Genomic DNA, 1153433 nt, shown 5'->3' on the forward strand with positions numbered 1-1153433 from the left:
GGCCTAAAATAATTAAGGAAGCTTCAGCTGTACCGTGTGTCTGTTGTAAGTGCATACTTGTGGTGTGCATTCAAGAGACATACAGACACTACTCCGGGTTGTGCTAAAGCATAATTTAAATGTAGGGCTTCCTTAAGTATTATGCATCCTTCACTACACAGTGGAAGTTTTCATTGTAATGCTGGGATTGTAATGGAAACTGCAGACGTACCCCCTGCATGCAGCTTTATCATGCCATTGCAATAATACAGCCATGTTGTTTTAATATTTATATTTTCCGGTGAAAATTGCACCATATGGCTGTCCGAAAATGAGGAGGTAGGACACAAATAATTGTGGGTAAGTTAAGTGTGACGGTGGAAAGCAATTTGTGAGTGGATCACAAATGCTGCTCTGTACGAGCACAATTGATGCTCGAAGAATGTTAAGTGTGATGGGGTTTGCACAATTCCAGACCAGTATTTACCCATGCTCCATTGACTTAAAATCGCTGTTGTGATATGTAGAACAAGCGTGCAATAGGACAGAGCTAAGAAATGCACAAATCAATAGTCAAACTCTAATATTAATGCAATACTCAAGACATTCCTACTGTACCTTTTAAAGCTAAGCTAAAAAGATGACACCCAATCTTTGTAAAAGTTCCTAAAACTACAATAGATATGGTTAGAAATATAAAAATGTTTTAGGATTAAGTACAATCTGAACTTGTCCATTGCCTCTGTGCATGCTGCACTAAGCCAACACTCAAATTGGCAGGACAATAGATGGCACAGGCGCTTCTCCCAAGTGAATATGAAGGTGTCTGAGGAGGGAAGTACGATCCCCAAAACATTTCTCACATTCAGTGCAAGTAAATGGTCGATCACCGGCGTGGGAACGCCGGTGAACTTTTAAGGTCTCCATATGACGGAAGTACTTGTTGCAGTCTATGCATCTGAAAGGCCTCTCCCCCGTGTGGGAACGGTGATGTTTGATTAGGGCCGAGCTCCGTGTGAAAGCCTTGGGGCAGTTGGTGCACTTGTAGGGTCTCTCACCAGTGTGTGTCCTCCGGTGCTTGGTAAAGGCTGAGCTCTGGCTAAAGCTACGGTCGCATTCAGTGCACTGATACGGTCGCTCCCCTGTGTGCATACGCTGATGTTTTGTGAGGTCCGAATTTTGACAGTAGCTTTTGTCACATTCCTTGCACTTGTAGGGTCTCTCCGTGGCATGTGTCCTCAGGTGCTGAACAAGCGTAGATCTCTGGGTGAAACATTTGTTACATTCTGCACATTTGTGTGGCCTCTCGCCAGTATGAATTCTCAAGTGCCTGTTCACTTTTGAGTTGTTTCTAAAGGTTTTCCCACAGACTGGGCAGGCGTAAGGTCTCTCTCCAGTGTGACTTCTCTGATGCAATTTGAGGGTGGAACCAAGAGCAAATGATTTATTGCATCGAGTGCATGTATATGGTTTCTCTCCTGTGTGGGTTCTGTAATGCTTAGTGAGGGCAGAGCTGTGGCTGAAGCGCTTCTCGCAGCCTGGGCACATGAAGGGCCTCTCTCCAGTGTGAACTCTTTGATGCTGCACAAGAGACGACCTTTGACTGAAGTGCTTCTCGCATCTGTTGCAAGAGTAAGGCTTCTCCCCAGTGTGGGTCCTCCGATGCTGCACCAGCTTTGACTTCTTACAAAAGCTTTTCCCACAGTCCACACACCAATGGCACCCAAAGTCTCTGCTTTTCTTGCGCCCTGTAATAACGTTTCCTACTTCACCTTTGGTGTCGGAAACCCAGCCATTTACCAGTGACTTCCTCTTCAGCCATTCAGAGAGACGTGGACCTTCTTTCTTTAAGTCATGCTTTAAGAGATTCCTGCTTGCTGGCCTGGGAATTGTTTCTGGAGGTTCTACGAATTCTTGTTGACACTCCTGCTTCACAGGGATCTCCAAACGGCTTTCACCTGTTGGATTTTAAGAGAAACATGGGCGTTATTGTGCTGCAGTTGCCATTATTAAGATTCAGCTAAAACAAGTATAACTGGCTCCCTGGATATCATGGACGTTTCATAACTTCTTAATATGGGTTGTATGTCGGACTACAAACAAAGATTTGTATTTTGTATTCTCCGTGTACAGTATATTTTTGTACGAAATCCATTTGATTTGAATCAAACAGAAACATCAACAACCATTAGAATGCAAAAGATGTGGATATGTAAGAATTCTAACGACATGAAAGCAAGATTAGGAATTCTTAAATAGCAAAAGTTCACAGAAGGCCATATCATCCCTGCCTGCTACCAACGGCAGCAACAAGAGCTGCACCAATCTCATAAGAAAGCTGCAGCTCTTTGTGAGTAAAGGAATTCTATTTTCAATGCTTTGTTTACACAACATCACCCGACTTTCAGGTACTGACCCCAGGTGGACCCATAAAGGCAACTGCCATGGACCATAACACCCCTCTTTTGAACAGCCTGGCTCATTTTCACTGCAATTCACCACCTAAATTACAGTCCAATCTTGTTCAATTTTCCCACTCCAAACAATTCACGTGCATCTTCTTTTTCTGATGGATGCTTCTAACTGCAGAGTCCTCACCTTGTGAATGTCCCCAGGCATCAGACTGGATTTGGAAACTCAAAAAGCAGTGTCCCTGTGTGCCAGTAGGTGGAGTAGTGCAATTACGCACCAACCTTTTTCCGTTTAGCAAGTGGCAAGCAGAGCTGCATATAAGCATCACCCAAGCGTGCCTGACGTCAGTTCCTTTCTTTCCACACCTTCAGATGTGAATCCAGAACTCTGCCCCCTTTTCCTCATTTCTTGAACAGGATTGCGTCTTTAAAATTATCCAGTGTTCAAGGGAACATGTCATCCCCTACGACTACAGGGTTTCATCCTTTATAGATGTCTGTGTCCAATACCCACAATGTGTTCATCAGTTGTTTGGTGCACAACTCCACAGCCTGCGATGACTTCGCAAAGATAAACCTTGAAGCCATCTGAGAATGTGAAGCAAAACTCTAAATCGCAAAACACCGCACACTCCCTGCATGTTCCAAGTCAAGAGTGCAGACCCGCTCTTGCTCCCAAAGTTGTTCCCGCAGGAGATCTTCGCAGCTGAAGGCTTCTGGTAAGTCTAAAAAGAAACACAAGAAGCCAAACAGGACTCGGACGCTTCCTGCCACTCTAATTCTCCAAAGGTGTGAGGGTGTCACCTTCCCTATAAGTCTTGTTCCTGTTCTCATGAGGAGTCGATTCCGACCCTGGTCTGGATACATCCCACATCCACTGATGACACTGTAGTAGGTCAAAGCCTTTAGAGAGGCCGTGCTGCACATCTTTTGTTTTTGTTTGCTTTTTTTTTTTTTACCCTAAGTGCACCGGGTATGTCCAGACATGGGCCCCAGGCTCACTATACCACTAGGTTCAAGCTAGCCTGGCTGGTAAAGGGTGATACCCTGAAACCGGTCCTAGGATGCTTGTTTCTGGTTCAGGGAGGACCTGGCCTGGCAGTTCAGGCGAGACTGTTCCCATGGAGAACAGGGTAAAGACTAATTTGCATATGACTGGGTCCAAACTGGGGTGGCGTGGTGAGCAAACACATTGATGGATTAAACCCAGATCTGTGACTGGGGATGAATGTTTGATTGGTTTCACATTCCATCTATCATTTGTTTTTGTATGCTGCACATCTTTGGCATGCTTCCTAGTTCCTCTGGCACGCCTTCAGGCCCCAACAATCTACTGAGTGCTCTAGTTGGGTTACAGGCCGCAGATCTGTCCTCAGTGCCATCTGTGTCCCTTGCACTATTTTCTGTTTCTGCAACAGTATCTGTGCAGATTTCTGGTCCAGTGTTTAGACATCAACACCAGTACCAGTGCCACTGGCACAGGATCCACAACCTATTGTGGCATCGACTGAGCGGAATTCGTCTCAATAGGTAATGGGGATGAGTTTGCCCAACAAGATGATGAGGATAACCGATACATGGAACTACAGGATACCAGTGGGCTGGCAACAAACCACACCCCGATCCACAGTTGGTTTCCTCTCCTGGATCAGCAACGGAAGAAAGCACATCCTTTGTGAGGGTTATTCAGAAAGCTGCTGAAGTCCTTGACTTTCACCTACTATTGAGGTAAAAACGAATGCTCTTATTGAGGTCCCTCAGCCTGGCTAGGCACCAACCCAACCTTTTCTACCTTTCGAAAAGGCCCTCATTCATACACTCATAGACATTTGGCTAAAGCTATGTTATGGCCCTCTGGTCAACTGACTGGTTACCTGATTCCATAGACAAGCTCCAGGGGGACCCTCATTTTTAAACGCAACATCCAGCTCCTGAGAATTTGATGGTGCAGGCTACCACCAGCAGAGGCAACTCTCAAACTTAAATTTGGTTCTCACTTTCTTGATGTGCACCCCTTTTGAGCCAATGCACATATGAACATTATGCCCAGAGACCTTACAAGTGTTTTTTCTGAATGCAATTTCATGCATCTGTCGCATGAGTGAGCTCCAGGCCCTCTCGGTCAACTCACCCTATACCACAGCGATCTTTTTTCTAGCTAAACTGGTGTTAAGGACTCGAGCAGTGTTCCTGCAAAAGGGAGTCACATCTTTTCATGTCGGACAAGCTATCGGCTCTCCTGACATTCTTTGTTCCCTTGAAAAAGGAAGAAAGACTCCATGGCTAGAACCCCAAGAGACCGCTGAGCTTTTAAATAACTTGTAACAAGAATAATGACCTCTTTGTGGGGTTCTCTGGAGCAAAGAAAGGAAAAGTGGTACTTAAGCAGACCTTATCACAAAGAATAGTCCTCTGTATTGAGCAACCTCCAGAAGGCCTCTGGGTTAATGCTACTAGAGCCAAAGCTGCTACCGCTGTGTTGGTATGCGGAGGGTCTGTCCTGGATATATGTCAGGCTGCTATGAGGGCATCATTGCACATGTTCACAAAGCATAAGTGGCTTAACATTTGGGTCCGTCTGGATGGGCATTTTTCTCATTCGTCCTGCAGGACTTTTTGGTCTGAGATATTTCACTGAACCACCACCTTGGGAGTCACTGCTTTGGTATCTATTCACATGGTGAGGAATCTTTGGTTAGAAGTATCCATCAGAAGAATACGTTACTTGCCTTCAGTAATGCTCTTTCTGGTGGATACTTTATCTAACCTTAGAGTCCTCTGGCAGACCTCCCACAGGTACAGCTTAGGTGGGAGTGTGGGCATTTTAGATATCTGGGCATGCAGACAGCTCGCTCAGACACTGCCCATTACGACTTAAACATGGGTGCCACAATACGACAGCTGGAGGCCTCCATTGGCTTTTGGAAGAAACTTCCTCTCTCCATAATGGGGAGGGTGGCCTTGAGCAGAATGTTTCTCCTCCCATGTTGCCTCTGTGTGCTTCAGAATTCACTGTGCCTTATCCCCAAGACCACGTTTAGGAAGCCTGACCAACTTTTGATATCCCTTATATCTGGGGAAAAATAGAGCAGAGTGAAATAAGTGTTAAAAACAGACTCAGAGATAGGAGGGATAGGAGTCCCAGATCTGGAGTTGTATTATTATGCAGGAATCTTGTAATATGCTGTGCAGTGGAGTGGGGAAGGACTGAACGCTGAGAAAGACCGATTGGGTGACTGGGAAGGGGTCGATGATCATACATGATGAAAGGCAAGACAGTCCCTGGCAAAGCCATTTTCCTGGTACACCAGGAGGTATGGGAAAGAACGGTTGTAGCTGTACTAAAATGTGCTCCATATGCAAGGTTACTCCCCATACAGTGGCTGCCTAGTTTCAGTCCCGGCTCGGATGGTAATGGACCTCACAAAATGGTATGATGGTGGCTGCTTAACAGCAGACGACGTGTACCAAACCGGTAAGTTCCTGATGCTTAGAAAGGATATCTTTCAGTTACCCACAGGGCAACATTTACAGTATAACAACATTTCTCATATAAATAGAGAGGTGTGCCCTGGCATCCCGGAGGAACCCACACACTGCACGCAGTACTAGATCCAGAAGTAACCAGAGGCCTAACGTCTTGAATATACAAAGCACTAAGGGCCGACCGTTGGGTGGATATGACAAGGATACAGGACAGATGGGAGCCAGATCTGGAAACCCACCTTAGTGAATTGGAATGGCAAAGGGCGTTTGTACAGGTTTGGGAAACAGCGAGTGACGCTGGATTTAAGCTAACTCAGTCCCATTACCTTCATCGCACATACCTTACTTCCCAGAGACTTCATAAAATTTATCCTGCACACAAGCCCGAAGCCAAGGACACATTGTTTGGGGTTAAGGACAACATGTTTTCAGGTTTACTTTGTCCATGAGACAAGTAGGCCCAACCCCCCCTCCCCGCAGCACAAACCCTTTGTCTGAAAATTTATAGAACCATGTTAAAAAGGAACTGTCTGCAGCTGAGGTAATATTTGTGTCTATATGTTAATGCTTTTCAACTTGTATTTATGCTTCATTAATAGAACACGTTTAATATTAGGGTGAGCATTCTAAATATATGTTGTAAACTCAAACTTCACTACCGACAGTGGCTCCAGTAAAAAAAACATGTGTACATGTTTGCAAAGTTAAAAAATATGAAGCGATGTATAATGCTCCCAGAATGTTCTTTGATTAAATGCAAATATTTGCAAAAGCTTGAAAGCAAGACTGAGGTTTTTTTTGCTTTCAAAATAAAATGTTCATAAAAAATGCAACTATGAAAAAAGAAAGTTTTGCTGAATTACTGTAAAAGTTTAGGTACCATTTCTTTGAAGCATCATTTAGCAACATGTCTTGATGCATGATAGTATTTTCAAAAAATATTCATAGTGGAAAGCGAATGTAACTAGTTTCAACTAGATTATGGGAAACATGAATATAAACAAGCTTTGGCCAAGCCAATGGATCCAACATTGGTGGTCAGTCTTGGTTTTGTCAAGGTGCTTCTTGTTTTGACATGGCTTTTGTAAAATTGTATAATTGTAGGAGCTGCTGGGCCCTCACCATTGTAACAAATATTAGCAAAAAGCAAAAATATTTTTGGCCCTAAAAAGCACACATTGCCACAGTAGCTCTTGGCACTGAACAAAACTAGTGCGCGCGCTGATATGTGAAAGAGCAGATTGAGATCATTGTAACGCAATTTAACATGGATTTGTAGAGCGCAGAACTTGTCACTCATGAGGGTATCCAGGTACTGAGTAGGAGCGGGTTCTGCAAGTAGGATTAGTCACAGTGAAGCAAGCTGATAGAAGGATAGAGAGAGAGAATTTTAATAAAACAAAAGGTCTTGGTTAACGCCAGACCTAATTAGGGGGGTTCTTAAAGAGAGTCACAAAAGTGCACCCATGGTATATGTCTTTACTTTAGAACAGATTTGTGTTTTTCATGAATTCACAAGAATTTAGAGATGAAGACCAGGAAATAATACTCCTAGAAAATATTTTGGAACTGTACTTTAGTAAGAGCAAATTTGCAGGTGTAGATTTGCTCATGCGAAAATCTGTTGAGCGTTTACAAGCTCACTTTCCCTTTAACCACTTTTTCCACCAACCCTGGAAGAACTTTTACTTCTGATCCTTGTCAGGAGTAAATTTCGGACATTTATCAGTATGGGAAATTATTAGAGAAGAGCTAGGGAAAACCCTTTAAATATGCATGTTATTAGGTTTGCACAGACTCAAAAGGGTATTCCAACCATTGAACTATTGCTTACTGCTACCTCTAGCCCCAGTATGTAAAATGGCAAAATAAGGAAGCTGCTAGTATTCCAGCCCTACTATAGTATTAGCCCTGGCATAATCAGAGAGGATATTTTCAGAGCTCTTATATAACAAGATTGCTGCCATAAATTCCAGCATTACATGGCATCAAAGTGACAAGTAGATTTTGTTTACAGGACAAGTAGATTTATGAAGCAAGCTGTCCCCCCATGGACAAGTAGATACTTTAGTAAATTCCATACCCCTGATTTGCCAGTGCTGCTTTGGGTTCCCAGTCAGGCCATGCATACAGCAAAGCTAACACAGGCTCCCACTCTCTTGCCAGAGGTATCCATCATATAATGAAATGCTGACTGTGACCAGGAACTTTCAGTACAGGTTCATTGCATAGTCCCTTCTTCAGTACCTTAAATGCTTTTTCACACTCCAGAGTCCAGATCACCCTTTTGGACTGCTTCTTGAAAATCATAGCAGTTAACAAGGCAACTCTACTTTTATGGTTTGTCACACAGTTCTTATACTACCTGGTGATTCCTATAAAAGCTCTCACTGTAGTCTGGGTAGAAGGCGCCTGCCTTAGCCAGGCGAATCCTAGGGTTCATGGCCAGAAAGATATTGGTAGATCACATGTTTCATGAAGTGATGTAATAGGAAACCCTAGTGGACAGGTAGTTAGGTCCAGCCTGATGGAGCGCTCTGTGCATCAGGATGTAAGTCTTTAAAAAGAATGGCTTATTCACAGGAACCCAGTGTAAGCTTCATAAATGTGAGGAGATATGCTCCCTTCTAGGGAGACTGAGAGCAAGCTTGGTAGCAGCATTCAATACTGTCATAGTTTCCTCACCAGGTACTGCAGAAGGGTGCATATAAAGCATTAGCATAGTCCAGCATGAACATCACTGAGGCCAAGATCACAGTAATCCTCATTGAGACCAAGAGGAAGGGCAGAAATGTCTTTGCCATGTGCAGCGTGCTGAAGCACAAGCCTACCACTGAGTTCATATAAGTACGTAAAGACAATGGCCCTCATTACAACCCTGGCGGTCTTGGACCACCAGGGTTGTTGTGGTGGATTTCACCACCAGAAGGCTGGCGGTGAAATCCCCAGTATTACGACCGCGGCGTTTTAATCCGCCAGGGCAGCGCTGCTAGCATCGATGCCCAGGGGATTACGAGTCCCCCTACCGCCAGCCTTTTCCTGGTGGTTTGAACTGCCAGGAAAAGGCTGGCGGTATGGGGAGTTGCAGGACCCCTGGGGGCCCCTGCCCTGCCTATGCCACTAGCATGGGCCGTGCAGGGGCCCCCTGCCACGGCCCCATGGAGCTTTTCACTGTCTGCTATGGAGATAGTGAAATGCGCGACGGGTGCAACTGCACCCGTCGCACGGCCGCAACACCGCCAGCTCCATTTGGAGCCGGCTCCAGTGCTGCGGCCGAGATCCCCGTTGGGCCGGCGGGCGGAAACCAGGATTCTAGCCCAGCGGGGATCTCCTGATGGCTGTGGCGGGAGTGCCGCCGCCCGGCTGTCAGATCTTGTCCGAGATCATAATGAGGGCCAATGTTTTGTCAAATTTGACCTCTAAGTTGTCGACAACTTCTGCTTGGATTTTTGGTGGGGAGGCTCCAGACAAACAAGGTGTAACTGCAGCCTGATTTATTGGCTCACTCCGCTGAAGGAAAAGACAATTTGGGCCATATTTATACTTTTTGACGCAAAACTGCGCCAACGCAGTTTTGCGTCAAACATATTACCGCCGGCTAACAGCATTTCAATGCACCGTGCGGGTGTCAAATTTATACTTTGACGCACGGCGGCGCAAACCCCAGGTGTGAGTCTTTTTTTTTTTTACGCACACCACAGCGTCACGTCGTAAAAGAAAATGACGTTAACGCAGCGGAAATGACTGTGAGCCGGTTTACGACACCGCAAACCGGATATGCGGTGTTTTTTGATGCAATTGCGTCAAAATCTGCCACAAACATAGCAAAATGTGCAAAGGAGAGCCAAAATGGATCCCAGATGCTTGCACAGACCCCAGGAAGATGACAACAGACCAGGAACCAGCCAGGAGGACCCACCCAAGACCCAGGACAGCGAGAAGAAGAAAAGAAAGTGTCGCTTTAGTGCAGAGGAGCAGGAAATTCTGGTGAAAGAGGTGACTGAACACCAGCACTATCTGTTTGTCACCTCAAAGTTGCCAATCAGTAGGAGAGAGGCAATATGGCAACAAATTGTTGACAAGATCAACAGTGTGGCAGACGTACGCAGAACAGTCATTGGGTGCAAGAAACGCTTTCATGAATGCAAGCGCGGCACCAAGGAAAAGATGGCCAGGAAGGCAGCACTGCAGACTGGAGGTGGGAGTCCTGCACCATAGGAGCCCCTGGACCACATGGAGGAGATGGTGGCAGCCATCATCCCTGAGGAGATTGTCACAGGGATTCAAGGACAGGACAGCGCAGACTACCAGGAGACAAGACACATGCAGGGTAAGTTGCATGGGGAATTAAAATGCACTAATGTAATCTGCAACAAGGAGGGTGGACATACCCAATGCATGTAAGTCATGATATTCAGGGAGTGGCATGGGTAGAGGGGCACAGCACGGGGGCATGGCCCGTACTGAGGAAACTTGGGGCACACCACTACACAACACCAACAACCTTTGCATGGGGGTATGCTGCCATGCCAAGGATGTTGCAAAGGTAAAGCCAGGCCAGGAGGGCAGGGCACAACGTAAAACTGGCAGCCCGTCACACGTCAGCCAGTATACTCCCTACATTAACTAGGGCCCAATTAACAACCTCTGGCCATACCTGCAAGTCGAATGTAACAGTTGCTACTACCACCTCCGCTGTGTGTGCAGGTCAAGTAGCTAATGGCAGTAACGTCCCCATGGATCTAAAACACCTAAATTAGAGGATTCAGGATGACAACGTTAACAATCCCCTGAAATCAAGACAAATGTTCCAGTCCTGTCAAATGTGAATGTCCATAGTTGCCACAAACATCAGCCAATGTCATCAACATTAGGAGGTACACAGCACTAATGTCATACCCATGCTGCATATGTCAAGGTCCACCCTGTGCCTGGGTCACAATGCAACATCCCAAATGTCATACTGCTCAGACAACAGCATTGAGGGGGAGGACACAGGTAACTGGTCACTGAAATACACCTGCACAGTCAGAGGAGGACATAGGACACTGCTACGACTATCAGGGCAATCCAATGTACCACACATTCCCCCACATAAGCAGCACACATTACCAATGCTGACATCCATATTGTGCCATAACAATGCTATACATAGGATATGCAACATCTCTACTACATATAGGTGGATGTGAAAGATCAGAGACAGGGCAGGTCCAGATTGTGAAGTGTGGTGCTAGTGCCATCAGAGCACCCACAGCCAGTGAAAGGCCTCACCATGAGAATGGAAGTAGACGGAGGGTTGAGTAGGACAAGAAGGTGGCAAATCACCATTTGGCCAGAACCAACACCTAGAGGATATGATGCCGACAAGTTCACAAACTGACCACAATACATGTGACATGCAGGTGGGGCATAGGCCGGGGAGAATGCCTATATGAAAGACAGGAACTATGAACAGGAACCAAGATCACAATGGGAAAATAATCGCAAGGCAGGCATGTCACATTACAAATGCCACAACACAGACACACTAATTGTACCGTATTTCATTGCAGAGGACGATGGATTTCCTGCGGATATGCCTGTTTAGGACTACCCTGATGACATGGATGAGGAGCTGACAAACATCAGCCACCAGACCCTCCAAGAGGTCCTTGAAACCCTCCAGACCCCACCTTCAGTCACAAGGAGGAGTACAGAACTAGCAGCCATCACAGAGGACCCACCCACAACACCAATTGTACGATCTGCCAGCTCCAACACAGCTGAGGACTCTGACAACACTGGCACCAGCTTTGAGAGAACTGTAGTTGGAGTACAGCAGGAGCTGGCCAAGGGGGTGCAGGTGGGGATGCAAACTCCGGCAGCCAGCCTAGATGGGGTGCGTCCGTGCATGATGTCAACTGAAGAACAGGCAGCAGCTATGCAAGGGAGAACATCTATCTTTCAGGAAGTAGAAAAAAGGTTGAAGGAAATCAGCACAGCCTTAATACAGTTGACCCAACACCTACAAGAGCAATCCTGTCAACGCGTGCATGAATGCAACACTGAACCCCTCAGGGCCGACCTGGCTGCCTACCACCGTGATGTGGCTGCTATTCTTAAGAACCAGCAGATCTTCCTTGCAGCAGTACTGCCCTTAAGACCCCCACAGTTAGCAGCTACTGGGATGTCTGACTCCACATCTTCAAACACTGAGGTGTGTGTTGCCCCTTCACAACCACCACCACCAAGGGCAGAGGAGACTACACACACAGCAGAAGCTGAAGACGTGGAACAGATCACCTTCACACGTAAGAGTACCCGGTAGCACTAGTCCCTGCCACATGGCCACCTACTACCAAGGACCTGTGCTTTGTAACATACCAGGCTTGCAACAACTGGACTCAAGCACTGTTCTGCAACACACTGTTTATCTTGTCAGCCTGCCCTGTGATTGTCTCTCACTAACTCATTGGCAAATCTTGTCCCTCTTCACTGTCGGACACTTCACCCCAGCATGTCCAATGACATGTCCTTTTGCACTTGTGTAGGATCACAATGGAAGATGTCACAATAATGGACTCACAATCATGGACAATTTACATATAGCACTACAGCACTTATTAAAATAAATAGCACTTACACAACCACTTTGTCTCTGTGTAATGTGACACATCAACCATGCGGTAGATCAGTGAAGTTTGCCTCCTGTCAATTATTATAGATTGTCGATACAACTGCCCTGAAATAACGTGGACTGATAACTATGCACAGTGGCCTGGATTGTACCATCATCTGCCCTTCCTGAGGGTTATTTCAGAGGAAAATAGAAACTATACACCATAATGCTGTGTTGGACAGAATAACGCTTCCTCAAGGGATATCTAAGCCAGAAAATAGTGCCTTCAAATGTTTGCTTCAAGCCAAAAATAACGTATATGACATTTGCCACAAATTTATGCTAGCACACACCTAACTGCATGAACGAATGTGTATGAGTTTCCATCCAAATAAGTAACCATGCTGATCAGTGTAACAAATGATCTATGTGAGTTATGTACACTATACTACAAGAGAACATACTACCCCTCACCTTATAAGGATTTCCTTGGACATCAGACTACAGGCAGACTTAACACAGTGTCCCCAATACTAAATCTGGAAGCACAGTATGTGACATTGAAAACATACATCATGAAATAAACACACTTTGGGTTCCATAGTAACCGTGATTGGTGGTTGCAATGAATGGCCGAATTTTAGCTAAGTAGCTTTGGGGTAGCTGCCAATGTAACAGCTCAGTTGGGATGTGGTTGCAGCATGGGACACAAATTCTAATACAAAAGAGACACTGTTCACTCATGCCAAGGCCCTGATCTACAAGCATTTGACACATACCGTAAAGGGTTACCTATATATGTATTAAACAGTGAAAACAGAAGTTAAAACTAGGGTAAACACCTTACCTAACCTAATCTACACTAACTACACATTACCCACAATTGTCCCTAACTAACCTAAGCTAAACTTACTTATCACATTTAACGAAACAATCTAAACATCAACCTCCCACCCCCCTTTTAAGACGGGACACACGGAGGACAACAGATACTAACCTAAACATATACTATCCTATATTAAACAAATATATATTTTTTTGTAATTTTTTCTTTTTAATTTTGTTTTATTTTTATTTTTTGAAAAACACAAAAACCCCAACATTGCCCAACACACATAATTATAAACTGTAGAAATATTCTGAAACCCCCACCCACTACTACTAACTAAACTAACAGCCTATACTAACCTAACACTAAGCCCCCTAAACCCACAAAGTGTAAGAACCAGGAAAGAGGAGGGAGGGGAATCATGTCAGTGTATATACCTACAGGTTGGCCCCCCCTCAGGGTCTTTTTTATGGAACGCACCCGCCGGTTGACCTGTGCCACCTCCTGCTGCAGTCTGGTCATCTTACGTAGGACACGGTCCAAGTTCCTTTGCATCTCAGCAAAAGCTGCAGGGTCAATGGCTGCAGTAGGGATAGTCTGGGTGCCAGCCGAGGAAGTATTGGCCTGTGTTGTTGCAATGGCTGTTGGCTACCGTGCAGGTGGTGCTGTGACTGGTCCTGGAGCTGTTGCAGTTGATGGTCCCGCAAAGGTCCCAGCTGCTGTTGGTGCCACAGGGTGGTAGTGGTGGTGCTGCTGGGGGTGGCAAATGCCCTCCAAGCTCCGGATGCTCGTTCATGGCAATATCTTCTGGCCATGTTGCGGTACCCAGACTCTACATCAAGTATGTGGCGGTATCACATTGCCCGGCGTTGAAACTCCCGAACCTGGATGGGAGTCATATTTGCAGCTGTTAAGACAAATAGAAAACTAAACATTAGGTACTGCATTGTGTGAAATGGCACAAGAAGTAAATCAGACAATACATCTAATGTACTTGTAACAGCCCATATCATCATACAGATCACTGATTGTCCCTGAGGAAGTAAATGGCAAGCCAGCCTACAAATGTCCTATCACAAATAGCACATCCAAACCCTACAAGATGGGTAACAACTGGAATGATTTTGGCATCATAGTTCTGCCATTTGTCAGCTAAAAATCATGCTGCATATCCTCCACCACTGCCAGGCCAACAAATGTCTCTGTACTGGATGGCAATCTAGGGCCACAAGATCTGCGAGTTGTAAATGGACTTGCCAGTATGGAAAGCATGTGCTAATCATGAGTGGGTATACTAGGTTTGGACAAGTGATTTACTGATTTACATGTCTGTGTACCAAACTTGTATCATCAGTCCTAAATAAACTATTCACAACCCTACACCTGTTTCTGAGGGGGGGGGGGTAGACAATCAACTAATCATTTCTAACAACAAGAACACCCAGGAAGCTTTGGAAAGCTGGACATGGGTTTGGCCAGCACACCACAGGTAAGGAGGAACTCCAAATAGGAGACAGACAACCCTTGAACAATCCCATCAACACTTATCTTTGGAAATGCAGACCTTTGTCCACATCATCTGCGAGTTGTAAATGGAATAGCCAGGATAGAATGCAGTTGCTAATCATGAGTGGGTATCCTAGGTTTGGACAAGTCACTTACAGATTTACATGTCTGTGTACTAAACTTGGATCATCAATCGTAGGTACACTTTTCACAACCCTATGCCTGTACCTGGGGGGGTGGAGGGGGGCAGGCAACAAATACTTTCAAACAACAAGGACACCCAGGAAGCTTTGGACAGCTGTACATAGGTTTGGGCAGCCCACCACAGGTAAGGAGGAAGTCTAACTAGGATACAGCCAAACCTTGGACAATCCCATCCACACTTATGTTTGGAAATGCAGACAATTGTCAACATCATTTACTACCAGTAAGCCATGACTTACATCAAACAGATAGATGCAAGAACAGCTTTGGCCATGAGCTGCATGCACACCTAGGCCATTGTACTAAAGTGCCACATACTCGTAGCCTAGGAAGTTTAACATACAGTCAAACATGTTCATTAGTGAATAGGGATGCAGAAGTCTGCGGGTAAGACTTTGGCATCCCTATTCTGGGAGAATCTGGGTCTGACTGGCTGACTAATTCACTAATATGGTCCACTGCTACTTTTTCTGAATCAAGTTTTATCCACATGACTCATCCCTATTCACATTGCGTGCCTACAGGACTGACCGAGAATACCAATATATGACAATACGATAAGGATTGGCCAACTCAAAGATGGTGATAAAATGATATTCCGCTCATGGAACAAAACAAATGATTGCCCAGCGCATCACACCTTGTTATGTGTCCAACACACAGGAGTCCATCACACATCACCAACAAACACAACACATAACAGAAATATCAACACTCACTGGAGATGTCTGGGTCCTCAAATCGAGCCACCTCGCCAATAGTGTAGGGTGCCGGTCCACCTGTAAGGCATGGAAGGGAGAAATGTGCTCAATGTCTGTGCACTGTCCAACAATTCCAAAGACAAATACTATGGGTAAGATTAAATCAGAAAGTAAAGCTTCTCAAACATGATGATACTGCATCCTACATACCACGGCAAACATGTACAGACCCAGGGACTTCAGTGAGTGATACACACATCTGCACATATGCCGTGGCCCTAACTATCATGTGGTGGCAAACATGCTCCTTCGTTGGTGAGCAGACAAAATCATGGAGTGTATTCCTCTCATCATGTGTATCCATGAGAGACATCCAAAGCCACTTTCCGTGAGGACTGCATTACCAGTCAACCAGCCATTGTGACTATGACCAATTTCAGACACACAGGTACAATGTACAGAGGGCCAGGGACAGTTGTTAGCCCTCAATTTGTATCAGTTTCTTCATTTGATGTGGCACAGCTATGATGAGTTGCACTAACCATAGAGATATGAACGCATGTGCATACCTTTTGCCTGCCATCCCTAATTTAAATGTGGCACTACAAACTCCAAATATCAGTCTAAGATGTTAGCTGAGTGCAGCTAGAACTTGTTACGTATGTGTCCAAATCCAGATCAGACCTGTAACCGAAAAGAATGGAGGGACACAATAATTCAGAATTTTTTCGGGATTTCCACGATCGGTTTCCTTACACACTCACCGAACACACATGAAACATATGTTTGCGCCACATTGTCATCTTCAATTGACGTGAAGCCTGCACTAATTTTCATGCTCCTGTTGTGTTTATAAAGTTAGTCTAGCTGTTGTGTCAACAAATGACGGTAATATGTTGGAAATTTCTATTTTGTAAGTTTGCCGCGCTCTTGCTTCCAAACAGGTCGCAATTACGGTGCTAACAAGGTAGAAATATGGCCCTGTATGTTTCACGAGCATTCCACATGTTCAAAAACATTGCTGGCAGATATTGTAAAAATCAGCTACTGTCACTTCAGAGCATTTAAACGTGCACATTAACCTGATTTGTACTCACCAACAGGGCCACCAATCACAATCCCCAGGTGGTCAAGCAGATCTTGCTCCCTGAATACAAGGTCAGCCCAGCGGTGCTTCAGCTGGTGGTCATTTCGTGGTGTGTTGTATATCGTCTGCAGATGATGCAACACCTTTGCCCACCGGAGCCTCCGTGCCTCTGTGTGATACCCTTGGATCACATGACCACCTGCCTCAATCATCAGGGGTAGGAAATGGCACACCAGCCAAATGAACCCACCCAGCTCCTCCTCTCCCATCCTGCCAAGACGAGGGCTACCCAACATTATGGTACAAAAAAGAAAGAGGGGAAAAAGGGGAACAAAGGAGAATAGAGGGAAAGTAGGACAGGAAAAATGCAAAAAAACTACAAACACAGCCCAACTATGCCCAAACTACCACTACCCACAACAGACTCCCAACACAACAAAGACAAATGTTGACAACACAAATGGCCACAAAAACACTCAGACAGGATACCACACACAGTTATGAAACACAAAAAGACAATTTAAAGACCACACTGGAGACAAAATCACTAAATGCATAGAGAGACATTTCTAGACACAGCCACACAGTCAGGAAATATCACAGACTGCAAAGTGAAAGTACACCCACTGTACCAATTCTGTACACAGGATATCCTATTACATCACTTCCCGCCTAAAATGCGGTGTGTTTTTATTGTCAGGCGTCAAAATATTATGACGCTTACAGTCTGCGCGTCATTTTTTTTTGGACACACAGGAGTAGAATTAACCCTGCATCCATATGGTTCAAAATTGTTTCAAACCTAACCAATTTCCGGGGGTACAGTGTGGAAAATACCGCTCCGGGCCAATGGTTGTTTCAGGGCACTGTGCGTCATATTTCGGGCATAAGCGTCATTTTTAGACGCATGTGCGTCATTGTTTTCCGCGTATGTGGCAACATTTCTGGCATTAACTGGGTTTGGGTCATTTTACCATTTTAATGGTACATGACAGTTGTGACAATACTGAGATAGGCTGATTGCACCCACTTTGGGCATGACGGTGTATGGGCACATGTGACAGATCATACTACTGGGGACCATGATCCGCTACTTGGTGTACAGGATTTTCACTCTTCACTGACGCAATAGATGGCCAAACGTGTGGGCTACTACTATTGTTGTTGACCCACTGTGTGACCATCACAGGATGCATTATAGCAAATATGCTTGTATGCATGTGGAGTCAATGTGTCCAACCCTCAGATGCAAGTCAGTGTGGAAATGAGAGAGAACATGTGTTAGTCATACATGTAGCAACAACTGATGTGTGCACTTTCTAGTTTTTGGGTAACATAAACACCACAATGACAAAGCATGCACTGGATAGATAGCAGATGGTTGTTCATGTCAATGGTCCAAAACTTGGCCATCACATGTCCTGGAATGTTGGATACTACTTCCTAGGCACTTGTTGGTTAACCAACCATGAGTCAGGCACGGGTACATACTAAGTGGGTACCGTGTACGTGACACGGAGACCCAAAGATAAACCACATTTGTAATGTTACGCCACAGTTGAGGTCATATAACTGAGCCACAACTCTCCTGTGGCAGTGGAAGACCAGCAGACCAAGCAGCACATGGCCACATATTTCCAGTGGTCAAATGCACAGAGGTCTGGTTCACGTGTGTGGGCCAATGTTTAGCCTGTATATTTTCAGGGGTCTATGTTGTCACAGCTACGTGCAGGTCTAGTCATGAGTCTGTGGCGGCACTTCCTGTATCTACAAAGTATCCTTTGCAGATCAATAGAAGTAAAGCCAATGAGGATTTGAGAACACACATGGGGATGGTCCAACCCTGTCACTGCAGACGTGTTATGAGACTGTCAACAGGGCAACCTTGGTGTGCTGAGTAAGTTAATATCTCAGGATTCTTGTACCATCAGGTGTCATCACAACATTTGTACACAGGTTGTCCTCTAAAATTCCCACTGCATCTGGGAACATCATTGCCTCTGTGCTGATTATTCTCGCAGCTATTCACTACACACGCACCATCAATATGTTATGAGCAATGTGAATCAGGGTGTGGATGTCAGGGTCCTAACATGTGTAGACATTTCATGCACATTATCTGACGTTGCTTGTTCTGCTGGGAGCACCATACCCAATCCCTGCATACGGCCATGGTACACTGTCACAAGTTGTCACTCATGCATACATGAGACCCAGACAAGGGATAGGCCACGATTTGGGTATTTGGAGACAAGTTCCCAACGATGGTACGATAAATAAACAGATTATGCTATACAGTGTATTTGAGTATGCATTGTAGACCCACCTGACAATACCCCAGGAGGAATGTGAGGGTTGGGAAAGCAACTATGATACAATTGTAGCCACAAGGAACCTTTAGGGTAACGCACAGACAGGAGCCAGTCAGGCTAACAGCATGCAGGGTCAATCAGGATCCAGACATTTCACAAGGTAAATACACAGTGGTCAGACTGAGACTGGTCAGAGGAGGAACAAGACAGCTGAAATGGAAAACTGTGTTTGTCCTGTGTTTTGGAAGGTAACACATCAACACAAGGGCTGTGTTACACAGCTGAGTTAAACAGCAAGGCATAACAGTGTTATCGATAAAATGGCAGCTTCTATGCTGTTCCAAGCATCTGCAAGGGCAGTGCATGTTCAAATGGCTGGTCTCCTTGGAGGTGCTCACAGGTGTGTGCAGCATCAGTCTCTCCCAAGTCCTGTATGTGAGATTCAAGTTCAAAGGGCCAACAGTGCCGTTCACATGGGAATCACTGTAAAGGTGATAACAGGTCTTAGAAACTACAAGCCAGTGCTTTATTTAACGTGATGTCCATGCAGACAGAAGTCCAATGACTATGGCATACCATACTAAAGGAGGAAGCACACTGGATTTACATTGTGAGTCTGGGAGTGTGTAGAGAAGGGATTATCTGGGTACACATATTACCATTCTAGGGACCTCTGAAGACGGGTGGGGTGAGACCGGGAAAATGGGTGTGTCAGGACTTAGGACATGGGCTGACATGTACATGGGATGTCATGTGCGCAATGCTTGTCATACCTGTGGCACTTGTGCTATCTATTTGCTGCTTATATGTAATTCTAGTCACACATAGTCCTTGCAAAGATAGGTGATGTAACAGTTACTGCTGTCAAGGGTCTGGTCATACATTTCTGTTACTAATGCAATGGCACATCCACTGCCTCATGTATGATGCTTTTTGCTCCATTATTGACTGATGGTGTCTTAGTTGTGTGCCATATGCTGCAATGAACCATGTTGCGAACATGTACTGTATGTGTGAAATAGGTGTGGCCCTCTGCTATTGCCCTTCAAATGTGAAATGTACAGGATATATGTAATTTACAGTGTGTGTGAATGTGACTGTAGATTCATACGCATCACAATAGATTTGGAATTTTCTGTGTCTTGATCGGTATATCAGCAATGCTCCATGAGGCTACACTCTTATTCTGATAGTTAGAGATAATGTTTTGCAAAAATGATTACCCAGACCATGATATGGTGATTATTATAGGTGTTTATTTACATATGTTCAAACAGTGGTGATGGTGAGTTGAGTCAAAAGAAATTGTGGACAATATGTGGGCGCCTATGCAATCCTGCGGCTGTGTTCGGTTGGTCCCCCTAATGTTGATGGCCAGCATCCTCCTCTTCAGGCATTTGTGGCTCTGGTTCAAATAGGGGAATGTTCCTTTGTACACATATGTTGTGCAGGATGGCACAGGCCAAAATGATCTTGCAGACCATTTCTGGTGAGTATAGGAGGCTGCCTCCAGTGATGTCGAGGCACCTGAATCTTGACTTCAGGATGCCAAATGTCCTCTCGACTATGGTTCGTGTCCTCATTATAGGCACGCTCTGCAGCAGTGCTTGGGTTGGCAAATGGGGTCATAATCCATGGCTGGATCCCATACCCCTGATCAGCTGAAAGAGAAAATGATTGAGAACATGATGATGTAGCTTGCCCCATAAATATCACCTTGCATGACAGTAGTTCTCTTGTGTTGTCTGTGACTCATTGGTGTTTGAGTTATTGTGTCGATTCCTAGGCTTCTAGGATGTACCATCAGCATTGGGTTGTTTCCTTAGCTGAACGAGTGTTTGGCTGCTGACCGGAAGTCAACAGTATTTTTGGAGAGTTGCAGTACAGTGTGTACTCCCTTGCATTGTGACGTGTGATACAGGTGTCCCTGTGTCTTAACTGGAGGTGAGATGATAGTTCCATACACAGAATCAATTCGACAGTGGTGGTAACACGGTTGCATCTATGTACCCTGGACATCCCATACATTTTGACATGTGCAATAGATTAATTTAACCATCAGTGAGACCCTTAGATTTTGCAAGGTGACAATTTGATAAACTTCTCCGTACGTTGTGATCACTGACGTTTTAACATTTGACTATACACTAATTTCACATGTGTGACAAGTTCACTGCAGACCTATTTCTCTGCTCTTGCCAAGTATACTCAGGTTGTAACGTGTACCTAGACTACTGCACATGTTCTAGTTCAGCTGGCTAACTTGGTTGTGAGGTTGTCATTTTGAGTTTCAAAAGGTCCGTATGGCAGTACATCTGTTGTGTTTGTGTTAATTTGTCACAGTGCGTATGTGTAGGAATGTGCACTTTCCATATTGTCACATCAAGATGTGTTCTTCGCACAGTCCACTTGCCTTTGGTAGTGGGCAATGTGAGAGCAGGAGTGATGTGAGATATTGGAACTGCCTCAATGATTGCACGTGACCTTTAGTGTAGTCATCATCATGCTATGTGTGTCATGGTGTTTGACCTGCAGCAAAAAACATTCCACACCCCTTACATAGTACGTATTGATTTGAAGGGTGTTTGATTGAGTGTTATTGATGTGATATTGAAGATTAATCTTCGCAGATGTACTGCCAGTTGGGGCCATGTCTTTGTCATTGTGTTGTTTTACATTTTCCCCTTGTGTCTGTGGAGTGGCATCAGTTGTTATTTGGAACGGTCATTTGTCCCTAGGTGTGTCTCCCATTGGGTGAAGATATCAAACATGCCTAGCGGTGTCACAACCTCAGTGTGTTCCTGTCCACATGTCAATGTCATGGTGTATGTGTTGTATGTCCTCGAGGGTTGCTGTGCAGTGTGTACATAAGTAGGTTTCTGTACTTACCAACAAGTAGTCCATTTCCATATCATCCATCCTGGAAGTGTTGATTAATGGTGCTGTGGCGGGAGATGAATGAATCATGTACACTCCCAGGATACTTTGCCATGATGTTGGTGATCAATCCCTGGTGATCGACAATGCCCTGCACATTGATGGAGTGTGTATGCTTCCTGTAGCGGTATAGATGTTCAGTTGCAGCAAGTGGCACAATGCGTACATGTGTGCAGTCAATGGCACCAAGGACGTGTGGGAAGCCATTAATTAGGTAAAACCCCTGTTTTGACTCCTGCTGCTTCTGCTGTGTGTTAGGGAAGCAGATGTGGCGGGTGTGAGTGAGATGATGGCATCCAGTACCTTGGGTAGGAAGGCAGAGAATAATGGCTGTGAGATCCCAGCCACAAGGGTGCCAGTGGTTTGAAAGGAGCCACTTGCCAACATGTGTAGTACAGCTAGCAGCTTGGTTTCTGGTGGAATGGTGGTGTCTGCAAGCTGGGTGCCAACTGTGGCTCACTGTTGCGCAGCAGCTGCTGAATGGCTTGCCAGTTCACCCTGTACCTCTGGATGATGTTATGTTCCCTGAAGCCATGAAGGGTTGTCCTGGTGCGGAATATCCTCTCCTGCCTTCTGCGTTGCCTTTGGGGTCCCTGCTGGTGTTGTGGAAGCTGCTGTTGCTGGTCCTGTGCTCTGCGTCTGCGTGCATGCTGGATGATAAGCACCTCCATGTCTTCCTTTTGGAGCTCTGCTGTTGCTTCTGTGTGTTTTCATTATATACAGGTGTGTTTGCCCCATTTTAACGCCTGCCCTTACCCAGGCATTAATTTTTTACGCAAATCGGGCTGTGCGTCATTTTCTGACTCCGCATCCCGGCTGTGTGTCATTTTTGCACGGTAGCATAAATAAGGCGCACAGTGTCTGAGTCATTTTTTGGATGGGAACGCCTACCTTGCATGTCATTCACGCAAGGCGGTTTCCAGCATCCAGAAAATGACGCACGCGGTGGGATTTTGGCATTCGCAGGCTTGTGCGTCAAAGTTTAAATATGGTGCACGGTTTGCGCTGAATATGCGTCAAATATTTTGACGCACAATCGGCGCAAACAGAGTATAAATATGCCCCCGTGTGTCTCATCCGCTCAAGTACTTTGCAGCACCTAACCGAGCCACAACTTTAAACGTTCTCTGGATTGGATTGGCATCAGTCTTGGTTACCTCATTGAGGGCTCCATAGTGCACATAGAACCACAAGCATATAGACCACTGCTTTGGTACTAGCACCACAGAGCTAGACCACAGACTACAAGCTCTCTCAATGATATCCAACGCCAACAACTTAGCAACTTCCACCTTGATGCATCCCTCAACACTATCATGCCCTTCACTGACAGACTATCTCCTGTGTCTATGTCTGCACTAAGACAGATGTCAACCTTGGAGTCAGAAGGAAAAGTTAAAGAATCATCCCAGCACCTTTCTACATTCTCTCTGCTGCTCAGGTGTCCACTCTGGGTAAACTGAACCCCTTTCACAGTGCCATCCTTTACAACACTATGCAGTAGGTCAGAAAGATCCTCACTGTCTTCCTAGACCTCTCTGCCATAGCCATGAAATTCATTGTGTATTTTCTTGAAACACTTTTTTTTGGGTCACCTGTGTCCACCAAGTAGTCAGCATAAGAGATTGTGTGAACTACCTTGCATTATTGTATTGTCCTCTTTATTTGTCCTCCAAAGCCCTGGGACAAAAAGGCTTCAGCACCAGCACCGCCTGACCTGCCTGATACCCAGTCAGTGTAGCCTTCTGGTTGTACCATTTCATACCATTCCTTTATCAGTGCTCAGCTTCCTTGAAGGTTTTCCTTTGTCTGACTAATTCCTGAGGCTAATCACACCGACTAACACATCCATCTGTGGAGACTCAAATGTTCCTTCCCGCACTTTTTCAAGTAGTGTGAGGACCCTACACTGGTGTCCGTACAGTAGGGACTGTACCCTTCCTCCTTCTGCAGAATGTCTCGGTAGGTGAACAAGAAACATGGCAGGAGAAGATCTCACTTCCTTCTTAGGTTCTCTAGCAGAGTACACATCAGACTGTTTAGTATCTTCTTAAACCCCTCCATCAAACCATTGGTTTGTGGGTGGTGAGTCACGTAGGAGTGGTAGTTCACACCAGTATGCTGCCATATCTCTCACATATAGAAGATGAAATTGGGTTCCCGGTCAGAGATTACTGTTCTCAGAACACCTGACCCCAGAAAAGTTCCCCAGGAAAGCTCCTGCTACCACTCTTACAATCGTGCTTCAGACATATGCTGCCTCAGGATACCTGGAGGCACGATCCATCATAACCGAGTTATAATTGTTGCCTGACTGATCTAATGGACCAACAATATCTATTCCATCCCACTTGAATGGAACACCTAGAACTGGTAGATGCACTTGCAACATCTTGGTCTTCCCTCCTAAATTACCACTCTTCTGGCAAGCTGGACAGTTTCTACTGAACTTCTCAGTATCTCTGTGCATCACTGGTTAGTAGATTAGAGAGTCTAACCAACCTATCTTGGGTATTTCTCATGTCAAGTGTGCTGCAAAGGGCACATCGTGGGCCAGTGACAACAGGAAATTCCGGTGCACTAACATAACCACTAGCCATCTGCTAGATCCTGACTCAGGATTCACCAACTCACTATGGAGTAGATTATGTGCCCAGCCAAAATATTTTTTCCCCAACCACTCCTTACCTGATCTCCTGGTTTTCCTTACAAATTTCCATAAACGTAGGGCACTCTTACAGTGCCTTGTAGACATCATCCTGGGTAGGCCCTCTAATAGCTAATAAACTGTAGCTTGGGAAGCAACCCAGACTTCAGCACCTTGTCAGTTTCGGAAGCCTCATCATCTCTCACTCTGGAACAGAAGAGATGATCTCCACAGCCCATGCTTTCCTGAAGTCTGCCCTTTCCAACAAACTAGCTTGCCCTTGTCTCTGTAAATTGGGAAAGGTCTCCATTTCTTCCAGAGACTGATGTACAGATTGTGCTCTAGTCAACATAGCTACCTTGAGCCAAGCCATAAAAGCTTCTGGTCCTGGCACCAAGTGAGGGGCAATCAAATCATTGCCCAAGAGACAGCCAGCATCTTGCTTTTTCGTTCTCTACCAGTGACCATGGCTTCCCTGCTGTTGAGCTCAAACTCAACTTAGGCAAGCAGGAACTTAACGTCCTCCCTGCTACCAAACCTGCATCCTTGGTACTAAGAAGAATCTACTCATCATGTGTGCAGCTAGTACAGGGTCTTTCATCTGGCAGTCTCTCTTGTAATGTCCTATTTGGTGGCACATATATCAAGTCACCACTTGGACTTGAAAGAACTTTACTGTCTTCTCTTCTCATGATGCTTTATCTCAGACATACCATTACCATTCCTATTTTTCCTTGGCTCTCCTCGGCTCCCATGGGAATTACTATGGTCATTACACTCCAGTTTAGAACCAGTCTGTGAAGAGTTCCTCTCCCCCTTTGACTTAGAACCAAGCATCTTGTGAAACCTGTTAGATAACCACTTGTCAGCAAACACGCAACATTTTTTTGGATGCCTTTCTCCCAGATCGGACAAGTTTTGCCTAAGTGGAGCAGAGCACTTCTCCTTGAGTCTCTCTGTTACCATCAACTGGTTAAGGGACTGAAAATGTTTAGCCTTCAATCCCTTTCACCCACTCATTCCAGTCACTTAATACACAGTGAATTCAGGCCTCAAACAAAACACCATCCACTCTCTTACGTTCCTTGAACCTCTGAAAGTACTAAGATGGCTTCAGCCCAAACTTTCAAATCATGGCTTCCTTCATTCGCTCACAGACCATTTAGTCTGTCCCAGGCATCCTTCCAATGACAGCTGTTGCTTTCAAAGGCATGCAGCTCAGCAGAGGAGCTGCCTTAGACACCTCATACAAGGCCTGTGCCTTACAAGTGACCTCAAAGCTCACATATCTTTCTGAGATGTACGGTCCTTCGACATACATGTATACAAGCTCTTTTGGATGGGGAACATCCGGAACGACTGTAGGAGGCTGGCCTGGTTTGTAGTGGGTACCTAAGGTACTTACACCTTATACCAGGTCCAGTTATCCATTATTAGTGAAATGTATGCAGTGTCTAGCAGCTTAGGCTGTCTAGGGGTAGCTGTAGCGGAGCAGCCAAGGCTGAACTAGAAGACATGCAAAGCTCTTGCAATACCACTATAGTCACACAGTACTCATACACAATAAAAGACAATACTCAGTGTTACCAAAAATAAAGGTACTTTATTTTAGTGACACAAGGCCAAAAATATCTTAGAGGCAATACTCCTGCTGGAGGTAAGTATTAAACACAATATATACACTAGTAACCAAAACCATGTAAGTAAATAGTCATAGAATAGTGCAAACAGTGAAAAACACAATAGATTACAATGAGCCTAAGGGCAACACAAACCATATACTAAAATAGTGGAATGCGAAAGCCGGATTCCCCCCTAGTCAAGTGTAGTGTGTAGAGGGGCGCTGGGAGTGTAAGAAAATACCAAAGGTAAGTAAAGTACCCCACCCCAGCGCCCAGGAAAATAGGAATGAAGTACAGCAAGTTTCCTCAGAACACACTAGAAGTCGTGGTGAAGGATTATGCAAGATCCAAGCAAGACTGCAAGTAACCAACGATGGATGCCTGGACCTGACGACCTGTTGGAGAGAGGAGACCAAGTCCAGAAGTCCAGGAAGAACAACGAGCCCCTGCCAACCTGGAAGAAGGTGCAAAAGTGGATTCCCGTTGGAGGAAAAGGAAATAAATGCACCAAAGAAGATAGCTGCGGGTGCCTGCTTGGTGCACGAGATGGCCCACATCGAGTCGTTGGATGCAGGCTGTTTGCGTAGCTGGATTCCGCCAACAAGCCTTGGTTCACGCAAGAATGTGTTTTGCGTCAAAGAGGAGCTGCCTGGACCCAGGAGGGACCTAGCGGTCTCAACTCAAACTGAGGAGACAGAGGGGGCTCTCAGCACTTCAGAGAGCCCATAGAAGACCAGGCAGCACCCACAGCAGTCCCAGGACACGGGGACAAAAGAGTTGCAAAGTGCGGTCGTCGCAGCACTACACAAAAGGATCCCATGCCACAGGAGAACAACTCGGAGAGATGAGCGTCGCAGGATAGAGTGCTGGGGACTTGGGCTATGCTGTGCACAAAGAACTTTTGGTAGAACTGCACAGAAGCCCGAGGAGCTGCAGAGGACATGATGCACAGGGGTACTGTCTGGCACGGGGAGGCAAGCCCTTACCTTCACCAAATTTGGACAGCTGGACCTTTGGATAGTCAGGATCACTTCAGTCCACCACCTGTGTTCTAGGGATCATGCTCGTCAACAGGAGAGGAGTCACAGAGTACCGGTCGTCGTCGCAGAGAGGTGCCTGCTGAAGCAGGGAAGTGACTCTGTAACGCCACAGTAGATTCCTTCAGTTCTTCTGGTGCAGGGTGATGACAGGCAGTCCTAAGAACGTGCACAACCTGTAAACTGTTGCAGTTGCTGGCTGGATCTGAAGTTGCAGGTCACAGGAGCTTTCCTGGATACTTTGTTGCAGTTTCAGCGGTTCCTGGAGCAGTCTGCGGTTGATCCGACATTCAGAGGCTGAAGAAGAGGAGTCCTGGTGGAGTCTTGCAAACCGAATCTGAGGAAACACCCTAAAGAGAGACCCTAAATAGCCCTGAGAGGGGGATTGGCTACCTACCTAGGTATGCACCTATTAGGAGGGGTCTCTGACGTCAACCGCTGGAACTGGCCACTCAGATGCTCCAAGAGGGTCCCTACACCTTGGAATCCAAGATGGTTAATGTCAGGGACACTCTGGAGGAGCTCTGGGCACCACCCTTGGGGTGGTGATGGACAGGGGAGTGGTCACTCCCCTTTCCTTTGTCCAGTTTCGTGACAGAGCAGGGACTGGGGGTCCCTGAACCGGTGTAGACTGGATTATGTACTGGGGGTCAATGGTGGAGCCCCCAGGGTGCATGGAATTGGCCCCCCAATACCAGATTTGGATTGGGGGTTCAATTTCACAATCTTAGACACCTCACATGGCAATATTCGGAGCTACCATTGTGGAGCTACATATTTGTATTGACATATATGTTGTGCACACTTATAATGGTGTCCCCGCACTCACAAAGTCTGGGAAATTAGTCCTGGACAATGTGGGGGCACGTTTGCTAGTGCAAGGGTGCTCTCCCACACAGTAAATTTTCACCTAGCCTTCAGTAACTGAAGGTTAGACATACAGGTGACTTACAAGTTACCTGGTGCAGTGAAAATGGCTGTGAAATAGTGTGTGCACTATTTCACTTAGGCTTCAGTGGCAGTCCTGAAGGAGTGTTTGTATGGGTGGCAAAAGAAATGCTGCAGCCTATAAGGATCTCCTGGAACCCCATGACCTGGTTACCATATACTAGGGACTTATAAAGGGGGGGTCCAGTGTGCCAGTAAGAATTGGAATGCAGAGTCACTAAACTATAGTGACACATTTAGTAAACAGAGAGAGCATTAGCACTGGAGTTGTGGTTAGCAGAACTCCAGTGACACAGTCAAGCATACTGACAACACATATAGGCCACAAACTATGAGCACTGGGGTCCTGACTAGCCGGATCCTAGTGAGACAGTAAAAACACGCTGACAAATAGGTCTCAAACTATGAGCATTGGTGTCCTGGCTAGCAGGATCCCAGTGAGACAATAAAAACAGACTGACAAAGAAGCCAATAATGGGGGTAACCATGCTAGAAAGAGGCTACTTTTTCACCATGATGACTTCGGAACAACGCCCTACGTTGTTAACGCAAGCGGAACCACGCTTGCGTTAACAACGACTCTCTTTTTCTCTGCCTTAACCACGCATGTGCTGAACAACGCACATGTGTGGTTAAGACAGAGAAAAAGGGAGTCACCATCGGGAGAGGACACGGTCAGGTAAGTGGGGCTGGGGCAGTGTTGGGGGTAGTTTTTAGGGGTGGGGGTGGATTAAGGGCTTGGGGTGGGGGGAGGTTGGGGGTAGTTTGTTTTTGTTTTTTTAGGGGTGGGGGTATTAGGGTAGTTCTGGTTTTTAGGGGTGGAGGATCGAGGCAGTTCTTTTTTAGGGGTGGGGTAGTTTTCTGTTGAGGGTGGGGGATCGGGTACTTTTGTTTTTGGGGTGGGGTGGGGGATCGGGGTAGTTTGTTTTTTGGGGGTGGGGGTTGGGTAGTTTGTTTTTTGGGGGTAGTTTAGTTTTTGAGATGGGGTCGGGGTACTTTTGTTTTTGGGGTGGGGGATCGGGTTAGTTTGTTTTTTGGGGTGGGGGAATCGGGGTAGCTTGGTTTTTGGGGGTGGGGGATCAGGGTAGTTTGGTTTGTGGGGTTGGGGGGCTCGGTGAGTTTGTGTTTTTGGGGGTGGGGGGGGTCAGGGTAGTTTGGTTTTTAGGGGTGGGGGGATCGGGATAGTTTGTTTTTTGGGAGTGGGGGAGGTTGTTAGTTTTTGGGGTTGGGGGTAATTTTGTTTTTAGGGGTGGGGTAGTTTTAATTTTGGGGTGGGGGTCAGTTTTATTTTTAGGGTGGGTTGGGGGGCCAGGGTAGTTTTATTTTCAGGGCGGGTGGCAGGTCGGGGTAGTTGTATTTTTAGGGCGGGTGGGGGGATGGCATACAAAAACCATGCATGCAATTCCACTCATGCTTTTACTAGGCATGCCTTTACAGAAAAAATCGTTTTAAAGGAATTTGTGGAAACAACGCAGTCGTTGTTCCGACCACGTTGTTCAGGCATGTGTGGTTGGTGCATGCGTTGTTCCATCATACATTCCTTTTGGAGCACTGGCAACAGCCTAGACAGACCAGGCGGTAAAGTCACTTTTCGCAGATGGAGTGGACGATGCTGCTGTCGCAAGATTATCCCTCTCAGGGGCCATGCTTTTCCACTCCAGATTCCTTTCCCTTTAATTTTCCTCCCACTCTCTTAACTTCTCTTCCTGCACACATTCCTCCTATCCCGCTTCCTCTCCTCTTTTTCAGATGAGCTAGCATCAGCTTCACCCTATCAGACTCCTTGGCATTCTCCTCCTGCACAGCTATAGCATTCTAGAAAGCCAACTGCAAGCCTCTGGTAGACTCAACCCACCCAAAGGGTTTACTCCTGGAATTAGTGGCAGTGGGACCCTAGAAATTAAAGGGAGTGGGGTCATTCTGGAATGCGCATGAGGAGGTGTTTGGGATAGGCCTGTGCTAAAGGGACAAGAGAGTCTGACAGCACAGCACTTTCCTCCTGGACTCTTCAGGGTCTACCACATCCTCATACATTTCACCCAGGCTGTTAAACTGGTCACTAATTAAATCAACAAAGGCATACCTGGCCCTGCTTCTGGGAACCCCCTTCAACCTCTGTTGTTCATAGGATCATCCCAATAGATTGTTCTTTTGCTCACCATGCCAACTCAGTCCAGCCCATGTCCTTCCCACAAATAATATACACAGACTTCACATGGCTGGCTCTTTAGAGTTGTCTGAGTAAGATCCAGAGTCCCACTTCCCTGTCTAAGGACTGTGTTATTCTCCATGTACAAAGCAACATCCAGGGTAGGCCTTGCTAGCGAGTTTGAGTCTCAGAATTTCCGCTATGGCTTTTTAAAAGTCAATTTTTTAGCTTGGTAGCAGTACACTTAGAGCACTTTCCCCCAGAAGTTCTGCAGCCCAGTGATCGGTCTTACAAGCTACTACTTGTGTTGCAATATGGAAGGCCCAGGCACGTGTCAGCAGCCCAGTGATAAGTAGTAGTCTGGATTCTCTGGCTAAGGAGCAGGTGTCCACGCTGTTCCTTTGGTCATGTGGTAAGTCTTCCTGATTCCGGCGGCGTGTCCCTGGGGACTTCTTGGTTCTAGTGGTTAGGTTGATGCTCTCCTCACCTGGATCACAAACTGCTATGGTTCACTTTAGCACGCTGCTCACAGGCATTGATTCTCTCTCTTCACCGCAATTTCCATCTGGCATACGGGGTCACAAACAGCAGCACAAAGGGGAATGGCACTTCTGGGTCACAGCACTGCACAGAATGATGGCCCTCTTCATTCACTATGATGCCTGAGGCCGATAACTTAATTAATCTTAATTTCGGCCCTCACCTAGCATACAGGAATCTTGAACAGCAGCACATTGATTGGTGTAGTGGTCCCGGATGGACCGTAATCTCACCCTTCGCTCCAGGGATTCACGTGGCAGGATCCCCCACTGCACCTAGCTCCCTCCAGGTACTCTTCTCCTCCTCCTCACAGTCTCATCTGGTCGTGGTGGCTGGCAGACACTGGTGCTTCAGGTTCCCGGGTAAGTGGTCTTGAATCTCCAATGAGATGTCCCTCCTCCCAGCAGCGAGTCTAGGATACCTTGGTCCCCAGTCTTGGTCACAACAGGCAAAGGTCCCCATGAGCTTCTCCACTCTAACATACAGCAGTGACTGTCTGACATTGGACAATTTTGGGAGGCTCAATCTCCTTTTTATAATCTTTTTTTTCAGTGAGATCTGAAATTAGTGTCTCAGTCTTTGATGTCCAGGCTATGGTTGTTGCCCATTTGGAATTACCCACTCCTCTGTCCTGTTTGTAGGAGGCTGGCCTGGCTTGTAGTGGGTACCAAGGGGTACTTACACCTTGCACCAGGTATCCCTTATTAGTGTAGAGGGGTGTCTAGCAGCTTAGGCTGATAGAAAAGGTAGCTTAGCAGAGCATCTTAGGCTGAACTAGGAGACGAGTTAAGCTCCTACAGTACCACTAGTGTCATATGCACAATATCATAAGAAAACACAATACACAGATATACTAAAAATAAAGGTACTTTATTTTTATGACAATATGCCAAAAGTATCTCAGTGAGTACCCTCAGTATGAGGATAGCAAATATACACAAGATATATGTACACAATACCAAAATATGCAGTAATAGCAATAGAAAAATAGTGCAAACAATGTATAGTCACAATAGAATGCAATGGGGGCACATAGGGATAGGGGCAACACAAACCATATACTCTAGAAGTGGAATGCGAACCACGAATGGACCCCAAACCTATGTGACCTTGTAGAGGGTCGCTGGGACTGTAAGAAAACAGTGAGGGTTAGAAAAATAGCCCACCCCAAGACCCTGAAAAGTGGGTGCAAAGTGCACCTAAGTTCCCCAAAGAGCACAGAAGTCGTGATAGGGGAATTCTGCAAGGAAGACCAACACCAGCAATGCAACAACGATGGATTTCCTGACGAGAGTACCTGTGGAACAAGGGGACCAAGTCCAAGAGTCACGATCAAGTCGGGAGTGGGCAGATGCCCAGGAAATGCCAGCTGTGAGTGCAAAGAAGCTGCCACCGGATGGTAGAAGCCGTGGATTCTGCAAGAACGACAAGGGCTAGAAACTTCCCCTTTGGAGAATGGATGTCCCACGTCGTGAAGAGTCGTGCAGAGGTGTTTCCGTGCAGAAAGACCGCAAACAAGCCTTGCTAGCTGCAAGGGTCGCGGTTAGGGTTTTTGGATGCTGCTGTGGCCCAGGAGGGACCAGGATGTCGCCAATTGCGTGAGGAGACAGAGGGGGCGTCCAGCAAGACAAAGAGCCCACTCAGAAGCAAGCAGCACCCGCAGAAGTGCCGGAACAGGCACTACGAAGTGGAGTAAACCGGAGCTCACCCGAAGTCACAAAAGAGGGTCCCACGACGCCGGAGGACAACTCAGGAGGTCGTGCACTGCAGGTTAGAGTGCCGGGGACCCAGGCTTGGCTGTGCACAAAGGAAATCCTGGAAGAGTGCACAGGAGCCGGAGTAGCTGCAAAACACGCGGTTCCCAGCAATGCAGTCTAGCGTGGGGAGGCAAGGACTTACCTCCACCAAACTTGGACTGAAGAGTCACTGGACTGTGGGAGTCACTTGGACAGAGTTGCTGAGTTCAAGGGACCTCGCTCGTCGTGCTGAGAGGAGACCCAGAGGACCGGTGATGCAGTTCTTTGGTGCCTGCGGTTGCAGGGGGAAGATTCCGTCGACCCACAGGAGATTTCTTCGGAGCTTCTAGTGCAGAGAGGAGGCAGACTACCCCCACAGCATGCACCACCAGGAAAACAGTCGAGAAGGCGGCAGGATCAGCGTTACAAGGTCACAGTAGTCGTCTTTGCTACTTTGTTGCAGTTTTGCAGGCTTCCAGCGCGGTCAGCAGTCGATTCCTTGGCAGAAGGTGAAGAGAGAGATGCAGAGGAACTCTGATGAGCTCTTGCATTCGTTATCTAAGGAATTCCCCAAAGCAGAGACCCTAAATAGCCAGAAAAGGAGGTTTGGCTACTTAGGAGAGAGGATAGGCTAGCAAAACCTGAAGGAGCCTATCAGAAGGAGTCTCTGACGTCACCTGCTGGCACTGGCCACTCAGAGCAGTCCAGTGTGCCAGCAGCACCTCTGTTTCCAAGATGGCAGAGGTCTGGAGCACACTGGAGGAGCTCTGCGCACCTCCCCTGGGAGGTGCAGGTCAGGGGAGTGGTCACCCCCCTTTCCTTTGTCCAGTTTTGCGCCAGAGCAGTGCTGGGGGATCCCTGAACTGGTGTAGACTGGCTTATGCAGAGATGGGCACCATCTGTGCCCATCAAAGCATTTCCAGAGGCTGGGGGAGGCTACTCCTCCCCAGCCTTTCATACCTATTTCCAAAGGGAGAGGGTGTAACACCCTCTCTCTGAGGAAGTCCTTTGTTCTGCCTTCTTGGGCCAAGCCTTGCTGGACCCCAGGAGGGCAGAAACCTGTCTGAGGGGTTGGCAGCAGCAGCAGCTGCAGTGAAACCCCGGGAAAGGTAGTTTGGCAGTACCCGGGTCTGAGCTAGAGACTCGGGGGATCATGGAATTGTCTCCCCAATGCCAGAATGGCATTGGTGACAATTCCATGATCTTAGACATGTTACATGGCCATGTTCGGAGTTACCATTGTGACGCTATACATATGTCGTGACATATGTATAGTGCACGCGTGTAATGGTGTCCCCGCACTCACAAAGTCCGGGGAATTTACCCTGAACAATGTGGGAGCACCTTGGCTAGTGCCAGGGTGCCCACACACTAAGTAACTTAGCACCCAACCTTTACCAGGTAAAGGTTAGACATATAGGTGACTTATAAGTTACTTAAGTGCAGTGGTAAATGGCTGTGAAATAACGTGGACGTTATTTCACTCAGGCTGCACTGGAAGGCCTGTGTAAGAATTGTCAGATCTCCCTATGGGCGGCACAAGAAATGCCGCAGCCCATAGGGATCTCCTGGAACCCCAATACCTTAGTACCATATACTATGGAATTATAAGGGTGTTCCAGTATGCCAATGTAAATTGGTGAAATTGGTCACTAGCCTGTTAGTGACAATTTGGAAAGAAATGAGAGAGCATAACCACTGAGGTTCTGGATAGCAGAGCCTCAGTGAGACAGTTAGTCATAACACAGGTAACACATACAGGGCACACTTATGAGCACTGGGGCCCTGGCTGGCAGGGTCCCAGTGACACATACAACTAAAACAACATATATACAGTGAAATATGGGGGTAACATGCCAGGCAAGATGGTACTTTCCTACACAACCCCACCCCCCCCCCCCACCCCCAAACGAAGGACAATAAGACTAGCCATGACCTGATGAGTCTTCATTGTCTAAGTGGAAATATCTGGAGAGTCCATCTGCATTGGAGTGGGTACTCCCAGGTCTATGTTCCACTGTATAGTCCATTCCCTGTAGGGATATGGACCACCTCAACAATTTAGGGTTTTGACCTTTCATTTGTTTTAGCCAAAGTAGAGGTTTGTGGTCTGTCTGAACAATGAAGTGAGTGCCAAACAGGTATGGCCTCAACTTCTTCAGTGCCCAGACCACAGCAAAGGCCTCCCTCTCTATGGCAGACCAACGCTTTTCTCCAGGGGTCAACCTCCTGCTGATAAAAGCAACAGGTTGATCCTGGCCCTCAGAATTAAGTTGTGATAAGACTGCCCCTACCCCTAATTCAGATGCATCAGTTTGGACAATGAATTTTTTGGAGTAACAGGTGCAGAGCACATGGCCTGCTTCAGCTCCTCAAAAGCTTTCTGACAGTTTGCTGTCCATACTACCTTTTTAGGCATTTTCTTAAATGTGAGGTCATTAAGAGGGGCTGCAATGGAGCCATAGTTCTTTATGAACCTCCTGTAGTACCCAGTGAGGCCTAAAAAGGCTCTCATCTGAGTCTGAGTTGTAGGGGGAACCCAATCTATAATAGTTTGGATTTTCCCCTGAAGTGGTGCAATCTGTTCTCCACCTACCAGGTGTCCCAGATAAACCACTTTGCCCTGCCCTATCTGGCACTTTGAAGCCTTGGTAGTGAGGCCTTTTGCAGGGCCTCCAAAACTTTCCATAGGTAGACCAGGTGATCATCCCAGCTGGAGCTAAAGACAGCTATATCATCTAGATATGCTGCACTAAAAGCTTCCAGCCCTTGCAGGACTGTGTTCACCAACCTTTGAAAAGTGGCAGGTGCATTTTTCAATCCAAAAGGCATTACTGTGAATTGGTAGTGCCCTCCAATGGTTGAAAATGCAGTTTTTGCTTTTGCATCCTGTGATAACTTGATCTGCCAATACCCTGCAGTCAAATCAAAGGTGCTTAGATACTTGGCAGATGCCAGTATCTATTAGCTCATCTGCCCTGGGTATAGGGTGAACATCAGTTTTGGTTACCTGGTTGAGACCTCTGTAGTCAACGCAAAATCTAATTTCCCTTTTCCCATCTTTGGAATGAGGTTTTGGTACAAGTACCACAGGAGAGGCCCATGGACTTTCAGAGTGCTCAACCACTCCCAGTTCAAGCATTTTCTGAACCTCTTGTTTTATGCAGTCTATGACATGGTCAGGCTGCCTATAGATCTTACTTTTGACAGGCAAGCTGTCTCCAGTATCTATAGTGTGCTCACACTAAGAAGTGGTGCCTGGCACAGTAGAAAAGAGTTCAGAAAACTGACCCAGGAGATTTATGCAGTGGTCTTTCTGCTCAGCAGTAAGACAATCTGCTAGTACTACACCTTCCACTAGAGCATCTTGTTCTGTGGAAGAGAAGAGATCAGGGAGAGGGTCACTCTCTTCTTCCTGTCCTTCATCTGTTGCCATGAGCAGGGTGAGATCAGCCCTGTCATAGTAGGGTTTCAGGCGATTGACATGGAGCACCGTAAGGGGACTCCTGGCAGTGCCTAAGTCAACTAAGTAGGTGACTTCTCCCTTTTTCTCAACAATAACGTGGGGACCACTCCGGAGTGCTCTTGGGGCCACAGGCTCCAAGACCCACACTTTCTGCCCTGGTTGGTACTGAATCACAACAGCCTTCTGGTCATGCCATTGCTTTTGGAGCTCTTGTCTGGCCTGAAGGTTTTTACTGGCCTTTTTCATGTACTCAGCCATCCTAGATCTTAGGCCAAGTACATAGTCCACTATGTCTTGTTTTGGAGCTTTTAAAGGTTGTTCCCAACCCTCCTTCACAAGTGTTAGAGGACCTCTTACAGGGTGTCCAAATAGGAGTTCAAAGGGGCTGAAGCCCACTCCTTTTTGGGGTACCTCCCTGTAAGCAAAAAGGAGGCAAGGTAACAGGACATCCCATCTCCTGCGGAGTTTTTCAGGGAGTCCCATTATCATTCCTTTGAGAGTTTTATTAAACCTCTCAACCAGCCCATTTGTTTGTGGATGATAGGGTGTGGTGAACTTGTATGTAACACCACATTCCTTCCACATGGCCTTTAAGTAAGCAGACATGAAATTGCTTCCCCTGTCTGATACCACCTCTTTTGGGAAGCCCACCCTAGAAAATATTCCCAGGAGGGCCTTTGCCACTGCAGGAGCTATAGTGGTCCTTAGAGGAATTGCTTCAGGATATCTGGTGGCATGGTCCACTACCACCAAGATAAACCTATTGCCTGAAGCAGTAGGAGGGTCAAGGAGGCCAACTATGTCAACCCCTACCCTTTCAAAGGGAACCCCAACCACAGTCTTGCCACTGGCTTGACAGGTTTCACAGGACTTACAAAATTCCTTTGTGTCCTCTGACATTCTAGGCCAATGAAACAAGGGGACAAGCCTGTCCCAAGTTTTCATTTGCCCCAAATGTCCAGCTAAGGGAATGTCGTGGGCTAGAGTTAGGAAGAACTTTCTGTATTCCTGAGGAATCCCCAATCTCCTGGCAGCTCCAGGTTTTGGATCCCTTGCTTCAGTATACAAAAGGTTATCCTCCCAGTAAACTCTGAAAGAGTCACTGACATCCCCATTTGCTTGTTTGACAGCTTGCTGCCTTAGACCCTCTAGTGTGGGACAGGTATGCTGTGCCACATTCAGCTCCTCCCTGGCAGGCCCCCCCTTCACCCAAAAGCTCAGCAGTGTCTGCTTCCAGCTCCTCTGGTGTAGGTTCTGCACAGGGAGGAAATTCTTCTTCCTCAGAAGTTGAATCCACTGTAGAGGGAGGGATAGTAGGTAGTGTTTTACCTTTACTAACCCTAGCTTTAGGGAGCACTTGGTCCATTCTTCCAGGATCCAAGTCACCCTGTCCTTTTTGCTTTTTGGCCTGAGCCCTTGTCAAAGCAAAAATATGCCCTGGAATGCCCAGCATTGCTGCATGAGCCTCCAACTCCACTTCTGCCCAAGCTGATGTCTCTAAATCGTTCCCTAGTAGACAGTCTACAGGTAAATCTGAGGCAACCACAACTTGCTTTGGACCAGTAGCCCCCCACCCCCCCCAGTTGAGATTCACAACAGCCATGGGGTGGCTAAGAGTGTTGTTATGAGCATCAGTCACTTGGTACTGGTGACCAAGTAGGTGTTGTTCAGGGTGGACCAGCTTCTCTATTACCATGGTAACACTGGCACCTGTGTTTCTGTAGGCCTGAACCTCAACACCATTTATTAGGGGAAGTTGCTTGTACTTATCCATATTAAGGGAAAAGCAACCAAGGTGGCCAAATCAATGGCCCCCTCAGAGACTAACACAGCCTCTGTGGTCTCCCTAACAAGTCCAACCCCAACTAAATTACCAAAAGTGAGCCCAGCTACTCCCTTGGATTGGCTATTAGTAGGTTGGCTCCCACCACCACTGCTATTACTAGGGGCACTAGGTGTAGCAGCAGGGGTTGTAGTGGTAGGAGGCTTGGTGCTTTTCTTTGGGCAACTGGGATCAGTTGTCCAATGGCCTTTTATTTTACATAAATAGCACCATGGTTTCTTTTCTTGGTTTTGATTTGAAGAGGATTTGGACCCACCACCCCCACCAGAGTGTTTTTGTGGGCCTGATGAAGACTTATTTTTAGATTTGACCCCACCCTTGTCAGAAGACTTACCATCCTTCTTCTTGCCATCCTTGTCACCCCCTGTATGAACTTTTCTGTTCACCCTTGTTCTGACCCATTTGTCTGCCTTCTTTCCCAATTCTTGGGGAGAGGTCAGATCAGAGTCTACCAGGTACTGGTGTAACAAATCAGACACACAATTATTAAGAATATGCTCTCTCAGGATTAGGTTATACAGGCTTTCATAGTCAGAAACTTTACTCCCATGTAACCACCCCTCCAAGGCCTTGACTGAATGGTCAACAAAGTCTACCCAGTCTTGTGAAGACTCCTTTTTGGTTTCTCTGAACTTGATCCTGTACTGTTCAGTGGTTAAGCCATAACCATCAAGGAGTGCATTCTTAAGAACTGTAAAATTATTGCCATCACTTTATTTAACAGTAAGGAGCCTATCCCTACCCTTTCCAGTGAAAGATAGCCATAGGATAGCAGCCCACTGCCTTTGAGGGACCGCCTGTACAACACAGGCCCTCTCAAGTGCAGCAAACCACTTGTTAATGTCATCCCCCTCCTTGTAAGGGGGAACTATCTTGTGCAGATTCCTAGAATCATGCTCTTTTGCAGGATGACTATTTGGAATACTGCTGCTGCCACCATGGGGTCCAAACCCCAACCTCTTTTTTTTTTTTTCTAAGTCAAATGCTTCCCTGTCTAGATCCAGCTGTTGCTTTTTAAGCTTCAGCCTGGACTCTTCTACTCTCAATCTATTGAGTTCCCTTTCTAACACCCTGTCTTCAGGGAGGGTAGGTTGGGCATGCCTTGACACAGAAGAATGGTGTGAATGAACAGAGGGAGACCTGTCCCTAACAGATGGCCCTCTAACATTCTGGCCTACAGAAGTAACACTCCTACTATGATAAGAAGTAACACTCTTACTGTGATGTGAAGTCACATTAGTACCAGCCATGCTAGGTGGCTTGCTAGGGGGCAGGCTGGGAAGGTTCCCTTCTAACTCTCTTACTGGGGGTGCCCCAGAGTCAGAGTGTGAACCATCAGCTAATTTCTCAACAGATGTGCCAACTAAGGTCTTATCCTGTTCAATGAGCATATTAACTAACAGTTCTCTTGAGGGATTCTTCCCTACCCCTAAACCTCTTTCAATGCAGAGACTCCTTGCTCCTTTCTAGCTAAGGTGATCATAAGCAAGTTTGGTCAGATCAACAGTTTGGCCTGTACCAGACATTATAGAAAAGGATTAAGGGACAGAAAAAAGAAAGAAAACATTTTCAGAACTTTTTAAAGGACAGAAAAAAACTTTTACAACTTTTAAAGAACTTTTTGAAAGTTTTAGAGGTACTTTTCAGCACTTAGCAAAGAAGTGAGAGGAGAAAAGCAAAACTTTTTGGTTAGGTGTACATACACTGAACTTGTTTTGTATATTTTTCTCTTATAAAAAGTACAATATGACAAAGTAGTAAGTAGTTGCAAGTACTTACCCCCCGCTGCACAACCAATGTAGGAGGCTGGCCTGGCTTGTAGTGGGTACCAAGGGGTACTTACACCTTGCACCAGGTCCAGGTATCCCTTATTAGTGTAGAGGGGTGTCTAGCAGCTTAGGCTGATAGAAAAGGTAGCTTAGCAGAGCAGCTTAGGCTGAACTAAGAGACGAGTGAAGCTCTTACAGTACCACTAGTGTCATATGCACAATATCATAAGAAAACACAATACACAGATATACTAAAAATAAAGGTACTTTATTTTTATGACAATATGCCAAAAGTATCTCAGTGAGTACCCTCAGTATGAGGATGGCAAATATACACAAGATATATGTACACAATACCAAAATATGCAGTACTAGCAATAGAAAATAGTGCAAACAATGTATAGTCACAATAGAATGAAATGGGGGCACATAGGGATAGGGGCAACACAAACCATATACTCTAGAAGTGGAATGCGAACCACGAATGGAGCCCAAACCTATGTGACCTTGTAGAGGGTCGCTGGGACTGTAAGAAAACAGTGAGGGTTAGAAAAATAGCCCACCCTAAGACCCTGAAAAGTGGGTGCAAAGTGCACCTAAGTTCCCCAAAGAGCATAGAAGTCGTGATAGGGGAATTCTGCAAGGAAGACCAACACCAGCAATGCAACAACGATGGATTTCCTGACAAGAGTACCTGTGGAACAAGGGGACCAAGTCCAAGAGTCACGATCAAGTCGGGAGTGGGCAGATGCCCAGGAAATGCCAGCTGTGGGTGCAAAGAAGCTGCCACCGGATGGTAGAAGCCGTGGATTCTGCAAGAACGACAAGGGCTAGAAACTTCCCCTTTGGAGAATGGATGTCCCACGTCGTGAAGAGTCGTGCAGAGGTGTTTCCGTGCAGAAAGACCGCAAACAAGCCTTGCTAGCTGCAAGGGTCGCGGTTAGGGTTTTTGGATGCTGCTGTGGCCCAGGAGGGACCAGGATGTCGCCAATTGCGTGAGGAGACAGAGGGGGCGTCCAGCAAGACAAAGAGCCCACTCAGAAGCAAGCAGCACCCGCAGAAGTGCCAGAACAGGCACTACGAAGTGGAGTGAACCGGAGCTCACCCGAAGTCACAAAAGAGCGTCCCACGACGCCGGAGGACAACTCAGGAGGTCGTGCACTGCAGGTTAGAGTGCCGGGGACCCAGGCTTGGCTGTGCACAAAGGAAATCCTGGAAGAGTGCACAGGAGCCGGAGTAGCTGCAAAACACGCGGTTCCCAGCAATGCAGTCTAGCGTGGGGAGGCAAGGACTTACCTCCACCAAACTTGGACTGAAGAGTCACTGGACTGTGGGAGTCACTTGGACAGAGTTGCTGAGTTCAAGGGACCTCGCTCGTCCTGCTGAGAGGAGACCCAGAGGACCGGTGATGCAGTTCTTTGGTGCCTGCGGTTGCAGGGGGAAGAATCCGTCAACCCACGGGAGATTTCTTCGGAGCTTTTAGTGGAGAGAGGAGGCAGACTACCCCCACAGCATGCACCACCAGGAAAACATTCGAGAAGGCGGCAGGATCAGCGTTACAAGGTCGCAGTAGTCGTCTTTACTACTTTGTTGCAGTTTTGCAGGCTTCCAGCGCGGTCAGCAGTCGATTCCTTGGCAGAAGGTGAAGAGAGAGATGCAGAGGAACTCTGATGAGCTCTTGCATTCGTTATCTAAGGAATTCCCCAAAGAAGAGACCCTAAATAGTCAGAAAAGGAGCTTTAGCTACTTAGGAGAGAGGATAGGCTAGCAACGCCTAAAGGACCCTATCAGAAGGAGTCTCTGATGTCACCTGCTGGCACTGGCCACTCAGAGCAGTCCAGTGTGCCAGCAGCACCTCTGTTTCCAAGATGGCAGAGGTCTGGAGCACACTGGAGGAGCTCTGGGCACCTCCCAGGGGAGGTGCAGGTCAGGGGAGTGGTCACCCCCCTTTCCTTTGTCCAGTTTCGCACCAGAGCAGGGCTGGGGGATCCCTGAACCGGTGCAGACTGGCTTATGCAGAGATGGGCACCATCTGTGCCCATCAAAGCATTTCCAGAGGCTGGGGGAGGCTACTCCTCCCCAGCCTTTCACACCTATTTCCAAAGGGAGAGGGTGTAACACCCTCTCTCTGAGGAAGTCCTTTGTTCTGCCTTCTTGGGCCAAGCCTTGCTGGACCCCAGGAGGGCAGAAACCTGTCTGAGGGGTTGGCAGCAGCAGCAGCAGCTGCAGTGAAACCCCGGGAAAGGTAGTTTGGCAGTACCCGGGTCTGAGCTAGAGACTTGGGGGATCATGGAATTGTCTCCCCAATGCCAGAATGGCATTGGTGACAATTCCATGATCTTAGACATGTTACATGGCCATGTTCGGAGTTACCATTGTGACGCTATACATATGTCGTGACATATGTATAGTGCACGTGTGTAATGGTTTCCCCGCACTCACAAAGTCCGGGGAATTTACCCTGAACAATGTGGGAGCACCTTGGCTAGTGCCAGGGTGCCCACACACTAAGTAATTTAGCACCCAACCTTTACCAGGTAAAGGTTAGACATATAGGTGACTTAAAGAAATGCTGCAGCCCATAGGGATCTCCTGGAACCCCAATACCCTGGGTACCTTAGTGCCATATACTATGGAATTATAAGGGTGTTCCAGTAGTCCAATGTAAATTGGTGAAATTGGTCACTAGCCTGTTAGTGTCAATTTGGAAAGAAATGAGAGAGCATAACCACTGAGGTTCTGGATAGCAGAGCCTCAGTGAGACAGTCAGTCATAACACAGGTAACACATACAGGGCACACTTATGAGCACTGGGGCCCTGGCTGGCAGGGTCCCAGTGACACATACAACTAAAACAACATATATACAGTGAAATATGGGGGTAACATGCCAGGCAAGATGGTACTTTCCTACACTGTTCTTGGTCCAAGAGGTAGTCTGTCATTGCATCAGTGACTCCAAGCTTGATAGCCCCATTACAAAGGCCATTGGGGTCACAACTAGATGTTAGCCTCACAGTAATATGCCTAACAAAAAGGTTAAAAAGGCCCCAGTCCTGCTCTTTATGATTCCCTGTAGTGTTTCCCTTATCAATTCATCAGCTCTCCAACAGTGTGCATAGGCCCCACAGACCAATGACCATTCCAGAATCAAAGAGCCCTTTTGAAGTGCACAAGAGAGCCTGGCTCTCCCTTCATCAAGTGTGTGCGTCTCACCCAGCTCTCAGGAATACAGGCAATCCACAAATCTCTCTAGAATTGCTCCTTCACCTCCAAGTCTTTTCAAGGGCTTAGGTTTCTAATATTGTACCCAAAGGCCTCCATGCAGAGTATCACACAGGCACATATAAATACTGCATGTACATGCAAAAACAAGCGCCCTGCTCAGTGTTAAATACTAACATGATGTAGGCTGAGAGAGAGTTAGATACACAGGAGCAGAATTTTACTTGAATGGGCACAGGCCGGTAGGCCTCACTCCAGTGACACAGGTAAAAAGGCTTGTACACTCGTTTGTTCACTATTACAAAAAGGGTAAGCTGACACCACTGTGCTCGTGCTACTTAACTCTTGGTAAGAGTAATAGGACTTTATTCCTAACAAGGGAAACTTTTTGTGTGCCTATACTAGTCTGACATGACTGCAATCTGTGAGACAGGCCTAGTTCATGGCAAACACGCATGCTCTGTTTGACCAAGATCAAAAATTGGTATTAAGGATCTAGACATCATTGCAGCCGTGGCACTCTGGTCAGGGGTGCACATCTGTCACCAAGAAGGGAACTTTTCTGTCTCAACACAGTGCCTTCAGTGATGCAGATTGTGGTATGTGTTTGGAATAAAGTAGTACAGTACTTGAACACAGAATACAAACTAAGCAATAAAAAATGTTCCTGCAATCTTTACTCTATTTTTGATCTTAGCCTCCAAGTATTTCATATAACCTAAACCTCCTGTCACAGTAGTGGAGGAGATTTTACATTGAGAATAATACCGTCTGTGCCCGGACTGCGCCCAGCATCAGGACCCCTAGTCCTCCTACCATCCTCCGCTACTCCGCAGACGAGCTCCTGGTCCTCAACACCAGACGCCAAGACTCCCACTGCTACACGTCCTTCCCAAGCTCTGCCGAAGGACCTTTCGCCTGCCCCACTGCCAATTCTCCTGCCTCACAGGACCACATACCCACACAGGACCCAACACCACTAACTCCCAGAAGACCCCTATCAACACAGAACCGCTACAGTGCATCCTGCTCAATGCCTGCTCCCACAGCAAACACGCCACAGAAATCTGGGTGACCATCACCACCCTCACCCGAGATGTTGCCTTCATCACCGAAACATGGCTCAACCGCGCCTCCAACCCAAACAGTGCCACCATCACCCCTGACGGATACAGGATGATTCACTGGGAACGCCCCAACAAACACGGGGGAGGAATTGCCATAATATTCAAGGATACCATCCATTGCTCCGCCACGAACAACGACCCATCACCTGTCATGGAGCACCTTAACTTTCTACTACACATTGATGCAAAGACAACCATGAGGTACCCTGGCATAAGGACCACCAGGACCCAGACCAGCATTCTGTGATGTCATCCGAAAACATCATCAGCCCCCTTGCCATCAACGCCCTCCACTACATGCTGCTCAGCGACCTCAACTTCCACATAAAGGACGTCAACTCCACATCCCTACAGGAGAACCTCAACAACATCGGACTCACCCAACTAGTCTCCAAATCCACCCACAGAGGCAGACACATCCTTGATGATCTTTTCCTCCGGCGACAGAATCAAATTCATCCACACCACGGAACTCTCCTGATTCAACCACACAATCAACCATATAACCATCTCCAAGACCCAGCACACCATCACCAAGCACCAGAGCACCACCCACCGCAGCTGAGGAAATGTAACTGAAAGCCAATGGATGCAGCCTCTCAGCACCACACCACCCTGCGTGTCAGACAACCTCGATCAGACCATTCACAACTTCTCCGCCTGGATCAGCAAATGCGCTGCCAAAGTTGCCCCTCTAAAATCGGCAAATGCCAACAGAATGTCAAGACAGGCCAGCTGGTACACCCCCAGTGCTCAAAACCACCAAGTGCAACTGTCTTCTACTCGAGAAGTATTGATGCATTTTCAAGGACCCCTCCAACAGAGCCGCACACAAAATAGCACTCAACGACTACCACCAGCGCATCAAGGAGGCCAAAGGAGTAGCCATCATGGACCACATTGACACCGCAGCAAACCACACCAAGGAACTCTTTAAAATCATCAAGGAATTCTCCAACCCTACTGCCACAGAAAATACAGTACACCCCTCCCAACAACTCTGTGACTCACTATCCGACTACTTTCATAGCAAGATTGCCAGCATCTACAACAACTTTAACCCTCAACTCACCTCATTCAGCCTTAACAACCTCATCCAGCCAGCAAACCCCAACCCAGCCATAACTACCTGGACCCCACTTGATGTCTAGACCACTGCGACCATCATGTCCTCCATCCACTCTGGGGCACACACTGACCCCTGCCCCAACCATCTATTCAACCTCCAATCCAACATAATCAGCACTGACCTCATGAACCTCCTCAACACTTTCATGTCCACAGCATCCTTCCCAGACAGATGGAGGCATGCAGACATCAGACCCTTCCTAAAGAAGCCCTCAGCTGAAACCTCAAGAACTACTGGCTGATCTCCCTGCTCGCATACCCAGCCAAACCCAGCCAAAGTACTCAAGAAGACAATCAACTGACAGCTTACCAATCACCTAGAACTAAACCACCTACTCAATGTATCACAATCAGGTTTCTGGGCAACCATAGCACCAAGATCACGCTCATCACCACAACAGATGACATCAGAACCCTCCTCAACCAAGAAGAAACAGTAGTTTTGATTCTCCTTGACCTGTCTGCCACATTCAACATGTCACCCACCACATCCTCATCGACCGACTCCACAACATCAGTATCCAACAACACGCCCTCAAGGGGATCATCTCATTCCTCTCAGGATGCACCCAGAGCATTCATCTACCTCCTTTCACCTCCACTTTGAAGAACATCATATGGGGCGCTCCCAAGGATTATCCCTCTGCCCCACTCTGTTAAACATCTACATGACCCCCCTGACAGAAATTGTCAGATGCCACGGACTCAGCATCATCTCCTATGCCAACGACACTCAGCTCGTCCTCTCACTCACTAACGACACCTCTAATTCCAAAACCAACTTCCGCAATACCATGACCGAAGTAGCTGACTGGATGAGAGACAGCTGCCTCAAACTGAACTCTGACAATACTGAGGTACTGATCTTCAGAAAGAACATCTCTGCTTGGGACCACAGATGGTGGTGTAAGAACTCGGTCCCACTCCCACAGTGACTGACCACACTCACAACCTCGGCATAATTCTGGACAGCCAACTGACCATGAAACAACAAGTCAAGGCAGTTGCCTCCTCCTGTTTCCACATCCTTCGAATGATCCGCAAGGTCTTAAGATGGATCCCAGAAAACACCAGAAAGATCGACACACAAGCCCTCGTTACCAGCTGCCTTGTTATGGCAGTGAACTCTACACAGGTATCTCCTCCCAGCTCCTCAGAAGACTCCAGACAATACAGAACGTGGCGGCCAGACTCATTCTGGATCTCTCCAAGCGTACCCACATCACTGCTTACCTCAGGAAACACCACTGGCTCCCTGTCCTGAAAAGATGCCAGTTCAAGATGCTCACACACACCTAAAAAACCCGCCACAAAAAAGACCTCCCTACATTAACTGCCAGCTGAACTTCAATCTTCCCTCGAGACACCTACACTCCACTTTACTTGCCCTCGCACATGTCCCCTGCATCCATTGAGGGGGGCCGCGCATTCTTCTACATTACCACCAAAGCCTGGAATAATCTCCCCCTCCACCTCTGAATGGCATCCTTTTTGACAGACTTCAGAAAGCAACTCAAGACCTGGCTTTTCGACGCAGCAACCTTAGCGCCCAGATACTCCTAGGGGACCTTCAGGAGACCTATTGTGCGCTCTATCACCCTCCTAGTTCGTCCATGGGCCTCATTGTAATTCCTATCTGCATCTGTCCCAGGATTCCTCACTGGTATCAGGAGCCAACGCAAGTTGGGATAGCCAGAATCACCTAGAAATAGGTGCAAAACAAAGCAGTTATTGTCAAGCCTCTGAGTCAGACAGCGTGGCTGTCTGCTAGGTGGCAGTTAGTGACAGGAACACCTACCTATGATCCAACCTCTGTCCTCTTGTAGTTGTTCCATCTTGTGTGGCACACTACTGTTCCTCAGCACAAAGGAATCATGGACTGAACTGGGGAACATGGCATTCACATGTGAGATGTACTGGTGTGCAGTACATACCAATTGAATGTTCATAGAGTGAAAGTTCTTTCTGTTTCTGTGCACCTGTTCACTGACTCTTGGGGGTATCATAGGTATGTGGGTGCCATCGATGGCACCTATCACATGTGGTATGTTTGCAAATGCATAGAAGTCTGACTTGATGGCAGGGAGGTCAGTACTTTGGGGAAACCTCACATAGGACTGCAGGTGTCCTACAAATGCATTCAGAAATCTTGTCAGTATCATGCTGAACATTGGCTGTGAAAATCCAGCACCCATGCCCACTATCACTTGAAATGAGCCCATGGCCAGGAAATGGAGTGAAGAGAGCACCTGCACTTCAGTAGGGATGGCATGCTGATTACGATTTCCCGGAGTCAGTGCAGGATCCAGTAATGCACAAAGTTTGAGAATAGTTGCACGGGTGAGTCTGTAATTGATTATGATGTGATGTTCCACCATGGTCCGCATATCCACAAGTGGTCTGTTCACCGATGGGGCCCTTCCTCGCCACAAGGGTCGGTACCTAGGGGAGATTTGAAACATGTGTGAGGAACACACATACATAGGCACACATTGTCAGTCATTGAGCACTGCTGACTTGATTGTAGGGACTCAAATGCTAAATGTTTTTGACAGAAATTAATCTAGACCATAATGATTGCTCAGGGTTTGTCATGTGTGGTATTGTTAATGGTCACATGCATAGGTGTGTTAGGTGAACAATAGAGCCTGCATTGTGCAGATATCATTATTATTAATGCGTAGTTAAGGCCAAAATGTCTGCCCTCTGTAATCCAGAACGTTCATGGTGGAAGTGACCTCATACCGCTAGCGGTTGACGTAACAGCATAAGGCAGCGATTACCGCCGTTTGCACAGTCATTGGTTAACATGGATGCCAACGGGGAATACTGGCGTATCATGATCTCCGCCGGCGGTGACGGTGCACACCGCCGCGGTACGTATGCAAATTCGTCACCCCAACTTCACTTGACTCCCTGATCTCGTGCAAGCAGGTACTCCACTGAGTGTACTGCTGTGTCCTGCCTCTGGTCATAGAAGTGGTTTGTGTTACAGGGGAAAGGACCCCAGCCTTCACCCAGGAGGAATTGGAGAGGCTAGTGGACGGGGTCCTGCCCCTGTACGCCAAGCTCTATGGACGGCCAGAGGTACAGGTGAGTCGGGGGTTGGGGGCAATGGTTGTGTGTAGTGGATGGTGTTGGCATTACATATGTGTGCACCTCTGACCCTGCATGGGCCATGGTTCATGACATGCTGCGTGCGTATGTCCTGTTAGTATGTTGGTACTGTCCGTCCTATAGTGGACGAACAGCCAGCTGTACATATTTTCCAAGTGCCTGACCTCAGTGTTACATTTCTGTGTGTCCCTTTCAGGTCAGCGCCCACCAGAAGAGGGCACTTTGGCATGCCATCGCCAAGGAGGCGCGGAACCTGGGGGTCTACAACCGGCGGAGCACCCACTGCAGGAAGAGATGGGAGGACCTGCGGCGCTGGGCGCGAAAAGTCTGTGAGGCCTAGCTGGGGAAGTCCTCCCAACGGGGAAGGGATGCCCATCGGGCACTGACCCCCCTCATGCTACGCATCCTGGCGGTGGCGATGCCTTACCCAGACCTGGATGGGCACTTGAAGGCTGCACAGCAGTCACAAGAGGATGAATACACATATCACAATCTTAACTCTTGATGGATGTCTGTGTATACATTAGGGTTTATGCTGCTTAGTGGCAGGGACTCTGACTGATGTCCTGCTTAGTTGCAGGGACTCTGACGGACGTCCATCTACATGATGGCCCCCGTAGGGTGTAGGGGTGTTTGGGTCAGGTTTCCTACACGTCGGGTCCTTAGGTAGTTTAGGGGACGGGGGTAGGGCAGGGTTCTGGTCACTAGTCAGGGGCATGGCCATGAGCATAGTGGAAGGTGCTGCCTGTTGGAGGGTCTTCTGGGTGGGTGTATGTATGGTCACTATGTTCACTCCTTACAACTATTTACAAGTGTCTCTCCTGTTTTGTCTCCCCATTCCTGTTCTCTTGTGTTGTTTGTGTACATCAGCATCATCTGGCGAGGGAGCTGAGGCACCAAATAGTGGGCCACGGATCCTCAGAGGCAGAGTCATCCGACACCAAGGGGACCAGTGGGTTGGAGGTTGAGGGGAGTATCACGGGGGAGGCAACTACCACTAGAGGTAGTGACTCCGATACCTCCTCCGATGGGGGCTCCCTGGCGGTGGCGGACACTAGTGGGCACACCCCTACAGTATCATCTTCCGCCACCCCCCATGCCATCACCGTCCTCCGATTTGCTCCCCACCGAGTTGCCCGTGCCCGCTCATCCAGAAGGGTGGGCATCTCCTTCACCCCAGGCACCTCCTCCCCTGCCCGTCAGCCCTGCTGCCCTCACGGAGGAGGCTATTGACCTCCTGAGAACCATCTCTGTAGGGTAGACAACCATTGTCAATGCCATCCAGGGGCTAGCATCAGAGATGCAGCAGACCAATGCCTATCTGGATGGCATTCACGGTGCCGTGTCTGGCCTACAGAGATCTTTTCAGGCTCTGGCCTCCTCTTTGACGGTAGACAGTTTCCCTGGTCATTCTGGCCCCCCTCCAACCTCCTCTATTCCTTCCAGCACCCCACTCCCTTCACCTGTTCAAAGCACACATTCTGACACGAAGTCAAACACCTCAACACACAAGAAGCACACTTCTAAACACAAGCACTACACCTCCCACAACAAGCATTCACACAGCTAACATACACATGCACACACAGCAACATCCATTTCCCCCAGTATCCCCACCTCTTCCGCCTCCCTGTCTGTCCCCTCTACATGTACACCTCCAGGCACTGCACCTTCAGTCACTGTTGCTGAGCCTATTCCTGCACTCACCACAATAGCAGACATTCAGACATGCACTCCAGACACCACACCTGCATTCACCATAACTACTGTAGTTGACACATACAGCACACTCACCAGACTTGCAGACACCCACACAACATACATCCACACTGGCAGCCTGTCTTCTCCCACTGTGTCCACCCCCCTCCTCCAAAAACACAAAAACGCACCAAGACACCCACCCATCACACATCCACCACACCTCAGCATACTGTCCAGTCACCTGCACCGACAACACGCACCCCTACACCACTTACTTCCACACCCTCTGCCTCCACTCCCACACCCTCCTCCAGGTCCAACCCAATTGCTCCAAATAACCTTTCCTCTCCTGTGCTGACTGACCTCTTCCATCCCACTGGCCCATCCCGTCTTGTCCTAAAACATGCGCACCTACTTGCCCTTTCCACTCCTTCCATTTCACAGCTCGCCCCTGTCTGCCCTTCACATTCCCAAGCCCCTACCCCAGAGAGGAAGAAGCCCCATGCAGAGCCAATTCCATCTGGCTCCCTCCGGGCAAAGCACACTCCCCCACCTTCCAAGGCCAAACCCAAACCCCCTTCACCTTCCGAACGCAAATCCAAGCCCCCCGTTGCAAATCCCCACCCCCACCACCCCATGCCCGTTCCCTGAGATGCCTGGATGCCCCATTGTTGCCCCATAAGGTGGAGTACCGTAGCACTTTTGGGAGTCAGGTTCAGGCCACTGTAGCCCAAAACATCTGGCACTATTGACTGGCCATTGGCCTTAATGTGAATCGTTTGCTCAGTGAGGTGCATTAAAAGTTTGTGTGGCCTGTGTTTTGGCGGCACACTCTTGAACCCTGGTCTCTCATTTCATTGTTTGTAGGTGTGGGGCATTTGTAGGTACTATGGTCAGGTTGGCTTTGCCTTGTGCCGGGTAAGTACCTCTTGCTGTAGGATTTATGGGTTGTGCTGTTGTGAAGGGTTGTGGAAGTGTTGCAGGGTGGGTGGAGTGGGTGGGTATGTAACTGTGCCCTTTCCTCCCTTGTTTCGTAGGTTGCGGTACTTACCGTTGTCGTCTTCGTCGGTGGTCTCGGTCGTGGAGATCTATGGCAAGGAGCAGCGCTGGCATGATCTGCAGCTCTCTATCCATGTCTGCTTCGGCGTGTTGTGTGAGCCTCCGGTGGGTGTTTCATTATATTGGGTTCGTTTCCGCCTGGCTTTGAGTGGCTGTGGTTCCCATTATTTGATGGGCGGGGTAGGTCTTTCCGTCGGCCTGTGGGCGGACTATGCCATCATTGTCGGCACTCCTCTACTGGCGGTGGGTGGTTTTCAGGATGCCTGTGTTTCACTTGGTTCATTATTTGGCGGTCCGGACCGCTCCTCTGTTGGCGGTTTTTGCCGCCGGCGTAGCGGTGTTTACCGCCGTGTTCATAATGAGAGCCACAGCCTCTTTGAAGGCGATTATTAACCACAATCACACAAACTAGAGACCGCTACAATGAGTCTCACCTTGAAATTAACAAAAAATCTTCCGAAGACCACTGAGATGTAAAAAGTGAGAAATATGAATTTCTTTTAATGTTTTTAGAGCACACACCTATCTAAAGGGGAAGTGCAGGTTGCCACAATAAAAATAAGGCACAGTTATCGCATAACAAAACAATGGAGAAAAGAAGGAATAAAAATACAATACTAAAATAAAAAATAGAAGGAAAAGAACCACCCAAGAAGCCAAGGAAAAAGAAGTGCTAACTAGACTGGAGCAGGATGCCGACGCACAGAAAAGCCCTGACTAGAGAGTGGCAGTAAATCTATGGTCAGAGCAAGGGGGAAGTACTCCTAGACTTCCTCTGTAAACAATTGACTCAGCAATTAAGATATACAATATAAGAGCGTCAATAATGTTTTTATTACTTTTGTTACTTCATTGCATTTTTATCACAAGAACGGATTGTACTTGTATTGACAGGTGCTCCTAATTAGAAAAAAAACAGTGAAAGTGCATATTGTGAAGGGAAGTGAAGGGGATATCTACAATATGTACAGAAAGTGGTTTAAGAACAATAAGGACTTCCAACGGCTCCGTCTATCCAGGAGGCCCTGAAATCACATAGAATTTCTTTACAGTATTAATCCACATTCAAAATCATGTAGACGTTTTGACCCCAAATGTTGATGTAAATCAACAGTGGGTCATCATCAGGACTGGGAATAGAGTCTGGTCGGTAGCACCTAGGAAATCCAGTGAAGGATTGATATCTTCCAGTCAAGGGCATCTTCAAGCTCAATAGCTCGTCTAGGGGTATCACTCCAAATGTAGTAATGTTCCATGTAAGTAGTCCAGGGAAGTACATTCCCATTCAGCCATTCAAAAAATGTGGGCTGGAGCTCATGATATTAGTGAATATTGCTTCTAAGAGGCTTAGTCACAAAATATCCCCGGTCCCATGAGTTAACGTGCGCCGTTACACGGAGGATTCCGGCCATACGAGTGAACTTCTAGAAGCAATATTCACTAATATCATAGAGTGTACTGCAGTGTGAAGTACGATGTATTACTTCCAGTTGTAGGTACGTTTTCAGACACTCTCATGTTCAGTTGCTTGTAATCCATTTAGGACACTACTGTATAGTCAAACATTTTGATGAGAGCCAGAAGCAGTTGAATATTCTTATATTAAATATAGCTGGGGATACAAATGACTCCCCTAAGGCATTCTGCACAAAATTTCTACAACATCGAGTAGTATGATGTTAACATCATTGTGCAAGTTTGATTCTCCAAGAATAAAATACAACAGCTTAGTGTGGTCTCCTTTATACCTAGGCTCCTGAGGCGTTCAATCATGAAGTTATATTCCACAGTGTCAAAAGGATCAGTGCAACACTACTGCCCCTGTAGACAGTTGGGCGCAGCTCATCCATTGACAGAACCATAGCAGATTCCCATCCTCTGATAGTCTTGAGACCTATTTGCCATTCATTTAGACACCCACATTTGTCTAGCCGCTTTACCAACTATTTGCATACTTTTCTTTCTGTGATTTCCTCAAAGCTGTTAACAAGGTGATGGGTCTATAGTTCTCCCTCTTAGAACTATTTTAGGTACATTTCTTTAAAATAGGCCTTACCACCTCCCACCCCTTCAGTCCAGTGGAAGTGTACCTGTGCTTCAAGACATGCTAACCATCTTTCTCACATAAGGAGCAAAGGGAGGAAAGGCTGATGCTCATTAATGTAAAAGGCAAATAGGAACTGAGTCATCTGGGGACCCTGAACTCGTTTACAACAGGATTCCCTTTCTCCACTCTTCAATTGCCTCTTGGGAAGAGGTTAAGTTAAAAAATAATCTTTACTACCTGATCCACGGTGACAGAAGTGCCTAAAGCCTCCTTTGCTGATCTGATGTTTTCATAAATCTTCTGAATCTTTACAGAGAAGTATGCTTCCTGTTCATTAAAGAACTCCTGGGAAGGTCTTAATGTACGCAAGATGCAATCAGTGTGCGCAAAATACTTTTCTATTCTAAACAATTCCCTAGCTGTATGCCTGTAATTTAAAATAGCAGAAGACAAATAATTTTATTTTGTGTTCATTATATTCCTTTTATAAGATATTAAATATTATTTAAAGAGGGCTAGATTATTGCCATGCTAGCTAGCTCTATATTTTCTCTTTGGTTTCTTTAATGGGAGTTTCTCTTTTAACATCTCAAAGCAGACTTTGATGCATTTGTTTGACCATCTATGAATAAATGTCTTCATGTAACATGTACCCAACTTATCTTTGAGATTTTTCCCCAACCAAGTCATGAATCCATATTCCACCTCTCTCCTTACAGACAGTTTAAGAATTACCTGTTGGTGGATGGTTTGAAACTACCTAAAAGTCAATCTATACAAAATGAGGCTTCTCCTGACCTCCCATAAAATTAATGTGTGTGGATACACATTAATTCTAATCTCGGACTCTTGGCCCAAATGGTCAGAATTTTGAATTAATGATTCTACCATTTGAAAATATTGCAGCAAATACTTCCATTTCTTGAGCATCATAATGCTACTATTTATAAGATTATGGTAGCACCATCCACCTGGCAGTTCCTAAAGAAGGTCTAGCTTGGCTACAAAGGGTTCAGAACTCAATGTGTGTCTTATCTGAGGTCTGAAATATCTGATCCAGTATCAGGAGCCAGGAAAACCCTGTACTAGATTTCAGTTCATACCAGAAGTATTTTCAGGGATATGAAAATCTATTCTCAAATACCAAAGTTTATGTCTAAAAGATTTTGTTTGCACCAGTCCTCGAAGAGTCTGAGATTCAACCAGCAATATTGTTGACATGTTCCCAAACCATGTACCAACCAGTTACGGATATAGGTCTCTCCCTGTGGCTGAAGCAAAAAACTAAAATAACTAAAAACACTTTGCCTACAAGCTCTTCACAGTCAACCCTCCATTACCCATTTTAGAAAGGATTCAAAAGTTTTGATTGCCATGCATTAGAAATATACTTGATTTGCCGGCAGCTCATTTACTGTTTCTAAATGCTGCATATGATTTTCCTGGAGAAATATCACAGGGCATACCAGAAAAAGAAGAAGAAGCTTGGGGAATGGGGCAGCCCAAAGCAACACACCAGCTCCCAAAGTATCACTTATTGGGAACAGTATAAATTTGTTAGTCGGTACTCCAGATATACCTAAGTAAACTCATACAAAAAAGATAAAATCTATATTCTTTTGACATGTCTTCTATTTTAAGCTAGAAAGAAGTGCAAATTGTGCAGTGAAATATGATCATACAATCCAATAGTAACAGCAATCCACCAGGAAAATCTAAACATGTTTTAAAAAGTGAACTTGATTGAGAAAAGAGGTCAACGTTTCGACCCTATGTGGAATGAATCCCAGGGTCTCATCAGTACAAAAACTGTCTAACACCAGCAACAAAAAATTGTCTACCTCCTCCACAGTGTCAAATGTATGGAGAAAGGCCCAATAGGCCACCTACCAAACTTCGTTTTGTTCTCATCTAGAATATTTTAATAATGAAATCTAATCTTGAGTGGCTATACTGTGGCATAGAATAATTGAAGACTGCTGGGCAGCACACCGGCCAGGCAATTTAAGCATATAAAGATTTATAAATTTCTATAATGAGTATACATATTATACTGGGGTCCAAAATAATGAATTGATACCTTTTATTAAGTTATTCCTATGGAGCATCTCATTTTTTCAGCATTGCTTGACATGACTGTGACTTCCACGTCTGAAGCTTAACACTTTTGTATACAAGTTAAGTTGCAGTAGAGGTGAGTGCTGGGCTTTTACCATCCAGTAAAAGGCCAGAGCACTCCATTGTCACCAATGGAGCACCCAACATTCAAATGTTCTGATACTTTTTAAAATCCTGCACGTTTCCTTGGGATAGCCACTATCTAAATTTGAACATCTAATTTTGAACAGACAAAAGCGGTTTACAGATAAACGGCACAGTTCCTAACAATAGATGCGATTCAGGGAGCAGGCCTTAGCTACATAGTACTGTTCTACAGTCTGAAAGCTAGATGGTCCACCTTAAAAGACAGCACTGCTTAGCAGGAGAACTGGAATGTTACAGACAGTGGTTAGGAGTGGAATTAGTGTCAAAGAAGTGTTCACATATAAAAAAAAAAAAAGTTGATATCTCAGGGGTAAAAAAAAGTAAAACAATAAAATAAAAAAAGGAAGGACTAACCAAGAAATATCTTTAAAAGAGACTAAATGGGATGCATGTTTTAAAATGTCCAGTTTTTATATTGATGTGGACATCACTCAGAAAAGTCATGCCTCTCACCTGTTTGGAAGATCTGCATACATGTCAATGCTCTTTGCTGGCCTCTTCCAACATATGGTTCTGCCCCCTTATCAATCTTTAGTAAAATGTCTGGTTTGTGAACTTGCCATCCTGTTCAATGCAAAATGAAAGTGAGGCAGTTAGATAAAGCTTTAGAAGCAGACATAAATCCAACGTGACATCAACTAACCTAAGAAAGCTGTAGACTCTGAGAACCTATCAGAAAATAGTTCAATGAGAAATCAATTGACACCTGGTGATTTTTCACTAGGATGTCATTGGACCATGGGGCAATATCAGGACAAAATAAACTGGGAAGACTATTTCAGGTGAAGACTCACTGGGCTGTCTGTGGGCACATTATACGCCCTATTATAATAAAGCCCATTAAGTAGTCTGGGGACTCCTTGCTCACCTGTAAGGAGGAGTTTCACTGGGAAGTTGGTTAACCTCTTACATGCAACACAGAGAGTTTCTAGTCCCCACCTCTCTCCATCCCTCTATCTCTAGCCTTCAGCTTCTCCATTTACTCTACTCTCTGTATTACACAATCTCTTTCTAAATCAAGTTCCTAAGCTTGGCCTCGCCGACTCATGATTCTCTAGCTGCCCTCTTCATGTATTTCCCCATTTCTAAAACTAACAGTAATTGTATTGCTTAACTATGGTATTGTCACTATATATCATGTAAAGAAATGAAGACTGTCATCAGCAAAAGGCGTTTGGTAACAGTTTCATGCTTATAGAGGTAAACTAACTGTAAACACTTTTACCATTTTTGGAGTGAAAACCTAAATCAAACATAATCACGCACTGTCTCATGTCTGAATTACCCAAGGTTTACTACATGCTGGTAAATGAGTGCCAAATACTACGGGGGACCACATCATGGATTCACTATGCGACACACAACTCTGTGCTTCAATTATACTACTCTTTTTCAAAACTGCAACTGCCAAACAAGGCTACAGATAACTCGAGAGAAAATAGATTTAAAAATAAAAGAACATTTACATCAGCCCTTTAGCTTGGGGATTGTCAGTGCTAGTCCAATTGTTCATAAGGATTAACTCACATTCTCCATGGCCATTCTAGTTACAGGTTTCTTAAATGTGTTTGCATTTTTTACAGCACTACTCTACCAGAAAAGGTGTCAGCGCGTTGTGCATAGTAACAACTGAGATGCAAAGCATCCCTTAAAGAGAACTGTGAAAAATGCAACAAACGATAGTCATCATCGTCCTCAAACAAGGATTAGCCTTTAGAGCATGTGTCGAGGATCCCAAGGGGTAAATCTGATCAAGCAAATGTGGTACAGCAAAGACTAAAATTGAGGGATAAGAGATAGGCTCACAGTAATTAGGTGACAGGGAAGTAGAGGCAAGCATAAGGATGGAAGTGAAATGGTGTAACATGCGAGGCAGCTACAAAAATGCCGAACAGCAGGAAAGAGCTGTCAAAAAAAGAGTTAGAGTAAAAGTATGAAAGAGAAGCAGAGAAAGGTAGACTAGAAGGGGGAGAAGTATGAGAAAACTAAAATAGGTAGAGATGAGGAGTGAACCAAAACACGGCCCTACAATACACACAGAAAAAGCACTTGGAAATGTATAATGTAAATCAAAAGATGGGGCAATGAAACAAGCTGAGGTAAATGTTGAGGTGGCATGTTTGTAACGTTCTGCAGAATTGGAGAAAAATCTACAAACAGTGTACATGAACTGGGAGAAGTTTACAAAGGAGGGAGGGGTGCTCCACAGAATAACAGAGCAGTAGCTTGACGCTACATGTATGTTTTGTTGCAAGTCATAAAATAATCAGGTTTTTTCAGATTTGTGCTGCTGCTTGTAGGTATCCTTAATTTACAGCTGGAGAAATTTGATCAAATGTTCTAGTTCTGACACTCAAACCAGATGTTGAATGTAGAACAGCTTTAACTGGAGCAAGACCAATCTAAGATTGCCTGTTAGGATGCAATTCTCATAGTCGGGTTGGGATTGTACATACCATGGGTTGCACTACAAAATGAAAGGACTTTGGTTAGCAAAAGGTTTTAGGTTTTCTCAAGGAGCGAACAGTGCCTCTCCTGTTTTTAGGTCGAAGCCTACCAGACAATTCAGCTGTATGGTTTGCTTTATGACTTTTTGTGGGCATTCTGAAAGCTCCCCTCGGAATGCATTTTGCCCATTGCTGACTGTTGGCTTTGTAGTCAATAACTTACATTTTCTGGCTTTCTAGTTCCTGGCTTTATTTGTTTTAGGCTGTTCAGCTTCAGTTTGTCCCTCCCATTGCACAAATCTAGTTCACTGTATTCTTCCACAAACGTGCTTTCTGTAAACAGGCCTTTACATCTTGTTCTTATCTTTTCACATTTGCTGTGCACTCAAAGACAGGAGTCAAATGTCAGCAAGCTCTGTCTTCTGAGGGAGCCTCTGTTTACTTTTCTTTCTCTGACTTCAAAGTTGGAGAAGTTATGTGACAATCTTGCTGATTAGCTATGTGAGAGAAGAGGGTGTTGGATTTTTTTTTCTAGTACACAACAAAAAAAATGAAATGTGTTGCTATTACAGAATATATCAGAATGAGTACAAATGAAGCACTTTTTTTTTTATAATTCTGAAGGGTTGACAAATGTTTGAATGCAACTGAAACACATCAATAGACTAGGTGATGACATTTGTACACATTATCGTTTGTGCACAGTAAAACCACATTTTGTGCAAATGTAATGGTCATTTCAATTGAAAATGTGTTGTCTGTAATAGCAGTTCACTACCATCCCATCCATGCTCCACACTACTCCGTTTTATGCCACTCCACTCCATTCTATGACACTCCACAATGTGCCACTCCACTCAACGTCACTCACTCCACAACCTAATACAACAATACACCACTTCACTCTATGCCCCTCCCCATCACACCGCTTACCCTACTTCACTCCAGTTTACCCAACTACACTCCAATCTATTCCACTCCACTCCAATCTACCTCACTCCACCAAACCTACCCCATTCCACTTTTCTACACTCAACTCCATTCCAATCTACCCCACTACAATCCAGTCTACCCAATTCAATCTAACTCAGTATACCCACTCCACTATGATCCAATCTACCCCACTCCAATCTTCCACTGAATCCTCTACATTCTACTCCACTCCACCCCAATCTACCCACTTCAATCGACTCCACTTCACTCTAATCTATCCCACTCTACTCAATATAACCCAATCAACCCCATCCCACTCTAATCTATCCCACTCAACTCAAACCTACCCACATTGCTTTAATCTACCAGTCTACCCTGCTCAATCTGCCCCAGTTCACACACTACAGTTTACCGCAATACAACCCACCCCACTCCAATCTATGTGACTGCACGCTAATCTCCCTCACTCCAACCTACCCATATCTACTACACTCAAATTTACCCCATTCCAATCTGCTCCACTTCAATCCACTCCAATCTACCCCAGTTCACTCCACTATGATCCAATTTACCCCACTTCACTCCAATCTATCCCACTCCACCCAAATCTACTCCACTTTGCTCAATCTAACCCAATCAACTCTACCCTACTCCAGTCTACCCCACTCCACCCCAATCTACCCCATTCCACTAAAATTTACGCCACTCTGCTTTAATCTACCACAGTCTACCTACTCCACTCCAATCTAGGTGACTCCATGATTATCTACCCCAGTCCAACTTACCGCTATCTACTCCACTCTAGTCTACCCAATTCCACCACAAATCTACCCCACTCCACTTCACTCCAACCTACCCCACTGCAATCTAACCCAATCCACCCCACTCGTTTACCCCACTCCAACCCAATCTACATCTCCCAAATTTATCCCACTCCAATCTACTCATTATCTAATCCACTCCAATCTAGTCTACTCCACTCCAGTCTACCCCATTCCAGTCACATCTACACCATTCTACCTTACTCCACTCCAGTGCACTTCACTCGACTCAGTCTAACTCAATCAAGCTCACCCCATTCCAACCTATACCCACTGCACCCCAATCTATCCCACACCACTCAAATCTACCCCACTCTGCTCTAATCTACCCCAGTCTACTCAAATCCACCCCAATTCAACCTACCCCACTCCAATCTATGTAACTCCACTCTAATCTACCTCACTCAAACCTATCCCTATCTACTTCACTCCAGTCAACCCCACTCCAAATTACCCCACTCCAACCCACTTCTTTCTACCCCACTCCACTACAATCTACCCTACTCCAATTTACATTGCCCCAATGTATCCCACTCCACTCTACCCCTATCTACTCCACTTGAATCTAGCCCAATCTACCCCACTCCACTTCGCAACAATCCACTCCCCTCAAATCTACTCCACTCTGCCAAATCTACCCCTCTCCACTTCACTAGACTCTATTCCACTCCAATCTACCTGATGCCACCAACTCTACCCCACTCCAGTCCATCCTACTCCAGTCTACCCCTCCCCAATCCAATCTACCCACTTCAACCTCCCCCACTACACTCCAATCTTTCCCAGTCTAATCTACCCTATTCCAATCTACCCCACTCCAATCTAACCTAATCCACTCCGCTACAATCCAATCTTCCACACTCCACTAAAGTACAGTCTACCCCACTCCACCCCAATCCACCTGACTCCACTCAATCCAACCCAATAAACCCACTTCACGCCAGTCTACCTCACTCCACTCAATCTAACCCAATCAACCCCACCCCTCTCCAATCTCCCTGACTCCACTAACCTACCTCACTGCAACCTAGCCCCATCTTCTCCATTCTAATTTACCCCACTCCGCTTCAATCTACCCATTTCCACCACAACCTACCCCACTCCACTCACATCTGCCCCACTCCAATCCACCACACTCCACTCCCATCTAACCCACTCCATCCCACTTCAGTCTACCCCTCTCCAACCTATCCCTATCTACTACACTCCACCCCACCCCACCCCACCCCACTTCTGTCTACCCCACTCTACCCTACTTGAATCTACACCTCACCAATTTATCCCACTCCAACCTACCCCATCTACTCCACTTGAATCTACTACAATCTGCCCCACTCCACGTCTCTACAATCCACTACCCTGGAATTTACCCCACTCCTCCAAATCTACCCCACTCCACTCCAATCTACCCCACTCCACTCTACTTCACTCCAATCTACCGACACCACCAAATCTACCCCACTCCAATCTACCCCTCTCCAGTCTACCAACTCCAGCCTCCCTACTACACTCAAATCTACCCTACTCCAATCTACCCCACTCCAATATACCCCAATCTATTCCACTACAATCCAATCTAAAACACTCCACTACAATCTACCCCACTCCACCCCAATCAACCTGACTCTACTTAATCTAACGCTATAAACCACACTTAACGCCAATCTACCTCACTCCACTCAATCTAAGCCATTCCAATCTACCTGACTCCACTCTAATCTACCTCACTCCAACCTAGCCCTATCTTCTCCATTCCAATCTACCCCACTCCACTACAATCTACTGCACTCCACCCAGTCCACCCTGCGCCACTCTACCCAAATCCACCCCTCCACTCCAATCTAACCCACTCCAGTACACTCCACCCAGTCTACTCCAATCTACATCTCTCCAATTTATCCCACTCCAATCTACCCCATCAACTCCAATCTATTCCTTATCTAATCCACTCCAATCTAGTGTACTATACTCCAATCTACCCCTCTCCACCCAGTCTACCCACAACTGCCCCACTCCAATCCACCACACTCCACTCCACTCCCATCTAACCCACTCCATCCCACTAGTCTACCCCTCTCCAACCTGTACCTATCTACTACACTCCACCCCACTTCTATCTACCCCACTCTACCCCAATCTACACATTGCCAATTTATCCCACTCCAACCTACCCCTATCTACTCCACTTGAATCTACTCCAATCTACCCCACTCCACTTCGCTACAATCCACTACCCTAGAATCTACCCCACTCCACTCTACCACACTCCACTCTACTTCACTCCAATCTACCAACACCACCAAATCTACCCCACTCCAATCTACCCCTCCCCAGTCTACCAACTCCAGCCTCCCCACTACACTCAAATCTACCCTACTCCAAACTACCCCACTCCAATTTACCCCAATCTATTCCACCACAATCCAATCTAAAACACTCCACCCCATTCAACCTGACTCTACTTAATCAAACCCTATAAACCACACTTAACGCCAATCTACCTCACTCCACTCAGTCTAACCCAATCCAATCTACCTGACTCCACTCTAATCTACCTAACTCCAACCTAGCCCTATCTTCTCCATTCCAATCTACCCCACTCCACAACAATCTACTGCACTCTAACTAGTCCACCCTGCATCACTCTACCCAAATCCACTCCTCCACTCCAATCTAACCCACCCCACTCCAGTACACCTCACTCCACCCAGTCTAGTCTACTCCAATCTACATCTCCCCAATTTATCCCACTCCAATCTACCCCATCCACTTCAATCTATTTCTTATCTAATCCACTCCAATCTAGTGTACTATACTCCAACCTACCCCTCTCCACCCAGTCTACCCCACTCCACTCTACCCACATCTGCCCCACTCCAATCCAACACACTTCACTCCCATCTAACCCACTCCATCCCACTTCAGTCTATCCCTCTCCAACCTATCCCTATCTACTACACTCCACCCCACTTCTGTCTACCCCAATCTACCCTTTCTTGAATCTACACCTCGCCAATTTATCCCACTTCAACCTACCCCTATCTACTTCACTTGAATCTACTCCAATCTACACCACTCCATTTTGCTACAATCCACTACCCTGGAATCTACCTCACTCATCCAAATCTACCCCACTCCACTCCAATCTACCCCACTCCACTCTACTTCACTCCAATCTACCAACACCACCAAATCTACCCCACTCCAATCTACCCCTCCCCAGTCTACCCCCTCCAGCCGCCCCACTACACTCAAATCTACCCTACTCTAATCTACCCCACTCCAATGTACCCCAATCTACCCCACTACAATCCAATCTAAAACACTCCACTACAATCTACCCCACTCCACCCCAATTAAACTGACTCTACTTAATCTAACCCTATAAACCACACTTAACGCCAATCTACCTCACTCCACTCCACTCAATCTAACCCAATCCAATCTACCTGACCCCACTCTAATCTACCTCACTCCAACCCAGCCCATCTTCTCCATTCCAATCTACCCCACCCCACTCCAATCTACCCATCTCCACCACAATCAACTGCACTCCACCCAGTCCACCCTGCACCACTCTACCCAAATCCACCCTTCCACTCCAATCTAACCCACCCCACTCCAGTACACCCCACTCCACCCAGTCTAGTCTACTCCAATCTACATCTCCCCAATTTATCCCACTCCAATCTACCCCATCTACTCCAATCTATTCCTTATCTAATCCACTCCAATCCAGTGTACTATACTCCAATTTACCCCTCTCCACCCCAGTCTATCCCACTCAACTCACATCTACCCCATTCTACCCCACTCAATCTACTTCACTCCACTCAGTCTAACTCAACCAAGCCCACCCTATTTCAATCTACCCCCACTGCACCCCAGTATACCCAACCCCACTCTGCTTTAATCTACTCCAATCTACCTCAAATCCACCCCACTCCCATGTACCCCAGTCCAACCTACCCCACTCCAGTCTATGTAACTCCACTCTATTCTACCCCACTCTAACCTAGCCCTAGCTACTTCACTTCAGTCAACCCCTCTCCACTCCGATATATCCTACCCCACTCTACCCGACTCCAATCTACCACTTCCCTCCCCAAATTGCTCACTCCAGTCTACCTCACCACACTCCAATCTACCCCACTCACTCAAATTTACCCCAATCCACTCCACTACAATCCAATCTACCACACTACAATCTACCCCACTCCACCACAATCTACATCATTCTACTCAATGTAAACCAAGAAACACCACTCCTCGCCAATCTACCTCAACCTCACTCCACTCTAATCTACTCCACTACACTCAATCTAACCCAATCAACCCCACCCAACTACAATCTACGTGACCCCACTCTAATCTACCTCAGTCCAACCTATCCCTATCTACTTCACTCCAATCTACCCCACTCCACTCTTCCCGGCTTACCTCACTCCACTTCACTTCAATGTATCACACTCCAGTTTAACACACTCCATTCCAATCTAACCCACTCCATCCCACTTGTCTACTCCACTCTACCCTACTCAAATATACTCCTCCCAAATGTATCCCACTCCTATCTAACACACTCCACTGCTACAATCTATTCCACTCCAATCTACCCCTCCACCAAATCTACCCACTCCACTTCTCTACACTCTACTCCACTCCAATCTACCCACTCAGTTCCAGTCTACCCTACTCCAATCTACTCCACCCCCAATCTACCCATTACAATCTACCCCACTGCACTCCAATTTACCCCATTACAATCTAGTTCACTTCAGTGTACCCCAATCCTACCTATTCCACTCCAATCCACCTAACTCCACTCTATCCCACTCCACCCCAATCTACTCCACTCAATCTAAGTCAACACCACCCCAATCCACTCACACTTACCCCGCTCTGCTCTCATCTACCCCAGTCTACCCAATGCACCCCACTCCAATATACTTCAATCCAACTTACTCCACTCCAATCTACATGACTCCACTCTAGTCTACCCAATTCAACCACAATCTACCCCATTTCACTCCACCCAGTCTACCCCACTCCACTCTAACCACATCTACCCTACTCCACTTCAGTTCACTCCAATTTACCACACTCCACTCCAATCCACCACACTCCGCCCCCATCTAACCAACTCCACCCCACTTTAGTCTACCCCACATACCCCACTCCACTCAATCTAGCCTTCTCAAATCTACTCCTCATCAATTTATCCCACTACAATCTACCCCATCCACTCCACTCCAATCTACTCCTTATCTAATCCACTCCAACTTAATCTACTTCACTCCAATCTACCCCACTCTACCACTGTCTACCCCACTCCACTCATTTACCCCATTCTACCCCACTTCAATCAACCCACTCCACTCAATCTACCACTCCTATCTACCCCAGTCTGCCCCACTCCACTCCACTCAAATCTACCCTATTCTATGGCACTCCACGCTATCTCACACCACTCAATCGTACTCAATCAAGCACACAACACTCCAGTCTACCCCACTCCACTCAAATCTACCCCCACTCTGCTGTAATCTACCCCAAGACACCCCACTCCAATCTACCCCAATCCAACCTAGCCCACCTCAATATATGTAACTACACTCTAACCTATGCACTCCAACCTACCCCTATCTACTTCACTCCACTCCAATCCATCCCACTCCAATCTACCCCACCACCACAATCTACCACCACTCTAATCTACCACACTCCACTTCACCTAATCTAACAGCGCCACCCTACCACACTTCACTCTACCCAGCTCCACTTCACTCCATTCTACCAAATTCTACTCCAATCTACCCCACTTCCCTTCCCTACAATCCACTCCACTCCCCTCCAATCTACGCCACTCCATCAAATCTACCCCATTCCACTCCAATCTACCCCACTTCAATCCCACTCCAATGTACCCTAAGCCACTCCACTACAATCTACCACACTCCACTACAGTCTACCCCACTCCACCCAAATCTACTCCACTCAGTCTAACCCAATAAACCCAACTACACCCTTATCTATCCCACTCCACTCTGCTCTAATCTACTGCAGTCTACCCAAACCACCCCACTCCAATGTACCCCAATCCAACCTACGTTTCACCAATCTACCCCATTCCACTCTAATGTATCCCACTCCATTCCCCTCTCCAATCTACCCAACTCCTACACAATCTACCCCTACTCCGATCTATGCACTCCACTCCAATCTACTTCACTCCAATCCACCCAAACTACCCAACTCCAATCTATCTCACTATACTCCACCTCACTACAGTCTACCCCATTCCAGTCTACCCCACTCCAGTCTACCCCAATCTACCCTACTTTAATCTACTCCTCTCCAATTTATCCCACTCCAGTCTACCCAATCTCCTTCATTCCAATCTACTCCATGCCAATCTAATCTACTCCATTCCAATCTACCCCAATACACCCCAGTCTACCCCACTGCACTCAAATCAGCCCCACTGTCAACCACTCCACTCCACTCTACCCCACCCCACTCCAATCTAACCCAAAGAACCCCACCCCACTCCAATCTATCCCACTTCACCCATGTCTACTGCACTTTATTCAGATCTACCCCAGCCCACTCAAATGTACCCCAAACCAACCCAACCCACTCCAGTCTAAGTGACTCCACTCTAATCTACCCCACTCAAACCTACCCCTATCTAATACACTCCAGTCTATACCACTCCCCTCCAATTCACCCCACTCAACTCCAATCTACCCAACTCCACCCCAATCTACCCACCTCCAATCTACCCCACTCCATTCCATTCTACCACACTCCACCCCAATCTACCCAGCTCCAATTTATCCCACTCCAATGTACCGCTATCTACTACATTCAAATCTAGACCAATCTACCCCACTCAAATTCCCTACAATCCACTCCCCTCAATCTACCTCACTTCATTAAATCTACCCCATTCCACTCAAATCTACCCCACTCCACTTCACTACACACTTCCCCACTCTATCCCACTCCAGTCTACCCGACTCTAATCTGCCCCTCGCCACCCCAATCTACCCACTTCAAACTACACCACTACACTTCAATCTACCCCACACCAATCTACCTCACTCCAGTGTACTCCAATCTACTCCACTACGATCCAGTCTACCACACTCCACTACAGTCTATCCCACTCCACCTCAATCTACCTCACTCCACTCCAATCTATTCCACTTAATCTAACCCGATAATCCCCTCTCCACCTCAATCTACCCCGCTCCACTCAAATCTACCCCACTCTGCTCTAATATACAGCAGTCTACCCAAACCACCCCACTCCAATGTACCTCAATCCAACTTACCTTGCTCCAGTCTACGTGGTTCCACTCTAATCTACTCCACTCCAACATACCTATCTACTCCACTCCAATCCACCCAGCTCCACCACAATCTACCCCACTCCAATCTACGCCACCCCAATCAAATACACTCCAATCTACCCAATCTACACCACTTCAATCTACCACACTCCACCCCACTCCAGTCTACCCCAAGCTACCATACTCTAACTACTCCTCTCTGATTCATCCCACTCCAATCTACCCCATCCCCTTCATTCCAATCTACCCCTATCTACTCCACTCCAATCTAATCCACTCCAATCTACCCCACTCCACCCCAGTCTCTTACACTGCACTCAAATTGACCCCACTGTAGTCCACTATCGCATTCTACCTTACCCCACTCCAATCTACTCCACTCAATCTAACCCAGTTAACCCCACCCCACTCTAATCTACCCCACTCCAACCCGGTCCACTGCACTCCATTCAAATCCACCCTACTCTGCTCTAATCTACCCCGTCTTTGCCAGTCCACCCACTCCAACGTACCTTTCTGAAATCTACCCCACTCAAACCTACCCCTATCTACTCCGCTCCAGTCTACACCACTCCCCGCCAGTTCACCCCACATCACTCCAATCTACCCGGCTCCACCACAATTTACCCAACTCCAATCTAGCCCACTCCACACCAATCTACCCCACTCTGCTCCAATCTACCCTGGTCTACCCCCCCCAATCCAATGTAGCACAATCCACTCTAGTCCAAAACTCCATTCCAACCCATCCACTCCAATCAACACCACACCAACCTACACCTGTCTACTCCACTCTAATTTGACTCCTCTCCAATCTACCCCATTCCAATCCAATCTGTCCAGTCCAATTTATGCCACCCCATTTATCCCACTCCAATCCAAAGTCTTCTCCACTCTAATCTACCCAACTCCAATCTACCCAACTCTACCACAACCTACCCAACTCTAATTTACCCCACTCCACTCGGATCTAGCACACTCCACTCCAATCTACCCCACTCCACTTGACCCCACTGCAATCTACCACACTTTACCTCACACCAATCTGCCCAACTCCACCCCAATATACTGTGCTCCAATCTACTCTTCTCAATTTACCCAACTCCAATATACCCCTCTCCACTCCAACCTGCCCCAATGCATCTCACACCAGTCTACCCCACTCCAATCTCCCCTTTCTGCTCCACTCCACTTATCCCATGTACACCATTCAAATCTCCCTAATCGCCCCAGTCCTATCTACTCCATTACAATCTACCCCACTATACCCACCCACTTCAATATACACCTAGCCACTCTACACCACCCACTCCAATCTACTCCACATCAAAGTACCCCACTCCAATCCGCCCCAATCCAATCCAACCCACTCTAATCTACCCCACTCCATTCCAATCTAATCTACCCTGCCCCAACCAACCCTACTCTAGCTCACCCCACTCTAACCTACTTCATTTTATTCCACTCCCAATTTACCCCACTGGACTCTTTCACAATATATCTCACTCCACTCCAATCTACCAGACACCTCTCAAATCTACCCCGTTCCAGTCCAATTTAACCCACTCCATCTCAGTCTACTTTACCCCAATTCACCCCAGACTACTCTACTCCAATGGACCTCATCATAATCTTCCCCACTACAAGCTATCCCACTCCAACCTGCTAAAATCTACTTTACTCCACTGCAAGCTACCCCACTCCAACCACTTCATTCTATCCCATCCAAATCTATCCCACACCATTCTATCCAATTTACGCCAATGTACCCACTCCAAACTACTCAACTCCTATCTATCCAACTACAGTCTACCCCACTCCAATCCAATCCTATCTACCCATTTCAAGCTAATCTACCCTACTATAACCCACCCAATGTACCCCACTCCAATCTACCCACCCCACTCTATCCCATTCCACTCTAATCTAACCCACTTCACTTCAATTGACTCCTCTCCAATCTACCCTACTCCACTCCAATCTAGCCCAATCCTCCATTCTACTCTTCCCCAATCTGCCCCACTCCACTCCAGTCCACTCCAATGCATCCCAATCCAATCTACCCGCTCTACCCCATTCTAATCGACCCCACTCCCCGTTCAATCTATCCCACCTCATGCCACTCTACCCCACACCAATCTACCCCTCTCCCTCCAATCTACCCCACTCCACTTTACCCCAATCTACCTCCACTCCATACCCTACTATAATCTACCCAATCTACTGCACTCCACTCTATTCCACTCCAATGTATCCCACTCACTCCAATCTACCCCACTCCACTCCTATCTACCCCAATCCACCCCATGCCACTTCAGTCTCCCCCTCTACTCTACCCAAATCTATCCTAGTCCTACCTACCCCACTCCAATGTATCCCATTCCAACCTACCACACTCCACTCAGTTTACTCCAATCCACCCCAATCTATCCCAATTCATTCTACCCCACTCCAATCTACCACACAATCTACCCAACGATCCCACTCAAACTGACCCCATTCTAATCTACCCCACTCCACTCTAACCCAATCTACTTAATTCCACTCCACTAGCGCTTAGCCATGCTGAAGAACAGCCACACTGGTGTACAACTTGGCTAAAACACATTGCCAAAGCCAATAAGTGTTTCTTGTGTCTTCAGTCATTCAGCAAACTACTGCTCTTACCTTGTTCTAATAATGGCTACATGCAACTCTTACAGCTTACTCCAGTGGCTTAAGGATCAAACATGCTGCCTTTCAATCAATCAACAGACTTGTAGAGCACTACTTGTCACCCATGAGGGTATTCAGGCGCTGGAAGGATCCAGTAGATCAGCTGTACAGTCATATCTTCAGAGAATTTTGGAACTCTAGAAGAGATGGAGAGGTCCGTATATGAATGCTAAGGGGATAGAGGGACCTCTGGATGTGAGTGCGGGGGGAGGGATTAAGTTAGAGAAAGGGACACGGAGCTGAGGTGTCTGGTGGGCTGACAGAAGTTAAGGTAGTGGCTCAAGTATGAGGGTCTGCAGTTGTGTAGGGTCTTGTATGGACGGGTCAGGAGCTTAAATTGGCATCTTTTTTGTACAGGGAGCCAGTGGAGTTTCCTGAGGTAGGGGGTGATGTGGGTTTGTCCAGGGAGATCCAGGAAGAGTCTGGCTGTAGCATTCTGTATGGTCTGTAGTCGGAGGAGGAGGTGAGCTGTGATCCCTGTATAGAGCGTGTTGCTGTAGTCCAGTCGGCTGGAGATGAGGCCCTGGGTGATGGTGTATCTGGAGCTTTGGGGTAGCTATTTGAATAGCTTACAAAGCATGCAGAGGATGAAGAAGCAGGAGGGGGATACAGAGTTGACCTGAGTCAACATGGTAGCTTGTTGTCCAGAATGATGTCTAGGCTCCTAGTGTGGTTAGTGGGGGTAGGAGTAGGTCCAGGTTTTGAGGGCCAACCGAATGTGCCTCATGGGGGAACTTTTCTTTCCAAAAATCAGTATCTCTGTCTTGTCCATGTTGAGCTTCAGGCACTTTTCCTTCACCCAGTTGGCAATGTCTGTCATGCAGTTGTGGAAGTTGGTCTTGGTATTGATGGTCTCTTCGGAGAGGGAGAGGATGAGTTATGAGTCGTCAGCATAGGCTATGATATTGAGTATGTGGGTTTTGGCAATGTTGGCCAGAGTTATCATTTAAGTGTTGAAAATGGTGGGGCTGAGTGAGGATCCTTGGGTTACTCCACAGATGATTTTCTTGGGTTCAAGGGGAAGGAAAGCTTTTTGCATTCTTCTGGTGAGGAAAGAGGCAATCCATCTGGGGGGAGCTCCTTGGATGCCTTCGTTGTGCAGCCTTGCAATGAGCGTGTGGTGAGAGACTGTATCGGTGGCTGCCGAGAGTTCTAGGAGGATGAGAGCTACAGTCTCTCCTCAGTCTAGTATAGCTTGGATGTCATTGGTAGTCTCGATGAGGGCTGTCTCAGTGCTGTGGTAGCTGCGGAATCCGGATGGGGAGGAGTCTACTAGGAGGTTCTGTTCCAGACGTGACAGTTTTTGTTTGATGGCTTTTTCTAATATAATGGCCCAGAACAGGGGCAGGGAGATTTAGTAGTTGTTGAGTTCCCTGGCACCTGCAGATCGTTTCTTTAGTAGGGCATTGACTTCAGTTTGCTTCCAGTCCTCAGGGAAGGTTGCCGTGCAACTGAGGAGTTGAACAAGGTGGTGAGTACATCGCTGATTCTGAGTTCGCCAAGGCTGAAGATGTGGTGAGGGCATGGGTCGGCTGGAGCTCCTGAGTGGACAGAGTTCATGATGGAGGCAGTGTTATGGGGTGAGCTGGTTCCATTCGGTTAGTCAGATGTCTGTGGTAGTAGCAGGGTTGTTGTCTTGCCTGACGTAGTCAGTGGCTTTGGACTGGGATTTAAAATTTCTGTAGCTGTTGATGATCTTGTTATGTAAGATTTTTGCAAGGTTGTCACAGAGTTTCTATGAGGGGGTAATGTGTGTTGCAACTGAGTGGTGTCTAGGGTGTTGGAGGTGATAGGGTGGTTGGTGCTGAGGGCTTTGTTACATGTGTCCTTTAAAACGTTGCTTGAGCTGCAGTGGGGACGTAGGTTCGTGAGCTGGTGATGTTGAAGTGAACGATGGAGTGGTCCAGTCAAGGGGAGGTCCATGGTTTGGCTGTATCTGATGCAGGCGCTGGAGGTGAAGATGGGGTCTAGTGTGTGCCATGTGGGGTGCGTGGAGGTTTTGGGTTAGTCCAATGTTGTTCATGCTGTCTAGGAGATTTTTAGTGTTGATGTCATTGTGTTCAGCGAGATGGAAGCTGAAGTTGTGAGAAAAATGTAGTTACTGGAGTCTATGGCAAGGGAGGGAAATGAAGTTGGCGATGAAGTTGCAGAAAGCTGGACGTGGTCCTGGAGGATGGTAGGGGTGCCCCTGATGGTGGTTTTGCTGTCTGTTTGGAGTTGGAAGTTGAGGAGTTCCATGGCAGATTTTCACGTGTGGCGGCAGTGAGCAACAAAAAACAAAAGTGGTACATGATAAAACACAGGCAAATGGCACAATGAATTGACATGTAATCCTGGAATGTGAGGAAAGAGATAAAGAATCCAACAATAAGTTGAGCCTATTAGGTTTAACACAGCTTTTCTCCAAGGGACTCACGTTTACTTTCAAGTGGTACGCAGCTGCAACTGAATCTAGGAGGCGGGGTCAGTAAGGGTATCTAAGGATGCAGAGATTCCTATGCATCACAGCCCATATCTGTTAGATGGGTCGCATTTATTCTACACCACTCCATTGGTATTTGTCTTCACTCTTAAGCAGCTTATATGTCAATGACGTAGTTGCTCGGGTGTCTTGTCAACTTTGTGTACTATTTACACAATAAATGGTATTTGTTTGGATGACTCCTTGATACTGCATGATTTGCTCTGCAAGACTAGTACTATGCAACTCTCCATTTTCTTTTTTTTTTTTTTTTTGCAGAAACAGCAAATGTATATTGGAATCCAGAGCTGCTATGATTAATATAAGGTAAAGTGGTGGAATGATGAAACACAAGAAAAGTGTGTCATTGTATATGGAAGACTTTAGGCCTCTGATATTTAGAAAGTACCTTATGTTAACCACAGACCATAAACCTATGACAGTATCAGTTGTGCTTTGAGATGTATCACTGAAACAATTCCAATATATTGTCATAAAGTAATGTTACTGAATAATACACCTTTAAGCATATTCAAGTGGAATCCAGAGTACATATAAGAATAACAAGGGAACTGGTGACCATAGCACCGAATGCAATGAAAGGGGCATTTCTATATCGTCAACCAACCATGAGAGCGTAAAGGCTGAGGCAGTGCATGCAAGTTTGGATGTCAAAAGAGATGTGAATGCAAATAATGAGCCTGGCTGCAACACATACTCATCCTCAAGCAAACTACTGTTCTAACTCTGCAGTTCAAATTTCTTAACCAATGCGATAATCAAGCAAAACAATGTCCTGTCCTTTTTTAATACTAGGCCAACTAAAAACTGCAAGAAAATCACAGCCAAATATGATAGACCATTAATTTCCATGGTTCGAAGCTGATCTGAGGGTTGCTCGCTGGAATGTTCTGGATATAACTCATCAGTTCAATAGTCATCTATGAAAGTATAGCAATCTTGATCAAGCTCTCTTTTATAGGTCTTGGACTTCTCCGTGACTTACAGCACTATAGATCTGGGGAAGAAAATGTCGAAACAAGGGTTGCCCTGGGCTGGTTAGTTTCTATAATCAATGAGTTGTAAAAATATACATGAGCATTGAAGATGTTTGCTCCAGGGCCTGATGTGTACTGAGAATCTACGAGATGTCATGAAGCACGCAGCAGGGTGCCCCCAATTCTTTTCAATATTTGTATAAGTGACTTGGCTTGGGAGGGGAGTTGCTCTAGATTTCCACCAAGGCTTTTCACTAAGCACATAAACTCAATATTTCATGCTGACAACATAGTTTTAATGGACAGGGCCAGTGAGTCTACAGCGTGGCCTTGATCACCTGGAAGTCTACTCAGAGACTAATGGTCTTAGGGCCAACCTAGATATGACCATGATGCTGTTTTGGATGCTACACTATTAGGTATCAGTGGAGACTGGGTGAAGGTAAATCGAAACTCTTTGGGTCTTAATGATATTTGGGCCTGTTGTTCGACAACAAATTAAACTGAAGTTGTGGATTCTCCTTTAAAAAGCGGTCTGCTGGAGTACTGTCTGGAGGTCTAGCTATATTTAACAGTGAATTAGGAGGAGGTTACAGGAAGGCTTGTTTGTAAAAGTCGGCTGCCCCAGACTTATGGAACTGAAATTTGCCTTTCAGAGTGTACATTTTATTTGGATGCAACTGGCCTGCATAGCTCAGTGCACCTCCTGGAGTAGAATAAGATTGTAGTTTTCACTAAAATCAGACTTGAGTAGTGCCTTGGCCAGTACTTGGAGTGGCAGATGCAACTCCCAATATCTTGCTGTTCTTAATCAAGATGGACAAATCACCTCAACCATTCTCACAGAAGTCAATAAGATACAAAGGCGTTTGGAAATGCTGGAACTGGGGAATATACTTTATGAACAGAAAGTACTGAGGTTCCAATTAAAAGATGCAGCACACTTGTGGCTTCATAGATATCATAGGTATTGTTCAAGTTTTTATGCATTTATATTTTTGGTATCATTAACAACTTACAGAATGTCGTTTTGATACATCTAAGTACTGATAAAGTGCTTTTGTCTTTGAAACAAATTTTCTATGACAAGGAGAAGTGAGTTTTCCTGACTCTTGTTAGCTAGGCTTCAGTTGGGGCCAGGTAGTAATCTATTTCAAATCAGATCTTCCCCTCACCCTCCTCGCACTATTGACTGTTAGTTATTTCTGCAGCACATAGTCAAGCAGAGTCATGTTTGTGTATTTCCAGTGAAGTTGTTCTTGCTGTTCTCAATTAAATCTTTCTAGCTTGGTCACAAGAATGTAATGTTTCAAAGGACCTACTGCTAGCGGTCTGTGCTCTAGTCATTCATAATAGTTTGCTGTTGTTCATGCAACTATTTTGTCCTGCAGTCTAAAGATGGCATTAGCATAGAGTGGGCAGAATCAATATTCTAGTAGTGGGATAGTGCTTTGGTGCTAAGGCAATATGACGTTTAATAAAACCGTGCTTTGATTTGCTGTGAATGTAACACTTTTGAACATACCACAAAACAGTCACAGTTGTATGATTTAATAAGTGAAAATAGTGTATGGTGATTTTGGGGGTGAGCCAGAAGAATTTGCTGAACGTTTTGATGCTACTAGGGATGCTGTTTGTTTCTCTACTGATTTTGGTGCCTACTTGGGTCTTAGAACATTTCAGATTTTGCACAACTCTGTAATTCTTTATTTGCTGTTAGCCTTCATGGCAATGACTTTACATATTTACATTGATCTTCTTTAGAATTTTTGGAATAAATCCTTTATATTTATTCTGCTGATTATTGAGTGTGCCCTCACATACTGTATTTTTAATGTATTCTGAGGAGCCATATATTGGGGACACATTTTCTCTTGAAACTGTGGTACAACACTGTCTCCAATTCATCAACCTGTGGGAATTTTGTTGAAGTAAAATTTTGGGGTGTAAATGTTTCAGGGCTCCCCCACGCACAGTCTGCAGGCTTGTTACAGAACAGACAACCTTGCAGTATGAACACTCATGGTATTCGTGAAGTTGTAATCCAGCCGTATCTAACGTTTGTTATCACCCATTAGAACAGGGGTATACTGTATTATATGATGCTTCGATTCAGCATTTTGCCTTTCTTGTTGGTTACTGGCGTCTGGTCAGGTATTAAGTAAAATAGAATAATCTGTGGCTTGTGAAAGGCAAATAGAGTGTTATTTCATTATATTATGGTCTGCCACCTCCTGACAAAATTAGAAAGTTTATTCTTCATTGAAGGAGTGGTTTGAAAGTAGTATCTGAAGTGAGTTTCAATACACGGTCTTGCAATGACTGACTCAAAGCCACACCCTCAGGAAATAAAAATGTATTATGAGAGATAACTATTCAACGGAGGGGCTACTACTGGATGTAGTAAGTGTTTTAAATTTAGTGTATGGACACAAATGATAGTGCTAGTTAAAATGGTAATTATCTAAGAGATGCTATGACTATTAAAAGTAAGATAGGTCTAATGTGCGCATACACACACACATATATTATATTATATATATATATATATATATAATGTTTAAAATTACCTAGTGGCAGTCTCACAAGGTAGTTATGATTTGCACCTAGTTTCTATAGAAAAAGCATTTTTTACTGGCCTATATCTTTGGCGCTGGTTGACTCTTCTTCATAAAAGTTTCCAAAAATTGTGACGCTGATGTGAGCTGCTGTCTGGAAAGTTTCAGAGTGATCTGTCAAGCGGGGGATATGGTCGAGAAAAAGCGGGGGTTCCAAAATGTTTTCTTCCCATTAATGTTTTCGATAGGGACTTTAAACAGTGATAGTGCCCAAACCACTGGACAGAATAAACCAACTTTGGCAAAAAGGTAGTACTTAGTCCACAAACTAAGCTTTTTGTAATTTGTCCATTCTGTAGTTTTTTAGTAATTAAAGAAAAAACAAATTTGTATATATAAAGGATGCGAAGGCTCCGCGTACCCTCCTGATCTTTACTGAGATCTGACTGGCAGCCTACACTTTAACGAGGAAGTGTTGGCAGTCATGATGGGACAAAAATGTAAAAATAAGAAAAGGGGCCAGGGTAGGGATGCCCTGACCCCTTAGCTCTGGTGCAGGGATCACGGAGGGTCCTCCCCACAGCAAAAAAAAAAAGCATTTTCTTTACCATTTTCGGTGAGGGATGGGGCGGGTCTGCCGATAATTAAAAAAACAACAAAACAAGTGTGGGCTCCCGCGCTTGTTTCACTGGAGCCCCCAGCTGGGCTAGGTCCCGGGGGCTTTCATATGTTCAATGCGGGGGGGATTGCCAGCCTGGCCTCCCGCAGCCCTGAGGACTGCCACTTTCCCGGGGCACTTATTCAAAATAATGCGGGAGGGCTGCCGCCCCCAACTCCCAGCGACCATCACCTACCCGGGCACTTCTGCTACACTCACTTGGGGGTGCCCACATGACAGCTTCCACCAAGTCACAGCGAACACTCCGCGCTTGCAGTGAGGGTAAGTTGTCAAACAGCTCTCCCTCACTGCGAGCAGAGGTTTCCTTTGTTTCCCTGCCCATGGAATGCAGACAGGGAAACAGAGGGAACTGCTCACAGCCGCTTTGGCAGCTCCCGTTCTGTGACAGCAATGCCAGCCCCCACAGGAGGTGGGGAGCTGGCTGGGATCGCGGGGCCTTCAGGTCCTCCCCTGCCCCTCCTCCTCCTGGCTGGCACCCAGGCCATTCTTTCAGGTTCCAGGTACTTCTGATCATCCTCTCTGGCTGCCTTGGACCGTGTGGGCATGCACCCCCACTCTGGCAATCCTAACATTTCCAAGTGCAACCTGAGCTCCACTTCTTCCAGGCGGTATGCTCCAGGTCGTTCCCTAGCAAATAGTCAACAGGCATGGATGGACTCACAACTACCTTCAAGGAACCTATGACCCCGCCCCCATTCAAAGGGGACCTGAGCTCCCAGACATTGGTGCTCACTGTTGCCTACTGCTACAACCTGGTGGACCAAATTAGGGATATCTGCTCCTCAGACACCTGATGACAGCGGACAGTTGTCATACTGGCTCTTGTATCTCTCAAAGCCTCCATCCGCCTCCCATTGATGTCACTTACTTCCTGTACTTCTTACTGTTGTCAGGCATGAGGGTTCTTTGGACCACCTCACCCTCACCCAGGGAGACTAGGGTTAACTCAGCTGGCTCCCTAGGGGCCAACTCCTCCCCAAGAACTACACTGGCCAATCCTAGGGTATGCTCACCAGTAGGGGGGGTGTGCCCGCTTGGGACTCCCGCTGAAATGCCCTTCCTTATTACAGGTGGAACACTTTAGGGGTCCCTTCCGTGAAGGCTTTCCTGAAAGTAACCAACTCTTCTTCTCAACAGGGGGTTGGGAATCCTTACCCTAGGAACTAGTTTGGGCCCTTTTGAGACCTCCCTACTTTTTATTTTTACCGCACCTTCTTCTTCTGCTGGGGACCCTGCCTATACTTGGCTGAGTCTCCCACATACACCTTCTTGTGGACCCTGGTACTCATCCAGTGGTCCACCTCCTCAGCAAGCTTCCTGGGGTCGGTAAGCCTGCTGTCAATCAAGTGCTGGCACAGCTCTAGAAAAACACAGACTAGATAAGTACTCTCATACAAACAAATTATACAGCCCCTGATAATCTGTTATCTCACTGCCCTTCACCCAACCATTGAATGCTCTGCAAAAGGAATTCACACACTCAAGCCAGGTCTGGGAGTCACGTTTCCTACTCTCCCGAAACTTCTTTCCAAACATCTCTCGTGTCAGGCCATACCTAGTGATAAGGGCACCTTTCATGGTAGTGTAGGTGCGCTTGCTAGCTGCTCCTAGTGCCAACAGGGTGTCCCTCCCTTCCACTATGAAGTAGTTCCACAGACCTGCCCCCCCAATCTTTCTCAGGGATCCCACGCATATGGAGAGCTGCCTCATAGCCCTAAAATCACATGTATATGTCATTTTCCTCAGTGTACTCTTTCCCAAGATTATTGGGTAGGCTCACCTTTCTCTCAGACTGCACTGATGAATGCTGCCACCATCTGTGCTGGCCTTACCTTTCAAGTCCAGCTCTTTTAAGCTCAGCTTGTGAGTCACGTTAATTTTCATTTCTTCTATGGCCAGTTTCTGTGCCTCCATTTTCAGCCTGAGCAGTTCAAGCTCCAAAGTGTGCTACCTAGCTTCCCGCCTGTCCTCCAGTGGGTCAGACACTATGAAGAAACACTGCTGCCTGCCTGGAGGGTGCCTCCCCCCTAGGCAGATCCTGTTGTGCCACAAAATCACCCTGTAGGCTCTTCTCCTCCAGATCCTCACTGTCCACCTCTGCATGCTCATAAGCCCCCCCTGGCTGCCAACCATGCCCTCAGCGCCTTTACCAGATCCTCATTTCGAGTGAGACCTCTAAAAGGACACCTGAACTCCTTGCAGAACTTTTTGAGCTGAGGCACCATATAGGTCTCAATCCTCTCCCGCTCAAACATCAAATCTGCAATAACTGTTGATGGCTCACCAGACTTGGACATGATTGTGGATGAAACGCAGCAGTTGCCCAAGAATTCTAGAAGGCAAAAAAGAGAAGGCCTAAAAGGAAGAAAAAAACAGTATGTGTTTGCATAATGGTCTGCAATTTTGAAGTAGTGCACACCAATCACTGTATGTCAAGTACAAATACAAGTCCTATCCCACAGCTGATCACCGATGTTAGGAATGGGGTCTCTAATTGGCAGTGGTTTGCACCCTGTCCAAGTAGTCATAGTAAGGGAGTCACACAGCTAAGGTAACACCTGCTCATCCCCTTAGTAGCTTGGCTAAAGCAGTCAGGCTGGGTTTTGCGATTCGGTATTAGGAAGGGGCGTGACAAGGGCGACCCTTCCTAATACCGAATCCAGATGTTATGTATGAATGTTTTGTGACCGCGGCCATTCCCAATGGGGTCGCAAATTGTGACCTACCTCGTGAATATTCGTGAGGTAGGTAATTTGCGACCCTATTGAGAATCGCAAACAGTGTTTAGTACACTGTTGTACATCCGGTTTTGCGAGTTGCAAAACCGGATCTTTGTACATGTGCCCCTAAATCTTAGTAAAGCGCTAGAAATACAATAGATCCAACTGAGGCTATCACAGCGTCTTGACAGAGCAGTTCCCAACAGTCTGACGCCACTCACGAGGGACTGCAGGTCGGTCACGGAGTTGCACTGACCCCAGTTACAGTACCTCAGAAAACGATGAGGAAACAAAGACGTTGTACGGAGTGGGGGAGGTGAGGCATTGCTAGAGCCGGTGCGGTGGGTAGCTATAACTGCTGAATTTTTATGGTTTTGTGTTGGGTAACACGTTAACCTAACTATAACATCCCTGTAACCTTTGTTTTTTTTAAGGTAACGTAATATCTAATTACTGCACCCGGCTAGGGTTGGCCGCAGGCATGGCACAGCACCCACACCGCACAAGGCGCCCATGTGAAGCGGGTTTTGATGTGTGAGTGGGTGTTTTTTTAAATTGTTTTTTTAGATCTGCGGATCCTTTGCAAGTTGACACAGGGGGCTGCACTGAGGCCTGCGGTGGATCCAATGATAGGCGAAACAAAAAGAGGGCTACTTTTGCCCATGAGATGTCCCTCAGGGGACCCCCCATCTCTCCTATGGGGTCAAGATACCTGTATCTTAAGCCCTTATGTCAGTTTGTAATTGTTTTTTCCTCCCACCGGACTAATACAAGAAAGAAAATGGTGGCCGCAACCCCCTCTCAGGTTGCGGCCAGCCAATCAGGGCCTTGCTTTTCCCCCACATCAGCGGATCCTTCACGAGTGGATCAGTAATGCGCCCACGTCCCTAGATATCTATGTTTCTTTTTCCTTTAATGACTCTTAAACTACTTAACAGATTTATCCCAAATAACAAAAAGAGAGTTTTCTGGACAAAGCGCTAGGTTTCTGCCTAATTTGGTATAATTCCGTCCAGCAGTTTGGTCTGTAGTCGTGTCTAAAATCCCTATGGAAAATTGTATGGGAAAATATATTTTGGGACTCCCCCTTTTTTTCTCGCCCCCACTTGATGACTCACCCTGAAACTTTCCACACGGCAGCTAAAGTGACTGGTGTACTAGTTTTGAAAATTCTATGAAGATTCGTCAAACAACGTCAAAATTATAGGCAATGCAAAAAATGGCTTTCCTATGGAAGCTAGGTCCTAACTATAAATACCTGCTGGTGATCGCCAATAGGTCATGAATATATATATATATATATCTTTATACATAAAACCATTCTACTGGTAGTCGCCAGGAGGTAGTTATAGTTAGGACCATGTTTACATAGAAAAAGCATTTTTTGACATGATGATATCTTTGGCACCTATAACTCGCGCCTTAAGGTAACTATAACTCGTGCCTTCGCCATACACAGCTAATTACTCCACATATTATGTCAATGATGAGATCTTGTATGGCATCTTTGATGTCACTGCAATGTTTGCAATAACATTATTGATGAGAAAACTGTGCATGGCAAGTTATAGTATCCTTAAGGCACGAGTTATAGTTACTTGAAAGAACTCTAACTGTAACTGCTCAATTTCTGTGGTTTTGTACGAGTAAATTCAGGACCTAACTATACTGTCCCTGTAACCTTTGTTTTTTTAAGTGAAAAAAAAAAAAAAAATATATATATATATATATATATATATATATATAAAATATACACACATATACACAAAATACCCAAAGGTTAATGTGAAATTGTCATAATGCATTAACATATGTTTTAAAAAAACCTTAGAAATTCACTGAGAAAAAAACACAGTTAAAGTTGAGTTTGCTGAAAAAAATGAAAACCAAAAAACCAACACAAATTCACATGTTTTAGGTAGGACCATAATACATAACTTGCACAAAGGAAATGCAAACCGTAACTGGCTTGCCAGATACCAGAATGCTCTTAGCCACACCCTTGATGTGACAGATGCATTTACAAATGTTGTAAATAATTTTACATATATTACACTACCCTTAACACTATGATAGAGCCAAGCATGAACGTAGCATTATTTATTGGCTTGACTGTGTGTTATTATCTAATTATTTTGTGCATTTATGTGTTGTTACTTAATGGGATCGATACTGTAAGGTCATTCATATTGCATTTGGTGTGCAAGTTAAGATTTGCATGTCTGTCGTGCGAGTTATGGATTGCAAGCATAATCAAAAGTTACAAATGTCAGTGGTTTTTCAGTTTTAATTGACAACAATAATTCCAGTTCGTGTTTTTTCAGTGTGTTTCTATTTTTTTTAAACACGTTAAGGTGTTATATCTAAAGCCAACCATAACTTTACCTTACACGTATTCTTTTTTTCTATGAAGTTTCAAGAGTTTTTAGTTATACACCACATGCAACTGTTCCCTGGGCCATCCAACATCGGGCAGCCAGACTGTCCTGTGCACTGCCTTTAGCTGTCGACTTTTGCGGTTGGCCATAGTGACTGACCTGCAGTCAGACGATCAAACCCTGCTACACACCTCCTCTGGGCGTAGTACTTGGCCACTGGTCACACCCGGCACACAACCCTTTGCTGGACAGTACCGGCCCATTTAAAGCACTGCTTGTCTTTGCCTATTGCCTTTCAGCATGTACAACTGGGGGTTAAGCTGCAGGCAGCAAGGCCCTGCACTCATTCTGCAGCATGCAGCCTCCCCTAAAGTGCACTGACTTCCGCCATGCACAATAAAAGATGACAGAATCTCAACACGCGCAGCCAACCCTCACTGCGCATGGATGCCATCCAACCGACCTGCAAAGGTTGGCGGCAATGACTTGACTGTGGCCAGTGTCTGCTCCGAACTCCCCGCATGTAGCCAATGCTCACGTATGTGGGCGCTGTTCAAGTGCAGCTTTAGTGCACCAAATACTTTTTCAGGATTTGCAAATCCTTTACCCGATTTCTAAATTACGAGGCACCAGCAGGAAACAGGTTTTGCACACCCAGAACAAGAATTTCAACTTCTGTGATAAAAACATTGTTTTATATTTGTTTTATTGTTGGGGATGGGGTTTGAGGCCCTAGACATGGATCTGTGGGCAAGGGTAGGTTTAACCAACCACCTTATGCCCATTTTCCTTTTTATTTTTCACCTGCATGATATATTTATTTGTGCGGGCTAGTCAATCAGCGTTTGGGGGATTCACAATCCTCAGTGGATGACAGAAAAACCTCCCTAAGCCAATGGTGTGCCTTTATGTTTTTTTAATTGGTTTCAAAAATCCATGGAGAATCAACAAATGAACGATCTCTAAAATTTTACTGTTTCATGCCCAGAACACTGTTTAAATGCTAATTTCTCGGAAACTGCAGAACAGAAATGCACTAAGGGAAGCAAAGGCACTTATCTGAGTGAAGTTAAATTAAGTTCTATTTAAATACCAATGACGGTATAAACTCAATTGAGATTTCTTTTTCTGTAATAAAAAATCCTATGGAAGTTAAAAAAGGGAGGTGTCACTTTTGGAACCTCCCTACTTATAGGCCCTCATTTGACTAATCTGCATGAATCTTGCCACGAAAAACCCAAAGTGGATGCACTTTTTGTTTTTTTAACCTTTTGTGCATATTTGAATGGCACCAAAGTTATTAGAAAAACAAAAAATCCCTTTTCAATGAAAACTCTAACCTAACTACAACTATGTTGCCTCTGGAAAAGATAGATAGATAGAAGTTTCCATAGAAAAAGTATTTTTTGATTTGCCAAGAACTTTGGCACCATTTGACAACTCTTCTCAAAATTTTCCAATAAAAAAACTATTCTACTTAAGCTCCTTCCTGCAAGGTTTTGGGTCGATCTGTCACAAGGGGGCCCAAACCACATATTTCCCATGCATTTTTCCATAGGATAATTTAACAAAGCTAGAGCCAAAATGCCTGAACGGATTTTCAGTAAACCTGGCATAGAGTTAGATCTTGGTCCAGGAAGTGTGCTTTTTGTGATTTGGCACAAATCCATTCAGTAGTTTTAGAGGAAGTAATGCTCAGCATGCCACAAAGGATCTGTTGAGTCAAGAGATCTTGAGATATGATCCAACTGCCTACCACCATATCAACAAAGTTTTGGCAACAGTCGTTTTGGGACTCGGGTACTCAAGCCCCTGCCCAAGAAAAAAGTTTAAAAAACACATATACGGAGGCAGGGTAAGGATACCCTGCCCCCTCAAGCCTGGTAGGGCTTTTTTTAAGCGGCAGAAGCCACTCATTTATTTGTTAAAAAGTCTGTTTTATATATGTTGATATGCTAATTCTTTGTTAAAGGCAATAGGCCCACTTTTTAAATTTTGGTGTTCTGACCCTCTGACAAAAGTCAGGGGCACTGCCTTTGTAAAATCACACCCTTTATATTTTAACATCACATAGTCAGCCATAAGCTGCGGAGGAGAGGGGTGTGGCATGCACAGACTGGGGCTGGGCCTGAACCCAACCCATGCCACGCACAGCAATAGAAAGCTTACTTTACGTTAAAAAAAACTGAAACAAACTCCAAAGGTTAAAGATGTGTTATAGATAGGAACTGTAATAATAGGTTACTTTACATTAAGAGAAATCCTAGAAATTCACAGAATTTAACTGAAAATATCAGTTCAAACATTCTGCTTTAAATTAATAAAACCAAGGAAATTCACCAGTTATAGTTATCGCAAGTAACTATAACTTGTGCCCTGAAGTAACTATAACTCAAGCCGTCGCCATGCACTAATTACCTCACATAATATATTATTCATGGCATGTTATAGAACATCATTCATAACATCACTGCAACATCTGAAAAGATATCATTGATGACAACACTGGGCATGGTGGGGATGTCAATTATAGTTACTTTAGGGCACAGGTTACTTTAACTAACATTTGCAGCTAACTAAATGTCCCTTTAACCTTTGTTTTTTAAGTGTATGTATATTCTCAGAAAGAAATAAAGGTTAAAGTGATTTTATAGTTAGGTGTTGAAATAACACAAACATTTCAAAAACAAAATAACACTGAAATTAACTAATTATAGTGTCCTGAGTTAACTATAACTTGCAGTTCTTATCAGCTAATCCTATTACATCACTCATTACATGTTAAATTACATCAATGGTAACATATCAAATGATATCACTGATAACACCAGTGTCATATACAGCATAGAGTTACTGTGTGAACACACGTGGATGCAGAGCATGGAAACACCGAAAACCTTTGCATGCATTGTTGAGCATGCTGAATGTTATATGGTGCACTGTTTACAAAGTACAGAAGTTTGAATTGCAAGTATTACTCCATGTTAGATAAGATAAAGGCTGAGTGTACCTGACGTGGGTTGCAGTGGTATGTTTCGAAGTACGTTGTGGATTATAGAAAAAGCATGTTCCAAATACATGTGTGCAAAAGTCTAAAGCTTCTGTTGACAATAGATTATCCACTAGTTAGTATCTGAACATGTGCCCATTTTGAATAGTTGTAATTCAGTGCTATAGACAAATTCTATGTAGCAAGGATGCGTATACGGTATGGAGGTTTATTTCCATAACTTCGCTGGATATTCTGTGGCATTGCAGATTGTTAAATAATGTGGAATGCTTTGGTGTCCTACTTAGATATGGTTTATCCCACACTGGAGTCTTTAACCGAACAATCCTATTAAGGTGAACAGAAAATTGCCTAAAGGTGAAGCATGTTGAATTATGTCATATCCACAAACCATGTAGGATGCTGTAACAAATGATGCCATTAGTGATGTCATTATTGATGACATTTGAGATATCATAGTGATGTCATTTAAAATGTTATGTGTGATGTAATATGTGAGGTTATCAGCTTTGCATGGCGGGGCGCAAGTAATAGCTCAGTAAATTGTGACTGAGATTTCAGTGTTTTTAAAATGTTACTTTTTATCTGAATTCAACACAAACATAAAACCACCTTAACCTATGCTACTGTTATTTAATTCTTGGAGTTTTTTTTTACATAAGCTAAGATCTTATAACCATACCTTACTATAATGTCACTTTAACCTTTGATTTTTTCGGGTGAACATATATGTGGTTAGATAGATATGTACCATGCCATTGAATATAAATGTGGCCAAATTTCACTTTATTTTGAACAAGTGTACTAATAATATTAAACAAATTTAATACAACACTGCAAAGGTCAAATACAGACTGTCGGAAGGGAGCTATCAGAAAAAGAGATGCTTTTTAACGTCTGATGAGCTAGGATCCTGATGGTCATAATGAATTGGGGGAAACATAATTGATGTTCTGAGACCCTGAGAACAGTTTTGGAGAAAAACATCCATTGCTATGGCCAGCAGATCTGGCCCCCCAACGAAAAAAGGACTGAAGACAAGTATTTAGGCAGGAGGCAAATAGATAGAGAATGATCCCCATTTGCAGACTAAGATCTGAAAAATGAAAGGATCAATTCTACAACTGCTTGAATCCTGAATTTGTCTGCAGTGTGCTAAAGTGTTTAGGGTTTCAGGAAGATATTCCTGCTTTAACCAAGATTGTGAAGGAGACAAAATTCCCAAACATTTTTTGCCTAGTTCTGGCAAAAGTTTGTATTTTGTACATCCAAGATGATTTATAAATCTGACAGCTATCAGGTTGTCCATACAAAGGAGAAGAGAACAACTTACCTTTTAATTCGCAAAACTTCAGATTGAAAGAAGCCTGCAAGCATCTCTAAACAACTGATGTACAATTTGGACTTCTCTTTTGAGCATGAACAGACAGATGAGCACTGACCACATTGGGCGCCCCAACCTGTTGGAACTGCATCTGATCCTAACAAAAGACCTGGGGGCAGAAGAAACAATTGCTCTGCCATTACATGCTTCTTGTTGTTCTGGCAGTTCTAGTTAGGAGTCATTGTCTAGAGGTATCATATCTGAATAGGCTAAGCCTTTGTGAACATGACAAACCTTCCTTCTTTGAAGAGCTCAATTATGAATGGGTCATGGAAAAATAGTTCGAATAGAAGAAGCAAGAAGACCCATAATTTTTGCGAAAGTTCTCAGTTTAATAATCGCCTCCTCGTGTTTAATAAAATGTACTTCATTAAACACTAGGGAAATCTATAATACTCATTATTGCCACAGTATAGTGCATGTGACTGGAAAAAACTATGCTTATTATCTTAAAGATTTCATCCTAGTATCAGCTGATTGAAGAAAAGAAGCATTGGCAAACCCAGTAGTTCTTGCCTTTGTGACTTACCGGCTTTCCCAATGATTTTGCTGCACAGCATCTCTGATACTGTGCAACATCTCTAAGGGCCAGATGTAGGTAAGTCACAAATTGCGACTTGCAATTTACGAGTCATAGCGACTCGCGCAGAAAGGTGTCTCAGACACCTTCTGCGACTCGCTATGGGGTCGCAAAGACCCATCTCATGAATATTTATGAGGTGGGTCGCAGTTTGCGACCCCATAGCGAGTCTAGGCACTCACGGGGATGGTGGCCTGCTGGAGACAGCAGACCACCATGTCCGTGACTGCTTTTCAATAAAGCAGTTTTTTTTTTTCTCTTTGCAGCCCGTTTTCCTTAAAGGAAAACGAGCTGCAAATAGAAAAAATACCGAAACCTTTTTGTTTTGGTTTTTTTCAGAGTAGGCAGTGGTCCATAGGACCACTGCCTGCTCTGAAAAAATAATTTTGTGAGCATTCACAAAGGGGAAGGGGTCCCATGGGGACCCCTTCCCATTTGCGAATGAGTTACCATCCACTTCAAGTGGATGGTAACTGCGAGTTGATTTGCGACCGCTTTCGCGGTCACAAATCAACTCTACATCGCGGTGCGAATCGCAAATAGGAAGAGAACACCCCTTCCTATTTGCGAGTCGGAAAAACATTTTGCGAGTCGGTACCGACTCGCAAAATGTGTTTCTGCATTGCGTGAGGTCTTTTGCGCCTCGCAAACGGCTTTTTTCGCCGTTTGCGAGGCGCAAAAGTCTACCTACATCTGTCCCTATATGTCTAACCGAAAACCCTTTGACACAGCCACTCATGTCAGTTTGTGGGAGAGCGCCTACTAAATGACGCAGGTGTTTTTGTTTTGTTTTTAGTTACCAATCTAAGAAAAGAAATGCTCAGAAGTGTTTTTTTTCTTTATTTGAATGTGAGTGGGCGGATGGAGCGGAAGCAATATGGGGCATGGTGGGGTGAGGGAGAGAAGGAGCAGAGGGTGAGTGGAGGGTGAGAAGCAACATGGGAGTGGAATTGAAAGCAATAGGGAGGCGGGAGGGTGCGCAAGCAACACAGGTGTTGATGGAAAACAACACAGAGAGCACAGGGGAGGAAATGGGGAGAAGAACACAGTGAATGCAAGAACCAGGAAGTCAGCAGTAATCAGACAGTGAACAATATGGAGTGCAGTATGAGAGACATACATGAGGACAGCTTGAACACACATGTACTCTAACTGAGTGCTTCGCACAAAAGAAAATAATAGTGCTTGAAAAGAAAGCAATGGAAGCAGTGATGCCAGCCAATTAAAAAGATTGTGAGATGCAATGATCCACAGGAGGGACAAACACAAAATTGCCAAGCTGGGACACAAATCAGAGGCAGGCAGATGGGAATGACAGGTAAAGCCAACTGATGATAAGCAATAGGTAGGCACCAAGTCTCTCTGTGCTCTTGGTAAGTCACAATATGCCTCGCAACAAACAGTCTAGTAGTCTTCCACCTAAAAACTGGAGCCTTCCACACAAAGCACCATTATTACAGTTTTATCTCACTGCATGAATTTAAGCCCTTGGGCTCTGTATATAGTAATCTGAGGGAGGAAGGGGCATGATGACCCACTTGAGGCTTTGCCTCTCAAGTCATGGCCCCTCCCTCACACTCAACAATAGTAATAAATAGCGTATTACACTCTGCATGTGTGTATATATTCTATCTTTCTTTTTATATATATTCACTGAAAAAAAACAAAGGTTAAACGTTATTGTGCTCTATAGCCATTTTAGTGCTGTTTCTGGGCACGTTATTTTAGCAGCTAGGCCTCTCGGTTGTGCCCAGTTACATTTTAATCTGCTTCATTTTTATTATTTCAGAACAGGCCCTATTTGTGGTGGTGTTTTATTTTTTTATCTAGTTGTTCTTTCACCTAGGAAAGAATTGTATTCCTTAACATGACATTCTTTTCACTTTGTGCTTTCCTCAAGGATGCAGCGAGATAGGGCTGCCGGCAAAGGGGTACATTGCGTCTCCAACATTCCCAGAAACACACACATCCTTACATTAGGACGTTTCCTCAGAACATCAGTTGTTTTACTATAAAAACGCTTCTCTATCCCGCGCACGTTAGAGGGAGATTCCAGCGAGATGACCACAACCGCATGCTGACTCACTTTGCTACAGCTGCTTGCTGAGACTACTGGTACCCTGGCCTACATGGGAATGGTGTCTCTATACACAACAGGCTTCCTTGCTCAGGTATGGGGGATGATGTCTTCCCAAGGTGGGGTCCTAAAGGGCGGATTAGAGCTTATCATCCTATGCTCTAACATAGCTTAGGTAGGACCCGCATATATTATGCCTTGTGTCAGTATGGTGGGACTTTTCCTATGTTTCACTTTTGTAACCATTTTGCTTCTATTATGTTTCATCATTGTAATTATTGCAATCCACGCCATTTTATTTAAGACGCAGCTGCTTCAATAAATCTCATTGGACCATCTCCTGCCTCTGTTTGTCTTTGCATGTGTGAGACTAATGTAACTGAGAGAAGAGGATGAGATCTGATACACCACGATTTCCCCGAGGAGTTATCATGTCATATGCCCGGTTCCCACAAATCATCCCTGCTCTTGGGCAGAGATGAGGCGCTGTCAGTAGGCCGGAAACGGATTATGTGGACAGTTGTCACATGGTGTGGGACTGGACTCAGCTCCCCACAATTCAGGTGATACTGCCGTCCAAATCCAACAGCCTCATTAGGATAATAAGAGCCCAAGCAACATCAATTAGTGAAAATGTCAGTTAAAACATACTGTTTTACACAAACAAAACCAGTGAAATTCCCCAGGTATAGTGATCTGAAATAACAAACTCCTACCCTAAAGTAACTATAACTCTTGCCCCTGCATAGTGTTGTCATCGGTTAAGTAATTTCAGATTTTACAGGTATTTTATCAATTATGTCACAGAATGTCATGAGTGATGTAATATGCAAGATCATAAGTGGTGCATGGCCAGACACGAGTTATAGTTACTTCAGATAACAATAACTGATGATTTTGAGTGGTTCTGTTGTCCTATATTTTAACTGACAATTTCACCTAAATATAACATCCATTTAACCTTTGGTATTTTCAGTGAATGTCCACGTTTAAAAAAAAATTGTATGCAAAGTTCCATATTATTATCATACCTAACTATCCGCCACTTTAACCTTTGTTTTTTTCAGTGAATTTCTATGTTTTTTAAAAGTAAAGTAAAAAGGCCATTGCTGTTTGCGGCATTGGGTTGGACAAGGGCCTGGTCTGTGTCCAGGACCTGCACCCCCTCCCGCCAGCTCCCACTATGCAAGACAGCAGGGTGTTGGGCACAGGGTCTGCTCTAGCCCCCTGCTGGTGGCCACCCCGCGATTCATACCAATATCAAGGGTGTCATTTTAAGTAAGGCAAACATACTGGCTTTATCAAAATGTCACCAAGAACTTTAAGCAAATGTATATGTAATATATTCACACATTGCAATGGTTAATAAAGATGACTGTCACAAAATATGATACAAAACACGAGTACACTGTTCCTAGTAGAGAAAGAAAACACAGGGCAACCCTTAGGTTAGAAGCTAATGCCCTCACACATCCAAATGGATGTCATGCTTCATCATCGGGCAAGCTCCTTGTCAGACCGGCGCTGTAATGTCTGATGGGCACCCCAATAAGAGGGCTCTTTGCCGGAGATCTTTTCCCAGTGACACTGTGACGGATACAAGAAAATAGAATGAGTGGTGCTCAATTGCAGGCACCCACAAGTAAGGAGAGAGAAGAAATGTCAGAACACAGAAGGGTTAAAATTGGATCAGCACCCTAACGGAACAACTAATTTAATGAACGTAGAAGGGTGATGGCCAAATTAAAATCTAGGAGGAGAGTGATAGATGAGATAATGCTCAAAACACTCTCGCACTCCACTGAGAGACTAGGGATTTAAGGAATTAGCCTAAATCCTAGGGCAAGGGGTCAACATGTTTCGTGTCTGTACGGTCCAACAGGATCCACTGACACTTCATCAGGACCAAAAAATCTATCTCTGTACTTCTCCTAAAGAAAACAATATAATGACACAAATTGTCTCAACTGACAGTCACAATAAACTCCAGTCACTTAAAAAAAGGCTGTGTGTCAGGCTAGTCTAATGTAAGGGTCAACCTGTAAAGTGAACACAAAAGCATATGTCACATATGTAATGATACATTAAATGCACACACAAACAATGGGTGGCACGCAGTGTACACACAGTGGTGTCATGCTTAGTGGTAGTGTGTGTAATCAAAGTATAGAGGCTTACCGTCCCATCAGTAAGATCGGACATCATAGTAAAACACGTGCCCAGAGGAGAGAAATATCACTAGAAAGACATGGCATAAAATGTATAAGATGAGGAGTACTCATAATGTCAATGGAAATAGCCAACCCCAATCGTAGGGAAAGCAGGGGTCTGAATGTAAACACAAATGCTCGTATGACTCATCAAGATATCAATAATAAGTACAGCTAAGTCAAATGCTAGATAATCAATTCAATAAACAATGTGTATTGCAAATTGCAGTCAAAAAAACAATCAGGCTTAGAGTATGCAGCAATATCGCATCACCAGGACATTCAAAGAAAAAAGTAGAGGGACCAGGTTGAGAACTTGGTAAGTAGGAAAACAAACATACGGCGATTAGCCGTCTCGAGCGGAGACTCGGCATGTGTAAAACTGCAGCTCGAGTTTGAATGAAGACTTACTTCAATTTTAGTGCTCCTCCGTCCGGGACCTACCCGCGGCCGTGTTCCTCCATCGACAATCAGGAAACGCGGCCGGCCGGGATAAGAGCACCGGCATGACCCGGAAGTCAGCAGGCTCATAATCACATGTCCAGTCGACACTGAAAAGCGAAGACGGACTCGTGAATATCAAGGCCTCCAAAGACACTAAAGAAGGACTCCCACAAAAGGTTTTCTGCTGAACGGTGCATCCGAAACAAGCGGAGACCGTGCAGAAAGAAAACTACAATATCTGAGAACAATTAATCTCAGAACCCAACGACAAGGGCCTGCACCCTGTCCCGCCAGCTCCCACTATGCAAGACAGCAGGGTGTTGGGCGCAGGGTCAGCTCTAGCCCCCTGCTGGTGGCCACCCCGCGATGCATACCAATATCAAGGGTGTCATTTTAAGTAAGGCAAACATACTGGCGTTATCAAAATGTCACCAAGAACTTTAAGCAAATGTATATTTAATAAATTCACACATTGCAATGGTTAATAAAGATGACTGTCGCAAAATATGTTTAATAAAGCCTTTATAAGGAAACATTAACACTTCTTTGAATTTTTTTTTATTTTTTTATTTCAAGGCACAAAGTGCAACCACGGAGCAATCTACTAGAGGTCTCTGCACTTCAGCTGAGGAGCATAAAGCTCCAGGTCAAAGAGCTGTTAAAAAATATGGTAAGTTCTCCTGGGGTAATGGTTTTAGTGACCCAGGAGACTTATTATTGTGTTTGGCTCCACTCTCTGCAGCCCCACAACATTAAAAAGTTGACCTTTTCTAGGGGTACCACCAGTGAGAAAATACAGACCTGAAAAATAACCTTGCACATTATGGGGTGCGCCTTGCTATGTAAACTTGTGCCCCGTCATGCACACTGTTGTCATCAATTATGTCAATTCAGTTGTCATCAGTAATATTATCAATGACGTCACAGAACATGTCAAGAGTGTTGAAAAATGTGAGTTCATGGGCAGTGCATGGCGAGGGTGTGAGTTACAGTTACTTGAAATAACAAACCATTAAATTCCAATGTCTTTTTTAGTTTAAAATGTTACGCTTAAACTGACACTTTCACTTAACTATAATATCACTTTATCCTTCGTTTTTTTTCACTGAATTTCTGAGGTTCTTTAAAAATGCAAAATAAGATATTATTACCATATCTAACTATAAAGTCAATTTAACCTTTGCCATTTTGAGTGAATTGCTAAGGTTTTTTCAACATGAAGTAATATTTTATAACCATATGCAAGACCAACCCTGTGCCGGACGATCTTTGGCCATGCACGTTGACCGCAAGGCCTGCATCCAAACTTCTGCAGGCAGCCAAATCCTACACTGGGCAGGCCTTCAGCTGTTTTCTCATCAACCCACTGCAGACACAACCTCCACCTCCTTTTTTAGAAAACAAAAAACATTACAATATGGCGAGACTCTCGCAGGAAACAGTGCAACCCCCTGCTGGCTCTAAAGGGACACCAGTGGGATCACTGAAATCCAAAATAAATATATTTTATTTAATTTGGCCCAGCAGGGTCCCTCAGGGGCCTCATCACAAGGTCCAGAGGAAAAGGGTGACCCTACCCTGCCCCATTATACCTTAATGTTTTTTAATGTTCTGGACATGGGGACAGAGGTACAGTGAACTAATCAGATTGCGAGCTCCCTTGGGAGTTCATGGAAGCCTTTGGCTCTTGGAGGAACCAGGTGGCAGACGGAAAGAAAGCCCCCTCTGCAAATCACATCTCTCTGCTAGTTGAAGTTGCGTAATCACTGGACTCAGGCAAAACTAACTGTACAGATATACAATGTTTTTGAACCCCAATTTCTTCAAAACTACTGAATAGACCACCACTGTGAAATGAATAAATAAATAAATAATTAGATAATGAACTACATCTATAGATGAAGGGTATGTTGTAATTAAAAAAGGAAAAATTGATAAAGTCATAAATGTCAAAGCTGTGATACAATATGTATAGCCAGAAGACGTGATTTAAATATTTTAAATTATCTAAACTGAAATTTTCAATTGTTGATACACAATTGATTGTATGATTTGTGAACTGGCTGCTGGCAAACACTTAAGACTAGAAATACTCAGAAAAAGACTGTGAAAAATAATATTATTTTTCAGGAGGTGATAGAAATAATGGCAGCTCTGTGTAGAAGACACAGAGATTTACACTTTTGTAAGCAAAGGTTAGGGTGTCCATGGCCTGGTTTGGAGTGACACTACATAGAAGTCTAGCTTAAAGATTCTGCAATGATTCTGCAGACACTTTTATACAACTGAAACCTGCCAAAAACAGGCTATGAGATATATGTTAATCTATAAGAAGCTACCTAGACAATAATCAGTAAAAGTGCTATAGGTTAGCTACAAATCACCCTATTATGAGAGGATAACTATTAGTAATTTAAAAAGCACTTGTCTAGTACACTTTTGGAATTATTTTAGTGCTTTATGATTTCTGTATTACATTTAACTGGTTAAAATATAACTAATCGTCTTGATGCATAGAAGTGAGATAAGAGTCAGCCTTCAAGTAGATGGACATCAAACAATGCCTTAATGTAGCTTAAAGATATTAACGTATTTCTTTATGTGAACAAATCTCCAAACTCAGTTATTTGTATGAATCTGGCTGAGGTCTTTGTTATTGTGGTCTTTTCTAAATCGGTTTGTGATGAAATCCAATAATAAAGTTAAAAAAATAATGCTTGTCAAAAAAGATCTTATTAAATTTAAATTATGGCTTTGGTGGCTGACTATGCTACATGTTTGAAAAAGCTTGAACTTAGTGATTAAGTGAGATGGGGTTCTAGCCATAAAAGCAAACTCTGTTGCGGGATTTCAATGCCAGGTCTTATTACTGGAGCTTTGAGTTCCCACTTTATTAGGAATTATTTCCTCTCTCAGTTGACCGGGGTGTCTTAGGCCCCCTTATGTGATACTCCTCCTTATGGCACATCTACTCCGGGCAAAACGGTTTCCTTATTACTTTTTATTCATTTTTTTTTTTTCCTAAGTAAGATATATATGTTGGAGTAACGAGTATGGGTAGACTTAGGACAGAGACAAGTTTCCATTGGGTGCCCGTTTACGATTGGGTATTTCAACACCTACCTCCCTCCCTCTTCCACTTTTAGTTGTTTAGCTTTTGCACTTTTGCTTAGATGAATTGCTGCATTCTTTGTCTACTCCACACAAGTGAAATTGTTGTGTGACCTGGAGGGACCGTATTTTTATCTCCAATATGCCCTTACACTTCGGTTTGCGTTATTCACTAACTGTAGGAGGCTGGCCTGGTTTGTAGTGGGTACCTAAGGTACTTACACGTTTTACCAGGTCCAGTTATCCCTTATTAGTGAAATGTAGGCAGTGTCTAGAAGCCAGGCTGTCTAGAGGTAGCTGTAGGCAGAGCAGCCAAGGCTGAACTAGGAGACATGCAAAGCTCTTGAAATGCCACTGTAGTCACACAGTACTAACACACAAGAAAGACAATACTCAATGTTATCAAAAATAAAGGTACTTTATTTTAGGGACACAAGGCCAAAAATATCTTGGAGTCTATACTCCCTTAAGAGGTAAGTATTATAAACAAAATATACCCTAGTAACCAAAATCAGGTAAGTAAACAGCCATAAAATAGTGCAAACAGTGAAAATCACCATAGGCTATAATGGGCCTCGGGGCAACATAAACCATATACTAAAATAGTGGAATGCGAAAGTCGGTTTCCCACCTAGGCAAGAGTAGTGTGTAGAGGGGCACTGGAAAACAGGGGTAAAGTACAGCAACTTTCCTCAGAACACACTAGGAGTCGTGGTAAAGGATTATGCAAAAATCAAGCAAGACTGCAAGACACCAGTCATGGATTCTGGGACCTGAAGACCTGTGGAGAGAGGAGACCACGTCCAAGAACAGCTGAAGAGTCCAGGAGTAACAGGAGGCCCTGCTGACCCGGATGAAAGTGCAAAGGTGGATTCTCTGGTTAGAAGAAAAAGTCAGAAATGCACCAAAGAAGACAGCTGCGGGTTCCTGCTTGGTGCAAGAGATTTCCCACGTTGAGTAGAAGAATGCAGGCTGGTTTTCATAGTTGGATTCCGCCAATAAGCCTTGGCTCACGCAAAAGACGCGTTTGGCGGGAAAAGGCGCTACCTGGATCCAGGAAGGACTTGGGGGGTCTCAACTCGGACTGAGGAGACAGAGGGGACTCTCAGCACTTCAGAGAGCCCTCGGAAGACCAGGCAGCACCCACAGGAGTCCCAGGACACGGAGACAAAGAAGTTTCAAATCGCGGTCATCGCAGAACTACACAAAGGGATCCCACGCCGCAGGAGAACAACTCGGGGAGCTGAGCATCACAGGATAGAGTGCTGGGGACCTGGGTTACGCTGTGCACATAGGATTTCTTGGAGAAACACACAGAAGCCCTAGGAGCTGCAAAACAGGCGGTGCACAGGGGTACTGTCTGGCTCGGGAAGGCAAGCTCTTACCTCCACCAAATTTGGACAGCTGGACCTTTGGACAGTCAGGGTCACTTTGGTCCACCAGTTTAACAAGGAGGACTGGGAGATTTGACTGGTCCAGTGTACTTTCTCCCTATACGTAAACCTATAATAAATATGTACACTGTTCCAAGAAAAAGAATTAAAGAGGGCGAGGAGGAAAGACTGTAAAGCTGGTATTGTAAGGGTTGTAGGAGTGCCCTCAAGCATCACAATAGGATGCTAGGCATCATCATCGGGCTAACTCCTCGCCAGACCGGCACTGCAATATCTGACGGGCCACCACACAAAGGTAGTGGCTCTTCAACCGGAAGGTGGTTCTACAGATCAGCTCAACTCCGCAGAATATGCTGACAGAGGAGAAAAGGAGAGAGAAAAGTAGGAGTAATCAGGGAATAATGTCTCCTATACTCCTAAGAGAAGGGAAGGAGGGAAGAGTCTCACTCCTACCACTAGGTCGACATGTTTCGCGCCTATTCGGTCAGGGATAGATCCACTGGCGCTTCATCAGGACCGTTTAGTTGTAACTTCTCCTTCATATATAAAAAAAAACAAAATAAACCAAAAGATAGGTAAAGACCATAAATGCTAGGAGGTCACTTACAGTCTATGGACCATTCGTCACAGTCAGTCTAATAGAAAGTCACCCTGTATAAAGGATAAAACACATATGTAAAACAACGTTCAATCAGTAGACATTCATTGGTGTCCAAATGGTATAAGTGTGATAGACATCAGGTCCCAAAGAAGAAATACGTGGAGACACAAATAACAATAACATTGAAGGCTTACTATCCCATGTGAGGATAGGGCATCATAGGGACGCGTAAACCTTGTAAACACTGTGAGCTCACTAAATAAAAAGTTATAAAATGAAAACAAGTGTGACTGGAACATCTATGGATGGATAAAGTAATGTCAGCACAGGGTTAACACATTCAGATTAATCATAGTGAGAGAATTCCATGTCTGGAAAAGGTATTCATATCTCTTATAACTAAGTGGTGATACAGGGTCTCGTAGTATTCTCTTAACCCAAACTGTCAGGTCTGTCATTATTATAAAAAATGGCTTCTCAATCTCCTGCCGAAGTTGAAGTAACATACCAGTTCCAGGACAAATGGGTATACAGCCCATCATTCATATTGCAAGGTGGGTGCTAATGGCAACTCATTAGTAGTGAATAGAAGACCGAGAACACTCTGGTAACGAGTAAACATTACAAGGAACGAGCACATTCAAAGAACCTCTTTGAGCGCTGATCGCTCGTTTAGCTGACAAACTTAGTATTAGAGCGGGTAGCGCACACGCATACGGCGTGTCGGTTGTTCACTTACTTGACCCTTGTGTTCGTCTGCCGTTCGCCTACCCCAGGCCGCGTCCCTGAATGACAGGCATCGCGTGTTCTGGACGCGTTTAAATCGTGTGCGATTAATTAGGGCGATTAGCCCTCAGTACGTCGCGTCGTGTTAGGTGTCGAAATAAAAATCGACAAAGGACTCACGCGAGGGCTGGTTGTGGCGGCGGCCATCTAGGAACGAGACAACTTCATAATAAAAATATGGGTACATGTTCACAATTATGTGTAGGTCGGTCTAAATCATCAAGAATATCCAGTCGAAGGGGAGGGAAAAAAAAAACTCCTACTATATGTAATGACATCTAAAACATGAGGCAGTCGTCCCAGTGTCGCTATAAGATGGTGTATTATACCGCCATATTGTCTGTGGTCTAAAACATAATAGTTCTCTCCGTGGTACAGTCAAAAAAGTTAAGGAGATAGGGTCCACCAAGGAATATCATCATTGAGACCCTCCCTAGCTGTTTTAAGTCGGAAAATCCACCGCTGCTCAGTCCTGAACAGATATTTGGGGTCATTCTCATTGTATCTGGGTACTTGTAAGACAGTCCACCACAGATCATTGGGGCCATGTCTTGCTTCTAAAAAACGTGAACTCAATTTAGTCGTGATCCGTGCGCATCTGATGTTGCTACGGTGTTCATTAATTCTTAACTTTACTGGTCTCGTTGTCATTCCTACATACTGTAAGTCGCACGGACATGTGATCAAATATATGCAGTGCCGTGTGTTACAATTGGTGTGTTTAGTCAATCGCTGTAGGAGGCTGGACTGGCTTGTAGTGAGTACCAAGGGGTATTTGCACCTTGCACCAGGCCCAGTTATCCCTTATTAGTGTATAGGGTGTCTAGCAGCTTAGGCTGATAGATAATGGTAGCTTAGCAAAGCAGCTTAGGCTGAACTAGGAGACGTGTGAAGCTACTACAGTACCACAAGTGTCACTTGCACAATATCATAAGAAAACACAATACACAGTTATACTAAAAATAAAGGTACTTTATTTTTATGACAATATGCCAAAGTATCTTAGAGTGTACCCTCAGTGAGAGGATAGGAAATATACACAAGATATATATACACAATAGCAAAAATATGCAGTATAGTCTTAGAAAACAGTGCAAACAATGTATAGTTACAATAGGATGCAATGGGGACACATAGGGATAGGGGCAACACAAACCATATACTCCAAAAGTGGAATGCGAACCACGAATGGACCCCAAACCTATGTGACCTTGTAGAGGGTCGCTGGGACTATTAGAAAATAGTGAGAGTTAGAAAATTAGCCCTCCCCAAGACCCTGAAAAGTGAGTGCAAAGTGCACTAAAGTTCCCCTAAGGACAAAGAAGTCGTGATAGAGGAATAATGCAGGAAAGACACAAACCAACAATGCAACAACTGTGGATTTCCAATCTAGGGTACCTGTGGAACAAGGGGACCAAGTCCAAAAGTCACAAGCAAGTCGGAGATGGGCATATGCCCAGGAAATGCCAGCTGTGGGTGCAAAGAAGCTTCTACTGGACAGAAGAAGCTGAGGTTTCTGCAGGAACGAAAAGGGCTAGAGACTTCCCCTTTGGTGGACGGATCCCTCTCGCCGTGGAGAGTCGTGCAGAAGTGTTTTCCCGCCGAAAGAACGCCAACAAGCCTTGCTAGCTGCAAATCGTGCGGTTAGCGTTTTTGGACGCTGCTGTGGCCCTGGAGGAACCAGGAGGTTGCAAATTGGACCAGGAGAGAGAGGGGACGTCGAGCAAGACAAGGAGCCCTCTCAGCAGCAGGTAGCACCCGGAGAAGTGCCAGAAACAGGCACTACGAGGATGCGTGAAACGGTGCTCACCCGAAGTTACACAAAGGAGTCCCACGTCGCCGGAGACCAACTTAGAAAGTCGTGCAATGCAGGTTAGAGTGCCGTGGACCCAGGCTGGACTGTGCACAAAGGATTTCCGCCAGAAGTGCACGGAGGCTGGAGTAGCTGCAAAAGTCGCGGTTCCCAGCAATGCAGTCTAGCGAGGTGAAGCAAGGACTTACCTCCACCAAACTTGGACTGAAGAGTCACTGGACTGTGGGAGTCACTTGGACAGAGTTGCTGGATTCGAGGGACCTCGCTCGTCGTGCTGAGAGGAGACCCAAGGGACCGGTAATGCAGCTTTTTGGTGCCTGCGGTTGCAGGGGGAAGATTCCGTCGACCCACGGGAGATTTCTTCGGAGCTTCTAGTGCAGAGAGGAGGCAGACTACCCCCACAGCATGCACCACCAGGAAAACAGTCGAGAAGGCGGCAGGATCAGCGTTACAGAGTTGCAGTAGTCGTCTTTGCTACTTTGTTGCAGTGTTGCAGGCTTCCAGCGCGGTCAGCAGTCGATTCCTTGGCAGAAGGTGAAGAGAGAGATGCAGAGGAACTCGGATGAGCTCTTGCATTCGTTATCTAAAGTTTCCCCAGAGACAGAGACCCTAAATAGCCAGAAAAGAGGGTTTGGCTACTTAGGAGAGAGGATAGGCTACTAACACCTGAAGGAGCCTATCAGAAGGAGTCTCTGACGTCACCTGGTGGCACTGGCCACTCAGAGCAGTCCAGTGTGCCAGCAGCACCTCTGTTTCCAAGATGGCAGAGGTCTGGGGCACACTGGAGGAGCTCTGGACACCTCCCAGGGGAGGTGCAGGTCAGGGGAGTGGTCACTCCCCTTTCCTTTGTCCAGTTTCGCGCCAGAGCAGGGCTAAGGGGTCCCTGAACTGGTGTAGACTGGCTTATGCAGAATTGGGCACATCTGTGCCCAAGAAAGCATTTCCAGAGGCTGGGGGAGGCTACTCCTCCCCTGCCTTCACACCATTTTCCAAAGGGAGAGGGTGTAACACCCTCTCTCAGAGGAAGTCCTTTGTTCTGCCATCCTGGGACAAGCCTGGCTTGACCCCAGGAGGGCAGAAACCTGTCTGAGGGGTTGGCAGCAGCAGCAGCAGCAGCTGCAGTGAAACCCCAGGAAAGGCAGTTTGGCAGTACCAGGGTATGTGCTACAGATCACTGGGATCATCGAATTGTGCCAACAATGCCAGGATGGCATAGAGGGGGCAATTCCATGATCTTAGACATGTTACATGGCCATATTCGGAGTTACCATTGTGAAGCTACATATAGGTAGTGACCTATATGTAGTGCACGCGTGTAATGGTGTCCCCGCACTCACAAAGTTCAGGGAATTGGCTCTGAACAATGTGGGGGCACCTTGGCTAGTGCCAGGGTGCCCTCACACTAAGTAACTTTGCACCTAACCTTTACCAGGTAAAGGTTAGACATATAGGTGACTTATAAGTTACTTAAGTGCAGTGTAAAATGGCTGTGAAATAACGTGGACGTTATTTCACTCAGGCTGCAGTGGCAGGCCTGTGTAAGAATTGTCAGAGCTCCCTATGGGTGGCAAAAGAAATGCTGCAGCCCATAGGGATCTCCTGGAACCCCAATACCCTGGGTACCTCAGTACCATATACTAGGGAATTATAAGGGTGTTCCAGTAAGCCAATGTAAATTGGTAAAATTGGTCACTAGCCTGTTAGTGACAATTTGAAAGAAATGAGAGAGCATAACCACTGAGGTTCTGATTAGCAGAGCCTCAGTGAGACAGTTAGGCACTACACAGGGAATACATACATATAGGCCACAAACTTATGAGCACTGGGGTCCTGACTAGCAGGGTCCCAGTGACACATAACAAACATACTGAAAACATAGGGTTTTCACTATGAGCACTGGGCCCTGGCTAGCAGGATCCCAGTGAGACACTGAAAACACCCTGACATACACTCACAAACAGGCCAATAGTGGGGGTAACAAGGCTAGAAAGAGGCTACTTTCTCACAATCGCCAGTCTCCAAAGTGTTTCAACTGAAGACTGTCTATCCGTTTGGTCAATGCACACACATTACAAGAGCCGCATGGATAGTGTCCAGAGACTGGCGGAAGATTCCATAGTGTGGACTGCTCTGGAGAAACCTCCTGTCTTTGCGGTCGTGTGTGAATAATTAAGTCCCTAATGTTAGAGGATCTCTTAAATGCAAAGAGGGGTCTCGCTATCTGTGTTTCCCCGCTCAATAGAATTTGCCACCTTTTATTGATGAGTCTTTTGACAGTATTAGAGAGGGGAGTGTATGTAGATACACAGGTAAGTCGTGTTTGTTCATCTCGTATAGATTGTTCTAAGAGGGCGTCTCTATGGTTGTTTCTGGCTCTTTTATAGGATGAATTGATCATCTTAGTGGGATAACATCGACGTAGGAGTTTGTCTTTCAACTCACAAGCCTGGGTTTCAAATGACTGGACAGAGGAGCAATTCCTACGTAGTCTCAAAAATTGGCCAAAAGGAAGGTTGTCGCGTAGAGCCTTCGGATGATGGCTGTCATATCTGAGTAGACTGTTCCTGTCAGTGATCTTGTGAAAGGTGTCTGTTACTAATTTGCCATTCACGTTGTGAATCAGAAGATCCAAAAAAGGTACTTGTGTAGTGGAAACGTGTGCTGTAAATTTCAGAAAGGGATCCAAAGTGTTGATCCAACTGGTAAACAAATCAATGTTGAGAACAGTGCCTTGCCATATGATGAGAATGTCATCTATGTAACGTCGCCATAATTTGATGTTATTGAAGAAAGGGTTTGTGACTGGTAGAATGAAATTCTTTTCAAACTGATACATATATAGGCAGGCCAGGCTGGGGGCAAAGGTACTGCCCATCGAGGTCCCTCTAATTTGATGGTATATGGTGTCCTCAAATTGAAAATAATTTTGTGTCATTGCCAGGGATTCACAATGCATAACGAGGTCTACCGGAGTTGAAGAGGCCCAAGGCTGTAGGCGAAGGGCAGACTCAATGACTTCTAAGGTGGCTGTCTGTGGAATATTGGTATATAGAGATTCTACATCCAATGTGATCAATACCTCGACCTGGATGGTAGAGTTGATTGTTTCTATGAGGTTCAAGACATCCTTGGTGTCTTTAAGATAGGTGCTTGAACTCTTGACTAGTGGTTGAAAAAAAGAGTCACAAAAAGTTGATAAAGGTTCCAAGACCGAACCAATGCCGGAGACTATTGGACGGCCCGGAGGTGGACGTGAGCCTTTGTGGATTTTGGGGAGGCAGTAAAAGTAGGGAACACGAGGGTGCGTGTTCTCGAGAAACTCAGCCTCTCTCGGAGTAATCCAGGAATTGCCTTTAGCCTCGTTGAGCATGCTCCTTATCTGTAATTGTAAGGAGTGGGTAGGGTCATGGTTCAATGGTGTGTAGTAGGTCCTATCACTTAGAAGGCGGAGGCATTCCTGTCTGTAGTCAAAAGAGTCCATAATAACTATAGCTCCTCCTTTGTCTGCTGGTTTTATGACTATGGTGGAGTCTAGTGATAGAGTCTTGAGTGCTTCTCACTCAATGGCGGGGAGGTTGACAAAGGGGCGTTTAGGAGTGATCTGTTCAAGATCCTGCAAGACTGCTTTTTCAAAAGCTAGTACTTCACACGGAAGAGAACTCGTTGGAGGCATGAAGGTAGATGGTTTCTTCAAGCCTGTGTCATGAATAACAGGGGGTTCTGGTCGATCTTTAAAGAAAAAATGTAGCTGAACCTTTCTAAAAAACTGGGACAACTCACAATGGAGGCGAAAGGGAAAGGCAATGGTGGATCACTTTGGTCCACCACCTGTGTGCCAGGATCCACGCTCGTCATCAGGAAAGGGAACCCAGAGTACCAGTCGTCACTGCAGAGATGTGCCTCCTGAAGCAGGGAAGTGACTCCGTCATTCCACTGGAGATTCCTTCGGTCCTTCTGGTGCAGGATGAAGATAGGCAGCCCTCAGACCGTGCACGACCTGGAAACTGTTGCAGTTGCTGGCAGGAGCTGAAGTTACAGAGTTGCAGTAGCCTTCTTGGATACTTTGTTACAGTTGTAGAGTTCCTGGAGCAGTTCTGCAGTTGATCCGACAGTAGAAGGTGAAGCAGAGGTTGCAGAGGAGTCTTGCAAAACCAAATCTGAGACAACACTCACAGGAGAGACCCTAAATAGCCCTCAGAGGGGGACCGGTCACCTAACCAGGTATGGACCTATCAGGAGGGGTCTCTGATATCACCAGCTGGCATTGGCCAATCAGATGCTCCCAGAGTATCCCAACACCTTGGAATCCAAGATGGCAAAACCCAGGGACACTCTGGAGGAGCTCTGGGCACCACCCCTGGGGTGGTAAAGGACAGGGGAGTGGTCACTCCCCTTATCCTTGTCCAGTTTAGTGCCAGAGCAGGGGCTGAGGGTCCCTGAACCGGTGTACACTGGATTATGCAAGGAGCACCATCTGTGCCCTTCAAAGCACTTCAGAGGCTCTGGGAGGAAATCCCTCCCATGGCTGCAACACCTATTTCCAAAGGGAGAGGGTGTAACACCCCTCTTCCAAAGGAAATGCATTCTTCTGCCTTCCTCGGATTGGGCTGCCCAAGCACCAGAAGTGCAGAAGCCTGTCTGTGAGGTGGCAGTAGCTGAGGCTGCAGTGTAAACCTCAGAAGACTGGTATGGCAGTACTTGGGGTTCCATGGTGGAGCCTCCAGGGTGCATGGAATTGGCCCCCCAATACCAGAATCAGATTGGGGGTACAATTTCTGTTTCCTAGACACCACACATGGCCATATTCAGAGTTACCACTGTGAAGCTACATATTTGTATTGACCTATATGTAGTGCACACTTATAATGGCGACCCTGCACTCAGGAAGTCTGGGAAAATGGGCCTGGACGACGTGGGGGCAACCTCTGCTAGTGCAGGGGTGCCCTCACACACAGGTACTATGCACCTAACCTTCAGGGTCTGAAGGTTAGATATATAGGTGACTTATAAGTGACCTGGTGCAGTGAAAATGGCTGTGAAATAGGGTTTACACTGTGTCACTCAGGCTGCAATGGCAGTCCTGAAGAAGTGTTTGTATGAGCTCCTTATGGGTGGAAAAAGAAATGCTGCTGTACATAAGGATCTCCTGCAACCCCATTGCCCTGGGTACCTAAGTACCATATACTAGGGACTTATAATGGGGGTCCAGTATGCCAATTTGGAGTGGAATACTGGGTTACCAGTATGTAAGTACACATTTGGAATCAGAGAGAGCATAAGCACTGCAGTTCTGGTTAGCAGAGCTTCAGTGACACAGTTAAGCATACTGACAACACACACATTGACCACAAACTATGAGCACTGGGGTCCTGGCTAGCAGGATCCCAGTGAGACAGGCAAAACATACTGACAAACAGGCCACAGGTGGGGGTAACCATGCTAGAAGAAAGCCACCTTCCTACATGAACAAATCTATAATGGCACTGTGTTTTTCTTTCCGGGCAGTTCCCAGCATGAAAACGGTGTTCTTTATTCATGTCTACTACCAGCTGCTTTTTAACTTACCATAATGGGGGGCCAGGCTTACTGCTACCGCCCACCCTTAGACATTGCAGGTGCATGGTAAGTCTGCGTTTGGTTGTTTTAACTCTAGCATTTTACTTTACCGTGCATTCAAAAGTATTGTAATTTTGATACTTAGTGTTTGAGCTTTCACTTTATAGAACTTGGGAGCTTATCACAGCATCCCTTCTTTTCATTGCGGAACGACTGCATACTTCTGACCCGGTACACCCGGCTTTTCTAAAAATCTGCAGACTTACCAATTGGAGCTTTTCCCATCTTTTCAGGTATGTATTTTACCCTGCGCACACAATTGTACGCTCCTGATATATTTTTGCATGTATCCTCGATATGTTGACTATCCTTATACGCTTCACCCATCTCCCCCCATTTTTTCTTTGTACCCCACGCTAGATGTGTTCTCGAGCATGTAGATGACTTTAATCCTGCTCCACTACAAGTACTGCTCTCACAGATAGACTCTGCACTAGTGCATAAAGACGATTTTCCCAACTGATGGCTTTTGTTGTTGACAGCCCCGCTCATGACTGCACTTTGCATGTGTGGTTTCAATTCAGTTTACTTATGCACTTGGGTGTGGTGAACTTACCACTGTTTCCATCTCTCTTTATGGTCATAGGTCCTCTGTACAACCCACACCAGATTTGGTGTGATGAGCTCTGATGTTATATGGAGGTAACTGCTTCTCTGTTGATGCATTTGAGTTTGCACAGTGGGGTGCAGGTGAATTGGTTTATGGTCACCTTTTGCATATTCAATTATGTACATACTTAATTTTTTTTTTTCTGATGTTAATTTTGCAGCCTTGAAAAAGTAGTTCCTGATGAAACACGTGTTGGCTGTCTGTGTTTCTTCTGGAATACAAACATCTCAATCTATGAGTGTACTGTGTTCTTCTAATGTATCCAAACATTTGTACTTGGTGGTACTGAACAATTTTGGGGACATTTGTGAGGTGCTCCGGAAGAACTTTGTAGTTGTATTTGTGTAGGGGTTTCCCCTACACTTGTTGGATACTGCTTTGGTGGCACTACCACTTGAGCATTCAGTCTATAGTTGACATTAACACTTGGCACTTGTGGGAAGTGTGGCAACTTCTATACCACAGCCACCCATGCCACTGTCATTCCGTTCTGCTCTGGCTTATGCTTCATAAGCAGCAAAACATACTGGAACATGGTCCTCACACTGCTGTAATCATATAGCTGTGCTTATACATGCTCTGGAATGAAGCAGTGTAAGGTGAAAGCTCCATATGTGGGTTACCTATGAACCAAGGTTCCGGTTCTTGTTTGGAACTGAGCTTCAGAGGAGGAAGCCAGAGAAATAAACTGGATCATAGTAATCTATGGTAAAAGCTCTTTAGAGTCCACCAAGAAATGACAGAGTGCAAGCTTAAGGCAGGTTTGGATACTGGCATCAATAGCAATGTTCCCAAGAGTCATCTTAGTGCTGAAAGAGGAGAAACGCAGAGGAAGTCCTTTGCCACAGAAGGCAAAAGCAGGTGATCTTATACAGTAAGCAAGAGTGCAGTGGTGAGTTAATCAATTAAACTAACTTGGGATCACACTGGTTAAGGATTTGACAGCAATGCTTCATTATCTTTATGGAGCATTTTTAAATCAAACTGTATACTAAGTGTGAAAAAGGCAAAATCACCCCCGCCCCCATTCCCCCGGCTCTCTAATGGCCACATGTAGCTCTGTAAAAATGAGTCTAATATCTACATTTATTTCCCCACCTTGCCCATATACATTCTATCACATTTTTTCAGATGCCCAATAAAACAATTTCTCTGTTTGAGTGGTTCCAAAAGAAGAGAACAGTAGAAAGTGATATACTTTCCAAATCTCCCTTCACATGAAAATGCCTGGCCCCTGCAGGAGAATACATTTGGCTCAACAAGAGGCCGTTGGGTAAAAGAATGCTTCAGTTTGTGGGTGACACTCTCTACGGTGATCTGTATTTCTTTAAAGAAGTCATATTTAAAACGGTCTATTTTTTAGGCTTGGAAAGATACAACTTTTTTTGCTAATCCCTAACATTACTAGAGCTGTGGCACTCCACGAGAAACAGGCACTTCTAGAAGCGTTTCATGCTGGAGCTACAGAACCCTACAAATACTCATAACTTCAATAGGTGAAGCAGTTATGTAACAGAGGTGTCTTTAAGTCCTTTGAACAAGTCCCACAATTTATCATAAAAAATACTTTCCTTCTATAGCTACAGGGTCAAGATTTTTTGACTAATCTAGACTACCACTTGTGGACTACTCAATCTAAACTTTTGTATTTTGTTTTGATAATCCCACAAGGGTTCCCAATATTTTTATCAGCTAAAGATCTAGCTTGAGTCTTACATCACTCCACAGGGGTTTCACTTAAAGAGATAGAAAATATGTTAATTCAAGGTCTCCTAGATGCACAGAATGTATATCTTCACTTCAAGCCCTGCTCTAATACCTTACTGGAAATATATCTTTAGGGAGTTCTCTATAATTTTGGAACCTGAAATTGTACCCTATGTGAAATTGATTTTGTTTGATTTACAAGAGAGGTAAGGGATTGGTAATACTTGTTGCAACAGCCATTGCTTGCTTTGCCATTTCATGTGGATAGACAATGCTGATGCTCCTTCAGGGGGATCAAATTGAAGTGCCACACAAAAACCTTAACAAATCCTATATAAACACAAACAAATTACAGCACAAAAAGAGAGCTTAGGTGTCTTTGCATAGTACTAACATTTTCAACCCGTCTTTACTGATGTGTTTCAGAGATCACAAGACACTGTGGCCCTCATTATGACATTGGCGGTAATTGCAGCTTACTGCCATGCTGACTGCCGGCAACATACCGCGACCACAGCGGTATACCGCTATGGGTATTATGACCCACACACAGAAATCCGCCACTATACAGACACACACACAAGTCCGCCAGCCCAAAGGTCAGTGATAAACTGGTGGTACCAAAACCCACACCGCTACGCCAACAGAAATAAGCCCACAGCATTATGAGCCACGAATCACCGCTGCAGACATTCAACTGCGGTAAACCATGGGCGGTAGATACCGCTGCGCTCAAAATACACACACACTAACAAAACACTACATTGGACAATTCAAACTACGCACACCTGACACACATACACACACCACACCCACAAACCACTATAAAACACACACCCACATTACCCACAACCCTTTACCACTACAAACAATTTACAACAGAGAGAGAGACACGCCAGGAGCACCCACAGAACCAGAGCCACAGAACACCATCACCCGTACACCATCCACGCACCTCACAGACCCAGGATACTTTGCATTGACATGGGAGATGTACAGGTCCGCCAGGCACACTATCTACACATTCAGAGAGTGAAAGCTCTTTCGATTTCTGAACAACTGTTCATTTCTCCGGGGGGGCGGCGGCAAAGGCAATATGTGTACCATCAATAGCACCAATGATGTTGGGGATATGTCCCAGTGCATAGAAGTCAGCCTTCACTGTGGCCAAATCCTTCACCTGGGGGAATAAGATGTAGCTGCGCATGTGTTTCATCAGGGCTGACAGCACCAGGGGTCTGTACATGGGGTATGCCTTCATCTCCTATTCATCCTCAGCGGTTGAACTCTAGGGTGAGAAGCGGTGAGCAGATGGTCATATTCAAAGATATACTCAGAGTAAAATGCCTTGCATTTTGTTACAGAAACAGTATGTGAACGTGTAGGTCCGTTGATGTGCCTATGCCTGCAGTGACGCAGTTAGGTGCCATGGCCTGCTCCCCCCTGAAATGGCAGCCGCCTGACCTGTGAGGAGGGACAAGTGGAAATGAGGTAATTCCGCTGACGTGCGCCGTTGCGGGAGGTGGTCGAAGATCGCCGTGCAACACCTCATTGGTTATCATTGTGGCCTACGGGTTCCAGGAGCCAATGGTGACGAACGCCGGCGGTGACGGTACGCACCGCCGTGGACGTGACCGCCATTTTCCATCTGTTCACTAACTTACTACTTGAACTTCAACACGAGAGGACGTACACTGCAAGTGCTACTGTGACCTGTGTCTGGAAGCGACCATGGCTCGAGTGTCTGGGGAAAGGGCCCCTGCCTTCACTTCCGAGGAGTTGTAGAGACTAGTGGATGGGGTCCTACCCCAGTACTGTTTACTTTATGGTCCTCCAGACCAACAGGTGAGTACACTGTGAGCACAATGCATGGGGCATTAATTTATGGAGTGCTGTGTGTGTAAGCCTTGTGTGGGGGGGTGGCTGAGGGGTTCTGGGCAGAGTGCTGCATGTATGGTGGGCAATGCCTGTGCGTAAGGGGATGGGAGGGATATGGTGGGCCATGAGTGTAACAGGCCGGATGGTATGACTAATACCTTTTCTTATGTATCTTTTTCTGCAGGTCAGCACCCATCAGAAAAAGGGTATTTGGTGTGCCGTCGCCAAGGAGGTGCGGACCCTGGGGGTCTTTGACAGGCGGAGCACCCACTGTCGCAAACGGTGAGAGGACCTGCGCCGCTGGGCAAGGAAGACAGCTGAGGCCCAGCTGTGGATGGCCTCCCAAGGAGGAAGCGGTGCCCATTGTACCCTGACCCCCTGATGTTCCGCATTGTGGCAGTGGCCTATCCGGAGTTGGTTGGGCGCTTGAAGGCATCACAGCAGCCACAAGGGGGTGAGTACAGTTTCAGAATCATGAAATTGCATGTGTTGAGGTGTTATCTGGGTGGGGGATGTGGGTCTATGGGTGCTCCTAGGCCAAGACGTGGCAGGATAGGTTCCATGATGGGCAGGCTCAGATGCACTCCAACCTCAAAAATGCTAGTGGGCATCTATTACTGGGCAGGGTCCTGTGGGTTTCAGGTGTGCTGCTATGAGCCTGGTGACTAGCATTGTAACTGGTAGTGCATGGCCTAGTGCATAGGGCTGTTCCCTGTGTGTTGTGATCGCCAACGGTGGTGTTGTTGCTGGCATTGACCAAGTGTATCCTCTGTCTCTTCCCCACTTTTTTGTTTTGTCACCCTGTCCTTGTGTGCATTAGCTTCATCTGGCAGAGGAGGAGAGGCACCGGTGACGGAGGGAGCTGCATCCCACATGCCCCATGAGGCTGAATCCACCGACGGTGAGGGCACCAGTGGGATGGAGGGCGAAGGAAGCACCATGGCGGAGACTGGAGGGGACAGTCCGGACAGTGACACCTCCTGGCGGTGGCGGACACCTCTGTGCCCACCCCAACTACAGGTACAGCCGCCACCCCCTGTACCAGCACCGCCCTCCCTCATTACACGCCCCTCACTGGGAGTCACCACCCCCAAATCCATGCACACGTTCCCTGTGTCCTCTCCCACTATGTCTGTGCCCCCTCCTCCCAAAGTACACAAACGCAAGCATTCAGACACCCAATAGCCATCCACCTCACGACAGCATCCAGCCCATGCACCTGCACCCAAACACAGCAGACAGACATCTCCTACTACCACTCCCTCTTCCTCCACTCCCAAACCTTCAGCCTCTTCCAGCCCCAGTGTCCCTAAAAGGCTTTTCCTCTCCACCCTTGACCTATTCCCTGCCACCCCCCCCTTTCCTCCTCCCCTGTCCTTCACTTCGGGCCAGGGTGGGCAGAACCCAGGCCAGCACCTCAGCCACCCAGTCCACGGCCACTGTAGTTTCTGCAGCTACTGCAGGTGTGAGAGGCTCCAAGGAGACACCCGTCAGCACTGCCAGTGTGCCTGCACCAGCTGCCAAGGGCAAGAAGTGTCCACCAGCTAGCAAGGACAAGGACGCACCACCAGCTAGCAAGGGCAAGGATGCACCACCAGCTAGCACGGGCAAGGAGGCACCACCAGCTAGCACAGGCAAGGAGGCACCACAAGCTAGCAAGGGCAAGGAGGCACCACCAGCTACCAAGGGCAAAAAGGGACCACCAGCTACCAAGGGCAGGAATGGAACACCAGCTGGCAGAATCAAGTAGGCACCACCAGCTGCCAAGGGCAGGAAGGGAACACCAGCTGCCAAGGGCAAGGAAAAAGGCACAGATGCCACAGTTAGGATGGATCTGGTGCCTGGTGCTGGAGCAGCATCTGGGGAAACAACACCAGCCATGGCACTTCAGCCGTCCAAGGCTGCGGGGGAAGGGCTGGAGCCTCCCCCGCCACTGACAGCACCGCCACCTGCACTGCCGCCAGCACTGCCACCTACACCAGCAGCAGCAGCCCCAGTGGGCAGCCGTCCGAGGCTGCGTGGGAAGGGCTGGAGCCTCCCCCCACTACTGACAGCACCACCACCTGCACCACTGCCAGCAGCAGCCCCAGTGGGCAGCCGTCCGAGGCTGCAGGGGAAGGGCTGGAGCCTCCCCCCACTACTGACAGCACCACCTGCACCGCCGCCAGCACCGCCACCTGCCCCACTGCCAGCAGCAGCAGCCCCAGTGGGCAGCCGTCCGAGGCTGCAGGGGAAGGGCTGGAGCTAAGACAAGTTTCACAGCAGCGGGTGCTGCTGTGCAACATAGATAAAAAACATTAATAAGTTAAAGTAGCATTTGCAGGTGCAGACCAAGCATGTGGCATATGGGAGGGGGATGGAGCCCTATACAGGGCTCTACATAGAGGAAAGGCCTAACTAAAGAATGTGAAGCAGATCTGATCCCAGATGACCACGAAGAAGCACTGTGTCCTGAAGTACTACATCTCAATGGATGACGATAAGAGTTCAAGTCAGCTTAAGTGCTTTTGATGGCGTTGGTACCGCCCCGGAAAAGCTGGTGGATTGGCTTGTTGTAAAACTGTGGGCGGTACATTGTCTTCTGCCTGGCTGTTGGCGGTTAGCCCCAAGTGCTTGTTGCTACCACCGTGGCGGTCGATGTGTTAAAGTGGCTGTCTGTGTTGGCGGTTTCCACTGTGGTCAAAATTCCATTTTTTTTTACCGCCGGCCTGTTGCCGGTATTACCGCCGCTTTATCTCCGACTGCCAGGGTTGTAATAAGGGCCTTTATATTGTAGCTTGCACCTTACACATAACCAACCAGTTGGTAAGAAACATAGCCCTCTGCAGACCCCTGCGATGCAGTGGGGACCCCAACCCTTCAAGGGCCCCCCAACCTTTCAACGAGGTCCCATTCAACCCAAGGTCAGTGAATATCGGAGATTTGGGAGACTGCGCCGCTCCTCACATTCTGTTGGGGGGGACCCTATTATTTTCTTTTACACCACTGATAACCACAGATAAGAACTGTCTAAGGGAAAGGGTTGATGACCATGAATTGAAAGTAAAACAAGAAGTTGTTCTTAAGGACAATTAATTCCTACTGAAACACTGGTGAAAGAAACAAGCATTAGTAAAGTCAACAGATTTTGCCTATGCAAGTTCTATCACCTTTGTCAATGTTTATTTAGACATGTTGCATAGCACTAGCATTGACCACGACATAGCACTCGGTTTTTCTTTGTTTTTCTTTTGTTGTTAAAATCAGACACAAAGCCAAACCGCTTTCCATTTTGTTAATATTTTTTAGACAAGTTTCACAGCAGCAGGTGCTGCTGTGCAACAAAGCTAAAAAGCATTAATAATTTCAAGTAGCATTTGCAGGTGCAGACCAAGCATCTGGCATATGGGAGCGGAATGGAGCCCTATATAGGGCTCTACATAGAGGAAAGGCCCAACTAAAGAATGTGGAGCAGATCTGATCCCAGATGACCTCGAAGAAAGCCCTGTGTCCTCAAGTACTACATCTCAATGGATGACGATAAGTCAGTCCTAATTGTTTTAATTTATTTGACTTGCCAGGCATTTGATGCAGATGTTCTTACACATTTAGTAGGTCACAGATTAAAATGCTACGTCTTTCATCCTTCTATGGTAAAAGTATGAATACAGTTGAGTTTGACAGTAGTAACATTTACAAAGTCCAAAGACTTTGTCAGCTTTTGTACCAGACTTGAGGGGTGGAGTGGCAGGCTGCAACATAGTGGACAGTAGAAGGGGCAAGCAATACAAGGGAGGGAGGCCGGGGAAAGAGGATGTGGCATCACAGCGAGAGCTCCCGACAATGGAGGAACCAGCTTTGGGTCTCAGCGTAGGCTCAACATCCTGTGAGTCTGGGCAAATCACCTAATCTCCCCATGCCCAAGAACAATTACTGAATCTGACCTTATGTAATGTAACTGGTGCTCCTGTAAAAGTGCTCCAGTACCTTTGGGTCGAGGTGGCACTATATAAAACTGAAAAAATAAAACAAAAAACAAGCACAGACAGTGGAAGGCAGGCAAGCAACACAATCGGTAGGTGGGGAAGGGAAATGAGAAATAAAGCAACCATAAACACAACAGTGGTGAGAGGGGGATGAACTGCACACACATACAGTGTCATAAGAGTGCATGAAGTAAATTAAATTAAATACCTTCTGAAGCCTGGGGCCAGTGGAGGGACACTGGCCGCAGATAGGAAGCTGCACTTGGTACATGCCCCATAGCAGGACAAACACTTGAAGCCCCAGGAGAAGGCAGGAAGAGAGTAGCAGGTGCTGACCAATAAGAAGCGAAGAAACAAGTGTGACGTTGAAGCTAACCAATGGTAAGTAATGACAGGCTCTAAGATTGTTTTAAGCTTTTTTTTTTTTGTTTACAAGCGCTGTGCAGGCGAAACAGAAAAAAGCAACACAGAGTAATAAAGGCTGGGCCAGACACAGTGGAGAGTTCCCAGGTTGAGTAAAACCAACAGAGATTAAATATAGTCTTCAGCATTTTAGCAAGATTATCACAAGATCGCTGTGTGTTGCTTTTATCTTGGAACAACTTTTTACCCATGGAGATCAGCACTTCGTAGTTGTCCTTCATCACACTCTTGTACAGCTCCTTCTGCCAGTCATCAAGGCCCTTCCACTCCTCCCGGGAGAAATAAACTGCCACATCATCAAATGTGAAGGGCACCTGCAAATACAGACATAAGCAGTGTTTTTTTTATGAGCAGAAATAAGCGACAAATACCATTTGTTAAAAGCAGCCTGACAAGACAATCGATAAACAATGTACATTAATTACAAATAACAACCTTAAAGTGACATACTGCATCATTTCTCTGAACCTGAGATTCCAGCCGCCAGAAATATCCTTAGCCATCCTGCTGCAATGCTGCTGAACAAGTGAACACAGAGGGTTGTGCCGGTACTAGGACACACAGGGGCAAGTCTATATGCCTCTGACAGCGGCTAATGTCCCCTAAGGAGTGGAGTCGGTCCTTTGCACCAGGATCGCCTGGGGGATGAGCGGGAGGTCATGGAGCGGCCCTACCCATGCATGACAACGACAGTGCTGCTGAAGGAGTGCTGCAGCCTTGAGACGACTGCCTGCAGCTGCCTTCTCCAGCACCACCCTGGACGAACTGAGGTGGAGTGCCCAACCTAGGCATGGGCAGGGGACTACATTGAGCCCAGTGGCAGCACCCCCTAGACAGGGACGCACAGAGTGAGCCGCAGCCTCCAGTGAGGTTGCGGCCTCTGGGGCCCATGCAGTGACACTGCTACTGTGGGGCCAACTTGGGATCCCTAGCACGGAGGACGGGAGAGAGGCTGGTTTGGCGGTTGAAGGAGATCCATGTGCCAGTGAGTGGGTCAGAGAGGGGCCGCACTGGTCTGCAGCTTGCTCTTGAGGTGATGCCCAATCCCTGCTGCGAGGACCTGAGCGGTGAGCAGACCGATTGTTTCACCCCCCTCCTTGCTGACAGCCAGCCTTGGTGGAACTTGTGCAGAACACGGTGAACGAGGGCCAGAAACAAAAGGGAGCCATGGAGTAGCCTGCTTTCGGCAAGTATTATGGTAGAAAGTGCTGTTGGATGGGTCTGGTTTGGATCTGGGTGCTGAGATTGGGCCCCTACCATGCCCCTGCCGATCACAGCGTACTGGACCTGCTTGATGATGGCACGTGACTGTGACACCGACGTGTTGGCTTGTTGATGCAGCCAACTGCCATGGGTGCCCAGCTGAGATTCCTACACTACAGGAGCAGCGATACCCAGTGCTGGACATCAAAGGCTGCGTGAGCAGTGCTGCGGAGACACAGTGCGGCTGAAGGCGAGTGTCACCCCCTCTGTGGAAAGGGGAATCTGGAACTCCTGTGACACAGTACTGGTGAGGGGGTTACAGTGGCTGCTGCCACAGATTGTGGACCACCACCTTTGGTGTACTTTGGACACTTGGGGCCATATTTATACTTTTTGAGGCACAACTGCGCCAACGCAGTTGTGCGTCAAAAAAGTTTACCGCCGGCTAACGCCATTCCAACGCGCCATGTGGGCGCCTTATTTAAGGAATGACGTTAGCCGGCGCTGCGGACTGGTCTGAGTAAAAAAAAAATGACGCACACTAGGCAGTGCCGGCGTAGGGGAAAATGGGGGTTGAGCGTCAAAAATGGTGCAAGTCAGGTCTGAGGCAAAAATCAGGCCTCAAACCGGACTTGTGCCATTTTTTTTGACGCACAATTCCCATTGACATGACTCCTGTCTTCGCAAAGACAGAAGTCATGCCATCTTGCCCAATGACTTCTGTCCCCTGAGCATGGTCATTGGGCATAGTGGCATGTAGGGGTGCCCAAATTAGGCCTCCCTATGCCACTTTAAAAAAACTTTAACAAATACTTACCTGAACTTACCTTTACTAACCTGGGATGGGTCCCCCCCATCCATGGGTGTCCTCCAGGGGTGGGCGAGGGTGGCAGGGGGTGTCCCTGGGGGCAAAGGAGGGCACCTCTGCTCTCCTTCAGAGCCCACAGATCCCTTAACGCCTGCCCTGACCCAGGTGTTAAAAAACTGCGCACAACAGGCCGTGCGCTGTTTTTTAAGGCCCACCCCCTCCTGTGCGTCAAAATGACACTGGGGTGTAAATAAGGCCCACAGGCCTTAAAGTCATTTTTTGGGCAGGAACGCCTACCTTGCATATCATTAACGGAAGGCAGTTTCCCACTCCAAAAAAATGACGCACACAGTGGAATTTTGACGTCTGCGGGGTCGGGCGTCAGTGTTTAAATATGGGGCAAGGTTTGCGGCGAATGTGCATCAAAAACTTTTAGGCACATTCGGCGCAAACAGAGTATAAATATGCCCCTTGGAGTGCACAGTCCTTGGGGGGAGAGGGACCCAATTCTGCCTGTTAGCCACCATTCCTCTGGGTCCCCTTAGCATACATGAACACCACCTCCCAACAGAATTGCCTGGTGGCTGACCGCACACTTCTTGTCGAATGGGCAAGGACAGGAGTCCCCATAGCGGTCACCAAACCAAGATGGACCAATTTACGGGTATGGGGTCAGGGGGAGACCCACCACCGGACAGTGAAACCAGACTGCACAAACAACAGCACCCCACAGGCGCACAGATCCTTGCTGCAATTGAGGCCACTGGTGCGGAGCTCCAGACACAAATAGACAGTGTCTACAGAAGTGAACAAACTGTGGGTTGACCTAAGGAAGGTGGGGGGCGGCGCTCCCTAGAGGCAGAAAAGCAGATCTAAAATGCTGAAAAAGGAGGTCCTTGGTCTTCGCTCTGCAGATGAGAGCAGAGGATGCGGAGAGACGCTCCTGCTGCAGTAACCTAGTCTCGTGGGATTCCCAGAGGGTGCAGAGGTGAATGCCCCCAAGTAATTCCTGGAACAATGGATCTACTGTGTATTGCCGGGGATCACACTATCTCCGGTGTTTGTGGTTAAACGTGCTCATATAACATTAACGCCTCACCCGCCACTGGGTGTGCCCCTGAGAACAATGATTGCTAAAATTCTTAATCACCGGGAGAGAGATGCCGTTCTCCAGGTGGTCTGCAAGGAAGGAGACCCAGCTTTTAAGAACTGCACGATTCGTATTTTCCCCAATTATATGCAACAAGTACAGAATTTATGACAGTCCTTCGGAGGGGTCAAACAAAAAAGGCGATGGGACTAACCTATGTGCTCCTTTACCCTGAAAAACTTTAGGTAGTACATGATGGGCACTCCCACTTCTTCACAACTCTAGAGGAGCTATGGGACTGGTTGGAAGTTTGGGGTGGGGACCAAGTACAGCTCCGCCACTGAGGGGATGCAGTTTCAGAGCCAAGGCAGATCATCACAATGGTGACAAAACAAGAACCAGAAACGTTTGAGATCGCCGATGGTGGAGTGGGTGACGTCATCTCCATCAAGCAAGGGTGGCTCAGGAATGAATGAGGACACACCTGTGATGGAGAAGGCATAACACCTGGAGATATGTGCTTGGAGATGAACTTGGCTTTGAACACTCCTGAAGTGGCGAGTTGAGTGTTGGCAGCCCTGGACTGCCCGGCCTGTGGCTGCTGTGAACTGTGGACAGCAGGCCTAACCTACTGAACAATCCTGTGCCTCCATGGACACGCACACACCCTTATGTATTGTAGGACACTGTGGGCGCTGTGCCTGAGAAAGCTGCAGCCCTCTGAGGGTAGGTGGGGAAGCATGGGTTTGCCATCTCCCGTTAGCACTGTTTGTTATCGTTAGATTTTGGAATGTGCTTGAGTGTGTGGGTGGCTGTGAGGGGAGATTGCAGATCTACTGGGACTAGGACTCCTGACTAGAGCGCACCTTGCTGCGCGCCTGGGTTTTCCTGGCCCCTGCAACAGCAATTGTGTAAGAGTGGGTTCAGCGTATTTCAAATTTTTGGGGTGGGGGTTTTCTTGATTAGGGAGACACTCGTTCAGGTTCTGTGTGTTTACCCGGGGTTGTGGAGGGGGGAATTTTGGGGTTGTTTAGCAACAATGTTTTTACAGGTTTATGCAGCATGAGGTTGATTGGGCGCTGAGCTACGGAGCCAGAGTGCAGGTCAGTGGATTTGGGGATAACGAGCTGAGTCCCTGGTCGGCACGGGACAAAGCAGGCAGGGATAACTTGAGATTCCAATGGGAAGACACGTGAGAATGGTGACCTGGAATGTGCAAGGTCTGAATATGTCTGTTAAGCGTTACAGAGCGAATGCCTACCTGTGCAGATTGGGGATACAGGTCACCATGTTACAGGCGATGCAGCTCTTCTGCTCCATGTACTCAAGCTATGCTACAGGGGTCTCCATCTGGATGCCGCCACAGCTCCCCTTCAGGTTGTGCCGCTTTATGGCTGATATAGAGGGGCATTTCTTCCTAGTCTACGGAACTTTGGATGGAGAGGAGATCTGTTTCCTCAATGTGTATGTCCCTAACAGTGACAATATAGAGCTCTTTGAAACAGTGGAAGGGGAACTTGTGCCATACGTCCGGGTACCACTCACATGGGGCAGAGACTTTAATTGTGTGTTGGATGGTGTGCTGAATAGGCATCCTCCTTAATTACTAAACTGTGCATGATGGCCAAACTGGCAGAGACCATAGATAGGCTTAGCTTCAAGGATATCTGGTGTGTGATATCTGATTACCAGCAGTACCTCCCAAAGACTCAGGCAAATCTAAAGAAAATAAAAGATCCTGGGAAGAGGAAGATGATTCAGACGATGAGGAATTTATGGATAGATTGTTACATGATCGTCCGCCACCATATGCGGTGAGCGACAGTGCTCCAAGTACTAGCTTGGATCCTGGGAACCAGACGCAGGAAAAGGGAGTTACTGATACGGTACAGACTAGTGATACAACTTTGATACAGAATGGTATCAGTGTACCCACTGCACCAGACATGCCGATACAGTTGCAGCCTCCACCACAGATAAAGAGAATCTACCTGATGTTCCAGTGCTTGAGACTACTACGAACTTGATAGTGCCGCCAGACCCGATATACACGAAACCAAAGTTAATACACATTGAATCAACTCCAAAATTAATGTCTCAACCACAACCACAGTTGATACCAGGGTACAACCCTGTAGCGGGACCACCATTAGTACCTGTCCCGGGTGCATTGGAACAGACCTATGGTGTTGAGGCTCCAAGAGGTCTGGGTCCGGGTCAGACACCTGCCGCTATATCGTTACCCATTACTGTTGGTCCACCAGTACCATTGTATGCACAGGGTAAAGCGGGTGTGTGAGACCAGGGAGTGATGACTCAGAAGGCGATAAGAGGAGGGTCTATGGGAACTCCACAGATAATGGCCCCTGGAGAACAAGTAAATGAACCACCAAGACCCTTAATGGACCTTAGTCCAGTGGGGGCACCTCTCGAAGCAATGCGTCAAGCAGGGTTGGGAGTTCTAACTCCGCAAACCATGAGTACGAATACCTCACATTCTCCAATGATACATGCAGGGAACATTTCACTGCAGGGTTTTACAGTTCAACAGTTAAATGAATGGTTAGAAAAAACTTATACTTCACAGAAGACTGCAGTGGCTACAGTTGAACCTGAGAAAGAAAAACAAGATGAATACCTGAACTTTGTACGACTAGGGGCGGAAGCTGGCGAGTTAGTAGAAGGGACAATGGGAGTAAATAGATTGGAATCATACACAGAGGCAGAATTGAGATACTAGTGTCCCAAGATTACCAAGGAGGTAGGCAAAGTACATCAGAGATCAGCGAATTTAGCAGACAAATACAATATCGATATTGGAAACACTAAGCATTTGAAAAGGAGTTACAGACTAGATTTTGACTTAAAAGATTTTGAACATATGAGATCTGCAGGCATGAAGGCACATCTGAAAGAACTGTTGCAGAGTGCACAAATTAGGGGTGCATTGGAGAAATGGGAAGGCCGATGGGCAAAGAAAAGAGATAAGGGAAAGGGTGATAGCCCAGGGCCTAATCAAGCTAGAACCTCACCTGATTTGGAATCGGTAAAAATATTACCTATGAGAGAGACAGCTGGTGGTGTTTTAGTACATGTGCCATGGACTAGAGGAGATATTCTATCCTTTACTAATGATTATCCCAGATTGAGAGAGAAAACGATCGAGTGGTATCAACAAACAGACAGGTTTGTGAAACTTGCAAAGTGTCTCTGGGAAGACTTGAATACCTTGTTTGAGATCATTGTTCTGCCTGAATTATGGCTTGAGTGCAAGAGAGGGGTAGATTGGCCGACGAAGGAGCCGGCGAGAGATGAGGTGACCGGAGCACCTTCAGAAGAGGTGATGAAGTATTATCATAAAGTGATTGAGTTTTTGAAACAAAAGGTGTCGCCGAAGGTAACTGACTGGCAGAAAATCGACCGGACTTCTCAAGAGGTTAAGGAGTCAATACATGCTTATTATGAGAGACTGTTGAAGGCATTTAAGCATTACAGTGGTACTGAGACTATCGAACCGAAGGACATGAACCACCTTGTGTTTAGATTCGTCGAAGGATTGAGACCAGAGGTTAGCCAAATGATTAAGAATCATTTGATTTGTTGGCAAGCTAAACCGATTGATGAGGTATTGCAGTATGCAAAGTACTGTAGTGATGAGATTGAGTTGAAGCAGAAAAAGCTGAAGGAAAAGGTGATGGTGATGCAGATAAGGGCTGCACAGGCTGGAATACAGGGAAATGGAGTTCAACAGATGATACAGCACCAGCCGCAAATGAATGGTGTGTTTCAACCAAGGGGCCGAGGTCGAGGGTTTGTGAACCGTAGTTCGGACATGAATAACGTTGTTATTCAAAATGATGTTCAAGGAGCGAAAAAGATGTCACCATGTCACGCGTGCGGGGGCGTGGGGCACTGAAAACAGGAGTGTCCGAATATGGTGCAGGATGGTGCAGGTCAGCAAAGCACTAATGTTGGCACCTTACAAAATTCACGAGGCCCAAAAATAAGACATCAAAACCCGAATTTTCAGAATAATCTGGTACAAATGCAAGGGGTACAGCCCATGCAGCAGATGCAAATGCCACGTTTTCAGTCAATACAAATGCAACCAATACAACAGCAGATTCCTATGGTGCCTAGACAGCAAATGCAATTACCAATGGCTCCGATGGGACAGCAACAGGTGATGCTTCCTCAGCAGGTCACAGGCCAGGTAACAAATCAAAACAACACTGTACAACAGTTCCCACTACGAGGTGAAAATGGGATGAATGAGGATTGGTCAGATGATAGTTCAGACAGCGGAGAGTGCAGACTTGCAGCATCCCTAGAGGTGGATCAGAGAGGCCCATATGTAGAAGGAAAGGTGATGGGCTATAAAGTTTCATTTTTGGTTGACACAGGAGCCACACGCTCCACAGTTCGAAGTGCAGAAGTTCCAAGATTGCCTCTCTCAGGGCGTACTATACGAGTGGTTGGAGTAGCAAATCGGTACCTGACTAACCCGATTACAGATCCAGTGCAAGTTGAAATTGACAACTTCCAAGGGTTACATAGATTTGTTGTATGTGATTCAAGTCCGGTATCCCTACTGGGAAGGGACTTACTGTGCAAGTCAAAATGTTCAATTACCTGTTCCAACGACGGAATTTAAATACAGACAAATAGTGATGATGAGGGAGATGAAAGTCAATTTTTAGAGGAAGAAACAGGGACAAATGAAGATTACCCTTTGATTACTCTATTCCCAATGCATACTTTGATTGATCTGCAAGGAACAGTAACAGAGAAAGTGTGGGATTTGACCGGGAAAGAAGTAGGATTGATAAAGGGAGTAGAACCAGTCAAAGTTCAGATAAAACCGAATGCAGTGTTCCCACAAGTGCCACAATAGCACATGACCCAAGACGTTCTTATCGAAGTGTCACAAATAATTGCAGACTTTCTCAGACAGGGAGTCCTGAAAGAGGTTTTGAGCAGTCCATGTAACTCTCCCATAATGGGTTTAAAGAAGCCCTGTGGAAAAGTTCGAATTGTGCAAGATTTGAGAAAAATAAATGAAATTGTGATAAAATGTTGCCCTGTGGTACCTAACCCAGCAGTAATAATGTTCCAGGTTCCCTGTGCTGCTGAATGGTTTACTGTAGTAGACCTATCACAAGCCTTCTTTTCAATACCTCTTCACGAGGACAGCCAATTTTTGTTCAGTTTCAAATTCTTGGACAAGGTGTACAGTTGGTGCAGAATTCCTCAAGGGTTTTCTGAATCACCATCCATCTTCAATCAGATATTGAAAAAGGATTTGGAACCTCTTGTGCTGCCTTTCAATTCAACTCTTGTGCAGTACATTGATGATTTGCTAATTGTGTCCAAAACAAGAGACAGTTGCAAATATGATACCATTGCATTACTAAATCATCTGGGAAAGAATGGACACAAGGTGTCACCCAGAAAGTTACAATATTGTCAGAAAGAAGTAAAATACTTGGGACATTTGATTGAGAAAGGGTCCAGAAGAATATCAAAAGAAAGGATAACAGCTGTTTTGCAAATGAATCCTCCAACAAAAAAAAGAGATGTCAGGATGTTTTTTGGAATGGTAGGCTACTGTCGCCAGTGGATACCCAACTTCTCAATCATTTCGAAGCCATTGATAAAACTGACAGGTAAAGAAATCAAGGATGAGCCATATACTATAACCCTATCAAAAGAAGAACTTGAGTCGTTTTTGGAGTTAAGAGAATGTATATGCAGGGCACCAGCATTAGGAATGCCAAACTACGAGAAACCTTTTCTGTTGTTTTGTCATGAACGTGATGCTTGTTCTTTGTCTGTCTTAACACAGGTCCACAGAGATGCAAATCGCCCTGTAGCATATTTTTCAGCTACCTTGGACCCTGTCGCAGCAGCCTTACCGGGTTGTTTGCGTGCAGTTGCAGCAGTTGGTCAGAGCCTTTTACAATGTGAAGGCATAGTCATGGGATACCCTTTGACAGTAATGGTTCCACATTCAGTTGAAATTCTGTTGACTCAAACTAAGACTCAGCACATGACAAATGCACGTCTCACTAGGTATGAGACGATCATACTGGGGTCACCAAATGTCACTCTTAGAAGATGCACTGTACTGAACCTGGCAACTTTGCTTCCAAATGAAAACACTGAAATTAAAGATGGCGAAGAATTTGAACATGATTGTCTTGAGGTGACTGAGCTGTGCACCAAGCCTCGTCCAGATATTCAGGACACTCAATTGAAAGAAAATGACTGCATTATGTTTGTCGATGGGTCCTGTCTAAGAGATTCTGCAGGAACACTGAGAGCTGGTTTTGCGGTATGTACCATAACTGGTATTGTTGAAGCCTTCTGGCTTGAAAAAGTGTTTTCTGCGCAAGTGGCAGAATTGATTGCTCTTACAAAAGCATGTCACGCAGCTGTAAATTTAAAAGTCACTATCTATACTGACAGCAGATACGGATTTGGAATCGTACATGATTTTGGCCAGCTTTGGTCACAGAGAGGTTTTATGACCTCCTCTGGTTCTCCTGTGAAAAATGGTGGACAAATAAGAGATTTGTTACACGCGATTCAGTTACCTCTCGAAATTGCCGTGGTGAAGTGCAGTGCTCACATCAGATCACAAGATTTTGTGTCTATGGGAAACGGCTATGCAGATCAAGTCGCAAGATTTTGTGCATTGAACTGTATATCGCTCAAGGAGCAATGGGAATTGTTACCACAATCTGAGAATGATACGTGTTTAAACCTAGCATTACGGGTGGTTGACACCTTAGATGAACTAAAAACATTACAAGGTTGTGCGAGCAAGGAAGAAAAACGCTCTTGGCAAAGAATGCAATGTGTACAAAGAGCTGATGATCTATGGGTTTCAGAGGAAGGAAAATTGGTCTTGCCAAATAGCCTTCTGTACAGTTTGCCCGGCTCTATCATGGGCAGGCACATCTGGGAAGAGATGGCATGATCAGGTCCTTTAAAATTGATTGGTTTAATCAAAAATTCAGACATGCCGCAGAAATCACTTGCCACAGGTGCGTCATCTGTCAACAGATGAATGCCGGAAAAGGAACTGTGGTAACTTTGAGCCACATTGGGAGAGCTGGAGGTCCATTCAACAAAATGCAAATGGATTTTATCGAAATGCCTGTTTGTGGAGGATTGAAGTACGTGTTGGTGATTGTGTGTGTTTTCAGTCATTGGATTGAGGCATATCCCACACGTAGAAATGACAGTCTTACAGTTGCAAAACTACTACTTAGGGAACTGATACCAAGATTTGGGTTTCTGGTTTCTATAGAATCAGATAGGGGTAGACATTTCGACAATGAGGTGATTAAATTCCTGTGTGCCGCACTCAACATTGAACAAAAGCTGCATTATAGCTATCGCCCTGAAGCATCAGGATTAGTAGAGCAGATGAATGGTAATTTGAAATCAAGGATGGCAAAAATGTGTGCAGCAACTAATATGAAGTGGCCAGATGCCTTACCTCTAGTGCTGTCAATGAGAAGCCCCCCAGACAAGAAAACGGGATTGTCCCCCCCCATGAAATCCTCATGGGGAGAGCTATGAGATTACCAGCAGTACCTGCAAATGCACTAGTGAATATTACAGATGATATGGTGTTGGATTACTGCAAAGGTTTGGCTGACGTGATTCGCTCTTTTTCTCACCAGGTGGAAGCTAACACGTTGCCGCCGATTGGCGATCCATGCCACTCTCTACAAGCCGGTGGTTGTCAAGAAGCACGTGAGAAAATCGTGTCTAGAACCACGTTGGAAAGGGCCATATCAAGTCATATTGACGACTACTAGCGCTGTAAAGTGTGCCGGGGTTCCCAACTGGATACATGCCAGTCACATGAAAAAGGTAACGTGTCCTGTTGAAGAGGAACTTGAAGTTTCCGGCACAGCAACTTTAGAAGGAAAGGTCTCAGGGTCAGAGAACAGTCAAGAAAGAACTGAGACTACCGGAGGGCCCACTGAGAACAGCCTTGTCCCTCAAACAATCAATGAGTTCGAGAGGGGTGACAGAGTGCCTATCTCAGTAGAGGCAGCAGGAGAACTAAGTCAAGGAGAGCTTCTCCCAGAAGTAGACGGATACAGGTTAGAGCCCGAACCCAACATAGAACCGGAAGAAGAAAGAGAAGGAGAAATTGTAGAGAGAAGTCAAAACGTGTGAGAGTCTCCTGAACCAGTTGCAGGTCTGTCAAGAGAAAACACCGTATCACAAGAGGAGGGTACTGTCCAACGTCCTGAAGGAAAACATCGAGAAAAGACACATAGAGGCGACAATTGGCCAGACAAGCAACTCCTTAAAATAAGGGAGTTATCCAATGACACAATAATAGAAGAGAGTGATACTTCTCAAGCAGATGATCTGAGTGAAGGAGAACAACAAGGTGAATGAAGGTTAAAAAGAAAAAGAATCGCAAACAGAAGATATACAGGTCCTGAATGGGCATACGCTACAACCTCTGAATGGCAACAAGAATTCCTAGCATTCTGTTTTGATCGAGAAGTACCAGGCCAATATTACGGTACCTGAACGAGTTCAAAGGAAAACTTGGCTAAATTTGAATTTTTTTTTTAAAACTGAAAAGAGAGAGACTCTAGAAACTACTGGAAGTGACACTAAAACTGGATTTGACTTTTGAAGAAACCTGATTACGACAAGCTGCTAACCTGATTTGACAAAAGAGGTCCTGGAGTGAGTGAAGACGCTGTAATATACGTAGAAAAAAGTTTATCCTCAAGTTGATTGTTGATCTGCTATTCTGATTCTATACAAACATGGCTTACAATAGAAATAGTAGCAAGGGGAGTAAGGTGTGTGGTTGGTTAGGTCTTATAATAGGTGTTGTGTGTGCAGTGATAATCGTGGGAGTGATTGTGGGAATGCCATGGAGAGATAAAGAGACTATTAACGCAACTTCAAAACCTGAAACTACTACACTAACACCGTGGGAGAGATTTGAGCAGGATGCAAGACATATGCATGAAGGGACTAATGCAAAGGGAGAACTTTCTACTAATGTCTTCTATCACTTACTAAATGAGTATGTGGAAACCATGGATGCGAAAGATTGTTATGTATGTATGTACTAAAATTCCTTCATCTGTGCAGGAGGGAGTTACCTATCATAGTCTCCCTCTTACTTATGGAATTAGTTGCAGCTTGCTACTAACAAGATTCTATAATCAAGAGCATGTGCAATACTTTTATTCGAATTTGGATGTTGTGTTTTCCTTTGTGCCTGTGATTGAATTCTTAAATAAATTAGCTAAAGAGCACGATATAAAAATAGTTAGAGGATTCTTTGAGCCAACACTTTCATTTGGAACTGCTTATGCACATCGCAACAATTTGACTTGCTTACTGTCACCTGTAGAGAAAAGCTTTCTAGATCACACAGACGATAGACGCAAAGCATTGAAAGAAAGATTAGAAAAAGGATTAGAGAAACGTACATATGCAAATGATTATGCTTATACTGCAATCAAGACGCAAGGCAAATTAGCTATAGATGCATTACACGTAGGTAGGCTTTGTGTATATAGGACAAAATCTGATCAAGACAATTTGTTTGTGGGTACAAGTGAGTGTAGGCATGTGTTTTTGTTTCAGAGTAAATGGACCTTTATGCTGAATGGACAAGATCCAGCAATCCCTGGAATCTATTACATCTGTGGGCTAAATGCTTATTACCGTCTCCCTAGGGGTGGTACGGGACATGTTATTTGGGGATAGTATTCCCAAAGATATACCAGATTGATGACTTAAAACAAATACCTAAAACATCTGAATTACAACATCCTAGACAAAAACGAGAATCAGTGGCGGCTGTCATTGGTGATATATTTGGAGCCATAATCCCATCAGTAGGTGTTATTTTGAATTCCATGAAAATTCAAAAGTTGTCTACTATAGTGGATAACATGTTGACAAATTTTACACGGGCTATACTCCTGATGGATACTGAACTTGCTGCAGAAAGAGCTATGACTTTTCAAAATTGGCTTGCTTTAGACATTATTTTAGCTAAAAGTGGAGGGGTCTGCAAGATGCTTAATGAGCGTCATTGTTGCTCATTTATCCCGGATAACAGTAAGAAAATTAGAAGCATGCTTACTAACCTTACTAGAGATAGTACAGATTTGAAGGATTTGAAAGAACTTGGTGTTTGAGAGAAATTTGGAATTGCCCGAGTTGGAAGCTGGTTTACCAACATATGGAATGGGGTGCTTGCAAAAATATTAATGGGTCTATTAATTATTCTGGTTTATCTATTAGGATTATGGGGGGCATGTAAAATTTATGACAAAATAAAAAGAAATTGGACTAAAAGAACCAGAAGAAATGAAGAAAGTGAAAGAGAGAAAATGTCCAATGAAATATGGGAAAGCTCACATAAAGGGCACGATGTTGAAATGCGTATTATGCGCAAGGTGAAAAATTAGAAATTAAAGAAAGATTTGTGTGATGACGAGCGTCATCAGAGGAGGCACTGAGAGAGCGTAGTTTAAATGTTACATACATTAGATGTGAAATGCTTATACTTAACAATGCTGCAATAATAATCACAAAATATTATTCGCTTGGATGTATTCTAAACATACTTATAAGTGTTAAGTTATTATTGTACACATATATTAATGTCGATTATAAGAAATAATTGCTTGCATTATAATTAATTGAATATGTTAACACCTACGAAGATTGCATTTATATTAAAACTCATAGGCCTTAAGTTAGCGTGAGCCGAAGACTTAGCTGTGTAGCTCTCATATTAAAGCTTATTTTTCTGTTCTCCAGTGTGCTGATTCGCAAAAGGCCATGACCCAGCATTTGTTCTTTTCTTTGTTTTATGTTGCAAGTTAGGTTTCTTCTCATCCGCATGCTAGCCGCTTTAGTATAAGTTTTATACGTTTTTGCAACAATATATGAAACACTCAAGGTCAGTAAACAATGGAAAAGAGAACTTTTGACCTGAAGAACGTGCCAGAGAATGAAGTAATCCTGGATGTGCCACCTACGAAAACGTCAATTATGAAGACCAATCAAAGTGTTATAAATTATCGTGGGGTGACAATTTGAATTACCTAATGTATAATTTGATAGGTTAAAGATAGTGGGGTATAGCGATTATCCAATAACAATTCTGGGGGAAGGTATTGCGAAAAAGAGATAAAAACTCATGACACAGAAGACTCGAGAGAATTAGGTAGGGAATGATATTGGTTGCATCCAGAAACTCTATCACTCTGTTTGGTGACTTGAGACTTAGACAAATATCCTTATCCATAGACTGCCCTTTACACTTGTTCTCCTTATGAGGGAAGTGTCCCCTGTCCCATAGCCGAAGCAGACTGATGGCGATCTAACTGATGCCCTGAAGATGAAGACTGATCCTGTATGCTGACTCATTCCGAGGAGGGTAATTATGACAATTGCTATTGTAATTTGTCTATTTGCTTTTCCTTTCTAGGTACCAACTGCTGTATTTTTGGATAGAGACCTTAGTTAGATGTTTTCTAAATTGATGTTCTAAATTGTTTTGCATGAAGTCCAACATGCTGATGCTAATTAGTGGTTAGGTTAGGTTAGGTTAGGTGATCATCCTGACTGACGCAAATAGACGAGACTGACATTGTACTGTGCTGAACTGAGATGTATACGTTATTATATGTATTCTAACCTATGTTTATCTTACGTTGGTGCTTCTATGTTCGTGATCTTTGCATTATCAAAATCTTGTCACAGTTGCTATATCGTGACTATGCTCCTTTGCTTCTTGGTTTTGAGATTAATACTCTTATTATTAGATTGTAATCAATAGGGAATAAAATTCACAAAACTTCAATAAAGGTGTGGTTATTCATGACTGAAAGGTCATGGTTGCCCCGACAGTTTAATCAATGTCTAAAGCAAAGTATACTGTGGTGATATATGTTGATAATATCATTGATATATTGTTTGACATATTGATCAGTTATCTTGTTCTACAGTGTCTCACCACTGGGTCAAAAGATTCATCAGCCTAAAACGAGTCCTAATGTGTATAAATTGACATAAAGGGACGCATCAACAGGTGCTTACCTGGCTAGTTGACCAATCCCCCTTTCCGGGCTATTTAGGGTCTTTCTCTTTGGTGGGTCCTCAGATTCAGCTTGCAAGACTCCAGCAGGATTTATCTGCAACCTCCAATTCAACTTCTGGCCACTGGAACTGTGACTGAACCCTTTAGGAACTGACAAAGCTGCAATCAACAAAGAAGACTCTTCTGCAACTTTGTTTCCACGGCTCCTGCCAGCTGTGCAACATTTCCCTGGCTGTGCATCCTCAGAAGACAGCAACTCGTCACCCTGCACAAGAAGGAGGAATCTCCCTTGGAGTGAAGGAGTGACTCAACTGCACCCGCAGGTACCTGATGCAAACGACGACCGTCTGAGTGGATCTCCCCTCATCTTGAGCTGCTTGGATCCTGCATCACGGGTGGTGGTCCAGAGTGGTCCTCTCTGCCAGCTGTCCAACTTTGGTGAAGGTATGCCCTTGCCTTCCCACGCAGGACAGTACCCCCTGCACTGCGTCTCTTGCAGCTGCCAAGGCTTGTTTGCATCTCCTCCAAGGGATCATCAGGCGAAAAGTAGCTCCAGTCCCCAGCACTCCTTCCTGCTATGCTCAGCCCTCTGCGTGGTTATCCTGCAGCATGGGACCCTTTTCTGTAGCGCTGCGTTGGCTCCTTCTGCTACTTCTGTGTCCCTATCCTGTGGGACTCCTGCGAGTGATGACCCTGTTCCTGTGGACTCTCTATGACGCTGAGGGTCCCTTGTGACTCCCCCTCCTGGGTTGAGTCCTCCTGGACCTTGCTGGTCCCCGGTAGCACCACTTTTCCACTAACTGAGAGTTTGCCTTTGCCAAGGCTTGTTGGAGGAATTCTTGCACCGACACCCGTCTGCAATATTCACTCCGGCGTGGGACATCTTGTGCATCAATCAGGACCTCTTCTCCGGCTCTAGGGCTGCAGTGCTGACCTGTTCTTCCTCACAGTCGACCAACTCCTGCAAGTACAGCTGGTTGGGTAGTAGCTCCTACTCCCCCTGGACTCCACTGTGACTTATGGACTTGGACTTGGTCACCTCTTTCCACAGGTCTTCTTCTTCAGGAACCCACTGCTGGTTTCTTGCAGTCTTTTCTGGGTGTATTTTTCTTCCTTTCCTCCTTTTGGGTGGTTTGAGGAAAATCCAGTGATTTACTCCTGCTTTCCTGGTCACTGTGGGTGTTGTGTTACTTACCTCTTTGGTTTTCTAGTACCCCCAGCTCCCCTTTAGCCATTCCACTTACCTAGGTGGGGGTTCTGTGTTTGCATTCCATTTTTTTGGCATATGGTTTGGGCTTCCCCTAGGGTCACCATTTGTTATTGCTATTTGCACTGTTTTCTAACCTTTCCTATGCCTATTTCTGATTTCTAGTGTCTAGATTTAGTTATTACTTACCTCCTATTGGAGGGTTGCCCTTCTAGTATTTTGTGGTATTGTGTTCCATAAATAAAGAACCTTTATTTTTTACAACTGAGTGTTTTCTTTCATGTGTGACTACAGTGGTATTGCAAGAGCTTTGCATGTCTCCTAGATAAGCCTGTGCTGCTCATCCACAGCTACCTCTAGCTAGCCTGGCTTCCATACTCTGCCTGCACTTCACTAAGAGGAGATACCTGGACCCGGTATAAGATGTAAGTACCTGGGGTACCCACCACACACCAGGCCAGCTTCCTACATTTACAGATGCCCAGAGGGATCATCTGGGGGAGGGGTGCCTTGTCTGGAGGAGCTTACTGCGGCACTCCTGGAGATGCTGAGTAAGAAATGCCTGTGCCCGGATGGGCTGTCGGTTAAATTTTATAGGACGTATTTAGCACTGCTGGATCGGCGACTGCTTGAGATACTGTGCGAAGCCCAGGAACATAGGGTGCTGCTACTGGCCATGTGGGACACCATTATAGTTATGATCCCTTAGCCTGACAAAAAGTACCTTCAGTCATAATTGCAACAAATACTAGGGGGGTTGACCATGTCAAAAAGGGGTACTTTCCTACAGTGGCTAAAATGGGACCAAACAAATGCGAGTCCTTACCTGCCCAAGGCCTTGTTCAGCCACCGCCTGTGTTCCCATGGTGAAGTGTTAAGCTTCAGGAGTGTGAGCTCTTGACACTGTGCTCCTCGGTCACAAAGCTTCCCCTGATGCTCCAACAGGGTCTCCCTGAGTTCGTCCCTGGCCCGACCACAGCCCAAGCGGGCCTTCCCCTTGGCTCTTTAATTGTTTTGGGATGCTCACACTGGATCTCTGGGTAGTGTTACCAGTAGTCAGTAGGGACACTCGCAGCTTTTGAAGAATACTTTTTCGGTTCCTCCTGCCCTGCCTTTAGATCTGTGTCATGTCACACACGGTTTAATAGTATTTGAATGTCGCCCACTATTTTTACATTTATGGCAAAATGTCTCAGAAAATATATTTCTAAGCGTGGCAAACAAAGTACCCCTACACCTCACAAAGGGTCTGCTGGCAGCTTGCAACTGGTCTCCGTGCAGCTCCCTCAGGCACTGCCTTTAACACTTTGAAGCTCTCCGTGTTTCTCACTGAAGTACTCCATGCAGGTCACTGAAGGTCCCTCTGCACCGCAGTGACCGAGTCCGTCCTGCTTACTTCACGACTCCAAGTCACTAATAGTCACCAGCGATTTCTGTGTGGTACAATGAACGACTCCGTGCAGCTCATTGGAGGACTCCGTGCAGATCAATGACGAACAACACGTAAGTAATTAAAGGTGTCTGTGCTGCTCACTGAAACACCATGCAGCTCGCTGAAGAACACCATGCAGATCACTGAAGAATGCAGCTAATTGAAGGTCTCCACGCACCTCACCGAAGGCCTCCGTCGAGCTCACTGAAAGCCATCCACGCGCCTCACTTAAGATCCCGATGAATGTTAGGGGGTCGGCCAAGGAAATGCAATTGGGTCTTTCAGCTCAAAGCCCACCTCCCTCCAGGCCACAGAGGGTTCTCCCCGTTGCTTACATAGGATCTTACGTCTGTTCGCACTGGCTCATGTACTCTGTCAAAGCAGGAGTTTTTCCTCATGCTTTTTCCATTTCACAGCGTTTCCAGTGTGTGTATATGTGCTTTTCTGTTGGAGTCTCCCAGTTGTACAGCGTCTCTTGTGTAATAGGCGTGTGGAGGGGTCTCTTAAAAGTCCGGATCAGCCCGCTGCCCTGGACCTCGCTTCAGGAGTAACCGCACTGCCCGTTTCCCATTCTGATGAACCTTCTCATCCCAGGGGAACAGACTGCACAGGATGGAGTACGTGGGGGCAGACTAAGTGATGCACACAAAGGAAGTGTGCTCTGATTGGCTGGAAAAAAGTAGCGGCGGCTGGAGGGATAAAAGAGACGAGAAAAACTGCTGAACGAGTTTACTGTTACGAAAATTCAAAGAAGCTTCATCATACTTAATACGTGTACCTAAAGTGATTCAAAAATACAATTTATAAGGTTGTGTTCTCAAGCCGTTGCAGTCCTCATTTCTCATAGAGAAGAATACCGACCGTTCGTGTCGGGTTGTTTCTGGCTACAGAAAGGGCCTGGAGATGGAACGTGAATAAATAACAGTTTGTGTGAAATCTGCTTCAGTTTTTTAACACAGCAATTCTGCTTTCATTTGGTTTATTGATCATTTAGGAGTGTCGTAGACAGCACTGCAATTCTTTTGACCCGTTTTCATTTTGAATTGTTGGTTTAAAGTCAGATGGAACTGGGTAACTAGTGAATTTTATATTCTATTCAATAGGCCACTGGCTAACTAGTAGAGATTCTGCACTGTTTATGTGTACATAACAAGGAAGCTTCACTATTTCCCGGCCTTTGACTAAACTGCAGATATTCTGTAGCGTCTGACCAGCAGTCAGGCAAATACTAAAGCCCTTCACTCTTTAACCGGCTGCTGGCAAAATAACAGACATTACGTACAATTTGGCCAGCAGCCAAGCAAATAGAAATGAACATTATTTATACGGCTACTGTCTAAACAGAAACGGAATAGCAGAAATAATGTACTATTTTGCAGATGGCATTGCAAATAGCAAAGAAATGTCAAGGTCACTACCTGACTGATGGTTAAACAGCACACATTCTGAACCATATGGCCAGCGGCTGTGCGAGTGGAAAAGAAATACCATTATTTACCTTGCCACTAACTAAACATCAGAAATTATATACTGTTTCCCAGCAGCTATGCAAACAGAAAAGAAACTTCAATATTCACTTTGGGGGTGCAAGCGCGCCTGGACCTTAGTTAGTAAACTTACAAGGGGACACGTATAGGGTGATGAACCTTTTGGATCGCATTAACTACCCTAGCTACGTAGTAATCGATGAACATCTATTATTAATGTAATCACTCAACAACCACTAAGAGAATCATTAAGCATGAGACAATAAGTCAACATTTCATAAATAACCACAACTCAATTAAGTTTTAGGAATTTTATTTCCCTATTAGTTACAATACTACATCAATAATCTTATACTGTTGTCCAATGATGTGTTGATCAGGGTGCACTAGGTTTTCAGTCACCAAAGTGATACTGGCACCTGTGTCCCTGTAGGCCAAGGCCTCAACACCATTTATTGAAACTGTCTGCCTGTACTTATCCATTGTAAGGGGACAAGCAGCCACTGTGGCAAGGCCAATGCCACTAGGTGTGACAGAAACTGTCTTGGGACTGACTACCCCAGTTTCTACTATGGACCCATAAGTGAACCCAACTACACCCTTAACTTGACTGTTGCCAGCAGTCCCACCACTAGTACCACTACTGCTAGGGGCACTAGAGCTTGATGTATTAGTGGTGGTAGGCTCAGGGGGTTTACCTGGACAGGACTTATCCCCTGGCCTATGGCCTCTGTTTTTACACACAAAGCACCAAGGCTTTTTAAATTGTGTAGGTTGAGAAGAAGAGGAAAAATTTGTTTTATCCCCACCCCCTGAAGAGTGTTTAAGATTTGAAGTGGGATCTTTGGTTTTACCCTTATCCCCATGCTTATCTTGAGATTTTTCACCATCTTTCTTCTTGTTGTTCTCTTTGTCACCCCCTGTATGAACCTTTCTGTTCACCCTTGTTCTGACCCATTTGTCTGCCTTCTTTCCCAATTCTTGGGGAGAGGTCAGATCAGAGTCCACCAAGTACTGGTGCAACAAATCAGACACACAATTATTAAGAATATGCTCTCTCAGGATCAAGTTATACAGGCTGTCATAATCAGTAACTTTACTGCCATGTAACCACCCCTCCAAGGCCTTCACTGAATGGTCAATGAAATCGACCCAGTCTTGTGAAGACTCCTTTTTGGTTTCTCTGAACTTTATCCTGTACTGTTCAGTGGTTAAGCCATAACCATCCAGGAGTGCATTCTTAAGAACTGTAAAATTATTGGCATCACTTTCTTTCACAGTAAGGAGCCTATCCCTACCCTTTCCACTAAATGATAGCCATAGGATAGCAGCCCACTGCCTTTGAGGGACATCCTGTACAACACAGGCCCTCTCAAGTGCAGCAAACCACTTGTTAATGTCATCCCCCTCCTTATAAGGGGAAACTATCTTGTGCAGATTCCTGGAATCATGCTCTTTTGCAGGATGACTATGGGGAATACTGCTGCTGCCACCATGGGTTTCAAAACCCAACTTCTGTCTTTCCTTCTCTAGTTCTAAAGACTGTCTATCCAAATCCAGCTGTTGCTTTTTAAGCTTCAGTCTGGTTTGTTCCACTCTCAACTTATTGAGTTCCCTTTCTAACATTCTGTCATCAGGGTTGGTGGGAGGGACATTCCTAGACACAGAAGTATGATGAGAATGAACAGAAGGAGACCTGTCCCTTACAGAGGGCACCCTAACAGTTTGGCTGACAGTGTAATGTGAGAGCACACCATCTGTATGATGTGACTCCACCTCAGTACCAACTATGCTAGACTGTCTAGAAATGGGCAGGCTAGAAAGATTATTTCCTGAATCTTTTCCTGGGGGAGTCCCTGGATCAGATTGGGAACCATTAGCTACTTTATCAACAGATGGGGCACTTTTAGCCTTGTCTTGTTCTCTAAGCATGTTAAGTAACAATTCCAAGGAAGGATTCTTCCCTACACTCAAACCTCTTTCTACACAGAGACTCCTTGCTCCTTTCCAGCTAAGGTGGTCATATGCAAGTTTGGACAGATCAAAATTTTGGCCTGTGCCAGACATTTTTAGAAAGAGTTAAAGTGATAGAAAAAGAGAAAAAGGTTTTCAGAACTTTTAGAAAGACAGAAAAAAACTTTTAAAACTTTTTAGAACTTTTTAGAAAGTTTAGAAGTACTTTTCAGCACTTAGAAAAGAGTGAAAAGAGGAAATGCAAAACTTTTTGGTTATGTGTATATACACTGAACTTGTTTTGTATATTTTTCTCTTATGAAAAGTACAATGACAAGAGTGGTAAGTAGTCTCAAAGCACTTATCCCACCGCTGCACAACCAATGTAGGAGGCTGGACTGGCGTGTAGTGGTTCTTACACCTTGCACCAGGCCCAGTTATCCCTTATTAGTGTATAGGGTGTCTAGCAGCATAGGCTGATAGATAATGGTAGCTTAGCAGAGCAGTTTAGGCTGAACTAGGAGACGAGTGAAGCTCCTACAGTATCACTTAGTGTCATATGCACAATATCATAAGAAAACACAATACACAGTTATACTAAAAATAAAGGTACTTTATTTTTATGACAATATGCCAAAGTATCTCAGAGTGTACCCTCAGTGAGAGGATAGGAAATATACACAAGATATATATACACACAATACCAAAAATATGCAGTATAGTCTTAGAAAACAGTGCAAACAATGTATAGTTACAATAGGATGCAATGGGGACACATAGGGATAGGCGCAACACAAACCATATACTCCAAAAGTGGAATGCGAACCACGAATGGACCCCAAACCTATGTGACCTTGTAGAGGGTCGCTGGGACTATTAGAAAATAGTAAGGGTTAGAAAAATAGCCCACCCCAAGACCCTGAAAAGTGAGGGCAAAGTGCACTAAAGTTCCCCAAAGGACAAAGAAGTCGTGATAGGGGAATACTGCAGGAAAGACACAAACCAGCAATGCAACAACAATGGATTTCCTGTCAAGGGTACCTGTGGAACAAGGGGACCAAGTCCAAAAGTCACAAGCAAGTCGGAGATGGGCAGATGCCCAGGAAATGCCAGCTGTGGGTGCAAAGAAGCTTCTACTGGACAAGAGAAGCTGAGGTTTCTGCAGGAACGACAAGGGCTAGAGACTTCCCCTTTGGAGGACGGATCCCACACGCCGTGGAGAGTCGTGCAGAAGTGTTTTCACGCCGAAAGACCGCCAATAAGCCTTGCTAGCTGCAAATCGTGCGGTAAGCGTTTTTGGATGCTTCTGTGGCCCAGGAAGGACCAGGATGTCGCAAATTGCGTCAGGAGAGAGAGGGGACGTCGAGCAAGACAAGGAGCCCTCTCAGAAGCAGGTAGCACCCGGAGAAGTGCCAGAAACAGGCACTACGAGGATGCGTAAAACAGTGCTCACCCGAAATTGCACAAAGGAGTCCCACGTCGCCGGAGACCAACTTAGAAAGTCGTGCAATGCAGGTTAGAGTGCTGTGGACCCAGGCTTGGCTGTGCACAAAGGATTTCCGCCGGAAGTGCACAGGGGCCGGCGTAGCTGCAAAAGTCACGGTTCCCAGCAATGCAGTCTGGCGTGGGGAGGCAAGGACTTACCTCCACCAAATTTGGACTGAAGAGTCACTAGACTGTGGGGGTCACTTGGACACAGTTGCTGGATTCGAGGGACCTCGCTCGTCATGCTGAGAGGAGACCCAAGGGACTGGTAATGCAGCTTTTTGGTGCCTGCGGTTGCAGGGGGAAGATTCCGTCGACCCATGGGAGATTTCTTCGGAGCTTCTAGTGCAGAGAGGAGGCAGACTACCCCCACAGCATGCACCACCAGGAAAACAGTCGAGAAGGCGGCAGGATCAGCGTTACAGAGTTGCAGTAGTCGTCTTTGCTACTTTGTTGCAGTGTTGCAGGCTTCCAGCGCGGTCAGCAGTCGATTCCTTGGCAGAAGGTGAAGAGAGAGATGCAGAGGAACTCTGATGAGCTCTTGCATTCGTTATCTAAGGAATTCCCCAAAGCAGAGACCCTAAATAGCCAGAAAAGAGGGTTTGGCTACCTAGGAGAGAGGATAGGCTAGCAACACCTGAAGCAGCCTATCAGAAGGAGTCTCTGACGTCACCTGGTGGCACTGGCCACTCAGAGCAGTCCAGTGTGCCAGCAGCACCTCTGTTTCCAAGATGGCAGAGGTCTGGAGCACACTGGAGGAGCTCTGGGCACCTCCCAGGGGAGGTGCAGGTCAGGGGAGTGGTCACTCCCCTTTCCTTTGTCCAGTTTCGTGCCAGAGCAGGGCTAAGGGGTCCCCTGAACCGGTGTAGACTGGCTTATGCAGAATTGGGCACATCTGTGCCCAAGAAAGCATTTCCAGAGGCTGGGGGAGGCTACTCCTCCCCCGCCTTCACACCATTTTCCAAAGGGAGAGGGTGTAACACCCTCTCTCAGAGGAAGTCCTTTGTTCTGCCATCCTGGGCCAAGCCTGGCTTGACCCCAGGAGGGCAGAAACCTGTCTGAGGGGTTGGCAGCAGCAGCAGCTGCAGTGAAACCCCAGGAAAGGCAGTTTGGCAGTACCAGGGTCTGTGCTACAGACCACTGGGATCATGGGATTGTGCCAACTATGCCAGGATGGCATAGAGGGGGCAATTCCATGATCATAGACATGTTACATGGCCATATTCGGAGTGACCATTGTGAAGCTACATATAGGTAGTGACCTATATGTAGTGCACGCGTGTAATGGTGTCCCCGCACTCACAAAGTCCGGGGAATTGGCCCTGAACAATGTGGGGGCACCTTGGCTAGTGCCAGGGTGCCCTCACACTAAGAAACTTTGCACCTAACCTTTACCAGGTAAAGGTTAGACATATAGGTGACTTATAAGTTACTTAAGTGCAGTGTAAAATGGCTGTGAAATAACGTGGACGATATTTCACTCAGGCTGCAGTGGCAGGCCTGTGTAAGAATTGTCAGAGCTCCCTATGGGTGGCAAAAGAAATGCTGCAGCCCATAGGGATCTCCTGGAACCCCAATACCCTGGGTACCTCAGTACCATATACTAGGGAATTATAAGGGTGTTCCAGTAAGCCAATGTAAATTGGTAAAATTGGTCACTAGCCTGTTAGTGACAATTTTGTACAGAGAGAGCATAACCACTGAGGTTCTGGTTAGCAGAGCCTCAGTGAGACAGTTAGGCATCACACAGGGAACACATACATATAGGCCACAAACTTATGAGCACTGGGGTCCTGACTAGCAGGGTCCCAGTGACACATAACAAACATACTGAAAACATAGGGTTTTCACTATGAGCACTGGGCCCTGGCTAGCAGGATCCCAGTGAGACAGTGAAAACACCCTGACATACACTCACAAACAGGCCAAAAGTGGGGGTAACAAGGCTAGAAAGAGGCTACTTTCTCACAACCACCAAGAACATAATCTAATCAGAACTTGAGAAAGCATATGCTTGAATGCTTCAGCATAAGCCAACAACAGTGAATATAATAGCATTAATAGCAGAGTTCAGCAATCAGTCCGTCAATCATTTGTCACTGTCAGAGTCACCCAAAAGACCCTTACCTAAACCAGATTGGCATTAGAATGTGGGACGTCATGCAAAACAATTTAGAAAACATGAATTTAGGAAAAAATGTAGCTAAGAGAATAATTATAAAAAACAGCACAGTTGGTACCTAGAAAGAAAGGATTAAAAGTTAATCAGTCACATTGTCATAGCTACCTATCCACGAAATGGATCAGCAACAAAGTCAGTGTTCACCCTCAGGTCCTCAATCGATCAGCAACGCATCAAGCTCTCAATAGCATGAGCCCAATGATAGAATCTCGAACCGAGTCTCTTGACGTCACCAATTCTCGCCTCGCATCTGAAGTTTTAGCCCCTTGTCATGGCTTTTTATTAGAGTTTTTCAGTTCATCCCCCTAATTCGTAACTGGTCAATCAGTCCTCCATAGGTGACATTACCCAATACTTTTTATTCTACATATCTATGTGTTCCAGTATTTTGCAGTTCTCAGTACATGGATTAGTCCAATCTACGATGTCCTCATCATCTGGCTCTCCAGGTATCGAAAATGTCGCATGTTCCTCTTCAGTGCCTCTATTGTTCAAGTCCTGGGAAAGTACGTTCGGCCTACTCCACACATAATTTTATGACAAGACCGGAGGCTCCTATTATGCGTTTCTTTTCTTGCTTTAATAAAACAGCAGCAAGTGAAGAAAAACTACAAATCCCATGGGCGCAGAGAAAACCAGCCAGCCAATGGGAAACAATTTGTAGTCCATATACAATAACCAATGAACATCAATGTATGGTATTATGACGTAACTGGACTGTGAACAGCCCTCTTTTCTTGCTGGTCGCAGCCAGTTAAGTCATTTTTCTTCATTAGTCCTCGTTATTTGTAATTTATAATGTAAATGCTGTTTTGACTTTATCCTATTTGTTGCGCTTACTCGCGCTGCTTGACATTATTGTTCCCTTTGGTTTCCCTGCTTAGTCGGCAAGTTGCGCATGTTTATTTGATTTCTTTTTCCTCGTGTCTCGCGCGCTTCCTTTGTGCGCGCTGCACTCCTTGGAACGGTTACAACCGCTCAAGTGTCACGCCGTTATTTCGGCTCGCGCTCGAGGACCTATGGGGTTTTTCCGTTTCCTCGAGTCTGGATCAGGCCTTATCAGCGCGTTCCCAGCGCCACACCTACCGGATAGTCTTCTTTCTCCGACGTGCTCCTCTGCCTTCTGTCATCTGTCAGTAAGACGTTTTTTGTACACACCCGAGGCGGGGCTTATTGGATTCTGCAACTTTTCCCTGTTACATTAACCCTTAAGCACCTGGGTTTGACTGGATTTAATTGTTTTACTTGTTCCTTCCGTATTTCATAGTAAATATGGAGTCTGGCAGTTCCACTTCCCTTCAGCTTGACCAGGAGGAAGTTTCTGCTATTAAACAAGACCTAAATATGTTTATACAGAACTCTGTACAGCAAGCTGTGAATAGTTCTATAAATAAACTATAAAAAAATCTGGAATCTTGATGCTTAACAAGTCTTTATCTGCCCAGTCTGCAGGGGATTGCAGACAGCGCCCTTCCCCCATGTAAATATTTTTACAAAAATCGGCGCTAAAGATTTGTGAGGTTTCCTCACCCATGGCAGAGGACGTGGTTCCTCAAAAGGCTCCAATTAAGGAGAATAAAATTCCAGAAGGTGCATCTCAAAAACGCAAGGCAAAAACTAAACACATTATGTCACCCTTAATAATTTCCTCTATACCTGACACTGATGATGATGTACCTGATGCAGATTCAGATGCTGATCCATCTGACCATGATGATTTTTGTTCTTCGCCTATCTCTAAGAAATCTAAACTCTCCTCCTCTGACTCAGGCACCTCAAAACCGCTTCTGGATTGCAAAGGTTTGCCTATGTTTGATCCCTCCTTTATTTTACACCCCAATTCGACTGAATGGTTCCCAGCTGCTCATGTGGGGGAATATGTGTCAGCCAAATTATTTAGTTCACTGGACAAACAAACACGGGCCAAGCTCAGATCAGAGTGTCCTCGTCCCTCTCTTGTGCATAAGTCTTCCACTACTCCTATCATTGACCAACCCATCTTAACATTCTTCACCAAATTCGGCAAAGATCCTAGAAAAAGGACTTGATAAAGCCTGGTCCTCTTGTCAGGACAAATTATTGGATATCATTGGTCCTCTCACCCGGATTTTTGACATGGCTGAATCCGCCAGGATTGATGGGTCTTTTATTGATCCCGAAGAACTTTCCTTATGGGTCCAGAGGTCGGTTTGCCTTCAGGGAAATGCTAACTTTGCTATTTCTCAAGAAAGGCACAAAGGTATTCTACTCAAACTAGACCCTAAACTTGTACACCTGGCCACAGTCCAACCTCAGGTAAAAACAGAGGGCTTTCTATTTGGTGACAACTTTATGAAAGAACTGGGCAAATACGTAGCTACTTTCACCTCGCTGGAAAAGGCTCAACAGTCTTTAAAGAAGGTGTTTCACCAGCGTTTTTTTGTCAGGGCCGGCAGAGGCAGGAGCCGCTTTGCCGGCCGCTCCTACTACAATCAAGGCTTCCGTGGCAATTAAAACACAGGATACCAAGAATTCAAGCCACAGTTTTATCCACAAAGGACCAGAGGTTTTCGGTCCAGAGGCTTCAAGAATACCTGAAATACCAACCAAACAGGGAAATCCTTTCCTTTCTCATGTCTCCGTGGGCGAAAGTCTTTGTCACTTTTTCCTAAATTGGTTACTAATCACCTCAGATCCATGGGTTCTAAGCACTATTCAGGGTTATATGATAGAATTCTACTCAATCCCAGTGCAAACCATTGCCCCTCCTCCTCCTTGTTTCTCTACAGACATGTCCGCTCTTATTTCTTTGGAAGTTCAGTCTCTTCTGCAGAAGCAGGCTATTGCTCTCACTCATCCAGATCCTGCAGGTTTCACCAGCTCCATTTTCTTGGTTCAAAAGAAGAACAAGAAAATGCGACCTTTTATCAACCTCAAGTTTTCCAACCAGTTTGTTGTTTACCGCCACTTCAAGATGGAAACCATCCTTCATCTCAGAGACTCCCTGCTGCAGAACGATTGGATGGTTCGTTTGGATTTGCAGGATGCTTACTTGGTCGTCCTGATACACCCAGAACACAGGAAGTTTCTCCAATTGCAATGGCTCGACCAATTCTTCCACTTTACATCTCTACCTTTCTGTCTCTCCTCAGCTCCATGGTGTTTCAAAAAACTCATGAAGCCAGTGGTGGTACACTTCAGAGCTCAGGGTGTAAGACTCCTCATCTATCTAGATGATATTCTCCTCATGAGTCAATCGGCACAGTTACTCACAACGCACCTCAATCTAACCTGTACTCTCCTATCAGACTTGGGTTTCATTATCAACATGGAAAAATCTCTTCTTTTTCCTACCCAAAGTATAGAATTCTTATGTTTTCTAATAAACTCAGTTTTGGCCACCCTGCTACTCCCTTCTGCAAAAATAAAATCTATAAAGTCAGAGATTCTTCAAGTATTACGTCATTCGTCCATTTCCCTAAAAACTCTCGCCCGCGTCGTTGGTCTTCTTTCTTCTTCCATACAGGCTATATTTCCAGGTCCCTTGCATTACCGGGCCCTTCAGCGTTTAAAGATTCAACATTTACGCAAAGGGCTTTCTTATGCAGACATTATTCCTCTGGATTACGATTCCCGTATAGAGTTGCAATGGTGGACAGACCATTTAGACGCCTGGAACAGAAGAACTATCTTTCCATCAGCCCCAGATTTTAGAGTCTGGGGGGCCCGCTGTGGTCCAATCTCGACTGGAGGTTCATGGTCGTAGAGGAGTCCAAATTGCATATCAATTGTTTAGAGATGCTTGCAGGCTCCTTTGCAATCAGAAGCCTCGCAAAGAACAAGGTCTGTTGTGCTATCCTTCTCAGGATGGACAATATTTCGGCGGTCCGCTACATAAACCATCTCGGAGGTACAAGATCCAAACCTCTAGCAGAATTAGCAAAGAGCTTTTGGGAGTTTTGCCTTACAAACCAAATTTCGGTTCATGCAGAGTATCTTCCGGGAACTCTCAACTCTGTTGCCGATTGGCACTCTCGTCATCTCCACGACCCAAGCGATTGAAGCTCCATCCCATGATCTTTCATTTTCTTCAGAACAAATGGGGGCCCATGACGATCGATTTATTCGCATCTCGTCTCAACTCACAACTCCCTCAATTCTTCAGTTGGCGCCTGGATCCTTTGGCCCTGGCCTCCGAAGCATTTCTCAAAGATTGGTCCAAATTCCTCTCATACGCTTTCCACCCCCTTTGTTATGATCAGCAGCGTGCTAGCTCAGGTTTGCCGTCAGCAAGCTACTTTAATTCTTATTGCCCCATTTTGGCAATCCCAGATTTGGTTCCCAACTCTTCTGGAACTAGCCATAGATATTCCTTTTCTCATTCCTCCTTTCCCAGACCTCCTTTTGGACCCTCTGCAACGTCCTCACAACCTCATTCTGGACAACCTCCTTTCTCTTTCAGCATGGAAAATTTCGTGAATTCCCAACATTTCCCTCTCATTTCGTCACAAGCTTTGGAATATATCAGACAGTCCTGGGCTCCTGGAACAAGAAAAGCCTATAAGTCAGCTTGGGCTTTATGGCATAGCTGGTGTCTGGGAAAACACATCAATTCCCTTTCAGCAGATGTCACCTTTATAGTGAATTTCCTTGCTGCTGAGGCTAGTAAAGGCAAAGCCTATCGTACTATTAATTTGTACAGGTCAGCCATTTCTTCTAATCACCAGTTCGTCAATGGAAAACCGGTGGGTGAACACCCGCTTATTTGTCGTCTTTTAAAGGGAGTAAAGTTTGCCAATCCTCCGTTACCTAAATACAGATTGTTGTGGGATGTTAATGTAGTTCTGATTTTTTTCCTCTCATGGCCCGACAATTCTTCCCTTACTCTGAAGATGTTGTCAGCCAAACTCACTATGTTGTTGTGCCTTATTTCTATTAAACGTCTTTCTGATGTCAAAGCTCTAGATATTTACGCGAGATAGTTTACTCCTTCCGGTGTGTTATTTACCGTGTCTCGAAGAACAAAAACAAATTTACAGTCTGTTTTTTATCCATATTTTCCGGATCATCCCAAATTATGCGTTGCACGATGTTTAAAAGCTTATGAACTCATGACTGCTCATCTAAGAACGTCCTCAACTCATCAACTGCTTATTTCCTTCAGGAAACCTTACAAGCCTGTGTCTTCAGCTACTTTGGCCCGCTGGGTTAAGTGGATCATGTCTTTGGCCGGGATTTACACCTCCAAATTTGGAGCTCACTCTTCCAGAGGTGAAATGGCTTCCAAAGCCTTTTGGACGGGTTCTCGTCTTGAGGACATTCTTAGATCTGCAGATTGGTCTAATGACAATGTATTTAGAGTATTTTACTGAAAACCAGTGGATAATGTTTCTTCGAATGTCATTAATTTGCTTTAAACTCGCATAATAGGAGCCTCCGGTCTTGTAATAAAATGTAGATTTTCCTAGTTTTAATGACGGAAAGTCTTAATTTTATTAAAGACACAGAGGCGAGTATTATCCCACCCTTATTGTAGTAACTATTGCCTGTTTTTATTTCTCCCATCCCTTTAGTGTCAACATCGTCTGTTCAACCTGCTACCTAAACCTTCGAGTCATGGCGTGGATGCTCCATCAACGTCTACCCTCTCACCTCATCCACCTCTGTGTCTGGCGGATCACCAGTGTGCTTCTCTCCACCATCAGTTTCCTGGACTTATGAACTTTTGCTCCGAGTTGTTATCTTTTATTATGGCTGTTCTCATTTTGGCTTCTATTTTTCCTTTATTTCGTGCCAGATGAATGTTAAGCGCAAGAAAAGAGGGCTGTTCGCAGTCCAGTTACGTCATAATACCATACATTGATGTTCATTGGTTATTGTATATGGACTACAAATTGTTTCCCATTGGCTGGTTTTCTCTGCGCCCATGGGATTTGTAGTTTTTCTTCACTTGCTGCTGTTTTATTAAAGCAAGAAAAGAAACGCATAATACTCGCCTCTGTGTCTTTAATAAAATTAAGACTTTCTGTCATTAAAACTAGGAAAATCTACATTGTATCAAATTGACTTCATCATCTCCTGTCAGTTAGTACATTGCAGAATATTCTAGCTAAGCACACGGTTCGTGGTCTGTTCATAGGCACTAGCAACTTTTACGGCATACATTTATTAATTCTACTTCTGCATGAGGCCTGGCAAGCAGGCCACGGCTTCGGCTAAGTTAGCTTCTACAATATAATACAAAACATAGGTTCTACATCTCATTATGGCATATTACTAGATCATTATTACACATTTTCATTATTTCACACATTTTTAGTTCTTTTAGTACAAGTTCGTATATGTGGCTGACATACCCAAAACATGCACATTTGTTTTCTCTACAATTCATTTCTCTATTAATTCTTATAAATCAAAACATATACGCATTTATCAATATTTCTAATTAGCAGATCTGTGTCAGGAGTCCCTCCTCTGATGACTAAATATGTCATCACACCTTTCTTTCCCCATCATTTCACAGTTCCGTTTCAGCTGTATTTTGTCTCCTTCTCAAATCTTCCCTATGAATTCTTTCCCTGTTTCGTTCATCCCTCCTCTGATTATTTTGAGTTCTTTTCAATTTTATCTTCTGACCTAATTTACATGTACCCCATCATCCTAATATGCAAGCAGTTACAATTAATATTCCTTGTATGATTTTTAATAATACCCCGTTCCAAATTTGACTAAGCCAATTTCCCACTGAAGCAAATCCCTTTCCAACTTCTCCCAAACACCAGGTTCTTTCAATTCCTCCAAATCCTTACTTGAGTTAGTCAGATTAGTGAGTAAGTCTCTTATATCCTTATCATTGTTCGAAATATACAAACAACGATGCCTAGCATTAATCATCTTACAGACTCCGCCGTCTTTTGTTAAAAGAATGTCTAAAGCAAGCCTATTTTGAAACGTTATAGCTCTATCCGTGGCTAATTCAGTATCTATCAGAAGTATTGCCCCTGTAAAATTTGTCAGCATGTTATCCACAATAGTAGACAACTTTTGTATCTTGATCGAATTCAGAATGACTCCCACTGAAGGAATCACTGCACCAAAGATATCTCCCACAATTGCAGAAGAGGTTTCCCTCCTCTGTCGCTTATGATGTAGTTCAGTCAATTTCCGAAACTTCTTTAAGTCATCTATCTGATAAATTTTAGGGAAATCTATCCCCAAAACCCATGTCATCCTCTTGGAAGACGGTAATAAGCATTCAGTCCACATGTATAACAGATCCCAGGAATAGCAGGGTCCTGACCATTCAGCATAAACATCTACTTACTCTGAAACAAAAACACATGCCTACATTCACTCGTTCCCACAAATAAAGTGTCAGTGCGTGATTTTGGCCTATATATAGAAAGCTTCCCTACATGTAATGTATCTAATGCTAAATTCCCTTGCGTTTTAATAGCAGTGTAAGCATAATCATTTCTATAAGTCCTTTTCTTTAAACCTTTTTCTAATTTTTCTTTTAATGCTTTTCTCCTATCATCAGAATCCTCTAACTAGTACTATATCATGTTCTCTAGCTACTTTGCTCAGATATCTAATGATAGGAACAAACGAAAACACAACATCATGATTGGAATAAAAATACTGTATATACTCTTGGTTATAAAATCTTGTTAGTAGCAAACTACAGCTTATTCCACAGGTTAAAGGAAGACTATGGTATGTAACCCCTTCCTCTACTGACAAAGGAATTTGCGTACACACAAGACAATTCCTCGCATCCATCGTAACAACATACTCACTCAACATGCGATAGAAAACATTAGATGAAAGCTCTCCTTGTGCATTAGTATAATCATGCAACTATTTCTCAACTAGCTTGAAGTTCTCTAAAGCTGTTAGTGTAGTAGTTTCAGGATCAGAAGTAATAGTAACTCTTTTCATTTCATGAACGGACATTCCCACAATCATTATTATAAACATTATTCCACACATAACTGCCAATCCAACACTCATGTAGCTACAGCGCCTAGCAATTCTATCTTGATTGTTTAGCTCAGCCATGATCTGTAAAGAATCAGAAAGCAGAAGTAACTCTTATATAAAGTGCAGTAAAATAAAATATTCTTCTCTCACAGTTCAGTTTCACATCCGTCTTCCTTTGTCAAAATTGATTAGCAGCTTATCACATACGGGTTTATGTCAAATCAGGTTATCAATGTCTCCTCCAGTATTATTTTCAAAATAGTGTCTTTTAAGTTTTTCAAAATAGCTCAACAATTCAGCTTCCTTGCTCACCTTCAGGTTACATCAAAGTACTGACTCGGAACTTCTCTATCAAAACGAAAAGACATAAAGTTGTGTTGCCATTCATTGGTAGTTGCATACGCCGGTTCAGGACCTGCATAACTTCAACTTGCTTTTCTCTTTCTTTTCAACTTTCGATTGCCACTTAGTTCCCCTTCACTCAATTCTCCTTTTCTCGTAGTATCCACTTCCTCTTCTATTGTTTCATTTATGACCAGTTCCTTTTTCTTACCTATCTGCGATTCAGGCCAATTTTCTCCTTTTCATGTTCTTTCTGTCAATATTCTTTTCAAGATTGGACTCTTCTCCTTCTCAATGGTGTTTTCTCTTGATGGGCCTGCAACGGGTTCAGGAGGAGTTGGATCACTTGGACTTTGATCCGTCTCAACTCTTTCACACTCTTAGTCTGGCACTTGCTCTGCTGGCTTCTCAGCACCACCAGCTTATGGGAGAACCTCTGCTGAGCTAGGCTCCCCTGCTGTATCTGCTGAAATTGGTTCTTGCACACCCTCCTGTAATTCTTCACTTTTGTCTCTTACAGGGGTAATGGAACCATCTCCCACGAGCTCTGATTCAACTTCATGCTTTTTTGGCTCCTTTTCTGGCTCAGGTGCAGCAACCTGTTTCTCTGTTGTTGGTGCTTTCAACAATGCCTCTTCATGATCTGGTGGACATACCACTCTCTTTGTATGACTGACGTGTATCCAGTTCGGGAGTCCTGCACACTTTACAGCTGTTGTAGTTGTTAACACCACCTGGTAAGGACCCCTCCAACGCGGTTCTAAACAGGTCTTGCGAACATGCTTTCTGACAACGACCCAGTCACCGGCTCTCAGGTTGTGCCCTGGATCGTGGATGGGTGGCAGGGTGGTGGCCTGCACCTGCTGAGAGAAAGAGCGAACTACATCAGCCAGACCCTTGCAGCAGTACAAAACCATATCATCTCTAATATTCACAAGTGCATTGGCTGGCACTGCTGGTAATCTCATTGCTCTTCCCATGAAGATTTAATGGGGCTACAGCCCTGTTTTCCTGTAAGGTGTGTTTCTCACTGACATCAACACCAAAGGCAATGCATCTGGCCATTTCAGATTTGTAGCTGCACACATCTTTGCAATTCTTGATTTCAAGGTTCCATTAATCTGTTCCACCAGTCCTGATGCTTTAGGGCAATAGCTACAATGCAACGTTTGCTCGATGTTTAGTGCTGTACATAAGAGTTTGATCACCTCGTTGTTGAAGTGAGTTCCCCTATCTGATTCTAAAGAGATCGGAAACCCGAAATGTGGTATTAACTCTGTAAGTAACAATTTTGCTACTGTGAGACTGCAATTTCTTCTTGTAGGGTATGCTTCACTCCAGTGACTAAAACACACACAATCACCAACACATATTTCAAACATCCACACGCAGGCATCTCAATGAAATCCAATTGCATTCTGCTGAAAGGACCTCCTGCTCTTCCAATGTGGCTCAAATTCACCACTGTCCCTTTTCCCACATTTAGTTGCTGACACATTATACAGCAATGACATACCGCCTTTGCTGCCTGCTTGAACTTAGGGTTAAACCAGTCAATTTTGAACAATCTAACCATGGCAATTCTCCCAATATGTGCCTGTCCGTGATAGTAACGGGCCATTTGTGACTATAAGCTATTGAGCAGTACCATCTGGCCCTCCTCAGAAACCCAAATTTCATCAGGACGTTGGACACATTTTTACTTAACCCCAAGACATTTCTCTTCCTTGTCAACATTATTCTGCAATGTTTTTAACTCTTCCAGAGTATTGTTCACTTTCAAGGCATAACTTGTACATGTACTATCTACTTCCGACATCAGTTCTCACTTCTCTTTGAACGATATACAATTCAATGCGCAAAACCTTGCGACTTGATCTGCATATCCATTTCCCAGTGAAATGTAATCCTGTGCCTTTTGATGTGCACTGCATTTCACCACAGCAATTTCTTCAGGTAACTATTTTACATACAACAACTCTTTTATCTTGTCGCTCTTTCTTACTTGTGACCACTATTGGCCATAATCATGAACAATTCCAAATCCATATTGGCTGTCAGTATAGAATGTGACTCTCAATCTTGTAGAAACATGGCATGCTCTAGCAAGAGCTACCAATTCTGCCATTTGTGCAGAATATACACCTTGAAGCCAGGAAGCTTCTAACGTACCTGTGATTGTGCATACAGCATATCCTGCTCTTAATGTCCCCTGTACCATCTGAGACATGAACCACCAACAAAGAGAATCTGGTCATTTTCTTCCAATCGAGTATCTCTGGTATCACGCCTTGGTTTTGTACACAGTTCAGTTACCTCAAGACAATCGTGCTCGATGTCTTTCTACTTCTCAATTACAACAGTATCACTGGTAAATAATGTTGCCGGGTTCAACACTGTACATCTTTTCAATGTTACATTTGGAGCACCTAGTATGCTGGTCTCATACCTTGTCAATCTTGGAACCCATCAAGTACTGTGTTTTCATCCTTGTCAGTAAAATCTCAACAGAGCGAGGTACCATTACCGTCAGAGGGTATACCATCACTACTCCCTCACATTGTGAAAGGCTTTGACCAACTGCGGCAACTGCACGCAGACAACCTGGTAAAGCTGCTGCGACTGGGTCCAGGGTAGCTGAAAAATAGGCTACAGGGCGATAAGCACCTCCATGGACCTGTGTCAAAACAGACAGAGAACAAACATCACGTTCATGACAAAACAATGAGAATGGCTTCATGTAATCAGGCATTCCCAATGCTGGAGCTCTGCACAAACTCTCTCTCAACTCGGTAAACACCTTCATCTGATCTTCATTTAGTGTAATGGGGTCTGTGACATCGTTGTGTGTCAGCTGCTGCAATGGTTTAGCAATCTCAGCAAAATTTGGAATCCACTGACGACAATCATCTACCATTCCTAGAAACATTCTGACATCTCTCTGTGAAGTCGGATGACTTCTCTGCAGTATCATTGTAATCTTTTCTCTAGAGATTCTCCTTGACCCCTTCTCAATCTAGTGTCCCAAGTATTTCACTGACTTCTGACAGTACTGCAATTTCAAATGTGACACCTTATGTCCAAAATTTCCCAGGTGATTCAACAGGGCAATCAAGTCATACTTACACTCGTCCCTTGTCCTGGATGCAATTAGCAAGTCATCAATGTATTGCACTAGAGATGACTGGTACAGTAGTTTCAATGACTCCAAGTTCTTTTTCAAAATCTGATTGTGGAGAGACGGTGACTCCGTATACCCTTGTGGAAGCCTGCACCAGCTGTAGACTCTGTCTAGGAATTTGAAACTAAAAATAATCTGACTATCCTCATGAAGAGGCACAGTAAAGAAAGTTTGTGACAAGTCAACCAATATGAATCACTCAGCATCACAAGGAATCTGAAACAGTATCACTGCTGGGTTTGGCACCACAGGACAACACTTGACCACCATGTCGTTCACTTTTCGCAAGTCCTGCACAATGCGTACTTTCCCACATGGCTTTTTTAAGCCCATTATCGGTGAATTACATGGACTTCTCAACACTTCTTTCAAAACTCCTTGTTTTAGAAAATCTCCAATTACTTGTGCCACTTTCAACAGAACATCTTGTGCCATGTTATGCTGTGGAAGCTGCGGAAACACTACATTTGGCTTCAAAGTAATCTTAATTGGTTCCACTCCCTTGATTAAGCCCACTTTTTTACCTGTCAGGTCCCACACATTTTCTGTACTGTTCCCTGCAAGTCTGCATGCAATTCTTTCACAGTAAACATCAGGGAAAACTCAATCAATGGGTACTCTTCGTTAACGCTTTCAGTCTCAGTTTCTGGTGCCTGTTCTTCCTCATCATCACTATTTGTCTGAACCTCTATTCCTGCAGTCGAACAACTAATTGAACATTTAGTCTTGCACAGCAAGTTCCTTCCCAGTAGGGATACTGGACTTGAGTCACAGACTACAAACTTTTGCAGGCCCTGGAAGTGGCCAATCTCAACCTGTACTGGATCTGTGATTGGATTTGTCAGCCGTCTGTTTGCTACTCCCACAACCTGAACTGTTCTACCTGAAAGAGGTAAGTTCAGAACTTCTGCACTTCTTACCGTAGAGCGTGTAGCTCCTGTGTCCACTAAGAATGAAACTCTGTGACCCATCACATTTTCCCTTCACAAAAGGTCCTCTCTGATCTACCTCTAAGGACACTGCAAGCATACATGGCTCTTCATCCGAACTAATACTCATCCATTCATTGGTTATTTCATTCTCACTATGTAACAGGAATTGGTGCACTGTGTCATTACTTCTGTCTTGTCTCTGACCTGTGGAGTAAGCATCATCTGTTGCTTTTCCATCGGGGCTTGAGGTATGTGCATTTGCTGTCTAGGTACCATAGGAACCTGCTGCTGCATTGGTTGTAACTGTGTCAGTTGTGCACGCAGCATTTGCACCTGCTGCATGGGTTGAAAATTCTGCACTTGATTCAGCACATTCGTATTCAGTACTCTAATCCTAGGGACATTCACAGTTTGAAATGTATTGACATCACCACTTTGCTGAACAACACCATCCTGCACCATCATCGGACACTCCCGCTTCCAGTGTCCCACGTTTCCGCCCAGATGACACAGTAACATCTTTTTCATCCCTTGCAACCACTACAGTACTCAAATCCGGACCGCGATTCATGTTGACTCCACGTCCCCTACCTCTCATCTGAGGTTGGAACATGACAGTTCCCTGGTGCTGCGGTATCTGTTGCATTAAGGCTCCCTGCACTCTTGTCTGAGCTGCCTTGATTTGCATCACCATCGCTTTCTCCTTCAGCTTGTTCTGCTTCAACTCAATCTCATTACTACAGTATTTCGCATACTGCAACACCTCATCAATCGGCTTCGCTTGCCAACAAATTAAATGACTCTTAATCATCTGCCCTATTTCTGGTCTTAATCCTTCAACGAACCTAAACACAAAGTTCAACATGTCTTTCGGCTCAATTGCTTCTTTACCACTGTAGTCCTTGAATGCTTTCAACAATCTCTCATAATCGGTATGTATTGACTCTTTTGTCTCCTGAACTGTCCTGTCAATCCTCCGCCAGTCAACATGTTTAGGTGATATTTTTGTCTTCAGGAACTCAATCACCTTATAGTAATGTTTCATCACTTCAGTTGATGGCGCACCTATAACTCTATCCCTTTCCGGTTCACTCATTGGCCAATCCACTACTCTCTTACATTCAATCCATAAGTCAGCTGGAACCACTATTTCCAACAAAGTATTCAAGTCTTCCCATAGACGTTTAGAAAGCTTCACAAATCTATCTGTCTGCTGGTACCACTCAACCGGTTTCTCGCTCAGCTTTGGATAATCATTTGTGAATGACAGAATATCACTCCTGTGCCATGGAACATGAACAAACTGCCCTCCTGGAATTTCCCTCATCGGTAACATTTTTACGGGATCCTTTTCTTTCTGACCCTTCTTGTGAATCTCGTTTCCGCTTACCCTTCCTCTTTGCCCATCTTCCTTCCCACTTTACTAATGCTCCCAAATGTGAGCACTCTGCAGTAATTCTTTAAGGTGCGCCTTCATTCGTGCTGATCTCATATGCTCAAAATCCTTTGCCTCGAAATCTATCCTGTAGCTGCCTTTCAAGTGCTTTGTCTTCTCAATTTCTATGTCATGTTTGTCTGCCGGATCTGCCAATTACTGATGTATCTCGCTCACTTCCCTTGTAATCCTCGGACACAAGTACCTTAGCTCTTCTTCTGTGTAGGATTCTAACTTGTTCACTCCCATCGTCTCTTCTACTAGCTCGTTTATTTCTGTAGCCAGCCTTACAAGGTTTATCTGCTCTTCACCCTTGAAAGTGTTTCGAGGAGTATTCAAACTATCTAACCACTCATTCAATTGTTGTGCTGTCAATCCCTGTAATGAGATATTACTCGCATTCGGCATTGGAACCTGTTGCACCACTGCACCTGGAGTCTGCGGTGTCAAAAGCTTCAGGCTCTGACTTGCACTGGCCATTTACAGCATCTGGAAGCGGAACAAGTGGACTAAGATCCATCAAAGGTCTGACCTATGGATGATACCATCTGTACATGGTCACTCACTCCCCTCCTCACGAGGCTCTGTGACATTTCACCATTTCACCCTGTTCTCCTGCAATTGTTTTCTTTTGCGCAAACAATGGTACCACTGGACCAACAGTAATCAGTAGCAATATTGCAACTGGTGCTGCTCTGACACTCGCATTTTGTGGAAGGATTACTTCCATATTCTTATTCATTACTGGTGTCACATCTGACTGTGTCCCTGTCACTGGTGTGAATGTCAGCAAACCCTGTGGCTGTGCTTGTGGCAACAACATTGGAGTCGGCTCAGTCTGAACTGGCTTTGGCCTCGGAACCACTTGCTCCGTCAGCACCACTAAGTTCGAAGTTGTCTCAAGAACTGGCACATCTGGATAAATTCTCTGTATCAATTGTGGGTACATCTGCGCTTGGACTACCGAAGTAGTCGCTGCATTAGGAGTACTCTGCACTACCTCTTGTGCCTGTCCATTATCTGTCTGCACTGGTCCCACTGTTCCCATCACTTGTGCTAGAGCAGTCGGAACAGAACTAGTACTTGGACCCCCTACATGCGCCGCATATGGAGGAGGCCGATCCCTCAATATCTGTTTAACAAGATCCTCAACATCTGAGTCTTCTTCATCTACATAAGTCTTTTTCTTCTTATCTCTTGATCCCTTTTCACTTTTGTCATCATCCTCTTTTTCATCTGACTCATCTTCTTCTGCAATAGCAGGAAACAATCTAACACCCTGTAACATTGTCATTCTCTACTTTTTCTGTTCCCAATCCCACCTTGCTTCTGCTAAGGACTTTTCTACCTTCCTTATTCTCCTCTGGAACTTCATCTCTTGCTGCTGTCTGGCCACGAGTTCGCAAACGGCTAAAGCCTCAAAGTGTGCTGGTCTCGTAAGTGGCTTCACCTCATATAATGTAATTTGCAACTGATCAAAAATTCTCAGATTAAATGTTCCATGCTCTGGAAACGCTAAAGCTCCCTGTTTCTCTGTCAATTCGAACCACTGCTTGAACCAAAGACATGGCCCGACACCTCGCTCCTCCATCACAATAAATGCCAGAGAATTTTCCGGTGGGGTCGGCTCCTCAACTGTCACCTTAATGTAAGAATCACCCTTCATGGCACTTATGAACGCTTTGAAAAACTTAATCTTGCTATCTTTTGTGTATTTGATTCAATAAGGAAATGAGTTTTACTCCCAAGATTCCTTTCACCCGCTTACTCAACTAACTGTCTCTTATGGACGGCTTCCAATCCGCTCGCGACTCTTCTCATTAACCAACCTATCCCAGCGCGGCTCACTCTGATGTCACACTCACACACTGCGGCTGACAAAGTCTTGCGGCTTGTCCTCCTAATATTCAACTTACATGAAACTAATGCAAAATTATTGCGAGCACTATCCAAAACCTAATATCCAAAACAAATCAGCTAGTTTACTACAGGAAGGTATACAGTCGCTTCAGAGACCTTTCGGATTTTCACTAATGGCCCTTTCGCTCATGTAGTTATTTCTCCTTCTCAGTCTCCCACAGTCGCAAGAAAAATTCGACCCACAAATTTAACTCTCAAATGGTCAATGGGTCTGTCCTGGTGCACATGAGACTCGCCAAATCTCAGTCAAAAAAATTCTCTTACTCACTTAACTCACACACTGACTTGTTGGCCACGCCCGATCAACCTACTAAACCAGACAGATTACAACATGTATCCAAGTGTCTCCTACACTTGTCAATATACTCAGGAGTCTTGGACCACGCAGGGTCCGTAAATCACCAACAACCACGTGGACAATTTTTTAGCACAAAGCGCCACACACACATGCTGTTCGACCACTTCCCTACTCTCATGCTGCAGAGTCCGCACACTCCTACTAAACCTCAACTGGAGAACACAAACTCCCTACTTTCCTCACATACGTCACAATTCACCTGCGATTGCATAAGCCTATGCAAGCACAACCTACCACTTTCACACTATCACAAATACGCGGAGAACATACCCACCTTTACTAGCTGGGTCCAGGATCTGGAAAAGTCATTTCTAGGCTTAAGGGGACATCATCTTTGCTACAACTGCCACATCAGAAACACAAAATTCAAACCTCATAAAATGAACCACTAACCCTAACTTAAACTACCACCATAACCATCGGTCACCACATAACTAGTTCTCCAAGGAAACTAATCATCAAACTGCTACCAAAAACTGCAAGCGCGCCTGGTCCTTAGTAAGTAATCTTACTAGGTGATGCCTATAGGCCGAATGATCTTTTGGATCGCATGGAGTATCCTAGCTATGTAGTAATCGATGAACATCTATTATTAATGTAATCACTCAACAACCACTAAGAGAATATTTAAGCGTGAGACAATAAGTCAACATTTCATGAATAACCACAACTCAATTATGTTTTATGAATTTTATTTCCCTATTAGTTACAATACTAGGTCATCAGGTTAGATCAAACTTTATTCAATCAACTCAAAATTAATTAATTAATGACCACCAATAACATAGTCTAATCAGAACTTGAGAAAACATATGCTCGAATGCTTCAGCATCAGTCAACAACGGTGAATGTAACAGCATTAATACCAGAGTTCAGCAATCAGTCCGTCAATCATTTGTCACTGTCAGAGTCACCCAAAAGACCCTTACCTAACCCAGATTGGCATTAGCATGTGGGACTTCATGCAAAACAATTTAGAAAACATGAATTTAGGAAAAAATCTAGCTAAGAGAATAATTATAAAAACAGCGCAATTGGTACCTAGAAAGAAAGGCATGAAAGTTAATCAGTCACATTGTCATAGCTACCTATCCACGAAATGGATCAGCAACAAAGTCAGTCTTTGTCCTCAGGTCATCAATCGATCAGCAACGCATCAGGTTCTCAATAGCATGAGCCCAATGACAGAATCTCAAACTGCGTCTCTTGACGTCATCAATTCTCCCCTCGCATCTGAAGTTTTAACCCCTTGTCATGACTTTTTATTAGAGTTTTTCAGTCCATACCACTAATTCCTAATTGGTCAATCAGTCCTCCATAGGTGACGTTACCCAATACGTTTTATTCTACATATGTATGAGTTCTAGTATTTTGCCTTTCTCAGTCCATGGATTGGTCCACTGTACGATGTCCTCATCATCCGGCTCTCCAGGTATCGAAAATGTTGCATGTTCCTCTTCAGTCAGTGCCTCTTTTGTTCAAGTCCTGGGAAAGTACGTTCGGCCTACTCCACTCAAAATTCTACAAAATTGACTTCATCATCTCCTGTCCGTCTGTACATTGCAGAAAATTCTAGCTAAGCACACGGTTCATAGGCACTAGCAACTTCTACAGCGTACATTTATTAATTCTACCTCTGCATGAGGCCTGGCAAGTAGGCCACGGCTTCGGCTAAGTTAGCTTCTACAATATAATACAAAACATAGTTTATACATCTCATTATGGCATATTACTACATCATTATTACTCATTTTCATTATTTAACGCATTTTTAGTTCTTTTAGTACAAGTTCGTATATGTGGCTGACATACCCCGTGGACACATTTTCCAAAAACATGCACATTAGTTTTCTCTATGATTAATTTCTCTATGAACTCTTATAAATCATAACATATACGCATTTATCAATATTTCTAATTAGCATATCTGCGTCAACAGGGGCCAGCCAAATAGTAGACAGTATGCACAACTTTGTAAGTATACATGCAGATAGCAGAGAAACGTCAATGTTTTTCTGGCTGCTGTCTAAATAGTAGGGGCTTCTGCGAGGAAGGAGTGGGGGCAGCGCGTGGAGTGGGGGGCCAATAATAGCAACAACAAAAATACCTTCCACCTCAGTGTTCAGCCGCTCCCACCGCCTCGATTCTTCTTGTCTTCTTCCTCCCCTCCCCAACCACCCAATCCCTAAGCTTGTCTCATGCTGTTACCAGCATGAGAGAAGCGCAGGATTGGCCTGAGGAAGTAGGAGCCTGGCTTAGTCTCCAGCCGGCTGTGCAACCATGCCGGGTGGAGAGTTCTATGTGCGCATGTCAATTTGCCCGGCCTTGGATGGCCGGCTAAACTGATATGCACACTTAAAAGTGTACACACCACCCCTCCTCTCTGGTGACGTATGGGTGGCTGGCCCCGCTCCGCCCTCACTAAGCGGAAAAATAGAGTGATAATAAAATGCTTTATTTATCACTTTATTTTTATGTTGCTTTCAGTGGCGGGGCAACGCTCCTCTGCCATAGTGGGGGGGGGGGGGGCACCCCTGTGTCTATATAGCTTAAACTTTGTATTATTGTCCCTTATGCATATTTCAACAGGCACTTACCATCGGACAAGAAGTAAACACAATTGACATTCATTTCCTCCTTCAAATTAGGATTTTGATTCTTATTATTCCACGCAAAAAAGGTGGTCACAAATTGCACATAGACTTTTTTGTGAATGGAATAGTATTTTTCACACCGACTTAAGTACTATAAGGTAGGTTCAAGAGGGGAGATCAATGCAATCAAGAGGCAGACTCAAGAAAGAGTGGCCTCTCATCCTTTCCTTGATCATCTGTCACTTTCCCCTGTTGCATGTGCTTCCATCTAAGTGCAGCTAACCGGCTCAGGGCCCAAGCATCATCCGAAGGGGGCCCCTGGTGACAGTCAGAGGTTCTGGGCCTTACCATGTAGCTGGTGCGGGGGATAGATTTGCTACTTCTTCGAGGTGCCAACCTAGGCAACAATAAAACAGGTAGGGCTGCACCCATGGCTCTGGTGTGCAGCTGCTTCGATCTTCCTCAGTAGGCAGGCAGGGGCCTTAGCCAATTGAGGAGCCTTGCTTCCTGTGCCTGAAAGATGCGTGGGTCTTATACCTGGGCCCCGCAACCGGTTCCTTTGATTGCTTGGACCATCGAGGTTGTTAGCGTGCCTGGTCCCTAATAAGTAAACTTACAAGGGGACGCGCATAGGTCGATTAACTTTTTGATTTGCATGGAGTATCCTAGCTAGGGTATGGTTGGGGTTCCAAATGGTCAATACACAAAACTCAAAATACATTAGCCATCATTAATAATGAATCAATGAAACTTTCAGTCATGAATAACCACAACTCGTTATACGTTTTACAGATTTTATTTCCCTATCAGTTACAATACTAAGGGGGTCATTACGACCCTGGTGGTCGGTGTAATAGTGGCAGTATTACCGCCAACAGGCTGGCGGTACATACCGCCACTATTATGACATTGGTGGTTTGGCCAAAGCCAAACTGCCAATTTAACACATCGACTGCCACGGCGGTAACGACCACTGCGCTGGAGACTATAGTCTCCAGCCCGGCAGCCGTCACTTGGCCACCCATGGCATTATGACCCCGCCTACCGTCATGGCTTCTGTGGCTTCTGTACTGCCACGAAAACCATGGCGGTAGGCACCATCAGTGAGTTCCTTCTCTGGCAATGGTAGGGGTCTCCCCTGCCCCTCCCAGAGTCCTCCCCCCACCTTCCCTCTCCCAACCCCCTGACATACACACACCTATACGCACATACATACACACTCATACACACACGCATACCCACGTTCACCCACGCATGCATACATTCATACACACACACAGCAACTCACAAACATACATACTAGCACACACGCAATCACACGACACAACATACATGTACACTCACACCCATTCATGCACACACGCATTACACATGCCTCACACCCGAATGCACGCACACAAACACATTCACACCCCACACACACACACAACACCCTCCACTGTTAGAGAACCTGACTTACCTGCTTGCAGGGGGTCCTCTGGCAGGAGATGGGACTCTGCACTGCTGCCAGCAGCAGCGTCTGCCAGCAGAACACCGCCAGGCGGTATCATGCCTCATGATACGGTCGGCGGCGTTTTGCTGGCGTGGCGCGTCTGCTGACAGCAGCGCCACCTTACCGCCATGACCGTAGCCAGAATTCCACCAGCCTTCTGGCAGAATTCCAGCTACGGTCATATTTTGGTGGACGGTTGGTAGCCACGGCGACGGTATGTTGGCTGCCGTCGCCGTGGTGGTAGGCAGCATTTGCTGCCAATGTTATAATGAGGGCCAATGTCATGAGATTAATTCAACGCAATTCAATTCAATCAAAGGATCCGTATTAGTTTATTAGAAGGTGCCAAAAACATAATCTAATCAAAACTTGCATCAAAGCATATTCTAAAGCATTAGCAAAAGTCTACGGAAGAAACCAAGGCAATAGATCTTTTCTAATCATAGATGTTCAGCAAAACAGTCCGTCAACCATTTGTCTCTAAATCTCGTGTCAGTCGTCATATAAGAAAAAACTCATCTAACCCTGATTAACATGTGGGACTTCATGCAAAAAGAATTTAGAAATAGGAATTTAGAAAACATCTAGCTAAGAAGGCTATGTAGACAGCGCAGTTGGTACCTAGAAAGAAAAGGCACAAAGTTATAGTTCAGTCACATTGTCATATCTACCTATCCTCGTATAGATCAGCAACAGAGTCAGTCTTCATGTTTAGGTCATCAGTCGATCAGCATCACATCAGGCTCTCAAGTGTATGAGCCCAATGACAGAATCTCGTGTCACCTCTGATCTCGCAGTCTTGCTCCCCAACATATAACAGCTGCATCTAACATCTGAACTCTGGTCTCTGTGTCACGTTGTTATATTGAAGTTACCCAGACTATCCCCCAATTTTCAATTGGTCAATTAATCACAAGTTATGACTCTAACCTAACCAATAGTTGTACTGTTCCAAATCTATGTATACTAATATTTCACAGTTCACATGTCGTTGATTGGTCTGCTTTACGATGTCCTCATCATACGGCTCGTCAGGTACCAAAAATATTGCATTTTCTTCTCCAGTCAGTGCCTTCATTGTTCGAGTCCTGGGAAGCCAGACTACCTCGATGCTGCTGTTTGGCAAGCACTGGACATTACAACTGGGGTGACATCTTAGGCTACGATTTGAAGGAACAGGGGCCCCTATGCGGGTGGAACTTGTGATGTGAATGAAGACAAATTCCTGCTTCTCCCTTTGGCGACTGCAACTTTGATTAGGACTGGGGGGCCACATTTTCCAGTGCTCCTAGAGTGATTCATCAGTGCCTCTCCCTTGGGGACTCAGTGACACTCTTCCAGGTGAGCCCCATCAGGCTATCCCACTCTCATTACTCTCCACGGAGTCTAGATTTCCTCCTGTTGGGCAGAAGCAACTTGGTCTTTCCTCTTGTCTCTGGCTCAGAAAGAGGCAACTGCCCTGTTTAGCAGCAAGAAGCAACAGCCACAAGAAGCCCATACCTACAGGAACCCATTCCCACAACCTAGAACCACTATGGCAGCTTCTAGATCTGACTGACTGGATCGGTTCCTTCAGGGCAGAGCTGAGGATGCTGAGGGACGTTCTTGAAGAAACAACCTCAGGTTGGTTGGCCTCCCACTGGGTGCAGAGGGACAGAATGTGGCTAGATTCCTTCAACGATTGATCAAATCGAAGAAGTAATCAGCAGCCCTTTGCTAACAAGGACCTCACTGAATTTCTGTGGGTAGCCTATTTTCCATCCTCCCCCACATCACTGTCTGGGTTTCCACCCTCCAGTTACAATCAGCATGCTTCCACTGTCTTGGAAGGATGTTTCTACCCTCAATCACATGCCATGCTGAACCAGGGGCCATCTAAAATTCATTCCACTCACCCCAGCAGTCAGACTTTTGCCACACATGGACTTTCACTACTACACACTACTAAGCATCCACGACCCATGCATGCACATGGAATGTCAATGCAAATGTATGGGAGACAGACAGACTAATATACTGGTCTTGATACTCAGTGCCTCTTTGCCGGCCCTCCAAACACTTCTGCTGTAGATGTATCTCCACCAGCCTTCATGTAGCCCTCAGAGTTTCGCAGGCCACTGGTCGGGTGCTGATGCTATCATTGCTGGCCTTGTTTCCCAGTGCTATCACTGCTAGCAATCAGAGCCCTTTGCTACTCATATTCCTTTCATGGGAGATCTGAGATGATCTAACTGAAGTCTCCCTCCCTCTTTTGCGCATCGGAGCCTTATAAGATCCTGAGCTCCCATTTGCTGATTATCAAAGCCCTTTGACACTTTTGTTAGCCTTTAACTGTTTTTGCTGACTTCAGCCCTCTGAGTTTCTCAAACTCAGGGGGTGATTCTAACCCTGGCGGTCGGTGATAAAGCGGCGGCCAACCCGCCAACAGGCTGGCGGTCCAAAAAATGGAATTCTGACCCTGGCGGGAACCGCCAACACAGCCCGCCACATTAACACTCCGCCCGCCACGGCGGTACAGACAAACAGCGCGGCGGTCACCGCCAACAGACAGGCGGCAGACAATGTACCGCCCACACTATCATAACTCACCAATCCGCCACCTTTTCCGGGACGGGAGCAACGCCGATAAAAACACGGCGGAAACAGACCACGAACGGGAAAACGCTCACCTCTACGCACTCCACGAGGAAGGAGGACAGCATGGAACCCGAATTAAACATCCTACCTGCTCTCGTCTACCTGCTCATCTACCACGAGTACGAACGCCGGCGCAGACGACAACGGTGAGTACTGCACCTACGACACAGGGGAGGGGGGAGGAGGAAAGGTTACGGTCACACACATATGCGACCCCCACCCCCCCAAACTATGTACACACCAATGCAGAGCAACAAGTCACAGTGACACCACCCAAACCCCCCTGAAAAATGCAAAGACATAATTAAATTGTGAATAAAAATGTATGTACAAAATAGGCTCTGAAAAGTATTGGTCAACTAGCCAAAAAATCAATACCAAAATAATTCTATATACAGTGCAATGGATAACCGAGGCAATTAGTCCTGCACATCAAAAGAAAATCGAAGTGTCCGTGGGCCAAAGTGTAACAACACAAGGGCAAAGCCCACACAGGAGACCTGAGTCCTTTGGAGAGAACACTGCAGGGGCATCTGATGAAAAAACTACAGGCACCTCAGGGGGAAGGGAAGGGGGGGGCACCACAGCCACATGAGTGCACGACGCCAGATCCACGAAGGGGCCACCATGCCTACTGTGCCATCCTGGGGAGTGCAAAGCCACAGTCTCTCAAGTCTCCACAGTAGGTGGGTTGCCCACTGTACCATCCTGGGGAGTGCAAAGCCACAGTCTCTCAAGTCTCTACAGTAGGTGGGTTGCCCACTGTACCATCCTGGGGAGTGCAAAGCCACAGTCTCTCAAGTCTCTACAGTAGGTGGGTTGCCCACTGTACCATCCTGGGGAGTGCAAAGTCACAGTCCATCAGGTGGATTACAGTCTCCACTGGTCAAGGAGGAGGCATGGTGGGCACAGTGAACCGTTAACAGTGCTTGACAGGAAGGGCCCAGCGGAGCGGTGCTTGAGACGGCGGTGCCCAGCGGAACGGTGCTTGACAGGAAGGGCCCAGCGGAGCGGTGCTTGAGACGGCGGGGTCCAGCGGAGCGGTGCTTGACAGGAAGGGCCCAGCGGAGCGGTGCTTGAGACGGCGGGGCCCAGCGGAGCGGTGCTTGACAGGAAGGGCCCAGCGGAGCGGTGCTTGAGACGGCGGTGCCCAGCGGAGCGGTGCTTGACAGGAAGGGCCCAGCGGAGCGGTGCTTGACAGGAAGGGCCCAGCGGAGCGGTGCTTGAGACGGCGGTGCCCAGCGGAGCGGTGCTTGACAGGAAGGGCCCAGCGGAGCGGTGCTTGAGACGGCGGGGCCCAGCGGAGCGGTGCTTGAGACGGCGGGGCCCAGCGGAGCGGTGCTTGACAGGAAGGGCCCAGTGGAGCGGTGCTTGAGACGGCAGGGCCCAGCGGAGCGGTGCTTGACAGGAAGGGCCCAGCGGAGCGGTGCTTGAGACGGCGGTGCTCAGCGGAGCGGTGCTTGACAGGAAGGGCCCAGCGGAGCGGTGCTTGACAGGAAGGGCCCAGCGGAGCGGTGCTTGAGACGGCGGGGCCCAGCGGAGCGGTGCTTGACAGGAAGGGCCCAGCGGAGCGGTGCTTGACAGGAAGGGCCCAGCGGAGCGGTGCTTGAGATGGCGGGGCCCAGCGGAGCGGTGCTTGAGACGGCGGGGCCCAGCGGAGCGGTGCTTGACAGGAAGGGCCCAGTGGAGCGGTGCTTGAGACGGCGGGGCCCAGCGGAGCGGTGCTTGACAGGAAGGGCCCAGCGGAGCGGTGCTTGAGACGGCGGTGCCCAGCGGAGCGGTGCTTGACAGGAAGGGCCCAGCAGAGCGGTGCTTGAGACGGCGGGGCCCAGCGGAGCGGTGCTTGAGACGGTGGTGCCCAGCGGAGCGGTGCTTGACAGGAAGGGCCCAGCGGAGCGGTGCTTGACAGGAAGGGCCCAGCGGAGCGGTGCTTGAGACGGCGGGGCCCAGCGGAGCGGTGCTTGACAGGAAGGGCCCAGCGGAGCGGTGCTTGAGACGGCGGTGCCCAGCGGAGCGGTGCTTGACAGGAAGGGCCCAGTGGAGCGGTGCTTGAGACGGCGGTGCCCAGCGGAGCGGTGCTTGACAGGAAGGGCCCAGTGGAGCGGTGCTTGAGACGGCGGGGCCCAGCGGAGCGGTGCTTGACAGGAAGGGCCCAGCGGAGCGGTGCTTGAGACGCACGGCGGGGCCCTGTTCAGCGGTGCTCTTCTGCACGGCGGGCCCTGTTCAGCGGTGCTCTTCTGCATGGCGGGGCCCTGTTCAGCGGTGCTCTTCTGCACGGCGGGGCCCTCTTCAGCGGTGCTCTTCTGCACGGCGGGGCCCTCTTCAGTGGTGCTCTTCTGCACGGCGGGGCCCTGTTCAGCGGTGCTCTTCTGCATGGCGGGGCCCTGTTCAGCGGTGCTCTTCTGCACGGCGGGGCCCTGTTCAGCGGTGCTCTTCTGCACGGCGGGGCCCTCTTCAGCGGTGCTCTTCTTCACGGCGGGCCCTCTTCAGCGGTGCTCTTCTTCACGGCGGGGCCCTCTTCAGCGGTGCTCTTCTTCACGGCGGGGCCCTCTTCAGCGGTGCTCTTCTGCACGGCGGGGCCCTGTTCAGCGGTGCTCTTCTGCACGGCGGGGCCCTGTTCAGCGGTGCTCTTCTGCACGGCGGGGCCCTCTTCAGCGGTGCTCTTCTGCACGGCGGGGCCCTGTTCAGCGGTGCTCTTCTGCACGGCGGGGCCCTGTTCAGCGGTGCTCTTCTGCATGGCGGGGCCCTCTTCAGCGGTGCTCGTCCAGTAAGTCAAAGGAGCCAGACCTGGCCTGGACTCCCTGCTCAGTCGCCCTCCGACCGTGCTGTTGCTGGACCCTTCGGTGACGGAGTCCTGGGCCCTTTGGTGTCCTCCCTAACACCCGGGATGGGGCTTGTGGGGCCCACCTGCTCCGCGCTCCTGGTGGCTGACTTCTCCTCCCTGCTGCCTTTTCGCTCCTTAGAAGGGGCTCTCGGGCCCTTGCCTCCCCTAGATGTTGTGGCTGGTGAAGTGGGTGAACTTTGCTCCTTGGGGGCAGCCGTGTCAGTCCTCTCACGGCGGCCCTTTAGTTTCCTGGTCCTCTTGCCTGGGGGGGGGCTGGCTGTCCCCTTGCTGCTGATTTAAGTGTCACTGCTGGCAAAGGGTGGACTCCAGAACCCATGCACCACAGTGACACTCGAAGCTGGGCTGGTGGTGGCTGAGGTGCTCTTGGGACTCTTTGCAGATGGAGGGGGTGGGTCATGGGAGGGAAAGAGGTTAAGATTAGCGAGGAAAAGTTTTTTAGGACCAAGGTAAAGGGTAGGAGAAGTGGTGATGGGAGTGGAGGAAGAGGATGTGGTTGTAGGAGAGTCAGGTGTGCTGTCTTTGGGTGCAGGTGCTTGTGCTGGAGGCTGTCGTGAGGTGGATGGCTGTTGGGTGGGTGGCTGCCTGCGTTTGTGTGTCTTGGAAGATGGGGTGACAGACACAGTGGGAGAGGACACAGGGGACGTGTAAATGGTAGTGGGGGTGGTGACTGCACGTGTGCGGACTGTACTGGAGGGTGTGGTGGTGATGGAAGCACTGGCTGATGGTGGTGTGCATGCAGGTGTGAGTGTAGACGTCACAGGGAGGGAGGAGGAAGACGAGGAGGAGGGGGACACAGAGGTGGTAGTGACTGTTGGAATGTCTGCATCTGGGTGTTGCTTGGGTGAATGCTTGTGGGTTCTGTGGTGCTTGTGTCTGGATGAGCTGCCCTTGGGTGTTGAGGTGTGTGCAGGCTGGTCTGATGGTGTGGATGGGATAGGCTGAGGAACAGGAGACAGAGACAGGGTGGAGGCAGTCAGAAGAGGGAGGCTGGAAACAGGGACAATGGCTGCCGTCAGTGCTGAGGCCAGAGCATTGAACGATCGTTGATGGGCAGCCTGACCCGAATGAATGCCCTCCAGGTAGGCATTGCTCCGATGCACCTCCCTTTCTACCCCCTGGATGGCATTCAAAAGGGTAGTCTGCCCAACAATGATGGTCTGAAGGAGGTCAATGACCTCCTCACTGAGGGCAGCAGGGGTGACAGGGGCAGGGGCTGAGGTGCCTGGGGCGAAGGAGACGCCCGCCTTCCTGGGCGAGCGGGCACGGAGCGTAGGCTGAGGGGCTGCTAGGAGGGCGGGGCTGGTGCGCTGGGTGGTGGCTGTACCTGTAGAGGCGGGGGGCCTGGATGTTGCTGCCACCGCTAGGGAGCTCCCATCCGAGGACGTGTCGGTGTCGCTGGTGTCACCACCGGTCCCCGTTGTGGTGCTCCCCTCGCCCTCCGGATCACTGGTGCCCTCGGTGTCTGTTCCTGGGCCCACCGGGGCCTTGTGACTTGCAGCTCCCTCGTGCTCCGATGCCAATTCTCCTCCGCCTGATGATGCTAATGCACACATGCACAAGAAGAAGAAGGGTGGGGGGAGAAAAACGAAGACCAGGTTGAGTGCATGCAATGTCAACACCGTTGGCGGAGAGGACAGACACAGGAGCCTCATGCACTAAGCCGCGCATTCGGGGTACACTACTCAGTACTTCTGACTAGGACAACAGGTCTAGAGACGACAAACGCGCACATGTGTGATGCTGGACCATCGATAGCTGTACTTGTTACCCTACAGAGGTGGGGGCCGGGAGCACAGGGCCATGCCTAAAGGAGAGGACTACACTATAGAAAGCGCCCTGGCCTAATGTCACCCACAACCCTCCTCCCCCACCCAGACGCCTCCACTGCGCAGAAAGATGGCAGAATGTGCTGATACTCACCCCCTTGTGTCTGCTGTGATGTCCTCAAGCGCCCATCCAAATCAGGGTAGGCCACCGCCAGGATCCGGGACATCAGGGGGGTCAGGGTACGACTGGCACCCCTCCTAGGTTGGGAGGCCATCCCCAGCAGTGACTCGGCGGTCTTCCTGGTCCCGCGGCGGATGTCCTCCCACCTCTTGCGGCAGTGGGTGCCCCGTCTGACGTGGACCCCCAGGGCCCGGACTTCCTTGGCGATGGCACGCCAAATGTCCACTTTCTGATGGGCGCTGACCTATTTGACATGTACAGGGTGGGAAGGAAAAATTAATCAATTTACTGCATGTTAGATGTGATTGGCCCCCCCTCCCCAACCTTGCCATATGGCACATGCTCTCATCTGTTGTGCGTTGCACTCCTCATTCGCCCCCCACCCCACCAACTTACATCCACCCCACTCCACACAGGCATAGCCCATTCAATGTGCACCCAGTGTACTTACCTGTTGGTCTGGAGGACCGTAGAGTAACGCATACTGGGGGAGGACCCCATCCACGAGCTTCTCCAACTCTTCGGAACTGAAGGCAGGGGCCCTTTCCCCAGTCGCAGCAGCCATTGTCACTTCCAGACCGAGGTCACAGCAGCACTTGCAGTATAGGTCCTCTCCTGTGGATGATCAGGTCTCGAGTGATTAAGCAGATAGAAAATGGCGTTCACGCCCGCGGCGGTGCGTACCGCAACCGCCGGCGCACCTCGTCATTGGCTCCTGAAACCCATAGGCTTCAATGTTAACCAATGCGGCTTCGTATAGCGGTCTTCGACCGCCTACCGCCACGGTGTGCCACGCCAGCGCATTGACCTCACATCCCATTGTCCCACTTCACAGGTCAGGCAGCCGCCATTTCAAGGGCCCACATGGCATAATTTGTACTGCGTCACACAGGCCTAGGCCTTGCATTGCCACACATACACGCCTTTCAATACATAGATAACCGTGTGCTATGCAAGCTGTGGTGAACGTACCTGTGATTTGCTTGACTCTGTGCTCCATGTTGTCCTTCCTAGGCACCGTCCGCTGGGACTTGCGAGGAGAAGGATGAATCCTCGCGTGTACCGACCGCTGGTGGACCTGTCGACAATGGAAGAACGCCATATCATACTACGATACCGACTTGACCGTGCCACTATACATGAACTGTGTGCCCAGCTGGAGCCAGCCCTGATGTCCCCCATCCGCCAACCCACAGGAATTCCCCCTCTAGTGCAGGTTCTGTCAGTCCTCCATTTATTGGCAAGTGGCTCATTCCAGACACCAGTGGCCATGTCATCTGGAAAAACACATGCAGAGCTACATTGTATTCCCTGAGGAGGTTGATTTGGCCACTGTGAAGGGTGATTTTTATGCCCTTGGACACATCCCAAACATAATTGGTGCCATTGATGGGACCCATGTGGCTTTAGTACCCCCAAAAGACGATGAGCAGGTGTACAGAAACAGGAAAAATTACCATTCTATGAACGTCCAGGTGGTCTGTTTGGCTGACCAGTACATCTCCCATGTGAATGCCAAGTTCCCTGGGTCAGTGCATGACGCGTATGTGATGCGTAATAGCAGCATCCCTTATGTGATGGAGCAGCTACAGAGACAACGTGTGTGGCTAATTGGTGACTCTGGTTACCCCAACCTGCCTTGGCTATTGACCCCAGTGAGGAATCCCCGGACCAGGGCAGAGGAACGGTACAATGAGGCCCATGGGCGAACTAGGAGGATCATAGAAAGGACCTTCGGGGTCCTGAAGGCCAGGTTTAGGTGCCTGCATATGACAGGGGGATCCCTGATGTACTCACCAAAGAAGGTGTGCCAGATCATCGTGGCCTGCTGTATGCTTAACAATCTGGCATTGCGACGTCAGGTGCCTTTCCTGCAGGAGGATGGTCCAGATGGTGGTGTTGAAGCAGCTGTGGAGCCTGCGGAGAGTGAAGAGGAGGAAGACGAAGAGGACGACACAGACAACAGGGACAGAGTTATCCAACAGTATTTTCAGTAGCACACAGGTAAGAATCACCCACGTCATTTAACATTTACTGAAAGCCCCCTGCATCTTTACTTTGTGTATTTCCCCCCAGTTCTTTTAAACTGATGTTTGATTTTCCCTTCCCTTTTCAGTGCTGTATGACCCACTGCGTGACTTCTGCTTGGTTGGCCCATGGACTAATGCTTATTGACATCGGTATGTTGTCATCACAAAAATAACAGAACATTATTGATCAGTAATGTGTTATACATTTGTAAATAATACAGGCTGACTCCTGAATGATTTCAGTGCAATTAGTGATTTATTTTTAGTGCTAGATATTGGTACATGATATTAAAACGGTGATGGGTGAGGGTGGAGTTATGTCCATGGCAGAGCCCAGTTCTCAGTTTCACAGGTGCATTTTCCATATGCCTGTGGAAGGATGGAGCAGGGGCAGTTCAAGGTTGGACAGGGTGACACTGTGGGACAGTGGGATGACATCAGGGGGTATCTTATGCTGGCGGGGGTCTTGGCATCCTACTCTGTCTTCCTGTGAGATCTCAGGTTCCTCTTGCGGGGTGGTTGTTCTTCAGCAGGAGGTGGGGTTCTGGTGGGCCGTCGTTCTGTGGGGGCCTCCTGACCACTAGCGCCGGCGGAGGTGGTAGGCTGTTCCTGGCTAGTGTCAGGGGCTCTTTGTGGTGCCACATGGTCCCGCAATGTGGTTTCTATCCGGTTGAGGGCCTGGACTATGGTCCCCATAGCGGTAGCGATGTTCCTGAGTTCATTGCTGAACCCCATGTACCGTTCCTCCTGCTGTGCCTGGATCTTGGTGAACCTGGCCAGTACCGTCGCCATCGTCTCCTGGGAGTGATGGTATGCTCCCATGATGGTGGTGAGGGCCTCTTGGAGAGTCGGTTCCCTGGGCCTGTCCTCCCCCCCTTGTCGCACAGCAGCCCTCCCAGTTGCCCTGTTTCCCCGGGCCTCTGTCCCCTGGACGGTGTGCCCACTACCACTGCCCCCAGGTCCCTGTTGTTGTTGGGGTGTTGGGTCAGCCTGGGTGCCCTGTAGTGGCGGACACACCGCTGCTTGACAAGTCCTGGAGACAGAGGCATGGGCCCGCTGGGTGGGAGCTGTGTTGGTGTTCCCAGAGGGGGTTAGGTCTGCTGTGGCCTGTGTCTGTGTGTGGGGAACCGACTGTCCAGAGGTCCCCGATGGTCCGGGTTGGTCATCAGGTTCTAGGTCGACAGAGCTGCTGTCCTCGCTGGGGGCCTGTTCTGGGGGTGGGATGGACAAATCTGGACCCTCCGTGGCGGTGTGTTGGCGTTCGGGCCCTGCAGGGGTAAAGGAGTATGGTTATTGTTTTTGTGTGTGCCATGGCGTGCATTTTGAGTGCCCTTGTCCCCCAGTGCTGGCATTCCCTTGTGGGAGGTGTTGTGAGGGTGGTGGGGGGGGTGTATGGGTATGTGCAATGGTCATGCTTTGGTGGTGGCTGTCTCTGGTTTGTGTTGGCATTCAGGGGTTGGTGTTGTTTAGGGTGGGTTGTGCTGGTGAGACATTGGCAGGGAGGTTGTGTGCTGGGGGGTTGAGATTGGGGGTGAGGGGGGGGTTGGCATGCTGGTGGTTGGGGGGGGGTGAAGTAGTTGAGATTCGACTTACCAGAGTCCATTCCTCTGCCTACTCCAGCGAGGCCATCAGGATGCAGGATGTTTACTACCTCTTGCTCCCATGCTGTGAATTGGGGTGGAGTGGGTGGGGGTCCGCCGCCAGTCTTCTGCACAGCGATGTTGTGTCGCGACACCATCGAGCGCACCTTCCCCCGTAGGTCGTTCCATCGCTTTCTGATATCTTCCCGATTTCTGGGATGCTGTCCCACAGCGTTGACCCTGTCTACGATCCTTTGCCATAGCTCAGCCTTCCTTGCTATAGTGGTGTGCTGCACCTGTGTGCCGAAGAGCTGGGGCTCAACCCTTATAATTTCCTCCACCATGACCCTGAGTTCTTGGTCCGAGAACCTGGGGTGTCTTTGGGGTGCCATGGGGTGGTGTGGATGAGGTGTGGAGTGATGTTTGTGGTGATGTGCGTGGTGATATGTGGTGATGTGTGCGTAAATGTGGTGTGGGTGATGAAGTTGGGTTCCTGTGTGTGTTGGGGTTTTCAATTGCTGTGCTCGCTCTCTCTATCTCTATCTCTATCGCCTTCTCTCCGATTTCCAACTAGTGGGGGTTTGTGGGTGATGTGGGTGTGTGATTTATAGTTGATTGGATGTGTGGGAGTGTTGTTTGTATGTGTGTCAGGTGTGTGTATTTCAAATTGTCCAATGTGGCTGTGTTTTGTATATGTGTGTATTTTGACCGCGGCGGTGTGTACCGCCAATGGAATACCGCGGTTGAAAGACCGCCGCGTGGATTCGTGGGTCAGAATGGCATGGGCGTGTTTGTGTTGGTGTGGCGGTGGAGGTTTGGTCATCTCCAGTTTTCAGCGGCCCGCTGATGAGGCGGCCTTCCTTGGATGTCGGATTTTTGGCGGTTTCACAGTTGGTGGTCAGAATGACCGTGGCGGTTTACCGCGGCCGCGGCGGTAGAATGGCGGACTTCTGACCGGCGGTAAGGGCCTTTTACCGCCGAGGTCAGAATGACCCCCTCAGTCTGCCATCCTTGACAGACCATAGACCATTTTATCCATCCACTTTCAGAGCCTTTTGCCAAGTTTCAGTCCCTCTGACCCAGCCTTAGACTATTGTGCCAGCATCAGACAGTGCTGTTATGACTCAGAGGACCTGGCTTTTTAGACACTTTGAATGCTCTGATTTTAAAGCAAATATTTACAATTCTATAAGTGGGGTGAAAAAAGTGGGTTTTTGTAAGGATTGACAGGATAGGAAACATGAGTAAGGCCTTTTTACAAGCCTAACATGTGGCCTAGGGTCAGCTAAGCTCCCAGTCTTCTTTTCTCTCCTTCTGGCCGTATGCCTTCTCGTGTTGTTCCCCTAATCTTCACAAGCATGGGCTTGCTACCCGAGATTCCGGTCCTCCTGCTCCAGTTGGCACTGCAGGTTCTGGATTCCTGAGTTAAGCCCTTGGTTCTCCAAACTGTGTACCAGGTCCCACTTATCCTAAAACTTGAAATCCACCTAATCCTCCTCCATCTGGTCCCTGATCCTCATGGGCCATGTGTACCTGCACCTTCCTGATCAAACTAGTTCTTCTGGTTCTCTTCCATCTTATCATGATACTCTTTGCCATGGTCCTGCTGTTCTTTGTCATAGTAGTTCTGCACTAACACTTTCACTTATACCTAATTGTTGTTCAGATCACCCTGTTCTAAGTCACCCTACTTAACCATTATGGTTCCTGTCACCCTGGCTTCCCTTTCCTACTGTTCTTTTTCCTCCTCAGGTCTTCCTTGTCATGACATGCCAGGTCTTGATGCTCTGGGCCCACAATGACTTGTTCCTGCTTGTCCCCTTGGTTGTGGACCCACTGGTCCTCCTGGACCCGGTCGTCTTAGCTCTTGTCCTGCTAGTTCTGGTTACCTGAGCATCTGCTCCTGATTCTGCAAGTCATGTTCTCCTAGTCTTACTCATTCTCTCTCTGGTTTACCTACAACTGGTCTTCCTATTCATGGTCTTTGCAGTTTGCGTTCTCTTCCTGGTTTTGTTCCCATTAGACCTGAGCCGCTTAATTCCAATCCTTCTTTTTGTGGGTAGTTGTATGTCTATGTCCAGTCATCTTTGTCCTGGTCCTCCTGTCCATCCTGGCCCCCTTCTCCTAGCTCTTCCTGTTTCCCTTGACCCTCATTTCCTTGACCTGGTCTTTCTGATACCCCTAACCCTGTCCAGCTGATTACTGGTACATCAGCTCTTGGTCCTGTGGTCCCCTCTGTTCACCCAGCTTCTCATGTCATGATCCTCTTAGACCTCTCTTTCTTGGCTCTTGTCCCCTGGTTTGGATCATTCTGGTCCTCCTGACCATGTGCTTTGCCCTCAAGAAAATCATGGCACTGCACCAACTGGTCAGTGCCTCCTCAGTCCTTGTTTTTCTTTGTTTTGTTCCTTCTGAGCCTGGGCATTCAGGTCCAGTCTGCTAGGTCTTCCTGGCTGTGGCTTTTCTGGTTCCCCTGATCTTCCTCACTCTGGTCGTGCTATCCCTAGGTCCTAGTCTTTCTGCTCCACTTGGTGCTCTGGGCCCTTGTCCTAAGGGCACGGTCCCTCTGACACTCCTACGTGTTTTCCCAGTCCTCTTGGTCCTGGTCCTGATCCTTCTAATCATCCTTGCTCTGGTCCTCCTGGTTCGAGTGCTGCTATCCTAGTGTCCCTCTTGTCTTCCTTGTTTATTCTATTCCCCTTGTCCTAATGGTCATAATCCTCATGCTCCTTACCCCCCCTCGTCTTTCCAGATCTGGTCCTGATCCTCCTGGCTGTGGTCCTCCTGCACTTTGCCCTTGAGGTTCTACAACAACTGGCCATGATCCTCCTGATTTTCCTAATCTTGATCCTCCTTTTCCTTCTCACCAGGACCTCCTAGTGATCTTTCTGACAACCCTGGTGCTTTATTTACCAGTCCTCTTACAACGTATCCTTCTGGCTCTGTTTGCCTGGGTCACCTCCCTGTTTCTTCTAGTCATCGTACTCTTATTCTTGTTTTACATTGTCATTGTCTCTTTCATAATTCTGTGCCCATTAGCCCTGATCCTCTTGGTCCTGGCTCTTATGGTTTGCCTGAACCAGATATTCCAGTCTTTGGTGCTTTGGTCCTTCTTGTCTTTTAGTGCTGGTCTCCATAAATCTTGTCTTTTGGACATCTTGGCCCTTTCTTGGTACCCCCAGACTTGGCCCATCCTGGACCTGTTCCTTTCTAGTCCTCTAATTCTTGGTCATCTTGTCCTAAACCACCTTACCTTGAACCTCATAGCCCTGGTCCTCCTGCCCCCCCTTGGTCCATCTGGCCTCTCATGTCCTGACCCTCTTAATCTTAGTCCTCCTGATATGAGATGTCCTGATCTTCCTTTCCTCTTGGTCCTACTGTTACTGGTCCTTTTGATCCAGGTTCTCCTTGTTTGGGTCCTTCTGAGCCTCTTCCTTTTGGTCCTTGTCCACCTGGTTAAAATGGCCCAGTCTCCATGGACTTCCTGTCTCTGGTTAGCCTTCCTACATCTGATTCTCCTCACTCTGGTCCTTCCACCCAAGACGATTGCTTTGCTTCAGTTGGTAATCCAAGCCCTGGTCCCCTGGGTCATCATCTTCATGGCTCTTTTAGACCTGTCCTCCTGGTCATAATTATTTTAGTATACCTAGTCCTTCCTGCCCTGGACCTTTGAGTACCCTTGGTCCTGTTCCCTCTGGGCTTCCTAGTCTCTGGGTTGCTTATCCTGGTCTCCTTTTTCTACTGGCCATTGCCCTCCCGGTCCTAAACTTCAGAGTCCTCGTCCATCTGGCCTTAGTCATCCTGCTCCTTGTTGTCATGTTTCTGCAATAGTACGTCCTGGCCCACCATAGATCATCCTCTCCTTTATAGTACTGATGATGCTGGACCTCCAGATCATGCTAGCATTAGAACGTCTTGGCCCTGTACATCCTGGTCTGTCTGGTTTTCATTCCCATGCATTCCTGCTCCTGCTCCCGGTCCTCTGGATCCTGGGTCTCCTGATTCAAAGGCTCCCATTTCCAGACTTTTTCATCTTCCCCAAACTAATTCTAGTTCTCAATCCTGCTCCTGTCCCTCCTGGTCAATGCAGTCCTGGCCTTAATTGTAGTCCTCTTTTGCCTGGCCCTCCTGTATCAAGTCTTCTGGTGCTGGCCCCATTGACCTTCGTTTCCCTAACCTTCCTTATTCTTGTGCATGTGACCCAAGTCACCTCTGTCATGGTCCGCCTAGTAATGGTTCTCCTGGGTTTGGTCTTCCATATCCCCATGACACTGGTCTTCCTATCTCTCATGTTGTGAGTCAACTTGGTTCATGTAATCCTTGTGACCCTGGTTTAAGATCCCCCAATTCTGGCCCTCATGGACATTCTGGTGCTGGTTCAACTGGGCCTGGACCTCATGGTCCTTTATTTCTGGGGTTTCTTGGTCCAATAAGCTCTGGTCCATTCTGGTAATTGTCTTCCCAGTCCTGACCCATTTGCTTTGGACCCCTTTGTCCTTATTGATGTGATTCTGCAGTCCTGTCCTCCTGGTTCTGTTCCTTCTTTCCACTGTTCTCCTGGTAATAGCTCTGTTTGGTCTGTCCACCTGGATCTGCTACTCTTGGCTCTGTTTGTCCTCATATCACTAGTACTGTTCGGTGCACTCAGGTCCTCCAAGCCCTCCTTGTGATGGTGGTCCAGGGCCTTCTGTTCCTTCTAACACTGGACCTTCAGTTCCTCTGATCTACTGGGTCCTAAATCCTTTGTTTCACACTTCCTGTTCTTACTCATCCTTTTGACCCTGGTCGCCATACCCCTGGTCCTGTTTTTCCTTGTCCTGTTCCTTCTTGTCTTTTGTTCCTGCACCCTCTGGTCTTGGTAACTCAGGTCCTCGTGAATTTGGTCTCCCAGGTCCTCTTGCTCTGGCCATCCTAGCCCTCTTGGTAGTCAAGTTCTTGGACATAATCCACCTATTGCTCATCCTCCTCCTCCTACCTGCCCTACACCTTCCTTCCCATGTCAATACTACAGTGGCACAGCCTCCAACCCTGTCACACAGATTTTTTTTTTTTTTTTTTTTTTTGCTTCCAGATTTCTGTTGCTGAGACAGCACTGCCAATGACATAAATGAGAGCCCAGTACAGACAAAATTCTACTTAAAACCCTGCATAGCATATTTAAAACAAAACTACCATTCACAAAATACATTGAGCAAATCCCTACAAATTCAGTGTGGCTGTAGGGGGCATTCATGACATGGGACCAATAAACAATTCTGCCTGAAAACGAGTCTGCTGGGTAAAATAGTATATAAAAGTGCATTTTTTTAGTTGGCAGCCAAGTGGATAGAAACTCCTCCAGTGAATTACAGAGATGCACTACTTACCTGTCTCCTGCTTTTCAAGTCCTCAGTTCCACAAAATCCCTATTACTCTGTCTCACTCAATGTACATCCTGGATGTGTTCCAAAGCACTTTGCGTCCAGGCACCAGTTGCCAAATGCAAGTATCTCATCTGTGGTCGAGATGCCACCTATATTCCCTGTTGTTGCTGCTGCGTTGCCATGTCTGAAATGTTGAGCAGGCACATTCCCCCTTAAAAAGAACCACAAAACCAACACAAGGCCTTCCATAAGAAGCACATTTGAGTACTGCCCTAAACATCATCCAAAGGAAGATCAGGACAATTTAAAAAATAATGTATTTCTCATAAGTGAAGAAAAATGTATGCCTCAAAAGTGAAGAAAACATTTATGTCTCATAAGTGAAGAAAATATTTATGTAAAATCATACTCATTATTCATAGCAGACAACCAAATACTCCTTGACTGCAGCACAAAATATATGTGTGCCATATTCTGAACCTCCTGAAACAGAAGTCTGATTCCTAAATGACGTAGTTTCATATTATCATAAATGTTTTTATTTAAAATTAACTTTACAATTTCTTCATCTGTAAACAACTTACCTTAATTCATGCACTTAACTTTGTACATACGTTTGTACATTTATATATGTTTCACACATGTAGCATCCCCATTCCAACATAGTCACCACACTATTATTGCCTGGAGTCATGTTTGTTTTCATGTCTGGCTAAATAAAGTTCTCCTTGACACTATTTATCCAGCCAAGGGTCAAATAGTACATGAGCTCTACTAAATAGCCTGCTGAGTATAAAAAGAGAGGTTTCAGATATTTAGCTGGCCGCCTGCTAAATACTAGAGACTATGTACTATTTTGCTGACATCTGGTAGATAGCAGAGATTATGTACTATTTAGCTGTCGGCTGGATAAATAGCCATTTGCATTGTAGTAAAGGCTTAAGTTGCTACTCTGCAAAGATCTGGCTCATAAGGATATACAAAGGACTGAAACCATATCCATGTGCACAGTGCAATAAAACCTTAATTTAGAGTTCAGATTGGGAGAAACATCACAGAACTAACACTGGTGAGAAGCCTTAGCAGTGTTCCTACTGCCAGAAGACCTTCGCTGAAAGGTATGCCCTGATTAACCGTCAAAGAACTCACATGGGTGAAAGGCCATACAAGTGCACAATACATGTGAAATACTTTAACCTGGGGTCCATGCTTACAAACACCTAAGACCAAACACAGGTGAAAGGCTGTACACATGTGTTCAGTGTGGGAAGAGCTCTTTCAAAATTTTTACTGTGTCCAACCGGCAAAGATGCATGCTGGTAAGAACCTTGACTAATGTCCCAAATGCAGCAAAAACGTCACAAAGAGCTTGTCTCTGATTAAAAACGTGAGAATTCATAATAAAGAGAGGACACATCCATGTTCTGTCTGTAGGAAACACTTTTGAAAGAAAGGCAGTCTTAGTAGGTACAAAAGATCCCACCTTGATGATGGGATACAGCAACATAATAATCTCAAAACAATCAGCCATTAACCTCAAATCATCAAACTAGCAAAACAGTGCACAGATTATGTAAGAACTTTGGATAGGTTTTCAACCAGTTCGTATCCCTGGCAAAACCCTATAAAGGTCACGATGAAGGAAGACCTTTGCTGTGCACAGAAAACAGGAAAAGGTTCATTCAGAACTCCTTAAAGCATCAACAAACACACCCAGAGAGAGACCATATCAACACTTTACATTTGGAGGGAGCTTCACCTAGAAATCTGACTGGGTAATGCACTGGAGGACTCACTAGCAAAGAGCTATGTCTGCGTACTCAGTGTGCGAAGACAGTTGATAAAAAGTCAGCATTTGCAAACACCACAGAATCAACATTGGAGTACGGCCCTTCAAATGTACAGTGTCTGGAATGGGAAAAGCTGCTTTCAGCAATCCAGCCTGAATTTGCACTAAAGACAGGAGATCGTCCACACATCTGTTTCTAATGTAGCAAAGGATCATTCATCCGGAACTCTGACATTGCTAAGCCTCATAAAATCCACACAGAGGGGAGGTTATGACAGTTTAGAGGACTAGAAGAGAGCTCAGTTGAGAGTGGAGATTAAGAGAACCTGACACAAAGCTAAGGCAACCAGTGTGAGAAGTTTCAAGAGAGAAATCTGCTCTCCTAAAACATTGCAGGTCACACCCAGGAGTGAGACCACATATACTTGGCATCTCTGGACAGGGATTCTGTGATGTTGCATTAAGTAGGGGCTATTTAAATATTGTCACTAGCTGTGAAATGTATCATGTGTTAGAATGTGGGGAAATAATTATTGGTTGGGAGTTTGAAAGAAGGCTGCATGGTTGAAGTGTTAATAAAGGCTTCTCATGCCCAATCTTTTGAAGATTCTTTATTGCTGAGGTCTGCACTACACAGTTCTGCGCTGTCGGACTAACACCCAGTGTGAATTGCGGCATCTGGTGTAGAACTGGGGTGGAATTATTTTTTGAGGCAGAGAGGAAGAGGACGCCGCACAAAAAACTTGCCCAAGTGAATAGTGAAGGAAACTTACCCCGTGTGAGGAAAACCATTGACATTTGGGATTGTGTCACATTGTTTCTGCTTGGGTGAGCGCTAGTGAGTAATTTTATTACAAGATCACAAGAAGACTGGCTGGTGCGGTGGATGGTGAAAAGCACTGGTGTTTCAACTCGACAGTATTGTGCTCTACGCACTGCAGAAACAACACATGATGCTTCAAAGTGTGCTCTACTTCCTGTAGATAGGCACCACTGCGCAGAGAGCGGCTATATTAGATTCTATGTCAAAGACCAGAGACTTTGATTATGCTTTCTCTTATTTTTCCTGAAAAAACTCAGTAGCCAATCACAATAAAGTAAAAAAAAAATGAGTACCCATGAGTACACAGTATATAATCACATGGCCCAATCACCATACAGAACCTTATTATATAAACCATGAACTTTAACATAAGGTCCTCTTTTTTTTGCTGCTTCGCAGTCAGATAAGTACTTCTTCTAAATGTACTCTTTTTTATTTTTAAATGTGATATATTTGCTATTCCTGTGGGCCTTTAGCAATACGATTCCTCACGCTTTATTTCCTTGATATACTCATTTCTGAACGCGTCTAGTTTGAGATCGCGTTTCTCAAGCTGGCTCACATTTGTGGCCAGAATAGTGGAGCGGGAGCGGACTACGCTTGTCAGCATAGTCCTTTTTCCATTTCTATCCCCTGCGACAAGCACGTGTTTCTGAAGCCTTGTTATTTCAAGATCCAGCTTGTTGTGGCAGTGCCACGACATGAGAGACCCTACAGTGTAATATAAAAAGTTCTAGCATTCGCGATAAGAATTTTTCAATTCTATTAAGGACACGGAGCCAAGGATTATGCTTCTCTTTCCATGCTTTATTTTTAACAGCAGCCAATGAAAACCATGGAAAACAAAAAACTACATATCCCAATATATGATATGTCACGTGTTAACCATAGAGAAGGTAGCCTATAAAGTGTTGCATCACACCCAGCCACTCCTCTTTCTTTGTCCAATATTCGCAACAGAAAAAAAGTCAAAGTCTTAACATGAAACTTGTAAACGCAATCCTGAAAAAAGGAAGATCTGGAATCCAACTTGACTGGAAACTTGAACGGTGCCAGAACGGACCGAAATTACTTCTCTTCATTCCCTAGGAGAAAAGAAAAATTCAGGCCATAAAAGCTGAACATCATAAAATTATACTTATATCTACTACCAAATAGGGTGGGTTAGCACTGAAAAACAGTAAACTTGTACATGAACTTCATAGTAATAATATGTACCACAAGATAACATAAACAACAGTGCGGTGGGATAATCCTCGCCTCCGTGTACTTAATAGAATTGAAAAATTCTTAACTCAAATGCTAGAAAATGTTTTATTCTGTGTCAGGACCAGAGGCTCAGATTATGCTTGTTCAAAGCTGATTCACAACCACCGATGCAATATCTACAATAGGTTTACAATAGAAAGTTTTAAAAGTCGAAGGAGAAGACCAGTCCGCTGCCCTTAGAATGTCCTCTAAACGAGAACCCAAAGCAAAAGACTTTGAAGCCATAGCACCTCTGGAAGAATGAGCACCAAATCTAGAAATATCAATGCCTGCTTCATTCAGTAACCATCGCATCCATCTAGCAAGGGTGGCTGAAGAAACAGGATGATAAGGCTTAACCAATTAAATGAGTAATTGACCCCCCATATCAGAACGAAACTCTTCTGTACTCACCTCGTAAGCTCTAAGGCACTGCACAACACATAGTTTGGGGTTGTCCACAAAACAGGGATAAGAAACGGACTTCAGATTGCATTTAGTTCTACGCGAAATAGAAAAAGTAACCCCCTCAGGGGAAAAAACTCTCCCAGCCAAATCCAGAGCCCTAACATCTGAAATTCTCTTACATGAAATTAAACATAACAACATTGTGAGTTTAGCTGAAAGTTGTTTCCTAGACAAAAATCTATTGGAAGGCCATGATTCTAAAAAACTAATAACAATGTTCACATCCCAAAGGGAAGAATAACGAGGGCGAGGAGGATTAGCCAATTTGATACTCCTCATTAATTTACAAACAATGGGAGACTCCCCAGTGGGTTTACCCTCCACTGGTAAATGCCCTGCCAAAATAGCAGACCGATAATTATTAATAATATAGCTAGACCTGATGCCGCTAAAGAAGATAGAAAATTTAGGACCAGACAGCAATTTGCTGAAGAAGGATCCGCACCCCTAGAACTACACCAAGAAATCCATCGCTTCCAAGCCGAAGCGTATCTCTTGTGAGTACTGGAGGACCAGGAACCTGCAATGACCTCGGAAGGCTCTTGCGAAAGTCCTGGGATGCTCCATCTTTACCTGAAAGACACCAAGCCACCAGGGATAGCTGACCCGACAGGATCAATGGTTGCAAAAGACCCAGAGGGTCCTGGAGAAGGTTCACCCGGAAGGGAAGTAGGATCGGATGATCGCAACTCAACTCCATTGCCAACGGGAACCATGCCTGAGATCTCCAAAGAGGTATCACCAGAACCAACTCCGCTTGCTGACGTCTGATCTGAGGCAATACCCTGGTTATCATTAAGAAGGGAGGAAAGGCGTAACTCAGTTCTTGAGACCAGTCCTGAAGAAAGTCATCCGTCTTTGATGCTTCCGGATCTGGTCTCCAACTGAAAAAACGTTTGATCTGCCCCTGGAAGGTACTCCGCGACGATTGAAATCTTGTGCTGAAGGCAAAAATGCCAAAACTCCTTGGCTATCTCTGCTAAAATGTGGGAACGAGTTCCCCCCAACTTGTTGACATATCTCACCGCCGAGATATTGTCCATGCGAAGGAGAACACAACAGTTCGCCCTGATGGGAGAGAGACTCTTGATTGCAAATGAGCCGGCTAGGAGTTCCAAACAATTGATGTGGAGCTTCAGCTCCGTGTTGGTGTAACGCCGCGCTCTGACGCGCGGGTGGAACTCGCTACCAATATTCGGAGCGCCGTTCCCCGCGTTTTTTGACTACACTTTCTGGGAGGCATATATTTCGCTCCCGGTCCCGCTACACTTACTTGTAGCCCTTTTTTCTTCTTTTGTTGTTGGTGGTGGGTTTTTGTTGGTCCTTTTGTCTGTCTCTATCCATGTTGTGTCCTTCTTGTCTTCTTCGTGTTTTTTGTCCCAGCATGCTCTGTTTTTCTTTTATACTACTTTCTTTTTCCTATACTGGTCTATGGGCTTTTCCCAATCCAAGATGGTGTTACTTCCTTTTCCTGTGATGTCACTTTCCTTTTCTCAGTATATGTCAGTCAGTCTTGTTCCTCCTTGCGTTGCAAACACATTTCATTCTGGTTGTGCTGTTCGATCCTGTTCTTTATTCCTGCTTTTTTGCCTTGGGAGATTTTTGCCTGTTCTTTGTTCCTGCTTTTGCCTTGGGAGATTTTTGCCAGTTCTTTGTTCCTGCTTTTGCCTTGGGATATTTTTACCTGTTCCTTTTTTCCTGCCTTTTACCCTGGATATTGCCTATTTTTGTTTCCTGTTGTCAAGTCCTGTTCTTTCTTGTTTTCCTTCAGGAGTTCCTGTTAGAGGTTTTTTCCCCAGTGTTGGGTTATTTTCCCTCTGGGACTCCTTCTGGAGGGTACGGTCTGCTTTGGTGTAGCCAGTCAAGCGGCATCGTGGCTACTAGAAAGGGTCGCCCTTATCTGGGAGTATCCAGGACCTGTAGAAGACTTGGTGTATTCGCCAATCCGAAATCCAGAGGTGAGAAGTCCAGCGCAGTACGTGACAGTTGGACCATCTACCTCCCGTGGACACTAATCCACAACGAGCTCCCCAGCCCCAACGACTGGCGTCGGACTCTATCACTACGTCCGGGTAAGAACTGAAAATAGCTCTGCCGTTCCAGGGTTCCGTAGGTTCCAACCACTAATTCATCTCTGCACGAGATTCCTCTGAGAGGAGAACCTGATCCGCATAACTGAGACCTCTCTGAAGATGGGATATCTTTAAACATTGAAGGGCTCGGTAATGTAAGGGGCCTGGAAAAATCGCTTGAATTGAAGAAGAAAGCAGGCCCACCATGCGGGCAATCGCCTTCAATGATACAGTCTGTTTGGATAATAGAGACCTCAACTCTCTCTTGATCGAATTAATCTTCCTGGGGGAAGAACCAATTGAGATTGTATCGAGTCTATCTGGAAACCCAGAAAATCTATCCGTTGAGAGGGAATCAGAATGGACTTCTGGGCATTGATTATAAAACCCAGACTCTGAAGCAGAGGCACTGAGCATTCCAGATGAGAAAGCAGCAGGTCTCGATTCTGGGCCATGATCAGAATGTCGTCTAGATAAATTATTAACCGGACCCTTTCGGAACGAAGGAATTCCACAACTGGACGCATTACCTTCGTGAAACACCAGGGGGCAGAAGACAGACTAAAGGGGAGAACTTTGTACTCGTAATACTCGGTCCCCCATTGGAACTGGAGAAATCTCTGATGAGGAGGAAAAGTAGGAATGGTCAGATAAGCGTCCTTTAGATCTAAACGGACCATCCAGTCTCCCTCTTGGAGAACGTCTCTCAACAAATGGATACCCTCCATCTTGAAATGACGATATAGTAAAAAAACGTTGAAGTCTTTTAGGTTTAGAACCAGGTGAGATCCGCCCCCTTTCTTGTCCACTAGAAACACTGGACTGACAAAACCAGAAGGGTGAAGAGGTACCTTGATGACGGCACCCTTCTTTATTAGAGCCGAAATTTCTGCGGAAATGAGACTGTGTTCTTGATGGGAAAAATATGCTGGCCTGGGAAGGCACTGCTGAAACAGGGACTCGTAAAATTCTAGTTTGAACCCCTGAACGATCTCTAAGACCCAAGCATCCAAAGTAATCAGATGCCAAGATCCCAGAAATCTCTGAGTTCTGCCCCCCAACATTACATCTGAACTTACAACCAAGCTCACCTGTGCCTCCCGACTCCTGAGAGAAAGATTGATGGCCTTTGGATCTCCCCCTGCGGAATCTGCCCCGACCAGATATTGGTCTCAATAGGTAGAAGGTAGAAGAGGAGGAGTCGTACTCCTGAAAGCCTCCTCTTCCTTGCTGGTAGAAACCACGTTGAAGGCCTTGTTGGTTGAAGCGGCCGAAGGCACGCCCTCTGTAGCGTCCGGCCCCTCTGAAAAGTGGATGCAGCACTCTTCTGATGGAACCTTTGTGCCTTGTCCAAACTGGCCTAAGTAGAAACAAATTTAGAAAGTTCTTTCATAAAGGGGGACCCAAACAGCAAATCCTGGGCCACGGGCCTGATTCAGAGGTAGCGAGGTCTGCCAATTTGGGGTTTAGCTTCATCAACACTGATCTGCGACGTTCAGAAGATATGGTGCAATTGGCATTGCCCAGGAAGCAAAGTGCTCTCTGAGCCCAACCCACTAGATTGTCCGGGTTGATAGGCTCACCTGACTCCTTGGCCTGAAAAGCCAACTCCAAATCTTAGTTAAAGGACCGTAGATGTGCAACAGCTTATCCTGGCATCCGCACCAGGCACGATCTATACCCTTTTTTGGGTCTTTTGCAGATTTCTTGAGAAAAGTGACAAGAGTAGGGTCTAATTCGGGAGTCTCAGTAACCTTGGAGGGGAAATCTGGTCTGGGACACTCAGACCTCAGCCTAGAGCGGACCTCCTTATTGAAACTGTGTCTAATGTGGGATTCCACATAATCAGCCACTTCAAGGGGTGGTAACCAAAGCGAAGACCTGGGGTGCACGATGTCTTCTGGCTCGAATGTCAGAACCTTAGAGGTAGGCGCTTCCTGATGATGATCCTTCTTCTTGCGCTTGCAAGAGGGATCATCTCCCTGCTCGGAGGATTGCTCAGAAGAAGAAGAAACTGGGTCACTTAGAGGTTTCTTTTGTGATCCCGAATTATAATCATGCTCCCTTGCCATATTTCTGATAAGGGATTCAAAGTCCGCAGCATGCGGGTTAGTACTCTGCTTATAAGCCTGGGTGTTCACCGGAAGGGGAGATTCCCCAATGAGTTGGGTGCCCGACGGTGCTACCCAGCCCTGTTGTTCCACAAAACCCAAGAGATGGTGTTTAATGGGCTGAATGGCTTGAGCTAAAGCTTGATTAACAGTATGACACACTCGTGCATCAAGAGGATATACCAAATCTTGATCAAATGAACCAGCCGGTTCATCCAAATAATACAAATCTTCGGCTTGGTCTTCATAGCCAGCCATACTGTAAAACAGCAGATGGGTTCCAAAGGAGCAGTATCAACAGTTGGAAAAAACAGGGCAGAAAAAGACAATTTGCTGTTCAGGACATGGAGGGAGTTGCCCTGTGATGAGACAAAACACCCTTAGAGCAGGCCCAGCCTGAATAATAATTTATTGCAACCCCAGTGTACAGGCACTGGGGTGTAGATGGGGAGCTGAGCCAGTGAAGTCTCTTTATTTAAAGCAACAACGCTCTAGCCATGAGCGTGTAATCCAGGAAAAAACCTTGAAAGCACAATAGAAACGCTCTAAACAAACGAGCGTGAAATTCTGTGATTATGCCTGAAAAGGAAATGTTTCAAAATGCTCTGACACAAGCGCTAGTTAATTGGGCCCCCTGGGGCAAAGAAAACACCAAACTCGGCCCGGCACCAGAACGATCGGGATACGAGCGCGTAGAGAGCCGGCCCCCTGGGGCAGAGTAAACGCTCCTGCGGCTCTGCTGGAAGCTAGGCCCTCGGGAAAAACAATCCTCGTTCCCAGCACAGAGATGCGCAATAAAGGAGCTGCGCGGCCTCTGGAAGACGCGGCTCACGCAGAGCGCATTAAATAAATATATAATACAATAATCTTACCAGCAATAAAGAGAGGACTGCGCGGAGAAGCGCGAGTCCTCACTCCCCTGCTCCCACTCCACAAGTGAAAGCGAACCAAGCGGTCGCTTTTAGGGAGGGAAAAACACCGCTCCCAGACACAAGCAACATTACACACAACTCATGTGCATTTAGAGTAAAACCACTTAACTGGCTGCGAAGCAGCAAAGAAAGAGGAGTGGCTGGGTGTGATGCAACACTTTATAGGCTACCTTCTCTATGGTTAACACGTGACATATCATATATTGGGATATGTAGTTTTTTGTTTTCCATGGTTTTCATTGGCTGCTGTTAAAAATAAAGCATGGAAAGAGAAGCATAATCTGAGCCTCTGGTCCTGACATAGAATTAGCTTCATATTCCTTCCCAAATGCCCTGCTGCTTGAGCACAGGGTTGTAAAATAGATGTAGGCTCTGTCTAGATTGTTTTCTTTGGCCAGGCTACTCCCTCCACACATTACTCCCCTAGTATAATGGCCCGGTGGGGGTTCTAAACACTCCCTCTGTGATCTCTCTTGCATTTCTGACTGAAAACAAAAGTTTAAAGCAAGACAATGGCTCAATGGGAACCTTATGAGATTGAAACAGGGTTTTACCTTGAGGACAACAGCAATTAGCTTGAAATGAATCTGGTTGAAGCCCTAGACTGCTGAGTGCAGCAGTCTGTTAATGAGGGCCTGTCAGGGCATTGGGGCCTTGCTCTGGCCAGCTCATTGATTATGCTCGCACCCAAGGTTGGATGCTGGAACGTCCAGCAGAGGGCGATGGCACTATCCCTAAGAGTAAAGAAAATGTGACGTATTCAGCGTCCTCCGACGTGCATGCAGAGGCCTTTGACAAACTACGCCGCAAGAGGGCCAGCAAACATAATTATAGTACGAATAAACATTTCTTGATTTCTCCATCCTCTTCAGAGAACTCCAAGGCAGAGGAGGCTTCTTCATCTGATTAGCAGGATTCTGATAAACCAGGTCCCAGTAAAAGACTTAGGAAGCATGCTTCTCCTTCTGACCCCAAAAGCCTCGCATTTTACCCCACTGAAATAATTCATCCCAGAGCGTCTAATTGGTTACCAACTCATGAACTGGTGAAGTATGTGCAATTGTACATCTGTAAAAGTTTTGATAAAGAAGTCTGTGCCTGACTAGGCGCGGAATGTCCCAGACCTGATTTTGAGGGAAAAGTAGCAGACACTCTTGAGGTTGATCCCACCATGGTGACATTCATGAAAAATACTCCAGGGATCCTAAGAAAGGGATGGATAGAGCATGGAGTAACTGCCAGAACAAATTATTGGACATGTCTGGGCCCTTAACCAAGAACCTGGAACATGCGTTCCAATCTAAGGAATCTGGTTTGCCTGTGGACACTGACATCTTGATAGGTTTGGTGCAAAGATTGATCTGTCAATTAGAGCATACAATTGCGCCATTTCATCTGAACGCAGAAGAGCCATTCTAATGTGTATTGATCCAAAATTAAATGGCCTAGCCACCTTTGAAGCAGGACCAGTGGCTGAAGTTTACTGTCCGGAGCGCCTTTTGCCAAGCAACTCGCATGGTTTTGCTCCACATACTCAACACTTGACAATGCCCAGATGTCCCTCAAAAAAGTTTTCAAAAGAGGCCTTTTTGTTAGGGTCGGATATTAAAGAGTGCACACTCCCGGGCAAGGTTCCTTTGCAGGCCCTCAACAGTCCTATTGTCCTCAAGGTAGACAAGGCTGGTACGCAGAGTCGGCTGACACCACCATCTATCCCACCTGCTCCAGAGGGGGAGGCTCCAGGTTTCACAGAGGCCCCACCGTAGACAACAAGGAGCAATCCAGGATTCTGGATATTCCGGTAAGAATTATCCCCTTTTTAGAGGTAATGTTGGTTGGTAGAGAGGGATTGTTTCTCAACAATTGGAAATTACTTACTGGAGACCCTTGGGTATTAGAGATTGTTAGGTTTCAAACTGAAGTTTTTCGATACTCCAAAACAGACACATCCCCCCATCCAGATGTATTTTTCCCAAGCAGAAGAGTCTTTTATTGACTTAGAGGTTCAAGCCTTGTTAGACAAAGGAGCAATATATGCTTGTCCACTCCTCACCCTCTTGGGTTTATCAGTCCAATCTTTTTGGTGGACAAAAAGGGTGGGGGTCATCGGCTGGTTTTAAACCTCAAGGATTTTCACCAATGGATCTTGTACATGCATTTCAAGATGGAGGGGATTCACATGTTGAGGGATATTTTGTTGGAAGGCAACTGGATGGTCCATCTGGACCTCATGGATGCCTATCTATCTGTCCCAATTTTTACTCCTCACAGAAGATTTTTACAATTCCAATGGAAGGAACTTTGTCTAGAGTTCACGGCTCTCCCATTTGGGCTGTCCTCAGCCCCATGGTGCTTCACAAAATTGACAGGACCAGTAGTGGAGTTCCTCTGGTCCTGGGGTGTCCGGTTGCTAATTTACCTGGATGACCTGCTGCTGATGGCACGGGACCCTCAGACTCCAGAGAAATTTATTGTGGACTATTCAACTATTGCAGGAGCTGCGATTCATCAACAATGTGCATAAGTCACTGTTGAATCCTTCACAATTGATAGATGTTCTGGGTTTTCCGATAGATTCCGTTCTTGCCCGGTTGATACTTCCTTCCCAGAAGATTCAAAATATCAAGAGTGAATTGAGGTCTGCATTAGTCAGCCAAACTGTATGCTTGAGGTCGATTGCCTGGTTAGTGGGCCTTCTGTCCTCTTCCATACAAGCCATCTTCCCAGCCCCCCCCCCTTCATTATCGTGCCCTTAGAGGTTGAAAACTCAGCACCTACGGAAAGGCCTGCCTTATTCAGAGCAGATTTCTCTTGCTGACTAGGTCACGACGGAGATTGTTTGCTTTAAAAAGCAACAATAAAACATGAGGAAAAGGTTTTCAATGAAAGATAAGCCACCATTGGATAAAGTCATTACAGTGGCTAAAAGGGTCGAGCTTATGTTTAAATGTGTCAGTGAGTTGAGAAAAGAAAACATTTCAATTTGTTCAGATGAAAAGTCTGTCAGTGTTTTGTCTGAAGAGTTAAATAAATGAGGTGAGACAAACAGGAAATCTGAATTTAAGAGTGAATAATATAGCTGTGGGGCATGTAGCCATAGGGCAAATGCAAAGTTGTACCCTGAATTGCAAGTCATTTTCCATGGTTGTGGGATAAAAGGGCACAAAAATGTTGTAGGAATAAAGTTAGAAAAGAAAACACAAGAAATCAAGGAAGTGGTGTATAAAACAATTCATCAAGTAGAACAAAGAGATACCAACAGAGCGGGTTGTCATCCTAGTGAGTCTGTGAAAACTGAGGGAGTTGTTTTTTGTCTGAAATGTGACTCATGCTCACATTTGACCTTCATCCTGAAACAAACCTTTTAAGATACGTTTATGAACAAAATAAGCTCGTTGGAAATGGATGTGACACATTGAGGGTATGGAGGTGTTCTAATGAGTATTCTGGGGTATTTCACTGCTTGTCTGTACTGGCAGGGTAGATACACAGTTAGTGAGGAACATGTTGGAGTGAAAGGTGATGATTTAATTGGATGGCCGGACCAGAAGTTGTTGGATGTAAATACAAAACCTCAGGTTCATGTGGAAGAGATTGAGAAACCGGTAGGTAAGTTTGGAGGTTGTTTTGCAAAGATGTTCATGTAAGAGTTAGATTGTCTGAAAGGGTATAAGTGTAAGATCAGAATGAAAGGGAAAGCACAACCTGTTCTAGCTAAGTCAGAAGGATACTGCTAAGGAAAAAAGAGTTAGAACGTTTGGTGGAAACAGGAATTATTGTGTCAGTGGAGGGTAAGTGGTTAGTACCAATTGTGGTTGCCAAGAAATCCAATGGTACATCTAAATATTGAAGTGAAAGGGTTGAACAAGGAGGTGACGGTGGATAGATTTCCATTGCCGAACATTGATGGAATGGTTGCCCTTTTGGCGGGTGCAAAAGTTTTCACAAATCGGGATTTGATTTCTGTAGGAGGCTGGCCTGGTTTGTAGTGGGTACCTAAGGTACCTACAACTTATACCAGGTTCAGTTATCCTTTATTACTGAAATGTAGACAGTGTCTAGAAGCCAGGCTCTCTAGGGGCAGTGTGGATGAGTAGTCACGGCTTAATTAGGAGACATGCAAAGCTCATGCAATACAACTTTAGTCACACAGTACTTACACACATGAAAGAAAATACTCAGTGTTACAAAAATGAAGGTACTTTATTTTGGTGACACAAATGCCAAAACTACCATAGAAGCTATACTCCCTTAGGAGGTAAGTAATACACAAATTATATACACTAGTATGCAGAAATAACTGTAAAAACAGTTAGAAAACAGTGCAAATAGTGAAAATCACAATATTTAGAAATGGGCCTGGGGGAACACAAACCATATACTAAGAAAGTGGAATGCGAATGTCAGTTTCCCACCTAGACAAGTGTAGTTTGTAGAGGGGCGCTGGGAGTATTAGAGAACACCAAAGGTAAGGAATAGAACCCCCTCAGAGCACAGGAAAGCAGGAGTAAATCACAGGAGCTTTCCTAGAACACACAAGAACATCAGAAAGAAGATAATGCAAGAACCAGAAGAGACTGCAAGACACCAACAGTGGATTCCTGGACCTGACGACCTGCTGAAGAAGGGACCAAGTCCAAGAAGCACAGAAGAGTCCAGGGAGAACAGGAGTCCCTGCTAACCGGATGAAGGTGCAAAGGAAGAACCACCGGTGAAGAACAACAGTCAGTACTGCACCCAAGAAGATGGATGCAGGTTCCTGGTTGGTTCAGATTATGTCCCATGCCGTATGGATAGTTGCAGTTTGGTTTGCATCGCTGGAGTCCACCAACAAGCCTTGGCACACGCAAAGCCCGCGGTTAGCAGAAAATATCATTGCCTGGGACCAGGAGGGACCTGGCGGACTCTACCCAAGAGGAGAAGTTAGAGGGGTCTCCCAGCAACTCGAAGAGCCCTCAGAAGACCAGGCAGTACACACAGGAGTCCCACAGCACGGGGACAAAGAAGGTGCAAAAGGAGGCCCACACAGCTCTACAACAAACGGTCCCACACCGCTGGAGAGCCATGCAGGAAGCTGTGCGTCGCAGGATAGAGTGCTGGGGGCCAGAGCTGCACGGTGCACAAAGAACTTTCTGGAAGGATGGCAACAAGCCTTGGCAACTGCGAATCACATGGTACATGGTGGGTACTGTCTTGCGTGGGGAGGAAAGCTCTTACCTCCACCAAAGTTAGACAGTAGGACGTCAGGACCATCGGGACCACTTCAGTCCACCAACTGTGAAGCTGGATCCATGCACTTCATCAGGAGAGGGGACCCAGACCACTGGTTGCACTGCAGAGAGGTGCCTGCTGAAGCAGGGGAGTGACTCCTTCCCTCAAAGGGAGATTCCTTCATTCTTCTGGTGCAGGCTGAAGAAAGGCTGTCCTCTGAGGATGCACTACTGGGAAATAGTTGCAGTTGCTGGCAGAAGCTGAAGATACAATGGTGCAGAAGTCATCTTTGCTTCTTTGTTGCAGTTTGTAGAGTTCCAGAGGGTCCAGATGCAGTTTCTTCAGTAAGAAGGTGAAGTAAAGAATGAGGAGGATTCCTGCTGGAGTCTTGCAATCCAAATCTGAGGAACCACCCAAGAGAGAGACCCTAAATAGCCCTGAAAGGGGGATTGGTTAGCTACACAGGTAAGCACCTATCAGGGGAGGGCTCTGATGTCACCTGCTGGCACTGGCCACTCAGATGCTCCCAGAGTTCCCTGCCAACTTGGAATCCAAGATGGCAAAACCCAGGGACCCTCTGGAGGAGCTCTGAGCACCACCCCTGGGGTGGTGATGAACAGGGGAATGGTCACTCCCCTTTCCTCTGTCCAGTTTCACGCCAGAGCAGGGACTGGGGTCCCTGAAGCGATGTAGACTGGATTATGCAAAGAGGGCACCATCTGTGCCCTTTGAAGCATTTCCAGTGGCTTGGGGAGGCTACCTCTCCCAAGCCTGTAACACCTATTTCCAAAGGGAGAGGGTGTAACACCCCTCTCCCAAAAGAAATCCTTTGTTCTGCCTTCCTGGGCTTAAGCTTCTCAAGCAACAGGAGGGCAGAAACCTGTCTGAGAGGTGGCAGCAGCTGGGGCTGCCTGGAAAACCTCGGAAGGCTGTAATGGCAATACTAGGGGTCCTCTAAAGAGTCCCCAGAGTGCATGGAGTCATACAACCAATGCTTGCAAAAGCCTTGCGGTATGATTCCAACACGTTTGACACTAAACGTGTCTATGTTCGGAGTTACCATTATGTAGCTGGACATAGGTAGTGACCTATGTCCAGTACACACGTAAACTGGCTTCCCCGCACTCACGAAGTCTGCGAAAATGGTCCTGGAGGTCATGGGGCACCTCTGCTAGGGCAAGGGTGCCCTCACACACAGGTACTTTGCACCCTGCCCTCAGAGCTGGAGGGCCTGCTATAGGGGTGACCTATAAGTGACCTGGTGCAGTGTAAATAGCAGGGAAAGAGTGCATGTACCTTTTCATGCAGGCCACAATAGCAGTCCTGCAGAAGCCTTTGCATGGGCTCCCTATGGGTGGCAAAAGATATGCTGCAGTCCATAGGGATCCCCTGAAACCCCAATGCCCTGGGTACCTAGGTACCATGTACTAGGGACTTATAAGGGGGCACCAGTATGCCAATTGTGGGTGAAATACTGGGTTACCAGTATGCAACAACCATAATTTAATTTTAATGGAGAGAGCATAACTACTGGGGTCCTGATTAGCAGGATCTCAGTAGACACAGTCAAACACACTGACAAACAGACCAAAAGTGGCGGTAACCAAGCTAGAAAGATGCTACTTTCCTACAAAAGGTATATTAAAAAATGTGGACTAGAACACAACAGATGTTCCGTTTATTACCCGAAAACAAACAGTTCTACAGAAAAAATGAATAAGATATTGAAACAATGTATCCAGTTGGCGAAGTCCAATCATTTGGAATGGACGGAGATGTTACAAGAACGCATCACTGCCCATCATTTAACTCCACACTCTACTACAGGAAAGTCCCCATTGGAAATGTTCGGAGACAGGACACCTAATACTATGATGTGTCTCTGGAGTCGATGTTTTGATGGAGAGAAGGGTGAAAGAATAGATGCAGAATGAATGAGAGAAATAAGTGAAAAGGAAAGCCTGCTTTGGTTCCAGGAAGAGAATGATAAATGTAAAGATTTGTTTGGGAATTGGGTCAAGGTCAAGGCACCTGTCGGTTGTGAGGATAGGTCGAAATTCACCAAAGCTATGAGAGTAAAGAATATATTTAAAAAACAGTTACAACTATTGATTGGCATGTTTGGACAAAATTCAGGCGGTGAGAGTACATTTACCATTGGTGAAAGATAAACGTGAGGAAACATGAATTATGTGACACAATAGACATGGGGGCATTGGATACTGTTGTTGAGTCATCTGTATTAAGAGGAGAGTAGAAGCTGTCTAGAGTATTTAAATTATTTTGTAGTTCATTGCACAGTTTGCAAATACAAGTTGTGCGGAGTTTTCACATTATTGTAGAACTATGTTGGGTAAGAAAAATAAGGGATTTTTCTTCTTTGAATTTATTACGATTTCTGTGATTTTATCAGTTGAAGTATTTTGTATGTATACCTTTCGTAAGTTCTAAAGTGCAACTGTAGTCATTAATATATTGTTTGTAAAAGGGGAAGTGTGAAGTTGTATTAAGTGTCCTTTTAAGTATTGTTGCTAGCTGTGGAATGTATTATGGGTTAGAATCAGAGGAAAGAATAGTGACTGTTGGCTGGGAGTTGGAAGCAAGGCTACATGGATGAGGTGTTAATAAAGGCTTCCCTTATCAAATATGTTGCGTGAGACTACATACATGTAAGCATGTGTAGAAAGCAGTTTGTCCAGGGATAGGCCCTCTCCAAGCACATTATGAGTCTCACAAATGAAAGACCTTACAAATGCAACACCTGTGAAAAAGGATTCATACAGAACTCTAACCTTGTAAACTACTGGCCAGAATGTGGCAGCACCTTAACATAGACATCCGCACTAATAAAGCACAAGAGACTTCATGACAGGATTATGCCTTACCACTATGTTTCATGTCGAAGAATACCCATCATGTACTGATTTGGTGGAGCACTTGGATAGTCATTATAAACAAAGCATCAAAACAGAGAAATGCCCTGTTGCATTAAACAATGCACAACGTGCCAAGGAAGATGATGCCAAGAAGAAACAGACCTTGCATCAGTGCCCAGAATGCGATAAGAGCTTCCACCAATGGGCACAGTTTATCAAACACTTCAAAACTCACAGAAGAGGAAAGCCATTTCAGCACCTCCTTTGCAATTAGAGCTCTCTTCGGTTTTCTGACCTCACAAAGTGTGGATGCAATAAAAGTTTGTTTTTTTGTAAACTCTGTTCTCATCGAGTACCAGCAAGCCCACTCTGGGAGAGATCATTCCAGTGCAGGGAATGTGGGAAGCACTCCATCTAGAAATCTGCCCTGACCAAACATGAAACATAGGAGGTCTCATAGCAGAGAAAGGCCTTTTTATTGTGCCCACTGCATGAAAAGCTTCACAAGCACCTTATCATCCACAAACAAAGCTCGGAACCAGCCATCAAAAAAGAGGATACTTGTCTGCTGACCGAATCTCAAACCTTTTTCCCTGACCCTGAATGGATGCAGCACTCTCAAGTCATGTCTGAAAGGATACCTTATCAAGATACATTTTATGAGAATATCTGCTTTTATTCTAAGCCTAATACCTTTAAGCATCAGGGAGCTTTGGCTGACGACCGACCCTATCCTTGCAATGAATGTGGAAAACGTTTTGGGCACAATTCTGTTTTGGTCAAACACACAAAACCTAACACAGAAGAAAGGCCATGTCAGTGTGACACGTGTGTAAGAAACCTCATCCAGCCATGTGAACCTGGTCAAGCTCTAGAGAATACACACAGGCGAGAGACCGTGCAAATGCAGTGAATAAAACCTTTTATCGAAAGGTCATCTCTTGTGAAACACCAAAGAACACACAGAGATTAAATGCCACATGTGTGCTGAATGTGGTCTTACCTACTTTTACAGTGGAGGCCTTCTTTAGTACCAAGCCATCCATGTATTAGAAGATGATTTCATTAAGAGATGATATGCAAGTGAGGGACTAGAAGTCTGCATGAAATAAGACCACGCCCTGTTGATACACTTTCTGAGAATTTTATGCCCCAACCATTCCAGAATAGACAGTGATACACATGCACCACATTAAAGAAGAAGTTCCCTAACAAATCAGTTCTAACAAATCACCTCAGGAGCCACACTGGTGAGAAACACTGTGCGTGCCCTGTATATGGAAATACTTATTCTGGAGTTCAAAATTTTCTTGGAAAGAAGAATGCCAAGTGGGTGGTGTAGCTTAAGGCAAACCACTAAGATCTCCTTGGAATGTAACTAATAAAGATGGTACCGAAGCTACAAAATGAAGCACCTATAAAAGATGTTGCACTGTAGTGTTCTACAGAACGCCACAGAAATACCTGCATGAAAACATAATTCAATCCAACAGCATCATGGCCTTTATCGGTAATAGACATATTGCATGAAGGACAGCTTACTACTCAACTAGCTCAAGGGAATACGTTCTGTGACCTCCAATTATCTCAAAAAATGAGAAGAAAATGATGAAGTGAAGTTTTAATCCCAAAATGTGAATCAAAGAAGGGCCTTACACAAGGCTTCTAGACACAAAAGTAAAATGCATTTTATTATATTATATGCAACTTGTTACATGTACCTGCAGCGTTTAGCCTTCCATGTAAATCACTGTGATGGGCAACATATTGTCACAGAATTGAAAAGTGCGGAAAGAAAAAAGATTAACCGAAATTCAACATGCTGAGACTCATTGAAATATTTGCAAAATCTATAGCTTTTGCTGACACTGAGACATTCAGACTACTACCAAAACCAACATCTCAAGGTTGTTGATGCTATTTGCTCTACTTCTAACCAAGTACCATAACCTGGTGGTGTAAATATGCAGACTGTGTTGATGAACTTCACGCAAGAGGAATATATATATTTTTTATAAATGTTTTATTTGCATTTAAAAAAACATATCAACAGGCCCATTGGGAAAGAGACAGGAAAGGCACTGACAATTCAAATCAAAACATTGGAAGGTCTTACAATTATCACTTAGTCGTCTGTCATATGAACTGAGGGTGGTGTTACCAGGGCATTCGCATGTGTCGTCCCAAACATTCGTATTCATGTAAAGTGTCTCTGCAGCCTCCTTGTTGCGTGTCGACCAAGTTATGATATTCTCTCTAGGCACCCCACCCCTTGCTAAATTTCCATGGACAGCCATGGGCTTGGTAAGTCACTTTTTCTGCCATGATGTAGAGATCCATCCTGCCCACCACTCGGCCAGTGTGAGGGTCACCGGGGATCCCCAGTGTTTTGCCATGTCCCTCTTAGCCACCATCCGGCCAAGATTACCAAATAGGAGTTTAGGGCATGGCAAGTCAACGTCCCTTGGGGTACCCAATAATGCCTAACTCAGATCAACCAGGATCTGCATGTCCAGCACCTCCCCAATTTCTCTTATAATGCTAGACCAATATTTCTGGATATGCGGGCATAACCATAATGAATGCAGGAAGGTGCCCCTTTGCGCCCCACAGCGGAGGCAGGTCAAGGATGGGATCTTCCCATTTTATGGAGTCTCCCTCTGTCATAGTAGATTCTATGCAGAATTGTAATCTTTATTATTTGTAGCCGGATGCGTATGGCCACTTTGCGTGGGTGCATAAGAGCAGCCTCCCAGTCCGTGTCATCTCGGGGTCCCAGGTTGTCCTCTCACCTCTCTCAAAAGTTGTAGATCCACGATATTGCCTTCTCCAGTATTTGACACATAAGGAGTCTTCCCTCTAACGGGGTGTAGTACGGGAGGTTGTTAGAGGAGTATTTATTCTTACGTTTGGAAGATAAAAACTTACAGTTATAAAAATGTAAGACCCCAATTTAAAGTATTGTCCAGGTAGGGTGCAATCCAGGACTTCAATGATTGGTCTGTAAATTTCCACATTTTTGTTTGGAGTGGGCTTGCATTAAACAGTCTGTGTACTATTCTTTGTTTTTATAAAAGAAAGAAATGAGTTGCAAGCCATTATAGAGCCAATGGAATTATGTGATTTTGTGAGTGCGACATTTTCTGCATAATTGTTGATTTGCAGCACTTGCCACATATTTCATCATCTGCTGCACCATCTGCAGATGTTAACAAAAGGAGGTTGTTTTTATCTCAAACTGATCAAAAGTTACTAAAAATAAAGCCACGTCCGTTGTCTTTTAGTGGGAGCCTTTTCACAAAGGTTGACTGGTCACCTTTCAGGTGCTTATTGCTGTAATTGGGTGTCACACTGCCACTAATGATGTGAATCTTTGCACGAATAGTGCAAGCCTGTAAAACTGACAAAAAATGAAGCAGTACTACCACAAAACGTGCCACATTACGCTGCATAATTTGCCTTTTCTTGTCTCATGATTTAGTCAACCATGCACCATTATTTTGGTCCTCCCCTACCGCAAAATTCCAGTAGCCCCGATTATAGCACTTGTCCACTTAAAAACACCATACTTATTCACCGCCATAGTTTGGTTCGATTTCCTTCTTGTTTGAAACGGTAAAAAACACACAGAAAATAGGTCACCAACAACTGCAGCCTAAAGTGAAAACCCCCCCGCTAAGCTTAAACACCGAAATGGTGAGACAGGAAGTTATCTGAAATTGCATACTAATATAAAAAAGACCAGCCTCATAATTTACCCAACAATGACATCTACAGACGTGAACAGTAGATTTGACAATTGTTTTTGCAAGGCGGCAGCATTGGTAAAATCTTGTGAACACTTGTGTATGGCTACATGGGTTAGCTACACAATGCAATCAGTTGACATTTAAATAAAATGTGTCATCACATACCAGTAGATCTGGAATGAAATTTCCATCTCAATTTACAAAAGACAGGAAGGGCATTTTTCATCATATTCAGAATCCAGCTAATGTACCCTTGTTGCTGGAGAAACGAATTCAACAGAAAAGGGCAGGCTTGCTTTTGCGTATTGTGAAGGATGATTGTGAGTGAATGCGTGCATGTCAGTGTTGGTGAATGAGTGTATGTCGGGTACGTGTGGGTGTCTGTGTGCGTGTGCATTTTTGCGGGGGGGACTCTGTACCTGGAGGGGGGTTCAGGGTGTGGGGAGGGGGCTTAGGGTGGTATTGTGCTTGCTGGGGGGTGGGAGAGTCATCTGCTGGTGACAGGGAAGAAATTCCCTGTCACCAGTAGCCTTTCCGTCAAGGTTTTCATGGCAGTGCTACCGCTGTGGAAACCCTGGTGGAAAGGTGGCTCACAATTCCACCTTCGTACTTCTGTGGATCTCTGGGTTTGAGATGCTCTTCTCCGGCCCAGCGGGTCCAACCGCCCTGTCGGTATGAGTGGGAATGTGGCGGTCTTCACCGCCAGCCTGTTGGTGGTAAAACCGCCACCGTGGCCCTGGCGGACAGAAGACCGCCAGGGTCATAATGAGGGCCTATATGTTGAGCTATCAGGAGTTATTGGAGAGTTTGCGAGCCTCAGAGGGATGAGCAGTTTTGAAGCCCACAGACTAACCTGACCATTAGATCAGGAACTCAAAGGATGCTAGCCTAGGGCATAGGATGGTTTCCCCAAATACAACATGTTCCTACAAGCAAGCTAGGAAGAGATACATGCATTTGCTACTAATAGATGTACGTTGGAAGGAAGAATTATTTTAAACCACCGTCGCTGTTGGATCCCTAAAGAGGGCCCCAACGTAACCTGATTAGCTAGTGATGGGTCCTACTAAACAATGAATCCAAGATGTTTCATTTTATTGACTTAGTTAGGAATGGCTGCAGTAGATGAAGGCTAAAGGATGCTATCCCATGTTTTCCTTGTAGCCAGCAATGAGCAGAGCCAATGTACTGTATGAGCTGAGCTTGAGAACATTTTAGCTTACCCAATGGTGGGTGGAAAGATAATCATTTAAGACAGTGAAACTGTTGCTAGTGTTCTGATCAAGGAGCATGACAAGGCGGTGTTCTATTTAATAAATATGAAGCCAAAAGATCAGCAAGCTAGCTGTCGAATGTATACATTAAATAGGATGAGAGATTCGACAGAACTCAAAAGGATGCTATGCTTGATAGAAAAGTCGTGTAACCATATAATGGGAGAATAAAGAGCTGGGAACAGTCTGTGAAAAGACAGCCAAACCAGGGAGGTTCATTTCCTCAGATAATGCCAGAGGCTAATCAGCCACTCTGAATAGAGCGAGTAGATGGGTCAAGTGCATTGGGCGGTTCTAAACAGAAAAAGGCCACTGCATCGCCAGAGTTCTGTAGCAACGACATCTCTGCTCCTCCAGCAGGACTGCAAGCTGCCCAACAGAGGTTCCTAGAGCCCAATGATATGAGCTGGTTAGAAAACCATTCCTATACAATACCACCATGTCCACATGCATCACCAACAATAAAAGAATGGGCCTGAAGTTAATGGCTAGCGAGGGTTCAGATGGGTTTTTGAGGGTGGAGTGGCTACCAGTTCGCCCTTCCGAGCACGTGGTACAGTTGTTGAAAACAAGGATTTTAGAATATTGATAATGTGTTAGCAACAACAGGCAAATTAAATTGTGGAATTAAGAGTGGAAAAAGGTCTTCCATCTAGATTGATTTAGGAACACTAAACTGTCGGAACCTCCGAGGTACTAGATGGAATGACAGGACGCTTTGATATGGTATTAAAATGGTTAGTGGATGTTTGGAATCCTGTCATAGGTTTTATTTTATTTTTGTGACGTAATCTCGACGTTATCACAAGTAAATCAGGGCGGATGAGAGTGCAATTTGAGACAAATATAATCTGGGAGCTCAGAAAATGAGAATGACTTTCAGCTTTCCAAAATAAGAGAAGAGAGGTGGTGTGAGCAAAGGTGAAGGACAACTGGAGAGGGTGGGGTGTGGGTGAAATATGGAGAGTTAGAGGAGTAAACCTAAAACATAGGGAGAGGGACAGTACTAGAGGTAAACAGGATGGAGTAGATGCTGGGGAGGAGGAATAAAGAGAGGAGAAAAGTGAGTTAAATGCAGAATGGGAGACAGAGAGGAAAGAAGAAGAGGCAAGTAGAGAGGGAGAGATGAAGGGAGAAAGGGAAAGATAAAGAAGGGTTAGCAATTTAGTGAGAGAGGGTAAAAAGGAGAACTGTCACGGTCTGCACGTCTCTTATCACCGTAGGCTGAAGAACTTGAAGGAACACCTGGTATTTTACTGGTTCTGGACTTGTAAAGATAGGGGCGACCCTTTCTAGTAGCCATGGTGCTGATGACTGGAAAAGATGCCAATGCAGTCCCGTACCCTCCAGAAGGACTCCCAGAGGAAAAACCCCAAAATTGGGAAAAAAACGTCTACCACAGGAACCCCTAAAAAAGAGGAAAAAAACAATGAAAAAAGGGGAAAAAAAATAGAATATAATCATGCAGGAAGAAGCGGGAGCACGAAAAACGGAAAACAGGAGCGAGGATCACCACCAAAACGTGAGTGTTTGCAATGCAAGGAAGAAAGGAACTGCAGTGCTTATATACTAGAAAACAGGAAGTGACACAGCAGGAACAACTTACCACACCATTTTGGATTGGGAAAGACCATAAAGAAATAAATAGGAAAAAAGACCAAGTAGAAAAGGAAAAGGAAAAAGGCATGCTGGGAAGAAGAACACCAAGGAAGAAGACAATATGGGGACCAAGAAGAAAGAAGAAACAAAGCCAGAAGAAAATGAAAAAGGAGGAAAGAAGAGGAAAGACCCAAGGAGGTCATTAGAGGGAAAATCAGGGAGGCTGGCAGGGGCTGCGGCGCGACCCAGAGCATGAAATGTGCCTTCTGGGCCGCACTGTAGCAAAATGAACACAGAAAAATGGGCTACGGCGGTGCCGGCGTCCTTAAATGCAGACTGCCAGCCCGACCGCGGTCCGATAGAGAGACGCTGCAGTAGTTTGCGGTGTCACAAGAACAAGAGATTGAGAGTGCACATGAAGGTCTGCACATCGTGGAGTGGAGCCCTTGAGCAACATGCAGACACAGAACACAGAGAGAGTTTGACTCTGATAATGGGGCTTAAATCAGAAGGAATTGGTCTGAGTCAAGAACAAAAAGCATCATAGAGACAAGACTTGTAACCTAGAAGTGGATTTTATTGCCCAAGTTGTGGTATGATACATTAACGAAGTACACCTATGGTAGTGTATCTCTGAGATGTGGGGTTGAATCTTCAAGTAGAGAAGATGAGAGAGTTAGGGATAGAGGTAAAGGGGTATTTTCTTCTATTTTAGTGTTTGTATAGTGTCTTATACCACTGACGTGGCTGAAAGTAGTTGGTGGAAACACACTTAGAAGCACTGGCAGAAAGGATTACAAATGTGTTGTTAGTAATGCTGAAATGTATAAGGCATACAGAGTGGTGCTTGACATTACGTAGCTTCTTCTATTGTTCTAAAGGATGGCTGTTCAGTGTCAACTTATGGGATTTGCGTGCATTGAGACAGATCTTGGTTTGAGAGCAAGAACAAGCGCTTGGGGAAAAACAGGTGGTTCTAGCTCTTTTGGGATTCCAGGCAGCTGTGAAGGTTTCTTCTTGCTGGAAAAGAGTTCACAAACATAGCTGATGTCATGTTCCCAGAGACAAAGGGCCTATCGCTAGGCTAGAGTCGCATTTTCTGCTTGTAGGGATTTCAGTTTTTGGATAGGTTGAGCTTTAAGTAATTAAGCAACGTTCACTGGTCTACACAGAGGCAAAACGCAGAGCACAGGCATATAGATCTGAGGAATGTTCCAGTTTGAGGATGATCTGAGTGTCATCACTGTAGTCGCAGCAAGTAAGGTTGAAGGATCGATTATGTCAAACAGGGGCCTGAGGCAAGCATAGAATAGAAGTGGTTCAATAGTAAAGCCTCAAGCAAAGATTTCTTTGGAGGAGAAAGAGGAAGACACAAACGAGGAGATGAGACTGTGTCAAACCTTTGATCAAGGAACAAAGAAATCATACCTAGGGTAGTACGTTGAATTTTGAGGAAGCTCATTCTGCATGGTAAGGTAGATGGATCTAATGTGGGGAAGACCGGGGAAAAGTCCAGAAGTAGACGGAGGCAAATACATTTCGCCTTGGACTTAATGTAATCTCGGTTGGTGATTAAGGAGGGTTCTGCAGCATATCCTGGGTAGAATACGATTTGGCAGTCTGAAAATCAGTTTCCTTCAAAGAAGGCAGAGAACAGTTTAAAGGCTGTTTGTTCAATGATTTTCGTTTAGATGGGTTCAATGATGATTAGCTTAATTTGGAGGCGTCTGCTGAGTTTAGCCCTTGTTTTCTTGATGAATAGTTTTATGTATGAGGTCTTCAAGTGACTGGGGAACATGCCAGAGGAAGTGGTTGATGGCTCTATCTGGGTGTGTTGCTGAGCTGGAGAGGTGAATATCCATGAAGATTTGCAGGGGGGGCAAGGATCCACTTGACAGCCAGCTCTACCACTAGGCGTTGATGAGCTCTGTGAGATCATTAGCCCTGAACAGGTTGAACAAAAGAAATTCAATGTGCGAGCTAAAGTGACAAGTACTGAATGGAGTAAGCTGCTAAAGTAATTCTTTGATGGTTGCGACTTACTCTATGGAAATGTCTAAGTGGGTTGCTAAGCATCACAGATGGCTCAAGAAAGGGTGATACTGGTGACCTGCATCCGGTGTATACAGGTTCCTTCAGAAATGCATGTTCTGTAGTGGAGCCTCTCTGTTCTCCTGAGGGTAACTTCATATAGTCTGCAAAGGAGAAGGAAGCAAGTCTTCCACCCAAACTTTGGCATCCAAATACAGCAATAATCAACAAAAAGGTGACCAGTCAACCTTTGTGAAATGCCTCCAAATGAATAACAACACATGTATTTTTAGTAACCTTTCATCAGTTTAAGTTAGAAACTACCTTTTTTGTGGAAATCAGCAGATGGTGCAGGAAGTGATGAATTATGTGGCAAATCGACAATTACGCAGAGAACTTTACAACCAAGAAATTGCATAATTCCATTGGCTCTGGCTATAATGGCATACTTATTATTTTTTTTTTTCTGGGTTCTGTTCCATATCCTCTTGCTATTGTGTCAGCTTTTACTGAACAGTATGTCAGTGGTGGAGGTAACCTACTGATTGAATTCCTTTTCCTGTCTTCAATAGAATATACATCAGAGTTTCTATTGAAAAGTCAGATCCATCGTCAGAGGAGGCTCTTTAACACTGAAAGTAGTTGGCATTATTAGAAGTCTGGCTAAGGTGGAAAATGAAGTCATGAGGGCCTCTAATGAGACAGGATGTTTCCTGTAATGGATATATTGTAGAGCCAGGTGGGACAAAGATAGCTTTTAGTGTGTATTCAGCAGGATGGATGAGGCTGGAAACCTGAAGATGAAGGGTCAACACTTCTTAAAGCAAGTTTTCAGGTAATCTAAGATGTCTTAATTGGTGAGGTTGAGGGTGATGTCTACAATGGAGTCACAGAAGACTTCCAAGACAGGTGTAAGCAACCAGAAGGTATTACAAGGAGACTATAGCAGAAGGTTGTCAAACTCTAGCTGACACGTCCTGGAAATTGGAGGTGGGTAAGGAGATATTGAAGATGCCTACAGCTTCTCATGCAGTTTTCTTTGATGGTCGGGTTATCTCTTTTTTTTATTCTTTTTGATGCAGCACAAAAAGCAGACTACACCAACACTTTGTAAAAGCCTACAAAATGTCAGAAACCAATCAGAAATCACATCTGAAAGGTACAAAATCAATTGAATTAAAAGCATTTGTATCATAAGGAATGCAGTTAATTAGGCTGATAAGAGTATTATTGAATGCTAAACATTACAACTTATTATTCCTGCGTGATGTATAAATCATACGTATTCCAAATCTCTTAATACGTTTTAACTTTAGATTCGGAGAGTGATAACAATGTTTCAGAATATTGTAGCAAATTTTATACATTAAACCTGAAATTCAGGGAAAGAGCGGTTATTGGACTTACACTTTGCTGTAATGTGAGCATGCAGTAGGAGTTAAGTTATAAAAATCTATTATTGAATGCCTTACTGCCACAAAGATTAAGTGGCACAAGAAAGGCCCAAAAAGCAGATGGCATCAATACTTCCGGAGATATAAATCGACAAACAAAGTGTACAACTTCCTGCCAAAATTTAACCAAAAGGCTGCAGGACCAAAACAAGTGATTCCTAATCCCTATATGTGAGTCCTAAGACATAGGACAAGCATCCAAAACACTATTACACATGCATCCAAAAAAATAAAGGAAATAAGCCATAAGCTACAAAACTGCGTACTGCTCAGACTACTTCCTTGATAACATGTAATGCTATCCTGCAATACTCATTCCTTTTTTGTAAAATGTATAGTTCCAGACTTGAAGGCTGAACCTAGTGACATGAATCTTAAGTAGCTAATTAAAGTATGTTTTCCTTTTCTTTCTTCTTATCAAATTTATAACAGTAGTTAATAAACTTACTGGAACAGAATGCATCAGGCTCTGAGACAGACCAAAACATCCCTCTAAACTTTATAAATATATAGGCAACAATGACTACCTTAGCTGCACATCCCTACAGTTTCATCAAATTTAAAATAATACTACATATGGCGCCCTAAACACAAAGTCACACTGTAGAAGGCTGGCCTGGCTTATAGTGGGTACCTTGTGGTACTTACACCCTGTGCCAGGTCCAGTTATCCCTTATTAGTAGAATAGAGGTGTTTCTAGCAGCTTAGGCTGATAGAAGGTAGCTATGGCAAAGCAGCTTAGGCTGAACTAGGAGACATGCAAAGCTCCTACTATACCACTTATATCATATAACACAATATCACAAGAAAACACAATACTCAGGGTTACTAAAAATAAAGGTACTTTATTTTAGTGACAATATGCCAAAAGTATCTCGGAGGATACCCTCACTTAGGAGGTAAGTAATATACACAAATTATATGTACACAAACCCAAAACAGGTAAGTAACAGTAAGAAAAGTAGTGCAAACAATGTAGAATCACAATAGGATGCAATAGGTAGACATAGGTCTAGGGGCAACACAAACCATATACTCCAAAAGTGGAATGCGAATCATGAATGGACCCCAGACCTATGGGAGGTTGTAGAGGGTTGCTGGGACTGTAAGAAAACAGTAAGGGTGTCCAAGATACCCCACCCCAAGACCCTGAAAAGTAGGAGTAAAGTTACCCTACTACCCCAGAAAGACAGAATAGTCGTGATAGGGGATTCTGCAAGAACCACAAGCACCAGCAAAACACTGAAGATGGATTACTGGACCTGAGGACCTGTAAAGGAAGGGGACCAAGTCCAAGAGTCATGCAAGTGTCTGGGGGTGGCAGGAGCCCACAAAACCCCGGATGAAGATGCAAAAGTGCTGCCTCTGGGTGAAAGAATCTGAAGATTCTGCAACAACGAAAAGGGCTAGAAACTTCTCCTTTGGAGGGAAGATGCCCCACGGCGTGTTGGAGGTTGCAGAAATGTTTCCAGGCAGAAATACTACAAACAAGCCTTGATAGCTGCAAGAATTGCGGTTGAGGGTTTTGGGTGCTGCTGGGGACCAGGAAGGACCAGGATATCGCCCCTTGGAGGAGGAGACAGAGAGGGTGCTCAGCAACTCAAAGAGCCCCTGCAGAAGCAGGCAGCACCTGCAGAAGTACCAGAGCAGGTACTTAGAAGATCAGAGGACAGCGGTCGACTCAGACTCACAAAGGAGGGTCCCACGACGTCGGATTTCAACTCAGCGAGTTGGGAAATGAAGGACGGAGTGCTGGGGACCCAGGCTAGGCTGTGCACAAAGGAAGTCCTAGAAAAGTGCACAGAAGATGGAGCAGCTGCAAATCACGCAGTGCACAGGTTTGCTGTCTGGCGTGGGGAGGCAAGGACTTACCTCCACCAAATTTAAACAGAAGGGCCACTGGACTGTGGGAGACACTTGGACCCAGCTCCTGTGTTCCAGGGACCACGCTCATCAGGATGAGAGTGGACCCAGAGGACCGGTGATGCAGTAATTTGGTGCCTGCGTTGGCAGGGGGAAGATTCCGTCGACCCACAGGAGATTTCTTCTTGGCTTCCAGTGCAGGGTGAAGGCAGACAGCCCTCAGAGGGAACAGTCGAGAAAACCGGCAGGATGAGGCGCTACAATGTTGCTGGTAGTCTTCTTGCTACTTTGTTGCGGTTTTGCATGTGTCCTGGAGCAGTCAGCGGTCGATCCTTAGCAGAAGTCGAAGAGGGAATTGCAGAGGAACTCTGGTGAGCTCTTGCATTTGTTATCTGAGGAATAGCCCAGAGGAGAGACCCTAAATAGCCAGAAAAGGAGGTTTGGCTACTATGAAAGGAGGCTTGGCTACTGAAAGAGGTAAGCACCTATCAGGAGGGGTCTCTGACGTCACCTGCTGGCACTGGCCACTCAGAGCTGTCTGGGACACACTGGAGGAGCTCTGGGCACCTCCCCTGGGAGGTACTGGTCAGGGGAGTGGTCACTCCCCTTTCCTGTGTCCAGTTTCACGCGAGAGCAGGTCTGGGGGATCCCTGAACCGGTGTAGACTGGCTTATGTAGAGATGGGCACCATCTGTGCCCATCAAAGCATTTCCAGAGGCTGGGGGAGTCTACTCCTCCCCAGCCCTTCACACCTATTTCCAAAGGGAGAGGGTGAAACCCACTCTCTCAGAGGAAATCCTTTGTTCTGCCGTCCTGGGACTGGGCTGCCCAGACCCCAGGAGGGCAGAAACCTGTCTAAGGGGTTGGCAGCAGGAGGAGCTGCAGTGGAAACCCCAGAAAGGCAGTTTGGCAGAACCCGGGTTCTGTGCTAGAGACCCAGGGATGCATGGAATTGTCCCCCCAATACAAGAATGGTATTGGGGAGACAATTCCATGATCCTAGACAAGTTTCATGGCCATGTTCGGAGTTACCATTGTGACGCTACACATAGGTAGTGATCTATGTGTAGTGCATGCGTGTAATGGTGTCCTTACACTCATAAAGTGCGGGAAATTTGCCCTGAACAATGTGGGGGCACCTGGCTAGTGCCAGGGTGCCCACACACTAAGTAACTTGGCACCTAACCTTCACCAAGTGAGGGTTAGACAAATAGGTGACTTATAAGTTATTTATGTGCAGTGAAAAATGGCTGTGAAATAACGTGGACGTTATTTCACTCAGGCTGCAGTGGCAGTCCTGTGTAAGAATTGTCTGAGCTCCCTATGGGTGGCAGAAGAAATGCTGCAGCCCATAGGGATCTCCTGGAACCCCAATACCCTGGGTACCTAGGTACCATCTACAAGGGAATTATATGGGTGTTCCAGTGTGCCAATGAGAATTTGTAAAATTAGTCACTAGCCTGCAGTGACAATTTTAGACAGCAGAGAGAGCATAAACACTGAGGTTCTGGTTAGCAGAGCCTCAGTGATACAGTTAGGCACCACACAGGGAACACATACAGGACATACATTATGAGCACCTGTTCCTGCCTCGCAGGATCCCAGTGACACATGGGCAAAAACAAACATACATACAGTGAAAATGGGAGTAACATGCCAGGCAAGATGGTACTTTCCTACACACACCTGTTGCCAACGTGTGTGAACTGGAAACAAAAGGGACCAGTATACTATTGAATAGAAAAAAGTGAAGCACACATATGTAATTAACTGTTAATTCAAAACATTTGTTCAATCAGCCATTATAAGTCAATTTGAAACATCCTAGTTTAGTTAGTCATCAATTTTAAATCATTTCAGAACATCCTGGTGTGATTACTATTTGATTTACATATCAGAAAAATATAATTGTAAACACCTATTTAAATGTTATATTTGATCATTTTAATATTTTATTATTCATGTCACTCTGTATTTTCAAATATCATCTTCAAACAAAAACAATAGAAGTACATTTCTTGAGATGATGTTACACAAACAAATAGTGTGCTTGTCCAGTCCAACTGTTGTGACTTTCAGTCCAAATCCTCAATCATTTAGTTGAAAATTATAGTCACCAAAAATGCATTTTCAAGAATTGGTATTGATTTCAGTCTAAACAGTAGTGAATTGAATCCTCAGCCCAATCAATCGGAGATTATAACCTCAGCCCAATCAGTTGGAAAGTATAGCCACCCAATCAGTTGGAAAATATAGCCGACACGTGTTTCGTCCTAAAATAGGACTTCTTCAGAGCTTACGTCAGTTATCAAAATCTTCATAATATAAAAGGCGTAATCACCTTATTGACTTAAAAAGTCACGAACCAAATGAGGAGTTGCCCTTATGCTCAGCGTTTCTACAATTGTCCGTCTAATCTACAGTACTATGTTACCTCGTATATATATACATAACGGGAGAGTTTCTTCAATTGAGCTGAATGTAAATATTCCCCCGCTTTAAAGATAGATATTGAATGTCCTTTCTTAGTTTGAAATTTATCATCTAAATGGATCACTCACAAAATTCTCCAGCAGGGATTCACAATGTATTAAAGAAAGTATAAAACAAAATTAAAACAACACTGCCCTTTTAGTAAGCTATGTAGGTGCTTTAACCTAATTGACTCTGGACCTCAAGGAATATGTTAAAAAACATGGAAGGCCTAGAAGTGACACAGTGGTAGTCATATAAATGATTATTGTATTACCAAAATACCCGGGACCTTCTAAAACAGAAAACATGAATTTCTATTAAAAACGAGGAACCCAATATAACCTTCTGAAAGCAGCATCTTTAACCTTTGACAGCTAAGTCTCAGTTGCATTGCTGACCAACTAAAATTCAATAACCTGCTTTCAATCTTGCAACAAAAACTCCCTGAAAAATAGTAAGGAAATGAGCAAAAAATAAAACATAAAACGTGGCAGTTTTGGCAGTTTAATTAGGTCAATTCTACCTAGTTTGGAGGGTGGTATGTAGTTACAATACTTCAGCATATAACTTCACAAATAAGAGGAATATACTTAAGGGTGCACAGTTGCACTGGTTCATCAGGAAAAATACACACCTAGATTTATTTTTTATGTGGGGGACATATTTTAATTTTAACAATGAATGTATATTAAAATATTATGTATTAAACATCATAGTCTAGGCTGTACTTTGGTTTACATGTAGGCTCCTAAATCAGTATAAGGTTGAATGGTAATAAAAGTATTTTGATTTAAAAAACACAAACAATGTAATCTGTGTACAATTTACTAGGAGAAATATCCAAAACTAGTAGTATCATGCTATAGAATGATTGAGAGAAGATGGTTTGATGGGAATTTGGCGCCCACAATCTTGTACATACAGTAATAAATGTGGGCATATTATGAGCTTAACTCCTGGGTGTTAGACGGTTCTCTGAGAGGGAACCACCCAAAAACCCTGAAATAACAGTCAATGGTTGTTACAATATTATTAAGAAATCAGGCACACGTCTTCCATGTATCCAATCAATTTAATGAGTCTCTTTATTCCACTTGATATTTCTTTGTAAATCCACATTCAGCCTGGCCAACACATGTTTCGTCCGGGACAATCACCCCATGACTTTTTCAAGGCTTGTCAAGACTTATAAAAGAACTCCCTTTCTCTCAAAGTATTTCCTCTTGTGATATGTAATTATACTTACGTATCACGAAAAAGTAGTGGGGTGATTGTCCCGGAAGAAACACGGGTTGGCCAGACTTAGATTAGATATATGAAAGACGTGTGCCTGATTTCTTAATAGTAGTATTATGCTACCTGAGCTCCGAGTTAATGTTGCAAAAGATTAAATAATATAATAGGATAAGTGAAATTGGATAGCCTTGGCCGGTCCACCAAACACCAATATGTTACCCACCTCTGTATTATTAAGATTAATTGCTACCTGTGACAACAGGTGTTATAAGGCCTGGTGCGAAAGAACAGAGAACAAAAATCTACAGTTCATGAAGTCAAAAGCCTTTTTAACATCTCAAAGAATAATGGTGAGTGGTATTTTCAAACTTGTAAACAGATCGATGGTCTTTAACATGAATGTTATATTGGAAGACTGATTTTCCCTCCCACATGTAAAAAAAAAAATCTGACCGATGGCTGTGTGTCAGGATAATTTAAAACTTTCAACAATCGATTGTCTAATATTTTAGAGACTACTTTATATTCTGAATTTAATAAACTAATGGACGGATACGATTCTGGGTAGCTTAATTGATAAAAAAAAATCATATTAATAGTTTTGAAAGACTGTGCAACTACTCCTCCAAATATTCTGTTAAAGAAGACGTTCAACATAGGAGATAACAACATAGACAAAGGTTTATACTTGTCAATTGCTAAACCATCTTTTCCACAGGTCTTCATGTTCATTGAGGTTGATATTACTTCAGCAACTTTACTTTTGTTAACTGGGGAAGATAACTGTTTTTCAATCTTTTGATCTAATCAAGCTATGGAGACAAAACATTTTCAATATCGCCCAAACATATTTTGTCGGAATCCATGAAATAATTTTAAGTATAATCATTTTTGAAAATCTGATTAATGCTATTTTCATTATGGGACATTAGAGCAGATGAAGGTGTGAAATTCATGCCTGTCAGTTTTCTGGAGTCTGACAAAGAAGTGTCAAAATATTACCCACAGTCTGTGATCTGTAGCTCTAGAGTTGGTCAATTTCTGTTTGAAAATGAAGACGTTAAATCTGGACAAGCAATTTCAAGATGGTTAGGTGCTTCTAATATGCAGGAGCAAATACATTGTTATTCTGCATTATGCAGGTTTTGTAGGTGCAGTATGTACCAACTCATCATAGTTTTAATATATGCTGTAAGAAATTGGATTATTGTTTGAGGGGGATGGAAACTACAGTCTTTGTCAGGGTGAAACACAAAAGTCACTTAATTAACCTGTGTTTAGCACTATGGCAGATTGGAATAAAGCAGTCAGGCTTAACTTAAACACAAAGTGTAAAGTATTTATGAAACACAAACAGTTATAAAGTGAAAACACTCTAGAAGAAAAGTCCCAAACAAATTTGGAACAATATAGTAGATTTTATTAACTAAACTGAGGCCAGAAAAACAAATATCTAATCAGTAGAACTGGAGATATTTAATTTCAACGTTCTTAGGTAGGTATAGCACCTAAAAGTGCAAAGTGCCGCTTGTTGTCATCTGGTCATGCTTTACTAGGGGAAGTCACAAGTTCAGGATGACCCTGATAAAGCAGAGTCCAGGTTAGTCTCGCTGAAAATGCTCCCTTCTCAAATGCAGTGCGAAGAGTTCCATTTGCAGTAGAGTAGTCCATGAGGAGCAGGGAGAGCATTATGAATGGGTGTCACTGTAGCACGAAGTGCAGGCCTGGAGTTGCAGACAGTCACTGCTGGAGCTCGAACATCCAGTCGGGCGTCACAGATGGTCATTATTTGAACGTTATGTTGGCTGTCGTCGCTATAGTGCGAAGTGTAATCTCGCTTTGCCAATTGTTGCTGGCGGTCGCTTAAGAGACAAGACAAGTTCATCGGAGCTTTACGTTGTTGGCCGTCATGGGTGGCTGAGTCTTGGCACAAACTGGCCTGTTTGCGGTCAAGATGAGTCCAAAAACTTCAGGATTTTGGCATTCTTTGCAGAGGAGTGCATTTTGTGGAGGCTCCTCTTGGGGATCAGGGATTCACTCTAGTAGAGGCCAGCTGAGCTCAGGCAGAGCCAGGCATGTTCAGCTGTAGCAGGTCAGCTGAGCAGTTGCAGGGAGGCCTCTGACGCTCGTTGTGTTCCTATAGCTCAGAACAGTAGGTCATCCAACTGACTCTTTGAGTCTCTCAGGTACCGTGGGATGTAAGGAGCAGGTCCAGTCCTCCTTCTCAGATATCAGGGCAGGCCTCAAGCAGCAGGTCAGTCCTTTGTGAGACAAGGCAGGCCTCAAGCAGGAGGCTAGTTGTCTGGGGAACAAGGCAGGCCTCAAGAAGTAGGGCAGTCCTCTGGGGAACAAGGCAGTCCTTCCTCTTGTAATTTCCCCAGGTCCAGGAGCATACTGGAGAGTGGTTCTGGAAGTCCAATATTTATACTTGCTGCCAGCCTTTGAATTGGGGAGTAGTCCTACGCTACCCCCACATCTGGTTCTGGAAAGTTCTTCCCTTCCCCCGTTAAGACTCCAAAACGTTTTGAGTGACAATAAACTAGTGTCAGATTCCTTTGTGTGTGTAGGAGGCAAAGGCCTTTCAGATGTAAGTGGGGCTGTGCACAGTTCTGAACCCAAACATCCTGGCAGGGTGACCCATTCTGATTTAAAGCCCCTAAGGCTGGACTCCATTTTAAGTAGGCTAAGACTCCATCTTAGGTAATGGGAGTCACCATTTTCTCAATTTTAGCCAATGGGAGTCACAATTTTCCCCAATTTATGCAGAATCATTGTCATGTCTGCCTTTGATGCAGATGTTGTCTGACCTTATTATTCCAAGAACTGTGGAAGTGTCAAGTCATTCAGACAGTGACATAGATATCACACCTGATGTCTGTGACAAGTGTCTAGTTATCATAATATCAACGTCAAATAGGAGAAACACAGACAATTAGTTAAATAGTGTTGTCTCAATTGACGTCCACTTACCTTATAAGAACACTTGTCAGGGGAGGTCATTCGCCAGATTATTGCATAAGATATTGCTGGAAACGGTCTTGACTTCTGCCACATCACTGTCGATGCAGATAATGCACATAGTCCAGAAGAGAGGACCTTGCTGTGGCAGGTGTTTTCTTTTTGCAAGGCACACTCACATCACACCTCTGACAACTACAAGTTTTGCTGTCAACAAGGTATGCATTGCATTCCTTCTCCCTAGGAATGTCTAGATTGCAAGTTCAGCTTTCCATGCTCCCCTAGCATAGCGTATAGAAATAGTTTTTATGGTGTTAGAATTCAAATGACATTTTAATCATGTTAAAAATGTTTGTTTTATTCTTGTTTATAATGTGCTTATTTGCTTTTTTTATGCTATTCTGTGCATTGGTTTTAGATGTGCTAACAAACAGGTTTGCCTTATTCTTTTTTTTTTATAGAAACATTTTATTAACGTTTTGCAGGTTAGCAACAATTCTTTTGCTTTGTACGGAATAAAAATCTATATAAATCACATCATCAGTATTGCTGGAAATTGGAGGGAATCCCACAATATAGTCACCCCACTTAAACAGAGGATACAATGAATGGCAGCTAGGACGCCAGTCTATGATAGTCCCACCATTTTTTCCAAACGTTATCATGTTTGCGGGGCACTCCCGGTCTCCTAGATTGTTTCTTCCATTTTGCCACACCAATCCATCCCATTAGTCTATACCTTCAATGAAGGGGCCACTGGGGAGGTCCAGGTGTGAGCAATGACATGTTTAGCTAATAATTGTGCCGAGGCCCACCAAGATCCAATCCCCCTAAACCAATCTAGCTCATCTAGAATCTCAAGCAGAGTAATTTTTGGATCAAGGTCTATAGGTATACCAACCACAGCAGACAACATGGTTAAAAGAGCAGACTAACATTTCTGTATCATGGGTCATTGCCACACAATATGGAAGGAATCCCCTGCTAGGGAGTCCTTCAGCCCCGCCCTCCACAAGTGAAAAGGGGTCATGGAGGCTTGATGGAAATATTTAAATAGAATGAAGCAGAGTATGTCCGAAATAGCTAAAGTACAGCGAGCCATACAAGCATCATACCAGTCCACCTCATCCAAGGATACCACCGTTATCTCAGTGGAAGCAATGAGGTTGGTGAATGTATCTCCAGGGAATTGTAAATCTGGGATACCCCACCCTTGCCCAGGTGGCCCATTAGGATTTCATTTTCCAGGGGACTGTATTCTGGGAGATCTTGGAGCTTGTCACTATGAGCTTGCAGTGCATGACCGAGTTGCAAGTAGCAACAGAATTGGGAGGAAGGCATACTGTATGAAATTCCATCTGGAGTTCCTGGAAGGACCTCACGCGTTGGCTGTCACTAACATCGCCACATTGTGACAGTCTAATAGATTCCCACCCTTTAAATCCCTCCAGTGAGGACCTGAGACAGCCACCTGCCGACCCAAAGTGGTGACTCCAAAGTAGGTCTGCGGCCCCATCCCAGCCGGCAGAGGGCTGTCCTCCATACTTTAAAGGCCACCAGAGTCACCTCAGGGATATCAGAAGGAATTTGGCGACCATATAAGATGTGGAGTATGTTGCTGAGCCCTAGTAGGGCCAGTTTCACCTGTAGGCCAGGTTGTCCCACTCCTGTGAACTCAGTCATTAATGGGAAGTAGATGGGCTGCCCGATAGTATAATTGTATGTTCCCTATGGGCAAGCCACCATTGCACAATGCTCAGGTATATTTCCCAAAAGTCTCCAGCCAAAATAAATCTGCGACCTGTGGCCAAGACTGAGTCAAACCATGTTTGTGGAATATGGAAGGGATAGCTTTGTGGGGCATACAGGAATTCGGGCAAGATCATCATTCTATATAAGGCTATTCTCCCCATAGTGATGAGATGGAGATAAAGCCACTGTGAGAGGTCATCTTTGGCCCTGCGCATCACGGGGGAGAGATTCAAGTTCCATGCCAGGTCCAGTTCTCAGGACACATGCACCCCCAGATATTGGAAACTAACCGGACAAACTGGGATTATTGATTACCAGGCCTCATCCTTGTATTGGAAACAATAGAGATTTGCCCCATTTGACCCGAAGTCCCGAATCCTCTCCAAAAACATTGAGGATCTGAAGCATTGTAGGCCCAGTCTCAGCTAGTCTGGACATAAACAAGAAGACATTGTCCAATGTATCAAAAGCATTTTCAACATCCAGTAAAGGGAGAGCTGCAGGGCCTCCGAGAGCTCTGATATGGGACAGTGCTATGTGTACATGACGGATACAGTGTCTAGTTGGGGAATAAACCTACATTGGTCCAGGTGGACCAGGGAGTGGAGGACCTTTAGCAGTTGATTCGCTCAAATCTTGGCATACAATTTAACCTCAGTGTTAATGAGGGATATAAGCCGAAAAGAAGCTCAGGCGGCAGGGGTCGACCTGGCTTGAGTAGAACCACAATTGTGGCTTAGTCAATCTCTGGGTAGAAGTGGACATGGGATATCGCCTCAGTAAATGGCATGAGGAGGAGCAGGACCAAGTCAGAGCTTAGGCTGCTATAAAATTCCACAGGGAACCCATTGGGTCCTGGAGTTGAGGTCTGCCAGTGCCTCCCCAATTTTGTCCATGGTGATATCTTGGTCTAAAGCAGTTTTACCCTGAGGAGAAAGACGGGGTAGAGGAAGATCCTCCACCTGAGGGGTTCCCACCATGACACCAGGACACGGTTTATGGGCATAAAGGTCCTGATAATATTGGGTGAAGACATCAGAAATCCCCTTCAACCCCATGCCCGAGCTCCCCAAAACGTGGGGTATCACCTTATTCTCTGTCTTGTGTGTGGCAAGCCAATGAAACAGTTTACTTGACTTGTTGCCACATTCTAATACCCTGCGCATGGGCACCATCCAACATTTGCAGATTTTGTCCAGACATATTTGATTCAGTGAAGTCCTATCCAGTTCTGCTTCACATCTCCCTAGGACTGTGATTGTCCCTGCAGTCAATATTTATTAGCAAGGTATCTTCCTCAACCATTCAATTATGCTTTTCGACATAGGCCTCTTGTGAGAAAAGGCATCTTTTGTAAATTGTTAGCCCCCACTTTTTGCCTGGTATTTGATGTAGTCTCAAAGTTGTTAGGGTCCAGGGCCGCTGCTAACCAGGTTCCCAGGGCCAGACTTCTTTCCCATAACTGTTCTGATGCATTGGCACAATTGGCAACACCTTTAGCTGGTCTGTGTGCCATTTTCCCTTTACACTGCATGCAATATAGGTAAGTCACCCCTCTGGCAGGCCTCCCCAGCTTAAGGGTGCACCATACTGTATGTGTGGGCATAGATATATGAGTTATGTGCCCCTACTTTGTCCCTGCCAAGCCTGGGACATATTGAATGAACAGAGCAGCCATTTTAAATGTATGTGCTGGACACTGATCAGTATGGGTTTCACTACTTCATGATGACTACTCTGAACACTGGGCTGTTTGGTATCAAACAACTCAGAATGATAAATCCAATCTGGTACCAGTATTGGATTTATTGCACAATGTACCCAGGGGCCACCTTAGAGGTGACCCCTGCAAAGAAAACTAACACTGGCATGGTTGCCGGCCAGTCACAAACAGCCTGCCGCCACCAGACAAGGTTCTAGAACCCGGGGGTGAGAGCTCCTTCTCTCTGGGTCCTGGAACAAAGCCCTTCCTGGGTGGAGGTGTCACACCTCCCTCATCAGGAATATGCACTGCCTTGCTAGTGAGCTTCAAAGGGCTTACCACCTTTGAAACTCGCCGCCCAGGCCTGCTGCTAGCAGTAGATGGCTGCCCCATTGCAAACCCCCAATTTTGGCAGGAGCAACAGCAGGAAAACACACAAAGGACAGGAGGAGTGGCCACCACCAGATTGCACCACCCCTAAGATGTTGCATGCGAGGTGACTCCTCCATTTGACTTTCCTCCATCTCTCATGGTAGGAAAATAGGAAGTGACCTAGCACCACAGGTAGTGGTCACTTTTTTGTTTGAATCTGTTTTTATTGTTTTGTGACTCTTCTGGTTGACTATACAGTAAGAGATTGTACACAATGGCATCCGCTGGTTAATAACTTTTCGACAATATACATATATTGTAATGATAGACATTGTGCACAACACTGTGTATAAGATGCAGTGTTCCGTTCTTGTTTTAGAGCAGCGCTTTACATGTACAGTTGCATACAGTGTCTCGTTATCAATCAACAACTGTGTGTGTCACCAATGAACAGATCAATCTTTTATAGCATAACATAATAACAAGTAGAACAAAACTCAACCAGCCAGTTCTGATGAAAAATACTATCTGCCAGACATCAAGGTGTGTGATAACATTAACCATTACACAACAGAGTTTCTGAGTCATCCATAGGATGGGCGGGAGGGGGTCCTAGGATTCTGCTTCCATTAATTCAGTATGTTTACTGGCATGTAGAGTGGGGCGGTGTTCATTCATATTATCCAATACCATTTTTACCACCTTTCTGTCTGGTTATGTGGGAGTGGGTTGGAGCTCTCTTAGCGCCAATGAGTCATTTGTCAGAGCATCTGATCCTCCCACTGTGGTGTGTATAAGAGGCATATGCAGTTCTGCTAGAATTGTGTCCCACTGGGTTGCTATTGGATATTTGCGAAGTCCCAGCGTGACTTCTCTGTGGAGTGTTACGCTCTGCGCCTGTGCCCATACCATAATGGACTGTGACCAGGCCTCATAACACAGCGCCTCAGGTCTCTTCCACCTTCAGGTAATTAATCATTTGGCTAGTATAAGTCCTAAATCTAGAAACCCTGAGGTGACACGATTACATTTGGTTCTATGATAAAGTCCTAGTATACTTGTTTCCCATGTGCTAGTAAGTGAGCGGCTCGTACAATGCTTCAACTGGTCTAACACCACTCCCCAATAGCTCCGCAGAGAGGGACAGGACCAAGTGTAAAATGTCTGCATCTAGCAAGTGGCATCTGGGACAATCCACATCTGTTCTGTGAAAGAAGCGATTAATTTGCTGCAGTGTCAGGTAGGCTCGGTGAATAATATAGTATTGGATGAGGCGAAAGCTAGCATTACGTGGTACATTTAATGGCCTCTGAAATACTTGAGGACATTGTTTATCCATGTATGGGTTCCCCAGTGGTCCCGTAGTCGCATGAGGGGAGGTGTGGTGTGTTAGAGATTCCACCAACCAATGCACCAGATGTGTTCCGGCACCAAGCACCTGCAAATATTTTATTGTCAGATGTGTGGGCGGTTCATGCGTTACGTCCCCCCAAGTCTGTCACAGTGCTCCAATACGGGAGCGATGCAAGAGGAAGCCTCCAGGAGGTAGATTAGTGTTTTCCCTTTGAGTCTCAAATGTAAGGAAAACGTGGTTATCATCTACGTCGCCATGTGTATGGATGCAGGCTGTATTCCAAGCGGTGAGTTCCGCTTTGGATGTTATGTGTGCTCCCCGCGGCATTCCCACCAGTGCCATTGCCGGTGCATAAGGGATTACTTTCCTAGTAAGATTAAGGCTCCGGTGATAACAGCAATACGCCATCTGCAGCAGTGGGGCCTCAGGTTTGGGGTATTTTATACATGGGTCGAATAAGTGGAGTAAATCAGTAAGTGTCAATGCTGGGGCCAGGGTCGCCGTGTACATCAGTCTCCCTCCAGCGAGCCAATGCAACACCCGCTGGAGTTGGGCTGCATGATAGTACAGCACAAAATTAGAAAGCACCAATTCTCCCTGCTCTGTGGCTCTGTAAAGCTTAGCAAGTGCCACCCGGCAACAGGAGCCAAACCATAGGAATTCCCGGAGTATGCATTCTATTGTGCGAAAGAATGATGCCAGGATATATATTGGGAGATTTGTAAAGTAATATAATAAGCGGGGTAATGTGACCATTTTTATCAATGCAACCCTGCCGGTCATAGAGAGTAGAAGGGTTTTTCAGAAGGTCATCTGTGCATTTAGCGAGGTCATTGCTTCCTTACGTTGCCCTCTAGCAATTACTCATCTGTGTGGTATATCTGAATTCCCAAATACCTAAAAGTCTGCGGTTGCCATACCAACAGTGCCTCAGTTGTGGGGGGTGGGGTCCAGTGTGGTGCATGAAAATGGAAAGATACAAGATTTAGGCCCTCATTATGAACACAGCGGTAAACACTGCACCACCAGCAGTGGCGGTAAAAACCGCCAACAGACGTGCAGTCTGAACAGCCAAATAATGAAGCAACTGAAAACACAGGCATCCTGAAAACCACTCGCCGCCAGCAGAGGAGTGCCTACAACGATGGCAGAGCCCACCCACAAGCCGACGGAAAGGCCCTACCCGCTCAATCAAATAATGAAGCACTAGACCCCCATCAATTCCGGGGCGGGAACAACCGCCACGCAAAAACAGGCAGAAACGAACCAAATATAAGGAAACACTCACTGGAGGCTCACACAACACGCCGAAGCAGACATGGATAGAGAGTTGCAGATCATGCCAGCCCTGCTCCTTGCCACATACCTCCATTACCGAGACCTCCGACGAAGACAACAACGGTAAGTACCACAACCTACTAAACAAGGGAAGAAAGGGCACAGTTACATACCCACCCACTCCACCCACCCTGCAACGCTCCCACAAATCTTCACAGCAGCACAAGCCATACGCCCCACAGCAAGAGGTACTTACCCGACACAACGCAAATCCAACCTACCCAAAGTACATACATGTGCCCAACAACCCCAAACAATGAAACCAGAGACCACTGATGCAGAGTGTGCCTTAAACAGCACAGGCCACACATTAACCTTCATTCTGCTCACAGAGCAACAGAAGTGCACACAAGGCCAAGGGCCAGTACATAGTCCAAGAAAACCAATGGGCCACAATGGCCCCAACTTGACTCCCACAAGTGCAATGGTAATCCACCTCAGAAGGGCAACAATGGGGCATACAGGCACCTCAGGAAATAGGGGTAGGGGTGGTGGGGGTGGGAATTTGCAACTGGGGGAGGGCTTAGATTTCCGTTTGGAAGGTGGAAGGGGCTTAGGTTTTGTCACAGCAGCTGGTGGGGTACTTGGCCTGGGGTGCGGCAGATGTTCCTGGGCCAGCACAGGATCTCTTCCTCACAGGGGAGGTAGCACGGGAATGGGAAGGGCAGACAGTGGTGGGCTGTGATGTGGGAGGAGTGGACAGGGCAAGGAGGTGAGCACGTTTAGGGACGAGACAGGGTGAAGGGAGTGGGGTGCTGGAAGGGGTAGTGATGGTTGGAGGGGGGATGGAATGACCAGGGACACTGGCTGCCATCCAACAGGAGGCCAGAGCCTGAAAAGATCTCTGTAGGCCAGACACAGCACCGTGAATGTCATCCAGATAGGCATTGGTCTACTGCACATCTGATGCTAGCCCCTGGATGGCATTGACAATGGTTGTCTGCCCTACAGAGATGGTTCTCAGGAGGTCAATAGCCTCCTCCGTGAGGGCAGCAGGGCTGACCGGGGCAGGGGAGGAGGTGCCTGGGGCGAAGGAGACACCCACCCTTCTGGGTGAGCGGGCACGGGCAACTCGGTGGGGAGCAACTGGGAGGGCGGTGATGGTATGGGGGATGGCGGAAGATGATACAGTAGGAGTGGGGCCACTAGGGTCTGCCACTGCCAGGTAACTCCCATCAAAGGAGGTATCAGAGTCACTACCTCCAGTGGTAGTTGCCTCCCCCGTGGTACTCCCCTCGCCCTCCAACCCACTGGTCCCCTTGGCGTTAGATTACTCTGCCTCCGAGGATCCGTGTGCCGCTGCCACCCCACTCGCTGGTGCCTGAGCTCCCTCACCAGATGATGCTGATGTACACAGACAACACAAGAGAACAGGGATGGGGAGACAAAACACGAGAGACACTTGTAAATAGCTGAATGGAGGTACATTAGTGGTTTACACATACACCCACCCAGACAATATTCCACCAGGCAGCACCTACCGCTATGCCCCTGGCTAGTGGGCAGAACCGTGCTCTACAGCCATTCCCCAACTAACTTAAGGAACTGACGTACTGTTGACTTGACCCAAGCACCCCTACTCCCTACGGGGTGCATTAAGTAGATGGACATCAGTCATAGTCCCTGCCTCTAGACAGCATAAATACGAACGCACACACACACATCCATCAAGGGGCCAAAATATGGTATATGTACTCACTCCCTTGTGACTGCTGTGCAGCCTTCAAGCGCCCATCCAGGTCCGGATACGCCTCCGTCAGGATGCGTTGCATAAGGAGGGGCGGTGGCCGACGGGCACCTATTCATTGTTGGGAGGACTTCCCCAGCTGGGTCTCACAGATCTTCCTCGCCTAACGCCGCAGGTCTTCCCACCCCTTCCTGCAGTGGGTGCTCTGCCGGTTGTAGACCCCCATGGTCCGCACCTTCTTGGCGATGGCATGCCAAAGTCCCCTCTTCTGGTGGGCGCTTACCTATAAGGGACACACAGAAAAGTAACACTGAGGTCAGACACTGGCCAATCATATACAGCTGGATATACGTCCACTATGGGACTGACATTTCAAACAGCCTAACAGCACACATACACGCAGCATGTTAGGAACCCTGGACCATACAGTGTCACAAGTGCACACATGTATGCAGCCAACATCCACCACTACACACATCCATGCACCCCAATCCTCCTACTCACCTGTACCTCTGGCCGACCGTAGAGCTCAACGTACAGGTCAGGACCCCGTCCACGAGCTTCTCCAATTCCTCGTTGGTGAAAACTGGATCCCTTTCCCCGGCAACACGTGCCATTTCCATGACCAGAGGCAGGACACAGCAGTACACTCAGTGGAGTACCTGCATGCACGAGATCTGAGAGTCAAGTGAAGTTGGGGTGACGAGTTCGCATACGCACCACAGCGGTGTGCACCGTCACCGCCGATCATGATACACTAAGAATGCCGATTGACAACCATGTTAACCAATTAATTTGCGCATGGCAGTAAACACAGTTTACGCTATTACATCAATCGCTAGCGGTAAGAAGTCACTTCCACCATGACACTTCTGGATTAGAGGGGGCAGACATTTTGGCCTTAACTACGCAGTTGTAAAACCCTCATCAGCACAATGCAGGCCATTTGTCCTCAAAAACCCATAGGCATGTAACAATATACATTACCTCACCTGACCAGTCCTGATATATCATTGTGGTCATGTTGCTGTAATCTCACACACACTAAGCATTTGTGTCATTGACAATCATGCCAGCAGTGCTGAATGAGAAACAATGTGTGCAGATGTATGTGTGTTCCTCAGACGTGTTTTCAGCTCCTCGTAGGTACAGACCCTTGTAGCGAGGGAGGGCCCCATCAGTGTACAGACCACTTGTTGATTTGCGGACCATGGTGGAGCATCACATCATTATCTGCATAGGACAGGTTACAATATAGTATAATAGTTCAACACATCTGTAGGCACAACAACATGTAATGCATGTGGTGCATTTCCTGCTACTCAGATAATAATAAATGAGTTATCATACAGTTGCATCTATACTTCACTTTGTTTCAACTTAATGACAGGGGACATTGTAACAGGTGAAATGGTGTTTTATTTGGTGCAGGGATTAAATCGTGCAGATTACAGTGATGGGAGTGGGCTACTGGTGGATGTACAATATGGTAACATGGTCGCAGCATTTGTTGGCAGTAGTTGTAGGATAATTAATGTTTACAAGAGTTTGTTGTAGTTTTCACACAGTTTGGTCGTTGATTCAGTGGGACACTTGGAGGACAGTTCTTGCCAGAGTCACTTCTTTGAGGGGGCATTGGTCTTGGCAGGTGTTCCTGTGCCATATCTGGGCCTGAGGGTCCATTTGGGTGCCTGTTGTTGGCCTGTACTGGTTGAGATGGATGTCCCCTGTGTGTCCTGAGAGGGTGGTACATGTGCAGTTGCTGCTGATGCTGTTGTTGTTCGGTCTGTATCCTGGCCTGTAGTAGGGGCTTCCTGGTCTGTGTGGGCCTCAGGCTGTGTTGGGACAAGGTGCAGCAGTGCTCCTGCTATACTGGCCATTGTGGCATTGTGCAGTTTCCACTGCTCCATGGCCTCTTGGTGGTGTGCTAGCTGCATCCTTTGACTCTGCTCCAGGGTGGATACTATCTGGGCCAATCTGTCCTGGGTATGGTGATATGCTCCCAGGACCTCAGAGATGACGTCCTGGGCTGCAGCATCCATCCTGTGGCCTCCCCTCTGGGCCACTGATGCCCTCCCACTGGGCCTAGCACCCTGTGCCTGTGTCCCCTGCACATGTCTGGCGGTACCACTTGTACTGGGGCCATTGTCTTCCTGTCTGTTAGTAGGGGGTGAATGTGGCCTCTGTCCATGTGTTCCACCAGTCTGTGGCCTGTATACACAGGTGTGGGAATGGTTGCCCTGGGCTGATGTTGTTGGCTAGGTGGTAGGGGTGTCAGTGGTATCCTGGGTGGGGCTGCTGGGTGGTGACAATCCAGGACTGTGTGAGGGGCCAGGGTGATCGTCAGTGCCCAGGGTTCCATTCCCAGTGTCCTGGGAGGTGCCTCTGTCTCCCCGTGGCATGGGTGGTGGTGCCTTTTGGGGGGAATGGACATGTCTGTTACAATTGCATGATGAGATGGGGTGCACAGGACTGGGTGGTTTTGTGCAGGTTTTCACACTTTGGGGCCATGCAGGATGCTTTTGTGAGGTTAGCATTGCTTTTTGCTTAGGATGTGGTGGTGCATTGTGGGTGCTGTAGACCATTATGATTCCTTGCAGGGGTGGGTGGCTGTGCACAGGGGGAGGGATGTGAGCCTGTTAGTGGGTTTGTGGGTGACTGTATGTAGTGATTGTGGCCTGGGTGGGGTTGTGGTCCTGGTGGTAGTTGGAGGGGTGAGGTGGTGCATGCATTATAGGTGTGATGGATATGGGGTAATTGTAGATGACTTACCCAAGTTCATTCCTCCAGTGAGTCCAGTGAGTCCCTCAGGGTGCAGGATGGCCAGTACCTTTTCCTCCCAGTCAGTGTAGTCAGGTGGTGTTGGTGGAGGTCCTCCCCCAGTCTTCTGGACTGCAATGTGGTGCCTGGATGCCATGAACCTGACCTTCCCACAAGGGTAGTTTCATCTCTTGCAGATGTCGTCCCTGGTGCATGGATGGTGTCCCACTGTATTGACCTTGTTGACTATTGTCTGCCATAGCTCCATCTTCCTGGCGATGGGTGTGTGCTGGACCTGTGCCCCGAATAATTGTGGCTCTACCTTCAGGATCTCGTCCACCATGGTCCTTAGCTCCCTTTCTGTGAAGCATGAGTTTTTCGGGGGTGCCATGGTGAGTGTTGTGAGTGGTGTCTTGTGCGGATCTAGGTGAGGGTGCTCTTGTGTGGTTAGGTGTATGTATCATGTATTGTGGCTTCGGTGTCTGCTTCTGGGGTTCTCTCTATTAGTTGGCCTAATTTAGTTGCAAAGGACTGCGGGGTGTGTCTGTGAGTGTTTTATAGTGTTGTGGATGTGTGTCAGGTGTGTGGGTTTCAAACTTGCCAATGTATGCATTTCTTGCTGTTGGGTCCACTTGCCGCCTGTTGCGGTCTGTACCGACAATGGTAGTTCGGCTTCCACTGACCGCCGCGGTGATTTGTGCTTTGTTATTTGGAGGGTGGGGTGTTTGTGTGCTTGGCGGTGGCGGGGTGAGAGGTCCAGCATTTCCGCCAACAAGGTCTTGGCGATGACTGGTGGCAGAGAGATTTTTGTTGGATTCTGATTTTTTCTTCATTATAGGGCGGGTTTCTGTTCACTGCCAATGGCAGTCTCCTGTTCGCCGTCGCCACTGCGGTCGACTGTGTTTCACGCCGTGTTCATAATGAGGGCCTTAGTCCAATTGACTTGAAGTCCTGATAGCTCAACAAAAGTAGCAAATATTGTGATAATGGAAATGGGTAGTTGCGTGACATCACGTAAATCTATCAGGATGTCACCCACGTAAAGGGGGACAACATGCACCTTGTCTCCCACAGGTATTCCCCATTCTCTGAGAGTTAGGGCTAAAGGTTCCACCTCCAGGGAAACAGGAGGGGGGATAGGTGGCAACCACGACGTGTGCCCCTCTCTATGTTGATGAGAGGTGAGATCAAGGAGCCCATATGCACTCTAGTCGTTGACAAGGTATAAAGTAGTCAAACCATGCTTGTAAATTGGGTGCCTAACCCCATTCGTTGTAAAACCCTAAAGAGATAAGGCCACTCCAAAGAATTGAAAGCCTTCTCAATCAATCAAACAATCAATATTTGTAAAGTGCGGCTACTTACCCGTGAGGGTCTCAAGGCACTGCGGGGAAGGGGAGGGGCCTTATCCAATGAGCCACATCTTGAGTTTCTTCCTGAAGATGGTGAGTGACGGGCTTTGTCTGAGGAGCAGGGGGAGGTTGTTCCAGCTCTTTGTTGCAGTGTAGGTGAAAGATCGTCCTCCGGCAGTGGTTTGGCTGATGTGAGGAACGGTGCCCAGGCCATCTGGGCAGAGCGGAGGGATCTGGCGGGGGTGTAGAAGGAGACGCAGTGGTTCAGGTAGGCTGGTCCTGCATTGTGTATGGCTTTGTACATGTGGGTGAGAAGCTTGAAGGTGATTCGCTTCTCAACTGGTAGCCAGTGGAGGGTCCTCAGGTGGTGGGAGATGTGTTCTTGGCAAGGGAAGTCCAGAATGAGTCAGACAGCAGCGTTCTGGATGAGTTGAAGTTTTTTGATGTTCCTAGTTGCGATGCCAGCGTAGAGGGCGTTGCCGTAGTCGAGCTTGATAGTGACTAAGGCATGAGTGACTGTTCTGCGACAGTCTGATGGGATTTATCTGAAGATCTTCTAAAGTTTGCAGAATGTGTGCCAGCAGAAGGAAGCAACAGAGTTTACTTTGCGGGTGATGGTCAGGGAGGAGTCGAGGATGATTCCTAAGTTGCAAGTGTGCTCAGTCGGTGCAGGGAGGCTGAGGGATGTGGGCCACCAGGAGTCGTCCCAAGCTTAGGTGGCGTTTCTTAAGATGATGAGCTCCGTCTTTTCGAAGTTGAGCTTGAGGCAGGTTTCTCTCATCCAAGTGGCGGCGGCGGCTTCCATTCCTGAGTGGAAGTACCTTTTGGCAGTGTCCGGGTCTTCGGTGACGGAAATGATGAATTGTGTGTCATCAGCATATGACACAATGTTCATACCATGGCTTCTGACGATGGCACCAAAGGGGGTCATGTATATGTTGAACAGTGCGGGACTCGGTGAGGATCCTTGGGGGACTCCGCAGTTGACTCCTGTGGTCTGTCTGGAAGTGTAGGGCGGCAGTCTGACCCTCTGCGTCCTCCAGGCGAGGAAGGAGTGGATCCATTCCAGGGCTGTTCTGAGGATTCCTATGTCATGAAGTCTGGTGCGCAGAGGGGGCGTGGCCAAGCCAGCAAACATGGCAGGCGCGAGCTCTTAGAGCTCCGCGCCACGCTCGGCGAAAACACACTTCGAGGGGACACAGGGGGATTCAGCGCTCTTCGCGCATTGGGAGAAGATGAGGAAAGCACCGGGACCGGCTTGGCGAGAGGCGGGCCCCGGCGACCCATTCGGACAGATTGGTGCCGCTGCTGCGCGGACCGCGCACTGAGGTTGCGGATCCGGCTGGTGGGGCTAGAGACGCGCACTGGAGCTCGGGCGACCCCTGCCCGCCCCGGCCGGTTGTCTGGCGCGGCCTGCGGGGTAGTGGTGGACCCCCCCACGCTCGACGATCGGAGAAAAGGGACTCCCTGCGGAATCCCCGACGCTGGGAACCGAGGAAGATCCGGAGGGTGCCTATGGGTTCCCCTCCCTAGCCAAGAGCTAATGCCATGCACAAGATTGGGCTTGGGGGACCGGTGCAAGGCAACACAACCCAGCAACAGGAAGCAAATATCGGGGCAATGGCTGTGCGGCTGAGTGGAAACGTCCTCTGCCTCTCCTTTTGTCTTTGGGTGACCAAGCCACAGGGACACTGACCAGCCAATCCACTGGCGACAGAGCAGCACAACAGAGGTGAGCCCTGTATGAACGCGGGAATCCTCAGGCAGGCCAGTGAAACTTGGAGTGTCCCAATCTTTGCCGCTGTTCGAAGCGACCGAATGGAGGGAAACCCCACCCCCGGGGTTGAGACCACGCGCCCGGGAGTGGCTGGGGCCGCTGGGAGAGGGGGCGTCCTGAACACCTGATGGGCCTGGGAGAATTGACGGAACCAGATCACGCCAGCGCGGAAACTCCCCGACTTACCTGAACTTTCCAGAGGCCACAAAAACAAAAGTAGGTGACCTTGAGCCTGGAGGGAGGAACTACCTGACTAGACTGCTTGTGCTGCCGCGGGGAGGCAAACTGTCGCCTCTCGGCAAGCGGGTCTGGCTCCCCTCCACCCGGTGCGGACGCCCAACGGACAAAGTCGTCGTTGGAAACAAAGAACCTATGGGCAACCAAATTGAGCAAGACAATACAGAACTGATCCCTCCTGGGGATATCCCACACAGGACCAACCGCAGTCAAAGCCCTACGACACAGCTCCAAGGGTGACTCCCTCAAATCAGACTTCTCGCCGCGCAGCCCAGAGCAGGCGAAAACGGCATATCCACCCAACATCACCCCAATCAAGGCCGAGCCGCAAAACAGCACGCGCAAGGAGGCCAAACGAGTTGAGAACTTTGATTTAAACCCAAACAGTATCTCCACAGGATCTGAATTATGGCAGGAACAGGGCGCCTGTGCTCAGGAGCTGGAGCCGGGAAAACACAGGATAACCTAAAACAAAACAGTCAAAAATTAGATGCAGTGCTTGCTGCGGTGGAGCGTATTGGAGACTCACTGGAACGTGCCCACACGTCACTAGAGGCGGAGATAGATAAGGTGGCAAGTGATCTTGTTTTACTACATGCAGATCACCGTAAACTAGCAGACAAAACCAAGGAGGTGGAAGCCACAGTAAAGGACCTAACCCCTGCGACTGCCCAGCTAAAAGCAGGGATGGAAGACATACAGACCAGGGTAGTGGAGCTGGAACGCCGGGCCGAGGACGCGGAGGGCCGCTCCAGAAGAAACAACATCCGCGTGGTGAACCTGCCAGAGGGATCAGAGGGTCACGATCCGACGGCCTATGCATAAAGATGGATATGGGGACTGGTACCCGATGGAATGCTCACCCCCTTCGCATGCCGGCCTGGATGAGACCGCCGGGGAGTGCCTCACGCCCATTCATTGTCTGTCTTCTCCACTATGCGGACAGAGATACTATTCTGCAATCGATACGGGCTACATCGCCTCCACGGATAGACGACATGGAGGTCTTGTTATTCCCGGACTACACCATGACGGTGCAAAGAAACCGAGCCTCCTACCTCCCCCTAAAATGCAAGTTACGATCACTTGGCCTAGCCTACTCCCTGCTGTTCCCGGCCAAGCTTCGAATTGTCGTTGACAACAAAACACACTTCTTCCCCACTCCGGAGGCCGCCTGGGAATGGCTTGAGTCGTCTGGACTGTCTACTGGCGGTGCGCTGGAGCGGAACGGGCCTGCCCCTCGAGCCAAACGCACTTGAAATAAAAGAGACCGGAGAAGAAACACCACGCATCCAGAAACAACAAAATGCGCCCCAGACCTGGAACAGCTAATCCAAGAGAGAAGAGAGGCGATCCACACTGCGGCAACGATGGGTGCATCCCTCCCGGGCTCTGGATTGGACACAGAACTCTCTCAATTGACCAATGACCATCCTCCCACACCGGACAGTATATCCGAACAGAGCCTCACCGAGGGGCCTCTTGTGACGCCAGCCACCGCAGACGAACTCTTCTAGGTGGCCTCTATATACGGTAAAGGAACTGTACTTCACAGGAAATGCCCAACCAGAAACGTTCATGCAGACGCACCTTAAGAGGCGAGCAAACAATAGACCCGGCTGTAAAACACGCGCGTCGGACTCACCAGAGCCACATGCACAATGATAGACGCGGCCCCCGCCGCCGTGCACTGCATCCCCTAATGCTCAACTATAAAGAGAGCCCCCCCCCCAACACTCCCCTCTATTTCATCCTTTTAATTATTCGGAATAGCCGTACAAACTGGCTCAAGATTAGTACTATCCCCTTATATGCTTGACTCACTCCCACGCTCCTATCAGTGGAGACACATAGCGCATAGCTATACGATTGTAAGTTGTTGTTTTTGGTGTATTGTTTGGGTGGTGACCTGTTGTTTAACTGCTCTGATGGCTTTAGTTACATATTGTTCTTGCCGGTGGACATTCACTAACCCCTTAAATAATAGTAAGGAATGGAAGACTGACGAGGTGGGGCCAAATGCTGAGGCTGGGCAAGCAGACATGGAAAAATACCCAATACCCACAACATGGCCACATACACAGCAATTACGTGGAATGTAAGAGGCATCCACACCCCCAAACGGCGATATGCTATTTACTCCTATCTTAAAAGGCATTCAATCCAAATAGCATTTCTGCAGGAGACGCATTTAGGGAGCCCTGAGGTTCCCCGATTGTGTCAGCGCCGGAGAGGGCAGTTATACGCGACGGGACACTCAGCATATGCCAGAGGAGCACTAATTTGGGTCAGAGCGGGCACTCCCTTCGTGGCAGAGGAGCAGATCGTAGACATACACGGTAGATTTGTGCTCATTGGGGAAGGCTCGCAGGACACGCGGTTGTGCTGGGTTCTATCTATGTCCCAAACTCGGACCAGACTGCTTTTCTACATAGTTTGACGCAACAACTGGCAAACTGGAGCACCCTTCCCTGGTTACTTGGGGGAGATTTCAACAGCGTACTTGATGTTGAACTTGACCGTTCTTTTCCCCCACTGCCCACATCGCCTGTGGTGACTGCCTCACGCAGCCTAGTAGACTGGACCCAACAATGGCACTTGGTGGATGTGTGGCGACAGAGACACAGAGAGGACAGGGTCTATTCCTTCTACTCTGCCCCGCACTCTCTACATGTGCGCCTAGACCGCATACTCTGTTCCGCAAGCTTCATCCCGATCGTGGCGAACTCGGAATACATGGGGCACACACACTCGGACCACAACCCACTGGTGGTGCGTCTGTGCTGTGGACCCCCTCGTACGGCGGTCCCCACATGGAGACTGCGACCAGAGCTACTGGAGGATGCTGCTTTTAGAGCATCGCTAAGTGCCGTAATCCCAGAATTCTTTGAGCAGAATGAGGGCACGGCCACATCAGGATTGATTGAATGGGATGCATATAAGGTCTTCATCCGGGGGCACTGCCTGAGGGCCCAGTGTAGCATGCGCCGTTCTGTTGAGCGTGACCTGACCCGGATGGAACGAGCCCTGATCCGACCAGAAGAAGAAATCGCAAATAACCAAACTGGAAGGTCAGAGCTTTCTGCAATGCGCGCAGAACACTTGTTACTGCTAGAGCGCCTGAGATACCTAAATTACATAGCACACTCCAGGAAAACCCACTCGTCGGCAGATAAAGCAGGCAAACTCCTGGCCTGGCTAATAAATCGAGATACCGAGAGGAAACCAATAACTGAAATACGTTCACAGTCAGGGGAACTAACATACACGCCCACAGAAATACAAGTGGAATTTGCGAGACACTACAAAGCGCTCTAAACCTCTAAGGCGACCCCTGGAAATGACTCCAGCACTGAATTTCTTGCTGAAGTGACGCTTCCACACCTAGAACACGACCAGGCCGGGGCACTTGAGGCACCCCTCGACCTGGAGGAGATCGGGACTAGCATCAGGGAACTTGCATCCGGTAAAACACCAGGTCCGGATGGCTACCAGTAGACTTTTACAAAGCCTTCGCTACACAACTGGCACCCAAACTACTTCAGGCATACATGACAGTGGAACAGGAGGGTCACCTATCCCCCACGCAGAGAGAGGCACTGCTGGTCTCCCTTCCCAGCCTGGGAGAGACCCAGCGGACATGGGCTCATATAGGCCACTGGCAATGCTAAATACGGACTACAAAATTTGGCAAAAGTACTGGCAATACGACTTGCCCCAAATGTGCTGGAACTAATACACCCTGACCAAAACGGGTTTGTACCGGCCAGAGACACCTCCCACAATATCAGAAGACTATTCCGGGTAATGCAATATGCTAGGCGTGACTGGCCACGGGCGGGATGTCTCGTCCTAGATCTGGAAAAAGCCTTCGACTCCCTGGAATGGTACTACCTGTTCAGGGTGCTGCAACACTTCGGCATGGGACCATCCTTTATTCGCCTAGTGAAATTATTGTACACCAAACCTCAGATCAGAGTGAGGCTAGGGCAGGAAATATCGGAACCAATCCAAGTGTGCAGAGGCACAAGACAGGGTTGCCCCCTCTCACCACTATTATTCTCACTTGCAATGCAGCCCCTAGCGGCTGCCCTGCGTGGGAAGGGGGATAACAACGACCTTTTGCTATATTTCAAAGATATTACGAAGATCCTGCCAGCTGTCGGTTCACTCCTGGAACGCTTCGCGACGATATCCGGCCTTAAGGTGAACTGGTCTAAGTCATGCCTCTTCCCATTCGACCTGGACCTCCCAGACCCGGGACTTAACCTAGCCGGGAACCTAGTCCCATGGCAAACAAACACATTCAGATATCTAGGCAAACAAACACATTCAGATATCTAGGCATCCGAGTCTACCACAGTGAGGAGGATACATTTGATGGTCACCTTGTAAAAGCGGTGTCCTCAATCAGGTCTCAAATGACGTTCTGAAGGACACTGCCGCTATTGGTTGCGGGCAGGATAGCACTCCTTAAAATGGTGGTTTTTCCGCGTCTCCTCTACTTCTTTTCCAATCTCCCATATTATGTACCTCCCGGATTCTTCAGGGTGCTCGAGACGGGATTTAGGGAGTTTATCTGGAGCGGCAGCCGTTGCAGGGTTGCCCTGAAGAGGCTGTACCTCCCGCCTGACAAGGGCGGACTGGCGGTCCCCAACATGGAACACTACTATCTGGCAGCCCAACTCCAATGGGTGGCCAGATGGCTAGCAGGCGCACAGCTTACCGACACGGCATCAGAGAGGAAACCATGGGCACTCCAGCGGATACAACATATGTTCCACCCACTCACGCGCACACAAGCACCATGGCAACTGTACCTCAAAATATCCCGCAAATGTTTCTGCAGATCGCTCTACCTCACAAGATCGGTCATCCCAGTTGCACCCGCGCTGGCACTGTCGGGCACACCAAGGGTCCCCAAGGTGACAGCAGACTCCGAGTTGCGCACATGGCACAAAAGAGAATTATACACACTGGGAAACCTGTATTAGGAAACCCAACTACTTCTGTTTGCTAGGCTTCAGGAAATGGGACTCCCACCTGGTCAATTTCTATTGCACCGCTCCTTGATGGGGGCACTGGGATCCGGGTGGGGGGGATATCACAACAGCCCCACCTACCCACTTGCTGGTCCAGTACCTGCAGGTGGTGGGTGGTGGCCAACATCTGGTTAGCTGGCTGGCAGACGCCTTGAGAAATCAGGCAACCCCTGAAAACAGTGTGCTGTGGGTGGCATGGGAGACGGACACCGGATTCCCGATCGTGGAGGCAAGATGGAAGGCTGCCCTCTCGGGCCACCTTAACATACCACATAATTCCTGATTCCGTCGAATCCAACACTACATAGTGAACAGAGCCTAACTCACACCTGCCCGCGTGAACAGATACTTTAATCGACAAGACGCTGCCTGCCCCCGATTTCACGGAACCGGAGCGGACCTGCTACATATGATATGGTCCTGCCCTAGCCTGGTGGCCTACTGGAGGCCGGTAACTGACAACGTATCTACATACACAACACTACAGATACCCTTTACATGGGAGGCATGTATCCTAGGATTGTTCCCCAGGGACAAACAACACAGAGCAGAGATGCGCTTCACAGATTTACGACTCATTGTAGTGAAAAGATTGGTGACCCATAGGTGGAAATCGCCAGACCTCCACCGGCGCAGGCATGGAGGCGCTCGCTCGAGGTGTGGGCGGGGGCGGAGGTATCGGCACTGAGACGAGAGGAGATCCAGGGGCTGCGACAATTCCCAATCTCAGAACGCTGGGAGGGACTCTTGCTGCATCTACATGGCACGGGGGTACACCCGGTGGAGGAGGGACTAGGCTAACACAGACGAGTAACAATAGACTGCGAAAACACACCACACAAGGGGATCGAACGCGGGAACCAACTAGACACATCATGGCACTATGGGGAGGGGAAACCACATGCATCAAACCAGATGGCTGACCCATTCCTCTTTACTAGTAAACCAACCTGTTGTAACTGACACCCACCCGACACGGAAATAGTCACATTCGAAGCGATCACATAACCATCTGACCCCGGCAAAGGTTGTTGTTGTTCTATTTATCAAGTTTTCTTTTTCTTCTTTATTCAAATGTTAAACTAGATAGGATTCATAGTGTCTGTCCTCTCAAAAAGTACTACAATTAAACAATTATGATTGGAAAATGTTACACTAATAAACGCCAGAAAGCGATGTGCCGACCTAACAGACACTATACATACAAACGTCCACTTAAGCTATGACTAAACAACAATAGCACAGCACACCTGGGATAAAAAGCCATACAGGATGAAAAATTAATAACTAAACAGTGGTTGTAAAGAACACCTGAAAAATTGCACAGTCAAACTGTATAAGAACATTGCATTAATGTGTCGCCAATGTACTAACTACCTTTTGGAATTACAAGTAATATACTGTAAAATATGCTAGCTTGGAGCAATTGCCAAAATAAGTAACAATGTAAAATTCATAAAATGCCACTAAACAGATTTATGAAAAAAATGAAGTCTGGTGCGCAGAGTGCTGTGGGAGACCGTGTTGAATGCTGCTGAAGTGAATCATCACTTTTGGGCCTTTAATAAACATGTTAGAGACATTGCCATGCTCTCAATGGGGCCAAAATTTGTAGTTTTGAGATTTTATCAAAGTAATTAAAATGGCCGATTTGGTAACATTGAGGCCTTAAACAGTGTTTGTGAACTGCAGGAAGTGATTTAAACATAATTTGGAATTATTTTGAATTCCAGAGGTCGAAGAGTATGAGTGCTGTGATGTGGCCGCGGTCTAGGAGTAATTGGATGTCATTGGTGGCTGCCAGAAGGGCTGTCTCCGTGCTGTGATTGCTGCGGAAGCAGGACTGGGAGCTGTCCAGGGAGTTGTTGGCCTCGATTAAATTCTGTAGTTGTGCATTGACTGCTTTTTCCAGTACTTTGGCAGTGTAGGGTAGCAGCGATATGGGCCGGAAATTCTTTAGTTTGGATTGTTTGTCCGAAGTTTTTTTCAGGAGAGGGCATATTTTGGCGTGTTTCCAGTCCCCGGGGAAGGAGCCAATGTTAATGGAGCAGTTGATTGTGTTACGGAGCTTGGGGGCGATGGATGCACTGGCTCTGATGTATATGTGGTGCGGGCTGGGGTTCAAGGGGGCTACGGAGTGAGTACTGTTCATGATGTTGACTTTTTCCTCTGTGGTGAGCGTGGATCAGCTGTGGATGGTCTGGGTGGGTTCTGGGGGGGGTGGGTCGGTCACAGGTTTCTGTGCCAGGATTTTCTGTGAGGAAGCTGTTGTAGATGTCTTGGATCTTGTGGTGGAAAATGGAGGCGAGTTTGTCGCAGAGGTCCTGTGATGGGGGGGATGCTGGTGGCTTCAGAGGGGCACCTGTGAACTGGTTGATGACTGAGAAGAGTTCCTTAGAGTTGTGTGCAGAGGAGTTGATGCGCTCCCGGAATGTGTCCTTCCTTGCGATCTTGATTTTTCATCTGTGGGCGGCGGTTGCTGCTCTGAATGAGGCAAGGTCTTCGCTGGTTTTGCTGTTCCTCTATTTTTTCTCCAAACCTCTGCAGGTACACTCTGATTCTTGGAGTTTGGTGGTGAACCAGCTGGCTTTCTTAGGTACGTGTTTGGCCGATGTCAGCCAGAGAGGGGCTAGAGTGTCAGTGCATTTGGTGGTCCATGCGTTGTGATTGCACGCTACTGTGTTGGTGTTGTCAGAGGGATGGATTTGACAAGCGATGAGGTGAGTTGCTTGTCGGTGATTTTGTTCCATTTCCTGTGGAAGGTCCTGGAGGTGCGGGTGCGGCTGCTGGGTGCAGTGATTGTGAAGTGTGTGCAGCTGAGGTCGGTCCAGTCTGGGGTGGAGATGGTCTTGATGGTGATCCAGTTGCTTGAGCTGAAGATGGGGTCCAGTATGTGTCCTGCAATGTGTTTGGGTCCTGAGACCAGCTGTCTGAGGCAAAGGGTGGCAAGGTTGTCAAACAGAGAGGTGGTGTTTTGGTTGGTGTGGTCCTCAAGGTGAAAATTCAGGTCACCAAGGAGGAGGTAGTAGACTGATGCCAATGCCTGGGGGTAGCGATGTCTACGACGTCATCTATGATAACTGGGTAGGGGCTGGGTGGCCTGTACACCAGGGTGCTGCAGATGTAGGAGTTGTGGTTGGAGTGGACCAGGAAGTGAAGGTGTACCATGGTGGTGCAGTGTTCTTCTGGGACGGCCTTGACATGCAGTGAGGACTTGTTTATGATGGCGAGACCTCCGCCCGGGCGGGAGGCCTGTCCCTCCTTAGAATGCTATAACTGTCGGGAATGTAAGAGGCATCCACACCCCCAAACGGCGATATTCTATTTACTCCTATCTTAAAAGGCATTCAATCCAAATAGCATTTCTGCAGGTGACGCATTTAGCGAGCCCTGAGGTTCCCCGATTGCGTCAGCGCCGGAGAGGGCAGTTATATGCAACGGGACACTCAGCATATGCCAGAGGAGCACTAATTTGGGTCAGAGCGGGCACTCCCTTTGTGGCGGAGGAGCAGATCGTAGACATACATGGTAGATTTGTGCTCATCCGGGGAAGGCTCGCAGGACACGCGGTTGTGCTGGATTCTATCTATGTCCCAAACTCGGACCAGACTGCTTTTCTACATAGTTTGACGCAACAACTGGCAAACTGGAGCACCCTTCCCTGGTTACTTGGGGGAGATTTCAACAGCGTACTTGATGTTGAACTTGACCGTTCTTTTCCCCCACTGCCCACATCGCCTGTGGTGACTGCCTCACGCAGCCTAGTAGACTGGACCCAACAATGGCACTTGGTGGATGTGTGGCGACAGAGACACAGAGAGGACAGGGTCTATTCCTTCTACTCTGCCCTGCACTCACTACATGCGCGCCTATACCGCATACTCTGTTCCGCAAGCTTCGTCCCTATCGTGGCGAACTCGGAATACATGGGGCACACACACTCAGACCACAACCCACTGGTGGCGTGTCTGTGCTGTGGACCCCCTCGTACGGCGGTCCCCACGTGGAGACTGCGACCAGAGCTACTGGAGGATGCTGCTTTTAGAGCATCGCTAAGTGCCGTAATCCCAGAATTCTTTGAGCAGAATGAGGGCACGGCCACATCAGGATTGATTGAATGGGATGCATTTAAGGTCTTCATCCGGGGGCACTGCCTGGGGACCAAGTGTAGCATGCGCCATTCTGTTGAGCGTGACCTGACCCGGATGGAACAAGCCCTGATCCGACCAGAAGAAGAAATCGCAAATAACCCACCTGGAAGGTCAGAGCTTTCTGCAATGCGCGCAGAACACTTGTTACTGCTAGAGCGCCTGAGATACCTAAATTACATAGCACACTCCAGGAAAGCCCACTCGTCGGCAGATAAAGTAGGCAAACTCCTGGCCTGGCTAATAAATCGAGATACCGAGAGGAAACCAATAACTGAAATACGTTCACAGTCAGGGGAACTAACATACACGCCCACAGAAATACAAGCTGAATTTGCGAGACACTACAAAGCGCTCTACACCTCTAAGATGACCCCTGGAAATGACTCCAGCACTGAATTTCTTGCTGAAGTGACGCTTCCACACCTAGAACACGACCATGCCGGGGCACTTGAGGCACCCCTCGACCTGGAGGAGATCGGGACTAGCATCAGGGAACTTGCATCCGGTAAAACACCAGGTCCGGATGGGCTACCAGTAGACTTTTACAAAGCCTTCGCTACACAACTGGCACCCAAACTACTTCAGGCATATATGACAGTGGAACAGGAGGGTCACCTATCCACTACGCAGAGAGAGGCACTGCTGGTCTCCCTTCCCAGCCTGGGAGAGACCCAGCGGACATGGGCTCATATAGGCCACTGGCAATGCTAAATACTGACTACAAAATTTTGGCAAAAGTACTGGCAATACGACTTGCCCCAAACGTGCCGGAACTAATACACCCTGACCAAAACGGGTTTGTACCGGCCAGAGACACCTCCCACAATATCAGAAGACTATTCCGGGTAATGCAATATGCTAGGCGTGACTGGCCACGGGTGGGATGTCTCGTCCTAGATCTGGAAAAAGCCTTCGAAACCCTGGAATGGCACTACCTGTTCAGGGTGCTGCAACACTTCGGCATGGGACCATCCTTTATTCGCCTAGTGAAATTATTGTACACCAAACCTCAGATCAGAGTGAGGCTAGGGCAGGAAATATCGGAACCAATCCAAGTGTGCAGAGGCACAAGACAGGGTTGCCCCCTCTCACCACTATTATTCTCACTTGCAATGGAGCCCCTAGCGGCTGCCCTGCGTGGGAAGGGGGATAACGACGACCTTTTGCTATATTTCAAAGATATTACGAAGATCCCGCCAGCTGTCGGTTCACTCCTGGAACGTTTCGCGACGATATCCGGCCTTAAGGTGAACTGGTCTAAGTCATGCCTCTTCCCATTCGACCTGGACCTCCCAGACCCGGGACTTAACCTAGCCGGGAACCTAGTCCCATGGCAAACAAACACATTCAGATATCTAGGCAAACAAACACATTCAGATATCTAGGCATCCGAGTCTACCACAGTGAGGAGGATACATTTGATGGTCACCTTGTAAAAGCGGTGTCCTCAATCAGGTCTCAAATGACGTTCTGAAGGACACTGCCGCTATCGGTTGCTGGCAGGATAGCACTCCTTAAAATGGTGGCTTTTCCGCGTCTCCTCTACTTCTTTTCCAATCTCCCATATTATGTACCTCCCGGATTCTTCAGGGTGCTCGAGATGGGATTTAGGGAGTTTATCTGGAGCGGCAGCCGTTGCAGGGTTGCCCTGAAGAGGCTGTACCTGCTGCCCGACAAGGGCGGACTGGCGGTCCCCAACATGGAACACTACTATCTGGCAGCCCAACTCCAATGGGTGGCCAGATGGCTAGCAGGCGCACAGCTTACCGACACGGCATCACAGAGGAAACCATGGCCACTCCAGCAGATACAACATATGTTCCACCCACTCACGCGCACACAAGCACCACGGCAACTGTACCTCAAAATATCCCGCAAATGTTTCTGCAGATCGCTCTACCTCACAAGATCGGTCATCCCAGTTGCACCCGCGCTGGCACTGTCGGGCACACCAAGGGTCCCCAAGGTCACAGCAGACTCTGAGTTGCGCATATGGCACGAAACAGAATTATACACACTGGGAGACCTGTATTAGGAAACCCAACTACTTCCGTTTGCTAGGCTTCAGGAAATGGGACTCCCACCTGGTCAATTTCTATTGCACCGCTCCTTGATGGGGGCACTGGGAACCGGGTGGGGGGGATATCACAACAGCCCCACCTACGCATTTGCTGGTCCAGTACCTGCAGGTGGTGGGTGGTGGCCAACATCTGGTTAGCTGGCTGGCAGACGCCTTGAGAAACCAGGCAACCCCTGAAAACAGTGTGCTGCGGGTGGCATGGGAGACGGACACCGGATTCCCGATCGTGGAGGCAAGATGGAAGGCTGCCCTCTCGGGCCACCTTAACATACCACATAATTCCTGATTCTGTCTAATCCAACACTACATAGTGAACAGAGCCTACCTCACACCTGCCCGCGTGAACAGATACTTTAATCGACAAGACGCTGCCTGTCCCCGATTTCACGAAACGGGAGCGGACCTGCTACATATGATATGGTCCTGCCCTAGCCTGGTGGCCTACTGGAGGCCAGTAACTGACAATGTATCTACATACACAACACTACAGATACCCTTTAGATGGGAGACATGTATCCTAGGATTGTTCCCCAGGGACAAACAACACAGAGCAGAGATGCGCTTCACAGATTTACGACTCATTGTAGCGAAAAGATTGGAGACCCGTAGGTGGAAATCGCCAGACCTCCACCGGCGCAGGCATGGAGGCGCTCGCTCGAGGTGTGGGCGGGGGCGGAGGTATCGGCACTGAGATGAGAGGAGATCCAGGGGCTGCGACAATTCCCAATCTCAGAACCTTGGGAGGGACTCTTGCTGCATCTACATGGCACAGGGGTACACCCGGTGGAGGAGGGACTAGGCTAACACAGACGAGTAACAATAGACTGCGAAAACACACCACACAAGGGGATCGAATGCGGGAACCAACTAGACACATCATGGCACTATGGGGAGGGGAAACCACATGCATCAAACCAGATGGCTGACCCATTCCTCTTTACTAGTAAACCAACCTGTTGTAACTGACACCCACCCGACACGGAAATAGTCACATTCGAAGCGATCACATAACCATCTGACCCCGGCAAAGGTTGTTGTTGTTCTATTTATCAAGTTTTCTATTTCTTCTTTATTCAAATGTTAAACTAGATAGGATTCATAGTGTCTGTCCTCTCAAAAAGTACTACAATTAAACAATTATGATTGGAAAATGTTACACTAATAAACGCCAGCAAGCGATGTACCGACCTAACAGACACTATACATACAAACGTCCACTTAAGCTATGACTAAACAACAATAGCACAGCACACCTGGGATAAAAAGCCATTCAGGATGAAAAATTAATAACTAAACAGTGGTTGTAAAGAACACCTGAAAAATTGCACAGTCAAACTGTATAAGAACATTGCATTAATGTGTCGCCAATGTACTAACTACCTTTTGGAATTACAAGTAATATACTGTAAAATATGCTAGCTTGGAGCAATTGCCAAAATAAGTAACAATGTAAAATTCATAAAATGCCACTAAACAGATTTATGAAAAAAATGAAGTCTGGTGCGCAGAATGCTGTGGGAGACCGTGTTGAATGCTGCTGAAGTGAATCATCACTTTTGGGCCTTTAATAAACATGTTAGAGACATTGCCATGCTCTCAATGGGGCCAAAATTGTAGTTTTGAGATTTTATCAAAGTGATTAAATTGGCCGATTTGGTAACATTGAGGCCTTAAACAGTGTTTGTGAACTGCAGGAAGTGATTTAAACATAATTTGGAATTATTTTGAATTCCAGAGGTCGAAGAGTATGAGTGCTGTGATGTGGCCGCGGTCTAGGAGTAATTGGATGTCATTGGTGGCTGCCAGAAGGGCTGTCTCCGTGCTGTGATTGCTGCGGAAGCCGGACTGGGAGTGTCCAGGGAGTTGTTGCCTCGATTAAATTCTGTAGTTGTGCATTGACTGCTTTTTCCAGTACTTTGGCAGTGTAGGGTAGCAGCGATATGGGCCGGAAATTCTTTAGTTTGGATTGTTTGTCCGAAGTGTTCTTCAGGAGAGGGCATATTTTGGCGTGTTTCCAGTCCCCGGGGAAGGAGCCAATGTTAATGGAGCAGTTGATTGTGTTACGGAGCTTGGGGGTGATGGATGCACTGGCTCTGATGTATATGTGGTGCGGGCTGGGGTTCAAGGGGGCTACGGAGTGAGTACTGTTCATGATGTTGACTTTTTCCTCTGTGGTGAGCGTGGATCAGCTGTGGATGGTCTGGGTGGGTTCTGAGGGGGGTGGGTCGGTCACAGGTTCCTGTGCCAGGATTTTCTGGGAGGAAGCTGTTGTAGATGTCTTGGATCTTGTGGTGGAAAACGGAGGCGAGTTTGTCACAGAGGTCCTATGATGGGGGGGATGCCGGTGGCTTCGGAGGGGCACCTGTGAACTGGTTGATGACTGAGAAGAGTTCCTTAGAGTTGTGTGCAGAGGAGTTGATGCGCTCCCGGAATGTGTCCTTCCTTGCGATCTTGATTTTTCATCGGTGGGCGGCGGTTGCTGCTCTGAATGAGGCAAGGTCTTCGCTGGTTTTGCTGTTCCTCTATTTTTTCTCCAAACCTCTGCAGGTACACTCTGGTTCTTGGAGTTTGGTGGTGAACCAGCTGGCTTTCTTAGGTACGTGTTTGGCCGATGTGAGCCAGAGAGGGGCTAGAGTGTCGGTGCATTTGGTGGTCCATGCATTGTGATTGCACCCTACTGTGTTGGTGTTGTCAGAGGGATGAATTTGAGAAGCAATGAGGTGAGTTGCTTGTTGGTGATTTTGTTCCATTTCCTGTGGAAGGTCCTGGAGGTGCGGGTGCGGCTGCTGGGTGCAGTGATTGTGAAGTGTGCGCAGCTGGGGTCGGTCCAGTCTGGGGTGGAGATGGTCTTGATGGTGATCCAGTTGCTTGAGCTGAAGATGGGGTCCAGTATGTGTCCTGCGATGTGTTTGGGTGCGGCGACCAGCTGTCTGAGTCAAAGGGTGGCAAGGTTGTCGAATAGAGAGGTGGTGTTTTGGTTGGTGTGGTCCTCAAGGTGAAAATTCAGGTCACCAAGGAGGAGGTAGTCGACTGATGCCAATGCCTGGGGGTAGCGATGTCTCCGACGTCATCTATGATAACTGGGTAGGGGCTGGGTGGCCTGTACACCAGGGTGCTGCAGATGTAGGAGTTGTGGTTGGAGTGGACCAGGAAGTGAAGGTGTACCATGGTGGTGCAGTGTTCTTCTGGGACGGCCTTGATATGCAGTGAGGACTTGTTTACGATGGCGAGACCTCCGCCCGGGCGGGAGGGCCTGTCCCTTCTTAGAATGCTATAACTGTCGGGAATGTAAGAGGCATCCACACCCCCAAACGGCGATATGCTATTTACTCCTATCTTAAAAGGCATTCAATCCAAATAGCATTTCTGCAGGAGACGCATTTAGTGAGCCCTGAGGTTCCCCGATTGCGTCAGCGCCGGAGAGGGCAGTTATACGCGACGGGACACTCAGCATATGCCAGAGGAGCACTAATTTGGGTCAGAGTGGGCACTCCCTTCGTGGCAGAGGAGCAGATCGTAGACATACATGGTAGATTTGTGCTCATCCGGGGAAGGCTCGCAGGACACGCGGTTGTGCTGGGTTCTATCTATGTCCCAAACTCGGACCAGACCGCTTTTCTACATAGTTTGACGCAACAACTGGCAAACTGGAGCACCCTTCCCTGGTTACTTGGGGGAGATTTCAACACCGTACTTGATGTTGAACTTGACCGTTCTTTTCCCCCACTGCCCACATCGCCTGTGGTGACTGCCTCACGCAGCCTAGTAGACTGGACCCAACAATGGCACTTGGTGGATGTGTGGCGACAGAGACACAGAGAGGACAGGGTCTATTCCTCCTACTCTGCCCCGCACTCCCTACATGTGCGCCTAGACCGCATACTCTGTTCTGCAAGCTTCGTCCCGATTGTGGCGAACTCGGAATACATGGGGCACACACACTCGGACCACAACCCACTGGTGGCGCGTCTGTGCTGTGGACCCCCTCGTACGGCGGTCCCCATGTGGAGACTGCGACCAGAGCTACTGGAGGATGCTGCTTTTAGAGCATCGCTAAGTGCAGTAATCCCAGAATTCTTTGAGCAGAATGAGGGCACGGCCACATCAGGATTGATTGAATGGGATGCATTTAAGGTCTTCATCCGGGGGCACTGCCTGGGGACCCAGTGTAGCATGCGCCGTTCTGTTGAGCGTGACCTGACCCGGATGGAACGAGCCCTGATCCGACCAGAAGAAGAAATCGCAAATAACCAAACTGGAAGGTCAGAGCTTTCTGCAATGCGCGCAGAACACTTCTTACTGCTAGAGCGCCTGAGATACCTAAATTACATAGCACACTCCAGGAAAACCCACTCGTCGGCAGATGAAGCAGGCAAACTCCTGACCTGGCTAATAAATCGAGATCCCGAGAGGAAACCAATAACTGAAATCCGTTCACAGTCAGGGGAACTAACATACACGCCCACAGAAATACAAGCTGAATTTGCGAGACACTACAAAGCGCTCTAAACCTCTAAGGCGACCCCTGGAAATGACTCCAGCACTGAATTTCTTGCTGAAGTGACGCTTCCACACCTAGAACACGACCAGGCCGGGGCACTTAAGGCACCCCTCGACCTGGAGGAGATCGGGACTAGCATCAGGGAACTTGCATCCGGTAAAACACCAGGTCCGGATGGGCTACCAGTAGACTTTTACAAAGCCTTCGCTACACAACTGGCACCCAAACTACTTCAGGCATACATGACAGTGGAACAGGAGGGTCACCTATCCGCTACGCAGAGAGAGGCACTGCTGGTCTCCCTTCCCAGCCTGGGAGAGACCCAGCGGACATGGGCTCATATAGGCCACTGGCAATGCTAAATACTGACTACAAAATTTTGGCAAAAGTACTGGCAATATGACTTGCCCCAAACGTGCCGGAACTAATACACCCTGACCAAAACGGGTTTGTACCGGCCAGAGACACCTCCCACAATATCAGAAGACTATTCCGGGTAATGCAATATGCTAGGCGTGACTGGCCACGGGCGGGATGTCTCGTCCTAAATCTGAAAAAAGCCTTCGACTCCCTGGAATGGCACTACCTGTTCAGGGTGCTGCAACACTTCGGCATGGGACCATCCTTTATTCGCCTAATTAAATTATTGTACACCAAACCTCAGATCAGAGTGAGGCTAGGGCAGGAAATATCGGAACCAATCCAAGTGTGCAGAGGCACAAGTCAGGGTTGCCCCCTCTCACCACTATTATTCTCACTTGCAATGGAGCCCCTAGCGGCTGCCCTGCGTGGGAAGGGGGATAACGACAACCTTTTGCTATATTTCAAAGATATTACGAAGATCCCGCCAGCTGTCGGTTCACTCCTGGAACGCTTCGCGACGATATCCGGCCTTAAGGTGAACTGGTCTAAGTCATGCCTCTTCCCATTCGACCTGGACCTCCCAGATTCGGGACTTAACCTAGCTGGGAACCTAGTCCCATGGCAAACAAACACATTCAGATATCTAGGCATCCGAGTCTACCACAGTGAGGAGGATACATTTGATGGTCACCTTGTAAAAGCGGTGTCCTCAATCAGGTCTCAAATGACGTTCTGAAGGACACTGCCGCTATCGGTTGCGGGCAGGATAGCACTCCTTAAAATGGTGTTTTTTCCGCGTCTCCTCTACTTCTTTTCCAACCTCCCATATTATGTACCTCCCGGATTCTTCAGGATGCTCGAGACGGGATTTAGGGAGTTTATCTGGAGCGGCAGCTGTTGCAGGGTTGCCCTGAAGAGGCTGTACCTCCCGCCCGACAAGGGCGGACTGGCGGTCCCCAACATGGAACACTACTATCTTGCAGCCCAACTCCAATGGGTGGCCAGATGGCTAGCAGGGGCACAGCTTACCGACACGGCATCACAGAGGAAACCATGGCCACTCCAGCAGATACAACATATGTTCCACCCACTCACGCGCACACAAGCACCACGGCAACTGTACCTCAAAATATCCCGCAAATGTTTCTGCAGATCGCTCTACCTCACAAGATCGGTCATCCCAGTTGCACCCGCGCTGGCACTGTCGGGCACACCAAGGGTCCCCAAGGTCACAGCAGACTCCGAGTTGCGCACATGGCACGAAACAGAATTATACACACTGGGAGACCTGTATTAGGAAACCCAACTACTTCCGTTTGCTAGGCTTCAGTAAATGGGACTCCCACCTGGTAAATTTCTATTGCACCGCTCCTTGATGGGGGCACTGGGATCCGGGTGGGGGGATATCACAACAGCCCCACCTACCCACTTGCTTGTCCAGTACCTGCAGGTGGTGGGTGGTGGCCAACATCTGGTTAGCTGGCTGGCAGACGCCTTGAGAAACCAGGCAACCCCTGAAAACAGTGTGCTGCGGGTGGCATGGGAGACAGACACCGGATTCCCGATCGTGGAGGCAAGATGGAAGGCTGCCCTCTCGGGCCACCTTAACAGACCACATAATTCCTGATTCCGTCTAATCCAACACTACATAGTGAACAGAGCCTACCTCACACCTGCCCGCGTGAACAGATACTTTAATTGACAAGACGCTGCCTGCCCCCGATTTCACGAAACCGGAGCGGACCTGCTACATATGATATGGTCCTGCCCTAGCCTGGTGGCCTACTGGAGGCCGGTAACTGACAACGTATCTACATACACAACACTACAGATACCCTTTACATGGGAGACATGTATCCTAGGATTGTTCCCCAGGGACAAACAACACAGAGCAGAGATGGGCTTCACAGATTTACGACTCATTGTAGCGAAAAGATTGGTGACCCGTAGGTGGAAATCGCCAGACCTCCACCGGCGCAGGCATGGAGGCGCTCGCTCGAGGTGTGGGCGGGGGCGGAGGTATCGGCACTGAGACGAGAGGAGATCCAGGGGCTGCGACAATTCCCAATCTCAGAACGCTGGGAGGGACTCTTGCTGCATCTACATGGCACGGGGGTACACCCGGTGGAGGAGGGACTAGGCTAACACAGACGAGTAACAATAGACTGCGAAAACACACCACATAAGGGGATCGAATGCGGGAACCAACTAGACACATCATGGCACTATGGGGAGGGGAAACCACATGCATCAAACCAGATGGCTGACCCATTCCTCTTTACTAGTAAACCAACCTGTTGTAACTGACACCCACCCGACACGGAAATAGTCACATTCGAAGCGATCACATAACCATCTGACCCCGGCAAAGGTTGTTGTTGTTCTATTTATCAAGTTTTCTTTTTCTTCTTTATTCAAATGTTAAACTAGATAGGATTCATAGTGTCTGTCCTCTCAAAAAGTACTACAATTAAACAATTATGATTGGAAAATGTTACACTAATAAACGCCAGAAAGCGATGTGCCGACCTAACAGACACTATACATACAAGCGTCCACTTAAGCTATGACTAAACAACAATAGCACAGCACACCTGGGATAAAAAGCCATACAGGATGAAAAATTAATAACTAAACAGTGGTTGTAAAGAACACCTGAAAAATTGCACAATCAAACTGTATAAGAACATTGCATTAATGTGTCGCCAATGTATTAACTACCTTTTGGAATTACAAGTAATATACTGTAAAATATGCTAGCTTGGAGCAATTGCCAAAATAAGTAACAATGTAAAATTCATAAAATGCCACTAAACAGATTTATGAAAAAAATGAAGTCTGGTGCGCAGAGTGCTGTGGGAGACCGTGTTGAATGCTGCTGAAGTGAATCATCACTTTTGGGCCTTTAATAAACATGTTAGAGACATTGCCATGCTCTCAATGGGGCCAAAATTTGTAGTTTTGAGATTTTATCAAAGTGATTAAAATGGCCGATTTGGTAACATTGAGGCCTTAAACAGTGTTTGTGAACTGCAGGAAGTGATTTAAACATAATTTGGAATTATTTTGAATTCCAGAGGTCGAAGAGTATGAGTGTTGTGATGTGGCCGCGGTCTAGGAGTAATTGGATGTCATTGGTGGCTGCCATAAGGGCTGTCTCCGTGCTGTGATTGCTGCTGAAGCCGGACTGGGAGCTGTCCAGGGAGTTGTTGGCCTCGATTAAATTCTGTAGTTGTGCATTGACTGCTTTTTCCAGTACTTTGGCAGTGTAGGGTAGCAGCGATATGGACCGGAAATTCTTTAGTGTGGATTGTTTGTCCGAAGTTTTCTTCAGGAGAGGGCATATTTTGGCGTGTTTCTAGTCCCCGGGGAAGGAGCCAATGTTAATGGAGCAGTTGATTGTGTTACGGAGCTTGGGGGCGATGGATGCACTGGCTCTGATGCATATGTGGTGCGGCTGGGGTTCAAGGAAGCTACAGAGTGAATACTGTTCATGATGTTGACTTTTTCCTCTGTGGTGAGCGTGGATCAGCTGTGGATGGTCTGGGTGGGTTCTGGGGGGTTGGGTCGGTCACAGGTTCCTGTGCCAGGATTTTCTGGGAGGAAGCTGTTGTAGATGTCTTGGATCTTGTGGTGGAAAACGGAGGCGAGTTTGTCGCAGAGGTCCTGTGATGGGGGGGATGCTGGTGGCTTCGGAGGGGCACCTGTGAACTGGTTGATGACTGAGAAGAATTCCTTAGAGTTGTGTGCAGAGGAGTTGATGCGCTCCCGGAATGTGTCCTTCCTTGCGATCTTGATTTTTCATCGGTGGGCGGCGGTTGCTGCTCTGAATGAGGCAAGGTCTTCGCTGGTTTTGCTGTTCCTCTATTTTTTCTCCAAACCTCTGCAGGTACACTCTGATTCTTGGAGTTTGGTGGTGAACCAGCTGGCTTTCTTAGGTACGTGTTTGGCCGATGTCAGCCAGAGAGGGGCTAGAGTGTCGGTGCATTTGGTGGTCCATGCGTTGTGATTGCACGCTACTGTGTTGGTGTTGTCAGAGGGATGGATTTGAGAAGCGATGAGGTGAGTTGCTTGTTGGTGATTTTGTTCCATTTCCTGTGGAAGGTCCTGGAGGTGCGGGTGCGGGTGCGGCTGCTGGGTGCGGTGATTGTGAAGTGTGTGCAGCTGGGGTCGGTCCAGTCTAGGGTGGAGATGGTCTTGATGGTGATCCAGTTGCTTGAGCTGAAGATGGGGTCCAGTATGTGTCCTGCGATGTGTTTGGGTGCGGAGACCAGCTGTCTGAGGCAAAGGGTGGCAAGGTTGTCGAATAGAGAGGTGGTGTTTTGGTTGGTGTGGTCCTCAAGGTGAAAATTCAGGTCACCAAGGAGGAGGTAGTCGACTGATGCCAATGCCTGGGGGTATCGATGTCTACGACGTCATCTATGATAACTGGGTAGGGGCTGGGTGGCCTGTACACCAGGGTGCTGCAGATGTAGTAGTTGTGGTTGGAGTGGACCAGGAAGTGAAGGTGTACCATGGTGGTGCAGTGTTCTTCTGGGACGGCCTTGACATGCAGTGAGGACTGGTGTACGATGGCGAGACCTCCGCCGGGGCGGGAGGGCCTGTCCCTCCTTAGAATGCTATAACTGTCGGGAATGGCGATGGTGATGTCTAGACCCGAGGTGGAGTTGGTCCAGGTCTCGGTAAGGAAGGCAATATCCGGTTGGGGGGTGTTAATCAAGTCCCAGAGCTAGGTAGCGTGTTTGTGGAAGGAGCGGGTGTTCAAGAGCAGGCAGTTAATGGGGTTGTGGAGGTTGTTGTTATCTTTGTGTGTGGAGAGTTACCTTCAGCTTGTTGAGGCTCGCACTGAAGTTGCAGTTCCTGCAGGAGAAAAGTCCGTGGGTGTCCTTGGGGAAGATGGTGCAGCAGTTGCTGAAACGTCCGGTGCTGAAGCGGAAGAGAGTCTCGGGGTTGTAACGGAGGCAGCCCAGGGGTGGTTTAACGAAGATGCAGGGTTCCTGGCGTTGGGCACGGGCCAAGCACGGACGGGGGCATTTGGGCTTGCCTTTGGCTCACCAGTGGTGGAGAGGGGGCGGGGGGAGTGGTCAGCTTGGAGGAAGGAGGCTGGGAAAGGTGCTTCCCAAGAGGGCAGGGGGCAGGGGAAAGAGGGAGAAAGGAAGAAGGAATAGAGGAAAAATGAGAGAATATAGAGAAAAAGGCAGAAAAAGCAAGAGTGAAAGAACGAAAGAGAGAAAGAAATAATTACTTGTGATGGCCACTAGGCCATCAGGGATGAGGCACAGGGGCAAGCCTGCGGGTGGAGGAGGTCCTCGAACTGAGAGTCAGAAGACTCTCAGTTCGTCCCAGCAAAGGCAGCAGCAGCCAGAGGAGCTGGGTAGGGCAGCAGATGCTGACCAGGTGCTCAGTGCAGTTGCCCTCTCACGTCGCTGCGGCGTCATTACAAAAAGGAGGGGTTGGGGGGAGTGGTCAGCTAGGAGGCAGGAGGGCAGGAAAGGTGCTTCGCGGGGAGGGGAGCAGAGGAAAGAGGAGAAAAAGGAAAAGAAGAAAAATGAGAAAATATAGAGAAAAAGTCAGAAAAAGCAAGAGTGAAAGAGCAACAGAGAGAAAGATATGCTTACTTGTGATGGCCACTAGACCACCAGGGATGAGGCGCAGGTACGAGCCTGTGGGTGGAGGAGGGCCTTGAACTGAGAGTCAGGAGACTCTCAGTTTGTTCCAACAAAGGCAGAGGCAGAAGCAGCCAGATGAGCTGGGAAGGGCAGCAGACGCTGAGCACGAGGTCATTGCTTCTCTAAGTCAAGTACCAGGCATCCGGCTAGGGGCCACTGTGATGGCGCATGGCTTCAAATGCAGAAAAACCTACATAGATTAAATGATGTAGTTAGAGTTGGTACAAAGCCATTCTGATCTCTGTGGACTAAATGGTATCAGCGGTGCTGGTCAGTCGGCTATGATTTTAGCTAATATCTTATAGTCATTGTTGAGGAGTGCCAATGGCCTGTACAAGTTAAGTGGTGTTCGGTCTCTGTGCGGCTTCGGAAGGGTAATTAAGAAGGCATCTCAGAGTGGGTTAGGTAGTCTTGCCAAGTCCAGTGCCTCCTTGTACAGAAGGAGCAGGCGGGGTGCTAGCTGTGAGGCATTCACCTTATATAATTCTGAGGGTAGCCGGTCTGGAACAGGAGTTCTGTTAGTAGACAGGGCTTTAATGGCAGTTTGAATTTCAGACAATGAAATCGGTTTGTTCAATTCAAATCTCTGTTTCGAGGTAGATGAAGACTCAACAAGAATGAGTCAATCTCATTCATTGAGGGAGTGCTGGTAGTACGGTATAGTGCAACAAAATTCTGGGTCATCTCCTAGTGTATTTTGCGTTGCATGTATAGTAATGTATCTGAGGAGCCACATAATGCTGCAATGTGGCACTGAGGTCTCTCTTGTTTTATTAGCCATGCCATGAGGGAACCAGTCCTATCTGCCGTGGCATGAATTCTAGCTGCGTGTGCTGCATAATTTAAGCAGTGCAATTTTTCCAAAAGAGTCAAATGTTCCTTCCGAGCCACAATAAGTGGTGAATGGTTCTCATTATTTTGGATTATCTAATTTTCTAAGCGTATCAGTCTGTTTCAACAGAGTGACCTCCCCATCTAACTGCCAGTGCATGTTCCAGGTTAGTCCCATACAATGCCCACGCAGTATCACCTTAAAGGCTTCCCACTCCAGGGATGTGGCGCTAGCAGAGCACTCGTTTCTGTCAAAGTAGGCCGTTATCATGTGACTAACTAAGTCTCGAAATTCCAGGTCTTCCAAAGCCATAGGTTGTTGGTGCCATTGGCTGTAGGTGCCATGTAGGTCCCGGTGCAAGTTCTCGGTCCCAATCCAACTAGAGGTATTGTGGGTTGTGGTCTGAGTGTGTTCGGCCCATGTAATCTACATGTTGTATTTGTTGTGTGAAGTTAGAAGTGCAGAGCAGCCTATTCATATATGCAATCCATGTGGGGCTGAATAGAAAGAGTAGACACTGGTGAAATAGTTTCAAATACACCATATATCACGGAAATCCCAATCATGTAGCCATTTAGTCAGGTTGTGTACATTGGAAATTGCTACTGTGTGGTGAAGTGGTGAGAAGGAGCGATCGAGTGTTATATCTAAAATGCTGTTGAAGTCTCCTCCCAGTAACCTGGGCATGCCCCACCGCGTAATGTCTCTGATAAGTGTCGCAAGAAAGAGATCAGGTCAATGTGTGGGACATAAAAGCTGCCAATGAGGACATATATACCGTCCTGTTGGCCTTTCACAAATATGTATCTGCCATCTGTGTCCACTACCACTTCCTCAGTTGCAATTGGGATCCCTGCTCGGATCCAGATGAGGGCTCCCTGAGCATAGGAGGAATAATTAGTGGAGTATATCTGACCGATTTGTAGCCTTACCCTTGTGAACCTGGACCCTCCACTTATCGGCATCATCAACTCGAGCACTAGAATTTCAGATATCTCAATCACACTACAGCAAGAGATGCTGGCGTATACACAAGTCAACTGGAAGAAACAGTGAATGCTTAAAGCACAACATACAATCAATGACAGGTTAAATACCATGAGATCACTACACATTAACTGCCCAAACCTACAACAACACTTACTTTGAAGGGGAGTCAATGGAAGTACAAGAGACCAGTACTGACCGGTCTTAATGTCAGAGAAGATTATAAGAGAAAGAAAGGAAGAGACAAAAAAGAGAGAGATGGGGGAAAGAGTGAAAGAGAAAAGCCAGCCCTAGTGAGCCTCGGGTAATCTTACAGATGCATTTTAGCCTGTTTATTGCTTATAATCCCAAATTATCTTATTCAGTGTTCTAGATTACAGTGTCCGCCATCTGTGGGGTGACATCCGGTGGGTGCAGGGAGTCATTACTAGAGGGGCACATTGCAAGGAAGCTCTCCTCATCAGATGTCCGTATTTTTTCCACCTCTGGGCTCAAACAACAAGGCGTGGCTGTAAGTGCAGCAACTTCTTTTAGTACCTGCCGTCCCTCAGCTATTATCTGTTCAAGATCTGGGGCAGGTCTCTTAGGTCCTCTCGCTCTCTTGCGGGATTCGCTGCTGTTTCGGAGCATTAGATTTCTGACCTTCCAGGACGGAGGTTTCCAGCCATCACAATGCAGCCTCCGGGGAGTCACAAAATTGTGTGGTATCCTTTGTTATCACTCGTAAATGGGTTGGAAACAGTAAGGAGTATTTAAGGATTAGTTCGCGGAGTCTGCGTTTAACTGCCAGGAAGGATCCTGTTCGTTGTTGGGCTGCTAGTGTGTAATCTGGAAAGAACATATATTTTTTTTGCATTCTCAACTTGTACTTCAGGTATTGTTCTGGTGTATGAAGCTGGCTCTTTTTATACTATATCAAAATGAGATATAGGCCCTCATTACAACCCTGGCGGTCAGTGATAAAGCGACAGTAATACCGCCAACAGGCCGGTGAAGTAAAAAAAATTGAATCACGACCATGGCGGAAACTGGCAACACAGACACCCACTTTAACACTTCGACCGCCACGGCAGTATCAACAAACACCGCGGCGGTAACGGCCAACAGACAGGCGGAAGACAATGTACCCCCACACTATTACAAGGCACCAATCCACCAGCTTTTCCAGGGCAGTACCAACGCCATCAAAAGCACGGCGGAAACAGTCTTTGGAATGGAAACCACTCACCTCACGACACCCAACGAGGAACCAGGACGCCATGTTGCCCGAGTTACAGGTCCTGCCATTGTTGGTCTACCTCCTCAACTACCAGGAACATCAAAGACGGCAACGACGACCACGGTGAGTACTGCACCTAGCACACAGGGGAGGGGAGGAGGAAAAAGAGAGTGACACACACGCAATACGCAACACTCCCCCCCACCACCCTCACCCACAACATCATACATACAAACACATCCAATTACATCACAGATACACCCCATCACCCCCTGGAAGAACGCAAGGACCAAATGAAATGATTTTAACGACTGTAATAATCGAAAATTCAGATAGGCCAAGATAACTTTAAATGATCAATATACACAAATATTAACAGCAAGTACACAAGTCCGTATACTGTTCCATTAAATGCCCGTGGGCCAGTGGGCCCAAAAAGCATGGGCGAAGCCCACACATGACACCTGCCTCAAAACGGAGAGAATACTGCAGGGGTATCAGGTCGAAACAAACACAGGCACCTCAGGGGAAAGGGGAGGGGGGCACCTCAGCCGAATCATGGGACAACGCCACTGCTCCTCGAGGGGGCTCCATGCCCACTGCATGGTCCTGGGGAGTGCAAAGCCACATTCTCTCAAGTCTCTCAAATGGGTGGGTTGCCCCCTGCTTGGTCCTGGGGAGTCCAAAGCCACAGTTTCTCAAGTGGGTGGTTTTCCCACTGCTTGGTCCTGGGGAGTGCAAAGCCACAGTCTCTCAAGTCTCTCAAGTGGGTGGTTTGCCCACTGCTTGGTCCTAAGGAGTGCAAAGCCACATTCTCTCAAGTGGGTGGTTTGCCCACTGCTTGGTCCTGGGGAGTACAAAGCCACAGTCTCTCAAGTGGGTGGTTTGCCCACTGCTTGGTCCTGGGGAGTGCACAGCCACAGTCTCTCTAGCGGATGCTGTTCTCCACTGGTTCTGGAGGGGGCTTTGTGCCCAGAGTGCTTCATCCTGCCAAGGACTGGGGAAGTGGATGCTGTTCTCCACTGGTTCTGGAGGGGGCTTTGTGCCCAGAGTGCTTCATCCTGCCAAAGACTGGGGTAGTGGATGCTGTTCTCCATTGGTTCTGGAGTGGACTTTGTGCCCCGAGTGCTTCATCCTCCCAAGGATAGGGGAAGTGGATGCTGTTCTCCACTGGTTCTGGAGGGGGCATGGTTCCCAGTGATGCTGCACCTGGGGTGTGGCATTTCCCATTCCCTCACCTGGGTGTCTGAGCCACGAGATTTTCAGGGAACAGGTGGCATGATACTCCATGGAGGCAGAGCCACACTCCACCCTGCGGCGACTTAGCCTGGAAACTGCTGGTAGTGCCAGTGCTAGTGCCTCATGTAGTGTGTGCAGGGTCCAGGGTGTCTCCTGCAGTCTTGGACGGCTGCCCACTGGGGATGCTGCTGATGTCCGCTGTAGTGGCACTGGCTGGGCACGTCGCGGGGCAGGTGGCTGTGGCTGCGGCGGAGATGCTGCCGGTGATGCAGGTGTCTGCACTTGTGGCGGGAGACACCAGGCCATCTCCTGCAGTCTCAGAAGGGTGCCCTCTGGGGATGATGCTGGTGACTGTAGTAGAGGCAGCAGACGTGCAGGTGGCGGTGCAGGTGGCGGCTGTTGCGGTGGTGGCCACCGCCATACAGGTTGCTGGTCTGTCTTGCTGAAGGGGTGACACCAGTCCCTCACCCAGAGGCTCCGTGCCCTGAGCTGACTTCCCTTTGCCCTTGTGTCCCTTCCCCACCTTGGAAGTCACTGCTGGGACCTTGGCACTGTCCTCTTTGGTTCTGGAAGAGGCCTTGCTGGGTAGTTGGTGCGGCTTTTCTCTTCGGCATGCTGGCCCCTTCTTTACCTTGGCAGGTGGCGGAATAGGGTGGTCCTTGGCCTCACTAGGTGGCACACTGGCAGCCCTGATGGGTGCTGCCTTTGATGTTCCCGGACTTGCAGAGACCACACTGGACGAGGATTTGGCGGCTGAGGTGCTGGGCTGGGATCTAGACATCCTGGCCCTAGGGAAAGGACGAGGAGGGGAGGTGTAGGGAAGAGGTCAATGGTAGCTAGGAAAAGTTTTTTAGACACACTGGGATGGGAAGATGGAGGGAGTTTGGGAGTGGAGGACAAGGTAGTGGTTGTAGGAGGTGTACGTCTGCTGAGTTTGGGTGAAGGTGCATGGGCTGTAGGATGTTGTGAGGTGGATGGCTGTTGAGTGGGTGTGTGCTGGTGTTTGTGTACTTTGGGAGGAGGGCTCACACACACTCTGGGAGAGGACACAGGGGACGTGTGCACGGTAGTGGGTGTGGTGATAGCACGTGAGCGGTGTGTGGTGATGGGCGTGCTGGTAATGGAGGGAGTGGCTGAGAATGTAGTGCCTGCAGGTGTGAGTGGAGACGAGACTGGGAGGGAGCTGGACGACGTGGAGGAGGGGGACACAGTGGAGGCAGTGGATGTTGGTGTGTCTGCATGGGTATGGTGCTTGTGTGAGTGCCTGTGGGATGTGTGGTGCTTATGTTTGCCTGAGCCACTTTTGTGTGTTGATTTGTGTGCATGCTGGTCTGATGGTGTGCTTGGGATAGGCTGAGGTAGAGGGGATTGGGTCTGGGTAGTGGAAGTTGGAGGGGGGGATGCTGGACACAGGGACAATGGCTGCCATCAGTGCTGACGCCAGAGCCTGAAATGCTCTCTGTTGGGCTGCCACGCCAGAATGAATGCCCTCCAGGTATGCATTTGTTTGTTGCAATTGCCTCTTGACACCCTGGATGGCATTCAAAATGGTTGACTGCCCAACAGTGAGGGATCTCAGGAGGTCAATAGCCTCCTCACTGAGGGCAGCAGGGCTGACTGGGGCAGGGGCTGAGGTGCCTGGGGCGAATGAGATGCCCACCCTCCTGGTTGAGGGGGTACGGGAAACACAGCTTAGGGGCTGCTGGGAGGGTGGCAGCTGTACCTGTTGTTGCGGTGGGCACAGAGGTGCCCACCACCGCAAGGGAGCTCCCATCAGAGGAGGAGTCACTGTCGCTGGTGTCTCCCCCTGTCCCCGTCGTGGAGCTCCCCTCGCCCTCCGTCCCACTGGTGCCTTCAGACTACATACATTTACCCTCCTGGGCCATGTGGGCTGCAGCTCTCTCCTGCTCCGGTGCCACTGCTCCTCCGCCAGATAATGCTAATGCACACAAGGACAGGGTGACAAAACAAAAAGGGGGGGAAAGACAGAGGAGACAGATGGTCAATGCCTGCAACACCACTGCGCATATTAGTTGCTCAATGTTCACCAGTAGCACTTTACATGTATTCAGGTCAGGTTAGCTGCCTATTGGCTTTAACAGGACATTAGACATTACATTTCGTATTTGGGTTAGCTGCCTATTGGCTTTAACATGGCATTAGCCATTACATTCTATATTCAGTTTAGCTGCCTATTGGCTTTGACATGGCATTAGACATTACATTTGATATTTAGGTTAGCTGCCTATTGGCTTTAACGTGGAGTTAGACATTGCAGTTGAGACATTACAGATGAGCTGTGTTTTTCCAAGCTGTGTTTTTCCACATGATAGACCAAGCTGTGTTTTTCACACCAGACCCTAGCTGATAAGAGACAATTGGTGTACATTTGGTGTTTTCCTTTCTGCTCAGCCTTGGGAAGAGGAGGGATCTGGGAGATCTGGTCAGTCTCCAAGGGCTTGCCTTCCTTTCCCGAGTCTGAGAGGAGAGGCACATTTTTGGAAGGATGGCTCTGGACAACAGCAGAGTTAGTTAGATTGAAACTATCTTGACTTCAGACAGGAACGGAGACGTCTGTTGCCTGTCCCCGTTTGGGTAGAAAATCTCTTTCTCGCAGTTGAATCAGAGTCATCAACTTGAAGCCCCAGAAAGATGAAGCTGAGTTATAGGCCCTACAGCCTTGACCTACGGTGATGCAATTTTGACTTTTATGCTTTGCTTTGAAGTTATGCTATAATATAATCACATGTATTTGCTGTGTACATTGCAACTGAGACGTACTTTGATATATTTTGCTTTCATTGCTGCGACTACTTTTGAACGCGTGCTTCCAATCTACTAATTTAGTCTCTCAGGAACCTCGTGGTGAAGTAATAATAACAATAAATGTCTTCTTTAAACTCAGAAGTGCATTCCAGAGAGGTTCTGTAAGCTCGGTCATGAGATAAGAGCAGGAAAGCAGAACATTTTGGCGTTCGTCGTCAGTCTTGAGAGTCGGACTTGGAGATTGGAAGTGCATGATTTGAAGTGTAATTGTTTTTTGTTGTTTAGAGAATTAAAGAAGCACGGCAGACCATGTTTGAAAATGCATGTGAAGTTAAACTGCCTTATGGTGCTGTGAGAAACATGTTTTCTTGTTTATCAGGACTGTGTGAGTCTTGGGATGAGTGCTGTGATAAAGCATATTTAGAAAATGTGCCTTTTGAAAGAAATGATGTTCCTTTTGTTCTTGACAGAAGGGTTTGGATACTTTTGCCTGCTTACAGAAAAACGCAGGAGAGATTTAGGCAGTTAGAACATGAAAATAAGAATTTACGTGAGCAAATTAGCCAGAACACATTATTGCAAGATAATGCTGAAGTCTATAAAACTGCTGTTTTAGAAGAATCTGGCTTTTCCCATTCCAGTGATGAGGGGGTTAAAACAGCCGTGTGCCAGTCTGAGCCTCAGAATGTAGCGCAGAACACCCCACAGTTTATGGCAGTTGAAGTGCATTTCTTAACAGATAATATTGAGAACAGAGCTCAGAATGTTATTTACAGACTGCTTTTGCAAAGTAAAATTCATTCGGACAAGGCAGAAGTACTGTCGCAAAATGTGCAGTTACTGGGAATTCAGTGGTACCCAGAAAATAGAAAGGTGTTGTCACAAGTAAAACAAAAGATTTTAGAGTTTCTTACTATTTGCACTAAGCAAGAGACACCGTGTTTCATGAGCTTGTTTGATTTTTGGAAACAGTATAGCCCTCATCTGAGTTAAATCTTAACACTTAGGTACAAAGTAACTAGGAAAAAACATGAGCAGCTGCGCGCTTTTGATTGGACAAATGAAATAATTCTGACTTTAGGTTTCTGCGCAGTGCAAGAGGGAAACACTGATTTACATGTAAATCAGGAACAGGGGAGGGCAAAAGTGCCCGTGGAACTTTGGAGTAAGCTTTTGACTTGTTATTGGGCTCTAGTGAATACATTAAATGATACTTTAATTCTGAAACCTGAAATATCAAGCATGCAGTGGGTGATGAGTTCACCTAAATCTTGCAGTTTAGGACAGGCACATACACTGGATCTGGTACATGCAAGACAGGGCTAGAGTCACTGCAGCCCTACATGAACAGGTGTCACAAGCCCCTTTTCAGGAGGAGGAGAGGGTGCAGGGAGTACCACAGGTAAAAGAGTCACCAATGAAATTGGGTGCACCATTTGAATTTGTGTCCCCTGAGGATAAAAAGCATGTTTGTTTGACTATTGATTCAGATTTGTACAATGTGTGTCAGACTTTAAAGCAAGAGCTGCTTGAGATGTGTCATTTTTACACTGATTCTTGGTTCACGAGGAGGGGGCACGTTTTTGGAAGGATGGCTCTGGACAACAGCAGAGTTAGTTAGATTGAAACTATCTTGACTTCAGACAGTAACGGAGACGTCAGTTGCCTGTCCCCGTTTGGATAGAAAATCTCTTTCTCGCAGTTGAATCAGAGTCATCAACTTGAAGCCCCAGAAAGATGAAGCTGAGTTATAGGCCTAGAGTCTTGCCCTAAGGTAATGCAATTTTGACTTTTATGCTTTGCTTTGAAGTTATGCTATAATATAATCAAATCTATTTGTTGTGTACATTGCAACTGAGAAGTACTTTGATATATTTTGCTTTCATTGCTGCGCCTACTTTTGAACGTGTGCTTCCAATCTACTAATTTTGTCTCTCAGGAACCTCGTGGTGAAGTAATATTAACAATAAATGTCTTCTTTAAACTCAGAAGTGCATTCCAGAGAGGTTCTGTAAGCTCGGTCATGAGATAAGAGCAGGAAAGGAGAACACCTACCCTAGCAAGTTCGCCCCTGGCCTAGGGGAACCCACAGCCTACTTCCCCCACCCAGACACCACGTAAAGCGTGCACAGTCAGCTGAATGAGACTATACTCACCCCCTTGTGGCTGCTGTGATGCCCTCGAGCGCCCATCCAACTCCAGATTTGCCACCGCCAGGATCCGGAACATCAGGGGGGTCATGGTGCGACGGGTACCCCTTCCACGTTGGGAGGCCATCCCCAGCTGGGCCTCCGCCGTCTTCTTGCTCCAGCGGGGCAGGTCCTCCCATCTCTTGCAGCAGTGGATGCTCTGTCTATGATAGACCCCAAGGGTCCACCCTTCCTTGGCGATGGCACGCCAAATACCCTTCTTCTGGTGGGCGCTGACCTACAGGAAAGGTAAAGTAAGAAAGAATTTTACTCCCCCATCCGGTTATTCTTACTCATTGGCCACAACTTCCCAACCATGCCCTGAAACACATACACTGACCATCCTCACATGCAGGCTACAGCCCCCCCCCCATGTATCTTCCATCCAGGCCACTCCATACATTAATGTCCCATCCACCATGCACAGTGTGTACTCACCTGTTTGTCTGGAGGACTGTAAAGTAGCATGTACTGAGGGAGGACCCCATCCACCAGGTTGTCCAACTCCTCTGCGGTGAAGGCAGGGGCCCTTTACCCAGACACTGTAGTCATTGTCGCTTCCAGACTCAGGTCACAGCAGCACTTGCAGTGTAGGTCCTCTCCTGTTGAAGGTCAGGTATCAAGTGAGTGAAGAGATAGAAAATGGCGGTCACGTCCGCGGCGGTGCATACCGTCACCGCCAGTGTACATCGTAATTGGCTCCTGGAACCTATAGGGCCCAGTGATAACCAATGCTGAATTGCGCAGCGGTCTTCGTCTGCCTACCGCGACGCTGCACAACACCAGCGCAGTTACCTCATTTCCCCTTGTCCCTCTTTACAGGTCAGGCAGCTGCCATTTCAGGGGGGTACATGGCAGGGCACCTAACTGCCTCACAGCACTTTTGGGCAGGAATACGGACAGACAGCGCCACACACTGATTAAATCTCAATAGTGCAAAACACCCTTGTGCAACCTATGTGGTATATGACCCTCTGCTCACCCTTCCCCTCCATAGGGCACATCCGCTGGGGCAGATGATGAGATGGCGTCATCCTCCTGTGTACAGACCCCTGTTGGACGTGTCGACAATGGAAGACAGACACATCATTATCACCTACAGATTTGATCGTGCCACAATCCATTAACTGTGTGCCCAGTTGGAGCCAGACCTGATGTCAGCTATCCGCCATCCCACAGGAATCCCCCCTCTAGTGCAGGTCCTGTCAGTGCTCCATTTCCTGGCCAGTGGTTCCTTTCAAACAACAGTGGCCATGGCATCAGGGATGTCTCAGCCAATGTTCTCTAACGTGTTGTCCAGAATGTTGTCTGCCCTGCTGAAACACATGCGCAGCTACATCATTTTCCGCCAGGTGGAGGATGTGCCCACAGTGAATGGTGACTTCGATGCCCTGGGACAAATCCCCAACATCATTGGTGCCATTGATGGTATACATGTGGCATTTGTCCCACCCCGCAGGGATGAACAGGTGTACAGAAACCACAAAAGCTACCATTCCATTACCGTGCAAATGGTGGGTTTGGCAGACCTGTTGTCCTGTGCCTCCCCTGAACCATGTCCCACTGCCACTGACCCCAGGTCCCTGATCGTCCTGTGCTAGTGGGTTTTCCTGGGGTCCCTGTAGTGGTGGACACACTGCTGATTGACGTGTCCTGGGGACAGTGGCATGGGCCCGCTGGGTGGGTGCTGTGGTGGTGTTTCCTGAGGGGGGAGGTTCAGTGGTGGTTTGGGACTGTGGCAGGGGAACCGACTGTCCAGAGGTCCCTGATGGGCTGGGCTGGTGTCAGTGTCACCAGATCCTCAGGGTCTGTGCACGTTCCCAACACGTAAACCACTGAACAGCTCCAAGACTCTGATAGATAAATCACAGAGACTGAGAGAGTTCAAGAGGGGAAGAGGGGATTAGGAAGGGAACAGCTGGGAAGGAGACCTGTAGTAAGAAATCAATACTAGACTATGATTCTAAGCCTAGTCACTCTGAAAACATGAACAATCTAAGAGTTAAGTTTAAAATGACTAAGTTTCAAGATGGCCGGATGGCCGGATACCTGTAAGGGAATCAAGATGAATTAAATCAAAACTTTCTTATTCAAGTACTTTCCTTTACATGAGTCATATAAATCATGTTTTGAGAATGTATACTAGGACCATACAATATTGCATCTAGAAACTCTGGCCTTCTGTGTACTCTTAAAATGTTTCAACACAAATTGCGCATATTGCAGATATATATATATATATATAGTAAACACCATTAAAGAATTGTGCACCATGAATAACACAATATGGATTCAGGAAACAAATCACATAACTTGTCAACTCAAATATTACATAATAAATATCTTAGAATAGTGGCATACAATAAACAACATGAAATAAACTCGAGGAGAGAATCGTGCGTCTTGCCGGTTCGAGTGTCCCCATGTAAAATACCAAGAAATGGTAGCACGCAATGAATATCAAAGTCAAATCATCATTAATCGAATCGCGCGTCTTGCCGATTCGTAAAACACAATGTAAATGTCAGAAATAACAGCTCACAATAAATAACAAGATCAAAGTACAATGAAATGAATCGCACTTCTTTTGCCGATTCTTAAGCCACCATGTAAATGTCAAGAAATGGTAGCGCGCAATGAACAAGAAAGTTAAATCCTCATAAAACGAGTTGCGCGTCTTGCCAATTCGTAAAACATCATGTAAATGTCAAGAAATAGTAGCGCGCAATGGACAACAATGTTTAAACACCATAAAACGAATCGCGCATCTTGCCGATTCTTAAGCCACCATGCCAATGTCAAGAAATGGTAGCGCACAAGTAATCTGTTACTCATTTAAGAATTAAACCAAGAATATGAAAATTCTCAATAACGGTGTCGGAACAGTCCAACCACCGTCTTACCGCCTGGAACAATGATCACCAATGAAGGATGAAGGGCAGAAGACTGGAAGATCCAAATAGGCCGCGGGGACAGGAGATCAGGAAGAAGCTGCTGCTCTGCACTGGGACCTCTGAATAGTGAGCACTGGGAGTTGGGCTGGCTCTTTTTTTATAGAGTCTTGGCCCAGCCCAGAACCACGCCCAGGCATGTTGCAGGGAAAGTCTCTGGAAGGCCCTGGAAATGGGACACACCCTAACACACTCTGAAAACCTGCAGCAATACATTGCAAAGGAACAGTATTTGTAAGCATATTAAAAATACGTTTTCAGGATTGAACTCTGCAATGCAAAAGGTTAAACCACAACATATCAGCACAATGCATAAATTACGTTGTTTTGAGAGTGCTGGGTTTTTGCATTTTTGTCGCCAATAGAGCGCGTACTGCTCTGGTGTTGACAGCTGGTCATCTTGATCCAGGCGTGCAGAGCTGTTGTCGTCACTGTGGGCCTCTTCTGTGGGGGGACTGGATATGGCTGGCACCTCCTGTCCGGTGACATTGGGTAGGGGTCCTTTTGGGATGTAAATGCATAGTTATTGTATCTGTGTGTGCCATCTTGTGCAATGTGTGAGTTTCCCTCTACTCATGTGCTTGCATTATTGCCTTGGCCCTTGTGTGACTGGTGATTTTGTGGCCTGGGTGAGTCTCTCTACTGGACATTCTTTGGTGATGGTTGTCCATGCAGGTCTGTAATGGGTGTCCATGCATTAGTGTTACATGCAGGGCTTGGTATTGGGATGTGTGGGTTATGATAGTGGGCTATCTGTGAGGTGTTGGGGTGATGGGTGTAAGGGTAGGGGTAGGAGTTTGTGATGGCATGCAGGTAGGGTGGGGGATATATTAGTAAAGATTTGCCTTACCAGAGTCCAGTCATCCTGCTACTCCTGCAAGGCCCTCAGGATGCATGATCGCCAAGACTTGCTCCTCCCATGTTGTTAGTTGTGGGGGAGGAGGTGGGGGTCCACCGCCAGGCCTCTGTACGGCTACCTGGTGTCTGGATACCACGGAGCGCACCTTCCCCAATAGATCGTTCTACCTCTTCCTGCGGTCATACCGTGTTCTTGGGTGCTGTTCCACTGTGCTGAACCTGTCGACAATTCTCTTCTATAGCTCCAACTTCCTTGCAATGGATGTCTGCTGCACCTGTGATCCGAATAGCTGTGGCTCTACCCGGATGATTTCCTCCACCATGACCCTGAGCTGGGGGGGGGCTGCAGGCTTTTAGGTGTCGGATATCCTCATCCGGAGCTTTTGCAGTCAGAGGGGTCCACGGAATTCCCTCTGCAGGCATCGTCGTGGAGGGGTGGAGAGGTCAACCCAGGGTGGGCACTTGCTCAGAATTGCCTGGGGATCCTCTCTAGTTGGTTGGGCCACCTGAACACGGGCCGCAGGCGTCGTGTGCAGAGTGGCCAGGACTCACGCACACGGAGTGGAGCTGGAGTCCTTCGGTGTTGTTTCTTCTTGGGTAAAGCGCCCACCAAATGAACAAAATCCTATTTTGGATTGCTCGTATGACTACAGTCAATACGAAGGGCTCTATGCTCTTACAACACCTTAACATTGAATATTAACTGTGTCTGCCCCTTGGTGGGGTTTCAACCAAATGTAGAGGATTGTACTCCATTGGTAACTAGATTTGCTAGTATACATTATGCTATACATGGTACATGCTATTTAGAACTTTAACCAGAACAAATACAGAATAAGCATGAAACCACTCCACCATTTAATTTGGGTATGAAGTTGGCTTATTGGAAACTTTGAAACTGTCTCTTCGATAGTACATAGTAATCTTTGAGTAGAGACGGCATTGTGGCTGCTTGCCAGCGTCTGGCTGCATTTCCTGTACCAGATCGTGAATGGGAATTACGTAAAATGATTTCGGATGTATAAGCATTCACTGGTCCTCTTAGTTACTTGCATTCAAAGCTGTAAAGCGCCTAACTAGGAGCCTTGAAGATTCAGTGTAGGAGAAAGCTCCACAAATCGAAAGAAAGTTAAAGAGAAACCCTGGATTGGATCTTTTCCACAGCACGATTCAAGAAGGGATGGTTATAATTTGAGAAATTATGAAAAGATTAAAAAGTTAGATCGGTATCAGTATTCTGATATATTTGCAGTATTCTGGGGATATTAAATCTCGAGAAAGGAGCATATAATCTGAGTATTGTAGGAAAGACAAATACACAAAACCGAAGAGTGAGAAAGAACAATGATGAGACTATGAGATTAACATAAATAACAGAGGAAAGTTCCGAATCAGAAGCTCACTACAAGAAATAGTAAGTGGCTGGTTTAACAAAGAAAATAAATCATGCTCCAGAAACTTAAAAACCTCTGTGAACTGGTACAGGTACAGTTGCGCTTCGGACCGGCGCAGCAGAAGTTACTAATAAAAAACATTTTGAAAGAGCATGGAACTACTCTTCTATTTAATATGCTGTTAAAAAATAAGGTAAATATAAGAGACAATAGTTTAAATAAAGATTTATGCCACTCAATTGATAAATCATATTTTCTACTTGTCTTAGTTCACCAGACTCTCAAAGAGTATCTGGTTGTGATTCCAACTGAAGAATGTATGCATATAGAAACATCAGAGGATATGTAAGCACTCCTAAGAGAGTTTATAATATAGAAATACAGATAGAAGGGAATATATCGTGCTGTTTAGAAGTCTTATTCTGATCACACTTGTAGAATGCCTACGATATTGCCTTTGCTCCTGAGGATAGTCCTCCATCTTTTGTGAAGGACACACCTTGTGAAGCTGAGGTAATAATTGAAGCCTTTTCCTCTTTAGTCCCCGAGAATCTCTGGGACAAGTATACACACTTGTGAACCTTAAAGCAAACTTCGATGTTGAACACAAACATAGCAGGTGGGATAGGAACTCTGCACCACATGTGATTCCTCTCCGGAGTGAACCACAGGTGCAGCTATTAAAGCGAGAGGCAGAGGAGGATACAAGAGCCATATTGTATTGTATTCTATTGTAATAGTATTTATATAGCGCTTACTACCCCTGACGAGGCGTCAAAGCGCTTTTCAGCGAGTAGCACTCTACTTTGGAACCCAACAAGAATTAGTGATGGATTCGTATCGGGAAATATGAGTACAGTTTTAGTATTATTATGAGTTCATTTGAGCCACGGATATGAGAGTTTGTTCGTTAGATTGACTGGAGTAATGGAGGGGTGGAGGAGGAAAGAATCCAGAAGTGTTAATTGGGAGTATATGGTAATAGGATTTAGGCTTGGGATGAGTAAAGGGGGATGGAGGAGGGAAGAGTCTGTGGAAAGGGCTAGGGAGATCATAGTAGCAGGGTGAGCTAAATGAGGGGGGATTTAGTAGGGTTGTTTGGGAGGTCATGGTAGTAAAGTGAGGTTTGGTGAGTTAGATGTGGAAGCGGAGGGAAGAGCTTAGGCAGAGTTATTTAGGAGATGAAAGTAGTAGAATGGATTTGGGATGAGTCAGAGTGGGAATGGAGGATAGATTGATAGAGACATGACATATGATGATGGGTAGATGAGTGTGCTATAAGATGAGAGCAGGGATTCATAGATATCTAGTAAAACAACCCACCCAGGAGCCATGCAATGACCCACGAACATACCAAGCACAGAACAACATAAACACATATATATATATATATATATATATATACACACACACACAAACACATTTGCACACATACTGTATATGTACATACAATACATATTTAGAACCATGGGTAAATATACTAAGTTAAACAGGTTTAAAGAGTGTGTGTGTGTGTATTTTATTGTTATGACATGGTAGTGATACATACTTTCTAAAGAAGCTATACATAACTAGAAATATACACATAATCAGAAAAAAATATTTATCAACATAGGCATATGCAGTCCATAGTTGTTTGAATATGGTGGTTATGAAGGATAGAGCCAACTCTTGAGTAGTTTTCTGAAGACAAGAAAGTTATCTGTGGCTCTTATAGTTGGGGGTAATGAATTCCATAGCTTGGCTGCTTGAACGGAGAAGGATGTACCACCTATAGTCTTTTTCTTGTATGGTGGTGTTCTAAGGCGGAGTGCCAATCGTGAGCGGAGGTTTCTTTGTTGGATGTATTTGGTTATTTTGTTTCTGATAAAAAGCGGTCCTGCTCCATATACAGCTTTGTGGGTGATACAAAGCAGCTTGAAAGTGATCTTCTGGCAACGTGGAAGTGTTCTGATAGGATGTAGTGGTTTAAGGGTCTGAGCTCTAATATTGATCTGAGAGCCCCGTCTTTTTGGGGGTATTAGGAAAGAACAAGTTACTTACCTTCTGTAACGCATTACCTGGTAGAGACTATCTAGCTGCAGATTCCTTACCTTAGAATTTCCTGGCGTCAGCTGGGAATCTGGAATTTGTGCTGAGCAGTACCCAGCGTGCCGCCGGGTGTCATTGTTTGGATACTCGTGGCATTGTTGGTGCCATCTGTGACGTCATGGTCGCCTATAAAGGCACCACCCGGCATGTGTTTGTCAGTTCTTTTACTCAAAGAACTTCAATGCCAGAAGCGCAGAGCCATGGATAGAACTAACTCTGTGCAAAAAACTAGGGCCCCAAAGGTACGATCCCTGACCCTATTAGACATATCCGCAGAGCGGAGAGGCATGGGTGGGTGTAAGGAATCTGCAGCTAGATAGAGTCTCTACCATATAATGAGTTGCCTAAGATAAGTAACTTGTTCATCTGATAGAGACTTCTAGCTGCAGATTCCTTACCCTCAGAATAGATACCGAAGCCATAAGCTCCTGGCGATGGGCTGCAAATAGATATTCTCACACTAGAATTTCCTGTAGGAACAAACGGGCAAAGTAACCATTATGTAGCTAGACATAGCTGGTGACCTATGTCTAGTACACGCGTAAAATGGTGTCCCACACTAAATAAGTCCAGGAAAATGGAGCTGGAGTTCGTTGGGGCACCTCTGCTCATGCAGGGGTGCCCTGACACACAGGTACCTGCACCCTGCCCTCTGGGCTAGGAGGGCCTGCTATAGGGGTGACTTACAGTGACCTGAAGTGAAAGGGTGCATGCATCTTTTCATGCAGGCTGCAATGTCATGCCTGCAGACACATTTTACATGGGCTTCCATGGGTGGCATAATAAATACTGCAGCCCATGGGGAATGCTTGGTGCCCCAATAACTTGGGTACCATATAGTAGGGACTTATAAGGTGGGCACCAGTATGCCAAATGTGGGGTGTTTGTGATCCAAGCAACTAAGTTTGAAGGGAAGGAGCACAGTCCCTAGGGTGCAGTGTGCTAGATGAGTGGGAATGTCAAAGTAAGCATCCTTTAGGTTAGATGCTGTCATAAAGTCACCTTGTTGCAGTAGGGGGATAATATCCTGAAGAGTGAGCATATAAGTGTTCTTATAGGATGTAGTGGTTTAAGGGTCTGAGATCTAATATTGATCTGAGAGCCCCGTCTTTTTGGAGTATTAGGAAATACAGGGAGTAAAGAACAAGTTACTTACCTTCTGTAACGCATTACCTGGTATCTAGCTGAAGATTCCTCACCCCAGAATCTCCCGGCGTCAGTTCGGAATCCGGAACACCCGCTGAGCAGCCCCCAGTGCGCCGCTGGGTGTCACCGCTCGGATACTCATGGCGTTGTTGGCACCATCTGTGACGTCATGATCGCCCACAAAGGCACCACCCCGGCACGCGTCCTTCCTGTTATCCATATTAACTGAAGGATATCTCAGTGAGAAGGTGAGTGAAAGAATGTGAATTAAAATTACCTCATATCCTAACTTCCTATTTATTTAGTGGAGGGATGTCTGGCTGCCAAGTTAACATTACAGACTTTGGGCAGAAGGTCGAAAGCTGTCAACTGCAGCCGCTCAATCTCCATGCAGGAAGGAGGAGACTGGATAGGTTTGGGTGGAAAACGTCCCCTGCTGCTGCGACAGAAGATCGTCCTGAAGGGGCAGTCTGATAGGAGGATCGATGGCTATGCTCAGAAGCTCAGGATAGCATACCCTTCGTGCCTGGTCAGGAGCCACCAGGATTACTTGGGCCAGGTCGTTCTTGATCTTCTTTAGAACTCTGGGCAGAAGTGGTATTGGTGGGAAGGCATAAAGGAGGCCAGAGTTTCACTCGAGATAAAAAGCGTCACTGAGCGAGTGCCACCTTGGAAACTCCAAAACACAAAACAGCTGACATTGCGTGTTCTCTGCAGATGCAAACAGATCTAAAAAAGCTCTCCCCACTGCTGAAAGAGACCTTGCACCACCTCCAGATGGAGACACCATTCGTGCTTGACCATGCATCAATGGCTGAGTTTGTCTGTTCTGGCGGGGAGCCCGCCAGAAGTTGAACCACCAAGGATATGCCCTGACGTTCCATCCATGTCCAGAGGCACAGAGCATCTTGACAAAGAGTCCACGACCCCACTCCCATCTGCTTGTTTGCAGTACCACATGGTGGTGAACACCTGCACTACTTTCCCTTTTCGAAAGGGAAGGAATGCTTTCAGTGCAAGCCTGCTCTCCCTGAGTTCCAGAAGGTTGATGTGGAGCCCAGACTCTGCTGAAGACCAGATGCCTCTAATCTCCATCTCCCCATGTGGCCACCCAATCCCAGCAGTGACACATCTGTCACTACTGTGAGATCTGGTTGGGAATGGGAGAGTGAGCTGCCTCTGACTCAATTGCGATTTGAAAGCTACCACTGCAGATCTTGGGCAGTTCCCTCTGAGATCAGGACCATGTCGGAGAGATTCCCCTGATGCTGTGCCCACTGGAACTTCAGCTCCCACTACAGAGCCTGCATATGCCATCTGGCATGTGTCACCAGCAGGATGCAGGAAGCCATGAGGCCTAGCAGCCCCAGTCATTCTCACAGAAACCCAGGATAGAGGCCGAAACATTGGTATCATAGCCTGAATATCCTGGACTCGCTTTTCCGGAGGATAGGCCCGAAACTGCACTGTGTCCAGAACAGCTCTGATGAAAGGAAGCATCTGAGAGGGAGTCAGGTGTGACTTCGGCATGTTTATAGTGAACCCCAGTGAATGCAGGAGGTTAACCCTAGTCTGGAGGTGGGAGACGACAGCCTGGGGTGAGCTTGCCTTCAACAGCCAGTTGTCGAGGTAAGGGAAGACTGAAACCCCTAGACTGCACAGATAAGCTGCGACCACCGCCACCACTTTTGTGAACACCCGAAGGGCGCTGGTAAGGCCGAAGGGGAGCATGATGAATTGAAAGTGCTCGTGTCCTACCACGAACCACAAATAACGTCTGAGATTGGTGCCATCGAAGGGCATGTCCATGAGTGATTGTTGGACATCCCCCGAAAAGCCAGACGTCCTCAACCAGGGTGGTGCCATAAGGCCACCATCAATGCAACTGATCTGCCCAGTAAGTCAGTCATGTCCAGCCCACAGTGTACAGTGAACTTAGCTGCATCCATCCCGTCAGCAGCAGCTTGGGAGAGAATGGCCCAGGCATCCCCCGGGACCAGTGGCAGCACCTGTGAGACTGTGGTGCCACTAAGGTATGAGAATAGAGGCCCAAAATGCATGCAGTGTTCACAGACCACAATGCCAGACTGGAGGAAGATAACATTCTCTTCCCAAATTCATCCATTCTCTTTGATTCCCTATCAGGTGGAGCGGAAGGGAATGCACCTGATGAAGAAGAAGCCTTGATGACAAGAATCTCAGATGTAGGGTGTTGGGTTTGGAATTCAGGGTTTTTTGGTGCAAGCCAATAGTGGCGGGTAATTGTCCTGTTCACAGAACCCCATGTGCTGGGTCTGGACCAGGTACCCAGTAGGACATCAGTGAGGGCTTCATTAAAAGGCAAAAGGGGTTCCGAGGTGGAAGCCCCAGGCTGAAGAACCTCATTCAGGAGGTTAGCCCTGACTGCCACACAAGGTAGCTCAAAGCCAAGGGCCTCAGCAGCCCTTCTCACCACCATAGAATATGACGCTCCCTCCTCTGTAGCCACGATAGGAGGAGATAGCATGCTTGAGTCAGGAGAGGTATCCAGATCACTAGCTTTGCCCAATTCCTATGCCCAGTCCATTTCAGGGTGTTCCAGCTGGAATTCTAAAGGGTCCAGCAACTCCTCCACACTTTCCCCATACCTATAAGAATAAAGGTCGGTATCCACCCTGGGGAATGTTGGCCCTGTTGAGATCGGAACCGCTGTGAGCGACATCGGTGTTTTCCTGGGCTCTTGTACTTTGTTTAAGACCATCTATTTCATCAAGAGCTGTTAATTGCCAGTGGTTACTTTGCTCCTTACTGTTATATGATTTGAGCTGCAGGGTTACGTATACATCTCTTAAACATCTACCTGTTCTTATTTTTGTTAAGCTTTCTTTCTCTTGACCAAATCATTTTTATTTTTAAACTCTCTTAGCTATGTATTATTATGTACACACACTGGGCACAGGTACATGCTTTACATGGCACAACAATAAAATTTAAAAATATGATGATGAAAAGGGAAACGTCAGGGAAATGCAAATAAAAGATATAAGACTTCATAAAACAAAGAAAAACTGGAGATTGAGGCATTCTCGGTCTGTAAGCTAAAAGGGTTTCTGATGGCTGGATCCCTTAGCTGGTTTACCCAACCACAAATATAATATACTTGGTAAGTTAAGCCTTGCTGATCATGATGACTCAGGTATGAATATAGAGATCTGAAAAGGAAAGGGAAAGATGTATTATCAGGTACCTATTTGTCGGTGCAAGTCGGAGTCGGGTATAAGTATGGGTTCAACGTCAATAGTGGGCCCAACCGATGTTGGAAGCATCAATATCTTCGCAGGCACCAGGGAAGGTCATGTTGGCACAACCAACATCGGCACGGATCCGTCAATGGATCCAGAGGGGCACTCCGGAGCCAGAGAACTCAACAAAACGGTCGAAGTCAGTCAAAAAACAATTGAGCATAGCTCTTCTCCACATCTGCGCGTAGGCTGGTGCAGAACAAAAATAACTGATGTCAGCATGCTGGGGTTGCGCCTATATACGACCTTGACATCATCACGGTGAACACAACGCTAATGATGCATGCTGAGTCAACTGACGGCACTCAACGGTACTGCTCAAAGAAAAATCTCCAGATCCAGTCTGAAGCCTGGGGGAAATTCTAAGGTAAGGAATCTGCAACTAGAAGTCTCTATCAGATACAGTCACCTCCAATAGGCAATAATCAGTGGGCAGTCCCAGAAGAGGTGTACAACAAAATATATCATGAGGGGCATGGCATCGTAAGCAATGTGTGTTGCTTTATCTGCTAAATTTTGCCTGAGAAACAGATGTGCAGTTCATTTGGTGTAAGAATTTATAGAGAATCAGCCACAATTCTGCTTCGCATTCATTGAGACTTCTTTAGTATTTTGCTAGCAGTAAGCCCATTTCTTGTTAGTCATTTTAAAACCCAGCTCGCGGGCCCATTGTTCTCTAGTTTGGGAGGATGCAAGCGGTATGCCTCCAATGGCTGCATTGTAATTAATGTGATTAAGAACCTGGATACTGGTCCTGCAGCCACCAGTGTGAGAAGACCCCATGGCCCATATTTATACTTTTTTAGCGCCACATTTGCGTAATTTTCTGGCACAAAAGCAGCACAAAGTTACAAAATACAATGTTATTTTGTAAGTTTGCGCCACTTTTGCGTCTAAAAGCGGCGCAAATGAGGCACTAAAAAAGTGTAAATATGGGCCCATGTTTCCAGCTCTCTAGGGTACCCAGGGAAAATCTGCCTGACAGTCTCTTTTAGTCTCTGAAAATTAATTATTCTAGGAGGGAACTCTGGCCCTTGCTCAGGTAATCTGCCAGTGTAATGAATCTGATATTGATAAAGAGATCTCCCAGGACTCCAATTCGCTGGTCAGCCAGTCGTTTGACAGGGAGCAGTTCAGACGAAAGTTTGAATTGAGGATTGCTAGCTAAGGGTATAGGGGCAGGGGAAGTGTATGGCATCCATTTTGCACACCTTTGCTAGTCCATTCCAGGATCATACTGTACAGTTTACCGTTTGGATTTAATCTTTGGGACGTATCGGATCTTTTATTACCACTTTGCTTAGGACATTGGGTCCTCGCGGGAGTTGACGGATATGATGAAACCAGTGTGAAGCAAATTGCGCTTGTGCTATCAGATAATAGACCTTGAAGTTTGGTGAAGTAAGGCCTCCTTATTACATGCCAGCTCAGCTGGAGTTGCTTACTGGTGCATGAGAGCTTAAACATCAATGTTTTAATCCAATCGAAAAATGCCTTGTTAGGAGGTTTGGGGATGTTATGTAACAAATATAGTAGTTGAGGAAGAATAACCATCTTCATTATTGCAATTCTGCCTGCCATGTTAAGGGGCAGTTTTATCCATTTCTTTATGTTTGCCATAACTTTATCCAGTGTTTTACCATAGTTCTCTCTAACTACCACTGAGAGATCCCTGTGGAATTGCACACCCAGCTAGAGATTCGGGGTTTCTTGCCAACGCAGCAGCTGTGCCTATTTGTTAGTGTTATCTGTCAGTGGTCTCATAGTGGATTTGGACCACAGTTAATAGTCAAGCCCGACCATTCGCCAAACTCCACAATTCCATTTATTGTGGGTTGCCGATTACATCTGGATTTTTCCCTATTAGAAGGTCATCATCCACCTATATGGATTTCAGCAGTCATTGTGCCCCCTGTGTTGATGGGATTCGCATAGTATTCATGCTAGTGGCTCTATTGCCAGTGTGGAAATCAGAAGTGAAGGTGGACATCCTGATCGCATACTAGCTTGTGTTTCTCTGGGATTAGATGTTACCAAATAAGCTGTATTCAAGCTGTTGGTCGTGTATAAAGGAGACTTATCCATAGCATGATTGTCCTTCCCATCCCAATTCTATTAAGCATCCTCATCATGAATGGCTGGTCAATCGAGTCAAACACCTTGGCAGCATCCAAGAAGACTACCACCATTCTGCGTTCAGGGTCCATCTGGCGGGCAGCAGTGAAGAGGGTTCTCAGATTGTCTGTTGTTGAGCATCCTTGCATGAACCCAGATTGGTTCAGTAGGGCTGAACCGTGCAGTAATGGCAGTAATCTGGCAGCTAATATTTTGGCAAATGTTATCTGTGTTTATTAGCGATAGTGGTCTGAATGACCCACATTACTATTCAGGTTAACTCAATTTCAGTAGTCTAATCATGATTGTCTCTCCCATAGTCAGCGGGACTTCTCCTTTTATTGTAGCTTTGCCATATATTTCTAGTAAACAAGGGACTAAGAGGTTAGAGCATTCTTTATACAACTCACTGTTCATTCATTCCCTACTGAGTGTCTTGCCTGACCTCATTTCTACAATGGCTCTTTTGATATTGTTCTCGATGATTGGGGAGCATTGTACCTCTCTTTCGGGTGACTCAGTCCAGGCTAGCATGGCAGCATCCAAGTATCGATTAATTTCAGCAGGCTGCTACTACGCTGGGAGCCATATAGGCCGGTATAGTAGTCAGAAAAGGTCGCAAGAATATCTAGTGTGTATTGCAGTGTGTTCTCATTGCCCCCCCACCATCGAGACAATATGGTCTGCTGCCCACTTAGATCGTAGGAGGTCGTCCAACGTGTGACTGGGGGGTTCACCTTCTCCGTACACCCTTGCAGCTGCATATTTCCCCTGGTCGTGGACATCTCCTCAGCTTCCTCCCTATATTCTAGAAATGTAAGCTTCATGTCACCTGTGTAATTGGGGGGGTCCGTCTTATGGTTTCTTTCTAAGCCTTGGAGTTCACATTCTAACGTGGTCAGCCGATCCCAGATTGATTTCAAAATGCCATGATCTTCAGCAGTACATTCTCCTCTACTCAACACTTTGAATTCCTCCCAGACCAACCCTCTGGTCGTGCACAGAGTCTCTGTTAAGTTAAAAGTAATCAATTATACTGCATCTGAGTTCCTACCTAAAGGTGCTGTCAAGGAGCATGGATGTTTGAAACCAATGGCTTGCATTAGTCCGTGGGCAGTTGAGGCAGCTGGGGGGATGGCAAGCATTAAGACCATCCTTAAGTGGTCTGAATACGAGCAAGTAAGATGTTCAGTCTTCGAGGTCCAACCTGCTAAAACCCTAGAGCCCAACTAAAAAGATCCAACCTAGAGAGTAAGCCATGAACAACCGAATAGAAAGTGTATTCACATTTATACCAGTTTACTACCTCCACAAGTCCAGTATTTTGTGATGTTGCATAGCTCTCAATAGTGCCATTCTCATCCCCACCCGCTGCCTATTGTGGATATTAGTACCGTCTAATGTCCCATCAAGAGTGACATTGTGGTCACCTTCCCATATAATCTTGCATGGGTTCAGCTTGCTGTCTGTGAAAAAAGAAGGGTCTTTACTGTTCGAATCACATATATTCACTATAATGACATGCATGTAATTTAACAACCCTTGAACAATCAATGAGAGACCCTCAAGATCCATTACGGTTGTTGTGTGCTGCTATGGAATGCCTCTACATATAAGCACCACTACCACGCCAGAATGACAGAGCACCCAGCAAAATAAGGATGTGTGCCTCAGTTTCTCGCCACTCTGTCTGATTTCTCTGCATTAAGATGGGTCATTTGCAGTAATAAAACATCTATGCTGTGTTTCCTGTACAGGTTTATTGTTGACATTTCTGAAACTTGGAGAGAGGAGACCTCTACACCTTGATATGGGAGCAAAGGAGCCAAGGCTCCTTTTGAAATTCAATTAGGCCTTAGGCTTAGTGGAGCAGCTGATTAATTCTCCTCTAGCACTGCTTTTTGGTAAATGCTGTGGGTAAAGAGTGGGACTGCAGTCCCTGTTAATCAAGGTGAAAGGGGACCCTTAGACAAGTCCAGTGTTTTGTTGTTCCTATGATTACTGTTAATTGTGGCTGATAACAGTTGGGTTCAGAAAGCTCACACCTCTGTGTGCATCTGTTGCAGATGATACATGCTTGAGACTACCCTGCTGTGAGGGGCATCCCTGTACACCAAGGCAGCGTCTGGAGAGCAGCCGGGAAAGGTTGTTTCAAAGATGAACCACCCTACACCAGTACTGAAAATGCAGAGTGCAGATTCCAATACTCTATTTGCTTTTATACCATAAAAGGTGGAGCAACTGACCCATTTCTTGTTCCAATTCCAACATCTCTATGATCTAGGAAGAAAGTGCTATGCAGAGTTCCCTGAAGACTGCTGTGCATCCAGAGCTGGTGTTTACCTCACTCACAAGTGGCTGGCGGGACGATGAACATGAGGTGGAAATCAGGAATATCAATAGAATGAATTATCATTAATGAAGGGATGTGGGACATTTAACCTGATAATGAAATTCATATCCCAAATTATTGAATTTTGGCTCTTTAAGATTATTGGTGAATCAAGCTTTGAAAAGCAATGGATTCTCTTAAAAGTGATATATAAAGTCTTCTTTTTATACTGGGTGCATTTGGAAGGATTATGTGATGATGAAACTGAAAGAGAACATTTTGCAGTTTTAGAAGGTTATTTTTATGGTATTTGCTCATGTGGAGATTTAATTAAGCCCTGAAGAAGCAGCAGTTCACTTTAAGGTGTGAAACTGTCTTGGCTGTTCAACATCAAAGAACCCAATTATTGCACTTGATTTGAATGGTAAGTAATTATTGAAATATGAAACTGTTTGACTTTACTACATCAATAACATTTCAACTAGCAACACTCAATTTTGGAAGTAATGTTACAAACTTCATGAAGATACAAACTTGCAAAATGAAAATGAAGAAATAAGGAAATTAATATTGAATTGAGATGTTGAATAAATACATTGAATTGTGTTTAATTCAAACAGGACTAATATGTTTTCCTTTTTTGGACTCTCCACCAAACCGTGACTTTTATTGTTACAGTGGTTCACAAAACTTTGGCACTAAAGTTGTTTTTCCATGGTTTTGTCAACCGAGTGAGTTGAGTCTAGCAGGGTCGTTATTACCCAAACAAAACCCTGGTTTGGGCATTTTTATTTGTCTGCCTGACAGCCAGCTTTCCAGAGGTGAGGGGACATTACTTATAGCCTTGGCTTCCCAGAAGAAGCTGTTCACCTGAGCAGAGGTGAGTAGAAGTCAACTTTCACTTTGAGATAGTAAAGGAATCTGAAAACCATTCAGGCGGTGTAACTGTCCAGCAGGAGCCAGAAGTAGCAAGACCCAGTTCTGGTGCGGTCTAACAGAGGGAGGATAGAGGAGAGCAATTTGTGTGCTCAAGGTGTTGACAGGGATCAGACTCTGCAAGTAGAGCTTCCATTAGGGAACTACAGAATTGTGGCTGTTCATGTCACTGTGATCAGAGAAGTGCAACCGTGGCTCATCCCAAGCCACTGTGACCAAGGAAGTGCGACAGCAGCATTTCCCATGTTGCCGTAGCCCAAAAACTGTAGCTGGTCACTTGTGCCTTCCCACTTGATCAGTGACTAGAAGCAGGCAGGATTGTGACTGTGACTACCCCTGTTCCATGGAGCAACCACAAGTCTAGGTTACCTGAAATTCCTGGCAAGAGGGTGTCCAATGTTGTCACCTCTCACTGCCCTACACTGCGACCTCTCCATCACTCTCAGATCTTCCTGAAGCAGATTCTTGAAGGCTTTGCTTGTCTTCCTGAAGATTGTGCTGCCTGATCTTTGCCCGGTCTTTAGAGTGCCCTACAAGGACACTGTTCAGGCTCACGAGAACCCGGAAGGCAAATACTGTGGGGATCTGACTGTCTTTTTTCCTTGTCAAAGGAAGCACACATTACAAGGGGAGATTGTATTCTCTTGTAAAATCAAACTTTTTCTGTCAGGAAACAGGAGAAAACACTTCTCTGTCATAAAAAGTATTGAGTGAGGTTGTTATCAGAAAGGTTTATCAAGCAAAACCCCAAGCTCAGTGCTTTAGGATCCTGGTGCCAGGAGTCAGAAAAAAAGATCTGCCCTTAGTGCCACGTGGAGGGAATAGTGTAATACTGGTGGAATGCTCTGTTATAAAGGGTAAGCGCTTCTTATGCAGCTTCTGGAGGTTGAAGTCTATTTGGCTACATTGCCATTTGTTTCTCTGACCCTGTCTTTAAAAAAGGTTTGTGAAAGTTTTATTTTCGCATTTTGCAAGTAGTGACTATTAGGGGTGTTAGAATTTGTTTCTTTTTTAAAGAACATTATTGCAAATCGTCCAATATAGCCTGCAAGATGCTGTCAAAAAACTTATTTTGTGTACAAAAATTTACTTTTTAGGAATGAAAAGTGTGATATATATATATATATATATAAAATGCTCTAGGATCCCACATGTTGGTGGGATAATTATTTGTTTATGACTTTAAATGAAGAGCTACCAGATAAGAAGCAGGACTCTATTTCCATCCAGTGAGAAAGATCCATTCAGAGAGTTAGCTTTTCCTACCTTAGGATCATGAAGACCGCAATAATGGCTCCATTGTCTATCACAGAAGATGGGTCAAATGACCTAGCAGTCAGGCTATAGACCCCCTCTGCAATGTTTGTGTTGTCAGTGTTGTCACAACCTGAAGGAGTCAGAGGTTCAGCCATAAAGACTTGGTTCACTTCTATCACATATTTATTCATTGCCAGTGAGAAAAAGAAGTACAAGTTACTTACCTGTAACTGTAGTTCTCCATCATTGGTATATTTCATAGATTCACATGCCCACATTATTTCCTATTGTTGGGCTGGGAACCCTAAGCAGTCAATGTTAGCTAGCAGTATTTTGATATACTCAGCAATACTGAAAACAATCAGACTGTATGCAACCAATGATCCTATTTACATGACTGGAACTCAGAAATCAGGTGACAGGGCTCAGAGTTCCAACTGCTAAATCTGCAGCCTTATAAGTGTATACAATAACTGTTGGAACTTTGTGTAAGGACAGGAGGATGGATCACTTGTGAATATATTAAAGATACCAATGGTAATGTAGGAGGCTGGCCCTCTATGTAGTGTGTAATGATAGGCACACTGTGCAAGGGTTCCAGGCAACCACACGTTTGTTTACAGGGGTAAAAATTAGATCCCCTAATGATCTAATTTTTAAGGTAGCTTGGCCATGCTGTTAGGCCAATCTTGGAGAAGTGCAAAGTATTTCTTGAACTCACAGCATCAATCTTGCAGCTCACGCACCCAAAGGAATAACTCAAGACCAATTTACAAAAATACTTCAGATTTTATGTAATTTTTAAGACCAAGATTATCAAAATTGGTTAAGTACTTTTTGAGATATGACTTTTGGAAGATTTAATAAAAATAGTCTTTTTGGGCCTAATTACGCACCATAGGAATCAATGGAAGAGCACATTTAAAAATACATATAAAATTGTACAGCTTGTTTACCAAGTTCTTCTTTTGCAGGTTGGTCAAGGTCGTCGGTGGGCACATTGTGCCAGCTGGAGAGGTTCAGGCGGCTCCCGGTTTCGGCAGGAGCAGCAATGAAAGGTCTCTGGAGCTGGTGTAGGGCCACTGCGGTAGACCACTTGGAAAAGCACTGCACAGGTAAGTTTAAAGGTGGTACTTTGGGGTCCCTTTGGAGTGTCAGGGTTGCAAGGGGTGGAGGACCCTTAGGGCACACCACAGCAGGTTCTTCGGTGCAGGTCACAAGGTGGCCAGGTGCAGAGTGAATCGGTGAGCCGGGAGCTGTGCACAAGGATGCCTCAGAAGCAGGAGGTACATTGGTCCGAGGTTGGTTGCAGGACAATGGGGGCACTCTGGCAGGAGGTCCAGGGTGTTCCTGAAGCCCTTTGAATGGGGCTTCAACCTGATCCCTTTTTCAGCCCCAGTCGGGCTGGTTATATTGGTGTCTGATGTTAGCTGACCAATACCCAGGGTATTGGCACGGTTTGACCACTCGAGGGCGCAGTGCTAACAATCTTGGCACATTAGCAGGGTTTGTCCTCATGGTCGTCGGTGTGTTGTTTGGTCAAGCTGTGGGTTCCGGCTTGGGAGTTAGTGGCTGGAGTCACCCTCACTGCCTTGCTGGTTTCTTGCAGTTGCAGAGTGGTAACTCCAACTCTGGAGGGAGTTCCAGAGTGATTTTTGAGGCCTGGAAGTCCTCTGGGGTTCTTTAGATTTTTTCCAGCTGTCCAGCGGCTCCTCGGCGGCGATTGTTGGGTCCTGGGTGCAACAGGCAGCGTTTAGTGCCTTTTCTTTGTCGCAGCAGGTCCACAGTTCTCATGGCTTGGATCTTCGTGGTGCCGGTCTTCTTTTGTCCGTCAAAATCTGTTCCTTGGTCTCACGATGCCCACTAAATACTGTATTTAGTGGGCATTTTAGGGGGAACCTGTTAGTGATCAATGGGTCACCTACCTTTGGATGGCTACACCCTCGAAGTGACCACCTCTTGTGGGAAGAGGCCACTTCCCTATACCTGATTGACTATGTTCCTTCCATCCAAGATGAAGGAAAATGAAATGGAGTGTCCACCTCGCAGGCAACACGTTAGGAGTGGTGTATGCCAGGTGGGGCCACCCTCCTAACCTTTGTTTGGTTTTCCCATTTTTTGCTCCTGCCAAATGTGGGGGTTTGCAACAGGGGAGGCCATCTGCTGCTAGCAGCAGGCCTGGGAGTCGAGTTTCAAGAGCGGTAAGCCCTTTGAAGCTCACCAGCAGGGCAGTGCACATTCCTGAGATAGGAGGTGTTAGCACCTCTACCAAGGAAGGACATTGTTCGACAATCCAGAAAGACGGGTTTCTCCCCCCTGGCAGAGGCAGGCTGGGTTAGACCAGTCAGCAACCATGCCAGGGTAGTTAGCTTTTGCAAGGGAGCACCTCTGAGGTGTCTCCTGGGTACATTTTATAATATATACAACACTGGTACCAGTGTGGATTTATCATTCTGAGTTGTTTGACACCAAGCAATCCAGGGTTCAGAGTGGCCCTCATGTAGCTGGGAAACTCGTGTTGACCAGTTTCCAGCACATGTATTAAATTGGCTGCTCTGTTCACTCACTATGTCCCAGGTTTGGCAAGGACATAGTGGGGGCATATTGCTCATACAGCTATGCCCTCACATATAATATGGTGCACCCTGCCTTAGGGCTGTAAGGTCTGCCAGAGGAGTGTCTTATCCATAGTGTATACAATATATGGTGGACAGGGCAACAGGCAGTGTGCCATGTTGAGTTGGTGTTTTAGGTTTGCCCCAGAGAACTCAGTCTGCAATGGCAGTGCTGGGTGCATCTGGATGCATGGCCCTAGAGAATGGCACAATCAGTGTTGCTGTCCTTAGGGGCCTACCCTTAGTACCCCCATGCCCTAGGTACCTAAGTATCATTTACTAAAGACATATAGTGGCAGCTAAAGGTGTTGCCAAATACCTTTGCAATTTTTAGGGAAGGAACACTGGCACTGGGAACCTGGTTAGAAGAATCCCAGTGCACTCCATTCCAAGTTGCATCCAGAAGCCAGGCAAACAGTGTGGGCGGTACTGCAACTAAGTGCCAGTTTCCCACAAGTATTTTTTTTCCTGCTGAAGAATTGGATGTTTATTAATAAAGTCTCATGCTTGAATTAAGATTAACAAAGCAGTATCAAGTAGTCGTGGAAAGCAGGAATGTGGCTCACTTTAGGAGAAAGGCTTCAGGTTTGCTGCTTCTCCAACTTCAGTGTCAGTTCCAGACTGCAAGTTAATGTAGTAATTCTTAGTCAAGGTATGCCTTGCTCTCCACATCATTGCTATGCATTCGCCTTCAAATAGACTCCATCAAAGAGGGCAACTATGCTAGTCTTAATTGCTCTGGATTTACCTCCAAAGGCTCCGGAAAATGGTCTGCTCTTTTTCAAATGAGACAATGTGATGCACAAAACAACCTTCTGGCTGATACTTGTTTAGCCAACACTCTACCTTTTTTAGATTGTCCATAAGCCACATAATATTGTCTGGTCTTTGGGCGCTATAAATAACATTTTATGCATCTTTCACTGTCCAAATAATGAGGCATTCTTTCTGCTGCCATGGGAGGGTGCTGAAATGACTTTAATGTCAGTAACAAGATATTAAGATTTAGATTAAAAACAAAATGGCACTTTGGGGATGAACTGATGATTCTTGGCTAGAGATACCTTGTTTTAAAAGAATGTTAAAAGTATGGATCATTAAATGCTAACAGCTGTAATTCAATCACTTTTCTAGTTGATGGGATAGCTACTAATAAGTACACAAGGCGTTAAAGATGTTGCGCTGGTGCTCTATGAATCACTTAAAAAAGAGGTCTGATCGTGGTCTTTAAGACTGTATCGAGTTCCCCATGTGGGCCAATTTAATTTTAGCGGAATATTCTAAACAGACCTTTTACAAATTCTTAAATCCATCTTGAAGCAAACACAATTTTTTGGGCGTTCTGGAATACTTTAAAATGATCGCAGCATTTACCTTTTTGAATTATCAGAAAGGCCTGATTTTGACAGCTTAAAAAGGAGTGGAAGAAATTGACGTGGCAACATCAAAGCAGCATTCAAGTTCTCTTCTCTTGCCCGATTTAGGAAATTATTTCATTTTAAAGTATAGGTTTTCATAGTAGCTGGTGTTCTTTCACCTTTGGTATTTGGCTACAGTTAATTCATGTGGCCAGACTCTAAACTTTAAGGAGCCAAGCTGTCAATTTGAAGACTGAGGATCGTAATTTCTGTTCATTGACCGCAGCAAGCTGGGCTTGAACTGAAATGGTTTTCGATTCAATATGGTTATCAATTCTTTATACCAATGTTGCAGTGGCCGTGCTGGGGGTACGAGAATTAGCATGCTGTGTTCCCTCTTTTCTCACGTGGCAACCCTGGCATTAGAGGAATTTGCAGAAATGTATGTAGGAACTTTTCACAGTGACTCACTGTGAGGCTTCTCTTTGAGACCGTGTCAGGTCCACTTGCCAGTGAATAACGTTCATCTAGTCTTCTAATTTTTTGCAAAAATGTCCCATAATGACCCCTTCTGAAATACCAACTCGAATACTCTGCCATCTATTTCCACTTGTGGTTGGTTGATTTCTGTCTGCTGAGCAAGTCGTTACATCATTCTGCACTCCAAGTACATGGTCCACTGAAAGCTGGGTGCTTGATTTTCTGCAACCAGAGGTTTTGAGATTCCTGGGATAACGTGAGAGATCTGGGGCCATATGTACAAACACATTTTCCCATTGACATAGAATGGGAAAAACCCTTTGCTACATCTGGCCCCAAGTTCCTTCTTGTTTCCGTTCATATTACATTGAAACAATGGGGTGATCCAAAAGAAGAATTATCCAGCATTTGTTTTTCTTTTGATCTGTTGGGAGACTGAAAAATTATCCAATTGAAAAGCTGTTTAGAAGCCTCTAGAAAAACATGAATATTGCTCCAATGAGGGATTACCATGGGGGGCGATCAGACCTCTAGGAGTCTATAAAACCATACTCATTCTTTAAACAACAAATTATTTTCCAGGTGCTTGGTTTTAGTTGCTGCTTGTCCTCTTGTAAAGAGTCAAGTACGGGGATTACAATAAATTACAATCCCCTCCCACTATCAGAAGGCCCTGATAATTCGTTAGAGAAATGTGTATCTGCAAAGGAGAACTATAGTCATCTCCTAATGATCCACAGTAGCTATCCAATGTAAATCCAGTATTATAAATCCAAACAGTAACCATTACCCTCTTGGTCAGATTTATATTGCAGAGTTTCAAAATTAACTGTGGTACCCAGATTTTGTTTTTACAATTATTAAAGTTGGCCTCTTGCAAAAAAAATAATAATGATGAGGTAAAGATATTTTAACCATTCCAGTAACACCCTATTCTTATCGATATTGTTGAGACCATTGGCATTACATAATATTATTTTAATACTGACCATTTTAGTATACACTTTGCTTCAAACCCTACCTTGTGAAAAACATTAGCTTTCCAACCCCTTTTTTTTTTACTTGAACACCCCTTAAGGAAGCGGCCCTACCACTGTACTGTGACCACCCAAATGTCACTACTTGAAGCCTTGCCTGCCTGCCTGCCTATGACACTGAGGAGCTGACATTGCTTACAGGATGGCGCCATGAATTAGAATCTAAAGCATCACATCTTTCACACGCTTATGAACCCTCACTCCACTCCCCCGAAGACAGATAACAAGATAACATGAAATTACTCATTAATTCTGTTAGATTTGTTACATGAGTAAATGAAATTTGCTCTTGTGTAGAATTTTAATTCAGTTTACTGAAATTATGGAAACCTGAGCCCCAGTTAATCTAACCTGAAAAACATTCTTTTAAACTCTTTTAGACATTAAGCTGTTTCTGCAGTCATTACTGAAGAATTATTTTTTTAATTCAAGCAAACTTTTCACGGCAAAAGATTGGTTAATGATGCCCTTTCACAAAATCAGTTCATGATTCAAAAGTCTGCAACATTAAGTAGAAATGTTTTTTTATATTTTGTATGAGCGATACCATGTGAAGAAACTGTGCGCCAGCATAATTGTGAGGTTGTGAGTAAAATCAGGGAGGCACTTGACCTTGATGAAGCAGACAAAGAAAGACTAACAAACATTCATATATCATGTAACAAAATCGTATAAGACAATGTGATTTTAGTAAAGAAAAAAAAATAATGTATGTAGAAAATGTGCCCACGAAGTAGATCGCCATAAGTATAAACAAGGTTAATTAATCATGAAAACCGACAAATGTATTAAAATGTCAAAATTGCAGCTAAATCTTACGATTTTCTTCTTAAACTGTTATATGCTTAGCTTAAATTTAGCAGAGGCTTTGGCCTAGTGGCCTGGTCTTAATTTTAACTGCGTAGTTTTCACTTGTATTAACAAAGACGTGTTTTAAACCTTTAAAAGCTGTATTTTTCCAGTAGAATGACTAATACACTTAACTCAAGGTTGCGTGTTAGGCAACTTTCATCCCCTTTGAAGCAAGGTCAGTTTCTGAAGGTGCAGACAATAAAGACACTGATGCAGAATTAATTGGCAACTTTGTTGCTACTTGTGTTCCAAAACTCCAAGGACACCTTATACGTAGATGAGTATTAAGAGAAAAGACACTATTCATTGGTCAAAGAGAAATCACCCCATGGACCCTCCAATGGAAGAACCTGAAGAATTTGGAACTTTTCTTACTTAATCCCATCGGACGGGGAGAAGCCAGCCATTTTCTTTGATGCCATTTTGAAGCCAGGTTTGAGAAGCCATTTTGATGACACTTTGATGCTTTTTCTCTATCCCAGAGAGAGAGACTTTAAAGAATTCTCACCCTAGAGACTTTAACTTTAACTTTACCCCGTCTTGCCCATACGATAACTTTTGCCCCCCTGTATTCCTTGCTGCTGCAAGGAAAATATGGCTTAAACCTTGCCCCCTTGAAGTCTGCCCCATGCTGATCGAACCAGTACCCGAAGGACGAAAACTTACCTTGAATGCTGATTGTATTTGATAATTATGAAAGGATAAATGTATTATGCATTGTTCTTTCCTTCTTAGGTACCAACTGCTTATTTTTGACAGAGCCTAAGCTAGAAGGTTTCTAAAATTATGGTGATTAAATTAAATTTTTGCATGGAGCCCCACATGTCAATGCTAATCAGAAGTTAGTTGAGGTATTCATTTGATACACCATGCTGAATTGAAATCTTGTTATGCTGACCAATGTATGCAATTAGCCAAATTCTGTTACTTTTATTAGTGATTTGCATTGCTATAGCCGAGTGCATTATAATCCAAGTTTTGCATAGATTGCGTTTTTTTCGTCGCTATGGACAGGCAGTAATGTTTGTATATGTGTATCATTTGATTTTGAGACTTACTTATATTGTGTTAGCTTTGTTAATAGAGGGAAATAAACTCATACATTTTTGTGGTTATTCATGACTGAAAGGTCATGGTGTGTCTAATTACTGATTTTCTGTTTAACTAATTTGTTGATTGATTAACTAATTGAGTATTGGTTATTGATTATAGATGATTATTGATTTGAGGGATCCGACAATTCTTTGGATGAGGAGAACTCAACCAGGTCAAAAGGTTCACGGACGTCCGGTGTGTCCAAGTATAAGTAATTTATAAGGACTGGACGCGCTATCAGTAGATGGTAGCAGAGGATGGTTTGGCCCTTTGGGACCCCATCTGAACAATAGACGGATTCAAGTTAGAATTTTCTTTAATAAAACAAGTTGGAGAGATGATAATGCCCTAAATCCCCAATGACTTTCCTGGAATCTCAGAGCTTGCGAATGGAGGAAATGGAGGTGCGAGAATGTTTTCGGCGTTTCTAGTGACGGTATGAGTGAAGTTAGGGTTTTGCGCTTGCATAGCTTATGCCGCAGATGAATTGTGACATTTGTGAGGTTTTTAGGGGGTTACGAACTCCAATTAAAATTTTAGAGGAGTAGTACTCCAAAGTGTGAAAGTAGGGAAATCGTCGAACTTCATATGTGTGTAGCGCTTTGTGCAGGAAAAATTGTCCACATGGTTGTTGATGTTGAGACGGGCCCTGCGAGGTCAAGAGACTCCGGAGTATGTTGAAAAGTGTATGAGACACTTGATTGATGTTGTAATTTGTTCGGTTTAATAGGTTGATCGGGCGTGGTCAAAAAGTCAGTACGAATGTTGAGGAATAAAAGAACAATTTTGACTTTGAGATTTGACGAATTCTAATGTGCACTAGAATAGTTCATTGATCAGTTGAGAGTAAAGTTTGCAGGTCAAATTTTGCTTGCGAAAGTGGGAAAACGAGAAAGATGGAATAACTGCCGAGGCTAGTGAAAAATCCCTGAGGTTTCTGAAGCGATTGTATTACCTTTTCCTGTAGTAAACCGACAGATTTGTTTTCTTTTTTTGATTAGTGCTAGCGATAGATTGCAGAAATTAGTTTTGAGTGAAGCCGAATGAAGGAGGACAAGCTGCAGTGTGTGAGTGTGACATCACTAGGAGCCGCGCTGGGATAGGTTGGTTGGTGAGAAGGGTCGCGCACGGATTGGATGCAGTCCATGAAGTGCAATTGGTGGGGAAAGGCAAGCGAAGAGTATTCTGGGAATTAAAGTCACTTATTGATTATATTTTGAGAAAATAAAGGATGGAAAGATGAAAATTTTCAAAGCATTTAAGAGTGCCTTGAGGGGAGATGTATATATTAAAGCAAATGTAGGAGAAGAAACACCACCTGAGGGTACACCAACTTACATCGTAATTGAAGAAAAGGGTGTCGCACCATGTCTTTGGTTAAAGCAATATTGTAAATTAACAGAAAAGCATGGAAGTGTAGCGTCTCCTATCCATGGGACATTTAATCTAAGAGTTTTGGAGAATTTAAGATTTGCACTATATGACATGAAAATACCTCCAAGACCAGCACAGTTTGAAGCATTAGCAATTTGGGAACAAATGGCTAGAAGGGAACTACAAAAGAAATTTGAGACAAGAGTGAGAAAAGTAGAAAAGACACAAGCGGATGCTAGATGGGGTAGTGCTCAAAAGGTTTGGAGATCAGATATATTGCAGGGAGTCAAATTGTTTCCAGCAATTGATGACGAAGCAGAGATGGAAGGAAAGAAAGCTACCCATAAACCAAACAGGAGTCAGTCCAAAGATAGAGAAAATAAGAGAACCTCGAAAAGGTCAGACAAATCAGACGATGAGGAGTTCATTCTGCAATTGTTAAATGACCGTCCACCACCATATGTGGAAAACAAAAATGGCCCTAACACTAGTACTGCCCCTCCAGAACCGATACAGGGTACTGTAACACCGAATTTGAGAAAATTGCAGAGGCAAAGTAGTCCTGATATGCCTTTTACACAAGAAATACCACAAGTTCAGAGAATATATCCTGACATGACTAAACTGGAACCTGTTAATGATTATCAGCCACAGGTCCAAAGACGCTATTATGATGAACATAATTTGGAAATAACTTCTAATTTAATGGTGCAGAGAGGACAGAATTACCAAAGACCGACATTGATTGAAACCGAACCAACACAAATTTTGATGCCTCAAAAGCAGATACAAGAAATGCCAAAGTACATTCAAACAGCAGAAACACAGTTAGACATGCCAGCAATGATGAACCATAATGTGGGAATTAACATGCCACAGAATTTGGGTAACAGACAGAATCAGGACGCAATATCTTTGCCTATCACTGTAGGTCCGCCAGTACCATTATTATATATACAAGCAAAGCCAAATGTATGCGATCAAGGTGTACTGACACAGAATGAGACAGGAAGGAGATACATAGAAAATACTCAAGAAATTACTCCCGTAGGAACACTGTCAAATAGATCTGGGTCTTTGTTGGAATTTAGTCCAATTCCAATATGTGTTCCGTCAACTGTGGTGAGGTCAAATCCACCACTAGTAATACCGCATACTTCAAAAACAGAAATATTACAGAAATCATCAGTAGCAGTAGACGTAGATGCTACATTAATGGGACTAAATGCACAACAGTTAACACAATGGTTGAACAGTCTGAATGCCCCACAGAGTACACCCAAGGGGAAAGGAGAAGAATATTTGAATCAAATACGATTGGGCATGGAAGCAGGTGAACTCATAGATGGAACGATGGGTCTGAACAGGTTAGAATCATACACAGAAGAAGAGCTGAGATACATTTGCCCTAGAATTACAGGAGAAGTAAGCAGCATACATAAGAGGTTACAAGAAATTGCAGACAGACACAAAATAGACATAAATAAAACCAAGCACTTGAGCAGAAGTTACAGGTTAGACTTTGAGGCAAAAGATTTTGAACACATGAGGTCTGCAGGAATGAAAACACACCTTAAAGAGATACTGTAAAGTGCGCAGGTTTGGAGATGTTTAGACAAGTGGGAAAGTAGGTGGGTTAAGAAAAAGGATAAGAAGAAAGAAAGTACCCCAGATCAGAATGATAAAATACAACAGAATGGTGATCTTATAACCATGTTACCAATGAGAGAAACAGCAGGAGGAAAACTTATCCATGTACCATGGCACAGGTGTGACATTCAATCTTTTACGGATGATTACCCTAAGTTAAGAGAGAAACCGATGAATGGTATCAACAAACAGATAGATTCATGAAACTCGCAAAGTGTCTTTGGGAAGACCTGAATACTTTATTCGAAATTGTAGTTCCAGCAGATTTGTGGGAAGATTGTAAAAGGGCTGTAGATTGGCCAACAAATGAACCTGAAAGAGATAAGGACACAGGTGCACCATCGCCTAGGGCAATGAGCATATACCATAAAGTGATTGAGTATTTGAAAACAAAAGTTGCGTCCAAAAATGTAGATTGGCAGAAAATTGACAGAACAGCACAGGAAGTTAAAGAGTCGATACATGCATACTATGAGAGATTGTTGAAAGCATTTAAACATTATAGTGGCACGGAAACGATTGAGGCAAAGGACATGCTTCATTTTGTATTCAGATTTGTGGAAGGATTGAGACCAAAAATTAGTCAGATGATTAAAATGCATTTGATTTGTTGGCAGTCAAAATCGATCGATGAAGTGTTGAACTATGCAAAATACTGCAGTGATGAGATTGAGACAAAGCAGAAAAGGTTGAAAGAAAAAGTGATGGTGATGCAGATTAGAGCAGCTCAGACAGGTTTGCAAGGTTTCCAACAACAGTTGCCGCAGCAGCAACAGCAGGAAAATGCTATGCTTCAGCCACAGATGAGAGGCAGAGGCCGAGGAGGTTTTGTGAATAATGGTCCTACTTTTAAATACTGTTTTGATTCCAAATGGGATACAGGCAATGAAGAAAGTGACGCCATGTCACACGTGCGGAATCGTCGGACATTGGAAACGGGAGTGCCCAATGTTGGTGCAGGAAGGTGTAGGTCAGCAAAACAATGATGTCAATACATTTCAGAATATGAGAGGACCAAAATTGAGAGGTCCAAACCCAAATTTCCAAAATAATGTAAATCAGATGCAAGGTCTACAACCTATACAACAACAGCAGGTGCAAATGCCTCGTGTACAAATGGTACAATCACAGCCAATGCAACAGCAGTTTCCTATGGTACCTAATCAGCAAATGCAAGTACCCTTAGCACCAATGAATCAACAGCAAGTAATGCTTCCTCAACAGGTCCCAGGTCAAGGAATGAATCAAAGTAACACAGTACACCAATTCCCGTTACACAGTGAGAATGGAATAAACAATGAATGGGAGAGTGAAAGTTCAGATGAGGAGGGAAATTGTATGCTTGCAGCATCTTTGGAAGTTGATCAAAAGGGACCATATGTGGAAGGAGGAGTTATGGGTCCCAGCGTTTCATTTTTGGTTGACACAGGAGCTACACGTTCTACAGTTAGAAGTATCGAAAGTCCCAAATTTGCCACTTTCAGGGAGAACAGTTCAAGTAGTGGGAGTAGCAAATCGGTATCTGACAAACCCAATTACAGATCCAGTGCAAGTCAAAATTGGTAACTTTCAAGGGTTACACAAATTTGTGGTGTGTGACTCAAGTCCAATATCCCTATTAGGAAGAGATTCATTATGCAAACTAGGATGCTCGATTATGTGCTCACATAATGGAATTAAAATTCAGGCAAACAGTGATGAGGAAGAAGAGAACAGTTTAGAAGAAGAAGAAATGGAAACTGTTGATGAAGAGTATCCCCTGATTACTCTTTATCCTATGCTCACTGAAGCACATATTCCAGCTGATTTACAAGAAACTGTTGAAAAGGAAGTGTGGGATATGACAGGGAAAGAAGTAGGATTGATCAAAGGAGCAGAACCAGTGAAAGTGATTGTAAAACCTAATGTAAATTTTCCTCAGACTCCACAATACCATATGCCACAAGATACTCTCATGAAAGTCGCCCAACTCATTGACGAATTTGTGAAACAGGGAGTACTGAAAGAAGTACTAAGTAGTCCATGTAGTTCACCAATCATGGGACTAATAAAACCAAGTGGAAAAGTCCGAATTGTTCAAGATTTGAGAAAAATAAATGACATAATAGTCAAATGTTGTCCCTTAGTACCAAATCCAGCTGTAATAATGTTTCAAATTCCCTGTGATGCAGAGTGGTTCACAGTCATCATTTTGTCACAAGCATTCTTTTCTGTGCCTCTTCATGAGGAAAGCCAATTTCTCTTTGGTTTCAAATTCCTGGACAGAGTCTACAGTTGGTGTCGAATTCCTCATGGGTTTTCGGAGTCACCATCAATTTTCAATCAGATTCTAAAGAAAAATCTGGAATCATTGGAATTACCTTTTGAATCAACCTTAGTACAGTATATTGACGATTTACTGATTGCATCCAAAACAGAAAATGACTGTACAGTTGACACTATTGCCTTACTGAACCATTAGGGAAGGAATGGACACAAAGTGTCTCCTTCAAAATTGCAATACTGCCAAAAGAAAGTCAAATATTTGGGTCACCAAATAGCAAAAGGGTCGAGAAAAATCATGAAAGAAAGAATAACGAGTGTACTTCAAATGAGTCCACCCAAAACAAGAAAAGAGGTGAGAAGGTTTTTGGGAATGGTGGGCTACTGTCGCCAATGGATTCCCAATTTCTCAACTCTAGCCAAACCTTTACTGAAACTGACCCAGAAAGATGCGCAGGATGAAATAATGTTGAAAAGAGATGAAATGGATGCCTTTTTTGAATTAAAGGAATGCATGTGCAGAGCTCCAGCTTTAGGTATGCCTGATTACACAAAGCCTTTCACATTGTTTTGTCATGAACGTGATGCATGTTCCTTGTCTGTCTTGACTCAAGCCCATGGTGGTGTAAACAGACCAGTAGCATATTTTTCAGCTACTTTGGATCCAGTCGCAGCAGCCTTACCAGGATGCTTGCGTACTGTAGCAGCAGTTGGTATGAGCCTGAATCAGAGTGAAGGAATAGTGATGGGACATCCTTTAAAAGTTATGGCCCCTCACTCAGTCGAAATACTTTTGACACGTTCCCGAACACAGCACATGACTGGTGCAAGGCTTACAAGGTACGAGACAATAATTTTGGGATCACCTAATGTGCAATTAAAAAGGTGCACTACATTAAATCCAGCAACTTTGTTTCCTAGTAAAAATGTTGAAATTGAAAATGCAGATGATATCGAACATGACTGTCTTCAAGTGACTGAATTTTGTACTAAACCAAGGCCTGATATCAAAGATACTCGATTGGAAGAAAATGATCAGATTGTTTTTGTTGATGGTTCATGTTTAAGAGATGCACTAGGAATATTGAAAGCAGGATATGCTGTATGTACAATAACTGGTGTTCTAGAAGCATCTTGGCTTCAAGGAATTTACTCTGCACAAGTAGCGGAACTAGTAGCCCTTACTAGAGCTTGCCAACTTTCTGCACTAATGAAAGTCACCATTTACACTGACAGTCAGTACGGATTTGGAATAGTGCATGATTTTGGACAATTGTGGTCACAAAGAGGCTTTATGACCTCTTCAGATCACCAGTGAAAAATGGTGAAAGAATAAGAGAATTGTTACATGCTATCCAGTTACCAGGAGAAGTAGCAGTGGTAAAATGCAGTGCACACTTGAAATCACAAGACTTTGTTTCTTTGGGAAATGGATATGCAGATCAAGTCACAAGGTTTTGCGCATTGAACTGTATATTGCTCAGAGACTAATGGAATTTGATAAGTGAGCCAGAACTTGAACCAAATGAAGCCTTTGCTCTAAAAGTTGTAGACACAATAGAAGAATTGAAATTCCTACAAAATAATGTTAGTAAGGATGAAAAACTCTCATGGAGTAAATTACAATGCATAAAAAAAAACAGATGATTTGTGGGTTTCAAGTGAAGGGAGATTAGTTTTGCCAGACAGTCTTTTGACGCAAATAACTAGGCTATATCACGGACAAGCACACATTGGAAGAGATGCCATGATTAGATTATTCAAAATTGATTGGTTTAATCCCAAATTTCGCCAAGTTGCTGAACCAGTTTGCCATTGTTGCGTCATTTCCCAACAAATGAACGCAGGGAAAGGAACTGTAGTAAATTTGAGTCATATTGGAAGAGCAGGTGGGCCGTTCAGCAGGATGCAAATGGATTTGATTGAGATGCCTATGCATGCAGGCTTGAAATATGTGTTGGTGATTGTGTGTATTTTTAGTCACTGGATTGAAGCATACCCTACACGCAGAAATGACAGTCTCACAGTTGCAAAACTACTCTTGAGAGAACTAATACCACGTTTCGGATTTCCGATCTCTTTAGAATCAGATAGGGGAAGTCACCTCAATAACGAAGTAATCAAATTACTATGTGCAGCATTGAACATTGAACAGAAATTGCATTGTAGCTACTGCCCTGAAGCATCAGGACTAGTGGAGCAAATGAATGGCACGCTGAAATCAAGAATGGCGAAAATATGCGCATCCACAAACTTGAAATTGCCTGACGCGTTGTCTTTGGTGTTAATGTCAATGAGAAACACTCCTGATAGAGAAACTGGACTATCACCACATGAAATTCTCATGGGCAGACCCATGAGCCTTCCAGCAGTTCCTGAGAATGCTCTTGTAAATATTACAGATGATATGGTATTGGACTACTGCAAAGGTCTGGCTGATGTGGTCTGCTCTTTTTCTCACCAGGTAGAGGCAACCACCTTGCCACAGATCCAAGGTCCAGGACACGCCCTGAAAGCAGGTGACTGGGTTGTGGTAAAGAAGCACGTGAGAAAGTCGTGTTTGGAACCCCTTTGGAAAGGACCTTTTCAAGTGATTCTGACAACTACCACCGCTGTGAAGTGTGCAGGAGTTCCCAACTGGATTCACGCCAGTCACACAAAAAGGGTGACGTGTCCCACAGAAGAGGAAATTGAAGCACTGAAATTACCAACAGCTAACAGGAAAGTACCAGGCACTGAGACAGAACGAAGAGAGCCTGAAAGCGAACAAGGAGAAATTGAGACAGAAGAAATATTCTATGATGAAGACGCAGTCGATCCTTTTGAGGACAACAAAGAAGAAGCCTCAGGAGGTGACAAAGATCCTATCTCAGGTGAAGAAGCAGGAGAGCCTAATAAGAGGAGGGCTTTCCCAGAAGCAGACGATACAGGAAAAGAAGGAGAAAACCTGACTAACCTCCCAGGTGATGGAGACAAGACAGAGCAAAGTGAAGTTGTTCCAATTCTTCCAGAACCGGTTGCAGGTCCATCAGGTGAAAACAACCCGAAACGGAGACAAAGCATATCACCAGTGAAATCAAAGACTAAAGAAACATTAAACGAAAACAAATGGCCAAAATTGAAGGAGAACAGAAAGGAAGTGTCTATCATAACCACATCGAATGAAAAAAAAGACACAGCCAAAGAACAAGACATAAGCGAAAGGGAATCGAAAGGAGATGCAAAACTGAAAAGGAAAAGAATAGCGAGCAGAAGATATTCTGGTCCAGAATGGGCATACACAGCCACTAATGATTGGTCAGACGAATTTCTATCTCTTAGTCCTGAAAATGAAGAAGCAGAACAACACTTTGGTACTTGAAAAGTGAAATTTCATGAATATTACCGATTAAGACATTGATAACCTGATTGACTTTTGAAACTGATTTTGAGACAAAGCTGCTAAACCGATAAGAGACTAAGCGGCTAAAGAAAACCGTGTGAACTTTGACCTCGTTGATCCTTTATATATATCTGCAAATTTGATTTGATATAGTATCTTCAACTTTCTGATTCTCTATCTATATCATGACAGACAATACTACACTAGGACATAAAATGAAATATTGCAAATACATGTGTATAGGTCTAATAATTGCATGTGTACTAATAATTATGGCAATGATTATTGGAACGCATGGAGGGAATGAAAGAGACGCGAATTATGCTTCTACTTGGAAAACTACTACTGAATTAACTCCTTTGAAGAAACTCGAACAAGACAAAAAATATTTACATGACTATACTAACGACAAGAAATAACTCTCATCTAATGTCTTCTATCGCTTGCTGAGTGAGTATGTTGAGACAATGGACGCGAAAGATTGTTATATATACCTCAGTAATAGAAGGGGTGACAATTCATAGCATGCCCCTTACGTATGGAATAACATGTAGTTTGTTACTAACCAGATTTTATGGCCAGGAGTATATTCAATACTTCTATTCCAATCATGATGTCGTATTTTCATATGTCCCCATAATTGAGTACTTGAGTAAAGTAGCAAAGAGATTATTATATAAAATTAGTTAGGGGTTTCTTTGAATCATTATCACCTTTATCCACAGTTCACGCTCATAAAGAAAATCTTACATGCTTACTTTCACCTGTAGAGAAAAGCTTTTTAGATCACACTGAAGATAGAAGGAAAATGATAAAGGAAAAATTAGAAAAAGAATTACATAAAAGGACATCTGTAGATAACTATGCTTTTGCCGCAATAAAGACACAAGGGAAACTAGCTTTAGATGCATTACACATAGGGAAACTTTGTATATGTAGACCTAAATCATACTATGACACAATCTTTGTAGGAACGAGTGAATGTAAACACGTGTTTTTATTCCAGAGTAAATGGACATTCATGTTAAATGGACTAGATCCAGCTACTCCAGGTGTATATTATATTTGTGGACTTAATGCCTATTATCGTCTTCCAAAGGGATGGTATGGGAGATGTTATTTGGGAATAGTATTTCCAAAGATATATCAACTAGATGACTTAAAGAAATTTCCAAAGCTGTCTGAATTAAATCGTATTCAGAAAAGGGAGACAGCTTCTGGTGTGGTAGAAGACATATTTGGAGCAATAATTCCTTCAGTAGGAGTTATATTGAATTCAATCAAAATACGAAAGTTGTCTACTATTGTGGATAACATGCTGACAAATTTCTCAGGAGCAATGATCCTGATGGATACTGAACTTGCTGCAGAAAGAGCTATGACTCTTCAAAACCGGCTTGCTTTAGACATTCTTTTAGCAAAGAATGGCGGCGTTTGCAAAATGCTTATTGCACGTCACTGTTGCTCATATATACCAGACAACAGTAAACAAATTAGAAATATGCTTACAAATTTTACTAACGATAGTACAGAGTTGAAAGAATTGAAAGAACCAGGAGTATGGGAAAAAGTTGGAAAAGGATTTGCTTCAGTGGGAAATTGGCTCAGCAACATTTGGAACGGAATATTACTGAAAATAGTAAAAGGGATATTAATAATACTAATTTGCTTCATAGTAATTTGGGGAATATGGAAAGCTGTTAAAATACTGAAATCAAGAAACAAGAGAAGGATTGAAAAGAAAGAACAAAAAGAAATGGTAAAATTATACAGGGAAAAATCAAAGGGAGTAAAAAGGAAAAGGGAAACGATTGAAATGTAAAATTATTAAAACAGAATTTTAATGAAATAAAATTTGTGATGGAAGATTTAATGTGATGACATAATTAGTCATCAGAGGAGGGATTGATGAAGCAGAAAAAGAAAGACTAACAAACATTCATATATCATGTAACAAAATCGTATAAGACAATGTGATTTTAGCAAAGAAAAAAAATAATGTATGTAGAAAATGTGCCCACGAAGTAGATCGCCATTAGTATAAACAAGCTTAATTAATCATAAAAACCAACAAATGTATTAAAATGTCATAATTGCAGCTATATCTTATGATTTTCTTCTTAAACTGTTATATGCTTAGCTTAAATTTAGCAGAGGCTGTGGCCTAGTGGCCTGGTCTTAATTTTAACTGCGTAGTTTTCACTTGTATTAACAAAGACATGTTTTAAACCTTTAAAAGCTATATTTTTCCAGTAGAATGACTAATACACTTATCTCAAGGTTGCATGTTAGGCAACTTTCATCCCCTTTGAAGCAAGGTCAGTTCCTGCAGGTGCAGACAATAAAGACACTGATGCAGAATTAATTGAAACTTTGTTGCTACTTGTGTTCCAAAACTCCAAGGACACCTTATACGTAGATGAGTATTAAGAGAAAAGACACTATTCATTGGTCAAAGAGAAATCACCCCATGGACCCTCCAATGGAAGAACCTGAAGAATTTGGAACTTATCTTACTTAATCCCATCAGACGGGGAGAAGCCAGCCATTTTCTTTGATGCCATTTTGAAGCCAGATTTGAGAAGCCATTTTGATGACACTTTGATGCTTTTTCTCTATCCCAGAGAGAGAGACTTTAAAGAATTCTCACCTTAGAGACTTTAACTTTAACTTTACCCAGTCTTGCTCAGACGATAACTTTTGCCCCCCTGTATTCCTTGTTGCTGCAAGGAAAACTTGGCTTAAACCTTGCCCCCTTGAAGTCTGCCCCATGCTGATCGAACCGGTACCTGAAGGACGAAGACTTACCTTGAATGCTGATTGTATTTGGTAATTATGAAAGGATAAATGTATTATGCATTGTGTTTTCCTTCTTAGGTACCAACTGCTTATTTTTGACAGAGCCTAAGCTAGAAGGTTTCAAAATTTATGTTGATTAAATTCATTTTTTGCATGAAGCCCCACATGCCAATGCTAATCAGAAGTTAGTTGAGGTATTCATTTGATACACCATGCTGAATTGAAATCTTGTTATGCTGACCAATGTATGCAATTAGCCAAATTCAGTTACTTTTATTAGTGATTTGCATTGCTATAGCCGAGTGCATTATAATCCAAGTTTTGCATAGATTGCGTTTCTTTCGTCCCTATGGACAGGCAGTAATGTTCGTATATGTGTATCATATGATTTTGAGACTTATATTGTGTTAGCTTTGTTAATATAGGAAAATAAACTCATTAACTTTTAATAAACAGGTGTGGTTATTCATGACTGAAAGGTCATGGTGTGTCTAATTACTGATTTTCTGTTTAACTAATTTGTTGATTGATTAACTAATTGAGTATTGGTTATTGATTATAGATGATTATTGATTATTGATTTGAGGGATCCAACAATTCTTTGGATGAGGAGAACTCAACCCTGTCAAAAGGTTCACCGACCTCTGGCGTGTCCAAGAATAAGTAATTTATAAGGACTGGACGCGCTATCAACCTTTCCTCCTTGTGCTCTGGTATTTCTGTAAAGCACAGATTGGGGCGATGTAAATGATTTTCCAGCTCTTCTTGTTTACGTTTTAGCTAAATTTCTTTCTCAATAGTGGGACGCGCTGTTGTAGCTTATCATGAACATCTACTCAATCAAAAAACATGCGACTGTTCTACATGACTTGGAAAAAAGCGTGCATTTATCATCCAGTGATCCAAATGCTCTTTTAACTGGGATGCATTTTTCCTAAATTCTTTAATTTCTGTGAGAAGAGTTCCAGAATCATTATAAACCTTGCTTAGCTCCTAAAATAAGAGTACATTGCACTGACATAGATGACACATGTTGCTGTCAAAGAGATTCATTTGGAGGAGTCAAGTCGCTTATAGTAGTGACAATCTGGATTGTGTGCCGGGTTAGTGGGTTTTGACTTGGGATTGGATGAGATTTGTCCTGGTTCAGATTTAAGGACAGGTGAGGTTTTTGAGTAGTCATTGAGATTTGTGGTGCTGGAGATAACTGATGAAAGAATTACATTTATTTCACTAGTTTAAGTCATATTTATACTATTATATTCACTGAGCCATACCTTTGAAATAGCAGTTATAGGTCTGAAATACAATACTGAGATGAATTCAGCTCTAATGATAACACTGCGGCTTCTGTGCTTAAAAGATCTGTTGGAACATCAGGTTTTGTATGAGGTATATCTAAGCCCCTGCCTTGTGCAGCAGATGTTCGCATTGGTGTCTCATATTTGCATCGGGCTGAGCCTGGTGGTTCCATAGTTCAGCTTTAAGTATTATCCATAGTTGGAGAGCAAGCTTTGTGGAACTGCCAACAGTTTGAAGGCCACGCATGCTCCTGTAGAATAATTTAATTCCGTCCTATCTTAGTCAATTGTTCAAGAGGACATAGATTATTTGTGAATACAAAGGTCCCCGTGGGTCTTGTCACTGTTGTAATTACCACGCAGTACTACTCTTCTTTTTCCAAAGAGAACCATGCAATTGCAACTCCATAGTAAGTTTATTAGATGATAAGGAGCACATCCCTTTCAATCGTGGAATCCGCATTGCTTAGATAGCCTGAAATTGACTAATAAAGCAGACTACTACGGCCCATATGGTTGCAGCTTAGTGGTGCGGCCACTCTGTCAGATTCCTGAGCATGTTTTCCCACCACCGAGCTGGTTGGCAATTAGCCCACTAGAATCAGCTGATTTTGTTCTTATACAGAAGAGTTAAGGCAGCTGCTACTCAAGTTGGAGATTTATTAGTAAAGTATCTGATTCTTAATACTTGGTAGAAGCAATATAAGATGCTCTAGTTCTGACTGGTCTTGAAGGAGGCGAAAAAAACTGCCAGGCACAGGCCAGGTGAGAGTTGAATTGTGTCCTTGATCAGGTCACTGAAGGAGCCTTGCTTTATTGCTACAGTGTTGCTGTAACCACTTGATGCCAATAGTGAAAACATTGCTCTCAACAGGCCTTAGCAGCCACTCAGTAGTGATTTAGTACCACCAGACTTGATTCAATGGCCATCCCGCCAATTACCTTAAGTGAGAGTTTCTTTCACGGTTCAGGCGAGGACTACAGGAACTAATCAACAAGCACAGAGGTGAAATTGCCATCATCTACAGGGACACTATCCATGGCATGACATCCCTTGATGACCCGACACCGGTAAAGGAACACCTCAACTTCCAACTCTACACAGACAGAAAAAGCACCATCAGAGGCACCCTTGCCTACAGATCACCATGACCACGCCCCAGTTTCTGCAACAACATCGCCCCACGTGCAATCGAGTCAGATCACCACATCTTCCTAGGGGATCTCAACTTCTTCTTCGACTACCCCAGCGACACAAACTCCACCGACCTCCTGGAAAGCTTGAGCAACATCGGTCTCAAGCAGCATGTCACTGACCCTACACACATCGCAGGACACACACGCTACCTCATGTTCATCTCCAGCAACAGTCAGGTACACCCACACCACTCACCTGGTCTGACCACCACAGCTTACCCTTCACCATCTCCAGACCTACATGCAGGGCACTGTGAACCCCAGATCAACGTGAAGAAAATGGAAAAAAATATCAGAAGACCAGTGGAACAATACTCTCCACTCCCACCTACCAGACTCCAAACACGACCCTGAACAAGCAGCAAAGAGCTTCTCTCAGTGGATCATAGAAGGTGTCATTGCCCCCGCCAAGACTGCCAAGGTCAAAGAGCAAGCTGTGTCACTGAGGAACTGCACTCCTCCGAAAAGAACTGCTGACAACTTGAAAAGAAGTGGCACATAAGCAAAAAAATAGAAGCCTGTACTGCCTTCAGGACCGCCCTCTACCAGTACCAATGCCACCAGAAGAAACCAAGAAGAACGCACTAGCAGACTGCATCAAAGATTGCACAAACCACATCAAAGAACTCTTCACCATTGTGAAGGAGTTCACCAATCCTGCAGCCACCAAGATCGACATCACTCCCTCACAGGAACTGTGCAATAACCTTGCAGGCTTCTTCCACGATAAGATTTCGGCTATCTACGAAAACTTAAAATGCCAACTCTCTGCTGCAGACAGCATCAACCAGCTCACATGCACAAACACGAATCCTGAACACCTTCTCACCCACTAGGAACTCCTCACCACGCAAGACACTATCTCCACCATGAACGCCATACACTCTGGAGCACCCACGGACCCTTGTACCCACCACATCTTCAACCTCGGAAGCAAGACAATCGGCAACAAGCTCAGGAAGGTCTTGAATACCTACATCACTGTGGCCTCCTTCCCGGAAGTCTGGAAGCATGCTGAATTGAGGCCCCTCCTGAAAAACCATTCGCCGACTAAGCGGAATTGTAGAACTACTGGCCCATCTCTCTGCTCCCCTATCCAGAAAAATGTCCTCACAAAAGTGATCAACCAGGAACTCACCCAACACTTAGAAGACCACAACCTCCTGGACCCTTCCCAATCTGGATTTTGAGCTAACCACAGCACCAAGACAGCTCTGATTGCAGCCACAGATTACATCAGAGCCCTCCTGGACTATGGTGAAACAGAAGCCCTCACCCTTCAGGACCTGTTGGCCATGCTTGACACCATCTCCCACCACATCCTGATCAACAGATACCACAACATTGGGATTCAAGGAAACTCCCTTAAATGGATCGCCTCATACCTCACTGGCAGAACCAAAGGACTAGTCTCCCACTGTTCAACTCAGAGCCCAAGAAGATCATTGTGGAGTCCTTGAAGGATTGTCCCTCAGCCAGACCCTCTTCTACACCGGCATGACCTACCTGGCCGCCAGATCATATAGACTCCGCATCTCCTACGCCGATGACACACAGCTCATCCTCTCACTGTTCGAAGATCCTTCCACCAGAAAAGATAACTTCCACAGATGCATGATGAACGTAGCAGAGTGGATGAAGGACAACTGTCTAAAACTCAACACCAAAGAAATGGAAGTCCTCATTTTTGGGAACAACACCTTGCCATGGACTGACACATGGTGGCCTGCAGAGCTCAGCACACCCCTTGCCCGAACACACCACAGTCACAACCTCAGCATCATCCTAGATAGCAAGCTATCCATGAAGAAAAAAGTCAACGCAATCTCATCTGCCTCATTCCACACCCTTCGCATTCTCCGCAAGAGCTTCAGGTGGCTTCCAGCAGACACCAGAAGGACTCCCAAGCAGGCCCTCATCACCAGCAGACAGGACTACGTAAACACACTCTACGTAGGAATCACAGCACACCTTCTGAAGAGACTCCAGACAATACAGAACTCAGCAGCAAAAAAAAGAATTCAACCTCCCCAGAAGGACACACATCACACCACATCCCAAAAAACGACACTGGGTCCCAATTCAGAATAGATGTCAGTTCAAGAAGCTGACCCACGACTACAAGGCTCTGCATAATGAAAGACCAGCATACATCAACAAACGCCTGAACTTCCACCAATTGACCAGACATATGATCAGCTTCCATCTCAGACACCCCACAGATATGTCGAGTTAACAGCAGAGGACGCTCCTTTTTGCACCTAGCAGCCAGGGCTTGGAACAACCTCCCCCTGCACCTCAGGACCACACCGTCACCCCAATGATTCAGAAGAGAACTAAAGACTTGGCTGCTCGAATGGTCATTCCTCCACACAGCATCATACAGCTTCCACACCTCAAGACCCTCATGGGGGATTTGCCCCACTCTGTAAATGTTTGACTGATTGATTGCAGCAGGTATCAGACGACATGAGGCTAACAGCACAGTCTCCTCTACACTAAAGTGCTGTCCTTCAGAATAACACCTCATGTCCTTCACTTTCGGCAAGAAAGCTTTGAGAGCCAGACTGAATGTTTTGAGCTCTAGCAGACTAATGTGAAGAGAAATCCTTTCTCTAGCAACACTCCACTGGCATGCATGTTTTTCGAAATGTGCTTCCCGTTCCAGGAGAGGTGTCCGTTACAAATAGCTTGCAGAGTGTTCAGCAACAAAGCTTGTCCTCTGAAAATGTTTTTCTTTCTCTTCCACCACTGAAGTGCTTCTTTCATTCACTATGTAATCATGACATCGGACCAATTTCTGTTACCTGCTGTCATTCCATATTCAGTTCTTGAATTGTTCTCATTTGAAGACTACATTGTTGTAGCAGAATAATCCATGATAACATGCTTTCCAATGGTGTTTTGCACCTTCTGACAGTCGTACGTGAGTTTTTGTGCAGAGAAGAAGTTCTGCACATCAACTTGTTGCTGTTTCCCGAGCTGGGTACACCTTTCTCTGTGGACAGATGTGGAAGTTACTTTCTCACAGTGATTGCTAGGCCCAGATCCAAAAATATCCTGTTTCGAACACTTCGCAGGCACCTATTTGCCCAATGTTATCTCCTGCTAATTGTGCCCCCACTTTGTATTTAAGTTTAGTTTCTCTTCATCTTTGGTCTTGCTAGCTAGACTAGGCCTTTTGCAGTCTGTGCTGCTGAGTGTAATTGAACTGCAATCCATAGTCTCCGTAATGCAAATTAGAGGCAACCTATTTGATATTGCCATTTCCGGGACTGCAAAGACTTGCCTCTTTTGCAGCGATCCCAGGTACTTTGCAGTCTCCCTGTAAGCTTAAATGCTCTGAAGAGTTTTGGCTGCTTTCTTCCCCAATAGATAACTCCCACCAAACTGCATGTTCACAATTATGGATTGCATTTCCGGCCTAGAACTGCACTTGAAGCAGTAATATCCCCTTCTAACTACAGTACGAGAACTCCATTGCTGCATCAACAAGAAATACAAAAGCCTTCTCCCCTTCTTTCAGGATAGCTCTTGCCAGCATTTCATCCTCTTTTGGAAGTTCATCCAAGAACAGGGCAATACCATTCCACAATTGCTAATCGTACCTGGCTACAGTAGCCGAGGTATTGTCAATTTTGACGTGAGAGTCTGCAATTAAGACATTCAGACATTTGCCCACTGAATGCCATTTTCTGTCCTCTTTATCTGGAAGAGCTGTATAGGATGTTGAGGATCTCTTGAGGATTAGAGCTGAAAACCAGCGTACACCTCTGGTTCAACCTTAACTTGATTTATGATACAAGGTGGTGTGCAGTCTGTCACCTTACATTGTTTTTCAATCCTTGACAAGCTTACCGACACACTGGGTGGATTTTGCATCGCAGATAAACCTTCTTCCCAAATGTGATCGAAAACTGAGATCGCTCATACACCTTTCTATACCTTCTCGTTGATAACAATAAGCAAGGCTAAATCGTTGAGAAGCTTCCTGTATTGATGCATGGAATTTGCCAGGGTTGTCCAGTGGCAAGACTAAGTGCTGGTTCAGACTCGCATCATCAGGTGTAATGAATTGATCCCATTAGGAATAATTGTTCAACAAACAAAATCCATTTGGCAAAATCATCTGCTGCATCATTGTTATTCTGGTAGTCGGCAACACTATCACCATAATTACCCCTGACCAGAGCTTCTCTGCTAAATACTCACTTTCAGCATTCTTATCATAGTTGTCATCACTGCCTCTGTCACTGGCATCTCCGCTCTGGCATGAAGGTGATTGCTAATCTGGTTGATGTGTTGGTGGAGACATTTTAACTTGCTGGCTCCTTGCAATGTTAATGAAACTGGAAGCGTAATCGGAGGTTGTAGAAAGCTCAGCGGTTGCAGCTGTGCTGGAAGCAATCCATGATACATTTTCTCTATCAGGGCCCGCAGAGTTGCCAACAACTAAAGTGGGACTTGAACTGAAGACATCACAGATGACCTTTCTCATCATGTTGGCGGCTTTGAATGTTATTTCGGCAGCAAGTGTGACGTTTCTTATTGTTCTTCCTCTTCCGATTTTCCATACTGAATAAGTAGATCTTCGGGTGACTCTCTCAGTGTCCTCCATATCTTTCACTTCACTACACAAGGATGCCATGACATCCAAATCGTGATTGCCCTCCCACTCGCCACCTTCCTGTTTTGAAGATGCATATTAGGAAAGCTTCAGTGGGACTGGTGAGACTAGATGGCAGAGTCATAATGAAAACAACAAGATAGCAGAAACTAAAGATATAAATGGTACTGCTACTCTTGACGGCGATGCCACCAGTTACTACTGGCAAGAGTAATAGAAAATCCATCCACAAGGGGTACTAGAGTGTCTGCAACAAGATAGCTGCACTTAAGTTCAGTTCTGCTGGCCGGGGAAGCAATCCGTAAAATATCCTCACAGTGAGCTGACGATAACTGTACCGTTAAAGTCTGAGGTACACAAAGGAGTGGAGGCACCTGTTACAGGGGAAGGGTGGCGGTTATCGAGCTCTGCAGGTAGAAAGACAAGAACTGCCAGAGACGTCAGCCTTGTGAATGAGGAAGAAGGCGGCTAGCGGTGCCACGCAGACAAACCGTCCCCCACCCTGCCTGCAATCACAAGGGAGGACATCTACAGACTGACCTGGTTTTTGGAGCTCGTACTGGTTGCAGGTTCCACAAGGTGTGTGTACCAGCAAGGTCCATGACGGTTGCAGGCTTGGATGGAGCCAGCCTCGCCTACTACAGCCTAGAGCTACAACGGCAGCCAAGATGTCAGTTGCATAAATCGAACCAGCCCACTGACCATTGCTACTACAGTTGGAGCCTTCACAACGATGCACAAGAGCTGGGAGCCAAATGCACACCAGTACCTAAAACTACCAAGTGAGACCAGAATGAGCCGCTTGGGCTGACCTGGAGGTGGTGGTGGGTGGCTGGCTGTTTGGGTGCCTAGGCCCTGGAACTGTATTATTGGGAAGGAAATAGGGTGGAATCGGGGAGAAAGCTGATTGGGACGCTGTGGAGTGGCACCCTTGGACTGCGAATATAACTAGACTATGTGCACTATTTAAGACTGAGCTGCAGGGGAGTGGGTGCCCAGAAGCCGCAGTACAAATCAGGGGACATCTGCAGTGATAGATGACCACCCAGAACTGGGTGGGGACAGCATGAGGGCCCCCTGACCTTACCTGCTCTGCGTGCTGCTGGCTCCTCTGGGTGGCATGAATAAGGGGTCACCCCTCCAACCCCCACTTGCAGTTCTTTACCTCCCTGGCGGTGCAACTGTGGACACATGATGGACAAATCTGTTCACAAACAGCCCCACCTAACCTTTAAGGTGAAATGCTCTGTCAAATCCCCAGACTCCAGATTTGTAGGGGATCCCCACCCTGTGACGGTAGAGACAGCTCCAGGCAAAACAGACATAAGCGTGCTATTGCAAGCCATTCAATATAGCCTGTCATTTATCAATGGGAAAATAGATACACTGAACTAATGCATAGACTAAGGCCCATATTTATTCTTTTTTAGCGCTGCATTTGCGTCTTTTTTTGACGCAAAATCTGTGCAAACATACAAAATACAATTGTATACAATTGTATTTTGTAAGTTTGCGCCGATTTTGCGTCAAAAAACGACACAAATGCGGCGCTACAAAAGTATAAGTATGGGCCTAAATATCGGCAAAGGTAGACCAACAAGTGTGGTATTCTGATCCTCTGCATTCCAGGGTGATGTCAAGCCTGACGTGGTTGTGGAATGCTGAGGACAGAGAGTGGAGAGCAGCGAGAGGGGTAGTTGGTGGCTCAGTGTTATGGCTGAGCTTTAATATATTGTTACTTAGCAGCAATAAACAAGTATCCTGTGTTTCCTGTGCCTCGGACTCACTTTCCAGAACCAAAGTTTTATTTGATTCTGGTGCCAAAATCACGATTATTTCTAATGATTTTTTCCACCTTCAGCTAAAAGACACGGTGTGTTACTAAAGCCTGATATTAAACCATGCGCCTATGGAGGTGAGCTTATACCATTACATGATTACTTCATAGGCTCAATTGAATATAAGGATTGCTACATCTCCGGTAAGATTTATGTGTCAAAGAAGGGCAATAGCATTATTAGTTGGTGGCACCAAAGAGATTTAGGAATTATGTCAGATCCCACTCTGGATAATCCCATTGTGTTGAAAGAATTAACCCCTGTCAAAGCAATTTACACAGCAAACAGATTTGAACTTACAACAAGCCCTACGTTCTGAATTCCCGAAGGTTTTCAAATGTGAACTGGGTTGCTTAAAGGGTTATAAACACAAAACTAAAATTTGTCCAGGTTCTGTGCTGGTTTGTAGCAAGGTAAGGAGCATTCCAGTGAACTTACGAGAGGAGGTTCAGACGGAATTACTCAAACTCAGAGATCAGGGTATCATTGAGGAAGTGGAAAGTACAGATTGGTTGGCCCCTGTGGTTACTGCTAGAAAACCCAACTGATCTCTTAGATTATGCATTGACCTTAGACAGCTGAATAAGTGCGTAGTGGTTGACAAGTACCCTCTACCCAATATTTCTCAACTGCTCATGATGTTGGGGGATGCCAAGGTATTCAGCACCATTGACTTGGCATCTGCCTATCATCAGATTCAACTTGATGAAGAGTCTATGGATCTCACTGCCTTCATCACCCCTTTTGGCACATTCGGATACACTTGCCTCCCTTTTGGCCTAATTTCAACTGCCTCTGGTTTTCAAAGGGTCATGGAAAAAGTATTGGCAACCCTAGAAGTGGTTTGTGTTTACCAAGATGACATTTTGGTACATGGCAGTAACAGGAATGAACACGATGCAATAGTTTGGCAGGTTTTTAGGAGGTTATGTGACCACAATTTAAATGTTAAATTTGAGAAGTGCAAATTTGGCATGGAAACCATTTACTACCTTGGACACACAATAACGGGTGAAGGAGTCATACCCAAAACAGATTTGGTTGACACTATTCAAAACATGGTTTCCTCCACCTCCAAAGAAGAACTTATGCATTTTCTGGGGATGGTGGAATACTATCATAAATTTGTCAAGAACTTCGCTGAGGTCACTTATAATATGAGGGGTTTATTGCGAAAGGGCACAAACTTTCTATGGAGTGAGGAGTGTGAGTAGGAATTTAAAGTGATCAAGAACAAGTTAGCCTTGGCCCCTAAACTTAAGAATTGTGATCCAAAGAAGAAATCCATAATTACTACGGATGCCAGCCTAAAGGGCCTGGGCGCGGTCTTACAGCAAGATGGGTGTGGTCAAGACAACACCATTATGTTTCTGTCTAGAAGTCTTAAAGGTGCTGAATCTAGATATTCAGTGATTGAAAGAGAAGCCCTTGCGGTACATTGGGCTATTAAGGAATTTAAATTATTTCTATGGGGCACAGAATTCATCATTAAGACTGATCACAAACCTTTGTGTGAGGTTTTCAATAAGAGAGGCATTGATTCCATATCTTCTAGGATATCCAGATGGGTGATTGACTTGCAAGAGTATAACTTCGAAGTGAGATACATTCCTGGTGTGGAAAATGTGATTGCTGATACCTTGTCCAGGTTAGTGGATGAGAGCAAGAGCAATGACACTATTGAAAACCAGTTTGATATGTGTGAACTTGACCAGTTTGATGTGTGTTAACTTAGTACTGAAACTATTTCAAAGGATAGAAGGCTCGAAGAGGTCCAAAGTGATGCCACTATACAAAAGGTAATTGATCTAATAAGTCATGGATGGTCGCACACGGGTCAGGGAGGAGATCTGTGCAAGGATTATTGGATGGTTAAAGATCAACTGACCTCTAGGGAGGGTCTTCTCCTTCGTGGTACGAGGCTGATTCCCCCGGTTAAGCTAAGATTAGACTTACTCAATTTGGCGCATGAGGGTCATTTGGGTATCTCTAAGACAAAGGAGAGACTGCGGGCTAGCTATTGGTGGCCAGGTATGGATGCCCAAATTGAACGCCTGGTAAGAGAATGTATGCAGTGTGCCATAAGTGAGAAGAGCAGGAAGCCCAAAGTCCAACCAATGGTGATAAGAGATCGCCCGGACAAACCATGGGAAGATATTGCTTTGGACGTTTTAGGGCCCATACATAATGGCGGGCAAGAAATCTACGTCATTGTTGTAATAGACATGTTTTCACGTTGGCCAGAAATCTGTTTCTCCAGTGGAATTGAAACTGGACAAGTTGTAAAGTTTTTGAAAGATCTGTTCATGAGGGAGGGCATTCCTAAGACATTACTTACTGATAATGGGGTGCAGCTAATCTCTAAAGAAATTGAGTTGTTTCTTGCTGAGTGTGACATACGGCACAAGAAGTGCGCCCTATATCATCCAGTATCCAATGGAATGATTGAGAGGTTCAATAGAGTGGTGAAGGAGACAATTTCCTTGGCAAAGGGAAGTGGTAGGGGTTGGCAAGATGAGGTTATCAAAAGAGTAGGCGTATACATATTCACACCCCATACTACCACAGGTTTTTCACTGTTTGAGTTGTTTAGGGGTAGACGCCCCAATACTATGCTTGAGCCATCGTGGGTTAACGTGTTCTTGGGAAATGAAAATGTAACTGTTGATGATAATATCAGAAAGGCAAGAGAAAATGTCAAAGCGAATAATCGCAGGATTTATTTTGATTATAAACATTCTGTTAAAGAGACCAAGGGAAATGTGGGGGATTGGGTCATGATTAAGCGTCCAGGTTTTCAGTCTGGTGGCAACAAGTTATCGAAACCAATGAAAGTCATTAAAATCTTCAACAATGCCATCAGAACGGACGATCACTGTGTATGGAATCTTAACCGTGTGGTTTCATATAGAGGAAAGGAGATGCGTGATGCAGAAGATGCAGAAGAGAATGACAACTCAAGTTTCGGAAAAGACAACGGCTCCACTGATGAATTCTTAAGGAGATCTGATGGGAAAATGCGAAGACCTGTTTATCTAAAGGACTACATGTAACTTTTTTTTCTTATTTACTTTGTACCCTCATTTGTCATCATCCTTATGTATATAATTTGTGTAGTATATAAAGGGGGGGGGGTGGTATTCTTATCCTCTGCATTCCAGGGTGATGTCAACCCTGATGTGGCTGTGGAATGCTGAGGACAGAGAATGGAAAGCAGCGAGAGCAGTAGTTGGTGGCTCCGTGTTATGGCTGAGCTTTATTATATTGTTACTTAGCAGCAATAAACAAGTATCCTGTGTTTCCTGTGCCTCAGACTCACTTTCCAGAACCAAAGTTTTATTTGATTCTTGTGCCAAAATCATGATTGTTTCCAATGATTTTGTCCACCTTCAGCTAAAAGACACGGTTGTGTTACTAAAGCCTGATGTTAAACCATGCGCCTATAGAGGTGAGCTTCTACCATTACATGGTTACTTCATAGGCTCAATTGAATATAAGGATCGCCACATCTCCGGTAAGATTTATGTGTCAAAGAAGGGCGATAGCATTATTAGTTGGTGGCACCAAGGAGATTTAGGAATTATGTTAGATCCCACTCTGGATAATCCCATTGTGTTGAAAGAATTAACCCCTGTCAACGCAGTTACACAGCAAACAGATTTGGACTTATAAGAAGCCCTACGTTCTGAATTCCCCAAGGTTTTCAAATGTGAACTGGGTTGCTTAAAGGGTTAGAAACACAAAATTAAAATGTGTCCAGTTTCTGTGCCGGTTTGTTGCAAGGGAAGGAGTATTCCAGTGAACTTACGAGAGGAGTGTTCAGACGGAACTACACAAACTCGGAGATCAGGGTATCATTGAGGAAGTGGAAGCTACCGATTGGTTGGCCCCTGTGGTTACTGCTAGAAAACCCAATGGATCTCTTAGATTATGCATTGACCTTATACAGCTCAATAAGTGCGTAGTGGTTGACAAGTACCCTCTACCCAATATTTCTCAACTGCTCATGATGTTGGGGGATGCCAAGGTATTCACCACCATTGACTTTGCATTGGCTGAGCTTTATTATATTGTTACTTAGCAGCAATAAACAAGTATTCTGTGTTTCCTGTGCCTCAGACTCACTTTCCTTCACTGGCGACGAGGATGGGATTATCCAGAGTGGGATTTTACATAATTCCTAAATCTCTTTTGTGCCACCAACTAATAATGCTATCGCCCTTCTTTGACAGATAAATCTTTTCGGAGAGGAAAGTGGAAAAAACATTAGAAATAATCGTGATTTTGGCACCAGAATCAAATAAAACTTTGGTTCTTTTGCCCTCAACCTGAATGAAATCCAGGGGACCAACACATTTGCCAGTTTCTATTTGCAAGATAATTTGCCCACAGTCGAAATCCGTAGGGGACACTTCTCCACCATCTTGGGTGTTAATTTCTTATACCGATTGCTAAAAAAGTATAAGTATGGGCCTAAATATCGGCAAAGGTAGACCAACAAGCCAACAGACTTACTACAGCTGAGCTGCAGAACTCAGTTGTAGAGGATGACCTGAAACAAATATCCTCTAAATGCCTAAATATGAAGTTGTCCTGGCTGTGATCCAAGCGAAAAATAAAGATCTTATCTCAATTGAACAACCTGCTCATTCTCAGGATTCCAGAATCAATAAACAATGGCAGAACGGAAAGCTATGTAAAAACAAGCATTTGCAATGCAACGGGTCTCGCGTTTATCCGAGTTAGAGCTATTAGCGTTGTAAATTCCCATCTGGACTTTTCTTGCCACTTGCATGGAAAATGAAAAGTAAAACAGTTGACATAAGCAAGCCAATTCAAAGCGCCACGGCCACCGTGAGCGCAAGAGTTACTGGCTTCTTGTGTGAAAGTCTATAAAGGATGGCGGCTGGTATGAACATCAAACCGAAACCGGAGGAGCCATCACACGCTCTAACAGGAGAAAACGCGACGTAATGTGAAGGCCAGCACTTAGTGAAATAGCTTGTGAGGGAACTCAGCACACAAAGGAGGGACATTTCACAAGATGCACCAATAAAAATGAAGCATTTAAGGCAAGCACAACAAACAAAAGAATAGCAGTAGTGGGCGTGGTTAAAAGCCCACAGAGAGATTACCAAAGGCCTGAGTGCTTATGCGCTCGACCCTAAACTGAAGTCCCTATTTGGATCAGAAAATCTTTTCAGTGTGCCTGTGGGGGAGCGGGCTCACATAACTCTGGCATTGTCATTGTTTACTGTAAAGGTCATGAATTATAGAGACAGTGACAGTACTCAGGTTAGCCGGAGATAAGAAAGAGCTCAACTACCATGGAAATTGTGCCACCTTCTTTCCTGATTTCACACTCGGTGCACTGTCCATGCGTAGGGAGCATCTCCCTGCCAAACGACAGCTATCAAAAGCGGGGATGAGTTACGCCATGCTGTACCCGGCGCTGTTAATTGAACACCATGTCACACAAAAAAAATCTTCACAACTCCCAAGGTGACATTAGTCTTTTTGAAAATTCTCCTCAGACGGTGCAAAGAGCCTTGTGACTCGGAACCTGATGAGGAGGAACTCTAGACTGCCTTTTGAAAGATGCGGCCAGGCCTTCTGGACCTTAGCTGGGCTCGCTGCACTAGCTGGTGCCAAAGAGTCAACTTCCCAGCATCTTGGACCCCCACCAAAATACTTGCATGGCTGAGACCTAACCTGACTCCCCAGGCTGCCTCCGTTAGATCGGAGCTTTGTCTGGCACTCATGTTGCCGTCCATGGGAGTAACCCACCTGGAAACTGACACTCGTGAGTTGGGAAATGCCCACATCAGACCTTGCTTTGCTTTGTATTGTTCATTCGGGAACTTAAGGGACACTTCTAGATTTCACTGGCAATTTGGGAAGAGTAAAAGGGCATTGGCCAGAGGTGCTGTATATTTACAGCACACCTGGCAAAAATGTGTATTAAGCAATTGCAGCCTATGGTAAGAGATCACATTGCAAGGATATGTACACCAAACCAAACCAACAACATTACACTAATCCGCCAGCCTGATGGCCAAACTAAGATTGTTCACAAGGCATGGTAGAGGACTTAACAACCCCTGTAAAACTAGACAGGTCTGGGTATATTTGACATGACATCTCGGTGGCACTGTTGCATGAAACCCATATCTCACATCCAAATCTGAAACATCTCCGTGCACACATGGGACACCGCACCTGCATTAACTCATTCTCCTCCTACGGTGGAAGTGTCCATTTTGGTAAAAAAAATAAAAGTTTCAGCATACATGCACAACATTGGAACCACAAAGGTTATAGTTCAAGGAGTATTAAAGGGGCAACACATCACTATGGTGCATGTATATGGCCCAAATACAGATGACCCCACTCCTTCGTGGGCTTGCAATACTCAGCACTTTCCCCAAATCCTTACTTTGGGGTGGGGTCTTTAACACTACATTATATGTAGAAAAGAACAGGTCATAACGGCTAAGAAACCAACGATAGCTGCATCCTCGTCTTTCAATCTGATTATACTTGACTACACATCAATAGACAATTGGCGAGAGCAACCCAGCCCAGCCCGAGAGGGCACAGTTGTCTCAATGATGCACACCATGTGGTCCAGACTGGATTTCAGGCTATCTGCTGACGTTATTATCTGTACCACTGTGGTGCATCCCCTGCCACACACCTTGTCTGATCACACGTCAGTATTGCTGTCACTTGACATCCAGGAGGGCGCAAACAGTTCCCAAATTGGCACCTGCCCCCCGGGATACCCGTAAAGGTGAGCTGTTGACAAGAAATCCTAGAAAATGTTCAAATAAATGACGGGTCGGTACCGGCTAAAACCCTGGAGGGGGAGTTGTTCAAGGCATTTCCAGAGCAGTCTGGATTTGTCCCAGTGCTTTTGACGGCATACAACAGCCACACATTATTCGCTATAATACACCAGTTAAACTCTGAATTCGATGCAGTGGCTGTTCTACACAATGCCACCAAGGCGTTTGACTCAGTGGAATGGAAATATTTACTTACCGTTCTGCACCATATGAGATTGAGGTATAAATTTACCCCACTGCGTGCATCGGGGTAAATGACAGAACATGAGCTTCATAACCAATCTAAGGGGGCTTGAGACAAAATTGCCCTCTATCCTCAATACTGTTTGTTCTGGCTGTTGAGCTCCTGGCTACGAAACTGACACAACCCTACAAACATTATAGTCTCCATTACGCAGCCCGGCCAGTGCTGATGATCTTATACACAGATGATATGACGCTATACACCAGGTTGGTTTCCTATTTTAGCTTCATTTTACATTTTACACATTTTAGCTAGATTTTTTTTGCATGGCGTTTGTGCGTTGACATTTTACACACTTTGCTTGCATGATATTATTCTAGGATTGTACTGTACGAGTTGCTTGTTTTAGTTAGCCTTTTCTCAAGATATAATCAGTACATTCTGGTCAGGGTACTACACAGTATAGAATATCCTAGTGCTTGCATTGCCCATTCAGGAGACAGTTTCTAACACCAACACATAGCAATACATCAGAGCTGTGCTTCTAACACAGTGTGAGTTATATAAATGGGGCACTGATCAAGAAAGGGCACAGTGGCACATTCGTGGATGACTTGAAGCTTTGCTGGTGCTCAGCTACTAGTTTTCCTAAAGGATTGCCATCCACACTACAGGCTGGGTCCTGACGCTGGTTCCAGGTATGGGCCTAAGGTTAATCCCTTGTATTGGCCAAAGGCAGAGTGTATACACCCACTATGCTCTCAGTATAGTCTTGGGGTTATGTAAGAGCATCTAGAAATTATTTATCATGGTTGGTTTATTCATCCTCTTTACCATGTTTGCAATGCTGGTTATTTTGCTTTGTTTCATCTATCACAGCTCATTCTCTCTATGCAAGACTACGATTGTTTCAATAAATGTATTGAAAACTCCTTGTATCTCTTTTGTGTTTCGCCTGCAAGAGTAATACAATGAACGGGTGAGATCTGTTTCCACAGCTTCCTTGGAAATCAGTGTCATGCTCAGGTTGCCACAATCACCTTTCCATCCGCAGGGTTAGGGGTGTAGATGAGGCACTGTGAGCTAACCAGAAATTGGGCTGGTGGTTTCTGATGATGTAGACAGACTTAGGGCCTGATTTAGAGTTTGGCGGATGGGGTTAATCCATCACAAACGTGACAGATATCCCATCCGCTAAATAACGATCTCGTTATATCCTATGGGAATCATAATACAGCGGACTAGATATCTATCAGCCAAACTCTATATCAGGCTCTTAGTCTCCCACATTCTGAAGTTCTACCATCCTATTGTTTTAGTAGGAACCGCATAACAACATCAGAAAGATGACAGAGTGCTTACATATCATTCTGAGAGAGTTCATTAAATTTGGAGGCATTCCAGGATCCACATTACATGGGCAAAGTTGGATGCGTTCCCATTCACAGACTCCACATTCAAGTGTGCATTGGACTACCTGCTAATCTAGAATGAGGACCAGTTATATACGTGGGGATCTGGCTTCACCAAGACACTAGCATAATGCTCAGGGAGATCTTTGGCAAAGCTATCTCTGCACTTGAGGACAACATAACAAATTGGAACTAACTTCCATTTTCCCCAGCCAGACAATTAACACTCAATAAAATGGTAATGCTTCATCAGTTTCTATATCTTTTTATGAATATCCCAATCCCTCTAAACCAGGGAATTCTTTCAGACACCACAATCACTACTAACAAGGTTGATATGTGCTGGAAACCAGCCCCTGGCTAGCCGGGGAAGTGCTAACATCATTCTATGGGCAGGGTGGCTTCATGGCACCAGACTTCCACCTTGATCACCTGTGTGTACAAGCACATTCTGCATACTACTCGTACCATCCAGAACCCTATATGCCTCACTTGGAGGTTGAGACTGATCATTTTCAGCCTGATCCACCCTTGATGGCACTATGTCAGCTGACTCCTGCATGTACATGTGAGATAGGTGCTGTTTCCTGTACATTGGGGGCATGACAAACTATGTATTAGAAAAAAGCTTTCATTATTGTACTTCCGTTCCATCCCCCAGCACACCATCTATTGCTGCCTCTAACAAGTGAACCCAAGGCACAGGCACAAATGAAGAGACTAAAGATAAAGTGTTGGGGGAACCTCTACCAAAAAGGCACATTTATCGATAGCACCACTTTTCTTGGTGATGAGCATAACACAATGCTAGATTTGTTTATCATTGACTTTAGGCCACAATTAAACCCAACACACCAGACTTCCCAACGGAACCAATATTATTCAAACCACTAGACACATTAGTAACAGCTAAGTCGCCCAAAATATTGGTGACCATCCTTTATGCTACCTTGCAGGTTCATGATGTACTATACTGATTCTGCAAGCTCGAGATTTGGAGGACCGGATGTGGACCTCCTACATCCAGCATGATATTGCCCACCTATACCAAGATACAGTGAGGAAGTGCTATACACGCTTTTCAGTACAGTGGATAAGCACCTGTCTCAAGATCCAACAAGCACTGGCAAAGCAAATAGGTCTCATCATTGGAAGTAACAAGCTGTTGCCTTTAGTTGACTGAAGTATTTCAAGTGCACGGTGTGGTGTGATGAGTGTCCAAGCTGTACACAAGTATAAATGGTGTTACTTACGCAGGGCTAATCATGTTAAATAATGGAAAAAAAGACCAATTGCATCTCCCAAAGCAAAACCTTGATTCACAAATGCATCCACAGAGCTGGTGAACAAGTGCTCATAATTGTTCCAACAATTATTTAAAACAAGGCACCTCGGACTGCTAAGGTGATGGCCGGTACCTGAAAATCAAGCTGGTGTAGGACGGTGGCTCTGGATATACTATACCAAAGTAAGGTATTGTGTGCAGGGTCCAGTGGTTCCCCAAAGGCTTTACAGAGGATGAAGAACAAGTTACTTACCTTTGGTAACACTTTTTCTGGTGGATACAGTATCTACCTCTGGATTCCTCACCTTTTGAATACTCCCAAGGCGCCAGCATTCAACGGAAATCTTTTGTTTCTAGCTCTCCATGTCAACGAGGATGTCACAATGGAACGGCTCAGCACACAACTCATCTGACGTCATTGGAGCCATAAGAAGTCCTCGCCATTATGCAATGTCAGTTTTATCCACTTTGTTTTTACAGTGCCTTTGAGGTGAAAGGGTGAACACCAACATCACAAACACAGCATGTGCAAACTCAATACAAGCATTTTATGTAAATATACATTCTGTACATACAATTTGCCAGAAATACGTATATACAAAATATCTTTCTTGGCATAACCAGTCAGGCAATGAGCAGGTGGGTGGAACTGCGAGGAATCCACAAGTAGATATTGTATCCACCAGAAAAAGCGTTACCGAAGGTAAGTAACTTGTCCTTCTGATGGATACATCTACCTGTGGATTCCTCACCTTTTGAATAGAAGCCCAAAGCAGTTCCGCACTCAGAGGTAGATGTCTGTCTGGCTATACCAAGAAATCCTGCAGCATTGAACGGGCAAAATGACCATCCCTCCTAACTTCTGAGTCCAATCAGTAATCCTTTGTGAAAGTGTGGAGGGAGGCCCAAGTTGCAGCTTTGCAAATTTCCACAACCAGTATACCTCTAGCCAAAGCAGAATTAGTAGACTCAGGCCCTCTTACTGCTGCGCTGGCGAATATCCATTCATCATATTATGACACACATAACCAATCTGACAGAATACAGCCACATACACAAATCCACCATACCAAAGGTCAGTGATAAACTGGCGGTCCTAAAACCCACACCATTACGCCAACAGAACAACACCAATCACATTATGACCAACAAATCACCACGGCGGACATTAACGACGGTAAACCGTTGGCGGTACATACCGCCACACTCACAATGGACACCCACATACAAAACAACACTACACTGGACAATTCAAACAACACACACCTGACACCCATACACACACCACACCCACACTACTATAAAACACACACCCACATTACCCACAACCCTTTACCAACAACTATTGCCACCATGAGACTGAGAAGAGAACAGAGACAACTAAACACACACCACTCACACCCATACACCCCTCACGCACTCCACATCACACACCTCACCACATTACCCAACACACCCTCACCAACGCACATCACACAACACCTGTGGCACCACAAAGGCACCCCTGTTTCACTGAGGAGGAGTTAAGGGTCATGGAGGAGGAAATCATCAGGGTAGAGCCACAGCTCTTTGGAGCACTGGTGCAGCAGATATCAATAGCAAGGAAGATGGAGCTATGGCGGAGAATCATGGACAGGGTCAATTCCGTGGCACAGCACCCAAGAACAAGGGATTACATCAGGAAGAGGAGAAACGACCTACAGGGGAAGGTATGTTCCATTGCAGCAAGACACCAGCTCGCCATACAGAGGGCTGACGGTGGACCCCCACTTCCTCCCCCACAACTCGCAGCATGGGAGGAGCAAGTCTGGTCATTACTGCATCCTGAGGAACTCGCCAGAGTTGGAGGAGGCCTGGGCACTGGTAAGTCAACTTTTAACTATTATCACCCCCCCATACCTGCATGCCATCACACACCCTCACCATCACTCCACCACATCCCACACACTCCACCATCACATCTCACTAGTCCCAATGCCAAGCCCTGCATGCTGTACCAATGCATGGACACCCCTCCCAGCCCTGCATGGACACTCATTGTCAAAGCATGCACAGTATAAGGAAACTATCATAACCACAATACACCAACATACACAAGCAAAAGCTGGCAGGGGAACAACAACCACAGAGGAGAAGCTACAGAAGTACAAATGTCAGACACCTGAAGCATAATACATCATTTACATCCTCACAGGTACCCCAGCCAATGTCACTGGAGAGGAGGTGCCACCACTATTCAGTCCCACAACAGAAGAGGCCCACAGTAATGACAGTAACTCTGGACTTCAGGATCTGGATGATCTACCTGGCCCCATCAGGGACCACTGGACAGCCGGTCACCGAAGCCCACTCACAGACCACCACAGAGCCTCCCCCATCAGGATCCAACACCACAGCATCCACCCAGCGTACCCACACCTTTTTCCCCAGGACACGTCAATCAGCAGTGTGCCCACCTGTACAGGGACCCTAGGCCACACCTTGCACACAAGACAATCAGGGACCTGGGGTCAGTGGCAATGGGCACACCGTTCAGGGGACAGAGGCACAGGCCAGCAGGGACACTGGGAGGACTGTTGTGCGCCAGGGGGAGGACAGGAGCAGGGAACCGACTCTCCAGGAGGCACTCTCTGAGTTCCTGGGAGCCTACCAACATTCCCAGGACACGATGGGCCATATCCTAGACAACGTGCAGGAGAACAGGCAGCTGCAGGAGGGACAGTATCAAGGGATCAGGGAGGACTTGCAGGCCATTAACACCACCCTGATTTCCATAGCAGCGGTGCTGGCAGACATGGCCAACATCATGAGGGAGGCAACAGCACACCAATGTGCCCCTGCCACTAGCCAGTCATCTGAACAGCCCTCCACTTCCACTACTGCTAGTGGCCAGTAGGCCCCGCCACAGGACCAACAGGCCACCAGGCCACCAGCACTGCTCCCCCTGTTAAAAGTGAACCACTCCACAAATGTTCCCTGCGAACCAGACAGAAGCCAGATACACTTACCAAGACCACCACCAGGAAATGACTCTCCTGATTGTCCCCCTTGTGTCCCACTCAGTCACCTTGTCCACCTTGAACTGCCATTGCTCCCCTTCCTATGTCCCCATGGAAAATGCACCTGTGCAACAAACAGACTGGAAAAATACCCTGGATTTTCCTCCATCATCACCCCATTCCATTGCACTTTCCCCTCTATATATTAGCACAATAAACACCCTTGGATAACACTTGACTACTAGTATTTCATGTATTATAAACTTGTATTGATTGAAATAGCTACAACCATTGCAAATGAACTGTAAGTAGTATGAGCATAGAATTAATGACCTGTAGCTGGCTGTTGTGATCACACCAGGAGAATGTTGTCATATCACCAACATCTGCAAAATGAATAACCATAGGTAACAGTAAGTAGGGCAAAGAAGTGGTTAATGCCAGCATGCCAGTGCCAAACAGAATACACCAATACTCATAGAAATGTGAAGTTGCACAGTCTCACCTGTGTATCATTGGAAGTACTGACATATCACTGATGTTCTGATGTCCACATCCTCAGCCTCCTTATCCTCACTGTCATCAGGGCCCACTGCTGTCACAGGGGCATCTTCAGTCTCCTCCTCCTGCAGAAAAGGTACACGGCGTCTGAGGGCCAGGTTGTGCAACATGCAGCATGCCACTACTGTCTGGCAGACCTTCTTGGGTGAGTAGCACAGGGATCCACCTGTCAGATGGAGGCATCTGAATCTGGCCTTCAAGAGGGCAAAGGTCCTTTCAATGATCCTTCTGGTTCGCCCATGTGCCTCATTATAATGTTCTTCAGCCATTGTCCTGGCATTTCTCACAGGAGTCAGCAGCCATGATAGGTTTGGGTAACCATAGTCACCTGCAAATATTGAGGGACAACATTTAGCCACACTCTATCCTATATGGCCAACACCATAGGCATACACCAACATAAACTGGGTGGGAACCAGGGCTCACCTATTAGCCATACCCTGTGCCTCTGTAGTTGGGACATCACAATTGGGATGCTGATATTCCTCAGGACAAAGGCATCATGCACCGACCCTGGATACTTAGCATTGACGTAGGAGATGTACTGGTCTGCCAAGCACACCATCTGCACATTCATGGAGTGGAAACTCTTACAGTTCCTGAACACCTGTTCATTCTGGCAGGGGGGGTACAAATGCAATATGTGTTCCATCAATCGCCCCAATTATATTGGGGATATGTCCCATTGCATAAAACCTGGCCTTCACAGTGGCCAAATCCTCAACCTGGGGGAAAGCAATGCAACTGCACATGTGTTTTATCAGGGCACACAAGACTCTTGCTAGCATGATTGAGAGTATTGGCTGTGACATTCCTGCTGCCAAGCTCACTGTCACTTGGAAAGAACCAGTTGCCAGGAAATGGAGCACTGATAGAACTTGCACAAGAGGGGGGATCCCAGCGGGATGACGGATAGCTGATATCAAGTCATGTTCCAATTGGGCACACAACTTTGTGATTGTGGCCCTGTTCAGTCTATAGGTGAGTATTATGTGCCTGTCCTCCAGTGTAGCCAAGTCCACCAGGGGGTCTGTACACGGGGGTATGTCTCCATCTCCTATTCATCTGCAGCAGTAGGTATCTAAGGGATACAAGAGTGAGTAGGCTGTCACAAACTGAACAATGGAGCCACAACAGCAGTCCACATCGGGCAAACATGTTATGGGACAGTGTAATTTATAAAGTATGTGCCTATTGATCCTGTGACGCAGCATTTATCGATAGGCCTGTTTAACCCCCCTGAAATGGCGACCGCCTGTCCTGTGTGGAAGGACAGGTGGAAGTGAGGTAATGCCACCAACGTTGTGCGCTGTGGCGGCTGGGTGGTCGTGAACCGCCGTGCAATTCCTCATTGGCTAATATTGGGCCCTATGGGGTACAGTGGCCAATGGGGAGCTACGCCGGCGGTGACAGTATCCACCACCGTAGACGTGACTGCCATTTTCTATCTGATTCCTCACTTGTTTCCTGACCTTCTATAGGAGAGGACCTACACTGCATGTGCTGCTGTGACCTGTGTCTGGAACCTACCATGGCCCGTGTGACCGGGGGAAGGGCCCCAGCCTTCACTTCTGAGGAGTTGGAGTGACTGGTGGATGGGGTTCTCAGTACAGACTGCTGTATGGGCCTCCAGACCAACAGGTGAGTACACCTTGTGCACAATGCATGTGGCATGAATGCATGAAGTTGTGTGTGAAGGCCTCGTGTAAGGGAGGTGGGTGGATGTCCTCTTGGCGGTGTACATATTGAGGGCTGGGCTATGTGTGCGCCAATGGTGATGCAAATGGGTATGGTGGGCCATTTGTGTGACAGGCTGGACTGTTTGTCTAATGGTGTTCTTTCTGTATTGCCTCTGCAGGTCAGCACCCATCAAAAGAAGGGAATATGGCATGCCATCGCCAAGGAGGTGCAGACCCTGGGGGTCTATGGCAGGCGGAGCACCCACTGTTGCAAACAGTGGAAGGACCTGAGATGCTGGGCACAGAAGATCGCGGAGGCCCAGCTGGGGATGGCCTCCCAATGAGGAAGGGGTGCCCGGCGGACCCTGACCCCCCTGATGGCCCGCATACTGGTGGTGGCCTACCCTGAGCTGGATGGGCACTTGCGGGCATCACAGCAGCCACAAGAGGGTGAGTACAGTGGCTATCATTACACCTTACGGCTGGTGGGGTGGTATCCGGGTGGTGGTTCTGTGTCCTTGGGTGCCCCTAGGCCAGGCCAGACATAGCAGCGTAGGTCCTCTGGTGGATAAGGGTTTGAATGTAAAATACTGCTTATCCAGCTTATTATTATTCACTTCTGGGCAGGGATGCGTGGGTCCCCGGTGTGCTGCAGTTGGCGTGTGTGCCCCTCCTTATTCCTTGGTGACTAGCCATTTCACTGGTAGTGCCATGCATAGTGCGTAGGCCTGTTCCCTGTGTGTGAGGGTGCTGTGTACGCCAACTGTGGTATTGGTGCAGTCATTGACCCAGTGTATCCTTTGTCTCTCCCCTCCTTTCATGTTTTGTCATCCTGTCCTTATGTGCATTAGCATCATCTGGTGGAGGAGCAGAGGCACATGGCGATAGAGGGAGCTGCATCCTACAGGACCTTGGAGGCAGAGTCCACTGACACTGAGGGCACCAGTGGGGCAGAGGGCGAGGGGAGCACCACGGCGGAGACTGGAGGGGACAAAACAGCCTCTGATACCTTCTCCGATGGGAGCTTCCTGGTGGTGGCGGACACCCCCTGTACCAGCACCGCCCTCCCAGTAGCCCCTCAGTGAGTTGCCCGTGCCCGCTCAACCAGGAGAGTGGGCATTTCCTACACCACAGGCACCTCATGCCCTGCCCCAATGAGCCCTGATGCCCTGAGTGAGGAGGCTATTGACCTCCTAAGATCCATCTCTGTAGGGCAATCAACCATTGTGAATGCCATCCAGGGGCTGGCATCCCAGATGCAGCAATGCAATGCATTCCTGGAGGGCATTCACAGTGGATTGGCGGCCCAACAGAGATCGATTTAGGCTCTGGCCTCCTCTCTAATGGCAGCCATTGTCCCTTTTTCAGCCATCCCCCCTCCAGCTTCCACTTCCCAGTCCCATTCAACTTAACCCCAACCCATCCCAAGCACACAGACAGACATGCATGCATGCACACAAGACAACACTCAAGAGTGGCACAGGCAAACACAAGCACCACACTTCATCCCCCAGGCACTCACACAAACACCATTCAGTTGCAGACACGACAACATCCACTGTCTCCCCCTCCTCCTCCTCTTCCACCTCCCACCCAGTTACGTCTACACTCACACCTGCATGCACTACATCAATATCCACTACCAGCATCATCACCACACCAAGCAGAACACACACCTCACTGGCAGACACCTCCACAACATCCAGATACCAGATGAACAATACTGAAGGGGAAGGAAGCAGCACAACCTGGGCTGAAAGGGAAGAGTCCGGCACCAGCTGCGAGGAAGGGGAAGGAGCCTGCACCAGTTGTGAGGAAGGGGAAGGACCCTGCACCAGCTGGAAAGAAGTAGAAGGAGCATGCACCAGCTGGAAAGAAGGGGAAGAAGCCTGCACCACCAGGCAGAGGGGGGAAGAGCCCATCCACCCCTACAAGGAAGGGTAAGGGATCCCCAACCCATGACCAGAAGAAGAGGAGGCAATCTACGCCAGCGGAAGCTGTCAGCCAAGTACTGCCACCACCACCAGCTGTCACAGGGCCTCACCGCCAGCCGTGATTGTGCAGCCATCAGGGAGTGCAGGGGCTGACCAGGAGCCTCCCCCAACCACCACCACAGTGCAGCCATCAGAGAGTGCAGGGGCTGACCAGGAGCCTCCCCCAACCACCACCACAGTGCAGCCATCAGAGTGTGCAGGGGCTGACCAGGAGCCTCCCCCCAACCACCACCACAGTGCAGCCATCACCGCCAGCAGACGCCATGTAGTCCACCCTCCAGGAGCTACTGTGCGGTCAGCCCCCTCCAGAATCAATGGGCAAGACACCCACTTGAGAGACTGTGGCCTTTCACTCCCCAGGACAAAGCAAAAGGCATGTTGCCCCCTACATAACCAGTGGGCTTGTTCCCGCATCCGGTTAAGGCCACCCCCCAAGGTGCCTGCCTTTTTGACAACTGATATCCCTGCAGTGTTCTATCCGGATTGGTGCAAGATTCGAGTAGGGCCTTGGACTGTGCCCTGTGGCCATTTGGGCCCTTTGAACTATGGACTGGGCAGTGTCCCTTTTTTATACAACTGTACATATCTGTTTCATGGCCAAATTGGATTGTTGATTTTATTATTGGACTGATTACAATCACTTTAGTCAATTCCTGTTGTCCTTGCATTATTCTACTAATTGTTTTTGTAATGCAGCTGGTTGTGTGTTGAGTGTGTGTGTGTCATTGTAGTTTTCCTCCCACCCTCCCTTGTGTGCTAGGCGGATGTACTCATCGTTGTCGTCTTCACCGGCGTTGGTGTTCCAGGTGGAGCATAACGTAGAAGATCATCGGGAAGACTCGTAGTTCGGGTTCCACGGGGTCGTGGTTCTTCCCTGTGTCTCCAATGGTGAGTCCTTTCACTTTTGTGCTCGGTTTCCGCTTTTGATGGCGTTGGTACTGCTCAGGAAAAGGTGGCGGTTTCCTGTGTCAAAATATGGTGGCCAGTACTTTGTCTTCCGCCTGGCTGTAGGCGGATACCGTAGTGGTAACTGTTGCTTCCACCCTGGCGGTCGGTGTGGTACATTGGCTGTCTATCAGAGAGATCACTGCCATGGTCATAATTTGGCAGTAATTACCGCCAGCCTGTTGACAGTATTATGGCCACTTTATCACCCACCGCCAGGGTCGCACTGAGGGCCATAGTTCTGGTAGAATGAGCTCTAATGCCATCGGGAGGATCCCTCTTTGAAAGTAAATAACATATTTCAATGTGAAGAATGGCCCACCTTGAAGCGTTCTTTTGTGGTCGGCTTTGCTCTTCATCTTGCCCATGTAGCCAACAAAAAGCTGATCATCCATCCTGAAATTTCTCATCCTGTCCGACGGTGCAGCCTTTCTTCCCCCACAGAGGGATGGGGAGGAGGAGGATAAAAGGACAGGAAGGTGATGGACTGCCCTAAATGAAAAGGAAAGCCGCACTGGTTCTCAAAACCACCTTGCTAGCATGGAAAGTGGTAAACAGGAGTTTTACACTTAGTGGCTGCAGCTCACTACACGCCCAGCCGACGTGATCACTATGAGATAAACAGTTTTAATTGTAAGGAGCCTCAACGGGCAAATAAGCAGTGGTTCAAATGGTGTACCCATCAGGTAAGTTAAAACTAAATTTAAGTCTCACTGAGGCATTGTAGGAAAGTGCCACTGTTGCCATAGTTACCCCTCCCCACTTTTTGCCTAGTGTTGATGCCAACTTTGACTGAAAGTGTGCTGGGACCCTGCTAACCAGGCCCCAGCACCAGTGTTCTTTTCCTAAAACTGTACCTTTGTTTCAACAATTGGCAAAGCCCTAGCACACAGTTAAGTCCCTTGTAAAAGGTACCCATGGTACCAAGGGCCCTGTGGCCATGGAAGGTCTCTAAGGGCTGCAGCATGTATTATGCTACACTAGGAGACCCCCTCACTTAGCCAATGCACACTACCTTGCAGCTTGTGTGTGCTGGTGGAGAGAGAAGGCAAAATCGACATGGCACACCTCTCAGGGTGCCTTGCCCACAAACCACTGTCTGTGGCATAGTTACGTCACCCCCTCTAGCAGGCCTTATAGCCCTAAGGCAGGGTGCACTATACCACAGGTGAGGGCATAGCTGCATGAGCAAGTCCAAGTCCATTCTTAGACATTGTAAGTGCAGTGTAGCCATATTAAGCATATGGTCTGGGAGTTTGTCATTACGAACTCCACAGCATCATAATGGCTTCACTGAATACTGATAAGTTTGGTATCAAACTTCTCAGCACAATAAACCCACACTGATGCCAGTGCCAGATTTATTGAAACATGCACACAGAGGACATCTTAGAGATGCCCCTTGTATTTAGCCCAACCGCTAGTGTAGGACTGACCGGTCTGTGCCAGACTGCCACTTTCAGACGAGTTTCTGACCACATGGGACGAATGCCTTTGTGCACTCTGTGGTCAGAAACAAAGTCTGTCCTGGGTGGAGGTGCTTGACACCTCCCCCTGCAGGAACTGTAACACCTGGCAGTGAGCCTCACAGGCTCAAGCCTTGGATTACACTTTACCAGGGTACTCCAGCTAGTGGAGATGCCCGCCCACCGGACAAATCCCCACTTTTGGCAGCAAGTTCAGTGGGACAATTGGGGAAAAGAGGGAGGAGTGGCCACCTAAGCCAGGACCACCCCTAAGGTGTCAAGAGCTGAGGTGACCCCCTCCCTGCAGAATCCTCCATCTTGATTTAGAGAACAGGGACCAATAGGGATAGGAGTGTGCCCCCCCAAAGGGAGTGGGCACAAGGAGTGTGTAGCCACCCTCAGGGACAGTAGCCATGGGCTATTACCTTCTGACTCCTAACATGTCCCTAAATGTAAAATGTAAGGGCCTCCCTGAACCCAGCTCAGCAGATTCCTTGTGACCTACAAAGAGAAGAAGGACTGCTAAGCTGAAAACCCCAGCAAAGAAGAAGGAAGACAACAACTGTTTTGTCCCCAGCTCTATCGGCCTGTCTCCTGCTTCAAAGAACCTGCAAGAAGAACAGCGACGCATCCTGCGGGCCCAGTGACCTTTGCCAACTCCAGGACTGCCCTGACCCCAAAAGGACCAAGAACTCCCGAGGACAGCAGCTCTGTCCAAAAGAAACTTTCAATGAAGGACTCCCACCTCACTCCGGATGCATGAGTCCTGATCCTTGGGCACCCGACGCCCACGGCCCATGTCCAGGTGGTCTACCCAGCATGAAAAGGTCCCCAGGCGATTGGGAACAAGAGCCCACCCTGGGTTGACCCCTCCAAGCCCCCACGATGACGCCTGCAGAGGGAATCCAGAGGACCCACCTGACCGCGAGCTCTGGAAGAAGATATTGGATGCCTAAAGGACCCACTGCACCCGCAGCCCTCGGGCCTTGTAGAATCTGACCCATGGTGCAGCATCAACCAGCAGGCAGCCCACTTACCGGTCCGTATCGTAGTGTGTCCGAGACATCCCCCGGACCTCGCCTGCAGCCTCTAAGTGACCCCCGGGTACCCTCATAGAGTTGCATTGGAAACCTGAAGCCCTGTTTGCACCCTGCACCCAGCCACCCTAGTGCTTCTGAGGGTGTGCGTTTGGTGCCTACTTGGAGCCCCTCCAATCCTCTCTTGAACCCCCCTGGTCTGCCCTCCGAGTCGCGGGTACTTAACTGCTGGCTGACCGGATTCCAAGCACCCCCATCTCCATAAGAGCCCACATTAACTAGGCTCTCCTTTGACCTCTGCACCTGACCGGCCCCCTGTTGCTGGTGGTGGGTGTTTGGGGTTAACTTGAGCCCCAATGACGAACTACCTAAAACCTGGAGATAGAAATTATAAGTTGAATACTTACCTGTAAAACTGTACAATGTTTTCTTCCCCCAACAACTGTTGAAAATTGCAGTGTCCATTTTTAAAATAGCCTTTTGCCATTTTAAAGAAATTTGTATAAATTTTTGATTCCATTCAAAGTTCTGATTATAACTATGCAAAGTACCTTACATTTTAAGTACTTACCTGCAAATTGAATCTTGTGGTTCTAGAAATAAATGAACAAAACATTTTTCTATATCAAATCTTCTGGTCTGGAGTTAAGTCAATGAGTGTGTGTTTCTTCTATTGCTTGTGTGGGTACAAGAAATGCTTAACACTACCCTCTGATAAGCCTAACTGCTCGACCACACTACCACTAATAGAGCATTAGTATTATCTATTATTGTCTCCGTCAGGCCTCTGAGGAACCCCTGGACTCTGTGCACACTATATATAATTTTGACATAGTATATACAGAGCCAGCTTCCTACATTGGTGGCAGCGATTGGATCTACAACTTTATATTTGCCCAACTACTCAGCCAATACCTGATCACACGACTAAATTCCAAAATTGCCTTTAGAAACTGATTTTTTAATTTGACTTTTTTCTTAAATTAAAACTCCTGCTAGGGCCTTAGTTAAGTCCCTTTTAGCATCTCTTTTTAAGTTTAAAAGATTTGTAAAAGTTAGGACTTAGTTACTAGAAGTAGTTTTTAGTTTCTAAAAAGTAATCACAACTTTAGTAGCACAATGAGCAGCTCAGAGGAAATGGTGATGGAACTCAACCTCACTCCTTACTGCCATCTAGGGATAGGAGAGCTAAGGTCCCTCTGTAAGCTGAAAAAGATTAGAACTGATTCCAACCCTACCAAGGTCAACTCCAGGAGCTCTTTGCAGAGTACATCAGGGACCACCCTACTGAGCAGGAAGAACTCCCCTCAGAAGGAGATGATGTTAGAGATGAGGTGGATGATCTTCCCCCTCCTCACCTTACTAGGGAGACCACACTACCACTAATAGAGCATTAGTATTATCTATTATTGTCTCCGTCAGGCCTCTGAGGAACCCCTGGACTCTGTGCACACTATATATAATTTTGACATAGTATATACAGAGCCAGCTTCCTACATTGGTGGCAGCGATTGGATCTACAACTTTATATTTGCCCAACTACTCAGCCAATACCTGATCACACGACTAAATTCCAAAATTGCCTTTAGAAACTGATTTTTTAATTTGACTTTTTTCTTAAATTAAAACTCCTGCTAGGGCCTTAGTTAAGTCCCTTTTAGCATCTCTTTTTAAGTTTAAAAGATTTGTAAAAGTTAGGACTTAGTTACTAGAAGTAGTTTTTAGTTTCTAAAAAGTAATCACAACTTTAGTAGCACAATGAGCAGCTCAGAGGAAATGGTGATGGAACTCAACCTCACTCCTTACTGCCATCTAGGGATAGGAGAGCTAAGGTCCCTCTGTAAGCTGAAAAAGATTAGAACTGATTCCAACCCTACCAAGGTCAACTCCAGGAGCTCTTTGCAGAGTACATCAGGGACCACCCTACTGAGCAGGAAGAACTCCCCTCAGAAGGAGATGATGTTAGAGATGAGGTGGATGATCTTCCCCCTCCTCACCTTACTAGGGAGACCAGGGTCCCCAGACCCTTATCTCCGAGGATAGTACTCACTGGATCTGGATCTTACACAGGGGAGTCCAGTTCCTATGGGAACATTGAGGGCAGCCTCAATGAAGAGGACATCCTTTTAGAAAGGATGGCCAAAAGGTTAGCTTTGGAGCAACAACTCCTAGCTATAGAAAGGGAGAGAGCAGAAATGGGCTTAGCACCCATTAATGGTGGAGCCAACATAAATAGGGTCAGAGAGAATACTGATATCCTAAAAATCCCCAAAGGGATTGTCACAAAATATGAAGAGGGTGATGATATCACTAAGTGGTTCACAGCTTTTGAGAGGGCTTGTGCAACCAGAAAGTTAAACAGATCTCACTGGGGAGCTCTCCTTTGGGAAATATTCACTGGTAAGGGTAGGGATAGACTCCTCACATTCTCTGGTAAAGATACAGAATCCTATGACCTCATGAAGGCTACCTTGATTGAGGGCTTTGGATTCACTACTGAGGAGTATAGAATTCGGTTCAGGGGGCTCACAAAACCTTGAGCCAGACCTGGGTTGATTTTGTTGACTACTCAGTGAAAACACTAGATGGTTGGATAACTGGCAGTGGAGTGCATGACTATGATGGGCTTTATAATTTGTTTATTAAAGAACACCTGTTAAGTAACTGCTTCAATGACAAGTTGCATCAACATCTGGTAGACCTAGGTCTAATTTCTCCCCAAGAATTGGGAAGGAAAGTAGACCATTGGTTCACAAATAGGGCGACCAAGGCTTCCACAGGGCATGATCAAAAGAAAAGGGTCACAAAGCCTCCCCAGGGGAAGGGTGGCGAGACAGCCAAAGACAAAACTAAAGAGTCTTCTCAAGAGCCCCAAAAACCTACTCAGGAGGGTGGGGCCGAGCCTGTTCACAGTCCACAAATGGGTACAAGGGTAAAAAATTTGATCCAAAGAAGGCCTGGTGTCACAACTGTAAACAGCATTCATTGACACCAAACTGGAAACATGGCCTGTCCCAAGAAAAATCCCATTAGCTCTACTCCAGTTAGCAGTGGAATAGCCAGTCTCCAGGTGGGATCAACAGTGTGCCAGGAGCAAATCAGGGTTCACACTGAAGCTACTTTAGTCTCTGGGGGTGGGGTGGATATAGCAACACTAGCTGCCTGGCCACCTAGCATGCAAAAATACAGACAGCAGTTATTGATAACTGGGACAAAGTAGAAGCCCTGAGGGATACAGGTGCCAGTGTCACCATGGTGACAGAAAAACTGCTTTCCCCAAGACAGTATTTGGCTGGACAAACTTATCCAGTTACCAATACTGACAATGCGACTAAAGTCTATCCCATGGCTGTGGTGACTTTAGAATGGGGAGGGGTTACTGGCCTGAAACAGGTGGTGGTCTTTTCTGCAATCCCAGTAGAATGTTTGCTAGGGAATGGTAGAAAGGTAGAACTCAAAACCCATGCCGCCATGCTAGGTATCCCTGAATTGGCGTGTGTGAAAAACAGAGCACAGAGCAGAATACAGGGTGAAAAATAAGTGTTGGAGCCTGGAATAATGGCCCAACCTTCCAAGAGAAAAGGTAAGAGGACTGGGGGACCAGCCTCTGAACAGAAAAGAAAAAGGACCTCTCTTCTCAGGAAGATGTCTTCTCCCCTGAGGGAACAGAGACCAGCTGGAACTCTTGGGCCCAGGGTGGCCCTCAAAGGAACAGCTGTGCCAGGGAAAAAAAGACTTGTCCCACTCTTGAAGGCCTGAGACGGCAAGCTGATGAACAGGAGAGGAGAGATGCCAGTGGCCCCCACAGGGTGTATTGGGAAGATGGGCTCCTTTACACTGAGGCTAGAGATCCCAAACCTGGTGCCACTAGGAGAGTGGTAGTGCCTCAGGAGTTTAGAGAGTTTATCCTCACATTGACCCATGACATCCCCCTAGCTGGGCATTTGGGACAGACCAAGATATGGGACTGACTTGTGAACCATATCTATTGGCCCAACATGTCCCAGAAAGTAAGGGAGTTTTATAGCTCCTGTGTCACCTGTCAAGCCATTGGCAAGATAGGTAGCCACTGACAGGCCCCCCTCATTCCACTTCCAGTGGTGGGGGTGCCCTTTGAGAGGGTTGGTGTGGACATGATGGGTCCACTTGAACCTACCACAGCCTCAGGGAACCAATGCATACTGGTGGTAGTGGATCATGCTACGGGATACCCTGAAGTAGTTTCCCTTAGGTCAACTACTGCCCCTGCAGTAGCCAAAGCCATAATTAGTATTTTTACCAGAGTGGGTTTCCCTAAGGAGGTGGTTTCTGACAGAGGTACAAACCTTATGTGAGCTTACCTGAAAGACATATGGAATGAGTGTGGGGTGACTTATAAATTCACCACACCATACCATCCACAAACCAATTGACTTGTTGAGAGATTCAACAAGACATTGATGGGCATGATCATGGGGCTCCCTGAAAAACTGAAAAGGAGATGGGATGTCCTCCTTCCATGTTTGTTTTTCACCTACAGAGAGGTGCCATAGAAGGGAGTAGGGTTTTCCTCAATTTGAACTTCAGTTTGGCCATCCTGCAGGGGGACCACTGGCACTTGTTAAAGAAGGCTGGAAGAGACCTCTCCATGAGCCTAAACAAGATGTGGTGGACTATGTCTTGGCCTTCACTCAAGGATGGCTGAGTACATGGAAAAGGCATCCAAAAACCTTGAGGCCAGACAACAAACTCCAGACGTTGTGTTATGACCAAAAGGCTGCAATGGTTGAATTCCAGCCAGGGCAAAGAGTCTGGGTTCCTTGAGCCTGTGGCTCCCCGGGCACTTCAGGACAGATGGAGTGGCCCTTACCCAGTCCTACAGAAAAAGAGTCAGGTCACTTACCTAGTGGACCTGGGCACTAGCAGGACACACAAGAGGGTGATCCATGTTAACCGCCTGAAGCTCTACAATGATAGGGCAGACATAACCATGCTGATGGTTACTAATGAGGAACAGGAAGCAGAGAGTGAACCTCTCCCTGACCTCCTCTCAACTGACCGTAAAGATGGATCAGTAGATTGAGTTGTCTATTCAGACACCCTCTCTGCCCAACAGCAAGCTGTCTGTAGGCAAGTCCTACAGCAGTATTCTGAGCTCTTCTCTTTGACCCCTGGTCAGACACACTTGTGTATCCATGATGTGGACACAGGAGACAGTTTACCTGTCAAGACCAAATCTACAGAAAGTCTGACCAAGTGAAAGAGAGCATCAAAGTGGAAGTCCACAAGATGCTGGAGTTAGGGGTAATAGAGAACTATGACAGTCCCTGGGCTAGCCCAGTGGTCTTAGTCCCCAAACCTCATAACCAAGATGACAAAAGAGAAATGAGATTCTGTGTGAACTACAGAGGACTCAATTCTGTCACCAAGACAGATGCATACCCCATACCCAGAGCAGACAAACTAATTTACAAGTTAGGTGCAGCCAAATTCCTAAGTACCTTTGACTTGACAGCAGGGTACTGGCAAATTAGGATGGCACCCGGAGCCAAAGAAAAGACAGCATTCTCTACACCTGATGGGCATTAATTATCAGTTCACTGTTATGCCCTTTGGCTTAAAGAATGCCCCTGCCACCTTCCAAAAGTTGGTGAATCAAGTCCTTGATGGTTTGGAAACCTTCAGTGCAGGATATATAGGTGATATTGCTGTCTTTAGCTCCAGCTGGCAGGATCACCTGGTCCACCTGGGGAAGGTTTTGCAGGCCTTGCAAGCACTGGCCTCTCTATCAAAGCATCTAAATGCCAGATAGGGCAGGGCACATTTGTATACCAGGGCCACCTGGTAGGTGGAGGCCAAGTGCAACCTCTACAGTCCAATATCCAATATTCCTTGGCTTGACTGGGTACTATACAGGAGATTTGTGAAGGGATATGGGTCCATTGTGACTCCCCCCACTGAACTGACCTCCAAGAAGATGCCCAAGAAGATAAGCTGGACCCTTGACTGTCGAAAGGCCTTTGACACCATAAAGAAGCAATGTGCTCAGCACCAGTTCTAAAAGCTCCGGATTATTCTAAGCAATTCATTGTGCAGACAGATGCCTCTGAAGATGGGATAGGAGCAGTTGAGTCCCAAACCAATGATTATGGCCTTGACCAGCCTGTTGCTTTCATTAGCAGGAGGTTACTCCCCAGGTGGCAGCGTTGGAGTGCCATTGAGAGGGAGGCATATGCAGTGGTTTGGTCCCTGAAAGAGCTGAGGCCATACTTGTTTGGCACTCACTTTGATGTTCAAACTGACCACAGACCTCTCAGATGGCTTATGCAAATGGAAGGTGAGAACCCTAAACTTTTGAGGTGGTCCATATCCCTACAGGGAATGGATTTTGTAGTGGAATACAGACCTGGGACTGCCCATGCCAATGCAGATGGACTTTCCAGGTTCTTCCACTTAGACCATGAAGACTCTCTTGGGAAAGGTTAGTCTCATCATCTTTCATTTGTGAGAGGGGAGGTTGTGTAGGAAAGTGCCCCTGTTGGCATGGTTAACCCCCCCTACTTTTTGCTTAGTGTTGATGCCACCTTTGATTGAAAGTGTGCTGGGATTCTGCTAACCAGGCACAAGCACCTTTTCTTCCTTCCCTAAAACTGTACCTTTGTTTCCACATTTGGCACAGCCCTGGCACAAAGTTAAACTCCTTGAAAAGGGTACCCATGATACCAGGGGCCCTTTGGCCAGGGAAGGTCTCTAAGGGCTACAGGATGTATTATGCTACCCTGGGTGACCCCTCACTCAGCCCATGCACACTGCCTTGTGCAGAATCGACATGGCACCCCTCTCAGGGTGCCATGCACTCAAACCACTGCCTGTGACATAGGTAAGACACCCCTCTAGCAGGCCTTACAACCCTAAGGCAGGGTACACTATACCACAGGTGAGGGCATAGCTGCATGAGCAATATGCCTCTACAGTGTCTAAGTTCATTCTTATGTTGCTCAAAAAGGTACACTGTTCCAAAAAATTCCCAAGACAGTCTGGGAGAGAGTAACATCAGAAGCTGAGGCCTTCAGGTATCATCATCAGGCTTACACCACGTCAGACTGGCTCTGCAATGTCTGACGGGACCCTCAATGGGGTCTCTAGGCAAAAACTACAGTGTGTAACAAACACAAGAAATGGAGATAAAAACAAAACAAAACTTTATGAGCAAAATGTTATGAGTAGGGAGGACGTACACTGGATCAGCCAACCTCCTTGTTCCCTTTTTTTGTGAGACTAAGTCCATTCTTAGACATTGTAAGTGCTGTGTAGCCATATTGAGTATATGGTCTGGGAGTTTGTCATTATGAACTTCAAAGCTCCACAATGGCTTTACTGAATACTGGGAAGTTTGGTATCAAACTTCTCAGCACAATAAACCCACATGGATCACAGTGTGGGATTTATTGAAACATGCACACAGAGGGCATCTTGGAGATGCCCCCTGTATGTTAGCCCAACTGCTAGTGTAGGACTGACCGGTCTGTGCCAGGCAACCACTTTCAGACGAGTTTCTGACTACATGGGGCGAATGCCTTTGTGAACTCTGTGGTCAGAAACGACTCCTGTCCTGGGTGGAGGTGCTTCATACCTCCTTCTGCAGGAACTGTAACACCTGGCGGTGAGCCTAAAGCCTCGGGTTACAGTGCCCCAGGGCACTCCAGCTAGTGGAGTTGCCTGCCCCCCCAGACAAAGCCCCACTTTTGGCGGCAAGTCCAGCCGGAAAATTAGGGAAAACAGGAAAGTGTGACCACCCCAGCCAGGACCACCCCTAATGTCTCCAGAGCTGAGGTATCCCCCTCTCTGCAGAATCCTCCATCTTGGTTTGGAGGACAGGGACCAATAGGGATAGGAATGTGTCCCCTCCCCAAATGGAGTGGGCACAAGGAGTGTATAGCCACCCTCAGGGACAGTAACCATTGGCTACTGCCCTCTGACCCCTAACACGCCCCTAAATCTAGGATTGAACCCAGCGCAGCAGATATGTGGCGACTTACAAAGAGAAGAAGGACTGCTAAGCTGAAAACCCCAGCAGAGAAGAAGGAAGATGACAACTGCTTTGGCCCCAGCCCTACAGGCCTGTCTCCTTCTTCAAAGAACCTGCAAGAAGAACAGTGACGCATCCATCGGGCCCAGTGACTTCTGACAACTCCAGAGGACTGTCCTGACCCTAAAGGACCAAGAACTCCAGAGGACAGTGGCTCTGTCCAAAAGAAACTTTCAACCAAGGACTCCCACCTCACTCCGGATGCATGAGTCCTGACCCCTGTGCACCTGTCGTAGTTGGACTCTTGCTCTAGGCAAGCCTGCTGGTTTAAGGATGACGGTACTTATGTTTTTAGGTGACTATGCCAGTCCTACAACAAATCGCAACTGTCGTACCAACCCTTCTAGCTCACTAGCAGCACCTCACCAGAAACCCAAATAGTAAAAGGTGATTTGTGGCAGCCTTTACGCATGGACTCAAGAGTGTGACATCTCAGGGAGTGTCATGGTTAAACAGAGATTATCCCTTTCTTACATTAACAACTTGTCTCAATCACACATAGGCAATGGAGAAGATGCAGTAGAATTTCAATAGGTTTTATTTTAGCAAAACTGCAATCTGAGATAAGTTGCATGGGCTGTAATGATTAGGATAATGAACAGTGCAAGAAACAGAATGGTAAAGACAAGAGTCATTAATACAAAAGAACCCCACCATCTTGCAATATCATGAAATAACCTGAAGTGTGTAATATGTCCTAATATTCTAGCATGATAGGCCTATCCTCTAACCTAGAAGATAGCTACGTATGTTAAAACTTAATCTGTCAATGCCAGGTCCATGAGAAGAGCCCCCAACCCGCATTACCTTGGAATGAGGTCTCTAGCTCAGACTCCGTAGGGACACGAAGACTGGGTCAGCGTCAAGGCGACATGCAGCATCGATAGCAGCGATGGCATGTGGTTAGAATCCCTCTGACTATCTGTATAAGTGAGGAGTATTTATACAGATCTACTTGGACCACTGACATAGGTTTGTTCCCAAACAATAGATAACAAGGCTTCCTTGGGACGGTAATTAATATAAAAAATTCCCTCGAAAGCATGAAGAGGGAAAGTACCTAAAGGGAACACGTACAGTTTGTTTAGCTTTGTTGCTTGATCTTGACACCTTAGCGCGGTGACACTGATAACGCAAACTGAAACATGGGCCTAACTCAAAACAAAGCAGCCATCTTAAAAGATTGAATTAAATAAATGCACTAAAACAGAGCAAGCTAAATAGGGTAAAAGTCACTGGGTGACGGGGGCACGAGTCTGCAAGCCACAGGCTAAGCTAACTCCTGTATCCATTAAAACAAACTAGGATTCACTACACACCCGATGCCCACAGCCCGTGTCCAGGTGGTCCACCCAACAAGAAAGGGTCTCCAGGCGATTTAGGACAAGAGCCCACCCTGGGCTGACCCCTCCAAGTCCCCACAACAACACCTGCATAGAGAATCCAGAGGACCCCCTGACCTCCAACTCTGGGTGAAGATATCCAATGCCTTAAGGACCCACTGCACCCACAGCCCCCAGGTCTTGGAGAACCTGACCCCTGGTGCTGCAGCAACCTGCATGCGGCCCTGTTACCTGTCGGACCTGTGGTGTGCCCGAGACACCACCCTCCCCGGACCACTCCTACAGCCTTTAAGTGACCCCCGGGGTCCCCTCAGAGTTGCAATGGAAACCTGAAGCCCTGTTTGTACCATGCTGCGCTAGTGCCGCTGAGGGTGTGTGTTTGGTGCCTACTTGGGACCCCTCCAGTTCTTTCTTGAACCCCCCTGATCTGCCCTCCGAGTTGCATGTACTTACCTGCTGGCTGACAGGATTCCGAGTATCCCCTAGCTACATAGGAGCCCATGATAACTGGGCTCTCCTTTGACCTCTGCACCCGACTAGCCCCGTGTTGCTGGTGGTGGGTGTTTAGGGTTAACTTGAACCTCCAACGACGGACTACCTAAAACCCGGAAATAGGAGCTGTAAGTTGAATACTTACCTGTAAAACTGTACAATCTTTTCTTCCCCCAGGAACTTTTGAAAATTGCAGTGTCCATTTTTAAAATAGCTTTTTGCCATTTTAATAGGGTGCAGACAGATAGCCCTTCACTGTTGCAATTGCGGAAGCTTGTTGTGCCAAGGAAAGAGCAAATTGTAAAACACTGGACAAATGAGACTTTAAAGGATCAATGTGCCTCTTCTCACACCATTTAACAAACTTGGCCCATCTACCAGCTTAGATAGTTTTGGTGGAGTGTTGCCTGGCTGATAAAATAACATCCACTACTTCAGGGGGAAGAGAAAAGGAATTCAGACTGCCCCGTTCAATCTCCAGACATGAAGGTGCAGGCTCTGGAGGTAGGGGTGTATAACCAGCCCCTGTGACTGTGAAAGGAGGTCTGCCCTGCGAGGGAAATGGAGCACAGGGCACACTGAGTGGTGAAGGAGGTCTGTGTACCAGACCCTTTGTGGTCAATCTGGAGCTATTAAAATAACTTGGGCCCGGTCTTGGAGAACCAAGGGTATGGGAGGAAGCATGTAAAGCAGCCGGTTGCCCCAGCTCAACTGAATCTCATCCCCCACTGCTCCCTGCATTGGAAACTGGAGGCTGCAGAAAGTCATACAGTGCGCTTTCTCGTGAGTGGCATACAGGCCTATCTGAGGCGTCCCCCACAAGAGAAAGACGTGAAGAACCACCTTTGGATGTAGACGCCACTCGTGGTCAGCTGAAAAGTGCCAGCTGAGACTGTCCGCATGTACGTTGAGAACTCAGGCCTAATGGTTTACTACTATGCCAATCCTATGGTCTTGATTCCTGGACCAGAGTCATAGAGCCTCTCTGCAGAGAAAATATGATCCTACTCCCCCTGCTTGTTGATGTACCACATCGCAGTAGTATTGCCTGTTAAGACTTGAACGGACTGACAGCGAATGGAAGGGAGGAAGGGCTTGTGAACAAGACGTATCACCCACAGATTGATGTGAAACATCTATTCCACTGGAGACTAAGCCTCTTTGATCTCCAGATACCCCAGATGCATTCCCCACACTAGAGTGGAAGCATCTGTTATAACTGTGGTCAACGGAGGTGCAAGACAAAACAGCCTCCCTTGCGATAGGTTTCCGTCCACACTCCACCATCGAAGATTCAATGCAGTGTCTTTGGAGACTGTTATAGACTCCTTGAGATCTCTGTTGTGTTGAAACCACTGCTTGAGGAGGCACCACTGGAGAGCCCTCATGTGCCAACGTGTGTGAGTGACCAGCAGAATACAGGAAGCCAACAGACCGAGCAGGCATAAGACCTTCAGGACCGGAAAAAATGCTCCACCCTGAAACATTGGAATCATAGCCTGAATGTCTCAAATCATCTGGGAAGGGGGAGAGGCATGATTCAATGTTGTGTCTAGTACTGCCCCTACGAACAGGAGGTGTTGAGAGGGTTCCAGGTGAGATTTGGGCACGTTTAACACGAAAAGCCCAGGCTGAACAACAACTGGGGTGTCACCTGCAAATGGTGCAGCACCAACTCTGGAAACTTGGCTTTGAGCAGACAATCGTCCAGGTAAGGGAATACCGATATTCCCCTCCTTCTGAGATGCGCTGCAGAAACTGCCATCACCTTCATGAATACTAGAGGTGCGGAAGTAAGACCAAAAGAAAGAACTGCAAACTGGTAGTGCTGCGACCCTACCATGAACCGGAGATACTTCCTGTGCGACTGGAGAATGGGGATGTGAAAATAGGCGTCCTGCAAACCGATAGAAACAATCCAGTCTTCCATGTCCAGCGCCAGTAGCACCTGAGCTAGGGTCAGCGTTTTCAACTTCTCCTGTTTGAGGTACCAATCCAAAATCCTCAGGTCCAGGATGGGCCTCAAATGACTATCTTTCTTGGGGATCAGGAAATATCTTGAATAACATGCCTGATCCCTTTCGTGCTCCGGAACTAACCTCACTGTGCCCTTTAACAGCAGATTTTCAACCTCCTGCTGAAGCAACAGCAGGTAATCCTCTAGACAAAAGTATGTCAACCCCCATGAGTCTGATATTATTGACTCCCTTTGTTAAAGAAAATAAATCAACCTTCCCCCTACGGGCAACACATGCTGCTGAAAGTGGAGAGAACTAGGGCTGCTTTCCTGACAGGTTCTTAGCGAAAGATGAAGTGGAGGAGGAGGAAGGCTGCTGGGCGGCACCACATTGCCTAAGTCTTCCCTGACTCCTGTAGGACCTGGAGAGGGGGTTGGCAGATTTTTATCTCTAGAACTGCTACCTCCCACGAAAAGAGGAGCAGTGGCCAAACCCCCTAGATCTTCTGAGAGGTCTATAGGCCAAAGAGAGAGATTGGAGGCCCAGAGACTTAGCCGTGGCCTTACTCTCCTTGATTCTCTCAAGTGCTGAGTCAGTCTTTTCTCCAAATAGTCTCGACCAAACAAAAAAGGGAGATCCATTAAGGTGGGCTGAAGATCAGGGGAAAATCCCGATCCCCTTAACCATGCATGCCTTCTGATGGCCACTCATGTACCTGTGCCCCTGGCGACAGAGTGTCAACACCAGGACAGTGCGCGCTCTACAGGCAACATAATGCAAAAATGACAAACCTTATGCAATGTAATAATTCATGCATTATGTGTTGATATTGCATATTAACTTTTTGCATTGCAGGTATTTATCTTGAAATGTCATTAATGCTGTTTGTAATGTAATGTTAATTTTCAAGCCTTTCCTGCAGCCAGGCTGGGTGTGGCATGTGGGCGGGGCTTGGATCTATTTAAGGAACCCAGCCCAGCTCAACGTGCTCACTATTTATCCTATGGGTCCCGGTGCAGAGCAGCAGCATTTTTCTGGGCTCCTGTTCCGGAGGCCTACTTGGACATTTCCTGGCCCTGTCCTCATTATCTTGCTGATCTTCAAACAGGGCGGTTAGGCAGATGTCGGGGTAGGCCCCCGACTCCGTTTCTAGAAACATTTGAGTTTTTGGCTTTGTGATTTACAGTGTGCGTGATTTATTCTTGGCACTTAACCCTTGCAGTTTGGATCGGCAGAGTGTGCGATCATTTCGAGGCATTTGAATCTTGATGGTTTAATCGGCAACAGTGTGTGCGGTTCATTCTTGGCAATTAACCCTTGCAGTTTGGATCGGCATAGTGCACAATCATTTCTAGGCATTTGAATCTTGATGGTTGAATCGGCAAAAGTGTGCATGGTTCATTCTTGGCAATTAACCCTTGTAGTTCGGATCGGCAGAGCGTGCAATCATTCTAGGTACTTGAGTCTTGATGCGCAGTCTGGCAATAAGGTGCGCAATAATTTCTGGGCAATTGAATCTTGAAACTTAAATCAAACAGAGTGTAATCTTTCTAGACAAAACAAGTTTAGTCAGTTTGCCTATTCTACAGTATCATTCATGAATCCTATAGCAGTTAATTATTTGGGAACGAATGTACTCATTGACTCTTGTTGTGACGTAATTGCTATTCTACGGACTAACTTGAGAGAGTTCAATGTTCAGAGTATATGATTATGAAAAGGTCACGTTATTGAAAAGTTCTTGATCTCTCATGTTATTAGAGCATTAAGAATTAAAACAAAGTTCATGAAGATTAATGTGAATGATCTTGCTATTATGTTCTTAACTTTTGCTTCCACAGGTCTCCTTCCCCACTATTCCCACCTAAACCCCATCCCCTGCTTGGCCATTCTTTAACTCTGTGCTATGATAGCTGGTAGAGTTTGAAGCTGCCAAGAGGTGGACATATTGGGAACAGGCACAAACCCCGAGGATCCGGCCTCGCTGACAGAATAGTGAGCCCACGAATTTTAATCCTGGTTTGTGCTAGGTTTTCAATATGGCCACATTGGACGAGTTACTTAAGGTAATTACGCAGCTTTGATTGGATGTAGTTGAATAAAAAAACATAGCTGCCAATCTAGCAGAAAGGGTGGATCAGTTACAAGACAGAGTGGGAAAGAAGGAACAAAGTCCTCAGGGTGCGTGTTGGCATAATTCTCCTCCTCAAAGTTCAGGAGGGAATCCTCCAACTAACATATCACTCACAGTTCCCACACCCATTCATTTGCCTCCCCCAGAAAGGTTTTCAGGTGATCCTCAGAAGGTACAATCCTTTTTGACTCAAGTAGAATTGCATTTCACCTGTAGACCAAACACCTTCCCTGATGCCCCAATCCAGGGTGGCCTTCTTGATTTCTTATTTGACTGGAGATGCGGCCACCTGGGCAATCCCTCTTGTGTGTCGAGATAATCCTTTGCTTTATAACTGGAGAGACTTTGTCTGAGAATTTGAAAGTGTTTTCGATCGAAGAACAGTTACTCTGTCCGCAGACCAAGAACTGTTAGAATTGTTACAAGGAAATAAGGATCTTGCCTCTTACTTGGCTAACTTTAATAGGCTGGTAGCAGAAATGGCCTGGCCTGAGAAAAAGAGATCAGCCCTGTTCTATCAAGGACTCAAAGATGAGTTAAAAGACATTCTTACACAGATTGATCCTCAACCCACGGATTGTCAAGATCTGATAAATCTTGTTTTAAGATTAGACCATCATCTTGCAGAACAACGGGGAACACGCAAAAAGACTGAGAAAAATTCCTGGTGTGTTCATGAGCATAGAGAATCACAAGTTCATGGAGACAACAGTCATGAACCAATGGAAACAGGAACCATCAGGCGGCTCTTAACGAAAGAAGAGAAAGATCTACGTAGAAAGAACGGACAATGTCTGTACTGTGGTCGAAAGGGCCATTTTGCTAAATAATGTCCAGCAAAACCAATAAGTTAACAAACCCCTACCAAGAAGGTTGTGGCAAATGCACAGATCAATCAGGAAAACTAGAACACCCAAGGTGTAAGGAAAGGTTGCCCTTGGGTGTAACCAAGGACCCTTCACAAGATCTAAAAAGGTTTTACTTGAGTCAAGACATTTAAAATTAGATCTAGAAGTGCTGGTAAAACAAAAGACTCATCTAAAGAAAGCCTTAGTAGATTCCGGGGCTACTGGTAATTTTATTGATGCACAATTGATTCAAACATGAGGGATCCCATGTAAGAAGAGGAAAACATCAGAAATAATATAAGCTGTAGATGGAAAACTCCTAGCTGGAGATCCGGTGACTCTGCAGACCTTCCCCTTGTCTGTAATCTGTAAAGGTGGAAATCAAGACACCAAACATGTAGAAAAAAATATCTTTGGTGTAATCCATGCTCCTCAGTATGGAATTATCCTAGGAATGCCGTGGTTAAGTTACCATAATCCTTTAATAAATTGGCAAGAAAGGAAAATCACGTTTTCTTCCCTTCTGTGTAAAGAAAAATGTCTCCAGACATCAAGTCCCACAAATCCCACATAGCCACAGCCGCTGAAAAAGATGTAATGCTGCCTTTGCAGTATTCATCCTTCCTTGATGTTTTTGATGAAAACGAAGCAGGTACCTTGCCACCTCACAGACCCTATGACTGTCAAATTGATCTGACTCCTGGTGCTATACTCCCTAGTTGTCGTGTGTATGCCCTGTCTGAACACGAAAATAAATATCTAAGAAGCTATTTAGATCAATTTCTAGCTAATGGATTTATCCGCCCTTTCAAGTCTCCTGCAGCATCTCCTCTTTTTTTTGTTCCCAAGGCTAATGGAGATCTTAGGGCCTGTATAGACTATAGAGGGTTAAATAAAATCACAGTAAAGAATAAATACCCATTACCCTGGATCCCTGTCCTGTTGGATCAAGTTATAAAAGCCAAAATTTACACCAAGTTAGACCTAAGAGGAGCTTACCACCTAGTCAGGATGAGAGAAGGCGACGAGTGGAAAACCGCCTTTAAAACTAGATATGGTCTATTTGAATACACAGTCATGCCCTTTGGACTTTGCAATGCTCCAGCAGCGTTCCAATTCTTTCTGAATGATGTCCTTAGAGAATATCTAGATCTATTTGCAATAGTTTATATTGATAATATTCTAATCTATTCTGATAACGAAGTCGAACATGTACAACATGTCCAAAAGATTCTCACAGCCCTTTGGAAACATAATTTATATTGCAAATTGAGCAAATGTGAATTTCATGTTACCACCGTTGAATTTTTAGGAGTCATCCTTACCCCTCAAGGCATGGTCATGGCAGAAAGAAAAGTGCAAGCAGTATCTGATTGGCCAATCCCAAAAACTGTTTGAGATGTTCAGTGTTTCCTTGGTTTTGCAAATTTCTATCGCAGGTTCATAGACCACTTCTCACAGACAGTGGCACCAATCACCAAGTTACTACGAAAGAAATAACTATTTGTATGGTCTCCAGAAGCTGACAAGGCTTTTTCAACCTTAAACAAAGCCTTTTCCACTGCCCCAGTTTTGACTCATCCTGATACTGAACGTCAATTCATAGTAGAAGCAGATGCTTCAGATGTGTCAATTGGTGCAGTGTTATCGCAACGCAACAAAGATACGGGTCAGCTACACCCTGTAGCTTACATGTCTTGAAAACTGAACGAAGTGGAACAAAATTATGTCATTGCTGAGAAAGAACTTCTAGCAATCTGTGATGCCTTTAAAGAGTGGAGACACTATCTGTTAGGCGCCAAGTATACTCAGATCATCGTAATCTCCAGTTCAAGAGTTCAGCTAGACTTTTGACTTCTTGACAATTACGATGGATGCTGTTTTTTTGCGAGTTTGATTTTGTGGTAACCTTTCGTCCCAGCAAAGAAAATCGCAAAGCGGGTGCCTTGTCCAGACAAGACTATCATGTTACCCACAATCCAGCCCCCACAAGCTATCAAAAGATATTATTATCACAAGATAATTGCTCCAGACAAAATGCTCTGTATCCTTAAAACCGAAGATTTTTTGGAAAATATTCGTAATTCTTTCACCATCGAAAAATGGCAGAAATGGGCTCAAGCAGACCCCACAAGATCAATCAAACAAGGTTTACCTTTTCATGTGCATGTTTATTTGTTCCCACTACCAAGTTGTGCAAATTAGTGTTTCATTGGTTGCACGTTATACCTACAGCAGGTCATCCAGATATTCCTAAAACACTTGAACTAATCCAACAATATTTTTGGTGGCCTACTTTGACAAAAGAAGTCAAGCAAATGGTAACTAACTGTGAAGTTTGTGCTCGTACCAAGACAAGTCCTTCAAAACCAAAAGGACTGTTACATCCTCTCCCAACTCCACTACGACCTTGGGAACATATATCAATAGACTTTATTACAGGACTGCCAGTTGTTCAACATCACTCAGTAATCCTTGTAGTGGTAGATAGTCTCACAAAATATGCACATGTCATTGCTTGCAGGAAATTGCCTACCTCCAGTGAATTGGCAACAATACTTTTAAATCGAGTGGTCCATTATCATGGATTACCAATTCTCTCTGATCGAGGATCACAATTTGCCTCTAACTTCTGGAAAACATGGTGCAAAAATGCTGCAAGCTACATCTACATTATGTACCAGTCATCATCCTCAAACGGATGGCCAAACTGAGAGACTCAATCAAACATTGAAACAATATTTGCGTGCTTACGCTGAAAAAGCACTCCATTCTTGGGTATCAATGCTTTGGTTAGCTGAACTGCCCTACAATAACTCGCATCGTACTTCTACTGGAGCGACGCCCTTTTTCGGTCTATTTGGTTATCACCCATGTACTTTGCCAATCACAATTCCGCAAGAAAGTTCACTTACACCACCAGTGTCAGAAACAATACAACTCCATCAAACCCAGAAACAAATTCATCAACATCTAAACAAAGCAAAACAAAAGTATAAAAAACATTATGACAAAAAACATTGTGAGGGACCACAATATAAGCCAGGAGATAGAGCGTGGCTTTCCACACGCCACATTGAATTCAAGAAAAGACATATGTTTAATCCTAAATATATTGGTCCTTACACAGTTCTTCAACAGATCAATCCAGTAACCTACAAACTACAGTTACCAAAATCACTACGTATTTATCCAGGGTTTCATACTTCTCTCCTGAAAAGAGCTTTCCAGAAAACTCGCTCTCAACCAACTCCAGTACTGGTACAAGGAGAATTGGAATACGAAGTAAAACAGGTTCTGGATTCAAAATTTAGAGGTCATACTCTCTGGTATCTAATATCTTGGAAAGAGTACGGTCCAGAGAACGACTCAGGGGTCTCAGCATCTGACATTCATGCTCCACGACTAGTGCAGCGTTTTCACCACCTAAACAGAGACAAGCCAGGCCCTAGAGCGCGTTCTGGAGGGGGGAGTACTGTCAACACCAGGACAGTGCGCGCGCTACAGGCAACATAATGCAAAATTGCAAACCTTATGCAATGTAATAATTCATGCATTATGTGTTGATATTGCATATTAGCTATTTGCATTGCAGATATTTATCTTTAAATGTCATTAATGCTGTTCATAATGTATGGTTCATTTTCAAGCCTTTCCTGCAGCCTGGTTGGTGGGTGTGGCATGTGGGTGGTGGCTTGGATCTATTCAAGGGACCCAGCCCAGCTCCACGTGCTCACTATTCAGTGGTCTCGGTGCAGAGCAGCAGCATTTTCCTGGGCTCCTGTTCTGAAGGCCTACTTGGACATTTCCTGGCCCTGTCCTCATTATCTTGCTGATCTTCAAACAGGGTGGTAAGGCGGAGGTCGGGGTAGGCCCCCCAACTCCGTTTCTAGAAACATTTGAGTTTTGGGCTTTGTGATTTACAGTGTGTGTGATTTATTCTTGGCACTTAACCCTTGCAGTTTGGATCAGCAGAGTGTGCGATCATTTCGAGGCATTTGAATCTTGATGGTTGGATCGGCAACAGTGTGTGCGAGTCATTCTTGGCAATTAACCCTTGTAGTTCGGATTGGCAGACTGCGCGATCATTTCTAGACATTTGAGTCTTGATGGTTGAATCGGCAACAGTGTACGCGATTCATTCTTGGCAATTAACCCTTGCAGTTCGGATCGGCAGAGTGCGCGATCATTTCGAGGCATTTGAATCTTGATCGTTGAATCGGCAACAGTATGCACGATTCATTCTTGGCAATTAACCCTTGCAGTTCAGATCGGCAGAGCGCGCGATCATTCTAGGTACTTGAGTCTTGATGTGCAGTCTAGCAATAAGGTGCGCAATAATTTCTGGGCAATTGAATCTTGAAACTTAGATCAAACAGAGTGTGATCTTTCTAGACAGAACAAGTTTAGTCAGTTTGCCTATTCTACAGTATCATTCATGAATCCTATAGCAGTTAATTCTTTGGGAACAAATGTACTCATTGACTCTTGTTGTGACGTAATTGCTATTCTAAGGATGAACTTGAGAGAGTTCAATGTTCAGAGTATATGATTATAAAGAGTCACTTGATCTCTCATGTTATTAGAGCATAAAGAATTAAAACAAAGTTCATGAAGATTAATGTGAATGATCTTGCTATTGTGTTCTTAATTTTTGCTTCCACAGGTCTCCTTCCCCACTGTTCCCAACCTAAACCCCCATCCCCCGCTTGGCCATTCTTTAACTCTGTGCTATGATAGCTAGTACAGTTTGGGGCTGCCAAGAGGTGGACATATTGGGAACAGGCGCAGACCCCGAGGATCTGGCCTCACTGACACAGAGTCCGCAGGAGGACCTGCTTAGCCGCTGCCTGTCTTGCAACAATTCTTTCAAATGCTCCTGCACATCTTGCAGTAGCTTAGGAACCACCTCTTTAGCAGAGTCGATCAGTGCATGGATGTATCTGCCCAAGACACATGTAACATTCACAAATTTCAACGCCATGCTATCTGAGGAAAACACCTTTTTGCAGACTGTTCCATAAGTTTGGACTCCCTATCTGCAGGACTTGTAGGGAGGGAGCCAGGAGCTGATTTATCAGAACAAGAAGCCTGGACCACCAGACTTTCAAGTGTTGGATGTTGGCTGAGGAATTGCGGGTCACCAGGTGCAGCCCTATATCTCCTAGCCATGACCTTGGACACAGCCGGAGTAGACAGAGGCTTCAGCCACAGATCCAGAACCAGCTCCGACAAGGCTTCATTAAATGGAAGCAAAGGTTCTGACGTAGTAGATGAGGAGTGGAGAAACTCAGTCAATATGTTGGACTTTCGCTCTGATGTTGGCAACGGTAACTCCAAAAGGTCAGCAGCTTTCCTGATAACACTATGATGATAAATTACTTCTGGAGGCAGAATATCTCCAGGAGAGAGCAAATGTGTGTAGAGCAATTGCCACCTCAATCCCTTCAAACCCCTGAGCATGCAAAGGGATTTCTCCTTCCTCCAAATCCTAAAGCTCCTCCAAATATTGCTGTTCTTCTAACAGTCTTAATGCCTTTCTTCTTGACCTTAACCTAGACTTTAATCTCAGCATCGATAAAGAATGAACTGACAACGAGAATGTATGTTGTGGCGTCAGTGAAGCCAGAGCCTTTCCCCTTGTAGGCATTGAATGACTGGACTCCAGACAAACATTATCCTACGTCCGTATCGGCGCCGGCGGTGCCATCATCCCTGAAGGTGATGGAGCAGAGGGCAAAAAGGGCATAAAAGGAGCCTGTTAATAGGGCGCCACAAAACCTAGATTAAAGGCTAATGCAACGGCTGAGGTCATGGCCCTGTTAAAAATGCTAAACATAGCATTTAAAAATGCAGATGATTCTGCACCAGAAGTCGGAAAGGCCAGATATTCTTGAGGCTGAACCCCACTTGACTCTCACTTCTCAATCTCCTGCTCCGATGGAGTAGCAGGAGAGAACTGCGGAGTAGCACTTGTGGGCAAAGGCGAGATGGCGCTGGTGATGCCTCTGCCGACTTCGGTTTCGGAGGCGAAAGGATATGGCTCATCTCCCAAGTTGAACGGCGCCAAGATGTGTACATTAATGCCAAGGTCCTCGGGTTGGCATCTCGAGACGAACGATGCCGAGAACTGTGGCGACACCACTTCTTATGAGAATGAAATGACCTATGAGACGAAGACTCTTCTTGCGGCCTGGATCTTGAAGACTTCTCTTGAGGCCTGGATCTTTGACGGCCTCCATTTTCTTTCTTGGCCTATGCCAGGAACAGCTTAGCTTCTCTCTCTTTAAGTGCCTTCGGGTTCATACTCTGGCATGAAGAGCATCCCCCAACGTTGTGGTCGGAACTCAGGCACCAAAGACAGTTCTCGTCAGCTACAGACATTTGACCCCCACACTCCCCGCAAGGCCTAAAGCCTGACTTCTTTGGTGGAGACATTGTCACACGAAAAAGATTTTGAGAAAAATATCCCTCAACACAGTGTAACACCTGGAAAGGTAGAAAAACCGTTAGCGTTGAAGGTGCAGAAAAAAGGGAACAGATGTCAGCACGCCGGCGAGGACTTCTTATGGCTCCGATGACATCAGATGGAGTCGCGTGCGGAGCCGTTCCATTGTGACGTCCTCGTCGACATAGAGAGCTAGAAAGAAAAGATTTACGTTGAATGCTGGTGCTTTGGGAGTATTCAAAAGGTGAGGAATCCAAAGGTAGATGTATCCATCAGAAGTAGATAATACTAAGGCTCTCTTTTTGTGGTAGTGTGGTCGAGCAGTTGGGCTTATCAGAGGGTAGTGCTAAGGCCAATGCTTTATGTATCAAAAATATACTTTGTTACTTTATTTCTAGAGCCAAAAGTATCTTTGTTGCATGTAAGTACAGGTTCAATAATGTATCACTTTCAGGTATCAAATGCACTTTGTTTAGAATCCACAGGTAAAACAGTTTACAGGTAAGTAATACTTTTCAATTTCAAAAGTAGACAGTGCAATATCTCATAGAAAGCAATGCAGTTCTAGGGGAGGAAAAGTAACAACAACATTTGCAGGTAACTACTCGACTTACGATCCTAGTGTTCAGGGTTAAGGTTTCCACAGGGCAAAGCTTACGAAGATACCAAGGGTGCACCGCCAGCAACACGGGGCTGGCCGGGTGCAGAGGTCAAAGTTGGTGTTGGGTGCCCAATGGAATCCTATGAAGAGAGGGGGTGCTTAGAAAGATGCAGCTTTCAGGTAAGTACCTGCAACTTCAGAGCACAGACATGGTGGTTTAGATCAGCACCGGGGGGGCACAGGTCAGCACAAAACACACCTTCAGCAGCACTGGGGCGGCTGGGTGCAGGGTGCAAACAGAGCATTGGGTGCCTAATGATTTTCAATGGGGGAACCCCGGGGGTCACAAAGATGCTACAGGCTTGGTCCAGGGAGTCGTCTGAGAAAAAACAACTGCTGGACAGATAAGTAGAGAGCCCTGTAGACGTTACTGGACCATCGGTTGAGTTTCCCCAAGGCCAGGGGGCTGCAGGGGCACCTTAAGGCATCAGGAAATCTTCACCGGATCTGGCCACGGTCAGGAGGGTCCTCTGGATTTAGGCTGCAGGCTTTGTCGTGTTGGTCAGGAAGGGTCAACCTAGGACTCGAGGTTGGAATCACCTGGGGACCTTCTCTGGACTGGTGGGCCACCTAGACAAGGGCTGTGGGCATCAGGTGCAGGACTGGCAGATCCAGGCGGTTCTGGAGCCCTTCTTGGATGTTTCTTGGTGGACAGTGCAGCTGCCATTGGGAGATCTTGGTCCTTGGGTAGGCAGGCAGTCCTCTGGGGGTTTGTAAAGGTTGCTGGTCCTGCAGGAAGAGTCATCTTCTTGTAGTAGGAGTTTTGAAGGTGCAGACAGGCTCGTAGGGCTGGGGGCCAAGTCAGTTTTCGTCTGGAGTCTTCTCTGCTGGTGCGGCTCTTATCCTTCTTTCATGTCACCAGGAATCTGAAGAGTAAGGTTCAGGGGTACCCTTAAATACTAGATTTAGGGGTATTGAAAGGGTCAGAGAGCAGTAGGCAATGGTTACGGTCCCCAAGGGTGGCTACACACTTCCTGTGCCCACTCCCTTTGGGGATTGGGGCACATGTCTAACCCTATTGGCTATCTTCCTCTAAAACAAGATGGAGGATTCTGCAAGGCGGTGGTCACCTCAGCTCTGGGCACCCTAGGGGTGGTCCCAGCTGAGGTGGTCACTCCTACTTGTGCTTACTAATTTTCCTGCCAGGTGGGCATGTCTACTAGCTGGAGTGCCCTGGGGCAATGCAACAAAAGGCAGGAGCCTTTGAGTCTCACCGCCAAGTGTTGCAGTTCCTGCAGGGTGAGGTGTGAAACACCTCCACCCAGCGCAGGCTTTGTCCCTGACCCCAGAAAGCACAAAGGCTCTAACCCCATGGGTTCAGAAATGTGTTTGTTAGTGGCAGGCTGCACAGACTGGACAGCCTTACACTAGAGGATTTGGTGAAATACAGGGGGCATCTCTAAGATGCCCTCTGTGTGCATTTTTCAATAAATCCAACACTGGGATCAATGTGGGTTTATTGTGCTGAGAAGTTTGATACCAAACTTCCCAGTCTTCAGCGAGGCCATCATGGAACTGTGGAGTTCGTAATGACAAACTCCCAGCCCATGTAATTACTATGGCCACACTGCACTTACAATTTCTAAGAATGGACTTAGACATTGTAGGGACATATTGCTCATACAGCTAGGACCTCACCTGTGGTATAGTGCACCCGACCTTAGGGCTGTAAGGCCTGCTACAGGGGTGACTTACCTATGCCACAGGCAGTGGTCGGTTGGCATGGCACCCTGGGAGGGATGCCATGTCGACATTACCTTTTTCTACCCACCAACACGCACAATCTGCAATGGCAGTGTGCATGTGTTTGGTGAGGGGTCCCTTACGGTGGCACAATACATGCTGCAGCCTTTAGGGACCCTGCCTGGCCACAGAGCCCTTGGTACCACTGACACCTTCTACAAAGGACTTAGCTGTGTGCCAGAGGTGAGCCAATTGTGGAAACAATGGTACAGTTTAGGACAAGAACACTGGTGCTGGGGCCTGGTTAGCAGGATCCCAGCGCACAGTTAAGGTAGCATCAATACTGGGTGGGGGTAGGGGTAGCCATGCCAAAAAGGGGACTTTTCTACAGCTATCACACACATTGCTTGTTGCATTCGCCCTGTCTGTTACACAAGCCCTCAGATCTGTTATTTTACCTCTAGTGATAAACACAAAGGTTGAATAAGGAAAGCCGGGTAGCAAGTGTGGTAAATAAACTCCTTCTCTGAAAATGAAGGCAGAAGACTGGAGGGATTGATATACAGGGAGGAGAACCTAAACACCATGTTGTAGGAAAGTAGCCTCTTTCTAGTATGGTTACCCCCACTTTTGGACTGTTTGTGAGTGTGTGCCAGTGTTTTTTGCCTGTCTCACTGGGTTCCTGCTAGCCAGGACCCCAGTGCTCATAGTTTGTGGCCTAATGTGTATGCCTGTGTAGTGCCTAACTGTGTCACTGAGGCTCTGCTAATCAGAATCTCATTGCTTATGCTTTCTCTGCTTTTAGATTTGTCACTGTAGGCCAGTGACTTCATTCACCAATTTCAATTGGCATACTGGACCATTTCCCCGGACTTTGTGAGTTCGGGGACACCATTACATGCGTGCACTACATATAGGTCAATACCTATATGTAGCTTCACAACAGTAACTCCGAATACGCCCATGTAACATGTCTAAGATCATGGAATTCTCCCCCCCCCCCCCCATTCCAAATCTGGTTTTGGGGAGCCAATTCCATGCATCCTGGGGGCTCCACCATGGACCCCCAGTACTGCCAAACTAGTTCTCGGAGGCTTCCACTGCAGCTACAGCTGCTGCTACCTCACAGACAGGGTTCTGCCCTCCTGGGGCCTGAGCAGCCCAGTCCGGGGAAGGCAGAACAAAGCATTTCCTCTGAGAGCAGGGTGTTACAACCTCTCCCTTTGGAAATAGGTGTTACAGGCTGCGGAGAGGTAGCCTCCCCCAGCTTCCGGAAATGCTTTGAAGGGCACAGATGGTGCACTCCTTGCATAAACCAGTCTACACCGGTTCAGGGACCCCTTCTCCCCTGCTCTGGTGGGAAACTGGTCAAAGGAAAGGGGAGTGACCACTCCCCTGTCCATCACCACCCCAGGGGAGCCCAGAGCTCCTCCAGTGTGTCCCAGACTTCAGCCATCTTGCTTTGCAAGGTGTGTGGGCACTCTGGAGGGCTCTGGATGGCCAGTGCCAGCAGGTGACGTCAGAGACCCCTCCTGATAGGTCCATACTTGATAAGGTAGCCAATCCCCTGCTCAGGGCTATTTAGGGTCTCTCCTGTGAGTTCTCTTCAGATTCTGCTTGCAAGTTTCCTTCAGAAATCCTCTGCAACAACTTCAGACTCTTCTGATCTTGGATCAACCACAGCCTACTCTAAGAAAGAGTGTAACTGCATAATTTTTTTTGGGCCTCCCTGTGCCAGAACACCCCTCTTGCATGCATTATGCCTGACACAGGTATAATAAAGTGCAAGGGGGTTGCAAAGTGGCGCCATGCAAGCATTGTGCCACTCTGTAAATATGGTGCAGCAGAAAAGCCACCTCAGCATTAAAAAAAAGACGCTATGGCAGCACTAAGGTGGCGCAAGGGGCTTGTAAATATGCCCCAAAGTTCCTTCGCAGACACAGCCTGGCATTTGACCCCTGTTTGAAATGCACAGTAAATGTGACAGCATACGAATAAGATTTAAAGGCCTGTTTACAGAAGGTGAGTTTGTGGAGGAATGCATTAAGGACACGTTACTTACCTTCAGTATATACCTGTGGCTCCGTCAACTTCTGAATATCTCCAATGCACCAGCACTCCACTGAAACTTTTTTTTATAGCTCTCTACGTTGATGAGGACGTCATAATTCACAGCTCCACACGCAACTCAGATTGATGTCATCTGAGCCATAGGAAGCCCTCCTTGGCATGCTGACATCAGATTCCACCCACTTTTTTGTGCCTTTGAGGCAATCAGTGCAACCAACATCATGAATGCAACAATATGTTGCAAATCACACATATATACAATTATGTCCATGAAATAGAAAAATGCATAATCAAATAAACTAAATTTGTCTGCAGTGCAACCATAAAAGTACAAATAAATAAATACATAAAACTTCCTGAATATACCCACTGTAATCAAAAACCATTGTGATCAAAAGTATATAATTTCCATAAAACCAGTTAAAGAATGCATAAGAAAAAACCTTCTTAAGGTGCTTTGGGTTTCCAATGGCAATGCAGCAGTGCATAATTTGATGGCTACTTAAATACAAGTAACAGAACATATTTCCTTGTTGGCGTATGCAGACAAGCAACGGGGAGGTGGGTGGGTCAGTTAGGAAAGCACAGCTGATCATATCCCTCACCGAAGATCCCCACACCGCCAAAGCTAACCTCCACCGAGGAATGAAGGCCATAGCCGACTGGATGAAGGACAGCAGACTGAAGCTGAACTCAGACAAGACGGAGGTCCTCATTCTTGGACCCACCCCATCAGCCTGGGACGACTCTTGGTGGCCCACATCACTAGGCACAGCCCCAGAACCCACGGACCACGCACGCAACCTGGGGGTCATCTTAGACTCCACTCTCTCCATGACCAGGCAAGTCAACGCCGTCTCCGCGTCCTGCTTCAACACCCTCCGTATGCTCCGCAGGATCTTCAAATGGATCCCCCTCGACACAAGAAAAACCGTTACCCAGGCCCTCATCACCAACAGACTCGACTACGGGAACGCCCTCTACTCAGGAACTACACACAAGCTCCTGAGACAACTCCAACGCATCCAGAACGCCTCGGCCCGACTCATCCTCGATGTCCCCCGCCGCAGCCACATCACACTCCACCTGAGAGGCCTGCACTGGCTCCCCGTCAACAAAAGGATCACCTTCAAGCTCCTGATCCACGCACACAAAGCACTGCACAACACCGGACCCACCTACCTCAACAACCGACTCAGCTTCCACACCCCCACTCGAAGCCTCCGCTCAGCCAACCTCACCCTCGCCCTCGCCACAGTCCCCCGCATCCGAAAAACCACTGCCGGCGGCAGATCCTTCTCCTACCTCGCCGCCAAGACCTGGACCACTCTACCCACCATCCTACAACAGACCCAGGACCTGCTGGCCTTCAGAAGACTCCTCAAGAGGTGGCTCTTCGACCAGTAGCACCCCCCCTCCCCAGCGCCTTGAGACCCTTGCGGGTATGTAGCGCGCTTTACAAATGCAGTGATTGATTGATTGATTGACAGGTAGATACTGTATCCACAAGAAAAAGAATTATTTAAGGTAAGTAACTTGTTTTTCTGATGGATACATCTACCTGTGGATTCTTCTCATTTTGAAAAGAATCCCCAAGCAGTCCCGCACTCAGAGGTGGGTGTTTGTCTCCCTATACCAAAAAATCTTGCAAGGCAGAATGGGCAAAGTGAACACTTCTCCTCACCTTGGAGTCTAAACAATAGTGCTTTGCGAAAGTGTAGAGGGTGGCCTAAGTTGGTGCTATACAAATGTCAACTAATGGGGCACCTCTAGCCAAAGCGGAAGTAGAAGGCTTGGTTCTAATGGAAAATGCTCTTATACTTTCAGGTGGCTCTTTGTTAGCCATGGTGTAGCAGATCTTTATGCACAGGATTATGTACCTGGACAATGCTCTTTTATGCAAGCCTTTTCTTTCATTTTGCCTATGTAGCCAATAAACAGCTAATCATCCAGCCAGACATCACGTGTCCTGTCTATATAAAAACAGCCCTTTTAGGGTTCAAACGATGAAGGCGTTCCTCCTCTTTGGTTTGATGTGGAGAAGGATAGAAAGCAGGCGGGGTGACAGTCTGGCCCCAGTAGAAGGGAGAAACCACCTTTAGCAAGAAAGCAGCCCTGATTCCCAACACCAACTTACCTGCAAAGAAAGTTGTGAAGGGTGGTTTCACACTTAATGCCTGCAATTTGCTAACACAAACTAGCCGATGTTACGGCAACAAGAAAAACAGTTTTAAATGTAAGAAGTCTCAAAGGACAACTATGTAAGCGCTTACATAAGGTAAGTCAATACCGAATTAAGATCCCACTAAGACATGATAAAGGGAGTGGGAGGATACCTATCAGTAAGCTCCTTAACCTTAGCATTATAGGGGACTTAAAGAGGGAAGGTTGGTCAGGTAAACAAAGGAGTGCTGAAATGGCAGACAAATAGTGCACAACCTTGTTGCACTAGGGAAAGCACAAAACATAAGATGTCAGACAAATGGGCTTTTTATGGGGCCAATAGAATTTTTTCTTTGCACCACTTTACAAACCTAGCCCACCTGCCACCATAAACCAACTTGGTGGTGTGTCGCCTAGCCAATAAAATAACATCCACCAATTCATGAGGGGAGGGAAAAAGAACTCAGGTTGCCCTGTTCAATCTCCAGGGATGTAGGTGCAGGGTCTGTAGGTGGGGTGTAGAACCTGCCCCTGCAACTGCAAGAGGAGCTCTTCCCTGTGAGGGAGATGGAGTGAAGGACGCAATGAGAATTGAAGTACGTCTGTGTACCACCCCTTTCTCGGCCAATCTAGGCTATTAATATGACTTGGGCCCGGTCTTGGCAAATCTTTCTCAGAACCCGAGGAATCAAGGGGGGGGAGGGGGGGGGAAACTCGTAAATGAGTTGGGAGCCCCATTTCAATTGAAACGTGTCCCCCAGTGTTCCCTGCAGTGGATACTGGAGGCTGCAGAATGAAGGGTAGAGCACATTCTCGTGAGTGGCAAAAAGGTCTACCTGACTGGTCGTCCCCCCCATAGCCAGAAGATGTGAATCTACTTCGGGATGGAGACACCACTCGTGACTGGCTGAAAAATGCAGACAGATGGTCCACACGTACGTTCAGAATTCCGGAAAGTGATTTGCTATTATGCAAATCCGATGGACCTGAGCCCAGTACCAGAGTCATAGAGCTGCTTTACAAAGAAGCTACAACCCCACGCCTCCATGTTTTTTGACATACCACATTGCAGTAGCATTGTCATTCAAGATATGAACTGACTGACTGCAGATGGAAGGGAGGAAGACCTTGAGAGTCAGAGGTATTGCCAGCAATTCTAATCCATTGATGTGCTCCCCACTCTAGAGTGGAGGCCTCCTATATCACCGTAGCCACCGGAGGTGAAGGACAAAACGGCTATCCTTAAGATAGACTGCTGTCCACACCCCACCATCGAAGATCTGCTGCAGTGTCCCTGGAGATTTTTTACGGACTCTGAGATCTCCATTGTGTTGAAACCAATCCCTGTGAGGCACCACTGAAGGGCCATCACGTACTAGCATGCATGGGTGACCAACAGAATGCAGGAAGTAATCAGACTGAGAAGGCATAAGACCTTCAGGACTGGAACCAACACTCCACTCAAACACTGGAGGCATAGCTTGAATGTCCAGAATCCTCTGAGGAGGAGGGTAGGCACGATTCTCTGTAGTGTCCATTACTGCCCCTATGAACAGGGTGCGCTGAGAGGGCTCCAGGTGAGTCTTGGCCACTTTTATGGAAAAGCCTAAGTTATACAACTGAGTTGTCAACTGCAAGTGATGCAACACCAACTTTGAAGACTTGGCCTTGAGCAGTCAATCATCCAGGTACGGGAATACTGGTACTCCCCACCGTCTGAATTGTGCTGCGACCACTGCCATCACCTTTGTGAAGACTCAAGTCTGGAAGTAAGACCAAACGGAAGGAACGCAAACTGATAATGTTGTGACTTCACCGTGAAACAGAAATTCTTCCTGTGCAACTACAGAATAGGGATGTGAAAATATGCATCTATTGAAACCATCCAGTCTTCCTTTTCCAGCACAAGAAGCACCTGTGCCAGGGTCAGCGATTTGAATTCCTCCTGCTGGAAAAAACAGTTCAAAACCCTGAGTTTTAGGATCAGCCTTAAACAACTGTCCTTTTTTGGAATCAGGAAGCACCATGAGTAGCATCCCTGGATCCGTTCCTGCTCTGGAATAAATTCTCCTGTGCGCTTTTGAAGTAGGGATTGTGCCTCCTGCAGGGGGAGCAGAAGATAGCCTTCTGAACAATAACCTTGTTGGGGAGGGAAAGGTGGGGGAAATTCCTGGAAGGGTAGAGCATACACCTTTTCTACTATACTAAAAGCCCACAAGTCTGATGTTATGGACCTCAACTGTAGTAGAAAATTGGACAATCTTTCTCCCACTGGCAAAGCATGCTTTAAGAAGTTGAAACTAGGGCTGCTTTCCTGTGACGTTGGCCGAGGAAGTGGAGAAGGTAGGCTGATGGGCTGTTCCTTGCTGTCTCCCCTTGCCACGCCCTCTGTAGAACTTGTACAGGGGACTGGCGGGTTGTTGCTGCTGGAACTGCTGCCTGCCACTAAAGGAATAGTTCTGGGCAAACCACCGGAACTTGTAAAATGACCTGTAGTCTATGGGCTGATTTTGAAGGCCTAAAGACCTTACTGTCAACTTTGTTTTCCTTAAACCCTTCTAAAGTAGAATCAGCCTTTGTGCCAAACAGTCTGCACCATTGAAAGGCAAATCCATTAGAGTGGCTTGCACATCAGGAGAAAATTCAGATCCTCTTAACCAGACGTGCCTTCTCATAGCATCTGAGGTTCTCATCGCCCTAGCCACTGCATCAGCAGTATCCAGGCCCGACTGGATGACTTGTCTCGCTGCTGCCTGGCTATCATTCAAAAACAAAGTTCTGCAAAGTGTCCCTTAACATATTCAGGCAGCTTTGGAGCCACAGCCCTGGCAGGATCCATCAAGGCTTGAATATAGCGTCCCAAAAGACACGTGGCGTTGGCAGATATCAAAGCCATACTCCCCAAAGAAAAGACCTTCTTCGTCGATTGCTCCATTTTCTTCGACTCCCTGTCCACTGCAAAAGTTGGGATGAACTTTAGAGTAAATTTTGAAGAGCAGGAAGCTTATAACACCAAGCTTTCGGGTGTTAAATGACTACTTAAAAACACAGTCTCTTCTGGAGCACTCTTGTACCTTCTGGCAATGAGTCGCAACAATCCCGGAGTAGACAAAGGTTTTTATCAAAAAGTTCTGACACAGAAGCAGAACGAAGTACTTCTGTCAGTAGTTTCGGCTTAAGTTCTGATGTAGGAAGGGGTAACTCCAACATGTCAGCCGCTTTCCGTATCACCACATGACGTGATGTGATCTCAGGAGGAGGCATGTCCTTTGGTGACAATAATTCCCATTCTGGGGAAATTTCCAAGCCACTTGCAACATCTAATCCCTCAAAATCCTGATCATGTGATAGAATTTCACCTTCTTCCAGGTTAGGATCTTGCTGTGAGCAGAAATACTCTTCTTCCCCCAGAAGCAACTGAAATTCTCTATGGAATCTATGCCCTCGACTCCAGTAGCGGCGTGGTAGGAGACTGAATCGGTGTCGCCAAAGCCGGTATCTGCAGAGGATTTGGACAATTGAACAGCAGAGACACAGGGACTGGAGTTGAACGATGGGGTGCTGGCATGGAGCCTTATGACGTTGGAAAGGGTGCAATTGATGCCGATGACTCCTGCAGTGTCAGTCACTGAAGGAGTCACCTTCCTTGGTGCCGGAACAGGCCAGGGTACCTGGGCCATTGGCATGAAAGGCAGGAATGGAGCTTCCTGATACAGCACCAGGAAGCCTCCCAGAGAATAAAATGTTGGATCCATGGGGCCCGCAGGGGCACCAGATAAAGTCACAGCCCTGCTAAAAATTCTATACATACCATTGAGGAAGCTGGAAGGATCTGCCCCCTGGGCACGGAAAGCTGGATAATCTTGCTCCTGTCGAGGAGGCTGAGGAAGAACTGGAGTCAGAAGGACCACTTCTGGCTCCGGATCAGGAGGCACAGATGAAGTCAATGGTCTTACTGGACTCGAAGGCAACGCTGGGCAAGCCACAAGGGATGAAGCCAGAGAACTTTCAGTCGACCTCAGATGTGGAGACACTGTCGTCTCTTGAAGATTGACGTGGGGAACTGTGATGCCACTTTTTTGTGCTTGCTCTTGGATGACTTCGAGGAGTGGGGAGACGGCGATGTTGACCGAGGTCAAGACTTCTGATGATTTCTCCTCTTCTTGGCAATGAAGAGCTTTGCCTCCCTTTCAATTAAGGCCTCCAGGTTCATCTTTTGGTCACAAGGAACATGCGTTGATGTCGTGGTCTAAGATGAGACACAAAATACAGTTGTCATGAGGGTCCTTGATTGACATCTGACCCTCGCACTCAAAACAGGGATTGAATCTGGAGTTCCAAGTGGAAACATTATTGCAGGAAAACAGTAACTACTGTTTTTCTAACCTGAAACACTGTCATCAACAGAAACCTCAGGGAGAGATGAAAAAACATGTGTCAACGGTGTGGAAAAAAGGGAACTAATGTCAGCACACCAACAAGGGGTTCTTATGGCTCGGATGACATCAGACGGAGTTGCATGCGAAGCCGTGGCATTATGACATCCTGGTCGACTTGGAAAGCTATGAAGAAACCTTTCTGTGGAATGCTGGCGCATTGGGGATATTCAAAAGGTGAGGAATCTACAGATAGACGTATCCATCAGAAAGATGGTTTAGGCAACAGAAGGGACAAACTGAACCTGGAGAGCCTAAAGCAAATAAAGCCAGCAAATAGAAAGCCAGAATATGTGAGTTACAAACCACAAAAGCCAGTGGTAATCAACGGGTGGAATGAATTCCTAGGTCAATTTTCTGAAAGACCCCATGAAGTCTTGAGCAAACCAGACAGCTGCTCTGTCTGGTAGGCCGCGTCTTAAAAATGGCACCACTTGGTTGGGTGGCTTCTATCTCGCAGACAATCAGAAGGCTAACAGCCCTGGCACAACAATTAGTCAAGCCCCAGGCCTCCAAATGCTGGGGAAGAGCCAAAACTCCCACAAAGCAGGACTGGTTGTTCAGACTTAACTTACTGCAAGGAGCAGCTGGAATTGTATGCAGAGTTGCTACCCTGAACTGTCTGGCCAAAAGAAATATATAGTCCATTCCTGCACTATCTCCTGGCAAAGATTGGGCCGCTCTTGACCCCTGGAAGACCCCTAACAGACTCACAACATCTGACTCCTCGTCGGAGCAGACAACCAATGGCACTGAGAAATCTTCCATGGCCCGGTGGTACTACCTCACCGCAGAAATAGGGGGTTGCTGTTCAGAAACAAATCACCTCCAGAAGGATTGTCTTATGTATCAGGATCTATTCTGGACTGGCCAAGAAACCACCTCCAGAAAGTCTACATACTCATACCACCAGAACAGGCATGTGGTATGCTATCTTGGACATTTGCCAGTGTGCTCTATGGTCATCAAGTCTATATGTACATGAAGCACTACTGCATGAATAGCCAGATGGGAGAGGCATTTTGCCCATTCGGTCCAACAGGATTTCGTGGACTGAACTTCTCACAGACCCACTACCCTATCTGGGGTGGTACTGCTTTGGTATCTATTCATAAGTATCTGTGGTTAGAAGTATCTATCAGAAGAGCAAGGTAAGTACCTTTAATAATGCTCTTTCTGGTGAATATTCTAACTGCAGATTCCTCACTGATCCACCCCCTACCTGTTCTGTGGAATGGACCAATCTAGACCAAAAAATAAATCCAATCTAGAGACCTGCACACTGGCACAATCTGATTATTAGAGTCAAACAGGTCATACAGATATCTGAAAGAAACTGACATCAACATCTAGAGGTGGCTGCTATGCAGAGACCCTGACACATCTGGGACGGAACCGATGCAGAGCCACACAATGCCACCTAGGGACGTGCAAGGAAATTCCTGAGAAATTTCTCCAGCTCCATTCTGGCGCCTGGTGATATTCACAAGGCGGGGAATCTGCAGTTAGGGTCTCTACTAGAAATAACGTGACTGAAGATATGAGTTTTTTAGGAAGAGAGAAGCAGGAGGATGGAGTGTTGTGCATTTGACTGTCATCAGTGACACCAGATTACATTTTGTAAACAAATACATCGTGCATTTTTCAGTTGAGCTGATGTAGGAGGCTGGCCTGGCTTATAGTGGGTACCTTGTGGTACTTACACCCTGTGCCAGGTCCAGTTATCCCTTATTAGTAGAATAGAGGTGTTTCTAGCAGCTTAGGCTGATAGAAGGTAGCTATGGCAAAGCAGCTTAGGCTGAAGTAGGAGCTGCAAAGCTCCTACTATACCACGTATATCATATAGCACAATATCATAAGAAAACACAATACTCAGAGTTACTAAAAATAAAGGTACTTTATTTTAGTGACAATATGCCAAAAGTATCTCAGAGGATACCCTCACTTAGGAGGTAAGTAATATACACAAATTATATGTACACAAACCGAAAACAGGTAAGTAACAGTAGGAAAAGTAGTGCAAACAATGTAGAATCACAATAGGATGTAATAGGTAGACATAGGTCTAGGGGCAACACAAACCATATACTCCAAAATTGGAATGCGAATCACGAATGGACCCCAGACCTATGGGAGGTTGTAGAGGGTCGCTGGGACTGTGAGAAAACAGTAAGGGTGTCCAAAATACCCCACCCCAAGACCCTGAAAAGTAGGAGTAAAGTTACCCTACTACCCCCAGAAAGACAGAATAGTCGTGATAGGGGATTCTGCAAGAACCACAAGCACCAGCAAAACACTGAAGACGGATTCCCGGACCTGAGGACCTGTAAAGGAAGGGGACCAAGTCCAAGATTCGCGATAGTGTCCAGGGGGGGCAGGAGCCCAGAAAACCCTGGATGAAGGTGCAAAAGGGCTGCCTCCGGTTGGAAGAAGCCGAAGATTCTGCAACAACGAAAAGGGCTAGGAACTTCTCCTTTAGATGGAAGATGTCCTGCGGCGTGCTGGATGTTGCAGAAGTGTTTCCAGGCAGAACTACTGCAAACAATCCTTGCTAGCTGCAAGAGTCGCATTGAGGTTTTTGGGTGCTGCTGGGGACCAGGAAGGACCAGGATGTCGCCCCTTGGAGGAGTAGACAGGGTGGAGGGCGCTCAGCAACTCAGAGAGCCCCCGCAGGAGCAGGCAGCACCCGCAGAAGTACCGGAACAGGCACTTAGAAGATCTGTGAACTTAGAGTCACAAAAGGGGGGTCCCACGATGTTGGAGTCCAACTCAGCGGGTTGAGCACTGCAGGACGGAGTGCTGGGGACCCAGGATAGGCTGATCACAAAGGAATCCTTGGAGAAGTGCACAGAAGCCGGAGCAGCTGCAAATCACGCAGTACACAGGTTTGCTGTCTGGCGTGGGAAGGCAAGGATTTACCTCCCCAAATTTGAACAGGAGGGCCACTGGACTGTGGGAGACACTTGGACACAGCTAGTGTGTTTCAGGGACCACGCTGGTCAGGATGAGAGGGAACCCAGAGGACCGGTGATGCAGAAGTTTGGTGCCTGCGTTGGCAGGGGGAAGATTCCGTGGACCCACAGATTTCTTCTAGGCTTCCAGTGCAGGGTGAAGGCAGACAGCCCTCAGAGCATGCATCACCAGGGAACAGTCGAGAAAGCCGGCAGGATGAGGCACTACAATGTTGCTGGTAGTCGTCTTGCTACTTTGTTGCGGTTTTGCAGGCGTCCTGGAGCGGTCAGCGGTCGATCCTTGGCAGAAGTCGAAGAGGGAAGTGCAGAGGAACTCTGGTGAGCTCTTGCATTCGTTATCTGAGGAATAGCCCAGAGGAGAGACCCTAAATACCCAAAAAAGGAGGTTCGGCTACTTAGAAAGGAGGCTTGGCTACTGAAAGAGGTAAGCACCTATCAGGAGGGGTCTCTGACGTCACCTGCTGGCACAGGCCACTCAGAGCAGTCCATTGTGCCCCAACACCTCTGAATCCAAGATGGCAGAGGTCTGGGACACACTGGAGGAGCTCTGAGCACCTCCCCTGGGAGGTGCAGGTCAGGGGAGTGGTCACTCCTCTTTCCTTTGTCCAGTTTTGCGCCAGAGCAGGGCTGGGGGATCCCTGTACTGGTGTAGACTGGCTTATGCAGAGATGGGCACCATCTGTGCCCAAAGCATTTCCAGAGGCTGGGGGAGGCTACTCCTCCCCAGCCCTTCACACCTATTTCCAAAGGGAGAGGGTGTAACACCCTCTCTCAGAGGAAATCCTTTGTTCTGCCTTCCTGGGCCTGGGCTGCCCTGACCCCAGGGGGGCAGAAACCTGTTGAGGGGTTGGCAGCAGCAGCAGCTGCAGTGGAGACCTCGGAAAGGCAGTTTGGCAGTACCCAGGTTCTGTGCTAGAGACCCGGGATGCATGGAATTGTCCCGCCCAATACCAGAATGGTATTGGGGTGACAATTCCATGATCCTAGACATGTTACATGGCCATGTTCGGAGTTACCATTGTGAAGCTACATATAGGTAGTAACCTATATGTAGTGCACACATGTAATAGTGTCCCCGCACTCACAAAGTCCGGGGAATTTGCCCTGAACAATGTGGGGGCACCTTGGCTAGTGCCAGGGTGCCCACACACTAAGTAACTTGGTACCTAACCTTCACCAAGTGAGGGTTAGACATATATGTGAATTATAATTTACATATGTAAATTGAAAAATGGTTGTGAAATAACATGGACGTTATTTCACTCAGGCTGCAGTGGCAGTCCTGTGTAAGAATTGTATGAGCTCCCTATGGGTGGCAAAAGAAATGCTGCAGCCCATATGGATCTCCTGGAACCCCAAAACCCTGGGTACCTAGGTACCATATACAAGGGAATTATAAGGGTGTTCCTGTGTGCCAATGTGAATTGGTGAAGATAGTCACTAGCCTGCAATGACAATTGTGAAAAGCAGAGAGAGCATAAACACTGAGGTTCTGATTAGCAGAGCCTCAGTGATTCAGTTAGGCACCACACAGGGAACACATACAGGCCACAAACATATGAGCACTGGGGTCCTGGCCAGCAGGATCCCAGTGACACATATCAAACACACTTACAACATAGGGTTTTCACTATGAGCACTGGGCCCTGGCTAGCAGGATCCCAGTGGGACAGAAAAAACACCCAGACATATACTCACAAACAGGCCAAAAGTGGGGGTAACAAGGCTAGAAAGAGGCTACCTTCCTACAGCTGAGGCATGCCCAGTATATCTGATCGTCACTTGGATGTGTTTGTTAATTATGACTCCATCGTGCTGCAACATACCTAGTCATTGTGTGCACTGGAAAGTAGCTTAGTATGCGGTCAGTTTCAGCCAGTAACATTTTTCATGCCATCAAGTACTTCAAAGAAAGAAGGTACTTAAAGGCAATAAATAAAATAAATGCATCCCCACTTGTTCAGATCACCTGTAACGGAATTTGATTGGTGATTACCTTTTGAGCGATACATTTTTAGGGCAAACAGTGTCATTAGGCAGTTTTAAAGATTGTCTGCCAGGCACCATGTTTACTCTGAAACCTTATCCTTCTATCTATAGCACTCACAATTGTGTCCGCAGCTTGGAGCACACTCAATTTAATATTTTGTAAACAATTTTAGTAAAAAAAAAAAGTTGTATTATCTTTGAGCTGAGTGCCAAGTGGTCACATAATGTATGTATGTGTATATGTTGTTTCTGTGCTTGGCATGTTTGTGGGTCATTGCATGGCTCCTGGGTGGGTTGTTATATACTAGATATCTATGAATCCCTGCTCTCATCTTATCACACTTATCTACCCATCATCATATGTCATGTCTCTATCAATCTATCCTCCATTCCCACTCTGACTCATCCCAAATCCATTCTACTTCTTTCATCTCCTAAATAACTCTGCCTAAGCTCTTCCCTCTGCTTCCACATCTAACTCACCATACCTCACTTTACTACCATGACCTCCCACACAACCCTACTAAATTCTCCCTCATTTATCTCACACTGCTACTATGATCTCCCTAACCCTTCCACAGACTCTTCCCTCCTCCATCCCCCTTTAATCACCCCAAGCCTTTGGGTTGAGTAAATGAGGGATATACTCCCAATTAACACTTCTGGATTTCTTTCCTCCTCCACCCCTCCATTATGCCAGTCAATCTAACTAACAAACTCTCATATCCGCTGCTCAAATTAACTCCTAATAATACTAAAACTGTACTCATATTTCCCGATACTAATTCTTGTTGGGTTCCAGAGTAGCGTGCTACTCACCGAAAAGCGCTTTGACGCCTCGTCAAGGGTAGTAAGCGCTATATAAATACTATTTCAATACAATACAATAACTCGATTCTCAAACACAAGTCATACTACAGGGAGTGCAGAATTATTAGGCAAATGAGTATTTTGACCACATCATCCTCTTTATGCATGTTGTCTTACTCCAAGCTGTATAGGCTCGAAAGCCTACTACCAATTAAGCATATTAGGTGATGTGCATCTCTGTAATGAGAAGGGGTGTGGTCTAATGACATCAACACCCTATATCAGGTGTGCATAATTATTAGGCAACTTCCTTTCCTTTGGCAAAATGGGTCAAAAGAAGGACTTGACAGGCTCAGAAAAGTCAAAAATAGTGAGATATCTTGCAGAGGGATGCAGCACTCTTAAAATTGCAAAGCTTCTGAAGCGTGATCATCGAACAATCAAGCGTTTCATTCAAAATAGTCAACAGGGTCGCAAGAAGCGTGTGGAAAAACCAAGGCGCAAAATAACTGCCCATGAACTGAGAAAAGTCAAGCGTGCAGCTGCCACGATGCCACTTGCCACCAGTTTGGCCATATTTCAGAGCTGCAACATCACTGGAGTGCCCAAAAGCACAAGGTGTGCAATACTCAGAGACATGGCCAAGGTAAGAAAGGCTGAAAGACGACCACCACTGAACAAGACACACAAGCTGAAACGTCAAGACTGGGCCAAGAAATATCTCAAGACTGATTTTTCTAAGGTTTTATGGACTGATGAAATGAGAGTGAGTCTTGATGGGCCAGATGGATGGGCCTGTGGCTGGATTGGTAAAGGGCAGAGAGCTCCAGTCCGACTCAGACGCCAGCAAGGTGGAGGTGGAGTACTGGTTTGGGCTGGTATCATCAAAGATGAGCTTGTGGGGCCTTTTCGGGTTGAGGATGGAGTCAAGCTCAACTCCCAGTCCTACTGCCAGTTCCTGGAAGACACCTTCTTCAAGCAGTGGTACAGGAAGAAGTCTGCATCCTTCAAGAAAAACATGATTTTCATGCAGGGCAATGCTCCATCACACACGTCCAAGTACTCCACAGCGTGGCTGGCAAGAAAGGGTATAAAAGAAGGAAATCTAATGACATGGCCTCCTTGTTCACCTGATCTGAACCCCATTGAGAACCTGTGGTCCATCATCAAATGTGAGATTTACAAGGAGGGAAAACAGTACACCTCTCTGAACAGTGTCTGGGAGGCTGTGGTTGCTGCTGCTCGCAATGTTGATGGTGAACAGATCAAAACACTGACAGAATCCATGGATGGCAGGCTTTTGAGTGTCCTTGCAAAGAAAGGTGGCTATATTGGTCACTGATTTGTTTTTGTTTTGTTTTTGAATGTCAGAAATGTATATTTGTGAATGTTGAGATGTTATATTGGTTTCACTGGTAATAATAAATAATTGAAATGGGTATATTTTTTTTTTTGTTAAGTTGCCTAATAATTATGCACAGTGATAGTCACCTGCACACACAGATATCCCCCTAACATAGCTAAAACTAAAAACAAACTAAAAACTACTTCCAAAAATATTCAGCTTTGATATTAATGAGTTTTTTGGGTTCATTGAGAACATGGTTGTTGTTCAATAATAAAATTAATCCTCAAAAATACAACTTGCCTAATAATTCTGCACTCCCTGTATTTTTTTTATTTCTTAAGTAGTGCGGTGCTAAAAAGAATAATTTTCAGGAGCCTATCACTTCAGTCTTTACTAGTTTTACTTCCTCTTAAGCAAAGTATATTCACAGTGGGACTGTGTGCCTCTATTTATACAGCATCTTCTAATACGTTGTTTATCCAACTAGTACAACAAAGGAAACTTGTAGGCTTGTGGTTACTTTTGGCTTTCTTATCGTTGTCTGAGAGAACCCGGGTTTATTTGCATGTCATATGTACATAACGTTATTTCTATAACCAGAATGTTTCTCAGTCTAACCATCATTTCATTCTCACATTCCCAGAGTGCAATAAAAAAATATAGTGAAGGAAATACCATATTTAAGGGCAGTTTTCAGGTAAACTAAATGTTCTGTCAGCTTAAAGAATGTCTAACAAGAAGTAAGTTTACATTAACGACTGTTTCAACGACAATGTATTTACTCGGAAACTTGCCCTTGACGTAGAAATCATTTGTTGTAACTGCCAGTTGCCTCATTTTGTAAGGCATTATAAAATATGTGATATCACTAAAACTGCGTGGACTCATTTCACTCATGTTTTCGGACCATCACTGGCATGTGTAACATTTCGTTCTTACCCTATTCAAATAAGTAATGTGAAATAAACTATTCAAAGAATTATACACCCCACAAAAACATACGCACTCCATAAGAAAATAATTCTGAATTGAATAAGTAAAATTATTCCCCCATTGATGGACAAGTTATCATAATCTAAAAATTGCAAGGTGAGTGTAGGAACATTAATTTGAAAGAATGCAAATATCGTCTTTACTTTCTGATACCATCAAACACAGAATCCTAAGACATGATCTTTTATCAAGAAACTCTCCATATAAAAGACTTTTTATGAGTTGCATACATTTGTGTATACAGCACCAATTAAATCATAATCATGCCTATTTCATTTGAAACCACTAAGTGTACTAATGTATAAAGCTATGTAAGAAACTGGAACCAACACCACTGGATTGCCTGCTCTGTGCAACTAGCGACCGGTGAATAGGCCATACTAACATTTCACCTACTGCCACTGGTGTCCCCAGATTCTAATCTCTTCAACATCCCCAAATCAATGATGACTATAGCAGCAGAATCAGTGGTGATACTTTCAACACAATACTTTCCTTCTCCGTCAACAAACTCTGTTTTCGGCAAAATATTGCACTACTTTCAAAACAACCACTGGTTTGTCCTTAACACCTTTGTGGATGGATTTTTAATTTTTATTGTAGTTCTTTAACAGTACCCAAAACAAAGAGATGACAAAAGCATTCATTACACGTAAAGTAATACAGCATACTTAGGTCAGTAGAAGTGGTACAAAGCCATATTGAACAGAAAGTTTCATGGTTCACCAGACCTCAGTCTGCGGTTATAGTCAGAGAACCCTGACCGTCCACCTGATGTTATTTGGTGCAGCTGATGTAAAAACTTAGGGCTCTCTTTGGGTCAAGGAGATGAAAGCTGGCTGGGTAACAAACTGCTAGATTTAAAAAGGTGTGAGCAATTTAACGAGAAATGCTACTTTCTTCCGGAGTACTAGCTTTTCCTGAAGGTATCGTACAGCTGCTGAACAGACAGTATTTGTAATATACTCAGGCCATGAGCAGGCGTTATCGCTATGAAGAATGTTTTCTTTAATGTAAGAAGGTGCAGGAAACAGTTATGCATTCGTTCAAAAGGAAAACACAACGAAAGAAAAACAACTAATTACGGACCCACAGAGGCATAATGAAATGGCATTGGTGGGGCATATACAAGTCAACCCTTTATATTTATTTAAAAAAAAAAGCATTTCAACAGGTGATTTGAGTAAAGATGGTTGATTAGATAAACGTAGGAAGGATGAAAGGGTAGACAGATAACGTTTAATTGTTGCCACAACAAGGCCTTGCTGGGGTAGCGAAAGACAAAACAGTATGCTAGACACCTGTATCAGTAGAGGCTGGATATTTCAGGAGTTACAACAAAACTCCCAGAGTCCAGCTTAAACTTACTTCGGTTACTTCGGGAGGAAGATCAAACCCATCAATTGCCACTGCTCAATTTTCATGCATGTAGGCGGAGGGTGAACAGCCTCCGGTGCAGGACCATACTCTTCTGCTGCAACAGGAAGTCCTTTTGAAGAGGCAGCTGCTTTGGAGGACAGATGCTCAGGGTCATCAGTTCTGGGTTCCACTTTCTCCTCACCTAGCCCAGAGCAACTAGGATGAATTGTCTTTCATGATGATCTTCAAAAATCAGGAGTGGTAGAGGCGTGGAGGCGTACATGAGTCCTGAGCTTCAATCTAATTGAAAGGTATCTTTTGGTGGTGAAAGGTTTGAGGCAGGGTTCTTTCCATTGCTGGAAGACACCCAGTGCAAATTCTGAGCGGAGTTGCCATTTGTGATTCGCTAGACGTCAGCTGAGTTTGTCTACTCTGGCGTTTAAAGATTGTACCAGGTTTTGTACGATGAGGGAGATGGTTCAGACAGTCCCAAAGTCACAAAGCTTCCTGGCACAGGCCTATGACCCCACTTTACCCTGTTTGTTGCAGTACCACATGATGGTAGTGCTGAGACAACCTTCACCCATTCCTAAAATGATAGACGAAAGGAACTCTCAGTGCAAAGCAAACAGCCTGCATCTCCAACAAGTTGATGTGGAGAAGGGCTTCTGCCAGAGACCATGTCCTCTTATTCCCATCTCTCCCAGGTGACCTCCACAACCCAGAAAGTATGCATCCGTCACTCACAATCATTATCTCCGAGTGGGGTTGGGGAGAGGTCTGCCACCTGTCCAAATGCAGTCCAAGAACAATTGCTGCAGGTCTTTTGAAGTCTCCTCCGACACCTGGATGTAATCCGAAAGGGTCTCTTGGTACTGAGCCTACAGATTAAAGACCTCACTGCAGAGCCCCCCATGTGACCCTTGCATGGTTTACCAGCAGGATGCTAGAAAGCTAAGAAGCATCAGAGACGTTCTCATTGAGACCCAGGTCAAAGGGTTGAAACATAGGGATCATAGCCTGAATGTCCTGGACTCATTGAGGCTGAGGGAAAGCTTGGAAGAGTACCACATCCAGGATGGCTCCTGGAGTAACGGGGACTCATTGTGAAGGAGTAAGGTGTCACCACTTGGGGTTGTCACATTGGTTGTGGTACTGTAAACAGCCTCAGGCTTGGTGTCAGCCTGGAGTGAAGACAGACTCTGTGATGGAGTCGAGAGTCATTGTCAAGAACTAATCTGCTGGGTAGAAATCCGAATGAAGGCCATCTCAGATCCTTGTAGCCCGAAGGCGATCCAGAGGGATACAGTTTGGTACCAAATATTCTGGTCATGGACTCCTTGAATCTGTAGTGTAGTTGCAGCATTGCCAATAGCCTGGAGAAGTCTGGGCACAACAGTACGAGGGCTGAGGTTGATTCCAAGGACAGAGTCAGAGGTTGCGACCTGCAGGTACCTGGGGCGTTGCGTGACTCCTCGTGGCAGAATGAGGGGGGAGTCATGCTTTGACTTCTTTTACTTTTTACGTTTTTGGAGGGGACATTTCCCCTGCACACTTGAGAAAAGGTTTGTGAGGTTTGACAGAATTAGAGGGAGGAAGCTACGGATGTTATTTGAAGGTGCAGAAAGAAAGGAACCAACATCAGTGTGCAGAAGTGGCAGCCGTGTAAGGGCCCCAACATCATATTTGGGGCAGGACGGACTCGATGTACAGCTCCATAATGCCATCTAACAACATGCAAGGGAATTGCTGAGAAAAATCATCAGATACAGAGTTGTGGCTAGAGAAATTCAGAAGGTGAGGAATCGGAGTTGGGAAGTATATATCAGAAGAGAGATTTACTTAATATTAAGCCACTGGTAGCCTGGTGTTAACCCCCTTTTTCTTCCCCCAACTCGTCAGATAGGGAGGTGAGTAAAAGCAGCTTGTTAAAACCATCCCACCCCTTGAAGTGTTTAAAAGAAATAAATGCTGGGAATGCACTGGCACTCACAATGATTGGCATGCAGCCTCAGGCATCACACGGCTGAGGACTAAAGTGCCCAGGCTGCACTCACCTAGCAAGGGTGCCACTAGGAAGGAACTCTCGGAAAATCCCAATGATGTTTATTCCTCTTCTAGAGGCTTAGTGCCACTTGGCAAGGATTAGGACCCCAATCCACCCTACTTGCTGCAGTAACATATGGTGGTGTTGTCTGTGAGCACCTGCAGCAGCCTCACTTTGATGGATTTCAGAAAAACTTTCAGCGCTATGTAGGCGGCCTGCAACTCCAGGAGGTTAATAAGGAACCGAGTCTCACCAGAGATCAGATGCCTCTGATCTCCACATCCCCAAAATGGTCTCCCCAACCCAGAAGCGATTCATCAGTCACCACTGATAGATCTGGGTGGGTCTGCCGCTGAATCAATCAAGGTCCAGCAGCCACCACTGCAGGTCAATTGCAGTCTCTTCTGAAATGTGGACATGTTCAGAGAGATCCCCCTCATGCTGTGCCCACTGTGTCCTCAGATCCCACTGCAGAGCCCGCATATGCTACCAGGCATGCTTGACAAGCAGGATGCAGGCGGCTATCAGTTCCTTTAGCCTCAGAGGAATCCGGAGATCCAGGAGAGAGAATTAAGTATCCGGATCAAAGCATGAATAGGTACAACCCACTCCATGGGTGGCTCAAGACTGCAAGATCCACAATGGCTCAGATGAAAGGGAGTTTCTTCAAAGGAGTCTGGTGGGATTTTTACACGTTGATAGTGAACCCCAAAAATGTTAAGAAGCACGCCATAGTCTAGAGGTGGGTGGCAACTGCGTGGGGAGAGCCAACCTTCAGCATCCAGTCATCAAGTAGGGAAGTCTGGAATCCCCGACATACGAAGATTCGCTGCACCCACTGCCATCCCTTTTGTGAGCACCCCAAGGTCACTGGTCAGGCCAAAGGCAGGGGCTGGGGACACTGCAAACTGAAACGTTTCTATGACCACCTTGAACTGCAGGTTGCGCCTGTGGGCCTGTCGGGCGGGGAAGAGGAAAAAGGCATCCTGTGGGTTCAATGCTGCCATCAAGTCTCCCGGGTCAATGGCAGACAAGACCTGAGCTACTGTAAGCGTTTTTAATTTGTAGTTTAGCAGGAAGGCATTGGGAGGATGGAAATCTAAAATTGGATGAAGGCCTCTCCCCTCCTTCGGCACAAGCAAGTAGCAAGAATAACTCCCAGTTCATACCTCTGAGGCCAGATCACTCTCTATGGCGCCTTTGGCCAAAAGAACCTGCACTTCCTTTTGGAAGAGGGAACAATGGTCCTCTGCCAGCCACTGTGAAGGTGGTGGGAAGTGTGATGGAGTGAAAAGTGAAGAGAAAGGTGTAACCTAGCTGGACAACTTGCAGGACCCACTTGCCTAAAGTGATGGCTTGTCCCCTGAAAGAAAATGTCAAATCCTGCCTCCGACAGGGTGAGAATGCACAAGGAAGTGTACACTGAAGAGGGTTCACAGTTGCTGCAACTTGAGTGGGGGATTTGGCTGCTCGCTGCCCCAGGTGTCCACATTGACATTGGATACCATGAAAAGAATGGAGGGTCTGCTGGGTTGGTTGCACAGACTGGCGCCACTGAGAGTACCTACCATAGCTACAGAAAGGGTGAAACTGCTACAAAACATAGGCATTGGAGTAGCCAGGCCCCAGGCCCTGCTGTCTTTAAAGTGCAGAGCCTGCCTTCCTACTAAAAAAGCTAGAGCCAACAAAGAACGTGCCCATTAGGGAAGATTGAACATCCTCATAGAAGCCTGTAGACCTCATCCAGTAATATCATCGAAGTGTCATGCAGGCACCAATTGCCCGACAAAGGTAAACACAGTAGGGTCAACACACAGTGAATCATCAATTTTGTCACACTGCGACCATTCTGGTTTGTGAAAGTGTTAGATACAAGTCGTACGTAACAGCAGGTAGTACCTGAGCTATGTCATTCCAAAGGGCATGAGAAAAGTGGCCGCTTAGGCAGCTGGCACTGACAGCCTGTAATGTCACGGAGTGGAGAACTTGTGCTTGCCAATGGTTTCAAGTCTTTTGGACTCTAAGCGGTGTGGTAGTGCGGAAAGCATTTGGGTTTACTCTGCTTGTGGATGCTTGCTTCATCAAGCTTTCTGTAGTGGGTTAGGAAGGCTGGGTCATCTCATTATTAGCTTATTTACTAGCAGTCCTGAAAACAGTTTTGCCCATGTCCCAATGAGGCAGCTGGGCCGTTCCAGGTTTCTTACCTGTAATCCTAGTTCTCTCTCAGATGAATCTCCATTGAAGTCATAATCCTGCCCATGTGCGGCACTTCTTTTTAATATTCCATCTTTAGTGTAGATGTTTGCCTTTCGTCATTCAGGCCTGTAGTGACACTTAGGACGCTAATGTTATGCAGCCTTTGAGGAAGGCTACATTGGCCAATTAGTTCAAACTGCATTTAAAAAAACAGCTATAGCAGTTAATTCAGGACATTTAATTAAAAAGTTAACTTTTTCAGTTTCAAACTCATTCACAAACTCTTATTTAAAAGGAAAAAGGGAAAAGATGAAGAAGGAAAGGGCAAAGTAGCCCCGTAGGATGCCATTATGTAACTGAAAAGGGAGTAAGGGGTTGGGGGGTCAGCCCACATGGTATTCTAAAAAAATATCTTAGCTTTTCCCCCTGGGGTGCCCAATCACGCACATTTGCGTGCCAAACTATTTCTGAAGGAGCATAGATGCACTTTAGGGCCCCGTTCTAGGTCACCCCAGTGGATTCCCACTTTGCTGGCGGAGTGGAGGCTATTTTTGGTCATTGCGCTCAAAGTGGGGTTATTGCAGAAACCCACCTTGCAGTCTTACTGGACAACTCAAATGATTTGGCTAACCCCTATCTTTACCAAACTTGAGCAGAATCAGTTTTTTGTTATTGCAGCACATGCCACATTTCAATGACAATTTTGCTGCATTGCCCTGGGGCCATCTAGACCATGACGGGTTGTTTGAAATTCAACCTGTTGTGAAACATTTGTCTGCTAGGTTTCCAGAGATCTATACTCCTGGAAAGAATATAGCAGTTGATGAGTCCCTGATCCTGAGCAAACAAAGGACAGCTGCTGTTCAGGCAGTACACTGCGAGCAAAAGAGCTCCCTATGGCATCAAGCTGGACATGCTGTAAGAGAGCTCTACTGGCTATGTGTACAGCTTGAATGGTATACAGGGAAGGACTCCACCCTAAACCATGTAGATTGCACTCCCATGCTAGGGGATCAGAGGAAAGATTGTATGGTAGCTTGTCCAGCCACTCTTTCACAAAGGTTCTAACCTTTATGTGGACAATTTCTATACAGGAGTAGAGCTGTTCAGTTACCTCTAGAAAACTGGCACTATGGTCTGCGGTACAGTTCGTGATCACCGCACAGGATTCCCACATGGGCTTGATGCAGTTGTGTGCTAACGAACTGCTCACAGTCAAGTTCTCAAACAGGCGTGATATGTATGTGCTCACTACAACTCATAATGAAAGCACTTCCCCCATCACGGTTTGGGGTCAGATGGCTGAAATCCACAAGGTTACCTGTATAATTGATTACAATAAGTATATGGGTGGGGTGGACAAGCACAACCAGGTTATTCAACCATACAATGCGATTTGTAAATCTTGCACTTGGTACAAGAAACAGTTTACTCACCTGATCTAGATGGCAACATACAATGCGTATGTTGTTTATCATCAGACAACCACAGGAAGACTCATGTCTTTCCTTGACTTTCAGTTGTCTGTGATTGAAAGCCTCAATGTTGCTATAGACGCAGTAGACTCCACTTCATATATTCTGGAAGATATGCCAAGGCTGCAGGAGCGACACTTTGCTGATCACATTCCTGAAAAAAAACAATAAGGATCGACCATGTTGTCGATGTAAAGTGTGCTCGAAGCAGGGAAAGAGGCATGAGAGTCACGTTTACTTTCCCAAGTGCCCATTTCAGCCACACCTGTGTTTTCTTACTTGCTTTATGTTGTAGCATACTAAAGCAAACTTCTGGGAAATTGAATGAGGTGGAGCTGCCGTTGGGAAAACGTTTCACTGGCTGTGCAAGGACACCTAACGTCCATAGGCCACTACTTCATTAGGCAAGCAGCCACAGAAATGTAGTTAATCTACTTCTGGAACTCATGGACTTTCTTATGGCCTTCTCGACACCTGTATTCGCTGTCAGAACGTGGTAGGTGTTCTGTTCAATGGTCAATGTGCATTATAGTCTCCACACTGCACTTATTAGTGGACAGATCATATGCCACGTTGTCACAGAGTACCCTGTGTGGCAAAACGTTAAAGGCGTGACTGGATTTTGAAGTGCTTGTTAGGGAACTTAAGTATGGTACACAAGGACCACTCTGATTGCCAACGAGAACCAGAGTGAGTGTAATAACTCAAACAAATGTCCTGTGGGACATATTCGTCAACATTTCTACTTGCTTGAAAGTGTGCAAACTCAATTTTTAACTTCACTTTCAAACCAAGAGCAGAAGTGTTGGTGAATGAGTCCCCCGGGATATTTGTTTGGCTTTTTAATTTAGAGACCTTACATAGAGTTCACCATCATGTCTGCCTTAGCTTCAATGGTAGACATGGTTACTCAGTTTGAGGAATAGGCCTTGCAAGGTATATTCGGGCACCCCCAACTTGCATCCACAAACTGGAAGGAATAGGATTTAGCACAGTAAGTGCGCTGATGGCACATGAGAGAAATGTTTTCTTGAGATTCAAGTAGCTAGGGACGGAAAGGCATTAGTGTAGGTTCACTTGGCAATTACACAGGATTAGTCAGGACTGTGATGAGGACAGAGGCATGAAGAGGCAAGAAAAGCTTATGCTAGGTGTGCTTTCCGAGGGATATGCATAGGAAGAAGGCAGATAGTAAAGGTAGTACAGATACACATCATCTACACCTTTGGATTCAAACCCATTGGTGCTGTGCTTGCACTGAATGACTATGACAAGTATGGGTCAGTGTTTGTCCTGCTGGCCATGTTCATCCGTCATCAGAACTTGGTAGATATTCAATTTGCTGTATGATACGTGCATTACAGTCACAGCACTGCACATAACAATGGCTGGGACATGCTACGTTCTCAGGTACTACCCTGTGTGCCAAATACTACCCTTCTTCATTGTTTACGACCTTTTCTTTAGGGAACTTTCCAAAAATTCCCCAGCCTGTCTTAGTTTCAAAGGGAGATATGCTCACTCAGTTCGAGGAAAGGGCATCACAGGGAATCTTCGGACACTCTCAGCTTACATCCACCAACTGGAAGGAGTTGGATTTAGCACAGTGAGTGCACTAAAGGTGCATGAAATACATGTCTTCCTGAGCCTCATGTGACTGTCATGGGAGCCATTGGTAAAGGTTCCTTATGCATGCATTTGGTAATGTTCAGGAAAAGGGAGGTGGCTACTGGACAGGTGGTAAAATGTAGTCAAACTTAGTCTGCTCTGTGGAATATGAATGTGATGGGCCCTTGTCTGGCGGCAGTAAGTTGATGTGAATGCAATGATCGGTTGGATTGGACCTGTGGCTGACGGTATGCAAGTGTTGTGTGTGACTGGCGTGTGAAAGGACAATAAAGCAGTTGGTGCTGTGATTAGGCTTCATGGCTCACCTTTAGAAGGCTTGGTTTCAATGTTCAGATACTTTGACAAATATTTGTGCTTTGAAACCACAATTTCTGGAGGTGCTAAAACCAACAAGGGTGAATGGTGGATTCACTTTAACATCCTAGTACCAGGGGGGTCCAAGGATGCAGGACTTGCATGGCTCTCACCAGTCTTTCTTCACCCAGAATCCCCTACAAATCACAAACTTTGTTTGAAAAAAAACCAACACATTTTCCTTGAATTTCCGTGAGGGAAAATCCTGGAATCTGCAGGCAGTCACAAATTCCCTAACACCTAGCGTTCACCTAAGTCTCCAGAGAAAAAAACGAATTTCACTTGTGTGGGTAGGCAAATGGCCACCACAGGGAAGGGCCCAAAGCGTATTGTAGAGACATCAAAATTGTCTATCACAAAACAAACTGGTTTTGACAGGCAGACACCTGCGTTTTTGGTCCTGGGCTTGGCGGCCTTATAGGGAAACCTACCAAACCAGACATTGCTGAAAACGAAAGGAAGTCCACGGAGGTGTGGCTTGTGTGAATTCACCAGAGTTTTCTTACCCAGAACACCCTGCAAACGTTGAATAAAAACACTATTTTTCATTACATTTTCTGTCATGTAAATTACAGGAACATGCAGGGATCCCCAAAATTCCCACCACCCGGAGTTTCCCCACTTCTCCTGATAAAAACACCCTACTTGTGTGTCTGTGCCTAGTGCACCTGTCAGGAATAGATCACCCCAGGGTCAACAGCAGCCCTCATGAAAGAACTATCATTGACCCCCGTGATGTGTCCATGTTTCGTTTTGGGTCGTTTACTGTCACAGGCACTAAGCCTACCTACACAAGTGAGGTACCATTTTTATTGGGAGGCTTGAGGGAACACTGAATAGCAGAACAAGTGTTATTACCAATTGTCTTTCTCTGCATTTACGCCTTCCAAATGCAAGACAGTGTGCATGAAAGAAGTAATTTTGAGAAATGGCATGTAATTCACATGCTAATATGGGCACCCCCAAATTCAGAGATGTGCAAATAACCAATGCTTCTTAACTCCATATCTTTTAGGAAATATATAAGTTTCCTTCATATCTATTTTTCAATACTTATATTTTACCAAATGAACTGCTGTATACTGGGTACACAATGAAAAAATATTGCAAGGTGCAGCTCATTTCTTGGCTTAGAGTACCTTGGGTTCTTGGTGAACCTACAAGCACGACATATTCCCACAACCAGAAGGGTCCAGCGGATGTAACAGTGTATTGCTTTTGAAAATCTGCTATAGCTGGAAAAAGTTACAGATGAAAATGTAGACCGAAATGGCTGGGGTGTTTTTCAACTCAATTTCAATATTTTTTTACTTTCTACAGGAAAAGGCTTGAAGGATCTACACAAATGACCCCTTGCTGTATTCAGAGTTTTGTCTACTTTTCAGAAATGTATAGCTTTCCAGGATCCACCATTGGTTTCCCATCCATTCCTGTCACTAACTAGAAGGAGGCTGAAAGCACAAAAAATAAGAAAAATTGTGATATTTCCCAGTAAAATGCCAAAACTGTGTTGAAAAATGTAGTTTTATGATTCTAGTCTGCCTGTTCCTAAAAGCTGGGAAGATGGTGATTTTAGCACTGCAAACTCCCCTCGTTGATGCCCTTTGCAGGGGGAAAAAACAGATGCTTTCTTCTGCAGTACTTTTTTCCCATTTTTCCCTAAAAATAAAAATTTTAGCTGTATTTTGGCTACCTTCTTGGTATCCAAGAGGGTAAAGCACAAACCCTAGGTACCTTTATAATTTCCAGGATGTTGGGAAAAAAGTAAGCAAATTTGGCTTTGATAGCTTATGTGGAAAAAAGTTATGGAGCCCTAAGAGTGAACTACCCCAAATAGTCAATAGCCAAGCTAAGTGGCCAGGGAAGCCATTTTAAATGCATGTTCTGGACATTCGTCAATACGAGTTCTCCAGCTACTCAATGGCTTCAAATATAGGGATGTTTGGCATCAAACATTCGTATTGGTGAACCCACACTGATGCCAATGTTGGATTTACCAATACATGCACACAGAAGGCACGTTAGAGGTACCCCCTGAAATCCTACCAGCCTCTGGTGTGCTTGCTGACTGTTTTCTGACAGCCTGCCACCCAAGACACTGTTCTGCCCCTCTAGGGTGAGAGCCTTCGGTTCTCTGGAGTCCCAGAACAAAAACCCATTTGGGAAGCTGGTTTAATATCCCCTCCCACCCGCCGACCTGCTGATTACCATTCCTAATGTGGCAAGCCTAAAAGGGCTTCCACTTTGAAATGCTGGCTCCCCTCACAGAAGAGGACTCCCCCCCACACAGTCCACTTGGCAAGAGGACAGGCTGGAAAATTAGATAGTCAGGTAGGCGTGCCACCTCTAGGCTAGTACTACCCCTAAGGTGAGCTACTGCGAGATGGACACCAAATTTCAGAGGTAGCCATCTTTGTGATGGCCTAGTTAGAAATTCTGAGACAGGGTTATGCCCACTTCCCACAGGAAGTTGTCATATAGGGGGCATAGTACCCCAGGGTCAGTAGCCCATGGGCTACAACCCCACACACCCCTAAATTTAGTATTTAGGGGAGCCCCTGGCACCAAAGAAGCGGATCCTGACGACCTAAGAAGACCAAGGACACTGAGAAGCAGCAGAAGAGAAGAAAAGAAGCAACTGACCTGGTACAAATCCTGCTGGTCTGTCTGCATCCTTTGTCACAAATCTGCACCAAAGTCGATTCGTCCTGCAGCTGTGACTCTAGAAACCGGGGAGGTCTGCCTGCCTTCTAAAAAGACTCAAGACATTCCATGAACAATGAACTTGTTCTCCAGTCAACTACAAAGAAGGGACTCTGAAGCCTCTGGAACTGCCAAAACCATCACCTGAAGTCACCACAGCACATGCCGTCCCCGGCCAAAGTTGAAGTGGACCACCCGTGCCAACAAGGCTCCCCTGACCGCCAGAGCCTGAGCCCATCGTGCTTTCCCCCCTCTTGGACTCCCTGACAACGCCAGTAGCCCCCTCCACTGTGAACGCTCCAGTAAAGAAAACCCGACACCTAAGAACACCTCTGCACCTGTTGCCCCTGAGCTGTGGAGAAGAGGACCAAAGCCAAGCATCGTGAGGCCTGAGCCCCACTGCTGGTTCAGTCCACCAAGTCTCCTGGGCCAGAGCCTGCAGCCTCTTTTCTCAGTGACCGATCTCCATTGAAATGCATTGGGCACCCAATACTGTTTGGCACCCGGATGCCCGTGCCGTTAAAGATGTACTACTGGTGCAGCCTTGGACCTTTCCCACCTCTCACCTTAACTCTTGGAGATTGGCCATGTAAGTCGCTGTACTCTACGTGTTTGCAAAACTTGTTTTTCCACCCAAAGGATAACATTGCAGAACTCAGAAAATTGCTCTGTGCCCACTTTTGTAAGTGAAAAGAATTTATATTTAAAAACTTACTTACCTGAACAATTTGTCTCTAATGCGTAAATAAATATAAAGATACTTGCTATTTATTATAAGTTTGTGTGTGGATCTTCTTTTTGAGTCGTGTCTCATTTATTGACTAGTGCATGTATTTGTTGATGTCTTGCACTCCCCTCTGTTAAGCCTAAGGCTGCTTGACCACATAATCTCCAAATGGAGCTCTTTGGGATTGCATAGCAAGCCCTGCCCACTCATTGGAGAAACCTGGGAACCTTTACATGGTATTGACATATCACATAAAGGGCCAGCTTCCTACAATGGACGTTTTGCATGTTTAAGAATGCTCATGCAGTCTTGAGGAAGATTCAAATGCCCATATTATATTAGTTCAGGAGCCGTGCTGCCAAATTCAAAGAGGAGAGATTGGAATGAAGCATCTGGCCTCCAAATTTCATGAGGAGTTCCGGTCTGCATGGCAGCTTCATGTGCTTCAAGTGTAGACATTTCGGCATATGAAGAAGTTCTGTGAGCCACAATTGTCTGGGGTACTCCAGGGCTACCAAGATCAATCTGGCAGTTGAGTAAGACAGTTTGATGATATTGTGTAGCCATTTTAGTTACAGCTTCATACACGTTATTTTACAGAACTAGGCCTCTCGCTGTGCACTTTAACCTAGATATATTTTATTCAGATTTGTTTATTATTTTAACAATAGCCACATTTGCAGTCTTGCAGTTTCTCTATCTAGCTGTTCTTTGCCTAGGCCAGCACTGCGTTCTTAAACAAGACATTTCTTTCACTCTGTGCTTTTCTTAAGGCTGCAGGAAGACAGGTTGCCGGCAAACGTGGTAACGCTTTGTCTCTAGTGTTCATAGAAACATACACACTCTTACGTAGGGATTTTCTTGGAACATCAGCTGTTTTATTATAAAAACACTACTTTGACCCATGTACGATAGAGGGAGATTCCAGCCAGATGACTATGACTGTTTGCTGATTGCAGAGTGCTTCGCTGCAGCTGCTTATGTTGACTACAGGCCTCTTACTCAGGTATGAGAAATTATGTCTTCCCAGGGGAACCTGAAGGGCAGAACTAGAGCTTAGGAGCTATTTTAACGATTCTAGTGACAATATGGTAGCGTTATTTTTATGTTTCACTCTCCTTGTCACCATTTGAATCCTGTCATGCTTCATCATCCCAGTTATTGCAGTACATGCTTTATTATCTAAGATGTCCGTACTTCAATAAAACGTTATTGAAATATATTCTACCTCTGATTGTCCTTGAATACATGAGACTAATGTAAACGAGAGAAACGGATGTGATCTGAATGACCACAATTTACCTGGAGTCAATTGTGTTGTGAGCTCGGCTGCCCAATCATCCCTGCTCTTGGGTGGAGATGAGGCACTGCTAGTTAGCTGGAGCACAACCCGGATTAGGCTGACAGGTGTCACCTATAGTGGGTTCAGACTCAGTCCCCCACAGTGCAGGTGATGCTGCTGTACAATACAGAGCATATGCATATCTAGAAATACCTCTATCTTATCAAGAACAAAATAATTGGCTTGATGGCACCCTACCCCATACAATTCTACATGTTAGCTTAGGTCCTCTAAGTAATGATGGTCCTACCTGGCCTTAATTGGCCACATATACACCCCACACTGCTGCAGTGAACTTAACGCAGCTGAAGTCTGTCACTTATATGCTGAGCAGACGGCAATAGACAGACGATTAGTACAGTTTATAATGCAAACATTAAACACAAACCCAGCATGTGCTGCTCCAGCGCAACCACATGCAATAACACCAGGCATTAATCCTGCAACTATATATTCGATTGCGGGTCAAGTACCTGCCAAACCTTAGGGGATTGCACAGCACAACTAGCAGAGCTAAAGGGTGTGGTGATGGCACTGGAACAAACGAATCCTGACCAGCTAACACTCATTGTCTGTGATTCGTACTATTGTGTACAGTCATTCAATGAATACCTGCATTACTGGCAACAGAATGGGTTCAGAGGATCTAAAGGCAACACCATTAAACACAGACTTCTGTGGGGGAAAGTAGCGGACCTGAAGGAAGCGCTACCAAACGTCAATGTGTACATACGCTTGGACACCAGCGCGTTGGAATACACGTTGCTGGAAATACACTGGCTGATGAAGCAGCCAAATCAGCAGTAGCTATGGCTTCTGTTGCTGCAGTAATTCGTTCTGTGATGAAACCGGACAATGATATATGGGCTGCCGGGAAAGCCATGGCTGAAGGCACACCCTTTCCAAAAGCATTTCCCGCTAAGTATTCCTACTGAATGAGAGGCTTCCTTGACGTAGAAGTAAAAATACCAGGCATGGGAGTTCGAGTAATTCCCAACAAGGACATAAGACCAGAGTTGATTAAAGCAGCGCTTGAGGGGGTTTCATCTGCCCATGCTGGTGTGGCGGCTACAATATCATAATTGTAAGCATGATATTGGTGGCCAGGTCTATACAAACAGACGAAGCAGTATGTACTTTATTGTGACATCTGCCAACAAATTAAGGGCTCTACTGTAAAACGCCCACCGCTGACACCCCTCCTAATTTCTAACAAACCTTTACAATGTGTGTACTTGGACCACTGTGGTCCCCTAACACTGGACAGTGCATACAAATACATCTTAGCCGCTGTCGACTCTTGCTCCAGACTTCTATAGGTGTGACCACAACGCTCGGCTGACGCTCGGACAGTTATTAAAGATTTGCAAGTCTTTATCGGCACATATGCAGTTGCGGCTTTCCACTCAGACCAGGGCCCTGCTTTTGCCTTAAGGGTATTCAGGGTCGCCATGGCTTAGTTAGGGGTCCAACTCCATTACTCGCCTCGATTTCATCCCGAAGGAAATAGTGTTGTGGAGTGACGAAACCGTGATTTAAAGCAGTCCTCATCAGCCAGAGTATTAGGTACGGGTTGTAGTTGGCTTAATCACCTGTATGGAGTCCAGAGAGCACTTAATCTGCCTAGAAGGCCCCTGGGGGGGGGGGGGGGTCATACTTCATAAAAGTGCCTGTTTGGAACTCAAATGCATGTTCCAGATCTAGATGGTCCTAGCGTGGAGGTGGCAGGAACACCTTTTGACATAAATCAACGTGTCACTGTCTTACAAGAATTATAACGGTTGTGTGACGACAACGCTCCTGGCAGTGCTGCCTCCGCTGGAATTAAGGATGTACCAATAACATCTACCGGCTGGATTTCTAAGGTTGGGGAACTAGTACGTGAAAAAGTTGCTGTGAAAAAGGAGTTTGGTCCTTCTTATCGTGCACCGGTCCCAGTTTTGGTAATACACTGTACCAGAACTGTCATTCTACCACCATTGGCTGGTGCTGAAGAAAACTGCTTTGCATCTATTGACAATGTCAAGTTACACCATGTGGCCGATACTGCACAGCAAACCAAGAGGAGCAGCCAGTAGTTCCTGAATCCCTCTCACTACTGGTCAAGACGTCCCTCTACAAGTTTTGAGTAGCAACACTGACACCTCTCAGAGCTTGGGGAGGGTGGAAAATGATTGTGCATTAGTTCGACTAACATCTGTTACAACAAACGATATAGAAATTACTGATCGATTTGACACAACTTCTACACAGACGGATGGCATCATTTACTGTACACCACCGCGGGAGACCCCCAACAGTTCTCCCCCTATGAATATGGCTCCAGCTTTTGCACAAACTGCTTCTGGATAATTTGCCAACATTAATGGCACCTTTTCAGACTCATTTGCCTCTTCTACATCTGAACTGAAAAAAACACATAAGCTGATAAACTGGCTTAAAACAAATTACTTTATTTTCCCATGGAGCTATCTGTGGCTTTCCTTGACTGTATTAGCTTTCCTCCTTTGGATTGGCTTTTATCATAACATTCTTTCTATTAATACATGGTAATTTTCTTCCTGAAAGACCAACAGTTGAATTGGTGGAGGAGGTCCTAAAACCCCATTTTATTTCTCACAAGGTCCGCGGAGAGTTGTCTTTTGTGAACATTTCCGCTATACCAATTCCTGATGGGATTGTTTGGGATAAAGTCACATTTGATATATACGGCCCCACGGAGGTCATTCAAATACCATATGTGTTTAAACTTTCAATGAACGTGTAACAGAGTTATTTCTGATGACTGGGATGTAAAAACAGTTGATTCTACGATAACTGAATTGCAGTATTTTACTGTATTTGAAAGTAAGGATGTTTAACAATCTAAAGAGAATTATGGTGACATGTTTTGCTATAATTATTATGGGCACCATTTCATTCACAGAGCAAGTACCCCAAAAAACTATTTTTAATTACACACAATGGGAACATTGTCCAACTCCACCACAAGGGAGTTCTAAAACATATTCTGAAAAATGTGCATATTTTTCTGGGAACAATGTTAAAAGTGCCGAGTTATATTATTTTAAATTGCCATTGTTGGAAAATGTACATATATTATTGACAGATACAAAATTCATTTATTCAGATTCCTTTGTTTCCCGGTTGGCTATAGAAGGTTATAAGTAATGGCTGAAGTCGATTGACTTAAAAAGTGTGTGGGGAACAAACAATTGGCAAATAAGGGGAAAGGAAGCTTTTATTAGAGCAAGCCCGATACCTTTTCAAATTATATTTTTAAATGAAACTGTAAAATAGACAAGCTGTTTAGGCTTAGCAAAAATTAAGGAATTGAATGTGCCCAGTATCCCTGTCCCTGCAAAATTATAGAAATGGCAAAAGTATGTAAATGCAACTGAAGATCAACTCGATGAATGGGTCCAGAATGGCACTTTTAATGCTTTACTTTCACGTCCCGGCAGGTGGTTATTGTGGCTAATAGATACCAACGGGTGTCATAAAATGTTTATAAACTCCATGGGGAGTTGTAGAACAAGTAGGCCTGACCCTTGCTATGTGTCATCTGAACATGCGGGCATAGTAACAACATACAGTGTAGGGAAACTATGCCAGCAATGGTTCAAAAGTTCCTCACTAGATGCTATTAGGGAACACCTCAGTCTCCTGTCTAATAACACTGGCAAACAGGATGCCCTGTAGTGCCCCAGAAAACAACACAGAAAGTGCTTCTTATATGCAGTCTATAATGAAATTTGGAAGCTTTCTCAACAAGAAGCTGCTGCCTGGATAAGGCAAATAGATCAGTAAAACTTACAGAAGGCATTAGCTGTTCTAGATAATGGGATTAATACCCTGTCCGACTGGATATACATCTTAAACAGTGTTTTTTCTGCAAAAGATATAATACAAAGTGACATGTCTTCTTTACACCACGGACAGAGTCAACTAAGGTCCATTATGTAGTTAGGTTGGAAACTACAAACACTGAAGGCAGGTCGCGTTCCCTGGCAACACGTTAGCGCAAGGGACATATTTTCCACATTTAATTTAACGCGACAACAACTAATGGCTAAGAAAGAAGCGACTTATGTCATGTTAAATATTGAAAAGTTAGAGAAGTTGCCTTTTACTGTGGCTGAAATGCCATCTGCTGAGTGGTTAATACACGGGGTCATTAATCTGTCTATTTCAACACTTCAATTCACGTAGTGCTTGAAACCCATTCCAAAAGGCAGATATGAAAGGTTAGGTGATAGTTACATCCATGAGGTGTGGGAGCTGCCCTTCATGTACAAATGTCTCAGTGGCATGAAAGAGGTCTTTCTTAGCGGTAGTGAATGCAAGACTTCTGCCAGCCATTCGATGGTTTATAAACAGCTGTCCTTGCACGGGGCTTGTAACGCTTTGGCAACAAACTTGGCTTGTTATCTGAAGGGAGCCCCAGTCACCTTGATTAGAACCTGCGTTCCAGGTGCTCTCAAATGGCAGCTATGTCCTCCTCAATAGTGAAAACTGTTGAGGGATGTGAGCCGGAATAGTTTACGATCTTTTGGTCTCTAAGATTGTTACATGCTGCGGGAACTTACCTGTGCCTCCTACACGACAGAGGGAAGTAGCTGAGATTTGGCCCCATATCGCTACTTCAAACGTGAATTGACAAGTTGAGCAGACTCAAGGATTTATTGTTTCTAAAACATATGCCGCTCACATCTGCACGCGAGACCTATGCGCTTCAGGTGGAAAGGTCATCAGCAGCTCCTTGGTAGCTTCATACTTCTCCTTTATAGCTGCAAACACATGGGTCCAAATAAACAAAAGAAATGGCAATTGGCCTCCTAATCAGTCCCTTCATTCAGGGATGCATCCTGCATTGCCACCACTTCCTCAGGGTGTCAAGAGAAAGTAGCCGTAAGGTTCAGCTGCTGGAGCTCATTTTAGGTTGTAAAGTGCTGCAAGGTACCCGTCGTGGGTGGGACTCATCGGGATTACAAGTATTTTTTCCATTATAACCATCTGTACATTTTTAGAAAAGAAAATACCAGGAATATTAATTTGGTGAAGAACATTTTACTGATTACCTCTCTGAAGTTCCAGCTTGTGCTCACCTCCAATTCCACTGCCTAACTTGCCACTGCCTCCTGAATACCAGTTTCATCCATATGCATGCTACCTTTCCATATGTATCACTTTTTTAACTAAATTGTCCAATTCTTTTTTACGTTTTGTACAAAATTCCTTTGTTTTTTTTATTCAAAGTGTGAACACAAGGTCATGGATCAAAAACCTTGGAAAACTGCGTCAACTTTTAAAACTTATTTCTTTATTTAAAAGGTTTGCACGACCACTGGCATCTGGCAAGTGGCGTTGCATATTATAATCTTTAAATACACGAAATACATATTATTTGAGATAAAACCCAACTTCAGACATCTCATACTAGATATTCACCAAACTCATGTTTCAGAATTTAAACTGAGTCTGTTCCCTTTCCATAAACTTGGCAAACAAGAGAAGAGTTGAGAACATTAAGATGGGGAAACATAAACAAAGACATGACACCCACTCGTCTCTTTAGAATACCTGAGGCACTTTTAAAAGGAGACCCCAATTGCAAAGACTGATGGAATACTGTAGACTACTGGACAGAGACTAGGCAATTTTACAGCTTGACATGTCAAAGTTTTCTATCAACCAAGGTCCGAGTTTTTCAGAATTTGTTGTCTGGAGATAAGTGCCCTGTGCATGATGCATTCCATCACACACATTTGTCTGGCCACCACAAGGGCCAATGCCAGGTCTGTTTCACCCAGGGCTGGAAGGAATCACTTGCAGAACGTAATGTGGGGCAGCCCACTAGTCAGTGGGAAAGGCCATAATATTTGGTACCAAGATCAATGGCAAGATGATGCTAATGGAAGGGGTCTCCACTTCTTACCCAGAGGCGCTGGTTCCTCAGTACGGCTACTAGTTTTTGCTCTATAACTAAAGATCATCACAAGCCAATAGCATTTAGTAAGTGGGGTAGCAGTACAGCGCTAATGATACATACAGTACCAGCTGAAGTACAGGATTATAGAGAATTTCTTTTTGAAGCCATCACAGTAAACAGGTCTTCCACCCAGGGCTAGGGCTGTCAAGCAAACTGTTGCTGCCATCTTGACTCTACATATTATTGATTATTTTGCCATACATCCAGGTGAAGACCATCTCACCACATGCTCTCCATTAACTATGTTTCAAAGGTACTATTAGCACATCCTTTTTCCCCCTGTTCCTACAGCCCCAATGACCACCTGTAGCCTTTCTGTGTTCTAAACATTGTGTCCTCAGAGCATTCCTTAGTGCCTTTGCTCCTTACTCTTTGACTTCGCCAGCCTTATTCTTCACCCTGCTGCTCTTTCGAGTTCCTTTTGCCACTGGACTCTGCTGCTTTTCTCTGGCCACCTTAGCACCCCTGGATTTTTGATTGTCCGGATGGGAACGCCTACCTCTAGTGGAAGCAGTAGGCCCCACAGGTGAAGTGGAAGTACCAGTAGGCTGCACCGGTGTTGTGGAGGAAGGCGAGGTGGGAGCAGGTGTGGTGGGTGTGTTGGGATCCAGAGTGGCAGGGGGAGGCGTGGCAGAGGGAGGCGTGGCAGAGGGAGGCGTGGCAGAGGGAGGCGTGGCAGAGGGAGGCGTGGCAGAGGGAGGCGTGGCAGAGGGAGGCGTGGAGGAGGAAGGAGGCGTGGAGGAGGAAGGAGGCGTGGAGGAGGCAGGAGGCGTGGAGGAGGCAGGAGGCGTGGAGGAGGCAGGAGGCGTGGAGGAGGCAGGAGGCGTGGAGGAGGCAGCAGGCGTGGAGGAGGCAGCAGGCGTGGAGGAGGCAGGAGGCGTGGAGGAGGCAGCAGGCGTGGAGGAGGCAGGAGGCGTGGAGGAGGCAGGAGGCGTGGAGGAGGCAGGAGGCGTGGAGGAGGCAGGAGGCGTGGAGGAGGCAGGAGGCGTGGAGGAGGCAGGGGTGGTTTGGTAAGTGGTGGTTGGGGAAGCAGTGACGGTAGCTCCAGGAACATTTGCAGGGCCCATTTCATTATTGAGAGATGTGCAAAGTTTGGACGCCTCTTCACTATGGGTCAGCTTGTGTTTGGCGAGCTGAGCCTTTTGAATGAAGCTCTGTTGACACACACTGCACTGGAATGGCTTCTCGCCTGTGTGGGTCCGTTGATGATTCAAAAAGTGTCCTTTCTTGGAAAATGTCTTGTTGCACTCTGTGCACTTGAACGGCCTGTCAGCTGTGTGTGTTTTCTTGTGAGCCAAACAGTCAGCAGCCTGTGCAAAGCTCTTCCCACATTCAGAACATGTGTAGGGGGCCTCTTCTGTGTGGCTCTTCTCATGCTGGATAAAGGCAGACTCACGTCGGAAGCCCTTACCGCATGTGCCACACGTAAATGGCGTTTCTCCCTTCTTTGCCCTCTTTGGCGTGGAAGTGCGAGGAGCCACCTCGCCTGCCACTGACACTACTGTTGGATTCTTGGGAGGCCTCCCTCTCTTCACCACTTTCTCAGCAGGTCTTGGAATATTTTCTACTACTCCTGTTGATGGCCCAGGTGCAGATTCGAGTAATTGGGAAGTTTCACACAGAGAAGCCTCCAGCTCTTCTTTCACCTTGGACACTAGGGGAATGAAAAGCAAGAGTCACCAGAAAGCAATAATCAGAAGTGCATTTTAATCAGTGATTATTGTCATTTACTTATATATTTTTCTGGACTTCCAGGCTGCTCTTTGAATTAAATGGGTATTTCAGTTTAATACAGTAATATGCCAAAGTTACAAATAAAATATTTCACAGCCCTACTACAATTAGTCAGTCAGGTAATATTTCTGGACAAGAAAAAAATAAAAGTTGCAAACCTGTAGTTCTGCTTGTGCATTTTAGAAATCATAAATGCTAGAGTAATTCCCTGCAGCACATGCAGGCCCTGGAACACATTTCTATATAATACAATTCATGGAAACAGCATCAAAGAATGTCTTTGTCCACAAATCATTTTTTTAACATGTTGACGGCAAGCCGAACAAGACCTCATTTTTCATAAATGTTCAGAAGGTTTCTCCTACATAATAAATGAATGGCAATATCTTTCAATAGATCTAACAAAACTGAGTTTGAGTAGAGAACATGTATGTAAAAATGCAGCAAGAAATCTCACATTTAACAGAGATAAAAAAAGGGATTTTATTATCACATTAAGGACACAGGAGGCATTTCTTCCCTGTTCACACATTTATGGGGAAACTGTCAGACCTCAGCAGCCATGCAGCTAAATTCAAAGATTGAAGGTCTGAGTGGTGAATTTGGCCCTTATGCCTGAATAGTAGATCCAGCGTGCAAGGTAATTTCCTGCCTTTGCCAACTACGATGTAGAAGATCAGCATGCCACCACTGCATTGGTCAGTCTGGAGCTATAAGTATAATTCTGATGCTGGATTAGAGTAACTTGCAAATTCATGTGGGAATGAGGGTGATCAGAGAAAAAGTATAGATTAACAGCACTGACAATTCGTCTTGAATTCCGTTCTGTTGCCTTCGACGCCATTTTTTGATTTGCTTTGGTGAGTAAATCCAACATTCCTAAAAGAATGATGATACAACAATGTTTAAAAACAATTTGTGATTATCCTTGTGATGCAGACTGAGCAAATCTGCCTCCTGATTTAGTTTTCATAGAGTATTCATTGCTGTCAGGGAGATCCCCCTGGATAAAGCCCAACACCACATTGTTTGGGCTTGAAGAAATTAGTTATTTACCTGTAACTGCAGTTATCCAGTATTGGTATCTTTTATAGATTCACATGCTTGAATCTTTCCCGTCGTCGAAGTGGGAGTCCCACGGTATCTTATAAAGCAGTACATAACAATAACCATAATAACCATTAAGTTTACAATGCAAACAGGCCTAAATTTGCTAGTTTGTTCATGTCTTTTTTTTTTTTTTTTTTAAATGGACCAAACTTGAACCATAGCCAATTAGGCGACCACAATCCCAGTTAAAGCTTCCTTCCTCAGATTTTCAGCGTGAGAGTGAACTATGTTACCTGAGTCAGTAAAAGGGAGCCTCTAAGGGGAGGAGGGTGGGTCGCATGTGAATCTATGAAAGATACCAATACTGGATAACTGCAGTTACAGGTAAGTAACTAATTTCTTATCCAATATTGGATCTTTCATAGAGTCACATGCTTGAATCCGAATAACAAGCAGTATAATAAAATTGAAGCAGATGGAGGGAATGAAAGTATTTTGTTTCTCTTTTTTCCCCTAAATTTCATATAATCAAATATACATGCCAATCACATTAACACCACACTGTATGTAGAGATGCAGAACTTGGAACAGTAATCAGAAAATACGAGAACAATAGATTTAATAAACAGCAATAGAAAAAAAGACAAAATTCTATATTACTACTTTACTGGAACAGGTGTTGTAGAACTGCTTGGCCCACGGCCTCATCCATCCTATGGGTGGCCTGAAAGCAATAGTGCTTTGCGAAGGAGTGGGTACTCTTCCAAGTAGCAGCACAGTATATTTGATCTAGCGGAACCCCAGCAAAGAGATCCCCGGAAGTAGAAACTGCCCTTGTTGAATGCGCTCTAGGCTGTCTTTGTAGAGGTTTTCCTGCTGCAGAATGGCAGAACTGGATAGTTGCAGATAGCCACCTTGCTATCGCTGACTTCGTTACTGACGAACCCGGACGCCCAGGTCCATGGGAAAGCAATAACTGATCAGATTTGCGAAAAGATTTAGTTCGTTGAAGATAGAACTTAAGACACCACTTCACATCCAATGTGTGGAGGGATGTTTCCGCTGGAGATATCGAATTAGGAAAATATGTCCGGAGAATAACTGGTTGATTCAGATGAAATTGAGAAGGAACTTTAGGAATGAATTTTCGATTTGTTTTGAGAATGACAAAATTGTCAGTAAAACGCAGAAAGGGCTGTTGTGTAGTGAAAGCTTGCATTTCACTGACCCTTCTAATGGAAGTGATCACTAGAAGAAAAGCTATCTTCCACTTAAGGAACTTAGGATCTGCTTTATGTATGGGTTCAAACTGAGGTTTCATTAGTTGTGATAGTATAACATTAAGGTGCCATTCAGGAGGAGGCAACATTACTGGAAGAAAGACCCTGAATAAACCTCTCATGAATTGTTTAATAAGATGTGACAAACAAAGTAAGGCCGCGTTTGAAGAACGTCTGTATGTCGAGATTGCTGCAAAATGCACGAGCCCAGATTTTGTCAGCATTAACAGGTAAAGTAAAATTTGCTCCAGATAGGCCTCATAAGGGTGTAAGTTGTGCTGCTGACACCAACAACAGAACTGTTTCCATTTAAGTCTATATGTTTTGTTTGTGCTGTCTGCTCTCACTCTAGAAAGTATACTTCAGCATTATGGGGTTATTCTGAGATGCTGAAATTCATGGAATTCAGGAGCCATGCATGCAAGTGCAGTGAAGTAGGATCTGGATGTAGTATCTCCCCTTGACGCATTGAAAGTTGCACTGGAGGAAGACGTATCGGTGCGGTTTCCGACATTAGAATAAGCTTCGTGTACCAGCACTGTCTGGGCCATTTGGGAGCGATTAGTATTAGCCAAGATGCAGACGGAGCCTTGTCGCCTATGACCTTGGGAATCAATGGGATGGGGGGAAAGTGTGTGCATAGATCCTGGACCATCGCATCAAAAGGCCATTCCCCCAAGATCCTGGGAGGGGATACCGCCTTGCATAAAATTGGCATTTGGTATTGCAGTTCGTTGCCAAGAGGTCTAGAGTTGGCTTCCCGCAGGTTGCAAACATTTTGTCTAGCTGAGCTTGATTCAGTTCCCATTCATGACAATCACTGTTGGTCCTGCTGATTGTATCCGCCAGCGTGTTGCGCACTTCTGGAACATGCTCAGCCCTCAGAGAGATGTTGTGTTTTGTGAGCCAATCCCATAGTACCTGAGCTTCCTGCAAAAGTGTTAAAGACCTTGTGCCTCCCTGCTTGTTTATATAATACAGGCTGGTTCTGTTGTCTGTCCGCACCAGCACTCGAGACCCTTTTATCCTCAGGGGGAATGCCTGCAATGTGAAAAAGATGGCTTTGAGTTCTAGGCTGTTGATACGCACCAGCCTTTGGTGGCTTGACCATTTCCCCTGGATTTGCAGATCTTGGAGATGACCACCCCATCCTTCCATGGAAGCGTCCATCGTAATTATAAATTGTGGGACTAACGCAATGAACGTGAGGCCTTGAGAAAGATTACACTGGTGAGCCCACCAACCCAATGCCTTTACCATTTTTGGAGTAATCAGAATACGATCCTCGAATGAACCTTTCGGTTGGTTCCAATGAACTTGCAATTCTTCCTGCTACTGTCTCATTTTGAGCTGTGCATTTAGTACCAGGTTGATCGTGGAAGATTTCATACTTAGGCGTGATTTGTACGACCTCACTGAAAAGAATATTATTTTTGATAATATTTTGGCCAGAGATGCTAGCCGATCCTGTCGTTCCTGTGTAAGGAAAGCTTTGTTCAGCTGCGTGTCTAGGATAGCTCTGAGAAAAGTCATCCTCTGAGTGGGTATTGTGCAAGATTTTTTGACATTGAGCGTGAGGCCTAGTCTTTTCAAAACTAATGCAATATTTTGTTGCTTCTAATGTTTCTGTCGTAGTTGATGCTTTCAGTAGCCAGTCGTCCAGTTATGGAAAGACCTGGTGACCTTGCTTCCTGAGAGCAGCTGCTATTGGGGCTAGACACTTGTTGAATATGCGACGATCGTATCTGAGCCCGAAGGGAAGGACTCAAAACTGATAGTGAGTACCAGCCACTGTGAATTGAGGATATCTGCGATGCTTGGGATTGATGGGGATAGGAAAATAAGCATACTCCAAGTCTAGAGATGTCATATAGTCTCTGCTGTTTAGGAGATTCAATATGTCTGAAAGAGTGATCATTCTGAAAGTTTGTTGCGGAGGTACTTGTTGAGATGCTGGAGATCTTGAATAGGCCTCCATTCCCCTGTTTTCTTTCGCACAAGGAAAAAACAGGAATAGAATCCTTTCCCTCTCTGAGCCATTAGAACTTTTTCTATTGCTCCTTTGAGAAGCATCAATTTGATCTCTTTCTTTAATAAGTGAAGATGAGGGGAATGTGCCCCTTTGGGGAGAGTGTTTGGCGGCTTGACAGTGAATTCTAGGGTGTGGCCATAGGCCATTATGTCCTACACCCATTGATCTGAGGTGATAGTTTTCCGGTTGTGGAGATATCTGGATATATGTGCCCCTACTTGATGCTGGAAATGTTGAGTAGCTGGTACTTCTACTAGGTCATTGCTTGTGTCCTGTGTGTCTGGGTTGATGAGAAGGCCTCCGACGGGCTCCTTGTCTAGAGAAACCAGCCGTAGTTGGTTGGCAATACAACTGTGATGGTCTGTATTGCTTGTAAGGTTGAAACGGTTTGGAACCGAAATAAGATCCTCTATAGGAGGAAGAGCCACGTCCCCTTGCTCTAAGAAAGGTTGCCTCTATACTGTAAAGAGCCAAGGGACTTCGCAGTCAGCGTCCATTTTAATGGCAAGAAGGGCCTCATTTATGTGCTTGCCAAAAAGCATATCCCCGTCGTATACCATATCCAAAATCTTTGTTTGCACTTCAGGTCGAAATGAAGTGTCTTTCAGACAGCCCTGACACCTCAGAACAGCGGCGCCTGCCAATTGCCGAAACCCCGATGAGGCTATGTCCATGGCATTGTCGATCTCAGAAGAGGCTCATTCTCCTTCCTGCAAGGTCTTCTTTGCTTCCTGCCTTTGCTCTTTAGGGATGATATCAACCATAGGTTTGATGTCGGACCACATCTGCCTATCCTAGCTAGCTAGGATAGCTAAAGCATTAGCAGGTCTCACTGTAACAGCCGACATGAGTGAAAATCGTTTGCCTATAGTGTCAAGGCGTTGACCGTCTATCTGGTTACACTGAGATAGGGGGGCTGCTGGATTTTTAGATCGTCTTGTACCGCCTGTGATATCACAGAGTCTGGCCGAGGGTGGCCTATGAGACATGCAGGAGCATCATCCAGAGCCCTGTATTTCTTATCAATCCGTGGCAGGACCGCTGGCACCGTAGCGGGGTTATTCATAATCCTGACACCCTCCTGCCATAAGTGGTCAATGATAGGAATAGGCCTTACTGATTTTCACGTCTGATCCTTGAAATCATACAAGAAGCAATCTGAATACTTCAATGTGATGGGTAGGTGAAATCTTTCCACTGCCCTTTCCATAATAGAAGGAAACCCCCCAATGTCTTCAGGTGGGGAATCAGCCGTAGGGTATTGAGGAGGAGATTGAGTAGGAATAACATAATTCTGCCATTCGTCATGCTTAGATGGTAGTTCACCTTCTTCCCTTGTTTCATCCTCAGATGTGGAAGGATCGTCCCTAGGCCGAGGAACAGCGTGCGGTGACTGCGTCATTCTGGGCATTATTGGAGGGGGAATATCTAGTTGTGGAACAGAAGCTGTACCTAGCGGAGTAGATGGTGGTACTTCTGTCTGTGGAGGAAAGTGTTGTCTGTAATCCGTCAACATGTCCTGAAGATCCTCTATAAGTGAACGAGGCATACATGCTTGCGCTCCTGTGGACGATGGTGTTCCGGATAATAGTGGTGCTCAGTGTATTTCTGAGTAGAGGGTGTGCAACAGTATCCCTCAACATGCTGACTTTGAACGTCCTCATAATATTAGTCTTCTTCTTCCTCTTCCTGATATTTCACATGGTGTTCCGAAGGACTATGAGCCTGTCCAAAAGGTCCTTCATCATCAGAGTCCTCCATGTCTAAAAGGTGACTTGGAAGGAGAGCTGAAATGTTTGCCGCGCATGCCATGGTGGGTTTATGGAAAGTTTTAATCTTGATCCTCGTCTACAGTGTTTTCATCAATGGTAGCATCGACGGTGGCACCACCGACTGTGGGGCTGTCGATGGTGGAAGCGTAGTAGTGGTGATGCTGTCAACTGTGCCGTCGGCAAAGCCTTATAAGTCTCCGAGGTTCTTGTAGATGAAATTGGAACCTGCGAGGTAAATGTTGTTGTCGATGCAGATGGTCTTGTCGACGATACAGTGGTGACAGTGGTCCTCGACGATGTTGCAGTCGACAGTGGCTTTGTCATTGAAGGCAAAACAACAGGAAATTTTTGTCCCCTTTGTGTTAACGGCTTACAGGGGGCAGCTGGAGCAGATGAAGATACCTCTGAAGACTGTTGTTTTTATTTTTCTCTCTTTTTTGACTCCTTAGACTGATGATGGATTTTGAGGGATTTCCTGCTCTCCTCAGAAGTTCCCTCTAGAGATCTAGCTCTCTTGTGAGATTTAGGAACAGAGTCACTTTCTTCATCCGATGATGTTTTCTGGGCTTTAGTTTTCTGTAGCCATTACACCAATCTGCCTTCTCTGTCTCTCAGAGTTTTTGGTGGGAAAGTACAACAGATTTTGCATTCTTTTGCCTTATGAGTAGGATGAAGGCAATAGATACAGTTTTTAAGTGGCTCACCCACATGAACTCTTTTTCCCACAGGTCTTGCAGGAACGAAAGAGGCCTTTAGAATCAGACATAATTTGAAAGTAAAGAAAGTCCAAACCTTCTTGAAGAAATATGTGGAAAAAACTGAGCAGAGCTCAGGAAGACTCCCTTCACACTCGACGTGTGGTGAAAATCGGAGGAAGGGAGCTTCTATTGGGAGTGTTCTAGTGGGTGCTGTCGCCTAACTGGATATGGTTCAAGTTTGGTCCATTTTTAAAAAATGACAAACTAGCACATTTAGGACTGTTGCATTGTAAACTCTATGGTTATTATGGTTATTGTTATATACTGCTTTATAGGATACCGTGGGACTCCCAACTTCGATGATGGGAAATATTTAAGCATGTGAATCTATGAAAGATCTAATACTGGATAAGTGATAGTTGTCTTGATCTTGTTCCTCCTTGTTTGTTGGTATAATGCATGGCGGGGTGTTGCCTGATGGTATCGTTATGTTGTGTGATTTTAGAGATGGAAGGAAAGCTTTGAAAGTAAATAGAAGCTTTCAGTTCTAACAGGTTGATGTGGGAAACCAAAGATCTTGTGGTATGAGTTGATAGCTTAATGTTTCGCAATCACACTACCATGTTGGTGATTGTTTCTCTTGGATGGATATGAGAAGACTATCTTCCTAACTGTCGTTGTTTTGCAATTAATGATCCTCTAAGCATTTTTGGAGTGGTTGCTTAAATAGTCCTGCATTTGGGACGTAGAATATGCCAATACAATGGATCCTAGGAGGTAGGCAATCTGACAATGCTTTAGGTTTGCAGCTGCATATGAGGTTGAAGCATTTACGCTGGATAGAGGATACTCTGTGCTCCAAAAAATTTACCTTTTCTATTTTTTGTGTTTATTTGTGCTCCTAACTAAGGCTTTGCACTGCAATAATAATTGACTTTCAGGCTGATACAGAGTCCAAGATCTTGCAATAGCTTTGTTGTGAAATGAAAGAAAAATGTTACCCTGTAAGCAACTGTTCATGGCCTGTAGATTCACATGCTTAGCATAACCCGGGCATCTAGTGTTGGGCTCAGATGTGTGCAAATGTTTTTCTTTGAAAAAGTATTTCGAGTCATTAGGTACAGTGATACCGCCACTTGCTGGTAATGTGCAAGGTCATAGCTCCATTCTTAGATTGTTTACTTCTACTGTTGGGTTTGGACGTGTGCTCCTCTGCTCCGTCTCGACAGTAGTTTCCTAGTTTTAGGCTTAACATCTGTATTGTTTCGATGCACATGGTCATTGGCTCAATTGTTAGACTGTTTACTTGCAGGCGGGTGAGGATAGAATGTGGAGCGGAGTGTAGTATAATGAGATGTCCATGCTCACAAAATTATGATAATATATAAGATTATCTGTAACATGCACTGGTGTCCGAGGAGGGGAGCATGTGAATCTACAACACTGCTTGCCACAAACAGATGCTTACTGGGTAACGTTTTCCGTTCAAGGCATGTGTGTCTGTAGATACATATGCTCAGCATAGACTGTAAAGCAGTCTTCCCCTAAAAGCGGTGGCTAACGGCGGGTGTTACAGCAGTTTGAATTAGTGTACGGAGAACTGCTTGGCCCACATTAGCATGTTGGCGAGCAAGCACATCTACGTGGTAATGTTTTGTGACTGTATGTAGTGTAGACAATGTAGCTACCCTGCATATGTCAGCTATTGGTTTATTACCCAGAAGAAGATTACGTTGAAATTGAAAGACCACCTTTGGTAGAAATTTAGAATTGGTCTGTAGTACCACCCTATCTTTATATACTTGGAAGAAAGGTTCTTCCATGGTTAATGGCTGGATCTCACCGACGAGTTTGAGTAATGTAATGGCAATAAGGAATTAAACCTTCCAGGTTAATAACTGGAGGGGACAAAAGTGTAAGGGCTCAAAAGGAGGGCCCATTAGTCTTGTTAGTATAATAGTAAGGTTCCATGTGGGAGCAGGAGGTACCCACAGTGGAATGACTAACACTTCTAAGAAGTCTTTGAAAACTAGAATTCTGAAAATGGAAGTGTGTCGCCTGTTTTGTAGGTATGTAGTAACAGCTACCAGGGACAGCCTTATCGATCTAAAGGCTAGCCCTGAGGTATATAGATGGAATAGATAGCAAACAATATTTTGAGCCACTGCAGCTAACGGGTCAACGTTTTTAGAGTTGCAAAAGTGAACAGATTTTTTCCACTTAACTGCATAACAGGCTTGAGCAGTGGGCCTGCATGTTTTTCTAAAACTGTCCATATATGGCTGAGGGTGGTTTAAATAAACTGTAGAACCTCAGGTGCCAGATGGCAAGATTGAGAGATCTGGGTGTCTGATTTCCCTGTGATTTTGTGTGAGAAAGTCCTGCCCGTTTGGCAGTATCGGTGAGGAACTGTTGAGGGTTCTAGAAGGGTGTGAACCATGGTTGTCATGCTCATGTGGGAGCCACTAGGATGAGCTTTAGGGATGCCTCTCAAAATGTACGGACCACAAACAGAAGCAGAGGGAGAGATGGAAAAGTGTAGGCAAATATCCTTGATCAGCTCATCCACAGTGTATTGCCCTGAAAAGAGGGTGTGGGAACCTGTAAGCAAAGTTTGGGCATCATGCGTTTTCTTCTGTGGTAAATAGATGTATTTGAAATCGACTCAAATGCTGGAATAATGTGTGGAGAACCTGAGGGTTGAGCTTCCACTCGTGTACTTGCTGGCTTCTCCTGCTGAGAAGATCCACAGTCATTGTCCACTCATGGGAGATATTGTGCCAACAGGTGAATGTTGTATTGGAGGGCCCATTTCCAAACTGTTTGGGCTAGGTGAAAAAGCTGTGGGGACCTGGTGCCCCCCTTGCTTCTGAAAGTAGTACACGGCAGTCATGCTGACTGTTTTTATGAGGAATACCTTGCAGATGAGATGTGGGAGAAAGGCTTTGGGTGCTAGATGAACAGCTAGCGAATCCAGGTGACTGATATGGAGATGTCTCTGGTTGGGTGACCAGTGCACCTGGACAGTCAGATCTTGCGAGTGCGCTCCCCCATCCTGTGAGGGAGGCATCTGTTGTGGTTCTCTGGTCTAGGAAAGGCTGTCCCTTCAGAAGATTGCTGGAATTCCACCACCGAAGAGATGGCAAGCTTGGTGGCTGACCAACATTAGATCTTTTCACTGACCTTCTGCTTGAGACCATTGGCGTGCTAGGCACCCCGGCAGCAGACATGTTGAGTCGAGCATGGGGCACTATGGCTATGCAAGAGGCCGTCATTCCTAGAAGGCGAATGACTGTTCTTACTGTTAGTTGTAGATGAGGCTGGAAATGACAGAGAAGGGCTTGAAAGGATTGGATCCTAGCAGTATTTGGATAAGCTATCCCCAATTGTGAGTGGAGTATGCCTACTAAGTTTGGATGTATTTGAAGGGGCTGGAGGTGGGATTTTACTTTGATGATGGTGAAACCCAGCTGATGGAGTAGGTCTATAGTAGCTTGCGTGTGCAGGTAACATCTGGTGGGATGAGCTTTTGATGAGCTAATCGTCCACGTAGGGAAAGACAGGTATGTTCTGTGTGTGTATAGGTGGGCTGCTACTACTTCAAGATATTTGGTTAAAGTCTCATGGGGTGGTTCTTCCCCCGAAAGAGAAGCCCTTTGAATTGAATGTGCTGTCTATGACAAACCTAAGATATCTGTAATGTGCCAGGTGAATTATGAATGTGAAAGTAGGCATATTTGAGATCCAATGCTGACATAAAGTCACCCTGTTGGAACAATGGAATGACATCTAGTAGAGTGACAGTGTGAAAGTGCTGTGAGCGAATGTATTTGTTTAGGGACCTGACCTCCAAGATTGGTCTTGGGGTCCTGTCCTTTTTGGAAATAGATTTAAGTAGAAAGAATACATCCTTGTGCCATGCTGGTGTGATGACACTGGTTCTATGGCACCCTTTGAGAGAAGTGCTTAAAATTCTTCCTCGAGTAATTGTATATGTAATGGGGAAGGTTTGTGTCTTCGAGGTGGAATGTTTGGAGGTGTGGAAATGAGTTCCAGGCACTAACCATGCTGGATAATATCTAACACTCATTGGTCAGATGTAATATTCCGCCAGGCGGGAACAGACCCTTGTAGAAGTCCCCCGACAGTTAATGTGTGGTCGGGGGGACGGTTGGCGAGTCAAGGCTTTGTTGCAAAAGCAGAGGGTTTTGTAAAGCTAACTTTCGAATTATTGCCCCTGTAGGAGCCTTTAGAGTACCCCCTGGCTGAGGTGGTTTGTGCAACACTCCCATAGCACTGGCTGTTTCACTATCTTTCAATTTTTTTTTCCAGTAGTGTCCACTTGAGGGCAAATGAGGTGTTCCCTGTTAAAACAAAGTGCTAGTATGTTTTGTTGCACTTCAGATTTGAAGCCTGAAACCCTGAGCCAGGCATGATGACTGAGAAGCACGCTAGAATTAATTCTCCTTGCTATGTCCGCTGCACTTAGGGTGAGGTGGATGAAGGTGTTTGCAAATAATTTGCCTTCAGAGGCGATCTTGTATGCCCCTTTTTTATACTCATCTGGGAGACGCTGGCGGAGACCATCCATCTCATCCCAGTGAGCTCTGTCATAGAGAGGACGCCAAAGGAGTTGGAAATTTTCCAGTGGTTGACAGATTGGCAGCCATGTTCTTCCCTGCTGCGTGTATCTTTTTACATTCTTTATCTGGTGGGAGCATCTTACCAGATGTTTGTGAGTTTTCCCCTTTTTCATCCACCAGTGAATCAGGAGACAGTTGGCCTTTAATGTATTTGGGGTGGGTTGGAGATGGCTTGTACTTTTTTAATCGACCCTTGGAATTATGCACAGGCCTTGACTGGGTCTGTAAAAAAAAAAAAAGACAAGCGCGTCTTAGCATATCTTTAATCATAGTAAGATACTGCGCTGAACGTGGCTAGAATAGAGCATCTTGAATAAAAAGTCACCCTCTAGTTGCTCAGTGCGTAGATCAACCTTATGGTATGCAGCTGCTCTACCTATGTGATCATGGTATGTAGTGGTGTCCTCTGGGGGAGAGCTTTGCCGGGTAGAGATCAGTGACTGTATGCGTGGGTGGTTCCACATCGTATGTGCCCCATGGGTCATCCTGTGGTGGGATGGCGTATTAGTCTCTATCATCCCTGTCCCCCCAAAAGAATGAGCACAACCATCTGCGTAACATGGAGTTAGTGCAAGCGGTAAAGGTGGTTTAAATGGTAGTGGGCTGTGGTGCACTGGGCTAGTAGCTGTCTTGGCCTTCTGCCTGTGTTTTGGCGGTACAGGTATGCCCAGAGCCTCCTATAATGTAAACTGCCTCTTAGTTGGTTTTGCACCAGTATAAGAAGATCTTGTCAAGATAGGGCCAGTCTCTGGGTGTATGACTTGGTGCTTTTGTCTGGAGTTTTTTTTCTTTTTGGAGCCCTTCGAGGACAGGTTTGAATTTGGCTGTTTGTTTCGCAAAAGGAGAAGGATTCAGACAAGGTATTCAGCACCAAGGGTACAATGCAGAGGGTTTGGAGTCAGATGTTGTGGTTTTCGGCACCAAGGTGGAAAGGTGTTTCGGCTCCTATGTGCTCGACTCCGATGGTGTGGGAGTTGGTTCAGGAGTATGGATCTTCTGCTGTTTCTTTAGCGCCGAGTGGGTGTTTCCAGCTATTCGGTGCCGAAAATCGGCCAAGGGCAGTGATGGCCCAAGTGCAGATTTTTGTTGATCCAGATCCTTTGCAATGGCTTGGTGGTGTTGGGGGGCACTGTACTCACAGCTCGTCCCGGTGTGAGGTCCTACATCTCCAGCTCAGAGTCTGAGCTGTCTTAATGCAAAATGGAATCCTTGTCTGCTGCAGACACCAGGGTGCGGGCCTCCGTCAGAAAGAGGTCCAGTGTGTCCTTGGGGCTGTCGCAGGGTATCTCAACTTGTTGAGCTCTTCTATCACATAGCATCTTATTTGAATGAAAGAACTTGCAGGCCTCTTAGGAGGCTTCCTAATGGTCTGGAGAGAGGCACAAATTACATACCTGGTGTTGGTCGGTGTGTGGAAACTTGGAATGGCAGCAATTGCAGAACCGGACAGGTGCCCATTCTATCACCAGACAGAAAGGATGAGAACTGGATCGAAGTAGAAGGTTCGTCCAGAAAGCCGAAGGCCCAAGGGGTCTGTGACTGAGCTAAAATGCCCAGAAGAGACAGATGCTGATCAATGAATGAAAAGAATCTGAGTACTAACCGTGGTCGAAACACTACTGATGTTAGGCCTAAAACTAGGAAACGACTGTCGAGACGAAGCAGAGGAGGACACATCCAAACCTGACGGTTGAAGAAAACAATCTAACAATGGAGTTGATGACCATGTAAATTACCAGCAAGAGGAGGAGTCACCATACAGTGAAACTCGAAAGACTTCTTGAAAGAAAAATAACTTTCACACATTGGAGCCCAACTAGAAGTGACAGGATTATGCTAAGTATGTGTATCTACAGCCACACATGCCTTGAACATCTTGTTTTGCTTTTAGTTGTGTTTCTGCTTTATGAGTCAATCGTCTATTTGGATAGATGAATATTATGTGCTTTCGTAGATGGGCTACGACTATGCCATACATTTTGATAATGTTGATGGGGAATATTTTAGTTAGAACAGAAGGACTGCGTATTGACAGTGAATATTTCCCACTAGGAATCTTAAGGTTTTTCTGTGCTGATCTGCAAATAAAATTTGGAAGTATGTGCCCTCCAGATCTATGGAGCAGAGGCAATCCACTTTATTTTAATGGGGGAAATATTTGGTGAACGGCCAACATCCTGAATTTATCCCAGAGGATGAATATGTTGACCTTAAGGCTAGTTTTGACTGATAATATATAGGTTGACCTTTTTTTGGAGGACCAGGAAATATCTTCAGTTTACCTCTTTTATTTTTTGACGAGTTGGCACCATTTTTGTTTTGGCTATCAGGAGTCGAGTCTCTTCCTGTAAGGTGGGAGGTTGTCTTGGAGGGATACAAGGTGAAGGTGTCTTGAATTGACTGAAGTAACCTCTTCGAATAATAATTAGAACCCATTTTTCGGTCATTATTCTAATCAACTCTTATAGGCGAGACAACATTGCTCCCCTTACAGGAGGGGCTAACTGGAGGGGAGTCCAGGTGTGTATGTATGGGGTTATCATTGTCTATTCCCTGAGGAATTTCTTCCTTGAGAGTGAGAGGTTTTAAAAGAGGGTTGGGGTAGTCATTTTTATTTTCTGATACCTTTGATGGTATTGAGTGAGGGCCCCTTCTGAAGATACCATTTGCTGATCCAGCAGATCTGAAGAACTGCTGGGCCTAGCTCCCTGCTCGCCTTTCTGGGAAAGGTTCTCAAAAAGTTAATCAATGAGAGACTCACCAAACACTTGAAACACTACAATCTCCTGGACTCCTCTCAATCCGGATTCCGAGGGAACCACAGCACTGAGACAGCTCTGATCACAGCCACTGAGGACATAAGGGCCTTCCTAGAATGCACCAAAATAGCAGCCCTCATCCTCCCCGACCTGTCAGCCACCTTCGACACAAACTCCCACCACATCCTGATCAACAGACTCCATCAAATCAGAACCCAGGGAGATGCCCTCAAATGGATAGCCTTATACCGCACCTGAAGAACCCAGAGAATCCTCCTTCCACTATTCACCTTGGAACCTAAGCATATCATCTGAGGCGTCCCACAATGATCGCCCCTCAGCCCCACCCTCTTCAACACGTACATGACCCCCCTGGCCAACACAGTCCGATTGCATGGACTCATCTCCTATGTGGACAACACCCAGCTCTTCCTCTTGCTGTCAAAAGACTCTCTCCACCACTAGAACCAACTTCCACAATTGCAGGGTGAAAGCCACCGACTGGATAAAGAGCAACTGTCTCAAGCTCAACACAAACAAGACAGAAGTCCTCATCTTTGGGAACAGCACCTCATCACAAAACGACACTTCGTGGCCTGCTGAAGTCAGCCTTTCTTCGGCCTGCAAACTCTGGATCATCTTGGACAGCAAGTTCTCTATGCAGAAACAGGTAATCACAGTCTTATCTGCCTGCTTCCACACCTTACACATGCTCTGAAAGCTCTTCAGGTAGCTCCCAATTGACACCAGAAGGATCGTCACTGAAACCCTTGTCACCAGCAAGCTGGGCTACGGTAACACTCTTTAGGTAGGAATCTCTACACACCTCCTGAAGAGACTACAGACAATACAAAACTCAGTGGCAAGACTCATCCATGTCCTCCCTAGACAGACTTGCATCACCCTGCACCTCAAGAAGCTACTCTGGCTCTGGATCCAGAAGAGATGCCAGTTCAAGATGCTGACCCAAGCATACAAAGCCCTGCACAACAAAAGACCAGCATACATCAATAAACAAAATACCCTCCACCAACTGACCAGACACCTGCGATTCGCCTCTCTTTTCCTCGCAGACACCCCCTGGATCCAACGATTCAACAGCCGAGGGTGCTCCTTCCCTCACTTGGCAGCCAAAGCTTGTAACGACCTTCTCCTTCACCTCAAGAATGCCGCTTCTGAAATTCAGAAAATGGCTCAAGACATGGCTGTTGGAATGAACAGAGCATTGCAAGGCAACTAGCAACTCCAGCACCATGAGACCATCATGGGTGATTTGCAGCTCTTTATAAATCCTGATTGATTGACAGATTGAGGCTGTTGACTCTGTTTTTGTTGAGTTTGAGGAGGCCATTTCTGGTGCTGGACTCCTTGTGGAAAACAAAATGATGCTCCACTGGTCTGTATTGTCTCTAAAATTTCTTTTGCTCCTCTAGATCAACTGACTTTAGTGTTTTGGCTTTGTTCTCCATCCGAAGCATTTTCTCTTTGGTATGGGGACCAAACGTACCAAAAAAAAAAAGGATGTTTGCCATTTTTATTTGAGCCTCAAGTTTCAAAGAGGACAGTCTTAGCCAAGAAAAACTCTCAGAGATACTGTGACAACAGCCTGTAGCAGAGAGTTCTGCTGAGTCCACAGCAGGACTAATCACTTGGTTTGATACTAAGGCACTGTCATTAACCATCTCAACAAAGTCCTGTTTCCAATGTTTTGGTAAATATTCCATTAACTTCATGCTGTCCCAAATCTCCTTATGGTACCACCGAGGAGTGTGTTTGTACTTGCACCTTTTAAGTGGGTTGAAGCATTTCCACACAATTTTTCATTTGTGTCAATTATTTTGTGCTCTCTCTCTCCCTCTCTCATGGGGAGCAGCAGACTCTGGTGCTGAACTGTCTTGGACAGACCATAATTACTATTGTAGAGTTTGGCTTTGGGTTTGATCTTAGAATGGAAGGGTCCCGATAGGCAGCTCCATATTTTTTTCAGTAAACACAGTGTTACTGCTTTTAGGTTTCAGGATTCATAAGGTTTCCCTCTGCTATTTCCAATAGTCATGGAACTAATGATAAGAGACGTATTGGTCTATGTCGGAGTGTGTCTAATATCCCCGACATGGAAGATTGTAGTGTGTTTCCATGGGGATGTTCAATTTTTGATACCCCTCTTGCTACGACATCTTGGAAAGTGAGTTTATTAACAGGTGGTTTACAACATGGTGACTGAACAGGAGATGAGGTATAAGAAGTCACGTCCGTATCAGTGTATTGTGACTGGAATCTTGTACAATATCTTGTCTATTGAAATAATTGAAACTATAAGGTGATGTCTAATCCTTTGTGATTTATACAGTGATAGAGGCTTCCGTATCCCTTTTGGTGACAGAGATTGTCTTCAACATTTTTCTTGGTGCAGAAAGGTTTAATGAAGATAAAGGAGTCTGTACCGGATGCTCAAATGGAAACTGAGCTCGATCTGGTGATGCCTGACATAAGCATGTGGGAGGAGTTGATGGTGATTCCTTTTCTGTGCCTTTCCTGGACTGATCGTCTAGAGGTGACCATCTAGCAGCCTGTGAAGCTATGGAATATATGGTTTGCACTATGGAGAGTGACACAGACCATTCCCTTGACACCTATAAGACTGAGGTAGACAGCTATTTGTCTTTTAGAGGTTGACGGTGAATTGTTAGATGGTGAACAGGTTTTCTTCAAAGACAATGGATCCGACAGCGTACAATATGTCTTTAATGATAATACGTGTGTCTGTGATTGATGTGATGTTGACAGCGATGGAAGATGCCATTAAGGCTTTGATGTTGAATGACGCGAGTATTAAAGTGAGGTCGTCCTTCCTTCCATCAACAAGGAGCATGTCTGTACCGATGGTCTTATCAATGCTCTCGACGCTGCCCTGCAACAGAGATGCAAACTGTGCTGTTTTTTCCTCCCTCAGTCTACCTCTTATGGTCTTTTAGAGACCATGGAATAGACATGGACACTTGTTGAGATGTATATCTCATTAGTCTCTGTTTTCTTTACACTATTGCCTTTGCTCTCAAGTCCACTATCATGACTCTCAAGAGGATTCCATTCCTTTCTCTTAATGTTCTTTTAGACATTTTGTTTTTTTACATGTTGCAGTCAAAGACAGAATAAGAGCGAGGAAGACTTCTACTCACACTATGTCCACCTGCAACGGCTTCCCTTTCTCCCATGAGGGACACTTGGAGAAGGATGGCATTTTATCTGCAAACCCAATCAGAAACTGGAGAAAAACATTATTTACTCACCAAGAGTTGTTACAAAATGTTGAGAGAAGAACATAGAATTATTTTTCAGTCTTGAACAATTCTCTAAATTAAGGTGAAAAACCTCAGCAGTGTTGCTGTAATAACATCTCTCAGACGCTGGAAAAAAAACTGGGTGGGGCCAGCAACTGTCAGTACAACGCATGATGGGAAGAGGTGCCCATCAGGTCCTTAAAGGGCTCCAATATAATCTCTGTTAAATGTAAGCCTCCTGGCTGCATTTTTATATTCATGTTCTCCATTCAAATCTTCATTTTGTTGGATTTTCTAATGAAAGATGAAGCAATCAAGTTGCGTGAATACATTGGAGAGAAACATTTCTGAAAAATTAGGCCTTTTTAAGCTTGCCTTTAACATGTTAACAAAGAAGACTCATGGAATAAGACATTCTTCAATGTTATTAACATGAAATTAACTATAAAGAAATGTGTTACTGGGTCCACACACAAAGTGGGGAATTATTCAAGCGTTCAAGACTCCAATGTAGATCCTACAATGCAGAGGATTACCTTGGTGAAATCATGCTGTGAATGATACACCTAACATGATCACACAAAACCGCCTTGTTTACCACAATAAAGAGGATACTAACACCAATCCTTTATCCAGTGTACACAGAGCTACTTTGTTTACTGTAATAAAGATGATACTTGCAGCAATCCTTTATCTAGCGTCTACAAGATGCCTTGTATCTTGGCACTGAAATAATGGATGTTAGTATAAACCAAGTTCAACGGCTCTTATTATATCAACATAAAAAAGACTGTGCTAGCCCTCCTGGGATTCAAACCCATGGCCTGCCAATCACAGCCAGATCTCTATTTTGCGGTTTCTACCAACTAGGGCTCTTGGAGTATTTGAACTATAGCTACAAGTTACCTAAAAAATGCCTCAGCTCTTATAAGTGTTTCTACTTGGCCACTGGTGTAGTCATCATGACATTCCTATGCTCCTGTGGCTTAAATGAAACATATGCCAAGTTTTACTATTGCTAACCTGCCTTTTTTCCCCCTATGCCTTTGGTAAACGGATTATTTCAGCATAGTGGGTGACATCAGTTATGGTGTGTGTTGTGTATACTGTAAATCATACATAACTGGTGAATCTCAGTGGATTTTTGTGTTTGAGCTAGAACTACAACTTATATTTTATTTGTGTTCTCCTTTTTGTGCACAAACGGTGGATGAATCAATTACATAAAAGGATGCCTGGAGCAACTGCACTGTGATTCATAATGCTTGTACAGTTTTCCGCATTTGTGCTACTCAAGTTGTGACTACCTCTTCATCCACCGCTATCCACTGGTTAGACATATCTCATGGTTTTCTCTGTAGACTGGACTGTTGAGGAAGTAGTGCTTGGTGAAGGTATGCACAGAGACCCATGTAGTACACTAGCAGATGTCCAATGCTGGAACACCACTTGCTATTGCGGCAACCTTTGACCTGATGGAATGGGCCTGAAGGCCCTTAGTAGACAAGTTACTTACCTTCAGTAATGCCTTATCTGGTAGAGACAGGATCTAGCAGCAGGTTCCTTATCATAGAATTCTCTCCAGACACCAGACTGTATCTGGAAAAACATTTCCCCCAATAATACCCTCTGCCCATCGGTAGAGGACATCGTATGACTCCGTATCGAAGTTGTCTAATGGATTAGACATCAATAGATACCATATAATCCCCTTCACAGCGTGCTGACGTCAGTTTCTTCTGTGACTTTTTTTTCAAGCCACAATGCGGTCCCACCCGTAAGAACTGCCTATGAAAGCAGTGTGCCCCCAAAAAGATATCTCAAAGATAAGCAACATGATCTTCAAAGAAGGCATCTGAATGCCAAGAGGGGATCATTTCAAGAAAATCAAAATCAGTACGTAGATGTCCCTATGCAGAGAGATTATTCTGCTGAGTCGGGAGGATGGGTGGGCTGTTAAGGAATCTGTGACTACATCCTGTCTCTACCAGTTAAAGTGTTACCAAAGGTAGGTAACTTGTCCATCGATAGAGACATGAAGCCGCAGATTCCTTATCACAGAATTCAATACCACAGCAATACCATCCAGGAGGAGGGTCTGTGGACTAACTGAGGACAAGGAAGTGCTGCAAGACCAAAAAGGCAAAAGCCTGGTCACAATGGACATGACCTTGAGACAGCAGCGTGGGAAAACGTGCTGTCAGGAATTAATCCAGGACCAGGGAACACCAACTGAACCCTGATAGTGTTGCGCAGGCTCTCATTGTCCTAATGAGACTACTGGATTTGGGTGGCAGAATCACTTGCACTGCAGGGGACTGAGTCTGAACCCACATCAGGTGACACCGATCGGCCTAATCGAGGTTTTCTTCCGGCTAACTAGCAGTGTCTCATCTCCACCCAAGAGCAGGGATGGTTGGGCAACCGAGCACATGACACAAATGACTCCTCAGAGAAATCGTGGTCACTCAGATCTCATCCGTTTCTCTTAGTTATATTAGTCTCACATATGTAAGGACAGAGTCCGAGTATAGTTCAATATTAGTTTCAATATAGTTCAATTCAGTTTTATTGAAGTAACTGCATCTTAGACAATAAAGCATGTATTGTAATAACTAGGACGATGAAGCATGACAGGATAAAAATTGTGACAAGGAGAGTAAAACATAAAAATAATGCTACCATATTGTCACTATGGTCTTTAGAATAGTTCCTACCTACACTATGTTGGAGCACAGCATGTTAAGCTCTAATTCTGCCCTTTAGGTTCCCCTGGGAAGACATCATCCCTTTAGTCTACATAAGCAGCTGCAGCGAAACACTCAGCAGTCAGCATACAGTCGTGGTTATCTGGCTGGAATCTCCCTCTAACACACATCGGGTCAAAGTAGTGTTTTTATAATAAAACAGTTGATGTCCCAAGAAAGGATTCCCATGTAGTGTGTATGTTTCTGTGAACATTAGAGACAAAGGGTGTCACTTATACCAGCAACATATCTTACTGCAGCCTTGAAAAAAGCACAGAGTAAAAGAAATGCCTTGCTTAAGAACGCAGTACTGGCCTAGGCAATGAACAGCTAGATAGACAAAATAAAACAAGACCGCAAATGTGGCCAATGTTAAAATAATAAAAAGAAAGCTGAATAAAATATATCTAGGTTAAAGTGCACAGCAGCAGGCCTAGTTTGCTAAAATAACGTGTATAAAACTGTAACTAAAGTGGCTACACAACAATAGGAGCACACAAGCCCTCAGGCAGTTAACCCCTAGGCAAAGCGGATCCCCTTAGAAGTTGATTTGGATAAAACATACACTCCAACAAGAACTGTGGAAGAGACCAAGGCCAATATAAGTCAGAAGGGCACTGAAAAGCACTGGAACAGTTTATACATGGCAGCAGAACAAAATGTGTCAGAAGACAATAGACATTAGATGCACAAAAATCACCTGCCTCAAAGGTGGGAATGAACACGTTTGGGCAGAACAAGAATGCCCAGAGCTAATAAGCAATGCTACCGATGTCTAGGTCTGCACCATAGGTAATAAAATAGAAGCCAAAGCTATTCTGTAAAGCATAAACAAAGGGGCAAAAGCAAAGCCCAGGGTGAGCAGAATAAGTGTTGAACAATTCTACAATATATTATGGCAAAGAGCACCATAGCAATATCCTTAGTGACAAAAAAAACCAAAATTGCCCCAAGAAAAACCTTTCAGCGACACTTTAACATCTCCAGGACATCTAAAAATAGAATGCACAAAGTAGGAAAGGTAAAATAAATGTCAATGTAACGACAAAGAAAAATAAATATAAGCAGAGATCAGTCAGGAAAGAAGCCAGCATTACGATGATGACATAAAATGCAAGAGGACCGAAGCAAGCAAACAGGAAGACCGAGGTAATATAAGAAGGGTAAATTGTAGCGAACGCCCACAGTAAAAGAAAGGCCAGCAAAGCATGGAATCAATACCAACTGACGAGAAGTCCTCATCAGAAAGCTAAAAAGAAAAGATTAAAAGAAGACAGCAGGTGAGTAACCTGGCTGAAGAACGGAACAAAAGATAACCACAAAGTCTCCAGGGACGAACTCCAAAAGTGGATGTATGCAAGCGGAAACACTAAAGTAGCAGAATTAATGAGAAGAACTGTAACTCACAAAAGAGCAAAAGTTGCTCATAAGAAACAGTGTCCCTACATGAAATAAAGAAATATTTATGCAGGGATATGACCACTGACACATGTAGACTAGAGCCCACAACTGCAAATGTGAGGGTCTGAGACCTTAATCAGTAGTCCACAGGTGATCCAGAAGTAGAAAACAAGCATGTCTACCACCTTCAGTATACCACAAAATATGGACCACTTCTGAAGGGAGAAAGGTACACAGCAATGGGACACCCCATCATGGATTAAGGCCTTAATAACAATGCATAAGCATTAGAACCGCCCCCAGACAAGTAGAAGCTCATGACACCGAAGATGGAGTGAAAGGAAACAACCACAGAGGCAGTGCCTGAAGGGAGAAACCAACGCCCAGCACAAGACTGAGCCATAAGGGGCAGACGGAACCATAATGTTCAAGAACATACGTGAACAACCAGAAATCCACAACAGATGGAAGACAGCCACCAACACAGATGAGATCTACATGGCATTACATAAAAAGAAGCATATAGAAGACTGAGGCCTTGGGTGAGCAAAGCATTGCACCCAAGAAGCCAGGAGGAGCTGAATACAGAACTTCCTCCCCAAGAGAAAAGAACGTAGTACCTTGTGAAGAAGCAGCAATGTAAGGACAGTTAGACCAGCAGCACTAAAGAAAAATGCCACGGTGCACAACCTGCTCAGACACAGGAAGGAAGTTACACCTATGTACTAACCATGCCAGAGATACCAGAAGCAATAGCCCATGCTGCTGAGGGATATTAAGAGAGTGCTCGCCAAAAAAGTGCAAGCGGCACTGAAGTGGATCACCAGAAGAGAAGCATAAAAAGCTCCAACATAAATAGAAAAGAAAAAAACAATAAAAAACCACCGCAGGCGAAGGTATAGGCCATGGCGTGGCGCAAACCTTCGACTTGGAGAGCATGCCCCACCAGAGGCATAAGACTTTGCGCTATAAAGAGACAATTGTGCAACCAAAGGGCCATGCACAAGGTCCCGGGAAATGCAAACAACAGGTTCCCTATAAGGGATACAAAGATTTCTACAAGACGTTTAGCAATGATATAAGGCATACCGAAAATGCCCTACATAGGGCAGGGTACATCCCATACCAGTACCATCTCTTGAGCATGAAGCCCGTCTTCAGAGTAAAAGGGAAAACCCTGTTGTAAACAGGAACTAACCACTGGGGTTACCAAAGAATACATCTCCCAAACAGCATACAACAAAAAAGTTGCCATAAACAACCATTAGAAAATAGCAGGAACACCTGCCAAGGCAGGATCAGAAGACGGAATGACAGACTGAATGAAAGGGAGCTAAAACATAGCTCAAGAAGAAGTAGAGGACACTACACTGGAAAGTGTCCAACTGAAAGTCATGAAAAATACACACATACTAATCTTTACCACCCTGGCGTTCCCGAAAGCATTGCAACGCAGAATCAGCAGGAGTGCCGAATAGGCGGGCACCATCAAAGGACATGTTTTCCAGGGTAGATTGGACAGTCTCATAAAAGTTGGAATGACGTAGCCAGGAATGACAGCGCAGTGCAAAAGAGTGAGCCGTGGCTTGACCAACCGAGTCTGTGGCCTCCATACCACATCTTATGACAAACCTAGCTGCTTCTCAACCATCCTGAATTGTCTGGGTGAGTTCACTCCAAGTCTCCTCCGAAAGTGAGGGTAGCAGACGGGCCACTTAACCCATAATGCATGGGATAGGCAGCCCTGTACACAAGAGGCGTTTTGTGACCACAGGGCTGCGCCGATCAATAAGAATATAAATTGTCCACAAGATTCCAGCCACCTGGACTCCGTACCATGAGGTACTTGTGGGAGGACACTGAGGTTAGAAGAGGCCATAGTAGCCTGCACCACAAAACGTCTCAGAGTCAGGTGTGATGAAAGACAAGTTGGGCCCCCGGATGCAGGCCAGTGCCTATGAGCTATGGAGTGGTCCACAGGGGACCGTAGCAGCTTAGCGTATGACCCTAGTAACATCATATAGTGCTTCGCAATATGGAAGTAAAGGCTCTATACCGGTTAGACCTTGGTGGAGCTCTCTAAGCAAGGTGTCAGTGGCCACCTCTACAGAGGGTGTGTGGGGGGAGCTGCAAATCTAGGATCACAGCCACCCATTTCAAAATCTCTGTGGATGAAGAGCTCACCCCCGTTGCAAGACTGGGAGGGGAAAGGAGGTCTGAGGCCGGTCAAGACTCAAGGCGACTAGCTTCACAAATTCCAGCAAACAACTACCCTCCAGTGGAGGCTGGACAGTATCGCCCACAGGGTTGCTAAACCCCAACTCCTCCCGTTCACCACCAAACTCCTGTTCTCTCTAAGGAAAAACAGAAGGGGACAGATGAGAAGGAAGAGGGAAGGCGTCTGAGTTGGACGGCATAATCAATGCCGCACCTGATGCCGGCTGGCGTTGTCATCCCGGCGTCGGATAGGATTATGGGTCCGCTGTCGACTGAGTGAACTCCATTGTCACAGGGGGAACCCTGAACGGATTTGCGTGGAAGTTGGTACTGATCAGAGTAATGATCCAGAGGGCCTAACTGACGCCGAGGGCAAACCTGCTGGGGTGCAGCCAGGTAGGACACCTCTAAACTCCTTGAGGCTAGGAAGCATGCCAGACGGAGGTTGGGGACCTAAGATGGCATGAGGGGAGTCATAATAATCCCTCATCTGGGCCAGAGTTGCTCCGGCTGCACGGAAAAGCAGAGAGGCGCGGGATGGACTCCTGTGTTGAATCCACAACCAAGGATCGGGAGATGGAGTCGGAAATGCAAGACTTACCCGATGAAGGTGGATGCCTTGACTTGGACCGCTTGCATTTCGCAGTCTGCTTTTTGGATGTCGAAGCGGAAGAACAACAGTGGGAAAGACTCCTCGAACAAATTTGAGGCGCTCCCTGGAGCAGGACAGACAATGGCACAGAGCCTCCACCAGGCACGCTGCTAAAATCTTTATACATCTTAACCGCAATGCCTTTGGATTAAGACAACGATAGGAGATGCAATCCTCTGAGTTGTGGTGTTCCCTGAGGCACCACATATAAAAAGTAAGAGGGTCCATGGCCTGCCACTGGACACACAAGTTTTAAACCCCGAGGACATGACAGCACAGAGTTTTCTCAACAAAAAAGGTTTTTTTTTCGAGATGGGCCAACTTGGCCTGAGGAACTGATGTCTGCGTCGGGCAGGGGATTATATGGACTACGTTGACGTCGCATCCGGTGGATGAAGCCCATACGGAGTCCTACGCAGCCCTCTAACGACGGACAGAGGTACTGTTGGGAAAACAAATTCTGGATCTAGTCTGGAGCCTGAGGAGAATTCTACAATAAGGAATCTGCAGCAAGATGTCTCTATCAAATTGGGAGATGCTCCTTCCTTCAGCAACCACTCTCCCCTTCTCAGCACTGAGAAAGCCAATGAAATGCTGGTGGTCAATCCTGTACTCCTTCGTGTGTTCGATCTAAGAACAAAGCTCTTTTTGGATCCAGTCATTCAAGTCTCTCCTCCACCTTAGAGGGATGGAATAGAGAGATAAAGGGAGGGAGAGTAATGGACAGGCGCAAATATAAGGGTGACAATTTTCAGCACAAATCTGCAGAATCAATTTCTTAGGAAAAAAAAGTGGAGTAAGGGGGTTGCACTGATCGTGCCTTTAGCTCAACGGCTGTTATGTGGAAGTATTTGCAATGAGAAACTTATTGGTATTCTGCAGTCACAGAGAAAAGAATGGTTTTAAAAGGTATGCACATCATAATTGTAAGGACCGTGTTAAGGTCCAATCGAGGCAAAACGAAATGTGTTAGTAGGACATTTCCATGAGTACCTTTAAAAAAGCAGATCACAACTGGTGACCTGAATTAGGAATGCAGGTCAGGCAAATGTATAAAGGGAAAAAAGGTTGATAAATAAACCATTAATGATGCCCACTACAAAGCTTGCTAGGTGAAATATTGCACAAGCGACAAAACGTAAGATAATTAGGCTTGTAAATGATTAACTTGACTGTGGCAGCACCAGGCCACAAGCTTCGCCCAACAACCTGAATATACAGATTTGGTAGAAAGGCACCTAGTTGCAAGAATAACGCTCACTTCCTCAGCCAGTAAATAAAAACTTCTCAGTTGCCTGAAGACGTAGGTTGTAGAGATTTAGGTACAGGACCCTTCTGAGAAAGTCCTGCCTCCAAATCTACCAAAGGGGTAGACAGAGCAGGCAGCAAATGCTCAGGCTCAAGAGATATGTGTAGCACAATCTACTGGCTCAATCTGGAGCTATCAAGATGGTCTGAGCCTGGTCTTGCCAGATATTCAGAACTTGTGGCAGAAGAGGTAGCGGAAGGAAGGCATACTGGAGACCTGCACCCCAGAGCAGATGAAGAGTCTCCCAGGAAGGCTTCTAGTGAAAGATCCAGAGTGCAATAATGAGGACATTAAAGTTATCGGTGGTGGTGAAAAGATCCAACCAAGGCATGCCCAAATGAGCCAAGATGCCTTGAGCCACCTCCAGATAGCATTTATGATCAGCCATCTGGAGTATGTTTAAGTTGTCCCAAGCTTGAAGTGAACCTTCTAAATAATTGCCTACTAGGGAGATCCTGTGAAACTCCAGCCATTTCCAAAGGTGCAGCAATCCCGACAAAGGTACCACAAACTCACATTCTCCTGCTTGTTGCAGTATTGCATGATGGTTATGTTGTCTATTAGGATGCAAGTGGCCAATAGGCAAAAAAAATCTTTTGATCTGCCCAAGCTGAACACAGAATCAGATCATACCCTGAATGTCCCAGACTAATTTCAGTGGTGGGAAACGCTTGAATGTCACCATTTCAAGGATGGCCCCTGTGAAGGGAATCCTCTGCACAGACGAGAAAAACATCAGCGATGGAAAAACAGTGATAAGAGAATGGTTACCGTTGTCTGGAGATGGTCCACGAATGACTGAGGTGAGTACGCCTTTTTGCAACCAGTTGTCTTGGTACGGAAAAACATACAACTATGCATGTGAAAATAGGCTGCAACCACCCCCATTTTCTTCAAAACCATCTGAGCGGCAGAGGTGAGTCCTAAGGGTAGAATGGTAAATTGGAAATCCTTCCAAACCACCAAAATCCAAAGAGAACTTAATGTGCCTAATATGCACTCCCACAGATGCTAAGTGTCCTGCAAGTCCAAAGACACCATTCAATTCCTCGATACAGTGAGGAATGGAGCAGGGCTAAAGTCAGTTAATGTGTCCTTCCACAGGAAGATGTTCAGATGGCATAGATATAAAACTGGCTTGACTGCATTTTTTGGGGGGCATGAAGAAACAGCGAAACACCCTTCAGGTTCCTCCAGCCCAAGCACCGTGCTGTCCTTGGTTCTGTGCAAAACCACTGCCACAAACACAGCCTCTTGAGCAAGGCAAGGCTTTTTTGGCAGCTGTACAGGTGGCAACAGCTGCCTGTGGCCACATGCAAGACTTGAAGAGTATACCCTTATGGTACTACTGGTGAAATTGACGAGCCAAGGAGATCAGACACACAGAGCATGCCATCTAAAGGCTCTCCATGATGTGTTCCGATGCAGAATTAGGGATGCCTGAAAATCCCCAGCAAATCCTGTGGTGCACATCCTTGCAGGGTGTTGGCTCACCACGCTGGTGCCCATGGAGTGTCCGACCTAGTACTTTGGGTATAGGCCAGCTCTTAATAGGTATTCAGCTGCATCTAGTTCACCTCTTAAGTTTCAAGTCCATTGGTAGTCTGCAGACCTATGTAAATGCCAGTACATGTATAGTGAGAGGGGAGTGAGTTATCCACCTCATTGTGCCTTGCAAATCATTTTGAAGTCCCTGAGCAGCATCAGAGTCCATCCGAAAAAAGGCTTTGAGCTTCCAGTATGAATAGCTTCGAAGGTGAGGCTAGGGACTCTGCAAAGTTGGGGAGAGCTCTTTGGTTATCTCATAATGAGACATAGGTTCCAAGATGGGTGTTGGCACCCAATCCACCTCATGGCACCATTGGTATCTGAGTAGGTGCCTGGATGGTGAGCACTGAAGAGGCCTCCAGTGCTGAAGTGGAGGCATGAGCTTGTGCTGACAATGAGACAGGCAAGGGCACAATGGGCCAGTCAGCACCAGCCCTGACCAAGGGGAAGAAGTCCAAATTGTGATACCTGAGGTGCCACTGCTAATGAAGGCACCTTAAAGAGAGTCTGAATTGTCCTGAACTGCTGCAGTATAGCCTCTTGAATGCCTATATCTGTTGCCATGTCGATACTTTTCTGGGGGAAACAGGTGAACAGGACCAGCCTTGGAATTTGCTTGGACAGACTCTTGGCACATCAACTGTGTAAAGTGTTCCCAGTCTGCATCAACTTCTTGTCCTTGCACCTCATTTTTGACTTGCTGGAAGATGGCAACCTCAAGCGGGACCAACCCATGACATGGAGCTGGTCTGACACTTGGCATGTTAATTTCCTCTTTTTCTGTGCTATATAATGGATATATTTGCCATATGCTCCCTGTAGGAAAGTGCCATATTTCTAACAAAGTTATGCCCACTTTTTGCCCGATGTCAGGGTGTTTAGATTGTAGTGTGCTTGGATCCCGCTAATCAGGACCCCAGTGTGTCTGTGCTTTCTTCTCAAACTTTGGTTGCTGGTAAACCTTTTACACCCCCAGTTGGCTTAAGTCCCTAGTATGTGGTACTTGGGTACCAAGGGCATTGGTACACCAGGGGAGCCCATGGGCTGCAGCATGTATTGTGCCACCCATGGAGCCCAAGCAAACTGTGTCTGCATGCCTGCCACTGACCATGCGTGAAATGGTGCAAGCACCCTTTCACCACAGATATAAGGCTTGCCTTATATCCTGGTCACTGCACTTGGGACACTAATTAACCCCTCTGGTAGACCCTTCAGCCCAAGGGCAGAGTGCATGTACTTAAGTGTGAGGGTACCCCTGCATGAGCAGGGTGCCCCTACAGACCCCTGGCTCCATTTCATGGACTCTAAGTGAGGGGAAGCCCTCTTAAGGTGTGTAGTGGACATTGGTCAACACAAGTATTCCAAGGACATAATGGCTTCTCCCAATTTAGGCATGTTTGGTATCAAACATGCTGGAATCATGCAACTACACAGATTCCTGTGTTGGTTGCATGATAACATGCAGTCTGGAGGTTCCTTCTAGGATCCTCCTAGTTCTGCCTGTGCAGCCTTATGGGGTCTAGCTGCCAGCCCACACTGCTGCTGACCCCAGACACTGTTCTGCCCTCCTGCTGGTAAGCCTGGTTCAGGCCGGAGAGGCAGAACAAAGGATTTCCTGCGAGAGAGAGGTGTGACCACCTCCCCCCTGTGTAATAGGTGTCCCACGGCTGGGGTGGGGTGGTCTCTAAGCGCCACTAGGCTTCTTTGAAGGGCACATTTAGTGCCCTCCTTGCATAATCCAGTTTGCACCCATTCAGGAACCCCCAGTTCCCACTCTGGCGCAATACTACACAAAGGACAAGGGAGTGATCACCCCCTGTCCAGCTCCTCCCCTAGGGAGGTGCACAGACTTCTGCCAAGTGGCCACTTGATTCTGCCATCTTGGAAACAAGATGGACAGAGGCCCCTGGGAGCATGTGACTGGTTGGGCCAGGTAGATGACGTCTTTGACCCCATCTGATAGGTGGTCATTTCAGAGTAACGGGTGGGCGGGCACTTTTGGAAAATAAGCACCAGGGGCGGGCGGGTGGGGGAATGAAGCACCAGGGGCGGGCGGGTGGGGGAATGAAGCACCAGGGGCGGGCGGGCGGGGGATTGAAGCACCAGGGGCGGGCGGGGGGAATGAAGCACCAGGGGCGGGCGGGGGAATGAAGCACCAGGGGCGGGCGGGCGGGCGGGGGAATGAAGCACCAGGGGCGGGCGGGCGGGCGGGGGAATGAAGCACCAGGGGCGGGCGGGCGGGTGGGGGGAAATAAGCACCAGGGGCGGGCGGGCGGGTGGGGGGAAATAAGCACCAGGGGCGGGCGGGCGGGTGGGGGGAAATAAGCACCAGGGGCGGGCGGGCGGGTGGGGGGAAATAAGCAACAGGGGCGGGCGGGTGGGGGGGAAATAAGCAACAGGGGCGGGCGGGTGGGGGAAATAAGCAACAGGGGCGGGCGGGGTGGGGGAAATAAGCAACGCGGGCGGGTGGGTGGGGGGAATAAGCAACAGGGGCGGGTGGGTGGGGGGGAATAAGCAACAGGGGCGGGTGGGTGGGGGGGGAATAAGCAACAGGGGCGGGTGGGTGGGAATAAGCAACAGGGGCGGGTGGGTGGGTGGGAATAAGCAACAGGGGCGGGTGGGTGGGTGGGAATAAGCAACAGGGGCGGGTGGGTGGATGGGAATAAGCAACAGGGGCGGGTGGGTGGGTGGGAATAAGCAACAGGGGCGTGGGTGGGGGGAATAAGCAACAGGGGCGGGTGGGTGGGTGGGGGGAATAAGCAACAGGGGCGGGTGGGTGGGTGGGGGGAATAAGCAACAGGGGCGGGTGGGTGGGGGGGAATAAGCAACAGGGGCGGGTGGGTGGGGGGAATAAGCAACAGTTGAATAAGCAACAGGGGCGGGTGGGTGGGTGGGGGGAATAAGCAACAGGGGCGGGTGGGTGGGGGGAATAAGCAACAGGGGCAGTTGGGTGGGTGGGGGAATAAGCAACAGGGGCGGGTGGGTGGGGGAATAAGCAACAGGGCTTGGGAATAAGCAAAGGGGTGGGAGGGTGGGAATAAGCAAAGGGGTGGGAGGGTGGGAATAAGCAAAGGGGCGGGTGGGAGGGTGGGAATAAGCAAAGGGGCGGGCGGGTGGGAGGGTGGGAATAAGCAAAGGGGCGGGCGGGTGGGAGGGTGGGAATAAGCAGCGGGGCGGGCGGGTGGGAGGGTGGGAATAAGCAACGGGGCGGGCGGGTGGGTGGGGGGAATAAGCAACAGGGGCGGGAGGGTGGGTGGGGGGAATAAGCAACAGGGGTGGGTGGGTGGGGGGAATAAGCAACAGGGGCGGGTGGGTGGGTGGGGGGAATAAGCAACAGGGGCGGGTGGGTGGGTGGGGGGAATAAGCAACAGGGGCGGGTGGGTGGGTGGGGGGAATAAGCAACAGGGGCGGGTGGGTGGGAGGGGGGAATAAGCAACAGGGGCGGGTGGGTGGGTGGGGGGAATAAGCAACAGGGGCGGGTGGGTGGGTGGGGAGAATAAGCAACAGGGGCGGGTGGGTGGGTGGGGAGAATAAGCAACAGGGGCGGGTGGGTGGGGAGAATAAGCAACAGGGGCGGGTGGGGGGAATAAGCAACAGGGGCGGGTGGGTGGGGGGGAATAAGCAACAGGGGCGGGTGGGTGGGGGGGGGGAATAAGCAACAGGGGCGGGTGGGTGGGGGGGGGGGAATAAGCAACAGGGGCGGGTGGGTGGGTGGGGGGGGAATAAGCAACAGGGGCGGGTGGGTGGGTGGAATAAGCAACAGGGGCGGGTGGGTGGGTGGGTGGAATAAGCAACAGGGCGGGTGGGTGGGGGGAATAAGCAACAGAGCGGGTGGGTGGTTGGGGAATAAGCAACAGGGCGGGTGGGTGGTTGGGGAATAAGCAACAGGGCGGGTGGGTGGGGGGGGAATAAGCAACAGGGCGGGTGGGTGGGTGGGGGGAATAAGCAACAGGGCGGGTGGGTGGGTGGGGGGAATAAGCAACAGGGCGGGTGGGTGGGTGGGGGGAATAAGCAACAGGGCGGGTGGGTGGGTGGGTGGAATAAGCAACAGGGCGGGTGGGTGGGTGGGTGGAATAAGCAACAGGGCGGGTGGGTGGGGGGGGAATAAGCAACAGGGCGGGTGGGTGGGGGAGGGAATAAGCAACAGGGCGGGTGGGTGGGGGGAATAAGCAACAGGGGCGGGTGGGTGGGGGGAATAAGCAACAGGGGCGGGTGGGTGGGGGGAATAAGCAACTGGGGCGGGTGGGTGGGTGGGGAGAATAAGCAACAGGGGCGGGTGGGTGGGGGGAATAAGCAACGCGGGTGGGTGGGTGGGGGGAATAAGCAACAGGGGCGGGTGGGTGGGGGGAATAAGCAACAGGGGCGGGTGGGTGGGTGGGGGGAATAAGCAACAGGGGCGGGTGGGTGGGTGGGGGGAATAAGCAACAGGGGCGGGTGGGTGGGTGGGGGGAATAAGCAACAGGGGCGGGTGGGTGGGTGGGGGGAATAAGCAACAGGGGCGGGTGGGTGGGTGGGGGGAATAAGCAACAGGGGCGGGTGGGTGGGGGGAATAAGCAACAGGGGCGGGTGGGTGGGGGGAATAAGCAACAGGGGCGGGTGGGTGGGTGGGGGGAATAAGCAACAGGGGCGGGTGGGTGGGTGGGGGGAATAAGCAACAGGGCGGGTGGGTGGGGGGAATAAGCAACAATGGGGGGAATAAGCAACAGGGCGGGTGGGTGGGTGGGGGGAATAAGCAACAGGGCGGGTGGGTGGGTGGGGGGAATAAGCAACAGGGTGGGTGGGGGGAATAAGCAACAGGGCGGGTGGGTGGGTGGGGGGAATAAGCAACAGGGCGGGTGGGTGGGGGGAATAAGCAACAGGGGCGGGTGGGTGGAATAAGCAACAGGGGCGGGTGGGTGGGTGGAATAAGCAACAGGGGCGGGTGGGTGGGTGGGGGGAATAAGCAACAGGGCGGGTGGGTGGGGGGAATAAGCAACAATGGGGGGAATAAGCAACCGGGTGGGTGGGTGGGTGGAATAAGCAACAGGGCGGGTGGGTGGGTGGAATAAGCAACAGGGCGGGTGGGTGGGTGGGTGGAATAAGCAACAGGGCGGGTGGGTGGGTGGGTGGAATAAGCAACAGGGTGGGTGGGTGGGGGGAATAAGCAACAGGGCGGGTGGGTGGGGGGAATAAGCAACAGGGCGGGTGGGTGGGTGGGGGGAATAAGCAACCGGGCGGGTGGGTGGGGGGAATAAGCAACAGGGCGGGTGGGGGGTGGGGGGAATAAGCAACAGGGCGGGTGGGGGGGTGGGGGAATAAGCAACAGGGCGGGTGGGGGGGTGGGGGAATAAGCAACAGGGCGGGTGGGGGGGTGGGGGAATAAGCAACAGGGCGGGTGGGTGGGTGGAATAAGCAACAGGGCGGGTGGGTGGAATAAGCAACAGGGCGGGTGGGTGGGTGGGTGGAATAAGCAACAGGGCGGGTGGGTGGGTGGAATAAGCAACAGGGCGGGTGGGTGGGTGGGTGGAATAAGCAACAGGGCGGGTGGGTGGGTGGGTGGGTGGAATAAGCAACAGGGCGGGTGGGTGGGTGGGTGGGGGGAATAAGCAACAGGGTGGGTGGGTGGGGGGAATAAGCAACAGGGCGGGTGGGTGGGTGGGGGGAATAAGCAACAGGGCGGGTGGGTGGGTGGGGGGAATAAGCAACAGGGGCAGGTTAATAAGCAACAGGGGCGGGTGGGTGGGTGGGGGGAATAAGCAACAGGGGCGGGTGGGTGGGGGGAATAAGCAACAGGGGCGGGTGGGTGGGGGGAATAAGCAACAGGGGCGGGTGGGTGGGTGGGGGGAATAAGCAACAGGGGCGGGTGGGTGGGGGGAATAAGCAACAGGGGCGGGTGGGTGGGTGGGGGGAATAAGCAACAGGGGCGGGTGGGTGGGTGGGTTATAAGCAACAGGGGCGGGTGGGTGGGTGGGTGGAATAAGCAACAGGGGCGGGTGGGGGGGGAATAAGCAACAGGGGCGGGTGGGTGGGTGGGGGGGAATAAGCAACAGGGGCGGTTGGGTGGGTGGGGGGGAATAAGCAACAGGGGCGGGTGGGTGGGGGGGGAATAAGCAACAGGGGCGGGTGGGTGGGAATAAGCAACAGGGGCGGGTGGGTGGGAATAAGCAACAGGGGCGGGTGGGTGGGTGGGGGGAATAAGCAACGCGGGTGGGTGGGTGGGGGGAATAAGCAACAGGGGCGGGTGGGGGGAATAAGCAACAGGGGCGGGTGGGTGGGGGGAATAAGCAACAGGGGCGGGTGGGTGGGGGGAATAAGCAACAGGGGCGGGTGGGTGGGGGAATAAGCAACAGGGGCGGGTGGGGGGAATAAGCAACAGGGGCGGGTGGGTGGGTGGGGGGAATAAGCAACAGGGGCGGGTGGGTGGGTGGGGGGAATAAGCAACAGGGGCGGGCGGGTGGGTGGGTGGGGAGAATAAGCAACAGGGGCGGGTGGGTGGGGGGAATAAGCAACGCGGGTGGGTGGGGGGAATAAGCAACAGGGGCGGGTGGGTGGGTGGGGGGAATAAGCAACAGGGGCGGGTGGGTGGGTGGGGGGAATAAGCAACAGGGGCGGGTGGGTGGGTGGGGGGAATAAGCAACAGGGGCGGGTGGGTGGGTGGGGGGAATAAGCAACAGGGGCGGGTGGGTGGGTGGGGGGAATAAGCAACAATGGGGGGAATAAGCAACAGGGCGGGTGGGTGGGTGGGGGGAATAAGCAACAGGGCGGGTGGGTGGGTGGGTGGAATAAGCAACAGGGCGGGTGTGTGGGTGGGTTGAATAAGCAACAGGGCGGGTGGGTGGGTGGGGGGAATAAGCAACAGGGCGGGTGGGTGGGTGGGTGGAATAAGCAACAGGGCGGGTGGGTGGGTGGAATAAGCAACAGGGGCGGGTGGGTGGGTGGGTGGAATAAGCAACAGGGGCGGGTGGGTGGGTGGGGGGAATAAGCAACAGGGCGGGTGGGTGGGTGGGGGGAATAAGCAACAATGGGGGGAATAAGCAACAGGGCGGGTGGGTGGGTGGGTGGAATAAGCAACAGGGCGGGTGGGTGGGTGGGTGGAATAAGCAACAGGGCGGGTGGGTGGGTGGAATAAGCAACAGGGTGGGTGGGGGGAATAAGCAACAGGGTGGGTGGGTGGGGGGAATAAGCAACCGGGCGGGTGGGTGGGTGGGGGGAATAAGCAACAGGGCGGGTGGGGGGAATAAGCAACAGGGCGGGTGGGGGGGTGGGGGAATAAGCAACAGGGCGGGTGGGTGGGGGGGAATAAGCAACAGGGCGGGTGGGTGGGGGGAATAAGCAACAGGGCGGGTGGGTGGGGGGAATAAGCAACCGGGCGGGTGGGTGGGTGGGGGGAATAAGCAACAGGGCGGGTGGGGGAATAAGCAACAGGGCGGGTGGGGGGGTGGGGGAATAAGCAACAGGGCGGGTGGGTGGGTGGGTGGAATAAGCAACAGGGCGGGTGGGTGGTTGGGGGGAATAAGCAACAGGGCGGGTGGGTGGGGGGAATAAGCAACAGGGCGGGTGGGTGGGGGGAATAAGCAACAGGGCGGGTGGGTGGGTGGGGGGAATAAGCAACAGGGCGGGTGGGTGGGGGGAATAAGCAACAGGGGCGGGTGGGTGGGGGGAATAAGCAACAGGGGCGGGTGGGTGGGTGGGGGGAATAAGCAACAGGGGCAGGTTAATAAGCAACAGGGGCGGGTGGGTGGGGGGAATAAGCAACAGGGGCGGGTGGGTGGGTGGGGGGAATAAGCAACAGGGGCGGGTGGGTGGGGGAATAAGCAACAGGGGCGGGTGGGTGGGTGGGGGGAATAAGCAACAGGGGCGGGCGGGTGGGTGGGGGGAATAAGCAACAGGGGCGGGCGGGTTGGTGGGGGGAATAAGCAACAGGGGCGGGTGGGTGGGGGGAATAAGCAACAGGGGCGGGTGGGTGGGGGGAATAAGCAACAGGGGCGGGTGGGGGGGAATAAGCAACAGGGGCGGGTGGGTGGGGGGGAATAAGCAACAGGGGCGGGTGGGTGGGTGGGGGGGAATAAGCAACAGGGGCGGTTGGGTGGGTGGGGGGGAATAAGCAACAGGGGCGGGTGGGTGGGAATAAGCAACAGGGGCGGGTGGGTGGGTGGGGGGAATAAGCAACAGGGGCGGGTGGGTGGGTGGGGGGAATAAGCAACAGGGGCGGGTGGGTGGGGGGAATAAGCAACAGGGGCGGGTGGGTGGGGGAATAAGCAACAGGGGCGGGTGGGGGGAATAAGCAACACGGGTGGGTGGGTGGGGGGAATAAGCAACACGGGTGGGTGGGTGGGGGGAATAAGCAACAGGGGCGGGTGGGTGGGTGGGGGGAATAAGCAACAGGGGCGGGTGGGTGGGGGGAATAAGCAACAGGGTCGGGTGGGTGGGTGGGGGGAATAAGCAACAGGGGCGGGTGGGTGGGTGGGGGGAATAAGCAACAGGGGCGGGTGGGTGGGTGGGGGGAATAAGCAACAGGGGTGGGTGGGTGGGTGGGGGGAATAAGCAACAGGGGTGGGTGGGTGGGTGGGGGGAATAAGCAACAGGGGCGGGTGGGGGGGAATAAGCAACAGGGGCGGGTGGGTGGGGGGGAATAAGCAACAGGGGCGGTTGGGTGGGTGGGGGGGAATAAGCAACAGGGGCGGGTGGGTGGGGGGGGAATAAGCAACTGGGTGGGTGGGGGGAATAAGCAACAGGGGCGGGTGGGTGGGGGGAATAAGCAACAGGGTGGGTGGGTGGGTGGGGGGAATAAGCAACAGGGTGGGTGGGTGGGTGGGGGGAATAAGCAACAGGGTGGGTGGGTGGGTGGGGGGAATAAGCAACAGGGTGGGTGGGTGGGTGGGGGGAATAAGCAACAGGGTGGGTGGGTGGGTGGGGGGAATAAGCAACAGGGTGGGTGGGTGGGTGGGGGGAATAAGCAACAGGGGCGGGTGGGTGGGGGGAATAAGCAACAGGGGCGGGTGGGTGGGGGGAATAAGCAACAGGGGCGGGTGGGTGGGGGGGGAATAAGCAACAGGGGCGGGTGGGTGGCTGGGGAATAAGCAACAGGGGCGGGTGGGTGGGTAATAAGCAACAGGGGTGGGTGGGGAATAAGCAACAGGGGCGGGTGGGTGGGTGAATAAGCAACAGGGGCGGGTGGGTGGGGGGAATAAGCAACAGGGGCGGGTGGGGGGAATAAGCAACAGGGGCGGGTGGGTGGGTGGGGGGAATAAGCAACAGGGGCGGGTGGGTGGGGGGGGAATAAGCAACAGGGACGGGTGGGTGGGTGGGGGGAATAAGCAACAGGGACGGGTGGGTGGGTGGGGGGAATAAGCAACAGGGACGGGTGGGTGGGTGGGGGGAATAAGCAACAGGGACGGGTGGGTGGGTGGGGGGAATAAGCAACAGGGGCGGGTGGGTGGGTGGAATAAGCAACAGGGGCGGGTGGGTGGGGGGAATAAGCAACAGGGGCGGGTGGGTGGGGGGAATAAGCAACAGGGGCGGGTGGGTGGGGGGAATAAGCAACAGGGGCGGGTGGGGGGGGAATAAGCAACAGGGGCGGGTGGGTGGGGGGAATAAGCAACAGGGGCGGGTGGGTGGGTGGGGGGAATAAGCAACAGGGGCGGGTGGGTGGGTGGGGGGAATAAGCAACAGGGGCGGGTGGGTGGGGGGAATAAGCAACAGGGGCGGGTGGGTGGGTGGGGGGAATAAGCAACAGGGGTGGGTGGGTGGGGGGAATAAGCAACAGGGGTGGGTGGGTGGGGGGAATAAGCAACAGGGGTGGGTGGGTGGGGGGAATAAGCAACAGGGGTGGGTGGGTGGGGGAATAAGCAACAGGGGCGGTTGGGCAGCGGGAATAAGCAACAGGGGCGGGTGGGTGGGGGGGAATAAGCAACAGGGACGGGTGGGAGGGGGAATAAGCAACAGGGGCGGGTGGGTGGGGGGAATAAGCAACAGGGGCGGGTGGGTGGGTGGGGGGGAATAAGCAACAGGGGCGGGTGGGTGGGTGGGGGGGAATAAGCAACAGGGGCGGGTGGGTGGGTGGGGGGGAATAAGCAACAGGGGCGGGTGGGTGGGTGGGGGGGAATAAGCAACAGGGGCGGGTGGGTGGGTGGGGGGAATAAGCAACAGGGGCGGGTGGGTGGGTGGGGGGAATAAGCAACAGGGGCGGGTGGGTGGGGGGAATAAGCAACAGGGGCGGGTGGGGGGGGGAATAAGCAACAGGGGCGGGTGGGTGGGTGCGGGTTTAGGCAACAGGGGCGGGTGGGTGGGTGGGGGGAATAAGCAACAGGGGCGGGTGGGTGGGTGGAGTAAGCAACAGGGGCGGGTGGGTGGGGGGAATAAGCAACAGGGGCGGGTGGGTGGGCGGGGGGAATAAGCAACAGGGGCGGGTGGGTGGGGGGAATAAGCAACAGAGGCGGGTGGGTGGGGGGAATAAGCAACAGGGGCGGGTGGGGGGAATAAGCAACAGGGGCGGGTGGGTGGGTGGGTGGAATAAGCAACAGGGGGGGTATAAGCAACAGGGCGGGTGGGTGGGTGGGGGGAATAAGCAACAGGGCGGGTGGGTGGGTGGGGGGAATAAGCAACAGGGCGGGTGGGTGGGTGGGTGGGGGGGAATAAGCAACAGGGGCGGGTGGGTGGGGGGGGGAATAAGCAACAGGGGCGGGTGGGTGGGGGGGGGAATAAGCAACAGGGGCGGGTGGGTGGGGGGGGGAATAAGCAACAGGGGCGGGCGGGTGGGTGGGGGGGGAATAAGCAACAGGGGCGGGTGGGTGGGGGGGGGGATAAGCAACAGGGGCGGGCGGGTGGGTGGGGGGGGGGGAATAAGCAACAGGGGCGGGCGGGTGGGTGGGGGGAATACGCCGCGGGTGGGTGGATGGGAATAAGCCGCGGGTGGGTGGGAGGGAATAAGCCGTGGGTGGGTGGGAGGGAATAAGCCGCGGGCGGGTGGGTGGATGGGAATAAGCCGCGGGTGGGTGGGAGGGAATAAGCCATGGGTGGGTGGGGGGAAAAAGCAACAGGGCGGGTGGGTGGGTGGGGGGAATAAGCAACAGGGCGGGTGGGTGGGTGGGGGGAATAAGCAACAGGGCGGGTGGGTGGGTGGGGGGAATAAGCAACAGGGCGGGTGGGTGGGTGGGGGGGAATAAGCAACAGGGCGGGTGGGTGGGGGGGAATAAGCAACAGGGCGGGTGGGTGGGGGGGAATAAGCAACAGGGCGGGTGGGTGGGTGGGGGGAATAAGCAACAGGGCGGGTGGGTGGGTGGGGGGAATAAGCAACAGGGCGGGTGGGTGGGTGGGGGGAATAAGCAACCGGAATAAGCAACAGGGCGGGTGGGTGGGTGGGGGGAATAAGCAACAGGGCGGGTGGGTGGGTGGGGGGAATAAGCAACAGGGCGGGTGGGTGGGTGGGGGGAATAAGCAACCGGGTGGGTGGGTGGGGGGAATAAGCAACAGGGCGGGTGGGTGGGTGGGGGGAATAAGCAACAGGGCGGGTGGGTGGGGGGGGAATAAGCAACAGGGCGGGTGGGTGGGTGGGGGGGGAATAAGCAACAGGGGCGGGTGGGGAATAAGCAACAGGGGTGGGTGGGGGGAATAAGCAACAGGGGCGGGCGGGTGGGTGGGGGGAATAAGCAACAGGGGCGGGTGGGTGGGGGGAATAAGCAACAGGGGCGGGCGGGTGGGTGGGGGGGAATAAGCAACAGGGGCGGGCGGGTGGGTGGGGGGGAATAAGCAACAGGGGCGGGCGGGTGGGTGGGGGGGAATAAGCAACAGGGGCGGGCGGGTGGGTGGGGGGGAATAAGCAACAGGGGCTTGGGGGGGGGGAATAAGCAACAGGGGCGGGTGGGTGGGGGGAATAAGCCGCGGGTGGGTGGGTGGGGGGGAATAAGCCGCGGGTGGGTGGGTGGGTGGGAATAAGCCGCGGGTGGGTGGGTGGGTGGGAATAAGCCGTGGGTGGGTGGGTGGGAATAAGCAACAGGGGCGGGTGGGTGGGGGGAATAAGCAACGCGGGTGGGTGGGTGGGGGGAATAAGCAACAGGGGCGGGTGGGTGGGGGGAATAAGCAACAGGGGCGGGTGGGTGGGTGGGGGGAATAAGCAACAGGGGCGGGTGGGTGGGTGGGGGGAATAAGCAACAGGGGCGGGTGGGTGGGGGGAATAAGCAACAGGGGCGGGTGGGTGGGTGGGGGGAATAAGGAACAGGGGCGGGTGGGTGGGGGGAATAAGCAACAATGGGGGGAATAAGCAACAGGGCGGGTGGGTGGGTGGGGGGAATAAGCAACAGGGCGGGTGGGTGGGTGGGGGGAATAAGCAACAGGGCGGGTGGGTGGGTGGGGGGAATAAGCAACAGGGCGGGTGGGTGGGGGGAATAAGCAACAGGGGCGGGTGGGTGGGTGGAATAAGCAACAGGGGCGGGTGGGTGGAATAAGCAACAGGGGCGGGTGGGTGGAATAAGCAACAGGGGCGGGTGGGTGGGTGGAATAAGCAACAGGGGCGGGTGGGTGGGTGGGGGGAATAAGCAACAGGGCGGGTGGGTGGGGGGAATAAGCAACAATGGGGGGAATAAGCAACAGGGCGGGTGGGTGGGTGGGTGGAATAAGCAACAGGGCGGGTGGGTGGGTGGAATAAGCAACAGGGCGGGTGGGTGGGTGGGTGGAATAAGCAACAGGGCGGGTGGGTGGGTGGGTGGAATAAGCAACAGGGTGGGTGGGTGGGGGGAATAAGCAACAGGGCGGGTGGGTGGGTGGGTGGGTGGGTGGGGGGAATAAGCAACAGGGCGGGTGGGTGGGTGGGGGGAATAAGCAACCGGGCGGGTGGGTGGGGGGAATAAGCAACAGGGCGGGTGGGGGGTGGGGGGAATAAGCAACAGGGCGGGTGGGGGGGTGGGGGAATAAGCAACAGGGCGGGTGGGGGGGTGGGGGAATAAGCAACAGGGCGGGTGGGGGGGTGGGGGAATAAGCAACAGGGCGGGTGGGTGGGTGGGTGGAATAAGCAACAGGGCGGGTGGGTGGGTGGGTGGAATAAGCAACAGGGCGGGTGGGTGGGTGGGTGGAATAAGCAACAGGGCGGGTGGGTGGGTGGGTGGAATAAGCAACAGGGCGGGTGGGTGGGTGGGTGGAATAAGCAACAGGGCGGGTGGGTGGGTGGGGGGAATAAGCAACAGGGCGGGTGGGTGGGTGGGGGGAATAAGCAACAGGGCGGGTGGGTGGGGGGAATAAGCAACAGGGCGGGTGGGTGGGTGGGGGGAATAAGCAACAGGGCGGGTGGGTGGGTGGGGGGAATAAGCAACAGGGCGGGTGGGTGGGTGGGGGGAATAAGCAACAGGGCGGGTGGGTGGGTGGGGGGAATAAGCAACAGGGGCAGGTTAATAAGCAACAGGGGCGGGTGGGTGGGTGGGGGGAATAAGCAACAGGGGCGGGTGGGTGGGGGGAATAAGCAACAGGGGCGGGTGGGTGGGGGGAATAAGCAACAGGGGCGGGTGGGTGGGTGGGGGGAATAAGCAACAGGGGCGGGTGGGTGGGTGGGGGGAATAAGCAACAGGGGCGGGTGGGTGGGGGGAATAAGCAACAGGGGCGGGTGGGTGGGGGGAATAAGCAACAGGGGCGGGTGGGTGGGTGGGGGGAATAAGCAACAGGGGCGGGTGGGTGGGTGGGTGGAATAAGCAACAGGGGCGGGTGGGTGGGTGGGTGGAATAAGCAACAGGGGCGGGTGGGGGGGAATAAGCAACAGGGGCGGTTGGGTGGGTGGGGGGGAATAAGCAACAGGGGCGGGTGGGTGGGGGGGGAATAAGCAACAGGGGCGGGTGGGTGGGGGGGGAATAAGCAACATGGGCGGGTGGGTGGGAATAAGCAACAGGGGCGGGTGGGTGGGAATAAGCAACAGGGGCGGGTGGGTGGGTGGGGGGAATAAGCAACGCGGGTGGGTGGGTGGGGGGAATAAGCAACAGGGGCGGGTGGGGGGAATAAGCAACAGGGGCGGGTGGGTGGGGGGAATAAGCAACAGGGGCGGGTGGGTGGGGGGAATAAGCAACAGGGGCGGGTGGGTGGGGGGAATAAGCAACAGGGGCGGGTGGGTGGGGGAATAAGCAACAGGGGCGGGTGGGGGGAATAAGCAACAGGGGCGGGTGGGTGGGTGGGGGGAATAAGCAACAGGGGCGGGTGGGTGGGTGGGGGGAATAAGCAACAGGGGCGGGTGGGTGGGTGGGGGGAATAAGCAACAGGGGCGGGCGGGTGGGTGGGTGGGGAGAATAAGCAACAGGGGCGGGTGGGTGGGGGGAATAAGCAACGCGGGTGGGTGGGGGGAATAAGCAACAGGGGCGGGTGGGTGGGTGGGGGGAATAAGCAACAGGGGCGGGTGGGTGGGTGGGGGGAATAAGCAACAGGGGCGGGTGGGTGGGTGGGGGGAATAAGCAACAGGGGCGGGTGGGTGGGTGGGGGGAATAAGCAACAGGGCGGGTGGGTGGGTGGGGGGAATAAGCAACAATGGGGGGAATAAGCAACAGGGCGGGTGGGTGGGTGGGGGGAATAAGCAACAGGGCGGGTGGGTGGGTGGGTGGAATAAGCAACAGGGCGGGTGTGTGGGTGGGTTGAATAAGCAACAGGGCGGGTGGGTGGGTGGGGGGAATAAGCAACAGGGTGGGTGGGGGGAATAAGCAACAGGGCGGGTGGGTGGGTGGGGGGAATAAGCAACAGGGCGGGTGGGTGGGTGGAATAAGCAACAGGGGCGGGTGGGTGGGTGGGGGGAATAAGCAACAGGGGCGGGTGGGTGGGTGGGGGGAATAAGCAACAGGGCGGGTGGGTGGGTGGGGGGAATAAGCAACAATGGGGGGAATAAGCAACAGGGCGGGTGGGTGGGTGGGGGGAATAAGCAACAGGGCGGGTGGGTGGGTGGGTGGAATAAGCAACAGGGCGGGTGGGTGGGTGGGTGGAATAAGCAACAGGGCGGGTGGGTGGGTGGAATAAGCAACAGGGCGGGTGGGTGGGTGGGGGGAATAAGCAACAGGGTGGGTGGGTGGGGGGAATAAGCAACCGGGCGGGTGGGTGGGTGGGGGGAATAAGCAACAGGGCGGGTGGGGGGGTGGGGGAATAAGCAACAGGGCGGGTGGGTGGGGGGGAATAAGCAACAGGGCGGGTGGGTGGGGGGGAATAAGCAACAGGGCGGGTGGGTGGGGGGAATAAGCAACCGGGCGGGTGGGTGGGGGGAATAAGCAACCGGGCGGGTGGGTGGGTGGGGGGAATAAGCAACAGGGCGGGTGGGGGGGTGGGGGAATAAGCAACAGGGCGGGTGGGTGGGTGGGTGGAATAAGCAACAGGGCGGGTGGGTGGTTGGGGGGAATAAGCAACAGGGCGGGTGGGTGGGGGGAATAAGCAACAGGGCGGGTGGGTGGGTGGGGGGAATAAGCAACAGGGCGGGTGGGTGGGTGGGGGGAATAAGCAACAGGGCGGGTGGGTGGGTGGGGGGAATAAGCAACAGGGCGGGTGGGTGGGTGGGGGGAATAAGCAACAGGGCGGGTGGGTGGGGGGAATAAGCAACAGGGCGGGTGGGTGGGGGGAATAAGCAACAGGGGCGGGTGGGTGGGGGGAATAAGCAACAGGGGCGGGTGGGTGGGTGGGGGGAATAAGCAACAGGGGCAGGTTAATAAGCAACAGGGGCGGGTGGGTGGGGGGAATAAGCAACAGGGGCGGGTGGGTGGGTGGGGGGAATAAGCAACAGGGGCGGGTGGGTGGGGGAATAAGCAACAGGGGCGGGTGGGTGGGTGGGGGGAATAAGCAACAGGGGCGGGCGGGTGGGTGGGGGGAATAAGCAACAGGGGCGGGCGGGTTGGTGGGGGGAATAAGCAACAGGGGCGGGTGGGTGGGGGGAATAAGCAACAGGGGCGGGTGGGTGGGGGGAATAAGCAACAGGGGCGGGTGGGTGGGTGGAATAAGCAACAGGGGCGGGTGGGGGGGAATAAGCAACAGGGGCGGGTGGGTGGGTGGGTGGGGGGGAATAAGCAACAGGGGCGGGTGGGTGGGTGGGGGGGAATAAGCAACAGGGGCGGGTGGGTGGGTGGGGGGGAATAAGCAACAGGGGCGGTTGGGTGGGTGGGGGGGAATAAGCAACAGGGGCGGTTGGGTGGGTGGGGGGGAATAAGCAACAGGGGCGGGTGGGTGGGAATAAGCAACAGGGGCGGGTGGGTGGGGGGAATAAGCAACAGGGGCGGGTGGGTGGGGGGAATAAGCAACAGGGGCGGGTGGGTGGGGGGAATAAGCAACAGGGGCGGGTGGGTGGGGGAATAAGCAACAGGGGCGGGTGGGGGGAATAAGCAACACGGGTGGGTGGGTGGGGGGAATAAGCAACACGGGTGGGTGGGTGGGGGGAATAAGCAACAGGGGCGGGTGGGTGGGTGGGGGGAATAAGCAACAGGGGCGGGTGGGTGGGGGGAATAAGCAACAGGGTCGGGTGGGTGGGTGGGGGGAATAAGCAACAGGGGCGGGTGGGTGGGTGGGGGGAATAAGCAACAGGGGCGGGTGGGTGGGTGGGGGGAATAAGCAACAGGGGCGGGTGGGTGGGTGGGGGGAATAAGCAACAGGGGCGGGTGGGGGGGAATAAGCAACAGGGGCGGTTGGGTGGGTGGGGGGGAATAAGCAACAGGGGCGGTTGGGTGGGTGGGTGGGGGGGAATAAGCAACAGGGGCGGGTGGGTGGGGGGGGAATAAGCAACTGGGTGGGTGGGGGGAATAAGCAACAGGGGCGGGTGGGTGGGGGGAATAAGCAACAGGGTGGGTGGGTGGGTGGGGGGAATAAGCAACAGGGTGGGTGGGTGGGTGGGGGGAATAAGCAACAGGGTGGGTGGGTGGGTGGGGGGAATAAGCAACAGGGTGGGTGGGTGGGGGGAATAAGCAACAGGGTGGGTGGGTGGGTGGGGGGAATAAGCAACAGGGTGGGTGGGTGGGTGGGGGGAATAAGCAACAGGGTGGGTGGGTGGGTGGGGGGAATAAGCAACAGGGGCGGGTGGGTGGGGGGAATAAGCAACAGGGGCGGGTGGGTGGGGGGGGAATAAGCAACAGGGGCGGGTGGGTGGCTGGGGAATAAGCAACAGGGGCGGGTGGGTGGGTAATAAGCAACAGGGGTGGGTGGGGAATAAGCAACAGGGGCGGGTGGGTGGGTGGTGGGGGAATAAGCAACAGGGGCGGGTGGGTGGGGGGAATAAGCAACAGGGGTGGGTGGGGGGAATAAGCAACAGGGGCGGGTGGGTGGGTGGGGGGAATAAGCAACAGGGGCGGGTGGGTGGGTGGGGGGAATAAGCAACAGGGGCGGGTGGGTGGGTGGGGGGAATAAGCAACAGGGGCGGGTGGGTGGGGGGGGAATAAGCAACAGGGGCGGGTGGGTGGGTGGGGGGAATAAGCAACAGGGACGGGTGGGTGGGTGGGGGGAATAAGCAACAGGGACGGGTGGGTGGGTGGGGGGAATAAGCAACAGGGGCGGGTGGGTGGAATAAGCAACAGGGGCGGGTGGGTGGGGGGAATAAGCAACAGGGGCGGGCGGGTGGGTGGGGGGAATAAGCAACAGGGGCGGGTGGGGGGGGAATAAGCAACAGGGGCGGGTGGGTGGGGGGAATAAGCAACAGGGGCGGGTGGGTGGGTGGGGGGAATAAGCAACAGGGGCGGGTGGGTGGGTGGGGGGAATAAGCAACAGGGGCGGGTGGGTGGGTGGGGGGAATAAGCAACAGGGGCGGGTGGGTGGGTGGGGGGAATAAGCAACAGGGGTGGGTGGGTGGGGGGAATAAGCAACAGGGGTGGGTGGGTGGGGGAATAAGCAACAGGGGCGGTTGGGCAGCGGGAATAAGCAACAGGGGCGGGTGGGTGGGGGGGAATAAGCAACAGGGACGGGTGGGAGGGGGAATAAGCAACAGGGGCGGGTGGGGGGAATAAGCAACAGGGGCGGGTGGGTGGGGGGAATAAGCAACAGGGGCGGGTGGGGGGGAATAAGCAACAGGGACGGGTGGGAGGGGGAATAAGCAACAGGGGCGGGTGGGGGGAATAAGCAACAGGGGCGGGTGGGGGGAATAAGCAACAGGGGCGGGTGGGTGGGGGGAATAAGCAACAGGGGCGGGTGGGTGGGTGGGGGGGAATAAGCAACAGGGGCGGGTGGGTGGGTGGGGGGGAATAAGCAACAGGGGCGGGTGGGTGGGTGGGGGGGAATAAGCAACAGGGGCGGGTGGGTGGGTGGGGGGGAATAAGCAACAGGGGCGGGTGGGTGGGTGGGGGGAATAAGCAACAGGGGCGGGTGGGTGGGTGGGGGGAATAAGCAACAGGGGCGGGTGGGTGGGGGGAATAAGCAACAGGGGCGGGTGGGTGGGGGGAATAAGCAACAGGGGCGGGTGGGTGGGGGGAATAAGCAACAGGGGCGGGTGGGTGGGTGCGGGTTTAGGCAACAGGGGCGGGTGGGTGGGTGGGGGGAATAAGCAACAGGGGCGGGTGGGTGGGTGGAGTAAGCAACAGGGGCGGGTGGGTGGGGGGAATAAGCAACAGGGGCGGGTGGGTGGAATAAGCAACAGGGGCGGGTGGGTGGGTGGAATAAGCAACAGGGGGGGAATAAGCAACAGGGCGGGTGGGTGGGTGGGGGGAATAAGCAACAGGGCGGGTGGGTGGGTGGGTGGGGGGAATAAGCAACAGGGCGGGTGGGTGGGTGGGGGGAATAAGCAACAGGGGCGGGTGGGTGGGGGGGGGAATAAGCAACAGGGGCGGGTGGGTGGGGGGGGGGAATAAGCAACAGGGGCGGGTGGGTGGGGGGGGGGAATAAGCAACAGGGGCGGGCGGGTGGGTGGGGGGGGGAATAAGCAACAGGGGCGGGTGGGTGGGGGGGGGGGATAAGCAACAGGGGCGGGCGGGTGGGTGGGTGGGGGGGAATAAGCAACAGGGGCGGGCGGGTGGGTGGGGGGAATAAGCCGCGGGTGGGTGGATGGGAATAAGCCGCGGGTGGGTGGGAGGGAATAAGCCGTGGGTGGGTGGGAGGGAATAAGCCGCGGGCGGGTGGGTGGATGGGAATAAGCCGCGGGCGGGTGGGTGGATGGGAATAAGCCGCGGGCGGGTGGGTGGGAGGGAATAAGCCGTGGGTGGGTGGGGGGAATAAGCAACAGGGCGGGTGGGTGGGTGGGGGGAATAAGCAACAGGGCGGGTGGGTGGGTGGGGGGAATAAGCAACAGGGCGGGTGGGTGGGTGGGGGGAATAAGCAACAGGGCGGGTGGGTGGGTGGGGGGAATAAGCAACAGGGCGGGTGGGTGGGTGGGGGGAATAAGCAACAGGGCGGGTGGGTGGGTGGGGGGGAATAAGCAACAGGGCGGGTGGGTGGGTGGGGGGGAATAAGCAACAGGGCGGGTGGGTGGGTGGGGGGAATAAGCAACAGGGCGGGTGGGTGGGTGGGGGGAATAAGCAACAGGGCGGGTGGGTGGGTGGGGGGAATAAGCAACCGGAATAAGCAACAGGGCGGGTGGGTGGGTGGGGGGAATAAGCAACAGGGCGGGTGGGTGGGTGGGGGGAATAAGCAACAGGGCGGGTGGGTGGGTGGGGGGAATAAGCAACAGGGCGGGTGGGTGGGTGGGGGGAATAAGCAACAGGGCGGGTGGGTGGGTGGGGGGAATAAGCAACAGGGCGGGTGGGTGGGTGGGGGGAATAAGCAACAGGGCGGGTGGGTGGGGGGGGAATAAGCAACAGGGGCGGGTGGGGAATAAGCAACAGGGGTGGGTGGGGGGAATAAGCAACAGGGGCGGGCGGGTGGGTGGGGGGGAATAAGCAACAGGGGCGGGCGGGTGGGTGGGGGGGAATAAGCAACAGGGGCGGGCGGGTGGGTGGGGGGGAATAAGCAACAGGGGCGGGCGGGTGGGTGGGGGGGAATAAGCAACAGGGGCGGGCGGGTGGGTGGGGGGGAATAAGCAACAGGGGCTTGGGGGGGGGGAATAAGCAACAGGGGCGGGTGGATGGGGGGAATAAGCCGCGGGTGGGTGGGTGGGGGGGATATAAGCCGCGGGTGGGTGGGTGGGGGGGAATAAGCCGCGGGTGGGTGGGTGGGTGGGAATAAGCCGTGGGTGGGTGGGAATAAGCAACAGGGGCGGGTGGGTGGGGGGAATAAGCCGCGGGTGGGTGGGAATAAGCCGCGGGAGGGTGGGAATAAGCGGTGGGTGGGTGGGTGGATGGGAATAAGTCGCGGGTGGGTGGGAGGGAATAAGCCGCGGGTGGGTGGGTGGGAGGGAATAAGCCGTGGGTGGGTGGGTGGGAATAAGCCGCGGGTGGGTGGGTGGGTGGGAATAAGCCGCGGGTGGGTGGGTGGGTGGGTGGGTGGGAATAAGCCGCGGGTGGGTGGGTGGGTGGGAATAAGCCGCGGGTGGGTGGGTGGGTGGGAATAAGCCGCGGGTGGGTGGGTGGGTGGGAATAAGCCGCGGGCGGGTGGGTGGGTGGGTGGGAATAAGCCGCGGGCGGGTGGGTGGGTGGGTGGGAATAAGCCGCGGGCGGGTGGGTGGGTGGGTGGGAATAAGCCGTGGGTGGGTGGGAATAAGCCGCGGGTGGGTGGGTGGGTGGGTGGGAATAAGCCGCGGGTGGGTGGGTGGGAATAAGCCGCGGGTGGGTGGGTGGGTGGGTGGGAATAAGCCGCGGGTGGGTGGGTGGGTGGGTGGGAATAAGCCGCGGGTGGGTGGGTTGGAATAAGCCGCGGGTGGGTGGGTGGGTGGGTGGGAATAAGCCGCGGGTGGGTGGGTGGGTGGGAATAAGCCGCGGGTGGGTGGGTGGGTGGGAATAAGCCGCGGGTGGGCGGGTGGGTGGGAATAAGCCGCGGGTGGGCGGGTGGGTGGGAATAAGCCGCGGGTGGGCGGGTGGGTGGGAATAAGCCGCGGGTGGGCGGGTGGGTGGGAATAAGCCGCGGGTGGGCGGGTGGGTGGGAATAAGCCGCGGGTGGGTGGGAATAAGCCGCGGGCGGGTGGATGGGTGGGTGGGAATAAGCCGCGGGCGGGTGGATGGGTGGGTGGGAATAAGCCGCGGGCGGGTGGATGGGTGGGTGGGAATAAGCCGCGGGCGGGTGGATGGGTGGGTGGGAATAAGCCGCGGGCGGGTGGATGGGTGGGTGGGAATAAGCCGCGGGCGGGTGGATGGGTGGGTGGGAATAAGCCGCGGGCGGGTGGATGGGTGGGTGGGAATAAGCCGCGGGCGGGTGGGTGGGTGGGAATAAGCCGCGGGCGGGTGGGTGGGTGGGAATAAGCCGCGGGTGGGTGGGTGGGTGGGAATAAGCCGCGGGTGGGTGGGTGGGTGGGAATAAGCCGCGGGTGGGAATAAGCCGCGGGTGGGTGGGTGGGTGGGAATAAGCCGCGGGCGGGTGGGTGGGTGGGTGGGAATAAGCCGCGGGTGGGTGGGTGGGAATAAGCCGCGGGTGGGTGGGTGGGAATAAGCCGCGGGTGGGTGGGTGGGTGGGAATAAGCCGCGGGTGGGTGGGTGGGTGGGAATAAGCCGCGGGTGGGTGGGTGGGTGGGAATAAGCCGCGGGTGGGTGGGTGGGTGGGAATAAGCCGCGGGTGGGTGGGTGGGTGGGAATAAGCCGCGGGTGGGTGGGTGGGTGGGAATAAGCCGCGGGTGGGTGGGTGGGTGGGAATAAGCCGCGGGTGGGTGGGTGGGAATAAGCCGCGGGCGGGTGGGTGGGTGGGAATAAGCCGCGGGCGGGTGGGTGGGTGGGAATAAGCCGCGGGTGGGTGGGTGGGAATAAGCCGCGGGTGGGTGGGTGGGAATAAGCCGCGGGTGGGTGGGTGGGAATAAGCCGCGGGTGGGAATAAGCCGCGGGTGGGTGGGTGGGTGGGAATAAGCCGCGGGTGGGTGGGTGGGTGGGAATAAGCCGCGGGTGGGTGGGTGGGTGGGAATAAGCCGCGGGTGGGTGGGTGGGAATAAGCCGCGGGCGGGAATAAGCCGCGGTCGGTTGGTTGGTTGGTTGGGAATAAGCCGCGGGCGGGTGGGAATAAGCCGCGGGCGGGTCGGAATAAGCCGCGGGCGGGTGGGAATAAGCCGCGGGTGGGTGGGTGGGAATAAGCCGCGGGTGGGTGGGTGGGAATAAGCCGCGGTGGGTTTGGGAATAAGCCGCGGGTGGGTTTGGGAATAAGCCGCGGGTGGGTTTGGGAATAAGCCGCGGGTGGGTGGGTGGGTGGGTGGGAATAAGCCGCGGGTGGGTGGGTGGGTGGGAATAAGCCGCGGGTGGGAATAAGCCGCGGGTGGGTGGGTGGGTGGGTGGGAATAAGCCGCGGGTGGGTGGGTGATAATAAGCCGCGGGCGGGTGGGTGGGAATAAGCCGCGGGTGGGTGGGTGGGAATAAGCCGCGGGTGGGTGGGAGTAAGCCGCGGGCGGTTGGTTGGATGGGTGGGAATAAGCCGCGGGTGGGAATAAGCCGCGGGTGGGTGGGAATAAGCCGCGGGTGGGTGGGCGGGTAAGCCGCGGGTGGGTTGGTGGGTGGTAACCTTCGGATGGGTGGGTGGGCGGGTGGGAATAAGCCGCGGGTGGGTGGGCAAGCCGCGGGTGGGTTGGAATAACCTGCAGATGGGTGGGTGGGTGGGTGGGAATAAGCCGCGGGTGGGTGGGAGGGAATAAGCCGCGGGTGGGTGGGTGGGAGGGAATAAGCCGCGGGAGGGTGGGTGGGTGGGAGGGAATAAGCCGCGGGAGGGTGGGTGGGTGGGTGGGAATAAAATAAGCCGCGGGAGGGCGGGTGGGTGGGTGGGAATAAGCCGCGGGAGGGCGGGTGGGTGGGTGGGAATAAGCCGCGGGAGGGTGGGTGGGTGGGTGGGAATAAGCCGCGGGAGGGTGGGTGGGAATAAGCCGCGGGAGGGTGGGTGGGTGGGTGGGAATAAGCCGCGGGTGGGTGGGAATAAGCCGCGGGTGGGTGGGTGGGTGGGTGGGTGGGAATAAGCCGCGGGTGGGTGGGAATAAGCCGCGGGTGGGTGGTTGGGAATAAGCCGCGGGTGGGTGGGTGGGAATAAGCTGCGGGCGGGTGGGTGGGAATAAGCCGTGGGCGGGTGGGTGGGAATAAACTGCGGGCGGGTGGGTGGGTGGGAATAAGCCGTTGGGAATAAGCCGCGGGTGGGTGGGTGGGTGGGAATAAGCCGCGGGTGGGTGGGAATAAGCCGCAGGTGGGTATAAGCCGCGGGTTTGGGAATAAGCCGCGGGTGGGTATGTGGGAATAAGCCGTGGGTGGGTGGGTGGGAATAAGCCGTGGGTGGGTGGGTGGGAATAAGCCGTGGGTGGGTGGGAATAAGCCGTGGGTGGGTGGGTGGGTGGGTGGGAATAAGCCGCGGGTGGGTGGGTGGGTGGGAATAAGCCGCGGGTGGGTGGGTGGGTGGGAATAAGCCGCGGGTGGGTGGGTGGGTGGGTGGGAATAAGCCGCGGGTGGGTGGGTGGGTGGGAATAAGCCGCGGGTGGGTGGGTGGGTGGGAATAAGCCGCGGGTGGGTGGGTGGGTGGGTGGGAATAAGCCGCGGGTGGGTGGGAATAAGCCGTGGGTGGGTGGGTGGGTGGGAATAAGCCGCGGGTGGGTGGGTGGGTGGGAATAAGCCGCGGGTGGGTGGGTGGGTGGGAATAAGCCGCGGGTGGGTCGGTGGGTGGGAATAAGCCGCGGGTGGGTGGGTGGGTGGGAATAAGCCGCGGGTGGGTGGGTGGGTGGGAATAAGCCGCGGGTGGGAATAAGCCGCGGGTGGGTGGGTGGGAATAAGCCGCGGGTGGGTGGGAATAAGCCGCGGGTGGGTGGGTGGGTGGGAATAAGCCGCGGGTGGGTGGGTGGGTGGGAATAAGCCGCGGGTGGGTGGGTGGGAATAAGCCGCGGGTGGGTGGGTGGGTGGGAATAAGCCGCGGGTGGGTGGGTGGGAATAAGCCGTGGGTGGGTGGGAATAAGCCGCGGGTGGGAATAAGCCGTTGGGTGGGAATAAGCCGCGGGTGGGTGGGTGGGTGGGTGGGAATAAGCCGCGGGTGGGTGGGTGGGTGGGAATAAGCCGCGGGTGGGTGGGTGGGTGGGTGGGAATAAGCCGCGGGTGGGTGGGTGGGTGGGAATAAGCCGCGGGTGGGTGGGTGGGAATAAGCCGCGGGTGGGTGGGTGGGTGGGAATAAGCCGCGGGTGGGTGGGTGGGTGGGAATAAGCCGCGGGTGGGTGGTTGGGAATAAGCCGCGGGTGGGTGGGTGGGTGGGAATAAGCCGTGGGTGGGTGGGTGGGAATAAGCCGCGGGTGGGTGGGTGGGAATAAGCCTCGGGTGGGTGGGTGGATGGGTGGGAATAAGCCGCGGGCGGGTGGGTGGGAATAAGCCGTGGGTGGGTATAAGCCGCGGGTGGGTGGGAATAAGCCGCGGGTGGGTGGGTGGGAATAAGCCGCGGGTGGGTGGGTGGGAATAAGCCGCGGGTGGGTGGGTGGGTGGGAATAAGCCGCGGGTGGGTGGGTGGGAATAAGCCGCGGGTGGGTGGGAATAAGCCGCGGGTGGGAATAAGCCGCGGGTGGGTGGGTGGGTGGGAATAAGCCGCGGGTGGGTGGGTGGGTGGGTGGGAATAAGCCGCGGGCGGGTGGGTGGGTGGGTGGGAATAAGCCGCGGGCGGGTGGGTGGGTGGGTGGGAATAAGCCGCGGGTGGGTGGGTGGGTGGGAATAAGCCGCGGGCGGGTGGGTGGGTGGGTGGGAATAAGCCGCGGGCGGGTGGGTGGGTGGGTGGGAATAAGCCGCGGGTGGGAATAAGCCGCGGGTGGGTGGGTGGGTGGGAATAAGCCGCGGGTGGGTGGGTGGGTGGGAATAAGCCGCGGGTGGGTGGGTGGGTGGGAATAAGCCGCGGGTGGGTGGGTGGGTGGGAATAAGCCGCGGGTGGGTGGGTGGGTGGGAATAAGCCGCGGGTGGGAATAAGCCGCGGGTGGGTGGGTGGGTGGGAATAAGCCGCGGGTGGGAATAAGCCGCGGGTGGGTGGGTGGGTGGGAATAAGCCGCGGGTGGGTGGGTGGGGGGGGAATAAGCCGCGGGTGGGTGGGTGGGGGGGGAATAAGCCGCGGGTGGGTGGGAATAAGCCGCGGGTGGGTGGGTGGGAATAAGCCGCGGGTGGGTGGGTGGGAATAAGCCGCGGGCGGGTGGGCGGGTGGGTGGGTGGGAATAAGCCGCGGGTGGGTGGGTGGCAAGCCGCGAGTTTGGGAATAAGCCGCGGGTGGGTGGGTGGGAATAAGCCGCGGGCGGGTGGGTGGCTGGGTGGGAATAAGCCGCGGGCGGGTGGGTGGCTGGGTGGGAATAAGCCGCGGGTGGGTGGGTGGGAATAAGCCGCGGGTGGGTGGGTGGGTGGGGAATAAGCCGCGGGTGGGTAATAAGCCGCGGGTGGGTGGGAGGGTGGGTGGGTGGGTAATAAGCCGCGGGTGGGTGGGTGGGTAATAAGCCGCGGGTGGGTGGGTGGGTGGTTGGGAATAAGCCGCGGGCACAAGCCGCGGGTGGGTGGGTGGGAATAAGCCGCGGGCACAAGCCGCGGGTGGGTGGGTGGGTGGGTGGGAATAAGCCGCAAGCGGGTGGGTGGGTGGGAATAAGCCGCGGGTGGGTGGGTGGGTGGGAATAAGCCGCGGGTGGGTGGGTGGGTGGGAATAAGCCGCGGGTGGGTGGGTGGGAATAAGCCGCGGGTGGGTGGGTGGGTGGGTGGGAATAAGCCGCGGGTGGGTGGTTGGGTGGGTGGGAATAAGCCGCGGGTGGGTGGGTGGGTGGGTGGGTGGGAATAAGCCGCGGGTGGGTGGGTGGGTGGGAATAAGCCGCGGGTGGGTGGGTGGGTGGGAATAAGCCGCGGGTGGGTGGGTGGGTGGGAATAAGCCGCGGGTGGGAATAAGCCGCGGGTGGGTGGGTGGGTGGGAATAAGCCGCGGGTGGGTGGGTGGGTGGGAATAAGCCGCGGGTGGGTGGGTGGGTGGGAATAAGCCGCGGGTGGGTGGGTGGGAGGGAATAAGCCGCGGGTGGGTGGGTGGGAATAAGCCGCGGGTGGGTGGGTGGGAATAAGCCGCGGGTGGGTGGGTGGGTGGGTGGCAATAAGCCGCGGGTGGGTGGGTGGGAATAAGCCGCGGGTGGGTGGGTGGGTGGGTGGGTGGGTGGGAATAAGCCGCGGGTGGGTGGGAGGGTGGGTGGGAATAAGCCGCGGGTGGGTATAAGCCGCGGGTGGGTGGGTGGGTGGGTGGGAATAAGCCGCGGGTGGGTGGGGGGATGGGAATAAGCCGCGAGCGGGTGGGTGGGAATAAGCCGCGGGGCGGGCGGGTGGGAATAAGCCGCGGGGCGGGCGGGTGGGAATAAGCCGCGGGGCGGGCGGGTGGGTGGGAATAAGGGGTTTATAAGCCGCGGGGCGGGCGGGTGGGTGGGAATAAGCCGCCGGGTGGGTGGGAATAAGCCGCGGGGTGGGAATAAGCCGCGGGGCGGGCGGGTGGGAATAAGCCGCGGGGCGGGCGGGCGGGTGGGAATAAGCCGCGGGGCGGGCGGGCGGGTGGGAATAAGCCGCGGGGCGGGCGGGTGGGAATAAGCCGCGGGGCGGGCGGGTGGGAATAAGCCGCGGGGCGGGCGGGTGGGAATAAGCCGCGGGGCGGGCGGGTGGGAATAAGCTGCGGGCGGGTGGGTGGGTGGGAATAAGCTGCGGGCGGGTGGGTGGGAATAAGCTGCGGGCGGGTGGGTGGGTGGGAATAAACCGCGGGGCGGGTGGGTGGGAATAAGCCGCAGGGCGGGCGGGTGGGTGGTAATAAGCCTCGGGTCGGGTGGGTGGGTGGGTGGGAATAAGCCTCGGGGCGGGCGGTGGGTGGGTGGGAATAAGCCTCGGGGCGGGCGGGTTGGTAAGGGTGGGAATAAGCTATGGGGCGGGTGGCTGGGTGGGTGGGAATAAGCTACGGGCGGGTGGCTGGGAATAAGCTACGGGGCGGGCGGGTGGGAGGGAATAAGCTACGGGGCGGGCGGGTGGGAGGGAATAAGCTACGGGGCGGGTGGGTGGGAGGGAATAAGCTGCGGGTGGGTGGGAGGGAATAAGCTACGGGGCGGGTGGGTGGGAGGGAATAAGCAACCGGGCGGGTGGGAGGGAGGAAATAAGCAACGGGGCGGGTGGGAGGGAGGAAATAGGCAACGGGCGGGTAGGAGGGAGGAAATAGGCAACGGGGCGGGTGGGAGGGAGGAAATAGGCAACGGGGCGGGTGGGAGGGAGGAAAAAAGCAACGGGGCGGGTGGGAGGGAGGAAATAAGCAACGGGGCGGGTGGGAGGGAGGAAATAAGCAACGGGGCGGGTGGGAGGGAGGCAATAAGCAACGGGGCGGGTGGGAGGGAGGCAATAAGCAAAGGGGCGGGTGGGAGTGAGGCAATAAGCAAAGGGGCGGGTGGGAGGGAGGCAATAAGCAAAGGGGCGGGTGGGAGGGAGGCAATAAGCAACGGGGTAGGGTGGGAGGGAGGAAATAAGCAACGGGGTAGGGTGGGAGGCTGTTATGGATCTTCAGTGGCCTGTGCTGGCTGTAGAGCATTCACAGCATCACAGAGAACAAAATGGCCTACAGGTAGCTCCAGTACCAGGACATACAGCTTTTCAGCTGCATGGGGATGCCCAAGCCAGTTTCAGCCATATTCCTGCTGCTGCCGGCTCCTTTTGCTGCAGCCACCTTGAAGCAAACACACGCAGGAAACTAAGAAAAAAATAGTCCCCCAAATGAAGAAAAACACAGAAACGTAAACATACCAGCAATTGGTCTCAGCAATCCCAGAGGCATTGGCATTGTCAATGTTGTATAGCCATGTTTAGCCAAAGCCCTTCTAACAGTTAACCTTTGGTCTATGTTTAAAGCTGCTCAAAAACTGAAAGGGTATGAAATAGTAGATGCTTAAGTGAATTAAAAATTAGTAGCTAGATCGATAGTATATAGATGGATAACAGACAGATGAATAATAGACAGATAGATAGATGACAGATAGATGATAGATAGATAGATGATAGATAGATGATAGATAGATAGATGATAGATAGAGAGATGATAGATAGAGAGATGATCGATAGAGAGATGATAGATAGATAGATGATAGATAGATGGATAATAGATGATAGATAGATGGATAATAGATTATAGACAGATAGATCATAGATGGATAATAGATAATGGATGGCTAGACAGATGTTGATCAAGATAGATGGATGCTGATCAAAATAGATGGATATTGATCAATATAGATGGATGTTGATCAAGATACATTAATGTTCATCAAGATAGATGAATGCTGATCTAGACAGAAGTTGATCTAGACAGATAGAAGTTGATCTAGATAGAAGTCGATCTAGATAGATCAACAGGCAGAGGCAGGCTGATCAACAGTCAGACAAATCAACAGCTAGATAGAGAGAGGTATGACTAACAAATGCAAGGGGCATGACATTGTCCGCAGCAAGTTATTGTATCACATTTTCAGTCAAGCAGATTTACAATGAGTGTTTCAATTGTGAAAGGTGCATGAAAGGCTTATCAGAAAGGCTGAACAGCTGCTAAGAGTGTTAAATAAATAAAACATTCACAAACAGTTGGAGTAGGAGTATGTGTAGTGTCGGTCCAATACGGTATGCCCTGTTTGGGGAGGTCTTTGTTGATAATGGGTGGTGGTCACTACATTTTAGCTACAACTTTTTGTGAGGTCTGACATTTCAGTGGCTCTGATGGTGTTTTTGAAGACCTTAAAATACAAGATTGTATTTAATTCTTCTGCATAATAAAACTAAGCTTCGGAATTTTTTATTTTTTATTTTTTTTTACAGCGGGGTGGGGGAGGGCTCCTCTGGTAGATTACGTTTCCCGGACCATGGCAATGGCAAGAATTTGCAACTGAATGGACTTTGAGTATTTATTTTTTTTCACCTAAGTGAGTCTACGTCAGGTGAGACAAAGTAAGATATTCTTAATACAGACAATTTTGCATTTTTAACACACATGTGAACTAGGCAGCCAAGTTCCAACCTCAATTAAATATTTAGAGTTCTTTTCGTTTTTCCCCCACAAAATTGGCTAGCATGCCTCTCAGAATTCAGCATGACAGTAGGTCTCACAAGAGCAATGTGATTGGCTGATGCATAATTGATGCTTGTTTCAGTTTATTCTTAAACGTGTCACTGCCTGAAGACAAAGATGGCCGAAATTCTATATCTCAGTGAGCCCCTTTGCTTCCCGGCTGCATGCATAAGCTTTCAGGGAATTGCATCTAGCCAACTTAGGCATGCACTGGTAATTTGCCCGGTGCTGTGACATATCACTGTCATTTGTTGTCAAGATTTTACGACAAACTTGAGCAGCTTTCTTTTCTTTTGGTCATCGACACCTTACATTTTGGAGCTAGAAGTTAGTTCCAGAGGCACATGAATGTGCAGATAACTATAACGGAGAAATACACAGCTGGCTGGAAGTGGCATAAGTAAGTTAACCAACACATAGGTGTGAAACGTTGCAGGTTCTGCACTTGACTGCCACAAACTGCATCAAATTCAGGTAATGCATTTGCATTTTCCACTAATTTCCTCAAAGAAGAGCAGTTCAAATTTGCTGGCTTCCAACAGATAAACACATACTTCATTACGATGTAGTTTTGTACCCTGAGATAAGGCCACGTTTAAACATCATCTGAGGGAGAAAAGAGGGGCCCTGTGTACATGCCCAGTGCCATAAAATTAACTGCTTTTGCACCCGTGCTCCTTTCACCCAAAGGCACATTGTAAAAGGCTGACATGAAAGCAATAGAAATGCATCTCTAATAAGCATGATCTTCACATCACGCAGGCGTCAACATATCTCTATCTTAGGGACGCTTCTGAAACATGACCCATGCCTCCTGGAATGTAACAGAAAATGTCCAGCCCCCTTCCGACAACAGAGCTGGCACCAGAAAGAAACAGGAAGAGACGAGACCTGATGATCACAGAGCAGCTGTAAACACAAACAAGGAGGCGTGAATGGCCTTGCCACACAATGGGGAAACAATTACTTTCAAAGCTCCTGGGTCCTGCTCCACGGTCTTAAAGCAGCAAGGCTGTAGCTCAGCATCAAAATAAATATGTAGATGCACTCGAATTTCTGCAGTCCAAATGTGTATTTTTTTTTCCTCAACCGCAGGAAGCAACATAATGTAGCATGCACCTCATGTGTGCAAAGACCTATGGAATCGCTGCAAGAACATGCTACTCCTCCTGAGTTAATTGTTGCAGTAAAATCACATGCGTCATAGCTTCAATGCTAGCCGCCAGTCAGTACTAGCTGGCAAAATAATAGAAACAGTCAACCCCCAACCCTGCCCCAAAAAAACACACTAGCCGAGCCACCGCTCTCCCAAAAGCTATTCTTTAAGAAAAGCCACCTTCAATTATTTGGAGAAAAAAAAATGTTCAAAGTTACTGATCCTGGGACCATGTTAGGACACCTTGTCACACTGTTTTTACTGATGGAATGCTATGGCATGACTTACTATGGGTGAAGGATCACAATGACTAATTAAAAATAAAAGTACCACCAGTGCTGGTATTGATACAGGAGATCGGGGACATGGAGAGTGAACTGAAAACACGAGCACTTGCACTGAGTGCTTCAAGACAAATGAAAAAGTAGTCCCCAAAATGTGGGGAGGGTTTACAATTACTTGGTCCATGCTCTCGGGCAGGGCCAAACACAGGCGTGGCATTACGCATTCATGCCATAGACAAATAGGGCAAACGATTTCAGAGTGGCAATGGAGAGCTAATGGAAAGCCTATGGGTGGGCTAAAGCCACAGACTGAACACAACAGGTTTCTGCGAGACCACGCACATGCCGTCTAGCCGAGACCTAAAAAGGAGAGACAAAGAGGAAGGACAGCAAGCAAGTATTTTTGAAGGACAATTGAAGGGACGAAGAAAAAGCCAATGGGCGCACTGTAAGCCCACAGAATGGATACAGCATGTCTCGAAGAGACAGTGCATGCACTGCCTAGCCTCAACCTAAAAAATACTCGATCAAGTCTGCAGCCTGGGGATATTCACAAGGAGAGGAATCTGCTGCTGTAACAAATTTAGACCTAATCAACAAAAGCACGTTTTCTAAGTAAAGTTATACCTTCATGTCACATTGGCTGTAAACTCTTGCAGCGTTGTTTTGTGGCAGGTGGGAGCAAAAATTTCCTAAGGCAATAAAATGAAAAATTTAACTTTTGTGACCCTCCCTTTTCACAAAATCTGGTATGCCAAACTTTAGCAGACTAACGTTTTCAACTGGCAAATTTCGTGCAGCTCCATCTACACTAGGCAAAGTGAGAGGCAAATCAAACAATGCCTTTTTAATGGAAAGTGCATCTGATCCACATTTAAAACACAGTTATGGTTGAGTTAAAACCTAAAAATCGCCAATATTCATAATTTATAGTTCACTCCACAATCCGTAACGCCATCAATGACCATGCAAACAATAACTCTGATGTAATACTCATGACCTTCCTTCTACCCCAGATGTAAAGATGTAATGACAAACATTGTAAATGATCTTAGAATCTTACAAACTAGATTACATATCATATTAACCTTTAAAACCATAGAAGAGACTGCCATGATTGCATTAGCACGTTTTTCGTTTCAGTAGGTGTTGCTTTTTAATTATCATGTTCAAGTAATGGTTTGCATTACTGTTGAGCAAGTTATAGACGGTGGTTATAATTTGCAACCATACGTGTACTTTTTGTATTAAGTGATTTTTTGACACTATTTCATCCACTTGAATAAAAGTATACCCTATCTGGCTGTGCATGGCTTTTGGCTATGCTCTTTGAGAGCTAGCTGTGGGTAGCCGACCCACACTTGGTCAAACGGCTTTAACCTGCTGCAGAAGACAAACTAGCAGAGGCTGACCAAAGAATATGGCCTAGGCAAAGCCCGGCACTCAACAATACACATGCTGCCAACCCCTGCACGGTATGGCCTTTAACTTTGGGAAAAGCACAGATTGGACGGCCAAACCCCTCTCGCTCCCATCGCACAGCGTTTGGGCAACCAAACAAACAGAGGTTGGCTGGCTTTTTTTCTTTTTTACGGTTCGCAGACACGTGTTTGGGAGCCTTCAAAGGATTCCTGACCTTTGCTGAACTACGGAGAACCTTTCAGACCCAGTAGCCGGTCTTAGAACTATGGGCTGACCCCTGCCGCACTCTGCCTCAAAACCTGCTGCCTCAAACTGAAGACTCCCCCTAATAATGACCTACTTGATAAGCTGTGTCAGATGCCAAAAGACACCCCTGCACCTCACGCCCCTGGAACATGGTGAGCTGGACTGTCAGTGTCCCTACATCCCCTAGCATCAGAACTTACCTGGGCAGTGGTGGGTTTTCTTCATTCAGCCTCTGGGCCCAAGCCTGCAGCCTTTTTCCAAAACTGATCTCCCCCATTAACATGCATTGGGGGCTCAACACTGTGTTGGCACTCTGCACCCAGCCATTCTTGTGCCACTGAAGATGTAAGGTTGGTGCTGCCTTGTTGCCCCCCCCCCCACCCTGTAATTGCCTCAACCCCAGGAGATCGACCCCTGACACTGCTTTACTCACCTGTGAGCAGTGCATATTTGTTCACCCCAGTCTCTATTGGTTAACATTGGGCACCCAACTCCAAATCTGACCTCTATACGTGGCCGCCCTTTTGCTGCTGTGGGTGCACTCTTGGTACAGATTTGAACCTTGCTTAGTGTTAACCTAAAACCCCGAAGACTAGATTTGTAAGTCATGTACATATGTGCAAACCTTCATTCTTGTTTTCCTCCCATAGGTTACCATTGCTGAACTAAAGAATCGCATTTAGTGTTGATTTTTGAAACTGTCAATTATTTATGCTTGTAAATCCACTTATCGGATTATGAAGTTCTTGGGCTTGAAACATTTATAAAAATAAATCTTATTTTTCTAAATTGGTCTCAGATTTATTCTTTGAATGTTTCTCTCATTTATTGCCTCAGTGAGTACAACAAATGCTTAGCTCTACCCACTGATAAGCCTAACTACTCACCCACACTACCACAAATAAAACATTCTTCCTATCTACTTTTGCCTCTGCAATACCAATTGGAGGTCCACTGGACTCTCTGCATAGTGTACTTCATTTTAGTGCACTAAATAGAGAGCTAGCTTCCTACAGACCCCAAGAAGGGGACTGACCGGTCTTGGTGTTCTTGCCAAGATAAACTCTTGGATGTTGCTGGGTCCCTCACCAAAATCATAGATATGACAGAGGACACAAAGGCTACTGGGGCGCTTGTAGGAAGCTGGCTCTGTGTATACTATACCAAATGAAAGTATAGTGTGCACAGAGTCCAGTGTGTGAGAAAGTAGCCTCTTTCTGGCATGGTCACCCCCATTTTTGGCCTGCATGTCAGTGTTTGTCAGTATGTTTTTACTGTCTCACTGGGATCCTGCTAGCCAGGACCCTAGTGCTCATAGTTTGTGGCCTACACAACAGTATGTTTTACTGTTTTGTCAGTATGCTTGACAGTGTCACTTGAGTCCTGCTAACCAGAACTCCAGTGCTTATGCTCTCTCAATTTCAAAATTTGTACTTACATACTGGTAACCCAGTATTCCACTCCAAATTGGCAAATGGACCCCCCCTTATAAGTCCCTAGTATATGGTAACTAGGTACCCAGGGCATTGAGGTTCTAGGAGATCCTTATGGGCTGCAGCCTTCCTTTTGCCACCCATGAGGGTCTCATACAAACACGTCTTCAGGACTGTCATTGCAGCCTGAGTTAAATAGCCATTTTCACTGCACCAGATCACTTCTAAGTCACCTATATATCTAACCTTTAGACCATGAAGGCTAGGTGCATAGTACATGTGTGTGAGGGCACCCCTGCACTAGCAGAGGTGTCCCCACGTCGTCCAGGCCCATTTTCCCAGACTTCATGAGTGCGGGGATGCCATAAGTCTGCACTATATGTAGCTTCACAGTGGTAACTCCAAATATGGCCATGTGAGGTGTCTAAGAACCGGAAATTGTCCCCACAATCTGATTCTGGTATTGGGGGGGGGCAATTCCATGCACCCCTGGGGGCTCCACCATGAGCCCCCAGTACTGCCATGCCAGTCTTCTGAGGTTTTCACTGCAGCCCCAGCTGCTGCCACCTCACAGACAGGCTTCTGCCCTCCTGCGGCTTGGGCAGCCCAATCCCAGGAAGGCAGAACAATGCATTTCATTTTGGAAAGGGGCGTTACACCCTCTCCCTTTGGAAATAGGTATTTCAGGCATGTGAGGGGTATCCTCCCAGGGCCTCTGGAAGTGCTTTAAGGGGCACAGATGGTGCCCTCCTTGCATAATCCAGTCTACACCGGTTCAGGGACCCCCCCCCCCACCCCCACACCTGCTCTGGCACAAAACTGGACAAAGGAAAGGGGAGTGACCACTGCCCTGTCGATCACCACCCCAGGGGTGGTTCCCAGAGCTCCTCCAGTGTGTCCCTGGGTTTTGCCATCTTAGATTCCAAGGTGTTGGGATACTCTGGGAGCATCTGATTGGCCAGTGCCAGCCGGTGATGTCAGAGACCCCTCCTGATATGTCCATGGTGACCAATCCACCTCTGAGGGCTATTTAGGGTCTCTCCTGTGGGCGTTACCTCAGATTCGGATTGCAAGACTCCAGAAGGGATCCTCTGCATCCTTTACTGCATCTTCTACCGTCAGATCAACAGCAGAACTGCACCAAGCACTCTACAACTGCAACAATGTATCCAAGAAGGCTACTGCAACTCTATAACTTCAACTCCTGCCAGCAACTACAACAGTTTCCAGGTTGTGCACACTCCGAGGACTGCCTGTCTTCATCCTGCACCAGAAGAACCGAAGGAATCTCCCATGGAGTGACAGAGTCACTTTCCTGCTTCCTGAGGCACCTCTCTGGGTCCCCTCTCCCGACGTTGAGTGTGGATCCTAGAACACAGGTGGTGGACTATAGTGACCTTGACTGTTCAAAGTTCCAGCTGTCCAAATTTGGTGGAGGTAAGAGCATGCCTCCCAGTGCCAGACAGTACCCCTGTACAACAAGAGTTTTGCAGCCCCTAGGGCTTCTGTGCCCTTTTCCAAGAAATCCTTCTTGCACAGCGTAGCCCAGGTCCCCAGCACTCTATCCTGCGATACTCTGCTCCGTGAGTTGTTCCCCGGCGGTGTGGGATCCCTTTGTGTAGTGCTGCGACAACCTCCATTTGCAACTCCTTTGTCCCCGTGCTGTGGGACTCCTGTGAGCGCTGCCTGGTCTTCTGAGGGCTCTCTGAGTAGCTGAGAGCCCCCTCTGTCTCCCCCTCTTGAGTAGAGACGACTTGGTCCTTCCTGGGCCGAGCCATTTTTCACAAAATCTTTGCGTTTAGCAAGGCCTGTTGGCAAAATCCCGTGACGCAAACCAGACTGCATTCATCCATCTGGCGTGGGACATCTTTTGCACTAACCAGGAACCCGTATCTGTCTTCTTTGGTGAAATACTGATTTTGTCTTCTCACCTGTGGTTCCTCTTTTGCACCTTCTTCTAGGTTAGCAGGGGCTCCTGTTCTCCCTGGACTCTTCAGTGATTCTTGGACTTGGTCCGCTTCTTCCACAGGTCTTCAGGTCCAGGAATCCATCATTGGTGTCTTGCAGTCTCTTCTGGTTACTGCATTATCTTCTATCAAGACTTCTAGTGTGTTTTAGGAAACTTGCTGTGCTTTACTCCTGCTTTCCTAGGCTCTGGGGTGGGGTATTTTACTTACCTTTGGTGTTTTCTTACACTACCAGCACCCCTCTACACACTACACTTGCCTAGGTGGGAAACCGACTTTCACATTCCACTACTTTAGTACATGGTTTGTGTTGCCCCTAGGCCCATTGCAACCTATTGTGTTTTTCACTGTTTGCACTATTTTCTGACTGTTTAATTACCTGATTTTGGTTACTAGTGTATACATGGTGTATAATACTTTCCTCCCGAGGGAGTGTAGCCTCTAAGATATTTTTGGCCTTGTGTCACTAAAATAAAGTACCTTTATTTTTGGTACCACTGAGCATTGTCTTTCTTGAATATAAGTACTGTGTGACTATAGTGGTACTGCAAGAGCTTTGCATGTCTCCTAGTTCAGCCTTGGCTGCTCTGCTACAGCTACCCCTAGACAGTCTAAGCTGCTAGACACGGCCTACTTTTCACTAAGGTGAATCACAGGACCTGGTATAAGGGTACCCACTACAAACCAGGTCAGCTTCTCACACAGTGGATCCCCAGAGGCTTTAAAAAAGGCTGAAGTAGATAATACTAATGCTCTTTTTGGTAGTGTGGTCGGGCAGTTAGGATTATCAGAGGGTAGTGCTAAGCATTTATTGTACACACAGTCAAGAAATGAGGCACACACTCAAGGTACTAACTCCAGTCCAATTGTTTTATGTATCAAAAATATACTTTGTTACTTTATTTCTAGAACCAAAAGATCTTTGTTGTAGGTAATTACAGTTTCAAGAATGTATCACTTTCAAGTATCAAATGCACTTTGTTTAGAATTCACAGGTATAACAGTTTACAGGTAAGTAATACTTTTCAGTTTCAAAAGTGGACACTGCAATTTCACATAGCACGACAGTGGACAACACCCGGTCATCAACCTCAGAGAATTCCATGAATGGCTAGTGTACCGTCATTTCAAGATGGAGGGTATCCATCTTCTCAGGGACATTCTCCAACCATTCGACTGGATGGTGCGGCTTGATTTGAAGGACACCTGTTGTACCAATATTTCCACCCCACCGGCATTTCCTTCAGTTTCGGTGGAATCACCAGACGTTCAAATTTTTGACCCCTCCTTTTGGCTCTCTTTTGCTCCATGGTGTTTTACAAAGCTCCAGAAGCCGGCAGTGGAATATCGCGGGCGCAGGGAATGAGACATATCATTTACCTGGACAACATCTCTATTCTGAATCAGTGCCCTTAGGTCTTATTGCTGCAGACAACGCTCAACCTTCTTCAAGGCTTAGGATCCTTTGTCAACAAGACCAAATCTCTCTTGCAGCTATCACAGACAACAGAGTTCCTGGGTTTCGTCATAGATTCAGTGACGGCATCCCTGCATCTTCTATCTCAGCCGATTTGTCACAAGTTAAGACGAACACTTGCCAGGCAATTCACTTCTTTGCGCCAGATCACGAGATTGGTGTGTCTCCTATCCTCATTAATTTAAGCAATTTTACTTGGACCCCTCCATTTCGGCACTGCAGCACCTCAAGGATCACCATCTCTGCCGGGGCTCACATATTCCAAGTCGGTGCCATTGACAGAAGAAGCTTTGGAGGAAATCAACTGGTGGCTTGCACACATGGAGGCTTAAAATAGCCCTGCAATCTTCGGTTCCAGTCCCAATCTGATCACAGAGTTAGATGCCAGCAAATTGGGCTGGGGTACTCCATGTAGGGGGGCTTTCCAGAGGCAGAAGCAGGTTGGAAGAAGAACAAAGGTTACAAATCAATTTCTTGAAACTCCTAGCAAACTCTTTCGTAGTGCGTTGACGGACCAGGTACAGCATTTAATTAATTGTGTGCTCTCTTCAAGATGGACAACATATTCGCAGTGCAGTACTTCAACCAATTTTTGGTGTGGGGTGGGGGTTGGGGGGGGGAGTGGGTGGGTTGTAGGGACCTGGTCAAAGATCTTGTTGGACTTAGTGAAGGAATTTAGGCAGTTCTGCCTGGACCATCTGGTTTTGGTCACAGCAGAGTATCTTCTGGGACAGATGAATCAGGTGGCGGATTGGCAGTCCCACCATTTTCACATCTCCAGTCTATGGACACTGGATCTAGAAGTCCTCTCCTGGATTGCGGACAGGTGGGGACCCTTCACCACGAATCTCTTCACCTCTCATTTGGATCACCAGCTTCCCAAATTCTTCAGATGGAGTACTACATGCCACAAAAAGATGCTTACAGGGTAAGTAACATAATCCATTCAATGGCGTTAGTGACTGTGGATACACATGCTCTGCATAGACTGTAAAGCAGTGAAGTCCCAAAGGTGGTGGCTAACCAGTGGGTGTAGCAGTTGTTTGAAAAAGAGTAGGAAGCACAGCTTTTCCAACATTTGCTTGTTGCAGTGTGAAAACATCCACACAATGTTTAGTAGATGTGTACGGATTTGACTATGAGGCTGTTCTGCAGATGTCAATTATTGGTATATTACCCAAAATGCCATAGATTCACCTATTTTATGAGTTAAGTGTATTCTAGGAGGTATTGGTAGAGTTCTTGTAGCTTTAGTAAAGTATGTTTGGATACATTTAATAATCATCTTGATATACCTGCTTTAGATATAGCCTTCCCTATATGTGGAGGTGAGAAAGCTACAAAGTTGTTTAGTTTCACAAGAGTCTTTGGTGCTATGAACGTAGTACATTAACACTCTTAACATCTAAGGTGTGTAGAGCTCTTTCTGCAACTGAACCAGGTTGATGAAAGAAAACAGGTAACTCAAACGATTGGTTCAGATGAAAAGTGGAAAACACTTTTGTAAGAAATTTTGGAGTATGAAGGACTAGCCTATCCTTATGTATTTGGAAAAAAGGTTCTTATAAAGGTTAATACCTGGGGCTCACTCACACATCTTAGTGAAGTGATTGCTATCAAAAAGAGAGAAACTGGAGTGGACAGTTATGTGAAGGTTCAAATGGGGGGTCACATAAGTCTGGCGAGTACAATATTAAGATTCCACATTGGTGCTGGATACACCGTAGGTGAGATTACCCTCTTAAGACCTTCCATAAATGCTTTAATAACTAGAATTTGGAATAATGATAAATGTTGTACACCAACAGGTATTGTGTGATCGGGAGGAATGGGAAAACAGTCAATGCTTAGAGGTAGGGGTGGTACGTGAGGAGGCACCTCTTCTTCAACCCTTGGAATGGCTTCCCCTATATGATCCTCAGTAAAAACTTCTAGAGGGGATAGTGAGTGTTGTTGCCTGAAAGAGGCAGAGGATTCTGATGTTTGCCTATTGCCTTGTTTGAAGGCAGGTTTGCAAAAGGAGCCTCGGTTACCAGGAGAATGAAGAGACTCCACAGACTTTGCAACATCAGCGTCGTTTTTCATTTTTCTAGTGCATGGTCCACTTCTGGACCAAAAAAGGTGTTCCTGATTAAAAGGGGAGTTCAGAAGTGTTTGATGCACCTCAGGTTTATCCCCCTGGAAACTGTATTTGCTGCATCAAGAGGACATCTAATTGAGATATTACCTTGCCCTCCTCTACAAGTTGTTGTCCTCTCTTTTTAAACTCCTCTGGGAGATGCTGAATAAGATATTCCATCTCATCCCAGTGGGCTCCATCATATCTTGCCAACAGTCCTTGTGTGTTGGAAATTCTCCAGTGATTGGCTGCTTGAACCACCACTCTTTTGCCTGATACATTGATAAACTTAGACTCCTTGTCTGGAGGAGGTGCATCCCCAGAAGTTAGAGAATTCGCTCGTTTACGAGCTTTGGAAACTACCAGTGAATCTGGAGAAAGTTGTCCTCTAATGTAAGGAGCACCTGAAGGGGCTGGTTTATAAAAAAAAAATTCAACCCTAGGTTAAATTATTCGAGCACGGACAGGATCTTTAAAAATTTTACCAGCTTGCTGTGTTATACCTTTTAACATGGGCAGGAACTGAGATGACCTATTGGTGGAAGAAAGGGTTTCAAATAAGAAGACATCTTCCATAGGGTCATTAGGTAATGGGACCTGGTGATATGCAGCGGCCCCAGCTACCAATTAATTGAAGGATGTGGTGTCATCTGGTGGAGATGGTTTCACTGGGTATAAATCTGGATCTGGATCCCCTGGTGGGTCAATGTCATATGTGACCCAAAGGTCAAATGGTAGCTGCTGTGTGTCATCATCCCTTCCCTGATCATCGATATAAGATTGTGGAGGTCCTAATGAAGTTCCCTCTATTAGATCTTCTGCTTCTGAGTGTGAGTGGTGTGATGAAGGAGGTGGAGGAAAGGGTAGAAAAGGTGGAAGTATTGGACTGGTGGCAATTTCCTTTTTGTTTTTCTTCTGAGGAGGTGGCTGGTAATCAAGAGTCTCCTCAGATGAAGTCTGGCGTATAGAGTGAGATGGTTTTGTAATATTCTGGCCAGTATTTGGTTGAATACGGTTAGTTGTTTGTTTCGAGTCTAGCTACTCTGCCATAGTTTGTGAAATAGGCTCTAGCACTGAAACATTTATTTTCAATCCGAATGGCAAAACTTTCAATGCGGAAAAGGGCTTGAGTTTCGGTGCCAAAATGGTTAACGCCAATGTTATCGGGACCAAAGGCAGCTTAGGTTGGGTTGATGTCGAAACCTTCAAAGCTAGTTTGTTGTGCAAAGTCTTTCGGCTTAGCCTTCAGTGCTGAGCCGGAATGCGGGGCATCCGTGGCAACTGTTTGGTGCCGACCATGGCCTGATGGCAGTGGTGGCCTGATAGTCTTATTCTGGGTCGAAGCCAAATGTTTCTTTGTGGGTGTTATATGGGCCTTTGCATTCACTGTGTGCTGTGCCGATGGTACCTCTTGTGTCTGCATGCTGGTTTCAGTCTTGGATCCAGAATCTGAAATGATAAAGGCCACCTCTTCCGCTGCAGAAGCCTCCTGAAACTCATCCTGCAGCTCAATGTCCAGAGACCGAAGATGTCTGGTGTCCCCTCAAGTTCTTTTCGCTTTACTTCTATTTGACGCGCTCGACGATCCTCTAGCGTCTTACTCAATCAAAAATGATCGACAGGCCTTACAGTTCTCATTGTGACCGAGTGATAAACAAAGGTTACACACCGAGTGCTAATCTGCACAGGGATATTTGACACCGGAGACAAAAAAGAAAAGGTGTCTGTTCCATCAGCAGTACATTTCTTTTTGGTACCAATGTAGGAAAAAAAACAAAAAAAAAAGACCGACCGGGCAAGGCCCAAAGGCTGAGAGCGAAGTTTGTTGACCGGATGAAGTGTGATTTGCGTCCCTAGTTTGCATTATATGAATTAAGTGCAAGGGAAAACTATACCGACGAGTATGGGATTCTAGGTTGGTCCGAAGGGAGCCCGAAAAACTTCTTGAACCACAGCACCGAAGAACACTTTTAAGCCTGATAGCCGAAAGAAAACAATCTTACAATGGAGTCAATGCCCATGCGCAGTTTCATTGAGACAATGGGGTCACTTGACCTTGTGACTGATGACCTCTTCAAAGAAAAACAGCTTGTACACATCTGGACCCAACATGGCAGAAGTATGCAGAGCATGTGTATCTACAGCCACACATGCCACAAAATCTATTTACAATAGGGAACTTAAAGAGAGAGCGTTGGTCAGGCAGTGACAGGGAGGCAGACAGAGCGGAAAGATAACCTATAATAGTACCCAGAGCAGAGCCCTGCTGGGCATGGGTAAGAATGAAAAGAAGACTATCACAGAGAGAGGCAGAAAAGGGGTTGATAGACTTTTCTGTCCAATAATTTTAAAATGTTTGCCATCAGCAGGAGTACACAGTCTTGGTGGAGCGAAAGGAAGGTCGAAGGCTGTCAACTGTTGCCTCTCTATCTCCACGCAAGAAGGCAGACAGTTGACAGGTTCCGATGGAGGACCCTCCCCTGCAGCTGCGACAGAAGATCCTCCTGAAGGGGCAGCCTGGTCGGAGGATTGATGCTCATGCTGATAAGCCCAGGATACCAGACTCTCCATGCCCAGTACAGAGCTACAAGGATGACTTGGGCTGATCTTCTTGAGAACTCTGTATTGGAGTGGTACTGGGGGAAAGGCGTACAGGAGGCCTGAGTTCCACTCAAGACCAAAAGCATCTCGGAGCAATTGTCGCCTTGGAAACTTCAATATGCATAACTGCTGACATTATGCATTCTCTTAGTAGGCTAATAGATCTAATCAAGGCTCTCCCCAGTGCCGAAAGGGGCCTTGTGTCACCTCCTGATGGAGATTCAACTTGTGATCCGCTAGGCACCAGCGGCTGAGTTTGTTGTGCCTATGCCACTCAGAGAACCTGCCACATGTTGAAACACACCAGGGATATGCTCTACTGTTCTAGAAATGTCTATAGATGCAGGACAAAGGGTCCATGACCCCTCCTGGCTCTGTTTGTTGCAGTACCACATGGCGGTGGTGTGGTCTGTAAAAACCTACACCACCCCTTCCTTTGATGGAGGATAGGAAGGCTTTAAATGATAGTTGTATCGCTTGGAGCTCCAATAAGTCAATGCAGAGTTTCAATCCCACCGGAGACCAGAATCTGCTGATCGCCACCTTTCCCACATGGCTGCCCCACTCGACGTATTTGTCACTACTATGAGATCTAGTTGGGAAAGGGAGAGGGCTCTGAAACAATTGCTGTTCGCCGGCCACCACTGCAGATCTTGTGCGGTTCCTTCTGAGATCTGGACCATGTCAGGGAGATTCCCCTGATGCTGCGCCCACTGGATCTTCAGGTCCCACTGCAGAGCCAGCATATGCCGGCTGGCATGAGTCACAAGCAGGATGTAGGAGGCCATGAGGCCCAACAGCCTCGGAGTCATTCTTGCCGAAATCCAGGATAGAGGATGAAACATCTGTATCATAGCCTTTTTATCCTGGACTAGCTGCTCAGGAGCACAAGGCCAAAACTGCACTGTGTCCAGAACTGCTCCGATGAAAGGGAGCCTCTGAGAGGGAGTCAGGTGTGACTTTGGCACGTTTATAGTGAACTCCACTGAATCCAAGAGGTCGTCTAGAGGTGGGAGACAATACCCTAGGGCGAGTCGGCCTTCAACAGCCAGTCGTCGAGATAGGGGAAAACTGGCACCCCTGATCTCCGCAGATGAGCTGCGAACACCACCATAACCTTGGTGAACACTGGAGGGGCGCTGGTAAGGTAAAAGGGGAGCACAGTGAACTGAAAGTTCTTGTGGCCTACCATAAACTGCAGTTAAAGTCTGTGGGCAGCCAGGATGGGAATATGGAAATAAACGTCCTGCAAGTCCAACACTACCATCCAGTCTCCTTGGTCTAGGGCAGACAAGACCTGAGTCAAAGTGAGCATATTGAATCTCTCTTTTTTAGGAAGAGATTGAGGGTTCGGATGTCTAGGATAAGCCGAAGACCCTTGTTCTTTTTGGGTATCAGAAAGTAGCGGGAATTACAACCACTGCTTAATTCTGATATCAGAACCCTCTCTATGGCTCCCTTGGTCAAGAGTGCCATGACTTCCTCGAGGAGCAAGGTCAAATGATCCTGCGTCATCCGGTCGTGTTTTGGAGATATGGGGGAGGGGAGGATTTGAAGGGGAGAGAGTAGCCCCTCCTTATGATCTGTAAGACCCACTTGCCCAACATAATGGACTGCCAGTGATCAAGATTATGATGGATTCTCTCAACTACTTGACACCAATGATCTTTTAGGGTCAGATTAGGAGGACTTTGAGGCTACAGCTGCCAGGGGGGTTGGTGGTTGTGGCAACCTTTTGCTAGCTGATCCGAGGGTTTGGTATGCACTGTGCCTACTCAAAGCCTGGATAGCTTGAACAGGACAGCAGCTGGCATAGGGGTAGCACAGTAGCACGCCCTGTCCATAGTCTCGAAAGGTGGAAAGGCAGACCGGGGACATGGGGATACTGAGAGGCCCAAGGACTTGGCTATAACCTACTAGTCCTTTTAGTGCTCCAGCACTGAGTATGCCTTCTTTCTGAAGAGATCGGTACCACAGACAGGCATGTAGATGAGATTTGCCTGGACATCCCCTGAAAAGCCAGATATCCTCAGCCAGGTGTGACGTCGAAGCACCACCGACAGCGAAACCGCAGTGTCCAGTGAGTCAATTGTATCCAAACCACACCTGATTGTGAAGTTGACTGAATCCCTCCCGACACTAACCACTTGGGAGAGAATGGCCCAAGCTTCCAGCACTCCACACCGCAACAGTGTACCAGAGCATGTGTGAGTAGTGGCCGAAAAGGCATGTGGTGTTCACCGACCACAACACCAGGCTGGTGGAAGGAAACATTCTTTTGTCTAAGATATCCAGCCTTTTGGATTCCCTGTCCAGGGAGCGGCAGGGAATGCGCCATTAGAGGTGGAAGCCTGGTCCACCAAGCTTTCCGGGGTGGGGTGTTGGGTGAAGAAAAATGGGTCCCCTGGTGTGAGGCGATGGTGGCGGGCAATTGTCCTGTTTACAGGAGCCCCTGTGCTGGGCTTGGACCAGGTTGCAAGGAGGACATCTGTAGGTGTTTCCTTAAAGGTGAGCAGGGGTTCAGAAGAGGAACCTCCAGGCTGAAGCACTTCAGTCAAGATGTTAGTTTTGACTTCCACCGAGGGTAGTTTGAGGTCGAGGACCTGCGCTGCCCTCTTCACTACCATTGCATAAGATGCATCCCATCCTCCGTAGCCACGGTAGGGGTAGAAAGCAAGCCAGTATCTGGAGAAGTATCCAGTCCATGGCATCTCCCAGTTCCTCACACCAGTCCATTGATCCTTCCAACTGGTATTCCAAAGAGTCCAGTGACCCCACCCCATTCTTTTTCTATGCTTAGCCTTCAGAATAGGCTCAGAAGGCAACCTAGGACCCACGAGTCTGTGAGCACCAGAATCTGCATTGTTCAAACTCCGAGTTGTTTAGAATCAGAATGAGGCTCATGCTGCCAATGGGCACTTGAAACAGTGGCCTTTGGACCGACGATGGGGAAGGTCACAGTGGCACGACCAATGTTGTTATGAACTCAAAATAAGATCTGATGGCCCATTGGAGCCAAAGCGGAACCTGTTGGGGCCTCCTCTGACCCTGCGGGGCATGAAGGCATTCGGGAGGGGTCTGCCTGCTTAAATATGCAACGCATGGCCTCGTAGAACTCTGACTTGAGATGGGGTTACTAAGTTGCAGGGCATGGCTCCGCAGAACTGTGCCTGGAAAACCGATGTTCTGTATTCGTCACTCGGTCAATGGAGGTTGAGAAGTTGAAGCATGCTTTGACTTCTTATGCTTCCTTTGCCTTTTCCCAGAGCGTCCTGAAGATTTACAATGGGACCAACAGGACCTGGGGCTCCTGAAGAGGTCCCACAACCTTCCCTTTGATCGGAATCAAGTCCTCAGAGGAGTTGTGTGACGCGGTGTCACCTTCCGGGCTGCTAGCAGCTTCAGGGACTGCCTCCCTCAAAGCCTCTGGTTCCATGGCCCAGCAGTTAGAGCCGAGATTTGGGAGTCTCAGTTGCATTCAAAACACCATAAACAGATCAAATGGGGGTCTGTAACCAACATGGCATGGCAACAGGCACCACACGGTTTAAAGCCTGTCTTCCTCAAAGACATTTTCGACACACCAAATAAAAACTTTGCTAAAACGTAGAAAATAATCTGTAAAAAAAAAAACAATGACAGAGGTGCAGCTCTTCCCGGATCCTTGCTAACTGGCACAGAAAGAAAAGAAATGACATCCGTACGCTTTGGTGGCACCTACATAGGTGACCGCAAAGTCACTTCGGATACGTACAACGCTGAGTGGAATTGAGTGATGCCACCGACCGGCACGCACAGTCCTGCTCAAGGAACATCTTTCTGATCCAGTCTCATGCCTGGGGAAATTCAAAGGTGAGGAATCTGGGGCTAGATGTCTCTATCAGATAATGTCTTGTTTGAATGGTTTTAAGAGACGACTTAGTTACATGGAGTGTGAATTCCAATTGGAAAAGTATCTGAATCACATGTTTTTGGCATTACTGAAATTAATTCCACTGCACCAGGTCAATGTTTGACTTTCTGCCTTAGATGAACTGCAAACACAGAATTTGTGGAATTTAGGGGAGTGCCATGTCGACTTAGTCATTTTCTCTCCACCAGCACACACGCGCTGTGAGGCAGTGTGCATGTGCTGAGTGAGGGGTCCCCAGGGTGGCATGAGACATGCTCCAGCCCTTAGAGACCTTCCCTGTCATCAGGGCCCTTGGTACCAGGGGTACAAGTTACAAGGGACTTATCTGAGTGCCAGGGCTGTGACAATTGTGGAAGCAAAGGTACAGTTTAGGGAAAGAACACTGGTGTTGAGGCTCTGTTAGCATGGTCCCAGCACACTTTCAATCAAAACTTGGCATCAGCAAAGGTAAAATGTCAGGGGGTAACCATGCCAAGGAGGCATTGCCTTATACATACTATATATTCTTCTAGACTGTCTGCTCGCCCAAAGGTTATGCTGGCCCTTGTACACTCTCCATTACCTAGTGTCCTCCTTATGTACAATTGGTGTGATATTAAGCATGGTCTACTTGTCTCTTACAGCTTGGGTTATCAGTATTACATAGTTTCAACGGTGTGAACTAAATTCACCTGAGAAGTTGTGCAAGTTGCATTTTTTCTGGGAATCTGTTTGGGATCTCCACTCTTAGGTCCCTCTGATTTAGCAGCTTTTCTGTCAAGGAACTGGCTTTCCAGAGTCTACATTCTGCAACTATATTTTTCTAGTCTCTGGAGCTTACTATTGATTTGTCAATGAAGTCACATGACCTAGTGCCACTCTCTTGTCTCTTTAGGCAATGGAAGACTTCCCACTCTCTTATGTTGCTGGTCAGAAATCTTTGGAAAGAGGAGTTCAACATGTATTGAAATGTTCTGTTAAATGAAAATTGTGCTGCTCTTTCCTGCTCTCCTGTTAAGTGGATCTTTTTTCCTCAATAATATATTTAGGACATCTCTGTCTGAAAAGAAAAGGAAGACAAGGTACTGTGTTCCTTAAAGGATCGCAATTATTATCAAACCACATGAGTGAAAACTACATTTTGTAGGAATATTTCTCACGCAGCCACTACGTCACTGAATAATACACAGCATATGCATCTAGAACAAGATCGCTGCTACTCTTCTCACACTTTTCTATGTTTCTAAATTCATTTACCAAACTTCCCCTGCATCTATTTATTGTACACTTGCAGTCCACACATTTTTCCAAACTTTTTGTGACACTCTGAGATCTGTTTTGTTGTATTCTTTTTTCCGGCTTTTTCTGAATGTCAAAAAAGGTTCAATACCCTTAAAATGCCTCTCTTTCCCCTTGCTCATCTTTAAAAAAAAAAAATGGACTGTCAGCTCATGCTGATTGGAAGGATGGAATACCCCGCTGTCTTTACAAAAACAAAAAAACATGCCCAATGTTTAGGTCTGAGGATCTCAGTCGTACATTTAGCTAAAACCTAATTACTATTTCTGGAAATTGTCTCAGGTAATGTTCATGCTACAAGTTGCCCAAGGGCTAATGGTTATGGGACATCCTTATGGTCTGTCAATACAAGTTAGATGTCCCAGTCGGTTTCTCAGACTTCTATTTCTCCCATTCAGCTGCCATCAAACAAATGGATCAGAATTAGCCTGGGTCCAGCTGTCCCTCCAGTGACTTAGCCCATGTTCTCATTTTCAGTACCATGAATTACTCTACTAGCTGTTGTGTTAGTTGTAGGACATCATTCTAAAGGACAACTCCCTGCCCTCAACTTTCTGTGTATAACGTTTACCAGCCAGTTTCGATCCATATGAAATATAAAGGAGTTGCACTTCTCTCTTCTGAACCTCAATCAGATCAATACTGTTTACTACCCTCATGCTTTAGAAATGGAGATTGTTATCATGCATGTGGCACAAGCTCTATCTAAAGACTTAACATATTGAAATTACTATTTAATGTTCCTTGCCTCTGCTAGCTCAATGTAAATTCATTTATAATTTGTTTCCATAACATTCCCGGAGAAAATTATTTTCTCAGCTATTTATGAGACTCTCTGATCAAATCCACAGCAAGGCTTCTTGTGCTATGCAGCATACTGCTGCTTAAACAGTCTCTTGCACTTGTTCCCTTTATAAATTACGTTCTCAATCATTCACATCTTTTGCTTCCTACAATCAATAAAGGTTTGAACTCTAAACTCTCTACATGTTTACTTTAAGTGTTCCATGAACATTTTGTGCATACCACTCATTGCAACCTTTCCCATTGTACTTTTTTCATGACGGAAGACAGAATATACTGCGGGTGGCACATACCTGAACTAGCCTGGCTGAGCTTTTTCAACTTCTTCTGCAGCCTCTCTTCCTCCTTTTGCTGCCGCAGCCTTTTTTTTGTAGGTACCTCTGACTCCTCCAGTTCCTCCAGAAACTTCTCCAGCTTCTCACCCTTCCTGCTTTCCCTTCTTTGCCTAAGTTCCTCCAGTAGCAGGGGAGTAAGGCAGGGAGGAAACAGCTGACACAGGATTAAAAAAAAATGTTATTATGGGTAATCTAGAAAACGACAAGTAAGACTATACAAGTCACACAGTTCTTCCTAGTATAATTTGCTACAAAAAACAACAAGCTGATGCATTGATTACAATTTCAGACACAATCAAATGGAGGTCTTTTCTTTTTCAGTCTCCAGTGTGCTACGTCATCACACTGCATAGGTCCAATTGGGAGTCTTCCAAAATGTGTACAGCTTGTAGCAGTCTCAGACACTGAAGTTCTTGAAACTCTTTGGACAAGCAGGTCAAAAGCATCCCTCATTGTTTCCTTAACTTCCATTTCTTCCCTTGGGCAGTTTTTGAATTTGTTTACATTGCCAGGATCCCACCCAGGCTGCCTTCCAGTAACTGCTGAGTACCCAATAGTGACATTATGCATTACTTTGTTGCTAGGATTGTGTCAAGAGATATTTTTGCTGTACATTCCATACAAGGAGTACATTTTCTCTGAAGGGGAACCAAGCAGGACAACCTAAGGACAGTGTGCAGACTGGAAACCGTCACCTCCTCCATTACTTTATGAATCAAATGCCTAAAGGACTTGATCTTCCAGTAAGATCAAAGCATATTTAAGAGCTAGTCCAGGTCTCTACACTACCTCCAGCAGTGAGCACCTTTTGGGTGCCCTGTGGGGTTCAATTTAGTCGGTGTAATAACATTGACAATATGTTCAACAGAGTTTGTCTACCGCCAATATGGCTAACTGTGGTGCCCCCCTGGTTTTTGTCACAAAGGTCATCATCTAGATGCATCCCCCCACGAATCTGGGAAAGGGAGTCTTTTGCCTGGCAGCAATTTATTTAGTATCTGATATAGCTTAGAAATCTCTCTCCTCTCACTATCGTGTTACAGAAGGTATAGCGAGGTCTCTCATTGCTGCCCTTTTTTTTTTTTTTTTTACATTTGACTGTAGGAACCGGTGTTGCACCTGATAAGTACCAAAATGCGTCAGTTTCTTGGAGCCCATATTTGTCTCTGAATTAGTCAAAATTCCCCTTCGAACATATTCTTTAATGCTATACATCCTCCTTCCCACCTGTTCAAGATTTTCCTTCTAACCCGCCCTGAAAGAAATTGAAGGGTGTGTAAAGGGAAGGGCCTCTCCATACAACCAGTGTATCCCAGACTTTCAGTACCAAAGCAGTGATTGGGGAGATATACAAGGCAAATTTCTTGTCAAGTTTTGGTAGCCAAAGGACCTCGCAACATTAACCACCACTTACGGCACAGTCAATCATGTTCCTACTTTTGTCTGTATCCTTCTTCGCCAGTTAAGCAAGAAACTGAGGTATGCAACATAGTAACAGTTAAGGAGATTAAGTACCATTATAGCTCTCTGTTTAATGCCCAGGATGGTTTGTCGTCAATTGTGCCTTCCTTTTTTTCCCAGTTTAGCCACACAAAATGCATACACGTATGCTGAAGATCCTCTATGCAATCATAATATGAAGAGACAGTGTTTTAAAAAAATACACAATAGGTTAGGAAGCAAGGACCTTGAGGGTTAACTCCCCCGACCAGGAGAGATTTTTGTTTTTCCTATTGTGCCTTCCAGGGGTGCTCAATTTATGTAGATTTGCCTATCTAGTCATTGCTGTGGCTTACCCTAATTCTAGACCCAGGTACTGAATCAGTAAATTGATCTACAGAAGTTACGCTATATTCTGAAGTGCCGTCGTCAACACAGTGGGGGAGGAGATGTTAAATGCCTCAGATCTGTACCAGTTTTCTTAAATCCTGACATTCTTTGGAACTCTTTCCGTTCTTTTATGATGGCTGGGAGTGATTTGGCAGGATCCAAAGAGACCAACACACAATCTCCATGTTTTAACTTTACGATTATTTAGATACAAACCATTTCTTGTCATCCACTGTTTGGGCAACACTTGAGGAATAATCTAGGTCCCCCTGCTCTTCCTTATTTTGCAAGAATGTTATCAATGAACTATGCACGATTCTAGGACGCAAGGTAAACTTGTGAGGTTCCCAACAGTTTCTGTAGAGAGAGCTACTTCTGATCAGTGAAGATCATTGTGAGCTACTAAAATCTAAGCAATTTGTGCACTGTTAACAGACACCCCTTGCTCAGCTTCGCCAAGTCTAATTTCCATAGAGCCAGATATAATGGTTTGTACACAATACTTAGAATAGACGCATTATGACAGGGTTGGCATGGGTGTCAATGAAAGCAAGGTCTATGGAGCTATATGAATGTGTGTGTTTGAATGGGATATATGTGTGTAGGGGGAATGAGGGACTGTCATACGCACTTGTGGCACAGAACACTTGTCACCACATGTGGCACAGCTGCATTTGTAACACAAACATACCATCGTCTTTAAATGAGTAAAATTCAAAGTGCAGAAAAATGTTCCACAACAAGGAACATTTTTCTGCACTTTAAATTTCTCCCACTCTAAAAATAGCTATGTTTTTCAGTTATTATAGACGTGGTGTCTGCCTACCACTGGGAGTAAGATGCCCATCTCATGTATAAATACAACACTATGAAATGGGAGAAAATTAAAATAAAGAGCCAACTCAATCATCAAGTTAACTCTTCATTATAACCGTATCTCACTTAAAAGCATTCAGTAACATTTTTTTCTCAACACTCCAATATTGAGTTAACACCAACTTTTATTTAATAGTTAAATACACCAGTCCTTCAGTTCTTCACATCTGTGCTCCAATCTCAGTTATAAAGTGGAGTGGAGGACTGATCTTTTATCAGGTCCTGCTGTCTGCAGCTGAAGAGGCATGACTAAAATAAACAAAAAAGATTCCTCAACTTTAAAAAGAAAATGGAACACAAAGATAAAATAAACTTTGTTGACACAGCCTTATTTAAAAATGAACTCATGGCTGCAAAATACTCTGTAGATGTCGGCGAGTTGGAAACTCAAGGTTGTTTGGAAACACCTAGTGTGTGTACACCCATCTTAAAAAAACTAATCTCTACTGGGGTCATTACTAGACTGAATTACAGCTATGGATGACTAGAAAATAGTTTGTGCACGTTACCTTTGTACATTTTGTACATGATGTGACATACATATTCCCTGGCACGTTTTTATGCCTTTCCAAAATGTCGGCTATTGGCAAAAAAACTGAACAGATGAACAATAACTAGACTGATTTAAAACGGATGTACATAGGTGAGCTTTCTGGTCACTGTAGGAAAGTACCCGCCTTTTGACATGGTCACCTCCACGTTTTGCCTGGTAACTGATGCAATTGTGACAAAGTGCACTAGGTTCCTGCTAACCAGGTCCCCAGTGCCATATCTCTTTCCCTAAAACTGTGCAATTGCTCCCCATTCAGCAATTCATTTGCCCCTCCACCCATAAGTCCCTAGTAAGGGGAACCCCTGGTACTTGGAGCTTAGGCACCAAAGAGGGTACCCCAAAGGATGCAGCATGTATTGTGCCACCCCCTCAGGGACCTCTCAACTAGCACATGCAGACCGCCATTGCAAGCTGTGTGCCTTGATGCAGCTTAAGTGAAAACATTGTCTACTAACACTACAAGCAATATATGTAAGTCACCGCTACAGCAGACCTTACAGCCTTAAGGCAGGGTGCATTCTATTACATGTGAGGGCATATCTGCAAGAGCAGATATACCCTGCTATGTCTTTGGCAATTCTTAGACAGTGAGTGAACAGGAAAGCCATTTTAGGTATATCTGGTGGACACTGGTCACCACACGTTCCTCAGCTATAGGATGGCTTCACTGAAAATAGGAATGTTTAGTATCAAACATCTTGAATTAATAAACCCTCACTGATGCTAGTGATGGATTTATTAATACATGCACACAAAGGGCAGCTTAGAGATGCCCCCTGAAAACCCACCAACTACCAGTGTGCGGCCTCACTAGTTTTAGCCAGCCTGCACCTCCTACATACCTCTGATCCCCACAGTTGAGAGCCTTTGTTCGCAGCCGGTTATTAACAAAGCCTGCTCTAGGAGTGGTGTTTACACACCCCACTCAACAGGATGTCCTGCAAATCTGCATTCCAAGGCAGGGGGCTTCAAAGAAGCCAACTGCCCTTGTTATGCAGATCTGGCTTTACTAAAAGGAAAAATGCTCCATACCCCCCCCAACCCCCACAGTGCCAGTATGGTCCCCCAGCCCTCCAGAGACAAAGCCCACCTTGGACTTGCCCACTGTGGACTTACCAACGTCGTCTGCAACCTCAGCCCCCAGCCGCCCTCAACCGTGAATGTTCCGGTGGAGAAAAAACAATGCCTCAAGACACCTCTGCATCCGTTGCCCCTGGCCCGTGGAGAAGAGGACCTAAGGTGTTCCCATGTCCCTGAGCATCTCAAGATTTCAACCCACTTATTGGATTGCCTCGACTGGACTCCCGGTTCAAACCTGCAGCCTCTCTTCAACTGGACCAATCCCCATAGGCTAACACTGGGCACCCAACGCCATATTACACCTCTGAACCCAGCCGCCCCAGTGCCACCTGGTGTGACCTGTTGGTGTGGCCTTGACCCTTGCCCAATACTCACCTCAAGTTCAGGAGATTGGTCCCGTACGTCACTGTGCTATACTTGCATGCAGTACTTGGTTTTACTCCATATGATAACATTGCAGCCTCTGAAAAATGCACCAAGTGTCGACTTTTGAAACCTGTAAAAAAAAATTCTTGCAAAACACTTACTCATCGTACTGATTCTGGTGCCTAAACATATATAAAGATACTTGTTGATTTTGTAAATAAATTGGTGTGGAGCTCCTTATTGAGTTGTGTCTGGTTTATTGACTGGGTGTGTATTTGCAGATATCGAACACTCCTCTCTAATAAGCCTGAGGCTGCTCGACCACACTACCTCCTAAAAGAGCACCCTGAGATTGCTAGATCAAGCCCCTGTTCACTGGTAAAAGAACCCCTGGACACACTGCCCGATATATCATATTGATATATCATATAAAAAGCCAGCTTCTTATAATCACCCTGTGCTCTTGGCACGCACAATAACATTCAAAGACACATATTACATTGTGGACTTATAGATTTTATTGCTGTATCTGGCTACAGACTGCTACCTGTTCTTTTGTACTGAGGAAGCCCCTGTTTAAGGTGTCCTGTGGCTCAAAAAGTTGACTGTTTTTACTTGGTCACACATGAACTGCAGACAACATACCCCCAAATTGATATATGTAGGAGTTTTACAAGTATTTGTCAATGTGACAACTGTACATATATTCTCTGTGCACATATCACTTTTTCACTGTTCACGTGCACCGGAAGCAACTATTACCAAACTTGAATGTTTGTTTATCTAATACTATCTTGTCTGTAAAAAATGCTTGTTCAACAGTAATACATGTAACTTATTTATTGAGATGAAGAGTATCTATGAGGAGTATCTTTAGCACTTAATGGGGCTCCCTGTATCTGACAGCATCAGAAAGAACACATTTTATTTTGAAATTCATATCTCTACACCATTCTTGTACATAATGGTCGGCACCACTGTACCAGGTGATAGCTACCCTATGTTTGGCAGTTAGGAGGGCTATTATCGTAAATCCGCCTTAACCTCATCCGTGCTGAGGACAGAACAGTTCTGTCCTCACAGCTACCCACTGAGGATGCGCTGGCGCTCCTCTGTGGGCGGCCCATTTAACCCCCTCCTACAAGGATATCAGAGGAAGCGCTTCAGCAGGGACCCCGACGTGTCTACCCCTCGCGATCCAATGACATCAGCGCACGTTGTGGGGTTGGGCAGAAAGCCACTAGCACCAGGGATTTGTTGGGGGACGGCCCATTGGGCAAGGGTAGCTCTCAGTGTGGGAACAAATATTTTAAATTACTGGTGCCCATCCCCCCCCCCCCCCCATCCGCCCCCCTTTCCCTCCAGGCAGATCGGCTGTACTTTGAGGATCCTCTGTCCCCAAGGGGGCCAGAAAACCACTAGCACCAGGGATTTGCTTGTACATTTGTTTGGGAGAAACCCCTTGGGCAAGGGTCGCTCCCAATGAGAGGATATTATTTTAAATGACTTTTGGCTGTTTTCTGCCCCCACCCCGAGGGATCAGATCGGCATAGTTTGAGGCCCATCTGCCCCAAGTGGGGCAAAAAAAAAACTAACTATCCGAGAACGTTTCTTTTTGTGAACTGGAGGTCAACTGACGGTCTGCGTCCACTGCCGTTTGGCTTGCTGTGTGTGTTCTGGCATTTGGTGTGCAGATTTGCGCTAGTGGTTTGTTTGGACTGGTGCTTGCCTGGCGGTGTGTGTAGACTAGCATTTGGGTAATGACACAGTGCTTTATAAAGTTACTGTTTTATTTCTTATCATTTGCATTTGTGATTTGAATGTTTTATTTCTCTTTTATTTAGCTTATGATTTCCTTTGCTTGTGGCACTTGTAGATCTGCAGTTTGTGTAGTTGAATGTGTGTTGGGTAAGAAAAACTTTTTTGTAGTGTTTACTCTAAATGAGTATCATTTCCCTGCATTAATGTGTTTTTGTAAATGGTGTAATAATAGCGGCATACTTCGCTTCTGTTTTATTGTGTGTGAAATTCTCTTTCAATATGTGAACAATGTGTACTGTGTTGTCTTATGTGTTATTTTACTTTTTAGTGGAACATCATTGGTGCTTGCTGTGTATGTGCAGAGTATGTGCTGGTGAGTCTAGCTGTCTCTGACAAGCGAGTGGGACTGTTTTTTAGTATACAAGTTTTTGTGATAAAGCCACACATTGTTTATTACTTATTTTACACTGTGTTCGTTATTGTTGACTTATTTGACAAGTTACTTTTATTAGTAAGGATTATGGTTAGTTGCAGAATTACCGCTCAGCAGGTTGTTGGTATGCTTTCTGAATCTTCCTCCGACCATGATTATGAGACTGACTCTGCAAATGAGGCAGAGGAGGAAGTGGATTCTGGCAGAGAATGTTCTGCTGGAGAGGAATCATCTGATGATGAAGCCACCCTTGGTGCGGAAGAAATGCCTCTTTTGGAAGAGGACACCAATTTGTCGAATTGCAATAAAAGGCATCATCGTTGCAGCCTGGGGGTTAAAGGCTTACCACTGGAAAAGCTGAGCTCTGGGTAGCACCAAACACAGTTCAGCTGGCAATTTCTGCCCTTAGTGGTGTCACAGGGTGTAGAGTGAACACTGAACATTTTTTGCATATAAACTTGTAGAAAGTTGGCTCTGTATATACTATTTCAAAGTAAGAAATAGTTTGCACAGAGTCCAAGGGTTCCCCTTAGAGGTAAGATAGTGGCAAAAGTAGATAATTCTAATGCTCTATTTTGTGGAAGTGTGGTCGAGCAGTAGGCTTATCAGAGGGTAGTGTTAAGCATTTGTTGTACACACACACACAGGCAATAAATGAGGAACACACACTCAAAGACTTACTCCAGGCCAATAGGTTTTTATATTGAAAATGAAAATGTCACTTACCCAGTGTACATCTGTTCGTGGCATCAGTCGCAGTAGATTCGCATGTTCTGCAATAGCTCGCCATCTGGTGTTGGGCCGGAGTGTTACAAGTTGTTTTTCTTCGAAGAAGTCTTTCGAGTCACGGGACCGAGTGACTCCTCCTTTTGTCTCCATTGCGCATGGGCGTCGACTCCATCTTCGATTGTTTTTCCCCGCAGAGGGTGAGGTAGGAGTTGAATTGTAGTAATAGTGCCCATGCAATGGAGTGACTAAGTATGCACCTATTTAAGGTTGAGATGATACATATATAAATAATTGAAGGTAACTTCCAAACTGCTACAGGCTCCCGGGGAGGCGGGTGGGCACATGCGAATCTACTGCGACTGATGCCACGAACAGATGTACACTGGGTAAGTGACATTTTCAGTTTGATGGCATCTGTCGCTGTAGATACGCATGTTCTGCATAGACTAGTAAGCAGTTATTTCCCCAAAAGCGGTGGATCAGCCTGTAGGAGTGGAAGTAGTCTGAAATAATGTCCTTAATACGGCTTGACCTACTGTGGCTTGTTGTGCGGATAACACGTCTACACAGTAGTGCTTGGTGAATGTGTGAGGCGTAGACCATGTGGCTGCCTTACATATTTCTTGCATTGGGATGTTTCCTAGAAAGGCCATGGTAGCACCTTTCTTTCTGGTTGAGTGTGCCCTTGGTGTAATGGGCAGCTGTCGTTTAGCTTTAAGGTAGCAGATTTGGATGCATTTAACTATCCATCTGGCTATACCTTGTTTTGAAATTGGGTTTCCTGCATGAGGTATTTGAAATGCAATAAAGAGTTGTTTAGTCTTTCTGATGTTTTTTGTTCTGTCAATGTAATACATCAATGCTCTTTTGACATCTAATGTATGTAGTGCCCTTTCAGCTACGGTATCTGGCTGTGGAAAGAACACTGGAAGTTCCACTGTTTGATTTAGATGGAACGGTGAAATAACCTTTGGCAAAAATTTAGGATTGGTCCTTAGGACGACTTTATTTTTGTGTAGTTGTATAAAAGGTTCCTGTATTGTAAACGCCTGAATCTCGCTTACTCTTCTTAGGGAAGTAATGGCGATGAGAAATGCCACCTTCCAGGTTAGGAACTGTATGTCGCAGGAGTGCATGGGTTCAAAAGGTGGACCCATAAGTCTAGTTAGGACAACATTTAGGTTCCATGAAGGAACAGGTAGTGTTCTTGGTGGTATAATTCTCCTAAGGCCCTCCATGAATGCTTTAATGACTGGTATCTTATATAGGGAACTTGAATAGGTAGTCTGCAGGTATGCAGATATTGCTGCAAGGTGAATTTTAATGGAAGAGAAAGCTAGGTTAGATTTTTGTAAGTGAAGCAAGTAACCCACTACATGTTCTGGAGTTGTGTGTAATGGTTGTATTTGATTAATATGGCAGTAGCAAACAAACCTCTTCCATTTACTTGCATAGCAGTGCCTGGTGGATGGCCTTCTGGCTTGTTTTATGACTTCCATACATTCTTGGGTAAGTTGTAAGTGCCCGAATTCTAGGATTTCAGGAGCCAGATTGCTAGATTCAGCGATGCTGGATCTGGGTGTCTGATCTTTTGGTTGTGCTGTGTCAACAGATCTGGCCTGTTGGGCAATTTGATGCAGGGTACCACTGATAGGTCTAGCAGCGTTGTGTACCAGGGTTGCCTTGCCCAAGTTGGTGCTATCAATATGAGTGAGTTTGCTTTGACTGAGTTTGTTTACCAGGTAAGGAAGGAGAGGGAGAGGAGGAAAAGCGTAAGCAAATATCCCTGACCAGTTCATCCATAGGGCATTGCCTTGGGATTGTTCGTGTGGGTATCTGGATGCGAAGTTTTGGCATTTTGCGTTCTCCCTTGTCGCAAACAAGTCTATCTGAGGTGTTCCCCAGAGTTTGAAATAAGTGTTCAGAATTTGGGGGTGAATTTCCCATTCGTGGACCTGTTGGTGATCTCGAGAGAGATTGTCTGCGAGTTGATTTTGGATCCCTGGTATAAACTGTGCAATTAGGCGAATTTGGTTGTGAATTGCCCAATGCCAAATTTTTTGTGCTAGCAGGCTTAACTGCGTGGAGTGCGTCCCCCCCTGCTTGTTTAGATAATACATTGTTGTCATGTTGTCTGTTTTGACGAGAATGTATTTGTGAACTATTATTGGTTGGAAAGCTTTTAGTGCTTGAAAAACTGCTAGAAGTTCTAGGTGATTGATATGCAGTTTTGTTTGATGTACGTTCCATTGTCCTTGTATGCTGTGTTGATCGAGGTGTGCTCCCCACCCTGTCATGGAAGCATCTGTTGTTATTACGTATTGTGGCACTGGGTCTTGGAAAGGCCGCCCCTTGTTTAAATTTATGTTGTTCCACCACAGAAGCGAGAGGTAAGTTTGGCGGTCTATTAACACCAGATCTAGAAGGTGACCCTGTGCTTGAGACCACTGTGATGCTAGGCATTGTTGTAAGGGCCTCATGTGCAGTTTTGCGTTTGGGACAATGGCTATGCATGATGACATCATGCCTAGGAGTTGTAATACCATCTTTGCCTGTATCTTTTGTGTTGGATACATGCGTTGTATGATGGTGTTGAAATTTAGAATTCTTTGTGGACTTGGAGTGGCTACTCCCTTTGATGTGTCTATTATGGCTCCTAGGTATTGTTGTACCTTGCGCGGCAGAATGTTGGATTTTGTAAAGTTGACGGTGAACCCGAGTTTGAAGAGGGTTTGTATGATCTGATTTGTGTGATTTGAGCACTGTATGAACGAATGGGCCTTGATTAGCCAGTCGTCCAAATATGGGAACACATGTATTTGCTGCCTTCTTATGTGTGCAGCGACTACCGCTAGACATTTGGTAAAGACTCTTGGTGCGGTTGTTAATCCGAAAGGCAGTACCTTGAATTGGTAATGTATTCCTTTGAATACAAACCTTAGGTATTTCCTGTGCGATGGGTGTATTGGTATATGGAAATAAGCATCCTTGAGGTCTAAAGTTGCCATGTAGTCGTGTAGTTTTAGCAATGGCAATACTTCTTGTAGTGTGACCATGTGGAAGTGGTCTGATTTGATGAAAGTGTTCACTACTCTGAGGTCTAGGATTGGTCTCAGTGTTTTGTCCTTCTTTGGTATCAGAAAGTACAGTGAGTAAACTCCTGTGTTTATTTGTGTGTTTGGCACTAATTCGATTGCATTCTTTTGCAATAGTGCCTGCACTTCTATCTCCAGGAGATTGGAATGGTGTGTTGTTAAATTTTGTGCTTTTGGTGGTATGTTTGGAGGGAATTGTAGAAATTCTATGCAATAACCATGTTGGATAATTGCTAGAACCCAAGTGTCTGTAGTGATTTCCTCCCATGCTTTGTAATAATGACCTATTCTTCCCCCCACTGGTGTTGTGTGGAGGGGGTGAGTGACCTGTGAGTCACTGTTTAGTAGTAGGGGCTTTGGGGCTTTGAAATCTTCCTCTATTTCTAGGGAATTGCCCTCCTCTATATTGTCCCCGAAAACCTCCTGTATACTGTCCCTGGTAACTGGACGGTGTGGCTTGTGAGGTGCTGGCTTGTGTGCTTTGACCCCGAAACCCCCTCGAAAGGGCGTTTTACGGAATGTGCTGTAATTCCCTCTGCTCTGCGGGGAGTAGAGTGCGCCCATGGCTTTGGCAGTGTCCGTATCTTTTTTGAGTTTCTCAATCGCTGTGTCCACTTCTGGACCGAACAGTTCTTTTTCATTAAAAGGCATATTGAGAACTGCTTGTTGAATCTCTGGTTTAAATCCAGACGTTCGGAGCCATGCATGCCTTCTGATAGTTACAGATGTATTAATTGTCCGTGCAGCTGTATCTGCTGCGTCCATGGAGGAGCGTATCTGGTTGTTGGAGATGGTCTGTCCCTCCTCAACCACTTGTTTTGCCCTATTTTGTAAGTCCTTGGGCAGATGTTCAATGAGATGTTGCATCTCGTCCCAGTGGGCTCTGTCATAGCGCGCAAGTAGTGCCTGGGAGTTCGCGATGCGCCACTGGTTTGCAGCTTGTGCTGCGACTCTTTTACCAGCTGCATCGAACTTGCGGCTTTCTTTATCTGGGGGTGGTGCATCTCCAGATGTGTGAGAGTTGGCCCTTTTCCTAGCTGCTCCTACAACGACAGAGTCTGGTGGCAGCTGTGTAGTGATGAAAGCCGGGTCTGTAGGAGGCGCCTTATACTTTTTTTCCACCCTTGGTGTGATTGCCCTACTTTTGACCGGCTCCTTAAAGATGTCTTTTGCGTGCCGGAGCATACCAGGGAGCATAGGCAGGCTTTGGTATGAGCTGTGGGTGGAGGAGAGTGTGTTGAATAAGAAATCATCCTCGACCTGTTCTGAGTGGAGGCTTACGTTGTGAAATTGTGCTGCTCTAGCCACCACTTGAGAATACGCGGTGCTGTCTTCTGGTGGAGATGGCTTTGTAGGGTATGCCTCCGGACTGTTATCTGACACTGGGGCGTCGTATAGGTCCCATGCGTCCTGATCTTGGTCACCCTGGCTCATGGTGGTGTGAGCTGGGGAGTGTGATGGAGTTTGTGCTGGTGAGACGTTAATCACGGGCGGAGGAGAGGGTGGTGGGGTAACTCTTTTCACCACTTTTGGTTGTGGTGTCTGTTCCGTCTGGAACTCCAACCTTCTCTTTCTCCTAATGGGGGGAAGGGTGCTTATTTTTCCTGTCCCCTGCTGTATGAAGATACGCTTTTGCGTATGGTCCACATCAGTTGCTTGTAGCTCTTCCTCAAACCTATGCTTCTGCATTTGGGAGGTTAGCGAGTGCTCTTCTGTATAAGAGCCTGAAACTGGGTCGCTTGCAGTTTGTTTCGGCATCGAAACCCTGTCTGCGTGTTTTTTCGGCTCCGAGGTGACTTTTTTCTTTTTCGGGGCCGAAACCTCTCGGCGTCGATCTGTTTCGGTGCCGCTGTCTCGGTGTCGAGCCGTGTCCACACCGGCATCTCGGTGTCGAGGCTTGTCTCCAGCACTTTCTCGGTCCCGAGAAGGCTGCGTGCCGGTGTCTCGACCGGAGTCGGACGATCTCGGCACTGTTTGGGCCTTTTTCGGTGCCGACGGTCGGTCACCGAATTTATGGGTCGAGCCATGGCCTGGTGGCAGTGGCGTCCCCTGGGCCTTGTAAATGTTCTTCTGAGTGGATTTTGACGTTTTACTCACGGTTTGTGTATCGTCGAATCCTTCGGAGTCTGAGTCTTGGATCGAGAAGGTACCTTCCTCTTCCTGTTCCTCGAACTCTCGTTGGGCTGTCGGTGCGGACGCCATCTGAAGTCTTCTGGCTCGACGGTCTCGGAGTGTTTTTCGGGACCGGAACGCATGACAGGCCTCGCAGGTGTCTTCGCTGTGCTCAGGTGACAGGCACACGTTGCAGACCAAGTGTTGGTCTGTGTAGGGGTATTTATTGTGGCATTTGGGGCAGAAACGGAACGGGGCCCGTTCCATCGGCGTTCTTCAGCACGCGGTCGGGCCGACCAGGCCCCGACGGAGGATCGAAAAACTACCCCGAAGGGCACCGGAGCTCTTCGATCTTCGATGCGGTGTGGAATCTAAGTACGCCGATCCCGAACGCAACAATACCGACGAAAATCTTCCGAAATTAGCTAATTTTCCGTTCCGAAACTCGGAGCGACAGGAACACGTCCGAACCCGATGGCGGAAAAAAAACAATCGAAGATGGAGTCGACGCCCATGCGCAATGGAGACAAAAGGAGGAGTCACTCGGTCCCGTGACTCGAAAGACTTCTTCGAAGAAAAACAACTTGTAACACTCCGGCCCAACACCAGATGGCGAGCTATTGCAGAACATGCGTATCTACAGCGACAGATGCCATCGAACATATATTTTCTTAGTTTATTTTAAGAACCACAGGTTCAAGATTCACAGTTAATACTTTAAATGTAAAGTACTTCATTTAGATACTTTAGGAACTTTGAATAAAAGCAATATCACATACAGTCTTTGTAAAAATGGCAATAAGCTATTTTCAAAGTGGACACAGTGCAAAAATCAACAGTTCCTGGGGGAGGTAAGTAAAGGTTAGATTAGGAGGTAAGTAAAACACTTACAATTCTCAGTCCTGGGGCATAGGCAGCCCACCGTTGTGGGTTCAAGGCAACCCCAAAGTTACCACACCAGCAGCTCAGGGCCGGTCAGGTGCAGAAGTCAAAGAGGTACCCAAAACACATAGGCGCCTATGGAGAACAGGGGTGCTCCGGTTCCAGTCTGCCAGCAGGTAAGTACCTGCGTCCTCAGGGGGCAGACTAGGGGGGTTTTGTAGAGCACTGGGGGGGGGGGGGGGGGGACCACAAGTAGGCACACAAAACACACCCTCAGCGGCACAGGGGCGGCCGGGTGCAGTGTGCAATGCAGGCGTCTGGTTTCAGGTAGGAAACAATGTAGGGACCCGGGGGTCACTCTAGCGGTGCAGGCAGTCACGGGGGGCTTCTCGGGACAGCCACCACCCTGGCAAGGCAGAGGGTCGTCTGGGGGTCACTCCTGGGGTGAAGTTCGGTTCCTTCAGGTCCTGGGGGTTGCGGGTGCAGTGTTGGTTCCAGGCATCGGGTCCCTTGTTACAGGCAGTTGCGGTCAGGGGGAGCTTCTGGATTCTCTCTACAGGTGTCGCTATGGGGGCTGTCTCTGGTTACTCACGGGCTCGCAGTTGCCGGGGAGTCCTCCCTGAGGTGTTGGTGTTCTGCAGGTCGAGCCGGGGGCGTCGGTGCAGAGTGTAGAGTCTCACGCTTCCGGCGGGAAATGTGAAGTCTTTGGAAGTTGCTTCTTTGTTGCAAAGAAGTAGCTGGTTTTAAACAGGGCCGCTGTTCACTGTAGTTTCTTGGTCCTGTAGTCCAGGGCAGTCCTCTGAGGCTTCAGAGGTCGCTGGTCCCTGTCGGATGCGTAGCTGGAGCAGGTTTTTGAAGTTGGATGCAGGCCGGTAGGGCTGGGCCCGAAGCAGTTGTCGTCTTCCACCTTCTCTGCAGGCTTGTAGGTCAGCAGTCCTTCTTTCTTCAGGTTGCAGGAATCTGATTTCCTGGGTTCTGGGGTGCCCCTAAATACTGAATTTAGGAGGGTGTTTAGGTCTGGGAGGGCAGTAGCCAATGGCTACTGTCCTTGAGGGCGGCTACACCCTCTTTGTGCCTCCTTCCTGAGGGGAGGGGGGGCGCATCCCTATTCCTATTGGGGGAATCCTCCAAAACCAAGATGGAGGATTTCTAAAGGCAGGGGTCACCTCAGCTCAGGGCACCTTAGGGGCTGTCCTGACTGGTGGGTGACTCATCCTTGTATTTCTCATTATCTCCCCTGGACTTGCCGCCAAAAGTGGGGGCTGTGTCCAGGGGGCGGGCATCTCCACTAGCTGGAGTGCCCTGGGGCATTGTAACACAAAGCCTGAGCCTTTGAGGCTCACTGCTAGGTGTTACAGTTCCTGCAGGGGGGAGGTGTTAAGCATCTCCACCAAGTGCAGGCTTTTGTTTCTGGCCTCAGAGAGCACAAAGGCTCTCACCCCAGGTGGTACCTATGCAGTATTTTATGTGCATGGCACCCTGAGGGGGATGCCATGTCGACTTTGCCTTTTTCTCCCCACCAACACACACAATCTGCAAAGGCAGTGTGCATGTGTTAGGTGAGGGGTCCTTAAGGGTGGCACACAACACATGCTGCAGCCCTTAGAGACCTTCCCTGGTCACAGGGCCCTTGGTACCACTGGTACCTTTTACAAGGGACTTATCTGTGTGCCAATTAAGGAAACAATGGTAAATTTTAGGTGAACGAACACTGGTGCTGGGGCCTGGTTAGCAGGGTCCCAGCACACTTCTCAGTCAAGTAAGCATCAGTATCAGGCAAAACGTGGGGGGTAACTGCAACAGGGAGCCATTTCCTTACACAAGCACCCCCCCCCAGGCCCACAGGCCAGGAGACTCACCCAAAGCTGGGAGAGTCTTCCTAGTCTGTCAGGCGAGGAAGAGTAGGGGAAGTAGTCTGGTTTGTTCCCGGGCCTACTCTGCCTTACATCCTCCTGTTCAGGTAATTCCGTCTGGGGAACTGACCCACTTCCACAGGACCTAGTCTGAATTGCCTCTTGTCCGTGCTTTTAATGTCTTCACCCATTCTCTCTATTTTGGGGTTAGAGGTATCCACCTCTGCTAATCTTATTTTAGCTAGGGTCACCCCAGCTTACCCAAAGAGGTTACCCAGAGCTGGAGTAACCCCACCATGACCAACAGGGCCAGGAGGCCTAACTTGCTATTTGGCATGGGGTCAGACCACCATGCCAAGGATAGTGCAGCCATAAAGGCTAATACCCAACAGAGGCCACTGACAGCTGTCAGTGCCCAGAACCACACCTTTAGCTCTTCACCTGCAAGGGAAGGAGTTAAGTTACAGGCTTCTTTGGGTTCAGGGTGCTTGTCTGCTGTGTAAGAGTGGGGGGTTACTACATCTTGTAGTAAGAACCCTTCATCCACTCTTTCTTCTGTTAACTGAGGAGCCACCAACTCAGATTTAACAGTTGCCTGACTAGCCAGGAATTCTTGTGGGTCAGGTTGGACCTTACCAGAGCCACTTTTGGAGCTCTCCCCTACTGGAGCAGAATCTCCTTGGCTTGCTGGAACCTTGGCTGAAGGTTGCCCACCCTTCCTACTCTGTTTTCTTTTCTTTTTCTTCTGGGGCCTACTTGCAGTAACTGCAGGGGAAGCACCTCCAGAATCCTTGGGAGAAGACTGGCACTGGACCAGTTCCTCTCTTGGGCTCTGACTAACCTCTGGGTAGTCATTTCCAAGGAGACAATCAAGGGGGAAGTCTGTACTGACTACCACCCTTCTCCAACTAAACGTCCCACCCACCTATATGGGCACAAAAGCCACAGGCCTTTCAGTGACCCTGTATGGGCTAACTCTTACTCTGGCAGTCTCACCTGGGATGTACTGGTTTGAGAACCTTAGGCAAGGGTCGTTCCCCTGTAGGGCAAATTTATTTTAGGCCATTTCTGCCCATCAGCCTATTTTAATTAGGCCGATCTGCACCCAAGGGGGGCAGAAACCACTGGGCACAGGGGATTTTTTTTTTGTTGTTTTACAGATGGTGAGCGACCCCTTAGGCGAGGGTCGCTCCCCTGGAGGGGCAACATTTATTTAGGCCATTTCTGCTGCCTTTGGGGGCAGATTGGACGATTTTAGGTCAATCTGCCCCCAAAGGGTGCAGAAACCACTAGGCACCAGGGATCTCTTTTTTTTGCGCCAATGTCACACATGGGTAGCTCCTGGGGGGGGGGGGCGGGGGGTCAAATTTATTTTAGGCCATTTTAGGCTGAAAGCACAAACAATCATAAAAATAGGGTATGTCCCAGTAAAATGCCAAAATTGTGTTGAAAAATTGGGTTTTCTGATTCAAGTCTGCCTGTTCCTGAAAGCTTGGAAGCTGGTGATTTTAGCACTGCAAACCCTTTGTTGGTGCCATTTTCAGGGGAAAAAACCACAAGCCTTTTTCTGCAGCCCCTTTTTCCCCCTTTTTTTTTTTAAAACAAAATTTTCACTGTATTTTGGCTAATTTCTTGGCCTCCTTCAGGGGAACCCACAAAGTCTGGGCACCTGTAGAATCCCTAGGATGTTGGAAAAAAAGGACTCAAATTTGGTGTGGGTAGCTTATGTGGACAAAAAGGTATGAGGGCCTAAGCAAGAACTATTCCAAATAGGCAACAAAAAGGCCTGGCACAGGAGGGGGAGAAGGCCTGGCAGCGAAGGGGTTAAGAATCTAAAAACTACTTCTAGAACTTAAATCAATACTTTTACAAGCTTTTAAACTCTAAAAAACAATGCTAACGGACTTACACAAGGCCCCAGCAGGACTTTAAAAAATTTAGAAAATAGTTCAAATTGCAAAAATCAGTTTCTAATGACAATTTTCGGAATGTAGTCGTGTGATCAGGTATTGGCTGAGTAGTCCAGCAAATGCAAAGCCCTAGACCCCACCGCTGATCCACCAATGTAGGAAGTTGGCTCTGTATATACTATTTCAAAGCAAGATATAGTTTGCACAGAGTCCAAGGGTTCCCCTTAGAGGTAAGATAGTGGCAAAAGTAGATAATTCTAATGCTCTATTTTGTGGTAGTGTGGTCGAGCAGTAGGCTTATCAGAGGGCAGTGTTAAGCATTTGTTGTACACACACAGGCAATAAATGAGGAACTCACACTCAAAGACTTACTCCAGGCCAATAGGTTTTTATATAGAAAAATATCTTTTCTTAGTTTATTTTAAGAACCATAGGTTCAAAATTTACAGTTAATGCTTTAAATGTAAGGTACTTCACTTAGATACTGTATGAACTTTGAATAAAAGCAATATCACATACAGTCTTTGTAAAAATGGCAATAAGCTATTTTCAAAGTGGACACAGCGCAAAAATCAACAGTTCCTGGGGGAGGTAAGTAAAGGTTAGATTAGGAGGTAAGTAAAACACTTACAAGTCTCAGTCCTGGGGCATAGGCAGCCCACCGTTGGGGGTTCAAGGCAACCCCAAAGTTACCACACCAGCAGCTCAGGGCCGGTCAGGTGCAGAGGTCAAAGAGGTGCCCAAAACACATAGGTGCCTATGGAGAACAGGGGTGCTCCGGTTCCAGTCTGCCAGCAGGTAAGTACTTGCGTCCTCGGGGGGCAGACCAGGGTTTTTTTGTAGAGCACTGGGGGGGGGGGGGGACACAAGTAGGCACACAAAACACACCTTCAGCGGCACAGTGTAGGAGGCTGGACTGGCTTGTAGTGAGTACCAAGGGGTACTTGCACCTTGCACCAGGCCCAGTTATCCCTTATTAGTGTATAGGGTGTCTAGCAGCTTAGGCTGATAGATAATGGTAGCTTAGCAAAGCAGCTCAGGCTGAACTAGGAGACGTGTGAAGCTACTACAGTACCACTTAGTGTCATATGCACAATATCATAAGAAAACACAATACACAGTTATACTAAAAATAAAGGTACTTTATTTTTATGACAATATGCCAAAGTATCTTAGAGTGTACCCTCAGTGAGAGGATAGGAAATATACACAAGATATATATACACAATAGCAAAAATATGCAGTATAGTCTTAGAAAACAGTGCAAACAATGTATAGTTACAATAGGATGCAATGGGGAAACATAGGGAGAGGGGCAACACAAACCATATACTCCAGAAGTGGAATGCGAACCACGAATGGACCCCAAACCTATGTGACCTTGTAGAGGGTCGCTGGGACTATTAGAAAATAGTGAGAGTTAGCAAAATAACCCTCCCCAAGACCCTGAAAAGTGAGTGCAAAGTGCACTAAAGTTCCCCTAAGGACAAAATAGTCGTGTTAGAGGGAAAATGCAAGGAAAACACAAATCAGCAATGCAACAACGATGGATTCCTGACTGAGGGTACCTGTGGAACAAGGGGACCAAGTCCAAAAGTCACAAGCAGCTCGGAGATGGGCAGATGCCCAAGAAATGCCAGCGGTTGGTGCAAAGAAGCTCTTACTAGGCTGAAGAACTGTGAATACTGCAGGAACGACAAGGGCTAGAGACTTCCCCTTTGGAGGATGGATCCCCCACGCCTTGGAGAGTCGTGCAGAAGTGTTTTCCCGCCGGATGGACGCCAACAAGCCTTGCTACACGCAAATCGTGCGTTTGGCGTTTTTGGACGCTGCTGGGGCCCAGGAGGGACCAGGAGGTCGCAAATTGGACCTGCAGAGAGAGGGGACGTCGAGCAAGACAAAGAGCCCTCACTGAAGCAGGTAGCACCCGGAGAAGTGCCAGAAACAGGCACTACGAGGATGCGTGAAACGGTGCTCGCCGAAGTTGCACAAAGGAGTCCCACGTCGCCGGAGACCAACTTAGAAAGTCGTGCAATGCAGGTTAGAGTGCCGTGGACCCAGGCTTGGCTGTGCACGAAGGATTTCCGCCGGAAGTGCACAGGGGCCGGAGTAGCTTGCAAAGTCGCGGTTCCCAGCAATGCAGCCCAGCGAGGTGAGGCAAGGACTTACCTCCACCAAACTTGGGCTGAAGAGTCACTGGACTGTGGGGGTCACTTGGACGGTGTCGCTGGATTCGAGGGACCTCGCTCGTCGTGCTGAGAGGAGACCCAAGGGACCGGTAATGCAGCTTTTTGGTGCCTGCGGTTGCAGGGGGAAGATTCCGTCGACCCACGGGAGATTTCTTCGGAGCTTCTGGTGCAGAGCGGAGGCAGACTACCCCCACAGCATGCACAAGCAGGAAAACAGTCGAGAAGGCGGCAGGATCAGCGTTACAGAGTTGCAGTAGTCGTCTTTGCTACTATGTTGCAGGTTTGCAGGCTTCCAGCGCGGTCAGCGGTCGATTCCTTATCAGAAGGTGAAGAGGGAGATGCAGAGGAACTCGGCTGAGCTCATGCCTTCGTCATCTAAAGTTTCCCCAGAGACAGAGACCCTAAATAGCCAGAAAAGAGGGTTTGGCTACCTAGGAGAGAGGAAAGGCTACTAACACCTGAAGGAGCCTATCACAAGGAGTCTCTGACGTCACCTGGTGGCACTGGCCACTCAGAGCAGTCCAGTGTGCCAGCAGCAGCTCTGTTTCCAAGATGGCAGAGGTCTGGAGCACACTGGAGGAGCTCTGGACACCTCCCAGGGGAGGTGCAGGTCAGGGGAGTGGTCACTCCCCTTTCCTTTGTCCAGTTTCGCGCCAGAGCAGGGGCTAAGGGGTCCCTGAACCGGTGTAGACTGGCTTATGCAGAATTGGGCACATCTGTGCCCAACAAAGCATTTCCAGAGGCTGGGGGAGGCTACTCCTCCCCTGCCTTCACACCATTTTCCAAAGGGAGAGGGTGTCACACCCTCTCTCAGAGGAAGTTCTTTGTTCTGCCATCCTGGGCCAGGCCTGGCTGGACCCCAGGAGGGCAGCTGCCTGTCTGAGGGGTTGGCAGCAGCAGCAGCTGCAGTTAAACCCCAGGAAGGGCAGTCTGGCAGTACCAGGGTCTGTGCTACAGACCACTGGGATCATGGAATTGTACCAACAATGCCAGGATGGCATAGAGGGGGCAATTCCATGATCATAGACATGTTACATGGCCATATTCGGAGTTACCATGGTGAAGCTACATATAGGTAGTGACCTATATGTAGTGCACGCGTGTAATGGTGTCCCCGCACTCACAAAGTTCAGTGAATTGGCTCTGAACAATGTGGGGGCACCTTGGCTAGTGCCAGGGTGCCCTCACACTAAGTAACTTTGCACCTAACCTTTACCAGGTAAAGGTTAGACATATAGGTGACTTATAAGTTACTTAAGTGCAGTGTAAAATGGCTGTGAAATAACGTGGACGTTATTTCACTCAGGCTGCGGTGGCAGGCCTGTGTAAGAATTGTCAGAGCTCCCTATGGGTGGCAAAAGAAATGCTGCAGCCCATAGGGATCTCCTGGAACCCCAATACCCTGGGTACCTCAGTACCATATACTAGGGAATTATAAGGGTGTTCCAGTAAGCCAATGTAAATTGGTAAAAATGGTCACTAGCCTGTCAGTGACAATTTGGAAAGAAATGAGAGAGCATAACCACTGAGGTTCTGATTAGCAGAGCCTCAGTGAGACAGTTAGTCACTACACAGGTAACACATTCAGGCACACTTATGAGCACTGGGGCCCTGGGTTACCAGGGTCCCAGTGACACATACAACTAAAACAACATATATACAGTGAAAAATGGGGGTAACATGCCAGGCAAGATGGTACTTTCCTACACACAGGGGCGGCCGGGTGCAGTGTGCAAAGCAGGCGTCGGGTTTCAGGTAGGAAACAATGGAGGGACCCGGGGGTCACTCTAGCGGTGCAGGCAGGCACGGGGGGCTTCTCGGGACAGCCACCACCTGGGCAAGGCACAGGGTCGCCTGGGGGTCACTCCTGCGGTGAAGTTCGGTTCCTTCAGGTCCTGGGGGCTGCGGGTGCAGTGTTGGTTCCAGGCATCGGGTCCTTTGTTATAGGCAGTCAGGGGAAGCCTCTGGATTCTCTCTGCAGGCGTCGCTGTGGGGGTCGTCTCTGGTTACTCACGAGCTCGCAGTTGCCGGGGAGTCCTCCCTGAGGTGTTGGTTTTCTGCAGGTCGAGCCGGGGGCGTCTGGTGCAGAGTGTAGAGTCTCACGCTTCCGGCGGGAAACGTGAAGTCTTTGGAAGTTGCTTCTTTCTTGTAAAGAAGTAGCTGGTTTTGAACAGGGCAGCTGTTCACTGGAGTTTCTTGGTCCTGTAGTCCAGGGCAGTCCTCTGAGGCTTCTGAGGTCGCTGGCCCCTGTAGGATGCGTCGCTGGAGCAGGTTTTCGAAGTTGGAGACAGGCCGGTAGGGCTGGGGCCAAAGCAGTTGTCGTCTTCCACCTTCTCTGCAGGCTTGTAGGTCAGCAGTCCTCCTCCTTTCTTCAGGTTGCAGGAATCTGATTTCCTGGGTTCTGGGGTGCCCCTAAATACTGAAATTATGGGTGTGTTTAGGTCTGGGAGGGCAGTAGCCAATGGCAGCTATCCTTGAGGGTGGCTACACCCTCTTTGTGCATCCTTCCTGAGGGGAGGGGGGCACATCCCTATTCCTATTGGGGGAATCCTCCAAAACCAAGATGGAGGATTTCTAAAGGCAGGGGTCACCTCAGCTGAGGGCACCTTAGGGGCTGTCCTGACTGTTTGGTGACTCATCCTTGTTTTTCTCATTATCTCCCTTGGACTTGCCGCCAAAAGTCGGGGCTGTGTCCAGGGGGCGGGCATCTCCACTAGCTGGAGTGCCCTGGGGCATTGTAACACGAAGCCTGAACCTTTGAGGCTCACTGCTAGGTGTTACAGTTCCTGCAGGGGGGAGGTGTTAAGCATCTCCACCCAGTGCAGGCTTTTGTTTCTCGCCTCAGACAGCACAAAGGCTCTCACCCCGGGGGGCCAGATACTCGTCTCAGCAGCAGGCTGGCACAGACCAGTCAGTCCTGCACTGAAGGATTGGGTAAAATACAGGGGGCATCTTAGAGATGCCCTCTGTGTGCAGTTTTTAATAAATCCAACACTGGCATCAGTGTGGGTTTATTATTCTGAGACGTTTGATACCAAACTTCCCAGTATTCAGTGTAGCCATTATGGAGCTGTGGAGTTCGTTTTTGACAAACTCCCAGACCATATACTTAACGTGGCCACACTGTACTTACAATGTCTAAGAATAGATTTAGACACTGTATGGGCATAGTGCTCATGCAGCTATGCCCTCACCTGCGTATAGTCCACCCTGCCTGCTAGAGGGGTGACTTACCTATGTCACAGGCAGTATTGTGTGTGCATGGTACCCTGATGGGGATGCCATGTCGACTTTGCCTTTTTCTCCCCACCAACACACACAATCTGCAATGGCAGTGTGCATGTGTTAGGTGAGGGGTTCTTAAGGGTGGCACAACACATGCTGCAGCCCTTAGATACCTTCCCTGGTCACAGGGCCCTTGGTACCACTGGTACCTTTTACAAGGGACTTATCTGTGTGCTAGGGGTGTGTCAATTGTGGAAACAATGGCACATTTTAGGTGAAAGAACACTGGTGCTGGGGCCTGGTTAGCAGGGTCCCAGCACACTTCTCAGTCAAGTCAGCATCAGTATCAGGCAAAAAGTCGGGGGTAACTGAAACAGGGAGCCATTTCCTTACAAAACTTCTTTCAGTTGTTTATGAACAATGTATTTTTTAGATGAGATTGTTGACCAGACTAATTTGTAATCTGAACAGTATTTGAGGGACAACAGCGCCACACTCTAAAGATAAGTTGGTGTACTCCAACACATCTGGGTGAGTTGAAGAAGTTCTTGAGTTTAACTTTTTTTGAGCTTGATAAGGAAGCTGTTGCTGTTTTCATATTGGTGTACTAGTCCCTTTATGACAACAGCTATATTTCTTGCAATCATGAGTCATGATCGGTATATGCTTCTTCTTCGGGTGCTGCATTTTGTTGATAATGCTTCAGTGTTGCTACAAGATCATCCTGCTTGAGATCGTCTTTTTAAGGTTCGGCCTGTCCTTGATCGATTTTCAGAGATCTTTGTTCCAGGGAAAGAAATAGCTGTGGGTGAGTCTTTGGTCCTATTTTAAGGGCTGTTTGGTTTTTAGGCAGCACATTCCTAGCAAGAGGACACATTATGGAATAAAGATATATATGCTGGTCTGAGAGTAGGACTGGATAGGCTGATACTTTCACGTTGTACACTGGTAGGAATTCCAGTTTTGACCCCCCGGGGTTGACCATTCACTTTCGGAGTTAGTGGGAAAATTGTGTGGGAACTTGGTAGAGGACTTTTTAACAAAGGTCACCATTTATACCTAGATAACTTCTACAATGCTGTGCAATTGTTCAGGGAATTGATCAAAGGGGACACTGCTGCTTGTGGCACAATCTGCTCTAACCCTAATGGTTCCCCAGAGTTTGATTGTTTAAAAACAAAAAAAAAACCTTGAAGGGGGACAGTGCAGTGCCTTGCATCATGATGAACTTCTAGCTGTGAAATGTTCAGACTGGAGAGATGTCTACACGTGCTGACTACCATCCATGATGAAAGAACTTCACTTGTGAGTCAAGTTGCTGAAGTGTGCAAAACTGCATGCATTTTAGACTACAATAACCACATGGGTGGTGTAGATCAGAGGCAGGAACCTTACACTGCTGTTCGTAAGGCTTAAATTTGGTATAAGAAGTTGACTATCAATTTATTCCATTTAGCATCCTTCAATGCTTGTGTTGAGTTCAAGGATTGTTCTCCAGAGTCAAAGATGACATTTGTTCAGTTTCAGAAGTCTGTTATAGGCAGCCTAGTTGTAGGGGGAACAGGCATGAGCACCTAGAGTTGGAGTAGTGGAGGATGTGGCTAGATTGAAAGACTGACACTTTCCTGATCACATTCCTCTCACTCCCAAAAAAGACTTCCCGAGGAGATGTAGAGTCTGTATTCGAAAGAGGTGTGAGGAAGGTGTGTTGTATGTACTGCACCAATTGTCCTTCTAAACCTGGGCTGTGTGTACCCACATGTTTTAAACTGTACCAGTCAACTGAGTTATTGGGCGCAACCGTGATCGTAAAAGTAAACTGACTGGTCTGTATAATTTTAAATTTTTTGTTCGGATTTCATGGTTGGCATTTGGGAGATTAATTAAAGCTGCTGTGTTTGTAGGTATAGTTTTTCTTCTACTTCCAATTGGTTTGTTTTTCATTAAAAATGTGACGGCAGTGTGCATGGACTGGCGTGTGGCTGGTGGTGTGCGTGTATTGGCTGGAAGTGTGCTTGGACTGGTGCTTGGCTGGTTGTGTTCGTGGACTGGCACTTAACTGGCAGTGTGAGTAGACTGGCGCTTGGCTGGCGGTGTATGTGGACTGGCGCTTGGCTGGTGGTGTATGTGGACTGGCGCTTGGCTGGCGGTGTGCGTGGACTGGCGCTTGGCTGGGGGGTGAGTAGTGGCTTGCCGCTAGTCGCCAAACGTCAGTCCACACACACTGTCAGCCGCCAGCTGGTGTGATTCCTGTGTCAGTCATGTGGGCGTATGGAAGTGATGGCCCCTTGAACAGGTCTGTCTGTTGATGTGAGTGTTGTAATGTGCAGGGCCCATGGCTAGCAGTGTGAAGGGTTGTGTGTGTTTGTCACGTATGAAAGGTGTGTGAATAGCATGTAAAGCGGTTGGTGCCTTTTCGCGGCTTTACTGCGTACAAGCAGTCAGTCATTGGTGCAGTTTTTTTAACTTTCAATTATTAACAGTGCATTTCATTTTTGTGAAATGTTGTTAATAAAATTTTACGTCCTGAACCTTCACTCGCCCTCGTGCCAAATCCAACCTGTATGTGGGTGTACTTGAGGAACAGTGGGTTGTGAAGTAAGATGTGCCTTTTCTATCTTTCTCTCCCAGGATGTACATTGACTCTACACTGCCTGCTGATGTCAGTATTTTAATGTGCTGGGCCCATGGCTGGCTGTGTGAATGGTCTTGTGTGTGTCACGTATGAAAGGTGAATGGATTGCCTAAAAAATGGTTGGTGCCTTGTCAGGGCCTTAAAGCTCACGAGCTGCGAGTCACTGGTTCAGTTTTTTGACCTTTCAATTATTAACAGTGCATTTCATTTTTGTGAAATCTCTTGTGAACAAAATTATAAATTTTGAACCTTCACAAACAGTTGTGCCAAATCCAACCAGTATGTGCATGTACTTGAACAGATAGTTGTGAAGTAATATTTGTCATTTCTATCCTTCTCTGCCAGGGTGTACATTGTCTCCAAGGAAAATCTACCAAATCTAGATATTTTTGTAAACTAGACACCCAGGGGAATACAGGGTGGTGCGCCCCTCATGGATCCCAACAAGTTTTCTTACCCACAATGTCCTGCAAACCTCAAAATGAGACTAAAATCACACATTTTCCTTGCATTTCTGAGTCATATTCTTCCAGAATCAGAAGAAAACCACAATATTACTACCACCCCATGTTTTTCCACTTGTCCCAATAAAAAGGCTACCCACTTGTGTGGCTGAGTCTAGTGCCTGCAGCAGGAACTGATGTAAGTAACATCAAAGGGAGTCCTCGCAAACGGACCCCCCTTGACATTGGTTGGATTCGTTCTGGTGCAGGCACTAGGCTCAGCCACACAGGTGAGGTACCATTTTTATCAGGAAACCTGAGGGAATGCCGGGTAGATGGGAGTTTGTGGCTCGCCGCAGATTCTCGAATTTTCCATCACAGAAATGTGAGGAAAATGTGTTTTTTTTGTCAAAGTTTGAGGTATGTAAGGGATTCTGGGAAACTAAATGTGATGAGCCACACAAGTCAGCCCACCCTGGATACCCCTACGTTTCTAGTTTTAAAAAATGTACAGGTTGGCTAGATTTCCCTAGGTGCCAGCTGATCTAGGGTTCAAAAACTAGGGCTACCCACATTGGAAAAAGACGGTCAGTTTTGGGTGGAGAAATGCGCCGCCGCCATGCTGTTTCTGAACTTCACATCTTGTGCCCATTTCAGAAATACATACATTTTCTTGATACCTATTTTTCACTCTGCCTACTTTGCTGTAAAAACTGGTCTATACCCTGTACTCAATGAAAACCCATCCTATGGTTCAGCTCAGTTGTTTGCTCTGGGTTGGGTTGGGTTGATGGAGGACTTACAAATCCTATATATCCCTGCAACCACATGGGTCAAGCAGACTTAATGGTATATTGCTTTTGTCAATCTGCCATTGTGACAAAAAGTTACAGATGAAAATGCTGCCTCAAATGCCCGTTTTTCCTACTAATTTTCATTATTTCAAGATATTTTTCTTGAGAAAACCTTGGGGGATCTACACATACGACCTTTCACTGAATTTGGAATTTTCTATAGCTTTTCTGAATCCCCCATGGTTTTCACACTGGTTTGCACCACAAACTGGAAGTAGGGTGAAAGCACAAAAAATAGGGAAAATAGGCTACCACTTCACAAACTGCCACAACTGTGGTACAAAATTCGTTTTTTTGATTCAGCTCTGCATGTTCCTGAAAGCTGGAAAGGTGGCGACTTTAGCACAGCAAACCGTTTTTGGATGCCATTTTTAGGGAAAAAACAAACACTCATCTGGAGCACTTTTCACTATTTTTTTTTTTTAATAGAAACTCAAAATTGTGCTATTTTTCTGTCTAATTTCTGCGTAATTTCTCAGTCCCGGCCGGGAAAATCCACAATCCCCGAGTGTTGGGGAAAAAAAAAAAAAAAAAAAGGATGCAAATTTGGTATGGGTACCTTATCTAGGAAAATCGAAAATGAACCCTAAGTGCAAACTACCCCTAAATAGCCAAAAAAAGGGCTCAGCAAAGAGGGTGGGGGAGGCACAGAAGCGAAGGGATTTGGGTCTGGAAAGATATACCCAAAGAGCCAGCTTAGGCGACCTCTTCAGACAAACGTCAGTCATCACCAATAGTTTAAGTGCCTGCCCTCAAAATGTACTTAAACGTGGGCACTGCTAGGCCAGGTGTACGAAAATAGCACGTGGCTTCCCCTATTTCAGACAGCTGTGGTTTTTTTTTCCAGATACCCTAAAGTAAAACATTTTTCTTTTAACCAATCATCTTTTTTTCTAGCAAGCTGTTCCTTTTTAATGCTGTTCAGTTTTCACCGTCACAAGTACAGCTGTAAGAAAAACACCCTGACCTGGAACAATATTTTAAGTCTTTAAACAAAAAAACTGTCTGTTTTCCTATTGTTTTTTTTATAAAGGGCACACTTGTCAAATGCCCGTTTTTTCCTCTCCCAAGACCATCCCATATAATTTAGTGACAATGTGGGCGAGTCGCTAGTCTGTTGGCTGCATTCTGTGTTTTCAGCAACAAGAGCCCACAACTGTGGCTCTCCACAAATTACCATTTCTCGAAACTCTGCAGTCAAGATCCAGATGGGGGAAAGGAGAATATATTTGGAAATATTCCCATCTTGCTACTGCTCCGAGGTGATGCTTAAAACATCCAGGCCTCTGTGCTCTTAGAAAATTGTGTCCGCCTTCTACTGTCCTATCCATGGGCATGTACTGTACCAATCCCCGTGGCCAAGGCCTTAGGAGCACTGCATCAATCACCAGAGACAAGAGAACATCACTGGATCCTACACACAATCTCCACCACTTTCTGCATACCTTGAGGCCTACTTGCACTTTCTGCAAGGCCAATGTAAACTTCATGATTTGCATATGGCCGGGTCCAAACTGGGGTGGCATGGTGAGCAAAAGAAAGAAGGATTAAACCCAGATCTGTGACTGGGTGTGAATGTTTGCATTGTTCAACACTCCGTCCATCATCCTTTTGTTTTGCTAAAGTTGCCCTAAGTGGGAAGGGTATGCCCAGACGTGGGTCCCATGCTCACTGTGCCACTGGATTCAAGCTAGCCTGGCTGATGAAGGGTGATACCCTGAAACCGGAACCAGGATGCTTGTTTCCGGTCCAGGGAGGACTTGGCTTGGCAGTTCAGGCTGGGCTGTTCCCATGGGGAGTAGGGTCAAGACTGATTTGCATATGGCTGGGTCCAAACTGGGGTGGCATGGTGAGCAAAAAAATGATGGATTAAACCCACATCTGTGACGGGGGTGAGTGTTTACATTGTTCAACACTCCGTCCATCATCCTTTTGTGCTGCCAATATAAATTTTAACAATATATTTATAAGAAAACTTTGAGGAATTAAAGACAAATGGTTCTAGACATTTGGGAATTCAACATTCTTGCCAACCCATGTCCCAGAGAAGGCCAGGGGCTTTCACTGCACATCCCATGGATTTCTTCAACTTCCCGGCATAGACTAGGCTGGTAAATGAGTGTGCCCTTCATTTATCCCACGTGGAAGGAGGAATCATGTCCCTTTATAACAGCTGGTTCCTGGCTTGGCCTGTATACATCAATCCCTAACTCAAGACTGGCTAGATCCATAGGTGGGCCCAAAGCAGCCCGGTCTCCTAATAGGGGAACTGTAACAGCTTAGGAAGCCAGGAAATGTGCTAGACCACCATTTGTTCTTTAAGTCACGTGTGTGGGTGACATCAAAGAAACCGATCAGGGAGCAAGTAGAATGTCTTTGAGGTATCTAGAACATCCATTGGCTGGGACTTCGCTACCACCTGGGAGGCTAGCCAGGAGGGCCAGATAATGGGCTGCTGACTAAGAATTTACCTGTGAGCAGACCAGTGAATGATTTAGGACCCAGAGTGGTTAAAGAGTCTGACTGAATAGTGTAAATGGACTATTTTTGACAATTCCCCTAGTTGTGGTACTATTCAGTTCCAACCGATTACAGTGGATACAGACTATTTTTTCACACTGAGTACTATCAAGAGCAAGGAGACAGACACTGGCGTGGTGTTCAACCTCGCATTTATAATCCCAATTCATCTCATCAGCCTAGATATTTGTTTCATCTGGTACAGCTTGAAGAAACACCAATGTGTCTGCTTTAAGCACTGCCTCACCATCAGTCATACGCTAACCTTACTGCTCAAATGTCCTTTACTGCAGGCCCTTCTTATTTATTACAGGGGACAGATTGCCGCCTTTGGGTCACTGGTCCTCTTCCATGATCCCTTGTGGAGCAGAAATAGCTTTTTTACTCTACCCCTGCTGCCCAGAAAATCATCGTGTTTTGCTTAGAACAACATACTGTACTCTACCATGACACAACGAGATCAGGAATCACCAAATATGAAGGACTGTTATTCCCCAAACAATGCAGAAGGTGCCTTGCTTATGAAAGTCACTTCCCAACTCCAAAGTTAGTTTTTTTATCCCCAGACCACGCAGTGCACATAAAAAGATGGTGTTTGGGGTTCCAAGGGTACTTTACTTATCAGATCATGTAACTGCCCTCTACTACTCCCTCCAACAAAAGGACAAAATGTGATACCCAGACAGGAAGTGAATTAGTCTGTCCCTCTCTTTGATCAGTCCACTACAATTTTTAAAACTTGGCAGTCGCTGGATCCATAGTGGCTTGTCCAGCAAAAAAGCAGCTGTTCTACCACCCTTCTTTCTCCTTCTCTGAACTCCTAGTACCAACGCAATTGTTCTTTCTATAGTTGCTAGGCTGGTATTGAGAACATCCCCTGCACAGCCACACCTGTGAAGCTTTGCAATCTCAAACTCTGCTGTTATCTGATCAACTTATGGACCTGGGGTCAAGAGGGATAGCGCCATCTGCATAATACTCCTCCTCCTCCACCACTTACCATTCTTCTGTTCCATACTGCTTGCCACAGCATCCGCAACCAGTGGTTATGGAACAGCGATTCCAGCAGAGCATGAAATGAGCCTTTGCTACTCTATTCCCACTTGTATGGGTCCCACAAAGCCCCATGATTTACAATGGCCTACCTTCAGAAGTGGATGTTTCTACGGCAGTGCAACAGAAAGGAACAGCATATTTTGAATCTCAAAATCTCTCACACCCTGAATTCCTGAAAGGTGCATGTCCTACCTTTAACAACCGTTGGTTCCAGAGGGGCTGGGCTGGCAGTGAGAGCAACTTCTGGACCACCCCTGTCTCCCGCCACTTCATGCCTTTCTTGGTTGGTGGGGCAAGATCCAGTGTGGTGACCAAGTCAGAGTAGTTGCTCAGCTGGGCCCGTATGGTCCAGCCATCCAACTGAGTCACGCTGTCCATGATCAGCTTTCCTTTCCGCTTCATTGTGCTCTCTTTCCCTGAAGGAGTAAAAATAACATCAAAAATATCCACCACATGCTGTTGGGGTTTTATAATGTGTTCAATGATAGAAAATGGTAAACAAACAGAAAAGGAAATGCCGTTGATACCACAAGTTCCACAAACTCCCCCTAACTTACTTGAAAGCACTTTTAAAAAAAACATTAATTTAAAAAACAATAAAATATGTTTCTCAAAAAAAACATTAATTAAAAAATAAATATTTTTTTCTGTCAATCCATGCCATTATACGTCTTCACTTAATTAGTTTAGGAATCCGTTATATCCTCCAAATTATTATTCCAAATAACAATTATTCACTATTTGCACATAAGGTAGATGTAATCTTCTAAAGATGAATGTCTAGGTTCCCTGCTTTGTAACACTAAACACAGTGAATACGCTTTCAGTTTGAGGCCAGAATCTAAAGCAATGCTATTCTAATGCTCACCCAATTACTCCCAATTGAGATATGTAATTTATGCAGATTATCATGACCCCACTTTGTCGAATGTATTTCAACAAAAATACCATTACAACTGGCACGAAGTTAGCATTCTGCTGGCAAACCAGGCGAGTCAAAGAATTGAATGGTCATAAAGTCTGACCATCTATCTCTCCTACATGAACAAGAGTGTTGTCCACTGGTGGGGAAAAAATGAAAATATAAGAAGCCACTACTGGGCTGCGTTGAAGAAGCCACCATTGGTAAGGCATTTTCACAATACAAGATTTAACTTGTTATCTACCTATACAGATGCCTAACAAAAAGCTATAAACAAACCTGCGTAGAATTATATCTAATGGGTTAATGCTAACACTCCAGATTTGGTGGTACTGGAGAGACAGCCGATTGTTTCAGCTACATGTGTTTTTATTTTGTCCTACTTAAAACCTCAATTCAAAGCATATTAATGGAGAAATTTAATTCTTCAAGTTTTTTCAGACTCTGCTCGCTATCTGTTCCCAAACAGTATTAAGTAAGTGCATTACAGTAAATTCATAAGACGTTCAAAGTGTCGCTGTGCACTTGAAAAAAGTGAAAGACCTTCAGTTCTTTAAAAACTACACATTACACGAAAGTAATTAGGGGGGCTTGAAGCGAGTTTGAGCTCCATATACATGAATATGTTAAATCTATGAGAATAAGTTTGGCAAACGACATGCTTCCTCGAATCTGAATTTGCCTGAGATTTCTACGACCTTCGTTATCGAAACTTACATATAAGCAAGGAGTACTTTGGTGATCCTCTCTAAAGTGCAGTATGACCACAGGGGTGCGCACAAGGAAGCGGCCCAAATGGAAACGTTACACCGCGCTCAAAAGAGCAGACGTGTCAAGTTCGTATTGTACTCGTATTTATATAGCGCTTACTACCCCTGACGAGGCGTCGAAAGAGTCTCTGTGCTTAAATCCGGCACACCCGGCGTGCCCACTTTCTTTTTATAATGTACATCATGGCGACAGATACATCTTGGTCCTTTTTTATTTAAATGTGTGTTGATGTTACCCAAATCTAACTGTAAAATTGTATCCAGGCTCTCAATTCACTGAGCTAACTCATGCTAGCGTCAATTAGTAATTTATGAGGCAATTCTCTAAGGCGCCGCTCCAGAGACGCATGGTTAGGTTTGTGAGATGCGCACACAACACGCACGAACTTCCTAATTCATCAGAAATGAGCAATTCATCCAGTTTACACATACACACAATTTTAAAGTGAACTTCCAAAGAACCCTGCCATCTTTAATCCGAGTGCATAAGGGAGCATTTTTGCACCATTCCACTCCGTTGTCACTCACATGACGGTTTATCGTCAATCTAGTCAGCCCCGTTCCCGCCCTTCCTTGGGCGTGGCTTATGCTTGTCAGACGTCACACAGGAAATTTCGCCTCCAAAACGCTAAGGTGGAGTCCCGCGCTGTCAATAAGGACACATCTTAAGTAGGTGTTTGACGCTCTGAACAGCATATCTTTCGTTTTTCTTATCAAAAGAGCAGAGCCCTGCAATGGAATTTTTTGGCCAATACGAATCCAAGGCATGGCTTCCTTACCATATTCACAAACTAACTTACTTTTGATTAGCTTTTTATTCTGAGAAAAGTTAACCGCTGGATAAGTGCTGCTACAGAACTATTGTTACAGGTGAAATAACTGTCTATGTGGCGCTCAAGAAGCAAGGTTAATTTAAAGCAAGATATTTTTAGGACTGGATAGTTAGTAATGGTTTCACAAGTACTGCATCATTTTGCCATCATTTGGGTGAATCCATAACTGCTTTCAAAATGTTACTCGGAAACAAAAAAATAGCCTTGGTGGGCATCAATGTAAGGTCACATCTGAGATCACACTTTCTAATGCACCAACCAAAATCTCAAAATTCCACCCTTTCTATGGCGGTTGAACAAGCCACTTTGGGACATCAACTCCGTTCTTACTCTTTCATCTTGCATGGAGACCGTGTAGGTCATACATACATTTATATTGTACAGAAAACTGCAAACTAATATTACTTCCATGTCTGCAGTATTTATTTTTGCAGTTTCCTTTGTACTTACAATAAATCCATACCTCTTCTAGACGGGGTCCGGTTCTAACTTTCTTCACTAAAGCCTGAACTGGAGGAACAAAAAAGGCTTACTTCACGCAAGAATAGGAGTAACTTGCAACCAACCTGTTACCCAACAGCACCGCTAACCAGGGTCTTCCCATGTCTTTCAAAACTGTTGTAATCAGCCCTAAATTGGGTAGTGGTGCACGTGCGTGAATACAGCTATTGTCACACTATTCTATAAGATCTTACACTTTATTCTACACTACATTTAGAGTATGGCTGTAAGTACACTGACATCTTCCATGTAGGAAACTAAAATCAACACCCTACTCAGCACTGGTATCAGACTAGGGCGTCCAGGATACCAATGCAAATCAGTGCACTTTGCAACCGTTCAAGGGTATAAATTGTTACATAAATGCTACACTATAATACTGCAAACTGTGACTATTAGGCATTCACATATTTTGCAAATAAAAGCAAGTTGTATGCCTCTGCTTTAAACTCCTAGCGCCACACGAAACAATCCATACATGACTCAAGTTAGATGTTTTGTACAGTTACAAACTTTAAGGGTGAATCAGGAAAGCCGTTTTTAGGCACCAAAAGCCTTTCCATTTGTTGTCTTCGTAAGACTCATCTTCCAGTCATCTTCATGACCTACTAGGTTATGCACTGGGTCATCTACTGAAAGCGGAAAACAGGGATGCCAATACTGGTGAGAGTACCAACAGCTTTGCAGGACACTGCAACCTCAAAGTACAATACAGGAGGAAGTGTGTATGGAATTGGGAATCTTCTATGCAAGACAGAGAACAGTGAGGTAGGATTGTCAATTAATCAGGATTTATAAAATGTGTCTAATCACCTAATAAAGTATCCACGCACTTGCAGGTCCCGGAGGCTTATTCCAACAGCCAGATCTTGAGGGGCATTCAAAATTCCAGAAGTGAGGTGTTGGACCTGAGGTGCGAGGGGAAGTTGATCCAGGTTTTTGCTGCAATTTAAGAGAAAGAGCGTCCTCCACTTCTGCTTTGGTAGATGCGTTGAGTACGGGCAAATGAAAGGGAGGGAGAGAGTAGTCTTCTCAATGGTTGGTGGAAGAGCAGGCAGTGGTTAATGTACGCAGATTCTTGGTTGTGTAGAGCTTTGTGTGCATGGGTCAGCAGCTTGAATTGCTTTTCTTCTGTATGGGGTGCCAGTGGAGTTGCCTTGGGTGGGGTTTGATGTGGGTTCGTCAGGGAAGGCCGAGGAGAAGTTTGGTTGCGGCGTTCTGTATGGTCTGAAGTCTCTGTAGGAAGTGCACGGCCATTCCTATATAGCAGGCGTTGCTGTAGTCCAGTTGGATGGTGATGAGGGCCTGTGTCAAGGTGCGTCTCGTGTGTAGAGGTAGCCACTTGAAGATCTTACATAGCATACGCAAAGTGAGAAAGCAGGCAGAGGAGATCACACACTGATCTATGATTTCATTGTGAGCTTGTTATCAATGAGGATTCCGAGGTTTCTGGAGTGGTTGCAGGTCCTAGGTCTGAAGGCCACCAGGAGTTATTCCATGATTTACTGCCTCTGCCAAAGAACAATACTTCTGTCTTGTCTGTGTTCAGCTGCAGGCAGTTGTTCTTCATACAGTCAGCAACGCTGGTCATACATCCGTGGAATTTGGTTCTGGTGGTATAGGGGCTGCCGGTGAGTGAGAGAATGAGTTGGGTGTCACCTGCGTAAGAAAGCACGTTGAGACCGTGGGATCTGACGATATTGGCCAGCGGTGTTGTATATGCGTTGAAGAGGGTGGGGCTCAGGGATAAGCTCTCGGGGACACTGCAGGTGTTCTCCTTGGGTTCGGAGGAGAACGGTGAGAGGATGGGCTCTCTGGGACCTTCCGGTGAGGAAAGAAGTGATCCATCTGAGAGCATCCCCTTGGATGCCAATGTAGTGGAGTATTTTGATCAGCACATGGTGTTAAACGTTGTAGAAGGCAGCAGACAGGTCGAGGAGGATCATAGCTGCTGTTCCACCTCGGTTGAGGAGGGTTTGGATGTCATCGGTGCCTGTGATCAGGGCAGTTTCAGTGCTGTGATTGCTGCAGAAGCTGGACTGGGAGGCGTCGAGTACCTTGTTCTGCTCCTGGTATGTCATGAGTTGCTTGTTGATGATCTTGTCCAGTACCTTCGCTGGGAATGGGAGCAGGGACACTGGGCGGTAGTTTTTTAGTTCACTGGGGTTGGGGGATAGTTTTTTGAGTAGTGATCTGACTTCAGCATGTTTCCAGGTGTCAGGGAATGTTGCAGTGGTGATAGGAGTGTTGAGCAGGGTGGTGAGTTCCTGGCCGATCCTTGTGGGAGCTCCTGAGTGGGTGAATTTCATGGTAGAGGTGATGTCCTGGGTGGAGAGGAGGAGAGGATGTTCCACTTGGTCAGTGTGTGGCTCCTGTTGGTTGCGTTGGTGGCAAATCTGTTGAGGCAGTAGTTTGGGGGTTCAAAGAGTCTGTATATGGTTGCAATCTTGTCATGGAAGAAGTGGGTGAGGTTGTTGCACAGCTCCTGTGAGGGTGTGATGTTTTCGCTGGCAGCCGGGTTGGAAAATTTCTTAAGACGGTTTAAAGTTCCTTGGTGGTGTTGGTTTCGATGCATGCTGCAAGGGCTATCTTATTTGCGGCCCTCAGCAGGTAGTGGTAGAGATTCAGGGAGGACTTGAAGGCTGCTCTGTCGGAGGTGTTCTTGCTGGTGCACCACCTCCTCTCCAGCTATTTGCTGTCTCGTTTCGTTGTTCTGAGTTCGTGGGCGTACCAGCTGGCCTTTTTTGGAGGATTTTCTCTGGATGTTGCCTTTGGTAGGGACAATGCTGTTGGTGCAACCGGTGATCCAGGCATTGAAGTTTCTCATGCAAGTAGGTGTTTTTGTTCAGGTGGTGCCTGTGGTGTGTTTGAGGTGGGGCTGGTGTGTGTGCTGTGGCAGGTGAAGTGGCAATGGGTGCAGGTGAAAAGTCCCAACTGAAACGTGGGTCAGCATGGTGGCAGTGTTTGTTGCAGCATCTGGGGTGGGGGGTGTAGAGCTGGGCGATGGTGTATCTTTGAGGGGAGTGAGGGGTAGAGGTCGTAGTACGACATATGTTACAACATGCACCATAACGATGTACCTGAACCATAATGTGCAGCAGAAAATCAGAGTCTATGGTGGAATCGAGAGGGCAGAGAAGGGACAGACTGTGCTGCTAAACAATTTAAAACCTCTATTTGGTAAATGCACTGGGGATTACAGGTCTGACGAGATGAAATAATTAAAAAAAGTACATGTTGAAAAATGTAAAAAGGTGAACTGCAAAAGCCAAAACCATTGCCATGGTCTATGGTTTCTACTCCACTGACTTATGAGAAAGCCTTCTGCAAACTCAGATAATCAACAGAAAACATGAAAGCATTTAGGATTTGTTCTCGTTCCAAAGTTACCATTAGAATTCGGTTTAATCTCATGAGTCAAGTGCTCTACAAATTAATGTAAAACCCTGAAGTCACTTGGTGTTAACCCTGTCAAGGAAGATTCTTGATTGTATGAAGACAGATCTCTAAATTAATGTTCCCCACCATCCACTGAGATTTACTAACTACTATGACAGGACATCAGTGATGGTCATATCATCATAAATGTACACATTATCAGCTAAATTATCTTTCCTGTCCTGTGAAGAGTTTAGGTTATCATACAAGGTAAACAACGACTTTCTGCTTGGAAGAAGGGTAATCTCAAAATAATGTTATTTGGGAACTCACAGCTGTTAGCAATGGATCAATTTATAAAAAGGTTCTGCTTTTAGGAGTCCAGCACGCTGCAGAGCAACTGTTGACTGTGCTAGCCAAATTCACAATAAAACACTTGTTGCAGTTTCAGAGTCACCCTTTATCAGATCAACAACACAGCTGTCCTCTGTCCATCTGTAGTATTTCCTGTGATGGAAACACCAGATATAGAACAGCTTCAAACACACCTGGAAGAATAAAGCAGTAAATCCCATATGCACAAGGATGTAATGCCTTAGAAACAGGTCAGATGCTCACACTCAAGCCCAAAGAAAGGCTTACCAGAGGGACTGCATTTGGCTAAAGGACGCAATACCAGAACAACCAGCCAGCTGCATTCATCAGATAAAGCCCAAACACTGCTTAGTAATAAGTGTCACCCTAGATCACCCCCCACCCTCTGAATGTGACCTCCAGTTGCTATTTAAGGCCCCTTATATCAGGTTGGGATCAAGCATCTAGCACGTAATTTAAGGCCCACTGTACTAGTATTTCCTGCCCAAAGGCGAATGAGCTTCACTTGATTGCACCCGCTGTACAGTATAAAGGATGGCATGTACCTACTGCAAGTTGTATTTCAGCACACAACTGAGAGATGTGGCTGGTATTCCCGGCCGTTATTGTTTAACTAAACTAAACTTAAACTGGACCTGATTGCCAAGCCTCGCTGTTCTTTCTGATAGTCAGAACCTGCTTACGACATTTGGCGAGACAGATAGGAGCTGATCACGGCGGATACCCAGGCTGCAGTCTGGAGACAGGAGGATCCTGCTGCCTGAGCCCACTCTGCATGCATTTCTGAAGAAAAAGACGCTGCAGGCACCTCTCTTTACTGCACGCCTGCCGGCCAGTGGCACGTTGGATCCATCCACTGGTGGCCACCAGAAAGGGTAATATGCCACCATTAACTTTTCTTTTCTAAATATGAACAGCATAGCGTGGGAAACAGAAGCGGTAAGCATAAAAATAGATTCACCCAGCACTCAGATAGAAGTTCCCTAGAGGTAATTTTTGTATTTATTGTGGACTAGTCACCCAGCACTCCTGAGCAGAGTGGCCTGGAGGTACCTGAGCCTCAACCTCATATTTTTTTTTTTCAGTTAACAGCAAGCTTAGGGCAGTAGGGTTTCTTAACAACCCCTGTATCTGAAAGGAGTGTTGAGAGGAGAAAAGCAAATACAGAGTATACCATTTTCAATTCGGAACAGGGACAGTGTACCTAAGAGACTAGACCTAACTCTAAAAGAGCCCAGGAGGGGCTGTACGACAATTGTGCACTTGAGTTGAGGTAATTATGTACATATATGCTGTATGAACAAGGTACAAGTGTTGCCTGACTGAGAGAAGCCTGAGCTGCAGGAATGTATTGATACTGCTTGCACCTTTGTATTCTGAATGAGAGAAGCCTGACTGCAGGAAAAAAATTGTTATTGTCCGCATTGTTGTTGTCTGAAGGGCAGAAGCCTGCGCTGCCAAAGCGCATTCTCAATGTCTGTGGTCAAGAGGAGCCTGCTTAACCAGTTCTGTGCCCAGGACGTAATGGTTACGGTCCTGAGGCACAGTGCTGGTGTGCCCAGGACGTAACCATTACATCCTGGTCACAGAGCCCAGAGGGAGCGCTATCGCTCCCTCTGTGGGGTTCACCCCCCCCAAGTCAGGGATGAAAGGGGAAGCCCTTCCCCTTCCACCCCCGACCCCCCCCCCCCCTGTGACGTCAGCGCGCGTGCGCTGACAATCACAGAGCCTCCCCTATCGCATCGAAAGAGAAATGCTTTGCATTACTCTTTCGATCACGTGGGGGAGGCCCGGAGAGGCTTCAAAGGGAAGGAAATGTATTTCCTTCCCTTTGAAGTCTCTCCAAGCGTTTCAAAAGCCGGATTTCTTGCCACGCCCCTATTGTTATTAGGCCGATCTGCCCCCGGGGGGGGGGGGGGGGGGCAGAAATCTCTAAGCGCCAGGGCAATTTTTTTTTTATTGTTTTTTTTTTAGTTTGTTTTTTTAGAGATGGGGAGTGACCCATTAGGCAAGGGTTGCTCCCCTGGGGGCAAATTGTATTTAGACCATTTTGGGGCAGATTGGCTGATTTTAGGTCAATCTGCCCCCAAGGGGGCAGAAACCACTAGGCACCGGGGATTTTTTTTTGGCGCCAATGTCACGCAGGGGGAGCGACCCCGTAGGCAAGGGTCGCTCCCGGGTGGGGGGGTATTTCGGGGGGGGGGGGGGGAATTTATTTTAGGCCATTTCTGCCCCCGGGGGCAGATCGGCCTATTGTTATTAGGCCTATCTGCCGCCGGGGGGGGTGGGGGGGGAAGAAACCTCTAGGCGCCAGGGCAAATGTTTTTTTTTTTAGAGATGGGGAGCAACTCATTAGGCAATGCCCCTTGGGGGCAGATTGGCCGATTTTAGGTCAATCTGCCACCAAGGAGGCAGAAACCACTAGGCACCTTGGCGCTGTTGTCACGTGGGGGAACGACCCTGTAGGCAAGGGTCGCTCCCGGGGGGGAATTGAGGGGGGGGGGGTGGGGGACACATTTATTTGAGACTATTTCTGCCCCCCCCCCTGGGGCCAGCTGAGCTAGAGGCCAAAATCCACAGGTAGACAGTGTTTCCTATGAAACAATTTGGGCCATTTCCTGTTGCGGGTGCTGGGTCTACCCACACAAGTGAGGTATCATTTTTATTGGGAGACTTGGGGGAACGCTGGGTGGAAGGAAATTTGTGGCTCCTCTCAGATTCCAGAACTTTGTCACCGAAATGTGAGGAAATTTTTTTTTTTTTAGTCAAATCTTGAGGTTTGCAAAGGATTCTGGGTAACAGAACCTGGTCAGAGCCCCACAAGTCACCCAATCTTGGATTCCCCTGGGTTTCTAGTTTTCAAACATGCGCTGGTTTGCTAGGTTTCCCCAGGGGCCGGCTGAGCTAGAGGCCAAAATCTACAGGTAGGCACTTTGCAAAAAACACCTCTGTTTTCTTTCAAAAATTTGGATGTGTCCACGTTGTGTTTTGGGGCGTTTCCTGTCACGGGCGCTAGGCCTACCCACACAAGTGAGGTATCATTTTTATAGGGAGACTTGGGGGAACATAGATTAGCAAAACAAGTGTTATTGCCCCTTGTCTTTCTCTACATTTTGTCCTTCCAAATATAAGAGTGTGTAAAAAAGATCTGTATTTGAGAAATGCCCTGTAATTCACATGCTAGTATGGTCACCCCGGAATTCAGAGATGTGCAAATAACCACTGCTCCTCAACACCCTATCTTGTGCCCTTTTTGGAAATACAAAGGTTTTCTTGATAGCTATTTTTCACTCTTTATATTTCAGCAAATGAATTGCTGTATACCCGGTCTAGAATGAAAATGCACGGCAGGGTGCAGCTCATTTATTGGCTATGGGTACCTAGGGTTCGTGATGAACCTACAAGCCCTATATATCCCCGCAACCAGAGGAGTCCAGCAGACGTAACGGTATATTGCTTTTGAAAATCTCACAATGTAGGAAAAAGTTACAGAGTAAAACGTAGAGAAAAAGTGTTTTTTTTTTCACCTCAATTTCAATATCTTTCTTTTTCAGTTGTTATTTTCTGTAGGATCTACACAAATGACCCCTTGCTGAATTCAGAATTTTGTCTACTTTTCAGAAATATTTAGGTTTCTGGGATCCAGCATTGGTTTCACGCCCATTTCTGTCACTGACTGGAAGGAGGCTGAAAGCACAAACAAATTGTAAAAATGGGGTATGTCCCAGTAAAATGCCAAATTTGTGTTAAAAAATTGGGTTTTCTGATTCAAGTCTGCCTGTTCCTGAAAGCTGGGAAGCTGGTGATTTTAGCACCGCAAACCCTTTGTTGATGCCATTTTCAGGGAAAAACACAAGCCTTCTTCTGCAGCCACTTTTTCCCATTTTTTTGAAAAAAAACTACATTTTCACTGTGTTTTGGCAAATTTCTTGGCCTCCTTCAGGAGAACCCACAAAGTCTGGGTACCCCTAGAATCCCTAGGATGTTGGAAAAAAAGGACGCAAATTTGGCTGGGCTAGCTTATGTGGACAAAAAGTTATGAGGGCCTGTTAGAAATGGGGTTTTTGGTTGGCAGTCAGGTTACCCCCTGTCCAAGCAAAAGCCCTCACTCTAGTCAGGGTAAGTCACACACAATCCAAGATTATCCTGTGCCCACCCTCTGGTAGCTTGGCACGAGCAGTCAGGCTTAACTTAGAAGGCAATGTGTAAAGTATTTGTGCAATAAATCATACAATACCACCATATAGCACCACATAAATACACCACACAGTGTTTAGAAAAATATATAATATTTATCAGGATAATTGTAGGTCAAAAAGAATAAAGTTGCAATGGGAAATTGTAGAGATATCACTGAAAAGTGATATAAAGTGTCTTAAGTCTTTAGAATATGAACAAAGTCTCTTTCAAGCACAAGTACCTGGTTTAAAGTGGTAAAATCTCCTCAGAGGGCCACAAAGGAAGAGGTGCGTGGAAAAAGGGTGTGTGCGTCGATTTCTCCCCAGCACACACGGACTTGCGTCGTTATTTTCCACGCGGGGAAGTCGGCGTCGTTTTCCGGCGCGCGGACAGTCTCTTTCTGTGGATTGCGGGGATTACCAGATGTCCCGGGTCTGTGCGTGGATTTTCCGGCTTGTTCTCCGGCTGCGCGTCGGTCTGCGGGGCTGCGCGTCGAATTTACGATCTCACAGCAGGCGTTGCGTTGATTTCTCCTCTAGACTTCGATCAGCGGGGCTGCGCGTTGAAATTACGATCTCACGGCAGGCGTCGCGTCGATTTCTCCTCTAGAGGTCGGGGGCGTTGTCCTTGCGAGGCCGTGCGTCGGATCTTCGATCGTCCCAAGAGCGTCGCGTCGATCAGCGTCGGAGTGCAGCGTTTTTCTCGCCGCGAAACAAGCTGTGCCTCGAAATGTTCGCCGCACGGAGCGTCCAAGTAAAAGAGAGAAGTCTTTTTGGTCCTGAGACTTCAAGGAACAGGAGGCAAGCTCTATCCAAGCCCTTGGAGAGCACTTTCACAGCCAGACAAGAGTTCAGCAAGGCAGCAGGGCAACAGCAAGGCAGCAGTCCTTTGTAGAAAGCAGGCAGGTGAGTCCTTTGAGCAGCCAGGCAGTTCTTCTTGGCAGGATGTAGTTTCTGGTTCAGGTTTCTTCTCCAGCAAGTGTCTGATGAGGTAGGGCAGAGGCCCTGTTTTATACCCAAATGTGCCTTTGAAGTGGGGGAGACTTCAAAGAGTGGCTAAGAAGTGCACCAGGTCCCCTTTCAGTTCAATCCTGTCTGCCAGGGTCCCAGTAGGGGGTATGGCAGTCCTTTGTGTGAGAGCAGGCCCTCCACCCTCCCAGCCCAGGAAGACCCATTCAAAATGCAGATGTATGCAAGTGAGGCTGAGTACCCTGTGTTTGGGGTGTGTCTGAGTGAATGCACAAGGAGCTGTCAACCAAGCCCAGCCAGATGTGGATTGTAAGGCACAGAAAGATTTAAGTGCAAAGAAATGCTCACTTTCTAAAAGTGGCATTTCTAGAATAGTAATATTAAATCCGACTTCACCAGTCAGCAGGATTTTGTATTACCATTCTGGCCATACTAAATATGACCTCCCTGCTCCATTCAGATCAGCAGCTTCCACTTCAACAGTGTATGAGGGCAGCCCCAATGTTAGCCTATGAAGGGAGCAGGCCTCACAGTAGTGTAAAACGAATTTAGGAGCTTTACACTACCAGGACATATAACTACACAGGTACATGTCCTGCCTTTTACCAACACAGAACCCTGCTCTAGGGGTTACCTTGGGCACACATTAAGGGTGACATATGTAGAAAATGGGGCGTTCTAGGCTTGGCAAGTACTTTTAAATGCCAAGTCGAGGTGGCAGTGAAACTGCACACACAGGCCTTGCAATGGCAAGCCTGAGACAAGGTTAAGGGGGCTACTTAAGTGGGTGGCACAATCAGTGTTGCAGGTCCACTAGTATCATTTAATCCACAGGCCCTAGACACATGTAGTGCACATTACTAGGGACTTATAAGTAGATTAAATAGTCCAATCAGGTATGATCCAGAGTTACCATGTTTAAAAAGGGAGAGAGCATATGCACTTTAGCACTGGTTAGCAGTGGTAAAGTGCGCAGAGTCTAAAAGCCAGCAAAACAGGGTTCAAAAAGTGGAGGGAGGCAGGCAAAAAGTTAGGGGTGACCACCCTAAGGCATGTCAGGTCTAACATGTGTCCCCCCCAGCTGAAAGTGGGGAGAGCTACCCGACCTCTTGGGAGCTCTCATCGCTAAGGCAGAAGTATCTGGAGAGACCATCAGCATTGGTGTGGTCAACCCCTGGGCGATGCTCCACCGTAAAGTCCATCCCCTGTAGGGAAATAGACCATCTCAAGAGTTTTGGATTCTCACCCCTCATCTGCATGAGCCATCTGAGGGGCCTGTGGTCTGTCTGAACCCGGAATTGAGTCCCAAACAGGTAGGGTCTTAGCTTCTTCAGTGCCCAGACCACAGCAAATGCTTCTCTCTCAATAGCACTCCACCTTTGTTCCCGTGGTAATAGTCTTCTGCTAATAAAGACTACTGGTAGGTCTGAGCCCTCCTCATTCAGCTGTGCTAGAACAGCCCCTATGCCATGCTCCGAAGCGTCTGTCTGAACAATAAATTCCTGGGAGTAGTCAGGGGCCTTGAGCACGGGGGCCGTGCACATGGCTTCCTTCAGAGAATCAAAGGCCTTCTGACAGGCCTCTGTCCAATTCACCAACCTAGGTTGTTTCTTGGAAGTGAGTTCAGTCAAGGGGGGACACAATGGTACCATAGCCCTTGACGAACCTGCGGTAGTATCCAGTGAGGCCCAAAAAGGCTCTCACCTCAGTCTGTGTTCGAGGTGTTTGCCAGGCCTTGATAGTTTCAATCTTGGCCTGGAGCGGCTGCACCCTTCCACCACCTACGAGGTGTCCCAAGTACACCACGGAACCCTGCCCAATCTGGCACTTACTAGCCTTGATAGTCAGGCCTGCCTGTTGCAGGGCCTGAAGCACCTCCTTGAGGTGGAGCAGGTGTTCCTCCCAGCTGGAACTGTAGACAGCTATGTCGTCTAGGTAAGCTGCACAGAAGGCATCTTTACCAGCTAGGACCCCGTTAACCAACCGTTGGAAGGTAGCAGGGGCATTTTTCAGCCCAAATGGCATCACCCGGAATTGGTAATGGCCATCAGGGGTGGAAAAAGCAGATCTTTCTTTAGCCCCCTCAGTCAGGCCAATCTGCTAGTACCCGGAAGTAAGATCGAACGTACTCAGGAACTTGGCAGCGCCTAGCCTGTCAACGAGCTCATCAGCTCGGGGGATGGGGTGAGCATCAGTCCGGGTGACTGAATTGAGACCCCGGTAGTCCACACAGAACCGGAGTTCTGGTTTCGCACCTGGGGCAGTAGCCTTGGGAACCAATACCACAGGGCTGGCCCAGGGACTACTGGATTTCTCAATAACCCCCAAAGTCAACATCTTGGAGACCTCCTCCTTGATGCTGGCCTTCACTTTATCTGACAACCTGTAAATTTTGTTCTTTACAGGAGCACTGTCACCTGTGTCAATGTCATGCACACAGAGGTGGGTTAGTCCAGGTGTAAGGGAGAACAGGGGGGAGAACTGCTCTAGCAGCTCATAGCAGTCCCCTCTCTGTGTTGGAGTCAGGGAGTCAGAGAGAATGACACCACCTACTGACCCATCCCCTTCTTTGACAGCGAGGAGGTCGGGGAGAGGTTCACTCTCCTCTTCCATGCCCTCATCGGTAACTAGGAGCATACTGACCTCAGACCTCTCAAAGTGAGGTTTGAGCCGGTTGTGATGTAGGACCCTTAGGGGTTGCCTAGGGGTCTTGAGGTCCACTAAGTAAGTGGCCTCCCCTTTATGCTCCTTGATCTCAAAGGGGCCAGTCCAGCGGTCCTGGAGAGCCCTGGGCTCTACTGGCTCCATCACCCAAACTTTTTGTCCAGGTGAGAACTCAACTAGAGTGGCCTTTTGGTCGTACCACTCCTTCATCACCTCTTGACTGGCCTCGAGGTTACTCTGGGCCTCCTTCCAGAAGCGTTGGGTTTGTTTGCGGAGGGCCAGCATGTAGCTGACCACATCCTGGGGAGGGGCCTGGGGAGCTCTCTCCCAGCCCTCCTTAACGATGCTTAGGGGTCCCCTGACAGGGTGACCATAGAGAAGCTCAAAGGGGCTGAACCCCACCCCTTTCTGGGGCACCTCTCTATAAGCAAACAACAGGCAGGGTAAGAGGACGTCCCACTTACACCTCATGGCCTCAGTCAGGCCACCAATCATGCCTTTCAGGGTCTGGTTGAATCTCTCAACCAGCCCATTGGTTTGAGGATGAAAAGGGGTGGTAAACCGGTAGGTCACCCCACACTCATCCCACAGGGTCTTCATGTATGCAGACATGAAGTTTGTGCCCCTGTCAGACACGACTTCCTTAGAGAATCCCACACGGGTAAATATTCCCATCAGGGCTCTGGTCACCACCTTTGCAGTCACTGTTCTCAGAGGGATTGCCTCTGGATAGCGGGTGGCATGGTCCACCAAAACCAGGATAAACCTGTTGCCCAGGGCAGTTTTGGGGTCCAAGGGACCAACAATGTCGATGCCCACCCTTTCAAAGGGGGTGCCAACGACTGGGAGTGGGATCAGGGGAGCTTTAAGCCGTTTCCCTGCCTTCCCACTAGCCTGGCAGGTGGGGCAAGCTCTGCAGAAGTTATCTGAGGCTTTCCTCATTCTGGGCCAATGAAAGTGGGTGTTAAGCCTGTCAAAGGTCTTGTCTTGGCCCAGGTGTCCTGCCAGGGGAATGTCGTGAGCCAGGCCTAGTAGGAATTTCCGGTAACACTGGGGGACCACCAGCACACGGTGTGGCCCAGGACCTGGAATTCTACGCTCACTGTAAAGGAGATCATTCTCCCAGTAAATATGGTGAGCGCCAGAGGCGTCACCTGCTGCGTGGTCTGTGGCCTGCTTCCTCAGACCCTCAAGGGTGGGGCATTCTCTCTGCGCCTTGCAGAATGCTTCCCTGGTTGGCCCCCCCTCTACTTGCCAGCCAGCAAGTTCAGGTAGGTTACCCAGGGCAGCTATGTCCTCCCCGGTTGGCTCGGGGGCCTCCTCTTCCTCAGGGACCTCGTCTACCACCGTGGGAACATTGGAGGGGGGTTTCCCGTGCCCCTGGCCCCCCTCTTGGGCGGCTGTCTGGGCCATTTTTCCAGGCTCCAGACGACCTTGACTCCCTTCCCGGGCAGCCATGGACCTGGTGGTCATGCAGACCCACTCAGGTAACCCTAACATCTCCAGGTGAGATCTGAGCTCTACTTCTTTCCAAGCAGTGTGCTCAAGATCATTGCCTAACAGACAATCTACAGGCATGGCAGGACTCACAGCTACTTTCAGAGTACCAGAGACCCCCCCCCACTCAAAGGGAACCAGAGCCACCGGTAGGTGACTCTCACGATTGTCAGCGACTATGACCTGGTGGAATGTATTAGGGACTATCTGCTCTGGGGACACCAGCTGACTCTGGATAGTAGTCATACTGGCTCCTGTGTCACGCAGAGCCTCCACCTTCTGCCCATTAATGGTGACCCACTGCCTGTACTTGGAAGTATTTCGGGGCATGTGGGCTTTGGGCACCATTTCTCTTTCTCCCAGGGACACTAGGGAAATCTCTACTTGCTCCCCAAAGCTATCTGGGTCCATCTCCCCTCCAAGCGCTACACTAGTTATCCCAGGTGTCTGTCCGGTAGTGGACGGTGCCCTTTTGGAGCACTGGGGGTCGCCTTTATAGTGACCATACTGGTAACACTCCATACATTTGGGGTTGGATTTCCCTGACTTATCAAATGTCCCTGGCTTCTTCCCAAATCTAGAGAAGGAATGGTTGCCACCCCCTCCCTGGGAATTCTTTTGGGGGCCTTTTGAGAGTTCCTTATCTGTAAGTTTATCTCCCCCCTCTTTCTTCTGTTGGGAACCCTGACCACCTTTGTGTGAGTCCCCCCCAGGTACCTTTTTGGACACTCTGGTGCTAACCCAGAGGTCCGCCTCCTCAGCAAGCTTCCTGGGATCAGTCAGCTTACTATCTACCAAGTGCTGGCGCAACTCTGTAAAAGTAGTATTAAGCATATGCTCTCTCAGAATCAAGTCATATAACCCTTTATAGTCATTTACTTTGTTGCCCCGCACCCATCCATTCAGTGCCTTACTGGAAAAGTCAAAGAAATCTACCCATGTTTGTGTGTGTTGTTTGGTGCTGTCCCTGAACCTCTGACGGTATCCCTCAGGGGTCAGCCCAAACTTGGCAAGTAAAGTGGCTTTCTGAAGTGGGTATGTGTTTTGATCAGGTTGATCCAATGTGAGAAGTGTGTCCCTCCCCAATGGCGGCACATAACCCCACATAGCTACCCCCCATTGCCCTTCAGGAACCTCATGAGCCCTTAGTGCAACTTCATAAGCAGCTAACCATTTATCTATGTCATCTCCCACCACAAAACTGGGCACCACATTTTTGGGTATACGAACCTTCTTTTCTCCAGCAGGTCCTGTCTGTATGTTGCCACCATTATTGCTGGATTCAGACTGTCTCGCCTTGATCTCCAGCTCCTTGAGACTCAGTTCATGAGCCAACAATAGTTTCTTTTCAGCCAAAGCTCTTTCAGCTTCCACCTGTTTGGCTGCTCTTTCAGCTTCTGCTTGTTTGGCTGTTCTTTCAGCTTCAATCTGTTTGGCTGCTCTTTCAGCCTCAGCTTGTTTGGCTTCTCTCTCTGCCCTTCTCTCCTCCTGTTGAGCCTCAATTTTCAGTTTTGCCATTTGCAATTGGAACTCCCTTTCTTCTCTCCTCTCCTCTGCGGTCAGGCTTTGCACAGAGACACTGCTCCCTGGTCTGGAAGGGGGCACAATTTCAGTGGTAACACCATCCACAGATAGTGAAAATCCCTCTGAGGGGCCATTTTCTGGCTCCTCTTCCTCATCATCCTCTAAATGGGCTTCTGCCCAGGCCCTCAGCGCCACTTGAAAGTCCTCCTTTCTGGAGGCCCCTTGGGTGGGTACCCTCAATGCCCTGCAGAATCCTCTTAGTTGTTTGACCGTATATGTATCCAACTGGACTAGGTCAAAGTCCCCTGTCTGAGACCCAGTCAGAGACATGTTGAGTGAGGATTTAGTTTTTGAAAATTGTCAGGAAAAAAAAACGGATTTGCAAAAAGAGATAAAAACCAAGTTGACCTTCAACTGTGGGTAGGTAGTGAAATACTTAGCTACTGTATGTCACTGCACAAATACAAGTCCTATCCTCACCGCTGATCACCAATGTTAGAAATGGGGGTTTTGGTTGGCAGTCAGGTTACCCCCTGTCCAAGCAAAAGCCCTCACTGTAGTCAGGGTAAGTCACACACAATCCAAGATTATCCTGTGCCCACCCTCTGGTAGCTTGGCACGAGCAGTCAGGCTTAACTTAGAAGGCAATGTGTAAAGTATTTGTGCAATAAATCATACAATACCACCATATAGCACCACATAAATACACCACACAGTGTTTAGAAAAATATATAATATTTATCAGGATAATTGTAGGTCAAAAAGAATAAAGTTGCAATGGGAAATTGTAGAGATATCACTGAAAAGTGATATAAAGTGTCTTAAGTCTTTAGAATATGAACAAAGTCTCTTTCAAGCACAAGTACCTGGTTTAGAGTGGTAAAATCTCCTCAGAGGGCCACAAAGGAAGAGGTGCGTGGAAAAAGGGTGTGTGCGTCGATTTCTCCCCAGCACACACGGACTTGCGTCGTTATTTTCCACGCGGGGAAGTCGGCGTCATTTTTCCGGCGCGCGGACAGTCTCTTTCTGTGGATCGCGGGGATTACCAGATGTCCAGGGTCTGTGCGTGGATTTTCCGGCTTGTTCTCCGGCTGCTCGTCGGTCTGCGGGGCTGCGCGTCGAATTTACGATCTCACGGCAGGCGTTGCGTCGATTTCTCCTCTAGACTTCGATCAGCGGGGCTGCGCGTTGAAATTACGATCTCACGGCAGGCGTTGCGTCGATTTCTCCTCTAGAGGTCGGGCGGCGTTGTCCTTGCGAGGCCGTGCGTCAGATCTTCGATCGTCCCAAGAGCGTTGCGTCGATCAGCGTCGGAGTGCGGCGTTTTTCTCGCCACGAAACAAGCTGTGCGTCGAAATGTTCGGCGCACGGAGCGTCCAAGTAAAAGAGAGAAGTCTTTTTGGTCCTGAGACTTCAAGGAACAGGAGGCAAGCTCTATCCAAGCCCTTGGAGAGCACTTTCACAGCCAGACAAGAGTTCAGCAAGGCAGCAGGGCAACAGCAAGGCAGCAGTCCTTTGTAGAAAGCAGACAGGTGAGTCCTTTGAGCAGCCAGGCAGTTCTTCTTGGCAGGATGTAGTTTCTGGTTCAGGTTTCTTCTCCAGCAAGTGTCTGATGAGGTAGGGCAGAGGCCCTGTTTTATACCCAAATGTGCCTTTGAAGTGGGGGAGACTTCAAAGAGTGGCTAAGAAGTGCACCAGGTCCCCTTTCAGTTCAATCCTGTCTGCCAGGGTCCCAGTAGGGGGTATGGCAGTCCTTTGTGTGAGAGCAGGCCCTCCACCCTCCCAGCCCAGGAAGACCCATTCAAAATGCAGATGTATGCAAGTGAGGCTGAGTACCCTGTGTTTGGGGTGTGTCTGAGTGAATGCACAAGGAGCTGTCAACCAAGCCCAGCCAGACGTGGATTGTAAGGCACAGAAAGATTTAAGTGCAAAGAAATGCTCACTTTCTAAAAGGGGCATTTCTAGAATAGTAATATTAAATCCGACTTCAGCAGTCAGCAGGATTTTGTATTACCATTCTGGCCATACTAAATATGACCTCCCTGCTCCATTCAGATCAGCAGCTGCCACTTCAACAGTGTATGAGGGCAGCCCCAATGTTAGCCTATGAGGGGAGCAGGCCTCACAGTAGTGTAAAAACGAATTTAGGAGCTTTACACTACCAGGACATATAACTACACAGGTACATGTCCTGCCTTTTACCTACACAGCACCCTGCTCTAGGGGTTACCTAGGGCACACATTAAGGGTGACTTATATGTAGAAAAAGGGGCGTTCTAGGCTTGGCAAGTACTTTTAAATGCCAAGTCGAGGTGGCAGTGAAACTGCACACACAGGCCTTGCAATGGCAAGCCTGAGACAAGGTTAAGGGGGCTACTTAAGTGGGTGGCACAATCAGTGCTGCAGGTCCACTAGTAGCATTTAATCCACAGGCCCTAGGCACATGTAGTGCACATTACTAGGGACTTATAAGTAGATTAAATAGTCCAATCAGGTATGATCCAGAGTTACCATGTTTAAAAAGGGAGAGAGCATATGCACTTTAGCACTGGTTAGCAGTGGTAAAGTGCGCAGAGTCTAAAAGCCAGCAAAACAGGGTCCAAAAAGTGGAGGGAGGCAGGCAAAAAGTTAGGGGTGACCACCCTAAGGCATGTCAGGTCTAACAGGACCTAAGTGCGAACTGCCCCAAAAAGCCAAAAAAAAGGCTCGGCACAGGAGGGGTAAAAGGCCTGGCAGCGAAGGGGTTAACAGGATCGCATTGCTGTTGTGGGTCACTTTTGTTATCCTAATCAGTTGTTTAAATTGACGTCTGTGCGCCCAGCTAGCACACCCTACCCTCTGTAGAAAGAGTTTCTTATGTGCCTGCTGCTCACCAAGCCCTTGCATGCACTCTAAAAGGAAACGCCCCAGCTGATTAACACTCTACAAATGGCTACACTGTTCACCCCGTTCTCAAAACAAACACTTTTATTGTGCTGCGCTATTCTTCTGGGAGTGCTCCATATATGAGTTTGGTCAATATGCACACACTTGTGCGTATTGGCTACTTGCTCATTATTCGATTGTTGTCTCACTGTTCACCCAGCTCTCAAAACACACATTTTCTTGTGGCGCACTATTCTTTGGGGGTTTCTCCATATGTGACTTCTGGAACAATACGCACACTCTGTGCTCTCTTGTGCATACTGATTACTTGTTCATAATTCACTTGTTGTCTCACTGTTCATCCTGCTCTCAAAAAACACATTCTCTAGTGTGCACCTTAGTCTTTAGGGGTGCTTCATATGTGACATCTATGTCAGGACCGGAGGTGAGGATTATGCTTAACTTTCTTTCCTTTAATCAACAGCAGAAGTTAGAAGCAAAAACAACCCTTCCCAGAACACCCTGGGATGGAAGTACACATTTGAACAGCTAATTCACATCATGTACAGTCCATATCCCTGATGCCCCTCCTCAGGCACTTCCTCTTTCTTTACTGCTGCGGAAGAAGGTAAGTGCTTATCTTCTGTCAAACGTTTCTGATGTTCTGTTTAGCGTGCACGTAAGCTAAAAGGCGAAGCAGCGCACTAATTTGTTTTTTCCTCTTCACAGGGAGCCTCGGGGGCGTTGTCCTCCCCCACTCATGCGCCTCGGTCGCCCGACAGGCACTGCGGTGCACCTGCATGCCTGCAGAGGGCAGAGCAGTGTTCCGACACGCACCCCGAATCTCAATGATTCCCACTCTGCTCTGTTCCAGCTGCAGCGTGAGCCCGCAGAAACACCTCCCACGCACCGCACGCCTTGGAAGCCCTGACGCCCTTCGCCAGTCCGTATTTCGGTACAGGCATGTCTCCTTGCCTCTGTTAATTGGCAGCGGCAGATGCCCAGCTGTTCAGGGCATGTATCGGGCCGCAAGGCTTTTCAATAACGCCCCTCTCAAGCAAGTAAGTGTTTCTTCCTCCGCTGCCAAGGGCCCAGGTGTTCTTTTCCCCCTTGTCACTTCCATCGAACGAAGGGAGGTTGGCCCCAGAGGGTTACCACAAGTAGCATTTCAAGGCTTTTAATAGTAAAATCCTGTAGGGGTTTCCCCCTGGTAAATTGCACACTGTGCCTGATATTGCTGGGCTCTGTCCAGCAGTTAACCTTGAGTGAGTCTCAGACATTTTTCCGGTTTTTCGCCGGCATAGTTCAGGGCCCAGTAAACTGTATTTCTTGCAGCCATTTGGCAAGGCTATGAGTATGTGGAGGAAGAGACCACCTTGGTTCTTCCTATTGATAATGAGTTCTGTGAACTGGTGGATGCGTCCATCCAACAGGCAGTGGCGGCTGCCATTGAGCCACTGGAGAGGAGGCTGCTCCAACTGGCGTACTCATACCCAGCCCCCCTTAATCTGTCTCTTCCTATGAGAGGACCGTCAGACTGGAGGGCAATCAGTGCAACGTCAAGATGGAGGGCGGGCTGGACATGGCAGCCTTTGATAAGGTGAAGCAGGCTTTCACCGGCAACCCCCTCAAGTGGGCGATCCTCTCTCCCTGTTGCTGTCAGCAGACCCTGAAGAGGATGACTTGCATGACTCCAATGATGAAGCAGGTCCCTACAGGCCTTGGAGACCAACCCAAACTCCCTCGGAGCTGCAACTGCCAACGGGGTCATCCAACATGTTAGACCCCGAGGACTTAGTCCATCCTCGCTCCTCCGAGTGGGTCTCCTGTGACAAGGTCATGGCATACGTTGCCGCCAGGTTGAGCAAACCTCTGGAAAAGGAGGTTTGAAGGTGGTTGAGAGCGGAATGCCCTCGCCCATCTCTTCCGGGGAAGGTTTCCTATACCCTATAGATCCCAGAATTGCCACTTTTCTGCAAAAGTTCATTAAGGTCCCTAAAAAGGGATTGACAGGTCATGGCGGGCCTGTCAGGACTGCTTGATATTTCTGGTCCCCTGACGAGGATATTTGAGCAAGCGGAGCAGGCCAAGGCGGCGGATACACCCTTGTCCCCTGAGGTGGTCTCCGGCTGGACCCAGAGGGCTATAATCTTCAATGGGAATGCCAACTGTGGCCTCTTAGCGGACAGGCGCAGGTCACTCCTGATTAAGGTGGATCCAAAGTTAGGGAACCTGGCTTCATTGGAGGCAGGGCCGGTGGCTCAGGGAAACCTCTTTAGAGACCCTTTCATAAAAGAGTTGTCCAAGTTTGTTGCAACTTAAAAAAAAAAAAAAAAAAAAAAAAAAAACTTTATTACTATATAATAACATTTCAACTGCACTGTTCATGGGGTATACTGCAGCAGCACAGTATTACATTCTAAATTGGCAATCATGATGTCTGCATCACGTCCTTAGCAGAGTCTCCAGTGATAGATAAAGTGTTACCCATACATGTGATGGTAGATCAAAACTAACCAATGTGACTGCAAAAACAATTGTCGCCTGACAAGCACTACATGGGCAACAGAGAAATGTATATCATTCACCATAAGTGATATAACGTGGAAGACATTTCAGAGCAAACCAGTGTGCATTTCTGTCACCGAGCTAGTGTATTAAATCTGAGTCTGGAGGGAAACTACAGACATGAACCAGACCAGCCCAGCCGACGGAGCACAGCATGGAGGAACTATCCGGGCCCACAAACATTCTCGCAAGTCCCATATAGGGCCCACCATGTAAGCATGAGAAAGGGTGGACATCCACTCCTCAGTGACAAATCAACCTGCAGGGGCGAGGGACGAACCCCATCCTCCAATAATCTCCAACTATTCAGACACAATCCACTCATGCGTTACCCGCCCGGGCTGGCATCATCTAGGCTCAGCAAGTGGAAGCACCTTCCAAGGAGTCCTCCACAATCTCCACAGAGTCTCCTAAAAGGCCATCAATCATACCTCTCCAGCTCTACAGGTCCCGCTCAGCGTACTCATCCATATGCACTTTTCGAAGCCGACACTCCTCCGCAGTCGCCCACTCAACAAAATCAGCCAAACATGTGGTGGTTGGGGGGGGGGGGGGGGGGGGGGTTCGAGCTTGCCAAGTGTATCGCAATGCGCTAAGATGAGCCCCAACTGTGCAAATCTGTAAGTCATTTTGCGCCCTTTTTTGGGGTAGGGGATTAAGCCCAGTAGGCAGTGTTTCATGGTCACCTCTACGTTAACAGCCGACACTTCACTCAGTGTCCGTACTATTTGGAGCCAAAAGGGTTGAATCATGCTACATACCCACGTCATATGGTCAAAGTTAGCTGAGGCCCCACCACAGTGAGCACACCTGCCTGGGCGTGTTGGGAATATTCTATGTATGTGGTGCGGTGTCAAGTAAGACCAGTACACGTAATAAAAGTGTCAGTTTAAATCTCGCATTGCTAGTTGCATCCCGCACCAGGGAACAAGTTCTAGTCCATTCACCATCTGTGAGCAGACCATCCAGATCAGCATCCCAACTATCTCTAGCCTCAGTTATGCTTATCTGTCTATCTTGTTTTAGAGCCTTGTAGAGCCAGGAGATGAGACCGCAGTCACAACCAGGGTCAACAAGGGTCGCTGTAAGGCGGGATTCAAACGGTTCTGTAGGAAAAGAGGTCCAAACCTCATGTGCTGTCTGCGAGAGGCTTGCGTATTGCAGAAATTGACCTTGGTCAATTCCAAAAAGGGACTCTGCTTCCTCCTCGGTATTGTTGCTACCTTTAGAACGCTCTACAAGGTGCAATCATCAATAAAGAAGATTTTTCAGCCGCACATTTTTGTCTCAGCCGGTCGTGGGAGAGGGCACTCAATGGCTCTTTCTACATTCAAAGCCCCGCCAGAGGTCAAGCCCCACGCAGGGCGGTTGAGCAACCTCGATACAGAGAGTTCTTCCCCACCAGAAGGGGTCAGTGTGGCTGAAGAGTAAAGGATCCTTACGAGGGCAACTGCAAGGAGCCCAATCTGGTAAGTGTCATGTCGGTGGTCTTCATACCCGTTGGGGGGGGAGGCTGTCTCTCTTTCCACATCAATGGGAGTCCCTTACCTCAGACCCTTGGGTCCTTCAGACCATCAGAGGTTTTCAGCTGGAATTCTTCGGGTCTCCTGTTCAGGTCTCTCACCCACACCCTCTGGTGTTCACCCGTTCACAAGAACGTTTGGTGGACCAGGAGGTGAGGAAATTGCGTCGGAAAAAGCGGCTATAGTTCCAACTTCTCTTCATCCTCGGGGTTTCCTAAACAACATCTTTTTGGTGGACAAACGGGATGGGGGCCAGCATCCAGTAATCAACCTGAAAGAGTTCAACAGTTGGCTTTTGTATCGGCACTTCAAGATGGAAGGCATCCATCTCTTGCGCGATCTTCTGCACCCCAACGATTGGATGGTGCGCCTGGATCTTCAAGACCCGTACCTTGCAGTGCCAATTAACCCCCCCCCCTCGTTTTCTTCAGTTTCAGAGCAAGGGAATGCGTCTAATCATCTACCTAGAGGATCTCTTGCTGATGAATCAATGTCCCCACAGGTTGCGGGAGCAGCTACAATACACCATCTCTCTTCTCGAGGGTTTGGGTTTCCTGATAAATGTCAAGAAGTCGGCTCAGGCTCGCTCCAGACAGACAACTTTTCTGGGTTTTGTCATACTAGATAGACAAGACTCTCAGCCTGCCGTCTCGCAAAGGTCACGAAGATTCGCAGGGAGTTAAGGAAGACAATCTCAAGGCCCTCGACATCCCTGCACCAGATTGCTTGGATTGTGGGTCTTTTAGCTTCTTCCATACAGGCGATTTTCCTAGGGCCCCTACACTACAGGGCTCTGCAGCACCTGAAAGCCTCTCACTTGCGCGAAGGCCTCTACTACTCGGATCAGGTGTCTCTGACAGATGAATCAAGGAACGAGATGAGATGGTGGCTTTCCCATAATGAGGCTTGGAACGGGCGAACGATCTGATCCTGACAATCATAGAATCCGATGCCAGTGGCTCGGGTTGGGGAGCTCACTGCAGGGAATCCTTCACTGGGGGAAGGTGGTCATCTGCTGAACGAACTCTCCACATGAATTGCCTGGAACTTCTGGCAGGTTCCTTCGCCATGCAATGCTGGATCAAGGACAGGGCAAATTGTTTGGTTTTACTCAACATGGAATATCGCTCAGCGGTCCGCTACATCAACCACCAAGGGGGGCACAAGTCCAAGGCTCTGGCAAATCTGGCCAAGGATCTATGGGCATATTGTCTCACATACAATATCTCCATTACGGCGGAATATCTTCCGGAGTCCTCAAATCAGATAGCGGACTGGTGTTGAAGGGAGTGGCCAGACAAGTTTGTGGCACTTAGATTCAGGGTTTTTTGCGAATCTCAATGCACTGTGGGGTCCTTTCACAATAGATCTTTTTGCATCAAGGCTGGATGACCAAGTTCCCCGCTATGTCAGCTGGAAGTCGGACCCACAAGCAGGTGCCACGGATGCATTTCTTCAAGGCTGGTTCAAAGAGAAGGGTTACGCTTCCCCCCTTCGTCATGATAATGCACCTGGTGGCGCACATGCACAGAAAGGAGACGCAAGTGGTAGTGATCACTCTGGTGTAGTGATCTCAAGTGTTGTTTCTGGTTCTTCTGGAACTTTTTTGGGGATTTTCCAATCCCTGTCCCCCAGGATACGGATTTTCTGAAAGATCCTCTGGGCCAGAGTCACCCGTTAGTTCTCCAAGGCTGTCTTCCTCTCGTGGTCTGGAGGATTTCAGGGAAAGATGGAGAGTCCCAGGCCTTTCAGAGAAGGAAAGATTGCTGGCTGCAGCCTGGGCAGACAGCACTTCTAAGAGATACAAATTTGCATGGACAAAGTGGGTATGTTGCGGTCTTCAACGCAAAGATCCCATGGGTTGCGATGTCCCAGTCTTGAATTTTTTGGCTTCTTTGGCATCCATGGGCATGGCCTATTGCACCGTTAATGCATATCGCTCGGCTATTTCGGCAGGTCATCTTCTTATTCTGGGTTTACCGATAGGAGAACATCCTTTGGTGGGCAAAATGTTAGGGTTATTCAGCTTGCTCTCCCGCCACAGCCCAGATACTCAAGTTTGTGGGATGTCAATATGGTTCTTAATCTTTTCCAATCCTGGCAATCAAATACCTTTCAAGGAAGGAAATATCGGCCACGCTAGCAATGCTTTTGTGCCTTGTTTCCTGCAGAAGGGTCTCGGATGTTTGAGCCCTGGACCTTTCCAGTAGGGTTTTTATGCCACAAGGGGTTACCTTTCATGTCTCCAGGAGGACTAAGACGGACACTAGATTGATTTCTTACCCTGCTTTTGATAGTTCTCCTAAGTTGTGTGTGGTGCGATGCCTCAACGCATATGAGAATGCGACTGAGGGTGTTCGCCACCCAGGGGAGACAGTTGCTTATTTCCATTCAAAAGCCTTTTAAAGCTGTCTTATCTCCGACCATAGCAAGATGGGTAAGGTGGGTTATGCAGGAGGCAGGGATCAACATGGCTTGTTTTGGGGTGCATTCCTTCAGGGGTGCCATAGCATCTAAGGCTTTTTCTCTGGGTGCTAGACTAGAGGAGATTATCAATGCTGCAGACTGCTCATCAGATTCCATGTACAAGAGGTTCTATTTTAAACCAGTGTTGGACATGGCATCATTGGTGGTGGGTAAGCTCCGGTCCTGACACACAATGAAACATTTCCTAGCTATTGTAACGGAAAGTTTCAATTCTATTAAGGACACAGAGGCGAGGCTATTCCCACCCAGATACAGCTCATCTTATCCCCACGCAGTGGATGGTATTCTCCTGTACGGGAACTCGAGTTAGGAGTAAGTAAAGTATTCAGAATTTTAATATTACATGATATTTCAACGGAATGCAATGTTGGGGCATGTTTCTGATGTTAAAGGTTTCTTTTCTTGCAGCAAATATTAAGATGACTGTAGTCTGGATTTCTGCTCAGATATTGTGGTTTCCTTTTCTTGTAGGTGTTGCAACAAGCAAAAGGGAATGATTCTTCCATTATCTTCATCTCGCGTCAAGAAAGAGGAAGTGCCTGAGGAGGGGCATCAAGGGTAAGGACTGTACACAATGTCGATTAGCTGTTCAAATTTGTAGTTCCATCCCAGGGTGTTCTGGGAAGTGATATTTTTGCTTCTAAGTTCTGCTGTTGATTAAAGGAAAGAAAGTTAAGCATAATCCTCGCCTCCGTGTCCTTAATAGAATTGAAACTTTCCGTTACGAGAGCTAGGACATTTTTCATTCTGCTCAGTACGCACACACACTGCTCTGTTGTGCGTATTGACTGCATGCTCATAATTTAATTGTTGTTACACTGTTTGGGCCACTCTCAAAATGTGCATTTTCTTGTATGCGCGCTATTCTCTGTGGGTACTCGTTTGAGTACCGACTTCATCTTCCTAACTTAATTTTCATCAGATGAGCCCACTCCAGTTTTTTGAAGACGCGCCCTCTCTTGTGTGCATGCAACTCCTTTAGGGTTGCTTCACGTGTCCTAATACACACACACAGTTCTCGTGTGCACCTTCTCTCGTGTGCACATCTGCCTTTTAAAAAATTGTCTTCTGCATTGCTCACACATGCTCTCCCTTGTGCAAGTACAACAGTTTATTTCCTCTTTATGACTTACGTTATATCTGTGTTATTGAACCCTGCACTTCTGAACTCTACACCTCCATTTTCTCTCTCTCATATCCCTCACCTTTCTGTCATCAGCTTCTGACCACTGTCATTATTAATGTAAAGCAAAAAAAGGTTTTATTGTCTCTGCATTGTTTATGATTTTATGCATGCAAGATGTGCTTTTGATTGCCAGTATATTGCCTCAGGTTGGAAAGTGAACTGTAATTTTTACCCCCAAGTTTTTAGCTGATAGCTCCTGACAAAACACACCCCGTGGACCTGCTGAATCCAAACCCTGCTCATTCAGACCAACAGGGCACTTATGAATGTCCACACCACCAACAACCAGGGTTAAACCCTCACTGGCCTCATGGCCCCTCAAGCCACAAAAATGTGCACTCCTCTGGAGCACATGCAGGGAGGCTTCCCCAAATGAGTAAACAGCGCCAAGAGTGGCACCTGCAAACAAAAGCACACACATACCCTTAGCCTAAGGAAGGAAAAATCAACCCTAAAACAATTGAGCATACCAAAACACACAATTACCAAACATAAAGGACATAAAAGGGGAAGGAGGGAGGCCACTCAACCTCTGGATGCTGTTTGAAGAAAGGAGAGTAAAGGAACTCGCAGCTCAACCCAGTGTCGGGGCTTCAGCACCTCCTCCTCCATACACCGTCATGTGTGTGGTTATCCCTGCAACACCAGCCTTGGGGAGCTACAATCCCCCCATAGTGGAAGCAGAAGAACCACCCACTAAAAGGGAATCTCAATCACCCTCACTTTTAACTACTCAACATATTCTAGGCCTGTCCTAGTCCAAGGCCACCCCACACAGGAAATCAACTTGCAGTGCACCACAGTGGAGCTGGACCTCAGACCCTCCAGGGTTAGATGAAACAGGGTGGCTATCTTAGTGATTCTTAGCCATCCTAGTTAGCAATCCTGCAAGCCTGGGCAACGAAGGAAGCTCTAGCTCCCCAGGGACAGAAAGCAAAGACGGAGTCACAGGGGTCATATGAGTAACAGAAAAATAAACATCCAGTAGGGGAGTACAGGTAGGTCTAGGACAAAGGGAGACAGATCCGAACGCAGGGACGTAGCTAGGAGACTCAGAGAGGAGAGGAGCACTACTCGTGCCCTGGAAGAGGAAGAGAGAAGTGAGGCCTGGCACAGAGAGCGAAGGTAATAGGAATTGGACAATGAGAGGCTATTTGCCAGCCTAGGGTCACCACGCAGCAGACCAACACCTATGTCTAAATCCCTGAGACATATGGGCAGATGAGGAGATCTGACCCTCACTCAACCTCGACGCTCCAAAAATAAGATACTGATAGCAGAGGGACGTAGCACCTCCCGAGAAACAGCAACCAATGGCATGGGCACTTGGGATGGGTAACCACACCCCAAACAACATACCTGCACTGAAGGAAGGCAAATTGTACGTGAACACTTTTTGTAGTTTACTAGCCCAATGGACAAGGGGATGGATCGGGTACGCTAGGCCCTGGCCACCACAGAAGAGTTTATTGAGCCAGAAGACTTGGCCATGGCAGAGGACTGCATTAGGTATGAGGGAGGGAAACCCAGATTGGGACTTCCTCTACATGCACCAATATGTCGCAAAGTCGGAGAAATATGTCGAGGATAAACCCACCACCCCTTCAGCAGCAAGGCAAGTTCCCTTGCTTCAGCAAGGTGACACAGGGATTGTTTATGTTCCTTGGGCCTAGATGGACAAGAAAGGGCTGAGGACTAAGCTTTCTTCCCTACTTGAGGGTGCAGGGAATTGTATAACCTGCTTTGAAAAGAACACAGCAGGCATCACACCTGCTATAGGGGACATTAAAACTCTACCAAGTAGCCTGATAGGCGACCAAACTAATGCGATGTTTGCCCTAGCTTGCATACCAGCAATAACCCTGAATAATACCCCAGCACGATGGGGCAATGTTTAACACATATAGACATCAGATCTAGGCGGCCCTGAGAGAAATGTTCCCTGACCTCCTGGACATTGGGGCACTGATGGCAGAGACTACGAAGCCTGACAAAGGGATAAACGATTACCTCAGCAGAATGAAGGTAAGATGGGACCAGCAGACAGGATAGCCATGGGTTAAACACCTGCAGCTTATCTTTTTCTTCAATATCCTTAAAAAGGGACTGCCCACTGAACGGACTAGACAACATAGTTGAGTTGGACACAAAACCATGGCCAGAATTACAGGCCCACATCATATATTATTACAAGAAGAAAACAGAAAAAGACAGAGACTGACAGGAACAAGTACAGAGGGATACAACCAAGTTAGCACAGCAGAAATTTAAAAAGGCAGCATTAGAGGGAGCAGTTATAGCTGCAGTCACACTGATGGCTGCGATCCCCATGGGAAGAGACACACAGAACTTCCAGAGATTCCAAACTAATGATTGAAGGGCAAGAGGAGGTTTCAATCAATCAGTGTTTATAAGTGCACTACTCATCTGTGAGTGTCTCAAGGCGATGTGGGGTCGGTCCTCTGAGCTCCAGTCAAAGAGCAAAGTCCTAAGGTCCTTCCTGAATTGAGGTAGGAATGGTGAGTGCCTGGGGTGGATCGGCAGGGTGTTCCAGCTCCTTGCCATAAGGTAGGTGAAGGATCTTCCTCTAGTCGAGGTCTTCCATATGCGGAGTACAGTGGCATGTGCATGTTGAGAGGAGCGGAGAGGTCTGGCAGGCGAGTAGAAGGTAACGCAGCGGTTGAAGCAGGTGGGTCACAGGTCGTAGAGGGCCTTTTAGGCGTGGACAAGGAGTTTGAAGTTGATCCTCTTCTCGACAGGGAGCCAGTGGAGAGCTCTCAGGTGTCCAGTGATGTGTTCGCGGCAGGGGACGTTCAGGATGAGTCTGGCGGAGACGTTCTGGATGTGTTGTAGTTTTTTCAAGTTCTGCTTGGGGGTTCCGACGTAGAGGGCATTGTCGTAGTCGAGTCTGCTGGTGACCAGGGTGTGGGTTACCGTCTTTTGGCAGTTGTTGGGATCCACCTGAAGATCTTCTGGAGGAGTTGAAGGGTGTGGAAACAGGCGGAGGCGACTGAGGTTACTTGTCGGGTCATGGTCCGCAATGAGTCCATGATGAAGCCAAGGCTGCGTGTGTGGTGTGTAGGGGTGGGGGGCTGCCTAGTGTGGTGGGCCACCAGGAATCATCCTAAGCTGATGTGGAGGGTCCCAGGATGAGGATCTCAAGTTGAGCTTGAGGCAGCTCTCCTTCATCCAGGTGGCGACTGCTTCTAACCTGTTGTGGAAGTTCTTTTTGGCTGTTGAAAGGTATTCGTAAGTGAGATGATCAGCTGAGTGTTATCGGCATAGGAGACGATGTTCAGTCTGTGGCATTCGACGATGGACGCAAGAGGGGCCAAGTAGATGTTGAAGAGTGTGGGGCTTAAGGAGGAACCCTGAGGTACTCGACAGCTGATCTCCGTAGACTCTGACAGGAATGGCTGGAGTCTGAATTTCTGTGTTCTGCCGGTCAGGATGGATCGTATCCACTGTAGGGCCTTGTCACAGATGCCTGCTGTGTGGAGTCTGGAGCAGAGGGTGTGATGGGAGGCTGTGTGGAAGGCGGGTGACAGGTCCAGTAGGACGAGGGCTGCTGTTTAGCCGCGGTCGAGGAGCGAGCGGGTGTCATCTTTGGCGGCGAGGAGGCCGGTCTCTGTGCTGTGGTTGGTCTTGAATCCTGATTGGGAGATGTCCAGGATGTTGTTGTCCTTGATGGGTTTGTGAAGCTGAGTCTTGACAGCTTTTTTGACGACCTTGGCCGGGAAAGTCAACAGCAAGATGTGGAGGTAGTTTTTGAGATCCATTGGGTCATGTGTGTTTCTTCAGGAGCAGGCGGATCTCGGCTTGCTTCCAGTCTTCGGGGAAGGCAGCGGTCTCCAATGAGCAGTTGAGGGTGCTGCGTAGCTCAGGTGAGATTGAAGCACTGGCTTTGTTGAAGATGTAGTGGGGGCAGGGGTCAGTCGGGGCTCCAGAGTGGATGCTGCCCATGATGGAGCGGGTCTCGTCCGTGTTGAGGGGGATCCAGCAGTGCAGGATCTGAGTTCAGAGGATCAGAGCTAGAGATTTATTAGTGGGTTCAGAGAGTCTTGGGGTCCGAAGCTATCATAGATGTCCTTGATTTTGTGGTGGAAGAAGGAGGCTAGTCTGTTTCAGAGGTCCTGTGATGGAGGGATGTTCACTGTTTCTATTTGGGGTTTGGCAAATTCTTTGACCACGGCAAAGAGTTCTTTGGTGTTGTGTGTGGTGGTTGATAAGGTTCTGCAGGGCAGCTTTTCTGGAGGATTTGATGAGGTGATGGTGGGATGTGGTGGCAGATTTGAATGCTACAAAGTCCTCCAGGGATTTGCGGGTTCTCCATCTTTTTTCTAGCTGCCTGTAAGTGCGATTGGAGTCCTGGAGTGCAGGGGAGAACCAGCTGGCCTTCTTGGTGTTGTGTTTACCTGAGGTCGTTCGGGGTGGAGCTAGTGTGTTGGCGCATTAAAAGAGCCATTGGTGAAATTTCTGTGATGAGATGTTTGCGTCTATGGTGTCAGTGGTGGGGACTTGCTGAGTGTGTTGATGAGCTGTTCTTCTGTGGTCTGGTTCCATTTCCTGTGAATTGAGTGGGCGATGCTGAGATGGGCTGTGGGTGTGATGATGCAGAAGTGAATGCAGTGGTGGGTTGGTCCAGTGTAGCGTAGAGGTGGAGTCAACAGTGATGCTGCTGCTGGAAAAGATGGGGTTGTGTGTGTCCAGCGATGTGCGTTGGTGAGGTGACCAGTTGCTTGAGCCAGATTGCGGCGAGGTTCTTGAGGAGAGAAGCGGTGTTGTGGTCGTTGTGGCTGTTGCTGTGGTAGCGGAGGTTGCAGAGAAGTAGGTAGTTTGTGGATGTGAGTGCGTGGGGAACTATGATGACAGTCACTGAAGGCTGGGCGGGGGTCGGGAGGCCTGTAGATCAGGGTGCCGCGCACGCTGGACTTCGAGGTGGTGTGGACCTGAAAGTGGAGGTGCTCCATGAGGGGGGAGTGCTCCTCTGTTTTTTTTGTCAGCTGGAGGGTGGTCATGTGTGAGATGGTCAGTCCGCCGTCAGGTCGGGAAGGCCAGTCTTTGCGGAGCAGTTTGTAGTAGTTGGGGATAGAGATGGCGAAATCCAGTTCAGACGCTGGGTTTGTCCATGTTTCGGTGAGAAAGGCGATGTACAGGCGGGTGGAGTTTAGCAGGTCCCAGAGTTCTACACTGTGTTTGTGGAGGGAATGTATGTTGAGGAAGATGCAGTGGAGGTGCTCACACTGGGTGTCCGAAGGCCCTGTGGCAAGAGGGCCTCTCATATGGTGTAATGTAAGGATTGGGTGGCAGTTGAGGCATGAGAAAGGTCCATGGGTGTCACAAGATGGCAGGCTTGGAACGTCCTGTGTGTACAGTGCATGGAGGGTCTCTGAGTTGTAGCGACGGGTGATGTGGGAACCAGTGTCCGTGGTGCAGGGTGCGGTCCGGGTGCAGATGGGCTTGCCTTTGGCTTGCCAGTGGCAGCGTAGCAACCACCCTAAAGAAGGGGAGGGAGGTATTGGTCAGCTGGGAAGCAGTACAGCGGTTTGCAGGGAGTGGGGTGTGGCAGGAAGGAAAGCAAGGATAATGGGAAAGCAAAATACAAAAAAGCCAGAGAGAAAAACAGGACATATTAAAAAGAAAGCCAGAAAGCAGAAAAGACAGTGACAGATACATGGAGAGAGATGAGGTGCAGGCAGGTGCCTGCGGGTGGAGGTGGGCCTTGATCTCAAAGCTGGCAGGCTCTTCAGAGGCAGCAGCAGGGGTGGCCACGCTGTAGGGAGCGACAAACGCTGACCAGAAAGGTCAGTGGAGTCACCCCTTGCTGTCCAGCGGCCACCCTTAAGAAGGGGAGGGAGTTAGGAGGGATTGCGAGGAAGGAGAACGCTTTGCAGGGAGAGGGGCGGGGTTGCAGGGGCAGCAGCGATGGAGGGAAAGCACGGGAAGCGGGGAAGGCCCAAAACGGCAAGAATACAAAGAATACAAAAAAGCAACATACAAAAAGAATACAAGAAAGCCAGAAAGAAAGACAGGAAATATTAAAAAGGAGAAAGGCAGAAAGCAGAAAAGACAGTGACTGAGACCTGGAATGAGGAAGGGGGGGACCAATGAAAAACAATAGAGAATGTTTCTACTGCCATAGATGGGACACCCTGCAGGAGATTGCAGGACCAAAATGTATTTCAAGCAACAAAGATCCAGATGGGGTGCAAGGAACACATACAACACCCAGCACCCCAGCCCAACAGCAACCCACAGTACCCTCAGATGCAGAATACGTACGCCCCCCCCCCCCACACAAAGTGGGCATCCCCCCCAAGGAGGGCAGCTAAGAGCCCCCTCCCCACAGCAAACACAGATGGACGGGCCACACCTATGCCAGGATCAGCAAGCAGCAGGGAACCCATCCTTAGCATTAGCAAAGTGACCATGGTTCCCAGCTGCCCAAGGACGAGCAACAGTATTTGGAGGGAGTGCACTGTTCCAGTCACACATCCCGCGCTGGGTCAGATGAAAGCATCCAAGAAACCCCATGTGTCCCGTACTGTTGGTCGTGCAGAGGTTGGATGAAGAACCGACTGTGATGGTGGCTATCAATGACATACCTTACACCTTCCTAGTGGACACTGGGGGCCACAAGATCTTGCATGAAGGAAGGGAATGTTAATCTATCACAGGATACTATAGACACAGGGGTTTTCAGGGATCTTGAAAAGGGTTCCCTTCACCGAAATACTTGACTCAGAGATAAGTGGAAACCAACTCCAAACTACTATATCATCCTTCATCTCCTACCAACCTTTTGGGGCCAAACTAAACATGACTGTCTACTTTTCAGAGGGTGGAGGTATGACTTGTTCAATCCCAGGGGTCTCCCCCTTACGACCCGAAGACCCAAATTTGGTAAGGGTGACAGTCCAGACCTCACCAACAGACCAGGCCACATTCTCCAAGGCAGTCCTGAGCCCCATCAACAATGTCCCAAGACTACTATGGAGACAAGTACGGCTGTCCAAGTAATTCCTATTCTGTAGGGAATGGCACCAAAAGTGGGAGCGCCAAGAGAAACTAGTGAAAGCCAAGGCAGTGGGGATCAAACACATTTATGGGGTATTGATTGCCTCTGATGATAATCAAGTCCCATGGCCATGCGTCATTTTCCTAGACCCATGTGTCCAAGTATGGGACATATCAGACAAACAACTGTTTGCTGACTGCCCAGAAGCCTCAGCAATATTCTTTGAAGAACCCATAGACATCAGTCATACTGCAGCTCAGGACCATGGCACCTGTCACCATGGCAACATTCCTCAGTGATCAAGACTTCACACAGATACCCCCACAGCTATGGGCAACTGGCCACCAGAATAAAACAGTACCAACTGTCCAGGGAAGCAGAGGAAGGAATAGCCCCCATGATACAGGCCCTCGTCGATCAGGGAGTCCTCCGTGTGGGGGTGTCACCACTGAATACCCCAATACATCCTGAGAAGGCGGCAGAGGGGGACTTGGTGTCTAATACAGGGCCTACACCCCCTAAATGATTTAGTGGATCCAGAGTTTGCTATACCAGACCCCTCCATCATACCAAAACCCGAACCAACACTGAATACTTCTCAGTAATAGATGTTAAAAATGCCTTCTTCAGCATTTTGTTTCACCCTGACAGCCACCAACAGCATTCACCTTTGGAGGAGCTCAATTGCTCTTTCAAAGGTTGCCACAAAGGTATTGTGAGTCACCAAGTATCTTCACCAGGATCCTGAAGAGTGACCTGTCAAGCTTCCAATGTAAGAGCACCCTGTTAGATTGTGCTGACGATATCCTGTGACATGCAGCCCCACTGAGCTGATATGCAGACATGACACTATAGACCTCCTCACCACGCTAGCAGAAAGAGGTTACAAGGTTTAAGAAGAGAAAGCACAATACATAGTACAGGAGGTCAGCTATTTGGGTCAGTGATCTCAGCCTCAGGAAGACTTGTCACACCCGAGCTATTAGAGCTATCGCACTACCCCAAACAAAGAAGAAGATGCACAAATTCCTCAGGCTCTTCAATTACGCCACGCAATGTCTCGAACTACAGCACCCTGGTAGCCCCCTTGCTGGCAGCAATGAAGAGTGTTAAGTCCGGTGGTACCCAACTGAAATGGACCCCCTGAGATGCAGGAGACCTTCGCTGGATTAAAAGAAGAAATCTTAAAGTCTTGAGGAGTTCTCCCTGTCCTACCATAGTGATGGATGGGTGATGACAGCAGTACTCACCCATAAGCACCACTCAGGGCACAAACCCATTGTGTATTACAGTAGTCAACTCTACTCTGAAATGTAGGGACATTTCTCTTGTTAGCAGGCCCTGGCTGCCGCAGCCTTGGCAGTGGACAAACGCACCGCCACACTGTACACCGAACACAGAGAAAGGGAAAGGCACCCAGACCACCCAGCAAGTCTCAGGATAGGAGTTTATGCTATCCAGACCAGTGCTCAACATAGTGTGGTGCCATATTGTCAACCCAGCTACCTTCATTGGCCATTCAGTAAAAGAAAGACAGGAAGTACACGACTGCCCTGTGCGGGCTCCAGATGAATCCGCCATGGTAGAAGAAGAACCCATCCACAACGGCAAAATCAGGTTCGTAGATGGCTCCTCCGTCACACATCAGAAAACGGTGTCAGGCATAGACGGGCAGCAGTGGACACACTCCGATTCCCTGCAAGTCACAGCACAGCTGACATTGCTGCCGTACCAATCTGCACATGCAGCCGAATTGGTAGCACTCATTGTGGCTCTCACACAAGGCATAGGGGACACCATCACAGTATATTCCGATTCAGCCTATGTTACAACTAGCGTACATTCCAGGATGAGCAGATGGAAGAGAAAAGGCTTCCTAAAATGTGACGGCACACCAGTAATGCACAGGGATCTGTTAGAGCTCCTCACCAATGCATTGACACTTTCTAAAAGATCCACAGTCATCAAGTGCAGTGCACATACAGAAGGTCAGGACTCGATCTCCTGGTGCAATGCACTTGCAGACTGGGCCACAAAGGAGGGGGGGCCTATGGGACCACAGGAGCAATCCATGAGTTTCCAGTACAGGTGCCCCCCCCCCCCCCCCCCCCAATGATCTCATCTACAGGGACACTTTTACAGGGAAACCCGCCATGGCCCTAAACCTATTCTATACAGCCCTGAACCAGCTCCACCTCCCAGCACACACACCCTGAAGTGAGCATGCTCACTAACCTACAGCTAGACTGGTTTAATCCTCATGCAGCAGAAATGATCTCTATGTACCTAAATAAGTGCACAGTATGTCAGCTGAACTCACCTAAACCCACACTGAAGGTCATAACTTCATCCATCCTGAGACGTTCTGCGCCATTCCAGGTACTATATGTAGATTTCATCGACATGATTGACAGATGTGCCACTTACTGATATCTGATCGTGATGGTCTGCTCCTTCTCTAGGTGGATAGGAGAAGCAGTAGGTGGTAGAAGTCAAACCCAGGTAGGGGGTCACCAGAGGTCATCTGATAAGACATTTCATGAATAAAATGTTTAAAATCTTCTGTACCCTGATGGGTATAACCTACAAGCTGGTCTCAGCATACCTCCCCCGATTGCAATGACATAGTGAAATGACTCAATTGCCTGCTAAAAAAACACGCTCAGCAAACTGTGCACAACCATAGGTAAGAAATGGCTGCAGTGCTTGCCCCTAGCCCTGTTCACTCTAAGGAACACCCCTAGCAGAGACCACCACTTGACCTCCTATCGGCTAGTAACTGGTAGGTCAATTTGGACACCAATACCTCAGAGCAGAACCAAACTAAGAGCAGGTGCAGAGTCCAGCACCGAGGCCGTAGGTAATGAAATATATATATTTCCCTGAACTGACCAAAGCTTGCAGATTCCTCTCTAAACAGGTTAACCAAAGGAACGTGGAGCGCACCTCCGTTAACTTACCCTACATCATCCTGCAGCTCGGCGACCGAGTCCTAATCCACAACTTCCATCGCAGGTGGAGAGACAGCAAGTTTGAAGGGCCCTTCAAAGTAATCTTTTTAACTCCTAAAGGAGTCAATATTATCCCTGAATACTTTGGGGACAGAAGTGCCCCTTAGGGCTTCCACCTGACTTTGCAAACACTTTGTGGATAGGAGCGCCCATAGGGTGACTCTGTCATACCTCAACTAAAAACATACAAGCACTTTGATGTTTTTTTCAGCTATGTATCACCGAACAGGAACAGGTCATGCTTCAGCCAAGATCACCAGGTAAAGTGGTCCAATGTGAGTCCCAGGATCTAACACATTTAACACACAACTTCCCCACAAACAACAACAGCATCCTACGCACTACACAGAGCACTACTATACCAAACCTGGTATCAGCACATTACCTCAGTGGAGAGCCAGCATCTACCAACTCCTGCTACGTTTGCTCATTGATACCCCACATGCAGTAGGCACTACTGGACTATACCTGTCTCAGTAGGTATCTCCTAGCGAAACCTTCTGCCTCACACACATCTACCTATGCTGAATAAGAGCCAAACTTCAGCCCAACACTATAACACCACATGAGGTCACAGTGAACCTAACCAAGTATGACATCATACTAGAAGTCCTTTACATTTTGACAGAGCAGGATGAGATCCAGTCCAAGCTACATAAGCTCAAGAAAAAGGGCCGGACACAATTTTGGAGCACAGGACTTAAAACCAGCCCCACAAAGGTTTCTTGGAGGTCAACAAGCATTCCAGCCCAATGCAATAATGTGTCCACACAAGTACCAACCTGTCTGTGGACCAAGAATGCCCTCAGTGTAAATGGAGCAGTACTTATGAACAATACGTGGCACCCCAGCGTTCAGTTCACCTGTAGGGCCATCAATTTGTGGAAAAGAAGTAACAACGGGTCCCATGGGGCCAGGATGAATGACACCCAATTGACGCAATCCCAAGACACCTGGAACTCAGAGAGAGGAGGCTACACATGGATAGAGGGTAAGGAGAAACCCATAGTAGTCAGGAAACTACCAATCTGTTTCTTGTGTTTTAGGGGGAAAGGAACGGTACTCGTCAGGGTAAACAGCAACAACAGGAGTATAACCAATATAATGATATGCAGTGAGATACGTCCACCTTGATGGACTATTACTGGCAATGAGGTGATTAATCCTACACCCAGCTCATTCTAGACTGGAAAGGGGTCTGCGCACTGGTCACCCTCTGCACGGCCACTTAGGTCATACCCAAAGAAGATCTTTCCGCGCTGCATCACCACCCAATGGGCAAAGGCACAGCGCTTCTACTTCAAGTCAAAAGAAGGCCAGCTGAGTACATTGGTTGGATAGGTTCAAAGACATTCCTGAAGAGTTTCAGCTCTTCACCAATGTGCAAATAGGTGTAGGAGGGTCAATCCCCTTCTTCACTGTGCAAACCAAGGCCAAACGTCCGGGGGCTGCAGATCACCAGGTGGTAACTGCTGAAAATGATGAACTCTACAGAAGATGGCCTCAACGCAATCAAAGAAGAAATGTGCACCATATACCTCATTGTGATGCAGCATCAGTATGGGCTGGACTTCATGACCGCAATGGAAAAGTGAGTTGGGGGGGGGATGCAATAAAATCTCCATGAACAACCTGGACAATGGCACGCTGTCAATCACCATCCAAGCACTTCACAACCTACAGCAGGTCATAGTTAAAAAAAAAAAAAAAAAAACATGCCCGAAACATAGAATGGTTCACCAACTGGATTGCCTGGGTACCAGGTGGATCACAGGCCTATCCAAGGACTTGTTACCAGTGGTTTTAATCTTGCTCTTTCTGTCTTGCTGTGCCGTACCCTCAACTAATATGTGCCTGCATGAACGTTACTCTGAAAATAGGGAGAATACATCTGGCTAGGATCAGCAAAGCCGAGGGAAGCACACACACCACAATCCAGAAACAGGGAACCCCCCACATGCAAGAAACAGAGACAAACAGCCAGGGCAGTAGTTGATAACTCAACTAGAGGGGTAATGTTAGCTATCGGATTAGTTTATAAAAAGGTCCTTCTTTTAGGAGTCCAGCACACTGCAGAGCAACTGTTGCCCTGCGCTACCCAAATTCACAATTTAACACTCGTTACAGTTTCAGAGTCACCCTTTATCAGATCAACATTACATAGCTGCCCTCTATCCACTCCTAGCGCTTCTTGTGATGGAAACACCAGATATGGAACAGCCTCAAACACACCTGGAAGATTTCAGCAGTAAATCACATATGGCCCAAGGATGTAATGCCTAGGAAAACAGTCAGGTGCACACACTCAAACACAAACAAAGGCTCAGCAGAGGGCCTGCATTTGGCCCAAGGACACAATACCAGAGCAAAGCCAGATAAAGTCCAAACGATGCTTAGCAAGCCTCACCCTAGATTACATACACACAACACACCCAGCCAACATCAGAATGTGACCTCCAGTTAGCATTTATGGTCCGTTCTATCAGGTTGCACAATTGCAATGTGATTGAGCAGCAAGAATGCCCACTAGACACCAGCAATTTTTTTTTCTATTTATTTGTATTGTAGGGGAGCGGCCCCTTTGGCAAGGGTCACTCCCTTTTAGGAGACATGTATTTTGCCATTTCTGACCCCCTTAAGGGCAGATCGGTCTCATTTGTTTTAGGTCCATCTGCTCCCAAGGGATGCAGAAAACCGCTAGACACTAGGGAAAGTTTCTGAATGTTTGGTGGTGGGGTGTGACTGGACTGGTGCTAATTTGCATTTGTGATCATAAAGTTATATCTTTCCTTTTCATCCTAGTGCAAATCTTTTGATTACTTTCCTGTGACTTTGCTTCCGCCTGTTGTAGATCTGCAGTTTGCTTAGTTGCATGTGTTTGGTAAGAAAACGTTTTTGTACTGTTTGCTCCAAATGAGTATCATTGTCAAGCATTAATGCGTTTTTTGTAAATGGTGTAATAATAACAGCATATTTAGCTTATGTTTTAAATGTGTGTGAAATTCTCCTTGGATTTGTGCATAATGTGTATTGTGTTGTCATATGTGTAATCTTATTTTGTTTTTCCTTTTTAGTGGGATATCGTTGGTGCTTGCTGTGTCAGTGCAGAGTAGGTGCTGGTGAGTCTAGCTGTCTCTAGCAAGTGAGTGGTATCGTTTTTGAGTATATAGGTCTTTATGATAAAACCACACTGTTTATTACTTATTTTACACAGTGTTGGCTGTTGTTGACTTATTTGTTAAGTTACTTTTTTTTTTTTTTTTTAGTAAGCATTTTGGCTAACTGCAAGATGACCACTCAAGCAGGTTGTTGGTATGCTTTTTCAATCTTCCTCTGACCATCTTACGGGAAATGAACAACAGGCCCTTTTGAAATTACAGCAAAATAAGAACATTGTTATTAAACCTTGTGATAAAGGGGGAGGAATTGTCCTGCTTGAAACAGATCAATGTAAACATAAAGTTAATCTCATGCAAGGAGTATCAGAGCATTACAGCAAAGCCAACAATGGTTGGCAAAGGGAAGTAAAAAAGGCAATTCAGGAAGTAAGTCTGAAAGCATACAACGAAGGACTGATCTGTGACAAAGAATACGTATATTTGAATCCTACGACTACTAGAGTTCCCATTTTGTATGTTCTACCGAAAATACATAAGAATGAGATAGACCCTCCTTTTCGACCTATAGTGTCTACGATAGGGTCCAATACTGAACCATTATCGAAATTTGTGGAAAAATTATTGAAAGCAAGAGTGGTACAACTCCCTGCATACATTAAAGACACAGGACACATTATTTCAATATTGGAAGGGGTTAGTTTCAATCCGGACACTGAGCTTTTGGTGACTATGAACATCGAGGCTCTGTATACAAATATCCCTCAACATGAAGCTTGGCAGGCAGTCCGTAAACTATTTGATAAAGAAGGTATGACGGACCATTCGTTGTTCGTCTTTGACTGCCTAAAGATTGTATTGGAAGGCAATTTTCTTTTATTTGATGGAAAAATGTACCAGCAGAAGAAGGGAGTTAGTATGGGGGCAGCATGTGCCCCCAGTGTCGCTAATATCTATGTGGGTTTGTTTGAACAGACCCACATTTACAATGAAATTGCCCCTTTTTATGAGAATATCAGGCTTTGGTCTAGGTACATAGATGATGTCTTCTTTATATGGTCAGGACACGAAGAACAATTGGACGAGTTCTGTGAATGGATTAACTTATGTGATACAAATCTTAAATTTTCTATTCATAGAAGTAGGGACAAAATTGAGTTTCTAGACATTTGGATAAAAAGTGATAACTCTCAGAGGTGTCACTATATACCAAATCTACGGCAAAGAACACCATTTTGCATTTTGATAGTTATCATCCAAGAAGCCAAAAACAAGGTGTTCCTTTCAGTCAGTTTCTTCGTATCCGTAGAAACTGTACGTAACCGAGTGAATATAACATTCATGCAGATGTTCTCCAAGAAAAACTCCTCTTGAGGGGATACCCTAAGAGATTGATCAGGGAACCGTACAAACAAGCAAAATACTGTAATAGAGAGAGCATGTTTCAACAACGTACAAAGGAACCTAAACAACAATTAGTTTGGGTCATTCAACATTCGAATAAGAATGATAAAATCAGGAAAATAATTAACAGCAATTGGCAAATCCTGAATAGTGATCAAACTATTATACCTTTAGATAGACCTCTTTTGGCGTTTAAGAAAAATCAGAATATCCGCAATAAACTGGTTAAGGCAGAGCTACCAAGAGATGGGGAATTTTGTCAGAAGCCCATCACTGGAGCAGTCCCAGTTAGGGGAAATCATCAATGTGGGACTTGCAAAGCATGTCCCAAAGCTATTGTAAGTGACTTATTGGTGTGGAACCAAAAAAAGTACAAACTCTGTGATATGACCAACTGTAGAACCTCAAATTGTATATACCCGATTTTTTGTCCCTGTCCGGCGGGATTCGTGGGAGAGACTGGAAGTGAAATTAGAGTTCGAATCTCAGAACATCTATCTAATATTCGTAACAAGAGGGAGGGAGCTCCCCTAGTACAACACTGGCTGAAAGAAAAACACGAGTTGGATGATCTGACTTGGAGGATTTGGGAAAAAATCAAGGACGTTCCAGGTAAAGAAAGGGAAAACATAAGGAAAAAGCGGGAAGTTTTTTGGATGTTTACCCTGGACACACACGGTAATGGTCTTAACGAGCACATACCGTGGGAAAATGCCTTAATTTGAATGCTTCTTGACATTTAGCGCATTTCCCCTCAGAAGTGAGCGACCATTTTTTATGGTTGACAGTATGTGCTGTCTCCCCAAGATCTGGGGTGTTGTGATTTAACAGGAGGAGTTTCGGTCTACTGACCAGAACTCAGAGTACGATGCCTGGGCCTTACGATGAAGAGGGATACTTTTGATAGTCCCCAGGCTTTTTTTTAAATGAACCATCATAGGTGGTTTTATGTTTATATATTTTTATGTTTATTTAAATGAACATAGACTGGGATGTTACTTCACTTAAAAATATATTTTTGGTCTATTTTCGTTTTATTTTCATTTTCCTATTTTGATTTCTGATTTATGACCATTCTAAGATGGCCGAAACCCTTTTCGGTGTTTGTTCCTGTCAGGTGATCTCGAGATCACGTTAGCAGTCCAGCGGTCTTTGACCAGGAATGAAAACAAGATGCCTGACTTTAAAATGGTGATTGCTCCATTCAGCAATCTTTTATCGGGCGCTCGTGATTTGCGTACGTGAGAAGAAATCGGCTATCATAAGGTGGGCTCTCTTTTTTCCTTTTTTGTTTTTAAAAACAATGCCTGGCTTTAAAATGGTGATTGCTCCATTCGGCAATCTTTTATCGGGCGCTCGTGATTTGCGTACGTGGGAAGAAATCGGCTATCATAAGGTGGGTTCTCTTTTTTCCTTTTTTGTTTTTAAAAACAATAGTCTTTATCAAGAGGACAGGGATTTGAGGTGCCGGTTAGCAAGAATCGAGTCTTTTCTAAGTTTACATTAGGACTCGTTTTCTGTGTATTGGTAAGGCATGTTACTTTGTTTTTGTAAAAATGGGGCTCTGAAGCTTCGGATGAAAACGGTTAAAACTCAAATTGAGCAGATTTTGTAACTGCAATGAATGTGGAAGTTCAGATAGTTTGACAAAGGAATATGGGTGACCAGTTTTTGTGGAAGGATATTACTATTATTATATTGTCGATCTCTTCTTCCTTTTTGTACAAAGATGGAGGATTTATGGAAGTTATGTGAAAGATCCCCCTAGAAATTTTCTACCTCAAAGACTATCTTGGTAGGTGAATTAGTAAGTTTCTGTGCCCGTTGGTAAAAGATTGTTTTTTTCACCTTTTTATTTACCTAAGGTGTTTGTTTTGAAAATAGGGGCAGGTAACTCTTCATATCTGGTTGTGTATTCACACAAGGAGCCATTTGTGATCGGAAGTTGGAATTAAAGAATTGAGCCCTGTTTGCTTTGTGTTTGAGGAAACTCATCAACACCGTCGCCTGGTATTTATGATTATTAATATTTTTTTTGTGAATGCTGCTATGGGGAAATTCACGTATATGGTGAGGCTTTGGTGCACGTATTTATCTTTTATTTCACTTTTATTGGATTCAGGTGCTCAATTATTGTTTTTGTTATTTCATCACTTTTCATTCCTTCTTTATGGTGTTTACTTTTGATTCTTTAGATTCTATTCTGGTTGTGGTATTATTCTGGTGCTAATCTCTGGTGGTTAGTAGGATCTCAAGGAATTGGATTAAATGCATCACTTTTGTTGTATTTTGTGTTTATCAGGATATATACTTATGGGAAGGACAAGAACTTATGAGACCTGCGATATCCTTTACTAAATATTGTAAAGGAACTGCCCTGATGAAGGCGGCCTTATAAATTGGATGGTTACTGCCGAAATGCGCGTAGGCTTGGTTCCTACAGTTGTCTGGATGGACTATGAACTTATGGTGTTATAGTACAAATCATTTCTTTCGTGAATCAGTAAGACTGAGACATAATCAGGATTTGAATTATAATATGATATTATTGTGAACATTATTAAAGCTCCAGAAAGAGAAAGTGTGTATATTCAGCTTGTATCTTATTGTATCTTTGTAAATATGAACTTCATTTTTGTTCAGTGTTATGTTTTTATTATCTTCACTGTCTCGTGTTGTGTGGCACCTTGTCTTTGTCTATCAATTTGTATATATGTGTAGGTATATCTAGAGAAATAAATGTTTGTCTTCCCATGTTAACATGTATATATTTATATAACTTAGACAATTGTGTTTTGTTTTCGCTGTACATACATATGTAATAAACATAATTTTTTGTATTTCTGTCATTATTTAGTTATTCTGTATATTACTTTGGACAACAGTGAATATTAGTTGTAGCTCATTTGCTTTTTCTTGTGTGCAAGTAACTGCAAGATGATCACTCAAGCAGGTTGTTGGTATGCTTTTTCAATCTTCCTCTGACCATGATTACGAGACTGACTCCACATCTGAGGCAAAGGAGAAAGTCCAAGATTCTGACCGTGAATAATCTGTCAGAGAGGAATCATCTCATGATAACGGCACTCTTGGTATGGATGAAGTACCTGTTTTAGAAGAGGACACTGATGTGCCGATAGTGCAGCAAGATGCATCTGGATTGCAGCCTGCGGCTGAAATGCTCCCCATTGGAAGGGAACTCCGAGCTGCCCCAAACATGGTGCAGCAAGGGTTACCTGCCTCTACTGGTGTTGCAGGGTGTAGAGAGAATACCAAAAACTTTTTGCCTATAAATGTCTTTCAGTTGTTTATGGCCAATGTATTTTTGGGTGAAACTGTTGAGCAGAATAATTCGTATGCCGACTACTATTTGAGGGACAAGAGTTCCAGACTTATGCCCTGCTCTAAAGCTATGCGGTGGACTACCACAAATCTGGAACAGTTGAAGAAGTTTTGAAGTTTAACTGTTTTTGATGGGCTTGATAAAAAAGGCCATTACGGTCTTCAATATTGCTCTACCAGTCCCTTGATGGCAATCGCCATATTTCCTGCAATCATGAGTCGTGGCCGGTATCTGCTTCTGCTTCAGATTCTGCATTTTTGTTGATAATGCTTTAACAGTACCACATGATCACCCTGATTGTGACAGTCTTTTTAAGATTCAGCCTGTCCTTGACCTCTTTGTAGATCAATTTGCAGAGAGCTATGTTCCAGGGAAAGAAATAGCTATGGATATGGATGAGTCTTTGGTCCTGTTCAAAGACTGGTTTTTAGGCAGTACATTCCTAGCAAAAGGGCACATTATGGAATTAGGATGTATATGCTGTCTGAGAGTAGTACAGGATATGTCTATAATTTCTGGGTCTACACTGGTAGGGATTGCACTGTTGACCACCCTGGTTGTCCGTCCATTTTCAGAGTTAGTTAGAAAATTGTGGATGAACTTGGTAAATAACTTTTTTTTAACAAAGGTCACTATTTGTACCTAGATAACTTCTACACTGGTGTGCAATTGTTCAGGGAATTGTTCAAAGTGGACACTGTTGCTTGTAGCACAATCAGCTCTAACTGTAAGTGTTATCCAAAGGAGCTAATTTGTAAAAAAAAATTAAAAAAAATTGAGAGGGGTCAGTCTGGTGCCCTGCGTAGTGATGAACTGCTAGCTGTGAAATTTTCAAACAGGAGGGATTGTCTACATGGTGACTACCATCCATGATTAAAGTACTTCCCCTCTGACTGTTTGGAGCACATGGTTGGTGTAGAGTAGATCAGAACCTTACACTGCTGTTTGTAAAGCTTAAATTTGGTATAAGAAGCTGGCTACCCATCTCTTCCATTTAGCAATGTTTAATGCTTTTGTTGTGTTCAAAGGTTGTTCTCCTGGCTTTTGTTAAGTTTCAGGAGTAGGAGTCGGTGATAAGCAGCCTTGTTGTAGTGAAAAAGGCAAGTGTTCCTAGAGTGGGAGTAGTGAAGGATGTGGCTAGTTTGAAAGTTCACCACTTTGCTGATCATGTTCCTCCCATGCCCCAAAAAAAAAACCCTGTAAAAGATGTAAAGTCAATATGCAAATAGGCATGTGAAAGGAAAGTAGTATGCACTACCCTGATTGTCCTTCTAAAGTTGGGCTCTGTGTGCCCACTTGTTTTAGAATGTACCACAGGCGAAAGAATGTTTGGGAGCACCCATGTGCTTTGCCAGGTCTGTATCATTTTATATTTTTTGTTCAGTTTCATGGTTGGCATTAGTGAGATGCAATTAGATAGAGATGTTGTGTTTGTAGTTATTTACAACCTTTTCCATTTGTTTGCATAGCACTGCCTGGTAGTGGTTTTTTTTGCTTGTTTAATTACTTCCATACATTCTTGTGTTAGATGTAGATATCCAAACTCTAAGACTTCAGGAGCCAGATTGAGTATTGCTGGATTTGGGTTCCTGATCAGTTGTTTGTTTTGTGTCAAGCTGTTTGGTAGCTTGATGTGTGGTACTAATGATAGGTGTAACAATGTCGTGTACCATGGTTGACGTGCCCACGATGGCACTAGAAGTATGAGTTTGAGTTTGTTTTGATGCAGTTTGTTGACCAAAAATGGAATGAGCGGGAGAGGGGGGAAAGCGTAAGCAAATATCCCTGACCAGTTGATCCATAGAGCATTGCCCTTGGATAGAGGGTGTGGGAACCTGGATACGAAACCTTGGCATTTTGTGTTCTGGCTGGTGGCAAATAGATCTATGTCTAGTGTTCCCCATTGGTGAAAGTACTTGTGAAGTACCTGGGGGTGAATTTCCCACTCGTGTGTTTGCTGATGATCCCGGCTAAGAACATCTGCTAATTGATTGTGAATCCCTGGAATGTACTGTGCTACAGGGTGAATGTTGCTGTGAATTGCCCAATGCCAATTTTTTTTGTGCTAGAAGACAAAGTTGTGATGAGTGGGTTCTTCCCTGTTTGTTTAGGTAGTACATTCTAGTCATATTGTCTGTTTTGATGAGAATGTGTTTGTGAACAAGAAGAGGTTGAAAGGCTTTGAGTCCTAGGAATACAGCTAGCAATTCTAAGTGGTTTATGTGAAGTTGTTTGTGTTTGTTGTCCCATTGTCCCTGAATGTTGTGATTGTTGAGGTGTGCTCCCCATCCAATCATTGATGCATCTGTTGTAAGTGTGGCTTGAGGCACAGGGTCTTGAAATGGCCGCCCTTTGTTTATATTTGTGGAATTCCACCGCAGAGGCGAGATGTGTGTTTGGCGGTCTATCAACACTAGATCTTGAAGTTGACCATGTGCCTGTGACCACTCTTTTGCAAGGCACTGTTGTAAGGGCCGCATGTTTAGTCTTGCATTGGGGACAATGACAATGTATGATGCCATCATGCCCAAAAGCTTCATGACCAATTTGAATGTGTACTGTTGGTCTGGATGGATTCGTGGTAACATATTGTGGAATGATTGTACCCTTTGTGGACTTGGGCTTGCAAGTGCTGTTTGTGCATTTAATGTGCCTCCTAAATACTGTTGAATCTGCGCTGGTTGTAAGTGAGATTTTTGGTAGTTTATAGAGAACCCTAGTGTGTGTAGGGTCTGTATTATGTAACATATATGGTGTTGAGACTGTTTGACTGCTGGATTTTATTAGCCAGTCGTCAAGGTATGGAAAGACATGGATACGTTACCTTCTTATGTAGGATGAGACTACGGAAAGGCATTTTGTAAATACTCTGGGAGCTGTTATCCCAAAAGGTAACAGCTTGAACTGGTAATGTTTTTCTTGTTTTACAAACCTGAGATATTTTCTGAGCACTGGATGGATGAATATGTGAAAATACCAGTGTTGCCATAAAATCTTGTTGTAACAGTGGGACTACATCCTGTAGTGTTACCATGTAAAAGTGTTCTGATAGGATGTAAAGATTGAGAGTTCTGAGATCTAGTATTGGTCTCAATGTACCGTCTTTTTTGGGAATGAGGAAATACAGGGAGTAAACCCCTGTTCCTTTTTGATGATGTGGTACAAGCTCTATGGCTTGTTTGAGTAATAAAGACTGTACTTCTGCTTGCAACATTGAACTGTGTTGGGAGGAGCGTTTGTGTGGTTTTGGAGGTATATCTGGGGATAAGACACAATTGTCTGTTGTGATAGGTAACCAATGTGTGTGGAACTTTTGTAGTCTTCCTCCCACAAGGGAAGTGTGATGATGGAAGATGTGAGGCAAGTCACTGCTTGGTGTGTGTGGTTTGCTTTGAGGGCTGAAATTTTCCCAAACTTCTGGGAAATTGTCCCCGGTAGGTTCCTCGAAACCCCCTCTTTGGTACTGTGGCTGGTAAGACGGTTTGGATTGTGAGGTAGATGCCTCAGATGTTTGGGCTCTAAAACCTCCCCTATATTGAGGCTTTCGAAATGAGTCTCTGTATTGTGTTGAGTAAAGCGCTCCCATAGCTTTGGCAGTGTCCGCGTCCTTTTTCATTTTTTCCAATGGCTGTATTAACCTGTGTGCCAAACAACTGTTTTTCATTAAATGGCATGTTAAGAACAGCTTGCTGGATTTCAGGATTAAAGCCTGGCGACCGAAGCCACACGTGTCGTCTAATGGTGACTGCTGTATTGATAGTTCTTGTAGCTGTGTCTGCGGAGTCTAACGCTGACCTGATTTGATTATTCGTAATGGCCTGCCCTTCCTCGACTATTTGCTGGGCTCTTTTCTGTTGATCCTTGGGGAGATGCTGGATGATGTTTTTCATCTCGTCCCAATGGGCCCTATCTTATCTAGCCATTAGCGCTTGGGAATTGGGTATTCGCCATTGATTAGCCGCTTGTGATGCTACTCTTACCAGCAGCATCACATTTTTTGCTTTCTTTATCTGGTGGCGGTGCGTCACCAGGCGACTGGGAGTTAGCCCTTTTCCTTGCTGTGCTGACCACTACGGAATGTGGGGGTAGCTGTTGGGTGATACAAGCTGGGTCAGAAGGAGGCGGCTTATATTTCTTTTCTACCATAGGAGTGATTGCTCTTGCCTTAACTGGTTCCTGAAAGATTTGATGTGCATGTTTTAGCATGCCAGGAAGCATGGGTAGACACTGGTACGTGTAGGAGTTGAGGACAATGTATTGAGTAGAAAATCATCCTCAAGAGGTTCTGTGCGCATGGCTACGTTATGGTATGACACTGCCCTAGCTAGAACCTTAGTGTAGGGGGTGCTATCCTCTAGGGGTGATGGCTTTGACGGATAGCACTCTGGACTATTGTCAGAAATGGGATCATCATAAAGGTCCCATGGGTCGGCATCATCTTGGTGTGACTCAGCAGAGTGTACTGGAGACTGTGCAGTGGGGGTAATAGGTGGAGACACAGTTGATGAGAATGAGGAGGAGACTGAGGAGGTGGAGATTTTGGTCTGGGTTTTGGCACTTTAGCTGGTGGCTGATCAGTGTCCAAATGTCCTTGAAAGGCCAGCTTCCTCTTTTAGAGGAGGTGCAGTGAGGATCTTGCCAGTGCCTTTATGAATTTGAATTCTGCCCTGATTTAATCAAATTCCTCCATTTGCGTAAGTGCCTCCACAATCTATGGCTTTCTTTCAATTGTTTGGAAAGTCCATGCTCCTCTGTATATATGGTTCTTTTCGGCTCCGAAGTCGGTTTCCTCGGGATCGAAAGGCCTGGAGTAGACGTTGGCCTCGGGTCCAAGAGGGATTTTCGAGGCTTCGACTCGATGGGTCGGTGCTTGACAATTTCAGAGCCTGTGCTTCGGCTCGAGTCCGAAGGCTTCGTTGGCGTGGCCTTTCCCGGTGCTGAAGTTGTTACTTGGTCAACAACTTCCACCCGTCTTTTTACGGTGGAGCCATGGCCTTCCGGCAGTGGCGTCCCCGAGGCCTTGTGTTTGGGCTTGGGCGGGACAGGGCAGGCATCCTCACATGCTGGCCCGCTGTGACTGGTCTGTCATTGTCGTGCTCGGAGTCGGACCCACGAACGGAGACTGCGGTGTGAATCATCTCCTCCTCTTCTGCGTCGAGGCGTTCAGTACTTCTCAACGCCATTTCCAACCTTCGCGCTATTCTGTCTCGTAGAGTCTTCTTCGAGCGGAAGGATCTGCTTGCCTCGCAAGTATACTCTCGGTGGTCTGGAGATAGACACAGGCCTAGATGTTGGTCCGTATACGGGAACTTGGCGTGGCACAAAGGGCAGAATCGAAACGGGGTCCGGTCCATGAGGCTTCAATGAGGCTTTGGTCGGGCCGGCAAGTAGAGAACTGTATCCGCAGGTACCGAAGTGTCGATGATAGATGGTACACGATCGAAAATAATACCGACGAATTTAGAGAGTTTGTAGTACTTTTCTAACTCGAACTACCGGAGGGAAAAGAAACACGTCCGAACCCGTTGGCGGAAAGAAAACAATCTAAGATGGAGTCGATGCCCAATGGAGACAAAGAGGAGGAGTCAATCAATCCTGTGGCTCAAAAACACTTCTTTGAAGAAAAACAACTTGTAACACTCCGAGCCCAACACTAGATGGCAGGACCTGTGCATAGCATGTGTATCTGCAGCTACGCATGCCATCGAACGTATATATATATTATATATATATGGAAAATGTCACTTACCCAGTGTACATCTGTTCGTGGCATGTTCTGCTGCAGATTCACATGCTGTGCATTAGTCCACCATCTAGTGTTGGGGCACGGAGTGTTACAAGTTGTTTTTCTTTGAAGAAGTCTTTTCGAGTCACGGGATCGAGTGACTCCTCCTCTGCGGTTCCATTGCGCATGGGCATCGTCTCCAATATTAGATTGTTTTCCCGCAGAGGGTAAAGGAAGGAGTGATAGAGTATATAGGTATAAAGTAAGAGATGCCCATGCAAATGTAAATGTAGCTACATATGAACAGATGTTTGTAACTTAAACGACTACAGGCTTCCGGGGAGGAGGGAGGGTGCATGTGAATCTGCAGCAGAACATGCCACGAACAGATGTACACTGGGTAAGTGACATTTTTCGTTCAATGGCATGTGTAGCTGCAGATACACATGCTGTGCATAGACTACAAAGCAGTTTGTCCCCCCATAAATTAGCGGTGGTCAACCTGTGGGGGTTAAAGTTGTTTGAAATAATGTTTTTAGAACAGCTTGACCTACTGAGGCTTGTTGTCGTGATAATACGTCTACACAGTAGTGTTTAGTGAATGTTTGTGGTGTTGACCATGTAGCTGCTTTACATATTTCAGCCATTGGTATATTTCCTAAAAAAGCCACTATTGCACCATTTTTCCTTGTAGAATGTGCTTTGGGAGTAACTAAAAGCTGTCTTTGCTTTAATATAGCATGTTTGGATGCACCTTACGATCCATTGTGCTAAACCTTGTTTTGATATAGGATTGCCTGTATTTGTTTTTCGGAAAGCTACAAGTAGTTGTTTAGTCTTTCTAAATGGTTTAGTTCTGACTATATAGTACATTAAAGCTGTTTTGATGTCCAGAGTATGTAGAGCTCTAACTGCCACAGAATCTGGCTGTGGGAAGAAGACTGGCAGTTCCACTGTGTAAGGAAATGCCTCCTTGGCATGGTTACCCCCTGACTTTTTGCCTTTGCTGATGCCAAGTTATGATTTGAAAGTGTGCTGAGGCCTGCTAACCAGGCCCCAGCACCAGTGTTCTTTCCCTAAAACTGTACCTTTGTCTCCACAATTGGCACACCCTGGCATCCAGGTAAGTCCCTTGTAACTGGTACCCCTGGTACCAAGGGCCCTGATGCCAGGGAAGGTCTCTAAGGGCTGCAGCATGTCTTATGCCACCCTGGGGACCCCTCACTCAGCACAGACACACTGCTTGCCAGCTTGTGTGTGCTGGTGGGGAGAAAATGACTAAGTCGACTTGGCACTCCCCTCAGGGTGCCATGCCAACCTCACACTGCCTATGGCATAGATAAGTCATCCCTCTAGCAGGCCTTACAGCCTTAAGGCAGGGTGCACTATACCATAGGTGAGGGCATAGGTGCATGAGCACTATGCCCCTACAGTGTCTAAGCAAAACCTTAGACATTGTAAGTGCAGGGTAGCCATAAGAGTATATGGTCTGGGAGTCTGTCATACGCGAACTCCACAGCACCATAATGGCTACACTGAAAACTGGGAAGTTTGGTATCACAATAAAAGCACAATAAATGCACACTAATGCCAGTGTACATTTTATTGTGAAATACACCCCAGAGGGCATCTTAGAGATGCCACCTGAAAACATACCCGACTTCCAGTGTGGGCTGACTAGTTTTACCAGCCTGCCACACACCAGACATTTTGCTGGCCACATGGGGAGAGTGCCTTTGTCACTCTGTGGCCAGGAACAAAGCCTGTAATGGGTGGAGGTGCTTCTCACCTCCCCCTGCAGGAACTGTAACACCTGGCGGTGAGCCTCAAAGGCTCACCCCCTTTGTTACAGCGCCCCAGGGCATTCCAGCTAGTGGAGATGCCCGCCCCCTCCGGCCACGGCCCCACTTTTGGCGGCAAGGCCGGAGGAGATAATGAGAAAAACAAGGAGGAGTCACCCACCAGTCAGGCAACCCCTAAGGTGTCCTTAGCTGAGGTGACTGACTTTTAGAAATCCTCCATCTTGCAGATGGAGGATTCCCCCAATAGAATTAGGGATATGCCCCCCTCCCCTCAGGGAGGAGGCACAAAGAGGGTGTAGCCACCCTCAGGGCTAGTAGCCATTGGCTACTAACCTCTCAGACCTAAACACACCCCTAAATTGAGTATTTAGGGGTCCCAGAACCTAGGAAGATAGATTCCTGCAACTTGAAGACGAAGAAGGACTGCTGACCTGAAGCCCTGCAGAGAAGACTGAGACACCAACTGCTTTGGCCCCAGCCCTACCGGCCTGTCTCCCCACTTCGGGAAAAACTGTAACAGCGACGCGTGCCCCAGGGTCCAGCGACCTCTGAAGCCTCAGAGGACTACGCTGCATCTAAAAGGACCAAGAACTCCCAAGGACAGCGGCCCTGTTTCAAAGAAACTGCAACTTTCCCACAAAGAAGCAACTTTTAAAGACCACACGTTTCCCGCCGGAAGCGTGAGACTTTCCACTCTGCACCCGACGCCCCCGGCTCCACCTGCGGAGAACCAACACTACAGGGAGGACTCCCCGGCGACTGCGATCCTGTGAGTAGCCAGAGTTGACCTCCCTGAGCCCCCACCCAGCGACTCCTGCAGAGGGAATCCAGAGGCTCCCCCTGACCGCGACTGCCTGCTTCAAATAATCCGACGCCTGGTAAAGACACTGCACCCACAGCCCCCAGGACCTGAAGGATCTGACCTCCAGTGCAGAAGAGACCCCCAGGTGGCCCTCTCCCTTGCCCAGGTGGTGGCTACCCCGAGGAGCCCCCCCCCCCGTGCCTGCCTGCTTCGCTGAAGAGACCCCTGGGTCTCACATTGAACTCTATTGCAAACCCGACGCCTGTTTGCACTCTGCACCCGGCCGCCCCTGTGCCGCTGAGGGCGTACTTTTAGTGCGGACTTGTGTCCCCTCGGTGCCCTACAAAACCCCCCTGGTCTGCCCTCCGAAGTTGCAGGTACTTACCTGCTGGCAGACTGGAACCAGGGCACCCCCTTCTCCATCGAAGCCTATGTGTTTTGGGCACCACTTTGTCCTCTGCACCTGACCGGCCCTGAGCTGCTGGTGTGGTAACTTTGGGGTTGCCCTGAACCCCTAACGGTGGGCTATCTTTGACCCAACTTTGAACCCTGTAGGTGGTTTACTTACCAGCAAAACTACAAATACTTACCTCCCCCAGGAACTGTTGAAATTTGCACTGTCTAGTTTTAAAATAGCTTATTGCCATTTTTTGCAAAAACTGTATATGATATTGTGTTGATTCAAAGTTCCTTAGATACCCAAGTGAAATACCTTTCATTTAAAGTATTGTGTGTAAAATATATTTTTCTATATAAAAACCTATCGGCCTGGAATTGTCTTTGAGTGTGTGTTCCTCATTTATTGCCTGGGTGTGTAGAACAAATGCTTAACACTACCCTCTGATAAGCCTACTGCTCGACCACACTACCACAAAATAGAGCATTAGAATTATCTCTTTTTGCCACTATCTTACCTCTAAGGGGAACCCTTGGACTCTGTGCATGCTATTTCTTACTTTGAAATAGTATATACAGAGCCAACTTCCTACACACGGTTTGATTTATATGAAATGGTGATACAACTTTTGACAGAAATGTTGGATTTGTTCTTAGTACAACCTTATGTTTGTGCACTTGGAAGAAAGGTTCAAGAGTAAAGGCTTGGAATTCACTTACTCTTCTTAAAGAAGTAATTGCCACTAGGAAGGCAACTTTCCATGTTAGAAACTGAATTTTGCACGAGTGCATAGGCTCAAATGGTGGTCAAATGGCGGTCCCGTGAGTCTTGTAAGCACTATATTTAGATTCCAAGAAGGAACTGGTGGTGTTCTGGGTGAAATGATGCGTTTTAAACCTTCCATGAAAGTTTTCATGACAGAAACGCTAAATAAAGAGCCATGTTGTATATTTTGTAAATATGCTGAAATTGCAGTAAGATTAATCTTTATTGAAGGGAATGCTAAATTTGATTTTTGTAAATGAAGTAAATAACATACAATATCTTGCATTGATGCTGTAAAAGGGTCTATATTTTGGGATTGACAGTAATATACAAATCTTTTCCATTTGTTTGCATAGCACTGTTTAGTAGTGGGTATTCTTGCTTGCTTTATAACTTCCATACATTCTGATGGGAGTTGTAAATATTAAAACTCTATGACCTCAGAAGCCAAATTGTTAGATTGAGTGTCTTGGGATTTGGATGCCTGATTTGACCTCTGTTTTGTGTCAACAGATCTGGTTTGGATGGGAGTTTGGAGTGTGGTACTACGGACAGATTAAATACTGTTGTGTACCACGGTTGACGTGCCCATGTTGGTGCTAAGAGTATCATGCTGAGTGAAGTTTGACGCAATTTTTTTGACTAGAAACGGAAGGAGTGGGAGAGGGGGGAAAATCGTATGCAAATTTCCCTGACCAATTGATCGATAGAGCATTGCCCTTAGATAGGGGATGTGTGTGTCTGGATGCGAAGGTTTGGCATTTTGTGTTTTTGTTTGTTGCTAACAGGTCTATGTTTGGTGTTCACCACTTTTGAAAGTAGTTTTGAAGTACTTGAGGATGAATCTCCCATTTGTGAGGTTGTTGGTGATTTCTGCTGAGGATATCTGCCAACTGATTGTCTATCCCTGGAGTATATTGTGTTAATAGATGAATTTGGTTGTGCAATGCCCATTTCCAAATTTTCTGGGCTAGAAGGGACAGTTGGGATCAATGTGTCCCTCCCTGTTTGTTCAGATAACACATGGTTGTCATGTTGTCTATTTTGATAAGAACATTCTTCTGTGTGAGAAGCGGTTGAAAAGCTTTGAGTGCTAGAAAAACAGCTAATAACTCCAAGTGGTTTATGTGTAGCTGTTTGTGTTTGACATCCCGTTGCCCTTGAATGTTGTGATTGTTTAAGTGAGCTCCCCAACCAATCATTGATGCATCTGTTGTAATTATGGTCTGAGGCACAGGGTCTTGAAATGGCCGCCCTTTTTTTAGATTTGTGGAATTCCACCACTGAAGAGACATGTATGTTTGGCGGTCTATCAACACTAGATCTTGGAGTTGACCGTTTGCCGGTGACCATTGTTGTGCAAGGCACTGTCGTAAGGGCCGCATGTTTAGTCTTGCATGTGGAACAATCGCAATTCATGATGCCATCATTCCTAAAATGTTCATGACAAATCTGACAGTGTATTGTTGATTTGTTCGTATTTGTGTGATTATATTTTGGAAAGCTTGTATCCTTTGTGTATTTGGATATGCTAAAGCTTGTTGAGTATTTAGTATTGCACCCAAATACTGTTGTATTTGTGCTGGTTGACGGTGTGATTTTCGGTATTTTATTGAGAAGCCTAGTGTGTAAGGTTTGCATTACATAATGCGTATGATTTTGGCATTCTGTATGGCTGCTTGATTTTATTAGTCAATTGTCTAGATTTGGAAAGACATGTATATGTTGTCTTCTTAGGTAGGCGGCCACTACTGCCAAGCACTTTGTGAATACCCTTGGCGCTGTTGTTATTCCAAAGGGTAACACTTTGAATTGGTAGCGTTTTTCCTGAATGACAAACCTGAGATATTTTCTGTGTGCAGGATGGATGGGTATGTGAAAATACGCATCTTTGAGGTCTAAGGTTGTCATGAAATCTTGTTTTTGTAGTAGTGGAATGACATCCTCTTAAGTTACCATGTGAAAATGTTCTGACAGGATGTAAAGATTGAGGGGCCTGATGTCTAATATTGGCCTGAGGGTGCCATCTTTTTTGGGAAATAGAAAGTATAGTGAAGAAACTCCTGTTCCTATTTGAGACTGTGGAGCCAATTCTATTGCTTGTTTGAGTAGTAGAGATTGGACCTCTTCTTGTAACAGAACTGTGTGTTCTGTGGATAGTTTGGGCAACCTTGGTGGAATATTTGGAGGAGTGTATCAATTCTAGGCAATAGCCATTGCGGATAATTGACAGTACCCAGTTGTCTGTGGTAATATTTTGCCAATTTGTGTGGAACTGTTGTGGTCTTCCCCCCCTCCCCCCCCCCCCCCACAGGAGAGGAGTGGTAGGGAATAAAGGAAGTCCCTGTTTTGGGTGCTGTGGAGGCTGCTTAGAGGCCTGAAATTTCCCTCTATATTTGGGATATTGTCCTCTATATGTGCCCCTAAAACTACCACGTTGGTATTGCGGTTGGTAGGTCGGCTTTGTCTGCGAGGTTGATACCTCCGAGGGCTGTGGTCTGAAACCACCTCAAAACTGAGGTTTACGAAATGAAATGAACCCCTATATGGTGCAGAGAACAGTGCACCCATTGTCTTTGCTGTGTCAGAGTCTTTTTGCAATTTTTCGATTGCCCAAAAAGATGTTTTTGTCAAACGGCATGTTCAACACTGCCTGCTGTATTTCTGGCTTGAATCCAGAAGATCGGAGCCATGCATGTCTGCGTATAATGACTGCAGTGTTGACACTCCTAGCAGCGGTATCTGTTGCATCTAGGGCAGATCTTCGCTAGTGGTTTGTTAATGGCTTGCCCTTCCTCCACTACCTGTTGTGCCCTTTTCTGGTGTTCTTTGGGGAGATGTTGTATTATGTCCTGCATCTCGTCCCAGTGGGCTCCTCTGTCATAGCGAGCGAATAGTGCTTGCGAGTTGGCTATCCTCCACTGATTTGCTCCCTGGGACGCAACTCTTTTTCCTGCAGCATCGAATTTACTGCTTTCTTTGTCAGGAGGGGGTGCATCTCCTGATGACTGTCTATTTGCCCTCTTCCTGGCAGCGCTAGCTACAACAGAATCAGGAGGTACCTGATGGGTGATATAATCAGGGTCAGAGGGTGAAGGTTTATATTTCTTCTCTATCCGGGGTGTTATGATGCGTGCCTTTACTGGTTCATTAAAGATTTGATCTGCATGTTCTACCATGCCTGGGAGCATCGGGAGGCATTGGTACCTAGAATGTATTGAGGATAGAGTGTTAAATAAAAACTCCTCTTCTAGTGGCTCTATATGCATGTAACACCATGATATGCTGCAGCCCTAGCTATGACTTGATTATAGACAGTACTATCCTCAGGTGGTGATGGTTTAGAGGGATAGCTGTCTGGATCATTACTTGGAATGGGATCAGGGTCATAAAGATCCCATGGATCAACATTGTCCTGTTGTGAATCGTATGAATGAGTGGGTGACTGCATTTGTGTAGGGCTGGTAGGAGGAGAGGTAGGTAGGTGTGGAGAATGAGGGGGAGAGTGAGGAGGAGAAGACTGAGGAGGTGGTGGTTTCTCCTTCTGCTTTGGCACTTTAGCTGGAGGCTCCATAGTGTCCAATTCCTCCTGAAAAGCTATCTTCCTCTGTTTTTAAAGGAGGTGCTGTAAGAATTCTTCCCGTTTCCTTATGGATGTGGATCCTGGATTGCCTTTCATCCATAATTTCTAAAATTGGTTCTACCTCTAACTCCTCTTCAGAGGTTTTGTGGCCTTCTTTAAGTCTCTTTGAAAGTCCATGCTCCTCTGTGTATGTTGGACTTTTCGGCTCAAAAGCGTGCTTTTTCAGGATCGAAAAAGATGAAGAGGACAAAGGTTTCGGCTCTGAAACTGGCTTTCTGATTTTCGACTCTGAAAATTGGTGTTTACTGGAGTCGGAAACTGAGCTTTTTGTTGTCTCCAATGTTTTTGGGGGAGTGGCCTTTTTCGGTGCAGAACTGGGAGGTCGGTCACCGACTGTCTTTTTTGCAGGCTGAGCCATGGCCTTCCGGCATTGGCGTACCCAAAGCCTTGTGTTTTTTCTTTTGTGAGGGTGCAGAGGCAGACGTACTCACATGTTGTCCTGCTGTGACAGGTCTGTCTTCGTCTGATTCCTGCTCGGACTCGGAATCTCGAACTGAGACTGCAGTCTGCATCAATTTTTCCTCTTCTACGTTGAGATGTTCCCCACTCTTCGACGCCATTTCGAGCCTTCGTGCTCTTCAGTCTCTAAGAGTCTTTTTCTATTGGAAGGATCGACAGGCCTCGCAGTTTTCTTTCTGATTGTCTGGGGAAAGGCAGAGGTTGCAAACCAGATGCTGGTTTGTGTACGGGTACTTCAAGTGGCACCGAGGACCGAATCGGAATGGAGTCCCATCCATGAGGCTTCCTCGCGGTTGGCCCGAATAGGCCCGAGTTGGGCGGCGCGTGCCCCGAAGGGCGAACATAGTTGTTTTCCCAACGGTAGTGCTGTGTCGATGGAAAAATATGAACCTGATCGATACAATACCGACAAAAATAATTTTACAAAGTTTTCCAAATCAAAATCTCGGAGCGAGAGGAAACAAGTCCGAACCAGATGGCAGAAAGAAAACAATCTAACAATGGAGTTGATGCCCATGCGCAATAGAACCGAAGAGGAGTCGTCACTCGATTCCGTGACTCGAAAAGACTTCTTCGAAGAAAAACAACTTGTAACACTCCGAGCCCAACACTGGATGGTTGACTAATGCACAGCATGTGTATCTGCAGCTACTCATGCCATCGAACATATATATATATATATATATATATATATCTCCCACAACCAGAAGGGTCCAGAGGACATAACAGTATATTGTGTTTGAAAATCTGCCATACTTAAAAAAAAAAAAAAAAAAAAAAAAAAAAAAAAAAAAAGTTACAGATGAAAACGTAGACACAAATAGGTGTTTTCTTCAACTCAATTTCAATATTGTTTTATTTCAAGTGTTAATTTCTATAGGGAAACCTTGAAGGATCTACATAAATGAACCTCTGCTGAATTCAGATTTTTGTCTACTTTTCAGAAATGTTTAGTTTACTGGGATCTACCATTATTTGCACACCCATTTCTGTCACTAACTGGAAGAAGGTTGAAAGCACAAAATTATAGGAAAATGGGGTATGTCCCAGCAAAATGCCAAAACTGTGTTGAAAAATTAGGTTTTCTGATTCAAGTATGCCTGTTCCTGAAAGCTGGGAAGGTGGTGATGTTAGCACAGCAAACCCTTTGTTTATGCCATTTGCAGGAAAAAAGCAGATGCTTCTTTCTAAGCACTTTGCCCCCGGCTTTCCCAAAAACCCAAAAAGTAGTTGTATTTTGGCTAATATATTGGTCTCCTTCAGGGGAATCTACAAACTCGGGGTACCTTTGGAGTCTCCAGGATGTTTGGAAAAAAAAGGATGCATGTTTGGCGTAGATAGCTTATGTGGACAATAACTTGAAAGCGCCTAAGCCCAAACTAGCCCAAACAGCCCCCCAAAAAATTGCTTAGCTTTGGGGTGGGGTGGGGGGGCTTATCAGCGAGGGGGTTACAGTGTTCTTGATTGCCAAGCCTTGCTGTTCTTTTTGATACTCAGAATCTACTTACAACACAACCACACTCTAGTGTGACAAAACTTGTCCCCACTCCTACATTGGTTTCAAAGTTTAAACACTTCTACCTTGGGTTTCGTGTGGAAGTCAAAGGGGCTTGATGCCAACAGCTCTCTCATAGGGTACTGATTTTCAGCAGTGATACACTTCCAGTTCTTGCCATGTGTCCCTCAGATACACAATGTGTGTTTCCAGAGTTGATGGTTTCACTGATTTCAAGACTGATGGCAGCAAAAGCACGGTTTTCCCTACCTGGGACAGATAACTCAAAGTATGACTTGATTTTCTTAAAATAGTTTGCAGCTGACAAATCATCTTATTGCTCATCATAGCACTTGTGTTTGCCCTCCCACCCCATAGGAGGGCATATGGCCAGTAGCATGGCTTTTAATGCCTAATGTTTTATTCCTTGTGCTTTATCAAAACTGTGACCACAGTTTATTTAATTGTATTAGATACGAAGACACTTGCTGCACAATTATCTTTCTCCAGTATTGGATCTTTCATAGATTCACATGCTTTAATCATCCCAGTCGTCGAGGTGGGAGCCTCAGGGTAACTTCAAATACATACAGCAGTAAGAGTAACACACTAGGCCCTAATAGGCACTTTTATAGCCTATCCATGTTCTTTTATTTAAAAATAAAAGACCCAAACTTGAGCTACAGCCAATCAGGCATCAAGACACTCCCAACAGAGGCTGTTTCCCTCAGATTTTCTACTGCACGTCGTGTGAAGGGAGTCTCCCTCAGTTTATTCTTCTGACAGGAATTTCTCTCAGAGAACCCAGCTTTGCAGTGGACAATATGTCTCAACAGACTAAGAAAGGACTTTTCAGAGACTGTGACAGTTGTGGGAAGAAAAGACTTCATATTGATGATCCCCACAAGTAATGCATCTACTGCTAGCATCCAGATCACAAGGTGAGAGACTGTAAGATCTGTTGCACCTTAAGTCACAAAACCCTCAAAGACCTTGAGGGTAGGCTTTTGTTGTGGCTCCAAAAGCAAAAGGCCATGGAAAATCCATCTCTGGATGAGAGTGAAGCCTCATCTCACACTTCTCACTCTTTAAAAAGACCTGGCGAGAAGGGAAAACTACATACAGAGCCTCCAAGAAAGATGCTAAAAAGACCAAATATATCTCAGTGGAAAAACATAGGCGCCAGGAGAGTGCTACCTCGGGATCAGAGACCCACTTAAGACTCTCAAAAGAGGTTCACTCAGAGCCTACCACACCTGTGGGGAAAAAAGGCTCCCCCCAAGAAGTGCCTCTCTGTCTCTGTCACCGGAGAAGGACCCGAGAAGATTCTCCTCAGATGCTGCAAAAAAAGGCCCGTCGACAACCGCGTCGACGGTCACTGCGACGACAGTAACGTCGACGTTTACTACAGCGGTGTCCCTGATGATCGTTACGTCATCGCCACTCTCATCGACGGCGATCATTACCGCCAAGATCTATAAGAAAGCATTGTGGAAGCCTTGTTGTTCCATCCGTCGACAGTGGCACTTCCCGTCGACGAAACACCTGACAGCGAGGGGTACCGTCAAAGAGTACACCAGCTACTACAGCACCATGACGAGTAAACGGTCTATGACACCGTCAACGAGAAAACCGTTGATGACACCATTGATAAGAAAACCGTTGATGGGGGAGGAACCGTCAACGACGAAAACTCTACCGACGAGGACCTAGTCGGGAGAACACTCGACGAGGAAATCAGTTTCGTCAGCGCAACCGTCGACGACGGCACCATCTTCAGGAGATCTCATGGTGAAGCAGGACTCAACAAGATTCCTCCCTCTTTCTTTCATAACCATGGGAGAGTAAACATCTCCAATTCTCCCGAGGCACACCTCCCCAAGCAAGGTGTTGCCGTACCCTCCTCAGCATCTCTGGGATGATGACGATAACATTTATTCTATGGAGGATCGAATGTTTGGTGCAGCCAGTAGTCCACTGCAACTACATGTAAAATGCCAGGACCTGGATGAGGAGGATGAAGGGCTGGACAAGCCCACCTATTCGTCGACTACACTCCAACAGGATCCGTCATACCCCACACTTGAGACGGAGGCTTTCTTTCCCATGCCTAGATCTTTAGTGTCAGACCTCCAAGATTATTATCGAAGGTTTCCACCATCGCTACAGGCGACTCCATCCAGGACCTACAACCCACAGATGGCTCTGCAAACCCCTGTTCCCAGTCACCCGGGAACGCCACACAGAAGCATCCCATTTGGTCACCACCCACAGGATGATCATAACTCTACAGATGAGGAGAGAGAAGAAGGTGAGATAACGGAGACAGCTCCCTGTGAGTGGGATGACTACCTCATCCCTGCACCGACACCACCACCAGCAGGGCCAGTTGATTCACCCCCGGAGGACATGGGGGGCTTCCATACTTTGATGGAAAGGGCAGCCAAAAGATTTGAATTACCCATTATCTCCCAGGAAACGGATTGTTTCTTATACTACTTTAAAGAGCCCTCAAAGAGGTTGGTTAGGGCTATTCCTATAAAGGATTTTCTATTGCAGGAGGGGTTGAAAGCAATGAAAAAACCAGCAACAATACCTTCCCGGATACCGCGGCTGGAAAAGAAGTATCAAGCCCCTGATAACACTCTGGCCTGCTTAGTGTCCCAACCGAAACCGGATTCTGTCATTTCTCAGGCGGCACAACGTCACTCAAAGAGTCCTTCGGCACCAATCACCTCCAGATTGGGATGGATGGCGTTTGGACAATACTGGGAAGAATATTTCTCAGTTGTAGCGATTACAGTGAAGGCGGCCGTCCTGGACTGGTATGATCACCAAATGTGGGCAGACATGTCTGCTTATTCAGACCTCTTGCCTGAGGATTCCAAGTTGGAGGCAAAGAAGGTGTTACAAGAGGGTGAGCAGATTGCAGCAGAGATCATCGATTGCGCAATTGACATTTCACTGACAGGTTTCCGGCAGCTAACAGGTGCAGTGGTCTTCATAGACAGTAGTGGCTGAAGTCTACTTCCTTCCGCCCGGAGGTTCAGAGTAGAATTCTGGACATGGCATTTGATGGGGAAAGCCTCTATAGGGAAGCATGTGGATGACATGGTGCAAGCTATCAAGACAGATACAAACACAGCGAAATCCCCTGGTATATTACAGTTCAGGAAACAGCCTTTTTGAGGTGCGAGGGGTAGAGGAAGTTACTCCTTTCGGGTTGGTTTCCAACAGTATAGACCACAGTACCAGTCCTCTCCAGCAGGACCCCGACAACAATACAGTCAGCAACCAGCAGCATTATCGGTTGCCACCTACCGCTGCTTATAGACACCCCACAAAGGGAAGATCGGTTGCCCGTGGAAGACACACAGGCAGAAAGCAATCACAGGACAGTCATAACAGCTTCCAACACTACCCGGGGGTCAGGAATTGGGGGGTCGCATCACTTGTCACTTCCTTCGATGGTCAGGCATAACATCCAACAGGTGGGTGCTGGATATAGTGGCCAAGGGGCATACTCTGGAGTTCATTCAGAAACCACCAAATATCCCTCCATCAGGTCTGCAGCCTCCACGATCAAAGCAACTCCTCAAGGAAGTGTATGTGATGTCGCGCAAAGGGGCAATAGAACTGGTCCCAAATCTTCACAGGAACAGGGGATTCTATTCATGCTTCTTTCTTGTAAAGAAGCCTTCAGGAGACTGGTGCCCCATTCTGGACTTAAGATCCTTAAACAAGTTCCTGAAGAAGCAGTCGTTCAGGATGGTTACGCGGCAGGAAATCTTGCGCCTCTTGAATCCCGGAGATCACATGACATCCCTAGACCTCCAGGATGCGTATTTTCACATCCCAATACATTGAAACCATCGCAAATTCCTCAGGTTCAGGGTAGCTGGTATGCATCTGCAGTTTTGTGTCCATTCCTTCGGACTGAAATCGGCCCCCAAAATTCTTACAAAGATGTTAGCTCTGTTAGCAGCGCACCTACGCCAGTTGGGCATGCAGGTTTTTCCCTATCTTGACGACTGGCTCATCAAGGCATTCTCAAGAGCTCAGGTGGAACACCACACAACCACCTGCCTCCAGTTGTTCGAGGATCTCCAGCTTACCATCAATTTTCAAAAATCACACATTCGCCCCACGCAGAAACTTAATTTTTTGGGGGCAACACTGGATACTGTCCGAAGCAAGGCATACCCGTCTCAAGAGAGAAAACAAAAGCTGTCCAGCTTGGCCCACAAGCTCTCGACAAAAAGTTTTTTTTCCAGTTTGAACTTACAAGCCATTAATGGGAATGATCTTGTCATGTATTCCGCTGATCCCAAATTGCAGACTACGTATGCGACCCCTACAGCAGCAGGTAGATGCTCAGTGGCTTCAGGTGCATGGTTCCTTCGAGGACCAAATTCTCATCACACCGGCAATGCGGGCCGCCATGTCTTGGTAGGCGACACCGGCCAACTTGTCCAGCAGCCTCACATTTCTTCCTCAATTACCTTGCCATATAGTGACAGCGGATGCGTCCCTCGAGGGTTGGGGTGCCCACCTTCAAGATTTGTGAATAATCGGGTCCTAGACTCGAAAGGACAAGCAACTCCACATAAGCCAGCTAGAGCTCAAAGCAATAGATTTGTCTCTAAAAGCTTTTTCTACCAAGACTTCAAAACTCGGATGTTTTGATCAGGACGGACAATACTACAAGCATGTTTTATCTAAATAAGCAGGGTGGCACGAGGTCTCTACAGTTCTCACAACAAGCTCAGAACATCTGGAAATGGGCCATAGCAAACAACATTTCTCTGAGGGCGGAGCACGTGCCAGGACAGACCAACATCCTAGCAGACACTCTGAGCAGGACGATTATCATGTATCACTAGTGGGAACTAGACTGGGAGGTTCTCGACCAACTCTTCTGGATATAGGGCAGACCAAATCTCAATCTGTTTGTCACATGCGAGAACAAGAAATGCCCCTATTACGCAAGCTGGCTTTCCCAAAAAGGGCCGCGGGGAATGTGTTTTTGATGAGATGGTCAGGGGTCTAATGCTTACGCTTTTCCTCTGATCCCACTGATACCAAGGGTCATCAGCAAGATGAAGACAGAAGGATGTTGCCTTCTGCTAATAGCACCTAGGTGGCCCAGGCAGGTGTGGTTCACAGAACTCCTCATGTTCTCGGAACAGCCACATGTGCTACTGAGACAGACGCCAGCCCTTTTGACCATGCACCAGGGCCAGGTCAGGCATCCGGATCCGTCATCTCTACACTTGTCGGCCTGGCTCCTGAATTCAATGAATACGCCACCTAAAACATCTCATCAGAATGTAGGGCAATCCTAGCCAAGGCCAGGGCGGACACCGTAGTAAGACTTAGACTGAAATGGAAGCATTTTTGTGTGTGGTGTGCTGCGGAAGGAATCCATCTTATCTCTTCGCTTCCGGAGCAGGTACTTCCGTATTTGTTACACTTGGCAAAATCTGGACTCTCTTATTCCTCAATCCGAGTGCACGTGGCAGCAATTTTAAGGTACCGCTGATCTCAAAACACTGCCTCGTTATATTCTACTAGGATTGTGAAAACATTTCTTAGGGGTCTTTTTCGAACTTTTCCACTGATACGTAAACCCCCACCGTTATGGTCCCTAAACGTGGTGTTGGGACAACTCATGAAACCCCCTTTTGAGCCAATCCACAGGGCAGAACTGAAATTCATCTCATGGAAAACTGCATTGTTGCTGGCTCTTACTTCAGCCAAAAGAGTAAGTGACATACAGGCCTTCACCATCAAAGAGCCTTTTCTTCAATTCACCACTACTGGCGTAATTCTTAGGACGAATCCTAAATATATTCTGAAGGTACCCTCAAGTTTCAATTTGAATGAACCAGTGATTTTGAAAACCTTTTTTCCTAACCCACAGACGGTAGCAGAAAATAACGTTGCACTCGCTGGAGATTAAGAGGTGTTTGAAATTTTACCTTCAAAGAACGCTGAACATTCGCAAGTCAGACTATCTACTTGTGGCCTTTGGGGTTGCGAGGAAGGGCTCCTTGGTGTCTAAACAGACTATTGCCAGGTGGATCAGCCTGGCAATCCAATTCGGTCATGCTCTAGCCGGTAAATTGCTCCACAGCAAGATTAGAGTCCACTCTACAAGGGCGGTAGCCACGTCGGCAGCACTCTTCGCGGGAGTGCCCTTGCAGCACATTTGTAGAGCGTCCACATGGTCAAATCAACATACTTTCACTAGACAGTACTGTCTCGAAGAGATGAATAACATGGACATAGCGGTGGGGCAGGCAGTGCTGAGGCATCTATTCCTTTAAGGTGAGCCTCTCTGATCATCCCAACTTCCACTCAAAGGGTATGTGAACTATGTTTCCTTAATCTGGTCAAGGTTTGACACTGCTTGCTACTCTAATTCAAGCAAGTGAATCTATGAAAGATCCAATACTGGAGAAGAAAATTAGTTACTTACCTATAACTGTGGTTCTCCAGTATTGGTATCTTTCATAGATTCACATGCGACCCACCCTCCTCCCCTCAGAGGCTCCCCTTAGAGATTAACTTTCTGCTTCACACTTGTACTAGAAAATCTGAGGGAAACAGCCTATGTTGGAAGTTGACACCTGACTGGCTGTAGCTCAGGTTTGGTTTTTTTTTTTTTTAAATAAAAGAACATGGATAGGCTATAAAAGTGCCTATTTGGGCCATTAGGGCTTCGTGTGTTACACTTACTGCTATATGTATTTGAAGTTACTGTGAGGCTCCCACCTCGACGACAGAGATGATTCAAGCATGTGAATCTATGAAAGATACCAATACTGGAGAACCACTGTTACAGGTAAGAAACTAATTTTCTTCCTGTTCTAAACCCGTTTCCAGAGTAGACGAGATCTTGATGGAGTAAAACACTTGTTTTGGACCATTGAAATAGGAGGCAAACAAATGTGAAGCATTCAAAGTTAGGTGTTATTGTAAGTTTCTACTCTACGTCACAAACGTAGCCTGATTAAACACACACTCCTTTTGATGACTGCCAAGGATACTTTGTGTATAAAGTCCATTTCCTAGATAGCAGGTGTATGAAAACCATGGGACTATTATCATTGGTGTCCGAGATTTCAATACTCTACTTGCAGCAGTTGTTTTCTAGGGTTGTATCTGGCCTATATTCCGACACTTGCATGCCCCTGTGCTTTGACACAATCACACATTTTGGTAGGAGTGTTCAAGCCTATGAATCCTTAAAGAACCCTATTTTGGAGAACCACTGTTGCAGTTAAGTAACCTCCTTCACAAGAGTTTTACATACCACACACAATAGAAGGAACAATTTAAAAAAAGTACCAAAAAATGATATGAGGGAGAGAAACTTACCAAAGACAACTGGATTCTGCGGCCTGCGGGTATACTGCCAGGAGCGCTGCTGTTGTCCCTTTGGACTGTCATACATGGGAGTTGTTCCTATCTCACTTTGTGTCTGCAAGACTTTGCCTTCAAAGTGATGCTCCTCCTGCTGCCGCTCTAGTTCGTTTTGTGACTGAGCATGCTCTCCTTGCTCTGCCTGCTTGCGGTGGAACTCCTGCTCCTCTTGCCGGCACCAACGCTCCAGTTCCTCCTGCTCCTTTCTGCGACGCTCAAGTTCCTCTTCCACCTGCTGACGCAAGAGCTCCTCATCCTCCTGAAGGCGCTGGATTTCCATCTCCTCTTTCTGGCGTAACAATTCCTGCTCTTCCTGTTCTTTAAGGAGGCGTTCCAGTTCCTGTTGTTCTTGCTGATTCTGTTCATGCTCTTTCTGCAGGAATTCAAATACCTGCTCTTCTTGCTTGCCCCAAAGGATGACATGGCCCTGGTGTTGATGTGAATCTTGAGATTCTTGCTTTTTTCCCTGTTTTTCAAGTTCCTGTTCTTGCTGCAGGTCTTTCTGCTCTTCCTGTCGACATGGAGGCTCTTGCTCTTTCAAGACTGGAAGTTCTCGTTCCTCCTGCCGATTTATTATCTCTCCATCTTTCTGTGACATTTGAAGTTCCTGCTCTTCTCGCTGAGAGGGAAAAGCCTCCTCTCTCTGAAGAACTGGAGGTCCCTGATCTTCCTGCTGGTAAGGAAGCTCCTGTTCCTTCAGATGATGTAAATGCTGTTCTTCCTGCAGGAGTTGAAGTTCCTGCTCCTTATATTGACGCAGAAGTTCTTTCTCTTTTTGAAGGAGCTGAAATTTTTGTTCTTCCTGTTGACGCTGCAGTTCCTGCTCTTCTTGCTGGCGCAGAAACTCCTCTTCTTTCTGCAGTAGTTGAAGCTCCTCCTCTTCCTGCTGATGTAATCGTTCCTGCTCTCGCTGCAGACGTATATGCTCTTCCTCTTCCAGCAGTAGTTGAAGTTCCTGTTCTTCCTGCTGTCGCAGAAGTTCCTGCTGTTTCTTTAAAAGCTGAAGGTCTTGCTCTTCTTGCCGGCGAAGGCGCTCCTGCTCTTTCTGTAGGAGCTGAAGCTCCTGCTCTTCTTGCTGATGTAAAAGCTCTTGTTCCTTCACAGGGTGGCAATGTCTCACTTCTTCCTCAGGCCCAAGAAGCTTCTGTTTGTTCAGTACAAGTCGATGTTCCTTTTCTTCACGCTCGTGCGGAAGCTCTTGCTCTTTTTGGTTGAGATTAACATTTTTTTCTTCCTGTTGATATTCATGCTTTTTCCGAATAGCTAGATGTTTTTCTTCCAGTTCCTGCTGTTCGTGTGAACACAGAAGCTCCTGCTCTTTGTGAATGAGTTGGAGTTTTTTCTCCTGTTCATCACAATGCAGTTCCTGCTCTTTGTATAGAAGCTGAAATTCCTGCTCTTCCTGCTTACACCAACGTTCCAGCTCTTCCTGCTGCTGCTCTTCTAGTCTGTGCTGCTCTTCTGCTTCTTGTTGACATTGAAGTTCATGCTTTTCCTGGGCTTCCTGCTCATGCTGTGCATGTCTTAGTTCTTTTTGGTTTGAGTGATGCCCATGCTCAGTCTGCTTATCTCTAGGTTCTTTGAGAATGTAATGACGTCCCAGAAGGATTTCCAGTTCAACTGGCTTTTGCGGAAGTTTCTGCCTAATAAACATGCAGGGAATGGTCTCCTTGCCAAGACTGTCTTGATCTCCAACAGCTTGTGTCCCACATTCTTTGGAAGCATGTTCTTTTTCCAGCTGCCTGTGTCCAAGCAGGTGACATTCCTCCTGTGAAAGTTGCTGATTTTCTATGTGACTAACAGGCAGAGGGTCCTTCTCTTTTTGATTGTGTTCTTCAGTGTCCAAGAAATTATCCTTGATGTGGTATTCTGATGCTTTCGAGGCAGACACATGTTCCATCATTTTCTGTTCAGCTTCTTGGTCTCTCGCCACTCCCTGCTCTTCTTCAACCTCAAGCTGGGTCTCTGTTCTCTGGTATTTCTTGTCTTTTCGGGGACATTCATATTCAATATTCTTCAGACTGTGTTCTTGGTCTCCTTCCACCTCATGTTGAGAAACAATACCTGCATTATCTTTCTCTTTGTGCAGAGTTCCTTTGTCTTTGAGCTGAAGTGGATGCTCTTCTCCTTTGTGCTGGTGTTCTTGTCCTTCCAGTACTTGACACTGTTGCTCCTCAACTTTCTTCACCTTCCAAGTAAGCACATGCCCCAAGCCTTGTTTCAAATGTCCATCTTTCCCCTCAAGGCACAGACAGTCTTCCTGCAAACTCTGTTTCCTTTCAGTGTCTAGAACTTCCTGATCTTTCAGACAATATTCAACTGTCTGGTGGGGCTTCACAAGTCCAGATATCTGATCTTTTTCCACAAATCCATGTGCCTGTTCTTGCTCCATTGTTTCAGGTGCCTTCTCTTTGTCTATAACTTCAGATACAAATCCTTGCTGTGCAACACAAGGGTCTAGGTGTTGTTGAATAGCTTCATTTAAATTATATTTCTCTATAACAGGTGTTTGGTCTTCCTGGAAAACATCAAGTAAATGATCTTGCATTATAGCTTCCGGTGCTTGGTCACACTGCAAAGATACAAATGTCTGGTTTTGTTGCAAAATGTTAGGTTCCTGGTCTTGCTGCATACTTGTAAGTGCCTGGTTGTGTAGCTCAGCCTGAGGTATCTGGCCTAGTTTCTTAATTTCAGGTAACTGGTCTTGCTGCATAGCAGCAGTTGCCTGATCTTGATGCATAATTTCAGATGCCTGGTCTTTCTCTGTAACAGATGCTTGGGCCTGCTGGTCAACATCAGGCATCGGGTCTTGCTGCATAAAGTCAGATACTTGGTCTTTCTGCACACTGTAATGGGACTGATTATCTTGAATATGCTGTAACATTTTATCTTCTTGTGCCTGAGCAGACATTTTTTCATGCATCTGAATCTCCTTTTTATGCTTCGACACATGAGCTTCATCTTCATTTGCCTGAACCTCCCGCTTATTTCCCAATTCCTGTTTTCTACTTTTTTTCAGATGAAGTCTTTGGGTTTGACACTCATGTTGTGCTATCTTTCGCAGATACCTCTGGTATCTTCGCTTGTGTAGGAATTTCTGTCCTGCAAGTCGGTGTGGAGGCTCTTGGTTTTTCTGCTTGCGCTGATGCTTTAGTGGTTGCTTCTCTTTTTGAACTTGCTGCAACTCTTCCTTTATTGGCTCCTCTTGTAAACTTTCTTGCTTTCCAAACTCCTTCAGGAACGTATCCAAATTTTCAGAGTCAGTTTGCCTCCTCTTCTTAGATTCTTCACCAGGCAGTGATGTAAGACACCGGGTGAAAAGCTGTACAGATAAAAATGCATTTGGTTAGAAAGCTAAGTACCAGCTCCTTGTCTGTAACTACTTCATGGCAGCCCTTAGACTGCCTTACTCCAGGCCTTATGGAATGCCCTGGCCTCTGAACATTGTTTACATTGCAAAAACAGAATTTTAGAAAGGGGAGCTCGGTACATGCACTGCCAAACACCCCCTTCTCTCTGTACCACAGCCAGCTCTTGCCATCAATGATCTATTCTCTCCTTTTATGCTAGAGAAGTACAGACTGAGGATTCGTTTGTAGGTGTGTATTCAAGTAAAGGACTAGTAGCATAAGTGTCACGATAGAGAGGAACTTGTACTTACTGGCGTACAAAGAGCAATCCTCGGTCCATGCACCTATTAGGAGAGAGAAGTAGTATTCTGTAGGAAGCTAGCCTGATGTGTGGTGGATACCTATGGTACTTACACCTTATACCAGGTCCAGGTATCCACTTTTAGTGAAGTGTAGGCAGTGTCTAGAAGCCTGGCTCTCTTGAGGTAGCTCTGGATGAGCAGCCAAGGCTTATCTAGGAGACATGCAAAGCTCATGCAATACCACTGTAGTCGCACAGCACTTACACACATGAAATAAAACACTCAGTTGTACAAAAACAAAGGTACTTTATTTTTGGCACAAATCACCACAAAATACAAGACAGGTAACCCACCCTTAGGAGGCAAGTAATACACTAAACATATACACTAGCAACCAGAAATAGGCATAGAAAACGTTAGAAAACAGTGCAAACAGCAATAACCAATAGTGACCCTAAGGGGAGCACAAACCATATACTAACAAAAATGGAATGCGAACAAGGTACCCCACATAGGTAAGTAAAATGTGTAGAGGGGAGCTGGGGGTATTAGGAAACCACAGAGGTAAGTAACACAACACCCCCCAGCGACCAGGCATGCAGGAGTAAAACACTGGATATTCCCCAAACCACCCAAAAGGAGGAAAAGAAGAAAAAGAAGGCACCAAGGGAAGCCTGCAAGAATACCAGCGGTGGAGTACTGAAGAAAGAAGACCTGTAAAGAGAGGGTACCAAGTCCAGAGTCACAACAGAGTCCAGTGGGGGAAAGAGCCCCTACCCACCACACTGAAGGTGCAGGAGTTGGTCGACGGTGAAAAACAGGTCAGCACTGCAACCCAGAAGCAGGAGAAGAGTTCCTGATGGATGTAGATGGTGTCCCATGCTGGAAGGAAGATTGCAGACGGGTGCGGTGCAGGAATTCTACCAACAAGCCTTGGCAAAGGCAACTTCGAGGTTGGAAGAAAAAGGGTGCTGCCAGGGACCAGCAAGGCCCAGAAGGACTCAACCCAGGACTGGGAGTCACAGGAGACCCTCAACGTCACAGAGAGTCCACAGGAGCAGAGGCAGCAAACCCAGGAGTCACAGAAGATGCAAGGAGGAGCACACGCAGCACTACAGAAAAGGATCCCACGCCGCAGGAGAACCACGCAGGAGCAGGGACTCGCAGAAAGGACTGCTTGGGACTGGAGCTGCACGACGCCTGAAGTTCCCCTTGGAGGAGACGCAAACAAGTCCTATCAGCTGCAAGAGATGCAGTGTGTGGGGGTGCCGTTTTGCGTGGGAAGGCAAAGGCTTACCTCCACCAAAGTTGGACAGCTGGCAGAGGACCAAGAGGACTACTCCGGACCACCACCTGCAACGCAGGATCCACGCAGCTCAGCAGGAGAGGTGATCCACACCGGTTGACACTTGTTTTAGGTGCCTGCGGTTGCAGGGAAGTGACTCATTCACTCCAAAGGAGATTCCTCCTCCTTCTTGTGCAGGCTGAAGAGTTGCAGTCTTCTGAGGATGCATGGCACGGGAACTGTTGCAAAGCTGGCAGGAACTCTGGATACAATGTTGCAGAAGAGTCTTTCTTGTGGATCTGCAGCCTTTAGGTTCCTGGAGGGCCAGTCATGGTTCCGGTGGCCAGAAGTCGAAACAAGGGTTTCAGAGGAGTCCTGCTGGAATCTTGCAAGCCGAATCTGAGGACCCACCCCAGAGGAAGATCCTAAATAGCCCTGAAAGGGGGGGGCAACTGGTCACCTAACTAGGTGCTTATCTATCAGGAGGGAGCTCTGACGTTACCTGCCTGGCCTGGCCACTCAGATGCTCCCAGAGTTCCCTGCCCATCTTAGAATCAAGATGGCAGAATCCAGGGACACTCTGGAGGAGCTCCGAGCACCACCCCTGGGAAGGTGATGGACAAGGGAGTGGTCAATCCCCTTTCCATTGTCCAGTTTCATGCTAGAGCAGGGACTGAGGGTCCCTGAACCGGTGTGTACTGGTTTATGCATGGAGGGCACCAAATGTGCCCTTCAAAGCAACACCAGTGGCTTGGGAAGACTACCCCTCCCAAGCCAGTCACACCTAGTTTCAAAGGGAGAGGGTGTAACAACCCTTTCCCAAAGGAAATCCTTTGTTCTGCCTCCCTGGGCTTGAGCTTCTCAAGCAGCAGGAGGATAGAAACCTGTCTGAGGGGTGGCAGCAGCTGCGCTGTCTGGGAAAACCCTGGAAGACTGGTGGTAACAATGCTGGGGATCCTCTAAGGAGCCCGCAGAGTGTATGGAATCATACGACCAATACTTGCAAAAGTATTGGGGCATGATTCCGACATGTTTGATACCAAACATGCCTAGGTTTGGAGTTACCATTATGTAGCTAGACATAGGTAGTGACCTTACGTCCAGTACATGCGTAAAATGGCATCCCTGCACTCATGAAGTCCAGAAAAATGGGTCTGGAGTTCGTGGGGGCACCTTTGCTAGTGCAGGGGTGTGCTCACACACAGGTACCTGCACCCTGCTGTCTGGGCTAGGAGGGCCTGCCATAGGGGTGACTTACAGTGACATGGTGTAGTGACTTGGTAGTGAAAGGGTGCATGCACCCTTTCACGCAGGCTGCAATGGCAGGCCTGCAGAACACTTTGCATGGGCTCCCTATCAGTGGCATAATACATGCTGGAGCCCGTAGAGATCCCCTGGCACCCCAATGCCCTGGGTACTTATGTATCCTATACCAGGGACTTACATGGGGGTACCAGTACGCTAAATGTGGAGTGTAAAAAGGTACAATTTAGAGAAGAGAGCATAATCACTGGGGTCCTGGTTAGCAGGATCCCAGTGAACAGTCACATACACACACACACACACAGACGATAGGCAGAAAATGGGGGTAACCATGCCAAGAAAGAGGGCACTGTCCCACATATTCTATAGGAGAAAGGGGCAATTTTCATGAAGGTTGGCAGTAATAAGTGCTTCACATGGAACAACAAACATCCCAAAACAGTGCACATCAAAATAACGAGGAGCAAACCATAGGGCTTATTTACAGAGCACATCTGGAACATAGCCATGGGACTAACACCTATTGCATGGATACAATTAGGAAATAGATAACAATGTGAACATTTTACATTTTTTGTTTGTTGCCAAATATTCTGTTCAATTTGGCTCATGTTTTAAGATACTGTCTATTACTTTCTGATTCATTTCTCACTTGTGCAGTATGCCTACCTGTCTGTTTTTGTGTCTAGCTCTCCAGAGGACATATTACAAATCTATTCCGGTCTGCACCAAGGTGCACCCTGAATCATGTATGCACTGTAATAACAGGGAGAGTGTGACTGATTAGGAAGAAAAACATACTCATCTGAGTGCAGGTGCAACCACTGAAAGTTTGCCTCTGCACCGAAAAGTGCATCCTTTTGATGTTTAAAAAAACTGCAGTGGAGTTGTCTAGGTGAAGGTGTACTACCTTCCCTGTTAATTATGCCTGGAATACTTTTAGATTTAGTAAGTTTCAAAATATTTTTTTTTGAAAAACCATCCCTTCATCACACTGTTTTCTGTATGCTATTTTAATTCAGTCTGCAATTTACTTGTGATAACCACAGGATCCTCTGAATATCGTTTTGCTTCTGTCAATTGCTTTGTGTGCCACACTTCTATTGATCTCACAACTTTGCAAACGAAAGTAGAGGAATGCATAATGCTTTCACTCCCAACATCTTCAATAACTTTATTACTACTAGATACTGGCGTCTGGTAAAGGTGATCTTATTTATGTAATGGCAAAATCATCTATGTTGGTTTTGAATTTCTTGTCCCTATCTATTTCTGCTTTTAAGAATACCTGGGAAGGGTGTGGGGATGACTGCTATTTAAATGGTGAAGCCAAATTTGAATAATGTGTTCATTACAGGATGTATGTTGTTTTATATTACTATAATGCGTTCCCTTTTTCCAGTTAATTATTTGGTTAAAGGTATTCACAAATAGACAGTGGTCTCAAATGTGCAGCCACAGCATTTTGTGAACATCCTTGGAGAGGAGTCTGATCACAAACCAGAGGAAATTGTGATGTTCATTGTTCACAGGGATGCTTGCGATCTACATTTATTAACAATTCTCCTTCTGCCGCCACTGGCAGGACCACTTGCAGTGTTCATCTTGAGTATGTCTCTCTTTACATATGATTTAGAAACCTTACATCCAAATAGGTCTTAAGGTAATTTCTTGTTGCATATGTATAATGACATCACTCCAAAAATGTCTTCTACCCTCATTAATAGTAATTCCACTTGTTTTAAGAGAGTGCTTGCCAATCTCTTTTTAAACTTTGTCCTTTTAGAGAAGTTATTGGTGGTCCACTGTCCAATTGTATGCAATAACCCTCCCATACTTACTTTAAAAGTCACTCATTTAAGCAAGCTAATTTCCTACCAATCTTGGAGGAACCCCCTTTAATCTTCCCTACAGAGTTGTTGTGTGTTCTGGGAGTGAAGGGAACGAGTCTTTTGCTTCACAGTATAGGCCTTCAGAAGGAATCTCTTTTACCCCTTATTTTCCCACAAAACGGCTGTTGTGACAAGGTGGTCACATTTGCGTGCTGGTTGTGAAACCTGCTGCTTAAAATTGTGGTTGCGGAAAAAGAGGGCACTCTTGTCCTCGTCTTATATTTATGTTCATTAACCCCTTCGCTGCCAGGCCTTTTCCCCCTCCTGTGCCAGGCCTTTTTTTGCCTATTTGGGGCAGTTCGCGCTTAGGCCCTCATAACTTTTTGTCCACATAAGCTAACCAAGCCAAATTTGCGTCCTTTTTTTCCAACATCCTAGGGATTCTAGAGGTACCCAGACTTTGTGGGTTCCCTTGAAGGAGGCCAAGAAATTGGCCAAAATACAGTGAAAATTTCGTTTTTTTAAAAAAAAATGGAAAAAGTGGCTGCAGAAGAAGGCTTGTGGATTTCCCCCTGAAACTGGCATCAACAAAGGGTTTGCAGTGCTAAACTCAGCAGCTTCCTAGCTTTCAGGAACAGGCAGACTTGAATCAGAAAACCCAATTTTTCAACACAATTTTGGCATTTTACTGGGGCATACCCCATTTTTGCAATTTTTTGTGCTTTCAGCCTCCTTCCAGTCAGTGACAGGAATGGGCATGAAACCAATGCTGGATCCCAGAAACCTAACCATTTCTGAAAAGTAGACAAAATTCTGAATTCAGCAAGGGGTCATTTGTGTAGATCCTACAAGGGTTTCCTACAGAAAATAACAGCTGAAAAAGAAAAATATTGAAATTGAGGTGAAAAAAACATCAATTTTTCTCTACGTTTTACTCTAACTTCCCTGCAATGTCAGATTATGGAAAGCAATATACTGTTACGTCTGCTGGACTCCTCTGGTTGCGGGGATATATAGGGCTTGTAGGTTCATCAAGAACCCGAGGAACCCAGAGCCAATAAATGAGCTGCACCCTGCAGTGCGTTTTCATTCTATACCGGGTATACAGCAATTCATTTGCTGAAATATAAAGAGTAAAAAATTGCTATCAAGAAAACCTTTGCATTCCCAAAAAGGGCACAAGATAAGGTGCTGAGGAGCAGTGGTTATTTGCACATCTCTGAATTCCGGGGTGACCATACTAGCATGTGAATTATAGGGAATTTCTCAAATAGATGTCTTTTTTACACACTCTCCTATATTTGGAAGGAAAAAATGTAGAGAAAGACAAGGGGCAATAGCACTTGTTTTGCTAATCTATGTTCCCCCAAGTCTCCCGATAAAAATGATACCTCACTTGTGTGGGTTGGCCTAGCGCCCGCGACAGGAAACGCCCCAAAACGCAACGTGGACACATCCCATTTTTTTTAAAGAAAGCAGAGGTGTTTTTTGCGAAGGGTCTACCTGTAGATTTTTGCCTCTAGCTCAGCCGGCACCTAGGGAAACCTACCAAACCTGTGCATTTCTGAAAACTAGAGACCTAGGGGAATCCAAGGAGGGGTGACTTGCGGGGCTCGGACCAGGTTCTGTTACCCAGAATCCTTTGCAAACCTCAAAATTTGGCTAAAAAAACACATGTTCCTCACATTTCTGTGGCAGAAAGTTCTGGAATCTGAGAGGAGCCACAAATTTCCTTCCACCCAGCGTTCCCCCAAGTCTCCCGATAAAAATGATACCTCACTTGTGTGGGTAGGCCTAGCGCCCGCGACAGGAAACACCCCAAAGCGGAACGTGGACACATCAAAAATTTTGGAAGAAAACAGAGGTGTTTTTTGCAAAGTACCTACCTGTAGATTTTGGCCTCTAGCTCAGCCGGCACCTAGGGAAACCTACCAAACCTGTGCATTTCTGAAAACTAGAGACCTAGGGGAATCCAAGATGGGGTGACTTGCGGGGCTCGGACCAGGTTCTGTTACCCAGAATCCTTTGCAAACCTCAAAATTTGGCTAAAAAAACACATGTTCCTCACATTTCTGTGGCAGAAAGTTCTGGAATCTGGGAGGAGCTACGAATTTCCTGCCACCCAGCGTTCCCCCAAGTCTCCCGATAAAAATGATACCTCACTTGCGTGGGTAGGCCTAGCGCCCGCGACAGGAAACACCCCAAAGCGCAACGTGGACACATCCAAAATTTTGGAAGAAAACAGAGGTGTTTTTTGCGAAGTGCCTACCTGTAGATTTTGGCCTCTAGCTCAGCCGGCACCTAGGGAAACCTACCAAACCTGTGCATTTCTGAAAACTAGAGACCTAGGGGAATCCAAGGAGGGGTGACTTGCGGGGCTCGGACCAGGTTCTGTTACCCAGAATCCTTTGCAAACCTCAAAATTTGGCTAAAAAAACACGTTCCTCACATTTCTGTGGCAGAAAGTTCTGGAATCTGAGAGGAGCCACAAATTTCCTTCCACCCAGCGTTCCCCCAAGTCTCCCGATAAAAATGATACCTCACTTGTGTGGGTAGGCCTAGCGCCCGCGACAGGAAACACCCCAAAGCGCAACGTGGACACATCAAAAATTTTGGAAGAAAACAGAGGTGTTTTTTGCGAAGTGCCTACCTGTAGATTTTGGCCTCTAGCTCAGCCGGCACCTAGGGAAACCTACCAAACCTGTGCATTTCTGAAAACTAGAGACCTAGGGGAATCCAAAATGGGGTGACTTGCGGGGCTCGGACCAGGTTCTGTTACCCAGAATCCTTTGCAAACCTCAAAATTTGGCTAAAAAAAACACATGTTCCTCACATTTCTGTGGCAGAAAGTTCTGGAATCTGGGAGGAGCTACGAATTTCCTGCCACCCAGCGTTCCCCCAAGTCTCCCGATAAAAATGATACCTCACTTGCGTGGGTAGGCCTAGCGCCGCGACAGGAAACACCCCAAAGCGCAACGTGGACACATCCAAAATTTTGGAAGAAAACAGAGGTGTTTTTTGCGAAGTGCCTACCTGTAGATTTTGGCCTCTAGCTCAGCCGGCACCTAGGGAAACCTACCAAACCTGTGCATTTCTGAAAACTAGAGACCTAGGGGAATCCAAGATGGGGTGACTTGCGGGGCTCGGACCAGGTTCTGTTACCCCGAATCCTTTGCAAACCTCAAAATTTGGCTAAAAATACACATGTTCCTCACATTTCTGTGGCAGAAAGTTCTGGAATCTGGGAGGAGCTACGAATTTCCTGCCACCCAGCGTTCCCCCAAGTCTCCCGATAAAAATGATACCTCACTTGTGTGGGTAGGCCTAGCGCCCGCGACAGGAAACACCCCAAAGCGCAACGTGGACACATAAAAATTTTTGGAAGAAAACAGAGGTGTTTTTTGCGAAGTGCCTACCTGTAGATTTTGGCCTCTAGCTCAGCCGGCACCTAGGGAAACCTAGGAAATGGCCCAAAACACAACGTGGACAGAACATATTTTTTCACAGAAAACAGAGGTGTTTTTTGCAAAGTGCCTACCTGTGGAGTTTGGCCGCTAGCTCAGCCGGCCCCGGGAGGGGGGGGCAGAAATGCCCTAAAATAAATTTGACCCCCCAAGCCCCCCCTGCCCCTGCCCGGGAACAACCCCTGCCTACGGGGTCGCTCCCCCTGCATGACATTGGCGCCAAAAAACAAATCCCAGGTGCCTAGTGGTTTCTGCCCCTTGGGGGCAGATTGACCTAAAATCGGCCAATCTGCCCCCAAGGGGGGCAGAAATGGCCTAAATACAATTTGCCCCCCAGGGGAGCGACCCTTGCCTGATGGGTCGCTCCCCATCTCGAAAAAAAACAAACACAAAAAAAACACAACAAAAAAATGTCCCTGGTGCCCTGAGGGTTCTGCCCCCCCCCCCCCCCCCTGGAGGCAGTTCGGCCTAATAATAGGCCGAACTGCCCCCAGGGGGGGGGCAGAAATGGACTAAAATAAATTTGCCCCCCCAGCCCCCGCAAGCGACCCTTGCCTACGGGGTCGCTCCCCCTGCGTGACATTGGCGCCAAAAAACAAATCCCAGGCGCCTAGTGGTTTCTGCCCCCTTGGGGGCAGATTGACCTAAAATCGGCCAATCTGCCCCCAGGGGGGCAGAAATGGCCTAAATACAATTTGCCCCCCAGGGGAGCGACCCTTGCCTGATGGGTCGCTCCCCATCTCTAAAAAAAGAAAGAACAAAAAAAAATAAAACACAAAAAAAAAAATTTGCCCTGGCGCCTAGAGGTTTCTGCCCCCCCTGGGGGCAGATCGGCCTAATAATAGGCCGATCTGCCCCCAGGGGGGGCAGAAATGGCCTAAAATAAATTTGCCCCCCCCCCCCAGGAGGGACCCTTGCCTACGGGGTCGCTCCCCCTGCGTGACATTGGCGCCAAAAAACAAATCCCAGGCGCCTAGTGGTTTCTGCCCCTTGGGGGCAGGTTGACCTAAAATCGGCCAATCTGCCCCCAGGGGGGCAGAAATGGCCTAAATACAATTTTCCCCCAAGGGGAGCGACCCTTGCCTAAGGGGTCACTCCCTGTGCGTGAAACTCACACAAATAAAAAACTCCCTGGTGTCTAGTGGTTTCTACCCCCCTTGGGGGCAGATTGGCCTCATCAAAATAGGCCAATCTGCCCCCAAGGGGGGCAGAAATGGCCAAAATATAATTTTCCCCCAAGGGGAGCGACCCTTGCCTAAGGGGTCGCTCCCCACCAAAAAAAAAAAAAAAAATGAAACATAAAAAATACAATAAAAAAAATGGTCCCTGGTGCTTAGAGGTTTCTGCCTCCCCTGGGGGCAGATCGGCCTAATAGTAGGCCGATCTGCCCCCAGGGGGGGCAGAAAAGGCCTTCCCGAAAATATGCCCCCTCTGGGAGAGACCCTTGCCCAAGGGGTCGCTCCCTTTTGTCAATAACAATAAAAAAAAAAAAAAAGGTCTTCCCCTTCCATCCCGACTTGGGGGGGGGGAAGGGTGGTGCACGGGGGGCGCGCTAGCGCGCCCCCAAGTTCCCCTGTGCCATGGACGAGATGATCTCGTCCAAGGCACAGGGGAACTGTAGCCTTGGACGAGATCATCTCGTCCAAGTCACAGAACCGGTTAAACCTCTCCTGATTACTCCTTACCCGGTAGTGCTGCCATCAACTTTGCTGTCTGATTGGTTTTTCATCTATTCTACAGATTCATCCACTAAACTGTCAATCAAGTTGGGTCCCATGAATGGTGAGGTAATGATATTTGCCTTCAACTCGGGATCTCAGGATTAAACCAGACATTGTAAACCTGGCACATCAGAGCAGTATTGTACCTGTGCACAACTGTCTGCTGGCTGTGTCAGCTGCATCAAAAAATAAGTTTAGACAGGTTTGTGATGTTTTGCTCTCTTGTATTAGTCTTATTTTTTGCCTGTTTTCCTTCATTGATAGTGTTTGCAAGAAATCCCCAATCTCCTACCATTGGTGATGCTCATATATGGATGGGGGGGGGGGGGGGGGGGGAAGGAGAGAGGGAGAGAGGGAGAGAGAGTGAGAGACATTTAGGAGGAAAAAGTCACAAATGGCAGAAAACCCTTTTTGACAATCTGAAAGACTCTTGATTGAAGAAAATTAAGATTATAGGAGCTGATAAGGCACCAAAGCCACCCTGGATCAAGGTTAAAAAAAGAGCCCAGCATAGACCTTCCAGAACTAGAAGTCCATTAAGAAATCCAGCTGAAAAAGAGAGGAAAATCAGGGACTAAAATATGAACAAGTGGGTGATGACAGAAAAGAAAACAAAGAAAATATGTTTTGCAAGGCATCCGTCTCTGGTCTAGGCATGCTTATATATGGTCAAAGCAGAAGATATTTCAGAAAAAAGGTTACCACCATCTTGGTTTGGAAATTCGAGGCAGAAAGCACTTATAAGGTAACCATAGTGGATAGGAATAAATGTAATGCTAGCCACACCCACTTCTCCAAAGAATATTTCTTTCAAGCACCCATAGAAACTCCGTTTGACCTCCTTCTCTTCTGTACTTTAGTCCTACCTGCAGCCACTTTGCAGGCCAGGGAACACCCGTTTGGGCAAAAGCTATAGCGCAAATGATGACAAACAGTGCAGAGGAAGTAGCCTCACCACATGCTGTGCATGAAGACCAGGGACATGCTGCTACCTGCTCCAGGGATGCAAGTTCTAACTCCAATTCTGCTGCCCATGGCACCTTTTATTCCAGGACAGTGATAGCATTCTCTAGACAGATAATCCTTCCAATGAATCAGAAATTCCCCAAAATATGTGAATCACAGATTTCTTGGACCACATATTTCAGCTGACATTTCACTAGAACTGGTGGTGGTTCTGAAGATAATGGATGGCACGGATCAAGAGCATTTGGTTTCATCTGTAAAGAATAAAAACAAGCAGAAGTTTCAAAGCGGAATGCAATTTCAGCTGAAATTCTGCGCGTTGAATCTGGTGAGTGATAACCAATGACCAAAATATCATGGCTGAAACTTAAATGGAAAAGTGTGAACAGAAAGAAAGCAGGAAGATAACCAATTTTATCACCATCTGCAAAAACAGAAGTCGATCTTGACTGATTAGCATATTCTTTTATCTTTATTTTAGAATAGTGTTAGAACTGTCAGCTCTTGATGTGGTTTCCCATGTCTTTTTGCTTCTGACCACCCGTTTTTTATCCTGTGCTTGTTTAGAATTGGCACCTTGGGATTGTGGCCAAGTCCTGACGTGTTATTTTCAAAGCTGGCCTAAAGCAATCAGTTCTGCAGTGAGAGGGAGGTTCTAGAATGTTCCTCTCTTGTTTGTTCAAAGTATAAGAGGCTGAGACCAAATGTACCGTGTCTGAGAGTGTTTTCATATCACAGGCCTGCCCAGGACGCTGTGGTGTGTCATCCGTCCTGTGAGGATAATGGATCTCTCTCTCTCTCTCTCCACGATTGATTCTGGGATCTGGCAATCTGATGCTGAACAGGAGGGAGATGAAGCGGCTATGCCCTTGCATCATGGTGATGCATATTTTTTAATTCATTAGTTACTTTGAATTATAATATAGATACATATATTTGCTGTGTACACTGCAGTGGAGAATCATTTGTACAGGTTTTCATTTCATTGCTGTGACCATTTTTAAACGTGTGCTTTCAGCATGCTAATCTCCTTTTACAAACCTTGCAAAGTGAAGTAATAAATGCCTGCTTTAGACTAAGAAGCACATTCAAGAGATTTCTGTCAGTGCAAGAGTGTTTCAGCTCGGTCATTAGTGAAGCAAAACACACACCTAAAGTAGGCCCAAGGTGGCCCCATGGGCAGTGTGCAGTGTATTTAAAAGGTAGGACATGTACAACACACCAGAACTTGTCCTGATAGTGAAATATCAATAAATTTGTTTTTCACTACTGCAAGGCCTATCTCTCCCAGAGGGTAAACTGGGGGTTGCGCCTTGAAATATCTTTTAAGTGTAATTTCCCATTGGGAGCAGATAGAGATGTGGAGTATGTGGTATCTCAACTCACAATTTAAAAATATACCTTTTGGTGAAGTTGGTTTTTGAATTCTAAGTTTGAAAGTGCTACTTTCAGAAAGTGGGCATTTTCTTGCTTACCCATTCTGTACCTCTGCCTGTCTGTTGAATACATATCTGGGTCAGGATGACAGTGGGCTGTTTGTGCATTCACTCTAGACAGTCACACAAAGGGGGCTGAGGTGTGCCCTGCACATCCTGATGGCCAATCACCAGGCTGATGGGTCTTCCTGACCTAGAGTGGTGGAAGGAGCGGACATTTGCACCTGAATAGGGCTGTGCCTGTCCTCACACAAAGCAGTCTACATCTCCCTGGAGTGAATCTAGGGCCAGGGCAGGGAAAGGCAGGGCTTTGCGCACTACAAAGACTTCTCTTTGAAGTTTGCCAATGTCAAAGACAGAAATGGGTAGAAGTATTGGACCTATGACACCACATAGTTAGAACACGTCTGGACTGAGGACATTTAGCCAGGAAGAAAAGCTGGATGCTGAAGGAGGGACTGCCACTCTACTCTGCCTGTTGCTTTGTTGTGCTGGCCTGATACTTGCTGGTTTTGTCCTGGGAGTGAAAGTACTGGACTTTGCTTTCTACATACTGCTTTCCAAGGCTCTCTAAGGGCTTGAACTAAGCTTGCCTCTTATTAAGAAGTCTCAGGGCCATCAAAGAAGCTATCTGCCAGCACCTGGGCTCTCCTGCTGAGAGTCCTGACTTGCCAAGTGGTGCTGCCAAATCCAGTCCCTAGAAAGTGGGTTCTAGTGATCTTAAGGGGAGAATCCAACCATGGACTCTCTGCACTATAGTAAATTGAAGCATCACTGGAAGGATCAGACCCAGCGTCTGTACCGACACTGTAGAGCAACAGAGCGCGTCTGGGTTTTCGATGCAACGTCCTTGGGTGCCAACTTCTTTGACACTGTATCGTAGTAAGGAACCAAGACTGTGTGCCCGGAAATTGACATCACCTCCCCTGACAGTAAGGAACCGACGCATCACTTCCTTACGACAGTAAGGAAACAATGCATCGCTTCCCCTGGCAGTAAGGAACCTACTCATTGCTAGCTTTTCTGGTGCCTCACTTCCCCTGCGCATGTTCTTGTCTTTGACGCGTCCAATAATTTTTATGGATTAAACTTGCTTAAACTTTTAAAAGGGATATTTTTACTTGTGTATGCTGGAATTTTATTCTTTTGGTCTTGTTTTACTCAGATAAATATTGAATGTTTTGCTAACTGGTCTTAGTAGTATTTTCACTGTGTTACTGTGTGTGTACAATACTTTACATATTGCCTCTGAAATAAGCCTGACAGCTTGAGCCAAGCTACCAAGGGGGTGAGCAGGGGTTATTTTAGCTGTGCGACTCCCATATCCTGACTAATGTGAGGGTCTCTACTTAGGGTGCAAACCACTGCCAACTAGAGATCCCTATCTAACAAGTGCCATACCCTTTCTGACACCAATTGTCTTTGCTCCTGTCAACGATTCATATAATCGATAACTGATGGAACCAGAGGATGAACAAGCAGTTAAGAAGGAAAACTGTTGGCTGGAACCTGTGCAAACAGAGATGCAGTCAAACCTTGTTTGCAATGTGAGGTTGCATTATTATAAGAAAATTCTGCTGTCTCGCTGTCTCCATTCAGTGCAGACTATCTTCATTGGAAGTGACTCTTTCATGAACTGAGACATTCAGTGCACTCTGACAAAGCCAGACAGGGAAAAAGGATGTTCTCCCCAGTCTCTTTCTTGCAGTTATGGGAAAACAGTATCACTGGTATTTTAAAAGCACCAGACTCTTTAATAATTTGAATGAAGTATTCAGATGACACAAAATTGGGGCTTTAGTGATCATTCATTTGAGCACATTAAAAGCCTTTTCAGCTTGAGCACCCAAAACAGAAGCCTTTTTACACATTTTCTTTCTTTAATACACGGGTAATATCATCTCTGAAAATCCAATGACACTGAGTTTCTTTAACACTTGTAGAAGAGACCATTCAAGAACAGCCGATGCTTTCTTTGGATATACAGGGAGTGCAGAATTATTAGGCAAGTTGTATTTTTGAGGATTAATTTTATTATTGAACAACAACCATGTTCTCAATGAACCCAAAAAACTCATTAATATCAAAGCTGAATATTTTTGGAAGTAGTTTTTAGTTTGTTTTTAGTTTTAGCTATGTTAGGGGGATATCTGTGTGTGCAGGTGACTATTACTGTGCATAATTATTAGGCAACTTAACAAAAAACAAATATATACCCATTTCAATTATTTATTATTACCAGTGAAACCAATATAACATCTCAACATTCACAAATATACATGTCTGACATTCAAAAACAAAACAAAAACAAATCAGTGACCAATATAGCCACCTTTCTTTGCAAGGACACTCAAAAGCCTGCCATCCATGGATTCTGTCAGTGTTTTGATCTGTTCACCATCAACATTGCGTGCAGCAGCAACCACAGCCTCCCAGACACTGTTCAGAGAGGTGTACTGTTTTCCCTCCTTGTAAATCTCACATTTGATGATGGACCACAGGTTCTCAATGGGGTTCAGATCAGGTGAACAAGGAGGCCATGTCATTAGATTTCCTTCTTTTATACCCTTTCTTGCCAGCCACGCTGTGGAGTACTTGGACGCGTGTGATGGAGCATTGTCCTGCATGAAAATCATGTTTTTCTTGAAGGATGCAGACTTCTTCCTGTACCACTGCTTGAAGAAGGTGTCTACCAGTAACTGGCAGTAGGACTGGGAGTTGAGCTTGACTCCATCCTCAACCCGAAAAGGCCCCACAAGCTCATCTTTGATGATACCAGCCCAAACCAGTACTCCACCTCCACCTTGCTGGCGTCTGAGTCGGACTGGAGCTCTCTGCCCTTTACCAATCCAGCCACGGGCCCATCCATCTGGCCCATCAAGACTCACTCTCATTTCATCAGTCCATAAAACCTTAGAAAATCAGTCTTGAGATATTTCTTGGCCCAGTCTTGACGTTTCAGCTTGTGTGTCTTGTTCAGTGGTGGTCGTCTTTCAGCCTTTCTTACCTTGGCCATGTCTCTGAGTATTGCACACCTTGTGCTTTTGGGCACTCCAGTGATGTTGCAGCTCTGAAATATGGCCAAACTGATGGCAAGTGGCATCGTGGCAGCTGCACGCTTGACTTTTCTCAGTTCATGGGCAGTTATTTTGCGCCTTGGTTTTTCCACACGCTTCTTGCGACCCTGTTGACTATTTTGAATGAAACGCTTGATTGTTCGATGATCACGCTTCAGAAGCTTTGCAATTTTAAGAGTGCTGCATCCCTCTGCAAGATATCTCACTATTTTTGACTTTTCTGAGCCTGTCAAGTCCTTCTTTTGACCCATTTTGCCAAAGGAAAGGAAGTTGCCTAATAATTATGCACACTTGATATAGGGTGGTGATGTCATTAGACCACACCCCTTCTCATTACAGAGATGCACATCACCTAATATGCTTAATTGGTAGTAGGCTTTCGAGCCTATACAGCTTGGAGTAAGACAACATGCATAAAGAGGATGATGTGGTCAAAATACTCATTTGCCTAATAATTCTGCACTCCCTGTATAAACACACCAGAAGCATTTGGTATAAAGCCAAGATACTCAAGCTCCTGAAGCTGGGGCAGCATGAAGCTCACATGTTCTGTGTGTTTAGTATTATACATATACATGTATATGTATATATATATATATATATATATATATAAATATAAAACGACAGACATTGCACAACCCTAATGCCATTACATCATATTCAAAGTGCCCCGAGTGCAAAAAGATGTTTTTCCAGTCTTCGCCCTCTTCTATGCAAAAGAGATAAGCTAGTTGCAAAACAAATTAGATTTATATTTGTGCTCCTTGCACAGAACCCAGAATATCTTTAATAAGATCTTTGATTGCAATTTGAAACCTTTCCAGTTGATGTAAGGTCTAAGGTCTTAATCTTTTTTTCAGAATAAAGAATATAGGTACTCCTGCTGGAGCGATCAAGCATACAATTTATTAATTGTGCAAATTTTCCTGTAAATATGCGCTTCATACCATTTTCCTATGTCCTGATTGAACATAACAAGATACATTTGTTCTGGTAGATAAACTATCTACCAACAAATTGCTCGCCTTTAGAACATCCCTGGGTGCAAGACTGGATCTGGAAGAATTATTTTCAGTATAGCCCCTGCACACTGGTAGGTGACGTTGTGCAGCTCTGTGTTGATCTTGTTCTGCCACAAAAGTGATGGTCAGAGTGCCACCCTAGCGTGCTGACATCCGCTTCTTTCTTTACACTGTCAACGCCAAAAAACAACTAGCTGTGCCAGTGTGAAGATCTTTAGTTTGGGCCTTTTTATGATGAAAAAGAAGCTATTCTAAACAAAGGAAAGATGGGAGGCTGTGAGGAATCCGTGTTTAGATATGAGTATTCATCAGAAAGAGCATTACCAAAGGTCAGTAACATGTTCTTCTGATGGATGCTTCTAACTGTAGATTCCTTAAAGCAGTACCTTATGAGGTGATGGGTCTATGGAATGTCTCAAATCACAAAGTCCTGCAGTACTGGATGGGCAAAATGTCATTCCCATTGGACCTGGCTGTCAACGCAGAGGTGCTTTATGAACAGCGCACTGATGCCCACTTTGTGGCTTGGCGACACTCAGTGTGCCAATGCAGTGACAGTAGCCTTGGCCCTTCTGGAGGCTGCTTCTTGGCCAGTGCACAACAGATCTTAATGAAGAGTACTATCCTCCTGGACTAAGTCTCTTTATCCACTGCCTTTCCTTTATTTGCCCTAGAGAACCCAACAAACAACTGATCAGCCACCTGATGGTCTTTGATGCAATCAATTTAACAACTCAATGCTCTCTGGAGTACTTTTCTTTCAAGGGGTGAGGAGAAGAAAAGAATATTGGAAGTGCGATGACTGTCCAACATGCAAAGGAGTCACATCCTTTGGCAGAAATGTCGCCCTAGTCCTCAGCATCAGTTTGGTTAGAAAGACAATGGTGTAGGGTGGCTGGTCTGAAAGATCCTCAAGGTCACTCATGTGATGTGCTGAAGTTATGATGTGAAAGATAGCGTTCTGATTCAAGAGACGCAGAGGACACCTGTGCATCAGCTCAAAAGGGGAGCACTTAAGAAAAGCAAGACCAAATTAAGACTCCACTGTGGCATCACAAAGGGTTAAGAAGGAAACACGCATTAAACCTTTAAGAAATTGCATCACAACTGGTGATTGATAGAAGGACGGCTAATCCGGCAAACACAAGGGCTGAAAGGGCTGAAAAATATTCTTTAATAGTGCCCAGTGCACGTCCTAGCTAGGTCAAAGATAAAACAAACAACATTACTGCTAAATGTTTGACCTCAAACATGTCCACATTACAGGTGCCATGCCAAGCCACAGACTTATCCTAGTGCCGGTGTAAACAGACTTCATAGAAGGATGTCAAGCCACAAGGGTGACATCCACTACTTTGGAAGGGAGACTAAATGCAGTCCACAGGAGTAGATTGTACAGGGCCAGGTGCAAGACCCTGCTGCTGCCACACAAGATCCAGAAGCAGCAGCCGGTTCAGAGGTCAGATCTTCCCAGCCAGAAGTACTCGGTAACAAACTCTCCTGGCCCAACCCAGAACCACAAGGATCACTTGGGGCTGGTTGTTCCGGATATCGATTGTTCCTGGTCTTCTTCAGAAGAGGCAGAGGAGTCCTGCACTAACTGCAATGTGTCCCAGAGAGAATAGTGCCGACACTGTGTGTTCTCAGTGGTAATGAAAAGATCAAGCAAGTGCTCTCTCTACTGCTAGAAAAATCCTGCGCCTCTTTCTGTTGCAATTACCTTTTGTGATCTTCTAGGCATCACCAGCTGAGTTTGTCCGCCCTAGAGTTTAAAGATTACACCAGGTGGTGCACAACCAGGAAAATGCCTTGATGATTTAGCCAGTGCCAAAGGTGCGGGCCACCCCACCTGACCAATCTTGTTGCAAAACAACATGTCGATGTTGTCCATAAGAACCTGTACCATCCTCCCTTTGATGGATTGCAGGAATTCTATGAACCTGTACCATCCTTCCTTTGATGGATTGCAGGAAGACTTTGCCAAGTGAATGGCCTGCATCTCGAACCGGCTGATGTGAAGACAGAGTCCTTTTAACTCCAGCTCTTCCAGATGACATCCTCAAACCAGCATTGATTTTGATGCATCAGTCATCACCATTAGCTCTGGGTGTGGAAAGGAGAGGGATCTGCTGCTGGTCCAAATGCAGCTGAGCAGCAACCACTAAAAATCTTTAGCAGTATCCTTCAAATCATGGATGACAGGCACCCTTGGAGCCGGGCCAATTGAGACTTCAGCTCACACTCAAAAGCCTGAATACAACATCTGGAACGGTCGTTTAGCAAGAGGTAGAAATCCAATAGACCAAGAAGCCTCTAAGCCATCATCACTGAGACCCAAGATGAAGGCTTAAACATCAGGATCATAGCCCAGATTATCTGGACTCGTTGATGCAGAGGGAAGATCTGATAATGCACTGTATCCATGATGGCTCAGATGAAAGGCAGCCAATGAGAAAGAGTCATATGTGACTTCAATGAACCCCAAGGATGTCAAAAGGGTGCTCTATTCTGGAGGCAGTCCACGACTGACCGTGGCAACTGCATTTTCAAAAGTTAGTCATTAAGGTAGAGGAACACCGGTATGCCCATTCACAGAAGATGGGCAGAGACCATCACCATCACTTTTGTGAACACCTAGTGGGAGTAACATCCAGTTTCCTATTTTGGAGGACGAGATTCTCACTCTGGCATCTTTCACCAAAACAGCTTTTACGTCCTTGTAGTAAAACAGACAAGTGAACAACCAAAAGCTGCTCTGATGTGTGAAAAATGCAGCGGGTCGGAAAGGAATGGGAGGACGTTGTCCAGTAGAACTGTCTGCAAGGCCCACCTGACAGATTTTACTGACTGCCATGCCTGGAGGAAATGACTGATTTGGCCTCCCACAAAGTGGTTGTCTGCCGCTAAGGGCAAACTAACGCGGCTTGGAGGATGTTGCTGGAAGGTTGGGGGACTTAAGCCTGGCACCCAAAAGGACTGGGCTGCTTGTTGCTGGGCCATGAATAGTTTGTGCCAGGTTGGCAAAGAATTCCTCTGTGACTGTTGGCAAGATCTCAGTAAGCATGTCCAAAAATGCATATTATCTACTTTGCAATCAGCTGGTGTTGACTGACTGAACAGCAAGGGTAGACCAAGAGAAGATCTGTTCAATCCATGCCTCAATTATTTTCAACTACATTGAAGGGGGAGGCAGGGGGGGGATCAAAAGGAATGAGTCGATATTAATCCTGCTAGTTGATGCCTGAACTACTACGCTTTCAGGAGTAGGCTGCTGCATCAGAGAAGCAGAGTCACAAAAGGCAGATCTGTGGCAATGTCATACCTGTCTATTCTAAGGTGGGCAAAAGCAAGGCTTACCCAGGTACATATGACAGTGTCAGTCAGGGATTCACTGAATGGCAACAAAGGCTCAAACGAAGCCCGTCTAGGCTGAAAAAACGTCTGAGGACATTAGTTTTCTCCTCAATAGAAGACAACTGTAAGTCCAGGACTTCAGCTATTTGTCTGAAGACAACAAAAGATGAGGTTGACTCTGCCAGATGGCAATAGTTGGGCCTTATGGATGAATGGGGAAGTTAATGTGCCACAAGATAGATTGTTGCAATGGGTTTGTTAATAGCCAAATGGAATACTGCTCACCTCTGGCGGCTGGATAAAGGCCCCTCTTTCAAGGAATGGATTCATGAATGGCCTACTGTGCCAAAGTAGAAGAGCTTGTAAATATATTGAGAGGATGTCCCCAGAACTACTGTAAAGTGTCAGATTAATGGTGGAACTATTCACACTGGCTTAAATGTAATTGATGTCTTGCTGGATGATGCTATATTGTGGTGTTATATGTTTTGAACCAGGCACTTCCCTGTGATAACTGCTGTATGTTGTTTTATATTGTGAAAATTAATTAAAAAGTTTAAATAAAAATGCTGTTTCTTCCATTGAAGGGCCACAGGAGAACCCAACTCTGTGTCAAGAGAAGTTGTCCAATCCAGAGGCCTCTTGTGCATCGTGGTAGAAATTGTCATCAACATATCGTGGGGGTAATTCATCCGCATCGTCACCAAAAGCTGGTTGACTTTGGTCAGCATTCTAATCAAAACGTTGCAAGAGCGCTGGAGAGAGGTTCCTGGGTAAAGGTACTGTTTCATCAGAATCAGAATAAGCTGGGGCCAGGTGCATTGGAACTGCTCAAGGCCGTCACTTTGGTTGAGACAAATTGAGTCCGAAGCCGGTTAGGACAAAAGGAACATCGTTTTCCTCCATCTGCGGTATTTGCATCAAGGTGGCAGGAACCGGCAATGATCTTGAATCTGGGTTTTTAGGCAGCTCCAGAGTTGGAGCTAAACCTAAAACAGGTTAAGAAGGCAGAGACAGCGCATAGGATGGATCTGTCACCAATGACCGGACTGGAGGCCTCTATGGATCTATAGGATCCAAAGGCATGGCATAAGGAGTCAGCAGAGTGCCAAAGATTTGCAACATGGCTTTCATGAAAGCCTCAATCTGTTGTTGCAACATCACTAATAACACTGAAAATCCAGAGTGCATTGGTATCAGCTGCAGACTTGACTCATTGTTGGTGGCCTGTGAGCAAGACGGGGTGGGGTGTGGTGGGGAGGGACCTTGACATCCTCACAACTTCTCAGAAAGGGTGGGAAATCCAGGATGAGTCCTGCTTGGCCTTCTTGTGCTTCTTCTTGGACTTAGACCCCGATGATGACCTGTCATAGGAATGGCCCTGAGAGCACGAATGTGCCCTGTTTCCTCTACTTTAAACTGGACATATGTGACTTCCCTTTAGTGTTCAGTGATGTACAGCATGGATTTCAGATTCTGGATCACCTTTGGGTTCACAATGGTTTGGAGTCATGGTCCGAACTAGAACAGCAGGGAAACACCTTGTGGATCTGTCACAGAAGTCTGATTTTAAAAGCCACATTAGGGTTTAAATCCTACAGTTTTAGGAGAAGACATGTTCCCTTTCACACTGTAAAATAATTTCGAGAAAAAAAAGCCATCAGCTAATGAGAAAAAGTTAGGAGCCAGTTCCGGATCTGTGTACAAAAGGGGCAAAGAAAGGAATTAACACCAGTGTGCTAGGCTGGCGCTTCTATGCAGCTCTGACTTCACTCGCAGGGTAGATCAAGGTTGGAATGCAAGCGCACAATGCACATTTTACGGATCCAGTCTGGTGCCTGGGGATATTGTAAAGGTGAGGAGTCTCCAGCTAGAAATATGAATCATAAAAGATGCACTCAAAAGGCACGACAGATCCAGGCTCAATTGGTATGATACAATAAAATTCCTTATGATTGTGAAGCGAGCGTTTCTTGGACACAGCAAAAACTGTAATGCGTAGATGATACTGAAGTGGCACAGAAAGTAGATTAGCCGGAAGTAACGTAGAACCGAATGTTGAATCTTTTATTTGCTCGGTTGGTGACCAATAATCTCCAGATGTCCGACAATGCTCATGATAAAATTGTGATAATTATTATATGTTTGTGATATCCCATATGACATATGGATTTTGTCCCTGTAGCCGAGGAATTCTAGTAAAGGCTATTACAGCTAAAGAAAGTACTTCAGTTTGGTTTCCTGAAGAGACTTAAATGTGGTAATGTAGGACAATTACAGTTTGAATTATCTCAATGTTCTTTTCATGACTTCTGGGAATACTAACTTTTAAAGCCAAACTCATGATCAATAAATGTTCCACATACACTGCAATGCTACAATGCTTGAAAATGAATAGCTTTCCTTCCTCAATCTATAAAACAATAGATATGACAAACTATTCTAACAACCCTTGGAAGGTCCAATATAAGGGAGCAAACACAGTATGCCTTTCTCAGATGGTTGAAGTTTTTTTTAATTCTTTTGCGGACACAGAGAAGGCGCAAATCCAGAATCACCACAATAGAGATACAACCCAGCCTCAAAAGGGCATTCCATTTCATTGTTAAATGACCGTGATTGTTTCTTTTTATATCCACTCTTCGACAAAACAATGTCATTTTGGTTCTCTCGACAAAAATATTCTCTGCTTCCAATTGACAAAAGAGTTCTAGATCCATTCCACCTTGGTGAATATCAATTAGTGCTTCCTCAGCAGAATACTCCAAATCAAATCATTCAGACATCTTCTTAAAAGGCAAATAAGGGAGAATAACAACATCAACATTATCACCTACGCCGACGACACCCAGCTCATCATCTTAATCACCAAAGACGCGCGCACTGCCAAAACCAACCTCCACGAGGGAATGAAATCCATCGCCGAATGGATAAGAAACAGTCGTCTGAAACTGAACTCGGACAAGACAGAGGTCCTCATCCTCGGACCCACCCCCTCCTCCTGGGACGACTCCTGGTGGCCCAACGCACTAGGAACCCCACCGACACCGTCCGACCACGCTCGCAACCTGGGCTTCATCCTTGACTCCTCCCTCACCTTGTCTAAACAGGTCAACGCAGTCTCCTCCTCCTGCTACAACACACTCCGCATGCTCGGCAGAATCTACAAGTGGATCCCGACAGAAACAAGAAGAACAGTGACACAGGCCCTCGTCAGCAGCAGGCTGGACTACGGCAACGCACTCTACACAGGCATCCCAGCAAAAGACCTACTACGCCTCCAACGCATCCAAAACGCCTCCGCCCGGCTGATCCTCAACGTACCCCGCCACAGCCACATCTCCCACCACCTGAGAAACCTTCACTGGCTCCCCGTGGACAAAAGGATCACTTTCAAGCTTCTTAGCCACGCTCACAAAGCGCTCCACAACACTGGACCAGCCTACCTAAACAACAGACTGAGCTTCTACACCCCCACCAGTCAGCTCCGCTCCACTAACCTCGCCCTCGTCCCCCGCATACGAAGAAAGACCTCCGGCGGCAGATTCCGGCAGCAGATCCTGCTCATACCTCGCCGCCAAAACCTGGAACACCCTCCCCACCGCCCTGCGACAGACTCAAGACCTACTCACCTTCAGAAGACTCAAGACCTGGCTCTTCAAACAGTAACAGCTCTCTCTCCCCCCCCCCCCCCCCCCCTTCACCCTCCCAGCGCCTTGAAACCCTCACGGGTACGTAGTGCGCTTTATAAATCCTATGACTGATTGATTGATTGACCCACACAAGGATGTGAGTTGGTTACTAAAGGAGTAGCCCAAACCAAATGAGTTCTAGTTAGACAAATAATTAAATATCCACATTTTGCTTCATCTTAAGCAAACTGTTTAGTGGATCCCTGGAAAACATGGGTCTCCAGCAAACTAACTTCCGGGATTTCAAAGGACCATAGTGCCAGATTCTTAGGACACATGCCATATAAAAGTCTATGGAGTTGTCATTATTGTAATGTCAAGGGCTCGGTACTATGAAGGCCTCTTTTGTTTCCTTCTTGGCTGCCAGAGAGAAGGGTAATTCCTCCCACTAGCCAAGGTGCCACCTGCCCTTCCTATACAATTTAAAAGGTACCAAGTGCCTCTTTTAGAGGGTCCCAGTGAGAGCCTTCCCCTTAGAACTAGACAATGCTACTATTGATTTGATCCCTAACCCGGGGCAACCAATGGGTAGATGTACCTCATATAGGTCTATTTCCCTTATCAATTCTTAAATCAAGGTGTTTGCTAAGGTCCTGGCTAACCGTTGTGCCAAACATTGCCCAATTTGCTCCATTTGGACCAATGCTGCTTTATGCTAGCTTGCGGCACTGTATTCTCAGAGTCTAGGTAGCCCTTTCTCAGGCGCACGGCCTTCGTTACCCCTCAGCCCTGCTATTACTGGACTTTGAAAAGTCCTTCGACACGCTTGACTGGTCCTTCCTGAGTGCTTTTCTGGAACAGGCTGGGCTGGGGTTTCAATTCCTTACCCTGGCTAGGATTTTGTACACTCGCCCAATCCCTCAAGTCTGGTTTAACAGGACCCTTTCGTCCTTCTTTCCTATTTGTTTTATGGCACCCAGAGAGGACGACCCTTTCTCTTCTCTCTAGGAATTGAGCCCTTGGCTAGAATCATACGATACAATGCTGGTATACAAGAGTGGTCATGGGATGATGGCCCTTTGGAACACACTGCGCTATATGCGGATGACATCTTGTTCTTTTTAGCAAACCCAAAGCCCTCGGGCCCACGATATCTAGAAATACTTGAAATTTATAAGGAAGCCTCAGGTCTCTGAGTGAATAAAACCAAATTCCTCTTGGCCCCAATAAGGGGCGACTCGAGTATCTGCTCTTGGCACTCCATGATCCCTAGACATCATCTATCACTTCCTTACCTGGGCATTTACAAGTCTTGCCTCCCAGAGCTGGTGTGACTCTCCTAGTAATCAAAGTGATAAAGGACCTACAGAAGTAGAGGTGTCGCCCGCCTAATGTCCTGGGAAGAGTGGTTCTCTTCAAAATGATGATTCTACCCCAATTTCTCTATGTCTTCCAACATTCTTTCCATCCAATCCCAAAGCAATGGTTCTAAAACTTCAATTCTATAACCTGCACTTTCCTTTGGGCTGATGGCTGCCCTGAGTGACCCAAGTTAACTGCCAGCAGTTCCCCTATGATGGATGTATGGGTATGGGGATCTATACTGTTATTACTTGGCCTTACAGTTGGTTGTGATAAATGACTGGTTTAGTGGAGGGTGGGATGATCGGACTTGCCACGCTCAGCTGACTTTGCTTGCCCATGACAGGATCGTGGGACTGCTTTATGGAGCTCCAATTCATCAACCCCTTCCGGAGATCACCCGGGCTGTATTACTCAGCTGCAGAGTGGCACTTTGCCTCACGGACTGGGACCGCAGGCTGACCAGGATGACTGAACACCTCCCCCCTCCCACCCCCCATGGCAGGGGAAATAGTTACACCATACCTCGGGGCTAGATGGGTTTGCATAGTAGCATAGGATAGGAATCACTCATCTCAGGGACGTCTGGGTGGGTACCTATACAGACATTTAGAGAAGAACAGGAGCAGTACCAACTTTCCCATACCCACTGGGATGCAGATTTCTTCCACGTGACCTGGTCCTGTCAGATGCTGGTCCCCTAGTGGCAAAGAGCTCTCATCAGTCCTGGATCAGCTACTGGACCTTACCCCAGGGTCACTCTGCTGGGGTTACTTGAGGATGCAGGAGGGCAGAGAAAGAAGTGTATCTCTGTTGGGGTTACAATGCTATTTGTCCAACGTGATGTTTCATGTAAATGGTGGACTCTAGTCCCGCCCCCTCAACACCACGCCAAAACTGTAAGAAAATGGCAGAGAGGGGTAGACTGGTGTGCTCAGCAAGAGCATCCCATCTATGCAGGTTCGGGGCTGCCACTGGAAACATGAGGAGCTATGGGGCAAATGGTGGGAGTATCACAGGCTGGATGTGGGGAATGATTATGTTTTGATTTTGCTTTGTGCTTACTGTGACACCACTTGGTGAGCTGTGGTGATGTTTGTGCTTCTCAGTGCAAGCAATAAATCAATGAAAGAGGGTCTCATTCAGGAGGGAAGAAACAAAACCACACCAACCATCTGGACGATTCTCGATTAAAGATAAATATTACAAGATTTGACACACTAGGCAACAAAACCACTATAGATCAGGTTTGAGAAAAAGACCACCAAAAATAGAAATCCAACTGAAACGCAAGGTAACAATCAGGGACAAAGGACCAACAATTGGGCTAGTAATGTGTTAAAAAAAATAATAGGGAAACTAATTTATTGCAGCAAATCCATTTTGCAATCCAAACCTCGTTATATATGATCTGAGCAGGAAATAAGAGCACAAGAAAAAATACTAGCATCTTGATTTGGGACCTTCAGTTACAATACACTAGGAACCAAACCAACTTAGGTGGGAGTAAACTTAAAGCTAGCCACACCCACTTCCGAAAAAAGGCATCTTTAAGCATTCAACGAAGAAACCCAGGTTGACAACCTTCTCCTCCATGCTTTTGTGCCCTACCTGACTCCATCCTGGGAGGACACTCTAAGGCTGCAAACACCCTTCTGGCAGAACAAGATCATGGAGATGCTGACCCTACAGGAGGAGCACAGAGATATCTGATCTTGTGTTGAGCGCGAATACCAGAAATGTACAGCCTTCTGTTCCAGGGACACAAAATCCCATGCACTCTGCTTCTAGTGAACCTCCTGTGTCGATGTAAAAGAAACACAACTTCTTCAGTTCCTCTTCTACTTTTAATAAAAGCATGGTACACTGAAAAATCATCAACAAGTGATGGTTTGGATGATTATGTATCTCTCATTCCCAGGAGAATTTGTTTCTATACCATGAATATTTTGAGCTAGAGAAGGTCCTGCTCATTCTGCCTTCTTCCTAGGTCTTGTTCTCTTTTTTGATTAAACTTTTAGAGTATTTAAGGTCACACCAAATTCCCTTTTGTATCACCACCACTCTTTTGGCTTGGACTTGCCTCTTTTTAATGTCAAGTGTTATCTTTCTTTTGCCTCTTATCAAGTGGCTGCATACTTTTTATTAGAATAAGGAGGAGATTCCTTCTCTTTAGCTTTTCTCTAATATCGTTTGAAGTCTAGCCAGAGTGGTCTACACTGGTGTATGAACAAATTACATGTCTGTAATAATAGTCTTGCATTTTTTAGCACTTGTAGATTAGGAAGCTGGGCATCTAGTGGTTGGGTGTGAAAAATTCCATATTCTATTTTTTTTCATTTCATTTTTGGACCAGAGGGGAAGTTGTGTCTATTGAGCTTTAGCCCAAATGCACCACAATGTGGTCACCCTGCCTTTAAAAACCACTTCGAGGCAAAGTGACTTGCTGGCCAGACTTGGCTATCAAGACAGTAATGCTTTGTGAACAAATCAACATATGCCCACATAACAGTCTGACATATCAAGAATGGACACTCCTCGCCGCAATGCAGTGGTAGCAGCCCTGGTGAAATGAGCTCACTCTCAGGTCTTCTAGGGGCTGCTTTTTGGTCAGTGTGTAGCAGATCTTAATGCAGGGGACAATCCACCTCAACAAGATCCTCTTCTGTACAACATCCTTTTCTTTGCTCAGAAGAACCACACAATAAGTTGGCCTTACACTTTATCTTTGGTATAATCTACATAAAAGCCTGGAGCACTTCTGGGGGCCAACCATTAAGACTCTCCAATTCCTTCAAGGGGTAAAGGGCAACGAACTCAAGTACAATGGTTAATTGCACAAAGTGGAACTGAGTCACGAATTATGGTAAGAAGACTGTCCAAATCCACAATACCAATCTGTCTGGGGAAAGTAAGTGGTGTATGGTGGTTGCACTGAAAGTACTGGTATTTCACTTATGAACAAGCTGATCTGATCACAGTGAGGAAGACCGTGTTCAAGGTTATGAGAAGCAGTGAGCAGTTATGCATCTACTTGAAGGACAAATACATGAGAAATGTCAAGACCAAGTAAAGCTCCCACTGTGGCATTACAAATGGCGTGGGAGACAAAAAAATGTCAAACCTTTAATGAACCTCATAACAGATAATATAAACAATAAAGTTTGGTCCAACACATATAGAAAGGGCCAAACAACCTTTTATAGTGCTCACTGCGATGCGATTATGTGCTAAGGACAACAAATAAATGAATATCCAACAGTGTAGCCAGGTAGCAGTATGTCGCACACTGCACCAATCATAAATGTGTCACAGGACCCTGACAAAATTGATTTTGTAGATCGCAATCTGTCTGCAAAGGTGACATCCACCACATTAGGCAGCAAATTATACTCAACTGCTGCTGTTCAATAACCACATATGGAAGTATAGACTGCGTACAATTGGGTGGGGAACATGCCCTGATGCGGAGACAGGATGTGCTCCCTAAGTGGGACCCTGATCGGACAACAGATGCTTGAGTATTCTGGGTTTAATACGCTCCTGGCTCATTTGTGGGCCAACAGGATGACTTAACCCCGGTTGTTCCTGATCATCTTCAGTACTCCGAGCAGGGCAGAAAGCAGCTGGAGGCGTACAGAGTCCCTTGTTCAGTCCCTGCTGGAATGTATCTTCTAACAGGTGCACTTAAAGAAACTCCAATGTGCAAAACAGGTCAAATTGCACGTTCAACTGTGGTAAAAATACCTTGCTAGAGTTCTCCCCACCACTGGTTAAAGACGCCTACACCATCTCGGTATACATCCGGCACTCGTACCCTGCCAAGAAGTCTGCTTAGTTCATCTGCCATGTAATTCTAGCATTAAGGGGCCCCCACACCATCTCGGTATACATCCGTCACTCGTGCCCTGCCAGGACATCTGCTTAGTTCATCTGCCATGTAATTCTAGCATTAAGGGGCCCCAAAAGGTGACTATCAAGAAGATGACCTGGCATTCAAACCATCCAGAAACGGAAAGGATTCTGGCATAAAATTCTGGACCCCGCTCCACTCTGCTTCTTGCAGTATTACATGGTGTTGTCCATGAGAACCTTCACCAGCCTCCTCTTGATGGACGACAGGAAGGACTTGACAGAAAGACGAATAGCATGCTGCTCTAGAAGACTGGTTTGGAGCTGGCCCTCCACTGTGTTGGCATCACCTAAACTCTACATCCCCAAAATGACCCCTCCAAACCAGCAGTGATGCAACCATCACCACTGTCAGCTCCAGCTGAGAAAAGAAGGTGGGTTGAGGACAGAGTGTTGAAACGTTTTACCACTCACCCCTAGTCACAGATCAGGATTTAATCCATTGTTCTTTTGCTCACCATGCCACCCAGTTTGGACCCAGCCGTATGCAAAACAGTCTAGACTCTGCTCCTCAAAGGAACAGTACAGCCTGAAATGCCGGGCCAGGACCTCCCTGGACCAGAAACAAGCATCCTGGGACTGGTTTCCAGGTATCACCCGTCATCCGCCAGGCTATGTTGAATCCAGTGGCACAGTGAGAACGGGACCCACGTCTGGGCAAACCCTTCCCACTTAGGGCAACTTTAGAAACACAAATGAATAAGCTGTCGCCAGTTAACCATCACTTTACATTTTGAGTTGCTTCCTCCGTGATCTGGATAGTGTTTGAAAGGCAGCCTTCGTGCTGGTGCTTACTGGAATCATAAGTTCCACTGAAGGGTCCAAATGTGCCCTCTGGCATTACTGGCAATGGCAAATGCATGAGGCTAGGGGGCCAAGAAGAAACAGAACCACCCTCAGCTGGATCCAGGAAGGAGCCCGAAACATAGGAATCATAGGCTGAATGTCCTCGACTTGTCGCTGTCCCTACACCTGCCCTGAACTTTACTGCATCCAGGATCATGCCAATGAACTGAACCACGAGAAATGCAATAAAAAATGTTAAAAAAAAAAAAAAAGAAGACAAAGAGAAAAAGGTAAAAAAACAAAACAATTCAAACTGTATCCGGGTGTGCGCCTACCTCTAAATACTAGGAGTCTAAGGAGAAAAGAAAAATAAAGGAGAAGGAGGGTTGTCAGCTACCTGCCAGCCAATAAGGGATCCCGGGTCGTAGGACCAATAACAGCTAGGGGGGGATCTTGGGATAGAGGGTTTATAAGAGTTGGCCTGGGGGTAGGCTGAAAGGGATAGTTTGTCACAAGTTCTACAGAAGGCAGAGAAAGAGTCCTGTGCATTTCTTAGTATACTGTCTCCTTTTCCTCATTATCCTCCAAGATGTCATCCCCTTCACTCCCAGTCAGTTCAACCTGCCACAAGTCCTTCCTCTGTGTACCTCTCTGGGTGTTCCCAGGCCTTCAATATATTGGTCCACAGCCCTGCTATTGAACGTCTTTAGACAAGCCAACCCTCCTCTCGAAGTAGAGCAGTCTCCTCTGCTCTGGCCCACAGTGTGACATCTTTCACCCAGGTCTCGTCCACAAGCCCACGCACAGATTTCCAAGCCACTGCTATCTTTCTTCCAGCCTGTACCAAAGCTAGGTTCAAAAACCTAGAACCTTTTGCAAACGGGGCCTAGAAACAACCCCAAAAGACAGACCTATAGGGTGTTAGTAATGGTGCAACCCAGTGCACGAGTTAGGGCACGTATCACAGCGCCCCAGTACAGCTGCAGCTCGGGACAATCCCATGTCATGGGGCTAAAGATTGCATCCATATATGACCTGGATTCTGTAGGGTGTCATATACAACATCTATATAGTTAAACTGGATGAACTTCAGCCTCATGTTTCTCCAGACTTTTTTCGGATATTCCAGTACTCATTCCATTCTTGCTCCAAAACCTCCTGACCCAGTAACCGTCCCCACCTGCGCATAAGAGCCAGCAAGGGTTTCCAAACTATCCCATTCAGTGTGCCATAAAACTACATCACCAAGTGTGGAAGACCCATCAGCGGCAGTGCCGGAGCGTAGAATGGTGTCCCCGTGGTCTGCAGCACATAGCACTACCAACATTTTAAGGCCACCACCAGCAAGATGCCCAGCTGGCGAAGTACCATTGATGGATTAAGCAGTTTGGCCAGCAGTGCTCCTTACCCCGCATCAATCCAATTGGGCCCAGCTCTTCCTGATAAGCCCCATCAAGCCACTGCATGGCCCACTGGGGTTGCGCTACCAGAAAGAATCTCCTTCGTTGGGCAGGCGTCTGAGGACCTCTAGTGACAGAACCAGGATGCTGGAACCTCAACTGGGAGGTTAATAAAGAAATAGAGCAATGTCGGGAACATTACAATTTTAGACAGAGATCTTGGCCATAACCAGCAATTTGAGAGATCTTTAGCAGAGGGGACAGGTTCTGATCGATCGTACAGCCTTCCCCAGATTATCCGCTCATAATTTGTTCAGTAAGTGGAATATCTGAATGCCCAGGTACCGAAAGGATGTGGAGAACCAAGCCTATTCCGGTGGTAAGTCCGGTGGCTGCTGGATGTCTGGCACCACAGGGAACAAGTAGGTCATGGCCTTATCGACCCGAAGGCCAGAAAGAAACCTGAATCCCTTTAGGAGGCACACCGCTGCAGCAGCACCAGACGAGCCATCTGCCAGGTACAGTAACAGGTTGTCTGCATAGAATGAGATAATGTGTTCCTGTCCTTCCACCATTATCCTGCAGCCTGTACCCTCCTGGCAACAAAGCTCCACCAGCGGTTCTAAGGCCAATGCAAACAAAAAGGGGAATGTGGGGGCAACGTTGCCTAGTGCCCCTGTAGACATTGTTTAGATGGGATATTATGGTGCCCGTTTTAACCTGTGCTGTCACAGTAGTGCAACAGTCTAACCCAATGCACCTCAATCCCTATCTCTCGCATAACTTTGGATACAAAGTCTCAGTGAATCGTGTCGAACAGCTTCTCAAGGTCCAACAAAATAACTGGCTGTTGGCGGAGACTGCACGTCCGGATGGTAGAGGGCATAGTTTAACAGCCGAAGGTTAAGGCAAGTGCTTCAGGAAAGGATGAAACTCTTTTGGCTGCTGTAGAAACGGTGGCTAACCTGTGGGTGTTGCAGTGGTTTGGAAAAGGGTACGTAGCACTGCCTGACCTACACTGGTTTGCTGGTATGCTAAAATATCAACTCTGTAATGTTTGGTGAAGGCATGTGGTGTGGGAAATGTAGCTGTCTTACATATGTCAGCTATGGGAATATTTCCTAAAAAGGCAATGGGTGTTCCCTTTTTCCGAGTAGTGTGTGCCCTGAGAGGAACAGGTAATGGTCTTTTATCTTTAGCATAGCAAGGTTTAAATGCACTTTACCATCCATCTCAGGATGCCTGAGTTGGATATAGGGATGCCTTTGTGTGGAGGTAAAAAAGCGACAAAAGTTCTATCAATGTAGAACGTAAGTGCTCTTTTACCATATGTATGAAAAGCCCTTTCCGGAACAGAATATGGGTGAGGGAAAAAGACTGGCAAACCACTTTGTCTCTGTGTATTTGGAAAAAGGGTCCTTCTAAGGTTAAAGCCTGGAGCTCACTAATACGCTTAAGTGAAGTGATGGCGACAGACAATGCGCTTTCCAAGAAAGAAATTGAAGAGGGCATGAGTGTAGAGGTACAAATGGAGGACCCATGTATTTTTTAAGTATGATACTAAGGTTACAGGAAGGTGCAGGGGAACCCTTAGTGGAATAATGTGTTTAGGTGCTTCCATGAGGGCTTTGATGACTGGAATTCTGAACAGAGAAAGATGCTGTCTATTTTGGAGAGAGGCAGCTATTGCAGGAGATGTAACCGTATAGAAGTGAATGCTATTCCAGCATTTTGTAAGTGAAGTAGAAAGCAGACAGTGTCTTGCACTGTGGCTTCGAAAGGGTCAATTTGTTTTGAGTGGCAGTAGCAAAGTGTTTCCATTTTGCTGCATGGGTAGGCCCCAGTGGTGGGTCTATATGCTTCCTTAAGAATGTCCATACATTCTGGTGGTAAGTTAAGGAAGTCGAACTCTATAACCTCAGGAGCCAAATTCCCAGGTTGAGAGTTTTGGGATCTGGGTGCCTATTTGGAACTACAGAAAGGTCTAGTATTGTGAATCAAGGCTCATGGGCCCAGGTGGGAGCTACTAGGATCATTGTAAGAGAATTTTGTCTGAGCTTCTGAACCAGAAATGGAAGAGAGGGGAGAGAGAGAGGGGAGAGAGAGAGGGGAGAGAGAGAGGGGAGAGAGAGAGAGAGAGAGAGAGAGAGAGAGAGAGAGAGAGAGAGAGAGAGAGAGAGAGAGAGAGAGAGAGAGAGAGAGAGAGACAGGAAGAGAGAGGGAGAGAGAGAGAGGAAGAGGGGGAGAGAGAGGGAAAGAGGGGGAGAGGGAGAGGGAAAGAGGGGGAGAGGGAGAGGGAAAGAGGGGGAGAGGGAGAGGGAAAGAGGGGGAGAGGGAGAGGGAAAGAGGGGGAGGGGAGGGGGAGGGAGAGAGAGAGGGAGAGAGAGAGAGAGAGAGAGAGAGAGGGGGAGAGAGGGAAAGAGAGAGAGGGAGAGAGGGAGGGAGGAAGGGGGGGAGAGAGAGAGAGAGGGAGAGGGGGGAGAGAGAGAGACACACACACACACACAAAAGCGTAGGCAGATGTCCCTGACCAACTCATACACAGCACATTGGCCTTGGATAGTGGGTGTGAAGATCTGGAGGGGAAGTTTGTGCATTTTTTGTTTTCTGGCGTAAAGGTCTATGTGAGAGAACCCCCGCCTTTGGAAGTATGGTAGGAGGACTTGTGTGTGGAGTTCCCATCCGTGGACTTGTTGCTGCATTCTGGTGAGCAGGTCTACAAAGTTGTCTGTTCCCAGAAAGTATGCTGCTAACAGGTGAATGTTGTGATGTAGAGCCCAATTCCAGATGGTCCCAGAAAGGTGTTACAGTTGTGGAGACATTGTACCCCCAACCCCCTACCCCGTAGTTTTTGTACGTATACATGTCTGTCATATTGTCTGTGCAAACTAGGACAACCTTGTGAGTCTGGGGGTGTAGGAATGCTTTTAATGCTAGGTGAACAGCTCGAGGCCATACAGGCCAGGGGGTTTACCATTATCCATTTCTTTGATAGCAAACCGGATGTCATGTACTGTCAAAGGCCCCCCAGACCCTCTCTTGCCTCCCAAGCAAGCTTCTGTAATGGTAGCCACTACAAAAAAGGCAGTTTGAGCCCCTGGTGGAAGAGGTACCGGGCCTCCATAAAGCATATCTTAGCATTCCCTAAAGTGGTGGTAATCGCCTCAGGGGTAGTAAAGCATTGTGTTGTTTCCTGCGCAAACCTGGGCGAAAGGGACTCTTCGAAATTTAGGTCTAATGAGCCAGGCGAGGAAACCCAGCCTACCCTCTTCATCATGGGCAAGCGCAATATATCTCTTAGAATCGTGGCAACAGAGGCATTCCAGGGCAGTGTTACATTGTTCCAGAGCCTCCCGTGGTCTAGGAAATGCAGCCACGTCAGAGCCAAAGTCATTATCAAGTTTGTGAAGCATGTCTCCAGAAATGGAGTTCCCTGTCCAGTTCCCTCTGAACCCTAAACGAGCAACCCAAACAATGACCACAAACAATCACCTTGAAAGCTTTGCTTTCAACCATGCCAGAGGATGCTGAACCCTGATTGATGTTAAATTACTCCATGACGGCCTCCCCTAGACTGTCTCCACAGCAGATATCTGTATGAAGCTGGGTTCTGGTTGTAGTACCCTCCACTTTCTGCCTGGTTTCTGACGCAACTTTAAAGTGCAATGGGTTCCTGCTATCCAGGTCCCCAGTGCCAGTGTTCCTTCCCCAAAACAAGACACTTGGTCACTTGATCCCCAAGCGGCTAGGCCCTTTAGCACCTCTGTAATCCATTGTACCACTGGAACCTAGGTCATGGGTACTGAAGAGGGGCCTTAAGAGTTGCACCACTTGTGCCACTCTGAGGGACCCAGCACCAGCCTCATGAAGACTGCCATTACAGGCTGCCTGACAAGGTGCTCCCTAAAAGTGAGCACACAGACTGTGTACCATGTCCCCCAAACACTGCATGTAATATTTGTAAGTCAACCCTACAGGAGGCCTTACAGTTCCAAGGCAGGGTGCATTATATTACATGTGTGGGCCTATCTTTGTCAATTCATAGACATAGGAAGTGAAAAGTGAAGTCACCTTAAATACATGTACTGAGCACTGGTCAATACATGCTCCCCAGCTACATGATGGCTGCACTGAAAAGAGGGATGTTTAGTATCAAACATCTTGTATTAATAAACCCTCATTGATTCCAATGACTGATTTAATACATGCACTCATGCAGGTGCCCTCTGAAAACCTACTGGCTGCTGGTGCGCTCACTGACTAGTTCTGACCAGTCTGCCACCAACAGATGAGAATCTGACCCCCAAGGGAGCGAGCCTTTGCTCTCTGGAGATCAGAAACAAAGTTGGCTCAGGGACGGGTGTTACACCTCCCTCCCCACAGGATGACCTGTATTCCAAAGCTGGAGCTTCAAAGAAGCCAACTGCTTTTGGTATGTGGAACTAGCCTTCCTCAGAGGGATATTTCAACCCCACTGCCTCTGGGCACAACGAGCACTTGGACAGACGGGAAAATTAGCTATGCAGAAGGCGTGTTAAATTTCCAGACTGGACAGACACCTAGGGTGGCCAACTGAAGTGGACACACCGTAGAACAGTTTGGCATCTTGCGTATGGTGGAATTTAGGACCTCTGAAAAGGGTGATGCCCACTGCCTACAGGAAGTGGTCATCTAGGGGGTGTAGTGACCCCAATGGTAAGTAGCCCATTGGCTACTACCCTTCACTCCCCTTAATGCCCCCTAAATTGAGTATTTAGGGAACCCCGATACCAGATCCTCAGATCTTCGCAGGACACAAAAAGGAGTGGACAACTGACTTGGTGCCAACCCTGCCAGCTGCACCAGACCCTCAAGAAGCAACTGACCAGTCCTGCCGCTGCAGCCTCCAAGAAACAGGGATAGCTTTCAGTGCTTTGCAAATTGCCAAGAACAACTCCCTTGGAGCAGAGGAGCTGCTTTCCTGAATCTACAGGCACCCAAAGAAAATACTGTGAGGACCGGGACGGCCACAAACCAGACGCCTGACCGCACCACTGTACCCGAACCACCTAGCCCGACCTTAATTGGGCCAACGGTGTCAGTGTCGACCCCGGGCCCTCCAATGATGAAGCCCACTTTGAGTTCGCCCACTGTAGACTTAGCAATGGCGTCTTCAGCCGGTTTCTGCAGTTCTCTTCCAGGGGATCCTCATCAAAGTTATAAACATTCAATATTCCCGCCTCCGTGCAGGGACCCCGGAGCATATACAAAACAGACATGTATATGTATGAAATATATATGAAAACCAACATTTTAGTAGATCATTTTCATACAAGAATAATGTATACATGCGCAAAATAGCAATGCAGTCTATGTTGAACAGGCTACTTAGCCAATAGGCTGCATGCAAGTTAGTACAGCAGAACCAAAAATTTGGCACCGTGCCTTTAAGACCCTGAGCACCTCCAGTATCCCACCATGCCTCAGGGGTGAAGGTGAGGTGACAGATGGTTCACAGTTAGGTCAGTTCTTTTTTCCGCTTCTTCTGAGAGGATCCTTTTTTCACAGAAATATAACCTAAAAACCTTGTTTTTTCCACTTCACTCGACGTCTTCACTTATTTCCTGAGTGAAGTGATCATTTTCTGTCTTAAAAATGCCTTCTCTTTTTGTGAAGTTCCCTTCCTGTGGGAAGAAGAAGGCCCAGTCGGATCCACACTGTGTGCATAGTGTGTTTGCCTCAGAGTCACTGCCCTGACACCTGCAGACATTGTAAAAATCTGTCTAAAAGGACTCTAAAAGACAGACAGAGAAAAGATTCGGCTTCATGAGAGAGAGAGAAAAGATTGTCATCTTCTCTTCCCAGACCTTCTACAGGCCACTCATGCACGATGAGCTAGATCGACGTCAGCCGGTAACAAAATACCTGCCTGTTCCCCGTCGATGTCATACCTTCCGTCGTCGCATCACCAGCCCTTGTCATCTGCGACGCTGTCGACAGCGATTCGAACGACGTCAAAGGATACAACGTCGAAGACATTTCCCTCATCGGGCTAGATCTCAGTTGAAGGCAACCCACCGATCGACGTCGAGCAAGCACATTGAAGACGCTTCAACCCTTGACAGCAAGAAAGACGATGTTGAGGTCACCTTATCATGTGGAGCCGAGGCGGCCGTCGTCATTGGCCCATTGTTCGTCGTCGAAACATACGATGTCGAGTCATACCCATGAAACGGGCCATCAGTCGCTCGACGTCGAGAACAGAACAGCCTATTTCACACTCGGCGTCAGGGGTTCATAGGCCTCCTTAGACGTCAGTGCATCATCGGTCGACGTCTATACAGCTATCACCTGTCTCCCAAAGAGAGGAGCATCAGACACATGCATCGGCACAAGCACCTGCCGAGAAACATCTCCCTCCACAAGGGCCATTGGTCTCTATAAGGAGCAGATCATCCGGAGCATCGAGGGCCTCCTCACCAGGGCACATCTCGCCCATAAATCTATCTCCTAGATGGTTGGAGAGCCTTAACAAGACACCGGCTTCTCCAGACTCACAGTACTCCCGGACGTGCTCACCGTCAGCGTCGTCACCAAGGACACCTTTGCCAACGATGCACAAAGAGCGGGCTCGCTCTACATCTCGCCAGGCTAATCCTAGACGTCAACGCAGTCCGACAAGATCTCGGAGCAGGTCACGCTCCCTACGGAGATCTAGGTCGAGGTCGTCGAGGTCACGCCATCAGCGGAGAACTCCTTCGTGGTCCACATCATTGAAGTCTTCCATCAGGGAGTATTCTCCGACTCCGACAAACTCTCCACTGGCTAGAGTGTCCCCAGTGGATGACATAATGACCTTCAATGAGGTGTTGCTCAGAGGTGCCCAGAAACTCAACATTGATGTTCCAGAACCATCAACTTCCTCATCAGTGATTTTTGAGACCTTACAGCACAGAACGGCTACCAGGAAGTTACTACTACTAGTGCCTGGTCTCCTTCAACCGACGATGGAAACGTTTCTGACACCAGCAAGCCTAAGTTCAGCACCGGCTAGGATCCTGAAGTACAAGGCCCCAGAGCAGGATCCTTTATTTCTCAGGGCTGATCCTCCACCAGACTCCATCATTTTAGCCGCAGCCCGCAAGACACATTCGGTGGCAAACATCTGGACTCTCTGGGCAGAAAGATGTGTGGCACATCAGCGTCGGTGATGAAGGTCTCCGGTGCCTCTGCACTTTTGGGCAGATACGATCAATCCATTTGGGATTCCCTGAACAGGTTTGCTGAGATGTTGCCTAGGGAAGACAGGCAAGACTTCCAGGAAAGAGGGGAGTTTGGTGGCCAATCAAATCATCAGTGCAGCTGCGGATGGCGCGGGCTTGGCGGCCCATGGATACGCGCATGGCGTTTGCACAAGAAGGTCTTCTTGGCTGAGGCTTACAGGGTTGAAGCAGGAAGCACATCGCATCCTGAACCTTCCGTTTAATGGGAACTTTTTATTTGGCGCCCACACTGATGACGAGATGGCAAGAATGAATTCAGAAGTTGACACGATGAGGGCAGTCGGTCTAGAGAGGCGCAAGGACTTTAGACGGAGGTATAGACCTTATGACAGGCGTCCTTTCCAACAGAGGGTTCAAACCCCTCATTGGTCCCAGAGACCTCAGCAAAAGCAAGGGCGACCTCTGTTTCAGTCTCGCAAAACTACAAGAGATCGAGGACCAAGCAGACCACAACAGTCTACCCCCAAAAGCTCCGGCAAGCAATGAGGATTTGCTTCTCTTAATTCTGTCCACCACTCGGGTTGGGGGAAGTATCACAGAGTTTTCTCACGAGTGGCACAGCATAACAAGAGACAAATGGGTGCTGAGCATTGTAGAGAATGAATACTTTCTTTGTTTCAGATCCCCTCCACCTCCTCTACCATCAGCCAGATCAAAGTCTGCCCACCTAGCGTTACTACGCAAAGAAATTCACATCCTGTTAGAGAAAAGAGCGATAGAAAAGGTACCTGCCGCTCAAAGGGGAAAAGGAGTATACTCCAGATACTTTCTAGTAGCAAAAAAGGGACGAGAAGGGGTCTTCAGACCTATTCTGGACTGGAGACTGCTGAACAAGTTCATCCGCAAACAAATTCAGAATGCTGGCTCTTCATCAGATTTTCCCTCAACTACACCGGGGAGACTGGATATGCTCCATGGATCCACAGGATGCGTACTTTCACATTCCGATTGTACCCAAACATCGAAAGTTCCTTCGGTTTGTGATTGCCTCTCAACACTATCAGTTCAGAGTGCTGCCTTTTGTCCTCAAATCTGCCCCTCGCACATTCTCCAAGTGTGTAGCAACGGTAGCGGCACACTTAAGAAAGCAGAAAATCTTAATTTATCCATACCTGGACGATTGGCTACTCAAAGCTTCCACCCCAGAACAGGCGGTAAACCATCTCAGCCTGGTCCTCAACACTTTCAACTCTCTAGGTCTGCAAGTCAACTTCCAAAAGTCCACTCTCATCTCAACTCAAACCCTCCACTACCTGGGGGCGATACTGGATACAAAGCTAGAAAAAGTGTATCCTTCGGAGGAACGACTATCATCAATAATGAAGAAGTGTCACAATCTCCTCGGTTCGTTCCCCTACACCTACAGTCCGTCAGGTGACATCTCTGTTGGGCTCCATGGCCTCTTGCATTTTCATTGTCGCGAATGCAAAACTGCATTTGAGAGCTCTTTAAAAGGCTCAAGAAGAACAGTGGAATCATCACACAGGCCAGTGGGAGGACAGTATAGTTCTTCCTATCAGAGTACTGCAATCATTACAATGGTGGATGCACATACATCACCTGTGAGTCGGGGCTCCGTTTCACCAACCTATTCCTTCCAACACTCTGGTAACGGATGCATCGCTACAGGGGTGGGGAGCTCACCTGGGTCACCTTCAGGCTCAAGGCTTATGGTCCAGCAAGGAGCAGACTTACCATATCAACCTACTGGAACTCAGAGCGGTTCATCTGGCTCTCAAACCATTTGCACCATTGATTCAAGGAAAGTCTCTGCTAGTACAGATGGACAATACAACATCGATGTACTATCTAAACAAACAAGGGGGCACGAGATCCTGTTCCCTGTCTCGGGAATCTCAAACCATCTGGCACTGGTTGATAGCGAGAGAAATGTCCCTTACAGCGGTCCTCCTCCCAGGGCAGCAAAACAGAGGCAGATTTCCTAAGCAGGACCCTGGTAGACATCCACGATTGGGTTCTTCATGACGAAGTTGTTGCAGATATCTTCCAGCAGTGGGGTCAGCCTCAGTTACATCTGTTTGCAGACGAAATCCACAAAAAATGCTCAGACTTCGCGTCCAGGTTCTACTGTCCGGGGACTCGAGGGAATGCCCTGTTGATAGACTGGTCAGGGATATTTCTCTATGCTTTTCCACCGATCCCCCTGATCCCAGCGGTGATCAACAAGCTCTACAGGTCCAACACCAGGATGATACTCATAACCCCACAATGGCCTCGACAACATTGGTACGCAGATCTTCTCCAGTTGTCAGAGCACCCGCACAGGAGGCTGCCGTGCAGACCGGATCTCCTCTGCAGGCTAGGGGGCAAGATTCTTCATCCCAGCCTTCCCTCGCTGTGCTTGACAGCATGGCTCCTGAATTCCTGCAGTATGGGCATCTAAGGCTCTCGCAGGAATGTATGAACATTTTAAAGGAGTCCAAAAGGCCGTCTACGCGACGCTCCCACGCGTTCAAGTGGAAGAGATTCTACATGTGGTGCTGACAGTACGATCATAATCCTATCCTTGCTCAGGAGGAGGTCATATTATCTTACCTGCTCCATCTGGCGAACTCAGGTCTGCAGTTTTCCTCTATTAAGGTGCATTTATCTTCTATAACAGCTTATTAGTAAGTCGCCTTCTTTACCATGCCAGTAGTTAAGGATTTCTTAGAAGGCTTAAAGAAAGTTTTTCCACCCATTCAGAGACTCTCACCTCCATGGGAATTGAATGTGGTGTTATCTAGACTCATGGCCCCTCCCTTCTAACCCATCCACAAAGCTTCCTTGCAACACCTTACGTGGAAGACAGCTTTTCTGGTAGCCATTACTTCGGCTAGGAGGGTCAGTGAGATTCAAGCTCTGTCTTCGAGAGAACCGTACAGGGTTTTCCATGGTAACAGAGTTGTCCTGAGAACTCATCCATTGTTCTTACCTAAAGTGGTAACGGATTTTCACATTAATCAGACTATATCGCTTCTGACATTTTTCCCCAATCTGATTACTCCGGCGGAGAAAGCTTTGCACTCCCTGGATCTTAAGAGAGTGCTAAAATTTTACCTGGATAAGACTAAATCAATTAGACAATCTGACCGTCTGTTTGTTAACTATGGACATATGAGGACAGATGACGCTGCCTCAAAACAAACTATTTCTAGATGGACAGTAACATGTATTTTGACTGCATATCGATTAGCTAACAAGCAGTTACCGGCTAAGCCGAAGGCTCACTCAACAAGAGGGAAGGCGGCTACTGCTGCCCTCCTTAACAATGTTCCCATCTCCGAGATCTGTAAGGCTGCTACATGGAGATCTGTACATACGTTTACTAGGCATTACTGTTTAGATTCGGATGCCAAGGGAGACGGACAAGTTGGTCAAGCGTCTCAGAGAAACTTATTTGCATAATGTGTGGTTTTCCTGCACTTCTATTAGACAGTCCGCAGAGGTAAGGGATGGGCTTGCTAATCTATTCAATGTTTATGTCTATTGATGAGGATCCCCTGGAAGAGAAGGATAAGTTACTTACCTGTAAATACTAGTTCTCTTTTCTAGGGGTATCCTCATCAAGGTCAAACAATCCACCCTCCTCCCCGGACGCGAGTCTTCTAGAAGTGCAGTAGAGACCATGTGTCTAATCTATAGAGTTTTATCACCGTAAAAAAGTACTGACCTAACTGTGAACTAACTGTCACCTCACCTTCACCCCTGAGGCATGGTGGGATACTGGAGGTGCTCAGGGTCTTAAAGGCACGGTGCCAAATTTTTGGTTCTGCGGTACTAACTTGCATGCTAATATTGGCTAATAATGCTTTTTTCTTGTCAATGTAGTTTTCTCTTTTCAGATGTGTTGTTTGTACTTTCTGTGACTTTCACTTGGGCTTCAGAAAGTTTTTAATTCTAAGGAAGAGTTTTGGTGTATGTTTAAAAAAAAAAAAATCCATAGAAATAAAGCATTTTAGCCTGTTTATCAACAAAGACTGCATTGCTATTTTGCACATGTATACATGATTCTTGTATGAAAATTATCTACTAAAATTTTGTTTTTCATATATATTTCATACATATACATGTCTTTTTTGTATATGCCCCGGGGTCCCCGCACAGAGGTGGGAATATTCAATGTTTATGACCTTGATGAGGATACCCCTGGAAGAGAACTAGGATTTACAGGTAAGTAATTTATCCATCTCCTCTCTCTCCCTCCCCTCCCCCCACAACCATGAGTGACCTGTGGACAAAGACCTGATGCCTCAAGACACCTCTGTACCCATCCACCCGGACCGAGGAGAAGAGGACCAAGGGTGTCCCCGCGTCTCCCAACCTCGTGAGACCTGAGCCCACATGCTGGCTTGGTTGGACTGGACCCCTAGTCCATGCCTGCAGACCACTTCTGTGGGACCCCGGGCAACCGTTAATAACTCCAGCACTGGATGAGACCTAACACCAGAAGGCACCACTGCACCTGGGCCCCACAGCCTCAGGAGAAGTGGACCAATGGTGTCCCCACCTGCCCGAGGACCTCAAGTGTTGAGCCCCCCTGTGGGTTCCCCTAGAGAGATCTTCCAGTATAACCCTGCAGCAACTTTGTAACCCTAATCAATCCCAAACACTTACATGGGGCACCTGATGTTGAACTGCATCCCTGAACCTGGCCGCCCCAGTGGCGCATGAGTAAGATTGCTGGTGTGGCCTTGGACCTTGCCCGTACTTACCCTAAGCCCAGGAGTTTTGTCCCATAAGTTTCTGTATGTATTATACCTGTATGCAGTGCTTTTTCTTCCTCCACAGGATAACATTAACGCACATGAAAAATGCAGTCAAATTTTAAAAGCTCCTCAGATGGGATCTGAACTGAGATGATGATATCTCGCTTTACGTCGACATTCTCCTTTATCTTGCCGACCCCCCCCCCCCCCCCCCAACACACAATCGCTGCAGAGAATTTTAGAGATACTGGCTGTGTTTGGATCCTATGCTGGGTTTCTTTTCTACTGGCACAAATCAGTGACCTTTCTGTGGGAGTAGCAACTCAGCCAGCAGTAGGAGACAACCCCTTTCGATGGGTGACGCAGGGGTTCCAATATCTGGGCATCTATGTCACGCCCAACCAAGACCTATTCATTCAAGAAAATCTGTAAAAGATTTTAAGAGCCTGCTGCGATAATGCGGCCAGATGGAGAAAGCTACCGCTTTCTCTCCTGAGCTGAGAAGCCTTATATTAAATGATATACCTACCCAAGTTCTCATATGTAGTACAGAATACTCCATACCAGATCCCTGAAGCTTTCTTCCACAAAGTGAACAGTTAATCTGAGATGGGGGGATCCTCAAAATCGCCTTCTCCCTACTGACTAGGAGGCAAACTGAGGAAGGCCTCGTTTTTCCAAACCGCAGACTCTACTACTGGGCCTCACGACTTCTGCTAGTCAACGACTGGGCTTTTTCATTGCAGCAAGAGCCCTCACTATCTGCAGATCGCACTGTTATAAACCCCAACGGGATACTAATGTCACATATATGGAGGCATGGGTCTCCCCCCTTCCAGCCCCAACGTGGACGGTAATTGCTATATGGAAAAGGGCGACACGAACACTAGGCTGGCGGGGCAGGATGACATTGCAGACCCCCCTCTGGGACAAAGATCGACTGTGCGACCTAAGAAATAGAGGGCCATCTGAAATGGGACCTGCTGGGAATTACCCAACTGGGGGATATCCAGAGAGAGGAAGAGATAATTGTCTTTGAAGAAGTGCAAATAGAATACTATCTCTCCGGGAGCCAACTCCTGCAATATCAACATTTGAGGTTTTTACTGACAAAGTACGAACCATTACAGTGCGAGATTGTGGAAGAATCCCCACTGGAAAATTGGGTGCTGGGGTCCCCCCTGACAAGCCATGCAGTATCCCTTATCTACTCCATGTTACTGCAAAATAGCCTCCCCTCAGTGGACCCACTGTGGGAAAAGTGGGAGTGGGAGCTAGGCATACAAGAGGACGATGACTAGACTCAGGCATGTGAGTACCCTAGATAGGTAGTGATCTGAGCGGGTTTCTAACTGATCCAGTTAAAAATATTACATAGGGCATACTATACCCAGACTTGCTTGTTTCATGTGGTCAGGCATTCAACGATTGGTGGATCAGTAGATGCAATACGGGGTGTCCTAGTCCATACACTATGGAACTGTCCGAAGCTGGTGACCTACTGGAAAAGAGTGGGTGGACTAGAGACTCTGGATGAGGAGGTGAAGTTTACGCCTCGATTGGTCATGCTAGGAATTTGGAGTGAAGAAACACTGGACCGCTATGCCCTACACTCTTGTAATCTGGTTCGATGGTGGCCCATAGGGATATTTTGTAACACTAGGGGAGATAGCCACTTCACCCACACTGTGGGAATGGGAGGAAGGTCTAAACAGGTTATGGGAGGTGAAAAATTAGTTTACCAGACGAGAGGCTGGCCGTGCAAATTAAAAAACATTTGGGGACCATAAAGTACATGGAGGGAAGAGGCTGGGTGGTGAAGGAGGAAGAGGCCTACCCAAATTGGGGACGGGCTGGATACCCCATAAAGGTGACCTCCATGAAGGTGACAGAGTCTTGGACCTCGAGGTCTGATACCATGGGTGGAACACTGTCAAACAATTGTTGTAATGAATGTGTATTTGGCTTGCAAAATAACAGAAATTTAAAAAAACACCCCATTTAATTCCCCATCCAAAGAGCAACCCAGAAACCACTGGCCACCTAAATTCTTAAAGCGAAAACAATTTTGCATAGAATGTCTCCTCCAGGCACCTGGCAGTGAGGAGCAGGCTCATCTACGCTCACACCAGCCCTAATCATACTAGCACAACAGGGGCATGCCCCAGCCCACGCCTGCATTCTCGGGTGTCCTGTTTCGGGGCTCCCACAGCAATAAACTGGATTCCACAAGGGAAGGCACCCCTAGCTGTGAATCACCATCAATCCTCTGGAGTCAGAGTAGGGGACTGGCTTCCAAACACAGTTCACTGAACATCATAGTCACAGATTCATTTCTATTCAAATCAGATTATCCACAGATTAAGGGGTCACCACCAGCAGGCCATTTCCATCCACCAGCAAGTGTTCCAATTCCTAAATCTGAGCGGCGTTCCGAAGGGGTACATGTCTCCAATCAGACACATGCAGCATCGCAATCTCAGCCGCGGCCTGAAGAGCAGTTGCCCACCCCATGTCAGTCTGTGACCGGGAGTATTTCTTCATGCGCCCACCTCAGTGAGAACTCCGAGCATTTCCTTGGCCTGCACCTAGGTGCCCCTGGCTTTGATTTAGGCACTGGTGATGTAGCTCCAGTTCTGTAGGATTCAAGCCAGTCCCAGGCATCGCCTGAATCCCCACAGAAGTGTGTAGTACCCTCAAGGATTATCCTGAGTTTAGCAGGGAACATCAGTGAGAACTGCAAGCACTGTTCTCGAAGGGCTTGCTTCACTTACAAAAAAAGAAGCGCATTTTGCTTGTACAGCAGCAGTAAAATCTGGAAACACTGACACTTTACCATTGTCTACTATAAAAAAGGGACACTCTCCCTAGCTTTTTGAAGTATATTAACTTTGTCCTTATAATGAAGTAGGCGGGCCACCACGGGGTGAGGCAGGCAGCCCGGTGCCGGCAATCGCGCAGGCATCCTGTGGGCACACTCCAGGGCAAAAAAGGGAGTGAGGAGGGTCGGGGCAACCTCTGTCCAGGCCCAACGTTTGAGGAAAGTCACTTCTCTCCACACCTTAAGGGAGACCCACTTCACAGATGTTGTTTCGACGATTACGGCCTTCTGTGTCTTCCGCTCGAAGTTTCAGGATCCGCACTCGGTCAGATAGGTCCGCCACACGACAGACCAGTGTCTGGTGCTTACACTGCAGTACAACCACAGAGGTCTCCACACCCTTTACTCTGTCTGCCTACTTGCGATGTTCGACCTGCAAAAGACCCAGGCCCACTGATACCATACTAATGTCCTGATGGAGGGCGCTCTTGGTATCCACTAAAGCGGCAAGTATTTTGTTGAGGTGAAGATAGATAGCATCCAACCAGGCTCGTCAGTCTCCACAAGTGGGGGCCTGGAGCGCTCCCCCAATCTAGGATGCATGCCCACCAGCCTATTTCATAGTTTCCCCCTGGTGCTGAGGGTATCAATCTCCTCCGCAGGGCCTGGATCTGCTATGTAGTGTCTCTTTTGCATTGGGCTCACCAGGCCAATGAAGGTGTCCAGTAATCAGAGATCAGGGGAGGCGAACAATCTCCCTTTCCCTAGAGTCACCACTCTGCGCACCGCACCAGGCAAGGTGTGGTCACTCAAGGTGCTTCAGGGAGGACACAGCCCTTTACCTCCAGGCCATCCTCCTGGTCTCACCATAGGGAAAATAGCCCCTGTAAAGTCTTACACAGAAAAGCGAGAATGTGTTAGGTGCCTGGTTGTGCCAGCAGTCAGGTCAGGATGTAGAACTGTAGATTCACATGCTCTGCATACTCCTGCCATCTAGTGTAGGGTCCGGAGTTGTGCAAGTTGTCTTTTTTTTTTTTTTTAAATAAGTCTTGAGTTAAAAGGTTAAGTGACTTCTCCTCTTAGTGATAACGTGCATTGGTATTGACTCCGTTAATAGACTGTTTTCCCACAAGTGGTTGAAAAAAGAGTGCAAAGCATGTGGAAGAAATGCGAGGACCATGCTAAATGTAAATGTACAATGTAACTGCAATGGCCAAAAGAATCCAGGGCGGAGGCTGGATACATGTGAATCTACAGCACTTCATGCCACAAACAGATGATTACAGGGTAACATTCCATTTGATGGCATGTGTGGTTGTAGATACACATGCTCTGCATTGACTGTAAAGCAGTCCCCCTCAGAAGCGGTGGCTAACCTGTGCATGTTGCAGTGGTAAATCAATGGATTGGCTGAGGTGAAATTGAGACACTACCTTAGGTAGGAATTTAGGGTTAGGTCGGAGAACCACTTTGTGTATTTGGGAAAAGGGTTCTTCTAAGGTTGAAACCTGTAGGTCACCAACACGTCTAAGTGAGGTGATGGTGACTAAAAATGCCACTTTCCAAGAAAGAAACGGAAGGGGGCATAAGTGTAGAGGTTCAAATCAGGGACCCAAAAGTATTGTAAGTACAATATTAAAGTTCCAGAAAGGTACAGGGTGTACCCTTGGTGAAATAACGGTTTGAGTACTTCCATGAAGGCTTTGATGACGAATCTTGAACAGAGAAAGGTGCTGTCTATTTTAGAGATAGGCAGCTATTGCAGAGAGATGTAATCACATAGAAGTGAATGCTAATCCAGCTTTTTGTAAGTGAAGTAGGTAGCAGACAATGTCTTGCACCGTGGCATTGAAAGAGTCAATATGTTTGGAGTGACAGTAGGAAATAAAACATTACTATTTTGCTGCATAGCAGGCCCTAGTTGTGAGTCTACATGCTTCCTTAAGAATGTCCATACATTCTGGTGGTAAGTAAAGGTAATTAACTCTATAACCTCAGGAGTCAAATTTCTAGGTTGAGAGTTTTGGGATCTGGGTGCCTGATTTGTCCATGGTTCTGAGTGAGAAGGTCACACCTGTTGGAGAGCTTTTTGTGTAGAACTACAGAGATGTCTAGTAGGCCCAGGTGGGAGCTAGTAAGATCATTGTAAGAGAATCTTGCCTGACCTTCCGAACCAGTAACGGATGGAGAGGGTGAGGCAGAAAAGAATAGGTAAATATCCCTGACCAACTCATCCATATTGCATTGCCCATGGATAGTGGGTGTGAGAACCTGAAGGTGAAGTCTGGGCATTCTGCATTTTGTACTGTGACAAAAAGGTCTATTTGATGGAACTAGCCTGCCCCCCCTTCCCCCGCAATTCCCCCCCTTTGAAAGTATGGTAGGAGAACTTGTGGGTGTAGTTCCAATTTGTGGAGTTTTTGCTGCATCCTGGTGAGCAGGTCTGCAAAGTCGTTGTCTGTTCCCAGAAGGTATTCCACCTAACAGGTGAATGTTGTGATGTAGAGCCCAATTCCAAATGGTCTGAGACAGGTGTGACAGTTGTGGAGACCATGCCCCCCCTAGTTTTTGTATGTAATTCATGGCTGTCATATTGTCTGTGCAGACTAGGACGACCTTGTGAGTCAGGTGAAGTAGGAATGCTTTCAATGCTAGGTGAACAGCTTGACGCTCTAGGTAGTTGATGTGAAGAGAATGGTGCAGAGATTGATGCTTGGCATCTTAGAGGTCCTGCACTGTGAGGTCTTGTAGGTGTGCACTACATCCAGTCTGTGATGCTACAGATGTGAGAGTGATGGGCGGGGGAGAAACAGAATCAAGAAAAGGTTACCCCTTTAACAGGTTCCACCACTGCAAATAACATTGAGTGTGGTGGTATGTCAACACAAGATCCTCCAACTGACATTGATACCACTAACGAGCCAGACGAATAAGTTACTTACCTTCGGTAACGCTTTTTCTGGTGGATACAGTAACTACCTGTGGATTCCTCAGCAAAAGAATTCTCCCCCTCGCGCCAGCCTTCGACGGAAATTTCTTCTAGCTCTGCACGTCGACGATGACGTCTCAATCGCCCGACTCCACGCGACGCCACATGACGTCATCCAGGCAATAAGAAGCCCTCGTCGATGTGCAGACGTCAGTTTTCACCATTTTTTTACGTGCCCTAGAAGCGAACAGGCTAACCTAAAGAGCACACATTCATCCTGAATAGATGAAAATAAAACATTTAATATAAAACTCAATATAAATCACAGGTATGAATGCTCTAATACGAGATAGAAGTAAATATATATATGTATAATTCCAGTCCAAAATGTCCTTTTCACTATCTTAATTTGCAAAGGAAAAGCATATACAATGAATACAACTGTATGCATGAAAAAACTATATACATATATACAAGATCAAGGATGCGCACCTAAAGAGATCTTGGTTTGACCAGTCAGGCAATGGGGAGGTGGGTGGGACCGTGAGGAATCCACAGGTAGTTACTGTATCCACCAGAAAAAGCGTTACTGAAGGTAAGTAACTTATTCTTCTGATGGATACACCTACCTGTGGATTCCTCACCAAAAGAATAGAGTCCCCAAGCAGTATAACCTCCGGTGGTGGGTGCCCGAATGGTCAAACCAAGTAATCCTGCAGCACCGAGCAAGCAAAATGGCCATCCCTCCTGACCTCAGAGTCCAAACAGTAATGCTTGGCAAAAGTATGGAGGGATGCCCAGGTCGCTGCCCTGCAGATGTCAGCCACAGGAACACCTCTAGCCAAAGCCGATGAAGCCGCTTTGGCCCTGGTGGAATGGGCACGAAGCCCCACAGGTGGATCTCTCTTCGCCAAAGAATACCAGATCTTAATACACAGAATGACCCACCTGGATAGCGTTCTCTTGTGGACCGCTCTACCTTTCCTCTTCCCCACGTATCCAACAAAGAGCTGTTCATCCTGTCTGAACTCTTACGTCCTGGCGACGTAGAAGCTCAGCGCTCTTCGTGGATCCAGCCGGTGGAGCCTCTCTTCCTCCTTGGATGGGTGAGGTGGAGGGTAAAAGGAAGAGAGCGTAATTGACTGCCCCAGGTGAAAGGGTGTAACAACCTTCGGTAGGAAAGCCGCATTGGTCCTCAACACCACTTTGTCCTTGAAGAAGGAAAGGAATGGGGTTTCTATAGTTAGAGCTCACTAACCCTTCTGGCAGATGTTATTGCCACCAGGAAAACAGTTTTAAATACTAGGAATCATAAAGAACAAGAGTGCATGGGTTCAAACGGGGCCCCATAAGAAAAGTTAAAACCAAATTAAGGTCCCACTGAGGCAGAACGAATGGCGTGGGCGGATACTTATTAGTAAGTCCCTTTAGAAACTTTAAAACAATAGGTGACTTAAAGAAGGATGGTTGATCAGGAAGGTACAGAAAAGCAGATAGTGCAGACAGATAACCTTTAAAAGTGGCAACTGAAAAACCTTTCTGTGCTAAATAGAGTGCAAATGACAAAATGTCAGATAAACCAGCTTTTAAAGGATCTAAACTATTCTCTCCACACCAGCTTGTAAACTTAGCCCAACGATTCGCATAGATTGACTTGGTGGAGTGTCGCCTGGCCGATAGAATAACTTCCACCACATCTGGATGGAGAGAAAAGGAACTCAGATTGCCCCGTTCAATCTCCAGGCATGAAGATGCAGGCTCTGGAGGTGGGGGTGTAGAATCTGCCCCTGCGACTGCGAGAGGAGATCCACCCTGCAAGGGAGACGGAGCGGAGGACACAGAGAGTTGGAGTAGGTCCAAATACCACACCCTTCTTGGCCAATCCGGAGCTATTAGGATGACTTCGGCTCGGTCTTGGCGGATCTTCCTGAGAACTCGAGGAATCAAGGGTATGGGGGGAAACGCGTAAAGCAACTGACCCTTCCAGGTCATCTGAAACGCATCCCCCAAAGCTCCTTGCACCGGATACTGGAGGCTGCAAAATAGCGGGCACTGGGCATTCTCTTGAGTGGCAAACAGATCTATTTGTGGATATCCCCACATCTGGAAGATATACAGAACCAGATCTGGATGAAGACGCCACTCGTGGTCGACTGAGAATGTCTGCACGCACATTCAGGACTCCGGCCAAATGATGTGCAATCAAGCAGATCTTGTGGTCCTGAAGCCAGGACCAGAGTCGAAGAGCTTCTCTGCAGAGAAGATACGACCCCACTCCTCCCTGCTTGTTTATATACCACATCGCGGTTGTGTTGTCCGTTAGAACCTGGACTGACTGACCGCGAATGGACGGGAGGAAGGCCTTGAGTGCCAGCCATACTGCCCGCAATTCTAACAGATTGATGTGTAATTTCTGTTCTACTGGAGACCAAAGGCCTTTGATCTCCAGGCCCCCCAGATGAGCTCCCCACCCTAGAGTGGAAGCATCCGTTACCACTGAGGCAACTGGTGGGGGTAGCAAAAACGGCCTTCCTTGAGACAGGTTGCCGACCGCTGCCCACCATTGAAGATCCACTGCAGTGTCTCTGGAGATCTTTATCGAGTCCTCGAGATCCCCTTTGTGCTGAAAGCACTGCCTGCGTATGCACCACTGGAGAGCCATCATGTGCCAGCGTGCATGAGTGACCAACAGTATGCAAGAAGCGAACAGACCGAGCAGACGAAGGACTTTGAGGATTGGAACTACCGCTCCATTTCGAAACATTGGAATCAAAGCCTGTATGTCCTGAACCCGCTGTGGCGGAGGAAAGGCCCGATTCAATGTTGTGTCCAATACTGCCCCTATGAACAGGAGGCGTTGAGAGGGCTCCAGGTGAGACTTGGGTACATTGACTGAAAACCCCAGGTCGTACAACAATTGAGCCGTCGACTGGAGATGGCACCGCACAAGCTCTGAGTACTGGCTTTGATCAACCAATCGTCCAGATAGGGAAAGACAGTGATCCCCTTTCTTCTGAGCTCTGCCGCTACCACCGCCATCACCTTTGTGAAGACTCGAGGTGCTGAAGTAAGACCAAACGGGAGGACCGCAAACTGATAATGTTGTGATCCCACCACAAAACGGAGATACTTCCTGTGCGATCTGAGGATCGGAATATGAAAATACGCGTCCTGCAAATCGACCAACACCATCCAGTCCCCTTCGTTCAACGCCAAAAGAACCTGTGAGAGGGTCAGCATTTTGAACTTTTCCTGTTTGAGGAACCAATTCAAAATCCTCAAGTCTAAAATCGGTCTTAGCCGACCATCCTTTTTGGGAATCAGAAAGTATCTTGAATAGCACCCCTGACCCCTCTCTTGCTCGGGAACCAACTCTATTGCACCTTTTTGTAATAGGGATAACACCTCCTGCTGCAACAGGAGAAGATGATCTTCCGAACAGAAGGATGGGCGGGGAGGGAGGGTGGGAGGAAATTCTCGAAAGGGAAGAGCGTACCCCTTTTTCACAATGTCGATGACCCAGGAGTCTGATGTTATGACCTCCCACATTGAAAGAAAAAGGGAAAGTCTCCCCCCTACTGGAGACGAATGGACAGAGAATGGCAGAGGACTACGGCTGCTTTCCTTGCTGCACCCCTCCCGAGGAAGAGGAAGAGTGCTGCAAGGTGGCTCCTCTCGTACGGACTCTGCCCCTGCCCCTGAAAGATCTGTAAGGCAGGGTAGAAGCAGTTTGTTGTGGTCCTTGCAGTCTTCCTCGAAAGGAACCACGACCAAAACCTTTAAATCTGCGAAAGCCTCTAAAGGTGGATGAGGCCGAAGTCTGGAGTCCCAAGGATCTAGCTGTTGCTCTACTCTCTTGAAAGCGTTCTAAGGCCGAGTCAGCCTTAGAACCAAAGAGCCTTTCCCCATCAAACGGGAGATCCAGGAGCGTAGCCTGCACGTCCGTCGAGAAGCCAAATGATCTGAGCCAAGACTGCCTTCTAGAGACTATGGTTGTGCCCATAGCCCTAGCAACCGAGTCCGAAGTGGCCAAACCAGACTGGATGACTTGCGTCGCAGCCGCTTGAGCATCCGAAAAGAGTTTCAGCATCTCCTGTGATACATTAGGATGGCCCTTTGCCTCCTCCATAAGGGCATGTATGTAACGACCCAGTATACATGTGCCGTTAGAAGATTTCAAGGCCATACTGTGCGATGAAAAAACCTTTTTAGCCGTATGGTCCATCTTTTTAGACTCTCTATCAGCAGGAACCCCAGGAAACGAGCCAGGAGAGGATCTGGAGGAACATGATGCTTGGACCACAAGGCTCTCCAGAGTTGGTTGCCTGGAGAGAAACACCGGATCCCCAGGCGCCGTCCTGTAACGCCGAGCCACCGCCCTGTTGACTGCAGCGGTGGATACAGGCCTCATCCAAATATCCTTTATAGGGTCCAGCAGTGCCTCATTGAATGGAAGAAGAGGCTCAGCAGAAGCAGATGTTGGATAGAGAACCTCAGTCAACAAATTTCTCTTAACCTCCGCGGTGGGAAGAGTAATATCCAAAAAGTCTGCAGCCTTACGAATGACCTTATGGAACGTAGCTGCCTCCTCTGATCTCCCCAGGAGAAGCTAGATCCCACTCCGGGGTAGTGTCCAGGCCGCTAGGTGAGTCTAGACCCTGGAAGTCACCTGAGGGCTCAACAACTTCTCCTTCCTCCAGGTGTTGCCTTGCGTACTCTTCTTCTACCAAAAGACGGAGGGCCATACGCCTTGATCTAAGTCTGGACTCCAAGCCTGGAGTCGACAAGGCGTCAGCCGACGCCGAAGACCTCCGTCGGTGCCGAGCCTCATTTCCGTCCGATGACGGAGGCTCCGGCTCCACAGCGATCCTAGACGTCGATGGGATCCGAGGCGAATCCACCGACGCCGTAACAGGTGTAGCCATCCTGGCCGACGTCGTAGTCCTCGGCGCCGCTTCAGACGCCGTAGGCATAAACGGGGTGAACGGCGACGACTTGAAAGACGCCGGAACACCCAAATCGTAGGCCAAAGGACCAGACGGACCTGCGTGACTTCCACCCGGCGCCATGGAAGCAAAGATGTTAAACATAGCGTTCAAAAACGCTGCAGGATCCGATCCCGCAGTCAGGAAAGCCGGGTACTGTTGTTGCTGCACCAGCGCCGGCAAAGCTGCTGAAGAGGGTCCGGGTAACTCCTGGCCAGGAGAACCTTCAGGCCTCTGGAGAGGCTCGACCTCAAAGACCGCCCCGGGTGACGTCGGGGTCGTCGGAGGAGGAGGGGTGACGGTCGGGCTTATCTCCCACGTCGGACGACGCTGAGCCAACGGAGAAGCCGATCTAGACCTGGACCGACCCTTGCTCGATCGGCGCCGAGATCCATGACGGCGCCAACAGCCACTATGATGGTGGCGAGACCTCGAGGATCTCGACGAAGACTCCCTCCTATGACGCCTCTCTTTCTTTTTCTTGGATCGAGCCAAGAATAACTTCGCCTCTCTTTCTTTGAGCGCCTTAGGGTTCATGCGTTGGCACGAACCGCACGCCTCGACCTCATGATCTGAACTAAGGCACCAGAGGCAGTTATTGTGGGGGTCGGTAACCGACATCCGACCCCCGCATTGGTTACAAGGTTTAAAGCCGGATTTTCTAGGCTGCGACATCGTAACCGACAGTTGGTAACAGTAGCTCCCTGTGAGCCTCGAAAAAAAACCGTTATTCGGGCACGGAAAAAAGGGAACGGACGTCTGCACGTCGACAAGGGCTTCTTATTGCCTGGATGACATCATGTGGCGTCGCGTGGAGTCGGGCGATTGTCACGTCATCGTCGACGTGCAGAGCTAAAGAAATTTCCATCGAAGGCTGGCGCGAGGGGGAGAATTCTTTTGGTGAGGAATCCACAGGTAGGTGTAGCCATCAGAAATTCCTGTAACAGACGGATGTGTAATCTTGCCTCTGAAACTATGGCTATTTCAGGAAGCCATCATCTATAACAGACACAGAACCATCCTTACTGTGAGTTGCTGGTTTGTCTGAAACTGTGGCAATATTGCCTGAAAGCTTTGAATTCTTGCAGGATTGGGGCTGGCTAATCCTCGTAATGTGTTTTGGCTTGCCCCTAAATATGGATGAACCTGTATTGGATGTAGGTGAGACTTGGGAATGCTGGCAGTAAACCCTAAGTTGTGGAGAAGATCTATTGTCACCTGAGTGTGCTGCTGGCATTGTTGAGGAGTGTTGGCTTTGATAAGCCAGTCGCCCAGATCAAGGAATATGTGAACACTGCTACCCGAATGGGAGTACCTTGAATTGGTAATGTTTGCCTGCTATGAAAAACCATAATTGATTGTGTTGAGCTAGGTGTATTGGCAAGTGGAAAAAGGTGTCCTTTAGGTCTAGTGTTGCCATTAAAGTCGCCCTATTGAAGGAGTGGAGTGACGTTCTGTAAGGTGAGCATGTTAAAGTGCGCTGATAGAATGCATTTGTTTAAAGGCCTGCGATCTAAGATTGGCCTTAAAGACCCATCTTCTGGGGGGGATTAGGAAGTGCAGAGAGTAGGATTGGAGCCCTAATGTTGAAGAGGAAAGGGTTCTATAGTTCCTTTGAGAAGAAGAGCATGAACAACCTGCTTAAGTAAAGTTTGATGTTCTTGCATTAGCCTGTGAATGTGAAGTGGAATACTAGGTGGTGTGGTAATGAGCTTCAGACAATAGCCATGTTGGATAATGACTAATACCCATTTGCCTGTTGTGAAGGAGTGCCAGGTTGGAAGGAAATGCTGCAGTCTACCCATGACAGGTGTTATGTGATCGTGGGGTAGGATAGGGTAGTCACAGCTTGGTGGAGGGTGTGGCTCCTCGGGGGAGGGCACCTTTACCGTTGCCCTGGGTGTTACTGTCTATAAAGGAGCCAAGGTAGTAGCCCTTTGAGTAGGAACCTTGAGGGTGTTTTTGTTGGGAGGTTGATGCCTCTGAAGAGGCAGATTTGTAGGCCCCACACGAAGCTGAGCGATGAAAAGGCCACAGTGGAGCAGGTGTTTGAAGCTCACCCACAGCTTCAGTGGTCTCAGTATCACTCTTTATTTTCTCTAAAGTAGAGTCTACCTGAGGACTAAATAGGTGTTCCTTGCCAAAAGGCATGTTTAAGACAGCCTGCTTAACTTTGGGTTTAAACCCAGAGGTCCTGAGCCAGGTGTGTCGTCTAACTCAAATACTGGAGTGTACTCCCCTTGCTGAGGTGTCTGCCGCATTTAGCACACACCATATGGAGGTGTTTCAGATGATTTGTCCTTCTGAAACCAACTGCTGATAGTGCTATCTATGCTTTTCTGGGAGATACTGAAGTAGTTCTTACATTTTGTCCCAGTGGGCATGATCATAGCATGCTAGGAGAGATTAGGAATTAGAAATACACCAGTGGTTAGCAGCCTGAGCTGCAACCCTTTTTCTAGCAGCGTCTAACCTTTCGCATACCGGGTCTAGAGGCGGTGTCTCCTCAGGGGCTTGGGAGTTGGCTCTTTTGATTGCTGTGGTGACAACTAGGGAGCGTGTGGTAGCTGTCCGCTGATAAAAATAGGGTCAGATGGTGCAAGTTTATATTTTGTTCATCTACCCTAGGTGTCAGGAGCCTAGCTCTAATAGGTTCTTTAAAAATGTCATTGATATGCTGAGGCATTCACTTTAACATGGGTAGATACTGTGTAGCCCTGTGTGTAGTGGACAGCGTATCAAAAAGAAAGTCATCCCCTGACGGCTCCTTGTGTAACTCAATATTGTCGAAGGCTGCAGCCCTAGCTATGACCTCTTGATAAGAGGTAGCATCCTCACAGGGGCAAGGGCAAGCAAGGTAAAGGTCAGGAACCGGATCTGTATTGTAAGTGTCCCAAGGATCATCTCCTTGTGACCCCATACCTACAAGTATCTGAGTGTGCTATATCGAAGGGGGTCTTCTGGAGGAGACCGTGGTGGAAGAGAATGTGGGAATGGTGAAGGTGGTGCAAGTGTTGACGGATGTGGAATGCAGGCAGGGCTGGTAGCCTTGTGCTTCGTCTTCCTGTTAGAAGGAAGTGGCATGTCTAACACTTCCTCAAAGGTAAGCTTCCTTTTCGGTGGTGGAAGAGAGGAAGCTTTACCAAATATACGTGCAGTCTCAATTTGCATGTGGATAGTCTTCTGCTTCCTGTCTAATTTTTCCTGCAGCTTGTGCAGAATGGGCTTCACTGGTGGATCAAGAGCAGAGCTCGTTTTTATTATTTTCAGCTCCAAAGATCTCGGCTTGGAGGGGTAAGGAACTGTCAGCATTAGGGTGGTCAAAGTCGACTGCCAGGCCAGCACCAAAGGTTGAGACGGTGCAGAATGCTGGTCTCGGCCAAGGAGGTCGATGCTGAAGATTGCCCGATGGAAGTCGATGCCCGATGGCGGGCGTCCGGACCGTTTTTCTGGTGCGGACCATGGCCAGACAGGAGTGGAGTGGTGGACTGGTGACCTCAGTGTCTGCAACCAGGTAAGCAGAAGGTTTCTTGGTCGGCTTGGTTAGGAGGGCAGGGGGTGCAGTACTCAAAGGTTGAGCTGATGGAATTTCCTGCATTTTGAGATAAACTTCGAGGTTGGAGTCGGAGCTTTCATCAATAGAAAAGGCTTTTTAGATGGATGGCTGCTCCTGGGCTTGTTCCTCACTGAATGTCAGGAGTGTCATCGGTGGATCTGTGTGACACCTTATGGCAACATCTGCTGCCTTTGTAATTACATCAACACTATAATAACTACATGGTGGATCCGAAATAAAGTTTGTTTTTGGCTACCCTTCCATCTACATCAATGTTGTATGAACTACATGATGGGTCTGAAATAAAACTACTTGTTAATTCATGACTCTTGGAATTGGACAATAACTTCTACTTGAAACTTTTAAGTGCTCAGAACACTTATGCTGTTTATCACGTATTAACCCTTAATTGAGGGGGTTATGTTTGGGGTTGTTTGGTAGCCAACCCTTGTTCTTGAGCACCACTTCAGTGTTAAGTATTCTCTTGTACACACATCCTGTACAATACTGGTGAGAGCCTTGTATTAGGCCTGGTTACCTTGTCTTATTGAGTGCTTATATTTCACTAGCACACTTAACAGTTTGGAAGCCACAGGAAAACCAACAAATTTGGCATTGGACCTCTGTCTTTGTGTGAACAAGAGCAGCAAGAAAGATAAAGATGGTAGTGCTCTGTCAATTTCAAGATGGTTTGGAGCTTCATGGCACTATCTGCCAGTGTGTGCGAACACAGCTATGACAAATCTCTGGCTCCGGAATAGAGTGTGGAAAATATGCTAATTTGAGGAATCTGCAGTTATATGTATCCATCAGAATGTTTCATCTGGCAAAGGCGAACTTGCTACACCAGTAAAAGTATCAAGTGGTCTTAATAGATTGAGAGTTTTATTTTTTTTTATCTCAAGAAGGTTAACTGATGGGCAGGGCTGAGTGATAACCTTCCCAGTTGATAGAGATTTCCAGGATGAACAAGGTTTTTCTTAACTGATTAATTTTCTTTTACCACTGCATGAGAAAATTTGCCTTTAATAGTGAGTCATCTAGGTAGGGAAAGATGTGTATCCTCCAGCACCTGAAGTGGGTTGTAACTATTTATGAGAACTTCGGCGGAAACTATTTCAAATGGTATCACTTTGAATTGGTGCTGAACTTCCGGCAGTTACAAAACTGATGCATTTTCTGTGACTTTTATTTATTCCTGTGGTTAAGGGATTAGATCAGGTACTATCACTCTTCTAGCACTGGAATCACTTCTTTAAGTGTTAACATTTTGAATTTCTGAATCTTTATGAACCAGTTTAGAAAGCTCAGATCCATGATTGGCTTGAAGGCTGTGTCGTTCTTTGGTATTAAGAAGTACACAGAATAAACCATTTGGTTATTTTCAACATTCACTACAACTTCCATCACTCCCTTTCTTACCAGGTAATCTACTTCTTGTTTCAGGGGTGTTCCTATGTTTGAAATACCCAAATTATCTATGTTTAGTACTCATATCCAAGGTTTCTCATTGACATCCTTTTAGGACCCTGCCCCCCCCACCACCAGTCTGTCTCTTAAATGTGGTGTGTGTTTGGGAGGTTTATGTCAGTCATGTTGTTGTACGGCAGACACACTTGAACTTTGGCCTCATCTTTTCACTGTAGATCAAAAGGAATTACTTGGCTGCCCAGATAGCTTCTAATAAGCTGATGTGGTGTGAGCTCCCAAAGGATGAATGCTTTGGAACTGCTGTTGAAAGGATGGACACCTGCATCCCCCTCCCCTCATGTGGGGCTCCACTTCAAATGAATCCTTAAAGGGCTTCTACGGCTCTTGCTGTCTCATTGTCCTATATTATTTGCTGTAATGACTTCTCCACAGTACAATCAAATAAGTTGTCTCCTGTAAATGTTGTGTTTATGGCTATAGCCCGGCACTTTAAATCCATACATTCTAAAGCCAGACATGCTTGCTCAAGAATATTCCTGTGCACAATTGTTTGCTTGCCTTGCCAGCAACATTTAGGGATGATTTTAGGCAGGAGTTAGCAGTTGTCTTTTCTACTGGATAAGAGAGAGCTCTCTTCTTAAATTCCTCACATAGATACGGCATGAGTTCTCTCATTTCTTCTCACACGGTGGCCATACCTGCTGAAAGAGCATTAGAGTTGACTATTTTCCATTTGCAATGTTGCTGCTACTTTTTGTCTTTCTTTCCAATGCCTCCATTCTCTTTCTACCTTTGTCTGGAGGAGGACAGAAGCAGTGGTAACAAGAGAAGCAGACAGCACAATAGTTTTTATGTATGTTGAATCCTGCAGTAAGGCTTTATGCAGTTTCTCCAACCTACATCCTTAAAGGATGCAAATTCCATGATGGGCACTGTGTCTTTTTGTATGACGCATGACAGCATTAGAAGGACCTGGCTTGTTTTCTGCATTGACATAAGTGCTTCTGAAGGGAATATGACTTCATCTCCTCATAGTGCCAGGACTCCCCTTTCTGGTTTATTTGTACACTTTATAAAATAAATCAATCCACATTTTGTTTCACTTACACCCAAGAGATATCTGCTGCCCTTTTCACAAATGCATGGCATAAGGTCCAATCATCAGATGGAATGGTCTAGGTGGATAGAGCCTACCCTCCTCTTGTGGAAAGTCTATCTCTACATTTTGCCAAATATCTTCACCCTGACTATCCTCCTCTGGGGCACCGCTGACTCGCTTCAAAGAAATTATCTTGAGGCTCTTCTTTTATATCAGGATTGGACAGGTCTAACTCCCATCCTCCTCTCACTGTGTTTGTTCCGTTGTTTGTTAGCTGCAGTGACAAAACAACTGCAGTTTCTGTCAACGTGACTGACAGATACAGCATTAGTTTCTGTCACTTATATAAAATTCTGGACCACATTACTGACAACTCCTACTGTGAATTACGATTTTCCCTCACACTGCTTAATAGCGGTGGTACTACTACATTAGTATTCCTTTATATTTGGGCTTCCTTGCCTATAAGTGCATTGGATTAAAACACATTTCTTTTGTGATTTACACGATTCACTCCTATCAACTAACAAACTTGAAAAATTCAGATTGAGGAAACATGCCAGCTGTGTTCTCTTTTCATTATAACTACCTTAATTACTTATGGCATTAGCACCTGCCTGTGAACATCACACAGCTGGCCTTCTTGCTACAAGGACTAGCATGTGTATTTCATATTTCAAATTTGAAACCATTCTTACTCAAATATTTATACTGTGATTTAACCCGTGTGAAAACAGGAACATGATCCACTGTACAGCTTATAATTAAAACAGGAACTTACAGTCAACTACAATGACTTTCTGATCTCATATTCCCATATTTCATTGAGTACTGTTACTTTCCGAGTGTGCTCCAGATTCTATTTCAGACTTCAGTCACCCTCGCGGAAATGAACATTGATTCAATGCACTCTCATTAGTCAGAGGACCAATGTTAATTCTCTTCAGCCTTAATAATTAATTAGCGTAGAGCTTCCATTTTACAAACCCAGCGGAGGAAAAAAAAAAAAAGAATCTGAAGGTGGTGCCTATGAGGATTTGGGTGTACTAAGAAATGGCTGGGCAACCTTATCATGCAATACACCTACAAATACCATCTTGGGTCCAGTCAGGTATGTTTACTTAACCTTAAGCTCAACCATGGGTAGCTGTGGCTGTGTGCAGTAAGGCTTAGCAAAGGAACAATGTGTAGAGCATTTATCGACACCAAACAATTAAATGAAAGAAACAAACTGATTTATACAATTAGAGCTCATTTTTATTAATGTTTAGAGATCATAGTCATTCAAACCCACCTGAGGGTTCCAGAGATACAGTTTTAAAATAAATAAATAACTTTTAAATCAACTGCAAACAAGTGTTGGCCAACAAAATGTTTAGAAACTTTTGAAAAGCTTGAAACAGTTAGTTGGACAACTCTGGCCTGAGTTGGGTGACCACGTCTGGCAGGACAGAGGTGTAGGGGACCAAAACGGTCACTTTGGACAGTTACCTGACCACCAGAGTGTTTTTAAAGCAATATACAAACTTTACAGTCTGACCGCGATAGATGACAATAGAATGGTCCTGATTCTGAAGGATACAGGCTTAAAGTTGTTCAAGGATGCTCCTGATGTTGTGCGGTCCACAGTGGTGCAGTACGGTGGTCTTCAGTCCACAGGCGAGTGGGGGCAATACTGTCCACGGATTTTGGGGTCCAACGAAGTCCTATTTACAGGGTTCCAAGGGCTGTTGATGCAGACCTTGGGCTTCTGCAACACAGTGGTCATGGTGCAAATCGTTGATGGAGGCTGGTGTCCACCTTGGGTGACAAATCCGGTCACAACCAACACCGAGCCCAGCAGACACTGGTGCACCTTTTGGCTATCTCTGAACTGTCTTATGGGGTGCCCGGCATTCGATAGAGGCAAAATTTCAGCAGTGGCTACCAGAGTACCAACTTGGGCTCTCCCAGCTTTAATGTCCCCAGTTTCGTTCTGGTAAGCCAGCCAATTGACCCTTGAAGCCTCTTCTTTGGAATGGTGCTGCTGGTAATCAACTTTTCCCCAAGCCAGGAAAGCAGAACAGGATCCAAACTCTGCTAGCTCAAAGTGCAGCAGATACAGTCGCTCTGGTGTCATAGCCTCTCTTTGTTCACTGTCATGGGTGCAAAGTAGTCTTCTTCTCGTCCTCCTTCCAAGTCCAGCGAGCACTGAGGTTTCAGGTGCCAGGGGTTCCAATTATACCCCAGCAAAGTGTCCCGAGGGGACAACGTTCTGCCACCGAGGTCTGGTTAGCAGTCCTCAGTGCACTCTGAGTCAAAAACCAGTAGCTAATAGCCCAAATGGGGGCAAACAATGGGGGGACCTGCGAAAAGCCTCTTTCCTTACAGTGCCAACATACTGGGGCATTGTAGGCCTACATTCAACATCCTAGTCAGTCAGAAAAACAACAGGAATAAACAATCCAAATGAATGCAGGTTAGGGAAGGAGTAAGGAGGGGGCATTGAATGCTATTAAACAAATGGAGAAAGATAGAAGCAACTTGAGAAACCCCAAAATTGGGAAAGGGAGTTTGGGGGGGGGGCTTCTAGCTCTCCTGTGTTGAGTACCCTGCTCAGAGGACATTTGGAGGGACAGCAAGGACCAAAAAGATTCAGACTTGACAAACCGAAAAAAACCTTAACCAAACTACAAGCAATCCAGTCTCTTCAATAGCGTGCCTGTGTTTACATTGGAACAGGGAACAGACAAAGGCTGCTAGGGCTAAGGAGTCTGTGACCGTCCTCATTAGTTACAGGACTTGCTAATCTTCCATTTCACCAATCCAATGCCCAAGGTGAACTGAACTGGTTGTCAGGTCCTCACCTCAATGTATTTATGTGCCAGAACTCACCACTTCAATTTCTGGGGATGTTACAATCAGTGGTACAGCACTGACAATGGATCCTATTGCTGCCTTTTTCTGTCTTAGCGTTTAATTACCTTCCAGTGTCAGAATGACTAGTGGGTACCTCGTCAAAATCAAGGTTTTAACTTCATAAGGATCTTGAGAGTTAACATGGTGCATTTAGACTTTATGAATTATTCAGAACACTCACTGATAAAATTAGGATTTAGTTTATGCCATAGAGGTCCCACAGAGTGAAGTATGGTATAAGCCACAATTCATTGTTTCACTTGGTAGGAATGGAACATCTGGCCAGCAACAGGGCAAGGCTCAAACAGATTTTTCTTGGTTTGTAAAACAAATGATCTGGTACAAACAATCATTAGTTAGAGAGGGGAGAGGAAGTTGGGGGATATATGGCATAGTGGAGAAGGAAGGAGAGGGTTTGTAAAAAACAAAAGCCTCAGTCTTTCAAGAGTGAATCTCTGTATGGACATCCAACCCCAACTATTCGAATAAAAGGCTTGATGCTTGGTGAGGTGGAGCATGCCTAGTAAGGAGTTGTCTGCATGCATGCCAGGTTCTCTTTTTAATTTGCTTTCTGTTGTGCAAGGAATTGTAAACTATCCTGCAACCTGGACATACCATGAGCCTCAGAGAGCTGGAAAAACCAGCACTAGAAAAAAAAAAAGTTAACATACAGGTTTGCATCAGACATTGAACAGGGCTCCAAATCACTTAAACATGCTTTGTGAACAATATCATAAGCAGGGAGATTGCTTTGAGAATGAGTCAAGTGGAACTATATTTTCTCTTAGCTGGTGAACATTATTAGCCCCAGCTGAGATCTCTAATGTTTACCTGCAAATTCCCAGGACCATCTGCTGAATGAAAGGTATATGAGGTGAGGGGCCACTGGTGATCCCTCAATAGCCTGGAAAGCAACCTGCACCATTACTCCATGGGAGTGAGATGTCAGCTCCTTTTCAATGGGAGTGAAGTAAGGCAGACTTTATTGATGCGTCGACATATAAAGCGGGTGTGAAGGTGAGTCTGGGAGAACAGAGTCACCATAAAAAAGTGTGTGAATTCCCCCCCCCCCCCCCCCAAATCGGCAGTACTACATTAATTACCCTTTATGTTACACAAACACACAAGATGATTAAGATCCTTACCCCACACCTACCCTGTTTCTGAGCAGGACGTGTGTCCACTAAGTTTATGCCTCCATTCTTTCCCTTACCTGTACATGGAGCTGGCAGCCATCTTAAGTCATGGAATTTTGGCATCGGTGCCACAATAAGGATATTATGAAGAAAAACAGAGTGAATTTACTCAGGACACCTTCTGGGAATAGGTACCATGTCACCCCAGGGCTTTTCTTAATGGGGCCCTGGGCAGATATAAAACGCAAGGAAATGCACATTTATAGTAGGGGCAGCTGTGTGGCTGACACCTCCATAACTGTGTACAACATTATAACTGCATATTAAAATACGGGAATTCATTATTGTATAGCACTTTAGTGAATAATAAAGTTAGCAATTATTTAGGCTTTATGTACAGTACATAAATATTTGTATAAATACCTTGTGTGCGCCTGATTTTCCTGCTTTAGTCTGTAAGGGGGTAAGAGTTGTAACCTTAATTTCGTTTTCCAGACTTATGAACTGTGCACAATCCCAGTGTTTAAAACATTGCAAATTTTTCAGGCTAAGTTATCAAATAACTCCAAATAAAAAATACATTTAAGCAACAATTTTCATCATCAAAATAAGATTAGATGGTGGGTAACAGGCATGGACAAAGCATAAGAGCAAGTTACAGATACACACAAGAAATAATGCATTTTGTCTAGAAAGGTGGCAGCAAACAAAATAGTATAGCTACAAAAGACTGTTGGGGTAGAGAGAAACCTCCCACAAAGACCTGCAATAATTTATTACAGAATATATCACAGCAGACATTAAAACAAGTTTCTAGCTACAAGATGAGAAAAATACCCAAGAATCAAGTACATTCGTGTCCGCATTAAATAACAGAATGATAGGGTAAAAAAAAGGCCCACGTTTTTCAATAACATAATTCTGAAGCAGGTCTTGCAAAACAAAATAGACTAACAAGTATATCAACAACTCAGTATATTTCTCATTTGTCTTTGCAGATTACCAAGTAGGACAATTTGTCTTTCTACAAATCTACTAATTAACTTGTCAATCTACCCCATTAAATCTGGTCTTCTGTGGCAAGCTTTTTGAATTATTCAATATATGTGCATTGCGTAAAATACTGACAAAAGGTTCGAAACAGAGTAAAGAATATTTAAAACCAAAATATTTTACTTTTTCCATACCAAGCTCTTGTGCTCATGAGACTATGAAGTAATGACTCCTGCATCTTTCTGCCTCTGCCCTCAGGTTTTTTGTTTATGAAGATATACGAGGTTTGCCTGGTTCTCAGTGGACATAGAGTAGTACATCCATGGATGACGTTCTAAATGCCCACATTTTCTTAAAGGATAGTTGCATGTTGACTTTAAAGGTATGCAGGCTTTTACAAAAAGATGACAACATGTAAAGGAAAATACAGACGTGTGAAGTTACTCAACACAGTCTGAGGCGTAGCAAGACCCAAAGTATCTCTGAAATTCATAGTGGTTTCTAGCTCTTAAACGAGAAAGAATCAGGGTTCTTGTAGGTAAAATAGCAATGATAGCAGAATGAAGCATTGAGGTTTTAGGATTTTTAATGGATATAGGACAGGAAGGACACAATGACACAAGAAGCTTTGTTAAGGTAGGAGATTAAAGAACCCAAGAGTCAATTTAATATTTTCCAGCTTCGAATTAAAAACGATACTGTAAAATAGCCACATCTTTAGATGACAATTCAGATATCCATTTCAGGAAATGCAACCGACCGAAATCGGTCAATAGAGCTTAGTAGATTTCCCTTAGTCATCGTTTCCTTAATGGCTCTAATTTTTCTGCATGTCTATCATTGTTTCTATCCCATCACCCATTCAGTACTTCTGGCAAGGTTTTTGAAATGTTCATATTTGTGCACTGCAGGAACACTGGACTTAAATAATAAGTAAAAGAAAAATATTTCACTTCTGACAGATGAAACTCTTCTGCTCAGGAAGATGTATTGTTTGTAATGCCATTCACAGCTATGTGATGGGATCAAAAGTTCACAATCACTAAGATTTCTCGCTTCACCAGGTCCTGGAGTTTGGAGATCCATTGTATACATTTACACTTTTTCATTGAACAAAACAAGAAGACAAGTTAAAACTAAATTGTACTCTCCATGGGAAATTCTGTCTATTCAGATTTCCTGTTACGTATGACTATAAACAGTATGAAGTAGCAGAGAGAAGACTATCTTGTTAAAGATGGGATACAACTTGGAGAAGAATGACTGTAATGATGGAGGGTGGTGGAAGGGTATTCCAGAATAGAATCTCCAAGATTTTGCTAGTGTATTTTCACCCCCACAATATTTTTTAAAGTGAGGTGAGATGTGCCTACGACTAAGTGGACACAGGGCAGTCAATATGTGGAAGAAGTTCTTAATGTTCAGATTTTCAAAAAATACATTGGGGTGGTGCATTCTATGAAAATCATTGCTTTGAAGGTTCATAGAAAGCAATAATATAACAGTCAAATTGTCTCAAATGCATGCAGGCTTTTTCTGCAAGATATTCAAGGCCGAGAACTAGAGGAGTCTAGATTGAAGCACTATTTTTCAAAGTGTAGGTCCAACACAGCGAAGAGTTATCCACTGACAGAAGCTTTAAGAAAGGAATAGCTACTTACTTGCAACACCGTCGTTGTCCTGGTATCTTCATTACATTCATAATACTAAATAAATGTCTCAGCCCACGTGGGAGATGCAGGAGCAACACTTTTAATATAATAAGATCTCCATATAAAATAGAATAGAATTACTCATGTAGAGGTGGAATTTGCCTTCCATTTGCCTCTTAATACACTCCAATACAAAGGTAAAAAAAAAAATCATCTAATTGTGTATTCGCTGTTGCTTTAAGGGGTCCTGTTTGTAGTAAAGGGCATGAAGCCCTGCGATCACTTACCATTTGCAGGCTCGATTGTCACTCTTTGTAGCTGCCTCCTTATTGGTCACCATATGCCTGACATCACTTCCTTTTATTTTTCCGGGGCACAGTCAAATAACTAATTTAGTTTAATTTGTGTCCTTCTGCTATTCACGCTATGCTTGCGAGATGGTTTTTTTGACACCATATATTTCAGATTGTTATTTTTTTCTCTCTCTACATTTCACTTTTTTTGGAGAATATTTTTTCTGGATCAGCGTTTTTTTTTTTTTTTCTAACTTTCACTTCCTTCTATTTGACTTTTTTCATTGGCATGGATTATAAAAGCAGTCCGTGTGACTGCAGTGTTTGAAGTTTGCGTTTGTTGCCTTTTTTGATTTTTGTTTGTGTGCGAGTGTGTGTGCTTTAGGGCTTCAGTGCAACCAGCACTCATGTTGCTCTCTCTTGCACCCTTATCGGTATACCTCTTCCTCCTTCTTATGCTTGCCATTTTTTGTTTCTTTTTGTTTGCAGTTTTGTAAAGGGACAACTCTACCAGAAGGTATTTGGGCACTCTACATGAGCAACAGTTGCATTACACAAGGTCACATTCCTTGTATTTTAGGCACAGGGAGATTAAGTAATTTGCCCAGAATCACAGGATGTTGAGCTGACGCCGGGACTCGAACCTGATTCCCCAGTTCCAAATTCAGCAACTCTTACCATGCCACATCCTATTCCGTTTATTATTCAGAATATTAGGTTTGTATTTAGAGTAACAGTAAGGATTTTTTTCTTCAAACATTTACTATGTTCTATGTAACTTTTTCAGTAGTATGGATTGCGTGTGACTGCAGTGTTTGCTTTGCTAGCAGTGTCTGTTTTTCTATCCTTTTTTTTAGATTGGCATTTATTTTTTCTAATCGCTATTCTTTTTTTTCAACCTATCACTTTTTTTTTTTTTTTTTTTTAAATGGCAACTACTATTAAAGCAGTTCTTGTGCCTGCATGTGTTTGTAGGTTGCGTTCATTGCCATTTTTTTCCTGAGAGAGCATGTGCAGTAGGATTTCGATGCAACCCACACCCATATATTACTCTCTTTCACAACCCCCTCCGTATTTCTTCCCCTCTTTCTAAGTCCTGTCATTTATTGTTTCTTTTTGTTTGCAGTTTTGTGCAGCGACTACTCGACCCGAAGGTATTGGAGTGCTCCACATGAGCAGCAGTTACATTTCACAAGGTCACATTCCTTCTATTTTTTTAGGCACAGGGAGAATATGTGATTTGCACAGAATCACAGGGTATTGGGATTTTAACCTGGTTCCCCAGTTCCAAAGTTGGCAGCTCTGACCATTACTTCACAAACTCTCTTGTTTATTATTTGGTATGATATTAGGTTCGTATTTTGAGTAGCAGTAAGTCTGACCTTTTTTTGAACAGTTGGGTGGACATATATTCGATGAGGGGGATGCATGACCTATTTTGTTTTTTTTTAAAACAAAGAACTTGAAGAGAATATGGCATGAAATACAAACAACCGGGTATCTGTATCTTGGATTATATTTGGGGTTAAGTGTGGTTGCAGAAAACAACTTATTGGCTGTTAAATATTACTAGTGCAATGTTTCTCTTAATTTCCATAGCCAGGTCACTTCTGTGAAAAGAGAGCCAGACCAGGGAGGGACTATTAATTTTTGCTAACTTTACATTAACATCCTTTTGTACAGTTACACCAACTAGCAAAGTATGTGCAATAAGATCTGAAATGTAATGAATATCTATTTAAAAGCATTTGTAAATCTAAAATCACCACCAGAACGATTCTAAGTGCTTTTCAATGCTCATCTTAGATTGGGTTGGAGGAGGTCCATATTGACTTGTATATTACTGAAGAGCAATAAACAGAATATATTTTAGTTTAATGCTTCACATAATGCTGACCTATGGGTGTAGAGTATGAACTAGATGAGTGGTGAACAAATAAAGAAGCTGCTTTAGAAATCATATGTTTAATTAAGGGCATTAGTATTTAGGATACTGGTAATAGTGAGCCCCCGGGGCTTGACATGCTGAATTCGGTCCATAACAAGATCCACAGTAGTGGGTCCAAACTTTCATCAGTTAATAATCTACATTCTATAAAAAAGGAGAGCTGCCAGCAACATGGTACCATGATTGGATTCTATAATTAAATCAATAGATAAAATAGGGAATATAAGAGATCCTACTTCTTGTAGGCTAATCTTCCTATTGGACGCCTCAGTCTTGTTTACTGGCATCTTAAATAGTGTCTGAGCTAACAGATGTCTGACCTTGAAAGGACATGTAACATCATATTTAGTCTAAGCTACATCAAATGGAAGCCCACTAATAAAAGGCTCACTATTGGTCTGTTATTTTAACAGCTCTCTATACTGAGGGTCATTTCTTACTTGGGACTCTCCATCATGGCCTCGTCACTCAAATCTTAACCTTTTATTTTAACACTTGGGCAAAGGCTGGTATAAACTGTGCTAACTAAAAAGATACCTATTCTTATTGGCCTTAAACAAGGGTACATCCTTGCCTGATTATAGCTCTCCCCTTTTTGACTTTAGCAAGGCATTGAAGGCGGCAAGGGTCATCCACCAAAAATTGCTGGCTAGGAAGTTAATCTATTGCTTCAAGCAGTTGATCTTATTGTTATGGACACAAGACTGAGTACCCCGTTCACCAAACTCTTGGTTCTTCCGCCCTTTTAAGACAGCAGATTCTCAGCTTTTGACTGGTGGTGTCCCCGTTGGCTCAGTCTACGAAAACCTTCCTTCAATGGCCTGACAGAGTGATGGCAGCCTGAGTTAGGTAACAGAACGCTCACCCTATTTTTTTTTCTGTCCATCATTGCTGCCAGGGAATAATCTGGCAGCGACAAACTTTTAAAAATAACTACTCCTCCCACCCCACAACCAAGGAGGTGGGGGGAAGACACCATCAATGTGGAAATCATTTGTCAAACACAAACTCCCACTAGGGGGAGTTTATTTTTTTTAAAGAAACTTTGGTGGGCAGTGATCAAAACTGATAGTGGCCATCCACCAAACCTTTGGTACCTTTAGAGGAACCACTGTGACAACCATTCCTCCGAAGGGTCAGAGATAACTGCTGGGCCAGCAGTGGTCTCTAAATCTGGAGGAAAGTAGACCATCAGAGTGGTGGACATAATGTCTTGCCCCACTGGGACCGACTATCGTCCTCCAAACTCAAAATTGGGCACTATATATTATTATTTACAGAGTCATTATACTAACTTTGATTGCTACGTAGATAGGATCAAATTACAATGGGTAAAAACATAGCAACAGCTAACAAAAGTGGTGTATGATAAGGATTATGTTACTTACCCTGTAAGCATATGTTCGTGGCGTGCAGTACTGTAGTTTCACATGCTCTGCATACTCTTCCCATTTAGTGTTGGCTCTGGAGTTCTGCAACATATTTTCTTTTGAAGAAGTGTTTTGAGTCATGAGATCGAGTAACTCCTCCTCTTGGTGATATTGCGCATGGGCATCGACTCCTCTGTTAGATTGTTTTCCCTTGGGCAGGTGAGAAAGGAGTGAAAGGAATGTGAAGGAAAAGAGATGTCTATGCAAAGTGTAAATACATATGTACAAATATATATGTATAATTTAACTGTAAAAGCCACAGGCGTCCGGGGAGGACAGAGGCGCATGTGAACCTACTGCACTACATGCTACAAAAAGATGCTTCCAGGGTAAGTAACATAATCCGTTTGATGGCATGCGTGGCTGTAGATACACATGCTCTGCATAGACTGTAAACCTGTCCCTCCATAGAAGCAAAGGCTAGCCTATGGGAGCTGCAGTTGATTGGAAAAGTATACATAGCACTGCCTGACCAAAACTGGCTTGTTGGCATGCTAAAACATTCACACATGAGTGTTGTGTGATGGTATGTGGTGTAAACTATGTAGCTGCCTTACATGTGCCACCTATGGGAATGTTCCAAGGAAGGCTGTATTAGCTCCCTTTTTTCAAGTAGAGTGCGCTCTGGAAGAAAGAGGTAAAGGTCTTTTGGCCTTAATGTAATACGTTTGTTTAAATTTGACTATCCACCTGGCTATGCCTAATTTGGATATTGGGCTGTCTTTATGAGGTGGGTAAAAGGCTACAAAGAGTTGTTTGGTTTTCCTGAAGTCTTAAGTTCTTCCCCTATAGAACAGGAGTGCTCTTTTGACAACTAGTGTGCGAAAAGCTCTTTCTGCAACGAAGTGTGGTTTTGGGTAGAAAACTGGTATCTCAATAGACTAATTAAGGTGAAATTGAGACATCACTTTAGGTAGAAAATTTGGGATTAGTTTAAATATCTGCTTTGCCTCAGTGATTTTAGAAGAAAGGTTTTTCTAAGGTTAGTGCCTGGAGCTCACTAACACAAAGCGAAGTGATAGTGATGAGGAAAGCCATCTTCCAGGAAAGAAACTGAAGTGGACATGAGTGAAATGGCTCAAATTGGGGACTCATGAGTCTAGTGAGAGCAATGTTAATGCTCCACGAGGGAGCAGGGGGCACACCAGAAGGAATGACACATTTGAGTCCTTCTATGAAAGCCTTAATGACTGGAATTCTGAAAAAAGAAATATGTTGTCTGTTTCAGAGTTATGCAGCTAGCTGCAAGATGTAAGCAAATGAAACTGTATGCAGGATTTCTTTTCTGCAAGTGAAGCAGGTAGCAAACAATTTTTTGTACTGTGGCTTGCATAGGATTAATGCGTCTGGGTTGGCAGTAGAAAACAAAATGTTTCCCTTTGGCAGCACAACGGGCTATAGTGGTGGGTGTACCAATTCCTACAGAATGTTCATACACTCTGCAGGAAAGCCTATGTAACCAAACTTTATGACCTCATGAGCCGCACTGAAAGGTTGAGTGACTTGGGGCCTGGATGCCTGATTTGTCCTCGATTCTGGGTGAGAAGGTCCAGCCTGTTGGAAGCTTCTTCTGTGGGACTGCTGAAAGATTCAGAAGTGTGGGAGCCATTAGGATCATGGTGTGAGATGTTTGCCTGATCTTCGAACCAGAAAGGGAATGAGAGGGAGAGGTGGAAAAACAGACAAATATTCCTGACCAACTCCTCTATAGAGGGTTGCCTTTGGATAGTGTGTGTGGATACCTGGAGGAGAAGTTTGGGCATATTGCGTTTCCTGCTGTGGCAAAAACATCTATGTGAGGAGTTGCCCACTTTTTTAAATATGTCTGGAGGAATCAAGGACTCTATCCTGGTTGTAGACGTTTGCCATCCTCTGCCATTGCATGAACGATGTTCCCTACATTGCAGATGGGGAATCTGGATCTCCAAAAATCAGTGTTTGGTGGAGATGCAGGAGAAGAGTTTCTTCATTAGCTGTAACTTATCCCATACACCTGACGCCTGAAGCACTAGGGAGATGTAAACCCCCACTGGCCTTTGGGGAAACGAGGTATTTTCCAAATATGTATTCCAGATATAGTCTGGCCGATAAAGAACCAGCGTTTCTCCATCATGGGTCAAGACCACTCACCCATATATCTGAGTTGTGCTGCCTGATAGTGGAGTGTGAGATGTGGGCTTCCCAAACCACACTCTGTCATGGGCCAGTAAGCTTGCTTCTTTGCCTTGAAGGCTTTTTGCCCATCCCAGATCTAATGTTCAATAAGCTGCTGTAACTTCTCCAGTACGTTTGGGGGGGAGGGGGGGGGGGGGGGGTGGAGAGTCAAGGTTTGCATCACTTATAAAATGTTTGGGTAGTAAGTCATTTTTACATTGGACAGTTTTCCCATCCAGGTGAGGGTCCCCCCTATTGAGGACAGCAAGTCTGTTTTGGCTACAGACAAAAGGGTGGTGTTGTGTTTTGATGTACTCTCCAACGTAGGATAAATTTGCAAGCCCAGGTAGGTGACTCTCTGGTTAGCTCATGTAAAAGAGAACTGGCTCTTAAAAGAAAGGTGGTCTGTCTCTGCTATAGTGGGGCCCAGTACCTGCATGTTCTGAAAATTCAACTTGAAGCCTCACACTTTTCCAAAGGTCTCCAACTCTGACATTGAGTGTTGAAGAGACTCCTGTGGGCGAATGACCATATTCACAACATCATCTGCATACATAGACAATTTGTGTTCCCTGCCCCCCAATAGTTACACCTGCTATCCGTGGGTTGCCCAGAAGCCTCTCTGTGGGGTTTCCATATACAGAACAAATAAGGAGAGGGGAAAGGGGGCAACCCTGTCTGGTGCCGCGTTTGATGTCAAAAGGTTGCAACAATACACCATTGACCCTGAACTGTGCCCTGGGGTGAGTGCCACTACACCACAACAATTGTCAAAAGCAGGGACCAAGGCTGATTTTATCCAGAATCAACCTGAGGTACGGCCAATGCACCCGGTCAAATGCTTTTTCTGCATTAACTGAAAGTAGGAGTGCCGGTGTGTGGGAGCGATGCACTTTGTCCATCAGTTGCCAAATATGCTTAGTATTGTCACTGCAGCCCCTTTTGAGAATAAAGCCAGCCTCGTCCGAATTAAGGAGGCCCTGCATGTATGGGCCTAGCCGTGCCGCTAGCACACTGATGAATACCTTGGCATCTACGTTTAAGAGGGAGAAAGGGCGGTAGGATGCACAGGACACTGGGTCCTTCCCTGGTTTAGGGATCACTGTAATGATAGCCTTTCTAATGGTGTCTGAGTGTACTTGAGGTGCTAAAGGAGTAATAGTGGCGGGCAGAAAGTGGGGCAAACGAGGGAGCAAAAGTCTTATAGAAGTGGAGATGAAGCTGTCTTGGCCAAGTGCCTTCCCAGCTGTAACCAGGATATTGTGGTCAGTGTTTGGAATACAGGCCATGTGTAAAGAGTCCAGGTATTGCTGTGCTGCTTTGTGATCTAATAGTTCTGCGGTATAGAAATTGTATAAAAGTGTTTGAAGGCTTGTGCAATTTGTGAATCAGTGTGCACCCTATTGCCGTTTTGCCCTTTCATTTCTAGAATTCTATGTCGGAGCACCTAGGCTCGCAGTTGGTGTGCTAAAAAGGTGATCTACCTTATTCCCACTTGTTTAAAATTTCTGCTTGAAGTGCAATAGTGCATATTCAGCTCTACCCACGTCCAGTGCTTTAAGTTCTTTGTGAGCCAATGTAAGTTGACGCCGCACTTTGAGAGCCCAACTGTTTATGCTGCTCCTCCAACTCTGTCAAGTAGACTCTAAGCTGACGCCTTTTATGCTCTCTTTCACTATGGTATCTTGCTAGCTAGCTATGAAAGTGCCTCTCAACACTTCTTTCAAGGTATCCCACCAGATATCAATTAGTGCGTCTGTGGTATCATTGAATTATAGAATTGTGCATATCACTGCGGTGACTTCAGTAACAGTGCATTCATATTGGAGTAGTCTGGGGTTAAGACTCCAATGACCGGAAGTGAGGTGGTGGGTATGGGGTACACACCGTTATTGTGATAGGGGAGTGGTCAGAGAGGACAGCAGGACCTATCTCCACATCAGTAACCGATGCAGTCAGACATGGGGAGTTGATGAAGAGGTCTATTCTGGCAAAAGTGTGATGAACAGCCGAATAATATGTATTTACACTTTCAAAGGGATGGGTTATACTCCATATATCCACTAGCCGCATGTCTCATAGCCATTGGAGACCAGCTGCAGTAAACACCCCTGTCTGCCCTGCCCTTTGGGCTGAACCAGCTGTGAGGGTGTCCAGTACTAAATTAAAGTTTCCCTCAATCGGAATGTCAGTGTCAGGGGATTTCATCACTTGGCCCAGTGCGTCTAATGGGAAAGCTTCCTGACAGGTATTGGGAGCATACACCGTGGCTCCTATAAAGGTATAAGTATGCAGGGATAAACAAAGGGAGAGCAGTCTACCTGTAATGTCCTGTTTGGAGTACTTGGCCAGGGAGTGGGTGGCTTAGAGAATAGCAAAGCCAGCCCGTTTCTGGGGACCCAATGAAAAGAACTGGCGGTCAAAGCAACTGAAGCGAAGGCATTGCCAGTCCTTCTTAAGGAGATGAGTCTCCTGGATCAAGCAAATGTCACATTTAGTGGCTCTGAGCATAGATAAAGGGCTAAGTGTTTCACTGGAGCATTCAGGCCTCGAGGGTTAAAGCTAAGGACCTTTATCATGGCGAGGGATAGGTATCATGCATGGCTTCTCAAGGGGGACAATCAAAACTAGGACCCAAAAAGAGACCAGGCTTCCTGTCGAGCCAGGCGGTTTGTGTTGGCCAGAAATGGTGCAAATAAGAATGTATTATCAAGGGAGAGAATAGGGAAAACCAATAAAACACTAGACCGAAGCTTCACCTCCTGGGAGGGAACTTGACCAAATGATGGGGGTCCATACCATAGGCGGGTGTTCGTTACAGCAATCTGTGGTGATGGGGCGGGGGGAACTCAGCCACACAATCCAAAGGTAGCGTCAGTATAAGGGCCGTGCAACCAGGGCAACTCAAGTTTGAGGAAAGATACTTCATTTGCAGTCGGTATTGCCTGTATCAGTGGGCAACGTCATGCAGTGGGGATCACTCAGTTTCAGGATATGATATACTTCCCTGCTGTCGTAGTTGCTGAAGAAGGGTTGATCGTGTCTGCTGTCTTTCTGCCTTGGTAGGTGTAACTGTAGATTTCCTCGCAGCGCGGGCATAACTCCTTGGTTCAGCCTTGGGGCGATGGGGAATACACATTTTGTGATGGGATACATCGAGCCCTGGAGCGCCATTAAAGCCCAGGATAGATTGAGCCTCCTCTAAGGTGGGGACTGTGTGAATCTCTTTGTTCCAGCCAAAGAGGAGCCGAAAGGGGTGGCCCCACCTATAACGCACTCCCTTTTCCTGCAGGAACGCCGTGGCTGAAAGTAGCATTCTCCACCTTTGAAGAGTGATGGTGGATAAATCTTGAAAGATCCTGATTTTCACACCCTCAAAAGTTACAGTTGTTTTGTCTCCCACGGCTGCCATGATGGCTTCTTTCTGTTTATAGAAATGGAGACACGTGAGGATGTATTGAGGCATGCCGGAGTTCCTGGTGGAACGATTTGCCCTGAGGGTGCGATCCAGAACAATGTCTTTCACTAGTAGGTCTGGTGCCACATGGCGGAAAAGTCTTATTTCATAGTCCTCTAGCTTCCCCAAGCCAACCTGCACTGGGACGCCTTTAATGCAGAGGTTAGAGTAGGGGGGACCTATTTTCAATTTCTTCCAGGCAGTCATATAGATTGTCATTTTTGTCTTTCAATTCCAACAATTCTCGCCAGTGTTCATGGAGTTCCTCCTACCGGAGATCACCTGTCTGCTCCAGTGTATACACACTCTTCCCCAGTTCAGTAATGACATTCTGAAGGCCCTTAATGTCTGCAGCCAGATCTTGTTTAAGAGCAGCAATCTCATCAAGCAGTGTTTCAAACAAACGTTCCAGGAAGGAACAGGTCACTGTTTCCTCCACAACAAGTGCATCAGGGTCTGGTGTGACGGACTGAGATGACGCGTCAGGGGGGAACTCCAGGCACCACTCAGATTTTTTGGCAGACTGTTTGCTGAGCATCACTCTAAGAGTGGTTTCTTTTTTTAGAGCGGTGCCCAGTCATGTTGCAATGTAGGCTTAGGTTTCTTGGAGGGGTCAGGCAACCCTTTTGTCATGCAGCACCACGCTTCCCTCCTAGGGAAGTCTCCGAGCTGTTTATCCCACATTCAGGGCCAGTCACCCAACCAACGGACGTTATGTAGATGAGCGCTCAGCCACTTAGCAACAATGCGGATGGGTACTCTGTCGAGCACAGGTAGCAAAGACTGCAAATGTATTGTCAGTAGCAAACAGCCTGGTTAGCTGCAGGATCCTCACCCTTGTGGTGCCCAGTCCTCCCAGCTACGTCTGTTGGCGGTAAATGCAGGTGCTTGCTGTATCTGCCCAGGTAGGCCTCACCAGGCTGCACTGCTTCTGCTAAGGTTGTGAAACGTCAGCTCTCTGCTAATACCACAGGTCTGGATATCAGCGTGCTGGCAGAGGCTTTTGCCCACACATTCGAGTCACAGCAAGAAGCACTGAAAGGGTGTCAGGGCCACTCCTCACCTTATCAGGCCCAGGGAGTATGGCAGTCCTTCAGCACAGAATAGCACTGCTGCGTGCCTACTACCTGCGTGGGAGGGAGGCCCACACCAGGCATTACAATTCCTGCTTTTTTCCCAGGTGGCACCACTTCACATTCAGCTGTCAGCTGCAAACCTCTTGTTGCTGGTTCGCGAGCTGGAACAGACCTCCACGCTGTTTAATGGTCGGACCATTTCAAATCTCGGCAGCCGGGTCCCAGTGATGTCTATACCTGCAGGGTTGCAGGAGCAGTGCTCTGGACCGCCAAAATGCATCCCGCATCATCCCTTTAGTATGTTCGAGGCCTAGAGAGGATTCAATCTGTCCAGCGCCGCCGCTCAAGCTGTGATTCTGCACTGGTGCAGCGGAGCTCCGTGATAGGGTCGCTACACAGGTGTCATCTTGACCACACCCCCTGGCTGGTGTGTGTGATTATTAGCGGGATTGGTTAAAAATATATCACAATTTGCAGAGAGTGGTAGATTTGGTGTTTGGGGATGAGCCCTGTGTAGTCATAATCGGTAAGACTACGAAGACAGTCGTGGTTTCCAGTAAAACAAAAGAATCTTACCTTTTTTTTAGATCATTATTTGACAGTGGCCTAATTTCTCAAAAAACAGAGGCTCTGAATACCGATCCAACACATGAATTCAGAAAATGAAAAGGAGCGTTCTCTTTCTTCAGATTTATTTTTCATAATTCTTTCCGTTAGGCTTAGGTCAACAGTGTAAATACTGTATATAATTTAAATTCCTTTCTGTTCACAGTTGTTTGTGTTTTCTTCCCAAGTTTAGCTTAGAGTTGCAGTCTTCAGAGATGCATGTAGCCTCTTTCTAGCATGGTTACTTTGGCCTGTTTGAAAAGTACGTCAGTGTGTTTTTACTGTGTCACTGGGATCCTGCTAGCCAGGACCCCAGTGCTCATAGATAAAAACCTATAATATGTCAATGTGTTTTGCCTGTCTCACTGGGATTCTGCTAGCCAGGTCCACAGTGCTTATAGTTTGTGCCCTAATGTGTATGCCTGTTTAGTGCCTAACTGTCACTGAGGCTCTGCTAATCAGAACCTCAGTGCCTATGCTCTCTCTGCTTTTAAATTTGTCACTGTAGGCCTGTGGCTTCATTTACCAATTTCAATTGGCACACTGGACCCCCCCTTTTAAGTCTCTAGTGTATGGTACCTAGGTACCCAGGTGCATTGGGGTTCCAGGGGATCCATATGGGCTGCAGCATTTCTTTTGCCACCCATAGGGAGCTCAGACAAACCCTTACACAGGACTTCCATTGCAGCCTGTGTGAAATAGTGCACACACTATTTCACAGCCACTTTCACTGCACTTAAATAACTTATATGTCTAACCTTCACTTGCTGAAGGTTAGGTACAAAGTTACTAAGTGTGAGGGCACCCTTGCACTAGCAAAGGTGCCCCCACATAGTTCAGGGCCATTTCCCCGGACTTTGTGTGGTGTGGGGACGCCATTACACGCGTGCACACCATCTAAGTCAATACCTATATGTAGCTTCACAATGGGAACTAAGAATATGGCCATGTAACATGTCCAAGATCATGGAATTGTCCCCCCTATTCCAAATCTGGTATTGGGGAGCCAGTTCCATGCATCCTGGGGGCTCCACCATGGACACCCAGTACTTCCAAACTAGCTCTCTGAGGCTTGCACTGCAGCTACAGCTGCTGCCACCTCAAAGACAGGGTTCTGCCCTCCTGGGGTCTGGGCAGCCCAGTCCCAGGAAGGCAGAACAAAGCACTTCCACTGAGAGCAGGGTAATACACCCTCTCCCTTTGGAAATAGGTGTTACAGGCTGGGGAGGGGTAGCATCTCCCAGCCTCTGGAAATGCTTTGAAGGGCAAAGATGGTGCCCGCCTTACATAAACCGGTCTACACCGGTTCAGGGACCCCTTCTCCCATGCTCTGGCCGGAAACTGGACAAAGGAAAGGGGAGTAACCACTCCCATGTCCATCACCACCCTAGGGGTGGTGCCCAGAGGTCCTCCAGTGTGTCCCAGACTTCAGTCATCTTGCTTTGCAAGGTGTGGGGGCACTCTGGAGGCCTGTGAGTGGCCAGTGCCAGCAGGTGACGTCAGAGACCTCTCCTGATAGGTCCTTAGCTGATAAGGTAGCAATCCCCCCTCTCAGGGCTATTTAGGGCCTCTCCTGTGGGTTCTCTTCAGATTCTGCTTGGATGTTTCCTTCAGGAATCCTCTGCAACAACTTCAGACTCTTCTGACCTCGGATCAACTGCAGCCTGCTCCAAGAAACGCTGTAACTGCAACAAATTGTCTACAAGAGACACTTTTCTTCAGCAACCTCAGCTCCAAGCCAGCAACTGCAACAGTTTCCACTGTGTGTGCACGCTCTGGGGACTCCCTGTCTTCATCCTGCACCAGAAGAACCGAAGAAATCTCCCTTGGAGTGACGGAATCACTTCTCTGCTCCAAGCAGGCACTTTCCAAGACGACGACCGGTACCCTGGGACTCCTCTCACAATCAAGAGCGTACTCCTAAGGACACAGAGGGTGGACATCAACGACAGACTGTCCTGAGGTCCTGCTGACGTAATCTGGAGGAGGTAAGACCTTGCCTTCCCCAAGAACGACGGTACCCCTGTGTACTGTGTCTTCTTTGCTGAGGACCTGGGCCATGCTGTACACGAAGGAATTTTGCATAGAGTGCACAGAGGCCTCAGGAGGCGCTCCATCCTGCGACGCTCAACTCGCTGAGTTGTTCTCTGGCGGCGTGGGACCATCTTTTGTTGTACTGCATCAACCGCATTTTTCACCTCCTTTGAACCCGGATCCTGCAATTCCTGGGGTTGCTGGCAGGTATCCTGAGGGCTCTATAAAGTGCTGAGAGCCCCCTCTTCCTCCTCAGAGTTGAGGCCCCAGGTCCCTCCTGGGTCCACCCAGCGCCATTTTGACGCAAAAAGCACTTTTGTTGTAGACCAGGCTTGTTGGCTACTTCCAACACGAAATCTCATCTGCAACGATCTTCACGCCGTGGGACATCCTTTGCATCACGCAGAAACCCAATGGCATCTTCCTAAGGTGCATTCCTGCAGTCTTTGACTATCCGGGGACTCTTCTTTTGCATCCTCTTCTGGGTTGGCAGGGGCTCCTGTCCTTCCTGGAACTTCTTTCGACTTCTGGAGTTGGTCCCCTTCCTTTGCAAGTCTTCAGGTCCAATAATCCAGCAGTTATTCTTTGCAGACTTGGTTGGCTGCTGCAAATTCCCAAAAACAAGGTGTAGTGTGTCCTAAGGGAACTTGCAGTACTTAACTCCTTCTTTTCTGGGCTCTGGGGTGGGGTAATTTACTTACCTTTACCATATTCTTACTCTCCAAGCAATTCTGTACACACTACACTTGTCTAGGGGGGGGATTTGTGATTCATATTCCACTTTCTTAGTATATGGTTTGTGTTGCCCCTAGACCTATTTTCTCCCATTGCATTCTATAGGATTTCCTACTGTTTGCTTTGTTCTAGGACTATTTACTTGTCTATATTTGGTGTCTAGTGTATATATTGTGTATAATACTTACCTCCAGAAGGAGTATTGTCTCTAAGATATTTTTGGTACTATGTCACCCCAAATAAATACCTTTATGTTTGGTAAAACTGAATATTGTCTTTACTTGTGTATAAGTAATGTGTAACTATAAGTGGTATTGCATGTGCTTTGCATGTCTCCTAGTTCAGCTTAAGCTGCTCTGCTATAGCTACCTCTATCAGCCTAAGCTGCTAGAACACTACTGCATTCACTAACAAGGGATAACTGGACCTGGTGTAAGTACCCAGGGTACCCACTACAAACCAGGCCAGCTCCTACAAGGCACGGCTGGGGAAATGTTTCAAAGCTGGCAGGTGATGTGGAAAAAAGTTGCAGAAGAGTCTTCTCTGTTGGAACAGCGTTTGCCGGTTCCTAGAGGGTCCAGGCGCGGTTCCAGTGGCCAGAAGCTGAAGCAGAGGAGTCCTGCTGGAATCTTGCAAGCTGATTCTGAGGACCGACCAAAGAGAGACACCCTAAATAGCCCTGAAAGGAGGATTGGTCACCTAACCAGGTAAGCACCTATCAGGAAGGGGCTCTGACGTCACCTGCCTGGCCTGGCCACTCAGATGCTCAATGTATAGCCTTAGAGACCACCACAGATAGTATTTCCTCTGCACCCGGGCACACTAGGGCAGATAACCGAAAACTGCTGGTGGGTCTGGAGACCTTTGCATCTATTTACCTTAAGTCCAGAAGAACAGTCCTGTAATTCAATTACAAGTGACCCAGCGCAGTGTATACTTTCCCCATAGGATAACATTACTGCGTTCAAGGCTCATGCCTCAGATTTGACAGCTGTATTTTCTGTATTTCTATTAAATCGCTAACTCAAAAAGTACTTACCTGATTGTGTAGATCTTGGTAGCCGTGGTTGATTTGCTCTGGTGGGCCAAGCAGAAGAGATTGTCCTCAATATGTCTTCCCCTTTGAAAGTCTGATTAGCTCGATGAAATTATATTTACACTTTTATGAAGTGTGGACTAGGCTTTCCAGAAACCCCTGGGCTATCAACTGCATGGTAAAAGAGACAAACTAATTTTGTATTTTTGCGAGTTATTATCATTTCAAAGTTCAGGAGTTTGGCTAGAACTCTTAGAGATAGATGTGAATTGTAACGTTGTCCAAGTAGAAAGGTTTCAAGGGAATTGTTTATATTAATTACTGTCCCAAGCACGCCTTATTATCTACTGTTTGGGAACAAACCTACGTCCGTGGCCCAAGTAGATCTGTATAAATATTCCTCTCTCAAATAGTCAGAGGGACTCCGACCAGATGCCATTGCTGCTATCGATTCTGCACGTCGCCTTGATGCTGATCCAGTCTTTGTGTCCCTAAGGAGTCTGAGCTAGAGACCTCATTCCCAGGTAACAACAGTTGGGGGCTCTTCTCAAGGACATGGCATTAGCAGATTAAGGTTTAACATACCTAGCTCTCCTCTAGGTTAGTGGTTAGACCTAACATGCTAGGGTATTAGGAAATATTACACACCACGTCATTTCATGATATTGCAAGAAGGTGGGGGGGGTCTTTGTATTAATGACTCTTGTCTTTACCATTCTGTTTCTTGCACTGTTCATCATCCTTATCATTGCAGCCCATGCAACTTATCTCAAATTGCAGTTTTGCTAAAATAAAACCTATTGAAACTCTACTGCTACTTCTTCATTGCCTATGTGTGTTGAGACATGTTGTTAATGTGAGAAAGGGGTAATCTCTGTTTAACCACTACATTCCCTGAGATGTCACACTCTTGAGTCCATGTGTAGAGGCTGCCACAAATTACCTTTTACCGTTTGGGTTTCTGGGGAGGTGCTGCAAGTGAGCCGGAAGGGTTGGGACGACAGTTACGATTTGTTGTAGGACTTGCATAGTCACCTACAAGTATAAGTACTGTGATCCTTAAACCAGAATTCTCCCAATGTGCTTGCCCTTCGGGATGGTTCCCTCAGTGGATGACAGCGCCACATGGGGTACAGTCTTCACTGCAATATACACTACCACACATGGTACTCCAACACTTGCCAATTTACTGGAAGTGTTAAAACAAATACAGAATGAGCATGGGGCTGCACCAGATTTGGGGATGAAATTAATGCGTAACTTGGATGCAGTCTCCTTGATCATACTCAGTAACATTAAAGGGGAAGCAGAAGCACTGGCTATACGCCAGCGTCACCGAAAGATTCCACATTTGGATCGGGAGAAAGAGCTACCAAAAATCATTTCCGACACCTATACTAGTTTAGGACGGGATACTTTGGGAGCCAAGCCGAAGAAACCCAAATTACTAGTACCACCCCTAAGGAAGGTACTAAACAAGCACAGGAGGGTTCTAAGAAGCGCTGGGATAAGCAGAAACAATTTAACGCTAGACGAAATCAGAGAGCAGATACTCCACATCCAGAGAACTCCGAAAGGAGATACACTCTCAGAAATAGAGAAAGTATAAAAGCTCCTGACTGATATACTGATTCACGTCCCTCTCGTTCCTTTCAGGACGCACTGGATAGACGTATCACGAGGGGGACGTCCTGGTTACGTGAAACAGAAGAAAGACTCGCCACAGTCTTCAGATGAAAAAAGAAAATTCCCCACAGCAAAAGCCACAGTTTAAAAAGAAAAAGGTGGCAGCACCGTCAAATAAAAATGTCAGTACACTTGAGAACATTGCTGAAGAACAAGACGTGGGCAGTGACACAGTTCGACAGCGCAGCAGAGGTCCCGATATGTCGCCAGAGTCTGAAAGATCATTGGGATGCGACAGCAACTAGCGATTTCATTGCAGTTGAGACTGCGGGCGGCCCAGTCTTCTCACCCGACAGGGTTTATGATTTAAATATCCACATTGAGGAAGACGTAGAGTGCACCATTGGTGTGATATTCTGGGATGAACTTATTTGTGATATCCTGCTAGCCGAAAGGGACTGGCCACCTGAGCACGTCCGTAATCTCCCACAAGTGGAAGAAGTCATTTTGCCTTCTTTCTCTTATCTTGTTCCAGAAGCGTTAAACAAGCCTACGCTGTCAATTGGGCTTTAGCGCAGGAACCTGCGTTGTACTGAAATCATGTAGGCTGGGACAAGGACTCTCCTTGTCATGTAATACCTATCAGGTCTACACCGCAACCTCAGCCACAACATCCTGTTAAATAATGAAGCTAAAGCTCCAGTGAGGGAGATCCTCACTCAGCTCGAGTACAAGGGAGTAATTGAGCCCTGTTCTCTGCAATGAATAATCCGTTATTCCCCACTGCAAAACCAGCCCATTCCTACAGAATAGTCCTGGATTAGACACTTAAACAGTCATACACGCTCATACACTATACAAAATTCACATAGTACAGCACTGATCAATAATATAGTGCGCAAAAAATACAAAACAACGTTGGATATATCCAACGGGCTTTTCTGCCAAAACTTAGCACACGAAAGTCAGGACCTGAGTGCATTCTCATTTGGCTCACAAGAATGCTTCTACCGTTTGCTCCAAGGCTATAAGAACATCCCAGGGCTGTTCTCAGCCTGTGTAACATCAATATTACATGATATTGATCCCAAGGCTTTGTCCTAAGTGGATGACATCTGTCTCAAAGTTGACAACCTCAATATTTATCTTGCCATGGTCGATCGGATCGTTTTAGAATTCGCAGCCCTTGGCTACAAATTTGATTTTAGGAAAACTAAAATAGCCTTTCTCAGCGTACTGTTCCTGGGATATGAGCTATTAAACGAGGGGAAGAGCCTGGCCCGAACTTTCTAGAGAAATGTGCACAATTGCACCGACCTAACACTCTAAAGAAACTAGTCTTTACTTGGTTTCTTTAATTTTGGCAGAACATACATTTCTGACTATGCACAACGTATCAAGCCACTTTATGACTTAATACGCCCAGATTTTTCTAGCAGACACTGGACAGTGGAACACACATGCATCTTTAGGGAACTGCAACAGGACATGCTAGAAGCCAAACACTTGCACACACGCGACAACAAAACAAATTTGGACATCAGAATAATTGCTGGTGCAACTGAGTTTACTTACATCACCTTTAACGAGAGCGACACAGTGCCCATAGCTTATAAATCACATTTATACTCCAATGCAGAACAATGTTTTGCACCCGCAGAAAAAATTCTAACGGAGGTTCAAATGGCCGTCATTAAGGAGAGGCCACTTGACCAAGGGAAACGCATCACTGTCGTTACCCCAGTGTCAGCCTTAGAGGCCGTCACCAAAGCAAGCGTTCTTAACGCTAAAGAATTACATCCACGTTGGATTCAGTGGGCAACTTCCCTGACAAGAATTTCTCCAATACAAACAGGAGTAGCCAGCTCCTCTAGATATTTTGCCACTTGACAGATACCATACTGTCATTTATGCTAATGGTTCAGCACAACCAGCTGTAGGTACTAAGCATCAATATTCAGCTGCTTGCGCAGCCGTGAGTGGAGTGATGAAGGATGGAGTTTTCCACCCTCACAATACTTACACGCAGACCCTAGGGGACTGCACAGCTCAGCTGGCTGAATTTAAAGCCCTAATTCTATTGCTAGAACACACAGAGCCAGGATTGCGGACCTTAATTGTCTGACTCATACTACTGCGTCCAGTCCTATAATGATTACTTCAATCGCTGGAAGCTGAACGGGTTTAGAGATTCCAAGGGGAACCCAATAAAACACAAAACATTGTGGGGGACAGTGGCTGATCTTTAGGATAAGCTACCGTGTGTCCATGTAATACATACATTGGGCCAGCAACGTGTAGGAGTACACGTTATCAGCAACAATTTGACTGACGAGGCAGCCAAATTCGCATTAGCTATAGCTTCTGTGGCTGCAGTGACTCGTTTTCAGACGAGATTGGATAATGAAATTGTGACTGCCATGAAGGTTTTGGCTGAAGGAAAGTCTCTTCCAAAAGCATACCCTACAAAATATTCTTATCACGTTAGTGCACAGAATGTAGCATACGCAACAATTCCTGGAGTTGGAGATCGAGCGATCCCAAACGAGGACCAGAGATTACATCTAATAAAAGCAGCACATGAAGGGGTCGCTTCTGTACATGCTGGTATCTCAGCCACAGCAACACTCTTACAGAAACGCTTCTGGTGGCCAGGACTATACAAATAGACAAAACAATACGGCCTTTGTTGTGACATTTGCCACCAAATAAAAGGCTCTAATATCAGACGCCCGTCGCAGACACTACACTGTGTGTGTACAGGGACCATTGCGTTCCACTTCAACCTGATGGTGCATACAAATACATCTTAGTCGCTGTAGATTCTTGTTCTAGATTCCTGTGGCTATGGTCTCAGAGGTCGGCTGATGCTCGAACTGTTATAAAAGACATGGTGATCTTTATCGGTACATATGCGGTTGCAGCATTCCATTCGGACCAGGGCCCTGCATTTGCCTCCAAGGCATTCAGGGACACAATGGGGGTGATGGGTGTTGAGCTCCATTACTCCTCACCATACAATCCTGAGGGAAATTTGGTCATGGAGAGGTGGAACCGTCATCTAAAGCAGTCCTTAACAGCTAGAGTATTAGGTTCTGGCCGCAGTAGGCTTCATCAGCTATATAGGGTCCAGAGAGCACTGAACAATCTGCCAAGATGGTCCGTGGTGGACACACTCCTTATGAGGTTCTCTTTGGGATATCTATGTATGTCCCAAGTATTGATGGACCTAGTTTGGCGGCAGCAGACACACCTTTTGACATAAATTAACGTCTCACTGTCTTACAGGTGCTTCAGAAATTTCGTGATGATAAATCATCCACCAGTGCTGCCACCTTAGGAATAAGGGATTTACCAACAACTTCCACTGGCTGGATTCCTAAAGTCAGGGATCTGGTTTGTAAGAAGATCACTTTCAAGAAGGAATTTGGTTCATCCTAAAGAGCACCCAGTCCCAGTCCTGGGAGTATAAGGTACCAGAACTGTCATCTTACCACCACTTCCTGGTTTCAGAGCAAACAGATTCATTTCTATTGATGACATCAAAGTTCACCATGTGGCCGATCCTGCACAGTAGACCCAGAGGTCCTTTGGGTAGTTCCCGATTCCCTCTCTCTACCCAACAGGACATACCTCTTCAAAGTAGAATTAACAACACTACTTTGGACTATATAACAATGTCCAACGATGCTACAAATACCTACAACACCTTGGGAGGGCAGAAAAGGAGCTTTTACTGATTCCAGTTACCACTCCAACGACAGCAACTGTCCAAGATTTGGCTTTTTTTTTATTTTTATTTTTTACACCAACACTACACAGACTGATGACACCATCTATTATGACCCTCCACATGAAGTGGATCCATCCACCAGTAATGCACCTGATCCCACGTTTGCAGAGACTGCCCCTGGTTATTTCATCAGCACTGATGACTTTTCTTCAGACTCATCCACTCCAGTGATTGAAAATATATCAAAGACACGTAAGCTGTACCTATGGCTTAAAAATAACTATTTAATACACCCATTGAACTATTAATGGTACTGCTTGATAGTTTTCCATTATTTCTATGGATTGGTTTTGTGACTGTTTTCTTTTTGCTTATAAATGGTCATTACCTTCCTGAACGCTCTTCAGTGGAGCTTGTGGATGAAGTCTTAACTTCATATCATTCCTCACATAAGGTCTGAAGAGACTTGTCCCTTGTGAACATTTCAGCTGTGCCAATTCCTGATGGGATTGTGTGGGACAACATTCCATTTGATACATACGGGCCTACTGAGGTCATTCAAATTCCATATGTATTTAAAATTTCTAGGACAGATGTTATTACACCTGGTGTTGTATCGGATGATTGTGATGTCTAGACAGATGATTCCATGTTAACTGAAATGAAGGACTATTCAGTGTTTGAAAGTGATGATGTATATAGACATACAATGAATTATGGGGAAATGTTCTGTTATAATAACTGGGGACACTACTACGTACACCGTGCTACTACACACAGACCAGTACTCAATTACACACAGCAGGAACACTGTTCGACACCACCTGTGGGGAGCCCAAAACGTTATTCAGATAAGTTTACTTATTTTTCTGGGCACAACACGAAGATCCTGAGTCATATTATTTCAAATTACTTCCTTCCATAACTAGGAAAATTTTGCTAACAGATACAAAGCTGATCTAATCAGATTCCTTTATTTCCCGTCTTGCAGGTGAAGGTTACGAATACTGGAAAAACACTAATGATTTAAAAAGTGTATGGGGAACTCAAGATTGGCAAATACAGGGTAGGGAAGCTTTATTTAGAGCATGCCTGAATCCTGTGCAAATGATCTTTTTAAATGACACCATTCAACAGGCATCATGTCTGAGCTTAGCAAAAATAAAAGAAATGAAAATGCCCAGTATCCCCACACCAGCGAAGTTTAATGATTGGCAATTCTTCCTGAATGTCACAGAGGAAGAGCTGGATGCAAAGGTTCAGGCTGGTACTTATAATTCCTCACTTTCCAGTCCCAGAGGGTGGTTAATTTGGCCAATAGACACCAATGGATGTCAGGCACGTTTTCTGAATTCCTCAAGGGGTTTCAAGGTTAGCCAGCCAGACCCTCGCTTCATCTCGGGTCAACATACTAGTATAGTTACAAGATAGTGTGGGTAAACTGTGCCAAACAACGGGTACAGTCTAACATGTTAGCCACAGTTAAAGAACATCTTAACACTCTTTATGAAGATGTAGACTTGCAGGACTTTTTGCAAGGTCCTAGAAAGCTGCGCACTAAAAGATTCATATACGCTATGTATAACAAGATCTGGAAGCTTTCTCAGAACGAAGCTGCTGCGCACTTAAGGCAAATAGATAGGGAAAACTTAGAAAAGGCTTTAGCTGTTGTTGATAACGGCATGAATACTCTGTCCAACAGGATTTACACCCTGACAAACAATGTCATCTGCGAAAGTATTCTAATGTCCTGTTTATATCATGGAAAAGGTCAGCTGCGTTCCATCATGCAGTTAGGTTGGACGTTTCAGACTTTGAAAAATTGCCAAATTCCGTGAAAGTACATTCACGGTATTGAATTGTTCACTGCTTTTAATTTATCCAGGGAACAGCAGACAAATAGCTAAAAGGGAAGCGAGTTACACCATGCTTCACATAGAGAAGTTTAAAAAGTTGCCTTTCACAGTTTCAGAGAGTCCTTCAACAGTATTGCTCCTACACAGCATTATTAATCTGCCCATTTCCACTTTTAGTTTTTCGAGATGCCTGAAACATCTTGCTTTGGTAAGGTACGGGCGACTAGGCGATAGCTATATTAAAGAGGAGTGGGAGTTGCCCTTTCATTACAAATGTCTGAATGGCGAAACAGAGGTCTTTCTTGGCGGAAGCAGATGTCAGACTACTGTTAGTCATTCAATGATCTGCACGCAGGTGTCCCTTCACGGCCTTTGCAATGCGTGGGTCACAAACTTGGCTTGTTTTCTGAAGGGAACTCCTGTCCCTTTGATTCGACCGGCATTTCATGTAATTTCGAATGGAAGTTATGTGGTACTGAGCGACCAAAGCTGTTGCAGTATGCAACCAGAAATGGGCTACGCAATTTCTGTCTCTAAGGTCGTTACGTGTTGTGGACAAGTTTTATTTCCCCTCCCCCCACACAGGAGATAAATGTATCAGACATGTGGCCTCACATTGATACTGTTAGTGTAAATTATGACAAGCTGAGCAGATTAATGGCACTACTGTTTCAAAAACAAGTCGTGTTGACATTAGCTAGAGAGACGTATGCTCTCCAGATAGCGAGATCATCAGCCGAGATACAATCCCTATTAAATACCATCTTCCCCAAGCACTTTGTAGAGCTGGTATCCAGAATCTTCAATGCCTGTAGCACTGCTGGGATTTTCCATTTCTTTAAGGCTGTTGGGTCTGGATTCGTGTCCATCTTCCAGACTGTCTTCGGAGTCATCCCTTCGGCCATACATTCACACTTTTCAAGTGTGTTTGGCGTCTTTCCTATTATTTTGACATTGATTGGCAGAATACTGCTGCTATTTCTTCTGATTCGCAGTGGTTGTGTCTTTTCTGCTACATAAAGCAATCAAGACGCTGCCACCAGCTCAACTATGCCATGAATGCATGGTTCAGATCTTCTATGCTTCCATGCTGGTGGAATTGGAGCGTGATTGGTCATTGTCATTCCGACCCCTCCTATGGTGCGCGCAACCAGTCTTTTGCTGCTTATGGTGCCACTTTCAACATTTGCCTACAGTGTGTCTTGCTGTTACACCAGTGCCTCCTGCGGACCAACAACTGCTAATGTCCCTGATGAGGGTTCATTCACAGTTGTGCCCCTTGAGACTAAAGCTGATTTGCGAGGCCACTTATGAGCCTTCCTTGATGATCGAGTTGGCTCTTTGCATTATGGAGGATGGCACTACTGCAGGTGGACTTGCACAAGAGACTACTACGCACTACTGCTCCGTGGACCAGTCTGCCCATACTGTGATCAATCTAACATCTGACAATGTGGCCTCTTTCTTGAGGACCTTCCCATTCAATGACTTCAGAGATGCTCTTCAAGATGATGACTATTGTTAAACAATTTGATGATTGACTTTTTACACCAAATTCATATACATTGCTCTTACTTTGGCCTGCTGTGCTTGTTCATGGTCGACATTATATCTCTTGGTATGTTTTTAGCTATTGATGTTAACACATTTTAAAGAGGATTTTTTTAACTAGTTTTTATGCTTTTAGTCCACAGAATGTTAGCATTTGGATTCATTCACCTTCGGTGACGTCAAGACATGGCGTCATACTTGTTACAGCAATGGTGAGTGTGTAGTGAATTCTAGTATGTTTTAATGGGATAAAGGAGTTAGCTTAGCCTGTGGCTTGCAGACTCGTGCCCCCGTCACCCAGTGACTTTTACCCTACTTAGCTTGCTCTGTCTTAGAACATTTATTTAATTAAATCTTTTAAGATGGTTGCCTTGTTTTGAGTTAGGCCCATGTTTTAGTTTGTGTTATCAGTGTCACCGCGCTAAGGCGTCAAGATCAAGCGCAAAGATAAACAAACTGTAGGTGTTCACTTTAGGTCCTTTCCCTCTGCATGCTTTCGAGGGAATGGTTTATATTAATTACTGTCCCAAGCAGCCTGGTTATCTATTGTTTGGGAACAAACCTACATCAGGTGTCCAAGTAGATCTGTATAAATACTCTTCACTTAAATAGATAGTCAGAGGGATTCCGACCACATGCCATTGCTGCTAACGATGCTGCATGTCGCCTTGACGCTAACCCAGACTTCGTGTCCCTACGGAGTCTGAGCTAGAGACCTCATTCAAAGGTAATGAGGGTTGGGTGCTCTTCTTATGGACATGGCATTGGCAGATTAAGGTTTAACATACCTGGCTCTTTTTTAGGTAAGAGGTTAGACCTAACATGCTAGGGTATTAGGACATATTACACACTTCATGTCATTTTATGATATTGCAAGATGGTGGAGGTCTTTGTATTAATGACTCTTGTCTTTACCATACTGTTTCTTGCACTGTTCATTATCCTAATCATGGCAGCCCATGCAACTTATCTCAGATTAGCTCTACTGCATCTTCTTCATTGCCTGTGTGTGAATGAGACATGTTGTTAATGTTGTTAATCTCAGTTTAACCACAACACTCCCTGAGATGTCACTCTCTTGAGTCCATGTATAAAGGCTGCCACAAATCATCTTTTACCATTTGGGTTTCTGGTGAGGTGCTGCTAGTGATCCGAAAGGGTTGGGACGACAGTAACGATTTGTTGTAGGACTGGCATAGTCACCTACAAGCATAAGTATCGTCATCCTTAAACCAGCAGTCTTGCCTAGAGCAAGAGTCCAACTATGACAGGATCATTAAAGGATTCAAATGCTTCAGACAAAAAGTGCAAGTATACTGGGTACCTATCTATCCTAATCTGAATGATCCACATGTCTTGAAGTTCAAGAGTGAGATAACTGAGGGGGCATGGCTATGACAGCCAACATGGTGGACGTGCCTTAATCGAGCTCGGCCCAAATTCCCCGTAAATCCGATATGATCCGCCTCCATCAGCCTTCCTCTGGGCGAACCATAGACATATCCTGCCTAATGTGGAGAGGCGGAGATACTGCTCTGTGTGCCGGGAATGTGGATCCGTGGCTGACGGCACTGGAGGGGGGGGAGGGGGGCTTGCTCTGGAACACACCGCGTCAGGGCCGCAGGAGGCTGAGCAGGTTGTGGCAGGCAGAAGGGCGTGGGGGTGAGCAACCCTGCCGAGACTTCCTCCTAGTAGTGGCCTTGACCCAAGGAGGTAGCAAGCTGACAGCGGCCCAGTGCGCACCAGTAAGGGGGGTGGGGGGTGGGGAGAGGCTTTGAGACACGTCGGCCCCCTAGAAATGCATGGGCCATGGAGGCTGCCGGAGACAGATATGACCGGGCAGGTGGGTCAAGACGCGGAAGTGATACACAGCGCCATTTACGGGGGCGGGTGAACAACAGCATCCTTGTTGCCCAAATCCTTCCCCCGTCCCCACTGTTCATCTGACTCCCTCATTGGCGTTTTGTCTATCAGCGGTGGGAGCGCTTGAGGGAGGACGCTGCCGGAGGGACCTGCCAGGGCCATATGCCTGGGATAACGTGCAGATGAGCCGGCCACCTGAGTCCCCGTGACTGCTGGCTCTGGAGAAGAATCCTGATAGGCAGTGGTATGGGGCACAGACCTTCATCAGGTCCATACAGCGAGAAGTTGGATCACGGAACCACACAAGAAAATGCCACAAAGAGGGGACGTGGGACACACAGCCCATCTCTGTAGGACTGATCTCCATGTTGGCCACTGTTGCGGAGAGTGACATGGGCCGGCAACTGCTTTGTTGACAATTTCAATGTGCTGTAATTTGACCAAGGACAAAGAACCAAAGCACCCCAAATGGGGTAAAATAATAGTCAAATATGTGACTGCCTCTGCCTCTGCGTCGGAACCTGTGGGCCCTAACATGCCGGACAACGTGGTGTTGCCACAGGCAATACATGCCTCTCTAGGGGGTGAGAGGTGAGGTCAGAGTTGTCCCTGCCCTGGACTTACTTAAGGTCTCGGAGAGAGTCATCGCAACTGAAGTCGAAGACTCCAAAGTCTGTCTCCTCCAAGATGTCTCAAAACTTCAGACACTGACCAAAGACTTGCACTGGAGGGCGGAAGATGCAGAGAAACGCGCCAGGAGGAACAACCATCGCTTTGTGGGCTTCCCGGAGGGTGGTGAAGGGTCATAAGTTAGACCTTTCTAACCAACTGGCTGAGGACTGCCCTGACAGAGACACAATTCTACCCCTGTTCCATAATCGAGCGGGCACAGAGACCTTTGACAGTTGACAGTACGCCTCCTTAACTTCCTAGATAGAGACCTGATCCTCAAAGATATTCGCCGCAAAGGAGAGGTTCACTATGATAATATAAAAATCATGGCCTTCCCAAATTATTTGCGTTAAGTCCAAGCACAACGGCGAACTTTTGACTCTGTCAAAACCAAATTGAGGGCCCTCATTCTGGACTACATGTTACTGTTCCCAGCGAAATTGAAGGTGATTTTCGAGAACAAGGCACATTTCTTTCTAACACCAGAGGAGGCATGGGACTGACTATAGGAGTACCCCAACCGGAGGCACCAGGAGGGGGCCCTCTCACTCACTGCACAATGAGAGCCAGGTCTGTGAATTCCCCGCCCGTCCCATCGGAAGAGAGGGCGAAGGGATAGAATGGGTGTCAGGCTGACCCCGTGCAGCTAACTACATCGCACCACCAACAAATCCCCCTTAGGCACGGAAGATGATGAGACAGCCCCCACGATTCAATAATGGCACCACACCCGAAAACAAAGAACAAACGGCCAGGAAGAGGTGGAGGGTAATCACTCTACGGACTCCACAGCAGCTCACCCTCTTCTTCAGATGATCACACAGCTGGAGAGCGCACAGCCTAAAGGCGAAATCACTGCCAGCACTGCCGACATACGAGCAGACGATGAACCTCGAGACCAACAGCTGAAGCGGACCATGGATTCCAGCTAAACAGTATATCACAGACCAAGCCTCCCAGTTCAGTTCAGCTTACGCCCAGTCTCTCTACCTTTCTCTCCTTCCAATATTCCTCCCCACCCTATCCATTCCCCTTCCCCTTCTGTCCTTTCTTTACATCCCCTCTCCTTTCTTTTACCTATTTTGAAGTGGACAGTTTGTTATTTAGCACTGTTGAAAGTTGGACTTGTTTCTCCGGGGGGTGGGCTACAGACCTCTTGTATACTTTCCCTATTACGACATACCTCTTTATAATGTATTGTCAAATGGGAAGTCTCATGGGGGTGGGGTGGGGTGGGGTGGGGTGGGGGAAGGGTATGACAGTTGGGATTCACATGGATTTGGAAGAACGGTTGGTTAGTTCAAGTTTGTTCACAGTCAATGCTGCATTCATCATTGGTACATGGAGGTGCACCAACAGTCGCACACCACAGACCCCACAATGACAGCATAGACAAGCCTTCTTTAACAGTCCTGTCCTGGAATATTAATGTTTTAGCGAATAAGATCAAGCGGGGGCTAGTGATACAATATTTAAAACACATCTGCCCTGATATCGTCTTCCTTCAAGAGACACATATGGCAGGATCCCACTGCAGGTTCCTGGGTCATGGCATCTACAATACCATGGCGCATGCAGGTTTCACCCAGAGCACAGGAGGGGTGGCCATACTTTTTAGAAAACATATCCCATTTCAAATTAAACACACATGGAGGCCGATACGTGGGGGTGCAAGGGTATAAAGGCCAATATAGTCATGACACTCCTCTCCATATACGCCCCCGCCACGACTACAGGCTTCCACTCTGAGCAAAATATTGGACATACTACTAGAATTCACCGCCACAGTCACATTATCGGCAGTGATTTCAACGACGTAATGAACCCTACTCTAAAAGATCAGGAGAACACAATGGGAAGCCCCATGGGACAGACTAGGCACAATTTGTAGACGTATGGGCCTTGTGGATCTCTGGAGAAAAGTCAACCCGGGAGTCTGTAGATACTCTTTTTATTCTGGAGCCTATTGAGCTTACTCGAGGTAAGATTACATCTTCGACCCGAACGGTGAACTGAGAAATACTTGGTCAAATACACGGCCAGGGGCCTGTCTGACCACTCCCCTCTTCTGGTCGAAATGGGGCCTCCTCTGGTCCGGAAAGACGCTGTCTGGCCACTCCCCGGATTGGAACTGCAAGACCATAGTATATGTAATGGCTGTAGGTCAGACTTACAGCTCTATTTTCAGGGGAACCAAGGTACGGTACAGTCCAGAGTAGTCCTGTGGGAGGCATTCAAAAATGTACTCCGTGATAGGGCACAAAACAGGATAGCCCACAAAAAGACGGCAGAGAAGGTGAACTCAAAAAATTGCAGATGACCATCCCCTGGCCTGGATCGTTATCCACTACTTCTTCGCCGCATTGTGGCACTCCAGACTGAATATAGGGATCTGGCCCAGGGAAAAAAAAGCAACAGATGCTAGAAACTCTACGTCATCTATATGAGGTTGAAGATAAAGCCGGGAAGCTCCTGGCCTGGCTGAAAAGGAAGGAGAGGGAGGCGCGATGGGTGAGGTCACTTCAGGGCCCAGAGGGGGACATCTAGTCTGACGATACCCTCATTGTGAGTGAATTTGCCTTATACTATGCAGAACTTCACAGGGCTCGGCCGCGCTGCAGTGATTCAAACATTGTACACTATCTAGATGGGATTCCCACACCCGTCTTGGATGGGAGGGCCCAAGAGCTCATAGAGGGAGAGCTGACCCTCAACGAAATAGCAGCAGCAATAGCTAAACTGTGCCCTGGGAAAACCCCATGCACCAATGGACTCCCAGACTAATTATTTTAAACAGTACGCCAACCTGCTAGGCCCGCACCTCCTTCATGTTACCCATCCCAGGCTGGACCCTCATTACTTTCTCTCTTTGGACGCTGAGAAGCTATTCAATACAGTTCACTGGCAGTTTCTTGAACAGGTACTTGTCAAAAGGGGCTTTGGCCCCCGCTTTCAGAAGTGGGTAGCGCTGCTTTACAAAACTTCTATGGTCACAGTTAGAGTGAACGGGATAACGTCTACAGTATTCCCGATAGGCAGAGGCACAAGCGAAGGGTGCCCCTTGTCCCCCTTCCTGTTCACCTTGGTGCTAGAGCCTCTGGCGCGAACCATAAGAAACAACCTGAGAATAACAGGCTTCCGTGTTTCAGAGACAGATGACATGGCTGAAAAAATCTCAATGTACACAGATGAGAAACTGCTCTTCGTCACCAACCCAGAACACACCGTCCCAACTCTCCTTCAGACTCTAGGGGATTACGGCACATACTCAGGGTATACAATAAACCAGGACAAGTCATTACTATACACCCCAACAGCCCTGACTGACCCGCTAATGTTTCAACCTGGACTACAGGTGGTGTTGGATGGTTTCAGGTACTTAGGGATATTTCTCACTACCTCATCCGAGTTATGCATGCTTCACAATGCCAGGCAAGGTCTTAAGGTCTTTAAGAGCGACACAAACAGGTGGAGAACCCTGCCCTTGACCCGGATGGGAAGATCAGCCATAGTTAAAATGACTACATTCCCAAAATTCCTCAATGTACTCCAAAACACATATCACCCTGTTCCCCCGCCCCCCTTTTTTAGTTAAAATAAAGAGGTCCTACGAACTCTACTGTGGGATGGCCAGCACCCAAAAGTCTCCCTAAAGACACTTCAATGTAACCCATTAACGGAGGTCTGGCCCTCCCAGACATTACAGGATATTACTGGGTATCTCATTTAGTTGTTAATAATGAATGGATCCATGAACCACTAAATCACCCCACATATCGTTTAGAGAGGGCCCTACTTTCGCCAAGAACGCACCTACACTACCTCTATGGGGCACAGGGACACAGTGTCTCTTGCCAGCCACAAGGGTAACTCTGGCGGCCTGGCACAAAGCCACGAAGGCTATGGGTTGGCACTGTAAAGTCACCCGAGAGATGCCCTTCTGTGAGGGCAACTGGCTTAGGGAGATCACAAAGCTCACTGGGTTTGAGCGCTGGGACACTCTAGGCATTTCCAAGGTAGCTGATATCCCACAACATGTAGAGCTGATGTTGTTCCAATCCATGCAATCAGAGTAACATCTTCATTGCAGACAGTACCTCCAATATGTGCACCTGAAACACGCTTGGCGGGCAGAAGAATTGTAGAAGAACAATATGCCGGAATACGGCCCACTAGAGGGATGTGTCCTCATGAAGGAGTTGGGGCAGGGAGCGGTGTCCGCCACATACCGCATGATTAACAGTATGCCAGATACCCGAGTCCCATTAAGGGCAAAATGGCACCGAGATCTCGGCGTCATGGAAGACAGACTGGGAGGATGCCTTAATGCACCCGTGAGAAGTAGCCTTTAAGTCACAACTCCGATTGATACAGTATGAAATACTACACAGGGTCTACTACGAACGTTATAGACTGCACAAAATGGGCTGTGCTCCAACACCACATTGCTTGCGCTGCAGGGAGGTAACCAGAACATTCATCCACACAATCTGGGAATGTGCCCACATACAACCATACCAGAAAACCATAATCACTGAACTCTCACACATACTAGGAACCACAATACCTATTGACCCACAGTTCATTTTGCTAGGGCTTCCAACCGAAGTCGACATGCCATGCACCAAACTTATATTCTGCTCTCTTGCCCTGGTGGTGGCTAAGAGATGTGGCCAGACACTGTGGTGCCATAGACATACCCACGAAACAAGAACAGCAGCGAGTAATAGATTGCTACATGGCCTCCGAAAAGGTAGTTTACTGCAGTAGGGGATGCCCCCAGAAATTATGGGGCTGGTGGTAAGAGCACTATGGACTCGATGTGATGGAGGATACTGCAATACAGGATGCTCAACTGCCCTCCCCTTGGGGACACTTCATGACTATTGGGACCCCCCTCTTGGAGATTAGGTAACTACATACTCGCTGTCCTGGGGGATAATGGGTTAGATGTAACACCCTCCAGAAGCTATGACAAACGTGTATTGATTCACAGATCACTTGACTGTGCTCCTAAGCCTTATTGTTTCATTGTTTTAATATGTATGTTTATTGAACAAAAACAAAATAAAATAAAAATATTTATTAAAAAAAGAGTGAGATAACTGAGTGATGTAGCTGTTCTGCATCTGGCTTTCTTCCTAAGTTAACCCTGGGTTTCTCAGATTATGAACAGAGAAAAACAGTGGAATGCTTAAGTTTGAAAGGAAAAGTGTTTTATGACTGAAACCATCTATATCTGTAGGGCAAATATATCTGTTCAGTCATTTCTTCAGGTGTTATTAACTGCCTCCTTGTTGGCAATGCTTTGCAGATCAAAACAGCTTTTTTTATTAGAAATCGAAGCAAATAAGTTTCTTCAACATTAGGAATTGTGTATGAGTACATGAAACAAAAAAGGGTTACCACTTAAGTGCTAGGTATAGGCCTCTCTTTAAATGGTAAGCTTAGTGGGGAATATACAAGTTTCACAGTGGACCAATGAGTTTATGTGGATATTTTTGGATGTTCTTTGGTGCTTCCCAAAAGATTTCCATTTCTGTGTATCTAACTAGAGTTGATCTATTCTTCATGCCAAGAAGCTCGGCGGTTTCATAAAAGACATGTATTCTGAGCTAGAAATGTGGGGAGGAGAGATGGGGTGTCATACCACCATAGACGCAGCACTCAACTGTGGTAGACAAGTGAGTCAAGCTACAAAAAATGCAAACTCTTTGTTTTATCATCTATATGCATGTACTAAAATGTAAATTTATTTTAAGAGGTGATGTCCTTTAAAACTGGTTTAATTTTGACTGAAAGTTACATTAGAACTGAGTCTGCTTAGCTATGGGAAAACACTAACTTTTATGAGTAATGGGAATTTTTCACTGATGACTTATCAGCAACGGCTACAAAGCAGTAACTGTTCAAGTGACATCGAACCCTTAAGGTAAACAAATTTGGTTAAACCTACAAACAGCATAAATACATTTCTTTCTAAAAGAAAGGGTGCCATACCATCAGTATTCTTTGGTTCCATAGTGGCTGAGCTGGAAGTGAGAGCAGCTTCTGCACCACCCCAGACTCCCGCCACTTCATGACTCTCTTGGTTGGGGGTGCAAGATCCAATGAGGAAACCAGATCCGAATAGCTGCTCAGCTGGTCCCGGATGGTCCAGCCTTCCAGCTGTGTCATGCTGTCCACAATCAGCTTCCTGCGCTCCAGGATGTCCATGGCTATTGAGACATTGGAATGAGCGTGAGAAATATTCACAACATAAAAACTCCTACATCAAACCTGAAGGATCAACAAAAAACACTGCACATAAATATAGAACGCATTTACTGTGCTCTCTTCTTACAGCCCCTTGGTGTCAGCAAAGCCTTCTCAGGTGACATTACGACTGCTTAGAAAATTAAATATTATTAACTGATCAATAACTTGTATATAAATAAAGAACCAAGATGTACACTTGAACATTTTAAAATGGTCAGAAAATGTGCAGGAATATTAAATTGGAGAATACAAATCATATTAATATCCTCAGATTAAATTGTGGGAGCAGTGCAAGTGCATCAGACAGAATATCGTATGCACAAGGAGTGACCTCAATTGAATTAAAAGAATCTTGAACCTTTCTTTTGAAAATAAAATGTATATTTTTTTAGGTTTGTGAATTAAAGAAAATAGTTCATAATTTGTGTAATTGTTTGATGAATGCTTGTTACTGTATTAAAGTTTCAAAAGGTCAGCAATTTATGCCCTAACAATTAAAATACTGAGATTTATACAACGTGATATAAATACAGTTATAATTCATATCGCCTTAACATTACTTAAACAGTTCATAAAATGTTATTCTGCGCGTCAACCATGGTCTACTTGCTATGTACTAATATGAAGTGCAATTTCAATCAAATGTCCTACAACACACTATTGAAACCAGTTTCACACACACACACACACACACACACACACACACACACACACACACACACACACACAAAAAGGTGCAAATACCTAAATTTGTGTCTACTAGTTACTTACTCAAGGCAAGTATAGCTTTTCGGAAACCTGGCAAATATCTTATAGTCAACAGCTTTATGATACAAAACAGAAACAAAACCTGTGCCCGAGCCTTCGGCACAGAATTTACATTCTGTTAAAAGACAAATATTTGACTAAATAATTACAACTTTGATGACAGCCTGGTGAAAATTAAGCCTGAGACATGGGCTAATAGGAAGCAAATACCTATATGAGCATTTCATAAATTAGTCCTGGCCCCTTGATACACCTCTGTAAAAATCTTGACCATGGATTTTCATTTTTGGTTTATGTTTTTGTATCAGTAGAAGAATAACTTAGCTTGTTAGACATTGCTTATCCGGATTGTTTTTTTCTGGATGACATTTTTAAAAATTGCAGCTGTGTTGCAGTGATGATGTAATATTTCTAGAACCATGAGACCTATACAGTTCATTTTGGTGTCAAAACATAGGTTTGGTTGGGGGGGGGGGGGTTTGGAGTCAAACAGTCTTATTGAGTCAGAAGATAACTCCTCCGAGCAACCCTCCTGCCTTTTTCCAAGATGACAGCTCTATAATGATGTGCATTAGTCATCATAATTGGTCATTTATTTTAATATTGCTTTTGTTTTAGGTTTTCCATTAATTCAAATTCATAAACATGAGCGAAGCAGGCGGCAGCATAAGATCTTTCCCTGCTAACAGAGTGTTGCTAACTGCAAATTATGAGGATTCCGTCAACAAAGAAAAATCTGTAATATGCCAAACCGATCTGAAAGAAAAGCTAGCATCAACTGTGGCTGGACAGAAAAGAGTTTGAGATGATTCAGAAATACAGCAAGACAAAGTTCACAAAAAGGTTGAAACTGATGGGTGAAAAGGATCAACTATTTTATCACTGTGATAATAAGTACTACAAGTCATATACAAAGGTAAAAATTTGTCAAAAAAATAGCAGAAACCAGTAAATCACAACAAAAATCCAAGTCTTCTGAAAAAGTGACAACAACCAAACCACATAGAAGATGGGTGGCTACCCCTCGTCCACCTCTAACAACTGATCAGGAAGCAGAGGATCTTCAATGTGTTATCTGTGATTTAGCCAGAACAGAGTACAGAGTATGAGAGTCTCAAAGGGCAAACTTTTTTTTTTTATCTGCGGCTAGCTTCTTCCAAGATTAAGTTTTCAGCCAATTAGCTGATCTAAACAGAGAGGTGAATGTGCTTTCAGCGGATCTGTATACCCAACCGAACTGCATAAGTGCACACATTCGAAAATATGACTGTACAATGAGCTCCCAGCAGCAACGTGATCGCCAGCCTTCAGTTAAGTCTGCACTCTTTGAAAAAGCGAATTAAGTTTTAAAGCTACCCTTGAGTGCTGGCTACGTGGTCACACTCGGTGAGATCAGAGAAGTAATGGCCAACATTGATGAAACTGCACTGATCCATGATAATGAAATTAAGATTTTTCTGTTGCAAATGTACAATGACAGAATTTGTTTTTGTCAATCTAAGAAAAAGAATGAGCCACTTATGGTGTTCTCAGCTGATTTACCTCCTGCTGGTAATATAATATCACAGGATACAGTAAAATCATCAGGAACCATTTTAAGAAACGTCCTGAAAGATTTAGATTTTTTGACTTAATGACACATTTTGTGATGTCCCAGAGCTCCGCAAATCTTGGGAGTCAACAAGAATGCATGATGTTGCCGTAACATTTTTTTACATCATTGTTTAATATCACCAAAGCGAAACTGTTACAAGCTAAAGTTCTTGAGTTCGGAACAGAAGGCCGACAACACAGATGATGGCTTTGAAAATATAAGCAAAGAAGTGGAAGACAATCCCATGAACATACAGACTTATGCAGTGCAAATGTACTGTCTGTTCCAAATCATGTTTTATGAATTACATCACAGCAAAAAGAAAACTCCACTACATGTGACGACTGCCCACACACTCTATGTGCAAAAGTAGAGAGCTAATCACTTCAATGAATAGGATTGGTGTATCAACAAGTTATAATGACATAGTACGGAGCAGGAACTTGTTAGCAGCACATACTGTAAAATCTTGTTAATACAACAGCTCACAGTTCCCGAGTCACTTTACCAGTAAAGGATTTACAATTGCTGCTCTTAATAATTTTGATTTTGAAGACAGCTCTTCTTTGTCTGGACCATCCAGCACACATGATACTGCATGGTGTTTTTCAAGAGTGTACCAATAAGTAGCTGCTAAAAAACAAGCTGTCAGCTGTAGGCATAAGAAAATGAAGCTGCAAACTTATAACCCAACTGCCTTGCCAACGTGTGCAAAAACACTACAAGCCATCAACACGTCTCAGTCTACCAGAAAGTTTCAAAGTGGTCGACAACATGGATCTTCTTCTACCTGATGCTGCCGTCCGGAAAGAGGATTTAACTGAATATATCTTTGAGCTTATTCGGTGCAGATGAAGGATAAAGAAAAGCCAGTTCCTCCTTTGGTTGGAATTCGTGCTCTGATCTCCCAGAATACCAGCCCACTTTTTTTTTTTTTAAATAATACCATCTCCAGATACAAACTACACAACAGTATACACAACTCAAAAAAAAAAAAAAAATGTCCAAAATGTGCGTGCTGAGCTTGAAGACCAGTCTATCTGGACAATTTTCTGCGATTAAGGTGTTTCGCGTATCACAACTGACATTATTATGAGCAATCCAGTAGAATTTGATGATCTTTATCCAACGATGGGCGTTTTCCACATGACAAAAGTTGCGTTGAAGTGTGCAAAAAGGTATCTCAGTGGATGTGGCATAGATGATGCAACTTTTGAGGCTGAAATCTTTGGAAGCAAAACTGCTCATTCAGTATTGAGCGGAACTCATTATGTTAGTTCGTTATAAGGTATGCACAACATATCTGAGGCTATAGAAAGATTGCGTTGGAATGGTTTCTGGAACAAGAATGACAAATTAAGTTTTGCATACCTTAGCTCAGAAGTGTACAAGGCACAAGGTGTAATTCATTCAAAAGACAATGCAAAACCAGGAAATATTCAATGCAATCAGTCCAAAATCAGAAAATCAAGTTCGTGGAGTTTGACAAAGACTGTGAAGAAAAATCAGAACTCTGCAAGTACTGGGGAAATGTTTTACATGTGATAGCTCTAATGAAAAACGTAGTACATGCTGATCAGTAAGGTGACTAGGAGCTGCATGTGAAGACTCTGGGGTCACTGATTACAGTGCTTGCGAATTTGATTGCATAAACTACCTGAGATATGGGCTCTGGTAATTGGAAAGAGTGAAGACGCTAGAGGTGGAAAAACCATACCTCTACAGAAAATTAACCCAGACATTTTGTGGTGAAAGATAGCGAGGGAAGGTCTAATGCTGTGGCTCCAGATATTAAACTGGAACAGACGATCCAGAGAAAACAGAAAAGCTCCAAGGGAATTGCTAGTCAGACTTGTAAAAGTGAATATGTTGCTCAATGGCAGCCAGTTTACCATGAGGTCCTTTCTATTTGCAGTGTTGTCAGAGAGACGACAAATTAAAAAGCTGGACCATAGTGAAACTGTGCCTCACCACAAACTTGTAGGAAAGAAAGGGGAACGTTTTAATAAATGTGTTGACAGCCTTCTTCATGTCATGCAGCAGCAAGGAAACCCCTTTGAAATGAATGAGCCTTTGCGACTACACAACTTTGTGACCAAACAATATGTGGATAATGATATAAAGACACCTTTACTAGATGTCCTGGAACACGGATCGAAATTATACGCAGAACTGAAGCAGGAGAGATTTGTACTTAAAGAGAAAAAGCTGCTTGACATAATCACTAAAGCTAAAATTCCACGCTTTAATTGCCATAGCAAGCGTTTCGTCCAACCAGCTACTACAAAACAGGTTACAAAAACACAGCTTTCGCAAGCACATAGAGAGATAGATGTAGCAAAAGAAAAGGGTGAATTTGTCAAGGACATTCTGTTGCATGATCTTCTTCCAACAAACTCATTATTTCATGGAGATGCTGCAACTAAACCAGTGAAGCACAAACTTGTACAAGAGCTTGAAAAAAAACCTTTTGGCTGAAGAATTTCAGTTCGAAGAGATGTTCTCATTGGAAACTGCTGTTGTTGTGGACTATATGTCACAACAGTGAATGGTCAAGATTTCATCCATGCAAAGCTGTTGAGAGGTCGTTTGTACTGTTCTACAGATATCAAAGTCAGTGTGCACCTTGCAAGAACTGCACATTGCGTTTGACAGTTATCTTGCACTATCTGTCAAAGAATGTGTGAGAACCAGACGAATGTCTACAAGGGGAACAATTTACCTTGCCTTCATCAAAACCTCAAACCCTATACCTGTGCAATTTGATAAATTCTGGTCACCAACATCAAACAAGATGAACTTTGAGATGTTAACTCGCCAAAACATTGCTGATGCTTCAGTAAACACTGTAGTTCCAATTATTGCAAGTGGAATGATTGTCATTGAGGAGTTGGTGCCCGCAGACATATTCGAAAGATACATGCCATACTGTTCAAGAACTTAACAGCAAATTGGAGGAACCTGACCTTCATGTTGTGCCACATGCTGAGTGGGCTGTTTGGTTGCAACTGAGTCATTGTACTGTCAAATGAGACAAATGTTATTATTGTGCTACTTAGATTTCCTGCAATGTTCTTAACTCAAGGATTGTCAGAGTAATGGATATGTTATGGAACAGGCGAGCAAAGATACTTAATCCAGCTTCATATTCTGTACAAGAAACTTGACCCAGAGGTGCCCGGTCTTCTTATCAAGGCACATATTCTTATGGGTGATGACACTATCAGCAAAACTGAAACAAGGGTTGGAGCTTGAACTGCTGAACCAGTAAAGTTTCTAAAATAATTTCCTGAGCTTGAAGAAGAATGACACTTTAAAGACATAGAAAAATAGCTTGTGCATGTGTCGAAAACACGTTCTGACTGTCACACATTTGATGATCTTAGGTACACTGCAATGAAGAATTCAGTCCCGCTAAGTGACCTTCCACCACCATCATATTCTGTGCATGGACACATTAAAAGAGTACTATACTTGATCAGAAGATGTGTCAATGTTCTAGATCATGCATATGTAAAGATCCATGTGAATTTGGTTGGTGAGATATTGATGGGGTGCTAAAACCTACAACATTTCTAAAGCCTCTACCCACAGAACTTAAATGTACATGCAAAACCTGTGCTACAAAAAGATTTCTGTCGATATGCTCTTCTTAAATGCTCAACATTCTGCAAATGTACCACAAGTGATTGCCGGAACAAATAAATAAAGTGAACTATGAAAATGTGTCTAAAACAGGAGTGGTATAAATTGTTTTCATATTCAGATCATAAACATTGTTTGGTGTATACATAAAAGGATTAAAAACCATTATGATGGGTTTCATTTCTATATAGGTCTCTACTTCCTCTATTATAGCCACCAGTTTGGAAAATGGCGGAAGGGTTGCAGTGAGGAGTTATACTGTGTCTCTAGAACAATACTTAACCCCCAAAACCTATGTTTTGACACTAAAATGAAGAATATAGGTTTCATGGTTCCTGAAATATTACATCATCACTGCAACACATCCACCGTTTTTAAAAATGTCATACAGAAAAATCAGCAATGTCTACCCAAGCTAAATTACTTCTCTAATGATCCAAAAACACAAATCAAAAATGAAAATCTCTGGACAACTATTTTTTAAGGAGGTAATCCAGGAGGCCGGGATTAATGTGCAGGTGCAAGCTAGAAATGTGCAATAAAAACTCTCAACGCCCTATCTAGTCAGGTAGATGCTCTTGATTATCCATTTTGCCGCTAGTTCCTTTGATGTGGGATTCAAGGCATGCTCCATCTTACATGGGGCAGAGTTATTAAATAGAACATCAAAGGCTAGCCAAACAGAGTGGTGAAATGCATAATTGTTTCTGGGCTCCCAGGTGCACAGTGACATTTTGGATCAAATGCCAGGGGTCTTATCTCACGATTTAGTGAAGGCCCGCACCTGAAGAGTTCCTAATCTGAAACAATCAAAAGGTGATTGGAGGAATGCTTGCAATTTGTCTAACCACTGGCAATCACTTACGGTAGAATCCCAAACCATTGTTCTTTTGCCCACATCAGTTTGCACCCAGCTATATGCATATCAGCCTTCATCCTGCTCTTCATGAAACAATCAAAAAGGTGAGCAGGGTCAAGACTGATCTGGCACACAGCCCATGTGCCATGTCCCCTAACACTGCATGATATATGTAAGTCACCCCTACAGCAGGCCTTACAGCAGTAAGGCAGGGTGCATTTTATTACATGTAAGGTTTTACTTTTAGATAATTAGTCAGGAGGATACTTTTCCTGTCTTTTTGCCTAACATACATAAATGCCAAACATTTCTTTTTGACTATTTTTAGGGTTGCCTTATTCATATGTTCTGGGTAAATCCACTGCCCAATGTAACCAATGGAAGTAATGAAGTTCTTAACATACTTAAAACAGGCTAAGCTATAGTGAGATTCCTGCATCGTTGTGGTTCCTGCATGACCACTCTATATATGGTAAGAGCTGGATTAAACCACACTCACACCAAGTATTTTACAGGACAAAATGATATAACAGCCTCCAGTGGGGTCAACCCCAGCTCTTCTCTTAGTGCGGTCACTGAAGTACCAAGACCTAGGTTTAGTATACGCCACGAGAAGGTGTTTTCCAACAACTGGAGAGCCTGAACTGTCATAAAACCCAATATTTCAGCACCATAGGAGCAGCCCATCTGTGCTTTTGTCTTGAAACAGTCAATTCTGGTTTTATTAGTTGTGTGTCACATACGTTTGCAAAAAGTAATACTGTGCCAGAATTCTGTGACAAGGTTGTTTTTTTTACATTAACAGATGTGTTTTACAATGTAAATGATCATTCATTTGCATGCCTAAGTAGTCGTATGTTTTAAATCGCTTAATTGGGTTACCAAAATAATATATGTCAACATTAATTTTGATGTGGGATTAATTATCATATATTTGTTTTTTTCTGTATGGATTGGTAACTTCTGTTACTTACAGAATAACTCAAAGCCTTCCAAAAATCAGTGCACTGATTTTTCAGTACGTGCTCATATGGCTGAATCATGTGCAAACAGCAGTATCGGAATGTCAAGACCAAGACTGCCAAGAAGACTGCCCAATTCCATTAATATAACTGTTGAATAAAGCTGGAGTAAGTACGCAGCTCTGCCGAACGCCAAATTTTATTTAAAAACTTCTCCATGTATTCTTCTTTAACACCAAAGTTACTGCCGCAATGCAGGACCTTTAGAATACTCAGTTACTTGAGGAGACTCCTTCCTCCAATATACTCCATAGAACTGAGCTGTCAAAAGAATCAAATGTTTTGAGGTCTATGAAGACCAAGAGCAAGGAGTTTTGCAGGGCCACATTCTCCATATAGATCATACACAGCCTCGAGCCTGGCTTATTGTACTTCGGCCTTTTCTAAACCAGACCTGAAGATCAGATAGAATATTGTTCTCCTTTTACAGGTCAAGAGTTGCAACAGTAACAATTTCCCAAAGATTTTTCCAACACCATCTAATAAGGCAGCTGGCCAATAATTGGAGGGAGGGGGGGGGGGGGGGGTCATCTCTCCTCTGTTTTTTGTGGATCGGTACAATTATGGAAGACTTCCCTGATTCTGGAACCAGACCCAGAGTGATTACGGTGTTGAACAATGATGTTAAAGGTCCTATCCACAAATCCTGATTGTTCTTAAATACACTGATCTTAAATAAATTGACTGGAATTTTATCAGGCCTGGTGAATTGCCTGGTTTCTGATTCTTAATAGCTTCAGCATCTCCATTTGGTTAAAGACATCTCCTGCATGCTCTGGCTGTAGAATATAGGTTATGCTGAATTCTTGCCCTTTATGCTCTTCTAATTGCCATTTAGGTCAATATGCTTTTGGTACAACGTGGAGAAGTGCATGAGCCACCTTTCAGGGCTTACATTAACTTCAAGATTCTCAGGGGCCCTTCACATCCCCAGCGTATAATTTCCCAATATATTTTTATGGTCAATTGGAACCTAAAGAACCTGCATACCTCGATGTACTGATTTCTTTTCTTGTATCTGATGATGTGTTTGTAAGACATTCTTGCATCATGTAGCTTAAATTCACTTATTATTTCTCAGCATCTCCACAAGGGCTTTCTTCAGCTTATAACAATCTGCATTGTATCATTTATATTAAGGAGGATGAACTGCTTTTCCATGGATGCCTTTATGGGCCGTCAACCCATCGTTGGTAAATATGAGCGTTCAAAGGATTCAAACGTCGAGCGAAAATGGGTCTCCTTCTCAATCAGAGCATCAGAGTGTTCCATTGGAGAGTCAAGGAATAATCTACTTTTTCCCTTTTGGGGATAGCTTTGAATATGTTCTTCTGTTTACATTCAGAGACACTCTGCGATATCGTAGTAACTGAGGGTGTTGTCACATCTGATCAGAGGCTTTAGGTCAAGAACAAGTTGGAGGGGGTAATGACTACTTTCTATTCTCTCTTCCACCCTCATATGGGCAATCAGGTGGGAGGCTTCCATATTCAATATCATGTAATCAATAATGCTGGCCCGTTTCCTGCACAAAAGTGATTCTGAATGGATTGTCTGAAATTGTACAGCCGTTTAACGGTCTCAGCCCTGTGTTCAGTATTAATGAGCACAACTGCTCCCCTTTTTAAGTCTCAGTATACTATTTCAATCGTGATTGGTGGAGCCCCCAAGCAAAGTCGACATCAATAACTGCTTGCTCCTGCAATACTGGATTTAGTGTTGTGTTTAAATATCCACAGAAGTATAATTCTACCCGAGTTCCCTGGCTGCTTGAGCTTCTTACCATGGTGAAGTATATTTAAACCTCCAGATTGCCTCAAAGAGGTGAGTCAAATTTCAAGTGCGCTTAGCACTGATGAGGATTTTTTGAGGTAGATATATATTATTAATCAGCTCTTGACCTTCTCCAGTTTTAAATGGTGGATATTATTCTTTATGGTGGTAAATGTAAGTTTCTCCTTAACAGTAAATCAGAAATGTAAGGAGCTGGGTTTTGGTTGCAGTATCCCCCCACTTTTTGCCCGGTTTTGCATTCAACTTTGACTGAAGTGCACTGGGTCCCTGCTAACCAGCTCCCCAGTGCCAGTGTTCCTTCCCTAAAACAAGACACCTGGTCACTTGATCCCCAAGTGTCCAGGACTTAGCCCAGATTGAGCATGAACCAGTACTCTTTAAGGGCATAGACGAGGACCAGAGGGGCATACTGATCAAACTCGTGCCAGAATTGCAAATAGTAGCTATCGATAATGGCAATGATGCAGGCAGATGACATCAGACCTGTTTAACATTTTACCACCTAATTCTCCTTAAACATAGACTCCTTACCATGGTGCAGTATGAAGCTCTCATCTCCAGCAAAGAGAGCTAGGTGATTCCAGGACAGAAAGAGTGGACAGTCCTTGTGCGCTCGGCACTTGATGTCTTTGCCTGGAATGCTGCCTCACAGGCTTAGCTTTTGGCTGGAATTCTTCCTGCTATATCCTTCCCTGAAAGCAGTCTGGATTCCTTAATTCCCCCCAACCTCCAAAAGTATCCCTTCCCACCACCACCACCAGTGCTAAGCCTTTTTTTGGCTATTATGGGTATTTCCAACTCGGGCCTCCATAACTTTATGTCTACATAAGCCATCCAAGCCAGATTTCTGTCCTTTTTTCCAGCAACCTGGGTATTCTAAAGGTACCCATGGTTTGCAGATTCCCCTGAGGGGACTGAGACTACAGCAAAATAAAGCTAAATGTTGGTTTTTTGGGAAGAATTGGAAAAAGTGCTGTAGAAGGAAGTGTCTGTTTTCCCCTGCAAATGGCATTGTAGGAAAGAACCCTCTTTTCTTGGCATGTTACCCCCATTTTCTGCCTGCTGTTAATATGTTTGACTGTCTACTGGGTTCCTGGTAACCAGGAACCCAGTTGTTTTGCTCTCTCCTCTAAATTGTACCTTTTCTACCCACAATTGGCATACTAGTATTGCATGCAAGTCCCTAGTATATGTACATAGGTACCCAGGGCATTGAGGTTCCAGAGGATCACTATGGGCTGCAGCAGTTATTCTGCCACACCTAGGGAGCCCATGCAAAGGGTTCTGCAGGCCTGCCATTGCAGCCTGCGTGAAATGGGTGCATGCACCCATTTTCACCACAGGTCACTACACCAGGGGCCAGATGTACTAAACTTTTTGCATGGCGCAAACAGCGACTTTCGCTGTTTGCGACATGCAAAAAGCACATTGCGATGCTCATTCCCATTTTGCGAGTTGGTAACCTGGTTACCGACTAGCAAAATGGGAATGGAAGTCACAAATAGGAATGGGTGTTCCCCTTCCTATTTGCGATTCGCATCACGATGCAGAATTACTTTGTGACCGCGAAAAAAAAATGCTTTATTTAAAAGCAGTCACAGACATGGTGGTCTGCTGTCTCCAGCAGGCCACCATTCCTGTGAGTGCTGCGAATCACAAGGGGGTCGCAAATTGCGACCCACCTCATTAATATTAATGAGGTGAGTCTTTGCGACCCCCTTGCAATTTGCAGATGGTGTCAGGGACACCATCCTGCATCCGGGTTTGCGAGTCGCAAACTCAGAATTTCGTACATCTGGCCCAGGTCACTATAAGTCATCCCTATGGTAAGCCCTCTCAGCCCAGAGGGCAGGGTGCAGATACCTGTGTGTGAGGGCACCCCTGCACTAGCAGAGGGGTCCCCACAAACTCCAGATCAATTTTCCTGGACTTTTTGGGTGCGGGGACGCCATTTTACACGTGTACTTGACATGTGTCACTACCTATGTCCAGCTACATAATAGTAAGTCCGAACCTGGGCATCTTTAGTATTAAACATGTCAGAATCATAACCCAATGCTCATGCACTCTGGAGGCTCCTTAGAGAACCCCCAGCATTGCTACCACCAGACCTACAAGGTTTTCTGGGCAGCCCAGCTGCTACCACCCCTCAGACAGGTTTCTGTCCTCCTGTTGATTGATCTGATCGAGCCACAGAAGGCAGAACAAAGGATTTCCTTTGGAAGAGGGAGGTAACTCCCTCTCCCTGTGGAAATAGTTGTGTCTGGCTTGGGATGGGTAGCCTCCCCAAGCCACTGGTTTGCTTTGAAGGGCACATTTGGTGTCCCCTGTGCATAAACCAGTCCACACCGGTTCAGGGCCCCCCAGTCCTTGCTCTGGCACAAAACTGGACAATGGAAAGGGGAGTGACCACTCCCTTGTCCATCACCACCCCAGGGTGATGCCCAAAGCTCCTTCAGAGGGTCCCTGGGTTCTGCTATTTTGTCTCCAGGGTTGACAGTGGTCTCTGGGAGTATGTGAGTGGCCAGGCCAGGCAGGTGACGTCAGACATCAGAGTCCCCTCCTGATAGGTGCTCACCTGGTTAGGTGACCAATCCCCCTTTCAGGGCTATTTAGGGTCTCTCTTTTGGGTTGGTCCTTAGATTTGGCTTGCAAGATTCCAGCAGGACACCTCTGCTTCGACATCTGGCCACTGGAACTGCGACTGGACCCTCCAGTAACTGACAAACACTGCTACAACAAAGAAGACTCTTCTGCAACTTTGTTTCCACGTCTCCTCCAGCTTTGCAACATTTCCCCAGCCATGCATCCTCAGAAGACTACAGCTCTTCAGCCTGCACAAGAAGAAGGAATCTCCCTTGGAGTGAAGGAGTCAATTCCCTGCAACCGCAGAAGTGACTGGCTGCGTGGATCCCCTCACCTGCTGAGCTGCATGGATCCTGCATCACAGGTGGTGGTCTGGAGTAGTCCTCTTGGACCTCTCTGCCAGCTGTCCAACTTTGGTGGAGGTAAGCCTTTGCCTTCCCACGCTAGACAGTACCCCCGTGACAGAGGGCCATATGTACGAACACATTTTCCCATGGACACAGAATGGGAAAAACCCTTTGCCATCTGGCGCAGAGTCTCTTGCAGCTACCAAGGCTTGTTTGCATCTCATTCAAGGGATCTTCAGGTGACGTGCAGCACCAGCCCCCAGCACTTCATCTGGCAAAGCACAGCTTCCTGCGTGGTTCTCCTGTGGCATGGGACCCTCTTTTGTAGTGCTGTGTGGGCTTCCTCTGCGACTCCTGTGTCCCAATCCTGTGGGTGCTGCCTCTGCTCCTGTGGACTCTCTGTGACGCTGAGGGTCCCCTGTGACTCCCCCTCCTGGGTTGAGTCCTGGGTTGAGTCCTCCTGGGCCTTGCTGGTCCCTGGCAGCACTTCTTTTCTACTAACTGTGAATTTGCCTTTGCCAAGGCTTGTTGGTGGGAATCCTACACCGGCACCTTTCTGCAATCTTACTTCGTGCATGGGACATCTTCTGCATCCACCAGGAACTCTTCTCCGGCTCCAGGGCTGCAGTGCTGCCCTGTTCTTCATTACCGTCGACCAACTTCTGCATTCACAGCTGGGTGGGTAGTACCTCCTACTCCACCTGGACTCCATTGTGACTCTTGGACTTAGTCCCCTCTCTCCACAGGTCTCCTTTCTTCTGGAATCCACGCTGGTATTCTTGCAGTCTTCTTTGGGTGTCTTCTTTTTCTTCTTTTCCTCCTTTTGAGTGGTTTAGGGAAAATCCAGTGTTTTACTGCTGCATTCCTAGTTGCTGGGCAGTACTGTGCTACTTACCTCTGGTTTTCTAGTACTCCCAGTTCCCCTCTACACATTTTACCTACCTAGGTGGGGGTACCCTTTTCACATTAAGAAACAGGATTTCTTACTTACTAGTAAGCATCTGTCAGTGGCATGCAGTGCTGTAGATTCACATGTTCTGCAAACTCCTGCCCTCTAATGTTGGGAACAGAGTTGCACAAGTTATTTTTCTTTGAAGAAGTCTTTCGAGACACGAGGTCAAGTGACTCCTCTTCTCTGTGATATTGTTCATGGGCATCGGGTCCATTGTTAGATTGTTTTTCCGCAAGTGGGGAGAAAGGAGTGTAAAATGTGCATAAGTATTGTGATGCCCATGCTAAATATTGAAATAGTAAATGTAAAGAAAGAAGTAAACTGCCCCCAGGTGTCCAGGGAGGGGGTTGGGCAGATGTGAATCTACAGCATTACATGCCACAAACAGATTCTTACTGGTTAAGTAACAAATTCTGTTCTATGGCATGTGTGACTGTAAATACACATGCTCGGCACAGACTCTAAAGCAGTCTCTCCTCAGAAGCTATGGATAACCTGTAGGTGTTGCAGTGGTTTGAAAAAGAGTGTAGCACTGCCTATCCTACATTGGCTTGCTAGCACATCCACACAATAATGTTGGGTGAAAGTAGGTTGTGTAGACCACATAGCTATCCTACATCTCAGCCATGGGGATATTTTATATAAATGCCACAGTTGCCCTCTGTTTGTGAGTAGTGTGCACTCGGGGAGGGACAGGCGAAGGTCCTTTGGCCTTAGCATAGCAAGATTGGATGCATTTACTGCCTGATTTGGATAGAGGGTTGCCTTTGTGTAGTGGTGAAAAGGCAACAAAAAGTTGTTTAGACTTTCTAAAAGTTTTAGTTCTATCAATGTAAAACATAAGTGCTCTTTTAACATCTAATATATTAATAGCTCTTTCTGCAACAGAATCTGGATGAGGGGGGAAAAAACTGTCACCTTGATGGATTGTTTGAGATGAAATTGAGATACAACCTTAGGTAGGAATTTAGGGTTGGTATGGAGAACCACTTTATCTCTGTCTCTTTGGAGGAAGGGTTCTTTTTAAGGTTAAAACCTGGAGCTTACTTACTCGCATGAGTGAAGTGATGGCGACTAAGAATGCCACTTTCCAAGACAGAAATTGAAGGGGACATAAGTGTAGAGGTTCAAATTAAGGACCTAGGAGTCTTGTAAGTACTATATTCAGATTCCAAGAAGATGCAGAAAGAATTCTTGGTTGAATAACTTGTTTAAGCCCTTCCATGAAGGCTTTGATGACTGGAATTTTTAAAATACAAAGGTGCTGCCAATTTTGGAGGTAAGCAGCTACTGCAGCAAGATGTGACTGTATAGAAGTATACGCTAATTTTGCCTTTTGTAGGTGTAGTAAGTAGCAGACAATATCTTGGTCAGTGGCTTTAAAAGGGTCAATTTGTTTTGAATGACAATAGCAAACAAAATGTTTAAATTTTGCTACGTAGCAGGCTGTAGTGGTCGGAAACATGCTTCCTCAAGAATGTCCATATATTCTTGTGGTAGGTTAAGTTAATCAAACTATGATCTTAGGAGCCAAATTGCTAGGTTGAGAGTTTTGGGATCTGGGTGGCTGCTTTGTCCTTGATTCTGAGTGAGAAGGTCTGGCCTGGTGAGGACCTTCTCATGTAGAACTACTGAGAGATCTAGTAGTGTTGTGAACCATGGCTGAAGCAACCAAAGTGGAAACTACCAGGATAATTGTGAGAGACATTTGACCGAGCTTCCAAACCAGAAAAAGATGGAGAGGGAGAGGTGGAAAAGTTGGGCAAATATCCCTGACCAACTCATCCATAGTGCATTGCCTTTGGAAAGTGGGTGTGTAAACCTGGAAGCAAAGTTTAGGCATTTAGAATTTTCTGCTGTGGCAAAAAGGTCTATTTGAGGAAACCCCCACCTTAGGAAGTATGAATGGAGGACTTGGGGGTGAGTTCCCACTCGTGGACTTGTTGCTACATCCTGTTGACCAGGTCTGCAAAGCTGTTGTCTTTTACCGGAAGGTATTCCGCTAAAAGGTGAATGTTGTGATGTATAGCCCACTTCCAGATGGTCTCCAAAAGTAGTGAGAGTTGTGAATACCATGTCCCTCCTTGTTTCTGTAGGTAATACATGGCTGGACCACAACAACCTTGTGAATCAGGTGAGGAAGGAATGCTTTGAACGCTAAATGAACAGCTTGAAGCTATAGGTAACTGATGTGTAAACTCTGGTATTTGGAATGCCAAAGACCCTACACTGGTGTAATAGGTCTGCACCCCATCCCGTCTGTTATGCGTCCGTTGGGAGAGTAATGTGGGGAAGAGGGTTGAGAAAAGGTTGTCCTTTTAACAGATGTTTGGTGTTCAACCATTGCAGAGAACGGTGAGCATGGTGGTCTATCTACACTAGATACAATAACTGACCCTGTGACTGAGACCATTGACAAGCTAGACATTCCTGTAACTGGTGAATATGTGACCCTTGCCTTGGCAAGGCGGGACCTCATCATCCCTAGTAGACTCATCACCATCTTTACTGCGATCTGGTGGTTTGTCTGAAACTGGGGCAATGCTTCCTGAAAGTTTTGAATTAGTAAGGGTTTGGGGAAGGCTAATCTTAACTATGTGTTTAGGACTGCTCCTAAATATCTGTGAACCAGTAGTGGTTGCAGGTGAGACTTGGCGATGTTGATAGTAAACCCTAACCTGTGAAGAAGATATATTTTCATCATAGTGTGTCAGCACAGACAATGAGTTCTGGCTTTGAAAAGCCAGTCTTTCAGGTAGGGGAATACATGTACATTTTGTCTGCACAGATGAGCAGGAACCACTACGAGGCATTAGAAGGACACGCAAGGTGCGGTGGTTACCCCCAAATGGAAGCACCTTGAACAGATAATGTTTGCCAGCTATGTCAAATCCTAAGTATTTGCGATGGGCTGGGTGTCTTGGTATGTGGAAGTAGGTGTCCTTTAGGTCGGGTGTTGCCATAAAGTAGCCTTGATAACGTAATTGGATGACATCCTGTAAGGTGACCGTGAGGAAGTGCTCTGGTATTATGTATTTGTTTAAAGGCCTGAGATCTAAGATTGGCTTTAATGACCCATCCTTTTTGGGATTAAGAAATACAGAGAGCATATTCCTGAATACTGAGGTTGAAGAGGAACAGGTTCTATGGTCTCTTTGAGGAAAAGGGCTTGGACTTCCTGCTTGAATAGTGTTTTATGTTCCTGCATTAAGCCTGTGAGTGAGCAGGGGAATGTTGGGCAGTGAGGTAATGAGCTCCAGACAATAGCCATGTTGGATAATGGTTAGTACCCATTTGTCTGTGGCGACGGAATGCCATCTTGGGTGAAAAAGTTGCAGTCTGCCCCAATCAAGTGCTGTGTGTTCAGGGGGTAGGATAGGGTAGTCAGTGCTTGGCACAGGGTGTTGCTCCGCAAGGGGAGACACCTTTATCTCTACCCTTGTTGCTGACTCTAAATAAGCCACAGTAGTATCTTTTGGTGTAGGAACTTGGTGACTTCTTTTGTTGTGAGGTGGATGCCTCTGCAGAGGTAGATTTCTAGGCTCCACGATAGGTTGGGTATAGGAAAGTACCCTTTTTGGCATGGTTACCCCCACTTTTTGCCTGATGTCAGTGTGCTTCAACTGTTTTCACTGAGATCCTGCTAGCCAGGACCCCAGTGACTGTGCTCCCTCCCGCTAAATTTGGTTGCTGGGACTACACCCCCCCTCCCCATTTGGCATACTGGTGCCCCCTTATAAGTCCTAGTTTATGTTACCCAGGTAATTGGGGCACCAGGGGTCCCCCCATGGGCTGCAGATGTATTAAGCCACCAATGGGAGCCTATATAAAATGTGTACGCAGGTCTGTCATTGCAGCCAGTGTGAAAAGGTGTATGCACCCTTTCACTTCAGGTCACTACACCAGGTCACTAATTCACCCCTATAGTAGGCCTACTAGCCCAGAGGGCAGGGTGAAGGTACCTGTGTGTGAGGACACCCTTGCATGAGCAGAGGTACCCCCACGAACTCCAGCTCCATATCCCCAGACTTTGTGAGTGCAGGGACACCATTTTACGGGTGTACTGCACATAGGTCATTACCGATGTTCAGCTACACAATGGTAACTCAGAACCTAGGCATGTTTGGTATCAAACATGTCAGAATCATATCCCAATACCGCTGCAAGTATTGGAAGTATGATTCCTAGCACTCTGGAGGCTGCTTAGAGGACCCCCAGCATTGCTCCTACCAGCTTTCTCTGGTTTTTCGGGCAAGCCCACGCTGTTGCCACTCCTCAGACGGGTTTCTGCCCTCCTGCTACTTGACCAGCTCAAGACCAGGAAGGCAGAACAAAGGATTTCCTTTGGGAGAGGGAGATAACACCCTCTCCCTTTGGAGATAGGTGTTACATGGCTTGGGAGGGGCAGCCTCCCCAAGTCACTGATCTGCTTTTAAGGGCATATTTGGTGCCCTCTTTGCATAAACTAGTGTGCACAAGTTTAGGGACCTCTTGTCCCTGCTCTGGCACAAAACTGGACAATGGAAAGGGGAGTAACCACTGCTCTGTCCATCACCACCCCAGGATGGGTGCCCAGAGCTCCTCCAGGTAGCCACTTGATTTTAGCATCTTGAATCCAAGGTGGGCAAAGGCCTCTGGGAGCATCGAGAGGCCAGACCAGGCAGGTGATGTCAAAGCACCCTCCTGATAGGTGGTCACCTTGCTAGATAACCAATCCCCCTTCCAGGGCTATTTAGGGTCTCCCTCTTGGATGGGTCCTCAGATTTGACGTTCAAGACTCCAGCTGGACTCTTCTGCAACATTTACTTCGACTTCTGGCCACTGGAACCGCAAATGGACTTCACTGGAACCTACAATCTGCAGCTACAGAGATGACTCAGCTCTGCAACTCTTTCTCCGGCTCCTGCCAGCAACTGCAACATTTCCCCGGCTGTGCATCCTCTGAGGGTGGAGGTGTTTCCCCAGTGGTTTGTGATGTTGCTCTTTTGTATGCTGTACTGGCAACTAAACAGTCTACGGGCAACTGACCTTTGATAAAAATAGGGTCAGGTGATGCAGGCTTGTACTTTTTATTTACTCTAGGTGTCACAACCCTAGCCTTAATGGGGTCCTTGTGAGTGGTGTAGATAATGTCGAAAAGGAAATCATCTTCCAGCGGCTCTCTATGTAATTCAACACTCCGGAAGGCTGTTGCCCTTGCTATGACCTCCTGATCAGAAGTGGATTCCTCAGGTGGGGGAAGGCGAGCTGGATAGAGATAGGGTCATTATCTGTGTTGGGATCTGTGTCATACTTGTCTCATGGACCATCCCCTTGTGGCTCCCTGTGCCATCACCATAAGAATGTGGTGACTGGGGTGCAGCCAAGCCGGCAATGGAGTCAAGACGTGTAGTCCGGAGCTCTGATCATCGTCCCCGATCTGAGGGGCAAATATCCTGCTGGGGCATCAAGCCGAGACCATGGAAGAGATCCTAGCCCCCCCTGAGAACTGGGGTAACATGGTGGAGCAACAGGCGCACAGCAGTAAAGAGGGGTGCGTGGAGAGCCGCGCCGCAAGCCGCGGTCACCGTGCAACGTATTCGGCTGCCTGAGATCGCACGGCCTGGTGGAGAAGATTGGGGGAGACTCCCCTCCTCGCGTCTGGACCGCATTAAGGTCCTGTCAAGAACCAGGGGTGTCCCGGCAGCCCATTGACAAAGCGGTGACTCCGGGAGAGGGAGGCCGAAGCGACCGCCATCTTCCCCCTCTCGTGAATGGGTCCAGGGGGATCTACGGGGGTGAGGGGAAAAGAAAAAGAACAACTGCACCAAACAAACAAGGGTGTGTGGGTGGAGGGCTGAAACAACAACCCAAAAGACAGAAAGGGTGGAATAATCTGTCCCCCCACCCCCCCACAGCCCACCCCAATCGCCACTTCTAGAGGCAGCTCGAGGGGAGCTCGTAGGGGCCCCCTATGGTGCGACCGTTGAGGACATTGGCACTGCCCCGGGGAGAAGGTGGATTCAGACTCCATCACAAATAGGAACGGGGAGAGAAGGGAAGAGTATACTCTGGTGTCAGAAATACCGGCGAGGAGGCCCATAAATAAACTAAACAGGCAAGGAGGTACCCGGGAATGTAAAATAAAGGTGTACTGAGGCAAGCCACTGAAATCCCCAAACACCGGAAGTGGGAGGAGAACTAGGTCACCAGAGGGGCTTGGATGGCCGCAACATCTCAACAACACGAGAGCAACGGTAATGCCCCACTGATAGAATGGCCGGTGGAAGCACGCACAGTAGTGGCAACGGAATAGATAAATAACCATATTGCACTAATTGAAAGACTGTGGTGACTGAAACTCCTGGAGTGGACACCTGTTCCCTTAACCCCCCCCCCAGAGGTGAAAATGGGGAAACAAAAAACTGGTAAAGAAGCGTCGGCGGCAGCCATACATACTCAAAGACAGTCTTAGAGAATCAAAGTGCGACACTGGGGAGTTAGGCCTTCTCCGGGACGATCACAACAAATTAAAAGATCGGCTCAAAGCAGCAGAAGAGATGATGAACGAGACGACCCCGCAGGTGAAAACACTCACTCAAAAAAAATTGCACGCATGGATACTGACCTGAAAACCTTGCCCATCAAAGTGGAAGACACCGAAAGTCGGTCCCAGCGACACAATATACGCCTGTTAGGGGTCCCTGAAAAGGTAGATGGCCCATCATTAGAACTCTACATAGAAACATGGCTGAGTGATATAGTGATGAGGGGTGCACCCACTAAATTCTTCTCAGTGGAGCGGGCTCACAGAATTCCGGCGGTACCCCCGTTGCCAGGGGCATACCCCAGACCAATAATAGTGCACCTGATGAACTTCAGGGACAGAGATGTGATCCTTCAAGAGATGCGTAAAAGGGGCCCTTGGAAAACTGAGGGGAAAGAGATAAATATCTACACAAACTTGGTACAGAAGCAACAAGCGGCATTTGCCGCAGTTAAACAAGCTCTCTGACACAACAACATAAAATACGCACTACTTCACCCGGCAAAACTTCGGATTGAACATGAGAAAAAAAAAATTCCTAGGAACTCCTCTAGAAACCTGGGAATTGATGGAGATACGGGGCCTTCGCCTAGCCAACAAACACAGTCAGGAGGGCACCAAGGCCTGGTTGATGGGCAAAGAGACGCGGGGGCAGGAGCCAAGTTGGGGCTGTCTGCCGCGCCATCACAAGAACAAATCAAGGCGGTGCTGATGAAAGCTGTCAAGGACCTCAGGGGGAAAACCGAGATCCAACTGAGTGACAGATGGAGGGAGCTAGAGATGGACACTGGTAGAACTGGAACAGAACCCTCGGGGTCGGGAACAGAATCAGAGGCGGATCCACTGCCTCAGGTGACCCCAATGACAGCAGACATGTTGTGCTAACAGATATTCTTGCTAACACTAACTAGGTCGTCCTAGGACCACAGCCCAGCAAAAGCGGACAAGGTGGGGGGATTGGGGAGACCCTTGGAACCTCTGGTGTCTGGAACTTCCCTTCCCATTAATATACCCCTCGGGAACGGGATGGCAGCACATGAACAATAAAAAACGACAAACCACAATGGCTAGATTCCACGCCTCAGAAAGGCACGCAATGGGGAATGTGGGTATTCAACTAGGAGTTGAGGAAAAAAACACACCGAGAATTGAGGGGTGGTTAGTTTTACAATCACAGCACGGTAAAGTAGGGTGGGGGACAGTTAGGGGGTAAGTTTTACAGATCACATAATGCACAGGGGCGAGCACGAACTTGCAGTTGGTACAAAAGATAAGGGCAACGCAGAGGAGAGCATTCCTATGACACGTAAAAAACAAAATAATAGACCACCTTCGATAACACCACAAGTATGGATACTGAGACACTATCCATCCTCAAATGGAATGTAAATGGATTAGGGAATAAACATAAAAGGAGCCTCATAGGTACAAATCAGACATCATATTTATGCAGAAAACCCATCTTATGGATACGCAACACAAAGCTATGGATAGGGGTAAATACAAATTACTGGGACACACACAGTTCACATCCGGCTCTAAAGGGGCCATGACACTTATTAAGAAAAGCCTCCCATTGCATACCACACGCACATGGGCAGACCCACACGGCTACGAATATAGCGATACTGGGGACACATAAAATATGCATATGCTACTGGTTAATGAGTACCTACCCCCGGGCCTACAGGAGGGATACTTCAGAAAATTGGGGCAATACTCACCACCTCACCACCAGCATCAATTATAATGGGAGGTAATTTAAATATGGTGATGAATGTGGAGCGAGCTGGACAGGGCTAGTGCATCAAAGTCAGGCTGGCCCAACAAGGGGAAACTAGAGGACTTTACACAGGCAATGGGTCTATGTGATGTGTGGGGATTTCTCCATGGACAGGAAAAGGGATATTCATACTATTCAGCCGTCCACAACACCCACTCCCGCCTGGACTACTTTCTGACTACGGCGGACAACCTGCCAAGAATTACAATGGCAGAGTATCAAGCCAGGGGAATTAGCGACAATGCTCCACTACTGTCTCTGGGCCCTCGACCACCAGAAAAAGAATGGCGGTTGCAAACATGGCGACTACAAAATACAAAGGTGGTCGAGGAATTAGAGCAAGGCACTCAGTTCTACTTCACAGAAAACAAGGGATTGGTACAGAGCCCGGTAGTCCTGTGGGAGGCCTACAAAACCACTATCAGGGGGAGGATAATAGCAGGAGAAGTAGGAGAAAGGTGGCACAGAGAGAAAAGATTGGTAACGCTAGAGACTGAACTTATAGCACTGGAACGGCAATATGCAACACAACCAACACAAGAAATTAAAAAACATATGAATCAAACGAGAGGAATACAATATAGTAACCCGAGATGAAGTACGCCAATAGTACCTATTACGTAGCAAACGGCTTTATGAAGCTGGAAACAAAGCAGGTAAATTGTTGGTATGGCTGGGAAAGAAAAAGCGCAGTGATTCCCACATCAGAGAACTCTGGACAGCCAAAGGGAAGCTAATTAGGGATCCAGAGGAAATAATGGAAGAAACGGCAGCCCAAATGGAGGATTTTTATAAATCCTGCATAACTGTCCCAGAAGCAGAAACAGATAGCTTTCTAAATGACTGCCCAGTGACACGCCTATCACGGCAACAAACAGAGGATCTCGGGGAGGAGATCTTTGAGGAAGAAATGTCTTTGGCACTGGGGTAACTAGAAAAAGGGAAATCGCCGGGGCCCTACGGACTCCCCGTCAAATTTTCAAGAAACTCAGGAAGGGGCAGATACCATACCTGTATTGCAGCACTACATCACGCAGTTGAAGTAGGGGAACTCCCACCAGACATGAGAACAGCGACGATCATCCTACTACCCAAACCAAACAAACCCAGAGACTGAGGGGATTCCTATTGCCCGATCTCATTGTAAAATGTCGACGCCACAATACTGGCAAAGACGTTGGCAATTAGACTGAGCAGGGTAATGAGGACCCTGGTTCACCTGGACCAAACGGGGTTCATACCGGGCCGCTCCACGGCCCTGAACTTCCGCAGACTCCACAATAACCTGACCTTAATATAAAGCTCGACCAGGGGAAGACCAATCCTTTCCTTAGATGCCAATAAGGCGTTTGACTCCGTAGAATAGAAATACATGTTTGGTATGTTGGCCAAGATGGGGTTTGGCCCCAGATTCCAGAAATGGATTGAACTACTTTACAAACGACCAACAGCAAAAATGAGTCAATGGATACACATCACAGGAATTCATCCTTCACAGGGGCACTAGGCAGGGGTGCCCTCGGTCGCCGATGCTATTTGCATTGGCAATCAAGGGACTATCTAACTGGATAAGAACAGATCCACTGATGAGAGGATGACCCACTGGTGGTGAAGAGGAAGATCGAATCTCGCTTTACGTGGATGATATACTATTTGACTCATACGCCATTTTCAATGGGCCGTCTGGGAGACATATTTTGGGCAAGTATCAGGATTTGGAATAAACTGGGGTAAATCTCTCTTATATCCAGTGGGGATATGGGAAACAGAAAAAAACACACTGTTACCAGTTAGAGTGAAATCAGAGATATTTAAATACTTAGGAATCTGGATATCAGGTAGGCCCCACCTCCACTACATTACCAACCTGCAACCCCTACTGCAGGGATTCAAAATGGAGACTAAGCACTGTCAGACCCTCCCGCTTTCACTGACGAGCAGGGCAGCACTTTTTAAGATGGTGGCACTACCGCACTTCTATTATATTTTACACCACTCCCCATTCCCAATCCCAGAAATATTCTTTCGCCAGACAGACTTCCTGTTATGCACGCTACTATGGTCGGGGGGACAACCCAGAATAAAGCTGCATACCTTACAGAGACTGAAATATGAGGGGGAGAAAGCAGTGGCTGAAAGCTCTACTGAGTCCACTGCAGCACTGATTGATTGATTTGATATTAGCGTGCCCTCAATCATTTCAAGATAATCTTTTTGCCTGTGAGACCGTCATTCATCCATGAAAGATTTCATTCACTCCTAAATCTCACAGTGCTATCTGCCCAAAAGTGAAGTGCTACTGAATTGGTACTGTGTACCATGCATAATCTTCCCAATAATATCCATCCTTTTGCTTTCTCGATCCTGTGGACCTGCGGATTCTAGAGCAGAGGCAATTTTTTGCACCGCTGTTACGATGGTGGAGTCAGGTTTAGGATTTGATTTAAGAAATTCTGGATCCAGCTGCGGCGGTTTGTATTTTTTCAACAGACTAGGTGTTGCAGTTTTGACTGTTTCTGGGGTCAAGAATTTTTATTGGACAATGTCCATGAAACCTAGAAGCAGAGGTAAAAGAAGTCTCCGAGTGGTTCTATGCTGTAGAGTCTCCAGGATAACTGACACTAGGTTGGGGAGTGTCAACTGGTATATTAAGTTTGGAAGCTCCTCTCACTAAAGCATCTAGGAATGTGAAAATATCATTCAAGGGCGAAACTCTAGTTGGGGACTGAGCCAGAGATGTTGGACTGTAAAAGCTGGAAGCTGCAGCCGGAGATCTTGAGCTTATGGACGGAGACGAGAATCTTGTGGGGATCTAATTGGAGAAGGAGCCTTCCACTTTTGCATAGGCAGCATAGATGCTGCTCTAGATAATCGTCTCACTGCTGACAAATGTGAAGGTGGAAAAGGCACTTGTACAGGGTCAGTGGATGGAATAATGGGTCGGATCGGTGGGAGACCTGTATCTTGATCAGGAAAATGAGGTTCTGACTACTGTGATGATCCTGACTAATTTGATGAAGGGGAAATCTCTGTGTAACTCTCAACGTTGAGAATGGGGTCACTGATATCATACATACCTTCTTCGATATAGAGGAAGTCCTAGGCGGTGAGTGGTGTTGTTTGAATCCAGAGTGTGACTTGGTCTTTGACGTCGATAGATTGAATTTGAGAGTAGGACTTTGATGTTTAATTATGCAATTTCAGCATCGATCTCTACTTCAGTGCTGTGACGGTTCTTGGTGTTGCAATGAGTGCTGCTTCCGATCTTGACATTGAGAGGTGACGCTGGTGAAGTCCCATCAAAGTGGAGCTTTCCTTTGAAGGAAAACAGATGGATCCAAACCTTGACGCCAGTAAATGGGAACGGTGGAAGTGATAACAGTGACGTGCCAAGAGGGTGATTTATTAGCCTTGGATCTCCTCTTGTGGGAGTCAGAACCTGTTTTTCTATGTTTTTCTGGCGAGTGGGGTGAAGCAGCCCTCTCCATTCTTTTTCTTTTCTTCTTAGTCTTTTCTTCCTAGTCTGCATTCATTCCCTTCATCCAGCCACACAACCTGATGCCTTCCCTATCCTTCAGTGTTCTTTTGGGCATTTTGCTGCAAATGTCATAGCCCTTGGATACACAGACAGAAGATAAACATACCACACATACCTTATGGGCATCAGTAGATACTTTCTTTCTGCCACAAGAAGGGATTTTTTTTTGTATGAGAGCAGGCATTCTGAGAGAAAATCTCTTCAGAATTTCTGAAAACAAATGGCAGTACTTGACCAAAACAGTTGAAAAATGTCAAGTGAAAATCTTTATAAAGCACTGAGAATATTTATTTCAACAATCTGGTTGAAGAAAAGCACCAGAGATGTTCTGAGAACCTGCATGAAGAAGCCAGAAAAACGAACTGCCACTCTCAGGGAAACTGCCACTACTGTGCATTCTGGGATAGGGTCTCTGCAGACCTTAAAGGACATGTCCCTTTTAATAAGCTTCCCAGTGTTAGCCTATCAGACTTATTTTCCTTCCTATGCTTTATCTAGTATTTGGCAGCCTTTTCTATGACAATGTGTTGCAATATACAATGTGCTATTCTCCTCCATCATTCTCCAGGAAAATACATCTCTGAGAGTCTATACTGACTTTATACCGAAAATTACTTCCAGTGATGAACACTAGGCAGATATTTTCCTGGACTCTTAAAATGTATATATTGAAGAAGGTGTTCTGGGGTCCGCGCTGGCAGCAAGTCATTATTCAAGGTTTATGACTATCAATGAAGATCCTACGATGCAGAAGGAAAATGTTACTTACCCAGTAGACATCTCTTCTTGGCATGCAGTGCGATAGATTCACATGCTTTTCTTAAGTTCGCCATCTAGGGTTGGGCTCGGAGTGTTGCAAGTTGTTTTTGTTCGAAGAATCTTTTTGAGTCACAAGATCGAGGGACTCCTCCTCTCGGTGATACTGCGCATGGACATCGAGTCCTTTGTTAGATTGTTTCCTGCAGGCGGGTGAGTTAAGGAGTATATACAGAGTGTAAAGAAAAGAGATGTCCATACAGTGTATATACATATATACAATATTCACATATGAATGCTACTACAATGACCACAGGCTTCTGGGGAGGAGGGAGACTGTATGTGAATCTACAGCACTACATGCCATGAATAGATGTATACTGGATAAGTAACATTCACTGTTCAATGGCATTTGTGGCTGTAAATACACATGCTTTGCATAGACTGTAAAGCAGTCTCCTCCAAATAAGCAGTGGCTAGCCTGTAGGAGTTGGAGTAGTTTGAAAAAGTGACCTGAGCACAGCTTGGCCAGCATTAGCCTGTTGTCATGCTAAAAATGTAAACAGTGTTTAGTAAATGTTTGTGGTGTAGACCAAGAAGCAGCCTTACAAATGTCTGCTATGGGAATGTTACCAAAAAAAAAAGAAAAGCTATCAAAGCACCCTTTTTCTGGTAGAATGTACTCTGGAAGTAATAGGTAATTGGCTTTATGCAAGATAGCAAGTTTGAATTCATTTGACTATCCATCTGGCTATGCCAGTATTGGAAATTGGATTGCCTTTATGAGGCACAGAAAATGCTACAAACAGTTGTTTAGATTTCCTAAAGTTTTTAGTCCTATCAATGTAATACATAAAAGCTCTTAATATCTAGTGTGTGAAGTGCTCTCTCAGACTCTTATGAGGCCTTTCATAAAAAATTTGAGAACTGGAATTTTAAATAAAGAGATATGTTGCCTATTTAAAAGGTAAGCAGCTATAGCCGCCAAATGAAGTCTAATGGATGAACATGCTAAATTTGCCTTTTGTAAATGTAGCAGATAACAAATATTGTCTAGAACTAAGGGTTTGAGTGGATCAATGTGTTTAGGATGACAATAGCAGACAAAACGTTTCAATTTTGCAGCATAACGCTGACTAGTTGTAGGTTTACGTGCCTCTAATAATTTCCATACAATCTAAGGGGAGATTCAAATAACCAATTTTTAAGACTTCAGGAGACATATCGCAAGATTGAGTGTTTTGTGGTCTGGATGTCTGATTTGACCCCGCCTTTGAGTCAGAAGGTCTGGTCTGCTGGAGGGTTTTTCGCGAGGAACTACAGACAACGCCAATAGTGTTGTGAACCAAGGCTGACATGCCCATGTGTGACCTACAGGGATCATGGTGAGTGATGTTTGTCTCATTTTGCAAACAAGAAATGGAATGAGTGGGAGAGGTGGAAAAGCGTAAGCAAATAACCCCGACCAATTCATCCATACAGCAATGTTCTTGTACTGAGGGTATGGGTATCTGGATACAAAGTTTTGGCATTTTCAATTTTCTGCTGTGGCAGAGGTCTATTTGTGGTGTTCCCCACCGCTGAAAGAATTGGTGAAGTACTTGTGGGTGAAGTTACCATTCGTGGACTTGTTGCTGCATCCTGCTGAGGAGATCTGCAAACTGGCTGTCCGGTCCTGGGAGATATTCTGCCAGTAAGTGAATATGGTGGTGAATTAGCCATTTCCAAATTGTCTGAGCAAGAAGTGACAATTGAGACGAATGTGCCCTCCACCCGATTTCTTTAGATAATACCTGGCTGTCATGTTGTCTATACAAACTAGAACCACTAAGTGGGAGAGTTGTGGCAGAAAGTCTTTGAGTGCTTGAAAGACTGCTTGTAACGCCAGATAGTTGATGTGAGAAGTTTGTTGAATAGGATCCCATATACCTTGTACAGTGAGGTTGTTCAGATGAGCTCCCCAACCGGATTGTGATGCATTGGGAGTCAGAGTGACTTGAGGCAAAGAGTCTTGAAAGGGCCGCCCCTTGGAAAGGTTGGTGGGATTCCACCAATGCAGACAGCGGTGAGGCTGGCGGTCCAACAACACTAGATCCTGGAGATGACTCTGTGACAGAGACCATTGACATGATAGACACCGCTGTAAGGGACGCATGTGTAGTCTGGCATGAGGAACGATGGCAATGCAGGAAGGCATCATCCCTAGTAGCTGCATCACTGTTCTCACTTTGTAAGTGTGGTTTTCTTGTAATTGAGAAAGAAGAGTTTGGAAAGCTTAACTTCGAGCTGGGCTTGGATATGCCAACCCTGAGCAAGCTCTGATAACTGCTCCCAGATAGGGCTGTACCTGTGACGGCTGCAGGAGGGATTTGAGAAAGTTGATTGTGGATCCCAAGGTGTGGAGAAGGTCTACTGTGTAAGGAGTATTAACCTGACATTGTTGGATGGAACTGGCTTTGATGAGCCAGTCATTCAGGAAAGGGAAGACATGGATGTGTTGTCTTCTGAGGAATAACTACCACTAGACATTTTGTGAATACCCTGGGAACGGTCGTTACCCCGAATGGTAAAACCTTGAATTGATAGTGTTTTCCCACAATGACAAATCTGAGGTATTTGCAATGTGCTGGATGAATGGGAATGTGAAAGTATGCATCTTTCAGATCTGAATCCAGAGTGTGACTTGGTCTTCGACGTTGATAGACTGAATTTGAGAGTAGGAATGCTGTAATAGGGGAAATGACATCTTGGAGAGTGACCATATGGAAATGCTCTGAGAAAATGTATTGATTGAAAAGTCTGAGATCTAGAATTGGTCTTAGTGACATATATTTCTTTAGGTATAAGGAGGTATAGGGCATATATAAACCTTGCTGTGATAGAGGGGCCGGCTCTATAGCCTGTTTGAGAAGAAGGGATTGTACCTCTTCTTTTAGAAGAGTAAGATGGGCGTGTGAAAGTTTGTGAGTATGAGGGGGAATATTTGGTGGAGTGGAGATGAGTTCTAGACAGTAACTATGTTGGATAATTGCTAGAACCCATTGATCTGTAGTAATATTGAACAACTGGGGATCAAAATGGAGTAGTCTTCCTCCTACAGGAGAGGTGTTGGCTGATGGAAGGTGTAAATAGTCACTAGTGTGTATTTGAGGCAGAACCTCTTAAGGTGGACACCTTACCTCTATCTCTATTGTTTGCGCCTCTGTAGAAGCCTCTAAAGGAACCTCTAATATAGAAGTGTGTGCCTTGTTTGGTTTGGGAGGTGGAAGGCTCAGTAGATGTTTTAAAGCTTTCCCTAAATTGTGGCCAGCTAAAATGACCCTTATGTGGGGTGGTAAGCCCCGATAGCTTCTGCTGTATTGGAATTCTTTTTGAGCTTTTCTATGGTAGTGTCAACCTCTTGGCCAAACAACCGTTCTCTGTCAAAAGGCATTTTGAGAACTGCCTGTTGTATTTCTGGCTTGAAGCCTGAGCATCTGAGCCAAACATGCCTCCCTATAATTACAATGGTATTAATACCACATGCTGCAGTATCAGCTGCATCAGTGGCACACCTAATCGAGTTATTTGAAATAGTTTGGCCTTCTGAAACTATCTCCTGTCCCCTTTTCCGATGTTCCTCTTGGAGGTTCTGGAGAAGATCCTCCATCTCTTTCCAGTGGGCCCTTTCATATCTTGCCAAAAGCCTGTGAATTGGCAATATGCCAATGACTGGTAGCTTGTGCAGCCACTCTTTCCTGCTGCATCAAGATGTTTGCTCTCCTTATCAGGGTGCAGAGCATTTCCTGTTGACCGGCTATTAGCACGTTTCCCTGCTGTACTGACCACTATAGAGTCAGGGGTATTTGTGATCTAATAAATATAGGGAAAAGGGTGCTGCCTTGTATTTTTTGCCGACCCTTGGGGTAATAACTGTGGACGTAACATGTTCTTTAAAAATATCTGTGGCACCGCTAAGCATACCTGGCAGCAAGGGCAAGAACTGACTTTGTTTGTGGTAGTGAGTGTATCGAAGAGGAAATCCTGTTTAATAGGGTCAGTGTGTATTTGCAAGTTATGGTATGCAGCTGCTCGTGCAAGGACCTGTTGGTACTAAGTTGCATCTTCAGGAGGTAAGGGCGTGCTGGGTACATGTCAAGGTCATTTGATAGTATGGGAACTGGATTATATTAATCCCATGGGTCAATAATCTTGTGGAATTTTGCCTAAATCATCTCCCTGAGGTTGGGGTGAGCCCTGTGGAGAAATCTGTGGCTTAACAATAGGTGTAGGAGATTGTGGAGGTGGGGTAGGAGGAAGTATAGGCGAGTGAGGTAGAGAAGGCTGAGGTTGCACTGGAGCCTTGTCCTTGGAGACCTTTTTAGGAGGCGAAGCAGTGTCCAATGTCTCTTGCAAAGTAAGTCTCCTTTTGATTAGGACAGAGGGAGAAGCAATTATTTTCTCTGTTTCTTTTTGTATGTGGAGCTGGCGCTGATGGGAGTCCATAATTTCAAGAATTGACAGCACTGGTCAAGCTGCCTCCATGATTTGAGTCTTTGGAAGACAGTATCATTGGTTTCAAAGTTTTTGGAGTTGAGGTCTTGTGTTGCGTGGAAGATGTCAGGTCTGAAGCGGATGTGGAAGATTTCTTTTTTTGGAGCCAAAACTTTTGGTTCGAAGGGTTGACTCGAACCCGAGCCTGTGAAGGACGCTATCGAACAGAAGGCCAATGCCAAAGACAGCTTGGTCTTTGCAATTTTCGGTGCCAAGCCGGAAGGCGGGACATTCAAATGTAACTTTCGGATCCAACTAGGGCCGGAAGGCAGTGGTGGATCGACGACCTGTTTGTATGTTTTTTTGAGAGTGTCTGTATGGGAGATCGGGGCCAATGTGCTCACAACTTGTGCTGAGGTGAGTGGCTGACTTTCAATGTCAGATTCAACATCGGACTCCGAATCTTCGATGGAAAGGGCCACCTCATGCTTGATCTCCGCCTGTGCTTCTTCTCTGAAAATATCTGGAGTGTCATCCAGTGTCTTCTACGCCATCTCCAACCAACGTGCTCTTTGGACCCAGAGGGTTTTCTTAGATCGAAAAGGCAGACAATTGTCACAGTTCTCCTCTTTATGTTCTGGGGACAAGCACAAGTTACACACCAGGTGTTGGTCAGGTGTGGGAATTTGGAACGGCATCAAGGGCAAAACCGAAATGGAGTCCTTTCAATCAGCCCTGCATATTCTGACAACGTGGAGGAGTAGGCCCGGGAAGGCGCCCTGAAGGGCTGTAAACCGACCCCCACAAAGAAATTTGGGTTGAGTGCATTACATAGTGACAACGTGATTAAAATACAATACAGTAGTTCAAAGAAAGACGGAAGAGAAGAGTTCGGAATGGACTGAGCAGAGGAATACCGGAGTAAGAGGAAAACATGCCTAAACCTGACGGCAGAGAGAAAACAATCTAACAAAGGACTCGATGCCCATGCACAGTCAAAAAGATTCTTTGAACAAAAACAACTTGCAACTCTCTGAGACCAACACTAGATGGCGAACATATGCAAAGCATGTGTATCTACAGCCATATAGATGCCATCAGACATATAGCTTTAATTGTTGATTTTGATACCATAGAGAGGGAGGTGCTGGGGGCAAGGACATGGACTACAGAGAGTGGGTAGCCATGATGATGGACAACAGAGTGGGAGGGGCTGTGGCAAGCAACAGAGAGACAAACGAAGAACAGGGTGAGGGGCAAGCAGGACCTACAAGGGAGGAAGGAAAACGAAATGGAGAGGGGAAGTACATGAGAGAGCCAGATGAAAAAGACACACTCTGGTTGAGTGCTTAAGCACAAACAAAACAAATTAGCGTCTAAAAAAGGAACGGTGTAAGGACACAAGTAATGCATTCATGCACCAGGGGAGGGACAATCATAAAAAGAAGAACAAAGTCTACAGCAGCTGACCAATAAGAAGTAAACAAACCTGTGACGATGATGCCAATCAATGTTAAGAAATGGGAGGCTCCTGCACCCACCGTTAAAAAAATAAAAGGTCTAGAAGAGAAAGTGCATGCACTGTCTAGGCGAGACCTAAATATGGGACGAGAGATAATTCCTTCTAGAATAACTACTGGTTACTATGTGAATGATTGCGGTATGTTTATAACTCAGGCGATAAAGAACACAGCTATTTTGCATTTTGCAAAATCAAGGGCTTTGCAACTGCAAAATAGTGTTCTGAATGTAAAAAAGTTACTCTGAGTCAGAAAAGTCTTCAAATGAGCAAAGTAACTTTAGTGACACCCTTCCAAATTGTAAACAGAAAGTGTGTGAAATTGGCAGCCACATCCTATTTGCGATCCAGAATGATTTGTGGTGGTGACCTCGAGTAACTGGCATTCAAGGGAAGGCTAGTCCCATCAGACAACTTTCACTTTACGAGTCATGTACGGAGCCCAGATAGAACAAACAGTGGGTGTCGTATACTAATGCATGCACTTGCTAAGTAATGAATTCCAAGTGAACTTTTTATTTTTTTTGTAGCTGGTGTTCCTTTAGTAGTAATAAGTAAAGAATAATTGCTTTCCCTGCAGGTCTCCATAACCACGACTGCAGGCATTTGTCATGCCACAACCAAATTTTATGAGACCTCCAGCCAATCCACATTTTGTAATGAACCTCATTAATATAACAATTGCATTGCAAATGAAGCCCAGTATGTAAACTAGTTGGGTTGGAATTGGCACAATGTATTGTACTGCAGCATTTATATAGCAAATACTACTCCTATGTGGGGGACTGAAGCACTTACCTACATGTGTAGCAAACTACGCCATGTAGGATGCGTGGTTGAAAGGGTATTGTCTTTTTTTTTTGTGATCGTACACGGGAAATGTTTCCATGTCGTGAGTGAGGGACAACGAGGTGTGGTCATCGTGTTATGAGATGCAGCTCATAATAGTGTGGTGGATGAAGAAGTCTGAGAGACAGACATGTAGTTTTGTGGTTTTCAGTACACTGCCAGCTTTTAACAGTTCTACTGATCCTTTTATGGTATTTCTTATGATCATTGTCTAATTAGCTGGTTACTGCGCTGGGTTGTGCAACAAGAGATTTTGTGTCTAGTTGTCTTCCAGAGCTGGTATGGTTGGAGGTGGCGAGATCTGCTGGGACGGGCATATTTACTACCATCCCATGGTGGGGTGTCACTGTGAGATGCAAGGAAGAAAACAGAGAGCACAGATATTTGAGACCTGCAATAATGAAGTAGATTAAAATACTCCAAATTGTCCAGCAGAGTATGAAAGATCTCTTCAGTTGTGCCATGTCTGTTTCCTTAGTGAGGCCTGCTTTTTTCGCTGCACAGTACTGGTGATAACCTTTGTAAAAGATATGTCTTATGCAAATGTAAGCAGTATAAGTTACAATTGACCGCTAATAACGGACTATTATAGTCTTCGTAGTAATGTGTGCCATAAGTGTTATACATGAAATTACATAACTTAATATTTGTAGGAAAGTGCCCATTTTTGATAAGGTCACCCCCACTTTTTGCCTGGTATATGAAGCAATTTTGAATAAAAGTGCACTGGGTTCCTGCTATCCAGGTCCCCAGTGCCAGAATTTCTTTCCCTAAAACTGTACAATTGTTTCCCAACTAGAAATACCTTTAGCACCCCTGTAAGTCCCAAGTAAATCGTACTCCTGGTACCTAGGGCATGGGTACCAAAGAAGGTCCCCAAGGGTTGCAGCATCCACCCTCAGGGACCCTCTCACTTAACTCGTGCAGGCTGCCACTGCAGGCAGGGTATCCTGGCGCAGCTAAAGGTGAAAAAGCGACACGGCACACAGCCTGTGTGCCACATTCTCTAACAATGCGTGCAATATATGTAAAGTCACCCCTACAGCAGGCCTTACAGCCCTAAGGCACGGTGCATTATATTACACGTGTGGCAATATCTGCAAGAGCAGATATGCCCCTGCTATGTCTTTGTCGATTCACAGACATAGTAAGTGATCAGTGAAGCCATTTTAAGTGCATGTGCTGGAAACTGGTCAATACGAGTTCCCCGGCTACATGATGGCTTCACTGAAAATAGGAATGTTTGGTATCAAACATCTTGTGATAATAAACCCTCATTGATTCCAATGATGGATTTATTAATACATGCAGCCAGTCGGCATCTTAGAGGTCCTCCCTGAAAAAACCTACCATCTACCCGTGTGCTAGCTGAATAGTTTTAACTAGTCTGCCACCAGCTGACAGGTTTCTGACTTCCAAGGGTGAGCGCCTCTGCTCTTGGGCAATCAGGAACAAAACCTGCTCTGGCACAGCTGTTAACACACCCCTCCGAACAGGATGACCTGCAAATATGCATTCAAAGGTAGGGGCTTCACAGAAGTCCACCGTCCTTGGTATGGAGATCTGGCTTCCAACAGAAGAGAGATGACGACCCCCCTGCCCCAGGGCCCATTTGACACCTGGACAGGTGGGGAAAGTCAGGAAGGTGAGCCAACTCTAAGGTCAGTTCCACCCCTAAGGTGAGCTGCCTGATGTGGACACGAACTTTCAAAGTCTGCCATCTTGGTGCTGGCAGAACTAGGAACTCTGGGACAGTGTTATGCCCCATTCACACAGGAAGTGGTCCTATGGGGGCATAGAGACCCCAGGAATAAGTAGCCCATTGGCCACTACCCTACACACCCCTAACATCCGTAAATTCAGTATTTAGGGGAGCCCCTAGCACCAAGAAATCAGATTCTGCTGACCTGAAGAAAGGTGGACACTCCAGAGATGCAAAAGGCAAGGACTGGAGACCAGTGACTGACTCAACGTCAACCCTGCCAATCTGCCTGCTGACTTCGACGGTTGCAAGAAAGACGCCTCGTCCTGCATCTGCCTCTGAAATCCCAGCAGGAATGCCAGCCTTCAGTACAGCACCAGGAACTCTTGTGGAGTATCGGAGCTGCTTCCCCGCATCTTGCAGGCACCTAAAGAAGAACTGAGAGACCGCAGACTGCCAAAATGTGACACCGGAAAGCACCACTGCATCCGTGCCCCCCTATCCAGAGTCGAAGAGAGCTAACAGTACCAGTGTGGTCCCCAGACCCTCCAAAGGCAAAGTTCACCTTGGGTCTCCCCACTGTGACCTTCCCGTCAACGCTTGCAACCTCTTTGTTCAGGTCCCTCTCTACCGCGAGTGACCTGAAGACAAACACCCAACGCATCAGGATACCTCTGCACCTGCCCACCACAGACTGAGGAGAAAAGGACCAAGGGTGTGTCTACGTCTCCCAGCCTCATGAGACCACATGTTGGCTTGGTCGGACTGGACCCCCCAGTCCATGCCTGCAGCCTCTTTCTGCAGCTGCTTTGGGGACAGAAACCAGACGCCTAAGGACACCCCTGCATCCGGCCCCAGGAGAAGAGGATCATATTTATATATGTGTATATATATATATATATATATATATACACATATACATATATATAATATATATATTTATATTTGTTATTTTCGTAAATTGATATGTATCTCCTTTTTGAGTGGTGTCTCATTTGACTGTGCGCCTATTGCAGATGTCTGACACTTGTTTCTGATAAGCCTAAGGCTGCTCAACCATACTACCCCCTATAAGAGCACCTTGGGATTGCTAGAGCAAGCCCCTGTCCACCCATAAGGGAACCCCTGGACTGTGCACGGTATACTTTATTTTGGGATACCATATAAGGAGCCAGTTTCTTACATTGGTGGCATTGCAGTGGGATACAAGCCTTGACATTTGCTGTACCACGCGGTTAATAAGTGATTCCACTGAGGAATCCAAAATTGTCTTCAGTTAGAAACATTTTTCCCAATTTTAGATTTGTCTAAATTGTTAAAAAATTAACTGTTAGAGCCTTGTGTTAAGTCACCCAGTCCAAAATGTTTAGAATTTAAAAGTACTCAAGTTAGTAAGGCCCTTTTAGAAGTAGACTTAGACTTTTGAGTTTCTAATAAGGTCCCAACTGCTTTAAAACCATGACTGAGGCAGTAGGTCCATCCTCCCAGGAGCTCAACCTGAGCCCCCACAGAAATCTTAAGTTGATCCAACTTAAGGCCCTCTGTCAAGCATGGAAACTTGCCATGGGGTCTAAATCCATTAAAGCCAATCTGCAAGTGTTGCTTGCAGAAAACAGGGCCACAGCCAGGAAAGAAACCCCCAATGAAAGTGGGGAAGAAGATGCTGAAGAGGATGATGAATCCGTCAGCAACCCTTCTGACAATCACACCACTGGGAGCACTTTTGACAGTAGCCCAGAAGATGTAGACAGTGAAGATGCTGATCTCCAAAAACTAGCTAAAAGGATAGACCCAGAAGCTAAACTCTTAGCTATAGAAATAGAAAGAAGTGAGATGGGCCTAGGACCCACGTCTGGTGGCAGCAAAATTTTAAATAGGGAAAAAGAAGATGTTTTTGACTGTAAGATCCCCAAAAGGATTCTCCCCAAATATATAGAGGGTGATGATATCACCAAATGGTTTACAGCCTTTGCCAGGGCTTGAAAAATTAAGAAACTCAACCAAAAGTATTGGGGCTCTCTACTCTGGGTGCTGTTTTCAGGAAAGTGTAGGAACAGGCTCATGACAATGAATGGTGCAAATGTGGAGTCCTACGACTGCATAAAGGATACCATGATTGAGGGATTTGGACTCACAACTGGAGTACAGGATCAGGGAGACTCGAAAAACCTCAAGTCAACCCTGGAAAGATTTTGACGACTTTTCAGTCAAAACACTGGGTGGCTGGTTAAAAGGAAACCAGGTGCAAGACTATGGTGGGCTTTATAATTTTATTATGAAAGAGTATTTGTTAAGTAGATGTTTCTAAAAAATTGCATCAGTACCTGGTAGCCCTAGGTCCAATTTCTCCTCATGAATTGGGAAAGAAGGCAGACCACTGAGTGAAGACTAGAGTATCCAAGACAACTTGTGCGGGTGACCACAAGAAAGGGGTTGCTAAGCCCCACAAGGGAAAGATGGTGACCAGTCTAAGGATAAAAACAAGGAGTCTTCTAAAGGCCCCCAAAAATCTGCCCAGGAGGGTGGGCCCCAAAATAAGATACAGACCAAGGGATGGTGTACCAGGTATGGGATCCCAGGAAGGCTTGGTGCTTTAATTGCATAGTCAATACTCGCTTAACTGAGAACCCTGTCTGTCGCAAAAAGAATCCCCCAAGTGCACCTACAGCTCCAGCTGCACTGTTAAGTTTCCAGGTGGGCCCTGACAATGTCGGAAAGGTCACAGAAGTAACTTTAGTCTCTGAAGGTGGGTGGATGTAGCTGTCCTGGCTGTCTGTCCCAACAATCAGTAGTACACACAACAGCCTCACATAAATTGGATTAGAGTGAAGCACTGAGGAATACAGGTGCCAGTGCCACCATGGTGACTGAGAAACTAACAACCTCAGAACAGTATCTGACTGGTGAGACCTTCATCGTCTTCAATGCTGACAACCAAGCTAAGGTCCATCCCATGGCAATGGTGTCCTTAGAATGGGGAGGTGTTACTGTCCAAAACAAGGTGGTGGTATCTTCTGCAATTCCTGTACCCTATCTTCAACGAAATAATCTGGAGCCCTCACAGCATGGACTGAGGTTGAAAGAAAGACCCACACAGCTATACTGGGTATACCTGAATGGGTGTGTGTGAAATCCAGGGCACAATGGGAATCCCAGGGTGAAAAAGAGGTGCTTGAGTCTGGAATAATGGACAGGCAATCCAAGAGTAAGGTATGAAGTCTGTTAAGCCAGCTTCTGAACAGCCACAAGCTCAGGTCCCGCCTCCTCAAGGAGAAGACCTGTTGGCTCTTAAGAGAACTGAGCCCCAGGCACTTGTGCCTGTTAGAAATGGGGTCTCCAGTTGGCAGTCGGATTGAACCCTTTTCAAGTAGGGACCCTCACTCTAGTCAGGATAAGGGAGATACCCGCTCAGATAACTACTGCTCACCTCATTGGTAGCTTGGCACGAGCAGTCAGGCTTATCTCAGAAGCAATGTGTAAAGCATTTGCACATAACACACAGTAATAAGTGAAAACAATACAAAAGGACACCACACCAGTTTTAGAAAAATAACCAATATTTATCTGTGTAAAGCAAGACCAAAACGATAAAAATCCAACATACAGTGATAAAGATGTGAATTTTGCAAGATTTATTCAAAAATACAGTTCCTTGAAGCCCATAGCTTCACCTGGGGCTATCACATTGTTATGATCAACAAAACCAACAGTTCAGGCCAGCCGCGGAATCGCTGGCCAGCTACGGTGTGGGGAAGACCCGCAAACAGTACCTTTGGAATTGCAGGGCGTCGTGATCCTTGTGGTGAGCTCTGGAGAGCAGTGTCGCTGGCGGTTCTGGAGTCGGTGCGGGAGTCGTCGGGCCCCTGAAGTCACACGCCTTGCGGTTCGAACTCCGGGCTGATGAAGTCAGGAGCGCTGGCGTGGATGGCGTCGGGCTGTGGTGCAAAGCGGGACGATGCGACGTGCTCGGTGACGGGGTCCAGCAGCGTTGGTGAGACCAGGGCTACGGTGTGATGCGGGGTGGTGCGACGTGCGGTGTCACAAGGTCACAGTGCAGGCAGCGGCGTCGTCGTTGCTGAAGCGATGTCGTTGGTAGGTCCAAGCCAGTGGTGCGGGACGGGAAGGTGCCTCGTGACCCTCACAAGCGGTACGATGCCTGGTGACGACACTGGAGTTGCTGATGCTGGCGTCAGTGGGCCAGGACTGCGGTGCGAGACAGGACACAGTGCAGGCAGCGGCGCCAGTTAGAGCAGGACCATCGGGGGATGCCCAGGCTGCGGTGTGAGCAGGCGATGTCTGAGTGCGGGGCTCACAGCTCTGTGAAGTTGTCCGATGTAAGTGAGACAAGGGTTGTGGTGTGAAACGGGGCAATGCGACTCCGTGCGGTGTGAAGTGGGGCAATGCGACTCCGTGTGGCAACAGGAGGACGCAGTGCAGGCCAGCGTCATCGTTGGCAGCGTCGCAGTGGTTTCTCCTCTTCAGCAGCACAAAGCACACAGTTACCAGTGCTGCAGGTCGAGGAAACTGAAGTCTTTGGTGTCCCTGAGCCTTCCAACAGGAGGTAAGCTCTACTCCAAGCTCATGGAGAACTTTCTCAAGCAGGACACACAGCAAAGTTAATCCTTTGCACTCCTTTCAGGCAAAAGTACCAACTGCAGGCCAGTCCAGCACATCAACATAGCAAAGGGACAGTAGTCCTCCTCCAGCTCTTCTCCTTGACAGAGGTTCCTCTTGATTGCAGAAAGATTTTAAAATTCTGGCGTTTTGGGTTTTCTTCTTATACCCTGTTCTGCCTTTGTAGTTGGCAAACTTCAAAGCACATTCTCAAGTGTTTTCAAGATCCTTCCTTGTCCAGGCTAGGCCCCAGATGCATACCAGGGGGTCGGAGACTACATTGCGTGAGGGCAGGCACAGTCCTTTCAGGTGTGAACGACCATTCCTCCCTCCCCTCTAGCTCAGATGTCTCATCGTGATATGCAGGCTACACCCCCACCCCCTTTGTGTCACTGTCTAAAGAGGTGCAAAACAGCCCAACTATCAAACTGACCCAGATAGACAATCCACAAACAGGCAGAGTCACAGAATGGCTTAAGCAAGAAAATGCTTACTTTCTAAAAGTGGCATTTTCAAACAGACAATTTAAAAACCAACTTCACTAAAAGATGTGTTTTTAAATTGTGAGTTCAGAGACCCTAAACTCCATATTTTATCTGCTCTCAAAGGGGATCTGCATTTTAAGGATACTTAAAGGCAGTCCCCATGTTAACCTATGAGCGAGAAAGGCCTTGCACAGTGAAACCGAATTGGCAGTACTTCACTGTTAGGACTTATAAAACACAAATAGTATATTTCCTACCTTAAACATACACTGCACCCTGCCCCTTGAGCTACTTAGGGCCTACCTTTGGGGTACCCGACGTAGTAAAAGGGACGGTTTAGGCCTGGAAAGTGGGAACACTTGCCAAGTCGAATTGGCAGTTTAAAACTGCACAAGCAGGCACTGCAGTGGCAGGTCTGAACTATGTTTACAGGGCTACTTATGTGGGTGGCACAACCAGTGCTGCAGGCCCACTAGTAGCATTTGATGCCCTGGGCACCTCCAGTGCACTTTACTAGGGACTTGCCAGTAAATCAAAGATGCCAATCATGGATAAACTAATCAACCGTACAATTTACACAGAGAGCATATGCACTTTAGCACTGTTTTAGCAGTAGTAAAGTGGCCAGAGTACTAAAGCCAACAAAACTGGTCAGAAAAAGTAGGATGAAGGAGGAAACAAAGACTGGGGATGACCCTGCAAAAAGTGTCAGGTGCAACAGTGCCTTACACAGCAGAGCTCCAGGGCACAGGGGGACCCTCAAGGGAAGAGTTGTGCCATGGACAGAGAACCTGTTGCACTCTTGAGAGCCAGCAAGCTGCTTACCAGAAAAGGGAGATGTCAGTGGCTCCCACCAAGCCTATTGTGAAAGAGGAACTCCTGTATACTGAGGCTGGAGACCCCAAACCTGGCCCCACTAGGAGCGTGGTAACGCCTCAGATGTATAAAGAGTTCCTGTTCACCTTAGCACATGACATCCCCTTAGCTGGTCATCTTGGCCAGATCAAAACTTGGGGCGGGTTAGTTTCTCACTTCTACTGCCCAGGTATGTCCCAGAAGGAGTTTTGTAACTCCTGTGTTACCTATTAGGCTAGTGGCAAGGCAGGTAGCCACCCAAAGGCCCCCTTAATTCCACTTCCAGTGGTTGTGGTTTCCATTGAAATGGTAGGGGTTGACTCTGTTGGGCCCCTGGACCCCCGCCCCCCCAATAGCATCAGGGAACAGATTCATACTGGAGGTAGTGGATCATGCCACCAGGTACTCTGAAGCTATTCCCCTTAGGAATACCTCTGCTCCTGCAGTTGCTAGGACCTTACTCAGTATCTTTCCTACAGTGGGCTTCCCCTAGGAGGTAGTATCAGACAGAGGCAGTAACTTCATGTCTACATACCTCAAGGCAATGTGAAATTAATTCTGAGTGCCTTATAAGTTCAATACCCCATTTTACCCTCAAACCAATAGTTTAGTTGAGAGATTCAACAAAACTGTGAAAGGCATGGTTGCAGGACTCCCTGAAAAACTCAGAAAGAGATGGGATATCCTGTTACCATGCTTGCTTTTTGCCTACAGAGAAGTGCCACAGAAGGGAGCAGGGTTTACTCACTTTGAACTTCTGTTTAGTCATCCTGTAAGGGGGCCATTGTGTCTAGTAAAGAAAGGCTGGGGGAGAGATCTCTCAAAGAACCTAAGCAAGACATACTGGACTATGTACTTGGCATACGTTCAAGGATGGCTGAATACATGGAGGAAGCATCCAAAAACCTTGAGCAAACCAACAGCTCCAAAAGCTCTGATATGACCAAATGCGTGCTCTGGTGGAATACCAACCAATGCAGAAAGCATGGGTACGACAGCCTGTGGAATGAGTGTCAATCCTCCCAGTCAAATAAAGTCAGGGTGATGCAGCTGGAGTATGCACTGATGTACACAGCCAAACTCAGCGGTAAGTCGTCCTTCTTTTATAAGCCTAAAGCTGGGTTGGGGAGAGAACGAAGCTACAGAGGCTGCCAGAGGGGCTGGAGTGGAGAGACATCCTAGATCACAACAGAATAGATACTAGCAGTGTAGGGGCAGCATGACTACAGCCCTTCGTCTGAGATCACTGTTGGTGATGCAAGTGATTCAGCCAACCAGGCTGTACTGATGGGAGTCATCACCGTCGCCCATTGCCACCTGACATATGGGTGCCTCGACCCTACTCAGAGACAGTGAAATATTCTAGGCCGGTGGGCGCCAGTGGGGCATGGCTAGTCTTTGGCGTAACATTTTTTTTTTTTTTTTTTTTTAAACTACGACGCCCCTAATAAAACAAGACCCCAATACATCAGCTGTCTGCATATCATGCAGGTGTGGAAACATGCCATGTGGTGCAGATGGCAACAAGAGGCCATGTATATAGTATATTACAAACTGATTAGATCTTATCAGCCAAGACAATGCCAATTTGTATGTTTAATCCAATTATCCCCCAAGGAAGAATGACTTTTCCACACAAGCATAATAGACAAACACTTGAGAATTTTCAAAATTTTGATCTACTTAAAAATTAATGGTTCAACTGTTTTAACAGAAATTAATGTCAAGATGTTATTGCTAAATATGTGGTTTATGCGCCGAAAAGTCATTAGTCTTCACTAAAGATGACAATCAAATTAAGCAGACAGCATTTGCACAGCTGCAATTGGTGTGTAATATACTAAATACTTTTATTGGCTAAACTTAAAAGGGACACCATTTCTTCAATCACACGAATAAAAGGCATATGGTATACCACCTTTAAAAGCCTTAAAAAGTTTAACTTTGTTATGGAACCAATCTGTGTGCGATGTTGTTAAACGCCTGTGAAGCAAACACTGTACGCCTATTATTTTATGGAGGCACAATCTGTGGATCAGACACCAGTGATCTAAATTAAGTAGACATCCAAAAAGGGAAAATTTAAAAGATCCCAAAGTGAACATTCACCAGAACACAATTTCAACAAAATGTGCTGAGTTCGGTTTAGTCTAACGATAGCCATAAGAAGAATACATATACTGATATTCTTCCGGAGTAGACTTTTTCTAATCCCTGGTTCTGTGAGGCTCTTAAACAAAAGAAAAAAATGACAGAACATGCAAAATGGCAGAAAGGGCATGGAGAAATAAAATCATAGTTTAGAATCTAAAGACCTGCATAAAAAAGCACTGAAGACATTTTTAACCATGATAAACTCCATAAAGAGAGAGTACTATAAAAGAAGGATAGAAAGGGCGGGAAAAACCAAGAGAAATCTCTTTGATTGCAATGGACTTTGCGATCCAGCTGCTTGCCATAGAAGTAAGGTTCAACTAGCCGAGTGATGCGAGCAACTTGCTGCATTTTTTACTACAAAATTCAGGAAATCCAGAATAGTCTATCTGCTGTTCTGAACTCATAAGTGGATGATCGTAGTTTTAATCAGTACTCCACAACTACATCCCGTTAAACACAATCACCTTGGAAGATTCTAGATGTGCTATTCTTTTTTTTTTTTTTTTTAAATCTTTTTATTAAGAAAAAAACAACAAAAATCAGCCATTGTGCAATATAGCAGACGGCAATAAAAGTCCTATAATTTATCTGCTACTCAGAGACCAATCACAACAAATATCACATTTCAAGGCTAAAACATGTTGATTGAGCACCCCCCCTGTCGAATAGGCCAGTGCAGTCTAGTTCAAGGCCCTCCCCCACCACCCGCACACAGACCCCCAAAGGTCATCCCGTACATCTGTATGCCCCTCAACCTCCCCAGATTTTCTCCCACTTCATGGGGATGCCCTCGTATTAGATGTGCTATTCGAAATATCAAGTTTGGTTCACATGACGATCATGCCCCCCTTGTATCTTCGGTTTGGGAGTGAATGTTATCAACCCTTTGTGCGTTGATGAATAACTCCTTAGCCACTGGAACTGTGTCTTTATGCTGGAAGAGTCTATAGTGGCCCTCTTATTTAAAAAAAAAAAAAAAACGCAGACCCGGAAGTCCTGGCCAATTATAACTTTTAAGTTAGTGAAAAAAATTGTGAACAGTCAACTTTCCAGCTACTTAGAGATCAACTGACCACTTCATCCTAGCCAATGTGGCTTTAGGCCAAGCTACAGTACTGCCGTGTTGGAGGTCTCTGAACTGATTAAAAGCACCATCAATTGTTGGACCTGTATGCAGCATTGGAAACGGTTCCTCATGCCAGGCTGCTCAAACACTTTAAGGAGACTGTCGTTAGGGACAATGTCTGGAAGTGGTTTAAGTCCTTTCTTAAAGGCAAGAGTCAAGACGTATGGCTACCCCCTTACGTCTCTGAAAGCCAAAAAGTCTCATTAGAATTTCCTCAAAGATTAGCGCATGACCCCAAAATGTTTAATAGCTACTTGTCTCCTCTGACTACGTTGATGAAATATTTTGGTACTAAGATTATTTCCTATGTGGATGATAATCAGATCTTCTTTGCCTTCGGTAAAGGGACGCCCATTGAACAGGATGACATTTAACCCGGTTTCTCAGCAGTTTTTTGGTGGATGACCTACAACCAACTGAAGTGTAGCACCGAAAAGACGGAGGTGCTCAGTTTTGGACACAATTTTGATCTCAATTTGGAAAGCCCTCTGACCCTAGTAGACTCTGTGAAAAAAAACTTGAGAATCAAATTTGATAGTAAAATGCCTTTCTATAACCAAATTATATTGGTGGTAGGCATAGGCTGTGGCATTTTACATACGGGAAAAAAGATTTTGCATTTCCTTTCAGTTCCGACTACGATTACAGTAGAATTGGCTTAGGTTATGTCCAGGTTGGACTATGCCACTGTAATATAACTGACCTGTCAAAATATCTGCTGTGAAGACTTCAGACTGTTCAGAATGTGGTGGCGAGGTTGGCTCTTGGTATTCCCAGACCAGAGCATATTACTATACATCTGCATAATTTGCACTGGCTCCCCATGGAAAAACAGATTATGTTTAAGTCCTCTCTGTTAATGCACAGAGCACGCTATTATACGGACTTGATCATTTATCTGCCAGGATTTCCTATTATAACCTGATAAGAGCCTTACATTGCTCCCATAACCATCTGGTCAGGCCTCCAAGAGTTTGTCTGGCTAATGCGGGTGAACATTCCTTCTCTTTTTTGGGCCCTGTGTGTTGGAACAGTCTCCCTTTTGATTTACAGCAGATAAATGATGAAGCATTATTTAAGGAAAAGCTCAAGACATGGCTTTTCACACAGTAGTTGTCATCTTCTTTTCTTTCTCTGACTATACTGCTTAGCTCCAGGACACTCTTGAGTCGCTGTGTGCTTTAGAAGTCTCTTTACATTAACATCAACTATTAGAACTGAGAACAATTTTGCTAACATTAGTTATAGTGGAAGGAGAGCATGAGGGGAATGAGAATTCTTATTTATTCTCCCTGGATTTCAAGTTTATCCTAATGGCACACATCGCCAAGAAAACCAAGACTAGTACCAGTGCTCTCTACTGAAGAAGTCAAACATATGCTGGTTTGAGACCTGGGATTTTTAGATCGGGCCAACGTATTAAACAGAACTGTGCAAACCTGAAATGTCAGTGACAGCAAGGATATGTGGCAGTGAAAAACATGTTACTTACCTTTGGTAATGCTTTTTCTTGTGGATAACCTATTAAACAGCAAATTTGTTACCTTGTGAATTTCCATTGGCGCCAGACTGAATCCTGATAATTAAAAATCGGTGGCAATGTGCAACTCCACATGTACACCATACTGCTCCATAAGTGACAAACAGTCCCATTCAATTGCCAACCAGTTTGTTTCATTAACCCATTAGAAGACTGAGCAAACCAGTGTGCAAATTCCTAGACTGGGATCTTTTTAGGTAGAAGATCCTCTACCATAGCGTGGAGAGGTGACACACAGTAAGATTGAGTATATACCTCAAACAGCGTTACCAAAGGGAAGTGACTTGTTCTTCCGGTGGATACTTATAACTGCAGATTCCTCACTTTGTGAACATATATCAATGTCATATCTCCCGAAGTGGTGAGTCTGTGAAATGGCTCAAACCAAAAAAATCCAAGAGGACAGAGTGGACAAAATACTACACTATTCCTGAACATGTCAAATATCCAGAACAGTCACTCCTCATGCAAACGCAATGGTAGCAGTCCTGGCAATGGTGGAGTGGTCTTAACTAATGCACAGAAGATGTTAATGTAGAGGACTATCCATCAAGTGATGGTCTGTTTCTCCACAGGTTTGCCATTCACCCTCCAGAGAATCCCACAAAGAGCAGATTGCCCACTCTGTGTTCTCTGGTTCAATCAATGTAAAAACTAAGTGCTTTCTAGGGCTCCAACAATAAAGTCACTCTTCCTCTTTCAAGGGATGAAACAAAGCAAAAAAAGGCAGAAGTGTGATGGCTTGTCGTACATAAAAAGGCATCACCACCTTTGGTAGGAATGCAGCTTGAGATGTTAATTCCAATTTGAATGGAAATAGGTGGTATAGGGAGGATGGCCCGTGCAAATCTTATCACAACCAGAAAGACAGTTTTAAGGGCGTGTAGGCGTAATGGACAACTGTGCACTAGTGCAAACAAGGTAAACATTAGAAACATGGGAACCGGTTATAAGTTTCACAGTCGCATCAAAAAGGGCTTCGGTGGAAGAATGTGCTGAAAACCTTTTAGAAAAATGCATCACAATCAGTGACTTGAAAAAGGATAGTTGGTCCGACAAACGTAAAAAGGCCAAAAGGCCAGACAGGTAACCCTTAAACGTGACTAGAGCAAGACCTTTCTGGGTTAATAACAAAGCAAATAACACATTCTACAATTTTGCATGCAACAAGTTCATTAGAAGGGCATAGCACCAAGCCACAAATTTGTCCGAGCTCCCAGAATACTCAGATTTAGTTGAAGGACACCTGGCTGTCAAGGTGACGTCAATGACGTTGGGAGGAAAGATCAACTGTCGCTGCTCTAGCTCCATGCATGGAGGTGCAGGGTGTGCAGGCCCGGGTGCAAGACCCTGCTCTGCTGTTGCAACACAAGATCCTACTGAAGTGGTAGCCTGATTTGAGAATGGATACTCAACGCCAAAGCTCTGGGTACCACACTCTCCTGGCCCATACTGGAGCCACCAGATTGTGTTGGGCCTGGTCGATCCTTAACTCTTGACATGAAATAGAGCGGCAGAAAGGCATAAAGGAGTTTTGTGCTCCACTTTAGGAAGAATAAGTCTCCATGCGAGAGTCGTTTTTTCAGAACTTCATTATGCGAAAGTGCTGATATTTATTCTTGGCAGCGGCAAAGAGAATGAGCCAGTAGTCTCCCATTTGTTGGATGATTCCCTGTGCCACCTCCGGGTGTTACTGCTATTTGCGATCCCCTAAGGGCCACTAGCTGGGTTCATTTGATATGGCATTTAAAGATCCTGCCAGGTGGTGTACCACAAGAGACATCCCCTGATGATCCAGCCAGCTCCAGAAGCAGAGAGCCTTTTGGACCTGTGGTTATCATGAAAACCTGTACCAGCTGTCCCTTGCTGGAGGGGAGGAAGGCTTTCAATGCCATGTGAATCACCAGCAACTCCAACAAATTGATGTAGAGGCAAGCCAGTGCCAAAGAGCAGTGTCCTCATATCTCCACGTCTTCCACATAACCTCCCCAACTCATTTTCAATATGTGGTTAAGTAGCCACCGCTGCAGGTCTTTTGCAGTTTCCTTTGACACCTGCATGGAATCTGTCAAGTTCCCTTTGTGCTGAGTACACTGAGACCTCAGGTCCCACTGCAAAGATCACGTGATACCTGGCATGTTTTGGCAAACAAGATGCAAGAGGCTATTAGGCCCAAAAACCTCAGAGCCAAATTCGCTGAGATCCAGGACAGAGGCAAAACATCTGGATCATACCCAAAGGTCCTGGACTCATTCATTCAGAGAAAAGGCTCACAAGCACACAGTATTCATGATGGCTGTAATGAAGGGGAGCCACAACGAAGGAGTCAGGTGTAAATTTGGCACGTTAATTGAGAAACCTAAGAATGCAAGGAGGTTCGCTGTCTTCTGGAGGTGGTCCGTGACTGTGGTGAGCCCACATTCAATAGCCAGTCATCAAGGTAGGGCAAGACTGGTACCCCCAACTTCCAGGGAAGGGCAAAGACCACTGGCATCACCTTTCTGAACAACAGAGAAGTACTGGTGAGTTTAAAAGGGAGCACAGAAAACTGAAAGTGCGTAAGACCCACTAAGAACCACAGGTTGCAACGGTCGGTCTGCAGGACGGAGACGTGAAAATAAGTACCCAGCAGGTCCAATGCCACCCATCCATTCTCAAGGAATCATGGCAGAAATTACATGGACAAGGGTGAGAATTTTTAATTCATCTTCGCGCAGAAAAGCAAAGACATACAACGGGATAGAGGCCTCTGCACTTCTTCAGCACTAGAGGTAGAGGTAATAACACACAGATCCTACTTACGAGGTTGGTACCCTACCAATGGCTCTTTTGGCCAAAAGAGCCCACACTTCCTGCATAAATAGGACATTTGGTCCTCCAGGAAGGGGTATAAAACAGGTGTCCAGTGTGGTGGGTCGAAAAGGAATCGCAGGGCACAGCCACACTGCACAATCTGCAGGATCTAGCTGTCAGATGTGACTTGTTACCCCTAAGATGTGGCTGATCCTGCCTACTATTTGGTAGCTGTGTGCATGTAAGGGAGCAATAAAGGGGTTTGGAGGCTTTGGCCGGAGAAGCAGAAGACCAGGATGAAAGCTGGTGGCCGTTCCATTGTCTGCTGGGCCCATGTCCCACACTTTGAAAGGGGTAGGAAGCTTGTTGTGTGGATAGACAAGCCAGACAATGCAGATAGGGCAACATTGTTGGGGTTATTGGAGTAGTACCTCACTGATGCTGAAAGGTCCAGGGAGGCTGCAGTGGCCCAGCTCTCTTTAAAACGCTCCAGTGTCAAATCTGCCTAGTCCCCAAAGAAGTTGGGGATGTTGAAAGGCATGTCAATTAAAGATGCCTGGACATCTCCCGAGAAGCTAGTGGACCTCATCCGGCCAAGGCATTGAAGCACGATGGTGGTTCCTATAGCCATACCTAGACAGCTGTGTTGTCTATGCCCAGATGAATGACACATTTAGCTGCATCCCACCCTGAATAGTTTGGACTAGAGAAGCTTGCAAGTCTTTGGGGACAGCAGGCAAGATCTCACACACCATGTATCAGTGCATGGGTTTAGCAGCCTAATAAACTGCTCACACTGACCAGCTTCATGACTAGGCTGGCTGAAAGAAACATGTGCTTCTTGGGTTTCTTTTTCAACTTAGTCAGCGACTTCAACCGTGAGGAAGATGTGTTTTGGGGATGACTTCCGGAGCTGGAGTGGGTCCTCGCCTTAGACTTCAACCTGGAGCAGGACCAGCACAGAGCCTTTTGGTGCTTCACCAAGTAGAGCTGTGCTTCATGCTCGCTGATGGCCACAGGGTTCATGTGGACACATCAGTCACAGGGGCCTTGGAGTTGTGTAAAAAAAACTAACACTATAAGCACACCTCATGGGGATTTGACACAGGACAACTCTTTGCAACAGTTTCAATACTGTTTGAACCCTTTCTTTTTAGAGTGACATCCCTTGAACACTGGAAACTTTTTGAAGAAAAATCTCTTCACAGTGAAGAAAGAGGGAGCTGAGCTCTAGATCTGTGTCTGACAGTGTGAAAAGGAAATGAGGCCAGCAGGCACGGGTGGTGCCTACCTGTGGCTGTTTGTCACTTCCCAAGCAGAATGGCACTGATGCAGAGTTGCATAGTGCCAACTACAGGCATGCATAAGCACTGTTTTTAAGTTTTTCGGATCCAGTATGGCACCCGGAGGAAATTTACAAGGTGAAAAATCTGTGGTTAAAAGTATCTATGAGAAAAACTGAGTAACCCAGTCATGATGCCAGTAAACTTATTTGGTGAAACTCACCTCTGCTACAGAGTAGATGTTTACAACATGTTTCTACTAGCAGGCAGGCTAACATCAGTCTTAGAAAGTAGGTGAATATCTACTTATGTATTCCCTCCCAAAGAAGATCTTGAACTGCTAAATATGTTTATTTGTTGTTGCCAGTCTTTCAATTCTTGTGCTTGTTAAATGGTGTGCAACTTTATGTTTTCTGGTTTTTAATCCCTATACTTACATGTATTTGAGGATAGGCACCTTAAACAAACAGTTCGGAAAACAAAGCTGAATTGCACATTTATATTTACCTGTGACATCTGGCTGTTCCTCCCCTGGTGTACGTTTTTCTGACTGCTGTGGCTGCTCATCTTGAGGTGACCAGTCTTTCTGCCGCTCCTGCATCACTGGTTGCTCATCCGGTTTTTGTAATTGATACGGACTTGCTTTCTCTTCGGCCTGCTGTCCTAACTGCCCGTCATCTGATTTCTGCAACTTATACCGTTCTTTAGGTTCGATTTCTGTCTCAAACTGCTGTTTATGTTTTAGCAATTGCTCTCCCTTCTCCTTCCAAGATGATTCCTTCTCTAACTGTTCACCCTTCTGCAGTTCGATGGTATGCTTCTCCGACTTCTTAACCTGCTTCTGCAGTTCTCCCTCATTGACTGTATGGGTCTTCAACTGCTTTGTCCGTATTTGCAGCCCACCCTCTGTCTCCAGGATATCTTCCTTCTGTGACCAACTCGGAGGCTGCTCATCCTCTTTTGATTGTGCTTTTGCCTCTTTCCATGTTTCCAGCTGTTTTTCATTCTCCATGACTTTTTGGCTCTGCAGCTTATGTTCCCATATTTCTGGTTGATCATCCTGCTTTAGACATTGCTCATTTTTCTGTGGTTGTGTTTGCTTCTCCAGCCTTTGCAGTTCATCTCTCCTATTCTTATGCTGCACTTCATTCTGTGCCTGATTTATCTGATCTCTCTGCTGCCCTGGCAGCATGACTCGCTGTACTTCCTTACTGGACTGCTTTTCATGCAGGTGAACAACTGTTGGCATCAGTTTGCTGTTCTGTCCTTTTTGTGGCGGTAGCTCCGCTGTCTGTTGCAGCACAAGAACTGCTGGCTTTAGTTCAAACTGACGTTCCTGTGACTGCACTTTATTTTCTTGGTATTCACCTTTTGCTTGTGTTTCCTGGACCTGCAGTTGTCTGATTTCTTTCTTCTGCTGTGACTGTTCTTTTTGTGGCAAACAATCAACTGCTTTGTGTTGCTTTTGACTTTTCTCTTTCAACAGCAGTACCTTACTTTTCTGTGCACTGCTATGCTGGATTTCAGTTATATGTTCAGGTCGCTCTAACTGCTCTTTTTGTAGCATATGTACTGCTCTCTGTTCCAAATGCAGCTCATGCCATGCATTAACGCCCATTTGCTGTAATGTCTCCCCTTGGTCATGTATATCCATTTGCTGTGCTTCTTGCTGCATTTGTTCTGTACACAGTTGAGGCAACGTAGGTTGTTGCCCTTGATTTTCTGGATGCGTTTGTGGCTTCACCTGCCCAATAAATTGCTGTGACGGCTCAGAATGTGGTAACTTAATCTCCAGTGGCTGTGACTGCTTAGATTGCTGCACCTGTTCAGTTTGCTGCTGCACCTCCAGCAGCTGTAGATGCTCATTATGCTGCAGCTGAACTTCCAGCTGTTGCAAATTCTCAGTTTGATGCTCCTGTACATCCAGCTGTTGGACCTCCTCAGAGTGCTGCATCTGTACTGCAGGTTGCTGTAACTGTGCTTCTTGTTGATGTTCTTCAGTTTGCTTCTTGAGCACCTCTTCCAACAGAGCTGCCCTCTCCTCTAGCTCCTTAGAAAGCTCTTCCAGTTGATATGCTTGTTCTTCTAGCTGTTTGGCCTGTTCTTTCAACAGCTGTGCTTGCCCTTTCAGTTGCAGTGCCTGCTCTTTCATCTGTCGTGCCTGCTCCTCTTGTCGACATCGATATTCTTGTTTACGTTTTTGTAACTGCTCTGGGCTTTCATTTAGGTTGGAGCCGTCCTGCTGATGTTGAGGCTCCTGGTCATCCTTTTGTAGAGGACAGCCCTGTTGTTCACATTCGCGTTGCTGTAGAACCATCTGATCTTTGACTGACTGGTGTAAAGGATCCTGGTCTTCCATTGGCTCTTGAAGAAGCTCTTCATCAGCCATTGGTTGCTCAACACTCTTGCAATCTAAATACAAAATCTCTTTTTGCTGCTGTCCGTGTGCCTGCTCTTTTTGTTCCTGTACAGTCCCCTGCTCTTTCTGGTATACATGTAAATGGCCTTTCAGTTGTTGCATTGGCCACTTAGGCTGTAGAGGAGCCTGGTCTGTCTCCTGCTGTTCTGGTACCAGGTCTGCCTTGTACTGTACAGTGACCTGGTCTTCCTTTTGCTGTGAAGCCTCCTGCTGTAAAGGTACCTGGCCCCTCTGCTTCTGAACAGGTACCTGGTCTGCCTTCTGCTGCACAGTCACTTGGTTGTGTAGAGTCACTGTGCTATTCTGCTCCTCCACATGTATCAGATCTTCTCCCTGTTGTATATGCATAGGATACTGGTTATTCTGTTCTTCAGAAAGCACCAAGTCTTCCTGTTGCTGTACAGTAACTAGGCCTTTGTGCTGGCTAGGCCTTTCTTGTGGCGCCAGGGCAGGCACCTGCCCTTGTAGCTCCTGATTCGGAGGCTCCTGGGTGGGCACCTGGCAGGGCAGCTGGCATTTCAGTTCGTAGTTCTGGAGCCCCTGTGTGGAGACCTGGTCTTTTACTTGATGCTCCTGCAGTTTCTGGGTGGGCACCTGGTCTTTCAGCTGCTGGTCATTCAGCTCGTGGGCGGGCACCTGGTGGTCATTCAGCTCGTGGGCGGGCACCTGGTCTTCCATCGCCTGGGCGGGCACCTGGTCTTTCAGCAGCTGATCCTGCAGCTCCTCACTGGGAACCTTGTCTTTCCGCTGCTGGTCCTGCAGCTGTTGAGCCAGCATCTGGTCTTCCGGTTCCTGGTCCTGCAGCACCTGGTCTGTCAGGTGCTGATCCAGCTCCAGAGCAGGCACCTGGTCTTTCAGCTGCGGATCCGGCAGCTCTTGATTAGGCACCTGGTCTTTCAGCTGCAGATCCGGCAGCTCTTGATTAGGCACCTGGTCTTTCAGCTGCAGATCCGGCAGCTCTTGATTAGGCACCTGGTCTTTCAGCTGCAGATCCGGCAGCTCTTGATTAGGCACCTGGTCTTTCAGCTGCAGATCCGGCAGCTCTTGATTAGGCACCTGGTCTTTCAGCTGCAGATCCGGCAGCTCTTGATAAGGCACCTGGTCTTTCAGCTGCAGATCCGGCAGCTCTTGATTAGGCACCTGGTCTTTCAGCTGCAGATCCGGCAGCTCTTGATTAGGCACCTGGTCTTTCAGCTGCGGATCCGGCAGCTCTTGATTAGGCACCTGGTCTTTCAGCTGCGGATCCGGCAGCTCTTGATTAGGCACCTGGTCTTTCAGCTGCGGATCCGGCAGCTCTTGATTAGGCACCTGGTCTTTCAGCTGCGGATCCGGCAGCTCTTGATTAGGCACCTGGTCTTTCAGCTGCGGATCCGGCAGCTCTTGATTAGGCACCTGGTCTTTCAGCTGCGGATCCGGCAGCTCTTGATTAGGCACCTGGTCTTTCAGCTGCGGATCCGGCAGCTCTTGATTAGGCACCTGGTCTTTCAGCTGCGGATCCGGCAGCTCTTGATTAGGCACCTGGTCTTTCAGCTGCGGATCCGGCAGCTCTTGATTAGGCACCTGGTCTTTCAGCTGCGGATCCTTCGGCTCCTGGGCCGGCACCTGGTCGTCCGGCACCTGGTCGTCTGGCTCCTGGGCCAGCACCTGGTCGTCCGGCTCCTGGGCCGGCACCTGGTCGTCCGGCTCCTGGGCCGGCACCTGGTCGTCCGGCTCCTGGGCCGGCACCTGGTCGTCCGGCTCCTGGGCCGGCACCTGGTCGTCCGGCTCCTGGGCCGGCACCTGGTCGTCCGGCTCCTGGGCCGGCACCTGGTCGTCCGGCTCCTGGGCCGGCACCTGGTCGTCCGGCTCCTGGGCGTCCGGCTCCTGGGCCGGCACCTGGTCGTCCATCACCTCGGCCGGCACCTGGTCGTCCATCGCCTCGGCCGGCACCTGGTCGTCCATCGCCTCGGCCGGCACCTGGTCGTCCATCGCCTCGGCCGGCACCTGGTCGTCCATCGCCTCGGCCGGCACCTGGTCGTCCATCGCCTGGGCCGGCACCTGGTCGTCCATCGCCTGGGCCGGCACCTGGTCGTCCATCGCCTGGGCCGGCACCTGGTCGTCCATCGCCTGGGCCGGCACCTGGTCGTCCATCGCCTGGGCCGGCACCTGGTCGTCCATCGCCTGGGCCGGCACCTGGTCGTCCATCGCCTGGGCCGGCACCTGGTCGTCCATCGCCTGGGCCGGCACCTGGTCTTTCTGCAGTTGATCCTTTAGCTCCTCACTGGGCACCTGGTCTTTCCACTGCTGGTCCTGCAGCTGTTGAGCAGGCATCTGGGCTTCCGGTTCCTGCAGTACCTGGTCTTTCAGGTGCTGATCCAGCTCCAGAGTGGGTACATGGCCTTTCTGCTGCTGGTCCTGAAATTCCTGAGCAGGTACCTGGTCTTTCAGTTGCGGATCCGGCAGCTCTTGATTAGGCACCTGGTCTTTCTGCTGCTGGTCCTGCAGCTGTTGAGCAGGCACCTGGTCTTTCAGTTCCTGGTTCTGCGGCACCTGGTCTTTCAGCTTCTGCACAGGCACCTGGTGTTTCAGCTGCTCATCCTGCAGCTCCAGAGTGGGTACATGGTCTTTCCACTGTGGCTCCTGGAGTTCATGAGATGTCACCTGGTCTATCAGCACCTGCAAAGGCACCTGGTCTTTCAGCTGCTGATCCTGCAGCTCCTGGGTGGGCATCTGGTCTTTCCACTGCTGGTCCTGCAGCTCTCGAGCAGGCACCTGGTCTTTTGTTTCCTCGTCCTGCAGCTCCTGGTGTTTCAGCTCCTGGGCAGCCACCTTGTGTTTTAGCTGCAGATCCTGCAGCTCCAGAGTCGGTATATGGTATTTCAGCTGCTGATCCTGCAGCTCATGAATTGGCACCTGGTCTTTCAGATCCTGGGAAGGCACCTGGTCTTTCAGTCGCTGATCCGGCAGCTCCTGGGTGGAAACCTGGTCTTTTCGCTGTTGTTCCTGCAGCTCTTGAGTGGGCAGTTGGTCTCTCAGTTCCTTATCCTGCAACTCCAGAGTGGATTCCTGGTCTTTCAGCTCCAGATCCTGCATGTAACTAGCAGGCACTTGGTCCTTCAGTTCCTTCAGCGCCTGTGCAAGCACCTCATCTTTTAGTTCCTGGTCCTGCAGCTCCTGTGTGGGCATATGGCAGTGCAAGTCCTGCCCAGGAACTGGTCCTTGCAGTTCCAGGTTTTGTAACTTTGGGGCGGTAGCCTGGCCCTGTAGCTCCTGGGCGGGCGCCTGGCCCTGTAGCTGGCCTTTCAGATTCTGAGCAGGTACTCGCTCTTGCAGCTCCTGGGCGGGTACTCGCTCTTGCAGCTCCTGGGCGGGTACTCGCTCTTGCAGCTCCTGGGCGGGTACTCGCTCTTGCAGCAGCTCCAGCGAGGGTACTCGCTCTTGTAGCTCCTGGTCTTGCAGCTCCTGGGCAGGTACTTGGTCTTGCAGCTCCTGGGCAGGTACTTGGTCTTGCAGCTCCTGGTCTTTGAGCTCCTGGCCAAGCACCTGATCTTTTAGCTCTTGATCCATCGGCTCCTCTGCAGTAACCTGAACTTGCCGCTCATGGTCTTCCAGTTCCTGAGCAGGCACCTGGTCTTTCTGGTCTTGACTGGGTATCTGGTCCTGCAGCTCCTGCACAGGCACCTGGCTCTGTGGCTCTTTGTCTGGTAAGCAATGTGCAGACTGCTGACTTTTCAGCTGCTCTACTACCACCTTGTCTATCAGATGCTGTGCAGGCTCCTTGTCCTTCAGCTGCTGTACATGCACAATGTTTTTCTGCAGGGGCAACATCTTATCCTGCTGCTGAAGGACAGGTTCCTGTTTTTTCTGAGGCTGGACGGGCAGATGGACTTTCTGTTGCTCATTTGATGTCTCTTTCTGCTCTGCTACAGACACCTGGATCTGCAGTTGGGTGGGTTCTGGGTCTTTTAGTTCCTGTGCAGGCAACCATTTTATCTTCTCCTGTACATTCATAAGGTCTTGGTGCTGTTGTACTTCTACTTTGCCCTGCATGTGTAAACATACCTCATCTTTCTGCTGTGCTATATTAACCAGAGCCTTGTGCTGCTGTACATCGATCTCGTCCTTCCTCTCTACTTGCATCTGGACTTTCTGATTCTCAATGTGCACCAGAGCTTTGTGCTGCTGTATTTCAATCTCTTCATGCACCAGTGTTTCCTGCTGCAGCGGCTCCATCTTATCTTTTGTGATGAGCGCCGGCTCCTTTGGGGTCTGGGTTGGGGCCTGCACTTGGCCAGCCTGCTGCAGGGCGTGCCCTTGGTTGGTCCTTTGCAAAGGATATTCCTCCGGCTGGTGTGATTGCACATGGTGTCCCTGTTGTTGGTTCTGTTGCAGAGAGTATTTCTGTAGCTTCCCCTGAGGACCTTGCTTGTCCTGCAGTTCATGTTCTTGTTCTCCTTGCTGCTCATTCTGTTTAAGGTTATGCTCCTCAGGTTTTTGTTGATGTTCTGGCTCATTGAGTTGATGCACCTCTTTAAGTGGAGGTTGGTCGGTATCGTTCAACTGCTCTTGCTCTCCTTGCTGAAGTCCCTGCACCTCTTGCTGGGTTATATATCCCTGAACTTGTTCCTGGTGCTTCTCCTGTGTCATCTGATAGGTTTGTCTGTGCTGCTGCAGTCGAAGCTCACGCACCTCCTCTTTTTGCTCATGTTTTCTATCTTCATGTTTATTTAGACAACCATGCTTCTCATCCTGCGCTTCAGGTTTCTGTGGTCCTTGCCGATTCCGCAATTCATGTTTTTTTTTTTTATCTCCCTGCTGTTCTTGTCCAAGGTTTCTGGAAAGCTGTTTCACTTTCGCCTCTGGTCTCTGAGATGGATCCTGTGCCACAAGTGGATGTTCCTGCCCAGGGTGCTCCTGCCTCTCAGATCTAGGAAACTGCTGTTCTGCCAGCTGTTGCCCCTCGTGTTGAAATTCGTGCTCTAATCCTGACTGATTATCTCTATGCTGATGTTCTTGGTTCTGCTGTAGCTGCTCTCTTAACTGCAGTGCCTCTGGATACGATTGGCATGGCTCATCCATCTGTTCCTTCTCGTCTCCGACCACATTAAGGTCTTGAAGAGGCCTCTGATTTCCAGTTTCTCTGCCTGGTCCAGCCTTTCTAAGGATCTCATTAGATGGTGTGATCAGACAACTGGTGAAGAGCTGCAAGGAGAAAAAATATAGATTAGCCAATTAATCAATTGGAGCTTCCATAGTATGCTCCTGTTTTCTTACCATATACCTTCTACTGGAAGTCCTCCCTCCTCCCAGACCACATCTTAGCAGATCATACTAAATGTCTTCTTGTGAAACCAGTGCAAACAGGAAGCCCAAAAGCGTTTGAGTCAACCCACTCATTCTCCCTTCAGGCATCCATAGGCTCTTCTCCAATACAACCTTTTATAGAACTTCACACCCCAAATCATGGTGAGGAGAAATGTGGATTAAAAAAACGCTTAAGACAACCAGAGAAAGAATCATTACACATACTGTCAGGTTCAAATCCTAGCCCTCCAAAACCTATGGGAGGTTTAGCAGCATCAAACAGAATTAATTTGCAGTGCCTCCCAAACTAAGCATCTGGTCTTAAGTTGACATCAGTCTTACGGTCCCTAAACACAACTAAGAGCAGCCTAAGTGCTGGCTTTACTGATATCACACTGTCCATGGCTGTGGAAGGCCAATAAAACTGGTGTGGCCCTTACCAAATCCCACGCTTATCCTTCAGTGAAGCAACACATTTACATTATTATCTTTTATAATACAAAATGGGACCCATTGTGTAATCTGAATTTAGGTGTGTAACACATTAACATTGAAGTCAGACAAATGCTTTGGGGAAAAAAGCAGAAGGTTAAGGATTACCCTATCTCTTTGCAAACAAATATAATGCTCTTTAGTAAACAGTGATAACAGCTTAGTTATACACCAGCCAGTGATAACCAAATGCCTCAGGGTGCCCTGTGCTCAAAGGGCTTACAGGTCACAACCGATAAACTTAACTCAAATTCAAAAGAAGTCTTTGAGCTACATGAGCCCACTTAAAAACCAAAACTTAGTAGGCAAGATGCTTGAAAGGACATTATCCTGGGATGTGAAAAGGATTACCCTTTAATGAAAGAGCCCCAAAGCAAACTCTGGGCCATCTGTTCTTGGACCTCTGTTGCATAGAGCGACCATAAGCAGCTTGCTCATTTTCAATTCGTATTTTGCATAGCCTCAGATGTTTGTAAACTAGCTATTCAGGAACTGGGTGTTTCAGAGAAGAAAAGATACCCCCAAAGGACAAGACAGCTCAGGGTAGGCAGGAAAGGTATGATCATGCACCAAGACCTCTTGGTCTTTAGGAGAGGAATCTGGATCAGCTGGTGTCGCTGGTACTCAATAGAGTGAATCAAAACACATAATATCTGTCATTCCTGTTCAACAGGAGTCTATTCTTTAGGGATCAATTCCCTCTTGGCCAACAAGAATCATACAAAGGTTGGTCTCCAAAGCAAAGGTTTTCATTTCTGCCTCTTGCCACACAATCAGCAAATGAGGAGACAGCTCTTGATATAGCTCCCATTTGAAAAGGCACATGGGTCAACCTGTTCTACATGCCATTTTGGCATCAGAACATTTCCCTGCCATGGGTTGATAGCCATATGCCTTCCTTGTTAAGACTACTTTAAATGCTGCAGTGCCCAGAGGAAAAGCATGCCAAGTGTCACCTTCCTTTTTGAACATAATACATAGGTGGTCTCTTAGTAAAGACAAAATATTTCTGCTCTGTACTTTTGGTTGAAAGGCATTCTGGGTTAAATTAATGGATTTTAACTACAGGACATTTACGTGCATGATTGGTCTGTTGTTGATTATAAGCTGTGAATAATAATGGAGAGTGGGCTAACTGTATAAATACAGAAGAATTTGCAATTGGCAAATGCTTTCATTGAGGTAGGGGAAGAGACGTCCATCAGAAATTTGTACCTATACGCCTAACCTGCAAGGGTCAAGAATATATGATCTAAAATAAGGACTAAGTCTGGCAAGCCACCCTTCTGGTTTCAAACTGCACAATGTTATACCACATGCAGCGAGTATAGTGCATCTTGATCCTGGCCAAAGGAACCACCAGCAAACAGCACACTATAAGATCTAGATATCCCGAAGATACTAAGACATAGTAGATGGGTGGTTGAAATGTCACAAGGAACATTTCAAGTAAGTTTCCAGAGGAAGGAAGATTTAACTCCACCATGTGTTGATAACGCCTTCCATGGAATTGAAATGAATGTGCTGAAGGGAGTCAGAGCTGAAATAACCTGTATGACAAGCCCTCGATGATCAGATGATCATTCACATGGTTGAGTAAGATGAACGCATAGTTCTTGAAGGGGAAAGAGGAAGGAGCAGGCATGATCAGTCAGTAAACCAAAGGCCTATACACAAAAACACTCTGCTGACAACGAACGTAGGCAAGACGTTGTAAGCCAATAATATCTTTTATTGGTAAATTTGTAGTAAAGATGATACAGGTAAACTGAGTGCATAAGACACCTTCCACTCCCAATGATCCCCACATACATTTCTTCATTCTCTTCTAGAATCTTATAAACACCAATAGAAAGGACACTTAAAACAATCAGGTTATAGAATGTCCTGACTGCCAATGCTAGCCAATACTAGGTCATAACAAACACCTAACAAAGACACAGCTATATGACAATACCATGCATCTTCCCCCTTTTCACGAAACAACCCCTCAGACATTACACACACAACAGATAAAGTAAAGAACCTATTCAACTAATCTCTTAGGAATTCATTTTACATGTGAAAGTTTCTGTAACAGATTAACGAGATCTACAGGTTGTAGACGGTTCCCATTAACATGGGATTCATCTTTCTAAACTGTTTTGACTAACACGGTCACTCACATCACTGTGTTTGTCTTTACACACCTTTGCCACACAGGACAAATTCCACCACTGGCCAGTAGAAACCAGAACCGAATTGCCACACACTTCCTTCACCTGAATGGGTCCTCTAAATTTAGACAAACCCTTCCTCAGCAGCAATGGGACTTTAATACGAACACAATCTCCTACTTGCACAACCATAGCATTCTTTAAAAAAAATATATTTGTTATTAGTTTTCATCAAGTCAAGCAACAAATCCTTGTCATGCAACCAATGAAGCAGTGAAGACATTAAGGGTGTACAAGATACATTAAATTATATCATAAGACTCAGTACCATCAATGGGAATTCTGGTAAAGTGGGTATTATCTCTGTTGAGGGGCTAGAAACACAGTCACTAACAACTTCACTGACTGAATCTTTCGGGGCTTATGCATGTTTGTGCGTCAAGGTTATAATAAGCGATCCAGTAGCCCCATATTTTACTAAATTTACAGGGACAACTTCTACTTGTGCATACCACAATTTCTGCCACCATATACATATCTACCTCCTCTCTTCCATTCAGATATAGTCGGGCCTCCGAGGCCCCTCCACCTCCCACTGTTAAGCAATGACTCTTTTCGCAATCAATTGGGCCAGGTTACAAAACATCAGCTACCTGCAGGGGAGGTTTATGTCCCCTGGGATCCCCCGAAGGATATATCTGGGGTCTTCCAGCAGTTCAGCGTCAAAGATATTCCCCAACTCAGTTAACAGGGCTTTCCATTATGGGCATAATACCGGGCAAGAACAGTGTGTGAAAATAGTCTCCCTTGTGGTCTCCACATCTCAGGAAGTAAAGAAAGGCTGCCTGACACATAGCATAGAGGTGTGTTCTGTTATAGTAAATTCGGTGTAATATCTTAGGCTGGATAAAGCGCAGTCTAACCTTGATTGCTACTACTCTAGGGAACATAAGGGCCACCTCCCAGTCCTATCATTACTTCTCAGGTAGATCTCAGTTATGCAAGTGTGTCAGATATGTTATTATTAAGTGTTTTATATATTAGTGAGACCGCTTTTTCAGGTCTTTTCCCCTTCGGTAATCTGCCCTCCAAAGGCGAATACTCCCGCAAGTCTGTCGGTATGGATTCTGCTCTCTATGCATGGTGGAGCTGGAGGTATCGGAAGCGTTGTGTACCCCGGAGGTGGTATTCCTGCTGTAGGGCGGGGAAGGTTATCAAGTCCCCCTCTAGCAGTAAGTCACCTACTTTAAAGATTCCTATGGTGTCCCAGTCCGTGAAAACTTTTAGTTTAGTAACCTCTTTGACTAAAGTGTCTATCCATAAGGGAGTCTCTCACGTGATTTTACCTGTCAAGCGAATGCACTTGGATGCTTTATGCCAGATCTCGATCACTGTTGCAGGTAGGGGGAGTCGAGCTCCTCTGCCCCCGTATAGATAATGTAATTGGGGTCTAGCCTGAAATTATGTTCTTTCCAGTGCATAAGTAGAATGAGTCCCCTCCATGTAGCTCCAGTCATTTATTACCAGTAGATAAGACGCCCAATAGAATGCTCGGAGGACAAGAAGGGCGATCCCTCCATTGTGGCAGTTTCTCTGTAGTGTCTGCAGACTTATTTGGGGATGCCTGTCTTGCCAGAGGAGTCGTCTTTGTCCCCTGTCTATTTTCAGGAAGAGCTCATCATACAATTTGTAGTAGCAATTCTGTAGGGCGTAAATAAACTTAGGAAGTGTAATAATTTTGAACATGGCAGCTGTGCCCATGATCGTAAGAGGGAGTGTCTTCCAAGGATCACTATCTACTCTGAAGTCTGACACTATTTTGCCCACATTACGGCTAATACTACACTCAGCGTTGCAGGTCGCAAAAATACCCAGAAAATGGAATCCCTCCTGGGATATTCACAGTCTACCTGTCAGATCACTTAGTGCGGATAGCTCGGTTTCGGTCAGTTGATTATGATAGAGGACTGATTTATCTTGGTTTATGGTGTGCTGACCATAATCACCAAAGGCCCGGAACATGGCGGGAAGAGAAGTATGTGGGTGGGATATATCAAGAAGAGTATCATCTGCATAGAATGATATCTTCTCCTTCACAAGGGCGAAGCTAGAGGTCTGAAATCCTCGCATCAGTAGATTATCGCGTATATGGCAGGCCAGGGGTTCCAACTTGAGCGCTAATAAAAGGGGTGAGAGAGAGAGCGCAGCTCTGTCGGATGCCCTGTTGGATATTAAATTAATTTGACATCACTCCGTTAACTTGCACTGCTGCATAGGATTCTCTACACAGCAGCTCCACCCATGCCAATAATTTTTCTCCGAATCCCACCCATTGAAAGGTAGCCATCGTAATGGGTCAATGTACTGCATCAAAGGTCTGTTCATCATCTAATGACACAAATATATGGGGATCTGGGCAGAACTCCACTGTGGTCATCCAGTTATGGAGTCGTCGGAGGTTACCTCTGGTGGATCGTTTAGGCATAAACCCCGACTGGTCTTGGTGAATAAGGAGGAGACTACTCTCGAAAGTCTGGTGGCCAATATGATGGCGAGCACTTCAGTTTCAACATTCAGCAATGAAAAAAGGCGGTACGAGCCACATGCTGTTGAGAGTTTCCCAGTTTTATGTATGACTGCTCCGTGGCTCCCCACAGGTCCAGAGGCAGGAACCCCTTTTTCAGTGCTGTCATATATAAACTATGAAGGAGAAGAGCCAACAAGTCAATCTGCTTCTTGAAGAATTCTGTGGGAAGGCCTTTGGGGCCCGGGGTCCTGCCCGTGGCAAGTTTCGCCACTGCTGTTCTCACTTCCGTGAGGAATCTCTCTTCATCTAAGGATTCCTTATTATCTGCTGACAGCACAGGGAGAACGATAGTGTCAAGATAGTCCTCTATTTGGTGTTTATCTACCGGGGGCACTCTCTATAAGGAGCCGCATAAAATCAGGCAAATTAATCTGCTATCTCCTTATCCGTCACGTATTGGGTGTCTTCCGGCCCTTTAACTGAGCCACCCATCTTGTCTCTAGCAGACTTCATCTATATGATGTGGTGGGGCCCACATCTGCAGGGGTTTTGGTGTGAAGTCCTTACGATGCTACATGCAACCCTGAGCTACACATTGGAGAATTCAGTGGAGACCTGCCTTTTGGGGGACTTCCCTAGGGCAAGCCTAAAGAAAGTATGGAATATGTTTATAGATCTGGCTCTGATACTGCCTAAAAGGAGAATTGTCTTGGCCTGGAAGTCAGCGTAGGTTGGCCTAGGGTTGAGACATGGGGCAGGGACATTACGCTATGGGCCAGGGCTGAGGCGAGGGTGTTGCAGAGAGAGGAAGCCTACATGGTCCACAGACACCCCTTGGCAAGATTTGTGATTGGAGGTGGTGGACGAGTGGTAGCACTCATCGGAAGTGGAGATTGTGACTGGAGGTGCTGGAGACATGGCCAGACAGACTGTTCATGGGAATCCGACACAGGGGGGCTGCGTGTAGGTGGGGGGGGGGGAAGTGGTCTGGCCCGGGTGACCTTGGAGTCTTCTTTGACACCCCCCACCTCTGTTCCTCCACTCCCATCTTCTATTCTCCTGCTTTGGTTTTTCCCCTCCACTTGTGCGAGATTGGGGTGCATGGTTGTCTCAGCCATGCAAGCAGCTTTCCTGCCTTGTCACCCGTGTCACACAGACTGTAACCATAGCATGCTTGAGCCTTTTCCTAAAACTCTGACCTTAGCCCTACAAAACTTCATCACTCTCAGCTTTCACCTTTTCAGACAAAACCTGAACATTAACACATGAATCAAGACCATAAAACATCCATAAAGGAGATATACATTCCCTCACACTCCTTCCCCCTCAATATTTCAAACGGAAACTGTCCTGTAACAGAGTGCAGAGTAGTACAATATGCCCATATGGTATCCCTGATAGCATCCGTACAATCAACATACAATCAACATGAGACTTCAACGCACTTTGAATGCATTCCACCAAGACTGTGTTAACCCTTTTCATTTTGGAGTGCGTGTGTGTGTGAACTCATTTTTCTGTTAAAATTCTTGCATGATTGCACAAGAGAATTGTACTCCATTGTCTGATAGTACTTCAGCCGGGGTACTCCCTGTAGAAAATGACTCTTTAGAAAACAGATGGCACTTGTAGTATTGGGTTCAGCAACCCTCTTCCCTTCCACCCATCTTGACAAACGGTCCCCCATAACAACCAAATGCAGCATGCCCACTGGCAATACATGGAAAGCGCCCCCTCCCCATCCCCCAAAAAATAAATAAAGAAATTAATGAACGCATTTTTTCATACTGTCTTAGGACAAAGGGACACTAGGTTCTGGATCTGAGGTAACCAAATGTTTATCACTAAGACAACATTGTTAAAAAACACACAATATCGCCCACTACACGATCCATGCATGGCCACAAATGTGTGCTCATCACACACATTTTAATGGCAGTCATACCTAAGCGCCCTGCATGCGCTGTTACCATAATTCTTAACCTGAAGCATGCAGGAGGAATTAATTTGTCTCCTCAGACCAGAATGCCACTTTCCAAAGACTACTCTTCTGCAATTTTTGAGAATGGTTGCAACATACACTGTCACTTTTTCTTCAACCCTCTTCAGGACAAAATGTATAAACTTTTATTTAACAACTTATTTTTATTGGCATTTAGTACGCAAATACAGTCAATGCATAGCCCTCACACACAGTGAAATCATCAATATTGCCTTAATGTCCTGAATGTGGCACAGATATTGTCTCACTACTCCCATAGTCCTGATGGAATGGTGGACAGTAGGTATGAAGTCCTTGTCTGCACAGTGTGGCCACAATTCCCCAGGGTATGTGCAAACTGGATGTGGCTGATAGACTCAAGAGTAGTATCTGTCCACGTATGTTGACTGGGGCAGTCCTCTGGTGTTTTCCAGCCCGAGGAGAGGGAGTCCGGGGAGGTCTGCGAGGTTTCTGCTCAGCGGCGCGGGGAGCAGGCGGCGGGGGCACCCTGAGCACAGAGGAGGCACTGACAGCAGCCGCAGCATCGCCGGGACCTTGCTACGGGGAGACCCTCGACTGCGGCGCTGCCTGGCACCAGCCTGCGGACCCCGCCTGCTTCACCTGCAGGCAGCCTGAGCACCCTGCCTGCATCCCCGGCTTCGCTGCCCGAGCGCCCTGCCTGTACCGCCTGCATCACCGGTAGCACTGCCGGGCCGACTCTCCCGCTCGCACCCGGACAGCGCCAGGATCCGGCGCCTGCTCGCAACGCTGCCAGGAGGCACCCACCCCTCCAGTGCCCCAGAGTCTCCCGGACCGCTCCCACTGGATAAGCGGAGAGGACCTGATCTTCGCCGGGGCTCGGCCCCCCCAAGCCAAGGAAAGGGAACTTTTTTCTGCGCTTGAAGCTCCGAGCCCGTGGCGAATGGTGGGAATCTCCAACCCGCTCCAGTTATTTAAGGGTTTATGGAGTAATGTGAATAGCAGACGTGACATCCATCTTTCCTGAATCTTCAGGCTGCTCCGAAAGGGAAGCTACGCCGAGCGGGTAGGCGCCGGTGCCCCTGTCTATCTGGTCCCCCTCTTGTATTTTGAACTAATAAGGCCGGAGGTGGAGCACGAGAACCCCGAGCGGCGGGGGCTTAACCAAGGCACAGAGAAACCAAGCATTCAGAGGAACAACACCCTGGCAATAGTACAGTCAGCTCCTCCAGCGTTACTAGAGGCAACGGAACTGGAAACGTCCTGGTTGGTTATTTACGTCACGAGGCCAAGTCAGAGATTACAGTGAATTTACCTACGCCCGCATCGTGCTGCATACCTGTGTGCCCCTCTGGTCCTCGGGGCTGCTGTTCCTTCTGCTGGCCTCCATGTCTCCCCCCCCCCCCCGCCGTCGCCTGACATCGCGACCGCTGTGTGGGGGGAGCGTTTGGCGGGACAGGACGAGACTACATTACCCAGGTCCCCCTGCGCCCCGGAAGCGGAGCCAACGTATTTGCGCGCCCGAAGGCGCTATTAAACTGATCCTGCCCCTGGCTGAGCGGGACCACGCCGCGCTAAGCCCGGGGAAAGGGCGGGCCATTGTGAGGCCGTTAGGGGGCCGGAAGGGGTCGGGTTGGGCCAATTCGCTAAGCTGTTAATTGCTTCTATTTAATCCGACAGCGCTTTAGTAAGCTGTATACTTGGGCTCTATTTAATTGAGTTATTGTGTCTTCTGGGTCACATACACTTGTTGTTCTGTGTTATTGCTGATATATGTAGGTGCCCTATACCTTGTTACGATATAAAAGCTCTGTGTAGGACAGGGCTATAAAATTAGACAGTCCATCGAGTATTTTATCAATACTAGTAGTGGTTGCTATATATGTGAGGGTGGTGTAGAATGGCTAAAAATATTTCCACCCTGGATAATTACTTGGTTAAAATGGTGAGCAAGATAAACATTGATAGAAGGAAATCCTTAGGGAAGGAGACCACCTCAGAAATGTTCTGTTCTGTAGACGATGGTAGTGGTTCTATTGTGGTGGATCCCCTTAATATTGAAGCTTTCCCTTTGGAAAACCCAGCCATTATACCCTTAGTTTTAGAACCACCAATTCAAGACCCATCGGAGCCCCCGAGTGAGTCTGTATTGTCTCACTCTCCTCCTAAGAGAGCTGTTAGAAAATGCAGAAAAACGCAAATCAAGCGGGGGAACATACATCTTAAACCAACGATAGAATATGGTCATAGAAGTAATGTAGCTAATAACGAGATTACAATTAATAATACAATTAATAAGGACGATGAGAATTGTGATCTCTTGGGTCACATAGTTAAGCTATTTGAGGAAAAACTAGACCATATGACTAAACCTCTTATGGAAAAAATGTAATTGTTATCTATGGAGGTATCTAGGCTGGGTGGTCTTTTAGATAAGATGTGTAAGGAACAGACTATGAAACAGTCTGAGCTACCCGTCCAATTCGGTAACTCTGCACAATTGGTTGTAGCCCAGAGGTCATGTTTACCATAACCTAGGGAGCCACCATGTATGGTGGCTAGTACCTCTCATACGAAAGCAGCTGCATCTAATATTGCGAGGTACACTACTCCCGTGAACAGACCAAATCATATTAATCTTCCACCTGATTGTGAACCTTATGACATAGTCCTTTCGAATGTTCCTCCCTTAGACCCAACAGCAACGAATTTCCGTGAGGAATCACATGATTCTCTCAAACGGAAATCAGTTGCTTGATTAAATAAAAATTGTGGTTTCCCCCCACATCTATCCGATCATATACTGTCTACTAGACGGGTACCATGGATCGGAAACGCGAGGAAAAAATGTAAGGGGGATTGTGTAATTGTTAATTTTAGGCACCCTCAACATGTTGAGACTGTTCTTCTTAGAGCAGCTTCTTTGGATGTAGAGGAGTCTGACGTGGGTGTGCACCCCTTGGGTTATTTTTATAGACATTTAGCCAGTACATCAGAATTTTCTAAAAAACACAGACTCTTGACTAATAGAAGAAACACAAATTTTTATACTCCAATTGAAAATAGATTTTCGGTATTGAGTACTTTGGATGAAAACGATTGACTCCCACGAGCAGGGGAATTTATCACAGAAATGTTAGTATATACCCAGACGTGGGAACAAAAACAGAGTATAGAATATTTAGAACCGAAACTTATAGTACCTTCGAGCCCCAGAAATCCAAGGACAGTTAAACTGGTAAACAGCGTTAAATCTCCTTATTCTATTTTGAGTGAGGTAATCAGTTTGGGCGTACCTGATAAGTGCCTCACAGTGTCTAGGGAGGGTAATGACGTTAGTAAAGACTATAATCAAGACAAAGAGTTAAATCCTTTAGTTGGACTAGAGGATGTTACAGAAAAAGACAACTTACCTATAGTATTAGATTCACCCTGTGTAAAAGGGAAAACAAATATTAGACTGATATCTTGGAATATAGCTGGCTTAGCCAGGAACCTTGAGGATGTGGTATGGTGTTCCTATATTGAGAATTACGATATCATATTCCTACAGGAAACTTGGATGGTCGAAACCCCCCATAGGTTGGGGTATAAAACATACTGTTCTTATGCTATTCCATCAACTAGAGGTAGAGCCAAAGGGGGACTGGTTATCTGGGTTAAAGTGACTCTAGAAATAGATGTCACCCAATTATCCATCCCCTCTCCGGACCTACTAGGCCTTAAAATTGATACAAGAGGGAAAGAAACTATACATTTAATAAATATATATAATAGACCGTCCCCATCTAACAAGGAATCAGAGGTGGTAGAACTCCTGGATTCCTTTTTAGATTCATTAGGAGATAATGCAAAGGTGTTAGTTGGTGGGGATTTTAACTGTAAATATGAGCCTGTCTTGGGGTTGGAAAAATTACTTGATGAACAAGATGCTGCTAATGATATCCTGCCCTTAGAATCTGTAAATTCAGTTAAAAGCACAAAAGCCGCCTTACAGATTTTACAGTTGACTGTGGTACATGATCTAAGGGCTTGTAATGGTCGATTTCGATCAGACAGACCAGCGGCCCCAACCTATTTTAAGGGGAATTCCAGGTCACATATAGATTTTGTAATGGCTACCCGGAATATATGGGACCAATTAATCGATTTCAAGATAGACCATAGGACGGAGAGTGATCATTTCCCCCTCCAACTATGGCTAGACTCTCAATCATTTATTATTAGATCCGAAGAAGAGACCCTATTAAATACCACGGTCGCGGAGCTAGAGGTAACCAATAACAGGCGTGCTCTAAGATGGCCATATATCTTGGGAACAGAAAAGACGCTGATAAATATTTACAATGTATTTACTGAAACGGTAGGAGACTTACAGTCAGCAATAGTGGGAACACAAGGTGTTCTTGATTTACATCTTAAGCTGGTAGATGCACTAACTCCACTATTGAGTAAAATCTATAAAAAAGATGGTAATAGGATAAGGAACCATCTTGAGACAGCGAACCCATGGTATAATAAAGATTGTCGAATAGCAAAATCAAGACTGATCCAGGCAGTAAAATCCGGGAATTGTTTGGATATAAAAAGCGGTAGACTAGCCTACAAAAACACTATGGCCCAAGCTAAAAAAGCATGGGATGAAAATATTTGGGAGGATCTCTTGAATGCAGCTAAGTTACGGGATCAGAGCATGTTCTGGAATTTAATCGCTAAGGGAAATAAGCAGGGTAGATCAACAAAGGATATTTTCCTAGATGAAAATACTTGGTGTGATCACTTCACTAAGCTCTATGCTAACAAAAAGGAGAGTTTGCCCTTGGGGGACTATGAGACAAACTTAGAAATGAGTATTGCTCCATTAACTTTTAGTTTAGAAGAAACTAATAAGGCTTTATTAGCTGTGAAAATGGGCAAAGCCCCAGGCCCTGATAAAATTCCCGGCGATCTACTAAAATATGATGTGGATGTGTGGGGGCCTTATATAAATTACCTGAGTAATTCCATTGTGGCAGGCACACCGAACCCCGACTCATGGAAAGGGGCAGAAATCATAACAATTTTTAAAAAAGGTGATCGCTATGATCCAAGTAATTACCGCCCAATAAGTTTAATAGACATTTTTCAAAAGATATATGCCAGACACATTTTAAATAGGCTTTTAGATTGGATTGAAGAGACTAAAATAATAACCAAATATCAGGCTGGTTTTAGAATAAAAATCAGTATGGTTGACCAGGTGTTTAGGTTTATGTGCATCTGTTGGAAGTATATAAACATAAGGAAGGGTAGTCTCTATGTGGCATTAGTGGATCTAAGGGCCGCCTTTGATCTTGTTCCGCGCAATTTGTTGTGGATTACATTAAGGAACATGGCGGTCCCTGGGGAACTACTTAAAGAACTTATCAAGCTTCACACAGGGAACTATGCAAAAATTAGATGGGGAAAAGAAGGTGAAACCTCAAGGGCCATACCTGTAGACCGTGGTGTGCGCCAAGGTTGCGTGTTAGCACCTACACTCTTCACATTATATGTTAATGATATTCCGAGCTATTTAAGGAATTGTGTACATGACTCCCCGAAGCTAGGTGGTGAGCCGGTTACGGCATTATTATTTGCCGATGATACCATCCTTATTTCTCAAACTCCGAGAGGTTTGCAAAATTTGGTGGATTCTTTTCAGAAGTATTGTGTGGGGAAGGGGCTAGAAATAAATCCTACCAAAACTAAGTATATGTCCATAAACCCCAAGAAATCCCTCAGGAATAATCTGTCCTTGGAGAATCAAAAACTGGAACAGGTAGGGAGTTTTAATTATTTGGGGTTAATGCTGGATAGTAACCTGTCCTGGAAAGGACAGATGGATAAAAGCATCTTATCCCTTAAACAAAACTCAATGCCTATTTTAAAAGAACACGGAGCTAGTTATTCTAAAGCAATCTCGCCGGCACTTGAAGTATATAAAGAGAAGGCCCAATCGGCCGCCCTTTATGGTGCTGAACTCTGGGGCTACTATTGTAACAACAACTTTGGAAAAACGGAAAACCACTTTGTACGAAGGCTACTTAAAATACCGACAAGAACTCCTCTAGTCCCTGTTTTCCTTGATATTAATCTTAAAAGAGTAGACTATCAAGCATTATTAAGACCACTGCTGTATTGGGTCAGGTTATGGGTAACCCCAGAGTTGAGTGATTACAAGAGTGGATTGACTGAATTAATTCAGATAGATGGTCATATGAATACCCCTTGGTTAAAATATGTACCTAAGTGGTATGAGAGATCAGGTTTATCACACCCCAGAATATGACAACATGTTCCAGGAAATTTGTAAAGGACACTTTTTGGTCTTATGTCAACGGAGAGCTATTGCATAGTTCATCGATTGGTATTCTGACCTTGAATGTTTTTAACACAAAAGATTCACCTAAATTCGAACAATTTTTGGATGAGGTCGGTCCTCCACTGGCAAAAACACTATATCTACAGTTTAGGTATGGGGTCTTACAGATTAATGCTTACACATGCAATTGGGGAGGGGTAAAAGGTTGTGAATTGTGCACTCTCTGTACTTTAGGGGCTAAAGAAGATGTTGTTCATCTACTCTTCTTTTGCCCAGTATACAAGAAACCTAGGGATTGTTGGATCAAACCTGTTTGTAAATATGTGGGGGTCAGATCCTACAAAGAAGCAGAGCGCATATTTCAGTCTAATACTTCACAATTAGTGGTGTTTGGCACGAGTAGATTTTTATTTAATGCGTACCTTATCAGAAAACGACTTGGTCACAAACTGTAATATTTTGTTCGGTGGCCCGCTCTTCCCCTTCCTTGTAAAGGTATATGATGCACTGTTTCTTCGATCCAAGTTAATGAATTTTTTAGTTCTGGCTTTTAACTAATTTATAAATTGTTATTTATATTTTTATAAGCGGTACTGCTTAATCATGGAGACAACCATATATTTCTTGCCAACTGTATGTATTGTACCTTATATTTAATTGCGAAATGTATATATGTATGTTGTATTTATCTCTTGTCTTGACTTTAATGGCAATATTTGCCGAAATAAAGTTTAACGAACGAACGAACGACTCAAAAGTCCCAATCAGGACTCATTGCAAGGACTCGTCGCTGCCAACATGTCGGCCTATTCTACATGTGTGTCTAATAGGTAGACAGCTCCTATCTTGGCTCTCTAAACTTCCCTAAACAAACTATAAACTTCAAACTATTTCCTAGGGAAAATCGCTACTAATGCTGAAATGGGTGTTGGTGCCTTATTCACATCCCAATCTCGCACAAGTGGAGGCGAAAAACCAAAGCAGGAGAATAGAAGATGGGAGTGGAGGAACACAGGTGGGGGGTGCCAAAGAAGACTCCAAGGTCTCCCGGGCCAGACCACTCCCCCACCTACACGCAGCCCCCCGGTGTCGGATTCCCATGAACAGCCTCAGACTGGCCATGTCTTCAGCACCCCCAGTCACAATCTCCACTTCCGATGAGTGCTACCACTTGTCCACCACCTCCAATCACAAATCTGCTAAGGGGTGTCTGTGGACCCTGCAGGCTTCCTCTCTCTGCAACACCCTCTCCTCAGACCTGGCCCATAGCGTAATGTTCCTGCCCCATGTCTCAACTCTAGGCCAACCTACGCTGACTTCCAGGCCATGACAATTCTCCTTTTAGGCAGTATCAGAGCCAGATCTATAAACGTATTCCATACTTTTTTTAGGCTTGCCCTAGGGAAGTCCCCCAAAAGGCAGGTCTCCACTGATTCTCCAATGTGTACCTCAGGGTTGCATGTAGCCTCGTAAGGACTTCACACAAAAACCCCTGCAGATGTGGGCCCCACCACATCATATGGATGAAGTCTGCATCTAATGTCACATTTGGGGCACAATCTGGACTCACCCCCATAAATCGCTCCAACCCTAGGCGATGTCAAATATGTTTTGTGCGCACAGTTATACTTAATATACTTTAGCTGGGCAAAACAGGATATTTTCTAAGGGTATGCCAGCAGTCTCCCCTACTCAGCACCTGATAAGTCACGGCCTAAATTAGCAGTCCGGCATTTTCGAAGGGCCTCTAGAAGTTTCCCAGCCATAGTGTTCAGAGCCCTTTAGAACCATGTGATCAAGTGTCTCACTGTACCCATTGTCAAAAATTGCTGTAAAACTAGATGGGTTGCCTGTTTTGTGTCTCTCAGCCTCCAGAGGTCTTCAAATGTATGTGAAAGCAATGAGTTAGTGAAGAACTGGCCTGCCTGCGGAGATGTCGGCTCTATCAGATCCAGCAGTGGGGTGAGAGTGGCCAGCTGGTAGCAATCACTCACTGTTACTATGCCCACCTCTGTCCAGGGGCTTAGCTGTCACGCTCGTAGGCATGGGAACGGTTCTCCATGCGGCAGGTCCACTAATGAGAGCTCAGGAGCATTAAGCACCTTTCCTTTTGTCTGCTTAAGAAAACGGCACCAGCAACTCAGGGCTGTCGCAAGGAGTCTCAGTTATGGGATCCACAATTCGGGCTGGAGCTGCTTCACAGATGGTAGAATTCGAAGTCAGAGACACCAAGTCCCTCCCCCCTCCAGGGGCGAGTGGTGAAGGTTTGCAAGTGAGACCCTCTGGCAGCCACTGTCTCAAAGTAGGTCCCTCGGGAGGGAGGGAGTCCAACTGTCAAAACCACAACACCGGGAAATAATAAAGCATTGGGAGCATGATCATCTTGAACAGTGTTACGTGTGCCATTATGGGCAGTTTTAGAGATTGCCAGAAGGGGACACAAGATTTTAGAGACCACAGTGCCTTTCCCAAATTTCCCTCCAACAAATCGGCAGTTTCTTGATAGATGTGAATATTTAAGTATTTAAAAGTTGGGGCGCCCAGAGGATGTCCAGGGGGCAGCCAATGCATCGAGAGGCCCCTTGCACCACAGAAAAGACAAACGGTTTGGCTCTATTGACCTGTAAGCCAGTCCCAGAGTCCTCGAGGAGCTGCAGGGCAAAGCCAATATCCTCCTCACCATTCTGCAAATAAATCAGGAAGTCACCAGCATAAAGGGAGAGAATGTGTTTCTCCCCCACCACAGTGAGCACTTTACCCCGGCATTCCATCCTGGAGTACTCTGTCTGCGGTTCGATAGCCAGGGCAAGAATAGTGGGGACAGTGGACCATCCTACCTCGTACCACAGAGATGTCATAAGAATCAAAGACGTATCTCCCATTTTCATCCTTGCCATGGGCCTCGAGTATAACTGCCGCACCCAGTTGGTCAATCCTTCACCCAGCCCCATGCGTAGCATGACCACCTCCAGGAAGTCCCACCTCATCGTGCCAAAGGCCTTTTCCAGGTTCAATTACATGATCATTGACTGGGCGTGGCCCAACCAATTCCAGCTGCGTATCATTTTATATAGCCATCTGAGAGTGGCCCTAGTCTGGAGGACAAGACAGTTGATATTAAGCTGGGAGAGAAGTCTGAAATCCACTGTACTGGCCACAGACGAGCTGGTCTTGGGTAACAGTACCAACAATGATACCCTTGTTGAGTCAGTTACCCCAGCTCATGCACTCCCGTATACAGAGCCTCCAGTTTCAGGTCCAATACGGCCAGGTATGTCGCACAGAACTACAAGGAGAGTCTGTCCAGACCCGGTGATTTACCAGTAGCTATACTCTTTATAGCAGACCATATTTCTTGGACAGTGATCGGTCCTGCCAAGTCCTCAGCTAACCCCGCCAGGAGACTCATGAGCTCTATTTGGTCCAGGATGGTCTTAAGCCTTGTCCACACCCAGTGGCCTGTAAAAGTATACACAGGATTCCAGAAACATTTAATTAATGTCTGTGGGAAAATAAAGCATGGCCCCTTCCTTAGACACTACAAGGTAAGTAGGTGTACCCCTGCCCTATAGACCGACCAACCAGGCCAGCAGCTTTCCTGGCTTCACCTCCCCCTCGTGGGCACTGGCAATGTACTCCCGATAATTATGACTCCAAAGACATTCCAGTGCCAAGCTGTACTGTTCCCCCAGCATCAAGCAACCTAGGGAGAGCTCCCGGGTCCCCACCCAGCGCGTTATCTTGCCCATGAATAGTGACATCTAGACCCGACAATTCCAGGTCGAGTTCACAGCATATCCCCACTGTCTGGCCCAGACAGTGCCCCCGCACTACTGCCTTAAAGTCCTCTCATTCAATCAGGCCATTCAAGACTGCACTTGAGTTCTCAGTTAAGTACTGGACTATACAGTTGAGCAATGTGTCCCCAAAGCACTGCGTCATCAAAGAGCGCCATGTGCAAACACCATGTTGGGATCAGAGGGCGTTCGTCCACTGGTTGAAATGACAAAAGCAGTGGGCTTCGATTAGAGAATAGTCAGTATGTGTCACATCCCCCTGAAGCAGCTGTATCTATTGAGTCTGGTGTGCACCTTATAGATAGTGGAGTAATACCAGTAGTCCCTGTCCAAGGAATGCTGAGTAAATTAAACATTCCCCATATCCTAGTGCACCATCCAATCCCTCATGCCCTCTGCCGTCCTATGTACGAACACCCCAGGCAACATTGGGTTTGAGCGGCCTAGTGAAGTGTCTGGTACACAATTAAAATCTCCCCGAGAAGCATGACTCCCATTGCCGAAAGGGAGCCTAGGAATGGGGTGTGGTCCTGGTTTGACGCATAGGTACTTCCCAGTACCACCAGCGTACCAGATAGCTCGCCCTCCACTAGGACATGTTTACCCTCTGTGTCAATTTTGATGGTCGTAGCCTCTAAGGGGATCCCCGCCATGACCCATATGATTGCCCCTTGCGGAAATGCAAATGCTGAGTATGTGGTAGCGTGTATATGTCCTCGCCAGCGGCGCTGTAGTTTGTCCGCTTCTACCCTTGTGAGGTCAGTCTCCTGCAGCATGGCCATATGCAACCCTCGTCTCCTAAGCAACGTGTGGATTTAGTGGCACTTGGCTGCCGTTCCCATCCCCACTATGATCCATGTTATTAGTAAAATGAGGGTGACATGTCTGCGGTACTGTCCTGACTCCCGACCACCCCTTTCACCCCTCTCCAATTCTCCTCATACCCACTCCCCTGAGACTGGGGGGTGAGGGTGGAGGGGGCGGATGGAGAGTTGAACCTCTATCCCAACTCCCCAGCCCAGCTCAGACTTGGTTAGCCACCCAAACAATAAGAACCACAAATACAGTCATAATATTTGTCCTCCATTCCAACATAGTGGGATCAGAGTTGAGGGTAGACTTAAAGTCAGATCAAGGTCTCCGCCTCCATTCCACCGCACTGGCCTCCATGTCCAACTCAGCACACCCACTGGCGTCTCTGGGGAGAAGTGCCCCGGCTGTCTTTAAGGCGCTCTCCCCACCTCCACTTAAATGATCTTGTCAGCTGTCTGTGGAGTGAAGAGCGGGAAACTGCCATCCACCTATTCCAGGCCCTCAGATTCTGACTGCCTGGAGACAGGTCCTGAGGCTACCTCCGCGTCTGTGCCTTTAGCCTCAGTGATCTCCACTGCTGCTTGTAAGGCCGCTGCCTTATCTTCGTCAGATTGTTTTCTGAAGGGGGTTAGTCAGCAAGCCATGTTGCGCAGATCCCCTCGAGAACCGCCAGCTTCTCTGCCGCTCTGCTCTGGGCCCCCTCAGCCAGCAAAGGTCTCTTTTCTCCTGCCCTATATGCCTCAATCCAAGATCATGCTTCCTCCGGGGCCTGGCAGAAGTGGGATTTGCCATCGTCCCTGATCTTCACCTTGGCTGCGTACATGAGGGAGTAGCGAAGGCCCTCATCAAGCAGAGCCTTTTTAACCTCCGTGGAAGAGGCTCTTTTGGCTAGATCAACCACTGCATAGCCTAGGAATAAAGTCACCTGGCCATTTCCCACCTGGGAAGGGCCTGCCTCTCATGAATGCTGCAAAAGTGTGTTCCTGTCTCTATAGTGCAGCAATTTGGCAACCACTGGTCTGGGGAGCCTCCCCAGGGCCAGCAGCTGAGTCTTGACCCTGTGCGCCTTATCGAGTGCAAAGAAAGCTGTAAATTGGTTTGGGCCCACTGCTGCCTCCATCCATGACTCTAGATATACCACCATGTCTGAGCTCTACATTGCACTCAGGAAAGCCTACTTGGCCTCATGGGTCTCATGGTGGGGCTGTAAGCTTAGGTCCTTGGTTTACCCATCTTGCCCCCCTATCTTCAGGCTGGTGCCCACTTTCAAGTCCCCCGGCGGCGTCTCCTAACCCAGGGGAATCCAGCTAGCGGGATGTACATTAACCCCCACTCCGGCGTCTCCTTGCCAGCGGCTCTCCTCTACCAGGCCTTCTTGTAGTGTGAGGGCCAGGCTCCACCTCATCTGCCCTCGTATCTTCCGGTTGTTGATGCTATGAGATCACCTATTGGGGTACCCACAAAGTCAGGTGGGGCAGGCTGTCTCCAGCAACCCAGAGTATGCTCGAAGGATTACTCCATTAACCTTTCTCGGGCTCATATAGCAGTCGGGGGCATTCCACTGGGGAAACTTGCAGATGGTGCTGTCGAGGTCTGTGCAAGGGGGGGTCCCACAGAGCTCCAAAACCCCCAGCACCAGGGATGATACCATGTATCAATGTGTTCCCACAACTGCCATCAGTGGTTCCCTAGGACGCCCTAGACATGTGGCCAAGCCCCAGCCAGCACACAGCTATGAGCACCGACAAGAAGGATTATGAGAGGGGGACCCCAGCCTTATCACACTTTTAGTACATGGCCCCACAAAGGGAAAGTCCAAGAAAGCAGAGAATGAAGAGGGAAAAGAGGGGAAAAAGAAGAGGGGAAAAGGAAGAAAAGAGGCAGAAAGGATGAAAAGAGGGGAAAATGAAGAAGGGGGTTCTCCTCATATTAGCTCTCACTATTTGAATTGTCTCACGGCAATGACTAAAATTCATAGCACTCCGCTAATATTTTGTTAAGTTTCTGCAGGTTTCCTTTGCTTTTATATGTTGCCCTCTCGATCAACATGTACCAATCTCTATTCTTACTCCAATGTCTAAAACTGGGGAGTCTGATATCTTGCATCCTTTGGTTGGGTCTCTTCTGGTCACTTGTAGCCCTATATTACAGCATATCATCCTATATTTGGATGGACGTGGTCAGCCCAATATCCCAGGCAACACAGATTTAGAAGCCTGGCCTTTTATGGCATTTAGGTGGTCATTACAACCCTGGACGGTGTTAAAGTGACGGTAAGACCGCCAACAGGCCGGTGGTAAAAAAATTGCAATTCAGACCATGGCGGAAACCGCCAACAAAGACAGCCATTTAAACACTCCGACCGCCACGGCAGTACAAACAAACAGTGTGGCGGTCACCGCCAACAGACAGGCGGGAGACAATGTACCGCCCACACTATTATGACAGGCCAAACTGCCACCTTTTCCGGGGTGGATTCAACACGGATAAAAACACGGCGGAAACAGGAATTTCAAAGGGAAAACGCTCACCTCTACACACCCCACGAGGAACCAGGACACCATGGACCCAGAACTCCAAATTCTACCTGCGATAGTCTTCTTGCTCCTCTACCAGGAGCACGAACGCCGGCAGCGAAGACCACGGTGAGTACTGCACCTACGACACAGGGGAGGGGGGAGGCAAAAAACAGGGACATACACACGCAACACCCCTACCCTCACTCACTAAAACACACACACTAATGCGTATCAATACATCACAGTTAAACCCCCCCAAACCCCCCGGAAGAATGCAAAGACAAAAGACAATTAGTGTAACATTGTAATAGATTAAAAACCAGTAGGCAGAAATATATATATATATATATACACACCATGTACATAATATATACCAAGCATAGTAGTCCAGGTAGTGCACTAAGAAAGTCAGTGGAACACTGGGACCACACGGTATGGGCGAGGCCCACACAAGATCCCCGACCATGAAGGAGAGAACACTGCAGGGGCATCAGAGAGCAACTAAACAGGCACCTCAGGGGGAGGGAAAGGGGGGGGGGGCACCTCAGCCTCTTGAGAGCACAACGCCAAATCCAGGCAGGGGCCACATGCCCACTGTTCCATCCTGGGGAGTGCAAAGCCACAGTCTCTCAAGTCTCTACAGTGGGTGGGTTGCCCACTGTTCCATCCTGGGGAGTGCAAAGGCACAGTCTCACAAGTGGATGACAGTCTCCACTGGTTCTGGAGGGGGCATGGTTCCCAGAGTGCATCATTCACCCCGTGACGGAATCAATTGTGTCAGTGCCCCTGCCGCTCATGGGCTAGCGGTGCTCGAGATGGCGGTGCCCTGTTCAGCGGTGCTTGAGATGGCGGTCCCCTGTTTAGCGGTGCTTGAGATGGATGGCGGTGCCCTGTTCAGCGGTGCTGGAGATGGATGGCGGTGCCCTGTTCAGCGGTGCTGGAGATGGATGGCGGTGCCCTGTTCAGCGGTGCTGGAGATGGATGGCGGTGCCCTGTTCAGCGGTGCTGGAGATGGATGGCGGTGCCCTGTTCAGCGGTGCTGGAGATGGCGGTCTCCATTGCAGGGTCTCAGCTGCTGGCGGTCCTTCATGGCCCAGCGGGGCTGGTGCTGGCGGTGGCCTCCTGGGCAGCTGGGCTGGTGCTGGCGGTGGCCTCCTGGGCAGGTGCTGGCGGTGGCCTCCTGGGCAGCTGAGCTGATGGCGGACTTCTCCACCGTGCTGCCCTTCCCAGAGTTGCCAGGTTTCTTGTGGCCCTTCCCCACCTTGGAAGGTGACACAGATGACTCCACACTCCCAACGGGACCCCTGGGAGCAGCTTTGGTGGCTGGAGTCTTCCCCCTCTCCCGCCGGGCACTGGCCAACTTCTGATGCTTCACAGGTGGGGGACTGTCTGTGCTGTGGCTCCGTGCCACACTGGCTGCCCTGGTGGCCGGTGCACTCCAGATTCCGGTGACTACAGGCACCACTGGTCCCGGAGATGTTGTGGCTGAGGTGCTAGTTCGGGACCTATGAGACGGACGGGGTGGGGGAGGTGTGGGAAAGAGGTCAAGGTTGGACAGGAAACATTTTTTGGACACACTGGGACGGGTAGCTGGAGGGGGTTTGACAGTGGAGGAAGAGGTGGTGGTTGTAGGAGGTGCATGTTTGGTGACTTTGGGTGAAGGTGCAAGCGCTGGAGGCTGTCGTGAGGTGGATGGCTGTTGGGTGGGTGTGTGCCTGCGTTTGTGTATCTTGGGAGGGGGCGTCCCAGACACACTGGAAGAGGACACAGGGGACGTGTGAATGGTAGTGGGGGTGGTGACTGCACGTGAGCGGGGTGTGGTGGTGGGTGTGCTGGAGAGGGACGTAGTGTCTGTAGAGGTAGTGCATGCAGGTGTGAGTGTAGACGAGACTAGGAGGGAGACGAGGAGGAGGGGGACACAGTGGAGGCAGTGGATGTTGCTGTGTCTGCATGTGTGTGATGCTTGCTTGAGTGCCTGTGGGATGTGTGGTGCTTATGTTTGCCTGAGCTACCCTTGGGTGTTGACGTGTGTGCATGTTGCTCTGTAGGTGTGCTTGGGATAGGCTGAGGTACAAGGGATTGGGTCTGGGTGGAGGAAGTTGGAGAGGGGAGGCTAGACACAGGGACAATGGCTGCCATCAGTGCTGAGGCCAGAGTCTGAAAAGCTCGCTGAAGGGCTGCCTGACCAGAATGAATGCCCTCCAGGAATGCATTGGTTTGTTGCAACTGCTTCTCTACACCCTGGATGGCATTCAAAATGGTAGACTGCCCAACAGTGAGGAACCTGAGGAGGTCAATGGCCTCCTCACTAAGGGCAGCAGGGGTGACTGGTGCAGGGCCTGAGGTGCCTGGGGCAAAGGTGATGCCCACCCTCCTGGGTGAGCGGGCACGGGGCAAAGGCTGAGGGGCTGCTGGGAGGGCGCTGCTTGTAGGGGGGGTGGCGGCTGTACCTGTAGATGCAGGGGGCACAGATGTTGCTGCCACCACAAGGGAGCTCCCATCAGAGGACGAGTCCGTGTCGCTGGTGTCAGCTCCTGTCCCCACCGTGGAGCTCCCCTCGCCCTCAGTCCCACTGATCAATTCAGACTCCGTAGTGTCGCCCTCCAGGGCCATGTGGGATGCAGCTCCCTCGTGCTCCGGTGCCACTGCTCCTCTGCCTGATGATGCTAATGCACACAAGAACAGGGAGCCCACAAAAGGGGTGGGGGGGGGGGGGGGAGACAGAAGAAAGACATGTGGAGTGCATGCATTACCGCTACTGTTGGCAGATATGGCAGACACAGAAGCCCCCTGCACTTTTTTCTGCACTGCGCTCTTGGGCTCCACTGTTCAATTCCTGGGAAATGGCCTACAAGGCTATGGACGACATCTGCACACATAGATGACACAGGGGTAGGACTAGGTGTACTTGGCACTCTACAGAGGTGGGGTGGGGTGGGGTGCCACATGGCCTGCCTTACGGAGGGGCCTTGCCTACAGATCTCGCCCTGGCCTAGGGAAACCCGCAGCCCACCTCCCCCACCCAGACACTTCCACTGCACGCAAAGTCAGCAGAATGAGAGTGTACTCACCCCCTTGTGGCTGCTGTGATGCCCTCAAGCGCCCATCCAACTCTGGGTAGGCCACCGCCAGGATCCTGAACATCATTGGGGTCATGGTGCCACGGGCACCCCTCCAATGTTGGGAGGCCATCCCCAGCTGAGCCTCCGCCGTCTTCTTGCTCCAGCTTCCATCTTTTCCGGCAGTGGGTGCTCCGTCTGTGGTAGACCCCCAGGGTCCGGATGTCCTTGGCGATGGCACGCCAAATATCTTTCTTCTGGTGGGCGCTGACCTACATGAAATGTACAGGGGAAAAAAGACAAGTTATTACCAACTGCACCGTCAAAGTGATTGGCCCCCATCCCTACCCTTGCCATGTGGCACATGCATTCACCGTCTTTCATGCACGCAGCACTCTCCCCCTTTCCTTCTTACATCCAGCCCTCTCCACACAGGCATAGCCCATACAACATGCTCCCTGTGTACTTACCTGTTTGTCTGGAGAACCGTAGAGTAGCGTGTACTGGGGGAGGACCCTGTCCACGAGTCTCTCCAACTCCTCCGATGTGAAAGCAGGGGCCCTTTCCCCAGACACTAGAGCCATTGTCTCTTCCAGACCGAGGTCACAGCAGCACTTGCAGTGTAGGTCCTCTCCTGTCGAAGATCAGGTATCGAGTGATTGAACAGATAGAAAATGGCGGTCATGTCCGCAGCAGTGCGTACCGTCACCGCCGGTGTACATCGCCATTGGCTCCTGGGACCCATAGGGTCCAATGTTAACCAATGCAGCATTGCGCCGCGGTATTCGACCGCCTACCGCTACGGTGTACAACGCCAGCGCAGTTACCTCACATCCCATTGTCCCACTTTACAGGTCAGGCAGTCGCCATTTCAGGGGCCCACATGGCTTCATTTCCAACTGCGTCACACATACCTAGGCCTAGACTCAACACAGATACAGGCCACCTTTTGTGTAGGATTGGTGTTCTGTGTAAACTATGGGTACGCACCTCTGAGTTGTTTGACTCTGTGCTCGCTGTTGTCCTTCATAGGCACCGTCCGCTGGGACATGTGAGGAGATGGCGGCATCCTCCGGTGTACCGACCGTTGGTGGACCTGTCAACAATGGAGGAGCGACATTTGATTATCACATACAGGCTTGACCGTGCCACAATCCAGGAACTGTGTACCCAGTTGGAGCCAGACCTGATGTCAGCAATCCGCCATCGCACAGGAATCCCCCCTCAAGTGCAGGTGCGGTCAGTGCTCCATTTCCTTGCAAGTGGGTCATTTCAAACAACAGTGGCCATAGTATCAGGGATGTCCCAGCCTATGTTTTCCAACGTATTGTCCAGAGTGTTGTCTGCCCTTCTGAAACACATGCAGAGCTACATCGTTTTCCCTCAGGTGGAGTATTTGCCTACAGTGAAAGGGGATTTTTAAGGCCTGGGACACATCTCCAACATCATAGGTGCCATTGATGGGACCCATGTGGCTTTGGTACCCCCCACAGGAGTGAACAGGTGTACAGAAACCTGAAGAGTTATCATTCTATGAATGTACAGAGGTATGTTTGGCAGACCAGTACATCTCCCATGTGAATGCCAAGTTCCCTGGCTCAGTGCATGACGCCTACATCCTGCGGAATAGCAGCATCCCTTATGAGATGGGTAAACTCCAGAGGCACTGTGTGTGGCTATTAGGTGAGCACCTGGAAGCAAGTCAGTGGGAATGGTTGTCTGGGTCTGGAGATATCCCTCCAGGTTAGTGCGTGTCTAACAGTTGTCCCTCACCATTTGCAGGTGACTCTGGTTACCCCAACCTGTTATGGCTCCTGACCCCAGTGAGGAATCCCAGGACAAGGGCAGAGGAACGCTACATGAGGCCCATGGGCTAACTAGGAGGGTGATTGAGCGGACCTTTGGCCTCCTGAAGGCCAGGTTCAGGTGCCTCCATATGACAGGTGGATCCCTATTCTACCCACCAAAGAAGGTGTGCCAGATCATCGTGGCCTGCTGTATGCTTCATAACTTGGCTTTGCGACAACAGGTGCCTTTTCTGCAGGAGGATGGTCCAGATGGCGGTGTTGTTGCAGCTGTGGAGCCTGTGGACAGTGAAGACTAGGAAGCAGAGGAAGAAGACATGCACAACAGGGACTCAGTGATTGAGCAATATTTCCAGTGAGACACAGGTAAGAGTACAGACCTGCCTACTACATGTACTTTAACACTACTACCTCTCTACTGTGTGTCTTTTTTACCCAGTGTATGGTCACTGAGTTGTCACTTTCCCTTACGATTTCATAGATGTGGGTCCCACTGTGTGACATCTGCTTAGATTCCTCAAAAACTAGGACTGTGTGACATAGGTATGTTGACATTAAACTTGAAAGAGCATTTTGTCACTGTAATTGCTAATACACTATTTCAAATCACAGACAGACTCCAGATTGTTTTGTGCTTTAAGGGTGTTTATTTTTGTGCTCAAAATTGGAGGGGGTAGTGCAATGGTGAGGGGTGATGGCGGATGAATGTCCATGGCAGAGTCCAGTCTATTAGTCTCACAGGTGCATTGCCCAAATGGGTATAGGAAGTGGAGCTGGGGCAGTTTGAGTACGGACAGGGTGACAAAGTGGGACAGTAGGATGACAATCAGGGTGGTCTCATTTCTTGGCGGGGGTCTTGGCATCATGCTCTGTCTTTGTCCTGGATCTCAGGGACAGTTTGCAGGGTGGTTCTCCCTCTGCAGGGGGTGGAGTGCTGGTGTGGTGGTCCTGTGGCGGTGCCTCCTGTCCACTAGCGCCGAAGGAGGTGGTGGGCAGTTCATCATCCAGGCTAGTGTCAGGGGCCCCTTGTAGTGCCACAGTGTCCCTCCTGGTGTTAAGTACTTCCTTCAGCACCCCTACGATGGTGCCCAGGGTGGAGCTGATGTTTCTGAGTTCCTCCCTGAAGCCCATATACTGTTCCTCCTGCAGCCGCTGGGTCTCCTGAAACTTGGCCAGTACCGTTGCCATCGTCTCCTGGAAGTGGTGGTATGCTCCCATGATGGAGGAGAGGGCCTCGTGGAGAGTGGGTTCCCTTGGCCTGTCTGCCCCCTGTCGCACAGCAGCCCTCCCAGTTCCCCTGTGTTCCTGGGCCTCCGTCCCCTGGACCGTGTGCCCACTACCACTGCCCACAGGTCCCTGTTGTTGTTGGGGTGGTGGGTTATACTGGGTTCCCTGTAGTGGTGGACACACTGCTGATGGACGTGTCCTGGGGAAGGAGGTATGGGCCCACTGGGTGGGTGCTGTGCTGGTGTTTCCAGAGGGGGAAAGCTCTGTGGTGGCCTGTGACTGGGTGTGGGGAACAGACTGTCCCAAGGTTTGTCTTACCAGAGTCCATTCCTCCACCTACTCCTGCGAGGCCCTCAGGATGCAGAATCGCCAAGACCTGCTCCTCCCATGTTGTTAGTTGTGGGTGAGGAGGTGGGGGTCCGCCGCCAGTCCTCTGAACCGCCAGGTGGTGTCTTGAGACTACGGAACGCACCTTCCCCCGTAGGTCGTTCCACCGCTTCCTGATGTCCTCCCGATTTCTTGGGTGCTGTCCCACTGCGTTGACCCTGTCCACTATTCTTCGCCATAGCTCCATCTTCCTTGCAATTGAGGTGTGCTGCACCTGTGCTCCGAATAGCTGTGGCTCTACCAGGACGATTTCCTCCACCATGACCCTGAGCTCCTCCTCCGAGAACCTGGGGTGTCTTTGCCGTGCCATGGGGTGGTGTAGGTGATGTGTGGGGTGGAGTGTGTGGTGATATGTGGGGTGATATGTAGTGGTGTGTTGTGTGTGGAAGTTCTGTGGGTGATGGTGCTGTGTGCCTGTGGATGCTGCTGTTCTTGCTGGTGCTCTCTCTCTCTGGCCTTCTTTCGGAATGTTTTTGTTTTGGGGGATTGTGGGTGATGTGGGTGTGTGTTATATTGTATTAGGTGTTTGGAAGAGGTGTGTGTATGTTTAGCAGGCGTGTGCATTTCGAATTGTCCAATATGCCTGTGTTTTGTAAGTGTGTGTATTTTGAGCGCAGCGGTATGTACCGCCAATGGAATACCACGGTTGAAAGACCGCCGCGTCGATTCGTTTGTTGTGATAGTGTGGGCGTATTTATGTTGGCGTGGCGGTGGAGGATTTGTTTTCACCAGTTTATCACTGACCTTTGGTGTGGCGGACCTGTGTGGGTGTCTGAATTTTGACGGATTCCGACCTGTGGGTCATAATAGCTGTGGCGGAATTCCGCGGCGGTGTGTTGGCGGTCTTCTGCACGGCGGTAAGCAGCTTTTACCGCCAATGTTGTAATGAGGGCCTATTTCCTTGAGATAGGCTGCTTCCAATCTTTCTTAAGAATTCCTTTTTTATTGGATAGTCCCTCTCTCCACCTACGTTTAAAATCACCTCTTTCTCCACGGACCAGGAGGCACCAGTGAGTCCATGGAAGGCTGAAGGCCCTGAGCTATACAATATATCCACTGCAATAGCTTAATTTGCCTTAGTTGGAACCCCACATTAATGGCTAGTGTTCTGGGTGCAAGTCTGCATCCTCTTGTTTAGCAGTGTCTATATCACCAGGTCTCTAACCAATCTCCCTCTCACTGTCGAGTCAAATATCTTGTTAATCAGTTTTTAATAGTCGTGCTATTGCCTTTGTTGCAATGTGGTCTGTAGGTACCCTGTTTTCCAAAGGTGAACAGTCCTGTTTAACCACCGGTGGTGCTTAGCGCCTGTAAAAACAAATGCTACTAGTGGGCCTGCAGCACTGATTGTGCCACACAAGTAGCCCTGTAGACATGGCTCAGACTTGCCACCTAAGTGTCTGTTTGTGCAGGTTTAAACTGCCAATTCGATCTGGCAAGTGTAACCAGTCGCCAGGCCCAAACGTTTCCTTTTTATACATGTAAGACATCCCTAAGTTAGTCCGTACGTAGCCCCATGGCAGGGTGCAGTGTATGTTAAAGGTGGGACATGTACTGATGTGTTTTATATGTCCTAACAGAGAAATACTGCCAAATTCGGTTTTCACTGTTGCAAGGTCTATCTCTCTCATAGGTTAACATGGGGGCTGCCTTTAAATATCCTTAAAGTGCAGTTTCCCTTTGAGAGCAAATCGAAAAGTGAATTTTGGGGTCTCTGAACTCAAAATTTAAAAATACATTGTTTAGTGAAGGTAGTTTTTAGATTGTTAGTTGAAAATACCACTTTTAGAAAGCGGGCATTTTCTTGCTTAAACCATTCTGCCTCTGTGGATTTCTTGTCTGGGTCAGACTGACAGTTGGGCGGTTTGTGCACCTCCATTAGACACAAATGGTGCTGGGGTATAACCTGCATATCCTGATTGGCCATCTGGGCTAGGCCGGAGGGAGGAGTGGCCACTTACACCTGAAAGGGCTGTGCTTGCCCTCACACAAAGCAGTCTCCAACCCCCTGGCATGTGTCTGTAGACAGGCCTAGGTAAGACAGAGACTTTTCTTTGAAGTTGGACAACTTCAAAGGCAGAAAGTGGTAAAAGTATTAGAACCAAAACCCCAGACTTTAGATTACTTCAATCATTCAAAAGAAATGTCCACCAGGAGAAGAGCTGGAGGACTACTGCCTCTTTATCTGAGATTTGCTGGGTAGGCCTGCAGTTTCTGCTTCTTCCTGGAGGAGGACAAAGACTGGACTTTGTGGTATATTCCTGCTTGTGAAGTGTCTCCTAGGGCTTTGACTGATCTTGCCTTCTGTTTTGAAGTCTCAGGGCAATCAAAGACTTCCTCTGCGAGCACCTGGACTCTCTGCGGAGACTCCTGCCTTGTCAAGCGGTACCCTATCCAGTCCCTGGGCTCTTGAAAAGTGAAGCAGGTAGAACAAGGACTGAAATCCACATACAGGAAGAGGTGTGGGGAAAATTTTGATGCACAACCTGCAAAGTGGCTGTAAAAACAATGCACCACCTGCCTTGCGGCTGAACTCGACGCACCTCCTGCATCACAGCAGGGAAATAGACACATCACCCGAATGTCGGTTGGTGAAACGAACCAACACCCACTTGCGGATGCTGATAATGCTGCAAATCCCACATAGCATGGTTTTCCATCATCCTGTGGCATACGTATCATTACTCGGAGTCAAAAATCATTGTGAACCTGCGTGGACCGGAGGTGCCCGTCCAGGAATCACCACATCGCTCGTTTGCGGGAGAAAAAAATGATACATCACTGGCTTTTTCAACGCACGCTCGCCTGTGCTGCTTTATTTTTTTTAAGAAAACCAAGTACTTGTGTAACGTTTCCATTTTATTCTCTGGAGTGGGAATCTATTATTTTAAAAATTAATAACTTACTTTGTGTATGTTGGATTTTTGTCATTTTGGTCTTGTTTGATTCAGGTAAATATTGGCTGTTTTTCTAAACTGGTATGGTGTCCATATTCCATATTTGTAGTGTTTTACTGTGTGCGTTGGTACAAATACTTTACACATTGCCTTTGAGATAAGCCTGACTGCTTGTGCCAAGCTACAAAGGGGGTGAGCAAGGGTTATCTTAAGTGAGCATCTCCATTTCCCTGACTAGAGTGAGGGTCCCTGCTTGGAGAGAGTGCAAACTGACTGCCAACCAGAGACCCCATTTCCAACACTATCCATCCGATATGTGGGCTCATACTGGGGCTTTTAAAGACCCAGTCACCAAGCACTACTAGCCAGGAGGCCCAGAAATATAGTCGGACAGACAGGGGTGCAATCCCAGCATTGTAAATCCCTTGGTATAATTTAGTCTGGGTCATATATGGGTCTCCCTGTCCCATAAAAGCAATCCAAGGATTTAGACTGTCCTCGAAAAATAGGTCTATGGTACCCAAAACAGAATGTTTTGTAATATTTCTCTTTAAACAATATAATGTACATACCAGGGCAGAGACATAATCTTATATAATTCAGCCCTACCCAACACCGATATTGTGAGGCCTCACCAGTAATCCATGCCTGTACCGAATCTACCATTTCTTTCAGGTTGAGTCTACAAGTCTACAGTGTTCTTAGGCATCCCTAGTGAGGTACACGCCAAAATACTGACATTAGGCGCTAGAATATATGTTGACGTTTTGGTAACCTCTTTGTGAGAGGAAATATTGTGAATTTCTCCTAGTTAATGCAGTAACCAGTGACCTTGCAAGCAAACTGAAAAAAATCCAGAGGGTCTCCCAACTGATATGCCAGGGTCTCTGTGATAAAGTAATATATAAGGACATTCTCAAATCCCATACAATCACCCATCAAAATCTCCTGAGTAGCAGCTATTTTCAGACCCAGCATGTTAATGGTTCCACAACAATAATGAGTTGGCATGTGCCCCTGGTCAGTGGAAATGGCTTGGACAGCAGACCGTTCAACAGAACCTGTGCCAGAACTGTGTACAGTAATTTTACCCAGGATATAAACACTGCTTCAATCCCATTTATTTGGAAAGGTGAACAGGAAATTCCATTATACTGAACGAAATGCCTTTCTTGTGAAGAGCCAGACAGACTTTTTATGCTGCCAGGCATTTACCAAGTGGCCTGGAGCCCTTGGAGGCCTGTCTTGAAAGTTGTGGTTCACTTCTGGTTCCAGTCTCTTTCCCTGCTCCCCAAGATTAATTACTGCAGGCACAGGGGGATTTCAAGAGAGAGAGGGAGGGGTAGAGTGTAAGCCCCCAGAGAGGGAAAAGAGGAGAGAGAATGGATGGATGGATGGATGGATGGATGGAAAGACAAAGATGGAGGGAGATGAAAGTATTAAGGTTTCTTTAAGGATTTTTTGGTTTCACAGTCCGGCCCTGTTTAAAAGTCTAGTGATCTGACTTCCGCCATCTTACCTACAGTTGGGGTATTCCAGAGTGTTGTTAAGCTTCCACAAGTTATGCCAGTTTGACTTTATTTTTGTTCTAATTGGTTATAGCTGCCTCAAGTGAAAGTTTCTGCATTCAGTTACCCGACACTAGTTTCTCTGTTGTCTTGCACACTTGGTTGATCCATCTGCTCTCATCTCTACTATACAAACATGCAAGCAGTTAGCCCACCTTATTTCCCACTTCATACATGTGTCTGTTTAGAAAGATACATTAATTTTCATTACCTCATTTCTACCATAGTCTTATATTCCTCTCTCTTGGTTTCTATTTTTATTTAAAAAAATTATGGGAAGGTCACTGTCGTCCTGTCAGCCTCTAGCGCCACCAATTCTGTTTCTAGGTCTTTGATTTTTTGGCGTGCACGCTGCGCCATTTGGCAGCCTGGACGGCGAACAAAGTTACATTAGTGGGGTATCTACACCTAGATTGCTAATTACTCACATTTGATCAACTTATGGAGAATAATACTATAGCGCTGGGGCAATTTCTTACTCATTGACAGCTTTGTACCACTATACAGACACTTTGGGTCCAAAAAGAGACGGAGCCGCAGCACCATCCCATCATACAAACACTATACACTGTGGGCTCCCGCCGTCACCTAATTACATGGCTGTATAAAGCCATACTCTACATACTGTGCGTATCCTTAGTCCCACTTAGACGCCACTGGGAAGCAGACTTGGGCAGAGAGCTGAGCGACTGGGAATTGGAGACAGTGCTGTTCCACCCCAGGAGAGTTTCACGTAATTTCAGTTTTAAGAATATACAGTTTTACCTTCTGCATAGAGCATATCTAACACCGGCCCATCTAAATAAATACTACCCCACGGCACACCTTACATGTCCGCGCTGCCCTCAATAAGAGGCAGACCTTCAGCACAAGCTCTGGGCCTGTCCCACACTCAACGCTTACTGGCTCGAAATACACGTTATCCTGAAGGAATTGATGGAACTACCCGACTTGAAAACATGGGAGGCCAGTGCCCTAGGCGTCTTCAAATGTACGATCCCACTTCGCACCCGTGGCACTTCAACTGGAGATTCACACAATTACACTACACTCGCTGTCACCCACCCTGTCCCCGGTGGAGACCTGGAGAGGAGCTGTGGCTAAATGAGGAGCGAAATAAGAGGGGGCCTTACATGGTAATGAGGTACAGGGCCTCCGTCACCACTGCATCTCACACCCCTGGGCGACAATCCTTGTACACTTCAAGCAGCTTCCCGCAGTAATACTAGGCCACCATAAGGTATGTCACCTATAGAAGCAGACAGCTCAGCTTACTTCTGTGATCCCTACATATTATCTCTCACTGCACAACACACTGCAAAGACCCGCATTGCCCCTTGGGAGGCCCCTACCTTCCTTCCCATGCAACCAGTACAGATGTTCCCATTTAATTCACCTCCTGCCTGCACCCCTGCAAACTCCATAGTAACAACCTACACACCACTCTGCAACAATATGTTCAGAGATAGTAAGCCCACCTTTCCTGGTTCTACCCAGTACTCTGATCCCCTGAGACATATGCATTATCCGCAACTCACTGTCCTTCCACATACCATCAACCACATGTTAGTGAAATAAGAGACAAATGTTATTGTGTGGATGCTACACACCATTAATCCGTCAGGAGTAATTACTGCCTTCCCCCTTGGAATGTGTACGATAAGCATAGACAATGTGACAACATTTACTATATGTCAAATGTTTACAATTCGTTGGAATAAAAACAAAGAAAACCACCCAAAAAAAATGTGTTGTACTGCAGGAGACAATACCACACAATGAAGAAACCCAGGATGATTCTCCGCTGGAGAAGAGACTTCTGGATGGTTATTGGAGGATGAAAGCTATTTCACTTACATACAACACTCTAATGCGAATACACAGAGAGACCTTGAGCGACTTAGGGCTCGCTGGCAAAATGACTTGGAGGAGATGACCGATGACAACTGGAAAGATGTCCTATAATTCTTTAGCGAGGTGGCCATAAAAGCATTTTCCCACCTAATCCAACTCAGGATACAACATAGGATATACTACACCAGGACACAACTATTTAAAATAGGTACAAGGGATGACATGTCAGAGACAGTGTGGACCAAAGAGGACCTTTACAGACATCTTATGGGAATACCCCAGACTCTGACCATTCAGGGAAGGGGTGACACACAGACTGGAAGAGCCCACAGGAATGGCTTTTGAAATTCAAGCCCCACTGGCCAATCTGGGAATAAGGAGGAAGTCAGCAGCCACCTCCTACAAGAGACTACTCATCAATTTAGGCTTTGTGCTTGCTAAAAGGGACATTTCAAGGAAATGGGGAAAACGTGCTAATCCTGGATCTGCAAGAATGAGAAAGCGGTATGGATATCTGAGAGAATGGTGCACGAGTGGAGGGGCTGCCCTCACAAATTTGAGAAATAATGGGAGGGGGATTAGACATCAACTACAAAAAAGTATGAGAACTGGATTCACATCCAAGGAGTCAGAGAAAAACTCCCTACCCGTTCCGCCCCCTGCACCCATTCCACCCCCCTCCCCTAAACTGCCCAACTGAGTTGTGCACCTTAAGCCACATGGTCGAGGGAACGGTCCCCTGGACTGGAGATGTGTTGTTGAGAAAAATCTTGGAATGATACAACTTATGTGACATGTAACACTTATGAGAGGTGGGTGAGAGAAAACAGAAGAACTGTGACTAATTTCACCGTAGCCAGTTTTCCCTGTTATATCAGAGTATAATTGTTTCTGCTGTTATTGAGACAGTGTCTCAACTCAAAATTAATAAAATCTATTCCAAAAACAGAAGGTAATGCCCCGAAACCAGTTTTAAATCTCGACCGCACTAATTATGCTTTGTTCCGGCCTTCTCTCTTCACCTATTTTTAGTCAGACCACCTATTAGTTTACCCACAAACCTGTTTCTAATAGATTAATGGTTTGGTTCTCTCCCTTTTCCCTTCAAAAACATAAATTCATGGGCTTAACTGAAAATAGTGCAAATACAAATTCTGTGGTGGAATGTAAATGGGTCACAAACAAATGACAGACAAGCAACAATTCTACAATATTTAAGAGACTTGCAAACACACATCATAATACTACAAGAGACATACCAGACTTAAAATGAATGCCTGGACCTGTTTAAAAGCCAAATTTGGATTCAGCAAGTGATCTGCACTGATCAGAACTGCTGTACCAAGGGAGTGGCCATTTAAACAAAAATACAGAGAAGCAACCATGAAAAAAAAACATCTCCGACAAGACAGGAGGGTGGCTATTTACCAACTTATAATTATTTGATAAAAGTTATACTCTAGTAGGGTACTATAGCTGAAATGTCAACAACACTGAACCTTTAGAGACTGTCTTTTCTAATCTACTAAACTTCTCTTCCCCAGTAATAATAGCAAGAGATTTCAGAGTACTATTGGACAACACACTTGATAAATCCTCCAACAAAAAGTCTATTAACGCCCCAAAAATGCAATCGTACGATAAAAAACATGTCACGGTTAGGACTGAGTGACCTAAGGAGAAAAAGGGCTGGAAAGAAATGGGGGTACACATTTCAGATTAAAAAATATTGGCTATTTCTTAACCAACCATTCCATAACTGAGGAAATTCATGACAGTAAACATGTACCAGCACATATGACCATTTCGAGTCCCATCCCATCCCATCCCATCCCATCCCATCCCATCCCATCCCATCGAACCAAAGATATGGACTCAAGATTGCACCTGATCATTCGACCAAATCATGCCCTGCGACAAAGGGGTATTCTTTAAAATTAACAAAGGTCAGATTCTCTAAAAATATTATGGGACTCCTTTAAAAGCTGAATAAAATAGATATCAAGTGCAGCTCGACATAAAATTAGAATATATAAAAAATAAATCAGGTAGAGTCTGAAATAACAATGTAGAGGAACAACTGCTAGAGCAGCGGTTAAAAATTAGTGAGAAAACATCGCTAGAAACCAAACTACAAGAGGAGAGAAATGAGCTTACCACACTAATTAAAGTTAGAGTAAAGAAAAGATGGGAGGTAAGCAAGCTACTTCACTTCGAACAAGGGGAGAATTGTGGAAAGCGACTAGCCTGGAAAACAAAAACTGACCAATCCAGAAATGTATTAAGAGAACACGACTGGGGCGCTGGTAACAAGCAGTAGGGATACAGAAAAGTCCTTCATCAACATTTTCGGAAAGATGTCCTCAAAAAGTCTGAAAACGCCCAGAAAAATGGTCAACAAATGTTTAGATACGGACCTACCAAAAAACTCCCTAATGCACAAAAGGTAGCTTTAAACGAAGGCATTAAACAAAACTAAGTCATGCTGGCAGTTGTGTCCAGTAAGATAGGTAAAGCAGCAGGCCCCGATGGACTCTCAAATGAAGTCTATAAAATACTGGGAGGAGAAATAACACCCATGATGGCCAGACTACTCGGGGAAATCTTCAAGAATGGGGCTGCACAACCACCATCCTGGGAAGAAGCAGCAATTACACAAATTCGGAAACGTGAGAAAAGCCGTGTCTCAAGTTGTCGCACAAACCTATATCCCTTCTGAACAGCAATTATAAAATCTTTGCTAACGTTTTATCAAAAATGCTAAACAAATTAGTTGGTTGTCCGATACATGGCGATCAAAAGGGCTTTCTGCGTGGAAGATACCTACGCGACTTGACCCATGGATTAACTGGCACTGGCACTATGGATCTTGCCACTACCTTTAGGATCCCATTAGCAGTTCTTGATGATGGACGCAACTAAAGCCTCTGATAAGGTCAACTGGAAGTGTCTGAGTACAATACTGAGATACAATAACCTAGGAGAACAATTTTGCAAAACAATTCAACTAATTACAAAGATCCATCTGCAAGAATCATACAAATAGGAGGTTAAAATTGGCACTCAAAATATCAACAGGCAAGAGGCAAGGATGCCTATTATCACCATTATTGTTCAGCCTATTTGTTGAACCTCTGGTATGTAAACTTAAGAAGGTGACCTCTATTTTACATATAATGGCTGGAAAAAAAGTTTTCACTTGTGCTGATGACCTTATGATCTACATAACAATTCTACATACAAACATGCTTGTTATTAAGCAACTGACACAAGTTTTTTTTTGGGGGGGAGGGTTCAGGGTATCTGGTGAACTCTTAAAAACAAAGATAATGTTTAGGAACCTGCCCAGAGAGAACACGCAAATCAGGGACCAGATGAGAAATCTTAGAATCTTACAATCAGGATTATAGAAGATCTAGGTAAAACAGCAGAAAGAAACCTCTAAAAAGCCTTGAAGAGACAAGCAAACTGTTAAAGAACTGGACTCCCCTCCCATTAATAATTTGTTCGAAGAACAAATCTGGTTAAAATGTTCATCATGCCCCAATTAACTTTTCTCTTCAATACTATATCCTTGTCTTTTAGGAAAGAGTGGTTAAAAAAAAATTCCAGGCAGAATCAACAGCCTTATCTGGGCCTCGGAAGGAGAAAGGATATCCGGGTAGAAGCCCTACATAAAACAAGACAAGGGGTGGTGTAGCTCTACCTGACACTCAATATGATGATTGGTCTTTCCCATTAAAAAACTTCAGAAAGTTACATAACAACCCAGATTGATCTGAGATCAGATCTTTATTTAATTAAGGCAATGCTAAAGTATACCAGAGGTGGTAATACACCTTCCTATAAAGGTTTGGGGACAAGAAATTCTTCAAGAAGGTAAGGCTGGAAATACTGCAGGCAGCTGCCATACTATGGGCTCAAATAAAAGATACTGATCTAATGAATATGCTCTCATTTGGGAATCCCTGGAAACCCCAGAGTGTGTGAAAGATAAATTGGCAACTCCTATGAAGGCAGCTGAAATACATAGATGGGGCCAACTAATACATGATGGAAGACTTTTACCCTGGGATTAACTTTTTAAGGCTACTGGTGTGAATTGCTTATGCCATAAACATGGCTATACATTTGCAATATCTGATGCACTTATTTTCATTACTGTGTGATAATGTGTAGACACATGCATTACATTGACTGTGTTTTGATAGTATGTTTTTAATTTTTATCTTCATGTATTCGTTTGAATAGTGCTTAGGAGAAAGCATAATAACTTTAGGCATACATGAGCAAGAGACTGCTCATATTTTCTACCAATTTACATGACAAGGTTTATTTTTCTTGAAAGTGGAAGTTGGGGGAATTGTGTGGGTCATAACTTGTCTGTTCCTTTCTTTCAGAAACATCAACATAGTTCAAACCTGCAGTTGACAAAAAGCGAAGAAGGACCTACTGTGGCCCTTTTGTCTCCTCTGACGGAAAGAGGGAGCTCCAAGACTTCCACAATTCTTCTAATGACTACTGCAAAGGAAACACTCTATTCAACAGGAAGCCTCAAAGGGGGCTCAAGGGCAGGATCAGGATAGGTGTCAGGGGCACTGGCTTTCTGTAAGTCTTGGTAGAGATCAGTGTTAGTATACTGTCGAGTGAGTAAGTTGCTTTCCTTCTTATTGTCATGCAGAACTATAATAGGTGTCTGGAAGACATCTCAATTAGAGCTGTAAATGGCTTTTATCATTGCAAAACATAGATGCTGAGTAAGTGAAGCACCAGAATGTGGTACTGACTTAGCACAACCGTGAGTGGACTCTTACATAAGCATCTGGAATTGTTATCTATGTGGCTAGGCCCATGGATGTAGTGATGTGGGAACAACTAGTAAGACCTTCAGCTAAGGTGCTGAAACTGAGCCAGCACCAATAGCTCAGCAAGTGCACACGGAGTAGCATCGGGTGGCACGGAGGGAGCGCTGCTGGCAGAAATGCAACTGGATGGCAAGACTACTGTATGGGGCCAGAAGGTACACTTGATGGAGATTGAGGCAAAATAAATATTTGCTCTATGGCCTCATTTAAGACCACCATCTGCTATGGAGTCAAAGATTGCCCAGGTAAATCAGAGCAGTTTGAGGTTCGGAATAGGCTCAGAGGAAGAAGATTAAGCCATAGTTACGTGCCATGAATGCAGGCTACTTGGTCTGACCCGTGAGGGTCTGTGACCAACATTTGCTTATGCCAAGTGCACCCTTATACATGTGAAACTGCAAGGGTAGCACCTAAAGGCAGCTGTGTGTGATCATGTCCAGGGCACAATAGACGCCACTTTGCCGCCAGGGTCAGAACGAGATCAAGAGAGATTCTTGGGGTCAGGCCCTTCAGAGACTTGTAATGTCAGATTGTTTACTAGGTGCAAGGCATGGGCAAATTGCAACCCTTGATGCAAGTCTCAGAAGCATCAGAAATTCTGTTCTATCAACATTTTCAGACACTAGTCTTTCGGCAAATCTAGCAATTTACTTAGTGAATAGTAAACCTCGAACACAGTCCTTTTCTAGTACTAATTTGATTTTACACTTCTATAACTTAAATATGTCTATTAATGTACTAGAGGTATGCTGATCCCCTAATAGTGAAAAAAAAAAAAAGAGACTGAATTACTCATCACACCAAGCCTAAGTGTGGGTGATGCTGCAAGAACTGACAATAGTTGGGACAGCTGATTTTGTAACTGATTGTGTACCTTGCTATTGGTAGTTTTGTGGCCGCCGGCAGACATAAAGGTAAGATGGAGAAGAAAGTTTGTCATACATGGGCCCTTTTCTAGTATCCTTGTAAGGCCGCCCTATCTCTTCTTTCTTTTTTGCAGACAGGGTGAGCATGTGTTTCAGGACTCACTGCTAGGATAAAACAAGCAGCCTCTTTTATGGGTCTAATAACTCACTCCAGAAAACCTATTAAACTTGGCACTTTAGTCCCTTATCAGCCTGTTGTTAATCGCTTACATTTTCCTCACTAGCTAATCATTGCTCTCTTTGTACCCCCTTATGCCTTCCAGTAACCTAGCATCATTTATGGCCTAGTGGCTCACTTGGATATCCCATATCATAGCCATATGTCTATCCCCCACTAGATATTTGTGTTCCAGCCCACTAGTCCAATCCTTTATTCCAGACTGGTATCCCTTCTCAGTGGACCCTCTGTATGAACTTTGCTTACTCTTACCCAACTTTCTACAATGCGCACTGCTCGTTTTCAGCCACACCTGCTTAACCCTTACGTTTCTGCCATTTTTGGTCACACTACCACTACATTTGAAAAACAGACATTGGATACCCTGCAGTTGCTCTGTATTTGTTAATTAATCTTATTCACTTATGACACCACGTCCCGTACCTGTTGCAGTCGTTGATTCCACAAAGGCTGTGCTGGCAGAGATAGTAGCTTGTCCACAACTCCAGTCTCTCGGTACCTCATAATCTTCTTAGTCTGAGGGGCCAGGTCTAGGGAGGTGATGAGGTCAGAATAGTCAGTCACCGGGGTGAGGATTTGTCTGCTGTCCAATTGGCTGGCACTGTCCACAAAATTGTGCTTTCTGCTGTATCGTGCCTCTTTCCCTGTAGAGACAAGAAAGACGTGCTTAGAAACCGATCCATCCAACTCCGAAGCACTGAAAAGCAGAAATCAAACTCAATCTAAGAACTATTATTCTTGGCAGGTCTCAATAACAATCGGAGAAGAACACTCATGGAAGGTGTGCATCTCTGCAGTTACCAGTATTCATATATATATATATATATATATATATCTCGCAATAAGGAGCATTAACTCGGAAACAAGTCTGAGTTACTCAAACTATGGTCACAAACAGTGTCTGCTTAAAACTATTTTTGGAGACTTATGTATTGCCCTAAATGTTTGTTGAGAAATTACTACACAGCCCTCCAGCACAGTAACTGCACTGAATGGTGTGCAACAAAGATAGTAAACAAATAATTAAACACCTTGCAGTTAGATCATTCATGAAGCATTAGGCCTGAGCAATAGTAAAGTTAAAACAACAAAGAAAAACAAATGATGCAATGAAGAAAAAACAAATAATGGAGATGTAATGCCTGAGATCTAGCAAGCAATTGGGACTTTGCTACCACGCTTACCTTTGCTTGATCAGTCACTGGTGACAATACACCTACCGAAATTCCTGAAGACTTTTGTTTTTTATGCAAATGACTCTTAAGAACTCTCTGAACATGCAGGTTGTGAAGAACTGCACATTTGAAGTTGCATTTGTATAGAACACAGGTAGACAAATGCGATGGAAGTAAAAACTGGTACGTTTTTCAGTATGAAAAAAGGATGAGTTCTGACCACTATTTTCTCACAATTAAACACTGCATTTATGCAAAACAATTTCAATTCAGGTAATTTTCACAAGGATCACAGACTTTCAGGACATCTGTTCAAGCTCTACAAAATATTATACTACTTCATAACTGATCACTAAGCAACTAAGCAAAATTCAGACCCAGAGGGCCGTGGCCATACCTACAGTATTGCAGAACCGTCTCTCTGAAGCTCTAAACTACTCTGCTAACTGGCAAAGAGGGTATCAGAATAACTAGGCTCCAGGGGGAAGGAGGTCACATATCATGGCTCACTGAGAAGTGAGTGAAGCCTGTGACACCGGTGTACAAAAGTAGAGTTGGGCCAAAGAGGAATATCACAACTCAAGGCATACAGGAATAGGTGCAAAACAGTGACAACCATTTGGCGTAATTGCACAGTTAAAAACATGGGGAATGGGTCAGCAATGAGCTCACTTCAAACTAAGGACTGGAGGCCAGGTTGCAGAAGCGCTGTATGGACCTGGACAGCTTGTGTACTAGGGGCACACAACCGGTTCACCAGATTCCTCAGCACATCGAAGGTCATCCCAGAGTGATGGAAGGAGGTGTGTGATACAAATACTGCCAAATAGAATAAGGTGAAATGATGCAACCAGAATGAGTTGGTTAAGCAGTGCTCTGTGTAAGACCATGGACAGTAAATAAACCGGTCAGCTCGGGAAGGTTGAATTAGATTGCACAAAAGAGATGCCAAGGTGAACGATCCAGAATTACCAGAAAGCAGTTGAACTACCACTTTAGTAAATCAGACTTCTGGCATAAAATTGTAGGTTACTGATCTCTCTCAGACGGCTGCCACAAGGTTAAAAAGTAGAAACAGAGGACAGCCTGAACTGTTCACTTGCCCCTCAAAACCCTTGGTCGCTCCTCGCACCGCCGCCCCGCGCCGCCTCCACTTGGCCGTTCCCTTTTGTTTAAAATCCACGCAGCTGCACCCCGCGGGTGAGGCATTGAGAGGGTGCAGATCCAATACAGGCTGAAGGCCTCCATCCTTCTTGGGCACCAGAAAGTACCAAGAATAACAACTACGCCCAACTTCTGGCGCCTGCACTCTCTAGACAGCCACTTAGACCAAAAGGGCTCGTATTTCTTGCCACAATATTGAGAGATGGTCCTCTGACAGTTGCTGGGTGGGATAGTGAAAGGTATGGTGGGGAAGAGATTAATGGGAGAGGGTATTCCAGCAAAATATCTGCAGGACGTACCTCAGCCTGCCAGACTGGAAAGAACTGCAGGATTCTGCCTTCCACTGGATGCTGTGCTCAGTTAGGGGCATATGTAAAGAGGGTCGGCAGCCTGGGGTTTGGGGGAGGGGTGGACTGGGCAACACCCTGGCCTTTGCTGTGTGAATGGTAGGCAGCTCGGCCTCTGTCGCAATCACAAAAGTGCTGGATCCCCTGAGTGGGGGTGGATAGGCTGGCTGTAAGGGGTGCCCTGTCCAAAACCCAAAAGAAGTGTTGGAACTAGTGTGATTGGTGAGTAGGGGTCGAAAGACCCAGACAGGGAGTAGCAGCCCTACTCTAAAATCACTTGAGAGCAGAAACAGCCTTGTCCCTGAACAGGCACAGCCTGTCAAAAGGGAAAACTGGATGTCACCAGAGAATCCAGTGGCTCGCAGTCACACATGGCACTGAAGAGCAACACTGGCGCCAATTTCTCGCCCTATGAAATCAGTGCTGTCCAAACAATAACGAATTAAAAACTTGGCTGCATCACAACCATCCTGAATTGTTTAGGCCAGAATTGGGTGAAGGTTGTCTGGCACAGCGAATCCCAGAGAGCATGTGAGTAACATCCTTACAGCCAGCTGGACAGCTTTTGGGTGCGACATCCCTTGTACAATGTTTCTAAGAGATAAGGAGAGCATGAGATCCACGTCTGGTGGCATAGAAAGAAAGGAACTGATAGCGGGAGGTAGAGGCCCTACGCATATTGGTGAAAATGTTTCCTGACCCAGTATGACGCTTGGAGAATATTCCTAAGGTGAGGAATCTGTGGCTATAAGTCTCTGTCATAAAGTAACACATTTACCTATGTGGGCAGAATTTGCATAGACATTATTATATAGGAGTGGAAGAACAAGTTACTTACCTTCAGTAACGCTCTGTCGCATACAGTATTGTACCTGTGTATTCCTCACCTTTTGAATATTCCCAATGCGTCAGCAGTCGACATAAATCTTTTCTTTCTAGCTCACTACGTCGATGAGGACTTTGCAATGGAACGTCTCTGCACACAACTCTGACATCATCGGAGCCATATGAAGTCCTTGCGGCATGCCGGTGTCAGCTTCACCCACTTATTTTTGTTTTATCGTGCCTTACGGGTGAACACCAACATGGCATGTTGCGCTGCAGATTCACATGCTGTGCACTGTTCCTGCCATCTAGTGTTGGGCGCGGAATGTTACAAGTTGTTTTTCTTCTAAGAAGTCTTTTCGAGTCACAGGACCGAGTGACTCCTCCCTTTCGGCTCCATTACACATGGACATCGACTCCATCTTAGATTGTTTTCACCGCATAGGGTGAGGTAGGAGTGGTAGAATGAGGATACTAAAGATGTCCATGCAATGGAATGGATATGTATGTACATAGTTTGTGGTAAAGGAATATTTATTTACATATATACAATTTAAATGCAATTTAAACGGCTACAGGCTCCCGGGGAGGTGGGAGGGTGCATGTGAATCTGCAGCGCAACATGCCACGAACAGATGTACAGTGGGTAAGTGACATTTTCCGTTCGATGGCATGTGTAGCTGCGCATACACATGCTGTGCATAGACTACAAAGCAGTAATCCTCCCAAAAGCGGTGATCAGCCTGTAGGAGTTGAAGTTGTTTGAAATAATGTTCTTAGTACAGCCTGTCCTACTGTGGCTTGTTGTGTTGCTAACACATCTGCAAAGTAATGTTTAGTAAAGGTATGAGGTGTAGACCAAGTGGTTGCCTTACAAATCTCGGTCATTGGTATATTACCTAGAAAGGCCATTGTTGCTCCTTTCTTTCTAGTGGAGTGTGCCTTTGGTGTAATGGGTAAGTCTCTTTTAGCTTTGAGGTAACACGTTTGTATACATTTCACTATCCATATGGCTATGCCTTGTTTGGATATAGGGTTACCAGCATGGGGTTTCTGGAATGCGACGAACAACTGTTTAGTTTTACGAAATGGTTTTGTTCTGTCTATATAGTACATTAGAGCTCTTTTTATATCTAATGCATGCAGTGCTCTTTCTGCCACTGAGTCTGGCTTTGGGAAGAAGACTGGGAGTTCCAAGGTTTGGTTTAAATGAAACGGTGAAATGACCTTTGGTAGAAATTTTGGATTTGTGCGGAGAACAACTTTATGTTTGTGTACTTGTATAAAGGGTTCCTCAATAGTGAAAGCCTGTATTTCACTAGCTCTTCGTAATTAAGTGATTGCTACTAGAAGAACAAGTTTCTTACCTTCGGTAACGCTTTTTCTGGTGGATACACAGACTACCTGTGGATTCCTCACCTTATGAATTCGATCCCTGCGCCAGCATCCGACGGAAAGTCTTCTTCCTAGCTGTCTACGTCGACGAGGACGTCATAATGGCACGGCTCCACGTGACTCCGTCTGACGTCAGCGTGCCAATAAGAGGTCCCCGTCGGCGTACTAACGTCAGTTTCACCTCACTTTTTTCGTGCCTCCAAAGCAAATAGGAGTAAACCGACCATGAAAATTTATAAATAATATAGAAAGATATACACACACAAAAACCTTGATCATTTAAATAATCCATTCTTATTGAAAGCTGGGATACATAAATATACAAAATAAATAGAGAAAGATCACTATATATATATATATATATATATATATATATATATATATATATATATATATATACACACATATACATATACACACACATATACATATACATACATACATATATACACACACACACACACGCTTTCATTTATATAAATATAAAGCTAAAAACTGCAAGATAAGAGTGTAACCAGGTAGGCAACGGGGAGGCGGGAGGGACCGTGAGGAATCCACAGGTAGTCAGTGTATCCACCAGAAAAAACGTTACCGAAGGTAAGTAACTTGTTCTTCTGATGGATACAACTACCTGTGGATTCCTCACCTTATGAATAGAGTCCCCAACAGTACCGCACTCGGTGGTGGGTGCCCACCCGATTACACTAAGAAATCTTGCAATACCGAGCGAGCAAAGTGACCGTTCCTCCTCATCTCAGAGTCTAAACAGTAATGTTTCACGAAAGTATGGAGGGATGCCCAAGTTGCCGCTTTACATATGTCTACCAATGGAACTCCCCTCGCCAGAGCCGAGGATGCAGATTTAGCTCTAGTAGAGTGGGCCCTGATACCTTCAGGAGGGGCCTTTTTTGCCAAAGAGTAACAGATCTTGATACACAAGATGACCCACCTGGAGAGTGTCCTTTTCTGTACAGCTCTGCCTTTCTGTTGACCAGCATACCCAACAAATAGTTGCTCATCCAAACGAAAGTCTTTAGTTCTTTTGAGATAAAAACTCAGGGCCCTCCTAGGATCCAACCTATGGAGTCTCTCTTCTTCTTTAGACGGGTGGGGAGGAGGGTAAAAAGCAGGAAGAGTGATATTCTGCCCTTAATGAAAAGGGGTGACAACTTTCGGCAGAAAAGCAGCCCTGGTTTTTAGAACCACTTTATCAGGGAAAAACACAGTGAAAGGAGGCTTAACGGAGAGCGCCTGAAGCTCACCAATCCTTCTAGCAGAAGTATTCGCGATCAAGAAAAAGTCTTGAAGGCTAAATATCTCAATGAACATGAATGCATGGGCTCGAAAGGCGAACCCATTAAAAATGTTAAAACAAGATTTAAGTCCCACTGAGGCATGTGAAAAGGAGTAGGAGGAAATCTATTCACCAAACCCTTAAGGAACCTATGTACGATGGGAGACTTGAATAAAGATGGCTGATCCGGAAGGCAAAGAAACGCCGACAGAGCTGCCAAATAACCCTTAACTGTAGCTATAGCACAGCCTTTCTTCGCCAAACTGAGAACAAACAAAATTACATCTGAAAGATGGGCCTTTAAAAGGATCTTTTTGGTTCTCTCCACACCACAACACAAATTTTGCCCACCTTCCGGCATAAATAGACTTAGTGGAGTGTCGCCTGGACGATAGTATAACATCCACTACATCCGGTGGGAGAGAAAAAGAACTCAGGTTGCCCTGTTCAATCTCCAAGCATGAAGGTGCAGGCTCTGGAGGTGGGGGGTGTAGAACCTGCCCCTGCGATTGAGAGAGGAGATCTGCCCTGAGCGGGAGACGGAGCGGAGGGCACTGAGAGAGTTGAAGTAGGTCTGTATACCATACCCTTTTCGGCCAGTCCGGTGCCACCAATATGATTTGGGCCCAGTCTTGACAAACCTTCCTCAAAACCTGAGGAATCAAGGGTATGGGGGGAAACGCGTAAAGGAACTGGCTGTTCCAGGACATCTGAAACGCATCCCCCAACGCCCCTTGCATCGGATACTGGAGGCTGCCGAATAACGCGCAATGCGCGTTCTCCCGAGTGGCAAATAAATCCACCTGAGGAGTACCCCACATCTCGAAGATGTGGAGGACTACATCCGGATGGAGACGCCACTCGTGATCTAATGAGAAGTGACGACTGAGAACGTCCGCACGTACATTCAACACTCCGGCCAAATGATTTGCTATCAAGCAAATCTGATGGTCCTGAGCCCAGGACCAGAGTCGAAGGGCTTCTCGGCAAAGAAGATACGACCCCACTCCTCCTTGCTTGTTTATATACCACATCACGGTAGTGTTGTCCGTCAGGATCTGAACTGACTGACCGCGAAGGGAAGGGAGGAAGGCCTTGAGCGCCAAACGTACAGCCCGCAATTCCAACAGATTGATATGCAACATCTGTTCCACTGGAGACCAACGACCCTTGATCTCCAGGTCCCCCAGATGAGCTCCCCACCCTAGAGTGGAAGCATCTGATATCACTGTGGCCACAGGAGGTGGTAGTGAAAACGGTTTCCCTTGGGAAAGGTTGCCGTCCACTGACCACCAATGAAGATCCGCTACAGCGTCCCTGGAGATCTTTATTGAATCCCTGAGATCCCCTTTGTGCTGGAACCACTGTCTGCAGAGACACCACTGAAGAGCCCCCATATGCCAGCGAGCATGAGTGACCAACAGAATTCAAGAAGCAAACAGACCTAGCAGGCATAAGACTTTGAGGAATGCAACTGCCGCTCCTCTTTGAAACAAGGGAATCAGTGCCTGAATGTCCCGGACCCGCTGAGGCGGGGGGTAGGCCCGAATCCTTGTCGTGTCCAATACTGCCCCTATGAACAGGAGGCGTTGAGAGGGCTCCAGGTGAGATTTGGGTACGTTCACTGAAAAACCCAGATCGAACAACAACTGCGTCCAGGTAGGGAAAAACCGCTACCTCCCTCTTTCTAGATGTGCTGCAACAACTGCCATCACCTTTGTGAAGACCCGGGGTGCTGAAGGAGGACCAAACGGGAGGACCGCGAACTGGTAATGCTGCGATCCGACCACAAAACGGAGATACTTCCTGTGCGACTTGACTATGGGAAAATGAAAGTACGCGTCCTGCAAATCGTCAGACACCATCCAGTCTCCTTCGTTCAACGCCAATAGCACCTGCGCTAGGATCAGCATTTTGAATTTTTCCTGTTTGAGGAACAAATTCAAAATCCTCAAGTCTAGGATCAGCCTTAGACGACCGTCCACCTTGGGAATCAGGAAATACCTTGAATAACACCCCTGACCCCCTTTCCTGCAATGGTACCAACTCTATAGCGCCCTTTGCCAACATGACTACAACCTGCTGTTGCAACAACGGAAGATGTTCTTCTGAACAAAAAGGAGGGACGGGGAGGGAAGGGAGGAGGAAACTCCTGAAAGGGGAGAGCATAGCCCTTTTCCACAATTCCTAGCACCCACAAGTCTGTTGTAATTGACCTCCATTGCTGCAGAAAAAGACTCAATCTTCCTCCTACAGGAGAAGTGTGACTGATAAAGTGGGGAAAACTAGGGCTGCTTCTGCTGCTGTCCAACCGAGGAGGATGAAGAAGAAGAGAGCTGCTGGGCTGGACCTCTAGCCCTGCACCTACCTCGCCCCCTGAAGGCACAATAGGGCGGGTTGGCAGGTTGTTAGGCATACGATTGAGACCTACGAAAGGCAGAGCCTCTAGCAAATCCTCGAAACCTACGAAAAGGCCTGTACATAGTAGCAGAAGGGATCTGCAAACCCAGGGACTTCGCTGTAGCCCGACAGTCCTTAAACCGTTCAAGGGCAGAATCTGCCTTGTCCCCAAACAGCTTTTCCCCATCAAATGGAAGGTCCATTAACGTGGACTGTACATCTGACGAGAAACCCGAAGACCTTAGCCAGGCATGCCTTCTCGTAGCCACCGATGTTCCCATGGCCCTGGCTATAGAATCCGTAGTATCCAGGCCAGATTGAATAATCTGCTGTGCAGCAGCTTGCGCGTCCAAGAAAAGGGCCCCAAAAGATTTCCGCACTTACTGTGGCAGATCTTTTGCCATCTCCTTCGCAGAGTCCATCAGGGCATGAATGTATCTGCCTAGCACACAAGTGGAATTGGTAGCTTTCAGGGCCATGCTACAAGAAGAGAACATTTTCTTCGAGGATTGCTCCATCCTCTTGGATTCTCTGTCTGTTGGAACACCAGGGAATGTACCAGGGGCAGATTTCGCAGAACATGATGCCTGAACCACCAAACTCTCCGGAGTCGGGTGACGAGATAGGAATGATGGATCTCCTGGGGCACTCCTATGCCTTCTCGCCACTGCCCTGTTCACCGCAGGAGATGTCACCGGCTTTCTCCACAGGTCCATAATAGGCTCAGTAAACGCCTCATTAAAAGGCAACAAGGGGTCAGCACTGGAGGAAGAAGGATGAAGAACCTCCGTGAGGAAGTTAGTCTTGACTTCTGCCGAGGACAAAGGCAAATCTAGATAGTCAGCCGCCTTCCTCACCACAGCATGGAAAGAGGAGGCCTCCTCAGTAAACTCCCCCGGAGAAGCAATGTCCCACTCCGGGGAAGTATCCAAGCCACTTGCAGTGGCAAGTCCTTGAAAATCATCAGAAGGCTCTATCTCACCTTCCTCAAGCCTTCTGTACTCCTCTTCCTCCAAAAGCCTCAACGCCATCCTCCGAGATCTTAAATGGGTCTCCAGAGCCGGCATCGACAAGGACTCCATCGACGCCGATGACCTCAAACCTGGAGTTGGTTCCGGAAGACCCCTGGATTCAACCGGCGCCGACCCGAAGTCGGCCGATGACCTCCTCGACGCTGAATGCGCAGAAGGAGATGGAGCCGGTCTGGATGAGGCCACCAAAGACGTTGGATGGCGCGGAGAAGGAGTCGGACGAGAAGCCGACGGATCCACAGTCCCAAGGGAAGGACTCCTGCCAGGGGAAACCCCCGGCGCCGGACCACCAGTCTCTGAAGGGCAGAAGGGCATGAATGGAGCAGCCCTGTATGTCGCCGGCGAGCCCAAATTGAATGCCAATGGCCCCGTGGGACCCGCCGGTGCACCAGCAGGGGCCATGGCTTGAAACACAGCATACATCGCATTCAAAAATGCGGCCGGATCCGTCCCTGGAGTCGTGAACGCTGGGTACTGCTGTGTAGACGTCTGGGCAACATCAGGATCCCTCGGCACCAGTGAAAAATGAGGACTATCTTGAGTGACCTCATAGACTGAAGGCACGGGTGACAACCTCGGACTCTCCGGCTGAGGCGTGACCGTAGGACTCATCTCCCACGTCTTCTGGCACCGTGACCAACGAGACCTCGACCTCGAACGACTCCAAGATCGGCTCCGCTCCGAACGGCGCCGAGAGTAATGACGGCGCCGAGAGTCATGATGACGCCGCTTCTTATGTTTTTTGGGAGAAGCATGGGAAGAAACCTTCTTGTGTTCCTTCTTCTTTGCCTTGGCCAAGAAGAGCTTCGCTTCTCGTTCCTTCAGAGCTTTCGGATTCATGCTCTGGCACGAAGAACAGCCTTCCACATCATGCTAAGAGCTCAAACACCAAATACAATCCGAATGGGGGTCGGTCACTGACATCCGACCCCCACATTCCCTACACAGCTTAAAACCGGACTTCTTCGGAGGCGACATTGTAACTTCACAAGATCGCTACAGTAACCAACGGGCCAGGAAGAAAACCGTTGAAGTCGAATACACGGAAAAAGGAAAAACTGACGTTAGTACGCCGACGGGGACCTCTTATTGGCACGCTGACGTCAGACGGAGTCACGTGGAGCCGTGCCATTATGACGTCCTCGTCGACGTAGACAGCTAGGAAGAAGACTTTCCGTCGGATGCTGGCGCAGGGATCGAATTCATAAGGTGAGGAATCCACAGGTAGTTGTATCCATCAGAAATGCCACTTTCCACGTTAAGAATTGGATATGACAAGAATGCATGGGTTCAAAAGGTGGGCCCATGAGTCGTGTAAGTACAATATTAAGATTCCGCAAAGGTACTGGTGGAGTTCTTGGAGGTATGATCCGTTTTAGTCCTTCTGTGAAGGCTTTAATAACTGGTATTCTAAATAGGGATTTTGGGTGTTTATTTTGCAAATAAGCCAAAATTGCAGTGAGGTGTATTTTGATGGATGAAAAAGCTAGATTTGCTTTTTGTAGGTGTAGTAAATAGCCTACGATGTCTTGTATGGACGCATCCAATGGTGTGATGTGTTATGCTTGGCAGTAGAAGACAAATCTTTTCCATTAATGCCTGGTGGTAGGTTTTCTTGCCTGTTTAATGACTTCCATACACTTGTTTGGAAGATTTAGATATCCAAACTCTAAGACTTCAGGAGCCAGATTGCTAGATTGAGCATTGCTCAATTGGGGTGTCTGATCTGTTGTTTGTGCTGCGTTAACAGATTTGGTCTGTTTGGAAGCTTGACGTGAGGTACTACTGATAGGCCCAACAGTGTGGTGTACCACAGTTGGTGCTAGGAGTATTAGTTTGAGTTTGTTTTGACGCAGTTTGTTTACTATAAAAGGAATGTGGGAGAGTGGGAAAAGCGTAAGCAAATATCCCTGACCAATTGATCCATAGGGCATTGCCTTTGGAATGAGGGTGTGGGTACCTGGACGCAAAGTTTTGGCATTTTGCGTTTTGTGGCGAACAGATCTATGTCTGGTGTCCCCCACTGGCGAAAGTGTTTTTGGAGTACCTGGGGATGTATTTCCCACTCATGAGTTTGCTGGTGATCCCGACTGAGATTGTCCGCTAATTGATTGTGAATCCCTGGGATGTATTGAGATATTAGACGAATATTGTTGAGAATTGCCCAATGCCAAGTTTTTTGTGCTAGGAGGCAAAGTTGTGATGAGTGTTTTCCCCCCTGTTTGTTTAAGTAGTACATTGTTGTCATATTGTCTTTTTTGACAAGAATTTGTTTGTGAGCCAGAAGAGGTTGAAAGGCTTTTAGTGCTAGGAAGACTGCTAGCAGCTCTAAGTGATTTATGTGTAGCTGTTTTTGCTTGTTGTCCCACTGTCCTTGTAGACTGATTGTTGAGGTGTGCTCCCCACCCAATCATTGATGCATCTGTTCTGAGAATGGCGTGAGGCACAGGGTCTTTAAAAGGCCGCCCTTTGTTTAAATTTATAGGGTTCCACCACTGAAGCGAATAGTGTGTTTGGCGGTCTATCAACACTAGATCTTGGAGATGGACCCTGTGCCTGAGACCACTGTTTTGCAAGACACTCTTGTAAGGGCTGCATGTTCATGCGTGCGTTCGGGACAATTGCGATGCATGATGCCATCATGCCTAGGAGTTTCATTACAAATCTGACTGTGTAATGCTGATTTGGTTGTATCTTTGGTACCAAGGTGTGGAATGATTGTACCCTTTGTGGGCTTGGACTTGCAATCACTTTTTGAGTGTTGAGTGTAGCCCCCAAGTATTGCTGAATTTGGGATGGTTGCAAGTGTGATTTTTGGTAATTTATTGAATACCCCAGTGTGTGTAGGGTATCTATTATGTAACGTGGGTGATGTTGACACTGCTTCTGAGTGTTGGCCTTTATTAGCCAATCGTCCAGATATGGGAATACATGCATGTGTTGTCTCATTATGTATGCTGCTACTAAGGCAAGGCATTTTGTAAATACTCTGGGGGCTGTTGTTATCCCGAAGGGTAACACCTTGAATTGATAAGGTTTTCCCTATATAACAAACCTCAGGTATTTTCTGTGAGATGGATGGATGGGTATGTGAAAATACGCATCTTTTAAATCCAGTGTTGACATGTATTCCCCCTGTTTCAGTAATGGGACTACATCTTGTAGTGTCACCATATAAAAGTGTTCTGATTTGATGTATAGGTTGAGAGTCCTGAATAAGGAAGTACAGAGAAAAGACCCCTATTCCTTTTTGTTGATGAGGTACTAGTTCTATGGCTTGTTTTGTTAATAGTGCCTGCACTTCTGTTTGTAACATTGTTAGATGTTGCGACGATAGTTTGTGCGCTTTTGGGGGAATATCTGGAGGAAAATGTGTGAATTCTATGCAATAACCATGGTGGATAATTGGTATTACCCATGAGTCTGTTGTTATGTTTGACCATTGACTATGGAACATTTCCAGTCTTTCTACCATAGGGGTTGTGTGTTGTGTGAAGGTGATGGCGAAGTCACTGCTTGTTGCTAGTGGCCTCTTTTGTAGTTTGCCATTTTCCCCTGGATTTGGGGAATTGCCCTCTGAAGGACCCTCGAAACCCTCCTCTTTGGTACTGGGATTGGTATGAGGGTTTTGTCTGTGAGGTAGATGGTTCTGATGGCTGTAGCCTGAAACCCCCCCATACTGCGGTTTCCTAAATGGCCCTCTGTATTGGGATGAGTAAAGCGCTCCCAGTGCTTTGGCTGTATCTGTACCCTTTTTCATCTTCTCTATTGTTGTGTCCACTTGTGTGCCCAAAAGCTGTTGCTGGTTCAATGGTATTTTGAGGATCGCCTGTTGAATCTCTGGTTTAAAACCTGATGATCTAAGCCATGCATGGCGTCGAATTGTCACTGCAGTGTTTACTGTTCTTGCTGCAGTATCGGCTGAATCCAATGCAGACCATATTTGATTATTAGTTATAGATTGTCCCTCCTCTACTACCTGCTGAGCTCTTTTTTGGTATTCTTTGGGGAGATGTTGGATGATGTCACTCATCTCATCTCAATGAGCTCTGTCATATCTTGCGAGGAGGGCCTGAGAGGTCGCTATGCACCACTAATTGGCTGCTTGTGACGCTACCCTCTTTCCTGCTGCATCAAACTGTTTGCTCTCCTTATCTGGAGGGGGTGCATCTCCAGATGACTGAGTTGGCCCTCTTTCTCGCAGCGCTAACCACTACAGAGTCAGGGGGCAGCTGCTGGGTGATAAATAGTGGGTCTGACGGTGGTGGGTTGTATTTCTTCCCCACCCTTGGTGTTATGGGTCTTCCCTTGACCGGCTCCTGAAAAATCTGTTGGGCATGTTTAAGCATGCCTGGGAGCATTGGTAGACTTTGGTAGGATGTATGCGTTGAGGACAAGGTATTAAAAAGGAAGTCGTCCTCTAGTGGTTCGGTGTGCATGCTCACATTGTGGAAAGCAGCAGCCCTAGCCAAAACCTGTGTGTAGGAGGTGCTATCTTCAGGTGGAGAGGGTTTAGACGGATAGCACTCCGGCTGACACAGGGTCATCATACAGGTCCCACTGGTCTGTATCTTGATGCGACTGCACAGTGTGTGTGGGTGACTGTGCAGTGGGTGTAGCAAGAGGAGAAACAGTTCTTTGGGGAGAATGCAGAGGTGAATGTGCTGGTGAAAACTGGCGTGGCGGAGATTGGTCTCTTGGCACTTTAGCCTTTGGCTGCTCAGTGTCCGAACGTCCTTGGAAAGCCAGTTTCCTTTTAAATGTGAGAGGAGGTGCTGTAAGGATTTTCCCAGCATCCTTGTGGATTTGTATCCTTGCTTGTATCTCATCAAATTCTTCCATCTGGTGAAGTTCTTCCTCGAATCTGTGGCTTTCCTTAATTTGTTTAGAAAGTCCATGTTCCTCAGTATATGAGGATTTTTTCGGCTCCAAAGCCGTTTTTTTTTGGCACCGAAATGCCCATAGTGACAGTAGGTCACGGTTCCAAAAGACTCTTTCGGGGTTTCGAGTTGATGTCGAACCTTTTCGGCGACTGTGTCTCGGCTCGAGTCCGAAGACTTCGATGCAAATGTGGCCTTTTTCGGTGCCGAGGGAGTTGCTTGGTCACCGGTTAATTTCTTGAGGGTAGAGCCATGGCCTTCTGGCAGTGGCGTCCCCGAGGCCTTGTGTCTGGTCTTGGATTGGCTTTGGGTTTGGGTCGGGGCAGGCGTGCTCACGTGTTGGCCTGCTGTCGTTGGTTGGTCTCCGTCGGAATTTTCCGAATCGGATCCTTGAATGGAGATGGCAACCTCCTCTTCTTCGACGTCGAGGTGCTCGGTACTCTTCGACGCCATTTGTAGTCATCTCGACCTTCGATCCCTCAAGGTCTTCTTGGAACGGAAGGACCTGCAGGCCTCACAAGTATCCTCTTGGTGGTCCGGTGACAAACACAGATTACAGACCGGATGTCGATATGTGTAAGGATACTTGGTGTGGCACCGAGGGCAGAATCGGAACGGGGTCTGGTCCATGAGGATTCAACGCTTCTTGCGGTCGGGCCAACCTGGCCCAGGATGGGCGCGGGTGCCCCGAAGGGCAACCGTAGGTGTATTTCGCCGGTGCTGAGGTGTCAATACAAGATGGTTCGCGATGGAAACAATCCAGACGCTTTTCGGTGATTAATGAATTTCTTCTGAATCGAATAACCGGAGCGAAGAGGAACACATCCGAACCCGATGGCGGAAAGAAAACAATCTAAGATGGAGTCTATGCCCATGCGCAATGGAGCCGAAAGGGAGGAGTCACTCAGTCCTGTGACTCGAAAACACTTCTTCGAAGAAAAACAACTTGTAACACTCCAAGCCCACCACTAGATGGCAGGAACAGTGCACAGCATGTGTATCTGCAGCTACACATGACACCGAACATATGGAAAATGTCACTTACCCAGTGTACATCTGTTCGTGGCATTAGACGCTGCAGATTCACATGCTGTGCATATCCCGCCATCTAGTGTTGGGCTCGGAGTGTTACAAGTTGTTTTTCTTCGAAGTAGTCTTTTCGAGTCATGAGATCGAGGGACTCCTCCCCTTTCTGCTCCATTGCGCATGGGCGTCGCCTCCATCTTAGATTGTTTTCCCCGCAGAGGGTGAGGTAGGAGTTGTGTATATAGTACTAGTGCCCATGCAATGGAGTAAGTATGTATGTACATAATGTGACTAAAAGTGATATATTTACAAATGTACAAGTTGTATTTTTATCAACTTATAACGGCTACAGGCTCCCGGGGAGGTGGGAGGGCGCATGTGAATCTGCAGCGTCTCATGCCACGAACAGATGTACACTGGGTAAGTGACATTTTCTGTTCGGTGGCAAGTGTAGCTGCAGATACACATGCTGTGCATAGACTACTAAGCAGTTATCTCCCCAAAAGCGGTGGTTTAGCCTGTAGGGAGTTGAAGTTGTTTGAAATAATGTTCTTAATACTGCTTGTCCCACTGTGGCTTGTTGTCTTGTTAACACATCCACGCAGTAATGTTTAGTGAATGTATGAGGCGTAGACCATGTGGCTGCCTTACAGATTTCGGTCATTGGTATATTTCCTAGAAAGGCCATGGTGGCACCTTTCTTTCTAGTGGAGTGTGTCTTTGGTGTAATAGGCAGTTCTCTCTTTGCTTTCATATAACAGGTTTGAATACACTTAACTATCCATCTGACAATGCCTTGTTTGGATATTGGATTCCCTGCATGAGGTTTTTGGAAAGCTACAAACAATTGTTTTGTTTTGCAAATTTGTTTGGTTCTATCAATGTAATACATTAGTGCTCTTTTTATGTCTAATGTATGTAATGCTCTTTCAGTTACAGAGTCTGGTTCTGGAAAGAACACTGGGAGTTCCACTGTTTGATTTAAGTGGAACGGTGATATGACTTTTGGCACAAATTTGGGATTTGTGCGTAGAACCACTTTATGTTTGTGTATTTGTATAAAGGGTTTTTGTATGGGAAAGGCTTGTATTTCACTTATTTTTCTGAGAGATATGATAGCTATTAGGAAGGCTACTTTCCAGGCTAAGTATTGTATCTCACAAGAGTGCATGGGTTCAAATGGTAGACTGATGAGTCGTGTTAATACAATATTGAGGTTCCACGAAGGAACTGGTGGTGTTTTTGGTGGAATAATCCTTTTTAGACCCTCTATAAATGTTTTTATGACAGGGATTCTGAATAGTGAAGTTGAATGTGTAATTTGCAGATGTGCCGAAATTGCCGTGAGATGTATTTTAATGGATGAAAAAGCTAACTTGGACTTTTGTAAGTGCAGTAAGTAGCTTACAATGTTTTTTGTGGATGCGTGTAATGGTTGAATTTAATTATTATGACAGTAATAAACAAATCTTTTCCATTGATTTGAGTAGCAATGTCTTGTAGTAGGTTTCCTAGCCTGTTTGATGACCTCCATGCATTCTTGTGTAAGTTCTAGATGTCTGAATTCTAAGACTTCAGGAGCCAGATTGCTAGATTGAGCGATGCTGGATTCGGGTGTCTGATCTGTTGTTTGTGTTGAGTTAACAGATCTGGTCTGTTTGGTAGTCTGATATGAGGCACTACTGACAGGTCTAGTAGTGTTGTGTACCAAGGTTGTCGTGCCCAAGTTGGTGCTATTAGTATTAGTTTGAGTTTGAGTTTTTTTGACTCAATTTGTTTACTAGATACGGAAGGAGTGGGAGAGGGGGGGAAAAGCGTAAGCAAATATCCCTGACCAACTCATCCATAACGCATTGCCCTTGGAGTGAGGCTGTGGGTACCTGGATGCGAAGTTTTGGCATTTTGTGTTTTCTTTTGTTGCGAATAAGTCTATTTGCGATGTTCCCCATTTTTGGAAGTAGGTTTGTAGTATCTGGGGATGAATTTCCCATTCGTGGATCTGTTGGTGATCCCGACTGAGATTGTCGGCTAACTGGTTTTGAATTCCTGGTATGTGTTGCGCTATTAGGCGAATGTGATTGTGGATCGCCCAATGCCAAATTTTTTGTGCTAAGAGACACAACTGTGTTGAGTGTGTCCCTCCCTGTTTGTTTAGGTAATACATTGTTGTCATGTTGTCTGTTTTGACAAGAATGTGTTTGTGGGCTATTAGTGGTTGAAATGCTTTCAACGCTAGAAACATTGCTAGTAGTTCTAACTGATTTATATGAAGTTGTTTCTGCTGAGTGTCCCATTGTCCCTGGATGCTGTGTTGGTTGAGGTGTGCTCCCCACCCTACCATGGAAGCATCTGTTGTGATCACGTATTGACGCACTGGGTCTTGGAAAGGCCGCCCTTGGTTTAAATTTATAGGATTCCACCATTGAAGCGAGGTGTATGTCTGGCGGTCTATCAACACTAGATCTTGAAGTTGACCCTGTGCTTGTGACCATTGTGTTGCTAGGCACTGTTGTAAGGGCTGCATGTGTAATCTTGCATTTGGGACAACGGCTATGCATGAGGACATCATGCCTAGTAGTTTCATCACGAATTTTACCTGAAACCTTTGGTTTGGGTGCATGCTTTGTATTTCGTTTTGGAATGCTTGTACCCTTTGTGGACTTGGAGTGGCAATCCCTTTTTTTGTGTTGAGTGTTGCTCCTAAGTATTGTTGTATTTGACACGGCTGTAAGTGTGATTTTTGGTAGTTTAGTGAGAACCCTAGATTGTGAAGGGTTTCTATGACGTATTTTGTGTGTTGAAGACACTGTTCCTGCGTATTGGTCTTGATTAACCAATCGTCTAGATATGGGAATACATGTATGTGCTGTCTTCTGATATGGGCTGCTACCACTGCAAGGCATTTTGTAAATACCCTTGGTGCTGTTGTTATCCCTAATGGTAACACTTTGAATTGGTAATGTACTCCTTAGATTACAAACCTTAAGTATTTCCTGTGCGAAGGATGTATGGGTATACGGAAGTACGCATCCTTGAGATCTAATGTTGACATGTAGTCTTGTTGTTTGAGCAAGGGAATTACGTCTTGAAGTGTCACCATGTGAAAGTGATCTGAGTTGATGTAAAGATTTAGTGTATTGAGATCTAAGATGGGTATCAGAGTTTTGTCCTTTTTGGGTATTAGAAAATACAGGGAATAAACACCTGTTCCTTTTTGATGATTGGGTACTAGTTCTATTGCGTCTTTTTGCAACAACGCTTGGACTTCAGGTTTTAATAGATCCATGTGCTGTTTGGACATGTTGTGTGTTCTTGGAGGCACATTTGGTGGTAATTGTAGGAATTCTATGCAATAACCATGTGGGATAATGGCTAGGACCCATGACTCTGTTGTTATTTCTTCCCAGTTTGGTAAAAATCTGTAAGTCTCCCCCCCACTGGTGTTATGTGTTGGGGATTTGTGACACTGAAGTCACTGTTTATTTTGAGGGGTCTTAGGGCTTTGGAACTTTCCTCTGGTTTTAGGGAACTGTCCACCTTTGTATTGTCCCCGAAAGCCTCCTCTCGGATACTGGCCCTGGTATGTGGGTTTGGTTTGTGAGGTTGAGGGTTCTGTACTTTGGGCCCGAAACCCCCCCTCTAAATTGTGTCTTCCTAAATGCGCCTCTGCTCTGTGGGGAGTAGAGCGCGCCCATGGCCTTGGCCGTATCTGTGTCCTTCTTCAGCTTTTCTATAGCTGTGTCCACCTCCGGCCCAAACAACTGCTGTCCATTAAAAGGCATATTAAGCACAGCCTGTTGGATTTCGGGCTTAAATCCGGAGATGTGTAGCCATGCGTGTCTCCGAATAGTGACCGCTGTATTTACAGTTCTTGCGGCTGTGTTTGCTGCATCCATTGTCCGTCGTATCTGGTTGTTTGAGATACTTTGGCCCTCTTCCACCACTTGTTGTGCACGCTTTTGGAACTCTTTGGGCAGATGTTCTATAAAGTGCTGCATTTCATCCCAATGCGTCCTGTCATATCTTGACAATAAAGCTTGGGAATTGGCAATGCGCCACTGATTGGCCACTTGTGCTGCAACTCTTTTCTCCACTGCATCAAACTTTCGACTTTCTTTGTCGGGTGGTGGTGAATCTCCTGAGGTGTGTGAATTAGCCCTTTTACGTGCTACTCCTACTAAGTCAGGTGTCAGCTGTTGCGTGATGTACACAGGGTCTGTAGGGGGAGGCTTGTACTTTTTCTCCACCCTAGGTGTGATAGCCCTGCCTTTGACGGGCTCTTGAAATACTTGTTTCGCGTGTTTCAACATCCCTGGTAACATTGGAAGACTCTGGCACTGACTGTGTGTTGACGACAAAGTATTAAATAAAAAGTCATCCTCAATAGGTTCAGCGTGCAGTGTCACATTGTGAAAAGCAGCTGCTCCGGACACCACCTGCGTGTAAGCAGTACTGTCTTCCGGTGGTGATGGCCTCGCTGGGTAGCAGTCTGGACTATTGTCAGATACTGGTGCATCATATAGATCCCATGCATCTGGGTCATCCTGGCTCATCCCTGTGTGCGTTGGTGATTGCATCATAGGTGGGGTCGCAATTGGTGATGGTTGCGGTGAGTGGTGTGGTGATGGTCGTGGCGAAAACCGTGGTGGAGTTACTGGTTTTGCCACCTTTGCTTTCGGTTATTTTTCTGTGTCTTGGAAAGCAAGTTTCCTTTTCATCCTTATAGGAGGGAGTGTACTTATTTTCCCTGTTTCCTTTTGAATATGGAGCCTTCTTTGCGTATAATCTGGCTCCCCTGCTTCTAGCTCTTGTCCAAATCTATGGCCTTGTAGTTGTTCTGAAAGGCCTTGTTCTTCGGAGTAGGAGCTTGTTTTCGGCTCCGAAGCTGGGTGTTTCGGTACCAAAACCTTTTTTAGCTTTCGTTGTGCCGACATCTCGGTGCCGACTTATGTCGGAGCCGGTCTCCCGGTGTCAAGTCTGGTCTGAGCCAGGTTCTCGGTGTCGAGTATGCTGCGTGCTGGGATCTCGACCGGAGTCGGAAGACTTCGACACGTGCGTGCCCTTTTTTGGTGCCGATGGTTGGTCACCAATTGTACGGGTTAAGCCATGGCCTGCCGGCGGTGGCGTCCCCTGGGCCTTCATGATTTTAGCGTGAGTTTTGGCCGGGCTGGTTTACTCACGGTTTTCGGCACCTGCTCTGTTTCGGGCTCGTCCGAGTCCGAGATGGAGAAAGTCTCCTCTTGCTCGACGTCGCGGTGCCCTGACGGCGCCGATGCCATTTGAAGCCTTCGTGCTCTCCGGTCCCGCAGAGTTTTCTTCGACCGAAATGCCCGACATGCCTCGCAGGTATCCTCTGTGTGTTCGGGGGACAAACACAAATTACAGACCAGATGTTGATCTGTGTAAGGATACTTGTTATGGCATTCGGGGCAGAAGCGGAATGGGGTCCATTCCATTAGCCTTGAAGATGCACGCGGTCGGGCCGACGAGGCCACGCTGGGGAATAGAAGCCCCGAAGGGCTATCGGAGCTCTTCTTGATTCGGTGTCGATCTGCGCTAACCCGATACCGAACAACAACAATAGTCGATTTTTCCGAGATTTTAACTAACTTTCCGAACCGAAACATGGAGCGAAGAGGAACACGTCCGAACCCGATGGCGGAAAGAAAACAATCTAAGATGGAGTCGACGCCCATGCGCAATGGAGCGAAAGGGGAGGAGTCCCTAGATCTTGTTACTCGAAAAGACTTCTTCGAAGAAAAACAACTTGTAACACTCCGAGCCCAACACTAGATGGCGGGATATGCACAGCATGTGTATCTGCAGCTACACATGCCACCGAACATATATATACATTTATATATATGGAAAATGTCACTTACCCAGTGTACATCTTTTTGTGGCATGTTCCGCTGCAGATTCACATGCTGTGCATTAGTAGTCCACCATCTAGTGTTGGGCTCGGAGTGTTACAAGTTGTTTTTCTTCGAAGAAGTGTTTTCGAGTCACGGGATCGAGTGACAACTCCTTTTTGCTGGATTGTTTTCTTTCCGCCGTCGGGTTGGAACGGGTTTCCTCTCGCTCTGAGATTTTGATACAGAAAACTTTGTAAAACTCCGTTTTCATTCGTATTGTATTGATCGGGTTAATATTCTTCCATCGACACAGCAGTACCGTCAGGGAAACAACTTTGTTCGCTCTTCGGGCGCACACTTCCAACTCGGGCCTATTCGGGCCAAACGTGTGGAAGCCTCATGGATTGGAATCCATTCCGATTCTGTTCTCAGTGCCACACGAAGTACCCGTATACAGACCAGCATCTGGTATGCAACCTCTTCCTTTTCCCAGACCATCGGGAAGAAAACTGTGAGGCCTGTTGATCCTTCAGATCAAAAAAGACTCATAGAAACTGAAGGGCAAGAAGACTTGAAATAGCATTGAGGAGCGGTGAACATCTCAACGCAGAAGAGGAAGAACAGATGCACACTGCAGTCTCAGTTCGAGATTCCGAGTCCGAGCAGGAATCAGAAGAAGACAAACCAGTCACAGCAGGACAACATGCGAGTACATCTGCTCCTGCACCCTCACAAAAGAAAAAGCACAAGGCCTTGGGTATGCCACTGCCGGAAGGCCATGGCTCTGCCCCAAAAAAAAAAGTCTGTTGGTGACCAACTTCCCAGTTCAGCGTCGAAAAAGGCCACTCCTCCGAAAACAGAGACAACAAAGAGATCCGTTTCTGACTCCACTTTTAGGAGTCAAAAATTAGAAAGCCAGTTTCGGAGCCGAAACCATCATCCTCATCATCTTTTTCGATCTTGAAAAACCATGCTTCGGAGCTGAAAAGGCCAACTTACACAGAGGAACATGGACTTTCAAAGAGACTTAAAGAAAGCCACAAAACCTCTGAAGAGGAGTTAGAAGTACAACCAATACTAGAAATTATGGATGAAAGGCAATCCAGGATCCACATCCATAAGGAAACATGGAGAATTCTGACAGCACCTCCTTTAAAAACAAAGAGGAAGCTAGCTTTTCAGGAGGAATTGGACACTATGCAGCCTCCAGCTAAGGTGCCAAAGCATAAGGAGAAACCACCACCTCCGTCTTCTCCTCCTCATTCTCCGCACCTACCTACCTCTTCTCCTACTAGCCCTACACCAATGCAGTCACCCACTCATTCCTATGATTCACAACAGGACAATGTGGATCCCTGGGATCTTTATGACCCAGATCCCATTCCAAGTAACGATCCAGACAGCTATCCCTCTAAACCATCACAACCTGAGGATAGTACGGTCTATAACCAAGTCGTAGCTTGGGCTGCAGCATATTACGGTGTCACCAGGCATACAGAGCCCCTAGAAGAGAATTTCTTACTTAACACTCTATCCTCAACACATTCTAAGTATCAATGCCTCCTGATATTTCCAGGCATGGTAAAAACTGTGGATCAGATCTTTAGTGAACCTGTTAAAGCATGCATCATAACACCTAGGATAGAGAAAAAATATAAACCTGCACCCTCTGACCCTGATTATATCACCCATCAAGTACCTCCTGATTCTGTGGTAGTTAGAGCTGCCAGGAAAAGAGCAAATAGTCAGTCATCAGGAGATGCACCCCCTCCTGATAAAGAGAGCAGGAAATTTGATGCTGCAGGGAAAAGAGTTGCGTCCCAGGCAGCAAATCAGTGGAGAATAGCCAACTTGCAAGCACTTTTAGCTCGCTATGACAGAGCCCATTGGGACGAGATGCAAGACATAATACAGCATCTCCCCAAAGAACACCAGAAAAGGGCACAACAAGTATTTGAGGAAGGGCAAGCCATTACTAACAGTCAAATACCATCTGCCCTAGATGCAGCAGATACCGCTGCTAGGAGTGTCAACATTGCAGTCACTATACGCCGACATGCATGGCTCAGATCTTCTGGATTCAAGACAGAAATACGGTAGGTAGTATTGAACATGCTGTTCGATAAAAAACATCTTTTTGGGCCCGAAGTAGACACTGCCATAGAAAAATTGCAAAAGGACTCTGACACAGCAAAGGCAATGGGTGCACTCTACTCTGCACCATACAGGGGGTCCTTTCGTAAAACTCAGTTTCGAGGTGGTTTCAGACCACAACCCTCAGAGGCATCCACCTCACAGACAAAGCCAACCTACCAACCGCAATACCAACGTGGTAGTTTTAGGGGCATATATAGAGGACAGTACCCCAGAAAAAGAGGGAAATTTCAGGCCTCTAAGCAGCTTCCACAGCACCCAAAACAGTGGCTGCCCTCATTCCCTTCCACTCCACACCTCTCCTGTTGGGGGGGGGGGAAGACTACAACAGTTCCACACAAATTGGCAAAATATTACCACAGACAACTAGGTGCTATCAATTATATGCAATGGCTGTTGCCTAGAATTGATAAACAGTCCTCCAAATATCCCACCAAGGTCCCACAAACTATCCACACGATTCTGTTACAAGAAGAGGTCCAATCTCTACTACTCAAACAAGTAATAGAATTGGTTCCACAGTCTCAAATAGGAACAGGAGTTTACTCACTATATTTTCTAATTCCCAAAAAAGATGGCACCCTCAGGCCAATATTAGACCTCAGGCCCCTCAATCTTTACATCCTGTCAGAACATTTTCACAGGGTAACTTTAAAGGATGTCATCCCACTACTACATAAACAAGATTTCATGACAGCCTGAGACCTCAAGGATGCGTATTTTCATATACCCATCCATCCTGCACACAGAAAATATCTCAGATTTGTCATTCAGAGAAACCACTACCAATTCAAAGTATTGCCCTTTGGAATAACAACAGCGCCAAGAGTATTCACAAAGTGCTTGGCAGTAGTGGCAGCCTAATTAAGAAGGCAACATATACATGTCTTTCCATATCTAGACGATTGGCTAATAAAATCAAGCAGTCATACACAATGCCAAAATAATACGCATTATATAATACAAACCTTACACACACTAGGCTTCTCAAACTACCAAAAATCACACCTTCAACCAGCACAAATACAACAGTATTTAGGCGCAATACTAAACACTCAGTAAGCTCTAATATATCCAAATACACAAAGGATACAAGCTTTCCAAAATATAATCACACAAATACAAACAAATCAACACTACACTTTCAGATTGGTCATGAAGATTTTAGGAATGATGGCAACATGTATTGTATGTACCACGCGCAAGACTAAACATGCGGCCCTTACAACAGTGCCTGGCACAACAATGGTCACTGGCATAAGGGCAATTCACAGATCTAGTGTTGATAGACCGCCAAGCCTACATGTCCCTTCAGTGGTGGAATTCCACAAATCTAACCAAAGGGCGGCCATTTCAAGACCCTGTGCCTCAGACCATAATTATAACAGATTCATCAATGATTGGTTGGGGAGCTCACCTAAACAATCACAACATTCAAGGGCAATGGGATGTCAAACACAAACAGCTGCACATAAACCACTTGGAGTTATTAGCTGTTAGTCTAGCACTCAAAGCTTTTCAACCTCTTCTCACACAGAAGAATGTTCTTATAAAAACAGACAGCATGACACCCATGTATTATCTCAACAAACAAGGAGGGACACATTCATCCCAACCGTCCTTTCTAGCCTAGAAAATTTGGAAATGGGCAATCCACAATCAAATTAATCTATTGGCTCAATACATTCCAGGAATAGACAATCAGTTGGCAGATATCCTCAGCAGAAATCACCAACAAACTCATGAATGGGAACTTCATCCTCAAGAACTTCAAAAATACTTTCAAAAGTGGGGAACTTCAGACATAGACCTGTTTGCAACAAGCAAAAACATAAAATGCCAAAACTTTGCATCCAGACACCCACATCCCCTATCCGAGGGGAATGCTCTATGGATCAATTGGTCAGGGATATTTGCATACGCTTTTCCCCCTCTCCCACACCGTCCGTTTCTAGTCAACAAATTGCGTCAAACTTCACTCACAATGATATTCATAGCACCAACATGGACACGTCAACAGTGGTACACAACATTATTAGATCTATCAGCAGTGCCACACTCCAAACTCCCATTCAGACCAGATACACACACACACATACATACACAGTGACATAGCAGAAGTGTTCAGGGATCTCAGACAGAACGATGGTGTGAAGTATTCTACATGTATGACTTCAGTCAGGATTCCTACAGTGCAGAACCAAGGTTACAGTAGTTAACATTTTCCTAGCCTTCTCCCATCACATTGTTAAGTGTTAAATCACAACACCACTTAGGGCAAGGTGAGGTGGTGTAAGGGGCAAATGTACACCTCAATGCCGTTTAGAAAGGTAGACTCTTGATGCAGTTTCTGTCCCCCACAATGCTGTTCCCAACCAACATAAGTCTTTAAAACAATTATCTTCCGTACAAATCTTCAAGTTAGAGAGAAGAAAGTTTTGTTGGTGGTGTAAAAGTGGCTACAACATAAAACCTGCTTTCATACAACCACCTTATTTGCTTAATATTAACTCCTATTCACGCCATAAACTCTTCCTATATCGAACATGTTTTCACACAATGCCATACAAAATTACATAATGTGCCATGTCATAAATGACTTTAATAATTAAAAAAAGAAATGTAAAAAAAAAATTAAAAAAAAAAAAAATGGCTAGTCCGTGACCTCCTCCAAGTTGACTAAGCCGTTCTCTCTCTTTATAGGCGAAGATAAAGAATCAATTTCCTTGTTTTCAAACACACACAATGTTGAGTACAGAGTACATATCAAACTCAGCACTGTCTTGGGTGAAATTAAGTATTAGAGACAGGAACAGTATGACTTACCTGCACTGCCAGCGCTTTCGGCCTGTTCAGGTCCTTTGGAACTTCCGGCCACTTCTGCCCTTGACAAGTAACTTGGACCAAATTCAGGTGAGAGCTCCTTGTTAGCGGGGGAACAATCTGTTCAGGGGACAACAATTGCATTACATCAAAAACGCTGGCCAATTCATGTGACATACAGAATACAGTGCTACAACGTAAAAAAATAAATCATGCTGATAGCAATAACCATGTCTTATTGTGAGAAATGCCTCTTGAACAAAGGTTTCACAGAAAATGAAGAAGTTGTAGCATTAGGGACTTTGCACACAGAGACAGTACTCGCTGTATTTCAAGCAAAGGTTGTTCCTCTGTCCTATATTGCACAATGCCTGGAATATCTGCAAAGGTCAGAGGTGGACAAGATTGTCAGTACATTTGTAGGTTCTCTGAAAGGTTAGTTTTGCAGGGGAAACAGCAGTCGTACATTAGGTAATGTGGACTTGTTGCTTTATCAATTTCCATATTCAAAAAAATTCAACTATCACATTTTAGGGACTACTGTAGACTGTACAGGAAGCTGCTCAGAACCCAAGATTTTATACAGCAGTTAGGCAACTTTTGAGATTTGATCAATTAAATGATATTATAATTTTTTATGAAGCATGAATATTAAATATGAGATAGTAGCTGTGAGACCTAGAACTGTCTACTCATGGGTTTTCAGGACTATGGTGTACTTACTAATGGAAAAACACATTGCAATCTTTGCTCAAGATAATTATCTGCTGCACGATCAGATGTGATTAATAATAGAGCCTATAGATTCTTTTATTAGATGCCTCACTTAATTTAGCACGGTAAATAAGCAGCACACTGGTTTGTTTATCCCCCATATTAGGCTAAAACGCAATACCAAAAATGGGGTTTAATGGATCATTATAAAACTTTCCCAGATGGTCCATTAACATGTTCCGCTCAGGCCCTTTAGTGGTGATCTGCCACATAAAAGGTGCACTGCTTTTCTTGCTGCCTACACTTTTAGGGTGAATAAATGTATCTTTCAATGTATGTGAATTCCCATTTATAAAAAATAAAAAAACCTGCAAAACTAATGCGACATCTGCGATACTCAAATTAGCACTGCAGTGTGTGCGCCTCTAGACTAGGTTATCTGGTCAATTAAACCCTCTCTTTAATTGTGCCTAAAGTAATGTCAAGCAATAATGGCTCGGGCACCACATAAAATTGGTGTAATAGAAACTCCATTGGAATCAAAGTGTCAACAAAAACAAAATGGCTTCACTGACACTTTTTATATATAAAATCAAATAATTATGCTCCTCATTATCTTCTACTTCTGATTATATTGCATTGATATGTTCAAAATGTTAATGCTTCGTCAACGTACATGGATTATGGTATAGCTTATTTCAAAGCTCCTATGTATTTTGAGCCCATTATCTTCATTTTGGAGCGAATACAGTGAACCAGCTGTAAGGTAAAAAACAAACTCGCTGGAATAGCAAACCAAAGCAGTTTATACCAAACTGTAGGAAAAACATTTTTTAAAATAAAGACCACCGTAGTCTAGAATGACTGAAGAATATCACGTAAAGAAGCAAAATCTAGAACGAGTAATAAAGGGTGCCTTTGGTCAATCATTTACTATGTTCTTTAACATTTATAAACATGAAAAGAAAACAAACTTATTAGATGGGTAGATATATAGGTGTTAAATAAAGATTTTCTCATTTTAAGCAGGTAAGAAAATCAAGCAATTAAACTAAATGTCAATAGTAAAAGTGCCAACTGACATTTGTTTTTGTATTCAGTTGAAGGAAAGTTTCAATACTTTTAAGGACACAGAGTAGAGGATAAAGCATAGCCTTTCCTCATTGTAGATTTCAGAGGCCCAATCAACTAAACACTGCCATATAGCAATTAAAGTTCACATATCAAAAGAGTCCATAAAACAAACAGTCCAATCTTGTCAATCCATGTAAAAACATAGGACACTTCTTCATGCATTAGCGTTAGCTCCCAAATCTTCTCAATTTACTGGTAGTCTTGTTTCTGCTCTGTTCATTTTGAAGAGCAAAATTTGAGACTTCATCCATCTAAGCCCTTTCTATAGGGCAATAAACAACACAAGCACATCAACAACTATTTCTATCAAACCTATGCAAGCAACAATCCATGGGAAAAAAAAATCTGTATTATATACGATTGGTAATTTTTCAGCTATGGGTAAGATGGTGAGTTTACAATACCAGAATAGGATCATTCCTACCTCTATGCCTTTTATAGAATTGCAAATATCCTCCACAAGAGAAATTTTAGATTCTGTGTGAGGACCAGAGGTTTAGATTATGACAATTTAAAGTTTACTGACTACCACTGATGTTACCCCCATCACCGATCTAAAATACATCTTTTTAAATGTATAGTCTGAGGTCATTATATTTTCCAAGAGTCTCCACAAAGAAAAGGCTTTGAATGCCATGGCTTTCTTGTGGAGTGCGGTACAAAAATGAAACTATCAATCCTTGCTTTGCTCTTGACCCAATAAAACCAACTTATCACCGGACATGAAAATGAATACTGTAAGGTTTTTTAACATTAGTTACTAGTTTAGACTAGTGCCAGGTGGTCTGAGCTCCTGTTAGGTCCTCATAATCCTAACAACTCCTTACCACACAACTTTGGATTATTAGGAGAGCTAGATAATGGACTGTTCTAGTATTTAACTTGGTCCTTCAGAATACTGTAAATGTGGAATTATCACCCTAGCCAAGACATCCAGTGCTTTTGCATAAAAGCATGGCTAATTTTCCAGAGCTCTCCATACTGGACAGGAACTGGTGATCTTACAATGACTCCAAAAGATGTAGCACCACGTAAACATACCAAAGATTTGTCTATCTGGGTTATGGGGTATGGACAATCTGGCTCATCCCAGTAGCCTACACATCATTTGATGCTCCCCTAACAGGACTACAGCACAGTCTATGTGATTCACAATGATTGCAGATATTGATGGTCGAGTACGCCAGATCGCTGGTCGCGCTTTACACATGAACTTCAGAGTAAGTACTATATATCCTCCAAAGTGATCCAAGTCCCTTTCCAGAGAATAACATGACCATCTGTGGCATGCTGGGCCATAATGCTGGAATGTGTAATCAGTCCATGCCTTTCTGATGAAGAGTGAAGCTTGCTCAAAAGATATACCATCTTCTTCAGTAATCCTTCAAGCAATCAACCAGTGTTCCTTCCAAAATCAAAAAGTGTTAAGCTGAAACAAGTGTCCCCTGAATGTTCCAACACAGGGAAAGAAATATCAGAAATCTGAAGAAAGTTGCAGAAGAACTGGATACAACAGGCGCGATCTCCACAACGACGTTGCAAATATAAAAGACTCTTTCTGCATTCTGACCTGCTCTGTAAGAATCATGATCACCGAGAGGGGCAGGAACACATACTCAAACTTCTGTCCCAGTAGTGGAGAAAGAAGTATGTCTCTTCTGCCACAGGATCCGGCAACCAGCTGAAGAAGTGTGGTAGTTGGTAGTCAAGCGAGAGGCAATCATGTCCACCTGACATGTTCCCCACTTGTTCAATATCTTTTATATCAGCATTTCCCAAACTGTGGCCCGTGACCTTCTGGTGGGTTGCCAAAGATCAATAAATAAAGATGCCTTTACATTTTGTATTTATCTGGTCACATTTGCCGAGCTTCGAAGATGGAGATCAAACGTCAGGCTATGTCTTCTGACAAATTACTGCCTATTCTAACTATGGGGGTTGGGGTTTACTTTTCTTTCCCCTACTGCAAAGTGAGAAGAGTTATTATAGTGAACTATGAGACTCTTGCTAGGGTACAGGGAGTGCAAAAAAAAGACTGTAGGTTGTCAGTTTTTGAAACACAACAGCACTTAAGTACCTGTAAATTAACTATAAATAAATTGTTCACATTTCAGAATATATCAGCAGTTAGGAAAGTAATAATTAAACACACTGTTTTGTCATTCTCAAGCATGATGGAAACAAAGATATTAACAGGTTCAAAGCAAATCAAGATACTTTTACTTGGTGATGGGCAAATGAAATATTCACTGAAACCAGATTTACGCACAGTTGTGTGCTATATAGTTTTATCAGTGAAACTAGGCCTGTGCAGATTCAGTGGCTAATTCATTGGAAAATGTGCTGTCTGTAAATGACAGACCACTACCCTGCAATGCTTTTGTAATATAAATCTGCTAGTGTGCTCCAAAATTCCCCGCCTGCTACATACTACACCCTTACCACTCACCAACTTCAGTGATTCAACACTGATGCCACAACCATCACTCTGAAAATAATTTCAGCACCACTGGTGCAAAGGTGCTGAATTATGTCCCAAAGTCCAGTTTTAGAACAGACCTTTGCATCTATTCCCAAGCAAGACTTTGAGTGAAACCTCCAGCATTTTCACTACTGTTTATTTTATTTCACAAAGCCATTTCAACAGAGAATGCGCTCAATATATGTAATCAACTACAAATATCCTATTTGTGTATGACCTCAACACAATTTGAGAAATTTGGAAGCAGCCTGACGACCAGAGGTGCTGACTTTGAATCCCGGCAAGACACTGGCTCTGGGCAAATCACTAAGGGCCCAATTTAGATATTGTTGAATGAGTTACTCCGTCACAATGGTGACAGATATCCCGTCTACCAAAATCAGACAAGGTAGGGGCTGGTTTAAGCTGAGGAAGCTAAAGAATAATAGGGTATTTGCTCTACAAAGCTGCTTCAAGGAGGAAGACTCTGAGCAAGAAAATTACGTCTGCCTCCAGACTACAATTATGGAGACACTTGATAGAATAATACCTATAAAATCTGTGAAGGCCAAACATAGACAGTCAGCCACTTGATTTACAACAGCCCTAAAAGAAACCAAGAGTAAGTGTAGGAAATTGGAAAGGCAGTGGCATAGGACTTATTCTGAGAAGGATAAGCAGATTCTAGAAGATGCACTAAATCAGTACAAGACCGAAATTAGGAAAGCCAAATAAACATATGCCACAACCATCATGGAAGCTTCAAGTAAGTCTAAAAAAATGTTTGAGATATTGAGGGACTTGGCTGAACCAGATTGTGTCAAATGTACACTGATAACATTGCAGGAATTGTGCGACAAGCTGTAATTTTTTTCATAATAAAATGGAAGGAATTATAAAAGATATCAGGGAGGAATCTGACTTTGCTGGTGAAGATAAACCCTAGTTGGATGATAGACTAGTCAACGAGACCTTACTGTTAGATCTAGGAGGCAGCGAGAAAGGCTTGGCAATAAATCCGACAACATAAAGCCTATGGGTGGCGAAGATTAAAGGGAGTTAGCTAGGTCTATCGCTTCTGGCTCGTCACTAGACCCTATCCCGCCTGGGGTCCAGGGAGATAGGACAGATGAATCGTACCTGGGTTTAATGAGGGTATGTAATCAAACCCTGACCACAGGCGAAGTTCCTCCTGTGGGGAAAAAGGCACTTGTTAAACCATTACTGAAAAAAAAAGGTTGCTGACATAAATGATCCTAATAATTACCAGCCTATCTCTCAGCTCCCGTATCCGGTAAAGAACATATTTCGCTATAACATCAGGAAGGTAGCAAGTTATTTGTATCATCATAATATCTTGGAAAATGGACAGACAGACTTCAGACAGGCACATGGCATGGGAACTTCACTAATCCATATGATGGATGAGCTGAGAATGACGGTTGACAGCGGCAAAGTGGCAGCACTAATTTTATTAGATCTGTCAGCCGCATTTGATACGGTCAACCATCAAATACTACTTAGCAGAATGAAGGGAACTGGGGTGAAGGCATTTTCTTGAACTGGGTAGATTCATACCTGGCCGATAGGTATCAGGCAATTGCACTTCCCTCTACCAATCAAAATTCAGAGAGATAATTTATGGAGTCCCACAGGGCTCAGCATTAAGCCCCCATCCTTTTTAATGCATATTTGCAACCACTAATTGAGCTAATTAAGTCATATGGGATTGTCTTTGTCAATTATGCAGAGGATACCCAGATTATTCTATCACTTGATAACTGCACACTTGCCTACTAGAGATGGCAAAATGGCTCAGGCAGAACTATCTGAAATTTAATGGAAGCTAGATGGAGTTCCTTTGCTGCATGCCTGCAAATGTGTAATTTACCCTCCAAGTACTCTTTGGCCCTGGAACACCTCTTCGAGCATTCATACTGCCCAAAGGGCTCGTAATTTGGGGATTTTAATGGAACAAAATCTCACAATGGAAACCTATAGTTAATTAACAGAAAAGTAGCACAATGCTATAGCTTACTGAGAAATTTAAGAAAAATCACTGTTTTATTGCCTCGGCCAGCAAGAAAGCTGGTGATACAGTGCTCAGTGCTTAGCAGATTAGACTACTGCAATGCACTTCTGTTGGGTTCCCTTGACTATTTACTGAAAAGACTGGACAGGGTCCAAAAAATGACAGCAAAGCTTGCACTCAACAAATCCAGGTATCACTCAGCCTCAAGTGCCTTAAGAGTACTGCACTGGTTACCAGTGAAAGAAATAACTGTTTTTAAAGCAATGTGATAGTCTTTAGAGCTAAAAAATGGAACAGGTCCAATGCTTTAGAAGAAAAGGTTCTGTTGCTATAAGCTGCGATACCCTGAAACCGGTCCCAGGATGCTTGTTTCCGGTCCAGGGAGGACCTGGCTTGGCAGTTCGGCTGGACTGTTCCCATGAGGAACAGGGTCAAGACTGATTTGCATATGGCTGGGTCCAAACTGGGGTGGCACGGTGAGCAAAAGAACGATGGATTAAACCCAGATCTGTGACTGGGGGTGAGTGTTTGCATTGTTCAGCACTCCGTCCATCATCCTTTTGTGTTGCTAAAGTTGCCCTAAGTGGGAAGGGTATGCCCAGACGTGGGTCCCTTGCTCACTGTGCCACTGGATTCAAGCTAGCCTGGCTGATGAAGGGTGATACCCTGAAACCGGTCCCAGGATGCTTGTTTCCCGTCAAGGGAGGACCTGGCTTGGCAGTTCGGGCTGGACTGTTCCCATGAGGAACAGGGAAAAGACTGTTTTGCATATTGCTGGGTCCAAACTGGGGTGGAATGGTGATCAAAAGAAAGATGGATTAAACCCAGATCTGTGACTGGGGTGAGTGTTTGCATTGTTCAGCACTCCGTCCATCATCCTTTTGTGTTGCTAAAGTTGCCCTAAGTGACAGAACCCTTAGATTTAGGAAAAGAGAACCATGTTATATAAATATATTTGAATACAAATCCTCCCATGGTTTGAACTCCGCTGAATAACTTTTTGTTCATCTAGACTGAAGAACCTATGATCAGTTGTAATGTGGAGGTAAACAGGTGCATATTGTACCGATTGCCCTTTTGGTTCTAGTGTAATGTTTTTAATTGTGAGTAGATTTAGTTTTTATTGTTTTCTTTCTCTTTATTTTTCAGGGAGGAGTTGAATGGACTCTCTGAAGTGACGTTGCAGGGGTGAGGAGAGGATGCCCTGCCTGAGGGGCCCAACCTACTCTTCTGTCTAAGAATTTGTGAAGGACATCCGAGAGTTTGACATTTACTCTTTTCACTTATGTTTGGCATCATATTTCTTTAGAATTTAAAGAGACTGCTGTTGAGTTTGGGTGCCCATTTGGGCTGTATTTACTGTAAGCTTACATATTTTGATAGCATGTACAGCCTACCTAGGAATGATGTACTCTGGCTACTCTCAAGATGACAGCTGAAACTACTATATAATGTAAAGTGTGTTGGCAGTAAGATAGAGTTTACTGAAATAACAGCTTGTTTTCCACAGTTTTTTGTGAGCCCACTTGGGCTGATTTAAAGAAGTTTTTTCACAGGGACACGCATGCATAAGCAAGGCTCTTTGGCTGAAATGAGTTGTATGAGCTGGTGTTTTTGTCTACAATTAACTGATATTTTTTTGCATTTTCTGAATGTGCCTGTATGTGTTTTCATTTGAAGCATGTGCCATTATATGTGGATTTCATCCAGGTCCACTCCCTTCCCCACGCAACACGCCTGAAGGATGTAGCAGTTATTAGCAGATGATATATATATATATATATATATATATATATATATATATATATATATATATATATATATATATAACTCCTTATAAATGAGGGTTTTTTTCAATTTTGCTAAAATCACTGGAATCAACACAAAGATATTTCAGAAGCTTTGTAATTTTAGTGAACAGACGCCACAGGCAAGTACCCTACTCTGAAAAGCATTCCAGCTCCTGTGCAGTTCACCATCTACCTTTTTATGAGCAGATCAATATCTTGCTAGAGTTATTTTGAAGAGCATGGTCAAGGTTGTGACATTTACATTTGTAGACAGGAACACAAAAAAAAAAAATTGTAAAGCGTATGCTATTTTAGTAATTCACAGCATTTGGAAAGCATGTCTATTACAACATAAAAAAAGAAAGAAAAGTGTCCTTGCCTAAAGTCCATTAAAGCTGGGACCAAACTTTTCCTACTGAGGTAGATGTGCCAAAAATCATTGGCTAGATCTGCCAATGCCCTTGTTCCCCCTGACTTGCTATTGTATCAGACCAGTGACACGTCGACAATCTTCAACAGGATTGAGAATGACACTGTTGTTTGAGGCACCTCACAGACATGGAGCCCACTAGGAGTTCAGGGCAATTGGTGTGCAAGTACAGGTGCAGCTCTAATCATGATCCTCCAAGCGGAAATAGCCCCACAGAGAGCAACGCTATCTGAACGGCTTGAGTTACACTCTATGAGATCCAGTTTCAAACCCAAGAATGGCCCTGTATTTCCAGGCCTCCATTTGTCCTATCCACTACTGGATTCTGGCCTAACTTCCACGGTACGGTTTACTTCCTCCATGTAAGCTAGCCATTTCCTTGAGTGCAATGCTTTCATACTGCTCCATAGTGAAGGACTTCTGGAAATATGGCCTGGATAGAGGAGGCCAGTAGTCTCACTATCCTGATGAGGTCTCCGCTCTTTTGCAAGGTCACCTTGAGTTCATTCTGACGAGCGCCATCTTCTTTTGCGGGAGCTTCAAAGTCTGTCAAACTGAATTTATAGTAAAACCCCAAAATACTTTTTTCTGGGCTAGGATAATTTCGGATTTTTCATTATTGATAATTAATCCCAGTTGTTGAAGTAGAGACATTGACATTTCCAGTTCGATCACCAGTGAAAAAACATCTTGATTCATTAGGAGAATATTGTCCAAACAGCCTATCAGCCTAAGGCAGCAGGATCTTAAAAGCTTGATGGCTGGTTTCATCATCATGGTAAAACATCAGGACGAGGAGGAAAGGTCAAAGGGCAAAGCTCTGAACTTCCAGCTTCCATGCGAACTGGAGAAACCTTCCGTGAGGTACAACAATGGGGATAGTATGGTATGTGCCCTTGAGATCCAACCTAACCATCCAATCATCTGGCAAAATAATTTCCCTGAAGTGGTGCATCCCATACATTTTGAAATGGCATATAAGCCATATTACTGACTTCTTCCATTTTTTTTTTTACTGGGCTATGACCTTTTCCTTTCTTTCCTACCAGGAAGAAGTTGTTTAGGAAACCACTCAGGTGCAGAGAGGTCTGAACCACCATCCCTTTTTAGGTTTCGCCTGTACGCGTGCTTGCGAAATATATTACATTTTAATTTTTTTTTTTACAAATGTAAAAAAAAAAAAAAAAAAAAAAAAAAAAAAACACACCTTTAAAAGGGGCTTAGGCCCAGTCCCTTACTTACTCAAACTTACCAATGGCTTAGTGCAATGTCGCTCAGATTACGTGCTTCTGATTGGCCAGCATGTTGTCTGCATGTCGTCATGCTTCAGTTCCTGTTGTCTTCTTCGCTGTTCTTGCCGCCGGGTTGCCAAGTACTCCTTTTGGTCACTTCCCATTGGCCACTGCCCAGTGTCCTTCCTCTCTGGGTACCACGCCGAAGGTACTTATTTTTTATTTCTTTTGCTTCGCGCTCTGTGGCGGTATGTTGTTAGGGCTTGTCACCGTTTCTCCACCTCCCTCTACCTACACCTACCCCTCTGTTTACCTCCACCCACACCTACCTACAACTACCTACCTCTACCCACAACTACCCCACCCTGTACCTCAAACTATACCTACCTACACCTACTGCTCCCTGTGCCTCTATCTACACCTACCTACCTCTACCAACCTCACCTACCTCCACCTATACCTACCTCTCCCTCCACCTACCTCTACATCAGCGGTGTGCAATTTAACAAAATATCTACTTGTTCATGGGACAGGTTGCTTCATAAATCTACTTGTCCTGTTAAAAAAAAAAAAAAAATCTACTTGTCCCTTTGGTGCCATGCAGTGCAGCAACACATTATGGCAACACTCATTATGTAGAAGAGCTCTGATAATAGCCTCTCTGATTATGCCAGCGCTATTACCATAGTAGAGCTTGAATACTAGGAATTTCAAGCCCTACTATAACAATATTCTTATTTTGCCACCTTTCCCCAGATCTACATATTAGTGCTGGAGAAAGCAATAAGCAATAGTTCCAGGGCTGGAATGCCTTTGAGTCTACACAAACCTACTAAATTGCATGTTTTAAGGATTTTCACCAGCTCATCTCTAATCTTTTGTCATACAGAGAAGGGGTCGGAATTTCCCCATCAAAGGGCAGAAGTAGAAGTTATTCTACTGTTGGGAAGAATGTAGGTGGAGGGAAAGTGAACTTGTAAATGCTCAAAACATTTATCTATGAGTAAATCCACACATGTACATTTGATTGCGCTAAAATATGGTTCACAAGTATTTTCTAGAAGTACGATTTCTTGGACTACTTCTGTAAATTCTTGTGATTCATGAAAGCTACTAGTGCAAAGACATAAATGTAGGAGGCTGGTCTGGTTTGTATTCGGTACCTAAAGTACTTCCACCTTCCACCAGGTCCAGTTATCCCTTATTTGTGAAATGTAGGCAGTGTCTAGCAGCTTAGGCTGTCTAGGGGTAGCTGTAGCAGAGCAGCCAAGGCTGAACTAGGAGACATGCAAAGCTCTTGCAATACCACTATAGTCACACAGTCCTTATACACAATAAACACTCAGAGACCCAAGGCCAAAATATCATAGAGGCAATACTCCTTCTGGAGGTAAATATTCTACACAATATATACACTAGTAACCAAAATCAGGTAAGTAAACAGTCATAGAATAGTGCAAACAGTAAAAAAACACAATAGATTGCAATGGCCTTAGGGGCAACACAAACCATATACTAAAATACTGGAATGCGAATGTTGAATTCCCCCCTAGGCAAGTGTAGTGCGTAGAGGGGCGCTGGGAGTGTAAGAAAACACCAAAGGTAAGTAAAGTCCCCCACCCCAGAGCCCAGGAAAACAGGAGTAAAGTACAGCAAGTTTCCTCAGAAAACACTACAAGTCATGGTGAAGGATTATGCAAGAACCAAGCAAGACTGCAAGCACCCAACAACATATTCCTGAACTTGAAGACTTGTGGAGAGAGGTGACCAAGTCCAGAAGTCGATGAAGAGTCCAAGAAGAACAGAAGCCCCTGCCCACCTGGAAGAAGGTGCAAAAGTGGATTCTCCGGTTGCACCAAAGAAGATAGCTGCGGGTTCCCAATTGGTGCAATGGATCCCCCAAGTCGAGTCGTTGGATGCAGGCTGTTTGCGTCGCTGGATTCCGCCAACAAGCCTTGGTTCACACAAGAACGTGTTTTGCGTCAAAGAAGAGCTGCCCGGACTCAAGAGGGACCTGGGGGTCTCAACTCGGACTGAGGAGACAGAAGGGGCTCTCAGCACTTCAGAGGGCCCTCAGAAGACCAGGCAGCACCCATGGGAGTCCCAGGACACGGGGACAAGGAGTTGCAAAGTGCAGTCATCGTAGCACTACACAGAAGGATCCCACGCCGTCAGAGAACAACTCAGGGAACTAAGAGTCGCAGGATAGAGTGCTGGGGACCTGGGCTATGCTTTGCACAAGGAACTTTTGGAAGAATTGCACAGAAGCCCAAGGAGCTGCAGAGGACGTGATGCACAGGGGTACTGTCTGGCATGGGGAGGCAAGCTCTTATCTCCTCCAAATTTGGACAGCTGGGCCTTTGAACAGTCAGGGTCACTTTGGTCCACCACCTGTGTTCCAGGGATCACGCTAGTCGACAGGAGAGGAGTCCCAGAGTACCGGTCGTCACTGCAGCGAGGGCCTGCTGAAGCAGGGAAGTGACTCAGTCACTCCACGGGAGATTCTTTTGGTTCCTCTGGTGCAGCGTGAAGACAGGCAGTCCTCAGAGCGTGCACATCCTGGAAACTGTTGCAGTTGCTGGCTGGAGCTGAAGTTGCAGGTCACAGTAGCCTTCCTGGATACTTTCTTTCACTTATGAAGGTTCCTGGAGCAGTCTGCGGTTGTTACGACGGTCAGAAGCTGAAGCAGAAGATGCAGAGGAGTCCAGGTGGAGTCTTGCAAACTGAATCTGAGGAAGCACCCAGAGGAGAGACCCTAAATAGCCCTAAGAGGGGGATTAGATACCTACCCAGGTATGCACCTATCAGGAGGGGTCTCTGATGTCACCTGCTGGCACTGGCCAGTCAGACGCTCCCAGAGTTTCCCCACACCTTGGAATCCAAAATGGTTAACAACAGGGACACTCTGGAGGAGCTCTGGGCACCACCCCTGGGGTGGTGATGAACAGGGGAGTGGTCACTCCCTTTTCCTTTGTCCAGTTTCACGCCAGAGCAGGGACTGGGGGTCCCTGAACCGATGTAAACTGGATTATGCAAGGAGGGCACCGTTTGTGCCCTTCAAAGCATTTCCAAAGGCTCTGGGAGGATACCCCTCCTATGCCTTTAACACCTATTTCCAATGGGAGAGGGTGTAACACCCCCTCTCCTAAAGGAAATGCATTGTTCTCCCTTCCTGGGATTGAGCTGCTCAATCCCCAGGAGGAGGACAGAAACCTGTATGACAGGTGACAGCAGCTGTGGCTGTAGTCGAAACCTCAAAGCGCTGGTTTGGCAGTACTGGGGCTCATGGTGGAGCCCCCAGGGTGCATGGAATTTCCCCCCCCCCCCCACCCAAATACCAGATTTGGATTGGGGGTATAATTTCACAACCTTAGACACCTCACATGGCCATATTCGGAGTTATCATTGCGAAGCTACAAATAAGTATTTACAAATATGTAGTACACGCTTATAATGGTGTCCCCGCACTCACAAAGTCCGGGAAATTGGTCCTGGACAACGTGGGGGCACCTTTGCCAGTGCAAGGGTGCCCTCAAACACAGTAACTTTGCACCTAGCCTTCAGTAACTGAAGGTGAGATATATAGGTGACTTATAAGTTACCTGGTGCAGGGAAAATGGCTGTTAAATAGTGTGCGCACTATTTCACTCAGGCTGCAGTGGCAGTCCTGAAGGAGTGATTGTATGAGCGCCTTATGGGTGGAAAAAGAAATGCTGCAGCCCATAAGGATCTCCTAGAGCCCCAATGCCAAAGGTACCTAGGTACCATATACTAGGGACTTATACGGGGGGTCCATGTGTGCCAATTAGAATTGGTATATGGAGTCACTATACTATAGTGACAATTTGGTAAACAGAGAGAGCATAAGCACTGGAGTTCTGGATAGCAGAACTCCAGTGACACAGTTAAGCATACTGCCAACACATATAGGCCTCAAACAATGAGCACTGGGGCCCTGACTAGCAGGATCCCAGTGAGACAGTAAAAACACACTGACAAACAGGCAGAAATTGGGGGTAACATGCAAAGAAAAATTGTACTTTCCTACAATACACCAAGGGTGCCCTTTTGTGACTTTCTATAAGAATTGGGTCCCTAGTTAGGTATGGCATTAACCAAGAAATGTGGGGGTGAATTACTAACATTTTGCACAGGCTTTGTTTCATAAAAGTGACGCAAACCAGCGCAAAATGTTTAAGAATTTACTTTCAAGTAATAACTAAACGTAGTGCAAAGCACTTCTTTGCTTTACTTAGCGTCAAGGGGGTTCCCATGCAACTACTCACCCTTTTTGACACAAAACCCTATCTACCAAAAATGTGAGACAAGGTTTTGCATCAAAAGATAACACCTTTTAAAACCAGGCGTTAAAAGTAGAAATATTGTCATTTCTCCATAATGTTTTCTAGGCGTAGTATTTTGTACTTGAATAGAACTCTTCTAGTACAGAACTAGGCTAGACTCTCGCACACACCTTTGCACTATTTCGCAAAGGTGTGAGCGTGACTTATGGCAGCAAAAATCTGCAACCTCACTAGGGAGAGTGGAGGAGGGAGCCTTATCTCTGTACATATGGTGCTCTCCTGCTTCCTCCCTGTTACACAACGCAGCACAGCAACCAATGTTCCTTACAAGCTTCTACAAACATTTGCACCTAATCAGAGAGCTTTCAGGGAGCATTCTACGTAGCCTCATATTGTTAGATGTGAAACCTCTGTCAGTAGTGCAGTGACCTTTATTTCGATCGCTCAGCCTAATAAAGGCTTTGTATTAATAAACCATAAATACAATTTCGAACAGCATTAACATATAAACACAAATATTAACTCAACAGCAGACAGTTTCATTCCGTGAAAACTGGCAGAAAGGGTTTGTGCTGCAGGGAGTTGGGCCTACTTGTCCCAAAGACAAAATAAACATGAAAACTTGTTGTCCTTGACAGCAAATAATATGTCCTGTGCATGGGGCTATAGGAATTCCACACCCCTGCTCTACGTCTACCTACCGCTACGTCTACCTGCCTACACTTCTACCTGTACCTATAGCTATAGCTATACCTATAACTAGCTCTACCTACACCTACATACCTCAACTTATGCCTCACTCTCGGTCTCGCTCTCTCCTGCCCAGGTGCCTATTGAGGGCACTTAAAACATATTGGTACTACAATACAGGGAGCTTGTTCTCCGTCTTATTTGTGGCATGCCAATAGGATTTGCCTTTGTTTCTTCGTTCTATCTAACTGGAATACAAACATTACAAAAATGTTATAAGGTTTGTTTCAAAATGTGATAACCCATTAACGGTTTATCAAATTTAAAACAAAAATGATTAGAACATTTTTCTAATATTTTATAATCCACTTAGACAGAAATAAAAAACAAAGGCAAAACCTATTGGATTGCCAATGTTTGTTCCAACAAGCAACTTAACGCTTCAAATATAAGAGGTCACTCTGCTTCTGAGAAGGGAAATGATTAGGGTCTCTTGGTATGAAAATGGGATCTGTACAATTCTAATTGAAATCCTGTGATCATCTGCAAGTCTCATTTAGCCACGTAATTTCTCAATTTGTGAAGAAACCCAACCTCCGGCCCTGTCTTGGATAAAAGAAAAGTGCATTTCTTTATCTGGTGTTCCACCTACAAAGCTAGTGCAGCCTCAAAAGACTGCACCACCTCCAAAGGCTCCTCGCCCCCAGCGGAGTCTGGATTCAAGAGAAAGGGGAAAGGGAACAAACAGTTCAGGCTAAATGGTCCCTTGAGTCTTGTTATTTGTGCTCCAACACGGTATCTTCCTGTACTTCCTTTACAAAAGTAGAGATCAAAGAGACATGTCTGAGCCGTCAGCTCGTGCTACCATGCCACCTGGTAGTTCAGGTATGGGGCTGCACTCTCAGTACTGCCCCCCACTTCACCCAAGGCTCAGTTGTGCAAGGCTGTGATCAGCTGCCAGTGCAGTGACTGGGAGTATATCTCCTCCGCTGCTTCATTTTTTGCTACACCTTCCTTGGCCCCAGACTGTTTAGTACGACCATACAGAACCTGCAAAACAGTTAGCAAGTTAAAAACAAGTATCAACCGTAGTCTACCTGCCTAACATTTAACATCATGCAAATCCCATCCATCTTCATAAAACAGTTCCCTGAAAGGTACTTAACTGGCTTCTGAGCTCGAAAGGAGGAGGGAATGCTTTTCTGGGGGTTTGTTTTACACGGATAGACAGGGTGCCAATTGGAACGCTGCTTGTCTTTAGGACCTAAGGGATATGTACTCCTTATTTTGTTATCTTGTCACTTTTTATCAATTGGGCTGCTGACCAAGAAAACAAAGAAAGATAATGCAAAATCTGAGCCTTTGGTCCGAGACAGATTCCAAATAACACACCCAGGTTGTTACATGCTAGAGGCCTTTAACTCGCAGGTGGGTTCCTTGCTGTATGTCGAGGTATTGCCTAATACCTTCCAGTCCTAGTAATTTTTAGCCTTAAAAGGTTTCAGTGTATGCTGATGTATGATCCTAAAAGAAACATTAGTAGGAAGGACCTTGCGATGGGGTCTACAGTTTATGTTCTACGTCAGTGCGGTGAGGTTCCCCATCACTGCTAAATAAGAGGCCGTTGTTAACATCACGGGAACATTTAAACAAATATTTAAAATACATAAGAGACAAATAGCTAAAACACCGCTTTTTTCACATGGCTAGAATCCATACATTTATAGATGTTGCCAAACACTAACTTCATGACTGCTGTGGAAGAAACTGGCTCTTAACACTCAATTTTTTCTTTGGCACTTTCTTCAGCATCCTTTCCAATTGTGGAGACAAATCATCTCCAGTTGTTAAAAAAAATAACATGTCTATTTTTTGAGATTTTATTAAGCGCAGACTAGACCAAAGGAAATGGGCTGAAATACAAACTGCAAAATTTCACTAGGAAAAACAAAGGTATAATAAGGATTTTTCACACATACAGATGAATAATAACGTCTATTGATCTTCCATGACACATTAAGGTTTTGATTGTCATTTTCATTCCCTCGTTTGTTCTCTGGAAATTTAGAGAACATTCTTTGGAAGCAATGCATGACTAGACCTACACTTTTCAACACTTGAACCCAGAATTTGGATCCTGAACCCTGGTTAAGTGTTTATGGCGTTGCTAAACTAATATAGTTGATTATCCACCAACATATTTTCTCTAACACCCTAGTCCCTTTTGCTCCCAACTATCCGTGAACCATGTTTCAGTAGTAAATTAGGACAAATATTTCTCATAACTAATTATGTGGGCCAAAACAATTCCATCACTTCCCATCTTTCACCTCTCACTTCCTATTTTTTACAGACATGCAGTCAGTGACTTTACGTATATGGCATTATCCTTTTCTTCTGTTGTACTGTCAGTGTTGCACAACCGTGAACATTTCACATGAAGGAAATAATGTGCCTCAGCCACCAGTTGGTTTAAGATATCCGCACTGTAATTTCTGGTAGTTAAGAACACACAGACACTGCATCACTAGTCTTGGAGATTTATATCTTGTTAGCTTGCCACTTCCGTGTGGGCACAGCACGGATATCACCTCCTCATCACATGTAAGACAAAGGAAGAAGACTGAACAGGCACAAAACTATAGTTGGCAGTAGCATTTTGGATATTAGTACATGAGACAAGGTTCTGGCATCCACAAGGCCTCTGGGCATCCAGGTCTCTATCCCCGATCAAATACTTCCACCATCATTCAGGGAGTAAACTACTAGGGCTACTGGAGGTACCTTTACCAGTTACAGGGATAGCATTCAGTTTCACATTTAATACTTCCAGATACCACAGCCCAAATTCACACAGGACAAGAAGGTGAATACATTATAAGCAGCTTTACCAGGTGCAGAGATTGTGTTCAGCCATACAACTAGTACTTGCAGATACAGCGGCCCAAAGTCACACTGGACAAGAAGGAGAATACAGCTCTGAGTAAGAGCTCAAGGACTTCACTCTCATATTGTGTAGGTCAGCCATTCCCTCCTGTCAAATGTGTATTCTGCAGAATCCACTAACATGTTTAGAAGCACCATGAGAGCAATTTACTCGGTGGAGGCTGAATCTAGTGCTTTCTATGGTCTTTGCACCAAGTTCTCAGTACCAGTACTTCCTAAGAGTCATTAGTCCCTTCGAAAGAGTATTAACACTTCAAAGCCAAATACCAAGTTGCAGAAGGAAAGACTTTTAACAGGGTTAGCACTAGAGCTAACTAAGTATCCAACAATCTCAGAAATAGCTAATAACAAGCAATAACTCTGGTATACAAGAGCTATGGGATTTGGCAATGTGTTTTAGCCATGCTGTACATCAGTGTGGTTGCTGTGCTGCATGGCTAAAAGTTAGTAGCGTGGAGTGTCTTAGAGTGGTGTGGGAGAGTAGAATATCATAGAATGGATTTGTTGGAAAGTCGTTGAGTACAGCAGGGGGAGTACAGATTAGTCGAGCGGGGGTAGAGCTCAGTGGTTCACTAGTAGATAGGGTCACAAAGTGGAGTGGTGTAGTTTTGTGTAGATTGGGGTGAAATAGGGTGGAGTGGATGGATTGATTGAGGTAGTGGAATGGATTAGACTGGGGTAGCGTGGGGTGGATTGGAGTTGGTGAACTGGACAGGGAGGATTGGAGTGCGGTAGACAAATGGCGTGGGGTGGATTGGATTGCAAGGTGGATCAAATTGGAGTGGGGACGGCAGATTCGACTGGGGACGGTAGATACAATTGGGGAGGGTTGATTTGAATGGAGTGGGTGGATTGGACGGGAGTGATAGGACTGGGTTGGGATGGATTTGGGTGGAGTGAGGTGGATTGGACTGGGATGGACTGGATTGGAATGGGGTGGCCTGGGGTAGGGTGGACTGGAGTGTAACGGGTGGACTAGAGTAGGGTAGATTAAGGAGAGTGGGGTGGACTGGGGCAGATTAAGTTGAGTGGGTTGGACTGGAGTGAGGTGGACTGGACTGAAGTGGGCTGAACTGGGGTGGATTGGAGTAGAGTGGGGTGGATTGGATTGCAGAGGGGTGGATTGGAGTGGGGTGGATATCAGTGGGTAGAATGGACTGAGTAGGGAAGACAGAAATGGAGAAGAGCGGATTTGATTGGGGTGAGGTGGAGTGGGGCAGATTAAATTGGGGTGGACTGGAAAGGGATGAATTGGATTTTGGTGGACTGGAGTGGGGTAGATTAAGTGGAGTGGGTTGTATTGGGGTGGACTGGATTAAAGTGGGGTGGATTGGATCAGTGTAGATTAAGTGGGGTGGATTGGAGTAGAAGGGGTTACACTGGAGTAGAGGTGATAGGACTGGAGTAGAGGGGATTGGATTAGACAGGGTGGACTGAAGTAGGTTGGATTGGAGTGGGTAGAATGGGTGGATTGGACTGGAGTAGGGCGGACTGAACTGGGATGGGGTGGATAGGATTGTGGTGGAATGGAGTGGGGTAGATTGCACTGAGGAGGGGTGGATTGGAGCAGGGTGGACTGGAGTACGGAGGATTGGAGTGGGGTGTATTGGGTGGGGTGCATTGCACTGAGTGGGGTGCATTGCACTGAGTGGGTGGATGGCGTGTCAATTGAGATTGGGTGCCATGGTGTGGGATGGACAGAGTTGGATTGGGGTGGGGTGGATTGTGGTCGAATGTATCAGAGTGTAGTGTATTGGAGTGGGGTGGATTGGACTGGAGTGGGGTAGATTGAAATGGGATGGAGTGGAGTGGACGAGAGTGGTTTGCCATGGATTGAAAGGGAGGGGGGTAAACTGGATTGAGTGGGTTGGACTGAATTGGGGTACGATAGACTGGGGTGAGTGGATTAGATTGGACTGGGGTGAACTGGAGTGGGATGGACTAGATTGAAGTAGGGTGGATTAAGGTGGGGTGGACTGGACTGGTGCAGGGTGGATTAAGGAAAACTGGATTGGAGAATGATGGAATGAAGTGGGGTGGGTGGATTAGGCTAAAGTGGGGTAGACTGGGTTGTATTGGATTTGTGTGGGTGGATTGAAGTAGGGTGGATTGAAGTAGGGTGGATTGAAGTAGGGTGGATTGGACTGGATTGGAGTGGGACAGATTCTGTTGAAGAGGGGTGAATTGGAGTGGGGTGAATTGGATGGAGTCGGGTGCACTGGATTGAGCAGGTTGAATTGGATTGAGCAGGTTGGATTGGATTGAGCGGGGTGAATTGGGTGTGTGGGATGGATGGGGTGCACTGGTGTGGGATGGACTGAACTGGGGTGGGATGGATTGTAATAGACTGGATTGGGGTGGCGTGTACTGGAGAGGGGTGGATAGGAACAGGATGGTGTGGACTTGACTGGACTAGAGTGTGTTGGCATGGATTGGAATAGAATGGGATGGAGATGAGAAGACTGGATTAAGTGGAATGGACTAAACTGGGGTAGGGTGGATTAGTTTGGACTGGGGTGAACGGCATTGGAGTGTGGTGGATTAGATTGGATTAGAGTGATCAAGGTTGTTTTGACTGGGGTGGACTGGATTGGGGTGGGGTGGATTAAGGGGGACTGGGCTGCAGTGGGTGGATTGGACTGGAGTGGAGTGGGGTGGATTAAGGTAGATTTAATTGGAGTAAAATGGATTGAAGTGGGGTGGATTGGATTGCGTTGGATTGGAATGGGATGATTCAGAGGTGTGGAAATCCTATAGCCAGATGCCCAGGACATATTGATTGGGGTCAAGGACAACAAGTTTTCATTTTTACTTTGTCCTTGGGACAAGTGGCCCAAACCCATGCAGCACAAACCCTTCGGCTGCCAGTTTACAGGGAAGGGAACTGTCTGCAGTTGAGGTAGTATTTGTGTCCAAGTGTTAATGTTGTTCAAACTCCAAATCCTTTATTATTAGGGTGAGTGCTCTAAATAAACATTGTAAGGTCACACTGCACTAATGACAGTGATTCAAGTGTAAAAAATAAAATAAAAAAACAATTATACATACATATGAAAAGTACAAACAATATAAGGCAACATATAATGCTCACAGATTGCTCTCTGATTAGATGAAAATGTTTGCAGAAGTTTGTAAGCAAGATTGACGATTCTTTGCTTTCAAAATAAAATTCAGGAAAAAATTTAAGTAGGCAAAAAATGGTTTTGCTAAATTACTGTGAACTTTTAGGTGGTATTTATCTGAAGCAGCATTTAGTAAAATGTGTTGATGCATGCTAGTATTTCCAAACAGTATTCATAATGGAATGTCACTAACCATTTATAACAAGATTATGGGAAACAAAAATAAAGAAGCACTGGCAAAGCCAACCAATCCGATATTGGCTGTCAGTCTTTTGGTTTGGTCAATGCTTGTCTTGTTTTGACATGGCTTTTGTAACACTTTGTAGTTATGGGAGCTACCAGGCCCTCACCATTGTAACAAACATTGACAAAAATCAAAAAAGATTTTTTGGGATCAAACAGCACACATTGCCACAGTAGTTCCTGGCACCGAACAAAACTACTTTGGGTGCAAATATGCTCCTTGTGGAGGAGCAGAATGCAATCACTCACAGTAAAGCCAGTCAAGAGATGGATATAGAGAGAGAAATAGAATTTGAAAAAAAATATATATATATATATATATATATATATATATATATATATATATATATATATATATATATATATATATCTTGGTTAACACCAGAGAGAGAAATAGTGAACTGTATTTTAGCATGAGCAAAAATGCATGTGTAGATTTGCTCATGGGACAATCTATTGAGCGTTTACAACTTTACTTTCCCTCCAACCACTTTTGTCATGACCCTGGAAGAACTTCTACTTCTGCCCTTGTCAGGAGTAAATTTCCATACTTTCTCAATATGGAAAAACATGCAAGTTAGTAGGTTTGCACAGACTCATTCCAGCCCTGGAACTATTGTTTACTGCTTCTTCCAGCAAGCAGATCTGCAGAAGGGTGGCAAAATAAGGAAATTGCTATAGTAGGACTTGAAATTGCTAGTATTTAAGCCCTACTATAGTATTAGCCCTGGCATAATCAGAGAGCCTATTTTCTGAGATCTTACATAATAAGATTGCTGCTATACTTTGTTGCCGCACTACATAGCACCAAAGGGACAAATTGATTTTTACAGGACAAGTAGATATAATAATCAACTTGTCCCATGGACAAGTAGATATATTATTAAATTCCACACCCCTGTGGATCTTATTGGAAAGGGGTGGAATGGATTTGAGTGGGTGGATTGGAGTACAGTGGATTGAATTGAAGTGATGGGGACTGGAGTGGATTGGTCTAGAGTGGGGCAGACTGGCTTGAAGAGGGGTGGATTGGAGGGTGGTGAATGGGATTAGGGTGGATTGGATTTAGTGGTGTGCACTGAATAGACAGAGGTGTATTGACTGAGTGGGGTGGACTGGATTTGAGGGGGTGGATTGGAGTTTGTGAATTGGATTGGGCAGGGTGGACTAGAGTGAATGGAATTGGAGTGTGGTGAATCGGATTAGAGACAGGTGAATGGGGTTGGAGTGGGATGGACTGGAAATGGGGCAGGGAGGATTGGATTGAGCGGGGTGGATTGGAGTGAACGGGATGAACTGGGGCAAGCAGGGTGAATCAGAGCAAGCGAGGTGAAATGGAGTGAGTAGGCTGGAATGGATTGTGGGTGGATGAGGTGTGTGGATTGGATTGAGGTGGGATGGATTGAACTGGACGGAGGGGTGGATTTGAATGTGGTGGATTGGATAGGGGTGCACTCGAGTGGGGTGTACTGAAATGAGTGGGGTGGATTGGATTGAGTGGGGTGGATTGGATTGAGTGAGGTGGACTGGACGGTGGTTGGGTTCGATGGGTGGATTAAACTGGATTGAATTAGGATGGAGTGGGGTGGATTAAGGAGGACTGGATTGGACTGTAGTGATGTGGGTTGAATTAAGGTGGATTGGATTAGATTCAGATGGATTGGAGTGGGGTCGGTTGATTGGAGTGGATTAGGTGTGGTAGGCTGGAGTGTGGTGGGCTGGAGTGAGGTGGATTGGATTTGAGTGGGTGGACTGGAGTGGGGTGGATTGTATTGTACTGGAGTGTAGTGGATTGGAGTAAGGTGGACTGCAATGAGGTGGACTGGAGGAAGGTTGATTTGATTTGAATGAGAGGATTGGATGAGTTGAGTGGGGTGGACTGCACTGGAGTGGAGTGGGTGGGCTGGAGTGTGGTGAATGGGACTGGAATGGGTGGATTGGACCGAGTGTGGTGGGCTGACTGGGATTGGGTTGGTGGATTGGTGTGGATTCAAATAGATTGGGGTGGATTGGAGTGGGCTGGATTAGGATGGAGTGGGGTGGATTAAGGAGGATTGGACTGCAGTGGTGTCGGTTGGATTAAGGTGGTTTGGATTGGAGTCAGATGGATTGGAGAGGGGTGGGTTGATTGGAGCGGGTGGGATGGAGAGGTGGTTTGAATCGCGTGGATTGGAACATGGGGGATTGGACTGGAAGATGGTGGAATGATTTGAGTGGGTAGACTGGAGTGGGGTGGATTGTATTGTATTGGAGTGAGGTGGACTGAAGTGAGGAATTGGAGTGAGGCGGACTGGACTGGAGAGGGGTGGATTCGATTCCAATAAGTGGACTGGATGTGGTGGATTGAATGATGAATGAGACTGAATTGAGTGAAGTGGATTTGATTGAGTGGGATGGATTGGGGTGAGTGTGGTGGATTGGACTGAGTGGGGTGGAGAGGAATGCGAGGGGTGGATTGGAGTGTAGTGGACTGGAGTCGATTGGTGTGGATTAAGGGACTGGATTGGATTACAGTGGGGTGGATTAATTGTGGTGGATTGCAATGGGGCGGATTGAGTTGCAGTGGATTGAAATGGGGTGGACTGCACTGGAATGGAGTGGAATGGATTGGAGTGTGGTGAAATGGAGAAGATGGATTGGATTGGGCTAGATTGGGGAGTGGGGTGGACTGGATTGGGGAAGAGTGGGGTGGATTGGAGTGGATGGGACTGGTGGGGGAATGGACTGCGGTGGGGTGGATTGGTTTGTGGTGGTGGACTGAAATGGGGTGGGATTTGATTAGGGTGGACTGGATTGAGTGGGGCAGAGTGAACTGGGGTATGGTGGATTGGGGTATGGTGGATTGGGGTATGGTGGATTGGGGTGTGATGGATTGGGACGCAGTGGATTGGAAAGTGATGGGGTGGGGTGGATTGGGTGAGGTGGATTGCAAGGAGGTGAGGTGGACTGGTTTGGAGTGGTGTGGATAGGATTGAGGTAGGGTGGATTAGATGGAGTGGATTTGATTTGAGTGGGGTGGACTGAATTGGGGTGGATTGTATTGGAGGGGACAGGTGTGGGTAGACTGGATAGATTGGAGTAGGAGGAGTGTGGTGGATTATATGGAATGGGGTTGATTGGACTGGAGTGGATTCATTGGGATGGGATGTGAAGGATTGGCATGGACTGGATTGAGGTGGGGTGGATTGTATTGGATTGGACTGGAGTGGGTGGCTTTTTGGAGTGGGGTAGTTTTGACTGGGATGGCCTGGAAAGGGGTCGACTGGAGTGTAATGAACTGTATTGGAGTGAGGTAGGGTGAACTGGACTGACTGGAGCGGACTGGAGTGGATTGGAATGGGATGGGATGGGCTGGTGTGGGGGGATCGAAGTGCTTTGGAGTGGGTGGAATGGACTGATTGGGGTGGATTAAGGTGGACTGGATTGGGGTGGAGAGGGTTGGATTAAGGTGAACTGGATTAGAGTGGGATGGATTGGAGTGGGGTGGGATGGATAGGGTTGGACTGGAGTGTATTGTATTAGAAAGGGGTGGTATGGATCCGAATGGGTACAATGAGTAGGATGGATTGAAGTGGGGTGAAATGGATTGGATTGGGGCAGACTGGATTGGATTGGAGATAGGCTAGACTGGAGTGGACTGGACTAAGAGGATCGGAGTGTGGTGAAAGAGAATCAAGTGAGGTTGATTTGATTGAGTGGGGTGGATAGTATTGAGTAGGGTGACCTGGATTGAGTGGGGTGGATTGGAGCAGGATGGATTGGGTGGGGTGGATTGATGTTGGGTGGTTTAGTTCGAAGTATGGTGGACTGGAGTGGGGTGAGATGGATTGGATTGCTGTGGGGTGTATTGGATTCAGCGGGGAGGACTGCAGTGGGGTGGATTGGAGATGGGGCTGAGTGGGTTGGACTGGATTGGAGTGTGGTGGACCGGATGGAGTGAGGTGGACTGGATGAGGGGGGGTGGACAATGTGAGGTGGATTGGTGTGAGGTAGAATAGATTAAGTGGGATGGATTGGAGTGGGATGTATTGGGTGGGGTGGATAGGATTGGTGAGCGGTGGACTGGATTGGGGTGGAGTTGATTGGACTAGGATTGGTTAATGTGATTGGGATGGGGTGAATTGCATTGGGATGGATTGGACTGCAGTGGACTTTGGTGTATAGGAGAGAAGTGGATTGGAATGGGTAGATTTGATTGAGTGGGGTTGACAAATGGGGTGGAGTGGATTTCATTGGTGTGAGGTGTACTGAATTAGAGTGGGACGGATTGAACTGGGGTGCGGTTGATTGGGGTGGGGTCAATTTGAAAGGGATGGAGGGAGTGGGGTGGACTGCATTGAGGTTGGTGGGTTATATTGGAGTGGGGTGGATTGAATCGAGGTGGGATGGATTATATCGAGTTGACTGAGGTGGATTGGAGTGTGTGGAGTGATGGGAGTAGTTTGAATGGATTTGAGAGGAGTGGATTGGAGTAAGGAGCATTGGGGTCGGGTGAGGTGGACTGCTTTGGAGTGGGGCGGAATGGATTGAGGTGGGGTAGATTGGAAAGGATGGATTGGATTGGGGAGGGGTGGACTAAACTGAAGTGGACTGTGATGGATTGGAGCAGATTGGAATGGATTCGGATGGAGTGGGGGGGATTGGATGGAGTGGGGGGGATTGGATTGAGTGGGGGGATTGGATTGAGTGGGGGGATTGGATTGAGTCGGGTAGATTGGATTGAGTCGGGTGGATTGGATTGAGTCGGGTGGATTGGATTGGATTGAGTGGGATGGATTGGATTGAGTCGGGTGGATTGGATTGAGTGGGATGGATTGGATTGAGTGGGATGGATTGGATTGAGTGGGATGGATTGGATTGAGTGGGATGGATTGGATTGAGTGGGATGGATTGGATTGAGTGGGATGAACTGGATTGAGTGGGATGAACTGGATTGAGTGGGGGGGATAGACTGGAGTGGGGTGCACTGGATCAGAGTGGATTGGAGTGTGGTAGATTAAGATGGACTAGATTGGATTGGGGTGGTGTGGATTACGGTGGATTAGAGTGGTAGAGTGGGGTAGGGTGGGTGGATTGGAGTGGGGTGGACAGGATTGGAATGGGGCACACTGCATTTGAGTTGGGGTGGAATGGGGTGAATCGGATTGAAATGGGTAGACTGTAGTGTAGTGAATGGGACCGGGGTGGGGTGGACTGGACTGAGTGGGGTGGGTTGAATTGGAGTGGGAAGATTGCGGGGTGGATGGGATTGGTTTGGGGTAGATTGGAATGTTTTGCTGTGGGGTAGCCTGGATTGGGCTGGGGTAGATTGGAGTGAGGTAGGGTGGGGTGGATTTCACTGGGGTGGCTTGGATTGGAGTGGGTGGATTCAATAGGATGGGGAAGATTGGATTGGAGTGTGGTGGACTGTGATGGATTGGACTGGGGCGGATTACACTGGAGTGGGATGGATTGGAGAGGGGTGAACCGGATTGGTGTAGGTTTGATTGGATTGGCATGGATTTGGTTGGAGTGGGATGGACTAAGGTGATTTGGAGTGAGATGGATTGGAGTGGGGTGAATTAAAGTAGACTGTAATGGTTGGAGTGGGGTGGGATGGAGTGAGGTGGATTAATTGGACTGGAGTGGGATAACTGAAGTGGGGTGGTTGTATTTTATTGGAGTGGTTGGATTGTATTGGAATGGATTTGAGCAGGGTGTATTTTATTAGACTGGGACATGGTGGGGACTGGATGGGGTGAATTGTATTATGGTGGACTGGAGTGAGGAGAGGTGGATTTAAATGGGGTGGGTTGAATTGGAGGAGGTGGGTTGGAGGAAATGGATCAGATTGGTGGGGGGTGGATTGGACTGGAGTGCAGAGGATTGGCGTTGTGTGGACTGGATCGGAGTGGAGTAGGGTGGATTGGAATGAGGTGAGGTGGACTGGATTGCTGTGGGGTGGATTGGGGGGGGGGGGGGGGGTCGAGTGATCTCAGGTGGGGTGGACTGGAGTGTGGTGGAAGGATCAGAATGGGGTGTACTGCACAATTATGTGTTAAAGCATCATTTAGGAAATTACACACAAGAAAGTAACATGGTTGGCTTTGAAATATTTGGAACAAGATAGTAGTCATGTTTTGAGAACAGCACAAAACCAAAACAAAAACACAAGTGCAAAATGAGAAAAGAAGAATTGGCTAAATAAAAAAAGAGTTACCCATAGAACATTTTAAAAAACTTTGCAATTTTGTTGGTCCTGCTGGGCACGGTTTTGCCAGTCACTCGCCTTCTGTTTGCAGGGCTCTAGAAGTGAAATTATTATTATTATTTTTTTTTTTTTAAGTACCTTAACCGCTTCTGTGCCTTGGACGAGATGATCTCGTCCAAGGCTACAGTTCCCCTGTGCCTTGGACGAGATCATCTCGTCCATGGCACAGGGGAACTTGGGGGCGCGCTAGCGCGCCCCCCGTGCACCCCCCTCCCCCCCCCCCCCAAGTCGGGGATGGAAGGGGAAGACCTTCCCCTTCCACCCCTGACCCCCCCCACCCCCCCCCCCCTGTGAAGTCAGCGCGCGCACGCGCGCTGATGTGTCACAGGGGCCTCCCTCGTCGCGCTGGAAGCTCTGCTTCCAGCGCGATTGAAAAAGAAATGCAAAAGCATTTCTTTTTCAATCACTTGGGAGGCCCGGATGGGCTTCAAAGGGAAGGAAAAGTATTTCCTTCCCTTTGAAGTCCCTCCGAGGGTTTCAAAAGCCGGATTGCTTGCAATCCGGCTTTTGAAACCCCACTAGACACCAGGGATTTTTTTTTTTCTTTGAAATTGACAAAAGGGAGCGACCCCTTGGGCAGGGGTCGCTCCCAGGGGGGCATTTTTTTTTAAAAGGCCTCTTTTTTTTTTCATTTTTTTTTTTTTGGTGGGGAGCGACCCCTTAGGCAAGGGTCGCTCCCCTTGGGGGAAAATTATATTTTGGCCATTTCTGCCCCCCTTGGGGGCAGATTGGCCTATTTTGATGAGGCCAATCTGCCCCCAAGGGGGGTAGAAACCACTAGACACCAGGGATTTTTTTTTATTTTATTGTTATTGACAAAAGGGAGCGACCCCTTGGGCAAGGGTCGCTCCCAGGGGGGGCATATTTTCGGGAAGGCCTTTTCTGCCCCCAGGGGGGGCATAAACCTCTAGGCACCAGGGACCATTTTTTTTTTTTTGTTTCATTTTTTTTTTTTTTGGTGGGGAGCGACCCCTTAGGCAAGGGTCGCTCCCCTTGGGGGAAAATTATATTTTGCCCATTTCTGCCCCCCTTGGGGGCAGATTGGCCTATTTTGATGAGGCCAATCTGCCCCCAAGGGGGGTAGAAACCACTAGACACCAGGGAGTTTTTTCTTTGCGTGAATTTCACGCAAAGGGAGCGACCCCTTAGGCAAGGGTCGCTCCCTGGGGGGGAGGGCAATTTATTTTAGGCCATTTCTGCCCCCCCTGGGGGCAGATCGGCCTATTATTAGGCCGATCTGCCCCCAGGGGGGGGAAGAAACCTCTAGGCGCCAGGGCAAATTTTTTTTTTGTTTTTGTTCTTTCTTTTTTTTAGAGATGGGGAGCGACCCATCAGGCAAGGGTCGCTCCCCTGGGGGGCAAATTGTATTTAGACCATTTCTGCCCCCCTGGGGGCAGATTGGCCGATTTTAGATCAATCTGCCCCCAAGGGGGCAGAAACCACTAGGCACCGGGGATTTGTTTTTTGGCGCCAATGTCACGCAGGGGGAGCGACCCCGTAGGCAAGGGTCGCTCCCAGGGGGGGGGGGGGGGGGGGGGGTTGGGGGGCAAATTTATTTTAGGCCATTTCTGCCCCCCCCGGGGGACAGATCGGCCTATTATTAGGCCGAACTGCCCCCAGGGGGGGCAGAACCCTCTAGACACCAGGGCAATTTTTTTTTGTGTGTTTTTTTTTTTGTTGTTTCTTTTTTTTAGAGATGGGGAGCGACCCATCAGGCAAGGGTCGCTCCCCTGGGGGGGCAAATTGTATTTAGACCATTTCTGCCCCCCTGGGGCGGCAGGTTGGCCAATTTTAGGTCAATCTGCCCCCAAGGGGGCAGAAACCACTAGGTACCGGGGATTTGTTTTTTGGCGCCAATGTCACGCAGGGGGAGCGACCCCGTAGGCAAGGGTCGCTCACGGCGGGGGAGGGTGGGGGGCCAAATTTATTTTAGGGCATTTCTGCCCCCCCCCCCCCCCCCTGGGGCCGGCTGAGCTACAGGCCAAACACCACAGGTAGGCACCTTGCAAAAAACACCTCTGTTTTCTGTGAAAAAAATATGTTGTGTCCACGTTGTGTTTTGGGCCATTTCCTTTTGTGGGCGCTAGGCCTACCCACAGAAGTGATGTACCATTTTTATCGAGAGACTTAGGGGAACGCTGGGTGGAAGGAAATTTGTGGCTCCTCTCAGATTCCAGAACTTTCCGTCACCGAAATGAGAGGAAAAAGTGTTTTTTGGGCCAAATTTTGATGTTTGCAAAGGATTCTGGGTAACATAACCTGGTCAGAGCCCCGCAAGTCACCCCATCTTGGATTCCCCTGTCGGCTGAGCTACAGGCCAAAATCCACAGGTAGGCACTGCTTTTTATAAAAAATGTGATGTGTCCACGTTGTGTTTTGGGCCCTTTCCTTTAGTGGGCGCTAGTCCTACCCACACAAGTGAGGTATCATTTTTAATCGGGAGACTTGGGGGAACGCTGGGTAGAAGGAAATTTGTAGCTCCTCTCAGATTCCAGAACTTTCTGCCACAGAAATGTGAGGGACATGTGTTTTTTTAGCCAAATTTTGAGGTTTGCAAAGGATTCTGGGTAACAGAACCTGGTCCGAGCCCCGCAAGTCACCCCTCCTTGGATTCCCCTAGGTCTCTAGTTTTCAGAAATGCACAGGTTTGGTAGGTTTCCCTAGGTGCCGGCTGAGCTAGAGGCCAAAATCTACAGGTAGGCACTTCGCAAAAAACACCTCTGTTTTCTCCCAAAATTGTCGATGTGTCCACGTTGCGCTTTGGGGCGTTTCCTGTCGCGGGCGCTAGGCCTACCCACGCAAGTGAGGTATCATTTTTATCGGGAGACTTGGGGGAACATAGATTAGCAAAACAAGTGCTATTGCCCCTTGTCTTTCTCTAAATTTTTTCCTTCCAAATATAGGAGAGTGTGTAAAAAAGACATCTATTTGAGAAATGCCCTATAATTCACATGCTTGTATGGTCACCCCGGAATTCAGAGATGTGCAAATAACCACTGCTCCTCAGCACCTTATCTTGTGCCCTTTTTGGAAATGCAAAGGTTTTCTTGATAGCAATTTTTTACTCTTAATATTTCAGCAAATGAATTGCTGTATACCTGGTATAGAATGAAAACGCACTGCAGGGTGCAGCTCATTTATTGGCTCTGGGTTCCTCGGGTTCTTGATGAACCTACAAGCCCTATATATCCCCGCAACCAGAGGAGTCCAGCAGACGTAACGGTATATTGCTTTCCATAATCTGACATTGCAGGGAAAAGTTACAGAGTAAAACATAGAGAAAAATTGATGTTTTTTTCACCTCAATTTCAATATTTTTCTTTTTCAGCTGTTATTTTCTGTAGGAAACCCTTGTAGGATCTACACAAATGACCCCTTGCTGAATTCAGAATTTTGTCTACTTTTCAGAAATGGTTAGGTTTCTGGGATCCAGCATTGGTTTCATGCCCATTCCTGTCACTGACTGGAAGGAGGCTGAAAGCACAAAAAATTTGCAAAAATGGGGTATGCCCCAGTAAAATGCCAAAATTGTGTTGAAAAATTGGGTTTTCTGATTCAAGTCTGCCTGTTCCTGAAAGCTAGGAAGCTGCTGAGTTTAGCACTACAAACCCTTTGTTGATGCCATTTTCGGGGGGAAATCCACAAGCCTTCTTCTGCAGCCACTTTTTCCATTTATTTTTAAAAAAACGAAATTTTCACTGTATTTTGGCCAATTTCTTGGCCTCCTTCAAGGGAACCCACAAAGTCTGGGTACCTCTAGAATCCCTAGGATGTTGGAAAAAAAGGACGCAAATTTGGCTTGGTTAGCTTATGTGAACAAAAAGTTATGAGGGCCTAAGCGCGAACTGCCCCAAATAGGCAAAAAAAGGCCTGGCACAGGAGGGGGAAAAGGCCTGGCAGCGAAGGGGTTAATCACTTGGGGAGCAGCAGACTGCCACTGATGAGTTGAATTCATCAGTGCTTGGTCCTACTCCACAGAAAGGAACGGAAAATGATGCTAGGCCTGCAGACTAATTAAGAGGCTTTTAAGAAGAGTGCCACGCAAGACAGCATATGGTAAGCAAAGGTCAGGCACCATGCCCTTTTTGTTAACAGCGTCTAGCAAGTGACAAGCATGCGCTAGCGCATGCTATTGCAGACTCAACCCTAAAAATGATTATATGGCCATAATGTTATTTCAGGCACTGAAATGGGTCAGGATCATAGAAGACCTTCATAAGACAGATGACTGAGCAGAAACAAATCTGTGGAGGCGGAGAATATGTTTAATCACTGGTCAAAGTATGTTGTTGCCTCATTTTCTGCAAGGTTACACCCAGACTATAAACACTCAATAAATAAGGTAGTAAACAAACATGGTCATGGTCTGTGATTGAAACACCACTTCCTATGGCTTGTGTTTAAAGTTGGAGGTTTACTGCTGTGTATATCCAAACCTTTTTCAGGTCAGGTTTCTCTTGGAGCCCTTTTCTTCACATACCTATGGTGAATGACATCAAATGATTGCAAATATTGCTCCTACCTCAACATCTCATGAACCTGCCCTTTTCTTATGACATTTGCTTGTAATCTTAGTACAGATTGTTCACAGCTTCACATTACAGACATGGCTAACGAAACGGCAAGTTAACACCCTTTACTGAAACTCTTGCTGATGATGTTTATCCATAAAGACTTTTAGAGACATATTACAAGAAATTACAAAAGGAGGGAGGACTATTGTCAAATATCTAAAAATATGATTCTTGTTTGTTTGATTGTCCTCACCTACCACCATTATGTTTAGACCTAAAATATTTGGTGACTTTCCCTACTTCTGACTCTAGGCCTCATAAGACTTGACCTAGACGGATGCAGCAGTGATGACAACAGAAAATAGGGAGAACACCACATATCAAGGGAAAGGTTTTTAACAGTTTTATTGCTAATGTTACAAAATGTCTTCAACTGAGCCCCAACTGAATCTGCTGAGGCTGTACTGTTTTGGGGGCAGCACATACAGGTCTTCCTCCTCAACTCTAATTTGAAGATACCTTAGTGGCTTCAGAATATTTCATTTTGATCATGAAATAGCTAGGAAGTACACAACTCTATAAACATGTCAATAATCATCACTCACACCTCAGTGCTATCAATCGCAATGGAAAATGACAAAAGTCGAGCTATCACATTTGTTCCTTTACTAGATACATATTATTAGCTTGGAAGCACAAGGAATAAATATTATCAAAACACAGGCCGACACCTTGGCAGGTGAATTTTCCTCTGCCATTTTAGGCATATTATGAATATAAATGATTGGTATGAATGCAGATGCATCTTGAGTCCTCCTCCTAAATAATCAGCAAAACAACTAAGACTTATGCGGAGAACAGGACCAGAATCCACCTCTGAGTAATTATAGATCAACATGGACCAACTCTTGATTTGCTGGTTGACGCAGAAATACTTTTGACCTGTACTACGGATGAGGCATGACAATAATACAAGTCAGAAGTGAGCAGGGAAAACGTGGTGTCAATTTGCCAACACCTAATCCTTCGGCATTCCAAACCTCTCTGGCACAAAATGCTTTGCAGTAGAATGCAAGTCAAAGTTCAATTCTGGGTTTTTCAAAAGACTGCACAATATCCCTAGAATGTACTGCAATTTATTTCAGACTTATAACATATGGTTTCAGGAGAAAAGGGTTTATACAACCATTGCTAGGACATACATGTTTTTTTTAAATCTCCGAACCCAGTACGTTTCTGCTCATGAGGACACTAGGCCACATTCATTATCACCACCCTAACAGCAATGTAATTGATGTTGAATCAAACAGACACAGACTCTGCTACTCTTCTCACATGCACAAGCTTTTTTTATGTATCCTAATCACTCGGGGAGCAGCAGACAGGTACTGATAAGTTGAATCAATCAGTGCTTGGTCCTACTCCACAGAAAGGAACGGAAATGATGCTAGGCCTGCAGTAACCAATTAAGAGGCTTTTAAGAAGAGCGCCACGCAAGACAACATATGGTAAGCAAAGGGGAGGCATCATGCCCTTTTTGTTAACAGCCCCTAGCAAGTGAGAAGCATGCGCAAACTCAACCCTAAAAATGATTATATGGCCATAATGCTATTTCAGGCACTGAAATGGGTCAGGATCATAGAAGTCCTTCATAAGACAGATGACTGAGCAGAAAAAAAAATCTGTGGAGGCGGAGAATATGTTTAATCACTGGTCAAAGTATGTTGTCGAACGGTGAGCAGTGGGGGAGCACTGTTATTTATTTGTTCTTAAATTGAAATTTTAAAAGCACAGAGACTATTATTGGAGTATTACATTTTTAATAGCCAACTTCTGGGAAGTGAAGTTCTAGGGAACGCTTTCTTTTCACTTAGAACGCTTATTTTGCACAAACAGCAGATGAGTTTGCCGCAGACCAGAGCGACTGATTATTGCTGAGGGACAGCCTTTTGTTATCCCTGCATTCACCCTGGTCCGTGTTTATTGGGGGGGGGGGGGGCAGCCTGTGACCGTCATTTTTCCTCTTTGGGAAAAGCACTGCTGCGGCCACCATTTTGGGTAGGTTGGCGGTATAGTGTTTTTCAGCATCCGGGCTATTTGTAGCCCAGATGCAAGCGACGCGTGCAGTGGGCGCGCCAAAGGCAAGTACGTCTGCGCCCGTCCGAGCCAGATAGGTCCTAGGGCCTAGTTTCTCTGCCCAGATGTCAACAAAAGCTGTTAGAATCAAGTATGATTCAGAGGCCCTTCATTCTTTATGTGCTGCCACTCATAATATTTGTATTAATATTGTAGACCCGAGGAGCCCTGAACACTCATGTTCAATTTGTCAGTGGTCCCCGCAATTAACGCTGGATAAATCAGTAACACTAGAAACAAATAAATGTTTAATTTTTTTAGTCAATTGTCACTCTTTAGTAGCACATAAGGTCGACATACATTTACTTTTAAAACAGACCAAACCTACGATGGTCTGTCTGACTGAAACCTGGTTACATGAGGGCTCAGCACCTGATGACGCACTGGCATTACCTAAAGGATATCGAATAAGCAGACTCGACAGAGTCACTGCTAGAGGTGGAGGTATTGGATTCATTTACAAGGATGATCTAACAGTTAATTCACACCCACTACAGATAACAGGATGTGAAAGTATGTATTTCTACATCACCCTGAATCCTCAATTTACCGTATCAGGTGCTCTGGTTTACCGTCCTACGGGTCGCACAGAAAAATTCCTGCCATCATTGATGGAGAATATCACAGAGTTAGTCTGTACTAATCCTAATTTTACGTTATTCTGTGATTTTAATGTCCATGCGGAGGAGGCAGACAGTTTGATAACTAAATCTCTGATTGCAGATATGAAGGCCCTTAGTCTAATACAACTGATTAAGGGTCCTACACACAACAAGGGTCATACGACTGACTTGGTTTTTTCAAATGTCAAAGAATTAATACCTATGGCATCATATCCTTTGCCTGGTCTGACCATTTCTTGATAAGATTGGAATTAACCATACCTAGGCATAAGAAACGTATGCATAATACTTTTTTACCTTCCAGGCGTTGGCATAAACTCAATGCTGATGCCTGGATTTACACCTTGGAAAGGAATAAACCATCCAGCCAAAATAATGTTACGGACCTGTCAAAGTCCTTTGACAATTGGATTTTGGGTAGTTAAGACGCACTCCTACCATTACCCACCAAGGGAAGGGAACGTGGTAGACTGAACTCTCCCTGGTTCACAGCACATTTGCTGCATCTCAAAAGAGAATGCAGGAAATGGGAAATGCGATGGAGGAAGTTACACAATGAATCTTTAAAACAAGATTACAAAAAAGCAGTTTGGTCTTATCACACTGAAATTAAATCTGCTCAAACAGATATTATACAGCAAAGATCGAACAGGCATCCAATTCACCTAAACTGATCTTTCGTATCCTCAATGAGATTACCCAGTCCCAAGAGGATATGGGACTTTTGGATGCGTCTCAGGAGCATGTCAACAATCTTGCATCATATTTCCAACAAAAAGTGCTAGGCATTTATTTGACCTTTCCCTGTGTTATAAGACAGAAGGTACAGAAGGTTTCCAAACAAATGTCAGTGAATACTACAACTTTATCAGTTTTTCCCCCGATATCGGAAGATGTCGTAAAGAAACATCATCTAGCTATTAAATAAGGATCCCCTCTTGACCCAGCCCCTCCCCAAGTGCTATCGCTAGGCGCCCCATTGACTGTTCCCTTCATTACGAATTTTATCTGTCTTTCAATGACCTCTGGTATAGTGCCAGAGCAATGGAAACATGCTATTGTTAAACCACTCTTGAAGAAACCTAATCTTGACCCTGGACTTCTTAGTAATTAGAGGCCTATTTAATTGCTGCCGATCCTGTTCAAGATAGCTGAAAAATATATCCAAACTCAACTGTCTCTTTTTCTGGAAGTCAATAACATTCTACATGCCACTCAGATGGGCTTCAGACCATTACATGGTACAGAGACTGCATTGATCGCTGTTACTGAAGAAGCGAAAAAGCGACTAGATAAGGGCATGGAAACAGCCATTATCCTTTTGGGCCTTAGTGCCGCTTTTGATACGGTGGATCTGGATATATAAATGACTAGGATACAAGATATTGGATTGTCTGGGTTACCCTTAGACTGGATCAATTTATTTATCAAAGATAGGTCTTTTCAGGTATTAGATAGGTCATATTTCTCAGATCGAATTAATAGTAGATGCGAAGTACCACAGGGGTCTTCCCTTAGCCCCACTTTATTTAATATCTACATGCTACCACTGGCAGAAATAGTCCAGCCCTTTGGGCTGACTTTGATGTCTTATGCAGATGACACACAACTAATTATATCTCTTTCACAGGATTCCCATTCCATAGAGTTAGCACTTGGTCTATGTCTCCAAGCTATGGCAGCATGGATGACCGGAAGCAAACTTAATGACCATAAAACAGAGGTGATGATTTTTGGGCAACAAATAAAGCCCATCATGAATCCTTCAATGATTGATGGAATGGGTTTTCTACCCTCACCTAAAGAATTTATCAAACGTTTGGGGGTTCAGCTCGATCCACAATTGTCAATGGCCCATCAAGCTAACAAAATAGCTGCCTCCTCCTTTGGCCTTCTTAGGCTGTTGAGGAGGGTTTTCACCATCTTGCCCGTTACTTCCAAAAGAATAATTGCACAGGCTTTAATCGGTTCTCGAACTTATTATGGAAATGCACTGTTCATAGGCTCACCTGGCTATGCCATCAAAAGATTGCAGAGAGTCCAGAACCCCTCTGCATGTCTGGTATTGAATATCTCTAAGCAGGAAGCTATAAAAGCTGATATTTAATTGTTGCATTGGCCCCCAGTGGCTAAGAGGATACAATTTAAAACACTATGCCATGTGCATGGAGCACTGCATAATCGAGGTCCCGAAATGCTGAGGTGATTAGCATCTTTTTATACCCCCAATAAATCACTTAGATCGTCCTCAGCATATCTGCCAGTGATCCCTAAAGTGAAGAAAGCTAGATGGGGTGGGGGAAGGGGGAGGGAGGGGGGGAGGGGAGAATCCCTGGCATATAAGGAGGCGAAGCTATGGAACTCCTTACCGATTAGCATACAAGCTATAAATCATGAACTATCTTTCCGCAAGGACCTGAAGACGTGGCAATTTTGGGCTTAATTTCCAATTTATCTTCGCTGGATGCTTTTGTTTCAATTTGAGCGCTGCGAGGCTTTTGGGCAGGTATGAGCTATATAAATTCAAATAACATAACATTTTCTGCAAGGTTACACGCAGACTACAAACACTCAAAAACAGACTCTGCTACTCTTCTCACATGCACAAGCTTAATTTTGCATACCTTGCAACAGGTATTTTTAACTTGAAGAAATCCTCATATGCAGCTGTTCCTCTTTGTGCTCAATGTCAACCTAACCTCAATATGCCTCATGGGTGAGGAGTCAGAGCTCACTACATGACATTTCTTGGGGAGTTATTTGGTAAATGGTTCTCCGTCCTTACTACCACCTCTGCTAATAAGTGTACTTGGGCAGAAGTAGAGAACCAACTGTGAAAGTACTTTAAGTAGCACCAGTTTGCCCGCGATTTATTAGTCCACAGGTATTGTATACCCATCAGAAGAAATACGTTTATTCATCATAAAAGATTCAGAAAGTGTAATTTTCTGTAAAGTTCAGTAATTAACAAACTGCTTTAGTGACATTGATTATAACACAGGATAATGCCCAGTTTCAAATTTTAGACTGCAATATTAAATACTGAGATGATCTGCCAGTGTAACAATTCAGTTTTACCAACTACAGGTGCATACATTCTTTTAGTTTTATTTGTTTCCACTAAAAGCAATCGTCACTTAATTGCTACAGAAGATAAAGAAAATGTGGATCACCACCAATTTCTAACAATTATGAAATTATAGAGCCAGAAGCTATTTAGACCATTAGCTAAGCAAGTATTCATCAAACTGACTCCAACTGTGAGCAATCAAACTTCTAAGGCCCAGCTGAGAAGACCCAGACATTCTTCCCTATAGAAATAGTTTATTTTTTATGGCTGAATAGAAACATTTAAGTGGTGCAGAGGATAATCCCCATACCTGATATTCTAGGTAGGATTACCGATATCCTCACAGCTTCATACACTATTTAAAATAACTGCATATTGCAAGACATAATTGAAATTTTCACTTTTTTTATTATCAAAATAATTGTTGCCTTTTATGGCTGATGGGAAATGAATTAAGCATTTTTTTGGTATTACAGTATCTGATAGAGATTTCTAGTGGCAGATTCCTTACCTTACAACATCCTCAGGAGTCAGATCGTATCTTTAAGATTTTTAAACAATAGCCCGGCATGCCAGTAGGTGGAGGTGTTTGGCCTGCCATCGGCTGTCCCTTAAATTACGGGTACGGTACTAATATGGGAGCCACCTTGACACGCTGACCTCAGTTCTTTCCTTACCATGCCAGATAGGGCTGTTCCTTTCTGAGCTACCCCTCAATCGATTTTTGACTTGTCTTTTTCAACTTTTTGATTTTACACCTCCTGGTGAGTATGTCAACAAACAAACTGGTAGGTTTCAAATCACGTGTATCCTGTAATAGGTAGTTGTGGGTTTTCATACCCTCAGTTGGTATGTTTGTGGTTTCTAGACCAGATTCATTATTCCTAGCAGAGTGAGGTTTGCTGAACCATGCACCCTAAGGTGCTGAGGAAGCTATCCCCCAAGCTCCTCGCTGTCCAACGTCAGATCAACTCTGTGACGCTCCAGGTCTGTTTGTATGGGAGGTCCCAGGACCATTTGTGGAGCTCCTCTCAACGTTCATCATCTCATTCAAAGTCGTCAGGCAGTCAGGTAAGTCAGAGAAACTCAAGAAATCGCAGTACCACCAACTCTCTTCAACTCACTGCTTCCTTCAAAGTCATCTGACGAGACAAGGGTGCGTCAGCACTCCAGGCCCTGCGAATCGGTGAGGCCTGATCGTGGGTATGCTTTGCGCTTCCCTGATTTTCCCAGTGCGACCGCCACCCAACCAAAAGAATTGTATGAGGTCATGTGCCTCATTTTTAGGTGACCTGGCCTCTCAGGAGCGCCTTCAGGACCCATAGGCACGGGACGATCCTTACTGGAGCCACACCGGCAGGTTTACCCTAAGCACCAGTCAGGCCCCATGGATACCCTGCTGGATTCGGAGTAGAACCACCAGCGAGACAGATCTTACTCGGTGCCCGCTCATGAGTGGACACCCTGCCATTCCCATCTTCATCCCTGACTGACACAGAACCAATTGGGCGCCATCAGACATCTTCGGACCCTTATGGAGATGACCCAGTTGAGGAACGGAACAACTGGTATGAGGAACAAGAAGAGGCTAGTGGGTGGGACAACTCACTTGACATTGGCCTGGTTTTCCCCCTTACTACGGCTAGGGAGGACAGAACTTTGTTTACCATGGTGGTGCGCAGGGTGGCTGAGATCCTGGACCTTATTCTGCATTCAGTGGCTGTCAAGATTAATGTGTTGACGGAGGTGCTTCGGCCAGGAGACACTTCCCCAGAACCCTTACTCACAATTAAAGAAGCCCTTACAGATGTTCTACTTGGGTCCTGGACCAAACCCTGAACAGGGGCTCCTGTGAATAAGACTACTGCCAACTGTCATCGCTCCACTCCTGGGGACCCCAGTTTCCTTAGCAAGTACCCCATCCAGGAGATCTTGGTGGTCCAAGCCTCCTCATCCTGTATCCACCTTAGAAAGTTCCCTACCACTCCACCGGATAGGAAGTTTAAGAAAACATTCTCTTCCACAGCCTGGCACTGCAGTAGGTGAACACTGTGTACCTATTGGGCTGTTACTCACATACACTATGGGATTCTGTTGAGCAAGTGCTGCATATGGCCCTGGAGGAGGCCCAGGCCATACTCTCTCAGGCCGATGTGGACTTGACAGAAGCGACTTACTGGGCAGAGAGATTTCAATGTTGGTGGCCTTGCGACGCCATGCTTGGCTAAGAACATCTGGCTTTTAAGGGGATGTGCAGGCTTCACTCACAGACATGCCCTTTGATGGCTCTTGCTTTTTTAGAGACAAGACTGATTCAGCGCTGGAGCGCTTCCAGGATAGTAGGGCTATAGCCAGGACCTTGGGCTTGTCTATGGCCCCTCATCAATATCAATCCATCTTACTTCCCCTTTTGTGGCCACGGAAGGGGTCTCCAACCACACCCATACCCTTCCATCTACCACTGCCAATGCTCGAGTTAAAAAAAAGGGAAGGCTGTGTAGAAGCAGACCATCTTGTGATGGATCAGCCTGTGCATTAAGATCTGCTATGCACTGGCCAAGAAACAGCCCCTTGAAGGCTTGTGGGCTCTCTCAACCAGAGCCAAAGCTGCGACCATTGCGTTAGCACAGGGTGTTCCTCTCCAGGACATCTGTCAGGCGGTAGCGTTCTAGTGTGATTCACATTCACAAAACATAACTGCCTTAACAGTTAGGTCCCTCATGACAGGCACTTCTCCGGTTAGGTACAGCAGGACTTTTTAGTCTAATTGGGGTTTCAGACCAACCTCTGGGGAGGTATTGCTTGAGTATCTATTCTAAGGTAAGGAATCTGCAGCAAGAAGTGTCTTCCAGATGAGCATGTTACTTACCATTGATAGTGCCTTATCTGGTAGAGAATCTATCTAGCCACAGATTCCTTTACAGATCCTCCCAGCTCAGCAAACCCATTTAGCTGTAAGGAACACCCTATTCAGGACCTTAGCCTATTCCATTCCAGCGGTCAGTTCTCATCATAGCTTTGCGCTCCTGGCATGGGAAGTTGTGAAAGTAACTGACGTCAGCGTGCTGAGGTGGAGCCTATATAGGTACTGCGTGCATGATTTCCGATGCAGGCAACACCAAGCTGAACAATGCTACCTACCGGCAAGCAGGCGTACTGCTCGAAAATCTTCCAGATCCAGTCTGACACCTGAGAATATTCTAAGCTAAGTAATCTGCGGCTACATTGAGTCTCTAACCGGTAAGGCATTGCTGAAGGTAATTAACTTGTTTGTTTAGTAACTTCACCATGCATCCATCCGACAGACTCTGAAATAACTCATTAGGGTTTGTAAAACAGGGTGACTCAGAATCAACCAATATCCTTTCCACCAAAAATCACAGACTTTATTGCAATCCTTATAGTTAAATTAAATTCTGGCAAATTCTCTACAATGCAGGATTATCTCAATTGCAGACTCAGAGTTTTTGCATTTTCTAGCAAAGTAATCACCCTGCCAACTCTCTCACAGCATACCACTAGCCCCTCAGCACACAACACTGTACCACCTCTGAAGTCAGCTTTACGTGCTAACTGTAACACTGCCCAAAAGCAAAACACAGAACAGGATTCTGCACTGCCATGCATTTTAACAGTGGTTACCCAAAGCGTGTGTCTGCTACCTTCCACTGGATTACTGGTATTGATTTGACCAAGTTTGTTTGCATTAAAAAAATAAAAAAAAAAAGTTTTTCTCCAATTATACAAGTCAAAGCTAAAATTTCAACTAGATTTATTAAACACAAAATACTCTGCATCTCTGATTCCATGGTCAGCACGTCTCCTCCAGTTTTCAAAAAGTGTACCTGAAGGCCTGTTTTTGCCAATAATGCTTCTTCAGCTAATACATTCAGGTTTTCAGCCAGATGGTGTTTTGTCTCACAGTATGGAAGCATTACCAAAAAAAATCATTAACAAATGTTCTTGTACTGTCCTTTACACATTAGCATTCTGGTGTTTATTTGGCACAACATGGTCGCCCTGAACAGGCATTACATTTTAAGATTTGTATAGGACTCACTGCAGAGGTCTTTATACCATTGTATTGGATTTAACATGTCTAAAGCGCATTGCTAATACTGGAGAAGCCCAAAATCTATTGAGTTAAAAGCTCTACCATAATTGAGCCATACACTAAGTCTTACTTTCCTTACAAAGCAAGAAGAGCAATACAAACAATAACACACTGTGGGAAGGCACATTAGACCATGTCGAAATCCACAGGAAGAATCACAATCAGAAGAAACTATGAACTGAAGCTCCTGATGTTTGTTTCTGGTCCATTAAGAGGCTTTGGTTAATACTTCATTAATAAAACTTCAGTTTGTGTCATGTTCATGAGACCACTAAAACTACGTGTTAGCTTTAAACGTTCCACTATGTTTGGAAAAAGGGGTGTTAGAAGAGAAACTGTAAAATAGATTGCTTCTAAAGCTGTACCTGCCAGTAGTAAATTTACAAGTGATTCCTCACAGTTGCAAACAAAGTGTAATGAACCAGCTACTAGTATCAATTTTAGCAATATATCTGAGGGACACCTGGGACTATGAAGAATAAAAACAAATTATTTTGTACAGTAATGCCCTTTTGTACTTATGTTAAAATTTGGGAAACGTTCTCAGATTATGACATATGGATCCTCCAGACCATATAGAGCTGTAGATATTGTACCTAACTGAGATCCCCAGGGCACATCATGTTTGTCCATTTCCCTACCTGATGCAATACTTTCAACTCTACTTAGTATCTACCTCTCCATTTGTTCTTACTTTCGGATTAAATATGTGCCTATCTTTAGCCTTTCTGAGTTGTTCATTATTTACCTGCATCATTACTGGCAAAAGGTGATATACAACTTTTTGATTAAAAAAAAAAAACACTTTACTAAAGAGCCGCATTTCCCTAAACATGCGAGTAAAAAATGGCCCCTTTGCACAGCCACACTAACGCTCTTCTGTGGGTATTAGCCAGAGGTATTTAAACGTCCTATTTCCCCCTCTTATTCGACTTTCCAGTCTATACTTTAAGGTATGTAAATACCTCTACTGCATAACCACTCTGCCTCTTCTCTTCCTCCACAATACAGATTAATCTGCTTGAATTTCTCTTCATGATAATTGCATTTTCTCTGCACTTTGAGGTAGTGTATTAATCTAATATGCAAGAATCACTTTATTCCACAACAGTTATGTCCTGAAATGCTCATCCCCCTTAAGTAGCAACCAGTTGTTACACCAGTATGCCTTGTTCCAGCCCTCTTAACAAGGAGGACTTGATCAGAAAAGGAGTAAAGCTGTCAATTTCATGCGTTGTAGAGCTACTAGAATCCATTAATTCGTAAATATAAAGACCTACCATAGTTCATCCAGAGGAGATCTATCAAATTAGTGCACAGATTGCATCTGAATTTTCATACCAAATGGTAAGGCATCCTATCATCACACAGCTGCACTGATTTCCTTTGCGCCTCACCCTTTAACCCCTTCCCCGCCAGGGACGTAATGGTTACGTCCATGGCAGCGCCCGTGTGGCGCCATGGACGTAACCATTACGTCCTGAATGCTGCCCTCGGGAGAAGCGCTAGCGCTCCTCCCGAGGGCCGCCCCCCCACCCCCCTAGGTCAGGGCTGACAGGGGAATCCCTTCCCCTTCAACCCCCGACCCCCCCCCCCCCCCCCACCCCCCCTGTGACGTCAGCGCACGAGCGCGCGCTGACAATCACACAACCTCCCCCATTGCGCTGGAAGCAGAGCTTCCAGCGCGATCGAAAGAGAAATGCTCAGCATTTCTCTTTCGATCACGTGGGGGAGGCCCGGAGGGGCTTCAAAGGGAAGGAAATGTATTTCCTTCCCTTTGAAGTCTCTCCGAGGGTTTCAAAAGCCGGATTGCTTGCAATCCGGCTTTTGAAACCCCACTAGACACCAGGGATTTTTTTTTTTTATATGTAATTGACAGAAGGGAGCGACCCCTTGGGCAAGGGTCGCTCCCAGGGGGTCATTTTTTTTTAAGGCCTTTTATGCCCCCCCCTGGGGGCAGATCGGCCTAATAATAGGCCGATCTTCCCCCAGGGGGGGCAGAAACCTCTAGACACCAGGGATACTTTTGTTTTTTTTGTTTTTTGATTTGTTTTCTTTTGTGTTTTAGGTGTGGGATGCGACCCCTTAGGCAAGGGTCTCTCCCATGGGGGGAAATTATATTTAGGCCATTTCTGCCCCCTTTGGGGGCAGATTGGCTTATTTTTATGAGGCCAATCTGCCCCCAAGGGGGGCAGAAACCACTAGACACCAGGGAGTTTTTTTTGTTTGTTTGTTTTTCACGTAAGGGGAGCGACCCCTTAGGCAAGGGTCGTTCCCATGGGGGGCAAATTTATTTTAGGCCATTTCTGCCCCCCATGGGGGCAGATCAGCCTGTTTTTATTAGGCCGATCTGCCCCCACGGGGGGCAGAAACCACTAGGCACCAGGGATTTTTGTTGTTGTTGTGTTTTACAGATGGGGAGCGTCCCCTTAGGCAAGGGTCGCTCCCCTGGAGGGGCAAATTGTATTTAGGCCATTTCTGCCCGCTTTGGGGGCAGATCGGCCGATTTTAGGTCAATCTGCCCCCAAGGGGGGCAAAAACCACTAGGCACCAGGGATCTTTTTTTTTCGCCGTCACGCAAGGGGAGCGACCTTGTAGGCAAGGGTCGCTTCCCGGGGGGGGGGGGGGGGGGGCAAATTTATTTTAGGCCATTTCTGCCCCACCTATTGGTATTAGGCCGATCTGCCCCCGGGGGGGGGGGGGGGGGCAGAAACCTTTAGGCGCCAGGGCAATTTTTTTTGGGTGTGGGTTTTTTTTTTGTTTGTTTGTTTTTTTAGAGATGGGGAGCGACGCATTAGGCAAGGGTCGCTCCCCTGGGGGGCAAATTGTATTTAGACCATTTCTGCTCCCCTTAGGCACGAGGGATCTTTTTTTTGCGCCGTCACCCAAGGGGAGCAACCTTGCAGGCAAGGGTCGCTCCCCGAGGGGGGTGGGGGGGGCAAATTTATTTTAGGCCATTTCTGCCCCCCTGGGGGCAGATCGGCCTATTGGTATTAGGCCGATCTGCCCCCGGGGGGGGGCAGAAACCTTTAGGCGCCAGGGCAATTTTTTTTTTGTGGGGTTTTTTTTTTTGTTTGTTTGTTTTTTTTAGAGATGGGGAGCGACGCATTAGGCAAGGGTCGCTCCCCTGGGGGGCAAATTGTATTTAGACCATTTCTGCCCCCCTTGGGGGCAGATTGGCCGATTGTAGGTCAATCTGCCCCCAAGGGGGGCAGAAACCACTAGGCACCAGGGATCTTTTTTTTGCGCCGTCACGCAAGGGGAGCGACCTTGCAGGCAAGGGTCGCTCCCCGGGGGGGGTGGGGGGGCAAATTTATTTTAGGTCATTTCTGCCCCCCTGGGGGCAGATCGGCCTGTTGCTATTAGGCCGATGTGCCCCCGGGGGGGGCAGAAACCTTTAGGCGCCAGGGCAATTTTTTTTTTGTGTGGTTTTTTTTTTTGTTTGTTTGTTTTTTTAGAGATGGGGAGCGACGCATTAGGCAAGGGTCGCTCCCCTGGGGGGCAAATTGTATTTAGACCATTTCTGCCCCCCTTGGGGGCAGATTGGCCGATTGTAGGTCAATCTGCCCCCAAGGGGGGCAGAAACCACTAGGCAACGGGGATTTTTTTTTTTTGCACCAATGTCACGCAGGGGGAGCGACCCCATAGGCAAGGGTCGCTCCCGGGGGGGCAGGGGGGTTGGGGGACAAATTTATTTTAGGCCATTTCTGCCCCCCCTGGGCCCGGCTGAGCTAGAGGCCACAATCCACAGGTAGGCACTGTTTTCTATGAAAAAATTTGATGTGTCCACGTTGTGTTTTGGGCCATTTCCTGTCGCGGGCGCTAGGCCTACCCACACCAGTGAGGTATCATTTTTATCGGGAGACTTGGGGGAACGCTAGGTGGAAGGAAATTTGTGGCTCCTCTCAGATTCCAGAACTTTCTGTCACTGAAATGTGAGGAAAACATGTTTTTTTAGCCAAATTTTGAGGTTTGCAAAGGATTCTGGGTAACAGAACCTGGTCAGAGCCCCACAATTCACCCCATCTTGGATTCCCCTGGGTTTCTAGTTTTCAAAAATGTGCTGGTTTGCTAGGTTTCCCCAGGTGCCGGCTGAGCTAGAGGCCAAAATCCACAGGTAGGACCTGTTTTCTATGAAAAAATGTGATGTGTCCAGGTTGTGTTTTGGGCCATTTCCTGTCGCGGGCGCTAGGCCTACCCACACAAGTGAGGTATCATTTTTATGGGGAGACTTGGGGGAACGCTGGGTGGAAGGAAATTTGTGGCTCCTCTCAGATTCCAGAACTTTCTGTCACCAAAATGTGAGGAAAATGTGTTTTTTTAGCCAAAATTTGAGGTTTGCAAAGGATTCTGGGTAACAGAACCTGGTCCGATCCCCACAAGTCACCCCATCTTGGATTCCCCTAGGTCTCTAGTTTTCAAAAATGCACAGGTTTGGTAGGTTTCCCTAGGTGCCGGCTGAGCTAGAGGCCAAAATCTACAGGTAGGCACTTCGCAAAAAACACCTCAGTTTTCTTCCAAAAATTTGGATGTGTCCACGTTGCGCTTTGGGGCGTTTCCTGTCGCGGGCGCTAGGCCTACCCACACAAGTGAGGTATCATTTTTATCGGGAGACTTGGGGGAACGCTGGGTGGAAGGAAATTTGTGGCTCCTCTCAGATTCCAGAACTTTCTGCCACAGAAATGTGAGGAACATGTGTTTTTTTAGCCAAATTTTGAGGTTTGCAAAGGATTCTGGGTAACAGAACCTGATCCGAGCCCCGCAAGTCACCCCTCCTTGGATTCCCCTAGGTCTCTAGTTTTCAGAAATGCACAGGTTTGGTAGGTTTCCCTAGGTGCCGGCTGAGCTAGAGGCCAAAATCTACAGGTAGGCACTTCGCAAAAAACACCTCTGTTGTCTTCCAAAAATTTGGATGTGTCCACGTTGCGCTTTGGGGCGTTTCCTGTCGCGGGCGCTAGGCCTACCCACACAAGTGAGGTATCATTTTTATCGGGAGACTTGGGGGAACGCTGGGTGAAAGGAAATTTTTGGCTCCTTTCAGATTCCAGAACTTTCTCCCACAGAAATGTGAGGAACATGTGTTTTTTTAGCCAAATTTTGAGGTTTGCAAAGGATTCTGGGTAACAGAACCTGGTCCGAGACCCGCAAGTCACCCCTCCTTGGATTCCCCTAGGTCTCTAGTTTTCAGAAATGCACAGGTTTGGTAGGTTTCCCTAGGTGCCGGCTGAGCTAGAGGCCAAAATCTACAGGTAGGCACTTCGCAAAAAACACCTCTGTTGTCTTCCAAAAATTTGGATGTGTCCACGTTGCGCTTTGGGGCGTTTCCTGTCGCGGGCGCTAGGCCTACCCACACAAGTGAGGTATCATTTTTATCGGGAGACTTGGGGGAACGCTGGGTGGAAGGAAATTTGTGGCTCCTCTCAGATTCCAGAACTTTCTGACACAGAAATGTGAGGAACATGTGTTTTTTTAGCCAAATTTTGAGGTTTGCAAAGGATTCTGGGTAACAGAACCTGGTCCGAGCCCCGCAAGTCACCCCTCCTTGGATTCCCCTAGGTCTCTAGTTTTCAGAAATGCACAGGTTTGGTAGGTTTCCCTAGGTGCCGGCTGAGCTAGAGGCCAAAATCTACAGGTAGGCACTTCGCAAAAAACACCTCTGTTGTCTTCCAAAAATTTGGATGTGTCCACGTTGCGCTTTGGGGCGTTTCCTGTCGCGGGCGCTAGGCCTACCCACACAAGTGAGGTATCATTTTTATCGGGAGACTTGGGGGAACGCTGGGTGAAAGGAAATTTTTGGCTCCTCTCAGATTCCAGAACTTTCTGCCACAGAAATGTGAGGAACATGTGTTTTTTTAGCCAAATTCTGAGGTTTGCAAAGGATTCTGGGTAACAGAACCTGGTCCGAGACCCGCAAGTCACCCCTCCTTGGATTCCCCTAGGTCTCTAGTTTTCAGAAATGTACAGGTTTGGTAGGTTTCCCTAGGTGCCGGCTGAGCTAGAGGCCAAAATCTACAGGTAGGCAAAAAACACCTCTGTTGTCTTCCAAAAATTTGGATGTGTCCACGTTGCGCTTTGGGGCGTTTCCTGTCGCGGGCGCTAGGCCTACCCACACAAGTGAGGTATCATTTTTATCGGGAGACTTGGGGGAACGCTGGGTGAAAGGAAATTTTTGGCTCCTCTCAGATTCCAGAACTTTCTGCCACAGAAATGTGAGGAACATGTGTATTTTTAGCCAAATTTTGAGGTTTGCACAGGATTCTGGGTAACAGAACCTGGTCCGAGCCCCGCAAGTCACCCCTCCTTGGATTCCCCTAGGTCTCTAGTTTTCAGAAATGCACAGGTTTGGTAGGTTTCCCTAGGTGCCGGCTGAGCTAGAGGCCAAAATCTACAGGTAGGCACTTCGCAAAAAACACCTCAGTTTTCTTCCAAAAATTTGGATGTGTCCACGTTGCGCTTTGGGGCGTTTCCTGTCGCGGGCGCTAGGCCTACCCACACAAGTGAGGTATCATTTTTATCGGGAGACTTGGGGGAACGCTGGGTGAAAGGAAATTTTTGGCTCCTCTCAGATTCCAGAACTTTCTGCCACAGAAATGTGAGGAACATGTGTATTTTTAGCCAAATTTTGAGGTTTGCACAGGATTCTGGGTAACAGAACCTGGTCCGAGCCCCGCAAGTCACCCCTCCTTGGATTCCCCTAGGTCTCTAGTTTTCAGAAATGCACAGGTTTGGTAGGTTTCCCTAGGTGCCGGCTGAGCTAGAGGCCAAAATCTACAGGTAGGCACTTCGCAAAAAACACCTCAGTTTTCTTCCAAAAATTTGGATGTGTCCACGTTGCGCTTTGGGGCGTTTCCTGTCGCGGGCGCTAGGCCTACCCACACAAGTGAGGTATCATTTTTATCGGGAGACTTGGGGGAACGCTGGGTGGAAGGAAATTTGTGGCTCCTCTCAGATTCCAGAACTTTCTGACACAGAAATGTGAGGAACATGTGTTTTTTTAGCCAAATTTTGAGGTTTGCAAAGGATTCTGGGTAACAGAACCTGGTCCGAGCCCCGCAAGTCACCCCTCCTTGGATTCCCCTAGGTCTCTAGTTTTCAGAAATGCACAGGTTTGGTAGGTTTCCCTAGGTGCCGGCTGAGCTAGAGGCCAAAATCTACAGGTAGGCACTTTGCAAAAAACACCTCTGTTGTCTTCCAAAAATTTGGATGTGTCCACGCTGCGCTTTGGGGCGTTTCCTGTCGCGGGCGCTAGGCCTACCCACACAAGTGAGGTATGATTTTTATCGGGAGACTTGGGGGAACGCTGGGTGAAAGGAAATTTTTGGCTCCTCTCAGATTCCAGAACTTTCTGCCACAGAAATGTGAGGAACATGTGTTTTTTTAGCCAAATTTTGAGGTTTGCAAAGGATTCTGGGTAACAGAACCTGGTCCGAGCCCCGCAAGTCACCCCTCCTTGGATTCCCCTAGGTCTCTAGTTTTCAGAAATGCACAGGTTTGGTAGGTTTCCCTAGGTGCCGGCTGAGCTAGAGGCCAAAATCTACAGGTAGGCACTTCGCAAAAAACACCTCTTTTCTTCCAAAAATTTGGATGTGTCCACGTTGCGCTTTGGGGCGTTTCCTGTCGCGGGCGCTAGGCCTACCCACACAAGTGAGGTATCATTTTTATCGGGAGACTTGGGGGAACATAGATTAGCAAAACAAGTGTTATTGCCCCTTGTCTTTCTCTACATTTTTTCCTTCCAAATATAGGAGAGTGTGTAAAAAAGACATCTATTTGAGAAAAGCCCTGTAATTCACATGCTAGTTTGGTCACCCCGGAATTCAGATATGTGCAAATAACCACTGCTCCTCAACACCTTATCTTGTGCCCTTTTTGGAAATACAAAGGTTTTCTTGATAGCAATTTTTTACTCTTTATATTTCAGCAAATGAATTGCTGTATACCCGGTATAGAATGAAAACGCACGTCGGGGTGCAGCTCATTTATTGGCTCTGGGTTCCTCGGGTTCTTGATAAACCTACAAGCCCTATATATCCCCGCAACCAGAGGAGTCCAGCAGACGTAACGGTATATTGCTTTCGATAATCTGACATTGCAGGGAAAAGTTACAGAGTAAAACGTAGAGAAACATTTATGTTTTTTTCACCTAAATTTCAATATTTTTCTTTTTCAGTTGTTATTTTCTGTAGGAAACCCTTGTAGGATCTACACAAATGACCCCTTGCTGAATTCAGAATTTTGTCTACATTTCAGAAATGTTTAGGTTTCTGGGATCCAGCATTGGTTTCATGCCCATTTCTGTCACTGACTGGAAGGAGGCTGAAAGCACAAAAAATTGCAAAAATGGGGTATGTCCCAGAAAAATGCCAAAATTGTGTTGAAAAATTGGGTTTTCTGATTCAAGTCTGCCTGTTCCTGAAAGCTGGGAAGCTGCTGAGTTTAGCACCGCAAACCCTTTGTTGATGCCATTTTCAGGGGAAAAACCACAAGCCTTCTTCTGCAGCCACTTTTTCCAATTTTTTTGACAAAAACAAAATTTTCCCGGTATTTTGGCAAATTTCTTGGCCTCTTTCAGGGGAACCCACAACGTCTGGGTACCTCCAGAATCCCTAGGATGTTGGAAAAAAAGGACGCAAATTTGGCTTGGTTAGCTTATGTGGACAAAAAGTTATGCGGGCCTAAGCGCGAACTGCCCCAAATAGGCAAAAAAAGGCCTGGCACAGGAGGGGGAAAAGGCCTGGCAGCGAAGGGGTTAAAAAGAAAAACGGTGCCACAAGGAAATGAGCATGTCAAGAGATACAAAATACTAATGTATGTAGGTGGTACTCATGACAAAGTTATGTCTTGCTCTGAAGAGGTTTAGTTCTGCTCGTCAATGCAATATATATGCACTGCTTAATGCTTACTCACCCATGTTGTAGTTTTCTCTGACGGTGCACTGTCCACCGGTCCAGGGCTCCTCACCCTTTTCAATCCTCCGCATAATATCGGGCTTGACCATTGCATAGCCTGTTTGCGAAGAAAGCACACAACTGAATTACTCCTTTTTAAAATATCCACTGACAAATTATAATAACACTTGATCTCTAATATATGAGATGAGCACTGAAACCTGCAAATAATCAATAGCAGCACATAAAGATATGACTGTCTTCTTTTAAAATCAGAAGTGAATTACTGAAATGTTTCATTTGTTACAAGATTATGACTTCACATGGACACCAGGCGTGGGACACTATACTGTTTGTACACAAGGTGTGCCTTTTGAAATTCGTAGTTGCTTTATCGCACTTTTGGAATGATGCAAAGGTTTATGAGACTGCGACCAGTGGATGCTCAGTCTTTACTTATGAGAATGATACCTGGAAAAGTGGAACAACAAGCTTGTGCTACAGACAGGCCTAGTTTAAGATTAATTTACAGGAGAAAGGGAAGCATTTCCTGGCTGGCCTGTGCTCCTTGAATATCAGTAGTAGTCGAGCAGAGTATGTTCATTGAGGCCTGTTAGACTCACTTGCCTTTGGCCAGCTCTCCCTATACTCCACTAGCGATTCAGAGCTACAGACTTGACAATAGGGCTGTGCAAGAACGACCTCCTTACCCAGTGAAATCATGGAATCGTAATTCTCCTTCATGACATCTGTGTACAGCGCCTTCTGCAAGTCGGACAGGCCGCTCCACTCCTCCTCGGAGAAATACACCGCCACATCATCAAAGGCCATAGACACCTGGAAAGAAGGGGGTCGGGAGTGGAGGAGACTAAGTTACTAAGAGACACTTGGGATACATGACAAGAAAAGAAAAAAAAACGTAGTTTAAAGCAAAAACTAATACAGAGTATCTGGGACTCATCTGAGAGCAGTGTTACGGGCCCATTTCCATAATCAATTTACCGGATGAAAGTACTCTCCCACCAGACAATGCAGACAATGTAGCCATTTGAAATGCCACATCTGTCAGTCTCTAGGACTAACAGGTTCTTGGCCCCATATCATCAAGCAACAGTACAAGAACACTATATTAATTAGAAGACAACGCATTATAGGCATATATAGCAAGACCTAGAGTTCAATGACAGTGACTACATTCACAACAGTAGAAAGTGGAAAGGATGCTCCAAAAATAAAGAAAAACCTGAGGGGATCTGCAGACATACAATACCTAGTGCACGAATATCTTTGAAAAAGGTTTAGAAATCTGATGCTTTGCTAAAAGTATGAGAAAATATTTGTCCCACAATTACACAACGTGGGTGGGCACCCTGTGGTGCCGCAGCAAGTAGTTTGGCAAAAGTGCCTCTCATTTCAATGGGTTTAGTGTGAATAGGACCTGAGAACACTGCAGGGTCAGACCTTCAGAGACTGAGCAATGACAACCGACGTTCCCAGTGCTAACATTCAACGTTCATAATTTCTTTGTTCTGGGGAGGTACACTAATTGTGAGGCAGATTGCAACGTCCAGTATAGAGTACAATGAACATTGTCTATTCCAGGGTGATCTTCGTCAACATATCATCGAAAGCTGTTTTTTCCCATCTCTATTGGTCGCTTCCCCTAGACCTTTGTGGTAGCCAGAATGCCTTTGTCTGCAGCCCCCACTACTCACAAGGGCAAACATGCTCTGCCCCACTGACACTAATGTGGGACTACTGAGACTGGGCAGAGAGCGGATGAAGCTGTAAAGGGGAGATCCAAGGCTGTGAGGTATTTGTTGGGAGATAATGTAGGCTGGGGTATGCACAGAGGAGTGCCCATTAAAAATCTCTTGCATTATCTCTGTACCCAAAAGTCAGTTGGTGTGAATACCACTGTGCCCACTTACATCTCCACTATATGGATTCTTTTTAGTCCTTTAAATCACCAAACACTCCTCTGTTCCATGTCTGTGCAACAGATAAAGACTTTCATGGTGGTTTCACATTGCATTCGGATTACGAGATTACCCCATTTGTTACTTCTCCATCCTTCAATATTGCGCTTCTTGATTCTGACATCAGAGACAGAGAAGATTTTTAAACGTGTCTATTGCACATTATGCTAAACTTTGTTAAATATGCACAGACAGTGGGCTTAGTGCATGTTAAATTGGCCTCCAGGTGTGCGAAGCGCATGGCAAGGGGATTAAAGCAAGTGCTGAACTGGTGCTGAGTGTGCAAGTGGTGAGGGGCCATGGGAGGCTGGGTACACTATTGACATGGCGTGAGCAGGGAACACTGTTCAAGTGTTTGGCGATGTACAGGGTATGTCTAATGTTTTTTTTTTTCTTTAAACTTTCAAATTCGAAATGTATTATATGCTTAGTTAATAAAAACCACTGCATAAAAATGCACAGTTTAAAAGATATGTTAAAAAGGTTAAGAAACCATAAAATTTGTGGTCGATCATATAATATACATTTGCAACGCAATGTGCATAAAAGTGCATGATTGCTTCTAGAGTTTGCTCAAAGAGCAGTCAGTTTAGTACTGTTGAGTTCATCTGGGTGGATTATTTTCTTCAAAAACATATGGAAGGGCTCAAAAAAGGAGGACATTTTTAAAGAAATTGGTCCTGTGCATATACTCTCATATATATTGCAAAAACTAATGAAAGCACAGTTCCAAAGTGATGAAGCGGTTAGTGATCCCACCCTGATTACATGGGGATCCAGCTATGGTTCCTGGGAATAGCATGTAGCGGGAACAAGTGCCCTCACTCACCTATAGGTGACATGCTTCATCATTGGGCTTTGCTCCTCGTCAAACCTGCACTGCAATATCTGATAGGCCCCACGAAGGGGCTCTTTAGCGGAGATCTTTTTATAGAATAAATTGCCGAAGACAGATGTAAGTAATGTAGGACTGGTGAATATCAACTGCTTAAAATTGTCTAGAGTGACCATGTGGTAAACTGTTTAGTGAAGATATGGGGCTCTGTCACGGTTAAAAGCAACTTCTCGGGGGGGGGGGGGGGGGGGGAAATCATGTCTATCTCACCCTTACACAAAAGAGAATGAAATCCCAGTAAACCCTATAGTACAGGGGTCAACTGTTTAATTTAAAAAAGGTCAACATGTTTCTCGCTCAAAAAATGTCCAAAGGGATCTGGTTGCGATTTGTCAGGACCTCAAATTATTTCCTTCTACTGTTTTGCACGGAGGATTTTTTTTTTTTTGCAATCCGAGACAAAACTTTACTGTCTGTGCATTTAAACTTGTGTTGGCTTTTATGAACCATAAAAGTAGTTAGCGGATCACACTACAGATTGAGTGGTGGGGGGGGGGGGGGGGTGAGAACCATAGAGAGGACATCCAATCTTAGGGAAGAGAGATCATTTTCGGCAGGTCGGCAGAAGCAACACTGGAGTTGTTGCTTGAATTAATAGGTTTTAAGTTCTGGTGAAAGCAGGGGATGTGCAAAGCTGGTGTAAATTGTTCCGGAGCAGAGAATAACCCTGCGGCCTGCTTGATTTCTTGCAGGCTCACAAACATACAGTCTTGGAATAAGAGAAAAACATTTCTTGTAATTTTGCTCTGTAACTTATTGCTGCGACAAATTATCTGCCTCCCAACAGAACTGCAATGTCTACTAAGGAGCATGAATGATATGGAACGTGCATGAGTGGGATGCCGGAACTGGGTCTTTATCCACGTGTGGCTCTCCCTGGTACTTATCAGTAGTGCTTTAAATGGAAACAGAGGTGCAGGTGTTCACTCTTTAGGGTAGCTGCTTGGTCCTGAGAAGTGCTTCTACTCTCCAATTTAATTTATTGCAGCGATGCTGAGAAGTGCAGGCACTCTCCCTGTCAGATTGAAGAGCAGGTACACAGAACCGGACAGTACCTGCCCATTTAAAGCACTACTTATTAGCAAGGCCTACAGCAAATCATCGTGCTAATATTTGTTTTAGGACACACTTCACAATCTAACATTGCTGAGAAGCAGACATAACTCCAAAGAATAACTTGTACGTTCAAAAATAGCCTCCCTTTACCAGATGCCCGGATAATTGTCTAGCCAGTGCTTAATTTGTAAGGGTGGTAGACTCCAGCACTCGAGTTTGGGACTTCACCGGATCGGCCGAGTGCAAAAGAAAAACAAAACAGTGAAAAAAGGGATGATCGAGGCAAGAAAACTGTGTCAAAGGACATGAAACTTAACCTGCAAGAGCTAGATAGGAGGTGAAGGAAGAAAGAGGCATGAGGCACCCTTGAGACTACATACTCTTGGCATTCAGCAAACTTGGCCTTTTTGCAGTGTGGGATATAAGCTCCTTAAAAATGTGGGACACTGTACAAATTAAGCACTGTTTGTCCCTCTCTCTCTCTCCCTCAAAAGAAGACATGCTATTTCATACTGCAGGAAATTGTATGAAGACTGAAGAAGTAAAGCAGATTACCAGAGGTAACCTCAATATGTCATTCTAATTGAGACTTTCGGATTCGTTTTTTATGAACAGATGCAGCAAAACCGATCTACACAGAACTTTCCAAGAACAGAGCAAGTAATTTTACTGCCTTGCTTTAGACTGGGCGACCCACCAAAGCATACAAAAAATGATGGATTGAATGCTTGAATTATTCTCCAATCCATCATTATCTTGCAGAACATGTCACTTCAGTTTGTACCTAGCTATATGCAAATCAGTCTTGGCCCTACTCCAGTCCGAACAGTCCAACCCAAGCTTCCAAGCCAAGTCGTCCCTGAACCAGAACACAAGCAACCCAAGACTGGTTTCGCCCTGGTTATGGGCTCATCAGCCAGGTACAGCTTGGTCTCTGTGACAGTTTTTTTTTTTTTTTTTTTTATTTGTTTAAGATTGGAGCAGATTGTAACACTGCCTTACGAACGGGGTGTTTCCAGCCACTTTATGGCATACAACTTATTTCACACAAACAAGCTGTTTTCATGCAAAAAAAGAAGAAAAAAAAAAAAGAAGTGGTGCGAATGGCGTTCACCAATTAAATTAGCGATGTTGTATATAAGGCAATCTGGGGTATCGAGGTAAGTGAACCGTAAAGGAGTTAAAATCATCAAACCTTTTTAATTATTATTTGTCTTTATACATGCACCGGTTCTTCTTCATTTATTGCCTTCTTAGATTTTTCCTGAGACACAGACAACCTCCACAGAACTTTGCCCAATAGCTATCCGGACACTTAAGCTGCCCGTGAACTCACACTGTATCAGGCATAAAGGATTTACTTCACTGTAGGGATAAGAGTAACTAGACTCTAGATAGGAAAGTTCGGTTATGCCTGAAAGCTTAATAAAAATGTAATACGGATCATATACGTAATGCACATAAGAAATTTAAGTCATTACACCACCCCTTAAGTCAAATGTAATATATTTTTATTAGCCGTAAAACGGGGGCACATTTGCACGATGCACCACTGTGAAGGCTTGAACAAAGTGTAGGAAAGTACCATCTTGCCTGGCATGTTACCCCCATATTTCACTGTATATATGTTGTTTTAGTCTATGTGTCACTGGGACCCTGCCAGGCAGGGCCCCAGTGTTCATAAGTATGTGCCCTGTATGTGTTCCCTGTGTGATGCCTAACTGTCTCACCGAGGCTCTGCTAACCAGAACCTCTGTGGTTATGCTCTCTTTGCTTTCCAAATTTGTCACTAACAGGCTAGTGACCAATTTCACCAATTCACATTGGCATACTGGTACACCCATATAATTCCCTAGTATATGGTACTGAGGTACCCAGGGTATTGGGGTTCCAGGAGATCCCTATGGGCTGCAGCATTTCTTTTGCCACCCATAGGGAGCTCTGACAATTCTTACACAGGCCTGCCAGTGCAGCCTGAGTGAAATAACGTCCACGTTATTTCACAGACATTTACCACTGCACTTAAGTAACTTATAAGTCACCTATATGTCTAACCTTCACCTGGTGAAGGTTGGGTGCAAAGTTACTTAGTGTGAGAGCACCCTGGCACTAGCCAAGGTGCCCCCACATCGTTCAGGGCAAATGCCCCGGACTTTGTGAGTGTGTGGACACCATTACACGCGTGCACTGTACATAGGTCACTACCTATGTACAGCGTCACAATGGTAACTCCGAACATGGCCATGTAACATGTCTAAGATCATGGAATGGTCACCCCAATGCCATTCTGGCATTGGGGGGACAATTCCATGATCTCCCAGGTCTCTACCACAGAACCCGGGTACTGCCAAACTGGCTTTCCGGGGTCTCCACTGCAGCTGCTGCCAACCCCCCCAGACAGGTTTCTGCCCTCCTGGGGTCCAGGCAGCCCTGGCCCAGGAAGGCAGAACAAAGGACTTCCTCTGAGAGAGGGTGTAACACCCTCTCCCTTTGGAAATGTGTGAAGGCTGGGGAGGAGGAGCCTCCCCCAGCCTCTGGAAATGCTTTGAGGGGCACAGATGGTGCCCATCTCTGCATAAGCCAGTCTACACCGGTTCAGGGATTCCCCCCCAGCCCTGCTCTGGCGCGAAACTGGACAAAGGAAAGGGGAGTGACCACCCCCCTGACCTGCACCTCCCAGGGGAGGTGCCCAGAGCTCCTCCAGTGTGTCCCAGACCCCTGCCATCTTGGAAACAGAGGTGTTTGTGGCACACTGGGCTGCTCTGAGTGGCCAGTGCCAGCAGGTGACATCAGAGGCTCCTTCTGATAGGCTCTTACCTCTCTTGGTAGCCAATCCTCCTTCCTAGGTAGCCAAACCTCCTTTTCTGGCTATTTAGGGTCTCTGCTTTGGGGATCTCACCAGATAATGAATGCAAGAGCTCACCAGAGTTCCTCTGCATCTCCCTCTTCACCTTCTGCAAAAGGATCGACCGCTGACTGCTCAGGACGCCTGCAAAACCGCAACAAAGTAGCAAGACGACTACTAGCAACCTTGTATCGCTTCATCCTGCCGGCTTTCTCGACTGTTTCCAGGTGGTGCATGCTCTGGGGGTAGCCTGCCTCCTTTCTGCACCAGGAGCTCTGAAGAAATCTCCCGTGGGTCGACGGAATCTTCCCCCTGCAACCGCAGGCAACAAAAGACTGCATCACTGGTCCTCTGGGTCCCCTCTCAGCACGACTAGCGTGGTCCCTGGAACTCAGCAACTCAGTCCAAGTGACTCCCACAGTCCAGTGACTCTTCAGTCCAAGTTTGGTGGAGGTAAGTCCTTGCCTCCCCAGCCTAGACTGCATTGTTGGGTACCGCGTGATTTGCAGCTGCTCCGGCTCCTGTGCACTCTTCCAGGATTTCCTTTGTGCACAGCCAAGCCTGGGTCCCCGACACTCTAACCTGCAGTGCACAACCTTTTGAGTTGTCCTCTGGCGTCATGGGACTCCCTTTTGTGACTTTGGGTGGACTCTGGTTCACTTTTCTTCTAAGTGCCTGTTCAGGTACTTCTGCGGGTGCTGTCTCCTTCTGTGAGGGCTCCCCGACTTGCTGGGCGCCCCCTCTGTCTCCTCATCCAAGTGGCAACATCCTAGTCCCTCTTGGGCCACAGCAGCATCCAAAAACCCTTACCGCGACCCTTGCAGCTAGCAAGGCTTGTTTGCGGTCTTTCTGCATGGGAACACCTCTGCAAGCTTCTTCACGACGTGGGACATCCATCCTCCAAAGGGGAAGTTCCTAGTCCTCTTCGTTCTTGCAGAACACCAAGCTTCTTCCACCCGGTGGCAGCTTCCTTGCACCCTCAGCTGGCATTTCCTGTGCTCCTGCCCACTCTTGACACTGTCGCGACTCTTGGACTTGGTCCCCTTGTCTTACAGGTACTCAGGTCCGGAAATCCACTGTTGTTGCATTGCTGGTGTTTGTTTTTACTGCAGAATCCCCCTATCACGACTTCTGTGCTCTCTGGGGGTAATAGGTACACTTTACACCTACCTTTCAGGGTCTTGGGGTGGGCTATTTTTCTAACCCTCACTGGTTTCTTACAGTCCCAGAGACCCTCTACAAGCTCACATAGGTTTGGGGTACATTCGTGGTTCGCATTCCACTTTGAGTATATGGTTTGTGTTGCCGCTATACCTATGTGCACCTATTGCAATCTATTGTAACTTTACACTGCTTGCATTACTTCCTTTTGCTATTACCTGCATAATTTTGGTTTGTGTACATACATCTTGTGTATATATCTTATCCTCATACTTAGGGTACTCACTGAGATACTTTTGGCATATTGTCATAAAAATAAAGTACCTTTATTTTTAGTATATCTGTGTATTATGTTTTCTTATGATATTGTGCATATGACACCAGTGGTATAGTAGGAGCTTTACATGTCTCCTAGTTCAGCCTAAGCTGCTTTGCCATAGCTTCCTTCTATCAACCTAAGCTGCTAGAAACACCTCTTCTACACTAATAAGGGATAACTGGACCTGGCACAAGGTGTAAGTACCTCTGGTACCCACTACAAGCCAGGCCATCCTCCTACACAAACTCCAGTGCTTTCCGATTCCTGCTAAAAACCATGCTCGTTTTATTGGGATTTTGTTGGTTCTATTCAGTTGGAATTAAAAATCGGCAATCCTACTGGAGTTTTTTTTATATCCCTCAAAACCACAATTGTTGTTCCCAATTGCTGTAATTAACTGGGATTTAACTGCCTAATTTATAAAACGTATTTCCCCTAAATATTGAAGGGAAGAAGGCTGTTTGCCTTACGCTACCTGAGCCAGCCGACTGTTACATAGCAATCTGCACATCACGCCTTCCCAGATATAAATCGTTGATTTTAACAATTGCACTTTATGCATTCTTTCAGTTTCAGGATCCTGAAAATGAATGATAATCACGTTAACAGTCTATGATTGCCCTGGGTTGTGCGCCATTGATAACAGGTTTACTAAACTGTGAAGAATTCTTAATCAGTCACATGGCTATTTGAAGACCTGCCAACTCGGACAGTGGTATCGGGCGTCACACGAGATCGCGCTCCAAGCACCTCCTCCTGGTGAAGGGAAAAGGGACGATGGCACGTGATGGGCACACAGTGAGCTGTAAACGCCTGCAGAAAGCAGTTTACAACCTCATTGTGTGGAGGCCCTGCTGCCGCGGTCCAGCAGAGGTTTTAAAGTCTCCACTGGGCGTCGGCGGCAGCTTCACAGGACTGTGTTGGGTAAAAGTCAGTTCGGACAGCTCTCAATTCTACCCGCGTCATCTCCTTAGTCCTCTAACCCCAATATTTGGCGAGGTGGCATTGGGGAAATAATCTCCATCTATTCTCCAGACCCCACTCTTTCACGGCATCGCCCCCTACTCATACTGTAAAACTAATTTCAAAGCTGGAAGTTCTATATTTGGGCGAGGATAAAGCTGGATCTGGTGACCATATTTTATAGCACTTAGATTAAGTCCAATGTTTAGCATTTCTTGAGTTATTTGAAAATGTTACTGGCGGCCTGGCAAGATGTCAGAAAACTAACATTAGGCTGCACGTTAGAGTGCCGGTGGGTAGCAACGCCTTGCGTTCGGCAAGCGCTTATACAACTTACTATTAAACGACAGGGATGGAAATCATCTATTTAACATGAAAATCTGAAAACAGGAGGTTCGTGGCTCGTCCCTGCCCTCTTCAGGACATCGGAAAAATACAAGTCTTCTCCGTGGAACACTCCAAATGGGTTTACACCACAGAACTTGCACCTGAAAACGATGCACCTCTGGGCCATGCAGTATTAAGCTTTGTCCAAATGGTTCGAGAGGTATTTACAGTTAAAAAGAAAATGACGGCGGAAGTGACAACGGGACTCCCCTGTGATCTACTCCAGTTATTCCAGAAAACATAAAAAGGCAAGCTCATAGTTCTCCGAAGCAACTCACGCCAGTAATATGCTGAGGCGTGAGGATAAACGGTGACTCGACATAGTGACTTGGGGCTCTGCCAGCTTTATTTCTGCAATCCCCTTCGTGTATACTGAGCGTTTTCGCCCCATTTGGCTGGCATCTAAATCCTACTCCCTTGTTTGTTTTTAAAACTTTTTTGTGTACGGCTTTCTGGAACGGTCATATACGTTTTCACTTCCGACGGAAAAAATTGCATTGTGCTTCACATGCTAAAAGGTGGTGCTACACTAATGATTATGTAACACTTCTATAGCCTACAAAACCCACCAGGCATCGGCTAATTCCACTGATGTGTACACATTTTTTAATAGATTTAATTTAATGTGCATATATGTGCAGGTACATATATCAAAATTAATTACAACAAAATCGCTACATTGTCTTATGTTTTTCATGATTAGCCATTCCCTACAGCTTCTTCATATCCTATTTACACTTGAAGCGTGACTCTATTCTCCAAAATATGACGATATTTCCGAGTTACCCCAGTTGTTTGGGCATATAGTAGGTTTTTTAAGCTGGACAGATTTGATTTTACGTTCCCAAAGATCATTACGGAGGCAAGAGTGTTCTCCAATGTTGCAAAATCGAAGATTTTGCAATTAAAGATGCAATCAAGAATTGATAGTACTTCTTAAAATGGGGTAATGCTAGGCCTCCATCCTCGATGGTCAGTTGGAATGATTCCAGCTGAATATGAGTTTTTTTGCTTGCCCAGTTAAAGTGACGAAGCAAGGAATTTAAGTCCTTACAATTTTTTTGAGGAGCTCTGATCATTACATTAGAAAAGATGAATAGAAATAGCAGCAGTATCATCATTTTGACCAAATCGATATGGGCAATTATTGTCAATGGGCAATTCTGCCACTTCTGCATAAGAACTTGGGCTTTCTTAAGACTGGAGAGATAGGTAAGTAAATACAGATGTGGCAAGTTTTGGGAAACGTAGATGCCAAGATATCTGATAGAATGAGAGGTCTGGTAGTTCATTTGCACTTTGTATGGTGATATTGTTTCGTTGGCATTAAAAAAAATATATAGTGCCTCGGACTTCGATTTATTGATCCGATAGCCTCCTACCTCAGAGAAGGCTTTAATCTTTTTGAAGACAAGCTCAATATTCTTGGCATCAGCAGCAAGATACAAAAGTGTGTAATCTGCAAAAGGTATTAACATGGGTGCTCCTAAGATTGGGGCTTTAATAGATACATCTGGTCTCAAAGCCCAAGCTTATGGCTCAATAAATAATGCAAAGAGAACCAGGGATAAAGGGAATCCCTGACGGATCCCGCGATGTATCGCCACCTTGCCGACTACTCATGAGTTAATTAAAATTTTAGCTGAGGCCCCTTGATAAAGATTTGATGGAAATTGAAGTACTTTATGAGGAAATTTAGCTCTCCTCAGGATCCAAAAAATAACCTCCCATTATAATAGATCAAATGCTTTTTCGGCATCAAGCATTATTATGGCAGCCTTGATTTTGTTCCTTGAATAATAGTCGATTGCGTGAAGCAAAAAAGTTTGTGTTCAGGGGTGTGGAATTTATTAAAATATCTACTTGTCCAGGGGACAGGTTGCTTCTCAAATCTACTTGTCCTGTAAAAAGATCTACTTGTCCCTTTGGTGCCATGTAGTGTGGCGACAAATTATGGCAGCAATTAATAGCCTTTCTGATTATGCCAGGGCTACTACCATAGTAGGGCTTGAATACTTGGAGTTTCAATCCCTACTGTAGCAATTTCCTTATTTTGCCACCTTTCTGCAGATCTGCATACTGGGGCTGGAGGAAGCAGTAAGCAATAGTTCCAGGGCTGGAATACCTTTGAGTCTGCAAACCTACTAACCTGCATGTTTTAAAGATTTTTACCAGATTCTCTCTAATATTTTCCCATAATAAGAAAGGTTGGACATTTACTCCTGACAATGGCAGAATTAGAACTTCTTCCAGGGTTCGGAAGAAAGTGGCTGGAGGGAAAATGAACTTGCAAATGCTCAATAGATTTTCACATGAGCACATCTACACATCGTATTTACCCACGCTAAAATACAGTTCACAAATATTTTATAGGGGTACGACATATACCATGGGTGCACTTTTGTGACTTTCTTTAAGAATTTGGGGCCACAAGTAGGTAGGTTCAGATTTGTGACCTGCAAATTGCGAGTCGCAAATCCGAATGTAGGATGGTGTCCTTGACACCATCTGTGATTCGCAAGGGCTTCGCAAATGCCCACATCATGAAAAATCATGAGGTGGGTCGCAATTTGCGACCCCCTCACGAATGGTGGCCTGCTGGAGACCACCATGTCTGTGACTGCTTTTCAATAAAGCAGTTTTTTTGGTTTTTTTTTTGTAATGCAGCCAGTTTTCCTTAAAGGAAAACGAGATGCATAACAAAAACGAAAAATGAAACGTTTTCGTTTCATTTTTTCAGAGCAGGCAGTGGTCCGCAGGACCACTGCCTGCTCTGAAAAAATGTTTACAGTGACATTGACAATGGGGAAGGGGTCCCATGGGGATCCCTTCCCTTTTGCGAAAGTGTTAGCACCCATTTGAAATGGGTGCAAACTGCGATTGGTTTGCGCCCGCGTTCGCGGTACATTGCACTGCGAGTTGCAATTAGGAAGGGAACACCCCTTACTAATTGCGAGTCGCAAACCCGTTTTGTGATTCGGTAACCAGGTTACTGAATCGCAAAACTGGGTTTGTGCATCGCAATGTGTTTTTTGCACGTCGCAAACAGCGAAAGTCGCTGTTTGCGACATGCAAAAAGCTACCTACATGTGGGTCTTGGTCCCTAATTAGGTCTGGTGTTAACAAAGACATTTTGTTTTTATTAAACTTCTATTTTGCGCTCTTTCGGCTGGCTTTACTGTGAGTGATCGCATTCTGCTCTTCCACAAGGAGCATATTGCCACACAAAGTAGTTTTGTTCAGTGTCAGGAACTACAGTGGCAATCAGTGACGTAACGAAACTGGAGGGTGCCCCTTTGCAAAGAACATGGAGGAGCCTCCTCTCCAGACTCACTCAGGGCAGGTGCTGTGCTGACGGGGCCCCCTGGAGGGCGGCTGCGGGGCCTTTGTTATGCCGCTGGTGGCAACGTGTGCTTTAAGAGTTCAAAAACTTTTTGGGGGGGTTTTGCCAATGTTTGTTACAATGTTGAGGGCCTGGTAGCTCCCACAACAATAAAGTGTTACAAAAGCCATGTCAAAACAAGACACGCATTGATGAAACTAAAAGACTTATAAAAGTATGTCAGATCAGTTTACTTTGTCAGTGTTTGTTTATTTTCATGCTTCCCATAATCGTGTTGGAAATGGTTACACTGATTTTCCATTAGAAATATTTTTGGGAAATACTAGCATGCATCAACACATTTTACTAAATGACACTTCATTTGCATATAATCAGAGAGCATTCTGGGAGCATTATACTTAGCCTCTTAGCCTAAACTTTTCAAACATGTGTGTACACGTTTTTTTTTTTTTGTACTTGAACCAACGTCAGTAGTGAAGTGTGACCTTAAAACATTTATTGACAGCATGCACCCTAATAATGAAGGCTTTCAAATAATGAACCATAAATACAAGTTCGAACAGCATTATCTTTTGGAAACACATTACCTCAACTGCAGAGAGTTCAACTCTCTGTAAACAGGCAGCCAAAGGGTTTGTGCTGCAGGGGGTTGGGCCTACTTGTCCCAAGGACAAAGTAAACATAAAAACTTGTTGCCCTTGACCCCAAACAAGATGTCCCGGGCGTCGGGGTCTGTCTGCTATCTCCTATGTTAATTGAGCTAGCCATAGAGCCATTTGCAAATACATTCCAAAGGGATGGCTAGGAAAGGAGGCATCACTTTTACATGATAAGGAAGGAAAGGAGGTATCACTTTTACATGATAAGGAGCATAATATATCGCTGTATGCAGATGATATGCTCCTACTTGTCTGAGACATGAATCCCGGAGTAGAATGAAGCATTCAAATGCTCACTCTATTGGAGGACACATCTGGCCTTTATACAAATTGAGATAAAACTTGTGTGTCTCCGATTTCCATAAACCCCAGACACAAACATATGGTGGAGGATGGGAACATTCAGTGAGAACCATGGACATTTACATATTTAGGGGTAAACGTATTTCATGGGGAAAAGGACATAAGTGAATGCAGACTAGGATGGTGAGCTCCAAGCACTGAGAGGTTGTGTATCCCTCAGGCATACGCCAATGCTCCCTATAATGGCCCAGGTGGCACTTACCAAAATAATTTTGCACCCCAGAGTTTTATATTTCTTTGTGGTCTGGATCCCCCAAACCTGGTTTAAAACAATGAATCAGTTACTGTTGGATTTAATTTGGGATGATTGGAGGCAGCATGCTTCACTGCATATCTTATAATGAACGACCAGGAAAGCGGGGTCTGGGAGTCCCAGACATTCAACTAGATCACTAAGCAGAAAAACAGCAATGAGTAGCCAGATGGCTGTCTGGGATGCGGTATGCCGAAATGGGATACCTGGGAGAAAAACTGCAGGAAGGGTTGTTAACAGCACTGGTGATGGGAATGCGTCTTACCTCTGTGAAACCTAGCACAATTATTAAACATAGCATTAAGATGCTGGAAGAACGAGCCAGTATTTGGTGTATGCCCCCATTCTTGCCATGGGTGGGGTTGCCTACTGCAGCTGGAGGGTTTTATACAGCATGCATGATAGAAGTGTGGAGTGGGGCAGAGATATTCACAGTTGGAAACTGTTCTAAGAAAGGGACACTCAGGAGTTGGAGGCTGTAGTGAAATATGTTTGACCACTGACTGTGTTGCACCACTTTGCACCTGAAGTAGCTGTCTAGTTTTCACCAGTTGCAGACTACATTTTCTATTCAGTTTAGTTGCCTATTGACTTTATCATAGCATTAGACACTGCCATGTTAAATCTGTTCGTACTTTTCCACACTGTAAACTGTGCTTGTTTTTGTGCTTTTTTCTCACCAAGGGCTTTGGTTGATAAGGATGTACTCAGTCGGCAGGGAATGGCCTTGTTTTGATTTGACACCTTGGGATTGTGGCCAAACCCCAACTTGTTATTTTCAAAGCAGACCCAAACTAGCCAGCATGTTTGAACTGCTAAATGACGTTTTTTTTTATTTTTTTAACAGAAAGCTTTTTCTGGTTTTTGAAGATATAAAAAGACCCAGTGCGACGGTGAGATTGAGAATGGCCTCAATCAGGATTCTTGACGTCGGATGCCTGATATCTGTCCCGTGAGGGTGGTAATCTCTTTCTCGCAGTCGAACGGAGTCATCGTCTTGCTGGCATGAGAAAGATGAAGAGCTTGGCAGCCCCAACGGTGATTAATTTTTACTTCATTATTTGCTTTGCATAATATAAATATATATATTTGCTGTGTACATTGCAGTTGAGAATTATTTTGGTGTATTTTCCTTTCATTGTTGTGAATATTTTTAAACGTGTGCTTTCAACATGCTAATATCCTTTTTATGAACCTCATGGTGAAATAATAATGAATGTCTTCTTTGAACTAAGAGGTGTATTCCAGAGATTTGTGTCAGCTCGGTCATTAGTGAAAGCAAAACAGAGGCACTGAGTAATGATGACAGGCTGCCAGAATCTTAATTTTAGACCTATGCCACACTGACCCAAGCAATGCGTAGTGATTGGGGGAGGGAGAGGGGGTAGGATACCTACATGGAACCACGAACACAAGAGGATTTACAAATTATATTTACTTTCAGGAATGAGCTTAAATTTAATAAATTAATATCGTGGCTGTATAAATCAGCTCTGGCCATGTCTAAGATGGATTTTACACCAGTTGGAAATAAGGGGGAAGAGAGACTTGGCAGGACTCCGGAAAAAGAATGGGACAAGGATCAGAAACAGACATAGAATATCCAGAAATACAAGGTTCTGGTACACCTATTTAACTATCTTCACACTACTTACATCCCTCCACATAGGCCACAGAGTATAAAGCTCAAACAAGGTATAATCAGATCGATGCAGGCTACATTCTACATGACCTGGCCGTGCCAGAAATTGAAAAGTTTTGGAGGTAGGTTACTGGGGAGTTAGGAAGAATTGTGAACAAGACTAGTTACTGCAGATGGATGTGTGTTTACTAGTTCTTTACCCCTGTCCCAAAGGTGCTAAAATGAGTTCCAGATTTCTTGATCTTTCGTTGCTAGTAGCTAATGGAGCCACTGCTATGAACTAGAGCTCTTCAGAGAGCTCACCTTACAGCAGATCAAAGTGAGATATAAATATGTGGGCAGTAGCTGAAGGAGTGATTTCAAAATACTTAAGAAAGAAGAGTGCTACTCTTGTAAGGAATATGAAAAATAAATGTGATGTAGAAAATATGAAACAAAATTATTGCACAACATCAGGCCCAAGCAGAAACCACACAACTGTTCATAGTTATAAAAATAAAAAAAAGAAGTTTAGGCCCAGCTCCCACACTGACACAAACAAGGTGAAAAGTTGACTTAAGGATGTAGTGGGATAGGAAATTTGAAAGGGTTTTTAGTTAAAGGCCAACTCATGTCTAACTGACCCAAAGGCTTTTACGACATCAACACACAAGTTCCCCAGCACACGCTCAGTAACTTCAAACAGACTCTGGCCTGATTAGACAATAGGTTCATAATCAAATCAGCCCAGAGCACACAGGTGCATGATTAAACAATGGGTGCATGAAACACCTAAATTCTGAGCACATGGAGGCCTCAGGCACACAATGCTGACAAGCACACATTCTAGGGAGCTTTTATCTAATATGAAGCACCCACACATTCTTAGACCAAAGAATGCCCTGTCATAAAACAATGTTGAATGTAAAATGAAGCACGTGTACTGGACTGGTTCAGAAATTCAGGGTTATGGGGTCACATGTCCTTACTTGTTTTTCCGTCTGAATCTGTAACTTGCAAAATACTTACTTACAATGGTTAATAAAGCATTATACTGTATTGTATAAAAAGGCATGCCTGCAAATAGGCATTTGAGAGAACTGCAGAGGTAGTTTGGGTGGGCTGAGGTACAGTCCGTAGTGTTTCTCACAGTTGCGACAGTTAGGAAGTACTATCTTTGGATTGCCATGAAGAGTCTGCGTGGTTATTTGAGTTGGGAGCATCGCTGCACAAAAAGCCACAGCAGGTGCATTATAGCGGTGTTTACTTGGGCAGGAGACACTCGAGGACAGAGACATTAATGGAATGCTTACACATATGCAGAATGTAACTAACAAACATGAGGGGGGCACATGGCCATATCCAGCAAACTTGACATATGAGGTGGCTGATATAAACAAGTAGGTATAGGAGTATTATGATCTGTAACACATTTAGGGCCATATGTACAAACACGTTTTCCCATTGACACAGAATGGGAAAAACCCTTTGCTGCATCTGGCCCTTAGAGATTCTAAGCACCAATTGTTTAACTTTATTACACAGGATTCCGTAGGGCATCGTGGCGCATAAGTACACCTGCCTGATACCTTTCTACTCTCTTGTTTCATGCAACAGGCACCTAATTATGTTTTTAACTTTTACACTTTAAGTTCATGTCAATAGATGGCACGATAGGAAGATATAGGTAAATATGATGTACACACATCGTCTTGAGCTGGTTCTGTACCTGTAATACTCCAAAAATGTATTCAATGACTGTGCCACTATTATGTTAAATGCAAATAAACATTTTTGCATGTCTTGGCATCATGCTGACTTCATTTAAAATCCTTTAATGCATGTTAAATGTAAACCCTAGAGAGAGATGTATGGTAGGACAAAGCATGGTCCTTCAGCAGCCAGGCAGTACACACACAAGAGTTGTCTTGGCACCCCTTTCAAGTGCTAAATGTGCTGTCAAAAGTAGCCCACAGCCCCACCCCTGCATGTTCTGTGAGCCTCAGATGAGTCATCTCTCCCCAATCAGTTCAGCCTATTGTTTGTTCCCGAGAGTTATTTCACACCTATTCAATTGCTTATCATTGGCTAGGAGAAGCTGGAGAGCAAATGCAAAAACAGCCTCCAGGAACTTCAGGCAGGCAAAAGGTAACTTTCTCAAAGTTAATTTTTCTTAATACTTATTAAACAAACCTGACTTCACCATGGACTTGGAGTTTTAATAACCATTACAAATTGTGCTTCAATTATATCTAGTCACATACCTGAGATACAGTATTAGAACTTTAATCTGTACTTTACATAGGATATGCCACAGTGAAAAATAGCTTTTGGGTACTAGTCATTGTGAGAACAGGTTAATATCGAATTTCTACACATCCTAATTTTAAATATCACACACCTTGCCTTATGGTCTGTAAGGCATACACAGGAGTGACTTATTAATGGGGAGGTTTTGATCTGTCAAAAGGATGTATGCTGAACTGCAGTTTTTTACACTGCTACAGTCAGGCTATACAGGTAGGCCTGAAGCCATGTTTTACACCGTCACTGGGGTGGAACGCAAAATCGGTGATGCAGTCCACTAGTGACATTTAACTTACAGGCCAGGGGTATACTTTGTACCATATATTAGGGACTTAGGAGGTAAGTTATATGTGTCAAATAGGAGTGTACTGATTTCATCCTATTGTAATGAGGAGCACAGACACAAGGATAAAGTTCATAGAATTCTACAGCTAGCCAAAACAGCTAAGACAAAAAGCAAGGGGCTTCACACAAAACATAGTCCCTTCTTGAAATCCACAACTTATAAAAACACTGAAATTCATAAGTTATGGCTCCATAACTCACTGCAAACCCCTATGCTTTGCTCATGACATCCAACAGGAGGTCAGTAATATAGGCAGATAATGAAGATTGTTGCCATCACATTCACTAGCAAGACAGAACCCCATAGTCATTAATAGAATTTGTAAGACTGTTACCATTTTCCACATACAGAAGCTCATGCAAAGTTGTATTTCCACTGTGAGCAAAGAGAAATTGTATGTGGCTTCAACAATATATGTTTGACGTAATGACTATGCAAAAAGTAGTGTGAGCAGTGGTGACCTCAATGACGTAATTTGTGATGTGATATAATTGATGGGTGGGTTCATGTGACTCATAACTGGAAACTGTTTGCCGTTTATAGATTTTTAACTTCAACCATACTGTCCTTTCAACTTAAGAAGTCAGTATTATTTTATTTCACTGATTAAATCTGAACTTAGTGGATAACCACAACTTCGCTTAAACTCTTTTCAGTTTAATAATATTAAAGTTTTGTAACACTATAGTATGAAAGTATATTTGATTTGCATGTTCCTCTGCCTGTACAGCCTACTGGGCATGGGCTTAAGCCTGAATTCAGTATCTCAACTCAGAGTCTTTATGGTATATCCTTCAGCTAAGCCCTGTACCCCTTCCTCTCTAGGTCACTGGGCATGGATTTTGGCTGTGCCCGGCAGGACTTGGTGTCACGGCATGGCCCTCTTAAGTTTCTTTAAAATTTGTGGGGCGGGGAAGATCCTTCGGAGAAATCTGGTAACCTGGCGATGATTCTCCAAGCCATCGAGGTGTCCCAACAGCAGTGGAGACCAAGATCGGAGAGGTCAGGGTGGATGTGGCACTGGTCCGGCAGGATCTTCGCAAGGCCACAGCCCGGCTAACGAAAGTCCTCCTTTTCCCCGACTACACCAGGGATGTGCAGCAAGTACGCCACTCCTTCGTGGAGGTAAAGCAGAAACTGAGGGCAATGGACATCTCATATCTTCTCTTATTCCCAGCGAAACTCCGCGTAGTATATGGCAACAAAACACACTTCTTCGAACAGCCAGCGGCGTGGACTTGGCTGATAGATGAAGTCCCCCTTGGTTGTGGAGGCAGGGGTGCAGGATCAGGGAGGCACGCAGTACAGCTGAGCCAACAGCAGAACGTCTGGCCGGCGCACGCACTCGAGGCGGCGTAAGGGAGTGTCGGAACTCCGGCTCAGGGCCCCCCCGGTGGGCCCCACATGCACCAGCGGAGAAACAGCAGTTGTTGTTGGCTTCTGAGGAGACATGGGAAAGCCCGGAGCCGTCCGAGGCTGCGCGGGCCCAGGCGGAGTCTATAAGTGTCCCACAGTCAGCTGTAACTATTTCAACAGATAACTGAACCTGAGAGGGTGCTAATTGTTTGCCGAGAGATAATCTTGCTTATGATCAAGTGTTACCACCACTGCTCAAATAGTTTATGGCATACCTCACTATGTTTGAGAGGGAGGTGTTTCACAAGGGCGACAGATGCTTCTTTTGGGGGGGGGGGGGGGGGGGGGGGGAAGAGGAGGAAAGGAGGTTGGGGTTTTGTTCCAGGATGTGTGTTGATGTTTTCTGTTACATCAGTATGTTCGTATGTGTTAGCAAATGCGCAGGATAAGAGTGACAATGAACCGCTTGACGGAGCAGGGGTGTTCAGGCTGCAGAGCGGAGAATGACGGGGAAGGGGCTTCAGACTGCGAATTAGCAAGTTCCGGCCCTATAGCATCTGACAACAATAATTTTAATGGGACTGACACAGGTTATGTCATGGAACGTTAACAGTCTTTTAGATAAAATTAAGCGCACAGCGGTGTTTACCTTTGTGCACCGCTACCGTGCAGATGTGCTCCTGCTGCAGGAGACGCACCTCGCGGGTGATCACTGCCCCTTTTTGTCTCGCAAGGGATTTGACAGAGTATATCACGCGGGGTTTACATGTGGATCACGGGGAGTGGCAATTATATTGCATCGCTCATTCCCCATGGCGAACATTCAGGTTTTGAAGGATCAGCAGGAACATTATGTGGCCATCACAGGAAAGGCGGAGGGTGTTACAATTAATATGGTCAGTGCCTACGTCCCCCCGGCAGTGGTGCAGGGGACCCTTAGGGACCTGACGGAGCTGCTTTTGGAATTACCCCCAGAACTCACTGTGCTGGGAAGAGATTTTAATGCAGCCCGGACCCGGCCATGGATGTGGAGGGTACGTTCTCCGCCTACAGGCACACGGCTGCGGCGGGCCTCATGGGATGGCTTTCAGCGGCAGGGCTTTGTGACGCGTGGCGGGCGTGGCATCCAAGACAGTGGCAATACACTCACACCTCGTCCGCACACGGCTCGTACTCTAGAACTAACTTGGTGCTCTTACCGAGTACGGACTGCACCTCCCTTTCTCATATTGAAATCCTAGCTCGTGGGATCTCTGACCATGCCCTCCTTCGGTTTATCGTGGGCCAGAACCGGTTGGTGACTTGCCCAATGTGCCCGCTGAATGCGTGGTATCTACAGGGTAGGGAATACACTGAACAGATGAGGAAGGCTCAGCACAACTACTTCGCAATGAACGAGGGGATCTGTGGGCTCGGCTGGAACTCTGGGGGCGGCGGGAAAGGCGACGATGCGGGGTGTGGCCTGGAGTCTGGTGCGAGAAAGGGAACATTCGAGGGCACGTAGTATTGAGCAGCTGGAACTGCAGGTGCTGAGACTCGAACGAGAGTATAATACGAGCCCCACTGAGGGAGTGGCTCGTCCGCTCCTATTAGTGCGCGAGAAGATCAGAACTCAGTCTTTGGAGGCCGCAAAGCACCTATGGAGGGCGACTACTGCAAGGATTTATCATTAGGGGGATAAAACTGGGAAACTGCTGTATTGGCTGATTTCTCACCATCGGCCCTCTAGGATCAACCCCGAAATAGATGATGGATGGGGGAGCCGGGTAGCGAATCATGTGGACATCACAGAAGCCTTCGCTCTGTACTATCCGGCATTGTATCGAGCATCAGCGCTGATGGGGACGGATGAAGTTGACCAATTGCTAGATGATGTTCCCCTTCCGCGGCTGCCGAAAGTAGAGGCAAAGATACTGGATGAGCCAATTGGTGCTGAGGAAATTGGAGTGGCTATTTCTGCACTGGGGAACGGGGAAAACACTGGGTCCCGATGGGATCCTTGCAGAGTACTATAAAGCGTTTAGAGAAGACTTGGTGCCGCACCTTCTAGCACTTTTCACAGAGGTGGAGCAGAGGGGGTCCTTTCCGGAGGAACTGGATGTGGCCACTATTGTGGTTCTCCCCAAAACCCATCCCCCTTGCTCCACTGTGCAGATTACAGGCCGATATCGCTGATTAATAGTGAGGTTAAGGTTTTTGCTACGATTATTGCGGATGGTCTCAAGAACGTCTTGCCGCAGCTAGTACACTCTGACCAATGTGGATTTATGGCAGCTCGTAGCACCAGTCACTGTATTCGCCGACTGCACGTGGCTTTGGCCGAGCGCCATTGACTACCCGAGACCTCGCTCTTCTGTTTATAGATTTTGAAAAAGCATTTGATTTGGTGGATTGGGGGTTTCTGTTTTCAGTGCTTCGAAGGGCGGTTTCGGACCGAGGTTCTGCCGTCTGGTGAGAGCGCTGTATGCTAACCCTTCCGAGAGTGTACTGGTAAATGGGGTTTTATCCTCAGGGTTTGAGGTTCGACAGGGCTTGCGGCAAGGTTGCCCCCTGTCCCCCCTCTTATTCACCTTAGCGATTGAGCCGCTGGCCCAGATCCAGTTGGATCCGATTTATTGTGGATGGCACTGGGGGCCCTCCCGGGAAGACAGGATAGCTTTGTATGCTGACGATGTGCTGCTCTACATGGCAGAGCCTAGCATATCGGGCCCAAGAAGTCTCCACCTGTTACACCGCTATGGGCTGATGTCGGGCCTCACGATGAACCCCACCAAGTCGGTGTTGGTCCCTCTAGCTATCACGCGCTACTGCTTTGATTGGCAAGATATGCTACCTTTACACAGGCTCAGCTTTAAATACCTGGGTGTTTGGGTGACCCTCCTGCCAGAGTTGACTTGGGCTAAAAATAGAGACCCGCTCTTGGTTCGTGTGAAGACGGATCTTCAGAGGTGGCAGGCATTGCCCCTAAATGTGATGGGCCGTGTGGCCCTCTAAAAGATGTTGGTCTTGCCTAGGCTCCTCTATGTTTTTCAGAACTTCACCTTTCTGATCCCGCACTCTTGGTTTAGAGCATTAGAGAGCGCCACCACATTGTTTGTATGGAAGGGCGCCAGACATCGAGTAGCGGCACGACACTGTCAGAGGGAAGTATATGATGGTGGCTTGTGTGCCTCAGATCCTTATCTATATTATCTGGCAACCCAGCTGCTGGTGATCCATGACTCGTTTAACAGGGGCTGGGCAGACCCGGCATTTCGGGTGGAACTGGAGATACTGGGATTCTCGCGTATTCAGGATGCGCTATATGGTGCACCCCTCCCCCGGGACATGGCAACGGTAACCCGGATGGTCTTCCTGGCGTGGCGCGCTGCTCTGCGTCTCACCCGATGGAATGCGGTAATCACCCATCAAACCCCGTTATGGAAGGGGATGTGGCTGAGAGAGACAGCGGCTTTGGAGGGGTTTGCAGGGTGGGATCTGCTGGGTATATCGCTGGTGGGGGACGTGTGGAGGGGTAATGCACCGAAATCATTTCAGGAGCTGCAGACAGACTTCCTGTTGACCCAAGCGAAGTTCTTTAAATACCTACAGCTGTGACATGCCTTGAGAGCATTTGCCGATTATAGGCTCTCTGCCGGAATTCAGCCCTCTTGAAGCCAAGCTGCTCATGGGGAACTTGGGAAGGAAAGGTGTTTCCCAGGTTTACAAAATGTTAGTTAACAATACTCTGGGCGACCTGAGCTCACTGAGAGGCAGATGGGATTCAGAGGTGGGGGTCCTGGATGAAGTGGAATGGATGGAGGCCCTGATGGCGCCAAGGGAGCTGGCGATATCACCAAGACTTTGTACAGTGCAATTCTACTACCTACACAGAGCCTATTTGACGCCACTTAGGCTGCACCGGGCGGATATGCGCTCCACGGCTCAATGTCCAAGATGCGCTGGGGAGCCGGCGGACTTTTTACATATGGTCTGGACCTGTCCAGTGCTTCAGATGTATTGGGGTAGGGTTGTTGGGGAATTGAGCCGAGTGCTTGAGATGGAGTTGCAGATGTCCGCAAAGCTGATTTTGCTGGGTGTGATGGAAGAAGTGGGAAGTGCGCGAGTGAAGCGTGTGCTTGCCGGTACAGCTCTGCTAGTAGCAAAGAGAGATATTGCAGCGGCCTGGAGTTCCTCTGTGGGTCCGTCGTTCCAACAATGGAGAAAGGGTGTGGACTGGTGTGCGGGGCAAGAAAAGCTGGTGTATGAAGCGAGGGGCTGTCCTCGGAAACATGGAAGGGTATGGGGGCGGTGGTTGGTAACATTGGGGTAGGCTGTGGAGATGTTCCTCGCCCCAAGATATAGATCTGCAGAGATGTCCAGTTATCATGATATCTCCCTGATGATAGTCAAGAAACTATGGAAGTGGAATTTGTTGCATATTTTGCGTCAAATGTCCTGCATTTGCTCTGTTAAACAATAAAAAGTTGTTTATAAAAAAAAATTTAAAAAGTGCATTGCCTGTTTTTGTCACCAAAGGCATTTTCCAAATTGTATAGAAGTTTGTAAACTCTGGGTTTGCAAAGTGATTTATGACATTAGCATCATAAAATAATCTTGAATGAGCATGGGGTGCAATCCCTTCCCTCCAGTATGCACTCATGTTATTCCCCCCCCCCCACATAGCCCCAGCATGTTTTACTTTAGAACAGTATTCCTGTATTGAGAGATCAAGGTCCCAAACAAGTTAATGATCATCAAATCCGAGTGAAGTTTTTTTTTTGGTTCCCTTAATGAGAAAGGGCAACAAAAATGTGCATATTGGTTTGTGAACTGGGTAAACTGGGAAACTCCTATCACAAGTTTGATATTACCATTACCATTTATTTAATTGTTATTAGCCTATCCGGCCTGAACAATAATCACACAATAGATATCAATCCATCAAACTCAATAAAAATCACATTGAATAAAACATCTCAGTAAAAAGGAAACTATGCTTGAATTTTTGATTTAACATGTACCAAAATGTGTCCAATTTACCATACATATCGTAAAACCTGATTTGACCATAATTTACATAAAAACTTAACTTATTCTAGAAAAACGTTATAAATCTAATATTTAAAATGTCTTATTCTGGAACGAATCATTTGGGACCTTGCAGTGCCTTCCAACCATTTAATAAAAGCCCGAGGCCTAACCCAGTTTTACACTACCCTGCACCGATTTCCCAAGCTAAATAGCTACGGGATAACATAGGCTATTGTGCCTATGCCAACTGTGGGTGCATTGATAGACGTAATTTCCATGCTTCCAAGATATAAGTTGAGACCTTTGTCACAATGTATTTCTCATCTGAACGCATACATAGCGCTTCCGCCTCCTTGCACTTCCTAACTCCGTAAGATCGGAAAAGTGGACGAAGGTACAGTTTACGGAGTTTGAGCGTAAAGTGGCATAATAAAAGGAAGTGGGAAAGTGTTTCCGGACCACCATGAAGGCATGGACAGCATTCTAATCTACCCGGAGGAGCGGATTGCCATCTGTTGACCACCGCTGTCACTGGTAGTGTGCCCATATGGAATTTAAAGTAGAGAGCCCTTTTTTCCTCCGGATAAATACGGTCTATGAATATTGCTGGTTTAAGCTCTTGGTTAAACAAAATATACCGCTTGAATAAAGGGCTAAATGACTCGCACATAATCTTAGTCTTTCTCTCCCAATATGCCTTTTTTATAACAGCTAGACTAGTCCTTCCGATTTTTTCTGGATGGAGCCAAAAGTCATCCTGGCCGATAGCAGCCAGGATAGTTGAGATATGTTTGAACCAGGGCAGTTTCCAATGGTTTTGCAAGTTCATGATGTCCTTAAGTACGTCTGAATGGTTTGAGAGCCTCTTTTGTCCAAATACGGATCCAGTATCTTACTGGAGCCAGAGCAATGTAGTCCTCAACCTTTCTCATCTGTAAATCAATTCTTATTGCATTCATTGGTGTAGCATTACCTAGACAAAGTAATCGCCGTAAGAATTTGTTCTCGGTTACTTGTATTGATGGAATCTTTCTGAATCCCCAGATCTCTGCGCTGTAAAGTGCTGCGGCTCTTGCTTTTGTTTTGTATGCAAGCAGTGCAGAGCTCACGGAGTGATTGCCTGTAGCTTTTGCAAATCTGAGTACTGCTCCGGCTTGTTGGGCCAAGGAAATTCTGCTTTTGTAGATTTGTGGTTTCCATGTCTGTTTTTCATCGAATCTGCAGCCCAGGTAATCATAGGTGGCCACTCGGGCCAAAGGCTTATTATTTGCCCTAAAAGTCGATTGCAACGTCTGTTTTTGGTTAAGAATCATAAACTTTGTTTTCCCCTCATTGATTACCATGCTCCTTGAGGTACAAAAAGATTCGAAGCCCCTAAGTAGTCCATGCATTGCTATCTCTGTTCTTGCCAGTAATACGGCGTCATCAGCAAAGAGCAAGATAGGTATACTTTCATTGGCTAGTTTTGGCACATCCAGATTTAATTCCTTCAAAACTTGACTTACTTTATTTATATAACAATTAAATAAGGTTGGGGCCAAAACGCAGCCTTGTTTTACACCTCGCTCAATTGGAATTTCGGCCGTATAATCATTTCTTGTAGTATATCTAACCCTGGCAGTGTTTCCTGTATGCAATAGAATTAGCAGCCTTAAGATTTTTCCCTCTATGCCCATGTCCGACAATAACTGCCATAATGTTTGGCGATTTACGCTGTCGAAGGCTGTTTGGAGATCCACAAAGACCAGGTATAATGGACAGTTTTTAAGGGTGGCGTACTTAGCACAGATCATGTTTAGCTTAAAAAGTTGATCTGTTGTACTTTGGCCTCTCCTAAAACCAGCTTGGTGTGTTGATATTAAATCTCCGTCCTCTAGCCATTGGTCTAGACGCGACTGAATCAATTTGGCAAAAATCTTTACAACACTATCAAGCAGTGAGATAGGTCTATAATTGCTCACCATGTCCCGAGGCCCTTTTTTGTGAATTGGAACAATTATTGATTCCTTCCAAGAAGGAGGGGTTACCTCGTAATGCCAAACACTGTTGAATAGACGGGCTAGAGCAGGTAACCATAACGTTAGCTGGTTGCGGTAAGCATCTGAAGGGATACCATCTGGGCCTGCAGCCTTATGCGGCTTTTGAAAGAGGATAACTTGTTTAATCTCTTTTTCACTGAATTCCGATATTAACTTCATTGCACGTGGAATGACTTGGGCTACTTGCGTGGAATTTGTACTGGAAAATTCATTGGAGACTAGTACATTCTGGGTTCCGTTTACCAATCTAACAAGCCGATTTGAGGATACTGCATGGATCTTTTGAAGAGGAAATGCTTTACTTAGTCTTTGATTTCTGCCTGCCAGCCCTTGAGTGAGGATGTATGGGTTATTGGTCGTCCCTGGTGCTGTCTTGGCCACTTCCTGATACAAGGCAGTAAAATGCTTTACCCAAAGTTGAGGGTTGATATTCAGTTCTAGGTTTTTCGGGGGACCTTCGCATCCCCACCTGACTATCTCCCAAAACTTTTTGGAGTTCCCTGCCGTTATTGCTTGCAGTAAAGTTTTCCAAAGTTTATGTGGAAATATCTTCTTTTTATATCTTAACAATTTTTTGTACTGTTGCCTACATCCATGAAAATGTTGCTCATTGGAATCATTCAAGTGCCGGTTCTTCAGTGCTTGTGATAAGGTCTTTTTTATCACAAGTTTGACTGTTGGAGGGTCCTCTGGCCTGCACCATCGTCATCATCATCACCCTCCTCCTCCTGAGGTTTAGATGTATTCACCTTGCTCCCACATGGCTCTATTAAATGGTCTGTAGAACATGTTTGTAAGCCAGCAAAGCTTGTTTGTGAATCTTGTGATGGCTGCCTCCGCCTCGCCATCGCACCAGTAACATTCCTTGTGACTGTGAACAATCGGTTAGTTTGTGAAGAGCAAAGAGTTCAATGGGTTGAGAAGCAAAACGTTCACTGGGGTGAAATTTTCTAAGCCAATCAAATGTGTTTTTCTTTCAAAAATGTCGGTGCCTGAACCGCATGTTGTCATTTTTTTTAGCTTTTTGAAACCCTACTGAACAAATTTACCAGAAACAAGCAGATAGTTCAATCTGTTGAGTTCTCAGTCTCCATACCAATTTGACTGTTATTCTCCCCAGCCGGCTCCTCTAAAGCACAGGCTCAAAATTTCTAGGAAACATTAAATAGGAAATGTTTGAGACCTGTTCCATACTTAAGAGGTACCCTGCTTGAACCTAAATCAAAGAAAGTTATGATGGAATACAAAAATAAAAATCTAGAAAATAGATCAGTTAGGGTACACTATGGTACGAGTTTGTGGGCAAAAAAAGGCCACCCGCCAAACTACAGCAGTCAGGTCACCGCCTTTCCTGCGGCCCTTATTGCTAGGTTCCCGCTGCGTCAGCAGACGGAAACAGAGTTTCCGCAAACTGGCCCAGAGGGAAACAGCCCACAACATTGGCACCGGCTCATAATCGAACCAACAGCAATGTTGAGGTGCGTAGGATGCAACAGCACCTGTCACACTTTTCACTGTCTGCTAAGCACGATGGGGATGTCCATAAGGGCCCCTTCACTGCCCATGCCACGTGCAATGGGGTCCCCTGCATCCCGTCTCCGCAAGCTTTTACATGGCAGTTCAAACACCATGTAAAAGCTGGCAGGCAGCGCTTCACGGATTAGGACCGTCTGCCCCTCCACTGAAGGAAAACTGGCGGTGCTAGCGGCCCCACCGTCATAATGTGCTGGTCGAACCACCGCTCTGGCGGCGGTCAGACTGCCAGACTCGTAATGAAGGCCTATTGTCATGAGCGGTATCTGTTGCAAATCTTCACAGGAACAGAATGACACCTTGAACCCAATGGCTCTCTAAAGTGCTCAGTCCCCTATTACATTCTTATCTGGAGACTAAAAAACTCTTATAGGGGAAGGGGCTTGGGGATGAAAGAAGAGGCTGCCTTGTCCTCTACTCTGCACTCATCTATCACTTTGCCTGTTGTTTTTGAGGACTCAGTGGTTTTGTTACTCGAGCTGTAAGATAAAGCAAAACATTAATACTCTCTCACTAATTCCTACCTTCTCTATTCCTTTTAACTAGGATTAATCTTTTCTTTATAAAAAGGTAACTTTTAGTGTGATCTACCCCAGTGTGGAGAGGCATTACCTTCTCTTTTGTGTTTGCAATTAATGGTAAATATTGCAATGAAATTTTACTTGTGGAGTTTTAGGCTATGAGATTATACAACTTCTGTTTTCATATTCTTTCCCTCTTCTTCAGCACACTGGATTTGAGTGAAAACGAGAACTGTAGGAGAAAACCTATTCTTCACAATTTTCACATGCCCGAAAATTAATGTTCTTGAAATAAAATGCTCTTCCTGTTCTTTACGGTTTTCTCATGACTAAAACGAATGTTCTAGGGATTACTGCTCTTCACCTTTTGCATATCACAGAAAACAAGTGTTCTTGAAATAACTGTTCTTCCTGCTCTGTACTGTTTTCTCAGGACTAAACGAATGCTCTAGGAATAACTGCTCTTCAGTATTTTTAATATGACAGAAAACGAACGTTCTTGAAAATACTGTTCTTCCTCCTCTTTACTATTTTCTCATGACTAAAACGAATGTTCTATGCAGTAAAGGTTTCTATGGCTTGAAACCGGAACTCTTAAGAATTCATATTCTCTCTCTCAGAATACCTGCGTGACTGCAACAACTGACTCAGGAAAACAAATGAACAACTTCTCCGGAAAGGCTTCTGTCTTGCAAAATCTCCTCAATGAACTGCGCCACTTCAGAGGCTGCGGGCGCCACAAGAGCTCCTCCAGTGGCAACACGAGAGCGGCAACCTGGACTCTCAGCGGCCGCCATTTTGAGAGCCCCCTGCTTCCAGGAAACTCTCCATGACGAAGTATGCAGATTGTGTGGGTGTCACCAACTTCGAAGAACCCACAAAATCTGGAGAAGCTGGGCAGCTGGAGAAACCAAGGATTTCCTGACACCTATATTTTTAAGTTAATAAAAAGATCTGACCTCAAAGTATGTTAGCAGCTTTTTTATTTAAAATCTTTATATGTGTCAAATCTTTATCAAATTCTAGACCTGCTACACACAGCTGATACCATTCTCACTGCCAGAACAGAAATAGGCATTTGCAAATTCATTCTGAAACATGCTGTGTTGAATGGAAATTGAAAATCAAGGCATAGAACTGTAAAATTGTGGTTTTATGAATGGTTTCCTTAATGGTATACTTTAAGTGGAAGAATTTAATTAGCTGGGTTTAGATTTCAGCAGGAAAGGGGATTGATCCTTGCACATCCAGAAAAGTATACACACTTCATGAAACACAGAACACATTCTGTTGGTCCACAGATTCAAAGTCAGGGTTAAACCCCTTCTAAGACCACTGTAAACTTGCTGGTGAAAATTAACACCAAGGCCTGTACAATGTAGCATTTTGGAGCTATTCTAATGTTGCATTATACTGAACTGGTAATCCATTTTAGGAACAAATATGGGGCACGATGCATCACAAAGTGTGTGGCTATCAGACAAGACATTTTCTGTACTCTATTACAGTGAAATCAGTCTGCAGGATGGCTTTAATGATATTGTAAATGTATTCAGTGAATTTTTTTAACACATTCAATATTTTTTAAGGGTAACGTGGGTAGTCAAGTCTTACTCAATCAATGGTCATAACCCAATTAGATACCTAGGACATATTTATAGTTATTCCATGTACGACAGTGGAAAATGGTTGCGGCAAAAGAAGATAATTTTGTTCTTGGCTAAGCAATGGGTTCTTAATACTGGTCATACAAGAAGCATTTCAGAACTGGGCAATATCAGAATTGACCTCTCCACCATTTCTGAGAACAGTTTATGCGAAATTTCGACAAGGGATTTTCTCAATAGGGAGCTTTGCATCAAGGTGGAGTCTAAGAAGAGTCTGGGTTATGTGACTGTAAAATACAGGGGTGGGGGAGACTAACTGCACTTTCTATGTAGACGTACATACTACATAGAAGTGACAAGCTATTAAAACTATTGCTATTTCATTATAAACTTCGGATCAGGAGAGAAGCTTTTTGTATCTGTACGGAAACCATGAATGTGTACAATTTTCTGTTGCAAATTTTATCTCGAAGACAAGGAGGTAGAGAACAAACATTTTATTCATAAGATCATGAAGTAAACTTTAATCTGAACAATGTACTTTACACCAATTTGTACTAGCCGCTGCAACACTTGGTTCATTTTATTGTGAGGGTCATATGTGCACAACGAGTGTGCAGATAAGAGACTATTTTATGTCTGACATATGTATTGATTTTATGGATTTTGCACATCAAAATTAAAAATAAAAATAAAACGTTTGACAATGGTGATGACATTTCACTGTCTATTAGCAACTGAGAAGCTAGCTGGTTCTACCTACGCCTTGCAGTTCGTCTAAAAAAAAAAAAAAAAAAAAAAACACCAAGAACCTGTAACTAGCAAGGGTTAGTGGTACACCGACCATGCGACTTTACCACGCTCTGCTGTGGGGCTGCTCCTGGGTGGGACTTCATCCCCCAGAATACACCTTGGATCAAGAGGTGGGGCTGACTAAAACCAATGCACGCTAAAGGGCTGCAAGGCCCCCGTGGCGCGAGATACGCATGGATGAAGACCAAGCCAGACAGGTAAGGCTGGGTCGGGCCCGGTCTCTTCGTCCTCGTGTTTGGCCATTTGGAACCTGGAGAACATGGGAAAAAGGAAAGCCCTAAGGGAGAAGACTGGTGCCTCTAACACCAAATCGTACATCACTAAACTCCTTTCTAGCTCGAGCTGTAAGTGTTGTATCCCACGAGGTTGAGCTAGCAGAGAGGTGGTTTGACCAGAGACTCTGGTAATGCCCATGGACTCCCATTAACCTCCACAGTCTACCCCCTCGAGACCCCTTACGGTTACCAGGAGCCCAAATTATTATTGATTTGCCTTGTGTTACGTCTGAGGAATTGACTGTATCTGCGCCAACCAGTACTTCCATGTGTGGATCTGATGCCACTCTTCATAGTGACTCTTTGGTCCTTGTGCCAAACAGAAGTGAAAGAAAGGGGTTGTGATATTCCGTAGGCCAGGGGCAAGAAGCTCTGTTGATCAAAAGACTTGTCGGATCACTCTGTGCCACATTCAGTCACTGTTTGTTTTACTGACTGTGATAGTGTTATGGCCCGGTTTGAACCATTAGTTTGTCCCCTTTGATGAAAGAATTATGCTCACAGAAGTTTGCAGTTAACCAATTATCCTCATTAGGTAATTCCCCTATTGGGCAACAAGCTCCCTTACCTGTGCAAGTCCAAGGGGTCACTTCCGGAACCATTACTGCTCATGTTGATTAAAGATAGGCCATGCTTGACTTCTCGTATGCTGTGTTGTGTGCCTTATTCACAGATGGTGATGGATAGGGCTGGGTTGGCGGTGGGGCATGTCACTAATAACAGCACTATAACTAGGGCGCTCACTTAGCAGGCTATAGGTACCGACAGAAGGTCCAATCTTCGATTGAATCTTCCTCCAGACTGCTGTCCTTATGCAGTGGTCCTCACTGGAGTACCCCTCTCCCAAAATCCCAGAAACGAAGCCCATATAGACCTTAAAAATAAGGTCTGTCATTGGCTTGCACGGAACACAGATTTTCGCCTGCCTGTATGATGATATTTTGTTTGTAAAGAGGGTGGACTAGGTTGGCCCCTTGGTGAAGAGTACTAGTGGGAGATTGTGTAGTCATCGATTCCGGGTGCCCAGAGCTAACCCAGCGATTAACAGTGGAATGGGGATATGTATGAAGATTGCTTGCATAAATTTAGTCCCTCAGGTTTTTTTTGTTTATAGACATCTTCGAAATGAAAGTAGTGATGCTCGTGGGGTTTTGATGCCAAGGATTGATAAAGCTATTAGACCCAGAGTGGTGCTTTTTAAAAAAGATTCCTGCCCTTAGCCGACTTGGACGGCCTTGACTGACACCAAATGCATGTCAGCAGCAATATCTTGTTCCGTCACCTGGAGATAGCAGGGAATTTGGGATCAGTTCATTCACTGTTTGATCCGGTGGAAGTGGTTTCTGGCCTGAGTAATGCTCCCAGTTGTGTGGGCGAGCCCTCTGGCTGGTGTACATCACCCTCTATGGTTGGTGGTCTATCATCCACTATATTGGCACCTCCAGAGCCTTGCAGGCTTGGCACTCATCTTCTGCTCCCCGGATATCACCATGCTAGTTTCCTGGAACATTGCTGAATTAGCACTTACGCTGGCATGTCCACTTTGGGGCTGGTTTATATACTCCTTTGGCATCTGCTTGTTCCTGGAAACATGGGCACAAGTCCCACTCTATGGTGCTGGGTTTGTAACCTTTTTTTGGCAGTTTTGTCCTCGGGATTAGAAATTTGGGTAAAGACTATATAAGTAATATGGGCAGCTCCGACAGCCCCCAAAAGCCCTGTCCTTTCCAAACGGCCAAGTTTATTATCTATATAATGTTTATTGCAGACTTTAGGGCACCAGTGATGAGATACAAGTGACTGATCTGACTAAGGTCATCTGTCAGAGCTAAATGGGGACCATTTCAAGATTGTGGCTGGGGATTTTAATTAAAAGCTTGAACAGCTGTCAGCTGATCACGAGGATCCGTGTAGTAGTAAGGATAATGCACAGGGCGTTTCTGGCGTTACAATTAATCCAGTGAAGGTGGTCTGCTGTTATACTGCAGCTCAACGGGTTCACGCTTAATAAACGGCCTTTGGGCATGCAATGGGAGAACTAAATCTGATAAGAACAGGGGGCATACCTTCCACCGGCTGCAATGTTCTAGTTAAATAGATTATATCCTCTTGGACATAAGGATGCGGCCACCTCTGACTGATGTAGAAGTAGTACCCAGGGAGGTTAGACACTATAATGCTCTGGGTTTAACAGTAGCATCCCTGGATGACACTCTCCAAAAAAAAGCCCAAATGAGAATTCTGACCAAAGGTTGCGTCCCACAAACAACCGACCGAGGGTGAAATGGAGCGCGGTGGTTGAGTTCGAAGGAGCTCTCGTTAAGGCGCTAGAGGCTGTGACAGAAGGACTAGTTGCTCTGGTACCTGGCATGACCCCCGAGGATTGTATGGACCCTTGAAGAAAGTAAGTGTAATTTACAATTCTATGTTTGATTCCCTCATGGATCTGCTCATAAAAGAGCCCAAGTGTGTCTTGAATCCAAATAGAGAGGCCTCATGGTTCACTAAATCTTGCAGGGATGCCCGAATTGACTTGCTAGGGTCCATTAAAATAGGGACTAGAGAGGATATTCGGGTTGCCAGGCTGTTCTATAAAGCCACACAACAAGATGATGGACACTCACCCCCAGTCACAGATCTGGGATAAATCCATTGTTCTTTTTCTCAACATGCCACCTCAGTTTGAACCCAGACATTTGCAAATCAGGCTTGACCCTGTTCCCCATGGAAGCAGTCCAGCCAGAACTGCCAGGCCAGGTTCCTGGACAGGAAACAAGCATCCTGGGACCGGATTCGGGGTATCACCCCTCAACAGCCAGCCTAGCTTGAAATCAGAACCATGAAGGTCTCTCACTCCCGATTTATAGAAAGGAGTTTAAGAATTTCGTCTTCAAGTAACAGTTCATCCATATGCAACCCACCGGATGACACACTCAAGCTGGTAATGCTTTGTCCTGTCTGCATTCCTCCCTCATCCTCCTCCCCCCTGCAACATGAGTTCACCGCCCTCCATTCTCACAGGCAAACAAACTCACAAGCAACATTCAGTGATCGCATAGGATTGTTAAGTGCAGCTGGTACATTTTACAATGTTGCTATTTAAGTGACTTGCTGTTATTTAAATAAAGACTATTCTTCATTGGAGCTTGAGCAACTTGCCCATAGCTGTTAGCTGGTATCATTTGTTGTACTCCGAAAGCATATTGCAATTGAGTAGAGAACAGGGATGTGGAATTCCTATAGCCCGACGCCTGGGACATATGGTTTGGGGTCAAGGGCAACAAGTTTTCATGTTTATGTTGTCCTTAGGACAAGTAGGCCCAACGCCCTGCAACACAAACCCTTTGGCTGTTAGTTACAGAGAATGGAACGGTCTGCAGTTGAGGTAATGTGGGTGTGGATATGTTAATTCTGTTCGAACTTGATCTAATGGAAAGCCTTTCATATTAGCGGGAGCGCTGTGAATAAATGTTTTAAGGTCACATTGCACTATAGATACAAATGTTTGCAGAAGCTTGTAAGCAAGAGTGATGATTCTTTGCTTTCAAAATAAAATGTTATGAAAAAAAAAATGCAAGTACAAAAAAAGTTTAGCTACTAATACATTTTAGGTGCCATTTCTTTGAAGCGTTGTTTAGTAAAATGTGTTGATGCATCCTAATATTTACAAAAAATATTCCTAAGGGGGGGGGATAAAATAATATAAATTAAAAATAAAAAATAAAAATAAATAAATAAGTAAAACTATTTTCATCAAGTTTATGGAAATCATGAAAATAAACAAGCACTGACAAAGCCAACCAATCTAACATTTGTTGCAAGTCTTTTGGTTTTGCCAATGCATGTCTTCACTTGACATGGCTTTTGTAACACTTTGTTGTTGTGGGAGCTGCCATGCCGTCACCATTGTAACAAACACTGGCAAAAAGCAAAAAAAAAGTTTGGGTGTCTCAAAAAAGCACACACTGCCACCAGAGGCATTAGAAAGGCTCTGCAGCCCCTGCGGTGTTGGGGGGGGGGGAGTGGAGGGGAGGGGGGCTTCTCCAAGCGGTTCCCTCAGCACAGCACCTGCCCTGAGTGAATTTGGAGGGGAGGGGCACCCCCATGTTCTTTGCAGGGGGGCCTCCTCCAGTTTCATTATGGCACTGTGCCACAGTAGTTCCTGGCACTGAACAAAATTACTTTGTGTGCCAATATGCTCCTTGTGGAAAAGCAGAACACGATCTCTCACAATAAAGCCAGCCGATAGAGAGAGAGAAATAGAAGTCTAATAAAAACAAAATGTCTTTGTTAACACCAGACCTAATTAGGGACTCAATTCTTAAAGAAAGTCACAAAAGTGAACCCATGGTATAGGTCTTTGAATTAGTGGCTTTCATGAATTCACAATAACGTACAGAAGTAGACCATGAGATCACACTCCTAGAAAATAATTTAGGACAAGCAAATATGCATGCGTAGATTCGCTCATTTGAAAATCTATTGAACGTTTACAAGTTCACTTTCCCTCCAACCACGTTTTTTCCCCCAACCCTGGAAGAACTTCTACTCTGCCATTGTCAGGAGTAAATTTTCAACCTCTCTCATTATGGGGAAAAAAAAAATAGAGAAGAGCTGGTGAAAAGCCTTAAAACAAGCAAGTTAATCGGTATGCAGACTCAAAGGTATTCCCGCCCTGGAACTATTGCTTACTGCTTCTTCCAGCCCCAGTATATAGATCTGCGGAAAGGTGGCAAAATAAGGGAATTGCTACAGTAGGGATTGCAACTGCAAGTATTCAAGTCCTACTATAGTACTATACCTGGCATAATCAGAGAGGCTATTTTCAGAGCTTTTACATAATGAGATTGCTGCCATAATTTCTCACCACGCTACATGGCACCAAAGGGACAAGTAGATTTTTTTTACAGGACAATTAGATTTAAGAAGCAACCTGTCCCATGGACAAGTAGATATGTTATTAAATTCCAGACCGACGAGAGAATATCAGAATACAGTCCATTTTTCCTACTATTATTTTTCAAAATATAGATGGCCTATTTTACCTTCCTCTGACAATAGCAGCAGAGGGCACCCGGTCCTCATTAATATGACATCAAAATTATAGGAATTAGCCTCCTGCCAAACTTCATTAGATGCAAAGAACTGTAATGAAATCAGAGTTTAAAAAACAAAACAAAACACACACGTAAAAGAATTCGGTAATTGTTTACGGCCTATGACAAACGTCCCTCTTTGCCTAATCAAATCATGTTACACTGGGCAATTACCATGGACACTTATCTTTTCAAAAGACTGGAAAAATATGTACTCGCGAGTGACGAGTGCTTTTATTTGCGTCGTTTCTGGGGTAATTTAAATAAAAATGAAAAAAAAAAAAATATCGCTAGAGCGTGCTGACAATTGTAGACAACGTTCTTCTGCTGCACTTTACTTCTGAATTACTCAACTGGATGTGTATGCCCTGTGAGGAAACAATCAGTTCCCCAGCTTTGGCAAACATGTTAAAATGAGAGAAGCGCATGGCTGGGGTGCTCATAAATTTAAAGCCTGAAATCAGGACATTTCACAAAAAAATAGAAGGAGGACTACTCGTTTACTTCAGCCGAGCGCACAGAATGACAGCACAGTGGTCATCAGCATAGAATTACAGAAGATGCACTAAGAACATAATTAACATGCAAATTTTAAAGTCAGTGTAATGTCTGTTAATAAAAAAAAATTCTAGCTTTCGCGCTAAGAATTTTTCAATTCTATTAAGGACACGGAGGCGAGGATTATGCTTCTCTTTCCATGCTTTATTTATACACAGCAGCCAATGAACATCATGGAAAACAAAAAACTACATGACCCAATATCAGTCATGACACGTGATGAACCATAGAGGAGGAAGCCTATAAAATGTTGAATCACACCAAGTCACTCCTCTTTCTTTGTCCAATTCAAAATTCAAAACAAAAAAACAAAATACGCAACAAAAGAAACAAAAGTCTCAATCCAAAACTTATAAACGAAATCCCGAAAGGCAGACGAACTGGCATCCCACTTGACTGGAAGAACGAAATCGCGTCTGATCTCCTTACTTCTCATCATTTCGTAGAATAAATGAAAAAATCCAGGCCATAATAACTGAATAACATAAGAAATACTTATATTACCAAAACAAAAGGGTGGGAAAGCACTATCGTATAGTAATTTGCACATCATATCAACAGATATAATAACATTCCAACATTATGCATATAGAGTGCAGTGGGATAATCCTCGCCTCCGTGTCCTTAATAGAATTGAAAAATTCTTAGCGCGAAAGCTAGAATTTTTTTTATTCTATGTCAGGACCGGAGGCTCAGATTATGCTTGTTCAAAGCTGATTCACAACTACAGAGGCTATATCAACAATAGGTTTATAATAAAAAGTTTTAAACGTAAAAGGCGAAGACCAATCTGCTGCCTTTAAAATGTCCTCCAAACGAGAACCTAAAGCCAAAGTCTTTGATGCCATAGCCCCTCTGGCAGAATGCGCACCAAACTTAGAAATATCAATACCTGCTTCACTCAGCAACCAACGCATCCACCTAGCGAGAGTGGCTGATGAAACAGGATGATATGGTTTAACCAGAGAAATAAGTAATTGACCCCCCATATCAGAACAAAACTCTTCTGTACTTACCTCGTAAGCTTTAAGACATTGTACCACACAAAGCTTGGGGTTGTCCACAAAACATGGATAAGTCACAGATTTTAAATTGCATTTAGTTCTACGGGAGATGGAAAAAACAACTCCATCAGGAGAAAAAACTCTCCCCGCCAAATCTAGAGCCCTAACATCTGACACTCTCTTACATGATATTAAACACAATAACATGGTGAGTTTAGCTGATAGATTTTTGTCTAGAAAACAGTTATTAGCAGGCCAGGATTCTAAAAACCTAAGAACCACATTAACATCCCAAAGGGACGAATAACGTGGTCGCGGAGGGTTAGCTAATCTGATACCCCTCATTAATTTACACACAAGAGGAGACTCACCAATGGGTTTACCTTCTACTGGTAAATGGCCTGCTGAAATAGCGGACCTGTAATTATTAATAGAACGGTACGCCAAACCTGATGCTGCTAAGGAGGAGAGGAAATTCAGGACCAGACAGCTACCTGCTGAAGAAGGATCTGAACTCCTAGAACTACACCAAGCACTCCATCGCTTCCACGCCGAAGCGTATCTCTTGTGAGTGCTGGACTCCTGCGAAAGTCCTGGGATGACCAATCTCTGCCTGAAAGACGCCATGCCATCAGGGACAACTTGCCTGCCAGAATCAACGGGTGAAACAAGCCCCGAGGGTCCTGGAGGAGATTCTCTCGGAAGGGAAGTAGGATCGGATGATCGCAACTGAGTTCCATTGCTATCGGGAACCATGCTTGCGATCTCCAAAGGGGCGTCACTAGAACTAATTCCGCTTGCTGACGTCTGATCTGGGCCAAAACCCTGGGAATCATCAGGAAAGGAGGAAATGCATAACTTAGCTCCTGAGACCAGTCCTGAAGAAACGCATCCGTCCTCGATGCCTCCGGATCTGGTCTCCAACTGAAAAAACGTTTCATCTGCCGATTGAGGCGAGATGCAAACAGATCTATCGAAAAAGGACCCCATTTCGCAGACAGAGTCCAGAAAACTCTGGGATGTAACCTCCAATCGCTGAAATCTCTCAGGTGTCGAGAGTTCCAGTCTGCCACTAAGTTGCTGGTCCCCGGGAGGTACTCCGCCACCACAGAAATCCTGTGCTGAAGACAAAAGTGCCAGAATTCCTTGGCTATTTCTGCTAGAATGCGGGAACGAGTTCCCCCCAGCTAGTTGACATATCTCACTGCTGAGATATTGTCCATGCGAAGAAGAATGCAACAATTCGCTCTGATGGGAGAAAGACTCTTGATTGCAAATGCGCCTGATAGGAGTTCCAAGCAATTTATGTGGAGATTCAACTCCGGGCTGGATCATCTGCCTCCCGTAGACACTGAGCCGCACCGGGCTCCCCAGCCCCAACGACTGGCGTCGGACTCTATCACTACATCCGGGAGAGAGCTGAATATGGGTCTGCCGTTCCAGGCTTCCATATGATCGAGCCACCAATGCATATCTGCACGTGACTCCTCCGACAATGGAACCTGATCCGCATAGCTGAGACCCTTCTGAAGATGAGAAATCTTCAAACGCTTAAGGGCTCTGTAATGCAAAGGACCCGGAAAAATTGCCTGAATCGAAGAAGATAGCAGGTCCACCATGCGAGCAATCGCTCTCAAGGAAACAGTCTGTCTGGATAATAGAGACTTAAATTCTCTCTTGATAGACCGGATCTTCCCCGAAGGAAGAATCAGAAGAGACCGCAAAGAGTCTATCTGGAAACCCAGAAAGTCTATCTGATGCGAGGGGATCAAGACAGATTTCTGGGCATGGATTATGAAACCCAGACTCTGAAGAAGAGACACCGACCAATTGAGATGATCCAACAGAAGATCTTGAGCCAGGATTAGGATGTCGTCTAGGTAGACGATAAGTCTGACCCCTTGAGAGCGAAGAAATTCTACTACTGGACGCATGACCTTCGTGAAACACCACGGGGCAGAGGACAGGCCAAAAGGGAGGACCTTGTACTCGTAACATTCGGTTCCCCAAAAGAACTGAAGGAACCTCCGATGCGGAGGAAAAATAGGAATGGTCAAGTAAGCATCCTTTAGATCTAGGCGAACTAACCAGTCTTCCTCTTGGAGAACATCTCTTAGTAAATGGATCCCTTCCATTTTGAAATGACGGTATAGCAAAAAACTGTTGAAGTCTTTTAAATTTAGAACTAGGCGAGATCCGCCCCCTTTCTTTTCTACCAGAAAGACTGGACTGACAAACCCTGAAGGGTGAAGGGGAGCTCTGATAACAGCACCCTTCTTGAGCAGAGCTGTAATCTCTGCGAAAATAAGATTGTGCTCTTGATGGGAAAAATACCCCTGCCTGGGAAGGCATGTTTGATGAGGAGTCTCGTAAAATTCTAGTTTGAACCCCTGAACGGTCTCTAAGACCCAGGCATCTGCTGAGATAAGATGCCAATTCTCTAGAAAACTCTGAGTTCTGCCCCCCAACATTACTTTTGAACTCAAAATCAAGCTCACCTGTGGCTCCCGAGTCCTGGGAGAAAGATTGTTGTCCCTTCGCTCTTCCTCTGCAGAATCTGCCTCGACCATACCTAGGTCTTGATGGGTAGAAGGTGGATGAGAAATCGTAACCCTGGAAACCCCCTCTTCCTTGTTGGAAGGATCCACGATAGGGGCTTTGCTGATTGAAACGGCCGAAGGCACGCCCTCTGTAGCATCCGGCCCCTCGAAAAAGTGGACGCAGCACTCTCCGAATGGATCCTTGTGCCTTGTCCAGACTGGCGTAGGTGGATACGAACTTAGCCAGTTCCTTCATGAAAGGAGAACCAAATAGTAAGCCCTGAGCCACGGGACCAGATTCTGATGCAGCTAGGTCTGCCAGTTTGGGGTCTAGTTTCATCAAGACCGATCTGCGTCGTTCAGAAGAAATAGCGCAATTAGCATTGCCCAAGAAACATAGCGCCCTCTGTGCCCAACCAACTAGAATATCCGGGTTAATGGGATCACCAGATTCCTTGGCTTGAAAGGCCAATTCCAGAATCTTAGTTAGCGGTCCAGAAACGTCTAAAAGTTTGTCCTGACATCCACGCCAGGCGCGATCGATACCCTTTTTCGGATCCTTGGCTGATTTTTTGAGGAACGTAACAAGGGTAGGATCTAATTCTGGAGTCTCTGTGACTTTGGAGGGAAAGTCTGGTCTGGGGCACTCAGATCTTAGTCTAGATCGAATATCTTTATTAAACCCGTGCCTGATGTGGGCTTCTACATAGTCCGCCACTTCAGGGGGTGGCAACCACAGAGAGGATCTGGGGTGCACAATGTCTTCCGGCTCGAAAGTCAACACCTTCGGGGTAGGAGCCTCTTGGTGGTGGGCTTTCTTCTTGCGCTTACGTGGAGGGGCGTCCTCCTGCTCTGAAGAATGACCGGATGAAACGGAAGAAGATGCTGGAGCATCCACAGCTTTCTTTAGCGATCCCGCATTGTAATCATGCTCTCTAGCCATATTCCTAAGAAGGGATTGGAAATCTGCAGCATGCGGATTAGAGGATTGTTTTGCAGATTGTGTGTCTGCCGAAAAAGAAGGGTCTCCCAGGGAGGGGGCGCCCGCGGGCGCTGACCAGGCTTGCTGGTCGACCAAACCCAAGAGATGATGCTTAATGGGTTGAATGGCCTGAACTAAGGCCTGATTGACTGAATGACCCATCCCCGCGTCTGTAGCATACACCAAATCCTGGTCAAAAGAGCCAGTATTATCATCAAAATAGTACAAGTCCTCTGCTTGGTCATCATAACCAGCCATACTGAAAACAGTAAAAAGGTAACTCCAGAGGAGCAGTATAATCAATCAAATAACAAATCAAGGCAATAAAAAAAAATTAAGAATTTTTTTTAACTTTTTTAGATGTGGAGGGAGTTGCCCTGATGGGATTTAATGTCCTTGAAACCAGGCCCAGCCTGAACAGAAATTATTTCAACCCCAGCGTCCACGCACTGGGGCATACTGGGAGCTGAGCCGATGGAGATGAATATAACCTGGGCTTAAGTGCAGGAGCACTTGTTAAACACAAGGCAGAGCCTCTCAAATAATAACCTCTAGCAGAGGGGTTAACTGGCGCAGATGCGCTGAATGCTGTTGAGGCAGAGCCTCTATAAAGCCCTCAAAATGGGGACGACAGAAAACTAAAATAAATTAACTGAACACGTGATCTGGTAAGAGCGCTGCGGGAACCAGAGCCGGAGCGAGGGAAAATTATTTGTTCAATGCTCAATTGAGCGTGAACAAATCACTAGAAACGCTCCGAACGAGCGTTGATAAATTTGAGGCCCCGGGGGAGGGAAAATACTCCGACCGAAACCAGCGCTCGGCAGGAGCGCTAAAAGCCGGCGCTGAAAAAGGAAGAATTATTGATTTTTTCACGCTCAGCCGAGCGTGAAATCTTAGATTAAACAAAACGCTCCAAGCGAACGTTCAATAAAATACAACTGAGCCGGCAGGCGCGTGCGGGAAGAGACAAAGAGAGGTCTTGCACGCGCGACTAGAGAAGAAAAAAGATAAGGCAGACCGACGAGGGGGCCATAAAACGCGCTCACGGCGAGCGCGGATCATAAAATCAAAACTTTAAACTAGAAGGGAAACATCTCCACGGCAGTAACTAGGACGCGCAAAGCGCGAGTCCTGCTCTCTTACTCCCACTCCACTTAGTAAAAGCGCTCAAATGGGCGCTTATAAGGAGGGGAAAAGCCCGCTCCTAACATTATTTAACACAACAATAGTAAAACAAAAATCACACTTATCTGGCTGCGAAGCAGCAAAGAAAGAGGAGTGACTTGGTGTGATTCAACATTTTATAGGCTTCCTCCTCTATGGTTCATCACGTGTCATGACTGATACTGGGTCATGTAGTTTTTTGTTTTCCCATGATGTTCATTGGCTGCTGTGTATAAATAAAGCATGGAAAGAGAAGCATAATCTGATCCTCCGGTCCTGACATAGAATCATATTGCTTTCTGATACCACTTGCTAACTACCTCTGCTTTCTAAACACCCCCGCAAAAAATACCTCCCACCATTTTCAGGCGACCCCTGTAAAAAACGGGGCATGGGCTAAATTTGCCAAAATCTGCCAGGACAGCTGGTGGAAAACCGGGACGCCTGGTCACCCTATGCAGGCTGACGAGCGATGCGTATTGAAGACAAGAGTAAGTGATGGAAATCCTGAACCGATTTCTATAATTTAAACAGAAGCTGATGGGGAGTTCAATGAATGAACCGCGCCAGGGGGCGAGGTAACTAACTACCAACCAAGACAGCAGGCGTCGCCTGCAAGAGACAAACACATCTAAGTACGGAAAGCAGGAGACAGCTTGCAGTAGATAGGTCAGCTGCTGTTTAAATTTTCAGAAAACGCCAGCTCTCGAGGAAGAGGGTCGTGTATTGTCACTGCCCTCTTGTGGCCAATACGGAGCGGTACGTTTCTGTTTCAATTTACAATGAAAATAAAAGAAGCCGACCACCCATAAAAGACGACTTAGGTCCGGATTTCAAATGTAAAAAATCGTGACACTCCTTTCCACTAGAAATGAGACCAGGTGGATAATCTATCAGGCCACTGTACAAATACAAGAGGGGTAAAAAAGCGCAGCTATTTTCCTTTACGAAATATTACGGAGGAGCGGCTAAAGTGTGATAGTTCGATGGAAAAATCTCCCCTCTGAAACGGACAGCACATTAATGACGAAAAGGAGAAACACAAACTGCCTTACCGGTATATTTTATAAGCTTTTTCTGTTGTTGGTATTAAAATATAAATGCTACGGCTGAGCTGTGCCATAAAATGGTCTATAATTTATCTATAAACTGCGATTTGACTTCAATGTTTAGTTACCTCAGGGGTAGTCGCTATTTTTTGGCCTACTAAATAATATTTTATAGTGACCATAGTGTACTTGCCTTGCCTTAAGTGTAGACGCTATTATTGGGCCTTCTAAATAACTTTAGAGTGAACACAGATTTGAAAATCATATCCACGGACACTTAGGGGAGTTATGCACAAACCAGGACCAGTTTCATGAAAGTTGTTGGTGAGAATTAGAGGGTTGAGACACTGAAGTCACGAACTAAACACTGCAAAATGGTCTACACCACCACATTACCTTTATGAGCTATGCAATAACATCCACATTTCCAAAGGGCTGCTAAATGTAGGGTCTTGGGAGTTGTTCGATTTAAAGCCAGAGAACGTTGAGTGATGCAGCTTCGGTCTTTCAGATTAAAGGATTAGGGCGAAACAGTCATGCATCTCTTGACACTCAAAGGTAATGAGTTTCTAAACCCAAGTTTCTGGAAAGCAAACATCACACGCTAAGTGGCTGACTAGACTAGGAAATTCAGAAGAGATCAACAGGAGGATGGCATCTAAAAAGCATTAAAAATTAGAAACCGAAATAATATTGGTGTTCTTCAACCGGAGCTATGCAACAGAAGAAAGAATGGAGGCCCAGAGTTTCTAAAAATAAAAAAGAGCTGCTTGTTATGAACTGCGAGGCCTCCCTGTGGTACCCGGTTTAAATCAGAGTGACCAGTGAAGGAAACATTCATGTAGTTACACACCTAAACTATGAACGAACTTTCTAAAGAGCTAAGGAGTTCACCACAGGAGGTGAAACATCAGGGCTCCTCCGGCTGCAGTTGCACTAAGCGGGCATGATGACTGATCCACAGATGGCTGGAGAACTGGTTGAGGGCTTTTGAGGTGTCCTTTGATTGGTTGTAATAGGAGGCCAATCCTTCTTACAATGCCCTTTTTAAGTGCAAGGCAGAGGGAACCAAAGTGATCTGTAATGCAGAAATACGTTTTTTCAGAGATGGCTGCATATTAGGCCGTTCTTGAGAGTGTCCATTTGATATGCAGTGAACACTACAATGACAGTCTCTATAAGCCTAATTAAAACGAAAATGCCGTCATTAAGAAGAAATGGCCAGGAGTATCAAGGGCAGGGTTTCAGACTGGAGACCAATGAGAACAACTTGGGGTTACTGTAATGGAGAGGCTGCTGTAAAAATTGAATTATTCCCTCTATTCTATACATTGAAGATCTACCAGCATTTTTAAATAAGAGTTTAAGCACTAAACTCCTCCACCGCGAACTGTCACAATAGAGATTCAATGTTCTGCAGAGAACATAATTTTAATCAACTTCACTCAGTCTTGACAGTAGTAATTAGCTAGTTTCCAGATAAATTGCAAGCTTAATTAAAGATTATTTACAGTAAACAAAAATAATGGACTCCTATTCTCTCAGGAAAACACAGATCAGGGAGATAGCTAATGGTGCAACACTTATTGGAAACAGTTCCAGCATGTCCATGTTTAGTCAAGACAAACTGGTACAACAATTTAATTTATGTCTGCAAGAACTCAGATGAGGACTAGTGCGGACGAAAAAACATCCATATATGTTGATGATTTGTGGATTCATGCTTCAGTGGCACCATATGTGATGCTTAACCCCTTACTCGATTTTGAAAGTAAAGTTTCCCTCCCCAAACCGATTTGTCACTTTTAAATAAGAGAAAAAACATTTTTGGAAACGCTATTTCAGGTAAATTGGTTACACCAAACCGGGCAATCAAACTTGAATTAGCAATATCATATTGCCATTATAGCAAAGGCGGTATTCATACAACACAAAAACACCTTAAGCATGTCCAACTAATCCATTCAGACAGCGTTCTGTTTTTTTTTTATAAATAAGGATGATCTCAAGGAGAACTCTTATACTGTTATGGTTGCTAATGTTGTTAAAAATGCAGTTGTTTAAAACTGTTAAAAAGTATTTCGAAAATGTAGTTGTCGTTAATTACCTTTAACAATTAAGCTATATACCAAAGGGAATTTAAGGGTTTGCTGCAGTGAAACACTTTAAACATGCTGAACTGATTCATTTAGATAACTTCTTTAAGGGAATACTCCTAAAGCGAAGGATTATGCGATTGTAGCTATGAATACTGTTAAAAAAAATATTAGGAAAATACATTTGGCATGAACTTTAAAAATAAAATAATTTAAACTAAAATGAAAATTAAGGTTTTTGTGCAAAGGGATAAATCAGACGATTTCTAAAAAGGGCTGGACCACTGGAATTAAGTGGCAGGAGCGTACCAAAGTATGCAGCAGGGTTGACTTATTATGCAGAAAAAAGGTAAATTGAGCAGCGTAAGACAGCATATTTTGCGATAGTATGGATTCATTTTTTTTTTTTTTTTTTTTTTTAAGTTAACACTGTCTGGGCAAAGATTTCATCTCATTGGTATCAGTTTAACAACAAAATAAAACCAACTGAACGATGACCTTTCAACCTTTATGAAAGGGCATTCCACTTTGCGGGAACACATATTGCCACAGTTTTAGTAACTTTTGATCTGTTTGAGCTAAAATATTTTTTAATAAAAATATGTTGATTATGGAGCAGATGATTATGTTGCAAATTCCTAAGTATAAGGAAAATGCTAAAGTTTCAGCAGCAAGGAAAAGGGATACTGGAGCCACGTCATGAAAAGCGTTTTACTCCCAAACTGTAACATACGAAGGGGTGCCATACTCCAAAGCATCAGGTTTTGAAGAGGGGCAGATGTGTTGTAGCTTCTGAAAAAGGATTTCCTTATCGAGACACAAACTAGGTAGTGTAATACACCAATCCATCTGCTATGTAACTGCATTCTGAACCCACTAGCTTGTTATAAATACGGCCCTAAACTTTCAGCTCCTGAAAAAACAAAGTATGTAGGAATGACGCTCTGACATGAAGGTAAATTGTATCTATTCGAGAGCAAACCTGTAGTATCCTCACACCACGAGTCTACTTTCCAATTGACATTCCCCACTTCCTTCCATCACCACATTCCAGAACCCGTGGCATCAATTTACCTAGGCACAGAACACCTGGATACCACACAGTACCTCAACGGTAAAATGTGGTACACAGTAGCATATTTGTAATTAAGTTTCTCACTGCTTTTGAATGAATCATCTACAAACAACGCAATTCCATTAAAATACGGATAAAATCAACTGTAAAAATGCTACACATATGAAAAATGTTGAACTTGTGCCAGTTTTTTGCTGGATGACATACTAATACGGTCTCGTCTCACGTTTAGAATTCATAACACACACACTGTACACACTGTACACACACGGTCACGTTTCATCCTACAGACATTCGATAAAAGCCCCCATATCATAAACCAAATCTGTTTTACTATGTTACCGCGCTACCAAAACACCAGGTTTAAGACACGGAATCTGAAAACTGACACCGTCTTAGCCCCTCCAAAAAAGGGAGAGGAAGTTATCCTTGACCCAATCCGTCAGTTTATTAGTATCATACACTAATTGGTCATCTTTCTGAACAAAAGTGCTAGCCCAAAACGCCAATTTATGAGAAAAGGCACTGAAACTCCATATAATCTGATTCTGCGGAGGTGTCGTTTACCACAAATGAACCGCTATGATTTTCTACAGGGGGGTGGAGTACTCCATTACTTAACTAATTAGTCGATGATTTGCAGAGACAGTATTTAGTGTAACGCGTATCTCCTGGTCCAACGACGTACAATACTGCCACAACGCTTCTGATAAATTTCTGGAGGCCGTACACTCAACCGACAGGTGTTACTTTACCCTGGAACCATCAGTTTTAAATAGGTGACTCATGCCCCAAGCCACCTGTCCTGAGGACGCATACCTTAAATGTGCTTCAATCCTTAAAGCAGGTTAAAGTTAAAGAAGTGATCCGCGAACTTTTAAACTATCTAAATATTTCCAAAATTAAGAATTCAAGATACTAGCCTTGCACTTTCATGTTAGATTAAAAAGGTTAAACTGCCACCAAGGGTCAAATCTCGGTGGAAAATTAATACAATAGAGTGGAAGTGCAAATATTTACTTTTGTGAACATGTTCAAAATCATCAAATTAACATATCTCTCAAATTGTACGTTTTACAAACTGCAATACAGTTGGAAAACGTGCACCTTATTAAAAACTTTAAAGAAACTCAAAATGCCCAGAGTTTCACTAGAAAAAAAGGATAATAATAAACTTTGAAAAATTGGCTTCAGGGACACCCTGGTGGCGAAAAGTGGCGAAGAGCTGATCATCTACTTCACATCCAATATCCAACAAACCAGAATCCTTTCTCGTTTTTCCATAGTTCAAGTGCATTCACGTTAATAATAACTTTGAGAAAGCAGTTAACTAATCATCACATTAGCGGAAAGTTGGAGGTTGATATATCGCCTCCACATCGAGTGCTCAACAGTTTGCGGGCTAGTTTACATTGCGCCAAGTCACCTATATCAGTGACCTCTTGCCGTAGACAACAGTAACAGTAGCGAGTGTTAATTGCGCCACACATAACATACTCACACAGAGTAATGAAATGAAAGCATGTGACATTTACGATCAACGGCAGTTTTCGGGATACTGGCGATAAGTCAGAAGGACCTCACCACTTTGAGCGCCAGAGAGCTGACCGAGAAAACTCTTCTAGGTCCCTCATGCAAAACATCAGGCAGAGTTCAACAACTGCAGCCAGAGAGATTTTGCAAAATAAATAGGAATGTGTCTTTTCAATTAAACAAAAAAATCAAACGAAACACATTTCCTTTGCCAAATAACAGAAGCGGTCCAGACATGGAATGGAAAACAAGGAACTGCACGAGAGGCAGAACAGGAGCTAACACATCACTTTCACAAGTCAGAGCTAGCTAGGTTAGGAAATAGACCACTACAATTCCCTTACCTTCTCTGGGTCGCCCCCAGCCATCGCTGCTTCGGTTTTTGTCCCCAAACAATTGAGTGCCGATTCAAAACGGCCTCATTTGGAAGTTGGGGAAAAAAAAAAGCTCCAATGTTCCCTCGGATGAGGGGTACTAGCGCCCCAAAGTAGACTTCGTCTGCCCCTCCTCCGCTGGGCCCTTTGCCTGCTCAGGGTTGCGGGAGGGAGAGGGTGTGCCGCTGAGACTGGGTCAGCTCGCCCGAACTTAACGAAGTCTACCAGGGAAAGGAATGGGCTTCGGTCCTACAGGAACCCCCACCACCCAAAAAAAACAAAACAAATTCATCAGCTTCCCTGTGCCGGGAAACGCTTCTGTCCTTCCGGGTTAAAAATGTCACGTTGCAGCGCCGTCGCCAAGTCCAGAATGGGTGCGTTATTTTTTAAATATCCCCGTGTCTGCCCTCTCCCTCGCTTGGTATGCACTCACGGAGCTTAGCAGGCCTCTGTTACAGAGCCTGCCCTGCCATAACCAGCAGTGCACCACTGGGAAATGTAGTCCAACCCCAAGAAAGCGGAGGTTCCGCCCCCTCGTCTGGGACTCTACTACTACAGGTCCCAGCAGCCCCGTGCCCACTGCTGGGCAGCCTACAGCTCACCATGGACACAGCTAACCCTCGCCAATGCACGCGAGCCCTCGTTTAAAATTCCGAGCGCAGTGCACCGTGGGATTTGCCAGCCTCCCACTTTGCAGGAAAGTGTGAACCGGCGGACTAGGATGCCCTGGTCTCCAGTAGCAAAACCAAGGAGTGGATTCTATTTTATATTCACATTAGGAATTAAAACGAAGTTCAAAGTTGCTCGTTTTAGATCCCGATCGCGATTTTCTTTCCTTCTTTGTATTTCTCTCTGTCCGGATTCCTATAACGTGCTTTTGCAAACTTAAGCAGGGGTAACAAGGATGCCGTAGGTTGAGTGAAAACAAGGAAAAATACCTCCCCAGACCCTGTATTGCTGGTTAGGTGATAAAATACAGAAATAACCAGTGTTTAGTGAGCGTTTTATGCTACTGACATACATGCCAACATTTCAGAAGAGGTAAGTGGGCGATATAAATAAATGATCGAGGGAACGTATTTCTTCCAAGGAGAGGCAGTTTCCGGTTGGAGGCAGCCAAAATAAAGCAGTTTTTAGCTTAAAAAAATCAGGAGTATCGCCTGAATTGGATATGTCAGTAGGTATATACTGTGCCTTGGTGACACTGCCCATGGTGCACTATTGATCGCTATGCTCATGAATATATGTAGGAGTGGCCATGATTATAATCAGGGGTGTGGAATTCCTATAGCCTGACACCCAGGACATGTTGTTTGGGGTCAAAGGCAACAGGTTTTTATCTTGATTTTGCCCCTGGGACAAGTGGGCCCAATCTCCTGCAGCACAAACCTTTTGGCTGCCAGTTTCCAGTACTGCATTATGGATCAGGAAAAACATTGTCTGAGGTTAAGGTAATATTTTTGTCCATAAGATAACGCTGTTTGAACTTGTATTTATGGTTTATTAATGCAAAGCTTTTATTATTAGGTGAGCGCTCTAAGGAAATGTTGTACTCTTGACTGCACTGCTGACAGTGGCCTCAGTATAACAAGGTGTACACGTTTGCAAAGTTTAACAATATGAGGCTATGTATTATGCCCTTAGAGTGCTTTCTGATTAGATGCAAATATTTTCAGAAGCTTGAAAGCAAGATTGAAGAGCCTTTGCTTTCAAATTAAATGTTCACAAAAACGCAACTAGGATTTTTTTTTGATAAACTACTGTTAAATTTCAGGTATAATTTCTTTGAAGCATCATCTAATAAAATGTGTTTTTGCATGCTAGTATTGCCAAAAAATATTCATAACGGAAAAATCAGTGCAACCAGTTTCAACATGACTATGGGAAACATGAAAATAATCATTGGCAAAGGCAATAGGTATTACATTGGTGGTCAGCCTTTTGGTTTTGTCCATGTGTGTCATGTTTTAACATGGTTTTTGTGAAACTTTATTGTTGTGGGAGCTGCCATGCCCTCACATTCATAACAAACAGTGGCAAAAAGCAATTATATGTTTTGGTCTCAGAAGGCACACACTGCCACAGTAATGTCTGCCACAGAACAAAACTACTTTGTGTGTCGATATGCTCCTTGTGAAAGAGCAGAATGCTGTCACTCACAGTGAAGTTAGTCTATAGATAAAGACAGACAGAATTTTAATAAGAGCAAAAGGTCTTGGTTAACTTAAGGCCTAATTAGGAGCCCATTACTTAAATATAGTCACAAAAGTGCTCCCATGATAAATGCCCTTGTATTAGTGCAGATTTACAACTTTCATCAATTCACAAGTATTTACAGAAGTAGGCCAGGAAATCATATTCCTAGAAAATATTTGTGAACTGCATTTTAGCACGAGCAAATATGTTTGTGTAGATTTGTGCATGCAAAAATCAGGGGTAAATTTCCGACCTGTCTCAGTATGGGAAAAGATTAGAGAGGAGCTGGTGAAAACCCCTAAAACATGCAGGTTAGTAGGTTTGCACAGGTTCCAAAACACATTTAAACCCTGTAACTATTGCTTAATGCTACCTCCAGCCACAGTATGAAGATCTTTGGAAAGATGGCGAAATGTGGGACCTGCTAGAATTCAAACTCTACTATAGTATGAGCCCTGGCATAATCAGATACGCTATTATCAGATCTCTTATATAATTGGATTGTGCCATAATTTATCGCCATACTACATGGCAACAAAGGGACAAGTGGATTTTTTGCAGGACAAGGAGATTTTAGGCAAAAACCTGTCCCATGGACAAGTAGATATTTTATTAAATTCCACAACCCTTAATTTGCTGCAGTGTAATAATTATGTGAAATTATAGAAAAATTACACTGAATTACGCAAGCAGATTAACCCAGCATTTAGCGCTTTTCACTTAGTGCAAAATGCACACCCATGTCCTAAATGGACCAGATTATGCATTATGCACTAAGAAAATGGCACTAAATGCAACAGAACACGAACAGCACCAGCTCCTGACGCTAACTAAATTTGTTCTTCCTATGGTAGGATTTTCATGCCATATTACTCAATTAAGTGAACAGGCTTAATTACAAAATTTTCAGTAATTTAGGGTTGAGAATAAAGCAAAATTATTCCAGCGTAATTACAATTTCTACCACACCTAAATATATGGGTACAAATGAATTATGAAAAGTGCACATGCCATACTGTGTGCAGAATTAACAAGTTTCTCTGATCAATGATGTGAGTAGCTCGCTGAGTCTAGTTTTGTCTTTGCTTTCTGATAATTGTCCATTTTATTATTTCATTTTAGGTTCAGGACTACAAGTCATCCTTGATTAGATGAGCTACTTAGACATAGACCTGGGAAACTTGAGAGTTTGGCTGTCACAGTTTTCTGCAATAATATACCTAGTGTTCAGGGCTACCAAGCTTTCACTCTACTTATGAGTGACATTTTCAAGTTTCAAGTGTGCTTATGCGTCATATTTTCATGTCTCGTGGGTGACACTTTGAATGACGCTTGACAGCAAGTTTTAATATTGACTGAAACAGAGATAAACAGATCTAGCTGTATCAAATATTAATGAGTAATGCATTTAATTTAACACAAGCATTGCTAATGTACTGGTAATATAACCAGCTGGAAAACGATGCATTAGAGGAAGGTATAGGGCTAGAAGACTGCTCCAGATCTCTCAGGTTTCCCATTTCCAAGCTAGAGCTTCATACCCCTCCAGTGTTTTCTTTGTATCCTGGCACCTGTAGTCCGCTATTTATAATAGAACGAAATAACTATAGTATTAGAATACAAAATAAAAAACATGGATGTGATGCACTACTTGTACATGAAGTTGTTGCTTTAGAACTATCTGAGCAGTAACTGGTCACAGTGCCAATTATTCTGCTTAAGTTCTCCTCTACCAGCACTCAAAACCATGTGCCAGCATGTCCTCCCTCCAAGCGGATCCAACTCCATCCTGATTTAGTAGTCCTTCATCCAGGGCCTCTCTGTGTCTCAACTTTCTAGGCAGCAGCAGCAGTACCCCCATAACACTGACCACAGCACTCTTGGTTGTTGCAGCACTCACCCTATTCTGATGAGTCACCTCGGAAAGGTTAGCACTCAATTCAACTCAATAAAAACTTTATTCAGATGCATGCTATCATCCCTAAAAGTGTACGAAACAAAATAAAATGATAATCATAGTAGCACAAACATCACACATATTAAAACATTATTACAACACAGGTTAAAACAATAGAGATCTGCATGCTCGGACAGCAGATTTTAGAAAGGACCCAACATACAAAACAACTTCCTTATTTATGAGCAGTAATAGAAATTTAAAACCAGGTCTGCATTGATTAGCGTCATAACAATATTTCTCTAAAGGTGGGATTAAAAAAGTTTGGTGTACTTAACATAACATTTATAAAAAAACATAAAATTAAGCATGAAGCATAGATTATCCAGATAGATCGTCACATGGATAGGGCTTGGTTTCAAGATCATGCACATAGCCTTGGGGACGCAGAGGAAATACTTCATAGTACCAGACCTAAGGCGAACAAGCAAGGAATATTCTCAGCGAGTGAGAGCAAGGTGGGTGCAGTCAGTAGTGCAGTCTGATTCCTACAAATTAAAATATTGAACCACACTAGTCTTCCCCTCCATATCCCTAAAATGTCTTGATTCATCACAATCATAAATTGCTTTGGCCACAGTTTTCTTATTTATGTCCTCATGGATTAGTGGATCTGTGAACAAAGTTTGCATCCCGACTTTGCTAAGTTCATCCTTTACAAATGCAAGTCAAGGAATTGATAATCCTTTACCTAGAGTAAGACAGTCCCTTATTATATCCTTAGTTAGGAAGGCCTCAGAATTTCACTAAATGGCAAGCCATAACAAGACTAGCTGCACCCTAATCAAATCCACTACACAGGGAAGCCCAAATTCCATGTGGCAGATAAAATGCAAGGCTGAAACTGGGACAGATAGGAGTTTTCTGCAAACCTGTTTTCCTCATGCTGTTTGGCCATATAGTTTGAAATCTCCCACACATCGGCCCAATACATAGCAATGGGTAAACATTGCGATCTATCAATCAATCAGATGCTTGTTGAGTGCAGCTACTCGCCAGCAAGGGTCTAAAGGTGCTGATGGGGGGGTGTAACGGCCATCAGTAAGGTGGTTCTTTAAAAAGCCATGTCTTCAGCTCCTTTGTGAAGTTGAGGAAGGGGGTATCTCGTCTGAGATGAAGTGGAAGAGCATTCAAAGCTTTGGCTGCAAGGTGGGAGAAGGAGCGACCCCCTGTTCTTGTTTTCCTGTTGCAGGGTACTTCTGATAGAGAGAGCTGGGCTGAGCAGAGGGTCCTGTGGGGTACGTGGAAGCAGAGTCGCCTGTTCAGGTAGGCTGGTCCGATGTCATGGAGAGCTTTGTGTGCGTGGGTGAGGATCTATATATTTGTAGCATTGGAACAAGGGACCCCCCCTTTAGGTTGTGGAAGTCTACATAACGACCCATTAGCCAATGAAAATTTAAATCGCAGTTTGCGCCATGCAAAATTGCTTTGTGACCAAAGCAATTTGCAGTTAAACCAGAGATGTGGAATTCCTATCACCCGAGACATCTTGTTTGGGGTCAAGGGCAACAAGTTTTTATGGTTACCAACCCCCTGCAGCACAAACCCTTTGGCTGCCTGTTTACAGAGAGTTGAACTCGCTGCAGTTGAGGTAATGTGTTTCCAAAAGATAATGCTGTTCGAACTTGTATTTATGGTTCATTATTTGAAAGCCTTCATTATTAGGGTGCGTGCTGTAAATAAATGTTTTAAGGTCACACTTCACTACTGACGTTGGTTCCAGTACAAAAAAAAAAAACGTGTACACACATGTTTGAAAAGTTTAGGCTAAGAGGCTAAGTATAATGCTCCCAGAATGCTCTCTGATTATATGCAAATGAAGTGTCATTTAGTAAAATGTGTTGATGCATGCTAGTATTTCCCAAAAATATTTCTAATGGAAAATCAGTGTAACCATTTTCAACACGATTATGGGAAGCATGAAAATAAACAAACACTGACAAAGTAAACTGATCTGACATACTTTTATAAGTCTTTTAGTTTCATCAATGCGTGTCTTGTTTTGACATGGCTTTTGTAACACTTTATTGTTGTGGGAGCTACCAGGCCCTCAACATTGTAACAAACATTGGCAAAACCCCCCCAAAAAGTTTTTGAACTCTTAAAGCACACGTTGCCACCAGCGGCATAACAAAGGCCCCGCAGCCGCCCTCCAGGGGGCCCCGTCAGCACAGCACCTGCCCTGAGTGAGTCTGGAGAGGAGGCTCCTCCATGTTCTTTGCAAAGGGGCACCCTCCAGTTTCGTTACGTCACTGATTGCCACTGTAGTTCCTGACACTGAACAAAACTACTTTGTGTGGCAATATGCTCCTTGTGGAAGAGCAGAATGCGATCACTCACAGTAAAGCCAGCCGAAAGAGAGAGAAATAGAAGTTTAATAAAAACAAAATGTCTTTGTTAACACCAGACCTAATTAGGGACCAAGACCCACATGTAGGTAGCTTTTTGCATGTCGCAAACAGCGACTTTCGCTGTTTGCGACGTGCAAAAAGCACATTGCGATGCACAAACCCAGTTTTGCGATTCAGTAACCTGGTTACCGAATCACAAAACGGGTTTGCGACTCGCAATTAGTAAGGGGTGTTCCCTTCCTAATTGCAACTCGCAGTGCAATGTACCGCGAACGCGGGCGCAAACCAATCGCAGTTTGCACCCATTTCAAATGGGTGCTAACACTTTCGCAAAAGGGAAGGGATCCCCATGGGACCCCTTCCCCATTGTGAATGTCACTGTAAACATTTTTTCAGAGCAGGCAGTGGTCCTGCGGACCACTGCCTGCTCTGAAAAAATGAAACGAAAACGTTTCATTTTTCGTTTTTGTTATGCATCTCGTTTTCCTTTAAGGAAAACTGGCTGCATTACAAAAAAAAAACCAAAAAACTGCTTTATTGAAAAGCAGTCACAGACATGGTGGTATGCTGTCTCCAGCAGGCCACCATTCGTGAGGGGGTCGCAAATTGCGACCCACCTCATGATTATTCATGATGTGGGCATTTGCGAAGCCCTTGCGAATCACAGATGGTGTCAAGGACACCATCCTACATTCGGATTTGCGACTCGCAATTTGCAGGTCACAAATCTGAACCTACCTACTTGTGGCCCCAAATTCTTAAAGAAAGTCACAAAAGTGCACCCATGGTATATGTCGTACCCCTATAAAATATTTGTGAACTGTATTTTAGCGTGGGTAAATACGATGTGTAGATGTGCTCATGTGAAAATCTATTGAGCATTTGCAAGTTCATTTTCCCTCCAGCCACTTTCTTCCCAACCCTGGAAGAAGTTCTAATTCTGCCATTGTCAGGAGTAAATGTCCAACCTTTCTTATTATGGGAAAATATTAGAGAGAAGCTGGTAAAAATCTTTAAAACATGCAGGTTAGTAGGTTTGCAGACTCAAAGGTATTCCAGCCCTGGAACTATTGCTTACTGCTTCCTCCAGCCCCAGTATGCAGATCTGCAGAAAGGTGGCAAAATAAGGAAATTGCTACAGTAGGGATTGAAACCCCAAGTATTCAAGCCCTACTATGGTAGTAGCCCTGGCATAATCAGAGAGGCTATTAATTGCTGCCATAATTTGTCGCCACACTACATGGCACCAAAGGGACAAGTAGATCTTTTTACAGGACAAGTAGATTTGAGAAGCAACCTGTCCCCTGGACAGTAGATATTTTAATAAATTCCACACCCCTGCAGTTACCACCAGTGTCACACTGGTGGTAACCAATTCGCAAAAGGGGAAGTGGTCCCCATGGGACCCCTTCCACTTTGTGAATATTGCCAAAAAGGGTTTTTCAGAGCAGGCAGTGGCCAATGGACCACTGCCTACTCTGAAAAACCGAAACCAAATGGTTTTGTTATTTTTTTTATTTTGCAACTCGTTTTCGTTTAAGGAAAACGGGCTGCAAAATAAAAAATAAAACTGCTTTATTTAAAAAGCAGTCACAGACATGGAGGTCTGCTGTCTTCAGCAGGCCACTATCCCTGTGAGTGCAGGGACTCGCTATGGGATCGCAAAATGCGACCCACCTCAATAATATTAATGAGGTGGGTCTTTGCGACCCCATAGCGACTCGCAGACGGTGTCTGAGACACCATTCTGCATCCAATTTTGCGAATTGGACCTACCTACATCTGGCCCTAGGATCCCTGGGCAGAGAAAATAATGCCAACATAAGGACAATTATTAATACTACTCGGGCAATGATTGCCGAAAGACATCTTCAAGAGAAAACCACACTTAGGGCCACAGGCCATGATATGAGATTTTTTAAAATTAGTCTGAAGATCATGGGAAGACATAAAATCAACAAAATCATGGATCAACTGGTGCAATGCCCTGGGGGTATGTCCTAAGAGTACTGCATCATCCACATAGAGGAGCATAGGGAGCGGTCTACCTTTTATAACAGGTACATCAGGGGTAGTCTGTGTTAAGTGAGAATGTAAATAATTAATGTAAAGAATAAATAAAAGAAGGGCCAACACGCATCACTGTCTCACTCCACAATTCATTTCAGTGTCCCCTGACACATCGCCCTTTGTATTAATGCAAACCTGGGCACTCATAACCTTATGCAGATAAGCAAGAAAATGGACTAAAACTATGTCCAAGCCTCGTGCAGCAAGTAAATGCCATAATTTGTCCCGGTTCACACAATTGAATGCTGATGAGAGGTTCATAAATGATAAATAAAGGGGACACTGTTTCACCACCATATATTTTCGTAAGAGCAAATTTAAATTGATACACTACTCAATGGTTCCTACTTTGCGCCTAAACCATATTGACAATGATGTATAACATACTCCTCTGACACCCAAGCCCTAATCCTGTTATGGATAATTCTACCAAGTGTCTTTGCAGTGGTATCAATAAATGAAATTGGCCGATAACAGACGGGAGATGAATGGTCCCCTTTATTTAAATGTAGGGACTATTATGGAAGTACCCGAAGTGTCAGGAAGAGGAGAACAGGCAAGGTTGTTAAAAACATTTGTAAGCAAGGGAACCAAAAGGATGGTATTACTTTTGATAAGATCAATGGGGACCCAGTTGGGGGCCTAGTGCTTTACTACCTACACTTTGGCTAACAGCCTCCTCTACTTCCTCTCAAGTTATCTGGAAACAGGATATGAAGCAGTAGTATATAGTAACAAAATCAGGAGATAAGGAAGCTGCATATATTGTGCTAAAATGTTACTTCCACTTACTACTGACAATATGACAAGAAATTGTGCTAGATGATCTATTGGAACGCTTTAAGGCGGTCACAGAGGCCCAAAATGACTTGCTATTACCCAGTTGAGAGGCCTGAGCTAATGCCTCCCACTGTGCTACAACAACCTCCTGTTGTCGCTTAGCGATGGTTATTTTGTATTGCTTGTGCAAACAAGTCACTAGGACAAAATCCCTTGGGTTAGAGCCAAGTGCTATCAGGAGTGCTCTGTTTGCTTCAGAACAATCATAGTTGAACCATCTAGGAGTGTCAGACGTAGACTTGGCAGGCTTCAGGAGTGCCTTCCTTATCCCTGAACAAAGCCTGGAGGAAGCATCTACCACCCGCAAGCCTTGGCCTTCCACTGTCAGGTACAAATGTATTAGTTTCAGGGTAGCTTTGAATATCTCTTTTAGCATTTGGATGGTGTCACGTAGTCTCCAGAACAATCTCAAACTATCAGTAATAGGTTGCAAGTGGCATGCACCAATGTCCTGCCTAAACTTTCCCTTAAGACGCAAAGAAAGAGTGGCCTCAATGGTGTTGTGGGTGCTATAGCATGAGGGGTTAACCATGCCATGTAAAAGTAGGTCCTTAAGATTGCAGGTATGAAAAACATAGGGCCTGATTACAACTTTGGAGGAGGTGTTAATCCGTCCCAAGAGTGACGGTAAAGTGACGGATATACCACCAGCCTTAATACGAGTCCATTATATCCTACGGAACTCGTAATACGGCTGGTGGTATATCCGTCACATTTGGGACGGATTAACACCTCCTCCAAAGTTGTAATCAGGCCCATAGTCTATTATTGATGATCTGCCATGCCCCTTAAAAGTGGGACCTCGCAGCTGGACAAACCAGAAATAACCAAGACATTAACCAAATCGAGTGGGTCAAGAAAATAAATCAATTCTGACCCCTGAGGGTCAATACTAAATAGGGTTCAGAATATAAATTCTCATAATTAATAGGCAACCAGGCATTAAAATCACCAGCTAAGCAGAGATGCAACGTATGCCTTAAACAGGCCAAATCCTTTGCTAATTCAGAAATAGATTTAAATAATAGGGAACATTTAGAATTGGGAATACCACTAAAATCATTATTATAAAAATTCACAATATGCAGAGTCAAATCTATTTTAACTACTATGATTTGAAAACTGCTGTCAATGTGTCCAAGAGCTGAAACATGGCCACCTAGTGCAGTACTCACTAGGTTGCCACCCCCCCCCGATGCACTCCAGCTACGTGATGGGGATGGAGTTACAGGGACACTAAAACAATAAAAACCATCCATGTATACAGGCAATGTGTCTCATGTTTCCTGAAACAAAACAATATCATACCCCCTAATGAAACAGAACCAATTCAGCAATTCAATCTTAGATTTAAGACCGGACACATTCCTGCTTAGTATTTTAAGGGACTCAATATCCTTATCCATGGTATTGCTTCTTGCCTTCTCGAGAGCCCATAAATCCGACCCAGCTGTGGGAATTGCTGCACCTACAATACAGGAATATAACAAGGGATATTTCAACGCCCTATTCGCATCCTCTGTAAAGGGGGTAAAGGTCGGGGGTTGAGCAATTAAGAGTTTTAAAAGATCTTACAAGTAATAAAAGAGAATGTTGGATGATAAGCAAATCGTTCAGAATAGCATTTGACTGCCAACTGACTAGGGACCTCTCAAATCCAGTGGCCACTCGACTACCCATGTTGCAGTTTTGCTCCGGAAATATACAGGGATTTAGTTCTCTACTGGCCAATGATGTTGAACTTCATACCATAAGTAAGAAGGTAATAATCTGCCTACAGGAAACCTGGCAGACTGGTCCAATGATATGGGTAGACAATCTTGAATTTTTCGCTCCTGCTCAGTCATATATGAAAGGCCTTCAGATGGGGTCTCCGTCTCAACTCACAAATCCTTAGCTGCAAGTGGTGTTGTTTTGGCCAGCGGTCTCGGAGTTAACATTATAATCATATTAATATCTACCTTCAACCATAATTTGAGGGGCCGGTTGCAGATTATAATAGGATCAATCTACTTTAACCCAAAACAACCAAAGAAAAAAATGGCTTCAACTGAAGTGGCAAATACTATAAGATCGTTAAGAGAGTTATACTTGCAGGCCATGTGGTTACTGGCTGGTGATTTTAATGTTTCTCTTTGAAACAGCCCCACCATCGATTTGGGCTCAAGAGGACAATATCATTTGGTCAATTCCCGAGGCTAATCCTAGCTCAATCAAAAATAATGCTGCCCATAAGCCATTTGCCACACTGCTCAACCAACTTGGAATAAGGGTGCTTAACAGAAGAATTCTGGATATCCCTCCCATTTGCACCTTCACGTCGCAAAGAAATTAATCTTTAATACATTACTTTTGGGTGTCAGTCCAACATTTTAACCAAGAGAGTGGTTTTGAGGTGATTTCAGATTTGTTCAGCAATCATGGTCTTTGATTAAGGCTGTTAAATCTCAAGAGGGGGTGAGCGCACCGCACAGAGTTAAATGGAGTTCTGACTCATCGGCTGAAAAAGATGGAATCGCTGGAGAAATTTCTCACAGCCTCTCAAGTGGACCTGGTAGCATCCCCTTCACAGTGGCACTTCTGACTTCTCCTCTGCTAAATCAACTTGCCTCACCTACAATGTCATCAGGCCAGTGCAAGGCCCCTTGCGTAAGCACTTAAGTCCTGAACTTAGAATGCCTAACTACAAAAGAAAGACTCAGATTTTCAACAATTCAACTGCTCTCAATGAGGAGATACGTCAAATAAGAAAGACCCATAAATTTAAAGTATAGGTCCTGACACAGCAGAGAGCAAAAGAACTCTAGTAAATGTTGGAGACTGGTGCAGCAAAGATCTAGTGGTGCAGGTCCAAAAGTTCAGTCTCCTATATCAGCCGGCAACTGGATGCAATATTTTTCAAATCTTTATGGCTCACACCTGGCTAGTCAGCGGGAGGAGCCTATAAAAATAATATTTTGCGATTAGCAATATCCTCCTTACGTCCTGCAGGCGCCCCCCGTCCTAACGGGCTGCCAGCCAAGTTATTCAAAGTTGCTCAGGAAGCATTGATACACCTTTTATGTCCATTATACAATCAATGTCTTATTACAAATGATGCTCCAGATAGTCGGAGAGTTTCAATATTATCTCCAGTGCATAAAAAAATCTCTCCTGATCAGCCAGCAAATTTTTGACTAATAGCCCTTCTTGATGTGGATAGGAAATGTTATGCAAAAATACTTAGGTCCTCATTACAACCCTGGCGGTCGGTGTTAAAGCGGCGGTAAGGCCGCCAACAGGCCAGCGGTAAAAAAAATTGAATTATGACCGTTGTGGAAACCGCCAACATAGACAGCCACTTTAACATTCCGACCGCCACGGCGGTACAAACAAAGAGCATGGCGGTCACCACCAACAGACAGGCGGAAGACAATGTACCGCCCACACCATTATGACAGGCCAATCCGCCAACTTTTCCGGTGCGGATTCAACGCGAACAAAAACACGGCAGAAACAGGACTTAGAAGGGGAAAATCTCACCTCTACACACCCCACGAGGAACCATGACGCCATGGATCCGGAACTCCAAATTCTACCTGCGATTGCCTTCCTGCTCCTCTACCAGGAGCACGACCGACGGCGGCGACAACCACGGTGAGTACTGCACCTACAACACAGGGGAGGGGGGAGGGAAAAGAGAGTGACACACACGCAACACCCCCACCCTCACCCACAACAACACACACCAATACATGCTGAAACGTTCGATTTCCCCCCCCAACCCCTCCTGGAAGAACGCAAGGACGAAAGGAAATGATTTGAACAATTGTAATCAAGAAAAAAAATCCATTACTCAAAAATATATATACACTATTAACAAATATGTACACCAAGAATTCAAGTCCATGTACTGCACCTATATAGTCCGTGGACCACTGGGCCCAAAATGCATGGGCGAGGCCCACACAAAATACCCGATCCAAACGGAGAGAACACTGCAGGGGCATCAGATCGAAATAAAACAGGCACCTCAGGGGGAAGGGAAGGGGGGGGGCACCTCGGCCGGATGAGTGCACGACGCCAGATCCACGAGGGGGCTCCATGCCCATTGATGTATCCTGGGGAGTGCAAAGCGCCAGTCTCTCAAGTCTCTCCAGTGGGTGGGTTGTCCACTGCTTTATCCTGGGGAGTGCAAAGCCACAGTCTCTCAAGTCTCTCCAGTGGGTGGGTTGCCCACTGCTTTATCCTGGGGAGTGCAAAGCCACAGTCTCTGAAGTGGATAACAGTCTCCACTGGTTCTGGAGGGGGCTTTGTGCCCAGAGTGCTTCATCCTGCCAAGGACTGAGGTAGTGGATGTGATACTCCACTGACGGTGGGGCAACATGGAAGCTATCCAGGCCCCTGGAACTGACCACCAGCCTCGTACGAATGACCACTGGGGATGGCAGCCATGTCTGCAGTAGTGCCACTGGCTCAGGATGTGGCATGGCTGCTGGTGGTGCTGGCGGCGGGCTCAGTAGTGGCGGTGGTTGCGGCGGTCATTGGGCAGTGGTGCTGGTGGGGGGCTCACTGACCTCGTTGCTGGCGGCGGTGTCATGAGCGGCGGGCGGCGGTGCTGGTGGGGGGCTCACTGACCTCGGTGCTGGCGGCGGTGTCATGAGTGGCGGTGCTGGTGGGGGGGGGGCTCACTGACCTCGGTGCTGGCCGCGGTGTCATAAGTGGCGGTGCTGGCGGGGGGCTCACTGACCCCGGTGCTGCCCGCGGTGTCATGAGTGGCGGTGATGGTGGGGGGCTCACTGTCCCAGGTGCTGGCAGCAGTGTCATGAGCGGCGGTGCCGGTGGTGGCGGTGCATGTGGCGGTGCCGGTGGCGGTCTTGTCCGCCGTGCAGGTTGGCGGCGACTTGCCTTTCTTTCTCAGGCCCTTCCCCACCTTGGATGGTGGTGCAGCTGTCTTGCCACTCCCAACTGTTGTCTTGGCTGAGCCCTTGGTGGCAGGTGTTTTGGCCTTCTCCCTCCGGGATGTGGGTAACATCTTCTGTTTTGGAGGTGGGGGAATGTCCTTGGCCTCTACCCTTGGGATACTGGCAGCCCTGCTGCTTGGCGCACTCCAGAAGCCGGTTACTGCTGGCACCACTGTGCCCGGTGATGTGGTGGCTGAGGTGCTGGGTTGGGACCTGGAAAGGCGGGCCCTAGGGGACGGAAGGGGTGGGGGCGGTGAAGGGAAGAGGTCAAGGTTTGACAGGAAAAGTTTTTTAGACACACTGGGACGGGTAGATGGAGGGCGTTTGGGAGTGGAGGAAGAGGTAGTGGTTGTATGAGGTGTTCGTTTGCTGACTTTGGGTGAAGGTGCATGGGCTGGAGGCTGTCGTGAGGTGGATGGCTGTTGGGTGGGTGTGTGACTGCATTTGTGTACTTTGGGAGGAGGGCTCACAGACACACTGGTAGAAGACACAGGGGATGTGTGAATGGTAGTGGGGGTGGTGATTGCACGTGAGCGGTGTGGTGATGGGTGTGCTGGTGATGGAGGTAGTGGCTGAAGATGTAGTGCTTGCAGGTGTGAGTGGAAACGTGACAGGGAGGGAGGAGGGAGACGTGGAGGAGGGGGACACAGTGGAGGCAGTGGATGTTGTTATGTGTCCATGGGTATGATGCTAGTGTGAGTGCCTGTGGGATGTGTGGCGCTCATGTTTGCCAGAGCTACCCTTGTGTGTTGATGTGTGTGCATGCTGGTCTGATGGTGTGCTTGGGGTTAGGCTGAGGTACATGGGATTGGGTCTGGGTGGAGGAAGTTGGAGGGGGGAGGTTGGACACAGGGACAATGGCTGTCATCAGTGCTGAGGCCAGAGTCTGAAATGCTCTCTGTTGGGCTTCCTGGCCAGAATGAATGCCCTCCAGGTATGCATTTGTCTGTTGCAACTGTCTCTCTACACCCTGGATGGCATTCAGAATGGTAGACTGCCCAACAGTGAGGGATCTCAGGAGGTCAATGGCTTCATCACCAAGGGCAGCAGGGCTGACTGGGGCAGGGACTGAGGTGCCTGGGACGAAGGAGATGCCCACCCTCCTGTGTGAGCGGCCATGGGGCACGCGCTGAGGGGCTGCTGGGAGGGCGGTGCTGGTAGGGGGGGGGTGGCGGCTGTACCTGTAGATGCAGGGGACGCAGAGGGGCCCGCCACCGCAAGGGAGCTCCCATCAGAGGAGGAGTCGGTGTCGCTGGTCTCTGCTCCAGTCCCCGCTGTGGAGCTCCCCTCGCCCTCCGTCCCACTGGTGAATTCTGCCTCCGTAGTCTCGCCCTCCAGGGCCATGTGGGATGCAGCTCCCTCCTGCTCCGGTGGCACTGCTCCTCCGCCTGATGATGCTAATGCTCACAAGAACAGGGAGGCCACAAAAAGGGGGGGGAGAAAGTAGAAAGACATGTTCAGTGTTCAGTGCATGCAATACCGCTACCGTTGGCGGTCACTACAGACACAGCAGCCCTTTGCACTACGCCATGCACTTTGAGTTCCCTAATTGATCACAGGGACATGGGGTACTTGGCTTATGCCCGATTGCAGCACACATGGAAGTCACAGGAGCCTTACTAGGTGTAGATGGCTCTTACTACTGGTGGGGTTGGAGTGCCACTTAGCCTGCCTCACAAGGGGTCCTTGCCTACAAGGCTCGCACTAGCCTAGGGGAACCCAAAGCCCACTTCCCCCACCCAGACACCTCCAATGTGCGCAGAGTCAGATGGATGTGACTGTACTCACCCCCTTGTGGCTGCTGTGATGCCCTCAAGCGCCCATCCAACTCCGGATACGCCACCGCCAGGATCCGGAACATCAGGGGGGTCATGGTGCGACAGGCACCCCTCCCACGTTGGGAGGCCATCCCCAGCTGGGCCTCCGCCGTCTTCTTGCTCCAGCGGCGAATGTTCTCCCATCTTTTACGGCAGTGGGTGCTCCGTCCGTGGTGGACCCCCAGGGCCCGGACGTTCTTGGCGATGGCACGCCAAATATCCTTCTTCTGGTGGGTGCTGACCTACAGGAATAGTACAGGGGAAAAGGTAAAACATTAACCGTCCGGACCATCACAGTCATTGGCCCACGTTCCCACCCTTGCCCTGACGCACATACACTCACCATTGTATCTTGCACGCCTCATCCCCCCCCATCCACACCACTCCAAACAGGCATTGCTCAAACAGCATGCTCACAGTGTATTCACCTGTTTGTCTGGAGGACCATAGAGTAGTGTGTACTGGGGAAGGACCCCATCCACTAGTTTCTCCAACTCCTCCGAAGTGAAGGCAGGGGCTCTTTCCCCAGACACATGAGCCATTGTCGCTTCCAGACTGAGGTCACAGCAGCACTTGCAGTGTAGGTTCTCTCCTGTAGAAAATCAGGTATCAAGTGAGTGAACAGACAGAAAATGGCAGTCACGTCCGCAGCGGTGCGTACCGTCACCACCGGCGTACATCGTCATTGCCTCCTCGGACCCATAGGGTCCAATGTTAACCAATGCAGGATTGCGCCGTGGTCTTCGACCGCCAACCGCAACGTTGTAGAATGCCAGTGCAGTTACCTCATATCCCCGTGTCCCACATTACAGGTCAGGCAGCCGCCATTTCAGGGGGCCACATGGCATTAATTTTAAATGCGTCACACATATCTAGGCCTTGCATACACACTAAGACAGGCACATAGCGGATTGACAAATGTGTGCAATAAAGTTGTTTTTTTTAGTACGTCAGTGTTGGCTGACCCTCTGATCGATGTTTTCATCTATAGAGCACGTCCGCTGGGGCAGGTGAGGAGATGGCAGCATCCTCCGGTGTACAGACCGCTGGTCGACCTGTCGACAATGGAAGATCGACATGTAATAGTCACCTATAGACTAGATCGTACCACAATCCAGGAACTGTGTGCCTAGTTGGAGCCAGACCTGATGTCAGCTATCTGCCATCCCACAGGGATACCCCCTCTAGTGCAGGTCCTGTCAGTACTCCATTTCCTGGCAAGTGGGTCTTTTCAAACTACAGTGGCCATAGCATCAGGGATGTCTCAGCCTATGTTCTCAAACGTGTTGTCCAGAATGTTGTCTGCCCTGCTGAAACACATACACAGCTACATCGTTTTCCCTTAGGTGGAGGACTTGCCATTGAAAAGTGACTTCTATGCCCTGGGACATATCCCAAACATCATAGGTGCCATTGATGGGACACATGTGGCCTTGGTACCCCCCGCAGGAGTGAACAGGTGTACAGAAACCGGAAGAGTTACCATTCTTTGAATGTGCAGATGGTGTGTTTGGCCAACCAGTACATCTCCCATGTGAACGCCAAGTTTCCTGGCTCAGTGCATGACGCTTACATTCTGAGGAATAGCAGCATCCCTTATGTGATGGGACAACTCCAGAGGCACTGTGTGTGGCTAATCGGTGAGGACAAGGACCCTATACCCTGTGAATAGTTGTCTGGGCCTGGGGTTGTCCCTAAGGGTTAGTGTGTGTCTAACAGTTGTCCCTCGACATTTTCAGGTGACTCTGGCTACCCCAACCTGTCATGGCTACCGACCCCAGTGAGGAATCCCAGAACAAGGGCAGAGGAACGCTACAATGAGGCACACGGGTGACCTAGCAGGGTTATAGAGAGGACCTTCGGCCTCCTGAAGGCCAGGTTCCGGTGCCTGCATATGGCAGGTGGTTCCCTATACTACTCACCAAAGAAGGTGTGCCAGATCATGGTGGCCTGCTGTATGCTGCACAACTTGGCTTTGTGATGACAGGTGCCTTTTCTGCAGGAGGATGGTCCAGAAGGAGGTCTTGTGGCAACTGTGGAGCCTGTGGACAGTGAAGAAGAGGAGGCAGAAGAAGAGGACATAGACAACAGAAACACCGTGATCCAGCAATACTTCCAGTGAGACACAGGTAAGAAGACATCACTGACTCCTACATCTGATACAATTTGTTCTACCTCTCATCTGTCTGTCACTTTCAACCTGTGTATATAACCTGATTTGTCACTTTCCCTTTCGATTTCACAGATGTGGGACCCACTGTGTGACCTCTGCTACGTTACCTCATGGACTAGAGCTGTGTGACATAGGTATGTTGACAATACAATGGACATTGCTATTTCCCTCAGTTATTGCACATTAGTGAAAGCACAGACTGACTCCAGATTGTTTTGTGGTTCAAGGGTGTTTATTTAAGTGCAAAATAGTGGAGGGGGTTGTAAAATGGTCAGGGGTGATGGTGGAGGAATGTCCATGGCAGAGTCCAGTCTATTTGTCTTGCAGGTGCGTTGTCCAAAGGAGCATAGGAAGTGGAGCAATGGCAGTTTAAGGATGGACAGGGTGACAAAGTGGGACAGAAGGATGACATTCAGGGTGGTCTCATTTCTTGGCAGGGGCCTTGGCATTGTTCTCTGTCTTTGTCCTGGATCTCAGGGACTGCTTGTGGGGTGGTTCTCCATCTGCAGGGGGTGGGGTGCTGGTGTCGTGGTCCTCTGGTGGGGCCTCCTGTCCACTAGCGCCGGCGGAGGTGGTGGGCTGTTCATCATCCAGGCTAGTGTCAGGGGCCCCTTGTTGTTCCACAGTGTCTCTCCTGGTGTTTACGAGGTCCTTCATCACCCCTACAGTGGTGCCCAAGGTGGTGTTGATGGATTTGAGTTCCTCCCTGAACCCCAAATACTGTTCCTCCTGCAGCCGCTGGGTCTCCTGAAACTTGGCCAGTACCGTTGCCATTGTTTCCTGGGAATGATGGTACGCTCCCATGATGTTAGAGAGGGCCTCGTGGAGAGTGGGTTCCCTGGGCCTGTCCTCCCCCTGTCGCACAGCAGACCTCCCTGTTCCCCGGTTTTCCTGGGCCTCTGTCCCGTGAACCATGTGCCCACTGCCACTGCCCCTAGGTCCTGCTGTTCTTGGGGTGGTGGGTTAGCCTGGGTTCCCTGTAGTGGTGGACACACTGCTGCTTGACGTGTCCTGGGGACAGAGGTATGGGCCCGCTGGGTGGGTGCTGTGCTGGTGTTTCCTGAGGGGGGAGGCTCTGTGGTGGCCTGTCACTGTGTGGGGGGGACTGTCCCGAGGTCCCAGATGGGCCAGGCTGGTCATCTGGATCCAGTTGGACAGAGCTGCTGTTATCACTGTGGGCCTCTTCTGTGGGGGGAGTGGACATGTCTGGAACCTCCTGTCCGGTGACGTTGGGTAGGGGTCCCGCAGGGGTGTAAAGGCATGATTATTGCATCTGTGTGTGCCATGGTGTGCAATGGGTGGGTGACCCTGTACCCCAGTGCTTACATTCTTGTGTAGGACCTTGTGTGGTAATTGTTTAGGGGTCTGTGTGGGTATCTGTAGTGGACATGCATTGGTGATGGGTGTCCATGCTTTGTTGTTTCATGCAGGGCTTGGGGTTGGGATGTGTGGTTTGTGATAGTGGGACATTTGTGAGGAGTTGGAGTGATGGGGGTGAGGGCGAGGATGGGGGTATGTGATAGCATGCAGGTAGGGTGGGGGATGAAGTAGTTAAAACTTTGACTTACCAGAGTCCATTCCTCCTGCTACTCCTGCGAGGCCCTCAGGATGCAGTATAGCCAAGACCTGCTCCTCCCATGTTGTTAGTTGTGGGGGAGGAGGTGGGGGTCCGCCGCCAGTCCTCTGAACCGCTATGTGGTGTCTTGAGACCACGGAACGCACCTTCCCCCGTAGGTCGTTCCACCTCTTCCTGATGTCATCCCTAGTTCTTGGATGCTGTCCCACTGCGTTAACCCTGTCCACGATTCTGTGCCATAGCTCCATCTTCCTAGCTATGGAGGTGTACTGCACCTGTGATCCGAATAGCTGTGGCTCTACCCTGATGATTTCCTCCACCATAACCCTGAGCTCCTCCTCAGAAAACCTGGGGTGTCTTTGCGGTGCCATGGGGTGGTGTGTGTGATGTGTGAGGTGGTGTGTGTTGTGCTGTGTGGGGTGATGTGTAGGGGTGTGTGGTGTTTTGTGCGTGGAAGGTGTATGATGGTGTTGTGTGCCTCTGTATGCTGGTGTGGTTTTTGCTTTGCTGTCTCTCTGCTTCTCAAAAAGTTTTGGTAGTTAGGGTTTGTGGGTTATGTGGGTGTGTGTTTTATATTGTATTGGGTGTGTGGGAGTGGTGTGTGTATGTGTATCAGGTGTGTGTATTTTGAAATGTCCAATGTGGTTGTGTTTTGTAAATGTGTGTGTATTTTGAGCGCAGCGGTGTGTACCGCCAATGGAATACCGTGGTTGAAGGACCGCTGCATGGATTAGTGGGTTGTGATAGTGTGGGCGTATTCCTGTTGGCTTGACGGTGGAGGTTTTGTTATTGCCAGTTTATCACTGACCTTTGGCGTGGCGGACTTGTGTGGGTGTCTAGATTTTGGCAGATTCGGAGCTGTGGGTCGTAATAGCTGTGGCGGAATTCCGCAGCCGTGGCGGTGTGTTGCCGGTCTTCTGCACGGCCGTAAGTGGCATTTACCGCCAATGTTGTAATGAGGGCCTTAATGCTGAATTTGAAAAATGGGCTACTAACAACGCACTCATCCCGAATACACACACAGGGTTTAGACAGGGAAGGAGTACAGAGGATCATTTGTTGATCCTCTCTGTAGGAGGCTGGCCTGGTGTGTGGGGGGTACCTATGGTACTTACACCTTATAACAGGCCCAGTTATCCCTTGTTAGTGTAGTGTAGGCAGTGTCTAGAAGCCAGGCTCTCTAGAGGTATATGTAGATGAGCAGCCAAGGCTTATCTAGGAGACATGCATAGCTTATGCAATACCACTGTAGTCACACAGTACTCACACACATGAAAGAAAATACTCAGTGTTACAAAAATAAAGGTACTTTATTTTGGTGACACAAATGCCAAAAATACCACAGAGACAATACTCCCTTAGGAGGTAAGTAATACACAAATTATATACCCTAGTATGCAGAAATGGGCATAAAAACAATGAGAAAACATTGCAATTAGTGAAAATCACAATAGTTAGAAATGGGCCTAGGGGGAGCACAAACCATATACTAAGAAATTGGAATGCAAAAGTCAGTCCCCCACCTAGGCAGGTGTAGTGTGTAGAAGGGAGCTGGGAGTACTAGAAAACCCCAAAGCTATGTACCAGAACCCACCCCAGTGACCAGGAAAGCAGGAGTAAATCACAGTAACTTTCCCAGAACACACATAGAAATGAGAAGAATTATGCAAACCCCAGAAGAGACTGCAAGACACCAGCAGTGGAATACTGGACAAGAAGACCTATGAAAAAAGAGGACCAAGTCGAAGAAGCACAGAAGAGTCCAGGAAGAGCAGGAGCCCCTGCTAACCCAGATGAAGGTGCAAAAGGAGAACCACTGGTAGAGAAGAAAAGTCAGTACTGCACCCAAGAGGACCAAAGTCGGGTTCCTGGATGGTGCAAGTGAAGTCCCACACCAGGCGGAGGATTACAGTCGGGTTTGCGTCATCGGAGTCCGCCAACAAGCCTTGCAATACGCATAGCTCGCGGTTAGTGGAAAATGGTGCTACCCGGGACCAGGAAGGGCCAGGGGGTCTCTACCCAGGAGAGGGAGTCAGAGGGGGCCCTCAGCAACTCAGACAGCCCACAGAAGACCTGATAGCGCACACAGGAGTCCCACCGCTCGGGGACAAGAAAGTTGCAGAAGAGGCCCAAGCAGCACTATGACAAAGGTTCCCACGCCACCAGGGAACCACTCAGGAAGCTGTGCATCGCAGGATAGAGTGCTGGGGGCTGGAGATTAAAGATGCATGAAGGACTTGGAGGAAGGATGCCAACAAGCCTTGGAAGCTGCAAAACACACTGTGCACAGGGGTACTGTCTTGCCTGGGGAGGCAAGGTCTTACCTCCACCAAAGTGGGACAGCTGGAAGAGAGGGCCGTCTGGACCACTTCAGTCCACCACCCGTGATGCAAGACCCAAGCAGCTCAGCAGGAGAGGGATCCACGCAGCCTGTCATCATCGCAGGTGGTGCCTCCAGACGTAGGGGAGTGACTCCTTTACCCCAAGAGAGATTACTTTGCTCTTCTGAAGCTGGCTGAAGACGGCTGTCTTCAGAGGATCTACAACCCGGAAACAGTTGCAGTTGCTGGCAGAAGCCGGTGATACAATGTTGCAGAAGGCATCTTGCTTCTTTGTTGCAGCTTGTAGAGTTGCTGGAGGGTCCAGATGCAGTTTCCTCAGTGAGAGGTCAAAGTGGATGATACAGAGGATTCTTGCTGGAGTCTTTCAATCCTCATCTGAGGAACCACCCAAAGGAGAGATGCTAAATTGCCCTGAAAGGGGGATTGGTCACCTAACCAGGTAAGCACCTATCAGGGGAGGGCTCTGACGTCACCTGCTGGTACTGGCCACTCAGATGCTCCCAGAGTTCCGTGCCAACCTTGAATCCAAGATAGCAAAACCCAGGGACCCTCTGGAGGAGCTCTGAGCACCACCCCTGGGGTGGTGATGGACAGAGGCGTGGTCACTCCCCTTTCCTTTGTCCAGCTTTGCACCAGAGCAGGGACTGGGGGTCCCTGAATGGGTGTAGACTGGTTTATGCAGGGAGGGCACCAGATGTGCCCTTCAAAACATTTCCAGTGGCTTGGGGAGGCTACCCCTCCCCAGCCTGTAACACCTATTTCCAAGGGAGAGGGTGTAACACCCCTCTCCCAAATGAAATCCTTTGTTCTGCCTTCCTGGGCTTGAGCTTCTCAAACAACAGGAGGGCAGAAACCTGTCTGTGAGGTGGCAGCAGCTGGGGCTGCCTGGAAAACCTCAGAAGGCTGAAATGGCAATACAGGGGTCCTTTAAGGACCCCCCAGAGTTCATGTAATCGTACAACCAATGCTTGCAAAAGCCTTGGGGTATGATTCCAACATGTTTGAGACCAAACATGCCTATGTTCGGAGTTACCATTATGTAGCTGGACATAGGTATTGACCTATGTCCAGTACACGCGTAAAATGGCGTCCCCGCACTCACGAAGTCTGGGAAAATGGGCCTGGAGTTTGTCGGGCACCCCTGCTAGTGCAGGGGTGTCCTCACACACAGGTACTTTGCACCCTGCCCTCAGGGCTGGAGGGCCTGCTATAGGGGTGACTTATAAGTGACCTGGTGAAGTGAAAATGCCAGTGAAAGGGTGCTTGCACCTTTTCACACAGGCTGCAATGGCAGTCCTGCAGAAGCCTTTGCATGGGCTCCCTATGTGTGGCAAAATATATGTTGCAGCCCATAGGGATCCACTGGAACCCCAATGCCCTGGGTACCTACGTACCATATACTAGGGACTTATAATGGGTGCCAGTATACCAATTGTGAGTGAAATACAGACATTTGGGAGAGAGCATAATCACTGGGTTCCTGGTTAGCAGGATACCAGTGAACACAGTCAAACACATTGACATCAGGCAGAAAATGGAGGTAACCATGCCAAGAAAGAGGGTACTTTCCTACACAACCCCTCCCCCCTCATACGAGGGCCAATAAGTCTAACCTTGCTCAGATGAGTCTTCATTGTCTAAGTGGAAATATCCGGAGAGCCCATCTGCATTGGAGTGGTTACTCCCAGGTCTGTGTTCCACTGTAAAGTCCATACCCTGTAAGGAAATGGACCACTTCAACAATCTTGGTTTTTCACCTTTCATCTGTTTAAGCCATAAGAGAGGTTTGTGGTCAGTTTGAACAATGAAGTGAATACCAAAAAGGTATGGTCTCAGCTTCTTCAAGGCCCAGACCACAGCAAAGACCTCCCTCTCTATGGCTGACCAATGCTTTTCTCTGGGGGTCAATCTTCTGCTGATAAAAGCTACTGGTTGATCCAGGCCCTCTGTATTAAGCTGTGAAAGAACTGCCCCCACCCTTACCTCTGAAGTATCAGTTTGAACTTTGAACTTCTTGGAGTAGTTTGAGCTCTTTAGAACAGGTGCAGAGCACATGGCCTAAGGACCTCAAAAGCCTTTTGGCAGCTGGCTGTCCATAATACCTTCTTAAGCATTTTGTTGGAGGTGAGGTCATTAAGAGGGGCAACAATTGAGCCATAGCTCTCAATTAACCTCCTGTAATGCCCAGTAAGACCGAAAAAGGGTCTGACCTGGGTCTGTGTGGTACTGGGAGTCAAATCCAAAAATGTTTGAATCTTCCCCTGTAGTGGCTGAATCTGTTCCCCGCCTATTAGGTGTCCCAGATAAACCACTTTCCCCTGCCCAATCTGGCACTTTAAAGCCTTGATAGTAAGGCCTGCTTTTTGCAGGGTCTCCCAAACTTTCTATAGGTGGACCAGGTGGTCATCCCAGGTGGAGCTAAAGACAGCTATATAATCTAGATATGCTGCACTGAAAGCGTCTAGACCTTGGAGGACTCTATTCTCCAACCTCTGAAAAGTGGCAGGTGTATTTTTCAAACCAAAGGGCATTACTGTGAATTGGTAGTGCCCCCCAATGGTTGAAAATGCTGTTTTTGGTTTAGCATCTTTTGACAACTTAATCTGCCAATAGCCTTCAGTAGGGTAAAAAGTGCTGAAATACTTGGCAGAAGATATTGTATGTATGAGCTCATCTGCCCTAGGGATATGATGAGCATCTGTCTTGGTTACTGTATTGAGCCCCATTTAGTCAACACAAAACCTTATCTCCCTTTTTACATTTTGAGAGTGTGGCTTTGGGACTAGTACCACTGGGCTAGCCCAGGGGCTATCTGAGTGCTCAATAACCCTGGGTCAAGCATCTTTTTCACCTCTGCTTTGATGCAGTCCCTTACATGATCAGGTTGCCTGTAGATTTTACTCTCGACAGGCAGACTGTCCCCTGTATCAATGGTGTGTTCACACCATCTGGTTTGACCAAGTGTAAGGAAAAACAGTTCAGAGAACTATCTTAGGAGGTTTCTGCAGTCTTCCTTTTGAGACTCAGAAAGACAGTCTGCTAAGACCACCCCTTCAACTGAGCCATCAGCTGCAGAATTTGAAAAAAGGTCAGGAAGAGGGGCACTCACTTCTTCCTGTCCCTCATCAGTGGCCATGAGCAGGGTTAAATCAGCCCTGTCATACTAGGGCTTTAGGTGGTGAGGTACTCTGAGAGGACTTCTTGGACTTGGGACTCACCCTTTTTCCCCACTATGATGTGTGGTCCACTGTATTTGTCTTGGAGTGCTCTTGGTTCCACAGGTTCCAGGACCCACACTTTCTACCCTGGTTGGTACACTGTCAGTACAGCCTTCTGGTCATGCCATTGCTTTTGCAATTCTTGGCTTGCCTGAAGGTTCTAACTGGCCTTTTTCATATACTCATCCTTCCTTGATCTGAGGCCCAGTACATAGTCCACTATATCTTGTTTAGGGGGCCTCAGGGGTTGTTCCCAACCCTCCTTTACAAAGAGCCAATTGGCCCCTAACAGGGTGACCAAAGAGGAGTTCAAAGGGGCTGTAGCCCACTCCCTTTTGGGGTACCTCCCTGCAGGCAAAGAGGAGGCATGGTAACAGGACATCTGTAGGAAAGTACCCTCTTGCCTGGCATGTTACCCTCATATTTCACTCTATGTATGTTGTTTTAGTCCTTGTGTCACTGGTACCCTGCCAGGCAGGGCCCCAGTGCTCATAGTATGTACCCTGTATGTGTTCCCTGTGTGGTGCCTAACTGTATCACTGAGGCTCTGCTAACCAGAACCTCAGTGTTTATGCTCTCTCTGCTTTCCAAATTTGTCACTGCAGGCTAGTGACTAAATTTACCAATTCACATTGGCATACTGGTACACCCATATAATCCCTTTATATGGTACTGAGGTACCCAGGGTATTGGGGTTCCAGGAGATCCCTATGGGCTGCAGCATTTATTTTGCCACCCATAGGGAGCTCTGACAATTCTTACACAGGCCTGCCACTGCAACCTGCGTGAAATAACATCCACGTTATTTCAAAGCCATTTACCACTGCACATAAGTAACTTATAAGTCACCTATATGTCTAACCTTCACCTGGTGAAGGTTAGGTGCCAAGTTACTTAGTGTGTGGGCACCCTGACACTAGCCAAGGTGCCCCCACATCGTTCAGGGCAAATTCCCTGGACTTTGTGAGTGCAGGGACACCATTACACATGTGCACTATACATAGGTCACTACCTATGTATAGTGTCACAATGGTAACTCCAAACATGGCCATGTAACAAGTCTAAGATCATGGAATTGTCACCCCAATACCATTCTGGTCTCTAGCACAGAACCCGGGTGCTGCCAAACTGCCTTTCTGGGGTTTCCACTGCAGCTGCTGCTGCCAACCCCTCAGACAGGATTCTGCCCTCCTGGGGTCCAGGCAGCCATGGCCCAGGAAGGCAGAACAAAGGATTTCCTCTGAGACAGGGTGTTACACCCTCTCCCTTTGGAAATAGGTGTGAAGGGCTGCGGAGGAGTAGCCTCCCTCAGCCTCTGGAAATGCTTTGATGGGCATAGATGGTGCCCATCTCTGTATAAGCCAGTCTACACCGGTTTAGGGATCCCCCAGCCCTGCTCTGGCGCGAACCTGGACAAAGGAAAGGGGAGTGACCACTCCCCTGACCAGTACCTCCCAGGGGAGGTGCCCAGAGCTCCTCCAGTGTGTCCCAGACCTCTGCCATCATGGAAACAGAAGTGTTAGGGGCACACTGGACTGCTCTGAGTGGCCAGTGCCAGCAGGTGACGTCAGAGGCTCTTTCTGATAGGCTCTTACCTCTCTTGGTGGCCAATCCTCCTTCCTTGGTAGCCAAACCTCCTTTTCTGGCTATTTAGGGTCTCTGCTTTGGGGAATTCTTCAGATAACGAATGCAAGAGCTCACCAGAGTTCCTCTGCATCTCCCTCTTCACCTTCTACCAAGGATCGACCGCCTACTGCTCCAGGGCGCCTGCAAAACCGCAACAAAGTAGCAAGACGACTACCAGCAACATTGTAGCGCCTCATCCTGCCGGCTTTCCCGACTGTTTCCAGGTGGTGCATGCTCTGGGGGTAGCCTACCTTCACCCTGCACCAGAAGCTCTGAAGAAATCTCCAGTGGGTCGACAGAATCTTCCCCTGCTAAGGCAGGCACCAAAAGACTGCATCACCGGTCCTCTGGGTCCCCTCTCATCCTGACTCCTGACAAACGTGGTGCCTGGAACACAGCAACTCTGTCCAAGTGACTCCCACAGTCCAGTGACTCTTCAGTCCAAGTTTGGTGGAGGTAAGTCCGTGCCTCCCCATGCTAGACTGCAAAGCTGTGTACTGCATGATTTGCAGCTGCTCCGGCTTCTGTGCACTCTTCCAGGATTTCCTTTGTGCACAGCCTAGCCTGGGTCCCCAGCACTCCGTCCTGCAGTGCACAACCCTCTGAGTTGGCCTCCAACATCGTGGGACCCTCTTTTGTAACTTCGCATGGACTCCAGTTCACTAATCTTCAAAGTGCCTGTTGGGTACTTCTGCGGGTGCTGCCTGCTTCTGTGAGGGCTCTCTGAGTTGCTGAGCGACCCCTCTGTCTCCTCCTCCAAGTGGCGACATCCTGGTCCTTCCTGGTCCTCAGCAGCACCCAAAAACCTCTACCGCGACCCTTGCAGCTAGCAAGTCTTGTTTGTGGTATTTCTGCGTGGGAACACCTCTGCAAGCTTCATCGCAACGTGGGACATCTGTCTTCCAAAGGAGAAGTTCCTAGTCCTCTTCTTTCTTGCAGAATTCCAAGCTTCTTCCATCCGGAGGCAGCTTTCTTGCACCTTCATCCGGGGTTTCCTGGGCTCCTTCCCCCCCGGACACTGTCGTGACTATTGGACTTGGTCCCCTTGCCTTGCAGGTCCTCAGGTCCGGAAATCCGTTGTCAGTGCACTGCTGGTGTTTGTTGTTCTTGCAGAATCCCCCTATCACGACTATTGTGCTCTCTTGGGGTAGTAGGTGTACTTTACTCCTATGTTTCAGGGTCTTGGGGTGGGGTATCTTGGACATCCTGAGTGTTTTTTTACAGTCCCAGCGACCCTCTACAAGCTCACATAGGTCTGGAGTCCATTCATGCTTAGCATTCCACTTTTGGAGTATATGGTTTGTGTTGCCCCTATACCTATGCTTGCCTATTGCAACCTATTGTAATCCTACACTGTTTGCATTACTTTTCTGACTCTTACTTACCTGTTTTGGGTTTGTGTACATATAACTTGTGTATATTACTTACCTTCTTACTGAGGGTACTCACTGAGATACTTGTGGCATATTTTCATAAAAATTAAGTACCTTTATTTTTAGTAACTCTGTGTATTGTGTTTTCTTATGATATTGTGCATATGATATAAGTGGTATAGTAGGAGCTTTGCAGGTCTCCTAGTTCAGCCTAAGCTGCTTTGCCATAGCTACCTTCTATCAGCCTAAGCTGCTAGAAACACCTCTCTTCTACTAATAAGGGATAACTGGACCTGGCACAAGGTGTAAGTACATTGGTACCCACTAGAAGCCAGGCCAGCCTCCTACAACATCCCATCTCCTCCTGAGTTTTTCAGAGGGTCCCATAATCATGCCTTTGAGTGTTTTATTAAAACGCTCAACCAACCCATTTGTTTGGGAATGGTAAGGTGTAGTGAATTTGTATGTTACACCTCGATCTTTCCACATTGATTTTAAGTATGCAGACATGAAGTTGCTACCCCTGTCTGACACAACCTCTTTTGGGAAACCCACCTGGAAAAGATTCCCAGTAGGGCTTTGGCCACTGCAGGAGCTGTAGTGGTCCTAAGAGATATGGCTTCTGGATACCTGGTGGCATGGTCCACCACCACCAGAATAAATTTGATTCCAGAAGCTGTTGGAGTGTCAAGGGGGCCAACAATATCAACCCCTACCCTTTCAAAGGGTACCCCAACCACTGGCAGTGGGGTTAAGGGGGCCTCTGGAGTGCCACCTGTCTTGCCACTGGTTTGACAAGTGACACAGGAGCAACAAAAGTCCTTGGTATCATCTGACATGTGAGGACAGTGAAAGTGATGGACAGTCTGTCCCAGGTTTTACTTTGCCTCAGATATCTAGCAAGGGGAATGTCATGTGCCAAAGTCAACAAAAATTATCTGTATTGCAGAGGGACGACCAATCTCCTGGTTGCACCAGGTTTGGGTTCCCTTCCTTCTGAATACATGAGATTCTTTTTGCAGTACACCCTGTGGGTGCCACTGACATCCTGTGCTTCTTCTTCGACAGATTGCTGTCTCAAACCCTCAAGTGTGGGGCAAGTCTGCTGTACCACACTTAACTCCTCCCTGTCAGCCCCCCTGCACCTAAGAGTTCAGCTGTGTCAGCTTAAAGTTCTTCAGGTGTAGGTTCTGTCCAAGGAGTTGACTCTTCCTCCTCAAAGGGGGAATCCTCAGTGGAGGGAGGGATAGGGAATAATTTCTTACCCCCTCCTACTCTGCTTTTAGGGATCTCTTGGTCCATATTTTCAGGATCCAAGTTTCCCTGTTCTCTATGCTTCTTGGCCTGAGCCCTGGTTAAAGAAAAGATATGCCCAGGAATGCCTATCATGGCTGCATGAGACTCCAACTCTACTTCAGCCCAAGCTGAAGTCTCCAAGTCGTTCACTAGTAGACACTCTACAGCATGGGTACTCACAAACTTTTTCCCTGGGGCCAAAATTACAGTCTGGTTTGTGGCCTAGGTCCGTATCAATGGGCCTGAGGGTGGGGGGGGGTGGGGGGTGGGCGGACGGGGGCGGGGTCAGAGGCGGGGCTACAGGAGTAAAAAAAAAAGAAAAAACACACCTTTTCAAAACAAAAACATTACTAGACAATGCTGTATTTCAAAGCCAGCTATAACTACTAAGCTACAAGGAGGCCATTTCGGTAATACATTTTTATTATAAGACAATATCAATCTTAAGAGGCATTGAGTGGTAATTCTAGTTAATTGGATAGTCAGCACAGGTTTGATTGAGTCCAGAAAACAAGTATGTCAAAGAAAGATATACTAAGAACTTATTTTACACTTCATGTCTCCTCTTAGTGTCCTGTAAGTCTGTAAGCTTATTTCTGAGTTTACTCAACAGTCCCATTGTGGAAAACGAACTTTCACAAACATATGTTGACCCAAACTTACAAATTACTTTCTGGGCCACTGTAAAAAAAAAAAAACAGGAAATTTGTCAGAAGGCACAATATTCCAGAATTCGTCTGGTGCCTGCTCCAAGACAGATTCTTTGAGTGCTGAATTGTGCTGCATATCTAGCAGCTCCATTTGTGCTTGCACCCTATTCATGCCAATAAGTTAAACGACATCAAGATTTCGTGCACTCACCATCCAGGTGTTATAGGAAAGTACCACCTTTCTTGGCATGTTACCCCCATTTTTACCTGTATGTCAGTATGTTTTTGCCTGTCTCACTGGGATCCTGCTGGTCAGGACCCCAGTGCTGATAGTTTATGGCCTAATGTTTGTGTGTGTATAGTGCTTAACTGTGTCACTGAGGCTCTGCTAACCAGAACCTCAGTGCTTATGCTTTCTCTGCTTTTAAATGTGTCACTATAGGCTAGTGACTTCATTTACCAATTTCAATTGGCACACTGGACCCCACTTATAAGTCCATAGTATATGGTACCTAGGTACCCAGGGCATTGGGGTTCCAGGAGATCCTTATGGGCTGCAGCATTTCTTTTGCCACCCATAAAGAGCTCAGACGAACCCTTTCACAGGACTGCCATGGCAGCCTGCGTGAAATAGTGCACACATTATTTCAGCGCCATTTTCACTGAACTTCAGTAATTTATAAGTCACCTATGTCTAACCTTCATTTAATGAAGGCTAGGTGTAAAGTTATTAAGTGTGAGGGCACCCTTGCACTAGCAAAGGTGCCCCCACATTGTTCAGGGCCAATTCCCGGAACTTTGTGAGTGTGGGGATGCCATTACACGTGTACACTACATATAGGTCACTACCTATATGTAGCTTTACAATGGTAACTCCGAATATGGCCATGCAAGATGTCTAAGATCATGGCATTGTCCCCCATTCCAAATCTGGTATTGGGGAGCCAATTCCATGCATCCTGGGGGCTCCTCCATGGACCCCCAGAACTGCCAATCCAGCTCTCTGAGGCTTGCAATGCAGCTAGAGCTGCTTGCACCTCACAGGCAGGGTTCTGCCTTCCTGGGGTCTGAGCAGCTCAGTCCCAGGAAGGCAGAACAAAGCATTTCCTTTGGGAGCAGGGTGTTACACCCTCTTCCTTTGGAAATAGGCGTTACAGGCTGGGGAGGGGTAGCCTTCCCCAGGCTCTGGAAATGTTTTTAAGGGCACAGATGGTGCCCTCCTCGCATAAGCCAGTCTACACCAGTTCAGGGACCCCCAGTCACTGCTCTGGCGTGAAACTTTACAAAGGAAAGGGGAGTGACCACTCCCCTGTCCATCACCACACTAGGGGTGGTGCCCAGAGCTCCTCCAGTGTGTCCCATACGCCAGCCATCTTGCTTTGAAAGGTTTGGGGACACTCAGGAGGCCTCTGAGTGGCCAGTGGCAGCAGGTGATGACAGAGACCCCTCCTGATAGGTCCAGACCTGATAAGGTAGCCAATCCCCCTCTCAGGGTCTCTCCTGTGGGTTCTCTTCAGATTCTACTTGCAAGTTTCCAGCAGGAATCCTCTGCAACTACTACTTCATCCTCTGACCTCAGATCAACCGCAGACTGCTCCAGAAACCGATGTAACAGCAACAAAGTATCCAGAAGGGCTACTTTATGTCTGCAACTTCAGCTCCAGCCAGCAACTGCAAAGGTTTCCATGGCGTGCACGCTCTGGGGACTCCCTGTCTTCACACTGCACCAGAAGAACCGAAGAAATCTCCCGTGGAGTGACGCAGGCACCTTCTAAGTTGACAACCGGTTCTCTTGGACTCCTCTCCTGGCGATGAGCATTGTCCTTGGAACACAGAGGGTGGACCCCTACAACACAGACTGTCCTGAGGTCCTGCTGTCCCAATTTGGACTAGGTAAGACCTTGCCTTCCCCTAGAACAACAGTACCCCTGTGCACCGCGTCTTCTTCACCTCCTGAGGCCTCTGTGGACTATTTGCTAAATTCCTTCATACACAGCATGGCCCAGGTCCCCAGCACTCTATTCTGCGACGCTCAACTCGCTGAGTTGTTCTCTGGCGGCGTGGGACATTCCTTTGTAGTGCTGCACCAACTGCATTTTGCACCTCCTTTGTCCCCATATCCTGGGACTCCAGTGGGTGCTATCTGGTGTTCTGAGGGCTCTCTAAAGTGCTGAGAGCCCCAGCTTCCTCCTCACACAGTTGAGGCCCCCAGGTCCTTCTGGACGCCAATTGGACGCAAAACGTGACTTTGCCGAAACCAAGGCTTGTTAGAGGAATCCAGCGCCAAAACTCGACTGCATCCAGCTTCTCTTCGTAGGACATCCAGTGCATCATGCAGGAACCCGTTGACATCTTCCTTGGGTGCATTTCTGGAGTCTTCGTCCAACTGGGGACTCTTCTTTTGCACCCTCTTCTGGGTTGGCAGGGGCTCCTGTCCTTCCTGGAACTTCTTTCGACTTCTGGACTTGGTCTCCTTCCTTTGCAGGGCTTCAGGTCCAGGAACTCACCATTTGTTGTTTGCAGTCTTGTTTGGTTCTTGCAATAACTCTAAGCATGACTTGTAGTGTGTCCTAAGGAAACTTGCAGTACTTTACTCCTGTTTTTCTGTGTTCCGGGGTGGGATAATTTACTTACCTTTACTGTAGTCATACTCTCCCAGTGATTCTCTACACACTACACTTGTCTAGGAGGGAATTCGTGAGTCACATTCCACTTTCTTAGTATATGGTTTGTGTTGCCCCTAGACTTATTTTCTCCCATTGCATTCTATACATTTTCCTATTGTTTGCACTATCCTATGTCTAATTACTTACCTTATTTTGGTGCATAGTGTATAAATTGTGTATAATACTTACCTCCACAAGGAGTATTGCCTCTAAGATATTTCTGGCCTGAGTCACCGAAATAAACTACCTTTATTTTTGGTAACACTGAGTATTTTGTTTACTTGTGTATAAGTACTGTGTAACTATAAGTGGTATTGCAGGAGCTTTGCAAGTCTCCTAGTTCGGCCTAAACTGCTCTCCTATAGGTACCTCTATCAGCCTAAGCTACTAGAACACTATTACATTTCACTGATAAGGGATAACTGGACCTGGTGTAAGGTGCAAGTACCCAAGGTACCCGCTACAAACCAGACCATCCTCCTACATTGGTGGGATAAGTACTTGCAATTGCTTTACCACTTTGTTACTAGTGCTTTTCCCAAGAAAAGCTTTCTCCAATACTTAGAGCTATACATAATCTATACCTAGAAGTAATTTCTAACTTTCTAAAAAGTTATTTTAACGTTGCAAAAGTTATACAAAGTTTTTGAAAAGTTGTCTTATTTTCTCTTAAAAGTTAGCTCTGCTAGTCTACTAACTTTTTACTCACTTTCCTAAACGTCTTAATATTTCTTCTGTAGAAGCTACCCCTAGATTTGTAAAAACTACCTATGAGAATCTAAACTTTAAAAGTTTGAGGGGTCTCTGTATTGAAAAAAGTTTAGGGATTGGGAAGAACCCCAATAAGGAGTTCCTCTTAAATCTTCTCCTCCAAGATGACCAGGGACTCAGCACTGGTCCAGATCAGACAGAGGAGGGGGGTAGAGGAATATTCCAACCAGACAGGCTCAGAGGAGCACACTGATAATCCTGGGGAGGGTCCTTCCACTGATCTTTCTGTTAGCAGCCCCCCTAGTATAACTGGGAGTTGAAAGGGTTTACACACTAGTAGGGCTCCCTTCACCCCTAGAGGCCAGGTCACTAGAGTGACTCCAGTTAGAGAAAGATCAGCCTCTGCACATTCCCATGTTACTTCTGTCTCAGAAGTATCCCACAATTCTAACCCTGAGGACCAGTCCCTAGATAGGGAACCCAGAAAGCTGAGGCTAGAGGACGCCAGACTGAGGCTACAGCAGCAACAGTTGGCCTTATACAGGGAATCCCTGGCTGTGGAAAAGGAAAGGCAGGGTTTGGGGTTAGTTCTCCATGGTGGCAGCAGCAGTTTCAGAAATTCAAATATTAGGGAACCCTCATTTGACTCTAGGAATCTGCATAAAGTTGTATTTCCTTACACGGATCGAGATGACATATACAATTGGTTTGCTGCACTTGAGAGGGCCTGTAAAGTTCAGAGGGTCCCTCATGTTCAGTCGGCTGCTCTCCTGTGGCTATCCTTCTCTGGCAAGAGGAGAGACAGACTCCTTATTGTCAGGGAGGATGATGCAGATAACTACCACATTCTTAAAAGTGCACTCTTAGATGGTCTGGGCTTAACCACTGAACAATACAGGATCAAGTTCAGAGAGACCAGAAAGGAGTTATCACAGGATTGGGCAGATCTTGTAGATTATTCAGTAAAGGCCCTAGCAGGTTGGTTAAATGGCAGTAAGGTGACTGACTATGAAAGCCTATATAACTTGATTCTGAGAGAGCATATATTGAATAATTGTGTGTCTGACTTGTTGCATCAGTATCTTGTGGACTCAGGTCTGACCTCTCCCCAAGAATTGGGAAAGAAGGCAGACAAATGGGTTAGAACAAGGGTGAAAATAAAAAAGTTCATACAGGTGGTGACAAGGACAGCAAGAAGAAGGTTGGTAAGTCACATGACAAGGGTGGGGACAAAGATAAAAAGTCATCAGAGTCTTCATCAGGCCCACGAAAATCCTCTGGGGGTGGTGGGTCCAAATCCTCTTCTCACAATCAGAAAACGCCATGGTGTTAACTCTGTAAAGTCAAAGGTCATTGGGCAAGTGAGACCACTTGTCCAAAAAGAAACACCAAACCTCCCACCACCACAACCCCTACTGCTTCCACTAGTGCCCTTAGTAATAGCAGTGGTGGTGGGAAGAGCACTACTAATAGCCAGTCAAAGGGTGTAGCTGGGCTCACCATTGGTAATGTAGAAGGGGTTGGTCTAGTTAGGGAGATCACTGAGGCTGTTTTAGTCTCTGATGGTGGCATTGACCCCGCCACTTTAGTTGCTTGTCCCCTTAATATGGATAAGTACAAGCAACTACCCCTGATTGATGGTATTCAGCTTGAGGCCTACAGGGATACGGGTGCCAGTGTCACAGTGATGATGGAGAAACTGGTTGCCCCATAGCAGCACCTACTTGGTCATTATTGCCAAGTGACAGACGCCCATTACAACACTGTTAGCCACCCCATGGCTGTTGTGAATCTCAACTGGGCGGGGGGTTACTGGTCCAAAGAAAGTTGTGGTAGCCACTGACTTACCTGTAGAATGTCTGCTAGGCAATGATTTGGAGACTTCAGCTTGGGCTGAAGTGGAGTTGGAGGCCCATGCAGCAATGCTGGGCATTCCTGGGCATATCTTTGCTCTTACCAGGGCTCAGGCCAAGAAGCAAAGAGGACAGGGAAACTTGGATCCTGGAATAATGGACCAAGTGCTCCCAAAAATTAGGGGTAAGACAGGTAAACCCTTGTCCACTATCCCTCCCTCCACAGATGATTCCCCTTTTGAGGAAGAGGAATCCTCTCCTTGTGTAGAACCTACACCAGAGGAGCTGGAAGCTGATACAGCTGAGCTTTTGGATGCCAGGGAAGAGCTGAGTGTGGCACAGCAAACTTGTCCCACACTGGAGGGTCTCAGACAGCAAGCTGTCAAACAGCAAATGGGGATGTCATTGACAGCCACAGAGTTTACTGAGAGAATAATCTCCTTTATACTGAAGCAACGGACCCTAAACCTGGTGCCACCAGGAGACTGGTCCTCCCCTTCAGTACAGGTAATTCCTCCTCACCTTAGGTCATGACATTCCCTTGGCTGGGCATTTGGGCCAGAGTAAAACATGGGACAGACTTGTTCCACATTTTTACTGGCCCTATGTGTCAGCAGACACAAAGGAGTTTTGTCGCTCCTGTGTCACCTGCCAAGCCAGTGGCAAGACTGGTGGTACCCCAAAGGCCCCCTTAATCCCACTGCCAGTGGTTGGGGTACCCTTTGAAAGGGTAGGGGTTGATATTGGTGGTCCCCTTGACCCTCCAACAGCTTCTGGCAATTTATTCATCCTTGTGGTAGTGGACCATGTCACAAGGTATCCAGAAGCTATCCCCTCAAGGACCACTACAGCACCTGCAGTGGCAAAAGCCCTCCTGGGAATCTTTTCCAGGGTGGGTTTCCCTAAGGAAGTTGTATCAGACAGAGGTAGTAACTTCATGTCTGCATACCTCAAGGCAATGTGGAAGGAGTGTGGTATTACCTACAATTTCAACACCCCTTATCATCCACAAACTAATGGATTGGTTGAGAGATTTAATAAAACTCTCAAAGGCGTGATCATGGGACTCTCTGGGAAATGCAGAAGGAGATGGGATGTCCTCTTGATATGCCTCTTTTTCGCCTACAAGGAGGTACCCCAAAAATGAGTGGGCTTCAGCCCCTTTGAACTCCTATTTGGTCACCCTGTTAGGGGCCCCCTTGCTCTTGTTAAGGAGGGTTGGGAACAACCTTTAAAACGTCCAAAGCAAGACATTGTGGACTATGTACTTGGCCTAAGATCTAGAATGGATGAGTACATGAAAAAGGCCACTAAAAACCTTCAGGCCAGCCAAGAGCTCCAAAAGCAATGACATGGCCAGAAAGCTGTCCCAGGACAGAAGGTATGGGTATTGGAGCCTGTGGCCCCAGGAGCACTCCAGGACAAATTGAGTGGACCCCATCTCCTTGTGGAAAACTAAGGTGAGGTCACCTATCTGGTGGAACTGGACACTGCCAGAAGCCCCCTTAGGGTGCTTCATGTCAATCGCCTAAAACCTTACTATGACAGGACTGACTTAACCCTGCTCATGGCCACAGATGAGGATCAGGAGGAAGAGAGTGACCCTCTCCCTGACCTTTTCCCCAACACTGAAGCTGATGGCTTAGTGGGGGGAGTGTTTTTGGCAGACTGCCTTATTGCTGAGCAGAAGGAAGACTGCAAAAATCTCCTAGGACAGTTTTCTGACCTCTTTTCTCTCATACCTGGTACAACTACCTGGTGTGAACATACAATTGACACTGGAGACAGTTTACTTGTCAAAAGTAAAATTTACAGACAGCCTGACTATGTCAGTTATTGCACAAAAACTGAAGTCCAGACAATGTTAGATCTAGGAGTTATTGAGGCTTCTGATAGCCCCTGGGCCAGCCCAGTGGTGCTTGTCCCCAAACCGCATAGCAAAGAAGGTAAGAGAGAAATGCGGTTTTGTGTGGACTATAGGGTCTTAATACTGAAACCAAAACTGATGCCCACCCTATACCTAGGGCAGATGCGCTAATAGATACACTGGCTTCTGCCAAGTATCTATGCACCTTTGATTTGACTGCAGGGTATTGGCAGATCAAATTGTCAGAGGATGCTTAAGCAAAAACAGCATTTTCTACCATAGGAGGGCATTATCAATTCACTGTTATGCCCTTTGGTTTGAAAAATGCACCTGCCACTTTTCAGAGACTGGTGAATACAGTCCTCCAAGGTTTGGAAGCTTTCAGTGTAGCATACTTAGATGGTATTGCTGTATTTAGCTCCACCTGGGATGACCACCTGGTCCACCTCTGGAAAGTTTTGGAGGTCCTGCAAAAGGCAGGCCTAACTATCAAGGCTTCAAAGTGCTAGATAGGGCAGGGGAAAGTGGTTTATCTGGGCCACCTGGTAGTTGGAGAACAGATTGAACCACTACAGGGGAAGATTCAGACTATTATGGACTGGGCTCCCCCTACTACACAGACCCAGGCCAGAGCCTTCTTTGGCCTCACTGGGTATTACAGGAGGTTCATTAAGAAGTATGGCTCCATTGTTGCCCCTCTTAATGACATCACCAGTAAGAAGATGCCTAAAAAGGTATTGTGGACAACTAGCTGTCAGAAAGCTTTTGAGGAGCTTAAGCAGGCAATGTGCTCTGCACCTGTCTTGAAAAGCCCAAACAACTCCAAAAAATTAGTTGTACAAACAGATGCTTCTGAAATAGGGGTAGGGGCTGTACTATCACAACTTAACTCAGAGGGCCAGGATCAAGCTGTTGCTTTCATAAGCAGGAGGCTGACCCCTAGAGAAAAGCGTTAGTCTGCCATAGAGAGGGAGGCCTTTGCTGTGGTCTGGGCCTTGAAGAAGCTGAGACTCTACTTATTTGGGACTCACTTCATTGTTCAAACAGACCACAAACCTCTATTATGGCTTAAACACATGAAAGTTGAAAACCCTAAATTGTTGAGGTGGTCCCTTTCCCTATAGGGGGTGGAGTTTACAGTGGAACATAGACCTGGAAGTACCCACTCCAATGCAGATGGACTCTCCAGATATTTCCACTTAGACAATGAAGACTCATCTGGGCAAGGTTAGCCTTATTGTCCCTCATTGGGGGGGGGGGTTGTGTAGGAAAGTACCATCTTTCTTGGCATGTTACCCCAAATTTTACCTGTATATCAGTATGTTTTTGTCTGTCTCACTTGGATCCTGCTGGTCAGGACCCCAATACTCATAGTTTATGGCCTAATGTGTGTGTGTGTGTATAGTGCTTAACTGTGTCACCGAGGCTCTGCTAACTAGAACCTCAGTGCTTATGCTCTCTCTGCTTTTAAATATGTCACTATAGGCTAGTGACTTCATTTACCAATTTCAGTTAGCACACTGGACCCCCCTCTGTACACTATTTGCAAAATTCCTTTGTGCACAGCCTGGCCCAGGTCCCCAACACTCTATCCTGCGAAGCTCAACTCGACTGAGTTGTTCTCCGGTGGCATGGGACCTTCCTTTGTAGTGCTGCACCAACCGCATTTTGTACCTCCTTTGTCCCCATGTACTGGGACTCCCTTGGGTGCTATCTGATGTTCTGAGGGCTCTCTAAAGTGCTCAGAGCCCCCACTTCCTCCTCACACAGAGTTGAGACCCCTAGGTCCCTCCTGGGTGCAGATAGCCCCAGTTTGACGCAAAACGCAACTTTGCCGGAACCAAGGATTGTTGGAGGAATCAAGCCAAAACTCGCCTGCATCCAACATCTCTTCATGGGACATCCAGTGCATCATGCAGGAACCAGTTGACATCTTCCTTGGGTGCATTTCTGCAGTCTTCGTCCAACCCTAGATTCTTCTTTTGCACCCTCTTCTGGGTTGGCAGGAGCTCCTGTCCTTCCTGGAACTTCTTTCAACTTCTGGTCTCCTTCCTTTGCAGGTCTTCAGGTCCAGGAACCCACCATTTGTTGTTTGCAGTCTTGTTTGGTTCTTGCAATAACTCTAATCACGACTTTTAGTGTGTCCTAAGGAAACTTGCAGTACTTTACTCCTGGTTTTCTGGGCTCTGGGTTGGGGTAATTTACTTATATTCGCTGTATTCTTACTCTCCCAGCGATTCTCTACACACTACACTTGTCTAAGGGGGAATTTGTGATTTGCATTCCACTTTCTTAGTATATGGTTTGTATTGCCCCTAGACCTATTTTCTCCCATTGTATTCTATACCTTTTCCTATTGTTTGCACCATCCTATGTCTAATTACTTACCTTATTTTGGTGTCTAGTGTATATATTGTGTATAATACTTACCTCCACAAGGAGTATTGCCTCTAAGATATTTCTGGCCTTGTGTCACCGAAATAAACTACCTTTAGTTTTGGTAACACTGAGTATTTTGTTTACTTGTGTATAAGTACTGTGTAACTATAAGTGTTATTGCAGGAGCTTTGCATGTCTCCTAGTCCGCTTAAGCTGCTCTGCTATAGCTACCTCTATCAGCCTAAGCTGTTAGAACACTACTACATTTCACTGATAAGGGATAACTGGACCTGGTGTAAGGTGTAAGTACCCAAGATACCCACTACAAACCAGGCCAGCCCCCTACAGGTGTTTTCAACCAACCTGAACATCGCCATTTGATCTCCCCAGAAATTTCCTCAAGATATACACCAAGGTTTAGCATTGGCACCATTTCTAGTGCAGTTGGAAACCTCAGAGTCACAGCCAACAGTTTTGGAAGTGAGTGAAGTCAGCAACATCCAGTTGTTCTTTGAATGGCACAAGCTTACTTTCAAATGAGTAAATACCATTCATCATGGAGCACATAAGCTGTTGTTTGCCTTGCAGCATCAGAGCATTGAAGTGTGCATATAGATCTGAAAGAAAATGGAGCATTATAAGCCATTTCACATCCTTTAGTTCTGGGAACGAGTGACCCCTGCTGTTTACAAAGTGTTCAGTTTCAGGGAGTAAAGCAATGAACTACTCCAGAACTTTTCCTTTGCTTAGCCATTGCACATCAGTGTGCATCAAGAGGTCTGTATAGTCAGTTTCAAAATCCTGCAGCACAGCTTTAAAAAGTCTACAGTTAAGGGCTTTAGCACAAATAAAATGTACAATTTTCACTGCAAGTTTGAGTAAGTTAATCTGTTCTCCATGCTTCAATTTTGCACACAAAACCTCTAGATGAATAATGCAGTGGTAGTCTATCACAGTCTTTCCAATGAGCTTCTTTTTAAGCAGCGATATAAAGTATCTGTCATGGCCTACAATGGCAGGAGCCCCATCTGTTGTGAGGCTGACTAGAGTGTCCAATGGTAAAAGTAGCTGCACATGCTATCCAGTAAATCTTCTCCTCGTGTGTGCCCTTGCAATGGTAGAAGGCACAGGAGCTCTTCTTTGGGATGACATGGTTTGTCCAAATACCTCACCCAAACTAATAACTGGTCCACATCACCTATATCTGTGGACTCATCCATGGCAATGCTGAAGAATGGTGACTCTCTGACTGCCTTGATCACCTGGTCCTGGACGTTTTCACCCATTGCCTCTATTCTGCGTGCACACGTGGAATCCGATAGCTGTAATGCGCCAGTTTCTTTTAAAATGCTGGCTTTATTGCTAGAGTTCTCAAACAAAATTTCAGCTCCTGAAAGGATACATTTCTTCACCAGCTCTGCCTCCGTGAATGGCTTCTTATGTTTGGCAAACAAGTAGCATATTTTGAATGATGCTTCTGTAACAGCCTCAGATTCCTTCATCTGAGAAAAAAAGAGCTTCTGCTGGGAAAGAAGCGATTGCTTTAACGCTGCCACTTTTGCTGAACGCAGTTCTGAGTCCAATGGGAAGTTCTCAGTACATACTGCGTGGTGAGTTTTTTAGTGCCGCTCTAGGTTATACGTTTTAAGAACATAAACTTCATCTTTGCAAAGCAAACAGGTGGCTTTCTCTTTTGGCCATTCAACAAACAAGTACAAACAAGTACTCTTCTTCCCATGCTGCCTGGAATGACCGGTGTTTACTCTGAATGGATCTGGGTCATTTGCAAAGTTTGGTAACTGGAATGTAGGCCATAGAAGAGCTCTCCAGCAGGTTTGTTACTGTGCAATAAGTAACACTGACAAGGAATCAGATTCCACCCCTCACGATCGATGGACCGACATCGCCTCACAATAGATGGACCGACACCTCCTCATGACCGGTGGACCGACACCGCCTCATGACCGGTGGACCGACACCACCTCACGACTGGCGGACCGACAACACCTCATGACCAGTGAACTGACAATTCCTCTCAACTGGTGGACGAACAACGTCTCTCACTACAGACCTCTGTGAGCAACACCAAAGAAATGCTTTGTTTAAACATACAAAGTGATGTGCAAAAGAGAAGCATCCACATCGTCATTGTTAACACACATGCTGGCCTTGGGCCTTTCCCAGTTTTGCCTGCCCAACACAGAAGTGAAAGCAGCAAACAGAGCACCGATTGGAAAGGCAGCAAAACAAAAACTGTGATAATGAGGCCATTGAATGGTAAATAGGCCCATTTTTAGAGAGTGCTCAATTGTACATCAACTGGAAATACATCTCCAGATCCCGCAAGCAACTGATGGAAACCTGTACCACATGCACAGCTCACACAAGGGAAAGTCTTTACAAAGCCCTGGTGAAGACAGTGGCCTAATCTGAATGGTTTTAACTGTGCAGGACTCCTAAAAGAATACAACTTTAAATAGCACACAAATGTGAACATCATCAAGATGCATGTGACTGAACACCCAGTGGAATTTTTAAGTCAACCTTGAGAGCATGAGGTTTCCCATGACAATCATTTTGCCCAACTAGATAGCCCAACTTCAATGATTGGACCTTCTGGCTCTGCTTTACCACAACTACAACTAAGCTACGTTTGAATGTGGGTATGGACAATGACCATCAAATGGGTTTCAGATTAGCCTTCGTTCACTCACCTCGCCCTGTTTTCTATGACTCTGGACCTCTTTGAGAGCTCCCTTGGTTCCCTATTTCGACTGCCCTGCATTTTCACACTATTTGGTGGTTCAGCATACTGCAGTAGGAAGTGGTCACCAATATGTTGTGTCAACACTCAGGCCGGGTGCACATTCCAGTTGGTCCAGAAACTTTAGTGCCAGGTTAGTGGAAAGGTCAAACTCCACTACTAATGTAGTCCTTCATGGATCCAATGAAAGCTACTGAAGCACACGTTTTCCTACATTGCCAAAACACAATTAACTTTCATACATTTACTCTCCGCTCAATATTCAAACTAAATGATGCCAGATAATGGCTTGAGTGGTCACCTAGCAACACAGAGGATTGATGGTAAGATTTTAATTAACCACTGGCGGCAACAATAAACTCTGAGCAGGAAGGTGGGAGTGAGTCAAAAACAAAAATAAATACCAATAAGTACATTAAGCCATAGAAACTGAGAGGGACAGAACAGTAAGTTTTCACGTGTCCTTCATTTTCAGCATTGCTGACATGGTTGCTATTTCTGCCTGGAAAGAGACATGCCTTCTTGCCTTCTTTGAAAGCATTTGGACATGTGTGGGTGAGGAGGTTCTGCAATGCTCCCCTGACTACACCTCACAATTTAATCCTGTATTTCCTATCCCCTATGCCACACAAAGCCATTGGGCTCATTTTCTGACTACTCTAGTGGTCAAAGATCCTGAATTCACACAGCACAGCCCAGTGAAGAAGTACCTCAGTTAAATGACATAAAGCCCCTGTGTGTCTTCCTTGGTGTGTGACAGTGGTGATACTACCTAACAAGAGGTGCTTTCTTACACAAGATGCTCACAAAAGGAGGCTATCGTTCTTGTAAATTACAGGGCTCAAATGCAAACTTTCATCATCATTTTAAGTAAAGAGATTTTTCAAGCAGATCTAAGATAGTGTCAGGAACTATTCCAGCCCAATGTATAATGTACAGCATTCTCCAAAAAGAATATTTGCATTCCAGACATTAAATAATTGACTGGGTCTGAATGTAGTACCATGAATAATGGAAAAAATTATTTTGGCAATCAGTGTAAAAGGTCTTCTGATAAATTATGATGTTGTTTGCCTCCTTTAGATAGGGGAACCCCGGAGTCTTCTTTTCTTTTTTGAGTTTTTAACACTTTTTTGGCAAAAAAATGCTCACACATTGGAAAGACCGTCTGATCCACTCCTCCATCAAAGTACACACATTCACATTTGCTAATATGTTGTCAAGAGACAAAACCAGCCTTTAACATTTATGTATTAAACAATGGTTAAAAGTGAAAGTAACAGTTTTGCTAATTTCTATTTTTTTTTAAATGCACACAGAATCTCAGCAGGGACATCATGTGCCATTAGGCCCAGTTCTAGCAGGTGGGCCAGGTGGGCCATGCCCACCCAAACATGACCTTTGGCCCTCCCTGTAATAGCAAAAGAGGCCACAGAGAAAGCACCTGTTAAGTGCTTCCTCCATGTCGGCAAATGTAATTTTTTTTTTGCTTTTGTTTACTTTTAGCATCAGCCAGGAGACAATGAGAAATCACTAGAATACATTTTATAGTGCACTGTTTTCATAATAGCTGTCTTACTTGTGTACTGATAGGGAGAAAAATACAACCTTTAAATGATTTCCCCTATTTTTCTACTGTCTGAGACAAATCTCTGGGCATGCCGGTGAAAATAAAACAGCCCGGTGGGGACCTTAGCTAATGTCTGAGGCGAGCGGCAGTGGGGAGGTGTGTGTTGGGGAAAAGGAAACAGGGGTTTACCAGAGCCCTCAAGAATTGTCGAAAATTGGGCACACATTGGCCAACCCAAACGCACCCTTGGCCCATCCAGATTCACATTCCTGGAACCCGACCTGTGTCCCATACACTCACTGTAAATTTAGGCAGCTTGTGGGCAGAGGCTAGTGCTGACTTCAGGTGACAGCGTCAAGAAGCAGGCGATGGGTGGCAGGTGAAAACTGGGTGGAGAAGGTTTCAGGAAGCTGACAAAAAAGCTCTGTAATAGCGAGTGCTGACTTTTAAGGGGCCTTTGCTTCCCGCCAGTGGCCAGGCTCATGACATCACCAGTAAACATAGAAGAGGGCCGCGGGAGCATGCGCAATGATGCCGCTATCGCGTATGCTCCAGCTGCCCTCTTTTATGTTTACGGCCCTCATTGTACGGTATTCCATTCCGATAAGTGCTCCGCTGGCCACCAAGACAGGTCAGCGGGCTGCTGGCGGCCCGTACTTTGTGTACCACAGCTTTACAGGTGGGTCTGTGGACATTACAACTTTGTTGGCGTCAGTCACTTGGTACTAATGACCAAGTAGGTGTTGCTCAGGGGCCACCAGTTTTTCATTCACCATGGTGACACTGGCACCTGTGTCCCTGTAGGCCTCAACCAGAACACCATTAATTAGGAGTTGTTGCTTGTACTTATCATATTAAGGGGACAAGCAACAAGGGTGGCAAGGTCAATGTCACCATCAGAGACTAAAACAGCCTCAGTGGTTTCCCTAACTAAAACAACCTCCACTACATTTCCCAGGGTGAGCCCTGCTACACCCTTGAACTGAATATTTGTAGTATTAGTTTTCCCACCACCACTGCTATTGCTAAGGGCACTAGTTGTAGCAGTGGGGGTAGTTGTGGTGGGAAGTTTGGTGCTTTTCTTAGGGAAAGAACTGTCTCCTTCCCCATGGCCTTTGTTTCCTCCAAATGTAACACCAAGGTTTTTTATTCCGATTGTGACGTGAAGAGGATTTAGATCTACCCCCAGAAGAATTTTGTGGGCCTGATGAAGCCTCTTCACTTTTATCTTTGTCCCCAGCTTTGTCAGTAGACTTACCATCCTTCTTCTTGTCCTTGTCACCCCCTGTATAAGCTTTTTTGCTCACTCTTGTTCTGACCCATTTCTCTGCCTTCTTTCCCAATTCTTGGGGAGAGGTCAGACCTGATTCTACCAAGTATTGGTGCAACAAGTCATACACACAATTGTTCAAAATAAGCTCTCTCAGTAACAGATTATACAAGCCCTCATAGTCAGACACTTTGCTGCCATGTAACCAGCTTTCTAAAGCCTTAACAGAACAGTCCACAAAGTCAACCCAATCCTGTGAAGCCTCTTTTTTTAGTTTCCCTGAACTGGGTTCTGTATTGTTCAGTGGTGAGACCAAAACCCTCTAAGAGTGCAGTTATTTCAATATTGTAGTTGTCTGCATCTTCTCCTCTGACAGTGAGAAGTCTATCCCTCCCCTTGTCAGAGAAGGACAACCAGAGAATAGCAGCCCACTGCCTTTGAGGGACTTTACAGGCCCTCTTAAGTGCAACAAACTACTTGTAGATGTCACCTTGTATGAGGGAACAATTGTGTGCAAGTTTCTGGAATCTTTAGAGTCCTCCCTGACTCTATAAGCCCTGAAACTGCTGCCACCATGTGGTGCTAACCCCAACCCCTGCCTCTGCACTGCCAAGGCCTCCCTATCTAGGGCTGGCTGTTGCTGCTGCAGCCTGGCCTCTTGCAGTCTCAGCTTTCTGAGCTCTCTAGATATAGAGATATAGAGTAATCCCCAGAAGTTGTGTAGTGTGACCCCTCAGAGACACTGAAGTGACATGAGAGTGGGCAGAAGTGGATCTTTCCCTAGTCTTAGTAACCCTAGCTACCTGTCCTCTAGGTGTAAAGGGAGCCCTTCCTGACTGACCTCCCCTACCACTACCAGCTACACTAGTTGGTCTGCTAGGAATAAGATCCTTTGAAGAACCCCCCCCCCCGAACCTAGAAGATTATCTCCTAACTCAATGGGATTAGAGTCTCCCTCATCGTCCTCCTCCTGGTTACCAGCACGTTCTTGGTCATTCTGAAGAAGGAGGCTCAGAAGTAAACTCTTATTAGGATTCTCCCCATGTCTAGCTTCCTCTCTGAACACATTTCCTTCAATTCCTTGAAGGTCATGCCCTCATAAGGAGAGTCCACGACCTCAGAGCTGGGTCCAGCTGCTGACATGTTGTGTGTGTTAGGGTGTTGTATGATGTACCTTACCAAGCTACTCTCAAGTCTCTCAGAAAAAAGTTTAGAGACTACATTCCTGCACTAGGTACTATGTATTGTCTATAGGTATGGAATAGTCTTTCTGTGGAAAGCACCAGGTGACAGAGTGATAAGGCACTTGCAAATACTTATCCCACTGCTGCACCACCTATGTAGGAGGCTGGCCTGGTGTGTGGTGGGTACCTATGGTACTTACACCTTATACCAGGTCCAGTTATCCCTTATTAGTGTAGTGTAGGCAATGTCTAGAAGCAAGGCTTTCTAGAGGTAGCTGTGGATGAGCAGCCAAGGCTTATCTAGGAGACATTCAAAGCTCATGAAATACCACTGTAGTCATACAGTACTCACAAACATTAAAGAAAAAACTCAGTGTTACAATAATAAAGGTACTTTATTTTAGTGACACAAATACTAAAAATACCATATAGACTATGCTCCCTTAGGAGGTAAGTAATATACAAATTATATACACTAGTATGCAGAAATAGGCATAAAAACAGTTAGAAAACAGTGCAAATAGTGATAATCACAATAGTTAGAAATGGGCCTAGAGGGAGCACAAACCATATACTAAGAAAGTGGAATGCGAAAGTCAGTCCCCCACCTAGGCAAGTGTAATGTGTAGAAGGGAGCTGGGAGTACTAGAAAACACCAAAACTAAGTACCAGAACCCACCCCAGTGACCAGGAAAGCAGGAGTAAATCACAGTAACTTTCCCAGAACGCACATAGAAACGAGAAAAATAATTATGCATAACCCAAGAGAGACTGCAAAACACCAACAGTGGGTTCCTGGAGAAGAAGACCTATGGAAGAAGGGGACAAAGTCCAAGAAGCACAGAAGAGTCCAGGAAGAGCAGGAGCCCCTGCTAACCCGGATGAAAGTGCAAAAGGAGAAGCACCGGTGGAGAAGAAAAGTCAGTACTGCACCCAAGAATACAAAGTCAGGTTCCTGGAGGGTGCAAGTGATGTCCCACACCATATGGAGGATTGCAGTCAGGTTTGCGTCATAGGAGTCCGTCAACAAGCCTTGGAACACGCAAAGCTAGCTGTTAGCGGAAAATGGCGCTGCCTGGGACCAGAGAGGGCCAGGAGGACTCTACCCAGCAGGGGGAGTCAGAGGGTGCCCTCAGCAACTCAGAGAGCCCACAGAAGACCAGGCAGCGCACACAGAAGTCCCACAGCACGGAGACAAGAAAGTTGCAGAATAGACCCATGCAGCACTACAACAAAGGCTCCCACGCCACCGGGGAATCACTCATGAAGCTGTGCATCGCAGGATAGACTGCTTGGGGCAGGAGCTTCAAGATGTATGAAGGACTTGGCGGAAGGATGCCAACAAGCCTTGTCAGCTGCAAAACACGTTGTGCATGGGGGTACTGTCTTGCATGAGGAGGCAAGGTCTTACCTCCACCAAAGTGGGACAGCTGGAAGAGAGGACCGTCGAGACCACTTCAGTCCACCACCCGTGATGCATGATCCACGCAGCTCAGCAGGAGAGGGATTTCACACAGCTAATCGTCGTCGCAGTTGGTGCCTGCAGAAGCAGGGGAGTGACTCCTTCAACCCAAGAGGGATTCCTTCGCTCTTCTGATGCAGGCTGAAGACAGGCTGTCTTCAGATGATGCACGACCGGGAAATAGTTGCAGTTGCTGGCAGGAGCTGGGGATACAATGTTGCAGAAGTTTTCTTGCTTCTTTGTTTCAGCTTGTAGAGTTCCTGGAGGGACAAGATACAGTTTCTTCAGTGAGAAGTCGAAGTGGAGGATGCAGAGGATTCCTGCTGGAGTCTTGCAATCCGAATCTGAGGAACCACCCAAAGGAGAGACCCTGAATAGCCCTCAAAGAGAGTTTTGTCACCTAACCAGGTAAGCACCTATCAGGTGAGGGCTCTGACGTCACCTTGCTGGCACTGGCCACTCAGATGCTCACAGAGTTCCCTGCCAACCTTGAAACCAAGATGGCAAAACCCAGGGACCCTCTGGAGGAGCTCTGAGCTCCACCCCAGGGGTGGTGATGGACAGGGAAGTGGTCACTCCCCTTTCCTTTGTCCAGTCTGGCACCAGAGCAGGGACTGGGGATCCCTGAATGGGTGTACACTGGTTTATGCAAGGAGGGCACCAAATGTGCCCTTCAGGGCATTTCCAGTGGCTTGGGGAGACTACCCCTCCCCAGCCTGTAACACCTATTTCCAAAGGGAGAGGGTGTAACGCCCCTCTCCCAAAGAAAATCCTTTGTTCTGCCTTCCTAGGCTTGAGCTTCTCAAGCAACAGGAGGGCAGAAACCTGTCTGTTAGATGGCAGCAGCTGGGGCTGCCTGGAAACCCTCAGAAGGCTGAAATGGCGATACTGGGGGTCCTCTAAGAAACTCCCAGAGTGCATATAATCATACAACCAATGCGTGCAAAAGCCTCAGGGTATGAGTCCAACAGGTTTGATACCAAACATGCCTATGTTCAGAGTTACCATTATGTAGCTGGACATAGGTAGTGACCTATGTCCAGTACACGCGTAAAATGGCGTCCCCGCACTCACGAAGTCTGGGAAAATGGGCCTGGAGTTTGTGGGGGCACCTCTGCTAGTGCAGCAGTGCCCTCACACACAGGTACTTTGCACCCTGCCCTCAGGGTGGAGGGCCTGCTCTAGGGGTGACTTATAAGTGACTTGGTGCAGTAAAATTGGCAATGAAAAGGTGCTTATACCTTTTCTGTCAGGCTGCAATGGCAGTCCTGCAGAAGCCTTTGCATGGGCTCCCTATGGGTGGCAAAATATATGCTGCAGCCCATAGTGATCCCCTGGAACCCTAGTGCCCTGGGTACCTAGGTACCATATACTAGGGACTTATAAGGGGGCACCAGTATGCCAATTGTGAGTGAAATACAGACTTTTGGGAGAGAGAGCATAATCATTGGGGTCCTTGTTAACAGGATCCCAGAGAACACAGTCAAACACACTGACATCAGACAGAAAATGGGGGTAACCATGCCAAGAAAGAAGGTACTTTCCTACACTCTCCACATTGATTAAGGCAGTGAATCCAAAGCAAGGTCCAGCTTTGTATGCCTCCTATATTGATTATACAACTGCCCTCAATAAATTGGACAGGGGAAGGTTGTGGCAAAAGCTTTTTAACTGGGGTATTCCATCTGCACTGCTGCGAGCAATCATAAGCTTGTATGTTAAAACCTGGGTAAGTGTTAAGGTCTTAGAGAACAGAGTGACGCAAAAGATCTGGACCACTCAAGGCCTGAAACAGGAATGCATATTTGCCCCCTTGCTATTTAATCTACAGTATATTTAGCAGACCTTAATAGTGCTTTGGCAGGAGTCAATACTTTCACACCCAAGTTAGCTGGGTTACATTTGCATTGTTTGCAGTACACTGATGACACTATCCTCTTTGATGACATTGCAGTTGGCATGCAATGATTGCTGTATGCCCTGTCACATTATTGCAATGGAAATATGATTTCCATCAATGTCTCCAAGACTAAAATGATGGTTTGTAGGAGAAATAAAGTCAGGAAAAGTTGCTTTGTATTAGACCAGACCAAAATCGAGCCGGTTTCCAGCTTATTTTAATTTGCGAGGTTCACACCATGCTCAACTTAAATCCATTAAAGGTATGGCGATAGCTATGTGCATCAGTTTTCAGAAACTCCTGAAACAAATAACTTAGATTTGACTGCAATTTGCAGAGTAATAGATTCAAAGAAAATTCCAACATTGGAATATGGCTTGATGATCTTTAAGGGCAGGCTTGGCCCCTGGCTACCTAAAGCACAGTGCTGATACTACAGACGATTATTGCAGCTCCCGGATGCATCCCCGTCTTCACAAATGTAATTAGAATTCAATTTAAGTAAGCAAACAATCATGGAGAAAACTAGGTTTCTAAATTTTTACAGAAAGCTTAAGGCAGCTCCCCCTGGCTTCTTGAGAAGTTTGATCTAGTCAAGCATGCAAAATAGCAAGTAGTGGATGGAATACACCAACAAATCTATTTCTGCTGTGGGAGTCAATTAAATTATTAGCCTAAATCTGCCTCTAAGACAACAAGCTAAGTTGCTAAAGCACAAGGTTGAGATCCACAAAGGAAGATAGACTGGAGCTGGCCACAAAGGCTCACACCAATTTATGTAGCACTTTCTGTCAGTCTCCTGGGAAGGCGCTTTATCTATCTAGCCCCATGCAACTAGGTTGGAAAAAAGATCTAATCAGACTGAGGTGTGTAATTATACCCTTAAAAGCCTACAAATATGGCCACTTGAACGGTTCAGAAGAATTGCACTGTAGATTACGCAAGTATAAATTAGAATCATTACTGTATGTAGTGTGCATTTGTAAGGAATTGAGGTGATTGAGAGCTTTTTTGTTGGCTCCCGTGCTCCAAATGCTAGGGATTAGGAAGTTCCAGAGTGCAATTGTTGCATGTTTAAGTGGAGTTTATCCCCAGTTATCTGTAAGATTTTTGAAATTCTTGAAGGAAGCAGGCAAAGTTTTGAATACATCACCACACCTTGTTTAAGTTTTTTTTTCTTTTTTTCCACTCTGCACTTTTCAGATGTTTGCATCTTACTAACATCTCTGGGCATTGGTTGATTGTCACTAGGAGCCCACCGGCTGGCTCCTGTGTTTGTATGGTAGGGATTAGGAAATGTTAGAGTACAATTGTTGTATGTTTAAGTGGGCCATATCCTTCGTTATTTGTAACATTTTGAAAAATTCTGAAGGAAGAAGGTAAAGCCATGAATAGGACCTCTGTTCATCGTCCAGGTATTTAAATCATATGCACTCCGCACTTTTTAGACATTTGTATTTTAATAACATCTCAGGGTATTGGAGAAGTGCAGGAACACCCTTCTCAACAAGGAGGACTGTGCTGTTTATATGACAAAATGAAGTGACAAGACTTATTATAGTATATTAAGAAACTGGTGGGGCATTGGGTGAAATTATAAAATTAATCTTTTAGCTTAAGTGTTTGATATTAGATATCAATGGTATTAAGAGACGTTTTACATGTGTAATTAGGATGAGCAATGTTTTTAAGGAATGAATTTCTGTGGGTTACTGACAGGGCTACAGCCCCTTTCCGCATGGCAATCTTTGTCTGGTGGCCCCTACTGGCATACAAGATCGCCGGCTTGATACCACACACAGCCTCCAGCCTGATTGGTGCAGCAAAGAACATTGCTAAATTCACGACAGAGCTCTCCTGTCTTACAGGGGTCACAGACTTTGTTGTGCACATGAGCAATAACCCGATTGGTGCAGCAGATGTTTCCTAACACCTAGCACAGAGAATGCACTCAAAAGGGATCCCCATTGGACCTCTCTGACTCTAACGCTCTATTCTTTCTCACAGGGCACACTGTTCTTGGCAAGCAGGCTGCGGCTGGTGCTCCAGGCTCCAAGACAGGTGGTCTTCGATTCCCTGGGTGATGTCCCCCTCACAAGGCAGGGAGAGTAGGAGGCCTTGGCCCCCAGGCTGGTCACAGAAGCCTTGCATAGCTTCCCCTCCTCACACAGCCTGTCTTGCTGTTTTGCCGACAACAGTTTTGGGGGTCTCAGTCCCACATTCTTATAGCCCATTTCCAGACATTAAATGGGATTAGGGACTCAGGGGGTCATTCCGACGCCGGGGACCACGGAAGCACCGCCAACAGGCTGGCGGTGCTTCCAGGGCCATTCTGACCGCGGCGGTAAAGCCGCGGTCAGAAAAGGGGAACCGGCGGTTTCCCGCCGGTTTACCCCTGGCCCAGGGAATCCTCCATGCAGCGCCGCCATGGGGATTCCGACCCCCTTCCCGCCATCCTGTTCCTGGCGTTTTTTACCGCCAGGAACAGGATGGCGGTAACGGGTGTCGTGGGGCCCCTGGGGGCCCCATAAAGATTTTCAGTGTCTGCTTTGCAGACACTGAAAATCGCGACGGGTGCCACTGCACCCGTCGCACCCCTGCAACTCCGCTGGTTCCATTCGGAGCCGGCTTCCTAGTTGCAGGGTCTTTACCGCTGGGCCGGCGGGCGGCCTTTTGGCGGTCGCCCGCCGGCCCAGCGGGAAAGCCAGAATGGCCTCCGCGGTCTTCTGACCGCGCAGCGGCCATTTGGCGGTTCCCGCCAGGCGGGCGGCGACCGCCGCCCGCCAGGGTCAGAATGACCCTCTCAGTCTTTGAAGTTATATATTGGGGTTCTGCATCTTTTGAAGTGTCCAGACCTTTGCTCCCTCTTCCTCTTGAAAAGCAGCTGGTCATAGCAGAAGTGTCTCCAAAGCTGACAGTCATACAAAATAGGCCTTGGGAGAGGATAGAGTTCACACCTGGATGTCAGGCACAGCAATATGTGCACCAAAAGATTAGTCAAGTGTCCCCAACAATACTTCTCTTATCATCCCCATCTTCTTCCAGAGAAGAGCCCAGGCCCCTTCCTTGTGACCTCTGACTGAATCGAAGAGCACTCTTTGAAGTGTACAAAGGAGGCCTGGTCCACCCCTCCCCAGTGTATGTCCTGTGTGTCCCACCCAGCTTACAAGATTGTAGCAGTACACAAATCTGTCTGGGGGATCTCTCTACCTCCTCTCCATGTTTCACCATGCATGCCCGAGTCTCCAAAAATAGAGCATAGGACCCTCCATTTATTATACCATTCACATGCACACATTCACCAAGTGCATTTATGCAGCATACGCACACTGCAGAGTACTGTATCCTCCATGTACTGTACCATTCAGAGGCACACATATACCCAGCACTTGCATTTAACATGTACACACTGCCAAGCACTGTATTCTTTATGAATTATGCCACTCGTCTGCACACATACATCCAGTATATGCATTTAACATATGTGTTGTACCACTCACAGGCTTAGATACACCCAGCACGTCCATTTATCCTGCCCACACTACACAGCACTACATCCTTAAGGTACTGTACACTCATAGGCACATAATACATCCAGCACATGCATTCACCATGCACACACTGCTTAGTGCTGCACTAACCCTGTAATGCACTCTTCCCAGGAACACATACACCCAACACAGATACACCACTTCTCCGCTGCACAGTACTTCACACCAATCTTATTTGGGTCAAGGGTTAGTCAGGCACACAGCAGCAGAACAATTTAAAAGTGAGTGAGCCTGTAGGCCTCACTCCAGTGATGCAGGTCAAAAAGGACCTGTTCACTACTACTGCATGGTATGCTGCTACTGTTGGAGTGTGACTTTTAGAATTAATATTAACATGAAAAGCTTGCATTATAATGTGTAATGAAGCCGCATAGAAGAACAATAATGTACACGTTTGAAATGTGCCCACGGGGAGTGGCTACCAATGTATACATGATTAATGAAACTGACTAATAATGAATTAACAATGTACTAATGTATGATTTTGTATTAGTATTAAGAATTTATGTATTAGGTTCTGCTAAATTAATCACTAGGCCTTAGTTAGTAAGGGTATGGGCCTAGCTGCCTGGTCTCATATTAACTGTGTTTTCTAACGTGCAATGTGCTACTTTCCTGAAGGACACACTGCTGTACTTTTCCAGAAGCTAGAGATATGTGTGTAGCTGTAGTAAATTCTTTCTCATGAGACCTGACTTGCTCATGGAGACATTCTTGCGGAATGCAACAGTGTAATTCGCAACAGGTGCAAGGTTGCCTGGACTAGGAGAAGACAATGGAACTACTGATTAGAGCGACAAGTGTAACTTTTCTTACCTGACATTAAACCCGCTGAAGACGTCAATCACAGGAGCCATTCAACTGCATGAGAACTGTGTTAGGTGAAAATTCTAGTAAGGTGTGTGACGGATTATTGGACAGAGATAATGATGCACCAACTATTGCCCAATGTGAAATTAGAGACTTGTTCAACAACTTTGATATAACGACGTGACCCGAAGAGAAATCAACCATTCTTCCTTGCCATTACTGAGCTATTACTCTGCCATTATCAAGCCATTCTTCATCATTCTTTTGCCATTCTGAGAGACTTTGTCTTTAGCTGTCTTATACCTTAAACCCTCCTCACCTTATCCCTTGTCCGAGATGCACTTCTCCTCCTTATGAGGGAAGAATCTTTTCATACTATGCCCTACTGAGACTTACCTGTCTATCCTGGCTGATGGCGAATCGACTGATGTCCTGAGGACGAAGACTGATCCTGCATGCTGACTCATTCAGATGGGTAACTATCAGATGATAAATTGTAATTGTCTGTTTGGCTTTTCTTTCTAGGTACCAGCTGCTCTTTTGATAGAGACCATAGTTAGATGTTTTCCAAATTCATGTTGTTAAATTGTTTTGCATGAAGCCCAACATGCTGAAGCTAATTCGAGGTTAGTTAAGGAGTTCACTAATATCGGATGCAAATAGACAAATGACTGAATTCTTGCTTTGTTGAATAATGTACTAATGATACTCTGCTAAAGTTGACTCATGTTAACGTTGTGTTTTGTTCTAATGTTCATGACCTGTGCTTTGATAAAGTCTTAGTCGAGTTGCCAAGTAATAGTGGTTTTGATGTGCTTATTGATATTGTGACTAATAAATATGATACTAGTGTGTAACTAATAGGGAATATATATCCTACATCTTACTAGTTTTGTGTGGTTATTCATGGCTGGAATGTCATTGGTGTTTTATTCTTATTAAATCTTATTGATTAGTTTGATTGATTAGTTATTGTGAATATTGATGAGGTTATTTATCTATTGATTGCAATGCTAAACAGATTTCTCGTTCTGGGAAGTTCCCAAACGTGGTCAAAAGATTCATTGGCCTAAAACGTGTCTCCTCGTAAGAGAAATTGTCAAGGTTTTGATGCGTTATCACTACCACCACGCTCATGTTGTTTAGCTCCTGATGAAGTCAGTAGCCTCTCACCACCACAAAAGTAGCTCCTAGTTGAGCAATACCACTATGTGTGAGACAGGCGTATGTCATGAAGCACACCCATGATCGTGTTTGCATAGTACAGCAAAAATCTGCATCAGTGCTAAGTAATTTTAGCTCAATCTCCCTCCTCCCTCCGGTGGCTAAGATGCTGAGAAAGTCAGTCCATAAACAGATCTATTGGTTTTTGGAATCCAACAACCTCCTGCATGATAGGCAGTCTGGATTTCGATCAGATTACAGCACTGAGACCGCTCTATTTGAGGTCACTGAATTCATGAAACTCAGCATTGATAGGGGTGCATCAGCTATGATCGTTCTTTTAGACCTGTCATCAGCTTTTGCCATGGTCTTGCACCGCATCCTGTTGAACAGACTTGGAAGGATTGGAATTCAAGAGAATGCGCTGGCCTCAATCACTTCATTTCTGGAGAACAGATCTCAGGCAGTGTTTCTCTCACCCTTTCTCTCTGATCCCAAACCTCTCAAGTATGGGGTGCCACAGAGCTCCACTTTGAGCCCCACACTTTTTAAAATCCTTGACTAAGCTGGTGGAATCCTGGGGTTTAAAGATAATATCATACGTCCTTAAGTCATTTAAAAATTGCCTCAAGACAGTTGGAGCCTGAATGGGCAACAGCTGCCTTAAGCTCAATTCTGATAAAATGTAAGTAGTTTTTTTGGCTCGAGCAAGATTTGGGATCCTCTTGGTAGGTGGGCATCTGAGTTGGGGTTCGCTCCTTCCTCTTCATCCTGTGTTAGAAATTTGGGCATCAAATTTGACTCAGCTTTGTCATTTGAACCACAGGTCTTGGTGGTCTCGGCTGGCTGCTTTGCCATGCTGAAATCTTTGCGAAAGATGCTACACTTGGTGCCTGTGGCCTCCCGCAAGTCCATTGTCCATGACCTTGTCATCGCCAAATTAGATTATGCTAACAATCTTTACCTGGGACTGCCTGTGTAGCTTCTGCACAGACTGCAGATAACACAAAATGCCGCTGAGCGCCTCATTCTCAAGGTTCTGATGCGGCAATCAGTGTCTGCTCACCTTCGCCAGCAACATTAGCTCCCTGTGGCCAGCCACATCAGTTTCAAGGCTCAAATTTTCACAGATGGAGCTTTTGAGAACAAAGGACCTCTGTACCTGAGATGCAGACACAAGGCTTACAGCCACAATAGATCTCTCAGGCCTAGCTCACAGAGGTTCCTTTCCATTCCGAGGATCAATAGGGCTAGACTGTGAGGAAGATCCTTCACTTTCTTAATGGCAAAACTATGGAATTCACTGCCGTCCAGTTTACAGTTTGCTCCCTCAGAAAGGATCTTGAGGAAAGGTTTAAAGACCATTTGTTTAGTGCCTAGTCTTGGGCTCAGTTTCTTACTCTGTTCTTTAGGGCAGTCCTTGTTTACTAGCACCACAACGCTTCTCTGGGAGCAGCTGTGTGCTCTACAAATGCTTTATCATTATTATTATTATTATTATTATTTACTTAATAGACAAAATTTGATTATAAGTATAAGATATTGCAAATTTGTCACAGAAGTACAAGTGCTGAATCGCAGACCAATGCATATAAGAAAATGTTTGAGTAATCTCAAAAAAGAGATTGGGTGGGGGAACATGAGTTGGGCATTGACTTGGTATTGACTGGGCAAAAAAATGAAAGTTGTGAAAAGCCAACATTTTAGCCATTTGAAGAGTAACTGTCTTGATTAGATATTTGGAGAATCCTTCTGTTGTGTCCATCCCCTGCACATGTCTCACAATTACCAAGATAGTGTACCATTTCTTTTCTTATAAAAATACAATAGAAAAACATATGACCTGCTCCTGAGGGGCTCATTACCACCATCTGTGACTTTCCAGCTCATGACTCATAATGTCCATTTGCCCCTTATTCCCTTTTCTTCCTCTTTTCATTTGTGTTCCTTGCAGACAAGTATCATCTTGTCTGCTCCAGGCATGCCTACAAATGTTAAATAAAGAAAACAGTGCCCTGCTATGCAAGCCACTGTGGTTTCCTGTTCCATATCTCCACACAAATCTAGACTATTCATGCACTTCGCAAAGCACAAAATTTGGATCTTCCTACATTTCATTTTTAAGTTGTTTAGTCGATTGTAATCACTGGCATGGAAGACCTATCTGGGTTTTGGAGAATTAACACAAAATCATCAGTGTAGGCCAGATACAGTATTCTGCGGTGCACCGATTTTGGACAGTCCCCTTCATTATCTAACATTGTTAAAAGATCAGTAAGCTATAGAGAAAATAACGGAGGGGTTAACATGCATCCTTGTTTCAATCCATTTATCGTTTTAATCAGCGGAGTCAAACCTCTTTTAACATTTACTTTAACCTGACCCCAGATATCCAAATACAGTTCTATAATTAAATTCAGAAGAGTATTATCAATCCCTCAGCCTGCCAACTTTGAACACAATATGTTTTGATTTATCATATCAAATGCATTTGACTAGTCTATAGCGCAGGCAATTTTTTATTTTTAATAGGAAAGGAGTTTTTTACCAAACAATTTGAAGCGACCGTGTTATCCATTGTTGAAAACTCTGATTTAAAACCAGTTTGATGAGGAGGATTTATCAAAAGGCATTTCGCTGAATCTGCTAATTTCATTATTAATAGTTTACTAAAAATGCTGACATCAGCATTGAGTAACGCAAACATCCGATAACTGCTGGGTTCTGATTTGAGACCCTGTTTACAAAGGGGTTGTAAAATAGAGCCTTTTGCTATAAAGGAATGATACTGGAGTTAAAAAAAGGATTATAAGGAGACATTAAGAGTGTAGACCAGTTTACTACATTATTCTATGATATAGCGTTCAGACCCCATTAGGGCCAGAGGCAAGAGACGTTTTAAGCTGAGAGAGTATCAATATGACCTCTGCATTTGATGTTTCACCTATGGCACTTGCAGACATACTGTCCACCTTCATTACAGATTGAACACCGAAGCCATACAATTCAGTAAGATAAGTGTTCCATTTATTATAATTTATATGATAATCCCCCAAATTATATTTCTTATCCTGTTCAGAACCTATTAGTAACCATTAAATTATGGAACCATGTAGTTCCATTCCAATGCAACAAGGTTATAACTGCCCTCAGAATGTTAAGTAGAACTGGGTTAATCAGAGGATATTCTCACAACTGTTATAATCTGTACACTGATCGACATTTCTGTTTAACGGATCTTATAGAAATCTCTTCAATATTTAGAGAATCGGGCTGCTTACCTTTATGTAACTCCTCATTCGACACTTTGAGTCAATTACTGTGGATGATGGTCACTTTTCTTTCTATACCCTATCTTAAAGTTCTGACATTTATCAAAATCTGTGACGTGTACATAGGTGTAATCTAAAATAGACATGTGACCACCTGACTGATAAGTATGATTTGCTGGTTGATGGGTAGAAAACCTCCCATTTAATGTACAAAAGCTCAAAACATAAAAAATCAAAATGTTTGTCAATAGATTTCTGCTAGTCAGGACAGAACTTAAAAATTGTAATGCCAAAAAAACTGTCTTCAGAATCCTTATCAGTGATAAAGTGCTTTCATGTAAGAGGCTTGATTTAAAATCATCAGAAATTATAACCATTGTGTGTTTGCTGATTTCTTTCTGATCTTCTAAGAAAGACAGACAATAAGAAAGACTCAAAAGATCTTTAGTAAAGAAGGTGGAAGATATATATTAGTAATCAAAAGCTCTGAATGATCTAAATACTCATTCCACATAGCCAATACATAAGGAGATGTAAATAACACAGCTGAATATTTGAGCTTTAAGTTCAAATTGATTAGGGTGAGTAACCATGCATTAGGCCTGTCCATTTTATTCTTGATTGCATTTACTTCAAACACCTCAAAGACTTAGATAAAGCAGGTTTGTGTTCGCCAAGACTCCTGAAGGTAGACAATATGGTTAGCAGATAGAAAATTTAAAACATCCTCACCGCTTGATTTAAATGACAATTTAGGGTGGCAATATTCCAAGAGCAGATATTAATATAGTATGCAAAACCTTTAAAACTTTGCTAGAAATTTTGCCTCCAAGAATCCGTGAACCACATCACCGGACTCCTGAACGAGCTGACCCTGAGCTTCAAATTATCATTATCCTATAATCACCAATGCCCTAAATAAAATTTGCTCATAGAATCAAAGACAAACTTGTACGAGTAAACTCTTTCCCAGTCTCTGCATCAACAATGAACTTTACCAACAATAGGGCCTCTGATTTCAGGTGGGAAAACATAGTAAATTCCCGCAATAGACTTAGGATGTTTTGCCTACTAAGAATTTCATGTCTTCCCTGAGACTGATACTGCGGCAGAAATCAATTTGTGCTGAGGCCGAATCTACATTACAGTTGAGAAGCATATAATTCAGATGTAATGCTGTAATTAAAGAAGAATCCAGTGAAGGTACATTAGACATCTGGTTGTCGATTGGTGGGCCTGTGGATGATCAATTCAAAATAGAACCTGGATTTATTGGTTTATCCATAGGTACATGATTAACTTTTGTATTACTTTTATGGACCGTTCCGGATTGATAATTTGTCAATTTGTCAATTTTACTTTCTGAGAGTTCGTTCAAATATACCACTGGCAGCTTCTCATTCAGGTTCAAAAGTGATTGAGTTGCCTCATTTCTGATCCCAGAGTTAGAATTTAAAGCGACTGGTTTAGAAAACTCCATAAGCGGATTTAAAAGAGGTGTTTTAGAGGATTTTATATACGGCACACAAATAGATGGCAGATCAGTTGAGTCCTTCAAAGGGACATTCAAATTAAGCTGAGTATCTTTAATTAAAATAGGGTTCACTGTACTAATAACAGGCACTGCAAATTGCATGATTTTATGATGGCTTGTACTAGCTGAAAAGTTAGAAACTGCCCTATGCTTCAGATAAGGAGCCAGATATAAATGAGAGGTGACTTCCGACGGCCTCTTGAGATGAAGAACTGGTAGAAGGCAAAATGATAGAAGGTAGATCAGTAAAGTTATCCTTCAAAAGGACCTTTGAAATGGGCTACGTTTCTTTATTTAAAGTAAAATTGGTTGTGCTAATAACTGGCACTGTGCATTTCATAATTTCATGGCAGCTTGTGTTAACTGATAAGTTAAGGGATTGCAGTGTCCTTGAAGTGAAAACTCTGATTTAACTGGGGGTTAACTACTTTTGCCGGTTGACACAAAGAGGTGACAGAATACTTATGACCACAATGTCCTTCAAAAATACGGAAAAGTTTAGATTTGACTTCTCCTACAACAAAGCTAATTAAACTTAACTTTTAAAATATTTAGTTTCCCCAGTTTATTTAGTCCTGTTTTCCTCATATGTGGCTGAAAGCCTACAAAGTAATGTTGGCTCGCTTTCTAAAGTAGATGATGAATTAGTACTCAAAGCTGATTCAGAGTAGTTATCGGGAGTCTTAACCCTTCCAGGGATAACCCTTTTGACTGATTTGACTCTTTCCCAGAGTTATCAGAAGCCTTGAGTCTATTACTGTTAATCTCTAAAGGAGAAACAGAAGAGGGTAAACCCTCATAATTACCCCGCAATAGATAGTTCTTTTGGTTCTGTACATTATTTTTGCTTAAACAAGTTGCAATTGTTTGTGGTAACAAGTGTAGGAGATCATTGAAATCCTCTACTCAGACAACATCCTAAAACCATTTGTACCAGTCCAGTCTGTTAAAGTACCACTGAGTGTGCCGATAGCAACTAAGACACAATAAATAGAAATGCACCTGAAAGATGTTGATCATTCGAGGGGACCCCCTGAAAGTCAGGCTGAGACTTAACTTCCTCATTTGATCCAGTTCTTTCCCTAATATAAAGTCCAAATCCTCGTGAAAACCAGGTCATCAAATGGGTCTTGCATTGAGGGAGTCAAGCAGCACTTATTACTGAGATATCGTCTCTGCCATGTAGGGGATTGGACTCTTTGATACTATTTGAAAAAATGTCGGGGTATAAACAGACAGGGAAATAGTAGCTGGAATAGGGTTTAGCTGGGCAGCAACCATAAACACTCTCTTATTTGTGGTTCCTGAATTATTACAATTAACAGTTGCCTCTAATTAGTGTCATTAGAGAAGGCCAGGTTTAACGAAACAAGTTCACAGCAATCCTGAAATGTTTTCTGGCTTGATTTCCTAGGCAAAGATTGGTTGTCCTTCGAGAATGATGGTTTGTTCAAGGTTGCACTATAAGGTTTTCTGGTATTAGGATATCAGTAGAATTACAATTAGAGGAACCAGTCTCATCATAAAATGTCAGACCTTCTTTAGAGTTCCAAGCTCCTCTTGAACCCATCAAGACCTGATTGCCATTTTGATATTGAAAGCAAGTATGCATAATATCAAATTGACCCTATTCCCAGATCACTAAACCTTCCAAACAAACAGCACTGAATGGTCCTGCTGTGGAGCACACCTGTTCACTTTTATCTGCGGATTCCTGACACAAAGTGTGTCTCAGAGTAAGCAGAAGTTCAAAGAAATTTTCAAATCCAAAATGTAACCACATATCTGGAAAAATGGCCAAAATACAGAAATCTGGTACTGGCCATAAAGTAACACAATCCCCAAACTCCCTAAAGAGCCAGACAGGCAACTAGGTTCATAGGTAACTGTTGCTTAACACTACCCCTGTGCCTTACCAGGGCTGCCTTCACTCAGGACAAACCTTGTGTCGTGTCTTGGTCCTGCCTCCCAACGTTTTCACCAGCAAAAAGCTTCACCCTCTATTCAACCTCAGCAATCTCAACATACTCAACAGAGGCCTCTGCCACCAGCAGCAGGAGAGTAACAGCAACGGCAGGGGGAGAGGCTTAGCTCAGGCCGGCCTGACGCAAGCCAGCATAATCAGCACAATGTAGCAGAAACCAGTAAGTGGCAAGAGGCAAAGAGAGTTGGGACACCACCAACTGCCACCACAGCCGAATCACAGGAGCCATTTGGGAGCACCAACGGGAGGCAGGCACACGAAATAGAGGAACTGTGGGGCACAAGTGCACCTGGGCTGGGGGCTGCACACCGCTTCCTCGTTTCCTTGTTGCAGTTGCAGAGTCCACAGCAGTCCACCAGTACAGAGCACATAGTGTGCAAGAAACAAGGGCATGTGGAGAGGAGAAAAAGTAGTGGTAACACAATTTCTTGGACAATTTCATGATCATAACGTGTTGGCATGGAAATGCTCAGGTTTTATCCTGGAATCCCAAGGATTGCCCAGCCTTCAGATGCCTCTACTGCAGGTGTTGCAATAAAAGGCAGTATTTTTATCAGCAGTCTCAATGGCGAGTTCACTTTATAGTTGCACTTTACACAGTCTTGGAGCAAAGGCTGGAGAAAGCATACCATGCTTACCGTCTTGGGGACCGTTGTCATTTCTTGGTTCGCACTGTCGTCTCCTCCTCTGTGCAATTGCTCTCTCAAAAGACCGCCCTCTGGACTTCCGCTTCACAGCTGGCAGCATCTCTTCCTCTCCTAATTATCTGGCTTGAGCACCACATGCAACATTACCAGACCTGTTGGGCAACAGTAGCGCGCACATGTGAAGCAGCCCCAGCCAGACCCACCAGTATTACCAGGAGGAGGATACTAAACTTCAGAACGGTTCTGGATGTCAGGCTCCCGCAGGGGCTGGTCCATCATCCTCAATGGCGATAACCTCGCTCCTGACTTCCTCTCTGTTTCTAGATACCGGGACCGGATAGTAAAGAATGTAAGGGAATATTTTAAAACAATACACTTTCAGCTTTTTTGAGCTGATTTACAAGAGCATTCTGAGACCTTGCAGCAATACTGAAAGATTCATGGAATGCGTTCACCTAGACCCAGATGAGTGACACTTCCATGATTTATTATACTGGTTGCCTAATTTACCACCATGCCTGCCTGTGTAAACCAACTTAGCATAGCTCCTCACTGCTCAGTTAGTCTGGAAGCCAGATCAGGTGGCTTAAAGAACTAATACGTCCACTCCAGTGATCAATGTTTGATCCCAGAGTTCCATGGTCAAATCTTGACTGATCTATTCAACATGTTCTCCTTCCAGCAAACGTGTTTCGTCAAATAGGTGTAACCCAATGACTTCATCAGGGCTAGGAAAATTACAACTTTAGAGTCATTCTCACTTTATCATATGTAAAACATTATAGTGTAACACCAACGCACAGGAATTATACACACTCAATAGTATATCCGCAAAAGTGCTCTAAGGTTCAAGGTGAGGTGAATAATCCAGTATGGTGCTCAAAATGTCAAATCAATTACAGATCATACAGGCTGGTAGACTAACATGCCAATGATTCGGCATACAGTCCAAACACACCCTACGATAGAAAGATAAGTGAATCAAGAATGCTTTAGAATACATCCAAAATCACCTCTGGTGAGACCATTCAGAGGGCCATGTGGCATAAATATGAATGCCCATAGCAGCACCATATGGTGTGTGCCCCTAAGTGAGGGAGCCTGTGTTATACTATGTAGTTTCATGTACAACATTTCGGCATCTCACCTTACACTCCTTAATTTAAAGTTTGTATGAATTCGTTCGTTCTAGGGTGTACTGCAGATCTAATGTGAAAATAAAGGAAATGCAGAATGGGAGGCAACTGTGCCCTGTATCAGTCTAAGATCAGCTTCTCATTAGTTGGTCGTGGAACGTAAAACCACAACACATTCGGCTGTAAATTGTGGTTAACTCCACTACACCTGTAGTAACTTGACAACAACAGCTGTTGCAAGAAGGCCTAATAGAGAAGAGCCATATACAGTTAAAAAAATGCTGACCCAAAGGCAGGATGAGGGGGGGGAAGGTTGAGTACCATTGAGAAGGTAATAAAAACATGCGCTATCTGTCAGCAGCGTCAGGATACCATCCGGGTGCTCGTGTGCTCTTCACGAGCACCCAGTGCAAGCTATTCTTTAAAAGATACATCTAACATATATTCAAATAGGAGCTGAAAGACTGCACCCATATCACATAACTCTACTTTGGAGAGTCAAGCCGTTCACAAAGCTAACAGTTTCCTGCAGGGATCGTCAAACATTTCTATCTGGTCCAGAACATCTTGCTGAAAATTTCAGAAGGAGCCCTCTGTAGGACTGGGAGTTTTAAAACAGCTGTGAATAGGCAGATTGACTAAATGGCGCCATGTAAAGCCAAACCTCAGGCCTCGAAGATTCACTGCAGAGGGGCCAAGGACTGGCTGGGCTCAGAGTCCAGACAAGGCTTTCTCACCCTGAGCACAACGCCCAAGTCAGGCAGACATGTTATAAGCATTTTATAGCGTCAACTGTCTTCTGGTGGCATTATAGCTTTTTCCTTCACCCGGGCAGCATTATAATACAATTCTTAGGTTTCCCTTGATGTTATAGGTATTATTGTTTGGTCGTGTGTGGTTAACAGAGATGTGGTTACTATCGGCCTCGTTCACTAAAGCAGACGGACAAGAACTGTCTGCGCGGAGTCCAGATTACTACTACACGCTGATTACAATGTCCAGGTCAGGCTGAAATGTTGTCATTATTATCTTCTCTACAGTATGTCTTTACGGCATTCTCTTGTTCTGGGCACCATTATACGGTTCAAGGTTTTAATCGAGGGTTTTGTTTTTCGGTTTAGTCGTGGGTGGTTAGCAGAAATGTGTTTACTACAAGTCTAGTTTACAAAAGCAGATGAACCAGGATTTTACTGGGCTTGTCGCTTCCAGTTCATACAACTCCTTAACACAGAGGCCGATGCCCACCTCAAGACGAAATGACTGAGCTCCAAGTCCAGGCTAGTCTCTCGCACAGAGCACGAGGCCCAAGTTTGAAATATTATGTTGTTAGTAGTTGTATAGCGCCATCTGTCTGCAGTATAGCATTGTAGCATTTTCTTAATCAGGCCATCCTTATAATTCAGTTCTCTTGCTGTTTTATGTATTATTGTATGGTCGTGTGTGGTTAGCAGAGATTTGTTTACTAGTTTACTAAAGCAGATGGGCCAAGCAATGACTGGGTTTTGAGTCTAGACGACTTTCACACTGAGATCAATGCCAATGTTTGGCAGAAATGTTATGTTATTAGCATTTGTGTATCAGCACCTGCCTTCAGTATTTATGCCATTACGGTATTTTTCATGAGCTGGGTACCATTACTGCGCAGTTCAAGGCTCCCCTGTTGTTTTCTATATTATTGTTTGGTCATGTGTGATTGGTTAGCAGAGGTTGGTTTACTGCAAGTCTCGTCTGCTAATGGTTTCTTCTTATTCATGAGAATGAGTTAGATTCAGAGTAGAATCTTTGAAGAGCGACATGCATACCGATGGGTAAGCTAAAGCATTTGTCATTTTTTGTTGAACTGTGTTATCCATTGCCCTGTCCGTACAGTTTGTTTTTTTAGAAAGGCATGGCAGTTTGGTATATAATCATGATACAATGTTAGGGTGAGTAAGTAATATATTCATGCCAACTTTAGCTAAATAGTTCTAGTATATGTGTTGTTGTGATGAGGGAAAATACTATTGAGTTGGCAGCAGTTTGCCAAATATATGGCTTTGGTGCATTGTGTGCATGCAGGTGTCAAGGGTCTGTGTAGCGTAGTGCTTCCCAAACGTTTTAGAACTACAATCCTATTTTTAGAACAACAAACGTTCCACGCCTCAACGAGCTTTCATGGGTATGAGGCAGGGGATTTTGGAAATGTCACTAAAGCATTGCGTGGCAGTGGACTGACATTTACAGACAGCATATTTTCCTTTGAAATGATCACTAAATCGCACACAAATGATAATGTGTGGAAATCGAGTTTCAGTGAATATTTAACATTTGTGCATCAACAAGTAAATTGTCTTGAACTGTTTTGATCCCATAAACGCTTTCTTTCCATTACACTTTAAAAATACACAAAATGTGCTTCATTTTTGTTTTCCTAACTGCTGGACGTGTACAGTTCATTTACAGGTATTTACATTTTGTTGTTTGTTACAAAAAATGACATCCTACAGCCTTTCCTTTCACACTCCCTGTACATCAGCAAGATTTTCACATAATTCCTGTTACTTCTCTTTCACTGATTACAAAGTGAGGTTGCAAACACCGGTCCCCATGTTGAAAAAATAAGCAGCAATTTGTCAGAAGACATAGCCTGACATCTGACCTCTGTCTTTAAAGAGCAGCTAATGTGACAAGGTAAATATAGAACTTAAAGGCATCTTTATTTATTTCTTGCTTGAACTTTCCCGAACCACTAAAAATCAGCTCACGACCCACCAGTAGGTAGTTTGGAAACACTTGTGTAGCGTGTTCTGTTACAGAAAAGGAAGATTGTAGATGGAATAAAAATGATCTTGTGTGTTGGGTATTGTTGTATGGAAGATGCTGATGAGTAGATGATGATGGCCAATTATGGCCTATAAGGGGTGTGCTGAGTGTTTTAGGAACTTTCTGTTCACTGCGTACTGATTGGGTGAAGTGTGGCATCTCTGAGGTTTGGGTGGTGTGTGTAACACAGCGATAGCTAGTGATCTGCCAGATCCATGGTCACGCGATGTTATGTCAATGGCCTATGCTGAGTCAGGTATCCTGTCACAGGAAAGCAAGATAAGGCAAGTAGTACAAAACAGTGCAGATTTTAGAATCACATGTATATAGCTCAAAATAGAGCAAAGCAAACAAGTTAAAACATTACAGGATTTAGAGGCAAAGGTGCACTGTGAGAAGTGCGAAATACTGTGTACTAAGTTCTGTTGGTTGTCATATAAGAGAAAAAACAAGGTTGAAAAAGTATACGTGTATGGATTCTGGAAGACGTCATCTAGTTAGCATCAAAACAATAAATAGTTACTGTACAAGTAATGGCCACATGCCCCCATTTCGAAAAGGCGTCTTTAGAATCCTCACAGACCAGAGTGGGAAGCAATGTTGCTATACACAGAACTCCCAAGTAAGGCGTAGGGCAGGGAAACAAGCTACAGTGGTGGAGTATGCCAGATGAGCCCCATAGTACAAGGACAAGGACAGACAGGAAGCAAAACGGATGACAGAGAGAGGGTGTTACATTACGGTCAGAGCCGCAGAGTTTGGAACTGGGGATCTATGTTCGAGGGTACCGCAGTGGGGTCCACAGGCTACAGTGGGGTTCAGAGCTTACTATGTGCCTTATAAATCATCAGTTTGTCCATAACAATTGTAATCATCTGCTTGACTTAGGGCCTGATTTAGATACTGGCGGACAGGTTACTCCGTCACAACAGTGACAGATATCGTGTCCCCCACAATGTAAATCACATTATGTGCTATGGGATTTAGATTTCGGCAGATGGGATATCTGCCACAGGTGTGACGGAGTGACCCGTCCACCAGTATCTAAATCAGGCCCTTAGTCTTTCAAGTCTGTTAGACGGTTATCCTATAAGGAAACTATATAGTTAGCAATGTGCATACCACCAGTCTGAGCAGGGTAGCAGTCCTGATATTGATCTGAAAGCACATTAATGTCAGAGGCATTTTTACACTTTTATCAATTAACTTGTGTTGTGTCTTTTTTCTTTTTCGGAAAAGGAAGAGAATTAGCACTGAGATGATGTAAATCTTCAGCACGTACACATGGGTTGGACGTCAGTGGTCTTACTCCTCCAACACATACTCCGTTCTCTTTATAGGTGTAAGCAAAGTCAACAAACAATGTACCAAAGGTGGCCCAGCCCAGCCTCTTTCTGTCTGTGATAGGTCAGACGGGCCACTGGGGTCATGAGCGCCTTTAGTAAAGCTAAACAGGCGAGTCCTGCCTCCACTCACTGCAGGCAAACAATGGAAATGTAGTCTGGGCTTTGTAGTCAGTAGCCCCTTGAGTTCCTCAGGTGCACCTCTTCACTCTGGTCCAGTGCATTTCAAGAAAGGTTTGTGGATGTCTGAGGCCTGCCATCCCCTCTTTCTTTTTTGCATTTATAGCTATTAGCATTTTAGGAAAATTGTTACAAAAACATGAATTAATGTACATGTGCAACCGAACTGCAGTCTCTGGGGGTACGATCATAATAGACCATAATAGTAATTGAGTGGCTTTTTCTTTTAAATAGTGCCTATGACTTTCGACTGTTAAGTTTAGTTCTAATTACAAGGCTCTCTCAATAATCGTTCAGGGAGGTCTATTATTTTTTGGGGTCCATTATTTTGGTAATCATTTACCCCCAGGTTACCAAGACCCCTATAACTTTGCCATCTCTAAGGGTGAGTTCAATGTGTTGTTCGTTCATAAGTGCCCACCCCAGCAAATCTTTCTTTCAGACCTCCCGAGCTCGGGGTGTAGTCCAGTGTATGGCTATTTGGCGTGTTTCTAGCACCATGCAAAGCGCTAACATTTGTGCTTCTATTTGTGTTTCCTTTTGTTGTTACTGTATTCCAAATAAGCACAGTTTTATAGTCCTGTCTAGAACCACCCCCACTCTGTGTAATAAGGCTCATGTCGCATCTCTCCAGACGTTTACCAGTGGCTGGTAGGATTATGTCATGTGTAAAAAGTCAGCCGAAGCTAGTCCACATCTACCACAAACATTTGGGCTTGCTGAGTATATCTTAGAGAGCATTCTGGTGGTCACGCATGTTCTATGCAAAGAAATTGAACTTGATTAGCCTAAATATACAATTGGGAAACACCTGTCTGACCTGCTCACATGCTTTTTAGGTCTAGCCTGCCGACAGTGCATGTGCTATCCCTGCGAGATGTACTCTTTACTATAAGGGACTTTGCACCTGCCCATTGCTTACCATTCGTTACCTTTATTTTCACTCATATTTGCTGCCTATTAATTGGCGAGTGCTTACTGATGTCACTTCCTGTTCTTTTTATTTGTAGCATGGACCCAGTATTGATTGATTTAGTTTGTTAGTGTACTTCTTCTGCTTGTGCTGTGATTCAGGTACTATTTCTGTTGCCTGTGTTGCTTTATTCCTGTCTCCAACCAGTCCGTTGTTTGTGTTGTTTTATCCCCCTCCCCCATCCATTGTCTGTGTAGCTTTATTCCCTCCCAACTCCCATTGTTCGGGTTGGTTTATACTCTCCAACTTGTGTTGCTATATACCTTCCCTCTTGTTTATGTTGCTTTATCCCACCCATCCGCCATAAGAAAAAAAGCGCTATAGTATCTCATAGTACTTTTTTCGAAAACTTTTGGCCATGTAGTACAGCACCTCTGCTCAGGCCTTGAAAAATCTTCTCGCCCACTAGTTATCACAAATAAATTTGATCAAGGCTACCTATTTTTAGCATCTACAGGTCCGATCTGGCGAGAAAGCTCCACCTGGCAAAGAATAGGTGCTTTCTTCATTCAGAAAGTGAATTAGCAATAAAGATGCCTTTAAATCTTGTTTTTATCTTGTCACATTTGCTTTGTGTTCAAAGACCAAGGTCAAATGCCAGTTTATGTCTTATAAATTGCTGCTTATTCTATCCTGGAGATTGGTATTTACTTTTTTTTCTCTGACTGCAAAGTTAGAGAATTTTGTAAAGTGAACTGTTTGACAATAATGCTGAGTGTAGAACATTTAAATAGCTTGTAAATTAAGTGTACAAAATATTTCAAAATATATTTCACGAGTTAAAAATCACTTTTTTAATTCTGAAGTGAGATGGAAACAAAGATTTTAATAGGAGCAAAACAAATCAGAATAGTTGGTGATGTGCAGATGATAAATATTTGTTGAAATCTGATTTTCACACATTATTGTTTGTATCAGTAAAACTGCATGTCAATGTGAAAGTGTGAAAGTGTGTTGCCATTTCAATGGACAATCTACATGACCTAACTAGATATTGTGTGATCCTCAGCAAATATTTCATTTCAGTAAGTCACCTTTTTCTTTATTATTACATACAAAAGCACCTTCAAATATGTGAGTTCAGCATATCTTCTGTACAAAAAAAATATTTTGTTTGAATGAATATACCAAATGTTTGATCCAGATATAATATAAATCTAGCCCACATATAGGGTACACATGACCCCTGACTTGCCTCTTAGTTCACTTATAGCATTGTCCTTAGGAAGAAGATAAGAATGTTTCTCAGTTCATATGTTAAAACTCTCACTTTTAATAATTACATTCCGAAAGCATAATTTGGTAGCATAATGTCATTTACAGACAGAGATTATTCAAGTCACTAGACCTGCAGTCCTGGTAACATTTTTCTGAGTTTTTTGAGGCCTGAAGTTGAAGTACAATATGGCTAAAGACATTGAAAAAGCCAATAGCTCTAGTAGGCACACGCTATTGGTTTTGCCAATGCTTTTTTCCACTCTGCTTCAGTCAGCTCATCTGGCAATGAGCACTCCAGTAATCTTTGGCACGGGTCGTCTCACCACCCCTATCTGTAATCCGGCGCCTACAGCTGCCAGGTCGAACAATCGTCATATAACATCATGTTCCTGTAGCTTATCTAGGACCGTGGTCCACATCACTCGGGCAGTGTGGGCCAGCCTGGTATACTGCAAAACTTTACTCGTTCCCACCTCAAATTGTTCCTGAGCTTGAGGAAATTAAATGAATTGGTTGATTAAGTAAAGATTGCCTGCATGCTTATATCCCTTCTCAAGCCATCTGGTAAAGGACATGTTTTTTAGCATGGCTGAGAATTAATTCAGGACTCAGAGAGGCGTGCCTTCTGCGAAAGGTGGCTTGTGAAAAACTTTGCAGACCAAGTTATTCCATATCTAGGTGATCTGTTGGATTAAATATGAGAGGACCTTGGGAGTATTGTCCCAATTATAAATACCTCTAGAAGTGTGTGTAGGGATCATATGATCCTGCTAATAGTGATTCCTCCCATTTCAGGTCACCATCAAACCAGTGTACAGCATGTTGAAGCTGCATTACAGCATAGTAAAGGAACAAATCTGGTAGTCCTAGTCCACCCTCTCGCTATGGGAGTTTCAGCATTTCCAGTTTCACCTGGCACTGTTTTCCCGCCCACACCAGACACACAGCAACCTGTCTTGTTGAGCAAATGTGGAAGTAGGGATTGGACACATTACATTTTATAATACATATAGATAGCGTGGTAGGAACATCAGTTTGGCCAGGGAGATCCGTACTAATATGGAGAGCAGCAACATCTTCCAAAAATCCATACAATGGATGAATCATCCTGCCCACATTGAAAAGGTAATGTTCTATCGGACAGCGTGTCACCCAGATTCCCAATAACCATAACCTGTCCATGTCCCACTGCAGTCACAATCCCTGAGGAAGAGCGGCCTTTATGTGCCCTAATCTGCCTAATGGGTATAATTCCGATGTGACCCTTGTGTGGTATCCTAAACCCGCTGCAAACAATTTGAATCCCTTACGCAGTTGCAACACTAATCTCTCAGGACACGTCAGAAATACCAAGGAGTCATCCGCATACATCAGACCCGACACTGTTTCTACACCATGCTTGAAAAATCCATCCTACCACCAGGATTACTTAAAAGGGACCCGATCCCTTACCAAAAAGGTTTCTTAACACTATAACTTTAGGCTCTTTTCTAAACGTTTTAAACCGCTTGCAATTAGTCAGATTCCTTCAAGTTCCTTGCCTGTTTCAACACCTTTTACTCTACACGTAAGTCTCCAGACCTCGGACTTTGTCCTCAAACCATATATTAGATTATATTTACAGTCAAATATATTGATAGCATGAGGGAAGTGAGGCCTTTTCCCCTCCTGCTAAACCTGTAATCCTGTATTTGATTTTACACTATAGTTTATTTTCTAGTTAACATTATTGTGCAGGCACCCCGACTGTGCATGATCAGTGTATTATTCATTAATAATGTGAGAATGTAGCCTCTTTCTAGCATGGTTACCCCCATTTTTGCCTGTTTGTCAGTGTGTGTTTTACTGTCTCATTCGGATCCTGCTAGTCAGGACCCAGTGCTCATAGTTTGTGGCCTGTATGTCAGTATGTTTTACTATGTTGTCAGTATGCTTGCCTGTGTCACTGGAGTCCTGATAATCAGAACTGCAGTGCTTATGCTCCCTCTGATTCCAAATTTGTACTTACATACTGGTAACCCAGTATTCCACTCCAAATTGGCATACTGGACCCCCCTTATAAGTCCCTAGTACATGGTACCTAGGTACCCAGGGCATTGGGTTCCAGGAGATCCTTATGGCCTGCAGCATTTCTTTTCCCACCCATAAGGAGCTCATACAAACACTTTTTAAGGACTGCCATTGCAGCCCGAGTGAAATAGTGTAAGCACTATTTCACAGCCATTTTCAGTGCACCAGGTCACTTATAAGTCACCTATATATCTAACCTTCAGACCCTGAAGGCTAGGTGCATAGTACCTGTGTGTGAGGGCACCACTGCACTAGCAGAGGTGCCCCTACGTCGTCCAGGCCCATTTTCCCAGACTTCGTGATTGCGTGGACGCCATTATAAATGTGCACTGCATATATGTCAATACATATGTGTAGCTTCACAATGGTAATTTGGAATATGGCCTTTTGAGGTGTCCAGGAACTGGAAATTGTACCACAAATAAGATTCTAGTATTGGGGGCCTATTCCATGCACCCTGGGGTCTTCACCATGGACCCCCAGAACTGCCATACCAGTCTTCTGAGGTTTTCACTGCAGCCCCAGCTGCTGCCACTTCACAGACAGGCTTCTGCCATCCTGGGGCTTGAGCAGTTCAATCCCAGGAAGGCAGAACAATGCATTTCCTTTAGGAGAGGGGTGATACAACCTCTCCCTTTGAAAATAGGTGTTACAGGCATGGGAGAGTATCCTCCCAGAGCCTCTGGAAATGCTTTGAAGGGCACAGATGGTGCCCTTCTTGCATAATCTAGTCTAGACTGGTTCAGGGACCCCCAGTCCCTGCTCTGGTGCAAAACTGGACAAAGGAAAGGGGAGTGACCACTACCCTGTCCATCACCACCCCAGGGGTGGTGCCCAGAGCTCCTCCAGAGTGTCCTTGGGTTCCGCCATCTTGTTTTCAGGATGGTCTTGGAACTCTGGGAGCGTCTGAGTGGCCAGTGCCAGCAGGTGACATCAGAGACCCCTCCTGATAGGTCCATACCTGGTTAGGTGGCCAATCCCCCTCTGTGGGCTATTTAGGGTCTCTCCAGTGGGTTTTTCCTCAGATTTGGTTTTGCAAGACTCCAGCAGGAATCCTCTGCAACCTCTGCTTCACCTTCTACCATCGGATCAACCACAGAACTGCTCCAGGAACTCTACAACTGCAACAAAGTATCCAAGAAGGCTACTGCACCTCTGTAACTTCAGCTCCTGACAGAAACTGCAACTGTTTCCAGGTCGTACACACTCTGAGGACTGCCTGTCTTCATCCTGCACCAGAAGGACCGAAGGAATCTCCTGTGGAGTGACAGAGTCACTTCTTTGCTTCAGCAGTCACCTCTCTGCACCTATGATCGGTACTTTGGGTCTCCTCTCCTGACGAGGAGCGTAGGTCTTGGAAAACAGGTGCTGCACTGAAGTGACCCTGACTGTCCAAAGGTCCAACTGCCAAATTTGGTGGACGTAAGAGCTTGCCTTCCTGAGCCAAACAGTACCCCTGTGCACTGAGTGCTTTGCAGCTCCTAGGGCTTCTGTGTACTTCTCAAAGGAATCCTTCGTACACAGCGTAGCCCAGGTCCCCAGCACTCTATCCTGTGACCCTCAGCTCCCTGAGTTGTTTTCCAGCGGCGTGGGATACCTTTGTGTAGTGCTGCGATGACCGTGATTTGCAACTCCTTTATCCCCGTGTCCTGGGACTCCTGTGGGTGCTGCCTGGTCTTCTGAGGTCTCTCTGAAGTGGTGAGAGCCCCCTCTGTCTCCTCAGTCCAAGTTGAGACCCCCAGGTCCCTCCTGGGTCCAGTTAGCACCTTTTCCCACCAAACGTGTCTTTTGCGTGATCCAAGGCTTGTTGGCAGAATCCAACGACGAAAACCAGCCTGCATTCTTCTACTCGATGTGGGGCATCTCTTGCACCAAGCAGGAACCCGCAGATGTCTTCTTTGGTGTATCTCTGACTTTTTCTTCCAACCAAAGGTTCTACTTTTGCACCTTCATCCAGGTTAGCATGGGCTCCTGTTACTCCTGGACTCTTCAGCTGGTTTTGGACTTGGTCTCCTCTCTCCGCAGGTCTTCAGGTCCAGGAATCCATCGTTGGTGTCTTGCAGTCTTGTTTGTTTTTTGCATAATTCTTTATCACGTTTTCTAGTGTGTTCTGAGGAAACTTGCTGTACTTTACTCCTATTTTCCTGTGCTCTGGGGTGGGGTACTTTACTTACCCTTGGTGTTTTCTTACACTCCCAGCGCCCCCCTACACACTACTCTTGCATTAGGTGGGAAACCGACATTCGCATTCCACTATTTTAGTATATGGTTTGTGTTCCCCCTAGGCCCATTGTAGCCCATGGTGATTTTCACTAATTGCACTATTTTCTGACTACTACTTACCTGATTTTGGTTACTAGTGTATATTTTATGTATAATACTTACCTCCTAAGGGAGTATAGCCTCTAAGATATTTTTGGCCTTGTGTCACTAAAATAAAGTATCTTTATTTTTGGTAACACTGAGTATTGTCTTTCTTGTGTGTATGTTCTTGTGACTACAGTGATATTGCAAGAGCTTTGCATGTCTCTTAGTTCAGCCTTGGCTGCTCTACTTACAGCTACCCCTAGACTGCCTGGCTTCTAGACACTAACTACATTTCACTAATAAGGGATAACGGGACCTGGTATGAGGTGTAAGTACCTTAGGTACCCACTACAAACCAGGCCAGCCTACTACAAATACATTTTCGGAACCTAGTCCGTCCAGGGCCCTGTTTCTTTAATTGTGTAGGTAATTTCAGGTCAGCCTGGCATGTCCCGGGACTTTTCTACTCAGTTGTTGTCAGTTATCCATGATTCCTGGGCTCCTTCTACTCCATCCAGTTATAAATACACCTGGACAACCTGTGTTGACTGGTATGTGGAATGGATTGAGCCCACATATGCACTTTCTGTAAACATAGTTAATTTCATAGTATCTCTCTTTGTTTCAAACAAGGTCTATAGAACAGTTAATTTCTATAAGTCAATTACTTCAACAGGTCATCAGTTGTTAAACATTTTTGGTTTGCAGTGTGTTGGATGCAATCCATCTTAAGGTTCCACCAAAGCCAAGATATTTATCTCTCTGGGATGTGAAGATGGCATTAGATTTACTTTTGGCTTGGCCACATGATGAATTTCCTCTCATTAAAGCAATTGTCAGCTAAATTAACCATGCATCTTCTGTTTCTTATTGTTTAGAAGAGTGCATGATGTCAAGGCTCTTGATGTGAATAACAGAACTTTTTCCCTATAGGGAATCACCTTCCATTTGACTAGACGTACCAGGAGAATGTCATCATCCATATTTTATTTTGCTTTTCATGACTGCAAAAGGTTATGCACTGTCTAATGTCTGCAGTGTCACAAAGACCAAACCTTTTCATCCTCCTCTCACTTCTCAATTACTGATCTCTTACAACACACCGTTAAAGCCACTATTCTCCTTTGGCTAGATGGGCCAGATAGATTATGGGTGGCTGAAACTGACATTGTTGTTTAACTTTTTTTTTAGCAACTTTATTTAAAGTGTCTACATCTTTTTATTGACCGATATCTGGCTAAAAGAGCTTCATGTACAAATGGTGGAATGTTTTTTTCTTGTATGCAAGTGTCTACCTTTTTTCCAAGACCCTTTTGTCTGCTTGCTCCCCAACACAGAGTAAGAACTAGCACTGAATAGCAGACTAAGAGATGTACAATTATTATTCATTCAGCATTTATCTCACCCTGTTTTTTTCTAACCTCCCCACAAGACAACGCTTCCCCACAATAATTTGCAAAATGTTTGACCATCCTTGCTTGAAATGGTAGCTACACTTCTAGGTCCACTCAACCCTAGTCAATTAGACATTTAGGGGGGATGGACAGCTCAGATGACACCAATAACACTAGGGGCAGTCCACCTTTTTGCATTGAATCTTGACATTTATGTTGAAAACTAGGTCCATAATTTTTCAAATCGTGGCACCCTGTCACTGATGGTTGCTGTTAATCTCTCCATAGTGTAAAGATTCCATACCTTGTTCCACCAGGTGGACATTTTGGATAATTCAAGCCCTTTCCATTTGTGGGCAAATGTTAACCTGGCACCAAGTAATAGTTGAGAAATCAGTCTGCCTATCATAGAGTTAATAGGGTGGAAACCATCATCATTAGCCACGCCCAGCAATACAACTAAAGGATCCATATTCAGACTAATTCCTAAAATAGCATGAATTTGTGTCAACATCCCCCAAATTTTCAGATTTCCTGGCCTTTCCACCACATGTAAGATCCCTGAACACTTTGGCCCTCATTACAAACCTGGCAGTTAAAGACCACCAGGGCTGTTTTGGAGTTTGTACCGCCAACAGGCTGGCGGTACAAACTTGGGCAATACGACCGTGGCAGAAGTGCCTCAGTCGCACCGCCGGGACCAGCGGTTTCCTGCCACTTTTGTCCCGGCGGTTTCCTGCCACTTTTGTCCCGGCGGTTTCCCGCCACTTGTGTCCCGGCGGTTTCCCACCACTTTTGTCCTGGCAGTTTACCACCACTTTTGTCCCGGCGGTTGTAATCCCCCAGGGCAGCACTGCTTGCAGCGCTGCCCAGGGGATTACGAGTCCCCCTCCCGCCAGCCTTTTCATGGCGGTATGAACCGCCATGAAAAGGCTTGGGGAAAGCGGAGTTGCAGGGCCGCTGGGGGCCTCTGCACTGCCCATGCAGCTGGCAAGGGCAGTGCAGGGGCCCCCTGCCATGGCCCCATGGAGCTTTTCACTGTCTGCATTGCAGACAGTGAAAAGCGCGACAGGTGCAACTGCACCCGTCACACAGCCGCAACACCGCCGGCCCCATTTGGAGCTGGCTCCTGTGTTGCGGCCAAGATCCTGGCTGGGCTGGCGGGCGGAAACCAGGTTTCCGCCTGCCAGCCCAGCGGGGATCTCCAAATAGACCCCACGGGAATGCGGCTGCATTGGCGGTTTCAACGTGACGGGCGGCTGTTGCTGCCCGCCAATGTTGAAATGAGGGCCTATATTCTTTACAACGTCACTGCCCCCATGCATATTTATCAACTGATCAGTGGTCAAGTACCAAAGTAACAGCACCTTCTATGCATTTTCTTTAAATTGTGGGCAAGTGGACAACTTGGTTGCCCTGTTGTTCCAAATTGTGATCCATTCGCTTTCGTCTATGTCTAGATTCAGATTTTTTCTCTGCTTTGATATTTGGAGTATGGAATGTAGCTGTGGGGGACACCTCTATAGTTAAATCGATATGCAAAATAGCTTTCTCTGACTCCCGTCCTGTAAATAAATCATCATTGTTGATTGTCCATCTAGACCCTCCCAACATCATTGCAGGCTATCGTGCCGAGTGAGGTTATTGGGTTATTCTAAAAATATCTGTGATACCAAACTCAAAATCAATTGCACATTGATCTCTAGATTTAACCAAGCCACCATTATAAAGGTATTTAAGTATCAGGTCAGTGTTACCTCTCCATTGGAAGAACTTTCCAACTGACATACTTGGTAAAGAAAGTGTGGATTCCCCACTATGGGAATATAGGGAGAGGGATATATCATGCCTCACTCTGGGCCAGATGTTCGTAGCTTTAGGTTTGCGATTCCCTAATAGCAAATTTTTGCGATTTGCTATTAGGAAATCACAAACTGCTATGTACCTACAGTGTGTTTAAAACTGTTTGTGATTCCCAAATGGATTGCAAGGGATCTGCCTCATTAATATTCATGAGACAGGTCGTAATGTGCGACCGATTGGGAATGGCCAGCGCTCAGCAGACCACCATGTGTATGACTGCTTTTTCAATGAAGCAGGTTTTTTTTTGTAATGAAGCCCGTTTTCCTTAAAGGAAAAGAGGATGCATTATTAAAAAAAAAAAACTAGACGTTTTCTTTTCATTTTTTAAGAGTAGGCTATGGTCTGTGGGAGCACTGCCTGCTCTTAAAAAAATTTGCACCCACATTCACAAAGGGGAAGGGGACCCTTGGGGACCCGTTCATGTTTATGAATGGTTACCACCAACTCGAAGTTGGTGGTAATCTGCGAATATGTTGCGACTACATTCTAGTCGCAAAACATTCACTCATACCACTGTGGCTCGCTAATAGGAAGGGAAGCCCTTGGCACGCCCCTTCCTCCTGGTAAGTTGCAAACCCTGTTTTGAAAGTTGGTAATAGGTTAACAACTTGTAAAATAGGGTTGGTACATGATGCAAGGCCATTTAGCAGTCGCACATTTCACAGTTTGCGACTGATAAATAGCTTTGTACATCTGGCCCTCTGTTCTAATAGTTTTCTCCAGTGCTGCAGCATGGTTTTTGTGAACTAGCACAAGAGTCCTAAAGGTCTATGAGACCATGGTGGGAACCACAAAAGTTGTTTCAATGGGGTTGTACAGACCAACTTTCCAGCAACAGCTGAGACTGCCACTTCTTGGGCCAATCTCATCGATATATCTGTTGGCATCAGGAGCATCCAGCTTGCCCGTGAATGGAGAGCTGTATAATTCTGATCCTGTGATCTGTGTTATAATGATACGCCAGGGAATCTGATGAACAATGCTTTGGCAGCATAAAGTAAGTGCGGGCATAAAATTAATTGTTACACCGTTAATGCGACCAATCCAAGAGATATCTAAATGCACCCCAGCGATATATATCTTTCTAGAGAACATCAAGCAGAAGTTGTATATTTTACTCAGAACAGTCTCGGAGATTAGATGTGAGAACAGTACCCAAGTAGCGTATGTTGTCCGAGGCCTCTGTGGGCTATTTAGGGTCTCTCCAGTGGGTTTTTCCTCAGATTTGGTTTTGCAAGACTCCAGCAGGAATCCTCTGCAACCTCTGCTTCACCTTCTACCATCGGATCAACCACAGAACTGCTCCAGGAACTCTACAACTGCAACAAAGTATGCAAGAAGGCTACTGCAACTCTGTAACTTCAGCTCCTGACAGAAACTACAACAGTTTCCAGGTCGTGCACACTCTGAGGACTGCCTGTCTTCATCCTGCACCAGAAGGACCGAAGGAATCTCCTGTGGAGTGACAGAGTCACTTCTTTGCTTCAGCAGTCACCTCTCTGCAGCTATGAGTGGTACTTTGGGTCTCCTCTCCTGACGAGGAGCGTAGGTCTTGGAAAACAGGTGCTGCACCGAAGTGACCCTGACTGTCCAAAGGTCCAACTGCCAAATTTGGTGGACGTAAGAGCTTGCCTTCCCGAGCCAAACAGTACCCCTGTGCACTGAGTGCTTTGCAGCTCCTAGGGCTTCTGTGCGCTTCTCCAAGGAATCCTTCGTACACAGCGCGTAGCCCAGGTCCCCAGCACTCTATCCTGTGACCCTCAGCTCCCTGAGTTGTTCTCCAGCGGTGTGGGATACCTTTGTGTAGTGCTGCGATGACCGTGATTTGCAACTCCTTTATCCCCATGTCCTGGGACTCCTGTGGGTGCTGCCTGGTCTTCTGAGGGCTCTCTGAGGTGGTGAGAGCCCCCTCTGTCTCCTCAGTCCGAGTTGAGACCCCCAGGTTCCTCCTGGGTCCAGTTAGCACCTTTTCCCACCAAACGTGTCTTTTGCGTGATCCAAGGCTTGTTGGCGGAATCCAACGACGAAAACCAGCCTGCATTCTTCTACTCGATGTAGGGCATCTCTTGCACCAAGCAGGAACCCGCAGATGTCTTCTTTGGTGCATCTCTTACTTTTTCTTCCAACCAAAGGTTCTACTTTTGCACCTTCATCCAGGTTAGCATGGGCTCCTGTTACTCCTGGACTCTTCAGCTGGTTTTGGACTTGGCCTCCTCTCTCCGCAGGTCTTCAGGTCCAGGAATCCATCGTTGGTGTCTTGCAGTCTTGTTTGTTTTTTGCATAATTCTTTATCACTACTTCTAGTGTGTTCTGAGGAAACTTGCTGTGCTTTAATCCTATTTTCCTGTGCTCTGGGGTGGGGTACTTTACTTACCCTTGGTGTTTTCTTACACTCCCAGCGCCCCCCTACACACTACTCTTGCATTAGGTGGGAAACCGACATTCGCATTCCACTATTTTAGTATATGGTTTGTGTTCCCCCTAGGCCCATTGTAGCCCATGGTGATTTTCACTAATTGCACTATTTTCTGACTACTACTTACCTGATTTTGGTTACTAGTGTATATTTTATGTATAATACTTACCTCCTAAGGGAGTATAGCCTCTAAGATATTTTTGGCCTTGTGTCACTAAAATAAAGTATCTTTATTTTTGGTAACACTGAGTATTGTCTTTCTTGTGTGTAAGTCCTTGTGACTACAGTGGTATTGCAAGAGCTTTGCATGTCTCTTAGTTCAGCCTTGGCTGCTCTACTTACAGCTACCCCTAGACTGCCTGGCTTCTAGACACTGACTACATTTCACTAATAAGGGATAACGGGACCTGGTATGAGGTGTAAGTACCTTAGGTACCCACTACAAAACAGGCCAGCCTACTACAAATACATTTTCGGAACCTAGTCCGTCCAGGGCCCTGTTTCTCTAATTGTGTAGGTAATTTCAGGTCAGCCTGGCATGTCCCGGGACTTTTCTACCCAGTTGTTGTCAGTTATCCATGATTCCTGGGCACCTTCTACTCCATCCAGATATAAATACACCTGGACAACCTGTGTTGACTGGTATGTGGAATGGATTAAGCCCACATATGCACTTTCTGTAAACATAGTTAATTTAATAGTATCTCTCTTTGTTTCATACAAGGCCTATAGAATAGTTAATTTCTATAAGTCAATTACTTCGACAGGTCATCAGTTGTTAAACATTTTTGGTTTGCAGTGTGTTGGATGCAATCCGTCTTAAGGTTCCACCAAAGCCACGATATTTATCTCTCTGGGATGAGAAGATGGCATTAGATTTACTTTTGGCTTGGCCACATGATGAATTTCCTCTCATTAAAGCAATTGTCAGCTAAATTAACCATGCATCTTCTGTTTCTTATCATTTAGAAGAGTGCATGATGTTAAGGCTCTTGATGTGAATAACAGAACTTTTTCCCTATAGGGAATCACCTTCCATTTGACTAGACGTACCAGGAGAATGTCATCATCCATATTTTATTTTGCTTTTCATGACTGCGAAACGTTATGCACTGTCTAATGTCTGCAATGTCACAAAGACCAAACCTTTTCATCCTCCTCTCACTTCTCAATTACTGATCTCTTACAACACACCGTTAAAGCCACTATTCTCCTTTGGCTAGATGGGCCAGATAGATTATAGGTGGCTGAAACTGACATTGTTGTTTCACTTTTTTTTAGCAACTTTATTTAAAGTGTCTACATCTTTTTATTGACCGATATCTGGCTAAAAGAGCTTCATGTACAAATGGTGGAATGTTTTTTTCTTGTATGCAAGTGTCTACCTTTTTTCCAAGACCCTTTTGTCTGCTTGCTCCCCAACACAGAGTAAGAACTAGCACTGAATAGCAGACTAAGAGATGTACAATTATTATTCATTCAGCATTTATCTCACCCTGTTTTTTTCTAACCTCCCCACAAGACAACGCTTCCCCACAATAATTTGCAAAATGTTTGACCATCCTTGCTCGAAATGGTAGCTACACTTCTAGGTCCACTCAACCCTAGTCAATTAGACATTTAGGGGGGATGGACAGCTCAGATGACACCAATAACACTAGGGGCAGTCCACCTTTTTGCATTGAATCTTGACATTTATGTTGAAAACTAGGTCCATACTTTTTCAAATCGTGACACCCTGTCACTGATGGTTGCTGTTAATCTCTCCATAGTGTAAAGATTCCATACCTTGTTCCACCAGCTGGACATTGTGGATAATTCAAGCCCTTTCCATTTGTGGGCAAATGTTAACCTGGCACCAAGTAATAGTTGAGAAATCAGTCTACCTATCATAGAGTTAATACGGTGGAAACCATCATCATTAGCCACGCCCAGCAATACAACTAAAGGATCCATATTCAGACTAATTCCTAAAATAGCATGAATTTGTGTCAACATCCCCCAAATTTTCAGATTTCCTGGCATTTCCACCACATGTAAGATCCCTGAACACTTTGGCCCTCATTACAACCCTGGGCCGTTAAAGACCACCAGGGCTGTTTTGGAGTTTGTACCGCCAACAGGCTGGCGGTACAAACTTGGGCAATACGACCGTGGCAGAAGCGCCTCAGTCGCACCGCCGGGACCGGCGGTTTCCTGCCACTTTTGTCCCGGCGGTTTCCCGCCACTTTTGTCCCGGCGGTTGTAATTCCCCAGGGCAGCGCTGCTTGCAGCACTGCCCAGGGGATTACGAGTCCTCCTCCCTCCAGCCTTTTCATGGCGGTATGAACCGCCATGAAAAGGCTTGGGGAAAGGGGAGTTGCGGGGCCCCTGGGGGCCTCTGCACTGCCCATGCAGCTGGCAAGGGCAGTGCAGGGGCCCCCTGCCACGGCCCCATGGAGCTTTTCACTGTCTGCATTGCAGACAGTGAAAAGCGCGACAGGTGCAACTGCACCCGTCGCACAGCCGCAACACCGCCGGCCCCATTTGGAGCTGGCTCCTGTGTTGCGGCCAAGACCCTGGCTGGGCTGGCGGGCGGAAACCAGGTTTCCGCCTGCCAGCCCAGCGGGGATCTCCAAATAGACCCCACGGGAGTGCGGCTGCATTGGCGGTTTCAACTTGGCGGGCGGCTGTTGCTGCCCGCCAATGTTGAAATGAGGGCCTATATTCTTTACAACGTCACTACCCCCATGCATATTTATCAACTGATCAGTGGTCAAGTACCAAAGTAACAGCACCTTCTATGCATTTTCTTTAAATTGTGGGCAAGTGGACAACTTGGTTGCCCTGTTGTTCCAAATTGTGATCCATTGGCTTTCGTCTATGTCTAGATTCAGATCTTTTCTCTGCTTTGATATTTGGAGTATGGAATGTAGCTGTGGGGGACACCTCTATAGTTAAATCGATATGCAAAATAGCTTTCTCTGACTCCCGTCCTGTAAAAAAATCTTCATTGTTGATTGTCCCTCTAGACCCTCTCAACATCATTGCAGGCTATCGTGCCGAGTGAGGTTATTGGGTTATTCTAAAAATATCTGTGATACCAAACTCAAAATCAATTGCACATTGATCTCTAGATTTAACCAAGCCACCATTATAAAGGTATTTAAGTATCAGGTCAGTGTTACCTCTCCATTGGAAGAACTTTCCAACTGACATACTTGGTAAAGAAAGTGTGGATTCCCCTCTATGGGAATATAGGGAGAGGGATATATAATGCCTCACTCTGGGCCAGATGTTCGTAGCTTTAGGTTTGCGATTCCCTAATAGCAAATTTTTGCGATTTGCTATTAGGAAATCACAAACTGCTATGTACCTACAGTGTGTTTAAACCTGTTTGTGATTCCCAAATGGATTGCAAGGGATCTGCCTCATTAATATTCATGAGACAGGTCGTAATGTGCGACCGATTGGGAATGGGCAGCGCTCAGCAGACCACCATGTGTATGACTGCTTTTTCAATGAAGCAGGTTTTTTTTGTAATGAAGCCCGTTTTCATTAAAGGAAAAGAGGATGCATTATTAAAAAAAAAAAACTAGACGTTTTCTTTTCATTTTTTAAGAGTAGGCTATGGTCTGTGGGGGACCCACATTCACAAAGGGGAAGGGGACCCTTGGGGACCCGTTCATGTTTATGAATGGTTACCACCAACTCGAAGTTGGTGGTAATCTGCGAATATGTTGCGACTACATTCCAGTCGCAAAACATTCACTCATATCATTGTGGCTCGCTAATAGGAAGGGAAGCCCTTGGCACGCCCCTTCCTCCTGGCAAGTTGCAAACCCTGTTTTGCGAGTTGGTAATAGGTTAACAACTTGTAAAATAGGGTTGGTACATGATGCAAGGCCATTTAGCAGTAGCACATTTCACAGTTTGCGACTGATAAATAGCTTTGTACATCTGTCCCTCTGTTCTACTAGTTTTCTCCAGTGCTGCAGCATGGTTTTTGTGAACTAGCACAAGAGGCCTAAAGGTCTATGAGACCATGGTGGGAACCACAAAAGTTGTTTCAATGGGGTTGTACAGACCAACTTTCCAGCAACAGCTGAGACTGCCACTTCTTGGGCCAATCTCATCGATATATCTGTTGGCATCAGGAGCATCCAGCTTGCCCGTGAATGGAGAGCTGTATAATACTAATGCCGTGATCTGATCCTGTGATCTGTGTTTATAATGATATGCCAGGGAATCTGATCAACAATGCTTTGGCAGCATAAAGTAAGTGTGCGCATAAAATTAATTGTTACACAGTTAATGCGACCAATCCAAGAGATATCTAAATGCACCCCAGCGATATATATCTTTCTAGAGAACATCAAGCAGAAGTTGTATATTTCACTCAGAACAGTCTCAGAGATTAGATGTGAGAACAGTACCCAAGTAGCGTATGTTGTCCGAGGCCAAGTCCAAATTGTTCCTAATTACTGTATCTCAAGTCTCTTCCTTTGCTCGTCCTACACCTATGCCCCCTGATTTCAGATAGTTGATATTACACCCTGGTACCAACTGGAAAATATAGAGTCCTTACTTCAGGGCCTATAAGGAGTTGGGGGGAGCAGTAAAAATCAAGGTGTATCATTGCCGAGCAACACCATCGTAAGTTGGGTATCCCCATTGTCAGACCTTTAATATTGGGATTTGTCAGAAGCATTGGTAGGAGGGGTTCCATGCTTAAAGCAATGAGAGGGTGATACGGGTGAAGCAGTGTCATTTAGGCTCCACCCTGTGTACATTTATACACATTTTGTATGCTTACGTACTACATTTATATTTAACGTGTGGTTTAAGTTTATTAGCGTGTGGTACATTTAAATGAATTAGTTGTATGTGACCATTGCAATCACTAAGAATTTACTTAAAAGTGTGTTAGGCTGATTAATAGACTGATGTAATCATGTTCATTGCATATTCATGTTTCATAATTATTGGTTGTTTTCATTGATATATAATACAGTAACATATCCATTTTGATTATTGAGTTAACTTAGTTTGACTTTAGGCCATAACTAAAAAGGGTTGTTTTAAAGCTGTCAGGATGCTGCTTTCTTTCCTTTGCAGGTGCGGTATCATGCTTCTCGTTAGTTAGAGAAAGGCTTATTTGTTATGTATTAGACTGCTGATGGTGAAGCCTGGGAGAAGAAAGTAGGCAACGAACACGGAGCAATGATGGTGAGAGAAAGCCTCCTGTTTACAGTATACCAGGAGGATGCAATATCGAAGGCCAACAGATGTTCACTTGATGGTATGGAGATAGGAACTTAGGGAGTATGTCAACTCCTCTCGAATGCAGGTACAAAATTGGTTCTCAGTGGTGGGAATGAGATATTGATGTTCTGGAAGCTGTTAGTTGTATTTTTAATTGGTGTGTCATAGTTAGTCAGACTTCATCCTGACTTTGAGAGGAAACAGATCTCTGCTGGGCTTCTCTGAGTGTAAAGCTTTATGCTGAGGACTCTTTCCATTCATCTTTGAAAATGGAAAAAAGCTCAAACTCATGCTGACACCTTCTGGGCTCCCCTTGTAGGTGCCCCCTTTAGAAGTTTCCGCCTTATCCCTTGGTTAGATTAGAAAGGGAAAATGTATTTATGGAACACCTGAATGCATCAGTCTGTTTCCTTTGTAATGTGGCTGTTACCATTTTGTATCTTATTTTATTATGACTTAACTTACTGGCACACTAGTCTCCAAACCGTATTGGTATACGTTTTAAATCTGTTGCTTGTTTGCATACATACTGACTGGATTAATGTGCTAAAATAAAACCTTATACCTTCATTGTGGATTCTTATTGGCTTCACAGAAATGGAATTCAGCTGTAATGTTAGCTCCACCACAACACTTCAGGTCAACTAAAAAAGGTCCATACGACCAATGGGAAAATTTGTTTGATGATTTCACTAAGAGACTGAAGTTCAAATATCCACGCTCGATCAGAGGACACTCTTATTGTGCCCCCCGTCATTAACAATATCAGATCTGATAAGATCCTTATTGTTTCTACTGTAGTGGATGGCTTGTCAAAATTAGCCAGCATGAAATTTCTCAGTCGAAGCACCATGTTAACCTTGGAGAGGATTTTCATCATATATTCCCAATTGACTCCGTCAAATGCTTTTTCAGAATCACGCTAGAGAAGGACTATTTGCACATGGTCTTGTTTTGATGGCGTTGACAGCTAGTCTAGTCTTATTACCAGGTTACCTGTCTTTGATAAACCCATCTGAAAAGGTGAAATTATTGCAGGCCATAGATTCAGAGTGTGGAGCATAAGGATCTTAGTAGAAATCTTGACATTCTTGTTTAGAAACTCTAGCTGCTGATAAGAGCTACATACATCGTGGATTTATGAGCCTGGTGCTTTACTGCTGAGGATAATCTTAATGGTCTGCCTGACCTCAACTTCAGATATCAATTCATCTAGTTCCTGTCGGGCATCTACCCGAATATCTGGAAAATGTTTGGCATTCAGATACGCTTCTTATTGGAAAGGGTCAGAAGGTTCCTGTTTGTAAAGATCTTGGTAAAATTGTACATAAGTTTTAAGAACATCTTGATCTGTTGTCTTTAGGTTCCCTCATGAGCTTTTGACTCCCTGTATGTAGTTCATTTTACAAAACTGTTTAATTTTTAGGGAAAGCAGTTTGTCGGCCTTATTGCCCTTGTCATGGTATAAATGCTTAGTCTCCAAAAGTTTATGGGCAGCCTCTTTGTCACAAGTAATTTTAGTTCTCTTTAGACTTTGAGGAAGAGAGAGTATATTTTCCTGGAAGCAAAGATTTTTTTGTTCTGACTCTAGCCTAGAGATTTATTTTTCCAGTTTCAGTAACTTTTCCTTTCTCAGTCTAATGAAAGTGGTGGTGTGTGCAATAAGTTCACCCATCATAACAGTTTTTACTGCACACCATATTGTAGCCACAACACATTATCTGTGAAGTTTTTGAAGTTTTCTTTTAGATAATTCTTTAAGACTTCTTTAACATTGGTCCATAGTTCGGGTCACAGAATGCTGTTTCTTTCATTTTTCCAAGAGCAGGGAGCAAATGTATGTGCTGGTGAAAAGTTGAGCAAGGCTGTTACTGGAGCATGATCTAATAGAATTTGTGTTCCTATCATAGAGTCTGTTACTTTGGGAACCAAGAGGGAGGCAATCAAAAAAGTTATTTACAGGAGTGGGATTTATGGACCTTGGAAAAAGGTGTAATCCTTATTGCAGAGCTGTAGATGTCGCCATATGTCTACCAAATTCAGGTTTGAAAAGCTGGTTGGAGGCAAAATTAGGCACTGTTTGAAAAAGCTGGGCAAAAAAGGTTTATTATGGTCATTGGGCCCAAAGACTGAAACTATAATGCCCACAAATGGTGCCTCACAACTCCACAATTCTCTCCTGTTCATCTTTGTGGACTATAACCACTGAGAGTGGGACCCCTGTTTTAACCAGAATCACAACTCCTACAGTTTTTGTTGGTGCAATGCTGTGAAATTGGTGGGCTAAGAAGTGGGATGGCAACAAGGGCCCATTGTGTTTGACTTTTTGGAACGCACTCAGTCAGAGGAGCAATGGTAACCAAACCATATGTTTCAGCTGGTCCTCTGGAGGACATTCTTTAAGCGGCAGTTTGGTTGAGGGAATCAACTTTAAAACCTTTTATTTCAACCCAGTCAGTCATGTGGTTTTGTAATTGCATAGCTTTGAACTTGTCACAATTGAGCTTCCGGTCTTACAACAGAATGGAAATTTTGCATTCCTGGCTGGAGGTTTGGATTCTGTTAAAGACATGGAGGCAAAGATTATCCCTCCCGAGGCATTACAATTTACATTTTTCTTTCAGTTTAACTTGAATACAATAGCCAGTATACAGAGGATGGGGATCTGACTACCGACCTGTAGCTGATTTCTTCAGAGGTTTTGGCCCGTATTTATACTTTTTTAGCGCCGCATTTGCTTCGTTTTTTGACGCAAAAACAGCGCAAACTTGCAAAATACCATTGTATTTTGTAGGTTTGCGCCGTTTTGCGTCAAAAAGCGGCCCAAATGCGGCGCTAAAAAAAGTATAAATACGGGCCTTTATCTCCAGCCTTCTGTTCTTCTGTGTTATAGGATGAAACTGTTTTTCCGGCTTTTATGTTTGGAACAATTCGCCCAAACATAACCTTTGTGGATTGCAAAGAAGAGGAGGATTTTGTACTCTGCAAGGATGAGGAAACTATGGACTGGCTACTGTATGGTAGCTATATTATGAGAACACTAGAGCACTAACCTCAGGTTCCATACTTACGATATTCTTTCTTCATCCATGTTTATGTATTGCTTTTCTTGTTGGTGCTAGAGTTTACAGTTAAGAATATGTCATAATCATCACCTCCATTTCGTTATTAGAATCCAAACCTCATGTCACTTTAGCGCAGGAGGTTTTTCATTTTTAGCATGAGCACACAAGTGGATGATGACAGGGAGGATTCCCAGAGTGTGGGTGGGGGAAAGTAGTAGAAAGAAGGGAAGCACAGCGGGCCATATGACACTATGGGTGCTGGGAGAAAGAAATGACATTGAAAGGATCTGGGAGAAAAGGTTGGTGAAAAAGAATAAATTGGAAGGACTGGGCCACTATGAAAACAGAGGCTCAGATGGACCCTGTGGAAATAGAGGAAGTGGTCAAGAAGTGTTTTTCTATATGGCAGGTTTTTGGTGTTCACTAGGGTGGGTTCACGGTAGGTGTTCCTGCTCACTGGGTAGACCACCTCAAGAAGAGTTTAGGTGGAGTGGTGGGGACTTTGAGTTGAGGATTTCAGCTGCAAGGGTTCAGAATTTGGAAGAGCAGAATTTGTTAAAAAAAAAGGTACAGGCCTGGACTCAGGGCATATAGTGCTGGGCACGCCGTGCTCCAGGTACAACGAGCCTCACACCGAGCATGACGTGCCTCTGTAAAACACTGCTCAGGTGGCGCACGAGACGCGATAGCCGCGCGTTGTCTCTCGCCTGCAGGGTAGGTGGTCTGGCGGGTAAGTGAAGGTTGGGAGACCATTCTGGTGGTGCAGGATACACCATTCTTGCTGAGTTTTTCAGCGTCCTGGACCAGCTGCGCCATTGGTTTTCCTTTATGGTCACTCCACGTTGATTGTTTCCTATGGATGAATACCCAATCCAAGATGGTGTCCATTTGCTTTCTGTAGTTGTTTCCTGTTCCTAGTCATTTTACAGTATTTAAGGCTGTCAGACCTAGTCAGGAGTGTGTCACAAATGTATCCGTTCTCTGTTCATGCTCCTAATTAGTTCCTTGAGTTCTTAATAGTTATTCTGCCTGTGCCCTTGCTCCAGGTTGGTCTTCTCAGTGTCTCCAACCTTTCTGGATTCTTCTTGGAGGTTTTTGCACCCAGAAGAGTTTTCTTTTCTTGGGCATCTCCTAACATGGGATATCTCACTGTTGGCAGGGTGGCTTTGAGAATGGATCACCCTTTCTTCAGTGCCAAGGTCTCCAGGATCCGATCTGACAGATTGGGAGTTGTTTCGAGATGGGGAGAGGAGGTTTGATTTGGGTAATGTTAAAAACGAAATGTTATGGGAGGTTTAAGGGTAGTTACTTTCTATAGGATCATTATCTGTATAGTGAAGTTGTGATCCAGGTTTTTGTATGATGTAACGCACGCCTGTTTCGTTAATGCAGCCTTTTCCATGTACACCAGGTGTGCTTCTACGGTTTCCCTGTCTCTCCTCATGTGACCCAGGGGAAGGGGAGGGTGACAGGAGAGTTCTACCACCAGAGTGTTTCATCAGTTGCTGCATCCCTGAGCATGGCAGGTGGGGATTGGCAGGACAGGAAGGTTTAATATGATGTGATGGCAGTCTAAGTTCTTCCTTTTGCTTAGGCTGCCAGCATTTCCGTAACCTCAACTGGGGGTTGTCTATTTGCTTCAAACCATGCTCCCCAAGAAGTAGGCATTTTTGCTGGGGACTGTGAAATTGGGTTCTCAATTTGTGCTTGTCAATGTTAGGAGATGTCAGTTTTGTCCAGCAAACAACTCTAAATTTGCCTGGCATACCAACGGCTTTACCTCTGTGCGCCAAATTCTAAATCAGGCCGTAGGTCCTATTTTCATTCTAGATAGGTTACTTACAAAACAGAAGAGTAATAGTATAACTCAGTTACATTCATTTTTATTGACAGGTATTATCCTTTGCAGACTAGAGAAGGCTTGTAGTGCGACTTCTACCCACCACACTTCTGAGAAGACACCCATTCTCTCTCTCACTCTCTCTCTCTTTCTCTCTTTTTGTTTACTTTTTCCGATGTGGCTTGGCACTAGCATTCTGTGCTTTCAGACTTGACATAGTCTGTAAGGAATGTTTGAGGCTTGCATTAATTTAAGTTCATACATAGCCAGGAGACCTGTACAGTAAACATGGAGGAAGAGCATAAGAGCAATACAAGGATAAATCCTAAAGATTTTACATAAGTGGAGATGTTTGGTGAAATGTGGTTGATTTGTAGCTCCAATATCCATTAATGGTCAAAGATGGTATTCTGTCTCGCTCAGGTTAGCAGAGGAAAATTAACTGATATCGAAAACTGTATAATTTTCAAATAGGACTTTAGCAGGCAGGAATCACTGATGTTTAATGTCATCAAGTACTGCTGAGGTATAGGGAGTACCACAACCAGGTGTATTTCATTACTATACACTGTCCTGACAGCCAGAGTGTGCACTGGGGAATTAATATCAGCCGCCTACCAAGTGGACAGAGGGACTCGTCACAGCTGTCTTGTTCCCTGCTGCAGTTCTTCATCACAGTGGAGCATTTGCTTCCAGATTGAGGGTGGAGGATCAGCAGTGAGGCATTCCACTGATTGGGGTCTGCACCCAGCCTCACTGTAGGCAGATAACATATCAAACATGTGGGTGCCAACCTAAAGCTGATGACCCACACATTGAGTGACTTCATAAAAGTATCCAGGTTGAGTATTTCTTGGGTGAATACTCCTTCTTTCCCACAAAACGGAGACTGGTTTTCAACAGGGAAGGTCCAAGAAGTGATGAATTTAGATGGGAGCAGATCGCCTTCCAATATCTGGGGATAAGAATAGATCACTCAAACCAAAATCAACTGGGTGAAGACTTGGGGACTGCAATAGCAGCCATGAGATCTCAGATCTCCTTCTAGAACGCTACTACTGATGGGGCAGATTTCATTAGGTACAATGGTAGTACTCCCCATGTCTTCTGTACTATTTTGCCAACCTTTTAATGTTGATTCTGGTGAAAATCTGCAGAGAATTTTATGTACTATTGGGAGACCTGGTTAGCTGTGAGGGCAGGCACACACTAGCGCTGGAGAAGCTGAAACCCCCTGTGGATCGGGGCCGTTTGGGGATGCCAGACACAGTGGGTGGCCTGGTGGTTGGGAGGCTGTAACCTATTCAAAATCAGTGATGGAATGGCCTCTTATCATAGCAGGCTGTTACACAACTTATTACTTACTGCACTCTGCGCAAATACAGCACACACTCTTTCCTGGCTGTCACAGGTTGCTCTAAAATGCTATCACAGATTATTTCATAAGGCACTCCAGGTCAAACTGCATACCCCCAAGACAACTGGGGTTTTACTTGGCAAAAGAAAAGCAATGTAAATCAGAAGGGATCACCACAGTAAGAGGATTGTTTAAGGATGGACTATTAGCTGCATTTGAGACACTGATCTAGTGTTTGGACTCTCTAGAAAACATTTCAGAAACCTAGGATTCTAATAGCAGGGGTGCAAAAAGTGAGGGAATCCACCGGATGTAGCTCCTCCAGCTAATGAGTTTGTACATTTGTCATATGCAATGGGAAATGGGAGAAAATTAATAACATGGCTTAATAGAGCACTGTTAGGAATGTTCAGGTTCTCACTAGAAGGGCTTAGAGACAAATGGGAAACATGCAGAATGGAGACTACATGAACAAGAGTTGGATTGGTTAGATTGAAAGCTGGCAAATCCTGAAGTAAGGGATCCGGAAACACCAGATTGAAATATATCCAATTTAACTTCCTATGATTTCTTTCCCCCATGATTGGTAAAAAACACATGCCTGTGACCTCAGACTGTACCTGATGTGGGCCTGACTAGGAGGGATTCCTACACATGGAAGGAGAATTCCTGGTGACTGACAGTTATTTGAACAAAAGTTGCTGCTAGCGTGGTAGGTCGTAAAAGACTTGTGGAGAGTTGAAACCTGAAAAACTGCATACTAGGGCTTTTTCCAAGTCCAAAAAAGAGTAAAGCTGACAGTAAATTCGTAGATTTCATATTACTGTTAACAAAAGGAACCATCACAATGGAATGAGGGTAGGTCTACTGCTGGCTGGTCAAATGGAACAGCGCTAGTACACTTAGGGTCGCAGAGGAAAACCAGGCAGCAAACCCAATTGCACAGAGGTGCTTGAGAGCCCAAGATGGTGGATGTGAGGCTCTGAGGCTCCGAGCAGCGTTGTGCTAAGAGATCCAAATTTGGCAGATGAGGATGATATTTAGGATCCCCCCCCCCCCCATGAATGACTGAGCTCTCACCAAGCTGCCAGGTGATTGAGCCAAGCCGAAGAGCCTCTGCATGTGATCCAGCTGAGTCGCTCTCCCTTGCAGCCGGAGACCGCCAGCTGCTGTGAGGTCAATGCACAAAGGGCAATCGGCTTCTCAGGACCACCTGGCAGCTGCCACAACGCTGAGCAGTAAGGGCCTCCAAAGGAGTGGAATCCAAGTGAACTGCCAGTGGCAGGTGGAGAGGCACTATGTGCCTGAGAGATGGGTGGCCGGCCAGGACTCCTCGGCCCTTGAGGATCCTGCACAGGTCCTGGACACACCTGATCTCTAGGAGTTGCTGGGCACGTTAGAGGGGGAGCAAAGAGTGTCCGTGCCCCAGTGTTGGGTGCCACCAGCACCTAGAGCCATGAGCAGCCACTGTGGGAAGCCAATAAATGCCACAGGAGAGGCAAACAGTGTACAGCCGGTGTAGGGGGGAACAAAAAGCAGCTGAGAGCACTGATCAGCACCTAATTGACCCCCAGGCTGAAGATCACTACCCACCCAAAAAAGAGCCACAGAGGGGGTGACTCAGCACAGAGGAAGCCATAAGCTGCCTACAATTTGTGGTTTCTGGCGAGCCACCTGAATGGCAGCTGTAATGGCAGAGGTGGGTGATGTGATTCCCTTGCCCATCCTTCTTTCTGCAACCCCCTTTCCATTCGGAGTGATTGGAGACCTGCTCCACATAAGAGACCATGAGGCCAGCAGGCGAAGGTGGGCTGGTGACCACATGGGGCTGAAGCCTCTCGGGCATTGTAGAGGTGGAGGAGGCGTGAACAAGGTGGCGAGCAACCAGAAGGGAAACAACACCACGATTCAGCTGTAGAATAACTGATACCTCACAGCGACCAGGGACAAACCAACGGACAATAGTCACTGAGTGTCCCTACCCTATGTGTCTTTTAGCACTGAGAGAGCGTAGTTTAAATAATACATATACGAAAATGCTTATATTAATGCTTAATGATGATGCATAGAAAATGGCAATAATAGTGATTTGCTTAATGTGCATTCGAATTATGACTATGATATATGTGGTCACCAACGTGTATGCAAACTAATGACAATAATGAATAAAATTGTTTATGCTATGGTTAATCAAGCTTATATTAGCGTTTACGATATTGCATTGAAAATATTATAGGCCTTAAGTTAGCGTGAGCTGTGGCGTTTTAGCTGCCAGGCTTTCATATTAAAAGCATTTTCTGTTTTTTAGTGTGCTGACTCGCAAAGGGCCATGACCCTGCAAATGTTCTTTTCTTCATCCTAATGTATCAGTGCAATTCCGTTCTCATCCGCATGCTTGCTGCTTTAGTATGAGTTTATACCCAAAGTTGAAACAAAAGTAGATTAATGTAATATACAAGGACGTTTAAACCATGGACAAAGGAACTCATGACCTGAAGATATGTGCCAAGTGATGAAATAACCCCTGGATGTGCCACCTGCGAAGACGTCAATTATGAAGACCAATCAAAATGTTATGAATTATCGTGGGGTGACAATTAGAATTACCTAATGTATAATTTGATAGGGTAAAGACAGTGGGGTATAGTAAATGTCCAATAGAATTTTGGGGGAAGGTATTACAAAAAAGGGATAAAAACCCATGTCACAGATGGGTCGTCAGAACTAGGTAGGGAATGCTATTGATTTATCCAGAAACTCTGTCACTCTGTTCGGTGACTTTGAGACTTATTAAACCGTCCTCACCCATAGACTGCCCCTTTGCACTTCTCCTCCTTATGAGGGAAGTGTCCCCTGTCCTTTAGATGAGTTTAGACTGATGGCATTTTGACCGATGTCCTGAAGACGAAGACTGATCCTGTGTGCTGACCTAATCCTTGGAGGGTAATTATGACAATGCAATCTGTAATTTGTCTGTTTGCTTTTCCTTTCTAGGTACCAACTGCTCATTTTGATAGAGACCATAGTTAGATGTTTTCTAAATTGGTGTTCTAAATTGTTTTGCATGAAGCTCAACATGCTGATGCTAATTAGTGGTTAGGATAGGAGTTCACTTCGACTGACGCAAATAGACAAATGACTGACGTTACGCTATGCTGAACTGAGACGTATATGACATTTGCTGTATTCTGATCTATGTTCACGCTGTGCTATGTTCTTATGTTTGTGATTCTTGCATTAATGAAATCTTATCACAGTTGCCATATTGTGACTATGCTCTTATGCTTCCTGGTATTGAGATTAACTCTTCTGCTCGTAGATTGTAATCAATAGGGAATAAAATTAATAAAATTCTATCAAAGGTGTGGTTATTCATGGCTGAAAGGCCATGGTTGCGCCGACAGTTTGATTAATGTCTTTATCCAAAGTAAAGTACATTGTGGTGGTAAATATTGATGACATTATTGATATATTACTTGACATATTGATCAGTTATCTCGTCCTACGGTGTCTCACCACTGGGTCACAAGAGTCATTGGCCTAAAACGAGTCCTAATGTGTAATAAATTGACATAGAGGGATGCGTTAACAGTTCTGGTAGCAGAGCGACGGTTTGGCCTTTGGGGGCCCTAGGACGGAGAATCATTGTTTAATTTGTTTTTCTGTGATAATGCATATTGGAAGTATGGTGGGTTTTTAATATCACCATGACTTTCCCGGGATCTCGGAGCCTGCCTAAGTGAATTGGGGATGTTCTTGGCACCATAATGTGTGTGGTTTAGGGTTTTTGCGCTTGCTTAGCTTATGCTTTCTGCAGGTGATTGTGAGATTTGCGTGTATTTAGGTCAAGTATATGTTGTTTAGTAGGAGTAGGTGTACTCCGCAGTATGAGAGTAGGGAAGTCGGCGTACTTCATATGAGTGTGGCGCTTGGTGCTCAAAATTATCCACGTGGTTGGTTGTTTATGTACGGACCTGTTGTGGTCTAAGACTCCAGAGTATGTTGACAAGTGTAGGAGACACTTGGGTTTATTTTGTAATCTGTGCGGTTTAATAGGTCAATCGGGCACGGTTGACAAGTCAGGTTTGAGTTAAGATATATGTGTGAAACCTTCGATGGAGATTTGGCAAATTCTAAAGTGCACTAGGACGAGCCATTGACAAGTCGAGAGTAGTATTTGCGGGTCAAATTCTGCTTGCGTATGCAGGAACTGACAAGGAGAAAGTAGCGGCTGAGGCTTCAAGTGAAATCTCTGTAAAGTTCTGAAGCGAATGAGTTACCTTTCCTGTAGTAAACCAGCAGATTTGTGTTGTCATTTAAGGTACTCACAATAATTTGCATTAGTTTGCATGGGTTCAGTGAGGAGCGGACGAGCTGCAAGACTTTGTCAGCTGCAGTGTGTGTGAGTGTGACGTCAGTGGTGCCATGCTGAGATAGGTCAGTTGTCGAGAGGGGTCGCACACGGATTGGCTGCCAGCCGTGAGAGGCAATAGGTTGAGAAAGGTGGGTGAAGAGTGTCCTGGGAACTAAGTCACTTCTGATTAAAATACAAACAAGGGAAAATCGCAAAACAAATTTTGTAAAGGCATTTAAGAGCGCTCTGAAAGGAGACACATATATTTTAGCAACTGATGGGGAACTGACACCACCCGAGGGTACTCCAGCTTATATAGTCATGGAAGAGAAAGGTGTCGCGCCATGTTTATGGATGAAACAGTGGTGCAAATTGACAGAGAAGGAGGGATGTTTAGCGTTTCCGGAACATGGAACGCTCAATACGAGGGTACTCGAAAATTTGAGGTGGATGTTAAGTGTACAGAAACCACCTCCGAGGCCAGCTCAGTATGAGGCATTGGCGGTTTGGGATCTACTGGCTCTTAAACAGAGGCAAGAAAAGTTTCAGAGAAGACTGAGAAGGGCAGAAAAATCTTATGCAGAGGCTAGATGGGATAACAAGAGCAAAATGTGGAGAAGGGGAATTGTCGATGGATTAAAACTGTTCCCAGCAATAGCACAGGGAGAAGAAACACAGGGAAAGAAAGCCTCCTGTAAGACAGATAAAGACTCTGGCAAATCTAAAGAGGATAAAAGACCTTGGGAAGAGGAAGATGATTCAGACGATGAGGAATTCATGGACAGGTTATTACATGACCGCCCGCCACCTTATGCGGTGAGCGATAGTGCTCCAAGTACTAGCATGGATCCTGGGAACCAGACGCTGGAAAAGGGAGTTGCTGATACAGTACAGACTAGTGATACAGCTTCAATACAGAATGGTGTCAGTGTACCCACTGCACCAGACATACCGATACAGTTGCAACCTCCACCGCAGATACAGAGAATCTACCCAGACGTTCCAGTACTTGAGACTACTACAAATCTGATAGTGCCGCCAGACCCGATAAACACAAAATCAAAATTAGTGCAGATTGAGTCAACTCCGAACTTATTGTCCCAACCGTAGCCACAGCTGATAACAGGGTACAACCCAGTAGCTGGTCCACCATTAGTGCCTGTCCCAGGTACAGTGGAACAGACCTATGAAGTTACTGCTCCACGGAGTCTGGGACCATGTCAAACACCTGCTGCCATATCATTGCCAATTACTGTCGGTCCACCAGTCCCATTGTATGCACAGGGCAAAGCCGGCGTATGTGACCAGGGAGTAATGACTCAAGATGTGATAAGAGGAGGGTCTATGGGAACTCCCCAGATAATGGCCCCAGGAGAACAAACAGTTGAAAAACCGAGGTCTTTAATGGACCTTAGCCCAGTGGGAGCACCCATAGAAGCAATGCGTCAAGCAGGGTTAGGGGTTTTAACTCCACAGACAATGAGTACGAATACCTCACATTCACCGATGATACATGCAGGGAACATCTCACTGCATGGTTTCACAGTCCAACAGCTAAATGAATGGCTAGAAAAGACGTATACTTCACAAAAGGCTGCAGTGACTACTGTCGAACCAGAAAAGGAAAGGCAAGATGAGTACCTAAATCTTGTAAGATTGGGGGCAGAAGCTGCTGAATTAGTGGAAGGTACAAATGGAGTAAACAGATTGGAGTCATACACGGAAGCAGAATTAAGATTCCTATGCCCCAAGATTACCAAAGAAGTAGGCAAGGTGCATCAGAGATTAGCGAACCTGGCAGATAAATACAATATTGATATCGGAAACACTAAACACCTGAAAAGAAGTTACAGATTGGATTTTGACTCTAAAGACTTTGAGCACATGAGGTCTGCGGGAATGAAGGCACATTTGAAGGAATTGTTGCAAAGTGTGCAAATTTGGGGTGCGCTGGAAAAATGGGAAGGCAGATGGGCAAAGAAAAGAGATAAGGAAAAGGGTGACAGTCCAGGATCTAACCAAGCTAAGGCCTCACCCGATCTGGAATCATTAAAAATATTACCCATGAGAGAAACAGCTGGTGGTGTCTTAGTACATGTGCCATGGACCAGAGGAGACATCCTATCGTTTACCAATGATTATCCTAGATTGAGGGAGAAGCAGATCGAGTGGTACCAACAGACAGACAGGTTTGTGAAACTTGCAAAATGTTTTTGGGAAGACTTGAATACCTTTTTTGAGATCATTGTTCCGCCTGATTTGTGGCTTTAATGCAAGAGAGGAGTAGATTGGCCGACGAAGGAGCCGGCAAGGGATAAGGTGACCGGGGCACCCTCTGAAGAGGTGATGAAGTATTATCATAAAGTGATTGAGTTTTTGAAACAGAAGGTGTCGCCGAAGGTAACTGACTGGCAGAAAATTGACCGGACCCCTCAAGAGGTTAAGGAATCAATACATGCTTACTATGAGAGATTGTTAAAGGCATTCAAACACTATAGCGGTACTGAGACTATTGAAACGAAGTACATGAACCATCTTGTTTTTAGTTTCGTCGAAGGGCTGAGACCAGAAGTTAGCCAGATGATTAAGAATCATTTGATTTGTTGGCAAGCGAAGCCGTTTGATGAAGTGTTGCAGTATGCAAAATACTGTAGTGATGAGATTGAGCTGAAACAGAAAAAGCTGAAAGAGAAAGTGATGGTGATGCAGATAAGGGCTGCACAGGCAGGAATACCGGGAAATGGAATTCAACAGATGATACAGCAACAACCTCAAATGAATGGTGCGTTTCAGACACAACCGAAAGGTTGAGGCCGAGGGTTTGTGAATCGCAGTCCAGACTTGTATACTGTTGTGGTTCAAAATGATGTACAAGGAGTGAAAAAGGTGTCACCATGTCACGCGTGCGGGGGCATGGGGCACTGGAAACAGGAGTGCCCGAATATGGTGCAGGATGGTGTTGTTCAGCAAAGTGCTAATGTTGGTACATTGCAAAATGTACGGGGCCCGAAAATGAGACATCAAAACCCGAATTTTCAGAACAATCTGGTACAAATGCAAGGGGTACAGCCCATGCAGCAGATGCAAATGCTGCGTTTTCAGTCAGCGCAAATGCAACCAGTACAACAGCAGATTCCTGTGGTACCTAGACAGCAAATGCAATTACCAATGGCTCCGATGGGACAGCAACAGGTGATACTTCCTCAACAGGTCACAGGTCAGGTAATGAGTCAAAATAATACAGTACAACTGTTCCCATTACGAGGTGAAAATGGCAAGAATGGAGAGTGGTCAGATGATTGCTCAGACAGTGAAGCGTGCAGGCTTGCAGCATCCTTAGAGGTGGATCAAGGGGGTCCATATGTGGAAGGAAAGGTGATAGGCTATAAGGTCTCATTTCTGGTTGATACCGGAGCTACACGCTCTACAGTCAGGAGTGCAGAGGTTCCGAAATTGCCACTTTCAGGGCGTACCATAAGGGTAGTCGGAGTAGCAAACTAGTATCTGACAAACCCGATTACAGATCCAGTACAGGTTGAGATCGGCAACTTTCAGGGGCTACATAGGTTTGTAGTCTGCGATTCAGGTCCTGTATCCATACTGGGAAGGGACCTACTGTGCAAGACAAAATGTTCGATTACCTGTTCAATGACAGAATCGAAGTACAGACAAATAGTGACGATGAGGCAGATGATGGTCAGTTCTCAGAGGAAGACACAGGGACAGCCAATGAGGATTACCCTTTGATTACCCTGTTCCCGATGCTCACCATGATTGATCTACCTGTCGAGTTGCAGGGAACGGTAACAGAGAAACAGAGAAAGTGTGGGACCTGACAGGAAAGGAAGTAGGACTAATAAAAGGACTAATAAAAGGGGTAGAACCAGTTAGAGTCCAGATAAAGCCAAATGCGGTGTTCCCTCAGGTGCCACAATATCATATGGCACAAGATGTTCTTATCGAAGTGTCACAGATAATTGCAGATTTTCTGAGACAGGGAGTCCTGAAAGAGGTTTTGAGCAGTCCGTGTAACGCTCCCATAATGGGTTTGAAGAAGCCCTGTGGGAAAGTTCAAATTGTGCGGGAGTTGAGAAAAATAAACAAAATTGTGGTAAAATGTAGCCCTGTAGTGCCAAATCCAGCTGTAATCATGTTCCAGGTTCCCTGTGATGCTGAATGGTTCACTGTTATAGACTTGTCACAAGCCTTCTTTTCGATACCTCTTCATGAGGACAGTCAATTTTTGTTCAATTTCAAATTCCTGGATAAGGTGTACAGCTGGTGCAGAATTTCTCAAGGGTTTTCTGAATCACCGTCCATCTTCAATCAGATATTGAAAAAGGATTTGGAGTCCTTGGTACTGCCTTTTAATTCGACCCTAGTGCAGTACATTGACGATTTGCTGATTGCATCCAAAACTAGGGACAACTGTAAATACAATACCATTGCCTTACTGAATCATTTGGGAAATGATGGGCACAAGGTGTCACCTAAGAAGTTACAATACTGTCAGAAAGAGGTGAAATACCTTGGGCATCTGATCGAAAGAGGGTCCAGGAGAATATCAAAAGAAAAAATAACAGCCATTTTGCATATGAACCCTCCAACGACAAAAAGAGATGTCAGGATGTTTTTGGGAATGGTGGGCTACTGTCGCCAGTGGATACCCAACTTCTCGATCATCTCAAAATCTTTGATAAAACTGACAGGCAAGGAAATCAAGGATGAGCCGTATACCATAGCCTTGTCCAAAGAAGAGCTTGAGTCATTTATGGTATTGATAGAATGCATGTGCAGGGCACCAGCGTTAGGAATGCCTGATTATACAAAGCCTTTTCTGCTGTTTTGTCATGAACTTGATGCTTGTTCTTTGTCTATCTTAACACAGGTCCATGGAGGTGCAAATCGCCCTGTAGCATATTTTTCAGCTACCTTGGACCCCGTCGCAGCAGCCTTACCGGGTTCCGGGTTGTTTGCACTCAGTTGCAGCAGTTGGTCAGAACCTTACGCAATGTGAAGGCATAGTCAATAACAGTAATGGTTCCGCATTCAATTGAAATTTTGTTGACTCGAACTAAAACTCAGCACATGACAAATGCTCGTCTCACTAAGTATGAGACAATCATATTGGGGTCACCAAATGTCTCACTCAAGCTGTGTACTGTATTGAACCCGGCAACTTTACTTCCTGTTGAAAACACTGAAATTAACAATGAGGAAGAGTTTGAACATAACTGTCTTGAGGTAATTGAACTATGTACCAAACCACGTTCAGACATTTAGGACACACAGTTGAAAGAAAATGACTGTATCATGTTTGTTGATGGGTCCTGTTTAAGAGATTCTGTTGGAACACTGAGAGCTGGCTATGCGGTATGTACTATAGCTGGTATCATTGAAGCCTCCTGGCTCGAGAGAGTGTTTTCCGCCCAAGTGGCAGAATTAATTGCTCTTACTAAGGCATGCCACGCAGCTGTGAACTTGAGAGTCACTATCTATACTGACAGCAGATACGGATTTGGAATCGTACATGATTTTGGCCAACTTTGGTCACAGAGAGGTTTCATGACCTCTTCTGGTTCTCCTGTGAAAAATGGTGAACAAATAAAGGATTTGTTACATGCGATTCAGTTACCTCTTGAAATTGCCGTGGTGAAATGCAATGCTCATGTTAAATCACAAGACTTTGGCCCTCATTCTGACCTTGGCGGGCGGCGGAGGCCGCCCGCCAAAGTCCTGCCGTCAGGTTACCGTTCCGCGGTCGAAAGACCGCGGCGGTAATTCTGACATTCCCGCTGGGCTGGCGGGCGGCCACCTTCAGGCCGCCCGCCAGCCCAGCGGGAAAGAGGCTTCCACGATGAAGCATGCTCGGAATCGAGCCGGCGGAGTGGAAGCTGTGCGACGGGTGCAGTTGCACCCGTCGCGTATTTCACTGTCTGCGCAGCAGACAGTGAAATACATTTAGGGGCCCTCTTACGGGGGCCCCTGCAGTGCCCATGCCAGTGGCATGGGCACTGCAGGGGCCCCCAGGGGCCCCGCGACCCCCCCTACCGCCATCCGGTTCCCGGCGGGCGGACCTCCGGGAACTGGATGGCGGTAGGGGGGGTCGGAATCCCCTCGGCGGCGCAGCTAGCTGCGCCGCCTTGGAGGATTCCAATGGGCGGCGGTACACTGGTGGGTGCCCGCCAGTGTTGCCGGTCCGACCGCGGCTTTACCGCCGCGGTCGGAATGCCCATTGGAGCACCGCCGGCCTGTCGGCGGTGCTCCCGCGGTACTCCAACCCGGTGGTCATGGACCGCCAGGGTTAGAATGACCACCTTTGTGTCCATGAGAAACGGTTTTGCGCATTGAACTGTATATCGTTCAAGGAGCAGTGGGAATTGTTACCGCAAACTGAAAATGACACATTGCATTACGGGTAGTTTACACACTAGATGAGTTAAAAACATTACAAAGTCGTGCAAGCAAAGAAGAAAAGCTTTCCTTGCAGAGAATGCAATGTATACAGAGGGCTGATGATTTGTGGGTCTCAGAGGAAGGGAAACTAGTTGTGCTGAACAGCCTTCTATCTCAGTTTGCCAGGCTGTATCATAGACAGGCTCACCTCGGGAGGGATGCAATGATCAAGTCATTTAAAATCGACTGGTTCAACCCAAAATTCAGACATGCTGCCGAGGTCATTTGCCACCGGTGCATCATATGTCAACAGATGAATGCTGGGAAAGGGACAGTGGTAACTTTGAGCCACATTGGGAGAGCTGGTGGTCCATTCAGCAAAATGCAAATGGACTTCATTGAAATGCCTGTCTGTGGAAGATTGAAGTACGTGTTGGTGATTGTGTGTGTTTTCAGTCACTGGATTGAAGCCTACCCCACATGTAGAAATGACAGTCTCACAGTTGCAAAACTACTAATTAGGGAACTGATACCAAGGTTCGGGTTTCCGGTCTCTATAGAGTCAGATAGGGGCAGACACTTCGACAATAAGGTGAGTACTGTGTGCCGCACTTGACATCGAACAAAAGCTGCATTGTAGCTATCGCCCCGAAGCATCAGGACTAGTGGAGCAAATGAACGGTTCTTTAAAATCGAGAATGGCAAAAATGTGCGCAGCTACCAATATGAAATGGCCAGATGCATTGCCCTTAGTGCTGATGTCAATGAGAAACACCCCGGACAAGAAAACAGGACTTTCCCCCCATGAGATCCTCATGGTTAGAGCTATGAGGTTGCCAGCAGTACCTGCAAATGCTCTAGTGAATATCAAAGATGATATGGTGTTGGACTACTGCAAAGGTTTGGCTGATGTGATTCGCTCTTTCTCTCACCAGGTGGAAGTTAACACATTGCCACCGATTGGAGATCCAGGCCACTCCCTACAAGCCGGTGACTGGGTAGTTGTCAAGAAAAACGTGAGAAAGTCGTGTCTGGAGCCACGTTGGAAAGGGCCATATCAAGTAATCTTGACAACTACTACTGCTGTAAAGTGTGCAGGAGTTCCAAACTGGATTCATGTTCCTGTTGAAGAGGAACTTGAAGTTTCCGGCACAACAACTTCAGGAAGAGAAGTTTCAGGGCCGGAAAACAGTCAAGAAGGAACTGAGACTGCCGGAGAGCCCACTGAGAACAGCCTTGTTCGAGAGAGGTGACAGAGTGCCTATCTCAGCAGAGGCAGCAGGAGAACTAAATCAAGGAGAGATTCTCCCAGAAGTAGACAGATACAGGTTAGAACTCGAACCCGGTACAGACCCAGAAGAAGAAGGAGAAGAAGAAGAAGAAGGAGAAATAGTAGAGAGAAATCAGAGTGTGCCAGAGTCTCCTGAGCCAACTGCAGGTCCATCAAGTGAAAACATCATATTACAAGAGGAGGGTGCTGTTCAGAGTCCTGAAAAGACACATCGAAAGAAGACGCATAAGGGTGATAACTGGCCAGAGAAACCACTCTTGAGGATAAGAGATACACCAAGTGACACAATAATAGAGGAGAATGATACACCTCGAGTGGAAGACCTAAGTGAAGGAGAACAGCAAGGTGAACGAAGGCTGAAAAGAAAGAGAGTCGCAAACAGAAGATATACAGGTCCTGAATGGGCGTATGCTACAACATCTGAATGGCAACAAGAATTCCTAGCATTCTGTTTTAACTGAGAAGTACCAGGCCAGTACTATGGTACCTGAACTGATCCAAAGGAAAGGCTTGGTTAAAATCGAAAATCTGACAAACTGAAAGAGAGACTTTATAAATTGCCGAATGTGACATTAGAACCGGATTGACTTCGAGAAACCTGATTATGACAAGCTGCTAACCTGATTTGACAAAAAGGGGTCCTGGAGTGAGTGAAGATGCTGTAAATACACGCAAAGTGCAAGAAAAAATTCTAAATCCTCCTCAAGTTAATTGTTAATCTACTATCTGATTCTATACAGACATGGCTTATAATAGAGGTAGTAACAAGGTAAGTAAAGTGTGTGGTTGGTTAGGTCTTATAAAAGGTGTTGTATGTGCAATAATAATTGTGGGAGTGATTGTGGGAATGCCATGGATAGAAAAAGAGACTATTAACGCTGCTACAAAACCTGAAACTACAACACTAACACCGTGGGAAAGATTTGAGCAGGATGCAAGACACTTGCATGAGGGAACTAATTCAAAGGGGGAACTTTCTACTAATGTCTTCTATCGCTTGCTAAATGAGTATGTGTAAACCATGGATGCGAAAGACTGTTATGTGTGCACTAAGATTCCTTCATCTGTGCAGGAAGGAGTTACTTACCATAGCCTCCCTTTAATTTACGGGATTAGCTGCAGTTTGCTACTAACAAGGTTTTATAATCAAGAGCATGTGCAATACTTCTATTCAAATCTGGATGTTGTGTTTTCTTTTGTGCCTGTGATTGCATTCTTGAACAAGTTAGCTAAGGAACATGATATAAAAATAGTTAGAGGATTCTTTGAGCCGACGCTTACATTTGGAACTGCTTATGCACATTGCAATAATTTGACTTGCTTGCTATCACCTGTAGAGAAAAGCTTTTTAGATCACACTGATGATAGACGCAAAGCATTGAAGGAAAGATTAGAAAAAGGGTTAGAGAAACGCACATATGCAAATGATTATGCTTACACTGCAATCAAAACACAAGGCAAGCTAACTATAGATGCATTACATGTAGGTAGACTTTGTATATACAGGCCAAAATCTGAACAGGACAATTTATTTGTGGGAACGAGTGAATGCAGACACGTGTTTTTGTTTCAGAGCAAGTGGACATTTATGTTGAATGGACAGGATCCAGCGATCCCTGGGATCTATTAAATCTGCGGACTGAATGCTTATTACCGTCTCCCTAAGGGATGGTATGGGACATGTTATTTGGGAATAGTATTCCCAAAGATTTACCAGATTGATTACTTCAAACAAATACCTAAAACGTCTGAATTTCAACATCCTAGACAAAAACGAGAATCAGTGGCTGCTGTCATTGGTGACATATTTGGAGCTATAATCCCTTCAGTGGGGGTTATCTTAAATTCAATGAAGATTCAAAAGTTGTCTACTATTGTGGATAACATGCTGACAAATTTCACAGGAGCTATACTCCTGATGGATACTGAACTTGCTGCAGAAAGAGCTATGACTCTTCAAAATCGGCTTGCTTTAGACATTATTTTAGCAAAGAGTGGAGGGGTCTGCAAGGTGCTCAACGAGCGTCATTGTTGCTCGTTCATTCCGGACAATAGTAAAAAGATTAGAGGTATGCTTACTAACCTTACTAGAGATAGTACAGATTTGAAGTATTTGAAGGAACTTGGGGGGTGATTCTAACTTCGGCGGGCGGCGGAGGCCGCCCGCTGAAGTTCCCCCACCAAAATACCGCTCTGCGGTCGAAAGACCGCTGAGGGTATTTTGGGATTTGCCCTGGGCTGGTGGGCAGCCGCCAAAAGGCCGCCCGCCAGCCCAGGGCAAATCAGCCTTCCCACGAGGACGCCGGCTCAGAATTGAGCCGGCGTAGTGGGAAGGTGCGACGGGTGCAGTGGCACCCGTCGCGTATTTCAGTGTCTGCATAGCAGACACTGAAATACTTTGTGGGGCCCTCTTACGGGGGCCCCTGCAGTGCCCATGCCATTGGCATGGGCACTGCAGGGGCCCCCAGGGGCTCCGCGGCCCCCCCTACCGCCATCCTGTTCCTGGCGGGAGTCCCGCCAGGAACAGGATGGCAGTAGGGGGTGTCAGAATCCCCATGCTCCGCCGCCATGGAGGATTCTGCAGGGCAGCGGGAAACCGGCGGGAGACCGCCGGTTTTCCGCATCTGACGGTCAGAATGCCCTGCGGGGCACCGCCGGTCTGTCGGCGGTGCTCCCGCCGACCCTGGCCCCGGCGGTCTCAGACCGCCGGGCAGACCGCCGGGGTCAGATTGACCCCCTTGGTGTCTGGGAGAAATTTGGAAAAGGAATTGCCAGAGTAGGGAGCTGGTTTACCAATATTTGGAATGGGGTGCTTGCAAAAATACTCATGGGTCTATTAATTGTTCTGGTCTGTCTATTAGGATTATGGGGGGCATGCAAAATCAATAGTTAAATTAGGAAACATTGGACAAAAAGAACCAGGAGAAATGAAGAAAGTGAAAGAGAGAAAATGTTCAATGACATTTGGGAAAGTTCACATAGGGACAAAGTAGGTTATTACAACTTTGGAGGAGGTGTTAATCCGTCCCAAATGTGACGGATATACCACAAGCCGTATTACGAGTTTCATAGGATATAATGGACTCGTAATATGGCTGGTAGTATATCTGTCACTTTACCGTCACTTTTGGGACGGATTAACACCTCCTCCAAAGTTGTAATAACCCCCAAAATGTTGAAATGCGCATTATGCGCAAGGTGAAAAATTAAAAGTGAAAGGTCAAAGGGAAAGGTTGTGTGATGACGAGCGTCATCAGAGTAGGGACTGAGAGAGCGTAGTTTAAATAATACATATACTAAAATGCTTATATTAATGCTTAATGATGATGCATAGAAAACGACAATAATAGTGATTTGCTTAACGTGCATTTGAATTATGACTATGATATATGTGGTCACCAACGTGTATGCGAACTAATGACAATAATGAATAAAATTGTTTATGCTATGGTTAATCAAGCTTATATTAGCATTTATGATATTGCATTGAAAATATTATAGGCCTTAAGTTAGTGTGAGAAGTGGGGTTTTAGCTGCCTGGCTTTCATATTAAAAGCATTTTTCTGTTTTTCAGTGTGCTGACTCGCAAAGGGCAATGACCTGCAAATGTTCTTTTCTTCATCCGAATGTATCAGTGCAATTCCGTTCTCATCCACATGCTTGCTGCTTTAGTATGAGTTTATACCCAAAGTTGAAACAAAAGTAGATTAATGTAATGTACAAGGACGTTTAAACCATGGACAAAGGAACTCATGACCCGAGGAAACGTGCCAGGTGATGAAATAACCCCCCGGATGTGCCACCTCTGAAGACGTCAATTCTGAAGACCAATCAAAATGTTATGAATTATCGTGGGGTGACAATTAGAATTACCTAATGTATAATTTGATAGGTTAAAGATAGTCGGGTATAGTAAATGTCCAATAGAATTTTGGGGGAAGGTATTACAAAAAAGGGATAAAAACACATGTCACAGAAGGGTCGTCAGAACTAGGTAGGGAATGCTATTGATTTATCCAGAAACTCTGTCACTCTGTTCGGTGACTTTGAGACTTATTAAAACATCCTCACCCATAGACTGCCCCTTTGCACTTCTCCTCCTTATGAGGGAAGTGTCCCCTGTCCTTTAGACGAGTTTAGACTGATGGCGTTTTGACCGATGTCCTGAAGATGAAGACTGATCCTGTGTGCTGACCTAATCCTTGGAGGGTAATTATGACAATGCAATCTGTAATTTGTCTGTTTGCTTTTCCTTTCTAGGTACCAACTGCTCATTTTGATAGAGACCATAGTTAGATGTTTTCTAAATTGGTGTTCTAAATTGTTTTGCATGAAGCCCAACATGCTGATGCTAATTAGTGGTTAGGATAGGAGTTCACTTCGACTGACGCAAATAGACAAATGCCTGACGTTACGTTATGCTGAACTGAGACGTATATGACATTTGCTGTATTCTGATCTATGTTCACGCCGTGCTATGTTCTTATGTTTGTGATTCTTGCATTAATGAAATCTTATCACAGTTGCCATATTGTGACTATGCTCTTATGCTTCCTGGTATGGAGATTAACTCTTCTGCTCGTAGATTGTAATCAATAGGGAATAAAATTCATAAAATTCTATCAAAGGTGTGGTTATTCATGGCTGAAAGGCCATGGTTGCGCCGACAATTTGATTAATGTCTTTATCCAAAGTAAAGTGCATTGTGGTGGTAAATATTGATGACATTATTGATATATTACTTGACATATTGATCAGTTATCTCGTCCTACGGTGTCTCACCACTGGGTCACAAGACTCATTGGCCTAATACGAGTCCTAATGTGTAATAAATTGACATAGAGGGATGCGTTAACAGCACCAATCAAACAACCATTGCTGAAGCCAAGATTGAATGCTTTACCAAACCCACTAAGGCTCCATATATGGGAGATTTATGCAATCACACCATCCCCGCTGAGAGTACAGGGGAGCTAGACAAATCTGCTCTGATTTTGAAAGCCATTCAGGACTCTAATGTCACGCTTGAAGAGAAGATTGGTGGGGTGGCGATAGAAGTGTCTCTTTTTCGCCCAGGCCTACAGAAACTGTCAGAACAATCACATATGTAGAGACCAGATATGTCACTATGGAGAACGAAGTAACAAAGCAAAGAGATAAAACAACTCAAACACACAGTGGAAGAATCGGACAGGAGGACTGAAGACGCAGAGGGCCTATCTCAAAGACCTGTGATTCGGCTAGGGTGGTGCTGTTTCCGAAGTACACTCTCAAAGTCCAGAAGCAACGTAGGTCCTTCATCTAGGTCAAGCAGAAATTAAGAGCCATGCAAATCTGTTACACGCTTCTCTACCCTGCCAGACTTAAAGTGGACTTCATAGACACAGCAATCTTTTTTACACCCTGAGGTGGCTTGGGAGTGGGTGGAGAAGCAGAGACCTCTCGGGCAATAGAAAAACCTTCACAGCGACTGGCCGGATAGTAGCAATCAAGGGTGTTCCCCTCCACTATCCAGACAGAGCCCAAAACATGGACGAATCATGCACTGCATAGAGAAAACTCCAGTTTGGATGATGTGGGGGAGGACTCCTCTTTGGAGGCGAGTGTGGGGACTTGCCCAGCTAGACAAACGGTTTGGTCCTGGGCCTGGCACAGGTCACAACTGCCCATTGTACTACTACTGATGGCCGCCGAATATATACCATTCAGCTGCACACCACGACGACATGATAAGTGGAAAAGGACCTCCTCAGTTGACTCTGTTTTAAGTTTCTTCAATGGTTGACATATGCTTCAACTACATAAGTATGGGGAGGGGGCAGTTGGGGTATTGATTTTCGTTAAAATGTTACCTCTTTTTTTCTTGTTGCTTCATAGGGGTGCATACAATACCATGTGGCTGAACCCCCCAAGTCTCTATAATATTATGATGCCTGCAACAAACCGAGTCCTCCATAAGGCAATCTCCTGGAATGTGAATGGCCTCAATAATAAGATCAGGGGGAAGTGTGGGGGGGGGGTAATTTTCCTCTGCACAATGAAGTGGGCACCTGCAGTCCTTCTACTAAAACTTAAAGAAACACACTTGCGAGCCACCAAGTGTTCCTTTTTGGCTAGACATGGCTACTCCTGTGTATTCCACTCTGGTTATACCAGAGATACTGAAGGGATGGAGATCCTTCTATAACACAGCTACTCCTTTGATCTGAAGAGTGTCTTTCACAACCCCTTGGGCTGTTGGGTGATGACAACAGGCAGTATAGCGGTCAGACCATTTCCCAAGCAGTGTATACATAGCAGTGTATACTGGTTGATGGGATACTCCTAGAGCTCATGGGGCCACTAAAGAAAACAGTGGGCACAGTGATAGTGGGTGGGGATTTTAACACTGCCCCCACTCAGGCCCCCAAGAGGATGCTTCTATGCCCCTGGTTGAGGGACACCAAACTTTGTGATGTCTGGCGACTCATGAACTTGCAGTCACATCCTTACACCTATTACTTCTACAGACATCTCAGGCAATTTAGACTAGACTACATTTTAACCATGGCAGGCCTGTTTCAAGAAATTATGGACACCAAGGTCCTCCTGAGATGTTTGTCAGATCAGTTTTGGTTAGACTAATGTTTGGTCTTTGTTGGGGGTCTTTGTTGGGGGCTTGATGGCATGGTGCATGCCCACCTGGCTACTATTAGAGATGAAGCGTTGAGACAAAATTAGGGAGGCCATAGAAAGTTTTCTGGTCCTTAAGATGGCTCGGTTCTATCCTACATATCCAATGGGAATCCCTGAAAGAAATGAACTATGGGACATCACCTCTTACACTGTAAATCACAATAAGCCACAAATGCTGAAATTGCCACAGTAGAAAAAACAATCAAGGGTTTGGAGGGACAGGCCACCTGCCACCTGACCCAGCCCACATCCTACGAGTTGGAGGTGGCCAAAGAGGCTTTAAAACTAATCTCTGGTGGCAGGCGAACATGGCAGTCCTGGCCACGGAATGCAGGGTTTACAAAGATGGCAATAAGGCTGGTAAACTGTTATACTGGCTGGCCAGTAGGGAGGCGGAAAACAGTTTGTCCCATGCATGCAAAACAGAGAGCATAGTCTTGTCACCAACCCTCAAGAGATAGTGGAAATGTTTGCTGTCTGTTTTAAGGCACTACATGCAGACCTGGTGTAGACAGCTCAGATGCAGAATATCTCCATTATCAAAGATCTGCCCCTCCCAAGGCTCTCATTGGAATATAAGGAGGCATTGAGCCTCCCGATTTCAGAAAAACAAATCTTTGAAGCAATTGGCGGTATGCCCTTGGGCAAAACCCCAGTTTCTAGTGGCTTTCCAATGGAAATTTTTGAAAGATATGCAACAATTCTAACTCCACAGTAGCGCCTTCTCCTTGAAGAATTCCTGAAGCGGGAATCTTACCACATGACCTGATGGGGGCTCATGTAGTGGTTATGTACGAGCATGGCAAACCACCAAAAGACTGTACCTCATATAGACCACTGGGGCCAGAATAAATCAATGCCTTATAGAGGAACTAGGCACTGTCTGCGTCGCATACAAGTGGTCTTGGACCTATCTCATTGGCGGATGGGCTGAGGGGCCTTGTTCAAGATGTTTGCACTGCCACAGTGGCTAGGGGGTTGGGACTGGCAGATATTAGATTTCATTACCAGGCCCCATACTTTTTGCCCAAACGTCACATAAATGACTGGCTCAATGCTGACAGGGCATACTCTGCCACTAAACTGGAAGTGCTCCACTTAGGCACCCCCACACTACTGTTGCAACTCTATAGTAATCAAAACAAGTGGGGACCCCCTGACGGTGACCCATATTATGATGGACTGCTGGCACCATGCACTGCGTCACATCAAATGGCACGGGAGGCTCACAAGGGAATCACCCCTCTGCTATCGATAATGAATACCCAGGGTCCCACAACTGAGCGGCTTCTCGAAATGGGATGCCACTGGACTATCTAAGATGGGAAACATATGTGAATCATCTCATATTAAGTCCTGTGCCCAGATGCAAGAGGACTTTCAGCTTCACAGCACACAGTTTTTTCTGTGCCTCTAACTTAAGCACGCCATGATGGAATCCTCCGAATGTCTCCGTGAGGTGCCGTTGGAGGCCCACCTGACCATCGAATGTCTGGGAAAAAAACAATTATGTAGAAATACAAATCAGTGATAATGAACATGTCTCAACCTCTATAAACACTCAGAGATAAATGGGAGAGTGACCTGGTCCGCTTAAGGAGGTGGACTGGATTAAAGCTAAGATAGTGGTCAGGGAGCTCGTGATCCCGGTGAGACGTTGTCTCATCCAATTTAACTTCTTCCACCGGGTCAACCTCATGCCACCATGGCTACACCTAAGCAGGAGTGTTATGTGGTTCCTACTTTGGTAAAAGGACTGCTTCTTTAGGATGGCAGAACAACAAAGTGAGTTTTAGAAGACTCATGTGTTTTTTTGGTATTATCCTTTTCAAGATTACCTTTAAGCTATGGCTTGTTTTATCAGGCCCCTAAATTATCCCGACCTATGGGTGTATAAGTCTCGGTTAATATTTTTGATAGCTCACGTTCCTAATCTACCAAAGGAACTTAAGCAAGACTGTAGCATACCACTAATGCTGCTACTTCATCTTTTATATTTTCTAAAATAGTTTAGGATACGGTAGCGAAACTGCCAACTAATTTCATCCCCAAGTCCAAGACAAGGGCAGCCCCATATTAATTTTGAATTTGTTTTAACACCTCTGGTAAAATAGCCAGAGATAGTGTACCAAGTGTTTTGTATATATATTGCAGCAAAAACTGCGCACCAAGTAGCACAGTCATCAATTGAGGGTACCTCCTCAAGTGGCAAGCACATAGTGAAAATTCTATGTTTATTTTGGAGACCCCTATGAGGAAATACCTCTTCCAACTTATTTGTTTTTTGAGCAATCCAAAACTGATTTTCCTCCAGTTTGGTGGGTATTTTACCATAAGAGCAAAAACAGTCACTGGGTCAATCCCTAGTGTAGCCAATTGTTGTTGGACAGACGGAGCAGCTCCTGCTTAGTGTTTGCATTATGAATTATGTTAAACCTCTATGTAGTCTTACTAAATTATAAAAAAATTGGCTCAGATCCGCTGCCAGTGAATTTTGTATATCTGGATATGGAGTGTAGGCAGCTAGAACTGCTCACGTGGCCCCATTGCTACTTAGGGAGCCAATCTAAGGAGTGCAATAACATGTAGTAGGGGCCCTTTGAATCAATCCTTGTGTTCCCAATATGTCAGAGGTATTTCTAAATAGTTGTATGCTCTGTATTGTGTTGGTGAGTTAGCCACCATTTATGTTTGGAATGTATTTGAGTTGGCATCTACTGCAGGAAAATTTACCTATGAGTAAAATATTTCAGTTTTGTCTGCATTGTGTGCCTCAACCACGAACATAACATCTCTACCCCCATTATATATCCCATTTAAGAGTAAATGTTGTGTGACAGCATGTCTACAATTTACCTCAATAACTACTGGATTCGCTATTTTAAAAAACAACATTCAGAGATGGAAACACCAAGTGGGGTGTCCTTTTAATTGTTCAAGCTTGACCAGCCTCCAGACAAATGTAGGTGCTACCAATATAGCTGAGGAGGATATTTCCCCAACACCATGGACGTCTCTATATAAAGGTGAATAGTGCACCTTAGGCATACAAGAGAAAACTACTCATGAGATCAGTTAAATAAGTAGCTGTCCTTGATATGTTGGTGGCACCTTATTATGTAGTTCCTACTTTGGAAATGGGACTGCGTGTCTAGGATGATAGAATGACAAAGTATGGGAGACTAAGGGCCTGATTTGGATTCTGACGGCCTGGTTACTCTGACACAAACATGACGATTATCCCGTCCACCGTATTACGATCTCCATAGGCCAGAGGTCTTCAAACTTGGGGGGTTTAGGGGGGTCTCAAGTGGGCCCAGGGGGTGGCGCCAGACTTTGGCCAAAAGAAGTATTATACAGATAACAGGCCATTGTTTTAAGCAGAAGCATGTCATTGCATTTTTAAAAAGGTAGCGGTATGTTAGCGCGTCAGTCCTTAATAAGTAAACTTTCAAGGGGACACGTACAGGTCGATGAACCTTTTGATTCGTATAGGGTGTTCTTACCACAGCCTTCGTACAGAATCAATAAGCAACACACAATAATCAATAACCATTTGACTAATCTACAATCAATGGAGTCAGTAATTTTCACACACCATGACTCTTCAGCCGTGAATAATCACACCTTGATTATAAGTTTAGTAAGTTTATTTCCCTTTCGTTAACAATACTAAGTCAGAAATCTTAATTCATCAACTCAAATTGAAGCAGATTTTTAATGTGCTAGTTAATCAACAAGTTGCAGAAAACGTGATCTAATCAGAGCTTGAATCAAAAGGTATTCTAAGGCATCAACCCAAAACATTAGTATTACCCAATTCAGCAAAACTATGATATCTGTCAAGTTCAGCAAAATAGTTTGTCAACCATTTGTCTCTGTAATTTGTCAGTCATCATGTGAGTAACCTCAGCTAATACAGATTAGCATCAGCATGTGGGGCTTCATGCAAAACAATTTAGAACACAAATTTGGAAAACATCTACCAAAAGAAAAGTATTAAGTCAGCGCAGTTGGTACCTAGAAGAAAAAGGCATAAAAATGCAATTCAGTCATTGTAGTAGCTACCTATCCACGGTATGAGTCAGCAAGCAGAATCAATCTTCATCATCAGTAAATCAGCAATACATCAGGCTCTCAGTCAGAGAGTATGAGCCCAACAACAGAATCTCAAATCTCTTCTTCTTAACAGACGTCTGCCTAAATCTCCTCAATCTGTGCCAGGTCTCTTCTGTCCCATTGTTACATCAAAGTTCCCTAATCCATCCTTCAATTTCCAATTGATCAATTAATCGTACGTTATTACTCTACCCAATAATGTCCATTTTCCAAATCTATGAATTCTAATATTTCACAGTTCACATGTTGTTGATTGATCTGCTTTACGACATTCTCATCATCCGGCTTGTAAGGAATCAGTTTTGTTGCATATTCGTCTCCAATAAGTGTCTTAATTGTTCGCGTCCTGGGAAAGTATGTCTCATGCACATTACACACGATTAGGTACATTGCTAGAGTCTTCATCTCCTGACAATTGGTTCCCATAGAAGGTTTTCTGCTAAGCATTTTGTTAAAACAATGAGCATTTCACAGTTAGTTCACTCTGTCAGCAATTTTCATTAAATGCTATGAAATACAGCATGTACATGAGGCCTGGCAAAACTAGGCAAAGACACTCGCTAAGTTAAGTCCTACAATTAATAAGCAAGAACATATTTCATAACCCTTATTATAACATATTCCTGCATTAATCTAATACATTTTCAATATTTCATATGAATTAATGATTATTTAGTACACTTTGTGAGCACTGGTGGCCATTCTTCAAAGTCACAATTTCAAACGTGCACGTTACTTAATCATTTTTTTTTCTACGTTTTTCATTTTTCTACATAAGTCATTATTCAAAATACGGAATAATTCATTAATTATTTCTAATTAAGACATCTGCTTCAGCAATCCCTCCTCTGATGACTAAATATGTCATCACACCAAATTTACCACTCACAATTTTAAAACTCTTATCTCTTCGACATTTTGTTTTCTCCTTGAATTTTCCCTATAGATTATTTCCTTTTTCTTTTCTTCCCTACTCTGATTATTTTTAGGCCTTTTTTAATTTGATTCTTTTGCATAATTTACATAATCCCCATGTTCCTAATAAGCAACCTATGACAATTAATATTCTCTGTATGATTTACAATAATATCCCATTCCAAATACTACTAAGCCAATTTGCCACTGAAGCAAACCCTTTACCAACCTTTTCCCAAACTCCTGGTTCTTTCAACTTCTTCAAATCACTAATTGCGTTAGTCAGATTAGTAAGTAAGTCTTGTCTCTTATCTCTTTACTGTTGTTAGGAATGTAAGAGCAGCAATGCCTAGAGTTAATCAGTTTACAGATTTCGCCATTTTTCGCTAAAAGAATGTCTAAAGCAAGACAATTATGAAGAGTCATAGATCTATCCGCAGCCAATTCAGTATCTTGCAGGAGTATAGCCCCTGAAAAATTTGTCAGCATGTTATCCACAATAGTAGACAACTTTTGAATCTTAATTGAATTCAGGATGACTCCCACTGAAAGAATAACCGCGCCAAATATATCTCCCACTATCGCAGAAGAGGTTTCCCTCCTCTGTCTTTTACGATGTAATTCTGTCAATTTCGGAAACGTTTTCAAATCCTCCATCTGATAGATCTTTGGGAATACTATCCCCAAATAATATGTCCCATACCATCCTCTTGGAAGACGGTAATAAGCATTAGGTCCACAAATATAATAGATCCCCGGATTTGCAGGGTCCTGCCCATTCAACATAAATGTTCATTTACTCTGAAACAAAAACACATGCCTACATTCACCTGTACCCACAAATGAAGTGTCAGTGCGCGATTTAGGCTTATATACACAAAGCTTCCCTACGTGTAATGCATCTAAATCTAATTTACCTTGCATTTTAATTTCAGTGTAAGCATAATCATTTTGATAAGTCCTTTTCTCTAAGCCTTTTTCTAATTTCTCTTTCAGCGCCTTTCTTTTGTCATCAGTGTGATCTAAAAAGCTCTTCTCTAAAGGTGTAAGCAAGCATGTGAGATTATTTTTATGAGCAAAAGGCTGTCCCAAACGTAAATGTAGGTTCAAAGAATCCTCTAACTAATTCTATGTCATTATCCTTAGCTACTCTACTCAAATGCCTAATAATACGAACAAACAGAAACACGAGGTCGTGATTGGAGTAAAAATATTGGATGTATTCCTGATTATAGAATCTCGTTAGTAACAAACTACAACTTATGCCATATTTTAGTGGAAGACTATGGTAAGTGACTCCTTCCTCAACTGATGACGGAATCTGCGTACACACAAGACAATCCTTTGCATCCATCGTCTCAACATATTCACTCAGTAAGTGTTAGAAAACATTAGAAGAAAGTTCTCCTTAAACATTAGTAAAGTCATACAAATACTTTTTATCTAACTTGAATCTTTCTAAAGCCATTAATGTAGTAGTCTCTAGAGCAGAAGTATGGTTGGCTCCTTTCACATCAAGGACAGACATACCTACAATCAACACTATAAACAATATCTCCCTTAATTGCCAAACCAATGCTCATAAAAATTTAAAGTGCTTAACATCCCTAATTTGCTTATCTACATCAGCCATGATCTGTAAAGAATCAGAAAGCAGAAGTAACTTAGAAAAACATGCAGCAAAAATAAAAAATAGACAATTCTTTCAGCCGATCAGTTTCACTTCCAGGAAAACTTCTCCTTGTCAAATTCGGTTAGCAGCTTTGTCAAAATCAGTTTCAATTGTCAAATCAGGTTATTCACTGTCTTATCTGGTTATCTCATTAGACTCTTTCTAAAGAAAAAAATATATAAATTGTTTCAACAGTTCAGTTCATCAATTCTCTTCAGGTTACCTCAACATACTGACTTTGAACTTCCCTATCAAAACGAAAAGACAAAAAACGAGTGTTGCCATTCGTTTGTAGTTGCATATGCCCATTCAGGACCTGCGTATCTTCGACTTGTTATTCTTTTTCTTTTCAACTTTCAATCACCATTCAACTCTCCTTCACTTAATTCTTCCTTTCTCGTAGTGCCTACTTCGTCCTCTATTGTTGGTTTGATAATCAGCTCTTTCCTTTTCTCCACTTGCAAATTCGGCCAATTATCTCCTTTTTGTGTACCTTCTGTTCATATTCTCTTCAGGATTGAACTCAAACCCTTTTCTTTCTCTGTGGTGTTATCTCTTGATGGACCTGCAACAGGTTCAGGAGGACTCAGATAACTTTGACTTTGATCGATCTCAACTCCTTCCCCTTCTTGGTCTGGCACTTGCTCTGTTTGTCTCTCAGAATCGTCTGCTTCTGGGAGAGCCCTCTGAAGTACTTGGCTATCCTGCTGGTTTAGTTGCGATAGGTTCTTCAGCACCCTCCTGGAGGTCTTCACTTCCTCAGCACCCTCCTGGAGGTCTTCACTTTCGTCTTTCACAGGGGTGATAGAACCGTCCTCAACAAGCTCAGGTTCAGCTTCAGTTCTTCCTTGCTCCTTTTCCTATTCTGGTGCTGTAATTTGTCTCACAGTTGTTGGTACTCTCAACAATGCTTTTTCATGATCTAGTGAACATGCCACTTTCTCCGTGTGAATTCCGTGTATCCAGTTCAAGATCCCAGCACATTTCACAGCTGCTGTAGTCATTAGAACCACTTGGTATGGTCCCTTCCAACGTGGCTCCAAGCAGGTCTTGCGAACATGTTTTCGGACAACAACCCAGTCGCCAGCTCTGCGCTTGTGTCCTGGATCGTGGATCGGTGGCAGTGTGGTAGCCTCCACCTCCTGAGAGAAAGAGCGGACTACATCAGCCAGACCCTTGCAGTAATCCTACACCATATCATCTATAATGCTGACAAATGCATTTGCTGGAACTGCTGGCAACCTCATTGCTCTGCCCATGAGAATCTTGTGGGGTGACAATCCTGTCTTCCGGTCAGGTGTGTTTCTCATTGACATCAACACTAAAGGCAATGCATCTGGCCATTTCAGATTTGTGGCTGCGCACATCTTTGCAATTCTTGATTTCAAGATACCATTCATCTGCTCCATAGTCCTGATGTTTCAGGGCGGTAGCTACAATGCAACTTCTGTTCATTATTCAATGCTGCACACAACAGTTTAATCACCTCATTATTGAAGTGAGTTCCCCTATTGAAGTGAGTTCTAAAGAGATCAGCAATCCGAAACATGGTATCAATTCCCAAAGCAACAATTTTGCTACTGTGAGGCTGTCATTTCTTAATGTAGGGTACGCTTCAATCCAGTGACTAAAGATGCACACAATCACCAATACATATCTCAAACCACACACAGGCATCTTAATGAAATCCAATTGCATTCTGCTGAATGGGCCTCCTGCTCTTCCAGTGTGGCTCAAATTTACCACTGTCCCTTTCCCCGCATTTAATTGCTGACAAATGACACATCAATGGCATACTGCTTCAGCTGCCTGTCTAAACTTGGGGGTGAACCAATCATTGTTGAACAGAGAACCACAATGTGTGCCTGACCATGATAGGACCTCGCCATCTGAGACAACAGACTATTTGGCAATACCATTTGACCCTCTTCAGATACCCACAACTCATCCTGTCTCTGAACACATTTCATTTTGCTCCATGACCTTTTCTCTTCTTTGTCAACATTATTCTGCAAGGTTTTTAACTCTAATGTATCGATCACCTTTAATGCACAGCTTGTACGTGTAGTGTCTTCTTAAGATAACAATTCCCACTTGTCTTTGAACGATATACAGTTCAATGCACAAAACCTTGCAACTTGATCCGCATATCCATTTCCCAATGACATGTAGTCCTGTGACTTTAGATGTGCACTGCATTTCACCACGGCAATTTCTTAAGGCAGTTGAATCGCATATAATAACTCCTTTATTCTTTCACCATTTCTCGCTGGTGATCCAGTAGAGGTCAGGAAACCCCTCTGCGACCACAACTGACCAAAATCAAGAACTATTCTGAATCCATATTGGCTATCCGTGTTTATGGTGACTCTCAATCAAGCAGAAACATGGCTCGCTGTAGTAGGAGCAACCAATTCTGCTACCTGAGCAGAATATACTCCTCGAAGCCAGGAAGCTTCTAAGGTACCTGTAATTGTGCACACTGCATATCCTGCTCTCAATGTCCCTGTGCTGTCTCTCAAACAAGAACCATCAACATTTTCTTCCAATCAGGTATCTCTAATGTCAGGTCTCGGTTTTGTGCACAACTCAGTTACTTCAAAACAATCATGTTCAACATCCTCCTCTTTCTCAATTTCAGTAGTATCACTTGGAAGTGAAGTTGCCGGGTTCAGCACTGTACATCTTTTCAGTGTCACATTTGGAGCACCCAAAATGCTCGTCTCATATCTAGTCAACCTAGCACCAGTAACGTATTGGGTTTTCGTCCTTGTCAGTAAAATCTCAATCAAGTGAGGGACCACTACAGTCAGGGGAGTTCCCAACACTACTCCTTCACACTGTGAAAGACTCTGACCAACTGCGGTGACTGCACGCAAACAACCTGGTACGGCTGCTGCGACTGGGTCCAAGGTAGCTCAAAAATATGCTACTGGGCGATGAGCACCTCCATGGACCTGCATCAAGTCAGACAATGAACATGCATCACGCTCATGACAAAACAATGTGAATGCCCTTTGTGTAGTCAGGCTTACCCAACGCTGGAGCTCTGCACAAACTCTCTCTCAGTTCAGTGAACGCTTTCATCTGATCTTCATCTAATTCTATGGGGTCTGTGACATCCTTATGGGTCAACTTCTGCATTGGTTTTGAGATTTCTGAAAAATTCAGAATCCATTGGCAACAATAACCCACCATTCCTAGGAACATCCTAACATCTCTCTGTGAAGTCGTGGGGTTCATCTGCAGTATCATTGTGACCCTTTCTCAATCTGATGACCCAAATACTTCACTACATTCTGACAATACTGCAACTTTAATGGTGACACTTTATGACTAAACTTTCCCAAATGATTCAATAGGGCAATTGAGTCCTACTTACACTCATCCCTTGTCCTTGATGCGATCAATAAGTCATCAGTGTACTGCACCAAGAGTTGATTGGAAAGGTAATTCTATTGACTCTAAATTCTTTTTCAAGAACTGATTAAACAAGGATGGTGACTCCGTGTACCCTTGAGGAAGTCTACACCAGCAGTAGACTTGATCTAGAAATTTGAAACTGAAGAGAAATTGACTATCCTCGTGAAGAGGAACAGGAAAGAATGCCTGTGACAAATCAAGTACTGTGAACCACTCTGCATCACATGGAATCTGAAACATTATGAAAGCTAGGTTGGGCACTACAGGACAACACTTGATCGCAATGTCATTTATTTTTCTAAAATCCTGAGCAATTCGGACTTTCCCACATGGCTTCTTCAAACCCATTATCGGGGAATTACATGGACTGCTTAACACCTCCTTCAAAACTCCCTGCTGCACAAAATCTGCAATTATATGAGCCACTTTCATCAAGACTTCTTGGTGTTCATTACAACATCGGCGGTAAAAGCCGCTTACTGCCATGTAGAACACCGCCAACACACCGCTGCGGAATTCCGCCACAGCTATTATGACCCACAGTACGGAATCCGCCAAAATCTAGACACCCACACAAGTCCGCCACACCAAAGGTCAGTGATAAACTGGCAAAAACAAATCCTCCACCGTCACGCCAACAGAAATACGCCCACACTATCACGACACACGAATCCACGTGGCTGTCTTTCAGCCACGGTATTCCATTGGCGGTACACACCACTGCGCTCAAAATACACACACATTTACAAAACACAGCCACATTGGACAATTCGAAATACACACACCTGATACACATACACACACCACTCCCACACACCCATTGCAATATAAAACACACACCCACATCACCCACAAACCCCTACAACCAAAAATTCAGAAAGAAGCACCAGCAAGATCAACAGCATCCACAGGCACACAACACCATCACCCACAGAACTTCCACGTCCCTCACACAACACACCACTACACATCAGAACACGTATCACCACACACATCACCTACACCACCCCATGGCACGGCAAAGACACCCCAGGTTCTCGGAGGAGGAGCTCAGGGTCATGGTGGAGGAAATCGTCCGGGTAGATCCACAGCTCTTCGGATCACAGGTGCAGCACACATCCATTGCACGGAAGATGGAGCCATGGTGAAAAATAGTGGATACGGTCAACGCAGTGGGACAGCACCCAAGAAATCGGGAGGACATCAGGAAGAGGTGGAACGACCTACGGGGGAAGGTGCGTTCCGTGGTCTCAAGACACCACCTGGCTGTTGAGTGGACTGGTGGCGGACCCCCACCTCCTCCCGCAACAACTAACAACATGGGAGGAGCAGGTCTTGGCGATTCTGCATCCTGAGGGCCTCGCAGGAGTAGGTGGAGGAATGGACTCTGGTAAGACAAATCTTAACTATTACATCCCCCACCCTACCTGCATGCCAGCACTTACCCCCACCCTCACCTCACCCCCAGCACTCCAACTCCTCACATATGTCCCAAAATCGTAAACCACCCATCCCAACACCAAGCCCTGCATGCAACAACAAAGCATGGGCACCCGTCACTAAAGCATGCCCACTGCACATACCCATACACCCCTCTAAACCATCATCACACAAGGTCCCACACAGGAAAGCAAGCACTGGGGTACACAGTCACCCACCCATTGCACACCATGACACACACAGATATAATAACCATCCTTTTATACCCCTGCAGGACCCCTACCCAACGTCACGGGACAGGAGGGTCCACGCATGTCCACACCACCAACAGAAGAGGCCCACAGTGATGACAGCAGCTCTGTCCAACTGGATCTAGATGACCAGCCCGGACCATCGGGGACCTCGGGACAGTCGGTTCCCCTCACCCAGTCCCAGGCCATTACAGACCTTCCCCCCTCTGGAAACACCAGCACAGCACCCACCCAGCGGGCCCATACCTCTGTCCCCAGGACAAGTCAATCAGCAGTGTGTCCACCACTACAGGGAACCCAGGCTAACCCACCACCCCAACAACAGAAGGGACCTGGGGGCAGTGGCAGTGGGCACACGGTCCAGGGGATGGAGGCCCAGGAACACAGGGGAACTAGGAGGGCTGCTGCGCGACAGGGGGTGGACAGGCCAAGGGAACCCACTCTCCACGAGCCCCTCTCCTCCATCATGGGAGCCTACCACCACTCCCAGGAGACGATGGCAACTGTACTGGCCAAGTTTCAGGAGACCCTGCGCCTGCAGGAGGAACAGTATATGGGCTTCAGGGAGGAACTCAGAACCATCAGCTCCGGCCTGGGCACCATCGTAGGGGTGCTAAAGGAGCTCGTGAACACCAGGAGGGACACTGTGGCACCACAAGGGGCCCCTGACACTAGCATGGACGATGAACTGCCCACCATCTCCTCTGGCGCTAGTGGACAGGACGCCCCGCCACAGGACCACCACACCAGCACCCCACCCCCTGTAGAGGGGGAACCACCCCGCAAATGGTCCCTGAGATCAGGGACAAAGACAGAGCACAATGCCAAGAACCCCACCAAGAAATGAGACCACCCTGATTGTCATCCTACTGTCCCACTTGTCACCCTGTCCATACTCAAACTGCCCCAGCTCCACTTCCTATGCCCATTAGGGCAATGCACCTGTGAGACTAGTAGACTGGACTCTGCCATGGACATTCATCCGCCATCACCCCTCACCATTGCACTACCCCCTCCAATTTTGAGCACAAAAATAAACACCCTTAAAGCACAAAACAATCTGGAGTCTGTCTGTGATTTCGAAATAGTGTATTAGAAATTACAGTGACAAAAAGCTCTTTTAATTGTAATGTCAACATACCTATGTCACACAGCTCTAGTCCATGAGGAATCTAAGCAGATATCACACATTGGGACCCACATCTGTGAAATCGTAAGGGAAAGTGACAACTCAGTGACCATACACTGGGTGAAAACGACAGACAGTAGAGAGGTAGTAGTGTTAAAGTATATGTAGTAGGCAGGTTTGTATTCTTACCTGTGTCTCACTGGAAATATTGCTGGATCACTGAGTCCCTGTTGTTCATGTCTTCTTCCTCTGCTTCCTTGTCTTCACTGTCCACAGGCTCCACAGCTGCCACAACACCGCCATCTGGACCATCCTCCTGCAGAAAAGGCACCTGTCGCAAAGCCAAGTTGTGAAGCATACAGCAGGCCACGATGATCTGGCACACCTTCTTTGGTGAGTAGAATAGGGATCCACCTGTCATATAGAGGCACCTGAACCTCGCCTTCAGGAGGCCGAAGGTCCGCTCGATCAACCTCCTAGTTCGCCCATGGGCCTCATTGTAGCGTTCCTCTGCCCTTGTCCTGGGATCCCTCACTGGGGTCAGTAGCCATGACAGGTTGGGGTAACCAGAGTCACCTGCAAATGGCGAGGGACAACTGTTAGACACACACTAACCTGTAGGGATATCCCCAGACCCAGACAACCATTCCCACTGTCTTGCTTCCAGGTGCTCACCTAATAGCCACACATGGTGCCTCTGGAGTTGATCCATCACATAAGGGATGCTGCTATTACGCAGGATGTAGGCGTCATGCACTGAGCCAGGGAACATGTCATTCACATGGGAGATGTACTGGTCTTCCAAACATACCATCTGTATATTCATTGAATGATAACTCTTCCGGTTTCTGTACACCTGTTCACTCCTGTGGGGGGGGATCAAAGCCACATGGGTCCCATCAGTGGCACCTATGATGTTGGGGATATGTCCCAGGGCATAGAAATCACCTTTCACTGTAGGCAAATCCTCCATCTGAGGGAAAACTATGTAGCTCCCCATGTGTTTCAGAAGGGCAGACAACACTCTGGACAACACTTTGGAACATCCCTGATGCTATGGCCACTGTTGTTTGAAATGACCCACTTGCAAGGAAATGAAGCACTGACAGCACCTGCACTTAAGAGGGAATTCCTGTGGGATGGCGGAATGCTGACATCAGGTCTAGCTCCAACTGGGTACACAGTTCCTGGATTGTGGCACGGTCAAGCCTGTATGTGATAATCACATGTCGGTCCTCCATTGTCGACAGGTCCACCAACGGTCGGTACACCGGAGGATGCCGTCATCTCCTCACATGTCACAGCGGACGGTGCCTATGAAGAACAACAGCGAGCACAGAGTCAAACAACTCAGAGGTACGTACCCACAGTTTACCCAGAACAAAATTCATACTCAAAAAGTGGCCTGTATATGTGTTGAGTGTAGGCCTAGGTATGTGTGACGCAGTTGAAAAATGAAGCCATGTGGGCCCCTGAAATGGCGGCTGCCTGACCTCTAAAGTGGGACAATGGGATGTGAGGTAACTGCGCTGGCGTTGTACACCGTCGTGGTAGGCGGTCGAAGACCGCGGCGCAATGCTGCATTAGTTAACATTGGACCCTATGGGTCCCAGGAGCCAATGACGATGTACGCCGGCGGTGACGGTACGCACCGCTGCGGATGTGACAGCCATTTTCTATCTGTTCAATCACTCGATACCTGATCTTCGACAGGAGAGGACCTTCACTGCAAGTGCTGCTGTGACCTCGGTCTGGAAGAGACAATGGCTCGAGTGTCTGGGGAAAGGGCCCCTGCCTTCACATCGGAGGAGGAACTCGTAGATGGGGTCCTCCCCCAGTACACGCTACTCTGCGGTCCTCCAGACAAACAGGTAAGTACACAGGGAGCATGTTGTATGGGCTATGCCTGTGTGGAGAGGGCTGGATGCAAGAAGGAAGGGGGGAGAGTTCTGTGTGCATGAAAGACGGTGAATGCATGTGCCACATGCCAAGGGTAGGGATGGGGGCCAATCACTTTGACGGTGCAGTTGGTAATTACTTACTCTTCCCCCTGTACATTTCACGTAGGTCAGCGCCCACCAGAAGAAAGATATTTGGCGTGCCATCGCCAAGGACGTCCGGACCCTGGGGGTCTACCACAGACGGAACACCCACAGCCCGAAAAGATGGGAGGACATTCGCCGCTGGAGCAAGAAGATGGCGGAGGCTCAGCTGGGGATGGCCTCCCAATGTGGGAGGGGTGCCCGTCGCACCATGACCCCCCCTGATGTTCAGGATCCTGGCGGTGGCCTACCTGGAGTTGGATGGGCGCTTGAGGGTATCACAGCAGCCACATGGGGGTGAGTACACTCTCATTCTGCTGACATTGCGCGCAGTGGAGGTGTATGGGTGGGGGAGGTGGGCTGTGGGTTCCCCTAGGCCAGGGCGAGTTCCGTAGGCAAGGCCCCTCCGTAAGGCAGGCCATGTGGCACCCCAGCCCACCTCTGTAGAATGCCAAGTACACCTAGTCATGCCCCTGTGTCATCTATGTGTGCAGATGTCGTCCATAGCCTTGTAGGCCATTTCCCAGGAATTGAACAGTGGAGCCCAAGAGCGCGGTGTAGTGCAGGGGGCTTCTGTGTCTGTCGTGTCCGCCAACGGTAGCGGTAATGCATGCACTCAACATGTCTTTCTTCTGTCGTCCCCCCCCTTTTTGTGGTCTCCCTGTTCTTGTGTGCATTAGCATTATCAGGCGGAGAAGCAGTGGCACTGGAGCACCAGGGGGCTGCATCCCACATGGCCATGGAGGGCCACACTACGGACTCGGAGTTCACCAGTGGGACGGAGGGTGAGGGGAGCTCCACGGCGGGGACAGGAGCTGACACCAGTGACACGGACTCGTCCTCTGATGGGAGCTCCCTTGTGGTGGCGGCAACATCTGTGCCACCCCCATCTACAGGTACAGCCGCCACCACCCCTACCAGCACCGCCCTCCCAGCAGCCCCTCAGCCTTCGCCCCGTTCCCGCTCACCCGGGAGGGTGGGCATCACCTTTGCCCCAGTCACCTCAGGCCCTGCCCCAGTCACCCCTGCTGCCATCAGTGAGGAGGTCATTGACCTCCTCAGGTCCCTCACTGTTGGGCAATCTACCATTTTGAATGCCATCCAGGGTGTAGAAAGGCAGTTGCAACTAACCAATGCATTCCTGGAGGGCATTCATTCTGGTCAGGCGGCCCTTCAGCAAGCTTTTCAGACTCTGGCCTCAGCACTGATGACAGCCATTGTCCCTGTGTCTAGCCTCCCCCCTCCAACTTCCTCCACCCAGACCCAATCCCCTGTACCTCAGCCTATCCCAAGCACACCTACAGACCAGCATGCACACACGTCAACACACAAGGGAAGCTCAGGCAAACATAAGCACCACACATCCCACAGGCACTCATGCAAACATCACACACATGCAGACACACCAACATCCACTGCCTCCACTGTGTCCCCCTCCTCCTTGTCTCCCTCCTCCCTCCCAGTCTTGTCTACACTCACACCTGCATGCACTACCTCTACAGCCACTACTACCATCACCAGCACACCCACCACCACACCCCGCTCACGTGCAGTCACCACCCCCACTACCATTCACACGTCCCCTTTTTCCTCTCCCAGTGTGTCTGTGACGCCCCCTCCCAAGATACACAAACGTAGCCACACACCCACCCAACAGCCATCCACCTCACAACAGCCTCCAGCGCATGCACCTTCACCCAAAGTCAGCAAACGAACACTTCCTACAACCACAACCTCTTCCTCCACTCCCAAACCCCCTCCAGCTACCCGTCCCAGTATGTCCAAAAAACTTTTCCTGTCCAACCTTGACCTCTTTCCCACACCTCCCCCATCCCGTCCGTCTCCTAGGTCCCGAACTAGCACCTCAACCACAACATCTCCGGGACCAGTGGTGCCTGTAGTCACCGAAATCTAGAGTGCACCGGCCACCAGGGCAGCCAGTGTGGCACGGAGCCACAGCACAGACAGTCCCCCACCTGTGAAGCATTTGAAGTTGGCCAGTGCCTGGCAGGAGAGGGTGAAGACTCCAGCCACCAAAGCCACTCCCAGGGGTCCCGGTGGGAGTGTGGAATCAGCTGTGACACTATCCAAGGTGGAGAAGGGCCACAAGAAACCCAGCAAGTCTATGAAGAGCAGCACGGCGGAGAAGACCGCCATCATCCCCGCTGCCCAGGAGGCCACCTCCAGCACAAGCCCAGCTGCCCAGGACAGGCCCGTCAGCACAAGCCCAGCTGCCCAGGACAGGCCTGCCAGCACAAGGCCAGCTGCCCAGGACAGGCCCGCCAGCACAAGCCCAGCTGCGTAGGACAGGCCCGCCAGCACAAGCCCAGCTGCCCAGGAACGGCCCGGCAGCACAAGCCCAGCTGCCCAGGAGGCCACCTCCAGCACAAGCCCAGCTGCTCAGGACCGGACCGCCAGCACAAGCCCAGCTGCTCAGGACAGGCCTGCCAGCACAAGCCCAGCTGCCCAAGAACGGCCTGCCAGCACAAGCCCAGCTGCCCAGGACAGGCCCACCAGCACAAGCTCAGCTGCCCAGGAACGGCCCGCCAGCACAAGCCCAGCTGCCCAGGACAGGCCCGCCAGCACAAGCCCAGCTGCCCAGGAATGGCCCGCCAGCACAAGCCCAGCTGCCCAGGACCGGACCGCCAGCACAAGCCCAGCTGCCCAGGACCGGCCCGCCAGCACATGCCCAGCTCAGCTTCCCAGGACAGGCCCGCCAGTACAAGCCCAGCTGCCCAGGAATGGCCCACCAGCACAAGCCCAGCTGCCCAGGACCGGACCGCCAGCACAAGCCCAGCTGGGCCATGAAGGACCGCCATCAAAAGCCCCGCTGGGCCATGAAGCCCTGCAATGGAGACCGCCACCTCAAGCACCGATGAACAGGGCACTGCTGTCTCAAGCACCGCTAAACAGGGCACCGCCGTCTCAAACACCGCTGAACAGGGCACCGCCGTCTCAAGCACCGCTGAACAGGGCACCGCCATCTCAAGCACCGCTGAACAGGGCACCGCCGTCTCAAACACTGCTGAACAGGGCACCACCATCTCAAACACCGCTGAACAGGGCACCGCCGTCTCAAGGACCGCTGAACAGGGCATTGCTGTCTCAAGCACCGCTGAACAGGGCACCACCATCTCAAACACCACTTAACAGGGCACGGCCGTCTCAAGCACCGCTGGCCCATGAGCTGCAAGGGCACTGACGCAACTGAGTCCATCACGGGGTGAATGATGCACTCTGGGCACAGAGCCCCCTCCAGAACCAGTGGAGAGATCCATCCACTACCTCTGTCCTTAGCAGGATGTAGCACTCTGGGCACAGAGCCCCCTCCAGAACCAGTGGAGAGATCCATCCACTACCTCTGTCCTTAGCAGGATGTAGCACTCTGGGCACCATGCCCCCTCCAGAACCAGTGGAGACTGTTATTCACTTGAGAGACAGTGGCTTTGCACTCCCCAGGATTGAACAGTGGGCAACCCACCCACTGAAGAGACTTGAGAGGCTGTGGCTTTGCACTCCCCAGGATTGAACAGTGGGCAAACCACCCACTGTAGAGACTTGTGAGACTTTGGCTTTTCACTCCCCAGGATGGAACAGTGGGCAATCCACCCACTGTAGAGACTTGAGAGACTGTGGCTTTGCACTCCCCAGGATTGAACAGTGGGCAGACCACCCACTGTAGAGACTTGTGAGACTGTGGCTTTGCACTCCCCAGGATGGAACAGTGGGAAACCCACCCACTGTAGAGACTTGAGAGACTGTGGCTTTGCACTCCCCAGGATTGAACAGTGGGCAACCCACCCACTGTAGAGACTTGAGAGACTGTGGTTTTGCACTCCCCAGGATTGAACAGAGGGCAAACCACCCACTGTAGAGACTTGTGAGACAGTGGCTTTGCACTCCCCAGGATGTAACAGTGGGCATGTGGCCCTCTTGTGGATTTGGCGTTGTGCACTCAACTGGCTGAGGTGCCCCCCCTTTCCCTCCCCCTGAGGTGCCTGTTTTATTGCTCTCTGATGCCCCTGCAGTGTTCTCTCCGTCATGGTCGGGGATCTTGTGTGGGCCTCGCCCATACCGTGTGGTCCCAGTGTTCCACGGACTTTATTTGAGCACTGCCTGGACTACTATGCTTGGTATATATTTTGTACATGGTGCATATATATACATTTTTGCCTACTTGCTTTTAATATATTACAATGGTTACACACATTTCCTTTTGTCTTTGCATTCTTCCTGGGGGCAGTTGGGGGGTGTAACTGTAATGTATCATGGGGGGCGGAGCTTGCCTGGCTACAAGATGGCCGCGTTGTAGTGAGGCTCTGCCAGCCGCCGTAAAATCCGTTCACAATCCTACATGTCACATTCAAATTATGCTTCCAGGTGTAGTGCCAAGGACAGCTACGAGGTGGAGGCACCTGCGGATGCCCGTTTTCCCCTAAAAAAAAAAGAAAGTACTGGAGCCCTGTAGAGCTGGCGGCTAGCTGAGAGACGGACGCGTGGTGGGCCGCAGGTGCAGACAGGAGAGGCCCCGGAGGAAAGACAATCGAAGACAAAAGCCCGGAAAGATAGAGAGAGGTGGTGCGGTTCTCGTGCCCCGAAGAGGAGGGCGGCCGTGGAGAGACGAACCACGGACACCGTGCGACGAAGAGAGGTGAGGAGGGCTGCCGCATGGTGCGAGAGAGCACCGAGGGCACGAGCGCATGCGAGAAACACTGCGTGTGGAAGCAGGTGGGCACCCCCTCCCCTCGAAAGCCGGGCTCAGCCTTTTGGGGAAAATGAGAAATGGCGCATCAGGGGCAACGGAGTACGCTTGATTGGACATCGTGGGGCTGGGCCCGGTGGGCCCGAGAGACCGCTAGTTCCGCGAGGGGGCCCCGCTGTTGGCGCACTAGATCAGGAGAGACTGAAACATTAAAGAAACTGATTAACAAGCGTAGCGCTTTCAACGTACAACCGAGCAAATGAGATGATTACACCCAACGTCGATAGTCATTAACGCACAGCACCGTCCATAGTGGGGAGGAGTGCGCTGGCAGTGGGTGCTTCTTGGGGCCGCGAGCAAAAAACTCCACGACACCTAAAACATGGGCAAGACAGACAAAACGCAAGCCCGGCTGCAATTTGAGCGACGAAGAGCGCAGGGCCCAGCAGGGAATGGAGCAGTGACGGACTCAGAGAAAGGCCCGGAGGGCACTCCTGGGGAAGAACAAGACTTAAGGCAGCTCCTAGTTTCAATGCAGCACAGTCTTAATCAGATAGACGGGAAAATAGATGCCCTCGCTTACCGTATGGACAGAATGTCTGAACGCATAGATAAACACACGGAGAGACTAGACCATGTGGAGAATAGGGTGTCTGCGACTGAAGACGGGCAAACGGAACTAGTAAGCGACCAAGTAAAACTCAGCAAAGAACTGGGGGCACTCAAGCTAAAAGTGGAGGATATGGAAGCCCGGTCCAGAAGGAATAATTTACGCATAGTGGGCCTGGCAGAATCCACTGTGATCACCAACATGGAAAGCCACATTGAACAAATACTAGTGCAACTATTGGGTCGAACTACCTTTTCGGACCTATTCGTAGTAGAGAGAGCGCACAGATCCTTAGCGGCTCGCCCACCTCTGGGGGCCCCTCCGCGCCCAATCATCGCCAGGTTATTAAACTTTAGGGACCGCGATGCCGCCTTACGTCGCGCAAGAGAACTTAAGCAACTGCAATATGAGGGGATGACTTTGTTGATATACCCGGACTTCACAGTACAGGTACAGGAGGCGAGGAGAAAATTCATTGAGGGGGGAAAACAATTACAGTCCATGCACCTGGAGTATAGAATGCTCTACCCAGCAAAATTGAGAGTTGACGTGGGTGGGAATCCGATTTTTTTCACAGACCCTAAAAAACTGGAACAATTTATGAAATGCAGGAAGGTGAACAATGGTGCTGAGGCCACCGCAGACGAGGACATGTAGGTAGCGACAAGGAGTTGGTGCTTCCAACACCACTATCATCCTCAACACACTACCAACCTGCAAAAGAAGGAGAGCTTGAGATACAACGGAACAAAGAGACCACATGCACCGCACGTTATTGAACAATCTGAGCGCAATATAAGAGTAAAAGTGACGTGATTACTCACCAACATAGGTGGCTGGCACGCTAACACACAGAGACAAGGCAGGGTAACATCCGCCCTGATGTGTGCTCCACTTATACCTCAGGAAAAGAGAGGGGTTGTTTTGGGTGGGGGGTGGGAGAAGACGACGTTGGGTAAGGGATGGGTGAGACTGGCAAGTTGGGATATAGCCTATCGTGGGAGGTGGGCGGGAGGGCAGGGGGATGTTCCGGGACAGTTATTTGAGCACATACTATTACACAAGATAAGGAGCTGCAAATTTACAACACAAACAGGATTAGTACAACACTGCACAATAATAGAGAAGACAAACCTCTGCACACACACACCCTAACATAAATAAAGATCGCAAGCAACTTCGATTGATCACTTGGAATGTTCGGGGCCTCAATGACGCACGAAAAACTTGCAAGGTGATTGCGTATCTATGTAATCACAAGGTGGATATAGCTATCCTACAGGAGACACACTTGGCCCCCAACAGCCCTATGATCACATCTTGAAGATTGCAGGGACAATTTGTTGCGGCAGGATATACATCACATTCCAGGGGCGTGCTGATTTGGGCTTCAAAAGAAACTGATATTGGTCTCTCCCTGGTGGCAGCGGACCCGGGAGGGCGATATGTGGTGGCCCGTTGCGAGCATTCACATTCTTATTGACAGGCATATACGGCCCCAACTATGATGAACCCCTATTTTATCGAGAACTGGCACTTAGGACGGGCTCCTGGGGAGGGCAGCCACAGCTCTGGTGCAGTAACTTCAACTGTACATTGGACCCAGCACTGGACAGATTGGGGGGGTGGCTCGTAGGCCGGCAGCAGCGGCACGCAAGATATCGCGTTTAGCCGCTGAACTGGATATGATAGACGTGTGGCGTGAAAGACACCCTGAGAGAGGGGGCTATACGCACTATTCGGCTGCGCACAATCTGCACACGCATATAGATTTTTGGCAGGTGGCTCGCCTATTGCTGTGCAGCCTGACCACGGAAGACCCTAGGCCACAAACATATTCAGACCACTCCCTAGTACCAATACTGTTGACAACTGGTGCGATAAACACTCCTCCATTCTCATGGAGGTTTCCTCCCTTTTCGCTTTTAGACACTGGGGGTCATTACAACATTGGCGGTAAAAGCAGCTTACCGCCGTGCAGAAGACCGCCAATACGCGGCCGCGGAATTCCACCACAGCTATTATGACACACATCTCAGAATCTGCCGACACCCACACAACTCCGCCACACCAAAGGTCAGTGATAAACTAGCGAAAACAAATCCTCCACCTCCATGCCAACAGAAACACGCCCATGCTATTACGACCCACGAATCCAAGTGGCGGTATTTCAACTGCGGTATTCTATAGGCAGTACACACCGCCGCGCTCAAAATACACACACATCTCCAAAACACCACCACATTGGACAAATACACACACCTGATACACATACAAACACCACTCCCACACACCCAATGCAATATAAAACACACACCCACATCACCCACAACCCCTACGACCACAATTCACGGACGAAGGCCAGAGAGACAGCACAGCAAAGACAACCCCACCATACAGGGGCACACAACACCATCACCCACACAACATCCACGCACAAAACACCACACACCACTACATATCACCACACACATCAACACTCACACCGCCCCACACATCACACACACCACCCCATGGCACGCCAAAGACACCCCCGCTTTTCCGAGGACGAGCTCAGGGTCATGGTGGAGGAAATTGTCCGGGTAGAGCCACAGCTATTTGGCTCACAGGTGCAGCACACATCCATAGCCAGGAAGATGGAGCTATGGCGAAGAATAGTCGACAGGGTCAATGCTGTGGGACAGCACCCAAGAAATCGGGAGGACATCAGGAAGAGGTGGAACGACCTACGGGGGAAGGTGCGTTCAACGGTCTCCAGGCACAACATCGCGGTTCAGAGGACTGGCGGCGGACCCCCACCACCTCCCCCACAACTAACAACATGGGAGGAGCAAGTCTTGACCATCATGCATCCAGAGGGCCTCGGAGGAGTCGGTGGAGGATGGGACACTGGTAAGTCAAATCTTAACTATCATATCCCCCACCCTACCTGCATGCTATCACACACCCCCACCCTCACACCCTTCCCTATCACTCCAAATACTCACTAATGTATGCATAACACAAACTACACATCCCAACAACAAGCCCTGCATGACACAACTAAGCATGGACACCCAGCACCTAAGCATGCCCACTGCACATACCCAGAACAACCCCCTAACCATCATCACACAAGCCCCCACACAGGAATGCTTGCACTGGGGTACACAGACACCCACCCATTGCACACCATCACATACACACATGCAATAATCATGCTCTTTTGCCCCTGCAGGAACCCGAAGGACCGTCACCACACCAGAGGGTCCAGACAACACCACTCCACCCCCAGAAGAGGCCCGCAATGACGATAGCAGCTCTGCCCTACTGGATCCTGATGACCATCCCAGACCATCGTGGGCCTCGGGACAGTTGGTTCCCCTTGCACAGGCACAGCCCAACACTGACCTTCCACCTTCTGGTAACACCAGCACAGCACCCACCCAGCGGGCCCAAACCTCCGTACCCAGGACAGGTCAATCAGCGGTGTGTCCACCACTACAGGGAACCCAGGGTAACCCACCACCCAAACAACAACAGGGACCTGGGGGCAGTGGTAGTGGGCACACAGTCCAGGGGATGGAGGCACAGGAACACAGGGGAACTGGGAGGGCTGCTGTGCGACAGGGGGCGGACAGGCCAAGCGAACCCACTCTCCACGAGGCCCTCACCTCCATCATGGGAGCATACCACCACTCCCAGGAGACGAAGGCGACGGTCCTGGTCAAGTTTCAGGAGACCCAGAGCCTGCACGAGGACCAGTATTTGGGGTTCAGGGAGGAGCTCAGGACCATCAGCTCCGCCTTAGGCACCATCGTAGGGGTGCTGAAGGACATACAGCAGACCCTGAGGGACACCGTTGCACTCCAAGGGGCCCCTGACACTAGCCAGGACGATGAACTGCCCACCACCTCCGCCGGCGCTAGTGGTCAGGACGCTCCGCCACAGGACCACCACACCAGCACCCCACCCCCTGCAGACGGACAACCACCACGCAAGCGGTCCCTGAGAGCCAGGAACAGGACAGAGCAAGATGGCAAGACCCCCTCCAGGAAATGAGACCACCCTGATTGTCCTCCCACTGTCCCACTTTGTTACCCTGTCCATACTTGAACTGCCCCAGCTCCACTTCCTATGCCCATATGGGCAGTGCACCTGTGAGACTAATAGACTGGACTCTGCCATGGACATTCCTCCGCCATCACCCATCCTCATTTTACAACCCCCTCCTATTGCTGAGCACTGCAATAAACACCCTTGAAACACAAAACAATCTGGAGTCAATCTATGATTTGTTAAAATGTAATATCTATGACAGTGTCAAAATGCGTTGTGAGATGTAAAGGCAACATACCAATGTCACACATCAAAAGTCCTTGAAGGATGCAAGTAGATGACACACGTTGGTAACCACACCTGTGAAACCGTAATGGAAAGAAACAACTCAATTACCATATAATCCCAATAAATTACACACAGGATAGAGGAAGACGTGTGACAGTGAATGTAATGGTAAAAATGAAAATGTTCTCACCTGTGTGTCACTGGAAATATTGCTGTATGACTGACTCCCTGTTGTCGTTGTCTTCTTCCTCAGCTTCCTCCTCATCACTGTCCACAGGCTCCACAGCTGCCACAACACCGTCATCTGGACCATCCTCCTGCAGAGAAGGCACCTGGCGTCGCAAAGCCAAATTATGAAGCATCAAGCAGGCGATGATGATCTGGCACACCTTCTTCGGTGAGTAGAATAGGGAACCACCTGTCATATGGAGGCACCTGAACCTGCCCTTAAGGAGGCCGAAGGTGCATTCGATCACCCTCCTAGTCCGCCCATGGGCCTCATTGTAGCAATACTCTGCCCTGGTCCTGGGATTCCTCACTGGGGTCAATAGCCACGAAAGGTTGGGGTAACCAGAGTCCCTTAATAGCCATACACGGTGCCTCTGGAGTTGACCCATCATATCAGGGATGCTGCTATTCCGCAGGATGTAGGCGTCATGCACTGAGCAAGGGGACATAGCATTAACCTGGGAGATGTACTGGTCTGCCAAACAGACCATCTGTACATTCATGGAATGATAACTCTTCCTGTTCCTGTACACCTGTTCACTCCTGTGGGGGGGGGACCAGAGCTACATGGGTCCCATCAATGGCACCTATGATGTTGGGGATACGTCCAAGGGCATAGAAGTCACCTTTAACTGTAGGCAAATCTTCCACCTCAGGGAAAATGATGTATCTCCTTACGTGTTTCAGCAGGGCAGACAACACTCTGGACAAGACGTTGGAAAACATAGGCTGGGACATCCCTGATGCCATGGCCACTGTTGTCTGAAAAGACCCACTTGCAAGGAAATGGAGCACTGACCGCACCTGCACGTCAGGGGGGATTCCAGTGGGATGGCGGATTGGTGACATCAGGTCTGGCTCCAACTGGGTACATAGTTGCTGGATTGTGGCACGGTCAAACCTGTAGGTGACGATTACATGTCGCTCTTCCATTGTCAACAGGTCCACCAGCGGTCGGTACACCGGAGGATTCCGCCATCTTCTCACATGTCCCAGCTGACGGCGCCTACGAAGGACAACAGCGACGATAAAGTCAATTTTTCTCCAGGTATGTACCCACAGTTACACAGAAGACTACACCAAACACAAAACCCTTCCTGTATGTGTGTTGAGTGTAGGCCTAGCTATGTGTGACACAGAAGTAAATGAAGCCATGTGGGCCCCTGAAGAGGGACATTTGGCGTGCCATCGCCAAGGAGGTCCGGACCCTGGGGGCCCACCAGAGACGGGGCACCCACTGCCGGAAAAGATGGGAGGACATTCGCTGCTGCAGCAAGAAGACGGCGGAGGCTCAGATGGGGATGACCTCCCAACGTGGGAGGGGTGCCCGTCGCACCATGACCCCCCTGATGTTCCGGATCGTGGCGGTGACCTACCCTGAGTTGGATGGGCGCTTGAGGGCATCACAGCAGACACAAGGGGGTGAGTACTCTCTCATTCTGCGGACTTTGCACGCAGTAGAGGGGTCTGGGTGGGGGAGGAGGCCTGTGGGTGTACCTAGGCCAGGCAGAAATATGTAGACTAGGCCCCTCTGTGATGCACCCCATGTGGCACTCTACCCCACCTCAGTAGAGTGCCAAGTACAGGCATATATGCCCCTGTGGCATCCATGTGTGCAGACGTCCACCATAGCCATGTAGGCCATATCCCAGGAATTGCATATGTAAAGGCCAGGAGCACGGCGTAATGCAGGGGGCTGCTGTGTCTGTTTTGTCCGCCAACGGTAGCGGTATGCCATGCACTCAACCTGTTCTTCTTCTGTCTTGCCCCTCCCCTTTTTGTGCTCTCCCTGTTCTTTTGTGCATCAGCATCATCAGGTGGAGGTACAGTGGCACCGGAGCACGAGGGAGCTGCATCCCACATGGCCATGGAGGGCCACACCACAGACTCTGAATGCACCAGTGGGACTTAGGGCGAGGGGAGCTTCATGTCGGCCACCGGATCACCAACCAGCGACACGGACTCGTCCGCCGATGGGAGCTCCCTTGTGTTGGTGGCACCATCTGTGCGCCCCACTTCTACAGGTACAGCTGCCACCTACCCTACCAGCACCGCCCTCCCAGCAGCCCCTCAGCGTTCGCCCCATGCCTGCTCACCCAGGAGGGTGGGCATCACCTTCACCCCAGGCACCTCAGGCCCTGCCCCTGTCACCCCTGCTGCCCTCAGTGAGAAGGCCATTGACCTCCTCAGGTCACTCACTGTTGGGCAGTCTACCATTGTGAATGCCATCCAGGGTGTAGAACGAGAGTTGCAACACGGTAATGCATTCCTGGAGAGCATTCATTCTGGTCAGGCTGTCCTTCAGCGAACCCTGCAATCTCTGGCCTCAGCACTAATGGCAGTCATTGTCCCTGTGTCTAGCCTCCCCCCTCCAACCTCCACCACCCAGACCCAATCCCCTGTAGCCCAGCCCATCCCAAGCACACCTACAGACCAGCATGCACACAAGTCAACACACACAAGTAGCTCAAGCAAACATAGGCACCACACAACCCACAGGCACTCACGCAAGCCTCACCCACATGCAGACACAGCAACATCCACTGCCTCCACTGTGTCCCCCTCCTCCTCTTCTCCCTCCTCCCTCCCAGTCTCGTCTACACACACACCTGCATGCACTACATCCACAGGCACCAGGAATTGCACCAGGACACCCAGCACCACAAGCGGCTCACCTGCACTCACCACCTCCACTCCCATTTACACGTCCCCTGTGTCCTCTCCCAGTGTGTCTGTGACGCCCCCTCCCAAAGTACACAAACGCGGGCACTCACACACCCAACATCCATCCACTTCACGACATCCTCCAGTACCTGCACCTGCACCGAAAACACCTAAAGTGACACCTCCTACAACCACCTCCTCTTCCTCCATTCCCAGGCCCCCTCCAACTACCCATCCCAGTGTTCGTCAGAAACTGTCTCTCTGTAAAATAGACCTTTTTGCCCCCCCTCCAATTCATCAGTCCCGTTGTAGCACCTCAGCCAAAAAGCCTCCAATACCAGTGGTGCCTGTTCAAGGTGTGTGGAGTGCACCGGCCACCAGGGAACGCAGTATGACCCGGAGCCAAGGCTCTGGCAGCCCACCCCCTGTAAAGGCTCTGAAATTGGAAAGTGGACGACGGGACCGTGTGAAGACTCCTGGAGGGAAAACAACTCACAGGGGTCCCAAGAGGATTGGAGAGTCAGCTGTGACTCCACCAAAGGTGGGGAAGGGCCAGAGGAAGTCTGCCCAGCCTGTTGTGAGCATTGCGGCATCATTCCCGGCGGTCGAGACGCCACCGCCAGCGCCGTCGTCACTGGTCCGGAGACCACCGCCAGAGTCATAGCCCAGGAGGGTCCAAGTATTGTCACTGGTCAGGAGACCACTGCCACCGGTGGAGTCATAGCCCAGGAGGGCCCAAGTATCGTCAATGGTCAGGAGACCACTGCCACCGGCAGAGTCATAGCCCAGGAGAGCCCAAGTATCGTCACTGGTCCGGAGACCACCGCCACCGGCGGAGTCATAGCCCAGGAGGGCCCAAGTATCGTCACTGGTCAGGAGACCACCGCCGGAGTCATAGCCCAGGAGGGCCCAAGTATCGTCACTGGTCAGGAGACCACCGCCACCGCCAGAGTCATAGCCCAGGAGGGCCCAAGTATCGTCACTGGTCAGGAGACCACCGCCGGAGTCATAGCCCAGGAGGGCCCAAGTATCGTCACTGGTCAGGAGACCACCGAAACCGCTGGAGTCAGTGCCCAGGAGGGCCCCGGCTGCCACAGCCCAGGTGGGCTATGAGGGAACGTCATGCCACACACCAATGCCCAGTCTAGGGAACATCATGCCACACACCAATGCCCAGTCTAGGGAATGTCATGCCATACACCAATGCCCGTTCCAGAACCGCCATGGCAAAGCACCGCTGAACAGTCCAGAGACCGCCATGGCAAAGCACCGCTGAACAGGGCAAGCACCGCTGAACAGGGCATGCACCGCTGAACAGTCCAGAGTCCGCCATGGCAAAGCACCGCTGAACAGGGCATGCACCGCTGAACAGTCCAGAGACCACCATGGCAAAGCACCGCTGAACAGGGCAAGCACCGCTGAACAGGGCATGCACCGCTGAACAGTCCAGAGACCGCCATGGCAAAGCACCGCTGAACAGGGCATGCACCGCTGAACAGTCCAGAGACCGCCATGGCAAAGCACCGCTGAACAGGGCAAGCATCGCTGAACAGTCCAGAGACCGCCATGGCAAAGCACCACTGAACAGGGCATGCACGGCTGAACAGGGCAAGCCCCGCTAAACAGTCCAGAGACTGCCATGGCAAAGCACAGCTGAACAGGGCAAGCACCGCTGAACAGGGCATGCACCGGGTAAGAATGAAAAGACCGCCACATCAAGCATCGTTATCCCATGTGCAGCTGGGACAGTGACGGGACAGGAACTTTCACGGGGAGACTAATCTAGTCTGGGCACCAGTCCCCCTCCAGAGCCAGTGGCGGCTGTTATCTACTTGCGAAATTGTGGCTTTGCACTCCCCAGGATGTAACAGTGGGCAAGCCACCCACTGTAGAGACTTGAGAGACTGTGGCTTTGCACTCCCCAGGATGGCACAGTGGGCAAGCCACCCACTGTAGAGACCTGAGAGACTGTGGCTTTGCATTTCCCAGGATGGCACAGTGGGCAAGCCACCCACTGTAGAGACTTGAGAGCCTGTGGCTTTGCACTCTCCAGGATGGCACAGTGGGCAAGCCACCCACTGTAGAGACTTGAGAGACTGTGGCTTTGCACTCCCCAGGATACATCAATGGGCATGGAGCCCCATTGTGGATCTGGCTTTGTAGTCATCCGGCTGAGGTGCCCCCCCCTTCCCTTCCCCCTGAGGTGCCTGTAGTATTTCTATCTGATGCCCCGGCAGTGTTCTCTCCGATTGTGGACAGGTATCTACTGTGGGCCTCGCCCATGCATTTTTGGACTAGTGGTGCACGGACATTGATATGTGCATATCTGCACTACTTCTCGTAATGTATATATTTCTGGCTGATTTTATTATATATCTGTATATTTTTGACAGACATGTATATTGAACTGATTTCGCTTTGTCTTTGCATTCTTCCGGGGGGATTGTGGGTTGTTACTGTGATTTTTGTGGATGCATTGGTGTGTATGTTGTAATATGCGAGGTTGGGGGTGGGGTGGGGGTGTTGCGTGTGTGTCCCCCTAACTTTTGCCTCCCCCCTCCCCATGTCGTAGGTGCAGTACTCACCGTTGTCTTCGGCCGCGCCGGTGTTGGTCTTCATAGATGAGTAGGAATACAAGGGCCGGTAGAATGTGTAATTCGGCCTCCATGGAGTCCTCGTTCTTCGTGGAATGTGTTCAGGTGAGCGTTTTCCCATTGCAGTAACTGTTTCCGCCGTGTTTTTATCCACGGTGAATCCGCCCCGGAAAAGGTGGCGGATTGGCCTGTTGTAATACTGTGGGCGGTACATTGTCTTCCGCCTGTCTGTTGGCGGTGACCGCCGCGCTGCTTGTCTGTACCGCCGTGGCGGGCGGTGTGTTAAAGTGGCTGTCTTTGTTGGCAGTTTCCGCCAGGGTCATAATTCCCTTTTTTTGTCCGCTGGCCTGTTGGCGGTCTTATCGCAGCTTTAACACCGTCCGCCAGGGTTGTAATGACCCCCACTGTCTTTAAGACCGAATTGGCCTCAGAGATCACAGAGTTCTTTCGGATTAATGAGGGTTCTGTTCCTGAGGTAGCCACAGTATGGGAAATCTTTAAGGTGTACATCAGATGGATTACTATAACCAAACATGCTGGGGTGCTTCGATTGATAAGGCAGCGGCTCCAAATACTAGAAAGCGACTTAGCAAAACTGGAACGAGACCACAGTGACACTGCAGACGCTAACGTGTTGAGCCAAATTCGCGTTAAGATACAAGAATACCAAGAAACAGCTCACACAGAAATACAACACCTGGGTAAATACACCACAGCCCGAATGTACGGGGAGGGTGAAAGACCGGGGGCACTACTGGCGGGATTGATATGTCCCCAGCGAGGCAAGAACACAATCGAAACCATACGGTCCGAGGGGGAAGAGGAAATAAGAGATCCTGAACGTATAGCTGATAGATTCCGAGAATACTATCAATCATTATACTCCTCCAGGGTAAACCCAAACTCAGATGCAATAGCAGACTACCTCACACATATCGCTATGCCAAGACTGGCACAGGAAGATAGAGAAGCTCTCAGTGCACCTTTGACTCTAAGTGAAATTACGAAAGCACTGGGGGGTATGGCTGAGGGGAAAGCTCCTGGTCCAGATGGGCTGACAGTATACTTCAACAAAGCATATCAACACCTATTACTCCCTAAATTAAAAGACGTATATGATGAAATGGTAGAGAAGGGCAGCATGCCCCCATCAATGAGAGAAGCAATGATAATCGCTCTGCTCAAACCAGGTAAACCCCGAGAAAACTGCTCCTCTTATAGGCCATTGTCACTGTTAAATGTAGATGTAAACATTTTTGCCCAGATTTTGGCTAATTGCTTGGCTGGAGTACAGCCATGTCTGATTCTGCCTGAGCAGGCTGGTTTCGTCCCCGGTCGCAGTCTGACCATGAGTCTTCGCACATTATTTGGCACAATCCAAAACATTAACACAGAATTGAGGGCGGTGGCAGTCTTCCTCGATGCCGAAAAGGCGTTCGACTCGGTAGAATGGGAGTTCCTAAGGGCGACTTTACGCAGATTTGGGGTGGGCGACACTTTCCTCCAAATGATCTTCACATTGTATAGCGACCCCAGAGCCAGAGTTTGCGTTAACAGTACGGTGATGTAATCGTTTGGGGTTACATACAGGGTTGCCCGTTATCTCCCCTTTTATATGCATTGGTGGCGGAGCCCCTGGCGTGTGCATTAAGAGAGTACCATGGACACCGGGGCCTCAGATTTCAAAATTACACCCTTGTTTTGGCTACGTATGCAGATGATACCCTATTATATATCAAAAATCTTGAGCGCAATGTCGCTCCAATACTTCGAGAGATCATAAAATTCGGCTCTCTGTCAGGACTAGTAATAAATTGGAATAAGTCCATTGTGTTTCCCTTAACTCCAGTAACAACGCAGGTAGATGTAGGCTTCCCGCTGGCGTGGGAGACGAACACTGTCAGATATTTGGGGATACAAGTGCATACTGACCCTAAGAGAGTGATAGAGGATAATTTTGAAACCGCATTGAAAAAATTATCGATGGATGTGGAGAGGTGGATCAAACTGCCGTTGTCATTACTTGGACGCATGGCACTGATGAAAATGGTGGTTTTGCCACGCTTTTTATTCCTGTTTCAAAATTATAGTTCTGCCGAAAACATACTTTGCCGCTTTGAAAACGTTATTAATTAAATTGGCATGGGCGAACAAGGTACCTCGTGTGAATTGGCGGACGTTGACACTCCCATACGAGATGGGGGGCCTGGGCGCCTCAGACCTGGAGATATATTGCATAGTAGCGCATACAGCAGTGACACAGGAGTGGTTTCATGGGACGGATGAGGCCCCATGGCTATGATTGAGAGGGAGTTGGCTGCCCCAGATCAGCTGAGTGGTAGGTTGTTCCATGCACCCCATAGACGAAATAAGGAATTTGCGTCCATAAACTCGGTCACGCGTGCATGGCGTGAACTCATTAACAAACAGGGGCTGGTATTATTATATTCCCCGCATGTCCCGGTAGAAGGCTGTGCCTGGTTCTCTCCTGGGAGAGACCGAAGTTTGGTGCAGTCAATGCGCGAAATAGGCATTGACAAAATGGGAGATATATTCGAATAGGGCATAGCAAAGTCCTGGGAAGCAATAGCAAGGGACACTTTGACACCAACTTCCCTACACCGATACCAGTATCACAGGGTGAAACACGCTCTGGCAGAATTATTGGGAGATGGTTTGCAAGAACCCCCGGAGTAAAGGCCCTCTCGGTGGTACTGTTGGGAAAACAACCTCGCAGACTGATTTCTTGTCTTTATGTGCATGTTCAGGGGGCTAGGGAACATGAGTTATCGAGAGCTCGCCTGGAGTGGCAGAGAGAGCTAGAGGTGCAGATCTCAGACGCACAATGGTGATACTGCTGCTCTAGAACGAAATCCATATCCTTAAACGGCCGGCACCGGCCAATACATTTTAAATACCTAAATAGAGTCTATTATACCCCCCTGCGACTCTATCAATATGGACTGAGAGAGACAGCTAATTGTCCCAGATGTGGTGAGGAACGGGCTGGATTCTTACACATGTCCTGGGGGTGCCGAATGGTGCAGCAATTTTGGAAGGCAGTGACAAAGGAACTAAATAGTATCACTGGAGAGCAGATGACCTGCGAACAGATGACAGCACTTTTGGGCTGGGATAAACAGTTAGCGGCTCAAAATCGCAGGCTGCTGGCGATGGGGTTCCTATTAGCCAAACAACGAATAGCAATGAGATGGGATCGCGGCCCAGTCCCCACAATACAAGAGTGGCATAGACATATGGCATATTGTAACACACAGTCAGACAATTATAATGAGATGCTCCCCCCACCACCAGGCCGAAGAAATACTGTGAGGCTTATAGCCGCTCCCTTGCTGGAATGGAAACAAGCGAACCAGAAACAGGAGAGACATTCTGATGGGGCATAATAAAACCGAATCACACGAACATAAGTAGTAACTGCAGCTAGATTGATTACCCGATGTTTCAGGGTAGAGAGGAAATGTGTAGAACTGTTTACTGTATGCGACCACCTAAATACGCCAAGTGATTGATAAGTTTGCAGCAAGATGAATACTTTGTTATGTTGTAAATTACTACATCAAAATATAAATAAAGATATATAAAAAAACAAAAACTGTAATGTATCATGCTGTATTAGTGTGTGTGTTGTCGTGGGTGAGGGTGGGGGTGGGGGTGTTGCGTATTACGTGTGTGTGTCACAGTTTTTTCCCTCCCCCCTATCCCCCTCTCCTGTGTCGTAGGTGCAGTACTCACCGTGGTCTTCACCGCCTGCGTTCGTGCTCCTGGTAGAGGAGCAGGAAGACTATTGCAGGTAGAATTTGGAGTTCCGGATCCATGGCATCCTCGTTCCTGGTGGGGTGTGTAGAGGTGAGCGTTTTTCCTTCGGGATTCCTGTTTCTGCCGTGTTTTTATCTGCTGTGAATCCGCCCCGGAAAAGGTGGTGGATTGGCCTGTCATAATAGTGTGGGCGGTACATTGTCTTCCGCCTGTCTGTTGCCAGTTTGTTTGTACAGCCGTGGCGGTCGGAGTGTTAAAGTGGCTGTCTTTGTTGGCGGTTTCCGCCACGGTCGTAATTGCTAAATTTTTATCGCCGGGCTGTTGGCAGTCTTACCGCCGCTTTAGCACCATCCACCAGGGTTGTCATATTATACTGGGGAAGCTGCAGAAACTCTACATTCGGTTTTAAGGTGACCTTAATTGGCTCCACTCCTTTGATCAAACCCACTTCTTTTCCTGTCAAGTCCCACATGTTCTCTTGCACTGTTCCCTGCAAATCAGAATGAAGCTCTTTTACTGTGAACATCTGGAAAAAATTCAATCAAGGGATACTCTTCATTTGTAGTCTCACACTCGGGTTCTGGGGCTGGGTCTTCCTCATCATCACTATTTGTCTGAATCTCAATTCCATCAGTTGAACAAGTAATCAAATACTTTGTCTTACACAGTAAGGGCCAGATGTAGCAAAGGATTTGCACGTCGCAAACGGCGAAAATCGCCGTTTGCGAGGTGCAAATGCCTCTTTGCTATGCAGAAATGCATATTGCGAGTCGATACCAACTCGCAATATGCATTTCAGAATCGCAAATAGGAAGGGGTGTTCCCTTCCTATTTGCGATTCAGAGTGGAATGCAATACCATTTGCGACCGCATATGCGGTCGCAAAGGGTATCGCAGTTACCATCCACTTCAAGTGGATGGTAACCCACTCGCAAATTGGAAGGGGTCCCCACGGGACCCTTCCAGTTTGTGAATGGACCCAAAACATTTTTTTCAGGGCAGGTAGTGGTCCAAGGGACCACTGCCTGCCCTGAAAAAAAAAAAAAAACGAAAGGTTTCGTTTTTTTTTTAAGTGCAGCTCGTTTTCCTTTAAGGAAAACGGGCTACACTTAAAATAAAAAAAAACGGCTTTATTGAAAGCAGTCACAAACATGGAGGTCTGCTGACGACAGCAGGCCTCCATGTTTGTGAGTGCCTAGACTCGCTATGGGGCCGCAATTAGCGACCCACCTCATTAATATTAATGAGGTGGGTCATTGCGACCCCATAGCGAGTTGCAGACTGTGTCTGAGACACCGTTCTGCATACCAATTTGCGAGTTGCAAATTGCGAGTCGGAATGACTTGCAATTTGCAACTCGCAAATTGGATTTTTCCTACATCTGGCCCTAAGTCCCTTCCCAGTAAGGATACCAAGCTTGAATCACAGACTACGAACTTATGCAGTCCCTGGAAATTGCCAATCTCAACTTGCACTGGATCTGTAATTAGGTTTGTCAAACACTGATCGTTACTCCTACAACCTGAACTGTTCGACTCGAAAGGGGTAAATTCAGAACTTCTGCACTTCTCACTGTAGAGCGTGTAGCTTCGGTGTTTACCAAAAATGAGACTCTGTGACCCATAACCATGCCTCTCACATAGGGTCCTTTCTGATCTTCTTCTAAAGAAGTTGCAAACGCACTCGGCTTCTCATCAGAACCATCGCCCATCCAATCACTATTTATCTAATTCTCACTATGTAACGGGAATTGGAGTACTGCATTACTACTTCTATCTTGTCTCTGACCTGTGACCTGTTGAGAAAGCATCATCTGTTGCTGCTCCAGTGGGGCTTGAGGTAGCTGCATTTGCTGACTAGGTACTATGGGAACCTGCTGCTGCACTGGCTGCAACTGTGTCACTTGTGCACTAGGCATTTGCACCTGTTGCATGGGCTGAAAATTCTGCATTTGATTCACATTATTATGGAAATTTGGATTAGGACCCCTTAATCTCGGTCCTCTCATAGTCTGAAATGCAGTGACGTCGTTATTTTGCTGAACAACACCTTCTTGCACCATCATCAGACACTCCCGTTTCCAGTGTCCCACGGCCCCGCAGATGTGATACAGCAATAACTTCTTCATTCCCTGCACATCACTCTGAATCACTACAGTATTCAAATCTGGGCTACGAATCATATTGCCTCCACGACCCTCATTTGAGGCTGGAACATGACATTTCCCTGCTGCTGTGGCATCTGTTGCACAAAGGTCCCCTATACCCCTGTTTGAGCTACCTTAATCTGCATCACTAGCGCCTTCTCTTTCAACTTTTTCTGCTTCAACTCAATCTCATCACTACAGTATTTCTCATACTGCAATAACTCATCAATCGGATTCGCTTTCCAGCAAATCAAATGACTCTTAATTATCTGACCTATCTCACGTCTCAGTCCCTCCACAAACCTGAACACAAAATGCAGCATGTCTTTTGACTCAATCGCTTCCTTGTCACTATACTCCTTGAATGCCTTCAACAATCTCTCATAATACGCATGTATCAATTCTTTAACCTCCTGCACTGTCCTGTCAGTTCTCTGACAATCAATGTTTTTGGGTGAAATCCTCATCTTCAGAAACTCAATCACCTTATAATAATGTTTCATTACCTCTGGAGATGGTGCACCTGTACTCTTATCCCTTCCTGGCCAATCTACGGCTCTCTTACACTCAACCCACAAGTCTGCCGGAACCACTGTCTCCAGTAAGGTATTCAAATCTTCCTACAAGCATTTTGAGAGCTTCACTAATCTGTCCGTCTGCTGATACCACTCTACCGGCTTTTCCCTCAGTTTTGGATAATCGTTTGTGAATGACAGATTATCACTCCTATGCCAAGGGACATGAACAAACTGTCGCCCTGGGATCTCTCACATCAGTAGAATCCTTACTGGGTCCTTGCCCTGTTGTCTATTCTCAGTCACCTCTAGAGAATCTCATTTCTTTTTATCTTTCTTTTTTGCCCATCTGCCTTCCTACTTCTCTAATGCTCCCCAAATCTGAGCTCTCTGCAATAATTCCTTGAGGTGCGCCTTCATTCCGGCTGACCTCATGTGTTCAAAATCTTTTGCCTCAAAATCCAATCTGTAGCTTCTCTTCAGATGCTTCGTTTTCTCAATTTCTATGTCATGCTTCTGTGCCAAATCTGCTAATCTCGGATATACCTTGCTTACTTCTCTTGTAATTTTCAGGCATACGTATCTCAATTCTGCCTCTGTGTATGATTATGATCTATTCACCTCCATTGTTCCCTCTACCAGTTCACTTGCTTCCATGCTCAATCTGACACAATTGATCTGCTCTTCACCCTTGGATGCATTCTGTGGAGTATTCAGCTTGTCGAACCATTCAGTCAGCTGCTAAGCTGTCCACTTCCAGATACTGTAAACGGACCTAGTACAGGTCAGAGCTTGAAATTATTGACACCGCAGGCATCAAGTGCAGTGGTACAGCAGGTGCCACTGATGAACGCGAGTAACATTTCGTTACAGGGACTGTTACTCGCGTTCATCAGTGGCACCTGCTGTACCACTGCACTTGATGCCTGCGGTGTCAATACTTTCAAGCACTGACCTGTACTAGGTCCGTTTACAGTATCTGGAAGTGCAACGAGTGGACTGAGATCTAACAATGATCTTGACCCATCAAAGGTCTGGCCCATAGAAGAGACTATCTGAACTTGCTCATTTGGTCCCCTCCTCACTAAACTTTGGGACATCTCCCCTTGCTCACTCACATCTGGTTTCTTCTGCGCAAATAATGGTACCGCTGGACCAACAGTAATCAGCAGAGATATTGCATCTAGGGCCGCTCTAGCCCCCGAACATTGTGGGAGAGTAACTCCCATGCTCTAATTCATAATTGGTGTCAAGTTCGACTGTGTCCCTATCATTGGTGTAATTTTCGGCATCCCTTGCAGCTGTCCTTGGGGCAACAAAATCGGAGTCGGCTCAGTCTGAACCAACAGTGTTCTTGGAACTACTTGCTCCATAGGTACCACTAAATTTGAAGTCGTCTCTAAGACAGGTACGTCTGGATAGATTGTCTGTATCGGTGGCGGATGCATCTGGCCTGAACTACTGGAGTAGTCAACACATTAGGTCCTTGCACCACACCCTGTGTCTGACTAGTGTTATCCTGTATCAGACTCACTGTCCCCATTGCCGATGCGAGGGCTGTTGCATTGACGCTAGTACTAATACCATTGTCATGCACTGCATACGGTGGTGGTCGATCTCTCAGTATCTGTGTAACAAGATCCTCAGTATCAAGAGTCCTCCTCTACTATAGAAAGCTTTCTTGCTTCCTTACTCTCAGACGAACCCCTATTAGACTTTCTTGCTATTTTCTTTCCTTCCGTCTCATCTTCCTGCGTAATTGCTGGAAACAATTTAACATCCTGCAGTGTCACTTCTCTCCATTTCTTCTGCTTCCAATCCCATCTTGCCTCTGCTAGTGACTTTTCTACCTTTCTCACTCTCCTCTCGAATTTCATTTGCTGTTGCTGTCTAGCTACCAGATCCCAAACTACTAACGCCTCAAACTGTGCTGGTCTCGCAAGGGGCTTTGATTCATATAGCGCCATCTGCAATTGCTCCAAAATTCTCAAACTGAACGTTCCATTCTCAGGAAACGCTAAATTCCCATTTAAAATTCAGATTAGGAAATTACTTTTACTTCCAAGATTCCTTTCACCCACGTTCTCAAACAATTGCCTCTCACGGACGGCTGACAATCCGTGCGCGACCCTTCTCACTAACTGACCTATCCCAGCACGGCTCTAATGATGTCACACCCACACACACTGCAACTGACAAAGTCTTGCGGATTGTCCTCCTAAACTCCAATTCACACAAAACTAATGCAAAATATTGCAAGCACTAACCAAAATCCAATAACCAAAAACAATCTGCTGCTTTACTACAGGAAGGTAACACAATCGCTTCAGAAACCTTACGGATTTTGACTGATGGCCCTTTCGCTCATGCAGCTATTCCTCTTTCTCGGTCTCCCAGATTCGCAAGCAAAATTCGACCAGCAAATTTTACTCTCAACTGATCAATGGGTTGTCCTGGTGCACACAGGACTCACCAAATCTAAGTCGAAATTTTTCTCTCACCCACCTTAACTCACACACTGACTTGTTAACCGCACCCAGTCAACCTACTAAACCAGACAGATTACAACATATAACCAAGTGTCTCATAAACTTTTCAATGGAGTCTTAGACCACGCAGGGTCCGTACATCAACAACCACGTGGACAATGTTTGCGCCACACACATATGAAGTTCGACAACTTCCCTATTCTCATACTGTGGAGTATGCACACTCCTAGTAAAACTTCATCTGGAGTACGCAGACTCCATAAATTCCTTCACATACGTCACAATTCACCTGCGATTTGCATAAGCTGTGCAAGCGCACACTATCACTGGAACGCCGGGAACATACCCAACACTGCTAGCAGGATCCAGGATCTGGGAAAGTAATTTCTGGGCTTAAGGGAACATCATTCTCTCTACAAATGCCATAAATAGGAACACCTGTCCATCAGTCTCCTAGTACAACTGTCAATATCTGTCACTCTGTATCGAACCCCTATGGCAAGCCCCCATAGAAACTAACCATCAGCTGCTACCATAACTGTTAGCGCGTCAGTCCTTAATAAGTAAACTTACAAGGGGACGCGTGTAGGTCAATGAATCTTTTGATTCGTATAGGGTGTTCTTACCACAGTCTTCGTACAGAATCAGTAATCAACACACAATAATCAATAACCATTAGTCAAATTTACAATCAATGGAGGCAGTACATTTCATACAGCATGACTCTTCAGCCATGAATAACCACACCTTCATTATAAGTTTAGTAAGTTTATTTCCCTTTTGTTACCAATACCAAGTCAGGAATCTTAATTCATCAACTCAAATTTAAGCAGATTTTGAATATGCTTGTTAATCAATAAGTTGCAGAAAACATGATCTAATCAGACCTTCAATCAAAAGGCATTCTAAGGCATCAACCCAAAACATTAGTAGTACACAATTCAGCAAAACTATGATATCTATCAAGTTCAGCAAAATAGTTGGTCAACCATTTGCCTCTGTAATTTGTCAGTCCTCATGTGAGTAACCTCAGCCAATGCAGATTAGCATCAGCATGTGGGGCTTCATGCAAAACAATTTAGAACACAAATTTAGAAAACATCTACCTAAAGAAAAGTATTAAGTCAGCGCAGTTAGTACCTAGAAAGAAAAGGCATAAAAATGCAATTCAGTCATTGTCATATCTACCTATCCACGGTATGGGTCAGCAAGCAGAATTAATCTTCGTCCTCAGGTCATCAGTTGATCAGCAAAACATCAGGCTCTCAGTCAGAGAGTATGAGCCCAACGAAAGAATCTCGAATCTCTTCTTCTTTACAGTAGTCTGCCTAAATCTCCTCAATCTGTGTCAGGTCTCTTCTGCCACGTTGTTATATCAAAGTTCCCTTAACCATCCCTCAATTTCCAATTGGTCAATTAACCGTACATTATTACTCTACCCAATAATGTCCATTTACCAAATCTATGAATTATAATGTTTCACAGTTCACATGCCGTTGATTGGTCTGCTTTACGATGTTCTCATCATCCGGCTTGTCAGGTATCAATTTTGTTGCATCTTCGTCTCCAGTTAGTATTAGATTAGATACATTGCTAGAGCCTTCATCTCCTGTCCGTCGGTTACCATAGAAGGTTTTCTGCTAAGCATTTTATTAAAAGAATGAGCATTTCAGTTAGTTCGCACTGTCAGCAATTTTCATTAAACGCTAAGAAATACAGCTTCTACATGAGGCCTGGCGAAACTATGCCAAGACCATATTTCATACCCCTTAATATAACATATTACTACATTAATATAATACATTTTCAATATTTCATATGAATTAGTCATCATTTAGTAAACTTCGTGAGCACTGATGGCCATTCTTTGAGGTCGCAATTTCAAACACGTACGTTATTTATTTCTTTTTTCTACGTTATTCATTTTTCTACATAAGTCATTATTCAAAATACGTAATCATTAATTAATAATTTTTAATTAAGACATCTGCTTCAGCAGGTACTTAACTGCAATGTTTAAATAAGTCTAGACATATTTAAACATTGAAAACTTTATAAAATAATTGTGAAAAATTCTGAGGGGGGCCCAATGATTTTTATTTTTCAACTGGGGGGCACACCATTAAAAGGTTTGGAGACCACTGCCATAGGCTATTATTGGATTATAATATGGCGGACAGGATATTCGTCACATTTGTAACAGAGAAACCCCCTCTTCCAAATGCTAAATCAGGCTCTGAAACTATCCACGCAGTTAGTAACTGCTGGCCTAACTCCTGGCTAGCTCACAGTGCCTCACCCAAATCTCCAACCCACTGGGGTAAAAGCTGATTATGACAACTTGAACTTTACACTCCGACTCCCCAGGGAAGCCGTGTAAACAGATCTTATCCCTTTCATACTGTTACTCATGTATGCCAAGGTGAGACAAAACGATGCATGCTAAGTTTACAATGAATTTATTAAAACAATTGCGTTCTGGCATATAAAGAGCGAGCTGCGATGATTAGGTAGATGAAACAAACCAAAGTAATCAGCATTACAAACATAATAAAGAAGATGAACAATCTAACCGGGATGTATGTGGTTCTAGATGTGCTAGAGGTTCCAACTTAACCCTATGTCTATGCTTAGAGCATGTCAGGTGTAGCCTTCTGTCTGGCCTGATCTAAGGAATTCGCCTCAGCCTCATACATGGAAATAGTATCAGGAGTTAGCCTGCGGTGTAGATGGCAAATCTCTTGGGAGGCTGGTAGATCAGCCTCAGCTAAGCAGCATGTAACACAGCATACATCCCAGAATAGTTGTTTCCAGGAATGCCCTCTGCCATCTCTGGGTCAGAGCACTGTTTATATAATAAACCATATCATATTGAAAGTACAGTTCTAATACAATACTGTGTCTAGATGATAGAAGCTGTCTCTTAAACAGGTAACACAAACTAGCATATGTTGTACTACGTTCCTTTGCCTTGGACAGAAAGTACTAATTATATGTCAAGCAAAAGCTAACTAAATCAGCAGCATGTTCTTCGCTTTCCTAAAATAAAAGCAAGCTGATAAAAATATGTAAAAATCATTCTTAAAAGCAGCCTTACTAAAATGAGCAAAATAGGAATAAAAGTGAACTGTAAAACTAAGCTAAAACAGGAGTGACCAACTCAGGTTCTAGAGGTCCTCACGACAGAGGATCTCTGCACCAGATTGCACCAAGTGCAGTCTACACAGGAGCACAGTTATGCACATGGTCTGGGAATGCCCAAATATAACTATCTACAAAAACAAAGTACGGGCATCCCTGACTATGGTGCATGGTACACCCATCAACACAACTCCCCAAATGGCAATACTGGAATAATGCCAGGGTGGGATGGAAACTGGCCCAGAAGGAGGCCAGTTGCACTGGGAATGATGATTGCCAAAAGAGATAGGTGCCCATCTGCCCCTGCAATCATTGAGTGCACCAGGACCATGGAATTCTGTGCCTCAGCCGAGGAACTGATTTACCTGAGTAGGGGGTGGCCACAAAAATACAAGAAAATGTGGTCCTCATGGTGGGAGGTGGTGTACAGCAGGTGGGGAGTGTCCAGCGATTGAGGAACCAAAGAAGACAGTGAAAGCTCAAGGATTGTATTAAATGTAGACAGATTTCTAGATGGACAGATATGTAATGGAACAATCACCGCATGTGAGCTGCACAGTTTATATGTTGTACCTTGTTTTGTGCACTTGATCTGTTTCTTTGATAGAAATACAAATAAAAAGTGTTCTACAACAACAATACCCAATTGTGCAAATGTGGGACAACATACTAAACAGATTTCTACAGATTAAAAAAAAAACAATACAAAAGCCTTCCTGAAATACTGGTTCCCCAAACCCATACAGCACCATTATGTTAGACCTGGACAGTGTTAAGTCATAAAATTAATTAATTAGGGAGCCTGTTAGATTTTGGGTTCAGTCCAGCTAGAACATGCCAAACAGCAAGGAGTTGTGGGCAGTGTAAACTTCCCTCCTCCCTTTATTAATGAAATTGTCTAAATATAACTGTAATTCTAAAAACACACAGGGTTGCACACCTGCTTAGTTAGGGTAGTGTATGATTAAGTCAGTGATGAGTTTCTAAATATGTACATATAGACATCCTGCTATATGCAAGGGTGCAAAGTATATAGCAAAGATACTGAAATGTAGACTTGGGAAAATGCAGATAAACTTAATATTGTAGGAAAGCGCCTCTTTTGACATGGTCCGCCCCCCCCCCCACTTTTTTGTCTGTTTCCCAGTGCCAGATCTCTTTCGCCCAAAACTGCACATTTGTTTTCCCAATTGGCAAAACCTTTAGCTACTTCTATAAGTCCCTACTAAATGGTACCTAGGCCATAGGGTACTTAAGGAAGCCCCCTAAGGGCTGCAGGATGAATTGTGCCACCCTCAGGGACCCTCTAACTAAGTGCACACAATACTGCTTTCGCACGCTGCATGCCTTGGGGCAGAACTAAATGAAATCAACATGGCACACAGCCTGTGTGCCCTGACACCTTTACATTCCATGCCATATATGTAAGTCACCCCTCTAGCATGCCTTCCAGCCCTACAGGCAGGGTGCATTATATTACAAGTGAAGGCATACCTGCATGAGCAGATATACCCCTGCAATGTCTTTGTCGATTCTCAGACATAGTAAGTGAACAGGGAAGACATTTTAAATACATGTGCTGGACACTGGTCATTATGAGTTCCCCAGGTACATGATGGCTTCACTGAAGATAGGGATGTTTGGTATCAAACATCTTGTATTAATATACCCTCACTAAATCCATTAATGGATTTATTAATACATGCACTCAGAGGGCTTGTTAGAGGAGCTCCCTGAAAACCTACCAACCCCCTGTGTGGAAACTGGTCAAAACCAGTGCAGTTACCTTAGACAGAGTTCAGCCCCCCTGAGGTGAAAGTCAAAACTCTTGAGGACTCAGAACGAAGGCCTGCTCTGCGCAGAGGTGTGACCTCCTCTCCCATGCAGGATGGACGTTCCAGGGTGTGGAGCTTTAAAGGCCTTACCACCTTTTTAATGGACCCAGGACCCTCCAGATGGTGGAGATGACCAACCCCCCTGTCCTGACCCCCCTTTTGGTGACGGCACAGGAGGCAAAATTAGTTAACTTTAACTTCAAGCCACTCCCATCCCTAAGGTGGACGAGCTCAAGTGGACACTACTTTTTAATTTCCTCCATCTTGTTTGGAAGGAATTAGGCCCCTAGATTTAGGGTTATGCCCACTTCCAAGTGGAAGTGGTCATAAGAAGGGTTAGTCACCCTAAAATTGGTCAGCCCATTGGCTATCACCTGGCACTCCCTGTAACACCCCTAAATTGAGTATTTAGAGGGCACCCCTGAACGCTATAACTCATATTCCTGTTGACCTAAGAAGAGCCGGACACTACAGAGTCGCACCAGCAGAGAAGACTACAGACACCAACTGACTTGTCCCCAGTCCTACCGGCCTGCCTGCAGCCCTCAATGATCCTGTGCCAAGAGACGACCTGTCCTGAAACCCAGCGACGTCCAAAGCTTCGGGAAGACTGCCTGGCTTCAACAAAGATTGAGATCTCCCGAGAACAACGTACCTGTTTAAGAAGAAACCAACTTTAAAAGAAAAGAACTCTGCCCTGAGGAACTGGGAAACAGCCTTCAGACCCACCTTTGCACCTGACGGCCACAGCCCAAGGCCAAGAGGCCTAATGGTCCTGTGAAGGTTCCCCATGATTTTGAGTCCAAGTCCACTGTGGACTGACCCCTGCTAGGCTCTGCCTCAAAGCCTGCAGCCTCAAACTGAAGAAGCATGCAGCCTCAAACCGAAGACTCCTCCTAAGTGCGACCTGTCTAGTAAGCTGTTCCCGACGCCAAAGGACATTCCTGCACCCGGAGCCCCTGGGCCTTCGGTAGCTGGACAGCCGGTGTCCCTACGTCCCCTAGCATCAGAACTTACCTGAGCAGCTGTGGTTATTCTTCATTCAGCCTTCTGGCCCGAGCCTGCAGCCTTTTTTCAAAAGTGATCTCCCCCATTGGTTAACATTGGGTGCCCCAAACTGTGTTGGCACTGCGCTGTGCCGCTGAGGGTGTAAGTTAGGTGCTGCCTTGTGCCCCTCCTTCTAATTACCTCAACCCCAGGAGATCAACCCCTGACACCGCTTCACTCATCTATGAGCAGCGCATCTTCGGTTACCCCAGTCGCCATTGGTCAACATTGGGTGCCCCATTCTGTGTTAGTACTCTGAACCCGGCCGCCTTTGTGCCGCTGAGGGTGTGAGTTTGGTGCTGCCTTGTTGCCCCCCTTGTACTTACCTCAACCTCAGGAGATCGACCCCTGACACCGCTTTACTCACCTGTGAGTAGTGTATCTTTGTTCACCCCCAGTCTCCATTGATTAACATTGGGCACGACTCAGAATCTGACTTGTGCACCTGGCCACCCCTGTGCTGCAGGGGGTGCTCTCTTGGTACTAATTTGAACAATACCTAGTGTTGACCTACAACCCCAGAGACTGGATTTGTAAGTTGTGTACCTACCTGCAAAACTGAATTCTTATTTTCCTCTCAAAATTTAACAACGCTGAACTGAAAAATTGTACTTTGTTCATTTTTTAAACTACAAAGTATTTATGCTTGAAAGTTTACTCACCAGATTAAGACGTTCTTGGGATTGAAACATATATAAAAAGAAATGTTATTTTTTAAAATTAATCTCAGATTTATTCTTTGAATGTGTATCTCATTTATTGCCTCTGTGAGTTCAACAAATGGTTAGCACTATCCTCTGATAAGCCTAATTGTCCACCCACACTACCACAAAATAGAGCATTAGTCATTTCTACTTTTGCCTCTGCAAAACCAATTGGGGATCCACCAGACTCTCTGCACAGTATACTTCATTTTAGTGCATTATATAGAGAGACAGCTTCCTACAAATATGATCAACCTTGTAATATAAGGTATTTTACACTTCAACGTATTGAAACTGTAATTTGTTAAAAGTCTGCTTTCACATACCTGTTACGGAATACATTAGAGACATGGAACAAGAAGCTTCTCATTATTTTAGAAAATGCAAATAAAGTTGTTTAAAAAGTACTCCAGAGTGTTTTCTAAATACTAGAGAGAACTGATCTTTTCACCTGAAGAAAATCAATTCTAAGTGCACACTGAAGAGAACACAAGCCAGAATGTAGGCATGGGGAAGGCATCCCAGCCAGTTCTAAATCAGCACCACCAAACCATACCAGTTATTACCTGTTACTTAGAAAGTAAGAAAACTAGTGACACACTTTTCCGGGCTTTGTTCAGAAGCACAGCAGAGACCGAGTATACAAACTGGTTCCTCGGGTCTTTTATGTCAAAAGCTACTAAGCGATGCATAAGGACAAGAAGGCAGAACCCCCTTGTCCAGAATGCTGAAGGTGTTCCCAATATTCACTAACCTAATAATGGTAGTTTCAGTGCTAGGTATAACAAGTACGTCTGGTTGATAAGAGGGGACAAGAGATTCTCCTCTGCATTGTCTTTCATGAGCTGGATACACATTTGAGAATTTCCTTTCTTTGAACTAGGAGTCAAGATATGGCACAAACGTTTGCAGGGACCCTATGTTGATTAAGGTTTCACTTTGAGTGGTACCCGTTCATCAATTTTGAAAAGGAGACTTGTGTCCACAGGGAGTTTATTTTATGGAGGCAGGCATCAATTATGAAGGAGAAAAAACTCCTTGGGGAATATATGGGTTAGAAGGTCAGAATCGGTCTGGTGGGTTTGAGATTTGACACCGTTTTTATACAATACTAATGAACAATTGTAGGAGGCTGGCCTGGCTTATAGTGGGTACCAATGGTACTTAAACATTGGGCCAGGTCCAGTTATCCCTTATTAGTAGAGTAGTAGTGTTCTAGCAGCTTAGGCTGATAGAGGTAGCTATAGCAGCACAGCCAAGGCTGAACTAGGAGACATGCAAAGCTCATGCAATACCACTTATATCATATAGGTACTATATCATAAGAAAGACAATACTTAGGGGGTTATTACAACTTTGGAGGAGGTGTTAATCCGTCCCAAAAGTGACTGTAAAGTGACGGATATACCACCAGCCGTATTACGAGCTCCATAGGATATAATGGACTCGTAATACGGCTGGTGGTATATCCGTCAATTTACCGTCACTTTTGGGACGGATTAACACCTCCTCCAAAGTTGTAATAACACCCTTAGTGTTATCAAAAATAAAGTTACTTTATTTTAGTGACAATGTGCCAAAAATATCTCAGAGGATATACTTCCTTAGTAGGTAAGTAAAATACAGAAAATATACACAGAAAACCAAATCAGGTAAGTAAAACAGTCAGCAAGTAGTGCAAACACTGTAGAATACAATAGGATGCAATAGGCCTAGGGGCAACACAAACCATATACTAAGAAAGTGGAATGAGAACCACAAATAGACCCCTAGGCTAGTGTAGTGTGTAGAGGGTCGCTGGGAGTGTAAGAAAACACTAAGGGTGTCAAAGATACCCCACCCCAAGACCCTGGAAAGTAGGAGTAAAGTACTACTATTTCCCCAGAAACACACTAAAGTCATGATAAAGGATTTTGCAAAGACCACAACAGACTGCAAGTGCAAAGCACTGAAGGTGGATTCGTGGACCAGAGGATCTGCAAAGGAAGGGCACCAAGGCCAAGAGTTGCTAAAGTGTCCAGGGGGGCAGGAGCCAACTAAACCCTGGATAAAGGTGCAAAATGGCTGCCTCCGGATGGAAGAAGCGGAAGATTCTGCAACAACGAAAGGTGGTAGGAACTTCTCCTTTGTGTAGAAGATGTCCCACGGTATGCTGGAGGATGCAGAGTTGTTTCCTTGGCAAAATACCGCAAACAAGCCTTGCTAGCTGCAAGAGTCGCGGTTGTAGAAATAGGGTGCTGCTCAGGCCCAGGAAGGCCCAGGCTGTCGCCAATTGGGAGAGGAGACAGAGGGGGCCCTCAGCAACGTAGAGGGCCCCTTGCACAAGCAGGAAGCACTCACAGAAGTCTTTGAACATGGGTTCAGAAGACTGAGCACATCTGTTGTCTCAACACTGCAAAAGGAGGTCCCACAACACCGGAAATCAACTCAGGGAGCTGAGCATCGCAGGACAGAGTGCTGGGGACCTAGGCTCGGCATGCAGGATTTCTTGGAAATGTGCACAGAAGCCCTTGTAGCTGCAGAACACACAGTGCACAGGATTACTGTCTGGAGAGGGGAGGCAAGGACTTACCGCCTCCAAATTTGGACAGTTGGACCACTGGACAGTCTGGGTCACTTGGGTCCACCACCTGTGTTCCAGGAGCCACGCTGGTCAGGATTAGAGGGGTCCCAAAGTACAAGTGACGCTGAAGTTTGGTGCCTGCTGGAGCAGGGGGAAGATTCCGTCGACCCACAGGAGATTTCTTCATGGCTTCCAGTGCAGGGGGAAGGCAGGCAGCCCCCAGAGCATGCACCACCAGGAAACAGTAGAAAAAGCCGGCAGGATTAGGCGCTACAATGTCGCTGGTAGACTTCTTGCTACTTTGTTGCAGGCGTCCTGGAGCAGTCAGCGGTCGATCCTTGGCAGAAGTCAAAGAGAGAGGTGTAGAGGAACTCTGGTGAATTCTTGCAAGTCGTTATCTGAGGAAAAGCCCACTGGAGGGACCCTTAATAGCCCTCAGAGGAGGATTGGCCACCTAGTCAGGTATGCACTTATCAGGAGGGGTCTCTGACGTCACCTGCTGACACTGGCCACTCAGAGGCCTCCAGAGTGCCCTCACACCTCTGGAAAGGAGATGGCAGAGGTCTGAGACACACTGGAGGAGGTCTGGGAACCACCCTTGGGGTGGTGATGGACAGGGGAGTGGCCACTCGCCTTTCCTTTGTTCAGTTTCAGTCAGAGCAGCGACTGGAGGTTCCCTAAACCGGTGTAGACTGGCTCATGCAAGGAGGGCACCATCTGTGACCTTCAAAGCATTTCCAGAGGCTGGGAGAGGCTACCCCTCCCCAGCCTTTAACACCTATTTCCAACGGGAGAGGGTGTAACACCCTCTCTCAGAGGAAATTCTCTGTTTTGCCTTCCTGGGACTGGGCTGCCCAGACCCCAGGAGGGCAGAACCCTGTCTGTGGGGGTGGCAGCAGCGGTAGCTGCAGAGAAAACCCCAGAGAGCTGGTTTGGAAGTACCCGGGGTCCATAGCGGAGCCCCGGGGATGCATGGAATTGGCTCCCCAATACCAGATCTGACAAGGGGGGACAATTCCATCATCTTAGACATGTTAATATGGCCATGTTCGGAGTTACCATTGTGAAGCTACATATAGGTATTGACCTATATATAGTGCACGCATGTAATGGTGTACCGCGCTCACAAAGTCACACTTAGGCCCTCATTCTGATTCTGGCGGGCGGCGGAGGCCGCCCGCCAGAATTCAGCCCTCCATAATACCGCTCCGCGGTCAAAAGACCGCGGAGGGTATTATGAGTTTTTCCCTGGGCTGGCGGGCGGTCTCCAAAAGACCGCCCGCCAGCCCAGGGAAAAACTCCCTTCCCACGAGGATGCCGGCTCGTAATCGAGCCGGCGGAGTGGGAAGGTGCGACGGGTGCTCTTGCAACCGTCGCGTATTTCACTGTCTGCAAGGCAGACAGTGAAATACATTTTGGGGCCCTCTTACGGGGGCCCCTGCAGTTGGCATGGGCACTGCAGGGGCCCCCAGGGGCCCCGCGACTCCCCCTCCCGCCATCCGGTTCCCGGCGGGAGAACCGCCAGGAACTGGATGGCGGGAGGGGGAGTCGGAATCCCCAAGCCGGCGCAGCAAGCTGCGCCGGCTTGGAGGATTCCTTGGGGGCATCGGGAAACCGGCGGGAGACCGCCGGTTTCCCTTCTTTGACCGCGACTAAGCCGCCGCGGTCAGAATGCCCCACGGGGCACCGCCGGCCTGTCGACGGTGCCTCCCCGTCCAGCGGCCCTGGCGGTTACAAACCGCCAGGGTCGTAATGAGGGCCTTAGTGTGTGGGCACCCTGGCACAAGCCAAGGTGTCGCCACATCGTTCAGGGCAAATTCCCCAGACTTTGTGAGTGCGGGGACACCATTACACGCATGCACTATACATAGGTCACTACCTATGTATAGGGTCACAATGGTAACTCTGAACATGTAGCAAGACAACTACCAGCAACATTGTAGCGCCACATCCTGCCGGCTTTCTCGACTGTTTCCTAGTGGTGCATGCTCTGGGGGTCGTCTCCCTTCACCATGCACCAGAAGCCAAGAAGAAATCTCCTGTGGGTCGACAGAATCTTCCCCCTGCTAATGCAGGCACCAAAAAACTGTCTCACCGGTCTTCTGGGTCCCCTCTCATCCTGACGAGCTTGGTCCCTGGAACACAGGAACTCTATCCAAGTGACTCCCACAGTTCAGTGATCCTTCAGTCCAAGTTTGGCGGAGGTAAGTTCTTGCCTCCCCATGCTAGACTGCAAACCTGTGTACTGCGTGATTTGCAGCTGCTCCGGCTTCTGTGCACTCTTCCAGGATTTCCTTTGTGCACAGCCTAGCCTAGGTCCTCAGCACTCCATCCTGCAGTGCTCAACCCGCTGAGTTGGCCTCTGACGTTGTGGGACCCTCTTTTGTAACTCTGCATGGACTCCGGTTCACAAGTCTTCCAAGTGCCTGTTCAGGTACTTCTGCGGGTGCTGCCTGCTTTTGTGAGGGCTCTCTGAGTTGCTAAGCACCTCCTCTGTCTCCTCCTCCAAAAGGCGACATCCTGGTCCTTCCTGGTCCTCAGCAGCACACAAAAAACCTCTACCGCAACCCTTGCAGCTAGCAAGGCTTGTTTGCGGTATTTCTGCGAGGGAATACTTCTGCAACCTTCATCGCGACGTGGGACATCTTCCATCCAAAGGAGAAGTTCCTAGTCCTCTTCGTTCTTGCAGAATTCCAAGCTTCTTCCATCCGGAGGCAGATTCCTTGCACCTTCATCCGGGGTTTCCTGGGCTCCTGCCCCCCTGGACACTGTCTCGACTATTGGACTTGGTCCCCTTGCTTTGCAGGTCCTCAGGTCCAGGAATCCGCTTTCAGTGCACTGCTGGTGTTTATTGTTCTTGCAGAATCCCCCTATCACAACTATTGTGCTCTTTTGGGGTAGTAGGTGTAATTTACTCCTACTTTTTAGGGTCTTGGGGTGGGGTATCGTGGACACCCTGACTGTTTTCTTACAGTCCCAGGGACCCTATACAAGCTCCCATAGGTATGGGGCCCATTAGTGATTCACATTCCACTTTTGGAGTATATGGTTTGTGTTGCCCCTAGACCTATGTTTGCCTATTGCAACCTATTGTAATTCTACACTGTTTGCATTACTTTTCTTACTCTTACTTACCTGTTTTGGGTTTGTGTACATATAACTTGTGTATATTACTTACCTTCTTACTGAGGGTACTCACTGAGATACTTGTGGCATATTGTCATAAAAATAAAGTACCTTTATTTTTAGTAACTCTGTATTGTGTTTTCTTATGATATTGTGCATATGATATAAGTGATATAGTAGGAGCTTTGTATGTCTCCTAGTTCAGCCTAAGCTGCTTTGCCATAGCTACCTTCTATTAGCCTAAGCTGCTAGAAACACCTCTATTCTACTAATAAGGGATAACTGGACCTGGCACAGGGTGTAAGTACCACAGGGTACCCACTATAAGCCAGGTCAGCCCCCTACAGTACTTTCCTACAACAATTCAATCATTTTACTTCACTTTTCAAGGGAGTTGTTCAAAGTTGGATGTTTCTTCGAAGGATTGAGACTGTCTCTATTCTGGTTGGTTTTGTCTATGAATATATCAATAAAACACATATTTTTGATTGATGGTGAAATGTACAATATGATTGGTTTTATGCTTGATTTTGTTCCTAATTTTATGATTATGGCTCTGGGGCAGTTTAAGATATTCTGTATTTGATAATGTAGGAAATGAGATTTGGTTTGTGTAGTGTCAGCCTTATGGTTCATTCTTACTTACCACAGTTTCCAAGTAAGAGTAGAGAGCTTCTGAACCTTGTTAGATTTGGGTTGTTTCTTGCTTGGCTGTGTTGCTTTGTGTTAAGTACACTTCAGGCAATCTAGAGGGTTGTATTTTGAGGCCCAGTGGGTCAGGTTTGTGTTCTATGGTTTGGAATTATTTGATCTCTTATTTTATCTGGGTGGTTATTACAGTGATGGGTTGGATTTTAAGGTCCTCAAGGAAGTGGGGCTGCGTCGAGTCTTGTGAATTTAATTTTTAGAGGTATTTCCTGAACCTGGGTGGACAGTGCTGTCCAGGATGATTTAGGTGGGAATATTTTATGCTGAAATGTGTATGGTAAATAAATTAGCCAGCCAACCATGGAAGGGTGCTAACAGTAGAGGTTTATTGGGCCTAGATTATTAGCACATGCATTTTTCCAGGTTTGTTAGTGGGGAACATTGAGAACTGGAGATGATCAGATTGTTTCAGAAGACCTTCTCCTTCATGGTACAGTTTATTTTAATAGTTTCCCAGTCAAATTTGAAGTAATGTACGAAAGCACTGTCAGTGGAGATCATGGTGCTTTCAGTGAAGCAAGGAGGGTGAAGCTTGATGTGAACATTTTGGGCCTAATTACGAGTCTGGCGGTCACTAGACAGCCAGACTCATAGTGGTGGTATGGAACGCTGCTGTTGTGGTGGTCCGACCACCTTTTTTATGACCCTGGCAGTCCAACCGTCAGGATACTGCTGTCTCTGTCGGGACTGCTGATCCCGACGAGCTGACGGCGGGTGCAAGTTCCAATCAGCCAGGGTGGTGCTCCCTGCTGAATACAACCTGGTTCTCCACCAGCCTTTTCACCAGCCTTTTCATGGTGGTTTCACCACCATGCAAGGGTTAGTGGAAAACAGGTGCAGGGGGCCCCATCGGGACCCCTGCACTGCCTAATTCCCAAAGCATGGGCATTTCAGGGGTCCCCCTGCCCTGCACCCCACTGGCTGCTGAGCATTATGAGTCTGCTGGGCAGGGGGAAGCCTTGGTTTCCGCCTGTCAGCCCAGGGGGAAAGTCATAATGGGTCTGGTGTGAAGGTCACCACTACAGTGGTGGCCACCCCGTCAGAAGTTTGGAGGACAGGTATTCCCATCCGCCAAACTCATAATTAGGCCCATATTGTTTTGGGTGGTGAGGCCGGGAGGTCTTTGACCGCCAGGGTTGTAATGAGGGCCATAATGTTCAAGTCCTAATTGATTCAGGGGCAACAGGAAATTTTGGGGACCAACAAACTGCACTAGACCTGCATATACCTAGTGTCAAGAAAAAGGTTCCAGAAGTTGTGTATGCAGTTGATGGAAGTGAGTTGGCAGGAGGCCCCGTTACTAACCAAATCACACAAATACAAATGATTTGTAAAGATGAGAAGAATCAGAGCCACTATGAGATAATTCACTTTGATATAATCCAAGCACCTCAATATGGTTTTATCTTATGAATGCCATGGTTAATGTTACATGATCCATGCATAGACTGGCGCAACCAGGTTTTACGTTTTTCTTCTTCTTGTGCAAAGAAATGTTTTCAATCAAGACAAAACAAAGAAGGAAATCTTCAACACTCCATAGCTACTGCAGTTGAGAAGGAAATTGATTTACCATCACAGTATTCTGAATATACCGATGTTTTCAGTGAAAAGAAAGCAAGCTCATTACCACCTCACAGGCCGTACGATTGTCAGATCGATCTTGTACCTGGCGCCAATATACCAAATTGTAGGATTTATGCACTATCAGAGAAAGAAAATCAAGTCCTACTAGAATACCTTGATCAATGTCTAGCCAACAAGCTAATTCGGCCATCACGATCTCCAGAGGCTTCTCCACTTTTTTTTGTACCTAAAGCAAATGGCGATTTGAGACCTTGTATTGACCTTAGAGCAATTAATAAGATCACAGTTAAGAAGAAATATCCACTACCTTGCATACCAGTCTTGTTAGACCAGGTAAAATCCGACGTCATCTATACTAAACTTGACTTACGAGGTGCGTATCACCTAGTTCGAATTTGAGATGGAGATGAGTGGAAAACTGCTTTTAAGATTCGATATGGCCTTTTTGAGTATTTTGTGATGCCGTTTGGTCTGTGTAATGACCCAGCAGCCTTTCAATATTTCTTTAAAAATGTTCTGAGAGAATATCTAGACATCTTTGTCATCGTTTACATTGATGATATTTTGATTTATTCAAACTCTGAAGATATACATGAAGGACATGTTAAAAAAGTGTTAAAAACTCTACAAAAACATAATTTGTTTTGTAATCTAAGTAAATGTGAATTCCATACCAAAGAAGTTGAATTTCTAGGAGCCATTCTAACACCTGACGGAATGCAAATGACTGAAAGAAAAATTCAAGCTGCATCCGAATGGCCCACACCAAAATCAGTGCGTGATATTCAATGTTTTTTGGGATTTGTGAATTTTTATCGACGTTTCATCCATCACTTCTCTCAAAAGGTGGCCCCAATCACCATGTTGTGAAGAAAAAAGGCCAATGCATTATCTAGACAAGATTCTTCAATCACACCTACTGAACAAAAACCCATGCCTATTATAACACCTTCAAAAGTGTTGTGTTTACTAGCTGCCGAGAAATATTTCGCTCTCATTCGTAATCATTTTTACATCACTTAGTGGCAAGAGTGGTTACAACAAGACACCAAGAGGTCTATTCAACAAGGCTTACCTCTACATGAATCTCGAGTATTCCTGCCTACTGAAGAGTTAAGAGAGACATCTTTTCATTGGTTACACAAGCATCCTCTGGCAGGTCATCCAGGTCCTCAAAAAACAATAGAACTCATGAAAAGGTATTTTTGGTAGCCTACATTCGTTCACGACCTTAAGCAAACGCTACAATCATGTGAAGTATGTGCAAGATGCAAAAGCGAACATAGCAAGCCCAAAGGTCTATTGATACTTCTACCCGTTCCCAATCATCCATGGGAACATATCTCTATGGATTTTATCACTGATCTTCCGCAAATAAAACAATTTACAACCATTCTTGTGGTAATAGACAGTCTTACCAAATATGCCCATTTCATTGCCTGTAAAGGACTCTCAACTTCCGACACCTTAGCGACTATCATCTTAAAAAATATAGTTTGGCTTCACGGACTTCCAAGAAGTATCATCTCTGATAGAGAGACACAATTTTCTGCAAGTTTTTGGCAACAATGGTGCAAGGCTCTACAAATTGATTCAACTTTATTCACTAGTTATTATCCACAAACAGATGGTCAAACAGAGAAACTAAACCAAACTCTGAAACAATATTTACGATGTTATGCAACAAAGTCTCCAACAAACTGGCTGGATCTTTTATGGCTTGCAGAACTGGCTTATAATAACTCTCACCACTCTTCAATAAACTCAGCTCCTTTCTATGGTTTATATAGACGTCATCCACACATTTTGCCAGTTACGTTACCTACATCTACTCAAACCACTCCAACAGTCAAGGACATGCTAACACACATGCAAAAGATACGTGCACAATTACAAAAAAATCTTTGTCAAGCAAAGAAAAAATATAAAATGCAATATGACAAAAGACACCAGACTGGTCCTCAGTATACAATCAAAGATAGAGTTTGGTTGTCCACAAAAAACTTTGTATTCAAAAACAAAAATATGTTTCATCCAAAATTCATAGGGCCCTATGAAGTAATACGACAAATAAACCCAGTAACATATAAGTTAAAATTACCATTGTCTTTGAAAATTCATCCAGTGTTTCACACTTTGCTTCTTAAACCAGCTTTGACCTCAAGCGTCACACAACCTGCTCCTCTATTAGTTCAGGGTCATTGGGAGTATGAGGTGCGATCTATTCTAGACTCTAAATTTAGGGGTTCTTCCCTTTGGTACTTGGTGTCCTGGAAAGGATACGGACCGGAAAATGGCTCTTGGGAACCTGCAAGACATGTCCATGCACCATGTTTGGTGCGACGATTTCACCTCCTCCATCCTAATAAACCAGGCCCTGGACATTGCTTGTGAGAGGGGTCTAATGTCAGGAATAAGGCCAGGGTGCGGTCCAGGTCTCGCCCAAAATTCCACGGCGCAACTCTGTGGCGCTTTATACACACCACTTGTCATCCCCTCTTGTTCTAAAGGTGACCACCAGCGTTGTCTGCCCTGTGGCAAAGCTCATAGAGCTGCAGGTTCAGGGCATTAGTGGACAAGATGCACTTATCAGTGCTATTCTATGAAGGGACTACAATTTCCATGTTTTTAGAGGCAGCAGCCATCTTGGGTTGTGTCAGGCCTATAAAGCCCAGCCACACCCAAGCACGTTGCTCACTATTTTGAAGACTTCGATGCAGCCAGACCTCGTGGAGGTTTCTCTGGAGAAGTCCAGAGTTTCTGAATGGCAGAGTATCGTCTAACCAAAGTCCATGGTGCATTAAAAAATGAGTAGGTCGTACTCGTAGCGGTAAGGCCTTGCTGAATCCAAGTTTTGGAGGAGGTTATTACTTCCAAAAGGTAACGTGCTTTTATGCACAGTAATTCAAGGTTTTTTCCGTTCATAGATGTAAAGCGCTCTTTTGGCTCAGTAATTCAAAGCATTTCAGTTTAGAGATGTAACGCACTTTTGTGCACAGTAATTCAAGGTGTTTCCGTTCACAGATGTAAAGCACTCTTTTGACTCGGTAATTCAAAGCGTTTCAGTTCACAGAGGTAACGCGCTTTGTGCACAAGTAATTCAAGGTGTTTCTGTTCATAGATGTAAAGCGCTCTTTTGGGTCAGTAATTCAAAGTGTTTCAGTTCACAGAGGTAACACGCTTTGTGCACAAGTAATTCAAGGTGTTTCCGTTCACAGATGTAAAGCGCTCTTTTGACTCAGTAATTCAAAGCATTTCAGTTCACAGAGGTAACGCGCTTTTGTGCACAGTAATTCAAGGTGTTTCCGTTCACAGATGTAAAGTGCTCTTTTGGCACAGTAATTCAAAGCGCTTCAATTCTTAGATGTAAAGCACTCTTGGCATGATAATTCAGATGCTTCAGTTCTTGGATGTAAAGCGCTCTTGGCATGATAATCCAGGCGCTTCAGTTCTTAGATGTAAAGCGCTCTTGGCATGATAATTTTGGCGCTTCAGTTCACGGAAGTAAAGCGCTCTTGGCATGATAATTCAGGCGCTTCAGTTCACAGATGTAAAGTGCTCTTGGCGCGACAATTCAGGAGCTTCAGTTAACAGATGTAAAGCGCTTCAATTCACAGGAGAAAAAGGTTTTTGGCATAACAATCTAAGTGATCCAGACTACTTGAGTAAAAGTGCTTCTTGGTGTCATTAAGTAATGCGCTTTACGTTCAATAAGTAAAACCTTTTGGCATTTATTATTATGAATGTGAAAGTATTTCTGGAGGTAAACAAATCAAAGTTTTCATTGTTCTTTGAATAGTGTTAGAAATGGGGTCCTTGGTTGACAGTCAGGTTACCCCCTGTTCAAGCAAAGACCCTCACTCTAGTCAGGGTAAAAGAGAATCACCCTCAGCTAACCCCTGCTTACCCCCTTGGTAGCTTGGCAGAGCAGTAGGCTTAACCTCAGAGTGCTAGGCGTAAAGTATTTGTACCAACACACACAGTAACTCAATGAAAACACTACAAAATGACACAACACAGGTTTAGAAAAATAGGAAATATTTATCTAAACAAAACAAGACCAAAACGACAAAAATCCACCATACACAAGTCAAGTTATTAATTAAAAATCAAAAAGAGTCTTTAAGTAGTTTTAAAAACACACTAGCGCTGCTAGAGTGAAAATGTACCTGGTGTGCGTCAAAAATAACCCCGCACGGGCGGGCGTGCGTCGAAAATAACTCCGCACGGCGGTACTCGAGTCAAAAATCCAGCCGCACAATGAGTCGAAGGTCCAGCCGCGCAGGTTGCGATCTCCCAGCCTCCGTCAGCGATGCTGCGCGTCGTTTCTCCTGCTCCGTGCGTCGATTCTTCGGTCGCGTTTCCTGCGAGCGTCGTTTCTCAGCTGCGGAGCGGGCGGCGCGTCGTTTTTCAGCCGCAGATCGGATTCGCGTCGATCTTTTCCCCGCAAGGCGCTCTGTGCGTGGATTTTCTTGTCTTTAGGCTGCCAGCTTCTCCTTTCAGGGTCCCAGGACTGGATGGGCACCACAGGGCAGAGTAGGAGTCTCTCCAGAGGCTCCAGGTCCTGGCAGAGAGAAGTCTTTGCTGTCCCTGAGACTTCAAACAACAGGAGGCAAGCTCTAGATCAAGCCCTTGGAGATTTCTTCTCAAGATGGAAGGCACACAAAGTCCAGTCTTTGCCCTCTTACTCTGGCAGAAGCAGCACTGCAGGAAAGCTCCACAAAGCACAGTCACAGGCAGGGCAGCACTTCCTCCTCAGCTAACAGCTCTTCTCCAGGCAGAGGTTCCTCTTGATTCCAGAAGTGTTTCTAAAGTCTGTAGATTTGGGTGCCCTTCTTATACCCATTTTAGTCTTTGAAGTCACCTTTCTTCAAAGGGGACTCACACCTACTTGTGAAATCCTGCCTTGCCCAGGCAAGGCCTCAGACACACACCAGGGGGTTGGAGCCGGCATTGTTAGAGGCAGGCACAGTCCTTTCAGATGAGAGTGACCACTCCACCCCTCCCTCCTAGCAGAGATGGCTAATCAGGAAATGCAGGTTACACCCCAGCTCCCTTTGTGTCACTGTCTGGTGTGAGGTGAAAAACAACCCAACTGTCAAACTGACCCAGACAGGGAATCCACAAACAAGGCAGTCACAGAATGGTTTAAGCAAGAAAATGCTCACTTTCTAAAAGTGGCATTTTCAAACGCACAATCTTAAAATCAACTTTACTAAAAGATGTATTTTTAAATTGTGAGCTCAGGGACCCCAAACTCCACACGTCCATCTACTCTCTAGGGGAATCTACGCTTTAATCATATTTAAAGGTAGCCCCCATATTATCCTATGAGAGAGACAGTTCTTGCAACAGTGAAAAACGAATTTAGCAGTATTTCACTGTCAGGACATATAAACCACATTACTATATGTCCTACCTTATCCATACACTGCACCCTGCCCTTGGGGCTACCTAGGGCCTACCTTAGGGGTGCCTTACATGTAAGAAAAGGGAAGGTTTAGGCCTGGCAAGTGGGTACACTTGCCAAGTCGAATTTACAGTGTAAAAATACACACACAGACACTGCAGTGGCAGGTCTGAGACATGATTACAGAGCTACTTATGTGGGTGGCACAACCAGTGCTGCAGGCCCACTAGTAGCATTTGATTTACAGGCCCTGGGCACCTCTAGTGCACTTTACTAGGGACTTACTAGTAAATCAAATATGCCAATCATGGATAAACCAATCACATACAATTTCACACAGAGAGCATATGCACTTTAGCACTGGTTAGCAGTGGAAAAGTGCTCAGAGTTCAAAAGCCAACAGCGACAGGTCAGAAAAAAATAGGAGGCAGGAGGCAAAAAGACTGGGGATGACCCTGCATAAGCAAAAGTCCAACAAATAGCTTAAGATGTGAAAAGCATATTTAATTCTTTGAGATTTTCTAAGTCATAATCAAAGGTTTCTTTTGTGAATACATAAATGTTACAGGATTGATGTTCTGTGTATAATTATAGTTCAAAGTTCTTGCCATCTATTGATTCTGAGGTTGTGTTTTACTTTTGTTCCATGTTTCAAAGAAGTGGCTTTGCCCTCATTTCAGAGGGGGTCTCCACCTGATATCTCGGAGACGCATTTAGTCAGGAGCCCATAAATGAGTTACGTTTCTATGAATGAGTAAATGCATATTGTTCTAACCTTTACTTTTCAGATCTCTCTCCCTGCTGTTCCCTTCCCTAATTCCCTTCCCCCCGACTTGCTTCATCATAACTCTGTGATATAATAGCTTTCTGAGTTGGTGACGCCGGGAGGTGGGCCTTTTGTCCAGCAACGTGCAGATCCCGAGGAAAGGACCCTGTGACACACTGGTTCCCACTAACCCAGAGCCAATTCAACCAGTCTGTGATCCAGTGCCGATGTCTTAATCAACATCAGCTCAAGCTAACGATGTCTTGCATCATAAATCTAACACTGTTCCTCTACAATGTCACAGCTTTCAGAAGAGGCTCCATTTATTTTTTGCCTCTGATTCTGACTTTGGGGTAGGATTGATACCTCCTCTGAGACAGAGCTTAACTCACCACATGGGCCCAAATAAAAGAAGTGCCTCATTTGCAGTTGTGGTTCGAGGGCTGCAGAGTCGCTAGAATTACTGCTACCCTCAATTGAGACTAAAACACCTTCTGATGGAAATTCTACAGTCTGGGCTAGTAACATCTGAGCCCTTTGATTGGTTTTCTGGATTTCTCTCCAAAATACGGCCTGAGGAAAGGTTCTCTAGACTCTCACAGCAGATACTCAGTCAACATACCACAACCTAATGGACTGCAACCTCCTCACTATCCATGGAGCAATAGGTGAATGAGGCATGTGTTAGGTAACAATCAGTCATGTGAGACTCACAGAAACTGTCTTTGGAAACCAAACCTTTTTCCATCATGAGAAGACACAGTCAGGAACACTAAGAATACATTTTTAATATTAGTTAAAAGCAGAATCATATCCTCGTGAACACAATATGAATAGTAGTTATCATAAAAATAAGCGTGAGTGAAGCAACTATATTTGTCAGCTTGTAGAATAACAAATTGGCTGCAAAAACGGGCTGTTATTAATGGATTTTATGTCTTTGAATTTTGGAAAATACGAACAATAAAGATTAAAATTTGAAGTGAAATCAAGACTTTACTTACTTATGTTCATAGACTCACTCTTTACCTAAATAGGGACGGGAAATGTTTAGAAATTGCTTTGTGCACACTTATTTTGTGTAGTCTTATGTATACTCTGACACAATGGTTTAAGAATTGGAATTTGTGGTAGCTGGTCTCATAGTGCTTCAACCAGCCAAATTACCCAGAGGACAGTGACAGAGTGCAGTAATGCATAAGAGTGCTTGCTACTACTGTAAATTATCGTTTCTAGGATTGATTGTTTTCTGCGTGTTTCTGGTTTCTCATGTCAGACTTCATATGAGGTCGATAAGACTGTGCCAGGAGGACCATTGGAATCAGCTGCAAGAACCTGTTGACACTGTCACAGACAGTAATCCATTAATTTCCATGGTGATGCCATTCAAATAATATACGGAAAGGAATCCCGTCCCATCCCATTCTACACACAAACACGTGTTTCTCTCCGAGCTCTTATGGTCACTTAAAGGTTTAAGGTGTGCGTTCAGAGAAGAAGGCCTATGGTATGAACCTGCTTTAATAATTGATAGAAGTCCATCTGGCTTTGAAGTTGCTCGTTCCTTCTTTCTTAATGAACTCCCTTCTTGTTTTATTGATGAACAATACAACATCAGTGTATTATTTGAACAAACAGGGAAAGGCTCATTTCAGACCTCTCCTGAACGCATAAGCAATCTGGAGATGGTTAATAGCAGGGGACTTACAAAGACTTCAACTCCAGTGAAAAGAGCGTTTCATATACATATTTCTATGTGCTAAATAAATTACTTAACTGGTTATCAAGTAGAACTGAACGGCAGAAAACAGCAGATAGAAAGTGCAACTATGAACATTAGTTAACATTTACAGCAATGTGTGCACTCATCAATATGCATTCATACTTCAGATAGCATAAGTGCCTATAAACATTAACTTAGATTACACAAACATAAATCAGTATTTCAAATGGCATGTGCACAGAAAATATGATTATATTTGTGGTGGCTTCGTTTTTCAAGTGCTTCTCCATCTGTTGTGCAGACAAACCTTTGCGCAGAATGGCACTTCTCACAGAAGGGTTGTGACCACCTGGAGAAACCACAACAGAGGCACAAAGAAGTGTGAACTTTGTTCACCTGGCTATGAACAGCCTCAAAAACAGTGATCAGAAAAAAAGAGACAAAAGGCTAGCCTCACATAAAATACGCTTCTCACTCAAAACAACAAAGACTGCAGCACCACCCATTATGCTACCATCTACCAAGTGGCATTGCTACAGAAAGACTGATTAGCACCCCTTTCAAGAACAGAATCTTATGGAATTTCTACATGAGCCCTGTCTCCTTCTTCCCACTACAGTGTCTAGGTATCCTCCCTCCTACTTCCCTCCTGATACACCACTTTCTAGGAAAACAACCTCACTCCTAATCTTGTGCAGAGGTACTGGCTGGGGGCTTCCAAAATGGAATAGTATGCAATTACTGAAGGGGCGGGCCTAGCAGGGTCCAATTTGGGCCTACCATTGCAGGTGCGCAGCCATGCGATAAAGTTAGCAGGGCTAACTGACAGATAGCACTAAAATAATGTGCCTGCCATCTGTTAAACGGATGTTAAAGTTTTTTCTGATGTGAAATTTTGGCTGACCAATTATTTGTGTGAATTCATAACTTTCAGGCTGCATTTGGTCGTTACCAATGAACTAATGTCAGTGATGTTCGCAGGACTGCAGTTGCTGAGAGAATGGATGATTTACTTTACCTAAAAAAAGGGTTAATGTTAATAGTTATTATTTGTAACGTTGTTTCTTCAGATTTCTCCAAAGTGAACTAACTATGATTGTGCTATGCTGAACTTGCGGTATTTGCTAATTGTTTAAGCATAAATTGTGCCTAAAACCCCTGTTTTTGAGCGAATGGGGATGATTTCTCATTTTTCTTCTGAGACTCTGTCCGATTTGATTGAGATTTTCTTACTACTGTCAGTATGAGTTTTATGAGTTTTACATTTAATGCCTGGAGAGATTCAAATGCTTAAATAGATATTATTATTATGATTCTAATTTTGTATTCTGTATTTGAGTTTTCATGAGAATTATTACAGTTTTTGTCTGTAATGCTTTTACTAAGATTCCCTGAAATAAGTTCATAAAAACGTATTTCTTGATCTAGAACTCAGTTATTGAGTGATCTCAGTTCGTTTTTTTCACTATCTCTGCTAATTTGATGAACTGAGTAAAGTTGGTGGTGTCTCCTTCCACTAGAACAACAAACATCGTGGAGCCAAACTGCCAAAGGTAAAAACTGGGGTATCTAAATTATTGGGATTCGTCAGATTACTGGGGTTCAACACCCACAGGGATACATCATACCTGTTCAACTTCCTTATATTATGTATTCACTGGATTCCTCAGCTCTAGCGACCATTAATGGCATAATTGAGGTGATTCAATTGTGCATTTATATATAAATTACAAATTGTTAGTAGTTTTGCCCACTTTAATGTTGAGTAAGTGGTGGATATCCTAGTGAGCACAAATAGCATCTCTTTCCTTGCAATTAAAATTACTGTGGCTAAGTCGGTACCCCCCTTACGGTCTGCTTCTTGATATTTTCACTGCTGAAATGCTAAAGACTGTGCACCCCATACTATAAAGTTGATGTATTGCTAAAGGTTCTTAGAAGCTGCAGATTGAATGTTTGGCCGCAAACAAATTCACGCCAATCAGGAGCTCCCATTTTCAGTACTAGACTAGCAGCACTGCAGCATAATATACTTATTGTTGCTAGCTCATTGGAACTTCGCCTTTACCTTTGGCAACCCCTCTTCCTCCCTGGATATCTTAGGTTGAAAGGTGCCTGGCCTAATGTTTTTTTTTTTTTTGGCAGGAGGCCATTAGTCTTTGCTTTGGTGTCAGAATCAGGGGTACCCAATGCTCAGGTGCAGTCATACGGCGGGCACTCCTCATTGGGGGTTTGCTAAGAATGTTAAATCATTTTGTACATCAGGGACTGTACTAACCTGTCTCTTCCATAAGTCACAGTTAGTCAGTAATTTTTTATCAGTGTGCCATTCAAAATTTACTTTCAAACTTGGTCGGTCAACAGACTACGCTGGTTTATGGCCCCGTTACATTTTAGTATTATTTGCTCCCACGTTGTAGATTAAATACAATTTGGAAGGGCAATGTTATTATAGTTGCAAAAGAACTCTAGATGTAATTTTACACGAATAGCATTTCTGTTCTTCAACTTTCAAGAATGCACTTCATGTGCATGATTGCGATGGGGTTTTGATGCAAAATCACTTACCAACCGATTAAAGGAATAAATAGCATTCCTTGTCCTAATGGCGTTGCTCTGAATTTGCTGTCTAAAAATCATTAGTAAAAATGAGATATCCATAGCAAAGAACTAACACTTTTGCAGGTCTGCTCATAACTACACTCCACATGCTACAGCGACATGTATTGCTCTGATAGTACTATACGAGTAGATTGGGGAACCCCTTCGAGGACATGTCAGGAGTGGACATGACACCAATATATTGGGTCAACCCGCAAGAGCCAGGGACAAATGTTAATTCAATATTTTACATGACGCAGAAAAAGAGAACAGTTAATTGCATATTCTTTATACATTCCTGTTTTTTCTTTGGCATCTTTCTCCCCCTTATCCATAGAAATGGCAGTTCGCCTGTTTTATTCTGCCACCACTAAATATCATGGCACCCAGTAAAATCATAGTTTACTAGATTTAAAATGTATTGTATAGTAGCAAATTAAGAAATACGTGTAAAATATATTATTTGGCCCAATTTATTTTCAACATTTCTTTGGTGCGGACAATCCCCCAAACATGCGTTGCAGTGTTCAGACTCGCTATCTGCCAGTGCCGGACTACCAAATAGGCAAAGTAGGCACCGGACTATGGGCCCCACTCCTTTTAGGGGCCCCACAACAACAGATCAAAATAATATTGATTTGATCTTGAAAGAAAATTACAATCAAGCTTTCCTAAATTGTTTCCAAAAGATAGAAATATTAATCAACTCAAAGAAACTAAAACTTTACATTAAAGACTCTATAGAGAAAATACTGTATTAATGTAAGGTACCCATTAACAACTTAAAGTACATAAACCATAGATATCAGATTCACATAACAGTTTGTCACTTAAAATATCATCATTTGTCTACAGTAAGTTTGTAAAAAATGGGTTCAAACTATGTATGTGTAATGTTTAGTTTTGTGTAATAAAATTGGTTTATTAAAGTTGTTGGTTGGTAAAATGAGAAATATATTAGGAGATAATTTGAGAGGGAGGGCCCAAAATTTCGCTTGCCTAGGGGCCCCACAGGGTTTACTCCAGCACTGCTATCTGCACTCACATACTCACACAGCATTGGGGCTACTGTGACAAAACTTGCCAGGACTGATTTTGCTTGCAAGTCTGGCCCTCCTTCTGAACAATTGTCGTGGTACTGCTGGAAACCGCACTTGGGAAGGAAAACCAAAGAGGGATTCTGAGAATTGGTGTGATGGACCTAGGGGGAGATGTCACTGATGCGTGTATGAGCCACATTTTTAACAATCTGTAGGTAGTGAAATAGTTTTCAGCAGCAGTTAGATAGACTACATTTCCATACTCTAATTATATCATAATTGCATTTAGAAAGCACTTAATACCCCCATGAGACAGTGAAATGCTTAATGCCAGACAGCTTGCTGCTTCAGAACCCAAGGGTAATAGTTAATCCAGAGTTTATTGGGATTAGTGTTGTGCTCTTACTTCAGTTTATTTGTAGTGAATGAAATTAATAGGAGTTATGTGCGATCACAAATGAGGGTATATATGAGTTCATACAGATGATAGGTGGGATTAAAAGGTGAGCTAACAGATAATAGGCTTTGTAAGGTTGCAGGGTATGGCTTTCAGGGAAGGAGAGGTTGTGATCTTTAAAATGTTGCATGAGCATATTGTAGAATTACCATCATTATTCATTTTGTTTATTTTTAAAAAAAATGTCCTTAAAAACATATTCCACATAAATTCAGATGAAGAACGTAAAACTAAAAAGTATTAACAATATAGTATGACTTAAAAACTTTAGATTGTCATATTTCATTATATAGTATATAAACGAAATCCAATAAATTAGTCAATAACAATAATTAAAAAAATTCCAGTAACTTTCCAAAACGTGCAGAGAATAGCACCCCCACTGCTATCTAATATTTTTCTCACTTCGATGTCTAATCAACCAGGTGGACATAAAAAATCGTGAGACACAGTGGACAACGAATACACTTGTATCGCCACTAAGAATTTTAAGTGCCTCCATGTGTCTTGTTGCACCAATTCTTTGACACATCGTAACTATCCACTCACTCCTCTTCACCCTATAGGCCCTGCAAAAAAATAATATGTGGGCTACTGACTCTTCTTCTTCACAGCAAATGGGACAGAGTGCAGAGGTATCTCCTAGCTTCGACTATTTTTACAGAATACTTTTGTATTTAGGGTGCTGTAGCTGAACTGTAAAAAGTGGGATGTGGGAGTCCATAAATGCTTTAAATGAAGGAAACATTTTAAATCCAAGGAACGTTTCAACATTATTACCTGCAAAACCAAAGTGGGATTCATTTAGACTCCCCTGATTTAGCATGGCAAAATATAGGGCTGAGGATAGCTTTCCCTGAAAATGTTTATTTTCTGCATTCCTGTGGCTGGAGGGTTGAGAACCAGACAGTGATGTGAGGAGGGGCATGGAAACATGGCTACCTTTCAAACGTTTATGGATACTTTGTTAGCAAGGGGCAGCTGATTAGTTCTTCCTGAACACTGCCATTTAGTGGATGGAGGAGGTGGGGTGAAACTGTAGTTTCTTTTGAGGAAGTTTCTAAGCCAGGTCTGCTCTTTAGTCTGTGTCCTTAATTGCTGCTTCAGGAAGGTTATTGACAGACAGATGCAGAGATTTCACATTTCACAGTGCCAATGTTGCTGACACTTCTGCTTGGAACCAGTCCCAGTGCTGAGAGAAGCATCACTTCCCATGAAGGCTGTGCCTGGAGGGCAGGCTGAGAAGACCTCAAAGAGAATCCAACTAAATCGGTTCTGCCTATTGAGGCAGTAGATACTCTTAGGGCCTCATAATGAGTTTGGCAGTCTTTTGGCAAGACCGCCACGGTGGCTGTCGACAAAAGACTGCCATGTTGGCCATCATCCGACTGCCATATTATGACCCACACCGCGAAGACTGCCAAAAAGCACCCAAATTTCCGAAACCGCCAGGACACTGGAGGGTGGGAAAGAGACAGTTCCACCACCAGCACCGCCAGCCCGACACAAATCCGCCCACCAGATTATGACCCACAAACCAGCACAGCGGTTCTTCCATAGCAGAAAAACATTGGCAGTGTGAGCAGCCGGGGTCAGAAAGCACCACTGACAGAACACAACACCACAATGGACAGTTTGAATACCCCACACCTGACACACATCCACACACCCAACACACCTACACACCACTATATTACACCCCACCACACAACTCACAATCAGTATTTGCAGCAAAACCGCAATACTGAGAAACAGAGAGCAGGCACATACTCAGAGAGAGCACCCCAACATTATAGGCACACACACATCACATGCATCACTCACCAGCTAAGTAAACACAGTACACACATAACGAGCACACACATTCCACGACAACCATCAATTCCTTACAATGCACCACCCACACCCCATTAATCATCCCAACACTGCACCCTTTCATATACAACACCCCCCTCACACCGTCAACACATTCACAACCATGTCCCCACAAAGGCACCCACGATTCACTGACGATGAGTTGAGGGTCCTGGTGGATGAAATTGTCAGTTTAGAGCCACAACTGTTTGGAGCACAGTTCCAGCAAACATCAATTACCAGGAAAATGGAGTTATGGCAAAGAATAGTCAACAGGATCAACTCAGGGGGCAGCCATCCTCGCACAAGGGACGACATCAGGAGAAGGTAGAATGACCTACGGGGGAAGGTGCATTCCATGGCATCAAGACACCAGATAGCCGTGCAGACAACTGGCTGTGGGCCCCCACCTCCTCCCCTACAGTTCACATCTTGGGAGGAGAAGGTCTTGGATATACTGCATCTTGAGGGCCTGAATGGAATACCGGGGGGATTGGAATCTGGTAGGTACCCACAACGTCAATGTCATACAATTGTCATGTCCTGCATACTTCCTCACCACCCAAATACCGCCTAATTCACTGAGTGTCCCACTATACCTACCTGCCTACCACCCATTGCCCCTCTCCTACATGCACCACCCCACACAGCCCTACTGCCCACACAGCCCTTGGCAAGGACACGGATACCACAGGCTAATCCTATTACTAGGACTCCCACATTGCACCAACCCATTAAGGCGAAAACCTGCGATGTGCACATAGGCCCTCATTACAACCCTGGCGATTGGTGTTAAAGTGGCGGTAATAGCGCCAACAGGCCAGCAGTAATATCCGCCAAATTATTACCATAGCGGTGTTATCTTCCATAGACAGCCAATGTACCACATCGACCGCCAGGGCGGAATCAACAGCCACCACGGTGGTAGCCACCTACAGTGAGGTGGAAGTCAATGTTCCGCCCACCATATTAAGACACACTATTCCACCACCTTTTCCGGGGCGGTACCAACAACATCAAAAGCCTGGCGGAAACAATGCACAGAAGTGCAAGGACTCACCTTTGGAGATACAGGGAAGAACCACGCCGCCATGGAGGCCGAGCTGCATGTCTTCCCCATGAAGATGACGATGGTGAGTACAGCCGCCTAGCACACAAGGGAGAGAGGAAAAAGAGAGTGACACACACACACGCAACACACACACACCCAACACCATACACACAACCAGCAGCATTACCAAAACATTTGTACCCCGTACCTTGCATGAATAATGCAAGGACAAAGCGATTTTGAGAAAGTGAATGTAATGAGAGAAACACATCAAGATAAATAAGTGAGGCAAGACAAGAGATATATACATATGTATACAAAAACAGACACAGCCCAGTCCACAATCTACATAGTCCACATGGCCACAGGCCAAAGTCCAAGGCCAAACATGGCACCTGCCTCAACACGGAAAGAACACTGCAGGGGCATCTGTTGGTAAATAGGCAGGCACCTCAGGGGGACGGGGGCACCTCAGCTGGGATATGGAAAAACACCACTGGTTCTGGAGGTGCCAACATGCCCTGTGCTTGGTCCTGGGGAGTGCAAGGCCACAGTCTCTGGAGTGGGTGACTTGCCCACTTGCTCTGGAGGGGCCAACATGCCCTGTGCTTGGTCCTGGGGAGTGCAAGGCCACAGTCTCTCAGGTGGGTGACTTGCCCACTTGCTCTGGAGGGGCAACATGTCCTGTGCTTGGTCCTGGGGAGTACAAGGCCACAGTCTCTTGAGTGGGTGACTTGATCACTGGTTCTGGAGGGGGTCTTGTGCTATTTGCTCTTGATACAGGTGAGTCTTGGCTATGTGGGTGTCCTACCCACTGATTCTGGAGGGGGCATTGTGCCCAGTTCTCTTGATCCTGGCAAGCCTGGGGTAGGTGGGTGTCTTCCCCACTGGTTCTGGAGGGGGCATCGTGCCCTGTGCTCTTGATCGTGGGGAGTCTGGGGTAGGTGGGTGTCTTACCCACTGGTTCTGGAGGGGACATTGTGCCCTGTTGTCTTGATCCTGGAGAGTGCAAGGTCACAGTCTCTCAGGTGGGTGTCATAGCCACTGGATTTGCAGGGGGCAGGCCTCACAGCAGCCCATGGAGGCAGGATTACAAACCGTCCGCCGGTGGTCACAGCTGCTCAGTGGTGGTGCTGCTGCTGGTAGGGGGAGGCTCCTACCCATCTCCTGCAACCCCGGACAGCTGCCCACTAGATGTGGTGGTGGTGATGCTGGTGGGGGAAGGCTCCTGCCCATCCCCTGCAACCTTGGGCAGCTGCTCACTGGATGTGGTGGTGGTGCTGCTGGTGGGGGGAGGCTCCTGCCCATCCCATGCAACCTCGGACTGCTGGTCACTGGATGTGGTGGTGGTGGTAGTGGTGCTGGTGGGCAGAGGCACCTGCCCATCCCCTGCAGCCTCGGATGGCTGCTCACTGGATGTGGTGGTGGTGGTAGTGCTGGTGCTGGTGCTGGTGGGGGGAGGCTTCTGCCCATCCCCTGCAACCTCAGACAGCTGCTCACTGGATGTGGTGGTGGTGCTGCTGGTAGGGGGAGGCTCCTGCCCATCTGCTGCAACCTTGGACGGCTGCACAACCATGGTTGGTGGTGGGGGCTCCATCACAGTTCCTGCCCCAGGCCCCTTGCTCTTCCTGTCTGTGGGTGCATACTCCTTTCCCTTCTTGGCAGCAGCTTGGGCAGGCTCCTTTCCCTTCTTGACAGCAGCTTGGGCAGAGTCCTTTCCCTTCTTGGCAGCAGCTTGGGAAGGCTCCCTTACCCTCAGGCATTGTGCCCTGGATCCTTTTCCACCACAAGTGGGTGTGGTGACGACTGGGCCCGTGGACTGGGTGGCTGAGGTGCTTGGCTCGGTTCTTCCCACCCTGGCCAGACGTGCAGGCTGGGGGGAGAGGTAGGGAAGAGGTCAATGGTGGATAGGAACAGTTTTTTAAGGACACTGGGGCGTGAAGAGGGAGAAGGTTTGGGAGTGGATATCAGTTAGACCGGATCTTCGGGGTTGGCACCTGTTCCCAATATGTCCACCTCTTGGCAGCTCCAAACTCTACTAGCCGTTATCGCACAGAGTTAAAGAATGGCCAAGCAGGGGATGGGGTTTAGGTTGGGAACAGCAGGGAAGGAGACCTGTGGAAGCAAGAGTTAAGAACACAATAGCAAGGTCATTCACATTAATCTTCATGAACTTTGTTTTAACTCTTTATGCTCTAATAACATGAGAGATCAAGAACTTTTCAATAACGTGACCTTTTTATAATCATATACTCTGAACATTGAACTTTCTCAAGTTAATCCTTAGAATAGCTATTACATCACAACAAGAGTCAATGAGTGCATTCATTCCCAAAGAATTAACTGCTATAGGATTAATTAATTATATTGTGGAATAGGCAAACTGACTAAACTTGTTTTGTCTAGAAAGATCACACTCTGTTTGATCTAAGTTTCAAGATTCAATTGCCCAGAAATTATTGCGCACCTTATTGCCAGACTGCGCATCAAGACCCAAGTACCTGGAATAATCGTGCGCTCTGCCGATCTGAACTGCAAGGGTTAATTGCCAAGAATGAATCGAACACACTGTTGCCGATTCAACCATCAAGATTCAAATGCCTTGAAATGATCGCACACTCTGCCGATCCGAACTGCAAGGGTTAATTGCCAAGAATGAATCGCGCACAATGTTGCCGATTCAACCATCAAGATTAAAATGCCTTGAAATGATCGCGCACTCTGCCGATCCGAACTGCAAGGGTTAATTGCCAAGAATGAATCACGCACACTGTTGCAGATTCAACCATCAAGATTCAAATGCCTTGAAATGATCGCGCACTCTGCAGATCCGAACGGCAAGGATTAATTGCCAAGAATGAATCACGCACACTGTTGCAGATTCAACCATCAAGATTCAAATGCCTTGAAATTATCGCGCACTCTGCCGATCTGAACTGCAAGGGTTAATGGCCAAGAATGAATCGCGCACAATGTTGCTGATTCAACCATCAAGATTCAAATGCCTTGAAATGATCGCGCACTCTGCCGATCCAAACTGCAAGGGTTAATTGCCAAGAATGAATCCCGCTCACTGATGCCGATTCAACCATCAAGATTCAAAATGCCTTGAAATGACCGCGCACGCTGCCGATCAGAACTGCAAGGGTTAAGTACCAAGAGTAAATTGCACATGCGGTAAATCACAAAGCCAAAAAACTCAAATGTTTCTAGAAAACAGAGTCGGGTCTATCCCGAACTCCGCCTTACCACCCTGCTTGAAGATCAGCAAGATAATGAGGAGAGGGCCAGGAAATGTCCAAGTAGGCCTCCGGAACAGGAGCCCTGGAAAATGCTGCTGCTCTGCACCGGGACCTCTGAATAGTGACACGTGGAGCTGGGCTGGGTTCCTTAAATAGACCCAAGCCCCGCCCACCTGCCACACCCAGCCAGGCTGCAGGAAAGGCTTGAAAATGAACAATACATTGCAAACAGTATTAAAGACATTTCAAGATAAATACCTGCAAGAGTCAATGAGTACATTCACTCCCAAAGTATTAACTGCTATAGGATTCATGAATGACATTGTGGAATAGGCAAACTGACTAAACTTGTTTTGTCTAGAAAGATCACACTCTGTTTGATCTAAGTTTCAAGATTCAATTGCCCAGAAATTATTGTGCACCTTATTGCCAGAGTGCGCATCAAGACTCAAGTACCTGGAATAAGTGCGCGCTCTGCCTATCTGAACTGCAAGGGTTAATTGCCAAAAATGAATCGAACACACTGTTGCCGATTGAACCATCAAGATTCAAATGTCTTGAAATGATCACGCACTCTGCCAAACTGAACTGCAAGGGTTAATTGCCAAGAATGAATCGCGCACAATGTTGCCGATTCAACCATCAAGATTCAAATGCCTTGAAATGACCGCGCACGCTGCCGATCCAAACTGCAAGGGTTAAGTACCAAGAGTAAATTACACACGCGGTAAATCACAAAGCCAAAAACTCAAATGTTTCTAGAAAACAGAGTCGGAGTCTAGCCCGAACTCCGCCTTACCGCCCTGCTTGAAGATCAGCAAGATAATGAGGACAGGGCCAGGAAATGTCCAAGTAGGCCTCCGGAACAGGAGTCCTGGAAAATGCTGCTGCTCTGCACTGGGACCTCTGAATAGTGAGCACGTGGAGCTGAGCTGGGTTCCTTATATAGACCCAAGCCTCGCCCACCTGCCACACCCAGCCACACCTAGCCAGGCTGCAGGAAAGGTTTGAAAATGAACAATACATTGCAAACAGTATTAAAGAAATTTCAAGATAAATACCTGCAATGCAAAAAGTTAATATGCAATATCAGCACACAATGCATGAATTATTATATTGCATAAGGTTTGTCATTTTGCATTATGTTGCCCGTAGAGCGTGCCCTGTCCTGGTGTTGACAGTGGAGGAAGAGGGAGTGGTTGTTGGAGGTGTTTGTCTGCTGATTTTGGGTGCAGGTGCTTGGGCTGGATGCTGTTAGGTGTCTGAGTGCTTGCGTTTGTGTACCTTGGGGGGGGACAGACACAGAGGGAGAGAACACAGGGGACGTGTGCATGGCTGTTGTGGAGGTTTCTGCCAGTGAGGTGTGTGTTCTGCTTGGTGTGGTGGTGATGCTGGTAGTGGATGATGATGTACTGCATGCAGGTGTAAGTGTGGACGGAACTGGAAGGGAGGTGGAGGTGGAGGGGGAGACAGTGGAAATAGTGGATGTTGGAATGTCTGCAACTGGATGGTGTTTGTGTGAGTGCCTGTGGGATGAAGTGTGGTGCTTGTGTTTGCCTGAACCACTCTTGTGTGTTGTCTTGTGTGCATGATCGTCTGGCTGTGCGCTTGGGATGGGTTAGGGTTGAGGAGAATGGGACTGGGAAGTGGAAGTTGGAGGGGGGAGGGTAGAAAAAGGGACAATGGCTGCCATCAGAAAGGAGGCCAGAGCCTGGATCAATCTCTGTTGGGCCGCCAATCCAGTGTGAATGCCCTCCAGGAATGCATTAGTCTGTTGCATCTGGGTTACCAGCACCTGGATGGCATTCACAATGGTTGACTGCCCTACATAGATGGATCTCAGGAGGTCAATAGCCTCCTCACTCAGGCCAGCAGGGCTCACTGGGGCAGGGCCTGAGGTGCCTGGGGTGAAGGAGATGCCCACCCTCCTGGGTGAGCGGGCACGGGCAACTCGATGAGGGGCTGCTGGGAGGGCGGTGCTGGAACGGGGGTGGCGGCTGTACCTGTAGCTGGGCTGGTCACAGAGGTGACCACCACGACCAGGGAGCTTCCATCGGAGGAGGTATCTGTGTCTGAACTGTCCCCTCCAGTCTCCGCCGTGGTGCTCCCCTCGCCCTCTGTTCCACTGGTGCCCTCATCGTCGGTGGACTCTGCCTCCTAAGTCCTGTGGGATGCAGCTCCCTCTGTCACCATTGCCTCTGCTCCTCCGCCAGATGATGCTAATGCACATAAGGACAGGATGACAAAACAATAAGGGGGGGGAGACAAAGGATACACTTGGTCAATGGCTGCACCAACACCACCATTGGCGTACACAGCACCCTCACACACAGGGAACAGGCATACACAATATGCCATAGCACTACCAGAGAAGAATTTAGCATCCAAGACATGGGGATGGGCACACACTGCAAATGCAGCACACCTGGGACCCAATCAGCCCTGACCAGTAGTGTATTCTTACAAGCTAGGTAGCAGGATTATCCCCTCAAACCCTGGCCACCAGGGGACCTACGCTGCAATGTCAGGCCTGGCATAGGGGCACCCACTGACACCCACCCGGATACCACCCTACCATGTGTAAGTTGTAATGATGTGCACTGTACTCACCCCCTTGTGGCTGCTGTGATGCCCTCAAGCGCCCATCCAGCTCAGGATAGGCCACCAGAGGGGTCAGGGTTCGACAGGCATCCCTTCCTCATTGGGAGGCCATCCCCAGCTAGGCCTCCGCCGTCTTCTGTGCCCAGCGTCTCAGGTCATCCCACTGTTTCCGACAGTGGGTTATCTGCCTTCCATAGCCCCCTAGGGTCCGCACGTCCTTGGCGATGGCACACCATATACCCTTCTTTTGATGGGCGCTGACCTGCAGAGGCAATACACACAGGGAAAAACCATTAGACAACGAGTCCAGCCTGTTACACATTTGGCCCACCATACCCATTTCCATCACCATTGGCATTCACTTAGCCCAGCGCACAACCTGTATGCCACCAAGAGGACTTCCACCCACCCCCCTCGCACGAGGCCTTCACACACACAACTCCATGCATTCATGCCACCTGCATCATGCCCACAGTGTACTCACCTGTTGGTCTGGAGGCCCGTACAGCAGTCCGAACTGGGGTAGGACCCCATCCACCAGTCTCTCCAAATCCACGGAAGTGAAGGCAGGGGCCCTTTCCCCAGTCACACAGGCCACGGTAGGTTGCAGACACACGTCAGATCAGCACATGCAGTGTAGGTCCTCTCCTGTGGATGATCAGGTAGCAAGTGAGGAATATGACAGAAAATGTCGGTCACATCCACGGCAGTGCATACCGTCACCGCCGGCATAGATCCCCATTGGCCACTGTACCCCATAGGGCCCAATGTTACCCAATGAGGAGTTGCACAGCAGTTCCCGACTGCCTCCCGCAATGGTGCACAATGTTAACGGAATTACCTCGCTTCACCTGTCCCTCCACACAGGACAGGCGGACGCCATTTCAGGGGGTGTGGGGGGCAGGCCCTGGATATTTGCTGCATCACTGTTGAAAATTGGACATACTATACTAGTCACACTTACCCATTGCAAGTTAACAGCATGCAAAGTTCTGTTGTAGGCCCATTGTTCATTTTGTGACCGGCTCGTCACTCTTTTGCCCCATAGATTGCTACCGCTGCAGATGAATTGGAGATGGAGACATACCCCCATGTACAGACCCTTGGTGGACTTGGCAACAATGGAGGACAGCCACATCATCCTCACCTATAGACTTGACAGGGCCACAATCACAGAGCAGTGTGCCGAGTTGGAGCCTGACCTGATATCTGCTATCCGTCACCCCACTGGGATCCCACCTCTTGTGCAAGTTCTATCAGTGCTCTATTTCCTGGCAACTCGTTCTTTCCAAGTGACAGTGGGCTTGGCAGCAGGAAGGTCACAGCCAATGTTCTCAATAGTGCTGACCAGAGTGTTGTCTGCCCTGATTAAACACATGTGCAGCTACATTGTTTTCCCCCAGGTTGAAGATGTGGCCACAGTGAAGGCCGAGTTCTATGCAATGGGAAATATCACCAACATAATTGGGTCGATTGATGGAACACATATTGCATTTGTCCTCCCCCCCTCAAAATGAACAGGTGTTCAGAAATTGTAAGAGTTTCCACTCTATGAATGTACAGATGGTGTGCTTGGCGGACCAGTATATCTCCCACGTCAATGCTAAGTATCCTGGGTTGGTGCATGATGCCTTTGTCCTGAGGATAGCAGCATCCCAAATGTGATGAGCCAACTACAGAGGCACAGGATGTGGCTAATAGGTGAGCCCTGATCCCCACCCAGTATATGTTGGTGTATGGGTATGGTGTGGGCCATATAGGATAGTGTGTTGCTAAATGTTGTCCCTCAATATTTCAGGTGACTCTGGTTACCCAACCCTATCATGGTTGCTGACCCATGTGAGGAATGCCAGGACAAGGGCAGAAGAATGTTATAATGAGGCACATGGGTGAACCAGAAGGATAATAGAAAGGACCTTTGGCCTCCTGAAGGCCAGGTTTTGGTGCCTCCATCTAACAGGTGGATCTCTGTGCTACTCTCCCAAGAAGGTCTGCCAGATTATAGTGACATGCTGCAGGTTGCACAACCTTGCCCTGTGACGCCATGGGCCTTTTCTACATGAAGAGGAGGCTGGAGCTGCCCGTGTGGCAACAGTGGACCCTGTGGGCCCTGTTGATGAGGAGGCAAAGGATATTGGTGACCTCACATATGCTCCTGGTGTGATCACTGCAGCCAGCTACAGGTCATACACCTATGCTCATTTTCTGTACAGTTGAATTGCAAAGTCTGTACCTGTTGAAATTAATACATACTTAAAAAATTTGACATACTCCAAACTTCTTTTTTTCCAAGGGTGTTTACTGAAGTGCTAAAATATGGAGGGGCAAGTGCAATGGGATGGGGTGATGATGGAAGAAAGTCCAGGGTATAGTTCCAGTATATTTGCAGCACAGGTGTATTGTCCAAGGGGACATAGGAAGGGGAGCAGTGGCAGTTCAAGGTGGACAGGGTGACAGAGTGGGACACAAGGGTGACAATCAGGAGAGTCTCATTTCCTGATGGGGGTCTTGGCAAGTGTCTCTGTCCTGTGTCTGGATCGCAGGGAACGTTTGTGGGGTGGTTCTCCTTCTGCAGGGGGAGGGGTGCTAGTGGCCCGTTGGTCCTGTGGTGAGGCCTCCTGGCCTTTAGCGGCAGCGGAGGTGGAAGGCTGTTCAGATGTCTGGCTAGTGGCAGGGGCCCGCTGGTGTGAGACTGCCTCCCTCATAATGTTGGCCATGTCTGCCAGCACCCCTGCAATGAGATCAGGGTGCTGTTAATGGTCTGCAAGTCCTCCCTGATCCCCTGGTACTGTCCCTTCTGCAGCCGCCTGTTCTCCTGCACATTATCCAGGATCTGGCCCATCATGTCCTGGGAATGTTGATATGGTCCCAGGATCTCTGAAAGTGCCTCCTGGAGAGTCGGTTCCCTCGGCCTGTCCTCCCCCTGGTGCACAGCACTCCTCCCGGTTTCCCTGTTGGCCTGTGCCTCTGTCCCCTGAACCATGTGCCCACTGCCACTGACCATGTCCCTGTAGCGGTGGACACACTGCTGATTGAAGTGTCATGGGGACAGAGGTATGGGTACACTGGGTGGGTGCTGTGGTGGTGTTTCCTGATAGGGGAGGCTCTGTGGTGGTGTGTGACTGGGCCTGGGTAACCGGCTCTCCAGAGCTCCCTGATGGGCCAGGTTGGTCATCCAGATCCAGAAGACCAGAGTTGCTGTCATCACTGTGGGCCTCTTCTGTTGGGGGACTAGATATTGCTGGCACCTCCTCTCCGCTGACATTGGCTGGGGTACCTTTGGGGATGTAAATGCTGTGGTATTGTTTCTGTGTGTGACATATTGTGCATCTGTGGCTTGCCCTCTTTGGTTGTATTTGACCTGTCAGCTTTCACTTGTGTAAGATGGTATATGGTGGGTTAGCTGATTCTCTCTAGTGTGCATTCTTTAGTGATAGGTGTCCAGGCAGGTCTGTGAGTGGTGTCCATGCATTGGTATGGCATGCAGGGCTTGGCATTGGGATAAGTGAGATGTGATGGTGGGGTGTGTGGAAAGTGGTGGAGTGATGGGAGTGAGGGTGGGGGTATGTGATGGCATGCAGGTAGGCGGGCAGCAGTAGTAAAGAGTTGACTTACCAGAGTCCACTCCTCATACTACTCCGGCCAGACCCTCAGGATGCATGATTGAAAAGACTTGCTCCTCCTATGTTGTTAGTTGTAGGGGAGGAGGTGGGGGTCCACCGCCAATCCTCTGTACAGCAAGCTGGTGTCTTGCTGCAATGGAACGTACCTTACCCCATAGGTCGTTCCACCTTTTCCTGATGTCATCCCTAGTTCTTGGGTACTTTCCCATGGCATTGACCCTGTCCACGATTCTCTCCTATAGCTCCTTCTTACTAGCTATTGATATCTACTGCACCTGTGCTCCAAATAGCTGTGGCTCTACCCTGATGATTTCCTTCACCATGACCCTTAGCTCCCCTTCTGTGAATCGAGGGTGTCTTTGTGGTGCCATGGGTGTTGTGTGAGGTATGTAGGTGAGGGTGTGTAGGGTGATGTGTTGGGGTGTGTGATGTGGGGTACGTGAGTGGTGTATGGGTGTAAGTAGTGTGTGGCTCTGGTTTTGTCTGTGGTCTTGGTGTCTGTCTTGTGCCAATGGTTTGTAGTTGTAAAGGGTGGTGGGCAATGTGGGTGGGTGTTTTATAGTGGTGTGGGTGTGTGGGTGTGGTGTGTGTATGGTTGTTAGGTGTGTGTTGTTTGAATTGTCCAATGTGGTGTTGTTTTGTATGTGTGTGTATTTTGATCGCGACGGTATGTACCACCAATGGTTTACCACCATTGAATGTCCGCAGTGGTGATTTGTTGGTCATAATGTGGTGGGCGTTGTTCTGTTGGCGTAACGGTGTGGGTTTGGATACCGCCACTTGATCACTGACCTTTGGACTGGCGGATTTGTGTATATGGCTGAATAGTGACGGATTGATGTGTGTGTGTGTCATAATATGGTAAACGGATATCCGCCGCGGCGGAGATATGTTGGCAGCAGTCAGCGTGGCGGTAAGTGGGATTTCCCGCCAATGCCATAATGAGGGCCATAATGTCACTTCCCATGCATGTATGACTATTGTACTACCTACACCAACTAGAGTGTATGACTGAGGACCAGTACATGGCAATGACAGCTATGCAATGGTACACCACAATGGCGAGCAAGGCAGAACAAAGCCACAGCTCAATGACAATTCCAAATGGACACTGATCCATAGCCACAAGCCTGTAATGGACTGACCATAGGTTGGAAAGTAAGATGCCAGACTCCATGCACATCCAGAGACAGGAATATTACCCTAGCATACCCACATACTCTGTTCCGAATGTGACATTGTGGTGCAATATGCAGCCATATTGTGTGACAACCACCAAGCCTGTCTACTCACTAGGTATCAGAGTTGAATAGTCATGTCAAGTATCAGATAGTAACAGAACCTATCGGCAGTGCCATATGTACAAATCATTGATGACAGCACCTTTCATGGAGTATGGTATTCCTGTCACAGACTTTTCTGTACTACCAATTTATGCTGTGTAACATCTGTCATTGTCATTGCAGGGAATCATGGTAAGCCACTGTCTGCATCTCACAAAGACCAAACACACTTTCTTAAATGTACTTTGTGTCTCACTCCATCCACAGGTGCCATTGCCACCATGGAGAGGATACCAGACACTGCCAGCCCTCCTCAGGATCAAGGCCCCAGTGAAGACAACACGCCTCGATGTCTTGGCAGTGACAACCTACCTGGCCCATCCGGGACGCCTGGTCAGTCGATGACGCCCAGCCTCACCCTGCCAACATCAATTCCCTACCCACCCCTGTTGCTCCGACATTACAGCCAAGCAAGCACCCCCAAACCTGTGTCCCAAGGACTGTTCAATCTAATGTGTGCCCCACAGTACATGGACCTGAGTCGGACCTTATCACCCTAGACAATGATAGTCCTGTTAGCACTGGGGGTTGGCACACTGTGCCAGGGTCACAGGTACCTTAGGGGGCAGGGGGTGTGGGAGGGATGATGTGGGCCAGAGGATGGGGCACCCAAGGGCTCCACTGACCAGGATACCATGTCCCAAGTCCTGGGAGCATACCAAACTTCCCAGGACAGGAGGGACCAGATCATCACCATGTTAAGGGAAAATCAAAGGCTGCAGAGGAAATACTAACAGGAGATCATACACAAGTGGCAGGCACACAGTGCCATCATGGCCTCCATAGCAGGGGTGCTGAGGGACATGACCAGCACCCTGCATGGTTTAGCAACCCACCATCAGGCCCCTTCCACTAGCAACATGACATCTGCCTCCTCTACACCTGCGGCAGCTAGTGGAATGGACGCCCTGCCAGGGGAACCCCAAGCCTCAGACACCCCTCCCTCTATAGCTGACAAACCCTCCTGCAAACGTGGATGTCCATCCAGACATCTGGCTGGAGCAGCTGCCAAGACCAAACCCACTGCCAGGTAGTGAACTTCTCCTGCGTTGTCACCCTTGTGTGCCACTGATAAACCCTGTTGGTTGTTCTGAGACAGACCTCCATTTTCCCATGGTACAAGGACACTAGACCTGTGTGACCAAATGTTGTAGCAGCTACTCTGATCAATCCATCTACCATGACTCCACTCATCACCTGTTTGTTATGTTTTTCATATTTATTTCACTTGTCACAAAACCTAATTGCACAATAAATCACTTATGGACACAACTACTGTATATGTGTGTTTAATGAATGGTTATTTAATGATACAACAACAATTATCCTTCTACCCAACTGTGGTCAAGTAATGCCCCTCTGATTTGAATTGGCAGTGTAATGGCCAACAGACAGAGCCTCCCTCAGCAGGACACAAATGACAACAGTAATGTCACTGAACAGATGTCACAGAGTGAGGTTGAAATCCACAGTAACAGCAGGGTATAGTCCATTGAGCCATCTGCAATCAGAGCAAGGCAGAGAGTACCATCAGGATGGAAGATATGATGACACAGTAAGCACATATACAGGTAATCAACTGTGTGCCTATTGTAGTATAATTGTAGTCCAATTCATGGGCACTCAGATTGGACATATACAGCTCCTAGCTCAGGCCCTTCACAGGCTATCTGTCATGTACACCTCTCAGAACTGTACTCAATCACAAGTGACTACTGAAAATGTATACCTCAAGCCTTAGGTAGCAGATCCACAGATGATTTCTACATCCAGTGAGTGGGAGGAGATGGGAATAGGAGAATGCAAGAAATCCAGCTCAAAACTGGTCAGTCCATGAGAGAAGTGAATGTTGGAATCAGTTGCTACAACACATGTTAGAGGTGAACCACTAATACTGTACACCTTACATTCTATCTGCCTGCTTTCACAACCCACACATAGGAATTGGACATCATTACACCATCAAATATGCTAAAGGTGAGGAGGTGTAATGTCAGCTGTCCACTTCAGTAAAGACTTAAAAAGGCCCACCCCACATACCTGTATGTCACTGGAAGTACTGCTTGATGAGCGAACTTGGGCCACTGGTGATGACCGCCGGCAGTGACGGTCCTGTATGTGGCGGCCATGACTGCCATTTTCTGCAGTCTTGCTCACTTTACTCCTGACACTGTTGCTAGCAAGACCTCCACTACGTGAGTTGCTGTGTACTCCCTCTGGGAGCCATCATGCAACATCCTGCAGGTGATATGGCCCCCGCCTTCACACAGGAAGAGCTGCAGAAGCTGGTGGAGGAGGTCCTACCCCTGTATAGACAGCTATATGGGGCACCAGAGGAACAAGTGAGTCCAATGCCCCAGCCATGTGTGATTGGTGTTGTGTGTACCAGTGAGTCGGTCATGTGAACTTTAGTTATGCAGCATACCATACAGGTGTGTGTGCTGAAAGGATGGGTATGTGTGCTCACTTGCTGTTACAGCTGTGTAGTGTCAACTCCTGTTGGTATGGGGCATGCGTACTTAACTTTCTACTTTTTTCTGTGTCATTCATGCAGGTGAATGGCCATCAGAAAAAGGGCATCTGGTGTGCCATCGCCAAGCAAATGCAGACCCTGGGGGTCACAGCTGGCGGAGAACCCATTATCGGAAGCGGTGGGAGGAACTGAGACGTTAGGCCTGGAAGACTGTGGAAGCTAGCTAGGGTTGCCCTCCCAGTGAGGGAGGAGTGCCGTTGGACCCTGACCCATCCTAACGGCCCGCATTTTGGTGGTCGTCTCCCCTGAGGTGGATGGTTGTTTGAGGGCAGCACAGCGGCCACAAAGGGGTAGGTACTGACTGTTTCCTTGTACTTGTCTCTGGTTGTATGGTATTTGCTGCCTCACTGTAGCTTCTGTGACAATGTAGTAGGTGATGAATGTTTGTACACTAGTGGGAATCAGTTAGTACCACCTTGCCAATGTATGAGATGTGGATCTGGCATCATAGTTAGCTATGTGTAAGTTCTGGACTCCTGTATCAAGACATGACTGACTGCATGTGGAGATGCTCAAATGTCAATGCCACATGTGTTGCCCCATCCTGCCAGTCCTATGGATGTGAGCTGGTGTTTCACCATACCCATTAACTCAAACCTGGTCCATCCATCTGCATATGACCATTAGTGGCTCTAAGGTATCTGACCACTCCCATCTGTGCTGATCGCCTGTTGTAGCAACTGGGTAATTCACTTATTTGGTACAGGGTCCAAACATGACTAGTACTGGTACAGGTGTGGACTCTATGTGAGGCTGCCATCTCATTTACACCACAGATATGGCCTGTGTAGGACAGTACATATCGGTGTTTGTTGTTGTACCCCCATTGTTCGTTCATCTCCATTCTATGGGTATGTGAAGGTTGCAACTAAAGAACAATCTACTTTGGGTGTCTGATTTGTGTATATAGACTCATTGTGCTTTTCCAAGTGATTGACAGGTGGGCATTTCATCTCTGTCCCAGTGGGTTGGTTCTAAATGAGGTAAGTGCCTTGGCAGAGCTAGCCTTTTACAATATGCTATGTCAATGCTATGTGTGGCAATGCCCTACCAGTTCCTTAGCAAACTTGGTAATATGCTGCCTACACCATGTCTCATTGGTTACTTGGGGGCACAACATATGAAGTGGGACAATCTTTGCTACCCTCGGCCTAGCTGATGTGTCCAGTCTGGTGAGGATTGGGTATTGCATCACTTATGTAATCATGTAATAATGGTTTTCTTGTACCACAATTTCTAAAGCAGGCTATTTGTTGTAAAGGGAAATGTTGTATATGCACTGGCAGTCGCATAGGTCCATGTATTCATCATGTGTACATGTCATTTCCGTGTGCCATTTGTGTAGTCTGGAGTTAGGTACAGGTAATCACGTCAGGTATGGTGTGAGTGAGGTTGGTTTACTCATGTAGTCAAGTCCCGGAACTGTAACTCCATGTCAGATGGATTGGTAGGTGGCCTATGATGTCAATTGTGTCTGCCTGAAGTGTAGTTGTTGTGACACTGCATTCAGTGATTGCCTAGGGATGTATCATGTGTGCTAGGTAGGCCTTTGTAGCTGCACATGCATTTATGCAGTGATGTGGTGTATCAGTGTTTTGTGTCTGCAGATATTCCTCTGTGAATGTGTGATTATCATGCCATGCCTGTACTCCAGACATGTATTCTTCACATCAGTTGTCACTTGTATGCGAGTCCCACTTGTTTTGGCTTCATCAGTAAGGTACCCATGTTGCATATCTGTATAGAGGGTCAGCCAGCAATGTGATATGTATGGCAGGTGCTGTGTGGTATGTGAATAGGGTAGTCTACACTATGAAGGAACATTACTAATTGAGATTGACTGGTCAGGTGTTGTTTCAGGATATTAGGTAATAGGAGTATGGAAAGATATGATCTGGAATATGTTTGTTATAACTACATCTGCCAGGGTATGGTTAGTATACTGATATGGCTTTGCAGGTGTTCAACTGGATTACTCCAGTCGTGCTAACTTATTTAGAATCTGATGTGATGTGAGGGGTGACATAAAGGGGGGGATAGTTGTAACGTGTGACATGATGTAGGATATGTGTAATGCCAAGAGAGATAGCCTAGCATGGAGATGTTTACCTACAGTTGTGCATGTTTACATGTGTGTATGTAAGGAATATGATAACCCTTTCTCTCCCTCTCTGTCTCTCCTTCCCTCTCTCTCTATGTGTGTGCATCAGCATGGACAAGGAAAGAAGACGTGGCACAGGCGAGTGGGAATGCTGCTGGCCACGGGACCTGGAGTGCTGTGGCCACCGACACCGAGGGGCCTAGTGGGCCCGAGGGCGAGGGGAGTGCCACGGGGGAGACCGGATCTTAGGCATCATCATCTTCAGAATCCTCTTCCCGTAGACACTCCCTGGTGGTGGCAGACTTATCTGGGACCAGCCGAGCACCATCTTTGTCTGCCACACCCCCTTACTACCACCACCCTGCCTGTAGCTCCCCACCCAGTTGTCTGTGCCCGCTCACCCAGGAGGGTGGGCGTCTCCTCCGCCACAGGCACCTCTGCCCCTGCCCCTGTCCCAGTCAGCCCTGCTGCCCTCATTGAGGAGGCTATTGACCTCCTGAGGTCCATCTCTGTGGGTCAGTCGACCATTGTGAATGCCATCCAGGGACTTGCAACTCAAGTCCAATGGAGCAATGCATTCCTGGAGGGCATTCACAGTGCAGTGGCTGGCCTAGAGATACTTTCAGACTCTGGCCTCCGCACAGACAGCAGCCAGTCACCCTTTGTCTTCCGTCCCCCCTCCACCTTTCTCTTCTCAATCCCACATCCTTCTTCTCCGTGCCAGCCATAGCACACAGACAGACAAGCATGTATCCACCAACAGCAAAGGGTTCCGTAGACAAACACAAGCACCACAAGACCCACCACTGGCATGCACACAAACAACACCCACCTGTAGACATACCAACACCCACTCCCCCATCACCCCCACCTTCACAAATACTACAAAGGGACACACCTGCAGACACCACATCGACATTCACAGATACAGCCACATCTCCTATCCTACCCACAGTCAGCACAATAGCAGACCCGCAGACATCCACCCAAGTCACTACATCCGCAGACACCACAGACACACGCACATGCAGCACATCCACCATTCCTGCAGTCACCATCCCAACATATAGTCACCCATCCAGCATGGCAACTCCCAGCTCCTCCACCCTTCCTCCTCCCAAGACACATAAACGCCCACACTCACCCACCCAGCAGACACTCAGCCCACACAAGCATTCCTCGCACACACATGCACCCAAAACATCCACCAAGACAACTCCTACAAGCACTCCCTCTCCCTCCACTCCCACACCCTTCTGCCATGAGCATCCCCGTATGTCTAAGAAGTTTTTCCTCTCAGAATTGTCCCTTTCCCTACTCCTCTCCCACCCCGTGTGACCCCCAAGAGATCAGTCTCCCTCCCCAAGTCCAGCCCTGCCACCTCCAAGTCCTCCCCTGGCCCCCCTGCTACTACCCATGCCCCTCCCTGCCAAGAAGTCGACCCCTCCAAAGTGTTCCCAGCCCTCTCCTAAGCCACGTCCAAAGCTCCTCTCCCAAGTCCAAGCCCAAAGACCACCCCAAGACCTAAGCACAAACACCCCCCTCTAATCCCTGAGGTGCCTGCCTGCCCCCTTTATGCCCCTACCCGTGGAGGTAATTTAGCAATCAGGAGTCAAGTGGGGGCAGCCAGACATGCCATGTGTGCATGTTGCACTTTCATCTTTGGGCTGGCCTAAGGACTTTCATTTATTTACATAATTATTTATTCATCTGTATATTTATTTATTTATTCATTTTCATACTTCTGGGCCAACCAGTTGTTGAGTCCCACATTACATATTTGTCCTGCCTTTCATTCCCCATGGTTGTTATGGTCATGCCTGCTTTCTTTTGTGTGTGAGTGTGTTTTGGTTCTGTGGTGGTTGTGCTACCTGTTATTTCTGGGCTGCTTGTGAGAGAGTGTGCTTTGCAGTTGTCCCACAGGGATGGGTGGGTGTGGTGTGTTGGGCATGTATGTGTTTGGGACATTCATTTATGTTGATATTGTGTGTATTGATTGTGTTGGTATTTGTTATCTGAAGTGTGGTGTGCCCTTGTGTAGTTATACTGTGTGCTTGCAAGTGTGTGGTGATTGGTATGTCAGAACCACTATGTGGTGTGTTTGCTGGTGTGATGTATGCCTCATTGTATGGCTGTGTGATTGTGTGTATTGGTACAATGGTGTTGTTTGTATGTATTGTCAGGTGGGGGTGTGTGTTGTGGAGTGTTGACAGTGAGTATGAGGTGTTGCGGTTGTAGTTGTGTACTTTGCTTTGTTGTGTGTTGTTGTGTTTGACAGTCCTGGTGCTGTGTGTCTGCGGCTCAGTGTGTGTTTTGGTAGTGTGTGTTGGCCGTGGTGTGTGTACTGAGCCTTTGCATGTGTGTATGTGGCTGTGTGTGAATGTGCGTGTCAGTGTAGAAGTATGTGTATGTGTCGCCATCACCACCCGTACTGGATGTGTATGTTGTGTGTGCGTCATGACCTTGGCATTATGCGACAGTGACAGGTGTGTGTGCTCACAGTTGCTGCCGTGGTCATCGTCGTCACTAGTTCCGGAGTCATTGAGTGAGCAAGAGCAGCAGGAGGACATGTAGTTTAGGTTCCATGGTGGCTCCAGAGGGGTATGGCTTCCTGAAGATGAGTGTCTCCATTTATACTGTTAGTTTCTGCCAGGGTTTCCGTGGCGGTGCGACCGCAGCAGCAACCTTGGAGGTGTGCAACTTTGTCATCTTTCCTGTGGAGACATGGTCTCCACTGGCCTGAAGGTGCCTCCCGCCATCCGTGGTGGCCTAACCGCACTTGTGGAGCGGTGGTGAATTGCCTGTATTCTGTTGTGAAGATCGCCATGGTCATAGTTTGGCATTCTTCTCCGCCAGCTTGCTGGCTGGCAGAGAAGAACACCAACATGGCAGTCATGGAACCGCCAAACTCGTAATGACCCCCTTAGTGTTGCCGTATACTATCCTGCGGCCAGGCCTCTGTTTTATCTGTTTTGTTATTAGGCCAGTAACATTAATTTAAGCATCAAACTAGAGGCAGTTAGATTTGTCATCTACAAAATAAAAAAGAAAATCTACTTACAGCGTTTACAAGATTGCGTGTACATGACAATAGTTAAACACAGGACACATACTGCTTTCTAGGAACAGAGTATCAATGTAAAATTACCTGGCAGACTGCACTCAACATAAACATTGAAGGATGTGCATTCCAATGTAAAACCACTTGGCAGAGCACATCCAGCACAAACAAGGAAAGACATGTGTGCTTTTGTGTTTCTGGGAACAGTACACAATGCACATACAAGGTAGTAGAGTCTAAGCTTAGTAGGAAAATGTGTGAGCCAGGATAAAACTATGGGGGATGTAAAACTATGAGGGCACAGTATGGGGACACGTCCGGAACAACAATTACATTGTTAACGCAAGCGGGACCACGCTTGCGCTAACAACGACTCCCTTTTACTCTGCCTTAACCACGCATGTGCTGAACCATGCACATGCATGGTTAAGGCAGAGAAAAAGGGAGAGTGCATCGGGAGAGGACACAGTGAGGTAATTGGGGCTGGGCAGTGATGGGCGGTAGTTTTTAGGGGTGTGGGTGGATTAAGGGCTTAGAGCGGGGTGGGGGGTCAGGGTAGTTTGTTTTTTTGGGGGCGAGGGTGGATGGATCGGAGTAGGGCTGGTTTTTAGGGGCACGGGGGATCGAGGCAGTTCTATTTTTAGGGACGGGTGGGGGGATTGGGGTAGTTTTGTTTTGGGGTGAGGGTTCGGGGTAGTTTGGTTTTTTTAGGGGCGGGGATCTGAGTAGTTTGGGTTTTTTAGGAGCAGGGAAAGGGGCAGTTGTGTTTTAAGGGGCGTGGGTGGGGGTGAAGGTAGTTACGTTCTGGGGTTGGGGGCGAGGTAGTTTGGTTTTTGGCAGTGGGGGTGGGCAATCAGGATAGTTTGGTTTTTGAGGGTGGGGGGATAAGGGTAGTTTTGGTTTTTGGGGGGAGGGGGATCAGGGTAGTTTGGTTTTTGGGGGTGTGGTGGGGGAATCGGGTAGTTAGGTTTAGGGGGTGGGGGTTTAAGGTACTTTTGTTTTTGGGGTGGGGGTCGGGGTAGTTTTGTTTTGGGGGTGGTGGGGTCTGGGTACTTTTGTTTTTGGGGTGTGGGGCAGGGTAGCTTGGTTTTGGGGTGGGGCATCGGGGTAGTTTGTTTTTTGTGGGGTGGGGTAGTTTTGTTTTTGGGGGTGGAGGACCAGGTGTTTTGGTTTTTGGGGGTGGGGGATGGGGCTGTTAGGTTTTTAGGGGTGGGGTGGGGGGTCGGGTAGTGTTTTTTGGGGATGTGGGATCGTGGTAGTTTTGTTTTTAGGCCAGGTGGGGGAGGTCGGGGAAGGGTTTAGGGCTCAGGGTGGGTGTGAGGTATCCGAGTAGTTTTGTTACAGGGTCGGGGTAGTTTTAGTATTAGCGGTAGGGTACTTCTGTGCCTTAGGGCAGGTGGGCGGTCGCATGCTAGAACCACGCATGACGTTCCCACACATTTCTTTAGTAGGCATGCTTTTACAACGAAAAAGCGTTGTCAAGGCATACATGGTAAAGGCATTTGTGATAACAACGCAGTCGTTCTTCCGACTGGGTTGTTCAGGCATGCGTGGTTCCAGCATTCGTTGTTCCATCATACATTCCACAGTATGTACCGCTGTTAGGATGCTTAAATTGGCAACTATGTGAGTGCTGTCCAATACATCACCTCCAAGGAAAAAATGTACATGGCACTGAAACATTGCCTGGCTGCCAAACATATAGCACGTAGGAGGTAAAGCGTGTTATAATTTCAGTATAAAATGTACTCCCGGGTCTGCACCTTCAGACCAATGCAACCCAAATTGACCACATCTACAGTCCGCCTAGCAGACCTGGCTGGATGTTGTTCACATCTGAAACTTCCCCTGCGGTCTCCTGTCCTCCCCAGCACATCCTCTGGGTTAGAAACAGAAGTGCCTAGTGATTGTCTGTCTTACTAGCATTAAAGGGGCATTTCATGTTGAGAAAAGTAACAGTTCTCTTTACCGCGTTCTGCATTTCTAACAATTGCCAACAATGGGCATTCTGAAATGTTACTTTGTTTAATGATGTCAACCCAGGTTTTGAGGGCTATTCTGATAATGTTCACCACAAGGCCCTTTAAGACATAATAAAGTCATCAACATTAACACTCTGACTTTTTGCAAATGTATTGTGACAACTTTCACATCCTGTGCATTATAACTTAGATTTAGAAGGAGCTGTGTACCACCTATACACATCTAGATCTGTAGACCATGGGCTTCTATTATCCATGCCAGGGAGGGGGAATAAAAGCACTAAATAACAACTGGAAGAGTGATGAACCTTGAGTAATCCACTTGGTGCATCTTTGGGTCAGATCTAAATTGACTCCATTCGAACATGCTGAACGTTGCAGTTAAAAAGAGCAGGATCTCCTCTAGAGTTGCCCCTCTCATCCCAGGATTGTGGTCTACTCTATTGCAGAAAAATGCCCCGCACACATTTAACATTAGCAGGGCCACCTGGAGGACTTATCCAAAAGCATTTTTGACATCTAGAATGCCATTTCTGTCCCTCTAAGTGAGCTGAATCTATCTTGATAAAAAGTGCTGAAGTTTTTCCTAGATAATCTTGGAGCTGGTTGGTAACGAGTGACTCTCTGAATTTAACCAGGAAAGCTAATTGAAAATTGACCTACAGCTGACTGGAGACTTAGGGTTTAAAGAAGCTTTTTTATTATTAATGTGGTCACAACTGCAATTTTTTCTTTTTAAAGGTAGGTATTAATGTCAAACTTATATTTTGTACATTGTGCTGAGGCACCTGGACATGATGACCTCCCACAGTGTGATACCCGAGACCGGATCAGTATGTTGCTGGTCTCTTTAAAAGTAGGTGCTGTATTTGTTCCTGAGCGAAGCAGATCCAAAAGTCATGCAGGGCTTTTGGTCCCTGGCAAACTTGTTCCAAATATCCTCACCTTTTGAGGTAGTCAAGCACAAAGGGAGAAAAAAAACGTGCATATAGGCCCTCATTACAACATTGGCGGTAAATCCCACTTACCGCCGTGCAGAAGACCGCCAACACACCGCTGCGGCGGCGGAAATCCGCTACACCTATTACGACCCACAGGCCGGAATCCTCCAAAATCCAGACACCCACACAAGTCCGCCACACCAGAGGTCAGTGATAAACTGGCGATAACAAACCTGACACTGTCACGCCAACAGGAATACACCCACACTATCATGACCCACGAATCCACGTGGCGGTCCTTCAACCGCGGTATTCCATCGGCGGTACACACCGCCGCGCTCAAAATACACACACATTTACAAAACACAACCACATTGGACAATTCGAAATACCTACACCTGATACACATACACAGACCACTCCCACACACCCAATCCAATATAAAACACACACCCACATCACCCACAAAACCCTACGACAAAAATTGAGACCGAAACACAGAGAGAGACACCACCATCAACAAACTAGCATCCACAGGCACACAACACCATCAGTCACACAACATCCACGCACTTCACACAACACACACAAACACATCCCCTCACACATCACAACACACACCACCTCGCACATCACCCACACCACACCATGGCACCGCAAAGACACCCCAGGTTCTCTGAGGAGGAGCTCAGGGTCATGGTGGAGGAAATCATCCAGGTAGAGCCACAGCTATTCGTATCACAGGTGCAGCACACCTCCATAGCTAGGAAGATGGAGCTATGGCGCAGAATCGTAGACAGGGTCAACGCAGTGGGACAGCATCAAAGAACTATGGATGACATCAGGAAGAGATGGAACGACCTACGGGGGAAGGTGCGTTCCGTGGTCTCAAGACACCAGATTGAAGTTCAGAGGACTGGCGGCGGACCACCACCTCCTCCCCCACAACAAACAACATGGGAGGAGCAGGTCTTGGCTATACTGCATCCTGAGGGCCTAGCAGGAGTAGCAGGAGGAATGGACTCTGGTAAGTCAAATCTTAACTATTGCATCCCCCACCCTACCTGCATGCTATCACATACCCCACCCTCACCCCATCACTCCAACACCTCACATATGTCCCACTATCACAACCCACACATCCCAATACCAAGCCCTGCATGCAACACCAAAGCATGGACACCCATCACCAAAGCATGTCCACTACAGATACCCACACAGATCCCCAAACCAAATATCACACAAGGTCCTAGACAAGAATGTAAGCACTGGGGTACAGGGTCACCCACCCATTGCACACGATGGCACACACAGATGCACTAATCATGCCTTTGCACCCCTGCAGGACCCCTACCCAACGTCACCGGACAGGAGGTTCCAGACATGTCCACCCCCCCCACAGAAAAGGCCCACAGTGATGACAGAAGCTCTGTCCAACTGGATCTAGATCACCAGCCCGGCCCATCTGGGACCTCGGGACAGTCGGTTCCCCACACACTGGCACATGCCACCACAGAGCCTCCCCCCTCAGGAAACACCAGCACAGCACCCACCCAGCGGGCCCATACCTCTGTCCCCAGGATACATCAAGCAGCAGTGTGTCCACCACTACAGGGAACCCAGGCAAACCCACCAACCCAAGAACATCAGGGACCTGGGGGCAGTGGCAGTGGGCACACAGTTCAGGGGACAGAGCAACAGGAAAACAGGGGAACTGGGAGGACTGCTGTGCAACAGGGGGAGGACAGGCCCAGGGAACCCACTCTCCACGAGGCCCTCTCCAACATCATGGGAGCGTACCATCATTCCCAGGAGACGATGGCAACGGTACTGGCCAAGTTTCAGGATACCCAGCGGCTGCAGGAGGAACAGTATTTGGGGATCAGGGAGGAACTCAAGTCCATCAACACCACCCTGGTCACCATTGTAGGGGTGCTGAAGGACCTTGTGAACACCAGGAGAGACACTGTGGCACAACAAGGGGCCCCTGACACTAGCCCTCGGTGATGAACACCCCACCACCTCCGCCGGCACTAGTGGACAGGAGGCACCGCCACAGGACCACAACACCAGCATCCCACCCCCTGCAGATGGAGATCCAGCCCGCAAACGGTCCCTGAGATCCAGGACAAAGACAGAGAACAATGCCAAGACCCCCGCCAAGAAATGAGACGACCCTGAATGTCACCCTTCTGTCCCACTTCGTCACTCTGTCCATCCTTAAACTGCCCTAGCTCCACTTCCTATACCCCTTTGGACAATGCACCTGTGAGACAAATAACTGGACTCTGCATGGACATTCCTCCACCATCACCCCTGCCCATTTTCCAACCCCCTCCACTATTTTGCACTTAAATAAACTCTCTTGAATCACAAAACAATCTGGAGTCAGTCTGTGCTTTCACAAATGTGTATTTGCTATAACTAAGGAAAATAACAATGTCCATTGTATTGTCAACATACCTATGTCACACAGCTCTAGTCCATGAGGTAATATAGCAGAGGTCACACAGTGGGACCCACATCTGTGAAATGGAAATGCAAAGTGACAAGTCAGGGTCCATACACTGGGTGAAAGTGACAGACATATGATAGGTCTAACAATTGTATGAGATGTAGGAGGCAGTGATGTCTTCTTACCTGTGTCTCACTGGAATTATTGCTGGATAACATTGTTTCTGTTGTCAATATCCTCTTCTTCTGCCTCCTCTTCTTCACTGTCCACAGGGTCCACAGCTGCCACAAGACCTCATCCTGCAGAAAAGGCACCTGTCGTCGCAAAGCCAGGTTGTGCAGCATACAGCAGGCCACGATGATCTGGCACACCTTATTTGGTGAGTAGTAGAGAGAACCACCTATCATATGGAGGCACCGGAATTTGGCCTTCAGGAGGCCGAAGGTCCTTTCGATCACTCTCCTAGTTCGCCAATGTGCCTCTTTGTAGCGTTCCTCTGCCCTTGTCCTGGGATTTCTCACTGGGGTCAGTAGCCATGACAGGTTGGGGTACCCAGAGTCACCTGCAAATGTTGAGGCACACTAACCCTTAGGGACAACCCCAGACCCAGACAATCATTCACACGTATAGGGTCCTTGTCCTCACCTATTAGCCACACACAGTGCCTCTGTAGTTGCCCCATCACATAAGGGATGTTGCTATTCCTCAAAATGTAAGCGTCATGCACTGAGCCTGGAAACTTGGCATTCACATGGGAGATGTACGGGTCGGCCAAACACACCATCTGCATATTCATCGAATGGTAGCTCTTCCTGTTTCTGTACAACTGTTCACTCCTGCGGGGGGAACCAATGCCACATTTGTCCCATCAATGGCACCTATGATGTTGGGGATATGTCCCAATGCATAGAAGTCACCTTTCACTGTGGGCAAATCCTCCACCTGAGGGAAAACGATGTAGCTGCGCATGTGTTTCAGCAGGGCAGACAACACTCTGGACAACACATTTGAGAACATAGGCTGGGACATCCCTGATGCAATGGCCACTGTTGTTTGAAAAGACCCACTTGCCAGGAAATGGAGTACTGACAGGGGGGATTCCTGTGGGATGGCGGATAGCTGAAATCAGGTCTGGCTCCAACTGGGCACACAGTTCCTGGATTGTGGCATGATCAAGTCTGTAAGTGATAATGATGTGTCTGTTTTCCATTGTCGACAGGTCCACCAGCGGTCTGTACACCGGAGGATGCCGCCATCTCCTCACCTGCCCCAGCGGACTTGCCCTATGGACGAGAACAGTGAGCACAGAGTCAGCCAACACTGAGGTATTAAAAAAATAATTTATTGCACACATTTGTCAATCCGGAATGTGCCTGTCACTGTGTGTATGCAAGGCCTAGATAGGTGTGACGCATTTAAAATTAATGCCATGTGGCCCCCTGAAATGGCGGCTGCCTGACCTGTAATGTGGGACAAGGGGATATGAGGTAACTGCGCTGGCGTTGTACACCATCGCGGTAGGCGGTCAAAGACCGTGGCGCAGTCCTGATTTGGTTAACATTGGACCCTATGGGTCCCAGGAGGCAATGACGATGTACGTCTGCAGTGACAGTATGCACCGCCGCGGACGTGACCGCCATTTTCTCTCCGTTCACTCACTTGATACCTTACCTTCGACAGGAGAGGACCTACACTGCAAGTGCTGCTGTGACCTCAGTCTAGAAGCGACGATGACTCATGTGTCTGGAGAAAGAGCCCCTGCCTTCACTTCGGAGGAGTTGGAGAAGTTAGTGGATGGGGTCCTCCCCCAGTACACGCTACTCTACGGTCCTCCAGACAAACAGGTGAGTAAACTGTGAGCATGCTGTATGGGCAATGCCTGTTTGGAGTGGTGTGGATGGTAGATACAGGGGGGGGGATTGAGGCCTACATGAGCGGATGGTGAGTGTATGTGCGTCAGGGCAAGGGTGGGAACGTGGGTCAATGACTGTGACGGTCCGGACGGTTAAAGATTATCCTTTTCCCCTGCACTATTCCTCTAGGTCAGCGCCCACCAGAAGAAGGATATTTGGCGTGCCTTTGCCAAGGACGTCCGGATCCTGGGGGTCCACCACAGACGGAGCACCCACTGCCAGAAAAGATGGGAGGACATTCGCCGCTGGAGCAAGAAGACGGTGCAGGCCCAGCTGGGGATGGCCTCCCAACGTGGGAGGGGTGCCCGCCTCACCATGACCCCCCTGATGTTCTGGATCCTGGCGGTGGCGTATCCGGAGTTGGATGGGCGCTTGAGGGCATCACAGCAGCCACAAGGGAGTGAGCACATTCACATCCATCTGACTCTGCACGCATTACGAGGTGTCTGGGTGGGGGAGGTGAGCTGTGGGTTCCCCTAGGCCAGTGCGAGTTTTGTAGGCAAGGTCCCTTCGTGAAGCAGGCAATGTGGCACCCCAACCCCACCAGTGGTAAGAGCCATCTACAACTAGTCAGGCTCCTGTGATTTCCATGTGTGCAGCAATCAGGCATAGGTCTTGTACCCCATGTCCCTGGGATTAATTAGGGAACTCTAAGTGCATGGCATAGTGCAGAGGGCTGTTGTGTCTGTAGTGTCCGCCAACGGTAGCGGTATTGCATGCACTGAACATGTCTTTCTTCTGTCTACCCCCCAACTTTTTGTGGTCTCCCTGTTCTTGTGTGCATTAGCATCATCAGGCGGGGTAACAGTGCCACCGGAGCAGGAGGGAGCTGCATCCCACATGGCCCTAGAGGGCGAGACAACGGAGTCTGAAGCCACCAGTGGGACGGAGGGCGAGGGGAGCTCCACGGCGGGGACAGGAGCAGAGACCAGCGACAGCGACTCCTCCTCTGATGGTAGCTCCCTTGCGGTGGCGGACCCCTCTGTGCTCCCCGCATCAACAGGTACAGCCGCCATCCCCCTACCAGCACCGCCCTCCCAGCAGCCCCTCAGCATGTGCCCCGTGTCCGCTCACCCAGGAGGGTGGGCATCTCCTTCACCAGGCACCTCAGGCCCTGCCTCAGTCAGCCCTGCTGCCCTCAGTGAGGAGGCTATTGACCTCCTGAGATCCCTCACTGTTGGGCAGTCTACCATTCTGAATGCCATCCTAGGTGCAGAGAGGCATGTGCAACAAACAAATGCATACCTGGAGGGCATTCATTCTGGCCAGGCAGCCCAACATAGAGCATTTCAGGCTCTGGCTCTGCACTGATGACAGCCATTGTCCCTGTGTCCAGCCTCCTCCCTCCAACTTCCTCCACCCAGACCCAATCCCCTGTACCTCAACCTATCCCAAGCACACCATCAGACCAGCATGCCCACACATCAACACACAAGGGTGGCTCAGGCAAACATAAGCACCACACATCCCACAGGCACTCACACAAGCATAATACCCATGCACACATACCAACATCCACTGCCTCCAATGTGTCCCCCTCCTCCACGTCTCCCTCCTCCCTCCCTGTCTTGTCTCCACTCACACCTGCATGCACTACATCTTCAGCCACTACCTCCATCACCAGCACGCCCATCACCACACACCGCTCACGTGCACTCACCACCCCCACTACCATTCACACATCCCCAGTGTCCTCTACCAGTGTGTCTGTGCCCTCCTCCCAAAGTACACAAACGCAGCCACACACCCACCCAACAGCCATCTACCTCACAACAGCCTCCAGTCCATGCACCTTCACCCAAAATCAGCAAACCTACACCTCCAACATCCACTACCTCTTCCTCTACTCCCAAACCCCCTCCATCTACCCGTTCCAGTGTGTCTAAAAATTTTTTTCCTATCAAATGTTGACCTCTTCCCTACACCTCCCCCCGTCCGTCCCCTAGGGCCCTCCTTTCCAGGTCCCAACCCAGCACCTCAGCCACCACATCACCGGGCACAGTGGTGCCAGCAATAGCGGGATTTTTTTGTGCGCCAAGCAACACGGAGCGAGGGCAAGGACATTCCGCTACCTCCAAAAGTCAAAAAGTTGCCCACATCCCAGAGGGAGAAGGCGAAAACACCTGCCACCAAGGGCTCAGGCAAAACAAAAGTGAAAAGTGGCAAGACAGCTGCGCCACCATCCAAGGTGGGGAAGGGCCAGAAAGTCAAGGGCAGGTCCACATCGACACCAACCTGCACAGCGGACAAGACTGCCACCAGCACCGCCACCTGCACCGCCACTACAGTGACCGCCGCCAGCACCGCAGACACTGAGCCCGCCACCAGCACTGAAGTCACTGAGCCCGCCACCAGCACCGCAGTCACTGAGCCCGCCACTAGCATCGCCGCCACAAAGACCGCCACCAGCACAGCCGCCACGAAGACCGCCGCAAGCACAGATTCCACAGAGGCCGCTGCCAGAACCGATGCCACAGGATTGTACGACGAAACAACGACTTAAAAAACAACTACTGCCTTAACAACGAGGTCGGACCACCGACCTCGTTGCTACTACTAATGATTTTACCACGAATGCCTTAACAACGATATTTAGTTGTAAAGGCATTCCTGATAAAAGCATTAGCAATAGGCACCATTCACCCTACATCCCCCACCCCCCCAACCCCACCCCAAAACCTAAAACCCCTTGACCCCCCACCCCCTCCCCAAAACCAAAAACGCCCCACACCCCCAACCCCACCCCAAAACCTAAAACCCCCTGACCCCCCACCCACTCCCCAAAACCAAAAACGCCCCACCCCCCCAACCACACCCCAAAACCTAAAACCCCCTAACCCCCCACCCACTACCCAAAATCAAAAACGCCCCACCCCCCCACCCCAAAACCTAAAACCCCCTGACCCCCCACCCCCTCCCCAAAACCTAAACCCACCACTTACTTTCGCCAACTCCCTTCTTTGTACCTTAACCACGCATGTTCGTTGTTCAGAACATACGTAGTTAAGGCACAAAAAACCAGAGTCGTGGTTAAAAAAAGCGTTGTTGCGCTTTCGTTAACCACGACTTTCGGGAAAAAAAAGCCGTAAAAAAGGATGTTTCCCATGCCACAGAGCCCGCTGCCAGCACCGATGCCACAGAGTCCGCCGCAAGCACTGCCGCTACTGACACCACCACCAGCACCGATGCCACTGAGGCACCCGCAAGCACCGCTGCGACTGATGCCGCCGCCAGCACCACCAGCGGCCCGCGACATCCTGAGCCAGTGGCACCACCACAGACATGGCTGCCATCCCCAGTGGTCAGTCGTCTGAGGCTGGTGGTCAGTTCCAGGAGCCCCGGCAGCTTGCATGTTGCACCACCATCAGTGAAGTGTCACATCCACTACCTCAGTCCTTGGCAGGATGAAGCACTCTGGGCACAAAGCCCCCTCAGAACCAGTGGAGTATCACATCCACTACCTCTGTCCTTGGCAGGATGAAGCACTCTGGGCACAAAGCCCCCTCCAGAACCAGTGGAGACTGTTATCCACTTGAAAGACTGTGGCTTTGTACTCCCCAGGATAAAGCAGTGGGCAAACCACCTACTGGAGAGACTTGAGAGACTGTGGCTTTGCACTCCCCAGGATAAAGCAGTGGGCAAACCACCCACTGGAGAGACTTGAGAGACTGTGGCTTTGCACTCCCCAGGATAAAGCAGTGGAAAAACCACCCACTGGAAAGACTTGAGAGACTGTGGTTTTGCACTCCCCAGGATAAAGCAGTGGGCAAACCACCCACTGGAGAGACTTGTGAGACTGTGGCTTTGCACCCCCCAGGATAAAGCAGTGGGTAAACCACCCACTGGAAAGACTTGAGAGACTGTGGCTTTGCACCCCCCAGGATAAAGCAGTGGGCAAACCACCCACTGGAGAGACTTGAGAGACTGTGGCTTTGCACTCCCCAGGATAAAGCAGTGGGCAAAGCACCCACTGGAGAGTCTTGAGAGACTGTGGCTTTGCACTCCTCAGAATACATCAATGGGCATGGAGCCCCCTCGTGGAGCTGGCGTCGTGCACTCATCTGGCTGAGGTGCCCCCCTTCCCTTCCCCCTGAGGTGCCTGTTTCATTTCGATCTGATGCCCCAGCAGTGTTCTCTCCGTTTGGAGTCTGGTATAGAGTGTGGGCCTCACCCATGCATTTTGGGCCCAGTGGTCCACGGACTATGAATGGTGCACTATCTGGACTTGTATAGTTGGTGTACATAATTGTTTATACTGTATTTCAAGTTTTGACTAATGGATTTTTATTGATTACAATCGTTCAACTCATTTCCTTTTGTCATTGCGTTCTTCCAGGAGGTGTTGGGGGGTGTAAATGCAATGTTGCTGCATGTATTAGTGTGTATGTTGTTGTGGGTGGGGGTGTTGCGTGTGTGTGTCACTCTCTTTTCCCTCCCCCCGCCCCTGTGTTGTAGGTGTAGTACTCACCGTGGTCGTCGCCACTGCCGTCGTTCGTGCTCCTGGTAGAGGAGCAGGAATACTATCGCAGGGAGGATTTGGAGTTCTGGCTCTATGGCGTCCTGGTTCCTCGTGGGTTGTGTAGAGGTGAGTGTTTTTCCTTCCAAGTCCTGTTTCCGACGTGTTTTTGTTCGCATTGGTTCCGCCCCAGAAGAGGTGGTGGATTGGCCTCTCATAATAGTGTGGGAGGTACATTGTCTTCCGCCTCTCTGTTGGCGGTGACCGCCATGCTGTATGTTTCTACCGCCGTGGCGGTCGGAGTGTTAAAGAGGCTGTCTATGTTGGCAGTTTCCGCCATGGTCGTGATTCCATTTTTTTTACCGCCGGCCTGTTGGCGGTCTCAATGCTGCTTTAACACCGACCGCCAGGGTTGTAATGAGGGCCATAGTGTCCTGATTTATGGAATGCCAGAAAAATGTAAAAAACATTAAATGCTATCAGTATGCATGCCTAGCATATGGTGAGCATACTTGGTGCTAATAATGTCCTGATTTATTAGATTGATCAGAACAATGGTTCTAGAATGTTTTACCCCCCACTCGGGACTTGTTTTGATTTTAAAGACAGACGCTGTATCATGCTAGTTGTTTGTGGTTGCATAATTCTGTGGATATGGCTTTGTTATATGGTATTAAACCAGACATTAAAATGGGCCCCTATCAGGCCTGTATTAATGCCCTTAATATTAAAGCCAAAATACTGATTGATTTCTGTACAATGAATGTTAAAAACGTTACAGTAATGAATGTCAGCAATTTAGTTCCTGTTTCTATTTCACATTTTACTTAATCTTCTATTCCCTAAGATTTTTAGCTGTTTCAATCATGTGTTTCTGTTTTTTTTGTGCATCTTATTACTCTTGCATAGTGAACCCTTTGAACTGAGTCGAATCAGGTGTTTATGATGGGCCACGATTGAGAGCACTGGTGCTGAGGCTGAAGGCAGTGCATATTTCTCACTGTGCCTATCAGTGTGTTGACCTTTCTACAGAGCACACAGAGCAATGGTTATGTATTCCAGGTGCAACTGAAATTATGGTAGAATGTTTGTGAATGGGGAACACAGTTGTCAAAATATAGACAAGGAACAAGTAAAGGAAAATAAAGTGCTTACATGTGAGTGAGTGCAGTGTATGTTTGGGGGCCGTGAAGGGAAGGAGATGCCAGGGAGTGCATTTAGGAAAAGAGGGTGCTGAAGAGGAAAGAGATGAGTTTTAGGATTTGCATATGGATGAGATGTGGAGAGAAAATGGGTGCACATGTCTAACATAAAGTGCACATTACTGAAGACCAATATTCCTTCCACAGGCCTCATAATATTTAATTCACAGTCTCACAATTTCGAATGGAAACATATTAATTATTTATGACAAAATCATTGTTCTTTCTAATTTATCTGAAACAGCTAACAACCATTGACAAATCCAATAGCCCTGGCATGTGTTAGGTGCGTGTCAGTTGTTGTGTTATATATCTGGATGCAAGAACAGAAAGTTCATAGAGAAAACAAAATATTGGTTGGGTGCCACGCTATGGGATTCACAGAAATTTAGATGACCTGTTATGTCACGGCCCTTTTTAGAGACCCCACACACACTTTTTTCATCCCACTAAAGGCCCCATTGTCTGCCATAGTCAATGCCACATGCAGTGCAAGACACTGGGCAATTTAAGGGGGCTAAAGGTGTTGTACTGTACAATTTGCGCACTACAGTAAGTGTCAAAAAATTTTAACGCAGATCGATATGGGGTGTTTAATGTGTTTAAATATTTCAAGACTACCCATTCACACTTGCTTTATAAACCTTCTTGCTTTCTCACTAAGGGCCAGATGTAGCAAAAATAAAAATTGCGACTCGCATTTTGCGAGTTGATGCGACTCGCAAAATGCGAGTCGCAAATTGGAATGCCAGAAAAAAAAGCGATCCGATTTTGCGACTCGCAGCCGGACTCGCAACGCTGTGTGCGAATCCGCAGTTTGAGAGGTCGCTGTTTGTGAGTGTGCAAAAAACGAACTCGCAATTAGCGAGTTGGAGTCGCAAATTGCGAGTTCCCTCAAAATTGCTTGCAGGTGCAGCAGAACACTCCAGAAAGCACACCAAAACACTCTGGAAACACTTCCTGGCACATGATGATGACATCACAGCCAGGAAGTTAACAAATACACCTGGGAGGAGGCTGGACCACACCCTTTTACAACTGCCAGTCTGCACACTGAGCTAGCTGCAGCAGCCATGGAGGGAACCCCCCGAAAAAGGAAAATTAAATTCTCTGAGAGGGAGCTTGAGGTGCTGACCGAAGAATGTTGTCAGCACCATGATGAGCTCTTTGGGAGAGCTGCCCTCACTGTTCCAGAGGCCACCAAAAAGAAAATCTGGCAGGAAATGCAAGAGAAAATCAATGTCCTGGGGGTGAGCCACAGGACAATTGAGGACATAAGGAAGAGGTGGTATGACCTCCGCTCCCGGACCAAGGAGAGGGTGGCAGAAAGGCTCCGGGAGATGAGAGGCACTGGAGGGGGACCATCATCTGTGCCACCACCCACACCCCTTGAAGACAGGATTGAGCAAACCTTTGAGCCGGAGGCAGTGTGTGGATTTGGGGACCTGGACACTTCAGAGCCCAGCACATCAACCGGTGAGTACCATGTGATAAGCCTGTACCCCTATCAATGTCATACCCCACCCACCATGTACACAAGTGCATGCACAACCAAATTAGCTCCATTTCAGGGTAGAAAAAGCCAGAATGATGCATTATGGGAAATGTAGTACAATAGGCAGTGCATAGGCAAATGTTTATTAGGAATTGTGCAAAAGATACTAGACACTGACAGTGTGTTCCCCATGTCCCACAGGTCTCCAGCAAGACACCCCCTACACCCCAAGCACCCAGGCCCAGGAGGACACCCCAGGACCCTCCAGCACCCCCACATGCACAGTCAGCAGCATTCCTGCAGTTGTAACGCCTGCTGCAACAGCAACGCCAGGAGCTGCCCCAGCAACAGCCAGGGAGGATACAGGTGCGAGGACAGGGCAGCCACCACTGCGCAGGCGTCGCAGGGCAAGAGCGTCTGATTTCCGGATTCATCCTCCAACCAGCAGTGAGGCACATCTGCTGCGGGGTCAGCGCCTGCAGAACACAATATTGGGCAGGATCAGTGGGGTGCTGCACCGCATTGAAAGACAAAACCATGCAAGCATGCGGCACCTCGACAGGCGGATGGACCTGATGTGCCAGAACACTGGGGACATTGCCTCTGCCATCAGGGAACTGGCGGCCGGACTGCTGGGTCAGGCAGAGGCAGGGCGGCGCAGGGATCGCCAGATTATGTTAAGACTGGACAGGATGGCCACATCAATCGGCAGGCTAGCCATCAACACAACAGGCCTGTCGAGGAGGACAGTTGGCCTGCAAATTGAGATGGGCCATTTTGCTGGGGATGTTGCCAGGGGCCTGGGACGTCTCACACATATCATAGAACTAATGGAGACACGTGAGATGTCCAGGGCCACCTGAGAAACACCCCAAGATAGTGAAGAGGGCTCCACAGTGAGCAGTGTATCTGCCACTGACAGTAGGGTGCTAAGGAGTGGGAGGCAGAGCACCATAGATGCGGCTGGGACCAGCCAGGCTGGCAGGAGGGGCAGGAGAAGTTAGCCAACAGCCCGGACAAACAAATGTGGCACATGGCTTTCATGTGCCACATGAGTGGTTGGCATTTCCCTGCCCATGGACAATTTCATCTTGAATATAGTTCATGCATTACATTATTAAAACAGTTATTTTTCTTCCACTTAACAAAAGGAGTGTTTGGTTAATGGGTGAGTATGGTGGGAGTTTACACGTACCGTCCAAAATATTGCGTTGCAATGTGTTCCCGTCTCAGTCTGCCTTGATTAGCTAGACTCCTATCCCCATGATGGCGGTGTGGTTGTTCTTGCTCTTCCTCATCAGGATCTGGGTCTGCAGGGGTGAGAGGTAGCCCATGTCTGGTGGCTATGTTGTGGAGGATGGCGCATGCGACCACAATTTTGAAGGCGGTAATGGGGGTGTATTGGAGGGCGCCTCCGCTGCGGTGGAGGCCTGGAATCTTGCCTTCAGGAGTCCGAAGGTGCGCTCTATGAGGTTCCTGGTCCTCTTATGCGCACTGTTGTATTGCCTCTCTGAATCATTGCTGGGTGTTAAAAATGGAGTCATGATCCATGGCCTTAGAGCATATGCACTGTTACCTGTTGGGCACAAAAGTACACTGTTAGTAAGTCCAGATAGTCGTGCACAGTGAGCTGTGTGTATGTCTGCAAGGTGTATGCAGCTCTACCTAGGAGGTATCTGTCTCCAAACTCCCCACGTTCCAGGCGTTGATGTATCCCACTATGTCTAAAAATGTATGAGTCATGGGTACTGCCTGGAAACTTAACTACGATGTCCGTGATGACGTAATGGGCATCACAAACAACCTGTATGTTGAGTGAGTGGGTACACTTTCTGTTGCGGAAAATATGTTCTAGATTAGCGGGGGGCATATTTGAATGTGTGTCCCATCTACACATCCAATGACATGGGGGAAGTGGGCAATGCGGTAAAAGTCCAGCTTCGTGCTGTTAATTTCTGCCTCATTCCTTGGTAAGTATATGAACTGAGACCTGTGCGCTACTAAGGCATCTAGGAATGCCCTGAGGAACCTTGACACTGCACTTTGGGATACCCCACCTGCCACGGCAATGACCCCCTGATAGCTCCCTGAGGCCAAGAGGTGCAGTGCGCATAGTACTTGCACATGCGTAGGGATGGCGCAGCCACGCAGAGTCTTGTGTTTTAGCTGTGGTTTTAGTAAATCTATTAATTCTAGAATGGCAGCGCTGCTAAGGCGGTATTTATCATAGATCTCCTCTTCAGTTTGCTGGAAAAGGGTCTGCCTTGTTCTATATATCTTCTCCTGTCTGTGGCCCCTCCTCCTCCTCTGCTGGGCTGCGTAGACTCTCCTCCTCACTGCTATCAGGTATATGTCCGCCATCTTGAGTGACCCAGATGCCTTCTGGGTCTCCTTTTATACTTTGGTAATGGTTACCACCTGCTCTGAGTTAGTGGTAAATGCGACTTGCAAACTGGGCTTTTTGCGACTAGTCGCAATTTGCGAGTTGCAATTGCATAAGGTTTGCGACTCGCAAATTGCGACTTGCAATTTGCGGGTCGCAACGGATGCGACTCGCAAACGGGTCCCATCGCCTTTTGCGAGTCGGAAATGGGCTTTTTGCATCCCATTTCCGATTTTGCACTGTCGCAAATTGCGAATCGGCCAGTTTGCGAGTCGCAATCGTTTGCTACATCTGGCCCTAAATTCTTTATTAAAATGTGCTTCAAGATGCAGCATCTGCCAATGTATCTCCTGATAGTTTCCACCATAAGCATGTGGGCATCTTGGTTTAGTCCATGATGTCAGTGTGGTTCTAAATAATAAATAAATGTTGCACATGCCTTAGCACTACTGTGAGATTCTCCACCCCTGCTCTTCTGAGTGGAATCCTACCAGAACACTGCTGCTTATATCCAGAGCAGAATGAGGAACTCCTTCACAACAGAAATCTGAAATAGATTCCATGCAGAATGTCCACAGCGTACCCTTCAGGGATAAGTAGTTATGACAAAAGGCATAGACCCCAAATTAAAAAGAGTTTGGGGAAAATATATAAAAGATCCTAAAATGGACATCGACAGATTTTGGAAGGAGTGCCAAGATACTTGCCTTGTCAGGCTCTCTTCCCGAAAGTACAAGAGGGTTGTTTTTGCAGGTTGGGTCCAACAAACCATCTGTATGTTGGATGATGTTAGCTACACTCTATCTTTAGAACGTTGTATGTCTATCTTCCTGTAAATAGACCCCAAACTATGTGACCTTACAACAAATGAGACAGGTCCTTTGGCTGAGGGTTTATTATTTGGAGATCCAGTTGTGAAGGATGTGGATAAATTTGTTAGTATATTCACATCCTATGATAAAGCCCAAACTACCCATTAAAAGGTATTTCAACCTCGTTTTTCACCAGGGCTGGAGGAACTAGAGGCTACTCTGCCGGCTGCTCCTCTTCCAGGCTTCTTATTAAGAAATCTCTCAATGCAGAAGTTTGTTGAATGACACCCAAAGAAGCACTCCCTTCTACCCCATCAAAATTCACAGATACAGGGGCCGATGTCAATATGGAGGCTTCCACTGAAATTTGACAAAACCTTCCTTTCAAGGTAAACCATTAATCTTCTTCCTCACTTGGGTTAGGAGGGAGGATTCAACATTACTATCATAGTTGGCATCAGATCACGCAGGTTCCATGGATTGTTTTCTGGTTCCACCTCCAATTTTATTCTACCTCCATCCAGACCAACCCTATCCAAACAAAGTGTTTTTTTCACCCAAAAAACAGAAATTTAACACTAAGGCCCTCATTATGAACTTGGCGGCAATCACCGCCGACCGCTGCGCTGACGGTGAACAAAAGACCACCAGTGGCAGTGAACTGCATACCGCCATATCATGATGCCAAAAATACAAACCTCCAAAAATCTTGCAACCTCCACCCACTGCCAGGGCCAATGACGGTGGAAAGTCAGTAAACCTCACCCTGCCACTGCCATGCAGACAAATCCATCACCCATCAAATAATGATGCGCAAATCAGCTCGGCGGACAGTAAATGTCGAACGACCATTGGCGGTACGGACTGCCACGGCCAGCAATGGGACCCACCAATGACAAATGCACACATTGGCATGTTCAAAAAGCACACACCTGACATACATCCACAACACTTTAAAACACACATACACATCCAACAATCCTTTGCAACACCACTAGCACGACAGATATTGACACCACAACAAGCATACACTGAACTAACCATCACACAAGTCACACACACAAAAACACCACCAAAACACATACATTGCTCAATCACCATCACAAGCCACACACCCAACCACACAACAGCACCATCACCAATACACCTACAACACACCACCCACAACACACACCATGGCACCCCCTAAGCACCCCTGCTTCACAGACAGGGAGCTAAGGGCCATGGTGGATGAAATACTCAGGGTTGAGCCACACCTATTCAGGGCACAGGTACAAAGTCAACGCCATGGGAAACCATCCACGCACAAGGGATGACATCAGGAAGAGATGGAACGACCTACGCGGGAAGGTGCGTTTCATGGCATCCAGGTACAACCTCACCGTACAGAAGACACGTGGTGGTGCCCCACCTCCTCCCCCCGAATACACTGACTGGGAGGAGAAGGTCTTGGTTATCCTGCACCCAGAGGGCCTCACTGGACTCACTGGAGGGCTGGACTCAGGTAAGTCAACTACAATACCTTAACAGTCACCACACCTGTAATGCATGTATCACCCCATCCCTCACACTATCACCAGGACCCCATCCCTTACCCAGTCCACAACACCCACACACTCACATCCAAGTCACCTGCATGCCCACAATCCCCCATTCAAATCACCATCCAGCCCCCTGTGCAGTCACCAACCCATGCATGTAATCCTAGTAGCACTACAACACCCACAATGCACCACTACCCCCTCAATAAATGCATCAAAATATACACAAAGGGACCTTGCATGCCACTACATGGGAATTCAGTCACCGATTACTGCTGACCAGTGCTGCAATTGACAAGAAAGTGCAGGACACCCACATCTCTATTCTCTCATGTCAGAGACAGAGGAAATCCCGGGCCCATCCCACAGCCCTGGACAGTCACCCTCCAGAAGCCCCACCCACAACACTACTGACACCCCTACCACTCAGCCACCACCATTGGCTCTGGCCAAACAACCACACACCAGAGTCACCAAGCCACGGACTGGCTGCCAACATGTACAGAGGCATGAGTCTCCACCCACCACCAGGCAGGATGATGAAGGGCCAACTGCAAATGGGACTGCCAGACCTGTGCAGGGGACCCAGGCACAGGGAGCTAGGGCCTGTGGGAGGGCATCAGTGGCCCAGGGGGTGGCCCAAGGAGGGATGTTGCTGCCCAGAAGGTGATTTCGGAGGTCCTGGGAGCATTCCACCATTCCCAAGACAGGATGGGCCAGACCCTGGCCACCTTGGAGCAAAATCAGAGGCTGCAGGTAGCACACCACCAGGAGGTCATAAAGCAATGGAAACAGCTCAATGCCACCATGTCCTCCATTGCAGGGGTGCTGCAGCACCAGACAAACATCCAGCTTGAGTCCTCCACCCACCTGCAGGCCCCTTACACTAGCCAGGACACTGCCCTCCCATCTACATCTGCAGTAGCTACTGGACTTGTGGACTCACAGGACACCAACACCCCTACCCCTGCAGCCCAGCTTCACCCTCGCAAACATGCCCTCAGACCCAGACATCCCACTGAAACACCAGCCAAGACCTAGCCCAGTTCCAGGAAGTGACTCTGCCCTAAACTGTCTCCCTTGTGTGTCACTGAGCTACCTCGTTGACATGCCACTGCCATCTCACTATCTTCCAATGGCCCCATGGACTATACCCCTGTGCAACCATCAGCTGAGCATATGTAAATGAGTATGTTGTTCACCATGTGCCCACTCCCTTCCACTGTCCCAACACTCATGGATGTTTTGACTTGGACTAATACACCTGTGCACTCAAAATATCTGTCCTTAATCAATATGAGCTATCAATTGTGAATGTGAATGCATTAGCCAGTTACCATAATAATGCCACTTTTATTGCAGGAGGGGGTCTAACAGACTGTAGTGTCTGAAGTATGGCACACTGTGCATTCCATTGCGTTAACTGGCATCTGCCACTGCAGTCATGATTTGGCCTTATCACTGGTAAAGGACACCACAGTACTTACTACATGAGTCAGCCGGAAACAATACAGTAAAGCCATCAGCATCATAGGAAATGTACCTGAGAGTCACTGGAAGTGTAGCCTGATTAGCTGGGTCCTGGAGGTGATGTCTTCTCCCTCTTCTTCACCATCACTCTCATGCCTCCTCTGAGGTGGCAGGGCTGGTTGGACAGAATCATCCTCCTCCAGAAGAGGGATAGCTTTCCTAACAGCCAAGTTGTGCAGCATGCAGCAGGCCACCACTATCTTACACACCTTGTCAGGGACATAGTACAGGGATCCTCCAAAGAGATGGAGGCAACACAGTCTTGCTTTCAGGAGTGCTATGGTCATCTCAATCACCCTTCTAGTACGACCATGTGCCTCATTATAATTCCTTTCTGCATCTGTCCTGAGAGTCCTCACAGGTGTCAGGGGCCATTGCATGTTGGGGTAGGCAGAATCCTCTGCACAAGTGGGCAAAAGAGGGATGAAACACACACAGTTTACTTGCATACAGCCTGGCTGTCAGCTATGTAACTGATCCAGTGTCATACACACTCACCTATGAGCCAAGCTCTGTCCCCCTGTAGTTGTCCCATCATGTGTGGCACAATGCTGTTTCTGAGGACAAATGAATCATGAATTGATCCTGGGAACCTGGCATTGATATGTGAAATGTACTGATCAGCAGTACACACCAATTGGACATTCATGGAGTGATAGTTTTTATGATTCTGAAACACCTGTTCATTTACTCTTGGGGGTATGAGGCCTATGTGGGTACCATCAATGGCACCTATCACATGGGGAATATTTGCAAAGGCATAGAATCCTGATTTGATGGTAGTGAGATCAGCCCTTTGGGGAAACTGGACATAACTTTGCAAGTGTTGAATAAATGCATTCAGGGAATTGGACAGGCTGTGGCTGAACATCGGTTGAGATACCCCTGCAGCCATGCCCACTGTCACTTGGAATGAGCCTTTGGCCACAAAATGAAGCACAGATAGTACTTGCATAGTTGTAGGTATGACATGGTGATTCCTATTAGCCGGCTTCAGAACAGTATCCATTTCTGCACAGATGGCAAAGCTTGTAGCTCGATTAAGTCGGTAAGTTATGATGATGTGACATTCCTCCATGGTGGCCAGATTTACCAGGGGTCTGTAAACAGATGGGGCTCTCCTTCACCACATGGGTCTGTACCTATGGGTGAGGAAGGAACACATCTTGAGTTTGGACATACACTTGCATCACATGGTGACAAAAATCATGTTTTCAATGCGACACATATGTAACGCACACAAACACAAAGAATAAGGTAATCCTGTCTGGCTAATGTGTGGTGAGGAGTCTCAGTCATAATGACATCACAGTGTAGACACACTTCCCACCATGATTACATGTGGGGGACCAGTACTCATGTCAGTACTGACGAAGGGGAGAGGGAATGGAGCCATGGATGATGTCCCCTGGCCAGGATATGGAGGCGTGGTGGATGCACAATGGCAGCCACCTGCCATCCAGGTAGTGTAGTGTGGAAGTGACTTCATTCCGCTGGCATAACTCGTCATGGCGGTAGGCTGTGTTCACTGCAGTGCACCTGATCATTGGATAACATGGTTGTCTATGTGGAACCTGGGCCAATCATGATCCCCGCCGGCAGTGACGGTGCACACCACTGTGGTATCTACTGCCATTTTGATAGGCCCTTGACACTTGACTCCTGCACTACGAGAAGGGAAGAACTCCACTGAGTGTGCTGCTGTGTCCTGACTCTGTACCTCAGATGGCACATGTCACAGGGGAATGAACCCTGGCCTTCATCGCGGAGGAGCTGGAGAAGCTGATGGACTGAGTCCTACCCCTGTATGCCAAGTTGTATGGGCGACCAGTGGAGCAGGTGATTTGCTATTTGTACTCCTTAGATGTGTGTGAATGTGTCGTATGCCTGTATGTGTTTTTGTTCGCTGTGTGACTGCTCACCCGTAGTGTGTCTGGCAGTTTTTGGCCTGAATTTTGTCCATATGTATGTCTCCATGGGCCATGTCAGTTTAAACAGACATGGCATTTGTGTATGGGGTACCCACACTGATGTCTGTTTCTTTACTCTGTGTGTCCCTTGCAGGTCAGTGCCCATCAGAAGAGGGGATTGTGGCAAGCCATTGCCAATGAAGTGCGGACCCTGGGGGTCTACAACTGGCGGAGCACCCACTGCAAGAAGCGGCTGGAGGACCTAAGGCGCTGGGCCAGGAAGACCGAAGAGGCCCAGCTGGGGAAGGCCTCCCCATGAGGGAGGGGTTCCCATCGGACCCTGAGCCCCCTAATGACCTGCATTTTGGCGGTGGCCTATCTGGATTTGGATTTGGATGGCCACTTGAAGGCAGCACAGCAGCCACAAGGGGGTGAGTACCAATACTGTTGTGATGCCACGATGATGAGTGCCTTAGATGCTAAGTAGTGCCAGGCACATAGACAGGTGTGTCTCTGCAGTACTGCCACCCTCCATGTCTGTGGGACAGTGTCATAGCTAGTTTTGGCAGGGTCTGTAGGCCTATGAGGGGTCCTCTGTTTGGCCCATTGAATTCAATGTAGCCTCATGAACTTGCAGATGTGTTGGCTTGGCATTGTCTCTCATTGGTTCACTTCACAAAGTGTATCAGAGTAGTGGGTCAGGATGGGAATGTAGTGTACTGTGGGGTCATGCCTACCAGTCAGGCACCCATTTGTAACATGTGTTGTGTCTGCTGAGGGTTTGTGCCTGAGCTGGGTGGGAGTGTATGTGTCCCAACGTGTACATATTTCCTGGAATTTACATACTTCTTTCTTGTTTTGTTTCCCCACCCCTGTGCTATTGTGTCCCTGTGTTCATTAGCATCATCTGGTGAGGGAGCTGTGGAACCGGCGAGTGGGGATGCTGCAGCAGAGTCCACCGATGCCAAGGGGACCAGTAGGTTGGAGGGCGAGGGGAGAACCACAGGGGAGGCAACTGCCACTGCAGGTAGTGACCCCGATACCTCCTCCGATGGCAGCTCCCTGGTGGTGGTGGACCACTACTGGGCCCACCCATTCTTTGCCATCTTCCGCCACCCCCATACCATCATTGCCCTCCCAGTTGCTCCCCGCCTAGTTGCCTTTGCCCGCTCACCCAGGAGGGTGGGTGTCTCCTTCGCCCAAGGCACCTCATCCCCTGCCCCAGTCAGCCCTGCTGCCCTCATGGAGGAGGCTATTAACCTCCTGAGAACCATCTCTGTAGGGCAGACAACAATCGTGAATGCCATCCCGGGGCTAGCATCCCAGATGCAGTAATGCAATGCATACCTGGAAGGCATTCATGGTGCCATGTCTGGCCTACAGAGATCTTTTCAGGCTCTGGCCCCCTCTTTGACGGCAGCCAGTGTCCCTGGTCTTTCCGTCCCCCCTCCCACCACCTCTACCCCTCCCAGCACCCCACTCCCTACACCCATCCCAAGCACACATACAGACAGCCATGCACACAGATCAACACACAAGAAGCACACTGAGAAACACAAGCACCACACTTCCCACCACAGGCAGGCACACACCCAACATACCAAAGCACACACAACATCCACCTCCCCCACTGTGTCAGCCTCTCCCGCATCTCTGTCTGTCAACTCACCATGCACACCCACATGCACTGCACCCTCAATCACTGCTGCTACCCCTATTCTTGCAGTCACCACAACAGCCGACATCCATTCATGCACCCCAGCCACACCTTAACTCACCACAACTACATTCACATACACTTACAGCACACTCACCAGACCTGCAGACACCCACACCACATCCATATACACTGGAAGCCTGTCTTCTCCTACTGTGTCCACCCCACCTCCTCTCAAAACACTCAAATGCTCATGCTCATCCACACCACACACATCCACCATTCATAAGCAGAATAAACATGCACCTGGGTCGATGTCTGGCACACCTACACCTCGTACCACCACTCCCTCAACCTCCACTCCCAGACCTGTCTCTAAATCCCCTCCAACTACACCTAAGAAGCTTTTCCTCTTCTGTGGTGACCTTCTTGAACCCACTGGCCCACCCCGTCTTGTCACTAAACGTTCCCATGCCCTAGCCCACTCCAATCCTTCCTCGTCAAAGTCCTCCCCAGTCTGCCCTTCCCATCCCCCTGCCCCTTCCCCAGGGAGGAAGAAACCCCGTGTTACCCCAGATTCCTCTGCCACCCCCCGGTCCAGGGCCCACTCCCCCTTCTTCTAAGGGCAAGCCCAAACCCTCTCCACCTCCACCTCCTAAACCTAAGCCTAAGACCCCCCCTTCAAGACCTGACTCACCACCCCTGCCAACCCCTGCCCCTGTTCCCTGAGGTGCCTGGCTGCCCCCTAGATGCCCTTCTCGGTGGAGTTTCCTTTGCCATCGTAGGAGTCAAGTGTAGCCTGTATTTGCCCTTACGGGACTTGTTTATGGACTGGCCTGGCCTTGTTTGGAGATATTATAATATTTCTTATTATTAAATGTGAGTGCCCAGCAGAGCAGTTGGTGCTATATTGACCCGTTGTGCAGGGTTTCACTGTGGGGGTGTGGTGTGCACAGGTGTGTGCAGTGGTGCAGGTATTTGTTGGCTTGTGTCTGGTAAGTACATCTTGTTATGGTATGTATGGCTTGGGATGGTGGGAGGGGTTGGGAGTGCGTTGCGGTGTGGGTGGGGTGGGTGGTTGTGCGACTGTGCTCTTTCCTCCCATGTGTACTAGGCTGCTGTACTTACCGTCGTTGTCTTCGTTGTCGGTCATGGTCCTGGAGAAATATGGCAAGGAGAAGCACTGGGATTATTTCCAACTTTCGCTCCATGCTCAGCGTTTTCTGTGTGCCTATGCTGAGTGTTTCCCTTTATATGGGTCGTTTCCACCACGCTTTGCTGGCGGTGGTTCCCACCCTGGAACTGATGACGGTGTGGTGTTTCATAATCTGGTGGGTGGGTAGGGCCTTTCCCCTGGGCTGAGGGTGACCTCCCCAGTCAGGAGCGGGACTACCAAAATGGTGGTGGGTGGATGGCCCGCTGCTTGTTTCTCATGTGCTTCATTATTTGGTGGACTGGACCACCAGCCTGTTGGAGGTAGTTACCGCCACCGCCGGCAGTGCGGTGTTTACCGCCATGTTCATAATGACCACCTAAATGCCTTTACTAATTCAGAAGCAAGCCATCAGACATTGTACTCAGCATTCCAAGGGTTTCCTCAAAAATTTGTTCTTGACGGACATAAAAGGAAGAGGATTCTGTCTGGTAAATAATCTCAAATAATTACACTCATGGTTTCTTTACAGACACTTCACTCTGTAGGGAATCCATTTTCTGAGACACCTCTCAAGAGAAGGTGACTTCATGTTGATGTTGGACCTCAAGGATGCATTTCCAGTGGTTGCTATTTATCCTCCTCATTGCTGTTTCTTCAATTCCAATGGAGAAAGCTAATTTATAAGTATTTGGCATATCCTTTAGGCCTCTCTTTACCTGCCTGGTGCTTCACCAAGTTATGGAAGCCAGTTGTGAAATTTCTTAGAGCACATAAGGTTTGTCTGATCATTTATTTAGATGATATTCTTATCATACCAGTGATCCTCTCCTCTTGAAATATCAACTAAACATAGTTCAGAACCTTGGGTTTGTAATCAACCCAGACAAGTCAGATCTTCATCCCTCAAAGTAAATGACCCTTGTGGGCTTTGCCGTATGCTGCATCTTTGCATTTCTATCCTGATCAATCCAGAAGATTTGTGAGATCAAGAAAGAGATTTGCAGACTCCTGGTGGAATACAAGATCATTCTCTGCTGGACAGTCAGATTAGGATGACGTCCAGCCTCTTTCATGCAGGTTATGTTCCCAGGATCTCTCCACTACTCTGCCCTTCAGGGGTTAACAATCCTTCACGTGAGGAAGGGGCTCTCAGACTCTGACTGAATTATCTTTCAACAAAAGAGCAAAACGAACTGCAGAGGTGGTTCAATCATATGTAGACTTGGAAGAAAGGGCCATATTTGGATTCATTCTAGATAAGGTGATCAAATCGGAGATATGATGAGGTAACGACAGATAGTCTCAGGAGGAACTTACTCTACACATAAACTGTCTGAAACTTTCAGCTGGATCTTTTGCAATCAGTTCCTCCTCCTCTCCCCCGGGAAACTCATTGCTTATTCTTCTGCAAATGGACAATGTCTCAGCGGTGCAGTATGTCCAACATTTGGAGGGGTGGATAAGGGCACACCTAATGGAGGATCCAAACATAGATCTGGACTGAAAGTCTTTGAATTATAACTTCTCACTCTTCTCTGTGCTGGTGGGTGTAGTCACCAGATAAGGAAACAGAAAGCAGAGGTGATTTTAATTTCTCCTTTATGGGGGACTCAGAACTGATTTTAGTCCTTCTGGAGCCATCCTGTCAACAATCCTGGATCCTTCCTATATTCCCAACTATAGTCCTGGACCCACTAGGTCAAACTCATCCATTTTGTTTCCAACATCAGCAGCGCCTGGTGGCTTGGAGTCTTTCGGGAGATGCTCACAAGTGCCAGGACTTTTGGAACAAGCTCTCAAACTTGTCAATAAGGCCTGATCCAATTTTTGGAGTCAATCTCTTAGCATTCTTGGAATCAGAAGCTTTATCCTACAGGATGGTGAGCTCATATCACTCAGCTATTTCTGCATTCCATTTCCCTGCTGCGTATCAGCCAGTTTGGTAACATCTGATGGTTTCTAAGCTGTTGTAGGATATTAGATTTTACATAGGGATTACATCATGCCATCGTGGCAGCACAGACTACATTCCTCCAGATCAGAACAGTGCCCCAAATGCAGAAAAACAGAGGGAGCCTATATTCACGTGTGATGCGCATGCTCGGGTGTAGGAGTTTTTTGAGGTGAAATCAAACTTTAGGAATTCTAACCCAATTGCAAATTCAGCCAATGATACAGGTGTGCTTCCTTGGACTAATCACCCTTGATAAACATACTAAATATGTGGAGAAGATATTGGAACTAGGCCTCACTGTGGCAAATAAAGTGTAAAGCAATAAGATGGATGCACAAAGACTGCCCACATGAAAGCAATGGTTATAGGAATTTGTGAGGTGGGTACAAGATGAATGTGAGGTACACCACAGGTTGCTTTACAATGAAATGGGACAGGGAGGAAGAATGGAATGGGACTTAGTAGAAGTCCAGATACAACAGGAAATTGGAAATCCTGATACAACAGGAATTGGAAAGATGTGGAGGGAGCAGTTAATTAATACCCTTTATATGTATGTGATGCTGAAATGCTGTAATTTGATGAGATAGTACCAATTAGGCTGTTAAAGTGACACAATGTTATGTATGGATTTATATCTATTTGCACATAGTGTGACTCACATCTCTCCTTGTTTAGGGGGTGAGGGGAGGGGTGATTGGGGCAAGTTAATGAATTGTAATGTTATTTTGTTTTTTAAATTAATTAAAACAAATATTTTCTTTCCCGCTTTGTCCTAAATATTCTGTCTTATGAGACTTTTTGTGGTTCTTAAATTCCTCCAAGAATGGCTCCATAAGTATTTATCAAGGAGACAATGGCCTGTAAAGCTGCCCACCTTTACCTGCTTAGCCTCTTGTAAAAGAGTTTTGGATGTTTTTTGAGAAACCCTGCACCAACTGCTAGGACAGGTTCCTTCTGAATAGGAACACAAGCAGCCCCAGACTATATTGGGCCTAGTTAGCCCTCTCCAGTAAATTACAGCTTGAGTCGTGTGGCACAGTGGTACCCGTTGCAATTACGGTGTTGCACTGAGGAAAGCAAAAATGTGAAGGTTGGAATGTTTGAATAAATTACAGCGTGGTCCCCACACTGCCATGTCAGACAGGAACCAGCCATATGCAAATCAGCCTTGATTCAGCTACAGGAAATGGGACTCGCCCTACTTTGTGAGACGTACAAACTTATTTTGAAACAGAGCCTAGTGGCAATGTGTTTTCTGCTGAGGAAGTGACAACTCACCATCAGAAAGTAAAAGCTATAACAATAGTGTGCCACCCTCAAAATGCCTCTGTATTCCACAGATTTTATTTACTTTTTTTCAGGGTGGTCCCCTGATGTGGGCACATCCTACAAAACATGGCCACGGGAAACAATTATTTGTGTAAGCACCTGAAGCAAGAAAGTAAGTGTTTGTGGGTGAAGAGACTAGATTAACCATGACAGGAGGTCTAAAATATCTTGCTGTCCAAGATCACATGTTGTACTGAATTGTTAGTGGACATGAGCAAAAGTCGCCCGCAATTAATTCTGATCCAAGCTAATGAGCAGGGAAATGTGCTATGTGTGGTTTATGACCTTTACGTCATTGGACCACAAAAGGTGCTACTCTCAAATACAACAAGAAGCAGTAACAAAGCTCTGGAGCAGGACCCTATTTCTCTGTATGGACATCACTACAAGGTCACATTTGAGCCACAATCAGGGGCATAGCTTGGTCAGTAAGATTTGGGGGAGGCGCTTCACATTTCCCACCAATCAAGCCAGCTAAAATAAATTAAATGAGAAGCAGGACAGGAGGGGGGCTTAAGGAGGAGTAGGAAGGGAGAGAAGTGTTTTTCAATATTTTATAAAATAACCATTTTAAGATCTTTAAAACATAGATAAGTGTGTGTGTTTTTTTTGTTTACATGTATATGTAAAAAGCCCAAGTGAAATCCAACAAACACCTCACCTTACCTGACTTAAAGCACCCGTACCCAACTATTAACTACAAAATACATTTATTCGTGGGGTGTAACCCCCTTCCTCCCTCCCCAAGATTCCCCTTTAAGCTACATCCCTGGTCACAAGCACCTGGAGCTGCGGTTCCATGAGACTATTGCCAATGTACAACCACTCACCAAAGAGTACATTCAGCAGGATCAAGAGGATTAGGCTACTGTTTAGCACAATTAAGAGACTACCATCACTACAGCCGCCATAAATTAATATTCAACAGCGAAGGCATAATTCCGGAACATGCTCATGTCAGTCCCACTCTGACATCATAGACACAAAATTGTTCTCAACCTGATGTTTCAGGCCAAGGGCAGGCTGAGAAACCTTCGCCCATGCCTTTAGTGTGATGCCTTCTATTTGACAGGTATGCCCAGGTGTACTTCCTGCACTCGCTGTGTCATAAGATCGAAATTGCACAACAATGATGAAGCCCAACAAAGCTGAAACCAATCGGGGGTTACTTCCTAATAAGAAGGGATGTAGCCTAGCATTTTGGACTGGGCTGTTTCTATTAGAGTAGACTCAAGACTGATCTGCCTATATTGTCTGCCTAAAGTGGCACAGTGGCCATAAAATAATGGACTGAAGTTTCAGCCTGAACCATCATCAGAGGCCCAAATCTTTGCAAGCATTTCATCCATCACCTTTTGACTTGTTTTTTTATTTTTTTCTAAAGTAGGAACTCAGTATAACATCTTTTAAAAAGCTCAGCCTAGACTTTTGTGGCACTCCTTTATAGGCATCATGCGTTGGTGCTACTAGATAAGAGCATCACTACTTAAAGATTGAGCTTTTTGACTCTTTCTCTGATAATACGGTACTTTTCAAGCCAAATAAAGTACCAGGTACCATTGGCATGCCCTGTGAATTAAAAAGGGACCTTAATTTCAAAGTGGTGAATTTCAGTAATATCATGAACACATAGGCATGCATCATTTGAAAATAAGCCATAGGTACCCTCATGTAAGTGAAAAATTGAAGTGGTTCATGTGCAGCTGAAAAATCTATCAAGCATTGCACGGAATTCAAACTTTGTCTCCGCTGATTCCTGTGAGTGTGCCAGTTCACTCCCCACTTGTTGAAAAAGGAAGGCCTGACCTTCCCTGTGAACACAACCATCTTAAATTATTTGCTAGGTTTTCCCTGCCTCTCTGGAGCACCCCTATGTAGAAAACAACCAGAAGAAGATAAATGATCCTATATGTTGAGGCTCGGAAGCCAAAGTTTCAACCATCCATGAAGGAGAACTCATGATGGTCAAGGACCGGCACTCCCCAAGGAAAATTCTGTATGCTGTTTGAAGCTCCTCCAAAGGCAGAGAAGGAAGAGAAGTGACTATGACAGCAGTCACTCAGGAAAATATTAGCACCACATAGAACAATCCCTATTTCAAGAACCTCTGGGGTTAAGATATTCCTGATCACATTAGGAGGCAACCAAGACATGACCTTTTCAATTCTATGAAGTGAAATATAATGAGAGAAGAGTTTAATCAAATAATATTGAAGTCCTCAATTGACTTTAGATCAAAAGAACAGGGCCGACCTCAAATTAGCCCTTGCCTCTGCAACCAACCCTGCCCTCCCCTCAGCTCGAGCATCATAGGACAGAGATTGTTCTATCACCTGAGGCCTGCTCCCACTGCTTCCTGTCAACAGAAGGACTTTATGGAGTGACCCACTGGACACTGAACTTTGAACTCTGACATTTGTGTGTTTCAGCATTGTTATTTAGACGGTCACATTTTTCTAATTATTATTAACTTTCATATTTATTCCAATTTCGGAGCAAAGTTATGTTTAGCAAAGGAAATGAACAGTACCTCTAAGGCTGCTTGCCTGAAAGCTACTGCAAAATTGGAGCTGAAAGTGTCTGGAATCACAACCTATATAGGGACCAGTGATTACAGGATCATCATGTAATTCCCTCACTCTGCACCAAAAATCTACAAAGGCTGGTAACTGGGTTACCGGTCAGACTCCGTAGCCCAGCCCTAGTATTATCACCCCAGGTTACCAATCAACACGTGATGGGATGAAAGTGTGTGAGGCGTGATTTAAAATATCTAATCTGAAGGATCTTTTTAAGTTGACTGAGACATCAACAGAATCAACAATATTAAACAATTTAGATTTCTGTGAAGCCCATTTGGCCACACAATGAGGGCCAAAAATCAATAATTGAAGTTAAAAGGTCTATTTCCAATAAGTAATCAATCCAATTTATATGCATGTCATGAAGAAATTAAACAGATACATGATTACAGCTAGTAAGCTGATATATCACAATCAGTTCAGTCTCATCAAAGTTAGGCACAAAGCAATAACAACCCCAGAAATACAGAAACTGAGAATTAAAAATAGATGTTCAGTAAAGAAACCCCTGCTCTCTCTTCTAAACATAAATTATTTTAAAATCATCCAGTCAAAGTTCTAACTCAGGAAGACAGATGATTGAAATGAAATCTTAAGGACATTTAGAAATGAGAGAAGGTGTCATCATAGTGAAGACTTCAGTAGAAGTCTTCCAGGTAAAGGAGTAAGTGTTTAGCATGTAGCTTCACACTTGGAAGAATAAAGGAAGCAGAGAGGTCTGTACCCCTCAAGGGCTAAGGGAATCTGCCTTAACTTCTAAAGGATAAGCACTGATTAAATCAAACAAAACCTCCCAACATAAATGTTATCTTTTTCCTTCCCTCCAAGAACCAATCAGTTATTTTCCATCATTTGCATTTGCAACATCACCTGCATTTCTCATCCCACATAACGCATACAGCTACTGCAAACTTGAACACCCCCCATTCCTGGTACGTGATGAAGTAGGAGACTTCAGCTGCTCATTAGATCTTCACGTCTCTTGCCAAGATTTCTCTTCTCAGGCCCTACTATCATCAAACTAATATAAAGAACAATTCTCCTTTTCTATAGCTAGCAAAGCCTTGAACTGCACCTGCAAAAAATAGAACACACTCTCCAAGCAAAATATATTTCAGAATTAAGACCTTTAGCCAGGCTAACTTTAACCAACATTAAGGGGGTCATTACAACCCTGGCAGTCGGTGTTAAAGCGTCAGTAAAACCGCCAACAGGCCGGCGGTAAAAAAAATGGAATTACGACTGTGGCGGAAACCGCCACCATAGACAGCCACTTTAACACTCCAACCGCCATGGCGGTACAAACAAACACCGCAGAGGTCACCGCCAACAGACAGGCGGAGGACAATGTACCGCCCACACTATTACAACCCACCAATCTGCCACCTTTTCCGGGGCGGATTCACTGTGAACAAAAACACGGCGGAAACAGGACTTTGAAGGGAAAACGCTCACCTCTACACACCCCACGAGGAATCAGGACGCCATGGAACCGGAGCTCCAGATTCCTCCAGCCTTTATCTTCCTGCTCCTCTACCAGGAGCACGAACGCCGGCGGCGAAGACAACGGTGAGTACTGCACCTACGACACAGGGGAGGGGGGAGGGAAAAAACAGTGACACACACACGCAACACGCAACATCCCCACCCTCACCCACTACAACACACACGCTAATACATATTGACACATAACAGTTACACCCCCCCTGGAAGAATGCAAGGACAAAAGGAAATGAGTCGAATAATTGTGATATATACAATTACCTACATCAAAAATATTTACAAATATATACATTTATACTATATACAATTATATACACCAAGAACACAAATCCAAGGGATTCCACCATCATAGTCCGTGGATCACTGGGCCCAAAAGGCATGGGCGAGGCCCACTCTCAATACCCAAACAAGACAGAGAGAACACTGCAGGGGCATCAGTTGGAAATAAAACAGGCACCTCAGGGGGAAGGGAAGGGAGGGCACCTCAGCCGGTTGAGTGCACGACACCAGATCCACCAGGGGGCTCCATGCCCACTGCTGCATCCTTCACAAGTCTCTACAGTGGGTGGTTTGCCCACTGTTCAATCCTGGGGAGAGCAAAGCCACAGTCTCACAAGTCTCTGCAGTGGGTGGGTTGCCCACTGTTCAATCCCGGGGAGTGCAAAGCCACAGTCTCACAAGTCTCTACAGTGGGTGGGTTGCCCACTGTTCAATCCTGGGGAGTGCAAAGCCACAGTCTCTCAAGTGGATAACATTCTCCACTGGTTCTGGAGGGTGCTTTGCGCCCAGAGTGGTTCATCCTGCCAAGGACAGAGGTAGTGAATGCTCTTCTCCACTGGTTCTGGAGGGGGCTTTGTGCCAAGAGTGCTTCATCCTGCCAAGGACAGAGGTAGTGGATGCTCTTCTCCACTGGTTCTGGAGGGGGCTTTGTGCCCAGAGTGCTTCATATTGCTCGTGGCGCTCTCAGTAGCGTCAGAGCTTTTGGCGCTCATTGGCCTGCGGTGCTGGTGGGTGCAGTGTCCTGTTCAGCAGTGCTTGTGGCGGTCTTGTCCTGTTCAGCGGTGCTGGTGGCAGCGGTGTCCTTGGCAGCGGTGCTTGTGGCAGCGGTGTCCTTGGCAGCGGTTCAGCTGGTGGCGGTCTTGTCCTGGCCTGCAGGTCTGCTGGCGGTCGCCTCCTGGGCAGCGGGGCTGCTGCTGGTGGTCTTCTCCTGGGCAGTGTGGCTGCTGGCAGTCACCTCCTGGGCAGTGTGGCTGCTGCTGGCGTTCCTGTCTGTGGCAACGGCCTGCTTGCGGTCGCCTCCTGGGCAGCGGGGCTGCTGCTGTTGGTCCTGTCTGTGGCAGCGGGGCTGCTGGCGGTCGCCTCCTGGGCAGCGGGGCTGCTGCTGGCGGTCTTCTCCTGGGCAGTGTGGCTGCTGGTGGTCGCCTCCTGGGAAGTGTGGTTGCTGCTGGAGGTCCTGTCTGTGGCAGTGGGGCTGCTGGCGGTCGCCTCCTGGGCAGCGGGGCTGCGGCTGGCGGTCTTCTCCTGGGCAGTGTGGCTGCTGGCGGTCACCTCCTGGACAGTGTGGCTGCTGCTGGCAGTCCTGTCTGTGGCAGCGGGGCTGCTGGCGGTTGCCTCCTGGACAGCAGGGCTGCTGCTGGCGGTCCTGTCTGTGGTAGCGGGGCTGCTTGCGGTTGCCTCTTGGGCCGTGTGGCTGCTGCTGGCGGTCCTGTCTGTGGCAGCGGGGCTGCTGGCAGTCGCTTCCTGGGCAGCGGGGCTGCTGCTGGCGGTCTTCTCCTGGGCAGTGTGGCTGCTGGCGGTCGCCTCCTGGGCAGTGTGGCTGCTGCTGGCGGTCCTGTCTGTGGCAGCGGGGCTGCTGGCAGTCGCCTCCTGGGCAGCGGGGCTGCTGCTGGGGGTCCTGTCTGTGGCAGCGGGGCTGCTGGCGGTCGCCTCCTGGGAAGTGTGGCTGCTGCTGGCAATCCTGTCTGTGGCAGCGGGGCTGCTGGCGGTCTTGTCCGCCGTGCTGATCTTCTCAGACTTGTCGGTTTTACTGTGCCCCTTCCCCACCTTGGATGGTGTCGCAGCTGTCTCCACACTCCCAACTGGACCCCTGGGAGCGGCTTTGGTGGCTGATTTCTTTCCCCTCTCCCACCGGGCACTGGCCAACTTTTGATGCTTGACAGGTGGGGGACTGTCCGTGCTGTGGCTCCTTGCCACACTGGCTGCCCTGCTGCCTGGTGCACTCCATAATCCGGTGACTACTGGCACCACTGGTCCCGCCGATGTTGTGGCTGAGGTGCTAGGTTGGGACCTGGAGAGTCGGGCCCTAGGAGACTGAAGGGGTGGGGGAGGTGAGGGAAAGAGGTCAAGGTTGGACAGGAAAAGTTTTTGGGACACACTGGGACGGGTAGATGCAGGAGGTTTGGGAGTGGAGGAAGAGGTAGTGGTTGTAGGTGTACGTTTGCTGACTTTGGGTCAAGGTGCATGGGCTGGAGGCTGTTGAGAGTTGAATGGCTGTTGGGTGGGTGTGTGGCTGCGTTTGTGTACCTTGGGAGGTGGCCTCACAGACACACTGGGAGAGGACAGAGGGGATGTGTGAATGGTAGAGGGAGTGGTGACTGCACGTGAGCGGGGTATGGTGGTGTGTGTGCTGGTGATGGACGTAGTGGCTGAGGATGTAGTGCATGCAGGTGTGAGTGGAGACGAGACAGGGAGGGAGGAAGGAGACGAGGAGGAGGGGGACACAGTGGAGGCAGTGGGTGTCTGCATGTGTGTGATGCTTCCGTCTGTGGGATGTGTGGTGCTTATGTTTGCCAGAGCTTCCCTTGTGTGTTGAGGTGTGTGCATGCTGGTCTGATGGTGTGCTTGGGATAGGCTGAGGTACAGGGGTGTGGGTCTGGGTGGAGGAAGTTGGAGGGGGAGGCTAGACACAGGGACAATGGCTGCCATCAGTGCTGAGGCCAGAGTCTGAAAAGCTTGCTGAAGGGCTGCCTGACCAGAGTGAATGCCCTCCAGGAATGCATTGGTTTGTTGCAACTGCCTCTCTACACCCTGGATGGCATTCAAAATGGTAGACTGCCCAACAGTGAGGGACCTGAGGAGGTCAATGGCCTCCTCACTGAGGGCAGCAGGGTTGACTGGGGCAGGGCCTGAGGTGCCTGGGGCAAAGGTGATGCTCACCCTCCTGGGTGAGCGGGCACGGGGCAAAAGTTGAGGGGCTACTGGGAGGGGGGGTGGCGGCTGTACCTGTAGATGCGGGGGGCACAGATGGTGCCGCCACCGCAAGGGAGCTCCCATCAGAGAGGAGTCCGTCTCGCTGGTGTCAGCTCCTGTCCCCGCCCTGGAGCTCCCATCGCCCTCCGTCCCACTGGTGAATTCGGAGTCCGTAGTCTCGCCCTCCAGGGCCATGTGGGATGCAGCTCCCTCCTGCTCCGGTGCCATTGCTCCTCTGCCTGATGATGCTAATGCACACAAGAACAGGGAGACCACAAAAGGGGGGGGAGACAGAAGAAAGACATGTTCAGTGCATGCAATACCGCTACAGTTGGCAGACACGACAGACACAGAAGTCCCCTGCACTACGCTGCGCACTTGGGGTCCACTATTCAATCCCTGGGACATGGCTTACAAGGCTATGCCCGATTTCTGCACACATGGATGTCACAGGAGCCTGACTAGGTGTAGTTGGCACTGTACACAGGTGGGGTGGGGTGCCACAGGGCCTGCCTGAAGAAGGGAACTTAACTAACAAACTCGCCCTGGCCTAAGGGAACCCACCTCCCCCACCCAGACACCTACAACGCGCGCTGAATCAGCAGAATGAGAGTGTACTCACCCCCTTGTGGCTGCTGTGGTGCCCTCAAGCGCCCATCCAACTCTGGGTACGCCACCGCAAGGATCCTGAACATCAGGGGGGTCATGATGCGACGGACACCCCTCCCACGTTGGGAGGCCATCCCCAGCTCGGCCTCCGCTGTCTTCTTGCTCCAGCGACAAATGTCCTCCCATCTTTTCCGGCAGTGGGTGCTCCGTCTGTGGTAGACCCCCCAGGGTCCGGACTTCCTTGGCGATGGCATGCCAGATGTCCTTCTTCTGGTGGGTGCTGACCTACAGGAATTGTACAGGGGAAAATGAGTAGTATTTACCAACTGCACCGTCACAGTCATTGTCCCGCATCCCTACCCTTGCCATGACGCACATGCACTCACCGTCATTTCATGCATGCCTCATTCTCACCCCCCCTATCTTTTATCAACCCCACTCCACACAGGCATTGCCCATACAGCATGCTCACAGTGTTCTTACCTGTTTGTCTGGAGGACCGTAGAGTAGCGTGTACTGGGGGAGGACCCCACCCACGAGTTTCTCCAACTCCTCCGTGCTGAAGGCAGGGGCCCTTTCCCCAGACACATGAGCCATTGTCGCTTCCAGACTGAGGTCACAGCAGCACTTGCAGTGTAGGTCCTCTCCTGTCGAAGATCCGGTATTGAGTGATTGAACAGAGAGAAAATGGCGGTCACGTCCGCGGCGGTGCGTACCGTCACCGCCGGCATACATCATCATTGGCTCCTGGGACCCATAGGGTCCAATGTTAACCAATGCAGAATTGCGCCGCGGTCTTCGACCGCCTACCGCGACGGTGTACAACGCCAGCGCAGTTACCTCATATCCCCTTGTCCCACCTTACAGGTCAGGCAGCCGCCATTTCAGGGGCCCACATGGCTTTATTTTTAACTGCGTCACACATACCTAGGCCTTGCCGCAGCACTATTACAGGCCAAATTCGATTTCTGAATAGTTTCAGAGTAAGCTGTGTTTATGTACCTCAGAGTTGGTTGACTCTCTGCTCGCTGTTCTCCTCCATAGGCACCGTCCGCTGGGGCATGTGAGGAGATGGCGGCATCCTCCGGTGTACAGACCACTGGTGGACCTATCGACAATGGAGGAAAGACATGTGATCATCACCTACAGGCTTGATTGTGCCACAATCCAGGAACTGTGTGTCCAGTTGGAGCCAGACCTGATGTCAGCTATCCGCCATCCCACAGGAATCCCCCCTCAAGTGCAGGTGCTGTCAGTACTCCATTTCCTAGCAAGTGGGTCTTTTCAAACAACAGTGGCCATAGCATCAGGGATGTCCCAGCCTATGTTTTCCAACGTGTTGTCCAGAGTGTTGTCTGCCCTGCTGAAACACATGCGGAGCTACATCGTTTTCCCTCAGGTGGAGCATTTGCCTACAGTGAAAGGTGATTTCTATGCCCTGGGACATATCCCCAACATCATAGGTGCCATTGATGGGACACATGTGGCCTTGGTCCCCCCTGCAGGAGTGAACAGGTTACCATTCGATGAATGTGCAGATGGTGTGTTTGGCAGACCATTACATCTCCCATGTTAATGCAAAATTTCCTGGCTCAGTGCATAACGCTTACATCCTGCGGAATAGCAGCATCCCTTATGTGATGGGGCAACTACAGAGGCACTGGGTGTGGCTATTAGGTGAGCACATGGACCCAAATCAGTGGGAATAGTTGTCTGGGTCTGTGGATGTCCCTATGAGTTAGTGTGTGTCTAACAGTTGTCCCTCGACATTTGCAGGTGACTCTTTTACCCCAACCTATCATGGCTACTGACCCCCTGCCTCCATATGACAGGTGGTTTCCTATTCTACTCACCAAAGAAGGTATGCCAGATCACCGTGGCCTGCTGTATGTTTCACAACTTGGCTTTGCGACAACAGGTGCCTTTTCTGCAGGAGGATGGTCCAGATGGAGGTGTTGTGGCAGCTGTGGAGCCTGTAGACAGTGAACACGAGGAAGCAGAAGAAGAGAACATTGAAAACAGGAACACGGTGATCCTGCAATATTTCCAGGGAGACACAGGTAAGAAGACAAACCTGCCTGCTACATCTAATTTAAATCTACTACCTCTCTACTGTCTGTCATTTTCACCCAGTGTATGGTAACTGAGTTGTCACTTTCCCTTACGATTTCACAGATGTGGGTCCCACTGTGTGACATCTGCTTTGTTTCCTCATGGACTAGAGCTGTGTGACATAGGTATGTTGACATTACATTTGAAAGAGCATTTTGGCACTGTAATTGCTAACACACATTTTCGAAATCACGGACAGACTCCAGATTGTTTTGTGCTGTAAGGGTGTTTATTTAAGTGCTCAATATTGGAGGGAGTTGTAAAATGGTGAGGGGTGATGGTGGAGGAATGTCCATGGCAGAGTCCAGTCTATTAGTCTCACAGGTGCATTGTCCAAAGGGGCATAGGAAGTGGAGCTGGGGCAGTTTAGGTATGGACAGGGTGACAAGGTGGGACAAATGGATGACAATCAGGGTGGTCTAATTTCTTGGCGGGGGTCTTGGCATCGCTCTCTGTCTTTGTCCTGGATCTCAGGGACCGTTTGTGGGGTGGTTCTCCATCTGCAGGGAGTGGGGTGCTGGTGTGGTGGTCCTGTGGCGGTGCCTCTTGTCCACTAGCGCCGGCGGAGGTGGTGGGCAGTTCATCGTCCAGGCTAGTGTCAGGGGCCCCTTGTTGTGCCACAGTGTCCCTCCTGGTGTTCACGAGTTCCTTCAGCACCCCTACAATGGTGCCCAGGGTGGAATTGATGGATTTGAGATCCTCCCTGAAGCCCAAATACTGTTCCTCCTGCAGCCGCTGGGTCTCCTGAAACTTGGCCAGTACCGTTGCCATCGTCTCCTGGGAATGGTGGTAGGCTCCGATGATGTTGGAGAGGGCCTCGTGGAGAGTGGGTTCCCTGGGCCTGTCCTCCCCCTGTCGCACAGCAGCCCTCCCAGTTCCCCTGTGTTCCTGTGCCTCTGTCCTCTGAACCGTGTGCCCACTGCCACTGCCCCCAGGTCCCTGTTGTTGTTGGGGTGGTGGGTTATCCTGGGTTCCCTGTAGCGGTGGACACACTGCTGCTTGACGTGTCCTGGGGACAGAGGTATGGGCCCGCTGGGTGGGTGCTTTACTGGTGTTTCCAGAGGGGGGAAGCCCTGTAGTGGCTTGTGCCAGTGTGAGGGGAACCGACTGTCCCGAGGTCCCAGATGGGCCGGGCTGGTCGTCTAGATCCAGTTGTACAGAGCTGCTGTCATCACTGTGGGCCTCTTCTGTGGGTGGAGTGGACATGACTGGACCCTCCTGTCCGGTGACGTTGGGTAGGGGTCCTGCAGGGGGTTAAAGGCATGATTATTGCATCTGTGTGTGCCATGGTGTGCAATGGGTGGTTGACCGTGTACCCCAGTGCTTGCATTCTTGTGTGGGACCCTGTGTGATGATAGTTTAGGGGGGTGTATGGGTATGTGCAGTGGCCTTGCTTTGGTGATGGGTGTCCATGCTTTGGTGTTGCATGCAGGGCTTGGGTTTGGGATGGGTGGGTTGTGATATTGGGACATGTGTGAGGAGTAGGAGTGATGGGGGTGAGGGCGAGGGTGGGGGTATGTGATGGCATGCACGTAGGGTGGGAGATATAGTAGTAAAGATTTGACTTACCAGAGATCATTCCTCCAGCTACTCCTGCGAGGCCCTCAGGATGCAGAATAGCCAAGACCTGCTCCTCCCATGTTGTTAGTTGTGGGGGAGGAGGTGGGGGTCCGCCGCCAGTCTTCTGTACCGCAATGTGGTGTCTTGAGACCACGGAATGCACCTTCCCCCGTAGATCGTTCCACCTCTTCCTGATGTCATCCCTAGTTCTTGGGTGCTGTCCCACTGCGTTGACCCTGTCCACGGTTCTTCGCCATAGCTCCATCTTACTAGCTATGGAGGTGTGCTGCACCTGTGATCCGAATAGCTGTGGCTCTACCCGGATGACTTCCTCCACCATGACCCTGAGCTCCTCCTCAGAGAACCTGGGGTGTCTTTGCGGTGCCATTGGGTGGTGTGGGTGATGTGTGAGGTGGTGTGTGTTGTGATGTGTGGGGTGATATTTAGTGGTGTGTTGTGTGAGGTGCATGGATGTTATGTGGGTGATGGTGTTGAGTGTCTGTGGATGTTCGTTTGTAGATGGTGGTGTCTCTCTCTGGCCTTCTGTCGCAATTGTTGTCGTAGGGGTTTGTGGGTGATGTGGGTGTGTGTTTTATATTGTATTGGGTGTGTGGGAGTGGTGTGTGTATGTGTATCAGGTGTGTGTATTTCGAATTGTCCAATGTGGCTGTGTTTTGTAAATGTGTGTGTATTTTGAGCGAGGCGGTGTGTACCGCAAATGGAATACCGCGGTTGAAAGACCGCCACGTGGATTTGTGGGTCGTGACAGTGTGGGCGTATTCCTGTTGGCGTGACGGTGGAGGATTTCTTATCGCCAGTTTATCACTGACCTTTGGTGTGGCGGGCTTGTGTGGGTGTCTAGATTCTGGCGGATTCCAAACTTTGGGTCATAATGGCCCTGGCGGAATTCCGCAGCGGTGTGTTGGCAGTAAGCAGCTTTTACCACCAATGTTGTAATGACCACCTAAATGTGCATTTCGAATACATGATTATATATGCATGCACATACACTTGTCAAAAAAAATACTGAACATGAATAAAAAATATGTTTACTTCTACAAGTACAACTTAATGTATAAATATAAAACGTAAATAAGTAATACATGTAAGCATTATAAATGAACATTAGTATGCACGTTTATAAAGCTTCAGTCTTTCAGTGGTTACATTTCATTAATGCATTTAAGTATGCATACAGGTTAATTTTATTAAGGCACATAGTAAATATAATGTCAAACCTAAATGCGTGCTTTTGCAATGATGACGTGTAACGAATGGAGTCTAAATTGCGCTGCTCCAATCCGCCCTTTGATGGTGATGTTAGCCATCATAATAAGGCACATATGTATTCTTTTCAGGTGAGATCAAGTCAAAGCATTGAAGTCTTCAGTAACTTCTGTCTAGTATTTTCAAGGTGTTTTAGGTCATGAAAAAATCTACACTCACTCTCCTCCATTTCCATATTCCTTCTAATTCTTTTCTTTCCCTTTGAATGCTGTCTTTCCTTTCTTGCCTTTACATATGTATATTCCTTGGAAATGATGAACAGGAATATCACACAGATGGCAATAACGATAAGAGGTCTCAAGAGAGAATATACAATTTCTGAACCATTTGCCAGTCCTGGAAAACCCATCTCCAATTGCTTCCCAAACACCTATAGCTTCTAACTGCTGTGAATCATCTTTCAGGTCTGTAATTATCTTAATGTATTTCTACAAGTACTCACTTTTACTGGCGATATAGGTGCAGCAGTGCTGGACCTTTAACAATCTGTAGACTCCACCTTTTTCGTGGATGTATGACTCATTTTGTTCCAGATCTCCTTCCCCGCAGTACCCTCCCGAAAAGCCCTCCCCTTGTCTAGCCACTCTGAACATCTGACGAGTCATTTATGGTAGAATCGGGGCTGCCAGAAGTGGGCATATTGGCGGTACTGCTCCTGATGAACATCTAGGCCCTAACTTTGCATGAAAATGGCGATTCAATGGCTTCATGAAAGGAACTTCAGAAAATAGAAATAATCATAATTATATTAATAATACTGAAAAAGTCCCTCTCCATAAAACGGACTCAACAAAAGGCTACATGTAACACCATACATAGGAGGGCTACAGTGATCGGTAATTCCCTGTGAAGCTGACTCAGGTAATTCAATCAATCAATCAATCAATCAATCACTTCTTAAGCTCGCTACTCACCCGTTATGGTCTCAAGGCGCTGGAGTGGGGGGGTGGTTGCTACTGGCATGGTCTTGAAGTTGTTTCCTGAAGGTCAGGAGGTCCTGGGTCAGACGTAGGTTGACGGGGACGGAGTTCCAGGTTTTGGCGGTTAGGTGGGAGAAGGATCTGCCGCCGGATGTGGTACGATGGATGCAGGGGACTGTGGCGAGGGCGAGGTTGGCGGAGCAGAGCTGGCGGGTGGATACGTGGAAGCTGAGGCACTTGTTAAGGTAGGCAGGGCCTGCTTCATGGAGAGCCTTGTGAGCGTGGATGAGGGAAATTGCATACAGACATAACAGTTCTTTGCATCCATAGTGTCAACATATTCATAAAGCAGTTTAAAATAGGCATGTGAAGACTAATAGCTTTTATATGCATCTACATGCAAACCTTATAATATAGTGCATGCAAGCTATTACCTATAAGACTCAGGGCCAAATGTTTAACACTAGGCATAAGCTCAGCTACTTTAGAAGAGGAGGTTGAAGATAATCCTACAATGAGGATGATTAATACTTCAATAGTGACAAGCAACATTTCTCCTAATATATATACATGTCTATTTGTGTTATTAGTTTCCATAACTTCTCTAGAATGAGATCATTCAGTAGAAGCTAGCAGCAAACAGAGTCTTCTCTGTATGTTTCTACTTGCACAAGTGGTAAATGAAAGTTCAAATGATGTGTAATGAAATTATGTACAAAATCTTCATGAGACTTTCTCAGCCCTACTCCATCTTCTTCTAAATGACGCCCTTATGCCCCTTCTTCTGCCTCAGGTTTGGGGACTCTTTGTAATTCTTTTAGGCAAAGTCCTTTTTATTATTTACAAATCACAGTTCAATTCAAATGGTCATGTCAATAATCTTTCAACTCAGTTTGTTCAGTAAGGGTGCAAGTTCAAACTAAGTTCAGGTTGCGATTCAAGTTTATGGAGGCTCAACTGGAATCTCACTTTTGTTTTTCAAATCACAAGTTTTCCCTCCATCGTCATTATCAACTAAATATATCCGTTTAGGGGATAAGTACCTCCGATGTGGCACTCTAGCTCTTTTGATCTCCTGATTGCTGATTGCTGGTTGTTCACTTTCAGTGTCACTCACATTAGACTCCTCAGTATTTTCTGGGACAGTGCTCAGTCCTTGTTCCGTAGGTAATCTCTCAAATCTCTCTCTTTCTTGCCTTCTTGGTCAACAGTCCTCAGTCTATACTCAACAGGACACAGCACTAGGTTCCTCACCAGGGTCAGAGTCTGGCTCAGGTAGCACTTCAGGCCAAGACTCCTCAAATGTCAGTTCATTAAGAATACCCTCAGGGTGTGGATGTGCTGTTACAGGATCTTTGTGAGTTTCAGTGCTCTGTGCACCCTCTTCTTGCTGTCTCTCAGTTATGAGTTCCACTTCTGGGAGAGGTTCTGTCACATCATCAAGAGGATACGCCACTCTTTGAGTCTGGGCCGCTTGAATCCAGTTGGGAAGACCCCCACACTTAGCTGTGTTCGTCACAAGAATAACCTGGTATGGTCCTCACCACCTAGGCTGCAGACATGATTTTCAAACATGCTTCTTCACCAAGACCCAGTCACCAGGACTGAGGTCATAGCACTGCTCCAGATGTGGAGAGGCGGTGACAGCTGCAACCTGGTGGGACCCAGAATGGACCACATCAGCTAGTCCTTTGCAATAGTCAAGAACCATGTCATCCATAATGCTCACAAGCGCACTTGTAGGCACTGCAAGCAGTCTTGTGGCTCTCCCCATGATTATCTCATTAGGTGACAATCCTGTTTTTTCTATCAGGAACACTGTGAAGGCTCATTAACACAAGAGGCACAGCATCTGGCCACTTCGGAGATGTTGAGGCACACACCTAGGTCAATCTGGCTTTCAACGTCCCATTCACCTGCTCCACAGTGCCTTAAGCATCTGACTGATAACTGCAATGTAGTCTTTGCTACATTTTCAGTGCTGCACACAATATTTTGAGGACCTCATTATTGAAATTAGTCTCTCGGCCTGACTCCAGTGAAGTTGGGAAACCAAATCTAAGAATCAACTCCCTCAATAACAATTTGGGTACTGTGAGACTGTAGTTTCTCCTAGTCGGGTAGACCGCCACCCAGCTTGAGAAGATACACACAATCACAGCCCATTGCATACAGGCATAACTGCATTCTGTTGAATGGCCCTCCTGATGTTACTATATGGCTCAATGTCACCGGAGTTCTTTTCTCTACGTTCATCTGTTGACACACAGCACATCTGTGACACAATTCTTCAGTCACTGGTCTAAATCGTGGGTCAAACTAATGTTGTCGGAATAATATAACCATGGCATCCCCCCAAATATGTGCAGGTCCATGGAAATGTCTTGCCATTGGGGATAGCATGCTATTGGGCAACACTGGTCTGCCATCTACAGAAGCCCATATATCATCATTTCTCTCCACACATCCTGCTCTGATCCAACCCTGCTGTTCTGCCTCTGAAACGTCCTCATGCAATCTCTTCATTTTCTTCCTGGTATCAGTTGTTGACAACAGAAAATTATAACTGGTCTCACCTTCGGATTCATTCATATACTTACCATTGAAAGTATGTGCCTCATATGCACAATATTGGGTAACCACATCAGCAAAACGGTTGCCACTGTCACATAATCGTCACCATTGCGGTGAGCAGAGCACATCACAACTGAAATCTGTGTAGGTACTTGTAGTGCTTCCAACAACCTCATAACATACTCCCCATTACAGATCAGAGAGCCAGATGGTGTCATAAATCATCTTTGTGACCATAACTGCCCAAAGTCATGAACACCACCAAAGCCGTACTATCGGTGAATATAGTCATTCTCAGGTGGTCAGCAACACGGCAAGCTCTAGTAAGAGCTACCAGTTCACCTACTTGTGCAGAAAACACCCCTAGAAGCCAGGAAGCTTTGGTTACTCCTGAGACTGTATGGACTGCATAAGCAGCTCTCAAGTTCCCCTCATTGTCTCTCAAACAAGACCCATCTAAACACACTACGTAGTCAGATTTTACCAGTAACTCATCCTGGATATCTGGTCTTGGTGCATAGTTCAGTAAAATCAAGTTAATCATGCTCGGTCTTCTCATCATCATTTTCATTCTCCAGGAGAGACAAGTAGAAGGATTCAAAGTAGCACGCCTTTTAAGCGTGATGTTGTCTGCCGCAAGTTTAATCACCTCATACTTCGTCAAGTGGCTGTTTGTAAGGTGCTGAGTATAAGTATGTGGCAACAATATCTCATCTGAGTGTGGCACAAGAACAGTTAGAGGACGTCCCATAACAACACTCTTGCATCGTCCTCTGCTTAAACCAACGTGTGCCATGGCTTTAAGACATATGGGCAGTCCTGCGGCTACAGGAGCAAGAGTAGCAGAAAAGTATGCCACAGGGTATCTCGCATTTCTGTGCATCTGTGTAAGCACTGAGAGAGCACAGCCTCACTGCAGAAAAGACTGAAAGCTTTGTTGTAATCAGACATTCATAGTGCTGGGACACAACAGAGACTTTCTCTCAGCTCTAAGGAGGCAACCAAGTAGTTGTTATTCCATGATATCGGATCAGACACATCCTTGTGTGACAGCCTCTGTAAAGGCTTGGCCACCAGGGAAAAGAAGAGTATCCACTGGCTACAGTAGCCCAGTATTCCCAGAAATATCCTGACTTCTCTCGGGTTGGTTGGTGTATTCATTTTAAGAATCATAGCATCATTCTTTTTTGTGACACCTTCCTTGCTCCTTTCTCAATGTGATGTCCGAGATACAATACTTCCTTCTGACAATAGTGCAACTTACTCTGTGACACTTTATGTCCATTCTCACAAAGTGGTTTACCAAGGCAATGGTGTCTTGTTTGCAAGCTTCTAGAGTATCAGACGCCACTAACAGGTCATCAATGTACTGAATTAGGAGAGCGTTACAAGGCATGATCAGAGCCTCAAGATTCTTTTTGAGGATCTGGTTAAAAATTGAGAGACTCACTTTATATCCTTGTGGAACTCTGCACCATGCCAAAACACAGTTCTGGGACTGAAAAGCAAAGAGGTACTGTCTGGCCTCATGCAAGGGGACAGAGAAAAATTCTTGATACAAATCAATAACAGTAAATGACAGCCTCACGTGGAATCTGAAAATAAAATCACAGCTGGATTTGGTACCACAGGACATCAGGGAATAACAATATTGTTGATCCTTCTGAGGTCCTGTACAATGACGTTTTCAAGTTTAAGTTTATTTACTTAGTTAATTCAAACCACTGCAATACAAATGACCCTAGATGCAGTAAAACACATCAAATACAATGTTAAAAATGCCTGAGGGCTATCATTTTACAGTTATTAAACTATTTAAAACATTCATTAGTAAAACTGTAGCCAAGTCTCCAGATATACGATTAAAGTACAGTAAAACAATGTACTTATCCCACTTCCTGTACAGAATAAAGCCAAGTAGAACTGTCAATTATTATAGAATGGCTTCCTAGACGTGCTCCTAAAAGCTTTCTTCTCCATGGAGGATAATGTTTTAATGCAGGCAGTATCCCCAGTCTATATTTTAAAAACTGTTTCTTCATATAATTACTGTAAAGTATAGCTAAATAACCTTGAGGGGATACCTTTGTGTAGTTACTGAGTATTAACCACCCATGGCTCCTCCTTGCCAATGAGTGTTTGTCTTTCAAAAGAGAAAGTGCTTTGGTGTTTAGTACTGTTATTATTTTTAGCTCCTGCAGCTCAGGTTTAGGGCACAAGCAGATGAGAGGCCAAGAGTAGTGAGGGACCGTTGCAGGAAAGCTCTCATGGGTCAACGATCCCTCCTTTGCATTTCGAGCATGAGATGGTGACCTAGAAAGCTCTCCTTTGTGAGTTTGAGGCCTTGGCAGCAGTTCACAAAAGCTGTCTACCAGCCCAAAGGTTGTTTTACTAGGCCGAACTCCAGCCTAATTTGTGGAGGGGACGCACGCGCCAGCAGGTGGAAAATTGTCTTGAAGATTTTCGATGCTGTGTTATCCAGCACAGTGCTGCACTAGCTCCTCAGAGCCTCGCTCCCATAAGCCAGTGTGGGGAGGCCTACTTTGGCTTGTGCCACCTGCAAGATTGCAAGAAGCAAAGAACCCTTCATCTGCCTGTGCAATGAACCTAGACTAACTGCCAGTGCTTTGCCTTTCCATTGAATTTCTTCTTTTTGGGCTGCAAACCTGCATTGGGATTAAATAGTATTCCAATGTACTTGTAAACATTGTCTGGTTCCACTGTTTCACTTCCCAGAAGCCAATTGTAGCTGTTCAGATTTTTTCCTTGGAATGTTAGGGTTGAAGACTTTTTCAGGTTTATAGTCAGACCATTCCTATTGGAATAATCCAAGGTTGCTTCCAGGAGTCATTGGAGTGCCACCTTTTTTTCTGCTGGCTAGCACTAAGTCATCTGCATACAGTAGATTTGATATTAGAATTCCTCCTTGTTTTGGGGCATGGCTGTTGATTTTATTTAGTAAAGGAGGAAGATCTGAGTGAAACATGTTGAAAAGCGTGGGCCCCAGCTCGCAACCCTGCCTTCAGTTGTTGGTATAACCCTGTACAGTTGAGAGCCATCATCCAATTGAATCCTAATCCACATATTTGTATGCAGCATTTGTAGTGACCTTAAAAGACCGCCATCACAAAATACTACAGGACACATTCCAAGGCATGAGTTTTGACCATAGTTTGCTGCTGTTTACCCTGTCAAATGAGGATTTATAATTGATAACACATCAAAAGACAGGCATTGCGAAGTCACTCAGCAGGGCCAGGGCCATGACATTAGTTATTGAAACTGTTTGTTTGGTTAAACCAGTCTGATTCAGTGGAGGTATGTTATTTTCCTCAGACCATGTCTGTAGTTCCTCTAGAATGGTTCCTGAGAAATGTTTTGCTTCATTTTCTATTAGTGCCATTGGACAGTAGTTCTTGGGCCTTCCTTTTTCCTCCCCCTTTAAACATTGGCGAGATAACTGAGCCATTCCATGAGGCAGGGGCCCTGCTGTTATCTAAAACAAAATTAAAGAGTGGTTCTAACTTCTTTTCCCAGTAGGAGTGTTCTTTCTTGAAGATTGCTGGTGCAGTCTCATTTGGACTGGGGGCCCCTTCTCAGTGCCCTTTGGAAATTTTCTTCTGGATGTTGTATGTACAGATTAATAATTTGGGTTCTTTCTGACTTTCCTTGCTATTGTACGGTTGGGATTTCAAGGTGGCATTGTTAACCTTGTTGGTGTGGTTGTGCCTGGGCTACTGAGCTGTTTTCCCGTGTGTGTTGCTCTTTAATCCAGTTTGACTGTACACATGCTTTGTACCAGTTGGCAGCGTGCAGATGGGACGCAATCTGTAACTCTCACTTTGATGTTTCTCCTTGTTGTTCCGTAGATGACTGATTTTCTCTGTGAATGTGCTGTACCCATCAGACTGAAATGCCCTTTCCAGAAAGAAGTTGACCCAGGTGGCTTCTGAAATGTTAGAGCTTGCCACCCTGGGCAGAGACTTGTTGATGCTATTCACAGCCCACGAGAAACTAGCCAAGTTACTTCTCTTTATATTGCATAGCAGTTTTGCCCACAATACATTGCTCCTAGCCATCAAGAGCTCCCACTTAAGCCTTTTTAGTCTTTTTTTCACTTTCCTTAGTTCATACCATAGGTCCAGATCACTCCGTGCCCTCCTCAGCATTATCCAAAGTTGGTTTCCTCATCTTGTTATCTCCCTGATGGGGTGGTTCCACTACAAGGTATTTAGTATGTGGACCTTCTGCCGATGGCTATTCTGTTGAGTGGTTGCTTATGTTGAGGCCAGCTAATTCTGTTGTAAAACATTCCCAGTTAGTCAGAGGGTCTTGTGTTGCATTTGCTGTATGAAGTATTTCTTGGCGCCATGGATAAGGTGTGGCAGAGAGGTAGGTGTGCCTTTGATGCTCTTATTACTGATTGTGTAAGATAGTGTTTGCCGCTCAACAAAGGGCTAGTATTCTCCTGGCGTGATTGACAGAACTATCTTCTGAGGGTGGTGGTTGCTATCAGTCTCCCCTGCCTAAGGGGCTGCCCCCGCAACATGAAATTGTCCAAAAAAGAAATCCCTGGTGTCTAGTGGGTACTCCTGCGATCGGGCAGCAGGAATGCTGAAAGAGACATCAAGGGAAAGGAAAGGCCTTTCCTTTCCGCCGACACCTCTTTCACTAACAATCCCCACCAGTCGCAGGAGAAACTTAGCTGCCTGTTTCTCCATCGTCACGCTGGAAGCAAATGGCTTCCAGCGCCATGGCGGCCTCTAATGATGTCAGTGTGCTGATGTCATTAGATGGGTGTGGGGGTGGAAGGGGAAGTGATTCCCCTTCTACCTCTCCCCATGGGAGGGGGCGGAGGCCCTCAGGGGGAGCTCTAGCGCTTCCCCCGAGGGCCGGGCGCAGGACATAACTGTTATGTCCTCGGCACCCGAGTGGTGCTGTCGAGGACGTAACTGTTACGTCCAAGGCACACAAGGGGTTAAAGTTGCCCAAGACTATGAGAGTGATGTTGCCTCACTTACTCTTTAAGTTCCTAAACTTTTCAGTCAGAGTTGCTGAGGGCTCCAGTCTTGCTTTTTTATTGGGGTGGATATAAACATTCACTATAACCGTGATGACAAGGAGACCAACAAATGTTTCCAGGGCCAGCTCCTTGAACTGCAGACCCTCCACATTACCCTCAAGTTCTTTGCCTTCCATTTCATGAGTTGTTGCTAGATAGATTGCAAGACCCCCTTTCCGGTGCCCATGTTTCAGGGCATCGGTTGCCCGAATGAAAACATTGGAGGAACCCTTCAGTGGCACAGATTCCAACGCCTAGGTCTCCTGTAATAACACCAAATGGAATAAAAGTATATAACGCAGGGTCTGTGGATCATCCAATTTGCTGGTGAGCCCATTGATGTTTCAAGAGCATATTCGTAATGAGTTGTTACCCTGTGTGCTTTTGTTTTCTTCTTGTCACTGTAGCTTTCTAGTCGAGTTTAGTGTGCCTGCTAGCCAGCCTCCTTCAGGTTCAATGCTCTTGTGTTGAGTGGGTGTCAGATTTATCTCTCTGGCCAGGTTTGTAGTCTGCCTCAGAGATTTACTAAGGGCATTCCTCAAGACTGAATAAACTCTTCTTATCCCATTGGCATGGCTTCGTCATTATTAACTAGTTTGAGTGAGTGAGGATACCCAATGGTCTTGGGGACAGATATCAAGATACTCCAGTTCTAAAAGGTTTCTGCATCCTTTAACAACCTCTGTGCCTGTTCTACTGAGCCCCAACTGAATCTGGTGTGTTCACTGTGTGTCTCTGGCCCAGAGTTAAGGAATTCAATTGAGAGTGGAATCCAGTGACTGATATTCAGAATGTTGCCTCTATTTAAAATATTGAAAGGACCTTTTGGGATGTCATCCGGTTAGAGGACCATTGATGCCCCCTCATGATGGTCGTAGTTTGTGCCTCATACATTCTGGCGGCCTTGGGTGTATTTGGAGATATGCTTCCAGGTCGATGGATTTGCCCACTGGCTGTCGGATCTGAAGTTTCATTAGCACTAATTGTCTGTGTATGTCCACTTTTGGATTTCTTTGTTATTTTGCAGGGTAGGCTCTTTGTCTCAAGACTGACTGTTACCACTGCTAGGTCTTTATTATGTTCATTTGGTGGCTGTTCTCGAGGGGTCAGTGATGGGTAGCCTATGTTATTTGTTGGACCATTTGAGGAGGGGGTCCTGGATTTCAGGTTTTGATTTGTCGCTTTCTCACTGTCAGGCTGTTTGTAGAGGACTGTGTTTTGACCCCACCCCCTTCAGTATCTGTCCCTTTGAGCTCCCCACTGTCTTTTTTTGTACTTTGTTCTTCTGCAGGTCTAATGCTGGCGATGTCAATTGTCCTGGAGGTGGCTTTGAGGGTGACTCCCAGATGCACTTGTTAAAAATTGGATAAACTAGTAGCCGGTTTGCTGTTAAGGGTTTTTTGTTTCGCCCCTTTCTGCTCTTGACTCTGTTGATCTTTTTCCTTTGCCCCTGTCATGTTGGGTGCACTTTCTGTGATGGCATTCCGTAGTGCTAGTTTTTCTAGTTGGTGGTCCAGTCCCCTCAAGAGTGCTTCACCTTGTAATGATTGTAGACGCGGAGCCACGACCTGGGCCTCTTCAGTGAAGCCTGTGAAAATCTCTGAATCTGCTGTTTCTGCCCCAGTTCCCCCAGAAAGGGTAAAACGGTTAATTCCACAATCTATCCGATCTCTTGGGGTTTTTGGTTCTCTTTGTTATGAGTTGACCCTTAGCTTGCTAAGGAGGCATCCTTGCAGTGTCCCTTGTGGATCGGCTTGTTCTCTTCTTATTATGTTAAGATTGGCAGTTTTCTCGTCAATCCCTGAGGTGAACATGGCCAAAGTGTTCAGTAGGCTATTCTGAATGTCCATGTTATTTGCCTGATAGTTCAGTGCCTAAACAGAGCTTTGCAATATTCTAAGGAGTAAAGCCCAGTGGACACCTCTTTCAGTTGGGCTGAGACTAAAATTAGGTGGTACATCTTTAGCATATGTGGCAAACACATTTTTTCATTCTTTGGTGTTAAGATATGTAAAGTGTTTAGCCAAGCTTGATGTGCAGTCAGTTGTTTCCACTCAATCTGCATGGGGAGACCAAGAACAGAGATAGTTTGCTTTTGTCCCCAGCACCCCTTCTGTCCCATATTTCTGCAAAGGCATCATTCCAGTCTTGGTAGCCCTCCTTTTTGTATTCATTGCCCGGAGTGAGACCATCTGTCAGCCTAAACAACTGTTGCCTGGTCTCCTCCTCTTCAAGGCAGTTTATTAGGTTGGATAATTCCTCCTCTCCCAGGGATGAGATGAGCAAAAACGTGGAAATGCCCTCCTCTGGGACCTTTTGTACCAATGGCTCAGAGTCATTTTATACCCTAGTAGGTAGTTCTAATCGCTCCATGAGTGGCAGTAAGTGGTAAGGAACGTTTTTGGTAGTTAATTTGAGCTTCATCCCCGCCTGAGCTGACAGCGTCTCCAGGTTAATTTCTGGGGCCTCTACTTCATGACTTCCATTTAACTGATGCTTTTCTGGCGGCCCCTCCTGCTGATTGACCAGCACATTAGGGCTGAGTGGGGAGGGAAGACAGGTGATGTTACTGATGACCTGCACTAACCGCTAGGTTTCTGTACACCCATAATGGGTGAATTACATGAACTCCCCATTATCTCCTTCAAAATGCCTTGCTGTATCATTAACTTGATCACAAGAGTAATCCCATCAATTGTTTCAGGGGTCAGATTATATGCTGGGGATCTTGGATACTCAACATTAGGCTTTACTTTTATGCAAACAGGCTAAACTACAAATGTCCTTTCCTGAAAAGTCCCAGACCTCAGGCTTCACCGTATCTCTAGGATCTGGTGGTAAATCCTCAGAAGTCTATACAGGATACCAGTCAATCTCCAGTCCTTGACTCATCGATTTAATGCCTACATCCTCATCATGGGTCTGGAACTCGACACCCTTCTGTGTGCAATAGATAGTACAACTTAACTTACACAACAGATCCGGTCCTAGTAAACTCACAGGACTCGAATTGCACACCACAAATTGGTGATTCTCCTCAAAGAACCTTAATTTAACAAGTACTCCTGTTACAGGGTTTGTCATTTGCTTATTTGTGACTACTATAACTTGTAATCTTTTTCCTGAGAGGGTAAGTGTCACAGTGCCCTTTCCTCAGGATCTGCACACTGCTAACCAAAAGGCCCACCTCCCGGCCTCACCAACTCAGAAAGCTAACAGAGCGCAGAGTACTGATGAAGCCAGGCGGGGGGAAGGGAATTAGGGTAGGGGACTGCAGGGAGAGATAGCTGAAAAGAAAATGGTTAGGACAAATATGCATATACATCCATAACAGTATAAACTCACCAATAGACTCTGGAACAAAGGCGTCTCCGTGATATCGGATTGAGACCCTTTGTGAACTGGGCGTAGCCCCTTCTTTGAATCATGGAACAAGAACAAACTGCAATCTCTGTACCTAAAGATGGCAAGAACTTTGGACTATGATCATACTCTGAATATTAACCATGTAACAATTATGCTTTCATAATATAAACGTTTGATCTCAGCCTAGAAATGCACAAAGATTTAAATATGTATCTCACATATTGTACTTCCCAAAAAACAATGAAACTACAGCTTGCTTTTCTCAACCACTTTCACATTTGCAACTGAGGCCTGAAACGTTTTACTAACTGAACTTGAAGCGCTTTGATCATCATGCATGAAGCGCTTTACTCATTATGCCAGGGGCGCATCTACTTGTTTTGCCTGAAGCGCTTTGTTTGTCGTGCCAAGGACGCTTTACTCGTGTGGCCTGAAGCGCTTTGATTGTCGTGCCAAGGGCGCTTTACTCATGTGGCCTGAAGCGATTTGATTGTCGTGCCAAGGGCGCTTTCCTCGTGTGGCCTGAAGCACTTTGATTGTCTTGCCAAGGGTGCTTTTCTCGTGTGGCCTGAAGTGCTTTGATTATCGTGCCAAGGGCGCTTTACTCATTTAGCCTGAAGCGCTTTGATTGTCGTGCCAAGGGCGCTTTACTCGTTTAGCCTGAAGCGCTTTGCGCATTGTGCAAAGGGGTGCTTTACTTTTGGGAGTAAACAACCCCCTTCAAGATTTGACTCATCAAGACCTTACCGATACGAGTACGACCTACTCGTTTTTGAATTCACCATGGAAACAAGGATACTCTGACATGCTGCCACTCTGCCATGCAGGAAATCCGCTTTCTTCAGAGGAACTCCCCACGAGGTCCGACTGCACCGAAGTCTTCAAAATAGTGAGCAATGTGCTTGGGTGTGGCTGGGCTTTATAGGCCTGTCACACCCCAAGATGGCCGCTGCCTCCAAAAACGTGGGAGTTGTCGTCCATTCATAGAATGGCATTGATAAGTGCATCTTGTCCACCAATGTCCTGACCCTGCAGCTACATGAGCTTTACCACAGGGCAGGCAACGCTGATGACCACTTCTGGAGCAAGCGGAGATGACAAGCTGCGTGCATGATGCGCCGCAAAGACGCGAAGCAGAGGTCAGGGCAGGTCCTGGACCATGCACAGCCTTATTCCTAACAGGAAGGTTTGGAACCTCCACTGTTCTAACAGTAAAGTAGGGAGCACCAGTATCAATCAAAAATAATATGTGGTGGCCATTCACCTTACCTTTTACGAATGAACCACTCCGGTCTACCTCTAAGATTGTGCCAAGTACGCAGCCTACCTCCTCCTTCAGGCACCGTAATTGTGACTGATCAGAAGTGTAGACCTCAAAGGCATTAACCTGTTCTGTGCCTTGGACGAGGTGATCTCATCCAAAGCACCGGTTCCTGGGTGCCTTGGATGAGATCACCTCGCCCTGCACCCGGGAACCGGGGGGAGCGCTAGCGCTCACCCATGGGCCCCCCACCCACACCCCCCGGTCGTGGATGGAAGGGGAACCCCTACCCCTTCCACCCCGACCCCCCCGTGACGTCAGCACGCATCGCGTGCTGACTGTCACAGAGGCCTCCTCCTTCGCGCTGAAGTTCAGCTTCCAGCACGCTCGGAAGAGAAATGCAAAGCATTTCTCTTCCGATCACGTGGAGGAGGCCCGGAGAGGCTTCAACGGGAAGGAAATGTATTTCCTTCCCTTTGAAGTCTCTCTCAGCGTTTCAAAAGCGGGATTGTAAAGCAATCCGGCTTTTGAAACGCCCACTAGACACCAGGGAATTCTATTATATTTATGAAACTGGCATAAGGGAGCGACCCCTTGGGCAAGGGTCGCTCCCAGGGGGGGCTTTTTTTTTAAGGCCTTTTCTGCACCCCCTGGTGGCAGATCAGCCTATTATTAGTCTGATCTGCCCCCGGGGGGGCAGAAACCTCTAGGCACCAGAGCTCTTTTTTTTTTCTTTTTTTTTTTTTAGAGGTCGTGAGCGACCGCTTAGGCAAGGGTCCCTCCCCTAGGGGGCAAATTACATTTAGGCCATTTCTGCCCCCCTTGGGGGCAGATTGGCCTATTTTTATGAGGCCAGTCTGCCCCCAACGGGGACAGAAACCACTAGACACCAGGGAGTTTTTTTTTTCTTCGTGAATTTCACGCAAGGGAGGTAACCCTTAGGCAAGGGTCGTTCCCCTGGGGGGAAAATTTATTTTAGGCCATTTCTGCCCCCCTGGGGGGCAGATCAGCCTATTTTAATTAGGCTGATCTTCCCCCAAGGGGGGCAGAAACCACTAGGCACTGGGGATTTTTTTGTTGTTGTTGTTTTACAGATGGTGAGCGACCCCTTAGGCAAGGGTCGCTCCCCTGGAGGGGCAAATTGTACTTAGGCCATTTCTGCCGCCTTTGGTGGCAGATTGCCTGATTTTCGGTCAATCTGCCCCCAAAGGGGGCAGAAACCACTAGGCACCGGGGATCCTTTTTTTTGCGCCAATGTCATGCAAGGGGAGCGACCCCGTAGGCAAGGGTCGCTCCCGGGGGGAGGTCGGGGGCAAATTTATTTTAGGCCATTTTTACCCCCCCTGGGGGCAGATCGGCCTATTGTTATTAGGCCGATCTGCCCCCAGGGGGGGGCAGAAACCTCTATGCGCCAGGGCTAAAAAAAAAATGTTTTTTTGTTTTTTTGTTTTTTTAGAGATGGGGAGCGACCCATTAGGCAAGGATCACTCCCCTGGGGGCAAATTGTATTTAGACCATTTCTGACCCCCTTGGGGGCAGCTCGGCCGATTTTAGGTCAATCTGCCCCCAAGGGGGGCAGAAACCACTAGGCACCGGGGATGTTTTTGTTTTTTGTTGTTGTTGTTTTACAGATGGTGAGTGTAAGGAAATGCCTCCTTGGCATGGTTACCCCCTGACTTTTTGCCTTTGCTGATGCTAAGTTATGATTTGAAAGTGTGCTGAGGCCTGCTAATCAGGCCCCAGCACCAGTGTTCTTTCCCTAACCTGTACCTTTGTTTCCACAATTGGCACACCCTGGCATCCAGGTAAGTCCCTTGTAACTGGTACCCCTGGTACCAAGGGCCCTGATGCCAGGGAAGGTGTCTAAGGGCTGCAGCATGTCTTATGCCACCCTGGGGACCCCTCACTCAGCACAGACACACTGCTTGCCAGCTGGTGTGTGCTAGTGGGGATAAAATGACTAAGTCGACATGGCACTCCCCTCAGGGTGACATGCCAACCTCACACTGCCTATGAAGTATAGATAAGTTACCCCTCTAGCAGGCCTTACAGCCCTAAGGCAGGGTGCACTATACCATAGGTGAGGGCATAAGTGCATGAGCACTATGCCCCTACAGTGTCTAAGCAAAACCTTAGACATTGTAAGTGCAGGGTAGCCATAAGAGTATATGGTCTGGGAGTCTGTCATGCACAAACTCCACAGCACCATAATGGCTACACTGAAAACTGTGAAGTTTGGTATCAAACCTCTCAGCACAATAAATGCACACTGATGCCAGTGTACATTTTATTGTAACATACACCCCAGAGGGCACCTTAGACGTGCCCCCTGAAACCTTAACCGACTATCCGTGTGGGCTGACTAGTTTTAGCAGCCTGCCACACACCAGACATGTTGCTGGCCACATGGGGAGAGTGCCTTTGTCACTCTGTGGCTAGTAACAAAGCCTGTACTGGGTGGAGGTGCTTCACACCTCCCCCTGCAGGAACTGTAACACCTGGTGGTGAGCCTCAAAGGCTCACCACCTTTGTTACAGCACCTCAGGGCACCCCAGCTAGTGGAGTTGCCCGCCCCCTCCTGCCACGGCCCCACTTTTGGCGGCAAGGCCAGAGGAGATAATGAGAAAAACAAGGAGGAGTCACTGGCCAGTCTGGACAGCCCCTAAGGTGCCCTGAGCTGAGGTGACTCTGACTTTTTGAAATCCTCCCTCTTGCAGATGGATGATTCCCCCGAAAGTGATAGGAATGTGCCCCCTCCCCTCAGGGAGGAGGCACAAAGAGGGTGTAGCCACCCTCAGGGCTAGTAGCCATTGGCTACTAACTCCCCAGACCTAAAACACACCCCTAAATTCAGTATTTAGGGGCTCCCCAGAACCTAGGAACTCAGATTCCTGCAACCTAAGAAGAAGAGGACTGCTGAACTGAAAAACCTGCAGAGAAGACGGAGACACCAACTGCTTTGGCCCCAGCTCTACCAGCCTGTCTCCCCCCTTCTAAAGACACTGCTCCAGCGATGCGTTCCCAGGGTCCAGCAACCTCTGAACCCTCAGAGGACTAGCCTGCATCTAGAAGGACCAAGAACTCCCGAGGACAGCGGCTCTGTTCACCAAAGACTGCAACTTTGCAACAAAGAAGCAACTTTGAAAGAACACACGTTTCCCACCGGAAGCATGAGACTTTGCACTCTGCACCCAACGCCCCCGGCTCGACTTGTGGAGAACAAACACCACAGGGAGGACTCCCCGTCGACTACGAGACCGTGAGTAGCCAGAGTTGACCCCCCCCTGAGCCCTCACAGCGACGCCTGCAGAGGGAATCCCGAGGCTCCCCCTGACCGCAACTGCCTGCTTCATAGACCCGACGCATGGTAAAGACTGTGCACCCGCAGCCCCCAGGACCTGAAGGATCCGACCTCTAGTGCAGGAGCGACCCCCAGGTGGCCCTCTCCCTTGCCCAGGTGGTGGCTACCCCGAGGAGCCCCCCCCCCTTGCCTGCCTGCATCGCTGAAGAGACCCCTTGGTCTCCCATTGATTTCTATTGCGAACCCGACGCTTGTTTGCACACTGCCCCCGGCCGCCCCCGTGCCGCTGAGGGTGTACTTTCTGTGCTGACTGGTGTCCCCCCCGGTGCCCTACAAAACCCCCCTGGTCTGCCCTCTGAAGACACGGGTACTTACCTGCTGGCAGACTGGAACCGGGGCACCCCCTTCTCCATTGAAGCCTATGTGTTTTGGGCACCACTTTGACCTCTGCACCTGACCGGCCCTGAGCTGTGGTAACTTTGGGGTTGCTTTGAACCCCCAACGGTGGGCTACCTTGGACCCAAACTTGAACCCCGTAGGTGGTTTACTTACCTGCAAAAACTAACAAACACTTACCTCCCCCAGGAACTGTTGAAAATTGCACTGTGTCTAGTTTTAAAATAGCTATATGTAATTTATGTGAAAACTGTATATGCTATTTTGCTAATTCAAAGTTCCTACATGAAATACCTTTCATTTGAAGTATTACTTGTAAATCTTGAACCTGTGGTTCTTAAAATGAACTAAGAAAATATATTTTTCTATACAAAAACCTATTGGCCTGGAATGGTCTCTGAGTGTGTGTTCCTCATTTATTGCCTGTGTGTGTACAACAAATGCTTAACACTACTCCTCTGATAAGCCTACTGCTCGACCACACTACCACAAAATAGAGCATTAGAATTATCTATTTTTCCCACTAGCTTACCTCTAAGGGGAACCCTTGGACTCTGTGCATACTATTCCTTACTTTGAAATAGTGCATACAGAGCCAACTTCCTTCAGTGAGCGACCCCTTAGGCAAGGGTCGCTCCCCTGGAGGGGTAAATTGTATTTAGGCCATTTCTGCTGCCTTTGGGGGCAGATCGGCCGATTTTAGGTCAATCTGCCCCCAAAGGGGGCAGAAACCACTAGGCACCGTGGATCTTTTTTTTTTGCGCCAATGTCACGCAAGGGGAGCGACCCCGTAGGCAAGGGTCGCTCCCGGGGAGGGGTTGGTGGGGCAAATTTATTTTGGGCCATTTCTGCCCCCCCGGGGACAGATCGGCCTATTGTTATTAGGCCGATCTGCCCCCAGGGGGGCCAGAAACCTCTAAGCGCCAGGGCCAATGTATTTTTTTTTTTTTTTTTTTTTGTTTTTTAGAGATGGGGAGCGACCCATTAGGCAAGGGTCGCTCCTCTGGGGGGCAAATTGTATTTAGACCATTTCTGCCCCCGTTGGGGGCAGATCGGCCGATTTTAGGTCAATCTGCCCCCAAGGAGGGCAGAAATCACTAGGCACTGGGGATTTGTTTTGCGCCAATGTCATGTAAGGGGAGCAACCCCGTAGGCAAGGGTCGCTCCCGGGGTGGGGTTGGGGGGCAAATTTATTATAGGCCATTTCTGCCCCCCCTGGGGGCAGATCGGCCTATTGTTATTAGGCCGATCTGCCCCCAGGGGGGGCAGAAACCTCTAGGTGCCAGGGCAGATCACTCCCCTGGGGGGCAAATTGTATTTAGACCATTTCTGCCCCCCTTGGGGGCAAATCGGACGATTTTAGGTCAATCTGCTCCCAAGGGGCGCAGAAACAACTAGGCACCGGGGATCTTTTTTTTGGCGCCAATGTCACGCAGGGGGAGTGACCCCGTAGGCAAGGGGGCAGAAACCTCTAGGCGCCAGGGCTAATTTATTTTTGTGGTATTTTTTGTTTGTTTGTTTTTTTAGAGATGGGGAGCGACCCACTAGGCAAGGATCACTCCCCTGGGGGGGGAATTGTATTTAGACCATTTCTGCCCCCCTTGGGGGCAAATCGGCCGATTTTAGGTCAATCTGCTCCCAAGGGGCGCAGAAACAACTAGGCACTGGGGATCTTTTTTTTGCGCCAATGTCACGCAGGGGGAGTGACCCCGTAGGCAAGGGTCGCTCCCCAGGGGGGTAGGGGGGCATATTTATTTTAGGCCATTTCTGCCCCCCCTGGGGCCGGCTGAGCTAGAGGCCAAAATCCACAGGTAGGCACTTTGTAAAAAACACCTCTGTTTTCTGTGAAAAAAATTTGATGTGTCCACGTTGTGTTTTGGGCCATTTCCTTTCGTGGGCGCTAGGCCTACCCACACAAGTGAGGTATCATTTGTATCGGGAGACTTATGGGAACGCTGGGTGGAAGGAAATTTGTGGCTCCTCTCAGATTCCAGAACTTCCTGTCACCGAAATGTGAGGAAAACCTGTTTTTTTGCCAAATTTTGAGGTTTGCAAAGGATTCTGGGTAACAGAACCTGGTCAGAGCCCCACAAGTCACCCCATCTTGGATTCCCCTAGGTCTCTAGTTTTCAAAAATGCACAGATTTGATAGGTTTCCCTAGGTGCCGGCTGAGCTAGAGGCCAAAATCTACAGGTAGGCACTTTGCAAAAAACACCTCAGTTTTCTGTCAAAAAATGTGATGTGTCCACGTTGTGTTTTGGGCCATTTCCTGTCTCGGGCGCTAGGCCTACCCACACAAGTGAGGTATAATTTTTATCGGGAGACTTGGGGGAATGCTGGGTGGAAGGACATTTGTGGCCCCTCTCAGATTCCAGAACTTTCTGTCATCGAAATGTGAGGAAAACCTGTTTTTTTGCCAAATTTTGAGGTTTGCAAAGGAATCTGGGTAACAGAACCTGGTCAGAGCCCCACAAGTCACCCCATCTTGGATTCCCCTAGGTCTCTAGTTTTAAAAAATGTACACGTTTGGTAGGTTTCCCTAGGTGAAGGCTGAGCTAGAGGCCAAAATCTACAGGTAGGCACTTTGCAAAAAACACCTCAGTTTTCTGTCAAAAATGTGATGTGTCCATGTTGTGTTTTGGGGCATTTCCTGTCGCGGGCGCTAGGCCTACCCACACAAGTGAGGTATCATTTTTATCGGGAGACTTGGGGGAACGCTGGGTTGAAGGAAATATGTGGCTCCTCTCAGATTCCAGAACTTTCTGTCACCGAAATGTGAGGGAAACCTGTTTTTTTAGCCAAATTTTGAAGTTTGCAAAGGATTCTGGGTAACAGAACCTGGTCAGAGCCTCACAAGTCACCCCATCTTGGATTCCCCTAGGTCTCTAGTTTTAAAAAATGCACAGGTTTGGTTGGTTTCCCTAGGTGCCAGCTGAGCTAGAGGCCAAAATCTACAGGTAGGCACTTTGCAAAAAACACCTCTGTTTTCTGTCAAAAAATGGGATGTGTCCACGTTGCGTTTTGGGGCATTTCCTGTCGCGGGCGCTATGCCTACCCACACAAGTGAGGTATCATTTTTATCAGGAAACTTGGGGGAACATAGAATAGCAAAACAAGTCTTATTGCCCCTTGTCTTTCTCTACATTTTTTGCTTCCAAATATAATAGAGTGTGTAAAAAAGACGTCTATTTGAGAAATGCCCTGTAATTCACATGCTAGTATGGGCACCCCGGAATTCAGAGATGTGCAAATAACCACTGCTCCTCAACACCTTATCTTGTGCCCATTTTGGAAATACAAAGGTTTTCTTGATAGCTATTTTTCACTCTTTATATTTCAGCAAATGAATTGCTGTATACCCGGTATAGAATGTAAACCCACTGCAGGGTGCAGCTCATTTATTGGCTCTGGGTACCTAGGTTTCTTGATGAACCTACAAGCCCTATATATCCCCGCAACCAGAAGAGTCCAGCAGACGTAACGGTATATTGCTTTAAAAAATCTGACATTGCAGGAAAAAGTTACAGAGTAAAACGTAGAGAAAAATTGCTGTTTTTTTCACCTCAATTTCAATATTTATTTTTTTCCAGTTGTTATTTTCTGAAGGAAACTCTTGTAGGATCTACACAAATTACCCCTTGCTGAATTCAGAATTTTGTATACTTTCCAGAAATGTTTAGGTTTCTGGGATCCAGCATTGGTTTCACACCCATTTCTATCACTGACTGGAAGAAGGCTGAAAGCACAAACAATCGTAAAAATGGGGTATGTCCCAGTAAAATGCCAAAATTGTGTTGAAAAATTGGCTTTTCTAATTCAAGTCTGCCTGTTCCTGAAAGCTGGGAAGCTGGTGATTTAAACACTGCAAACCCTTTGTTGATGCCACTTTCAGGGAAAAAAACAAAAGCCTTCTTCTGCAGCCCCTTTTGCCCATTTTTTGAAGAAAAAAAAACTTTTCACTGTATTTTGGCTAATTTCTTGGCCTCCTTCAGGGGAACCCACAAAGTCTGGGTACCTCTAGAATCCCTAGGATGTTGGAAAAAAAGGACGCAATTTTGGCTTGGCTAGCTTATGTGGGCAGAAAGTTATGAGGGCCTAAGCGCGAACTGCCCCAAATAGCCAAGAAAAAGGCCTGGCAGCGAAGGGGTTAAACACGGGACATTGATGAAACAGGTTCTTATCCTGGAAGGAATTCTGATTCAAATTTGGGACCTGATTTGAATTAAATTGGAGACCACTCACATTTTGCTGCGGCATTGGGGCTTATGGAACCTGCAACACTAGAGCTTGAGACACATTAGAATTTTGCATTCTCGTCTAAGTACGTTTTTATTAAACTGGGGCTGTACAAACCCTGAATTCTGAACTTGGTTGTCATTCATCCCTCTCTTGGGATTAAGATGACATTCCCGCTTCCAATGGCCTAACTTATTGCAATATTGACAAGTATTTGATCTCTTTAAAGTTGACACATGAATCCTAGTACTCGGATCAATGGAAACACCACGACCTCTACCTTGTTGCAGGATCCCATTCCCATCTTGCATTAGTGGAGCTCCCTGCTGATATACTCCTTGCATAGAACCAACATTCCTTACAAAAAATGGACTCTGATTTCCTCTCTGAGCTACTTTCATTTGTGCCACCATCATTTTCTCCTTTAGCCGCTTCTGATTCTTTTCTAGTTCATCACTACATGCAGGGCCGGCTTTAGCAATAGTGGCGCCATGTGCGACAATCTATTTAGGGGCCCCTCCCCCATGATCTCCTCTTCGGATTCCCTCACTACAATACGGCAAAAGTGACCCTCATCTCTCCTTAGCTCCTCTCTTACATACATTTAATTTGTTTTAAAGCTCATTTTAAAGGCCAGCTTTACTAATCCACTCAGCTAGCCACATAAAGTATAGATCTGTTCTTTGCAGCAGGTATATTAACCCTCTTATCTACTTTATGGCGAGTCAAAACTGCCACTGGACAAAACTCTGATTTCTCTATCTGTCAGGAGCATTACTCACAAGAGTTATCTTGACATTTTTATTGCTACCTGACAGCTGAACGCACTTGGAACTCTGCTTCAGGTGCTTTTAAATTGTAAATTATTGCTAAACACAGCACCCCACCCTAAGGACAGCGCCCACCCTCCTGGTTAGTGCCCAGTGCGGCCGCACCAGTCGTACTCCCCTAAAGCCAGCCCTGACTACATGTACTGACTTATTCTGCCAACAGATCAAATGCTGTTGAATCATCAAGCTAATCACATATCTCAATTCTGTCACAAACTGTGACACAAAGTTTTCCACGTCTTTAGCCTGAGTCTCTATTCTACTGTGCTGCTTAAGCACCATCAACAATTTCTCACAAAAGGCATGCACCAACTCTTTGGGCTCTTGTGTTGTCCTGTCGGTTTTAACACAATCAAAGTCCTTAGCTGGTATTTTCCCTTTCAAAAAGGTTATCACCTGCTAATACTTTTTCATCACCATGGTGAAGGGGCATTTTTTTTCTGAAGCTCTATTTCTGGCCACTCCACAGCCACTTTACATGGGAAATTGCCGACAAGTCACTTGGTACCACAATGTCAAAAAAGGTATTCAAATCTACCCACAAGACTTGTGAAATCTTCACAAACCGCTCAACCTGTTTATACCATTCCACTGGTTTTTCTCTCAATCTTGGAAAATCATTAGTGAGTGACACAAGTTCACTCCTACTCCAAGGCACATGGCCATAACCTCCATCAGACACTTTCCTCAATGAAAAATGTACATGCTCTCCATCCCATAAAGGCGGGGGAGTACTTTCTTTTGCTTTTTCTGTTCTTTCTTTTTCTTCCACCAGCTTTCCCACTTATCCAACTCTATCCATTTTCATATACTACCAATTAACTATTTGATTTACATTTTCATTCCTGATGTGTCATACTGCAAATATCGCTGTCACCATAACACACACAATAACGTTAATGCAATCACTTTCTATGGTTTAAACCTACCTCATAAGTTTGGGCTAATTTATCATGAGCCCGTCCTGCGTGTTTAGTAGCATTTTTACACATGAACACAAACATGTTCTCTTGATAAGTATCTAATCAGGAAAGATCAAGGTTCCCTTGTATCATCTCATCCAATTCTAAATTTAATTGGACCACATCCACTACATTTTCCCTCACCGGGATCTGACTACTTATTTCTCAGCCTGATCCTGAACCTTCACTTTCTCTTGGGACCCATTGAAAATCTAATCAAATCATCTAGTGCTTGAGAATTTGTATTATTCTGTACTACAGGGATATTGGACTCTATTGCTTCTCTGGGACTGCTGTTGATGACACCTTGAGGTTAATTTCAAATAGACATGTTACAATTTTGCAATCTTGGAGTGGACACTCCTACAGGAGTAAGTCTTGCTGATTCATGATTGACGCTGGAGAGACAATACAAGGGGTATTCACCTGAGCCAGGACAATAGGAGATCCTCCATTCCTGGGAAACATAGGAGTATTTGCTGGCATATCACCTCCGATAGGGACTTTCAAAGTACGTGCCACGGTTTCAGCTGAATTGAATTTATACAAAGGAACTGTGGAGCCAATAGTGACCGGAACAGCGATCACTTCTGGGGTATTGGGAAATGGAGAATTAACAGCGACACTAATCCCTAAACTCTCTCCCATCAGGTTCTGACTCATATTTACTTGAGCAGTAGCTATTCCACATTTTATACTGGCAACTGCACCATTCATTCCTTTCGTTTGGACTACATTATATAGAGGTGGGCTTGCTGATAACAACACATCTAGGAGATCATCACTAGAATCACTATCACTGTATTTGTCTGAAATGTCTGTATTTCTTGGCTTGTCCTCCTTTTTCTTCCCTTTCTTTTTCTCAAATTTTTCACTCATCGGTGCAGGGTACAATCTAGTTCCCTCTATCACATCAGTCCTCCACCACTTCTATTCTGCTTCCCATCTAGTTTTGACACAGCTACTCACTGCCTTTTGTACTCTTCCTTAATATTTTTCCCTTGCTCTAACATGAGTTGTGTGCTGCCAAGCATTAAGTGCTTCAAACTGAGCAGGTCTAATGGGTTGCTTCTTTCGTACAATATCCTTCTCAAGTTTTCAATGATTCTCAAATTGAAATGTGCCATAGTGTGGAAATATCAATGCACCTTCCTTCATTGTAACCTTATGCCACTGACACAGCCAAATACATGTGTGAAGCCCCATAGTTATAGTTATGTAATGACCTGCCATATATTTGGGTGGTGCTTCTTCTCTCTCCTGAACAGGTATTTTCACATCTCCCTGGATCAAATTCCATATAGCTGTAAAGAATTTAATTTTCCAACATTCACACATAGAATTTCAATGTCAACCCAGAAATAATTTCTTCTCACCCACACTTCTTGTTTGATGTTAACAACCAATAGCAGTGCAGCACTCTATGATGTAGTCAACCAATAACAGAGTGGCACTCATGCCAACCATCCAATCTGAGCTAGTCACACTCTGACTTCTTGCTCACTCCTCACAGCGGCTCAACCTCCTTTACAAGTTTTTGTGAATGTTGCAATAGAAGCGCAATAACTATGCCAAGCAATGTTTCGACAACTTTGTCTGCTCTGCTAAAGAATCAATAGTATTCAGTCACATAAGAAATGGTCCGGAACAACACTTTCCGACCTACTTTCACACTCAAGCGAAACCGCGAACAGCGGGGAATCACCCGGATCAGTGCAGCTGCAGCCCTGCGCAAAAGGATCCATCACATAGACCACACCTTACTCTCACACAGAGTTATTTGTCCCTATTTCAATTGTGTAGCTGAGGGTGCCCCACAACTAACACCACAAAACTTAGTGGATAAGTACAACACAGTGTATTCTATACTGATAACTTATTACTATCCTGGGATCTTATGCTACGTCAAGCCAGATAACCACTTCAACTTCTTTGCATTAAGCACTTTTTATCCACACAACAACTTAAAACATCAGCGCATCACACCATCCAATCTCAGCAAAACATTACAGGCTAGGCATAAGCAATTGCAATGCATACCCCTATTTATACTCACTCCTCTGCTGGTCTAACTTCATTCCATATTTGTGGAATACCGCTGTTCCTCCGAATGGAGACATGGGCTTTGGGATTGGTAATAGGCTTGGGCAAAACAGGGCTCTCATACAAATACAATAACCGAACCATCCTCTGCTACCATTTGAGAGCACCTAGGAGCATGATTTAAAAGCTTTCATCTGATGTATCTTTTTAAGTTGACTGAGACATTTTTGGGAGAAAAAAATATTAAACAATTTAGATTTCTGTGAATCACATCTCGTCACACAGTGAGGACCGAGAACCACTATTTGAAGATAAATAGTTTATTTCCAATCAATAATCAATCATATATATATGCATGTCATGAAGATGTTAGAAAGATACAGGATTACAGCTGGCAGGCTGAAAAATCATAATCGGTTCAGTCGCATCAAATTTAGGCACAAAGCAATAACAACCACAGCAATACATACACTGAGAATTAAAAATAGGTGTTCCATTTAGAAACCCCAGCTCTCTCTTCTGAACATGAACTGATTCTAAAATCATCTAGTCAAAGTTCTAAATCAGGAATAAGGATAGTTGAAATGAAATCTTAAGGAAATTTGGAAATGTGAGAAGGTGTCAGCACAGTGAAGGCTTCAGTAGAAGTCTTCCAGGGAAATGAGTAAGTGTTTAGTATGTTGATTCCCACTTGGAAGATTTTAAAGGAAGCAAAGATGTCTGTACCCCTCAAAGTCCAAGGGAATCTGCATTAAACCCTCTAACAGCATAAGCATAGATTAAATCAAACAAAACCTTCAACATCAATGTTATCTCTTTCCTCCCCTCCAAGAACCATTCAGCCCTTTTCTGTCATTTGCAAATTACCTGAATTTCTCATCCCATAGAACTCAGGCAGTTACTTTATATAAGCTTTATTCTATTCTTTAGAATAAAAATCATAAAAACACTATCATTTAAATAATCACACAAAAACTAGTTATATACACACAAGTAAAATTAATCCTAAAAGTACAATATCTGTGCATAGTATTTACAATAAATGTTCATTCATCTATGTACAGTCTTACGACTTGGTCTCCTTCTCTAGCCATGTCCACCTTCAATTAATTTTAACTCTTTCTAATATTGATTATGGAACATAAGTCGTTTGAAAGGCCACAGCATATTTCAATAGTCGGGAGAGTTTGTAAATAAAAATAAGCTGTGCGACATTGGTGTAAGTGAAAGGATCTTAGTAATGGCAATACAAATCGCTTTCTCTGTCTGTCATACAGTTTACAAAATAGGACGACCTGCATTGTGCTTCGTGGTGAGGCAGAATCACAAGGATAGTTCATTAACGTCACGCTCATATCGTTCATGGTGGGAATGCTAACCAGGCGGTGGAACGTGTCTAATCTTAGGCGAGTGAGGACCAAGACCAACTGGTGCCTGGATTTCATAACATTTGTTAGATAAGTCTGCATGCCATCCACAGTCAACATAAGTTGGTTCCTCAAAATACTGGGTTTTTGAACTTACGCAGGCCACCTAATGTCCGCTAAATGATTGAGACACTCAGTTCTCAGATCTGTTCTGCTTAATGCAAGCAGTGGTTCTGGCATCTCTTAGTAGTCTGGGTGATCCAAGTTGTTAAAAAAGTTCTTAATAAACTTCAGCCAGAGGATTCGCAAAGAGAATCTTGAGTATAGACAGTCGTGCAGGATATGGCGGTTTAAACCTGCGTGTTCCGATGTCCAACTTTCTGGCATAAAAGTACTGGTTGTATCATAATTAGATCTGTTATAAAAGTGACCCCCAGTTCTGTGTGGCAAACAAATGATGAGGTGCCTTTTGGGACAGATGAAAGAAATTTAAGAAAATAATTTTCCGCTATTTGTAAGTGCGTTACACTTGGTGTATCCCCAGACACCCGCCCCATACGTGGCAGTGGGAACGCATTTTGCTCTATAGGTTTTGAGCATATCCTTAGGGGAAATCGTCCCCCCAACCCCTTGAAAAATTCTTCACAGCCATGTTGGTCTTTATAAACTGTTGTTTTCTGGTATTAGCACATTGTGACCATATGCCTTCTTTATCAGACAAGATTCCCAGGTATGAGAAGGTTGCTGTGGATCAAGTTTTTTGCCGTTTGTTGTTATGTCACGGCACTCAGCTGCCTTGCTGTCACATTTCATAATATAAGTCTTAGAACAATTGATTCTAAGGCCTAAATTTAGCATATAGCTCACAAAGGTTGTTAAGAGTCACTGGAAAGCCAATGGAGTCTGTGCCATAAGAACGGCATTGTCTGCGCAAAGGTGAGCTGGAATTGCCTGGTGCCCAATTTGGGGGAAATCCTTTCATTTGTTTACTCACTCTATCTCTATCTTGTTTATGTATAGAGAGAATAAGAAGGGTGCTAATACGCAGCCTTGTTGCACCCCTCTCTGTACACTAAATGATCTGGTGCATTCTGCACTTGCCCCATATCTGACCTTAGATCTGCATCCAGAGTACAACTCCCTTATGAAGTAGATTTTTGTTGGGTCTACCCCCAGATCTTCCATAATACTCCATAGTTTGCCGTGGACTACATAGTTGAATGCTGAGGACAGGTCTACATAGGCCAAATGTAGGTTTCCTTTCTTAATCCTAGTATATTTCCCAATTAGGATACTCAGATTCAGACCCTGTTCCACCGTCCCTATCCCAGGGCAAAAACCATATTGCAGATCCGACAAGATGTTATTTGTTTCCGCCCATTCCTGTAATCTATTCAAAATAATCCGTCCAGCTATTTTGGCTAGTGAGTCAAGGAGCGAGATGGGTCTGTAGCAAGCAGGGTCAAGGCAGTCACCCTTTTTATATATGGGGACAATGATGGACTCTGGCCAAGCTGCAATAAACCCTGTGGTGCAACATGCCCTCAGAACCACAGTCAGCAAGGGGCCCCATAGTGGGATGTTGGCCTTATACTTGTCCACTAGAACACCATCAGGGCCTGGGGCTTTTCCTCCTTTGCTTGTGTTAATGGCCCCATCTACTTCCTCTAAGCTAAACAGGGGTTTTATAATGAAGAAATTGTCTCTATGGTTGGTTGCATCTGCTAGGGGAGCATATCATTCCAATTCCGGTTTAGAGCTGTATATGTCAGAAAAATAGTCAATCCACTCTCCATCCGTTATGGCGATCTCCATTCTAGCAGTTTCTGTCACCCCCAGCAGTGGAGGGTTAATTACCTTCCAGAATGCTATATTGTCGTTTTTGAGACTCGCTTCATGGAGTAATTCCCAGGACTCTTCTTTTAGGCATTCTTTCCTTTTTATTACTGCAGTAATATACTCTTGCCTGATTGTGCGGACCTCATTCTTGCATCTAAGTGATTTACTTAGGGCCTTTTTAAGTCTTTTATGGGCCTTCATGCATGCTGAGTCAAACCATCCTTTCTTTTTATGCTGCCTCGGCCTTCCCCTGGTCATGCTAAGACCCTTTTTCACACATTGTGTCATCGAGGTATAGGCACTGATGCGTTTCAGTGGGTCTACATCGTCCTCAAGGCATACCCCAAAATCTTCAATATGATCGCTAATAAACTGTTTCAAGAAGACTTGTGGTTCAATCTGAGACCAGCATAAAGAGTACCCATTTTGTGATGCCAGTTTGATGTTATTAACCAGCTCAGGGGTTTCCTTCTGACACCATTTACCGGGAAATAGAGAGAGCTGTATGCTCTGAGGATAATGGTCACTGATCGCTATGTCATGTGTTTGATGGCAACACACACTATGGGAGAAATGGTTAGACATTAGTACAAATCTATTACAGTGCAAGCGCCTCTGCCATCAAAGGTGGGTTTAAATTGCGGGTTATTGGTACAAATTTAATTTAAAAAAGACAAATCAAATCTATGCATTAATTAATTCATTGTGTTGCCATATTGGTTATGTGTGAAGTGGGACTGAGCCCCATTGCCCCCTTCAACTAAACCACAAACTTTTTCAGAGGATTCCTTACATAAATGAATATTGAAATTGCCACGCCATAAAATAAGCGTGTCTCTCCTGGTGCTTGCATACACATTCTCTAAACCGTCTCCCAGCTGCCCAATGATGCTAGAAGCCTCACACAAAGAAACGTTAATATTTAAATTGATAATCACTAACTGAATCGACCTTTGTGTGTTATAAACGATCATTTGATAACATGTTCAACTTAGTCAGTGGGAGCTTATTTGAAATGTAGGTACATAGCCCCCCTTTGGCCTCCCATGTCTAGAGGGAATGGCAGATGTGTGATATGCTCTAAATTCATTGATGTGTGTAGGGTTCAAGGGCCCCCACTTGACAACAGTGCGTCCCACACTGCGGTAGTCCTCCTAGCGCTTTGTAGTGCACGTTTGGCTGCTCTTCCCCCAAAAGCTGCTAGGGATTCTTTTGCCAGGAGTCCCCTCACTGGCCCCCACTTAACAACAGCGTGCCCCGGGCTGCAATAGTCCTCTTGGTGCTTTTAAACTCACAGGCAGATCCTCCCCTACAAGCTGCAAGGGATTCTGGTGCCAGGAATCCCCTTACTGGCACCACTCGACAACAGTGCATCCCACACTGCGATTGTCCTCCTGGCACTTTGTAGTGCAGGTCGGAGAGCTCCTCCCCCATAAGCTGCAAGGGATTCTGGTGCCAGAAGTCC

The 1153433-nt window shown here is 46.5% G+C and overlaps 2 protein-coding genes across 5 annotated transcripts; both read right to left on the reverse strand.

Moving 5' to 3' along the window:
- Positions 1 to 256: 256 nt before the first annotated feature.
- Positions 257 to 131621, reverse strand: LOC138261645 (zinc finger protein 502-like). Of its 3 annotated transcripts, XM_069210807.1 has the most exons (4): positions 130408 to 131621; positions 113343 to 113469; positions 55932 to 56042; positions 257 to 1937 (listed from the first exon to the last, which is right to left on the reverse strand). In XM_069210807.1, the coding sequence occupies exons 1-4, from the start codon at positions 130444 to 130446 to the stop codon at positions 748 to 750; spliced, it is 1467 nt and encodes a 488-aa protein (XP_069066908.1). In that variant the 5' UTR covers positions 130447 to 131621; the 3' UTR covers positions 257 to 747. The 3 variants fall into 3 exon arrangements, with proteins under 3 accessions (XP_069066908.1, XP_069066909.1, XP_069066910.1); XM_069210808.1 differs by lacking the exons at positions 113343 to 113469; positions 130408 to 131621 and adding an exon at positions 91219 to 91347; XM_069210809.1 differs by lacking the exons at positions 113343 to 113469; positions 130408 to 131621 and adding an exon at positions 90776 to 90794.
- A 250842-nt stretch (positions 131622 to 382463) lies between these two features.
- On the reverse strand, positions 382464 to 884629 carry LOC138261646 (uncharacterized). 2 transcript variants are annotated; one of them, XM_069210811.1, is made up of 13 exons: positions 884118 to 884629; positions 835730 to 835856; positions 835039 to 835137; positions 784330 to 784446; positions 758381 to 758601; positions 711390 to 718482; positions 661059 to 661276; positions 626767 to 626796; positions 559309 to 562675; positions 490898 to 491121; positions 460262 to 460457; positions 383825 to 384808; positions 383373 to 383779 (listed from the first exon to the last, which is right to left on the reverse strand). In XM_069210811.1, the coding sequence occupies exons 1-13, from the start codon at positions 884139 to 884141 to the stop codon at positions 383520 to 383522; spliced, it is 12960 nt and encodes a 4319-aa protein (XP_069066912.1). In that variant the 5' UTR covers positions 884142 to 884629; the 3' UTR covers positions 383373 to 383519. The 2 variants fall into 2 exon arrangements, with proteins under 2 accessions (XP_069066911.1, XP_069066912.1); XM_069210810.1 differs by having other exon boundaries at positions 382464 to 384808.
- Positions 884630 to 1153433: the final 268804 nt, after the last annotated feature.

Source organism: Pleurodeles waltl, chromosome 10, assembly GCF_031143425.1.
Source record: "Pleurodeles waltl isolate 20211129_DDA chromosome 10, aPleWal1.hap1.20221129, whole genome shotgun sequence".
Taxonomy (NCBI): Eukaryota; Metazoa; Chordata; class Amphibia; order Caudata; family Salamandridae; genus Pleurodeles; species Pleurodeles waltl.

Bases quoted from the DNA above. Each gene is read 5' to 3' on its own strand.
- LOC138261645 (XM_069210807.1), bottom strand. From the start codon at position 130,446: ATGGGAACACAGGCGGTGGCTGAACAAGGCCTTGGGCAG. The intron at 113,470-130,407 runs GTAAGGACTCGC...CTGTATTTGCAG, and splicing joins CTGAACAAGGCCTTGGGCAG to GTGCCCTTCACATTTGATGA. The intron at 1,938-55,931 runs GTGAGAGGCATG...AAAATCCAACAG, and splicing joins TATGCAGATCTTCCAAACAG to GTGAAAGCCGTTTGGAGATC.
- LOC138261646 (XM_069210810.1), bottom strand. From the start codon at position 884,141: ATGGCTGGGGGCGACCCAGAGAAG. The intron at 835,857-884,117 runs GTAAGGGAATTG...CCTTCTTTCCAG, and splicing joins CTGGGGGCGACCCAGAGAAG to GTGTCTATGGCCTTTGATGA. The intron at 718,483-758,380 runs GTACGGGACGTG...TTCTCCTTGCAG, and splicing joins GGAATCAACGACTGCAACAG to CTCTTCACCAGTTGTCTGAT.